The sequence below is a fragment of the Leucopleurus acutus genome (genome assembly GCF_964270905.1).
Source record: "Leucopleurus acutus genome assembly, chromosome: X".
NCBI classification, from domain to species: Eukaryota; Metazoa; Chordata; class Mammalia; order Artiodactyla; family Delphinidae; genus Leucopleurus; species Leucopleurus acutus.
In genome coordinates this window covers 7,957,549-9,110,981 of record NC_139148.1, presented here as the reverse complement: position 1 = coordinate 9,110,981, position 1,153,433 = coordinate 7,957,549, and the positions used below count along the sequence as shown (strand labels likewise).

Here is a 1,153,433-nt window from a genome sequence, read left to right as displayed (position 1 = left end):
ACCTGATTCCGTAACAAAACTCGTCTGTGATTTGTCCAGCCAGTCACAAACTGTTGGCCCCGGACATAGCTGTGTTTTGTTTGATTCAAATAGCAATTTATCAATTAAACTCATGTCCCTGTATTTTACACTGAGAGATTTCCCCTATAATGGAAGTACTGTTTTCTTAATATTGCTTTGGGGCTTTACTCTTATGCCTTCTCAGTTACATGACCTTCACCCTAGAATGCTCAGTCATCCAGCTGCCTGGAGAGAAACCAGAATCCATTTCAAAGGAAATTCGAAGAGAAAATCCAAGGGAATATTCATCTTCTGATCTTCAAGAATAGGCTTAAGAAGGAGGACAGTAATCCTTTAAAACTAGCTCTTTTCTTAAGAGAGGATTTTCTAGATTACTTAAGTCCCTCTTAAGTTTGCCAAGGGACAAGCTTCGAGGACCCAGCCTCATAGATTTCTACAGTAGCCTGACAAGAGGTGGTCCTCCCATCTCTGCCAGGTGGGCACAAACTATGATAGCCTGTTACATACCATACAGCCTAGTTTGACTTGGACAGTCCCAGTTGACACTTGTCCAAGCATCCCATCCAGCTAGTGCCTCCTTTCATTCTCAAATGTGTCCCAGGTCAAATGATACATTTTATGGTCATCCTAATTATATTGGAAGTTAAGGGAAAGTCCTCTGTGATGGTTAATTTTATGTGTCAACTTGACTGGGCCATGGGGTGCCCAGGTATTTGATCAAACGTTATTCTCAGTGTTTCTGTGGGAGTGTTTTTATATGAGACTAACATTGAAACTGGTAGTAAAGCAGATTGTCCTCCCTAATGAGGTTGGGCCTCATCCAATCAGTTGGAGGCCTGCATAGAACAAAAAGGCTGACTCTCCCCCGAGGAGGAGAGAAATCTTTTCCCCTGAAGGCTTTCAAACTAGGACACTGGCTTTTTCCTGCCTTTGGATTCAAACTGAAACATCAGCTCTTCCTGGGTCTTGAGCCTCCTGGCCTTCAGATTGGCACCCCCCATTGGCTCTCAGGCCTTCAGACTCACACAGGAACTACATCACTGGTTGTCCTGGTTGAGCCCTGCCAACTCACACTACAGATCTTGGGGCTGGCCAGCCTGCATAATTGGGTGAGCCATTCTTCCTTATAGTAACTATCTTGGTACACACACACACACACACACACACACACACACACACACACACACACACACCCTATGGGGGTTCTGTTTCTCTGGAGAACCCTAACCGGTATGCCCTCCTCTCTTCTGATCTGAGGAACTGTGAGAAGGAGAGAGAAGAAAAAGCAGGGGAGCAAAGTGGGCAGTTGGCTGTCCTGATTTCTTCTCTTCAGCCTATGCCTGGCAAAGGAGAGACATGATGGACAAACTGCAGGGAATAAAGAGGATCTGGGACTCTGAGATGAAGCTTCCTCATACTACTCTGCAGTGCAATCATATCACGTGGACTGACAACCAAGTCGTGCAAAAGGAGATCCTAAAATCTAGCTTGCTCAAGTTACCCTGGGTTCCACTATGGAAAGTAATTGAGTTTCTAGACGTAGCGTTTGTAACGGTCATAGTAGGGGTAAGGTGGCATCCACTGAAGATTCTATAGCAGACCACTTGACTCAGGGTTGCTATGGTCTGAATGTTTGTGTTCCCCTAAAATTCATATGCTGAAATCCTAACCCCCCAACATAGATGATGGTATTTGTAGGTAGGGCCTTTGGGAGATGATTAGATCAGAAGAGTGGAGCCCTCATGAATGGGATTAGTGCTCTTACAAAAGAGACCCCACAGGTCTCTCTAGCCCCTTCCATCAGGTGAGGACACAAGAATTCTGTGACCCAGAAGAGGGGACTCATCTGACCACGCGGGCACCCTGATCTTGGACTTCCAGCCTCTAGAACTGTGAGAAATAAACTTTTGTTGTTATAAGCTACCAAGTCTGTAGTACAGTCATCCCTTGGTATCCACAGGTTCTGCATCTGGAACCCATGGACACAGAGGGCCAACTGCATTTTGTTATAGCAGCCCAAATGGAGTAAGACAGGCTCAAGTGGAAGTCAGGGTCAGATCTCAGAGGAGTCTAAAGTGACAAGAGAGGTAGGGCTGAGGTCAAAGCAACCAGAGCAACACAGGACCCTCACAAAGCCAAGAGTGGCCCGATCACAAGTTTGTCCATTAAAGACGTGAGTCAGAAATGCCAGCCAAGCTAGCAGCACCCAAGTGGACAAATGACATTGCTTTAGGAGCTCAGAAGAAGATCCAAAGAGCCCAACTCTTCCCGTCTACAAGGAGGTCACAAAAGCAACACCCTACCCCACATACCTCAATGCTCTTCTAGGGAGAAAAACAAAAGACTGAGTATTTTGGTATTAGTTTGAACCATATTATTTGGCAATTTTCAACCATTTGTAACCTGCAAAATATGAAAATAGCATATATTTCAAACTGTATAAAAAGCATACAACTCAATAATAAAAAGACAGATAATCCATTTTTTTAAATAGGTAAAGGATTTAAATAGACATTTCTCCAAAGTAGATATACAAATGGCCAATAAGCACACAAAAAGAAGTTCAACACTATTAGTCATTAAGGAAATAAAAATCAAAACCACCATAAGATACCACTTCACACCCACTAGGATGGCTAGAATCAAAAAGGCAGACAATAACAAGAGTTGGCAAGAAGGTGGAGAAACTGTAACCCTCATACACTGCTGATGAGAATGTAAATTGGTGCAGCCACTTTGGAGAACAGTTTGGCAGTTGATCCAAAAGTTAAAGACAAAGTTCCCATACGACCCACCAATTTTACTCCTAGGTAAGTACCTAACAGAAGTGAAAACATATGTTCACATATAGACTTGTACACAGATGTTCATAGCAGCATTATCCATAATAGCCCCAAAGTGGAAACAACCCAAATGTCCATCAACTGGTGGATAAACAAAATGTGGTCTATCTATACAATGGAATATTATGCAGACATAAAAAGGGATGAAGTATTAATACATGTAACACGTGGATAAACCCTAGAAACATTATACCAAGTGAAAGAAGCCAGTCACAAAGAGCCACATATTGTATGATTCCATTTATATGAAATGTCTGGAGTAGGCAAATCCACAGGGACCAAAAGTAGATTAGTGGTTGCCAGAGGCTGGGGGGAGGGGAGTGACCCCTAATGGATATGAATTTTGTTTTTCAGGTGATAAATTATTCTGGAGCTAGATAGTGGCAATTGTTGTACAACTTTGTGAATATACTAAAAACTACTGAATTGTAAACTTTCAAAGGGTGAATATTATGGTATTTGAATTATACCTTAATGATTTAAAAAAGAAGAAAGCAACATTTTCCAAATTTTCAGAGTGAACTAACACTTATACGAGATTGACTTTTAGATGTTGGTGGTGTTTTCTTGTGTTTTTCCTCTAACCACCAGAAGGGAGATTGGGAGAGGCCGTAATTACAGACTGAATTAAGAAATGAGATTCTTTGCTTCCTATCTATATTGTGGTATGAAAAAATTTTTCTGACCCCACGATATGCATAAAGATCTAGCTTTCTGATTCTCTTGAAATTTTTTTTTAATCTAGTAACAGTGGGTTGGCAATCCTGTATGAAAACAGGCCTCTCAGTTCAATAGCAGTAGGAGTGGCCCACTTTACTATTTTATTTTATTTTTTTCATTGAAGTATACTTGATTTACAATGTTGTGTTAATTTCTGCTGTACAGCAGTGACTCAGTTTTATACATACATACATGCCTTTTTTCATATTCTTTTCCATTATGGTTTATCCCAAGAGATTGGATATAGTTCCCTGTGCTACACAGTAGGACCTTATTGTTTATCCATTCTAAATGTAATAGTTTGCATCTACCAACCCCCAATTCCCAGTCCATCCCTCTCCCTCCTCCCCTCCCCTGTGGCAACCTCAAGTGTGATCTCTATGTCTGTGAGTCTGTTTCTATTTTGTAGATAGGTTCATTTGTGCCATATTTTAGATTCCACATACAAGTGATATGGTATTTGTCTTTCTCTTTCTGACTTCCCTAACTTAGTATGATAATCTCTAGTTGCATCCATGTTGCTACAACTGGCGTTATTTTTTCTTTTAATGGCTGAGTAGTATTCCCTTGTATATATACACCACATCTTTTTTTTTTTTTTAAACATCGTTATTGGAGTATAATTGCTTTACAATGGTGTGTTAGTTTCTGCTTTATAACAAAGTGAGTCAGTTATACATATACATATGTTCCCATATCTCTTCCCTCTTGCATCTCCCTCCCTCCCACCCTCCCTATCCCACCCCTCTAGGTGGTCACAAAGCACTGAGCTGATCTCCCTGTGCTATGTGGCTGCTTCCCACTAGCTATCTATTTTACGTTTGGTAGTGTATATATGTCCATGCCACTCTCTCGCTTTGTCACAGCTTACCCTTCCCCACATCCTCAAGTCCATTCTCTAGCAGGTCTGTGTCTTTATTCCCGTCTTACCCCTAGGTTCTTCATGACCTTTTTCTTCCCCCTTAGATTCCATATATATGTGTTAGCATACGGTATTTGTTTTTCTCTTTCTGACTTACTTCACTCTGTATGACAGACTCTAGGTCCATCCACCTCACTACAAATAACTCAATTTCATTTCTTTTTATGGCTGAGTAATATGCCATTGTATATATGTACCCCATCTTCTTATATCTGTTCATCTGTCAATGGACATTTAGGGTGTTTCCATGTCTTGGCTATTGTGAATAGTGCTGCTATGAACATAGGGGCGCATGTATCTTTTTGAAGTATAGTTTTCTCCGGATATATGCCCAGGAGTGGGATTGCTGGATCATATGGTAGCTCTATTGTTAGTTTTCTGAGGAACCTCCATACTGTTCTCCATAGTAGCAGTGGCCCACTTTAGATGGAGCACTCACTCTCCAGTTTGCCATGCCCCCTCCCCAACTGCTATCACTCACTCACATCACCTATCTAGTTCTGAATATATTTGAATTTGTGATTCCTGGTCAATGAGTCCATTCTAAAAGTTAAGCATCAAGAAGCAGTGTTTATATTTGCTTCAGTTAGGAATGTGTATAGCTGCAAATAACAAACACCTAAATAACAGTACCTTTAACAATTAGGGGTTTCTTTCTCTTATATTTCAAGACGACTGGAAGTGGGTAGTTGCTGAAGTTGGATCCAGAGCTCAGTGATAATAAGATCTCAATGTTGTAGACGCTACTAGCTGTCTCCCAAATATCTATTTTATCTTTTCTGAGTTACATGAACCTTGAGATTATTTGAAAGGACAATGTAACAAGCTAAAAATGAAATTTTCTGTCTCCTTTACAAGTAGGAGTATTTGAGAAAGGTCCTGGTCAGTGAGATGTAACTAAAAGTTACTGAGGGGAACTTCCAGGAAGGCAATTTTAAGGGGTTAACACAGTTGGCATATGCCTTCATTTCTCCTTGCTGTTTCCCTTCTTTATGCCCAAAGTGAAACTATGATGGCTGGAGCACTGACAGCCATTTTGAGAACAGGAAGATCAGGATAACAAAGCACAAAGTCAAAAGAGCATGGGTCCCTGGTTAAATCATATAACCACCCGACAGACTTGCATTACCTACTCTAGACTTAACAAAACCATAATTTAAGCCATCCTTCTATGGGTTTTTATTACTAGCAGCTGAACGCAATTTCTGATTGATACACTGCCAGTGCATCTATAGCTCATTTGGCCTTTTCATTAAAGTATTTAAATTGCTGCTGCCTTGCTCATGACAAGAATATGGAGAAGGGGGAAAGGGTCTGTCACAGGCACAGCTTTTGTGTTCACTGAAAGGCAGGGTAAGCACTGGGGCATTATTCAGACACCAAATGGGTATCTTATCCAGCTGTGGTTGAAATTACGAGCACACAAATTTTTCACTGAATATGTACTACTACACTTCCTATTAGGGAAGTTTTGCTAGTTAGGACAAAGATGGCATCTATGCAAAACATCCATTGGAACTCAGAGTATACCACAAATGCTCTAGTCCAGGTTCTTTGAATTCCACGTTCCCAACTACTCTGTGCTCTGGAATGACTCAATTTTCTCATCTATTTCCAAACTAAAGCAAAACATTCATTGCAACAGTACATAGATGCAAATGCACTAAAACCATGTGGCCATGAGTATTCAGTAAGATACAGACTCAACCAATTCACAATAACTAACATGTGGAAACAACCTAAATGTCCATAGACAATGGATAAAGAAAATGCGGCATATATATACAATGGAGTATTAGCCATATAAAAATAAGGAAATCCTGTAACATGGGACCACAAGAATGAACGTGGAGGACATTATGCTAAGGGAAATAAGCCAGTCACAAAAGGACAAATATTATATGATTCCACTTACATGAAGAACTGAGAGTAGTCTAACTCATAGAAGCAGAGAGGAGAATGGTGATTGCCAGGGGCTGCCAGGAGGGGGAAACAAGGAGACGCTACTCAACGGATATAAAGTTTCAAATACTCAAGACGAATAAGTTCTAGAGCTCTGCTGTACAACACTGGCCCAGAGTTAACAATACTGTATTGTGCACTTAAAAACTTGTTAAGAAGGTAGATCTCATGTTAAATGTTCTTACTATAATAAAAAAAAGTTTTTACATTAGATTCATCCAGATAACTGGAAAAATATGTACGTGTGTATATATCAACATATAATTTCCATCTAAATGAAGACACAAAGTTTTAAATTCTTGTAGTAAACTCAACACACCCCAAGAACACATCTTCTTCCAGGTCCAGTTTAAGCCACACTGTCCTGAATTGTTAATGATCTCTCCCTTATATCTTTCTATGAACCTTGTATGTGCCTCTCTCGCTGTGCTTGTCATTTTGTAATATACTTCTTTGTTTTCTCATCTTTTCCTACTTGTCTGGGAGCCTTTCGAGGTCAGCAACTGCTCTTCTCTATTTCCTTACAGATAAATCTAATTACTTAACACTGGATAAATCTTCTAAAAATACTAGTTGCTTTGAATGAAGCTCTAGATAAACTCATCAGACTTTGAAGGAGGCCCATCAGTAAGACAAATCTGAAATTATCTGTACTTGCAATTTGTACAATACACAAAAAAGGAAAACCCATTAAAAAGTACTCAGATCTTAAGAACTTGACTTTGATGACCTGCAGAGAAGACCAATAGAGCATCTTTTTCTCCTTGACAGGTATTTGTTATTTATCCTTCCTATCAGAACTCATAGATTTTGTTCATCCTTCCTGTTCAATCAGCAACAAGAGGCATAATGATTGTGAAAGGTCCCTAATGTCTTTGGCGCCCCCCTCCCAGCCTCCTATTTTAGGGCAGAGTCGATGAGCTCATTGACAGAGAGATTTGCCAGGCTCCGCATATGGTTTGTAATATAAATAGATCACATCTTATGCATATCAGCAAGACAGAGGAGGCTTGCCCTCCGCAAAGTCTGCTGAAATAGAAATTCTCACCAGAAAAGTAGGCAAGCCGTCTCTACTTTATACTTCTCAGGGAATTTAAGGGTGTGTTGTGTGAAGACTTCAATCTTTGGCAAATTTAGATGAATTCTGGACTATCCAGAGATAAAATATGCCAAAACTAAAGATAAATAGTAACCCTGTTTCATTTCAGACTTTTCCCTATCATTGGGCGTTGTGACTGCATAGTTAAGATCCATTTATGTTCATGGCCTGGATTATAACCTATTGCATTAGCCTCAACATATATTGATTACATTCTGTTTTGTCATTTATAAGTAAGACCCGATAATTGGGCTTACTCACGAGACAAGTCTCCGTTAAAATAAAAATAAATCTACAAGGTAAAAGTGACCAAAAACCCCAATGATTCTGAGCAACGCAACAGTCGTAAACAGGGCATGTTTTCAATCTATTTCAACATCTAATTATTTATTTTTAATACTTTTTATTTGAAATAGCTTAAGACTCATAAGAAGCTACAAAAATAATATAGAGGTCTGTGTACCCTGCACCCAGCTTCTCCGAGTGAGAACATCTTACATACCTTACATACATACCTTACATCCACAGCCAAGACCAGGTGATTGACACTGATACAATACATTGACATTAACTCAGCTAATAATCTTATTTGGATTTCACTATGCACAAGGCACTGTTAGGCACTTTTATATAATAACTTCATGAGGTAAATTTATTATCTCCATTTTGGAGAAAGAAGACTTAAATAAAAAGGGAAAAGCAGACATTTCCCCTTCTTTTGGTCTTTAGTATCAGGCATGTGGCTGAGGCACTCCTGTCTAATGACATTCATTTCAATATGAGGGATTTATTTTTTTAACCTTTATATTGTGTCTTTATTAAGTCAGAGCTCTTCGATTCTCAAATGTATAAAGTTCACACGCTCTAGATAACTAATGAGAACCTGCTGTACAGCACAGGAAACTCTACTTCTCTTTGCTGTACAGTAGAAACTAACACAACATTGTAAAACAACTCTATCCCAATTTTAAAAAAAAGTTCACACGATCTATTCACTTTTTTTTTTTTATATTACCGTTAGGCATGAGGTGAGTGAAGAGATCACAAAGCAAAGAGGGTCCATCCTACAGCTCAGGATGGCAAAAGTCCGAGGTCTTAAGTCACTTTTGCTTTTCCTCAAAACCATAGCAACTCTATTTCTGTTCTTATTTTTCTCCTGCACCCAGACAATACTGTTTTTATCCTCTCAGGATTATTCTAAAAAGAAAATGAGAAAGAAAAAGAAACACGTAAAGGTCTCTATCTTTGGTTTCTAAATGTTACTTTTAACCTCTTATTTATTTTAACCACCATTCCCTACCAGAAAACGCTCTGTCCGCTGCACTGTCTTCAGGCTCCATGCAGTTAGAAAATGCATGGCCTTAATGCTTCCTGTGCCCCTGGTCCTTCTACCACCACTGGGGTGGGGGGGGGGCGGTGGGCATAAAGGAAATATGGTGGAGCTTGCTGGGGCTCCGCGCTGAGCGCATTACTTCTTGTCTGATTTCCACCTCTGCCTTTCTGCAACCATTAGGCCAAGTCCAGCCTAAACAGTTGGGACCTCACATAGGAGTTTTTCTCCTACTTCCCTGGCCACTCCTTCTCGGTCTCTTTTCCCATTTCCTTCTCCACTTTCTGACCTCCAAAGCCAGAGTCCTTAGGGACCATCCTCAGCCTTTTCCCTAAAACACTGATTCTCTACCAAGGGTGATTTTCAGCCCAGGGGCCATTTGGCATTGTGTGCAGACAATTTTGGTTGCCACACCTGGGGGTGGGGTGGGAGGTGTGCTAATGGTATCTAGTGGGTAGAGGCCAGGGATGCTGCTAAACATCCTACAGTGTATATTATAGGACAGGACAGCCTCTGCAACAAAGAATTATCCCACCCCAAGTGTCAATAGTGCCCAGGTTATAAAGTCTTGCCCTAAAGATCTTACTCAATGCCATGCTATACCCAGATTCAGCCTATGTGCCGATGACTCCCAAATTTCAATCTCCAGTCCTGCCTTCTCCCCCACCTACAGGTTCTTATATGCAACTGCCTCCACTTATGTCTATTAGATGCCTCAAACTTAACTTGTTCACAACCGAACTTGCTGGCATCCACAAACCTACTTCTCCCCTAGTCCACCCCGTACTGATGAAGGGACCATGCAAGTAGTCATCTTAGATCCAAATTCTGACTCTGCAGGCACACTCTGATTAGAATCAAAGAACAGTGGAGCTCTGAGGGATCTCATTCGGGAGATGAGGAGTGCAAGACCCAGAATTTTTGAGATGTCTCTAAATCTACACATTTAACTTGATGGTAGAGCCAGAATGAGAACGACCGTTTCCTACAGCTTTGGGTCCAACTAACTTTCCCGGAGCTGACTTGGCTCCCTCGGGTAAAATACATAGCTCGGTTACGTTCTCTTCAATAGTCTCATAAGTCAACGTTAGTAAGCTTTATTTAGTGCAGGGTTCAGCAAACCACAGCCCATGGGCCGAACGTGGGCTGCCACCTGTTTTCGTATAGCCCATGAACAGAATGATTTTACCATTTTTAAATACTTGGGGGAAGAAATCCAAATAATAATAATGTATGACATATGAAAATGATATTAAAAACAAATTTTAGTGTCTGTGAATCAAGTGTGATTGAGACACAGACACGCCCATTCATTAATGTATTATCTATGGCTGCCTTAGTGCTATGAGAGCTGAATCGAGAAGTTGCAACACTCACTGTACGAGGAGCAAAGCTGAAAATGCCCCGCCCGTTACAGAACAAGTTTAGTGACCCCGGTACATTGCCAAGAGCCCACATTTGAGACTTAAAAAACAAACAAACAAACATGGATTTCAGTTTGGTCTCAGCTGGCAGTGTGATCTTTGAGTGTGATCCAATGTCCGTGAGCCTCCTACTGAACAGGGGTAGTAATACTTTCCTTGAAGGACTGTTTAGGAGTATTAGAAGTAATATGCCTGTAATAGTCTGGAGTATAGTAGGAGGAACTCAACAAATATTAGCAAAAATAATAATACTTATTCATATTATTATTATCACAAACTTTACCCTTCAAATTGTCCCCTTTGGTATGCTTTGAGAGATTTTGTGTCAAATGCTTTTCTCTGAAATCCAGGCAAATACACATTCCCATCACATTATGTTTTTTGACAGCAAACTGGAGGGAGGTTAATATCTTTATAATTCATATGTCATTGCTCCCAATCATGAATTCCCTGAGTAGTTAGTTTCCTGGAAAAATTGTCTCCTGAGCGATAAAGGTGACACTATCTGAAATAGGAAATCATCGTGACCTGCCCAATCCTCTTTCCAATTTTCTTATTCCAAGACTGTCAGAAAATAAGTTTAGTTAACAGAAAACGGGGAAAGCAACATTAAGTTAGTGAAGAACATGTAGAAACAGTCCCCAAACTCCCAGGACCCCACTCTTTCAGATTTCCTGGAGGGCACGGAGTGTGGCCACAGAGGCAGAGATGGGCTGTGGTTTTTGACTGGCATCCCCACAGGCTTTCAGAGACAAGAGACAGGAGCATGCCTGACACTCACCTTGCCTGCGGCCGCCATCAGGACCACAACCTCAGCCCCGGCCACCTCCAGTCCTGCAGGAGATTCTGTCGTCCCTGGGGGCTTCTCGGCCTCAGGCTTGCCTCCTGGCTTACATCTCATTCCTGGAGTGGAAAAGAGGTCAAGTCTAGCTCTTTTTCTTTGTGTGACCCCATCCTTTCCCCCTCTTGCATCCTGCCATTTTCTCCTGCTCTCCAGGTACTTTGGGCTGAGCAAAGAGTCACTTCCAGCCTCCTTAGACTTCCTCTTCCTGCCGAGCTGCCCTTTCTATGGTACTTTCTGGGATGATCCAAATTGCTCATGAGTGACAAGACGTCATCTTGCTAATTAACATACGGCCTAATTATGGCAGTGTTACACTTTAGGAGACAGAATTAAAGTCTGAAGTGACCTAAGTAATTAAGAGAGGCAGACAGAGACAAATGAAAGCAGCAGCAATAACATGGGGGTCAGCCATGACTTGGCCACGTCCTGTGAGGCTGAGAACCACTGGCCAAGACTCAGGTGCACGGACACCTCGGGATCGGCTCCAAGCAGGTTGCTGTTGTAAAAAGAGAGCATCCCTATGTAGGGCAAGATGGGATTTTCTTTCCTCCTCCCCCTCTTTATCCTTTCCTCCACCATCCCTGGCACCGAGGTGCCGCCTGATAAGACAGAGTAAATGAATCAGAAAAATGCACGCCCACGAAGCTGAATTTTCACACGCTGGTGTAGAAGAGACGGGACTGATAGCTTAACTGCTGTGCTGAGGCTGACACTGCTAGTAAGTGCTCCCTACTCTGCTAGGAAATCTGGCCGAGAATTAGGACAAATGAGGACATGATGTGGGCATTCTGGCTTCCCCCAGAAGTTGACCTGCGGTCAAGAATGTAAGTACAAGTTGTTTATTTGGGAGGAGCTCTAGCAAGCACTGGCAGGGAGTAAGAAAATGAGACAGGGGAGGGAAAGAAGGCAATAAAAGGGGTGTTAACGAGCAAATCAGCCCTGCAGCTCAATCCAGCTGGGCAACTCGGGGAGACAGAGTAGAACAGAGGTCAGCCAACCTTTCCTGTAAAGGGCAGAGAGTAAATATTTTAGGCTCTGAGAGCCATGGAGCATCTGTCACAATGACTAAATTCTGCCATTGTAGAAAAAATGCAGCCAGAGACAATACGTAAACGAGTGGGTATGGCTGTGTTCCAGTACAACATTATTTACAAAACCGGGCAGCCAACCCTACAGGCAGCTGTAGTTTGTCAACCCCTTGCTATAGCATAGTGTTTCTCAAACTCCTGTGGTGAAGGACGAATTTTTTTAAAATGTCCAATCCATTGCAAAACAAGACTTTTGTAAATGCAACAAATGAATCACTGAATAAATGAAATTTAAAAAACAGGCATACCAAGTACAGTCTTTTTTAATTATGAGAATCAAAAGACACAGAATACCTTGGTCCAGTTGTTTTAAACGTTTCTAAATGCTCACTCTGATGTTCTGCACCTAACTTATCACAGACAGGTCAGGCCCTTGATCTCAGCCAAGGCCATCACCACAGATCACAGCACCGCTTGTGTCTTACCAGGTAAGGAGGCTGGGACTGTTATCCACTGACACTGCCCATCATTATCAAGGGCTGATCTCCGACACACTGACTCCTGGTCCTGCTAGCCTGTCTGGCAAAGGAACCAAGCACACTTCTGCCGTCTAAGAGGTCATGGGCAGAGCGTCGCTTCAGTGTGATAGAATAGAAAGATCATGGGCTTGGAAGGCAAAGGAATTGAGATAAAAGTCCTGATTCTGCCACTTAACTTCTCTGTTTCTACATTTCCTTGTCTGAAAAATGAGTATAATATGGTGAGGGTTGGGTTGAGCTTTGGGTTTTTTTTTAAAGACTTTATTTTTTTACAGTAGTTTCAGGTTCCCAGCAAAACTGAGAGTAAAGTACAAAGAATTCCCATATACTTCCTACCCCACACATACATAGCCTTCCCGGTTATCAACATCCCCATAAGAGTGATACATTTGTTGCAGTGGATGAACCGACATGGACACATAATTACCCAGAGTCCATAGGGTTCACTCTTAGTGTTGTACATTCTGTGGGTTTTGACAAATGTATAATAATATGTATCTATCATTGTAGTACCATACAAAGTAATTTCACTGCCCTAAAAATCCTCTGCGCTCTGCCTGTTCATCCCTCTCGCCCCTCAACCCCTGGCAACCACTGCTTTTTTCACTGTCTCCATAGTTTTGCCTTTTCCAGAAGGTCATATAGTTGGAATCATACATTATATAGCCTTTTCAGATTGGTTACTCTCACTTAGTAATATGCATTTAAGGTGTCTCCATGGCTTGGTAGCTCAGTTTTTATTAGCACTGAATATTCTACCATCTGGATGCACCACTGTTTATTTACCCATTCACCTTCTGAAGGACATCTTGGTTGCTTCCAAGTTTTGGCAATTATGAATTAAGCTGCTATAAACATCTGTGTGCAGGTTTTGGTGTAGACTTAAGTTTTCAACTTCTTTGTATAAATACCAAGGAACGCAATTACTGAACCGTATGGTAAGAGTGCATTTAGTTTTGTAAGAAACCACCAAACCGTCTTCCAAAGTGGCTGCACCGTTACATTCCCAACAACAGTGAATGAGAGTTCCTGTTGCTCCACATCCTTGTCAGCACTTGGTATTTTGGCCATTCTAACACGTATGCAGTGACATCTCATTTTTGTTTTAGTTTGTATGTCCCTGATGATATATGATGCGGAGCGCCTTTTCATATGCTTACTTGCCATCTGTACGTGTTCTTTGGTGAAGTGGCCGTTAAAGTCTTTGGCCCATTTTTTATTTAATTAATTAATTTTATTTATTTTTGGCTGCGTTGGGTCTTCGTTGCTGCACGCGGGCTTTCTCTGGTTGCGGCGCACGGGCTTCTCATTGCGGTGGCTTCTCTCTTTGCAGAGCACGGGCTCTAGGGCGCGAGGGCTTCAGTAGTTGTGGCACACGGGCTCAGTAGCTGTGGCTCGCAGGCTCTAGAGCTCAGGCTTAGTAGTTGTGGCGCACGGGCTTAGTCGCTCCGTGGCATGTGGGATCTTCCTGGACCAGGGCTCGAATCCGTGTCTCCTGCACTGGCAGGTGGATTCTCAACCGCTGTGCCGCCAGGGAAGCCGTGGCCCCTTTTTTAAAGGGTGGTTTAGTTTCTGATTGCTGAGTCGTAAGAGTTCTTTGTATATTTTAGGCAGCAGTCCTTTATCAGATGTGTCTTTTGCAAATATTTTCTCATTTTGAGTTGAGTTTTAAATGGCCTGATAAGAAGCCCTAGTATATACATTTGGGGCACATTAACAAAAACTCAGTAATAACGCCCTCCCCATAAAATCTCAAAATTATATAAAAAGTTAGAGCTAGAAGAAATCTCACAGACTGTCTCCCATGAACCCTTATTTTTCTCCCTTGTCCTCCATTCTACATCATTCCCTTGCACTCACCCACCTAGTTTAGGTGTAGTGAAGGTGGTGAAGATGAGTCAGAAAGGAGATGGGGCTGCAGCAGGAGCCTTGGAGAATGAAAGGGATTTTAATAAGACAGGGAGAGGGAGGAGGAAATTGAAATAGTAAATGTTTATTAAGCACCTATTATATTCTAGGTTCCATGGGGTATACATGTACGAACAGTAAACTGCCCTTATTCTTAAAGAATTTATGGTTTAATGAGGGTGGATAATAAAATCATGAGATGAATGTGATATTCATTGATTGCCTTCTATGTGCCAGGGATCTCGCTAGATTCTTTGTATACATTAGCTATAATCCAATTAACAACCCGGCAAAGAAGATGCTGTTAACCTCATTTTAAAGAGGAAACTGATGCACAAGGAGGCTGTGTGACTTATTCCAAGCCACACAGCTAGTAAGTAACAGAGCTGAGATTCAAGCCCAGGGCTGTCTGATTCCAACGGTCACACTCTTCATACATCAAGCTGTTGAGAAGAGCTCCTAAGACAAATCACAGATAATTTCACTGTGAGAAGTGCAACCTGGACTGAGAAAAGAATACACAAAGACTCATAAAATGGAAAACGATCCATACGGAAGATACAAAAGAAATGGCTTCACTATATGAAGTTTGTGTAAAATGGAAATAGGAAAAGTAGGGTCACATGATTGAGGGCTTTGACTGTAAGTCTAAGTAAGCGTTTTGAAGGTGTTTGCCAAGGCAGTGGACACCACATACTCAATGAGATTTTTCTAGGAGCTGGAAACAATAAATTAAGTTCATCTAGGGGGCTTCCCTGGTGGCGCAGTGGTTGGGAGTCCGCCTGCTGATGCGTGGGACACGGGTTCGTGCCCCGGTCCGGGAAGATCCCACATGCCGCGGAGCGGCTGGGCCCGTGAGCCATGGCCGCTGAACCTGCGCGTCCGGAGCCTGTGCTCTGCAACGGGAGAGGCCACAACAGTGAGAGGCCCACGTACCGCAAAAAAAAAAAAAATTAAACAAAAGTGCAATAAGGCCTGACACTAATAGAATGTTATATGTCAATTATACCTCAATAAACAATTAAAATTTAAAAATAATTTTTAAAAGTGTGTACTCTTTAAAAGAAGTGCAATAAGGGAGAAGAGTAGTCCTCACAGAAACTTATATGTATTAAAAAGCAACAAGAATTAAAACAGTGTGAAACTGCCTCAAGAACAGACAAAAATCAATCAGTAGAAGACAATCAGTAGCCCAGAAAATGAATTTTTTTAAGATAAAATTGAATATTTAACAAAGAAAGCATTATAAAACAACAGAAAAGAAAAAATCATTTAGCATTTGCTGTTGAAAAAACAAATTAGGAAAAAAAGGCACTCTTACCTTATGCCATATTTCAAGTTAAATTTCAAGTGGATTTAAGAGTTTTTTAAAAAGTTAAATATAGAAAAGGTTTAATTTCTGGTAGAATATGCTCCAAAAATAATAAAACTTAAAAAAGGAAAATGCAGAAAGCTCTTCTCACATCTAAAGTTCAAAAGAGGGTATGGTGAAGGAATGACAGTACTTCAGCTCCATGGAATGACAGATGGCCATTCAAATAATTATAAAACTAAGGCAACACTAAAAAAATATTTAGGCCTGATGTAACTGTGAAGAATATGGTGCATTACTTTTATATTTTTGCTGTAACAAATCACCACAAATTTAGCTGGTTAAAATAACACATATTCATTACCTTACAATTTGGGAGGTTAGAAGTTCGACATAGGTCTTACTGAGCTAAAATCCAGGAGTCTTCAAGGCGGCATTCTTTTCTACAAACCGTGTTGGAGAATCCATTTCCTTGCCTTTTGCAACCTCTAGAGGGCACCCACATTCCTTGGGCGGTGGCCCTTTCCTCCATCTTCAAAGTCAGCAAAGGCCAACTGAGTCCTCACATCACCACACTCTGACTTCCTTCCAGAGTCACATTTCCCTCTGAGTCGTCTTCTGCCTCTCTTGCACTTTTAAGGACGCTTGTGATTATCTGGGCCCACCCAGATAACCCAGGATATTCTCCCTATTTAAGATCAGCAGTAAGCAACATTTGCTCCACCTGCAATGTTCATTTCCAAGTTTTCATGTAACCTAACAAAGTACCAGGTTCAGGGATTTAGGACATGGACATCTTTGAGGGGTCATTATTCTGTCTATCACATATGGTTTTCAACAGATGGAGAAAATATATAAAAATATAACTATGTATTAGGCCATCGGGATAGTAAGCGAATATTTTCTATGCTATTTTCCAAATGTTTTGCATTGTTATATTCCTTCTACAATCTTTTGCAGACAAAACCCTACACAGCACATGCACATCACCACCATCATTTCTCTGGGTATTAAAATACAATGCTGGAGCCTTCCTGCAACAGTGCCACGCAGAGAGGTCAGAGTAGCCCAGGAAGGGAGTTGAGGGGAGTCAGTGGGTCACCACCGCCTTGAGAGAAGTGGGAAAGTGGGCAGATATTTAAGCATTCACCCTCTTTACGTTTTTGAAAACTAATATTCCAGAGCAGAGTCAAGTAGTATTTCCCTTCAGGGGTATAGAGGGGAGTATTCAAAGGAAGACAGCTCATATTGAGGCCCGGGAGTGCAGGTCGGGGATGACAGGCATGATGCTGAATCAACCAGACAGTCAAAGGGGGCAGAGACAGATCTAAAGGCTGCCGTCACCTCCAACAAGTCTGGAACAGGAAAAACAACTTCTCGTGGCCATCGGACCCTTGCTACTCAGAGTTCATGGTCTGCAGACCCACTGTGCACTTATCACCCGGCATCATATTAAAATGCAGACTCTGAGATAGGAGGTCTGCAATGGGCCTGAGAATCTACAAGAGTCTGCATTTTTAGCAAACTCCCAGGCGATGCTGATACTGCTGGCCCGTAGAGTCATCCGGGAACTTGCAAGGAATGCAAATATTCATGTCCCATTTCTGACCTACAGAATCAGGAACTCTGGCGGGGAGACCACCAATCTGCTCTTTTACAAGCCCTCTAGGTGAGTCAAGTTGGAGAATCACTGGTACCCAGGACCTCAAGGCTTCTCTAAAAATCCCACCCCAACCCCCATTCCCACAGCACCTAGAAAGGGATCCTAGGACAGACCACTGGGTCACACGACCAAAGTGCGAGCACAGACCAAGAGGGACAAATGGACCTCTTCCTCGCCTCCTGAGAGGCACTTGAGGGTCGGAGCAGCAGTTCGGGCAGCAGCCGCCCCCTAAGGCGCACACTCACACTGCTGTGTCACTGCAGTGTCGGCTACAGCAGCTGCAAGAGAGCTCAAGTGGGGGAGGGTTGTGCCGTTGCCCACGCACTTGTGCAGAGCATGGGGCGTGTTCATGACGCTGTGTCACTTGCATGAAGCAATCATCTTGGGTGTTTTAGCTGAGAAGGGCTTGGAGCCATTGATTGATAAGCAGTGGTCCTCCGGCAGGGCCTAATGCCCCAGGGCAGCTGCTCACACTTCAATGTGCATGAATCCTGGGGGACCTTGTCGAAGTGTAGATTCCGCTTCAGCGGGTCTGGAGTGGCGCCTGAGAGTCTGTGTTGCAAATATGCTCCCAGGGGCTACTGATCCTGCTGGTCCCTGGATCAAATGTGAGTAGCAAGGCACTACGAAACCTCCAATTTCCAGTCTACCTGGCGTCCAGAAAGATACCTTGGTACAAGGTGACCAACAGTTCTGTTTTGCTTGGGATTGAGGGAGTTGCCAGGACGCAGGACTTTCAGGGCTAAAACCAGGAAAGCGCTACACAAACCAGAATGAACTGGTCATCCTATTTGGAAGCCTATGTCAGGACTGACATTTATTAGAAAAAAACAATGGAGGGACTCCCCTGGCGGTCCAGTGGTTAAGACTCCGCGCTTCCACTGCAGGGAGCAGGGATTTGATCCCTGGTCAGGGAACTAAGATGCCCGCAGGCCGCACGGTGCGGCCAAAAAGAAAAAAAAAAGAAAAAACAATGGAAATCCTTGTCTACTCTACTCCCAGCTAATCTCTAATTGATCACAATTTTTCTAACTGAGCCTAAACTTGGCCCCAGGATTCTTCTTTACACTGAATTCCAGCAATCACTACCAATCCATTGGCACTAGCAAAGGAAATGAAACCTATTTCCAACTGAACTTGGAACTAAGAGTCAAAAAAAAACCCCAAAACATGCTGCATTGCTTCTTGCTCTCTCCACAGAAATGACAGACACGATGATGAGAGTGATTACAACTCAGCAAAAATTGGTGTGTGTGTGTTAGGGAGGTCATTTTTCATATTTGTGTAGCAGTAATTATAAGTGAGAATAACCCATTCAGATCCCAATGATTAATTATAAACACATCTTGGTGTAATGGAAAAAACCGTACCTAGGAAAGTTTAGGTTGGGGTCCAAATGAACGACATAACTGCCATGAGCCTCTGTCGCCCTGGGTGAAATGGGAGAACCACACTGACCTTACACTTATGACTAATGTTTGGGTCAAGTGCTGAGCACATGCTTACATTCAGCAAGCCTGTATTCCATTTCCTTCTTTCCCTTCTTCCTTTACCAGCAGATTCATTCCCCTAGTTACAGACTTATCAAAATGAGCATTCGTGCCAGGAGGCATGAAGCCTGACTGCTGGATGACAAACACTGCAGACACCCTATGGAAGATCAGAGCACAGACATCCTTGAAGTCAGCCTCTGTAGAGCTGAATCCTGCTTGAACTCAGCTGTTACCATTGCCTTCACTGAGCTCCAAGTCTCAAAAAAGAGCATGGCCTGAAACTTTCTCCAGCCATGTTCACCATCAGCACTGTATTAGTTATCTATTGCTCTCTAACAAATTACCCTAAAACTTAGCGTCTTGAAACACCACACATTCATTATCCCATGGTTTCTGTTGGTGAGGGATCTGGGCACAGCTTAACTGAGTTCTCTGCTTCAGGGTCTCTCACAGGGCTGCGATCAAGGTGTTAAGTCTCATCTGAAGGACTGATGAGGAAGAATCCACTTCCAAACTCACTCAGGTGGTTGTTGGCGAGATTCACCTCCTCAAGCGTTGTTAGACTAAGAGCCTCAGGTCCTCACGGGCAGTTGAGTAGAGGCTATCCTCAGTTCCTTACCATGCTGGCCTCTCCAGTTTGCTTCATCAAAGCCAGCCCATGAGTATGGGGAAAAGGGAACCCTCTTACACTGTTGGGAATGTAAATTGGTGCAGCTACTATGGAAAACAGTACGGAGTTTCCTTAAAAAATTAAAAATAGAGCTACCATATGATCCAGCAATCCCACTCCTGGGCATATATCCAGACAAAACTATAATTCAAAAAAATACCTGCAACCCTATGTTCATAGCAGCACTATTCACAATAGCCAAGACATGGAAACAACCTAAATATCCATCGACAGATGAATGAATAAAGAAGATGTGGTACATATATACAATGGAATACCACTCAGCCATAAAAAAAGAATGAAATAATGCCATTTGTAGCAACATGGATGGACCTAGAGATTATCATACTAAGTGAAGTAAGTCAGACAGAGAAAGACAAATACCATATGATATCACTTATATGTGGAATCTAAAATATGACACAAATGAACCTATCTATGAAACGGACTCACAGACATAGAGAACAGACTTGTATTTGCCAAGGGGGAGGGGGATGGGAGAGGGATGGATTGGGAGTTTGGGGTTAGCAGATGCAAACTATTATATATAGGATGGATAAACAACAACGTCCTACTGTAGAGCACAGGGAACTATATTCAATATCCTGTGATAAACCATAATGGAAAAGAATATGAAAAAGAATGTATATACATATGTATAACTGAATCACTTTGTTGTACAGCAGAAATTAACAAAACATTGTAAATCAACTATACTTCAATACAGTAAAATTTTTAAAAAGCCAGCCCATGAGATGAGTCAGAGAGAGTGTGTGAATATTTTGTCTTTTAAAACCAGAAGAGACATCCAATTAATTTTGCTGTATCCTATTGATTAGAAGCATATGACTAGGTCCAGCCTGCACTCAAGATGAGATTCCACAAGGGCATGAATACTGGAATCATTGGGGCTATCTTAGAGATCACCTCCCACAAGCAGCCCTTACTGAAACCACTGATTTCAAACCAGCACGAGGAATTCTATGAAGCAACCACAGAATTGTTTCCATTCCTGCTTCTAGAAATGAAAGCACAACATTTCCTCCATCGCACTATTTAAGGAATAAAAATAAAAGATGATGTGTACTTTATTTGTTGCCATGGTGCAGTATCAAGACAATAAGGTTGTTAGGGGGACAACCATAAAAAAGTCACAGCCAGTGTCTAGTTTTGGAAAAATTGAGTAAGTTGGCGTTTCGTTCACGGACCACCCATGAAAATTGGTGTCAGAAGAGCTACTCCTCTTAGTTGTTCCGTAGTCCTCCCTGACTTCCCAAACTTTACTAAGAACTCAACTCCTCTGAAAGTGTTCAAAGGTTAACCCTTTCCAGTTCCAAACCTTTTATTTATTGAATAACTTCAAATAACTCATGAATAACGCACCATATCTGTCAAGAGTCAACTATGAAGCTTGAGAATTCCTTCTCCCCGTGAGTGTAAAACACTTTAATATTATGGATCACGTCAACCCAAATCACAGGCACTGAAAATAAAAACAGAGCTGGAAAGGATCTTAGCAGTAATCTGTTTACTAGCTCTCAATCTTGACTGCATATTTGGAATCACCATGGTGGGGACTTCTTAAAATCCTTATGCCCAGAGCACACCCCAAAACAGTTGTACGAGAATCTCTGGGGGTGAGACTCAGGAATCAGGAAGCTCCCCAGCACCAGAGCCAAGGGTTAGAAGCACTGCTCTATCCTGTAATGGAAAATGGATGTCCAGAGAGGTAAAGTGACTTTCCTAAGATTACATGGCTAAATAGTAGCCGAACCACCAGCAGTGTGTTTTCCTTAGAGCTGGCAATGATAGACTGAATTCTATGCTGGCTATAACCCGAAGGAGTGGTCCCCAAACTTGGCTGCCTAATAGAGACATTGAAGTCTTTTGAAATATATAGACTCCTGTCCTCACCCCAACAGAGATACTGATTTAAATCTTTATGAAGTGCTCCAGGTGATTCTACCACGTAGTCAAGGTTGAGCACTACTGATCTAAAATTTGAGCATACAGCATAAACATACCTACTCAACTTTCTTAACCACAGACCACAAAGTAGGAGGATGAGACCCCTGCACGTCTAAGGGGCTTTATCAGAATGAAGTCATAACTATAAGGTCTTAATGCCTAGAAGGAGAATGTAGAATAGGCATAATATATTTAAACTATCCAAAAATTACAGGAATTTTTCTGTGAAGAATGATAAAGATTTCCAACAACATGCTTCATTGTTTAAAGCTTCAATACCTGAAGAAAATATAACATTGATCATATAAAATTCAATCCAAGGCATGACATAAGGGAGTTTGTGATACAAATATTACTTTAAATATGAGGTATTCAAAGGTGATGGAAAAAACCAGATATGTTCTTAGGAGCCTTGAGTGAGTCAGTGTGAGCAGGAGTTATTTAGGAGTAAGTGAAGATGTGAAGATGCCCAGATAGGGGTTCAACCAAGGAAAATGTATTAGGTATCTACTGCTACATAACAAATTACCCTAAAAATTAGCAGTTTAAGACAACAAACATTTATTACCTTGCAGTTTCTGTGGGTAAAAACCTTGGGAGCAACTTAGGGGATTGGTTCTGGTTCAGAGTCTCTAATGAGACTGCAGTCATGGTATTGGTTGGGCTACAATCATCTGAAAGCTTGACTGGGGCTGAAGGATCTGCTTCCAAAATGGCTCATATGGTGGACAGGTTGATGCTGGCTATTGGCAGGAGGCCTCAGTTCCTTGCTACGTGGACCTGTTCATAGGTTGCTTGGATGCCCTTATGACATGACAGTCAGCTTTCTCCACAGTGAGTGATCCAAGTGTGAGCAAGGGGAAAGCCACAGTGCCTTGTACGATGTAGTCTCAGAAGTCATGTATTATCACTTCCACCTTACATGATTTATTAGAAGCAAGACATTTAGTCAATGCCACACTTGAGGGGAGAGGAATTAGGCTCTACTTTCTTTAGAATGAGTCAAAGAATTTGTGGACATATTTTAAAACATCACATAAGGCAAGAGAGAATAGACAAAGACCAGAGCAGGCTTGCTGGTAGACCTAAGGCAAACTTCATTTTCTGTATAAAGCTGATGACAAGCAATACAAACTATTCCCTTTCTGACAACTGCCAAGAGGTCCAGCTATAACCCTTTAGAACGGGCTAGAGCAGCCTCCGGCAGGAAACGAGGGATTATCCGAGATTTTTAGGAACACTTTCACTCTACAAATATCTATCTACCTGTTTCCTGAAGGCTGGAATTGTTTTAATATTGAGGCAAAAGCCACATTTGGAGAGAAGAGACAACAAAGAAAATGACAATTGAAATAAACACCAATACAGCTGAAGATGGAAATCTTTACTAACCAATTGGTGGGGAGTCTCAGATCACAGACTTAACCTTGCCATATAGGGGGAGGATGACAGATTCCAAGAGAATTAGGAGAAAGGACTGTAAAACGTGAAATAAAATGGAGTCACCTATGTCAAGGGGTTTTAAAATGGAGCTGGGAGGCCATTAAGGAGGCGACCCTTATGCACATCCTCACCAGCAGGAACCATGAACTTCTGAACTGGGCCAAACCACAAATACTCCAAGGACTCTGCAAGAACACCTGCAACTTGTCACATTAACGAACTTTTACCTCCCTCTAGTAACAGCCTTAGTATTCAAGCATGTTTAGCCAAGACTAGCTTCTGCCTCCAGCTTGAAAATTACAAAATTCTTTGTAATGCAAACCTCTCTTCTTTGCCTTTAAAAGCCCCTGACTTTTACTCCCTAGAAGGACACTGTTTGGGAAGCTACCCACATCTGTGTGCCCCAAATCGCATACTTTGATCCAAATAAACTTTTTTTGCTTGATTATTGCCTCTTAAGTTTATTTAGGTTGACAGGACACAAAAAGGTTAGGATGAGAGCAAGGAGGAATGCACTTCAATGACCCCACAACTTTGCCCAGGTAGTGCTTCCAGTTGTTCAGTAATTGATCAGCTACTTCTGTAATTTTGCTTCACACTCTATACAACGAGAAGTCTTAAGGCAGACAGTTAAGATCTCATTCTCTGGAGCTCTGAGAGTGAATCTCAGTTCCATTCTTTGCTTGCTGTGTTGTTCAGCAAATCACGTAAACATCCTGCACCTCTCCTTCCTCATTTGAAGAATGAGGAGAATAACAGTGCCTACTTTGAAGGTTAGAGGGTGAGTTAAACAAGTTATTATTTTCTCAGTTAGACAAAACATTTCTTCATAGTATGGCAAGACACCCCAAGACTCAATCTCAATATTTCTGAACATTTGCTGATTAGAAGCAGTAACCAAACTTCTAGAAATCTGCATCCTCAATTGCTACAGTTATTTGTCCTTCCAACCAACCCTGCTGTGTGAGGGACCATTTAAGTGAACCTTCTTGTTCACATACATATGTTAAGAGCCGACCCACAATCCTTGGGTAACTCCTGACTACTTAACAGTACTAAGTTTAATTATTAAATGTCAATAAATAGGCTTCCCTGGTGGTGCAGCGGTTGAGAGTTCGCCTGCCGATGCAGGGGACATGGGTTCGTGCCCCGATCCGGGAAGATTCCACATGCCGCGGAGCGGCTGGGCCCATGAGCCATGGCCGCTCAGCCTGCGCGTCCGGAGCCTGTGCTCCGCAATGGGAGAGGCCACAACAGTGAGAGGCCCGCGTAACGCAAAAAAAAAAAAAAAAAAACCAGTTCCTCTTAGCTTTTACATTCAATTTACTAATCATATTATTGTATTTATAAATCTACCAAGTTTTAATAATCACACTTGGGGGATCATTAATGCGTGCTCCCATCGCCAATGCAGTTGATTAGACTCTCTTTAGTATGTTAAACAGCATTTAAATTTTTTTTTAACATCTTTTTTGGAGTATAATTGCTTTACAATGGTGTGTTAGTTTCTGCTATATAACAAAGTGAATCAGCTATATGTATACATATATCCTCATATCCCCTCCCTCTTGCATCTCCCTCCCACCCTCCCTATCCCTCCCCTCTAGGTGGTCACACAGCACCGAGCTGATCTCCCTGTGCTATGCGGCTGCTTCCCACTAGCTGTCTATTTCACATTTGGTAGTGTATTTATGTCCATGCTACTCTCTCACTTTGTCCCACTTTCCCCTTCCCCTTCCCCGTGTCCTCAAGTCCATTCTCTACGTCTGTGTCTTTATTCCTGTCCTGCCCCTAGGTTCATCAGAACTGTGCTTTTTTTTTTTTTTTAGATTCCATATATATGTGTTAGCATACGGTATTTGTTTTTCTCTTTCTGACTTACTTCACTCTGTATGACAGACTCTAAGTCCATCCACCTCACTACATATAACTCAGTTTCGTTTCTTTTTATGGTTGAGTAATATTCCTTGTATATACGTGCCACATCTTCTTTATCCATTCATCTATTGATGGACACTTAGGTTGCTTCCATGACCTGGCTATTGTAAATAGTGCTGCAATGAACACTGGGGTGCATGTGTCTTTTTGAATTATGTTTTCTCAGGGTATATGTCCAGTAGTGGGATTGCTGTATCATATGGTAATTCTATTTTTAGTTTTTTAAGGCACCTCCATACTGTTCTCCATAGTGGCTGTATCAATTTACATTCCCACCAACAGTGCAAGAGGGTTCCCTTTTCTCCACACCCTCTCCAGCATTTATTGTTTGAAGAATTTTTGATGATGGCCATTCTGACTGGTGTGAGGTGCTACCTCATTGTAGTTTTGATTTGCATTTCTCTAATGATTAGTGATGTTGAGCATCCTTTCATGTGTTTGTTGGCAATCTGTATAACTTCTTTGGAGAAATGTCTATTTAGGTCTTCTGCCCGTTTTTGGATTGGGTTGTTTGTTTCTTTGATATTGAGCTGCATGAGCTGCTTGTATATTCTGGAGATTAATCCTTTGTCAGTTGCTTCCTTTGCAAGTATTTTCTCCCCTTCTGAGCATTGTCTTTTCGTCTTGTTTATGGTTTGCTTTGCTGTGCAAAAGCTTTTAAGTTTCATTAGGTCCCATTTGTTTATTTTTGTTTTTATTTCCATTTCTCTAGGAGGTGGGTCAAAAAGGATCTTGCTGTGATTTATGTCATAGAGCGTTCTGCCTATGTTTTCCTCTAAGAGTTTTATAGTGTCTGGCCTTACATTTAGGTCTTTAACCCATTTTGAATTTATTTTTGTCGATGGTGTTAGGAAGTGTTCTAATTTCTTTCTTTTACATGTAGCTGTCCAGTTTTCCCAGCACCACTTATTGAAGAGGCTGTCTTTTCTCCATTGTATATTCTTGCCTCCTTTATCAAAGATAAGGTGACCATATGTGTGTGGGTTTATCTCTGGGCTTCCTATCCTGTTCCATTGATCTGTATTTCTTTTTCTGTGCCAGCATTTAAAGTTTTAATATATTCTATTTCTTTTTTACATGCTTCAATTGTGTGAGTAACAAACCTTCACAAGTACTTAAGTAATGTTTATAAATCTAATGAATTAAATTTGTAAATATGTTAATAAACCTAAGTTTTGAAGCTACCCTTGTCCACCTGTGTGAGTTCCCACAGAAGAACTGAAAGATATAGTTATGTAATATTCGTTGAGGAGGACCAAGGACTCTGCCCCAAGGCTGCACTATTCTTTCTTTCTTTCTTTCTTTCCTCCTTCCTCCTTTCTTTCTTTCTTTCTTCCTTCCTTCCTTCCCCCTTTCTTTCTTTCTTTCTTTCTTTCTTTCCCTTCCTTCCTTCCTGCCTTCCTTCCTTCCTTCCTCCCTCTCTCTCTCTCTCTCTCTCTCTCTCTCTCTCTCTCTCTCTCTCTCTCTCCCTCTCTCCCTCCCTCCCTCCCTCCCTCCCATTTATTAACTCACAGTTCTGTAGGTCACAGTCTGGGTAAACTTGATTGGGTTCTCTGCTCAGGTTCTCACAAGGCCAGAATCCACTTGTTGACAAGGCTGGGTTCTTTTCAGGAGGCTCTGGGGGAAAATATATGCTTTCAAGCTCATTCTTATTGTTAGCAGTATTCAGTTCTCTGTGGTTGTAGGACTGAGGCCCTGTTTCTTTGCTGGCTATTGGAAGGGGATTGATCTCATCTCCTAGAGGCTGCTCTTAGGTCCTTTCCATGTGGCTCCCTCCTTCAAGCCAGCAATGGAGAACTTCTCATGTACTGAGTCCCCCTTATACTTCTACTCTCTGACTTCCTCTTCCGCTGCTCTACTGTTTCTTGACTGTTCCTCCTTTGTTTCTTCATTCCCTCCCTTCCCTGATTAGCAACTGTTCCAGTCTGCCCTTTGGAACTCAGGGAAGGTCAAGGAGGCTGAAGCCTCTTTCCTGCAAATGAGAAATGGAGCTGGGGAGGAGGACACGGAAAGAATCTGTACCAGGGAGGGCCCCACAGGGTCCTGCTCCACTTCAATATTGCTTATAAACTTCATAAGATTTCAAGCTAAAATCACAAGTTTAAATCAGTAATTCAAATACATATTTTGAATTGGTATCACAAAGCTGATTGGTTATTTTAATAGGATAAATTCTCTCAAATGTTAGAAACACCTTAAATAGCAAATAGGTATAGGTTATTCTTAACCACAAAAATATTAATGCTATAGTTTTGATTCTCTTAAAAATTTTTTCTAAATTCTAACTTTTCCTTGGATTAAAGGATGTCTATCCACTAAGGAAACATAACTGTTTCCTTAAGCATTAAGCATCTTAATGTTTTCATTCAAGCAATTATGGCATCCTCCAAGAATGTTGGGTTACCTCTCTGGGTGATGTTTAGGCTTGTCTTCTAGTTCCCTGAAAAGAGGCCCATGCCTCAGACCCTATGAATAGATGCTCATACACAACGCTCAAGGGACACACTGAAGGCTCTTTATAGCTGACACATTAATGCTTTCCACATGGGGTGGTCTCACAGCTCAATTCCATGTAATCTGAATCTTCAGTTAACCAATGAAAGCCTGGAACCTCTCCCCCAAATCTAAATGATGAGGTTTTGAATATATTTGCCTGATGAAGATACTGAATACTTTCTCCTCCAGCTCCAGAGGCCTGAGTGAACCCTACAGTCTTTTTATATCCTGACTATCTAGTAAAGTCACAGTACTATAGTTATTAAAATAACTTGTAAATGGAAAATGGATTGTGAGGGCAAATAGAGAAGCAGGAGGAAGGGTTAGGAAAGTATCTCAGTGGTCCACAGGAGACATGATAGTGGCCAGGACCAGAGTGATGTAACCAAGCAGGAGGCTATGGGGCCTTCCCAGGACAGACCCTCCCCACACGTCCTCTGCCTGCCTCTTCTCTGCTGAAAAGCTGCAGTCTCCCAGTCCTCCCCTGACTCATAAAAGTCTGGCTCAAAAATTAATGATTGTATTGCTTTTGGAAAATTGGGCTTTATTATAAAATATTTTTGTTCCAAATGACTTACTAGTCAAGAATCTGCTAAATATTATCGTGATGGTTAAATATGATGTGTCAACTTATCTAGGCTATGGTTGGTTGGTTGCTCAAATACTAGTCTAGTTAAGGTATTTTGTAGATGTGATTAACATCTATGATCAGTTGTCTTTAAGTAAAGGGAATTACTCTCCATAATGTGGGTGGGCCTTATCCAATCAGTTGAAGGCCTTAAAAGCAATAACTGAGGTTTCCCCAAGAAGGAGCAATTCTGCCTTAAGACTGTTACAGAGAAGTTTTGCCCGAGTTTCTAGTTTGCTGGCCTACCCTACACACCCAACTACTGTCTGAGTTGCCAGCCTGCCAGCCTGCCCCTACAGATTTCAGAGCTGGCAGCCCCACAATCACACGGGCCAATTCCTTAAAATAAATCTCTTCAATGTATGTTATATAGGTATATATGTTATATAGGAATGTATGTATAATGTACATACACACACATACATATACATACACATATATCCTATTGGTTCTGTTTCTCTAGAGTTAGAGAGACTGATACAGTTAATTATTCACATATTTCATGTAGATAAAAATTAATAAGAAAACTACATTTAATGATCAAGAAATGATCCTTGGGGCTCCTCTAATTATGTATACTACCTCAGGTAAATCAGAGGTGTTTCAAACTTTTTTTTTTTTTTGCTGTACGCGGGCCTCTCACTGTTGTGGCCTCTCCCGTTAAGGAGCACAGGCTCCGGATGCGCAGGCTCAGCGGCCATGGCTCACGGGACCAGCCGCTCTGCAGCATGTGGGATCTTCGCGGACCGGGACACGAACCCATGTCCCCTGCATCGGCAGGTGGACTCTCAACTGCTGCGCCACCAGGGAAGCCCTGTTTCAAACTTTTGATGAATGGAAGAAGGAGGAAGGGAGGGAGGAATTTCCATTTGCAAACTGAACTGTTCTGGAGTTTCTGCTTGGAAATAGAGATGAAGGTTGTACCAGCTGGCCTTGCTGCTGATAAAGACCATCCTCAGTACCTCTTGGAGGCCTCATCATGTGCCACTCATAAAAGAAAGGGGATGATGAGTTGTTCTGCATAGAAGCTGAGGAAAGAGATTTCTAGAGACAATATGGCATTGATAAGAAATTATTTCAAATTGCGAAATGCATCTGTGTAAAAGAAAAGTACGGAAAAACCTGCACATTCTTTTGTTAGCAAAACTGAATTCAGCTAGATAATCTTTCCCATATTATTACAAAGCGAGTTGTACATTAATTAGCAAGCTCTCCCAATAGAATGAAAGGCAGCTGATTTTCTAAATCACTTGCTTACTAATACATGATTGCAATTTAATAGGCCGCTATGAATAACTTATTTTTAGGACATATGTTTTGCATGCCATTATTTTCACAAAGAGATGTTTTGTCATATAAGTTGTTTTTCATACCCCTGACAGATGTGTATATAAGTAGAAAATGATATAAATACCTTCATAGGATCATAGGCCTAAATGTAAATGCAAAAACCATAATATTTCTTGAGGGAATCACTGGAAAATATCTTCTTGACCTTGAAGTAAGCAAAGATGTCTTTAAACAGGACCCAAAAGGCACTAACCATAAAATAAAAAGTCATAAACCACACTTCATCAAAATTAAAAGTTTCTGCTCACCAAAATACAACATCAAGAAAACTCACAGACTATGATCAGATTTGCAATAATCCATGACAAAGTACACAAATCCAGATGCTAAAAGGAACTGCGACAAATCAATAATAAAAAGACAACTAAAATTTTTAAACGGGACTTGAAAATACACTTTGCAAAAGAAAATTATAGATGACCAATAAGCACCTGAAAAGATACTCAGCAACACCAGTCATCAGGAAACGCAAAGTAAAACCACAATGAGATACCACGATACATACTATAAACCTAGTAAGATAGTTGAAATGAAAAGATGAGCATGAACAAGTGGTAGCTAGGGTATGGAGCAACAAGAATTTTCAGACATTGTTGGCGGGGGTATAAAATGGTACGATATAGCTTGAAAAGAGTTTGACACTTTCTTATATAGTTTCCATATTCTTAATCCTGGTATTAGACTCCTAGGTAGTTACCCAGGGGAAATGAAAATATATGTCTACAGAAAGACTTGTATGTAAATGTTCATAGGAACTTGATTCATAGCAGACAAGAACTGAAAACATGCAAATTTCCATCAACAAGTGAGTGGATAATCAAATTGTGATGTTATATTACTCAGCAATAAAAAGGAAGTACTGATACATGCAACAACATGAATGACTCTCAAAATCAGTATGTTGAGTGAATGAAGTCAGATGGAGAGAGTACATATGGCATGGTTCTATTTATATCCATTTCTAGAACAATCAAAACATCTATAGTGAAAAATTCAAATAGTAGTGGCTTGGGGTTGGGAGTAGAAGAGGTAGAGGGAGTTTTGACTGGAAAGGGACAGGAGGGAACTTTCTGGGGAGATAGAAATGTTCCATATCTTGACTGAGGCGATGGGTACATGGACGTATTCCTCTGTTAAAACTCCCTGAACTGCGCACTTAAGATCTTTGCATTTTACTGCCTATACGTCATGCCTCAACAGAATTTCCTTCTTCATGAGTAATATACATTGCTGTTTCCCTGCTTTCCCCATTCATAAGAGATTTTCCAGATCTCTACAGGACAGTCAAGATTTTAGAAAGTAAGTTAGATTGTTTTCAGAAGCTCCAAATAGAGCAATAGCCTAAGAAATTACAGCAATTATTCTAACATGGTTTTTACTAATGTTTAGCTCCTATAAAAGAGGCAGAATGAAATGATAATAACTGAATCCTTTGCTCTATGCTTCTGTGGGCCATAACATCATGGACAGTACGCAGGCACGAGGTCACATAAGGAAGAGCAAATAGCATCCCTCCTTTGCAGCTCACCTGTCCTCATCAATGTGCCACTGGCTCCATACGTCATGGCATCTTATGTCTGTGTTCTGTTGTGACAGCTGTGTGGCTCTCAGGAGTCTGCGGTGGGGCTCTGTGTCCAGGCGGCCGTGGTCCCCTCTGAAAACGTTATTGGCTCGGTGGCCACCTAGGCCTCCTCAGTGACCCCCTCAGGCAATCCGAGCAAGCCTTCTAGTCTTCCAGCAGCACATGGGTGCCCCCCATCACTTAAAAAAGACTCATATTTTCAGTCCCCTCTCCTTGCAACTAGGGCGTATGTCTATGAAATGGGACTGGAGGACGGTTCGAGAGCATGCAAGGGGCTATTTTCACAATGGCTCCTCCATTCTGCCTTGCCCCAAACCTCTGATTTTATCCCGACTGGGCTCTGAACGGTGAAGTCTTGACCTCTACCTAGTTCACCTCTAAGCCTTTGGCCCTGCTGTTTGAGGGGAACTTCAAGGAGTCGGACTCTCAGCTGCCTCCCTATTGGCTTGGACCTTAATAGACCACCTGGCTCTCAGCAACCCATGTTCCTGCAGATTCCAAATCCTGGTCCAGGTCCAGGGCCAACCACAGATCCAGGTACGGGGCCATCACTTCACTATCATTGGTCACTCTGAACGGAGGTTGAGAAATGGTTGCAAGTGGTAATCTGTTGATGAGGAAGCTTCTATGTGAGAACAGTTTAAAGAACTCAAAGATTAGCAGGTTTACATTATCCCAAATTTACCAATCAGTTTTCCCTATTTTGTAAATGTAGTTGAAAAAATTCCTACCTTATGTAAAACTTTGGGCAAGCAGTTCAAATTGGAATTTTGATATATTGAAATCTCTTTCTCAGTTTAGTGTTTTGAGGTGTACATCTGAATGGGAATTTTCTTTAAAATGCTGTAATGATGCATATACATTTCCAAATTTATGGGATACTAATACATTTTCATACATAAAGGACTGGATTGAGAAAATGACGAGTTTTTCTGTTATCTGAGAAAAGTATTTTCTTTCAGATCCATGTATTGACCCTGAGCGAACTTACTGTCTAAAAGAGGCTTTGTTTTGGTCTTCCTCCCAGCTATCTGAGTGTAGGAACTAACTTTAGTGTATAGCAAAACCCAAGTAGGACAGCTTTATAGACTGAAATGAAGAGTTTCTGCAAAATTAAGTATGCATCACACTTGAAAACACTGAGGTCAAAGAGAAACTTAGACCCTCTAAGGAAACTCTTTTGTCCTAGGCTGAAATGCAACAGACTGAAGTTCAATTTAGAAGGCTGGAACTATCATCTATTATTTTTTACCCTGGCCACCGCACTGTCAAAATGGAAGATGCGGCTAATCAATTACAGCAGCTGAGCTGGAATATTGCATAGCTTGTAATCTTTGAAGCTTAAAAGAAAATCCGTTTACAAAAATTCGGAGATACATCAAAATGACAAGGGGACTAAAAGTGCCATCACTTTTAGTTAACACCAGCCAGAGTTTTAGAAAGCTATAACATCCTCATTCCCCTTTTTCTTTACCTCTTCTAACATCTTCCAATTTGATCATCACCATGTCGTGGAAACAGAATTGATGGGATGCTTACAAAACAGATGTTTTCAAGGAATGCTAATAATATATTTAAACTGAAGATCTACCTTTCCAAGACGACATAAATTACAAGTGACAGAATACAAGGTACACAAGGATGCATTAAAATGGATACCACAGAGCAGACAAAATCACAGCAGATATTGTCCAGTCGGTATTTATTGAACACTCACTATATGATAGAAAGTCCCCAAATTTCTCCTGAAGAATTAATAATCTTTCACTCTGTCAAAGTATGGACTATCTGTTTAGAACATGACTCAAAAAGAAAAGTATAACAATTCACCGTACTCAGAACCAACAGGGGAAGAAGCAATACTATTCAGGATACTATCGTCTTATGACTAAATGAAGAAAGAATCATACATGTGAGTGTGTATATATGTATATATATACTCATACACAAACATCATAATGATGAAGTGCTTTTCCTTAACTTCATTACAACTGAAATATGCTTGTGCCTTCTGATGGCGAGTGTTTTCCAAAGGGAACTCTATTAGTGGTACGGAGGTCCGATTGTTGTTGATACTTTGTTCTTCCTGTCTCTTTCTTTCTTTGCTTCTCTGCCTGAACGTAAATTTCTCATACCAAATACAGATTTTTTTAGCTCTAACTTCACCCAGCACATAGCAGTGAGACTATTCTGGTAGTGCATCCTCAGTTTCTCTATCACCACTCTCTAAGTCAGTGGTTCTCCACCAGGGGTGACTCTGCACCCCCAGGGTCTTGGGCAATGTCTGGACATATTTTGGATTGACACAACTGGGGAAGGGATGCTACTGGCAACCAGTTGTTGGAGGCCAGGAATGCTGCTAAATGTTCTACAATGCATAAGCCAGCACCCCCATGACAAAGAATGATCCAATCCCAAATGTCATTCATGCTGAGACTGAGAAATCCTGGTCCAGAGTTAGGTATAACCAGGCCTACTATGTGACTGGCTCACTGCTAAGCAATTTTATTTTAGGGTTTCCGATGCAGAAGGTTAAATTAATCAAACTCCCTGGTTTGTGGCACATTTTCATCATTGGACTCTACAAGGCCTGATTTTCTTTCTTTCTTTCTTTCTTTTTTTTTTTTGCGGTACGCGGGCCTCTCACCGTTGTGGCCTCTCCCGTTGCGGAGCACAGGCTCTGGATGCGCAGGCTCAGCGGCCATGGCTCACGGGCCCAGCCGCTCCGCGGCATGTGGGATCTTCCCGGACCGGGGCACGAACCCGTGTCCCCTGCATCGGCAGGCGGACTCTCAACCACTGCGCCACCAGGGATGCCCTCTGATTTTCTTTTATTTATTCTCTACCCCCATTCCCCCACTCTACCACTCTAGTGTATTTGATGTGTATCTTTTATTTGTATATGACCTTGTATAGCATTTAGGGGTGTGTTTGTGTACATGTATTTGACGTTACATGCATGGCATTGGGCTCTAAACCCACAGCATTCTCTTCCTGACTTTTTTTCACACAGCACTGTTTTCACGATCTACCCACGTTGCTGTGTGCAAATCCAGTGTGTTCCTTCTCATTGCTAAGAGATATTCCAGAGTATGCTTTCACCACAGTTGACTAATAACCTCCCACACTCCCACCACTATAAATGTCATGATGAACACCTTCATAAATGTTCCTTCTGTATCTGTGTGAGAATTTCCCTGAGATATACATCCAGGAGAGAGGCTACTCAGTGCTATTTCAGATATTATCATAAACGGTCTTCAAAGCAATGCTGTGAGATAACAGGCATCATTGTTTTCTACTGTAGAGAAGGAACAACAGAAATGTCCAGGGATTACATAAATTGCCCAAGGTTACTCAGCAGAGCTAGGATTTGAACCTCTATTTTCTGAAGCTCACACCTTACTTTCTCCTTAGAAACCTCCAGATGTAGAAGAGAATGAAGTCCAGAGCAGAAGCAGCACTGACAGAAGGGTGACATGGAAGGACAAGCATGAGTCTGTACTCACAAAATACTCTAGAATCGTCTACCCTTCCCCAGATGAGGTATCTTCCTCTCCAGCTTCTTATTCCCAGGATAAGAGGAGCAAAGCTCACAGGGACAACTGAGCCTCTGAGTTTGCTCCTGACCCTCTGAGTTTCCTGAGCCTCTGAGTTTGCTCCTGACCCTCTGAGTTTCCTTAGAGGGTCAGGAGCAAACCTTCAGGAGCAAACCTCACAGGGACAACTGAGCCCATCACAGCCTGAGTTTCAAGCCAAAGGACACCTCGCAAAAAAAAACCCCAAATCTCTCCTGGTGTTGCAATGTCCTCCCCATTCATTCTTTCATTCACTTTCAATATTAATCAACCATCATTTCCACTTATCTTCCAGTTGAATCATGTTTTGAGAAGTCAAAACTGGATTTGGCTGTGACTCTTTGGACCAGGTACGCATAATGAAAGGACGAGGAGGCTAGTGAAAGAGGCCAGGCTCGGGATCCAGATTCCCAGGCCTGGGTCCAAGTGTTATTGAACCACTGAGCAATTGTGAGCAGCTCAGCTTCTCTGAGTCTCACTGAACTGCCCTGGGAAAGAGGTGAGGTTTAAGATTTTGTTCCAATGCACCTTCAGGGTCAGTGAGGGTCCCTCAAGAGCCCTTCGGAATGGCAGAGTGTTTGGGAATGAGAGCTCCAGAACTCGCCCACTTCGACCAATTTTATATACAGTCGTCCCTCGGTATCCACAGGGGATTGTTTCCAAGACCCTCCTTGGATACCAAAATCCGAGGATGCTCAAGTCCCTGATATAAAATGGTATGGTATCTGCCTATAACCTCCACACATACTCCTGTATACCTACTTAAAATCAGCTCTAGATTACTTATAATACCTAACGCAATGTAAATGCTATGTAAATAGGTATAAATACAATGTAATGTAAATAGCTGTCAGTGTGTGGCAAATTCAAGTTTTCCTTTTGGGAACTTTTTGGACATTATTTTTCCAAATATTTTCAACCCATGGTTGGTTGAATTCGCTGACGCAGAACCAAGGATGTGGAGGGCCAGCTGTACTGACGTTGCATATAATAACGCATCTTTTTACCACAAAGGGTTCCAGCACTAACAAAAGATTTTGAAAAACGACTGATCACAGTGACTTTCAAACTCTGCTCAGTGCCAGATACTCTCTGCTTCTATAACAAATCCCCCTTCTCTTGTCCCCAAAGCTCTGGCTTCCCTTAACTTCCCCTTCTCCTAGAAAACAAAGAAATTGAAGGAAGAATCGTGTTAGAGGGGCCAGGCAACATTCTCCATTAGACACAATCAGCCTGGGATCCAGGGCCCACAGTATGTCTAGAGGCCCACACAAATTATTTGCATTTTCATTTCTTTTAAAATCACAAGAGGGGACTTCCTTGTTGGCACAGTGGATAAGACTCTGCACTCCCAATGCAGGGGGCCCAGATTCAATCCCCGGTCAGGGAACTAGATCCTACATGCCTGCTGCAACTAAGAGTTCACATGCCACAACTAAGGAGCCTGTGTGCCGCAACTAAGAAGCCCGCATGTCACAACTAAGGAGTCCCCATGCTGCAACTAAGGAGCCAGTGAGCCACAACTAAGGAGCCCTTGAGCTGCAACTAAGACCCAGTGCAACCAAATAAATAAATAAATAAATGTTTTTTTAAAAAATCAGAAGAAAAAAGAGTATAATAATAACGTATATATAAAAATGACTCCAGCCTGGATTAGATTTGTCTTCACGCCAAAACAGTAGTAAATAGTAGTAGTAATAAATAGTATTAAAAGATAATTTTTAATACTTTTTGGTGGAAGATGGGGCCCACGAAGGTATCATGGGCCCTGGCAGCGGGAGATACATGACCTCTGGGAGGCAGATCTGGGTTCAGACCCCTGCCTTTCCCTTCTTGGCTGCCTGTTATTTACCTGTGTGTCTCAGGCTTTTGTCAGCTCAACGGGGACCCAGATCCCCCTGAGTTGTTGTTGGGAGGCGTAAGTGAGCACGTGCGGGAAGCTCTGGCCCACAGGAGCTACACCCGCGCCTTAAGTGAGGACGTGGGCAGGAGTTACACCCGCGCCCGGCCTCCTCCTGACGCATCCTCTTGGCACAAGCCTCCAGCCAGATCACACAGGTACACGTTTCCGGAAGCACTTAGCCAAGCTTCGCTCCTTGACCTCGCCTCTAAATTTCTAAAATCTCCTGCCAGATAATTCAGCCCTGCTTTGTTCTCTCTGTGAGGGATTAAACAGAAATCATAGAATGGTCTTAGAATACCCCCTGCTTCTCTGTGGAAAAAAACCCCAGTTTTGACAGAAATAAGCTGATGTAAACGCAGGAGCCACAGCCTGGACCTCACCCTTTCTCATTTTTCCATCTTTTTTTTTTTTTTTCGGTACGCGGGCTTCTCACTGTTGTGGCCTCTCCCATTGCGGAGCACAGGCTCCGGACGCGCAGGCTCAGCGGCCATGGCTCACGGGCCCAGCTGCTCCGCGGCATGTGGGATCTTCCCGGACCGGGGCACGAACCAGGACCGGGGCAGGCGGACTCTCAACCACTGCCCCCCCAGGGAAGCCCCCCTTTCTCATTTTTATCCCCCAGAGCTGAGAAATAGCCAGACCTGACAATAGAAATAGAAATGAACAGAATGTATGGCTTCATTGACATGAAAGATTTGTCCCTGGAAAGGTGCGCCTTTCAGAAACACACAAAAACTTTTAAACTTCGAGGTGAGTATTTGCTGTTTTAATTTTAAAATAAGAATATAAGGGCTTCCCTGGTAGCGCAGTGGTTGAGTCCGCCTGCCGATGCAGGGGACACGGGTTCGTGCCCCGGTCCGGGATGATCCCACATGCCGCGGAGCGGCTGGGCCCGTGAGCCATGGCCGCTCAGCCTGAGCGTCCGGAGCCTGTGCTCCACAGAGGGAGAGGCCACAACAGTGAGAGGCCCGCGAACCGCAAAAAAAAAACAAAAAATATATATATATATACATACATATATATATATATATATATATATATATATAGCATTAGCAAAACCACTCCAAGTTAAGAGCACACTAAAAATCAAGTGGAACTTGTAAGGCCAACTGGCCCGAGGCAGGGGAACGCAATCAGACTCACAGGTTGCATCAGACTGAAACTTTCCGGACCACCCAGTTCCAGAAACTGACCTGGAGACTTTCCGGACCACCCAGTTCCAGGAACTGACCTGGGGACTTTCCACCCGGCCCAGCCTTCCCGCCTTTCGAGGGGCGGGACTAACGGTCCCTCACGATACCCGAAAAGACCACCAAATAAGGAATACCCTGCGCCCCGCCCCGGATTCATCACACCCCTTTCCCTTCTTCCCCCAGAAATTCTGCCCAAACCCTCGCCCGGGCGCGACTTCTCTGGCCCCTTTCTCTCGGGCCAGTGAACCCTGTCCGGGAGCGTTCCCAAATTAAGCTTGTTTAAGCTCTCCTACGTCTTTGGTGCCGTTCCTTACATTTAGTGCCGAAACCCGGGAGGGGTACCAAGCCCCGGAGTTACCGCGCGGCCCGCTCCTCCCCTCCCCCAGGAGACAACCAGGGAACCTCTACTCATCCACCCGATTCGGCAGAAAACGGGGTAAGTCCCCCTCCCTTGTTCCCTCCGACCCTCAGAGTCCCTGCCCACCGGACTCCCTGTCCTTAATCGCGGCCACGTCAGGGACTTCTCCGTCTTCTCTCCGGGCCTCGGGCAACTGTGGAGACGTCCCAATCGCCTGACCGCCCTCCGACCTGCCGTGAATTGGAGACTGAGACCAGGGACGCCTCTCTCCCTCTCCATTCACTCAGGGACAGACTGCGGGTCATGGGAACCTCACAATCGAAACCAGATCCTAACACGCCCCTGGGGTGTCTCCTAGCCAATTTTACAGCGCTCGGTTTCTCCCAAGATCTCCGTCGCCGACGGCTTATTTTCTATTCCACTGTGGCCTGGCCACAATATCCTCTAGACAATCAATCCAAATGGCCTCCTGAAGGGACTTTCGATTTTAACATCCTCCGTGATCTAGATAATTACTGCCGCAGAACGGGCAAATGGTCCGAGGTCCCCTAGGTCCAGGCCTTCTGGTATTTACGCTCCCGCCCTTCCCTCTGAGTCGATTGTTCCACTTCCCAGATCCTTCTTGTCAAACAGACATCTCCTACATCCAAGCCCCTAACTTCCTTTGACGATGACCCCCCTCCACTAGCCGACCCACCCGAATCTCGCCTCTCCCCCCTCCAGAGCTCCTCTCCAACCTCCACCCTACCCTGAAGCGCTCCCTCCTCCTCCCGAACCCGCTCCGGCCCCTCCAACCGCTCCCCCGCCTCCCTCAACGGTTTCTCCTCCCACGCCCCTTGCTTCGCCAATTAGTGCACATACATGCTCTCACGACTCCCAAGATCCAAATCTCCTCTGCCCTCCGAGGGAGGTAGCAGGAGCGGAAGGATTAGTTAGAGTTCATGTTCCCTTTTCCCTCCAAGATCTCTCTCAAATAGAAAAGCAATTAGGCTCCTTTTCTGCCGACTCTTCCCGCTACATCAAAGAATTTCGCTCTCTCTCTCAAGCTTACGATCTAACCTGGCACGATATCTTTGTGATCCTATCTTCTACTCTGACCCCTGACGAGAGGGAAAGAATTCAAACTGCTGCCCGAAACCACGCAGATCAGGTTCACCTTACCGACAACTCCATGCCTGTCGGAGCGACTGCCGTACCTGGCACCGATCCAGGCTGGACATATCAGGATGGCCAAGATGGCCGCCGTAAACGCGACCTCATGATCCAATGCCTCCTGGCTGGCATGCAGGCTGCCGCTCATAAGGTGGTCAATTTTGAAAAACTAAAAGAGATAACCCAAGAACCTAACGAAAATCCAGCTATCTTTCTCAGTCGCCTTACAGAGGCCTTAACTCTCTACACCCGGCTGGATCCCGACACCCCGGCAGGGGCAGCGGTCCTAGCCACCCATTTTATCATCCGATCAGCCCCGGACATCCGAAAGAAATTAAAACGGGCAGCAGATGGCCCTCAGACCCCTATTCGAGATCTGGTAAAGATGGCCTTTAAAGTCTACAATGGCCGTGAGGATTTGGCAGAATCCAGCCGACAGGCTCGGATGCACCAGAAGGTGGCCCTCCAAACCCAAGCTCTTGTAGCCGCCCTAAGGCCGGCCATCTTCCGTGGATCACAGCATCCACGGGGTCTGCAAAAGGCAACCCCGCCGGGGGCCTGCTTCAAATGCGGAAAAGAAGGCCACTGGGCTCGCCAATGTCCCAATCCCCGACCTCCTTCTAAGCCCTGTCCCAGCTGCGGGCTAACGGGCCACTGGAAGAGTGACTGCCCTACGACTGGCCCTCCCTCAGCGTCTCTACGCGGGGGGCAGGCCGACCCAACGGCATTACCACTCGAACTGCTGGGATTGGCTGACGACTGACGGCGCCCGGACTCGAAGACCCCCATCACCCTCGCCGAGCCCAGGGTAACGCTACAGGTAGCAGGTAAGTCCATCTCATTTCTGGTAGAAACGGGGGCTACCTATTCGGTCCTGCCTACCTATTCCGGGCCAGTTTCTCCTTCCCAGATCTCGGTCATGGGTATTGATGGCAAACCATCCTTCCCACTCCAGACAGGTCCACTCCCATGTCATATCGAAGGACTCCCTTTTACTCATTTCTTCTTAGTCGTACCGTCCTGCCCAGTTCCCTTGCTAGGCCGAGATGTCCTTTTCCACTTAGGGACCTCCCTCCAGCTGGTTAGACTTGACCCTAAGGTCCCCTCTTCCCAACTCCTGCTTCCTCTTCTCGGCCTGTCTCTAGAACCCTCCCCCTCCTATCCCCCTCTTCCAATCACACCGAACCCAATCAATCCCCAAGTCTGGGATACTTGTAAGCCCATAATAGACTCCTTATCCCCACTGACTCTCCCTGCAACACCCCCATACTGCCTGTCCGCAAGGCCTCTGGGGATTATCGCCTGGTCCAGGACCTCCGACTAATCAATGAGGCCATAATTCCTCTCTACCCAGTAGTACCAAACCCATACCCCTTGCTCTCCCATATCCCCCCATCCACAACCCACTTTACGATTCTGGATCTCAAAGATGCCTTTTTCACTATCCCCCTACATCCCGACTCCTATTACCTCTTCGCCTTTACCTGGACGGAGCCGGATACTCATACTTCCAGTCAGCTCACCTGGACAGTTCTTCCCCAGGGCTTCCGCGACAGTCCTCACCTCTTCGGTCAGGCGCTGGCACGGGACCTCACTTCCTGCTCCCTTATCCCCAGCACACTCCTTCAATATGTAGATGACCTCCTCCTTTGTAGCCCATCTCTCAGCCTCTCAAGACAACACACTGCAGCTCTCCTCAATTACCTTGGCTCTCGTGGTTATCGGGTCTCCCCAGCCAAGGCTCAGTTATCTGTATCTTCTGTAATCTACCTGGGGCTCCACCTTACCCCTACCACAAACGGTCTAACAGCCGACCGCACCCGGATTATCTGTGAACTCCAGCCTCCGGAAACAGCGGAACAAATTCTCTCCTTTTTGGGCCCTATAGGATTTTTCCGGCACTGGATCCCTAACTTTGCTCTTCTCGCTAAACCCGTATATCTAGCCGCTAAAGAAACCCCTCAAGGACCCCTCACCTCTCCTTCCGCCGTTCGAGAGGCCTTTCTCACCCTCCGTAACGCTCTGATATCTTCTCCCATTTCTCTGCCCAACCCAAACCGACCTTTTCACCTTTTTGTGGATGAACGGGCCGGAATAGCTACTGAACTCCTTGCCCAGCCTGTAGGGCCTTCCTACCACCCCGTGGCTTACCTCTCCAAACAGCTAGACCCAACCATTCGGGGATGGGAACCATGCCTTCGGGCCCTAGCAGCGGCCGAACTGACCAAACAAACACTCAAACTGACTCTGGCCCACCCACTAAGCGTGCTTTCCTCCCACCGGCTGGTCGACCTCCTAGGCCACAAGTCTCTCTCCCTCCTGGGCCCCTCCCGCATCCAGGAGTTCTACCTGCTGTTCATTGAAAACCCTGCTATCTCCCTCGACCTCTTCCCCCCCGCCTAAACCCGGCCTCCCTCTTGCCTATCTCCGATACCGGGACCTCCCCTTCCCACTCCTGCCCCCAAGTCGTAGAGGCCCTCCGCCCGCCGAGAGAGGGACTCTTTGACACCCCTCTTTCAAACCCGGACCGCACCCTCTTCGTCGTAGCATGCTCGCTCCCTGTTTTCTTAGGTTCCTTCGCAGGCGCATGGAGGAAGTCTCTCGGGTGGCCACAAACCAAATGCTCCCCGGCCCTTACACCTTGCTTCCTACAGAACCCCCCACTGGTCTCCCCTAAGCCTCGGACCTCTGGTCGCCCGACTCCCCTTTCGACGCCCCAATTCAGCATGAAGTAGCCAGAGATCAGAACGCCGCCCCATTACACCAAAGATGTCGGGATGTAAGGCCAACTGGCCCGCCAACTGGCCTGAGGCGGGGGAACGCAATCAGACTCACAGATTGCATCAGACTGAAACTTTCCAGACCACCCAGTTCCAGGAACTGACCTGGAGACGTTCCGTACCACCCAGTTCCAGGAACTGACCTGGGGACTTTCCACCCGGCCCAGCCTTCCCGCCTTTCGAGGGGCGGGACTAACGGTCCCTCACGATACCCGAAAAGACCACCAAATAAGGAATACCCTGCGCCCCGCCCCCGGATTCACCACACCCCTTTCCCTTCTTCCCCCAGAAATTCTGCCCAAACCCTCGCCCGGGCGCGACTTCTCTGGCCTCTTTCACTCGGGCCAGTGAACCTCGCCCGGGAGCGTTCCCAAATAAAGCTTGTTTAAGCTCTCCTACGTCTTTGGTGCCATTCCTTACAGAACTGATGGGATGCGTTAAAGCCATGGAGGTAGAATGAAGAACTCTGTGCCTGAAAGTGAACTAGAATCCATTTTGGGAACTGTGCACAATATGTATGTGTGTGTATTTGTGTGTGTGTAGAGAGAGATAATAGTCATGCACACACACACACACACACACAACTAGTTAAAAGGAAATTAGGGTACAAGAGTGACCCAGGAGCCCACCTCCAAACCCCAACTGGATCACCTGGACTGAAACCGGGCTGGGATCACGCGTCATGTGAGAAAGATGCTTCCACCCCTTCCCCAGTGAAAGGGGCCTCACCTGAACACACCTTGTCCTAGGCCCATTGGCTCCCTTCCTGAGACAGAAGGGGCCGTAAGTTCCCATGGACTCCAAAGGCCTTGGGTCTTGGGTAGCTGGCATTTATGGACAAGTCTTGCAAACAACTGGCATCCAAATCTAGACCTGTGAGTGCCAACCTTTGGATTATTCCACCTCTGACATGGCTGCTCTCATGCTCTCTTATGAGAGTGAAAACTCACAAGGGGCAAGGTGATTTTACTAGGACACAGACCTTTGATGCATATACAGCAAAAAGCCTGACTCTGTTGGGAGGATGGGGTGCCGGTGCCTCTTGTCTCTTGCCAACACTGGCTTGATAAATCTGCCCTTTCCCTATAGGATGTACTCCATATTCCATACTACGTGACATCCAGTTAATCCCAAATCCTGATGAATGACCCGTTGGCAGCCAAAGGAACCACCCACATGCCAGATGTAGGCTGAAATATTGGTGCTGATCTTGTCTGAATGGTGGGGCCATAGGCAATGGATATTTTCTTCTTTCTACTTTTCTGACTTTGTCAATTTTCTACCTTACCCTTAGAATGGAGGAGGGGATAGCTACTATCTAAAATGAACATGAAATCAGGCACATGGCAGCCCCTCAAAAGAAACAAAGTTACTTGGTGATGTGGTCTGGAATTAACCACTGGTTCCTTTAATGATGTAATCTATCAGATACTGATTTTCAAGGAAATCTAAACTTTGCTCTCATTTTCTCACCCTAAATGTTGCTGAAAGAGAAACTAGTCTGTGTCTCTTTAGCTTAGAGGATAACAGTCTCTGTTACAAAATATTCTTTCTTAGAAAATGTCTTGTTGCATCTTTACAAGGTTGCTTTCCCTCCAGGACACTCAGGAAAAGCTATTCTTGCCAGAAATAATAATTAAGCTAAATAAAATATGGCCTAAAAAAGGATATACACTTCCATTCATGAGAATGGAACATGGCAGGAGATGAATCAGGCACCTCATTTAATTCATTGTCCTAACAAGGGTGGTTATCTGGTTTCACAGCCTACAGGAAAGAAAAGAAGCGAAATAGGAAAGGGATGGAGAGAGAAGGGTCAGAGATGTAGTTGGTAAGGTTGACGGAGGTGAGCAGACACAAACGCCTGCCTAACTCAGAGGGTAAAGAAGAAGAGGTGTCAAAAGATATTTTCAAAGCAGATATAAAAAATTCATACAAAATTTGTGAGGTGCTATTGAACCAAAATTAAGAAATTGAGTCTTTTTAATTTTATGAACAGTGCCTGGCACGTGGCAGGCATTCGTTTTATGGATACTGAATGGATAAATAACACAGATCCCTGAGCGGAATGCAGTGAAATGGCCACACAGATTCTGCTGGTGCCAGTAGAAATTCTATTTTCTTTTTGGCGAGTCATTTAGAAAGATGTACCAGGTCTTAAAAATGCTATAACTTGGGATTCGGCAATTATATTTTTAGGAATCTGACCTAACAAAATAATCTTAAAGTCGTAAAGAGCCTTATGCAAGAGTATTTCTAATTGATAGGCTACTGGCAGTAACACCGGAAACAAGTCAAATTTCCAACAACGTGGAATGGCTAAATAAACTCAGTGGAATATTACAGAACCAGTATCACAAGATGTTCAGGACAACCTGTAAAAATATTAAAAAATGCTCTAAATTCTTTAAATTTATCTATCAATCAATCAATTTATCTATCTACGAATATATGTATACATATGTGTGCCTTTATATATATGTGTGTGTGTACAAAGTCATATATATGGTATGATTATACTTCTGAGTTAAAAGAATAATTATTATTTCCTATACCAACAGTATCACAGAGTAATCAAATAGTTGTTGAAGGAAAGTTTCACTTGATGGAAGTATTCCAGCTAATAAATGAAGACTGAAGGAAAGGATGAGAATAACACTGAATTAGTTACCTTTGCTGAGTAACGAATTACCCCAGGACATAGAGGCCGACAACAACACAGTTTCTACGGGTCAAGAATTCAGGCTGAGCTAGGGGTTCTGGCTCAGGATCTTTCAGGAGCCACCATCAAGATGCCATCTGAAGACTTGCCTTCCAAGCTCACTCACGGGGCTATTGTCCATCAATTCATTTCCACATGGTCCTCCTGACATGACTGCTGGCTTTGCTCAGAGCAAGTGGCCCTGAGAAAGAGGGGCAGAAGCTACACTGCCTTTTATGACCTCAACTTGCAAGTAACATACCATCACTTCTCTCATATTCTATGGGTCATGTCCACCAACTGTGATACAGTCCAGAAGGACATCACACAAGGGCGTGCATACAAGGAGGCAGGGCGCACTGGGGGCTGTCTTAGAGGCTGCCTACCATGAACACCATTTTTCAACCCAAATGAATTAATGGATCTATGCTATAATCATCAGTGGCTGCTGACATCACAAGAGAGACAAGACCAGATATGAAAGACTACTTAAGTAACAACAGCAGCTATGAAGTAGTCTGGTCAAAAAACTTGAACTTGAATCTGATTAAGCCTCTGGTCCCATCCACTAATGTACAGAAACTAGAGGGGCCAAAGGAACATGTTAAACAATACCATGTAAATGCAATTAGCAAAATCCAGACTGTGAGAAATTTTACAAGACAAAGAACTAATATCTTCAAAAAATAAATGTTTTGAGGATTAAAAAAAAAAAGGGAGGAAGGGAGAAAACCTACAGAAAGAGACTAAAGGACATATCAACAATTACAATGTTTGAACATTATCTCAATCCTGATCTGAACAAATTATGAAAAAGAAGACTTAGCATATAAATATTAAGTAAAGGAGAAACTTTAAAGTAGACAAATACAAAATACAACATCCTGAAATTATTCCTTTTAAAGGGAAAGATAATTCTACACACCCAATATGTGTTTTCTTAAAAAAAAAAACCATTATAAACTTACGGTTACCAAAGGGGAAAGATGGGGGGAGGGATAAATTAGGAGTTTGGGATTAACATATACACACTACTGTATATAAAATAGATAATCAACAAGGACCTACTGTATAGCACAGGGAACTCTACTCAATATTCTGTAATAACTTATATGGGAAAAGAATCTGAAAAAGAATGAATATATGTATACGTATAACGGAACCACTTTGCTGTACATCTGAAACTAACTCAACATTGTAAATCAACTATACCCCAATATAAAATAAAAATTAAATTAAAAAAAGAAAACATTATAGTAAGAACATTTATTTATCCAATCAGGTAACAAATGCTTATGAAGTACCTAATATGACCAAGGCAGTAATTATCCTGGACCAGAATAGAAAAAGTCATTATTATGCTTGATACCTGGTGGAGAAGGCAGCAAAATGCAAGCAGCATTTCTGAAAATTGTTGTAAAAATGACTGAGTCGAATAATCTGAAATTTGACTTGGGTAGAAGACATCAAATAAATTATCTTATCTTCTTTGCTTTGTTTAATTTTATAACATGTTGTTAAAACACATCACCATTTTACCTTAATGATTAATATGCCTGCCCTAACTCAAGCTTTTAGTGTCAAAGTAGATCTATTTACTTTCTTTTGGTGTGATTAAATATTCTTATTTCCATAGCCTTATTTAGATTGAGATATGATTCACATATCATAAAATTCACCTGTTTAAAGTGTACAATTCTGCTTTAGTGTATTCACAAAGTTATACAACTATGACCACTATCTAATTCTAGAACAATTCCATCACCCCCATAAAGAAATCCCATACCCATTAGCATTCCCTTGCCACAGCCCAACCCTCTTACCTGTGGCCCCCTCCTCACCCTAGGCAACTATTAATCTATTTTCTGTCTCTGTGGGTTTACCTATTCTGTATATTTCATATAAATGAAATCACATAATCTATATGTTCTTTTGTGACTGGCTTCTTTCACATAGTATAATGCTTTCAAGGTTCATCATGTTGTAGCATATATCAGTACTTTGTTCCTTTTTATGGCCAAATAATACTCCATTGTCTGGATAGACCACATCTGTTCATCTCTTTTTGATGGACATTTGCATTGTTTCGACTTTGGGGCTATTATGAATAATGCTGCTATGAACATTTGTGCACAAGTATTTTGTGTGGACATATGTTTTTAATTCTCTTGGGTAGATACTTAGAAGTAGATTTGCTGGGTCATGTGGTATCTCTTTGTTTAACTTTTTGAGTAATTGCCCACACTTATATCTTCCCCATGTCTAATACACTCAAGTCTTATTGGACTGGCTTGCCTTGTTCATGTGTTCCTCCTCAACCAATCACCATGGTGGCCAAGGGTCTGTGAGGAGCGGACTGGCCAGTCTATGTCCTGCACCCGACTTTGGAGCTGGAAAGGAAGCCACCCACCTCATATACAAGCCACGGGGACTGGGAGTGAGGAAGGGGGGTGGCCCCCACAGGAAATGTGAGAAAGGGGGACAAAGAAGGGAGCAAGAAGCAAACATGCGTGCCATGCTGGCTTTCTATGGGTACAGATTTAGCCGACCCAAACTAATCATGAACTGAGAATAAGACATAATCTACTGTGATCTTTCTGCCTCTATCTGGCACTTGGTACAATAGCTTGCATGTAGTCAAAATCATTTTTAATACTTTCAAAATCATTGCCAAAGCAATAAATCTCATTCTGAGAAATTTGTAAAACAAGAAATACAGAAATACAAAAAAGCAAATAAAAGTCTCACTACTCTGAGCAACCAGGGTTAAAATTTCAGCGATTTAAAATTTTTTCTATACATATGCAAATATACAAATAATGCGTACAGACAAAATATTTATTGACCAACCAGAACATTTCAATTTGACTGGCTCTCAAGTTATACCTAACTTATTATTTTGGAAAAGTCTGGTTTTCTGCCATAAAGTTGACATTTAAATGCCAAGGCCTCACTCCATTTCTTGAATTATGTTGACATAATAGCTGTTATTACCTATTGCCTGTTTATACTTTATTTTGTCCAACATTTTAAAATGCTTCCATTTGTCAAGGTATTTTTACATGATGTGATATCTGGAATTTACTTCAAAAAAGTTTGAGAGCAGTACAAGAAGTGGATAAAAGTATGGATAAAACAGACTGGCTATGAACTGATAATGCTTGAAGCTGATGATCATACCTGGGGGCTCAATATTCTACTGGGTCAACTTTTGTATATGTTCAACATTTCTCAAATAAAACATTTAAAAATAAACATTTTATACATTACTTTCATAGATCTAAGCCAAATTCTTTAAAAGTACTGAATTTGTAATTTTCATTTGAGCTGAAAAATCATTACACCATCCTTTTCTGTTATAAAACATAAATTATATATTATTGGACAAATTTTCTCTTCTTCCTTTGTTCAAGAGGTACCATGAATGAAAATAAAAACAAAAATAAACAAATGGGACCTAACTGAACTGAAAAGCTTTTACACAGCAAAGGAAACCATAAACAAGATGAAAAGACAACCCTCAGAATGGGAGAAAATATTTGCAAACGAAGCAACTGACAAAGGATTAATCTCCAAAAATATATAGACAGCTCATGCAGCTCAAATATCAAAAAAAAACCCAACAAACAACCCAATCAAAAAATGGGCAGAAATAGGCATTTATCCAAAGAAGACATACAGTTGGCCAAAAAGCACATGAAAAGATGCTCAGCATCACTAATTACTAGAGAAATGCAAATCAAAACTACAATGAGGTGTCACCTCACACGGGTCAGAATAGCCATCATCAAAAAATCTACAAACAGTAAATGCTGGAGAGGGTGTGGAGAAAAGGGAACGCTCCTGCACTGTTGGTGGGAATGTAAATTGATACAGCCACTATAGAGAACAGTATGAAGGTTCCTTAAAAAACTAAAAATAGAACTACCATGTGACCCAGCAATCCCACTACTGGGCATATACACCTGGAGAAAACCATAATTCAAAAAGATACGTGCACCCCAATGTTCACTGAAGCACTATTTACAATAGCCAGGACATGGAAGCAACCTAAATAGCCAGCAACAGAGGAACGGATAAAGATGTGGTACATATATACAATGGAATATTACTCAGCCATAAAAAGGAACGAAATTGGGTCATCTGTAGAGATGCGGATGGACCCAGAGACTGTCATACATAGAGACCGTCATACAGAGTGAAGTAAGTCAGAAAGAGAAAAACAAATATCATATATTAACGCATATATGTGGACTCTAGAAAAATGGTACAGATGAACTGGTTTGCAAAGCAGAAATAGAGACACAGATGTGAACAAACGTATGGACACCAAGGCGGGGGTGGTGGTGGGATGGACTGGGAGATTGGGATTGACATTTATACACTACTATGTATAAAATAGATAACTAATGAGAACCTGCTATATAGCACAGGGAACTCTGCTCAGTGCTCTGTGATGACCTAAATGGGAAGGAAATCCAAAAAAGAGGGGATATATGTATACGTATAGCTGATTCACTTTGCTGTACAGCAGAAACTAACACAACATTGTAAAGCAACTATACTCCAAAAAAAAAAGAGGTACCATGAAAACGTACACATACATATATACACATATATATATATATTTATGTTGGAGTCCATGTGGAAAGAATGTCCTTGTTATACCAATGCAAAATGAGTATTACAGAATCATGTAGCAATGAATACCCAAGTTAAACCACTTAATTTAATGCAATGTAGTGCAGACTCCATGTTGACAAATTAGCTACAGAACAGTCAATTATGAAAAATGGTGCCACAGTCAGAGGGGCCCAGGCATGGGTTCTTCATCAACCTGGCCATCATGAAGCCCAGTAGGAGCCATGGGCCCCGAAAGCATGTGACATTACTCAAGCTGACTGGAGGCAAAGCCACGATTCTAGCAAGTCTCCAGCAGAAAGCATGTGATCGCCACTAATTACTAGGTATTATTTGTGTAATGCTGCCTTAAATAACGCCATTTTTTTTTTACTGTTGCATGTTTTGTTTTGTTTTTTTAAAATAACTCCATACTTTAAGGTGACTAAAATCTGCTCAGATGCTCTTTGGCTGACTTCATCGAAATACACAATTCAGTCATCAACACTGAAAACAATTTGCATTATATCACTCTTTTTGCACATCCTGATAGTGAGCTAATTTTGTGGTGTGTTCCTGCAAAAGATTAGATTTGGTTCATTTAGATATAGGAAAAGTGGGAAATAGGATACTATCCTTGGGAAAAGAATATCCTACTTAAGATTACTGTTTACAATGAGACGTTAAAGATAAAATAATCAGTGTGGTAGTATTGAACAGTCTATTGGAAGAATAATTTCTCAACAATACATACTGTGAGGTATCCACGGAATGCATCCCAATGTTTCTCTGCAGGCAATTAGGCTGAAAATTAAAGTGTTCATTTTCCACCTGCCAAGGCCCACATCCTTATGAGGTGGCAATTTCCACAGTAATCGAGGAAATCGAATTGAAATAACCGTCATTTCTAAGTCTTCAAAAAAGTCATTACTGGCATTTTCAAACTATTCTGTGCCTTTTAGAAAATATAGGAAAAGGGCTTTTCTGTTTCATAGTGGATCCTTGATTCTCCTCTCAAGCCCTGAATCACCTCACAAGCGTATTTCATGTCTGAATTTCAGTATCTCTAAAGAAGATACTTCAACAGATGGTTGAAAAGGAAATAGGACAAGAATCAAAGGAGATGGTTTCGAAAGGAAGCTTAGAGAAGCTAACCCAATGCACGGTAACTTCATATGTCTAAAAAAAGTGCCACTCAGCTGGCTGGTGGATGAAATAGAATAAGGTCTGTGCATCGCCGTGCACTGATTTTCCTCAAGGAAGCAGAAAGAGAAACAGCCCCTCCCAGAGATCCAGGCTCTGTGCCGGGTTCTAGAAGCCTGATCTCATCCAGTAGGAGGGGTGGAGTCAGCCTTCAGGCTGAGCGCTCTGGAGCTGAAGGAAAAAAAAATCATGAAATGAAAAGGTAGTACAAAGGAAGCATCAGTCTGAAAGGGCCAAAGAAGAAGGCAAAACCCACTTCCAAACAAAGGTGTGAGGAATGGATTCTATTTATTTATTTACTTTATTTATTTATTTTTGGCTGCGTTGGGTCTTCGTTGCTGCGCACGGGCTTTCTCTAGTTGCGGCGAGCGGGGGCTACTCTTCACTGCGGTGCATGGACTTCTCATTGCGGTGGCTTCTCTTGTTGCGGAGCACGGGCTCTAGGCACGTGGGCTTCAGTAGTTGTGGCTCGTGGGCTCTAGAGTGCAGGCTCAGTAGTTGTGGCACGTGGGCTCAGTAGTTGTGGCTCGTGGGCTCTAGAGCGCAGGCTCAGTAGTTGTGGCACACGGGCTTAGTTGCTCCGCAGCATGTGGGATCTTCCAGGACCAGGGCTCGAACCCGTGTACCCTGCATTGGCAGGCGGATTCTTAACCACTGCGCCACTAGGGAAGCCCGGATTCTATTTATTTTTATTTCATTTCTGAGACAGTTCCTGGAGAGGTTCATGGTGGGTGCAGGAGCTGAGAAGGAACTTTCTGTGTCAGGAGGAGGAGCTCAGGCAACAACTGCTATTCTAGTGATGTTGAAATTTTCAACCTAAGATGTGTTGTCTGCATGAAGCCACCGAATGCCCAATGCTATTTTTTTTTTTTACATCTTTATTGGAGTGTAAGTGCTTTACAATGGTGTGTCAGTTTCTGCTTTATAACAAAGTGAATCAGTTATACATATACATATATCCCCGTATCTCCTCCCTCTTGCTTCTCCCTCCCTCCCACCCTCCCTATCCCACCCCTCCAGGCGGTCACAAAGCACCGAGCTGATCTCCCTGTGCTATGCGGCTGCTTCCCACTAGCTATCTACCTTACGTTTGGTAGTGTATATATGTCCATGCCTCTCTCTCGCTTTGTCACAGCTTACCCTTCCCCCTCCTCGTGTCCTCAAGTCCATTCTCTAGTAGGTCTGCATCTTTATTCCCGTCTTACCCCTAAGTTCTTCATGACCTTTTTTTCCCTTAGATTCCATATATATGTGTTAGCATACGGTATTTGTCTTTCTCTTTCTGACTTCCTTCACTCTGTATGACAGACTCTAGGTCCACGAGCAATACAGACAAGGTATCCACGGGAGAAGCTAAAGGAATCCCTTCACACTTACAAAACAGACACTTAGTCAAAGCCACTCTCCAGACAGGTGACAGTTTTCTCAAGCCCCTCCGTGCATACAATAGGCACACACCTCTGGGGCTGGGGGTGTGACAGCCCAGGCGGGAGCTGGAAAACATGAAGACAGGACAACAAAAAGCAGCGTTTCCACCTGAGCTCTTACAGACTGAGAAAACGAAGCCCAGAGGGCAGCACGAGCTTTTCTGTTCCGGTGTCTCACTTGAAGGTAGAAAATAAACTATGGTAACTAAGAATGAAATAGCAGAGTAATATCTGAGAGTTGTAAAGGTCAATACTATGACTATAAGTTTGAAAAACATTTAAAATATTTACTTTTTCATAGATTACATATTGTTTAGTGTCCCTATTTTAATTTCAAAAGGAAATACTCTCTTTGGATTTAATGTAAGTCATACTGTAGCAATGAGAAGAATGGCATATCTGAATTATATAATGCTCACACAAAGAAATATTTAGATGAAAAGAAGTATCTTTGGTGCTGAGGATGGAAATTAATTTCCCTGGGATATCTTGTACTTTTAAATGCTGTGCAAAACAAACAAAACAAGCAAACAAAAAAGTGGTGTGCACACTAATAAAAAACTCTCCACAATTTCCACCCACATACGGGCATGTGTGGGTGTGAAGAAAACCCAACTACGATCTCATAAAGCACTGCTGACTTTTAAAAAATGCACAACGTAAGAGTTGTGAGTTAAGTTTTATTTGGGGCAAAATGAGGACTGCATCCCAGGAGACAGTGTTTCAGACAGCTCTGAGAAACTGCGAGGAGGTGAGGGGGGAGCCAGGTTATATAGAAGTTTTGTAACAAAGGGCAGGTAGTCTGAACATCAGAAGATTATTGTTAATTAAAGAAAACCAGATATCTCAAGTTAAGGAATTTAGCGCTTTTCTATGTATGGGAAGATGCAAGAGCCTGGGCTCGCTGAAACCCTTCCTTTGATAGGCACCTCAGCTATCTGGGACTAGTATCCCGTGTTTTCACATCGTGAGTTTCCTCAGGGCTCACCGCGGGGAGTGGCTGCAGCCTAATGGCTGCTAGATGGCAGGTATTCTTCCCTTCCTGAGTTCCCTCAGGGCTCACCAGCTCACCTGGCTGCAATCACTGATGACTGTGACATTCTTTGTTTGCCGATACTGCAGGCAATATTCCATTTATCAGTACTAATGTATCACGAATGAAATATGAGATGTTAAGAGTTTACAGAAAAGTGCAGAGGTCAAAAAAAATCATTTACTGCAAAAAAGTGGTGAAGAGGGTTTTGAAATCATGACTTTCCGTTCGCTTCATTATTAAGAGCCCAAGAACTCAAATATTTGGAGTCACAGGAACATAAAGCTAGTAAATGTATTTTGAAAATAGCAACTATCCCACTGTTTGCCAAATAGGATTTCACATTATCAAATATCCTTTCTCTGAGGACATTAAGTGATTTTACAGAATCTAAAAGGCAATGGTAATCAAGTAAGGAAAAAGGATGTACCACCATGCATCACTCTCAAGTCATAAACAGACTCTACAAACGGTGCTTGATGCTATTAGCATGGGGTGATGCTAATGGTACAAAAATAACAAGTACAAGCTCACTACTTGTTCATTATTATATTAACTTTAGTTAGTTTCAGACAGTTTATGTAGGTATTATCAGAATCTGAAATCTCCTTCCTAGGTAATTTAAAATCCCTTTAGAAAGCAGGAAAAGCAGTACAGGATTTCTCTAGACCAGGGGTGGCAAAACACAGCCTGCAGGACAAATCCTGACCACCACCGGCTTTTAGTAAAAACAGTTGTACTGGAACCCACCCCTATCTATTTATGTCTATATTTTCTGTGGTGCTTTCGCACTCTAATGGCAGAGGTTGAGTGGTTGCAGTGCAAACTGTATGCCCCAGAAAGTCTAAATTATTTACTACCTGGCCCTTTACTGACCGATGCACTAGACATTTAATTATTTATCCACACTGTCCCACGGCACAATGAATACCAGATATGTAAAATTTCAGCATCTAGGGGATTATTTTCCTGAATGTAATTCATGGGATTTACATTAAGTTTTTTAAAAAATTATTTATTTATGTATTTATTTTTGGCTGCGTTGGGTTTCGTTGCTGTGTACAGGCTTTTCTCTAGTTGCGGCAAGTGGTGGCTACTCTTCATTGCGGTGCGCAGGCTTCTCACTGCAGTGACTTCTCTTGTTGCGGAGCATGGGCTCTAGGTGCACGGGCTTCAGTAGTTGTGGCTCACGGGCTCTAGAGCGCAGGCTCAGTAGTTGTGGTGCACGGGCTTGGTTGTTCTGCGGCACGTGGGATCTTCCCAAACCAGGGCTAGAACCCGTGTCCCCTGCATATTGGCAGGCGGATTCTTAACCACTGCACCACCAGGGAAAGCCCTACATTAAGTTTTGATAGACTGTCTGCAAATATCGCTGCCAAGGAGTACTCGCCTGGCTGTGGTGCATTCTGCTCTCTCCGTCAAGGCATGGAGTTTATTTTCTCTCCCTCTGAATCTGGAGTGGCCCTGTGACTTGCTTTGACAGCAGAATATGGTGGAAGATGCCTGGTGGCTTCTGCTTTGCTTTTGGCACCATGAGTCACCATGTGAAAGTCTGTCTCCCCTGCTGGACAGGCCCCACCAGTCCCCAGACATAGCAGGCACCCCAGGTGCGGTGCCAGTCTTGAGTGAAGCCGTCCGGGATGTTTCAGCCCCAGCTGAGCTCTCAACTCAATACAGTCGCAGGAGTGGCCACAGCCAACACTGCGGGGAACTACGTGACAGTCTAGGTAACCGACAGGGCAGTGAAAAGGAATACTGTCATTTTAAACCACCAAGCTTTGTCATTACGCAGCAATAAATGCACTCAACTTAAGGTTCTGATGTCCTATTTAGTATTTCAAAACTTTGATACTTTAAAAGAATTTTAAAACAAGCCAACTCCATCATCTTCTTTCATAGCTTCAAAGCAAAAAACATCATTCTGTTCAGATGGCAGTGTGAGCAGGTTGGATGAAAAATGCCTCTCCTAAACTACAAGTAAGACATGGAGAATCATCTAAGAAAGAGTGAAATCATCTGGCAATGGCAGTAAGACACAAAATATAATCATATTCTAACCTCTGGAAAGATTTTTATTTTTTAAATCCACCGTCTCAGTGTCAGGGGTTTCAGAATCCCATCTTTGAAGAAAGCATTATTTTCCAATTCTATCGATACTTGTCTTATTAAACAGAAAACAGGTCAGGAGAAACAAAGACTTCATGGAAACCAAAAACCATAGTTGTTGAATTTAAGTCTGCTGATGAGAAGCAACTTGTAATTGACTAGTGATAAAAGGATCAAAGTTGATAACTCCTCCCAGGGGGAAAAAAAAAAGAGGGACTTCCTTTGCGGCACAGTGGTTAAGAATCCACCTGCCAATGCAGGGGACATGGGTTCGAGCCCTGGTCCGGGAAGATCCCACATTCTGTGGAGCAACTAAGCCCGTGTGCCACAACTACTGAGCCCATGCGCCACAACTACTGAAGCCCACGTGCCTAGAGCCCGTGCTCCGCAACAAGAGAAGCCACTGCTCGCCACAACTAGAGAAAGCTGGGGCGCAGCAGCGAAGACTCAATGCAGCCAAAACTAAATTAATTTTTAAGAAAAGAGAGAGAAAATGGTTGAGGAGAGGAAGGCTATGGAGAAGAAACTGATATACACGTGAGAAAAGTCCCATTGGAGTCACAGAAACGTGGACCAGGGGATTAGATTTCCCAGAGAGTGTGGAAAAGGGCACTTAGGCAAATGTAATTTAAATATCAGAGAACAGAGGACTTCAACTAACCTTTGAAACACACGTGCCTCAAAGAGGAGACAAGAAAAAACTCCAAAATGATTAAGGCACCTGCTATGGTGGTGGGAGGATGGATGATTTTTCCCCCTTCTTTTTAATTGTGCTTCGATGTGTCTGTGACTTTTCGTTTTAACTTGGAAAGCTTTGGGGAGGCTGAAAATGTTCGTATGGTGATTTTTTAAAAGAGATGGGGGTTGGTTGGTTTAACAATAATAAAAATAATACCTTAACATTTTCAGAAAATGATTTTTTAAGATTAAGCAGAACGAAGACAATAATTAAAGCATAAAAAGAAATACATTAGAAAACAACAACATAGCCTTATTGATAAATCCAACTGCAAATTTCTTGGGGAAAAAAACCATAAAAGTGGTCCCTTTAACAAATAAAATCAATTAAAAAGGAGGAAAATGCCTCAATAATGAGGGTTAAAATGGGCCTAACAACAGCTACTGAAAAATAACTCTGAAAATATAAAAAATAGGCAGGCACAATTGTAATATATTTGAAAACCTGGATCAGGTTTGGCAAACCTTATCTATAAAGCACCAGATAATACATATTTTAGGCTTTGCGGGTAAAAGACAATGATGAGTTAATTAAGAACAACCAATGCATGGGAGGGGGCCTTCTAGAAGCATTTTTACACATAACCAGTGAGAGTGTAAATCACAATAATTCGTCTGGAAAGCAATTTGGCAAATGTATCAAGAACTTTCCAAATGTGTAAAACGTATTGATACCTGTGGAGGAGAGAGCGCTGCTACCCGGCTGCCGCTGGGACCAGGGGTTTAGAGAAGGGGCTCCTGAGGAAGGGGGCGCCTCCCAGTAGGCTGCTTCTGGAAGTCCTGAAAGAAGGTGCAAGCTGCAACCAGGGGCGACCGCCAAGGCGAGGTGCCCTCGCATCCGGGACAGGAAAAGCGAGCCCGTCAGGATGAAACCCCGCCTCCCTGCCTCCGGCTTCCCTCTCCAGTGCCCTCTACTGGCAGAAACGGGAAGCAAGCCAGCACAGGAAAAAAGGTGGTACGCAGAGCCCCATTTTCCGCAAAACGTAGCAGAGCACAGACCCGTGGATTCGGAACTGCCAGATAATCACTGAAAAACTGGCAACACCTAAAACCTCTTTATAAAATTTCCCTTAAGGGTACAAAATATGCTGGATATTTCCAAAACCAAAGCCTTGATTCTAAACAGCGAGGACAGAACAAAAAACCCAGCATCAGGTGTTCCCTTTAGAGTGATTTCTGGGAGCAAGCAGGAGTTTACTTCATTTATATAATTTTTTTTATTTTTTGCGGTACGCGGGCCTCTCACTGCTGTGGCCTCTCCCGTCGCGGAGCACAGGCTCCGGACGCGCAGGCTCAGCGGCCATGGCTCACGGGCCCAGCCGCTCCGCGGCATGTGAGATCCTTCCGGACCGGGGCACGAACCCGTGTCCCCTGCATCGGCAGGCGGACTCTCAACCACTGCGCCACCAGGGAAGCCCTTATCATTGGTTTTGCTTTCTGTGGTTTTACCTACCTGTGGTCAGCCGAGGCCGGAAAATATTAAATGGAAAATTCCAGAAATAAACAATTCATAAAGTTTAGAGTGCATGCCATTCTGAGTAGTGTGATGAAATCTCGCGGGATGAAATCTCGCCTGATGAAATCTCGCGATACAGCTCTGTTTCCTCTGGGATATGAATCGTCCCTTTGTCCAGAGAGTCCCGCCCAGTAGTTACTTAGTGGCAGAAGTTATCACCTGTCACAGTGTCGCAGTGCTGTGTTCAAGAGGCCCTGATTGTACTTAATTCTGGCCCCAAAGTGCCAGAGGAGTGATGCTGGTGATTTGGAAATGCCAGAGAGAAGCCCTAAAGTGCTTCCTTTAAGTGAAAAGGTGAAAGTTCTCGACTCAATAAGGAAAGAAAAATATCAGATGCTCAGATAGCTCAGACCTCTGGTAAGAACACATCTTCTCCCCGTGACATTGTGAAGAAGGAAAATGAAATCTGTGCTGGTTTTGCTGTCGCACCTCAAACTGCAAAAGTTAACAGCCGCAGTGCGTAAGCGCTTGGTTACGAAGGAAACGGCATTCAGTTTGTACGGTGATATATATATATATATATTTTTTTTTTTTTTTTTTGCTGTACGCGGGCCTCTCACTGTTGTGGCCTCTCCCGTTGCGGAGCACAGGCTCCGGACGCGCAGGCTCGGCGGCCATGGCTCACGGGCCCAGCCGCTTCGCGGCACGTGGGATCCTCCCGGACCGGGGCACAAACCTGTGTCCCCTGCGTCGACAGGCGGACTCTCAACCACTGCGCCACCAGGGAAACCCCGTTGATATTATTTTAATCATGATTTTGTGATAGGTCTGGCTTGGACGTTTTGAAGACAAAGATGTAGTTTTCCAATAGTTTTATTTCTCCTTGTTTTTCTGTACGAAATGCATGATAGAGTATTACTTCTACAAATCAGCAATTTTATACTAAGAGCAGCTGCATTACGGAGCATCTATAATGTAACCTGACATAAATCAAAAAACCTCAGGTGGCTCTCAGATAAGGTTACACATCGAAAGCAATACAGTTATGTTGACATCATCCTGTCATGATCTACCCGTCTGGACTAAACCCAAAGGACAAAGGGTACACGCAATTCGTTGAGAAGAACATTTATGGGGAGGATAGGCTCATTCACTTTTGACACAGGATGTGTAAAATCTAAGAACATTTAGCTACTGACTCTTTAAGCAACAAGAGTGATTTTCTCCTGTTTACAGAGAGAATGTTGTTTGACCTAACCTTGATTGTACCATAGTACGTTTACCATATCATGTCTTGGCATGGTAAAATGCAGGTTTTTAAATTTGAGCTCTCAGTTGAGAAGACCAAAGGAACTGGTTTGCCTTATGGACTAATGAACCCGTGACCCCTCAGAAATTATCTAATGGGGTGCGTTTGCCCCATTCAACACAATATTTGAAATATTCCTTGGGTGACCTTTCAACTCCTTTCCATAATGTCATTTATAGTTGCCCTGGAAACCAATTAGTCAGCAAAGTAGCAGACCATCACCTCCTACCCTGCTTTTTTACCACTGTGAAGTTAAGTTTTTATTTCTAATTTCTATGAGCCCATCAAAGAACAATACCCAATACCGCCTAAAAACACTCTTGTTAGGGAAGGGTCGATGTGAGTTGAGGTAATGTGGAGGACGTTTCAAAGCGATTGCAAGTTTTCATCCAGTTTTTCTTTTCTTTTAGCTCCCTGTATTATAAATGTCTTGCAAGACAACTGCCCTGAAACTTAACACCCGGGAACTCTTGCAAAGCCATTTCTAATGGGGTAACTTTAGACTCTAGAAAATGTGGGGAAAAAAACCCCACATGTCTGACCATCCAACAATTCTGGGTGTATGACCTGGAGAAAGACTGGCATTTGAATACAAGGAACTATGTACAAGTGCTAGTTCTTTGCAGCACTGTTAGTAAAAGGGGGACCTGGAAACAATCTGTATGTCCAACAATGGTAAAGGAATTAATACAGGGTAGTATATCCACGTGATAGACTTTTGTACAGCAGTTAGAACTAAATGTGTGCCTATGTGAAAACACAAATTGATGTAGTTTTGTATATGTGCATGCATGTATATTTATACTTGTATGTACATATGTATATTTATACATGTATGTATATATGTATATGTAAATATGCATCTATATATGCTAAAATATGATGAAGAGTATAAGAGCAAGAAGTTTCATGTGCACAATATTTGTCCACACTACCCCAAACTCAGGATAGTACTGCCTCTGGGAGAAGGGCAAAGGATTGGGATCCACGTAATGGTAAAAAGAACTTTAGCCAAATCCAAAATGTTTTATTTCTTTTTCAAACAGTGTCTGGAAACAAATATTACAAAATAAAAAGTTATTAATTTTATGGCAAAAACATATTTTATATTCTCCTTTCTAGTTTTCTGCAAACTTTTATTTCTTACAAAATAAAACCCAGGTCATGCTAGCTACAAGATCCCAAAGATGTGTTGCTGCCTCTATCCATTCTCTCCCTTGGTACCTGAGTAGGAGCAAGAGCTGGTACACGTTCCCTTGGTTAGCTGATGGCTTCTGAACATGCCAGAGTTTCAGCAATTTCACCCAAGGCAATGAAGTTTGAGCTGTTCCATAGATAGTGTGCAAAACATATACACCACAAAGGCACATTGTGACGTTAGCTACTGCTGCGTAACAAACCACCCCAAAACAGTGGCTTAAAATAATTAGCATTTATATTCAATAAATAATATATGGATCAACTGGATGATTCTGCTAACCTAGGATAGGCTTGGCAGATTTTGGCTGGCTTGTTTATGCATCTGTGGTGGGCTGGTAGGTAGGCTGGGGGTTCATCGGTCTAAAATGGTTTCACTGACATGTTGGGCAGTTGGCTGGCTGTTGGCTGAGTGATGAGAATAACTAGGCAACATGTCTCTTATCATCCAGCAGGTTAGCCCGGGCTTGTCCACATCTCAGCAAGGTTCTAAGGAAGAGAAGGGAAGTGAATCGATCCTGGCACATTTTCTTGGCCAAAGCAACTCCTAAAGCCAAACTAGTTGGGGTTTTGTATGTAGCAAAGCAGCTCTCTTGCTGAGATCTACTGAAAGTCAGTCTTATACACACACACACACATACACCCCAGACCAAATTCAAGGGGAAAGGAAAATATTTTTGAAAATTTAAGTAGAGTTGAGTTACAATATTATATGTTAGATTCTACCTCTTGATAAGAGAAACCGCAAATTTACATTTCAGGGGTTAGGGACAGGGAGATGGTGTATGTGTAAAGATTTAGAAATTTTTCAATCTGTCTACCACACCATGGCTTCTTATGGACCACCAAATCAAAAAAGGGTTTTAATGCTATGACTGGTTAAGTTTTACGTGCTAAAGAATATAAAAGATAAGATGGATTATCATATATCAAAAGAAAATCTTACTTTTCCCTCTAATAGTGCGTTTTGGTTTTCAGACTTCGTTTTATGTACCACCCAAACATATTTAAACAGCCTCCATCCTCTGACTCTAATAGGTGTGTTTCTATACAGTTCACAAATCATCTCACCCAGAATTATTTTCTGGATAATAATGGGCAACTAATGGAGGCTGATGACCTGAAATTTTCTCAAAAGTCACCTTTACAATAGTGAAGATTGAACAGTAAATAGAACTTGCAGGCTGGTGTAATTTACCTTGTGCCAAAGCAGATCTCCTAAATGACTTATTAAATCATTCCACTGAAAGTTGTAAATCTGAATGAGAAAAGTACAAATCAATAGAAAAACACAGTTGAGCACTTTACCTCCTATGATTTTTTTATGACCTTCTGGAAGGATGAAGATTGATGCTGCAAAGAAACTCCAAAACAGGAAGACTTGAAAAGATGAACTGGCTATGGTTTGCATTATTCTTAATTCACATTACTTTTGCTGTCACTAATCTCTCTGTTTGTTAACCTTTTTTGGCTTATATCAGAATATCAGTATATAGTTATTCCTCGTGCCCTGGCATGCAGAAGAATTTGGGAGTCAAAGAAGTTTGAAATCTGCCAACTCCCTATTTGCCTAAGAAGGACATTGTATGAAGGCACAGCCCTGGATCTTCTGACCTTCAGGTGAAGTGTGAAGTCAGGGTAGTGAGAAAAGGAGCCTTACCTGCCTTGGGCAATGAGGCATGCCGGAGTATTAGATCAAACAGCCTTTCAGCTCTCAAAAATGGATTTCCGTGCTGTATTTTTTTTTGAGTTTTAGGCATAGCCAATCCCTAGATCTCCCTGTTTTAACTGAGATATAATTCACATGCCATAACATTCACCTTTTAAAACTATAAAATTCAGTGTTTTTTCGTAAATTCATAGAGTGGGAGAACGATCACAACGAATTCCAGAAATTTCCATCACCCTGAAGAGACCTCAGACCTATGAGCAGTCAGCTCCAATTCCCTCCTCTCCCGATCCTCTAACGCCACTGATCTACTCTCTGTTCCTATAGTTTGCCTCTTCTGGACACTTGACATAAATGGAATCACACAATATGTGGCCATTTGTGTCTGTCTCCTCCCGGACCCCTTTTGGTGAGTGAAAGAACACAGGAACCTGATGTTACCAACTCTTGGGGTATCCTTGCTCTCTCCCCACCTGACTGGAGGCAAGTCTCAGCCTGGCAATCCATCTCCACAGAAGGTCAAAAGCACAAATCCATCTCCTCAAGCATGAAGTGAATGGTTGATATTTTGGCCGCGGTCTCCTACGGAGATGAAGGGAAGGCTTACACTGCAAGTCACCCAGCAAACATGCCCCAATCCTCTTTTTCTGAAGTAGATCCTTCATTGCTTTTCCTTTTGTCCTCAGAAATCCCCACCATCCCCTTGAGTCCACAACCCGACTGTTCACTAACACATGAACTCTTGCTTATTCACTCATTTATAGTAATTGTATTCCTTGCTGAGGACAGATGTCATATGTATGCTTTCGATGCCAGAGGTACATTGGCAACATGTATAATCTCAGCAAGATGATCTGGGCCGGCCTCCTATTTGATGCACCAGTCAATGTACAGAGGGAGTGGAGCTGGGGAAGCACATCATCCCAGGCCTTGAAAACATTCATTGGGGACTTATATTCTGCTTATTGGTCCCGCTATTTACACCAATCAGAGGGAAAGTTGAAGCAAAGAAATGGCTGTTTACAAATTCACTTTGAGTTTATAAGATGTATTCCAAGAAAGAGACACGGAGAATAGCATCCTGTTTTTACTGAAACTAGGTAAAACCAACATAATTCAATCAGCTTAAAAATGCACTATCTAGGGCTTCCCTGGTGGTGCAGTGGTTGAGAATCTGCCTGCCAATGCAGGGGACACGGTTCGAGCCCTGGTCTGGGAAGATCCCACATGCCGCGGAGCAACTGGACCCGTGAGCCACAACTACTGAGCCTGCGCATCTGGAACCTGTGCTCCGCAACAAGAGAGGCCGCGATAGTGAGAGGCCCATGCACCGCGATGAAGAGTGGCCCCCGCTCGCCGCAACTAGAAACGAAGACCCAACACAGCTAAAAATAAAAATAAATAAATGTATTTAAAAAATGCACTATCTAAGGGTTTGTCCCAAATGAACATCTGGAAGAATCTGGCTCAAGCATAAGACAAGCAGAAGCTAGAAAAAAGTGTCTCTCCAATTCCTAAAAAAGAAAAAAAAAAAAGATTTAACTGGTGTATTGGGGAGTCTTATCTCATTGGGGTATAAAAACACGATTTCCCCGTTACTGCTTTTTTTTTTTTTTTGCGGTACGCGAGCCTCTCACTGCTGTGGCCTCTCCCGTTACGGAGCACAGGCTCCGGACGCGCAGGCTCAGCGGCCATGGCTCACGGGCCCAGCCACTCCACAGCATGTGGGATCTTCCCGGACCGGGGCACGAACCCGCGTCCCCTGCATCGGCAGGCGGACTCTCAACCACTGCGCCACCAGGGAAGCCCCCCCGTTACTGCTTTTAATTTTAATGTTGAAACTTCTTTTCCCAATGGATACCAAGTCCCTTAACACCATCTTGCCAGACTTTATAACTAGTGAAAACTTAGTAATCAAACCCACCTAAACTGACATCCACACACCAGTTAAAAGAGTAGAGTTACCCATTCTTTCTTGGACGAGCTTAATTTGGGGAAATGTTGCCATTTATGGTTACATTATACTTTTTAAAATTAAGAACTGGTTAAAGTAACACACTTCCTAACTTAACTTGGTTAGTAAAAATAACAGTGGTATGGCTGTACAGATTCTCTTAACTATATGCCCCCCACCAATGCCTTACTCATTCTCATCTTTCAATACCTAGCAGTTTTTGGTACCACAGTTGTCAGTAAATGTTCAGATAAACTTACCTTTGGCTAAATGTTAAAGGGCAGGGGCCACTGAGTTATTAAGAAAATAATGGCAAAACAGGGTAATTGCACTTGCTCAAATGTTTACAGAGTTGATAAAATAACCTAATGACAGACGTCAACTTTTGTAAAATGGTAAATTTTTCTTTTTTTGTATACACTGTACTATGAAATGCTTTACAATCTACTTCTGTTTGGAAATGTTTTTTTCCTTCTCACATGTTTTTTTCAAAGTCCTAGTACAACTGATATGACACACAAGTTATAGAAATACTTTCAATACATCTTTAAACAACTTAAAAGGAAGACATTAATCCAATGATGTGATACTTAACTGCAAGATTTGGCAGTTTAGGAAAGTAACTGTAAAACTTGACAAAAAAAGGATAATGTATAATTTTTATAAGGATGGTCTAGACATTTAAATTCATTTACTTTAAAGTTTTTAAATTTATTTTAATTTTTAAAAATTTATTCATTTTTGGCTGCGTTGGGTCTTCATTGCTGTGCGCGGGCTTTCTCTAGTTGTGGCGAGCGGGGGCTGCTCTTCGTTGTGGTGCACGGGCTTCTCATTGTAGTGGCTTCTCTTGTTGTGGAGCACGGGCTCTAGGCAAGTGGGCTTCAGTAGTTGTGGCACACGGGCTCAGTAGTTGTGGTGCATGGGCCTAGTTGCTCCGCGGCATGTGGGATCTTCCCGGAACAGGGCTTGAATCCGTGTCCCCTGCACTGGCAGGCGGATTCTTAATCACTGCGCCACCAGGGAAGTCCAGTCTAGACATTTAAATCATTTTTTTAACTGATGAATTATTTGAAAAATTATTAGCAATATACAATAAAGGGATAATACTTTGAACAGTTATTTAAATCAAACCTAAGGTACAAATAATCAGCTTAAGGGAAGTTGTGATTAAGAACCTGGCAGTCCAGTGGTTAGGACTCTGCACTTCCACTGCAGGGGGCACACGTTTGATCCCTGGTCGGGGAACTAATATCCCGCATGCGCAAGCCACACACACACAGAAAAATGCCTTTAAGGGAAGAAAATAATTGTTCATTATTAGAAAATGCATTAATTGTAAACTCAAGGTATATAACTATATAAATGTTCCAAGAGACAGTCTGTGTTCATTTCATTGGGGACATTGAACAAGTAGATTCTTAATAAAAGAAAAATTTTTTCTTTTCCAGGCTAAGATAATTACTGATTTAACTTTTTCAACAATTCAGAGCATACTGCAGGTGCACCAGATTTAAACAAGCATTGCATAAACCAAATGGAGATGAAACCTAGCACGAACCCAAATGCTACTCCAGGTTAGAAGCCAAAACCTGACGTTTGCTTAGCAACTATGTGCACTAAGATGACATTACTCGACTTCGAGGTTCTGATTCTCACGGGTCAGTGTATACAGAAGTCTCTTTGATGGAACCATTTAGAGAGTTTTGAAACTCCCTGTGGCTCTTGTCGTTCATGTCCAGTGATCTTTGGAAATTAAGGTCAACTAAACCGAGCTACGAGAAAATGCAGATGCTATGTTCAAGGCTCGTTTGGTACTGGTATCCCTCAAACAGAGCTGGAACTTTCTAAAATATCCTGGGGAAAAGGGCAGGCATGTGAGAGACTTAGGTGAGGATTAGAAGGATGACTTCAGAGACCATCAGCTGGTAATGTTGGAAGAGGATAAATACGTTGGCCCCAAACCAGCGAGGAGCTATCCCAACTTCCAGTAACCACCTTCTAGTCAGGCAAAATCAAAGAAGGAAAGGAAAACAAAAGTCCTTAATAAAAAAGTCACAAAGGGAAAACAAAATAAAACACAAAAAAGTTATGAATCAAAGTTACCTTGCTGTTTTTCTACAATGAAGAAAGAGGACAAGACCAGAGTGAAAACTCTCTCTTGGTTCTTTCCAACAAGATGATTTATTTGAGATCACCCAAAATAACATCCTACAGAAAGGGAACTATAACATTACACAACCAAGTGTAGCTATAAAATCTCAAACATTCAGGCAATGCTTTATTTAGATCACCAACAATAAGGTTTTATAGAAAAGGAACTGTAACAAGCAAATGTATAGCTGCAAATTTTCTTTTGCCATCAATATCAACCCCCTCTAAAATATTCTGGGACTACTTTTTAGTTTCCAAGCAAAACTAATGTTTTGTTGCTCAGCCTTATCACAGGAATGAAAACGGTTTGCAAAACAATTTTGTTTAATGCTAACAAATAACTAAAAAATGTGGTTATTGCTAACAAGTAACTCCATCTACTGAAACAGCCCAACCTACGCACACTTTCGTGAACATTTCACTGTGAACACAGCTGCTCTTTGCCCGCCGTCACAGATGACATGTACTGTGGCAAGGGTCACACGTTGGAGGCCGTTCAGGTACCTAGGAAGTAATCCTTAACAGAAATAACTACGGTAGGTAAGCAACTCAAACAAATGGGCCCGCCTCTGCCACACACCCCCAAGGCGAGTGTCGCATTCGCTCTGCCTGTAAGGAAGGCCCACCAACTCCCTAGTTCTTTATCGGGAACGGAGAGTGCAAAGCTAGATAGAGAAGCTGCTCTTCCAGAACCATCAAAACCTTAATAAATCGCCCTGGGGTTCTTCGTGCTGTAGTGCGCCTCACAGGCAGCAACATAGGCAGACTCTGGGAAAAAGTCATCATGGTATTCTGCTAAAAACCTGGAAAAAGAAAACAAATAGCCTCTATGATCACCACAACAAAGGCCAAATACCAAGAAGCAAAATTTTAACTTCCAACCACTCTAACATTTCACTCTTTTCTGTTTGAGATAGAAAAAAAAATAATGAATATAATCTTGATGTCTATATACTGGTTACTTTCATTGCACATATCCGGCTTCGACGTTAATGACTATTTCATTGGAATCCTTTCACTATCAAGTGTACAAACAGAAATAGAACGTAAACTCCACTAGGTGGCAGTCTTGATTATATAATCACTTCTGTGCAAAAAGGCCTCGTGACTATTTCTACATTTTCCTCATTTCTTTATTTACTTATTTATATTTGGCTACGCCAGGTCTTAGTTGAGGCTCGCAGGATCTTTAGTTGTGGCATGCGGTTCCCTGACCAGGGATGGAACCCGGGCCCCCGGCATTGGGAGCATGGAGTCTTAGCCACTTGACCACGGAAGTCCCACATTTTCCTCTTTTAAAAACAAACTATAGGGGCTTCCCTGGTGGCGCAGTGGTTGAGAGTCCGCCTGCCGATGCAGGGGACAAGGGTTCGTGCCCCGGTCCGGGAAGATCCCACGTGCCGCAGAGCGGCTGGCCCCGTGAGCCATAGCCGCTGGGCCTGTGCTTCCGGAGCCTGTGCTCCACAACGGGAGAGGCCACAACAGTGAGAGGCCCGCGTACCGCAAAAAACAACAACAACAAAAAAACTATAAAAAATCAATTATAAACTCAATAAATGTCACCTGAGAAATTCACAGTACTTACATGGCCTAAGTTAAATCAAAACTGAATGGTTTAATTAGTGAAGAGCATTTTGTGGCCCAATTTGCCATGCCAAAAGGTGCTGCAGTTCCACCAAAATAGGTAAGCAGCACTGACTTATGCCTGACTATGGATGGATGTTAAAATGTAGCCACTCAAGAATCTGCAACACAGAGGTACTACCTTGACTCTGAAGTATCAAATATTTCACCATGAATGGCTAAAACATTCTCACACGGGCCACATTAGCTAGTAAGCTAAGTAATTAGCCCCTTGTTTGTTTCCCCTGCCTCTTCCCACCTGTCCAAATTCCTAAAAAGATAAGGATAAACCTCTGCAATACCTTCTTTAGTAAAAACCAAATCAAAATTCATTTGAGAGATAACTCTGTCTTCTTTGAGTGTACCCTTCCTACAGCAATTACTGATCCATTGATTCTCTAGTTAACGTCTTCGGATACATTTTCAAAACCCATTACAGCTGACCCTTGAACAATGTGTGGGTTAGGGGCGCTGACCCCCTACACAGTTGAAAATCCCTGTATAACTTACAGCTGGGCCCTCCATATCCACTGTTCTTCCAAATTCCTAGACTCAACCAACCACATGGATCATGTAGTACTACATAGTATTTACTATTTTTAAAAATCCGCATATAAGTCGATCTGTGCAGTTCAAACCCATGTTGTTCAAGGGTCAACCGTACTATATTTATTTGTAAATCTTTCTGAGTTACCTTCTAAAACCCTAATTTCTATTTCGTATTGCGCATAACTCAAAATCAGCAGCCTCTCCTATGCTAACTTGCAGCTGTCTCATTTTGGCATTATTTGATTTCAGCTTAACGAAATGTTGAAGCCAAACAGAGCTGTGGCTTTTTTTGAGGGGGAGGCTGGAGGGGAAGAGAGCGTTTTTGAAACTTGTTTCTAATAAAATGTTGTAAAGTCTAATTCCACTTATTGGATACTTTATTCAAAATACCCACACAAATATCTTTTAAAAACTCCAAGACCCATTTCTCTGGCTGGAGTGGTCTCCACTCTGGTAAATCCTACTTGATTAGCTCTTGCAGGTTGGGGACTAAATACAAGGAAAAGGTACCCCCTTAAAGAGAATCAAGAAACAGGTCAGGGAGATGTGACAAGCTGGGTGAGGCAGAGTGACAACCAGCCTTGAACGCCAAGAGGAACTGGTCAATAGACATCTGGGTGGGAGAGTTAGGCCACAGGCATAATGGAGCCTGGGGTCCACAGCCCCAGATGCGGGGGAGGGGAGAGAGCCTCGGGACAAATGATCTGACGCTAATAAAATGACTGGCTCTGTCAGGTGAAGGAAACAATACCTTTCTCCGAACTCACAAACTATCAGCACATTTATCTTAACTCCAAAACAGACACCAAAATCAGACCTGTAAATTTAGTTAGTTTATATACATGCAACAAAGAAAAGTCACATACTTAGGGTACTCCTGAATAAAATACATAGAATTAAATTATTATCAACCTCAATCACTTCTTTAGAAAATTAATTTTCTATTCACATGGTTATCCAACTGGATTCTTCTAGTGACACCAAAAAATTTTACCTCCGTACATTGAATACCCTTCACTTAGAAACCAGATAAACTATGAAAAAAATAGCCCCAAACCCCCATGTTACAATTACTGTTAGAACCAACCATACTTGGGTAATACTGCTACCATTTAAAATACCACAGAGCTAGCTTCCACATCTGCTGAAGACAAGTTCAGAAAAGTCATATATAAGGTGGCAGAGTAAGTTTTGACAAACTAATAACAATACCTCAGAAAGAGATCAAAGTGCTTCAGTAAAGCCTTCAGATTCTTCTCAGAAAAGGACATCTTTCCAAGGATTTCTGGAAGTTTCACTGCATTAAAAATAAAAGCAAAACCATTTACAATCAATCGGCAGAATCTGGCGATGAGTAGGACACACTCAGGGATCCTCTGGCGCCCCATGTGTCTTTATTTGAATTGAAATTAACATCTACGTTGCCGAGCAACACCAAAACTCTTACTGAACACAAAAACAGAGTAGTAGTACAAACATTACAAACACAATTTTTATGAAATTTAAGATTCTTTCGGTGTTTTTTTTTTTTGAGATCAACATTTAATGATTTTTCTTAGACGCCAAAATTACCACAAGATGTACATAAGCTTATAAGTGTTAAAATCAAAAAAGAAAATAAAAAGGGCAAGAAGAAAGCAGGGACCAGGATTTCTTACCGAACAATCGCAGCAAGTGTTGCGCCCCATAAATGTAAGAGGGTGGAGGTGGCTGGTCACCTGGCGGGTAACTATCGGGTACAAGTTTCCAGGAGAGGACCTGGGAAAAGCAGATTGAATGCTTTGTTGTTATATCTTAACACTCCACTACCAACAGATCTGAACATTTGGAATCCCGGCAGAAACACATACACATTGACATTCTCAGGCCAGCAGAAAGACATCACCCATCAAGTGTCACATTTCCACACCCAAGCTTCCCATCCCTCTGGCACCTCTGGAGCTGCCTCACAGCTGGATCAGAAAATGGGAGGAAACCAAATGTGGAACAAAACAATGACAAGAAACCAATGTGGAGGTTCTGAAGCCATCTCACCTTCCTTGGCAACATGGAGACACTTCTAACCACCTAAAAATTATGACAAATTGTATGACGATGAAAAAAATATGCCACTCGGGCTTCCCTGGTGGCGCAGTGGTGAAGAATCCACCTGCCAATGCAGGGGACACGGGTTCGAGCCCTGGTCCAGGAAGATCCCACATGCCACGGAGCAACTAAGCCCCTGTGCCACAACTACTGAGCCTGCACTCTAGAGCCCACGAGCCACAACTACTGAGCCCACGTGCCACAACTACTGAGGCCCGCGCACCTAGAGTCCATGCTCTGCAACAAGAGAAGCCACCACAATGAGAAGCCCATGCACCGCAACGAAGAGTAGCCCCCGCTCGCTCCAACTAGAGAAAGCCCGCGTGCAGCAACGAAGACCCAACACTGTCAAAAATAAATAAATAAATTTTTAAAAAATGCCACTATATCAAATAACACAAACTTATAAAATTAAATAAAATGAGGAAGGAAGACTTAAAATTAGATTAGGGAAATATTTTATTTTCTAATTTTCAATAGCTACTACGTGTAAATTAGCTGTAACTGTTTTGGTCATTTTGCCCCTTTTCCTTTACTGAAAATTCTGCTTTTTAGACAGTGAAGCAATAAAAAGTGATCCAAAGATGTTTTGAGTAATGATGTTACCATTGTTTCAAGGTTGTCTAATTTTCTGCTATGTTAGATTCACTTTGGAACCTAATTTCATCCATTGAATCAAGTGAAAATAGACTTCAACCCTGGTAACTGATTTCTTTTCCTTCGCTTTGAATTTCAGAACTGTGGGTGGATTTGGGGCTTTTGTTAAAGTAAGAGTTGAATTTCAAAACTCTCTGATGAGCTTCCACAGAAATACTTCAGCAAATTATAGAACACTTCTCCTGAGTTGCTGTTTTGCTTTTTGAGATCTGTCAAGTTTAATCTGGAAATAGTAGCGTCAAAGGAAACCCTCTACAAGACCAAGCAGAAGGATGCCAAAAAGACCCGAGAAAGGCTGATGATGTAGTCAATTTAATCAAATGAAATCGTAGAAGTTAACAAGTACCACCACGGTTCCATATGACCCTTGCAGAATGTCTGGGCTTCAGCCCTTGCCTCACTGACCCCACCCTTCTGTGCTCTACAAGGCTCAGGGTAGGAGTAAGTTTCAGCACGTTTACACTATCCCCAGCACCTAACCCCGTGGTGCACACAGCTGAAGCTCGGGAACTGTTTTCGACAATGATACTCAAAGTGAACATAGGGGAGTCTGAGATCACTGGAGGCATGAAGCGCACGTGTGCAAAAGCAGCTCATCTGGTTAGTTAGCAAGCCAGTCTACCTCACTCAATTTTGCATCTCAGTGCAGTGAATCATCTCCTATTTATCAAAGATGCATTATGGGGGAAAATAACAGGTTTCTAGTGGAGGATTCTTAACTGGGGTGTGCACGGGAACCACCTGTGATCTCAAGCAGGAATGTGAGTCCAGACCCTCCGCATGTGGTGGGGCAGTGAACGTCATTGGGACAGTGAGTCTCAGGTGGTCAGGATGCAGAGCCCTGGGGAAAACATACTCCAGTATAGGCACTTATGGAGGGGGAATGCACTAAGGTCTCACGAATCATTGAGAGTCTGCCCAACTCCAACCATTGACTAGAAATCCTTTTTCACTAGAGCTTACAGCTCTACCTATAACCACTAGATGGCGGCCTTGCACCAGTGACCAGATAGGGAATGGCCGTGCCTCAATATTCAGATGTCTTCTAGAAGAAACATGATTCCCCATAAATAATAACACTTGCAGGGCCCTCTTGTCTGAAAAATGGAAAATCAGGGACTGCTTACACTAGGAATTTCCTAAATCTTCCCTCAACATCACTGTAACACAAATTGAGTTTTCTAGCAGGGGTCGGCCAACTTACAGCCCTTGGGCCAAATCCAACCCCCATGTGCTAAGAACGGTTTCGTTTTTTGTTTTTTGTTTTTTTTTTTGCAGTACGCGGGCCTCTCACTGCTGTGGCCTCTCCCGCTGCGGAGCACAGGCTCCGGACGCGCAGGCCCAGCGGCTATGGCCTGCGGGCCCAGCCGCGTCCCCTGCATTGGCAGGCGAACTCCCAACCACTGCGCCACCAGGGAAGCCCCACGGTTACGTTTTTAATGGTTTTTTAAAAATCAAACGAATAATACTTCACGACATATGAAAGTCATATGAAATTCAATTACTAGCGTGCGTGAATGAATTTTGGAGGGACACTGCACACTCATTCATTTGTGAACTTTCCATACTGTTTTCACGCTGGTGCACAACCCTGAAGATATTTACAATCTGACCCTGTATAAGAAAAGTTTGCCGACCCCTGTCATCAAATATTCTTTCTAGTAAAGCCATCCTTCCCTATGCACAGAAACAAGAAAAATCCCACTTCCTAGGTGAGATTCACAGAATACCCCAGTGGGCTAAGACATCTCCCGAACTCCTGAAACACTCACTACCTACCTCAGTTAACTGGCCTTAAAAATAGTTTTAAATTGAAGTTTTCCCATCGATAAAATGGAACTCTGGTGGTGAGGTTATTCTCGAGAACTCGAGGTAATTTAGGTCAAGCGCCTGGCACAATGCAGGCATATAGCATGCCCTCAAAGGGATGATGATAATACTACTGTTGAGGATGGTTTTTAAAAAATATTTATTTATTTCATTTATTTTATTTATTTTTCTCCACGTTGGGCCTTCGTTGCTGCGCACGGGCTTTCTCTAGTTGCGGCGAGCGGGGGCTGCTCTTCTGTTGCGGTGTGCGGGCTTCTCATTGTGGCTTCTCTTGTTGCAGAGCGTGGGCTCTAGGCACGCAGGCTTCAGTAGTTGCAGCACGCAGGCTCAGTAGTTGTGGCTCACAAGCTCTAGAGCGCAGCTCAGTAGTTGTGGCGCACGGGCTTAGTGGCTCCGCGGCATGTGGGATCTTCCCGGCCCAGGGCTCAAACCCGTGTCCCCTGCATTGGCAGGCGGATTCTTAACCACTGTGCCACCAGGGAAGTCCCGAGGATGGGTTTCTTATTTTTAAATGATTGAGAAAATGCCCAAAGTGGAATATTTCATAACATACAAAAATTATCTGATATTCCAATTTCAGCATCCATGAATAAAGTTTCATTGGACCGCAGCACACTCATTCATTCACAGAGTGCCTGTGGATGCTTCGGGGGTGGGTAGGCTCAACAGCAACTGTGTGGCCCACAAGGTTTAAAATATTTACTTTCTGGCCTTTTGCAGAAAAGATGTGCTGATAACTGTTCCATAAAATGAAAATCCTCACACTTCAATACTTGTACTTATTTGAAATAAAAGATGAATGTTAAGTGTAGGGCTGGAGTCCTAACCATTGTCTCATTTTAGAAACCACAAATACGTTACAATCATATGAACAATTCTGTTACTATCCGCAGCAAGAGTAACATAATGCTTCTTCTAAGAAAACCCAACTTCCTCCTGCAGGATTTAAGAAACCACAGAAGGAAGGACTCACTGGGGATGAACAGCAGGCACTAACTCTTTACCTCATTTATTTCATTAGTTCTTCTGCCTTCAAAGCCAGCAAACACCGCACTCCCTTCCTTGCTAGGGGTCAGAGGAACGGGTGAGGATGATCTGCTATGAACGGGTGTCTCTTCAAAAGGAAAAGATGTCAATTATTCACTTGTAAATCACACAGTTACTGAATTAAAGATTGCTGGAAGACCTTTACAAGCAGCAGAGACGTTATTAATCTTTAACAATAAGACTTCCCTATTAAAGACAATACCTGGAACATTATTTGGCGGAAAAAAGCAAAGCAAAGGAATCAAGTACTGAGATATGCTATGTGATGAACCTTGAAAACATTATGTTAAGTGAAAGAAGCCGCAAACAGAAGGCCACATATAGTACGATTCTACTGATATGAACACACGCCCAGCAGAGGCAAATCCATAGGGACCGGAAGTAACTAGCGGTTGCCCAGTACCGGCAGATTAGGGCTGAGGGGAGGGGAGGGGCTGCTACCAGACTTGCGGGCCAGTTCTAACCGGTCAGCGCCAAGGATCCACGCTGCGGAGCTGAAGGCGTGGGGGCTCCCTTCTCCTAGCTATAGCTGAGGGTAGGTTAGGGACAATGCCTCATGAGCCTCAGGCGGGCCGAACTCCGGAGTCAAATTCCCAGAGCTGAGCAGGCGAATCTGGATGTGACCCTGTGCTCGTCCTGTTCTCCCCCAGCACCTCCTGCCGGCTGCAGTCGTTTCAGGAGCACGAAGTGCAACATCGGCTCTCCCCGGCGGAGCCTTCCTGCACGGGGAGTGGACCTACTCTTTTCCAGGTGCAGGAACAACTTGGGCATGCTGGCAGACGCGTCCTGCTGCCGGCGCTTGGGCTGAGGCGAGGCGCTGCTCTCCGACAGCCGGTCGCAATTAGCGGAGTGGCGTGTGGACCGCCTCAGAGACTGCAAGGCTTCCGGCTCGGCTTTGCGCCTTTTGGGGGTGGCTGGCTCGCCTGTGGTTGGCTGACTCTCTGCGGACTGTGGTGTGGATGGATTCAACAAAGGTGGGCTTGGAGAGAGCTCCTCTGGGTTCCTACGGAAGACAGGGGAGAACGTCACACGTGCCTGGCCCACAGAATCTCTGTAAAACCTGGAGGGGTTCTTCAACGTCTTCTTTCACACAGTAAACACACCCTCCACTCCACTCCAGGAGGCTTAGAAACTTTCACTTCCAGATGTGCCAAAACGAATATTTTCTTCAAAAGTAACTAAACCTATTAAATCATTTTAACCCTTTAAATAATTTCTCAAGGCACACTGGCATTAAAGATTGTGATGCCCTTTTATACTTGTTTTAGATCAGTGGTTCTCAACTGGGAGTGATTCCACTCTGCCAGGGGACACTGACACCTTCTGGAGACAGTTTTGATTGTCACAACTGGGAAAGTGCCATTGGGATCTAATGGGTGGAGCCCAGGGATGCTGCCCAACTTCCTACAATGCACAGGACGGTCCCACCACAAAAGATGATACAGTTCAAAACATCAGTAGAGCCAAGGTTGAGAAACCCTGGTGGAGAGAATAATACCACATTATCTCATCACAGTGTAACTACTGGTAAGATTAGAAACGCCACAAACATCGGCCAAATTTTGTGGCAACACACGGTCCACCCCAGACACTGGGAACCTCGAGGTTTGGAGGAGGGCATGGGGACATCAACACAGGTCCCCAGTGAGTCACACAGGCCTCTCAAATGGGGTGGAACCAATGGGGAAGGAAGGCAGGCTGAGAAGAGACGGTCATGAGGCAGACAACCAGGAGACAGGACCCGGGAAGGAAAGGGATGGGGTGGGAGGAAAGGTGGCCGACACATGGCACACCAAGTGGGAGGCTGTCAGTGCCCCTTGGGAGCAGAGGGAGGTGGGAGACAAAGGCAGATGGTAAACAGGCAAGAGATGGATGAGTGGAAATCATGAGAACAGACCACTCTCAGGAAGACAGGCCTCGAGGGAGAGGGAAGTAGCTTACACAGATGTAGGCATAGACTCAGGCTGGGGGACTTTCAACCCCGCCAAAGAAAATATATTTGGAAATGCTTGGCCACTGAGGGAAGAAAGTGGTGACACAGCAGACCGGGAAGGAAACTAACCTTGCCTGAAGGGCAAAGGTGGCCAGCCCTTTACGAACGCCCTCATTTAATAACTACCTACAGAAGCAAATGTTCTTTCCGTCGCACAGAGGCAAAGGCAAGAGGCTCAGAAGACACCTCCCCAGGCCACACAGCCTATACGCGAGGGGGCCAAATTCAAACCCACATCCACCCTTCTCAGGCCGCGCTCTCTCCACCCAACTGCCTTTGGAAAGCACAGGATGGCTACACGAGAGCCAACTTCTCTACACTGAAATCTTCACTTGGTAAAACCTTTTAGAGCCATTTGCAAGTGAATGACGACTTAGCTTACCCAGGAAAAAAGAAAGCCACCGGTATGGGCGCTTTGCAATTTACTCCCTCCTCCAAACGTGTTGGCCCCATAGCATCCAATGGAAATCTTCAAAAACAGATTTAGCTATTTCATTGATGATATCTGATGGTTGAACTGCAAGTTAACTTACCTATTAGTGTTTGTGGTACTTTCCTTAATCGGAAGAAAAAATTTGGACGAAGTCACCTTTTTATACTGAACTTGTTCATATGGATAAAGCAAAACCAATGGGAGAGTGTAATCAAAGGTTATTCTTAATCCATCCACCATCTCCTTACAAAGGTCAACGCTGCGAGGATTAAAGAGATTAGAGATGCAATAAAAGAACTTTCCAAAATGTCACAATGAAATTGCACATTTTAAGAAGGAAGTGTTTTAAATGCTATATACTATACCTATGTGTGTAAAAAATAAAGTTAGCCTGTAGATGCTAATAATAAAGAATTAAATGGGAACACAGATCTATAATATAAAGTGCAATAAGTAATTTTACCTTACCACACTGAACACAAATGAATATGCCCAGTGCCACACAAGGAGCCCAAGCAGTCTGTGCTGCAGAAGGTGGACAGACCCCAATCACCAGGAGCTGAAGGGGGCGGTCCTGACGAACTAACACACCTGTTTAAATTTGAACAATCTACGTGTCTGATTCTACTCCTGCTGGCTCATGTGCCCAAGGCAAGCTATAAGGACAATTACTCAGACTAGGATAAAGACCTGTTTGTAAACAAGCCTCGATAAAATTCTCATCCCCCATTCTGGTTCTTCTCAAGGAAGAAAAAGAGTTATCTCCCTAAATTACATCATTGAAAAAAACTCCAGGTGTTGAGGCACTGCATATACTCAATGGATCCACACCACATACCTAAGGAGTTACTGAACATTCCGAAAAAGGGACAATATTTTGAAATTAAACTGGTTATTACGTGAATCATCAAGTGCTATAGTAAATGAATTCATAATAACTGAAACAGAGACATGTTACTTGTTCTAAATGGAAGTCACTTCTCTAATACCCGAAGCGAACCATGAAACGCCAACCATCCCTCCCCTACTTACTTCTTTTCTGCTGGGATATAATGCACATTCATGTTGGCATGTGGCATAGCGTGATGGTGGCGAGGCCTCTCATTGGCTGAAAAGGCTGCATTGATAGCAAAATGCTTCACGTATGATTCCAAAATAGTTATGATGTTGGTCTGGCATGGAAGTTTCACTAACTGTTAACAAAAATATAAACATCTGATGTATACATCCCATTGTATAAACCATACATTCCAAGAAACAGTGGTCTTGTCTACATCATTTTTTTTTTTTTTTTTTTTTGCGGTACGCGGGCCTCTCACTGCTGTGGCCTCTCCCGTTGCGGAGCACAGGCTCCGGACGCGCAGGCTCAGCGGCCATCATGGCTCACGGGCCCAGCCGCTCCGCGGCATGTGGGATCTTCCCGAACCGGCGCAGGAACCCGTGTCCCGTGCCGATATCGGCAGGCGGACTCTCAACCACTGCGCCACCAGGGAAGCCCTCTACATCATTTTTGAAGCTCAAAAATAAAGCCAATTGTGTTTGAAGATAATTTTTTAAGCAAATGTGCTTTGAAGCTCTTTGACGTTTTTCTTCTACTGATCATATCCCCATGTAGATTACAGTAATAATTTTTAAAATAAATGCAAGCAGTGATTCTCAGCTTAGTGATCCATTAGAACCACCTGCGGAGCCTCTAAGATATCCACAGCTGCCACCCCCAACACCAAGAATCAATTTCACCTTGACCTCTTGGTTGAAGCCCAGGCATCAGGACTTTGCGAAGCTCCCTAGAAGATTCTAATGGGCAGCCAGGGCTGGAAAAGACTGCACACTTTCATCAGCAGAACAGTACTGTCAGAGAAGTTTAAAACCCGACTCAGTACAAAACTTAAAATATGAATTTCATTCCTCCAAGGTTCTCAACTTTTTAAGATTGCAAAATACAGCTAAATGAAAGCTCTATTACAGATCCATGTTTTATATGTTATCCCTGTATACCCGTTTCCTCCTGTTGATATAGTAACAATCGTCCTCAAGCTTCTTCTTCAGAACTTCAGGGATTTCTATAGTTATTGTTCTTTCTTCCATTTCCTTTTTTGCATGCAGCTCCGGTTCTTCCTTCTGCAATATCACAATTCCATTTTTAGCTACCTAAAACAGAGAGTCTATATCCAAAGAAGGACTAACATAAGGACAGCCTACAATGAAACAAACCCAGTTAATCTTCGACATTTACACCAGTAATGATGCCAAGTGTTCTAATGAAAAGTATATTAAAAGCCAAAAGTTAACTTGTTTTAGGCCACTAACCACACTGCAAATGATTATTTTGCTTCTTCCCAACTTAACTTTACCAGTGGGATTCATGTTAACTTTGTAGACAGGCAAACAGAATATGCCAAACTCTGATACTTAATCGGCATTATAAAAAGTTCACACTTTCAGTGGAAAGAAAGATGTAACTATGATTTGTGAAAACCCTTTATGGGTATGAAGAGCCATGGAGAGGTTCTTACAGTAACTATAAGTAAGGGTTAAGGGCTATTTCCCCTTATATATGAAGTACAATTTTATAATATTTGGTTAAAAAAAACATTTCACAACTAGAAATTTACCACTAAAATATATGCCAAAGACAAAGAGTTTTTACAATAAAAACTTTATACCACTTCAGTCTTTTCTTCAATATCACTTTCTTCACTTATTTCTTCATCCTTTTCTTCACTACTGTCATCAGAGGAACTGCTTATTGCTAGGTAAAACAAAAAACACCAGGCAAACCTGCATTATACACTTCCCTAACCCTTATGTTTACAACTCTTTAAGGTGGCATGCATGTCCTACTGCTGGTAATAATAAACTACTATCCTGCATAAATTTTTTTGTTTGTTTGTTTGTTTGTTTTTTGTGGTACGCGGGCCTCTCACTGCTGTGGCCTCTCCCGTTGCGGAGCCGAGGCTCCGGACGCGCAGACACAGCAGCCATGGCTCACGGGCGCAGCTGCTCCGCAGCATGTGGGATCTTCCTGGACCGGGGCACGAACCCGTGTCCCCTGCATCGGCAGGCGGACTCTCAACCACTCTGCCACCAGGGAAGCCCTATCCTGCATAAATTTTAAACGCTGAACACAATTACTGTACCTTTCAGAATAGAAATTTATTTTGAAAAAATATAACACCAATTTCAAGGGAATGCAAAAACCACACAGGTAAATGATCTGCAAGTGTTCAGTCACCTAGGACCCTATGGTTCCCTGGCGCATTCATAAGTGGAGCAATGTACCAAGAAGAAAACATGAGAATGCACCTCTGAGGGGTCCATATAAAGACACTGGCTGAGAAGGCAGTGGTCATGTGCAAGACTGATGAAGTCTAATTAGAAACTTATTGACTGCTACTTTAATTGTTACCAACAAAAGGGGCAAATGTTTTATGTAATGAGCTTAAAATGTTTCCCTGTCTGTAATTCGAATGAATCTTCCCCCTCAATCCTGCGGTATAAAAGAACTAGGTAAAACTCCTTTTAACCAGAGAAAATGAGTCAAGCCACTCACAGTTTTCAACATTTTCATCTTTTTCTTCAGCAGGGAGGCTTTTTAAGACAGAGTCCACACCAGGCAACCTGCAGCGCTTCCTCTTTCTTCCTGTGCTTCTCCTGAAACAAACACAACTGAAATGCTGACGATGACTGATATTGGTCTTGAGGAAAAAACCAAAACACAATAACAGTAATTCTTAAGTACCTAAGATATAATTAAACTTTAAAACTGAACTGGTAATCTCCACTTCAGAATACTACACAATAACCTCTCTGAAAGCACAGCAGTTATTTCGAATACAATAGAAACACTATTCGCTAACACACTTTAAAAATGTAAAATTACTTAAGAAACCATGTTTACCAGATTTTAGAACTTTTATTCCATAAAAATTCTAAACACTAAAAGAAAACACACTGAGTAACATTTATAGGCTCTTTGTATTCTTACAGGCGAGCTACAGCTTTCCTTGCCAATTTACGCTGTAATCTCCGATTTTCATCGGTGTCACGAAGGACATGATCTTCAGCTGCCCATCTATCCCAGCTAATCAAACAAAAAAGGAAAAGAATGTAAAATTCATTATTTTAGTTTGATATGAAACAAATGTTAAAAGCACCTCACAGGAACAGATGTGTCTCAGAACTACGTACATTTTAGAAAACTATTTAAATATTTTAAAATCACAAAAAAGACGTAAATAAACTGAAAACGGAACTCATTCAGACACAGAAGCAACTGGGGTTTCCAAAATTACCCATAGAGAATCCAAATATAATCGACTTAGAAATAATCATTCTTCAGAGTAGGCAAGGTTTGATTTTTTTAAAAAAGCAAAAACAGGAAATGAAACTTTCCTAGGAGTGTCTCTAGAACTTAACAAAGAAGTTTGCAATGTTCCTGTGCAGAGGTGATCAATTTTCAGGCCGGTTTAACAAGTACACTCACCTTCTGTTCCAACCATTAAAATGGATCAGATATTCTGGGATCTTTCTGCCTTTTTCGTCTTTCCCAACAATAACATCGACAATCTGAAACCAGGAAATATCGTCCACAAACGATAGAGCATAGAGAATATTAGAAGCTGAATCAGAAAAACTAAATCATAGACCTTTTCGTAAAAGAAAAGAAAGCATTCTCTCCTTTTTTAGACAGAGAGCTGGACTGAAACATTTTTCCTTTCAATTCCATTTTTTTTTCTGAGTGGATGCCTCAAAATAGGAAGCATCCCTCCAACCACCCCGATTGGTCTCTGAGTGTGAGAACGGTGCAGCTTCCGAAACCACTGGCCGGCCGAACTGTCACTAACTAAAAAGGGTACAGGCTAGACAAGCGAGCTGCAGCCGAGAGACCTTTGGGAGTTGTAGTCTCCTGGGCTCCGCTGCGTCCAGGTCCAGTTCGGCTCGCAGCTTAACGCCATCCCTCCCAACGGTGTCCCCTGGAAAACGCCTGGGGCAAATGATGGGGCGTGTCACCCTTGGGGAGACTCAAGGCGGGGAGGGAGGAAGCACAGCAAACAGAACACTGAGACGGGGGCAGCGGGGGTAAAGTCCGAAAGTAAAATGTAGAGCCCGGAAGGCTTGGGCAATCCCCCAAAGGGCAGCACCTCCCAGACACACCTGGGGCCCGGGGCTAGTCCCCAACTCCCGGAGTGCGAGGCCAACTCCCTCTGGCCGTTCAGACCTTAGTTGCTGCAGATGTGGCTCAACGTCCCCCGAGCCCCGGAGACTTAGGCGGACAGGCACGGGGCGCGACACGGAGATTGAAAACCTAAATGCTGCAAGGCCCCGAAGGACTATGACAGCCGGGCAACCTTGCCCTCGGGGTGGGGGTCGCGGCCTACGGGAGGGGGCGAGCCTAGACACGACTGGGAGCCCACGCGGCACTAGATCGCACAGAATGAGGGGCTAAACGCAAGGCAGAAGCTGTGTGCCAGCGATCTCCTGGACAGGCGGACCCCGCTGCCAGCTCCCCGGCCTAAGACTTCGCACACCATATTCCGAGGGCGCCAGTACACCCCAGGCACCGGACGGAAGCGGAAGCGGAAGCGCCCGGGCCCAGGCTCCCCAGCGCGGTGTTCTGAGAGCGCCCCCTGTCGCCCGTGTGGCGCCGCGCAGGCCGAGGAGCCGCGAGCAGGGAGCACCCGGGCCCCGCCACTTCCCCCGCTCCGCGGCGCCGTCCACACCCGCATCCGCATTCGCCTCCCGTCCCGGGGTCCCCGTCCCGCGCCTCCTCCCTGTCCCTCCGCGGCGGCACCTTGGCATCGTACAGCACTCGCGCCTTGGTGGGGTCAGGCTCGAAGCACAGCACTTTCTCCCCTGAGTGGAATTTAAATTTCATGCCCTCGCTCGCGCTCATTTGCTCATCGTGGCGGAGGGCGAGGCTCCGGGGCGGGAGGAGCGCGCGCGGTGGGGGAGGGGAGTGGGGGCGGGGAGGTGGCGCGCTTCTGCTGGGGTGGTGGGGAAGGAGCGGGGACTGGCGGAGGCTGCGACCGGCCCGCCCTCGGCTCCGCCTCTGCCCGCCTCGCGCCACTGCCGGACCTCGGAGCAGCCGGGCGCGCGCGCTCCCGATCGAGCGCGCCCCTGCGAGTCCCCGCTGGGCTGCGAGTGGGGAGCCCTAGGCCGAGGTCCGCCCGCAGAGCGGCCGGCCCCTCGCGCCCTCCTGGGAAAGGCGGCCGAAGCAGGGCCCACGGGGTCTTCGCGCCGGACACCCGCTCTCCGGTCCGGGGACGGGAGACGCTAGGAGAGAGCCCGTCTGGGGTGGGCACTGGCTGTGGGGAAGCCGGCCGGCGGCTGCCTTCCGGGAGCTCCCTGGCCGCGCCGCATCCTCCACCTTAGCAGAGCACGGTGGCCACGCGGGGAGGACGTCGGGCTGGGGTCGGGTCTAGATGGGCAGTGGCCTTGGGCGGGGGGCGAAGGGTGGTGGAAGAGTGAATAAAGCACTGGGACATATCGGGGCCAGGACAAGCAGGTGGCAGGCCTGGAGGCTCCCAGTGACAGCGGGTGAGCCGTGGGCGGCGAGGCTGATGGGTCCTTACCAGGTCGTTCCATGGTTTTCCAACCCCCAGAACTCGCAGAGATGCTCCCTCAAGGTCTGTCTTCTCCAATACTGTACACCGAAAACTCCCTACAGGTGAGAGGTGTTGTACTAGCAGGTACCTGAGGGGATGCTCAGGACGAATGACAAATGCTGCGAGACGCTTCTTGAAGGGCAAACCTCTACAGACAGGAAAGATGGTGCTGGGTTTGTTTTCTTTTGAGGAATGGAAAGTCTTTAGGCAGTGTAGTTGCTGAATTAAGACCCAACTGGAGACCAGCTTTGAGGCTCTGGGGTGGTAGTGAATTGCCAGTCCGCCACACTCTGGGCTCTGTTCTTGACTCCAGAAATTTGCACTTGCCTCCGCCTTCACTGGGTTCCTGGTACACATACAGACTTCACTTTGGACACAGCCAAGAGAAAACCCCTCAGGCTTCCCTAGATGATGATACACCCCTCCGGGATTTCCCCCACCCCACCAGCCCTCTATTTATCCATTTCTTGCATTTACTACTCTGCAGTAGGAGGGCTGTTCATTTGCAAAATGTCCTCTTTAAGATCCTCAGCTCCTTGAAGATTGGGAAGGCAGGGCTGGAGGGAATCTAATCCAGTTCATCACTGCACACTCTTAGCATACAGTGAAGACTGATTGGCTAGATTATGGATTTATGAAATAGAATCCACAAAACTCAGAGATCAATTGAATGTGAAGGAGGAATTTTGGAAGACTTCCAGATTTTCTGGCATAACCAGTTGGGTGAGTGCTAGGTCCATTGGCCAGAATAAGGGCTATCAGAGGAGGGACAGGTTGGGGGAAGCCACGGAAGACTTGTGTCTGGGATAATACAGTGGAGAAGCCAGAACTGGAGTCATGATTCCTCTTCAGGTTGTGGTTTATCAGGGACAAGATTTTGACGATGGTGTTCCCCGTAAATGGCAGGGGGAGCTCTGGGGCACAAGCAATTGCATGTCATGGTTAAGCCATAACTCAAGTATTAATGTTTTTATTTTTCTTGCTGGTGAATGGAGATTTCCTCTCCAGATTCTAGGCTTTCACAGCAAAACTTTGGCTGCTTTCTTTTGTTTCTCTCCATTTCTACCCCTTATGTCCTTGAGCAATGTCTTTTTCCCTGTCTCCCTAAAAAGTCCAAGAATGCAAAAGCCTTCAGTATCATAAAAGCTACGAATCCCACCAATGGGAACACCCGTTGCAGCCCTCATCCAGATTAGGACCCACCAGAGAGGTCTCCGTGTCTAATGCGGGTAGAGCATCTTTTCCTCTTGCGGGTAAAGGTAAAGAACATGGTGGGCTCTGGGATCCAGTCCCACACTTGTCACTTCCTAGTTCATGTGTAACCTTGGACAAGTGATTAGCCTCTCTGTGATGCAGTTTTCTTACATTTAAAGTGAAGATAATAGGGGCTTCTACCTCAGTGTTGTTTTAGGAATAAATCAGTCTATTAAGTGTATATGCCTTTGTGTAGTACTTGGCATAAGTGCTGGGTAAGGGCTTGCTATTAACATTAGGCATTTCTTGACCATTTCTCCTTGTCCCCGATTCATTCAACAAATATTTATTGAGCCTCCCGTGTGCTGCATGCTAGACACATAAAGTAGGATACAGATATTACCCCTGGCCTCAAAGTGGACACATTTCAGGAGGGGCAGAGCATGCAAGCAAGTGCAAGCCTCATGAGTGCTCTGATAAAGCTGGCCCGGAGGAGAACAGACACAAGTGCTTACATCTCCCTAGGAGGAGGGAGAGTGTCAGAAAAAGCTCCCGAGTGGAAGTGCTCTTGTTAAACAAACTGAAGATATTAAACATTTTAAGAGTTTATTTGAGCAGAAATCTGTTGGAATCTGGCAGCACCCAACCAGATGTGGTTAGGAGTGCCATACTGTGAGTAGCTCAGGGAGAGGCTTTCACAGAGAAAAGGCAGATGTAAGGCAAGTGTTGATTGGCTACAGCATAAAGACCAGTTGGCTGTTTGTGATTGGTTGTCCTTAGCATTTTGATTTCATAACCTTGAGGAACTTACAGGCTTAGATTTTGGTTTGCTTACCTAGACTGCCAAGGCATTAGAGCCACCTCGGTCTAATGGCCTCTTTGTTTAATTAATTAGACTGTTATTCCCCCCCCCCCTTTTTTTTTCTCCCCGATACGCGGGCCTCTCACTGCTGTGGCCTCTCCCGTTGCGGAGCACAGGCTCCGGACGCGCAAGCTCAGCGGCCATGGCTCACGGGCCCAGCTGCTCCGAGGCATGTGGGATCTTCCCGGACCGGGGCACGAACCCGGGTACCCTGCATCGGCAGGCGGACTCTCAACCACTGCGCCACCAGGGAAGCCCCAGTTCTCCCCTTTTGGTCATCCTCTCATATGGGAGAGATTGAACAAAACTTTGGTATTAGTGCCACTCTCGGTCACCAAAAGAATAAAATTGTTCTTGTCTCATTGTGAAACTCACATAGGTTTTGATGTCAGATCCGTGGAAGAATTGTTTTTGCTGTTTATCTCGTTATTCATCTTGTTTCTGTTTCTCTAACTGCAGTGAGACCATCTGATGTACTGCTGATGGCTGTGACCATGCATTTAAGACCATTGAGAGAACATAGCACACCAGGGGCTCTACAGTAAGGACTATTAGGAAGATAATACAGAGAGACTGAAGTATCCTCCTTAACCAGGGCCCCATGGATCAAACCAATTGGTATCAAATCAGTCAAAGAATGTACATGAAGGGGCATCAACCCGTTTTAGCCAAGTGGCTTGTTTGTTAACTTCCTGTATTTGCTACAATACCAGAGGTGTTGAACCGGATACAGCAGAAGTATTTGCTGTGGTACAGACTCCTCCTTGATCAGCCAACAAGTAATCTGAAGCACTTCTTTTATCTAAACCACCTTAGCAAGAAAGTCTCAGGACTTGTGTTGTATAGTTATGGCCTTAGCAGCAGATGCAGCGATAGTGGTCGGAGTTAAGGAGCATTGTCTTTCCATGCGTTAACAGAGAGAAAGCACAAGTAGCAAGAAGGCAAAAGGAATAAAGATTTCATATTGGGGATAAAGATCTTGATCTGTGATCTTGGCAGAGTTGTTTACTTCAAGATGCCAACTGCTTCTGGGGAGGAACCTCCCTAGTTACTTTTTATTTATTTATTTATTTTTGCGGTACGCGGGCCTCTCAATGTTGTGACCTCTCCCATTGCGGAACACAGGCTCCAGACGCGCAGGCTCAGCGGCCATGGCTCACGGGCCCAGCCGCTCCGCGGCATGTGGGATCTTCCCGGACCGGGGGCACGAACCCGGGTCCCCTGCATCGGCAGGCGGACTCTCGACCACTGCGCCACCAGGGAAGCCCACTAGTTACTTTTAATTTTACATCTCCAGCTGGCGTGCAGTTCCAAGATTCTGGAGAAGCCCTTTTTAATTGGGGGATGTGTACCCAGGTTCAATTCCCTGAAATTTGTCTGTGATCTGGGTAGTGAGAAGGACCTGGTATCGTCCCTTCCAAGGAGGTTCAAGGGCAGTCATATTCTTCGTGATTCGAAATCAGAAGAGTGGGAGAAAATTGGAAACATTAGTTTGGAGAGTTGCAACCAGACATCTGAGGAAACTAGAAGAACTCAGGATCCAGTTCAGTTTACAGATACACAGTTCTTTCCTCTCACCGTTCTTATTTCTAACTGGCTTTAATTACATATATTTATTAGAATTCTTGACGTTTTAGAATCCTTTATTCCTAGTGAAAACTAAGAAGTGATCAGTGTGGACTGTTTGTTACACTAGCATTCTGTGGATTGGCAAATTTGTAAATACTTTTCACACTTTCTAGAAGTATATTCTTCCTCTTAGTAATTTTTCAATGTGGCACAAAATATGCTTACTGATAGAACCAAATATCTTCAGTTCCTCTGCCAAAGAAAGCCAAAAGTGGATAAATCTATGTTCAGTAATTAACGTTGCAGTATTTTATCTTACTTGGAAATGATCTAGATGTTCGATGACTAGCCTTCATTTAACTTATCTCAACCAACTTTAAGGTTTTAAGTTACCAAAAAGAGTTTGGAACCTATTCTTAAGCAAATATACCATAAGGCATGATTATTGCTGAAAAGTACACTTACAAATTTTTATCTTACATCTCCTTAATTTACTTGTTCTTAACAATTGTTTAGATTACTCCTGAAAATTTCATGAGACATTGAACAGCCAGCCATCATCTTAAGTTACCATTCTTGCTGACAAATTATGTAACAGAGATTGCAAAAGCGTATTTGACTTTTGTTAACCTTTCGGGCATGGACATGTGATATAGTCCCGGCCACTGAGAGAAGTTTTCATGGGGAGGGGAAACAGCGGGGGCGAGCACATCTGGAAGGAAAGATCCCCCGCTCTCCGCCCAGAGAGGGGTGGATGTGATAAAAGCGCTCCTCTTTCTTACTGGTCTTTATTGTCTGCGTGGGAATGTCGGTTAAGTGCTGCAGCCAGCCATCCTCGGTGGTCTAAGTGTAAAATGCTAGGGCGGGAACGCTTGCCTGGGTCTTTGATACATTGTTGCGTCTCTGGCTCACTGAAATTAACCAACCGCGCTGCCTAACTCCAGGCTGCCTGTTATGCGGTATAATAAATCCTGGTGCAGCCCAAACTGCCCTGATCACACCTCTTGTGCAGTGGTAGAGAGTTAAGTTACTGGCACCTAGCATGATCTTTACTGCTCATTTGGGTGTTATTGGTGAAATGGCCCTCCCACTGAGAATGCGTATTCTTTTTTAACCTGGACATAAAGACGTAAGCGCTGGTGACTTTGAAGAAGTGCTTCGCATGTATTCAGGGTTAAATAGGCTTTGTGAATGAAGGGTAAACCTAATGACCATATATGATACAGTTTCAACTGGAATCGCTCTTTAATGTTAGAAAGAAACTTTAAATGAATCTCTGGAACAGCCCATTGATGAGTTGTAACAGCCTATGGCCTAAGTTTGACCTTGCAAGTAGATACTTTTTTGTTACTTTTGTCTTGGGTGATATGCAGACCTACATTGTAACAATGTGTTTTGTGGTTAGGGAATATTCTGATACAAAGTTGTAGTTACTCTTTTACAAAAGTTGCAATGCTTTTTTTTTTTTTTTTTTTTTTTTTGCGGTACGCGGGCCTCTCACTGTTGTGGCCTCTCCCGTTGCGGAGCACAGGCTCCGGACACGCAGGCTCAGCGGCCGTCGCTCACGGGCCCAGCCGCTCCGCGGCACGTGGGATCTTCCCGGACCGGGGGCACGAACCCGGGTCCCCTGCATCGGCAGGCGGACTCTCGACCACTGCGCCACCAGGGAAGCCCCCTAGTTAATTTTTTAAATTTTTTTTCACTTTTTTTTTTAACATCTTTATTGGGGTATAATTGCTTTACAGTGGTGTGTTAGTTTCTGCTTTATAACAAAGTGAATCAGTTATACATATACATATGTTCCCATATCTCTTCCCTCTTGCGTCGCCCTCCCTCCCACCCTCCCTATCCCACGCCTCCAGGCGGTCACAAAACACCGAGCCAATATCCCTGTGCCATGCGGCTGCTTCCCACTAGCTATCTGCCTTACGTTTGGTAGTGTGTATGTGTCCATGACTCTCTCTCACCCTGTCACAGCTCACCCTTCCCCCTCCCCATATCCTCAAGTCCGTTCTCCAGTAGGTCTGTGTCTTTATTCCTGTCTTACCCCTAGGTTCTTCATGACACATTTTTTTTCTTCTTCAATTCCATATATATGTGTTAGCATACGGTATTTGTCTTTTTCTTTCTGACTTACTTCACTCTGTATGACAGACTCTAGGTCTATCCACCTCATTACAAATAGCTCAATTTCGTTTCTTTTTATGGCTGAGTAATATTCCATTGTATATATGTGCCACATCTTCTTTATCCATTCATCCGATGATGGGCACTTAGGTTGTTTCCATCTCTGGGCTATTGTAAATAGAGCTGCAATGAACATTATGGTACATGACTCTTTTTGAATTTTGGTTTTCTCAGGTTATATGCCCAGTAGTGGGATTGCTGGGTCATATGGTACTTCTATTTGTAGTTTTTTAAGGAACCTCCATACTGTTCTCCATAGTGGCTGAACCAATTCACATTCCCACCATCAGTGCAAGAGGGTACCCTTTTCTCCACACCCTCTCCAGCATTTATTGTTTCTAGATTTTTTGATGATGGCCATTCTGACTGGTGTGAGATGATATCTCATTGTAATTTTGATTTGCATTTCTCTAATGATTAATGATGTTGAGCATTCTTTCATGTGTTTGTTGGCAGTCTGTATATCTTCTTTGGAGAAATGTCTATTTAGGTCTTCTGCCCATTTTTGGATTGGGTTGTTTGTTTTTTTGTTATTGAGCTGCATGAGCTGCTTGTAAATTTTGGAGATTAATCCTTTGTCGGTTGCTTCATTTGCAAATATTTTCTCCCATTCTGAGGGTTGTCTTTTGGTCTTGTTTATGGTTTCCTTTGCTGTGCAAAAGCTTTGAAGTTTCATTAGGTCCCATTTGTTTATATTTGTTTTTATTTCCATTACTCTAGGAGGTGGGTCAGAAAGGATCTTGCTGTGATTTATGTCATAGAGTGTTCTGCCTATGTTTTCCTCTAAGAGTTTGATAGTTTCTGGCCTTATATTTAGGTCTTTAATCCATTTTGAGCTTATTTTTGTGTATGGTGTTAGGGAGTGATCTAATGTCATACTTTTACATGTATCTGTCCAGTTTTCCCAGCACCACTTATTGAAGAGGCTGTCCTTTCTCCACTGTACATTCCTGCCACCTTTACCAAAGATAAGGTGTCCATATGTGCGTGGGTTTATCTCTGGGCTTTCTATCCTGTTCCATTGATCTATCTTTCTGTTTTTGTGCCAGTACCATACTGTCTTGATTACTGTAGCTTTGTAGTATAGTCTGAAGTCAGGGAGCCTGATTCCTCCAGCTCCTTTTTTCGTTCTCAAGATTGCTTTGGCTATTCGGGGTCTTTTGTGTTTCCATACAAATTGCAAAATTTTTTGTTCTAGTTCTGTGAAAAATGTCAGTGGTAGTTTGATAGGGATTGCATTGAACCTATAGATTGCTTTGGGTAGTAGAGTCATTTTCACAATGTTGATTCTTCCAATCCAAGAACATGGTATATCTCTCCATCTATTTGTATCATCTTTAATTTCTTTCATCAGTGTCTTATAATTTTCTGCATACAGGTCTTTTGTCTCCTTAGGTAGGTTTATTCCTAGATATTTTATTCTTTTTCTTGCAATGGTAAATGGGAGTGTTTTCTTGATTTCAATTTCAGATTTTTCATCATTAGTGTATAGGAATGCCAGAGATTTCTGTGCATTAATTTTGTATCCTGCTACTTTACCAAATTCATTGATTAGCTCTAGTAGTTTTCTGGTAGCATCTTTAGGATTCTCTATGTATTGTATCATGTCATCTGCAAACAGTAACAGCTTTACTTCTTCTTTTCCGATTTGGATTCCTTTTATTTCCTTTTCTTCTCTGATTGCTGTGGCTAAAACTTCCAAAACTATGTTGAATAACAGTAGTGAGAGTGGGCAACCTTGTCTTGTTCCTGATCTTAGTGGAAATGCTTTCAGTTTTTCACCATTGAGGATGATGTTGGCTGTGTGCTTGTCATATATGGCCTTTATTATGTTGAGGAAAGTTCCCTCTATGCCTACTTTCTGCAGGGTTTTTATCATAAATGGGTGTTGAATTTTGTCAAAAGCTTTCTCTGCATCTATTGAGATGATCATATGGTTTTTCTCCTTCAATTTGTTAATATGGTGTATCACATTGATAGATTTGCGTATATTGAAGAAACCTCGCATTCCTGGAATAAACCCCACTTGATCATGGTGTATGAACCTTTTAATGTGCTTTTGGATTCTGTTTGCTAGTATTTTGTTGAGGATTTTTGCATCTATGTTCATCAGTGTTATTGGCCTGTCGTTTTCTTTCTTTGTGACATCCTTGTCTGGTTTTGGTATCAAGGTGATGGTGGCCTCGTAGAAGGAATTCGGGAGTGCTCCTCCCTCTGCTATATTTTGGAAGAGTTTGAGAAGGATAGGCGTTAGCTCTTCATTAAATGTTTGATCGAATTCGCCTGTGAAGCCATCTGGTCCTGGGCTTTTGTTTGTTGGAAGATTTTTAATCACCATTTCAATTTCAGTGCTTGTGATTGGTCTGTTCATATTTTCTATTTCTTCCTGATTCAGTCTTGGCAGGTTGTGCATTTCTAAGAATTTGTCCATTTCTTCCAGATTGTCCATTTTATTGGCATAGAGCTGCTTGTAGTAATCTCTCATGATCTTTTGTATTTCTGCAGTGTCAGTTGTTACTTCTCCTTTTTCATTTCTAATTCTATTGATTTGAGTCTTCTCCTTTTTTTTCTTGATGTGTCTGGCTAGTGGTTTATCTATTTTGTTTATCTTCTCAAAGAACCAGCTTTTAGTTTAGTTTTCATTGATCTTTGCTATTGTTTCCTTCATTTCTTTTTCATTTATTTCTGATCTGATTTTTATGATTTCTTTCCTTCTGCTAGCTTTGGGGTATTTTTGTTCTTCTTTCTCTAATTGCTTGAGGTGCAAGGTTAGGTTGTTTATTCGAGATGTTTCCTGCTTCTTAAGGTGGGCTTGTGTTGCTATAAACTTCCCTCTTAGAACTGCATTTGCTGCATCCCACAGGTTTTGGGTCGTTGTGTCTCCATTGTCATTTGTTTCTAGGTATTTTTTTATTTCCTCTTTGATTTCTTCAGTGATCACTTCATTATTAAGTAGTGTATTGTTTAGCCTCCATGTGTTTGTATTTTTTACAGATCTTTTCCTGTAATTGATATCTAGTCTCATGGCGTTGTGGTCGGAAAAGATACTTGATACAATTTCAATTTTCTTAAATTTACCAAGGTTTGATTTGTGACCCAAGATATGATTTATCCTGGAGAATGTTCCATGAGCACTTGAGAAAAATGTGTATTCTGTTGTTTTTGGATGGAGTGTCCTATAAATATCAATTAAGTCCATCTTGTTTAATGTATCATTTAAAGCTTGTGTTTCCTTATTTATTTTCATTTTGGATGATCTGTCCATGGGTGAAAGTGGGGTGTTTAAGTCCCCTACTATGAATGTGTTACTGTCGATTTCCCCTTTTATGGCTGTTAGTATTTGCCTTATGTATTGAGGTGCTCCTATGTTGGGTGCATAAATATTTACAATTGTTATATCTTCTTCTTGGATCGATCCCTTGATCATTATGTAGTGTCCTTCTTTGTCTCTTCTAATAGTCCTTATTTTAAAGTCTATTTTGTCTGATATGAGAATTGCTACTCCAGCTTTCTTTTGGTTTCCATTTGCATGGAATATCCTTTTCCATCCCCTTACTTTCAGTCTGTATGTGTCTCTAGGTCTGAAGTGGGTCTCGTGTAGACAGCATATATAAGGGTCTTGTTTTTATATCCATTCAGCCAATCTGTGTCTTTTGGTGGAAGCATTTAGTCCATTTACATTTAAGGTAATTATTGATATGTATGTTCCTATTCCCATTTTCTAAATTATTTTGGGTTCGTTATTACAGGTCTTTTCCTTCTCTTGTGTTTCTTGTCTAGAGAAGTTCCTTTAGCATTTGTTGTAAAGCTGGTTTGGTGGTGCTGAACTCTCTCAGCTTTTGCTTGTCTATAAAGGTTTTAATTTCTCCATGGAATCTGAATGAGACCCTTGCTGGGTAGAGTAGTCTTGGTTGCAGGTTTTTCTCCTTCATCTCTTTCAGTATGTCCTGCCAGTCCCTACTGGCTTGTAGGGTTTCTGCTGAGAGATCAGCTGTTAACCTTATGGGGAGTCCCTTGTGTGTTATTTGTTGTTTTTTCCCTTGCTGCTTTTAATATGCTTTCTTTGTATTTAATTTTTGACAGTTTGATTAATATGTGTCTTGGCATATTTCTCCTTGGATTTATCCTGTATGGGACTCTCCGTGCTTCCTGGACTTGATTAACTATTTCCTTTCCCATATTAGGGAAGTTTTCAACTATAATCTCTTCAAATATTTTCTCAGTCCCTTTCTTTTTCTCTTCTTCTTCTGGAACCCCTATAATGTGAATGTTGGTGCGTTTAATGTTGTCCCAGAGGTCTCTGAGACTGTCCTCAGTTCTTTTCATTCTTTTTTCTTTATTCTGCTCTGCAGTAGTTATTTCCACTATTTTATCTTGCAGGTCACATATCCGTTCTTCTGCCTCAGTTATTCTGCTATTGATCCCATCTAGAGTACTTTTAATATCATTTATTGTGTTGTTCATCGTTGCTTGTTTCATCTTTATTTCTTCTAGGTCCTTGTTAACTGTTTCTTGCATTTTGTCCATTCTATTTCCAAGATTTTGGATCATCTTTACTATCATTATTCTGAATTCTTTTTTCAGGTAGACTGCCTATTTCCTCTTCATTTGTTAGGTCTGGTACATTTTTATCTTGCTCCTTTATCTGCTGTGTGTTTTTCTGTCTTCTCATCTTGCTTAACTTACTGCGTTTGGGGTCTCCTTTTTGCAGGCTGCAGGTTCGTAGTTCCCGCTGTTTTTGATGTCTGTCTCCAGTGTCTAAGGTTGGTTCAGGGGGTTGTGTAGGCTTCCTGGTGGAGGGGACTAGTGCCTGTGTTGTGGTAGATGAGGCTGGATCTTGTCTCTCTAGTGGGCAGGTTCACGTCTGGTGGTGTGTTTTGGGGTGTCTGTGGCCTTATTATGATTTTAGGCAGCCTCTCTGCTAATGGGTGGGGTTGTGTTCCTGTTTTGCTAGTTGTTTGGCATAGGTTGTCCAGCACTGTGGCTTGCTGGTCGTTGAGTGAAGCTGGGTGCTGGTGTTAAGATGGAGGTCTCTGGGAGATTTTCGCCGTTTGATATTATGTGGATCTGGGAGGTCTCTTGTTGACCAGTGTCCTGAAGTTGGCTCTCCTACCTCAGAGGCAGAGCCCTGACTCCTGGCTGGAGCACCAAGAGCCTTTCATCCACACGGCTCAGAATAAAAGGGAGAAAAAGTAGAGAGAATTAGTAGAAGTATGAAGAAAGAAAGAAAGAAAGAAAGGAGGGAAGGAAGGAAGGAGGGAAGAAGGAAAGAAAGAAGCAAAGAAGGAAAGAAGGCAAGAAGGAAAGAAAGGAGGGAGGGAGGGAGGGAGGAAGGAAGGAAGGAGGGAAAGAAGGAAAAAAGACAGAAGATACAGTAAAATAAAATAAAGTATAATAAAGTTATTGAATTAAAAAATACTTTTTTAGAAAAAAAAAGGGACGGATAGAACTTTAGGACAAATGGTGGAAGCAAAGCTATACAGACAAAATCTCACACAGAAGCATACACATACACCCTCACAAAAAGAGGTAAAGGGGATAAAATCATAGATCTTGCTCTCAGAGACCACCTCCTCAATTTGAGATGATTCGTTGTCCAAAGGAGGGAAGGAAGGACGGAAGGAAGGAAGGAAAGAAGGAAAGAAAGAAAGAAAGAAAGAAAGAAAGAAAGAAAGAAAGAAAGAAAGAAAGAAGGTAAAGTATAATAAAGTTATTAAATTTATTAAAAAAAATTTTTTTAAAAAAACCATGGACGGATAGAACCCTAGGACAAATGGTGGAAGCAAAACTATACAGACGAGATCTCACACAGAAGCATACACATACACATTCACAAAAAGAGGAAAAGGGGAAAAAATCATAGATCTTGCCCTCGAAGCCCACCTCCTCAATTTGGGATGACTCGTTGTCTATTCAGGTATTCCACAGATGCAGGTACATCAAGTTGATTGTGGAGCTTTAATCCGCTGCTTCTGAGGCTGCTGGGAGAGATTTCCCTTTCTCTTCTTTGTTCTCACAGCTCCCAGGGGCTCAGCTTTGGATTTGGCCCCGCCTCTGCGTGTAGGTCGCTGGAGGGCGTCTGTTTTGTGCTCAGACAGGACGGGGTTAAAGGGGCCGCTGATTCGGGGGTTCTGGCGCACTGAGGCCGGGGGAGAGGGAGGGGCACGGCGTGCGGGGTGGGCCTGCGGCGGCAGAGGCCGGCATGACGTTGTACCAACCTGAGGCCCGCCGTGCGTTCTCCCGGGGAAGTTGTCCCTGGATCCCCTCTTTTCACTTTTTAACTCTTCTCCGGAGGGATCGAATCAGCGCATGTCCCCGGTGCCGGCTGCCCTGGGGCCGCAGTGCCGCCGCGCCGGGTCTGTGCGTGGTCAGCTCAGCCGGCCCCCCTAGTTACTTTTAATTTTACATCTCCAGCTGGCGTGCAGTTCCAAGATTCTGGAGAAGCCCTTTTTAATTGGGGGATGTGTACCCAGGTTCAATTCCCTGAAATTTGTCTGTGATCTGGGTAGTGAGAAGGACCTGGTATCGTCCCTTCCAAGGAGGTTCAAGGGCAGTCATATTCTTCGTGATTCGAAATCAGAAGAGTGGGAGAAAATTGGAAACATTAGTTTGGAGAGTTGCAACCAGACATCTGAGGAAACTAGAAGAACTCAGGATCCAGTTCAGTTTACAGATACACAGTTCTTTCCTCTCACCGTTCTTATTTCTAACTGGCTTTAATTACATATATTTATTAGAATTCTTGACGTTTTAGAATCCTTTATTCCTAGTGAAAACTAAGAATTAACCAGTGTGAACTGTTTGTTACACTAGCATTCTGTGGATTGGCAAATTTATAAATACTTTTCACACTTTCTAGAAGTATATTCTTCCTCTTAGTAATTTTTCAATGTGGCACAAAATATGCTTACTGATAGAACCAAATATCTTCAGTTCCTCTGCCAAAGAAAGCCAAAAGTGGATAAATCTATGTTCAGTAATTAACGTTGCAGTATTTTATCTTACTTGGAAATGATCTAGATGTTCGATGACTAGCCTTCATTTAACTTATCTCATCCAACTTTAAGGTTTTAAGTTACCAAAAAGAGTTTGGAACCTATTCTTAAGCAAATATACCATAAGGCATGATTATTGCTGAAAAGTACACTTACAAATTTTTATCTTACATCTCCTTAATTTACTTGTTCTTAACAATTGTTTAGATTACTCCTGAAAATTTCATGAGACATTGAACAGCCAGCCATCATCTTAAGTTACCATTCTTGCTGACAAATTATGTAACAGAGATTGCAAAAGCGTATTTGACTTTAGTTAACCTTGGTAGAATAAAAATATTCTACTTAATACTGATCACTCTAAAGACATGCCTGTTTCAATTAAACCAACAGACTTAAACTAGCTTTCATTCACCAAAGATTATGCTAGATCACGTGAGCTTGAAAAACACTTGGGTTGGTCTGTACATTTCTTAGCATACACTTGATTTATATAAATGTTTGTTTTTTCAGCCTATTAAATAGAGCTCTTTACAAATGAATTTTGGCTATACCATCCAAAGGTAGAAGAATATCACATATTTATCACCTACATACATAAACATACAGACAGATGCAGAGGTCTCATAGCTTTTGTTTCAATTTTTTAGGCATGAGATACATACAATAATGCAAAATTCACTAGTTTATAAAAGAATGGTTGGGTTCCAATTGTGTTTCTGGCAGATAGAATAAGTTAAGTTTACCTGCTCAGATGGTTAAAGATTTTACTAATACTAGTGGGAAAAAGTGTTAAGATTTTTCATTCACTCAATGTCCAAATAGCTGCTGCTGCCACTTCTTTTTTCCCCGATAGGAATGACTTCCCTGGAGTTTGTATTTCATGAGATGCCTCTGGGCATCCTAGAGAAGACCAGGTAAAACATTGATATCTCACAGCTCTCCCTGGGAGGGAAAGGCTCCATAACCAATGTGTTTTCCAGCCAATGTAAATTGGGAAAGGAAGGGACAACGTGAAATTTTCCCTTCCTCTCTCGACCAGGCTCCACAGATTTTGGAGAGCTGACCTTGGTAAGAATTCTTACCCTTTGCCAGGCTTCTGCCAGTTTTCCCAGGATGCCGTCTGCAGGATTCGGAGTGAGTGGGGTGTCCCAGTAGGTCTCATCCTGGTCACTAGAAACTGTAGAGGAGGAAGAATAACTTTCCCTCTACCCTTCAGAGTGAGTGCCTGGCTGAGACCCCTTTCCTCTAGGGCACCTCGTAAGGGGATAAGGTTATCTCAGGTGGTTAAAAGTTCTCCACTGTGGCCACTGTAATTCAGGATTATCTTTGGTAAGGTTAACCTTAAAACAAAATTTTATTCACCTGAGGCCTCATACTGGACCCAGTCCGGTTTCTAGGTCAAACCCAATCTGTCCTGGACCGGGTCTGGTTTCTAAGTTGGACCCAGTCCGTCCCCAGACCCATTTCGGTTTCTAAGGCGGAACCACTTTGTTCTGCACCGGCTCCAGTTTCAAAGTCGGCCGGACCGAGTTTGTCATCGGACCTGGTCCATTTTCTAAGTCGCCCTGGTCCTCGTCCCCTTTGTAAGTTGGACACAGTTCGTCCCCGGAATCGGTTCGGTTGCTGAGTCGGAACAAGTCTGATTCTGGCCAGTTTCTCGCCCCACTCCGGAGAAAGAAAGGCTCGAAGTCTGAAAGCTCATAACGTAAACGCCGGAGCTGGGATCCAGCCTCCGAGACGAACTCGCCCACCTCCAGAGGCAGCGAGCAGGCAGCCGGTCAAGGGGCTTCACAGGTACCTCTGCTTGTTTGCTCAGTGCTCCTGGGGGCTCCTTTGGTTCCCTGTTCTGACATCAGAACTATTAAAAGATAAACTGAGGCATATTAAAAATTCTTAAGAGTTTGAACAAAACTCAGAATCGGGCAGCACCAAACCGGAAGTGGTTAGGAGTGGCCTGCTGACCGGAACTGGGTGGGGGGAACTTTTATAGAGAAAAGGCATAACCAAGGTAAGGAAACTATCGATGGGATGTAGCGTCAAGCTTAGTTGGCTGTTTGGGATTGGTCGTCCTTAGGTTTCAATCTGGTAACCTTGAGGCATTTACAGGATTAGATTTTGATTTTGGTTTGCTTATATAGGCCTCCAAGGCATTAGAGCCACCTCCATCTAAGGACCTCCTTGTTTAATTAATTCAACACTCGAGCTGAAGTTTATAAGGTATTTTCCTCCTCCACTTTTTTTTTTTGCAGGGGATTAGCGGATTAAGATAGCTATCAAATCTCTTATAACAGAAATCTTTTTTTCTTTCTCGTAATAGGTCCTCTAGTGGGCGACTGACCTGCAGAGATCCCTTCTCTTGGCTATAGCAAGGTATGTCCATGCGGCAAATTAATTGTTCACACGTGGCCTTTGGCTGTTCCAGGTCCGTGGCTGCTAGCAGAACCCCAGTTTTGTACAGGTGTTTGCCTTCCCAAGTCCTCAGAGTAGACCTCCCACCAGAGATCGTAGGCCTGGCTTCTGAGTATACATATGGAATAGCTGGGGAACTTTTAAAACCTACTCTTGCCTAGCGTTAACATTGTTTCCACAGCTCCCAGCTGATTCCAATGTGCAGCTAGGCCTGAGAACCATTCCTCTTGCTGTGATTGGTTTCGGGCATGGACATGTGATATAGTCCCGGCCACTGAGAGAAGTTTTCATGGGGAGGGGAAAGAGCGGGGGCGAGCACATCTGGAAGGAAAGATCCCCCTCTCTCTGCCCAGAGAGGCGTGGATGTGATAAAAGCGCTCCTCTTTCTTACTGGTCTTTATTGTCTGCGTGGGAATGTCGGTTAAGTGCTGCAGCCAGCCATCCTCGGTGCTCTGAGGATAAGTGTAAAATGCTAGGGCGGGAACGCTTGCCTGGGTCTTTGATACGTTGTTGCGTCTCTGGCTCACTGAAATTAACCAACCGCGCTGCCTAACTCCAGGCTGCCTGTTATGCGGTATAATAAATCCTGGTGCAGCCCAAACTGCCCTGATCACACCTCTTGTGCAGTGGTAGAGAGTTAAGTTACTGGCACCTAGCATGATCTTTACTGCTCATTTGGGTGTTATTGGTGAAATGGCCCTCCCACTGAGAATGCGTTTTCTTTTTTAACCTGGACATAAAGACGTAAGCGCTGGTGACTTTGAAGAAGTGCTTCGCATGTATTCAGGGTTAAATAGGCTTTGTGAATGAAGGGTAAACCTAATGACCATATATGATACAGTTTCAACTGGAATCGCTCTTTAATGTTAGAAAGAAACTTTAAATGAATCTCTGGAACAGCCCATTGATGAGTTGTAACAGCCTATGGCCTAAGTTTGACCTTGCAAGTAGATACTTTTTTGTTACTTTTGTCTTGGGTGATATGCAGACCTACATTGTAACAATGTGTTTTGTGGTTAGGGAATATTCTGATACAAAGTTGTAGTTACTCTTTTACAAAAGTTGCAATGCTTTTTTTTTTTTTTTTTTTTTTTTTTGCGGTACGCGGGCCTCTCACTGTTGTGGCCTCTCCCGTTGCGGAGCACAGGCTCCGGACGCGCAGGCTCAGTGGCCGTGGCTCACGGACCCAGCCGCTCCGCGGCACGTGGGATCTTCCCGGACCGGGGGCACGAACCCGGGTCCCCTGTATCGGCAGGCGGACTCTCGACCACTGCGCCACCAGGGAAGCCCCCTAGTTACTTTTTTAAATTTTTTTTCACTTTTTTTTTTAACATCTTTATTGGGGTATAATTGCTTTACAGTGGTGTGTTAGTTTCTGCTTTATAACAAGGTGAATCAGTTATACATATACATATGTTCCCATATCTCTTCCCTCTTGCGTCTCCCTCCCTCCCACCCTCCCTATCCCACCCCTCCAGGCGGTCACAAAGCACCGAGCCAATATCCCTGTGCCATGCGGCTGCTTCCCACTAGCTATCTGCCTTACGTTTGTTAGTGTGTATATGTCCATGACTCTCTCTCGCCCTGTCACAGCTCACCCTTCCCCCTCCCCATATCCTCAAGTCCGTTCTCCAGTAGGTCTGTGTCTTTATTCCTGTCTTACCCCTAGGTTCTTCATGACACATTTTTTTTCTTCTTCAATTCCATATATATGTGTTAGCATACGGTATTTGTCTTTTTCTTTCTGACTTACTTCACTCTGTATGACAGACTCTAGGTCTATCCACCTCATTACAAATAGCTCAATTTCGTTTCTTTTTATGGCTGAGTAATATTCCATTGTATATATGTGCCACATCTTCTTTATCCATTCATCCGATGATGGGCACTTAGGTTGTCTCCATCTCCGGGCTATTGTAAATAGAGCTGCAATGAACATTATGGTACATGACTCTTTTTGAATTTTGGTTTTCTCAGGGTATATGCCCAGTAGTGGGATTGCTGGGTCATATGGTAGTTCTATTTGTAGTTTTTTAAGGAACCTTCATACTGTTCTCCATAGTGGCTGAACCAATTCACATTCCCACCAGCAGTGCAAGAGGGTTCCCTTTTCTCCACACCCTCGCCAGCATTTATTGTTTCTAGATTTTTTGATGATGGCCATTCTGATTGGTGTGAGATGATATCTCATTGTAGTTTTGATTTGCATTTCTCTAATGATTAATGATGTTGAGCATTCTTTCATGTGTTTGTTGGCAGTCTGTATATCTTCTTTGGAGAAATGTCTATTTAGGTCTTTGGCCCATTTTTGGATTGGGTTGTTTGTTTTTTTGTTATTGAGCTGCATGAGCTGCTTGTAAATTTTGGAGATTAATCCTTTGTCGGTTGCTTCATTTGCAAATATTTTCTCCCATTCTGAGGGTTGTCTTTTGGTCTTGTTTATGGTTTCCTTTGCTGTGCAGAAGCTTTGAAGTTTCATTAGGTCCCATTTGTTTATTTTTGTTTTTATTTCCATTACTCTAGGAGGTGGGTCAGAAAGGACCTTGCTGTGATTTATGTCATAGAGTGTTCTGCCTATGTTTTCCTCTAAGAGTTTGATAGCTTCTGGCCTTACATTTAGGTCTTTAATCCATTTTGAGCTTATTTTTGTGTATGGTGTTAGGGAGTGATTTAATCTCATACTTTTACATGTACCTGTCCAGTTTTCCCAGCACCACTTATTGAAGAGGCTGTCCTTTCTCCACTGTACATTCCTGCCACCTTTACCAAAGATAAGGTGTCCATATGTGCGTGGGTTTATCTCTGGGCTTTCTATCCTGTTCCATTGATCTATCTTTCTGTTTTTGTGCCAGTACCATACTGTCTTGATTACTGTAGCTTTGTAGTATAGTCTGAAGTCAGGGAGCCTGATTCCTCCAGCTCCTTTTTTCGTTCTCAAGATTGCTTTGGCTATTCGGGGTCTTTTGTGTTTCCATACAAATTGCAAAATTTTTTGTTCTAGTTCTGTGAAAAATGCCAGTGGTAGTTTGATAGGGATTGCATTGCACCTATAGATTGCTTTGGGTAGTAGAGTCATTTTCACAATGTTGATTCTTTCAAATCCAAGAACATGGTATATCTCTCCATCTATTTGTATCATCTTTAATTTCTTTCATCAGTGTCTTATAATTTTCTGCATACAGGTCTTTTGTCTCCTTAGGTAGGTTTATTCCTAGATATTTTATTCTTTTTGTTGCAATGGTAAATGGGAGTGTTTTCTTGATTTCAATTTCAGATTTTTCATCATTAGTATATAGGAATGCCAGAGATTTCTGTGCATTAATTTTGTATCCTGCCACTTTACCAAATTCATTGATTAGCTCTAGTAGTTTTCTGGTAGCATCTTTAGGATTCTCTATGTATAGTATCATGTCATCTGCAAACAGTGACAGCTTTACTTCTTCTTTTCCGATTTGGATTCCTTTTATTTCCTTTTCTTCTCTGATTGCTGTGGCTAAAACTTCCAAAACTATGTTGAATAAGAGTGGTGAGAGTGGGCAACCTTGTCTTGCTCCTGATCTTAGCGGAAATGCTTTCAGTTTTTCACCATTGAGGATGATGTTTGCTGTGGGCTTGTCATATATGGCCTTTATTATGTTGAGGAAAGTTCCCTCTATGCCTACTTTCTGCAGGGTTTTTATCATAAATGGGTGTTGAATTTTGTCAAAAGCTTTCTCTGCATCTATTGAGATGATCATGTGGTTTTTCTCCTTCAATTTGTTAATATGGTTTATCACATCGATAGATTTGCGTATATTGAAGAAACCTCGCATTCCTGGAATAAACCCCACTTGATCATGGTGTATGAACCTTTTAATGTGCTTTTGGATTCTGTTTGCTAGTATTCTGTTGAGGATTTTTGCATCTATGTTCATCAGTGATATTGGCCTGTCGTTTTCTTTCTTTGTGACATCCTTGTCTTGTTTTGGTATCAAGGTGATGGTGGCCTCGTAGAAGGAATTTGGGAGTGTTCCTCCCTCTGCTATATTTTGGAAGAGTTTGAGAAGGATAGGCGTTAGCTCTTCTCTAAATGTTTGATCGAATTCGCCTGTGAAGCCATCTGGTCCTGGGCTTTTGTTTGTTGGAAGATTTTTAATCACAGTTTCAATTTCAGTGCTTGTGATTGGTCTGTTCATATTTTCTGTTTCTTCCTGATTCAGTCTTGGCAGGTTGTGCATTTCTAAGAATTTGTCCATTTCTTCCAGATTGTCCATTTTATTGGCATAGAGCTGCTTGTAGTAATCTCTCATGATCTTTTGTATTTCTGCAGTGTCAGTTGTTACTTCTCCTTTTTCATTTCTAATTCTATTGATTTGAGTCTTCTCCCTTTTTTTCTTGATGTGTCTGGCTAGTGGTTTATCTATTTTGTTTATCTTCTCAAAGAACCAGCTTTTAGTTTTATTGATCTTTGCTATTGTTTCCTTCATTTCTTTTTCATTTATTTCTGATCTGATTTTTATGATTTCTTTCCTTCTGCTAGCTTTGGGGTATTTTTGTTCTTCTTTCTCTAATTGCTTGAGGTGCAAGGTTAGGTTGTTTATTCGAGATGTTTCCTGCTTCTTAAGGTGGGCTTGTGTTGCTATAAACTTCCCTCTTAGAACTGCATTTGCTGCATCCCACAGGTTTTGGGTCGTTGTGTCTCCATTGTCATTTGTTTCTAGGTATTTTTTTATTTCCTCTTTGATTTCTTCAGTGATCACTTCATTATTAAGTAGTGTATTGTTTAGCCTCCATGTGTTTGTATTTTTTACAGATCTTTTCCTGTAATTGATATCTAGTCTCATGGCGTTGTGGTGGTCGGAAAAGATACTTGATACAATTTCAATTTTCTTAAATTTACCAAGGCTTGATTTGTGACCCAAGATATGATCTATCCTGGAGAATGTTCCATGAGCACTTGAGAAAAATGTGTATTCTGTTGTTTTTGGATGGAGTGTCCTATAAATATCAATTAAGTCCATCTTGTTTAACGTATCATTTAAAGCTTGTGTTCCCTTATTTATTTTCATTTTGGATGATCTGTCCATGGGTGAAAGTGGGGTGTTAAAGTCCCCTACTATGAATGTGTTACTGTCGATTTCCCCTTTTATGGCTGTTAGTATTTGCCTTATGTATTGAGGTGCTCCTATGTTGGGTGCATAAATATTTACAATTGTTATATTTCTTCTTGGATCGATCCCTTGATCATTATGTAGTGTCCTTCTTTGTCTCTTCTAATAGTCCTTATTTTAAAGTCTATTTTGTCTGATATGAGAATTGCTACTCCAGCTTTCTTTTGGTTTCCATTTGCATGGAATATCTTTTTCCATCCCCTTACTTTCAGTCTGTATGTGTCTCTAGGTCTGAAGTGGGTCTCTTGTAGACAGCATATATAAGGGTCTTGTTTTTGTATCCATTCAGCCAATCTGTGTCTTTTGGTGGAAGCATTTAGTCCGTTTACATTTAAGGTAATTATTGATATGTATGTTCCTATTCCCATTTTCTAAATTGTTTTGGGTTCGTTATTATAGGTCTTTTCCTTCTCTTGTGTTTCTTGCCTAGAGAAGTTCCTTTAGCATTTGTTGTAAAGCTGGTTTGGTGGTGCTGAACTCTCTCAGCTTTTGCTTGTCTATAAAGGTTTTAATTTCTCCATGGAATCTGAATGAGACCCTTGCTGGGTAGAGTAGTCTTGGTTGCAGGTTTTTCTCCTTCATCTCTTTCAGTATGTCCTGCCAGTCCCTTCTGGCTTGTAGGGTTTCTGCTGAGAGATCAGCTGTTAACCTTATGGGGATTCCCTTGTGTGTTATTTGTTGTTTTTCCCTTGCTGCTTTTAATATGCTTTCTTTGTATTTAATTTTTGACAGTTTGATTAATATGTGTCTTGGCGTATTTCTCCTTGGATTTATCCTGTATGGGACTCTCTGTGCTTCCTGGACTTGATTAACTATTTCCTTTCCCATATTAGGGAAGTTTTCAACTATAATCTCTTCAAATATTTTCTCAGTCCCTTTCTTTTTCTCTTCTTCTTCTGGAACCCCTATAATGCGAAAGTTGGTGCATTTAATGTTGTCCCAGAGGTCTCTGAGACTGTCCTCAGTTCTTTTCATTCTTTTTTCTTTATTCTGCTCTGCAGTAGTTATTTCCACTATTTTATCTTGCAGGTCACTTATCCGTTCTTCTGCCTCAGTTATTCTGCTATTGATCCCATCTAGAGTACTTTTAATTTCATTTATTGTGTTGTTCATCGTTGCTTGTTTCATCTTTATTTCTTCTAGGTCCTTGTTAACTGTTTCTTGCATTTTGTCCATTCTATTTCCAAGATTTTGGATCATCTTTACTATCATTATTCTGAATTCTTTTTTCAGGTAGACTGCCTATTTCCTCTTCATTTGTTAGGTCTGGTACATTTTTATCTTGCTCCTTTATCTGCTGTGTGTTTTTCTGTCTTCTCATCTTGCTTAACTTACTGCGTTTGGGGTCTCCTTTTTGCAGGCTGCAGGTTCGTAGTTCCCGCTGTTTTTGATGTCTGTCTCCAGTGTCTAAGGTTGGTTCAGGGGGTTGTGTAGGCTTCCTGGTGGAGGGGACTAGTGCCTGTGTTGTGGTAGATGAGGCTGGATCTTGTCTCTCTAGTGGGCAGGTTCACGTCTGGTGGTGTGTTTTGGGGTGTCTGTGGCCTTATTATGATTTTAGGCAGCCTCTCTGCTAATGGGTGGGGTTGTGTTCCTGTTTTGCTAGTTGTTTGGCATAGGTTGTCCAGCACTGTGGCTTGCTGGTCGTTGAGTGAAGCTGGGTGCTGGTGTTAAGATGGAGGTCTCTGGGAGATTTTCGCCGTTTGATATTATGTGGATCTGGGAGGTCTCTTGTTGACCAGTGTCCTGAAGTTGGCTCTCCTACCTCAGAGGCAGAGCCCTGACTCCTGGCTGGAGCACCAAGAGCCTTTCATCCACACGGCTCAGAATAAAAGGGAGAAAAAGTAGAGAGAATTAGTAGAAGTATGAAGAAAGAAAGAAAGAAAGAAAGGAGGGAAGGAAGGAAGGAGGGAAGAAGGAAAGAAAGAAGCAAAGAAGGAAAGAAGGCAAGAAGGAAAGAAAGGAGGGAGGGAGGGAGGGAGGAAGGAAGGAAGGAGGGAAAGAAGGAAAAAAGACAGAAGATACAGTAAAATAAAATAAAGTATAATAAAGTTATTGAATTAAAAAATACTTTTTTAGAAAAAAAAAGGGACGGATAGAACTTTAGGACAAATGGTGGAAGCAAAGCTATACAGACAAAATCTCACACAGAAGCATACACATACACCCTCACAAAAAGAGGTAAAGGGGATAAAATCATAGATCTTGCTCTCAGAGACCACCTCCTCAATTTGGGATGATTCGTTGTCCAAAGGAGGGAAGGAAGGACGGAAGGAAGGAAGGAAGGAAGGAAAGAAAGAAAGAAAGAAAGAAAGAAAGAAAGAAAGAAAGAAAGAAAGAAGGTAAAGTATAATAAAGTTATTAAATTTATTAAAAAAAATTTTTTTAAAAAAACCATGGACGGATAGAACCCTAGGACAAATGGTGGAAGCAAAACTATACAGACAAGATCTCACACAGAAGCATACACATACACATTCACAAAAAGAGGAAAAGGGGGAAAAAATCATAGATCTTGCCCTCGAAGCCCACCTCCTCAATTTGGGATGACTCGTTGTCTATTCAGGTATTCCACAGATGCAGCGTACATCAAGTTGATTGTGGAGCTTTAAGCCGCTGCTTCTGAGGCTGCTGGGAGAGATTTCCCTTTCTCTTCTTTGTTCTCACAGCTCCCGGGGCTCAGCTTTGGATTTGGCCCCGCCTCTGCGTGTAGGTCGCTGGAGGACGTCTGTTTTGTGCTCAGACAGGACGGGGTTAAAGGAGCCGCTGATTCGGGGGCGCACTCAGGCCGGCGGGGAGGGAGGGGCACGGCGTGCGGGGCGGGCCTGCGGCGGCAAAGTCCGGCGTGACTTTGCAGCAGCCTGAGGCCCGCCGTGCGTTCTCCCGGGGAAGTTGTCCCTGCATCCCGGGAACCTGGCAGTGGCGGGCTGCACAGGCTCCGCGCAAGAGGGGTGTGGAGAGTGGCCTGTGCTCGCACACAGGCCCCTTGGTGTCGGCGGCAGCAGCAGCCTTAGCGTCTCCCGCCCGTCTCTGGGGTCCGCGCTTTCAGCCGCGACTCGCGCCTGTCTCTGGAGCTCCTTTAAGCAGTGCTCTTAAACCCCTCTCCTCACGCACCAGGAAACAAAGAGGGAAGAAAAAGTCTCTTGCCTCTTCGGCAGGTGCAGACTTTTCCCCGACTCCCTCCCGGCCAGCCGTGGTGCACTAACCCCTTCAGGCTATGTTCAAGCCGCCAACCCCAGTCCTCTCCCTTCGCTCCGTCCGAAACCGAAACCCGAGCCTCAGAGCCTCAGCTCCCAGCCCCACCCGCCCCGGCGGGTGAGCAGACAAGCTTCTCGGGCTGGTGAGTGCCGGTCGGCACCGACCCTCTGTGCGGGAATCTCCCCGCTTTGCCCTCCGCACCCGTGTGGCTGCGCTCTCCTCCGCGGCCCCGAAGCTCCCCCCTCCGCCTCCCGCAGTCTCCGCCCGCGAAGGGGCTCCTAGTGTGTGGAAACTTTTCCTCCTTCACAGCTCCCTCCCACTGGTGCAGGTGCCTTCCCTATTCTTTTGTCTCTGTTTTTTCTTTTTTTCTTTTGCCCTACCCAGGTACGTGGGGAGTTTCTTGCCTTTTGGGAGGTCTGAGGTCTTCTGCCAGCCTTCAGTAGGTGTTCTGTAGGAGTTGTTCCACGTGTAGATGTATTTCTGGTGTATCTGTGGGGAGGAAGGTGATCTCTGCGTCTTACTCTTCCGCCATCTTCAAGGTCCCCCCTCTGATATCTTTAAGTACCTTTTGTCTTATATACATGTCTTTTATGACATTTTTCACAAGTTTTAATAGTTTTTTGTTAGTGTCTGTCTTTCATGCTAAAAATAGGTAGGGAAATGACATTTCTACAGCCACCGTAATGCATATATGAAAGCATAGCTAATTGATGGTGCCGTAATTTTCTGCTGCAGCCTCAGAATCCACTTAAAAACAGCAAAAACCTTAAAACAAAGGAGGAATATTTTTAAATGTTTAAATGTTGATCTTTACGTAACTCAATATTTACAATTAGGTCTTTCTGGAACCTGAACTAACTTTTCAAGCCCAGAAGAATTTCTAATAGTAAAATATTAATGAGTAAATTATCCTTTTTGCATGGAGTACCAAGAAATAGTCAATATAGGACTGGACTGTCAGTAATGACCTGATTAATATTTCTTATTACTGGTAAAAAATATATATATATATGCTCTCCCCCTGATAAAGCAATTTCAGGATATGAGAAATCTATCTTTCTAAATATGAATCCAGGGCTGACCAATAATTTTTAAAATATATTTTTAAAAAATCAAATGTTTTCTGTAATATTGTACTTCCACATTTTATCTTATTTGCATCACAATTAAATCATTTGGGGGTTGTATTGATGGGCCAGATTGTCAGAGCTTTGCCTTTCCATTATAAACAACCTTTAGAATGAAATCTCCTTTATTATATTTTTAATAAGGACCAAATGAGATTTATAGAATACATTTAATAATTTTATAGTTGGGTCGGTTATTCTGCTTTTCTTTCCGTTTTTTGAAATTTAATATGTGAAAATTGGTATTTTATAATCTTAAGGAAATCGATCAGACTGCATTTTTCAAACCTATTATCTTAGCGTGGCTTATAGTAATCCTTCACTTTAAAATCTCTTTTATGGGTATTTAATATGTTGGGATATTTTACATTCTTGCTTGAGTTCTTTCTCGATGGCAGTTATTAAAAAAACCAAATATATATATATATATATATATATATATATATATATATATATAGTCACTGGGATTTAGGGGCCAGAAAACCAGTATCCATTTGGGGGTAAATATAGACCACAGCTGCTTATTTTTACAAATAAAACTTTGTTGGAACATAGCTGTACACTTTTACTTACATAGTGTCTGTGGTTGCTTTTGTGCTAACACAACAGAAACCTATATAGCCTACAAAGCCTAAAGTATTTACTACCTGACCCCTTACAGAAAATGTTTACTGACCCAGTATTTTATAGATCAGAACAGTGAATCTCAGAGAAGTCCAGTAACCTGCCCAAATTCACACTAATATGTAACTGACAGAGCTGAGACTTAGATCCAGTCTCCCAGATTCTAGGACCCCTGCTTATAATGTATATATCATAATTCTTCATTATCTTATTGGGCTATTATTATATTATTACTCTCCTATTCTCACTAGTGGTCACAGCTTTTATCTTTTCCCCCCCAAATATTGGATATTTCATTTTATTTTCACTTTTTATAAGTCAAATCTCCAGTCAACACAACTGGTATTTGCAAACCTGCGCAACTTTTAGTTAGTTGCCACATGAAGTCTTAACAAAAATCTTCTAGATTTACCATAAAAAAGGAGCCTGCTGAGAAGATTGGCAATAGCAGAAACCAGAGTATATGAAGGCTCTGTCATACGTGCATTTTTAAAATATGGCATTACCTAGAGTTTTTTTTAATATATATTTATAGCTAGAGTTTTAATGACGTGTACAGTAGGAAAATAAATGGACACATAAAATGCTGTTAGAGAAATTTGAATCTCCCATTGAAAAATCGATTCCATTTTACAAAAACTAGCTCTTCCCACAAGACATTGTGGTTTACAGAGGCTAAATTTTAAAATCTGCTGTCTATATCCATAAATCTATGTATCTATCCAGTGATATATCTGCATCTTGGCATGGATATCCATGGAGTGATCTGAAGAGTAAATAAGCTGCATAATGATGTGCATAGTGTGTTCTAATGTTTATAGGAAAATAAACACCCCATACAGGGCATTATAGTGGAATTTCTCTCCCTCCCCCGCCGACCCCCACCTTCCTCTCCCTCTCCCTCTGTCTCCTTTCCTCCCTCTTTCTCTCTCTCTTTCTTTGTATATGACAGATATACTTCAGTGAAACCCATGAGGTAGATACTGGGGGTTAAAATGGGATGTAAAGAGAAAATTATGTAGTGGGAGATTATTAAATTTTGCATTATATGCAACATTTAAGGGTATAAGGTATCTTTCTATTTCTTATGACTGCACATGGCTTGACAATGATCTTAATTTTTAAATAAAATTAAAGTAAGTTTGTGGCATCATTTAAATGCTACTAAACTCTCAACAAAATAACAATCATAATATTAAAAAGAAATGTAATATTGATGTACACAAGAACATTGACTCTCTATGCTGAGTAACAGAAGCTGGATAAAAATGAGTACATACTGATTCCATTTACATAAAATGCTAGAACATGTAATCTATGGAGACAGCAAGCAAATCAGTGGTTATCTGAGGATGGGGGTGCAGAGAGGGACAAGAGGAAGCAATTGTCAGGGGGTAAGGGGAGACTTATGGGGGTGATGGGTATTTTCACACTTATAATTGTGGTAATGGTTTAACAAGTATACACATATGACCAAACTCATTCAGCGGTCACTTTAAGCATGTGCAATTTATTATATGTCAATTATACTTCAATAAAACCACTTAAAAGGATCGTCTCTTCAGAGAAAAAACAACAACAACTTTGGAAGGAATAGAGATAAAAGATGTTTGGAGGGGAGATGATGTTGTTTTAGAATTCTTTGTAGACAGTTGCCTGTACTGAGAGCAGACAGCTCTTACTTCCCTGCCCTTGGGAAGCCACTGCTCCACCTTAAGTTTCTTTAGAAAGTGGGCTGATCAGTGTTGAGTTTGTGGCTTCCATCCACCATTATTTTAGTCCTCAGGGTGCTTTCAATAACTTTTAGTAGGGTGAGATTTTTGGCCCTCTGGAGGACCTTTAGTCGCTGGCATCGTAGGGTGAGATGTAGCAAACACTTCTATGACGTAGGTGGCCTGGAAGTGATTTGTCTATTTCTTGGGATGATACTGCCACCTACACACCTCAAACCACATAGGTTCTGGCAATGTACACTTTGTCGTGCCCCTCGTCCAGCCCCCTACCCCAAAGACAGAAACGCCAAGCCCCTTTCCACCTTGCCTGTGGGTTCAAGTGTTAAGTAGGAAATTTATCTTCAGCACTCAGTCCTGACCCATTCCTTATCCCCACTGTCTGGTTAACTGTGATTCTGCCAGTGTCCCCCGCAACCTTGCAGGACTCAATGTCCCTCCCTCCTCACACACCTGCCTCTTCCCTTCCTCCCCTGCTCCCACCATGAGAGAACTCGCAGAAACACACAGAAATTTTCACAAGTTGATTTTTATTTAATTAGCATCCGTGTACCCTGATGCCGTAAAATTCCGTGTCTACACAGTTGGCCATTTCTCAGACCTCAGACTTGGCAGATATTTCTGAGGTCTCTGGCCTCCCCCTGAGCTTTACTGGCTCACCAGCTCTTCGCTTGGAGGGGTGTTGCTGCACAGCACTTGGTTCTGCGCGGCCTCTTGGTTCTGCTTGGCCTCTTGGTTCTGCTCTGCATTATTCTGATTTTGATTTAGTGTCTCATCCAGCCTGTGAGAACAGCTGGAGAGTGTTTGTCTTGTAGCTTTCTTCTGCTCTTTTGTAGGGTTGACAGCTTTCTTAGAGGCTTTTTTATTCAGACTCCTTTGATGGGGTTTCCTCACGGTCCTGGCTGTCTTCAGCACCTGGAAGGACAACAGAGTGAGGTCAAAAGGACATTGGATTAGGGAGAAGAAGATGGGCTATTGATGGAAAGGGAGACTTCATGAGAAGGGGTCAGGGCTGAGGAGGGGGTTTGTGCCAGGCAGGGAGAGGGTAGGATTCTTGGGGGAGAGGGAATCCATGAAGAAAACAGCTTGGGTAGGGTCATCTTACGTGGCCACCACGTCTAGGTCTGAGGTTATAGGGAGCCTCATCCACCCTTCTCCGTTTGGCTCTCGAGGGTTTTCGATCCATGTCTGTATCAGGCTCTAGGAGTCTTCGGCACACCTCAGCTGTATTGAAGCCTACCAGTGGTCTACTCCGGGCCTACTGACCACGCTATATATACAGCTCCCCAGGACAATGAAGGGTCCGTACCCTCAGCCAATGGTGGCTAAGGAGGGACTTAGCCATCACAAAGCAGCCCTTGTGACACGTCTGTTGATGTAGCTCAGACATTTCAAAGAACCATTCCTGACACCTGGGGCGGGGTGGTGGGGGGGATGATGATGAGACGGGGTGGGGGGGGGATGATGATGAGGCCAGGATGGCTCAGTTAGAGAGAAGAGTCTTCCCAAGCCGAACTGCCACCCTCCTCATATCCCTATGTTCAGTTGTGGTGGTGCACATGGTAGAGAACAAACCTTTCCTCCAAGCTATTCTCCAAGGCCACCCCTACTCAGTGGTTTATTCTGAGATCTCCCACCCTTAGTTATCAGCTAGTGTTTTGGATATCTTACTTAAAATCCCTCCAAAAGCTGTATGGCTGAATTTAAATATTGGTGGAGATATGAATCGTCTTACAAACTAACAAAAAGACAGCTCCCATGAATAAACATCTCCCTACCTAGAGCATCTGGCATTAAAGCCTGCTGATTTTGATTAAATTATCTTCTGCCCGCTCTGCAACTTAAAGGCAGGGATTAGAATTAACTGCCCACTCACGAAGGTTGCTTTTATTTTTTCTTTTATTCTATTCTTGGACTCTGGCCATATTGTCATCATTGAGTTTGACAAGGTTCTTTCTCCTACAGTTTTTCTATTTTTCTTTCATCCTAGAGTCCAACACTCATTTCCTTCCCACAATTAGGCACCTACTCGGATGTGTTTGAATCATGCCCTCGTATATGTTTGTAGTCTTGCGAAACATATAGCCTTATGAAATATGTCTGTGTGTGAATATGGTGCATTGTGCCGTAGACCTCGTTCTGTTTCTTACCTTATGCTTTTAAGTTCAACTTATGTAGCTATATGTATCTCTAGCTAATTGTTTCTAATGCTGCATCATATTCCATTAGAACGAATATCCCAAGTATAACTTGTCCATTCCTTCCTCTTTTGAGGGACATCTATGTTGGCTCTCCACTCCACTACCAGAAACATTGCTATGAGGAGCATTCTCATTCATGTCTCCCTATGGACTTCTGCATATATTTTTCTGTAATATACGCTCAGGAATAGAATTTCTAGGTCATAGATATCCTTAGTCCGTTTGAGCTGCTAGAACAGAATACCATAGACTGGTGGCTTAAGCAACAAACATTTACTTCTCACAGTTCTGGTGGCTGAAAGGCCAAGATTAGGATGCCAGCATGGTTGGGTCCTGGTGAGGGCCCTCTTCCTGCTTATGTCCTCACATGGCCTAGCTCAGTGTGTACACACAAAGAGAGAGACAGCTATCTCCTGTGTCTTCCTCTTTTTCTAAGGGCATTAATCCCATCATAAGGCCCCCATCCTCATGACCTAATCCAACTTTAGTTTTCTCCCGAAAGCCCCACCTCCAAATACCATCACATCTAGAGGGCTAGGGTTTCAGCATATGGGTTTTGGAGGGACACAAACATTGTCTATAAGCAATATTTTTTTCTAAATACTGCCAGGTTGCTCTCCAGAGTGACAGTACCAGTCTATTTTCCCAATAGAATTCTATTATTACTTGTTTCCCTGCATACTCATCAATACACAGTGTGGAAGCAGCTTCTGATATGACTCCCAATAATCCCAGCCTCCTGATGTTCACATGCTTGTGTAATCCACTCTCCTTGAGTGTGGGCTGTACCTAGTGTCCTGCTTCTAATGAGTTGAATCAGTAGAAGCCAGCAAAAGTCATAGGATGTGATCAATATGATTAAGTTTCCTCTTGCTAGAACTTTGTTGCTGACGGTCTCTCTTGCCCCCTTGTTTTCTCATTCTGATGAAAGCACATTGTGTGGTGCTCAGTGAAGAGACTCGCATATCAAGGAACAGCTCCTGAGGACCTGAGCTTTTTAGTGCAACGACCCACAAGGAGCTGCGTGCTACCAACACCCAATTAGGGAAGCAGATCCTTCCCAACTGAGACTGGAGATGAGGTAGCCTTAGAAGATATGCAGAGCCAGAGGACTAGCTAAGCTGCACCCATATTCTTGATCCATAGAAACTCTGAGATAATAGATTCTGTTGTTTCAAGCCACTAAGTTTTGGGGTAAGTTTTTACACAGCAAGTGATAACAAAGACACTTAGTATTACCCGACTTTTAATTTTAAAAAACTCTGATTGGTAAATAGTGTAATCTCCTTTCACTTCTGTGATTACTAGTGATTCAGCTATTTAGATTTTCTATTCTTTAAATTGTTTCTTGGTTAATAATGTTTCTCATTCTATTGGATTTCTTCTCTTTTTCATGTTGGTTTTACCATTCCTTTGTATTTTATGGATACTAATTCTTTGTTAGTGAACTTTGATATGCTTTGGATAATGTTCAATACTTGTGTTATCCTCCACATAGAGTTCCTGCACCATGTGGTATGTGGTGATATCTTTATCATATACCTTTTATTTTGAAGGGGTATTATTTCATTGATCATGGCCTCTAGTACTAGGTTGAATGTAGAGACAATATCAGACATGGATATCCTGAAATTTATGTGCCTAATGTGTTATAGTAATTAGGAGAAGGTTTTCTAGGTTTTATTTTGTTTTATTTGCTACAGAGACTACATCGTGTTAAAGAAGTTTCCTGCTATTCTTAGGTTTTGGAAAGCACTTTGTAAAAAATCATGTGTCTTTACCAAATGCTTTTGGTCTCCCCATTGAGATGATTATTTAAATTAAATGTTTTCCTTATCTTCTTAGGGTGGGGGATCACACAGACGTATTTTCCTATCTTAAATCAGTCTTCTCTTCCTAAGACAAATCTTACTTGATTATGATGCATTATCCTATTATCATATATTATTTTACAGTTTTGTATCTATGTTCATAAGGGAGATAGCCTTTAAATTTCATTGTATGATCCGTTCTATCTCAGCTATGAAACCAAGGTTTATACGAGCCTTATAAGACGGGTTGGTAAGGTTTCTCTCATTTTTTATATTCTGAAACAGCTTGTGTGAGAGGTGGAATTATCTGTTCCTTGAACATTTTGTACAATATATCTCTAAAGCTATATGGATCTAGGGCTTTCCTGTATGTGGAGCAGTGGACAAGGGTGAGTCTGATGACTGTTTTATTTCTGTAATAGTTACAGGCATTTGGATTTGTGAGATGGGCTAATTAATAACACCCATTTCTTCCCTTTCCGAGTTTGGAACCTATTGGTAGATACGTATGCATCAGAGAGACATAGATAACGCTGACTGCAAGTTGTGACTTTAGATCTCTAGCCAAGCAGACTTGCTAATAATTCACCCCTGAATTTGCTCCACTCCTTACTACGTGGCAGATCAGAATTCATCATTCAGCTGGTAGGTTGATCCTGTGAAAAGTGAGTGGATCCGAAGGGGCTGGGTGAAGCATGCCCCACTGCTGCTTACAATTTTACCAAAGAAATCCCTGTCTCTTCCTGGCGAGAAGTGAGTGAGGCTAAATGTGTTTAAAAGTTAGACCAGAGAGAATTCCCTGGTGGTCCAGTGGTTAGGACTCCATGCTTCCACTGCAGGGGGCACGGGTTCAGTCCCTGGTTGGGGAACTAAGATCCTACATGCCACACAGCACTGCCAAAAATAAAGTAAAATAAAATAAAAAGTTATACTAGAACAAGTAAGAGTCTCCCAAACAATTGGCCTTTTCAGGTTTTTCTCTGCAGAATTTAGCCATTTATATTATTTCCCCCAGCAGTATGCTCATTCTTCTTGGGCTTCAAGCTTATTGGCATACACTAATTCATAATATTATTTCGTTACTTTTTAAATTGCTATAGTATTTTTACTTTTCTCATTCATATTTTGCTTTAGTCTTGGCTCTTTTTTTTTTCCTGATGTCTCCCATGGTTTATCTTGTAAATCTTTTAAAGTAATAATTTCTTGATTTTATAATTATTCTTTATTTTTGGTCTGTATTTCCTCATTTGTTTGTTTATATCTATTTCCTCCTTTATGGTTTCTTTCACATTTAGTCTGTTGCCCTTCATTGTAGCTTGTTAAACTGAACACAAAGCTTATTTGTCTTCAATATACTTTTTTGAATTCTGATAAACATATTCAGAGCAGCAATTTTCTCACAGAGTTCTGTGTTAGCTACAAGTCACAAATCTTCTCCTGCTAATTCATGTTAGGAGTATCTCATTTTTATTATTTCTCCTTTCATCCAAGGATTATTAGGTAGTATGATTTTAGTTTCTAAGCATGTTAGGTGTTTAAGCTATCCTTTAAAAGACCTAATTTTATTATAGTCAAACAACACAGTCTGTAGGATATTAACTCATTAAAGTTTTCTGAGACTTTCTTTGTAAACTTGTACATGGTAAACTTTTGAGACTATTCCTTGAGTGCTTGAAAATAATGTGTATCCTCTACTTGTGGAGGGTAAGTTTTCTCTATACCAGTTTGTGCTTATTAATTCTATTATTCAGATCCTCTATCTTTGCTTTTTCTCCTTCTCCTTTGGTTTCTTGTTGCCTGGCATAATGATTTCCATCACTTCCCCTTCACCCACCATAATTCTGATGAGGACCACACTTGGTCAGCAGTCAGTACCTCCTCCGCTGACTAATCTAGTTGGACAGTTGCCTGAGCCTAAAAACTTTTCCAGGTGTCCATCTGATGGCCCTAGGCTGAACCTTCACTGCGAAGTCCCGGAACATCTGCAAGAATTAGAAAAATGTATAGGTCTCTGGACCCCTAGTGAGTGGAGGGGAAATCCCCCTACATTTGTACTTGTGGGGAGTAGAACTGAAACATTTGAGATTTCCCCCAGCTCGGAAATTTTTAATCACAGTTGTTTCTGATCTTTCACACCTTTACTTTTATTATTATAATGTGAGATTTTAGTGAACAGAAAGTGGGAGGCTTTGCTCTCTATTCAGGCAGTGGACATGTAACAACGGCTCAGTAAATGCTTGGACGAGTGAGTGAATGATCACATGAATAAACAAATAGGCACCCGTGAGAATACTGCTACTGGGAAGCACTAAATGTCAACTTTCACATCATCATCTATGATTATTGTGTTGAATAATCCTCATCGTGTTTAAATAAGCATTTCATTAAGACTAATACATATTTATACATGCCAGTAAGCCATTGGTGTTTCTTTCCTCTGATGTCCTTATTCATGTCCCTTTCCTTGGGCCTCTTTGTCCTTAATTTCTCTATCTGTATAAAGTAATTACTCTTTAATTGTGTGAAGGTCATACTGTATTATGTAAAATTACCTTTTGTTTGTCAAATGGATCTGTCTAAAATGGTACCCAGATTCCCATTTGTCTTTTGAGAAATGTGTTCATCATCTTTCTGGCATATAGACATCCTTAATTTTTTTCTAGTAAGCTATAATTTTTTCTTTATGGCTTATAGTTGATATGGTTTTTTAAACATATTATTGTTTGGAGCAAGTATTAGAGATTTGAAGGCACTGAGGCTTATTGTTCTCTCTTGTAAAATCTTTAGCAAGCTCTTCTGGTATTTCTGATATCTTTTTTTTTTTTAATATTTCTTTTTTTTTTTAACATCTTTATTGGGGTATAATTGCTTTACAATGGTGTGTTAGTTTCTGCTTTATAACAAAGTGAATCAGTCATACATAAACATATGTTCCCATATGTCTTCCCTCTTGCATCTCCCTCCCTCCCACCCTCCCTATCCCACCCCTCCAGGCTGTCACAAAGCACCGAGCCAATATCCCTGTGCCATGCGGCTGCTTCCCACTAGCTATCTACCTTACTACGTTTGTTAGTGTGTATATGTCCATGACTCTCTCTCGCCCTGTCACAGCTCACCCTTCCCCCTCCCCATATCCTCAAGTCCGTTCTCTAGGAGGTCTGCGTCTTTATTCCTGCCTTACCCCTAGGTACTTCATGACATTTTTCTTTTCTTAAATTCCATATATATGTGTTAGCATACGGTATTTGTCTTTTTCTTTCTGACTTACTTCACTTTGTATGACAGACTCTAGGTCTATCCACCTCATTACAAATAGCTCAATTTCGTTTCTTTTTACGGCTGAGTAATATTCCATTGTATATATGTGCCACATCTTCTTTATCCATTCATCCGACGATGGGCACTTAGGTTGTTTCCATCTCCGGGCTATTGTAAATAGAGCTGCAATGAACATTTTGGTACATGACTCTTTTTGAATTTTGGTTTTCTCAGGGTATATGCCTAGTAGTGGGATTGCTGGGTCATATGGTAGTTCTATTTGTAGTTTTTTAAGGAACCTCCATACTGTTCTCCATAGTGGCTGAACCAATTCACATTCCCACCAGCAGTGCAAGGGTGTTCCCTTTTCTCCACACCCTCTCCAGCATTTATTGTTTCTAGATTTTTTGATGATGGCCATTCTGACTGGTGTGAGATGATATCTCATTGTAGTTTTGATTTGCATTTCTCTAATGATTAATGATGTTGAGCATTCTTTCATGTGTTTGTTGGCAGTCTGTATATCTTCTTTGGAGAAATGTCTATTTAGGTCTTCTGCCCATTTTTGGATTGGGTTGTTTGTTTTTTTGTTATTGAGCTGCATGAGCTGCTTGTAAATTTTGGAGATTAATCCTTTGTCGGTTGCTTCATTTGCAAATATTTTCTCCCATTCTGAGGGTTGTCTTTTGGTCTTGTTTATGGTTTCCTTTGCTGTGCAAAAGCTTTGAAGTTTCATTAGGTCCCATTTGTTTATATTTGTTTTTATTTCCATTACTCTAGGAGGTGGGTCAGAAAGGATCTTGCTGTGATTTATGTCATAGAGTGTTCTGCCTATGTTTTCCTCTAAGAGTTTGATAGTTTCTGGCCTTATATTTAGGTCTTTAATCCATTTTGAGCTTATTTTTGTGTATGGTGTTAGGGAGTGATCTAATGTCATACTTTTACATGTATCTGTCCAGTTTTCCCAGCACCACTTATTGAAGAGGCTGTCCTTTCTCCACTGTACATTCCTGCCACCTTTACCAAAGATAAGGTGTCCATATGTGCGTGGGTTTATCTCTGGGCTTTCTATCCTGTTCCATTGATCTATCTTTCTGTTTTTGTGCCAGTACCATACTGTCTTGATTACTGTAGCTTTGTAGTATAGTCTGAAGTCAGGGAGCCTGATTCCTCCAGCTCCTTTTTTCGTTCTCAAGATTGCTTTGGCTATTCGGGGTCTTTTGTGTTTCCATACAAATTGCAAAATTTTTTGTTCTAGTTCTGTGAAAAATGTCAGTGGTAGTTTGATAGGGATTGCATTGAACCTATAGATTGCTTTGGGTAGTAGAGTCATTTTCACAATGTTGATTCTTCCAATCCAAGAACATGGTATATCTCTCCATCTATTTGTATCATCTTTAATTTCTTTCATCAGTGTCTTATAATTTTCTGCATACAGGTCTTTTGTCTCCTTAGGTAGGTTTATTCCTAGATATTTTATTCTTTTTCTTGCAATGGTAAATGGGAGTGTTTTCTTGATTTCAATTTCAGATTTTTCATCATTAGTGTATAGGAATGCCAGAGATTTCTGTGCATTAATTTTGTATCCTGCTACTTTACCAAATTCATTGATTAGCTCTAGTAGTTTTCTGGTAGCATCTTTAGGATTCTCTATGTATTGTATCATGTCATCTGCAAACAGTAACAGCTTTACTTCTTCTTTTCCGATTTGGATTCCTTTTATTTCCTTTTCTTCTCTGATTGCTGTGGCTAAAACTTCCAAAACTATGTTGAATAACAGTAGTGAGAGTGGGCAACCTTGTCTTGTTCCTGATCTTAGTGGAAATGCTTTCAGTTTTTCACCATTGAGGATGATGTTGGCTGTGTGCTTGTCATATATGGCCTTTATTATGTTGAGGAAAGTTCCCTCTATGCCTACTTTCTGCAGGGTTTTTATCATAAATGGGTGTTGAATTTTGTCAAAAGCTTTCTCTGCATCTATTGAGATGATCATATGGTTTTTCTCCTTCAATTTGTTAATATGGTGTATCACATTGATAGATTTGCGTATATTGAAGAAACCTCGCATTCCTGGAATAAACCCCACTTGATCATGGTGTATGAACCTTTTAATGTGCTTTTGGATTCTGTTTGCTAGTATTTTGTTGAGGATTTTTGCATCTATGTTCATCAGTGTTATTGGCCTGTCGTTTTCTTTCTTTGTGACATCCTTGTCTGGTTTTGGTATCAAGGTGATGGTGGCCTCGTAGAAGGAATTCGGGAGTGCTCCTCCCTCTGCTATATTTTGGAAGAGTTTGAGAAGGATAGGCGTTAGCTCTTCATTAAATGTTTGATCGAATTCGCCTGTGAAGCCATCTGGTCCTGGGCTTTTGTTTGTTGGAAGATTTTTAATCACCATTTCAATTTCAGTGCTTGTGATTGGTCTGTTCATATTTTCTATTTCTTCCTGATTCAGTCTTGGCAGGTTGTGCATTTCTAAGAATTTGTCCATTTCTTCCAGATTGTCCATTTTATTGGCATAGAGTTGCTTGTAGTAATCTCTCATGATCTCTTTTATTTCTGCAGTGTCAGTTGTTACCTCTCCTTTTTCATTTCTAATTCTATTGATTTGAGTCTTCTCCCTTTTTTTCTTGATGAGTCTGGCTAGTGGTTTATCTATTTTGTTTATCTTCTCAAAGAACCAGCTTTTAGTTTTATTGATCTTTGCTATTGTTTCCTTCATTTCTTTTTCATTTATTTCTGATCTGATTTTTATGATTTCTTTCCTTCTGCTAGCTTTGAGGTTTTTTTGTTCTTCTTTCTCTAATTGCTTGAGGTGCAAGGTTAGGTTGTTTATTCGAGATGTTTCCTGCTTCTTAAGGTGGGCTTGTATTGCTATAAACATCTCCCTTAGAACTGCTTTTGCTGCATCCCACAGGTTTTGGGTCGTTGTGTCTCCATTGTCATTTGTTTCTAGGTATTTTTTTATTTCCTCTTTGATTTCTTCAGTGATCACTTCATTATTAAGTAGTGTATTGTTTAGCCTCCATGTGTTTGTATTTTTTACAGATCTTTTCCTGTAATTGATATCTAGTCTCATGGCGTTGTGGTCAGAAAAGATACTTGATACAATTTCAGTTTTCTTAAATTTACCAAGACTTGATTTGTGACCCAAGATACGATCTATCCTGGAGAATGTTCCATGAGCACTTGAGAAAAATGTGTATTCTGTTGTTTTTGGATGGAGTGTCCTATAAATATCAATTAAGTCCATCTTGTTTAATGTATCATTTAAAGCTTGTGTTCCCTTATTTATTTTCATTTTGGATGATCTGTCCATGGGTGAAAGTGGGGTGTTTAAGTCCCCTACTATGAATGTGTTACTGTCCATTTCCCCTTTTATGGCTGTTAGTATTTGCCTTATGTATTGAGGTGCTCCTATGTTGGGTGCATAAATATTTACAATTGTTATATCTTCTTCTTGGATCGATCCCTTGATCATTATGTAGTGTCCTTCTTTGTCTCTTCTAATAGTCCTTATTTTAAAGTCTATTTTGTCTGATATGAGAATTGCTACTCCAGCTTTCTTTTGGTTTCCATTTGCATGGAATATCTTTTTCCATCCCCTTACTTTCAGTCTGTATGTGTCTCTAGGTCTGAAGTGGGTCTCTTGTAGACAGCATATATAAGGGTCTTGTTTTTGTATCCATTCAGCTAATCTGTGTCTTTTGGTGGGAGCATTTAGTCCATTTACATTTAAGGTAATTATCGATATGTATGTTCCTATTCCCATTTTCTAAATTGTTTTGGGTTCGTTATTATAGGTCTTTTCCTTCTCTTGTGTTTCTTGCCTAGAGAAGATCGTTTAGCATTTGTTGTAAAGCTGGTTTGGTGGTGCTGAACTCTCTCAGCTTTTGCTTGTCTGTAAAGGTTTTAATTTCTCCATCAAATCTGAATGAGATCCTTGCTGGGTAGAGTAGTCTTGGCTGCAGGTTTTTCTCCTTCATCACTTTCAGTATGTCCTGCCACTCCCTTCTGGCTTGTAGGGTTTCTGCTGAGAGATCAGCTGTTAACCTTATGGGGATTCCCTTGTGTGTTATTTGTTGTTTTTCCCTTGCTGCTTTTAATATGCTTTCTTTGTATTTAATTTTTGACAGTTTGATTAATATGTGTCTTGGCGTATTTCTCCTTGGATTTATCCTGTATGGGACTCTCTGTGCTTCCTGGACTTGATTAACTATTTCCTTTCCCATATTAGGGAAGTTTTCAACTATAATCTCTTCAAATATTTTCTCAGTCCCTTTCTTTTTCTCTTCTTCTTCTGGAACCCCTATAATGTGAATGTTGGTGCGTTTAATGTTGTCCCAGAGGTCTCTGAGACTGTCCTCAGTTCTTTTCATTCTTTTTTCTTTATTCTGCTCTGCAGTAGTTATTTCCACTATTTTATCTTGCAGGTCACTTATCCGTTCTTCTGCCTCAGTTATTCTGCTATTGATCCCATCTAGAGTACTTTTAATTTCATTTATTGTGTTGTTCATCGTTGCTTGTTTCATCTTTATTTCTTCTAGGTCCTTGTTAACTGTTTCTTGCATTTTGTCCATTCTATTTCCAAGATTTCGGATCATCCTTACTATCATTATTCTGAATTCTTTTTCAGGTAGACTGCCTATTTCCTCTTCATTTGTTAGGTCTGGTGCATTTTTATCTTGCTCCTTTATCTGCTGTGTGTTTTTCTGTCTTCTCATTTTGCTTATCTTACTGTGTTTGGGGTCTCCTTTTTGCAGACTGCAGGTGCGTAGTTCCCGCTCTTTTTGATGTCTGTCTCCAGTGGCTAAGGTTGGTTCAGGGGGTTGTGTAGGCTTCCTGGTGGAGGGGACTAGTGCCTGTGTTGTGGTGGATGAGGCTGGATCTTGTCTCTCTAGTGGGCAGGTTCACGTCTGGTGGTGTGTTTTGGGGTGTCTGTGGCCTTATTATGATTTTAGGCAGCCTCTCTGCTAATGGGTGGGGTTGTGTTCCTGTTTTGCTAGTTGTTTGGCATAGGTTGTCCAGCACTGTGGCTTGCTGGTCGTTGAGTGAAGCTGGGTGCTGGTGTTAAGATGGAGGTCTCTGGGAGATTTTCGCCGTTTGATATTATGTGGATCTGGGAGGTCTCTTGTTGACCAGTGTCCTGAAGTTGGCTCTCCTACCTCAGAGGCAGAGCCCTGACTCCTGGCTGGAGCACCAAGAGCCTTTCATCCACACGGCTCAGAATAAAAGGGAGAAAAAGTAGAGAGAATTAGTAGAAGTATGAAGAAAGAAAGAAAGAAAGAAAGAAAGAAAGAAAGAAAGAAAGAAAGAAAGGAGCGAAGGAAGGAAGGAAGGAGGGAAGAAAGAAAGAAGCAAAGAAGGAAAGAAGGGAAGAAGTAAAGAAAGGAGGGAGGGAGGGAGGAAGGAAGGAAGGACGGAAAGAAGGAAAAAAGACAGAAAGAAAGAAGATACAGTAAAATAAAATAAAGTATAATAAAGTTATTGAGTTAAAAAATACTTATTTAGAAAAAAAAAGGGACGGATAGAACTTTAGGACAAATGGTGGAAGCAAAGCTATACAGACAAAATCTTACACAGAAGCATACACATACACCCTCACAAAAAGAGGTAAAGGGGATAAAATCATAAATCTTGCTCTCAGAGACCACCTCCTCAATTTGGGATGATTCGTTGTCCAAGGATGGAGGGAGGGAAGGAAGGAAGGAAGGAAAGAAAGAAAGAAAGAAAGAAAGAAAGAAAGAAAGAAAGAAAGAAAGAAAGAAAGAAAGAAGGTAAAGTGTAATAAAGTTATTAAATTTATTAAGAAAAAATTTTTTTAAAAAAACCATGGACGGATAGAACCCTAGGACAAATGGTGGAAGCAAAACTATACAGACAAGATCTCACACAGAAGCATACACATACACATTCACAAAAAGAGGAAAAGGGGGAAAAAATCATAGATCTTGCTCTCGAAGTCCTCCTCCTCAATTTGGGATGACTCGTTGTCTATTCAGGTATTCCACAGATGCAGGTACATCAAGTTGATTGTGGAGCTTTAATCCGCTGCTTCTGAGGCTGCTGGGAGAGATTTCCCTTTCTCTTCTTTGTTCTCACAGCTCCCAGGGGCTCAGCTTTGGATTTGGCCCCGCCTCTGCGTGTAGGTCGCTGGAGGGCGTCTGTTTTGTGCTCAGACAGGACGGGGTTAAAGGAGCCGCTGATTCGGGGGTTCTGGCGCACTGAGGCCGGGGGAGAGGGAGGGGCACGGCGTGCGGGGTGGGCCTGCGGCGGCAGAGGCCGGCATGACGTTGTACCAACCTGAGGCCCGCCGTGCGTTCTCCCGGGGAAGTTGTCCCTGGATCCCCTCTTTTCACTTTTTAACTCTTCTCCGGAGGGATCGAATCAGCGCATGTCCCCGGCGCCGGCTGCCCTGGGGCCGCAGTGCCGCCGCGCTGGGTCTGTGCGTGGTCAGCTCGGCCGGCCCCCCTAGTTACTTTTAATTTTACATCTCCAGCTGGCGTGCAGTTCCAAGATTCTGGAGAAACCCTTTTTAATTGGGGGATGTGTACCCAGGTTCAATTCCCTGAAATTTGTCTGATCTGGGTAGTGAGAAGGACCTGGTATCGTCCCTTCCAAGGAGGTTCAAGGGCAGTCATATTCTTCGTGATTCGAAATCAGAAGAGTGGGAGAAAATTGGAAACATTAGTTTGGAGAGTTGCAACCAGACATCTGAGGAAACTAGAAGAACTCAGGATCCAGTTCAGTTTACAGATACACAGTTCTTTCCTCTCACCTTTCTTATTTCTAACTAGCTTTAATTACATATATTTATTAGAATTCTTGACCTTTTAGAATCCTTTATTCCTAGTGAAAACTAAGAAGTAACCAATGTGGACTGTTTGTTACACTAGCATTCTGTGGATTGGCAAATTTATAAATACTTTTCACACTTTCTAGAAGTATATTCTTCCTCTTAGTAATTTTTCAATGTGGCACAAAATATGCTTACTGATAGAACCGAATATCTTCAGTTCCTCTGCCAAAGAAAGCCAAAAGTGGATAAATCTATGTTCAGTAATTAACGTTGCAGTATTTTATCTTACTTGGAAATGATCTAGATGTTTGATGACTAGCCTTCATTTAACTTATCTCATCCAACTTTAAGGTTTTAAGTTACCAAAAAGAGTTTGGAAACTATTCTTAAGCAAATATACCATAAGGCATGATTATTGCTGAAAAGTACACTTACAAATTTTTATCTTACATCTCCTTAATTTACTTGTTCTTAACAATTGTTTAGATTACTCCTGAAAATTTCATGAGACATTGAACAGCCAGTCATCATCTTAAGTTACCATTCTTGCTGACAAATTATGTAACAGAGATTGCAAAAGCGTATTTGACTTTAGTTAACCTTGGTAGAATAAAAATATTCTACTTAATACTGATCACTCTAAAGACATGCCTGTTTCAATTAAACCAACAGACTTAAACTAGCTTTCATTCACCAAAGATTATGCTAGATCACGTGAGCTTGAAAAACACTTGGGTTGGTCTGTACATTTCTTAGCATACACTTGATTTATATAAATGTTTGTTTTTTCAGCCTATTAAATAGAGCTCTTTACAAATGAATTTTGGCTATACCATCCAAAGGTAGAAGAATATCACATATTTATCACCTACATACATAAACATACAGACAGATGCAGAGGTCTCATAGCTTTTGTTTCAATTTTTTAGGCATGAGATACATACAATAATGCAAAATTCACTAGTTTATAAAAGAATGGTTGGGTTCCAATTGTGTTTCTGGCAGATAGAATAAGTTAAGTTTACCTGCTCAGATGGTTAAAGATTTTACTAATACTAGTGGGAAAAAGTGTTAAGATTTTTCATTCACTCAATGTCCAAATAGCTGCTGCTGCCACTTCTTTTTTCCCCGATAGGAATGACTTCCCTGGAGTTTGTATTTCATGAGATGCCTCTGGGCATCCTAGAGAAGACCAGGTAAAACATTGATATCTCACAGCTCTCCCTGGGAGGGAAAGGCTCCATAACCAATGTGTTTTCCAGCCAATGTAAATTGGGAAAGGAAGGGACAACGTGAAATTTTCCCTTCCTCTCTCGACCAGGCTCCACAGATTTTGGAGAGCTGACCTTGGTAAGAATTCTTACCCTTTGCCAGGCTTCTGCCAGTTTTCCCAGGATGCCGTCTGCAGGATTCGGAGTGAGTGGGGTGTCCCAGTAGGTCTCATCCTGGTCACTAGAAACTGTAGAGGAGGAAGAATAACTTTCCCTCTACCCTTCAGAGTGAGTGCCTGGCTGAGACCCCTTTCCTCTAGGGCACCTCGTAAGGGGATAAGGTTATCTCAGGTGGTTAAAAGTTCTCCACTGTGGCCACTGTAATTCAGGATTATCTTTGGTAAGGTTAACCTTAAAACAAAATTTTATTCACCTGAGGCCTCATACTGGACCCAGTCCGGTTTCTAGGTCAAACCCAATCTGTCCTGGACCGGGTCTGGTTTCTAAGTTGGACCCAGTCCGTCCCCAGACCCATTTCGGTTTCTAAGGCGGAACCACTTTGTTCTGCACCGGCTCCAGTTTCAAAGTCGGCCGGACCGAGTTTGTCATCGGACCTGGTCCATTTTCTAAGTCGCCCTGGTCCTCGTCCCCTTTGTAAGTTGGACACAGTTCGTCCCTGGAATCGGTTCGGTTGCTGAGTCGGAACAAGTCTGATTCTGGCCAGTTTCTCGCCCCACTCCGGAGAAAGAAAGGCTCGAAGTCTGAAAGCTCATAACGTAAACGCCGGAGCTGGGATCCAGCCTCCGAGACGAACTCGCCCACCTCCAGAGGCAGCGAGCAGGCAGCCGGTCAAGGGGCTTCACAGGTACCTCTGCTTGTTTGCTCAGTGCTCCTGGGGGCTCCTTTGGTTCCCTGTTCTGACATCAGAACTATTAAAAGATAAACTGAGGCATATTAAAAATTCTTAAGAGTTTGAACAAAACTCAGAATCGGGCAGCACCAAACCGGAAGTGGTTAGGAGTGGCCTGCTGACCGGAACTGGGTGGGGGGAACTTTTATAGAGAAAAGGCATAACCAAGGTAAGGAAACTATCGATGGGATGTAGCGTCAAGCTTAGTTGGCTGTTTGGGATTGGTCGTCCTTAGGTTTCAATCTGGTAACCTTGAGGCATTTACAGGATTAGATTTTGATTTTGGTTTGCTTATATAGGCCTCCAAGGCATTAGAGCCACCTCCATCTAAGGACCTCCTTGTTTAATTAATTCAACACTCGAGCTGAAGTTTATAAGGTATTTTCCTCCTCCACTTTTTTTTTTTGCAGGGGATTAGCGGATTAAGATAGCTATCAAATCTCTTATAACAGAAATCTTTTTTTCTTTCTCGTAATAGGTCCTCTAGTGGGCGACTGACCTGCAGAGATCCCTTCTCTTGGCTATAGCAAGGTATGTCCATGCGGCAAATTAATTGTTCACACGTGGCCTTTGGCTGTTCCAGGTCCGTGGCTGCTAGCAGAACCCCAGTTTTGTACAGGTGTTTGCCTTCCCAAGTCCTCAGAGTAGACCTCCCACCAGAGATCGTAGGCCTGGCTTCTGAGTATACATATGGAATAGCTGGGGAACTTTTAAAACCTACTCTTGCCTAGCGTTAACATTGTTTCCACAGCTCCCAGCTGATTCCAATGTGCAGCTAGGCCTGAGAACCATTCCTCTTGCTGTGATTGGTTTCGGGCATGGACATGTGATATAGTCCCGGCCACTGAGAGAAGTTTTCATGGGGAGGGGAAAGAGCGGGGGCGAGCACATCTGGAAGGAAAGATCCCCCTCTCTCTGCCCAGAGAGGCGTGGATGTGATAAAAGCGCTCCTCTTTCTTACTGGTCTTTATTGTCTGCGTGGGAATGTCGGTTAAGTGCTGCAGCCAGCCATCCTCGGTGCTCTGAGGATAAGTGTAAAATGCTAGGGCGGGAACGCTTGCCTGGGTCTTTGATACGTTGTTGCGTCTCTGGCTCACTGAAATTAACCAACCGCGCTGCCTAACTCCAGGCTGCCTGTTATGCGGTATAATAAATCCTGGTGCAGCCCAAACTGCCCTGATCACACCTCTTGTGCAGTGGTAGAGAGTTAAGTTACTGGCACCTAGCATGATCTTTACTGCTCATTTGGGTGTTATTGGTGAAATGGCCCTCCCACTGAGAATGCGTTTTCTTTTTTAACCTGGACATAAAGACGTAAGCGCTGGTGACTTTGAAGAAGTGCTTCGCATGTATTCAGGGTTAAATAGGCTTTGTGAATGAAGGGTAAACCTAATGACCATATATGATACAGTTTCAACTGGAATCGCTCTTTAATGTTAGAAAGAAACTTTAAATGAATCTCTGGAACAGCCCATTGATGAGTTGTAACAGCCTATGGCCTAAGTTTGACCTTGCAAGTAGATACTTTTTTGTTACTTTTGTCTTGGGTGATATGCAGACCTACATTGTAACAATGTGTTTTGTGGTTAGGGAATATTCTGATACAAAGTTGTAGTTACTCTTTTACAAAAGTTGCAATGCTTTTTTTTTTTTTTTTTTTTTTTTTGCGGTACGCGGGCCTCTCACTGTTGTGGCCTCTCCCGTTGCGGAGCACAGGCTCCGGACGCGCAGGCTCAGTGGCCGTGGCTCACGGACCCAGCCGCTCCGCGGCACGTGGGATCTTCCCGGACCGGGGGCACGAACCCGGGTCCCCTGTATCGGCAGGCGGACTCTCGACCACTGCGCCACCAGGGAAGCCCCCTAGTTACTTTTTTAAATTTTTTTTCACTTTTTTTTTTAACATCTTTATTGGGGTATAATTGCTTTACAGTGGTGTGTTAGTTTCTGCTTTATAACAAGGTGAATCAGTTATACATATACATATGTTCCCATATCTCTTCCCTCTTGCGTCTCCCTCCCTCCCACCCTCCCTATCCCACCCCTCCAGGCGGTCACAAAGCACCGAGCCAATATCCCTGTGCCATGCGGCTGCTTCCCACTAGCTATCTGCCTTACGTTTGTTAGTGTGTATATGTCCATGACTCTCTCTCGCCCTGTCACAGCTCACCCTTCCCCCTCCCCATATCCTCAAGTCCGTTCTCCAGTAGGTCTGTGTCTTTATTCCTGTCTTACCCCTAGGTTCTTCATGACACATTTTTTTTCTTCTTCAATTCCATATATATGTGTTAGCATACGGTATTTGTCTTTTTCTTTCTGACTTACTTCACTCTGTATGACAGACTCTAGGTCTATCCACCTCATTACAAATAGCTCAATTTCGTTTCTTTTTATGGCTGAGTAATATTCCATTGTATATATGTGCCACATCTTCTTTATCCATTCATCCGATGATGGGCACTTAGGTTGTCTCCATCTCCGGGCTATTGTAAATAGAGCTGCAATGAACATTATGGTACATGACTCTTTTTGAATTTTGGTTTTCTCAGGGTATATGCCCAGTAGTGGGATTGCTGGGTCATATGGTAGTTCTATTTGTAGTTTTTTAAGGAACCTTCATACTGTTCTCCATAGTGGCTGAACCAATTCACATTCCCACCAGCAGTGCAAGAGGGTTCCCTTTTCTCCACACCCTCGCCAGCATTTATTGTTTCTAGATTTTTTGATGATGGCCATTCTGATTGGTGTGAGATGATATCTCATTGTAGTTTTGATTTGCATTTCTCTAATGATTAATGATGTTGAGCATTCTTTCATGTGTTTGTTGGCAGTCTGTATATCTTCTTTGGAGAAATGTCTATTTAGGTCTTTGGCCCATTTTTGGATTGGGTTGTTTGTTTTTTTGTTATTGAGCTGCATGAGCTGCTTGTAAATTTTGGAGATTAATCCTTTGTCGGTTGCTTCATTTGCAAATATTTTCTCCCATTCTGAGGGTTGTCTTTTGGTCTTGTTTATGGTTTCCTTTGCTGTGCAGAAGCTTTGAAGTTTCATTAGGTCCCATTTGTTTATTTTTGTTTTTATTTCCATTACTCTAGGAGGTGGGTCAGAAAGGACCTTGCTGTGATTTATGTCATAGAGTGTTCTGCCTATGTTTTCCTCTAAGAGTTTGATAGCTTCTGGCCTTACATTTAGGTCTTTAATCCATTTTGAGCTTATTTTTGTGTATGGTGTTAGGGAGTGATTTAATCTCATACTTTTACATGTACCTGTCCAGTTTTCCCAGCACCACTTATTGAAGAGGCTGTCCTTTCTCCACTGTACATTCCTGCCACCTTTACCAAAGATAAGGTGTCCATATGTGCGTGGGTTTATCTCTGGGCTTTCTATCCTGTTCCATTGATCTATCTTTCTGTTTTTGTGCCAGTACCATACTGTCTTGATTACTGTAGCTTTGTAGTATAGTCTGAAGTCAGGGAGCCTGATTCCTCCAGCTCCTTTTTTCGTTCTCAAGATTGCTTTGGCTATTCGGGGTCTTTTGTGTTTCCATACAAATTGCAAAATTTTTTGTTCTAGTTCTGTGAAAAATGCCAGTGGTAGTTTGATAGGGATTGCATTGCACCTATAGATTGCTTTGGGTAGTAGAGTCATTTTCACAATGTTGATTCTTTCAAATCCAAGAACATGGTATATCTCTCCATCTATTTGTATCATCTTTAATTTCTTTCATCAGTGTCTTATAATTTTCTGCATACAGGTCTTTTGTCTCCTTAGGTAGGTTTATTCCTAGATATTTTATTCTTTTTGTTGCAATGGTAAATGGGAGTGTTTTCTTGATTTCAATTTCAGATTTTTCATCATTAGTATATAGGAATGCCAGAGATTTCTGTGCATTAATTTTGTATCCTGCCACTTTACCAAATTCATTGATTAGCTCTAGTAGTTTTCTGGTAGCATCTTTAGGATTCTCTATGTATAGTATCATGTCATCTGCAAACAGTGACAGCTTTACTTCTTCTTTTCCGATTTGGATTCCTTTTATTTCCTTTTCTTCTCTGATTGCTGTGGCTAAAACTTCCAAAACTATGTTGAATAAGAGTGGTGAGAGTGGGCAACCTTGTCTTGCTCCTGATCTTAGCGGAAATGCTTTCAGTTTTTCACCATTGAGGATGATGTTTGCTGTGGGCTTGTCATATATGGCCTTTATTATGTTGAGGAAAGTTCCCTCTATGCCTACTTTCTGCAGGGTTTTTATCATAAATGGGTGTTGAATTTTGTCAAAAGCTTTCTCTGCATCTATTGAGATGATCATGTGGTTTTTCTCCTTCAATTTGTTAATATGGTTTATCACATCGATAGATTTGCGTATATTGAAGAAACCTCGCATTCCTGGAATAAACCCCACTTGATCATGGTGTATGAACCTTTTAATGTGCTTTTGGATTCTGTTTGCTAGTATTCTGTTGAGGATTTTTGCATCTATGTTCATCAGTGATATTGGCCTGTCGTTTTCTTTCTTTGTGACATCCTTGTCTTGTTTTGGTATCAAGGTGATGGTGGCCTCGTAGAAGGAATTTGGGAGTGTTCCTCCCTCTGCTATATTTTGGAAGAGTTTGAGAAGGATAGGCGTTAGCTCTTCTCTAAATGTTTGATCGAATTCGCCTGTGAAGCCATCTGGTCCTGGGCTTTTGTTTGTTGGAAGATTTTTAATCACAGTTTCAATTTCAGTGCTTGTGATTGGTCTGTTCATATTTTCTGTTTCTTCCTGATTCAGTCTTGGCAGGTTGTGCATTTCTAAGAATTTGTCCATTTCTTCCAGATTGTCCATTTTATTGGCATAGAGCTGCTTGTAGTAATCTCTCATGATCTTTTGTATTTCTGCAGTGTCAGTTGTTACTTCTCCTTTTTCATTTCTAATTCTATTGATTTGAGTCTTCTCCCTTTTTTTCTTGATGTGTCTGGCTAGTGGTTTATCTATTTTGTTTATCTTCTCAAAGAACCAGCTTTTAGTTTTATTGATCTTTGCTATTGTTTCCTTCATTTCTTTTTCATTTATTTCTGATCTGATTTTTATGATTTCTTTCCTTCTGCTAGCTTTGGGGTATTTTTGTTCTTCTTTCTCTAATTGCTTGAGGTGCAAGGTTAGGTTGTTTATTCGAGATGTTTCCTGCTTCTTAAGGTGGGCTTGTGTTGCTATAAACTTCCCTCTTAGAACTGCATTTGCTGCATCCCACAGGTTTTGGGTCGTTGTGTCTCCATTGTCATTTGTTTCTAGGTATTTTTTTATTTCCTCTTTGATTTCTTCAGTGATCACTTCATTATTAAGTAGTGTATTGTTTAGCCTCCATGTGTTTGTATTTTTTACAGATCTTTTCCTGTAATTGATATCTAGTCTCATGGCGTTGTGGTGGTCGGAAAAGATACTTGATACAATTTCAATTTTCTTAAATTTACCAAGGCTTGATTTGTGACCCAAGATATGATCTATCCTGGAGAATGTTCCATGAGCACTTGAGAAAAATGTGTATTCTGTTGTTTTTGGATGGAGTGTCCTATAAATATCAATTAAGTCCATCTTGTTTAACGTATCATTTAAAGCTTGTGTTCCCTTATTTATTTTCATTTTGGATGATCTGTCCATGGGTGAAAGTGGGGTGTTAAAGTCCCCTACTATGAATGTGTTACTGTCGATTTCCCCTTTTATGGCTGTTAGTATTTGCCTTATGTATTGAGGTGCTCCTATGTTGGGTGCATAAATATTTACAATTGTTATATTTCTTCTTGGATCGATCCCTTGATCATTATGTAGTGTCCTTCTTTGTCTCTTCTAATAGTCCTTATTTTAAAGTCTATTTTGTCTGATATGAGAATTGCTACTCCAGCTTTCTTTTGGTTTCCATTTGCATGGAATATCTTTTTCCATCCCCTTACTTTCAGTCTGTATGTGTCTCTAGGTCTGAAGTGGGTCTCTTGTAGACAGCATATATAAGGGTCTTGTTTTTGTATCCATTCAGCCAATCTGTGTCTTTTGGTGGAAGCATTTAGTCCGTTTACATTTAAGGTAATTATTGATATGTATGTTCCTATTCCCATTTTCTAAATTGTTTTGGGTTCGTTATTATAGGTCTTTTCCTTCTCTTGTGTTTCTTGCCTAGAGAAGTTCCTTTAGCATTTGTTGTAAAGCTGGTTTGGTGGTGCTGAACTCTCTCAGCTTTTGCTTGTCTATAAAGGTTTTAATTTCTCCATGGAATCTGAATGAGACCCTTGCTGGGTAGAGTAGTCTTGGTTGCAGGTTTTTCTCCTTCATCTCTTTCAGTATGTCCTGCCAGTCCCTTCTGGCTTGTAGGGTTTCTGCTGAGAGATCAGCTGTTAACCTTATGGGGATTCCCTTGTGTGTTATTTGTTGTTTTTCCCTTGCTGCTTTTAATATGCTTTCTTTGTATTTAATTTTTGACAGTTTGATTAATATGTGTCTTGGCGTATTTCTCCTTGGATTTATCCTGTATGGGACTCTCTGTGCTTCCTGGACTTGATTAACTATTTCCTTTCCCATATTAGGGAAGTTTTCAACTATAATCTCTTCAAATATTTTCTCAGTCCCTTTCTTTTTCTCTTCTTCTTCTGGAACCCCTATAATGCGAAAGTTGGTGCATTTAATGTTGTCCCAGAGGTCTCTGAGACTGTCCTCAGTTCTTTTCATTCTTTTTTCTTTATTCTGCTCTGCAGTAGTTATTTCCACTATTTTATCTTGCAGGTCACTTATCCGTTCTTCTGCCTCAGTTATTCTGCTATTGATCCCATCTAGAGTACTTTTAATTTCATTTATTGTGTTGTTCATCGTTGCTTGTTTCATCTTTATTTCTTCTAGGTCCTTGTTAACTGTTTCTTGCATTTTGTCCATTCTATTTCCAAGATTTTGGATCATCTTTACTATCATTATTCTGAATTCTTTTTTCAGGTAGACTGCCTATTTCCTCTTCATTTGTTAGGTCTGGTACATTTTTATCTTGCTCCTTTATCTGCTGTGTGTTTTTCTGTCTTCTCATCTTGCTTAACTTACTGCGTTTGGGGTCTCCTTTTTGCAGGCTGCAGGTTCGTAGTTCCCGCTGTTTTTGATGTCTGTCTCCAGTGTCTAAGGTTGGTTCAGGGGGTTGTGTAGGCTTCCTGGTGGAGGGGACTAGTGCCTGTGTTGTGGTAGATGAGGCTGGATCTTGTCTCTCTAGTGGGCAGGTTCACGTCTGGTGGTGTGTTTTGGGGTGTCTGTGGCCTTATTATGATTTTAGGCAGCCTCTCTGCTAATGGGTGGGGTTGTGTTCCTGTTTTGCTAGTTGTTTGGCATAGGTTGTCCAGCACTGTGGCTTGCTGGTCGTTGAGTGAAGCTGGGTGCTGGTGTTAAGATGGAGGTCTCTGGGAGATTTTCGCCGTTTGATATTATGTGGATCTGGGAGGTCTCTTGTTGACCAGTGTCCTGAAGTTGGCTCTCCTACCTCAGAGGCAGAGCCCTGACTCCTGGCTGGAGCACCAAGAGCCTTTCATCCACACGGCTCAGAATAAAAGGGAGAAAAAGTAGAGAGAATTAGTAGAAGTATGAAGAAAGAAAGAAAGAAAGAAAGGAGGGAAGGAAGGAAGGAGGGAAGAAGGAAAGAAAGAAGCAAAGAAGGAAAGAAGGCAAGAAGGAAAGAAAGGAGGGAGGGAGGGAGGGAGGAAGGAAGGAAGGAGGGAAAGAAGGAAAAAAGACAGAAGATACAGTAAAATAAAATAAAGTATAATAAAGTTATTGAATTAAAAAATACTTATTTAGAAAAAAAAAGGGACGGATAGAACTTTAGGACAAATGGTGGAAGCAAAGCTATACAGACAAAATCTCACACAGAAGCATACACATACACCCTCACAAAAAGAGGTAAAGGGGATAAAATCATAGATCTTGCTCTCAGAGACCACCTCCTCAATTTGAGATGATTCGTTGTCCAAAGGAGGGAAGGAAGGAAGGAAGGAAGGAAGGAAGGAAGGAAAGAAAGAAAGAAAGAAAGAAAGAAAGAAAGAAAGAAAGAAAGAAAGAAAGAAAGAAGGTAAAGTATAATAAAGTTATTAAATTTATTAAAAAAAATTTTTTTAAAAAAACCATGGACGGATAGAACCCTAGGACAAATGGTGGAAGCAAAACTATACAGACAAGATCTCACACAGAAGCATACACATACACATTCACAAAAAGAGGAAAAGGGGGAAAAAATCATAGATCTTGCCCTCGAAGCCCACCTCCTCAATTTGGGATGACTCGTTGTCTATTCAGGTATTCCACAGATGCAGCGTACATCAAGTTGATTGTGGAGCTTTAATCCGCTGCTTCTGAGGCTGCTGGGAGAGATTTCCCTTTCTCTTCTTTGTTCTCACAGCTCCCGGGGCTCAGCTTTGGATTTGGCCCCGCCTCTGCGTGTAGGTCGCTGGAGGACGTCTGTTTTGTGCTCAGACAGGACGGGGTTAAAGGAGCCGCTGATTCGGGGGCGCACTCAGGCCGGCGGGGAGGGAGGGGCACGGCGTGCGGGGCGGGCCTGCGGCGGCAAAGTCCGGCGTGACTTTGCAGCAGCCTGAGGCCCGCCGTGCGTTCTCCCGGGGAAGTTGTCCCTGCATCCCGGGAACCTGGCAGTGGCGGGCTGCACAGGCTCCGCGCAAGAGGGGTGTGGAGAGTGGCCTGTGCTCGCACACAGGCCCCTTGGTGTCGGCGGCAGCAGCAGCCTTAGCGTCTCCCGCCCGTCTCTGGGGTCCGCGCTTTCAGCCGCGACTCGCGCCTGTCTCTGGAGCTCCTTTAAGCAGTGCTCTTAAACCCCTCTCCTCACGCACCAGGAAACAAAGAGGGAAGAAAAAGTCTCTTGCCTCTTCGGCAGGTGCAGACTTTTCCCCGACTCCCTCCCGGCCAGCCGTGGTGCACTAACCCCTTCAGGCTATGTTCAAGCCGCCAACCCCAGTCCTCTCCCTTCGCTCCGTCCGAAACCGAAACCCGAGCCTCAGAGCCTCAGCTCCCAGCCCCACCCGCCCCGGCGGGTGAGCAGACAAGCTTCTCGGGCTGGTGAGTGCCGGTCGGCACCGACCCTCTGTGCGGGAATCTCCCCGCTTTGCCCTCCGCACCCGTGTGGCTGCGCTCTCCTCCGCGGCCCCGAAGCTCCCCCCTCCGCCTCCCGCAGTCTCCGCCCGCGAAGGGGCTCCTAGTGTGTGGAAACTTTTCCTCCTTCACAGCTCCCTCCCACTGGTGCAGGTGCCTTCCCTATTCTTTTGTCTCTGTTTTTTCTTTTTTTCTTTTGCCCTACCCAGGTACGTGGGGAGTTTCTTGCCTTTTGGGAGGTCTGAGGTCTTCTGCCAGCCTTCAGTAGGTGTTCTGTAGGAGTTGTTCCACGTGTAGATGTATTTCTGGTGTATCTGTGGGGAGGAAGGTGATCTCTGCGTCTTACTCTTCCGCCATCTTCAAGGTCCCCCCTCTGATATCTTTAAGTACCTTTTGTCTTATATACATGTCTTTTATGACATTTTTCACAAGTTTTAATAGTTTTTTGTTAGTGTCTGTCTTTCATGCTAAAAATAGGTAGGGAAATGACATTTCTACAGCCACCGTAATGCATATATGAAAGCATAGCTAATTGATGGTGCCGTAATTTTCTGCTGCAGCCTCAGAATCCACTTAAAAACAGCAAAAACCTTAAAACAAAGGAGGAATATTTTTAAATGTTTAAATGTTGATCTTTACGTAACTCAATATTTACAATTAGGTCTTTCTGGAACCTGAACTAACTTTTCAAGCCCAGAAGAATTTCTAATAGTAAAATATTAATGAGTAAATTATCCTTTTTGCATGGAGTACCAAGAAATAGTCAATATAGGACTGGACTGTCAGTAATGACCTGATTAATATTTCTTATTACTGGTAAAAAATATATATATATATGCTCTCCCCCTGATAAAGCAATTTCAGGATATGAGAAATCTATCTTTCTAAATATGAATCCAGGGCTGACCAATAATTTTTAAAATATATTTTTAAAAAATCAAATGTTTTCTGTAATATTGTACTTCCACATTTTATCTTATTTGCATCACAATTAAATCATTTGGGGGTTGTATTGATGGGCCAGATTGTCAGAGCTTTGCCTTTCCATTATAAACAACCTTTAGAATGAAATCTCCTTTATTATATTTTTAATAAGGACCAAATGAGATTTATAGAATACATTTAATAATTTTATAGTTGGGTCGGTTATTCTGCTTTTCTTTCCGTTTTTTGAAATTTAATATGTGAAAATTGGTATTTTATAATCTTAAGGAAATCGATCAGACTGCATTTTTCAAACCTATTATCTTAGCGTGGCTTATAGTAATCCTTCACTTTAAAATCTCTTTTATGGGTATTTAATATGTTGGGATATTTTACATTCTTGCTTGAGTTCTTTCTCGATGGCAGTTATTAAAAAAACCAAATATATATATATATATATATATATATATATATATATATATAGTCACTGGGATTTAGGGGCCAGAAAACCAGTATCCATTTGGGGGTAAATATAGACCACAGCTGCTTATTTTTACAAATAAAACTTTGTTGGAACATAGCTGTACACTTTTACTTACATAGTGTCTGTGGTTGCTTTTGTGCTAACACAACAGAAACCTATATAGCCTACAAAGCCTAAAGTATTTACTACCTGACCCCTTACAGAAAATGTTTACTGACCCAGTATTTTATAGATCAGAACAGTGAATCTCAGAGAAGTCCAGTAACCTGCCCAAATTCACACTAATATGTAACTGACAGAGCTGAGACTTAGATCCAGTCTCCCAGATTCTAGGACCCCTGCTTATAATGTATATATCATAATTCTTCATTATCTTATTGGGCTATTATTATATTATTACTCTCCTATTCTCACTAGTGGTCACAGCTTTTATCTTTTCCCCCCCAAATATTGGATATTTCATTTTATTTTCACTTTTTATAAGTCAAATCTCCAGTCAACACAACTGGTATTTGCAAACCTGCGCAACTTTTAGTTAGTTGCCACATGAAGTCTTAACAAAAATCTTCTAGATTTACCATAAAAAAGGAGCCTGCTGAGAAGATTGGCAATAGCAGAAACCAGAGTATATGAAGGCTCTGTCATACGTGCATTTTTAAAATATGGCATTACCTAGAGTTTTTTTTAATATATATTTATAGCTAGAGTTTTAATGACGTGTACAGTAGGAAAATAAATGGACACATAAAATGCTGTTAGAGAAATTTGAATCTCCCATTGAAAAATCGATTCCATTTTACAAAAACTAGCTCTTCCCACAAGACATTGTGGTTTACAGAGGCTAAATTTTAAAATCTGCTGTCTATATCCATAAATCTATGTATCTATCCAGTGATATATCTGCATCTTGGCATGGATATCCATGGAGTGATCTGAAGAGTAAATAAGCTGCATAATGATGTGCATAGTGTGTTCTAATGTTTATAGGAAAATAAACACCCCATACAGGGCATTATAGTGGAATTTCTCTCCCTCCCCCGCCGACCCCCACCTTCCTCTCCCTCTCCCTCTGTCTCCTTTCCTCCCTCTTTCTCTCTCTCTTTCTTTGTATATGACAGATATACTTCAGTGAAACCCATGAGGTAGATACTGGGGGTTAAAATGGGATGTAAAGAGAAAATTATGTAGTGGGAGATTATTAAATTTTGCATTATATGCAACATTTAAGGGTATAAGGTATCTTTCTATTTCTTATGACTGCACATGGCTTGACAATGATCTTAATTTTTAAATAAAATTAAAGTAAGTTTGTGGCATCATTTAAATGCTACTAAACTCTCAACAAAATAACAATCATAATATTAAAAAGAAATGTAATATTGATGTACACAAGAACATTGACTCTCTATGCTGAGTAACAGAAGCTGGATAAAAATGAGTACATACTGATTCCATTTACATAAAATGCTAGAACATGTAATCTATGGAGACAGCAAGCAAATCAGTGGTTATCTGAGGATGGGGGTGCAGAGAGGGACAAGAGGAAGCAATTGTCAGGGGGTAAGGGGAGACTTATGGGGGTGATGGGTATTTTCACACTTATAATTGTGGTAATGGTTTAACAAGTATACACATATGACCAAACTCATTCAGCGGTCACTTTAAGCATGTGCAATTTATTATATGTCAATTATACTTCAATAAAACCACTTAAAAGGATCGTCTCTTCAGAGAAAAAACAACAACAACTTTGGAAGGAATAGAGATAAAAGATGTTTGGAGGGGAGATGATGTTGTTTTAGAATTCTTTGTAGACAGTTGCCTGTACTGAGAGCAGACAGCTCTTACTTCCCTGCCCTTGGGAAGCCACTGCTCCACCTTAAGTTTCTTTAGAAAGTGGGCTGATCAGTGTTGAGTTTGTGGCTTCCATCCACCATTATTTTAGTCCTCAGGGTGCTTTCAATAACTTTTAGTAGGGTGAGATTTTTGGCCCTCTGGAGGACCTTTAGTCGCTGGCATCGTAGGGTGAGATGTAGCAAACACTTCTATGACGTAGGTGGCCTGGAAGTGATTTGTCTATTTCTTGGGATGATACTGCCACCTACACACCTCAAACCACATAGGTTCTGGCAATGTACACTTTGTCGTGCCCCTCGTCCAGCCCCCTACCCCAAAGACAGAAACGCCAAGCCCCTTTCCACCTTGCCTGTGGGTTCAAGTGTTAAGTAGGAAATTTATCTTCAGCACTCAGTCCTGACCCATTCCTTATCCCCACTGTCTGGTTAACTGTGATTCTGCCAGTGTCCCCCGCAACCTTGCAGGACTCAATGTCCCTCCCTCCTCACACACCTGCCTCTTCCCTTCCTCCCCTGCTCCCACCATGAGAGAACTCGCAGAAACACACAGAAATTTTCACAAGTTGATTTTTATTTAATTAGCATCCGTGTACCCTGATGCCGTAAAATTCCGTGTCTACACAGTTGGCCATTTCTCAGACCTCAGACTTGGCAGATATTTCTGAGGTCTCTGGCCTCCCCCTGAGCTTTACTGGCTCACCAGCTCTTCGCTTGGAGGGGTGTTGCTGCACAGCACTTGGTTCTGCGCGGCCTCTTGGTTCTGCTTGGCCTCTTGGTTCTGCTCTGCATTATTCTGATTTTGATTTAGTGTCTCATCCAGCCTGTGAGAACAGCTGGAGAGTGTTTGTCTTGTAGCTTTCTTCTGCTCTTTTGTAGGGTTGACAGCTTTCTTAGAGGCTTTTTTATTCAGACTCCTTTGATGGGGTTTCCTCACGGTCCTGGCTGTCTTCAGCACCTGGAAGGACAACAGAGTGAGGTCAAAAGGACATTGGATTAGGGAGAAGAAGATGGGCTATTGATGGAAAGGGAGACTTCATGAGAAGGGGTCAGGGCTGAGGAGGGGGTTTGTGCCAGGCAGGGAGAGGGTAGGATTCTTGGGGGAGAGGGAATCCATGAAGAAAACAGCTTGGGTAGGGTCATCTTACGTGGCCACCACGTCTAGGTCTGAGGTTATAGGGAGCCTCATCCACCCTTCTCCGTTTGGCTCTCGAGGGTTTTCGATCCATGTCTGTATCAGGCTCTAGGAGTCTTCGGCACACCTCAGCTGTATTGAAGCCTACCAGTGGTCTACTCCGGGCCTACTGACCACGCTATATATACAGCTCCCCAGGACAATGAAGGGTCCGTACCCTCAGCCAATGGTGGCTAAGGAGGGACTTAGCCATCACAAAGCAGCCCTTGTGACACGTCTGTTGATGTAGCTCAGACATTTCAAAGAACCATTCCTGACACCTGGGGCGGGGTGGTGGGGGGGATGATGATGAGACGGGGTGGGGGGGGGATGATGATGAGGCCAGGATGGCTCAGTTAGAGAGAAGAGTCTTCCCAAGCCGAACTGCCACCCTCCTCATATCCCTATGTTCAGTTGTGGTGGTGCACATGGTAGAGAACAAACCTTTCCTCCAAGCTATTCTCCAAGGCCACCCCTACTCAGTGGTTTATTCTGAGATCTCCCACCCTTAGTTATCAGCTAGTGTTTTGGATATCTTACTTAAAATCCCTCCAAAAGCTGTATGGCTGAATTTAAATATTGGTGGAGATATGAATCGTCTTACAAACTAACAAAAAGACAGCTCCCATGAATAAACATCTCCCTACCTAGAGCATCTGGCATTAAAGCCTGCTGATTTTGATTAAATTATCTTCTGCCCGCTCTGCAACTTAAAGGCAGGGATTAGAATTAACTGCCCACTCACGAAGGTTGCTTTTATTTTTTCTTTTATTCTATTCTTGGACTCTGGCCATATTGTCATCATTGAGTTTGACAAGGTTCTTTCTCCTACAGTTTTTCTATTTTTCTTTCATCCTAGAGTCCAACACTCATTTCCTTCCCACAATTAGGCACCTACTCGGATGTGTTTGAATCATGCCCTCGTATATGTTTGTAGTCTTGCGAAACATATAGCCTTATGAAATATGTCTGTGTGTGAATATGGTGCATTGTGCCGTAGACCTCGTTCTGTTTCTTACCTTATGCTTTTAAGTTCAACTTATGTAGCTATATGTATCTCTAGCTAATTGTTTCTAATGCTGCATCATATTCCATTAGAACGAATATCCCAAGTATAACTTGTCCATTCCTTCCTCTTTTGAGGGACATCTATGTTGGCTCTCCACTCCACTACCAGAAACATTGCTATGAGGAGCATTCTCATTCATGTCTCCCTATGGACTTCTGCATATATTTTTCTGTAATATACGCTCAGGAATAGAATTTCTAGGTCATAGATATCCTTAGTCCGTTTGAGCTGCTAGAACAGAATACCATAGACTGGTGGCTTAAGCAACAAACATTTACTTCTCACAGTTCTGGTGGCTGAAAGGCCAAGATTAGGATGCCAGCATGGTTGGGTCCTGGTGAGGGCCCTCTTCCTGCTTATGTCCTCACATGGCCTAGCTCAGTGTGTACACACAAAGAGAGAGACAGCTATCTCCTGTGTCTTCCTCTTTTTCTAAGGGCATTAATCCCATCATAAGGCCCCCATCCTCATGACCTAATCCAACTTTAGTTTTCTCCCGAAAGCCCCACCTCCAAATACCATCACATCTAGAGGGCTAGGGTTTCAGCATATGGATTTTGGAGGGACACAAACATTGTCTATAAGCAATATTTTTTTCTAAATACTGCCAGGTTGCTCTCCAGAGTGACAGTACCAGTCTATTTTCCCAATAGAATTCTATTATTACTTGTTTCCCTGCATACTCATCAATACACAGTGTGGAAGCAGCTTCTGATATGACTCCCAATAATCCCAGCCTCCTGATGTTCACATGCTTGTGTAATCCACTCTCCTTGAGTGTGGGCTGTACCTAGTGTCCTGCTTCTAATGAGTTGAATCAGTAGAAGCCAGCAAAAGTCATAGGATGTGATCAATATGATTAAGTTTCCTCTTGCTAGAACTTTGTTGCTGACGGTCTCTCTTGCCCCCTTGTTTTCTCATTCTGATGAAAGCACATTGTGTGGTGCTCAGTGAAGAGACTCGCATATCAAGGAACAGCTCCTGAGGACCTGAGCTTTTTAGTGCAACGACCCACAAGGAGCTGCGTGCTACCAACACCCAATTAGGGAAGCAGATCCTTCCCAACTGAGACTGGAGATGAGGTAGCCTTAGAAGATATGCAGAGCCAGAGGACTAGCTAAGCTGCACCCATATTCTTGATCCATAGAAACTCTGAGATAATAGATTCTGTTGTTTCAAGCCACTAAGTTTTGGGGTAAGTTTTTACACAGCAAGTGATAACAAAGACACTTAGTATTACCCGACTTTTAATTTTAAAAAACTCTGATTGGTAAATAGTGTAATCTCCTTTCACTTCTGTGATTACTAGTGATTCAGCTATTTAGATTTTCTATTCTTTAAATTGTTTCTTGGTTAATAATGTTTCTCATTCTATTGGATTTCTTCTCTTTTTCATGTTGGTTTTACCATTCCTTTGTATTTTATGGATACTAATTCTTTGTTAGTGAACTTTGATATGCTTTGGATAATGTTCAATACTTGTGTTATCCTCCACATAGAGTTCCTGCACCATGTGGTATGTGGTGATATCTTTATCATATACCTTTTATTTTGAAGGGGTATTATTTCATTGATCATGGCCTCTAGTACTAGGTTGAATGTAGAGACAATATCAGACATGGATATCCTGAAATTTATGTGCCTAATGTGTTATAGTAATTAGGAGAAGGTTTTCTAGGTTTTATTTTGTTTTATTTGCTACAGAGACTACATCGTGTTAAAGAAGTTTCCTGCTATTCTTAGGTTTTGGAAAGCACTTTGTAAAAAATCATGTGTCTTTACCAAATGCTTTTGGTCTCCCCATTGAGATGATTATTTAAATTAAATGTTTTCCTTATCTTCTTAGGGTGGGGGATCACACAGACGTATTTTCCTATCTTAAATCAGTCTTCTCTTCCTAAGACAAATCTTACTTGATTATGATGCATTATCCTATTATCATATATTATTTTACAGTTTTGTATCTATGTTCATAAGGGAGATAGCCTTTAAATTTCATTGTATGATCCGTTCTATCTCAGCTATGAAACCAAGGTTTATACGAGCCTTATAAGACGGGTTGGTAAGGTTTCTCTCATTTTTTATATTCTGAAACAGCTTGTGTGAGAGGTGGAATTATCTGTTCCTTGAACATTTTGTACAATATATCTCTAAAGCTATATGGATCTAGGGCTTTCCTGTATGTGGAGCAGTGGACAAGGGTGAGTCTGATGACTGTTTTATTTCTGTAATAGTTACAGGCATTTGGATTTGTGAGATGGGCTAATTAATAACACCCATTTCTTCCCTTTCCGAGTTTGGAACCTATTGGTAGATACGTATGCATCAGAGAGACATAGATAACGCTGACTGCAAGTTGTGACTTTAGATCTCTAGCCAAGCAGACTTGCTAATAATTCACCCCTGAATTTGCTCCACTCCTTACTACGTGGCAGATCAGAATTCATCATTCAGCTGGTAGGTTGATCCTGTGAAAAGTGAGTGGATCCGAAGGGGCTGGGTGAAGCATGCCCCACTGCTGCTTACAATTTTACCAAAGAAATCCCTGTCTCTTCCTGGCGAGAAGTGAGTGAGGCTAAATGTGTTTAAAAGTTAGACCAGAGAGAATTCCCTGGTGGTCCAGTGGTTAGGACTCCATGCTTCCACTGCAGGGGGCACGGGTTCAGTCCCTGGTTGGGGAACTAAGATCCTACATGCCACACAGCACTGCCAAAAATAAAGTAAAATAAAATAAAAAGTTATACTAGAACAAGTAAGAGTCTCCCAAACAATTGGCCTTTTCAGGTTTTTCTCTGCAGAATTTAGCCATTTATATTATTTCCCCCAGCAGTATGCTCATTCTTCTTGGGCTTCAAGCTTATTGGCATACACTAATTCATAATATTATTTCGTTACTTTTTAAATTGCTATAGTATTTTTACTTTTCTCATTCATATTTTGCTTTAGTCTTGGCTCTTTTTTTTTTCCTGATGTCTCCCATGGTTTATCTTGTAAATCTTTTAAAGTAATAATTTCTTGATTTTATAATTATTCTTTATTTTTGGTCTGTATTTCCTCATTTGTTTGTTTATATCTATTTCCTCCTTTATGGTTTCTTTCACATTTAGTCTGTTGCCCTTCATTGTAGCTTGTTAAACTGAACACAAAGCTTATTTGTCTTCAATATACTTTTTTGAATTCTGATAAACATATTCAGAGCAGCAATTTTCTCACAGAGTTCTGTGTTAGCTACAAGTCACAAATCTTCTCCTGCTAATTCATGTTAGGAGTATCTCATTTTTATTATTTCTCCTTTCATCCAAGGATTATTAGGTAGTATGATTTTAGTTTCTAAGCATGTTAGGTGTTTAAGCTATCCTTTAAAAGACCTAATTTTATTATAGTCAAACAACACAGTCTGTAGGATATTAACTCATTAAAGTTTTCTGAGACTTTCTTTGTAAACTTGTACATGGTAAACTTTTGAGACTATTCCTTGAGTGCTTGAAAATAATGTGTATCCTCTACTTGTGGAGGGTAAGTTTTCTCTATACCAGTTTGTGCTTATTAATTCTATTATTCAGATCCTCTATCTTTGCTTTTTCTCCTTCTCCTTTGGTTTCTTGTTGCCTGGCATAATGATTTCCATCACTTCCCCTTCACCCACCATAATTCTGATGAGGACCACACTTGGTCAGCAGTCAGTACCTCCTCCGCTGACTAATCTAGTTGGACAGTTGCCTGAGCCTAAAAACTTTTCCAGGTGTCCATCTGATGGCCCTAGGCTGAACCTTCACTGCGAAGTCCCGGAACATCTGCAAGAATTAGAAAAATGTATAGGTCTCTGGACCCCTAGTGAGTGGAGGGGAAATCCCCCTACATTTGTACTTGTGGGGAGTAGAACTGAAACATTTGAGATTTCCCCCAGCTCGGAAATTTTTAATCACAGTTGTTTCTGATCTTTCACACCTTTACTTTTATTATTATAATGTGAGATTTTAGTGAACAGAAAGTGGGAGGCTTTGCTCTCTATTCAGGCAGTGGACATGTAACAACGGCTCAGTAAATGCTTGGACGAGTGAGTGAATGATCACATGAATAAACAAATAGGCACCCGTGAGAATACTGCTACTGGGAAGCACTAAATGTCAACTTTCACATCATCATCTATGATTATTGTGTTGAATAATCCTCATCGTGTTTAAATAAGCATTTCATTAAGACTAATACATATTTATACATGCCAGTAAGCCATTGGTGTTTCTTTCCTCTGATGTCCTTATTCATGTCCCTTTCCTTGGGCCTCTTTGTCCTTAATTTCTCTATCTGTATAAAGTAATTACTCTTTAATTGTGTGAAGGTCATACTGTATTATGTAAAATTACCTTTTGTTTGTCAAATGGATCTGTCTAAAATGGTACCCAGATTCCCATTTGTCTTTTGAGAAATGTGTTCATCATCTTTCTGGCATATAGACATCCTTAATTTTTTTCTAGTAAGCTATAATTTTTTCTTTATGGCTTATAGTTGATATGGTTTTTTAAACATATTATTGTTTGGAGCAAGTATTAGAGATTTGAAGGCACTGAGGCTTATTGTTCTCTCTTGTAAAATCTTTAGCAAGCTCTTCTGGTATTTCTGATATCTTTTTTTTTTTTAATATTTCTTTTTTTTTTTAACATCTTTATTGGGGTATAATTGCTTTACAATGGTGTGTTAGTTTCTGCTTTATAACAAAGTGAATCAGTCATACATAAACATATGTTCCCATATGTCTTCCCTCTTGCATCTCCCTCCCTCCCACCCTCCCTATCCCACCCCTCCAGGCTGTCACAAAGCACCGAGCCAATATCCCTGTGCCATGCGGCTGCTTCCCACTAGCTATCTACCTTACTACGTTTGTTAGTGTGTATATGTCCATGACTCTCTCTCGCCCTGTCACAGCTCACCCTTCCCCCTCCCCATATCCTCAAGTCCGTTCTCTAGGAGGTCTGCGTCTTTATTCCTGCCTTACCCCTAGGTACTTCATGACATTTTTCTTTTCTTAAATTCCATATATATGTGTTAGCATACGGTATTTGTCTTTTTCTTTCTGACTTACTTCACTTTGTATGACAGACTCTAGGTCTATCCACCTCATTACAAATAGCTCAATTTCGTTTCTTTTTACGGCTGAGTAATATTCCATTGTATATATGTGCCACATCTTCTTTATCCATTCATCCGACGATGGGCACTTAGGTTGTTTCCATCTCCGGGCTATTGTAAATAGAGCTGCAATGAACATTTTGGTACATGACTCTTTTTGAATTTTGGTTTTCTCAGGGTATATGCCTAGTAGTGGGATTGCTGGGTCATATGGTAGTTCTATTTGTAGTTTTTTAAGGAACCTCCATACTGTTCTCCATAGTGGCTGAACCAATTCACATTCCCACCAGCAGTGCAAGGGTGTTCCCTTTTCTCCACACCCTCTCCAGCATTTATTGTTTCTAGATTTTTTGATGATGGCCATTCTGACTGGTGTGAGATGATATCTCATTGTAGTTTTGATTTGCATTTCTCTAATGATTAATGATGTTGAGCATTCTTTCATGTGTTTGTTGGCAGTCTGTATATCTTCTTTGGAGAAATGTCTATTTAGGTCTTCTGCCCATTTTTGGATTGGGTTGTTTGTTTTTTTGTTATTGAGCTGCATGAGCTGCTTGTAAATTTTGGAGATTAATCCTTTGTCGGTTGCTTCATTTGCAAATATTTTCTCCCATTCTGAGGGTTGTCTTTTGGTCTTGTTTATGGTTTCCTTTGCTGTGCAAAAGCTTTGAAGTTTCATTAGGTCCCATTTGTTTATATTTGTTTTTATTTCCATTACTCTAGGAGGTGGGTCAGAAAGGATCTTGCTGTGATTTATGTCATAGAGTGTTCTGCCTATGTTTTCCTCTAAGAGTTTGATAGTTTCTGGCCTTATATTTAGGTCTTTAATCCATTTTGAGCTTATTTTTGTGTATGGTGTTAGGGAGTGATCTAATGTCATACTTTTACATGTATCTGTCCAGTTTTCCCAGCACCACTTATTGAAGAGGCTGTCCTTTCTCCACTGTACATTCCTGCCACCTTTACCAAAGATAAGGTGTCCATATGTGCGTGGGTTTATCTCTGGGCTTTCTATCCTGTTCCATTGATCTATCTTTCTGTTTTTGTGCCAGTACCATACTGTCTTGATTACTGTAGCTTTGTAGTATAGTCTGAAGTCAGGGAGCCTGATTCCTCCAGCTCCTTTTTTCGTTCTCAAGATTGCTTTGGCTATTCGGGGTCTTTTGTGTTTCCATACAAATTGCAAAATTTTTTGTTCTAGTTCTGTGAAAAATGTCAGTGGTAGTTTGATAGGGATTGCATTGAACCTATAGATTGCTTTGGGTAGTAGAGTCATTTTCACAATGTTGATTCTTCCAATCCAAGAACATGGTATATCTCTCCATCTATTTGTATCATCTTTAATTTCTTTCATCAGTGTCTTATAATTTTCTGCATACAGGTCTTTTGTCTCCTTAGGTAGGTTTATTCCTAGATATTTTATTCTTTTTCTTGCAATGGTAAATGGGAGTGTTTTCTTGATTTCAATTTCAGATTTTTCATCATTAGTGTATAGGAATGCCAGAGATTTCTGTGCATTAATTTTGTATCCTGCTACTTTACCAAATTCATTGATTAGCTCTAGTAGTTTTCTGGTAGCATCTTTAGGATTCTCTATGTATTGTATCATGTCATCTGCAAACAGTAACAGCTTTACTTCTTCTTTTCCGATTTGGATTCCTTTTATTTCCTTTTCTTCTCTGATTGCTGTGGCTAAAACTTCCAAAACTATGTTGAATAACAGTAGTGAGAGTGGGCAACCTTGTCTTGTTCCTGATCTTAGTGGAAATGCTTTCAGTTTTTCACCATTGAGGATGATGTTGGCTGTGTGCTTGTCATATATGGCCTTTATTATGTTGAGGAAAGTTCCCTCTATGCCTACTTTCTGCAGGGTTTTTATCATAAATGGGTGTTGAATTTTGTCAAAAGCTTTCTCTGCATCTATTGAGATGATCATATGGTTTTTCTCCTTCAATTTGTTAATATGGTGTATCACATTGATAGATTTGCGTATATTGAAGAAACCTCGCATTCCTGGAATAAACCCCACTTGATCATGGTGTATGAACCTTTTAATGTGCTTTTGGATTCTGTTTGCTAGTATTTTGTTGAGGATTTTTGCATCTATGTTCATCAGTGTTATTGGCCTGTCGTTTTCTTTCTTTGTGACATCCTTGTCTGGTTTTGGTATCAAGGTGATGGTGGCCTCGTAGAAGGAATTCGGGAGTGCTCCTCCCTCTGCTATATTTTGGAAGAGTTTGAGAAGGATAGGCGTTAGCTCTTCATTAAATGTTTGATCGAATTCGCCTGTGAAGCCATCTGGTCCTGGGCTTTTGTTTGTTGGAAGATTTTTAATCACCATTTCAATTTCAGTGCTTGTGATTGGTCTGTTCATATTTTCTATTTCTTCCTGATTCAGTCTTGGCAGGTTGTGCATTTCTAAGAATTTGTCCATTTCTTCCAGATTGTCCATTTTATTGGCATAGAGTTGCTTGTAGTAATCTCTCATGATCTCTTTTATTTCTGCAGTGTCAGTTGTTACCTCTCCTTTTTCATTTCTAATTCTATTGATTTGAGTCTTCTCCCTTTTTTTCTTGATGAGTCTGGCTAGTGGTTTATCTATTTTGTTTATCTTCTCAAAGAACCAGCTTTTAGTTTTATTGATCTTTGCTATTGTTTCCTTCATTTCTTTTTCATTTATTTCTGATCTGATTTTTATGATTTCTTTCCTTCTGCTAGCTTTGAGGTTTTTTTGTTCTTCTTTCTCTAATTGCTTGAGGTGCAAGGTTAGGTTGTTTATTCGAGATGTTTCCTGCTTCTTAAGGTGGGCTTGTATTGCTATAAACATCTCCCTTAGAACTGCTTTTGCTGCATCCCACAGGTTTTGGGTCGTTGTGTCTCCATTGTCATTTGTTTCTAGGTATTTTTTTATTTCCTCTTTGATTTCTTCAGTGATCACTTCATTATTAAGTAGTGTATTGTTTAGCCTCCATGTGTTTGTATTTTTTACAGATCTTTTCCTGTAATTGATATCTAGTCTCATGGCGTTGTGGTCAGAAAAGATACTTGATACAATTTCAGTTTTCTTAAATTTACCAAGACTTGATTTGTGACCCAAGATACGATCTATCCTGGAGAATGTTCCATGAGCACTTGAGAAAAATGTGTATTCTGTTGTTTTTGGATGGAGTGTCCTATAAATATCAATTAAGTCCATCTTGTTTAATGTATCATTTAAAGCTTGTGTTCCCTTATTTATTTTCATTTTGGATGATCTGTCCATGGGTGAAAGTGGGGTGTTTAAGTCCCCTACTATGAATGTGTTACTGTCCATTTCCCCTTTTATGGCTGTTAGTATTTGCCTTATGTATTGAGGTGCTCCTATGTTGGGTGCATAAATATTTACAATTGTTATATCTTCTTCTTGGATCGATCCCTTGATCATTATGTAGTGTCCTTCTTTGTCTCTTCTAATAGTCCTTATTTTAAAGTCTATTTTGTCTGATATGAGAATTGCTACTCCAGCTTTCTTTTGGTTTCCATTTGCATGGAATATCTTTTTCCATCCCCTTACTTTCAGTCTGTATGTGTCTCTAGGTCTGAAGTGGGTCTCTTGTAGACAGCATATATAAGGGTCTTGTTTTTGTATCCATTCAGCTAATCTGTGTCTTTTGGTGGGAGCATTTAGTCCATTTACATTTAAGGTAATTATCGATATGTATGTTCCTATTCCCATTTTCTAAATTGTTTTGGGTTCGTTATTATAGGTCTTTTCCTTCTCTTGTGTTTCTTGCCTAGAGAAGATCGTTTAGCATTTGTTGTAAAGCTGGTTTGGTGGTGCTGAACTCTCTCAGCTTTTGCTTGTCTGTAAAGGTTTTAATTTCTCCATCAAATCTGAATGAGATCCTTGCTGGGTAGAGTAGTCTTGGCTGCAGGTTTTTCTCCTTCATCACTTTCAGTATGTCCTGCCACTCCCTTCTGGCTTGTAGGGTTTCTGCTGAGAGATCAGCTGTTAACCTTATGGGGATTCCCTTGTGTGTTATTTGTTGTTTTTCCCTTGCTGCTTTTAATATGCTTTCTTTGTATTTAATTTTTGACAGTTTGATTAATATGTGTCTTGGCGTATTTCTCCTTGGATTTATCCTGTATGGGACTCTCTGTGCTTCCTGGACTTGATTAACTATTTCCTTTCCCATATTAGGGAAGTTTTCAACTATAATCTCTTCAAATATTTTCTCAGTCCCTTTCTTTTTCTCTTCTTCTTCTGGAACCCCTATAATGTGAATGTTGGTGCGTTTAATGTTGTCCCAGAGGTCTCTGAGACTGTCCTCAGTTCTTTTCATTCTTTTTTCTTTATTCTGCTCTGCAGTAGTTATTTCCACTATTTTATCTTGCAGGTCACTTATCCGTTCTTCTGCCTCAGTTATTCTGCTATTGATCCCATCTAGAGTACTTTTAATTTCATTTATTGTGTTGTTCATCGTTGCTTGTTTCATCTTTATTTCTTCTAGGTCCTTGTTAACTGTTTCTTGCATTTTGTCCATTCTATTTCCAAGATTTCGGATCATCCTTACTATCATTATTCTGAATTCTTTTTCAGGTAGACTGCCTATTTCCTCTTCATTTGTTAGGTCTGGTGCATTTTTATCTTGCTCCTTTATCTGCTGTGTGTTTTTCTGTCTTCTCATTTTGCTTATCTTACTGTGTTTGGGGTCTCCTTTTTGCAGACTGCAGGTGCGTAGTTCCCGCTCTTTTTGATGTCTGTCTCCAGTGGCTAAGGTTGGTTCAGGGGGTTGTGTAGGCTTCCTGGTGGAGGGGACTAGTGCCTGTGTTGTGGTGGATGAGGCTGGATCTTGTCTCTCTAGTGGGCAGGTTCACGTCTGGTGGTGTGTTTTGGGGTGTCTGTGGCCTTATTATGATTTTAGGCAGCCTCTCTGCTAATGGGTGGGGTTGTGTTCCTGTTTTGCTAGTTGTTTGGCATAGGTTGTCCAGCACTGTGGCTTGCTGGTCGTTGAGTGAAGCTGGGTGCTGGTGTTAAGATGGAGGTCTCTGGGAGATTTTCGCCGTTTGATATTATGTGGATCTGGGAGGTCTCTTGTTGACCAGTGTCCTGAAGTTGGCTCTCCTACCTCAGAGGCAGAGCCCTGACTCCTGGCTGGAGCACCAAGAGCCTTTCATCCACACGGCTCAGAATAAAAGGGAGAAAAAGTAGAGAGAATTAGTAGAAGTATGAAGAAAGAAAGAAAGAAAGAAAGAAAGAAAGAAAGGAGCGAAGGAAGGAAGGAAGGAGGGAAGAAAGAAAGAAGCAAAGAAGGAAAGAAGGGAAGAAGTAAAGAAAGGAGGGAGGGAGGGAGGAAGGAAGGAAGGACGGAAAGAAGGAAAAAAGACAGAAAGAAAGAAGATACAGTAAAATAAAATAAAGTATAATAAAGTTATTGAGTTAAAAAATACTTATTTAGAAAAAAAAAGGGACGGATAGAACTTTAGGACAAATGGTGGAAGCAAAGCTATACAGACAAAATCTTACACAGAAGCATACACATACACCCTCACAAAAAGAGGTAAAGGGGATAAAATCATAGATCTTGCTCTCAGAGACCACCTCCTCAATTTGGGATGATTCGTTGTCCAAGGATGGAGGGAAGGAAGGAAGGAAGGAAAGAAAGAAAGAAAGAAAGAAAGAAAGAAAGAAAGAAAGAAAGAAAGAAAGAAAGAAAGAAGGTAAAGTGTAATAAAGTTATTAAATTTATTAAGAAAAAATTTTTTTAAAAAAACCATGGACGGATAGAACCCTAGGACAAATGGTGGAAGCAAAACTATACAGACAAGATCTCACACAGAAGCATACACATACACATTCACAAAAAGAGGAAAAGGGGGAAAAAATCATAGATCTTGCTCTCGAAGTCCTCCTCCTCAATTTGGGATGACTCGTTGTCTATTCAGGTATTCCACAGATGCAGGTACATCAAGTTGATTGTGGAGCTTTAATCCGCTGCTTCTGAGGCTGCTGGGAGAGATTTCCCTTTCTCTTCTTTGTTCTCACAGCTCCCAGGGGCTCAGCTTTGGATTTGGCCCCGCCTCTGCGTGTAGGTCGCTGGAGGGCGTCTGTTTTGTGCTCAGACAGGACGGGGTTAAAGGAGCCGCTGATTCGGGGGTTCTGGCGCACTGAGGCCGGGGGAGAGGGAGGGGCACGGCGTGCGGGGTGGGCCTGCGGCGGCAGAGGCCGGCATGACGTTGTACCAACCTGAGGCCCGCCGTGCGTTCTCCCGGGGAAGTTGTCCCTGGATCCCCTCTTTTCACTTTTTAACTCTTCTCCGGAGGGATCGAATCAGCGCATGTCCCCGGCGCCGGCTGCCCTGGGGCCGCAGTGCCGCCGCGCTGGGTCTGTGCGTGGTCAGCTCGGCCGGCCCCCCTAGTTACTTTTAATTTTACATCTCCAGCTGGCGTGCAGTTCCAAGATTCTGGAGAAACCCTTTTTAATTGGGGGATGTGTACCCAGGTTCAATTCCCTGAAATTTGTCTGATCTGGGTAGTGAGAAGGACCTGGTATCGTCCCTTCCAAGGAGGTTCAAGGGCAGTCATATTCTTCGTGATTCGAAATCAGAAGAGTGGGAGAAAATTGGAAACATTAGTTTGGAGAGTTGCAACCAGACATCTGAGGAAACTAGAAGAACTCAGGATCCAGTTCAGTTTACAGATACACAGTTCTTTCCTCTCACCTTTCTTATTTCTAACTAGCTTTAATTACATATATTTATTAGAATTCTTGACCTTTTAGAATCCTTTATTCCTAGTGAAAACTAAGAAGTAACCAATGTGGACTGTTTGTTACACTAGCATTCTGTGGATTGGCAAATTTATAAATACTTTTCACACTTTCTAGAAGTATATTCTTCCTCTTAGTAATTTTTCAATGTGGCACAAAATATGCTTACTGATAGAACCGAATATCTTCAGTTCCTCTGCCAAAGAAAGCCAAAAGTGGATAAATCTATGTTCAGTAATTAACGTTGCAGTATTTTATCTTACTTGGAAATGATCTAGATGTTTGATGACTAGCCTTCATTTAACTTATCTCATCCAACTTTAAGGTTTTAAGTTACCAAAAAGAGTTTGGAAACTATTCTTAAGCAAATATACCATAAGGCATGATTATTGCTGAAAAGTACACTTACAAATTTTTATCTTACATCTCCTTAATTTACTTGTTCTTAACAATTGTTTAGATTACTCCTGAAAATTTCATGAGACATTGAACAGCCAGTCATCATCTTAAGTTACCATTCTTGCTGACAAATTATGTAACAGAGATTGCAAAAGCGTATTTGACTTTAGTTAACCTTGGTAGAATAAAAATATTCTACTTAATACTGATCACTCTAAAGACATGCCTGTTTCAATTAAACCAACAGACTTAAACTAGCTTTCATTCACCAAAGATTATGCTAGATCACGTGAGCTTGAAAAACACTTGGGTTGGTCTGTACATTTCTTAGCATACACTTGATTTATATAAATGTTTGTTTTTTCAGCCTATTAAATAGAGCTCTTTACAAATGAATTTTGGCTATACCATCCAAAGGTAGAAGAATATCACATATTTATCACCTACATACATAAACATACAGACAGATGCAGAGGTCTCATAGCTTTTGTTTCAATTTTTTAGGCATGAGATACATACAATAATGCAAAATTCACTAGTTTATAAAAGAATGGTTGGGTTCCAATTGTGTTTCTGGCAGATAGAATAAGTTAAGTTTACCTGCTCAGATGGTTAAAGATTTTACTAATACTAGTGGGAAAAAGTGTTAAGATTTTTCATTCACTCAATGTCCAAATAGCTGCTGCTGCCACTTCTTTTTTCCCCGATAGGAATGACTTCCCTGGAGTTTGTATTTCATGAGATGCCTCTGGGCATCCTAGAGAAGACCAGGTAAAACATTGATATCTCACAGCTCTCCCTGGGAGGGAAAGGCTCCATAACCAATGTGTTTTCCAGCCAATGTAAATTGGGAAAGGAAGGGACAACGTGAAATTTTCCCTTCCTCTCTCGACCAGGCTCCACAGATTTTGGAGAGCTGACCTTGGTAAGAATTCTTACCCTTTGCCAGGCTTCTGCCAGTTTTCCCAGGATGCCGTCTGCAGGATTCGGAGTGAGTGGGGTGTCCCAGTAGGTCTCATCCTGGTCACTAGAAACTGTAGAGGAGGAAGAATAACTTTCCCTCTACCCTTCAGAGTGAGTGCCTGGCTGAGACCCCTTTCCTCTAGGGCACCTCGTAAGGGGATAAGGTTATCTCAGGTGGTTAAAAGTTCTCCACTGTGGCCACTGTAATTCAGGATTATCTTTGGTAAGGTTAACCTTAAAACAAAATTTTATTCACCTGAGGCCTCATACTGGACCCAGTCCGGTTTCTAGGTCAAACCCAATCTGTCCTGGACCGGGTCTGGTTTCTAAGTTGGACCCAGTCCGTCCCCAGACCCATTTCGGTTTCTAAGGCGGAACCACTTTGTTCTGCACCGGCTCCAGTTTCAAAGTCGGCCGGACCGAGTTTGTCATCGGACCTGGTCCATTTTCTAAGTCGCCCTGGTCCTCGTCCCCTTTGTAAGTTGGACACAGTTCGTCCCTGGAATCGGTTCGGTTGCTGAGTCGGAACAAGTCTGATTCTGGCCAGTTTCTCGCCCCACTCCGGAGAAAGAAAGGCTCGAAGTCTGAAAGCTCATAACGTAAACGCCGGAGCTGGGATCCAGCCTCCGAGACGAACTCGCCCACCTCCAGAGGCAGCGAGCAGGCAGCCGGTCAAGGGGCTTCACAGGTACCTCTGCTTGTTTGCTCAGTGCTCCTGGGGGCTCCTTTGGTTCCCTGTTCTGACATCAGAACTATTAAAAGATAAACTGAGGCATATTAAAAATTCTTAAGAGTTTGAACAAAACTCAGAATCGGGCAGCACCAAACCGGAAGTGGTTAGGAGTGGCCTGCTGACCGGAACTGGGTGGGGGGAACTTTTATAGAGAAAAGGCATAACCAAGGTAAGGAAACTATCGATGGGATGTAGCGTCAAGCTTAGTTGGCTGTTTGGGATTGGTCGTCCTTAGGTTTCAATCTGGTAACCTTGAGGCATTTACAGGATTAGATTTTGATTTTGGTTTGCTTATATAGGCCTCCAAGGCATTAGAGCCACCTCCATCTAAGGACCTCCTTGTTTAATTAATTCAACACTCGAGCTGAAGTTTATAAGGTATTTTCCTCCTCCACTTTTTTTTTTTGCAGGGGATTAGCGGATTAAGATAGCTATCAAATCTCTTATAACAGAAATCTTTTTTTCTTTCTCGTAATAGGTCCTCTAGTGGGCGACTGACCTGCAGAGATCCCTTCTCTTGGCTATAGCAAGGTATGTCCATGTGGCAAATTAATTGTTCACACGTGGCCTTTGGCTGTTCCAGGTCCGTGGCTGCTAGCAGAACCCCAGTTTTGTACAGGTGTTTGCCTTCCCAAGTCCTCAGAGTAGACCTCCCACCAGAGATCGTAGGCCTGGCTTCTGAGTATACATATGGAATAGCTGGGGAACTTTTAAAACCTACTCTTGCCTAGCGTTAACATTGTTTCCACAGCTCCCAGCTGATTCCAATGTGCAGCTAGGCCTGAGAACCATTCCTCTTGCTGTGATTGGTTTCGGGCATGGACATGTGATATAGTCCCGGCCACTGAGAGAAGTTTTCATGGGGAGGGGAAAGAGCGGGGGCGAGCACATCTGGAAGGAAAGATCCCCCTCTCTCTGCCCAGAGAGGCGTGGATGTGATAAAAGCGCTCCTCTTTCTTACTGGTCTTTATTGTCTGCGTGGGAATGTCGGTTAAGTGCTGCAGCCAGCCATCCTCGGTGCTCTGAGGATAAGTGTAAAATGCTAGGGCGGGAACGCTTGCCTGGGTCTTTGATACGTTGTTGCGTCTCTGGCTCACTGAAATTAACCAACCGCGCTGCCTAACTCCAGGCTGCCTGTTATGCGGTATAATAAATCCTGGTGCAGCCCAAACTGCCCTGATCACACCTCTTGTGCAGTGGTAGAGAGTTAAGTTACTGGCACCTAGCATGATCTTTACTGCTCATTTGGGTGTTATTGGTGAAATGGCCCTCCCACTGAGAATGCGTTTTCTTTTTTAACCTGGACATAAAGACGTAAGCGCTGGTGACTTTGAAGAAGTGCTTCGCATGTATTCAGGGTTAAATAGGCTTTGTGAATGAAGGGTAAACCTAATGACCATATATGATACAGTTTCAACTGGAATCGCTCTTTAATGTTAGAAAGAAACTTTAAATGAATCTCTGGAACAGCCCATTGATGAGTTGTAACAGCCTATGGCCTAAGTTTGACCTTGCAAGTAGATACTTTTTTGTTACTTTTGTCTTGGGTGATATGCAGACCTACATTGTAACAATGTGTTTTGTGGTTAGGGAATATTCTGATACAAAGTTGTAGTTACTCTTTTACAAAAGTTGCAATGCTTTTTTTTTTTTTTTTTTTTTTTTTGCGGTACGCGGGCCTCTCACTGTTGTGGCCTCTCCCGTTGCGGAGCACAGGCTCCGGACGCGCAGGCTCAGTGGCCGTGGCTCACGGACCCAGCCGCTCCGCGGCACGTGGGATCTTCCCGGACCGGGGGCACGAACCCGGGTCCCCTGTATCGGCAGGCGGACTCTCGACCACTGCGCCACCAGGGAAGCCCCCTAGTTACTTTTTTAAATTTTTTTTCACTTTTTTTTTTAACATCTTTATTGGGGTATAATTGCTTTACAGTGGTGTGTTAGTTTCTGCTTTATAACAAGGTGAATCAGTTATACATATACATATGTTCCCATATCTCTTCCCTCTTGCGTCTCCCTCCCTCCCACCCTCCCTATCCCACCCCTCCAGGCGGTCACAAAGCACCGAGCCAATATCCCTGTGCCATGCGGCTGCTTCCCACTAGCTATCTGCCTTACGTTTGTTAGTGTGTATATGTCCATGACTCTCTCTCGCCCTGTCACAGCTCACCCTTCCCCCTCCCCATATCCTCAAGTCCGTTCTCCAGTAGGTCTGTGTCTTTATTCCTGTCTTACCCCTAGGTTCTTCATGACACATTTTTTTTCTTCTTCAATTCCATATATATGTGTTAGCATACGGTATTTGTCTTTTTCTTTCTGACTTACTTCACTCTGTATGACAGACTCTAGGTCTATCCACCTCATTACAAATAGCTCAATTTCGTTTCTTTTTATGGCTGAGTAATATTCCATTGTATATATGTGCCACATCTTCTTTATCCATTCATCCGATGATGGGCACTTAGGTTGTCTCCATCTCCGGGCTATTGTAAATAGAGCTGCAATGAACATTATGGTACATGACTCTTTTTGAATTTTGGTTTTCTCAGGGTATATGCCCAGTAGTGGGATTGCTGGGTCATATGGTAGTTCTATTTGTAGTTTTTTAAGGAACCTTCATACTGTTCTCCATAGTGGCTGAACCAATTCACATTCCCACCAGCAGTGCAAGAGGGTTCCCTTTTCTCCACACCCTCGCCAGCATTTATTGTTTCTAGATTTTTTGATGATGGCCATTCTGATTGGTGTGAGATGATATCTCATTGTAGTTTTGATTTGCATTTCTCTAATGATTAATGATGTTGAGCATTCTTTCATGTGTTTGTTGGCAGTCTGTATATCTTCTTTGGAGAAATGTCTATTTAGGTCTTTGGCCCATTTTTGGATTGGGTTGTTTGTTTTTTTGTTATTGAGCTGCATGAGCTGCTTGTAAATTTTGGAGATTAATCCTTTGTCGGTTGCTTCATTTGCAAATATTTTCTCCCATTCTGAGGGTTGTCTTTTGGTCTTGTTTATGGTTTCCTTTGCTGTGCAGAAGCTTTGAAGTTTCATTAGGTCCCATTTGTTTATTTTTGTTTTTATTTCCATTACTCTAGGAGGTGGGTCAGAAAGGACCTTGCTGTGATTTATGTCATAGAGTGTTCTGCCTATGTTTTCCTCTAAGAGTTTGATAGCTTCTGGCCTTACATTTAGGTCTTTAATCCATTTTGAGCTTATTTTTGTGTATGGTGTTAGGGAGTGATTTAATCTCATACTTTTACATGTACCTGTCCAGTTTTCCCAGCACCACTTATTGAAGAGGCTGTCCTTTCTCCACTGTACATTCCTGCCACCTTTACCAAAGATAAGGTGTCCATATGTGCGTGGGTTTATCTCTGGGCTTTCTATCCTGTTCCATTGATCTATCTTTCTGTTTTTGTGCCAGTACCATACTGTCTTGATTACTGTAGCTTTGTAGTATAGTCTGAAGTCAGGGAGCCTGATTCCTCCAGCTCCTTTTTTCGTTCTCAAGATTGCTTTGGCTATTCGGGGTCTTTTGTGTTTCCATACAAATTGCAAAATTTTTTGTTCTAGTTCTGTGAAAAATGCCAGTGGTAGTTTGATAGGGATTGCATTGCACCTATAGATTGCTTTGGGTAGTAGAGTCATTTTCACAATGTTGATTCTTTCAAATCCAAGAACATGGTATATCTCTCCATCTATTTGTATCATCTTTAATTTCTTTCATCAGTGTCTTATAATTTTCTGCATACAGGTCTTTTGTCTCCTTAGGTAGGTTTATTCCTAGATATTTTATTCTTTTTGTTGCAATGGTAAATGGGAGTGTTTTCTTGATTTCAATTTCAGATTTTTCATCATTAGTATATAGGAATGCCAGAGATTTCTGTGCATTAATTTTGTATCCTGCCACTTTACCAAATTCATTGATTAGCTCTAGTAGTTTTCTGGTAGCATCTTTAGGATTCTCTATGTATAGTATCATGTCATCTGCAAACAGTGACAGCTTTACTTCTTCTTTTCCGATTTGGATTCCTTTTATTTCCTTTTCTTCTCTGATTGCTGTGGCTAAAACTTCCAAAACTATGTTGAATAAGAGTGGTGAGAGTGGGCAACCTTGTCTTGCTCCTGATCTTAGCGGAAATGCTTTCAGTTTTTCACCATTGAGGATGATGTTTGCTGTGGGCTTGTCATATATGGCCTTTATTATGTTGAGGAAAGTTCCCTCTATGCCTACTTTCTGCAGGGTTTTTATCATAAATGGGTGTTGAATTTTGTCAAAAGCTTTCTCTGCATCTATTGAGATGATCATGTGGTTTTTCTCCTTCAATTTGTTAATATGGTTTATCACATCGATAGATTTGCGTATATTGAAGAAACCTCGCATTCCTGGAATAAACCCCACTTGATCATGGTGTATGAACCTTTTAATGTGCTTTTGGATTCTGTTTGCTAGTATTCTGTTGAGGATTTTTGCATCTATGTTCATCAGTGATATTGGCCTGTCGTTTTCTTTCTTTGTGACATCCTTGTCTTGTTTTGGTATCAAGGTGATGGTGGCCTCGTAGAAGGAATTTGGGAGTGTTCCTCCCTCTGCTATATTTTGGAAGAGTTTGAGAAGGATAGGCGTTAGCTCTTCTCTAAATGTTTGATCGAATTCGCCTGTGAAGCCATCTGGTCCTGGGCTTTTGTTTGTTGGAAGATTTTTAATCACAGTTTCAATTTCAGTGCTTGTGATTGGTCTGTTCATATTTTCTGTTTCTTCCTGATTCAGTCTTGGCAGGTTGTGCATTTCTAAGAATTTGTCCATTTCTTCCAGATTGTCCATTTTATTGGCATAGAGCTGCTTGTAGTAATCTCTCATGATCTTTTGTATTTCTGCAGTGTCAGTTGTTACTTCTCCTTTTTCATTTCTAATTCTATTGATTTGAGTCTTCTCCCTTTTTTTCTTGATGTGTCTGGCTAGTGGTTTATCTATTTTGTTTATCTTCTCAAAGAACCAGCTTTTAGTTTTATTGATCTTTGCTATTGTTTCCTTCATTTCTTTTTCATTTATTTCTGATCTGATTTTTATGATTTCTTTCCTTCTGCTAGCTTTGGGGTATTTTTGTTCTTCTTTCTCTAATTGCTTGAGGTGCAAGGTTAGGTTGTTTATTCGAGATGTTTCCTGCTTCTTAAGGTGGGCTTGTGTTGCTATAAACTTCCCTCTTAGAACTGCATTTGCTGCATCCCACAGGTTTTGGGTCGTTGTGTCTCCATTGTCATTTGTTTCTAGGTATTTTTTTATTTCCTCTTTGATTTCTTCAGTGATCACTTCATTATTAAGTAGTGTATTGTTTAGCCTCCATGTGTTTGTATTTTTTACAGATCTTTTCCTGTAATTGATATCTAGTCTCATGGCGTTGTGGTGGTCGGAAAAGATACTTGATACAATTTCAATTTTCTTAAATTTACCAAGGCTTGATTTGTGACCCAAGATATGATCTATCCTGGAGAATGTTCCATGAGCACTTGAGAAAAATGTGTATTCTGTTGTTTTTGGATGGAGTGTCCTATAAATATCAATTAAGTCCATCTTGTTTAACGTATCATTTAAAGCTTGTGTTCCCTTATTTATTTTCATTTTGGATGATCTGTCCATGGGTGAAAGTGGGGTGTTAAAGTCCCCTACTATGAATGTGTTACTGTCGATTTCCCCTTTTATGGCTGTTAGTATTTGCCTTATGTATTGAGGTGCTCCTATGTTGGGTGCATAAATATTTACAATTGTTATATTTCTTCTTGGATCGATCCCTTGATCATTATGTAGTGTCCTTCTTTGTCTCTTCTAATAGTCCTTATTTTAAAGTCTATTTTGTCTGATATGAGAATTGCTACTCCAGCTTTCTTTTGGTTTCCATTTGCATGGAATATCTTTTTCCATCCCCTTACTTTCAGTCTGTATGTGTCTCTAGGTCTGAAGTGGGTCTCTTGTAGACAGCATATATAAGGGTCTTGTTTTTGTATCCATTCAGCCAATCTGTGTCTTTTGGTGGAAGCATTTAGTCCGTTTACATTTAAGGTAATTATTGATATGTATGTTCCTATTCCCATTTTCTAAATTGTTTTGGGTTCGTTATTATAGGTCTTTTCCTTCTCTTGTGTTTCTTGCCTAGAGAAGTTCCTTTAGCATTTGTTGTAAAGCTGGTTTGGTGGTGCTGAACTCTCTCAGCTTTTGCTTGTCTATAAAGGTTTTAATTTCTCCATGGAATCTGAATGAGACCCTTGCTGGGTAGAGTAGTCTTGGTTGCAGGTTTTTCTCCTTCATCTCTTTCAGTATGTCCTGCCAGTCCCTTCTGGCTTGTAGGGTTTCTGCTGAGAGATCAGCTGTTAACCTTATGGGGATTCCCTTGTGTGTTATTTGTTGTTTTTCCCTTGCTGCTTTTAATATGCTTTCTTTGTATTTAATTTTTGACAGTTTGATTAATATGTGTCTTGGCGTATTTCTCCTTGGATTTATCCTGTATGGGACTCTCTGTGCTTCCTGGACTTGATTAACTATTTCCTTTCCCATATTAGGGAAGTTTTCAACTATAATCTCTTCAAATATTTTCTCAGTCCCTTTCTTTTTCTCTTCTTCTTCTGGAACCCCTATAATGCGAAAGTTGGTGCATTTAATGTTGTCCCAGAGGTCTCTGAGACTGTCCTCAGTTCTTTTCATTCTTTTTTCTTTATTCTGCTCTGCAGTAGTTATTTCCACTATTTTATCTTGCAGGTCACTTATCCGTTCTTCTGCCTCAGTTATTCTGCTATTGATCCCATCTAGAGTACTTTTAATTTCATTTATTGTGTTGTTCATCGTTGCTTGTTTCATCTTTATTTCTTCTAGGTCCTTGTTAACTGTTTCTTGCATTTTGTCCATTCTATTTCCAAGATTTTGGATCATCTTTACTATCATTATTCTGAATTCTTTTTTCAGGTAGACTGCCTATTTCCTCTTCATTTGTTAGGTCTGGTACATTTTTATCTTGCTCCTTTATCTGCTGTGTGTTTTTCTGTCTTCTCATCTTGCTTAACTTACTGCGTTTGGGGTCTCCTTTTTGCAGGCTGCAGGTTCGTAGTTCCCGCTGTTTTTGATGTCTGTCTCCAGTGTCTAAGGTTGGTTCAGGGGGTTGTGTAGGCTTCCTGGTGGAGGGGACTAGTGCCTGTGTTGTGGTAGATGAGGCTGGATCTTGTCTCTCTAGTGGGCAGGTTCACGTCTGGTGGTGTGTTTTGGGGTGTCTGTGGCCTTATTATGATTTTAGGCAGCCTCTCTGCTAATGGGTGGGGTTGTGTTCCTGTTTTGCTAGTTGTTTGGCATAGGTTGTCCAGCACTGTGGCTTGCTGGTCGTTGAGTGAAGCTGGGTGCTGGTGTTAAGATGGAGGTCTCTGGGAGATTTTCGCCGTTTGATATTATGTGGATCTGGGAGGTCTCTTGTTGACCAGTGTCCTGAAGTTGGCTCTCCTACCTCAGAGGCAGAGCCCTGACTCCTGGCTGGAGCACCAAGAGCCTTTCATCCACACGGCTCAGAATAAAAGGGAGAAAAAGTAGAGAGAATTAGTAGAAGTATGAAGAAAGAAAGAAAGAAAGAAAGGAGGGAAGGAAGGAAGGAGGGAAGAAGGAAAGAAAGAAGCAAAGAAGGAAAGAAGGCAAGAAGGAAAGAAAGGAGGGAGGGAGGGAGGGAGGAAGGAAGGAAGGAGGGAAAGAAGGAAAAAAGACAGAAGATACAGTAAAATAAAATAAAGTATAATAAAGTTATTGAATTAAAAAATACTTTTTTAGAAAAAAAAAGGGACGGATAGAACTTTAGGACAAATGGTGGAAGCAAAGCTATACAGACAAAATCTCACACAGAAGCATACACATACACCCTCACAAAAAGAGGTAAAGGGGATAAAATCATAGATCTTGCTCTCAGAGACCACCTCCTCAATTTGAGATGATTCGTTGTCCAAAGGAGGGAAGGAAGGACGGAAGGAAGGAAGGAAAGAAGGAAAGAAAGAAAGAAAGAAAGAAAGAAAGAAAGAAAGAAAGAAAGAAAGAAAGAAAGAAAGAAAGAAGGTAAAGTATAATAAAGTTATTAAATTTATTAAAAAAAATTTTTTTAAAAAAACCATGGACGGATAGAACCCTAGGACAAATGGTGGAAGCAAAACTATACAGACAAGATCTCACACAGAAGCATACACATACACATTCACAAAAAGAGGAAAAGGGGGAAAAAATCATAGATCTTGCCCTCGAAGCCCACCTCCTCAATTTGGGATGACTCGTTGTCTATTCAGGTATTCCACAGATGCAGCGTACATCAAGTTGATTGTGGAGCTTTAATCCGCTGCTTCTGAGGCTGCTGGGAGAGATTTCCCTTTCTCTTCTTTGTTCTCACAGCTCCCGGGGCTCAGCTTTGGATTTGGCCCCGCCTCTGCGTGTAGGTCGCTGGAGGGCGTCTGTTTTGTGCTCAGACAGGACGGGGTTAAAGGAGCCGCTGATTCGGGGGCGCACTCAGGCCGGCGGGGAGGGAGGGGCACGGCGTGCGGGGCGGGCCTGCGGCGGCAAAGTCCGGCGTGACTTTGCAGCAGCCTGAGGCCCGCCGTGCGTTCTCCCGGGGAAGTTGTCCCTGCATCCCGGGAACCTGGCAGTGGCGGGCTGCACAGGCTCCGCGCAAGAGGGGTGTGGAGAGTGGCCTGTGCTCGCACACAGGCCCCTTGGTGTCGGCGGCAGCAGCAGCCTTAGCGTCTCCCGCCCGTCTCTGGGGTCCGCGCTTTCAGCCGCGACTCGCGCCTGTCTCTGGAGCTCCTTTAAGCAGTGCTCTTAAACCCCTCTCCTCACGCACCAGGAAACAAAGAGGGAAGAAAAAGTCTCTTGCCTCTTCGGCAGGTGCAGACTTTTCCCCGACTCCCTCCCGGCCAGCCGTGGTGCACTAACCCCTTCAGGCTATGTTCAAGCCGCCAACCCCAGTCCTCTCCCTTCGCTCCGTCCGAAACCGAAACCCGAGCCTCAGAGCCTCAGCTCCCAGCCCCACCCGCCCCGGCGGGTGAGCAGACAAGCTTCTCGGGCTGGTGAGTGCCGGTCGGCACCGACCCTCTGTGCGGGAATCTCCCCGCTTTGCCCTCCGCACCCGTGTGGCTGCGCTCTCCTCCGCGGCCCCGAAGCTCCCCCCTCCGCCTCCCGCAGTCTCCGCCCGCGAAGGGGCTCCTAGTGTGTGGAAACTTTTCCTCCTTCACAGCTCCCTCCCACTGGTGCAGGTGCCTTCCCTATTCTTTTGTCTCTGTTTTTTCTTTTTTTCTTTTGCCCTACCCAGGTACGTGGGGAGTTTCTTGCCTTTTGGGAGGTCTGAGGTCTTCTGCCAGCCTTCAGTAGGTGTTCTGTAGGAGTTGTTCCACGTGTAGATGTATTTCTGGTGTATCTGTGGGGAGGAAGGTGATCTCTGCGTCTTACTCTTCCGCCATCTTCAAGGTCCCCCCTCTGATATCTTTAAGTACCTTTTGTCTTATATACATGTCTTTTATGACATTTTTCACAAGTTTTAATAGTTTTTTGTTAGTGTCTGTCTTTCATGCTAAAAATAGGTAGGGAAATGACATTTCTACAGCCACCGTAATGCATATATGAAAGCATAGCTAATTGATGGTGCCGTAATTTTCTGCTGCAGCCTCAGAATCCACTTAAAAACAGCAAAAACCTTAAAACAAAGGAGGAATATTTTTAAATGTTTAAATGTTGATCTTTACGTAACTCAATATTTACAATTAGGTCTTTCTGGAACCTGAACTAACTTTTCAAGCCCAGAAGAATTTCTAATAGTAAAATATTAATGAGTAAATTATCCTTTTTGCATGGAGTACCAAGAAATAGTCAATATAGGACTGGACTGTCAGTAATGACCTGATTAATATTTCTTATTACTGGTAAAAAATATATATATATATGCTCTCCCCCTGATAAAGCAATTTCAGGATATGAGAAATCTATCTTTCTAAATATGAATCCAGGGCTGACCAATAATTTTTAAAATATATTTTTAAAAAATCAAATGTTTTCTGTAATATTGTACTTCCACATTTTATCTTATTTGCATCACAATTAAATCATTTGGGGGTTGTATTGATGGGCCAGATTGTCAGAGCTTTGCCTTTCCATTATAAACAACCTTTAGAATGAAATCTCCTTTATTATATTTTTAATAAGGACCAAATGAGATTTATAGAATACATTTAATAATTTTATAGTTGGGTCGGTTATTCTGCTTTTCTTTCCGTTTTTTGAAATTTAATATGTGAAAATTGGTATTTTATAATCTTAAGGAAATCGATCAGACTGCATTTTTCAAACCTATTATCTTAGCGTGGCTTATAGTAATCCTTCACTTTAAAATCTCTTTTATGGGTATTTAATATGTTGGGATATTTTACATTCTTGCTTGAGTTCTTTCTCGATGGCAGTTATTAAAAAAACCAAATATATATATATATATATATATATATATATATATATATATATAGTCACTGGGATTTAGGGGCCAGAAAACCAGTATCCATTTGGGGGTAAATATAGACCACAGCTGCTTATTTTTACAAATAAAACTTTGTTGGAACATAGCTGTACACTTTTACTTACATAGTGTCTGTGGTTGCTTTTGTGCTAACACAACAGAAACCTATATAGCCTACAAAGCCTAAAGTATTTACTACCTGACCCCTTACAGAAAATGTTTACTGACCCAGTATTTTATAGATCAGAACAGTGAATCTCAGAGAAGTCCAGTAACCTGCCCAAATTCACACTAATATGTAACTGACAGAGCTGAGACTTAGATCCAGTCTCCCAGATTCTAGGACCCCTGCTTATAATGTATATATCATAATTCTTCATTATCTTATTGGGCTATTATTATATTATTACTCTCCTATTCTCACTAGTGGTCACAGCTTTTATCTTTTCCCCCCCAAATATTGGATATTTCATTTTATTTTCACTTTTTATAAGTCAAATCTCCAGTCAACACAACTGGTATTTGCAAACCTGCGCAACTTTTAGTTAGTTGCCACATGAAGTCTTAACAAAAATCTTCTAGATTTACCATAAAAAAGGAGCCTGCTGAGAAGATTGGCAATAGCAGAAACCAGAGTATATGAAGGCTCTGTCATACGTGCATTTTTAAAATATGGCATTACCTAGAGTTTTTTTTAATATATATTTATAGCTAGAGTTTTAATGACGTGTACAGTAGGAAAATAAATGGACACATAAAATGCTGTTAGAGAAATTTGAATCTCCCATTGAAAAATCGATTCCATTTTACAAAAACTAGCTCTTCCCACAAGACATTGTGGTTTACAGAGGCTAAATTTTAAAATCTGCTGTCTATATCCATAAATCTATGTATCTATCCAGTGATATATCTGCATCTTGGCATGGATATCCATGGAGTGATCTGAAGAGTAAATAAGCTGCATAATGATGTGCATAGTGTGTTCTAATGTTTATAGGAAAATAAACACCCCATACAGGGCATTATAGTGGAATTTCTCTCCCTCCCCCGCCGACCCCCACCTTCCTCTCCCTCTCCCTCTGTCTCCTTTCCTCCCTCTTTCTCTCTCTCTTTCTTTGTATATGACAGATATACTTCAGTGAAACCCATGAGGTAGATACTGGGGGTTAAAATGGGATGTAAAGAGAAAATTATGTAGTGGGAGATTATTAAATTTTGCATTATATGCAACATTTAAGGGTATAAGGTATCTTTCTATTTCTTATGACTGCACATGGCTTGACAATGATCTTAATTTTTAAATAAAATTAAAGTAAGTTTGTGGCATCATTTAAATGCTACTAAACTCTCAACAAAATAACAATCATAATATTAAAAAGAAATGTAATATTGATGTACACAAGAACATTGACTCTCTATGCTGAGTAACAGAAGCTGGATAAAAATGAGTACATACTGATTCCATTTACATAAAATGCTAGAACATGTAATCTATGGAGACAGCAAGCAAATCAGTGGTTATCTGAGGATGGGGGTGCAGAGAGGGACAAGAGGAAGCAATTGTCAGGGGGTAAGGGGAGACTTATGGGGGTGATGGGTATTTTCACACTTATAATTGTGGTAATGGTTTAACAAGTATACACATATGACCAAACTCATTCAGCGGTCACTTTAAGCATGTGCAATTTATTATATGTCAATTATACTTCAATAAAACCACTTAAAAGGATCGTCTCTTCAGAGAAAAAACAACAACAACTTTGGAAGGAATAGAGATAAAAGATGTTTGGAGGGGAGATGATGTTGTTTTAGAATTCTTTGTAGACAGTTGCCTGTACTGAGAGCAGACAGCTCTTACTTCCCTGCCCTTGGGAAGCCACTGCTCCACCTTAAGTTTCTTTAGAAAGTGGGCTGATCAGTGTTGAGTTTGTGGCTTCCATCCACCATTATTTTAGTCCTCAGGGTGCTTTCAATAACTTTTAGTAGGGTGAGATTTTTGGCCCTCTGGAGGACCTTTAGTCGCTGGCATCGTAGGGTGAGATGTAGCAAACACTTCTATGACGTAGGTGGCCTGGAAGTGATTTGTCTATTTCTTGGGATGATACTGCCACCTACACACCTCAAACCACATAGGTTCTGGCAATGTACACTTTGTCGTGCCCCTCGTCCAGCCCCCTACCCCAAAGACAGAAACGCCAAGCCCCTTTCCACCTTGCCTGTGGGTTCAAGTGTTAAGTAGGAAATTTATCTTCAGCACTCAGTCCTGACCCATTCCTTATCCCCACTGTCTGGTTAACTGTGATTCTGCCAGTGTCCCCCGCAACCTTGCAGGACTCAATGTCCCTCCCTCCTCACACACCTGCCTCTTCCCTTCCTCCCCTGCTCCCACCATGAGAGAACTCGCAGAAACACACAGAAATTTTCACAAGTTGATTTTTATTTAATTAGCATCCGTGTACCCTGATGCCGTAAAATTCCGTGTCTACACAGTTGGCCATTTCTCAGACCTCAGACTTGGCAGATATTTCTGAGGTCTCTGGCCTCCCCCTGAGCTTTACTGGCTCACCAGCTCTTCGCTTGGAGGGGTGTTGCTGCACAGCACTTGGTTCTGCGCGGCCTCTTGGTTCTGCTTGGCCTCTTGGTTCTGCTCTGCATTATTCTGATTTTGATTTAGTGTCTCATCCAGCCTGTGAGAACAGCTGGAGAGTGTTTGTCTTGTAGCTTTCTTCTGCTCTTTTGTAGGGTTGACAGCTTTCTTAGAGGCTTTTTTATTCAGACTCCTTTGATGGGGTTTCCTCACGGTCCTGGCTGTCTTCAGCACCTGGAAGGACAACAGAGTGAGGTCAAAAGGACATTGGATTAGGGAGAAGAAGATGGGCTATTGATGGAAAGGGAGACTTCATGAGAAGGGGTCAGGGCTGAGGAGGGGGTTTGTGCCAGGCAGGGAGAGGGTAGGATTCTTGGGGGAGAGGGAATCCATGAAGAAAACAGCTTGGGTAGGGTCATCTTACGTGGCCACCACGTCTAGGTCTGAGGTTATAGGGAGCCTCATCCACCCTTCTCCGTTTGGCTCTCGAGGGTTTTCGATCCATGTCTGTATCAGGCTCTAGGAGTCTTCGGCACACCTCAGCTGTATTGAAGCCTACCAGTGGTCTACTCCGGGCCTACTGACCACGCTATATATACAGCTCCCCAGGACAATGAAGGGTCCGTACCCTCAGCCAATGGTGGCTAAGGAGGGACTTAGCCATCACAAAGCAGCCCTTGTGACACGTCTGTTGATGTAGCTCAGACATTTCAAAGAACCATTCCTGACACCTGGGGCGGGGTGGTGGGGGGGATGATGATGAGACGGGGTGGGGGGGGGATGATGATGAGGCCAGGATGGCTCAGTTAGAGAGAAGAGTCTTCCCAAGCCGAACTGCCACCCTCCTCATATCCCTATGTTCAGTTGTGGTGGTGCACATGGTAGAGAACAAACCTTTCCTCCAAGCTATTCTCCAAGGCCACCCCTACTCAGTGGTTTATTCTGAGATCTCCCACCCTTAGTTATCAGCTAGTGTTTTGGATATCTTACTTAAAATCCCTCCAAAAGCTGTATGGCTGAATTTAAATATTGGTGGAGATATGAATCGTCTTACAAACTAACAAAAAGACAGCTCCCATGAATAAACATCTCCCTACCTAGAGCATCTGGCATTAAAGCCTGCTGATTTTGATTAAATTATCTTCTGCCCGCTCTGCAACTTAAAGGCAGGGATTAGAATTAACTGCCCACTCACGAAGGTTGCTTTTATTTTTTCTTTTATTCTATTCTTGGACTCTGGCCATATTGTCATCATTGAGTTTGACAAGGTTCTTTCTCCTACAGTTTTTCTATTTTTCTTTCATCCTAGAGTCCAACACTCATTTCCTTCCCACAATTAGGCACCTACTCGGATGTGTTTGAATCATGCCCTCGTATATGTTTGTAGTCTTGCGAAACATATAGCCTTATGAAATATGTCTGTGTGTGAATATGGTGCATTGTGCCGTAGACCTCGTTCTGTTTCTTACCTTATGCTTTTAAGTTCAACTTATGTAGCTATATGTATCTCTAGCTAATTGTTTCTAATGCTGCATCATATTCCATTAGAACGAATATCCCAAGTATAACTTGTCCATTCCTTCCTCTTTTGAGGGACATCTATGTTGGCTCTCCACTCCACTACCAGAAACATTGCTATGAGGAGCATTCTCATTCATGTCTCCCTATGGACTTCTGCATATATTTTTCTGTAATATACGCTCAGGAATAGAATTTCTAGGTCATAGATATCCTTAGTCCGTTTGAGCTGCTAGAACAGAATACCATAGACTGGTGGCTTAAGCAACAAACATTTACTTCTCACAGTTCTGGTGGCTGAAAGGCCAAGATTAGGATGCCAGCATGGTTGGGTCCTGGTGAGGGCCCTCTTCCTGCTTATGTCCTCACATGGCCTAGCTCAGTGTGTACACACAAAGAGAGAGACAGCTATCTCCTGTGTCTTCCTCTTTTTCTAAGGGCATTAATCCCATCATAAGGCCCCCATCCTCATGACCTAATCCAACTTTAGTTTTCTCCCGAAAGCCCCACCTCCAAATACCATCACATCTAGAGGGCTAGGGTTTCAGCATATGGATTTTGGAGGGACACAAACATTGTCTATAAGCAATATTTTTTTCTAAATACTGCCAGGTTGCTCTCCAGAGTGACAGTACCAGTCTATTTTCCCAATAGAATTCTATTATTACTTGTTTCCCTGCATACTCATCAATACACAGTGTGGAAGCAGCTTCTGATATGACTCCCAATAATCCCAGCCTCCTGATGTTCACATGCTTGTGTAATCCACTCTCCTTGAGTGTGGGCTGTACCTAGTGTCCTGCTTCTAATGAGTTGAATCAGTAGAAGCCAGCAAAAGTCATAGGATGTGATCAATATGATTAAGTTTCCTCTTGCTAGAACTTTGTTGCTGACGGTCTCTCTTGCCCCCTTGTTTTCTCATTCTGATGAAAGCACATTGTGTGGTGCTCAGTGAAGAGACTCGCATATCAAGGAACAGCTCCTGAGGACCTGAGCTTTTTAGTGCAACGACCCACAAGGAGCTGCGTGCTACCAACACCCAATTAGGGAAGCAGATCCTTCCCAACTGAGACTGGAGATGAGGTAGCCTTAGAAGATATGCAGAGCCAGAGGACTAGCTAAGCTGCACCCATATTCTTGATCCATAGAAACTCTGAGATAATAGATTCTGTTGTTTCAAGCCACTAAGTTTTGGGGTAAGTTTTTACACAGCAAGTGATAACAAAGACACTTAGTATTACCCGACTTTTAATTTTAAAAAACTCTGATTGGTAAATAGTGTAATCTCCTTTCACTTCTGTGATTACTAGTGATTCAGCTATTTAGATTTTCTATTCTTTAAATTGTTTCTTGGTTAATAATGTTTCTCATTCTATTGGATTTCTTCTCTTTTTCATGTTGGTTTTACCATTCCTTTGTATTTTATGGATACTAATTCTTTGTTAGTGAACTTTGATATGCTTTGGATAATGTTCAATACTTGTGTTATCCTCCACATAGAGTTCCTGCACCATGTGGTATGTGGTGATATCTTTATCATATACCTTTTATTTTGAAGGGGTATTATTTCATTGATCATGGCCTCTAGTACTAGGTTGAATGTAGAGACAATATCAGACATGGATATCCTGAAATTTATGTGCCTAATGTGTTATAGTAATTAGGAGAAGGTTTTCTAGGTTTTATTTTGTTTTATTTGCTACAGAGACTACATCGTGTTAAAGAAGTTTCCTGCTATTCTTAGGTTTTGGAAAGCACTTTGTAAAAAATCATGTGTCTTTACCAAATGCTTTTGGTCTCCCCATTGAGATGATTATTTAAATTAAATGTTTTCCTTATCTTCTTAGGGTGGGGGATCACACAGACGTATTTTCCTATCTTAAATCAGTCTTCTCTTCCTAAGACAAATCTTACTTGATTATGATGCATTATCCTATTATCATATATTATTTTACAGTTTTGTATCTATGTTCATAAGGGAGATAGCCTTTAAATTTCATTGTATGATCCGTTCTATCTCAGCTATGAAACCAAGGTTTATACGAGCCTTATAAGACGGGTTGGTAAGGTTTCTCTCATTTTTTATATTCTGAAACAGCTTGTGTGAGAGGTGGAATTATCTGTTCCTTGAACATTTTGTACAATATATCTCTAAAGCTATATGGATCTAGGGCTTTCCTGTATGTGGAGCAGTGGACAAGGGTGAGTCTGATGACTGTTTTATTTCTGTAATAGTTACAGGCATTTGGATTTGTGAGATGGGCTAATTAATAACACCCATTTCTTCCCTTTCCGAGTTTGGAACCTATTGGTAGATACGTATGCATCAGAGAGACATAGATAACGCTGACTGCAAGTTGTGACTTTAGATCTCTAGCCAAGCAGACTTGCTAATAATTCACCCCTGAATTTGCTCCACTCCTTACTACGTGGCAGATCAGAATTCATCATTCAGCTGGTAGGTTGATCCTGTGAAAAGTGAGTGGATCCGAAGGGGCTGGGTGAAGCATGCCCCACTGCTGCTTACAATTTTACCAAAGAAATCCCTGTCTCTTCCTGGCGAGAAGTGAGTGAGGCTAAATGTGTTTAAAAGTTAGACCAGAGAGAATTCCCTGGTGGTCCAGTGGTTAGGACTCCATGCTTCCACTGCAGGGGGCACGGGTTCAGTCCCTGGTTGGGGAACTAAGATCCTACATGCCACACAGCACTGCCAAAAATAAAGTAAAATAAAATAAAAAGTTATACTAGAACAAGTAAGAGTCTCCCAAACAATTGGCCTTTTCAGGTTTTTCTCTGCAGAATTTAGCCATTTATATTATTTCCCCCAGCAGTATGCTCATTCTTCTTGGGCTTCAAGCTTATTGGCATACACTAATTCATAATATTATTTCGTTACTTTTTAAATTGCTATAGTATTTTTACTTTTCTCATTCATATTTTGCTTTAGTCTTGGCTCTTTTTTTTTTCCTGATGTCTCCCATGGTTTATCTTGTAAATCTTTTAAAGTAATAATTTCTTGATTTTATAATTATTCTTTATTTTTGGTCTGTATTTCCTCATTTGTTTGTTTATATCTATTTCCTCCTTTATGGTTTCTTTCACATTTAGTCTGTTGCCCTTCATTGTAGCTTGTTAAACTGAACACAAAGCTTATTTGTCTTCAATATACTTTTTTGAATTCTGATAAACATATTCAGAGCAGCAATTTTCTCACAGAGTTCTGTGTTAGCTACAAGTCACAAATCTTCTCCTGCTAATTCATGTTAGGAGTATCTCATTTTTATTATTTCTCCTTTCATCCAAGGATTATTAGGTAGTATGATTTTAGTTTCTAAGCATGTTAGGTGTTTAAGCTATCCTTTAAAAGACCTAATTTTATTATAGTCAAACAACACAGTCTGTAGGATATTAACTCATTAAAGTTTTCTGAGACTTTCTTTGTAAACTTGTACATGGTAAACTTTTGAGACTATTCCTTGAGTGCTTGAAAATAATGTGTATCCTCTACTTGTGGAGGGTAAGTTTTCTCTATACCAGTTTGTGCTTATTAATTCTATTATTCAGATCCTCTATCTTTGCTTTTTCTCCTTCTCCTTTGGTTTCTTGTTGCCTGGCATAATGATTTCCATCACTTCCCCTTCACCCACCATAATTCTGATGAGGACCACACTTGGTCAGCAGTCAGTACCTCCTCCGCTGACTAATCTAGTTGGACAGTTGCCTGAGCCTAAAAACTTTTCCAGGTGTCCATCTGATGGCCCTAGGCTGAACCTTCACTGCGAAGTCCCGGAACATCTGCAAGAATTAGAAAAATGTATAGGTCTCTGGACCCCTAGTGAGTGGAGGGGAAATCCCCCTACATTTGTACTTGTGGGGAGTAGAACTGAAACATTTGAGATTTCCCCCAGCTCGGAAATTTTTAATCACAGTTGTTTCTGATCTTTCACACCTTTACTTTTATTATTATAATGTGAGATTTTAGTGAACAGAAAGTGGGAGGCTTTGCTCTCTATTCAGGCAGTGGACATGTAACAACGGCTCAGTAAATGCTTGGACGAGTGAGTGAATGATCACATGAATAAACAAATAGGCACCCGTGAGAATACTGCTACTGGGAAGCACTAAATGTCAACTTTCACATCATCATCTATGATTATTGTGTTGAATAATCCTCATCGTGTTTAAATAAGCATTTCATTAAGACTAATACATATTTATACATGCCAGTAAGCCATTGGTGTTTCTTTCCTCTGATGTCCTTATTCATGTCCCTTTCCTTGGGCCTCTTTGTCCTTAATTTCTCTATCTGTATAAAGTAATTACTCTTTAATTGTGTGAAGGTCATACTGTATTATGTAAAATTACCTTTTGTTTGTCAAATGGATCTGTCTAAAATGGTACCCAGATTCCCATTTGTCTTTTGAGAAATGTGTTCATCATCTTTCTGGCATATAGACATCCTTAATTTTTTTCTAGTAAGCTATAATTTTTTCTTTATGGCTTATAGTTGATATGGTTTTTTAAACATATTATTGTTTGGAGCAAGTATTAGAGATTTGAAGGCACTGAGGCTTATTGTTCTCTCTTGTAAAATCTTTAGCAAGCTCTTCTGGTATTTCTGATATCTTTTTTTTTTTTAATATTTCTTTTTTTTTTTAACATCTTTATTGGGGTATAATTGCTTTACAATGGTGTGTTAGTTTCTGCTTTATAACAAAGTGAATCAGTCATACATAAACATATGTTCCCATATGTCTTCCCTCTTGCATCTCCCTCCCTCCCACCCTCCCTATCCCACCCCTCCAGGCTGTCACAAAGCACCGAGCCAATATCCCTGTGCCATGCGGCTGCTTCCCACTAGCTATCTACCTTACTACGTTTGTTAGTGTGTATATGTCCATGACTCTCTCTCGCCCTGTCACAGCTCACCCTTCCCCCTCCCCATATCCTCAAGTCCGTTCTCTAGGAGGTCTGCGTCTTTATTCCTGCCTTACCCCTAGGTACTTCATGACATTTTTCTTTTCTTAAATTCCATATATATGTGTTAGCATACGGTATTTGTCTTTTTCTTTCTGACTTACTTCACTTTGTATGACAGACTCTAGGTCTATCCACCTCATTACAAATAGCTCAATTTCGTTTCTTTTTACGGCTGAGTAATATTCCATTGTATATATGTGCCACATCTTCTTTATCCATTCATCCGACGATGGGCACTTAGGTTGTTTCCATCTCCGGGCTATTGTAAATAGAGCTGCAATGAACATTTTGGTACATGACTCTTTTTGAATTTTGGTTTTCTCAGGGTATATGCCTAGTAGTGGGATTGCTGGGTCATATGGTAGTTCTATTTGTAGTTTTTTAAGGAACCTCCATACTGTTCTCCATAGTGGCTGAACCAATTCACATTCCCACCAGCAGTGCAAGGGTGTTCCCTTTTCTCCACACCCTCTCCAGCATTTATTGTTTCTAGATTTTTTGATGATGGCCATTCTGACTGGTGTGAGATGATATCTCATTGTAGTTTTGATTTGCATTTCTCTAATGATTAATGATGTTGAGCATTCTTTCATGTGTTTGTTGGCAGTCTGTATATCTTCTTTGGAGAAATGTCTATTTAGGTCTTCTGCCCATTTTTGGATTGGGTTGTTTGTTTTTTTGTTATTGAGCTGCATGAGCTGCTTGTAAATTTTGGAGATTAATCCTTTGTCGGTTGCTTCATTTGCAAATATTTTCTCCCATTCTGAGGGTTGTCTTTTGGTCTTGTTTATGGTTTCCTTTGCTGTGCAAAAGCTTTGAAGTTTCATTAGGTCCCATTTGTTTATATTTGTTTTTATTTCCATTACTCTAGGAGGTGGGTCAGAAAGGATCTTGCTGTGATTTATGTCATAGAGTGTTCTGCCTATGTTTTCCTCTAAGAGTTTGATAGTTTCTGGCCTTATATTTAGGTCTTTAATCCATTTTGAGCTTATTTTTGTGTATGGTGTTAGGGAGTGATCTAATGTCATACTTTTACATGTATCTGTCCAGTTTTCCCAGCACCACTTATTGAAGAGGCTGTCCTTTCTCCACTGTACATTCCTGCCACCTTTACCAAAGATAAGGTGTCCATATGTGCGTGGGTTTATCTCTGGGCTTTCTATCCTGTTCCATTGATCTATCTTTCTGTTTTTGTGCCAGTACCATACTGTCTTGATTACTGTAGCTTTGTAGTATAGTCTGAAGTCAGGGAGCCTGATTCCTCCAGCTCCTTTTTTCGTTCTCAAGATTGCTTTGGCTATTCGGGGTCTTTTGTGTTTCCATACAAATTGCAAAATTTTTTGTTCTAGTTCTGTGAAAAATGTCAGTGGTAGTTTGATAGGGATTGCATTGAACCTATAGATTGCTTTGGGTAGTAGAGTCATTTTCACAATGTTGATTCTTCCAATCCAAGAACATGGTATATCTCTCCATCTATTTGTATCATCTTTAATTTCTTTCATCAGTGTCTTATAATTTTCTGCATACAGGTCTTTTGTCTCCTTAGGTAGGTTTATTCCTAGATATTTTATTCTTTTTCTTGCAATGGTAAATGGGAGTGTTTTCTTGATTTCAATTTCAGATTTTTCATCATTAGTGTATAGGAATGCCAGAGATTTCTGTGCATTAATTTTGTATCCTGCTACTTTACCAAATTCATTGATTAGCTCTAGTAGTTTTCTGGTAGCATCTTTAGGATTCTCTATGTATTGTATCATGTCATCTGCAAACAGTAACAGCTTTACTTCTTCTTTTCCGATTTGGATTCCTTTTATTTCCTTTTCTTCTCTGATTGCTGTGGCTAAAACTTCCAAAACTATGTTGAATAACAGTAGTGAGAGTGGGCAACCTTGTCTTGTTCCTGATCTTAGTGGAAATGCTTTCAGTTTTTCACCATTGAGGATGATGTTGGCTGTGTGCTTGTCATATATGGCCTTTATTATGTTGAGGAAAGTTCCCTCTATGCCTACTTTCTGCAGGGTTTTTATCATAAATGGGTGTTGAATTTTGTCAAAAGCTTTCTCTGCATCTATTGAGATGATCATATGGTTTTTCTCCTTCAATTTGTTAATATGGTGTATCACATTGATAGATTTGCGTATATTGAAGAAACCTCGCATTCCTGGAATAAACCCCACTTGATCATGGTGTATGAACCTTTTAATGTGCTTTTGGATTCTGTTTGCTAGTATTTTGTTGAGGATTTTTGCATCTATGTTCATCAGTGTTATTGGCCTGTCGTTTTCTTTCTTTGTGACATCCTTGTCTGGTTTTGGTATCAAGGTGATGGTGGCCTCGTAGAAGGAATTCGGGAGTGCTCCTCCCTCTGCTATATTTTGGAAGAGTTTGAGAAGGATAGGCGTTAGCTCTTCATTAAATGTTTGATCGAATTCGCCTGTGAAGCCATCTGGTCCTGGGCTTTTGTTTGTTGGAAGATTTTTAATCACCATTTCAATTTCAGTGCTTGTGATTGGTCTGTTCATATTTTCTATTTCTTCCTGATTCAGTCTTGGCAGGTTGTGCATTTCTAAGAATTTGTCCATTTCTTCCAGATTGTCCATTTTATTGGCATAGAGTTGCTTGTAGTAATCTCTCATGATCTCTTTTATTTCTGCAGTGTCAGTTGTTACCTCTCCTTTTTCATTTCTAATTCTATTGATTTGAGTCTTCTCCCTTTTTTTCTTGATGAGTCTGGCTAGTGGTTTATCTATTTTGTTTATCTTCTCAAAGAACCAGCTTTTAGTTTTATTGATCTTTGCTATTGTTTCCTTCATTTCTTTTTCATTTATTTCTGATCTGATTTTTATGATTTCTTTCCTTCTGCTAGCTTTGAGGTTTTTTTGTTCTTCTTTCTCTAATTGCTTGAGGTGCAAGGTTAGGTTGTTTATTCGAGATGTTTCCTGCTTCTTAAGGTGGGCTTGTATTGCTATAAACATCTCCCTTAGAACTGCTTTTGCTGCATCCCACAGGTTTTGGGTCGTTGTGTCTCCATTGTCATTTGTTTCTAGGTATTTTTTTATTTCCTCTTTGATTTCTTCAGTGATCACTTCATTATTAAGTAGTGTATTGTTTAGCCTCCATGTGTTTGTATTTTTTACAGATCTTTTCCTGTAATTGATATCTAGTCTCATGGCGTTGTGGTCAGAAAAGATACTTGATACAATTTCAGTTTTCTTAAATTTACCAAGACTTGATTTGTGACCCAAGATACGATCTATCCTGGAGAATGTTCCATGAGCACTTGAGAAAAATGTGTATTCTGTTGTTTTTGGATGGAGTGTCCTATAAATATCAATTAAGTCCATCTTGTTTAATGTATCATTTAAAGCTTGTGTTCCCTTATTTATTTTCATTTTGGATGATCTGTCCATGGGTGAAAGTGGGGTGTTTAAGTCCCCTACTATGAATGTGTTACTGTCCATTTCCCCTTTTATGGCTGTTAGTATTTGCCTTATGTATTGAGGTGCTCCTATGTTGGGTGCATAAATATTTACAATTGTTATATCTTCTTCTTGGATCGATCCCTTGATCATTATGTAGTGTCCTTCTTTGTCTCTTCTAATAGTCCTTATTTTAAAGTCTATTTTGTCTGATATGAGAATTGCTACTCCAGCTTTCTTTTGGTTTCCATTTGCATGGAATATCTTTTTCCATCCCCTTACTTTCAGTCTGTATGTGTCTCTAGGTCTGAAGTGGGTCTCTTGTAGACAGCATATATAAGGGTCTTGTTTTTGTATCCATTCAGCTAATCTGTGTCTTTTGGTGGGAGCATTTAGTCCATTTACATTTAAGGTAATTATCGATATGTATGTTCCTATTCCCATTTTCTAAATTGTTTTGGGTTCGTTATTATAGGTCTTTTCCTTCTCTTGTGTTTCTTGCCTAGAGAAGATCGTTTAGCATTTGTTGTAAAGCTGGTTTGGTGGTGCTGAACTCTCTCAGCTTTTGCTTGTCTGTAAAGGTTTTAATTTCTCCATCAAATCTGAATGAGATCCTTGCTGGGTAGAGTAGTCTTGGCTGCAGGTTTTTCTCCTTCATCACTTTCAGTATGTCCTGCCACTCCCTTCTGGCTTGTAGGGTTTCTGCTGAGAGATCAGCTGTTAACCTTATGGGGATTCCCTTGTGTGTTATTTGTTGTTTTTCCCTTGCTGCTTTTAATATGCTTTCTTTGTATTTAATTTTTGACAGTTTGATTAATATGTGTCTTGGCGTATTTCTCCTTGGATTTATCCTGTATGGGACTCTCTGTGCTTCCTGGACTTGATTAACTATTTCCTTTCCCATATTAGGGAAGTTTTCAACTATAATCTCTTCAAATATTTTCTCAGTCCCTTTCTTTTTCTCTTCTTCTTCTGGAACCCCTATAATGTGAATGTTGGTGCGTTTAATGTTGTCCCAGAGGTCTCTGAGACTGTCCTCAGTTCTTTTCATTCTTTTTTCTTTATTCTGCTCTGCAGTAGTTATTTCCACTATTTTATCTTGCAGGTCACTTATCCGTTCTTCTGCCTCAGTTATTCTGCTATTGATCCCATCTAGAGTACTTTTAATTTCATTTATTGTGTTGTTCATCGTTGCTTGTTTCATCTTTATTTCTTCTAGGTCCTTGTTAACTGTTTCTTGCATTTTGTCCATTCTATTTCCAAGATTTCGGATCATCCTTACTATCATTATTCTGAATTCTTTTTCAGGTAGACTGCCTATTTCCTCTTCATTTGTTAGGTCTGGTGCATTTTTATCTTGCTCCTTTATCTGCTGTGTGTTTTTCTGTCTTCTCATTTTGCTTATCTTACTGTGTTTGGGGTCTCCTTTTTGCAGACTGCAGGTGCGTAGTTCCCGCTCTTTTTGATGTCTGTCTCCAGTGGCTAAGGTTGGTTCAGGGGGTTGTGTAGGCTTCCTGGTGGAGGGGACTAGTGCCTGTGTTGTGGTGGATGAGGCTGGATCTTGTCTCTCTAGTGGGCAGGTTCACGTCTGGTGGTGTGTTTTGGGGTGTCTGTGGCCTTATTATGATTTTAGGCAGCCTCTCTGCTAATGGGTGGGGTTGTGTTCCTGTTTTGCTAGTTGTTTGGCATAGGTTGTCCAGCACTGTGGCTTGCTGGTCGTTGAGTGAAGCTGGGTGCTGGTGTTAAGATGGAGGTCTCTGGGAGATTTTCGCCGTTTGATATTATGTGGATCTGGGAGGTCTCTTGTTGACCAGTGTCCTGAAGTTGGCTCTCCTACCTCAGAGGCAGAGCCCTGACTCCTGGCTGGAGCACCAAGAGCCTTTCATCCACACGGCTCAGAATAAAAGGGAGAAAAAGTAGAGAGAATTAGTAGAAGTATGAAGAAAGAAAGAAAGAAAGAAAGAAAGAAAGAAAGGAGCGAAGGAAGGAAGGAAGGAGGGAAGAAAGAAAGAAGCAAAGAAGGAAAGAAGGGAAGAAGTAAAGAAAGGAGGGAGGGAGGGAGGAAGGAAGGAAGGACGGAAAGAAGGAAAAAAGACAGAAAGAAAGAAGATACAGTAAAATAAAATAAAGTATAATAAAGTTATTGAGTTAAAAAATACTTATTTAGAAAAAAAAAGGGACGGATAGAACTTTAGGACAAATGGTGGAAGCAAAGCTATACAGACAAAATCTTACACAGAAGCATACACATACACCCTCACAAAAAGAGGTAAAGGGGATAAAATCATAGATCTTGCTCTCAGAGACCACCTCCTCAATTTGGGATGATTCGTTGTCCAAGGATGGAGGGAAGGAAGGAAGGAAGGAAAGAAAGAAAGAAAGAAAGAAAGAAAGAAAGAAAGAAAGAAAGAAAGAAAGAAAGAAAGAAGGTAAAGTGTAATAAAGTTATTAAATTTATTAAGAAAAAATTTTTTTAAAAAAACCATGGACGGATAGAACCCTAGGACAAATGGTGGAAGCAAAACTATACAGACAAGATCTCACACAGAAGCATACACATACACATTCACAAAAAGAGGAAAAGGGGGAAAAAATCATAGATCTTGCTCTCGAAGTCCTCCTCCTCAATTTGGGATGACTCGTTGTCTATTCAGGTATTCCACAGATGCAGGTACATCAAGTTGATTGTGGAGCTTTAATCCGCTGCTTCTGAGGCTGCTGGGAGAGATTTCCCTTTCTCTTCTTTGTTCTCACAGCTCCCAGGGGCTCAGCTTTGGATTTGGCCCCGCCTCTGCGTGTAGGTCGCTGGAGGGCGTCTGTTTTGTGCTCAGACAGGACGGGGTTAAAGGAGCCGCTGATTCGGGGGTTCTGGCGCACTGAGGCCGGGGGAGAGGGAGGGGCACGGCGTGCGGGGTGGGCCTGCGGCGGCAGAGGCCGGCATGACGTTGTACCAACCTGAGGCCCGCCGTGCGTTCTCCCGGGGAAGTTGTCCCTGGATCCCCTCTTTTCACTTTTTAACTCTTCTCCGGAGGGATCGAATCAGCGCATGTCCCCGGCGCCGGCTGCCCTGGGGCCGCAGTGCCGCCGCGCTGGGTCTGTGCGTGGTCAGCTCGGCCGGCCCCCCTAGTTACTTTTAATTTTACATCTCCAGCTGGCGTGCAGTTCCAAGATTCTGGAGAAACCCTTTTTAATTGGGGGATGTGTACCCAGGTTCAATTCCCTGAAATTTGTCTGATCTGGGTAGTGAGAAGGACCTGGTATCGTCCCTTCCAAGGAGGTTCAAGGGCAGTCATATTCTTCGTGATTCGAAATCAGAAGAGTGGGAGAAAATTGGAAACATTAGTTTGGAGAGTTGCAACCAGACATCTGAGGAAACTAGAAGAACTCAGGATCCAGTTCAGTTTACAGATACACAGTTCTTTCCTCTCACCTTTCTTATTTCTAACTAGCTTTAATTACATATATTTATTAGAATTCTTGACCTTTTAGAATCCTTTATTCCTAGTGAAAACTAAGAAGTAACCAATGTGGACTGTTTGTTACACTAGCATTCTGTGGATTGGCAAATTTATAAATACTTTTCACACTTTCTAGAAGTATATTCTTCCTCTTAGTAATTTTTCAATGTGGCACAAAATATGCTTACTGATAGAACCGAATATCTTCAGTTCCTCTGCCAAAGAAAGCCAAAAGTGGATAAATCTATGTTCAGTAATTAACGTTGCAGTATTTTATCTTACTTGGAAATGATCTAGATGTTTGATGACTAGCCTTCATTTAACTTATCTCATCCAACTTTAAGGTTTTAAGTTACCAAAAAGAGTTTGGAAACTATTCTTAAGCAAATATACCATAAGGCATGATTATTGCTGAAAAGTACACTTACAAATTTTTATCTTACATCTCCTTAATTTACTTGTTCTTAACAATTGTTTAGATTACTCCTGAAAATTTCATGAGACATTGAACAGCCAGTCATCATCTTAAGTTACCATTCTTGCTGACAAATTATGTAACAGAGATTGCAAAAGCGTATTTGACTTTAGTTAACCTTGGTAGAATAAAAATATTCTACTTAATACTGATCACTCTAAAGACATGCCTGTTTCAATTAAACCAACAGACTTAAACTAGCTTTCATTCACCAAAGATTATGCTAGATCACGTGAGCTTGAAAAACACTTGGGTTGGTCTGTACATTTCTTAGCATACACTTGATTTATATAAATGTTTGTTTTTTCAGCCTATTAAATAGAGCTCTTTACAAATGAATTTTGGCTATACCATCCAAAGGTAGAAGAATATCACATATTTATCACCTACATACATAAACATACAGACAGATGCAGAGGTCTCATAGCTTTTGTTTCAATTTTTTAGGCATGAGATACATACAATAATGCAAAATTCACTAGTTTATAAAAGAATGGTTGGGTTCCAATTGTGTTTCTGGCAGATAGAATAAGTTAAGTTTACCTGCTCAGATGGTTAAAGATTTTACTAATACTAGTGGGAAAAAGTGTTAAGATTTTTCATTCACTCAATGTCCAAATAGCTGCTGCTGCCACTTCTTTTTTCCCCGATAGGAATGACTTCCCTGGAGTTTGTATTTCATGAGATGCCTCTGGGCATCCTAGAGAAGACCAGGTAAAACATTGATATCTCACAGCTCTCCCTGGGAGGGAAAGGCTCCATAACCAATGTGTTTTCCAGCCAATGTAAATTGGGAAAGGAAGGGACAACGTGAAATTTTCCCTTCCTCTCTCGACCAGGCTCCACAGATTTTGGAGAGCTGACCTTGGTAAGAATTCTTACCCTTTGCCAGGCTTCTGCCAGTTTTCCCAGGATGCCGTCTGCAGGATTCGGAGTGAGTGGGGTGTCCCAGTAGGTCTCATCCTGGTCACTAGAAACTGTAGAGGAGGAAGAATAACTTTCCCTCTACCCTTCAGAGTGAGTGCCTGGCTGAGACCCCTTTCCTCTAGGGCACCTCGTAAGGGGATAAGGTTATCTCAGGTGGTTAAAAGTTCTCCACTGTGGCCACTGTAATTCAGGATTATCTTTGGTAAGGTTAACCTTAAAACAAAATTTTATTCACCTGAGGCCTCATACTGGACCCAGTCCGGTTTCTAGGTCAAACCCAATCTGTCCTGGACCGGGTCTGGTTTCTAAGTTGGACCCAGTCCGTCCCCAGACCCATTTCGGTTTCTAAGGCGGAACCACTTTGTTCTGCACCGGCTCCAGTTTCAAAGTCGGCCGGACCGAGTTTGTCATCGGACCTGGTCCATTTTCTAAGTCGCCCTGGTCCTCGTCCCCTTTGTAAGTTGGACACAGTTCGTCCCTGGAATCGGTTCGGTTGCTGAGTCGGAACAAGTCTGATTCTGGCCAGTTTCTCGCCCCACTCCGGAGAAAGAAAGGCTCGAAGTCTGAAAGCTCATAACGTAAAAGCCGGAGCTGGGATCCAGCCTCCGAGACGAACTCGCCCACCTCCAGAGGCAGCGAGCAGGCAGCCGGTCAAGGGGCTTCACAGGTACCTCTGCTTGTTTGCTCAGTGCTCCTGGGGGCTCCTTTGGTTCCCTGTTCTGACATCAGAACTATTAAAAGATAAACTGAGGCATATTAAAAATTCTTAAGAGTTTGAACAAAACTCAGAATCGGGCAGCACCAAACCGGAAGTGGTTAGGAGTGGCCTGCTGACCGGAACTGGGTGGGGGGAACTTTTATAGAGAAAAGGCATAACCAAGGTAAGGAAACTATCGATGGGATGTAGCGTCAAGCTTAGTTGGCTGTTTGGGATTGGTCGTCCTTAGGTTTCAATCTGGTAACCTTGAGGCATTTACAGGATTAGATTTTGATTTTGGTTTGCTTATATAGGCCTCCAAGGCATTAGAGCCACCTCCATCTAAGGACCTCCTTGTTTAATTAATTCAACACTCGAGCTGAAGTTTATAAGGTATTTTCCTCCTCCACTTTTTTTTTTTTTGCAGGGGATTAGCGGATTAAGATAGCTATCAAATCTCTTATAACAGAAATCTTTTTTTCTTTCTCGTAATAGGTCCTCTAGTGGGCGACTGACCTGCAGAGATCCCTTCTCTTGGCTATAGCAAGGTATGTCCATGCGGCAAATTAATTGTTCACACGTGGCCTTTGGCTGTTCCAGGTCCGTGGCTGCTAGCAGAACCCCAGTTTTGTACAGGTGTTTGCCTTCCCAAGTCCTCAGAGTAGACCTCCCACCAGAGATCGTAGGCCTGGCTTCTGAGTATACATATGGAATAGCTGGGGAACTTTTAAAACCTACTCTTGCCTAGCGTTAACATTGTTTCCACAGCTCCCAGCTGATTCCAATGTGCAGCTAGGCCTGAGAACCATTCCTCTTGCTGTGATTGGTTTCGGGCATGGACATGTGATATAGTCCCGGCCACTGAGAGAAGTTTTCATGGGGAGGGGAAAGAGCGGGGGCGAGCACATCTGGAAGGAAAGATCCCCCTCTCTCTGCCCAGAGAGGCGTGGATGTGATAAAAGCGCTCCTCTTTCTTACTGGTCTTTATTGTCTGCGTGGGAATGTCGGTTAAGTGCTGCAGCCAGCCATCCTCGGTGCTCTGAGGATAAGTGTAAAATGCTAGGGCGGGAACGCTTGCCTGGGTCTTTGATACGTTGTTGCGTCTCTGGCTCACTGAAATTAACCAACCGCGCTGCCTAACTCCAGGCTGCCTGTTATGCGGTATAATAAATCCTGGTGCAGCCCAAACTGCCCTGATCACACCTCTTGTGCAGTGGTAGAGAGTTAAGTTACTGGCACCTAGCATGATCTTTACTGCTCATTTGGGTGTTATTGGTGAAATGCCCCTCCCACTGAGAATGCGTTTTCTTTTTTAACCTGGACATAAAGACGTAAGCGCTGGTGACTTTGAAGAAGTGCTTCGCATGTATTCAGGGTTAAATAGGCTTTGTGAATGAAGGGTAAACCTAATGACCATATATGATACAGTTTCAACTGGAATCGCACTTTAATGTTAGAAAGAAACTTTAAATGAATCTCTGGAACAGCCCATTGATGAGTTGTAACAGCCTATGGCCTAAGTTTGACCTTGCAAGTAGATACCTTTTTGTTATTTTTGTCTTGGGTGATATGCAGACCTACACTGTAACAATGCGTTTTGTGGTTAAGGAATAGTCTGATACAAAGGTGTAGTTATGAGTCTGAAAGCTCATAACGTAAAAGCCGGAGCTGGGATCCAGCCTCCGAGACTTTACAAAAGTTGAAATGCTTTTTTTTTTTTTTTCGGTACGCGGGCCTCTCACTGTTGTGGCCTCTCCCATTGCGGAGCACAGGCTCCGGACGCGCCGGCTCAGTGGCCAAGGCCCACGGGCGCAGCTGCTCTGCGGCATGCGGGATCCTCCCGGACCGTGGCACGAACCCGCGTACCCTGCATCGGCAGGCGGACCCCCCAACCACTGCGTCACCAGGGAGGCCCATGCAATGCTTTTTTATTTTTTCTTTATCGTCTTTACTGGAGTATAATTGCTTTACAATGGTGTGTTAGTTTCTGCTTTACAACAAAGTGAATCAGCTATACATATACATATATTCCTATATCTCTTCCCTCTTCCGTCTCCCTCCCTCCCACCCTCCCTATCCCACCCCTCTAACAGGTCACAAAGCACCGAGCTGATCTCCCTGTGCTATGCGGCTGCTTCCCACTAGCTATCTATTTTACGTTTGGTAGTGTATATATGTCCATGCCACTGTCTCGCTTCATCCCAGCTTACCTTCCCCCTCGCGGGGGCCACTGTTCACTGTGGTGTGCGGGCTTCTCATTACGGTGGCTTCTCTTCTTGTGGAGCACGGGCTCTAGGCGCACGGGCTTCAGTAATTGTGGTGCGTGGGCTCAGTAGTTGTGGCTTGCGGGCTCTAGAGCACAGGTTCAGTAGTTGTGGCGCATGGGCCTAGTTGCTCTGTGGCATGTGAGATCTTCCCGGACCAGGGCTCGAACCCATGTCCCGTGCATTGGCATGCGAATTCTTAACCACTGTGCCACCAGGGTAGTCCAAGATCTATATTATTATTATTTCTTTTTAAGATCTTTATTGGAGTATAATTGCTTTACAATGGTTCGTTAGTTTCCGCTCTACAACAAAGTGAATCAGCTACACACATACGCACGCCCCCAAATCTTCTCCCTCCTGCGTCTCCCTCCCTCCCACCCTCCCCATCCCAGCCCCCCAGGTGGTCACATACCACGGAGCTGATCTCTCTGTGCCATGCCGTTGCTTCTCACTAGCTATCCACTTCACGTTTGGTAGTGTATATATGTCCATGCCACTCTTGAACCATGTCAGAGCTCACCCTTCCCCCTCCCCATATCCTCAAGTCCATTCTCTAGTAGGTCTGTGTCTGTATTCCCGTCTTACCCCTAGGTTCTTCATGACCTTTTTTTTTCTTAGATTCCATATATATGTGTTAGCATACGGTATTTGTTTTTATCTTTCTGACTTACTTAACTCTGTATGACAGACTCTAGGTCCATCCACCTCACTACAAATATCTCAATTTCGTTCCTTTTTATGGCTGAGTAATATTCCATTGTTTATACGTGCCATATCTTCTTTATCCATTCATCCGATGATGGACACTTAGGTTGCTTCCATGTCCTGGCTATTGTAAATAGAGCTGCAGTGAACATTTTGGTACATGACTCTTTTTGAATTATGGTTTTCTCAGGGTATATGCCCAGTGTGGGATTGCTGGGTTGTATGGTAGTTCTATTTTTAGTTTTTTAATCAAGATCTATATTATTTTAAATACATGCAATAATAATAATGTCCTTATGGTCATGTTTCCTGAATTCTCAGATTTTGCAGTTTTTTTCTATGGTAGCTGGGTAGCTCACTGAATCTAAGGCAAGAAATTCTTTTTTCTTTGAGTTGTTTTCAGATAGGTTTCTGTTACTTGCAACCAAGGGTCCTAATGAATATAACTGTCAACATACTGAGGACTTGCTGATGTGACCACTATTTTGTATGTGGCAAAGGGGGGAAAGTGAGCCAAGTTATTTAAGACACATTTTTAACAGGGTTTGAAATAATATAAAGGGTTTATTCTACAAGCCTTGCAGCAAATTTAATTTTTCATTTTATTGGCATCCAAGTAAGATTTTAATAATGAAAAATAAATATTAGCTGTAATGAGTATTCTAATTCCATCCTTGGTTTGCAAATGGTTTTCTGAGTGTGGTAACACACAATCGTGACTTGCATAATGTTACATAGTTGTTGGTATGTTGCAGTAGGAGGCTAGAAAGGATGGTGAAAGACAGGTTCTCACATAGGAACAGAAAGATGCAAAAGGGGCCAAAATGTGAAAATAATTCTTCTGCTTTTCTTTACTCAGTACTTGGTTTCCATTGCAGAAAAACAGTAACTAGTGAATCTGATTCTCAGTCACTATGCACCCACCCAGGAAGGGCTGTAACCACGCCTGGGGAAGTTGCACAGACAAGATATGAATTATTTTGTGGCTATATAAACATGTGACTGAAAAGAGGTTGGACTCTAATTAATGCAATAGATGGTCAGACCTGCAACCCTAGTTCTTAATGGTGGTATATCCCCAGAAGGCCACCTCAGCCCCACTGATGCGGCCGACTGTGATCTGCAAAATCCTAACTCCAGACACTCTACTCCGAAGTGTCAGACTCCTGTCTCTAAACTGCCTGCTTGCCCCGTATCTGTGGAGTACCCAAAGTATCTCAAATGCAACAAGTTCAAGTGGAACTCATCACCTTTCTTCCTAAGCTTCTGCTGTGTCTCAGTGAATCCCAGTGTCTAAGTCATCATCCACCCTCTTACTCAAATCATATATCTTAATACCACCTATTAATTTGTGTTTCTCACCCAATCATTCAACCAATTCTACTTCCTAAGTAACTTCAAATTTGGAGTCCTTCTTGACACCCCCCCTTTCTCTCAGCCCTCTCAGTAATCGTGCACCAAGTCCTAGCACCTAAATAGCTGTCCAGTGCATTTATCTTTTATTCCGTCTGAGCTGCTGCCCCCTTGTCTGAGCCACTGTCATCTCTTCCTGTGCAGTGGGACCTCCTTGAGAACTCCTCTGTATCTCCAGGGCCTTGCACAGTTCCAGGTACACCATAATTTCTCCAAAAACGCTTGTTAAGTGAACTAATCAGTCAATTAATTAATTAGTGAATATTCAGCCTTCACAGTTCTCAGAGCCTAGCATCGTTCTTGGTACAGCACAGTTGCTCCAGAATTGCTTGTTAAATGAAAGAAAAAAAGAATCTTTAGCCTTCAAAATCATCTTGATCTCATTTTAGTTTAAATTGAAAATGTGTAATGGAATACTACTCAGCCATAAAAAGGATGAAAATTTGCCATTTGCAACAACATGGATGGACTTAAAGGGTATTATGCTTAGTGAAGTAAGTTAGAGAAAGACAAGTATAAGTTATCACTTATATGTGGAATCTAAAAAATACAACAAACAAATGAATATAACAAAACAGAAATAGACTCATAGATATAGAGAACAAACTAGTGGTTACTAGTGGGGAGAGGGACAAGATAAGGGTAGGGGATTAAGAGGTATAAGCCACTATGTATAAGATAAGTGAGATACAAGGATATATAGTACAGCACAGGGAATATAACTGATATTTTATAATAACTTTAAATATAGTATAATCTGTAAAAATATTGAATTACTGTGCTGTATACCTGAGACTAATACAATGTTGTCAATCAATTATACTTTAACAATTTTTTAAAAAATATGGATAAGTGACCTGAATAGCTTTGATACAAACCCAAATCTATGTGTTTTTATTTCCTTTTATTTCTCAGAATGCAATAAAAAGGCAAGGCCCAAGCAAGAAAACAGAGATAGACGGATTTTAGTAAAAGTTACATTGATACTCAAAATGGAAATCACATGCCAGAAATTTATCAAGTAGTGACTGTTCTTTAGAAAAAAAAATCCAAGGTTACCTTTTATAAAAAAAGAGAGATCGAGTCTTAAATGAAGCAAACTACCCAGGTAATGAATATTAAAGATATAAGGATAAAAACAATCATTACAGAAAAAAAAACCCACACAATTGTAGAACATTGCACTTAGCAGTGTATTATGGAAAGCTTTTCCCCTGAGATGGGGAATGAGACAAGGATGTTCACTATTCCTCAGTCCTATTAAATACTGAGGTCCTAGCTAGAGCAATAAGGCAAGTAAAGAAGTGAAAATAAAGCCAAAGTTTGAAAAGGAAGAAATAAAACTATCATTATTTTCGAATGACACCATTGTCTATATATAAAAAAAAATCTAAAGCTCTATCTGTAGTCAAGCTATAAGAATTAATAAATACATTTAGTAAGGTTGCTGCATATAAAGTCAGTTCTATTTCTATATGCCAGCAATAAGCAAGTGAAAATGAAATTTAAAATACCATTTACAATAGCACCAAAAATGTCAAATTGGGCCTTCCCTGGTGGCACAGTGGTTAAGAATCCGCCTGCCAATGCAGGGGACACGGGTTCGAGCCCTGGTCCGGGAAGATCCCACATGCAGCAGAGCAACTAAACCCGTGAGCCACAACTACTGAAGCCCGCACACCTAGAGTCCGTGCTCCGCAACAGGAGAAGCCACCGCAATGAGAAGCCCGTGCACCGCAACGAAGAGTAGCCCCTGCTCGCTGCAACTAGAGAAAGCTCGCACGCAGCAACAAAGACCCAACGCAACCTAAATAAATAAATAAATTTATTTAAAAAGTCAAATACTTAGAATAAATCTTTTTTGCGGTACTCGGGCCTCTCACTGTTGTGGCCTCTCCCGTTGCGGAGCACAGGCTCTGGACGCGCAGGCTCAGCGGCCATGGCTCACGGGCCTAGCCGCTCCGCGGCGTGTGGGATCCTCCCGGACTGGCGCACGAACCCGTGTCCCCTGCATCGGCAGGCGGACTCCCAACCACTGCGCCACTGGGGAAGCCCCTAGAATAAATCTTATTTTGCATCTTTTAATTAGAAGATATCGGGTATCATGCCTTATTATAAAGCTACAGTATTTAAGATGCTGTGGTATTAATGTAAGAATAGACAAGTAGACAAATAGAACTGAATAGAGAGTCCAGTAAGAGACCCACACATGTCACTTGAATTATGTGAAATGGGCTGCTACAGTGTAGTGGGGCGAGGATAGTCCTTCTAATAAATGATGTTGAGTCAACTGCATGTCCATATGAAATAGGTATCTTGACCCCCTAACTCAACCATATGCAAAACCAATCTGAGGTGGATTGTAGATATATATGTGAAAGGTAAAAACAATAAATTATTTGGAAGAAATCTTAGGAAAATCTCTTCATGACCTTGGAGTTAGCAAAATACTTTTTAACACAAAAAGCACTAATTAAAAAGAAAAAAAAAGTGTACTACGTTGAAATTAAGAACTCCTGTTCATCAAAGGGCAGCATAAAAATAGTGAAAAACCAAGTCACAGTGTGGGAGAGGATATGTGTAAAGTGATTGACTTCAGCAAAGATGTAAATTCAGGGAGATGCAAATTACCAAGATCTCATTATATGTCCTGGAGTGCCTTAAATGGAAAAGACAGATAATACCAAGTTTTGGCAAAGCTGTGGAGCAACTGGTGGGAGCATAAATTGAAACAACTACTTTTGCAAATTGTTTGGAAGGCTTTAGTAAAGTTTAACATGTAATAGCCTATGGCCAGCTATTGTATTCTTGGTTATATGCTCTGCAGAAATGCATACATAAGTTTACCAAAAGACATGTATGAGAATGTTCATAGTAGCACTCTTTGTAATAGCACCTAGACTATCAGCTATACAAATATTCAACTGTAGACTGGATACATAAATTGTAATATATTAATACAATAGAATACAGTATATCACAGAGAACAAACAACATAGATGAATCTCTCAAGGGTATGATTTTTTTTCTACTTTTAAAAATTGAAGTAGAGTTGATTTACAATATTGTGTTAGTTTCAGGTCTACAGCAAAGTGATTCAGTTATGTGTATGTATATATATCGATTTTTTCAGATCATTTTCCATTGTAGGTTATTACAAGATACTGAATACAGTAAATTCTTGTTGCTTATCTATTTCACGTATAGTAGTTTGTATCTGTTAATCCCATGCTCCTAATTTTTCCCTCCCTTCCTTTCCCCTTCAGTAACCATAAGTTTATTTTCTATGCCTGTGAGTGTGTTTCTGTTTTGTATATAGGTTCATTTGTATTATTCTTTAGATTCCACATATAAGTGATATCATATAATATTTGTCTTTCTTTCTCTGACTTACTTCACTTAGTATGATAATCTCTAGGTTCATCCATGTTGCTGCACATAGCAATATTTCATTCTTTTCTATGGCTGAGTAACATTCCATTGTATATATACACACCACAGCTTCTTAAACCAATCACCTGTTGATGGGCACTTGGGTTGTTTCCATGTCTTGGCATTTGAAAATGCGTATAACCTCATTAGTGTTTAGGGAAGTGTATCTTCAAACAACAATTTTAAATTTCACATTCTCAAGTTGGCAAAAATGTAAAGTCTAGATAATACAAAGTTCTGGTAAAGATACTAAGAGATGAGAATTCTTAAATGCTGCTGGTGGGAGTACAAATGGGAAAAACCACTTTGGAGAACAATTTGGCCATAGATGGTAAAGGTGAAGACACGCTATCTTTGATTCACCAATTCCATTTTTAGGAAGATATCTAGAAAAATTCTTAACTTTATATAGCAGAGACCAGTATAAGAATGTTCTTAATAGAATTGCTTGTTATTGCAAAACTTATTTAAATACATGATAAATGGAGAGTGGATAAAATATATAGCATATGTTCATACGATAGACTACTACACAACAAATAAAATAAATAACATAGAGCCATTGCATCAAAACCATAATAACTAGTGAAATATAGTTTAAAAACATGTAAAACAATATTATATATGTATTTGTATACAAATGCATGGAAAGAGAGACAATAAACTCATAATGATGGTGCTTTCTCCAAGAGAGGAGAGAGACAGGATGAGGGAAGGAGCACATATAAGGGAGGGGGTTCAGTTGCATAAATGTATAACTAATTATTTTTTTAACTTAAAAATAACTGAAATAGGATACAATATAAAGAATTGATAAAACTGTGTGGTAAGTGTGCAGGTATTTGTTATTATTATTTTCTCTAACTTTCTGTGTATCTGAGATATTTCATAATGAAGTTTTAACTGTAATAAGAGGTGAAACACTTGGCGGTTTTCCACAAAAGTAAGCCCCTCTGAAAAAAAAGAGCTGGTTATACATCTGTGCTGATGACACTTGACTTGATATATCATTGGTCAATATCTTGTTCGTACCTTCAAAAATACAGCCAAAAGCATGGGGAATTGTTTTCAGACAATAATAGCTGACACTTACACAATGCTTACTTGGTCAGGCTCTTCCTTTCCTGCTCCCTCCCCGTCATTCTTTTTTCTCCCCCTCTCTCCCATCTTTCTACCCTTCCTTTTTCTCTTTCGGCCTTTTAAAATTGTAAAATATTACATTTATACAAAAACTTCATTAAACCTAAACATACAGCTTAACAAATTGTTGTGAAATGAACGCTTAGGTAACCAAAACTGAGATTCAGAAACACAGCATGGTCAGCGCCCCGGAAAGGCCCAGTATGCCAGGTTCTGTTCTGAGAGGCACATAGAGTGGAGCCTGTATCTACCCCAGGTCATTTGGTTCCATAGTCCACGTAATGTGCGTGCACGCATACATATCTCAGTTTCCTCATCTGTAGATTGAGTAAGATATTCATATCTGACTCCTAGGACTGCTGGACAAGATTAAATAATATATTGTAAAGTACTTAGTGCCTCTTACATATAATTGTTTGCTGTAATTGTTGTCATCGTCATCATCATCATCATCCTCAACGACTACTTTACTCTGTTCCTTAGTTGCTTTATGAGCTTTTGTCAAATGTAATCCCGTCTCCCCCCCACAAAATAGACATGAACCTATTTTCAAGACTTTCCTCTTCTGCAAGACTGTATGGGCCGGCAGACTCACAAAAGATGTGTGAAACAAGGCACCTGTACACTTTCCTGATTTAATAGTGAAATGAACACATAAAAGTTTAGGAGAGGGCACACAGTTCAGAGCTTGAGAGTCCTAAAGAGACCTTCACCTTTTCTACCCCCAGTACTTTTACACAGTGAATTTGTAGTGTAAATTCTGCATTTTGAAAGAGATGTGCATCCTAGGAGAAACGCAGCCACGGAGAGACAACGAGAGTAGGAAAGGGGAGATTATGCAGTGCGGTTGTTGCTGATCACTAACTCATCTAAGAAGAATTGAGTAGGCACCAGATACTAAAGGAGAGACTAAGGAGATGAGAGTACAGAAGCACATTCCTGGCCTCATGAAACTACAGACTAGTCGGACAGAGAGATGAGTTTACAAACTCAATGGAAACACATGTAACAGTAAAGGAAATACAGAGGGCCAGAGGAGCAATTTCATGTCTGAAGGTCACAGAAGGGCCTTCTAAAGGAGACTGTGTGCTGAAAGAGAAGGAATTGGAGAGGAAACATTGGTTGTGGAGCTAAATGGAAAAGCACGTGCAAAGATTTGGAAGATGTGACCAGAGCCTACTTTGCTTGAAGTCTAGACATCAGAGAGCACTTCAGGGGTTGCTTGATGCCCAGTGTGGCCTTTTTGACCACAGTTGACAATGAAAAAATGTGGTCAAGTACATCACATCAGCTTGCCGTGTTTCCTAAATGCTTATATTGAATTGTGGCGGATCTAAGTCACTTATCTTATGAACATCTTTGGGTCTTCTCACTGAGATTGATAGATTAAACATGATAATTTTATAGTTTACTGTATTGAATCTTTTCTACCAGTTTTTCATTGTTTATATCCCGAAGGAAAAAAATACAAATAATACTGGATTTTATAAACAGAAAGCTCCTAGATTCCCTGTAAAGACAGTGTCTCTGACCAAATAGATTTGTGCTATCAAATTTCCCTTTTTTGGAAATCTTTAAAAATTTTCATCCAGCAATGTTTAAAAAACAGTTTTTAGGATTATAATAAACTGATGTTGTAAAATAACACTTGGGACAAGTCATGCATTTTTTTTTTTAGATGTTTTAGGACTTTATTGTCCTTCACACGGTCAACATAAAACACTGACAATGGATGAACAATAGGGGAAAAGACTCTTCGGCAAAGATCTTCCCGAACTCACAGCATCACTGGTCAAACACCAGAAAGAGAACAGTCACGTGAAGAAACAGTAAGGGAATTTAACGCAGATTTTTAGTTTAACAGCATAACTGAAAAACAAAACCAACCAACCAACCAACCAAACAACCGTTCTTCTACCCACTGAAAGGAAAGTAAAAGTGAATCAGGGAGCTTCCAAATCTTGTGAAGCAGCTTAAAAAGGGAGAGGGAAGGGTGAAGGGGAGTCACACAACTGTTGAGAACGTAACACTCTAATGCACGAGGTCAGGGATCCTAATAAATTCTCAAAGTCTTAACATATACCAAGAAGAACCGTATTATTAGAAATGTAAAGGCACAGAGATATAAATGCATAAAGATATAAACTATTTGGTATTAAAAACAGACCTTGCTGTATAAACATATAGTAAGTCACTTTTATCGCTTTATGAGAATAACCGTATAAAGAAAGAATCCAGAAGACCCCACTGCTGTCATCTTGCAAAGGATCAAAATTCAGCACTAGAGGGCCCCACCCACCCTCCATGCTGTGTGTCTGTGTGTCTCTAAAAATAATCACCTGCAATTGGCATATAATTAAACCCATAGGCAGCTTTGAATATGAGATCTATGCAGAAAACATAGCAGCAAAGACAACAGTAGCTGGAATTTGCTAGAAAAGCGAGAGAAGACTTTTTAAAAGCTTCCAGTTCAAGTCAGAACTAAGGTTAAGTTTCAGCAGCTTGGGACAGCTGTGGATGCTTTGCTGTTCTCTGGAAAGAGAAGAAAATCTATCATAAGTATGTTCATTCGAGAAAAATACTGTGTTTGTTTAGATTTTCTGGCCATGCCCAAGTGACTTTCAATTATGTACACTGTTCAAGGGCAGACTGTATATTGGTTAGGATGTGCTCATAGCTGGTACATCTCCAAAAAAGGCTTCATGAAGGCTGCCAGCTTCTGACATCTTCGATGGTGACAGCATTATGCAGAGAGGCCCAAATGCCTCCCACGGACCCAGAAGAACCACCCATGCAGCCGTTAAGAACAGGAGCATCTGGTTGAGCATCAGGACGACCCTCCTTCCCGTCACCAGCTCCTGCGAGAGTCACGGCACCTGAGGCCATCGTGTCCAACCTCCCACCTGAAAGCCCCCGCAGGTGGCCAGGAGCGTCACACGTCTCAGTCATTAGAAAATTCCTTTCCAACGCAGTGAAGGACCGTCACGCTCACAGGTAACCTAGGTTAGCTCAACTCTTCGATGAGCCTGCCATGCAGAGGGCAGGGAGCGGGCAGCTATTCTCATGCGTGAGAACATACATCTTCCATGGAGCTGACAGAATTAACTACTCTCTCGGATGTCTGGGGGAGCAACAGTGTCTGTTCTTACACTGAACAGGCTGTGCCAGCTGCACCAGACCTGGGATGGCACCCTCTGTGCTGTCAGAGCAGATTTTCAAAGGAAATTTTGACCAAAGCTCCTAGAAGGTGTGGCCCCCCCATGCTCCCAGCCATGGAATCGCGCTAAGGGGCCTGTAAGCAGCAGCAGGAGCACCCCTGTAACAAACGGTCTTTCCCAACTAGTTACAATAACTGCTACTCCAGGATGGGCAGGCTCCTAGATGTGTCTCCTTCAGCGTCTGAAAACTAAACCAATTCTCTGACAAGCTTTTGGATGTGGCACGTACTCACTACCTGTGCCCTTTCAGGGAGATCATATTGAGTTCAAGAGCTTTGTCGAGAAATCTTTTTTCTAAAGCATCATCTCCTTTGGTGTTGCCAATGCGGAATGGAATATTCATCTTCTATTCTGGGCCTCCACTGGACATCAATTCTAATAGTAGCTTTTCCTTTTCGACCACTTTCCAAAATGATAGTTCTCTTCTTCTACCTAGCAGCTTTGCGTGGTTCCTTCACCGATGGAGAAGTTATCCACTGGTACAACAAGTGGATTTTTTCTTATATCCAGAACGAGCAGAGTTCTGTTGGCTTCAAGGGCCTTTAGTAAAGCCTTTGCCCCTTCACTGGTGAGGCCACACTGCTGCAGGTCCAGTGCTTTCGATGAAAGACAAAAGGTCACTTGTGAAGTCTATACAGATTTAACATATAGACAACTCCCATTTTCTCACGTGTGGAAGAGTCCTGTCTCACCCAGCCGTGGCTGGGAGAAGCTCTGGATACAGATCAGGGGCAGAGGGTGCTCAGGAGCGGCACCCAGTCCACCCCGCAGAGGCGGTTGGCGTTAAGTCCAGCAGGCCCTGCCGCAGGGAAGCGCGCAAGGCGGGCAGAGGCACTGAGTCCTGCAGCGCGCACAGGTCCTCAGAGCGCGGGAAGAAGTCGGCTGCGGTGTCGCAGCGCAGCTTCACCGAGTGATCATGGCCCAAGTGTGGCTTAGGGGACGCAAGCGGTGGACACGATGCCCACACCCGCCTGGCGTCCCCGGCTTGCCTCCCGGCCCCTCGGGCGCTCACCGCCCGGCGGCTGCAGCCCCGCAGCGTGCGCAGGACCCGCGTCGCAACCAGACGACGTAGGGCCACGGGCCCCAGCTAGGCCAGCACCTCCATGCCACGGTCCCGCGCCGCCTCCCGCGGCGAGTCGCCGGCCCTTGGCGCCAGCCCCATGGCCCTCCGCGCGCGGGGCTGCGGTTCAAACCGGCAGGCGGCTCCGTGCAAGTCATGCATTCTTTACTCGTTGTTTAAACTGTGTCATTTCAACTAGACCTAAATACGAATTCACTTTTATTAGTTTAATAACATTTTCCAGGCAACTTTTTTGTTATACATCTTTATTGGAGTATAATTGCTTTAAAATGTTGTGTTAGTTTCTGCTGTACAACAAAGTGAATCAGCTATAAGTATACATATATCCCCTCTGTTTTGGACCTCCCTCCGACCCTCCCTATCCCACCCCTCTAGCCGGTCACAAAGCACCGAGCCGATCTCCCTGTGCTTCACAGCAGCTTCCTACTAGCTATCTAAAAAAACATTTGGTAGTGTGTATATGTCAGTGCTACTCTCTCAAAACGTCCCAGCCTCCCCTTCCCACCCTGTGTCCTTAAGTCTGTTTTCCACGTCTGCGTCTTTATTCCTGCTCTGCCACTAGGTCCATCAGTACCATTTTTCTAGATTCCATATATATGTGTTAGCATACGGTATTTGTCTTTCTCTTTCTGACTTACTTCACTCTGTATGACAGACTCTAGGTCCATACACCTCACTACAAATAACTCAATTTCGTTCCTTTTTATGGCTGAGTAATATTCCATTGTATATATGTGTCACATCTTCTTTATCCATTCATCTGTCAATGGACATTTAGGATCCTACTGGATAAGCAAGCTAGTTCCTAGGAAGCTATGTTAGGTATGTTCTAAATTTCACTGAATGTGACTGCCTGCCTAAGTGACTTAATTTCATTTAGCAAGCAGTATATAGGTATTTTAATCACAGCAGTTTATTAGTATATATGTATTAGCAGTATGTATGGGGCTCCAAAATGGTTCGAATCTTGAGAGACCCTATTTCTGGCATAAAGAGGTTTAATAAAGGGATTTAGGTGACAATTAAAATAATTGAAAGGGATGGAGGAGTGAAAGTCATGCAGTTTCACTGTACTACTAATTTGAGAGTTACACAACCATAGACATGATCTGGAGTTGCAGAAGTTTTGGTTGCCATAGCCCCAAGTGTCACTGCTGATTCATACATGTGAAGCTGGAGAGTAGATCCTAGGAGACGGAGGCCAGCAGCCACACGGACTCATGCCTGTCTGTCTAACTTTTTGCAGCTCATACAAGGTCTTTTTTTTTTTTAACATCTTTATTGGAGTATAATTGCTTTACAATGGTATGTTAGTTTCAGCTTCACAACAAAATGAATCAGTTATATATATACACATATTCCCATATCTCTTCCCGCTTGCATCTCCCTCCCTTCCACCCTCCCTATCCCACCCCTCCAGGCGGTCACAAAGCACCGAGCTGATCTCCCTGTGCTATGCAGCTGCTTCCCACTAGCTATCTACCTTACGTTTGGTAGTGTATATATGTCCATGCCTCTCTCTCGCTTTGTCACAGTTTACCCTTCCCCCTCCCCATATCCTCAAGTCCATTCTCTAGTAGGTCTGTGTCTTTATTCCTGTTTCACCCCTAGGTTCTTCATGACACATTTTTTTTCTTCTTCAATTCCATATATATGTGTTAGCATACGGTATTTGTCTTTTTCTTTCTGACTTACTTCACTCTGTATGACAGACTCTAGGTCTATCCACCTCATTACAAATAGCTCAATTTCGTTTCTTTTTATGGCTGAGTAATATTCCATTGAATATATGTGCCACATCTTCTTTATCCATTCATCCAATGATGGGCACTTAGGTTGTTTCCATCTCCGGGCTATTGTAAATAGAGCTGCAATGAACATTTTGGTACATGACTCTTTTTGAATTTTGGTTTTCTCAGGGTATATGCCCAGTAGTGGGATTGCTGGGTCATATGGTAGTTCTATTTGTAGTTTTTTAAGGAACCTCCATACTGTTCTCCACAGTGGCTGTATCAATTTACATTCCCACCAACAGTGTAAGAGGGTTCCCTTTTCTCCACACCCTCTCCAGCATTTATTGTTTCTAGATTTTCGTACAAGGTCTTTTAAAATTAGTCACAATTGAACTTTTTTAAAAATAAATTTATGTATTTTTATTAATTTATTTTTGGCTGCCTTGGGTCTTCGTTGCAGTGCACGGGCTTCTCATTGCAGTGGCTTCTCTTGTTGCAGAGCACAGGCTTTAGGCATGTGGGCTTCAGTAGTTGTGGCTCATGGGCTGTAGAGTGCAGGCTCAGTAGTTGTGGCACACGGGCCTAGTTGCTCCACGGCAGGTGGGATCTTCTTGGACCAGGTCTTGAACCCGTGTCCCCTGCCTTGGCAGGCGGATTCTTAACCACTGTGACACCAGGTAAGCCCATAATTGAACTTTTATATCATATAACCCAAGGGCTAAGTGATAAAAACAACCACGATTTATACATCTTGGTATAAAATAGTGGTAGAGGGCTTCCCTGGTGGCACAGTGGTTAAGAATCCACCTGCCATTGCAGGGGACACGGGTTTGAGCCCTGGTCCTGGAAGATCCCACATGCCGCGGAGCAACTAAGGCCGTGCGCCACAACTACTGAGCCCATGTGCCACAACTACTGAAGCCCATGTGCCTACAGCCCATGCTCCACACGAGAAGCCACTGCAATGAGAAGCCCGCACACTGCAACAAAGAGTAGCCCCTGCTCACCACAACTAGAGAAAGCCTGTGTGCAGCAACGAAGACCCAAGGCAGCCAAAAATAAATAAATAAAGTAAATAAATTTATTTAAAAAATAATAGTAGAAAGGAGGAGAGAGAAAAAGGAATTTGGTTAATTTATAAAGGTGTATACATAAAACAACAAGGAAAAAAATATCTGTAGCTGTTACATTCCTCAATTTGACAACTAATCATGAGGTTATATTTGGTGTTTACAAATGTCTTTCTTCATTTAGCATTCCATGTTCCTTTTGCCTTTGAATAGTATTTCAGCTGGTTGGGATTATGTATATGGTGGGATGATATAAGCCAGTTTGGTGATGAAGTTATCACGGCCATGAAAACCAAACAGGTTGGATATCTTATCCCAGTTCTCCATCTTGGTGTGAAATACTATTTTAGTCAGAGTTACATGCAGAAAACTACAACAACTACAAAACACTCTAGATGTTTCAAGTAGAAAGGGATTTGCTACAGAAAATTAGGTGCTTGAAAACTCATTGGAAGCAAGTCAGAAGCTGAATTCAGGGGGTAACTAGTGGGCTAATGGTTTAAAGGTCACACCATAATCGCTATGATTAATAAGTCAGGAAGCTGCTACTGTCACTGCTGCCACCATAACTGAGCCTCTTAGTCATGGAGCTCCTGAGCAGACCCTGGGTGTGGGGTGTATAGCTACTGCAAATGCTCATGTCCACCTCAATTTGCAGACTTCAGAGCATCAGGAAGATATCTCTTTTTATTTTAAATTTCATACACATACAGCTTACTGATGACATCTAAATCATGTCACAAATCCTAGCTGTATGAGAGTCTGGTAAATACAGTTTTCAGTCCTCTAACCCCCCATGAATACAATATAGGAACAAAGAAGGGCATGAGAAAGTTCTGTGCTAGCACACTTACTGTGACAGACATTTATGTTGCTTACTGTCTTTCATTATTACAACCAGTCTTACAAAGAGTATTTTGTGCACACACCATGTCCCACATATGCAAGAATATAAGTAGGATAAATTCCTAGGAATTGTATTATTGGTTTAAGAGATACGTGCATTGAAATGTTTTATTAAGCATTGCCAGTCACACAGAGTGTGGCCTGTGGTTCAGAAGTGTTGGCGTCACCTGGGAGCTGGTTAGAAATGCAACATCTCAGGCCTCACCTCCAATGCATTGAACCAGAGTCTGCATTTTCACAAGATTCCCGAGTGATTTGTGTACACATTTCAGTTCGATAAGCACCAGAATAGGGGTTGTACATATTGAATTCCCAGTGGCAATATATGTATGGTATTCTCCTAGTACCTTCACTAAGACTGTGCTCAGTCTTCTTAATATTTTTCAAATTAACATTTGAAAATAGCATTTCTTTTATTACGAATGAAACCGAATATCTTCTCAAATTAAATAAAATGATTTTATATCAATTTCTTTGAACTGACGTTATACATCTATTGAATTACTGGTCTTAACAACTTAATGTTTTTAACATGAAGAAAATTAACCCTTTATCTTTGCAGATGTTTCGCCCATTTTGTCATTTGCCTTTTTGTTTATGGATTAATTTCCACACAGAATACACACACACACACACACGTAGTTTTATCTGGCTGATTTTGTTAATCTTTTGTTTCATGGGTTGGAGATTATTGTCTTATTTTTAGAAAAGCTTTTATCACCTTGAGGTTATTTTAAAAACTCATGTTTTCTTTTTTCAAATTAAGTTTTTTTTTTTTTTTTTTCGATACGCGGGCCTCTCACTGTTGCGGCCTCTCCCGCTGTGGAGCACAGGCTCCGGATGCGCAGGCTCAGCGGCCATGGCTCACGGGCCCAGCCGCTCTGCGGCATGTGGGATCTTCCCGGACCGGGGCACGAACCCGTGTCCCCTGCGTCGGCAGGCGGACTCTCAACCACTGCGCCACCAGGGAAGCCCTCAAATTAATTTTTATTGGAGTATAGTTGATTTACAATGTTGTGTTAGTTTCTGCTGTACAGCAAAGTGAATCAGTTATACATATACATATATCCACTCTTTTTTATATTCTTTTCCCATATAGGTCACTACAGAATAGTGAGTAGAGTTTCCTGTGCTATACAATGGGTTCTTATTAGTTATCTATTTTATATATAGTAGTGTGTATATGTCAATCCCAATCTCCCAGTTTATTCCTCCCCCCCATGTTTTCTTTTGTGAGAATCAAGTCTTTGATCTATCAGAATATATTTTGGTGAAAAGTATGAAGTAAGGATCTAACTGGATATTTAGTGTAGATGACTACACATTAGGAGTTCTTAACCTGGCGTTCACGCATGTGTAGAGAGCACTTAAAGCCCTGAAATTGCATGTGGAGTTGTGTATGATTTTTCATTTTTCTGAAACAAAGATCTGTAGGGTCCATTAGATTCTAAAAAAAGATTAAGAACCATTGCTCTATGCAGTGTCCCATCACCCGATATGGTTTCAGTTACTTTCTGAATCTTCTTTACTCCCAAGTGTCCAGTCAGATCCTTCTCTTTACCTACAGACATGGGCATACCAAAGTGGATAGGGCCCAGTGTAATCATTGGGGTCCTTATAAGAGAGACAAGAAGGTCAAAGAAGAACGAGATGGAATGACAGAAGTAGAGGTTGGAATGATGCACTTTGAAGATGGAGGAAGGGGCCAGGAGCCAAGGAATACAGACGGCCTCTAGAAGCTGGAAAAGGCAAGGAAGTGGATTCTCCCCTGGAGCACACAGAAGGAATCAGCCTTGCGAAAGGAGCTTTGATTTTAGCCCCTTAAGACTCATGTAGGACTTTGACCTCCAGAACTGTTTGTCTTATTTTAAGCCACTAAGTTTTTGGTAATTTGTTATAGTAGCAATAGGAAACTAATATATGGTATACCATTGGGAAGGCAGCAATAAAGTAGCTCCAGGAATTTAACAGATTTGCTAGTCTCATAACTGCTGCTATCATGGGCCCAGCTGATACAGTATCCAAGCCCAACTTAATAGGATACATTTATATAAAGTTTTTTAGAGTAAAAAGAAAGAAAAACACAATGTACTTGTGGACCAGCCCTCTCCTATTACCTTAAAATTGAAAACGACTGGGGCATTACTGAAGGAGATGGAAGGAACAAGCCTGCCAGTACAACCTTGACTCTTTGTTTCCATCTAGCACTGTTACCTTCTTTGTCTTTTAGATTCTCAGTATCTTTTGGCATAAAACACCCTTCTGTGAATGTTTGAAATTTCTTGTTATGTCGTGTTTCTCAAATAGGGAAAAAAAATGTAAGCAAAGATTCTCAGGCAAAAGGGAAAATGGCAGCGAGGCATGCCCAAAGGTAAGGAAGCATTGGGCATTAGGGAACTGGAACTGAGTTTAACTTGGGGGTGAAGGAAAAAAGGGGGAGAAACGTTGGCCAAGACAGCTTTGAATCTAGCATGTGCTATGGTCTGAATGTTTGTGCCCCCTCAAAATTCATGTTTTACAAGCCTAATGCCCAAAGTGATGTTATTAGGAGGTGAGGACTTTGGGCGGTGACTAGGTGATGATGGCAGAGCCCACATGAGTGGGGTTAGTGCCATTATAAAAGAGGCTCCAGAGAGCTCCATCATACCTTCCACCATGTGAAGACACAGGGAGAAGTTGGCAGTCTGCAATCCAGAAGAGGGCTCTCTCCAGAACCTGACCATGCTGGCACCCTGATCTTGGGCTTGCAGTCCCCCAGAACTGTGAGAAATAAATTTCTGTTGTTAATAAGATGCCTGGTCTGTGGTATTTTGTTATAACAGCCTGAACAGATTAAGATACCCCCTAGCTCTTGAGACTGGGCACCTGGTATAGCTTAGCCCCATGCCATCTGAATATCTCCCTTCCAAAGCCACACTAAAATGGTGTGGCTGTCACGATATGGTGAGACAACCAGACTCCAGCAAGTCAGGACTCCGCAACCAGGGTCAGCTTCTAACTCCGCCCTCTTGCTGCCCAGGGGAATCTGTGGAGCTGAAAATGACAGACTCCTCCAAAGGCTATAGGAAAGGAGAACCTTCAGGCAACACTTGCTTCTGAAGATATCTCCCCTTACCCCCAGTCCCTTGGTCCTTTAAGCCAGAGAGTTCTATCATTCTCTAACTGTAGTCGAGGAAAGCATTTTTGAGAAGGCATTGACTGACAGACAACAGTAGTCAAGCTAGATGTATTTTAGCGTTTGGTGAGTTGCAAATAGTAACAGACATTGCTAAAGGGATGTCAAAGAGTCCAAAATGACTGAGGACAGTCATCTTGTCTGTGGAGAAGCCTCAGAGTGGGCATAGGTAGCAGGAATACCAAAGGTGACTTTGATTGGAGCTGTATGGTTGATCATCTTACAAGTGAAAATGTGTTCATGTAGTCATCACATAATTAAAAATAAATTTGTAAAGAAAATGTCTGTACTTGAGAAGCTGAATTTTGAGGAACTAAAGACCAAAACAACTCAACAACAACAACAACAAAACTGAGCCCTCAAATCAACCCAGATAAAAGGAAGCAAATGCCTTTACGTGGACCTGCATATCAGCCTAGATATGAGTTATCAAGGGGAAGAGAAACATTAGACATTAAGATGATGAAAGAAGAAGAATCTGGAGCAGAGTCAGGGCTCTGGTCCTAGAACAGTTCCTTGTAATTGTGCATGCCCTCATGTACACACACACAGTAGATCTGTTTTCTCTCTTATTCTATTATCATGTAACATATTATATAGTGACTCTGCATCATAGTATTTAAGCTATGGGATATCAAGGGAAAGAGTAAACGTCACTTAAGGGCTTACCTCCTCTTCTGGGGAAGGAGTTAGTATGTTTTTGGTTGTACACAGCACAGATGTATCATGTTAGGTGGAATTATGACTTTGTTATTGTATTTGGAGATCAAATGTGGTTTAAGGAGATGCATATCAGTGTCAAGTTGACAAGGCATGGACTTGTGATGGGCAATTTCATACGTCAACTTGACCGGGACACAGGATACCTAGATATCTGGTTAAACATTATTTCTGAGTGTGTATGTCAGAGTGTTTCTGGAAGAGATTAGTATTTGAATTGGTGGACTGAGTAAAGCAGATTGCCCTCTCTGATGTGAGTGGGCATCATCCAACCAGTTGAGGGTCTGAAGAGAACAAAAAGGTGCAGGAAGGTTGAATTCTCTCTCTCTGCCCAACTGCTTGAGCTGAGACATCAGTCTTCTCCTGCCCATGGACTGGGACTTACACCATAGGTACTCTCGCTTCCCAGGTTTTCGGACTCAGATTGGAATTTACACCATTAGATTTCTGGGTCTCCAGCTTGCAAACGGCAAGTCCCCATGATCATGTGAGCCTTATAATAGATCTCATTCTAGATCGCGGTTTCTCTCTCTCAATAGAGACAGATAGATGTCTAGAATGAGATTTATTATACATTTTACATATATATCTCCATCTCCATTTCCCCTATTGGTTCTGTTTCTCAGGAAAACCCTGACCAATACAGAAGGGATGTATAAATACTACTTGGGCTTTTATAGTCGTTGTGGCCCCTGTGTGTCTATTAACTATTCCCATACCATTTATTCATTCACTTCTTAGAATTGAATTAGGTTCTCAACGAATCCTTTTGTTTATTTCATAAAAACACACCTTAAAAGAATCACATTCAGTTATACCGACTCTAACCCTAATAACACACTTATGAAAAATAAAAAAAAAATCGATTACAAAGTAAGGTTTAACAAAAGAACTGAGAGGATCTCAGTAGAGAAAATGGGAAAGTATTTTGGACATGGTAGCCCTTTGTGCAAATGTGATCTGTAATTATGGTATTCAGTCTCATGTGACTTGCCAGTGTGCTTCGTGGCTGAGTCTGAGTTCCTGAACTGCTCGTGGTGGGTCCAGTTTCTATAGCTGGGTCAGTTGTCCCGCACAGCCTTTCATTCTGTTCCCCTTAAGCAGGTCCTACGTCTTTCTCCTTGGTGGTGTAGATGGACATGAACTGGTCCTTTATATTCTCTTACAATGTGTCCTTCCTCATCAATGCTGCCAATTTACAAGAAGATGGGGAAGCTGAGGTGCCCACCAGCATATTGTGATCCTAAGTTTATTGAACTGAAAAATGATAAAAGGCCTAATGAGTCCTAACCCTGCTATTAATTATGCTTTTGTTTCAGATAATTAAAGGGCCCTATGAAACTGCACAGTTACTTGAGAATTATAAATAATTCATTATCACTGATCAACTTTTAGCTGGAATTGTCTCATCAGATTTTCTGTGCAGTTACTTAGAATTGTATTGCAACAATGAGGTAATAAATGCATAAGTATCGATAGTGAGAACAAGGAAAGGAATGTCTAGAATAAGAATGGCAAATCTAAGTCATGTGTGTTCTCCTCTTTCACTTCCCACACCTATGGCCAACATCAGACTCTTACGAGTTTAAGCCTGATAGAGCCTCAGGATCCTTCTCAACACAAAGTTCTAGGAAACCACTGCATATTCATTGGTGTTGACAAAGGACTTGAAGCCGCTTGCCATGTCCAGGAGGATGTAAGGGTACCATAGCCAAGGAACGTAGCCAGGGGCAACAGGAAGAGGCTGAGTAGCTGGTCATCCTGGTATTGCAAAGGGACACAGCATAGTATCCAACCAGGTGATTGCCTTGGCATATTCACAGAGCCGAAGAGCATCACTTCTCAAAATTTAATGTACAAAGGAATCAGCTAGAGATCTTGTTCAAATGCAGATTCTGATTCTGTAGGTCTGCACTAGACCCCCTGATTCTGCATTTCTAGCAAGCTCATAGATGTTGCTGACATTGCAGATCCAAGGATTGCATTTTGAGCAATGATAATGGAATGTTACTTAATGAGAATCGAAACTCGTCTGTTGGGCACAGGACTCTGTGCTCTTCCTCTATGCTGTAGAGGAGAGAGACTAGAGTAGGAATCAGGACACCCAAATTCAAGTTTGAGTCTGCCACTTATTTTGTGACCTCAGTCTTTAAGGCCAATTTTTCTTATTTGTAATAGAGGAACAGAAACACATACTTTACGCAATGCTCATGAGGATCAAATAGTTATTTATGTGTGATATTTATAGTAAGGGCTCAATAAATGTTAGTTAACTCTGAACCAGCTACAATCGCTAGTATTCCAAGAAGACTCAGAAGTTCTGGCTACACACCACCAAAGTATCTAGAAGAAAAATTTTATCAGCCTGCCAGATGGCTGTCAATGTGATGCCAAGCATTCGAATATTTGGATTGCATTCAAAACATATTCGACGAGCATTTTTCTCCCTTTCAGATGGGTGTTTTGGCCTCAAGAAGACAGAGCGAGGGGATTTTATGTAGAAAGATGTTATCTATCTAACTTCACTGGCTCTTTTGTATACTTTGGAGCAGCTTACAGACACATCGGAGAACGGTAATGCATGCAACATGGATAATCTCAATTTTCAGAAAGCCTTTGGTAACGTTCCATCTAATGGGCTGCTTAAACCCAAGACAGCAGGGATTCTTGACAGAACCATGGGAAAAGGAAAAACTGGCTAGAGAACAAAACAAAAAGTTTAAAATAAGACAGAATGGAAAATAGATAGAAGATGGGGTTACAATCAAAGAGCAGGGGAAGAAGCCCAGATGTTGCCATTGTGACTGTGACATAGATTGGTGTGCCAGTATGAGCTACCGGAGAAACAGTGATGAAGACTATGGCCTCACTGTACAAGAGCATCAAGCTTGATGGTGACGTGAACTTTATATGACAATCTCTTAACATTATAAGGCCTACATATGAAACTAGAAAGACTGTTAAGGACATTTGAAATGATATGAAACCCCTTCTGATTTAAGAATAAAATAGCCAGCTACAGCACAAGACCTTTAGTAGAAATTTTATATTTTTAATTACTTTATTTTAACCCTGGAGAAATAAAAACTTATTCCTTAAAATCAGTGGTTCTCAACTGGGGGCAATTTTGCTCCCTCCCAACCCCCAGGGGCCATTTGGAGATATCTGGACATACTTGTTCGTCACATCTGGGGAGGAGGTGCAGCTGGAATCTAATGGGACAAGGCCAGGGATGCCGCGAAACAATCTACAGTTCACAGCATAGCTTCCTAACACAGTTTTGCAGCCCAAATGTCAACAGTGCCAAGGTGAGAAACCCTGTTCTAAATCGTACTCTGAAGTGCACAAGAGGGAAAAATTCATGAGAGAAGAATGTTCTGTACAAAGCATTTGTCTGAAAAAATCATTTGTAGAATAAAGTATTTCATTATCACTATAATAAAGGTGATCTAAACCTAGAACAGGAGAAGGAGGAGAGACAGAAGAACAACAGAAACATAAGGAGAAAGAGACAATAGGCGAGAACAGCAAACGACATTTAACCTCTGCTCTGAACTTTCATGCGCCCCTCAACTGGTGTTCCTCTTGGGTCTTCTGCTCAATTTACTTCAAATGAATTGGTCTGGAGTTTGCTACAGAACAGGATCCATAACAAAAGTCTGTTCCATTCTGGCATCCAGATATTTGAGTCTGTATATGGCAACCAGTCAGTCTTACAGACATCATTCTCTCAGAGAAAAATGTAGGTCCAATGAGGGAATGAGGAAGGTAGTTGGAACAAAGAAAGAGTTCTGAAACTTTTAAAAAAATGTATAAAACTGCCTATTTCCCTTTATTTTTAAAAATACAAGTCAGAGAAGAAAGTAGTTCTTCTAACTGGATGTTCCTAGAGGTACATTAAAAATAAAAACAGTCCAGCTTTCCATAACCATATTCTAGGACCAGTGGAAGAGGCAGCTACCAGGTGGTGTACATGGTGTGGTTTCAGGGGTCCTGGAGGGACTCCAGGCCCTGTTGTCCACCCTAACTCTTGTCATTTCATCATAATGGCCACCTTCTTCAGAAGTTTTGCCTCCTATTATGACACAAACATTCTATTCAAGGTTCCTCCTTAAGTAACTTATTCAGCTAACTCTATTAGTTAACATGGAAGATGAACCAGAATAGAATGGAACACAGCTCGGGAGTTGAAGAGAAGTGAGAGAAAAGAAATCTGGCCGAAAATAGATAGCAGAAAAAGCTGCCTTAATTTGCATTTTCCTCAAAACTCAGACTTATTTGTAAGAAGGAAGGGCCCTGAATTATTCAAAATTCCCTCTTATTTAATTCAGTGGAAAGCAAAACATACCTGTGTCAGGTCCTTGGCTCTCAAAATGGTGCTTATTGACCTCTGGCTAACTCTACTTAGGAGATTATAATATACAGCCCAGGAACTCGATCTGGTACCCTAAAATAAAAGGATTCATCAGGAAACGGGAGAATTATGTTGAGTAATGTCATGCCAGAGCTAAGGACCCTTGAAGCAACTTGAGGAGAACTCTATTAACTAAGCCCATTAATATGCACAGATATTCATACTGATGGTATCAGCATCATTGTCATCTTTCTTGGTTGTATTATCTACAAAGATTAGTAGATAGAACCCTGTAAATTAGTCAATTTTGTTTTTGAGTTGGTTTGTGAGATGTGTGTATGCATGCGAACACACACACACACACACACACACACACACACACACACACTATATACCCTAACAGATGAATTTGAACATTATTTTCATCCCTTTGTTCATATTCTATTTTACATTTTATTAAGGTATTGGTGAATTTAAAGGTCTGTATTTGATATCAAGTAGGGCCAGGTATACTTCCCTTTATTCCTTACCTGTGGATCCCAGCTTATCACTGAAAAACCCGTATCTTTGTTAACAAATGGGAAGGAGCAAAAAGACAATCGTGAATCGGTGCCACCACTTATCCTCAACTGATGTGTTGGTGACGGGGGTAAACGCATCTCCGCACACAAAAGGGAGGACACCTTATATATATCTAATCTACCCAAATGGTTCTCGAAGGAGACGGATGGCCAGCGTGAGTTTCTGCCAGCCCCAACGCTAAGCAGCCAGGAATCTATCTAGGTGCTAGTCTGTCTGGCAAATGCTGCATGTAGTTTCATCAAAGTGGTAGAAGTGAGATATTGGGGTGTCCTGAGTATAAAGACAGTTCCTCACTGGCTCTCCAAATACTGGTGGTTGTTCAGAAATCCGTTTTGCATATGCGCAAGCTTTGGGGCCATTTTCAATCACCTCTAAGACTCCGTTTTCTCCCATTTATTTCAGAACACTAAAGGGGGTCATGAGTAACATTGATAATGTGGAAACTTCACAAATGGAAGCTACTCAGTTGGCACATGTCGATTTTCATATTGTATTTCAGTCATACATCATCACCCCCATAAAGCACCACTTAAGTTCTTCAGTATGTGAAGATGACAGTTAACTTTCCACATGTGAGGGGTTTATTCATGACCTAGAGTCAGCCAGTCAGAAGAAATGTAGAAGAGTATTGAGGAGACATGCAAGAATGAAGAAGGGAGAGTCACAGGTTTCAAGCAGCTTAATAAGGAAGATTCAGTATTTATTTTGTGCCTTGTTCTTTATGTGCAATAATCATTTTGTAAGTGTTCTGTTGGCACTATCCATTATACATATTTTTGAGGTTGATGCATATGTTCTATGGAAGAAAATATCAGGGACCTCCACCTGGATCATCCTCTAATGCCGTGTACTCGTAGAGAAAATCACATTGCATGCATCAGTATTACCAGGCAACTATCACGTATGAAGTCCTGACCTTGGAAGGGGGCAAAAGATGCCTAAGAAAGAGCCTACTCTCAAGGCAACTCCATTAGTGATGGTGGCAAGAAGACATACTTGAAAAAGCCAGACGGCAAAAAAAATGTTTTTCTTATACACCAAGACACGTCATTGGTGACAAGTACAGCCAATACTTCCGTACTAGGCAGAAAAATGCACCCCACTCCTCCCCGAAAGATGTGTGCATCCTCATCCCTGGAACCCGTGAATATGGTACCCTGCATGACAAAGCACACACTTGGCAGGTATGACCGAGTTAAGGCTATTGAGATGGAGAGATAATCTTGGATTATCTGGGTGGGCCCAGTGGTATCACAGGAACTTTCTAAGATGGAGGCAGGAGGGTCAGAAGCAGAGAAGGAGCTGTGAGGAGTAAAGTGGATCAGAGTAAGGCAGGGCCCTGACCCAAGGACCTCAGGTGACCTCTAGGATCTGGAAGAAGCAAAGAAACAAATTCTCTCCTAGACCCTCCAGAAGGAAGCAGTCCTACTGGCCCACTTTGGATTTGTCACCTCTACAACTGTAAGATAATAAATTTGTGTTGTTTTAAGCCACTGAGTTTGCAGTAATTTGTAACAGCAGCCACAGGAAGCTACTGCACTAGCTGTAAGGATCCACCTCATTTCAGCGGACCCCAGAGTCCACAGCTGTCAAAGTGGGGAGGTGAGACTAAATCACTGTTTTGTTAAATACTGACAATTCATACTCGTAACTAATGAAAGATCTAAATATGCTGTCTTCAGAGAAGAAGACAGGAGCAGAGGAAAAGCAGCCAAAGTGCAGAGGGGAAGAGGTGGGAGGCGACGCTCAGTTTCTCTCTCTGGGCCTCTACTGGCTGGTTTGCAAAGCAAGGAACCAAGAAGGTGTGCTTTTCAGGATTTCTCCAGCTTCAGTTCCATATGCAGTGAAGTGCCAAAGAAGTGAAGCCAAGGAGGATTGTGGCCCAAGCCTACCAAAGCCATTAATTGCTGGTTTGATTCTCAGTAATGAACAAAGGTTTTTCCTGGTGTCAGTTTCAGCCAAACTGATGTCGCCATCATCAGCTAGAATTGGACTGTTATGGCACAGATTTTTTCCCTAATTATCAGTCTACAAAATCTTAGTTGATTTTTTTTTGCAAAACAATAATCTTGATTTATAGAGGACCTTGGGGTGGGGTGGCAGTGAACATGAAGGATCAAAGTAGAGGTGCTAATCTAGGGACCATGACACAGTGAGGGCAGCCAGTTCCTCCGTGTGAACCAGGCATCCTTTCCTGCTGAAATCTGTGAGAACAAGATAGAGTAGTATTACCTCAAGCACCATAAAAAGAAGATAAAATAGGAAAGTCACTTAAGAGTGAGAAACCACTTGGTGTTCAAAGAAATCTATTTTTATTTTTAATTGCTGTCCTAGGGATGGCTAAGTGACATGGACTTCTTATTTCTTAAAGGTCCCAGGAGGTTCTAACTTCAAGACCAGAGGGTAACAAAGAAAAGAACTCTGTACATATGAAATGCCAGATATGCAAGTGGCATTGGAGGATCCAAATGAATACCTCAATTATGATACAGAGACAGTTCTCACGCGGGAACCTGGCCATGATGGGAACTCAGTGTGAGATGGCAGGGAAAATAAAAAGCAAACAAAGCACCCCCACCGAAAGGAGAGAGAGAGAGAGAAAAATGAAGACAAAAATGATTTATGCAGGAACATTGTAGAGGAGAAGAACAGCACTTCAAGAACTGAAGTGGAAAAGTCCAAGGTGCCCCCTTAGTTCCTAAACCAATTCTCCACTGAGATCTTTCATGTGCTTCCCAGTTACAGTCATAGTGATGGCTAACAAGAGCCAGGCCCTCTGATAAGTCCCTCCTACCTCATCTTCCTGTGGAAGGTAGATTGACAGATGAGAAAAAGGCTTAAGCTATTTGCCCACGACCTCAGGTTTCAAATATGGAATCACTGTCAAACCAAAATCTTTCTGGTTCCAAAGCCCATGTTTTCAAACCCCCAAATAGACTGAAGTTAAATTCACACGTGGCTGCAAGAATATTTCCTGGAAAGATCTCGGCCATTATCCCTCCCATTATCGCCTCTCTCACCTTCTCTCCATCTTTCCAGCTGTAACTCCTATTAATGGTACTTTGGAGCTCACTGTTTCATCTGTCTGGTTTCTTGGCTCCCATTGAGAAATTTGCACATCTTTATCCTTCTGCTCTCTGATCTGCTCGTTAGCTCTCGCTTGTAATTCACAGTTGTCTGTTCAGCTGTGCCCAGCCTACTGTTCAACTTATTTACTGAATCTTTTATTTTAATCATCAAATCAGATTTATCTATTATCTATCCTTGCTATTTCTCATGGAATTTGATTTCCTCACATGCTTCGTAAGTTTTATCTGTGAGCTCATTTTTAGAAGAAATGATCTTCTATAGGGGTCCTTTAATCAGCCTGTTATTTGCCTTTCGTGGCTGTCTTTGTCAGGGCTCTACAGGGTGCAAAATTTCTGGTCCAGATGGAACGTTAGTCTCACAGCCCTGCATTTCTTTAGTATGTGGAGACATGAACAAGAAACACCCAGGGCAAGTATGCAGTAGGTATCCTTCATCATCATCCTGAACGAAGACTATGAAAGTGGTTTGTAGGCGAGACTGGGAGCTGGCAAACTATGACCCATGGGCCAAATTCTCCCTGCTGTCTGTTTTGCAAGTTGCATGAGCTAAGAATGGTTGTGGCATTTTAAAATGGTTGAAAAATGCATAATATTTTATGACGTGAAAATGACATGAAATTCAAATTTCGGTTTCCACAAACAAAGATTTATTGGAACACACTATGCCCATTTGTATACATATTGTCTGTGGCTGCGGTCAACCTACAATGGCAGAGTTGAGTAATTGCAACAGAGACCACATGGCCCACAAAACCTAAAATATTTATTATCTGACCCTTTATAGAAAACGTTTGCCGGGCTAGATCATCCCTGTTTGAAAGTGAAAGTACACTCCACAGATGTATCAAAATTCTCTGCTTATGTAAAGAAAAACTCAGAGCACACAAGATAAAAAAGAAAGACTGTGATTGCCAATACCTTAAGATACCAAGGAAATACTTAAAACCCTCCCACTTTTACAAACTATCGTTTCCTCAGGAAAACGTGCCATTCCTTACTGTGACCACCAGATGGCGACTCCAATGATGCTTCAAAGGTTCATCTGCATTTACTTATAAGATACCTTATGTACTACTTATAAATAACACTTTGTGAACAGCCTGAATCTAGATATGAGCTAAATCATGCCAAACTCAGTATAGCCTCTGTGGGGAAACAGGGTTAGGTCCAAGTCTTAGCTTTTGGGGAGGTGGGAGCACCCCAGGAGTAAGTAATCTATGTTTGATCTAAGGCAGTGGTCACAAACTATAATGTACGAGGAATCATCTAGAATACTTGCTAAAAGGTATTTTTACCCCCAAGCCACACTGTTAGAAAGTCTGCCTCAGCAATTTGAAGACCCTGCGTTTTTTACCAGTGCTATATTTGATTCTGATGTGGGTTGTCTGAGGACCACAGATTTAAAGGGTGATTTTGGGAGATTTCTTGTTTTTATGCCTGACTAGAAGGATGGATGATTATCCAGGTTATAAGATCCAATGGGGAACAAGGAGCTTGGGGCCAACTTTGGGGGCAGGAGTAGGGAAAGATTCCTCTCAAGTTTCAGTGCCCAGGGAGAGGGACTGAAAGGATTGTCAAGGCCCCATCCAAATGGAATGGTCCTCAGGCAGGACTCTCAGAGGGGAACTGTGGATGGAGCGTAACTTGGGGAGATGCTAGAGAGACTGAGGACCTCTGCGTGAAGAGTCAGCAAGAGCCGTCCTAGGCCCATGTGATGGCAGACTAAGTTAAGACTGGCCTAGGTAGAGGTGGGCGAGGCTGAGCTAGCAGCCTGAATCTTGAAGTTCCTTTAACTCTTTAAGATGAGGGATGCAGGAACAAAACTTCCTGGTAGGTTTTTTTTTTCACTTGTGATACTCTAATGGGTCTTTTCTCTCTCTGTTCTCTCACTTTATTGATTTAAAACAATACATCCATTCCAAAATCTATGTAACCTCTTGTTATAAAGTGAAGGGTAAACGCACAAATCTGTATACTGCACATATATTGGTCCACCAAAGTGCCTTCTTTCTTTTCCAAATCTAATATTCAAAGCAGCTTCCAAAACAAGGGCAAACCCTTTAACCACCTGGTCTGAGACATTTCAAAATGATTTTTGTTTGCAGGATCCTAGATTTTCTATGTTAGAACCACTGTGAGGAACTGATATAGGTACTCAACAAATGGCCATTAAAATAAAGAATAAAATTCTATTTTAAAAGGAAAAAAATCCAATATTTTTCTTGTCTCCTTGATCTTTCTTTTCACATCATTTCCTTCAAGAGCATAGGGAATAGAGAGGTTTGCGTTACTTCACTGCTCACTTCTTGGTTAATAATTCCTGCGTCTTTATTTCTATAGTATATAGTATCTATGCCTATAACTTGTCCAAAGTTGGGATAACACATATACTGCTTTCCTTCCATTATTAGCTTAAAATCATTTTGGAATTTAAAGGTACATTTACCAGAATGTCAACTTCCATGAGAATGTAGTGAAAGGAAAACCTACTTTGAACTGACAAACTCAGTTCGATCCACATATCATTGGTGAGAACTCATGGCATAGTCACATCTGAAGCAAGGGCAGCCAGAAAACATAGTGCCAGATGGGGCAGCTGCCTTGCAGTGGTCACACCTCATGATGTAAAGGGAGCACAATTGTTGGTGGATAGCTAGTATCCTGCCATAATGAATAAACGTCTTTAACTCAAAGCAGTTTGAAAAAAGAAAAGACTTAGTAATTGCTGTGGGTTGAGACGTGTCCCCCCAAAAGATATGATGAAGTTCTAACACCTAGTACCTCAGAACATAACCTTTAGAAATAGTCATTGCGGATATAATTAGTTTCCCCCAAAGTAAAAAGTCTGTATGTATTCCAGATATGTTCGTTATTTAAGTAATTTAAATTTAAAACTAATTTTTGATTACTGTTATACTGCTGTTAATAGTGAAGTAACTCACGGTCATTATACTGAATAAATAAGGAGACGATGACGGAGATGGAGGAGGCATGTGTTCTTCATGGGTGTTTTCTTCTCATTCATCATTCCAACATCACGTGGCTCTGTCCTGGTTTTTGGATGCGAATGGAAGGATGTTTTAACTTCCAAATGCACAGACTTTCAGCCTTTCAGATATCTCTATTACATGCCCCTTTGTTCAATCCTATTGGCTCAGACATCTCTGGTGACTAGTTCTGGCACCTTCTGCGTTTTAGTATCTCAAGAACATGAGGAAGCTTAAGAGACTTCTCAAGAGAAAAGGTAATCTTGCCCCTGTATGGAGATTTTAGAATAAAATACTCATGCCCAAAGGCTTGGTGATGACAGAAGGTCTTTATAAAGGAATATATATGTATAATTTTTTGGTTGAGACAGATTACCTGGAGCAGAATTTCTCTACCTGGGGTGATTTTGCACCGCCTTCCCCAGGGGAGGTTGACAGTGTCCAGGGACAAATGTGGTTGTGACAGCTGTGGGAGGAGGGCCACTGACATTTAGTAGGTAGAAACCAGGCATGTTGCTAAACATGCTGCAATGTACAGGCCAATCCGCCAGCAGAGAGTTACCCAGTTACAAATTTCAGTCATGCTGAGGTTGAGAAACCCTGACCTAGAGTAACGCATGTAAAAATAATTCATATTTAGGTCCTCCTTTTATGGCATTTGCTTCATTTTCAAAGCTGAAGTTTCAAATAGAATAATCTCGAGAATTCTGAGAATAACACTGACTAACCGTGAAATCTGACCATGTGCCAAGTACTGTGATAACCACTTTACATAAGCAGGAGTGATTTACAAATTCCCAGATCTAAGCTTTGCTTTTTTTAAAAATTTTTTTCATGGAGATATCATTTATGTATAGTGAAGTGCTCAAATCTTTTTTTTTAAATTTATTTATTTTATTTTTGGCTGCATTGTGTCTTCATTGCTGTGCACAGGCTCTCCCTAGCTGTGGCGAGCAGGGGCTATTCTTTGTGGCGGTGCGCAGCCTTCTCATTGTGGTGGCTTCTCGTGTTGTGGAGCACGGGCTCTAGGCACACGGGCTTCAGTAGTTGTGGCACGTGGGCTCAGTAGTTGTGGCTGGCGGGCTATAGAGCGCAGGCTCAGTAGTTGTGGCGCATGGGCTTAGCTGCTCCGCGGCATGTGGGATCTTCCCGGACCAGGGCTCGAACCCGTGTCCCCTGCAATGGCAGGCGGATTCTTAACCACTGCACCACCAGGGAAACTGTAAGCTTTGCTTTTCATGTAGAAAATAGAGGTGAGAATCTAGGAAATAGAAAATTCAAGACTTTTTTTACAATAAATTTAGAGCTTAATTTAAAAATCATAGAAACACTGAATAAATCATCAAAGAGGCTTAGTTCCACGGTGCTAATGCTTTTAGGAAAAATTCCCATAAACACAATTAAGCATAATATTACTCCAACATGAACAAGTTCAGAATACTTTATCCTTTTGAGGAATATTTATCCCTTTGAGAAAATGTGTGTGATATAATGTTCAATAAAAATTTCAGCTATAAAAGTATGATCCCAATTAATAACTATGCTTTTTTGATAAATGAATGCATGGACAAAAATAGTGGGGAGAAAAAAATGCTATAATGAATGAAATACACTAAAATATTGTCTTTTTTGAGATGTTTCTTCTTTATTTTGGTTATTTTATAAATTTTCCACATTGAGCATGTATTATGCACTACAAAACGGGGGGGAGGAAAACAAAGAGGGAGAGACCAAATCTCCTTGGACAGAAACTATTTTAACACCATCAGTGAATAGAGACATGCTTTTGAGTAAACTATTTATGACTGTCAGTATTGGCTTCATTAATTGTACAGAATCGTATGGAAAATTTATTAATTATATGGACTAGCTCTGGTGGGATAAATTACCTTCTTTCCATACATTTAATAGTAAAACAACTAAAAGCATTTTGTGATAGAAAATTTATTTTTTGAAGTTTTATTCAGAGTTATACTTGGTTTCTGTCAAAAGTTGAAAACACAGGCAACATGTTTTCATAGATTGCAGCAAAGTAGAAATATTCAACATCAGCTTAAAGTTCAAATCATGCAAAAGGAGATAGTTTTTTACTTTCACATTTAATAGGAAACAATCAAAAGCCTTTTCTGATAGTATATTTAATTTTGAAGTCTTATTCGAAGGAATCCTAGATTTAAAAAATCCACAATTTTCAAAACCAAGTGAACAGTTTTGCATGCATTCATACATTGTAGCAAAGCTGAGATATAGATATCAACCTTTGAAAAAAAGCCAAGAGATTGTAAGTCAGCATATGAGATTCTTTTCCTATTCATCTTGATAAAAAGAACTGACTTTATATCATTTATACATTTAGAAATTATATCCTATTGTATAGAAAATAATGAAATGTGGGGAGCAATCAATAAATTAGATGATGTGGTGGAAGGAACAATCCGTTCAGATATTTGTTAAGTAGCATGAATGATTTGATCATGCTAATATGGGTTTTTGAGTAACTATTATCTATAATAAAATACATTTCCAATGAGCTAGCGGGTGAGATGATCATAAATGGATCTTGTACAATTTAATTGAGTGTCTGTTAGTTGTTTTCCATGTAGTACACATTGGCAAGTCTTGGGGGCCAAGCATGGCATGTATGACTTTTAAAATATTTCTGATAGTCACCAGAATAATCTCATTTAAAATCTAGCTTGATTTTTATTTTTATTTTTTTAATTTAATTTTATTTTTTCTAGCTTGATTTTTAAATGCAATTGATTTTTCTACTTTTAGCAAAATGGCATGACAAGTTGTTTTTGAGAATTGTTTCTCAATGTGGCCTTTGAAAGGAAATTTATTTTCTTTCCCTGGTCTATAGAGTAACACCACTAACAAACGTAGTAAGGTAGATAGCTAGTGGGAAGCAGCCGCATGGCACAGGGATATTGGCTTGGTGCTTTGTGACAGCCTGGAGGGGTGGGATAGGGAGGGTGGGAGGGAGGGAGACGCAAGAGGGAAGACATATGGGAACATATGTTTATGTATGACTGATTCACTTTGTTATAAAGCAGAAACTAACACACCATTGTAAAGCAATTATACCCCAATAAAGATGTTAAAAAAAAAAAAGTTCCTCTTTTATTGCTTTTGTAACATTCCCCATATCACAAGGAACTTCTTCCTCAGACCCTTATAACTGTACCTTCTAAATGTTCATTAGTTAACTCAATCTATTATTCAATTTATATGTTTTCTAAAAGTCTGTTTTGTGAAAAGCCCTGTGCAACTTTCTGTTTGAGAAGCAAAGTGAAGAAAGTATGGTTGCTTAGTATATATGTAATAAAACAAAATAGAAACACATGAACATTTATATAACATATTAAATGGATAATACAAAGTGTACCAATATAAGAGGAGAAGGAGAATGCAGGCAGAATATATATGATTGCTCAGTACACTGAGTGAACAGACACCATGCGGGGTTCAGAGAAGAGCAAGGTGTGAAGGTGTGTATGGGTGGGAGTAGTTTGGGTGGCTTCACAAAGAAGGAAAGACAGCAATAGGCCATGGACAGAATTTGGGTGAGCAGGTCAGCAGGCATGGGGATACTCAGTCAGAAACCTTGGTGAGGAGGAAGTCCTTCTGTTTGGGGGCCAATGACAGAGCAAGTGTGGCTGGGGTCAAACGTGAAAGGAGGGAAATAGCAAGCCTGGGAAACTGAAATTGGAGTCAGCCCATGAAAGGTCTTGAGTTTGAAAATAGGGACGAGTTTGCAGTTTATTTTCTCTATGCTGGACACCATTTATTCATTTACCAAGTGTTTATGGAGTGCCGGGCATAGTCCCAAGGAGCTGATCATGAAGCAATGACTGAGATGCTCCTCACGCTTACTGCCCCGAGCCTTCGTCGTAGAAGGGGAAGATAGAAGATAAACCAGAAAGGAAATTAACAAGATCATTTTAGCTACGAAAATCTTGGTGAAAATAATGAAGCAGGATGATGAGAAAGATGATGACTGAGGGCTGGGGACACATTTGGATTATATATTTTTTTTAAAGCAGGGAAATAGCACTATCAAAATAATGTCTTAGGAAGTTCCGTTTATCTTGGCTTGATAAACATGCAAACACCAGTGGGAAAGAGGAGTTTGCTGGCCTCCTCTCCTCTTCTGAGTTTTATAAAACATTTACTGAGTGGAGCTTTTCTGGGGACTATTCTTCAACTTTGTTTTCTAAGTTAATTAAGAAGATCTCTAATGATAGAGATTTTTTTTTTTTGCGGTACGTGGGCCTCTCACTGTTGGGGCCTCTCCCGTTGCGGAGCACAGGCTCCGGACGCGCAGGCTCAGCAGCCATGGCTCACGGGCCCAGCCGCTCCGCGGCATGTGGGATCTTCCCGGACTGGGGCACGAACCCGTGTCCCCTGCGTCGGCAGGCGGACTCTCAACCACTGCGCCACCAGGGAAGCCCATAAATGAACTTTTGAGATTATGTCAGGTTATGTCAATCAACACCATTTTAGGCAGTTCAGATTTGCCCAGATGAGCCCCCTGCCCTGCGACCAGATGTGCAATGCTAAGCCAACAGCATAGTCAGCAAAACTGCCTATGAATATGAACATAAATGAGTGTTTCAGATAAGAAACGATCTCCTGGACATTGTGCCAGAAAACAACTGCGTGAGTTTAGAATTCTGGCTGCGGATTTCTAAAGCAAGTCAATTTCATAATGTTGGTTGCTGTTTTACCCTTGCCTGTAAACTGCCATTCACAGTGTAAACTCCCTTCTCCCCATATTTCCCCATCTTGTTTTCTTTTCCTCCAGGAGTCTTTGATCTCCCTAATCTCCTAAATTCTGCTTGAAGATGCAGATTCCAGCAGTTCGTTCTATTGGTCCCTAACCATTAAAGCACATCTTCCTTTCCTTCAAAATTTTATTCATTTTCCACCTCCTTTCAACTTGTAGCCAGTAAGTCAGTGTAGTATAGCAGAAGGAGGTAGACTTTGAAGTCTGGAAGACTTAGGTTCATAAGACAGCTCTGTCTGGATGGCTCTGGAGATCATTTCACTTTTTTAAAAATAATTAATTAATTTATTTATTTATGGCTGAGTTGGGTCTTCGTTGCTGCGCGCAGGCTTTCTCTAGTTGCGGTGAGCCGGGGTTACTCTTCGTTGCGGTGCGCGGGCTTCTCATTGCGGTGACTTCTCTTATTGCAGAGCACAGGCTCTAGGCATGCGGGCTTCAGTAGTTGTGGCACACGGGCTTAGTTGCTCCGCGGCAGGTGGGATCTTCCCGGACTAGGGCTTGAACCCATGTCCCCTGCGTTGGCAGGCGGATTCTCAACCACTGTGCCACCAGGGAAGCCCCATTTCACTTTTTTAAGCCTCATTTCCTCTAACATTTGGATCACTGACTAAATGATTACCATATCTGAAGTTTAAATAATGTAATGAATATAAACTGCAGTACGTATAATATATGTGTGTACGTGTGTGTATGTGTGAATATAAATGAGTGGATGAATGAATAAATGAATGAATGCCTTGCACTTAGAAGATGATATACAGACAAATGTTTGAAACTAATCCTCCCATTCCCCCCATTCCCCCTATAATTCCTTGTTTGGAAAAATTACGATTATTCTATATGTGTATACAGGGTATTTTTTTCTCTCCCTGTTTCCATAATGTCTTAGAACTGTGATTTTTCAAACTTTAGTATGCATACAAATCACTTGGGGATCTTGTTAAAATGCAGATTCTGATTCAGAGAGTCTGAGGTGGGCCTGAGATGCTGAATTTCTTACAAATCCTAGGTGACACTGAGGCTGCTGGTTTATGGACCACACTTTGAGGGGCAAACTCTTAGCAGGAAAGTTGACAAGTATGGTGTTAGGACTGCATTCAGCTGCCTGTAATACGACAGCTAAGAATGTCTTATCAAGGTTTGTTCTCACACACCAAAAAATCTAGAGGTGGCAGATTGCTGCTAGCGTTAGCTTTGTGGTTCCGTATCTTGATCTTCCCTCATGTTTATTCGTGAATGGCCACAAAATGGATGCCGCTCTTTCACACTTCATATTCACATTCAAGGCACTAATAAGGGAGGAGCCCCGTGCCAAGGTGTCTTCTTTAGTCATGAGAGCAGAAGCATTTTCAGAACGCTCTGAAAATTTTGCCTTATGTTACAAGTATCATCTTGGTGTCACATGGCCAACACTTGCTCCAAGACAGACTGGGAAAATGAGTCTTCTGGGAAGAAGGAGAGAGTGGGTATTGAGTGGGCAACTAGCAGAGTCTGCTCTATCTATGTTCATCCTACCTTTGATAAATAACTTCTATATAGCTCTTCTCTGACACCTAACCTCTTAATATACACTTAAAATATACTAACTGCTATAGACTGAATGTGTGTGTTCCCCTGAAATTCATAAGTTAAAACCTAATACCCAAGGTAATGGCATTTGGAGATGGGGCCTTTGGGAGGTGATTAGGTAATGAGGGCAGAGCCCTTATGAAAGGGATTAGTGCCCCTATAAAAGAGACCACAGAGAACCCGCTTGTTCCTCCCACTGTGTAAGGACACAACAGGACGATGGCCATTTATGAACCAGGAAGCTGGCCCTCACCAGACACTGAATCTGCTGGTATCTTGATCTTAGACTTCCCAGACTCCGGAACTGTGAGAAATAAATTCTGTTGTTTGTAAGCCACCCGGCCTAAGACGTTCTGTTATAGTAGCCCTAAAGCACTAAGACAGTAACTCTTTGAAGATTTACCTAGCTGCTCCAATTGGTCAGTTTTTTTTATAGCTCTTATAACTAATATGATCTAATATGATCTTCAGTATTACACAAGATATAATTGTGAGTAAAACAAGTCAGCTTTCAATTCTTTAAGAAAATGTTCAAATTCTTACTGAACATAGACCGTATCACTTAAGTAATTTGGACTCTTAAGTTACATTTAATTAGGTCTCAGTGAAGGAATTAGATGCTAGGAATGATAGGTCAAAGGGAACATGGGAATGTTAACCTCTTGACTATAAATAGAAGACTAGTGATATACAGTAAACACAGATCAAAATTAAGTTCAAAAGGCATGTCTGAAATAGACTTCTGCAAATGAGGCTTCTAAGGAGGAATTATTTTAGCAAAAATAACTCTAGCTTCTATTTTAAGAAACTATGCATATTATAGTAATATATTTAGTGGCAAATAAATTAGTGGATGTCTAATAAAATTGCATGAAAAATAATTCTTAATATGAAAAGACAAGCAGATTTACTTTATAAGAAAATTGAGCAAACTCTGGAAATGAGAGAAACAAAATTAATAATAATATTAAGTTAATTTTAATTAGTATTAAATATCAACAGTAAAATCAGATTTCAATTATTCAAGACTATTTGACATTTTCACCAACTTTCTTTAATGAATCAGTCAGTCCATATACATGAGATCTTTAGTCTATTAGAGACTGTAAACTAAAATTTTAAGTCAGCGTAATTACCTCTGTGTCCTAGGATGGCATGAATCAAAAAAAAAAAAATCCGTTTCCAGAGATGATGTGCAAAGACATGGCTTTGATTTTAGGTACAGATTTGGGTTTAAAACATGCATCTGCCACCTCTTCAGCTGTCTGACCCTAGACTATTTCCACACCCTATTGCCAGTGTTGACGACATAGGATTGTTCTGAAGGTGAAATGAGGGGGTGTAGGTAAGGTGTCAAGCATGCAGTAGGCCCTCAAATTTTCTTCTTTCCTTCTCTGTACCTTTCAGAGAACATCCACTCTGCTTTCTGTTGTTGCTTGGTTTTCTGATATTAGACTATCAGAAAGGTGCTTTGAGGGAAAGCGTAGTAGGCAAGACCATGAGAGCCTAACAGGGTGACTCCATTATTTTAAAGTATTATAAGTCCCCAGGACATCTGAAATAGAGACTAAACTAACACCCAAAAGCAAATGTAAATGATTTTATAATTCTTCGCTCTTTGATCCTTTGAAAGTCTCAACCTTTAGCAAACTTTGCCATAGTGCAGAAACTTAAGAGCTGTTGAATTCCATAGACTTGATTAGGCTCGAGGGCAGCTGGTTTTGCTTCATACTTTGTTGAATAACATATTTTAAAAAATCCATGTCAATTAGTGTCTGAAGTTAAGAAGTCTTATAGCAGAGAGAATTTGGACGGCAAGGATCATTTCCACAGAAAATGGGTGTACCAAGACTGCGGAAATGAGAAGCAATTTCCTACTTGATGTTTCGGAGCGAAGCTGGCACATTCACTGTTATAGCAATATTACAGAGGCTGGTTTATTTTTCTGTGATACAGTGATCATGGTTGCCCATTATTTCTAAAGTCATAAAAATGATTGATCATATTTTTGCTGCAGCATTAAAGCAGGCAAGGGATAGAGGTAGGGCCAATTTATTCATTATGTCCTATGAGCATGTGACTAAGGCTTTGGGGCTTTTCAGAGATGTGAAAAATATTCAAGACATGAAATAAAATTTATGGCCTCAAGAATATAAAGTGAAAACTGTAAAATAGAAATGAATAAATATTTAATTAAATGTCCACAAAGCCTAAAATTATGTCAACTTCAATAATTAATAAATTTAGTATCTATAAATATTTCATTACATTTGAAAACTATCGGTAAGTTATATTTTCTCACTTTTTGAGAGTTGGTGTGTATGCATGACAACTGCTGAGAAATTATAACCAGTTCATAAATCAGAAGTTACTTGTAGCCAAATATCGTAAAACATAATTATAAAATCCTTAAATTTTTTTGCAGCAATGAATTAGTCTTCCTTTGGGATGTGGGTTTGTTTTAGTATTTTTTAAAATAAATTTATGTATTTTATTTAATTAATTAATTTATTTTTGGCTGCATCGGGTCTTAGTGGCTGCGTCTGGGCTTTCTCTAGTAGCAGCGAGCAGGGGCTACTCTTCGTTGCAGTGCATGTGCTTCTCATTGTGGTGGCTTCTCTTGTTGCAGAGCACGGGCTCTAGGCGCGTGGGCTTCAGTAGTTGTGGCACGCGGGCTCAGTAGTTGTGGCTTGTGGGCTCTAGAGTACAGGCTCAGTAGTTGTGGCGCATGGGCTTAGTTGCTCCGCAGCATGTAGGATCTTCCCGGACCAGGGCTCGAACATGTGTCCCCTGCATTGGCAGGCGGATTCTTAACCAGTGTGCCACCAGGAAAGTCCTGTTTTAGTATGTTTTATATAGTGTAGAATGGGGACTCCAAAAGTAAGGGAGCATATTTAGACCAGCCCTGGTGGTAAAGACTTGATTGTACATAAATAAGTATGAGTTGGTGAGCACCCATCTTATAGAAATCCTGTAACTCAGTGATATGATTAATATTTGATATGCAATTATGGCAGTCATTGGCAGAAGAAATCTCTAAGTCTTATGCTTTAATGAAAAATTCATCTTTAAAATCCTCTCTTATCACCCTTTCTTTTCCACTGTCCTTACTGATTCCACATTTTAAGACTTTTCAAATATAAAATTCTAGGCTTGGTTTTTATGAAGTGTCATAATTTACTTCTAACTGACACAATTCTCTACACCTGTGAAACTAAGGCTTTGTACTCCCGGCGTCAACATTGCCCTCTCCCATTGCCCTTCTAGACAGTCCTTCCCTGCAGTGACGCTCCTCCTTGTTACTCCTCATTCATTTATGAGTTCAGTCAGCGTTTATTGAGCCTACTATGTGCCAGGCAGTGTGCTGTGTTTTGGGAATGTGAAGGTGAATGGAACACGGTCCTTACCTCAGAAAACTAATAATCCAACTACCTAGAATTAGTGTTATGCAAACATGAGCCCTGTCTAAACAGACATACCCCAGTCCTGCTGAAGCGCTGTTTATTGGGGGAAAACTGAAGGAAACAGAAGCAGTGGCCAGTGTGCAGGTCTCTAGGGCAATGCACAGCCATCTGGCAGGACCGGACACTAGACCCTAGGAGAGGGGAAAAATAAAATAGAGGAGAAACTTAATCCAAAGGACAGCAGGAATAGAGAAAAGGGAAAAAGAGAAAAGAAAAATTGGGACAAAGGAAGAGCATACAATAAGATGGAAAAATGAACCCAAATAGTTTATAATCATAATAATTGTAACTAACTCTCTAGTGTAAAAGCAATGATCAGGGACTTCCCTGGTCGGAACAGTGGTTAGGAATCCGCCTGCCAATGCAGGGGACACGGGTTCAAGCCCTGATCCGGGAAGGTCCCCATGCCGCGTGGATCTAAGCCTGTGCACCACAACTACTGAGCCTGTGCTCTAGAGCCTGGGAGGCACAACTACTGAGCCCACGTGCCACAACTACTGAAGCCTGCAGACCTAGAGCCCATGCTCCGCAACAAGAGAAGCCACCACAGTGAGAAGCCCGCGCACCACAACGAAGAGCAGCCCCCGCTCGCCACTATGAGAGAGAGCCCACGTACAGCAACGAAGACCCAACGCAGCCAAAAATAAATAAATAAATTTATTTTTTAAAAAAGAAGAAGCAATGATCAGCAGCTGGAATTAAAAAAAAAACTTTTTCTAAGTTATATTGTTTATAAGAAACATCTGCAACGAAAGAGCACAGAAGTGTTGGAAGTAAAATAATTAGAAAGATTATATCAGATAAATATTAATCCAAATAAAGTTGGTATATCCATGGTAACATCATTTAAAATAGACTTTGAGGCAAAATATATTACTAAGAGGATCATTAATTATTAATAAAAGGTTTAGTGAGTAAAAATTTTGACAGTTTAAAAGTTGTATAGCATAGCTTCAAAATCTGTAAAACATATTGATAAATTATAGGGAGAAATAGCAAACTTACAATCAGAGGAATCACTTTTCCTTCTCAGTAATTCATAGATGAAGAAAAACATAATGATATAGAAGATGTCATAAGCAAACTTGAATATATGTATATACGTATATACATATATATAAAGAGAGGGAGAGGGAAAGATTGATTATACAAAACAACCGTACAGTATATATTCTTTTCAAGCACATGTGGAACCTTATAAAATTTGAATATATACTGGAACATAAAAGAATCTCAACAAATGTCGAAAAAACATTATCATATATCTCATCTTTTCTGATGACAACTACATTAGAAATCAAGAACAAACAAAACAATAGAAAACAAAAACATACCCCACACTTTTGGAATTTAAGAAAAATCAAAAAATATATACAATTCATAGGAGAAATCACATTGGAAATTTGAAAATACGTGTAACTTAAAAGATATTAAAAATACTACATGTAAAATTTGGGGTATGAGGGCTTCCCTGGTGGCGCAGTGGTTGACAGCCTGCCTGCCGATGCAGGGGACATGGGTTCGTGCCCCGGTCCGGGAAGATCCCACATGCCGCGGAGCAGCTGGGCCCATGAGCCATGGCCGCTGAGCCTGTGCGTCCGGAGCCTGTGCTCCGCAATGGGAGAGGCCACAACAGTGAGAGGCCCGCGTACCGAAAAAAAAAAAAAAAAATTGGGGTATGAGGCTAATGTGGTATTTAATAAGAAGTGTATAGACTCAGATGCTTATATTAGAAGACTAAAAATAAGTGAAACCTCCAAATTAGAAAGCTAGAAAGAAACAGTATAAGGTCAGAGAATATAGAAGGATGAGAATAATAAAGATAACATAAATTGAAAGGAAGATATAATAGAGTAGTTTAAAATAAAAGCCAAGTAGTCTTTTATTTTAAAAGCCAAATAATCTTTTATTTTAAAAGATTAACAGTAGTGACATACAACTTACAAAACTCATTATATAGAGAAGTCAAAAACCCAAAACCCCACAAAACACTGTTAGGAATATAAAAAGGACTAACTACAGATGCCACAGAGACTTAAAAGCTAATGAGAAGCCCTGGATTAGAGTGTGGACAGCTCTTCTGCAAGAGAGGTTGGAAAGAAGAGTACATGGAATAGATGTAGTGCTGAGGCAGAAAAGAGGAAGTCTGCTGGTTTTCTCAGTGAAATAAGAAACAAGGACCTCAGTGAGAATGAGGAAGGCAGATAGGGAATTTACAGCTCCCTAACTATCCTGCAGATCACTGTGACTGATCTTTCTTATACATCTTCACCAGAATTTACTCGTCTAGAAAGAAGTACAAGTATTCCCTTTGACAAAGACTTTGGAGGCATTAAACTTAGCAGTGATGAAGCCTTTGCCCAGAGCATTTGGGCAGCCCCTCTCATGCTTAGCACCATCGTGGTGAGTGCTTTGAGAACGTATTTAATTTTTTGACTTGGGTTAAAGCCACTTGGATCAACTGCGATAAGAAAGATGGGTCAAGGTGAAAAACATATATTTTGAACTAAAATAATATGTAACTTTACAGAAACAAGTGCTATTTGCTTCTTAAATAGCATCAGACACCCTTTGTATAAAGGATTTTCACATATTCTAAGCAATAACAACATAATGTGCACCACCTCCATGGGTGGCTATGTTGGAGAACTCACTCAGCTGGCGGGTTTCTAAAAAGAAAATCGAATTACTTCACTCAGGATAATTACTCATTTAGTGTTTTTTGGATTGAGGAAACAGATTAATAAACCCATTTACTTACTTATCAGTGTTTATTTTCTTTACTATAATACATATTATATGTTAACGAGAGCATATGGTTCCTATTCTGAAGAGTATATTTCTCAATGATCCATTAAGCAAAAATAGCAATAGGCTGGGGTATACGTTGTTATCTTTAGTAACTATTTAAGATTTAGTATCTGAGTGATATTTAAAGGATTGTACACACCTATAATAATCAGAAGATTCTCTAAGTTCAGTTAGATGATTGATCCCACTGTTCTTTATTATGAGCTTTTTCTGTGTTGTCTTCCCAGAATTGGGTAACATCTTGTCAGTGAGTTGAATTAAATTCAACTGGGAATTGGGGGTTTAGTGTGCCTCATGCTGATGGTAAGCAAGGAATAACATTAGTGGTACTAGAGCCCTAGATTTATCTAGTTCAATTTATGTCACTACTGTTCTTTTCCTGACGCTTTATAGTACAGAAATGTTTTTCTGCCGTCAAACTGTGACTGTGTAAATTGAGTGGGAAATAGCAGGTCTGTTAATCAGCTTAAGTTTATGGCATTATGAGGCTTGTGCACAGAAAGAGTGAACAGAGCATCACAAGATTGTATATTCAGTCTAGAAACTGATACGTTGGAGTACCATATGCACGTTGGTAGAATAAACATTTGCATCCCATCTTCCTTTTTATGCAGCCAATAGTTCACAGAGCACTGCTTTTCCATTTGGATTCCATCATTTATTTTGTTTATTGCTTCCTGGCCCTTTCCCACGGGACAACAGCAAACTGATGACTCAGGTTTCAAAAAGCCACTCAATAGGTCAAAGATAAAGTTACTTCTCTTCTCTTGCTAGCCCCCTCCTCCTTGCTTTATCTTCCTGTGAACACTGTTGAACTGCATCACAACACACACACACACACACACACACATTCTCTCTCTCTCTCTCTCTCTCTCTCTCTCTCTCTCTCTCAAAGACAAAAGAGCAACAAACCAACAGAGTACATGTTTAGCCCCAAGTCGGGAATTTTTGCATCAATCTTTTTTTGTTCCTACATAGACAGAATAATTGGTATCGTGAAGCAACAAGTTCAACCCAGGTTTCTAAGTTCAAGTCAGAGGCTTGAGTTCTAGGCCCGACTCTTGAAATGTGTCCTGTAAGTAATTTCAACATTTAATGTTCTCTTTCTTTCAAGACTTTTTCCACTGGTCACTCACCAGCCCCCACAAAAAAATATGGTGTGAAACCGGCGCCAGATTTCCAGGAAGAGAGCTAATGAATGAGGCGTCATCAGTAATAGCTCATGAAGAGACTGCGGTGTCAGTCTTCTTCAGTGTACGTCTGGGAGAGTTCATGTTTTTAACACAGCAGGTCAAGCTGTTAATGGTTAAAAAGAGTATTGTTCTCTTTGAATACAAGTAATTTTGGAGTTTAAAAAACAATCAGTTTTCCACATTTTATAAATATTTGCCTTCAGCCTGAATTGTAGGACATGCTAACTATAAATTGTGTCGAAATAGCAATAATATTTAATAAGTCCAGATGTGCTGTTTCACATAAAAGAATGAAGATTTTCCTTGTTTATGTTGGCAGATGAGCGAAACAGGTGACCCTTCCATTTGGTCCCACAAAAGCAGTTAACAATTTCTCTTCAATCAAAACAGGAAGGGAATTTTGAGGGCAACCCTCCTGCATGGGGACCATCTTGTCCTCAGGCCTTTGAAATGTAGGTCTCAGGCCGTTATCACATGACCTCCATCCAACCCTACTCTCCAGAGATGAAATGGGGACCAAGGGTGTCCAGTAATTGAGAAGGTCCAGGTTATATTAACCATAAATAGGCAGGATCCCCCAAAGACACACAGATGCTAAGTGAGCTTCAGCAGATCCAAAGACAACAGTTACGTGGGCTCCATGGGTTGGCCATTTCTCTTCCCTAGCACTCTCCCTCCCTCCCTAAATCCAACACAGTGGCTGCGGGCTTCTGACAATGAGCAGCAGGCACCTCTTTCCACCTGGGAGCCGGCACCCCTTCTGTTTCTTTATTGTCGTTAATACCTGGAGGAAAACGAGTCATTTGTAAGATGAAGTCCCTTCTGCTTGCTCTCTCACAGCCCTCTGTGGTATCATTATCTATGACAGCAGTATGATATCACACCATGAAGACGGATGCTCTGTTGCCCTACGCATCCATTGTTTTATGAGACCAAACTTTGAATGCTCTTTTGCATTTTTTAAGCTTTTAATTTCATTATTTAGACCTTAAATCCACAAATGAGTTACTTATATTCCTCAGTGCATAATACATGATCCTCTTCATTACCCACTTAAAAAATTTATTCTTTCCCTTTATTTTCCTCTCACACTACACTACCCTGACAGGTTCAATATATGTCTTTACATAGACATATACCCTTGAAAAATCCTCTTTCATAGTCCGCTATTATCATCAGCCCAAGTGATGTCTCTTTCCTGTTTCAGTTTGTCAATTTTCTTCTTCATTCCCAACCCTGCCTTAGGTATACACCCTAACGTGGTTAATATATGTCTCTGAATAAGAATGTGTTCTGGGAAAATATTCATTGTTATTTTGCATTTTTATATTTAAGATTTTAATTTATATAAATGCTGTTGCATGCAAGATCTGATTCTGTTTCTTATGATCTTACTTAACTCTATATGTTTAAGATCTATCTATTTTTGTGTACTTTCAGTTCACTGCTTCTAAACACTGCTTTGTTTTCCATGGGCGACTTTCATTATGGGGTTTTTAATTCATTTTGAGGCCACTTTTATACAATGGTTTGAGATAGCGGTCCGAGTTATTTTTCTTCATAAATAGAGCCAATTTTTGAAACATATTGTCATTGGTTTGGAATGAAGTGAATCAGGCTCCTCTTTCTTCCCTTATTTTAAAGAAATTTAAGTTGAAATTAATTTAAAATGCTTAAATATCTTGCTTTATTTCTTCATATGGCTAACTAAAGCTAAGTATTCAATTCAATTAAATGAGTATTTCTCAAGCACCTACTCAGAGCTAAGTATCATGCTGAGTACTAGGAAAGCGAGATGAATTGAAGCCAGCGTTCCTTTACAGTCTAGTAGGGGAGACACTTCCACACTAACAACATAATGTGGAAAATGCAGTAATGAAGGCATGTACTGAAGGCTATGAGAAGCATGAAGGAGACTTCATAGAAGTGAAGTTCAAGCTGGGCCTCGATTTTTGAAGCAGGTGTGTTAGACATTTTAAAGGAAGTTAGAGGTCACATTCCAAAAAGAGGAAAAGGCCTCTTTAAGATACCAAGATGTGACAAGAGGTGTGTTTTAATAGCAGCCCGGTGGTGCCATTAGGAGAAGGGGAGGGTGTGAGGATGAAATGCCAAGTCAGGGCTAGATTGTGACTGGTTAAGACCACATGCTTCCGAGAGCTGGTGACGGTCATGTGGTGCTTAACTGGGAGAGGGTCCTGATAAATTCTGAATTTTTGGAATAAAACTTTGGGCCAGGTAAATGCAACTGAAAGAGGAAGAAGCTGGTGTCAGGGAGACAGATTTAGGAGGCAATGGCCAGAGTCAAGGGTGAGATGGTGAGGGCCTGGTTCACAGCAGTGGCAGCAGTGCTGTGGAGGAGGGGATGCATTGGAGAGGTGTCCAGGGATACCTTATTTCCCTTAAATGGGGGAATGTACCTCATTAACACCCCAAATCTTCAATCAATTGAAATTTGTTATGCAACCACAGAGAAGGAAATACTGCATTTTGAAAACCTCAGAATGGCTTAAATTGTCCACTTCATAGCTAGAGGGGATTTAGTCCTCCTTTTGCCAGGAGACGCATGTCTCCCTGCGCTGACCAGGGCCTTGTAAGTTCTAGAATAAAGAACATACCTCCCCACTCGGTTCCATTTTAAATGGATCGTGCTCCCCTATGCCAATCTTGGAATTCCTTTGCACCTTCTCTAGGCTGACCACTTACTTCTCCTCCAGTCCTTTGGGGCTACTGCTTTTTTTCCCTAACTGCGGACTTCAGATTGCTCTCAAAATAACTTTTATTGTGAAGCTTATGTCTCTTCTCATTGTGCCAAAAGTGAGATGGGAAAAATATGTACTAATTTTATTTGCTAAAATTGAAAAAAATAGCTATAGAGGAAAAGTATTTGCTGGTACTTTTCTAGCCAGTGGTAGAAAGAAAATATACTTTTATTTAACATCTGTAATTGCCATTAGTAGTTACATTCCCTAGAATGCAACTGTTGCTATATGCACTGATGGATGTTCATAAAAATAATTAGGAAATATTATAGATTATTATTTAGAAGAGAAATATATTATCTTTTTCTTTAACCTGTAAATTAAATTCCTTTAAATTAATCTGTAAAAAATTATTGTAGCGAGACAATTATTTTGTTCACTTTCTTTGCTGAAATTTAGTACAATTCCATTCAAAGTACTTTCTTTGGGGGAAAAATTGGCATTAAAGTATGTGTGAGGAAATAAAATTCATCAAATGTAAATCATTAACAGAATATTCAAACTGAAGGTGCAAGCATGCTGGGCAACTAGATAAAAGTGAGGTAGTGTAAGAAACAGGATAATTTCAAAGAGTAGTATTAACTTGAAACTACATTTTCCAAAACACGAAGAATAATAAAGCAGCTATTTTACATTTTGCCAAAACAATTTTGAGTTAACAAGAGAAGCCTGGCTCCAAAAAAGACCACCAGACTTGATGCTAAAGTTAGTGCTAAGAACACACTCAGTTCCCTCAGCTCACATTTTTTTTTTACATCTTTATTGGCGTATAATTGCTTTACAATGGTGTGTTAGTTTCTGCTTTATAACAAAGTGAAGCAGTTATGTATATACATATGTTCCCATATCTCTTCCTGCTTGCATCTCCCTCCCTCCCACCCTCCCTATCCCACCCCTCTAGGTGGTCACAAAGCACCGAGCTGATCTCCCTGTGCCATGCGGCTGCTTCCCACTAGCTATCTACCTTACGTTTGGTAGTGTGTATATGTCCATGCCTCTCTCTCGCTTTGTCACAGCTTACCCTTCCCCCTCCCCATATCCTCAAGTCCATTCTCTAGTAGGGCTGTGTCTTTATTCCTGTGTTACCCCTAGGTTCTTCATGACATTTTTTTTTCTTAGATTCCATATATATGTGTTAGCATACGGTATTTGTCTTTCTCTTTCTGACTTACTTCACTCTGTATGACAGACTCTAGGTCTATCTACCTCATTACAAATAGCTCAATTTCGTTTCTTTTTATGGCTGAGTAATATTCCATTGTATATATGTGCCACATCTTCTTTATCCATTCATCTGATGATGGGCACTTAGGTTGTTTCCATCTCCGGGCTATTGTAAATAGAGCTGCAGTGAACATTGTGGTACATGACTCTTTTTGAATTATGGTTTTCTCAGGGTATATGCCCAGTAGTGGAATTGCTGGGTCATATGGTAGTTCTATTTGTAGTTTTTTAAGGAACCTCCATACTGTTCTCCATAGTGGCTGAACCAATTCACATTCCCACCAGCAGTGCAAGAGGGTTCCCTTTTCTCCACACCCTCTCCAGCATTTATTGTTTCTAGATTCAGCTCACATTTTTGTGGTGACCCAGTAAGAAAGGAAAGCTTACGGCGTCCTTTATGTTGTTGCAAATGGAGGTAGGTCTTAGCATCGAGGGCAAAGCTCATTTTCCTATATATTCTAAGATGACTGGTGCACATCTTTTATGGACAAATATATAAATATTTTGGTTCACTCTCAAAATTTTCCTGCTCTTCTCCATGCCGTGTTAGTTATATTTTCCACAGAATGAATGTATTCAACTTCAAAACAGCACTATTCATTAGAAAACTTTCTGTAAAATCACAAATGGGAGACTTCCCTGGTGGTCCAGTGGTTAAGAATCCTTCTTGCAATTCAGGGGACACTGGTTCGATCTCTGGCTGGGAAACTAAGATCCCACATGCTGTGGGACAACTAAGCCTGCGCACCACAACTAGAGAGCCCGTGTGCCTCAACTAGAGAGCCTGCCTGCCGCAAACTACAGAGCCCAAGTGCCCTGGAACCCACACACCACAACTAGAGAGGCTGCATGCCGCAACTAATGAGCCCACACGCTCTGGAGCCCGCGTGCCACAACTAGAGGGAAGCCCGCATGCCACACCTAGAGGAAAGCCCATGCATCGCAATGAAGAGCCCACATGCCGCAATGAAAGATCCTGCGTGCCACAACTAATACTCGATGCAGCCAAAAAAAGGAAAAAAAAAAAATCACAAATGGGTTCTTTGAAAGCCCCAGTGTGAAAGAAAGTCAAGGCAGTTCACAGAGGAGGAAAAGTTTTCAGTCCCTATAATGCATTGTGTGTACATGTTATGAAGGAAAAAAATGTTGGTTGGCCATGATGGATTAATCAACTTTCTGAAGACCAGTTCCATGTCAGAAAAAAAATTTGGGGGGGGGTTGAAATTTCTATTAGAGAACTTTTCCAGAATTAAAAAATTGTAAAAATAAATGGAAATACAACGACTTGCTCTTTATAAATAGAAACACTTGGAAAGAAAGAAATAGAAGTATAAATTATGAGCAATCAAAATACTTCCTGTTTTCTGTCAGCTGATACACCTACCAAAACACAGAATAAAAAGTGTTAGGTGTAACTGTACTTATTAATTTAAAAAACACTCATTGAGTGTTCACAATGTGTCAGGCACAATTCTAAGCATTTTACAAGTATTAACTCATTGAATTCTCATAACAGCCCAGAAACAAAGATGACTATTGTCCCATTTTTCAGTGGAGGAAATGGAGGTACAGAGCTGGTAGGGAGAAGAACCCGAAAATAAACCTGGCCCTGATTCGAGCATCTGTGCTCTTCACCCTTTGCTCTTTTGCCTCTTGGATATGCCTTTGCTATTTGCATGATTTGCTAGATGGTGGCCTATGAAGAAGAAAACAATGCAGTCTCCCTAGCACTGCAGTATTCGATAGCCAGCAGTGCTTGTAACAGGGGAGCTGAAAGAGCTTCCTCATTTGTCATCTCTCCCGGCATCCCTCCATACCCCTCCTGAGAGGCTGCAAATCCCTTCGCAACCTGTCAATCTGCAATTTCTGACCCACCACCCTTTTTATTTCCCTCCCTTCCCATGTTTCTATTCCTAAAAACCCAGCTGGGCAGAGAGGAAACAATCTGGGTTGATGGAATTTCTCCCCCACCCCCACCCCCACCCCCTCAGCTCTCAGTCTTGATTCTAAACTATTATCTTTCCAGGAATGATGAATTTATCTTTGAGTCTCATAGATAATCGGGCTAAAGAACGTGGTCCCAGGAAGGATCCACTGATATGCATAAACTTTATATGTTCCAAGAGCTAGTATCTTAATTAATCTTGCTTGGTTCAGCCCCACTTTTTAAAAGAATTCTTCTGTCATCTGTACAGTGCTGCAATACTCAGGAAATTCATTACAAAGCTGCTATTTTTCCATGTGAGTTATTTGTGTAACTGCTCAACTCTCCTAGTTAATTCCCCTTGTGGTTTCTGTGGAAATAATGAGGCAACCGGCTTGGAAATTGTGTTCTACAAAATTTCCTTCAAAGCCTAGCAAGTAATGAAAGTTACATATTTGAGCTTTGCTTTGTAAGACACATGTTTATTTTCTTTTAAAAACTGATTTTACTACTATGGCATTGTCATTTTATACTTACATAGCACTCACTCACTGTGGATGAGCAAGTAAGAAAAGATGCCTGACACATTAGTGGATTTTTATCACCATCCACATCATCAGACTAGCAAACTAAAGGACTGCAGTTGTTTAGAGATTTGACCAAAGTAGCATAGTTGGAGTCCGGAGCAGCTCCTTGAATCTTGGAGTCCTGTTTAATTAGTGCATCTACTGCTGATCGTTTGAGTTCTCTTGGATGTTTCTGACCAAGAAATTGTGACATTGGGGCTGATCTTCATAGCCCAAGGTGAAATAGGCTCTAGAAAATACCTCAGAAAATTCAGGTAACACTCATCGAGATCTCTATAATGAATTCCCCCCCAAATAGATACTCCCTTGAATGTTTATTTGTTTTCCTTATCCCAAATAGAGTGTTTTATTTCCCTGTTGAGTTATTGGGATAATTGTAGCTCTGTTGACCTGGCCTCAGAAAACTGGAGAGGATCCTGACTTCCATTTCAGCACCAGTTTCTGGATCTTGTCAAGTCTTGTGTTTATTTAAAAGATGATATATTTTGAGGTCAAATTAGTCTAAGCACCAAATTTAGGATTTTATGAAAGAAAAAAAGGCACAAGGGCAAAGGTTTGCAAAACCTAATATGAAGAGAAATGTTTGTGTAAGGTTTTTTAAGAATTAATGAAAACATGGGAGGTCATTGAAACACTGCCCCTGCAGGGCTGTGAACCCAACTGACAGCAGTGTCTGAAAGCATGAGAACTAGAAAGTGAACATGCCCTTAAAGGCAAATGCAATGCAGGAAAGTCAGCCAATGGCATATGTGCCAAAATTATATTTAGTTTTGGAAACTATAATTTGAGTGTAAGTGATGCACTTTTACAAAGACATTTTTTTAATCACAGAAGTACTGTCTTTTCAGAGAGATTATAGATCTGTGGGTTGAACTGGAATGCCTGGCCCCTGAAGGTAAAATGCCATTGCCAATCAAGGCAAGTGATTATTTAAAGCCTCTAACAGGTCCCTTAAGAGAAGCGAGACTTTGTTTTTCTTATGACAGTGAAGCGAGCCTTTGGGAAAGCTTCAGGTCTATTAAGGCTTTTACCCTTTACATTTGCCGTGGTTGCTCAGAGTGTTTAAGGTCACCACCATTTGCCTTTTTGATTATTGTCTTAGTCTGAGTTCTCTACAGGCAAATAGATATCAAATCGGCTACCACCTCCTCAGAAAGGTCTTTTTGCATCACTGCAGCTAAAGCAGCCCACCATTCCCTCTGTTTTCCACTCTTTATAGCACATGGCTTGAAATTGTATCAGTATATTAACTTGTTTATGTATTTGCCATGTGCCTCCCTTTACAATTTGGTAAGCTCTTTGAAGGCAGGGACACTTTCTTTTCTGTTTACTGCTGTATATCCAGCACAGAGGAGAATTCCTGGTGCATAAGTGGTTGCTCAATAAATATTTGTTGACTGTTTGAATATGGGTATAAAGCCATGATCACCCATTTTGGGGTGAAATATCTCAAGAGGTGCTTTGACTAGAACTTGAAGGTTCAAACCCACCTACCGAAAACTATTTGAGTTTGAAAACTATTGGACTAATTTGAGACAGGTCAGTCAAGAGATCTGTGCCGAAGTTTCTTTCTCTAGAAAGATCATGTGTGAAAATCAGTATTTCCAAGGTGTCCTGTGATTGCCACACAAAAGGGGATACATTTTGGAAGAAGTTTCATTTCTGTTAGCAGTAGAACAAAAAAGCTGACAAAGGACAAAAAGAGGAGGAGAAAAGATCTTTCTCACCAGCAGGTCACTTTCATTTGTCTTTCAATCTTATCAAATGATAGTGTCATTGAGTTCAATGTCTACCTTTAAAAAGTTGACAATGTTCTGCATTAGACTAATAGTTTGAGCTCTAGAAGAGAAAGAAGCTTGTTGGCCATGGATTAAATCTTTTCAAATAAAGAGAGGCACCAACCAAATAGTGCTCGGGAACGCTAGCTGTCCAGGGCTGCAAAAGGGGGCTCTGAGTCATCATTATCAATTACTCTGTCCCTCCAGGGTAGTTTGGGATTATGTTTTATCTGGCCCTTTCATTTCCAGTGTTTTTAATTTGCCTTTTAATACAAGAGTAAATGTCAAACCAGGACACTGAAGCAATCTATGAAAACAAATACTTTATCTTGCTGGAAATCGGTAGTAGTAAATCCATCTGGCTTCTCCTTAGAAGTCTTAGCCTCTGGATCTGGTCAATCATCTGAAAATCCCATGACTCTCTTTTGGAAGCTCTTTTTTCCTAGCAAGATTCTGACTAAATAAAAAACAATCTCCTCATCATTGTAATGATTTCTCCACTAAGTTAAAAATGTACCCCCCCCCCAAAACACCCCTCTTTTAGTTATAGCCAGTATATATTTTGGAAAATATACTCATTTCTCAGTTGGTGGTCTCAAGGGATACATTAACAAATAAATCAAGAGATGGATTCCAAAACTAGTTTTAGCTGTGTATATTCACCCCATCTCTCAACAAATCTTGAAGCAGACTTTAAATACATATATATAACTCAGCACTATTTGGCTAAGCTGAGTTAATGAACTGAGCTGAAAATGGTGACTCTTATGGCATGTGACTCATATCTCAATAAAGATGTTTTAAAAAATGAACTGAGCTAATTAACGTCACAGATGCAATTCAGAACAACGTTATAGAGGATGACCTCGTGTGTCAGGTGGCAAGAATTCTAGCTCCAGTAATCTCTCATTCATTCACTCAAATTCATTCATTTTTTTCATATTAATTAGCTTATCTTGTATCAGGCATTGTAGAATATTCTGAGGATAAGAAATGAATAGAATGCAGTATCTCTTATCATAGGCATGTCACTTGTCATTTTTGTGCCACGGATTTCTCCATTTCTTAAGTAAATGGACTAGATACTGTGCTTTTCCTACTTGTATGAGTCTCATTGCCGGTGGAGATACTAACAACTAGGTCAAAGAAAGAGGCACAGATTTGAGGACATACTGAATGCATAACAGATTGCCTTGGCATTGCTGAGCTGTAAGTGTTTATTGTCAATAAAGGATATTATGCTTTTGAAAGAATTCAGGACTTTTTGAATAAAAGGTTTATGCAATCAAATGATAGTTGATTATTTCCTTAATCAAGCTCTCGAGTAGTTTAAGCATATTTTTTTCTATTTTCTTAATGATCCACATTTTGTCACGTTTCAGCCAAATAGAGTCTTTCTTGGCCCTCCCTCTATCAAATCAATCTCCATTTAGAAAGACACCATATGCTCCAGCATCAACTGGAAATGCCTCAAGGATCATCTGGCTCAAGTACACTGACTTTCCATTGATGAGAACTCATCCGGGCAAAAGGAGCCCTTCTGAATAATAAAAGGGAATTTAGTTACAGTAACTTCTCATAACCTTAAAACCCAGTTTGTTAGAATTGGCCTCCCTCACTTTATAAATAACAAGAATTTGATGAGCTTACCACCACCCTAGGGACATCAGGCAAATCATAGAAAGCGAATAAAGGCCTTCTACTCAATTTCTTATTCAGTACACACGAATCAAACTAAACACAGCTTGTTTATGTCTCTAATAAGAGCGATGTGTCCAGTTTCAGGCTTTACAACTTAAGAGGAATATGCAGCAGGTGAAAAGTGCCCAAGAGTACCTGCTTAAAGCACTAGATAGTGATATTGGGAAAAAAATTTAAAGATTTATCCTGAAAGAATAAAGGCTAGAACTCTTTTAATAAGTTAATATATACACAAGAAACACAGCTCTGGCTGCCTAATTCCCATCTGCATTCAGAAAGTATGAAGGGCAAGTTCAAATCAAATGTATGACATTCCTGTTCATGTTTTATGATGACCGTGATCTTTTGTCCTTCTTAGCCAGATTCAATATTCATGAAGTGTAGTGGGAGGTAGAGGGGTTTTGACATCACAGCACTACTGTGTAGAAACAATCTGCGTAAAGTTCTTGACATGGAATAGGTGCTTTTGAAATGTTAAGCCCTTCTTTCTCCCTTCTTCTACACCTGACCCCCACACGCAGATACCCCCAGTCTTGGCTTCGTGGTCTAGATAGTGTGAATGAGATTAGCGTTTCTTTTTTGTTTGTCAGGCATCTTCCATAGAAAGCATATTTAAAAAACCCAGTTAGTATTGTCTGTTGGGATTAGCTTACTGGCTCCATCGTTGACAAGCTAACTTGTATAAATCCTGGGTCTACCATTTACTAGATCACTTAGGCAAGTTTTTAACCTGTTAGTGACTTAGTTTCCTCATTTGGACAATAAAGATAGTAACTAGCTCATCACGTTGTGAGGACCATAGACAAACCATACTATGTCCCTTATTTCTATATTTCATGCCAATAAATTTTATTAATAATAGGTAACAGTTATTATGCATTTGTTATATGTCAGAAAACGTACTAAATGCTTTATACCTCACAGCTATTAAGTCCATGTATCAGAGAAAGTAATGAGTCTCTGAAGAATTAAATAACTTTACCCAAGGTTGGTTGGTCTCCCTCACACCCTTTCTCTTTCTGTCTCTCTGTCTGTCTCTGTCTCTGTCTCTCTCTCACACACACACACATCTAGGACTCAAACTTGTTGTCTAACTCAAAGACCATGCATTTAATGAAATAGCAACAGTTTTGATAAGCAGATGCTTATATCATTATTGTTTTTTTAGTTCTTCCACAGCAAGTCAAATCAACAAAGATACCTTCCTCTGGTGCCTCAGGATAATTCCAAGTTTTCTGAGACACGAGATAAGAGCCAGCAGGGACCTGAAAAGCCAAATTCCAGATGAGGAGACTGGGGCTGGGGGGTGGATTTAAGATTATTGACTGAGCCCTTATTCTTATGTGATATGAACTGTTTCAGCACTGGGAATATAAGACGAAACCAATCAGTGATGGCTCTTGCTTCATGAAACTTAAAATCTTGGCGATGTCAGAGCTTAAACATATATAATTGCATTAATAAATACCATATATAAGTGCTATGATGAAGAAAAGGTCTGAGAGTAAGAAAGCATATAACATCTACCTAATTTAGCCCAGGAAGGAGAAGTCAGGGAGAGCTTTTCAGCTTCCAGGTCTCAGTTTGAGCTGAGACCTGGAAGTTGAGGAGGGATTTATCTTGCTCAAGGTTAGTTGACTGGGCTAGTTAGTAGCCAAGCCTGAATTAAAAATTAGATCTATATGGGGGCTTCCCTGGTGGCGCAGTGGATGGGAGTTCGCCTGCCGATGCAGGGGACGCGGGTTCGTGCCCTGGTCCGGGAGGATCCCACATGCCGCGGAGTGGCTGGGCCCGTGAGCCATGGCCGCTGAGCCTGAGCATCCGGAGCCTGTGCTCCGCAACGGGAGAGGCCACAGCAGTGGCCACAGCGTACCGCAAAAAAAAAAAAAAAAAAAAAAAATTAGATCTATGATTCTAATTTCTCCGTTTCCCTCACTGCGCTGTAAATCTTCAACAACTTCTGACAGTTTGCATTTGCCAACTCCATGACATTGCTTTATTAAAACCATTTCTATTTTAAAAAGGAGGAAATCCCTTAAATTTGGCTCCCTGATTCACAGCCTGCTTATTACAACCTTTGAGTGTCTTATTTCCATTCCTATATCTTTAAAGGGGGGTGGGAGTTATTTGGTATGTCTCTAATCTTTGTCACGCCACAAAGCAGTGAACTGTGAAAAATACCCAAGGAATTCCCAATAAATCGTACAGGAGGCAAATGAAGGTCATCCAGCTATGAACCTGAGCAGCTCTCTTTTTTCTGCTAGATCCCTGGAGGTTCTCTGTAGAGCAAACCTTACCAGGATTTGGTTCTCCATGCCTGTTGAGGAGTTTGATCAGCTCCCATCTGTCCTTTTAAAGGCATTTCTCTTAGGTCCGTTCTAGCATTTGCACCTCAGGTGTGTGCTCAGCCCCTTTAATGCACAGTGAATTAAACACCAAAAAAGGTACCCTAAAGCATCGCAGCCCTCTGGACTTTAGTGTCTCTTTCTAGCTTGAGCCCGTGATACACTTCTCTGTGTTGCTGATCAATTACAAAACCAAGCCCCAAGGACCTTTCGTGAAACAAATGCACAGAAGGGCAGAAGTTTCCTGAGGAGGCAAAGTGAACTTCATCTTGAAGGAGGGCTGGAACCATGTGGGGGACCCAGCTGCAGCTCAGCTGCTGCTATGACCATGATGTCAGCACGCTTAGCACCTAGGCAGTGCCATTGACCGTTCTTCTCCTTTCTTTTAAAATGAAACACTGAAAAGCATTCATTAGCCATTCTCTTGCCCTGTTTTTAAAATCTTTGGGATTGCTTTTTGCTCAATGAATTCTTGGCTCTGGGTTTTATTAAAATGTTAGAAAGATTGAGAACCAAACTGTGACACATTATGCTTAAGAAGTGTAACAAAGTTCTACAAACTGGGTGGTTTAAAACAACAGCAATTTATTCTCTCACGGTTAAGGAGGCCAGAAGTCTGAAATCAAGGTGTCAAGAGGATTGGCTCCTTCTGGAGGCTGTAAGGGAGAATCTGTTTCATGCCTCTCTCCTAGCTTCCTGTGGTTGCTGGCAGTCCTTGGTGTTCCTTGATTTGTAGACACGTCACTCCAACCTCTGCCTCCATTTTCACATGGCCTTTTCCTCTGTGTGTGTGTGTGTGTGTGTGTGTGTGTGTGTGTGTGTGTGTGTGTGTGTGTGTGTATTCAAATTGCCCTCTCCTTTCTCTTATAAAGACACCAGTCATTGAATTTAAGACTCACCCTAATCCAGTCTAACCTAATCTTAACCTCATTACATCTTCAAGGACCCTATTTCCAAATAAGGTCACATTCATTGGTTACAGCAGTTAGGACTTGGACATATCTTTTGGGAGGAATACAGTTCAACTCAGTACGAGAGGTACAAAGCCCTGTTCTCTACTTAATTCTCCTTCCCTTTCTATACTGACTGAATGCACATTTCAACCACTATACAGTGCAAAATCTAGTGGTTAATGTTCACGGAACGTTAATAAAAGCATACCCAGGATGCGATGGGAATGTTCTGTATCTTGATTGTGGTGGTGGTTTCATAGGTACACACAGCTATCAAAGCTCACTGGGACAGTTTACTGTATGTAGATTATTCCTCAATAAAGTAGATGAGAAAAAAATGCATACCTCAATCACAGTACCAATTGTTTTTCTTTTCTCCTCCCGTTTATACACCATCCCATCTTGTCATTAGGAAAACATACTGGGCAAATAGGTTCTCCCATTTCCATTCAATATAGAGAAGTGAAGATTCTGGGGAAAAAAAAATTTTCAGAGGAAAAAATCTGTATTATTCAGTTACTTTAAAAATCAGAAATATTGAAAAATGTTTAGACTGAAAATTTTAGAGTAATAGCAAAATATTAAAGCTTGTTTACATTATTATATAATTCTTCATCCTCAAAAGTAGTTCTAAAACATACGCTATGGGAAGGTTTTAAAAACTACTTTAAGTAACTAAGTATAGCTGAACCATGTACCAGGTGCAGAAAAAATTAACTTACTTTGAGACTCCAAGTGCATCTTCACCCACAAAGACAGAAGAAAGTAAAACTAACAAAGAAGGAACGCCACTGGCGCAAAATGCATGTTCAAAAATGTTTATAAACCGAAATTAAATTTGGTTGTCAGCCAACTTGTATTATTATTAAAAATCTCTTGAGATCAAGTTTCAAAGTCCAAAACAAAAGTGATGATGGTCACATATTTCGGATTTAATGTTGGAAGGCTCTTTCAAATGCTGGCTGCAGGTAAAAAACAATTGTTTGTTTCATGCTTTGGTCCCTGAAACTCTGCTATGCACATCTAAACTGCAAGTTGGCTTAAGATTTTTATACAACCTTGCTTTTTACCTGTCTCACTAATGAGTATCCTGAAAACAGAAGAGTTGATATTTAGAAATACTGTACTCATACCAGCTGGAAAAATAAACAAGTAATAGGGTAGAACAATGTGTGTATGCAAAACTGCTTTTTAAAGTTGAGAAGATAAAGATGAAACACTAGAAAACATAGAAGACGTTGCTAATATTTGCACAGAAAATGAGAGATGAATGGTGTTGCAAGTGGCTTTTTGTGTGTTCATTGTAGGTGCTAACACAGAAACAGGACTTTTTTTCTCTCCATTGATTTTGCTTTTTTTTCAGTTCATAATTGGTAAGGGATGGTGGAATTAGACACACAAAGTAGGGGGAAAGTGAGAAATATGAATAAGAATAGTCATTTAGGTTTCTGAATATAGTGCCAGGAGAAATTGTCACAGATCTTGAGGTTAACTAGATGAGTATGAAAACCTCAACTTGGTGCCTGCTTTAAAGGGAGAGTTCATGGTTCCAATTCTGGGCAATGTGAAACTGTTCCAAAATATTGAGTCAAAAAACTGACCTGTTGGTACATAAACGTAACAGAGGGCAAAAAATTTCCTACACCCTGCTCTGAATATAGAGAATCCCAAACTGTCTTTCACTTGACTCAAAAAAGTGCCCTCCCTTGAAAGAACGTATTGGTATTATTTAGTTGGTATTGACAACACCTCTAAAACTTGGGGAGGGTGGTGAAAATCCCAGCTAGACTATTTACTGGGTCGACCATGGGCCTTTTACAAACAGTTTTAAACACAGGATTCATTAGCACATTAGAAAGGTTTGACTAGATTTTTGGATGTAAGACCAGGTGAACTCGCATTAGGGATGGTCATTCAGTGTAGCTGGATTCATAAAGTAATTTAAAAATGATTGATTTTGTATAGATTATAGTAATAACTCCCATCACTGTGCTTGTTCTCTCCACGATGCTCTGTGCTAAGCATGCTGCATACATTAGGTCCTTTACTCATCTCGACAGCCTTCTGAAGTGAACATGATTTCGCAGACTGGGAAGTGAGGATGAGAGTTGTGAAGTGATGTGCTCAAGGTCACACAGCTAGATAAGAAATCAACAAATTGAAATCCATTCAGACATGGTCCCAAAGCACTTCCAAACTGAACGGCTTCTTAATCTGCAGTTCTAGTTCTGCAAGAGTTAGAAGTCGAGGTTAGATCACATGGATCTGAATACTAGCTCTGCCACTTAACTAGGGGTTTAGATGCTTCTAGATCTTGGTTTTCTTCATCTGTAGAACCGGGGGTTAAGTATTATAGCTCTCTCTCTCTCTCTCTCTCTCTCTCTCTCTCTCTCTCTGTGTGTGTGTGTGTGTGTGTGTGTATCTGTTGATTTGGATAATGCATGCATATTTTCAGCCCAGTGCCTGACATATAGGAAGTTCCAACAAGTGTTAGTTGTTCTTACATTGTTATACTAACAATTGATTGAAGGGTCAGGACCAGGCTGTTTGAGTAGATAATCTTGACTACAACACTAAATTTGAGTTACCAAATGGTGTGGACATGTTCGGTGCTTTTTCCCGTTAGTGTTGGCATAAATATTTTTTTTCTGGATATTTCTTTAGGTATTATAATATTAAATTGTTCTCTAAGGTAGAGAGTTGAACTTATATCTTAGTCTTTTCACATCACAGTACCAGTTAGGACTCAATCTCTCAAATACCCTTTTATCTTGCAAATCATTATATTCACCATCTAGAGAATAACTATGACACCATTTCCGTCTTTGGAAAGTGATCAGTGTTCCTCAGTGCTGGGTTGGTGTTTAACAAAGTGAGTTTTTGCTAATCTTACTCATACAGGATTATCCTGTGACTTGAAATTTGCCACCACTGTTATCCGTCATTTGTAATTTAAGTTCTTGGCTATTATATTCGTTCAGGGAGATCCTAGAATAGGAATTTAGAGAAACACTCTTGGTTCAGCTGCAAAAAATTCCTAGCTTATAATCAAGAAGTAGTTTAGGCATGGGACACTATTGCTATTTAATGTGATTAGAATTCTTAAGTCCTGTGAAAGTTCTCCACCCGCTTCTCGTATATTCCACATCACACAGATTAAAATCATGTCCTCCTTTTCATGTTTCAGTAGCTTGGAGGCAGAACCTTTGACTTCTTCTATGGGAGAGTGAATTGTTTATCCCAGATACCACTAAGAATGAAGAAATGATATCAGAGGGAGCACAGTCAGTTTGAGAGACATGGGCAGGATGAAACAAAAATCAGTGATGTTGCCCGACTTGGGAGCCAATCAGATAGAAGTCTGAAATATTATATGGCAGTCAATCAGGAAGTTCAGTGTGATTTGGGACTATGTAAGCAATGGGATTACATAACAAACAAGGGTAAAATAGGATGCCCTAACCTGGAATATTGGACCTCAGGACTACAAAGAAATAAGCAACTGGAGGCAGTCCAGAGGAGATCATCTACAATGATGGTTTTAAAGCAAAATATGAACTTTATAGTGTAGCCAAACCACAAAGTCAGACCCAAGGGGCATGATAGAAATCTACAGATAGCTTGAGGGTCTAGACACCAAGGGGAAAGAGGAATTTTGGCTGGAGATAAGAAAAATTTCAAGGGATACAGTTAAGAAAAGGGAAATTTAGGTTTAGCAGAATATATGCTTTGGTAAGATGTATGTGTTTGTAGAACAGTGTCTTAAGGGAATAGAAAGAACACTGATGAATTTTCGAGGATTCTTGATAAGAGGATACCTTGATGTCAGACCAAGGTCTCTAGAACTTTCATTAGAATATTCTTGTGCCATGACCAGATGGAATAGATATATTTTTATCCTGAGTTTCTAGGATAATTACAATAGGGAATGAACAGTGAACACACTGTTCTGCCCTTTAATAAAAGGTATCCTTAGGCTTTGATTAACTTCAGCTCTGAGGAAAAAGACAAAACCAAAAGCAAGTATGGACACTACTTTTCAACATCAAATGCCCTAATAAAGGAGCAAAGTCTTAGACACCTGAGTTTTAAAGTATATGCATTCAAAACGATTTATTTCTAGACTACCAGTTATATTGCCTCTGAAGCAGGCTGATGAATTGTAAGGAAGATTCTGGGGATCAACATAACAAAACCAGTCATTATTTATTTATTTATTTTGCGATAGGCGGGCCTCTCACTGTTGCGGCCTCTCCCGCCGCGGAGCACAGGCTCCGGACGCGCAGGCCCAGCGGCCATGGCTCACGGGCCCAGCCGCTCCGCGGCACGTGGGATCCTCCCGGACCGGGGCGCGAACCCGTGTCCCCTGCATCGGCAGGCGGACTCTCAACCACTGCACCACCAGGGAAGCCCAAACCAGTTATTTTGGAAATTGGAAATGAAACCCAGATCTTCCTTAATCATGTCTGGCATAAAATGGCAGTCAGTCAGAAAGGCCCGTGTGAGTTGGATCTGTATAAGCAAAGGGATTGTATAACAAACAACAGTAAAGTGGGATGCCCTAAATAGGAATGAATGAATAAGCCATACACCAAAATGAGTGCAAAATAAGCCTAATAGCAGTCAGACTGGAAATCACAATAGTTTAAAAAATATCATTAAAAAGTCCAAATAATTTTCTTATAAAATCTTTCTTTCCAGAAGTGCCGTTACATTTTCCCCGTGTGTTTTAAAAACATATATACTTACAGCGGGTTTTTAAAAAGGAGCCAGAGCTTAACTTATGGATATTCAAAACAGTTTATTCATTGTTCCCTACGTCGAGGCAAGCTCCAGGCTAATGGAGAGTCAGGACCTGTTGGAAATAAGATGATGAATGAACTGGATGCGTTTGCTCTAAGCCTGAAGTGCCGGTAGAACAGTCCCTCTGCTCACCGGCTCCCCAACACCCATGACCAAGCATGTATGCCTTCCTGCCTGGAGGGCGTTCTTATTAGCCCTACATCACTGTGGCAGGTTGCATTTTCAACCCCACGGTCATCTTTTGAGCTTAGAGAAATAGCACATATATAAATTATAAATTACATTTGCTTAACCACCTGAGTTGTAAGTGGTCCTGTGACGTGTGACTTTGCTAACCATCTACTCCAAATGCCCAAATCCAGTGAAGCATAAGCAGTTCCGTGCACTGGTATCCAAATGGTAGAGACATTACGTGTTTACTAGTGACAAGTTACATGATATTGTTAACTAAGGAAAGGGCAGGCAAGACCCGCCCTCTTTTACTTCTACTGTGACTTGTTTGAGGAGGGGAGAAAGCAAATGACAGCAATCCCCCAAGTGTAATTTGGTGTGTGTAGTCATGCAGGAAAGTAAGCAATTTTAAAGGCTGTGTGTCTCCACAGCACATCTAATCGTCAGCCACTGGAAAGAGTACTTATGTTTCAGGGTGAGAAGAGTTGGGTGGCATTGAGGGTGATGGGAAATTTGTATCTCATTTTTGTCTTGTGGCAGCAGATAGGTCATAAAGTTACAGGAGGGAACTCCCTGAGCGCAGTGGGTCCCGCTGCGTTTACAAAAACGGGTAGGTCAGAAATCCTGGGGTCCGAATGAAGCCCTTTATGGAGGTATCGAATTCTTCTGTTAATTAGATTTCATGATGTGACCCCTTCTAGACAGTCAAATACCTAGGACTGTCGAACACGTTTTTTAAGAAGAGAAAGACGTTAAATTTCCCCCTGAAAACTTTATAGGGAATGAAACAAGCCTTCCAAAATCAAAGTTGGACAATTCTGATGTTATACACAGCACGGCGAATGTTTGTGTCAAACACTTGTATTTATAAGTTCACTGTAATTTTTTTTCTTTAATAAAAGTAATGGTAAAAGAAAGTCACCTTTACATTTGTATAAAGTTCTCTTCACCCAGAAGTGGTAAAAGAGGACACACGAACACAGTTAAATAAAGTACGCAGGCATTTCCAACATTCTCTCTGCTCCACTGCTGAGATGGTTGTGAGATGCGTCGCAAAACTTAAATGTTACGTCAAAAAGCCCTCCGAGAAGCGGGCGAAGCTTCGCGCTGTATAGATTCTAGGGGTGGGACAGTAGCGGGGGAAGGTGCTCCCAGACTTGTTTTCAAGCAGGGAACATTGACATCGCCAGCGTTTTCCAGCTTCCCAGGAATGTGGCCGCTGCGCGCTGCGCCCAAAGGCGTCCCACAGCAGAACCCGGAGACCGATCGCTTTGTGAGCGCCAATCTCCGCAGCCTTTGGGCTGACGCCCGGGCGCCTGCCCCCTGCTCGGCCTCACTCACCCCTCCTCCTCTAGTACAGTTACTGCACGACCCTTACATGGCGAGGACCCCTCGCTTGTCCCCTCCTTTTCTTAGTAGGTCCCCATCTCCAGCCCATTCATCGGCAGCCACTACATTGGAACTGAATCTCTATCCTTCCTTTTTAAAAACAAACACAGCAGGGCGGAGAAAAGGAAGGCAGGAGATTTATCTCCAGCTTCAGAGCAGCCGCCTTGGGCTATTATCCATCTGACACCAGTGGGTGGGGTGCAATCTGACACTTCCCTTCCTTTCCAGAAACGTGAGTGGAGCTGGCGCCCCCTTCGATTTGGGGGAGGGGAGACGGGGGAGAAGGTCCGCACTTCCGTCCTCGGGGCTTTCTCCCCAGGCGACCCGGTACCGGTGGTGAGCGGTGCTCTCGCTGCGCCGCTCCCAGGTTTGGTGCCTGGAGAACTCCACGTTCTGCTTTCTCCTGCTCCTGGCTCCGCCCCAGCTCCAGACCTGGCTTCCCTCCCGCCCTACCCGTCCGGGCCGCCCCCTTCCCGCTGCGTCTAGCGCGAGCGTGCGGGGACATCTCCGCGCCTGCCCTGGGCCCAAGGCTGGGCTGAGAATATCAAGAGCCCCTCTCCGGCGGGTCATGGACAGCCGACCTTGTGGTTGTCCCCTTAGCTCCCTGAGCGCAGCTGGGAATTCTCTCCCACCCTAGCCGCTCAGCCCTTGGAAGGCCCTGGGCGCTGCGCGCTCCGTGTCCCCGCTTTGTAGCGAGACTGGCACCTCGGGGGAACCTGGAGCTTGGAGACATTCTTGCGCCTAGCCAGTCAGAGGAGTGGGCGCAGCAGCCAAGTGGCGGCCAGACGCGTAGCTTCAGAGGTCCGGATACGGCGACAGTGCACGGGGGCGCAGCCCGGGTGCCCAGCTCCAGCGCGGGAGGAGGTCCCTCTCACTGCGCCGAGAGCGCGAGGGACGCGCCCTGGGCGCACGCCCAGGAGGCCTCCTCCCCAGCCCTCGGGACCGTCCTTAGGGCGCGAGGAGGAGCTTGCTGGAGACTTCGAGGCTGTCCAGAGCCTGGGAGCGGGAGCGCGGCATCTCCTGCCTCAGCTGGGAAGGGGGAGTGGCGCTGGCCGCCGGAGCTGGGCACCCAGCGAGCGCCTGACCTTCCTCCTCCTCTTCCTTACCCTTTTAGTGACTTAGGCTCTGAGAGAAAGTTCTGGCGACCGAAGGAGCCCTCCGTCCTCACGCCTTTTCCTAGAAGGCTGGTGATGGATCTCCTGCTTCTGCCCCTGCCGGGGCACTTGGAGTGCGCTGGTGGCGCGTGAGCCGGGAACTGCCCTCCACCGGCCTCGGCGAGCCTTGGCCCGACCCCGTCTGGCAGCCTCGCCTGAGCCCCCTTGTTTTCTGCGCCCCAAAGCGCTAGCAGTTCCGAGAGCTGGAAGAGGGTGGCCCTCAGGCACAGCCCCGCCGAGATGTCCGCGCAGAGCCTACTCCACAGCGTCTTCTCCTGCTCCTCGCCGGCCTCGGGCAGCGCGGCCTCGGCCAGCGCGGCCTCGGCCAAGGGCTTCTCCAAGAGGAAGCTTCGCCAGACCCGCAGCCTGGACCCGGCTCTGATCGGCGGCTGCGGGGGCGAGGCGGGCTCAGACGGCGGCTCGCGGGGGGCCACCGGGGGCCGCGTCTGCTCCCCGCTGTCGCTGGCCGAGGGTCTCGGCTCTCGCTTGGCGTCCTCCCCGCGGGGCCCGCCTCCCCGGGTCAACCGACTCCCGTCCCCTAGACCCCTCTGCTCGTCCTTCTCCACACCCAGCACCCCGCTGGAGAAGTCACCTTCTGGCAGCTTCCACTTTGACTATGAGGTCCCCCTTGGTCGCAGCGGCCTCAAGAAGAGCATGGTATGGGACCTGCCTACAGTCCTAGCCGGGCCGGGCAGCGGCCGCAGCACCATCCTCTGCTCCTCCGGGGGAGGCCCCAACGGCATCTTCGCTTCTCCCAGGAGGTGGCTCCAGCAAAGAAAGTTCCAGTCCGCGCCCGACAGCCACGGCCAGCCCTATGTGGTGTGGAAGTGTGAGGTAGGGCCCGCTGCCGCGTGTCCTCACGGCCCAAGGCTGGACACCTGGGCAGTTCTTTAATTCCTTCTCATTTACAGAGCCAGGGACCCACTGAGGGCTTTTCCCGGTGTGGCTGTTCCTCTTTGGCTGGTTAAATGGTGTCTGCAAATGGGGCGTCCCTAGTGGCCACCCACACGTGTCTTCTTAGGACTTCTTGGCTCCCCTTTGGAGCAGTGGTAGGAGCTAGAGGAAGAGGTGCTTTCCTTTTTGTGCTGCAGGTGATTTCCAAGGGTCATCTTATTCCTTCACCCAATGTTGATATTTTTTTGGAACTCAAATGATCTATTTCCAAGCTGTTTGTCAGGATTGGAGGAAATATATTTTGAAATGTTTCTGCCATCTGGTTGTTTTACAGAGAATTCAGGAACATTATTCTTGAGGGTGTTGTTGATATGTGTGTGTGTAGGTCTGTGTGTTTGGGGGAGTAACTACTAGAATTCTCTAGTTTTGATCTTTTCTTCTCCCTAAAGGTCTGATTTAAGAGATCTGTGGTACTGAGTACTAGTTTAATCCTGGAGAAAAAAAAAAATCTCTGCCTAAGGCTATGAAAGATCATGGAAATATACCCAGATTCCACTAAGGGCTACTAGTAGTGAAATATACATGAATCAGGAATCGTTAGTAAATAGGGAGCTCAGAGGGAGGTATTTGGTACCTTTAAAAACGTTTGCTCTCTGGTTTAGAAGAGTGGAGAACAGAGCTAATGGGAAACTGTGGTTGATGGGTACTTGGAAAGCTGCATGCTTTTAGAGAATAAATACTAGTTGTTTTAAAAATGAACAACTCCTAATCTCTTTTCATTCCACAAACTCTATAGATTTGCCTTGGATCTGTTTCCATAAGGAGAGATTCCATCCATTGTAATTAAATGTTTTAAAGTACAGTTAGAATTACAGAAATGAAATGAAATACCATGTAATTGCTGGAGATTTAGACTAAATAAAGGAAATACACCCAAGAAAAACAGCGAGAAAATAGTATCCAACATCATACCTTGCTCTGTTAACGTGAGTGACTGTGGAATTTTGGCTTTTATTAGACTGCCTTAGAAAAATCAGCAGTATTTATCAGAAATACTCGTGTCACATATTAGTAAAATATTAGTTACTGTGTCAGAGTAACTGCTGCTGTTGGGTGGGGAGCATGGATTACAAAAACTAACAAACACTGCTGACTGTTCTGTCCATTTTCTTGAGGAAGATAGGCAGTAGAGAGAAAAGTCAAGTAGGAAGCAAGAGATTCTCTCCAAACCAGGGAACTTAGCATTAGAAAGAGGGTCAAGAATAAATGTTGAATCTCTGTTGGTCTTTAGAAGGGCCTGGATTCCTACTCTATATCAGAAGCACACATTATCAGATCAATCTGTAGGAGTTGAGAGAACTGCAAAAGCAAGCCAAGTTCTTGGACTGGATAGCCACTGACATTCATGTTTCAACCAATTACATCACTAAGAACGTCTCTGCTTTTCTTAGCAACTGTACATACTTGGAATATAGTGTATAGATGCTGTTTGTTGCTCTTATGACCGAAAGGCAGTCTACTATAGATGATCACACCTGGTTAGAAATTTTCTTCTTATCCATTAAAATTTCATAATTAATGGACAAGTACCTGAACTTCATCAATACTGGGTGGCTTCAAACTGTTCTGTGCAGTGTAGGAGCAGTCTGCAAGCTCACCTACCATGACTTTCACCTCTTTTCAGTGGTTAAAACTAAGTACATAGCCATCTAGCAAAAGAACAAAATTTTCTCATAAAATGTGTGTGTGTGTGTGTGTGTGTGTAATCCCTTTATTCTTGAGGCAGACATGGAATGACTGGATGGAATCCTGGCATGAAGGTCCAAGGCTGGTTTTGTTTAATGGAGTCCCAGATATCCTAACGTAACCCCGGGGTCTGGAATTTAATGGCTTGGATTACCTTTCAAAGGTTTAATGCCCTGGAACCCTCTCAAAAACCAAGGAAATCCGTCCTATTGAGCACTGCTTGTCCTTCTCGTTTGAAAGCAAGCTAGGTCCTTTGTCCTAAAAGAGAATCTTTACTAATGATGCCAAAAGTCTGGCAAATGAACACCTTGCAAGGTTACTTATGGGCCCTGGAGGGGAGATTTGGATCGTACAGACTTGGTTCTTATGCTTCCCCTGGTTGCTCTGGTTCAGGGTTTCTCTGCCTCTGCGCTATGGACAGTTGTGGCTGAACGATTCTTTGCTTTGGGCACTGTCCTGTGCATTGTAGGAAGTTCAGCAGCATCCTGGGCCTCTACCCACTAGGTGCGAATAGCAGCCTCCCCACCAGTGTGACAATGAAAAGTGTCTGCAGGCACTGCTGGATGTCCTCTGAGGGTCAAAACTGCCCCAGCTGAGAACTACTACACCAGTGAGTTGAATGTAGCCCCCCCATGATGGCCATCTTGACAGCCCACAGAGTGCTTTCAGCTGGCAGAAAGTTGCCTCGGGGACGTCTTCCCATTCCAAAAGCATGTGGATCCCTCTTGAGTGTTGCGTGCAGATTCCACGGATCTCTTATGGTTTATTCAGCTTTTCAGTTTCTCTTCCATTGAATCCATAGGCAAACCTGAGAATTCACCTTCGTTCAGGTGTAGCCAGTAATGGATCACATCCACTTCTACTTAGTCCTTTCAGCAGATTCTCTGGTTTTAAACTAAATTGTTCGTACAAGGGCACCTGCTCCCAAGACTCGCATAAATGCCTGTAGCTCTATGCCTTGTGCTCACTCAAAGCTCACAAATGGCTTTTTTATGGCCTAAAACCAGGAGGTGTTAGACAAAGTCAGCTACAACTCAGTATTTCCTTACTGCGTGTTTTAGGATTGCTTTAACGAAAACTGATTCATGGACATGCTGAGTAGAATATCTATTGAGTAGAAAAAGGGAGAAGACGAAGGGATAAATGGTACATGGTAACACAATTGGTATATACTTCTCAACTTTGTTCTTAGCAGCCAGGCTCTGTCCTTGACTCGGATCATAAACAAGGGAGTACGGTCTCATTCTAACTCTGGGGTTCTCCTAATTCTTTTGGATCAGAGCTGAGATTATGCTCATAGCTGACATAGAGTTTGGCAGCCTCGATAACCCATAACTAAAATTATTTCTCTCTTCATGACTTCTTTTCTTCATTTACGCTCCAAGAACTTCTTGAGCACAAGCATTTCTCTATGTACCAGGAATGCAGAGAGGCTAAAATATGGTGTCGCCCCTTAAAGAGTCTAAGGAGGCGGATGGATGAGTCAACCAAGAGCTGCAGTGCAGAGGGTCAGCATAATCAGGGACTGGGGGATGGGATTCTCCGTGCTTTGGGGAGTCCTGAAAGGCTTCACTGTGCAGAGAACACTTGAACTTGATCTTCAAGGGTGACTGCCACTTAGAAGAAGAAGGGAAGTGATTCCTTGATGAAATAGAAAGGAGTGGACCTGCAAAGGCACAGAGGTGTTGGTGACGCTAGAGTTTCCAACAAAGAGGACTTAGAGGGGCTTAAGTGCAATAATTTGTTTGGAGGAGGAGGTTAAGATATATGCAGTTTAATGTATGTAGCAACCACATGGCTTTTTATATAACAACCTAATAACCTAATGAAACCAGAAATTAGACACCTGTTTGTGGAATAATAAGTAACTATAGGCTCAGGTAGAAATGGCAGGAGGACCAAAGCACCTCTTGACATCAAATCTGCAGGGAAGTGAAAGGATGTATTGATAGAGTGTTTTTGAAGTTAGAAGTTTGGTGTGCCTGGAGCACAGGCTGTATCTCACTGTGTGTTGGATAATAGTATTCAACAGGTTGGGTAGCATTAATTATGAAGAGCCCCACTGTGCATGTCTCAGGAGTTTGGACTCTGTTTTGTAGAGCAGTGCTTCTCAACCTGGAGACAGTTTGTTCCCAGGGGACATTTAGCAATTTTGTCCCCCAGGGGACATTTAGCAGTTTTGGTTGTCACAACTGGGGGTGGTGATGTTATTACCTTCATTTTGCAGCTGTAACAAATTACCCCAAACATATGGGTTTGAGCAACACAAATTTATTATCTTATACTTGTGGAGGTCAGAAGTCTGAAATAGGTCTCCTTGGGCTAAAGTCAAGGTGTCGGCAGAGCTGTGTTCCTTCTGAAGGCACTAGGGTCTGTTTCCTTTGCTTTTCCAGTGTCCCCCTGCCTCCATCTTCAATGCCAGCCATGTTGCATCTCTTTGACTCTTCTTCCAGTCATTTCTTCCTCAAGTTCTCTTAAGGGTGCTTGTGATTACATAGAACTGACGTGAATAATCCAAGATAATGTCATTTTTTAAACATCTTTATTGGAGTATAATTGCTCGACAACAGCATGTTAGCTTCTGCTATATAACAAAGTGAATCAGCTTTACTTATACATATATCCCCATATCCCCTCCCTCTTGTGTCTCCCTTCCACCCTCCCTATCCCACCCCTCTAGGTGGTCACAAAGCACCGAGCTGATCTCCCTGTGCAATCTCATTGTTTTAAGGTCAGTTGATTAGCAACCTTTAATTCTACCTGCAGCCTTAATTCCCCCTTGCCGTGTAAGCTAACATATTCACAGGTTCCAGAGATTAGGACGTGGGTATCTTTGGTGGGACATTATTCTGCCTACTAACAGGGGAGGTGCTAGTGGCATCTAGTGGGGGAGAATCCAGGGACACTGCTAAACACTCTACTAGGCACAGGACAGCGCCCACAGCAAAGAATTATCTGGCCCTCAATGTCAATAGTGCCCAGGCTGAGAAACCCTGCGGTGGAGAATGGGGTAAATTGGTGATTTTTAAGCCTGAGTGTGTAACAAGATTGGATATGTGTTTTAGAGAGATCACTCTAGTGTCCGTGGGGGCAATGCATAAGTAGCGTGAAACAAGCAGGAGGACAGATACTCAGAGGAGGTAGGCATGGGGAAACCACGCCAAGCATCCTGCAAACAGATGGGAGTTGCCATAGAAACATCATACTTCTGTATTTCTTACTTTTCCACTTTAGCAAATTGTTTTCTTGCACTGTTGAACTACTTCGAATAGGTTGGTGTCTGTAGACCACTGGTTTTCAACCAAGGGGTGGGTTTGCAGCCTGGACACATTTGGCAATACCTGTTGGTGTTTTCAGTTGCCAGAGTTGAGGCAGGGGGTGTGTGCTACCGGCATCTGATGGATAGAAGCCAGGGATACTGCTAATTGTTCTGCAGTGCACGGGACAGACTGCCACAACAAATGATTATCCTGCTCAGCTTTTCAGTAGCACCGAGGTTGAGAAACGCTATATAATTTATTACTTTATACAAGAAGCTGAATTCTAGGTTTTGCTTTCCGGTACCATTTTCTCTCATGTTTCTGGCTTTACTCTGTCATTTTTTCTTTTTTCCTGGTATATGTCAACCAAGACTTTGAATTGGAAAAAATACCTTTTTGAAAGGTATTGAGGATAGGAAAAAATATGGGGTGTCTCAATATATGTGTAAGAAAGAATTGAATTGTAAATATGTAATGACAGAAACTGGAATTAAAATTTAAAACATGGGCAGAGAGGAATATTGTGATTAAAAATAGAGGCTCACCCATGTGACCAAAGAGGAAGTAATTAGAGTAAGACAGCTTCAAACAGGAAATTGACAAAGGGCATTTTACAAGGAATTATGTCTGAAATCAACATAATGGCCTAAGAATTTATAACTTAGGAAAATAGTTATTCAGTTTTCATATGCTTTCTCTTGGAGTATTTCTCTGCTATAATTCACTTCATTTCTAAGGTAATTTTTATTTTTACTAAAAACATTTTTTTAACATCTTTATTGGAGTATAATTGCTTTACAATGGTGTGTTAGTTTCTGCTTTATAACAAAGTGAATCAGCTATACATATACATATATCCCCATATCTCTTCCCTCTTGCATCTCCCTCCCTCCCACCCTCCCTATCCCACCCCTCTAGGTGGTCACAAAGGTCCGAGCTGATCTCCCTGTGCTGTGTGGCTGCTTCCCACTAGCTATCGGTTTTACATTTGGTAGTGTATATATGTCCATGTCACTGTCTCACTTTGTCCCAGCTTACCCTTCCCCCTCCCCGTGTCCTCAAGTCTATTCTCTAGTAGGTCTGCATCTTTATTTCTGTCCTGCCCCTTGGTTCTTCATGACCTTTTTTTTTTTTTTAGATTCCGTATATATGTGTTAGCATACGGTATTTGTTTTTCTCTTTCTGACTTACTTCACTCTGTATGACAGACTCTAGGTCCATCCACCTCACTACAAATAACTCAATTTTGTTTCTTTTTATGGCTGAGTAATATTCCGTTGAGTGTATGTGCCACGTCTTCTTTATGCATTCATCTGTCGATGGACACTTAGGTTGCTTCCGTGTCCTGGCTATTGTAAATAGAGCTGCAATGAACATTGTGGTGCATGACTCTTTTTGAATTATGGTTTTCTCAGGGTATATGCCCAGTAGTGGGATTGCTGGGTCGTATGGTAGTTCTATTTTTAGTTTTTTAAGGAACCTCCATACTGTTCTCCAGAGTGGCTGTATCAATTTACATTCCCACCAACAGTGCAAGAGGGTTCCCTTTTCTCCACACCCTCTCCAGCATTTATTGTTTGTAGATTTTTTGATGATGGCCATTCTGACTGGTGATATCTCATTGTAGTTTTGATTTGCATTTCTGTAATGATTAATGATGTTGACCATTCTTTCATGTGTTTGTTGGCAATCCTTATATCTTCTTTGGAGAAATGTCTATTTAGGTCTTTTGCCCATTTTTGGATTGGGTTGTTTGTTTTTTTGATATTGAGCTGCATGAGCTGCTTGTAAATTTTGGAGATTAATCTTTAAGGTAATTTTTAACCTAAATAGAGAATAATATGAAGACAAGTTCTTCTCAGATTGAATTGAGCTTCCGCCAGAATTTTGGGATTTGAGGGTTGGCAAGAGCAAATTTTAGACTCTAAAAGGACCTTGGGTAGCATCTAGTTGCAACCTCCTTACTTTATAGTTAAAGACAGGGACTGAGGGCTTCCCTGGTGGCGCAGTGGTTGAGAGTCCGCCTGCCGATGCAGGGGACACGGGTTCGTGCCCCGGTCCAGGAAGATCCCACATGCCGCGGAGCTGCTGGGCCCGTGAGCCATGGCCGCTGAGCCTGCGTGTCCAGAGCCTGTGCTCCGCAACGGGAGAGGTCACAACAGTGAGAGGCCCGCGTACCACAAAAAAAAAAAAAAAAAAGACAGGGACTGAAAGGGTTAAGCCCAAACTCAGACAACAAGCTGAGGGCAGAACCAACCCTGAAGTCCTCCTTGACTCTCAATATTAACTGCAAAACTTCTGGAAAAAGTAAGCGACCATGAACATCTAGAACCTTGGCAATCTTTTTTCTATCCCCATTAGTTAATGAAACAATTTTCTCAAAGGTGCCCAAATCCGTGGACTTTCTTCGACCTCCTTTGGCTGGACTTCTGGGCAGAACTGACAGCACTGTTCTGCACCGTCCCCCACCCCCTTTCCCCACCACTCACAGAAGAGTCTCAGCTCCCTCCCCGTTGCCTGCTTCTCAGTCTGTAATGTCTCTTCCTGCTCTTCTGTTTCTGTGCTTGTCGTCCATGCATCCCTACATTCAGATCATTCTCCCTTCATGATCTCGTTCACTTTTGCGACTTCAGCTATCATCCCTCTTGGGGACACTCGTAGCTCTGTGTGCTTGAGCTCCTAACATCTATTTCTGATTTCTTGCAAGACATCTGCTCACGATGCCCACTACGTGACTGAGGCAGAACGAATCAGTCCCCCTTTCCTCTGAGCACACTCCATTTTCTGTGTTCCTTATTTCTGGTTGGTGTCACCATTCTTAGGCTGGCTTAGTTTTACCAGGCCAGAATGTCTTCAGTTTCCCCCTCTTTTTTTTTTTCTCCTGTCATCTCCAATAAGTTATCAAATCCTGTTATGTTTACTTCTCATTCGCTCCATTCTAGAAAGGATTTGAAGAGGAATGTGTCCAAGTTCTTACATCTCTCTCCAGCTGTTCCTTCTCGTTGTCACTGCCTAGATTGGGGCCTCATTTGCTGTGGCCTCTGCTTGGTCACCCTGCCTTCAGTTTCCCCTCTTCCCATCTGGCTTATGGGCTTTGTACTCCAAAGACACAATTGAAATCATGTTAACTCCCTGAGTAAAAACCTTTGCTGGGACTCGGTGTGTACAGAATGAAATCCAAACTGCTTAGCCAGTCATTTCAAAGCCTTTCACGCTATAATCTTAGCTGACCTCCTCCTCTTTCCCTAGGAATTCTCGTCCAACAGAACCAAACTGGCCACTCAGCCAGGTTGTCATCAAATATTTATCAAGGGCTGGCTATGCAGTAGACACTGGGGAATGTATGCAGAGTAAACAGGCACGGCCCCACAAGGTGCTTACATGTTTGTGAAAGCAACACTTTCCAGTAAATAAATCCCTGCACTTCCTCAGAATGCTGTGGCACTGTGACAGGAGGACTGTGGTACAGAATAATGCCCCCCCCCCCGCAAGGATGTCCATGTCCTAATTCCCAGAACCCATGGATATGTTACCTTATAAGGCAAAAGAGACTTTGCAGATGTGATTAAGTTAAGGATCTTGAGATGGGGAGACGATCCTGGATTATCTGGGTGAGTCTAATGTAATCACAAGGATCCTTATAAGAAAGAGGCAAGAAGTTCAGAGTTAGAGAAGAAGATATGAGGACAGAATCAGCCAGAGAGAGAGACAGACGGACAGATGTAGAAAGAGAGAGAGAGAGAGACAGAGAGAGACAGAGAGACAGAGAGACAGAGACACATGCACAGAGATTGATTTTGAAGATGCTACACTGTTGGCTTTGAAAATGGAAGAAGGAGCCGTGACCCAAGGAATAGGGCAGCCTCTAGAAGCTAGCACAGGCAAGGCAACAGATTCTCCCCCAGAATCTACAGAAGGACAGCACCTCTGTCAACATCTTGATCCTAGCCCATTGAGACTTCTGGTGTCCAGGACTGTAAGAGAATAAGTGAGTGTTGTTTTAAGCCATGATGTTTGTGATAGTTTGTCACAGCTGCCATAGGAAGCTGATACAAGGACTAAGGAGGTCTGGGATGTCTCAACTGAAGCCAGTGGGTAAGGAGGCCTTTGCCAAACAGAAAGAAGGGAGGTGGTAGAAAGAATGGCCTGTAGTTAAGAGGGGCGTAGTATGCTTCAGGAACTTAGAGAAATCCAACTGGAAACACCTATAGGAGCAGGATGATGGCAAAGAGTAAATCTGACAGGGCCTTTGGCTTCACGATACAGCTCAGGATTTTATGATTTAATGTAAACGTTCTCTGCAGGGATTTTCTTCTCTCCTCATTCTGCTTTTCATCACCTGGTTCCATATCTATCTGAGAAGACTCCACCATACTTTATGGCTCAACCAGATATCACCTTCAAAGAAATGTTTTGACTATCATACGTGTCATGACATATTCACGATTTACGCAAATGTGAGCTCAGCTAGGTTCTGATTTTTCTAATCTGGTGTCCGCATAAAGGGAAAGTGTTTTATATCAGACTCCATTCAATGACTGAGGGAATGTGTGTTCTGACAGTGGTTTTCCAAATCCTGGGGATACACCATTGGGGCATGATGTCTTTTTAAATTTTTTTCCTGAGTAGGTATTCTTTTATTTTGTCAAAAGAAGGTTACAATTTTCTGTAACTTTCTACATTCACAGAGAAGGTTAACACACGTAGATTAAATTAGTTCTGTTTTATTAAAATCTGCATTAGGGGACAGACTGGAATTTATGCAACACTGCCCTGATTGTTTCCGATGTTTTATTTTTAATTTTTGCAGACAGGAAGACAAAAGTCATCCTCACCTTTGCTCCCCTTTCTGTAACGGGCATGATGTCTTGGTCTAAATTTTACTGCATCCTCTCTGGGTCATTGCTTATGATAAAGAGACTGAGACTATAATTGCAACTATGTTACAACATGGCAAAAAATGGAAGGTAATGTGTGAAAAAATGGAATTAGTTATTGTGTTAAGTAGTAAATAATGATGTTTTCATTAGCTACCAGGGAAATACAAATCAAAACCACAATGAGATACCACTTCATATGGCTATACCATAGCATATATATGGCTATAATAAAAAAGACAGATAATAACAAGTGTTGACAAGGATGTGGAGAAATTGAAACTCTTATACACTGCTGGTGAGAATGTAAAATGGTGCAGCAGCTTTGCAAAATAGTTAGGCAGTTTCCCAAAAAGTTAAACATTGACCATATTACCCAGCAATTCCACCTTTAGGTATCTACCCAAGAGAACTGAAAATACATGTGTACATGAAGACTTGTAAGTGAATGTTCATAGCATTATTCATAATGGCCAAAATGGTGGAAACAACCAAATGTCTATCAACAGATGAATGGGTAAACAAAATGTGGTATACCTATAAAATACAAGATTATTCAGCAATAAGAAGGACTGGAGTACTAATACATGCTACAACATGGATAAACCTTGAAAACATTATGCTAAGTGAAAGAAGCTTGTTACAAAAGGCCATATATTGTATGATTCTATTCATATGACATGTCCAGATTAGGCAAATCTATAGAGACAGAGAATAGATTAGTGGTTGCCAGAGGATGGCAGTAGAGAGTGATGAGAAGTGACTGTTAATGGATACCTGGTTTCTTTTTGGGGGGATGAAAATGTTCTGGAGCTAGGTAGCTGTGATGGTTGCATAACCTGAGGAATATACTAAAAACCTCTGAAGTGTACACTTTAAAAGGGTAAATTTTATGGTATGTGAATTTAAAAAAATTAATTAATTAGTTTATTTTTGGCTGCATTGTGTCTTCGTTGCTGCGCACGGGGTTTCTCTAATTGTGGCGAGCGGGGGTTACTTTTCGCTGGAGTGTGTGGGCTTCTCGTTGCGGTGGCTTCTCTTGTTGCGGAGCACGGGCTCTCGGCACATGGGCTTCAGAAGTTGTGGCTCGCGGGCTCTAGAGCACAGGCTCAGTAGTTGTGGCGCACGGGCTTAGTTGCTCCACGGCATGTGGGATCTTCCCAGACCAGGGCTTGAACCCGTGTTCCCTGCATTGGCAGGAGGATTCTTAACCACTGTGCCACCAGGGAAGCCTGGTATGTGAATTTTAATATCAATTAAAAGAGAACACTGTTTATGACTTTTAGAAAATATATCAATATTGTTGCTACATCATCTTTTCAGTAAAACATAAACATAAATGTAGATGAGCAGAGGTATGTTGTAGGCCCAGGCCTAATGTATATTAAATGCTGTCAGCAAAAGGTGCAACAAGGAGGTAGTAATGACTGGCAGATTCAATGGAGGAGAGAACAGCCAGCCTGGGATTTCCTGAGACTGGTTACTGTGGATATTCTGTGTCCTGATTATTACGCTTTGGAAGCAAGTGCAGAGAAGCTATTAAAGAGATTGTTTTTCAGAAAAGGCAGAGACTTTAAAAAGTACTTACAATCTTGAAAAATTGCCTGGCCATATCACACCAGAGCTATTAAATAGCCAAAGATTTTCAGGAGCCATGAGAACTAAAAGCAACTTGAGAAACTACCCATCAAGTCATGTGCTGATAAACCCAAGAGGAGAAGGCTGAGCTTAGAATGTCTTTGAAGAAATTGGACATGAATTGAGTTGGGTGACCCATGGATCAAGGAAAATAATGTGGTTTTGCTTCTGTATACCTGGACACTCATGGAAACAGGTGAATTAATACTACCTACAGGATCTGAAGTGTGAATAAGCATCACTTCAATTCTCAGCTTGCATTGCCAATAACCTCATCCCTCAGGGGTTCAGAAACAGTTAGGCAAGCTGGTACTGAGACCCAAAAGTGGATGGGCAAGGGGAAAGATAAACCTTAGGTGACAGTAGGCACGTTGCGTCGGGGTTTATTATAACAAGGTCTCTACTCTAGTTAATAATTTGGTCCATGGAAGTCCTGAACTGGGCCACCAGGTTTTCTGGCTTTTGAACAAAGTAGCATTCTGCTTATATTGGAACTTCCGATTGATTCCTTGCCCACTTATTTCAGTTGATAGGTGATGATCATAATGATAAGCGAAATAACAATTAGTATTTGTAGAATGCTCAGCAGTTTTTTGTTATTACAACAACTCTGCGGGGCGATAGTATCATCCTTCATTTTGCAGGTAAGGACACTGAGACTCCGATTAAGAGGCAGCCAGACTTAGTTGGAGAAGAAATGAAGTGAATGAGTTAGAGCTGGACTCTGACCCAGACCACCTGGATTCAAATCCAGGCTCTGCTCTGTGACCTTGAACAGATTACAGAGCATCTTTCTGCCTCAGTTTCCTCATCTGTCAAATGGGGATAATTAAAGTCCCTACCTTGAAGAGTTTTGTGAGGACCTCATGACCTGATTACTTGGAAAGTGCCCAGCACATAGGACGTAATAAAAGATACTAAGCAGAGTAAAGGGTAAGTAAAATGGAAGACGTGTCCAGGTCATACAGCTAGGAAGCAACAAAGGTAGGACTTGAATTAAAGTGTTAGTCAAAAATATTTATTCTGCACCTACTCTGTGTGCCAGGAACCTTGATCTTTCCACCGAGGCACTCAAAGAGGGCTTAGGTGATCAAGTGAATGAATAGACCTGGCTGATTTGGACAACAGCAGAAGGCAATTGAAAATTTATTTTGCAAGCTGTTAAGTAAGGTATACTTTTTATGGTAGGCATTGGAGCAACAGCAGGCTGTCGCCCCAGGCTTTTGGACTAGTGACTTGGAACACAGGAATTTACCAGACTTGCATTGTGGATTTGGTGTAACACAAGACATGCCAACAAGCCAGGGGGTAACCTTCATTCCCACACACTAGTCACAGTAACTTCATTGCATCAGACACTTTTTGTTTGGAGAATCCTTAGCATGTTGGGAACTGGATAGCTCCCAGTCCAGCCCTGGTTCTCTAGCTGGCAAATGGCAGTGTGGTTTCTCACTTCAAGCCGGGTGTTCTTCTCACTTCCTCATACTACCACTATCTTGTGAGATCAAGCTGACTGTTGTTCACGGCTAATCTCATCAACGTCTTTGCAGGGTAACAAGGCAGCATCACTAAATCGAAACAATACCATCGACACTCAGATGCTTTTTTTTTTTGCTCAAAATCTAACCATAACTCCCATTTCATTTCTAGTCTGACTCCAGCATTCTATGAACAAAACAGAATATTGGGATGGAAAGGTCCTTAAAGGTCTTCTTTCTAGTCCAGACATCCCTGCGATACTTAAATCCTATCTACGACATCCCCAGTTTATGCCCAGCACTGCCCCCCGCCCCGCAATGGAGACATTTCACAGTTCTGCCTTTAGATAATAATGGACATGGAAATTCTTCCTGGAATTGTGTTCAGAACAAGCCTCCCTGGGACTTTTATCATGCTACAAACGAATTCTGCCTCTCCTGTCATATAGATAATTACCAATATTGCATTTTTATTGTCAGTAAGGAAGTATGGGTTAGCTTAGCTTTCATTCTGAGCGTCCACACGAAGTTTGGTCATATTTTCTCTTTGGCAGAGAAAAATTATGAATATATTAAACCAGAATTGAGGAACAGTTTAAACGAAAGTTAAACTATTGACCCGAAGTTATCTTGCAAACTACTTAGAGAAATCCAGGATTAGAACTTTCTGTCTCTAGGTTCTTGCTGCCGACCCAGTGAGTCAGGTTTCTTCCTGTGATGATTTATAAGAGAGCTCAAAGACAGGTGCAGTTTTCATATCATATCACAGAGGATGGCTCTGGGTCTTTCTGCAAGCCTCCAAAGAGGCATGTTGAATCTGGCTTCTAATGGTAGTATATTGTCAAAAAATGGTGTTGTCAGAACGTGTTTGTCAAAATGCCAAGAAAATAAACGTGAAAGGCGATATGGAGATGGTAAGCAGGCTTGAAGGTCAAGGAGTGTGATATGATTCTCAGACTAACTTCAGAAGCTCTGAGTCATGAACTCAGCAAGTATATTGTCGTTCTGCTGCAATGGCAATATTTTAATCTTTTAATTTATGATTGAATTGGAAATAAATGACTTTTTCCTGTATAACTGAAAGTGCACTGTTAAAGATCAGTAAAGTATTATGCAAACGATCAGATATTTAGGTTCTTGTTCAGGGTTCTTTTAATTGAAATGGGTTATTCAGAGTTACAAGTTGTTTTAGAAAGTGGAATAGTTTCTCTCTCTCTGCAATATTATTCAGAGTTGTGGCTCTCCCTGTGGGAGAGGGATGGGAGCTAGATGCAGAAGAGTCAATGGGTCACAATTGTCTAGTTTGCCTTTCCTCATCTAGAAATATCCCTTTTATAGGAAATGTCTAAAATTATGCTATGTATTTTACTGTCCCCGTAAGGTATCATTCCTAATTTATATAAAGATATGGAAGACATAGCTTATGTAAATGTTCATTTGAATCTAAAACCATTCTTAAAAAGTAAAATTATTTTTTTTAAAGTTCACCGAATAAGAAAGTTGAATGATCAAGAAGAAAATTAACTTAGCATACCTACAAAGATTCCCTTTGAGTCATTAATTAAATGTTTCTGTGCAATATTTTTACAGTGCAGAAAGATTATTTTTTTTCTTTTATTTGGAATGACTTCTGCAGTTTTAGACCACAATCTATTAGTGTAATTTTTCTGAGTGTATGTCTATTCATAAACTTTTAAATTCATGATAACATCTTGCTTTAGAAATAAAAATGATTGGTTGGATGTTGCCATATATAATTGGAACGATATGGATAAATTATTTTTATGAAAATAAAAGCTTTTAAAATTTCATGAAAAAATTGTAGGAAGGGCGCAGGCTCTGTGTCTTAGTTTGAGTTCCTCCAAAGGAAGGGCCTGGGTGAGTGCAGTTTATTTGGGAGGTGATCCGGGAAGCAGGAATGAAGAAGAATGAAATGCCGTTATAAATTTGTGTCATAAAGTTCACATCTGTGGACAAAGGAATGACCAAGGTTCCACCAGGACCACTGGGAAACACATAGAATGCCTCTGAGGATCTAATACCCATGTTTCCATTATCTACTGCAATATAGCAAACCACCCCCAAACTTAGTGGCATGATTCTATCAGGAATTAGATCAGGGCTCAGCTGGGCAGTTCTGCTCCACATGGCATCAGCTGGATTCACTCACTTGGACGCTTTTAGCTGGTGTCTGGGAGGCCTGGAAAGTTCAGGATGTCTTCACTTATATGTCTGGTGCATTGGTGATCCTCCATGTGGCCCCTCTCTCTAAGAGGATAGCGTGGGCTTCCTCACTGCATGGTAATCTCATGGTATTTGGTCAGCATGAGTCACAGGGCCAGCCCAGATTCAAGGGCAAGGGAAATAGATTCCACCTGTTGATGGGAGAAGCAAAAGTTATTTGTGGCCTTCTTTGATCTGTCACAAGCTAAAATATGGGGAGCTGGAGAATGTCTCCATTGGTTTCCATCCTCCATTGGTAGAAATTCCTTCCAGGCTTTTGAACTACCTTGTAACCTCTTTCACACGACCAAGCGTTCACTGGAGCTGGCTCACTAGCAGCGCAGAGGTCCCTGTGAGCTTGAACAGAACTTCCCAGCACAGTTCTGGCTGAGTTCAAAAATTTTAGCACAGGCTCATGGGGGGCAGCATTTAGGATCAGTCACCCACAATCTTAGCTAACCGGAAGCATCACTGAAGGATGGTATAATCATAGATTTTGGAGGTGTATTAGCCCAGGGTCAAATCCCAGAGCCACTTACTCATAAGGTGTGAATTTCAGTGTCTTCACCTTTAAAGGGAATGTAATTGTATTCACTTTGTAGGAGGTTGTGAAATCAATTGGTGAATGCACTTAGGACCCATGGGCTATGAGGTGTCACGCAGAGGTGTCTGTTTATTACTCCATCTGCTTCATTCTAAAATGCTGTCATAGGCAGATGAACATAGATTTTATAATGCTTTCAGAGGAAAAAAGGCAACAATACTATGGTGAATATAAATAACTATCATTTAAGACACAATTTTAGGCTTTTTATACTCTAAGGAAAATATGCAGTACTCGAGGAAACTATGATACAGTGAAGTTTTTCCTCTACACTTTACGTTTTGATTTGTGTACAATAGTTTAAATTGTATCAAACAGTGCTGTTTGTTTCCTGTCAAATTTCACATGCATACACCCATGAGTAAATGGCAAAATAAGCCCTTTTTTATGCAGAGTTGGGGCACAGAAGTTGACTGTACATTCAATCCTATAGTAGTTGTTCATTAGGTAAGAGTTATTACATTGATTTATCTGCCGCCTTTAGGGAATTTCCACATATTCTTCAGTTGGCAATAACTGCAGCTCATAACCCCCCACTGGCTACTGAAGTATCATTGTGCAAAACAACTTGTTCTTAGAACTTTTCAGTCTACTCCATGGAGATCCTTCCAAATGACTGGATATTAATAAAACAGAGCAACACAAACAAGTATCTTGGGTTAGAACTGGCTTTCTAAAGCTTAGAGGCATGGGGTGGCAAATGAAGAAATTTAATTTTTGATATCATTAGTTGATAATGATAATTGATATCAGCTGCTGGAGTAGTGTCACTCATTCTTACCAATTACTTCACTCATTCATTCATCAAACAATTCAGCATATCTTAAGTGTTGAACTCTGGGTTTAGCAAGATGATAATTATAACAGTATTTTTGAATGCTTGCCTTGAGCTAGCTATCCTATTCATGCTTTAAAAAGCAATGGATCACTAAATCCTCAAAATAATCCAGGGAAGTCCAAAGCCAATAAATGGCAAAGGTAGGATTTAAATCCAGCTCTGAGAAAACCATAATTCAAAAAGATGCATGTACCACAGTGTTCACTGCAGCACTGTTTACAGTAGCCAGGACATGGAAGCAACCTAAACGTCCATCAACAGATGAATGGGCAGAGAAGATGTGGCACATATATACAATGGAATATTACTCAGCCATACAATGGAATGAAATTGAGTTATTTGTAATGAGGTGGATGGACCTAGAGTCTGTCATACAGAGTGAAGTAAGTCAGAAAGAGAAAAACAAATACCGTATGCTAACGCACGTATATGGAATCTAAAAAAATGTTACTGATAAACCTAGTGGCAGGGCAGGAATAAAGACACAGACGTAGAGAACGGACTTGAGGACACAGGGAGGGAAGGGGAAGCTGGGATGAAGTGAGAGAGTGGCACTGACATATATACACTACCAAACGTAACATAGATAGCTAGTGGGAAGCAGCCGCATAGCACAGGGAGATCAGCCCGTTGCTTTGTGACCACCTAGAGGGGTGGGATAGGGAGGGTGGGAGGGAGACACAAGAGGGAGGGGATATGGGGATATATGTATACATATAGCTGATTCACTTTGTTATATAGCAGAAACTAACACAATATTGTAAAGCAATTATACTCCAATAAAGATGTAAAATAAATAAATAAATAAATCCAGCTCTGAGAATTCCACCCAGAAAAGAAAATAACATGTGGTCCTTGTTCTGAAGGTCCTCAGTCTAGGGGGACACGTAATAACCATAATAATGGCTAACAATTATTGAGCACTTACTTGAGTCAAACTCTCTTAGAATTACTTTACTTGCATGACTTCATTTAGTTCTCATATCAACTCCATGAGTTGTTATTATTAGGCTGGCCAAAAAGTTCCTTCAGTTTTAAAGTAAAAATAAAACACACATTTTTCATTTTCATCAAGAACTTTATTCAACAACGTATTCACCATTTTGTTCCACTACCTTCTGCCATTTTCCAGACAAATTCATAATTCCATCTTCCCAAAGCTTTTTATCTTTTGAGCAAAGAACTGTTCCACGTGCCTTTTATGGCCTTCCAGGGAATTGAAATTTTTTCCATTAAGAGAATTTTGTAAAGACCGAAATAAATGGAAATCTGAAGGTGCAATGTCTGGTGAATACGGCAGATGAATCAGACCTTCCCAGCCGAGCTGTAACAGGTTTTGCCTGGTCATCAAAGAAACATGCGGTCTTGCGTTATCCTGATGGAAGAGTATGCATTTTCTGTTGACTAATTCTGTACACTTTTCGTCAAGTGCTGCTTTCAGTTGGTTTAATTGGGAACAGTACTTGTTGGAATTAATTGTTTGGTTTTCCGGAAGGAGCTCATAATAGAGGACTCACTTCCAATCCCACCGTATACACAACATCCCCTTCTTTGGATGAAGACCGGCCTTTGGTGTGGTTGATGGTGGTTCATTTCACTTACCCCACAATCTCTTCTATTCCACATTTTTGTACAGTATCCACTTTTCATCGCTCGTCACAATTTGTTTTAAAAACAGAACGTTTTTGTTACGTTTCATTAGAGAATCGCATGTGGAAATACAGTCAAGGCTTTTTTTCGCTTGACTTACGTGGAACCCAAACATCAAAGCGATTAGCATAACCAAGCATTTATTGTTTGTAGATTTTTTTGATGATGGCCATTCAGAATGGCCATCATCAAAAAAATCTACAAACAATAAATGCTGGAGAGGGTGTGGAGAAAAGGGAACCCTGTTGGTGGGAATGTACACTGTTGGTGGGAATGTAAATTGTTACAGCCACTCTGGAGAACAGTATGGAGGTTCCTTAAAAAACTAAAGATAGAACTACCATATGACCCAGCAATCCCACGACTGGGCATATACCCTGAGAAAACCATAATTCAAAAAGGCACATGCACCCCAGTGTTCATTGCAGCTCTATTTACAATAGCCAGGACATAGAAGCAACCTAAGTGTCCATCGACAGATGAATGGATAAAGAAGATGTGGCACATATATACAATGGAATATTTCTCAGCCATAAAGAGAAACAAAATTGAGTTATTTGTAGTGAGGTGGATGGACTTAGAGTCTGTCATACAGAGTGAAGTAAGTCCGTAAGAGAAAAACAAAGACCATATGCTAACACATATATATGGAATCTAAAAAAAAAAGTGTTCTTGAAGAACCTAGCGGCAGGACAGGAATAAAGACACAGACGTACAGAATGGACTTAAGGACACGAGGAGAGGGGAGGGTAAGCTGGGACGAAGTGAGGGAGTGGCATGGACATACATGCACTACCAAATGTAAGATAGATAGCTGTCTACCAATAGCTATCAATAAAAATGTTTTTAAAAAAATAACCAAGCTGGTTATGTACCAAATGATTTTCATTTTTTTTAACAGAGTATAATTGCTTTACAATGGTGTGTTAGCTTCTGCTGTATAACAAAGTGAATCAGCTATACATAAACATATATCCACTCTCTTTCAGACTCCATTCCCATATAGGTCATTACAGAGCACCGAATAGAGTTCCCTGTGGTATACAGTAGGTTCTTACTAGTTACCTTTCATATATAGTAGTGTATATATGTCAATCTAGTGGGTTCATATTGTTCCCCAATAAAAGTGGCAAAGACAAAAATGATCAGTTCTCAAAGTTAGCAAGTTGGCAGAAAAATAAACACCTTATAATTTGGTATCAAACTTCATAGAGTAATTTGGCAATACCTACCAAAATAATATCAATGTATGTACTTAAAATTTTTTTAAATTTTTTTGGAGTATAGTTGATCTACAGTGTTGTGTTAGTTTCAGATGTACAGCATAGTGATTCAGTTATACATATATGTATATATTCATTCTTTTTCAGATTCTTTTCCCATATAGGTTATTACAGAATATTGAGTAGAGTTCCCTGTGCTACACAGTAGGTTCTCGTTGTTTTATATATAGTAGTGTGGATTTCACCATATTTTACATGAATGTTCTTTTTCAGTTCCAATTCCAAGATCCCATCCAGGATCCCGCATGGCATTTAGTTAGCATGGCTTCTTAGTTTCTTCCAAGCAGTCTTTCGTGACCTTTCCACATTTGAAAAGTACCAGCCAGGTATTTTGTAGAATGTTCCTCAGTTTGGTTTGTCTGATGTTTTCTCATGATTAGAATGGGGTGATGGGAAGAATACATGGGACATCATTTGAACACCAAGCGTCACTGTTTATCTACATTAGTAAAATATGTGTCCATTAAAGGTGATACTTTTCACCCAGTCAGCCACATCCTCCTGTCCTGCCTGTGTAGTAGCATGGTCATATGCTTGTTGAGCAGAAGCAATACTGAGGGTATAGACTGTGGCTTAGGCGCTGAAGAAGGCGACTTCATAACAGTGATGGCACTAGCAACCAACTGACTTGATTGGCCCTTCAGCCAGATTCTCTCTCTGTAATTTGGATTTTCCCACCCTTCTTCTCCATCACATGAGAAGCTCTCTCATAGGGTACTGTTTTGTCTGCCTTTATTGCCACCCTGGGCAATCAACAAGCATTTCTTTGGGTGCTGCATTTGTTGGCGTGCGAGGCTGGAAGAAATCCAAGATCAAAATGCTCTCTGTCATCCCCCTATCAGAGGGGGCTGGAAGAGCTGAGCTTTGAATAAATATTCATTTACATCAGCAGCATTCCTCTGTACTTGTTCAGTGCTTACTTCTCTCTTGTTAACCGTGCTAGAATAAACACATAATTCTACCAAAATATTAGCAGTGTGTGCTGTTTTCTTTCACTTGCCAAGATTGTTTTATAATAAATACCATTGGAAAAATGACCATTGGCCAACATCCTCAGCAATTACGTTAATATCTCCAGAGAGCAAAGTATGGATTTGGGAGGTGCTTTGCAAAGAAAAGCAGAATATGCCTGATTTATATACTGCATTCTTTGAATATACTGATCTTGTTACATTTGAGCTTGATTTTCACTTAAAATATTTCTCCTGGTTAAAAGTTGATGTCATTATTTCCTATGATATTGACTATCTTTTAGAAGGTAAATCTAATGTAAGGTTTCTTTTAAAACTGAGCAGTACTAAAACAGATGTTTGTAATGTGCTTTCATGATAGAAATTTGTAGATTAAATTGGATATTCATGTTTGTCAAATATAATTTTAGTCAAATGGAAGAAATGCGTTTTCTCACCATTTTGTTCCCTTGACTAATACTGTGTTAGTTTCAGCTATCACTTCTATCCTTTAGAGATGCAAACTGTTATTTCCCTCCTCAGTTGAATCCTAGTCCCATATTTCCATTTGCCCACGGGATGGTTCTCCTTGTAGGTTCCATCTCACTTCAAACTCTAACTGTTCAAAATAATTAATGATCTTTTCTCCCTGAAAGGAAAATAAATGAATAAGCATATCACAACCAGCTTTTTCTCTAAACTTTCCTGTTTTCTTCCATGATAACCATTTTTTGCAGCCTCAGAACCTTGACAATATTTTTGACAGTTCCTTCTTTTTTATATTCTGTATTCATATGGCCCCATATGAGGGAAGACTTATCCCTCTTTCTACACAGTCATCATATTTATCTTTTTCTCTCTGTCCATCCTGGCACTGACCTCTCGTCTCTCATGCTGGGCCTTCTAACTAGTTTCCTGAATGACAGATTTTGCTCATTTTAATTCATACTTTCTTCTTCCTTAAGCACTAATATCATCATTTAATTTCCTGTTTGCAGTCCCTGTTACCATCAAGACAAAATATCATGTCATATAGACTCTACCTATAGTCATCACCCATTATCAATACTTTGTTCCTTTTTATTGCTGAGGAGTGAATTTCATGGTATAGATGTACCATAGTTTATCTATTGACCTGTTAAATGGTATTTGGATGATTTCCAGTTTTGGATGACTATGACTAGAGCTACTATAAACATCTGTGTAAAGGTTTCTATGTGAACATGAGTTTTCATTTCTCCAGGATAAATTCCAGAAGGGGGATTGCTGGATCACATGGTGAATATATGTTAACTTTATGAGAAACTGTTAAACTGTCTACCAGAGTGGTTGTACCATTTTGCATTCCTACTAGCAATGTGTGAGAGTTCCAGTTTTTCCGCACCCTTGTCAGTACTTGGCATTGGTGGTGGTTTCCATTTTTATCCATTCTAATAGGGGTGGTGTAGTATCTCATCGTGGTTTTGATTTGCATTTCCCTAACAGCTAATAATGTTTAACATCTTCTCATATGCTTATTGGCCCTCCTTGTATCCACTTCGGTGAAGTGTCTGTTCAAGTCCTTTGCCTATTTTTTTAATCAGCTAGATATAATTTTTTTTTTTTTTGCAGTACACGGGCCTCTCACTGTCGTGGCCTCTCCCGTTCCGGAGCACAGGCTCCGGACACGCAGGCTCAGCGGCCATGGCTCACGGGCCCAGCTGCTCCGTGGCATGTGGGATCTTCCCGGACCGGGGCACGAACCCGTGTCCCCTGCATCGGCAGGCGGACTCTCAACCAGTGCGCCACCAGGGAAACCCCTAGATATAATTTTTATAGGAGAAAATGCTCCTAGGTTTCTCTAGGTAAGAGCATAATGAAAGCATCCATTTTCTAGCAACAGTGGAACCGGAAGCTTCTAGCTTTTGGTGGCAGCAGTGTCAGAAAGGTTGAGCTTCTGGTGAGAGTGACGTCTGTCTGATGATAGTGCGGTTGTAGCAAAGTTGAGATTTTGGAGGCAACATAAATGATAGCATCTGGAGTTTGAGAAGGGTCAAATGCGGTTTAATTATTAGGTCAGCTCTATGATGTGGTCTTGGAAATTGTTCTGGAAACTTTGTTCTGAGCCTCTCCATGATCCTTAACTGCCCAATATCCTGTCAACTCCCTTTCTGCTCAGCTGGAGTCAGCTTCTAAGAACTTAGACAAGAATTATATACTGTATCAGTTATCTATGGCTAGAATAAAACTGTGTAACAAACAACCACAAAACTTAGCTTTGTACAACAATGAATTATTATTTTTGTACATGCTTCTGTAGGTTGGTGGAGTACTGTTGATGTGGGCGGAACTTGGCTGTTCTCTACTGGGCTACTCATGCATGTGTGGTCTTGTAGCATATTGGCAAAAGATGATTCATCTCGGGTCCATGTAGTCTCTCAGTCTCCAGCAGGCTAGCCCAGGCTTGTACTCATGGTAGTTGCAGGGTTGTAAGAGATGGAGAAGATGCCCCAAAGCCTCTTGAAGCATAGCCTGGAAACTATACCATCACTTATGCTGTCTACTGTTGTTCAAGCCACAAGGCCAGCCCAGATTCAAAGAATGGGGGCATTGACTCCACCTATTAATGGATATTTCTGCCACATTGTAAGGGCCCAATTCAATAATCAATGTACTTTATATACAGGTGACTTGGAATTTTGAAGTAAGTGTGTATAAAAAGAGAATTCAGAAGGAAATACATCAAAATATTAAATTATAATCTCTCCAGATGAACTGAAATCCTCTTTTTGCATTTTTGTATTTTCAGTTCTTCTCAAGTAAACAGGTATTACTTGTATAAGTTAAACAATAGTTGTAAAAATTTTTTATTGGAGTATAGTTGATTTATAATGTGTTAGTTTCAGGCGTACAGCAAAGTGATTCAGTTATACACACACACATATGTATTCTTTTTCAGTTTCTTGTCCATTGTAGGTTATTATAAGACATTGAATATAGTTCCCTGTGCTATACAGTAGATCCTTGTTTTTTTAATCTATTTTAAATATAGTAGTATATACCTGTTTTCAAAGTGTGTTAGGAGCATAAAAGACAGAGTGGTTACTTCTGTCTCTGAGGAAGGAACTAACATTTCTTCCCAAATAGCAAGAACTGTAAATAGTAGCCCTCTGGGGGGTAAACTTGTTCAGAATTTTTTGGTGTAAAATGTTAAATGCACTATTTTTGGATGGGAACCTCTGCTTTTAAACCAAACCTTAAGAGTTTTTGTACTTATTTTTCACAATAGCTGTCAAGAAGTAAGGATGTAGAAGGGGAGGCATTTTCCTCTTAGCTCTTAAGTTTGGGAGACTGGAGTCATGTGGGAGAAGGAGCTCTGTGCTGTGGACTGTTCTGTTTGACTGTTGTTGCTGGATGGCTGGACGGTGGGTCCGTGGTTAAGGCAATAGCTAAGAAAACCGCTTTTCTTTCTCAGTGCTTTCTGGAAAATCTCAAATGTGTTCTTCACAAAAACAAAAGTAGGGAAGTACAACAGGAGAACCCCTTTATTAAGGAGATTTCAGTTATAGCCATTATTCCCTTTAATTTTTTTTGAAAGAGCTTTATTGAGATTTAATTCACACATGATGCAGTTCGCCCATTTAAAGTGTAGAATTCAATGGTTTCTAGTACAGGCACAGAATTGTGCAACCATCAATTTTAGAACATTTTCGTCACCCCAAGAAGAAATTCTGTATCCATTAAGCAGTCACTCCCCAGGAGTGGTTACACTATAAAAATAATAATCTGTTTTCTCTTTCTGTCTCTTTGGATTTACCTATTCTGGGCATTTCATATAAATACAATCATACAATATGTAGCATTTCATCTCTGGCTTCCTTTATTCAATACTTAGCATAATTTTTTCAAGGTTCACCCATGTTGTAGCATGTATCAGGACTTCATTTCGTTTTGTTGCTGAATAATATTCCATTGTACGGATAGAGCACGTCTTGTTTATCCATTCATCAGTTGATGGACATTTGAGTTGTTTCCACCTTTTGGCTATTATGAATAATGATGCAATGGATTCTCTTTACAGGTCTTTGTGTGTGGATATATCTAGAAGTGGCATTTCTGGGTACACTAAGGTTTTAAAAAATTCACTGCTTAGGCTCAGTTAGAAAATATGACAGTGGATATTGCTGGAAGTGTAGTTTTTAGGCCTAACCAAGGTGTGACTCTACGGCATGTTATGTGTAAACATCTGAGGAGTGTTTCCAAAAAGCAACTCTACAGATGCTTTTGAGCAACAGGACCAAAGTTGGAATAGGTGCTCATCGTCTTTAGGTGAGTATCTGAAGCGATTGTGCAAATCCTGCCACTTGTTTCTAAGATGTACTACATATATAAGAAACGAAATCTTATATTTAATATCGAATGTATGGTATATTGCATATACTTGTTATTATCATGCATACATGATGAATTAGAAAAGATGAAATGGCTCTGTGCCCATGGACTGGAAATGAGTAAAAGAAAGGGTAAAGTTATAAACCATCCATTGGCCTGTCAAGGAATGTAGGAAAGATTTGGATGTTTGTTTTTTTTTTAATGGTATTTTTCTATAGGGAGAAAAGCATAATGAAAAAAAAAAGATGAGAAAGCAAGTGATGTTGTCAAGCTTTTGCCAGAATGAATGCTTGATAATTACCTGCAGCTGAGCAGAAACCACGTGGGCATGCTTAGAATGTGCTTCAGCAGTTTCTAGGCTTTCTCCCTGTGGGCTGTTAAAATTCTTTAGCCTAAGAGCATTTATTTGAACAAGGAGAATATTGCCCTATTCTGACTATGGAATCTATTCAAGCATGCAGAATGCATGTTTTGCTGAAATGCTCCAAAGACAGGTCATGGAAATATTTATATTGTACACATCAGTTTATTCACATAATTTAAATGCGTGCTTTTGTAATTTGTGTTTCTCTCTGAAGTTTTTCAATGTCTCTAAGACCAAATTTATTGCATCATCCGCTACTTTACTAAAATGTCACATGTCGTGTGACCTTCCTCAGGCTGAAAGCGACCATTCAGCATATCACAACTAAAAGGTTCTCCTCCTTCTTAAATGCCGAGGCTTTGAGCTACTTGCTGCAATTGTCGGTGTGTCAAATCCCAGGCTATGCGCTGCTGTTGCCAAAGAATAAGATAAACGGCTTTGGAAGTTTTCTCCCATCTGGGCAATCTTCTCAGAGCCATAAATGTCCCCTTCCTCCATGCACAGGAATAGGTTTTACTCTCCCCTCTCCCTAATACTTCCTGTGAGTATAGTTTCAGCAAGTCCTTGCCGTGGCTGTTAATTCAGGGGCGCTGCCAATTTGAAGCATGTGGTAAATGTGAAAACAAGGGGCCACTTTTGGCCTATCCTTTCCTAGGCATAATGTGATTGTTATGCCTTGATCCTTTGTGAAATCAGATAATTAGGGGACTGATTATCCCAAGGACAGGTTTTTTCCCTATACTTTCTTCCACTTACCAGCCAAGAAAAGAACTGATCCATCAGTCCATCTACCAGCAAATATTTGTCAAACGTCCATGCCTCTGTCGCTGTCCAAAATCCTGTGATGTAAAAAAAACTGCCTCAGCCTTCATACAGCTTACTGTTCTAGTTGGATAGGACACTGCGGGGTGGGGGTCGGGTACCTTGAACTGGCTGTAGAAGAACATAGACTGTCAGTATGTGGTGTCGAGATTCTTCCAGGCATCTGAGGTTGGGGAAGAAGTATGAATAGCTCAGAGAGAGAGAGAAGCAGTCTAAACAACAGCTCCAAGGAAGAAGCAGTCAGTGCATGTGTGAGATTATGATTGGAGTCTCAGTTATAGGATAAAGCGGGAAAGAAAGCTAGTTTTTAAGCACCCAAGCAAACCTTTTATTTTCGTGATGTTTCCTTGTTTGTCCCATCACATGCTTTGTAATAGAAAGTCCTTTAAGGCAAGGACAGCACTGTTCTTCACCATGTTTGCATTTATGTGTTCAATTTTAAAAACACCATGAAGCAAACAAAAGCAGAGTTGGGATAAACACCCAATTCCAGTGTAGAAGAAGCTTCCTTCTTCGATTCAGTGAAAAGATAAGTCTTTTTAGGTTTTTGTTACGTTCAGATGGGAAGCAAAATGTAGACACAAACCTAGAAGATAATGCAGATGACAGGTTTATGTTTTCTTGAGCAATGGATGTGGAATCAACAACTTTAGCCTGATGAGAGAGCAGTGAGGATGGATTAGAGTGGAATATGGACGTTCACTTTCCCAGGGCATTGCTCTTGTCTCTTTTACATTTTATTGGATTTTAAGATTATGGGTTCAGAAGCTTATCAAAAATATTACTGTAAGAGAACACATTGAATAAAATAGTGGTGACAGGATTCATTCCTCTGTTAATATCAGCAGTCATCCAAACGTGTATTTGTTTCTAGCATAAAATCGTAGCTGTAGGGATGACCTTCTTGCTTATTAAAAATCACTTAAAATTTTAATGTAAATTGGTTTAAACTTAAAAGGAGGTTTTAAAAATGTTAATTATGGTTTACATCTACTTTTTTTTTTTTTTTTTTGCGGTACGCGGGCCTCTCACTGCTGTGGCCTCTCCCGTCGCAGAGCACAGGCTCCGGACACGCAGGCCCAGCGGCCACAGCCCACGGGCCTAGCCCACGGGCCCAGCTGCTCTGTGGCACGTGGGATCCTCCCGAACTGGGGCACGAACCCGCGTCCCCTGCATCGGCAGGCGGACTCCCAACCGCTGCGCCACCAGGGAAGCCCCACATCTACTTTGAAAACTCAATGGTATTTGGGAGTTGGTGGTGCAGCAGGTTGGTGGTGATCTCTCTCAGTATCTCCTCCCTCCCTTTTCTCTCTCTTGCTCTCGCGCTTACACACACACACTCTAAAATATATGACAAAAATAAAATCCTGTGAAAATTTATTTCTAAGCCACAGTATCATACAGTTGTCTAATTCAGAAGGAGTATCTTAAAAATAATTTATATTATTTTTATAATCTGTGCCAATGTCCCTTTTTCGTTTCAGTCTTATGTTTCTGCTCCCTTCCACTCCTGCTGCCTTGTCAGTCTTTTACCCTTTCACATTTCTTAGACTCTGGGTTCCCATTCCTGATTTTTGGCAGTCAGAAATCCCTTCAGATGAGACTTTCAATTCATGCTTCCTGAAACCTCTAATTTTCAGAATAGCTAAATTATCAACTTTCCCATTTACAAGTGTGGCATTCCTCTGCAGCCTAACATTTGTCTAAAAATAGTGTTTGTTATCCATTAGATCGTATTCATTCTAGTGTACCAAATTAGTGCTTTAACCTTTCTTTCGTAGTAGCTAATAACATTTTCAGTTTTAAAATATAAGTCTTTTAGTTAGTCTGGGGCTACATATGATTTTTCTTTCATCTGTTGAAAATGAATATTTTCTTCTTTTGGGTTGGGAATTGAAACTTGAATTTAATATCAGGGGAGTAAGTAATTTGGCCCTGTTTTCTCTGTCTGCCAGCTGACTCGTTCACTGGACAGATACCAGGAAGAGTTACTGTTACAACTGAAAACAAGTGGAGATTTTAATGGAGGGTACAGAATGAATTTTAGATGACAATAATCACTAAAAATATCTAAACAGTTCAGTCAAATGAGTTGTGCGGTCGTAGATAACTCATTTAATGCCTGAAATTTGGTTATTTGCACACAGAGCCAGAACATTATTTCAAGCTTCAGTTTTTAACGTAAGCCAACTTGCCAACGACTTGCAGAGATTTAGTTCTGGCAGATTTGCCTCAGACCACTTAGTTTGCATTGCTTCTGTCTGTAGTTTCCAGTGTTATGCTTGCACTTTTTTCACTTTACCATATTCCTTAATCCAACTGTAAACATTATTCAGGATTTATTTTGTGTTGGAGTAGATAGTCTTAGCTACCAATTGCCTAAAACAGGCTCTCCTTCCCACTTTTTGTTTTTTCTCATTGTACTTATTTGTATTTTGCTTTCAATAGCTGAAAAACTTGGTGCTAATAACTGTCGCTATCTGCCTAATGCTCTGGTGTGCTTCCTTATGGGAATTAAGAATAGGTTTTTTCCTGATTTCGTTGAAAATTGTTGTTCTTATAGCTCTGGCCATATCGTTTTGATAGGAAAACAACCTTATTTGTATTATTGAACATTGTCATGTTTCTTTCTCTGTAAGGAGAAATTAATCACTATTTATTACCTGAACATTGATGAAACTACTCAAAAAGTAACTTCAGATAGTCTCAAAAGAATCATTTTAATTTAAGCCACCCAGCCGCTGGTAACTAGGAAGATTAAAAAATGCCAATAAAAGCATTATCAAAATTTGCATTTACTTCATAGGAAAGGGTAAAAGCAATTATAGAAAAATTTAATTAGGTTTGGGAAGAACTTGGGAAACAGAAACATATTTAAACTCAGTGAAGTGATTTTTGAGCCTTTCACACTGAGACATTTGAGTTAAAAATCTGCTTATTATCAAGAGTTAGTTTTGTCTTTTTTCTCTATTAGTGTAATAGGCTTTTCTCTTGAATAGGAGTTCAAATAATTAGCCTAATGATTTTTTTTTTTTTTTTTTTTTTTGCGGTACGCGGGCCTCTCACTGTTGTGGCCTCTCCCGTTGCGGAGAACAGGCTCCGGATGCGCAGGCTCAGCGGCCATGGCTCACGGGCCCAGCTGCTCCGCGGCATGTGGGATCTTCCCGGACCGGGGCACGAACCCGTGTCGCCTGCAACGGCAGGCGGACTCTTAACCACTGCGCCACCAGGGAAGCCCTAGCCTAGTGACTTTTGCTTCCATACATTATTAGAGGAATAATCCAGATGGAATGAAAGTGAAAGCAAAATTTAGAATAATTTTTTTAGGTCAGAATTGTTAAAATTAATTTTTGTGACCCCAGCAGAATCTTGGATGATGGCAGGATTTCGCATCAAATATTATCATTGTTGCTTTTTGTCATATTTTAATGGAACTGCCTGCCCTAAACATTAACTTGACTGTTTCAACTCTTACATTTGAGGTGTGCTGCCAGCACAATCAGACCATGATAAAACCCGTGATGTACTGAGTAATGAATGCTATGCAATAAGGCCTTTTTTTTTTTTTTTTGCTGTATGCGGGCCTCTCACTGTTGCGGCCCCTCCCGCTGCGGAGCACAGGCTCCATACGTGCAGGCTCAGCGGCTATGGCTCACGGGCCCAGCCGCTCCGCGGCATGTAGGGATCCTCCCAGACCGGGGCACAAACCCGTGTCCCCTGCATCGGCAGGCGGACTCGCAACCACTGCGCCACCAGGGAAGCCCAATAAGGACTTTTTAAAAGTGACTTTTCTTCTTAAGAAAAATCTCTATCTTGCTAACTGTTGATTGCATATTGGTTAATTCTTTTCTTCTCCGGTCAAATTTTTCTGCTTAAATTTACAGCTTATAAGTTTATTAATAAGGCATTACCTTGAAGCCACATTTTTTGTTAGAAAGTAGTTCAATTTTGGTATTATAGAGCCTTTTAATTTCACTTTGCATAAAGGGAAATTATGCAGATATTTTTATCAAATTGATCATGGCTTAAAATGTTCTGTAACATATTTGGCTGACGAAAGTTATTGTTAAATTTCGCCTGACCAAAATTTGGATTTCATATTCCATGGTTACTCGTGAACTCTCTGTAACAAGTTGTGATTTCCTTGTGATGGTGCAAGAATGCTGAATGATTGTGGCTTTTATCTGGTGCCAGCCATTCATATGATTTAGTACTTCCAATTTCACATTGTGTGGAGAAATGATGATGCCCAACTGGGGTTTGGTTTGACGAGTATGTAGATGCCAGCCCCTTCCTCAAATCTCAGTTGATTTCAGACCAGCAAGTCATTTAATTCTGTGAGCCTTAAACTCTAGTTCTAAGGAGAAACCTGGGGAAAAAAACCTTATCTCAATCCCTGTCCTGGAGAAGCCTGGAAAATCTACATAAGCTTCTTCCCTAAGCCATTGGGGACCTTTGTTCACTCTACAAATTCTAGATATGCCTGTTACCATGAAGCTTTAGGAATTTTGCTGATATCTCCTCTAGTATCCTGATAGCTGTACAGAAGGAAAAAAAAAAAAAGGAAAAAATACGCCAAAAAAAAAAAGGCGCTCTCATTTACAGTCCATTCCTGTAATTGGCTCCCATTCTGCACTGACAGAAAAAAGTTAAAGCAAATTAGCCTTTTATAAATTCACATTGAATAAATGAACAAATAATCTGAATGAACAAATGTTCTCTTGCTGGTGCTGGTAAAAATTATTTTCTGTTGAGCTGATTGACTCAATTTAGTGAACATGAATGCCCTCTACTTAGGGTATTTTTGCTTAGAGTGTGCATATAATTTATCGTTAAAATGGGGACACTTTGGAATGTGAAAAGGGGCACTGTTAATAATTACACCAGAGTAACAAGCATAACATAAAATTGTACTGGTCACACCTCACCTGGAATGTCTTGTTCTTCTCCCTTCCATGTGCATTCAAGTACTACCCACTTTGGAAGGCCCAGATCAACTCTCTTCCAAGAAGGATCTTTGTAGTACTTTGGCCTTCCTTTACCTGAATTATTGAGACATCAGTGGTGCAAGCATGTCAGAAATTAGACTGTTTTATGTATCTCAAGAAAAGAATTACATGCTGTTATTTGATGTGTATTTATTTGCTCTCTTACCATTTAGAATGTAACCTTCTTGAGCACAAAGACTGTCTCCTTGAAGCACTGATGACATTGCAGTGCCCAAAGTGAGGGGAGAGGAAATTCTTGTTGAGTAGTTGACTGTAAATTACGCTATGGTAAATATCCTCATATATCCATCTTTGGGACCACATCTTATTATTTCACTAAGAAGCATTGCTAAAAGAGGAATCAGTGATTCAAAGGGTATGAATAACGTTAAGGATTTAGGAATATTGCAGAATTACTTTCCGGAAAGGTTAGGCCATTAAAACATGCCTCTGAGTATTTCACTTGGCAACACCAAAGAGTTTTAAAAAATTAGCCAACCTGAGAAATAGTATCACTTTGTTATTTTAATTTTTATTTATCTCATTATATTTTCACATGACTGTTAGTTGGTTAAAGCTTACTCAACATTTACATAAAAATAATTGGCTGTGTATATAGCTTAAGCCACCAGATGTACAAATACATCTATAAATATGCGGAAGTTTGTCAGTGTACATTTATAAAGTGTTCCTTGTGTGCTTTATGAATATGAACTTATTTGATCCTCATGACAACTCCAAGTCAGGCACCACTAGAATCCTCATGTTATTGAAAATAGGCAATGAGCAACTTGCTGAGGGCAGCACAGCTAGAGAAAGCTTGTTTTTTTTTTTTTTTTTTTTTTGTGGTACGTGGGCCTCTCACCGTTGCGGCCTCTCCCGTTGCAGAGCACAGGCTCCGGACGCGCAGGCTCCGGACGCGCAGGCTCAGCGGCCATGGCCCACGGGCCCAGCCGCTCCGCGGCATGTGGGATCTTCCCGGACCGGGGCACGAACCCGTGTCCCCTGCATCGGCAGGCGGACTCTCAACCACTGCGCCACCAGGGAAGCCCAAGAAAGCATGTTTTAAACTCTGCCTAGCAATGCAATTGTCTTAGCTCGGGCTCCTATAACAAAATACCATAGACTAGGTAGCTGAACAATAGACACTTAGTTCTCACAGTTCTGGAGGCCGGGAAGTCCAAGATCAAGGTGCAGGCAGATTTGGTTCCTGGTGAGAACTGTCTTCTTGGCTTGCAGATGGCTGCCTTCTCCCTATGTCTTCATGTGGTAGAGAAAGAAAGCTCTGGTCTTTTCCTGTTTTTATAAGGATACTATTACCATTATGGGGGCCCCACCCTTATCAACTCATCTAAAGCTAATTACCTCCCTAAGGCCCCACTTATAAATACCATCACACTGGGGGTTATGGCTTCACCATATGAATTTTTTTTTGGGGGGGGGGGACACAAACATTAAGTCCATAGCAACAATATATCAAGGGAATGAATTGTATCCACGTAAATACTGCTTGCATGTATTTGTGAAGACTGGAAGAGTTTTTAATTTGACAGTTGAGCTGCAGTTCCTGCTGAGTCTTAATGTACCAAACAGAAGTGGAGAAATTGTATTTAATTCTTTACACTGTGATCATTTATGCAGAATCTGTGCGAGTTAGATTTAGGTCAATTAAAAACACAATTTTCTAAGGGAAAATAAAGAAGAAGATAAATAATTCCAAGTCTCTAACTTAGAGGGTTATTGTTCAAATCAAATCAGAGCTTTGCAAATGATAATAGTTAACCTGTGATTGGGGCATTTCAGTTCTCTGCCCCCAAAGGCAGGTTTTAATAAGTCACAGAAATAATAATCCCAAAGGTTTTCTAAAAGCAGGATAGAAAATTGCTATGTATTATATTAGGAAATGAAATATGCCTTTCCAATTGTTATCACCCTAAAACACACTTCAACAATCAATTAAGCAAAACCAGAAGAAAATTGTTTTCTCTTACTTTTATTTTCTTAACTTGTTGTCTTTGCTAGAAAACATAGATGTTAGCTAATGTGTCCAGCAGCAAATGTCTGCATGTTTTAAGTATTCCCAAACTTCACTAATTGAGTAGCTTGAAAATAGTGCTTCATTTCTAGTTAAATATTAATTATTTTAACCTTTAACATTGGATCATCAGGAGAATATCAACCTCATATTTAAAGTAAATACTCCTGATTCATTAGAGGACTCCAGTCAGGTATTAAAGTAACTGCTTGCTCTAGACCAGTAGTCAGTAAACTATGGTCCCTGGGCCAGATTCAGCCTTTCATGCAATTTTTTTTCACAACCCAGAAGAATATTTTGTGACACATGAAAATTACATGAAATTCAAATTTCAGTGTCCATAAATAAAGTTTTATTGGAACAGACACACCCATTTATTTATGCATTGTCTCTGGGTGCTTTTGTGCTATAACACCAGAATCGAGTAGTTGTGACAGAGACTGTACGGCCCTGAAAGCCTAAAATAGTTACTATTTGATCATTTACAGAAAATGTTTGCTGACTCCTGCTCTAGACTTTTGTGCCTCCCTTTGTCCATACTTTGTGATCCTTTAAAACAGCACTAGAACACACACAACATGGGGCATCATGCAATGTGAAAGTAAAATTCATTAATTCATTTTACCGTTTTAGGGAAGAGATGATTACAGTTAATCTTGATGAGCGTTTTACTTAGCAACATAATGCTACAACACAGACACAGCAGAAGATCTTTTATCTATGCATCTTTAAAGTGATCATAGATTTCCAAGGGCCAGAATTATCTGAAGTGTTATCTCTGTTCCCTGTGTGTGAGTAACATGTCCTTTAGCACAGAGGTCGACATCAACTCTCTTCAATTTATCTGTTTCCAGCATTTTAAAAACACAGTACCAATGAGCTCTTTCATTGTTATTTCATTTAATCCTCTCGACAACCCAAATAACTTTTTCTTATCAATTTTAGTGATGAGGAAATGGGCCCCAAAAGGTGATGTTATTTGTTTAAGATTGCATAGCTAATCAGAGGCCACTCCAGGATCTGCACCTTAATTCACCTAATATCAAAGCTTTACCCAGAGTATTTTGTCTTATTGCGAAAGGAAGAATGTCATTAATATGGGCCAGAAATCTTTCCCCAACTCATTTTTTCTACCCCTGACTCTTCCTCACCCATCCAAATAGAGAACAATATCTATGCATTCATCCATCTTTCCATCCATCCATCCTCTCATTCACCATTAATTCAAACATCAAATGTTTATTGAGTACCTAGTCCATGCCAACCATCATACTAACTGCACGAGGCTTTAGGCACACAGTTGTGAACAGAAGAGACATGGTCCCTGTCCTCTTAGAGGTTACAGTCCTTTCTTACCTACCAGAACCACATGGAGGATGAATTTTATTTGCCCACAGGTCTCTAGGGCCCAGGCATCCCTATCACATGTGGACTTGGATGTGTGCATAGTTCACAGTCTGCGCTTTCAGAAGTCACTTGAATTGGACTTCTTGGATATTTTGCTTTTACAAATAGTCTGAATAGTGGAATGAAGATGTTATAATTTAATTTTTAATTAGAGGATGAAAAATATACCAGACATCAGCTTTTTTTAAAAAAAACTAAGTGTAACACTTTACATAAATATTTCCCTCAGAGCTACCAAACACATGCCAAATTCTACTACCCACCACATATATATTTGCGTATCCATTTTTCTTGAGCCTATCCCAAAATATGTTCACCTGTTACTTGTTTTGAGAGAACAGAAACTCGCAGGGGGTAAATAAAAGACTTGACCTCTAGGCTGAACAGACATACACACTGGTTGCGGGAGCCTCAGATTCTTTTCAAAGAACTTTGCTGGTAAAACTTGGAAATGCCGTGTGGCTGCTGGGAGAAGTTTTGTTTTGGTAGTAGTTACTGGTTAGGCTCTGTAAATTTTCCTTTCAGACGTCTGGCTGGTTCTCAGAAACTGCCTTTAAGAATTGTATTTTGTAAGTTAAGAGCAGAAGCTATTATTAGCTGTGTGTTTGTGGTTGAAACATGAGGTCAGATTTGGCAGGGAACACTTAAGGGTGTGCGAAGGGGAACCTCAACCCAGCATCCTGCTGCCACTTGGTGCCTTGGGGAGTAGCTTATTCCTGGGCACAGAAAGAATGACTTTGCCTTCCAATTTGTGGGAGTATGTGCTTTAATAATGAAATGCTGCCTTTGGGAGTTAGGAGTGACTTGTAGCAATTTTTTCCCAGAATTCAATGTCCTAAAGAGGATATATATACATATACACACACACACACATATATATATATATATACACACATATACACACACACACACACACACACATATATATATATATATATATATGTGTATTCATAAATGCCTTATTAGTTCAGTGACCATGTTGGTCTTATTCATTATTGTACCCCCAGCTCCAAGTTTAGTGCTTGGCATAAATAATAAATATTTGTTGAATGAATGAATTTAAAATGACAATAAAGAGAAGGTTTAGAAAGATTAAGGACATATGCTAACTGGAAGAACAGAAGTTTGTAGTCAGAGAACATTTGTAGGTTAAGCGCTCCGAAAAGATGGCAAATACCCAAGGTGAGGTGACCTTGGAGTAAATACAGAGTTTTCTGGACCAGAGGAAATTGAGGAACTATGAGGTTATGGGCTGCACTGATGCTGAAATCATTAAAGGTAATGGCAGAGAAGAAGGAGGTGGAGATAGACGAAAGTAGGCAAGTTCCCTCCTTTCCTAGCTCTCTTGGGATGAATCGACTAATTTTGTATAGAAGTGTAAAAATATAAGACCTGCAAGACCTGCTCTCCAACTTGTACACACACACTGTAGTGTCTGAAACATCTGAAATGATCACATGACGATAATAATAAACACTCATTGTAGGCAAATGACCAAAATTAGCCATGGTTGGGAGCTATGGAATGATTAGTACACATAATTATTTTCTGCTGATAGCAAAACAAAATATTTATACACATCTGAAATATTTAAACAGGGAAAAAACAATTCTAGTTTTACCAAACTATCTTTATATCCATCTTGTTAAAAAGCCTCCATATTAGGGAAGAGGAGTTCATCTGTTCATTGCCTGCTTGCTTTGATGTAGCATATTTTTGTTGGCATTTTCAGGGGAGTTTTGGAGGAAATGGTTACCATTATTCCAGTTCACAGTGGTACCTAAAATTGCGTATGGTTAGAATTTCTTTATGCTCTCATAATCAGCTTGCTGCAGAGTAATAGTCTTGCTGCTGTTTGCACAGATGCAGAATATACAAAGAATATCGCTATTTTAAAAGGAAGCTTTTGTAAAAAGACTCTTAAGGCTTTCAATAAGAAATCCTTTAAATCCTCAATAGTAGACAATAATGCAATTCCATTTTTACAGATTTACTTATATCTTTACTAACTCAGAAGATGATGTCAGGGGACAGTTGCTTTTCCATTTTAACAGTAGTATAACTTTCGCTCTAGATTTCAAATAATTGTCTGTGAAATAATTTTGTGATTTCTATTTCAGAAGCTTAGCCAAGACAGCAAAATCATAATATTTTCCCCTATGTCAAACATTTTAGGTGACAGTCGGATCCATCTAGTACATTTTGTTTTCCTCTAAAATCTCAAATATTACACGAGCCAGTCCTTGCAAAAGTTGTGGCTTAATAAACAATTGGATAGCGAAGTGATCTATTGCAGAGAAAATGGCTCATCTTTGTTTCATTTTTTTTCTCAAATTTACAGTGACATTCAATACACTTTTATATCACGTTGTTAATGAAAGTTTACCTATGGGTCTAAAAATAGAAACAAAAGACAGTGAGTTGACTGGAAAAGTAATCTTTAGAATTTGAATTTTGTGGAAATAGTAGCTTTGTTCTAAATGGATGGAGTGACAGTGGTGATCTGACATTTTGTCCTAGGTTTTGTTTTTTTAATGCTTACCAGATTAAGAAGGTCTCTTTTAATTCTTGTTTGCTAAGAGTTTTTAAAATAATGGATGAGTGATGAATTTTATGGATTTTTTCCTGAATACAGTGAGATGCAGATATTTAATATATCTGCATCTCATTATATTAATATATCATCTTTAATATATTAATATGGTATATTATATTTTTAGCTTTTTAAAAATTTTGAACCATCCTTGCATTATGGGTATACATGCCAGATTTTTAAAATTCTGCTATATTTTCTTTCAGACTTTGGCATCTATGTTCATTGTCAGGTAGGTCTACAATTTTGATTTTTCATACAGTCCCTATCAAATTGGTATAAAAAAAATTCTAGCTTCATTCAGAGAATTGGGTAATTTTTCCCATTTTCTGAAGTTGTTTGAACAAACTACAAAACCATCTGGGCCTGATTGTCATTTTCAAGGGCACACTTCTAATTGCCAATTAAATTTTTTTAACAGTTATTTATTTGTTCTGATTCTTGTTTCTTCTTGAGCAATTTTCATAATTTATACATTTCTTTAAAATTATCCATTTTACCCACATTTAAAAATTTCTTTCATGATGTTTGTATTATTCTTTCATGATTTAAAAGCTTTACTGTATTTAATTATTGTTTGTATTATTAATTTTATTATATTATTAATTATTAACATTTGTATTATTAATATTGTATATATGTGTGTTTTCTCTTAGTATATCTTAAGATTTTCCATTTTATTTGTTTGTTTTTTAGTAAGAAACGAACTTTTGGTTTTACATATCTTTCATTATATCTTGTTTTCTATTTCATCAATTTCTACTTTTCTCTTATAGTCTATTTTTTCCTGTAATTTTCTTTTATTTATTCTTGAAAGTGTACTGAGAATATATCATGGGTCAGGCACCATTGATATATCTGGCATACAATTAGTACGAAACTTTAGGAGTTATTGGAAATTGTGTAGTTCCAGGTTTAATGACTCCTCTGCAGTTTTGTCAACAAATGTCAAAGGTAGCATAGAACATGTTTCTGTGGCTTATAAATATTAAGATTTTATCTGGACTTTTGATAAATTCTGTGTTTTGGTTCCATTGTCTACATTAAATATCTACTTTGAAAAACTTGGCAGAGAGCCGTGGAGAAATTGTCAAATATTTTCTTGGAACAGTTAAAACTTTAATTCAAAATATATTACAAGGCTAAGGTTTTACACTTGTGGCTGCTATATAATTTTTGGTAAATAATAGAGCAAAAAGATACCTTAATGATCTTTTAGATTAACAGCTCCTTTGGTCAAGGGTCAAGGATGTTGATGTCCCTCAATCCCTTATTTTGTAGATTAAGCAGTTGAAGTGCTCTTGGTTTTGTGCCAGAGCAGGGTCCAGGATACAACAGTTCTCCCCATTCCCAATTTTTTGATGGTTCTATTTCCTTTACCTTCTCCCCCCAACCCTGATGTTTGGTAACTATGTTTTTGAAGAGTGTTTTTGTTTCTTTGGTACATTGTGTCTATATATAATTGATTTATTCTGGTCATTTAAAATTTCTATAAGCATGTTCTTGCCAAAAACTTTTTTGGTCTCTGTACTTGAGAATAGAATTTTCTCCTTTAGTGAAATTAAAAGCAGTATATTAAAGTAGAGAGTGTGAGATGAAATATTAAGATTACTGAACTCAAGGGCATTTGGCATTTTTGAAAGTGCTACAGTTTAACCACCACAGCAATGTTACTTGTTTTTCATTGACAAGAAACACAAATGCTTTGTTTCCTTTGCCCCATGCCTTTCCTCTGAATTCACATTTCTTCTTGCTGGAAGAAATCCTTTATTAATTCTTATTAGTGACTGCCTGTGAGTGTTAAACACTCCAAAAGTTTTATGTTTTATAATATAGTTATTCTGGCTTCAATGTGTCATGGTAGTTTATCTGGGAATAAAATTCTATATTAATAATTTTCTTTCCTCATCACTTTAAAGGTGTTGTTCCAGGGTCTTCTACTAACTTTTGTTGCTGATAAGAAATCTGCTCTGAGTCTGATAGTCACGTCTTTTTAGGTTAAGCTACCATTTGTCTCTACTGGCTTTTGAAAGTCATATTTTTCAGTTTTACTAAAATATGTCCAGGTGTGGGATTTATTTGTATTTATGCTGCTGAATACTTACAGAGCGCTTTCAGCTGAGGATTTTCATTTTTCTTTGAAAATGGAAAGAAAACTTTTGTATATTTATGTACAAATGCTGCTCTTTAGTTGATCCAGCCTTCTTTTTGCAATCTCTAATAAGAGGTTCTAAATCTCTAATAAGCCTCGGAAGTTGGAGACTCTCAAACCATCTGCCCTGATTCTTAAATGGTCTTTCACAAGTTTTAATGTTTTTTTCTCCTTCTTCTGGCTTCTGGGCAAATTACTTGCTAGCAAAATATACTTTACTAATTTACTTTCCAGCTATTTCAGGTCTAAAGATTATCCCATCCTTTGAATTTTTAATTTTAAAAACTATATATTTTTCAAATTTTTAGTTGATTTCTTTTTATATTTACCTGTTCTTCCTCCCTTCTGCCTGATTATATGTCATAATTTCTTCTATTTTTGCAGATGTGATTTCATCTATTATTTTCCTGAACATTTAAAACTTACTTCTTTTAAAGTATTTGTCAAGCTATTTTATAAAATTAATTTCATCAGAGCGAACTCATATTCTGAATATTTATATTATTGGCTGTCTTTTTCAGTGTTATATTTCTTCACGTGTTTCATAATTTTGGTTCATAGGCTAATTTTGAGTGGAATTTTTTGTTTGTGTTTTTCTGGCTCTCTCTTGCTCATTTGTTCTTGTACTTTCATTCTCTTTACTCTCTCTCTGTTTTTTATGGGCATCTCTTTGTGTCTGGCATTTTTCAGTTGACTTCTACCTGGTCCCCCAGAACAGACCCACATTTAGTATGATGGTTTGAAACTCCTGTCCCGTAATGAAATTAGAAATAATGCAGAGCCAGTTTCCAAGCCAGTAGCAGCTTGCTTCAGATCTTGATCTAGGCAGACTGTGTTGATGCCACCTGCTTCCATTGGTTTTCAGCTTGATATAACCAAGGATTTCTCAGTAGGAAAACTTTTGACATTTTGGTCCAGATGCTTCTTTGTTGTGGGGGACTGTCTTGTGCATTGTAGGATGTTTACCAGCATCCTTGGCCTCTACCCACTAGATACTCATTAGAAGCACTTCTTTCTCTCTAGTTAGGACAACCAAAAATGTTTCCAGACATTGACAAATGTTCTTTGGGGAACAAAGTAATATCCTCCTCCTTGATAACCAGTGGTATAACCTGTAAATCCTGGAATCAATTGGCAATAATTGATTTAGCTTCCTTTAACAAGCAGAGTGTTCCAAATCCTGTCCAGCTTTACACCTAGAGCCCAGGTTCAGTGCTTAAGGGCCCAGCATCCAGTAGGCTGTGACTTCACACTCATGGCTACTGGTTCCTGAGGATGTATATCTTAGTTTATATTTTGCTGTTGTCTTTTGGTGTTTTTCTTTTATATTTCACTTATCATAACTACATATATGGAACAGAGGGGACACATTACAGCATAAACTTAAAACTCTTTCTTACCCAGAAGTCATAGAAGAAGGTTTTACAAAAAATGTCTGAGATTTTTTTCATTGAGTTTTTTTTCTTGCTAGTTTAATTCCTTTAGATGCTTTTTTTAAATTACCTTCCTGCCCCAGCAATGATTGTATTTTGTCCTTCTTGTGTGTGTGTGTGTTTACAACAAAAGCTACTATAAACCTGCTTTATTTTTAGCCAAATCCTGTATTTGGCGTATTGCTCAGATTAACTGAAACCTCTAGACATTTTTTTAATGACTTGTACGACATCTCTCTATGACTTTATGTGTTATCTCTTTGGGACCGAGCATAGGCATTGCATGTTGCAAATCAAGAAAATGAGGAGATTGTCCTACAAAGTAAGGAGTAGAGTAAAGGAAAGTGCTGCCTGTAGTTATAATGCAGAAGTACATTGAAGACTGTCAGGGAGAAGACGGCAGCGGGAGATTTAGACCTTGCTGGAAAATCTTCAGGAATGAAGCAAAATGTAGCCAAGTTGGAACCTACTCAGGCGCTGTCCCTCTATGTTAAAGTTAGTTAAGTCAATTCCAGCACCTATTTATAGTTAAGCCTTGGTTTTGATGTTGGACAGGGATAGGAGGGTGGCGGGGGGGGGACTTCTAGGAGGAAGTGGGGAGGCAAAGCCGCCGAAGCTGATATGCTGATCTGTTGTTTGGACCCTACCCTTCATCGCACACAGATTTCTAGCCAAACATAATGAAAATTATTTTTATTAGAGGGCAGTAATCCATGTCAACGTTTTCACTACAAGCCAAGTGAAGACATCGATCCCTAAAGACTGAATAGACTATAGGGCAAATCTTGCTGCTCTTTTTCATTGAGTCACCAGACATACATTGTCATGGATACAACCTAAGGTTTAAATGTCTTTATAAATTATGCTTTTATATGTTAGCAAAATGAAGTTAATAAGACAATCCTGCATTGCTGTTAAAGCATAGATTGTTTTTGAGCTGTAAAGAGCCTTAGAGACACATAACTGATCCAACATTTCAATATTGTAGAGGAGAAAACCAAGATTTGAAAGCCCAAGGAACTTTCTTAAAGCTGCATAGTATCTTGGTTCCGGAACAGGGACTAGATCCTTTGTATTCCCCCTAATCCAGAGCTCTTGCTACTTCTGCCCAAAAGAGAAGCAATTTTAATTTTGGTCACTAGCCATAAATACTTTTCTGGTTGACTTATGTTCTCTGCTTTTAAAGTTGGAAATAGATTAAAGTTTATAGTTCTCATAAATTAGCTTCAGTTACTAAGGAGATTAGTGTATTGTTAATCCCTTCTATTTAAGAAAATTCTTTACTAAAGCCCACCTTCCTTGAAAAGTGATATTATCCAAAGGATTAACCCCCCAGCTATGCACTCAAACACAGAGGACTGTGAATAGGGATGGTCTGCATTTTGAAAATCTTTGTTTGCCTGGTAATCACATGAGCTTATTATAGAGAAGTAGAGGGGCTTACAATGACAATGCTTGTACTTCCACTTAGGTGTGTAGATGAAATGTCTTCTTCTTTGTATATGTAATTGCAGTTCACTCATAGCAATTTGCTTTTATGTTGGAATTTCAATAACATGGGTTGCGTAATGGCCATCTATTTATTTATCCATGGGACATAATATTGTGTATGAAGAAAGTATGTGATATAGGACAATCATTTTATATTTCTTTGCTTCCTCTTCTTTTTCTCTTTAGTGATTTCTACTGGTGGCGCCATGTATGCTGTGCATATCAATTAACCATGCATGGGCCCACTACAATACACAATAATTCATTGGGTAAAGTGTTTTAGAGAATACATGAGATTATAAATGTGGAGATGGTATAAACCCCCAGAATATATCAGCTATCAGTGAGTGTGCTTAGTCATAATTGTGTAGATTTCTACTTATAAAGATGGAGTCATATGCCTTGGTAGAATCTCCAATTTTGAAGGAAAGCTGATGTGCACATAACCCATTTATGTGTGTGCATAATGCTATATTAGTTTCCTATGGTGCTGTAACAAGTGACCACAGACTTAGTGGCTTAAGACAGTTATTATCTTACAGTTCTGGAGGTCAGGTATCTGAAATGGGGATCAATGGGCTAAAACTAAGGTGTCGGCAGCTCTGTGGCCAAAGCCTTTATAGCTCCCTACCCATTTAAGAGCCACGTTGTCCGCTCAAAGGAATGTATTATTATGGCTAACACGTTAGACCAGCCCAGAGTTTCTCAACTTCAGCACTATTGACATTCTGGCCCAGGTATTTCATTCTTGGTGATGGAGGACATCTAAATAGTAGGATGTTTAGCAACATCTAAATAGTAGGATGTTTAGCAACATTCCTGGTCTCTCCTGCTAGATCCTCTGGTTGTGACAACCAGAAAATGTCTCCAGATATTGCCAAAAGTCCCCTCGGGGGCAAAACTTCCCTGTCCCTCCTTAAGAACCACTGGACTAGGTAGGCATAGAAGGCTTGGGTTTGAATTCCGTTCTCCATACATTACTCTGCAACCTTGAGGGCGCCTCTTGAACCTGTTAAAACATTTTCATCCTTTTTAAAATGAGTAAAATGTTATTTAGGCTGCCTGAGCCTCAAAAGAGACAGTATAGATAAAACCAGTCTGTAAACTATAGATACTCTGCAAGAAGAAGTCAGCATTGTTTATATTTTATTTATGTTTAGCACTTGAACTTAAGTATAGCTATTTCAGTACTGATACACTGTCTCATCATATGACTTATTTTAAAAATGTTCTATTTATGGCACTTGGCTTATAGCTTGAAAAGGGTGTCTTAGGTATTTTTTTTCTTGGCAACTGGTGCTTGTAGGAATGCAAAAATAAGTGGAACTGGGTCTTTTTAGTGGAGGACCATCTCTGAAATAACTGGAAGTTGCTTTGTGGCCTTCTTAGTATTTGCGGGGTGCAACCGACCCAAAGAACTTGCGAAGATGTTCTGTAAATTACTTTGATCCGTCTGGCAGTTATTCAACATCTGTTCCTGCTAGGAACAGTGCTAGGTCCTGGGAGTAGAGAGGAGAATGAGGCAAGGTCATATCCCTCAGAGTACTTACAAGAGTAGTAGAAGAAAAGGCATTGACACTATTGAAGGGTACTCAGAAGTGCTTAGAAAAGACTCAGGGGAATATAAAGAGAAGGTTGAGTTTGCAAAACAAACAGTTACAGGAAGGTCTGAGAAAGGTGCAGAATGAAAAAATGCATGGACCAGGTCAACATTCACAGAAAGGGAGCATAGTATGGAGGAAAGAAATAGAAAAGGAGAAGGTGGGAGCATAGTCTCCCTGGGAAAGGTGGGTCCCCTTCTGGAAAGGGCAGTTCTCCGGAGGAGTCAACAGGGAGTTTTTAGCAGTCAGTGCACGCAGAGCTGAGAATGGGTTGACCAGGGCGAGGGAGCCCGGAAGTGGTACCACAGCATCTGCTATAGGCTCAGATGTCTCTCAGCCGTTTTTTCTAAGGAGGCTTTAAAATAATAATAAAAAAAATTTTATTGAAGTAGAATTGATTTACGGCCTCATATTTATTTCATGTGTACAGCATAGTGATTCAGTAGGGCCTTTTTTAGACATTTTTCCCCTAATTGACCCCCCCAAGAAATTTCAGTAGTACAGATATGCTGTTTATTTATATATGTAGTATATGTATACCTGCACTTTATACATAACAAAGAGTAAGTTTTCTTCTCCCTCCAAAATCAATTCTTACCCCCTTGGTGACGACGTTGCCCCACTGAGAACGCATGCACTAAACCCATCACTTATGAACTGTGTGCTTGTTCTTGGTTCCCCTGATTCATAAAGGCCTTAGCAACAATTTTGTGTTTCAGGGGCTGCCCTGAAAACAATCCCCTTATCAGCCCTTGAGGGAAAAGAATGGAATTGGAGAGTCTGAGAAGTACAGGCGCTGTGATTCTGCTTGTGTGCCTTGTGTCTGCCCAACAGGTCCTTGAGGTAAGGGTTGGAGTGGAGTTGGCTATGTGGGCCATATAGAAGGTTCTGCCTGCCGAATTTGACATATAGGGAAGTGGGTGCTGCCAGCAAAGTTTCCTGCGCTCAAACGGACCATGTGTGCCCGTGGTACATGAGCCATGGGTGAAGGGCCATGATGCCCTTGCGACCCAAACCCTTCTGGTTTCTTGCCAAGTACTCCTGGCCTCATCTGGGGTATTAGAAACAGTCCCAACTAAAAATAAAAAGTACCATCTTATTTTCTCTTCTGCCATTTTTCTTCATGCCTGGAGCTCTCTCAGAAACCTGGGAGTCGGGGATGGAGGTGGATGGCAGGCAGGATTTAGCCCAGAGCTGTCATACACCAGCAACCATAGATTCTTCGTAAAAGTGTTATTCTATTTCCTCTTTTCCAAAGAATGGCACCCTGGCCATAAACTATAGTGCCAGAAGTATTGATATGATGGGACTGATAACCTTTTAGTTTAATTATAGATAGTGAAATGCCAATTAAGAAGTGTAGGGAGGGCTTCCCTGGTGGCGCAGTGGTGGAGAGTCCGCCTGCCGATGCAGGGGACACGGGTTCGTGCTCCAGTCTGGGAAGATCCCACATGCCGCGGAGCGGCTGGGCCTGTGAGCCATGGCTGCTGAGCCTGCGCGTCCGGAGCCTGTGCTCCGCAACGGGAAAGGCCACAACAGCGAGAGGCCTGTGTACTGCAAAAAAAAAAAAAGTGTAGGGAACCTTCAAATTTATCTTTTATTATCCACTATAAGAAGCTCTGTTCGGGCTTCTAATAACTTTATGTGTTAGTTAGGATTTTGGTTGCTTTTAACCTAAGCTGACTGAACTAGCTAAAGGACATTTCGTAGAAGTATATAGGGGTACCTGTGGATCCCAAGAGCAGGGATATAGCCAGGTCTCAGGAAAAGGGTGGAACCTAAAATTAGAATTATACCTGTATTATTCTGGATACTCTCACCTCTGACATCTGCTTCATTCATTTTTCTCTGTTCACCATCCTTCTCAGATTCTTGGTACCAATGGTGGCCAAAAGGTTAGAGGTTACTAAGGTTACTTAGTAACAAAAAGGTTAGGTTACAAAAGGTTAGGTTACAAAAGGTTACTGTCAGAGGTTAAGTCAGATGGGCCCAGCTGCCCCACAGAACCTGATAATAGCCCTTTAGCCTTGCAGTCCCTATTCCCGGATGCAGGAATACGATTGGCCTTGCTTAGGTGGAGTGAATGCTCCAATTCAGTCAGCTGTAACCAAACAAATACGGCTGCAGGAGGCCAACTCCTGAAGTGGGAGTGAGGTAGATAGGCAAGCAGACGGTAAGTCCCAGAGAAAATAACGGATTGTTGGCTCCTGAAGGTGTCTGCTTATAGGGAGTGATCACTGATTTTTTCACCTGGGGTAAACCATTCAATTTCAGGAAATTATGGGCATTTTGAATAATGGAAACTTTAGTATTTGCACAATGTTCTTTCCTTGTTTTAAGCCTACAGCTGGTAGGCTTAGTTGGCTGGTACGTAACCAAGGAATAATAACTTGATTTGAGTTTAAGTTTTGGTTGCAGACTTCATTCTTAACTCTTAAACCAGAATTCTTATACATACCCACTATGGATCCAAAGGGGAATGAGTAAGAATGCAGAAGGATTACAAGCAGAGTTGAGTGGTGGTTACCAGGAGCTGGGGGTGGGGGAAATGGGGAGATGCTGGTCAAAGTGTACAAATTTCTACTTATAAGATTAATAAGTTCTGGGAATCAAATATCCATTGACTGCTAAATGGATAAATAAAATGTGATACATCTGCGAAATGGAATATTATAGGGCAATAAAAACCATAAATAATATGTGAAAGTCAACTGATCCATTAGGTACAGCAGGCACAGTGCCTGGGGCCCACAGTACTTCAGGGGCCCACAGAATGTTTTAATTTCTTTTGCTCAAAAGAAAAAACAATGTACTTTTTAAAAAATTATTAATTAATTAATTAATTTATTTTTGGCTGCGCTGGGTCTTCGTTGCTGCGTGTGGGCTTTCCCTAGTTGCAGCGAGTGGGGGCTACTCTTCCTTGTGGTGCACAGGCTTCTCATTGTGGTGCCTTCTCTTGTTGTGGAGCATGGCCTCTAGGCACGTGGGCTTCAGTAGTTGTGGCGCGAGGGCTCAGTAGTTGTGGCTCTCAGGCTTAGTTGCTCTGTGGCATGTGAGATTTTCCCGGACCAGGGCTGGAACCCGAGTCCCCTGCCTTGGCAGGCGGATTCTTAACCACTGCGCCACCAGGGAAGCCCGAAAATGTCTTAATGTATAATATTAGTATACTCATTTTATACCAGTGTGGTCATAAAATATGTGTTATATATTTTTTTGTGGAGGAGGGGACCGTGCAAGGCATCGTGCGCACTTGAATGTGGCAACTCAGTGACACAGGCCGGGTCTATCTTATTGCTCTGAAAACTCGACAAAACCTTCCTCTAAAACCGCACCAACAGTTTATCAACAGTGTAGGCAGCCTGTGCAGAGCAGCTCACCTGCACACACCTCGAGGTGAGGAGGAGCTCTGGATTGGCCAGACACGGTTACTGGCAGGTTTTTCAGTTTGGTAATGCCCATCCTCCTATTGTAGGGCATCTTTGCCACTGTCGCTCCCGTTTCCTGAGTCGCTGTTATGAACGGAGCACTTTACATTCCTGTCGCTGATCCTCACGATGTCCTGGAAAGATAACTTGCGTTGTCCCGAGTACAGCAGGTGCAGTCGTGCCCTTCCCCATGTCCTCTGTAGCCATCTGGTATTACCCGCAGCTACAGTTTGTAGCTTGTACAGTTTGCATGCTGATGGGTTCTCACTGCAAGGGCCTGCCACTATCATCTTTGTCGTCTCCTCCTCTCTTTTTCCTCCTCCTTCAGTTTTTTTTTTTTTTTTTGTGGTACTCGGGCCTCTCACTGTTGTGGCCTCTCCCGTTGCGGAGCACAGGCTCCGGACGCGCAGGCTCAGCGGCCATGGCTCACGGGCCCAGCCACTCCGCGGCATGTGGGATCTTCCCGGACACAAACCCGTGTCCCCTGCATCGGCAGGCGGACTCTCAACCACTGCGCCACCAGGGCAGCCCCCCCTCCTCCTTCTTGAAATCTGCTGTGGGGCTTCCTTTAGCATCCCTCGAGCTTGTTTTGTTGCATGTGGGCGCAACCTGGACGTGCCAAGGGGGAACTGACACTCCACAGGGCGTCCCTCAATCAGTGGTGTATAGAAGTAAGTAGAAAAATGCTACAGTCTTCCCCTTTGTAGGAGGTGATTCTCAGATGTGTTCCTTGTGGGTTTTCAGAGTGTCTCCGACAAGATTGAGCCCCACCAGTCTGTAGCAGGGACCCACGTGTTGATGCACCTTTCCTTGGCTTTTCTGCCTTTTCTGCCTTACTCTCCCCACTCCCTCCCTAGGGCTTCTTGAGATCACCTCCCATATATACTATCTGCATCCCCATTTTCTCCAGAGTCGTCTTTTGGTGGAACTCAAATTAAGATAACAAGTTTGTAAATGCAAAAACTAAGGTTTGGGAGAAATTGGGGAACTTGCCCTAGGCCCATTGGCTATAAATAGTGAAGATAGGTTTGCAGCCCAGGTCTACCTGGTCACAGGGCATTTTGTCTTCCAGCCATTACCATGACTACTATTAAAGACCAGGAGTTTCTTTCTTAATTATGATGGAATCTGCCATTCATGATGCCGCATAGATATCCAGCTGTGACCTAGATGAGCAAAAACCGCATAGATGAAAGCACAGGAAATCATGATGTCTCACAACCAGACTTGTCTAGCTCTGAAGGCTGGGTCCCTTCTCCTAGGACCCCGCGCTTGTCCTGGGTATTTATGATGGTGATCATGATGATGGTAATGTTGATGATGGTGGCGGCAGCTTTGGTGGTCACGGTCTACTAGCGTATCAGTGTCCAGTGTACCATAGCCATGTTCTCATATTTAATACATTTCACAATTCAATTTTATAGAAAAGAAAAATAACTTCTCTTTATATTCTGAGCACTGAAATGTACCAGAAGCATCGCTTTCTCATTTATATTACTGTTCCGTTACTTACATTTATTTATATTGCAGGAAGGGTATCATTTCAGTCATTCTACTCACACAGTCCTGCCACCTTTGCTTGATAGTCCATTACTTTCTCTAGAGTTTTAGCTGTGAAATATCACTTCATAAAACTGAAATTTATTTATGAAATGGTAGTAAATGGGAGATTAATGAAAACCAGGCTTATCTATCTTTTTCCAGTGAGGAGGACAAAACATCTCTAAATAATAGTCTGTTTTATACACAAAATGTGATTTCATACAGCTTGCAGATTTAATTATTGAATTAGTGTTTTTGAAGTAAATACCCTAAGAAGAACCAAAATGTGATTATTTTCCCTTATTTTTCATTGTAGCCTGTAGTGTCGGTTGTGCTGTTAAGCTTTTGTACTGGTTCACTCAAAACTTAGTTGAAAGAAGCCAGAAGATTAGAAGTTATTTATTAGCCCAGCTTCGGGGCTACGATTAAACATAAATTTAAGGTAGAATATAAGGTCATCGTGACAAGTATACTTTCATACCTCATTTAACAGTAACCAAGCAGCCAGCAATAAGAACTAGATTACATTCCTTCATAGCTATTTTTAAAATATATATATTTACAAAGGAAGACGGAGATTTTAAAACCCTGAACATAACCTCAAATTGTCAGTTACTTTGCCGTTAATTCTCATTTTCTTAGCTTCATGAATTTTTCCTCTGGGCAACTCAAACATCACCTGACCTGTCTCTGAACACTAAATACTGGTGGGAATATCCTGCTTGCTTTTATTTAAACAGAGTGTGGAACCATCTACTGTGCTGTAATCACCACCAGTGGTCCTCCTTTTATATCCACTCATTTCCAGATCTGACTTTTTCAGGGAACTCTGGTCAGAAAATGCTGCCTATAAATGAGCTCTGTAAATTGTGTGTATTCACTGTCTGCCGTCTCTTTAGACTTCTGTTGATAGTATCACTTAAGGTGCTGGAAACTATGATAATAGAAATAGTTTTTTAGAAAGCAACACTGAATGCAGGAAGAGGTGAGAATTGTACATTGTCAAAATGCAAAGGGGCAAAAAAAACCCCCCAAAAAACCATAGTCTGCCAGGAACACATTTATACAGATTATAATATTAGCTGTTTAAAGATCATAATGATCTTTAAAGATCATAATGAAGATGCTTCCAATGTTCTAAATGTAATACACAAAAATTATAGGAATTATGAATATACTTCATGACTTAGCAACTCTAAGAACAAAAATCCCAATTAATCAAATTAATACTTACAGAGGGAGAAGTATTTGAGCATCTTATTATGGGAAGTAGAAGAACAAAGGAAATAAGAAACAGATTGGAGAGAATGAAGCATTGAATGAGGTGATTTCGCAATTTGGCATTTTTAGTCACTGTATTTTGAGCAACATTTATGTTTTGCTAAGTGTCTTTCTAACATATTTAAGCTATTAAATTACTACTGATAGACAGGTTTCATTGGAAAGTGAAAGTGACACCTAAATTAAAGAACGACTAAACTTACTTGGGCTCAGATGGAGATTTTAAGATTTTAAAAAGTAAAACCGAGTCTCAGAGGTCTAAAAGCAATTTGAGAAATTGGTGGTATCTTTCACACTGAAAAGATGCTCCCACTGTACTTCCGCCTAATGTTCCTGGGCTGCCTAAGGGAGACCCTGGTAATTGTTTTCATTTTCACTTTAGCTGACGATGTGACCCCATCAGGATCCATCCACTCATTCTCTCGGATTTCATTCACTGATCCTGTGCTCTCCAAGGTCTGCAAATCACCTTGGATCTACATGGACAACCCTTGCCCTCAGAGAGCTCCTAAAGCATGCACACAGGACGAATAAGTGGAAGCTGCAGCCCCTTCTTGGGGTTCTCAAAAGTCAATAACACAGCAAGGAGCTTCATGGAATGCAAAACAACTCTTTGAAAACCATCACAAGGACATCCACTAAGTGTTGCACCTCCATTCTTGCACACTTTTATTAGTTCTCTCACTTCGTTTGTATAACCACCTCCTATCCAGTCCAGCTGCGTGTCACATTCAAATAAACACAAATGCAGCAACCTCCAAAAGTGGAAAAGCAACTTAAATCTTTGTTGCATTCAAAGAATTAAGTTGCACTTTAAAGAATTTGTTATTCTTAAAAGAATTAAAGTGAAATTAAATTCCATGGCACACAGAAAATCTTCAGTGACCTAAAAATCCCTAAATCCTGTTCATCACAGCCTAGTTTCTGTCTCTCCTCACTTGCCTCTTTTCACTCCCTTTTCTTTCTTTTCCTCTTCCTACTCAGCCTACTCAGGATCTTGTCTCTCACAGCACGGCCACCCTCACACCCCCAACTCCTTTCTGATTCTGTTCTTTTCTCCCTGGGCTGGGGTTGCTCTTGGGTGTCATATAGATCATTCTATCTTCTCTGGACTTCATTCACGTCACCTTTCCTTCCATTACCTAGATCAACACAAAGAAAGGCCAGACCCTGTACTCTTCAAGCATGCTCTTGGTTTCCGTGGCAGAGTGGGGAAGAATGGACAGCTCCCTACCTCTGGGTCAACATTTGTCATTTTGACTTGACACTCGGATGTGGAGTCTCTCGTGGAAATTTAAGGGCTTTAACCACCGAACTCAAACCCAATCCCAGGGACCAAATGGAGACTATTCCCCCCCATTCTCCTCGTCCCTTCTCCTCTCCCTCGTGTACAATCACTAACTCTTCTCTCCTCCCCCCAGTTATTTAGCATAGATTCCTAAGCAGATTGGTGGACACCAGTTGTAGTGGATACTGTGGTGCTCTGTCCAGGCTCTGTCGTCTTCACGGACAACTCACTCAACCCAAGCTGCTGGGAATGGTGCCTGCTGAAGGCTGACAGCTGTGCCTTTCGCTGGAATTGTCCTCTGCCCCATAGAACTGACTCTCCCAAGGTTACCCTCCCTCTGAGAGGGCAGTCCACAGCCATTGACTGGCTGACGTGGGGATACAAAAACCTGGCCTCCTTGCCTCTGAAGGGCCACCCCAGCTCAAGCTCCTTGTCTGGTTACCTGAGGCCTCCATTGCAACTGCATCGCGGGTCCACTCATCCCTCTGCCTGGGCCTTCCCTCCTCACTTCCTCATAGGTTCATCTCTCTGGAGGATTCTCTGATAAACCTTCTGCATGCAGCTCCCTGGCTCACAGTCTTTTTCTAGGGAACATAATCCTAAGACTACCACAAATGGTGCTATTTGTTGAAGATGGAGAACTTGGGGGCGGGAGGCTCCAAATAAGCTAGGTTTGAGCCTAGTCACACAATAAATAACAGCTGTATCTTGCATGGATTGTGTAGGTTTCATGTGAACCCTGGAAATTTCTAGATGTCTATAGAACATAGCCTTCTAACTCACACATGAAACTTGGAGCTGCTTTGTGATTTAGCAGAAGTTTCCCACTGTTGGTGAACTCAGTGAATAGGTCATTCATTTCTGTCATCAGAATGTGTTTTGAATGCTTGAGTGTTTTTGTTCTTTTGGGCCATAGTGATAGGCTCTTTGTACAGTGTGATAGCTTGTGTTCTCGATTCTCCATTCCCTTGATGCAGTGTGATCTTGCAGTGTACTGGAGTGGGTAGAGTATATTTCACACCCTATTGTTGTTGAGCCATATGACTTGCTTTAGCCAACGGAAGGTTAGTGGATGTGATGCAAGTACACCTCTTATGTGTGATTGCATGGTTAAGCTTGGCCTCTGGTCCCTTAACATTGCAGTGATTAGAATATGCCCCAGGTAGCCATTACCCTGGGCTTCATAGAACAGATCTAGATCTGACCTGAAGCCTAGAGCCAAACCCAGCTGACTCTAGCCTGTAACAGAGCCACCTAAGATATGTGAGCAAGAAAATGCTTATTTTTGTGAGCTCCGGAGTTCTGGGGTTGTTTGTTATGTAATATTATTGCAGCTACAGCTGACTAATACATATCATTATTTTTTGACCCATGGTTTCACATTCTTTGGCTTAATTCAGCTTAACCAAGGTTACCATCTTTCTTCTGTTTCATCCTTTTCCTCTTCTGAACTTTATGTTTTTCCTTGGTTCATACTCTGAGTGCCTCTGAGCCCCCAAAGCCCTGTTTTTCCCTGTTGTACTTCCATGTATTTTGGTGGTGCTGCATGTGGCATAAAAAAGGGGTAAAGGAGAAAGTCATTTGGGTTGGCGCAGGCTGAGAAAACTTTATGCAGGAAGTGACACCTGAGTAAGTCAGGGAAGATGAAGAATGTTTCAGGTCCTGTGATTCATTAAGAAACATTGAATCAGCCCCTACTGTGTGCTAGGCACTGAGGAATACAGTGATAAGCAAAGCAGTCAGGGTCCCTGTTATCATGGAGTTTACAGCTTAGTCTTGGAGGCAGCCATTAGTCACAAAGTGACACAGAAAGGTATTGGCATGAGTGAAAGGTGGAGAAGTTAGTGGTAAATGCTTGGGGATTCACAGTCTGAAGCCTGACCACGATGGGTCACCAGGACTTGAGTGTTATTGGTGAGGAAGTAGCCTGGTTAAGCTATGTGCCTGAGCAGGGGTTGTAGACAGGAGCCATTCACTTGAAGGGCCAAGACGCTATCTTAGACTTTGAATGAAAATGTTAGCGTTAGTCTCAAAAGCTTGATAATGCAGAGGTTTCTGGAGCTTAAGCTTCGTGTCCATGGCAGCTGTTGGTGTGAGAGCCACTTCGGCGTCCTTGCTCACCCCCAGAGCTCTATAGGCCTGTCAACCCCACGTAGGGGCTGAAGAGTACCCCTGGAATTAAGGGTCCTTACTTGACAGCAGGGTCCTCCATTGTCCATTTGTGTGGAGGGGGCGCTGGGTGGGGCTTTCAGGTGTCGAGTGGTAGCTGCAAACTCCTGCCTCACTCCTGCTGTCATTGTGTGCAGTTTGGGAAATGATTACACTAATACCACTTGGTTAGAGTTGTTTTAACATAAAAGAACTTTTGTTGACAGCCAGAGTAGTTGATCCAAAGTAAAAAGGTGAAAAAGCATTCAAGGAAAACATTTTTTCTGATTTTCATCTCATACTGAGGAATAGGGAGATATTACACAACAAAGGAAATGAACACCGCACTCTTCAGCAAGTCTCCTCCACCTATGAGTATTAGTCAGAAGAGGACAATATTCACAGCAAATGTTCATTGGCATAGATCCTCTTAATCTGAATTGCATTTCCTATTTCCCAGGATAAAAAACAATTTTTTTTTTTAAATCAATGGCTTAAATTGCTTGAGAACTGATTCTGGAATTTCACAACTTCTGCTCAGGGCTTAAAGGCCATTTGAGAGCCACTACCAATGGGATGGGCTAGACAACCTCAGTGTTACTTTCCAGGATAGGACCCCATCTCATTAACATCATTATAGGGATTGGATGAGGCTGGTCACTGCTGAATATATAGCTGCAACTCAGTGATTTAGGTTATTATTATTATTATTATTTTTTGTTACGCGGGCCTCTCACTGCTGTGGCCTCTACCGTTGCGGAGCACAGGCTCCGGACGCGCAGGCTCAGCGGCCATGGCTCACGGGCCCAGCCGCCCCATGGCATGTGGGATCCTCCCGGACCGGGGCACGAACCCGTGTCCCCTGCATCGGCAGGCGGACTCTCAACCACTGTGCCACCAGGGAAGCCCTAGGTTATTATTTTTAATGGCTTCATCCATTAAAAATTGTGAATATTTTTCATTTCCATTTTGATTTGTCATATTCTTTCAACTTGTTAAATCAGAGGAATATGATAAAGCATAAACTGTTTGTCCCCTCTCCCCCGCAAATTCATGTGTTGAAATCCTAACCCCCAAGGTGGTCATATTGCGAGGTGTAGCCTTTGGGAGGTGATTAGGTCATGAGGTCAGATGAATAGGATTAGTGCCCTTATAAAAGAGACCGCAGGAAGATCCCTGGTTATAGCAAAAAGACAGCCATGTATGAATCAGGAAGCAGGCCTTCACAAGACACCAGATCTGCTGGCCCTTGACTTTGGGCTTCTTAGTCTCCAGAACTGTGAGAGGATGTTTGTGTTTTATAAGCCACCCGATTTATGGTCGTTTTGTTATAGCAGCCCGGATGGAGTAAGACAGTATGTATACAGACTAGAAAGTATACCTTTAAGATGATTTTGTTCTTTATGCATAAACCTAAGTTCTCTACTCATAATTCTGTTTTCTTCTTTAAGTATAAATCACATTATTTTTCTTGGTAAACTGTATTCAGATATGTAATCCTCTTTCCCCACTCTGTGAATAAGGCAAAAAAAAATGTCCTGTTAATAAATCAAACAACATCTAATATTAGAGTTGCAGAAACCACTGGCCCTTTGATGTTTCAAGTCTGATGTATTTGAAGTGTCCCCCCAACACACACACATATACACAAACAAGGTGTATAGACATCGCAGCCCACCCCCCATGTATTTGTCAGCCAAAGCAGTAATTGGCTGAGGATAAGACACATTCCAGAGCATTCTTTGTACCTTGTTTTGTATGAGACACAAAAAGACTTTCATATGGAAGTTGGTCAATTAAAAAAATAGGACTGGAATGTTCACATCTATAGATCCTCTTCATCTGAATAGCAGTTGCTATTTCCCAGTGTAAAAATTATACTCTTGGGCTTCCCTGGTGGCGCAGTGGTTGGGAGTCCAACTGCCGATGCGGGGGACAGGGGTTTGTGCCCCGGTCCGGGAGGATCCCACATGCCGCGGAGCGGCTGGGCCCGTGAGCCATGGCCGCTGAGCCTGCGCGTCCGGAGCCTGTGCTCCGCAACGGGAGAGGCCACAGCAGTGAGAAGCCCGTGTACCGCAAAAAAAAAAAAAAAAAAAAAAAAAAAAAATTGTACTCTTAGGGGATTAAGTTACCTGAGAACTGATTTAGGAATTTCACTGTTTCTGCTCAACCGGGTTTAAATACCGCTCGAGAGCCACTACCAGTGGCATGGACTGGACAAATTTGGTGTTAAATTCCGGGGCAGGAACTCCACTCCATACTTCCGATCCAAGACCATATTCTTGGTCATTTCTTGAGCACAAGTCTACAATGAATGTGCATAATGGCAATCTCTGTGACTCGGGAATAATTACAAAGTCAGGTGGGCCCGTTCAGTGGCTGTCCGTCCCTGGGAATCTTTATACACATTGCTCTTTGTTCTTACATACGTCCTGATTTTCTGGGCAAAGTATGAGTCCATAAATACTCAGGTGAATTGAGCTAACCCTAATCAGTGGGAATTTTTGCAACTCGATGTTATAAGACTCAGATTTTTTTAAATTTAATTTTTATTTTATATTGGAGTGTAGTTGATTTACAATGTTGTGTTAGTTTCAAGTATACAGCAAAGTGATTCAGATATACATATACATATATCCATTCTTTTTCAGATTCTTTTCCCATATACGTTATTACAGAATACTGAGTAGAGTTCCTGGTGCTATACAGTAGGTCCTTGTTGTTTATCTATTTTATATACAGTAGTGTGTATATGTTAATCCCAAACTCCTAATTTATCCCTCTCCCCGACCTTTCCCCTTTGGTAACCATGTTTGTATTTTGAAGTCTGTGAGTCTGTTTCTGTTTCATAAATAAGTTCATTTGTATCATTTTTTTAGATTCCACATATAAGTGATATCATACGATATTTGTCTTTCTCTGTCTGACCTACTTCACTTAGCATGATTATCTCTAGGTCCATCCATGTTGTGGCAAATGGCATTATTTCATTCTTTTTTATGGCTGAGTAATATTCCATTGTATATATGTACCACATCTTTATCCATTCCTGTGCCGATGGACATTTAGGTTGCCTCCATGTCTTGGCTGTTGTAAATAGTGCTGCAATGAACATTGGGGTGCATTTATCTTTTTTAAACAGTTTTTGTTTTTTCTGGATATACAGCCAGGAGTGGGATTGGTGGATCATATGGTAGTTCTATTTTTCGTTTTTTCAGCAACCTCCATACTGTTCTTTGTAGTGGTTTTACCAATTTGCATTCCCACCAACAGTGCAGGAGGGTTCCCTTTTCTCCACACCCTCTCCAGCATTTATTGTTTGTAGACTTTTTGATGATGGCCATTCTGACTGGTGTGAGGTGATACCTCATTGTACTTTCGATTTGCATTTGTCTAATAATTAGCGATGTTGAGCATCTTTTCATGTGCTTTTTGGCCATCTGTATGTCTTCTTTGGAGAAATGTCTACTTAGATCTAGAGGACTTGGATTTGAATCTTGGTGCAAATACTTGCATATCACTGCTCTGATTCTCAGTCTCCTCCAATGTTAAATGGGGACAATGATAATTCACCCCATGGAAGTTTAGTAAAGCTGAAAGAAGAGGATGAGTGTAGGGATTGAGCGTGGAGCTGACAGATAAGCAAACCAAAAGGCTGTAGACAGTAGGTGATGCCACATCAGCATCCCTTCCCTAGATTTGGGCGATAGCCATTATGTGAGTTGTGATGTAAAGCAGATTTGCACTTTCCTCTGTGGGAGGCTGAAGGGACAGATATTTCCTCTCCCACCCCCAGGTAGGCATAGCAAAGGTATGTTACCTAGACTCAACTAATCAGATTCTTCTGCCTGAGCTGTTCCCCTTAGTGAATGATGCAGAGACAAAGAGGCCTGGAGATGAGTGGCAGGCTGGAGGGGCACTGGGTCCCATGGCAGTGGCATTGCACAGGCACTGTGGCATTGTCAGGGATCCAGGATAGACACTTTTGGTATGTAGCCTCCCTTCATTCCTGTGCATCTTTCAAGCTTGACTCCCCAGAAAGCACTGATATTCTTCCAATATATTGCAACATATTCATTTTTTTAAAAGTTAGAGTCAGATTTCTGTTGCTTGCAACCAAGAATCCTGGCAGATACCGAGACATACATTTTGTTTGATAAACTTTAAAGCACCTTACTAATGTGAGGTATTGCTTTTCTTATTGCGATATGTCATTATCTAAGGAACAAGTTAGAAATATTTGTGAAGGATCCAAGATTAGACTTTTTTAGAGTATCAATTACATTTTAATGTTATAGCAGAATATCTAGTAATAGGGAATACTTAACGATATACACATTTATGATATAAATAGCTCCAGTTCTTTTTAAATATTTAATCACTTTTTGAACTCACTACCTTTACATCTTTGCTCAGCAACTCCCCCAACCACAACCAACCCAATACACACAGCATGACTATGACCAGCAAAAGCCACATGGTTATTGTAGATTCTTTTCCGTCTTGATCATCTTTGTATTTTTTTCTACTCCACTGGACATATGTACTTGGTTTCTTTCAAATGCTTTCATTCTGTGGTTGTTCCTCAGATATTGGAATTGTTCAGAGTTCTTCTGTTCTCAGTGTTGACACTCTCCCTGGACATCTTATCAGCCACCGTGGTTTCTGCCAACATCTATGGTTGGTGAAAACTGCACTGTACTGAAAGCTCTGAAAGGGAAGGGACTTCTTCCTTCATATTCACCTCTACATATCTTTAGAGACTAACACAGTACCTAGCACAAAGTAGATATCTTAAAAAATCTTTGTGGAATTAATTTTGTTTCATATATTCTGATGATATCAAGTCTCTACCTTCAGCACGGGTTGCTTCTGAGTTCCTGACCAGTAACATTCACAGTGTATCTCTACTTGGATTCTCCAGAGGTCTCAAACTCAACATGTTTAAAAAAAATTAAATTATGATGCTTACTCCGGAGCATAAATGGTCTGTCCCTCTGTGTCCCTGGCATAATGAATAGTACGGTCATCTGGTCCCTTGAGGCAGATGTCTAAGAATGACCTTCTTTTCAGGATTCTTAACCCTCACATTAGTCATCACGTCCTCTTGACTCCATCTCTCTCCGCCTCTACTTTCTCTTCCTGGCATCAAGTCTGCACCAATTCTCTTTTGCATAGGTCCAACAGCCTCCCACCTGATGGGACTCCTTCACACAGACCCTCCTCCCACCTACTGCCTTGTCAGTCCCACAGCCCTTTCCTGAACCCTACTAGCTCCTACTCGTCCTTTATGACTTACCTGCATCAGTCCCGCACAGAGATTTGTGCTTCTCTGCAGCAGATGCGGTGAGCGCCCCTGAACATTTGCCATTCCTGTTCACTGTGACCCGTTGCCTTCCATCTACCAACGCATGCTCTCTGCCTCTTTGGACACTGCAGTCTGCTTGGCCTCTGCGTGGTGCAGACTGGAAGTGCCAAGCAGTCCACATCTGCCAGGAGCAACCCTTAGCCTAATGACCAATGGGCATTAGTACATACACACACCAGCTTCCTTAGTGTTGCTGGAATAACTCTGAGGCATATTCTACGCCGTCTCCCAGAAGTCCCCAGCGGGATCAAACCCAAGTTGCCCACATTGCTAATCTGCACTACTGTATACCTTCCCTTTCCTATCTCACTTCATACTCCTCTCCTAGTTTCCTGGGAACACCTCCAAAATAAACTGCATGCACTCAGATGCTTGCCCACTACCCATAACTGGGCTCAATCCTGCCAGAAGACTTTGGAGACTGTAGAACACCCCTCAGAATTATCCCAACTGGGGGCCCAGGAGATTGATGTATTTGCCCCCCAACACCTCATGTGTCATCAGTAAGGGGTCCTTCGAGGGGCATTAACTTTCTGGTATTTCCAGCTTGCCCTGATCAAGGAAGTCTTGCTCCTTCAGCCAGAAAAAAGCCCTGAGGCAGAGATTTACAGGTGTTCCTGGTAGACAGCCTTCCACAGGCAGAGTTGAAGGTCAAGGTCAAGGGTGAAGCAAGGGTAAGCTGGGACGAAGTGAGAGAGTGGCATGGACATATATACACTACCAAACGTAAAACAGACAGCTAGTGGGAAGCAGCCGCATAGCACAGGGAGATCAGCTCGGTGCTCTGTGTCCACCTAGAGGGGTGGGATAGGGAGGGTGGGAGGGAGGGAGACGCAAGAGGGAGGAGATATGGGAACGTATGTATACGTATAGCTGACTCACTTTGTTATAAAGTAGAAACTAACACACCATTGTAAAGCAATTATACTCCAATAAAGATGTTAAAAAAACCCCAATATCTGCTCTACAGGTTTAAATTTTGTACAAGATTTTGTTATATTGCTGCAACGCAGAGGTTTTACTGTTTGTTTCTAGGCCTAGAGTCTTGAAGTAGAATGCAAGACTATTTTGTTCCCACATTAAATACTGAGAACATATAGTTCTGTGACGAGCTTGTTGAGCTGGTACATTATCGTCCAGATATGCTCTGGGATTATGTAGTCAAAGTTACAGCTCTCCTTCTGGATGCTATTTTCCTTTGACTTTCCTTGCATTCTCACGAACTCATGCATGGGCAGCACCCTGGCCTGTGTTGGTCAAATGGCTTTTGAGAGTGCTGCGTGGTATCTTGGCTATCTACCTACGAGAAAGTTTACGGAAAAAAAAGCTGCGCTAGGCCACAGGGCATTTTATCACTAAAAGCCTAGACTTATTACAAATTGACACCTCTATTCCATTTACTTGCTGCATTCTTTTTTTCACAATGGAAACATTTGTTTTGAAACTGTATTCGATTGTGGGGCTGTGTTTCTTAAATGGACTTATCTATTTGGATGCTAAGCATGGCACTATAAGTTGGTGTTCCCTTTAAGTTTTTGTCAGTTGAGGAATCAGCGTATAAAGCAGCTGAATTCATCGTCTCCCCTACTCCCACCCAACCCTCTTCCGGAGTTCCCGTACCTGTGAAGAAGCGGTGAAGTTCCCGTACCAGCACCAGGCCCACTGGTTGCTGAGTCCAGACTCCTGAATGTCAGTTTCAGCCATTTTCTCTACCTTGTGCCCATCCCACATCCAATCAGTTGCCAGGTGACGTGGCTTCTACTTCTTAAATGTCTCTTCAGTCTCCCTCTCTCCACCCTCACTGCCCTATATTCAGTCACACCACGGCTTGTGGCAACCTCAGGACTGGACTCTTTGCCTCCAACTTGACCCATCAACAGTGCACTCTCTCCTTTTGTTATTTGAGTGGTTTGTCAGAAAATGAAAATCTGACATCCACTTCCCTATTGAAATGCTTTGATGTCTCTCCATTGCTCTTTGAATCAAGTCCAAACTCCATGACCTTGTTTGTAAGACCCTTGGGGATCTGAATCCACCTCTCTACTTCTTCATCACTAGTCTATCACTATCTGTCCTCTTCTCAAATTCTGTCTCAAACAAAATAAACTCTTCAGCTCCTTAGATACACTTTGAGGGCTCTCACTTTTAAGGCTTTACACACGTTCTTCCCTCTGCCTGGAACATTATTGCTGAGTCTTGATTGCTTGCTTTTCTCAAGAGCCAAGTTCAAGCCCTGACCCGATGTCAGTTTTTGATTAAAAATGTTGACTTTGGCTTTGCTTTTTATATTAACAGTGATAAACTCCATAATTCCTTACAGCTTACAGAATGATACTTGCTTCCCCCGGGGGATTCAAAGTAATGTTTAATGTAATATATTTGAAAACAGAAAAAGGCAGATTCAATACCCTACCATTACCACCAAGATTAAAGGTAGAACAGATGTTAATCAGCTGTATTAATTGGCCATAAACTTCAATCCTACTCAGGTATTTCTTAGTGGTCACAGGCGAGCTGTAGACTAAGTTAACATGGATTTTCCTAGCTCTACCATATTTCAAAAGCTTATTAACATTTTGGCTCCGAACTTCTCTTCATGTCTAGGTTGCCAGAAACTGACAGACCATTTTGTCTAATTATAACAGTACTTGGACCTTATGATGAATTTACAGAAAATCACTTGTGAAAATGGCTGCTTAAAAAACAGGGACACAAATGCATGCAATTGAAATTAATCAGAAATATTTCTGAGTAAACATTTTACTTGAAGCCCTGTGTTCAGTCTGTGAAAAGCAAGATAAGCTCATAATTTATATCAGAGTTTACAGGATGACCTATCATCCCTGTTTGCCTTGTCTTGGGGGATGAAGGGGAGGACTCTGAGATGTATAATTTTTCAGTGGTAAATTCAGAAAGTCCCATGCAAAGCAGGATGGGTTGGTCACTTAGCTACATATCAGAATATGGGTTCATAGTGACTCCGTTTTATGGAAAGTACCACACAGTTAGTTTTGAGAAAAAATGATTTATTAAATGCTTGGATCATGTGGGCAGAGAAGAGATATCAAGACACTCACAAGCCAGGAAAATAACATGATCAAAGTCAACGTGGTGTGAAACCTTAAAGAGTGTCTCTAGAACTAGATTACCTGGGCTTGAAGATAGGTGTAGGTCAGGAGACCAGAAAATTAAGAGGCCAGTTTGAACACGCTCCAAATTCCAAGCCTGGAGGGGCCAGACCTTATTCGCTAAGTGCTTGGGTGCTAATTTTGGCTAATTTACATAATTTTGGACAAGTTTGACCAAAATGACCATATAATAAAAGTGATGTTTTTGGAGGAGTAATCTAAGCTTTGTTTTGACCTTTCTTTTCTAAGAGAATGGAGGAATCAGCAGGAAATTGTATTCATCCAGAAGACAACATCATTGCAGGCTTTGTTTTCTATTTTGTAAACAAAAGCAAGTATTCAGAAACTTGCGCTTCTTCAACAGTTGGCAATATGATAAGCTATATGGAAAACTACCAGGCTGCCTTATTTTATGTAAACTGCTTTGTGAAAATACAGATTTACATATACAAAAAATTTGAAGGTTATTTCTTGTATTAAAAGATATATTTCTTTCCTAAATTAGTGTTTAAAACAGTATTTTAAATAGTTTTAAATTTTAAAAATATTATTTGATGTATAATATGAACACTGATTTACTTAGCTATCACTTCTCTGCTTAACTGAGACCTGCAGGATCAATAGCAGTTACAGTGATGAAAAATCAGGGAATTAAAGTCCAGGTAAGGGAAATACAGGCAAAGACCCTGAGGCTAAGAGAGTGTGAAAAATTGAAGAAATTAAAGGAAGTTCTAGGTGACTAGAACATAGAAAGTAAGGTGGGGCTGTGAGAAAGGAAGCTTAAGAGGGGTGGTACAATCCTGAAGGGCATGTAGAACTGGTTAGGGACTTTGGACATCTTCCTCATTGTTTACAGGGGACTCTTAAGTGTTTTAAGCAGGAGAACCGCAACCGTAAGCTAAGGCCAGAGCCAGTTCATTGGCGTGTGACCTGTGCAGTAACAGAGGACCCAGTGTTCAGAGGGGTCCACACTTGGTTTAAGGCTCTGTTGTCGCCATCTTGGAATTCTTAATAATTTTTGAACAAGGGGCCCTGTATTTTCATTTCTGGGCCCTGCCAATTACCTAGCTGGCCCTGGCCAAGGCTCCAGGTAAATGGAGCATAGTGAATTCATGGCTACTTAGAGCTGAGAGGACCTTTTTTTTTCTGTTCATTGCTTTTTTTTTTTTTAATAGACTGTTTATAAGGGCAGTTTTAGGTTCACAACAAAATTGAGGAGAAGGTACAGAGATTCCCCATAGACCCCCTGCCCTGCCTACATCCTCCCGCACTATCAACGTCCTGTACCAAACTGGCACATTTGTTACAATATCTTCACACGCACATTGCTACCCAGCGTCTATAGTTTACATCAGAGTTCACTCTTGCTTTTGTATATTCTATAGGTTTGACAAACGTATAATGACATGTATCCACCATTATAGTAGTATACAGCGTAGTCTCACTGCCCTGAAGATCCTCTGTGCTCTGCCTGTTCATCCCTCCCTCCCCACCCTCCTTAAACCCTGGCAACAACTGCTCCTTTTACTGTCCCCATAGTTTTGCCTTTTCCAGAATGTCGTAGAGTTGGAAACTTATAGTATGTAGCCTTTTCAGTTGGCTTTTTCTCACTAATTTTTTTTCCCTGTCCAGCTTGGAGAATTCTGCAGGCCACTCTATAAGTGCCAAAGGTCGTATTTCTACTGCTTATGGAATAACTATGGGAACAGGAAGTTTTTCAGGAGCAATCAACTTTAGAGGGTTAGAGGACAAATAGACACTCCAGTGGCATGATATTCCTGGGCAATAATGTGAAGAAAGCATGGATGGAGGTGGGAATTTTTATCCTGACGTTTTCTTTAGGCAGTTTTGTGTTTCCAGATTAGTTCAAGGTATCCACAGAGTTGCCAGATCTTATCAACCAACTAGTCATTCATTGCTGATCCTAAGGAACTAAACTTGTAGAAAACTACTCGCCAAAGATATATATTAAATATAACTCCTTAGATCCTAGACAGTAAAATCATTGTGCACGCTAAACATTTGTATTTAGTGACATCACTTCTGGGGTCTGACAAAGATTAAAGGTGCAAATATGTTCTAACAGGATGCTTGTTGCCATTGAGGACCATCTTCTATCTAACCACAAATTTACCAGAGGCTCTTCAAGTCATGCTTCTCCCAAAGTGCATCCCCCTCCACTGACAGTTTCCCTTAAGCTAATGACTCCTAGCTTTCTGTGCCATTTTGGACCTTAATTCTCTCTTCTTCAAAGAAAGCAGCAACCACGTCTTTTTTGGCTTTTCTATAAATTTTATAGAATGTGTCAGAAATAGTGTCAGGCCTTTATTATTATGTGCATGTGGATTATATCATTCATATAGTATATTTCTGTGTATATTATATACTGTGAATAGTTCTGAGTGTTTTTTCTCCCTGTACAATTAAAACATGCTTGTTGCATGTTGCCAGGGCTTCATCCATATTCTTTGGCATCCTTGTTCCAATTATTGTGCACACCAGCTCCTGGGGGCTTCCATACCCAACAGCCAGTACATGTGTCTCTTTTTTGGAGGACCATCCCTAGGCTCTGGGTCCCACTACTTAGCTGGCACACAAAGAACCACAAGCTCCTGGGAATTTACTCCTCGTGGCAGGTGGGTGGGGAATGGTGGGGACAGCCAGTGACTGATTGGCATTGTGGTGCTATACATATGTGTGTGTGTATGTGTGTTGTTATAAATATTCCAGCTTCCTGATCAGATGAGTCTTGTGGGACCCACACTATCTCCCCAACTTCCCCCACTACTATGGATTGAGCCACACTTAACCTTCCCGGGATCTTGGCCTGATACCACATCTTTCCTTGGCATGTTTACTTTCCTAGTCTCACTTTCCTACTTCGCTTTTCATTCATCCTGGGAATACTTCTTATGAATCACTTTCACACAATTCTTCCTTTCAGGTCTACTTTGGGGAACCTAGTATAACAATTTGCTCATGTAAAAAATTTGCAAATCATTGAAGGTGTAAAAAAAAAAAAGAACAAGAAAGAAATCACACACCATTGTCCCATCCCAAGACACTCACTGTCTTGGGAGCTGGAGCTGGAGGAATCAGACTCTCTGATTTCAGACTATATGACAAAGCTACAGTAATCAAGACAATATGGTACTGTCACAAAAACAGAAATATAGATCAATGGAACAGGATACAAAGCCCAGAGATAAACCCACACACCTACAGTCAACTAATCTATGACAAAGGAGGCAAGGATGTACAATGGAGAAAAGACAGCCTCTTCGATAAGTGGTGCTGGGAAAACTGGACAGCTACATGTAAAAGAATGAAAGTAGAACACTTCCTAACACCATACACAAAGCAAACTCAAAAAGGATGTAAGACCTAAATATAAGACCAGACACTATCAAACTCGTAGAGGAAAGCATAGGCAGAACACTCTATGACATAAATCACAGCAAGATCCTTCTAGACCCACCTTCTAGAGAAATGGAAATAAAAACAAAATTAAACAAATGGGACCTACTGAAACTTTGGCACAGCAAAGGAAACTATAAGCAAGATGAAAAGACAACCCTCATAGTGGGAGAAAATCTTTGCAAATGATTTAACGGACAAAGGATTAATCTCCAAATCATATAAACAGCTCATGCAGCTCAATATTAAAAAAACAACCCAATCCCAAAATGAGCAGAAGACCTAAATAGACATTTCTCCAAAGAAGACATATGGATGGCCAAGTGGCACATGAAAAGCTGCTCAACACCACTGATTATTAGAGAAATGCAACTCAAAACTACAATGAGGTATCACCTCACACCAGTTAGAATGGGCATTATCAGAAAATCTACAAACAACAAATGCACTGTTGCTGGGAATGTAAATTGATACAACCACTATGGAGAACAGTATGGAGGTTCCTCAAAATACTAAAAATAGAATTACCATATGACCCAGCAGTCCCACTACTGGGCATATACCCTGAGAAAACCATCATTCAAAAAAAACACATTCACCCCAATGTTCATTGCAGCACTGTTTACAATAGCCAGGTCATGGAAGCAACCTAAATGCCCATCGACAGATGAATGGATAAAGAAGATGTGGTACATATATACAATGGAATATTACTCAGCCATAAAAAGGAAAGAAATTGGGTCATTTGTAGAGACATGGATGGACCTAGGGACTGTCATACAGAGTGAAGTAAGTCAGAAAGAGAAAAACAAATATCGTATATTAACACATATATGTGGAATCTAGAAAAATGGTACAGATGAACTGGTTTGCAAGGCAGAAATAGAGACACAGATATAGAGAACAAATGTATGGACACCAAGGGTGGAAAGCGGGGGGTGGTGGGGGGTGTGGGTGGTAGGGGGGTGAATTGGAAGATTGGGATTGACTTACATACACTAATATGTATAAAATAGGTAAGTAATAAGAACCTGCTGTATAAAAAATAAATAAATTCAAAAAAAAAAAAGGAAATCACACACCATTCTCCCATTCCAAGACACTCACTGTCAGCCTTTTTCTATGAATAAAAAATTTTTTTATTGGGGCATCTCATATAGTTCACCCTTTCAAGTATGTATTTCAATGAGCCTTTAGTAAATTTGCTAAGTTGTCTGTCCATCACCACAAATTAGTATTAGAACATTTTCATTACCCCAAGAAAACCTGTCATAGCCATTTAAATGGCATTAATCCTCGTTTTCCTCCACCCCAGCCCTTGGCAACCACCACTCTACTTTCAGTCTCTGTGGATTTGCTCATTATGGATATTTCATATAAATGGTGTCGTAAAATATGTGGTCTCTTGTGTCTGCCTTAATTTAGCATAATGGTTCTGGGGTTCAGCCATGTTGTATCCTGTATCAGTTCTTCCTTCCTCTTTATTGCCAGATAATATTTCATTGTATGGATATACCACCTTTTGTTTATCCATTCATCAGTTGGTGGATATTCTAGTTGTTTCCACTTTTTGGACTGTTATGAATAAGGCTGTTATGAAATTCAGCTACGAGTCTTTGGCCATATGTTATCAATTCTTTTGGGTATATACCTAGGAGTGCTGCGTCATATGGTAACTCTGTGTTTACGTTTTTGAGGAGCTGCCCAAATGTTTTATAAAGCAACTGGACTATTTTACAATCCATCAGTGTATGAGGGTTCTAGTTTCTCCACATCCTTGTAAAGAATTATAATATATTAATTGACCTCTAAGGGACTCTATCTTTGTAGAGGTGTGATCTAAATTTTTCTCAAATCTGAATGGATTTTTTTAAAGCTCCTTATTATCATTGCGTTCTATTTTTAAAATATCAGATCCCGGGCTTCCCTGGTGGCGCAGTGGTTGAGAGCCTGCCTGCCGATACAGGGAACACGGGTTCGTGCCCCTGGTCCGGAAAGATCCCACATGCCGTGGAGTGGCTGCGCCCGTGAGCCATGGCCGCTGAGCCTGCGCATCCAGAGCCTGTGCTCCGCAACGGGAGAGGCCACAACAGTGAGAGGCCCGCGCACCAAAAAAAAAAAAAAAAAAAAAAAAAAAAAAAAAAAAAATCAGATCCCCATCCAGGGCCTTAGAAACCTCAGAATACAGAAAGCCAGTATAATTTGTGTTTTCTCTTATTCTGTCTTCACCCTCCCTCTGATTCTCTTTTCTCTATCAGCCCGCCTCTCTATTTCTTCCAAAATAAGGCTGATTCTTAAAAGCATGCCTGATTAGTCTTGTATTTTTTTCCCTTCTCAACAGCAGCTAATTGCTTTTTTAGATTTTCATTGGAGTGTTTTGAGTGTGTCTCATCGCTGGGTTTCAGGCTGATGTACTGGGTTCTCATAAGCTAGAGATAGTTAACAGTTCACACAGATCAAGGGGGACTTGGGAAGTGAGGGCAAAAGTTTTTGCAATGAGGTAAATTTTGTTCTGCAGTCTCTTAATGAGACATCACCGCATGATTGGGCCGGTCTGGATTTTGTCACTCTCGTGTATCAACCTTTCCCCTCCAAACCAGCCTATCGGGTTCCTCATTAGATAATTTTGTTCAGACTCAGCATTTCAGCAGATAGTAACTAAATACCTTCTTTCCTTCACTCAGAAAAGCTCCCTGTTTTTATAGAAAACAAGGAGAGCTTGCTGAAATACTTCTCAGAGGCAGACTTTCCAAGTGAGTGTATTTGCCCAGGCTTTTGATATTTTAATCTATTCACAAAGTCCTAGAAATATAGTGTGTCCCTTTCTATGCAGTCTTCTGCCTGATATCCATACATGAGAAGCTGCAAAAATGGTTATAAAAGTTCTTCATTACTTAAAAGTATGGTAAAACAAACCAATATAAATTTCAGTGCACCAGATGAATATATCTTATTATCCTACATACAGATATTGACAATAAGATTACAGATAAACAACAGAATACAGGATTATTTTTTAATAACAGCTTTATTGAGATGTCATTAACATACCCAAAATTCACCCTTTTAAGGTGTACAAATCAGGGGGTTTTAGTATATTCACAGAGTTGTGTAACTGTCATAACTATCTAATTTTGAAACATTTGCATCACCCCAAAAAGAACCGCTGTGTCCTTTGGCAGTCACTCCTCATTCCTCCTGTCCTCCCCTGCCCTAGAAAACCACTAGCCTACTTTCTGTCTGTATGGATTTGCCTCTTCTGGACATTTCATATAAATGGAATCATATAATAGGTGGTCTTTTGTGACTGAGTTCTTTCACTTAGCCTAATGTTTTCAAGATTCAACCGTGTTGTAGCATGTGCCAGTACTTCGTTTCCTTTCGACGCAGAATAATCTTCCACTGTAGGGATATACCACATTTTGTTGATTGATTCATCATTCGGCAGATGGTTGGGTTGCTTCTACTTTTTTTGGCCATTAAGAACAATCCTGCTATGAACATTAGTGTATAAGTGTTCGTGTGGACATTTGCTTTCACTTCTCTTGGGTATATATCTCGAAGTGGAATCGCTGGGTCATATGGTAACTCTATGTTTAAGTTTTTTTGGAACTAACTGGCAAAGCATTTTTGCAAAGTGCCGGCACCCTCTTAAACTCACAATAATCATGGTTAGTGATGATTATCTACATTTGTAGATCAGAAAATGGTGACCCAGAGAGCTTAAAACATTTTGCCTAACCTAATAAACCAATCCTATAATCTTCAAAGTGTTAGATCATCCCAGAAATGAGGCTCTCTCAGATTCCTTTAAGAATGTCCAGCATTCCTTAAGAATGTCCGTTACCTGGGGTAATGGGTGTGTCTACCTCAGACTCTGAACATCTCAAGGGCAGTTCCATAAATGGAAAAACACACTTGTAAAAATCACACTTTTGTTTTTAAGAATAAAAAAGGTTAATTCTTTCTATGGTGAACACATATCACTTTGGAAATCAGGGAGATGGGTTAAATATATAGAAAACATCATGCCATTGAAATCATGGTACTATAAGGATTTGTTCTATTAAATATAGTTAACTGTTCTTCATTTGCTCTTTTGATGGGGGTGAAGAATCCTGTGGCCCATAGATTTTTACAGTGTTCTCCATATTAAGGGGTTAGTGTTTTCAGGAAATTCATTTCTGCTGAAAGACTCACTTTTCTAGCCCCTCAACAGCATACGTGCCCTTCTGCAGTTATTCCTAGCAGATCTCTTCTCAGGACTGACCCTATGGGAATCTGTTCTTGAAGAGAGCAAACATCCCAGATTTGTTTCCTGTTTTAAATTATTGGGAACCCATGGCTCAGAACCGTGCAATTACTTATGCTTATAACTACATTCCTATCTCCCATCCTTCTATGCCAATCTCAGTATTCTTTATTGCTGGCTGTAGTTCTTGGAACACTTTAATCGTTCTTGATGTAGGGTCTTCTTTCAGGTTACCCTCTAGGCCTATAATTATCTTACAAATTCCTTTTTTCCCTTTATTTAAAAAAATTGAAGTATAATTAATTAATAATTTTGTGTTAGTTTCAAGTATACAGCAAAGTGATTCAGTTATACATATATGTATATATATTCATTCTTTTTCAGATTCTTCTCCATTATAGGTTATTACAAGATGTTGAGTATAGTTCCCTGTGCTGTATAGTAGATCCTTGTTGTTTACCTATTTTATATATAGTAGTTTGTATATGTTAATCTCAAACCCCTAATTTATCTTCCCCCTGCCCCCGGTGTCCATTTTGGTAACCATAAGATTGTTTTCTATGTCTGTGAGTCTATTTCTGTTTTGTAAAGAAGTTCATTTGCATCATTTATTTAAATGCCGCATATATGTGATATCATATGGTATTTGTCTTTCTCTGTCTGACTTACTTTGCTTCATATGATCATCTCTAGGTCCATCCATGTTGCTGCAAATGGCATTATTTCATTCTTTTTTATGGCTGAGTAATATCCCATTGTATATATGTGCCACATCTTCTTTATCCATTCATCTGTTGATGGACATTTTGGTTGCTTCCATGTCTTGGCTACTGTAAATAGCACTGCAGTGAACGTTGGGGTGCATGTGTCTTTTCGAATTATGCTTTTCTCCAGGTATACGCCCGGGAGTGGGATTGCCGGATCATATGGCAGCTGTATTTTTAGTTCTTTGAGGAACCTCCATGCTGTTCTCCATGGTGGCTGCACCAATTTACATTCCCACCAACAGTGTAGGAGGTTTTTTTTTTCTCCACACCCTCTCCAGCACAAATTCTTATCTAGAATTCTTTTCTCTTTGACATGCATGTATTCTTCATGTGGATTACCAAACACACTGATTTAACATTTATGTAATTTTATGCCTTTACATTACATCTGCAGTCATTATAATCATACCATTTTGGAGCTGTACACACAAAGGATCAGCACCGCAAAGCAGTTTTGACAGCAAAATGGTCTGAATGTATAAGAGACCCAGGTGGGCTCTTGCTTGATAAATGAAATTGTTTATATTCCTTGAAACAGTAAGGCAATTCACAACACTCCCTCACGCAGCAGCATGTGGACACACCCTCCTCTTTGGGGTACTGTATGGGGTATGACAGAACGCTGGCCAGGAAGGCATCACTGGGGCCTGCTACTCTCTAAGGGGCTGATAAACACTCCAGAGGATGAGGATAAATGCCCAAGGGATGGAATCTGTTTTTGCCTCTGAAGCTGGTCACATTGGCAAAATATCAATTATTTGGCAGACTAGACCGGAATAGCCAAAGTGAGTAATTCAGCGTGTCTCTTTTGTGGGGTTTTAGTGGCTGACATGCTTGCATTCAATGATTATTCATCAAAATAATCACCACAATTAAGAGACTTTCATTTTTGTGAAATTCTTATATGGATCTGGCACATTTTTTTAAAACAGCTAATATTTTTCTAATTCTATTCTATTCTATTTATTTATTTATTGGTCTGCATTAGATCTTCGTTGCTGCGCGCAGGGGCTGCTCTGTGTTGTGGTGCACGGGCTTCTCAGTGTGGTGGCTTCTCTTGTTGCGGAGCACGGGCTCTAGGCACGTGGGCTTCAGTAGTTGTGGCACGCGGGCTCAGTAGTTGTGGCTCACGGGCTCTAGAGCGCAGGATCAGTAGTTGCGGTGCACGGGCTTAGCTGCTCCGCGGCATGTGGGATCTTCCAGGACCAGGGCTTGAACCCGTGTCCCCTGCATTGGCAGCGGATTCTTAACCACTGTGTCACCAGGGAAGTACCTGGAACATTTCTTATTAATTTTATTCTTCAGTACTTTATAGATTTAGTTTTGTTTGTTTCTTTGTTGTTTTCCTTATCTAGATGAAATCTACTTTTCCATGATGTTTTCAATTTGGTTATTGATGGCATACAGGAAATCTATTAATTTGTATGTTGTTCTTATATCCAGTAACCTTATTGCTTTTTTGGTATCAATTCTAATAAACTTTAAATTCACAGGGTTGTACTTCTAGGTAGGAAATCATTTCTTGCCAATAATAGCAGTTTGGCAGTCCTTTTCCATATTTAAGGCTCCATTTTGTCTTCTTGTCTTATGTATTAATGAAGACTTTTGGTACAGTGTTGAATACGGGCATCTTTGCCTTTGCTCCAGGGAATAATGGGACCACTTCTAACTTTCTACTGTTAAACTAGGATGATTTCTAACAAGTTTTGGTAGATACCCTTGACCAATATAAAGCAGTTTCCTTCTATCTTGATTTATTAATAGTTATATTTTTCTTTTAATCTGGGAAGTCTTTGACATTTTGTAAAATATATTTTAGCATCTGTTGAGATGACAATGTTATTTTCCTCGTCCTTTAATATAAATACATAGAGAATTCCATTAATAGCTGTCCTAATGTTGAACCTCCTTGAATTCCTGGGATAAAGCCTACTTGATCATGATTTATTATTATGGAGTTTTTTATTTACTTAGCTTTGTAATCATTCTCCATTAAAAAATACTTATTGGCTGAGTATACAAAAATATCTAATGAACCATGAAGTTGTTTGAATTTATTAGCAGGGAATACAAATAGACTAGTTTTCTAGTTCACTTTTCTTCTGAATAATTGCATTCCATGCAGACATGAGCGGTAGAATTAGACTGTAAAAGAGGAATGATTTCTTGGCTTCGTAGACCATGTTCTTCCTGGTAATTCATTGGATGTCGAACATTGAGTGGCCTGTATGGCTTCTTTTGTATGTTTAAACAACCTGTTCAAGCTCACCTAAGTTGCGACAAGCATCACTTACTGACAAAACTCTTTTCTGAGCTTGTAGAAATGATTATAACCATGAAATTTACTTGATTTAAATGTGTTGCATTAATCTTTGCCCAGTAATCTCTAATTGCAGAAGCTATAGCTTTTTCTTCTATTATTCGCCAAGAGTAGTTAGGAAGGTGTTGTAGTTCAGAATATCAACTGTCTAGTTTCACACCCAAGCTCTGCCATTAACTGGCTGTGAAAACCTTAATTCTTCGTTTCATCATTTTAAAAATGGGACATTTTAAAACACCTTATGGCTTATTGTGAATATTAAATGAGTAAATATAAAACACTTAAAATAGTACTCAGAGCATGGTGAGTATTATATATGTGTTAGCTGCGATTTTAAATAATCAAATCAGAGTTTTTAATTTGGCAGGAGTTTTGCTACAGATACCAGTATCTTATGATCACACATGAGAAATTTTTTTCTTATATATGACTCATAGAAACATATTCCATGTGGAATTTGACTAGTCCTTTACTCATTCAAGGCGTTTCTGAAAATAGGCAGTTTTGTTTGACTAAGTGTTTTTCCAATAAAGAAGGGCTGGCTGATTTTTCCAAAGTACTTTACATTTTGGAAAATTCAGAAAAATGAGGTTGAAGCTGATTATCAGAATAAGCCATTCTATCTACCGATACAAAGAGAAAAATCATTAAATACTGGCCACCTATAATCAACAAGCAAGGGGGCTTGGAGAAGACGAGTCCTGAGTGGCAAGGGATAACCCCACCTCTCACTGCTCCCAAGAAGGCTCTTCTACCACCTATGTGTGGACTAGGTTAGGTAACACTTAGCCGAAGTATCTTTTGGGTGATGAGAGAGAGAGAGAAAGAAAGAGAGAGAGATTAAGGGATTGAGATTGTGTGCAGGCTCTGTTCCCAGACTGACTTCCTGGGTTCAGATCTGAGCTTCACCACTGCTCACCAGCAAGTTGACCTTGAGTATGTTTCCAACACCTCAGTTTTCTTATCTGTAAAATGGTGATGATTATAGTAGTTAACTCTCAGGGCTGTGGGGAGAATTTCAAGGGAAAATTCCTGTTCAGGACCAACATAGGACCCTGCACACAGGAAGTGCTCAATCCGTGATGTGTCGTTTAACACAAAAGCATTTGTTATCAGTTCTCTTTGTTCTACTCAGGGGGTCACCATATCTCCAGCTAGGCTCATGTTATATATGGAAGTTTGGCGGCCGTGGAATTCACTGTTCTTTTTTTTTTTTTTCCAAAACAATTCATTGGTTTTTAGTATATTCACAGTATTCACAGATATATGCAACCATCACCACAATCAATTTTAGAACACTTTGATCACTTCAAAAAGAAACCTCATATATTTTAGCTTTCAACCTCCCTCCACACACATCCCATCCACCTAATTAGCCCTACGTAACCACTAATCAACTTTCTGTCTCTGTAGTTTTGCCTGTTCTGGACATTTCATATAAATTGAATCATATAATATTTGGCGTTTTGTGACTGGCTACTTTCATGTTCTTTAATATTTTCATGATTCATCCATATTGTAGCAAGTGTCAGGGCTTCGTTCTTTTTTATGGCTGGATAATATGCCACTGTGTGGGTGTAACACATTTTATCAGTTCACCGATTAATGGACATTTGGGTTGTTTCTACATTTCGGCTATTAGGAATAACACTGCAGTCAATGTTTGTGTACAGGTGTTTTTCTGGACGTGTTTTCAGTTCTCCTGGGTATGTACCTAAGAGTGAAGTTGTTGGTTCATATTCCATGTTAGGAACTGTCAGACTATTTTCCACAGTGGCTGCACCATTTTACATTCCCCCCAGCAGTGCACGAAGGTTCCATTTTCTCCACATCCTCTCCAACACTTATTATTACCTTTTTTGTTATAGCCATCCTAGTGGGTGTGAAGTAGTATCTCATTGTGGCTTTTACTTGTACTTCCCTAATGATTAATGATGTCAAACATCTTTTCATGTGCTTATTGGCAATTTATGTATCTTCCTTGGGGAAATGTCCATTCAGATTCCGTTTTTTTTTCAGTTGAGTTCTTTTCAATTATTGAGTTGCAACAACTGATCAGTTTTATTGAGCTCTCATTCTCTGATAGATCGCTGCTGCTCACACATCTGTGTACATAGGTCTCCTGGGGCCCTGGTTAAAGTGCAGATTCTGCTTTACTAGGTCCCGTGTGGGACCTGAGAGTCTATATTTCCCATTAGCTCCTAGGTGGTTAGTTCTGCTGTCCATGGAGCCCACTTGAGTATAAAACAAAGATACTATTTCCAGGGGCTTAATTTCCTCCACAGCGTGAAAGAGCTGTAGGAAACACAAGTTCGGAAAGGAAGCTGGAAATGAAAAAATGCTATTTAATGAGGTTAATTGTGAACACTAGGGGTTTGTTCAAATGAGTTGCTTTTTTGGTAGCCATCACCCTTATAGATTCCTCACTTACCCTACAGGACATATTGTTTCACTTCTGAGGGGATGTTTCTGGCGTGCAATGTGTCGTAGCGGCAGTTAAGGCTAGTTGCAGCGGCTGGTGGTATAATTTGCAGGCGCTTTCTATTCTGCTGTTGACACATTAAAATGGAAAAAATGAGGCCAGGAATGGTTTCTCTGGGAATGCACATACATGGTTAGAGCTCATAATAGACCTGTCAGCATCTTCTTCTCTGCCCCTCCTCGGGGGAGCTTTTGTCTCCTGACACAGTTTTGAAAGAGGCTTTCACAAGTGCTGGGTCTCGTACCTTTTACAGTAAAATATTTGCCCAGATGAAGTAATCTTCTTCGGAATTTGAGATTTCTCTCTGAAAATACAGCTAAACCCGTAAGCTGCGAAGAATCATAATAATTTATCTAGAGATACCTTTTAGGCAGCTGGAAGCACTGGGGAATTTTCTGGATTGTAGGTTTAGGGGCATTAGGCGGGCCTTTGGGAATTTGCCATGTCCTTAGGTGAGAGGGACTGTGGAAGGTGGGTTCATTTATAGAGTTCCTTAATCAAGATCTTATTTCTGGGACCTTTTAATAATTAACATTTATTGTACACGCATTGATGAAATTGGAAAATATTTACTCTGAAGTAATATGACTATAATTTTTAAATTTAGCTTAAATAATAAAGTTTTCATTTATAATGTTATACTACAGTAACACTATAGTATTACTATACAGATAATACTGTGAGGCTAAGGATTTGTGACCTTGTCTTTATTCCTTAGTTTAGAAGGCAAGTACAGATGCTCCGTAATCAGTCCTTGAAATTGTTTACTTTTTCCAAGTGGGCCCATGATTGTCCAAATGTTTCTCTAAGGAAAGTCCCCTCGAATAGAGGCAGCATCTTCAATCATGAAAGCAAAAGAGATCTTCCATATGCACAGTCAGCACTGAAGTGATAACCCTCCATTTGTGAAGTACTATCTCCTTATTTAGAGGATGGAATCTCCACATTCTTATTCGCCAGCTGGCCTTAGGAGATTGGAGATAGAGGCAGCAATGCCCATGCCTGGTTGCTGAGACCCTAGGACCTCCTCTGTCCTGAGCACAGCAGTGCTGCCTTTATATCTTTTTCATACTGAACCTCCACTCCTTCCTTTAAAAGTGTAAAAATGCCCTGTCCTCCTTCCGTTCCTTCTGCTCCCTCCTCTCCTTCCTTTCTTTCTGTTTTTCCTTCACATTTTAGTGAGTACACTCATACATGCTAGAGAACATGCCAGACATTAGAACATAGTGTTCCCTTGAGGCGGTGATCGTGGTGTGGTCCTCGAGATGCTCATTAAGCTGTAGACGATAAAGGAGGAAACGCAGGTGTGGGCAGAAAGATGATGAGTTCTGTTTTGGCTGCATTGATTTTTAAGATCCAGGGAGCCATTCAAAACAACGTGCCTCCATATATACAATGGAATACTACTCAGCCCTAAAAAGAAACGAAATTGAGCTATTTGTACTGAGGTGGATGGACCTAGAGTCTGTCATACAGAGTGAAGTCAGTCAGAAAGAGAAAGACAAATACCGTATGCTAACACATATACATGGAATCTAAGAAAAAAAAACGGTCATGAAGAACCTAGGGGTAAGACAGGAATAAAGACACAGACCTACTAGAGAATGGACTTGAGGATATGGGGAGGGGGAAGGGTGAGCTGTGACAAAGCGAGAGAGAGGCATGGACATATATACACTACCAAACGTAAGGTAGATAGCTAGTGGGAAGCAGCCGCATAGCACAGGGAGATCAGCTCGGTGCTTTGTGACCGCCTAGAGGGGTGGGATAGGGAGGGTGGGAGGGAGGGAGACGCAAGAGAGAAGAGATATGGGAACATATGTATATGTATAACTGATTCACTTGGTTATAAAGCAGAAACTAACACACCATTGTAAAGCAATTATACCCCAATAAAGATGTTAAGAAAAATAAAAACAAGGTGCCTCATAGGTTGCTGTGAAGCTGAAAAGAGAGATTGAGAGCTAGAGAAAGATTTGGGTTGCCTTGATCAATAGGCTGAATCTAACAAAATGAATTATAACAAGGATAAATAAAAATTCTTAAAGGTAAATGCAGAAAAACCACCTGGATAGAGGGCATACAAGTTAAAATAAAAGTATGTTATGTGTTTCAACTGAGAGTAAGTTGGCAGTAGAAGCTAACTTGTTGAGGCGATTTCCAAAAGAATAAAAATTTTCTTGGATTACATTAACAGAAGTATAGCGTCTAGAATTAAGGAGGTGATAGTCCTGCTGTATTTTAGGCTGGTTAAGACTACAATTAGAATAATGCATTTAGTTCTTAGGTCATGAGCTGTACAAAAATAGGGGGAAGGCTAGATTTGGCCTGTGGCCTGTAGTTTGCCAACCCGTGCTCCACAGACTTCCGTTCCACCAAACAGCTGCTCATTACATCTAAGGCTACTTCTAGGTGTGTGATCTTGGCCAAGGTTGTTAGGACGATATTAATACTCACGTCAGAGGGTTACTATGAAGGTTAAATGCGGAAGCACATGTCAAGCCCTGGATACAGCACCTGACACATTGTAGTCTGAGATGCTAACTAAATGGAAGCCGCCGTCAGTGCTCTTCTTTAGTCATGTGACCTTGGGTACCGTCTCCACCATTCTGGGCCTCTGCTTTTCTGCAAAGGGATATGGTCGAATAAGGTGATTCCAGAAGTCACTTCCTCGTCACAGCAAGCGCCTGAGAACACCTGAGAACTCTTCCTAGTGCTGTCTCTCTGGTCATGGGAGCACACTGCCATCACAGGGCAAGCCAGAGGTGTCAGTGACTATGGGAGCTACTCAGATGGTGATGGTTGGCCAGTTGGTAGGCAATCACCTGTCTTCTGAGATAAGTGCGAAGCATATCTGCCCTGTATCGTAGAGTCTCCCTGCAGGACTGAGCCTCACTTGTCCTTGCTGGTGTCTGCCTTGCGAGCTCACATTTTATTGGCTTCTTTCCCTTCCCTGCCCCACTTCTGCTCTCCCCTACCAGTGTTTTCTGGTGTTACCTCCTGCACTAGCAGAATAATGGCCCCTAAGAGATGTCTGTGTCCTGATCCCGAAGCCTGTGAATCTGCTACCTGGCACGGCAAAGGGACTTTGCACATGTGGGTTAAATTAACGATCTGGAGCTGAGAGTGGCCTGAATTATCCAGGTGGACCCAGTATAGTCACTAGGGTCCTTACGGGTGAAAAAGGGAGGCAGAGCGTTCAGATTCAGAAAATGAGAGATGACAGAAATAGAGTTTTGAAGATGCTATGCCGCTGGCGTTGAAGACAGAGAAGGGGCCACAGACCGAGAAATGCAGGTGACCTTCTCGGAGCTGGAAAAGGCAAGGAAATGGATTCTCTGTTAGAGCCTCCAGAAGGAATACGGCTCTGCCCACACCTTGATTTTAGCCCAGGGAGACCCATTTTGTACTATGACCTCCAGAATTGTAAGATAATACCTGTGTAATGTTTTGACTCGCTACATTTGTGGTAATTGGTCACAGTAGCAATAGGAAACTGATAACCCTCCTAAATGAACTATTTGCCCACGAATCTTTGCTTCAGCCTCTACTTCTGGGGTAACCCAAATTAAGACACTTCCCAATCTCACATTGTGTGCTTCCTTCCATTTCACTTAAAATGTCAGTGCTTTTCAGTTGTTAACTGGGCATGTAGTTACTGTGTACTTCTCTCTGCTTGGTGTTGCTCTAAGATTAGTCATAAAGATGAAATGAACTCAGCTCCTCCCTGCAAGGAGCTTACAATCTAACGGTGGAAAAAAGCTACAAATAATTCTAGCATGTGCCTATTTAGTGCTTTTTCTCTCAATAGTCACATAACCGTAAGTATTTCTTTTCATAGCATAAGTGTTTATTAAGCATTCACTATGAACATTGATCAAAGCAATAGCGTATATACGTATGTGCCATAGTCGCTGCCAACAAAAAAGCAAATTCTCAAATCTAATTTTCAATAAAATGACAGTATCCCCCTAAAAGAGGCCAATCTCATTTTGTCAGTAGACAAAAAAAGGAGAACAAGGAGTTCTAAGTGAAAACAATGCAGGGATCCCATTTTAGGGAAACTGAAGCACTGATTTCACCTTCTAGTTCCCATAAAAAGCGTGGAAAGTTAATTTTGTTCCCAAGAAAATTCAGTGTCGTTTAGCTCCTGAACCAGCAACACAGTTAAGAAATTATAATCCACTGCAGCATTTTGGCTGTGAAACGTATCGAAAGTTGAAGTCGGACGCACAGATATGAGTTCAAATTCTGGATCTGTCACTTCATACAGTCATGTGATCTCGGGCAGAAATGTAACTGCTCTGAACTGCATCTGTTAAATGAGGGTAGTGATGGGAGCCTCCAAAGCTAGTTGGCCTATGGAGGCCAGCCTTTCTCTGTTTCATACAGTTGGTCATTTAGAAGAGTAAGCTTCTCCAACCTTTTAGGCTCAAATTCTGGAATCCTGTTCCTTTCATTTCCACGGGCATAACTGACATTCTGTCCCAGCCCCCCTCCCCTTTCTTGCCAAAAAAAGCAGCAGTCAAAAGTATCCAACATGTGCTAACACTTTGATTCTAAAGGTGTATGGTCTGCCTTCCAGGTCATCACAGGTGTAAACTTTAGTAAATGTTTCACTGATGCATAACGTGTCGCTTGTTTTTCCAACCACTGATATTGTTTAGCTCTCTGCCTGTTACCTGCTGGCTAGGCCAGTTCTACGCACTATAGTATCAGGTCTCGGTTATGGCAGCCCCTCACGGTAAAGTCCATATGTCTCTACTAGGCTGGCTAATTGCTGTAACAAAAAGCTAACTGCTAGGACAAACAACCTGAACATCTCTGTGGCTTAACACAGCAAAAGTTTATCTTTTTGGTTGGCGTTGGAATTGATTCGGGCATTTGAAGGGCAGACTTCCACGCAGGCATTCGAGGACTCAGGTTTCTTTCACCTTGTGGTACCTCCATGTTCAACCTGTGTGCTCCATGGAGTGGCATGAGAGAGTGGCAAATCCCAATGAGCCTGACCTGGAGGTGACACGCATCAGCCCTGCCTCCATGCCACTGACCAGAACTCGATCATGTGGCCCCATCTCAGCTGCAAGGTGGGGGTGGGTTCGGGAGATGTGGACCCCTGGCTGAGCACACATTCTTAGTCGTCAGCTTGCCATCTCTGCCTCCAAGTGCTTCCCTCACAATGTTGCTATGTGGGTTAAAGTGCAAAATACATGGACGTTCCTTTTAGAGTACGAAGTGTGGCATAAATGAGAAGGATTGTTTTCTTCAAAGAAACCTTGTTACCCATTGTGATTGGGTTCTTCTGAAGACAGTTAGGTACCTAATAAGTTAATGGGGTTTAATGGACCTGAGCCCTAATCACCAGGTATTAACACTGCTCTTATGGGAAAATGTCTACCCAGTCCCAAAGCACTGGCCTAAGATCAGCTCCTGGAACTCACTTCATAAGTTAGTAGCTTTCTCCGTAAGCTTTGTAGAGTGCATGTTCATTTTGAGTTAATTTCTCCTGTATCATAGTTTAATTCAAATTTGTACGTGTGGTTTTATGTAATTTCATGTCCTGTCTGTGTTAAAGTGTGATTGTCCCTCAACCTTGACTTCCAGAGTCATTAGTGACATTTACTGACTGCCTACTCTATGTCAGGTACACTCTAGGCATGCTAAGTACATTCTCATTTTAATCCTCCTGATAACTCTACAAGGTATGTGTGGTTACCTCTATGTGATTATTGAGAAAACAAACTCCGAGAGGGTAACTGTATTAGTTTTATACTGCTGTGTGACAAATTACTGCAAACTTGTGTTCTGTACTGGAGGCTCTTGGGAGAGGGTCACTTCCGAGCTCATTCACGTTGTGGGCGGAACTCAGTTTCTTGTGGTTATAAGACTGAGGTCTCTGATGCCTTGCTCGCTGTGGCCGGGGGTCTTCCTTAGCTTTGAGAGGTCATCAGCATTTCTTGCCTTGTGGTCCTTCCATCTTCAAAGCCAGAAGTTACAAGTCAAACTCTTCTCATGTTTCCAGTCTCTCTGACCTCTTCTGCCTTTTAAAGGACTCATGTGATTAGAGTGGGCCCATCCAGATAATCTCCATATCTTGAGGTTGACTTGGGACTTTAATTTACATCTACAAAATCCCTTCTTAGTAGCATCTAGATTACCCATGGGACGGGAATCTTGGGGAGCCATCTTTAGAATTTGCCTGCCACAATAACTAAGTTGCCTGCGTTCGCCCAGCTAGAGAGTTGGGAGGCAAGGACTTGGAACTCAATCTATCTCGCATTGAAGTCTATGCCTTTTCCATCTACCAGGCTGCCCCTCTACAGAAATGAGTCGTGGGAAATACCCAAAGAGAATGTCCTAGAAGGAAAGCCCAAGCCCAATTCCTAAGCTAGAGGCATATAATTTAAATGATTCTTACATTTAAAATTGTAGATTCAATGTTTTAAAACTGTGTGTCAAAGTAATACTGGCTCTTTCCAAAATGCCACCACCAGAGAGATGGTACGAGTGTGGGCTACATAGATCTAGATAAATTCCAAGAGCTGCCACTTCCTCACTCAGAAACCCTAAGCCTCAGTTTCTGCACTGTAAAATGGGGATAATAATAGTATCTTACAATCACATTGAGAACTGAAACAATGACACTTACATAATGTTTATCATAGTTCCTGAGGCTCTGTAAACACTCAGTTGCTAACCATCACCATCATCGTTGTGGTGTTGCCATCACCAACTTTCAGCCCAGATGGCAACTATGTATTAAACATATTAGCCAATATTTACAGTTTCATATCAGTAACATATAAAATAAATCATGTTCATTTTATCAAATGAGCAGAAAAAGTTATTATGCCTATGATCTCACTTTTAGCTTGCATTTGCTTCTGAAATCTCAGCTGCAGATTAGCGAACGTAAGTGGTAATTTTTTGGTCTGTTAGAGACTCAGAAATTAAAGAGGAGGATATGTTTTTTTCTGCTCTTCCTATAATTTAGAGTTTGTCCACTTGGTTCTGATTCTGCCAATAACTTAAACGGATATAAATTTCATGTCAAAACTCATGAGACGTATTGCCGCTTTCAGAGCCCTCCTCTCACCTTGCCCTTCTCCTTTTCCCTCTTGATGCAAGACCCATTATTGGAAGGTCTCTAACATGTTTCATTTTACTTTTACTCCAGACTCGAGCTTGCTGTAAACAAGAAATTCATTTTTAGTTTTTTGCTCTGCATTTTATTCAGAGCTTTTCTTTTCTGCATTTTCACCACATTCCTAAGCTTCTGTTAAGCCAGCTTTTTAAATGTGAGAGAAATAAATGTCATGGAATGAAGACTTGTGGCAGCCAACAGAAGTGCCTGTTGAGTCCTCTGTGGGAGGCAGCTTGAGACCCCGGATGGTTTAAGCAGACATATGAATGAAGGACTACGAAGGACAGAGATATCAGGAGGAACCCCCAAGACTGTTTATACCAACATATGCTGAAGAAAATGTGGGGCTACCCAGACCTCAATTAGGATGGAGGATGTGGTTGGGAGAGGCCACCATGGTGCAGACATCCGTGCATTCCAACTTCTGTGGAAGTCAGCAGTAGAAATGCTCAGTGGTACAATAGTGTTACAATTGGTGCCAGAGTCAGCGCCTTGATTTTGATCACCTTATGAGGATTCCATGTGTTATTAAAATGTAAGAGGACAGGAATTTCTAATTAACAAAACCTTTTGAAATCCTTCTAGCCTTGCCACCTTCTTTCAACACCTAAACTAGCCATCTGGGACATCCTTTACAAAGTAACATGCCTCTTTTGCCTCACAAGTTAACCTTTTACTATTCTCATTGTCTAAAACAGGGTTTCTCAACTGTGACACTGTTGACATTTGGGTCCAGGTAATTCTTTGTTGCCCCCTCCGCATTCACTCTACACCTGAAGGCTGCTTAACGGGAACACCTGAAACTCTGCACCTGAGGGCTTTTTTTTTTTTTTCTGACAAAGGGGAGTTCTGGGGAGTTAATGGCTATGAAGGCACCCCTCAACCAGTGATGGATGGGGAGTTTGTGGATAGTTGCTCCAGCGTCCTAGTTCCTCAACTGGAACAACTCTGAGGAATGTTTTACACTGTCTCCCAGCATTGCCCAGTGGGATCGAGCTCCAGTGCCCACAGAAGTAACTGGTTTGATAACACAACTCTATTGATTTCTTTCCCTTCTCTGACTCACCTCCCAAATAAACTATTTACACTCAAATCCTTGTCTCAGGGTCCACTTGCAGGGGAATCCAAACCGAGACGCTGTGTTCCAAACATGGCAATTCAATATGTTTAGAGAAATCTTGAGCTAATTTGCAGAGATTTGCCCATGAAATGCTGTTGATCAGTGTTGTCACCAAGTGCTCTAAGGACTACATTCTGGGTGGGCCAGACTGCACTGGGGACGGGTGTGCACCGATGTGTATGTCTCTGATGATGTGGACATTGTTATTTCTCGTGGGTTTGTTCTGAGTAAAGCTTTTGGGAACTGTGTTTTCCCACAAGTTCCACAAATGTTTCCACATTTTAGAAATTGTTTGAGCATGCTCTAAGCCATGACTCTGAAAGTCAAACAGTTTGGCTGGTGATATTATTTTTAAAGAAACAAAAACAGTTTTGTTTTGTTTTTAATTTGGGCTTTTGTTATGCTTTGCAATCTTTTTCTGCCCTAAAGGCCTTAACTTCCTTTGTTTGGTGCTTTGCATAATGCTCATGGAGGTATTTCATAGGCATTTTTGTATGGATGTGATTGCAATGAATTTTTACTGGTAATAATTTGCATTCTAAAGCTCTTATACATGTAATGTTTCATTTAATCCTCACGCATACCCTGAATAATAGGATTATCGTCACAGTTTAATGAAAGAGGAAACCAAGTTCCAGAGAGTTTAAGGGAGTTTCTGTTTAGTACTTTATCTAGTCCTGAATTAAAATAAAATTTTCATTAATGTAGTCTGCATTCTGCAAAGACGTAAAGGAGGAGAATGTAATCTCCAAGGGAAGCATGATGTATCTTAGCAAAGCTGTAGGATGTGGGGAGCTTGGGGGTGAAAGGATATAGACCTCAGCCATGGCCCTTTCGGTTTTTTAATTGGCCATATTCTCCTGGAGGGGAGAGAAGCAAGCACTCTGCTAGCCCGCTTTGATAAAATGAACGCTAGTGAGGCAGAGACTAAAGCAGCATTTTCCCAGGTGCGTTTCTCACCTCCCGGAAATCTCCTTCATTATTGCCTTCAGTCTCCAGTGGCTTCTCAGCATCATTAAAGCTGTAGTCCATCTTTTCTGCATTACCAGCCAGGAGACCGCAGGTACCACTGTGTTGGTTCGCACACTGTCTTGCTTGCCTTAAATTTGTACCTGGGGTGTAGAGGAAGGGCATCACTATTTAAAATATCAACATGGGATCTTGAAGTCAGGTCCGAAGCTAGTAGCCTCTGTTCCTGTCAGTAATTTGAGTCTTGCCACTGATACCCAGCTCTGAGTCTGAGTCCCCACGGACAGTTGCCATCCCTGATGCTGAGCTCGGCCGGATTTCCTGAACCTTTGCCAGTTGCTCACTGTTGGTGCCCAAGTTGCTCCTGTGGAGCCCAGTTAACTCGCTTCGCCCTTCCCCCAACAGGGAACCCCAGTTATGACTCAGCCATTCTGCACTAACCAGGATTCAGGTGGGAAAACAGAAAACCCTTAGATGTTTCAAAAAGAAAGCGACTTAATACAAGAGTTAGAGGCTTACTAAAGAATTGAAAAGGACTGCAACTAGCATTCTAGAAATTAGGAAGATAGTACCTATAAGAAAGCACCACTGACAGTCTCAGCTACCTGCTGTACCTGGAAGGACCTGGCAACACCTCCAGTTGGCGTCTGCCAAAGCCTACACACCTGCTTGCCACTTCCTTTGTTTAGTGCAGGGCTTTGTATAATGCTCACGGAGGTACTGGGCGTTGGCTTCTCTTCTGCCTTGTGAGTGTGTCTCATTTGTGTGGCCTCACTCTGAACTGTGATGGCAGGGAGTCTAGAAATTGTAGCTCCTAGACTTCTAGCCCCTGGGATACAAGGAACAGCATAAAAGAAAGAACATGTTACTGAGTAGCTTACTGATAGTTCAGGCCATATTCTGTCTCTAGAAATTTTCTGAAGCTGATTTGTTAGCCTGGGGCATTCAAAGAATGTGATTTCTCCAAAATTGAAGGTGCTAAGGAAAATATTTATGATCTGGGACAGGCCAATAGAAAAGGGAGAACTCAACTGGAGACGTGGCGGCCCTCAAAATTAAGGTTCTGCCATGGTTGTTGATGTGAAATAGGAATATACTGGGACTTATGCTTCAAGCAGAGCTACCAGGAAAATTGGGCAACTTTGTACCCATGTCCTTCCTATGCATAGTACAGTTGTACTCTGAGATTTCCTTACTTTCTGGTAGAATATGTTGTGCACTTTAATCAGCTGGCTGGTGTCTATTCTACTCCTGTGTGCTGAGGTCAGAATCTTGGATAAGTCTGCTCATCCAGGGACAGGCCTTGGAGAAAGTCTCCAAGAGGCAATGAGAATTGGCCAGAGGGTCATCCCCGGACACCTGTTCCATCCAACCAGTCCTACAGGGTATGGGACCTGGCCAGTAGAACCATTGTTGGGGATGTTTTTAGTGGTATATTCTACTTGTCATCTGATTCACAACATTTGCTTCCAGAAGCTGTGCTTTTGGCCTGGGTACAAGACTGGAAGGCTGAAGTATCCATGAAATTGACCTAATGCTGTTTAAAAATGTTACTGCATGTTACAACTGATACAGTCTGATTTATTCCTCATAAAATGCTAGTAGTCGGTTTTCTATTCATCACAATGTAAAATAGTCTTTGTACATTCATGGTTAGGTTTTGTGAAGGAATTTTACTCTATTTAGTGAATTAATAATAAACATCCAACTATGATGTTTTTTTTTCTTGAGAGCACATTAATAAAACCAGAACTCTGTAAAAATAAATTGTTCTTTTGTATAAGACAAATAAAAGGTACTCTACCTAAGCATCTAGGGACTCCTGATTTAATCCAACTAAACATTAACTTCAAATATTCTGAATACCTTGATATCTAATACTGCTACTCTATTTCTTATAGAAAATTTGTATTAGAATTATAATAAATCTTATTCTGAAGATTTAAAAAAATTCTGATTGCAGAGTACTTCACAGATACATATATATGTATATATATAATATTGAAATTTTGTTTCTTTGATAATGATTAGCAAGCAAACAGAAAGGCATAACAACAATAATGAAAGTATTAAAATTGAAGACTATTTTCCAAAGTAGATACAGTTAATTAATTGGAAGCTGTATTTTTTTCTTCTCTCTCTATGTTGGAGATGTCCCTTAGTTACACTGAACACTGGTTTATTGTCTTTTCTTGCTATCTATCATCTTATAATTTTTCTTCGAGTAAAAACACCTTTTAGGCTTCATATGATTTTTCTGTTGACAATGATAAGATAATATGTAAACAAAATTTTTTATAAGAGAGTAGGTTTGGGGGCTGCACCTGACTCTTTATGACCTTTAAAAAATGATGTTTTAGACCTTTAGACTAATCACAAATAAGAATGCTAAGAGACGTATTACAGAAACTGAGGCCTGCAGGAAATCATTCTAAGCTAATCAACAATGACTTATCAAAGGGTATTATTTTTCAGTTGTAGGAGAAGCCAAGAATACCAGTATTTGTTCCAGAATTTAACTTCACCTTGATTTAATGTGTAAACAGAAATGTGAATTTATGCCAGTTCCTTTTAGACTTAAGTTGTGACATGAAATTAGGAACTGGTAACTAATCAAGTTCCTAACTATTACAAATGAGAAATATGTGCAAAGTGTGTTTCCAATCTTTGTATAAATGCATTATTGTTCTGGCTCATGGGAGTATCTTTCTGATTAATTAGTGGGTGTGTACTTATCTGTGTGTGCATGCATGTAAGAGAGAAATGCTCACTCCTCTTTGTTAATGTGCTTCTGATTATATACATCTTGTGGATTTCATAAAACTGAAAATTAGCTGAGGAGAAGAATAATGCTCAGTTTTCTTCAAGATACATTTCCATAATGCCTGCTCTCTGACCCATGTTATTTATATACCTGAACATCTTTATTGTTATTAAACTGGGTTCTCTTGTGTTTTTAAATTAAGAGGATATTCTAACTCTTGGCTCACTTAATTACAGTTGGTAAATAATTTCTTCAAGGAATTTTAGTAGTGAAATTACTTATTTAAAATAATATGTTCATTTCATATCTTTTTTGTTTTCTTACGAGTTTTCTAATAAAAGAGCATTTTTTTCTCTCTTCCTTCTTTTTAGCTCAATCCCTTTTAAAAATGATATTAATATGTGGCCATAAAGATGCATTTATCCCAGGTGCTCAATGGTCATTACATTTTTTTAAGTAACTTTTACTTGATGTGGGTTTTCTCCCCAAAGCAGAAATTAGTCAGTCCAATGCACATGGCATAGAAATTTCACAATTAAGCAATTAAATTAGAAGTATGACAGTTGGCATGTGTTCAAAGTAATAAAGTTCCAAAAATAGAAAGTGAATCAAATTAACATAAAGGCATTAACTTTTTCTGGGTGGCGTGAGTTTGCAAAAGTCTTGAGTAATTAGATTTGCTTATACTCAAAATAGTCAGTGAACCTTGAGTGACACTGCATTTCAAAGGTGGAAGCCAGAGGGAAGGTCGCTGTTGGTATCGGAGTGGCAAAAAAAGAAGAGATTTCACTTCATTTTTTTTTCGGAGCTGTTAGGAAATTTGGGTTGGCCAAATATAACTTTATTTCCCTTAGAGTAGCCAGCCTTGATTTTATTTAACGTATCAACTTTTAAAAATATTATTTCATTTTTATATACTTATTAATGTTGAACAGCTCATATGTATATATGGTTAAAATAATTGAGATGGTACACAATAGTATGTGCCTTTTAAAGGTCTCCCTCCGATCTCAATCCTGCGTCTAACATTTCACTTACCCAGAGACAACTGAGGACCAGTTTCTTTTAATCAAATCAAAATTAAATTGTGCTATAATTGACATATAACATTATATTAGTTTCAGGTGTACAACATAATGATTTAATATTTGTATACATTGTGAAATGATCACCATAAGTCTAGTTAACATCCATCACCTTCCATTTTCTTGCATATATTTACATTCTTCCTGTGATGGTATACACATTTGTAAGCATACATGTCTCTCTTCTCTCTCTCTCTCTCTCACACACACACATACACACACATATACACCCACACAAATGGTAGTGCACTATTTGTACACAATTTCTTACACTTGACGTTCCTTGGAGATAGATATAGTTTCATGTCTCTTCAGGCCCTTTATTGTATTTAACCTGTTTCCTACTGATGGGCATTTATGTTGTTTTGGGTCCTTTGCTTTGGATCAAGGGTTGACACTTTCTCTAAGGGCCAAATAGTAAACGTTTAGGCTTTGCAGGCCACGGAATCTCTGTCGCAACTACTCAACCATGCCCTTGTATCATGGGAGCAGCCATAGACTAGGTGTAAATGAATGGGTGTGGCTGGGTTTCAATAAAACTTTATTTACAAAAACAGGCAGCAGGCCAAATTTGGCCCGTAATCTGCATGACCAGGCCATTTTGAGAAGCACTGTCATAGCTCTAGCCCTGTGACTGGCCTGCAGCAAGTGTTTAGTAGATATTTGTTGATTAATTAATGGGTTTTCTGGAAATTTGTTATTAGCAATAAGGAGAATGCTAAACAATGAAAGACTCAAACAGGACATATTGGTATCAAAAAAGAGTTAAGTGGAAAATGAATGACTTTCATAGCATTCTACATTTTGGTGTTTAAAAAGATTTTTTTTAAGGTGGTGCTTTGACTTCTAAGTGTGGTAAACAGTAACAAGAATAGAGATGCAGACATAGAGAACAGACTTGTGGACACAGTGGGGGAATGGGAGGGTGGGATGAATTGGGAGACTAAGATTGACATATATATACTACCATGTGTAAAATAGATAGCTAGTGGGAACCTGCGATATAGCACAGGGAGCTCAGCTCGGTGCTCTGTGTTGACCTAGATGGGTGGGATGGGGGTGGGAAGGAGGTCCAAGAGGGAGGGGATGTATGTATACCTATGGCTGATTCACTTCGTTGTACAGCAGAGACTAACACAATGTTGTAAAGCAATTATACTCCAATAAAATGCAAATTATTTTAAAAAAGAAAATTATATAATGGGGGAAGGATTGATCTGACTCCTCCTAGCACTATTACTCTCTCTTCCTGCCCTGTGACCCTTCAGTCTCACCAGTAAGCTCAGAATCACCTGAAGAACTGGGTCCAATTACATGGTTCATAGTCATTAAAGCCATCTGATTTCAGGTGATGAGGTATCTTCTTGAAGATGAGTATCAGCCCCATAGTGTCCTCATCTGAATGTCCTTCATGACTTTTCCCACATTCTAACTCTTGCGAAGGGTCCTAGATATCAAGTGACAGTACTTCCCATTTCATTAGCCACTAAATGTGATACTTTGGGATTATTTGAAGTTGTAGATCAGGGATCAGCAGACTAAGTCCTGCAGGCCAAATCCAATCTGCTATTTGTTTTTGGAAATATAAAGTTTTATTGGCCCACCACCACACCCCTTTATTTATGTATTGTCTGTGGCTTCCTTCACGTTATAACCTGAGTTGTTGAAACAGAGACTGTAGAACTCACACAGCCAAAAATATTTCCTATCTGGCCCTTTATAGAAAAGGTTTGCCAAACCCTCTTTTAGTTATTTTAAAATTTTTTAAAACACCTTTATTGGAGTATAATTGCTTTACAATATTGTGTTAGTTTCTGCTGTACAACGAAGTGAATCAGCTATATGTATACATATATCCCCATGTCTCCTCCCTCTTGTGTCTCCCTCCCACCCTCCCTATCCCATCCCTCTAGGTCCTCACAAAGCGTCGAGCTGATCTCCCTATGCTATGCTGCTGCTTCCCACTAGCTATCTGTTTTACATTTGGTAGCGTATATATGTCAGTGCTACTCTCTCACTTCGTCCCAGCTTCCCCTTCCCCCTCTGTGTCCTTAAGTCTGTTCTCTACGTCTGCGTCTTTATTCCTGCTCTGCCACTAGGTTCATCAGTACTGTTTTTTAAGATTCCATATATGTGCGTTAGCACACAGTATTTGTTTTTCTCTTTCTGACTTACTTCACTCTGTATGACAGACTCCAGGTCCATCCACCTCATTACAAATAACTCAATTTCGTTCTTCTTTTTGGCTGAGTAATACTCTATTGTATATATGTGCCACATCTTCTTTACGCGTTCATCTGTCGATGGACACTTAGGTTGCTTCCGTGTCCTGGCTATTGTAAATAGTGCGGCAATGAACATCGGGGTGTATGTGTCTTTTTGAATTATGGTTTTCTCGGGGTATATGCCCAGTAGTGGGATTGCTGGGTCATATGGTAGTTCTATTTTTAGTTTTTTAAGCAACCTCCGTACTGTTCTCCACAGTGGCTGTATCAATCTACATTCCCGCCAACAGTGCAAGAGGGTTCCCTTTTCTCCACACCGTCTCCAGCATTTACTGTTTCTAGATTTTCTGATGATGGCCGTCCTGAGCGGTGTGAGGTGGTACCTCACTGTGCAAACCCTCTCGCACTGTGCTGTTCTCACCTGAGGATTTGGCACTGGTAGCCCTCAAGTCGTGGCGGACTACTTCTGTTTTTTTAGGACTGAGACCTTGAAATAGGCTTGTTTCTTAGCTTTTAAAGAACAAGCATGGTTGTTTGGTTGATTTGTCTTTTCAACACAGTGAACTACTCGTTTATCGAGCAGACAGTTTTGAACACCTGTTATGTTCAAGCCTGGAAATGCAGAGGCAAATCAGATTGATTTCCTGCTCCAAAAAGCTTGGCACCTGATCGTTGACACGGATACAGAAATCAGTGGTTACACTAAGTGACAGAAGTGTGAAACGACTGCTATGGGGAGAGCCATTGCATTATCCTGGAAGACAGTGAAGTCTTCCCAATGCAGGAAGGTGAAGCTTGAGCTAAGTTTTGCTGGATGAGTTGGAGTAGGTCAAAGAAGGAAGAGGAAGGCATTCCAGGTAGGCAGAGTGTACACTTGGCATGCGCAAAGGTGCTGAGGCCTTAAGCCGCTCTAAAGAGCCTGAAGTAAGGCAAGAAGAGATGGCAGAGAAGGAAGCGGACCAAGGGCGTGGGTGATGCAAGAGTGAGGTGAAAGTATTGCCTCGTCTTCCATCGGGGGATTGTGACCTTGAAATTGCTGGAACGTGAGGCACTCTGATGTCCTGGAGGAGCTGTTGCCATGGCTGAACTCTTCAAAGGAAGGGAGGATAAGGATTTGTTTCTTCAGCTGAAAAGTAGGTATAGCCAGAGCAGACAAGTTGCCAGAGGCCAAGTGACAGGTCCCAGTACATCCCCAAAGTAGTCAACCTGGAGGTTGAGGGAGTTTGCATGAATTCTGGAATTACTCTAGAATTCTGCACGGTCGAGGGGGGCACTTCTTGGAAGTAACTGGTCTCCTTTTCAAACTGTAGCTAAAGGTCTTTATCTTAGGAGAGCAAGTAGAGTTGATAAAGTCTGCATAGCCCTCTGCAGCCCAGTTCAAGTTAAAAACAAGAGAGAAGAAAACAAAAGCAAATTAAGCCCATTCTTTTGCCAAGAAGAAGTGTTATTTGACTTTTATTTGCATCCTGAATGTTCCTTGGAAAAGAACATGCCATTTGGCAATGTCCAAAGGCCTGTTGACAATCCTCCGACATCATTTTCTGTTTCCATTGCCTCACTCGGCACGAGGGCCCTCGTAAGCTTTCCAATCAACGATGAAGCCCAGATGTTGTGGATAAACCACAGCCTTTGGGGGGAAAATAAGCAAACACCACTAATAAATAATGCCTTGAGGTCAGGCTGCGGCCCGCTCTAAAGTGTGCTGATGGTCAGGCTTCATTATTCCCCAGGCACATTGCTTGGGCTTTTTAAATTCTGGCAGCAAGTAACATGGAGCATACAGGCTTGGGAATGGTAGCTCCGTCCCAGTAATTCCTCGTGATGGTCCCATTACAGCTTTCTTTAACTTGGTGACATGAGTGTGCGTTGTGGTGGGTCAACAAGCCATTTCTGTCTAGAGTGATTTAGTGCGTCTGCTCCCAGTCTGGGTTATTTCTCATCCATGCAAGTCATTGGAGACCATGTTAGCCTTGAGTATAAGTTGGGAGTTAAGATTTGCTCAAAAGCAAGCCTGGATTTGATTAACAGGTCGGAGGTTAGAAACCTCCTTTCTTGTGATTTGATCCCAAATTCCCAGTTTATATTGTGGTACCCATGACATTTTTCTAATTAAGGATGACTTGATGTTACCTACCGTGGGGATGGATTTGGGGTGAAGTTCCTCGTGCTTACGGGTTTTTCCATGATAGTTAACACTGGGCTGAATCACAAGGCTCATCTTTGAAAAAAGTCAGTCTCCTTCCCATTTTTAGAGGATTATTCCTGAAAGGATGTTCATGCTTTGGCTCCTGTTATATCTCTGTTCATTTCTTTTCATGGAATTTTTTTGTGTGTCTTTTTCTGTATACTTTTTGTATTTCACTAAAAAGAAAGAAGAAACTGCTAAAATTCAAGAGATTGTTGTGGCTCTGGGGGGTAAAACTTGCAGTCTGTTGGTACCATTTGTGACCCCTGCAAGCTCTTAGTGTTTTACTTCTGTTGCAGGATTGGGGCAGGATTGGGGCTGCTATCTTTCTCATCATAAGTAATCTAGCTTTCATGCTATATTCTATTCATATCTGTCATACTACCTCTGACAGCATAATTTCAGAACTTTTGATCTGCTTCCAGAAAGGACTTTTACATGGGTGATAGGATTTATAGAGGAAACTGTCAACTGAATAACAGGTATTAACTTTTTGGAAGGAGGAAAACATCAAGCACCATCTCCTCCTCCTCCTTGTCTATTAGCAAAGCTTGGTTTCCTTTTAATCACAGTGTCTTTGTTCTTTTCAGTAACAATGTCCTAGTGTAGAAAGTGTGATTGTTGTTGTAGGGGGAGAAGCAAGAAAAGCAACTTATTTTGATGAAGATTTGATGAGCACCTACTATGTGCCAGACCCTGAGCAAGTTATTGGGGCACAGGTGTGGATAAGACATGGTCTCTGTCTTTGGGAATTTTAGGGCCTCGTAGGGTGACAGTCATATAAATATAGTATAATATAGGAAGCAATAAGCAGGATATTCTAGAAGCACTAAAGACTCTGAAAGCAGAGCCATTTCTTGGAGAAGAAATTCAGCTTCTAAAATTAAATTCATGAAAATAAGGGCAACCTTAGAATTATACCATAGCACAATTAGGTATAGTTTGCTCTCCTAATAGTAACTGATGTCCCGTTCTGGAGAAACTCCTTTGCTTTAGTCCTCAAAAAGCCCTACCTTCGTGGGAACACCGAAATAAGAAACTGTATGTTTCGGCGGGTGGTGTGGGACTTCTGGGGAAACTCTGTTATCTACGAAGAATGGGTCTGTTGCAGGAAGTTGCCCAATTGAGTGTTGGCCAGCTAGATAGCAGCCTTGCTGTGGTATGGCGCAGGTTGGCCAATTTGCACTGGCATGTGGCCTAGCCTCTTGGGTCTTCCTCGCAACTCAAATCACTTTGTGAGCCCTGGGAGCTACATGGAGGTCAGATGTAACTGACTCCATGCACCTTAGTCTCCTGGAAAGAAAGGTGTTGGATCGTAACCCATTACTCAGGCAACTGTACTGAGCGCCTATTATCTAGTAAGTAACAGCATGTGGAGGCGGAGGAAGTGGGAGGGTGGTGATGGTAGCGGTCTTGATGATGATGCTGGTGATGATGGAGATGGTACTGATAACAGGGTGGGTAGTGCTTCTGCTGCTTGTGGCGTTGATGATAAGGATGTGTGGTAACAATAATAATGGGGTGGGGACTGTTCCTTACTTATTCTTACATGCCTACTATTTGGCACAGAGTAGTAATTTCAAAAAATTTGTTGAAGGATGGAATGAACAGGCAGTTTCTCTCTTAAAAGGTAACACAGGGCATGCTATCCTTCATGTTCCACACCCTCCAACAGACTCCCATTTCATCAGCGTTTCCACCCATACTTCTTGCCTTGGTCTATGCCCTCTGACGCTCCTCTCATGTCACTCTGAACTGTACTCTTATCACTCCTAGACACATTGGCTTCTTTGCTTTTCTTCAAATATCCATATATGTTCCCATCTTAGGGTCTCTGCACATACTCTCCCATCTGCCTGGAATGCTTTCCCCCCAGATATCAATGTGGCTCACTCCTTTACTTCCTCACCTTTCTGCTCGAATGTCCCCTTCTCAGAGAGGTTTCCCCGGACCATCACGTATAAAAAAGCATCACCCCTGCCTCCTTCCCACGTCCCTTTATCTGGAGCTGTGGACCGAATGTGTCCCCCTCAAATTCCTATGTTGAAGCCCCAAGTCCCAGTGTGATGATATTTGGAGGTGGGGCCTTTGGGAGATGATTAGGTCATGGGGGTGGAGCCTTCATGAGTAGAATAGGATTTTTATAAGAAAAGACGTGAGAGAGATGATCTCTCTCTCCAATATGTGGATATGGGGATACAGCAAGAAGACAGCTGTCCATAAATCAGGAAGAGGGCTCTCACCAGACACTGAATCTGTTGGCATCTTGATCTTGACTTCTTAGCCTCCAGAACTGTGAGAAATGAATGTTTATTATGGTTTAAGCCACCCGGTCTATGGTGTTTGTATAGCAGCCCAAACTGACTGAGATACCTGCATTTATTTTTCTTTGTAACACTTACGTATTATGCATTATTTATGTATTTTTATTTATTGCCTGCCTTTTCTCTCCCACTGTGTCTCCACTGAGTATAAACTACATGAGGGCAACTGCTTTGTTTCTTTTAGAGTTATTTCCCTAGAACCTAGAGCAGTACATGGTACATAGGCATGGATCTGTAAATATTCATAAGTGAATTTGAAATGAATCAATGAATTGTTCATTACCATCATAAGGCATGTTTCACAAACAGGCTTGTATTTCTAGATACCTTTCTAGGTTTGTCGTTCTTACCACCCTCTCCGTCGTATGAGCCCCTTCAGGACAGAGATCCCATCAGAAACTTCTGTTGTCCCCAGTGGCGCCCAGGGCAGAATCATTGGCAGAGTAGTTGTTCAGTAAATTCTTATTCATCGATAGGTTGCCTAAAAGGCCCTGCTTACAAGGATTGCCCTTCTTCCTTGCTCTGCTTCACCACATTTTCCAATCTCCTTGTGTTCCTTCCTGTGTTTTTGAGATGTCATCATACATTTTTTCATTGTAGCTATCTATGGGAGAGGGAGATTATACAAAAGCATTTGTACCTCTGCTCTCAAATAAATGTGGTGGACTCAGGCTTCATTTTGTATTATTCATACCACCTAACCAACTACCAAGAAGGTTACAAAAGTCAGAGAGTATTTTTTCTATTTTTGGAAATTCAGGTTCTCTTTTTTCAAAAAACCCCAAATTCCTAACTACAAAAGATGGAATAGGATGATTCTTAAAAGGAACTTCTGACTGATTACATTTAGGCCGTTATATTTAGATTTTTGCCATGGTTTTTAACATTTGGAGTAGCTTTTGAATATAGTACATTTTCACAAACTCAGCGCCGTAGAAATGTCTTTCTGAAATAGTTCGACCCATGTTGATATTCACGCTGAACTTGCTATCACTACCTCCCTTACCCAAAGGAGCTTGGCCACTTACTTGCCAGCTGCAGCTGGCCTGGTATTTGCTGACACATTTTTCAAGAACTGGTTGTGCAATACATGTTGATATTCTCTGTGCCTCTTCCTTCCCTTATTCATCCATTTGGCTCCTTCCTCCTTTCCCGACTCCCTCTATTCCCTCCCCCGTTGGCTTTTTGGAATCTACGATCTGCTTTAGTAAACCTAGTGGTAAATTGCCTCAAGGATAAAAATACTCTGCACTTCTAATCAGAAAGGACTGTTTCCATATTTCTTGAGACTCTTGTTCTATCATAGCTCTTCTTTTAAAAAGTTCTCAGCAAGTATTTTGTCTGTGTGCTCAAGATTGGATTTTTCTACTCGCTCGAGCCTGATTTTTCACAAATAAAGCTTTGAAAACATACTTTCTCACATCCTTCCTCACAGAACACATTCTCAACAAATAGTTGTCATTTTCATTAGTAGCACTGGCTTAACTTTACATCAAGTAAACTTCCTCAGGTTTGGCTTCCATTTATCTTACCTTCTCTTTTAGCTCATTGTATTAGCTTGCTCTGGTTGCTGTAACCAAGTAGGACAAACGGGAATTTATTCTCCCACAGTTCTGGAGGCTAGAAGTCTGAGATCAAGGTGTTAACAGCGTTGGTTTTTTTCTGAGGGCTGTGAGGGAAAGTCTGTTCCATGTGTCTCTCCTAGTTTCTGGTGGTTTGCTGGCAATCTTCGGTATCTCTTGGCATGCATGTACATCAGCCTTATCTCTGCCTTCATTTTCACATGGTGTTCTCTTTCTGCAAATTTGTCTCTGTGTCCAGATCTCCCCATTTTACAAGGACCTCAGTCATATTGGATTAGGACCCACCCTAATTACCTTATTTTAACTGGATTACCTCTGTAAAGACCCTATTTCTAAATAAGGTCACATTCTGAGGTCCTGGGGGTAACAACTCCAACACATCTTAGTACAACTCATTAACACTCATCTTCTGAAAACTGAAACTCTGGGTTTAGTAAAAGGAACCCATTTTCTTCTTTATCAGATCTGTAACATTGACTCTCTAGATACCGTAAAACTTCACCTGATTAGGATGAAAGGCTGTAACAGATGGAATTTCCTAATTTGCTGAGAATTAGCCTGTAAATGACATTGTGAAATGCCAGCTGTGATTCCTCCATTGGAGTATACATAATTGACATTTTGATGATCGACAGACTTTCAGTTTAGTTTATAGTTTCCGTCCTGACCTCGTACTCTGCATCCAGGCCCACGTTCCATTTCACAGAGCCACCTGGCCATAATGCAAAACCAAGATACCATAACATTGTCCGCGGCTTTTGTTCTAACGGCTCCTCCAGCTCCTGAATCGTGCATCCCTCTCCTGCTTTTGGCCATTTGTATCTGTTCTCTGAATTTCTCCACTCACCCTCCCCTAAAGAATTTGTCTTAGATATGCTCTACTGGCTCTCCCTGATTCAAATCAAGTTGTTGGATGGGCCATCCTAGTCAGCCCTCTGACATGTCACCACTGCCAACAAGTCCACCCACCAACACACAGACTAGGCTCCCTTAGTTTCTCTACAAAGTGGGGAATTTGACAAGAGAATATATTGTCATCTCGAGATAAGTATTGTGATAGTCTTCTAGACAACCTTTTCCATGGCTAGTCTCAACCTTATCTGATTCGACTAAGCTGCAATTATTTGAATCATCTTTCTAATGTATAATTCTGAAAATTCAGCTTACTGCTCAAAACTCATCAAGGACCCTCCCTCCATTGCTCATTCAATGAGTGCAAATTCCTCAGCCTGACATTTCACCTTCATCTATCTGCTAGAGCTCCAAACCAGTGGTTCTCAGCCCTGGTTGCACATTGAAACCACTTGGGGGAAATTTACAATCTACTGATGTCTGGATCTCACTCCCAGAGGTTCTGATGTAAGTAGTCTGGGGGGGCATCAAAATTTTTAAAAACTCCCTAAGTGATTCTGATGTTCACGCAAGGTTGAGAATTACCTATTTAGAGCAACACGTCTCCAGTTTTTTTTTTTTTTTTTTTTTTTTGCGGTACGTTGTGGTCCTCTCACTGTTGTGGCCTCTCCCGTTGTGGAGCACAGGCTCCGGACGCGCAGGCTCAGCGGCCACGGCCCATGGGCCCAGCCGCTCCACGGCATGTGGGATCCTCCCGATCCGGGACACGAACCCGTGTCCCCTGCATCGGCTGGCGGACTCTCAACCACTGCACCACCAGGGAAGCCCACGTCCCCAGTTTTAATGTATACAGTAATTGCCTTGTTCAAAAGCAGACTCTGATTCAGCAGGTCTGGAGCCAGCTGTGGTTCTGCATTTCTAACAACCAGCAATGCTACTGGTCTACACTTTGAGTAGCAGGGTGATAAATTGAGCTTTCTGAGATCCAGGACTCCGTTTTGCCCATCTTTGTGTCTTCAAAATATACTGTAGAGGCTCTCAGCAAATGTTTAAAAACCAAATTAAATTTTGACCTACCCACAACTTTCCAGCCTTTTTCTCTGCACGTGGAAGTCCACGTAAACTTAGGCCTACCTCCTTTTGGAAAATACCCATAACCACAACCAGAAGGCCAGCATTTTATTCATTCAGTCATTCATTCGTTTGAGCAACATTTACCAAGTACCCTTTATGGCCAGGTACTGGGCCTTCAGTGGTTAATAAGATGGCATTCCCACCCTTAAGTTTATATGTTGGTGGAGGGGACTGTGCTCTAGGCCGGCAGTTTATAGATTTTCAGTGCAAGGACCAGGTATTTTGTTCCAGTCTGTTTTACCTTTGTAAAATACAAAGTTAGGCTCTTTGGTGTCTCCACAATGTTGAATAAAAGTTTCTAACTGAGTGTTCGCAAGTTCTCCACTTGTCATGGAATGGCGGTAAGTAGTTTTCAGAGTGCAGTGGCCTGTGGATCCCGCTTTGAGTACCTCTGCTCTAGCGCCTTGCCAGACAAAGTGGGGTCTGCAGACCAGCTGCATCAGTGTCCCCCGCAGCTTCTGAGAAATGCAGAAACTTGGGCCCCAGCCCAGGCCTGCTGAGTCAGAATCTGCATTTTAACTATATCCCCAGGTGATTTCAGTGCACATTACAGATCGAGAAGCACAGTTCCAGTGCAGTGGCTCTCAACCATGACTGCGTATTAGATTTATCCGGGAACTTTAAAAAATTTCACTGCCCAAGCCGTATCCCAGACAAATTAAACTAAAATCTCTGGGGTTAGCACCCAAGCATCGGTATTTTTTTAAAGGTCCCCGGGTGACTCTGAGAAACACCTGGTGAGAACTAGTGCTGAGTGAGTCCAGCATCTCCGAGGCCCTGGAAAGTGGTTAACCCATTGCTTTAACCCTCAAATCAGCTCAGGTTCCCAGAGACCCATTTATCACTTCCTTCGCTTCTCTTAGGAAACTCAGGACCAAATACAGGGTATTGTGTGGTGGGCAGTTTTAAGAGGACTGCTTGGGTCAGTGGTTCTCCACCTCTCTTTGCATAACAGTTTGTGAAATTGAACAGATTCATCTTTAAAATGTAGTTTCAAGGGCTGTGTCTTTTTAACTGGAGTGGATCCCGGGAGTGTGCACTGGAGCACACCGCACGCGTTTAACTGGAGTGGATCCCGGGAGTGTGCACTGGAGCACACCGCACGCATTTAACTGGAGTGGATCCCGGGAGTGTGCACTGGAGCACACCGCACGCGTTTAACTGGAGTGGATCCCAGGAGTGTGCACTGGAGCACACCGCACACGTTTAACTGGAGTGGAGACCAGCAGCCATCCCTTGCCCTCTTCTTGCTAATGTCAGAGCCTGCCCCCCAGGAAAGTGTCTGGAAACACCAGATACTGTCTTTTCCAGCCTCCCTTGCGACTTAAAAATGGCCCTGTGACCCAGTTCTGGCCAGTAAGACGTAAGGGCATGGCGCTGAGGAGCCCTCTCGCTGATAAAAAGAGACGCGCAAGGAGAAAGCCTGTTAGAGGTCCACTCTGGTGCCCACTCACCTGAACATTTTAGTGTCTCAGTTTCTACTCTCGTAAGCTCAAATTGCTCAGTGGACCAATTGGTTAAACAAAGAGAAGGGAGTGGAAAATCAACCCCGCTTAGAAATACTCCATTATCTTCTTGCAAGTCTGGGCTGTGGACCAGCAGCATCGGCTCCATCTAAGAGATCATCAGAAATGCAGAGTCTCAGGCCCCGGCCTGGACCTGCAGAATCAGCAAGATCCCCAGGTGATTCCTGTACACACTGAAGTTTGAGAAGTGGTGTCTGTAAGAGACCGAGTTTTCTTTCTGGAACAGCTTCATAATGCCCCTGTTCCTTCTGCTGCCATGGAAGACGGGCTTGCCACAGAGGGAAGACCACCGAGAGTCTAGGCACATTCTTCATGCGAGAATTCAAACGTCCATTTTCACACTGCAGTGGAACTGTTGTGACATGTTCTACTGGAAGGTCGCTACCTAGATGCCATCATGTCGAGCCACAAGCTATTTTTAGGTTTTCTGGACAGGCCAAAGATTCTACTACCCAAATGACTTCAAAAAGCGTGCGGCTAAAAAAAAAAAAAAAGCGTGCGGCTGATACGTTTTACAGTTTCTTGTAACCCCGGCTTTTCAAAAAATGTCTTAGGGACAGGAATAAAGACGCAGACCTACTAGAGAATGGACTTGAGGACACGGGGAGGGGGAAGGGTAAGCTGGGACAAAGCGAGAGAGTGGCATGGACATATATACACTACCAAACGTAAGGTAGATAGCTAGTGGGAAGCAGCCGCATAGCACAGGGAGATCAGCTGGGTGCTTCGTGACCGCCTAGAGGGGTGGGATAGGGAGGGTGGGAGGGTGACGCAAGAGGGAAGAGAGATGGGAACATATGTATATGTATAACTGATTCGCTTTGTTATACAGCAGAAGCTAACATAACCATTGTAAAGCAATTTTACTCCAATAAAGATGTTAAAAAAAATGCCTTGGGTGTTTACGCTTGAGTTCAGCCCCGTTTTATTAACTACAGAAACGCATGTATTACTGTGTCCCACTTCATAAGTTGTGCTTCCCCGCCTCTTCATTCACAAAGACATGTCATGTTTCCTGGCACTGTTTTATCAGAGAAATAGAACCAGAAATGGATTCTACATGCATAACATTTTACGGACGGTCATCATCTCTATCTCACATTTTTCGTGGGGTTTGAGATGGGAAAGAACACTGGATGGAGACCTGGAACAAAGAGGGGGTGGTGGAGGTTCAAGTTTCCTCAATTTCTGTTAGAGGAGTTTGGAAGCTGCCAGGAAGTGATTAACAAATAAACAGGCAGCCACCTGAGACAGTCCACGGAGACTGGAAGAGCAAGTGTAAAAAAACAGCCAGCAACACATGGTCCATCAAGGAAAAGAAAAAGGCCATGGGAGAAGAAAATTACTTAAGTCTAATAGAATGTCGAAAGCGGTTTCCAAATGTGCATCATTACCCCTTGCTTTGTAACCCTCTGAACACTAAACAACACTGATGGAACTTGGGAAAAAACAGATGTGAGTTTAGGCTTAATACTTTCTTAATCCTCGTGCTGTTATATTTTCTAGCGTTTTCAAGATACATATTTGAAAGATTTTTGCTACCATAATTAAATTCTTCCCACCATGGTCATTTTAAAGGGCTTATTGGATGGAGAAAGACAGTTAAGTACAATTAGTAATCTTTTATGGTAAACCAAATAAATGCCGGGCATTAGGGATATAAATATAAATAAGATAATGTCCCAGCATAAAAAGCAAAAACAAGATATAAATCAGGAGTCCCACGGAAGACAACAAAATAGTCCTTAAATCATTGTTCATTTCTTAATTCTCCCAGTAGGAGAAGGCTCATGTTTCGTATTTTTCTGTATTATTTTGAAGGCAGGACTTCAAAAGAAATAAAAACAGAAGGTTGGCTGCAGGGCAAATCACAGTGGCCCCATTCTTTTTTTTTTTTTTTTTTTGCCGTACGCGGGCCTCTCACTGTTGTGGCCTCTCGCGTCGCGGAGCACGGGCTCCGGACGCTCAGGCTCAGCGGCCACGGCTCATGGGCCCAGCCGCTCCGCGGCATGTGGGATCTTCCCGGACCGGGTCACGAACCTGTGTCCCCTGCATCGGCAGCCGGACTCTCAACCACTGCGCCACCAGAGAAGCCCTAGTGGCCCCATTCTTGCATATCCAGATGGGTGTCACCCATGTTTACCTTCCTAAATTGGGAATTCTTACATCTTTTCACAAAAATGTGATTCATTATTACTTTGTTCCACTTCACTTTTTTATATTTTTAGTTCTTTTTTTTTAAACATCTTTATTGGAGCATAATTGCTTTACAATGGTGTGTTAGTTTCTGCTTTATAACAAAGTGGATCAGCTATACATCTACATACATCCCCAGATCTCTTCCCTCTCGCGTCTCCCTCCCTCCCACCCTCCCTATCCCACCCCTCTAGGTGGTCACAAAGCACAGAGCTGATCTCCCTGGGTTATGCGTTTATTTAATTTATTTTAAAATTTAATTTATTTTTTTTACAGCAGGTTCTTATTAGTTATCCATCTTATCCATATTAGTGTATATATGTCAATCCACTTCACTTTTTTAAACTGGAAGGAAATATGCTATTGATGGTAAGATACTCTTTGAATAATAAAATTATTAACTGCAATTCAAGGTGTTACCTTGAGCCAACATCAGCTTATGCAGTGTTCAGAGCAACTTTTATTCCTATTTGAGAGATGTTGAGCCTAAAGTTTAAGGTATAATTTTCAACAGATCTCAGCTAAAAATGAAGGATAGAGTCAGGGTGTCCATTTGACTCCCATGCTTAAGTTTCTAAATGTTGGCTTGTACACTGTTTTGCAATCTGGAAGTCATAGTTGATGGGCCATTTTGAAACCCAAATCTGTTTTTAAAAAGTCTGATAGTTTTATCTGAGAGAATTAGCTCCTACTGCACAGAAGTTTGAAGGAAATAAACTATATAGCTACTTGAATTTTTGTATTTTAAATTTAAGGGTTGTTGAAACTAACAGGACTAGTATTCAATTTGATATTTACAAATAAGCACAATATCTACTTGAAGTCCACATTGTTGAAAGGTGTTACAGTTTGGAGAATTAAACTTTAGTTTGCCAAACAGGATTTTTCTTATTCCTGAGAATTATATAATAGAATCATGGGCCGTTTGTAGTTGTCAAGAATAACTTCCTGTATCGTGTAGAGTGTTCCCCTCCTCCTTCATTTTATAGATGAGAAAATCAGAGAAGGAAAAGCATTTGCTCCAGGTCACACAGCTTGCTAGCGTGTGAGATGAGCTATACCTGAGAGGTTGTCTCTTCCATACTATGATGGATCGATCTCCAGCTGAACAGTAAATGTAATCATGAGCTGTTTACATATTTTTTGGTAGGAAGTTTCCAGGTTATGAGATCATTTCTTCTAAGATTTTGCTTCTTTATTTGTTTAAGATAATGTTTTAATTTCTGCCAAATAGCTTCAGCCCTATTGGAAAACTTGCCTTATGTAAGTCTAGCATGAAATATTTATCATTTCTTCTATTTGCTGAAATGTTTGATCTTACCACTGCATAGGAACAGGCTGGGTTCGGAAAGGCTGATAGAGAATCAGTTTATTCACAAGACAGAAATCACACTACTCAAATGACCAAGACGTCAGAGGGAAATTAAGTTCCACCAGAGAACTGACAATATGATATTGACCCTTGCTTGAAACAAATAAACAAGATGGGTGGTGGAGTGAACCCCATTCCAAACAGGTTACCAACAAATATAATGAAAACTTAAAAAGACACTTGTTCTGGGTGCCAGATTTTTCAACCTCAAAATACGTGGTCATGAAGCCAATTTCAAAATGACAGGCATAACCCAGCCTCTAGGGCTGGTTAGAACTTTGGTCATATTCTTTTTTTTTTTTTTTTAAGATTATTTATTTAATTTATTTTTGGCTGCGTCGTGTCTTAGTTGCGGCGCGCGGGCTCTTCGTTGTGGTGCGCAGGCTTCTCTCTAGTTGTGGCGGGTGGGTTTTCTCTTCTCTAGTTGTGGTGCGCATGGGCTCTGTAGTTTGCAGCATGCAGGCTGTAGTTGAGGCGCGCGAGCTCAGTAGTTGCGGCACGCGAGTTTAGTTGCCCCGCCGCATGTGGGATCTTAGTTCCCTGACCAGGGATGGAACCTGCGTCCCCTGCATTGGAAGGTGGATTCTTTACCGCTGGACCACCAGGGAAGTTCCTGGTCGTATTCTAAAGGCCACTCAGGGTTTTGGCATGCTTTAAACATTTTCCATTTTGTCCCACATACAGTAAATCCCTGACTTCTGACTAAAGTTTGGCCAGTGGAACTTCCCCCGTACATGGATTTTAAGCATTCAAACATTTTCTGTTCTCCTAAATGAGCATTAATTAGACTTGTAGACACCTGCTGTTGTGTATATCCTGTAGTCATATGTTCACTTTTTATCATTTAATTTATTCTTTCTCTTCCCCTCTGACCGAGCATTATCCATTGCATGGAAAGTGTACCTTTCACGTGCTTTATGTGTCACTTTGTATGCTTCACAGTAAAGCCAAAGGCCTAAAACTATTTAAACCAGCCTAGATACAGGGAAAGGGTTGTCGGGAGCCCTAAGGCTGAAGGAACCTTCTAAATCATCAAAGATTGAATTACACTGAATATGGTTTTAGCATTAAGGCAATTTCCCTGTATTCTTATTCTTTGAAAATCGGGAATCCATCTATGAGTATATGGCCTTGACTGCATTGCTCTGTTCCTTAGGGGATCTTGACTTCAACAAAGGTTTTAAAAAGTAAGCAAATTTAAAAATTAGCAGTAGAATGTAAGCTTTCCCCTTCCCCTTTCTACACACACACACACACACACACACACACACACACACACACACACACACATTATTTACAGGGTTTCTGGACCGTGCATCTAGCATACTGTTCGGGGGTACTGTCTTTGCAGTTAGGCAGTCTTGGGTTAGACTCAGCTTTGTCACCCACTTCTGACATTGGCAGGCTCCCATCCTCAATATGAGCAGCAAAGGAGGGGAGGCTAATGCTTACCTCTTAGAGTTGTTAGGATTTAATGAGATAATTTGAGCAAAATACTCTTGCATCTTCTAAACTAGGGTCTCTTAAATTTGGCACTGGTGACACTTGGAGCTGGGTCAGCCTTTGTCGCGGAGGCTGCCAGGAGCGCCCGCCCCCCACCTTCACCTCTAGTTGTGACTATCAAAAATGTCTCAAGACACTGCCAGATCTCCTCTGTGGAGCAAAATTGCCACAGGTTGAGAGCTGTTGTTCTAGAAATATACAAAATACTGCCCTTTTTGGTAAAGCAAAGTAATTTTTAGCCATTCAAAGACTCTGAAGAGAAGGAACCTTGAAATGAATCAAGCCACTAAGGACATTCGAACTGAGAAGCTGCATCGGGGAGGGGCATTCACAAGCCCCTTTAAGAGCCCCGAGGGTCTTCTGTCTACATTTCCTTCCCTCCTGAAATTCTTTGAGTATCTCAAATGAATCATCCCTGTGTAAACACTACCAGCTCCGTTTTTCAAGTCATTGCTTCATCTCTCATTTGAAACTCCACGTAGTAAAAGCTATTCCTTTTTTTTTGCGGTACGCGGGCCTCTCACTGTTGGGGCCCCTCCCGCCGCGGAGCACAGGCTCCGGACGCGCAGGCTCAGCGGCCATGTCTCATGGGCCCAGCCGCTCCGCGGCATGTGGGATCTTCCCGGACCGGGGCACGAACCCGCATCCCCGGCATCAGCAGGCGGACTCTCAACCACTGCGCCACCAGGGACGCCCCAAAGGTATTCCTTTTTATTACCACCCCCATACATACTTTCTTTCCTACCTGGAAGAGACCCTTTCTACCCCATATCCTATTGTGTCTATGTGTTGACTTACGGTAAATAAGGTGGCTGCTAAAAAGATTAATGTGTGCTAGTTGATCCTTGAGTTCGCCCTCCAGCAAGCCTAGAGGATTTTCTAACTTTGCATCTTAGACTCAAAGACTCTTCAACCTCAAAGAGAGTCTTTCCACATCAGCCTTAACTGCAGGTCCAAGATGTGACAGATAGTGTATTCTTGGCTTGCAAATGAGTGCGGGGGGGGGGGCGGGGGGGGGAAATCAAACCCATTTTCAGAAAATGAAGTCAGCTCTCATGCCTTTCCATCACACTTTTCTGTAGGTCAAGCCCTAAACTGAGACTTGAAGTTGGGTAGATTGCTTGAACTGGGAAATTGGGGATGAGGGCATGGGAATGATCTGTCCATAAACCACAGAAGGTTTTTTCCCACCTCTCCCCTCCTCTCTCCCCCATTCTCCCTCCTCTGATTCCATTGGCATGAGGACCAGCTTCTGGGGAATGAGCTGACAGGAATAGAATTTATTTGAGCAGAGCTGTCTTCTCCCTTTGGGGGAAAAAGTAGTGATTTGCCCAACCATTATTTACAGCTCCCCAAACAAATGCAATTGAAATCTAAGTGGGGGAAAAGCCTCACAACCTTAGAAGATAGACATCATTCACAAAAAGCTCATCATTCCCATTGATATGCCTTCAGTTCCGTTCAGTCGACATTTTGAAAACCAAACACTTATATGGTGTTTATAGAGATTTTATAAGTATTAACCAGTTCAATCCTCATATGAATTATATGTGATTTGTATTATTATTATTTATTATCATCCTCATTTCACTCATAAGGAAACTCAGGCACAGAGAGGTTAAGTAACTTGCCAAAGGTCATGAAGCTAGTAAATGGTGGCCCCAGGAGTCATATTTATTGAGCAGCTACCAGATGTGGTAAGTCCTGTATAACAAAGATCAGTAAGCAGCCTGTAGTTTCCTGGGGAGACCTGTAAGTTGTTAAGTCTGTGTTGCAGTGGTGAAGTGCTGTTAGTCTTGCCTTGTCATCTTCTGTACTTCTGATGGTTTGACCTCTGGAGCCTTGCTGACTCTGGAGGGAAATGCCCCTCCCAGGGCTAGTCAGTTCCTGGTGATAGTAGACAACTCACCTGCAAGCCTGCCTTTCATATGCAAGCTAGCCAATCCAGAGCTCCTGTCCCAACCTCCTCCTCTATAGGGCTCTCGTGCTCCGGGTCAGTACCCCGCTGCCCTAATCACCCCGGGGCAGGCACCAAACGCTGGAGACAGCCCCTGCCATCCCTGAGCCTGTTCACACTAGCCAATCCTAAGCCTGCTCACAGTGCCTCGCCTATTCCTTCCCTTGGAAACCACAATAAAGCCTCTTGCCCATGTTTCCCCCTTCGTCTTCTGCCTCCTGACCGACCCTAGTATTTCTCCATGTGGCCCCGTGTGACATGGCATGCCTCCTACTCTTGGGAACTGTGAGTAACAAGCTAGTTTTTCAATGGCAATACATGAATAATAATGAAACCTACACTTAAAAACGATTGTGTGCCCATGGAGCTCCATCCAGGCACACAGGAGATGAGCATTGCTGGACACTGTTTTCAAGCCACTCACAGTGTGCGGCAAAATGCTGTCCTTACGCCATGGCTGGTCCACAGCAGCCGTTTGGCTCCCCGCTGGCCTGCTTTGTGTGAGTGTAACAGACGACTTGCATACTGTTCATAAATTGCAGTCCATAGAACCATCAATTTGCTTACACACTACCGCTTATGAAGTGCTTCCAGCACCATGTGATTGCTTTGTCCTTTCCTTCTGTGAAGGAGCACCGTGCCTCGCTTAAAGAAACGGTTTTTATTGAATTTTCTGTGTATTCTCTCAGGGCCATCTTGGTGTCAATTAGCCATTTCCAACAATGAAAGCCACTGGTGGCCGCTGGGAGGGGGCTGGTCATGTTTAGAGACCTCAGTGGGATCTAAGATGCTCTTGAGCTGGACTAGTCGTTTGGCTGAGGAAAGACAGTGATTTGTCAAATGGGTAATTTAGCTTGTGGAACTCCCCCAACATGCTAAAAGGTGACCATTTACCATGATTATTGGAAAGAAGATTCTAGAACTGGGTGAAAGGGCAGAAGGAAGTTTAAGGTTTCTTGTAGCAGAGAGCCTCTTCCTCTTCCTGCTAGCTTTTCTCTAAAGCTATAGTATTGATTCTCATGGTAAATTTTCTAAATTCTTTTAAATATTGGACTTGTTGATTTTTTTGTCCCTAGATACCCAGTAAGCTTAGAGCTAACTGATCTACCCTGGCTAGTCAACTCCCTTAGGCTTATTGATTTTCATCTTACACAAGGTTAAAAGATCATCTCATAGACAAAATTAAGGGCTGGTGGCTGGGAACAGAGTGTGGGGGAAGCGTGAAGATATGTACACTGTGATTATGGGTCTGTGTTTTTCTCCAGAGTGGGGATAAAGTCGCATTCCTTTTCGTATCCCTAGCACCTAAACAGTCAGTGATTAGGCACTCTGCTAACGTTAATTGAATGCGGGTGTTTCCCGATGTCAGATCGCCTACGCTAGTTCAGAAGTGGGAGTTGTGGTCTGGGTCTCTGGGAAACATTTCCTGAGAGGATGGGAAGAAAATGTTTACCCCCAAATGTCTGAGTTTATGTCCATGTGGGTGGCTGAGGGGTCATCTGTTCAGTAGGGTAGCAGCTCTGCACAGTCACAGATCAATTAACTTTCTTGGAATCAATGGAATAGTTTTAAGTTGAATTCATAGAAATGAAACAAAGCTCTTACGTGGATCTTGCCGAGAAAGCACAGAGTAATATTCCCGAGTCTTCTGCATTTGCTTGTTCTGCGTACGTTAATTGTCTCAATGACTCACTTCTCATGCAGTTGAATGGTAAATTGGTGGTCCTGAATCAGTGGTCCTCCACCGAGGAGGATTTTGCAATATTTGGAGACATTTTTGGTTGTCACAACGCAGGGAGTGCTGCTGGCATCTGGTGGATGGAGGCCAAAGATCTTACTAATATCCCGCGATGTATACAGCCAAGAGTTATCTGGCTTCAAATATCAATAGTGCCAAGTCTGAGAAATCATGATTTTTATTTACACAGAACAACTGGATTCGTTTCCAGGCATCTATGTTAAAAATCGAGTGTCCAGAATATTAAGACATGGAGAAAATGATTGTTTAAAAATTAATTATTTTAATATTTTAAAAATTAGGAACATTTTTTGAAAAGCCAACCGGTTTTTATTTACTGTTGTCTGCCACTGAGATTATATACATAGCTCTGTCTATAAGAAATTCAGTCATTGGTTACTATTGTACACGTTTGAGGAGTGAACTCTTAACAAGTAGAGAAAAAAAGTTACAAAAATATTGAGCTCTCTCACAATCTTCTTTTAAAAAGCCATTCTGGGTCTCCTCTCTGGGCAATTGATTTTTGGGGAGGAATACATTGTGTTGCTCTTCTCCTAAAGGTAAATTTTATTGGGAGGTGCTCAACTGCAAAAGGCTAGGAAAAGCAAAGAGAAGTATAATTCAAGATCTCAAAGTCCCTTTTCACTACCAGATTTAATGGGTTTGGACTCTTTAAACATGAAACCACGATCTTCTGATAGTTCCAGAAATCTCACATTAGAAGAAATTTAGAATGACTGATTCATTTTCTCAAGTGATCTGAAAGACCAGTTCAATGTACGTATTCAATATTACAAATGTCATAAGTCACTGTTATCATGCTATAATTAATGTTTTGTCTCTTTTATTTGTATATACTTTGGGCTTTAGAGAGCTATGAGAAAGGACTCTGTAGCTTTTAGAAATGATGAGCATATATTTACAAGGAGAAAGTCCCCTTTTTGTCACAAAGGATACTAGAATATTTATATCTATGTCTTTAAAGTGGGTTCTTTAGTCCTATGGTTCTCAAAGTATGGTCTGAGGAACGTTTGAGGGTTTCTGAGTCTCAGGAGTTCCTTGAGGTCAAAATTATTTTCATTATAATGTGAAGACATGATTTGTGTGCTTTTAACTCTCATTCTCTCAGGAGTCTACAGTAGAATTTTCCCAAGATCACGTGGTGTGTGATGATTGATGATGTCATTATGCTGTCTGCTAGTGGAATGTGTGCTTATGTTCTAAAACTTTTTCAATTTTGATTACTAATTCAGCAAATAGCAGTACATAAAAACCACATAAATGCAGGCATTTGGAGCCCTCAGTACTTTGTAGGAGCTTAAAGGGGTCCTGAGACCAGAAAGTTATGAGAACCACTGCTTTAGTGAATGACAGAGAACATGAATCAGGTTAAACAAAAATTCAGGACTCAGAATATTTCGAATACCATGGCTCATAGCATGAGCCAGCATCATCTCTTACTGCTTTGTAGATATCAGGGAAGCAAAAAGCACTTGGATTCTGTGCAGAGCTTGAGGAAACCAGAAGCAGTTGTTCCTGAGTTCTTGTTTCAAATCCAATGTCTAATTCAGAGTTTCAACATCTCGGCACTATTGACGTTTTGGGGCAGGATCATTCTTCGTTGTGAGGGCCGTCCTGTGCATTGTAGGATGTGTAGCAGCAGCCCTGGTCGCTGCCCATCTGATGCCAGTAGCACCTCCAGTTGTAACAATCAAAAATGTCTCAAGACATTTCCAAATGTCCCCTGGGTAGCAAATTACCACAGTTGAGAAGGACTGTCTCTTAAGGTAATTTTCTGTTGTTGCAACAGGACATTTCTGCTTACGTCCCGTTTTCCAGAATTTAGTTACGTGGCTATTCCTAACTGTAAGGGAGGCTGGGTAACATGATATTTATTCTAGTTGGGTATATGCCAGCTTACACTGAATCCTCTGTTACTGTGTCAGAAGAGAACAAATATTGGGGGACAGCTCCAAGCCTCCATCATGTATGAAAAGAGAATTCATGTCTGAAGTATCTGTGATTGTGATAGCTCATTCTATCACCTTAAGACAAAACAAGCCATTGGATTTTACTGGAGTATTAGGTCTAGAAACTTGGAGGCTCTTCCTTAGAAACATTTCTGACTGGTAATTTTCTTTTATACAAAAATCCTGTTATGCTGTTATTTGGGAGAATTAAAACACACTATTTATCCTTGGTAGATAAAATTCAAATATCAGAAACAAATATGAAAATAATTGTACAGGTTCTTTGCTTTCTCCTAGTCACATTTTGGTCCAGAAATATGTTTTCTTGTGCATATCTTCACACCATAAGCTAAATTATTTTTCAACTTTCATTAAGATTTTATCCTCTCTCTTAATGGTCATTGTTCATAAGAACCAAAATCTCTGTCTCAGTCTCAATGAAAGTTAGCATGATTTGGGTGAGGTTCTCCAGAAGCTGGATCTGAGTCTAGGATTCAAGTTCAAGGGGGTTATTTGAGGAATATGACTAGAGGAGTAGAGGAGAAGCAGATGAGACAGAGAAGGAAGAAATCCAGTAAATAGCGTACTATCAAACACATTCCACTTTAGCCAATGGACTACAGTCTCATTCGGGAACCTGGGAGCCAGTGTAGAACATGTATCAGAGGGCAAAGAAGCTGGGATACTTATCCTCCAACTCCCATATGCCATTGGCTCAGGGCTACATCCAGGGACATGCGCTCCCCAGCACTTCTGGCCTGCCCTATGTTCTCTGGCTAAGAGATAGCCCTTAGGCAAACGGCTGCATACGCGTGCAGTAGGATGCCATTGATATGTACTGCAACAGGCAATGCTTAGAGCATGTGTGTGTGGGGCACTGACTGCGTCTGCTCCACCCTATAAGCTGGTTAGTTGGCTCTGCTCACTCACCGGGCTCTGGCCCACCAGCCTTGTTGTATGTTATGTTGTGGGATTATTGAGGTTGGCTAAGCAAAGGAAAACCAGCTGAAACAGGACCTCAGAAGGATGCTGACAAAATACTTGCATAATGAATAAATGAACAAATTTCATCAACTTGATGGTCACGAAGACACATAATTTAACAAAACTATGAAGCTAGTTTGCAAGAACCATAGCAAGAGAGTTAAAAATTCCAGCCCAGGCTTCCCTGGTGGCGCAGTGGTTGAGAGTCCGCCTGCCGATGCAGGGGATACGGGTTTGTGCCCCGGTCCGGGAAGATCCCACATGCCACGGAGCAGCTGGGCCCGTGAGCCATGGCCGCTGAGCCTGCGCATCTGGAGCCTGTGCTCCGCAACGGGAGAGGCCACAACAGTGAGATGAGAGGCCCGCGTACCGCAAAAAAAAAAAAAAAAAAAATTCCAGCCTAAAGGAGATCTGCAGAACAGCAATGGGAAGTTGAATGTTTTTGCTGTTGTTTGACTTGAACATATCACAGATGCATCCCCTCTAGGACATTAATCAGGGACATCTTTGCACCATACTTACTGTCAGATGTAAGCCAGACCTCTGTTAATGAGTGTCTGGAATGCAGCCCCAGAGTCAGTGTCTGCTTCAACACAGATGGGCATGGAGATGAGAGAAGGTGGGTGTTTCTGGAATGTGGGGAAACAATATGGTGACCTGAAGAAGGACGCATGCCCTAAAAGCTTCCTTTTATAGTGTATCAAAGCTGTTGGCCAGTGAAGAGAAAAGGCCCAAGGTGGACCACTGTGGCCTGCTGGTTTCAGGGAGATCAGCTCGGTGCTTTGTGACCACCTAGAGGGGTGGAATAGGGAGGGTGGGAGGGAGGGAGACGCAAGAGGGAAGAGATATGGGAACATATGTATATATATAACTGATTCACTTTGTTATAAAGCAGAAACTAACACACCATTGTAAAGCAATTATACTCTAATAAAGATGTTAAAAAACAAAAAAGAGAACTGGAATGTGGGAAGGAGTGGGGCAGGTAACTGTTCCTTGTTTATTTTTTTGGTTATCAACTTTTTAGTAATAATTGATTTTATAATCTTTGTGCTTATATTATTCTGTTAACATTTTGTATTAATTTTAAAAAGGAAAATATATGTATAAGCAATAAACTTTAAAAGTTAAGGAGAAGACCAAGAAAGCTAAAGAAAGTGGAAGGGATATATTAATAAAGACAATTCAAATAAAGTGAAAGAAAAGAAAACAAAATAATAAAAGCAGACTGAATCAATAAAAAAAAGAATGCTTATTATTTGAGCTTAAGTAAACCAAATAGTCTCATGTAAAGACCCAGTGCTCACTGGGAGACGTTTGTTGAGTCCACACTATTTGCAGAACATCACATTAAAGCTTGCTGACCTGTTCGTCAGCAGATTTAAACAATTTACTAAAGAAGACAGTATGGCTACTTTGAGCCTCATGTAAGTGGGAATGATTCTATCAATAGAAAGCAAGTGTTGGTCGGTGAGCAGACGGCCATGACGAAGAGATAAGGACTTCAATGGGCACTGGAGGGTGGGGGCAGGAGGCAGCACACCAGAGGGTAGCAGTGGCCGATGCTGGAGGAACTAAGGAGAAGGGCCACTTTTTTAGAGTTGATTTCTACCGTGCTTCATTGCAATACAGAAGGAGCCATGTGGTACTTGTGGGAACATCTCCAGTATGTGGTTAAAATATAAAACTAATAAGATTGAAGGACGTGAAGGGGAAATGGGGGGAAGGAAATAACAGGATGTAAGTACATAGAAGTACACACCGTAAGATCCTGTGCCTGCAGTGTCCAGTACGGTGGCCCCTAACCACGCATAGCTATTGAGCAGTTAAAAAGTGGTGAGATCAAATGGAGATGTGCTGTAAGGGTTAAGTAGGTGCACTGGACTTCGAAGACTAATACGAAAAAATATATAAAATATATCATTGATAATTTCTATGTAGATCATGTGTTTTTTTTGATTATGTGTTGAAATGGTAGTATCTTGGCTATATTGGGTTAAGAAGAATATAATTTAAGCTTAATTTCATCTGTTTCTTTTTACTTTTTAAATATGGCTACTAGAACATTTTCAATTACATAGAGGCTCCCAGTTGTGGTTGCATTATATTTCTATGGAACAGGGCTGTTCTAGACCATGTCCTATACCTGTGGCTCTCAAGCGGGGGCGATTCTTGCCCTCCACGGGACATGTGGCAATGTCTGGAGACAGGTTGGTCGCCACAGCCGGAGGGAAGGGGTGTTACTGGCATCTTGTGGATAGAGGCTGGGGTGCTGCTCAACGCCCTACGGTCAGAAGCAGCCTCACCACAGAGAAGCACCCACTTCTGAATGTCAACAGCGCCGAGTTTGAGACACCCTAGCTTAGACGATGCAAAAATATTTTGCTTAAATTATCTTACTAAATCCTAAGAACTCCAAGATTCTGGACAACCTCCTACAACAAAGAATGATCCAACCTCAAATGTCATTAGTGTCAAGGCTGGGAAACCCTGTCCTATGCCATCACTATAGGGTACTGGGAGACCCAACAGCAGGCAACAGTTTCAACATAGGTGTGAAGGTGTAAGGGTTTTCTCTAGAGTGGAGACAGTGGGACCCATAATAACATCCTTTGCTGCACATCTGTGAATTGCCGGGCAGTACACTGAGCACCTTCTGTTGGTGTTCTTTTATTTAATCCCCATGAGAGCACTGGTGATGTGGACAGTACCTCCGTTTTACTGATCGAATTGCCTGCGGTTCATAGGACTCAAGGAACTTGGCTGAGCTAGTGCATTTAGGAAGGGCGTAGTCAGATTGCATGAGCTTTATCCACCATAGAGACGAGGACTGTAAGTGCTTAAAGTTCAGGTCTCCAGACCCCATTTCTTTCCGCCCATCAGGAGGCCCACTACCCTAGTCGAGGCCACCTAACTGGTTTCTAATAGTATTGACCACGTCAGTTCTCCAATTCTCTTCATGCCACAGTGATCTTTCCCCAAACCCCAAACCTTTCAATATTTCTTTAATTACCCTTAGGATACAGTCCATATTCTTTGTCATGGGCTAGAAACTATGATTCAGATTCAATGAATTTTTCTTAAGGCTGCACAGTGGATTTGAGGCTAAGTGTGGTAAGAATCAAAAACTCGCTTCAGGGCTTCCCTGGTGGCACGGTGGTTGAGAGTCCGCCTGCCGATGCAGGGGACACGGGTTCGTGCCCCGGTCCGGGAAGATCCCACATGCGCGGAGCGGCTGGGCGCGTGAGCCATGGCCGCTGGGCCTGTGCGTCCGGAGCCTGTGCTCCGCAACGGGAGATGCCGCAGCGGTGAGAGGCCCGCGTACCGCAAAAAACAAAAACAAAAACAACAACAACAAAAAGAGAACCTCTCTTCACAGTATTACGTGACTGTCACTAATAGAAACGTATCTCAAGGAGGGGGTTAATGACAGCTCTCTCTCCTGTAAACAGATTTTGGGGGCAGTATTTTGCTCATGTAGAGTGAGACCCATAACCAGTTGGGTAAAAGCACATTTACAAGGTTTAAATAATTATCAAACCAGCAACAAGTGTGTTGAAATGAGAAGACTCTAACTTCGGGGTTAGGACGACTTATGTTTTACTTTAAACATTTTTAACTTGAAATCTACAAGTGGTCAATACTTGGAGGAAAGAGCCCTGATTTATATCTTTTTCTGTATCTCCAGCAATAACAGTGAATACACAGTAGGCTTTGCTAGATACAAGCTATCAATTAAGTTGAAACGTTGTAATGATCCTGAAATAGATTAGTTTTGAAAGTATAAAGGCTCCTAAGCGCCACCTAGTGGGCATGAGGCAATATACAATATATATTTTAAAATACCTGTACTGAAAATTTGTTCTCTTCACCTCGGTAGCCCCAGCACGACTTAAGGCCTGTGAATATAAAGCACTAAATGGTATCTCCTTAAAAATTTGCATTCTTCCATCTTCTTTAGTTTACCTGATGTAGTCTCATTCATATGTTTGCCCCCGCCCCCTGCCCTAGGCATCAAAAAAACCCTTTGTATTAGTTGGAGTAAGCCTATGTCCTGAAAAGGATGAACTCTGAAATCTGAGTGAAGTAACAGTATGCAAGTTTCTTTCTCTCTTATGTCACCGCCCAATGAGGATATTTGGTAAGCAGCCTTCCTTGCGGTGCCTCAGGGACCCAGGCTCCTCCCATCTTGTAGCTCAGCCCTAGGAGGGCTGCGATCAGAAAACTTTCCTTGTGAAGGCATTTTAGGCTTTGTGAACTGTAGTGTCTCTGTTGTAATTGCTCAACTCCATTGTTGGAGTGTGAAAGCAGCAGTAGACCATATGTAAATGAATGAGCATGGCTGTGTGCCAATAAAACTTTATTTATGGACACTTGAGATTTGAATTTCATCTACTTTTTATGAAATATTCTTCCTTTTTAATTTTTTTCAACCAGAAAGATGTAAAAAACATTCCTAGCTCATGGGCAGTACAGAACCATTGGGCTGCTGTAGTTTGCCGACCCCGGCCCAGGGGCTGAGGAATCCTTTACTTCCAGTCAGAGGTTGGAGAAGGGTCTTAAATGGGAGATTTTTCTGGGCTAGCCTGGAAGTGGTGCACCATCCCTTCTCCTTCCGTCATTGGCCAGAACCCAGTCTTATGACCACAGCCAGGGCGGAGAGGGAGTAAGTTCTGGTGAACACGTAACAGTGTAGCCACAAGTTCTAATACAGTTCACTCTGTTACTTTAAAGATACAATTTCTTTCTTTCTTTCTTTCTTTCTTTCTTTCTTTTTCCTTTGCGGTACGCGGGCCTCTCACTGTTGTGGCCTCTCCCGCTGCGTAGCACAGGCTCTGGACGCACAGGTTCAGCGGCCATCATGGCTCACGGGCCCAGGCGCTCCGCGGCATGTGGGATCCTCCCGGACCGGGGCACGAACCCATGTCCCCTGCATCGGCAGGCGAACTCTCAACCACTGTGCCATCAGGGAAGCCCCTTCCTTCCTTCCTTCCTTCCTTCCTTCCTTCCTTCCTTCCTTCCTTCCTCCCTTCCTCCCTTCCTCCCTCCCTCCCTCCCTCCCTTCCTTCCCTAGTTGATGCCATTTCTTAGCCATATTCTTCACAATCCCTTTATAAGTATTGGGTTTAAAGACTAAAGGTCTTAAAGTGAATATGTTCAGGAACACACTTATGATATTATAAATACCAAATATTTATAATGGCTAAGAAATGGCATCAAACAATAAAAAATGAATGAATGAATGAAATTGTATTCTTAAAGAAACAGTGTGAGCTCTAACAGAGATTGTGGCTACACCAGTAGGTGTTCACCAAATCCTTTTCTAACGCCTACTCACCTCTGCATGTCAGCTCAAGGCAGGTCAGTGCTTTCACAGCATCTAGTAGGAGCAGTGTTTGTCAAACGTGAATGTACGTACAATCACCTGGGGTATCTTACCAGCACTGCGGGAGGCCTAAGCCTCTGCATCTTTAATATCAGTGATGGTATTGTTGCTGGCCTGGGGACCACACTTTGAGTAGTAAGAGTTGGAGTGCTGTGCTCATAAGACTAGATCTTTTTCATCTCAGTAATCTTATATACATTTGGCTTTAATGGCTGGGGCCCTATGCAGCTTTCTGGATTTTGGACAAAATGGGGATACAAAGGGATTGTGAACTGAAGCTCAAAGCTTAGGGATAGCTACTATCGTGTTTATGCCAGAGAAAAACCAGTCTTTTCTTTAGCCTTCTTCATGCTGCCTTACAGAGTTTTAAAAGCCCAGCCCAACTTAATATCACTGAAATGATCAGACAGAATTAATGAAATGCTCTGCTTTTTCCTGATGATGTTTACTTTGGGACATTTGAAAAGCAAGAATTATTGTACATTGTAGCAGCATTATCCCACAGAATGAGCATATTAAATACTTCTCATATTTGTACATTTTCATTGGTTACCATAATCTCTAGTAGTTAGATCTTTTTCAAGAATGAATTTTACGGTATCATTTTCCCTTTCTTGTTTCTATAATAATTAACTCAGTATTTGGGGGAATACTTAGGATGTTTTTAGATGAAATATAGGCATCTTCAGAGGTGCTAGAAAACCTAATAGATTGTTAAACTCCTAACAATATCCAGAGTTTGTGATATATTTGTGGAGAATGATTTTCTCCTGATGTTCATCTAGGTATATTTACCAGTGCCTAATAATGTTCATGGATATTAAAAATAATTTCGAACCAAAAGCTGTAATATCATAGCAGATGTTATACTCTCAACACATGAAATTAATGAAGACACATGGTCATAGGGGAAACAACTTTTATATGCATATGAGAAGGTCTTTGTACATTGCAGACTTATAACTGAAGGGAAATTAGTATAAGATGTGTTTTCATCTAAAGATAGAAATGAAAGCATGAGACTTTCCTAATATATTCAGGTAATTTTGGATTCTAACAAATTTTAAAGCAAAAATGACAAATGGGAATTAAATATCTGATGCAGTTCAGGTTTTAAAATAAATATCATAGCACAAAAAAGTAGCCCCTGTCATTAAGTGAACTTGACAAATATGAATAAAAAGTATATCCAGGAAAGAGAGGAAACTGAGTGATAGGAGAGTGGCGCAGGGTAGGATGGGATGTCTTGGCCTAACTAGAGAATGCTGATTTTTTTTTTTTTTCCGGTACGCGGGCCTCTCACTGTTGTGGCCTCTCCCGTCGCGGAGCACCGGCTCCGGACGCGCAGGCTTAGCGGCCATGGCTCACGGGCCCAGCCGCTCCGCGGCACGTGGGATCTTCCCGGACCGGGGCACGAACCCGTGTCCCCTGCATCGGCAGGCGGACTCTCAACCACTGCGCCACCAGGGAAGCCCGAGAATGTGGGTTTTTATTTCATGTTATTTTTTACCTTGCCAGGAGGGGGCAGCCAGTCCCCACACTGAAAACCACCTAACAAATTAAATTTCAAGTTTGCATCTACCATTTTCGGAAAGTGTAATACACGAGATTTTTTTAAAGCTTACACCAGCTGTCCATTCTAATGACCATAATTGGAAGTTTGAGGCATACAAAGAGCACTAAACCAGGAGTCAAACAAACAAATCTGAATTTGGAACATCTTTGCCCTAGCTCTCAGCAATTCTGTGTCTGCAGGCAAGTTGATGAACATCTAGAAGATTTCTTTGTCTGCAAAATAGATATAATAATACCAGAACTGCCTCCTCAAAGTGTGGCAAATAATGAATGGAGTGATGTTCGTGAAAGCCGTGTGTTCATTTGTTTATTCATCTCTTCACTTATTCAGTCAATGCATTTAAGGCTTAATATGTTGCAGTTCTGGATGCCAAAATCACACGGACTCCGCCTTCAAACAATGCTTTGCTAACTGAATAGAAATAGGTCAGTGGTGCTGTACCTGGGCTGCAAACAAAGTAATAGGCTGGTGAGGCACCTGTCTACTTTATAGCCCTGCCCTGTTGTCCTCATCTCCCACTATTCTGCCCTTCACTCACTCCATTCCAATCATACAGGTCTCCCAACTGTTCGACTCAACAAATTCCCTACTTCTTTGAGGATTTGTATTTCCTATTCCTTGCCTGGAGTACTCTTCCCTTAGTTATCCACATGACTCACTCTTTTTTTTTTTTAACATCTTTATTGGAGTATAATTGCTTTATAGTGGTGCGTTAGTTTCTGCTTTATAACAAAGTGAATCAGCTATATGTATACATATATCCCCATATCTCCTCCCTCTTGCGTCTCCCTCCCTCCCTCCCTCCCTATCCCACCCCTCTAGGTGGTCACAAAGCACCGACATGACTCACTCTTAGGGGTTGATTTTTAGATCTCTTCTCACCTGTACAATCCTTAGAGAGGCTCCTCTGTGCACATTATTTAAAATAGCATCTCACTCTCTATTTCACTCTCTCTCAGTCTGAGAATTAAGACCTCATTCCCTAAGGCATCCATTGTGTGTAATGAATTAACTTGTCTCCTATGTGACTAGAATGATAATAGTTATGCATCATCTTTAGAAAAATTGAGAAAATCTGAGTCTCACAAATCACTTTCTGTGCTCTGATGAGGGAAGGAAGTTGAGTCTGTGGTTTACTTTCTTCATAAAACTCCACTTACCAGGTACTGTATTGTGAATATATTTGTTAATTTTTCTTCTCCTTCTTCCTCACTAAAACACAAGCTCCAGGAAGATAGGAACAATGGCTTGTCCACTGCTCTATCTCCAGCACCTAGACCAGTGCCTGGCAATATGCCTTTGTTGGATGAATGAATGAATGGATGACCAGTGAATGAATGAATGTTCAGAAAGCACTGGAGAGGCAACTCTTGATCTGGACCAACTAAGATAGGCAGAATTTTACTTGGTACATGGGAGTGGGAAAGGTATTCCAAACAGTAACACAGCATGGCTTGGTGAAAAGGGCTTGTGAACTTAAGTGCGCCGTATCCAGGTAAAATAGTGGCTTTCTGGAGTGATAAATCCGCACGCTTTTTAGCTTCTCTAGGGTTTTTTCTCCTTTGAGTAGTATTATACACTGTATGTATATTGTATTATTCACAATATGTTTGTAACAAAATAAGTCTGATTCCCTGAGCAGACCTCCACCTGTTGACGGTCTGTGTGCTCAGGAAAATACAGATTTTAACATTAGCCTAAACACTATGTATAATTGAAATTTAATCTACCACTGAAAATATTATTAGATAAAATTCCAAACCCAACACGTTATCTTGGCTTATGAGAGTTATTCTTTTCTTATTAATAAAAAAACCACAGGTCAACTCATTGATTAAAACAATAATATTCTTCCAGTGCGAGAGTCTCTTTTTTTTTTTTTTTTTTTACTAGTGAAGTGTGTTTGCAGTGACCATTAGATCTGTGCTGTTTAAAGTGTGGTCCCTGGACCAGTGCTGGTCCTTGCACAGTCCTTGCAGGTCTGCAGTGAGATAAGCAAATCAAGTGAGAGGACACACATTTAGAAACTTTCATAGAAATTTGACAGCATAATTTTATATGTAATTTATTTTATTTTTATTACATTTTCCAAAAATACAAGTCTGCAATGGATTGAAAAAACAAAATAAACCAAACCCTGGTCTTTCAGTACAGGTAATTTGAGGAACATTGCTCTGCAGTGTGATTTGTGGACTGTCTTATTTTATTTTATTTTTTTGCGGTACTCGGGCCTCTCACTGTTGTGGCCTCTCCCGTTGCGGAGCACAGGCTCCGGACGCGCAGGCTCAGCGGCCATGGCTCACGGGCCCAGCCGCTCCGCGGCACGTGGGATCCTCCCGGACCGGGGCACGAACCCACGTCCCCTGCATCGGCAGGCAGACTCTCAACCACTGCGCCACCAGGGAAGCCTTTGTGGACTGTCTTTAGTCCCACAAAGTCTGAACTATCAGAGACACTGAAGATTTAGCTTAGAGTCCACCAGCCTCAAGCTTCAGGCAGGTGGCAGTACTTGCTAATAGTGCTGAGAGCTGAGTTTTATCAGGCACTTACTATGTTCTAGACATTATGCTAAGAACTTGAAAGATATTCTTTAGAGTAAGGGACGCAGAAAAGTAAAAGTAGTAAAAGTATGGTGGGGAGAGGAGGTGCCGCGAAAATCTCAGGTGTTTCTTGGTCTGCGCCAGCCAGACTTCGTTTAGGGATAATATTTTCCTATAGAAAGTCTAGAATGCCAACCACTCCGCTGATAGTTATGCTGATTTGAACATTTTCTCTCTCTCAATACTGTGTTGGTTTTAGTAACGTTTTGAGAATTTCAACCATTAAACTCATACCTGGGTACAGGAAAGACTAAGAGTTCCAGGTTACTTTGTTTGTTTGTTTGTTTAAATGTGCCTTGGAGACCTGGTGAGAACTCAAAAGATTAATAAAGGCTCTTGCTTCAGGAAGCCTGGTGTCCCTGACCCTGGGACAAAGGCATTAGTGACCAGGATCTGGGCCTTGTTGCATGAAGATCTTGCTGTAGGTGGTTCAGTTCTAGGTGGGCTGGGCCAGTACGTTGTTTAGAAGCCCTAGAATTCACAACCTCATTGTGCATTGTGTTCTTTTCAAAGCATCCAAAGAATGTGCATTGATCACATTCTATAGATTAAAACGACAGGCAACCTCTATGTAGTTTCCTGTATTTGGAAACTCTGTGGACCATTCTGGGCAACTGTGCTAGTGAAACGCAGGCAGTGAAACGTGAGGAGCAGTAGAGCCTACGTCATGCCTGCACTAACTCAGATGTATGCCCGAATGGAATGGGAAGATGTTTCCTAGATAAGCTAGATTTCACTAGCAGTGTTTCGTCTCACTCTGTGCTGAAGGGTGAGCAAATATTTTATACAGATATGTCATAGAAAGGAAACATAAACACTGTCTTACTAGAATAAATAGGCCAAGAGGCCATCTCTTCTCAAACAGGGGTTCAGAACTCAGGGCCCTGGTTGTGCAGTGATTACTCATATGAGAATATGAATCTTCAGACTAAGGCTCCTGGGAGAAATCCAGCCATGTCTTAGAATTTTTAGTAGAAATTGTAAAACTGAACTGAAACTCGTATCCAGAAATCCGTAAGGCTTTTATGCGTCTGTGATCAGGCATACTCATGTAACGTAGCATTGCCAGCTTTAGCAAATGAAAATCTAGGACACCCAGTTCAACTTGAATTTCAGTAAAACAGTGCATCAGAAGAGAGTGGTTAAGCTAAGGTAACGATCAGGCATTGAGTGCTTACTAACTACCAGGTTCTGAATTGAGTGTTTTATACATATAGCTCATTTCAATTTCATAACACTCGTAGAAGAAAGACACAGCATTTAAAAAACTTACTTTACAGATGTGGAAACTCAGGCTTGGAGAAGTTAAGTCACTTGTCTAAGGTCAAACAGCTACTGAGTCATAGAGCTAGTACACACACACACACACACACACACACACACACACACACACACACACACGCCCTTCATATCAGCAAAGCATCATCGGGAGTAATTCTCCTTTAGTATTCTCCAACCATGAAATCAGTGGTTTCCAAACTTTTCAATTATGGAGGATCTCCCTCCCTCATTTTAATTTCTCATGGTTCAAATGAGTAATTGTGGTAGTTTAATTTTTGTTGTCTAAAAAACCCCACATAATGACAGAAATTAGCAAAGTAGGTTGTGCTTTAAAATGGATTCATATATGATTTTCACAGTAGCAGCAAACAACATAATGAAAAACAGTAAAAAAAAATATTTGTATCTTGAGATCACTTATTTATTCTACAAATGATGTTTGGTGAGAAAAGTGTTTTGAGGATTACTTTATATAATTTGAGGCTCTCCTCACTCTTACCTCCAAATGTCTATGACCCTCTTGTTGGGAATCTTTAGACTACAGCAATTAAATCTTAGAGATAGACCCAGAATGAATGAGCTTCCTTTCCCTGAATGCAGAGATGAGCTCAAAGGAAAAGAAACTACTAGAGTTGGGGAGAAATGCGAGGGGCGGGGGAATGGAAGGGCCATGCTTTGATTCTGGACCATCGCAGGTGCTTCTGGTGCCCTGCCCACATCCGCCTGGAGGCTTTAGACTGCAAACACATGAAACTCTTTACTAGAAGGCTTTTTCTGCCGCCCCTCCCTACTTCTTGTGTTCAGCCAATAGCAAGCGAGTCTGGAAATGGCAGGAAGTTCCAGCCACGAAGAAACCCTTAACATGACCTTCCTTGCCTCTTGGATGGGAAGATTGAGAGTCAGGCCTTCCACAGTCTCCCCCGGGCGAGCAGCGCTGAGCCCCAGCTGCCCACAGTAGTCACCTGCTCATCAGTGCACTCGGAACCGGCCACCTTCCCTTTCCTGTCTCACTCCTCCCCTCCCCTCTAAATCTTTCTTGGGACCGCCTCGCAATTAAATTACTTGCATCCATTCTGATCTCACTATCTGCTTCTGGGAGAATCCAAGGTTAAGGTATGGATTAGAAAGTTTTTTTTTTTTTAATATTTTCAAACTCTGCCATAGGTACCAATACTAGAAAAGATTAGCTTCAGTTCTTTTTCTGATACTCAGTGCCTTGAGAACGAGTCTAGCCTTTGAGAGTTAGGAGATTGGTGAGCCTGGTTAATATCAATTCTGGACAGAGGGGCCCGTGTAGTTACTAACAACATATGCAAGTAGAGCCTGACGCCAAGTATTCTTGTGTAGATATTTTTCCTCTGTAAATTTTGGTCATTGTAAATAAAGAATTGACAGATTTTTAAAATATAGTACATAGTAGATAACTGGTGTCCTTCAGTGCCTCCCTCCTGGCATCTTTTTGGGGCATTTTCCTTGAACTTAAACTATGAAAGAAAATTTCGATGCTTTTATTTGGTGAAAACATGATGTAATAATAAAACAGAACAATGTATCCGTTGAGTCCCATGCCAGGCAGTGTGGGGTAGTAAAAGTGAAATTAAACTGGGAGTTGGCAGCCCTGATTTCTGCATGACCTTGGGAAGTCCTGTAACATCTCCAGGTCCTGTTTTCCTTAGGGACTGAATAATCTCTAAGAATTCATCCAGCAGTAAATGTGTATGATCTCTTGCACCAATAAAAGTCCCAGTATAAATTGCAGAATTGAAAGGATGCTAGATCATGGGCAGGCTTCAACATCTCAAGCATTCCTGCTCAACCAGCCCTGGAAAGAGGTCATGCTTGCAGTATCTTGAATACCTCTGAAGATAGGTATATGGTTAGGATAGGCTGGAAGAGTGGTTCTTAGGGTGATTTTTTGCTCCCCAGGGGACTTTTTGCAATATTTGGAGACACGTTTGGTTGCTTCAAGTGGGAAGGAGGAGTGCTAGTGGTACCTAGTAGTTAGGGATGCTTCTAAACATCCTACAGTGCACAGGACGGCCCCCATATCAAAGAATTATCAGACCCCGAATGTCATCAGCGCCGAGGCTGAGAAATCCTGGGCCAGAGTAAGCTAACACATAGACCAAAGCATCTAATGGCTCAAAACGATAGAGATTTATTTATTTTTGTGTCCATATCAGTTTACGGTGCTTCAAATTAGACTAGGATGGAGTTGAGGGAGTCAAAGGGGATGGACCCCGTTCTTCTGCATGTAAGATGCCATCTGAAGATGCTCTTCTCACTTTCAGCATACTGTTTTCAAGACCACACCGGGGTCCCTCCATTCCGGCTACCAGGGAAATGGTATGGAAGTGCATGTGAGAGGTTTATATGGGCCAAATCTGAAAATAACACCCAGCTCGTCCTCTTATATTCCACTGGCTAGAAATCAGTCAATGGCTACTCCTAACTGCAAGGCAGGTTGAGAGGTACGGACTAATTACTTACCCAGAAAGAAGAGGAAAGTGTATCGCTGGCTAGTTAGCACTCTCCGCCCTAATGGGTAACCGCACCACTTCCTTTATCATAAAAATGAGAGTGATAATAATGTCCTTAGTTGTTGAATACTCATGTGTTTTCTGAATTTGTATGCCTTTTGGGCGTTTACTTATTTAATTCTCCCAGGTGCCTAATGGGGTACAGCTTGTTGTTATCTCCATTTTACATTTCAGGAAACTGAGTCATGAGAGGTTAAATAATCTCTCCGAAGTATTCAACTAGTAAGTGTCAGAGCCCAGTTGTGAACCCAGGCTGTGTGATGTTACAATCTGAACTCTACTCACTCTACTGCCATTCTCGTTTTCTCCTTTCTGGTTATTATTTCTTCTGTTGAACCAGAACTTGCCTTTCTGTAAGCCCCGCCCCCACGATCTGCTGGTCATACTTTTGTCATTGGGGAGAAATAGGCGAAGCTTATTTAGACTTTCTAACCCAGGGAAGTAGAAGTATGCGTAGAAGTCAAGAGATGCTGGGCCAGGATGATGGCAGTGAGAATGGAAAAGAAGCAGGCGGATATAAGAGATGTAACATGCACAGGATAGCAGCTCAACCAGTGAGTATTAGATCTGAGACATAGTAAGGGTTCAAGAGCTGTTTCTGTAAGTGAAGATGTGAGTGCAGAGAGAGTTCAGAGTTCCCCAGCAGTAGGGTTAGAAATAGCCACATAAGATTTACGGGTAACCTGGATGGTCTATGTCTACTCATAGATAATCAACTTTAACAGGAAAAATATTAGTTTCCATTGGGGATTTCATATTTGGGGGTGGTGTGGCAATGAAGAGGCTCATGGGGACTTTTGACTCCATCTCAATCATTTAGTTTTCATTTGTTGTTTTAGAAATACCAGTAAAATTTCATGAATCACATGAAGTGTTGAGTTAGCTCAAATAAATTTTAGAGGATGTTTTGAGCAAATAAATTGTTTACTGCTCCTGGAAGGGGACAGATTTCTTCCATTACTAATTTGTATGAATCACTTTTTAATAAACAAGAAGATGATTTTGTTTTGTTCTTTTAATACAAAATATACTTTCAAAGAAAAATAAAAGTGAAACATTTAGCAAGCAGATGTCCAAAAAATATTTTAAGAGGTGTAAATTTCCATGGCCTAAAGTTTTTTTTTTTTTTTACCTTATTTCAGAAATTTGGCCAAGACTATTGAGAGAGAGCTTTGGTTATCAAAAAAGGAGGAGGTATATTTTTTATGCCCCATTAAGTATATATTATATAGATGCTACTCAAACTGACAACTTGAAGAATTTAAAATACAGCTCTCTAACCTGACAGTGTGATGAACACAGAGCCTAGGGGATCACTGCATCACAACGCCCCTTTTCTTCTGGATGAATGCATTAGTAAAAGGCTTAGGGATGATTTCAAGAAGTTCTCTGTGCCCTTTACTGACCTATGAGCTAATATTTTATTGTCTGAGGACCTGAGAGAGCTTTTCCTCTTGTGTGAAACATTGGTCCTGCCTTTTAGGAAATTCTAATGGGACTAAGAAAAGCCAACAGAGAGCAATGTGAGACAATATCTGGGAGGGCATGGATAGCACCATTCTATTTCAGGTCCATGGTAGATATTACTAATTGATCACAACATCCTGCCGCTGAGCCTGTGTAATACCCGTGCCTTCTCAGTGCCATGCTCCAGGCAGCCACTGTCAGTTAGTTGTAGTTTTCCAGTGAGATGAAACCCATTGTTCACCCCGTGTTAGATACCTGTGTGGCTATGGAAATTTGCAGAAGGGAGAAAGCCGTCAGGGTGGGATTGAAAGTCTTGTGGGAGTGGATAGTAGGATACACAGAGGTGGAAATGTGTGTGGTGAGTGTGTGCAATACATACGCAAAGGATAAGAGGGCAATGTTACAGAGACTCAGTTGATGAATTGGGTGGTAATTATCAAGAACTTTGGTGGAAAACATTATGGAGCTTCCTCAAGAAATTAAAAATAGCCCCGCCATACCCAGCAGTTCCCACTTCTGGGAATATATCCAAAGGAAATGAAACAGATGTCTCCAAGAGCTACCTGTACTCCCATGTTCATTGCCAAATTGTTTACAGTAGCCAAGGTATGGAGACAACCTAAGTATCCATCATGCATGAGTGGAATCTAGAAAAAAAAGAACTTTGGAAAATAAGAGTAGATCAAATTAAGGAGATACCAAAAATCACACAGAGGACTTTAGGTTTCTGGTGATAAGGATGGAGAAATGACATACTAGGAGAGAGAAGCCTGTGCACACCAAAGAGATGAGAAATGGGGTATATTCGGCAGTAGAAGACAGTGGGTGTCACATGGAGGCAATTCGGTCCCCCAAGGGACCACTTGCTTTGGTCTTTTCATGAGCATGATAGATATTTGTTGAGTTAAATTGCTAAGATGTGGGGTTATTTCTTAGAGCAGTTAGCCTATATCAGGGTTACCAACCTCAGCACCACTGACGTTTTGGGCTGGAAAGTTCACTGTTGTGGAGAACTGTGCACAGCATCATAGAGTCATGTACCATAATGTTCATTGCAGCACTATTTACAATAGCCAGGACAGGGAAGCAACCTAAGTGTCCATCATCGGATGAATGGATAAAGGAGATGTGGAACATATATACAATGGAATATTACTCAGCTGTAAAAAGAAATGAAATTGAGCTATTTGTAATGAGGTGGATGGGCCTAGAGACTGTCATACAGAGTGAAGTAAGTCAGAAAGAGAAAGACAAATACCATATGCTAATGCACATATATGGAATCTAAGAAAAAAAAATGTCATGAAGAACCTAGGGGTAAGACGGGAATAAAGACACAGACCTACTAGAGAATAGACTTGAGGACACGGGGAGGGGGAAGGGTAAGCTGGGACAAAGTGAGAGAGTGGCATGGACATATATACACTACCAAACGTAAAATAGATAGCTAGTGGGAAGCAGCTGCATAGCACAGGGAGATCAGCTCAGTGCTTTGTGAACACCTAGAGGGGTGGGATAGGGAGGGTGGGAGGGAGGGAGACGCAAGAGGGAAGAGATATGGGAACGTATGTATATGTATAACTGAGTCACTTTGTTATAAAGCAGAAACTAACACACCATTGTAAAGCAATTGTACTCCAATAAAGATGTTAAAAAAAAGGTTGAATTTTATACTTAAATGGGTGAATTGTATGGTATGTGCATAGTATCTCAGTAAAGTTGTTACATTTAAAAAAAAAAGAAAGGAATAAATAATCCATCTTAGATCCTTTCCAGAGAGAATAGCTTCCTGTGACTACTACTCTTAATCATTTGCAGGAAAATGCCATTTATAATTTTGCCTTCATTTGATATCACTTTTACTGGACAGTACACATTACACTTTTTTTTTTTTTGTTCCGTACACGGGCCTCTCACTGTTGTGGTCTCTCCCGTTGTGGAGCACAGGCTTCGGACGCGCAGGCCCGGCGGCCATGGCTCACGTACATTACACATTTTTGACTGGGCATTCCATGGCCTAATCTGATACACTAAAGGTCAACCAAATGTTTTCTGTGAGAGGATTTCAAACCATCAACAGCTGTCTGTGAATAGCCTTTGTTTAGCATCTTAAGATTCCCCATTACCCCAGAGGTCCTCTTGTTCTGCACACTGGAGGTCAGAGGAGTTTATTCCTGGAAGTGGGGTCTATGAAACCACTGGACCTTTTCCTGCAATGGCTGTACCCACGTCATTAGCCGAGGGCTGTTTCACACAGCTTTTTTTTTTTTTTTTTTTTGCCTTTAGCCACATTCCTTCCACTTCACCATTTGTTGATGCAACTTTTAACACAGGACAATGTGTCTTATATTTTTCTAACCTTTCTGACTTTCTGGATTTCTTTTCTGATAATCTTCTGGATTTTAGACTTATGACTTTAAATTCCTGAATAGAACATTTCTCAAAACAGCACCACTTTTTTTTTTTAGCATGCACCCTGAATTTTAAAAATAATAAATCAATGAACAATCATCTCCCTGCAGCAAAACATCAAGAAGGACTAAGAATGTGAACAGTCAACCTGCCAGGCTGGGAGGGTCACTTAGCTTTGCAGGACCTCAGTGTTTGCATCTGAAAATAAAAGTCACTCCCAACTTGACTTGGAAATTATGTGATTCTGAGGTGCCACAAAAAGTACAAAACTGAAATTCTATATAGCATTTGAGATAAAAATTCCAAGAAATTATTTTTATTATCTGGATATAGGCCATATATTGGACCAAAAAACATTAATCTTGATCCCCCAGGTTCTTACCTTCTTTTCTACTGCCAACCCTTCCTGGTCCTAGGTACCAAAATCTCAAATTTTATTTTCTTTAGCTGGTAAGGTGACATGAGTCTTTGATGAGCTTCTTATGGACAAATGTATGTCTCCCCCAAATTCATATGTTGAAGTTCTCACTCTCAATGTGACTGTATTTGGAGTAAGGAAGTAATTAAGGTTAAATTAGGTCATAAGGGTGGGGCCTGATCCGATAGGATTAGTGTCCTTATAAAAAGAAACATCAGGGGCTTCCCTGGTGGCGCAGTGGTTGAGAGTCCACCTGCCGATGCAGGGGACACTGGTCCGGCCTGTGAGCCATGGCCGCTGAGCCTGCGCGTCCGGAGCCTGTGCTCCGCAACGGGAGAGGCCACAACAGTGAGAGGCCCACGTACCACCAAAAAAAAAAAAAAAAAAAGCAACATCAGAGAGCTTGCTGTCTCTCATTCTCTCTGTGTGCACACACAGAGGACAGGGGACATTCCCCTAACTTTACATTTGTAAAATATCTAGGATGGTGTATTACACACAATGTGCATGGTCTCAGTGCTTGATAAATAGAATAAAATTAAGTATAGAGAGCTCTGAAATGTATTCATCCATACAAACAAAACTAGAGGAAAAGTGGGGGGGGCATTTGGAGTTTATGTGGTAACTCCTATATGGCATTGGGGGATTCTGTGAAAACCTTGCTATTTCTCCCACAAGGACAGGAATGGTGAGACCATGATAAAGGCATGGGAGGGGTAGAGAGTGGGTAGCCTAGGTGTCTGGGTGTCAGCTGTAACTTTGCCACTCGCTGCCCTTGAGCCATCAAGTCACCTCCCCTCCCTGGGGCCTGCTTCTTCATCTGTCTAGAAATAGTTGGACTAGATCTGTGTAGTGGCTTATTCCAAGACTAGGAAAGAAAGATCTTTTGTGATCCTAAAAGCCCATTGGACAATGCTGTTAGGTCTCATTGGTTATGGTTTAAAATAAAAGGTTTTGCTTAAGTGGGAGGCAAAGAATAAATGATCCTAAATATTTTAAGAGGTAAGAAAAATGAAAAATGAGAGAAAATATAAAGAGATATTGGTACCCAGAAGCTTGAAGTATGATGCCAAGATTGTTTCAGTTCTGAGCATTGGGCACAGGGGTGGGGGAATAATTTTTAAATCATTGAAATTTGTCTAATGACACCTGTATAGCTGCTCTTGGTAGAAAAATATTCCTAACCTGACTCTACATATTCAAAGATTTGAAGACGGGGAAAATGGTGGCCACTATCATAGGGTGAAAGAATTTGACCTGAGGACCTTTAAGAGAATATTGGTTGATATCCCTGTTTATTCCTTACTCCCTGCTCCATACGGTGACCATTGTTGGCTGGGGGACCATGCAGCCTCAAGACTTAATCTGGATTTATGGGTCTTCCAGGTGACTGTACAGGGTGTGGTTGCAGTGGTATAATGCGTTGCATCCAGGTGGCTTAAATGGTACAGATTTCAGTGCTGCACCCAGATTATAAGTGTGTGTGTGTGTGTGTGTGTGCGGGGGTCAGTTGATCTAGACCAAGGTTGCTCAACATCAATGCTATTGACACTCAGAGGCAGATAAGACCTTGAGGTAGGGCTGCCTTGTGCACCGTAGGATATTTCACAGCATCCCTGCCCTCTCCCAGCTAGATGCCAGAAGCACCCGCCCCTGACACACACACACACACACACACACCCCAGTTGTGTCTGGAGGCAACCAAAACTGTCTCCAGATACTGTCACGTGTCCTCTGAAGGGCACAGTCGCTCCTGGTTGAGACCCACTGCCCTAGACTGAGAATCAGATGGCCTGCTGTGTCATTAAATATCTGAGTGACTTTAGGAAGGTCCTCAACCTTTGTGAGCCTCAGTTTCTCACCTACAAAAATGGGGGTTAAAATCACTAACTTGTGGGCACTCTGAAGGACTGAGAATTCATGTAAGTGAAAATGCGTATTAGAAATAATTATGCTGTGCTTTTTAAAGACACAAATGCAAATTTCCATACCATAGGAATAGTAGAGGCCCAAGAGATAAATATCCCTGTCAACTGAACAGATATTCCTGGTTTTAAAGATGTGTACAGTAAGAAGTAGAATCTTTCACGCTTGAGTGTACCCTCTAGTAGCTGCTTAAAAACTGTGCTGCCTTCTACATCCCTTGTGCCACCCTAAGGTCACATGGGATGTCGAGTGTAGGCGAAGAATTCACCCTGTAAAGAGCAGTTGTCAGCTCCCCCTCCCTGATCATAAACATTCATGTTCCTTCGTAGTAGATCACTGAGTCACAGACTGCCAGACATTTCTCAGGAACTCCTCTCCCCTTTAAGATGAGGCTTTTTATACTCGACTTTCACCACTGAATAACTGGTAGGGATTCGGGAGTATATTAATAGATGAGGCTCAGTTAAACAAGTATTTTTGAGTCCTGCAAGGCTCTGTGCTTGGTAAAAACAGCGGTGGAAACAAAGATGATTAAAGACACATTCTGCTAGAGTAGGGAGAAAAAGCTTACACATAGACAACGCTAATAAAAGAGCGAAAGACACAGGCTAAAGAGAAGAACTGGATACTTCCAACTGAGGGCTGGGGATAATCCGGGGAGAATTGTGGGAGGACGAGGCATGGATTGGGGTTTTGTAGGTTGCATAGAATTAATGTAATCCTCACTCAGGTTATTCTGTATTCTCAAGTTCATGACTCTGTGCCATTTATACGTTTGACTTACCCAAGTATAAAATGAGGGTAATGCACCCTAACTTGTCCAGGTTACCTCCAGCAGTGAAACGAGAGCTCGTAGGTAGAATGCACTACAGTGGTGGGTAGAGTTCTTATTGAGTGGCTTGTCACCTCCATTAGTCCTTCCCTCATGTGTTGTTCTTTGGGGGGAAGATTTCAGGGAAGCTTCCATGTTTGTTGAATAAAAGCCATCCAGACCTATCAGTCATTTTCTACCTTGAAAAAAAAAATCCAACCTTCTTCCAGATGTCTTCATTTACTAGGACTAGGGAGAAGTATGAAAAAGAGCACCCACTAACTTTGGGGTTTACTCTTCCCATTAGGGCTTTCCCAGTGTGGCATCTGAAATATCTCTTTAACTTTGTCTGTGGCTGTTAACTGCTTCCATTCATTTTTTTCACTATATGTTTACCTCCAGGAAAGGCATGAAAGCACTATCCCCCATTCACTGACCTTTACTGAATCTCTTCAGCCTTATGTCTCCTGGCTAAGTAAGCAATGAATGTGTATGTGTTTTCCTCATTTGGCTAAAGACTTACTTGTACAGCACTTAACTACATCTTGTGAAGGATATAGTTGGGTTTTAATGACTACTTTGGATTGCATCTTGTTTAATAGCTACTTGATAAGCAAGTTTAGATACAAGGACTTAAAAGAGTTCTAGAATATTTAATTATATATTTAAGACAGTGGTTCTTCACTGGAGGAGACATTTTTGGTTGTCCCAACTGGGGAGGGGGCGGGTACTACTGTCATCTGGTGGGTAGAAGTCAGGAATGCTGCTTAACATATTACAATGCACAGGACAACCCCACAGAATGAATTATCTATCCCCAAATGTAAATAGTACTGAGATTGAGAAATCCTGATTTAAAATGTATACCTGATTCCCAAGGAGGCTTAGCAAAGTAAACATAATAGACAAAAAGCAATTACAAATAAAAGTATAACTGAAACAAAATAAAAGGAGCAGAAACATAGATGTCATCATGGTCCTGAAGTGACTTAGTCATTTAGGCTAAACATTTGATTGAGTTTGGAATTTCGTGACAAATGAAAAAAAAGGCGGGGGGCAGAAACAGAGTTCTTGGGTTTCCAAAAGCAATCTTTAATATAAACGTTAATCAAAAGCAATCTTTAATATAAACGTTAATCAGCAAAGACCACCTCCTCACCCCCGAATTCAAAGAGAAATATATCTTGTAGGGTTTTATGTATGGGACATTGTATAATAACATAGACATATTTTCAACCGTGGTTTTACCAAAGACACGGATTGTGTGTGTGTGTGTGTGTGTGTGTGTGTGTGTGCATGCACAAATGGATATTTCTGGTCTCAGCTCTTTACCAAAAAATAACAGGGGTATGACATTAGATCTTGTGAAATTAAAGGCATTTCTTTGAGCAACTGAACCCAAATATCATCTGGGTATTGTCTTTGCTTGTGATCTAACAAATCAGGGGTAGAGTCTCTGAAGATCCGAGAGAGAGATGGCTGACATTTCCTTCAGACCCTGGGACTCTCTCTCTGGGTTATCAAGTGACTTCAGTGAGTTTTTGGCAAGGGCTAAAGAGTAATCAGTTCATGATGGAATTGTCTGATGAGCACCCAAAGTGCTTGCTTGAGATTATCCAGTAGCATTTATTTCTGGTCTACTTTGAATCATGCAGTATGTTAGTGTTTGGGCACACAAAGATGATTAAAATGTGCCCCCTGTCCTCAAGCAGCAAAGAGTCTAGTCTTCTTCCCTGGCAAGAAGATCTATAAATAATCATGAATTAATACACATAGTAGAGGAATGTGCAGTGTACCATAACAAGTCAGAGGAGCAGGTGATGAGTTCTGTCCCAGGGATGCAGGGGAAGGTTCAGTGCCGAAGTGAGATTTGAACTGTGTGGGTTACTGAAGAAGTCTTCACAGAGTTTATTTATAAACATTTTATTGATGTATAAAATACATGCAGCAAAGTGTATAAATCATAATGCATCCCTGGCTCTATTTTCACAAGTGGACCCACACATGTAACCAGCACTTGATCAAGAAATAGAGCATCCCCAGAAATAGAACCTCAGAAACCCCTCACACCCTCTCTTCCAGTAATTATCTGCCCCCAAAAGTAACCGCTGTCCTAACTTCTAACCATATAGATTAGTTTTGCACTTTATATAAATGTAATCGCATGTTACATGTTATTTTGAGTCTGGCTTTAACATTATTTTTGTGAGATTCATCCAGGTTTTCGTCTGTAGTTGTAAGTCATTCATTTTCATTCCTGTGTAGTATTCCATTGTATGAATATACCACAATTTATCCATTCTACTATGAGTGAACATTTAACTTATTTCTAGTTTCTGACTGTTATAAATTGTGCTTTTATGTGTATTCTTGTACATGTTTTTTAGTGAACACATATATATACTCCCATGAGTATATACCTAGAAATGGAATTGCTGAGGCTTAGTATACATATATATTTTGAAAAAAATGCTTATTTTTGCTTCCAAATCTTAAGTTGTGGGGTTTAATAAAAAGTTTTTAAAATGTTCTTAGGAAAAAGGTATTTTTATTCTCAGGGGTGTACAGCATAGTAGGCTAGTCAGGTGATAGTGGGGACACAGACACAGAGGGGGGGCCCCCATAGATGAGGCAGGTGGACCACGGCAGTGATGTCGGAGAGTCTTGGGAAGTGTCTTTCAAAGAAAGAAAGGGCCCAATAAATATCTATTATCTGAATAAAAAGAAGAACAGGTGGGCCAGGTGACTCTTAATGCCCTTTCAAGTTGTCTCATTTTGTAAAATCACCTACAGGGACGTTTTTACAGTTGATAAGGCGATTTTCTCCCTTCTTCCGATATCCTCCTACGCTAAAGACTTTGTTGGGAGATGCTGTTACTCTTCTAATGAGAAAATTATAAGCAGAAAAACAAAACAGACCACAACAACCTAGGTCTGAATCAGTCTTTGAGGAGAAAGCTGGTGCTCGCACACATAAACTGCAGAATATAGCTCAGTAAATCTTCCTGCTTCGAGATTGTTTCCAACTGAAGTCATGCTTGGCAAAGCCAGATGCCTCAGAATGTAAAGATGGCCTTTGTCCAAGGGCAGACCTCCATGCGGCTCCTTCCTCTTCCCGTTTGCATCCAGCAGTGCCTGGGAGAGGCTGGGATCAGAGTCCCTTCAGGCAGTGAGACTGAGATGGAGGGAAAACAAGACCATTAATCCTGGGAACCAGAGATCGGGGATCCTGGAGCCCAGGATAGCAAGGAGATGTGAGAAAATGGGTCATTTTATAAACACCTAAAAGGGAACCTTTGCTCTCAGGAGAAGAATTACTGAGGAAAAAAAGTCAGAGGATATCTGAATCTTGGAGGCCCCCGGAAGGGACACTGAGAAGGAGATGAGGACACGCTATTTTGTTTAAGAAAGGAAAGTAGTGGAGAAGCACAGGACTACTATTTTGAAGATAAATGAATTAATAGAAAAAGAATCCTATGATATGTTTAGAAGGAAGAAAAACTCTGCTTGATGAACTTAAGAAAACATTTTCATAAATGTAAACTTCACAAATATCTTCAGATCAAACGCATGACTGACTAAAGATGAATGACCCCGAATCCGACTGTAAACACTAAGGTTATGTCTACACACAAAAGTCGGCTTGACTCCATGCATTGGGGGAGAAAAGATTAAGTCAATAAAACAACCAATTCTTAAATTGCCAAGTACCTGCTTTGTCTGAATGTTTTAGTTTTCACTTGTTTTGCCAACCTGTAGACACAGCCAGAATATATTACGACAACAGAAATATCTCCTTCCAAGATGTTGTTTTAGTTACTGGGACAGGGTTACGGACAAGTGCATTCCTACATATAACTCAGTTGATGGGTAAAATCTTTAAATCTTAAAATGTTTACCAGAAGTTGCTAGAGGCCCTGGCCAAATCAGCTAGGTATATTCATTTTAAAATGCTTCCAGAAAGTCCTGTTTTAGCAAATGGCTACTAAACATGGCCAGAAATAATTGGGGTCACTTTTTCTATGTATGTCTACTTTTATTTCAACAAAACCAAATATTCTTTGAGAGCTGGGACAATATATTACCTTTAAAAAATTTCTCCTCCCCCCACAAATGCTTCAATGTAATCAAACTTCGGTTTACTTTTTATCGTTTACTCTGTGGGGTGAGTGTTAACTGCGCTATGGTTATGATGAAATAGCGTTCCAAGAAGTGAAATGAGTAGGCTAAGGTCTTGGGGCAGGGAGAGTACAGACAGGTCTTAAATTGGGTCTCACGGTGTTTTTACCTTGACATCCCCACTGGACTTGGGTCCATTTATGTACTTTGGTTTCAATAACACAAGTGTAGATGTCTGTTTATGTAAGAATGCTGTAAAAATGGTATTAATACGTATAATAATTTCTGCTAGTTCAAGATAATCAGAATGCATTTAACCAGAATGAATCATTCTCAAATGTCAATGCTAATGAAGAGCACGTGGTGATTCTGTGAATCTCACTCATTTGTCGGAATATAAAGTTAGCACAGTAGCTTTCTTGCGAATCTTATAATAGCGGATCTAACATAATAAATCTTATAATAAGCAGAACTTGTTACTATGATAATGAAATATTATAAGTACAAAAGGACAGCATCTGCATAAGAAATCTCCCTGTGTATCATCCAGGCTGCTTTTGGATTCACGTAACAGAATATATGACTGAAAGTTGCTGAAACAGTAAGGACGTTTTTCATCTCACCTAGGCACTGTATTAGTTATCTATTACTATATAGCAAATTACCACTAACTTAGTGGCTTAAAACAATATGTATTCATTGTCTCAAGGTTTCTGTGGGTCAGGAGTCCAGACACAGCTTAGCTGAATCCTCTACTTCAGGATCTTTTGCAAGGCTGCTGTCAAGGTGCACCCTGAGCTGGGATCTTATCTGAAGGCTCAACTGGAGAAGGAGCCATTTATAAGCTCACTCTGGTTGTTGGCAGAAGTTAGTCCCTCAAGGGGTGTTTGACTGAGGGCCTCGGTTTCTCACTGGCAGTTGACCAGAGGCCATCCTCGCTTCTTTGGCACCTCAGAACACTCCGTGAATGAAAGAGGACATTTAAACCTTTATTATTTTGACAGGAATCCTTTCTTAGAAAGTCAGGCTTTCCTAGCAGACTTCCCCTCAGGTCTCATTTGTCAGTGCTGGGTCATGTGCCCATATTTATATTGCAAAAGAGTCTGGGAAAGTAAGTGTGAGTATGTGGCATTTTTGCCCTTAGCACAGACGAGTCTCTGCCAGCAAGGAAAGCATGTGGAGGACAGGTGTTGGGGACTTGCTGTTGAGGAGGTAATAAATGTCTACCATAGGCACCAGTTACTAAGGGACAGGCTTTTTCAGGGACATGTGTCAGTAGTCCCGTTTCGCATAATGGCTGAATTCTCTGCCTCTTTTCTCTGGTCTCCTTGCTTGAGACATTTATTCATATAGTGTGCTGTGATATCATAGTAGTTTTACTTGGCTCAAATATTATTGTAAAACAAATGCAAACATAGGTTCTGAAGCTTCCCAAAGTTCCCTATCATTATGATTGTTTTTAACCCAGTGTTTCCTAAATAAATTATTAAGCTAGCTATAAAATTCTTCTTCTCAGATTTCTTATCTGTAAATGTTTGTCTGGTTTTTTGTTATTTCACACAAAAATGGTTCTTTGATGGACCGTTAACTTCCAATCATCTAAGCCATTTATTTAGACATGCAAAGATAATCATTAAAAGAAAAGTATAGATGGTAGTATGAGCCTTTGCTCTACCCTCAGCTCCTACCTCAAAGATAATCATTAAAAGAAAAGTATAGATGGTAGTGTGAGCCTTTGCTCTACCCTCAGCTCCTACCTCTTCAGCCAAAGCCTCCAGATAAGTGCACGAAAGGTGGGCTCGTTACCAAAAAATCTCCTCTGTAATCAGAGCTGGACCCTGTGACCATCAACACCTTCCAGACCTCCTTGCAAGTCCCTCAAATCCTGGTGACCACCTCCCACAGGTGAACCTAAGACCAGCCAACTTGACCAGCCAACCTCGCTGACCCCCAGGAGCTTGACTCCACTCCTTTTGTAGTACCACTCCCTTTGGTAGTCACACTGCAGTCTGCTCTTGCAGAACTTCCTTTCCCACTTGCAGAAGCTAAATCATGTCTCTTTCCATCCTGTAATTTGCTGTTGGTGGTCTGGACTCTGACTAAGCTCTGTTTGTCCTTTTCGAACGGAGTCATATCTATTAGGCCCATTTGCGATGACCTTCTGAATCCTGCTTCTGTAATCTCCCTTAATTACTGTATTGCTCAGCATTATGTCAGCCACAGGCTTTTAAAGCATGTCCAGGCATATTAATTGACTGAGCCAGTGCTCAGTTATGTCCCAAATGGTCTGACCATTTTGTGGGATTTTAAAAGAAAACACGCTAGAGGGAAAGCAGTGATTTTTATTAGTTCACTTAATGCAGTGGTTCTCAACCTGGTGGGAGGGGAGAATTTGCCCCCCAGACGACATTTGGCAATGTCTGGAGACATTTTTGGTTGTTAGAATGGGGAGGGAGGTTGTGCTACTGGCATCTAGTGGATAGGTCCCAGGGATGCTGGTAAATACTCGACAGTACACAGGATGCCACCATCCCTGCAACAAAACATGATCCAACCCCAAAGGTCCATACTGCCGAGGTTGAGAAATCTTGATTTAATTTAAGAAATGGCATCTAGTTTCGTATGGGAAATTTTATACAGCCTTATTTGGTCAATTTGATATGAATTTCTATTAAATATTTTTTCTGTTTAAAAGTAGAGCCCACGTCTTGACAGTTTCCCACATCTATGTCTCATTTCTCTCTTGAGCAATTCTTGCTATTACATCTGGACCCCATAGCTGAACTCCATGCCAACACCCTCAGGATTCTGACTCTCCTCTCCATAACCCAAACCATTGGTAGTTGAGAGCACAGACAGGTCACACCAAGGAGTAGTCAGGTAAGAAAGCTGCATCTGTGGACACTTGCCACCACTCCTGCTGGACTCAGTGCTGCTTTTGCCCCCATGAATAATCCCTCATTGCCCTGGCATCCTCTGTCACTTCCTACAGATTCAGAGTGCTGGTCAGGAGCATCTGATTGGCTAAGCGTGGTGCCCATGACTGAGTCTGAGCTTTTGGGATGGGCTCTAAGACCAGGGGATTCATATCCTTCATCCACCCAATAATTCCTATCCCTCATCACCATGTCGATTCCCCAGAAATAACTACTGTTAACAGTTTGTTGACTATTTTTGCAAACATTTTCAATGCATGTACAGACATTTATTGTGTGATATACTTTTTATATTATAATGCACATGTAAGTTAGGGTTGGCTAAGCTGGAATGATACTCCCATAATTCAGTGGCTTAAAGAATAATGAGATTTATTTTTCCTTCATGTCAAGGCCTGATGTATGTAGTCCAGGTTGGTGGGCAGCTCTGCTCTAGACAGTCATTTGGGGACCCAGGATGACTGTGTCTTTGCCATCTTCAACACGTGGTCCTCCAGGTCACTCTGGTAGTCACCATTCCACCTGCTGAGAAAGAGTGAAGTGCAGCATGAAGAAGGCACACGACCTAACTTAAAGGACAGGCTTGGGCAAGAACCTAGTTGCGTGGCCATACCTAACTGCAAAGGGGGCCAGGAATCGAAGTGTAGTTGGGCACTTTCTTTCTCTCTGTCTCTCTCTCAGCATAAGTAGGACCACATTATGTAAGAACTGTACTATACCTTGAACATTGTCCATGCTAATACATATAAAGATGCCTCTTTTTAAAGAACTATAGTAATTGAATGCACGGATTGTGTATTTTTGATTCTCTGTGAGGCAAGTGTGCAGTTTTTTCCCCATGGAGGGGCTCTTTTGAGCCCTTCAGTCGGACTGTTGATTGAATGCTCAGCACGTATAGGACTTGGCCAACATATATTAGTGCTTTTTGAGTGACTGGTTAGGTTTTCTTTTCTTCAGTCATTCTTTTCTAGTATAGAAATTTGCATTCTGATATAGAATGTTTGCTTTGTAATTCTCCAAAATCACATATTAAAGAATTGTTCGTTTGTTCTGTTTATTATTGCACTGTTAAGTAGCAAGGGTAATTAAGATGATACACAGCACATTGTATTCTGTTTTCCAAGAACTGGAGACAGGTCTGAATTCCTGTGATGTCTGTTGCTGGTTTGCTTCTACACTGTTGACATACCTCAGAAGAGGCGAGGATGGCTGGAGAATAACATAATGCCCATTTCAATTCTGACCTTGACTGCTTCATCCTCGCCCTTCACTGTTCTTCTCTGGCATTACAATTTTAACGTTAAATATTCTTTTTTGAAAATTGGATCTCAATGTTGATATTCTATGTATGAATTTTGACAATAAAGTCGAATTCATGCTTAAGCAAAACAATTTTAGTATGGTTTCGTTCCACCTCTACCAATCATTTTAAAAGAAAGAAGAAAAGGTAAAAAGTTTGTAATAGGCATTTCTAGGTTTGGGTCTTCCAAAGGCTATGAATAGTCGTAAAACTGTCAAACAGAAGCAGACCTGGACATCAATTGCTATCTGAAACACTGCCACCATCTGGGACAACTTGTTCCAAATCGTCTGTATTAGTTTCCTATTGTAGCATAACAAATTACCACAAATTTAGAGGCTCAAAGCAGCACACATTTATTAGTTCAGTCTCCCTGGGTCAGAAGTCCAGGCATGGCTTAACTGGGTCCTCTGCTCAGGGTCTCACAAGGCTGCAGTCAAGGTGTCTCTGAGCTGCATTTCTTTCTGGGGCTCAGAGTCCTCTTCCAACTCACAGGCAGAATTTAGATCCTTGTGGTTGTAGGACCAAGTTCCCGGTTTTCTTGCTGGTGGTTGGCAAGGGACTATGCTCAGCTTCTGGAGTGTAGCCACATGGCTCTTTCACAGACTCTCTCACAGGCCTCCTAACATGGCAGCTTAGTTCTTCAAAGCCAGCAAGGGAGAGTCTGCTGCTCCAGTCTGCTAAGGTGGAGTTTTATGTAGTGGAACATGATCATGGGAGTAGCATCCCATCACCTTTGTCATATTCAGTTGGTTCAAAGTAAGTCCCAGGTTCTGCCCACACACAAGGGGAATGGATTATACAAGGGTGTGCCTCATTAGGGGTCATCTGAGGCTGTGTCTGCCACATTGCTTTTATGGTTTAACTCACTGCCTTCTTTCCATTTAATCTCCAGTGCTCCTCTGATGCCTGTCAGGTGCCTGGTTTCAAATCTCCACCTGTCTGGTCCACACAGTATCTGAGTTCTCACCTGCTTCCTGATTACCTTTTACCCTGCATTTCCAACACCTCCATAAAATGCATCCCTCTGCCTGTCTCCACAATCTTCTCTTCTCTGTGGTCAGGTCACTGATCCCTTGACCCCATTTAGTGTTCCTTTTAGTGTTCTATTTAGTCCTCCTTTTAGTGTTCAAACACAACATGGGTAAAATCAAACTGATGCTGTTATGTTGAATACCTCCTCCTTCTAACTTTTCTACTCATCTCAGTGGCGTGATCATTCTTCAAGTCACCCAAAGAGAAAACCAGAAAGTTATCCTGGACTTCTCTCAACCAGGGGTCAGCAAACTGTGACCTGTGGGCCACATCTGATCCGCATGCCTGTTGTTACACCTAAAGGTTTACTGGAGCACAGTCATGCCTATTTAAGTACTGTCTATGGTTGCTTGTGCACTAGTGGCAGAGTTGGGTAGTTGCTACAGAGAGTGACCTACCAAGCTGAAAATATTTACTAGCTGGAAATATTTGCTATCTGACTCTTTAGAGAAAACATTTGCCCACCTGTGCTCTAGAATAAAGAAAACCAAGTTTGTTTCTTTGTCATTTAAAATTTCAGTAGCCCCCATTCTTTCCAACCCGTTACTTTGGCCAGTACTCACCCTAGTTGACTCTCTTGTTATCATATACCTGGATTGACAGAGTCATCTCCTAATTGGGACCCAGAAGCTAGTTAAGTCTCATCCTCTTTGGAGCCTTTGTTGGCTTGCTATTGTTTGAGCATCAAACGCTCTTCCCTATCTGGTTTCAAATTCTTTTTTCTCTCTCTTTACCTATGCTCTTTAATAGAAACCCATCTTTCCCAGGCAGGCTGACAGAAAACACTAGCTCAGAGACTTTACCCAGTTTTACCTGTGTTAGGGGTGATTCATTTAGCACTTCTCATAAATTGTACAGATTTAATAGTTTTCTCTTACCCTATATAAGCCTTACATCCTCTGTAGATTGTAAGCTCATTGCACACAAGAAACGTGTCATATACTTTGCATCTGGTAAAATGCTGAGCATCAGACTGAGCTGGAAAGGAGGTGTAGGAAATAAACACTGTTGGTAGGTCTGTGTGACAAACTGCCTTACTATTTAAAAAAAGTAAAGCTTTGCTCCATTTTATGTTATTTTTAATGGTGGTGATATTTTTTAAAATTTTACTTTAAATAAATACAAACATACAAAAAAGGTTGCAATGATGTATAGTACAAAAACCTTTTCCCTAAACCATTTGAGAGTAAGTTGCCGACGTGATGCCCTTTCACTCCTAGTACTTTAGTGTGTAATTCCTCTAAGAAGTGACCACAATAATCAAAATCAGGAAATTAACATTGATATGTTACTTCCATTTATTCCCTGGGCCCCATGCAAAAATTATTTTTCAAGACAAAAATTAATTTATTGTTTTGTTCTCATCTCTTCTCAAATTTAGTGCATTTTCACTTACGTTCAGTGTCCAATATTTTACAGCGCTTGATTAAAAGATACACACTACTACATATAAAATAGATAAACAAGGACCTACTGTATAGCACAGGGAACTATACTCAATATCTTGTAATAACCTATAATGGAAAAGAATCTGAAAAAGTATATATAACTGAATCACTTTGCTGCACACCCGAAACGAACACAACACTATACATCAACCATACTTCAACAACAACAAAAAATTACCTATGTGTTTTAGAAGAATATTTAACAATGCAAGCCTGTATATGTTGCCTGTATATGTTTATTGGTAAAGTTGTTACTAAACAATAAACACAGGATGATTTCATTTTTACAATAACATTATGTAAATACACAACAAAGGCTAGGAGGCTAAATATCAACATGTAAATTAATAGCAGTTACTTCTAAGTGGTAGGATTACCCCCTGCAAATTTTACCAACTGTCCCAACAATCTCCCTTGTATCAAAAAGATCCAGTCCAAGATCATGAGTTGGATTTAGTTGTCATGTCTTTTAATCTCTTTAAATCTGGAACAATTCCTCAGTCTTTTCTGACTTCCAGGACCTTGATACTTTTGAAGGGTACAGGCCAGTTGTTTCGTAGAATATCTCTAAATTTGTGTTTGTCTGATGGTTCCTCATGATTAGGTTCAGGTTATTGGTTTTTGTCAGAAATATCACATTTGAGGAGGTGTAAATATCTCACGCCTCATCAAACTTTTACCTGCTAGTTTCAGCATCCATTGATGTTTCTTGGCTAAATTATTACGGTGATAATTGCCACATGATAACTTTCTGTCTCCATCACTCCTTCTACAAATATTATTTGGCATTCCACCATAAGGAAAAGCTTTCCACTCTTCCTATTTGCTTGTTTATCTCACCATGGACTGATGGATTCCTGTTTTATTCAGTGGGTTATAATTCATTACTCTCAGTTACTTTAATGCTCAAAGAGTCACACATTTACCAGTGGGACAGAGTTGCCAGATAAGATACAGGACACTCAGCTAAGTTTGAATTTCAGATAAACAATGAATAATTTTTCAGTATGTCTGAAATATTGCATAGACCTACTTAATATTGTATGGACATACTTCTTATTATTATTCACTGTTTATCTGAAATTCAAGTTTAACTGGGCATTCTCATTTTTTATTTGCTGAATCTGACAAACCTGAAGTGGGAGCCCCTTCAAGGTGCTTTCTTTGTCTTTCCATTATATCCCCGTCATTCTTTTATCGTTTCCTTGCTTTCTGACCTAACAAGATATTCCAGGATCGTCTTGTACTTTCCTGCTCTAACACTTGCATCAACCACTGGTTCTGTTTAGTATAAAACGGTACTTAGAGACCAAGATCTCGACACAAAGTGTACTCATTGCTATTGAGTGTCATGATTCATAGACCTCTTCAGTGGAGAGATCTAGGAGAATATATGCATATACATATACGTATACATATATCTACTTATATCTACATATGTATTTATTTCTATATATTTTTTAATTAAATTAAAAAGTTTTTTATTTTTGGCTGTGTTGGGTCTTTGTTGCTATGCGTGGGCTTTCTCTAGTTGTGGGGAGCGGGGGCTACTCTCCACTGTGGTGCGTGGGCTTCTCATTGCGTTGGCTTCTCTTGTTATGGAGCATGGGCTCTAGGCGTACGGGCTTCAGTAGTTGCAGCACGCTGGCTCAGTAGTTGTGGCACGTGGGCTCTAGAGCATGCGGGCCTCAGTAGTTGTGGCACATGGGCTCAGTAGTTGTGGCTCACGGCTCTAGAGCACAGGCTCAGTAGTTGTGGCACAGGGGCTTAGTTGCTCCGCGGCATGTGGGATCTTCCCGGACCAGGGATTGAACCTGTGTCCCCTGCATTGGCAGGCAGATTCTTAACCACTGTGCCACCAGGGAAGTCCCCTCTATGTCTATTTTTATATATTGAAAACCATGAGTTCACACCTATGTCTCCAACCCCTGTACCTCTACATGGATGCCTTTCTCACTTCTCTTGGCCTCTGACAGCCCACACTGGCCTGTCTCTTGCTGCCTCAGTCTCCAAAACCCCAACTGCAAGCTGCTTCCACTGCCACTTCTTCCGTGTGGCACATGGACACCCTATTCATCCCTTTCTGGCTCCAGAAACCCATACCAGGCCAGCGCTGTTACCTCCCTGTGTGGATGCCTTCCTCATGCCACTTGAGCTCTAACCTCCGGCAGCAGGCCACCTTGAGCAAATCCCCTGCTCAGCTTACTTGGGCTGATACACTTTGCTGGGCCACCATCCCTACCTTACCCTGTGCAGATACCTATTCTGCATGGCCCACCTCATGGCTCTTATATTGGAATATTTAGAAAGAAAGGAAGGAAAGAGGGAAGGAAGCGCTTCATGTTCTTCTCATCATGTGAAATTATAATTGATTTACTTTCTCTTTGTTTTCCCCTCTAATCTGCTTCATCCACTGGTATGTTACCAAGACCTAGAACAGTGCCTGCCCTGAAATAGGCACTCAAACATACCTTGAATGAATAAGTGAGTGAATGAGTGAGCAATGAATACATGGAAACTTAAGCTTGTTCACCCCTTGAAAATAAATCCTAACACCCTTAAAAATTTCTCTTCTTTTATCGCTTGAACTCATTTGAATTTTGATGTAGAATTCACCCATGGTAACCCAGTGATTGTTTTGGGTTTCCTACTTGACCTAGCATGATGTTTGGGCAAGTTTATTTTCAGGTCACTACAACGCAGCCTTTTTTTCCTTGCAAGAGAATAGCTAAAACATCATTTTTCCTTATTAGGAGGTGGCTCGTGTGTTTGTGTTGGGCTCATTTTTCATGCCTCCCAGGCTTCTCCTGCTTCCATCCCATGTGCAGACTTAATAATATGCCTAATGGCCATTTCGATGTACAGAGATCAAAATCAATCAAAATCAACTGCTGCTTCTGTCTCAGAATCAAAATGTTATCAAATAAGACATCTGCTCAGTAAAGCTGCTTCTACACATGAAAAGAAAGAATTGAGGACCACTTCTGTGAATGGTATGAATAATGAGTTGGAGAGAGGGGGCAGTAAGGCATCCACATGCACCCGGGGGTCAGGAGGCGCATTCTCATCCTTTCACCAGCTAGGTAAATGCTTGTGGAAGAATCCCTTCCTCTTGAACCTGCCAACTGGGGAGATGTAACAGCTATGCTCACTACCCCCATCCCAAGTCATCACAAGGAAAATAAGCAACGTGTGTGAATTGCAATTTAAAAAGTATATTTTCATTTAGCATTATAACAAATTCCCTAACGATTGCATTAAAATATTACAAAATACCATGTAATTTCAAAGTTTATTTTACTTATGTGTGTGGAAGAGAGAAAAGGTGGATGGGCCTTTAAAAATAATGTCTATATCTTAACTAAGAACTGCTTCAAGGACTGAGAAGGGAGACTAACATTATGTAGGCTCAGAATATTTTTGGAAGTTAAATGGCATTTTCTACAATTTTACTTCTAATGCATTCAACTGCTCTCCTCTCTCAAAACACCTTGTGTCTTGCATGCCCTTTGAAAGCTTTGTTTCTTTCCTCCCCCTTTTGCTTCTAAGACTTTTCCCTGATAAATCCTCACTCATCCTGTAATGAAGAACATTTTCTCTCTGCAACTTCCGACAGCTCTCCAGCGAGTTTAGAACAATTATCATGCAGTGAAATTATGTATTTACATTCTGTCTCCACCATGGGCTGTGAACTTCCAGACGGGGAGATGTTGCATTTCATTTTGTTTTATTTTATTTATGTTAATGGTCTCAAGGGTACGGAATTGAGGTAATTACACTGGCTAGCTCATGACACTCTGAGTGATGTGTTATGTGTCTTTTCATTTTTAGTAACTGGCCTTTAGCAGAAGAATGGCTAAGAGCAGAATTGTGGACTTAGGCACACCTGGGCTGAATTCCTGAGCCACTTAGCTGTGTGACTTGGGGCAATTTATACGACCTTTCTGACCTGCTGTTTTCTCAGATGTAAAATAGGAATAATAGAAGCCCCTATTTAATAGCTTTTTCTTTTTGAATGTTAAATGTAATGTTGAAAATCAAATGCTAAAGAGGGTTTCTATGACAGGAAGCAGTCAGTAAAATTTTAGCCTTTTTTTTTTTTTTTTTAATGGAATGGGGCTCAACAGATCCTTGATGAATGAAACTCCATGAAGCTTTTTGGAATTCCAATGTGTTATAAGGCGTTTTTCCTTTTTCCTTTCCCTTCCCTTGCCTCCTTCCATCTTCCTCCTTTTCTCCCCCTGCCGCCATCTCTCTCTTTCCCTCCCTCCTTACCCCACCCCCACTTTTGTCATCTCTGAGCACAGCTGCTGCACAAACCAAGGCAGAGTTGGATCAGGTGCCAAAGTCTTTTTCAAGGGAAGCCAGTTTTCAAGCCCAGGCCCACCCGACTTCTAGGATGCGTCTCAAACACTATCAGATAACAGCATTAAGCTTCTCTGCAGATAAGGCTGGAATACCTCATTTTCCAAGGTTTTTAAATTTAAGGGAAGTGGAACCAGGCATTTAATAATTATTAGTTCAAATTATTCTCATAGCAGTTCTGCATTGTAGAGATTATTTTTCCCAGTTTACAGATAAGGGAGTTGGAGCCGGTGTCACTATAAGATTTAACTTTATTGTAGGTGCAGTGTCTCAGTTCTTTTTCCTTCCCTGAGGGTTTGTGTTCTCCTACTACAGACGTCTTTCTCCCTGTAATCATGGAAGATGATCACTGGCCAACAGAAACATCCATCCTTACGGCTCATGGCCCCAAAGAAAGTGGAACCCTCTGTATTATGGCATCCAGTTTCTTGACCAATTTCATGGGAAGACTGTCCCTGGCAAGCAATCAGCAGTGGTTTAAGCAAACAGAAGCTATTTGATCATTTCACAGATCTAGAAGTCTGAAGGTAGGGTGCTCTTGGGTTGATTTGGTAACCTAGTTAAATCAGGAGCTGGGCAGTGTATTGTGCATAGTAAAGAGGTCCTTCTTTCTACAACACTCTTATTTTGGGGAGTAGATCTCTACTCTCTAAAATGTCTAGAGACTTCTCTTTATATCTCATTGGCCAAAAGTGGGTCACATGTCCATCTGAGACCAGCCAGTGGCATGGAATGATGGGGTTACCATGAGTAGCTTGGAGCAGTCGTGACTCGGCCTCTGAGGCTAAGGGAAGGGACAGTTTTCCCTGATATCAATGGTTTTGGGCCTTCGGCCTGAACACATTGCAGGTTCTCTGGGCAGGGCAGGAGGGAGTGTGTGCAAATGGTTGTTGGGAAGGTGATGGCCAGTGTCAGCCACAGCCTGTTTTGTTCTCATGTCCATCCCTCAGATCTGTTGAGGACAGTGAATGAGTTCTGCCTTTGGTTGTGTTCCCCACGTGTGGACCCTGAAACTAGGATTAATGTGAAAGGGATTGATCAGGAAATACTCTCAGGAAAGAACAGTAAGGGAAGTGGGATAAAGAATGGAAGGAGTCTCCACGAGGGTTCAAGTTTCCGTAAAGTCCCCTCCGGAGAGTATCTTTAGCTCAACCCCACAGAGGAGCACTGCGAACAGTGCAGATCCCACTCAGCACTGCTGTCCCCTCAGGGTTGTGCCCCCAACCCTGTGGGGAGGGAATATAATTTCCGGGCGCTTTGTGCTCTCCACGTGTGCAGACAAAGAGGGCTGCGGAAACTCGAGTGTGGTCCTCCAACTAGGAGACAGAGACTGGCTGTTTGGAATAACAACATTCCAGAGCCACACAGCACCAGACTGGGGAAGAAGTTGGAGGGGGTGTGAGCAGAGCCCTGAGGGCATCTGCCACAGGGTCCATGAGAGTCCAGACCTGCATCGAGTCTGCACCCCAGGGCCAGATAGTGGGTGGGCATTGCTCGGTTGTTGCCAAGTGAACTAGAGCAATCTGGGCATCACAGAAAGACAAGTGCTGAGAGGTCCGCATCTCAGGACCCCCCCCCCCCCGTCAGCTCTCTGCACATTCCCCCAACTCATTAGGCACCTCCAGGGGTCTTACGTGTGAACAGAGATGTTGGCTCTGCAGGTACTGTGGGGTCAGCCCGAGTCTCATCTTTCAACCCCGCTGCTGCGGGTACCTGAGCTGTCAGTGATGCCTTCTACTGCGGCTCCTCTCTTCCTGATTTAGGTTCTTCTGACTCTCTTTAGTTAAGAGTAGGGTTTCTCAACCCCAAGAACTATTGATATTTGGGGCTGGATCATACGTAATTGCAGGGGCCTGTCCTGTGAACTCTAGACATTTTAGCAGCATTGCTGGCCTCTACCATCACCCCTCCCCCCGTCGTGTGACAGATGTCCCCCAGACCTTGTCAAAATTGCCCTCAGTTGAGAACTACTGGCTTAAAACACTGGCCTCCTGGAACTCTGGCTTCCAGGTTTTCACCTGTTATCCTGGGGAGAATGTCCTCCAAGAGGTGGAACTTTACGAACTTCGTGTGAATTTGTCAGATTTAGTGCCACAACTCAAACTTTCTTTCTTTTTTTAAAAATAAATTTATTTATTAATTTATTTTTTGGCTGCGTTGGGTCTTCGTTGTTGCACGCGGGCTTTCTCTGGTTGTGGCGAGCGGGGGCTACTCTTCGTTGCAGTGCGCGGGCTTCTCATCGCGGTGGCTTCTCTTGTTGCAGAGCACAGGCTCTAGGCGCGTGGGCTTCAATAGTTGTGGCTCACGGGCTCAGTAGTTGTGGCTCACGGGCTTAGTTGCTCCGTGGCACATGGGATCTTCCTGGACCAAGGCTTGAACCCGTGTCCCCTGCATTGGCAGGCAGATTCTTAACCACTGTGCTACCAGGGAAGTCCCAGTGCCACAACTCTTTTATCTTTATTGTTTAGTGAGTTAACTTGGTATTTGTGTCTCATCTGTCCTGTGCTAAGGGAAGAGTGCTGTGGCTGTATTCAGAATCTCCTCTCCCCGCTCACACTTACCAGGCATTGCCTGAGCTGAGGCTTTCCTCCCTTGCAATTAGAATTGCCAGATTTAGCAAACACATTTGAATTTCAGAAAACAACAAATAAGTTTTTGGTATAAATCTATCCTGTGCAATACTGGGGATATACTTATACTATAAAAGTATGTGTTCTTTACCTGAAATACAAATTTAACTAGGTGTCTTGTATTTTATCTGACAATTGTACTTGGATACATTCTTTCTGCAGGGACCCCCACCACGAAAATGCCCGCCGTCACTGACTTCGGCTTATCCTTTCACCATGGGATCCCGGCTCTGCTGCCTAATTAGTTTCTATTCTACTCACTGCAACCTCGCCACTTAGACTGTTTCCATCACAGCACTTTAATCATTGCTGCTACTTCCCACAGTCTCCTGTCCTTTCCTTCCTCAGCTTTTGTGACCTTCCTGCAACTCATCATAATGGTCTTGGGTTTTTAAGGCCTGATGATGCACTTGTGTGTGGATGTGCATGTGTGTGAGAAGAAAATAACTACTGTCCCTAAGAGAAGCTCATGGGAATGGAATAATTGAGTAATGCAGTCACGGAGGATCCTGGGGAAGGAATTCTCTAGCATTTCACACTAGCCCCTCTTCTGAAAGCCTCCAGTTCGTACACTCACAAAAATAATAGAGGAAAAAATCCTCTGTAAATACTAACCCTCTGGAGCCCATCCTCGTAGTTTGTATTTTTAAAGACCAGATGGAATTAACCTCTGATATGTTGCACATACTTCGGATGATTTTTCTAAAAGATTTTGCTTGTTAATACTATCATGGCCTAAAGAAGCAGCTGAATTTTGAGTTGTTTGAATAAAGCAAATCAAAAAATAAAAAAAATTTTTGCTCGTCCTCTCCCTAGACCTGCTAACCCTGTGTTAGGAAGGACAGTGGTGAGCTTTGGTGGCTCAGGGAACTACAGCTGAGGGCAGAGATGCAGGAGACAGCGCCACGGGAATCCCGTAACTCATGTCTGTTCCTTTAGTGGCCCAGGGGAGTTTGGGCTGGGCTTAGAGCGTACGCATTGCTGTGTTCTTGCTGGGTATCCTGGTTCATTCAACTAAAAAAGACTGGAGGGAAAAAAAGCAGCTAATGTGCTAAAACTTTAATGACTACTTAAACATTACTTAAAAAAAAACAGCTCTATTGCGGCTTAATTCACACAGCGTAAAATTCACCGATTTAAAGTGTACAGTTAAGTATTTTCAGTATATTCACAGAATTATGCAGCCTTTACCACAATCATTAGAACATTTTTATCACACCAAAAGAAACCCCGTACCCATTAGCTGTCGCTCCCCATTTCCGCCACCTCTACCTCTAGTCCTGGCCAACTACTAATCTACTTCTGTCTCTGTGGACTTGTTTATTCTGGACATTTTGTATCAGTGGAATCATACAGTGCATGATTTTTTTGGTTTTGGATTCTTTCATTTAGCATAACGTTTTCAAGGTTCATCCACGTAGTACCATGCATCAGTACTTTATTCTTTGTATTGCCAAATAATATTCTGTTATGTATACCACAATTTACTTATCCATTTATCAGTTGGTGGACATTTGTGTTTTCGCTTTTCAGCTATTATGAATAATGCTGCTGTGGACATTCAGGTACAAGTTTTTGTGTGCATATATGTTTTCACTTCTCTTGGATAGATACCTAGGAGTGATATTGTTGAATCATATGATAACTCTATGTTTAACATTTTGAGGAACTACCAAACCATTTTCTAAAGTGACTGCAGCATTTTACATTCCCACTAGCAGTGTATGAGGGTTCCAATTTGCCTACCTTCTTGCCAACACTTGTTATTACCTGTCTTTTTGATTACAGCACTCCTAGTAGGGGTGATGTGGTAGCTCATTGTGGTTTTGATTTGTGTTTACCTGATGGCTAATGATACTGAGAATCTTTACATATGCTATTGACCATTTGTATATCTTCTTTAGACAAATGTCTATTATGTCCTTTCCACATTTTGACATTGGGTTATTTGTCTTTTTATTATAGCACTGCAAGAATTCTTTGTATTTTGGACACAAATTCTTTATCAGATATATGATGTACAAATACTTTTATCCCATTCTTTGGGTTATCTTTTCATTTTCTTGATGTCTTTTGAGAACAAGAGTTTTAAATTGTGTTGAAGTTCATTTTGTCTATTTTTTCTTTTGCTCCTTGTGCTTCTGGTGTCATATCTAAGAAGGCTTTGCCTAACCCAAGGTTGTGAAAATTTACTCCTTTGTTTTCTTCTAAGAATTCTAGTTGTAGCTCTTACATTTAGGTCTGTGATCCATTTTGGAGTTAAATTGCAGCGGGCCAAGTACAAAATAAAAATGCGAGGCTGCTTTTGAAAAAATTATTAGAATCTCAAGATGGCAACAGCTGAGCATTCACTCATGTTCAGAGCCCTTCTGAGCGTGGAGCCCTGTGTACAGGTTTTACTCCCATGAAGCTGGCCCTGAATAGAGTTCTTCTAAGTTTGAGAATTTGTAGATTACATCTGTCATATGGTACCATCCTATAATCAGAATTACACATCTTCAGATGCTTCCTGAGCAACTGAACTTACAGCATGACCTGTTGATCTGAGGGCTGCTACCGTCTGAAATGAGTGTGCAACGAGGTGTCTCCAGTACTAAATCTCTTTGGCTGAATCTTTGGAGCTGTGGTGCAAGGAGCTGAACTGTGATGTTGCCCTTGTTTCGGAAGGCCTTTGCCGATTGTCCAGTCACGCACAAGCTCTGCCTGTCCAAAGGCATATGAGGAATCTTCCGACACACATGGCCCTCAAGCTCAGGGCCCTGCGAGTCAGATTAACTGTGACCGCAGAGTGCGCGGGTTGTTATGAGTAACTCTGGGAGAAAGCTGCATTTGTTTACAGTGGGCACTGAAGTTGATTCTGGAAGCCTTTTAAGGTATCGTGACGACCAGATCGTTGTTTCAGTAGCCTTGTTGCCTGCTTGCTTGAAGCTTTTGCATGCGTGAGGGTTTTTCTAGGAAACAGAAAATGTTTGGGTTCCCAACTTAGAATTCCTTCTTTTGTGAGTTCAAAGATTTGGGGCTTCCACATCTCAACAGGCTTCTGTTTTTGTTTCTTTGGGACCTCAGAGGACTAGAGCTGTGTGTCACTTTGCCGTAAGAGGAAGTTGTTGTTTGTGAAGGATATTCTTGATAAGTAGCATCTTTGGAATCTCTAAGAAAATGAGAAAATACCTACAAGTGAACAGAAGTTCTGAAGAATTCTCCACCCCCCAAATCTTCCTAGCTTTGGATTTTATTTTTGGTTTTTTTATACTTTGACAAGGTATAATTTATAGCAGTAAAATACACCCATGTTCGAGTATACAGCTTGATGAATTCTGAGAAATGTACACACCCATTGCCCAGATTGAAATATAAAACATCTCCATCACCCCAGAACGTTTCCTTCTGTTCTCTTCCGGTTAGTTCCCCTGCCCAGAGGCAATCACCATTCTGATTTATATCCAAATAGATTAGCGTTGCCTGTTTTTGCAACGTATGTAAATGAAATCATACCGTATATACTCTTTGTTTTTTGTATGTACTCTTACGTGTCTTTCATTTAACACGTGTTTTTTGAGTTTGTCCATGTTGTTGTGGGCATCGTTAGTTTGTTCCTTTATTGCTGAGTAGTTTCCCATTGTATGAGCATACAATGATTTGTTTATCTCTTCTCCTGTCAATGGATATTTGGGTAGTTTCCAGTGTTTGGCTGTTGCGAATAAGGCTGTTACACACATTCTTGTACATATCTTTTTATGGACATATGTAATAATTTCTCTTGGGTATAAAGCTAAGAGTAGTATTGCTAGCTCATAGAAAAGCTGTTTATTTAACTTCAACTGCCAAAAAAGTTTTCCAGCAAGGTACAAGAGTTCCAATTGCTTCATATCCTTGTCAACACTTGATCTTGTCAGTCTTTGTAATTTTAGTCATACTGAGGAGTATGTAATTGTCTCTCATTATGTTTTTTTTAAATCAACTTTAATGATATATATATCTCCATGTAACTACCCCACCAGTCAAGATATCAAATATTTCCATCACCATATAGTCCCTTCATGGCCCTTCCCAGTCAGTGCCTTCCCCCCTCATACCAGGCAATCACTGATCTACTTTCTGACCTTATAGATTAATTTTGCTTGTTCTAGAATTTCTTACAATTGAATCATATGGTATGTGCACTTTTTAACCTAGCTTCTTTTGCTCAGCATGTCTTTGAGATTCATGCATATTCTTGTGTATATCGGTAATTTCTTTTTATTATTGAGTTATATTCCATTATATGAACGTATCATAATATGTTATACCTATGCATCTGTTGATGAACATTTGAGTTGTTTCCAGTTTTTGGCAATTATGAATATAGCTACTTTAAACACTGTGTATAATTTTGGGGTGGGGGGACACCTGTTTTCATTTCTCTTAAGTAAATATCAAGAAGTAAAATGACCATGTCATATGGTTAGTGTATGTTTAATTTTGTAAGAAGTTACCATACAGTTCTCTAAAGGGCTGTCACATTTTACACTCCCATCAGCAAGGTATGAGAGTTCCAGCTGTACTGCATTCTTGCCAACATTTGTTGTTCAATGCTGTAATCATACAATATGTTTCGATTCTAGTAGGCTTATAGTGATACCCTCATTGTGGTTTAATTTGCATTTCCCTGATGACTCATGAAGATAAATATCTTATCATGTGCTTATCAGTCATTCATATATCTTCTTTAGTAAAGTTTTTGCCAATTTTTAAAAATTGGATAGTTTGTCATCTTATTTTTAAGTTGTAAGAACTCTTTGTATATTCTGGGAGCAAGTTGTTTGTCAGATATAAGTATTGTGGATATTTTCTCCTAGTCTGTATCTTGCCTTTTTATTTCTTGATAATATCTTTCAAGGAGCAGGGGTATTTAATTTTGATGGAATCCAATTTTTAATATTTTCATCTATGCTCGTTGCTTTTTGTATCCTAAGAAATTTGCCTACCACAAGATTGCAGATTTCCTTCTGTATTTTCTTTAAAATGTTTTATAGTTTTAACATTTACATTTAGGTCTGTATTCTATATATCTATACATATATATGTATATATATATGTATATATGTGTGTATATATATGTATATATGTATAGATATATAGATATATAGCATGAAGTGGGCCAGTTTCATTTTTTTTTAAATGTTTTTAAATTTTATTTATTTTATTTTTGGCTGTGTTGGGTCTTCATCTCTATGCGAGGGCTTTCTCTAGTTGCGGCGAGCGGGGGCCACTCTTCATCGCGGTGCGCGGGCCTCTCACTGTCGCGGCCTCTCTTGTTGCGGAGCACAAGCTCCAGACGGCGCAGGCTCAGTAGTTGTGGCTCACGGGCCCAGTTGCTCCGCAGCATGTGGGATCTTCCCAGACCAGGGCTCGAACCCGTGTCCCCTGCATCGGCAGGCAGATTCTCAAGCACTGTGCCACCGGAGAAGCCCCAGTTTCATTTTTAAAAAACATTTTTCCAGCATCATCTATTGAAATTCTATTCTTGACCATTGAATTACTTTTTGACAGTTTGTTGAAAATCGCTTGACTGCATTATGTGTGTTTGAGGGTTATCTATTCTGATCTTTTTTTCTGTATATCTTTCTTTATACAGCATCACCCTATCTTGATTACTGTAGCTTTATAGTAAATCTTTAAATCAGGTAATATAAGCCCTCTAACTTTGTTCTGTTCAAATGTACTAGTTAATCTTGGCTCTTTGCATTTCTATAAAACTTTATAGTAAGTTTGTCAGTTTCTGCAAGAACTGATGCTAGAATTTTGATTGGGATTGCATTGAACTAAATAATTTATTTATGCCTTATTTCTTTTCTCAGCAATATTTTTAAATGTTGAGTTTTTAGGTTGTGCATATATTTTGTTGCATTTATCCCTGAGTGCTTTGTGCATTTTGGATAAAATTTTGATTCAATTCTAAGTGATATTGTTTTCCTAATTTCATTTTCCAATTCTTCCTTCAGCAAATAGAAATACAGCTGTTTTTGTATATTGACCTTGCATCCTGAGATTTTGCTAAATCCACTTATAGTTCTAGTAGCTTTTTGGGGTAGATTTCTAGATTTTCTTCCTATGTAGTTAATACATGATTATGTTTTCTGGGAATAAACTTAGTCTTTCTTCTTTGTTTCCAGTATGTTTCTTTTGCTTGTCTTGTAGCACTGTCTATGACCTCTTGAATCTCACTATGGTTTTACTATTAATTTCCTTGTTTAATGCCTTTTCATATATTTATTGACCATTTGAGTATTTTATTTTATTTTATTTATTTTTTTTGAGTATTTTATTTTGAGAGTTTCCTGTTTATATATTTTTTACACTCATTATTGGATTGTTTCTTTTCATTATTTACTTGCAGGAGCTTTTAAAAAATATATCTGAATACAAGTCTTTTGTTAGATATATGTTTTCTAAACGTTTTTCCTAGTCTGTGATGTGTCCTTTTCACTTCAGCAATGGTGTCTATTCATGAGCAAAAGTTTTTTTTTTTTTTTAATTTGATGAGGTCAAATTTATCAGATTTTCTGTCCTAGGAATTGTTTGCCTATTCCAAAGTCAGAAAGATATTCTAGAAGCTTCTATTCTTCTAGAAGCTTTTAAGTTTTGCCTTTTACAATTAGATCTATGATTCTTTATTTTGAAAAAGCTATATATATGCATTTTTAATTTATGTAACATTCAAATGACTCGTCACCATTTTTCAGTGGGTAAATTTGAAAAAGATAAAAAATGTATAACGCATAATGTTGGTGATTGGGTAGGGAAAGAAGCACTCAGTTATGCTGCTGGAGTTGGAAATGCATGCAGTCTTTCGGTGTGTGAAGGGGGGCAGTTCTGCAGTAGGAATCAAAAGTCTTAAAAATGCTAATTCCTGAGACTTCAGTTTCAGATGCAGAAATTTATTCTGTGGAAATAATCCTAGATGTGTGCCAAAATTTAGCTTCAAGCTTGTGTTATCGCAGCCTATTTTTTTAAAAAAATAAGGGCCAAGGGAGAATGGAAACAGTCTATAATAGTGATTTGTTTAAATTATCATATACCACTATTATGGAACACTGTTTAACCATTGAAGATGGTGCTGTATTCAGTGCCATGGATGACGTTCGTATACATTTTTGAATGAAAGACGAATTATAAAACTGAGCTTATAGGCTGATTACCTTTTCATCTGTGTGCACACACATAAATGCCTACATTCTTAACCCCAGGATTTTGTGCTTACTTGTGTTTCTAAAGTTCTTACATTGCAGATGTATTCCAGAAAAATTGTATGTATTTAAAATTTTGACTCTAGAAGAACAGAGAGTGTGAGGGCAGGAGAAGCCTTGAGGTAAATGGTAACTGGGAGTGAATGTGTTACAATGAGAACTTTTGTATCATGCTATAAAATGTTTTCAATTGCCATCTGTTTGCTGCTTTTACACTTTTAATTTGTTCCTTTGATTTTCATGTCTTTATCCTTCTGTATGACTAAGAAAAGGGGCAGCTAGTCCCCTGCCTATGAATTGAAAGCACGACAGAGAAGTGCTACCATCCAAAACATTTCTCTTACTGCCTAGTATTCTGTCATTGGAGCTACAACGCCTCGGGTCATTTATAATTTGGGGAGATTTATATCTCCATTTAAATTCCCTTTGGATGGAAATGGAAGTAGATGTAAATAAGACACACTTACCTGATCTAGGGAAGGAGGTATGCGGATCCAAAGGCGCACCGATAGGCAAGGCTGTAGATGGACTTGGGGATGCAACCAGGGCGTACTCCTTGGCATTTTGCCAAGGCTGACTCGACTGTGGTGCGAGGCTGACAATTTTAGGTCATTTTGGAGTCATGCGGGCCTATATCAAGCTTAATGGCTTGTGGAAAGAGTAATCAGAATGTGCAAAGTCTTGGTCAGCCTTTACTGAGGCACCTTCACCCACACTGCTGCAGTTTCAGGGCCTTGAGGGTATGCGTTGAACCTCATTGTACAAAGAACCCAGCAGGAGAGCCCTGGACGCCCGGAGCCTGTGGTCTAGTGGAGCAGTTGTACAGCTAAAGGGAGTATCATGAAGGCAGTTTAATCAGGTCACGTGTGCAAAATACCAACCGAACTCAGGTCAGATGCTGGAATTCTCCATCATATTGATCATCTTTCAAATACTCTGTGTTACAGCTTTTCAGCAGAAAATTCACATGTAGATAAAAGGTACCTTTTAGCCCAAATCGTCCAAATGAGCATTTGGAGTGTTGTATTTGTTTCCTAGGGCTGCCAAAACAAATGACCCCAACCAGGGTGGTTTAAAACAACAGACATTCCTTCTTTTCAGTTTTGGAGGTAGAAGACCAAAATCACAGTGTCAGCAGAGCCACATTCCCACTGAAGGCTCTAGAGGAGAATCCCTCTGCCTCTTCCTCGCTTCTGGTGGCGCCCAGCTTCCTTGGTGTTCCTTGGCTTGTAGCTTCATCACTCTAATCTCTGCCTTCATTGTCACACGGCCTCTTCCCTGTGTGTGTCTGTGTCTGTGTGTGTCCTCTCCTCTTTTTATAAGGGTACCAGTCACTAGATTTAGGGCCCACCCTAATCCAATGTGATTATCTTAACTAATTACATCTACAAAGACCCTATTTCCAAACAAGTTCCCATTCACAGGTACTGGGGGTTAGGACTTGAACATATCTTTTGGGGGAATAGAATTCAATCCACTACAAGCATATGCAGTAGAAAAATCACTTTAAATATCGCTCCTTGGCTGCTACGTTGTACCATTAAGCTGAAAGTCGTTCCTCTTTACTGCATTTCTGACCCCCTACATCTCCTATATCTTTAGCTCATAAGATGACTTTGAGAAACCCCCTAGGCCCTTCTCTGGAATTTGTAATGGAGATAGTTCATGCATTTCTATATTCATAGAAACAGAATGTTCAGCTTTAGCTCCCAAGAGAGTTAGAATTCTGGCAGTGTTTGGCGGGAAAGTGGATGTGAGGGAAGGGCAGGGACGCTAAGGGAAGATGAGGCCCCTGGACATGGAGCTGACCTAGGCGCGGATCCAGGGGCAACCTAGTGGAAGATGAAGGTACAGAAAGGGACGAAGAACTCGAGATTCAGTCCAAGCAAACAGAAATGCAGCAAGTCTGCCCTGGTTGGAAGCAGGGGTAGATTTCCAGGAATATGGAAAATGGGGCCCACCTTGGCAGACACCCAGAAGGGAAAGGAATTTGTTGTTCACACCCAGTCTATAGGCCAGGCCTCTCAGCTCTACAGCTCCATGTGCCAAATATGTCCAGTATCTTCCCATTTCCTCCACTGAAGGCTTATTCCAGCCCCCATCATCTCTCTCCAAGATAACCAATTCCCTCTTCTTCTCCTGCCATCCAAACTGCTCTCCACAGAGCAACTAAGTTATCTTTTTAAAACAGAAACCACAAGTCGCTGTATGATCTGATCCCTGCCCACCCATCCCATGTCATTACACTTCAGCCACTCTGCTTTCTTTACATTCTTTTAGCAACCTCACAACCTTTGCACCTGGAACTCTCTGGTTCTCTGCAACTCTCCACTGCCTAGAACTCTCGCCGACGTGTTGATGTCTGCTTCTCGGCCTCCACTCCCTGGAGTTACCTTCTGTAATCCTTCAGTCTAAAGTGGTACCTCCCCATTGCTCTCCATCCACAATCCAATTTTATTTCGTTTGTCTCTTATCACAATCTGAAATTATTAAGTTCGTTTATATCAGTGGTTCTCAACCTGGACCAATTTTGCCCACAGGCACATTTGGCTGTGTCTGGAGATGTTTTGGGTTGCCATTACTTGGGAGTGGGGGTAGCGTGCTACCACACCTAGGGAACAGAGGCCCAGGATGCTGCCAAACATCCTACAATGCATAGAACAGCCCCCAGTGAAGATTTATCTGGCCCCAATGTCAGTAGTGCCAAGGTTGAGAAACTGTGATATATTTGTTGCTTTTCTATTCTCTGTGTTTGACCTCCCCTTTAAATGTACATCCCAAGACAGCAAAGACCTATTCTGGATTGTGTTTTATTCACTCCTCTATCTCTGGCCCCCAGAACAATGCCCAGGCCATGATTGGAGCTCAATAAAATCATTGATTGTTAAAAGAATGAATAGCTTCAAGCTGTGCATCTGGCCTTTACTAGCTCTTCGAGCCTGGGAACATTGCTTCACTGCTCCAAGTCATAAAGGTGGCTAATTTATTAGAGTTATAACATACTGACTGAATGAGAAAAATGCTTCTGAGACACTGAACAGCACACTAGGTAAGCAGCAAATCCTCAGTTCACAGGAGCTCTTACTGTTGCCACGTGCCCCTTGCCCTAAACTTTTGCTTCCATGTCCTTTTCCCTTTCCCATGTTTAAAAAAGAAAAAGTTCCCCTGCTCACCTTGGCCTGAGGTTGCCATCTGAGCTTTGCCCTCTCCCTTTGCCTTACCTCTGTAGCCATGGTCAAGTTCTCTCTCCTGCTCAAGTGCACACTTCTTGGAGACAAGGACAGGGACTATTCCTCCTACTGCAAAAGCCGTAACACCTTTCTTAGAGCACGCTCACGCAAGAAGCACTCAACTAAATGTGTTTCTAAGTGTATTAGACCACCGTTGACCTAGTTCAGCTCCAGTCTTAGGCAAGCTCTGTGTCCCTGGGCTCAGGGGTTAGACTGTGACCTTGCCCTTCCCCCGAGGACCCTTTCCTTCACCCCCACCCCTTAAGGGGGTAGAGAGAGTTTTCTCTGTGTTCTTTTTTTCCCCAGTTACTTAGAGAATTTATTTTTATGTATTAATTTGGGGAAGACTGAGTTTTTACAAAATCAAATCTTTCCATCCAGAAATAGTGTATGGTTCTTCATTTATTCAGGTCTTCTTTAGTATCTTTTCATGAAATTTTATTGTCCATTCACACACATGTAAATTGTCAATGCAAATTTCTTACAAAATTGAGTCGTAGCTCTTTTATACTTTTTGTGGCAATTGCAAAAGGGATTTTCATTGTTGCTAGTTTAATAAACTATTGATATTTAAACATAGTTTTGCTATATCTAAACATTTAAATTAAATCTTTTAACAGTTCTAAAAATAACATTACTATTATATTGTCATGTTTATAATTTCCATTAAAATTTTTTCTTTGATACAGTAATTCTTTTTTTTTTTTGCGGTACGCGGGCCTCTCACTGTTGTGGCCCCTCCCGTTGCGGAGCACAGGCTCCAGACGCGCAGGCTCAGCGGCCATGGCTCACGGGCCCAGCCGCTCCGCGGCATGTGGGATCTTCCCGAACCAGGGCACGAACCCATGTCCCCTGCATTGGCAGACGGACTCTCGACCACTGCACCACCAGAGAAGCCCGAGAAAGCATGTTTTAAACTATGCCTAGCAATGCAATTGTCTTCAGTTATACATATATACATATTCTTTTTCATATTCTTTTCCATTATGCTTTCTTTAAACATCTTTATAGGAGTATAATTGCTTTACTATGGTGTGTTAGTTTCTGCTTTATAACAGAGTGAATCAGCTATACATATACGTATATGCCCATATCTCCTCCCTCTTGCGTCTCCCTCCCACCCTCCCTATCCCACCGTTCTAGGTGGTCACGAAGCACCGAGCTGATCTCCCTGTGCCATGCGGCTGCTTCCCACTAGCTATCTGTTTTACATTTGGTAGTGTATATATGTCCATGCCACTCTCTCGCTTTGTCCCAGCTTACCCTTCCCCCTCCCCGTGTCCTCAAGTCCATTCTCTAGGTCTGCATCTTTATTCCTGTCCTGCCCCTGGGTTCTTCAGAACCTTTTTTTTTTCAGATTCCATATATATGTGTTAGCATACGGTATTTGTTTTTCTCTTTCTGACTTACTTCACTCTGTATGACAGACTCTAGGTCCATCCACCTCACTACAAATAACTCAATATCATTTCTTTTTATGGCTGAGAAATATTCCATTGTACATACGTGCCACATCTTCTTTATCCATTCATCTGTGGATGGACACTTAGGTTGCTTCCATGTCCTGGCTATTGTAAATAGAGCTCCAATGAATCTGATCTTTATGATTTCTTTCTTTCCTCTAACTTTGGGGTTTTTTGTTTCTTCTTTCTCTAATTGCTTTAGGTGTAAGGTTAGGTTGTTTATTTCAGATGTTTCTTGTTTCATGACGTAGGACTGTATTGCTATAAACTTCCCTGTTAGACTGCTTTTGCTGCATCCCATAGGTTTTGGGTCATCGTGTTTTCATTGTCATTTGTTTCTAGGTAGTTTTTGATTTCCTCTTTGATTTCTTCAGTGATCTCTTGGTTATTTAGTAGTGTATTATTTAGCCTCCATGTGTTTGTATTTTTTACAGATTTTTTCCTGTAATTGATATCTAGTCTCATAGCATTGTGGTTGGAAAAGATACTTGATATAATTTCAATTTTCTTGAATTTACCAAGGCTTGATTTGTGACCCAAGGTGTGATCTATCCTGGAATGTTCCATGAGCACTTGAGAAGAAAGTGTATTCTGTTCTTTTTGGATAGAATGTCCTATAAATATCAGTTGAGTCCATCTTATTTAATGTATCATTTAAAGCTTGTGTTTCCTTATTTATTTTCATTTTGGATGATCTGTCCATGGGTGAAAGTGGGGTGTCAAACTCCCCTACTATGATTGTGTTACTGTCGATTTCCCCTTTTATGGCTGTTAGTATTTGCCTTATGTATTGAGGTGCTTCTGTGTTGGGTGCATAAATATTTGCAATTATTATATCTTCTTGGATCAATCCCTTGATCATTCTGTGGTGTCCTTCTTTGTCTCTTGCAATAGTCTTTATTTTAAAGTCTATTTTGTCTGATATGAGAATTGCTACTCCAGCTTTCTTTTGGTTTCCATTTGCATGGAATATCTTTTTCCATCGCCTCACTTTCAGTCTGTATGTGTCCCTAGGTCTGAAGTGGGTCCCGTGTAGACAGCATATATATGGGTCTTGTTTTTGTATCCATTCAGCCAGTCTGTGTCTTTTGGTTGGAGCATTTAATCCATTTACATTTAAGGTAGTTATCGATATTTATGGTCCTATTACCATTTTCTTAATTGTTTTGGGTTTGTTATTGCAGGTCTTTTCCTTCTCTTGTGTTTCCTGCCTAGAGAAGTTCCTTTAGCATTTGTTGTAGAGCTGGTTTGGTGGTGCTGAACTCTCTCAGCTTTTGCTTGTCTGTACAGTTTTTAATTTCTCCATCGAATCTGAATGAGATCCTTGCTGGGTAGAGTAATCTTGGTTGTAGGTTTTTCCCTTTCATCACCTCAAATATGTCCTGCCACACCTTCTGGCTTGCAGAGTTTCTGCTGAAAGATCAGCTGTTAACCTTATGGGGATTCCCTTGTATGTTATTTTTTGCCTTTCCCTTGCTGCTTTTTTTTTTTTTTTTTTTTTTTTTTTTTTTTGCGGTACGCGGGCCTCTCACTGTTGTGGCCTCTCCCGTTGTGGAGCGCAGGCTCAGCGGCCATGGCTCACGGGCCCAGCCGCTCCGCGGCATGTGGGATCTTCCCGGACCGGGGCACGAACCCGTGTCGAACCTGTGTCCCCTGCATCGGCAGGTGGACTCTCAACCACTGCGCCACCAGGGAAGCCCTCCCTTGCTGCTTTTAATATTTTTTCTTTGTATTTAATTTCTGATAGTTTGATTAATATGTGTCTTGGCATGTTTCTCCTTGGATTTATCCTGTGTGTGACTCTTTGCGCTTCCTGGACTTGATTGACTATTTCCTTTCCCATATTAGGGAAGTTTTCAACTATAATCTCTTCAAATATTTTCTCAGACCCTTTCTTTTTCTCTTCTTCTTCTGGGACCCCTATAATTCTAATGTTGGTGCAGTTAATATTGTCCCAGAGGTCTCTGGGACAATTCTTTTCATTTTTTTTGCTTTATTCTGCTCTGTGGTAGTTATTTCCACTATTTTATCTTCCAGATCACTTATCCGTCCTTCTGCCTCAGTTATTCTGCTATTGATTCCTTCTAGAGAATTTTTAATTTCATTTATTGTGTTGTTCATCATTGTTTGTTTGTTCTTTAGTTCTTCTAGGTCCTTGTTAAACATTTCTTGTATTTTCTCCATGCTATTTCCAAGGTTTTGGATCATCTTTACTATCATTACTCTAAATTCTTTTTCAGGTAGACTGCCTATTTCCTCTTCATTTGTTTGGTCTGGTGGGTTTTTACCTTGCTCCTTCATCTGCTGTGTGATTCTCTGTCTTCTCATTTTGCTTCTCTTACTGTGTTTAGGGTCCCCTTTCCACAGGCTGCAGGTTCGTAGTTCCCGTTGTTTTTGGTGTCTGCCCCCAGTGGGTAAGGTTGGTTCAGTGGGTCGTGTAGGCTTCCTGGTGGAGGGGACTTGTGCCTGTGTTCTGGTGGATGAGGCTGGATCTTGTCTTTCTGCTGGGCAGGACTGCATCCGGTGGTGTGTTTTGGCGTGTCTGTGACCTTATCATGATTATAGGCAGCCTCTCTGCTAATGGGTGGGGTTGTGTTCCTGTCTTGCTAGTTGTTTGGCACAGGGTGTCCAGCAGGGGAGTTTGCTGGTCGTTGAGTGGAGCTGGGTCTTAGCGTTGAAATTTGAATCTCTGGGAGAGCTTTTGCCGCTTGATATTTCGTGGAGCCATGAGGTCTCTGGTGGACCAATGTCCTGAACTCAGCTCTCCCACCTCAGAGGGCACAGGCCTGATCCCTGGCCGGAGCCCCAAGACCCTGTCAGCCACACGGCTGTCTGCCCAACGATGGAGGCACTCAGTCTGTGGGGGATCCTTGAGGACACCTTCAAGGTCACTCGGATCTGATAATACCCTCTCTGAAAGAGATCCACATTTTAACATTTATGTAGCTCAACAGAAAACTCAACCGTTCTTTGTACTTCAGACATGATCTTTTTGGTTCATTACCTCTAGCCGGTGATGGTGGCCCTTCTAATTCATTCTGATTCTTTGCAACCACCAAGCTGCATTTGTCAGCCCTCCTCGTAGCTGATGCGGACCTCACGACGGAGGCCTCACCAAGTCAGAGGAGCAGAAGTGATACGACTTCCTCAGAGGCTTGTCTTGAGCAGCCACGAGACAAGTAAATCTCCAGACGCGCCAGCCGCGATCTCCAGAGCTTATAGAGAGGCCTTAACGAGGTTCAGTCACATGTAACCGTCCAGATGGTCCCAGCGACTGTTGTGTTCTCAAGGCTGAGTCCTTGGAAAGCGCTCCCACTCCAGTAAGTTTTTAGAAGAATGTTGTTCTTTCTTTTTTATTTTAATTTTCAGGTATGAGAGGCTTGCTTTTTATTTTTTTATGATTTTACAAGTGTCTTTTTAAAACTACTTACTTTACTTTGTACATGTATGATGAGCTGGTGTTTTCATTTTGGAATAAGTTTAGATTTATAGAAAAGTTGCAAAAATTGTACAGAGAATTCCCATATGTCCCAAACCAGTTTCCATTCCCACTGATGTTATCTTTTCACATTACTGTTCTTTGATCCTCTTTTTCATCCTTCTGATGAGACATACCCTTCAAAGAGACCCAACTGCTTAAAAGTAAATTTTTAATTTAGTGTGAATAGAGAATATTGTATATGCAAATGACAAGAAAGAAAGATGTCTAGGAAGGGGGTGGAAGTAAAGCGGCACTGCTGTTTCCAGGATTGTCACATAATTTGGGAGGCCCAATGCACAATAAAAATGCTGAGGCCCTTGTTCAAGACTTATTAGGAATTTCAAGATGGCAGCAGCAGAGTATTAAACGAATTGTGGGGGCCTTTGCAGTGCAAAGCCCTGGTGACTGCCCGGGTTGCACACCCATGAAGCCAGCCCTTGCTGTTCCTACCAATATTTCAACTTCCTCCGTGGTCCCAATACCTAGTAGGTTAAGGAAAGTTTTCTACGTGACCAGGCCAAATCTACTCATATGTGGGTTTTTCTAGAACCACACTGAAAGTCACAAGCTTTGCAGCTTGCCCACCTTCTAAATCTCTGTTCAAAAGACTTTGAGGTGAGGACAATTGTATTAGCTACCCTGAAATGGCAGTGAAGCTAATTCTAAAATGACATCCACATTAGCTCACACAGGCTGATATTTTCTTTGCTGAAGATCTGGCAAATGGAGTGTTTGTTTTGAGTGCCTTCCAGTAATACTTGCAAGTAGCCAAGAATGCTTGGACTCTTGGAAATTGTACCTTGGTGAATATATTTTTTTAACCAGGTTTACTCATTTAACTTGTCCAAATGGGGCACTTTCACAAGGGAACCTATCAGTCAGTCATTTCTGATGAAATCACAAGAATACCTATGAGGAAATGAACTATGAAAGCTCTTGGGAAGCTGGGATTTTGAAAGTATCTGGGAAATACACAGCTGGAAATTGGTTTAGCTCCATCATTTATTTATCGACCTTCGGCAGCGTTGTATTTCGAAATTTGAGGGCGTGATGCTCACTTGTAGTATTTGCTTAGCTGAGCTAGCCAGGTAGCTGCACACCCAGACTGATATACAGTGTGAGCTGTGTACCTCCAGTCAGGCACACTAATGTCCTAGTCATCACATCAAAGGAGGCATCCTGGATCTGGGGCTGCTGTCTCCTGTTTCTACAACACAGGCGCCGGCTCCTCTATGAAACAGAGTCCCATCAATTAGGAGAGATGCACCCATCTCTCTCTCCTCTCTCTTTTGATGCCCAGGTGGTGTTCCACTGGCTTCTGAGAGCTGATTTCCACTGAGAGCAAACGGGCAGATGACTGCTGAGAATCACACCAGAGAGCCTTTTGTTCTGCCATCATTCCCTTCTCTGTGTGTATGCTCTGTGTGCAACTGGTGTGCAGACCTCGTACTTCACATCCTGCCACCCTTGGACCCTAGTTCCTGGGGTGTAAAGAGGTCACTCACTCAGAGTTTCGGGCTGTGTTTTAGTGGACTGGAATTGCTAGAAGTCTGCAAGAGACTGTTTAGGAGGCTATATCAGCTTTCTATGGAGAAGATATAAGAGTAAATTAAATATATATATAACTATTTATAACTAAATATGTATCATTTTATATAACTAAATATATGTAATGTGTAATTATATATAACTAAAATATATAATTATATATAACTAAATGTATATAATTATATATAACTATATAAATACATTTAAAACATAAATGATATATATTTATAATTAATATATATTATATATATAAATACACACACATCTATGAGTAAATACTACAAGCAGACATCATGCCCTCAAGCTTCAAAATACAATGCTGCTGAAAGTTGATAACTAATCATGGTCTCTAACCCACCCTCTCCAAGGGTAACTTATATTCTAACCTCTATCACCATTGATTAACTTTCCCCATTTTTGTGCTTTATTTAAGTGGAATCATACTGTATGTATCCTTTTGTGTCTGGTTCTCTTGCTTATCATTATATTTGTGAGTTCATCCACGGTGCTGCATTCATCTGTAGTTTACTGTTTCTTGTTGCTCTGTCACACTTCCTTCTACGTGTATACCGCAGTGTACCCATTCTCCTGATGATGTGCACTGGAGCTGTTTCCACTGGCCAGGTTTGAGGTACGAGATTCTCCTCCTTTATGATTGGAGAGAGGAGTGTTTCCCCTTGCCACAAGAATATATACTGCTGGAGTTCCAGCTTTAGGGGAAGGAATGTCCTATTCGAATTGCCACCTTGGGCAGACCCTGGAATTTGCATTTCATCCCCTGAATCAGTGAGGCCAGGAACACTAGAATTTAGGTTCACCAGGTTCAACAAATGCCTTCCAGGCAAACAGTAGCTGTAGAGCTACAATGTCCTCTCTGGTTATTTTGAGACCTAGGTGTTTCTTATTTTCTTGTCTACTCATGCATATCTTTAACAGATTTTAAATATGTTATCCAGCATTCCTAGATGTTTTCCGTGGAAGGTTGGATATTTATTCTGCTTTACTGTAAGAAATATATATAAATATGTACGTCTAAAATGCCCCTTGGTTTTCAAGACCAATGTGTCTGTTCTAAAGCTTACAAAAAATGAGGTACACTAATACTCCTTTTATCCATATTCTTTCGCAGCTTATGTAAGGACACCAAAGAGATTATAATTTTTTCCTGAAATCGTTTTCTTCTTCTTCTGGTTTTGTTTGTGAGGATAAATATGTTCATTTCAAAGGTTTAGACTTGTTTCTTTTTAATACTTCCTCCACAAATCATTTTGGGTGATTCAGGCAAAAAAGATTTTTGAGGAGCTGTTTTTTACACAATTTTGAGTTAGACCAAAGTTGGTAGTAAAAGAGACGGGAATAAAAGGAAGCATCTATTATGCAAAGAGCAGTATGATGGCTGCCGTTCAGGAGGCCCGGAGAACGTGCTCTGCAAGTTTGGAGGAGTGAGTGGATTTTTGGATTCCTTTTGAGTGGGTCAGGAGAGTCTCCGTGTAGGAGGAGGATCTGAGCTGAGGCTTGGAGGGTGGGCAGTGATGAGGTTTTCTTTTGGAGGAAGAGGAGGCATAGTTACTGCGTGAACTCAGATGGGAGCATATAGTCGAGTTGTCTGTAAGCGCATATTCCTAGATTAGAGCTGTGCTGTCCAGCATGGCTGCCACCGAGCCCCTGTGGCCGCTGAGCAATTGCTATGTGGGTAGTGCGACTGACAAACTGATTTTAATTTTATGTAATGATAATGAAGTTAAATTTAAACTTTACTAAAAAAATTGATGCTATGTTCAGTGTTCGTAAAACTTTTAAATATGTTTGGTACAACTTGGGTATGTGAGTCGACTCTTTCAACTGTATATTTTATGAAATCTAAATCCACATCAAGTATTTCTAATGAAAATTTACTGTCCAAATTGAGATATGCTCTAGCAATGTAAAATATCTTAATAATTATTTTTACATTGATCGCATGCTGAAATGATACTATTTGGGATATTTGGGTTAGATAAAATACATCGTTAGAATCGATTTCACCTGTCTATTTTTACTTTTTAAACCTGGCTACCGAAACATTTAAAATGATAAAATATATTGTTATAATCAATTTCACCTGTCTGTTTTTACTTTTTAAACCTGGCTACCGAAACATTTAAAGTTACATATGTCGCTTGCATTGTATTTCTTTTGGACAGAGGAAGGTTGGAGCATAAAGTGGGAATGTCCTGAGAACTTTAGCGAGTTAACTTCTCTGGGCTTAAGTTTCCTTAACTTCTCTGGGCTTACGTTTCCTTAACTCCCATGGCTCTTACCTCGTGGAAGTACTGAGAGGGCAAACTTAGATTTGAATGCAGAGCCCATGCAAAGAGATTAACAATTGGCTCAGTAAGTGGGTGTCATTCTTCTTCTATTTAAGGGGTGAACAGCAAGAGAGCCAAGTTCTGCGGAAAAGGGGCGAACAATAAGGCTGCCTGACTTTATAAAATATGTAGTGGCTTGGGTTGTTAGAAGGATCAGTGAGTAATAGAAAGGACTGCATGGTGAAGCGGCAAATAGGATTGAGAAAGCCGAGAGAAGATGGCAGCTGAGCGATGAAAGTGGTGGAACTGGATGGTTGTTCTAGGCTTGGAAGGCATTTTGGACTTTGCCATGACCAGACAGGGTGAGGGTGGGAGAACGAGCTCACCTGCCATGCCTCTTTTTAGCATCTATAGAATGAAGTACTCCTTTGTGGCCAGTTGCTTAATTTGGTGGAAAAAAGTGGAAGGTAAATTGTTCCTAAATGTTAGCTTTGCTTTGTATGTGAGGTCCGTTGTGGTTAAATAAAAAGAAGCAAGTTCTCTAAAGGTAGGCCTTCTGATGAAATATTGAAGAAAATGAACAGTGTATACAGAGGGGAGTAAACTTGTGAAAGAAAGGACTGGCAGATTCTTTAGCTTTGCAGTTGTACTTGCTTGACAATTACTGGAGACAGGAAAAGAAGGAGGATTTGGGCGAGATGTGTTAATTTTTATAAACAGGTAGGAACATCCTGTGCCTTTCCCCTCTAATTATAGTTTATGAATAATTGTTTGGGTGTTAGGACATCTGTCTCTTTGCCTTTTAATATATTGTTATGTGTATTCCTTGTTCATCTGTGATTTAGTTTCAGTTTTCATGTCTATGTGCTTTAGACATCAGTAAAGTTAATCACATGGTCTTAAAATGCTAAACAAAAAAGCTCAACAAGAAATATTTGAATTGAATGCACAGTGATTTCTTTCAAAATAAAGAAAAGTAAATAACTCATGCTTATCTGGAGGTAAAACAATAACTTTGTAAATACTCCTCTTTGGGTGAAAGCCCCACTGTGAACTCCCACTGTCTTCGGCCACAAGGAGGGCTTTTTATACCTCAAGGTGGAATTAATTTTACATTGAAACAGTGGATAAATGAATACGAGATTTAGCTGAATATATCAAAAAAACTCAAGATGACAATAGCTCATAAAGATAGGAGGTTCTTTTTTTTATTATTTAAAGGAGGCTGAGATGGTAGATTTACATTTACCTGGGCCCCATGTTCCTTCCGTCTCCCTCCTCCGTCTTCCCAGCACCTGTCTTTCTCTTTAAAGGCGCTTCATGGTCTAAGATGACTGCCACGGCTACTGTGGTGGCATTATGGGGACACATCACAGGCAGGGTGGGGAGTGGCAGTATTGGTAGATTTCTGGGAAGGTTCTTTAAACAGGCTGGCCAGGTAGGAGGAGCCAGGTCCAGAGCCCCAGACCATGGCAGGATTTACACATGCGAGTACGAATAGAGAACTCTGGTCCTAGGCTGAGGGGTGTCTTCTCTCTCCTTTGTTTCTGCTGCCTGCTGGTACAAGCGTATATTTTTTAGGGGTACAGATCACGGCTAAGTAGGAGGTAGACAGTAGTTTAATAATAATAGCTAACATTTGTGTATAGTCCCTACATGCCAGGCACTGGGTTAAACATTTTATGTGTACACATGCATTTGATCTTCACAAGAACCCCGTGCGTTAGGTTACACATAGGAAAACTGAGGCGCTGTGGGGTTAAGTTACTTGTCCAGGGCCAGTCACCTCTAAGGAGCAGAAGTAGGAATTGAATCAGGGCAGCAGTCTGGCTACAAAGTCCATGACCTTATCGTTCTGCTGTATTGCCCCACACCTCCCTATGCTGATTCCCAGGTGGCTAACAGTCTCTAGGATCGCTTTGCCTCACCTTGGGTTTCAGCAGCAATGCTAGGATCAGGAAGACCAACAGAAGAATCAGGCAAGGATCTGAATTGTCAGTTCCTGGGGGAAGAAACAAACAAACAAACAAACAAGAAGAGACAGGGAGAGGGAGAGGGAGGGGGGAGGGGGAGAGAAAGGGGGAGGGGGAGAGGAAGGGAAGGGAAGGGAGGGGAAGGGAAGGGAGGGGAAGGCAAGGGAAGGGAGGGGAAGGGAGGGGAAGGGAAGGGAAGGGAGGGGAAGAGAAGGGAAGGAAGGGAAGGAAGGGAAGGGAAGGAAGGGAAGGAAGGGAAGGGAAGGAAGGGAAGGGAGGGAAGGGAAGGAAGGGAAGGGAGGGGAGGGGAGGGGGAGGGAAGGGAGGGGAGGGGAAGGGAAGGGAGGGAGGGGAAGGGAAGGGAAGGCAAGGGAAGGGAGGGGAGGGGAAGGGAAGGGAAGGAGGGGAAGGGAGGGGAGGGGAAGGGGAGGGGAGGGGAGGGGGAGGGGAGGGGAAGGGGAGGGGAGGGGGAGGGGAGGGGAGGGGAAGGGAAGGGAAGGGAGGGAAGGGAAGGGAAGGGAAGGGAGTTTATTATTATTAAGTATATGATGGGATCCTCAAGCTCATTTGTTTTTAGAGAAATGCAAATTGAAACAACAATGAAACATCATTTTAAATTCAACATATTGGCAAAAGTTAGAAAGCTGAAAAATGCCGAGTGTTGGTGAGGACATGTGGATCTGGGACTCTCAGGCACTGTCAGCGTATAGCCTGGTGCAGCCATTCTGGAAGCCAATCTTGTAATCCTTTGTCAAATTCAAGTACCTTACCCTATGACTCAGCACTTCTGCTCCTGAGTATATATATCCCAGAGAAATTCGTACACAAGTCCATAAAGGGCAGTACAAGAGACGTTCATCACACCGTTTCGTGGCAGTGGGGAGTTGCAGGCAATCAGTGTCTATCACTGGGGGAAGGGGTAAGTGAAATGTCATAGACACACAATAGGAAACACAATGCAGCAGTTAGAAGTGCCAGGCTGGATATATGTGTAGCAACATGAGTAGATGATTTTTAAAAAGGGTGAATCTCTGTCCTCTTCTATTATTCATTAATTGAAGTTGACCATTTGTTCCAAAAGTATATTCCTTCAGAGAATCTTTCAGTTGCAAAACTTCTGATTCTGTGCTGATCTTGGGGGCTGAAGAATTAAGGACCCACTGAAAACGTTGAACTCCCTGAAGTGCACCAAAGGCCATCAGATATGCCACTCGTCCTGCTGGGAGTGTCCCCCCTGCTTCAACTGGTTAGTGCTCATTCACCTTCTGTCACCAACTCAGCTGAACCTTCTCTGAAGAGAGAAGAAAGAAATCTCTCAGGAAGAGAGAAATCTACCCATGCCACTGACGAGAGACACATCTGCCCAGATTTCAGGCTGGGACAGAACATGAATTTCTCAACCATTGAGCAGACAGGAGGGGAGAGGGAAGCGTGTTCCCACATCCTTCCAAGGGCCTCACCACTACATTGAAAAAACCATTTCAATCAACCATGCAGCTAGTAGAATTACCTACGCAAGTTCAGCAAGGCGCCGCCTGGGTCCAACACTTCCTGGTGTTGTGTGTTTTATCTTCTGTTGTGCCACCATAGGATTGTAGTTAGAAAGTCGGGAGAAAATATAATGTGGACTCTTTGCCACACAAAACTGTAAATTTGAATCCCATCCTGGCACAGCTGTTATGGTTGATTTGGGGGAAGAAATGGTTGCTTTCTAAGATTTGGGAGATCAGAATGTCACCCTAAATCTCATAAAAATTCAGTGAATCAGTTTGGAGTGAATTTTAAAACACAGCATGGTGCTAATGTTTTCTTTCTTGAATGAGTCATTAAAAGGACAAATTTGCTATATTCTTACTGTGTTGTTCCTTGACCAGGGCTAAAGTAAGGTCGGAAAGTGTTTTCAGAGGGTTGGGAAGGAGGAAACACAAGGACGCCATTGTACACCATACAAATAAAGCAAAAGGTCATTTTCCCACATCATCTCAAGGTTTAATCTTACTCTGGGACAAACACAGTTTGATATTTTTTATGGAGAGGACACTGCTGTGGGTGGAGCAGAGATGAGGCAGTTCCCTTTGACTCAGCTGTGACTCAGCTCAGGTCACATCTCTTGGCCTTAAGTCTCACAGTGAATTAGATGTGTGTGATTTTACAAGTTGGACTTGCCTTTTTTAAAGTGTTTTAAAAAGCACGAGAAGGAAATGTGCAGCCCACCATGTGCTAAAAGGCCATACCGTTGCTTTCTGTTTGCCCCTCGTTCGTTTTGTGTCTCATAAATAAAATATTTCTACAAAGATATGGAAAATATCCTTGCCCTAAATTGGGAAAGCAGCTTTGCTTTAACTTCCTTCCCTGCAAGTTGGCAACTGGGTAAAAGAAAATATTTTTACTTCCAGAGATGCTATTGTCCCTCCTCCAGCCTTCCTCTTAGATCTGGGATGTGGGCAGTCTGCAGGGCATCCTATCTGACCAGTTTCTGGTCAGGTCTGATCTTTTCCTCCTTGACATTGGCCCCTGGTTCTCGGCCACTAGAGCCTGTAGCAGGGAAAATTTTCTGCCTGCAGGAAGTCTAAACTCCAGTCACATCTTTCAGCGCCATCCTTAGCCTCCAGGATAGGAATGTGGTTTCCTTGATAACATTCTGCTGAGCTGTCCTCATGCAAGAAAATTTGTTTGTTTCATCATCCCTGAGATATGTTTCCAAAGCCTGGTTGTGATGGTTACGAAGAAATCTGTACCTTGGAGAGATCTGGGGAAGAAAATTCAGTGAGGCACGTCTGTCAACACCAACACCTCATTCATTTAGTTGTTCAGTAAGCAAAGCTTCTTTGAGTTTCCTCTCTGTGCCCAGCAAACGTGCGAGGCACTTGGGGTATAGAAGTGAAAAATACAGATGCCTGCTGCATTCATAGTTAATAGTCTAAGAGGCAACACAGACATATTCTCTCTCTCTCTCTCACTCTTTTTAGAAACAGCTTTATTAGGGTATAACATCTATACTGTAAAATTCACTCGTAAATTTACAATTCAATTATTTTTAGTAAATTCACAGAATTGTGTAGCTATCACTATAATTCAATCGTGGAACATTTCTGTCACACCAGTAACATCCCCCTGCCGCTCATTACCTGTCTCTCCCCTTTCCTCATCCCAGCCCCTGGCAACCACTAATCTATGTTGTCTCTAAAGATTTGTCTGTTCTGGACATTTTATATAAATGGAATCATGCATCACATGGTACACTTTGCCTGGCTTCTCCCACTTCCCGTAAGTGTGGAGGTTTATTATGTTGTAGCATGTATCAGGACTTCATCCCTTTTTATTGCTGAGTAGACTTCTAGCGTATGAATAGGCCACAATTTGCTTATCCAGTAACTGGTTGATGGACGTTTGCATTGTTTCTGCTTCTTTGGCTGTTGTGAATAACGCTGCTGTGAACATTTATGTACCAATATTTGGGAGGACATACGTTTTCATTTATCATGGAGATACCTAGAAGTGGAATTGCTGGGTGAGATACAGATATTTAAACAAGTATTTATAACGAAGTGAGTGTGATTTAAGGGCAGGAAGATTCAATCTGGACGCTGTAACACAGTTTATTACCTCTAGTCATAGAACATAGGATGAGCACTAATCTGAACGTACATGTTCAAATTCTTCTTCTCTCCTTAGTGATTGGATGAACTTGGGGCCAATGGCTTTACCTCTCTTCATCTGTTTCCTTATCTATAACATGGTGATGGTAACACCTATAGTCAATATTATCACGAGAGCGAATGTAAATAATTTGTTCATTGCCTGGCCCATACATGATATTTGTTGATGTCATGTAAGTATGGTGACTATAGTTAATAATACTGTGTTACATATTTGAAAGTTGCCAAGAGAGTAGAGTTTAGAAGTTCTCACCACAAGAAAAAAATGTATAACTCTGTGTGGTGATGGATGTCAACTAGGCTTACCATGGTGATCATTTGGCAATATATACAAATATTGAAACATTGTGATGTGTACCTGAAACTAATATATATAGTGTTGTATATCAATTATGTCTCAATAAAAAATATAAAAATAAAACTTACTTGGAAAAATAAAGTACATAAGGCTTTCAGAAGTTATTCTGAAAGATATTTAATGACAAAAAATACATACATGTTACTCTAGGAAAGTTAATTTAAACTAAGCTGATTGGAGGCAGCCTGGCTTTATTTGGGCAACTCTGTTTGAAAGACTCTAAGGGAAGAAAGTTTGGATTTCCAAATACTCAAGGGAGTTGGATCTGCATTTTGTTGAGGGTGGGCCTGCCTGAGGAACGATGTGGCTTCCAGAACTGCTCGTGCCCTCAGAAACCCTCCCTACTCGGTATGATTGGCTACCACTGAAAGAGCCAAGTGACACTCACTCCTGTGCAGGCCTGGTCCTTTATCTGGACTGGAAGCACCGTGGTTTTCAGAAGTAGGTTGCAGATGTGTTTCCTGCCGTCAGCTCTAATGAGGAACTAGCATTTCCCCTAATAATTGACTCCTACAGGGTCTAAATGGAAAAATTATCTTGGAATGGCCTTTGAGGCAGACACTGTGTTCCTTAACTGAACTCATCACATTTGGTGTGTAGAAGCAAAATCAAACTACACATTCATTCATTCATTCGTTCATTTAGTCATTCAGTGAGCATGTTTTAAGTCTGTTAGGTGCAGGTACTGTACTAAATGTTGGGAACGGAGTGAACAAGACAGGAATCTCTGCCCTCATTTTACTGTCTAGTAGGGGGAGACTGTAGGGAAGCAGTAAGAAACACATGATATAATTACATGTAAGTACAGTGAAGACAATTAAAGCAGGCTAAGGAATGGGGGTGACTGGAGAAAGAGGGTGCTATTTTAGATAAGACAGTCAACAGAAACTCTCAGGGATGGACATTTGTTTCTGAAGAATGAGCTGCTGCCCTGTGAATCCTGGTGAGACCCTGCGTGATCTCAGCCCTCCCTGCCCCCTGCGTCTCCACTGTACCTCAGCTTGAGCCACCACACAGCTCTCGCAGTGGGCTTCTTACTCCTCCTTGACTATGTCATTCCTTCCTTTCTCAGAGCCTCTATACTGTCTCTTCTCTCTACCTGGGAAGCTTTCCACATGGCGGGCTTCTTCTGTGTTCAAGTCTCTTCCTGACCAACTGGAGTTAGGTGGGACTAGGTGACTGGTTTTAAAGCACAGGCTGTGAGCGGAAGTAACGTGTGTTACCTCATGCCCAAGGTGGTAAATGACCGTCCAGCTCTCTCTAGGCCATGTGCTAAGATGGTCGCGTCGCAATTTGGAGGACCTGCCATCAGTTGGAGTCCATGAGTAACTGTGAGAAGCGGAGCCCCTGGAAAACCCAAGTTGAACACCTAGCATGAGTAAAAAATATGCTTTCATTGTATGAAGCCACTGAGGTTCCATGGTTAATCTGTTGCCCCAGCCTACTCTGACTCATATGGCCCATTTGAATGGAGTAGAAACTATTACAAGGAAACTGAGGTACAAAAGGTAATAATTTACCTAAGGTCACACAGCTAGTGAGCCAAACTGAGATTTGAACCCAGGCACTTTGGCTCCTAGGACGGTGCTCTAAGCCCCATGATAAGCTGCACGAGGGACACAGAAGGATGCACTTAAATATAACTAGCAGGTTAAAGCAGGAGAAGAATGGTGGAAATTTCCAGCCTGAGGGAGCTGTTCTGGGGCAGGACACACAGCAGGGGCTCAATAAATGTTAAATGAATGAGCGAATCTTTTGAAGGAGCAGTGTGTTCCGTTTCTATGGCTGGGTACCAAAGTACCACAGATGTAGTGGCTTAAAATATCACCCATTGATTATTTCATAGTTTCTGTGGGTCAGGAGTCCAGATACACCTAACTGGATCCTCTCCTTAGGATCATATAAGGCCTCAAAGAAGGTATCATCCTGCGCTCTGAATCCTCTTCCATACTCATGTTGGAAGAATCTAGTTCCTTGTCATTGCAGAACTAAGCTCCCTCTTGCTGACTGTCAGCCAGGGACTGCTCGCAGCTCCTAGAAGCCCCAGAAGTCCCTCGCCACATGGCCTTCTCACAGGCCCTTGGCTAACATGGCAGCTCACTTCTTCAAGACCAGCAAGGGATAGAATTTCTCATCTGCTACTATGGAGTCTTATATGATATCATGGAATCATGGGAGTGACATCATCTTTGCCATATAAGGTAACTTATCAAGGGTTACCTTGTATTCCCCATCATATTCCCAGGTCCTGCCCACACTCAAGGGGAGGGAGTTATACAGGGTGTATATACCAGGTGGTGGCAATCTTGCAGGCCATTTTAGAATTCTGCCTACCACAAGCAGTAAACAAAGAGAAACTGTTATACATTTTTTTGGTCAGTCAGATTCATTGGCTACTGTGGAGAAACTCAAATTTAATAGTCTGTACAAGTTTTACCTCAAGGAAAAATAAGGGAGTTAAGAGAAAATACATAAATCACTCAGCCCACATATTAGAAACATGGTTAAATAAAGAGAAATGTTCTGTAGGGTAACGGGGGTGAATGGAATTGGTGGTTTCAAGATATGCAAAACTAATTTTTAAATCAATTTCATTGAGAAATAATTTATGTATAATAAACTGCGTCTGTTTCAGGAGTACATTTTGATAAGCTTCGATGATGGTTGTGAAACAGCCATCACAAAAAAATAGCAAAACATTTCCATTACCCCCAAAACACCCCTCATACCTCTTTGCCATCTGGACTTCTCTCCACACCCCCAATTCCTACCCCAGGAAACCTGTCCAGCACCCCTTTAACTATTCATTAAAGAAAAGCAGTATGGGGTAGCGGTTGAGTGCTAATAGTTGAGTCAGAATACTTTGATTCCACCCCAGACCACTTACGTGCTGTGACCTTGAACAATTTATTAATTTCTCTCTGCCTCAGTTTTATCTCAAAATAGTACATTACAGTACCTCTCTCAGAGATAGTCGCTATAGCAAAGAGTTGCAGTGAGAACCAATTCAGTTAATATATTAGAAGCATAAATAGTGCTTGGCACACAATGAGTAATAAATAAATGTTTACCGTGTTCCTTTTATTGTTATTGTCGGTACTGCTTACTTTAATTAAAGAGCCACTTATAAATATGGCTAATGGAAGATATTTAATGTACATTAAAGTATATTTATGCCTCTGCCTAGAGCACTCTTTCCCCAAATATCAGTGTTCTAACTTCCTCCTCACGTCCTATTTTCTCTGATCTCAACCTCTCATTGAGAACCCTGACCACCTCATCTGATACTGCAAACTGCTCTACCCTACTTCTTCCCTCCTGATGATTCCCTATCCTGCTGTACTTTTAAAAATTGAAGTATAGTTGATTTATACTGTTGTGTTAGTTTCAGGTGTACAGCAAAGTGATTCAGTTATACATGCATATATATAGTTTTTCCTTGTCACGTTGTTTTTCATTATAGGTTATTACAAGATATTGGATATAATTCCCTGTGCTCTACAGTAGGACCTTGTTATTTATCTATTTTATATATACTAGTTGATATTTGCTAATCCCAAACTCCTAATTCATCCCTCCCCCCCTTTCCCCTTTGGTAACCATAAGTTTGTTTTCTATGTCTGTGAGTCTCTTTCTGTTTTGTAAATAAGTTCATTGTATCATTTTTTAGATACCACATGTAAGTGATATCACATGGTATTTGTCTTTCTCTTTCTGACTTACTTCACTTAGTATGATAATCTCTAGGTCCATCCGTACTGCTGTAAATGGCATTATTTCCTTCTTTTTTTATGGCTGAGTAGTATTTCACTGTGTGTGTGTATAGAAATATGAATATATAAATATATATACACACATACGCACACACACATACATACACACATACACACACATATATACAAATATATATATACACACACACATACGCGCGCGCGCACACACACACACACACACACACACACACATACATACACATACATACACACCACATCTTCGTTATCCATTCTTCTGTCCATGGACACTTAGGTTGCTTCCATGTCTTGGCTATTGTAAATAGTGCTGCAGTGAACATTGAGGCGCACGTATCCTTTTTTTTAATTTTTAATTAATTTATTTGTTTTTGGTTGCATCGGGTCTTCGTTGCTGTGCGCGGGCTTTCTTTAGTTGTGTCGAGCGGGGGCTACTCTTTGTTGTGGTGCGCAGTTTTCTCATTGCAGTGGCTTCTCTTGTGGAGCATGGGCTCTAGGCACGCGGGCTTCAGTAGTTGTGGCACACAGGCTCAGTAGTTGTGGCTCTCAGGCTCTAGAGTGCAGGCTCAGTAGTTGTGGCGCATGGGCTTAGTCCCTCCGTGGCATGTGGGATCATCCCAGACCAGGGATCGAACCTGTGTCCCCTGCATTGGCAGGCAGATTCTTAACTACTGTGCCACCAGGGAAGTCCCTGTTTTTGAATTAGAGTTTTCTCTGGACATGTGCCCAGGAGTGGGATTGCTGGATCATATGGTAGTTCTATTTTTAGTTTCTTTTTTTTCTTTTGCGGTACGTGGGCCTCTCACTGTTGTGGCCTCTCCCTTTGCGGAGCACAGGCTCCGGACGCGCAGGCTCAGCGGCCATGGCTCACGGGCCCAGCCGCTCCGCGGCATGTGGGATCTTCCCGGACCGGGGCACGAACCCGTGTCCCCTGCATCTGCAGGCAGACTCTCAACCACTGCGCCACCAGGGAAGCCCTTCTATTTTTAGTTTTTAATGGAACCTCCATACTGTTCTCCATAGTGGTTGTACCAATTTACATTCCCACCAACAGTGTAGGACCATTCCCTTTTCTCCACACCCTCTCCATGCCCTGCTGAACTTTTAATTTTTCCCTAGCATTTACCAGTATGTAATATTCTAAATGATTGTGTATTATATTTCTTATTTATTGTCTATCTCTCTTTGCTAGAATATAAGCTCCACCAGGACAGGAATCTTTGTCTACTTTGTTTGCCGATGTATCCCAGCCTCTTAGAACAATGCTTAGCACATAAACAACATTCAATAAATATTTGCTGAATGAAAGAAATGGATACCTGTAGTATGAACTTTATATATATTATCACGTACAATTCTCACAGTAAAACCATGAGATGTAGATGCTATCACCACCATTTAATAAATGAAGAAAGCAAATACTAGAGAGGTGTAGTAGCTTGCCAAAAGATACACGATTTAGTTGATACAACTCCAAAATATACTCTTCTAGCCGTAGTGTGCCATATGGAGGAGGGCTAGGGCAGATGTGATGAGTCAGGAATCACTGCCCAGCTCTAGGAATCCACAAGCAATTTGTATGTTTACACACATTGGGTTTTAGATACACTCTCTTGTGCCAAGCCAGTTCCTTATCCCTGCCCTGCCACATTTCAAAATACCAGAGTGGCAAGAGGCAGAGGCATTTTTCTGAAGGATGAGCTCATTCCCTGGCCTGCAGCCTTGCCAAAGTCTTCAGTAAATCTACTGCAGAAGGTTGGACTGCATCAAGCTTAGGATTATCTTGCTTTACTACAACTGGGACCTCAGGAGAATCGAGATTTGAGTCATCATAGTAATGCTGTGAATCAGGGACCATCCTATTAGGGGAAAGAATTTGTTTTCATACTGAGATGTGTAAAGTCTACACATCACAAAGTAAAGATGTCAGTTATGGACACTGAAAATTCAGCATGAGTTTATGTCTTTGCTCTATTTGTCTTGGTATGGGTTTTCCAAAACCAGACAGTGAGACCAGGAATTGAGGGCAGGTAGTTTATTTGGGAGATGATGCCAGGAGCACAGTGAGGGAGTAGGGACGTGATACAGGGAAAGGGGAAAAGCCAGTAAATAATATGTTAATGAACTGATCACTATTGTGGGAACTTGGAACTCAATCCTTCTGAGAAACTGTATAGAACACACCTCAGAAATGCCCCAGTGGGGCCTGATGAAGCAGGGGGTATGTATACCGTCCTCAGTAATCTTTTCTGGGCCGTTAGCCACTCTGAACGTCCAGGCTGCCCGTGCAAGTGATCCAGCACACTGCAGGCAGACAAAGGAAGCCGTCTGAATGTAGGAAACTGTCTGCAGGTGACCACTGTTGAAAGACTAATCTCTTTGTGTCTCTCATATTTCATACATCTTGTGAGTAGGGGCAAAACACCTTTGTTTTGGAATTCTTTTCAAAAATGTTTGTATAGTGAACATACTTGAGAGATGAAGGCCATGTCTCCCTCTAGAGTGAAGGGTAGGTCTGTTTGTGGTCCAGCGTAATAAGGATAATGTCTCCTTCTGGGACAGAGTTCAGGCAGGCTTACTGCCCATTATAAAAATTTATGTTCCCTAAGCTCAGGGTTCCTCTCCTGCAATGCAGTCCATTACGTGTGCAGGTGTCAGCTGAATCTCTTTAGTCCTTGTGGGACTCGGTGCGAAGAGGAACTGGGGCCAGTGCCAATACTCTGGCTACTACTATTGCTGTGAGGAATAAACTATCCATGACATCTCCACGCTGTGAGTCTCTGACTCACATGTCTCATGTCTTCTGCCAGCATCCGTGAAACTGCGGCAGAAAGACTTGTTAGCTTGCAAGTAGGGTAAAATCTCAGACCTTTGTCAATTCTTGAAGCTCTCCAAGGTGATTCGAAGGATATGGACAGGGTTCACACTGTGACTGCCGCGTGCTGTGCTTCTCTCTTGATAGTGGTATTAACCCGATAGTACTAAATCTCTACTTTATTCTGTATGTTTGATTGCGCCTCAGAGCTGAGCACTGTGTTCCTAAGTAGTACCAGTCCCTTTTTAAGGATAACAACAACAAAAATAATTTTGGGGGACTCTCTGAGCAGGTAAAAACATATTGCCTATCGGATACCGATTACATATGTCCTTTTTTCAAGGTGGGATGCCTCTTCTAGTTTTGTATAGAATAGATTCACTGATTCGTGAACATCATAATTGTTCTTTTTTCTGAATTATGTTGAACATATTATTACCAAGATTGTCTTTCGTAATGAAGGTTTTCTGTTGTTCCCATTTTCAAGGAGTGCTTTCATGTTCTGTGGTATGCAAAGAAGGTTCATCTTTGGCTGGGTCCCAGGGGACATCAATGGGCTTACCCCACCTCCAGCCCCTGCCTCTTGTCATATTGACAGGGTAGTTGAAATTCTCTATTCCAAGACACCACATCTGCCATATATCAAAATTCCGTGAATATGTGAGTCTGTAGCTGAATTCTGTTCTGTTTCAAAGTTTTCTTTGTCTATTCCGTCACCCTTGCCACATCCTCTCAATGACATTTGAGAGGGCAGGTCACTCTGCCTGGTATTTTTTCCCCCTTAAAGAAAATCTCAGCCATTCTTCAGCCTTTTCTTATCAACTTCCATAAGAAAATAGTCAGTTGGGATTCTGCTTCGAATTACTTGAAACCTATTTTAAAATTTGGGGGAAATTGACATATTTACTCAGATTTTGTCTTTATATGGTATTTCTCTCCATTTACTTTGGACTTCTGTAGCGGCTTTCAGTAATTAACATGTATAATTTTCCACATAAAGGTCTTGCATATTCTGATAGTTTTTTTCTTGAGTACATTATATATTATTTTGCAATTATAGATGGCACAGTTTTTAATATTACAGTGTATAGCTGCTGGCTGCAAGTTTATCAAAATGTGATTTGTTTTTACATATTGAATGTTGAAATTATTGCAGCCACCTGTTAATTTTAATAATGTATCTGTGGAATCTCTTGAGTTACCTATCTAGGTGGTTATATCGTCTGCAGATTATACAACAAGCTAGCATTTTCAAACACTTTCACATATATTATGCCATCTGATTCTCCCAGCGCAAATATTTATTATCCCCATCTTAGAGATGAAAAAATATATCCAAAGGTTTTAAGTGATCTGCCATAGATATCAAGTAACCGAAGTGGAATGCTCTAATCTCCTGTCCTCTTATTTTAAAATAATATGATGCCTCCTGAAATCACTCACCATGAAAAGGAGATGAAAATTACAATCAGAGGGAAGTCACAGATACTGAAGGTAGATGAAAAAGAGGAAAATAATTTCAGTTACCATGTGAACATCAAAATATAATGAATTGGCCAAGTCTTGATTTATTGACCATAGAGACCTACGAGCTCTTTTTTTTTCCCCCAGTTTGCCAGGTTTAATATCATTGCTATGTTTAGTTTAAAACTGTAACATTTCACTTTTGTCCCCACGCTGCTGGGCTAATGAAGTCCTTGGCTGCATTTACACAACCAAGGCAACATCGGGCTGCTCCAGTTTCAGATGGTCACTTCATACGTGGTAGGGACTGGTATCGTTAACTGTTCTGCCTCTCATAATGCTTTGGAGAATGACAAAGATGTAACCAGCGAGTCTAGCCATGCTTATATCATCCTAACCATTATTCCAGGCGGAAGGTCACAATTTCTTCTTTTGTCTTCACTCTTCAGAATCTGCAAAAGTACTTTAGAGTTTGGATTCTGAAAGAGTATATCCCATTTCTTCCTGTGGTTATTTTCAAAAGAGGCCTGGAAAGCAAATGGAGGAATTTCCATTTGGTAAATATAGGAATTTCTTCCACTGCCTTGGAGAATATGTTTCTTCTCCAACGTCAAGAAGATATATTAGAATCTGCCCATTGAATAATGAGGAAATAGAGTTCAGGAGAACTCGTGAAAAATTAAGTGTTGGTTTCCATGTTTACAATAAAGATCTGGCATCTCCCCAAGTTGTGCTTGAAAAAACTTGTGATTTGTTATAAAACCAAATATTGGTAGCTCCTATCCCAGGGTAGTACAGTATTGGTCCATAGTCTGCAATAATTCCAATCGTGAGGCCGAACTGGATTGAGGTGTATGTACTGAATAAAGAATATTTTGCATAATATGTGGCCTGTGTCATGAAGCCCCTCCCATGCCGAATGCTGTCTAAAGTGCCCAGTGTGCACAAAGGACTTCTTACGTTCCCCAGCTGAACCATCTGTTTCACATGGAAGTGGAAATTGAGAATTTGTAAGCAGGACTTGCAGCTGTGACTCACAATAAGGCAGGGCTAGATGGGCTGTACAGTCGGTAAACAGAGCACAGCATAAACCTAATCAGCTCCAAGACCTGAAAACCACACAGTTGATTCTTGCCAGTGCAGCCCCATATGGAAACTTACTGTAGGAAATACTCCAATGAATTCAAATGCCAGATTGTTGGAAAGCCTCCTCAAGAAAAATAAATCCCTCTTATTCAGGCAGTTACTTCCTTTAAAAAAAGATCCCCTTAGTTTTAATTCAGGGGCTGCAAATGAGGCATCCTTTCTCTCTTTCTGGACTCTGAATGCTTCAAGGAAAGTAGTTTAACGCTTATATTTCAGAAGTGTGATTTTTATAAAAAAAGGACATTCATCATGGAAGGTTCCGTGAAAGCCCACTCTTTTCTTGAAGCTTCCAGAAAGAGCTCACCTCTGAGACGGACCTTTTTTCAAGATTCTGGGACAGCATGAGACAAGACCAAGGAGAGACGGTGAACCACACCTGCAGTGCGAAATCACAGGGGATGGCTCAGGAAGACATTAATATCTAACTAAAGCACGCTAAAATGAAACAGTTATCAAAAATGAGAGTTGACACGCATGCTTTACATTGCTACTGTGCTTACTCTGCTTTTGGAAATACTAAAGTAAAAATGTGGATGACAGGCTTTTATGAGCCTTGCTGAGCAATAACATACCATCAGAGGGCTGGGGACATGTCATGTAACTCATATGAGGCTCAGTTTTGGAAGAGTAAAAAGAACCCTGTTGGTACAACCAGAAGTAATTTTGCGATAACTCAAGTAATTTACTTGAACTTCTTGGAAATAAATATTCAATGTCCAGAAATACGGCTTAGTGTCTTTTTCCTTGCCCATCCACCATCCTCAAGCACCATAACCAGATCCATGCCACTTTCAAGTGCTCAGATGCTCAGTAACCACTTCTGTGGGACTGAATTCCGCTCAGAAGCCCCGGCAGGTGCATAGTGAAGCTGGACAAGCCACAAGATCTTTAGCACGCTGGGGAAGGTAATATCTAAGAACACTCTTAAAACGTGGTAAAAAAAAAATACTTGGCCTATCCCACATATTCATAAAATTGCAGCAAATAAATTTAATACATCTCAAATGAAATTGTAGCTTGCCCAGTTCTAGGTTCTGAGTGACCCAAGTGTATCTAATTATTTCTGGATTTTCAAAACCCACACGAGCATTACCTTATTTTGGCTAGGGGCTTTTATAAACGCCCGTGTAAAGGTGCCCCTAGGTCAGTCTTTCAGAGTATAGTGGTGAGGAATAGTTTTGGAAAACTTGGCTTTGACAACTTTGCAAGGCTAAGAAAAAATGTAGAATTCATTTAGCTGCTCTTAGCTTCCCTTTGCTATTTATCTTTTTTTTTTGGCGGTACGCGGGCCTCTCACTGTTGTAGCCTCTCCCGTTGCGGAGCACAGGCTCTGGACGCGCAGGCTCAGCGGCCATGGCTCACGGGCCCAGCCGCTCCGCGGCATGTGGGATCTTCCCGGACCGGGGCATGAACCCGCGTCCCCTGCATCGGCAGGCGGACTCTCAACCACTGCGCCACCAGGGAAGCCCTGCTATTTATCTTAATAACTAAGTGAGCTTCCTGCTTTAGGACAAAGCCCAGGGGACAAGAGATTCTTGTGTGCAAATTGCTGCTTCTGTGACGAATCTCCTTAGAGTAAAGCTCTGATTAACTAGCATGATTCTTGTGTGAACTGAATGTTGAAAGTTTGAAGATTGGGCATTTCATTTATTTGCTTATTGACAAGCATAAAATTCTTCAGAGGTGTTATTCTGAACGTAAATAGCTGTAGAGGAACACTAAGCATAGCCTTAGTCAGGAGAGGTGGGTCTCTCACTTTGTGTGGTCTTAGGAAACAGCCATTCAAGGAGTTTCTGGAGATTCCTTTGATTAGATCATGTGGATGAAACTGTTACACACACTAGAAAACCTTATGTAAGTAGAAAACATTATTATTCGCACCTGCTGGGTGCCTAGGACATTGTAGGCATTCAGTTGGTATTCCTTGAATGAACGGATGGCTGAATGAATAGCGCAGGTACTCTAAACCCAGTCAAAGGAAAATTGAGAATTTCAGATTACATCTCTACTAACCAAAATCTCCTGCCAGAAGTCTGAGTTGGGGGGTGTATGGTTCATAATTGTTCTTTTTCTTGTTTTTCTAAATTCTTGTATGAGTTTCTTTTGTTATCCTTTGATTTTCATCTTTTCTTAAGTGTCAAACAAAAGAGTCCCCTCACTTCAATAGACATTTATTAAACCTTTATTAAATGCCGGGGAAGATATCATCTCTGCCTTCGAGGAGTTGCCAGTCTAGCGGTGAATTCAGGCATGTTAAAGAATGTCCCTCCAATGGGGCAGATTCTGAACAGGTGCTATGGGGTCAGGGAGAAGCGGCCTCGTCTTAGCCTGGGGACTCAGGGAGGTGACCCCTGTACAGGATGAAGGAGGTCTACAGTGTGAAAGCTGAGCTGAGAGGACAAACCAGTGGGGCCGTGAGTCGCCAGGATTTTGCTCTTCAGAACATTTACTTGGGTTCCTAGATTCTGCCTTCATTCAGAATTGAAGTCATAAATCTACAAAGAGCCTCCAGAGTTGGTGTTTCCCCTTGAGCTGATCTCCCCCTTTCATATGGAAACTTACTGCAGGACATACTCCAATGAATTCAAATGCCAGATTGTTGGAAAGAGCCCCCTTTCAGCTAGAGGAACCACGTATCTTTTTATTGAACTGTCATTAGTGTACAGTATTGTGTTAGTTTTAGATGTACAGCACAGTGACTCATTATTTTTGCAGATTGTATTCCATTATGGATTATTACAAGATAATAGGTGTAATTCCTTGTGCTATACAGTATATCCTTGTTGCTTACCTGTTTTATATATAGTAGTTTGTACCTGTTAATCCCATACTCCTAATTTCTCCGTCCCCCTCCCCTCTCCCCATTGGTAACCACAAGTTTGTTTTTTATGTCTGTGAGTCTGTTTCTGTTTTGCATAGACATGCATTTGCATTATTTTTCAGATTTCACATATAAGTGATAACATAATATTTGTCTTTCTCTAACTTATTTCACTAAGCATAGTGTTCTCTAGCCCTGTCCACATTGCTGCAAAAGGCATTATTTCATTCTTTTATATGGCTGTGTAATATTCATATATATCACATCTTCTTAATCCAATCATCTGTTGATGGGCACTTGGGTTGCTTCCATGTCTTGGCTATTGTAAATAGTGCTGCCGTGAAAATTGGGGTGTGTGTCTCTTTTCGAATTAGCATTTTTGTTTTTTCCAGATACATGCCCAGGAGTGGGATTGCCGGATCATATGGTAGCTCTATTGTTAGTTTTTTCAGGAACCTCCGTACTGTTCTCCACAGTGGCTGCACTAATTTATATTCCCACCAGCAATGTACGAGGGCGAGGAGCCGCATATTCGAATGCTCATCATCACTTTTAATTGAAGTTCTGTTCCTTGAATTGCAATGCATGAGTGTACCGATTCCTCTATTAGAGCAATTAGAAAATCAAGTCAGATAGCCCTGGGAGCCTGCACTGTGAACTCAGAGGGTTACAGGAAATGCGCCTTGGCTCTGCTGCTATGGCAACAAGTGGTGCGCCTGCTTTTTGGTTCCAGCATAGGCCATAGTGATATCATTTTCTCTTGGGGTGATTAAGAAAAAAAAAATTGAGAAAGCAATAAAGGCAATATCTTGGTTTTTGTCCCTGCATTTAACAGCTAAATTATATCCCTGCATCTACTAATGGTATCGGAATGGACTTTTGGAAGGGGCAACTATTGTCGATAAATCTTCACTGAGGCTCTGCGTGACGCTGGCCTTGGGAAAACTTTGGATGTGCATATAGGGTGCAGGAGGGCTGATCATTGCTGGGTGAGCTGCGCTGCACGGCTGGATCCATGAGTGGGGATGCTTGAGTCTCTCACCTGGGGTCTCTACTAACAGCCTCCTTGATGATTCCCCAGCCAGATGCCGTCCTTCGGTGGTTCTCAGTGGCGGGGGGTGGCAGGTGATTTTGCCCCGCCCCCCCCCAGGAGACATTTGGCAATGACTAGAGACATTTTTGGTTGTCACACTGGAGGAGGTGTTGTGCTAATGGCATTTAGTGGGTAGAAGCCAGAGATGCCGTTAAACATCCTGCAGTGCACAGGATAGGCCCCCACCCCATAGACTTGTCCAGCCACAAGTTGTCCATAGCGCCAAGGCTGGGAAACCCTACTTTAGACCATGAATTTCATGGTTTGGGAATGGCTAGCATTCAGGATGCAAGAATAGTCAGTGTATGAATATGATGCCCTGAAATGGATTTCTTCAGGGTGAATTTTCTGGACTCTTCAGGGGATGGTCAGAGCTGCTCCACCCTGGAAGAATGTATTTTACTAACGGCAGCCTCTTGAGAGCCTCACAGTGAAGAGTTCATCTCGAACCTTGCGTGACTCAGAAGCCCGAGAGGCTTAGGTGCTCAATTCCAGAAATAAATTCCCTTTGCCTCACACTGTACTACTTGTTTAGAATTTCATGTAGGTAGCAGAGCACATGGAAATGACACGTTTGTTGTACTTTGTTTCAACACCATGTGTTGAAATGGCTGCAAGAGCAGCAAACTCTTTTCCAGAGAATTTCATTAATCAACCTGGGATCAAACACACAGGAGGTAGCAAAAGAAAACACAGGTAGTGAATATGACAAAACGGAAATAGACACAGATATAGAGAACAAACTAGTGGTTCTCAGTGGGGAGAGGGAAGGGGGGAGGGGCAGGATAGGGGTAGGGGGTTAAGAGGTACAAACTATTAGGTATAAAATAAGATGCAAGGATCTATTGTATGGCACGGGAAATATAGCCAATATTTTATAATATTTATAAATGGAGTATAACCTTTAAAAATTGTGAATCACTACGTTGTACACCTGAAACTTATATAATATGGTACAGCAACTATACCTCAATAAAAAAAAACCATATACACACCCAAACATGCACACACACAAAAACTTGTTCTTTGCTCTAGAAAGGAGATTTCGAGTATAAATGACTTGTCAGGCTCTGTGTAAATATCAACTACACGTCAACCTACTTCTTAATATTCTGGAAAACCTCACTTAAAGGGGCAAGAACAAACTTCCTTGTTGTTGGTATCTGGGGACCGTTCTGATGACAACTGAGTGTACACAGCTCTGGAATGTGCTCACTCATCAGCCATTGCTGTCAGAGTGAATACCTCTCCTGTCACAGGGAAATAATATCACACCTGTGCAAGCATCTTCACGTGTTTCCCAGCGGCACTGTGGGAGTTTACAGCCTGTCTTTTTCTGAGGCAAGGCTTTCCAGACATGTCCGTCCATGAGCGTCTACTCGCATATCTGCCCACGGCATTTGCGGTCACTGATGTCAGTCACATACAAATCGTCCTGGAATCCTTCTGAATCCTTGGACTTTCTCGTATCAGTTCACTAAGCCTTTATGACCACATCTCCTGTGGTGTGCCAGAGCCTGGGCTCCAGGATGCAGATCTAGAAATCAGGAAGTTGTGATCTCTGCTTTCAAGAGAGGTCGGTCAGGATAGGAAAGCGCGTGTGGAGAATAAGTGATGAATTTTCATCCGAGGGAAAGCATGGACAGGGGCGAGAGTAGCCCAAGGAGGGAGGGGTATGTGGGCATGTGAGCCTCAGAGGAGGTCTGACTTTGGAGCTCACCGTAAAAGCCCAGTGAGAATGTACCTCGGTAGAGAGAAGAGTGAGACGCAGACGTGGAAACAGAACAGTGTGGTGTCTTCCAAAAGCTCACAGTCAATGCACAGTGGCTGCCCACATGTTTGGATCCCATTGCTAATGGGATGTGACGGGTCTGTCCAGCAGTTTAGAAAGATAGTTCTGGAAGTGGACTAGTCTAGTGGAACATCTGGCTTCTCATAATCTTCAAGAGCATCCTGCTCCCAACCACCCCAGGTAAGCATAGAAACCAAGTCAAAAAAGCTTGCTCCCAGTCTCCCACCCTAAACCAAGGTGCTGTGTATACAATTCTGGAGGCGTCACTGGCCCCTGGCTTGGAAAACTGAGTAAAGGTGAGGCTTCTCAGTGAAAGAGACACTTTATGGTGGGAGAGGCGCGTGGATAATGTTTGGTATTTCACATGGTAAATATGAGATACCTGAGGAATATCCTGAGGGGATGTCTAGGGGGCTTTTTGCTAGATCACCTGGAGCTCAGGAGAGAGGGCCAGGATGAACACGTTCATTGTGGAGGAATTCCAGTCTAGGTCATGGTTCCCAGGCATGACTGTATCGCGTGGGGAGCCTTTAAGAAACCTGCTGCCCAGGCTGGCCCCGAGACCAGTTATATGAGACCCAGACATCTGTATCTTTTAAGGGAAGAAGCGTTCTCAGTAATCATGCTGGTTTCTCAGTGAGAGAAGAGGGAACTTCAAGTGGTGCAAGTTTGGGTAAGGGCTTGAGAAGGGAAGTGGACTGTAGGCTAAGAGCCGAAGGGACTGGAGAAGAGAGGAACACAGTAGACTGATGGCCACGCAGTGCTCTGGGCTCCTCTCAGATAAAAACCGTGGATTTTTGTGCAGCCTGCATGTTGTTTTTTATTGAGCTGTATTTGACATACAACATTATATTAGTTTTAGGTGTACAACGTAATGATTCGACATTTGTATGTATTTTGAAATGATCACCACAAGTCTAGTTATCCATCACCACACATAGTTACATCTTTTTCTTATGAGAATTCTTCAGATTCACTCTCTTAACAACTTTCAAATATGTAATATAAATATGCAATTGCAAATATGCAAAAATAATATTATTAACTATAGTCGCCATGCTGTACATTACATCCCCACAACTTATTTACAGGTATACCTCAGAGATATGGCGGGTTTGGTTCCAGGCGACTGCAGTAAAGCGAATATCACGATAACGTGAGTCGTGCAAATCTTTTAGTTTCCCAGTGCATATAAAAGTTATGTTTACACTATACTATAGTCTATTAAGTGTACAATAGCATTATGTCTATAAAAACATGTAAATGCCTGAATTTAAAAATACTTTATTGCTAAAAAAATGCTAACCAGCCTCTGAGCCTTCAGCGAATCATAGTAGTAACATCAAAGATCACTGATCACCGACGACGAACAAAAATATAAAAATAATGAAAAGGTAACTGTGAGAATTACCAAAATGTGAGACAGTGACACAAAGGGAGCAAATGCTGTTGGAAAAATGGTGTCTGTAGACTTGCCCGATGTAGTGCTGCCACAAGCCTTCAATTTGTAAAACAGCGCAATATCTGTGAAGCGCAGTACAATGAGATATGCCTGTATTTTTATAACTGAAAGTTTGTATCATTTGACGGCCTTCGCCCATCCCCCCCACTTCCACCCCTATCGCTTACCTCTGGCAACCACCAATCTGTTCTCTGTATCAGCTTGGTTTTTGTTTCTGTTTTTTAGATTCCACGTATAGGTGAGATCATACGGTACTTGTCTTTCTCTGTCTCACTTGTCTCACTTAGCATAATGAAGTCTGCACATTAGTGTAAGTTTTTCCCAGTGTACTTAATATGCAACTTGAAGGAGGGGGTGTGGTCTGTTTGATCAGGAGAGGACTTTGCTGAGTCACACAGCAAGAAGAATTTCTGCAGCCGACCTGACCTCGGTATCCAGGTTAGGTGAGGAAGGTGAGTCCTTATCTGAAGTTGAGAGCGAGCTGCTGATTATCTGGAAGAAAATCAAGAGAGGAGGAAGGAGGGGGTGCTCAAAAACTGGAATATTTGAGTTTAAGATTCCAAAATAGTACAATTAGGGTGGAGGCATGAGAGAGGGTGGCTGGATTTGCTTGGAAGTGAAAGCCATTGCAGTTAAGGTGGTAAGCATATGTGTGGAGAAATATGTGTTCACTCCTCTCGTACCCCTTTCTTCTGAAGTTTGTCTTGGTTATTGCCAGTTTCCTTAACATAAGAGCTACTTCACAGTGACCTTGAAACGTTTTAGCACAGTTATGTTCTATAGAGTAGATATAGCTCCATGATTTAAGAGCACTCACCACAGCAAATTAAAAACCCTCACTCTTGCATCGGGAAATGTACATATCAGCCAACTCTTTATGTCAATTACAAGGCATTTATGCAAATTGCATTGCTTCAATCGAATGCTTTGCAGAGTTAGCATCCTTTAGAAACATCTTTCTTGGTAGAACCATGTATTTTTGACTTGTGATTGTTTGCATGTTTTGTTTTGTTTTTTGCTAAGTCTGTAGATAACATTCTTTCTTGAAGATTATTAATTATATATACAGATACCCTCTCTGAAAGTGTCCACTTGGAAGAGGCCAGAGATCTAAGGCAGAAGTTAGCAAACTGTTTCTGTAAGGGACCAGAGAATAAGTATTATTGGCTTTTCAGGCCAGAACGTCTCTGTCACGAAAACTTGACCTTGCTTCTTTAGGCCAAAAGCAGACATAGACAATATATGAACGAATTGTGGCTGCATTGCAATAAAACTTTATTTACAAAAACAAGCAATGGACTGAATTTGGCCCACAGGCTGTAGTTTGCTAACCCCTGATCTAAGATAGTAAAAGACTCCAGTAGGTTGTGTCATTTTGTGGGAAAGTCTCCTCAAGTACAGATTTTAATTGGTTTTACTTTTTTTGTATGAAGGTTTTATTTTTTTAATTAATTAATTAATTTAGTTATTTGGCTGTGTTGGGTCTTCGTTGCTGCACACGGGCTTTCTCTAGTTGCGGTGCGCGGGCTTCTCATTGTGGTGGCTTCTCTTGTTGCGGAGCATGGGCTCTAGGCACGCAGGCTTCAGTAGTTGTGGCTCGAGGGCTCAGTAGTCGTGGCTCATGGGCTCTAGAGCCCAGGCTCAGTAGTTGTGACGCACGGGCTTAGTTGCTCCGCGGCACGTGGGATCTTCCCGGACCAGGGCTCGACCCCGTGTCCCCTCCATTGGCAGGCGGATTCTTAACCACTGTGGCACCAGGGAAGTCCTTGGTTTGACTTTTCAATGTTGACTTTAACTTTTATGCCGTAGTTGGTTATGACTCTATAGAAGGGAAATAACTTGGAAATGATGATGACACATGGAAGGTTCTAACTATGGATGGGTTTATGGAAACCTAATAGGTCACGATAGTCTGTCGTAGACAGTCGTCAGGTTTGTCATCTTAACTTGCTTCCTTGAACACTCAAGCATGTCCTCCCTGGTCTTGAAGAAATGTAAGTGTCTGACACTGCAGTGCCGTTCCCTTCAACCGTGTGGTCCATAGGCACAAGACGAGCAGTGTAGTTCAGTGTTCGCTGTACTGATGCCTGCGTTCTAAAATATTTCCTCATGGAAATTCGGTGTCTTGGACTGAAAATCTGTTCCCAGCTTTTAGAGGCTCTGTATTAATAAGCGCCCTTTTTTGATAGTAAAATGTAGCTTGACCAAAAATATCTCTGACAAGATGTCAAGGCTTAATGTTCCTCTTGTGATTTAGCAGACATGGTGAAGTAGGAGAATACTTCTCCGCAGATATTCCTTAAGATGTCGATCAGAGTTTTGTTGTTTCATTGTCCCTTGAATGTATTTAAATACTTAGTATTAAGGCTTATTAAGTATTTACTACTGAGGTTGTCACTCTCTGAGGTGGTTTGATGTTTCAACCAGGGCCCTGAAGGGCTGTTTTTGATCAGGCATTCCTTGGAGTTAAGTGTGTGTACATTGGTAGGACAGGAAAGGAATGGAATGTCAGCTTTCTGCCAACGACTCTTTTGGCTGAAAGAAAATTTTTTCTTTTCAGTGTGAGTCACATGGAGAATTTATCTTAGGAAGGCATCAAAAAAAGAAGTGAAAAGCAATTAAGAAGAAAAAAACCCTGCTTACATCCATGTTCGCCCTATTCCCACTGGAAAATGGGTACCAAGTAGCATTTTTGGTTACCGCTTTTTTCTTTTTAAAGCAAAACTGAATTTATTGACTTGTTCATTTGGAACATGTCCAGATGGAATGAGCCTTATTCAGGACTCACTGTGAAAGAAGATAGCAGAAAGCATGGTCTGCTTTTCTCACTCTGCACATGGGAATTCTCATCAGAACGGTCAGCTGGGGCAACTTCAGGGAACAATATCTGAAGGGATCCTTCTATCCCAGATTGTAGAGCAAAAACAAAAGAATTCATTAAGAATGATTAGCTTCTGGATGGAATAAATTAGATTTGCAGTTTATTTCGACATGTTACTTGAACATATACAGTAATGAGAGTCTGACACTCAATTTGTTAATCCCTCTGCACGAAGCAACTGGTGAACCCTTAACATGCTGTGATGAAAAGTTAATTCTGCCCAATTTGTGACAGGATCTCCCTTCCACACATTCACTGAGCATAGCAGGTAGTGCACGTGTTTTAAATCTCATGCCAGTGTGCTTTGGAATGGGCATGACCCATCCTAGGTATTTCTCTAGCTTCCGCTCAGCTCTAAGTGAGCGTTTCTTAACCTCAGCAACCTTTGATATGTGGGGCCGGATGATTCTTTGTTGTGAGGGCCGTCCTGGGCACCGGAGGATGTTTGGCAGCATCCCTGGCCTCCGCCCACTAGATGCCACGAGCACCCCTCCATCTCTCCCACACTACCCCCTCCCCGTTATTGCCACCCAAATGTCTCCAGACATTGCCCAGTGTCTCCTGGGAGACAGAATGGCCCTGGTTGAATAACACTGCTCTAATTTGATATCGCACAGCCCTTGGTTTGGTGTCGTTTAACTGATGTTCTAAAAAGCATTGGCCACAAGCATAGGCTTCTTTCTGCATATTTGATCCCTGCTTTGCATTGAGTGGTGGAAGGAAGGGGCTAAATGTGTAGGGTGTCCACACATCTAGGTTTGTCCGGGATAACTGGGTTTTTGTCTGTTGCTCGGATGTGATTATTAAGTAACATCACCCTAAAGAGTGTCCAAATAGGGGTGAAAATTATCCAGCCCCCTTGCAGTTCGGGGCCCTTTGGCTTTGGAGAATGGGTATGAGTTTTAAGGGCTCCTACAATCTCAAGAGGCTCTTTTCCTCTGCAGAAGTCTTTGACTCCTTCCTGTCCTGCTTTGGAGCCTGGAAGTTTAACCATTTCATGCCCGTATGGACTACATACTCAAGTCTTGAGCCTTAACTCCTAATGACTTCAGTTTTTGACCAGCTAGACAAAGTGAGCTCAGACAAGAGGGAAAAGAACAGTGCTTTTAAAAGAATTTTCTTTTCTCAATAGAGACAGTTTAAAGTTCTAAGTAAAGAAAGAGTTGCTACTGATTTTATAATGGCTTTTATACTGGCTTTTACAATCACGCTATTACTGGGGTCAGGCTTCCTGTTTGGAAAAGTGCTTTGCAGTACTTCAGACAGAAGAGAGTGAGTTTAGAACAGACTGGGCTACAATAGAAGGGAGTTGAAGAAATCAGAGGTAGTTTGAAAAGCAGTCATTCCTTTGGTCTTAAGAATAAGGAAAAACGATTTTTTTTTTATTCCTCAGTAAATCCTGTCACATGTAGAACAGACTGCTTGTTAAAGCCTTGAGTGGACGGTTGGATTGTGTGGTTCCTGGCATGTACCTTTGCTCAAAAGAAGCGCACAGAAAATCTCCAGGTAGTAATATGCACTCTGACCTGTAATCAGAATCGGGCTCCCACCTGAAAATATGACGACAAGATTTTCAGCCCATAGTGAATGCAAGGTAATTATGTGAGAACAGTCCATTCCAGAGGTCAGCATTAATTTGGTTGTCTGTAACTCAATACCAGCTGAGATTTGAGTTTTAAAGTAGTACAGATTCATGGATCTATGTGAGATGTTGGACATAATAATCTCCCTTCTTCCCCACACTTTCCTTCTCTTGTCATCCTCCTAGAGCCTTTATCGTCTCTTTAGCCCACACAAAACCCTCTGGGTCTGGAGGGCCAAAGTTACAGATCCCTGACTGGAAAAAAACCTGAGGCCAGTTGGCTTCACCTACTGACAATTCCTTGTCCCAATGTCCTTGACTTCACATTGCGATGGTTTTTTCTCCCTGGGTACACCTGGCATCAAAATTGTAATGGCTGTTGTCTCTACCACTGAAGGTTGTGTCTTCATCTCCCATGGATTTCAGTAGATTTTTCAGGTATTTCCTGGGTCTTGCTCTTCTTCCCTCTTGGCTGTGAAATTTCAGTTGGCAGCTGTGCTGTATTTCCCCGTGGCTCTCAGTCCAGTAGCCTTCCGTTGAAGCGATCACCTCTAAAACTGGTCTTTAGCGTAAAATAAATAACCGCCTGTAAACTAAGGGAAACTGACTGTAGAGAATATGATAGAAGTGGCTGTTTTAAGTCATTGAATTAGGTTATGCTTTGGAAAGTCTATTTCATACTTCCAAGTTATATAGAATACTGTCTTAGGATATAGTCTTTGAGGAGGGTGTGACCTTGGCTCTATACAACTGCAAGGGACAGCAACCAGGAAATGTGAGCCCCTCTACTCTGCCTTGTAAGAGAGCATCGGATATGAGAAGAGATTCACCTGAACCTCAACGTAAATGCTCTCAGAATATAAGAAATCAGTCTCACGTTAGTGTGCCAGGAGAGTAAACAATGCCCCAAATAGTGCAACTTTGAGTTGCCTAAATTTAGAGTATTAGTATTATAGGACTCTATGCCTGTTAAGAGGCTACCCAGCCCTGCCCTTTGCCTACAGACCCCAAAGTCACCTTTCTTTAACTGTCTTTCTGACCAAAAATATGCTATCATTTTGCCTAATGAAGTATGTTCTTCATCATCTTTAGCATAAACATTCTCATTACAAAGAACTATGTTTTGGAGCACTGACTACACATGATGAACTTACTTTGAAGTATTGTGGGCACAGAGAAATATGGGGTATTTCTTCTCAGTGAACAAGTGCACGACCAAGGGGAGGAAACAGGACAGAAACAGTGAGAGAGAAAGCTCAAAAAGATAAAAGAGCATGTGCTAAGCGTTCAGTGACAATGGATGAAATAGCTAAACAAGGAAGCTGAAGGTTAGAATTTCGGTAAGGACTTAGTAGGAATAAAAATATAATCAAACAAGATGGGAGTTTTCTTTTATCCATTAAGATTTACACTTGGCTGTCAGAAACAGAACTGAAATAAGAGTGTCTTAGACAAGGTAGGTGGTAAGTTTTCTCACACATAAGACAAATGAAAGGATTGGGCTAGTATAGCAGTTCAGCAATATCATTAGTGTCTCAAGTTCTCTCTGTTTTGCCATTCTTAGTGCCTGCTTTCCTATTCTAGATTGTCTCATAATCACAAAATGGCTGCTGCGTGTCCAGCCATTGTGCCCATGTCTTGGACAGAAAGAATAAGGAAGAGGGGAGCTCAGAGTGTCATCCTTGCTGAGACAGCTTCCCTTTAACAATTTTCTAGAAGCCTTCCACCCGACACTTGGTCTCTGATATCTTTAACTTTTTCAGCCAGGTATTATGACGCCTCCTCCATCGTTATGGTACCAGTAAATAACAGAAGAGTGGATGTTGGATAGACAATTAGTAAGCTTTGGTACACAGTTCATCTTTTGCTGATATTTAAATATCAAAGCCACGTAGTTCTTCTAAGCCAGAGGTGAACAAACCATGGCCTGTGGGCTAAGTTCAGCCCACTGACTATTTTGGTAAAGAAAGTTTTATTGGGACTCAGCCACACCCATTCATTTATGTGTGGTCTATGATTGCTTTTGCACTGTCACAGCAGAGTTGAGGAGTTGTGACATAGACTGTCTGGCCTGCAAAGCCAAAAGTATTTTCCATCTGTCCCTTTACATGAAAACATTGCCAACCCCAATTCTAGACAGATAACTGAATGGAAAAATGGGCAAAAGACTGGAACACACACTTGACAAAAGAGATCTCCAAAGACCAATACACATATGAAAAGTACTCCAACTCATTACTCATCAGGGAGATGTTAATTAAAATCACAGTGCGGTACCACTGAATGCCCATCAGAATGGCTCTAATTAAGGAAGAGAGAGAGAACTGACAATATCATGTATTGCATTAATATGGAACAACTGGAATTCTCATACATTGCTTGTGGCAGTGTAGGTTGGTACAAATTCCTTGGGAAACTATTGGGCAGTATCTACTAAAGCAGAATGTATGTACTCCCTATAATGGAGTATTCTACTCCCAGGTATACACCCAACAGAAATGCCTACCTATGTTCACCAAAACCCATGTTCTAGAATGTTCATATTGGTACTATTCATTAATAACCCCAGGCTGGTAAAATGTCTCTCGACAGTAGAAAAGGAAAACAATCATGTTTTATTCCTACAATGGAATACTTCTCAGCAGTGAAGGTGAAGTATCGCATGCTATGATGTGCAGTAGTGATGAAAGACACCAGATGAAAAACACACTGTCCACTGCAGGATTCTGTTGATCCAAAGTTCAGAAAAAGGCAAACAATATCTATGATGGTGGTGGTCAGGAAAGTGGTTACTTTTACCAGGTAAAGTTGGGAGAGGGTTTTTCTTGTTCTGGGTAGTCATTATACAGGGATGTTCACTTTGGCAAAATGAACTGAATTGTACACTTATGAATTCAGTACTGTTCAGCTTGTATATGTATTATATTGTACTTCAATAAGGAGCCCCCCTCCCCCAGAAAAAGAAAAAGAATCCATATCTCTTTAATGTTGGAAACGTTGCAGTGGCGCTCTCAGCCAGTTTTCTATTAAAAATGTTGCCTATGATGATGTGTTCTTCCTAATACAACCACAGAAGGCTACACAACAGGCCTGGCCCTTTGTCTGAGACTACGTTTGCATTCTAGTCTCAGTAACAAATGGAACACATTTTCTGTTTCCGGCTTTCTGCTTTAAACTCCATCCCCCCTGACAGTGTGGCCACCTAGGTGGTCTCAGCTCCAAGCAGCCCGTGGCAAGGATAAGATGGTTGTATCTAAGCTGCAGTGGATTAAGCCACTGAGCAGACCCCGTACCCCTGGGCTTTCTGGCCAGAGGAGAAAGTGAAGGCTGCAAGGTCAGCTGAATGTGGAATTTATGGATCCTAAGAAGGCATTTTGGAAGGAGGGTTCCCCCCCATTTCTGTTTAGTCTTAACGTTGTGAAGTTGTAACGAGGCGCTGGAGACTGAGGGAGCTGTTTGTATGCGGTGTTGTCTGCCTCGATGGCACTCTTGAATTTTGGCGGGCTGCCCAGTCTTGTGTGGGAAGTTGCTTAAGATGTGTGCACTTCTTCAAAACATCAATTTTAGATTTTAAAAAGGATTAAAGTATTATTCCTCCAAAGCCAGGAATTGAGGCAGCTTTTAAAAGAGACGTTCAGAAGAAATAGCCAGGTCTTTTTAAAGAATTACCCAAACTTTTCGCTGATACTTGGAGTTCAATTTGTTCCCTCCCATGGATGCAAGTGAGAAACTATAAAAGAAAGGAGAATATTAAATGCTAAAAATGAATGAAAGGGATGTAATAATCGAAGCATTAGACTAATTGATAGCCATACTTTTTTTAAAAAAGGCACTGCTATAAACTATTTAAAGAATTGCATATTTGTATATAAATCATTATTTTAAAATTAATTAATTAATTACTTATTTTTGGTTGCGTTGGGTCTTTGTTGCTGCGCGCGGACTTTCTCTAGTTGCGGCGAGCGGGGGCTACTCTTTGTTGTGGTGCACGGGTTTCTCATTGCGGTGGCTTCTCTTGTTGTGGAGCACGGGCTCTAGGTGTGTAGGCTTCAGTAGTTGTGGCACCCGGGCTCAGTAGTTGTGGTTCGCGGGCTCTAGAGCGCAGGCTCAGTAATTGTGGAGCATGGCCTTTGTTGCTCTGCGCGGCATGTGGGATCTTCCCGGACCAGGGCTCAAACCCGTGTCCCCGGCACTGGCAGGTGGATTCTTAACCACTGTGCCACCAGGGAAGCCCTGTATATAAATTATTTAAATCATTGAATAATTGTAAATAAATCTAGATATTCAATCTAAAAGTTCTGGCACGTACATAAGATATACTTCTTTTCATATCTCATAATTATCCAAAATCTTTAATTTAAAAAGACATCATTTTTATGTCTCTTACAGAGACTTGAGACTATGTATGTGTGTGTATAGATATACGTAATCACATACATATGTGTAGACATTCATGACATTTAAAAAATTACCATCCCCCAAAGGAAAGAAAGAAGCAACTGGCGAGTGGTGAGAAAAACCGGAGCCAACTGCTTGTGAGACTTTCTGAAGATTTAGATTATCTTGATGCAGCTTCCCAGCTCTGGTGTAGCACCTCAAAGAATAAGTTTTTGGAAAAAAATCCAGTTATCAGTTTAGGAGAAACCCCAGAGAAATTGCATAACTTGCATTTTTGTGGAAATTAAGATCTGGCCGTTACAAGGGAAAGAGTCACCCACCCAACTGCTTTGGTCCCAATATTTGGGTTACTGCTGCTTCCAAGGGGGTTTCTCATTAAGGAAATAACTTCCATGTTCCTTCCCTTTTCTTCTTAGCAGTCCTAGGAGGAGAGTGGAGTTAGGGGGCTGGGCTGTTGGAACAAGGGTGCCGTTGCCAAACTCTTGTGATCAGAAGTTAAGTGGGTGCCTTGCTTTGTGGGCCTCGTCTTAGGAGAAGTAAATTATGCTGCCCCTTGGCGGCCCCTCAGTGTTGAAGCAGGAAGGAACTAAGTCTCAGTGTCTGATAATAGATTTGAACAAGGGTGAATGTGTAAAGATGGGACTCAGACTTGTCAAAGCTCAGCCTTTTCATGGGATTTTGAGTGGATTCTGCTTGTTTCATGAGAAACCAAAGTAAAGAGCCTGACCTCCTATAGATCCTACCTAAACTGCTCTGCTTTGGGGAAGCTCCCCTGTTCTGTGAGCCACGTTCACCTCTTGGTCATGTTGAACTCCCTTGAGAGAAGCCCTTGAATATATTTATTCTGTAAGCTAAAATGGCAGCCCTGAGATTGGACAGCATCCCTGTGATTTCCTGTGGACTTTCCTTTTCTGGAGAAGTGGTTTATTCTTTCCTAAGGGCCAGAATGATGATTTTAAAAGGTTTTACTTTTCAATACCACATCATAGTGTCTTGATGATAATGTGAGCCGTTTGCAGCATTCAGCATCTGGGCATGGGAGTCAAGACTGGTCCGAGGAAATGATTCTGTTGGATGAATCACCAAGTTACTCCAAGCAGCAGTCGCTGCCGTTGTAGCGATTCCAGACTTGCTGGTGCTATAACTACCAAATGCTGACTGTTCTCATCTTCTGGAAGCATATTTAATAACGGTATTCAACAAATATTTCTCCAGTGCTTGCTGTGTAGTAGGCATGGGACTAGGCTCTGGGGTAAAAATATGACTATGACAGTCCCTATCTTCGATGAGAGCAGCGTTTCAAGAGGAAACAGAAAACATGGTCGCTGTAATAGTGGTATGACCAGAAGGCTAGCAGAGCCTCCTATTGCAGAGTGGTGAGGTGGGTCTGTAAGGTCCCGGAAATCTAGAGAGGCTAGTGGGAGTTATACAGGCAAAGGAGAAATGGAAGGTGTGGCGGGAGGGAACTGGTGGATGTGATGGAGAAAGAAGTGTGTTACAGGTGGAGGGAGTTTACCCCTTGAAAACAAAGGACTCATATTCAGTATGTGGCTTAGAATTTCCAAGGGCATCTCCCCTGGCAAGGAGCCAGCAAGGAGGATGGCCGCATTTTGGGACGTTCGGAATGTGAAGAGGATGCTCTGTGCATCGCGCTTGTAGAAAACGGGTTGAATTTCTGAATACCTTCCAGAATCTCAACCAGTCTGGAAATTTTATATATACACATTTGTCTATCCAGTATGGCATGACTTAGAAGTCACAGCCCGTTGAAAAGTTGATGCCATAAAAATAAATAACAATTCAAGTTTGCTTGCTCGGAATGACATAAGGTTTTTAAGACAGGACAAAATCGTCAGACTCTAAGGGCCAAATGTAGACATGGATGTTCTAGAATCTTCTGCTTTCTGGTCTCAGAGCACATGGCATGCTGTGTAATTGAATCCAGTGTAGATGTGTGCGAACTCCATTCAGATTTGGAGTGATGGATACCAAGGAACAGCACGTGTTCAAAAGCAGGTTTACACTTGCAAGCTGAGGGCACAGGGAAAGCTTTCCTTTCGATGAGACTTAGAAAACACCGATCAATGAGAAAGAAATACTTTGACAACTGATTTGACACTAGTGCATACGAACACAACAAGGGAATGTTGGCTTTTGGTTATGATTTATATTGCTCTAGAAGAAATGGGGGTGGGGCTGCCTTCTACAGCCCAAATGAATCCCCCATACAATTTCCCGAGACTTCTAGAAATAACATAGGTATGTCTCTAAAAGCTTAGATATGTGGAAAAACAGAATCCAGTTCGGAGGTCTGCCTGCCCTAAACAGGCTGCTTTACCTTAGGCCAGTTGTCTGTCTGTTTCAAGTCTATAAATGAAACAAAATAATTGAGATGTTAATAGAAACGAATATATGGAAGATATATTTTTTTCCTTTGGACTTATAGAACTCCTCCAGGAGGGAGAAGATGAAAACCAAAAGTAGAAAAAAAAAAAAACACGAAAGGAAATAAAGTGCTATGTTAGTTTTCTAAATCGGGGGTCAGCGAACATTTTCTGCAAGAGACCAGATATTTTAGGCAGTTGAAAGCAGCCATAGACAGATACATACATGAATGGACGTGACTGTGCTCCAGTAAGACTTTATGTATGGATGCTGAAATGTGAGTTTCACGTAATTTGCATGTCATGAAATATTATTCTGTTGATTTTTCTTTCAACCATTTAGAAAGGTAAAAACTCATTCTTACTCCTATGCCGGATCTGAGACAAACGTCTCTCCTCATTTGTTCTTTTAGAACAAACAAAACAAAGTTGAAGTACAACATGCTTTCTTTTTCCGTTTTTTTTTGTAAATTATTTGAGTGATGGTTTTTCACTTTTGGTATTTTCCTGGATTTTTCTCGAATGCTTTATGCCCCCGCTAGAATGCTTTGGGCCCCTGTAGCACTTTCTAACATCAGTTATCATGCATATATTAAGTGCTCATCATGATCTGAAATCCTGGGGACAGACTTCAGAGGAAAAGAAAATATTAGCAATAGAAAGTGGTATAGAAGTTCCTCATTTATGGAATTTCAACTTGTACACTTTCATAGATACAGACAAAACCATACTCTGGAGTAAAGCCCTCTGGCTCTCTCCTCACCGTCAAAACATGCATTAAGAGGTTCTGGGAGCTCTCTGTTTCTGCTTTATTTCCCCCCTTGTTTTTCAGTTTACCTAATATTTACAGTACTTCTGTTTGGTGCTGAGGAGTTGTGCCATTAACCCCATCTTGTATGATAATCTCAGAGGAAATGAAGGAGAAAATGCTAGTAAGAAGTAGCAGAAGATTTCCTTGGTGACACAGTGCTTACGAACTCGCCTGCCAATGCAGGGGACACGGGTTCAATCCTTGGTCCAGGAAGATCCCATGTGCTGAGGAGCAACTAAGCCCGTGCACCACAAGTACTGAGCCTGCACTCTAGAGCCCACGAGCCACAACCAATGAGCCCGCGTGCCACAGCTACTGCAGTCCTCACGCCTAGAGCCCATGCTCCACAACAAGAGAAGCCACCACAATGAGAAGCCCTTGCACCACATCAAAGAGTAGCCCCCACTCGCTGCAACGAGAGAAAGCCTGTGCGCAGCAATGAAGACCCAGCGCAGCCAAATAAATAAATAAATACATTTTTAAAAAAGGAAGTAGCAGAAAGGAAGGCAAGATAGAAACAATTTTTCAAAATCCAAGTAGGTCAGAAAAATTGTTGCAAGTCCCTTGGCAGGAAGAATAGTTTTGAGGACAAAGACCTCATCATGCAACCTGAGAGTTCTGTACCTATGTGATAATAGCAAAAATTGATATAGAGCTTATATATGCCCAGTATGGTTCTAACTGCTACACACAACACACTTACGTACTAATTTAATCCCCAGAAAAAGATGGTAATCAACAAATGATGTCATAAAATGATTGATGAAGCAGAGAAAAATTTAACTGTGCGCTTGGGGATCAACATCTTAGACCTATTTTTTTTAGTTGAAGTGTAGTTGATTTACAACATTGTGTTAATTTCTGCTGTACAGCAAAGTGATTCAGATAGCTATATATATATATACACACACACACACACATGCACACACACATTCTTTTTCATATCCTTTTCCCTTATGGTTTATCACAGGATACTGAATATAGTTCCCTGTGCTATATAGTAGGACCTTGTTGTTTACCCATTCTCTATATAATAGCTTACATCTGCTAATCCCAACCTCCCACTCCATCCCTCCCCCAACCTCCCTTCCCCTTGGCCACCACAAGTCTGTTCTTTATGTCTGTGAGTCTGTTTCTGTTTTGTAGTTAGGTTGATTTGTGTCATAGTTTAGATTCCACATAGAAGTGATATCATATGGTATTTATTGTTCTCTGTCTGGCTTACTTCACTTAGTATGATAATCTTTCAGTCCATCCATGTTGCTGCAAATGGCAGTATTTTGTTCTTTTTTATGGTTAAGTAATATTCCATTTGTGTGTGTGTGTGTGTGTGTGTGTGTGTGTGTGTGTATAGTTTATCCATTCATCTGTTGATGGACATTTAGGTTGTTTCCATGTTAGACCTGTTTATGATAATCCAGGGGGAGGAAATAAATCCGGTAAGTAAAGTAACCTAGTTCTGGATGGTTCCACGGGTTTGCAGCTTTTGGAATCTACCCAAACTTCAAGTCCGTGGCTAAATGACCACTGGAGATGCTAAAGCTGCTGAGAAATTCCCCGCAGTGCTTGTGGGCAGATTAACCACTTCAGAAGATTTTCAGCGTATGAAATGAAATAGGTCTAGTGTGGGCAAAGATGCCAGATGATAAAGCATTTATCAGCAAGGAAGGGGATGAGCTGTAGTGTAGAGTCTTGGAAGATCAATTCATACCTCACCTTGCTGGCAACACATCTGGGGGCTGCAAGCTTCTACCCTGCTCAGGATATCTGGACACAGAAACAGTCATAAACAGCCTTTAGAGCTTAACACGTTTTCAAGCAAAAAGTGTAGTGGACACTTGCTGTTGGTACTCTGCCCAGAATCTCTCAGATCTTGACCAGTTCTGTGTGTCAGTTCCATTCCCCAGCTTCTGTGTGGTTTGCTTCTAATGACCAACATCTGTGAACGTCTTCAGAGGATTTCCCTTGGGGTGTTTGAGAGTTTCCCTGTGCCCACAAAGAGCGAGAAGTGCCTGGGAATTTACATCACCCTGGGGCCTCCCGTAGCCCATGACTGGTGGCTGTGAGAATATTTAAGGTCAACTCCTTTGGCTCGAGGTGGGGCAACTCCAGAGCTCCTCTCAGCATCAGGCTGAGACTGAGACTTTGCCAGAAATCACACCATTACTTGGCTTCCTCCCCTTTCCTACCCTGTTACGCTTACCCCTTACCAGTCACTCCTGGGACCATGTCCTTAATAAATCACTTGCCCGTGAATCCTCATCTTAGTCTCTGTTTCTGAGGAACTCTACCTAAGGCAAGAAGCAACTGTATTATTAAGAGAGAGAAATAGCACAAGGCCTTCAGTTGGCATTGAAAGAATGAATGAAAGAATGGACTGAATGCATTAACAGAAACCAGTCTTTAGCCTTGAACCACACATGTTGTAGTCAGGGAAACAGGAAAGAGATAAAACATTAGCTATGACATTTTAGAGTTACAGGTCCTCTCGTGAAACTGCTTACATAGTACCGCCTCTCTAGCTGATGGTCATTCTAACAACTGCCGGAGAGAAGACATCAGCACTCCCCAGGAGAGCTGCCTCCTTCTCTTGCACTACTCAATTTGTCATAAAGACCTCCCTTCTGTCCTTCCCTCCCTCCCTCCCTCCTTACTCTCTCTCTGTCTCTCTGTCTCTCTGGTTCTCAGCTTTTATGGAGGTAGGATTCACATTTCTATTCTGGACACTTTGTAAAAATGGAATCATATAATATGTGGTGTGTATGCATGTGAAGAATGATGGCAACCAAAGTCGAAATAGACAGAAGTCCTAGTGTGATGCTTAGATTCTGATATATTAGGATTATTTTGACTAGAAGAACAATTTCTTCCATACAATAGGGTTTCTCAACCTTGGCATTCGGGGCCGGATCATTCTCTGTTACGTATGTGTGTGTGTTGGGGGGATAGGGATTGGCTTGTTCACTGTGGAATGTTTAGCAGCATCCCTGGCCACTACCTACAAAATGCAAATAGCACATCCCCCAGTGTGTCTGCAGATACTGCCAGATGTCCTCTGGCAGACAACGTTACCCCTGGTTGAGAAGCGCTTTCATACAGCACGGTCCCAGAGGGAAAGAGTCAAGAAATGAGGCTTGGTTCCATTGCACTGCAAGGCAAGGAAGGCCCTGCCGAACTGTTGATGTTTGACCTTTATGTGCCCAGCATTCCTTGGGGATCTGGAATTCTCTGGCCCATGCTCTCTATTTGGTGGATTAATGGGATACAGATAGGTTAAGTGACTTGGCAAACAAAGGACACTTCTGTTTCATTCTCCTTTTATTACACCCCTGACAACAAATTCTTAACGTTTGCCTTATATGTTCTGCTCCCTATAAAAAATGGAAATCATCATCACAAAATAGATTAATTTGGGGAGGGGAGAACTGTTACACGTGAAATTGCTTGGAATGCTCCAGGCACTAGAGTAATGTCAGGTGTCATCATTCAAACACTGCTGAGCCTCCAAAACCAGAGGTTTTGGAGGACGTAACAGTGGCTTCCTTGGGTGACTAGTCAAGTGCTCCAAATGACTCCATAGCTACTAGTGTTGATCACACCAATGGCCAGTTTTCACACTCTCTGCTAGCCTCTTGACACGCTATGTTGGGTGCAAACCCACTTGCACGTAGGTTCCAAAGCTCGACCCTACCATTCTGCTCTGGGGGAATTTCTCCTTGTTTCCTTCCTTGGCGCAAGACCCACTCCACTAAAGGAAAATGTGTTGCTGGTGCGAGTTGTACTCCTAAGTGGAAATTATTGAAGGTGAATTTCTTATGTCTGCGAAGGGTTTGTTTCTCAGCGTCTGTACTCTTGACATTTTAGGCAGGATAGTTCTTTGTTGCGGGAGGCTGTCCTGTGCGCTGGAGGGTGTTTAGCAGCAGCCCTTGCTTCTACCCACTAGATACAAGTGGCACCCACACACACAGTTGTGACAGTAAAACGTATCTCCAGACATTGCCAGGTGTCCTCTTGGGGGAAAATTGTGCCCGTTGAGAACCACTGGCCTAGGGAGATAGGGGTGGGGCACTGGCAGCGTCTGCCTGCCCCTTTCATAAGAAGGCACCACAGCGATCTAATGAAAGAGTCTCTGCTTTGAAACATACTGGAATGGCCTGCAAAGAGATTTGGACCCAACTTCATTTACACCTCAACTCCACCATTTACCGGCTGTGCAAAACAAGTGAATTACCCTGATGAATAAAATGGAGATAATCACAGTTTCCTCACACAGTTATTCCGAGGATCCAGGTTTGCTGTTTGCAAAGCATCTAGTTGGACAAAGGGCCAGTGACGCAGGTGCTCAGTGATTAGTGGAAGCGTTATCATTCCAGATAATCATTTCAGCACCTGCAGCATTGGTGGTGTCACAAGTGTTCCGCAGGCTTTACACGCTCGCAACACCACGCAGAGGAAAGGAGGTTGGAAGTGGTTGGGTGGAGGCAATAGACTAACATTAGATTATGGAGATGATGAAAAGTGGTTTCTTGATTCTCCAGCTGTTTCTTGGGAAATCATAACTAGAGGGAATACAGTCTCTGCTTTTTTGCCTAATGAGCCTGAAATAGAACATTTATTTTAGAAACGTCTCTCTGTGGATACTTTCGTAGGGCACTCTCCTTGGCTCCAAGGCACTGAGTAGCAGTTCTTCAGTGAAGATACCAAAATGGCAAGAAAAGGACAAACCAGTGATTCTAAACTGAACCTACTGTAATGGTCACTTTATTCTCACCCTGCCTCCCTCACCTTCTTTCCCTGCACCCATAGATCATCAGATCCCAGTTCTAGTTGTTGATGTCCACCTTCTTGATATTCTTTAGAGTAGAGATCAAGGCTGAGGGCAGGAGTTCTAGGGGACACTCTCTTCTCTGTCCTATGTCACCACAGCACCGGGCGCATTCTTGGGACCCATAGGAATGCCTCAGTCACTGGTCATTGGACCAGGTGTGTCTTCAGGCTGGGGGTTCTCTCTCTCTAATATACCTGGAGAAAGGAACGGGACGCTTCATTCTTCCTTGAATCCATCCCATCCTCGTATCCCTGTTAAGGTTAAAAGGAACGGGGGGGAGTGCACTATGGCTGTGGAGCGAAATGGTAATTCCTTAAGGGGCGCTTATGTTTACACTTTGCTGACATTCGCCACCCCCAACACTATACGCTGGACTTCTGCCTAAAAATATGTCCTCCCTCAGAAGCATAACTGATGTATCCATTGCTCTTACCCATACGTGTGGACGGACTCAGCACTGGTGTTCCCAATGCTATGACCCTAGCAGGGCCGGTAGGTCTTTCTTCACTTCTAAGAGACATGATTTTGGACAAGGAGGACCTTAAGCTTCTTGCCCGTCTCTCCTTCCTGATCCTGCAGTTTGATTTCCTGAATTTTATCTTTGTAGCCCCATGAAAAAACCTAGAAGAGAGACAATTCTAAACTATGTTCAGCCTTTATATAAACCATGTTCAGTCTATTTATACTATAGTGTAAATAAAGATTCTGATTGGTACAGTCAGTTTGGAAAATGGTTGGGCATTGTCCAGTAAAGTTGAAGATATGCATGCCTATGACCCAGCAGTTCTGTTTCTAGGTTTGCACGCTCTACAAATGCAGGCACATGTGTACAAGGAGATATGTACAATGATGTTCAAGCAGTGTGGTTTTCAGTAGTCCAAAACTGGAAAGGATGCAAATGGCCACCAGCAGCTGAAAGGATAAATATTGGTAAACACACACAATGGAATACTAGACAGCAATGGGAATGAACAAACTACAGCTACATATGGTAACATGGAAGAACCTTAGAAACACAATGTTGAGTAAAGAAGCCAGATGTAATAAAAACATACTTATGAATCCATTGATATGAAGTTAGAAAGCAGGCAACACTAAGCTCTAAGATTTGTGGATACATAACTTCCTAAAAAGCAGTGCTTCTCAGACAGGGGTGATCTTGCCTCCCCACCCCCAGGGGACATTTGTCAATGTCTAGAGATACTTTTGGTTGCCACAATCGGGGGAAGGAGATAATACTTACATCTAGTGGGTAGATGCCAGGGATGCTGCTAAACATCCTATGATGCATAGGAAACTGCCTCCACAACAAAGAATTATTGGTATGACACCAAAATCACAAGCAACGAAAGCAAAAATAAACTATCGGGACTTCATAAAACGAAAAAGCTTCTGCACAGCAAAAGACCCAATCAACAAAATGAAAAGGGAATCTAAAGGATGGGAGAAAATATTTGCAAACCATATATCTGATAAGGGGTTAATATCCAAAATATATAAGGAACTCATACAACTCAATAGCAAAAAACCAAATTATCATATTAAAAAATGGGCAAAGACTGTTGGTGGGAATGTAAATTGATACAGCCACTATGGAGAACAGTATGGAGGTTCCTTAAAAAACTACAAATAGAACTACCATACGACCCAGCAATCCCATTACTGGGCATATACCCTGAGAAAACCATAATTCAAAAAGAGTCATGTACCACAATGTTCACTGCAGCTCTATTTACAATAGCCAGGACACGGACGCAACCTAAGTGTCCATCAACAGATGAATGGGTAAAGAAGATGTGGCACATGTATACAATGGAATATTACTCAGCCATAAAAAGAAACGAAAGTGAGTTATTTGTAGTGAGGTGGATGGACCTAGAGTCTGTCATACAGAGTGAAGTAAGTCAGAAAGAGAAAACAAATACCATATGCTAACACATATATATGGAATCTAAAAAAAAAAAAGAGAGAGAGTTATGAAGAACCTAGGGGCAGGACAGGAATAAAGACGCAGATGCAGAGAATGGACTTGAGGACACAGGGAGAGGGAAGGGTAAGCTGGGACGAAGTGAGAGAGTGGCATGGACATATATACACTACCAAATATAATATAGACAGCTAGTGGGAAGCAGCCACACAGCACAGGTAGATCAGCTCGGTGCTTTGTGACCACCTAGAGGGGTGGGATAAGGAGGATGGGAGGGAGACGCAAGAGGGGCGAGATATGGGGATATATGTATAGCTGATTCACTTTGTTATAAAGCAGAAACTAACACACCATTGTAAAGCAATTATATTCCAGTAAAGATGTTAAAAAGATAAAAAATGGGCAAAGGGCCTGAATAGACATTTTTCCAAAGAAGACATACACATGGCCAACAGGTATTTGAAAAGGTGCTCAGCATCACTAATCATCAGGGAAATGCATATAAGAACCATAATGAGATATCACCTTACACCTGTTAGGATAGCTATTATCAAAAAGACAAGAGATAACAAGTATTGGCAAGAATGTGGAGAAAAGGGAACACTTATACACTGTTGGTGGGAATGTAAATTGGTACAGCCATTATAGAAAGCATTATGGAGGTTCCTCAAAAATGTAGAATTAAAAATAGAACTACCACATGATCCAGCAATCCCACTTCTTCGTATGTATCCAAAAGAACTGAAATCAGGATCCCCAAGAGACATCTGCATTCCCATGTCCAGTGCAGCATTATTCACAATAGCCAAGATATGGAAACAACCTAAGTGTCCATCTATGGATGAAGAGATAAGGAAAATGTGGTGTATATATATGTACAGTGGGACATTATTCAGCCATAAATAATCCTACCATTTGAGACAACATTAATAGACCTTGAAGGAATTATGCTACGTGAAATAAGTCAGACAGAGAAAGACAAATACTGTATGATCTCACTTACTTGTGGAATCTAAAGAAGCTGAACCCAGAAATGGAGAATAGATTGGTAGTTACCAGGGACTGGCAGTGGGGTAATGAGGAGATGTTTGTCAAAGGGTAAAAACTTCCAGATATGAAATAAACAAATTCCGAGAGGTCTAATGTGCAGCATGGTGAGTATAGTTAACATTACAGTATTGTACACTTGAAAGTTGCTAAGAGGGTAGATCTTAAATGTTCTCATCACACACAAAAATATGTTCACTATGTGAAGTGACGGAGGTATTAACTAATCTTATTACGATACTCATTTCACAATATGTATGTGTATCAAATTATCACACTGTACACCTTAAACTTTTACAGGGCTATATGTCAATTATAGCTCAGTAAAGCTGGGGGGGGCGGGGAGAAGAATTTTCTGTCCCCAAGTATCAATAGTGCTGAGATGGAGAAACCCTGTTATAAAAGGGAAGCAAATAAGTGAAGTCTATAAAGACAGGGCAGTGTCTGCCCCTGGGTTGGGGTCACGGGGGAGGGTGTTATAATGCGGTTGAGGCACACTAGCAGTATTCTATTCCTTGACCTTGGTGATGGTTAGATGGGTGTATGTTGTGCAAGAATTCATTTAGCTGCACATTGTATGTTATCAGATTTCCTGTTTCAAAATTTTAAAAATACCCTTGGAGGTGGGTTGACAAGATAATAGGATGGAAGAGTATAGGAGGTGGGTTTGGGGGAAGAGGTTCCCCCAAGAGGGTTCCATCGCCACTCTGTCAACAGTGACAGGGCTGGGTGTGCAAGAAGGGCCTCGTGCTCTGATCTCAGTGCGTTGCAGTTCTCACATGGGCCTTCAGCTCCTGCTACACCCTGAACTTGAATTTGCTTCCACAGATTTAGGTAAAGTTTTCCTTAAACAAAGTAATCACCCTTGGGTTGGCACGAAATGTGGAAAATATTAACTCAGCTTATAGGCAGGCAGAGTAAATACAAACAGGGATTTTAATTTAAATGCCCTGGCAGCAAGGGCAGCCTTCAGTACTGCAAGTGCTGTAATATTTGGGGACAGGAAGTCGTGGAAATGCTACTGTTAGCGTGACATATTTTCTCTTAAAAGTGATGCTAGTAGAGGAGCTCCTAGAGATTATTTTTGAGTCCTCTCTGGGGGAAATTATAAACATCAGAGAAATTTATTTAAAAAAAAATGACTAACCAAAAGAGAACATTAGGCAAGCAGGCTCTTAACCTAACCAGTAAATGATGTGAACTTCAGCCTTTTCTGAAGTGAGGTTTTATGTGCTCTCTTTATGTCCCTCCATCACCCCAAAAGATCACACCCGAATTGCAAATCCACCTGCCATTTAATGCATAGTTTAAATGACCTAGAACAATAACTGCGAATTGTATGCACTTAAAAATATTTATTGAATAAGTAACCTAGTGAATAGTTAAATAACATGGGAAGGATACTTGGAAGCAGAGATGTACAAAAAAGAAATTGTTATTAGAGTGGTGTTTAAAATATACCCTGAAATAGATTCAAATAAAAATAATATGTGGAATTCAAATTGGTTAAGATTTTTTTATTGAAGTATAGTTGATTTACTATGTTTCAGGGTATATATATATACACATACATATTCTTTTTCAGATTCTTTTATATTATAGGTTATTACAAGATATTAAATATAGTTCCCTGTGCTATACAGTAGGACCTTGTTGTTTATCTCCTTTCTATATAGTAGCGTCTATCTGTCAATCCCCAATTCCTCATTTACACCCCCTTTCCCCTTTGGTAACCAAAGTTTGTCTTCTGTGTCTGTGACTCTATTTCTGTTTTGTAAATAAGTTCATTTGTATCATTATTTTAAGGCCCCACATATAAGCGATATCATATGACTAAATTGTTTAAGACTTAACAGACCTCTTAGAGTTCTGCACAGCCTTCTAGACCCTGAGAACTGAAGTGGTGTGTGACTCACTCGCAGGTGAATTGAAGAGTCTTGCAGCATGAACTGATGACTTCTTTTCTTCAATGCTTTGTCCTATCTCCTCAAACCTTTCAAACGCAGAAAAAACAACCCTATCGCACTGGAAAATTTAACTCCAACTTAGCACTGACAATTTAGCAAGAAGTCTGCTAGCAGGCAGTAGTCCTTCCTAAAGTATAAGTACACAGTTTGGGAACGATGGATTATTTTTGGCTTACAATAATGCCGTTTAGTGACTTAATAAAATTTTCAAAGGCAGAGAAACAAACCAAAACCTAAGATGACGCAATTTTAACATGGAGGCGACATACTCAAGGGTAATGATCAAAGGATTACGCGTAAGCTTTTGTTAAATCCACCGCCCCGCCTTGTATTGTCTATATATATTAATAATGAACTAGTTTTTGTAGGAAAAGGAATTTTTAGCTTTGAGGGCTTAATGGCAGGTATGACGGAGGAACTCTCCTAAGGCTGGAGAGTTCCTCTTTCTAAATAGAGCGGCAGGAAGCAGAGGTCCCGAAACGGGGGCACTTGTGCATGCATGCCCTCCTTTGGCAGCTCCAGCTGCATTCTCTGAGGGATGCTGTGTGGCGAAGCTTGGGCTGGTTATGCCTCATTGTGAGGGTCTTTGAGGACATAGCTGTAAAGGTTGCTTTCAGCAGCAGAGCAGAGTGAAAGTGAAGAGCGGACTTTAGTGTGTTGTTTTTCCAGCTCTGCCTGGACGTGTCGGGGAGCAGGGAGGGCCTCCAAGGTGAGGGGGTTCGCTCCCACTTCGCAGAGGAAGAGGTGATCTGCGCAAAGGCAGGCTGCAGGGAGGAGACTTGGGCAAATGGTGAAATTGACTTTCTCTTAAGACAGGTGGCACTCTGGCTGGAAGTTCCTGGTTTTGGCGGGGGGTCGAGTTTAAATTTATTTGTATGTTATTGCGGTGTAAAATATACATAGTGGAGGGTGTAAATTACACAAATCTGAACTGTACCACTCGGTGGACTTTTACATACGGGTGTACTTGGGTAGCTGTCATACAGATCAGGATACAGAACATTTCCAGAACCCTAAAAGGTTCCCTTGTATCCCCTTCCCAGTCAGGACCACTTCCCCGTCTTGGTAATCATGATTCTGGCTTCTGTCACCATAGATCACACTTGCCTATTTCAGTTCAACATGTGAATTTCAACTCCATAATAAATAAATGGAATCTTACAGCACGTCCTCTTGAGTCTGATTTCTTTCTCTGGACACGGCATTTGTGAGAATACTCCATGTTGTGTCTATCAGTAGCATTTTCCTTTCACCGCTAAGCAGTATGTATTCCCTTCACGCACCAGTTGGTTCATCACGCGCCAGTTGATGGACATTTGGATTGTTTCCATTTTGGCCGTTCTGCTTAAAGATATTTTGAACATTCTTGTGCACGAGAAGGCCCTTGGCACCCATTTCTCTATGTATCTAGAGTGGAATTGCTGGGTCAGAGGGTAGGCATACGATCAGCTTTAGTAGATATAATCTTACAGTTTTCCAGGCAGATGAACTGTCATGAGATCTAGTAGTAGATTCTTTAGGGTACCTGCACCCCTGGCTTCACATTCTCACTGCTGTTTGCAACTATGCTGCCAACTGTTTTAAAGTCTTCTATGCCAGTGGGTGGTTCGCCCAACCAAATTGTAAGGACTCGAACACAGGGGCTGCAGCCTATTTTCCTAGCCCTCCCCCCAGCAGGTGGAGGGCCACCCAGGGAGTCCAGTATAGTGGGACCCTGAAGAATTGACACAAGCCACCCCCAAATCCATCTTCCACTTGATAGCCACCCCTCTTGGGCTTGGATGGATTGATTTCACAGGGTCTGGGTGCAGCTTGAGAGAGGCTGCAGGTAAGTCACAGGCTATCAGGCCTTGGGAGGGACCTTGGCACTCTTCACGATGTTTTAAAGTGTAGGCTTCCACGAGGGGATTGCGGAGCAGAGGCCAGTTTTAGGTGGTGGTGTGAATCTCCAGCGTGTGCTGAAATGATTTGGTTTAGCTGGCAGAATTTGCAAATAGTGGACGTTTCTTCTATTTCCAAAACCTTGCTGTGTTGTTTCCCGATTTGCTAAGACATAGAAAGGAGGGCTCTGAGCACCCCGCCCCCCACTCAGGTCCAGCCTGGCACCCCTACTCAGTTCCAGCAGACTTCGGGCAGATTTTCCGGGGCTCCCCCTTCCAGCCCGCTTCCCTAGACACGCCCGGGTCCTGCAAGCCCTCTGAGACTCAGTTTGCCCAACGCGGCCCCGGCCCCGCAAGCCTCCAGCCCTGCCGCCCCTCCTCAGCAGTTCCCTCGAGCAGCATTACTTGGTCCCTCTCCGCTTGCCCCCTCCTACGGTTCCCGCCACTGAGACTCTCCCAGAGGAAGGCTTTCCGAAGACCAGAGACTGAAACTGCATCCTCGCCGGGCCGGTTCCGAATCGTCTTTCGGCATCAGATCCACACCTCCTTCAAAGTTAGTCAGAGTCTCTCTTTCCTGGAAACCCAAGCTCGCCCTGTCGCTGGTGTTGAAGGCTTTAGCAGCCCCAGCCCCGGCATCCCGGATCCCACGGGCCTGGGCAGGGGCGGGGTGGCAGGAGTTAGGAGCGCCGGCCGCCCTGACACCTGTCGTGGGCGCGCTCGGTCGCTGTAGCCCCCAACAGCTGGCGGCGGCGGGCGCGACTGGGGCCAGCCAGCAGCGGAAGGAATTAAATGCCCGCCCATCGAATCTGACTCGGCCTCCGCCCCCCCCCCCCTCCTCCTTCCCCTTCGCAGTCGCCTCCTGCCTGTCTCCGCCGGCTCCGCGGCGGGACGCTGGTGCCCGGGACGCTTTGCACCGCGCTCCGGGCACAGGCAGCAGGGCTCGAGTCCGGTGGCTGCCCCAGGATGGCGGTAAAATAGGGGGACCCCGGAGAGCCGCCACGACCCTAGGCTGCGCCCGGAGAGCCCGCCACTCCTCCCCGGTGGCGGCATGGGGGACCCGGTGTACCGCGAGAAACCGCAGCTACACTACGCGGTGAGTGTCCCGGCGCGCTCAGAGGCGACAGCGCGGGCTTGAAAGGATCCGTGGCTTCCCAGAGGTCCTCGGTGTGTATGGCGGGTGGGTGGGTGAAGAGTGCCGCGTGCGTCACCCCGAGTGTCATCTGCTCAGAGACTCAGGTGCCCCTTAGAAGGGGAGCCCCCACCCCCGGAGCCCGTGGTCCTTTGCCCCGCACAGTGGTCACTGCGTCTGGGGCCGGGGGCCGGACCCTACCGCCGCCTCGCTGGCCAGGGCTGAGAAACGGGGCTCCCAGGGCTGCGCCCAGGTTTGCCTACTCAACCTTTGGTCACATACCCTGCAAGAACCGACACAGAACTGGATGGGAGGCAGGGACCGCTTGGTGATGGCAGCGTGTGGCCAGCGGACCCTCCGGAGAAATGCTGCAGGGCGGGTTGGGATGCCGCGGGTTTGCTCCTTGGAAAGGGAGCAAACTCCCAGGGAGTTTGTAGGGGGACACAGTGTTGCACATTTTCTGATTAATATAAGAAGGTGGCAGGGGGTCTAGTGTCGGTGGCCTCTCTTCTCCCTGTTGACTCAAAGATTCCACATTTATTGGGGGCCTACTGTATGCCAGGCACTACGGGGCGCTGGGGACCGCAGGACACACCGGACAAAAAGCTAGTGTGATTTGCCTCCTTTAAAGAAGGAGTCAGGATTTCAAGGTTAACGACCGACTGACCAAATCCAGATTCGAGATTGAGTCTATTTTTGAGAAAGAGAAAAGACTTAAGAAAAAAAAGTCGAATGAAAATCAAGATGTTTCTGAGGAATGAGTCCTGCTTCTGAAGATTCTGAGTGCTGCCTCCAGGAAGCCGGCAGGCGTCCTTGTTAGTTTAGCCCAGTCTGAACATTTCTAAGATGTGTCGTTTTGACGCGGAGCCTTGTAGTTGCTCTGGCATCTGCTACTTTACTGAGTTTTCCTTGACATGATTTTCACTATTGAGATTGGACGTGCTGGGTGCCAAGTTTCAAAACTGGAGGGAAGCAGGCAGAAACTTAAGACAAGAATTATCAACATTGATAATAAGGCAGAGACAGTTGTCTGTCTGGAATTCGTGTCCTCCAAAATGCACTCTCCACATTAAGAAAAGGAAAGTTTTCACGGAAGGAGTCGAGGTGGACAGGGGTGGTAGGTGCAGAGGTCCCCGATCTCCCCCAGCTGGTTCCCGGGGCGCAGAGTGGGGTCCGGGATCAGCCGGGGGTGGGCCGTTGTGCTTGCTGCGAACTTCTGCGGTTTCACTTTGCTGCGCTGGAAAAAAAGAGGGCCTGAGTTAGAAAATCGTTAAGGTTCCTTCTCAGGCACACGTTCTAGGAACGTATGATGGCTCGTTCTCTAGTTTTGCCAGGGTTACTCGCCTTGAAATGCCCAGTGAAACACTAGTACGTTACTAATGCTTGTATGTGGGGTTGTTTTGTTTTGTTTTTTTTTTCTGAGACACAAATGGCTCAGCGATTTGCCTTTTAAAGCGGTATTCAGGACAACCCGTTTTCGGCAGAGGTCTCTGTGCACTGAAGGATCTAGGGTCTGTGCTCGTTATGTCTAATCAGCATTTCACCGCACTCCCTTTTTCAGATTTTGAACTGTGTGCTGGTGCCCTGTAATTTGCAATCTGAGGTGTCAATGTCATTTACAAGGTGAGGGAGGAAAGGTGAGACCTGGCTCCTTAAAAAAAAAAAAAGTCTATTCATTCTATGAATGATTATTGCCTCAATTATGCAAATACATCCAATGCATCACAAAACGATTTAAAAATGATTTTCAGTCAGCTGTCTCATTCTCCTAAAAGCGTAAACTTAGAGTCAAGCTGATGTTAATGTCTCCTCTTGCTCTCTGAAGATATGCTGATGAGATAGCCCTTTATTCTAGCTCAGATCACCACTTACATATTTTCTGATTTAAGACTCTTAAAAGGAAGATTCCAGAGGGAAGATGTTGGTTCTCAAGTTGGAAGAAGTCACCTGGGTCCTCTGAAGTTTCCTATGCATACTTTAGAATGATCAAGCGGCAACATTCAGCAGCACCGTATCAGTCACAAGTCAAAAGGATGTTCTTTATTGTGACCCATTGTTTTTCATATTAACGTAACTCTCTATGGCTTAAGATCTATTCTAACGCTGCACTCTTCGTCAGCTTCCCCTACAGTGGTTTAGGTAATTCCAAGAGCTTGTTTTGCCTTTTAGCATAAATATTCCACTTATTTCTCTCATCTTGGTTTTGCCCCACCGTGTATTGTCCTGGAGTCCTGCGGGCTTTTTGTGTCTGTATCTTCCTCGAAAAGAATTATCCTCCATGTGTCCTCAGTACCTCTTGCCTTCTCTGAAATATAATCCAGGGGCAAGTATATAGCAATACTCTTCCTTCAGTGCTTTTTGCATTTGTCCAAGGTGAGATTGCATATAAGAAATCAATGGCTCACATTTTCTTCGTTCACCAAACATCTGTGGAGTGCCTATTGTGTGCCAGCTATTTGGTCACTTTTCCAAAGACGATTAAATAGTGAAAATGTTAAGAGTTGTTATGAACTCTTCACTCATCTTTTTAAATGGTCCTAATGGTCACAAAGAGAGAAATACAAACACTTAAGTAGATAACAGCATCCTGCATTTATAAAATCACTTAACACTTTCCCAAAGTATAGCACAACTGTCTTGTTTTATCATCATAACAAAAATGCAGCTAATGTTTTCCTCCCAACCTTTCCTCCCACGGTTTTCCCACATGGAGTTTATGGTGACTCCATCCTCCCAGCTGGGTGTCGTCCTTGATGCCTTTTGGTGACGTGGTCAGATTTGTATTTTGAAAATCCTGCTCTGGTCCCTGGAAGGAGTCGAGGGTGGGGGGAAGTTAGAGCGCATCCTGGCACTTGGGCCAGGGAGAGATGAGAGGAGGTGACCTACACTCGAGCTGGGCTGGAGGTTGAGAGCAGTCAGCATAGTTGAGAGATGTTTAGGGCGCTGAACCAGCCAGCCTGTATTTGGATGGGCTACAGAGGTGCTAGAGTATGAGGGTCAAGGGTGACATGCACAGATCAATGTTTGCCTGGCAGCACTTCTAGAGAAACTGCAGTTTCTCGTTAGTATTTTCTTCTACAAGTTGCAAAGTGTTTGGACACAGTCTGTGTCACTTTCAGCCTCAAATCCGGCTGGTGGGTTAGACAGGTTTTCTATTTTGTGGCTAAAGAAATCCAAGCTTAGAGCGGTGGAGTTCAAGGTGGCACAGGTGCAGTTGGTGACAGAATGGGGAATTTCATCCAGGTGCCGTGATCCCACAGACCTCATCGGACTCATTCAGAGAACCTCGCCCCTTCCTCTTTTGTCACCATAATGAACCAACAATCAAATATCGTACCTTCAGTGACTTAACGTAACCATCCATATTGTTGAATTACACGACCGATAGCTCTTTAATTGGACTGGTATAGACAAAACGCAAAATTTAAATATCCATTAAGTTCAATGCCATAACTTTATGTCTTTCTCAGGATTTCTCACCTCAGCAAAATGCACATTTTGAGCAGGATACTTCTTTGTTGCGCGGCTGTCCTGTGCACTGTAGGATGTTGACCAGCATCCTTGATCTCTGCCTACTAGATGCCAGTACCATAGCCCCACGCCACGCCCAGTTATGATAACCAAATGTATCTCCAGACAGTGCCGTATGTCCCTTGGGGGGCAAAATTGCTCCCGCCTGAGACCCCCTGGTCTATCTGATTTTCATGTATGTTTCTAAGAAGATGTGACATTTACTGTGTAATAAGATCGAGAAAGAGAAGACACAGTAAATGTTCTGAGTATTATATATATATATATATATATATATATATATATATATATATGCTATACAATGAACATGCAAAACTTTAGAGAGAGACCAACACAGAGGTTCAGAGAGAGTCTCAAACACAGCACAAGTGCTGGGGGTAGAATAATGAGTCACCCCAGTTTCAATGATCACGGCTTTAACAATGTTCTCCCACTTTTGTTGACCCCCAAAAGTCAGGTCACTTGGCCTGGGTTAAAGATTACCGTAACCTACCTTTCCCAACAGTCCTCATATACCTTCTTCCATTAACCACAAACAAAATATTACAAACCTTGATTGTCTGCCAAGGTCATGTGACAAAAGTCTAATTTCATGACAAGCCATGCAATTAAGTATGGCGACTTCTTCAGGTGAATTACTGTGCTGAGTATTAGTTTTAAGTAAAAAAATTTTTTTGATGCTTTGGCCGCGCCACATGGCATGTGGTATCTTAGTTCCCCAACCAGGGATCGAACCCGCACCCCCTGCATTGGAAGCACAGAGTCTTAACCGCTGGACCGCCAGGGAAGTCCCAAATGAGTGTTAATTTTAGAACAAATTATCGGGCATCTTTTTTTATCTTCTATTTTATTTTAATTTATTCATTTTTTATTTTCTTAACATCTTTACTGGAATATAATTGCTTTACAATGGTGTGTTAGTTTCTGCTGTATCACAAAGTGAATCAGCTATACGTATACATATGTCCCCATATCTCCTCCCTCTTGCGTCTCCCTCCCACCTTCCCTATCCCACCCCTCTAGGTGGTCACAAAGCACTGAGCTAACATATATATATGGAACTTAAGAAAAAAAAAAAGGTCATGAAGAACCTAGGGGTAAGACGGGAATAAAGACACAGACCTACTAGAGAATGGACTTTTTTGAAAGGGAAACAAGATTTCCTGTTGCCGCTGGCTAAGATAAATCTATGGATGGGTGATGTGTGTTCTGTTCATAGAGGTGTGACAAAAAGCAGGGGGCTTAAACTCTGACTTGGGATATCTCCCCATGGAGTCTGGATGTCAGGATGCAGCCATTTTCGTCCCTTGGACCGGTCTACTTCTGAGCTTCTCTGTTGCTGACATCACTTCCTGTTTGGTGCCGTTGCCCCACTATCTGTGCTCTTGACCACAGTCTCATCATTAAATGCTGACTGTTTCCTTGCTCTGCTTAAGTTTCCTCCTCCCTAAGGAACCCACTGCAAGGGCTAAGCTGCTTACCCTGCCAGGGAGCCTTTCTTCACCCAAATCAGTCGAGGTCTTAATATGATAGTTTCTAAGTTTGCTTTCTATGAACGTTCGATTTGGAAAGACTTTATAAAGTCATTAAGTCCGCTTAATAATTCAGTGGTGTTGAGTACAGGATATTCTTTGGTAATTCCAAAGACACCCAGAACTGGGCACCGTTGCAGGGCTGAGATGATATGAATCCGTTATCATCCATCAGCTCTGCCAGTGTAGACATGTTAGGAAGTTCAGCGGAACTTGTACTGACCTGCTGCATGGCTCAGAATTCACTTTTATAACACTGTTTGCTAGTCATTTGTCTCCTCAGAAAGCCAAAAATTTGCAAGTTACAGATAAGTGGGAGATTACTGAATCACCTTAATTAACACCTCTGCTAATCATGGGTACCTTTCCCACCACCTGCCCCCAGCTTCCAATATGCATTCTTTTCTGCTGCACTCAGTTTTTTCTGTATGTGGCCTCTTTGGTCTGGAACTCTCATCACCTTAGGAAGCTACCTATCCCATCCTTCCAAACACTTCTTAAGCACCGCTGCTAGTTGATAAACAATCGGATTCCTCTTGGATGTTGCCTGGAAGAGATATCTGTCAATAATAAGAAAGCAAATGCTACCCTTTGCCTGGTCCTTTCTGATCATGAACTTCTATTATTTCCTTTTCCTTTTCCCCGCATTGTCATAACCCTGGACCAAATACACCTGAGTCCCAACTTGATTGTGATATTATTGTCCAGTCATATGCACTCTTCACTGGGTTTTTGATTCCCCACTTGTCCCTCACCTGTATCACTCTTGGTCTTTTCCATCACCGTAAATGGTTGGCGACTTGGCGAGCTGCCCGAGCCAGACACTTAGGGGTCATCCTGGAGTCCTCCCTTTCCTGCACCCCACGACATTGAATCTCTGAGCCAGCCCTGCCAGGTCTGTTTCACAGCACTCCCCAAATTCATCCTCTTCCTTCCATCTGCACTGCTGTTACCTAGATCCAAACCCGCAGCATCCGTTGTCCTCACTAAGACAACATGGTAACCCTATATGCCAGTCCTGGGACCAGTTGAGACCTTTTCAAAAGAAAATGAAGTTGTGACATTTCAGTGCTTAAAGCTCTCTGGTTGGTTTCCATTACACTTAGACTAATATCTCCCTCCCTGACCTTGGCCTTCCAAGTCATCGTACATAATTCTCCCTGCTTCCTAACACCCTCCCTCAGCTTACCACTGCCCAGCCACATTAGTGTACTTTCTGTTCCTCAAACGTGAGCAGCTCTTTCCTGTCCCAGACCTTTGTTCCTACTGTTTCTTCTGCCTCAGACGTTCTTTGTGTGGCTGTTTTTTGTATCCTACAAGCTGCAGGAAAAAAAGTCGCCTTCCCCGACTGCTCTCTCCAAAGTGCTTCTGCTCCCAGCAGTTACCATTGATCATATCACACTAGATGCTGCCTTCATTGTTTGCTCCACTGCTTGGCACATTATACATTGTTTGACTCTCCCTACTGGTGTGTAAGCTTATTCAGGGCAGGGACCTAATCATTCTTTTCCCACGATATCCCCGCTGCCTAGAATGGGTCCTGGTATAGGATGGGCACAAAATAAATATCTATGAGGAAATGAATCTGGCTGCCTGGGTGTTTTTACCTATAATAGATTACACCAGCGGGTTCAAAACTTCACTCATCATCATCTGATGATTGCAAAACATATTGGCTTCAGGGATTCACCCAATTTCCACTAGGTGAGAATCTCCAAGGCCTAGACTTGGAATCAATGATTCTGATATCAGCCACGTTTGGAAACCACCAATTAATTTACATGGTGGACCACTTACTGTTCAAGAAGCCTCTACAAAGCCTCGGATTCGGCGGCAAGGTGATCCAGAGAGTTCAATCCAGTGCTTTACCTGAGGTGACCCTGAGGTAGGGAGTACAAGTTTTCAGAGAGGTCTTTTGTTTTGTAACCTAGTATTCATTTCAGCTGAACCCGCTAAGGATACAAGAGGCATAGGAAGGCTTCCTCTACGTAGCGTGGTCTGGCCGTATGTCCGTCAGCATCCATTTTCTAGGTAATCTAAGCCAGTGATTCTCAACCAGGGGACACTGGGAAATGTCTGGAGGCACTGTTGGTTGTCACAACTGGCATCTAGTAGGTAGAGACCTGAGATGGTGCTCAGCACCCTGAACAATGCACAGCACAGCCTAACAAAGGGTTGTCCAGCCCAGATGTCAACAGTGCTGAGATTAAGACGCCTTGCCTTAGACATATCTCTGTAGACATCAAAATCTTCGCTCTTTTTGAGGTTCATTTTGTATAGTGGTCTCTAAAATGAATTATACATATTTCCCTGCTATTTATGAGCTGGACAAAATGTGAGTTACCTGTTCCGGATGTGAGTCATGGTTATGAACATGACGTTTCACACTGCGGGGGAGAGGGAGATTACCCTGAGAGGGGTGATGGTGGCCCTTCCAGAAGCCTCATTGCCTTGAGCTTTTTACTTCTTCACTCCTCAACTCTGATGCCCTTTGTAATCTTGGATGTTGTTTTTTAAATGCTTCCTGTCTTCTCTCTCGTGTCAGACTTTAGCTGACTTCTTGATTTATTAATGTCTAATGGTCTTATCTCAGTTCACTGCCTCTATTCTGATATAGCTGGAATACCAGTTTATTAAATCTGATAGTCCTGGCTCTAATGTCAGGAATCATAATCTCCCAACTAGGATGTGAGGGATTCTCAGAAAGCCCGCGTGCTTGGATGTTGGATCTGTGACTGTATGTGAGGAAGGAGCTAGCGCCCGCTTCTGTCCAGCAGTCAGTCGTTGAGGATGTGATGTGGACTGACCTGCTCTGGGGGAAATGCAGAAGCACTGAAAGAAAAACAAAAGGAAGGAGGAGGAAGTTAGCTTCTCCCAGCTCTTCTCTCTCAATTCCATCCTGGTTAAAAATCTCCCAGTCAAGACACACCTTATTGGTCCAATGTGGGCCCCTCGCCCACCCAGGAGGACGGAGGGATGAGATCCATCAGGTTTGAGTCACTGCCCACTGCTATTGCTAAGGAGGCAAACTGGATTCAAAGGCGTTGGATTTAAAAGAATAAGTGCTTCATTCGCTTTCACATTTTAGAAATTAGAGAAATTTGCTGTGATCTTCATCATCCTATCGTTTGTACTCAGGCTTAAATGGTTCCTAACTATCCTTGCATCTCTGTATTACTTCTTAGAGTGGCAAAGTCTTATATGGGAGCATCTGATTGGCTGGAACAGGTCACATGATTTCATGTTAGTTTTAAGAGGGAAGATCTCCTATTAGGGAGTTCATAGTGGGAGACGTGAACGATGGGCCAATAATTCTATATAATGATATATTGCCTTGAAACAGGAGTGGGGTTTGCACGATGAAGGGTAAATAAATGAACAAATGTCAATTGCAAAAAAATAATAATAATAAATAAATAAAATAAATAAATAAAATAACAAAACAAAAAACGAAAACAACTTCCCGATCAGCCCAGGGTGGCAGTTGTATTGGTGGCCTATCTGCCACTGACAAGGATTGTGGAGCCCTTTCTCAAGTCCTGGCCACATCAGTGAATGTTAATTAGCACGGCCTGTTTTAGATTGTAAGCTCCAAAATGATGGGGAGTGAATAGATTTAAAGGTCTTAGTTGCTTGCAAAATTTTGGACTAAGCTCACCAACGTTTACAAACGAATACAGTTAATTTAGTATAATGTACCTTTTCAGATTTTCTGGTTCTAACCTTATTTTCAAAAGATCAACTATTCTAATTTATGTTATTCTTAAATACTTTCTGAATACTTAAAAACTTAGCGATAGATCAAATGAAACAATAAGGACTGCCACCCATCTTTATATGGTACTGCTCTCCCTGTCTTTATGGTGACTGCTTGGATGTGGCTATGAGATACATCTCAGTTTGGATAAGTTATACACAACGTATAAGACTACTTTACTCACTCAAGTATGATCAGTATTACTAAAGGCTCTTTCCTTGAAAGATGTCATAACCCTTTGAAGTGAAAACCGGTCAGGATTTTCTCCCCATTTCTTTGGTTGCTTGACACATTCTTAGAACTCTTCTAAGTTAAATTTTTAGAGTAAAATTGGAGTGTCAGGAGTGCCAAATACATTAGATTTCTGAGATGAAGTTTTCAGAAGAATTTGGAGTTATGGCTTTGGGGAAAAGTTGCCATGGAAACAGCGAAAGATGTTCAGATGAATCAACTTTAAAAATATTTTTTGAATGACCCCTTTCTGTAGCTGACTGAAATCTCTGGTAAAGAAAGGTGTGCGTCCAAGTGAAATGAAGAGACTAGAAGCATGTCCCCAGTGTGTGGCGTGCCTCAGCTGTGTATCTGCTGAGCTCCCCTGGGCCAGGTGGGTGCCGCCCATCGGGGACGGGACTCTCGGACATGGTTCTGGATTCTGTACTTGGTGGTGCCAGTTTAATTCGATCCACAGAGTAATAATCGTTGAGCAAGAAAATGGAATGTCAGGTTTGCTGGCGGAATTTGAAAATGGTCGCACATGGTATTATTTTTGTAAGTCTTTATGCACATGACCTGTAACAGTGCCATTATGATGTCATTTTGATTGTCTAAGCAAAATGTAAAACACAGTCTTAACTTGGATCTCAAAAGATGAGGTATTCTCCCACCTTAGCTGCTGACTCACAGGCAAGGGCATTGTATCCATCAGGATGTGGCAGGAAACAGATGGGACACTCAAAAAGGCCTCACTTAAGGAACGGACTATTATGGATGTGTCAACAGGTTTACAAGCATCAATAAAGGGTGGTGAGGCACACAGCAGTTAGCAGCGGGGATGCTGTTACCACGTGGGCACAGAGAGGGTCCAGTGTTACCGGAACCTGATGACTGCCAACCTCGCTAGAAGGGACCCTGGAAATGGACCCAGCGAGGATTGCAGCAAGGGCCAAATATTAAAAAGCAGGGGTGGCGTGGGATAATAGGTAAATACTCTGATCTCTTGGTCTTCCCGCGCTAACTCATCTCCTTCTAGTACCAAACCCAACAAATCCACTGAGGTCAGTCTCAGAGGGCGCAGACCAGCACAGAGAAGGGCAGGGATTTTTGTCTTGTTTTGGCACAAGTGGGGGAGAGTTGGCAAACAGAAAATTCATCATATGCGCGTTCAGGCTTGTTTGGGATTTAATGACTTTATGAAAGACCCTAAATTCCTGAGAATATAGACGACTCCCAAACTGCTTAGAATGTCTCTTGCCTCTCCCCTGTGGGTTAATTACCACATTTAAACTAGTAATGTGTCAGACCAACTCCATCTGCATATGATGTGCATGTCTTTAAGAATATTCACATCACAAGCCTATTAAAATACTTACTCTTCACGTACTATACAGTATATATCTACATAGATGTTGTAATTAATTTAATATCGAGAAGTTCCATGCTTAATTCAGAAATGCTTTGGTCTAAATGTATTAATGCAAATTCAAACTGCAATACATTTTTTTCCCTCTAAGCCCCATAGGATCGTCTAATGTAATTTATTTTCCAAACAATGATAAAGGAAGAATCAGTTTGCCTCTTTCTCTGGCCGGTGGGTAAAGAGTTTTGACGCTGAAAGTTATACGTCAACGCCGATGGGTTAGCCTGTGCTTTATTCTCATTTGTATCTGTTGGTAAAGGAGTTGCAGCTGAGGACCGCAGTCGAAGCACCCTGTACTCCAGTTAGCTTAGCAGGGAGAAAACTCCCTTTTCAACCTTGACTGCAGAAAGTGACTCTCATTCTTAAGTTAGTTCCTCCTCGAGGCCCCTGTGCATCCACTTTCATAACATCCATCGTGCACGTAATTGCACCTCTAAAGACCAAATTCATTCCAGAACTGAAAAATCCAAAGGGGCGGAGGCCAGAACCAGGGCCCATGTCTGGATGCCATATCCCCGGTCACGTGGAGCGCGTGCCTGATAGCACGTGCTTGAAGGTCAGCAAAATTAATCAATAACTTAGAGCTCTTAGAAATATTTAGGCTGACTTGCAGTCTCAATAATAATAATCGCCAATATTTATTGAATGCTTTCCATGAGCCCTGGACATATTACATATATTATCTCATTTAATCCTTACAAGAACCCTGTGAGGTAGGTCCTACTATCATCCCCATTTACAAGATGAGGAAACCAAGGCACTGCGTTTAGATCTGTTTCAAGGTCACGCAGCTAGTAAGTAGTAGAATTGGGATTCAAATCCTTGTCGGTTTGACCGCCAAGTCTCAGTGCTTGAACCACTGCACAGTGGCTGACTGTTAAAATGGCACTGGCTTGAGATGTTACCTTTGAGATGACACTCTTAAAAGCTTTTCATTTTGTAAATATTCTAGACGCACAGGAAGTTGCCAAAGTAGAACCAAGAGATTCCATGTACCCTTTATCCAGCCTCCTTCAATGATAGCATCTCACGTAATTACAGTACGATATCAAAACCAGGAAATTGGCATTGGTATAATGCTGTTAACTTGAGTACACACCTTGTTCATGTTTCACCGGTTTTTTACATGCATTCCTTTGTGTATGTGTGAGTGAGGGAGGGAAGGACCGAGAGATGGAGAGAGAGAGACAGACACAGGGGGAGATCCAGGCAATTTTATCATGTGTCTAGATTGGCATATCTGCCACCACATTCAAGATACAGGACCGTTCCATCACCACCAAAAAACTCCCTCATGCTACCGCTTTGTAGTCACACCCACGCTACATCCTACCTCTGGCGCCTACTGTAATCCGGGCAACCACTGACCTGTTCTCCATAAAATGACACCTTTTAAATTACTTCCTCTGTCCTTCCGGCACAATGGGAACATTCCTGTCTCCATTGATCATTTATGTCAAAAACGTGCAGAGACCTAACAGGAGAAAATTAAGGTGAATCGATAATGAGATCAGAGAGGATTTCGGTGTTCTTGTCGTTAGTAACATACACAACCACAAATAAAGACATCCTGTTTGGTATTTTTTAGCTGAACGTTGTGGCAATTTTGTAATTCCAGCTCTTGTGTTTTCTCTAGCAAAGTGCTTTTAATTGAAACAGCACAGAATTTAGCTCCTGCGTGAATGCGCCATGCTCCCTCTTTGCATGGCTGTTCTAATGGAACATCCATTTCAGGAATGACAGCCGCATGGTTGAACTTGCAGCCGCCTGGAAAAGGTACATGAGAGCTGGCACTCTGCCCTCCAAAAGTATTTATGAGCAAGGATAAACACAAGTCCCACATGTATTTGCGGTAGCCACGACCCAGTTGTGCTCTGGGCAGCACAAGGGTTATGTAAACCCTGGCGTTGATGGTACACATGCATTTTTATTCATTCATCTTGAAGGGAGTGGCAGTTCATAGACCTCTCTTGGGGAAACGTTTGAACCTTATCAAGATTAGCTGGTTCAAAAAAACCTTAATAGCTGTTTTTATTCAGGATGGCTGCGGAGTGAAACCTTATCATCGGGACACAGTTATAAAGACTTCCTGCATTTATTTGGTTCCCACTGTTTAAAAAAAGGTGTAAAAAGAGCTGATGCTGTCTGATGCTGCAAACATAGGCACACTCTTATTGGATACTTCAATTAGTACTCAGTTTTACTATGCGATTTGCCTTGATCTTTATTAGAAAGGGAGAATGTTTTCCAACATCTAGACATTCTTAGACCACCTATCGCTTTTAATTAGGTAGGCAGCGAATACCATCATTACCATGTAGGTACTTCATATCACCCATTGTAGGGTGTCTAGGGAGAACCCGCGTGTGAAGAACCTTGGGGCCTTCCATGAGATTTCTGCACTGGGGGACACTTTTAAGTTTTGGATATCATTAAAAAGGAATGAAATATAGAACACGTGGCATGCGTACACACGTGCACACAGACACACAAAATGGTGCTTTACTTTATAGCTGTGTTGTCTAAAACGTAGAATTGTGTTTCTGTCAGTTAGCTGTTGTCACACTAATGCTGCATAAAAAATGACTTTGAAATTCAGTGGCTTAAAACGACCATCTTTTATTCTCGTGGATCTGTGGGTCAGCTGGGGTTGGCTTATGGGGCAGAGCTCAGCTGTTTGACCCGAGGTCAAGCTGCCAGTCCTACAGGGCTTGGCTCCTTGGTCATTTCCATTCTACATGCGTTTATTCTAGGGCCTAGGTCGGTGGGGCAGCATTTATCTGGAGAAGTGCAGAGGCACAACATGACAAGTGGAATCGACTACGAATACTTAATGCACAGGCTGGACTCCGGCACACTCTCATCTCCACCTACCTTCCATTGGCCAGGGCAAGTCCCGTCCAAGCCTAATGTCACTGGGTAGGGAAGTACACTTCCTCCATGATGGGGCCGTGGCAAGGGTGTGAGTGCAGTAAGGGGTGAAGAAATAGGGCAAATCGTTCACTTTACCACAGTATGTAATCAAATTCTGAAAATACTGACATTTTTAAGAAGGCACAAACCTATCTCAATTTTTTTCCTATTTGGTCAGTGAGTTCTTTCTGTCATGGATATCAATATATATCTCCTTATGACCTAATTAAACAACAAAGGCAGGATGATGGGGCCATCCCGCTGATACCAGTCCCCACAAATCCACTTTGATTGGATATAACTGAATAGGTATCAAGGAAATATTATAGAAATAGACTGACTATATTAACAGTTAAACAGAATCACCACGGTCTTCTCCTGTTTCCTTGGGCTTAGCAGCTCTGGTTCCTCAATATATCAAGAGGAAAACATTCAGAATCACCTCCCAGGACATTTTTAAATTAGCTTTAATTTACTAGTGCTACTTGAGAAAGATTTATCAATTTAGCTCCTGGTTTAAAACCATCTTCTGAAATTGTGGACGAGGTCATTTACAATCAGAAGAAAAATATATTAATCCTTTAGTTCAAACAAATCAGAGCCAACATTTGGAAATCAGCTGATGAGTTTGATCAATTTTGACATGTAAATGGATAAGCTAAATTAAAAATAATGCGCACATGCAAAAATCTCCTCTCTGGAGTTTGAAACCTTTGCCCTGTCTTCCTCTAGCGAATCAACCGATTGGACAGTTGCCAAATCCTGTTTCGTTCTTCAGTTTGTTCTGTAGGTGCTCATACCTAATAGAGCACCTACCATATTGCAGTCACTCAGTTGTCTGTATCAGGGGTCAGCAAACTATGGCCCATGGACCAAATCTGGACCACTGCCTGCTTTTTTTTTTACAGCTTGCAAGCTAAGAATAGATAAATATTACATTGTTAAACAGTGGAAAAAGTCAAAAGAAGACTGGTTCACAACATGTGAACATTATATGCAATAGAAATTTTAGTGTCCGTGGAAATAGCCGTGTCCATTCATTTACATATCAATTATGGCTGCTTTCATGTTACAACAGCAGAGTTGAGTAGTTGCGACAGACTATATGGCATGCAAACTCTAAAACATTTACTAGCTGGCTCTTTACCCAAAAGGTTTGTGGATTTCTGGTCTAAAGCTATGTCCAGATGACCACAGATGCTGTAGATAGATCTACTGTTACATAAGAATGAGGGCAAAAGAAAGGGGACACACATGGTTAGCATGGAGAAGAAAGTTGAGAATGTTCAGATAAGGACAAAATATCATTGAACATTCATTTATTCACCAGTATGTGTGGAGAACTGGGTGTGTGTCCAGTGCTAAAGGAAAATTTCACAAAAGAATAATATCTAGTTTGTACTCTCAGGCTTACTCTTGAATAAAAAGTAAGATGCATCCACATATGACTTAGAGTGTCTGAAACCTATCCTCCTCGTCTCCTTCTCTAAGTCACCAGAAAACAAATCCTTGGCAATTTTTAAGATAAAATTTGTATTTTTTTCAGGGCTTATTTTGTAAATATTCTAGATGGAATAATTTTCGTGAGCATTGCTATTCTTACCAGTTCAAAGTGGGGAGTTGAACTCTGAAAAATATCATTTACTCATTGGTTTAAAGTGCTGGTTCTTGTTTTGCATTTGAGATTTTTACATTAGTTATCCAGAACTCCCTCAGAGGAAAGAATGTAAAGGGCCTCCAAGGGCTGACCCTAAAAACATCACTGCCCTTTTCTTTAAACCCTCTATAGCTTGCTGAGCGCTCAGCCATAAGAGCTGGGCCGTGAGAGAGCCGTTGGTCCTGCCAGTGCAGCCCGTGTTTTGCCAAGGGACGTGGCCCCGTCTTACACTCTGTGATGTTTCTTTTGGCCGACTCTTCCGCATTCTTGTGACCCTTTGAATGGAGATGTCTTTACAGCTTTAGCGCTACAACCTGGCCTCCCGCTATCATTTCCTGCAGGTCTTGTCTTAGATCTCAGCAACTTCCTGAGTAAATATCACCTTGGTGTCTGCTAAGAGGAGCTTGGGAGGTTCACAAGACCTGGTTCCCACCATATGTGAAGCGTAATGTCCGTGAGTCTTCTTCTCACTGGACTCTGCAGGAGGTGAGCCTGGAATTCCCTTCACTTCCAGAGCAAGGGGCAACGTGAGGCGCTGAACAGAGAACCAGGCAAATGCCCCTGAGGGTGGGGATCATATCACCCCAGAGGAGGAAATTCCAATTGAAAATAGAAACCGGGTCAGCTCCCGTGTGCGAGGCAGCGTACTAGACTCAGAAACCGGCAACCTGGAGCCTGTGAGGGCTGCTATCAGAAGTCCGTGAATTGGCCTGAACAAGGGTGTTGTGTTTTAGTGCAGTAAATTGGGTGGTACAAACCCAAATGAAACATGATTTATCTACTTTCACAGTCGTGCTGGGCTGGAGGGTTATGCGGAAATGACTCAATTTCATACATTTGTCATGTTGACCAATGGTCAATTCTTTAATAGAGAAAGGCAATTTGGGAAGAATATTTTCTTGAGAACTATGGTATATGTATATATGGCGGAGGCAACTTCTAACTTACCATGATAAGAGTTTTTTCCATTGGTTGTTAAGGAGCAAAGGGTTATTTTGTGGAAGCTATATAATATCCCCTTGTTAATTAAATTAAGAGATCTCAATTAATGATTGCTCCTTAAAATAACAGACCTATAATTAACCGGGGAGCGCTCACAGTATTACCGGGTTGCTAAGGAAGTTAGTGGCTTTTTGACTAGTCTGATGAATTTCCAGAATATCTTTAAAGAGAGTCTAGAAACTTTATCCTAACCCTTAAAAAGCTATGGAACAGGATGTCATTTGGGGAAGTTTCATTTGCTTGCTTCAGCTCGTGATCCAAGTTTGGAGGAGACTAAACCTCTCCAGGGTTTTGTCTGCAAATAAAGTTGAGAATATGTGCTATAAACTCTTTTAACCTGTTAAGAGTTTGATTTGGGGGGCGGGTAGGGGTAGTACTGGAAGAGAGTAAAATGGACACTTTTAACCTTAATGAGGAAAATATTGCACGACGGAAAAATGCTGTCTGTTGGTTGGTTGTCATAAGCTTTAAAATAGTATTTTACAGTGGAAAAAATGTTGTTTGTAGGACTGTTTTTCAGAGGTTTCTTTTCTGTGTATTTAAAACATTTAATTTATTTGTTCCTTAAAATTTTTAAACATCACAGACACCAAAATCTTGCTGTAGAAGTAGGATTTTGTTAAAGGAGAGATCTTTTTTGATTTATATTTCATATGTATGTGTGAAGATGTGATGACTTCCACGGATCTCTAGGGACAGAAAGTAGATTAGTGGTTGCCTGGGGCTGGGGGTGGGGGAGGGGAATGACTGCTAACAGGCACCAGGGATGTTATTAGGGTGATTGAAATGTGCTAAAACTGGACTGTGGTGATGGTTGCAGAGTTTGGTGAATTTCTAGGTGAATTTTATGATATGCAAAGGGTATCTCAATAAAGTTGTTTTTAAAGAGTAGGCCTTAATAAGAGCATCAGAAAGTATTTATTTGCAAATGAAGGATTGAAATCGATCTTACATAACCAAACTTGAAATACATTAGTAAAATTATCGTATATTTTTTCCCTTCTAGACCACCCACCTAGAAAAATCACAATGTAATAAATGAGACAAAACACGACTTTTTACTACTCATTCAGGGTTCACAGAAATCTGACCAAGTGTTCGTTTGTGGTTAGCACAGAAACATCCCACCAAACTAGACACCAGACTTCTAAGAAATTCAACTTTCTAAGTAAAGTGCTATCTCAGTTTTGCTATAATTTCGGCTTTAAAGAAAGGCACGTTAGCAGGCGATTATTTGTTTTACAACACTATTTTCTGTAGTGCTCTTTTTAAAATCACAAAATCACTTATGTATTTAAAACAGTATCCTTTAGACCTACTGTATAGCACAGGGAACTTGGCTCAATATTCTGTAATAACCTAAATGGGAAAAGAATTTGAAAAAGAGGATACTTGTATGGGGTATCGCTGAATCACTTTGCTGTATACCTGTAACTAACACATCATTGTTAATCAACTCTACTCCAATATAAAATAAAAATGAAAAACAAACAAACAAACAGAAAACCCAAACCAAAAAAACCGCAGTATCGTTTAAAAACGAACTCCGCTGCAGTCTGCACATTCCAGCAGTATCCATTACAAAAAGCACAGTGCACACAAAAGGGTCCCTCCTCCTCTCCTTGCCTAGGACTGTGTGTCTCTGTGAGTATGCAGGCCCAGCACTACCTTTGCAGTCCTCCTGGGAGGATGTGGAAGGGGTCCTCCGGCTCAACAGCTCTCAACCCTGCAACTTGACAGTAACACTCTGAGAAGTCCGGAGGGTGTGTGGCTACAGGTCCCCGCGTGTGCTCCTGGGTGAACACTTGACATAGATATCCAGTGAATCATAGGGTGCAATTCAGAGACACCCCCCCTTCCCCTTTCCTGAGGGCTGTGGAATCAGATCTACCAGGCTGTGGCTCTTGTTGCATCTTTTATGCCTGGAGAAGTAATGTTTATGGCAAGGTACCCAGGTTGAAGAGGTATTAGGTTGGTGAAGAGAGGGAGAAAGCTCTCCAGAAAGAAGGAATAGTTTGTGCAAAGTCTCTGGGGGAACAAAGAAGAACAGCAGGTTCGGGCTTCCCTGGTGGCGCAGTGGTTGAGAGTCCGCCTGCCGATGCGGGGGACGCGGGTTCGTGCCCCGGTCCGGGAAGATCCCACATGCCGCGGAGCGGCTGGGCCCGTGAGCCATGGCCGCTGAGCCTGCGCGTCCGGAGCCTGTGCTCCGCAACGGGAGGGGCCACAACAGTGAGAGGCCCGCGTACCTCAAAAAAAGAAAAAAGAACAGCAGGTTCCAATAACCTAATGAAGAAAGTTCAGAGTGAGCGAGGTGGAGAGGGCATAAGAAACATTTGGAGAAATGGGTGGGGTGGGCAGAAGAATGACAGGGTCTTGAAAGCCACACAGCAAGGATATTGGATTGTAGCCTAGGAGCAAGAAGAAGCTATTGAAAAATTTTAAACAGTGTGATGGGGCGTGTCTGTGTGTGTGTTGTGATCAGTTTCCTCATCCATAAAAAAAGACATGATGAAATTGTGTTACAGCCTTTTGGTTACTCAAGATAAGAGGTCCTTTATTGCCAGGATACCCATAGGGTCTCCAGCCCTGGATATCTTGTCAACCCTCATAGGAAGAATTCACGGATGACTACGGTGGGATTCTACTCCTTTAAAATCTGCTTCTGACTGTTCCTGGCTCCTCTGCTCCAGCACCCACTGAACAGCAATTACTACATCTCTCAGCTAACTAGCAACAGAGAATCCAATTAGTTCAGTTTGGGTAGTGGCATCCCTGCTGGGAGAACTATCTCAGCGTGCCTCCTCACAGGCCCCTACTGATTGGGTGACTGTCGGATCAGTCACCACCCCTGGGCCAATCAGCTACGGGTAAGGGTGGGCTTATAGTACCTGGATGGAATTTTATGCTCAAGGAGCCCCCAGTGGCTGTTAACCTCAGCAAGAGGTGAATGTGGGCATGGAAAGAATTTTGTTGCCCTTCTCAGTAGCAAGTAAGCAAACCACTGCCAAGAGCAACAACAACAACAAAATCTTGCAGAGTTGTGGCAAGGATAACAGATATTGGAGGTGAAACTTATACAATGCTTGCCTCACTGCTTACAGCAGTGCTTGCCAGACAGTGTGCATTGAGAAGTTGGTTGCTAGCTTTGCTATTAATCATTCCATTCCTCCCACACCCACACAGTTACACACATCACTTCAGTAGACTCTGCTTGACAGGTTACCAGTTTGGGGTCTTAATCTTTGACACAAGAACCAGTGATAATACCTTTGACCAATGGATGGATGACTTATAGCTCTATTTTCATAGTTTTTTAAAGTTCTGTTATTGAAGTCATTTGTTTTCTTTAGTTATTAATCTTACTGCTTCCTCCAGCGTTTTGTTGAAAAGCATTTCATCATGTTTTGGTTAAGTGATTTATGGTTAGCTCACAAATTCCAGTCTCAAGATTAAAGTTACTCACAAATTCCTTAGGACATTCATTGTGTTGGCAGAAATTAAAAGAAAAGAACTGTAGGATTCCTTCACAATTCTGTTTGAATTCCATCGTATACCTCCACCACATTTACCTCCAAATGGCCAGTAAACATATGTAACATACATACAGTTGGCCAATAAGGACATGACAACATGTTCTAAATCATTAGCCATCAGAGAAATGCAAATCAAAACCACAGGGATGTACCACCTTACACCGTCTTGGATGGTAATAGTCAAAATGACAGATAGTAACAAGTGTTGGTAAGAAGATGGGAAAATCGGAACCCTCATACACTGCTGGTGGGAAGGTAAGATGGTACAGCCACTTTGGAAGAGAGTCTGGCAGCTCCTCAAAAAGTTAAATATAGAATTATCACATGACTCAGCAATTCCACTTCTAGATATATACGCAAGAGACACGAAATGTGTGTCCACATACAAACTTGTATATGAATGTTCATAGCAACATTATTCATAATGGCCAAAAAGTAGAAACAACCCAAATGTCCATTAACTGATGTATGAGTAAATAAAAGGTGGTATACCCATATAATGGAATATTAGTCAGCAATAAAAAGAGTGAAATACTGATACACGCTATAGCACGGATGAACCTTGAAAACATTATGCTAAGTGAAAGAAGCCAGACACAAAAAGTCACATGTTGTATGATTCCATTTATTTTGAAATGTCCGGAGTAGGCAAATCCATAGAGACAGAAGGTAGATTGGTGGCTCCCTAGGACTGTGTAGGGGACAGTGGGGAGTGGCTGCTAACAGTTATGAGGTTTCTTTTCAAGGTGATAAAAATGTTCTAAAATTGGTTGTAGTGATGGTTACAAAACTCCATGAATATACTAAGAACTATTGAATTGAACATTTTCAACGCATGAATTACATGGTATGTGAATTTTATCTTAAAAAGGTGGTTGTAAACAAATAAAATCAACCAATGCTAGACTTGAACGGTGTATTCCACTGTAAGGTAGTTGTCTAAGCACATTGACTTATGAAACAAAAGCTCCTCGGTTATCTGTTTATGAGCTGGTTTGCCATATATGTACTTAAGAAACTTCTCAGTTTACTTACAATATATATGTGACAGCTAGTTTATTTTATGTCATGGGAAACAGAAACAGAATGAGCAAGGACTGTTTACGTGAGCATAGTCTGGCCTTTCACTGAAGACTTGGGTGTATTTTAATGCCCCAAACCCACATATCCCACGCATGAATCAGGGCCAGCATGCTGGGAGCAATCAGGACTGCCAACCACAGGAAAGTAAGATGCATTTTATGTGGACATTTGTAGGCAAATGTAGCATAATCTATTTAACTGGTGTGGTAGTTGTGGTGATGGTGTGTGGGGGGGGGGGGTTGTGTGTGTTTACATTGTGTGTGTGTGTGTGTGTGTGTGTTTACAGTAAGCTCAGTCAGAATGTCCTAAGGCCAAACAGTACCGCGAACCTCTAAAAAGGAGGAAAGATCAATATCTTGGAAAACGCATTCTTGCTTTGCTCTCAGTTGTTCAAGGGTTGCTGTCCCCTGCTGAGGCCCAGTTTAGTCTCCTGTTGCCAGAAGATCAAAATGGGAAAAAGATGTTTCCCCTCAATACTTACTCTATATCAAACATTTTACTCTATGCCTTATATGTGTACTTTCTAATCCTAAGAACAACTCTCTAGTGGGCCTTATTTATCCTATTTTATAGATGAGGAAATTGAGGTTTGCAGAGGCTAAGTAACTTTCCCAAAGTCACAAAGATATTAGATGGTGGAGCTAGGTTTTGAACTTATGTTAACTGGTTCCAAAGTTCATATTCAGACTCCTTCATGTTAGGCTGTTTTTCATCTTCCCAAGGGGAAATGATACCCTTTACTCTTTTGCTATTGACTTAATTGTAACCATTAATAAAACTGAAGCAGCAATTGATTATTTGACTAGAGATTGATTTTATAGCAATTCAGTATTTAGTGTAGCAACCAGGGATTTCCAATATCCTTGCCAGACCATATCTGTTCAAATTCTAAAATTAGTTGGGTTTTTTTCCCCGTGATTATATAAAATTGTACAGTAAACCCTTCGTTTTTAGGATACCAGCCTGCAAAAATGACTAATGATAAAGCATGAAAGAAAGAAAGAGAGAGAGAAAAAGAAAGAAGGAGAGAGAGAGAGAGAAAGGGAGAAAAGGAAAAGAAATTCTCCTGAGACGTAGAGTTAGGATCCGGAGAGCACGTGCTTTTATCCAGTGGTGTCATCCTTCATGGACTGTGTCTTACAGAAGGAAAGAGACACGCTAACCCATTAGTAATAGGTGCATGAGAAGCTCGTCTTGAGAGCTCTTAAGTGTGAAAAAGCAATTTTAGACAAAGAAGGGGAAGCGAAGAGGGGAAGGGTGGTAAAGATTGCGTGGTGGCAACATTGTGGTCACTTGGGACTCTGGGGTGAGCCTCCATGCCTCTTGGTGGTAGAGGTGAGTATCAACAGTGGGATAGCAATTTTCCCATACTGCTGACAGTGGAAAAGAGAGAAGGCAATGAAAAGGTAGTACCAAGAACCACTCTAACATTCACAGGAGAGGCAGCCAGCAGCCCCTCACACCTGGCCTAAGGACATTGATCGCCACATTGAAAAGACATCAGTCACAGTAATTGTCACTGTGGATGGCTGGAGACACGTTCCGCTTTGTGTGGTTATACTGTGACAGACTCATTCAGCTCTGTACTCGATCTGCATTTTCACCTATAATTATGCCTATAAGCCTAACCGGTTCAATGGTTTAAAAAGATAAGGAAATGACTCCATTAGAAAAATAAAAGCTCTTACAATAAGATGGTTAGAGCATAAACTCTGGGCTATCCAGGATGTATGCTTATCTAGAATGACTCATTCGCAGATGATCCAGGGTCGCTGAGGATTTGCTCTACTGAGCCTTCAGAGCTGCGACCTACTCTTCTTTAAAAATATTTTTGGAGCCATTTTTCCTTCCTGAGGTTACCCACAGCAGTATCCTTTGACCAGATTTTCTTTGAGCTCCAGATTAGAAAAAACCTATAACCACCCACAAATACAAAATTTCTTAAGAAGAGGCTTTCAGGGGCATAAAACTCATGAACTGAAAATTCAGTTCCTGTTGGCAGGCACTGTTACTTTCATTGAGTTCTAACTACACGGAATAGTTTTTAGACAAATTGAACAAATGCAAAGGAAAAGGATTATTTTTATGTTTTACTTTATATGTTGCATTAAAAGGACTGAAGATTGACTTGAATAGATTGGAAGTCTTGACTCTTAATGAGTCTAACATTCGTCTTTGGTCTCTTGCTTGGGTGGGTTATGTGGAGTTAAATTTTAAGGCTTTGATGCAAGGCTGACCTTGTTTCCAACCTGAATTCTCCTTGTGACTGTGGCAGGTTCTGGAGCCAAATGTTAGGATGGTTTCCGTCGGTGGGGTGCAAGACAGCCGGGCAGTGGGAGATGCAAAGAGTGGAGAGGCTCATCAGAGAGACGAAGAAGGTGGCTTTGCCTCTGACCCCGTGAATCAGCCAGGTGGTGGTGGTGAAAATGGAGGGGAGATGCTGAAAAGCAAGTAGTACCTGGAAAGCACAGAGTAGTGGGACTCAGATCTCTGTTAACATATTTGCATTCATATATTCAACATTTTCTTCTCTCCTGCCTTGTGCAGGCCTGGCCTTTCTCCATCTATGTGTCTTTTTGAAACATTGCAGGATATTCAACATTAGCACCTAATTATGGGTCTGGTTCGATGTTACAGCCTGTTTCATCTCTGCTTTAACATGGTTTAAGTATGTCTGCAAAGGAAGAAAATTTACTTACATTGTTAACCATCGCTTTCATGTCTCAAAACAGCAGATTTGTTTATCCAACAGATTCTGCCAAGAAGGCAGTGAATGAAATTTTAGTTTTCAAGGATGTTTGAAGTTAACATTTTGCAATAGATAGACAAGCTCAGTCAAGCAACACTTGCCTACATAAGCGTCTCTGAGCTCAATATAAATCATGCCTCAAAGTAACATTCAGCTTTGGGACCAGCGCTGTCAAACAGAAATGTAATTCAAACCACATAGGGAGTTTAAAATTTTCATGTTTAAATAAGTTTTCTAAAACAGGTAGAAAGAAACAGTAATATATTCTGTTTTACCTAATATATCTGAAATATTACCATTTTGATATGCAGTCAAAAAAACTATTGGAGATGTGTGTGTGTGTGTGTATATATATATATTTCGTGTGTGTGTGTGTGTGTGTGTGTGTGTGTGTGTATATTTCATTTCAAGTCTTTGGAATGTGGCACATATTTTGCAATTGCACCACATTTTAATTCCAACTGGCCACATTTCAAACACTCAGTAGCCACAGAGGCTACTGTGTTTGACACAAGGCTTTCGAGGACTGAATTCGAAGCCAAAAGACAACAGATTCGATTCAGTTCTCTGCTGTGGAAGTTTTCATATCAATTAGTGGGATTCTTCACTCTCCGCCATGCCTGCAGCTCAGCTCTGGGCACCCCAGGACTGCATTTCTGTTCTCCCCCTGAAGTAGTCAGGATCTAGCATCTCGGTAGGTAGGATGGGGGCGGAGCCATGTTTTCTTGCTGCGTGGTGAAATCCAGCTGCTCCTCTCTGCTGGTGTTTCGCTTGGCTTTGAATTTCAGCCCCCCGGCTTTCCCACACTGAGCAGCCCACACAAACTATTGTTTGCAATGATACCTGTTCCTTTCTAAGAAGTTGAAAGCAGTAAATCAGATTTGCACTTAGTACAAGGTGTTCGAGTGAAATTACCTACTTGTTTTGGCAGTCCCCCTCCCAAATTGCTGGGGTGTGTCTTCATCAGGGATTATATAAATAGGAATTGCCCACCTCCTAAGTAGAGTATGTAATACTGGAGGTAACCTAGGCATCCTCCCACACCCTGCCACCATTGACGCCCAATTATTCCCCAGAACACCTAAGCCTTTATGTAATAGGGTCCTGGGAAGAAGGGAAGTGGCAGGCAAAAGGGGGATAGTTCAAACGTCGCTCACATGTGAAACATTTAGATCCAGCGTTTAGATGCAAGACTCTTTTTGCTTCCAGTTTCAGGGTTGGTTACATTGCGAGTGTGGCTTGGTTGCCAGGGCAGCATCTTGGAGCTGATACTCACAGAGAGAGCCAGTGCTCGTTAGACCTCTTGATACAAGCAAAGTTATAGACAATGTCGTTCTAAAAGAGAGGCGACTGCTGTGTGATAAAGCCCAAGTTGTATGATGCATTTCCTCATGTAAAATGGAGGGAGAGCTCTTCTGTTTTGTTAATTCATCTGCTATATAAAGCTTTGCTTAAATTAGACATGGGCTCGAAGCATGACTCACAGTCTTTAATGTTTGGAAAACATTCAGGGAAGCTGGAATCAAAATGGATGGTAACCTTTTACCATATAGTTTTAAGAGAAGCTGTTTATTGAGTTTCTCAAGAACTGATTGAAAATGTTTTTGAAATTTTGAAATACACAGGGTTGCCTGTTTATTGTTATCTTATTCATAATGACTACCCATAGTGTCGATGTTCATGTGTACAGATGAAACAAAACCCATGATAATTCCACCACGAGCAGGTAAATGTTGATTACTTTGCCTTTTTGCAGCCAGGGCAGTTTTTTTGTAGAAACAGTTGCCGGTTGTGGTCTGAGAGGGCATCAGCATTGCATAGTATGCCAGCTTATAGAGAAATACCCTGAAAAACCACTTAAAAAATGTAGAGTGTCAGAATAATTTGTTGAGTATTAATAATACATGCCTAACCTGCTCCCCCAATGTCAGTTACAGCCTAGACCATTGGTTCTCACCCGAGCAGTTTTGCCCCCCAGGGGACATTTGGAAATGTCTGCAGCCATTTTTGGTTTTCAGTGGTGGAGCTGGGGTGGTGTGCTACTGGCGTGCAATGGATCAAGACCAGTGATGCTGCTAATTATCTACAATGCGCGGGACAGCTCCCACCACAAAGAATTATCCAGCCCTAAGTGGCAACAGTGTGAGACTGAAGAACCTATTCTAAGCAGTATGTATTTTCCTAGAGTTTATATAGTCTCTCTTCATTCAAGGTTTTGGCTAGGCTGTTAGGATCATCTAGGTAAACACTGGCCAGTCGTGAGCTAGCTGGACATAAAACTGTGAGTGTTAAGGTCAAGATGATACCTCCCTATAAGGGTTGTCAGAGGGAATTTGTGTATTGGGTGGGAGGCTGGATTAGCTTCGCTTAGATGTCCTTCGCATCCCAAGAATCCCATGCCTTCTCTCGTTTGCCCCACCAAGCTGTGTTTCAGGAAGAATCCCTCGCAAAGTTTGTGGTCATCATGACCAGCCCATTCTCAGATCCTGCCATCAGAGCCAAGCGGAGTATTTTTGGAATGTTGATGAATGTGCTGAGAATGTTATTTTAAAATAGCATTCTGCTGTGCAACACCATGATCCAGTCTCCTGAATGGAGCTAATTCCAAGTGGAGGCATGACCTCTAATGTCGAATAGTAAACTATTGAAAACTTATCAAAACAAACAGTGCAAGGGGTTTCCAAATCCATTCAGTTGACTAGGAGCTGCCATTGCTGTCCCCCTAGATACATAGACATCCCCCTTCTTGAAGGTCAGACCCTCAGATATTGGGAAAGAAACAGAATACTGCACAGTCATAGGACAAGTATCATTATACAGTGAAAGGTCAAGCTAGGCTAGTGTTAAACATGGAGTCTAGTGTAGAAATCTAAAAGTTAGTGTCTTAAAGGGAAAATAGTAAGCCACAGGAGTGAAAATAGAGGCTTATATGGTTTGCATTTTGGCCGCCTGTTCTTTAGCTGTGAATTCCACCTGAAGCAGAGGCAGATATCCTTTGTAGCAGGGGAAAGCACGAGCTCACTGACAATCCTATTGCAACATATGTTGGCCTTTCTTTTCTTGATTGGAACGATGACTAGCCTCACTTTGTCTTCTTCCTTTCATCCAAAATGCCTTCCCTCCTCCCACCTAAATCCAATGCATTCCTGAAGATCTAGCTCAGCTCTCACATTCTCCTGGAAGTCTCTGAAGGTCTTCTAAACGTTATTAATATTTCTCTCTCTACTGAATTCCTGTACCCATGTGTCTTTGGCATCTTCAAAAAAATAGAGATAGAATTCACATACCATTAAATTCACCATCTTAAAGTGTACAGTTCAGTGGGTTTTAGTACATGCACAGAGTTGTACATCTATCACCACGTGTTTGAGAACATTTTCTCATCACCTCAGAAAGAACTGCTGCATCCATTTGCAGACAGCCCCCTGCCATTTCCCTTCAACCCTCCCACCCCCACCCCTGACAACCACTAACCTACCCTCTGCCTCTATAGATTTGCCTTTTCTAGATATTTCATATAAATGGCAACATATAACATGTTTGCCTTTTTTTCTCTTAGCATAATGTTTTCAAGGTTTATCCACGTTGTGTCATGTACCAGAACTTCATTTCTATTTATGGCTGAATAACCTTCCGTTGTATGGATATACCACATTCTGTTTATCCATTGGTCAGTTGATGGACATTTGGGTTTTTCCACTCTTTGGCTATTATGTATAATGCTGCTACAAGCATTCGTGTGCAAGGTTTTGTATAGACCTATGTTTTCATTTCTCTTGAGATGAAATATACCTAGGAGTGGAATTGCTGGGTCATACAGTAAGTCTATGCTTCTCCCTTTAGGAAGCTGCCAGGCTGTCTTCCAAAGTGGCTGTACCATTTTACGTTGCCACCAGCAGCATATAAGGGATCTGATTTCTCCACATCCTCTTTGACATTTTGAGCTGCACAAGTCTGTTGATATCATTATTTGTCTTCAGGATGAAGTACCTCACACACGTTAGTTGGTCTCACTTCCCAAATTCGACTACAAGCTTCTTAAGACAGTGACCCATTTGTTCAGTCTTTATCCTAGCAATTGTTTCTTAATTTCCTACTGTGTGCCAGGAACTACTAAGTGCCAAGGCTATGAATATGAAAAAGCTCTGTTTAGTGGAGGAGGCACATACAATCACAATAGCACATTTCTTTCTTTTTTTATTTTTTTACATCTTTATTGGAGTATAATTACACTTTACACTGTTGTGTTAGTTTCTGCCGTATAACAAAGTGAATCAGCTATACGTATACATACATCCCCATATCCCCTCCGTCTTGCGTCTCCCTCCCACCCTCCCTATCCCACCCCTCTAGGGGGGGTCACAAACAACAGCCTATTTCTGAGTGACAGGTGCGGCAATGACCACCTATTCAAGGAACAGCCATTGCTTCTCAGAATTCATATTGATTGTCTCCCTCCCACAATGTCATACTTACAAACACCACTCAAGCCTACTATTGAATCCATCATATTTTAGAGAAAGAACAGATGTCTGTGTGTGTCCTCCTTTTGTCCAAATGTAGAAGGTCTGATTTTTCTCTTGGGCTTTTGTGTTTCAGTACCACTTAGCAAACATGCTTAAGAAAATAAACGCCGGCAATATTTCAAGCAGTAACTTTGGAAGTACAATGTGTGTTATTTTGAAACAGTGAATCATCGGGAACGTTAATCTGTTGACTTGCGAGTATAAAAGCTGATTGAGACTCTAGGCTAAAGAGAGAAAAGGAACCTTCTAAAAGTTTAATGCCTATGGACTCAAAAATAAATTGTCCATATGTTGCTTTCCCCAGCAGTCAGTCTGGTTTCATGTTTGTCTTTCTTCAACTGCCGGTCAGTGGTCAAGTGAGATTCAGATATTTGGAATCTCTAAACCACGTCAAGAAAAATGAAAAGAATCAAACGACGGACTGTTGAAGTGAAAGACTGGTCATGCCATATGAAAGTACAGTTATCCAAATTAAGAATATGATCATTAAACTACATCTTATAGTGTGCCTTTTAGTGAGTTAACAGTAGTATCCAACTGTTTTCGTGTGATTTCTTAATTACGTAACATAAAAATGTCAACATCAGCAATGACAAAACAGGCACCTAAGGACCTTGCTTGCGTTTGGGAAGAAGATATTGATCACCTGAAGCATTCAAGGCAAGAGAATGGCGCTTTTATTCCAGCTTGTAAATCACATCAACTTTAAACGTGACTTAATTCTTCTGTGATTCGTTTGAACTCTGAAAAGAGGGTTTTTTATGCTAGAGAAAAACTAAGAGACTAAGAGCAAATTGTGTGTTCATATTAGATCTAGATGAGTGAAATTCTTATTGACTCTGTGAACACATGAGAAAAATAAGATTCTCCCATGGGTTAGAGATTTTATAAGCACTTAGTATTTACCAAGCACTGGTTTAGGGTTTTCACAAATACTAACCTCTTTAACCTTGATAAAACCCTAGAGAACACAGTTACTGTCCCCATTTTATAGATGAGAAAACTGAGAGTTGCGGTAACTTGCCTGATGTCACCCAAATAAGTAGTGTAATTCTGTGCAGTTTGTCACTAGAATGCTTACTCTAGTCTGTCTCTCAAAGAACACGATCACTGAGTTAAATAAAGGTGGGGATTCTTTTGGGCCTGAGATTATTCCAGGTTTCAGAAGGCAGCTGGCTGCAGGTTTTTTCATACAGCCTAGGACAGCAATGAAATTAAGTATGTGAGAGAAAATATACTACACATTGTGACGTATTACATTATAGATCTTATATGTTACATTTTTCTTATTACATTTATTAATATTGTGTGTTATACACATATGCATGTATATGTATATATTCTAACACACATACATGCTTAGCCCCTTGCAGACTATCCTTTCCCATGTGCCTCCATGGCCTAGATAATGATGTGCGCTCTCCATCCCCGTCCCTCCCTTCTCAAACTTTCAGGAGCTGCAACGTTACTAGTATTCTTGGAAGTTATTATTCTTTCTTCTTGGTGAGGAGTATATTGAAAGATCAACAATGTCCATCTTTCTCCAGACACCAAGGATGGATCACGGAAGAGAGGTCCAAAGACCTCGGACATGTCTACAGTTGGGCAACATGACACTAACTTTGCTGCTCCGGAGGCAGCTTTTCTTGTCATGGTTCTTACATGCAGGGCACATCTCATGACAGTGGCTTGTAATATCAGCTACTCCCAAGAATGACAAACCTGTACTTATCTACTGGGCGGTGGCTTCCCAAAGATGGGCCCCATTTATGAGCAGCTCTTACTGGCGGTAGCTTCCCCTCATCTAATCATTTAGGGTGTGTGTGTGTGTGTGTGTGTGTGTGTGTGTGTGTGTGTGTGTGTGTGTGTTAGTGGGCCCAAATAATGAGTATTATCAAATCTTCCATGCCTAAAGGATGTCAAATTAGGTAGGACATCACGTGTGCTCATAACAGTACGTTATAAAGGCAGAGAAGACACTGGATTAAAACTAATAATTTCCATACAGGATCTCAGATTTCTTTTTTAAATAGAGCTTATGTTAAACAGATATAATGAGTATAATCATGGCTGTATAGGCATCTTTAATATGTCACTGGTCCTCATCTTGGCATTCATTCCAGAACTTATTTTTAAACGGGCTGCTAGCTACACAGTATATTAACTTGCCTTCCAAGAACTGTCTCTGAATTTGGACCGGTACCTACCAAGAATGACAAAATTATGAGTCCCAGAAAAGTGCCCAGTTATAATAAGCACTCAGTATATGCTTTTGAAAAAATAAGTGGACTGGCTACAGTTTTATCAGATACCTTTAACTCCTGCTCACTTTGGAGGAGGGAGCAGCTACTATATGAGGGGCAATCACCCCCGACCTCTCCTCGGTGCCTGCCTCTAAGTGAAGGAAGGCCGACCGAGAAGGGGTTGGAGAAATGAGGGGCATGCCGGCTGAGCCAGATGGCTGCCCCCTTAGACACCATCTGGGAAGTGTCTTGTGTGACGTCATGCCCATATCCAGAATTGGGTTGATTCCTTGACTTTTAAGAGGTTCTGAAGTTCTCCTAAGGTGGAAGCAGTCGTGTGGGTTAGTGATTCTCAACATAGCCTATTGTGATTTGAAATGTTTACATTTCAACATCCCATTTACCCTCTTTTCTATTGGAAGCTAAACTAACACTAAAACTGATAGTGAAGTCTTCTGCTTTTGCTATAAAGAGTCAGAGTTCCATGTCTCTGGTACGATAATACTCCGACGAGGTGATTCATAGGTTAAGCCATTAGAATAGAAAAGAGGACGTATTTTTACTTGGCTCTGCCCTCCTTTTTAAAAACAAATACTCCTATTTTTTTAAAAAACCATATCACTGGCATAGTTTTCAGCTCTTTTCAGCGGATTGTCTTTAAGCATACAATCTTTAACTGTGAAATCATTCAGAGACGATTATTTTGGGAAGAAAAATGACAAGGGAAATAATAATGTAGTCAGTTTTTGATTATCCATGATGATTTTGCCACTGGAATTCAAGTCCCATTTTAGCATATGGCAACAGTTGCCTTCTGTCTTTGCTAACCCTTAGAACAAAATGTTTTATTAGGAAACAGAGCTGAATTTTATTTCTCCTCCTGAGCCTTGGGCCTGTCTTATATTTTCACTTTCTGTAGCACCTGATGTTTCCCCCATTTCAGCAGTGTGCTGCAGGTGGCTTGCACTGGATGGAAAGCCAATTGTGTGCACCTCTTTCCAGCTCCATTTTCTGTTTCCCCACCTTAGTACCTTGAAGTCTGCCACAATGGAAGTATTTACACCGTGGAAATTGACGAAGGCTGCAAATCAGGGCTTTCCCCCCTCCCCACCCTGAGTCAGTTATTAAGCATTTCACCAGCACACTACTGCCCCATTCAGTCCTCACTGTTTTTTGGATAAATATTCTCTAAAATGTATTATATGTCAACCTTTTTACAAACAGAGGGTGCGATGGAAAAAGTTACTCTTTCTTGGTCTCATTATAATAATTCATATACCTGCGTCTGCATTTTAGTGTCGCTTTCTTCATGTTTCCCGTCCGAAGGAGGCTTCTTCCTTCAGAAAGCCTTCACTCACTCACTCGTTTGTTGACTCTGATTGCCCACAGCCCATGACTTAGAGAACCAAGTCCACTAGGTATGTATATAGAAGAAAAACAGTGAGAGTTTGTGGAGTTCTATAGCAGAATAAAGTTCTTGAATAAAGTGCGTAGCCTTGACTCAGAGCTTTTATGACAACTAGTTTGGTTGCTAGGACTGGCTTTATGGGCATTAGATCTGTGCAGTCACTCAGGGACCCATGCGCAGAAGGGCCTCATGCATGGTTACATGCTCTGCAGTCACCATCTTGCAATTCTGAATACTTTTTGAGCAAGAGATCCTGCATTTTCATTTTGCTCAGGGCTCCATAAATTATGTAGGCAGTCCTGATAGTTGTGCAGATGTCTCTTCTGCTTCTGATTTTAGAAAGTTGAATTTCTTAGAAGTCTGGTGTCTAGATCAGTGGGATGTTTCTATATTAACCACAGATGAAAGCTTGGTCAGATCACTGTGAATCCTGAGTAAGTAGTAAAAAAAAATGGTGGCGTTCTCATTTATTATATTTTGATTTTTCTAAGAAAAGATACAATGTTAAATAATTTATTTTAAGTTTGAGTGTATAAGATTGATTTCACTTCCTCCTTTGCAAGTACTTTTTGATTCTCTTAAAGCATACTTTAAAATAATTTTATTGACAGTTAGATATCACAGAATTCACCCAGTTTAAGTGTACAATTCACTGACGTTTAACAAATGTACACAGTTGTGCGGATATCCCTGCAATCTGCTTCAAAACATTTCCATCACCCCAGCGTGATTGCTCCTGACCATTTGCATTCACTCCCTCTTCCCATCCCCAGCCCCTGGCAACCGATAACCTACCTTCTATCTCAATAGATTTGCCTTTTATGGACATTTCAAATAAATGGACTCATACAGTATGTGACCTTTTGTGACTCACTTCGTTCACTCAGTTTCATGTTTTTGACGCTCATCCATGACATGGCACGTAAATGTACACTTCTGGGCAGAGATTCATAGGATATGTGAGGTTTGTGCAGGAGAAATAATAGTCACCTACTACACTTATCTGTGAGTACACATTCATTTTACTTCACATTTCCATTTAGAATGGAAAGGTAACCCCAATTGCACTGTAAAGGATCCCCATTTTCATCATCTACCCACATGCCATTTGGCACCTCCGGATCCAGCGTTCACTCCACCTCCTAAGAAAGTGTATACGCTATTTCTGAAGGTCTACATGAGCTTGATATTTGAGTTCAATTATTACCAAGTACACTTTCTGGAATTATTAGTCAATTGCAAAGTTCTGGCAGTTATAAAAGAAGCTTTTTTGAGTTAATGTTCATCAACATTAAAAATACATTTTTCTTAGCTCAAAGACAAAGTAAAAATACCATGAATTAGAATTCAGACTCCGGACTCCGACGGCCCTCAGCTGTCCTACTTCTACCACTCAGAGCTGTGACCTTAAATAAGCTACTCAATCTCGCCAGGATCAATTTTCTAAACTAGACCATGAAATAATATTAGACCCTGCCTCAGAGAATTGTGAGAACACTTACTAAATGTTGGCTGCTATGATGATGAGGGTCATGATTCTATCTGTCATCTGCCACCATTCGGTAGGGTATCACAACAAAATAGAGTAGGTCATATAATATGATCAAAGTTTTATAAATAAGCTATAATGTATATGCATATGTTTTAGTATATACATTGAAAAGAAAAAAGAATCAATAACACAGTATGTGACCTATATTATACACTCAATAAATAGTAGCTGTATTATTTTTTACATGTGTTTTTATTTTTTTCCAGCTTTATTGAGGTATATTTGACATATAACATTGTGTAAGTTTAAGGTGTGCAACATGATGAATTGATGCACATATATGTTGTGAAGTGATCACCACAACAAGGTTTAAGAGTTACTCTCGGGTTTCCCTGGTGGTGCAGTGGTTGGGAGTCCGCCTGCCGATGCAGGGGACAGAGGTTCGTGCCCCGATCCGGGAGGATCCCACATGCCGCAGAGCGGCTGGGCCCGTGAGCCATGGCCGCTGAGCCTGCGCGTCCAGAGCCTGTGCTCCGCAGCGGGAGAGGCCACAACAGTGAGAGGCCCGCGTACCGGAAAAAAAAAAAAAAAAAAAAAAAAGAGTTGCTCTCTTAGCAACTTTCAGGTATACAATACAGTATTGTTAACTGTAATCACCATGTTGTACATTAGGGCCTCGTAATTTATTTATCTTATAAAGCTGTATCATTATTTATATCATTATTATTTACAATGACTTTCTTTAGGGAGTGGAACTATAGGCGATTTCCTCTTCCCACAGTAAATTTCTGGTGTTTTTTTTGTTTTTGCTTTTCTTTGCTGCTTTATTTTTTAAAAGAAACATTATTATTTTTTTAAGTAGGAAAAAGTCAAGATTTCAAAAACATAAATTGTTCTCTGATAAATTTGTAAGCGTTATATGATCTCTTAGATTGCTATTACTCAACTTTTATAAACTTTGGAATAAAAAAATTAAAAATTCCATTTCCTTTAAATAAAAAGATCAGTGGTTGCTTTACAAATCATGCATAATACAAGGGAACGGACTAGTTCCTGAATTTGGCGGTGTCTTTTTCAGAAAATTCTTAGTGCTTTCCACTCGGGCAATGGAAAAGTCCCCCATCAGCAATCACAGGGAGAAAGTAAGGTGAAGGGTTGAGATGAACACACCAGTGAGACTGGGCTTTTGGCCCTTACTTTCCCATTCTAGATGGTAGTGGGCTAAATTTACCCTCTGAATATTGATTTCAAATGTATGTATATTCTTAGGATTGCATCCTTGGTTCTTAAGAGCATGTTGAAAAAATAAAGAAGGCATCTACGTGAAGCTGAGGAACCTTACCCTTGGATCTGTCTTTATTCCTATCTCTGTTACTTTTGTGCTCTGTGGCTTCTCAAAAACTCAGTTTTCCCACCTTGAGAATGGGAGTAATCCCCACCCTACTTCCTAAGTTTTTCCTAAGCATTGAATGAGATAACTGATGAAAGATTATTATATAACTCTAAAGACTCGCCCCAAATATGAGCCAGTATGATTTCTAAAATCATTTATTACTTTTTATCCCTTTAGGATTCCTCTCCCCAAACACTCCTCTACTGATGAATAGTCAGGATGCCTTCGTGTTTCAGCAGGGCTTGGAGTGGCTGTGGGTTTCTTTGAGCTCACTAATCACTTATTGCTGTTGATTAGTTAATCAATAATCAATACCTGAAGAAAAAAACCAGGATAAGGAAATGAGAGTGATGGGGTGGTGTTGAGAGTAATACCTTGGGAGAAGACGTGAATGATGAGAAGGAGCCTGCCATGCAGACCTCTGCTGAAATCAGAGCATCCCAAAAGAGGGAACAGCAAGTGCTAAGTCTGTGCAAGAACTAAGATCAACGTGGAATGGGCTGCCCTTCCAAAGGAGTAGCCAGGATTGTTTTGGTGCACACTGGAAGCTAAGATAAAGATATGTGGATTGCATGACAGCGAGGGCTCTGATTTAGGATACAATAATTCCTTATTTGAGGAATGCTGCTTTTTACCTTCTGTTTCATTTCTACGCCCACATAGCACTCAACCCAAAGCTAGGAGCTCAGCCATCGATGGTTCTCAGTGCTGGCTACAAGTTAGCATCATCCAGGACGCTTTTGGCACTTCCCTATCCGAAGTGTGGCCCTTAGACCAGCACTGTTGGTGTCAAGAAATGCCAAACCCCAGGCACATCCAGACGCACTCAATCAGAATCTACACTTTAGTAAGATCCTTAGATAATCTACATACACATTGAACTTTGGGATGTACTGTACAATACCATACCAAGGGCCAGGAGAATCTCCACTCCTGGACATCCTGATTCGTTTGGTCTAGGGAGGAGCCTGGGCATCATTAAAAAAAAGAAAGCACCCCCAATCTTCAATTGATCAGAGTAGACTGTACAGCCAAGTTTGACAACCAATGGCTCGGTCTTTCCCGCTCATGGGCCCTTAATAACCGATAACTATCAAGTACTTGGTTTCATCCATTATTTAAATTGCCTGTTTTAGAACTCCCAGTCATGTTTCAGTGTTTTCTGACATATTACAAATAATCTTAATAATTTATAAATCTTCCTCTAAAATAGTCTTCTAGTTTGCATTTTAAAATTACTGTTATCACAGATCAGGGACTGGAGACGACTCATTAGTTTTCGTTGCCTTTCAGCCAGGGAAGACTCTTTCTCCAGCTCTAATACACCCACTTTCCATGTTTGGAGTCATATTATTTCTCACTGTCTACTTGCTTTGCAGTCCTGAAAATCATCGTACCATCTCACATCTGTTTTGATTTCTATAAAATGAGTAAATTGGGCTTCCCTGGGGGCGCAGTGGTTGAGAGTCCGCCTGCCGATATAGGGGACACGGGTTCGTGCCCCGGTCCGGGAGGATCCCACATGCCGTGGAGCGGCTAGGCCCGTGAGCCATGGCCGCTGAGCCTGCGCGTCCGGAGCCTGTGCTCCGCAACGGGAGAGGCCACAGCAGTGAGAGATCCGCGTACCGCAAAAAAAAAAAAAAAAAAGAGTAAATTTACTAAGTGGTTTGGTAGAAATAAATATAAGGGTATGGCTAAAAAAAGTTTATTTTTTCTACAGATATATGATGTGGGGAGTTTAAAATGTAATATTCAACATGGATGTATTATTTCAGACACCATTTGTTAAATATTGATGGTAAAGCCTGCTCTTTAGGTGTCTTCATTTAAAGGACTTTCAGTTTGTCTGAACGTAAACTCAACTCCAAAAATCAAATTCAGTTTGAAACCCAGTTTTCATTTCATTTCGGGGTACTGATTCTCCAGCCCTCCATCTCTCCTTGTGGTAAACCCACAAAATAATGTTATTAGTGTTTTACTTTTCTGTGGGAGGCTTTTTTATTTTTCTTTAATTTGGCATATAATTCGTGCATGTTGAAACTTGTTTTATTTGTGTTGACATTGGAAGGCAGCGAATATTAGTTATTATTTGTGGAAACATTATTGTTTAGAGCAGGGTTTCTCAGCCTTGGCACCGTTGATGTTTTGGGCCAGCTCGTTCTTTGTTGCTGTTGGCACTCTCCTGTGCATTTTAGGCTGTATAGCAGCATCCCTGGACTCTACTCACTAGATGCCAGTAGCATGTCCCCAGTTATAACAATCAAAAAATGTCTGACACATTGCCACATGTCCCCTGAGGGGACAAAATTGCCCCTAGTTGAGAACCACTGATGTAGGGCAGAGATGAAAGAAAAAGAATCTAGGTTTCTTAAAAAACTAAAAATAGAGTTGCCATATGATCCAGAAATCCTGCTCCTGGGCATATATCCAGAGAAAACCCTAATTCAAAAAGATACATGCCCCCCAGCGTTCATTGCAGCACTGTTTACAATAGCCAGGACATGGAAGCAACCTAAGTGTCCAGCGACAGAGGAATGGATAAAGAAGATGTGGTACATATATACAATGGAATATTACTCAGCCACAAAAAAGAATGAAATAATGACATTTACAGCAACATGGATGGACCTAGGGATTATCAAACTAAGTGAAGTGGGTCAGAAAGAGAAAGACAGATACCACATGATATCACTTATATGTGGAATGTAAAATGTGACACAAATGAACTTATTTATGAAACAGACTCATAGACATAGAAAACAAACTTATGGTTACCAGAGGGGATAAATGAGGAGTTTGGGATTAGCAGATACCCACTACTGTATATAAAATAGCTAAACAACAAGGTCCTATTGTATAGCACAGGGAACTATATTCAACATTATGTAATAAACCATAATGGAAAAGAATATGTACATATATGTAAAACTGAATCACTTTGCTGTATACCAGAAGCTAACACAACATTGTAAATCAACTATACTTCATTTTAAAAAAAAGAATCTATAGATATTTTATGATCTAAATAAGACACTTTATTTCTCAGTGTTGCTAGTTTCTATTTTGTGGCTGGGTGGAGTGTTATCAGTGTGAAGAGCATTGGCACATTGGATTTCTATTTAGAGATGGTTACAAATATTTATAATAATTAGGTGAGAAAACTTTCTTCTTTCTGAATTTTAAAGCTCTTTAAGTCAAGTGGAAAATCAAGTCATTTATCTGCCACGTTCAAATAAGGAAATGACTTTGGCCACAATTATTGGAGTGCTTCAGGTGTAAGTGGCTGTTTTGTCGTGCTAATCTCAAGACAGAGGACCTCAGGCTTTCACTCTGGACGTGCAAGGCAGTGGGTCTCCACCCTGGCTGCTCACTGGAATCACGAGGGAGCTGTAGAAATGTCATGCTTGGGCCCCAGCCCCCAGAGATGCCACCTCACTTGTCAAGCGTGGGGCATAGGTGTTTTTTCAATCTGCCCCGGTGATTCCAGAGCGCAGCCAGGGTTGACACCCGCTGATGTAAGAAGATACAGCTTTGCTGCCTTTAGCCTTCATCCATCACTTCCCCATATTTACCTGTGGCCTGTTTTCTTCCTATCTAAAAAGTGCTGGCCAAACTCTTTTGCCTATCCTTTCTTCTTATTTTTTTAACCAAATGATTTTTCCCCCGGTGTTTTTCCTTTGCTCAGACCTGGACTTGCAGGGAAACTGCTGGCTCAGTCTAGTCCACTTAATCCATGACCTTCTTCTGACCGCTGCCTTCGTTTCAACTGTTAACCTCACTCCACCTGAAAAACCTTTATTGTTTTAAAACGGGTATTTCTTCTCTTGCCGGCAGATCATTATCCCTAATTCCCATTTATGTTTCCCATTATTACTTGCCTCTAGTTTTTCTCCTTACAGCTTAATTTTCTTTCTTTGCTTCGTGTTCCCTCTTGTTCATGTGTCCATCCTTAAACGACATGCTTACATTTTGCCAGTTCTTCAGTGTGTTTCAAGATGCTGGGAGAGTATGTTTCACTTGATGCTGATCCTCGCCTGCCTGTTATTTTTAACTTGAGACCCGTGTGTTTTGTTTGTGCATTAGTTATTTAAAATGTATGCTCTTATGTCCCTGTTTACCCCACCTGAGCGTTTAAATGTGACACCTCATGTCTGCAGGGCTCCCAGGTTCCTATTATGGCTGGTGGCTCTGGGCCAGAGAAACGAACCCAGGCCTCAGGCATCTCGTCACGTCTGGATCCACCTCTCCCCTTCCCGCAAGACAAATTCACCTGCCGTATAACCCGGGAGCCAGCCTCTGCCTAAACCTGGTTGTCTCTATAGCACTTTTAAATAATATCTAAACAGTCTTTATCCTTGACTTGCTTCAAAGTATTTCTGCTAAACCCCACCAGCAGCTTTCATCTTGTTTCTTCAGATAGTTCTTCCAAAATAGTTCATAAATTGCCTCGTTGCTAAAACTTAGGCCACATGCTCTCAATTCTAGTATCTGAATCACAGCAAAAAAGGCCCCTTGGATTCATCCCAGTGATTTTGCAGCGGAGGCTCCCGCAACACAATGAACGTATGGGCCCGGGCCCCCTTTGCCCTTTTCATTCACTTGAGGATGGATTCCTTGTGCCCGCTCTGTCCTTTTCCCTCCTCTGATTTCTAAATCTCTCCAAGTGATTGTCACGCATAGCCAGGGCTGAGAACCACTGTTCTGCAGTCACTGCCCAGTTGGGAACACCTTGTGCAACATCTCACTGCTCACTTTGACTTAATGGAATTCAGCAAATCTTGAGTTTGATAAGCATGTGTGTGGGTTCATCAATGTATAGCATTTCCAGGAAATATTCCCGGGGGAAATGTACAGTTTTCTTGAGCATATCATGTTATTTGTTGATTTTGAGTATTCATGTGCTCTCATGGCTTTTCACAAAATTATTATTTTTTTGTTTTGATACCTAAACTGTCATACCTTCATCAGTAAGAACTCCTTGAAGCTGCCTCGTTTGCCCATGTAGCACCATCCTTGAAAGCATTCACGTTTCCCAGCGACAGCAAAGTATAGGAGATCCATCCTGATTTTCTCCTGCTTCATGCCATGGATTCAGTTACTCTCCGAGGATCCCTGGTTCTTCGGAGTGGGAAGAGTTTTCAAGACAAAATCTTGGCTATAGGAGCGCACATCAAGTTGTTTGACGGAAGTACTGAGAGCAGCTAGATCTTGGACTCATGACCATCTCTGCAATTGAAATCCTTAGTTCTCTCATGGTTTTTGTGTATCTCATTGGCCATCCTGTAATTTTTTTTATCTTTATCTTTTTTTTCTGCAAGCTGATACTACAACATTCCTTGCACTTTTTTCAAGCGTTAAAATTCCTTTGCTCCTTTATTTACTATCTTTCCAAATTTCAACTCTGTTTGAATCAGAAAAATATGTGAGTAAGCTTCGTGTATTTTCTGATTTATGCTCAGAGGCAAGGGGAAACACCCTGTTCTCTTTTCCAGGCCCAAACTCTATTTCCTTTTATAGTTTGATAATCTCTCTCTTCTCCAGTCGTCATATTTTCTCAAGTTTTGTCACTCCTCAGCCTATTTCTTCATAAGCCATGGCCAGCTGAATTTTATACACAAAGTGCAAAGTGGACCTTCCTCTGAAATGAGAGGAAGTAAGTATTTTGTTACCATCTTAAGCGAGGTGGAGTTGAATGAACAGAACTACCCTTTCAGTCATCATATTGGCTGATCATTTGTGTCTGAAGTTACAGATTCAGGATGTGGGTCAGAAATTTGGGATCAGAACGGCACAGCCACTAATGCGAGGACCGCAAACAAGAATCAATAGTAGAACCACATAAATGTTATTTTCAGTGAGTTTCCTACTCACCCTGGATTGTTTTGTAGAGATGGTGAAGGAAGAAAGAGGTAATAACCAGGAAAGCCCTTTTGCAGTCTTCTTAACTTGATCTTAGAATAAGTCTTTTTTTTAAATTGAAGTATAGTTGACTTGCAATATTGTGTTAGTTTTGGGCGTACAGCAAAGTGATTCACTTGTACATATATATATATATGTGTATATATATTCTTTTCTTGGTTCTTTTCCATTATAGTTTATTACACGGTATTGAACATAATTCCCTGTGCTATACAGTAAATCTAGAATAAGTCTTGGTTTTAGAACTCACTCTGAGAAGACAGTAGGCAAACCTTCGCTATCCAGAGGATTTCCCTCATTTGAGATCCTGAGTTTTGTCAAGTCACTTTAGATCAGCAATAAAACCCCCTTGAGAGTTTCCAGATTTTTCTCCACAAGGAACCATGAAGTAGGCTGTTTATTTGTGGAACTCCCAGTCCTGGTTTTTTAGAACTCCTTCCTTTGCTGACCTAAAGATAGCCTGCAAAAAAAGGCTCTTAAAAATACATGCTTTATTGATTTTGGAATGTTCTGGTAAATGCTAATCTGACTCATGTCTTTTACTTAGGGGTGGCTTTGGCTCAAGCCCCGAAGTGATTTTAGCCAAGAGGAAATAGAAAATCTAATAAATAATGTAGAGTTTACATATCCAGACACAAAATAATGATTATCGTTGCTAATAATATGACTACGGATGCCACACCCACCTCGTCATTTAGGTAAATTCCTAACAGATAGATCCAAGTGAAATTTGATGTAAGTATAAGCTTCTTTGGACTTACTATTTTTGCCTTTTATTACAGGTGCGTTTTCCTTAGTATTTTTGATTAGTTTCATTTGTACTTTGATTTGTTTTGGTAAAAACTCGGTGACTCTTTAGTGACTTAGGAAACAGTTTAATAACTGTGCACATCCATGTTTCAGGTTCATAAACACAAGTGATTATTCTGAGAATATCCTTGGAAGCTACATCTTTTGTTTGTTCTAAGATGACAAAGCTGTGTTGGCTTTGGTTGTACATATAACACATGCTCATTGTAAAAGTGTCACAACAGTCGAGAAAATTAAAAAGACTGCATTGTAGTAAGAAAAACTTCTGTGCAGGATCCATATGATATGTGTATTCCTGCCTTATTGTATATGGACGTCAATGAAAATGCACCAGTAACTCACCAGTGAAGAGCCAGCCTTCACAAATACAGCTCTATGGAATTTTGTCTGAACATAAAAGCACTCGCTACATAATAATCATTAATTTAGCATTTAGTTAACAAAACCCTTTATATCTGTCTGTTTGCTTATGTATCTTTGTGTTTGGGGGCATTGAAAGGTTTTTGAGGATGATCTGATGTCCCAGCTTTAAAACAAGTAAATGAAGACAGCTCCGTTCTTTCCTCCTCCGGTTGGGAGAAGTTTTAATTAGCTACTCATGTTAATTGCTTAGCCCATTATCTCTCCTATGGTGGTAGGCTTTCATAAAATGTAGCTGAAGTCTCCATCACCTTCACCACCATCGTCGTCTTCTTCATTATTACCACCGTCACTGCCACAACCAACACGATCACCGCCATCGCCATCACTGTCATAAGTCTTACTATTTTACCTTCTGCAGGCAGAGACATTCAAAGCCATTTCATATTATTCTATGAACATAGGGATTATCTGAAAACCATTGTGGTTCCTCTGCTTAAACGTTTGTTGTTCTATCTTGGAGAACTTCATTATTCATTGAAGAGCCATACCAATTATTATTATAGCAGGATGGTAAAACACACTATAAAAATAAAAGCCTTAAGAAATTTTGCTCACAGAATTACCAAGATATTGATAACATGTGTCCACTACTTGCTGGTGGAATAGATAAAAATGGGAAGAACTGCGTAGGGATGTGAATGGCATCGTCGTAATACTTGGTTCAGGGATGCTAAGGGGAGCCATGTGGCCATTTCTGTCTACATTCTTTCAGTGCACCTCTTTCTACCCTCTTCCCATAATAAATTATTGGTCACTGGCCGTACACTTAATCTCTAAATTGCAGAACTTTCTCTTATGTAACATTATTTTTTACTTGTCTTATTCCTAATTCTTCATCTTAAACATAAAGAAATAAAGAGCACCAGGAGACAGTTAACTTTGTCATCTCTTGCCTCCCAGGATTAAAAATAGCTGTTGCTGCAGTGTTTGGAATAGAAAAGCTTAAAAGAACCTTATATACAGAAGTGGTTCGTACAGCCTTCTCTGCTGAATTCATGCCAGGAGATATTTTTATCCTGTTAGGAAGTAACTAAAAGCATTATTCAAGTCCGCCAGCCTCTGTAATGCATATCTCACAAATGCTTGTGATTGTGTGAGAAAGTTCTGTACTCCTCCTGGTGGCAAAAGAGGAAAACTAACAATAGAGTTCCTTGTAGGAGAGTGTTGATAGGTTATGAGATACCTAAATGTTGCCTTACGCTCGTAGCCAGTTTCTTGTGAAATTTTTGTCTCACCCCCTCAGGTTGTGTTTGCTCTTCGGACAACAAGTGATTTTTATTTTCTAAGGTCATTGGGATGAAAGAGATTTGACAAACGGGCATAACATTTTGCTTTAGAGACAACTTGAGAAACACAAGTATGTCTTAAGTCGAGATGATTTCAGGGTCACAATAGTATGTTCAGCATATTAGTCACGGCACTCACTAGATTTTAAGCCTCGTGACTATAGAAATAGATGTTGGGCTTATTTTGTTGTTATTGCCTCTGAACACTGATTTCTCTAACCCAGTAGACAGATGTTTACCCTTCCGTGATAAACAGAGTTTGGAGGATGTTGGCTCATACAAAGACTGTCTTTTTAAAAAGCGTGCTCACTACCCCTTATCGAACCCAGCTTGGGAGCCAGGCCCCATGCTACACGATCACGTACATCCTGGTTCAATCAGTCCTTACAACAGCTCTGTGGGGGAAGGGCAGCTCCACTCTTGATTTAACAATTTGGTCACTGCCCCCCTGAATCACATGGGTAGTAAAATGGTTCAGCCAGCTTCAGATTTTGTTTAATTGAAGTATGGTTGATTTATACTGTTGTGTTCATTTCTGCTGTACAGCAAAGTGATTCAGTTATACATATATATGCTCTTTTTCATATTCTGTTCCATTACGGTTTATCACAGGATACTGAATATAGTTCCGCGTGCTCTGCAGTAGGACCTTGTTTATCCGTTCCATATATAATAGTTTACATCTGCTAACCCCAAACTCCCAATCCATCCCTCCCCCACCCCCAACTCAGATCTTTTTTTATGCAGGACGCATCCTCTAAGCCATTGGTTCTCAATGGTGGTTCTCAATGGAGACAGTTTGGCCCCCTGAGGCCATTTGGCAGTGTCTGGAGACAATTTTGGTTGTCACACCTGGGGAGGAGCTACTGGCATCTGGTGGATAGAGACCAGGGGTGCTACTAAGCATCTTACAATGCGCACAGCGGCCTGGCAACACAGAGTTATCTGGCTCCAGGATCACGGGCCCCATCCCAGAACTAGTGAACAGGAAACTCTGGAGGCAGGGCCCAGGAATATGTGTTTTAACAAGCCTTCTAGGTCCTTCTTGCACACTCAAGTGGGACAAGCTGTGCTCTAAAACACCAGGCCATTCTGTGTCCCGTTGAGCTGGACACAATGGTGTGGTTTCCTCATCACTTTCCAGTGTTCCATTGTTAAATAGAAGTTTCTCTTCAGGCATCCAGGAGGGGAAAGCCTGGCATTTACTAGGAACAAGCGTGACTCATGGGGAAATCAGCAGTTACAAACCCAGGAACCATGCCCAGCTGAAAGTCTAGGGGGCTCTTTTTTTCCTGTTTTCTCAGCCTAAGGAGGGAAGTCTTGGAGACTCAGTCCAGGTTAAAAAAAAAATGTCAACCTAGGCACTGGTTTGGTTTGGGGTTCGACTATCTAAAATTAGACTTACCGTTGAATTTAGTAAAACCCTTCTGAAGAGGATAAGAGCCACAAAGTGTTAAACTGCAAATCACTTTGAGTTTCTGATTTACTGACAGCCCCTAAACAGATCTTCCACTCTTGTGTGTGCGTTTTTTGAATCATGAATTGTTTTTCGGAGAGCCAGTGGAATAATTATTTTGATCTGGGTGTCTCTTCAAAAAATTGCTCATTACTTGGTATTTTATGTGATTTTTGTTGAGAATACATCACAGGCAAGAAAGTATTGTAAAAAATAAAAATGTCAGAGAAAACGTACACGTTCAGGAAGTTTGTGCTGCAGTGCCACACCATTCTCTGCCTCATTCCTTAAACAACACTGCTGTAACCCAAAAAATAGCATTTATTTAAAATTTGAAAAAAACAATACCCCTTAATTGAGTCATTATATTGATTGGCTCCTTTGACTTCAGAAGGTTAAAATTTTTGTAAAATCTAGAGAAGATTTTCTAACTTGTCTATTTTTTTCTTCGCCATCTATATTATGGTTAGAAAAAAAATGAGTATTCTCCTGAAGTATTCTGTAAAGGTTGGCTGCATTGAAATCATCCAGGGTGGTAGACGAATTCCCTGATCCTCTTCTCCTGGGATCTAGATCGAGTATCTGGGATGCTCAGAAACCGCATATTTTTTTTAACATCTTTATTGGAGTATAACTGCTTTACACTGTTAGGTTAGTTTCTGCTGCATAACAAAGTGAATAGCTATACGTATACATATATCCCCATATCTCTTCCCTCTTGTGTCTCCCTCCCACCCTCCCTATCCCACCTTTCTAGGTGGTCACAAAGCAACGAGCTGGTCTCCCTGTGCTATGCGGAAACCACATATTTTAAAATTTTTTTATTGGAGTATAGTTGATTTTCAATGTTGTCTTAGTTTCAGCTGTACAGCAAAATGAATCAGTTATACATATACATATATCCACTCTTTGTTAGATTCTTTTCCCTTATAGGCCGTTATAGAGTATTGGGTGAAACCGTATTTCTTAAAACAGCTAAGTTTAGGAACTAGCACCAGAGCATGAGTCTTCAGCATCAGTGACTTCCTCATGTGAAGGAATCAACCTGCTGCATCTTAGTTATGGTTATATTATTTTGGTGGCAGAATATTTATTGTAAATATTTTATCCTGTTGTTAAGTGGTCAAAAGTATAAATCATTGAACCCGCAGGCTAACATATATGTAGAAGTTCAGTAAGGATTTATCCTTATTGAATAAAGGATTTAACAAGTGAATAAAGGATAAAACAATTAATTCGCTAAGTCATTTGCATCATCTCTGTGCAAGGTCACTGTGACTTCGCTAAGTGGGGAAAAAAAAAAAGTCCAAACCATGTCGCAGCCTGAGGATTTGGGGATAGCAGCATCACTGATGAATGTAATCTAGAATGATCGTTGATCAGGCACTGCTAAGGAAGGCTGGGAAATAGATGCAAAAGTTTTCCAGATAAATGAAGTTTTACCCTGTACGTATTGACTTCCGTTTTCCTCAAAATTATTAGCGTAGAAACCTAAAAGTGTGTGAAGTGTCGTTTTGAGAAGTAGCGCCGCGCACCTACCCTACAGCCAGAGCTGGGCAGAGCCATGACTAAGCCACCCACGGCCGGCCTTTGAGAGGCCCGTGTTCGGGACATGAGAGTGCTGCGTGAGCCGCTCGTCACAGAGTAGCAGACTGAGGGGTAGAGTTTGCTCTGCCGTTCGGAACACGGAGGCCTCTGAAGATGTGTCTCTATTCCCTATGCATCTGCTTCTCCACTGCGGCTGTTACTGAGCAAATTCTGCTGTAATTGGGAGGTCTTCAGGGTGTCTCGAGGTGTGTAGGAATGTCTGCAGAGTCCCAAATGGCTCTGGACAGTCCAGCTACTCTAACTGGGTTTCCTCTTTGCCCTCATCCCTTGCTGTCCTCCAGCCCATCTCACAGACTCCTCTGCTTCGCTCTGAGGGCAGAGTTTAAGGCTGCCACAGGAAACCAGAGAACCGTGCTCATTAAGTAACCTTAGTTAGAAACACGCTATGAAGCTCATCACCTCTGGCCAGAGGGAGTCTCAGAGCTTCCCTATCTTGAGAGGAAAGTTCATTGGAAAGCTTTGGGTTTACTTCTGGAGTTGACATTCTCTTCCGGCTAGTTCAAGCTCCTACATGACAGACAAGCAAATAAGTGGAGACATTTCAGTCATAGTTATTTCAAGCTCCCGAAGGAATAAATATTGCTATTTGTTGTTAAAGGATTTTATTTGTTAAGGCTCATGGCACATATTTTTATTTCTGGTGAGAATTCACAGAATTGTATGCTCTTCAAGAACCTAATTTGTTTGCAGATTCCTCCTTGTCATTTTGGAAGAATTCTTGTAGACTCCAGAGTCTGGGATACTTCATCTTTTCCTGTGCCAAACTTAGGAGTGACTAAGAGACAATGCTGGGGAACCCAAGTGACAGAGTAAGAAAAACAAGGAATATTCTTAAGAGCTCTTGTCTGTTTAGGTCATCGCTCCAGTGTAAAAACGGTGCATTGGGTCAGGGGTATCACGGCAATGAAACAGGACTTCCCCACGAGCTTTTCAGTATCTTATGCGTTCAAAGGCTCTACAACACATAACATGGAACTTACCGTGAACCCTGGGTCAGAGGCCACTTGTACTCAGGTGGGACATGTTTTAAGACAGTTAATCCGTGGAAAATTTATGAGAAAGATAGATGGATGTTTTGTTGTTTTACTAGAAGGAGTCACTCACTTTTTTTCAAGGACACATTTTCCCCTCAATCCTCAAGTAAGTCACTAGAGATCAGCAGCTCATCCGTGTAGGGTTTGGAAGGCAGGAAAAAGGAATGCTAAAATGTTCTTCATGCTTATCGATCTATAGTAAAGGTACAGTGTCTCTGAATATTATAATTTAAGGCCAAAGGGCAGTGAATGATCTAGAACCAATGATTAGCAGCAAGATTTTACTTTTGTACAGGGCTGTAGAGTTTATAGACTCTATTACGTAACAGTCATATTAACTATTCCTGCCTTGTGGGGTGAGGAGACCAAGCAAGCATTATTAGCGTCTGTTTATAGAAGAGAGGGATTCAAGGATTTACCAAGACCACACCATCTAGTAAGTGACAAAGCTGAGGTAAGAAGGAAGGCCTTTGAGTCCTTTCTGTGCTCACTTTCAGGAAATTAAAAACAAAAGGCACGCTTCAACATACTTTTAATTCTCTGATCACCTCTTTGTGTCTTTTTTTTTTAAGATTTCTGATATTTGTAATACTTATTTCCTTCTTTGCACTCGTCAGTGAAGACGGTCGTAATGTGATTTTAGCGCTGGGGGTTGGAGCCTCATTAAGCAAGGATCAAGGTTGAAAGCAAGGCAGGGAGTGGGAGAAGAGAATGTGAATTGGGGATTCACAGTCAGCAAAGTAGCAGTGTTGCATCTCTCTGTGCCTTTGTGCCTTCCTTCCATCTGTTCTGGCTTTTAAAGACCCTTGGGATTAGATTAGGGCCACCTGGATAATCCAGGGTAATGTCTCCATCTCAAGGTCCGTACACTTAATCACACCTGCGAAGTCCCTTCTCCCAGGTTCCAGGGGTTACTGTGGGGAGCTCTTTGGAGGGCTGTTACTGTGCCTACTACATCATATTAGTCAACAGATGAGTTTCTGGTACTGCTGTCCCACCACCCTCCACCAGGTTTGTGAGTATGTGCGCATGACCATCTCTTTATTTTCTTCCTTCTGTATTTATATATATTTTTTTGTTCTCTCTTTTCATGATGTATCACTATTTATCCCTTTTTTATGTTCTCTTTTCCCTTTGCTGTGTATTTTTTTTTCCTTTATTATTACAATTCTTTTCCCCTTCTCTTTAACATTTTGTTTGTATTCCTTATCCATTTGGCTATTTTGAACTTGTTTTATCTTCCTGTTCTTTTCTCTGTAATTTAATTTTCTTATCACTTTCCTTTAAGCCCTTTTGGTCTCTATTTTTGTACATCATTGACCCAATCTTTTTCTGTCCTTCTTCAACTTCCCCTCCTAACCCTTGCTCTCACCCAGAATTCTTATCTCCATGCACACACATTGTTTCACTTTTGTGGCTCCTTCAGCCCTGACTGTGCAGTTTATACTTAGCAGACAGGATAGGTGGGGAAGCAGACATAGCAGGGAGAAGCCATTGGTGCTGAGAATTACAGCCTAGGCTTGTATAGGTCTGCCTTAGAAGGCCCCAATTTCTGCGTCCAAACGTGACCCTCTGGAGCTCCTGCTAAAATCTCTTAGGGAGACCTTGACAGACAAAAAGTACATGGTTATTGATTATACATATGTAAATATATCCACGTGTTCAATACGAAGGGTCAGAACAGAAATTTGGAGTGATCTGAATTATTTCGTATGGATTAAATTATTTTTGGTGTAGATTTTACTATTTTTACAACAACAGTGACAAGCTTTTAAAATATAAACAGTCTACATCATTGTTTTCTCAATTTATGTTTGTTTATTTTGTATAATTCTAGTAAAGTGAGCATTCGATCAGCTGCAGAATTTTCATGTATGGGTATTGTCGATAATAATGTTACTGATAATGAAATGGCATTATACATGTATAACTGAGGTTCTTAGTCTTCTTAGACCACAGACCTAATCCATACAGAATAACATCTAAGTTATAGATGTTCTCTCCATAGAAATGCTCATGCACAAAATTCTATATCCATTTTCAGGAGATTCCATTCATAAATTCATTCTACAAGTATTTACTGAGCATATACAAAATGAACAAAACAGAAGTACTGTTGTAGACATGATGGATACATCAGTGAATAAAATAGTTCAATACGTCCTTTTTAGAGATTACACAGAACAGGGAGATTGACAACAAATCAATAAACGTGTAATGTGCCAGATGGTAATAAGTAAGAGGACAGAATGATGGAGCGGAGTTGGTAGGATGGTAAGGGAAGCTTTCTCAGAAGGTGATATTTCCTCAGAGATATGACATAATGGAGGAGCTGATATTTAAAGGATGAGTCAACCGCTGTAACATCTGGCTATCACTTAGATTCCTGTGTGGCAAGTCAGTTTAGACAGTTAGACAAAGCCCTTTTTGTCTGTTAACGTGAAGAGCAGGTTTTAATTTAATTTCTTACACATAGCCATGAGTAACTAGAAATTAGCACATTCGGGGAAGACATACTCTTTCTAAGTTATTTGGTTTTCCAATTTGACTAAGCAGACATATGATTAGCCATTGAAACCGTAGCTCCAAAGATGGTATTAGATTGCCCACTTCTGGGGAATTGACAGAAGAAATCATTGCAGATAAATTTTGAAAAGGAAATTTTAGAAGTCTGACACCTTACATTTTTTACAGCATCTAGATATACGGCATTGTCCGGTAGCAATGTTTGTGATGCTGGAAGTGTTTTATGTTTTCGCTGTCCTGGTGAATAATCTTCCTTAGAGGTTTTCCTTTATAGCCACCAAGCCCCTATTGTTTGAAACACCCCAAGGGCCGGAAAGACCGAATCTCTACCCTAGAGACAGGCTTTCTTAAGATCTACACGGTGGCTCCCAAGATACTGGCCAAGTAAGCTGCAGTCCTCCTGGGTCCAGTTTTGGATTTTACAGCTGCTCTGTCTTGGGCTCACTCCATGCCTGGTACCACGGAGGGGGTGACTCTGTGAAGAAGGGCTTCTCTTGAAACCCCGGTCCTTTGCTTCAGCAGGCCAGGCCGTAGAGATGTCTCCTCAGGCTCGTGTTTGTTTGTATCTTTGGATAATTTCCATGGGTTATTGGCCTTGATTCTGGTACTTTACCTGCTGAAAGGCAGGTAAGTGCTTGGTCTCGATTAATAACAAGAAATTGCTTGGTCATTGGAATATTAATCAGAAGGGCAGATGCTGCTATTTCTGTCGAATGCTGGTCAACTTAATCCTGGTTGCCTTTCCTAGAGGAAAGACAAGTTTGGTGACAAACACTGTGTTTTATTTGTCATCATTCAGAGTCCCACTGCAAAGGAAATAAATCACAAATCAAATTTACCTCACCAACATCCTCAAGGTATGCCCTTCAGAATGTCACTTTTTTTTTTGGTAGGTAGCTTTTCATCGTAAAGGCACAATTCCTTTATGTTATTTATATGCTTGAAATATAGACTTTCTGTTTTCCAAATCCAGAGACAAGGATTTAATTTTCAAAATTAAAGTTCTCTGGTCAAGTGCTAACCCTTGTGTTTTAGAAATCTGGGTAAACGTTGCTACCATTTTCTTTTCTTTCTCGCTTTATTCTTTCCTTTTCTTTCTTTTTTTTCAACACTGTCTTCATTATAAACTCAAGAGAGGGCTACTGATGTGGGGTTTTTTCCCCCCAAAGTGGAGAAAACATGATCTCTTGTTTTGCATTTTACTTTTTATTTTACTTATCAAGCAGGAATTTGTTGGGCTGGTTTCTCACCTACTAACATTCTAGTATCCTGGGATTGAGGATTGGCTACCACAGCTCTTTAAGAGGTCAATACTGATGGGCAGAGATTTAGCATTCTTATTATAAAAAATAAATGGAAGTAAAAAAATTAGAAAACATTCATATAAAAATTCAGACCATTAGAACCGTTAGTTTCACGTTTAGGAATTTGTATGAATAGTTTTTTTCAGTATCTCCTCATGGTGAGCATTTCTTGAGTAATTTTTTTGCACCTGACAAGGAAGAAGGGAATAAAGCAACATGAGCTGTCTTGGCTTTTGAATTTCCAAAGTCTTTCCTTAGCTTTTCAATACAATTAGAATTGTAAATCATTGCTCTAATTAAGTTCTTAATAATTTCCTAACTATTATTTAAGATGCACATGAAACGAGGTATATGAGATTAATACTCTAAACATGGAGATTTTAAAAAATAAAATTCTTTATCACTACCCCCTTATATAGTTATATGTAGTGTATAGTTAATCACTGATTCATTAATCAGAAAGTATTCGTAGTAAGAAAAATAATGTCTAGTTGTACATATTGGAAAGAGGTAGTAAAAGTGGTAATAAATATAGATATGAAAATACTTTCTGATTTATGTACTTCATTTACCTAGAAAAATATACTTTTGTTGAATTTCCCATCCGATTTTAATGACGCGTCTAGATATTGTGAAAATAAAGCTGTAGCAGATCCTTGAGAGCCTTTGGAGGGAGAGAGAAGGGACATTTCAAAAGTAGCTTGGACTTAAGTTGCAGTTACTTATGGCAGATGGTCTTGTTTCCCTTTTTGTTTTATCAGATGTTAAGTATTCATGTCTTAAAATTAAAAGCAGGACACAAAGATAACTCTTTTCTCCATTTAAATACAATTTTTCCTTATTGGCTTTAGGTCCTCAAGTAATTATACGTTTGCATTGTTTAAAAATATATATTGAGGGGCTTCCCTGGTGGCGCAGTGGTTGAGAGTCCGCCTGCCAGTGCAGGGGACACGGGTTCGTGCCCCGGTCCGGGAGGATCCCACGTGCCACGGAGCGGCTGGGCCCGTGAGCCATGGCCGCTGAGCCTGCGCGTCCGGAGCCTGTGCTCCGCAACGGGAGAGGCCACAGCAGTGAGAGGCCCGCGTACCGCAAAAAAAAAAAAAAAAAAAAAAAAAAAAAAAAAAATATATATATATATATATATATATATATATATATATATATATAACGAGGTACATTAAATCTAAATCAAGATGATACAGGGGCATTTCCTATGTTACAGAGGAGTCTTTTGGATGAATTCGTCGATTCCAAATTATTATGTAGATACTTAGGATATGAGCATAACCTCAAGTCCTAGTATTTACTTTATGATATATATACTTGCAGAAATCAAAGATATTGAATATCTATGTTACTACCTGTCTTTTCCCACTTGAATTCCAATATGTAAAACTAGGCATTGTCTTTCTCATAAATAATATTTGATTCATTTGTTAGTGATTAGCTATATACCAAAGGGATATCGGTAGAGAAAATTTTAGCAAAAACTTCTTTGTACTAGCTTCTAATGCCTCTATTAAGGATTATAATTATTTTAAATTATTAAAGTCGTTTATGAATTCTTCAAATTAAATCAATTATTTGTCAGGGCAAGTTTAATTTTTTTTTTGTAAAGTACATAATATTTTAATTAGTTAGGGCCAGATAGTAAATATTTTAAGTTTTTCTGGGCTTATGGTCTCTGTTACAACTCTGCCATTTTAGCACAAAAACAGCCCTAGAAAATACGTAAATGAATGTGTATGTCTGGTTCCAATAAAACTTTACTTACAATAACAAGCAATGGGCTGGATTTGGTTGATGGGTCATGGTTTGCCAGCTGCTAGTTTAGAGGATAAACAGCCGTGTGCCTGTAGAACTAATTTGTTGAGAGGAGCACTTGAGTGAACACATAAAGTTTGATGCTGCCCATGTCCTTGCTGCCCATTCTTTAGGAAACAGCCATCCCTCCAATAAGATAATGGAAATGTGCTGGAGATTTCTCTCTGTCTACATGGAGACCTTCTTAAGGAATTTTTGAGATTTATGCACCAAATAAGATCTGTCAGTGCCAAGTATAACCCTGGTGGAAAAAATATGTTAACTCTACTTATCTTAATAAATATGTCCCCTTTGTCAGTCATTCTGATAGTTGGGTCAATCTTTATTATGAGCATATTTTCTCTTGTAGATTTCCTTTGGAAATGAATACACCTGTCCTCAAGGTGCCAAGGTGCTCCTCTATCTCAGGATGGAGCACGATTAGCCTGTAGATAGTGATGGGCCTCAGGAAACATGCCCAGGTAGTTCTGTGAGCGCTCAGTGGGAGAGCCCTTTTCTTTTGTTCTTCATGACATAGGTACTGTGCTCGTCAGGTGTTAAATAAGTCAATGAATGAATCGATAGAAAAGTATAGTCTCCAGTGAGCTTTGAATTGCAGGAGGTAAAAATACAGCACATTGTGACTTCAAACTCAACATCCAGTTTTACGATGACCAGACAGTCAGAGATAAATTTTCTAGTGAGAGAATTATCCAAGTTTCTGATCTCACTTTTCCCCTTCCATTGTTGACTTTACCCAAAGAGAGAACATTGGTCCTACATTAGGACTGACATCAGAGGAAAGGGAGATGTTTATAGCTGGAGACGACCTTAAAGATGAGGAAGGGGATGATGATTTTGATGTGACGACAACAATGATTGTGACCCCCATCGATTTAAACAGCAACTTATTGTTTACGAAATGCTATTTCAATCCTATCACTTTGTGATAGTTAAAACAAAGGTTCCGGTTCTGTGACTTTCGAAAGGCTAAAGGAAAGAAAGTGAAGCTGAAATACTTGGAATGTTGCCTCCTGATACACAATTAGGAAAAAGAGGAGACAAAGTTTAAACCAAGACCTAGTTTGAAGAGTGTTTGTTCAACCTCCCTATTTTTCTAATATTCACTGTTTCTTCTGCTGGTAATACTGGGTTTTAGAATAGTATTACAGTCGGATTGCTCATGGCTGCCACTGTTGACACATGCAAACTAGGGGAATCTACCCAGTGCCAACTGAACACCCACGAACTGGAGTTTATCACCAATTTTCAGCTAAATGTTTTTGCTCCTGCTTTCCTGTGGATCTGTCCAAACTCTGATTGCAGCTCCTGCGTGTACTGACAACTTGATAATTTAGCATACCCAAAGGTCCATTTTTAAGGAACCATTCACAGTATGACTGTACTCATTACCCTCTGATGTTTATCTTAACGAGTACCTTGTATTGTTAAGCTGTGAATAAAATGGAGGAAATGGCAGGGAAGTGCTGGATACAGTGGAAGGGGGAAGAAGGCAGACCTCACTGATGATTATGATGACAACAGTTTCAACTACGGTCATTTTGTAGCATTGACAATGGGTGAGGACAGGATTGTTTTACATTTATTATCTCATTTCACCCTCACACCATTCCCCTGAGATAGATATTATCCTTTCTATCTTACATATAAGAAAATTGAGGCTTAGAGAGATCAAGATCACACAGGTAGTAAGTGACAGAGGCAGGATTTGACTTCAGTGCTGTGGCGTCCAAAGTGTATGCTCATAAGCACTGAGTGACACTGTATCATAATGGCTGGTCTCTACGTTGTGGTTAATTAGGAATACTTGCAGACCCTCGCCACTCAATGTGTGGCCAATCAAACCAACAGTATCAGTATCACCTGGGAGCCAGTTAAAAATGCAAAATTTCTGTTCCCATCCCAGACTTGCTGAATAGAATCCAAATTTTCAGAACAGCCCCAGGGGATTCGTTGCACTTTAAAATTTGAAAAGTGCTGGCTTAGACTTTTCCTAGACAATCGCTACTGAACAGTCTGAAGACACATAGAAACACTGTATCATCAGGAAGGGGACCGAGAAAGAAAACAAACAGAAACAACTGCAATGTACGCGAAAGGTTTCACCTGCTCCTGAAATCCACATGTAGAATAGTACAGAGTGGCTCAGGGGAGCCCAGGGGAATAGTGGATACAGTTTCATTCAAACCAGGACCCTTAGGAAAGGGAAAGGGTCACTAGCAATAATGACCCTGGGATATTGAACATAAACTGGAACAGCCCTAAGCAAACTGGGACATATGGTCACCTCAGTTATAGCACCCAAGTCTTTATGGTAAGAATCCATGAAAATATTAGGATTCTCTATTCTGTAAAAAAGTGAAAGTAGAGAGATGGGAAGTTTCAAGGCTACAGATTTTAAAAGGGTGACAATTACTTGTTTAGTAAATTATTTTATTCCACAAATACTTATTAAACCCTTTCCTCCTTTGTCATTTTTTTTTTAAACGTAGTCAATGTTATTCTCCTTCAACTACAAAACAGAGCCTTCGGTTGTACAAACATCACTAGTCACAGTCTCGCCAGGAGGTCCCGGCTGGGGAGGGGGCCGTTAGCGACCAGAACTCCTGAGGGGACCTCTTGAAAATGCTAATGGCCGGTTAAAGGACTCGAGGCAAGGGTGGTGCTCGAGGTGGCAGGGCTCCCACCCCAAGTCGGGGGAGGCAGCCCGACCCTCTAGGAGGGCCCGGGCGGGGCCCAGGCCCCTGCGCCCCGGCCGCCCGGCGCGGCGGCTGCTGCGCAGGGCCAGCTCCTCGGGGCCCACGGCGCCCGGACAAGGCCTGCCCGGAAGCGCCATGGCCACCTCTCCATGCTCCTCTGGCAGACCAGGGCTCGGAGATGGCTCCAAGGACCTCGGCTCCTCAGCTAAATCTGGGGACAAGCGTCCCGGGGAGGTGCGGGGCTGGAGGCCGCGGTCCTCCAAGGGGCTGGGTGACGGGGTGGGCGCGGGCGAGGGCGCCGCGGCCAGGCGCTCCAGGGGCCCCGCTGGCTTCGGCCCTCCTGAGACTCGCCGAGGACCATGTGCGCGCGGAGGGCGTCCCGCTCCGTAGACTCCATCCCGGCCGCCGTCCACGGCGCGCGCCGCTCGGGCGCGGGCAGCTCGGGCTCTGCACGCGCGGCCGCTCCCAGTGGCGCCGCTCGGCCCTGGCGGTCTCCGTGCGGCGGCGGGGACGCGGGGCTAAGCCCGGCGGCGGGGCCCGGCCGGGCCCGGGCGGCTCCTCCTCGGGCTCCTGTCAGGTACTTTTATAGCCTATGGGGCTCCGGAGGTGGACATGCTACCATAGTACTTAACAGAATAGGTAATACTGTACCCTTTCAGCTTGACGACAGCAGTATCAGGAAACGTGATGTTAGAGTAAGAGCTAACCTTATGGGAGTCATAAATTGAAAGCGTCTTTGTTCTTTTTCAATCCTGTATCTTAAGAAGTGATATAGTCTAACATTTTTTAACTTAGGAATTTTAAAACAATTTTAAACAAATTAATGGAAGGTGAGTCCAAATGTGATCATTAAGGCAAGTCCGGAAGTTAGTGTTGGAGGAGGGGTAGGAATGCTGTTTTAGATGGTAAGAAAATAAACTTGCCCTCTCTAACGTCTCACCTGGATCTTCTGGCACATATGGCACCGTGGGCCAAATGGGCCATGCTGACAATTTGTACACATGTAAGCTTTGGAATTCATTATCTTTTGTGGGTTTCAGAATGGAGTATTTATCCTAAGAGTTTGTCTACCCTGCGCTGTACCTCATAAATGAAAAGTACAACGTGTGCATCTTTCATGCTGAAAAATAAACAGCAACGTCATCTTTTGTAAACAGTAATGTAATGTGCTTAGTGAGATTTACAGATGCATCCGTTTAGATAAACCATAAGAATCCTTTTTTTTCTTCTCCAGAAGCACCACTCTTTTTCTACTTATTTTTTTTGAAGTCTAGCTAATTTACAGTGTCATGTTAGTTTCAAGTGTACAGCAAAGTGATTGAGATCTATCTGTCTATCTATATAGCTCCTTTTTCAGACTTTTCCATTATAGGTTATTGCAGGTTATTGAGTATAGTTCCCTGTGCTATACAGGAATCCTTATTAATAATCAGTCCTCATGCAAGACCCATGGACATGTATATACTACATAGGAAATTTGTTTTATGACCACCATGCTTTTCCAGCATCTAGAACTAATTCCAGCACATAGTAGGAAGTCAGTTAAAATGTGCGGGATGAGTGAATGAATCAAATGGCATTTCAGAGATGCTGAAAGAGGAAAGCACTATTCATCGTTCGTATTTTAGTTTTTTTCTCAGAGTGCAGAATTGCTCCAAGGCAGCTCGCGTAGATAGTCCCAGATCAGTACGGGAAGCCAGGAAGGAGAGGGCAAAGATTGACCTTTTGGCTTTGCCAACTGTCTCTTCTATTCTTGTTTTGTTTCCTTCATTTGGAGAAGCAGATGTGCCTGCCTGATAGGATGGAAGCCTGAAAGCTTCAAGATCTGGAGGTAACAACATCCTGGTCTCTCAAACTTCCTGGGTGAATCATTGGCCAGCCACAACTATAAGATTTATCACTTCCAGAAACCCAGCCCCATCCGTGCTCTTATGAAATGGGCTTATGATCCAGAACAAGTAACAATAATTGGCAAATTATAGACAGCCGTACTGTTTATACATAATACTTCATAAGCTTAAAACAAGCTAATTTAAAGCTTGAAATATTCCTTTGTTACAGATAGTTCCATTTGAAAGTACTGGGTCAACTTGTCCTGTGGTAAAAGACCTATCACAAGTGAGATTCGAATAAGCAGCACAGGCCCCATTTCAGAGGTAAAGATATATGTCTTCCTATCCAAATCCCATGCAATCATGCTTCCTCAGGGTCCACTCCAAATAGTGTCATCTCACCCTCCTCTAGCTTCAGCTTCTCCTCTACACACTTAATTATCTACTCATATCAAAACCTTTCCTTGATGAAACCTCTCCTGAAAGCCACCTCTTCTGTTTTTTATAGCTAAACCTTGCATAAAGGCAGTTTACACTCAAAGCTACTTCACATACTCATCTCTATTCACTCCTCAACCCTCTGCTAGCTGGCTTTCACCCCATCACTCTCTTGAATCTCCTTTTTCCAAGGTTACAGACGACCTCATTACCAACTCAGGAAGATGAGTCCTTATTGCATTTAAGCTCTGTGGCTCTGTTTGAATCCAGCTCCGTTTTCTCCCTGACAACCTCTTTTCCTCCGTTTTCCGCAACTCCTTTATTTCTCCTCCTACCTCCCGAGGCAGTACATCTTGATCTCCTTTGCAGGCATCTTCTCCTTCATCTGTGCTTAAACACCTTTCCATCTCAGCCCTCTTCACTTATCGCTGTACACACATTCCCTTCACCCTGTTTTTTTTTTAAATTAAATTTTATTGGGGTATAGTTGATTTAAAGTGTTGTGTTACTTTCAGGTGTACAGCAAAGTGAACCAGTTATACATATAGTTATACCCACTCTTTTTTAGATTCTATTCCCATATAGGTCATTACAGAGCACTGAGTAGAGTTCCCTGTGCTGTACAGTACACGCTGTTGTTAATTCCATGGATTCTGCTACCATTTACATTGTTTCAGGATCTCTTCTGGTGCAGAGAACAGAGGCATGCTTGGTTAGTTCAGATAGCAAAAATTCATTGTAAAGTTACAAGAGAAGGAATGTAAGAGGAGAAAAACATCTTAGCCCTTGGGAGAACTGGAACACCACCCCAGGCAGGACACAGAAGGAACTCATCACTGCAAAATTTGAGTCTTTAGTGATGGTGGACGTTTACCAGGCTGTAGACTCAACTTCACCCACTCACTCACTATTTCCGTCTCTCTCTTTCTCTCCCTCCCTTCGTCCCTCCCTCCCTCAATCCCCTCTCTCTTTTTTTTAATCCATTTCTTCTCTCTAGTTTCTAATATCTTGACTCTTCTTCTCTTTCCCTCATGGTTTCTGCTCATTTGGGTCATCTGCTGCCTCCTGCTTTTTGCGCTTTGACTACTCATAGATCCTTGGTATGTACACTTCATTCTATAAATGAAAACATTGCTGTAATTTTTATATTTACCTCCTGGCTGCTTTCAGTGCTCCTGGAACTAGGTGGAATATATATGTATGTACATGTGTATGAGTCAATGAAAGACGGAGGGAAAGAAGGGAGGAATGCAACTTTGAACCAGATCCACTCATTTTATCTTTGTGTCCTCAGTGGCTGCCATGATATACAGTAGTTGCCAGTTATTGAGCACCTACCGTATATCTGACATTATGTCATTTATGTATATGTCTGACCTTCACGTGCTCCTAAAAGAGTTGGTATTTTCTCCTTTATAAAAAACGTATAAGGAAACTGGGACTCTCAGAGACTAAATCACTGGCTCTGGATCACCGTGCCAGGAATGGTGAAGCCAAGATTTCAAAACTGTTATGTTTTTTAGGAAATACTTCAATACCTGAGTAAATGAATGCAATATGGTTTCATTTTTAAATAAAATGCATTCATTTTTAAATAAAACTAGCAGTAACCAAGGTGTATTTTGAAAGTGGTGATTGAAACAGTCACCGTTACTTTGGCCTTTTATTTTATATTGGTTGGTCTTTTATATGTCTAGAATTTTTAGCTTGTAAAAATATAGACCAAGAGGGAGAAATAACTATCTTCAAATTTAGGAAGCCTATTGGACAGGTTGTATGAATTAGAAGGGATTCAGCTGCAAGTAACAGAACGCTCCCTCTCCAACAGAATGAAACAGCAATGAAATTGCAATCTAACATGATCAGAAATCCAGAGTGGCGTGGGATCCTTGTATAGAGTATTAGAGTGGCAGGTCTTTCTCCCTGCAGGCTCTGTCCTGCTTTGTGTGTTAGCTTTACTCTTAGGCTAGCAGCAAGATTGCGGCATCAGTTCCTAACATCATATCTAGATACAACAGTGACCGCAGGAAGAAGTACAGGCCCCCTCTTCCTTGTCTCCTTCTTAGCAGGAGACTTTCCTAGAAGCTTCTGCATATCTCATTGGCTGAAATTGGGTCACAGGCTGTGGCAATGACTGCCGGTTGCTGCCCTTTCTCTCTGCCTACCTTTCACTGCCTCCCATACAGCTAATTGTGACCATGTGACTAAGTCCCCGCCAATGAGGGCTTCCTGTTGGCTGAAGTACAGATGTCCTGTCCAAAGCCCAAGCAGCCATGTGGGACCTGAGGCAGCACAGCGAAACGACAGTCAGGTAAGCTCATGGGAGCCTCGGCCCCAGGCTGCCTAACACCTGACTTCTCTTCCCCCAGAGGGAATTATACTTGCATCTTATTTAAAGCCCCTGTTATTTTTATTTCTTGCTCTTTTTCTAATTGTTATGCAATGGAACTTAATCTGATATCCGTTTCCCTTCTTAAAACAGTCCTGGCAAATGGAATAGTATAACCGCAACTGACTAAAAATATATAATGAGGATCTGTCATTGGAACCAGGGATAGGTCATCTACCCTTTGTCAAACGGGGGAGGGTCGGGAGGGTCGCACAGCCAAACAACATCAGACCATCAGACCTCTGTTAGGAAGCAGGAGGGAGGGGGAAATGACTGTTGGGTCGGCAACTAACAGAGGCCGCTAACCAAGTTAAGTAACTTTCCCAAGGTCATGGCTAGTTATTGGTAGAAGAAAAATTCCAACTCGGGTTGTCTAAAAGCAAGTTCAGTGGACTTATCTTTACCAGCTGAGTTGAGTTCACATTTTGTCACTGATATTATAAAGGAGATTCATACCTATCTGGAATTTGTATGTCATTGATATTATAAAGGAAATTCATACAACCTCTATTACTTTATTAATTCCCTCTTACTAAGATACAGATGGTTAACAGTTACCTCTGCATTGGTGAGAATTATATACATGTATGTAAATGTTACATGCACGTGGAAAAATGGCAGGCAGAGCAGACCACCTCAGAGTTCTGTACTTGGCCGAGCAGTAATGTGAGAAAAATTTGCCTTGCTAACGTTGTTTGACTGAGGTAAATATTGAAATAGCACGTATTCCAAGCACGGGAACTGGGCGGAGTGATGTTCGGGGTGAACTACATCTTTATTGGAGTTTAATTGCTTTACAATGGTGTGTTAGTTTCTGCTTTATAACAAAGTGAATCAGTTATACATATGTTCCTATATCTCCTCCCTCTTGCGTCTCCCTCCGTCCCACCCTCCCTATCCCACCCCTCTAGGTGGTCACAAAGCACGGAGCTGATCTCCCTGTGCTATGTGGCTGCTTCCCACTAACTATCTACCTTACGTTTGGTAGTGCACACATGTCCATGCCTCTCTCTTGCTTTGTCACAGCTTACCCTTCCCCCTCCCCGTATCCTCAAGTCCATTCTCTAGTAGGTCTGTGTCTTTATTCCCGTCTTACCCCTAGGTTCTTCATGACCGTTTTTTTTCTTAGATTCCATATATATGTGTTCTTCCATATGGTATTTGTTTTTCTCTTTCTGACTTACTTCACTCTGTATGACAGACTCTAGGTCCATCCACCTCACTACCAATAACTCAATTTCGTTTCTTTCTATGGCTGAGTAATATACCATTGTATATATGTGCCACATCTTCTTTATCCATTCATCCGATGATGGACACTTAGGTTGCTTCCATCTCCGGGCTATTGTAAATAGAGCTGCAGTGAACATTTTGGTACATGACTCTTTTTGAATTATGGTTTTCTCAGGGTATATGCCCAGTAGTGGGATTGTTTTGAGTGGTGGAAGGAAGGCAACCCTAATGTGTGTTTGTGGGCTTTTTAAAGTTTGGAGCCAGTTTGAAAAATAACCCACATTGCACCATGCATGTGGCTTTCCTTGTCAACACCCTCCTGCTGCTGACCCTAGAAGTTTCACTTCCCTTAACATACTTAACAGCCATGTGGGGATAAGGCGTAGCACTTGGGTTGTAAGGGCGATAGCCTCGTTAGCAATTTGGGGAACTCAGCCGCCATCTCAAAACATCAAAGCCAGGAGGAATGACACTGCTCGAAAATCTTGCACCTCAACTTTATTTTATATGGTTTTTTCCTCTTGCTTTAAGAGGGCCTTTAAAGTGAAGTATCAGAGGCAATGTATTTGTATATTTCTCTTGGTCAACTAAAAAGGTGGAAAAAACATTTTGTGTTTGTGGATGGTATTTGTATAAGATTCAAAGGCAAATTTTATCTGTGTGACTGATTGATAAACTGCTAATGCTCTTCGATCCCATTTTACAAAATGGATTTTACAAAATGATTTCACTGATGTTGAAGGAGGCAGGAGAAAGAGGGCAAATCTGAAGTCTGTAATATCCTTGGAGAGCATCTTCTTAGGAGACAGGGGAAGGAATATTTTTTTAAAGTGTGAAGCAATACAGTGCACAGTTGCAGTGTTGAATACTGCTTATGCTAAGGTGGTTAGGAATTTTGAATGCACTGAAATTTGGTGACAGGAGGTTTGGTACTGATACACATTTTGAACAAGCCTTTTATTAATAAAGGTTAAATGAGATTTGGAGGTTATATTGACAGTACTTATGAGCAAGACCGTTTGGTTACCTTTAACCTTCCTTTAAGAGACATTTACAGAATTAATTTGTTAATTATAAAAAGTCCCTCTTACTTTCCAATTGTTTCTTCTTCTTTTATTCTGAGTGATTATGTGTTCCTGAATATTTTAAAGCAAGGTTGCATATAAAAAGTTTTTTCTCACGTCACTAATTCAGATTGGTCCATTTGTATTATTAATCAATGGAGAATTTACCCATTCTGTTATATACAGAATTTTTCTAAATTAAGATGAATTTATTTTTAGGAAGGTAAATACCTAGGATTTAATTTTGACTTTCTGCAGGACTTTGCATTAAACTGTTGCTAGACATGAATGAGTGACCTTTATGATGATAAAATAGAATGAAATATCCAAAACTGATTTTTCTCTTATAAAAAGGCAATAGAGTTACTAAATTGTAGGAGAATTTACAGAAGAATTGACATCATTCATGGCTATCTGAGGAAAACAATTAAGATATAGTTAAGAAGAGAGTTATCATATGACCTAGGAATTCCACTCCTGGATGTCTTCCTAAGAGAAATAAAAACCTATGTCTGTACAGAAACACGTATATGAATGTTCATAGCAGCATTATTTATAATAGCCAAAAAGAGGAAAGGATCCAGATGTCCATCAACTGGTGAATGGATAAGCGAATGTGATATATGCACATAATAGAATATTATTCAGCCACAAAAAGGAATGATAAGTGCTACAACATGGATGAAACTTGAAAACATTATGCTAAGCATAGAATGCAGACACAAAAGCCCCGCACTGTATGACTGCATTTATATGAAGTACCTAGAATAGGCAAGTCCATAGAGAAAGCAAGCAAATCCGTGGTTGCCAGGGACTGGGGGAGATCGGAATGGGGAGCAAGTGTTATTGGGTGTGGGTTTCTTTTCGGGGTGATGAAAATATTCTAAAATTGATTGTGGTGATGGTTGCACAAGTCTACAAATATACTAAAACCCATTAGATTGCACACTTTGGTGAATTTTATGGTATGTGAATTAGCTCACTTTTTAATTATTATTTATTTATTTATTTTTGCGGTACGCGGGCCTCTCACTGCTGTGGCCTCTCCCGTTGCGGAGCACGGGCCCCGGACGCGCAGGCTCAGCGGCCATGGCTCACGGGCCCAGCCGCTCCGCGGCATGTGGGATCCTCCCGGACCGGGGCACGAACCCGTGTCCCCTGCATCGGCAGGCGGACTCTCAACCACTGCGCCACCAGGGAAGCCCTATCTCAATTTTTTAAAAAGTCATAGTAAAGACCCAAGTTTGAGAAAAAGCAGACCTGGTTGGCATTTCTAGCTCCTCTGTCCACATAGCAGATATTTATTGAGAAAATCACTGTGTCCCTAGGTCACTGCTGGTCATGACTTGTGGGATGCCCAGTGTAATCCCTGGGCTTTAAGTGACTTCTTAGCACAGTGGAGAGATGCTGTGTGTCATTCAGGCAGTCCTGTGCAGCTAGCCAGAGAGACCCCATATCTGAAAATGCTACAACTTTGGGAGAAGAAAGGAGAAAAAATACTACAGCTATTTGAACGCAATGGATAGAATTAGAAGTCTGATAAACTAACCAAAAGACACATCAGATTTGGAAACCATAAAGACATGAGCCAAATCGTGAGAGTGTAGGGTGCAGATTTCTTTAACTCTATCCCTCATCTAACTTGAAAAGAGAATTTCCCACCGACTGAATGGGAGAAAAGCCAGGAATCCTGTGAATCAGAGCCCCTTGGATTTCATCCATCCCCAGTGCTCTGGGAGTGATTACGTCCAATGATGAACTAATGTCTGTAAAGAATGATGCATTGTGGATGTATCTGTCATTTTGACTTTAATTATAAAAGGTTACTAAAAGAAAATGACTTCCCAATTCAGTGCAGTTTGGGGGTGGGTCATAAGCACACCACCATTGCAGTTAAAATCCACAGTGAAATACTCAGAGACGGCAGGAGGGAAAGTGGTGGCGTTCTCAGTTGAACTATCATCTACTGGCAGGTAATATAGCTGTGATGAAATTCCCCAGCAAAAAAAGGTGAAAACAAATTCATTAGAGGCACAGTCTCAGTACTAAGGGCATTACCAACATAGCAACGAAGATGCACTGCGGAGAGTTGAAGATATACTCCCTCTAGCAAATATGCCCTGCAGTAATGTTTTAAACTTGCAACGCTGTAGCCTCATTTTCCTCATTTCTGGGTCAAGGCAACGTGAATATTTTATGTTATTTAATTATGTGATAAATTCTCAATTTGTTTTGGTATAATTTAACTATCTAGTGATTAGATGGATGTAAATCTTCTAGAAAGTTTTATTAGATATTAAAATGTGTACATATTAAAATATATATGCTATATATCTTAGAATATTATATCAAATAATTATATTAAATCATTACAGTATTGAAGCACAGTCTAACAAAATTCATTAATGTCCCACCAGACATAGAAAAGTATAACAATGTTTTTCAAAAGACAAAAAAAATCAGCAGTGATGAAAGTATTTAAGAAAAAAACCCCGTATTGACACTGTGTTACTTTGCCACAAAACAGCCAAAACCATTTTTATCATTCTGACGTCAGAATACTTCCAATCAGGTTAGAGTCATGTACCCTAGTGAGAGCAGTCAAGCAAACAGCTGCTTTGCCAAACTAGAGTTTCCACTGTTAGCTAATTATTCCTCATTCTTTAACCTGAATCCCTTGGAGGAAAAGTGGAAAGTTAACCGAGTAGCAAGTGGTTGGTGAGCACCTGCCATGTACCTAGTACCGAAAGTGTTGTGGGGAACGTGGAGAAACATAAGGGGTCATTCCATTCTTCAGAGGGCATGGATTAGCCCCTAGGGTACTGGCAGAACTGCCTTCCACTCAGTTGTCTCCAGCAAAGGACCAGCCTTAAACAAAATTCTGAAGTTTACTCAGGCCTTTATTAATTACCATGAATCCATTTATCATGGAGACTACACCACCCTGCTACACACCTCAGCCACGCAAAGCCATCAATAAACGTCTCTCTCATTTCTAAGCCTCCCCTTATCCCTTAATGAACCCCTGCTTCTTCTTCATATATTTCACTGAAACGATGTAGGAGAATTGAATCACAGCGGTGGGACCTCAAAGGTCCTGTATTTGGCCTCTCACCCAAAGCAGGAGTCCTTTTTCTCCGTATTGGGAATGGATGACCAAATGGTTATCTGCACGAACCTCTGAGTGTGACTGAGTCCTCTTCCCCCTAAGTCACTTATCCTTGGGTAAATGTTTTCTTTAGAAAGAGTCTCCTTGGGAAAGGCCCAGGCCTACTCCCTGGAATTCCCATTCAGTCATTTCAAATCTGCTCTGTTGAAAGATAGGCCAGATCTACTACCGAATCCACCTGGTGGCCGCTCAGATATTTTATGTCAGCATTTCTCATACCCCACAGTCTCTGCCGCTCCAGACTAAACAGCCTCGATTCCTCTTGTGGACTTCAAAGGTTTATTAAATGATGATATATCCAGCACCTTCCCTTCCCCATCCACACTGCCCCCTTCAGGGCTTGCTGGATGGGTCAGTATCTTTCAAAGGTGTGGCCTCCAGAACAGAGTTTGATACTCCAGGGGTGCTTTGACCTGGGTGGAGTCCCCTGCATTATCATTTTTATCAAGTTGGATTCTAAAGTTCTCTTCATGCTGCCCAAGTTTCCATTACCTCGTTTAGCACTTTTGTCAGACTTCATTTGAGCTTAGTGGACTGTCTAAGAGCTCTACCTCTTCCTCAGATTGCTTCTCTATCTCACATTAATTTTGTTACAATTTAAAAGCAAACCTCTCTAATTTTTTGAATCTTTTGATTTTAGTCTCATTCTAAACTTTTGATCTAATTAAATTATTATATGTAAGTTTAAACTATATTTTAAAACTCTAATTCTCTCTCCTATTGTCTGCTCTTCCTAGCTTAGTGTCACCTACAAATTTGATAAGCATGACTTATACCTTTATGTAAGTTTATGATGAAGATGTTGAGACAGGTGGGACCAAGTGCCTGCCATTGTAGCTTTGCCCTCTTTGTGAATTAGTACCTGATAGTCATAGTTCTTAAGTCTATGTGAATGTATAACCATTTCTGCTACATTTTGTATCTGGTAAGTTTCCAGAAAAATTTGTCCATTACTTCACTGAAATTGGTCATTTACCTAAACCTTTTGGGGTCAGGCTCCATGGTAATGGGAGAAAAGTGTGTTGATGGTCTGTGGGGCAAACATATTGAGGCTGATACACTATTGGGGCCTCCGTCTATATAAAAGGACTATATATTACTGTGTTTACCTTTGCGTTTACTGTACCATAGAGCACATTCCTTTCTTAACTAAAATTCTGTAATTAATAGTCATCATTTCACAAGAAACGATGATGATGGTGGTGGTGGTGGAGGTCCTGATGATAGTGATGGTGGTGGTGGTGGTGATAATGATGGTGATGATGGTTATAATGATAGTGATGATGATGATGATGATGATGATGATGATGGTGATGGTGGAGGTAGATGCCAGGCTCTATCTTAAACACTTTACAGTTATTATCTTATTTAATCATCACAACAATCTTGTGGGCTAGGTGTTGTAAACTGACCCTAACCAGCATGGCCATTCGCCACTATTAGATTCTCTTTGGTAGATAACGGAAACCACTAAAGAAGTGTGAGATGGTAAAGGTTACCTGCCGCTCCAGCATCACCACTATCAGCTTTTATGAGAGACCAAATTCTCCCATATATATAGCCATGTATTAGCCAGTCGGCACCACAGATACGACCTGTTTTGTTACCTTGACAACAATAATAAAAATGGTAGGTGCTCTGTCCTTTCAGGTATTCTGAGCATCTCTTTGCATGAGAAGTTTACCTGATGCAGCCACAAAAGACGATTGTCTCATTAGAAATCCTAGACCCTTCATTGGAGAGGGTGCGCCACCTTATGGGCACACCCTCCTCGATGATGAGGTCAAGGAGGGTGACCAGAAAGTGCTGAAAGGAAGTGGAACAATTTGGGAAGAGGGGCTGGAGATGTGGGGTGAGGGGGCCACTTGCCACATATTCAAACTCATCCTACACTGGGTATGATCAACTATCAAGAAATAGGTGTGGCCCTTGGGACAGCTTAGCCCAGGTTGACACATCTGCCATCCTTTTTCTTTTTTTTTTTTTAAGTATAGTGTAAGCATTACTGTTGCATGAGACAGATTGCTTCTGGTCAAACGAGGACACCCCAGCAAATACATCAACACTAAAGACTTCTAAGCACTGGTCAAGATGGGTAAATTCCCTGAAAAGAAGGAGTTTAGTTCTCAGAGTGACTTGAAATTAGAACTTTTTTCCCCATTGTTTTTATTTTAAAATACTTTTGCCTGGGAGAAAGCACTGTGTGGAATTAATACCTTCTTCTGTCTCCACTACACCGTGCAGGTTAACCTAACTTGGATGGGGAAATTCTTTCTTGACGTCTTTCCAAGTGCCTTAAGAGAACGCCTTTTTGGGGGGGGGGGGGGGCTTACCTCTGTGTATTGATCAGACTGAATAGCCCAAGGAGCTGTGGCGACCCTGGAGGGCATATTTTTGTTGAAATCTGTGCAGTGGTGCAAAGGATCGTGCTTTTCACAACCGAAGCAGATGTGCATACTTGTAACTTACCTTCAGTTTGGAAACATGTTAGTTAGTGAGGCAGTAATTTCTATCAATAATTAGCTACCCACAGGTGGATGTGGAACTGAGTATGCTTGAACTCATTAATACACTTTGAAGGCATTTTCAAGTGGGTTAAGATCCACACTATATGAAAAAAAATAGTCTGTATACATATACACAGTATATATACATCAATCTGGGTAAACGGAGTATGTATACGTAGTATAAAGTATACATGTGTATTTTTTTAATGAACTTATTTATTTATTTATTTTTGGCTGCGTTAGGTCTTTGTTGCTGTGCATGGGCTTTCTCTAGTTGTGGCGCACGGGCTTAGTTGCTCTGCGGCATGTGGGATCTTCCCGGACCAGGGATCGAACCTGTGTCCCCTGCGTTGGCAGGCGGATTCTTAACCACTGCACCACCAGGGAAGTCCCTACATATGGATTGATATATTGATATTTTATATGCCAACTTGAAATGTTATATGCCAATTCTCAGGCATTTCTTTTAAGAAATAAACCTAAATCTGCTCTTACTTCGTTTCAGATTCTCCATGGGTGCTAGAATGTTTTATCCTTTGGATGGTTAAGTAAGAAAGCTATAACACCAAAGCTGAAGTGTCATTTATGGCTCTCCACTGGAGAATTAAGGGAGCTTATTCAGGTGTGCTGAAATCTCTCTTCTGGTCACCTCCCTGGAAGACAAGTCGCTATAGTGAGCTTGGTCCTTGTCTGCCCTTGCCCTTTAATTAACGACTCTGATCAAGTGACTTAAGAAGATATCAGATTTGGAAGACCCTCTGCTCTTTCATATACTACTCTGGTCTCCAGTGGTTCCTGTGCTGTCTTTAAGTAAATAATAGAGGCCTTGGCTTCCTTTGCTCCGTAAACTGAGGGTATACAGGATGTACCTGCTTCAGCGTAACCATTGCTTCATTTGGACTGGTTAAGCGTGTGTGTTTTTAAGGCACGTAGGCTGTGAATATCCTTCGTTTCCTAGCAGATTACAATCAGCTAGTGTAATCATCCAACGTCTCATCTGTTGTCTTGTTAGCTCTGTGTGTGTGGGGGGGGGACTCTTTGAAATTGTAATTCATCAACTTGTACCAAATTCTCTTTGCCATTGGTGAGAGCAGTATCCTTTGCACGAGTAAGTTTCACTCATTTAAGAGGACTGCTATGCAATAGTGCGTTTCTCAGTTGATTTGAGCATGATGTTACTTAGGTCCCAGGTCTAATCTTGATTACGATTCTTTCACTTTCTGTCCCGTGGCTGAGCATCTCCATATGTTGACTGTTTGTCCCCCAGTTATCTTTTGGGCTTGGGAGAGCCAGTTGAGAATATGGATGAACAAGTACAAATCAATCCCCAGAGCAAAAGAACAACATTTAGAGTACAGAGCTCAAGCCTTGATTATGGTTCATCTTTTCCCCAAGAAAAGACAAAGACATTTCTGTATAGATGAAAACATATTTGTATGGCGGAGTGTGTGTACGTGTGCATGTATGTAATGTGTCTATATGGACGTATATGTGTGTGTGCATGTATGTAATGTGTCTATATGGACGTGTGTGTGTGTGTGTGTGTGTGTGTGTGTGTGTGTGTGTGTGTCAGGGAAGGGGTAGATCTGTTGTCATATGAATGATGACGCAAAAATACCCATTCGTTACCATGGAGCAGGTCATGTGCTGAGTGTTTGACCTGCCGCATGTTTATTTGTGCAAGGGTTTACTATAATGATCACCCAGGCATTTCCAGAAGGAGAAGATGAGGAGTGATTTGTCAATGCCTAAGGGTCTCCCAACGTGTGGTCTACAACTGTGTTTGTCAGTGAGTTGTTTGGGCCTCGGCAGGAATTTTCCCACAGAAAGGATGTTCTAACTGGCAGGCTCCCAGGACCGCCTACAAATCCATTTAACCATAACGGAGCTGACGAGCACTGTCAGGGCTGGAGTTGGTTTCCAAATGGGAAGTCAGCCTAGTATTAATAGCACAGTTCCAGCTGCACTTTGGGTCCAGCGGACTTCTGATGGACCGGCCTGGGAACCGAGGCACTCTTTGTAACATTTATAGGAAATGGATTCCTTGGTGAGCATGGTGGGAAGGGAGTACTGTGGTGGCATGAGAATCACGGCTACCCATTTCCCCCTTCTTTGATCACCACCACCGTCCGTGTCCAGCAGGAAGAGACTAAGGTGAATCCTAAGGGAATTCTTCTCCCGCCTTCAAGCTGGGGAGAGCCTGCCCTGGTCCTCGTCCGCTCGCTTGGCTTTGCTGTTCCCATGTACAGGATATTTGTAAGTTGGGCGTTTCTCGGTCACCTGTATTTACTTGTGTGATACAAGTGTTTATTTTAACATAGTAGCTGTTTATCCAGGTAAAATTACATTAGAATTGAAGGTTTATTTTTGCTTTAAAAACTTTTTCTTCATTTTGACTAATTTCAGCCCTGATTATGTTCTTGTGCTTCTTTAATGGGTTAAAGGCATTATTTTTATGCAAATGGAAAGGGTGTGTATGGTTGCAGTAAAACATTCCGTTTTCTGGTTGTTATTAGGAGGAAATGAGAGAAGTGGGTGGGGCAGTGTGGCGCGCGCGCACGCGTGCGTGCGTGTGTGTGTGTGTGTGTGTGTGTGTGTGTGTGTGTGTGATTTGAATTTGACCAAAGTTATGTAATTTGAAAATGACCCAGAGGTGTGTTGTTCAAACCAATATATGCTTTAAGATATCAAAAGTTGTGTTTGTACTCAAGAGAGTTCTTTTTCACTAGTGTATTTGGAACTATTTCAGGCCATTTTTTAAAGCAGAAGTTATAGACCTAAATCTTTTAAGGTTTTTCTCCCCTGGGAGCTCTTTGAATATATAAAAAGTTTTTAAGGAGTTTTAAAGGCTAGATGGCAGCAAGTAAATTCTTTTCTGCTCATCCTGAGTAAATATCTCTGTGATGTAGGTACGTCATCAAAGTTATCTTATGAGGTGCCTGTGACCCAAAGGGAAAATAATTTGTTTAGTAACTTGATTTTCTTCCTTTTTTATGATTCACACGTTGTCAAATTCATCCTGTTTGGGGCATTGGAAATGTGGGAACTTGCAAATGAGTAACAAATTGACGGTGTAAATCAACTGAAACGTATATGAAACCCTGCCGGATTCTTCGGAGGTCTCTTGGTGTTTCTGAACCACACTTCTCTTCTCTAGAATTCTGTTTCAAGACACAGTCATAAATGCAAAAGGAAGATTTCAGCACCCAATTGCATTCATCTTTATAATTTTGGGCCCCTTCAGCCCCTCCCAAACATTGGAAAGCTATCTGGAGTTGGAATTGCTGAGACAAGGAAAACTTTTCTTCCAGAGGGTTTTTTAAGGAAAAATTATACTTTAAGGTTATGAGTATAGAATTACAACACAGACAATTCATAATACTTAATAAGCCTCTCTAGATCAATCTAGATTATCTCTAAAATGTCTGTTTCACCCAGCCCCATAATTACATACTTGGGGAAGTAAAATTGAGTGTACAGAGTTTTCAGAGTGGCAGATCTATTTGGAATCATTCTGACCCAATTGTTCATTTTGTAGGAAAGGGAACTGGAGACCAGAGGGATTTGGGGACTTGAATAAGGCTGCTGCTAGTGAGGGCAGAGCTAGGAGTGTGATGGCAAGCAACAGTGAGAGTGTCTGTCACCTATTAAAGGCCCTCTATTTCCTGGGTTTACTTACGTCTTTTCATTTCACCCTCACAACAATTTTGCAAGGCATGGATCATATTCCAGTTTTTAAAATGACAAAACTGAAACGTGGGAGGTTCTCTAACTGCGCAAAGTCAATAGGCATTAGGAGGCAGAGCAAGAATTCAAATGCACATCCCCTGATTCTGAAGGTCTGGCGTCTCCTGGCTTGAGCTGTCTTCCACTGTATGTACCAGGTTGGCTCCCAGGCCTCAGTATAGCCTAAAATCCAAGCAGCATTCCTTTGTTATACATGTTTACAGGCATAACTCATCTTATTGTGCCTCATTTTAGCACACTTCACAGATAATGCATTTTTTACAAACTGGAGTTCTGGCAGCCCTGCGTCGAGCAAGTCTATCTGCACCATTTTTCCAAAACCGTTTGCTCACTTTGCGTCTCTGTGTCACATTTCGGCAATTCTCACAATATTTCAAACGTTTTCATTATTATTATATTTGTGATGGTGGTCTGTGATCGGTGAGCTTTGATGTTACTACTATGACCTGCTGAAGGCTCAAGTGATGGTTAGCACTTTTTAGCAATATTTTAATAAAGATAGGTACATTTTTAGACATAATGCTATTGCTCACTTAATAGACTGCATTATATAGTGTCAACGTAACATTTATATGTACTGGGAAACCAAAAACTTCGTGTGACTCACTTTATTGCAATATTTGTTTCATTGCGGTGGTCCGGAACCACATCCACAATGTCTCTGAGGTATCCCTGTATAGGGGTTATGTCAAGAGCATCTTTAAGCCACCACTGGGTTACTGAATTTAATGGGTAGTAGTCTGGGGTATTGGGTCTCCTTACCTTAGTTTTTCTGACAAAAATGATTATTCCTCTCCTACTAGATTCCATAATATTCCAAAATTTGTCTTCAATTAATACCTCCTTTTCTTCTTTGGAAAATACATACTTTGAAATGTCTAAGTCCTTTATTTAGATTTCAAGAAGAGTACAGTCCTTTCTCTCATTCAGTGATTCATCTGTTTCTTCATTTATTCATTCAATAACTATTTATCGAATGTCTACTATGAGCAGACACTATTCTAGGTTTTGGAGACACTGCTCTGAGCAAAACCGATGCATCCCTGCCCTGCTGTTACTTTATCCTACTGTGTCAGGAGATAGCCAATAAATAGCAGAAGATAAAGTAAGTGAGATGGTGATAAATGTCCTAGAAACAAAAAATGAAGAAATAAATCAAGGAAAGGAGACACCCAAAAGATGGGTGGGAGTTATTCAAAAAGGACTTTGCCGCGAGGGTGTATTTGGGGAGTGTTTGTTATTGCATTATTGGTTCAGTAAAAAATGCTGGTAGGTGTCTATTTTTTCAGCAATTCCCTTTCTAAAACCATGATACTCTAAGCTCCACCTGTGGTAAAATGCTTATCCTAACTCTGTCTCCATCCTTGTGATACATCTTCCCATCTGCCTCTTGTGGAAACTATTGTTATCCCTATACTATCCCCCCCCACACACACACACAAAAAACAGGGTTAAAATGAGTTGCCCATGAATCTTAGGGGGATATGAATAGAGAACAAGACAAGCATAGTCCCTGGGCTACTCTTCCCAAACATCTAATTTATAGGGAAGGAAACCAAATCTCAAAATGCTGAAATGACCAGCCCAGAATCACATGGCGAGGTGCTCATTATTTCATTTATCCAACAAGTTATGGATGGAGTTTTTCTGGTGGGTCAGGCTACTGAGATGGATCCAGGAGAATCAGCAGTACTCACGGGACATGGTCTCTGACCTAGAGGCACATACCGGGACCTCTGTCCCCAACCCAGTGTTCATTCCTGTATACCATGATGGACAATCTTCTCTCTTTTCCAGGGTCTGCGAAGAATGGTGTTCCCATTTATATTAATATTTCCCACTCTGCATTTCTAGTGTGTTATGGGTTAAATGAGACCATATCAGCTGGCCTGGGAACCAAAACGACTATGTATGTCGTTGTTTCCGTGGGAAAATGCATTTAGACCTTAAACACCCAGCCATCTTTACAAACTTTAAGACTGGGGAGTGTCTGAGTTGGAAAATATGAGCAGAGATTGTTTAGGGTCCATCAAGGCCACCTCTGGCTGCCCAGCCTCTCAGATATTGACCATCTCCTGGGATAAACAACATCCTCTTCAGTCCTGAAGACAGCATCAAATGAGATACAATGAGTAGTAATAGCTTCCTCAAAATTGTATGGAAAAGATTTTCTTCTCTTCACTATGAAGGCAAACTGATGGTCGTAAATATTCACCTTTAGGGAAAAGCTCTTCAAATGGGAATCTGTGGTTGTGCATACCAGCCATTCTGTAGTTTGTCATGGCTCTCTAAGGCTATGGGGATCTACAAGGGGATTGTAGCTCATTTGATCTGTGTTTATTCCATTATCTACGTATGGGACTCACATTTCCATACATGGCAGTAGCTAGCGTAGTACCACAAATGTGTGTTGAATGGAAAGAAATGTTCTCTTGGCCATTGCATAGGCTAACAAGTGCAGTTTTCCCATCTTTCTTCCATAATATGAATGCCATGGGTGTTTCAGTTCCTGTTTTACATCCCTGTCATCACCTGCTTGATTAGAATGATGCTGCTGTAGATAATAATGACTTTGAATTTATATAAGCTTCCTAAGGAAACATGAACTTATATTGAACTGCAGTGTATGCTTCACTAAGGATCAAAGGAATTATGGTTATGGTTGCCTTGACAACCATCGTTCTACACTCTGTTTTATTACTTACCATTTTCCTATTTTGAGGTCATTTTGAGGATATCATTAAGGTTTCATTTTCAGTTTATGAGGCTTTTGGGAATGATACAATTTTATGTAACTACAAAAGTAGCCCCTTTTCTTAAAATTTCCCCAAACATTGGAAAGTCCAGGCATGTGAAATAAACTGAAAATAGGCTATTACTTATGTTGACACATAAATGTCATCTTTACTCTCCATTAAGGTAATTATTTTTAAAGGAATGAAAGAAATTGTTACTTTATATTTCTCTTTAGCATACAAATATGACTTTTTCGTTTCTTTCAAAAGGGAAAATTCTTGGTCAGTAAACTTCCATAAGTGTTTTTACCAAGAATGCAGTTATTAAACTGAAAATAGCTATATAAGAAAAATAAGTTACTCTGGGAAAGGGCCAGTTTGAGAGACGGTCAAACAGTGATATTTTAACAACACGTTAATAATTAATAATCAACTCATCCTCTGTTAAGATTTTTGGTAGACCACATCAGTTTTTTAAAAGAGAAAACTTGGTAATTAATACTTTAATCTTTATAATTGGTTTATTGGTATTAAAAGAAAAATATAGTGTAAATATACATTATCACACGACTACAATATAAACAATCACTGCAAAACATTTTATTTTGTCCAATAACTTATTTTTTAACCATTACAAGTAATCTTTTATTTTTTTAATTTAATTTTATTAATTTTTTTATACAGCAGGTTCTTATTAGTTATCCATTTTATACATATTAGTGTATATTTGTCAATCCCAATCGCCCAATGCATCACAGCACCACCACCCCCCTCCGCCTGTTTCCCCCCTTGGTGTCCATACGTTTGTTCTCTACATCTGTGTCTCAATTTCTGCCCTGCAAACTGGTTCATCTGTACCATTTTTCTAGGTTCCACAATACGTGTTAATATACGATATTGGTTTTTCTCTTTCTGACTTACTTCACTCTGTATGACAGTCTCTAGATTCATCCACATCTCTACAAATGACCCAATTTCGTTCCTTTTTATGGCTGAGTAATATTCCGTTGTATATATGTACCACATCTTTATCCGTTCGTCGGTTGATGGGCATTTAGTTTGCTTCCAGGACCTGACTCTTGTAAAGAGTGCTGCAGTGAACATTGGGGTGCATGTGTCTTTTTGAATTATGGTTTTCTCTGGGTATATGCCCAGTAGTGGGATTGCTGGGTCGTATGGTAGTTCTACTTTTAGTTGTTTAAGGAACCTCCATACTGTTCTCCATAGTGGCTGTATCAATTTACATTCCCACCAACAGTGCAAGAGGGTACCCTTTTCTCCACACCCTCTCCAGCATTTGTTGTCTGTAGACTTTCTGATGATGTCCATTATAACTGGTGTGAGGTGATACCTCATTGTAGTTTTGATTTGTATTTCTCTAATAATTAGTGATGTTAGGCATCTTTTCATGTGCCTCTTGGCCATCTGTATGTCTTCTTTGGAGAAATGTCTATTTAGGTCTTCTGCCCATTTTTGGATTGGGTTGTTTGTTTTTTTAATATTGAGCTGTTTATATATTTTGGAGATTAATCCTTTGTCTGTTGATTCTTTTGCAAATATTTTCTCCCATTCTGAGGGTTGTCTTTTCATCTTGTTTGTAGTTTCCTTTGCTTTGCAAAAGCGTTTAAGTTTCAGTAGGTCCCATTTGTTTATTTTCGATTTTATTTCCATTACTCTAGGAGGTGGATCAAAAAAATACCTTGCTGTGATTTATGTCAAAGAGTGTTCTTCCTATGTTTTCCTCTAAGAGTTTTATAGTGTCCAGTCTTACATTTAGGCCTCTAATCCATTTTGAGTTTATTTTTGTGTATGGTGTTAGGTAGTGTTCTAATTTCATTCTTTTACATGTCGCTGTCCAGTTTTCCCAGCACCACTTATTGAAGAGACTGTCTTTTCTCCATTGTATATCCTTGCCTCCTTTGTCATAGATTAGTTAACCATAGGTGCGTGGGTTTATCTCTGGGCTTTCTATCCTGTTCCATTGATCTATATCTCTGTTTTTGTGCCAGTACCGTATTGTCTTGATTACTGTAGCTTTGTAGTATAGTCTGAAGTCAGGGAGTCTGATTCCTCCAGCTCCGTTTTCTTCCCTCAAGACTGCTTTGGCTATTCGGGGTCTTTTGTGTCTCCATACGTATTTTAAGATTTTTTCTTCTAGTTCTGTAAAAAATGCCATTGGAAATTTGATAGGGATTACATTGAATCTGTAGATTGCTTTGGGTACTACAGTCATTTTCACAATATTGATTCTTCCAGCCCAAGAACATGGTATATCTCTCCATCTGTTGGTATCATCTTTAATTTCTTTCAGCAGTGTCTTATAGTTTTCTGCATACAGGTCTTTTGTCTCCCTGGGTAGGTTTATTCCTAGGTATTTTATTCTTTTTGCTGCAAGTGGTAAATGGGAGTGTTTCCTTAATTTCTCTTTCAGATTTTTCATCATTAGTATATAGGAATGCAGGAGATTTCTGTGCATTAATTTTGTGTCCTGCAACTTTACCAAATTCATTGATTAGCTCTAGTAGCTTTCTGGTGGCATCTTTAGGATTCTGTATGTATAGTATCATGTCATCTGCATACAGTGACAGTTTTACTTCTTCTTTTCCGATGTGGATTCCTTTTATTTCTTTTTCTTCTCTGATTGCCGTGGCTAGGACTTCCAAAACTATGTTGAATAATAGTGGTGAGAGTGGACATCCTTGTCTTGTTCCTGATCTTAGAGGAAATGCTTTCACTTTTTCACTGTTGAGAATGATGTTTGCTGTGGGTTTTTTGTATATGGCCTTTATTATGTTGAGGTAGGTTCCCTCTATGCCCACTTTCTGGAGAGCTTTTATCATAAATCGGTGTTGAATTTTGTCAAAAGCTTTATCTGCATCTATTGAGATGATCATATGGTTTTTATTCTTCAGTTTGTTAATATGATGTATCACATTGATTGATTTGCGTATACTGAAGAATCCTTGCATCCCTGGGATAAATCCCACTTGATCATGGTGTACGTTCCTTTTAATGTGTTGTTGGATTCTGTTTGCTAGTATTTTGTTGAGGATTTTTGCGTCTATATTCATCAGTGATATTGGTCTGTAATTTTCTTTTTTTGTAGTATCTTTGTCTGGTTTTGGTATCAGGGTGATGGTGGCCTCATAGAATGAGTTTGGGAGTGTTCCTTCCTCTGCAATTTTTTGGAAGAGTTTGAGAAGGATGGGTGTTAGCTCTTCTCTAAATGTTTGATAGAATTCACCTGTGAAGCCAATTGGTCCTGGACTTTTGTTTGTTGGAAGATTTTTAATCACAGTTTCAATTTCATTACTTGTGATTGGTCTGTTCGTATTTTCTATTTCTTCCTGGTTCAGTCTTGGAAGTTTATACCTTTCTAAGAATGTGTCCATTTCTTCCAGGTTGTCCATTTTATTGGCATAGAGTTGCTTGTGGTAGTCTCTTAGGATGCTTTGTATTTCTGTGGTGTCTGTTGTAACTTCTCCTTTTCCATTTCTAATTTTATTGATTTGAGTCCTCTCCCTCTTTTCTTGATGAATCTGGCTAATGGTTTATCAATTTTGTTTATATTCTCAAAGAACCAGCTTTTAGTTTTATTGATCTTTGCTATTGTTTTCTTTGTTTCTATTTCATTTATTTCTGCTCTGATCTTTATGATTTCTTTCCTCCTACTAACTTTGAGTTTTGTTTGTTTTTCTTTCTCTAGTTTCTTTAGGTGTAAGGTTAGATTGTGTATTTGAGATTTTTCTTGTTTCATGACGTAGGACTGTATTGCTATGAACTTCCCTGTTAGAACTGCTTTTGCTGCATCCCATAGGTTTTGGATCGTCGTGTTTTCATTGTCATTTGTCTCTAGGTATTTTCTGATTTCCTCTTTGAGTTCTTCAGTGATCTCTTGGTTATTTAGTAATGTATTGTTTAGCCTCCTTGTGTTTGTGTTATTTTACATTTTTTTCCCTGTAATGGATTTCTAATCTCATAGCATTGTGGTCAGGAAAGATGCTTGATATGATTTCAATTTTCTTAAATTCACTGAGGCTTGATTTGTGACCCAAGATGTGATCTATCCTGGAGAATGTTCTGTGCGCACTTGAGAAGAAAGTGTAATCTGCTGTTTTTGGTTGGAGTGTCCTATAAATATCAATTAAATCTATCTGGTCTATTGTGTCATTTAAAGCTTGTGTTTCTTTAATAATTTTCTGTTTGGATGATCTGTCCATTGGTGTAAGTGGGGTGTTAAAGTCCCCTACTATGGTTGTGTTACCGTCGATTTCCCCTTTTATGGCTGTTAGCATTTGCCTTATGTATTGAGGTGCTCCTATGTTGGGTGCATATATATTTGTAATTGTTATATCTTCTTCTTGGATTGATCCGTTGATCATTATGTAGTGTCCTTCTTTGTCTCTTGTAATAGTCTTTATTTTAAAGTCTATTTAGTCTGATATGAGAATTGCTACTCCAGCTTTCTTTTGGTTTCCATTTGCATGGAATATCTTTTTCCATCCCCTCACTTTCAGTCTGTATGTGTCCCTAGGTGTGAAGTAGGTCTCTTGTAGACAGCATATATATGGGTCTTGTTTTTGTATCTATTCATCGGTCTGTGTCTTTTGGTTGGAGCATTCAATCCATTCACGTTTAAGCTAATTATCGATATGTATGTTCCTGTTACCATTTTCTTAATTGTTTGGTGTTTGTTTTGGTAGGTCCTTTTCTTCCCTTGTGTTTCCCACTTAGAGAAGTTCCTTTAGCATTTGTTGTAAAGCTGGTTTGGTGGTGCTGAATTCTCTTAGCTTTTGCTTGTCTGTAAAGCTTTTGATTTCTCCATCAAATCTGAAAGAAATCCTTGCTGGGTAGAGTAATCTTGGTTGTAGGTTCTTCCATTTCATCACTTTAAATATGTCATGCCACTCCCTTCTGGCTTGCAGAGTTTCTGCTGAGAAATCAGCTGTTAACCTTATGGGAGTTCCCTTGTATGTTATTTGTCATTTTTCCCTTGCTGCTTTCAATAATTTTTCTTTGTCTTTAATTTTTGCCAGTTTGATTACTGTGTGTCTCTGCGTGTTTCTCCTTGGGTTTATCCTGTATGGGACTCTCTGCGCTTCCTGGACTTGGGTGGCTATTTCCTTTCCCATGTTAGGGAAGTTTTCAACTATAATCTCTTTGAATATTTTCTCGGGTCCTTCCTCTCTCTCTTCTCCTTCTGGGACCCCTATCATGTGAATGTTGTTGTGTTTAATGTTGTCCCAGAGGTCTCTTAGGCTGTCTTCATTTCTTTTCATTCTTTTTTCTTTATTCTGTTCCACAGCAGTGAATTCCACCATTCTGCCTTCCAGGTCACTTCTCTGTTCTTCTGCCTCAGTTATTCTGCCATTGATTCCTTCTAGTGTAGTTTTCATTTCAGTTATTGTATTGTTCATCTGTGTTTGTTTGTTCTTTAATTCTTCTAGGTCTTTGTGAAACATTTCTTGCATCGTCTCGATCTTTGCCTCCATTCTTTATCCGAGGTCCCGGATCATCTTCACTATCATTATTCTGAATTCTTTTTCTGGAAGGTTGCCTTTCTCCATTTCATTTAGTTGTTTTTCTGGGGTTTTATCTTGTTCCTTCATCTGGTACATAGTCCTCTGCCTTTTCATCTTGTCTATATTTCTGTGAATGTGGTTTTTTTCCACAGGCTGCAGGATTGTAGTTCTTCTTGCTTCTGCTCTCTGCCCTCTCCAATTACTTATTTTTATCTATAGGAAAATGTTATATGTTTACACTCTAAGACAGGAGGTATGAAAGTTTTTTGCAAAGGGTCAGATGGTAAATATGTTAGGCTTTGAGGCTACACAGGTTTTGTTGCAACTACTCAACTCTGAAATTATAACTGAAAGCATCCAGAGACTATATGTAAAGGAACAGACCAGGCTGTATCAAGTTAATACCATATTTATAGAAACAGATAGCAAACTGGATTTGGACCCGGGCTGCAGTTTGCCAAGTCCTACTCCAGGAGAAAAATTGTTTTACTTACTTATCTGATGAAGCTGACACGTGTGTACAGTAGGACTTCAAATGAATTGGTTTTTTTTTTTTTTTTTTGCTGTACGCGGGCCTCTCACTGCTGTGGCCTCTCCCGTCGCAGAGCACAGGCTCCGGACGCGCAGGCCCAGCGGCCATGGCTCACGGGCCCAGCCGCTCCGCGGCATGTGGGATCTTCCCGGACCAGGACACGAACCCGTACCCCCCGTATCGGCAGGCGGACTCTCAACCACTGCGCCACCAGGGAAGCCCGAATTGGGTTTTTTTTGTTTTTGTTTGTTTTGTTTTGTTTTGTTTTGGCCACGCCACACGGCTTGTGGGATCTTAGTTCCCTGACCAGGGATGGAACCCATGCCCTCTGCAGTGGAAGTGCGGAGTCCTAAGCACTGGACAGCCAGGGAGGTCCCATGAATTGGTTCTTTTAAAAGATGCGCCTAAAAGGCTGTCCTTTCACTGTCTTATGTAAGATGTCACAGTTGCTGCCATATTAGTTTCTAGAAATATTAGAAAGGAGTAGAGGAGGGTAGTAGCAGATATTTCATAATAGGCTGCTTAGCTTAAAGCCTGGTAGAACATTTGACAAAAGTAAACTAATAAGATTTCCTTACATGTTGGGCAAGTTCACAACTGATCTTGAATGTCAAAGGCCTGACGTCTCCTACCTACATATGCCAGCAATGTAAACTGAGCCAGGTACTGTGAGATGGAGCCCCTTTGCCTATAGCTGGTTTCACCATCCTTGTGGCGTCTTCTTGGTCCCCTTACAGCAACTAAAACATTTTTTCTCCTTTATTTTCCTTCAGAGTATTCTCTAGTGCTTTGTTCAAACTGATTTTAGCATCCTCTTTTAGTTTTAATCAAATATTTCAAACATTAAGAAAAGAACAGAAAAAATTAAACAAAAGTCTGTCACTCAGATTTAATAACTGTTAACATTTGGTATTGTTTTAGATATTTTAATCTTTCTTTTTAAAAGAAATAATACATATGGACACAGTTGACTCCTGTACCAGACTTTTAATGTGTATGATTTTTCTACATTCTCACAATTTTTAAAGAGGCAATTTATTTTCAGATGGATCTGCATTTTTCCTACTTATTAAAATCAGTTCTTGAGAGCCGAGAGGATGGAAAGATTAGTGATTTGATCTTAGATGTGCGCGTTGTCATTGGTACACAGTGTGACCAATTTGATCTGATTTGATACAGTTTTCTGTCCATCCAGGACTAAAGAACGCTACGAGTTTACTTCCAAGAGAGACTTTGCGAATTCCCCATATCTCTTCCCTACTGTAAATGAGATGTGTGTCTAAGAGACAGTGAATATAAATCATCCTAATTCATGAGCAAGGGCTGAATACAGCTTTTCATTTCCATAGCAACTTTTTCAAATGCATTATTTTTCTCTGCTGCCCTTAACACAGTTCATGCTTTGTGGAACAAGTGCTTTCACAAGCGTTCTCTCATTCAGTCTTTGGATCGTCCTATGTGGTGGTTAGAACAAATAGTATTGCAGTCATCTCCTAGGTAAGGAAATTAAGGCACAGTGATGTCAGTGCCGTGCTTCTAGGTCTCGACTGCACCTTAACACCACTGGGTGAGCTTTGAAAAAGTACCTGTGGATCCCTGAGCCTACCCACAGAGATCTGATACAAGCAGGCTGGGATGGACCAAAGGCATTAGTATTTTTATTGATTCTTCTGTGCAGCCAAGGTTGAGAATTTCTGCTGGACTAGTGGAACTGGTCCAAGTTATTTAACCCTGTGGTTCTCAAATGGGAGCTATTTATTCCCTCCCCCACCTTGGGGGGACATTTGACAATGAGACAATGTCGATTGACACAATTTGGTTGAAGATGCTACTGGCTTCTAGTGAGTAGAGAGACCAGGGGTGCTGCCAGAACATCCTACAGCCCCGCCTCCCAACATAAAACTATCCGGCCCCAAATGCCACTATGTCAGTAGTGCTGAGGTTGATAAAACCCTTCTTAACCTGTAAGTGTTAGGCTGAAGTTCCTCTGACACTCTAAGCCATTGTTCTTTCTTCGGTCCCAAGCTGCTAGGTTATTCAAATTAGTCATCCTCTTATTTTTGCTCTAATAATGCATTTTTAAAGTAGATTGCTTTTTGAAGCTAAAATGTTTACAGTGACTTTTAATTTTTTCATCAGGTAGGTGGTCTTGTGTCATAACCACAGTAGGATAGGCAGGAATCCTACTTTTCTCAGAATACCAAAAGGAACACAAAACAAGCAAATAGACAAAAAAAGACACAACATCAAAAAGAAGAAAAGGGCTATTTCTCAACTTAAGTATATATATGATCCCCCTGAAAAATATGAATTATATAAAGCAGTGGTCCTCAAAATTGAGTATGCGTTGAAATCCAATGGAGGGCTTGTTAAAACACAGCCTGCTGGGCCCCACCCCCAGAGGGTCTGATTTCGTAAGCCTGGTGTGGGGTTCAAGCACTTGCATTTCTAAATTTCTAACAAGTTTCCAGCTGAGGCAGAAGCTTCTGGCCCTGGGAACACACTGAGAATTAATGGATGTAAAGTGTGTTTCTATAATAGCTTTTCAAATGCATATTAACCTCAGGACTATCTAGTAAAGCAACAAGTTAATATTCCTAAAAATGCAAACACTATTTATCATAGTATACACATAACTTAAAAGTATAATCCATCAATAAGTACAAGGACCTTCCAGTTCTATGATTACAATCAGCACAGACCTATGGAATTAAACCTTTTGCGCCCACTTCTAAGAGAACCAGGAGCTAGCTACAGTAAGCTTGGTTCAAGAACAAGTCTAATGTTATGACTGTACAGATCTCCACCTGATCAGAAATGAAAGGATGAAAATTCCCTGAGACATTTTAAAAAGCATCTGGGCAAAGAGAAAGTTGATATTTTCTAAGGTACGTGATGCACATTCTTCAAATCATAAGTAGATGCTTAAATCAAAAATGACGAACAAAAGTTTACTAGTTTTGGACACATTAACATATGATTGTAGAAGGGTGGATGGATCTGTAAAATTTCAGTGAAATGTATTGCCTATCCATAAAATAACACGTATTAATTCCTTAGCGAACTGGAATATTGGCATAGGTGGCTAAATAATCTTAGAGTTAAATATGGAATCTGAAACCTATTTCAAGTGTTTCAGGAACAAGTCAATTATTCTTCCGGTTCATCAGCCAATGATACTTTTATTTATTTATTTATTTACTAATATCTTTATTAGAGTATAATTGCTTTACAATGGTGTGTCAGTTTCTGCTTTATAACAAAGTGAATCAGCTATACATATACATATGTCCCCATATCTCTTCCCTCTTGCGTATCCCTCCCTCCCACCCTCCCTATCCCACCCCTCTAGGTCGTCACAAAGCACCGAGCTGATCTCCCTGTGCTATGCGGCTGCTTCCCACTAGCTATCTATTTTACGTTTGGTAGTGTATGTATGTCCATGCCACTCTTTCACTTTGTCCCAGCTTACCCTTCCCCCTCCCCGTGTCCTCAAGTCCATTCTCTAGTAGGTGTGCATCTTTATTCCTGTCTTGCCCCTAGGTTCCTCATGACCTCTTTTTTTTTTCTTAGATTCCATATATATGTGTTAGCCTACGGTATTTGTTTTCCTCTTTCTGACTTCACTCTGTATGACAGTCTCTAGGTCCATCCACCTCACTACAAATAACTCAATTTTTTTACTTTTTATGGCTGAGTAATATTCCATTGTATATATGTGCCACATCTTCTTTATCCATTCATCTGTTGATGGACACTTAGGTTGCTTCCATGTCCTGGCTATTGTAAATAGAGCTGCAATGAACATTTTGGTACATGTCTCTTTTTGAAGTATGGTTTTCTCAGGGTATATGCCCAGAAGTGGGTTTGCTGGGTCATATGGTAGTTCTATTTTTAGTTTTTTAAGGAACCTCCATACTGTTCTCCATAGTGGCTGTATCAATTTACATTCCCACCAACAGTGCAAGAGGGTTCCCTTTTCTCCACACCCTCTCCAGCATTTATTGTTTGTAGATTTTTTGATGATGGCCATTCTGACTGGTGTGAGATGGTATCTCATTGTAGTTTTGATTTGCATTTCTCTAATGATTAATGATGTTGAGCATTCTTTCATGTGTTTGTTGGCCATCTGTATATCTTCTTTGGAGAAATGTCTATTTAGTTCTTCTGCCCATTTTTGGATTGGGTTGTTTGTTTTTTTGTTATTGAGCTGCATGAGCTGCTTGTGTGTTTTGGAGATTAATCCTTTGTCAGTTGCTTCATTTGCAAATATTTTCTCCCATTCTGAGGGTTGTCTTTTCGTCTTGTTTATGGTTTCCTTTGCTGTGCAAAAGCTTTAAAGTTTCATTAGGTCCCATTTGTTTATTTTTGTTTTTATTTCCATTTCTCTAGGAGGTGGGTCAAGAAGGATCTTGCTGTGATTTATGTCATAGAATGTTCTGCCTGTGTTTTCCTCTAAGAGTTTGATGGTATCTGGCCTTACATTTAGGTCTTTAATCCATTTTGAGTTTATTTTTGTGTATGGTGTTAGGGAGTGTTCTAATTTCATTCTTTTACATGTAGCTGTCCAGTTTTCCCAGCACCACTTATTGAAGAGGCTGTCTTTTCTCCATTGTATATCTTGCCTCCTTTATCAAAGATAAGGTGACCATATGTGCATGGGTTTATCTTTGGGCTTTCTATCCTGTTCCATTGATCGCTATTTCTGTTTTTTTGCCAGTACCATACTGCCTTGATTACTGTAGCTTTGTAGTATAGTCTAAAGTCAGGGAGCCTGATTCCTCCAGCTCCGTTTTTCTTTCTCAAGATTACTTTGGCTATTCAGGGCCTTTTGTGTCTCCATACAAATTGTGAATTTTTTTGTTCTAGTTCTGTGAAAAATGCCAGTGGTAGTTTGATAGGGATTGCATTGAATCTGTAGGTTGCTTTGGGTAGTAGAGTCATTTTCACAATGTTGATTCTTCCAATCCAAGAACATGGTATATCTCTCCATCTATTTGTATCATCTTTAATTTCTTTCATCAGTGTCTTACAATTTTCTGCATACAGGTCTTTTGTCTCCTTAGGTAGGTTTATTCCTAGATATTTTATTCTTTGTGTTGCAATGGTAAATGGGAGTGTTTTCTTAATTTCACTTTCAGATTTTTCATCATTCCTATACACTAATGATGAAAAATCTGAAAGTGAAACCAATGACACTTTAAAGAGAGCAGCAATTTAGGTGATGTGGCTTGTGATTTTCTTAAACTAGCCTTAAGTTAGATATTACAGCATATTTTGTAGGTGAAAAACCTGAACCCCAAAGTAGCAGAGGACACGTCCCTTATTTTCTACAGCAAGAGCTCATAGAAACTAGAATATGCTCTTATCTCTGCCTCTTAGTTGTTTTCTGAGTCCCTTGATAGTGAAGATTTTGTTACCTCTTTCTAGAACCTGGCACACTTCCTAGTACATACCAAGGGATAATTAGGCTTTCACTGAATTGACTTAAATAGGTTTGTGAGAAGTTCATGCATTTCTCTATTCCATGAATTTCATGTCATATATTTCAGTCCCATTTCAATTCAGGATCCTCACAAAGAAGATCCTGAAGAGGATCCAGTGTATACTGTCCAAAGCACAAACTTTTAATTATGAACTAAGGATTGAGAAAAATAGAGGGAAACTATGGGAGAATTTTCCAAGAAGTAAGCATTTCTTGTTGTACTGGTATCGATGATATATATGGCACTCAACAATGACCAGTAAAGATGTAAAAAAAAAAAAAAAAACCAATGATAAAACTTCCAAAGGATAACTAAATAACCCTGTACTGTAAAATATAATATAAAAATTAAACTTCTAAGAGAACAAATAAAATCTAAGAATTGAAAAACGTTCCCAATAGCATTGTTCTGCTGCAGTGTTTAAGAGCAAACCAAGAAGTTGCTATGGCATTGACTTATGCGTGCGTAGCAACAGAGCGAGCTCAGTGATTCAGCTTGATAAATCAAGAGGAAATTAGCTCACCATTTCCCTTTCCCTAAATCAGTCAGATAGCCAAATATTTCATGTTGAAATGGTATATCCATCAACATGTTCTAATGGATAAAAGTCTATAGCGGGGGTGGGGTGGGGGAAGGTCACAAGATGAAATTTGTATGTCATGTGCTTACTTTAGAGAATGCAACTCATGTCTAAAGAATCTATTAATATCTCTGCATCCTGCTTTCCCCCCATTGAATGGGGTTTGTCGGTGGCTTATATTGGGTGAATGTACAATGACGAGTAATAATTTGGCAAAAGACAACAACGTATCAGCCCGTATAACTTTGTTCTAATGAAAGTCGACCATGGTACATTTTGTGAAAGCAACGTTGTTGGGCTGTGAAACTAACTCCCTGTGTGCAGCAGCCCTCCAGGGAAGGGACAGATTATGCCAGCATAATATGTGAAGTTTAGTCATGATCACTTGCACAAAGCCGAGGTCAGCTGTGGGTGTGTGCACAGGAGGTACCACTGGAGCGAGCCAGTACAAACAGAGGCAGACGGCACAAAGAAATGCTGGCATCTTATCGCGTGATTAATTTTAATGTTATTTTACCACAGTGTCTTTTCTTGTATTGTTTATCCTCCACATGTTTATTTTGTTTCGGGTTTCCTTTCCTTAAGCTGGTAAATGAGAATTGGGGAAGTATGGTTTGAGTCACTACTTGACCATGAACATGGGCAGTTCATGGACCCCACAGAAGAGCCCCGAACCTGTGGAGCTTGGATTCTTAGATTGATTCTGGCTTGACTTAGGTTTCAGAAACATACAATTTGATTAATTCATTTTTAATTTATTCAGTACATACAGTCAAATTCATCTTTTGGGGGTACAGTTCTGAGTTTTGACAAACACATGAAGTTGTCTAACCACCACACAATAGGGACCCAGAGGAGTTCTGTCACCCCCCCCCCCACCCCACAGATTCCCTCATGCTGTCCCTTCGTAGTCAACCCCTCCCTGTACCCCCAGGACCTGTCATCCACAAATCTGTTGGAGCTCTTCTGTTCTGACTGTTTTTTTCTTCTCCGTTCATTCGTACAACAACCATTTACTGAGAGTCTACCATGTGCCAGGCTCTGTTTGAGGTGCTGGAAGGTGAAATGGTGCATAAGACTAACATGGAGCTTTCCATGCAGAAACAGGATAATGAACCAAAGTAAATCAGTAATTCCAAATCGTGGTGAATGCTGTGTAGAAGACAGATTCCTGTGATAACACGTATCAGAAGATGAAACCTAATTGTACGTAGAGTATTAGAGAAGGTCGCTCTGAGAAGCTGGCATTAAATCTGAGCGCTGAAGGATAAGAAGGGGCCAGCTGTGTGAAATGAGCAGGGGGTGGGGACACACGGGCCATCACTCCAGACAGAAGGAACGTGATACGCGAAACGGAGGGTCGGGAGTCGAGTGAGAGAAGGGAGCAATGGCATCAGGTGCTGTGGACGGACAGGCAGGGCCCAGCTAAGGTGCATCTCCTTCATTCCCTTGCAGCAGGACACCATCGGGATCAGTCTGTATCTCGGGATGATTTGATTGACGTTTTTAGTTCTATGTAGAAAGTTGGTTGTTGCAGAGCGAGAATGGACACGGGGCGGTTACCGGGCCATGGCAGCCATCCAGTTGACTGTTGATGGAGGGTTAGGTTTGGGCAGCAGCTGTGGAGATGAAGAAGGGTTGGATTTGAAATGTATTTTAGAGGTAGAAGAAACGGAACTAGGTGTTTGATTGGATATGGCATAAGGGGCTGGTGAAAGAAAAGGAGGAATTAAATTCAACTTCCAAGTTCTTTCTTGAGCAGCTGGGTAGATGATGCCATTTACTGACATGAAGAAAATATTGAGAGAGGAACAAGGTTGTGGGGAGAAAAATAAAAACTTCGGGTTTGGGACAGTTTGAAATAGAGAAATGCATTAGACACCCACTTGGAGATGTGAAGCCCCTAGAAGTATACACACACACACACACACACACACACACACACACACACACACACGCGCATATATTTAGAATTCAGAGAGCTTGGAGCTGGAGAGAGAAATTTGTGTCATCACTTAAATATTAATTATTTATTATATTGTTAATTTATAAGTTAAACATATTTATATATTTATTATTAATATGATTTTATATGTTAACATTAATCCATATAGCAGATATGAATTTATTCACTGATATATATTGAGGGCCCACTGTGTGTGAGAGTCAGATGAGGAAAAGGGGACATGATGGTAAAGAGGAACCTACATGACTGAGGCAGGCTGGCAGGAGAGAGAGGACTTCATGAAGCAGTCTCACATGTACGTGTAAAACTAGAGTGACAATAAGTTCCGCAGAGGAGAGGGTTCTGTGAGAGGGCATAATAGGGAGATTTGCTCAGTCTGAGTAGAGACGGGGTTCGGGAAAGGCTTCCCAGAGCACTGGAGAATGAGGAGTGGGGAGAGGGTATTGGGTAGAAGAAAGAGCGTGGATGAAAGGTCATCTGACAGAAGACCAGCGATTTAGATTTGGGTTCTCAGATGTCAGATATACTGTGATTTCAATTTAGGAATCCAAGAGTACATCCCAGGAGCACGCATTTCCACAAGCCCTTCAGGCAATCCATTTCTTCAACAAATATTCATTGAGCACCAAGGTATGCCTGGGACTCTTCCAGGTGCCGGGAATTCAGTAATTAATGTGAAAAGTTTCCTTCCTTCGTGGAGCTTGTTTCTGGTGAATCTGATCCAGGAGGTTCACAGATGCTGGGCACATCTTGAGAAGGTTGTTTGACTTAAGAGATGTTAGCCTAGAACAGAGCCGTGAGGCAGGCCATCACTTAGAGCTCAAAAGGAGGAAAAGCAGCACCAAAGAAGCTAGTGATCTAGTGGCTAGTGAAGGAGGAAGTGAGGAAAGTGGTGTACGTACGCACAAGCCGAGAGAGGGAACGGATTCAAGATGGCCGGGTCAGTGGTCCACTAATGGTGCTGAGGGGTCAAGTAGGACGAAGGCAGAACAGTCCCCCTTGAACTTTACAGCATGACATCATTGGTGATCTTGAGCAAACCAGTTTTTTTTCTGAATAGTGGGAGTAGAAAACAGACTTGAGTTGTGTTAAAGAGTAACTGGGAGGTGAAAAGTTGAAAGTGAGAGGATACTGGCAATTCAAAAGTTAAAAATTGCCGACAACTCTAGAGGAATTTGCCTTCCACTTGGGACTTCATTATTGTCCCGCAGGAAAGGGTCCTGTGGCAGTGGTGAGGTTAATCTACTTCTTTTAGCCTAATCTGTCCGTCTGAAAGGAGGAAAGTAATAATGCGTTCTAAGAGTGAGATTGTTGAGGGTGAAATGGGGTAGTATATGCACGCAATGAATCCTCATTAAAAGTAATGGCGTACTAAATATTAAGTGAAAGCAAAAATAAGATCAGAATTCTTCTTCTTATTAAGTGATTTTCAAGGGAGGAAGTGGGAGAGGTCCAACAACTTGCCCCAGTTACACAGCTAGTAAGTGGCGGCTGCTAGAATCGGAACCCATGTCTTCTGACTTGGTGCTATGGGGGCTTGCTCCACTTGGCCTTATAATTGTATTTCTCTCCAGAACTGTAATCTGCTTAAGTAGAGACTGAGTGTCTGTCGACTTTGTATCCCCACCACCACTGCATTTACCCCAGGGCCTGGCACAGGTGAAGTTCTCCACCGTGAGTGGCATCAAAGTGAAAATCCCAGACTCGGGGCTCAGCCTTCTTGGGCTGCTCTTGTTTCTGACATTCCAATTTGTATCCAGGAGAAATGCTTTTGACCTCAGACCCCCAAGCTAATTTGGTTACACATGTCAGCAGCGGAGGAAGTGGGGGAAAACAGGGGTAAGGGTGGAGAAAGCACTTGAAAGTGACAGTAGAAATGGCATAGTGTTTGCAGAAAAATAACGTGTCTGTACCTTATTGAAAAATAAGTACACTAATAAGAAAACATAAGGAAGCAAATAAAACTAATTGATTATTGTTAGGTGTCTATATCCATATCCGCCTGTCTGTCTACCTCCATTCCATCCTCGTGCAGTTTTTTCCTCCAAAAAGAAATACTGCGATCATCAGAGATTACCGGCAGGAAGATTCCCTGGAGGATCAGACATGAGGAAGCATTCTCAGGACCCATTAAAGAGCCTGGGGACAGTGCACTCTAGGAGTCCTGTGGAGGGAGAGCTCAAAAGCTGTCTGTCACCTCTTGAAAGAAAGGACTGTAAGAGGTGAAGTAGACTTACTCTGTGCTGTCTCCCTGGGATCTTACTGACTCGGAGGAATTAAGTAGAACAAGCATGTGGAGAATGTCCAGGGATCATACTTGGTTCCTTTATTTCCTGTAATGGCAAGAAATGGTTTCCTGCAGAAGCTGTGCATTCTGGGTCGTCACTAGAGTCAGGGGTGAGCGTTTCCTGGGAACTGGAGAAGGGAAGTGAAACCAGACCACCCCCAGATTCCTTCCCAAATCTCTTGAGTTGAATCATTTGAAATTACCATTTCTATACATCCAAAATAGTAAAAAAAAATTAACCATTTCATACAGTTCAACCAAAAGGTCTAATCCTGATACTACAATGCAGAGGTATGGGTGGTGGGAGACCTTGCTGATTTAAAGACTGATCACTTGGTAGAAGTCTGGGACCATATATTAAAGCCTCTCAATTTTGTGAGGCAGATGAAAGGCATTCTTCTTCCTGACTCTATCTGTATAGTATATTTGATGAGAGCGTGCCAGCATCGTCTATTTACTACCCTCCTTGCTCAGTGATTATGTGAAAAGAAAGGAAAAAGCTGGGGGTGATTGTCTAGACAGTCTTAAAATAGCTGCTCCCAGGTGCAAAGGAAGCAGTAAAATGCAGACAAAGTATGAGTGTCCTTTGCCAAAAACACAGTGTGTTTGAACTTTCATAGGTTCCCTGTAAATTCTGCAGGAGAAAATGGCCAGAAGACTAAATCCCAATAATTATGATCACTAGTTACTTTAAGAACTAGTAGAAATGGTATAGTGTTAGCAGAAAAATAACATCTGATTGAAAAATATACCACCACTTCACACAGAGGCATTCTCTGCATGCTAAATTACATAGAAAGTTTTGAGTTAATTATTTGGATAATTTTGAACTAAAATAGTCCAGGCTAAAATATTTAGCTGACTGAAACACCTGTGCAAGCTTTAATTTAAATTATACAGAAAATTGGGCTTCCCTGGTGGCGCAGTGGTTGAGAGTCCGCCTGCCGATGCAGGGGACACGGGTTCGTGCCCCGGTCCGGGAAGATCCCACATGCCGTGGAGCGGCTGGGCCCGTGAGCCATGGCCACTGAGCCTGCGCGTCCGGAACGGGAGAGGCCACAACGGTGAGAGGCCCGCGTACCGCAAAAAAAAAAAAAAAAAAAAACCAAAAAAAAACAAAACACAACTAATTTGATTTTGCATGGATTTAACCTCAATAAAAAACCAAAAAAAGCCTATATGGGCCAGGGCCAAGGCAAGGATGTGGGAATGCAGAGGAATAAGGAAGAGGGCAGAGAAGCCACTCAGGAGCATTGGCCAGTTTTGTGGGGTAATGGAGAGCAGGAAGGGGGGGTCCTGAAGATTCTAGCTTGGGTGCCGAGATGAATGGTGACACCCTTTGTCAAGTGACTTGGATGATTAAGCAAATCTGTTCTCTTCATTTTGTTGCTGCCACTCACTAGCTGTGGGTCTGTGGGCAAGTTTGTCCACCTTTCTGCCCGGACAGTGGGAAAACTGGCGTTGTTGTGATGACTGAATGAGTGAGCATATCTGGAGCCTGGCACACAGCAGGCCCTCAGTGAATATTTGTGGAATGCACGAAGGATTACACTTACTTGTTTTTCAACATTAGGCCAGCCTGTTCAGAGACACCAAAATGGTAGTTGCTATGCTCTCTGGAACTCTAAGACACATGTGTATCTTGTTAACCCTTGAGAAATTTGGTGGGTTTCCTGCGGACTTTCAGTCAGCATGGTTGAGCACTCGGGGCTTAGGAGCATGCGTAGACAGTAGCAGGCCTGCACTTCCCTGGTGGCGCAGTGGTTGAGAGTCCGCCTGCCGACGCAGGGGGCGCGGGTTCCTGCGCCGGTTCGGGAGGATCCCACGTGCCGCGGAGCGGCTGGGCCCGTGAGCTATGATGGCCGCTGCGCCTGCGCGTCCGGAGCCTGTGCTCCGCAACGGGAGAGGCCACAGCAGTGAGAGGCCCGCGAACCGCAAACAAAAGACAATAGCTGGCCTATAGTAAGTGCTAACTAATTGTTACCTTTTCTTGTTGTTGTTTTTGTTGTCATTGTGGTGGCGGTGATTATAAAACGATGGCCAGGATCTGCCTGAGAATATATTGTAACACAGACGCAGTTCTGGAACAACTTGCTGGAAAGAGATGAGATAGCAAAAAGAAATGAGCCAGTCAGACTGTTTAGTTACTAAATTGAAATGTTGAAAAAAAAATGACTACTCCAGTGTTGATCCTTAAAACCTTTACCATCACAGAGAGAACAAATGAATCACTCTTCCAGCACCAGCTCCAGGAGCTTCCCATAATGAGCTCATGACCCTGGCGTCAGCAGTGCCCAGTTTTGTCAGCCTTCGTGAAGTTCATTATTTAAAGTGAGGAATCTGTCCTTGTGTAGGTGTAATGGGGTTCGTTGAATTACAAAGATGCTAGAGCTGCCATTTAGAGGAAAAGCTCCTTTCTAACACTTGCCTGTTTTAATGAGTCCCCACCATGCCTCTATGATTATCAAATCAATTGCCTTTCACAGAATTAGCTATTTTATAGCCCTGAGAGAATTTGATTAGAACATTCAGTTACCTGGTCTGAAGAACAATCTAGCTGTGGGTTCATATTCTTTGGATTGAATGGGTTGAAAATTAAATTGACAGTAGAATTTTTGTACACAAAAGCCTCAGGTGCCTTTTGGCAACTTCAGGGCACCAAAATAACGTTAGACTTGGAGATAAGTTGCACTAAAAAGATTTTGTACTGCTGCCCACCCAATCCAGTCTATTAATGCTTTGTCCACTAAATCACTGGGTACATGGCGTGTACCGTAGCTATACTACCACACAGAATAATACTAGTCAGATGTTTGGGGCTGAATGTACAAAGTTCAGAAATGACTTTAGACACGTTATCATTCTTCCTTCAGTAAAATAAGAACATTATCACCAATCTAATACCAAACAACAGCATTCACAACACAAAAGTGATTTTCTTGTAACTTCAGGGATTCAATGTAAACTATCACTGCATGTTTGAATGGGCGCCACGTTAATGCATGCCCCCAGAAGCGAGCCACGTGCTGACTAAATCAGCAGTGCCTGTGTTCATGCTTTTGCCGTCCCTGTAAAGGGCCTTCTAACGGAGTAGATTAACCAAAGATTTGAGCTAACTTCTGTGGTCACCAAGCCTGTTGTAAATGAAGTCTGTTTGTTTTGATAAACACAGTCTGTTTTCCTTTTTAGCATAAGATATTACCCAGAAGCAGGTTGTGTTTGACTCAAAATTCCTAGGAAGCCGTGTGAAGTTAGGTTCAGTCTCAACTACTCCTGTCTTTTTTTTAAATTGAAGTATAGCTGATTTACAATGTTGTGTTAATTTCTGCTGTACAGCAAAGTGACCCAGTTGTACACATATATACATTCTTTTTCATATTCTGTTCCATTGTGGTTTATCCCAGGATATTGAGTATAGTTCCCTGTGCTGTACAGTAGGACCTGGTTGTTTATCCTATCTTTTTACCCCAGCACCTGCACTCCTGGCACCTAGTAGAGGGCTTGGTAAGTAGTCACTGTGTTTTGGTGAAGTGATGTTTCTTGCTTTTCTTTTGTATCCAAATGTCTCTAATACTCACCAATAGTGATGATACCTCTGGATTATGGTGCTTACTTGGTGTGCCCTTCCCAGAGGTGTTGACATTTCCAAAATTATTTGGTACTTTGCAAAACATCCAGCAAGATCAAGTCTCTCCAAATCTTAAAAGGGCTGAACTCAGTTTGGCTTTAGAACAAAAGAATTTGATTAAAGTAATTCATACTGAAGGGTAAATGACTGTATATTTCATCCTGAACTATTTGCAATTCAAGAGGAACTTTTTTTCCCCCAGTCTTTGCAATGGATTGTGGGAGCACGACTTTGTTTCTTAGTAGGAATGAATGCCAGATGCCCTTCCCTTACCTCAGCTTCTCATTCCTAACCCGTTCAGAATCTTGACACCTGTCTCCTGAAATGTTGATGACTTATAATCTAAAGAATATCGTAGACACCCAGGAAGAGTAAACACACAGGAAATATTTTTTTCCTTCATAGCATGAAGTTTTCTCTTTTTCTTTCCTTTGGGTGGGGTAAAACGTGAGTAATTTACACAGTACTAGTCCCTAATGTAAAATTATAAAGTAATTTATATTCAGGAACATAGGTTGTTTTGTTTTAACTTAATGTGCATTTATTGTGTAATCAATGGATTATTTGCATCATCTATTCATGACTTAATTAAGGGGTCTACCATGGCATTATTTAGTGAATTAGTTTTTAAAAAACGATTTTATTTGGAAAAGCCACTATAAGCCACTGAAGAGAAATTTTAGCCAAAGTTTAACAAGTGTTTAGTTCACGATGAGGCATTTGCAGCTGTAAGCAGTCATATTACTCTACCATCACTTAGGTCTTTGGGAAATGAAGATGTTTACTTAGGGCTGTTAAAAGTTTGATTTTAATAGTGACTCCTAAGCAATACAGAGTATCACTTATGGCTGACATCAGGGAGGGCAAAAAGACAGTTGTTCACGCTCCCTGCTTAAGCTTCAGCCGTATTAGTTTTTATGATGTGTTTTTCTTATCATGTCAAGTGATTCCTGTTTTGCAGTGAGGGCATCGCATTGACTTGGTATCAAAGCACATGCTTTCTGCTCAAATAAGATACATTCAGTTAGAGAACAGCAGTGCAAGGATTGCTCGTTTGAGGCTGCTTCTACTGTCCCTTCAGTCTTCCATTTTGTTTCCGGCTCCATAAGATGCCAACAGTAGCAAGAAAGGATAGTTAAAATTCTGCCTTCCATGGAAGAAAACAAATGTCATTGGTAATCACATGTTCTCCAAAAAGGGATTCTCATCACAGTTGAATTGGGTGCTTCTTGCTTTGTTGCACAAGTTAAACCAGAAAAGACTTTTATCTAGATCAGGGTGTCTCCGCCTCAGCACTATTAACTTTGGGACCAGATTATTTTTTTGAAGGGTTGTCCTATGCATTATGGGGTGTTTAGCAGCATCCCTGGTCTCTACCCACCAGCTGCCAGTAGTGCCCTCCCCCAGCTGTGACAACCAGAAATGCCTCCATATAGCCCCAAATTCCTATGAGCTGGAAAGGCACCCCAGTGGAGAGCTATTAATCTAGCAAGAACCACTTTTTATAAAAAAAGAAGTTTGATCTGCGATGTTTTCCTTTTTCCAATGAGATCTATTTTAGATCCTTATAGTTTCAATCTTTATAATTTCAATAATAAATGTCAAATAATTACAGAATCAAAGTTTAGGTTTGAGATGTTTGTCTGCATGGGAATGTGAATAACAGTGACAGTTTTTTCTGAACGAATAATTTATATGTACAGACTAACAAAGATATTTTTTTCTGACATGCATTTGATTATATGAAATGTCTTTTGGTGCTATGATAAGATGATTACATTTAGTGATAAATGAATCATCTTCATCAGAAAATTATAAAAAGAGATGAGAAAGAAATAAACAATTTAGAAAAATAGTAATAGCTTTCATATTTCGTCTTTTATTATTGAGGTAAGCATGTTGTCCCCACTTGACTTGTTCAATAACTATTCTTAAAATTTCCCAACATTTCTTGTCAAATTTGAATAATTCTTCTGCATTGTCAGTGAATATATCATAATTTTAATAGTTGTTGATAAGCATTTTAATCTCTGGATTTATTATCATTCGACGATATAGTCACATATTTTAAAATAAATTTAGCCAAGAAAATTTGCCTATTTTCCTTATTTGGAAAATTAATTTCTCAGAATAAAAAACTGAAAGTAGAGTCAACCACCTTTGACCTGCATATACTTTTTCTTTGTTCACTTTACTAGCAGGTTCTACCGAGACAAATTTTAAGAGCGAAATCTCACTTAAATGCTTATTGCAGTTGAATATTTCTGAAATAATCTCCCCAGGAAGGGTTTTTTTGCCAGTTGATTCCTGAGTAATTGATGCAGACTATCAATATTTATCTAAGATAAATGTGATAACTAATATAAAAATCTTTAGAATTTCAGGGTGTACCATCCTCAGTAATATTGCTCTGAGATTCTGTTCAAACAGGAGAAACAGATTGTTTTGCTTCATCTATAGTATAACATAAGCAACATCATTCCCGTGCAGTTTCCAATGATAACACAATCTGTGCTTCCATTTTGTAGAGAGCGTTATGCAAAACAGTGATACTGTTTTGGTTTAAGCCTCAAATCACAAATTCTGGATGAGAATCCTTGGAAATTTTCATAAGATCATCAGAAGTATTTTAGTGGATTTTAATAATGTTTATGCCTAAGAAGCAGTCATTGCAGCTTTGTCAATCTGTTCTGATTAAATATGAAAATTTGTATACAACATTTTGGCACAATTCACAGAATGAGTTCTGCATGAATATAAATTTTTGGACAGTTTTATAATATTTACTACAATTGATCAAACAAGTTTACGTAAACGTGTGCTATCAGTGCTTTTAACTGGGAGAATTCCCTCACCCCAACCCCAAGACATTTTTGCTAATGTCTGGAGACATTTTTGTTGTCACAATTGGGAGGGGGTGGTTTGCTCCTGGCATCTAGTGGGTGGAGACCAGGGACACTGCTAAACACCCTTCAATGCACAGGACAGCCCCCCATGACCAAGAATGACCCAGCCCCAAATGTCAAGAATACCAAGGTTGCGGAGCTCTGTACTATAGATGATTAACTAAAATATTTTCTTTATTCTCCGACAATTTCTTGAGATGTTCTTCAGACCTCAGACATTTTGCAACTCTAAAGTTGACATCAGTGTTTCAGTCTTACTCATGTATATCTCATCACAGTACAAAGAAAAGATAATCCCTTAGCTGGTCCCTGATCTCATTTTACAGAGCTGTCATTTTTTTTTTTTTTTTTTTTTGGCGGTACGCGGGCCTCTCACTGCTGCGGCCTCTCCCGTTGCGGAGCACAGGCTCCGGACGCGCAGGCTCAGCGGCCATGGCTCACGGGCCCAGCCGCTCCGCGGCATGTGGGATCTTCCCGGACCGGGGCACGAACCCGTGTCCCCTGCATCAGCAGGCGGACTCTCAACCACTGCGCCACCAGGGAAGCCCCAGAGCTGTCATTTTCAACTGCAATTCCTTCATAAAGTTTTCTCGCTAAGATACCGGCAGCTTTGATATTTATGGTCAGTTTATATTAATGATGGGAGTAAAAAGTTTTACCCTATTCCTGTGACAAATGTTCTTGAATTTCTGATGCAGACTTGTTTTGATAACTGCTTTGTGTGTTACTGTGCTTTTAAAATCTGAATTTGAACAATGTGGAACCTGCTGTAATGGCTATAGCTAAACTGTGCATCTTTCGGTGTGATGGGCAGTTGTAACTTCTTTGGGCACAATTTTGTTTTTAATAGGATTACGTTCAATTTGAAAATGAGTGTGTGTGTGTGTGTGTGTGTGTGTGTGTGTGTGATATCTGTTGAAGTTCTGGGAGCTAAAATCTGAGAACCAGCAGATTTCTAAAAATGTATTCTTTCATGCATTCATGCATTTTATTGAGAAGTTACTCATGAGTGGCATTTATCTCACTGTTCTTTATATATAATATTATATTTCTTTAGAAAAGATGTTCATTTTGGAAAATGTTCACTTATCCCATCTTTTATACTAATTTTTACTTCAAAATAACATTTTGCAACTAAATTTGTGCCTAATAGAACAAATTTTTAAACAAATTGGAGCTACAGGCCAATTGTTGCATCTGAAACTCTTACAGTCACCATTTCTCCTATTGTAATGCTTCCAGTAAATTCTCTTCACAATTTGCAATAAATTATCTTTTTGTATTGGACATGTCTTTAACACAAAAAACCCCAGCACCTAACACATATACAGCTGTAGATGTTAAAATGCAGAGTTTTGGGGCTTCCCTGGTGGCGCAGTGGTTGAGAGTCCGCCTGCCGATTCAGGGGACACGGGTTTGTGCCCCGGTCTGGGAAGATCCCATATGTTGCTGAGCGACTAGGCCCGTGAGCCATGGCCGCTGGGCCTGCGTGTCCGGAGCCTGTGCTCCGCAACAGGAGAGGCCACAGCAGTGAGAGGCCCACGTACCGCAAAAAAAAAAAAAAAAAAAAAAAATGCAGAGTTTTGTATTATTACAGCCTATGAGTTCTTTCTTTTTTGGCATAGTTTTTTTTTTAGTGGCAATTTTATTTCAGTGTTGCTGACTATATCATTTGTTCAGTGGCTATTTGCTGAAACGTTTGCAATTAGGGGCATTTTGAATGCTTAATTGGAACAAGGGGATCTTATATTTAAATTGGAATTATTCTGTAAAGTCTGAATGTGAGTGTGTACATGCACTCGCATCTATCCATCTACAGATATGTTAAGGTGGAAAGAGAGACTTTCTCTGAACTGGTCAAAACACACATTTTCCTTTTCTCCATTAGGGCACAACTTTTTTTCCCATTCTTCCATCTACCCTGTTCTCCCACCATAAAAGACATTCGGGATAGTTTGCAGGTGGCCTGTAATTTATAATCATTTCAGTAGTGAAATCCATCATTCTTGGGATTATTCCCTGTCTTGTCACACATTAACTCCTCGATCCAGACAGTCTCTGCTTTGACCTCATCTGTAAAAATTTGCCTCCTTTTTCAACGTCTGCGTTTTGCTTTCTGGAGAAATAACGTTTGTTTCTCAAAGATTTGAACAAATGGAAATCCCAGCACCAGCGCAAAGTGACTTTCTTTTTCTCAGTCCTGCAACTGTTTACCCATTAAAATTACCAATTACATTTCCTTGTGTATACGTCTTGTCTCTAATTGGTACCCACTGAGGTCTGAGACAGCACAGCCCGTATTCTTTAACTTGACCCTGAAGAGATGCAGGCCTAGCTTTTACTTAGGTTAAGGTTGGCGTCTGGGGAACTGTGTTCCCATTGCATGCAGCAAACATGAACCAACCCAACCCCTAAATCCAGCGCCGTCAAACTAACATGAGGAAGCAGGCAACAGAAGTGTCTCTGAGAAGCTTTGTTCTTCGAACTGCATCTTGAGTACGGTAACGTGGCTGACATCCAGCAAAGCCAAAATTTACTTGAAGTAATATGGTTGGTTCCGTACTGTAGACAATAATTGTAGACCTAAAAAAAAAAAAGTTAGGAGAATAACATCTGCTTTTCCGTGTGATATTTCCCCCCCAGCTGTTCAGAGAATTATAGATTGCTCCGTCGAGAGCTTGTTTACAAGAGCTTGGCCAGTTTCAAAATGAAGCTGGCTTTGAGTCGTCCCTGTTTCATCTCACTGTTTGGAAAATAAATCTGAATCGTTAAGATGTAAATACATCAAGTTAGAAGCCAAAGGCAGTGAAAACCAAGTAAAAGCAAGAAATGTACCGTGATTTAACTATTATCCTGGGGGGGAAGAAGGTACATGGTAATAATTTTTATACAATGTTTTATTAAATTAAGTGGAGAGAATTTGAGAACACCATGATATCTCTTTTGTGTAGTATGTAACAGTATGATTTATATTAACAATTGATGATAATGAAAGTTAAAGTACGTACGTGGGGATAGCCATATGTTTACTAAAATATAGATTGCTAATGAGATAGAGATAAAGATAGAGGTAGAAGTATAGGCAGCGCTTCTCAAAGTGTAGACTTCACACCACCAGCATTGCATCACCTGGGAACTTATTAGAAATGCAGATTCTTAGACTGTGTCAACGATATGCGGAATCAGAAACTGGGGATGGGATAAAGGAATCTTCGTTTTAATAAGAAGCCCTCCAGGGGATTCTGATGCACATTCAAGTCTGAGAACCACTGATAATATAGATGGATGGATATATGGGTATAGTTGCAGGTATGTATGTACATATAGGCATAGGTATAGGTATCGATACAGATATTAATACAAATATAGATATAGATATAAATACAGATTTGTGGATATATATGTAAATCTAGATATTTGGACTTGCCATCACAGGATTTTTGTAGCGGAGCACATTATTTATTTTTATTAATTAGACGATTGAGGAAAACCTGCTTTTTTCTAGGCAATGACTCTCTGACTTATAAACTGAGAAACTCTGTTTGGGATTCATTTGTTGAATGTTTCTCCATTCGGTTCATTCAGTGTTTGCCCTATCCTGTCTGTCGCAGGGGTAGTTTCCTCTGTTGCAAAGCTGGCTGCTCTTCTCTCCCCTTTGTCCTCTCTTTTTTTAAGTTGAATTTTATTTATTTTTTAAATATTTATGTATTTATTTATTTTTGGCTGCGTTGGGTCTTCGTTGCGACGAGCGGGGGCTACTCTTTGTTGCGGTGCGCAGGCTTCTCATTGCGGTGGCTTCTCTTGTGGAGCACGGGCTCTAGGTGCTCAGGCTTCAGTAGTTGTGGCACGTGGGCTCAATAGTTGTGGCTCACAGGCTTCAGAGTGCAGGCTCAGTAGTTGTGGCTCACAGGCTTAGTTGCTCTGCGGCACGTGGGATCTTCCCGGACCAGGGCTCAAACCCATGTCTCCTGCATTGGCAGGCGGATTCTTAACCACTGCGCCACCAGGCAAGTCCCCCCTTTGTCCCCTTTGAGGCTGGTTTCTGTGATTGGATGTACAAGTGAATGGTAGCAGAATTCTGAAGCCAATGATATCCTAAGCCTTGGGCCATTTTGCAGACTTTTTTTTTGTTTGTGTTTTGCCCTTACATTTTTGTTTCTGAGCCTGTGTAACTTGTTTTCAGCTAGCCATTCATATGAAGCACTGTTTACAGATGGCGATGAATTAGGAAGAACTTGAACATCTGATAAAAGGAACTTTTAAAATACATTATAGTAGATTTCAAAATAATATGATACTATTTGGGAAGAAATATCTCAATATGCAAGAAGAATATTTGGGAGAATATTCACTGAGATATAAACAGTGATTGATTCTTAGATTATTTAAATATTATTCATTTTGCTTATTTCTATATTTCTGAAGTTTTTTAGTTTTAAGCTTTCATTGCTTTTATAATAAGGAAAGATAATACAAACTAATATGTATATGAAAAATAAAAATCCTAAGAGGTAGGTTATAATTTTGTATCTTCTCCCCCTCCCCTCATACCCAGAATTTAACAGTCTGCCGGTTATGCCACCGCTATTTGTTCATCAGTTTTCAGATTAAAAAAATCCTGCTAGATGGTAAAATTAAATGACAGATCTGCCTGCAGAAATGGCACGAAGTCCGCTGTAGATGGATAATTGATTTAGTCATTGAAACCATGTAGAATGCCTATTTAGGGAGAAGGGACTATTTAAGCGTATGTAGCCATAAGAACGCGTCTCCCTTTGCTTTTTACGCAAGATGTATGGTGACTCGTCCTTCTCAGGAAGTGTTCTGAAGTGGATAATGGCTCTGTTCCTGATATTTGCAGGCACGTGGCTTAATCCTCTTTGGAAAGCCTTCCTTTGATGATAAACATAGACGTTGGTTTTAGCGTATTTCTCCTTCCCTAAAATCACTTCCTGCTTTGAAATTATACAATTCCATAACAAGTGTACACAAGCAGCAATTAACAAATGGGGAAATGAGCCATTTTATTTCTGTCCTACACATAAAGCTGAAGCCATAGAATCGTGCCCCAACGTGGGACTTGGCTCATTTCTCCAAGCTGTAGAATGCCCTGGAGTAAAGCAATGTGCTGTGAACCGTGATGGTGGACCCTGGATCCCCTTTGGTGGACCTTTGATGCCCCTGGCTGATAATAATTGCCAAACCCATTTAAACCAGCTTAAATAATTAGGAATTGTAGAGGCGTGTGTCACCAAAAATCTATAGGTATAATGGGTTTCACCCAGCCGACTCTGGTCTTTTTCCTGCAATTCTCTTGACTTTGTGTTCCCCTAAGCATCTCTAAGCTGGTCTTGAGAGAACCTGTGGCAGTTTGGGGATAAATCTGACAATATTTAGGCCAGTGGTTCCCAACTTGGGGCAATCCACTCCCAGGAGACGTCTGGCAATGTCTGGAGACATTGTTGGTTGTCACAACTGAAGAGATGCTGCTGGCATCCAGTGGGTAGAGGTCGGTGTTACTTCTCCGCAGCCTTCATACACAGAACAGTCCCCACAACAGATGACCCCAAATGTCGGTAGTGCTGAGGTTGAGAAACCCTGGCATAGAGGAAGAAAAGGTTTCCTTTTTCCTGTGTCTCTTGCTTACAGTCAAGGGAGCATTTTGCAGAAGCCTCCAGACACCTTTCCATCACGTGCCTCTGGCTGTAAGGAAGGCTGATGGCTTTCGGTCTGGGTTCCAGGATCAATCATGGGCAGGAAGGGTGATACTACCAAGATCAGCTCACTCAGCCCCAAAATGCATGGGAATGCCCACTCTGTACATTGTCCACATGAAGCATAAACACACATCATGGAATGGTACTATTTTGTTCTGAGCACGAAAGGGTAATTCAGGCAGCATTAAGGAGCCTGTGAACTGCCAAAGAATAAACCACTCTCTGTAGCAATCCAAGTCCCCACGGTGGGATTTGGGAGAGCTTTTCTGCACCTCTGTTTCCTTCTGCGTCATCTGCATTAATACCTTTCTACAGAAAGATAAGACTGGCAGTGACTCACTGACAATCCGAAGATTTTCTCAAGGAAAATTAGCTTCAGTGAGGAGAAATGAGTATTTTAGGGAGGGTTTGCAGAACCACTTTCTATGCTGAGTCATTTAGAAATTTTTATTATTAATCGAGGTGAGAGATGCTGTTAGCTTGGCCCAGAGTGGAACAGTGGAAATGATGAGAAAAGGTCAGATTCGGGCATGTTTTGAATGCAGTAACAGTAGGATTCACTAATGGATTGGCTGTGGAGTACCATATGGAGTCAGAGGTGATAGGGAGTCAAGGTTCTGGCCTGAATCACTGAAAGGATGAACTTGCCATCAACTTAGATGGGGGAAACCATAGAGGAGTGGGTTGAGAGGAAGTTGAAGAGCTCAGGGAATTCAGGCATAAAGGTCCTGGCTGGAGATATAAATTAGGGGGTGATTAGTGTATAGATGTCATTTAAAGCTTTAAGATTTGTTGAAATCACCGATAGAGTAATTGCAGATGAAAAATAAAGGAGATCCAAAGACAGAACTATGGGAAATTCCAACAGTACGTTACGTTCAGGGAGGCGAGGAGGAAATAGGAGGCAGCATAGGAGACAGAATCAGTGGCTAGTGGGCTAGAAGGACACCCGGAGAGTGTGGCATCCGAAAAGCCAGGAGAAGAAAGTGTTTTAAAGGGAGGGGACAATGGGCTGTGATAGGTAGGTGCGATGCTTCCGATGAGTAGGTGACAGTAACTCTGTTTGCCAGATACAATCCTAGGTAATGCACAATTATCAATGAGCATACTTGTCAATAGCACCCACTGGGACTCCTAAAAGAGCTCTGGTTTGGCTACATCATGGGGTTTTCTGCTGACGGGTCAAGTAAAATGAAGACTGAGGATTGATCAGAGGATCGAGCCGTGTCAAGGTTACTGGTAACCTCAATAAGAGCAGTGTTGATGGGTGGAGGGGCCAAAGCCTGACTGCAGTGGGTTCAAGAAAGACTGGGAAGAGAGGAAATGGAAGGGGGCATATGAACACTTCTTTGAAGGCTTTCTTTTCTGTAAAAAGAAGGAGAGAAATGAGGAGGTGGCTAAAAAGGGAAGTGTGATCAAGAACTTTTGTATGGTGGGTTATATCAGTACGTTTTAATGTTTACTTTTACTTTAATGGGACTCATCCAATTGAGAAGAGAAAATTAATGATGTATAAGAGAATGGCTGGAGTGATGCCCTTGAGTAGGCAAAAGGGGATGGAACCTAGTGCACGGAAGATACAAGCAAGGTGTAATAACGGATGGGGTATTTAATGTGAAATAGGAGGGTGAAGGGAACTCTGGAGAAAGCCAACGACAAAAGCAAAGACAGAATCCGGAAAGTATGAGAGTTAGCAGTTCTATTGAGCAGGGTGCGCAGGGCTTGCTGGGAAGAAGGGCCAGAGAATGGTTTGAAGGAATGGATTCGGGTCAGGTCATGGAAAGCCTGGGGTCTTGTGCCGAAAGGTCTCAACTGACTGATGAACAGTGGAAGGGTTTTGAGCAGGGAAGGGCCACGTGAAGAGAGGAATGTCACAGCAGAGCAGGCAGGAAAGCATCCCCGGCATCCGTTCAGCACTAATGCTGAACGCCCTGGAGGTGTCAAGGGAGACTGCGGAGAACCTGTGGGTGAGCTAGAGACAAAGCAAGACCTGGTGAGGTTCTCACCAAAGCTTCCCTTTGCTTTTTGGACAAGGGCACGGTTTATTACCACGTTTATTTATTTGACATCGAAAACAGTGCTGGATGTCTTCTTGTTTTGTTTTTGTTTTTAACTTGAGCGCTTCTGTCATATTCTGGAATTTAGGTATCTTTCCCTAAAAGAGACAAAACAGCCGCCTTTATCTCTTGAGCAAGCCAAGAAAGCTCTTCCTGCTTTCGATTTTTATTTTCTTAACACTGTCCACTTACAGCCTAAAACGTAGTCGAGTTATGGGCTAAGGCACTTGCCTTCCTATTCTTTCCATCTGGCCAAATGGTTCATCCTTCCTCTCCAAGGTGAGAAACGCCCGTCCCTTTCATCCCATGTGTACATGGAGGCTAACAAAAGATATTTAACAGAGATGATTAATTTTACCGAAAAGATTGCCGATAAACTGCATTTCTGGACACTTAGTGAGCTTAACATCAATTAAGAGCGTATGTTTTTCCTTTATGTGAAACAGTATCTTGAATTTCTCAGAATTAAACCACAAATTTAAAAAGCGGACACATTTCTGTTGTATATTTTTCTATAACAGTACACGTAAGTCTAAATAAAGGGGAAAAAATAGCTTTCAAGTTTTATCTGCGCAGGAATTTTCTGGAAAATTTCTTGAAATGCAGATTCCTGGGCAGGAGTCCTGTTGTGGTTGATTTGGGGCTGGACTCCAGCTGGTCCATTTTGTTTATTACACACCATTATCTGATTACGGGGCCGGGGAACCACAAGCTTTCCAGGAGCCCACACAAATGTCTACAAGCTGTAAAGGAAATTATTGGCTCCCAAGGTAATTATGTAAATTCTTAGCTATGTATCTTAAAACATAGGATGTCAATTTCATTGACAGTGTTTTTAACAATCTTATCACACATGAAAGCGATTTATAATGTACTTTTTTCTCTCCTAGCAAGTATTCCTGAAAATACACAATGATTACTTAAAAGTAACCGCGAAACTAGAATTCCATGAGGTACTCATTGCCAAATCGTGTCAAAATCAAAATTATAAAAATTATTTACAAAAGTAGGTGATAGGCCTCAAAAGTAAGCGCTTAAAAAAACAGAGTCCTGGGACTCTACTTTTGATTAAAAGCATCCCCAGGTGATTCCAGTCACGTTTGGAGAACCAAAGGTCTAAGTGGATGTTTCATACCGCCAAAGCATTCTTGTCTTCATCCAAACGGTTATCAAATTTTCTCCTCACCCGCTAAGTGCAAGGCAATATGCTAGATGGTGAAAATACACTTGTAAACAATATTATTGTTGTGAAGCCTCCAGACCAATGGGAGAGACAGTCGATAGACAAATGGACAAGCATATGAAAGCAATTACAAACTGAGATAAGTGCTGCGAAGAAAACCAATGGAATGTTGAGATCGAGAAGCCAGGGAACATTGATTTCAGACTGGGAAGGTCAGGGAAGGCTTTACTGAGGGAGCGGGATTACACCGGGAGGGGGAGGGGTAAGCTGGGACGAAGTGAGACAGTGGCATGGACTTATATATACACTACCAGATGTAAAATAGACAGCTCGTTGGAAGCAGCCTCATAGCACAGGGAGATCAGCTCGGTGCTTTGTGACCGCCTGGAGGGGTGGGATAGGGAGGGTGGGAGGGGGGGAGACGCAACAGGGAGGGGATATGGGGATATATGTGTACGTATAGCTGATTCACTTTGTTATAAAGCAGAAACTAACACAGCATTGTCAAGCAATTATGCTCCAATAAAGATGTTAAAAATAAATAAAATAAAATAAAATAAAAACATGGACAAAAACAGAATAAAGAAGGAGGAGCCAGCCCTGTGAAAATTCCTGGGAAGAACATTTCAGGCACTGGGAACAGCACGGGCAGAAACCTATGCAGCACCCAGCTTGTCTTGTTTATGAGTGTCAGGCAAGCAGGAGGAAAGAGAGAGGCATGATGGGGGAGGCCGAGGAGGTCAGCCCAGACCCTTTTGCACAGGGAAATCCTGTGCAGATGGACTTTAAGTGAAGTGAACTGACAGTCTTTGCTTCCTTGTTATTTTTAAAGCTGGGGTATGGCATGGTATTTTGTGTAGCCGTTGAACGCTCAGCTCTGGACTCAGACCTCTTGAGTGTGAATTCTGGCTTTGCCCCGTAGAGGCAGAGTGATCTTGGACATATTCCAACGTCTCTTTGCTCAAGCCGTTACCCGTAAAATGGAAGTAATAATAGTACCTACTTCAAAAGGATGTTTAACATATTGAATAAATACGTGATAAGCACCATATATGTTTTGATAATGTGTATTTAAGGAGACCCTTCTGGTTTCCTCTCTGGACAATTAGTTGTGCGAGGGCAAGAGTGGACATGGTTAGGTTGGTTAGGAGGCTGCTACATTTGATCAGGAGAAATGTGATGGAGGCTGGAGGTCGGATGGTGAGAGCAGAGTTGGAGAAGAGAGGTAGGATTCCTGATTTTTTTTGGAGGCAGACTTGACAGAACCTGGGAATGGATTAAATGTGGGACATGAAGTGAAGAAAAGAATTCAGAAAAAACATTTGGTTTCTGGCTCAACTAATTGGGTGCATAAAAATCATCATCTTCATCATCATCAATCATCATCAATATCATCAGCCTTTATTGAGCAGGTCTGCATGCCAGGCACTGAGATAAATGCTTTCTGAACACCTCTTAAGATGTAGGAGGCTTAGGTACAAAGACGTTTGCCAGAAAGGAGAGTCAAGAGTTCAGCACTGGGTAAATGAAGTTTGAGATGACCCTGAGATACCAGATGGAAGGGTCAAGAAGCCAGTTGCACAGTCGACTCTATAAAACTCAGAGATGACTGGTTTGAAGATAATGTTCACGAGTCATGAACTTTGCGATGGAATTCACCACAGTGTTCTTTTATGTAATGATTTGGGCTGTTACAGTAATGTTTTATTTCTTTTGGCCTCTACTCCTTTCTTTGAGTTCAGGACCTGCTTCCTAACAACCTTTGTGTCAATTGAATTTTCAGTCAGTTCTCCGTAGCTGTAAGATAATGCGTTGCATTAACATTTCTGATTCTGAATAGAACTCTGCTGAGCTCAACTTGTCTAATCTGAAGGCCATATTCTCCATGAAACATTTCCTAGTTAAAACTCAAGGAAACTTTCGTTCAAGTTATGCTCTGGAATCAACAGCATAATACCAATTCATAGAGGTATAGAAAATCATTTCTTTACAGTGTTTAAATTGACATTTGAACAGTTTTTCGAATCCCACACAGTTAGTGGCATAAGGTCTTGAGAAAGCATGAAACATTTTTTTATCAGCCTCATATTTCGGCAGGCTTGCCAAGCACAGTTCATTTTCCATAGAAATTCACAAACCTGGGCAGTGGCCAAATTTTCGGAGTCGCTGGGTATAAGCCAGTGAATAAAATTGTTAAACCCTTTGATTTCCCCCCACATTTTTCCCTTAAAAAGTAACATAGCATGTGCCTCTGAGTTTTATTATTTGACATCTATTACCCACAGCACTCAAGTGTGTTTGAGAAAAAGCCTGTATGAACATTCCAGCACAGAATGCACACAGGCGGGGTCTGTTGGGAACGTTCATTTGCAGCCTTGCTTATCCCTCAGACGGAAAAGCCTCCTCCTTCCACCGACGTCCTTCAGAGGGCAATGGTACCAACTTGTAAAAATGAATGATTTTTTAAAAAATTTATTTTACTGAAGTACAGTTGATTACAGTGTGTTAATTTCTACTGTACAGCAGAGTGATTCCGTTATACATATATATGCATTCTTTTTCATATTCTTTTCCATTATGGCTTATCACATGATACTGAATATAGTTCCCTGTGCTGTACAGTAGGACCTTGTTGTTTATCCATTCTCTACATAATAGCTTGCATCCGCTAATCCCAAACTCCCAATGCGTCCCTCCCCCTTGGCAACCACAAGTCTGTTCTCTATGTCTGTGAGTCTGTTTCTGTTTCAAAGCTAAGATCATTTGTGTCATATTTTAGATTCTACCTATAAGTGATATCGTATGGTATTTGTCTTTCTCTTTCTGACTTATATCCCTGAGTATGATCATCTCTAGGTCCATCCCTGTTGCTGCCAATGGCATTATTTCGTCCTTTTTTATGGCTGAGTAGTATTCCGTTGTACATATTTACCACCTCTTCTTTATCCATTCATCTATCACTGGGCATTTAGGTTGCTTCCATGTCTTGGCTATTGTAAATAGCACTGCCGTGAACATTGGGGTGCATGTATCTCTTTGGATTCTGTTTTTTCTCCTGACATATGCCCAGGAGTGGGATTGCAGGATCATATGGTAACTCTGTATTTAGTTTTTTGAGGAACCTCCACACCGTTCTCCATAGTGGCTGCACCAATTTACACTCCTAGTAAAAATGCAATGCAGGAGGGCTCCCGTTTCTCCACGCCCTCTCCAGCATTTATTGTTTGTGGACTCTTTAATGATGGCCATTGTGACCAGTGTGAGGTGACGCCTCATTGTAGTTTTGATTTGCATAAAAATGAGTAACTTTAAGGACTTTTAAAGGTTGAAAAACTTTCAGACACATCCAGAATAGGCAAAAATTACATGCTGGTCCAGAATGTGATAAATTCCAGACACTGTGCATGGTAACTGATTGGGGCCACTAGTAAACCTTTCTCTTAAGGCTAGTCCTGATAACAGAATGCACTGACTCAAGCAAAATCTCGAGCATGGGACAGGATGGAACTAGTTATCATTAAGAAAATAATTTTCGTAGGCATTGGTACGTTGTGCCCAAGAATAGTTTGGAAAGATAAAGGATATGGAAACAAATAATACTAATGAGTATCAGTAATTAAAATGTGTCAGTAGCTCTAATGTAGTTCTCTTCGTGAATGATAAAATTATGTAAGAATGTTGGATTTCTTTAACCCAGTGACCACTGTGGTAGTCTCTTCATTGAATTGCTTCCTTCATTGGCATCACCTGCTAATTTCGTTTTTCCTTATAGCTGTAAAAATGCACAATAGCGCCTAGAGGCAATACCCTTATTTTTAAAATGCTCAAAAAAATAGCCCCTTTCCCTTCAAAAAAAAAAAAAAAAAGGTGAAGGGTAACAATTTGCTACTGAATTTCAGCTATGAGAAAGTTCCTAAGCTGTGAGGGGCCACTGTGCTTAAGTCACATGTCGTCTTTGGAGAGGGCCGCTACCTGGGATACAGGAGCAACTGTAAGTTCGGAGGGGCTCTCACAAATGGGAACCATGGGCGTGCTAGGAATAGAGTCACCACCCGGGAATGAAGGAGTCAGGGCGGAGAGGGGCCAAACCATGAAGCCGGAGCAGAATTCTTGTCATCAGTGGCCTAGAAATGAAGCTGAGGAGAAGGGTCCTGGTTTGCCAGGGGCCAGTAGTCACGGTCCCGTGCTTGGGGAAGCCCTCTCTCATCATGCCAAGCCTGTGGCCAGCCGAGCCACATAGGTGAATCTGCAGGAGTGAGGGTGATCTCAGAAGAGCCCAGTGTAATCGGGGAAGGGTTGGGGCAAGGCAGTAAGAGCCAGCATTTCAGTTTCTAATGGGACAGCTTTATTGAGGTGTAATTCACATACCGTACAATTCACTCATTTAACGGGTGTAATTTAGCGGTATAGTCAGAGTTGTGCAACCGTCACCACAATCGATTTTAAAAGTTTCATCACCCCCGAAAGAAACCTTGTGCCCCTTAGTCATTACTGCCCCCGATCCTCCCATCTGCCTCAGCCCCTGACAACCACTAATCTTTTGCCACTCTATGGATTTGCCTGTTCCGGACATTTCATGGAAACGGAATCATACGATATGTGGTCTTTTGTGTCTGGCTTTGTACGCTCAGCATAATGTTTTCAAGGTTCATCCACGTTGTAGCACGTATCAGTTCTTCCTTCCTTTTCATAGCTGAATAATTCCATTCTATGGATACGTCACATTTTGTTTCATTATTCATTGATTGATGGACGTTTGGGTGGTTTCCACTTTGGGGCTATTATGAGTAATGCTGCTGTGAACAATTTTGCGTACAAGTTTTTGTGTGGACGAATAGTTTCAGTTCTCTTGGGCATACAACTAGGAGTGGAATTTTTGGGTCATATGGTAACTATACGTTTAACATTTTGAGAAACGAAGAACTGTTTTCCAAAGTAGTGTCTCATTGTGGTTCTGATTCGTATTCCCCTGATAGCTAACGACGCTGAGCATCTTTTCATGTGCTTCTTGGCCGTTTGTATATTTCCTTCAGAGACCTGTCTATTCAGAGCGTTTGCCCATTTAAAAGTTGGGTTATTTGGGTTTTTTACTATTGAGTTGTAAGATTTGTTTATATATTCTGGGCACAAGCCCCTTATCAGATATATGAGTTAGCATTTCATTTGCATGCATTCCCTCCGGCATTCGTACTGCATCGCTACCATTTACTTTAAACTGGTATACATCCATATGACCATTTACCTCAGTTTTGTAACTTTTAGAATTTTACCCCTAGTAAGTTCTCGGTGCCTCTCCACCTCATGTTGCAAAGGAGGCCTTTCAGAGCTGAGAGTTCCCCAGGGTGTCTGACTCAGAGGGTCACAGTGACCCCAGGCCTTCTCCCTCCCAGGGCCTCTAGCTGCACATTCCAGCCAGGGAGCCTTCCTGCCCTGCCCGGCTGCTCTAGCTCTCTGAGCAGTATCCCTGTCTCCAGGCTCCTTCTCTGTTCCCACACTGGCCAGGGGCTCTGTGTGGGGAGGATGGGAAGTCAGATCTGCCTGGAGCTGCTGCTACTGCTGAGATGTAAGGACCCTGGAGAGGTAAGAAGATACTGTGTGTACATTTCAGTCTGTGTGTGTTTGTGCCTCTTGCTTGAAACAAGGCAGGGCCCAAGCCAGTAAGATATGGACGACTCATGGGGTAGTAATCCTGGAGCTGCATCAGGGGAAGGTAGACACAAGCAGGAAAGAATGAGAGAGCAATTGCTTTGGAGGGATTCACTCAGCTTGTTCCAGCACCAGAGTCGCTTTCAACTTCAAAGTTCAGATGGTTCAGATGACACTTAAGATGTCTCTGCCTGTTGCTTTAGGAGGAGGTTCAGAGCCTTCGAGCCAGGCTGACTGGAATGTTACATATCATTGCCAAGACACTCATATTTTTACTGAAAGCTTAAAGTGAATCTCAGTAAGGACCTGCCATTTCTTCTGTACCTTTCCTTTCGGCTGTTTTCTCGGTGTTTAAAAATTGATGCAATTTGACTTTAGCAATGCACATTGCCTTATGTTGTTACTGTCGCAGGGGTCTTAGTGGCCTTCTACTGCAATATTTTTCTGAGACAGATAAAGAAACTGAGTGTAGGAGTGGATCCCATTGTGGCAGGGTCACCTGGCTAGTCCATGACAGAACTGAGACTAATCATCATTGCTTTTGAGCTTCTCTTTGGGTCTGGATCATTGGGTACCGTGTAATGACAGAAATTTGGGACAAGGGCACGTCTTGCCCCTCCCCTCAGTATGATGGAGGATCAAGATTCTATGTCATCTACAAGCAATATGGGTACCGGTGTGAAACCAGAGAATGTGGTCTGACTCTTCCGTGCAGCAAAGACAGATGATTGATGGGGAAAATCAGAAAGCCTTGGTTTTGCTGCTTGCAATCTCTCGTACAAACCTTATTTTTTGTGATTCCAGCTTTTTACGATTTCATAGAAAGACCTCAAAATTCCTCTTTTCTTAGTATTAATTTAGAATATTACCCAAGTGTTCACAGAGCTTAGAGACTTGCTGGTTTTATATAGCTACAAGTAAAGGTTTCTTGGAATCCTTCCTGAAGGAACAGAGGGTATCATATGAAACATTAGCTTATTTGGTGAATGTTTCTAACACCCAGAAGGTGAACTCACAGGCTTTCCTGCAGGTCGGCAATCTCTTACCTTAAACTACGTGACCATGCTGCTTCAATTCATTTGCAGATTTCTTCCTCTCTCTGTCGTGCGCACGTTGCCACTATCCGTATAAAGCAGTTTAAATATATATTAATTATTTAATTTGTTAAAAACCAAGTTACTTCTGGAGAAAATTTATTGCTCTTAAATCCCCATCATTTACAATCTGTTTAATGATTCCATTTTGAAAGAGGGCAGAGACTTAATATAGCGATTCTGATTATTTATAGTTACTAGCAACTATAAGAGAAATCTGCTTCAGGCTGCAGTGATTGCAGGTTCCTGGATACCTATCGCTGTTCATCAGGAACGTTTTTTTCCTACCTGTGGGAAAATAAGCCACAAAGGCAGTAAGTCCCCTTTCGTTTTCCAACTCTCTTCAGAAATCTTGCTGATAGGAATTGCACATTTAAGCAATGTTCAGTAAATACTTTTAAAAATCCATCACTGCCTTTCCTTAAAAAAAGATTTTGAAGTTACTCACTTGTGCCTATTTTCAGATTAAGAACAAATTATTTGTGGAAACCAGGTTGAGCCCAAGTTCCTCATCACAGGGTGAAAATTGGATTTTGTAAATCTTCCAAGCCCAGGTTTCTTACTGCATGCGGCTGTGCAAATTCGCAAATGTTTCCTTCTCTAGTCAGGACCCGGTGGAAGGAGCCAGTTTGGACTGCCACCTCGATAGCTAGCATTTGTGGACACTTCAATGCAGGACGCTATTGAGATATTTGAACCTTTTCATATATTTTAATGTGGACATCAGATGCCGGGTAGAGAAAGTATGTGAGCCAACCAGTTCTGATTCAATGTCATGCTGACAGTATATCAGCAGCCTTCCTATTCTGACCATTCTCGGTGAACTTCACAGTGTCACTAGAACTGGTCTTTCCATATGTGTTGAATATGAGTTCAGTGCTCTTCCTGGGAAGGAAGATAACGTAGGGCCAAGGCCTGAATTTTCTAAGATGTCATTAGTTCCCACTGTAGCTTTCTCTGAACGAATCGATGAAAGACAGCACCTTGCTGTTCCCATAAGGACTGGACTTGTGTTTGTTTTCAATCCGTCTTTTGGAACCAAGGAAGGAGTGAGGGCTGGTCATGCTCAGGTTCGCGCCCACAGCTGGAATGGATGGGGTTCTCCTGGTTGCCACGGCAACGCTGCCCTGGTGTGGTGGTACTTGCCCACATTTGCAGAGCTTTCCTCCCCATCTGTGGTGGTTGACCAAAACTGCAGAGGAGTTATTGGGTTAGGAGTTCTTTAGCTTTCTTTACAATTAGCTCCTTATCACATCCTTAGGAGGTCAAATGGGCAGGAAAAGTTAAGCGACAACAGGAGAGGAGCTTTATGACTCAGATCAAGTTGAATTTATATTTGCTGTTAGCAATAGATACAGGTTGTTTTAATTAGGATCTTAGAGGCAGATGACAAATTAGTTTACCTTTTAAATGGCACTCATCAAACATGGGACAGGATGTGCGTGTTTTAAGTAATGCCTCATTGCTTTTTCAAGTTTAAAGTTTAGACAAGTCCTCATTCTGTAAACTGGGGACAGAGACAACTTTTCCTCTATAAGGTTGTGAAAATTAAATGAGCTAATACATGTCATGTGCTTAGAACAGTGCCTAGAATATAACAACAGCTCAGTAAATGTTCAATGTTATATTAGCTTTACTTTTGCATGACAGTGTGGTGGCTTTTTAATGCTAATGGTGGTTCCTTGAGCAAATATTAACCACACCGACCAGTCTCCAGGTATTTTTCTAAATCTTCCTCAAGGACTTTATCAGCTAGTGGGGAGACCAAAGTAGAAACGAGTAGTTGCTTGAAGTAGCAGCATGCCCAACATATTCTGGGAAACCTCGAGGCTTGAGCGCTCCAGCCCGTGTGGGCCAACAAGAAAAAGTCCCTAGATGAGGCATTGAGCTGAAGCTCACGCGTACAGGGGCAGGGGCAGGGGGTTAATCTCACTTGGAAGAGTGTCTCGATTTTGGTATTTGAACAGACAGGATGTTCTGTGTCTTGGGTGCATCCAATATTGTAGATTGCCCGAGGTCTGCCCTCAATCAAAGTAGGTCTCCTCTACTTAAGGCACACTGCTTTCTATTCTCCATGGTTGTCAGAGGTTTTTTGGTAATAATTTTGTAACAAAAACTTTATTATATTCATCAAATATTTGGAGAGTGATGGTTCTGAAAGTCACGAGAATCAAGGCATCTTAAATCCCTGCCCACCCTATGGACACAACTACTTATTTCTCATTAGTCTGCCAAAGTCAAGTAAATCCCAAAACAGGACTCTTCCCAGGCAAACTCAATGCGTTCTAATCCAGTAGTTACTCTAATGACTCATGGTCTGGTTATTTTTCTCCTCTCTATTACTCAGGTAAGGCACCCACTTTTATGTAACTTCAGAAGAAGCAGCTATTCTAATTTCTGCAGAATGGCTTTGATTTAGAGACATCAGCTGATTTAACCTTGAAGTGACCGTCTCTTCATCTTGCACGTTTTCTTTAATAGCCCGGTCACTCCCCAGGCTCTTTAGATTTTTCTGATGCAGTGGGTACAAGAAGTGAATGAGACCCTACATCAAGTTTACTAACTTTAAGATGTGAGCTTTTGGTTTTTCTTTCTCGATGACGTTGTAGAAATGCACACAGAGTCGTACCTTTGTTCAGAGTCTCATTCTTTCTTATGTTAAGTTCTGAACACACAGTACGATTCAACATTGGCATTGTTTCCAGAGTAGGGTTTCTCAACTTGAGCAGTGTTGACGTTCAAGCCTGGACCATTCTTTGTTGTGGGGTCTGTCTTGTGCATTGGAGGAGTACCAACAGCATCCCTGGTCTCTCCGTACTAGCTACCGATGGTACCACTTCAACCCCCATCCACACACACACACACACACACACACACACACACACACACACACACACCCATTATGACCCCAGACATCTCCAGATGTCCCCTAGAAGGCACAGCTGCCTGGTTGAGAACCACTGCTCTAGTGAAAAACAGTTTGGTAGAGAAATCCCTAAAGTGGAATTAGCTGAACTGTGACCAACGCCAGAGTGACAAGGAAAGGTTCAGAGTTGGAAGTCAGTATACACGGGGGCCAGGCCTTACCAAGCAGGTGAAAGGAAGACATTCAGAGAGAGGAGGTCTAATGCTTTGGCCTCCAATGAGCCTTGTGCAGTCCATGCCACCCTCCTGGTGGATTTACTCTCCTACTACCCTTAGAGTGACCTTGGGGGTGGCGAAGGACAGCCTCGGGGGATGTCAGATAGGAGAACGCAGGGATCGTGCAGTGTAGCAGTCAGTAAGGGAGGTGTTCAGGTAGCTGTATGTCAGAGAAGGCACACTGAGACCTGACAGATGTGTTCGACTTTGGAGCCTTCGGCCTAGAAAACTTCCATGTTATTTCCAAATCCTGTATCATCCCTGCTTCCAACCGTGTAGTGTTCCCTTTGTGGGCCTACAGAGCCAGGAGAAGGCTCCCTTTCTGAATATAAGAGTGGTAGCCAACATTTATGGAACTTGGAGCTCACTGACATGAAAGGACCCGGAGATGGATGTTAGTACGACTTACAGATGAAGACATTGAGGCACAGAGAGGCTAAGAGACTTGTCCAGGTTTCCACAGCAGGTAGGCAAAGGTCATGATTGTGAACCCGGACAGCTTGAACCCAGACACCCCACTGGGAAGCCATCCTTGCCCTTGTGTGGACACTTCACTGACCCCAGAGCCCCCGCATTCCACAGACAAATTCGAAGCGTGGAAAATTCTTTGGAGAGGAAAACAAGATTTGGCTGTTCTGAGGAAGTTATTTAACATTGTTGTGACTATTTTTGATTAATAAAAAGAGAAGAAATGCTGGACCCTGGGCTATTTTCTGTTGACCGTAGCGCATGGCATTTGTGAGGGGGCTTCACTGAGCTGGATTTTTTTTCTGATGTATGATTCAGATGTGATTTATCGAGGCAAATATTTTGGGACCTAAATGACCATTTCTTTCCTCCCACCTCAACCTCTTCTCTCCTCACCACTCCCAGCCCTATCTTACTCCTCAAGTATTGTTTAGCTTCTCAGAAGAGTCAGGTGTTTCAGATGAAGCCAGGATGAATTCTTCCCAGCAGGGAAGTGGTTTTGAATAAGTAAATTTCAGCCAGTGACCCCTGCTGATAAGGCTCTAGACCAAATGGGGGCAAAAGGAATTAGAAGCCAAATCACAAAACAGTAAGTTAAAATTCTGATTAACAAGAATTTCACAACAAACGTAGACTGATGGCTATTTTATTAAAGCAATATGGAACCCACCTAGAGACCACTCTGTTCTGGTAATGTGGGAAATCGTTTGAAATCATTTTTCTCTTGTGATTTCCATGTTAAGCCATTCACAGTCAGATCTCTTTTTAAAAAAGTTAATACAGTTCCTTGCTATTTTGTATTCTTTTAAAGTCTTGGCCTTAAACTCGGTATTAGTATTTCTGGCAAGCGGTTACTACTAAGGGGCACACTTCAGATTTAGGGGAAAAGTCAGTGTTTTCATTTTGTGTTGAGTTGGGAGAGGAAGTGGTCAATTGGACATTGCTTGTAAATAAAGTGAGCAACTTGACCTTTTGCTCTTGATAGAAGTATCATGTACCTTGGTGATGATAACGAATACAATAGCCATACAGTCTCTCAGTCTCTAAATGATTAGAGTGGAGAGAAGTTTTGTTTAAAATTTCAAGTTGTTCAAATGGTATATGTCTCCACATATGTCCTTTTACTGCAGGTAGACTCCGTTGGCATGTATGCGCGCGTGTGTGTGTGTGTGTGTGTGTGTATGTGTACGCACCCATTTGTCCTATGTTGCGCTGTTGGTTTGAACCACAAAATAGAAAAGAACGTAAATATTTTCCAACGCTTACAGGCAGTCAGCCACCCTCAGGGATGGACAAAAGTTTGTTAGTTTTTTCTTTTATCTTTCCATCAGCTTACACTTTGGCCTGTTTCCAGTGAAGCCCTAGGTCAAGGGCAGCCCCCACCTCGTACCGCCAGTGCGGACGTGGCTGGTAGAGGTCTGAAAATAAATGACCATTTCTTTGGAACTAAATTAGTGTCTCATACAAGAAAAATTAATTTAGTGGAACTCTGGATTTGTCTATTTTAAAAGAAAACTAGAGGGGAAACCATTTTGGAGTGTTTGATTCGACCTGACGAAGAGAAGGGCGCTTCTACAGTTCTTCGAAAATTCCCGTACAAGATCGTGGTTCCTGGAATGCTTGGAAAATGGCTGGAGATGTTCAGTTTTAACCAGCAAATCTGTTCTGTTTCATCTTTTGTTTAAAATCTTGGAATTCGTAAGAGTTGCTGTTCAGGAAGCAGTGTATAGAGCAGCGCTGTCTAGTAAAACTCTCGGTGGTGACAGAAATGTTCTGTATCTGTTCTGTACGGTAGCCACTAGCCCCATGTGGCCTTTTAGCACTTAAAATGTATCTAGTGTGACTGAGGAACTGAATTTTAAATTTTATTTCATTTGAATTTTTAAAAAGTTGAATAGCCGCGTGAGGACGCGTACCGAACGGTGCAAGCGTAGAGCATAATTGCCAGTCGGTGTATGTCTCTGATTTTAAATATTCCATTATATTATCGCCCTACATATCTAAATTTTGATTTGGAAAATGTGACAACTATTCCTGTCTCTAAGTGAAGATTACCTCCAGGTAATCCTTTGATTCCCATCCTCAATGCATGCTAATTGTACATTTTTTATATTATAGTAACACTTTACACTTTTTTTCTAATTTTGCTGCTTTGCTTGTTAAAAGGCTCTTGCCTTCCAAACAGCTCATCATCCGAGAGCCATATATCTGGCAATGAGTAATAAGCATTACTCATTAATTTAAATAAGTAAGATTCCAACCTTGAGTTTTCTTTCAAATTGTTTTCAATTTAATAAAACCAAACTTCACCTGAAAAAACAAAAAAAAGATAGGTGGTTATGAAAATGCAGCCTGGAAATTAGCTTGTTAGATTGCATTTTCCTTTGCCTTTTCTAATAAGTGAACTGTGTGCATTTTCTGGTTAATTGGAGTTGTTAGTGATTGAGGTTGAGCTCTTCAGATGATTCAGACCGAATGTAATTAAGCATAGGAGAGAAAAATGTACATTATAGCTAGCTGAAGCCCAAAAGTAAAATTAGATAATTAACTAATTTTAAGTCAGCAATAGTTCAGGTATTATTTGAATCAAAAGAGAACCCATTTAATTTGGAAAGTCACCACAAGCCACCTCTCTTTAAGGGTTTAGGGCTTAGACATTGAGTTTTCTCTTTGACCTGCCTGCTCGTTGAATGCAGTTAATCTTTGATAGAATTTCAGCAGGAGCTGCCTCGATGGTCATTTCTATTTTATTTTATTTTTGTTGTTTCTAATTCTTATCCCTTAACTTTATAAGGCTCATATCTTCTTTGCTGTTTGATTGTATTGTTCGTTTTTGTTCCTGCTAAAGCCAGTTGCCCCTTTCCCTTCACCTTTCTTTGGTCCAAATATTCCTCCAAAAAATCAAGTACATATGAACTGATTTGTGCTTGGAATTTACCTGCAGGGGGCCCACCAAGATCCAAAACTCACATCAAAGGGAACTGAAGGAAGGGGGTGTGTCTGGATTAAAGCGGGAGAAAGGGAAAACAAACTTTAAAAAAATTAAATTTTTCCTGATTACAGAAGTAATTTATGTTTTTTGTAGAAAAATTGGACCTTCATGCAAACAGATGTATCTTGCTCCTAGTTTTTTTTTCTATGCACATCTATGTATGTGTGTTTAAATTATTTACATGTTATGGTGATGTGTAATATTCACATACGGTATAGTCTTGGTCTTAAATTTCACTTTATCACATTTTCTCCACTAATAAATTTTCTTCTAGAGCATCCTTTTTATCACACAATTCCTTCAGATACATATAGGAAAATTTATGTGAGGTCCAGTTTCTCCCTCTTATACATAATGCTGTAATCAACATCTTTGAACATATCTTTCCATGCATTTTGATGACTCTCTAGGGGTAGTTCCTGTACGTGTATTTGCACCCTGGAAAAAATTATGCATATTGAAGTCTCACTAGCAAGCAGTGAATGATAGCAGAGCAGATTTCAAATGTACTAGTGACATGGGAGTGGTTATGGTGAGATGAGAGTTTCCTTGAGGTGGTCTACTCAACTTCATCTGTATCTTTTCGCTTCATCTCAAAGACATAGCACAGCTTGTTAAATGATACACTTTTGCTTTTTTACGGATTTCAGAAGTCTTTATGTATAAGTTTGGGTTTATTAGTGCATTTATGATCAGTATTGCTATTTACTTCAACCGATACTTTGAGTCTTGGTCATTAGTATCTAGTGATTTTTCTTCCATATATGATTCAGAAACGTACAACATTGGGTGGCTGACTAAGCCTGGGTTTTAATTAATTAGAAATGCTCGTTTTATTCAGTTTTTATCAGCTTTGTTACACTATGTAGTGATAGCCACATACACCTACATGTATTTTGTCCATTGCAGCCGTCCGCCACAGTTAGGCAATCAGGAAATAAAATAGTCTCAGAGTGACTGTTGGAACTTCCAGAATAACAATCCAAAGGTCAACACACTTTATTTTGTTAGGAAGAATATATATACATAGTAAGCTACATATCGGAAGGTGTAAATATACATTAACACAAAGAAGAAGGGATAGCCAGGAGCAGAAAGGAATGGTTAGAACGACAAAGCAATACAGGGCAATTTAAAACAGGCATAACAGCATTATTACCTCTGAATTTCCAAGACAGCACAGTTCACTGATGGGTGTCCATAAGTCTCATTCTGGGCCATCAAACAGATGCTCTGTTGTGATTAATATGCCTGTCCATCGTAGAAGACTGTGATGAAGATGATTATGTTAAAACACATGTTTGGGCATTTAATACACAAGTTTCAGTTTCTTATAAAATTAACTTATGCAGTACATCTCATACCACAGTGAGTAGTCTTCAGAGTCCAAAACCTGGCATTTTCCCTGTAATTCAAAAAATGATTTGAATATATATATATATATGCATATATATAATTTGAATGATTATAAAAGGAAAATTATTTTGTCCATGGCTTTCCTAAATAGAGAATCCTCTTAGATCAGAAAAATTGAAAGCAGCCGCAGTCTGACTCCGAAGTCTGTGTTCTTTCCAGTATCACACACAGTCTTCGAGTAACATCATTCCTCACACCCTTGAAATGTTTCTCAGTAGGAGTAAACATAATGGCAATATTTTCGTGAGCCGTGGAAGGCAGAGTATGGTGGAGGCATATATTTTGGAGAGTACACCAGGATATGTATTTCTGTCTATCTTCCTATCGGATTGTTTTTTTTCAGGAAAGTCATTGACAAAATAATTCTCCTTAGTCCTGGCCATAGAAGCTTTACATTGTTGGAAGAGAAAGTTTGCTGGCATATCATAAATGATAGGGGTCCTGATACTGATGTCATGACCCACTAATCAATTGTGACCCACAACCGAAAGACACTAGCATAGAAATAGAGTGTGTATCATTCATCTAGAGATAGATGGTTCCAAGGTTGGTTAATTCAGGGACACGATGCTGCCACCAGCGACCTAGGGGCTTTCTGCCTTGCCACTTGCCCCTCCTGGTCACAAGATGGCAGACACAACTCTAGGCGTCACATCCTCAAACAAATAGATCCAAAGACAGGACAGCACTTTTTCCTAGCATGTATGTATACATCTTAAATTAGAGGGTAATTCTTTTCCCCAGAAGCTCCTCCTCTCCTACTAGACTTCCCTTTTGGCCTCATTCATTGTTTAAGTTCCACCACAACCAATCCCTAAATCAGTCACTAGCAAGGGAAATAGATGCCGCATTTGGTATGGATATGGTAACTGGAGGAGCGAACATGCGTTCCGTGGGACAGGGGAGGGAGCTCCTCTCTCCTGAGTTTGTGGAAGGCCCGATGCTCGGATTAATTCCAGCACAGCCGACAAGGAAGGAGTGGTGAGGAAAGGTGTTGCACACCTAGCTAACGATGTCTGCCACATTTGCCGGGGCATTTTGACTATACTTCTGTCACAGTGTTAATATTATTAGGCCTTCTCTTATCATTATCTGTGAGCTTATTTTATCTCTTTGGCAGATTCTAGATTCCTTAAGGATGGGGACTTAACCATTTTTATCAGGACATGGAATAGTGCTTTGCCCTAAAAGGTGATGAATAAATATTTACTGAATTGATTAGAATTGGCCTATGCCAATTGATTAAAAGCTTTCCTGCTTTTTCATTGACTCTAAATTCTTTAAAATCAAGTTATTTGTTTGAATATCAACACCCTCCCAGTAAAGTTATGTTTATTCATTCCAGAAAATGATTAAGGGGCCTTAATCATAAAGGTATTAGAATAAAGTTACTGTGGGTACTGTGTAATATAAACCCTAAAAAGACTGTTTACAATTCTGTTTGGGTGTAGGAGGAAAAAAGGATTCAAATATAAACATAAGTGGGAAAGAAAACTTGTATTGAGTCCATTTTATGCATCTGTTAACATTTTGAAGACTGTACAGTAGAATTTATCATCTTAAAGATGATGAAGTGAAAGAAATGACTTGTATGAAAATCACTGTGATTCTCTATTTAAAGCTCCATTTCATAGAAGTTTTCTTAGGAAAACTACCTCAATAATTTACAATTCAGTACATCATTATACGTACCACATAATTTCATCAAAAAATCACTTTCAGTAGAATGAGATAGATCACAAGACCAGAGTTTGGTTACTAATGTGGTGTAGTGTAAAGCCAGCGTTCCAAGTTTTAATTTGTTTTGTAATAGAAATATTTCTCAAAATCTTACCTTTTTTAATGTAAAGAATTCTTCGTGTAAACCTCCCTTCTTTTGGTTCAGGTTCAGTGACTATACGTGTTCATAATTTTTCACGTTATCAACTATTACAACTACAGTATAAACTTCTGTTTTTTAAAAGATTTGAGATGGTGTAATTTTAATTTTCTCCACAAAGAAATATAGTCCTCATTTGCATGCAGAATGGTCAACTTGTAGGTGTAAATGAGCAGCTCCTGTCTTATTCAAGAAGAGCCATTTATTACATCTTCTTTCAAGTGACATGGAATTTTAAGTTTAATTCAACACAAAGACATGAATGGTCTTTCAAACATTTTATTGTTTGCTAAAGGTACTTTTCAGTTACAGAATTTGCTAAGTGATGGTAGGAACAAATCGTTCCTTGTGTTCTTGTGTCATTCTGAAAGCAACTGGAATACCTGTTCTCATTTTCTGATCTTTCAATCCTGGGGGGAAAAAAAGCAAACAGAGCAAGTAAAACAATTGACAAATATTCCTAGTGAGTATCAGGTACAGTCACACATACGGCTTCAGTTTTGCCAAAACAATATTACAGCCATTGAGGTTGAACTCTATAATTTTCAAACTTTCTTTGTTATCTCACTGTCTTTAGATACGAGGTGTCCAGGATGGAGGCCCCTGCCTTCAGAACGCTTAAAACTATTATTCAGTAATAAAATAACAGTTGCTGCCTTTTGTTGAGTACTTTCTGCATGCCTGGCGCTGAACTCATCACTTTATTTTATTTTCCATAAGACAACTCTAAGAAGCTATCACTATTTATATTCTAATTTTATTTTATTATTCTTTTTAACATCTTTATTGGCGTATAATTGCTTTACAATGGTGTGTTAGCTTCTGCTTTATAACAAAGTGAATCAGTTATACATATACATATATCCCCATGTCTCCTCCCTCTTGCGTCTCCCTCCCTCCCACCCTCCCTATCCCACCCCTCTAGGTGGACACAGAGCACCGAGCTGATCTCCCTGTGCTATGCGGCTGCTTCCCACTAGCTGTCTGTTTTACGTTTGGTAGTGTATATATGTCCATGCCTCTCTCTCACTTCGTCCCAGCTTACCCTTCCCCCTCCCCGTGTCCTCAAGTCCATTCTCTACGTCTGCGTCTTTATTCCTGTCCTGCCCCTGGTTCTTCAGAACCTTTATTTTTTTTTAGATTCCATATATATGTGTTAGCATACGATATTTGTTTTTCTCTTTCTGACTTACTTCACTCCGTATGACAGACTCTAGGTCCATCCACCTCACTACAAATACCTCAATTTCGTTTCTTTTTATGGCTGAGTAATATTCCATTGTGTGTATGTGCCACATCTTCTTTATCCATTCATCTGTCGATGGACACTTAGGTTGCTTCCATGTCCTGGCTATTGTAAATAGTGCTGCAGTGAACATTGTGGTACATGTCTCTTTTTGAATTATGGTTTTCTCAGGGAATATGCCCAGTAGTGGGATTGCTGGGTCGTATGGTAGTTCTATTTTTAGTTTTTTAAGGAACCTCCATGCTGTTCTCCATAGTGGCTGTGTCAATTTACATTCCCACCAACAGTGCAAGAGGGTTCCCTTTTCTCCACACCCTCTCCAGCATTTATTATTATACTCTAATTTTACATGGGAATTTTAAAGAGTTCAAACTACCTACCCGAAGTCACCTTTCCATAAATAGCTCTGGCAATGTTTATAAAGTTCATGGCCTTAACTATTAATAAAGAGATAAATAAATGCATTTTCTGTACAAACAGGGAACATGTGCCTTAGACTAGAATAATCCACTATTGGCACCAGCTTATTTGGGATACAGTCAATTTTCAAATATGCTCTGTATTCTCCACAAATATGCCCATAATTTTGAAGCCATATGTAACATATAATTTTATTGGAAAACTATGGTATCTGTTCTTAGACAGAGGCTTGAAAATTATCTGATTTAGTTGCTTTCTCTCATTTTAAAGAAGGGAAAACACCCATAAATTTGAAGTGACTTGTGCAATACCATCTCCTCTTTGGGTGCAAAGCCGGAACAGGAGCCCAGATATCCTGGCTTCCCATCCGGGTCATTTCTGCCTCACTCCTCACTTTCTCAGTAGAAGATCATCGATAGCATTTATAACTTGGAATTACATTTGAATTCATACATGCAGTAGAATTATATAATCTCATATACACTCAAGTAAGGATTTATATATACGGATAAGGGTCACTTATTTTGTTGACTATTTCCCACTCATTTGCAAGAGCTTTCTGTAATGAAAGGATATTTTGTGCTTAATTGTGAAGACTTCTTGCTAAAAGCTTAATCTGTAGAATCCCAGCACTGAAAAAGGAATCTAGCAATGTGTCTAGTTTAGCCTCCTCCAGGTTGGATTAAAAACCACTTCAGACAAGTAATTTTCTTTTAGGTTCTTAAAGAGATTTCCCACCTACCCGTTCAAATACTTGCATCCCCTCACTGTCAAAAATTGCCCTTTTTAAAAATCTTCAGTGCAATTCTAGCCTATTCTTGATGGTCAAACCTTTGAAAGATAAGGAGAACTAATATTCCCGTATAGTGTTGTCCTTAAAATTAACAGGTTTCAATAATATATATTCTGGTAGGAATTCAAAGTAATTATAGAATTTAAACCCACCGTGAAAGCTACGGTCTTAATTACTAAGCCATGTAGATAAACGCATTTATAATAGAAACTTACAGTACAGGCTTGGACTCACAGAATCATCAGACTGTTGCTACTGAAACTCCAGGCCTTGGATTGTGTGGGAATTGAGGACTCTGGGGGCTAGTCTCGCTTTACCGTTTTCGTAGGTGTTGCAGCGACTTCAGGGTGTACTCACCACTTCCTCCCGCTTGGTCTTGTCTGTTGCGGGCCAAGCCTCCAGAGGCAGGTCAGGAAGCATGGGGGGCAGGGGCTGCATGGGGAACATCGGAGGCAGAGGCGGCTGGGGCAGCAGGGGCGGATGAGGCTGTGGCTGGACGGGCTGCTGGGCGGGCACAGGGAGGTGTGGCTGGTGGGGTTGGCTTGGAGTCATGGAGTGCTGGCCAGGAATTGGCATCATGGTTTGCTGGGGGCCCACGGGCTGCTGGGCTGGCACCATGGGGAAGTGGTGATGAGGCTGCAGGGCAGCCTGCTGGGATACCACGGGAATGATTTGGTGACGCAGCCAGCCACCCATGGGTTCGTAACCGTAGGACGGGTACTGGTGAGAAACAGAGAGTCGGGTTTACCATCAGCTCCATTGACATCTGTCACCTACAAATTGTCACTTGCCATCTGCTTCTACAAGGACTAAATTATGAGCCACTGCAGCTTCTGACCTTCACCACCCCCTGCAAGAAGTTCAGGGTGGAGATCAGGAATGAGCCACTCTGTGCTCTGGGAAAAACTGGCAGAACAGGTTTTCAGATGGTTAGCTCTTTTCAGGAGACAATTTTATGAGCCCAGTTCTTCAATCTCCTCACATCTAGAAAAGCACTAAAATCCTTCATGTCTGCTCCTCATGACTTGCAGCAACCTTCTGCAAAAACTGTGCTCGATTGCGTGTACTCCTCCTTCACCAAAATCACATGTATACTGACCTTCCCCCCTACCTCCTTGGAGCAGTTTCTCAGAGCCCTTTGAAATGCGTCTCCTGGCCTATAGTTCTCACCTTGTCCCAAATAAAAATTAACTCACAACACTCATGTTCTGCATTTTTTTTTCAGTCAGCACTTCCAGCTGGAGAAGTAGCAATGTTTTCTTGGTCATTGTGACAATATTAACGCTTATTCATGTTCCCCTGTGCAAGAATTTCTAACTGTGTATATAGATATGACAGTTTACAAACTAGATTTCCCATTAGTGTCTATATGTGGCATAGATATGTTACCTCACTTAAAAGGGAATTGAAATGCATGCTTGATATTTTAAGGGAATAAAGAACAACAAAAATAATCTACGTACCGGGTGTCTTATTACGTTCTGGTACCACTTCAGAGGGGTAAGCACCTTAGGAGAAAGAGACATTAGAGTACATTTGTTTTGATTTAGTTACGTGAAACATACACTCACTGATGCAGTCCCGTCAGTGCGGACAACCTGAAAATATGCTCTATGGAGGAAAGAATAAGGTAAACGTTTGTCAGGTGCTCCCTCTGTGTGAGGCTCTACCTTACATCCATGACACACATTTTTCATGTTTTCCCACATACTCTGAGGCAAGTATCTTCACCCTCACTTTCACAGACAAGGTCACGGAGAGTTAAAGAGGTACATGAGCTCGACAGAGGTTACAAAAGTAGTAAGTCTGTTTAATTCCCCAGCCCCTGCTGTTCTTTGCAAGAGAAAAACAAAATGGAAAATTAATGTCATATAACATTAATTATATACTGTTTTGATTTGATGTCACAATGAAAAAGATAAAGGAGGCAGAAACACTGTCCCTCATCCTAGAAACACAGGTTTTCAGGTCAAATATGTCAACCTTTTAAGGTTTAACAGAAAATCTTGCCTCAAATATTTTTTGACACTTTTCCTCACTTTGTATGAGTAAACAAACTCATGGATTGTCATTTGAACGTATGAAAGAAGGAAGAGTTTCCTTCCTTTCTAAACATTATGTATTCAGTTCACGTCAGGCCCGGGGACTCCTTCGTGTACAACATTTGATATCAATACAACGAACAATTCTTAACCTTGTTCAAGTTATACTTAACAAAGCACCTTTTATATTGCTTAATTACTTTGCTCCCCAGATAACATTTTGAAGTGTGGGTATTATCCTTATTTCCCTTTTCCAGATGAGGAAACTAAAGTTCCAGAGAGAGAAAATGATTTGCCCAAGGTCACATGCTTAGTATGGGGTTGAGGAGAGCCTCACACCCGATTTCTAGAAATCTCATGCTTTCCATTGCTCTACAGAATGTCTCACAGACCGCTCAGTCGCTCATATTTCAGTAAAGACAAATGAGGGAGATGCATAGAGTATGAACATCTTAGAAGCAGGAGTTTTCCAGCTGGAAAGGATCTTAAATAACATCTTACCTGATTCCCCATGTTTTACAGGCTGGGGTAGAACAAAGGTGTTCAGCCACAGTTCATTTCTGCCCTACTATGCAGTCCCCCTGAGTGGTAGTTCATGATGGGTAAATTTTATAGCCATGTAAGAGGAGAAACTGAGTCAGAGAGGCCAGGTAGGAGTGTTCTGGGGCAATGCAGGCTTGAGGTGACCCATCAGGGCTTAAACCAGGAAGCTGGTAGTGAGAACTGAAAAAGTGGGACTGAGAAACATCTTGAATGAAGAATCAACACACTATGCTTTACAGAGCCCAGGGCATTGTTAACTCAAACAATGGTCAAAATTAGTAAAGAGAAAAATTACCTCATAGCTGAAGTTGATATAACCAGGGTGCCCAGGATGAGGTGGTAGCTTTTATAGGGAGGGGGAAAGGAGAAGAAAAAGAATGAGGGAGAGGGAGAGAAAGAAGGGGAGAGAGAGAGAGAGAGAGGAAGAGATTAAGTCAATATGCAATTTTCACATTAAGACAGACTGAAGCTACTTTTTAAAAATCTATATAGTGCAGAATATATTTGAGGTCTCCTTTTAGTTTGAACATGTACGCTGTGTAGGAGAGGAGCCCTCTTATTTTAAAAAGGTCCAGAACAGCTAAATGGCCTGGGGGCAGAAACCAGCACACGTTTATCCTCCAGTGATCTTCAGACACCCCTCCATCCATGCTGTCAGTGAATCCTACTCTGTCCTACTCTGTCATTTCATTTCTTGATGCAACTGTCGACTAAAAATATATTCACAATCTAAAAGTTGAGAGTTCTGTTGTACTCGGCAGAAATTTTTAGGACTTCAAGCCCAGGAGACAGCATCTCAAGTAACCCTGAGAAAACTGCTCCAAGGAGGCAAGGGGGGAGCCAGGATATAGAGAAGTTTTGCAACGAAGGGCAGGTAGTCTGAACGTCGAAAGATTATTGTTAATTAACCAAAACCAGACATCTCAAGTTAAGGAATTCAGCGCTTTTCTATGTGTGGGAAGATGCAAGAGTCTGGGCTCACTGAAAAGCTTCCTTTGATAGGCACCTCAGCTATCTGGGGCCAGTATCCTGTGTTTTCATATCCTGAGTTTCCTCAGGGCTCGCCGCGGGGAGTGGCTGCAGTCTGATGGCTGCTAGATGGCAGGTATTCTTCCCTTCCTGAGTTCCCTCGGGGCTCACCAGCTCACCGTGGCGGTGGCTGCAATCCCTGAGGATTGTGACGTCCTTTGTTTACTGGTATGGCAGGCAATATTCCATTTCTCAACACTCACTCCATGTTGGGAAGAATGATACGTTTCTCTTACACAATTACAAAATACCAGCAAGAAGAGAATTGTCTCACAAACCTTCCCTTATAGATCAGGAGGTGGATAAATGCTGAAGTAGCAACGAGATTACTCATAATTGGCATGCAAAGTAGATAGCACATCAACAACAACAAAAACGACTAAGCGTGAATTATCGATGAATGTGAAAACAAGATGGGTGTGGTAAAGTGGAAACATTATAAGTCCCATGGAAAATGAAAGAGTTGATTTATGAAGTTTTGGCCGATTCTTTTCATTATTCTGTCATCTTTTTATTATTCTGTCGATGTTTCTATGGCAGAAAAATTTTAAAGCTCAAAATGAAGAACAACCTGAATAATTATCTAAACCAGGACTCTCTGTCTTTTCAGAAGTGGAGGCCAAGTGATTGATGCCCGCATTGTGGAATTCTGGTTGGCCCTGGAGTGTGGGAGAGGGAGGAGGGAGAGGAGAGAGAAGCGTGCAGACCATCCCCCCCCCCCAGGCAGCGAGTTGATTAAGGCTCTATTCTCTTGAAATGCTCATATTTCATAAGAGGATTTATTCCTCTCATCTGAATGTGAATTATTTTAGTTTTAGGTAACTGCCTTTCCTCTGTCTTCTTGATAGAAGCCCTCAGAGAATAGGGGTGTTGAACTGAGGAGTGGAAAAGGGACTGAATTTGTAATGCAGGGGCCCTCAGGGGACTAGGAATTGCCACAATGTAGGATTTCAGGAAGGCAGAGCACAGAATCTTGGTCTTATGGGTGAGAGAGGAAGAGAGGTAGTAGATATTCAAGCTTCGCTGGCTTCTGGTTGTATCAACTGCTCTTTAGGCCACGGAAAAGCAGATGGATCCTGCCTTGCCTGCATGTGACCTAACCTCTTCTGTGTCTGTGTTTAGAGAGAATTGGTCAGACTCCCTGGTCCTTGGTACATTTGAATGTAAAATATATCCATATGTATTGAGCATAGGTTGGATTCCAGACAACCACACGGAAGTCATGTGCTTAACAGGTGCGCCCAAAAGGATGAGGCCTCTCAGAACGGGGAGGTGGGTCAAGAAAGGAATTCCTAACACAAAATCTTACCCTCTGAAGGACAACGGCAGTGGAGTTTGGAGAGCACGAAAATATTTGGATCTTGTGAGAAATTGGGTTTCAGAGAAAACTGACATTTTTGTAATATTCGCCTAAGGCCGATTAAGTACTGTCTCTGGAGGCCTTTCAAGGGTCCCTTCCAAAAGTTTCCTCCATCTAGAGATGGGTGATGTTATTTACAATCTGAGTGTCCCATCAGAATCTCCTGGTCCCACCCCAGCCGTACTGAATCAGAATCTTTGGCATCTGGGAATCCATTTTTTTTTTTTATTACAAGTTCTTCATAGTGTTTCTTAAACACAGAGACATTTGAGGATATCTGATCTTGTACTGTTTTAAACCCTAACGTTTACCAACTGTGGGGCAGACTTTTACTTCCAAGCTTGTGAAATTGGACATTGACTTCTGAAGGGGGTGTTTTACTCACGGGCATAGAGAAGGCTGCTCCCAGGAGGCAGGCAAACAAAATCCAGGTCCCCATTTCTTGATGGCCCTGAAATAGAAGTCAACACCCACTTTTCTTATCTCTTCTCAAGTATGGCCGTAATTAATGCTTCATAAAGCCCACATGACCCATATTAGTCTGTTGCTAGTAAAAAGGATAGGACCATTCCTTGTGAGGTTACTTCATTCCTATATGGTTTCCAGTTCTGAACCCATTTTATTGTTTCTGGAATTACAGTGGTAATAAAGATGCTTTTCATTTAGGTTGAGAGCTGAACAAGTTGTAGGAACATAAATGGTCTATCATTACACGACTCTGCATGCCATTTTCCTATACCTGTATAGCCTGTAGAGTCATAGAAGCTAAATGTAGCTTATAATTAATGATTAAAAGAATAGAGTTGGCTCCAAAAGTTGAGGAGATCATCAAGGTGCACAGTATCTCATACTTTTAGAACCAGGAGGCACAGAAATGTTTTTTGGTACCGTCCACCTGAGCACTGCTGCTGTTAAAAACAAAGACCAATCATCTGAGGAAATAGAATAAGGAAGGAGTGGAATTTAGTTTCAGGTGTTCTGACCTATAGGACTTCAGGCAAGACCCTCAGGTGACATATCCCTGAGCTCCAGATGTGGAGCAAAAGATGTGGTTGAATGGAAGGGAGAGGATGGTGCTAATATTCTGTGATTATTCCATGAATTTTGAATGCCTTTTATTTGAAAGATTCCATATTTAGTTAATGACATCTTCCTTTTGTTTGACACTGCACTGTAATTATTCTGCAAATAAGACCCTTGGAACATGAAGCAAAATAAGCCATCCTAAAATACATTGCTTTGTGGTGTAAATTGTTGACTAAGTTTGAGAAGTATCAGAAGAAAGGCCTTAAATTTTGCACAGGAAGTGAATATCAAGTGTAATAATGCTGGCTATGAGAAGTCCACTGACATTTTTACCTCCTAAATCTGTTTTTTAAAGTTTGAATTAATGAAGGAAATCATTCAGTTGATGGTTCTATCTGATGGAATTAAATGAGATGTTTTTCCAAGAAATGGATCACAGCCTGTGAAAGATTATTTTTACCTTAATTGATAAGTAATTAAAATAAATATTTTGCTGTGAAATTTGGCCCTGAAAAGTGCTTCGGGATTCTGGACCTAAAATTTAAAGAAATATAGACAAACATTTTACTCCATTAGAAAGTAATATAATTCATTTAAGTAATCAGAGTCTAATTGGCATCTTTCGAACATGAAATGCAGAAAAAGAATAAGTCTGATAGAAAGGATACCAAATTATGAGTAAAATCCACATACCTTTGAATGCGCGTACTCAGATTAAGTTTCTGTCTGAAACTCAGGGATGCTGCTTGATCCTTTAGATTTCTTCCAACTAAGAGCTCATTATATACCATTCATGGCATCTAGAAGAGCCAATCAGGTTTCTGAAAGAAAAATGTGTTCAGTATAACTAAAAATCCCTGCATCATGACTTTTAGAAGCTGGGATCAAATGTAAGGCTGTATGTTGTGATTAGTGCATATAGAGTCTTTCATTATAGGCAATAATAGGTTTAACAGGCAAAAATTTCATCAGGCTGTCTTTAAGTCAGCAAATTAGTTGACTGCACATGCTGATATATTCAGATTTACTGTCAATAAGTGGCTGTGTCATTGTCTGTTCCCTGGTTCTAACAAAGAACATTGTTCTTTACCAAAAAAATGTTAGATGGTTGAGTTTCTGAAGTGTAATCAAAGTGTAGGGTTCCCTAGCCCTCAGAACAGGATAAATTGATTCAAATCCCCATTCTGGTAAAATCCGAAAGCTCTTTCCAATAATTCTCTGAGGGATTATAATTTCAGGATCACCACTGCTCTATCTTCTACTTGCATTGAAGGTATTTTCTCATTCCCTGTGATTATTCCTTTATCACCATTCTGGTGTCCACGGAAAGAGCATAAAGTCCCTTCTCCTCGGCCCCATCCTGCAGCCCATCTGCCATCCAAGCACCCATGAACTCAAGGTTATCACAGTAACCAAACTTTTACTCATGATCTGAAAGACAAGGCAAGGAACATATCACATACCACACCACACACTTAAAAATGTATTTTGATTCCTGCAAACAAATGTGTATCACAGGAAGCATTGCCCTGGCTCCCACACCCCACATAGCAGCTCAGCCTCTCTCAGTATGATGACCCTTCTTAGCCTGCATCCTTCTGGCACAACCCCACAATCTCTAGTAAGCAAGTCCGAATTCTACTCTCTCTTTTTTTTTCAGAGTCTCCTTACTGTCCCTTTTGTTGTCTTGTCCCCATGTTCTCAGCAGCCTCTCCTTTGCCTGAACAACAAACCAAAGCCCTGCTCTCTCTGAGAGGACCTCCGATCTAGCTATTAAATTCTTTGACACTTCTACCTTAGTAAAGCGTATGGATTTTTTATTTTATTCTAAAATATGATCAATTAAAAAGCAAAATTTGTGACCAGTGATAAGAGGTAGCTGATGAGTAGTCTATCAATATTAGGTCAATAGAAGAAATACTCATTACATACCCAGATACTATTGCAGTATAGCCAGAACTTTTCGACTATTTAAGTAATATTTTGAAAATTTGTTCATGTACCTGTATTCTTTTATTGATGCTCCACATTGGCTGAATTAAATTCAAGGAGAAAATATGCATGGAAGGCAATGTAGTATTATTAAGAGCTGGAGATTAGAATTATGTGGGTCCTGAACCCAGCTTCCCCGAGGGTTTAGGGACCATTGACAAGATACTAAGTCTGTCTGAGCCTCAGCTTTCTCATCAGTAAAATGAAGGTAATTATAGAACCTACCTAAGAGGATTTGTGTGAAAACGAGATGAGAGACATCTCTGGGGGGAATGGAAAATCATCACCTTCCCCAACCCCATCACTTGGCACACGGTTAATGTTTAAAAAATGCTAACAAATAAGATTCTAAGATGATCTCTGAGGATGAGTTAGTAGGGAATGAATAGCCATCGTGAAGAAAGTAAGGTAGACCTTTCAATCAGAGAGAGAGAGGAGTTACAAAAAAGAAAGTGGGAGTTTATGACATGCAAAGTGTATGAAAGAAAGGGAACATAGAATATGGTCCTAAAATCCAATTGTGTCCATAGTTTGCATTTATTTATGGGTATATTGTATATCAAAGGCAGGAAGGATTGCTTTTGAATGAACTTGCAAAATGGATTTTAGGAGAAATGCTCTCCGCTTACTGGGAGGGAGAAGAGGTTGGGGGGCGCGCAGCAAGGAGGTAAGGGAGAGTAGGAGGGAGAGGAAGGAAAATGTAGATCATATTGTGTGCTTTTGCAATCCTTTGCCCTATTTTATTTAACTACGTATATTGAAGTGCCTGAAAAAATTAAGGACAAGTCGTTGGTGAACTAATAGCGGTGTTTTGGTTTTTTACAGAATTCTTCTCGTTACTTTGCCTTCCCTTTCGACAGTGAGAGAGAGCCATATATTTGGCCACAAGGATCAACGAAATGATCCTTTGTTATGGCATTAATTTCTCTGGTCCATTGGATAGTGAGTCATTGCCAATTCACTATGGGCAGTTGTTCAGTGTGACGGCAAATGCAATAGAAATTGTGGGGTTCTTTCTACTTATTTTCCCCCACTGCATATCCCGAGTCACAAGGTACTAAAATATGGATCTCTGTGCTTGAAATCTCTTGTAGGTCCCACATACAGAATTTAAAAGTTAGTCAATGTTTTGGGGGAAAAATTCAATTGAAAATTTTTTCCTATAAGCTGTTGTTTCATTTATGAGTAAGTTGACTTCATAAAACAGAATTTACTAGATTGACTACTTATTTTGTTGTGTAGAGGCTATAACATTTCCGAAGTATTTGTGTTCTTGTTTTTCTTACTCTTTGACCTCAAATATTTTCTTTTTTTTTTAATCAGTATTTTTAAAATGGATCACAAGAATAAAATATTTTCCTCTATGGCAGTATCTCTGGAATATCTGTGGCAGAATGACCCCAGAATGTGTCTTTATTCACTTATGCATTCATTTCAAATACATATGTTGAATACTTATGAACCTAAGACCATTTGTGTTACTTAGGAGACAAATACATGCATGGTTTTATTGCTGTTTCTAAAAGCTTTTCTCCAAAATGATGAGTGAAGAAATGCCCTTATGAATTATAGGTTCCCATTCTTGCTTACTGGGAAGAAGGAAGGTCCAAGAAAGGGTCCTAAAAATATTACATTCAGACACCTTCTGGCCCAGAAGCAGCTGCTCTTAACTCTCTCTTGATTCCTGTAGGATCAAGCAGGGCTGCAAAACATGCAATTCATGTGGAAGGACCTCAGGCTGGGATTTTGGCACAAATCAGGAACCAGATGGTCCCTGCCTGCCAGTGGTCAGAGATGAGGAAAGCATGGGTTAATTCCAGGCAGCTAGAATCTAACCTACTGCTGTAACACCTCCTTGCTGTGTCCCAATCAACTGCTTTTGATAAAGAGAAGCCATGGTAGTCAAGAGCCAAAGCACCCTTGAGCTCTGAGAGGAAGCATATTTTAAATGTCTTCACCTCCTGCAGTGCCTGGCCTCGGACAAAAAGTAGGCACTCAACAACAACAGATTTTATACATATAGAAAATTTTTGTGTGGTGCTTTATAATTTTTTAGTAAGTTCTTTCGCCCATTTTTTTGGGTAGTAGTTATTCTTTTTCTTGACTTACAGCCCATCACATCTTGCTGTTCTCACGTTGCTTATGCTAGCAACTTCTCCCCTTCTAATCTGCTGCTTCTGATTTACAGTGCGCTGGAAAATCACGTGCCCAAACTTGTTAGAAGTATGTGTGGACTGTAAGTAAAGGGATGCTCTAAGCAGAGGTAGCCTGGGAGGCTCACTTTTGAGAAAAGCTCAAAAATTTCAGTCTTGTGGCCTTGGTTTTCGAACGCTGAGAGGATGTTTTGTTTGGTTCTGGGCTCTTCCCCCTTTGCTCAACTTCCTGGTTTTCAGCAGTGGTCGAGATATGTGGGTGATCTTTGAATAAGTGAGGCGATATGAGTTCCAGGAGCCTTTCTTATCATCTCTAGGAGCTCAACTCTTGAATCTTCTTTTAAAGCAGGTCTACGACTATCTAGTGTTCTGGAACAATTTTATGAGTACGTTTTCTTAAGTAGCTGGAACCAAAGTCAGCTTTTAAATGTTTCTTCTGTAGACATTTACTTAGAAGAAAATATCATTCTCCAAGATGGTTGTTTTGTTTGTTTTGCTGGAGTGGAATTGTACCCTCTTCTGAACTCAGGGACAGCACCACCAATTGATTCCGATAAACGCACTGACTTCCCTTTGCAACCTTTAGAAGTCAGGTATTGTGTCTTATACTTCCTTGGGAGCTCTTTGGTACCTAGGAAAATCTCTTTTACAAAGTAGGTGCTGGATAAATGTGCCAATTAATCGATGAAAATATAGAGAAGTTATCCATGACATAATGAAAATATTAAAAATGTCCTTGATCTATGTGGAATCTCCCTAGACAAAGAAATCTTGCAGTGATTTAGATGGGCCTTTTAAACAGCTAAGATGGGTAACTCAGCATTGCTGTCAATTGCTCCTTTGGACTTTCATACAAATAGCCTCTGATAAGGACCTAAAAAGGGAGATGCTGTAAAAGGTTTAGAATCTATTAGCATAACATCGTTACTACATTTGGCTCTCACCTGTTAGTTCAAATTGTAATATATTATAAGCAAATATACTATAATAGATATAACTGATTTTTCCCTTATTTGGGACTGAGTTTATTTGCTTAATATAATAAAGTTTTATTATTATTATTAGCCTCTTAGGCTTCAGCCCAAGGTGTAATTTGAAAAGAATAATAACAAACAAAAACCTCTCTCACCCACATTCACGTACTTTATTGATTGCAAACCATCAGTACACATTCCAGAATATGCTGGAATTAACTATGTTTTATGGCTGGTCGTTTGAAGATATGGGAAAAAAAAGAGGAATCTTCTACTGGCTAACAACATTTAATAACTGAGTAGACTTGGAATAAAAAGCATAAGAAAAGCAGTAATGGAGGTAAGGGACCAGAAAGAAGAAAGGCACATATAAGAAGAGGAAATGCATTGTGATGGTATTCAAGATGGTGATCAAAGCAAGCCGCAAGAGTTCTGAAAAGAAAAAAGGACACATTATTGAAGCAGTAGGAGATAAAACAGCTATGCAGTAAAGGGAGGTGGTCCTCGGGTCATAAGCTCTGAACATATCCCTTAAAGGCCAAAACTGTGATCTAACTTAAACAGCCATTATCGAGCCCTTAGTGTGTGCCTAGCACAGTCATTGGTGCTGCAGTACAAAGATGAATAAGACAGTGACCCGATTCTCAAACTGCTCACAGATTCTAAAAGAAAGCTCCACTTGGAGTTGGGGTAGAGAATGCTGGGGGTGGGCGTTGGAACAAATCTTGCTTCTCACCTTCAGGAGACTAACACACGCTCTGCCTATGTCTGGGTTTGTGGCAGAGAAAGGGGTAAGGAGGGCGGAGAGGGAGAGCAGTGACACCAAAAGACGTGGGACCTATGGGAAAGGCGGTCCCTCTAGAGTATTCCAATAGTTCTTTGGCTGGACTGGGAAGGGGCATACTAATTGTATACAGGCCCACTTCAGTCTTTTCAGCCTAATGTCCTGGACTTTCTGCTTCTTCAGGGATTGTACCTTAACGGATACGTACACACTGAGTCATCAGGGAAGTATTAGGTTATAGGCAGTGCCTGCTGTTTCCAAGGACAGTATAAAGTAGATAGAAGTGTTTATGAACTAACATCTAAAGCAAAATGTCTACCAATAGGGGACGCTTCAGATCAACTACGGCACATATAAAGGGTATCAGTCTGTATTTGTTGGCACAGAAAATGTTTGTGATACATAGTTAAGTGGGAAAAAATAGATTTTTACTTCTCGCTCCTGTTTTCCTCCCTCCCTCTCTCTCCCTATCTCCATTTGGGGAGATAGTCACCAAAATATTAGCAAGAGTTATCTAAGGGACTCATGCCTGAAAGCCTCTGGGAAACCAAGATTTTATTTCTTTTAAATAATTGGTGAATGGAACAAATGCAGGGGAGATAAAAGAAGTTTAGGGTATAATATTTCTCCTTCACGTTCAGTGAAAGCGATGAGTGATAGTACGGGATCTTCTGTAGGCCTTAGGTTTATTTAATGTTCATTCTCAAGGGGGAAAAAGCTGAACATAAAAATCAAAGACAAAAAAAGTGAGTTTTAGAAAGTGATAGGATCCCTTTTAGATCGTTAGTAAAAAAATATCTGAATAATAAAAGCATTCATAGAGAGAGCTCATACAGCTTGTAATTTGAAAGTCTGTAAGCATTTGCTGAGTATCTGGTGGAGCAATTTTCAATAAGGGAAATTATATGCAGATGGATAGTATGTTTGGGTTATAATTAACTGGTAAGTGTCGGGAGTGAAAATGTTACGTCTGTGTTAACAGAGGTAACACAGTAATGTACGAACAAGCGTTTTTACTTGCTTATTGAGCAAAATATAATACACCAAAGTAAGTTGCACTTTCCTAACGGGATTCAATGTACACATACACAGACTGGTAGTTTTCAAACAAAAACGATATGCTATGGTGGAGAGAACTTGGCTTTGGCAAAGGACAGCATAGGTCAGAATCGTGGTCGGGCCATTGGCCCCTGAGCAAATGTTCTTGACTCTTGTACACTTACCTTACTGCCTGGAAAATGGGGAAACACCATTAAGGGGAAGCTAGTAATGTCTTCAGCATATATTTGACTCTTCCTAGCATGATTTCCAATATTGAGGGACGATTTTAGTAATTGCTCAAGGAGGAAAGAGAGCAAATTTGAAGAAACAAAGGAAATAGTTCACCACCCAAAAGGTTGGAAATGATCATTCTCACATATTCGATGCGCAGAATTTCTTCTATTGTTCTTGGACAGAAAAGTCTTATATTGTTACAGTTTAGTAGCATACCTTTCATCTTCATCTCTTAAGGAATTACCCACAGAGACATGAATGTAAAATGTCAGAATACTGTTTTACCATCATCTACTAATTCTACAGGGAACAAGAAATATATGGTAAGACCTAAGTACGGGCGATGTCCCCAGTTCTGGCTGTGTTGTCATTCCTGTTACCCATTCCAGTTATTGTTTTAGCTCATGGCCCTTTGAACTTGGACAGCGCCCTGAGCAGCTTTTCAGCTAGTATTTTCTTCAGCATATCCCTAAATTATATAAAATTCAGTGATAGTAGTTGAGAATTATTTCCAAACCTCTACTTACAAAGTCACATCATGAATGGTATGTCTGTTTGGAGTATTAACTAGATCTGAAGTTGATATAACTCTGAGGAAATAAATTAGCAGGAATACCAGAAGTGAATTCAATTCTACTCACATCCATTTTATCATAGGAATTTTCACTTGAAATGAAATTAGAGTTCTGTGACAGTCACCTGTCACAGAATTCTGTGGAGTGAGTGCAAGTTTGTTCTAATTATAGATGACATTTTCGCCAGTATAGTGCTGAAATAGCTTGAGATTCATAAAATCTCTTTTTATGATTCATGATAAATCATCTTCATCACCACTGTGCTCTTAGGAGAATCATAGTCACGTGCTAAGTCTCTTCTCAGTAGCATGCCATATATCTCCAAAATTTTTAAATCCCTGGGATAAAATATTTATTGAGTATCTATCTGTAATATCCAAAGCATAGCGCACATAACTATATGGCGTGTTATCCATACAATGCAATATTATGCAGCCATGAAAAGGAATGAAGTACTGGCACACCCGACAACGTGGATGAACCTTGAGAGCATTACGCGAAGTGAAAAAAGCCCGACACAAAAGACCATGTCTTGTATGATTCCATTTCAGAAATGCCTAGAACAGGCAAATCCATAGAGACAGAAATTAAATTCATGGTTGCCAGGAGGTGGGGCAGAGAGAAATAGGGAGTGACTCCTAATGGGTTTGGCGTTTTTTTGGAGGGGATGATGGAAATGTTCTGGAATTAAATTAGTGGTGATAGTTGCACAACCATGTGACTCTAGTAAAAGCCACTCAATTGTAAATTTTAAAACGGTGAATTTTATGGCAGGTGAATTATATCTCAATCTAAAAAAAAGACATATCAAAAATATATACACGTCATTGGTCTCTAACCTCAGAAGCTTACCATCTTTATACATTATATAAAATATAGAAACAGGAAAGGTTAAAGACAGTGCAGTGGTGTGGAATAATAGTACAAGAGTTGCCCCACGATGATACAGTTGATGATGATGACAATTATGATGGTGAAACTAAAGTTTATTAAGTGCCATCTGATGTTCTAGCATTTTACATGTTTAAAGAACTATTGGTTACTTTCCACATGCCAGGCATGTTCTACGTTCATGGAGTGTATCAGTGAGTAAAAGACAGATATCCCTGTTCACAATCTCGCAGACAGCAACTGTGAACAATAGATACGATAAATAAATGATATGTTAAAAGGTGATATATGGAATCTAAAAAAAAAAAAAAGGTACTGATGAACCTAGTGGCAGGGCAGGAATAAAGACGCAGACATAGAGAATGGACTTGAGGACATGGGGAGGGGAGGGGGAAGCTGGGGCGAAGTGAGGGAGGCATCAACGTATATGCACTACCAAATGTAAAATAGATAGCTAGTGGGAAGCAGCCGCACAGCACAGGGAGATCAGCTCGGTGCTCTGTGACCACCTAGAGGGGTGGGATAGGGAGGATGGGAGGGAGGCTCAAGAGGGAGGGGATATGGGGATATATGTATACGTATAAGTGATTGACTTTGTTATAAAGCAGAAACTAACACACCATTGTAAAGCAATTATACTCCAATAAAGATGTCTAAAAAATAAAATACTATTAGAGATTTTTAAAAAGTGAGAAAGGCTAAGGAAAAGGAAAAGATAGAGCTGGCTAAGGGGCATTAGAAGTGCTGAGTTGCAAGTTTCAGTAGGGTGGTTGGTTTTAAACAAAACCTGAGCATCTCTAGAGAAAGGGCCAGCACGAAGGCGCCAACATGGAGGCGTACTCGGAATGTGGGAGAACTGGCGGGAAGCCAATGCCACTGGCGTGGTATGAGGTCAAGGCTGTAGTACGAGAGGAGGTCCCAGAGGTGACATGTTGTAGTGCTTCCATGCTCTTAGCAACTAAATGTACAATTCGTCACCTAAAATAACTGCTATCGTTTACCGTGAACCAGAGGCTTTGGAAAAAAGGTAGAATGATGTCTGGGCTTTGGGGATGCAAAGGATTTGGATAGATGTAGAGGCTATTCCATCATAGGGCTTTGTCACTGGAAAGAACAGAAACGGAAAAATGCAGCGCGTGTTTGCGTGTGCAGAAGGAGACCAGCTGGGCAGGAGTGGAGATTTTAGATCGAAAAATAGTGATGCAGGTGGCTGGTGGGAAGAGAGCGACCCCGGATACCAGGGCAAGGAAGGTGACTTGTGTACAGTTGGCAGTTGTAAAGCACTGAGCATTTGCTCTCACCATCCTTGCTTTCTTGGGTTTCTAACAAGAAAGTTCGTCAGGAATGAGGACGTTGGAGCAGGAAGTGGCCAGATGACTTGGCCATCTTTACATCACAACGAGAGCGAGAGCAGAGGCCAGACCCCTGGGTACCCACCGTATCCCAGCCCTCCTGACCTCTTAGCTCACAGATGAATGCAGTATATCTCAGGGCCCCAGACCAAATAATAACATTATGGGAACATCTAGAAATAGATTAATTAAAAAAGGAAAAGTCTTTAATGTCTTTCCTATAAAATATAGTGTTGCATTTAAAAAGCGTTGCCACAGAATATTCTCCAGCTAAACCTAGAGCTATTCAAAAATGCTCTTGCTTAGTCAGAAATAAAAACTACTTAATGAAAGGTCTATAAAAAGAATTTTAATAACCTTATTGCTCTATCATTTACATACCATAAAGTTCACCTGTTTAGAGTGTACAACTGAGTGGGTTTTAGTATGATTTTTTGTATCTTTACCAAGTTTGTAACCATCACCACAATCTAGTTCCAGAACATTTTCATCACCTGAAAAGAAATCCCATACCCATTAGCAGCTGCTCCCTGTTGCCCTTCACGTAACCCCTAGACACCCACCCATCTTCTTGCTGACTTGATGGGTTTGTCTGTTCTGGACATTTCATAAAGATGGAATCATACAATATGTGGTTGGAAAAAGGATCTCTGAGAACCTCTACAGCAGGGTTTCTCAGAGTCCGCATTATTGGCATTTGGACTAGATAATTCTTTGTTGTGGGAACCGTCCTGTGCACTGTAGGATGTTAGCAGCATCCCTTGCCTCTACCCTCTAGATGCCAGGAACACCTCCTCCCCCAGCTGTGACGGCAAAAAATGTCTCCAGACATGGCCATATGTTCCCTGTGGAAGAGGGGGAACAAAATTTCTCCCAGTCGAGAACCGCAGATCTACATTTACCTAAGAACTGAGCTGAGTGTAGAGATGTAGAAGTAGGGTGGGTGCCTGGACCCAGCATCTGTGGTGGAAAAACCACTGTTTCAGGGTCCTTGAAGATCTGAATGATGAACCCTGAGTTCTAAAATTCTGTGATTGCTTTTAGAAAATAGTGAAGAGATAAATAGGGGAAAGGAGGGACTTCCCTGGTGGTGCACTGGTTAAGAATCTGCCTGCCAGTGCAGGGGACACGGGTTTGATCCCTGGTCTGGGAAGATCCCACATGCAGCAGAGCAACTAAGCCCGTGAGCCACAACTACTGAGCCTGCATGCCACAACTACTGAGCCCACATGCCGCAACTACTGAAGCCTGTGCACCTAGAACCTGTGCTCCACAATGAGAGAAGCCACTGTGATGAGAAGGCCTCACACCACAACCAAGAGTAGCCCGCGCTCGCCACAACTAGAGAAAGCCCGTGCGCAGAAACAAAGACACAACACAGCCCCCCCACACACACAAAGAAAAATGCAGCTGGCAAATCTAAAAAAAAAAAAATAGAGGAAAGGAGCACAATAGTTACTTAGGTAAAATTATTGTTCAAAAAAATATCTGGTGGGAAGAACCATCCACTTTTCAGAGTATTAAAAAAGATTGAAATTGTTGTTTAAAAAATAAAATAAAGTGGTATGTGCCAGTGGTCTTCACCTTCATTATGAAGCATTGGAACCATGGCGCCAATAATTCAAAAAGTATATCAGTTTGGATTTGGCACGTTCTCTGCTACAGCCACAAAAGTGTATTAATGGTTCTCAGAGAGTTTTGCTTAACTCAGCTTTAAAATTATACTGCAGCATTTTGCGCCAGAAACTCTGGTTTGAGGTGCCAGGTGCCAGGTGTGAGGCCTCTGTGTGCGGCCCCCTGTGAGCCGGTGAAACCAGACTAAGCACAAAGGAAAAGCAAAAGACCGTGGTTGACCGTGGGTAACCGAAACTGCAGAGAGCCAAACCACAGATCCTTCATATTGCGTGCCTGGATGCTATAACCAGATTTCCCCAGTGAGGAGGCGTGGTTAGCCTGGGGTCTCCATCTTTAGCAGAGATGGTCCAGATAAACTATTCTTTCAAGCAGAGTTTGGGCTACACTGCAGCCGTGTGGCTGACAGGGTCTTGGTGCTCCAGCCTGGTGTGAGGCCTGAGCCTCTGAGGTAGGAGAGCCGAGTTCAGGATATTGGACCAACCAGAGACCTCCCAGCCCCACATAATATCAATCGATGAGAGCTCTCCCAGAGATCTGCATCTCAATACTAAGACCCAGCTCCACCCAACGGCCAGCAAGCTCCAGTGCTGGACACCCCATGCCAAACAACTAGCAAGACAGGAACACAACCCCACCCATTAGCAGAGAGGCTGCCTAAAGTCATACTAAGTTCACAGACACCCCAAAACACACCACTGGACACAGTCCTGCCCACCAGAAAGACCAGATCCAGCCTCATCCACCAGAACACAGGCACCAGTCCCCTCCACCAGGAAGCCTACACAAGCCACAGAACCAACCTCACACACTGGAGGCAGACCCCAGAAACAATGGGAACTGGTGCTTCCCTGGTGGTGCAGTGGTTCAGAGTCCACCTGCTGATGCAGGGGACACGGGTTCATGCCCCGGTCTGGGAAGATCCCACATGCCGCTGAGCGGCTAGGCACGTGAGCCATGGCCGCTGAGCCTGCGCGTCCGGAGCCTGTGCTCCACAACGGGAGAGGCCACAACAGTGAGAGGCCCGCGTACCGCAAAAAAATTAAAAAATTAAAAAAACAATGGGAACTACAAACATGCAGCCTGTGAAAAGGAGACCCCAAACACAGTAAGTTAAACAAAATGAAAAGACAGAGAAATATGCAGCAGATGAAGGAGCAAGGTAAAAACCCATCAGACCAAACAAATGAAGAGGAAATAGGCAGTCTACCTGAAAAAAGAATTCAGAGTAATGATAGTAAAGATGATCCAAAATCTTGGAAATAGAATAGAGAAAATATAAGAAATGTTTAACAAGGACCTAGAAGAACTAAAGAGCAAACAAACAATGATGAACAACACAATAAATGAAATTAAAAGTTCTCTAGAAGGAATCAATAGCAGAATAACTGAGGCAGAAGAATGGATAAGTGACCTGGAAGACAAAATAGTGGAAATAACTACTGCAGAGCAGAATAAAGAAAAAAGAATGAAAAGAATTGAGGACAGTCTCAGAGACTTCTGGGACAACATTAAATGCCCCAACATTCGACAGAAGGGAGTGGCAGTACATATTTAAAGTGATGAAAGGGAAAAACCTACAAACAAGATTACTCTACCCAGCAAGGATCTCATTCAGATTCAAAGGAGAAATTAAAACCTTTACAGACAAGCAAAAGCTAAGAGAGTTCAGCACCACCAAACCAGCTCTACAACAGATGTTAAAGGAACTTCTCTAGAAGTTCTAGAAACAAAAGAGAAGGAAAAAACCTACAATAACAAACCCCAAACAATTAAGAAAATGGTAATAGGAACATACATATGGATAACTACCTTAAATATAAATGGATTAAATGCTCCAACCAAAAGACATAGACTGGCTGAATGGATACAGAAACGAGACCCTTATATATGCTGTCTACAAGAGACCCACTTCAGGCCTAGGGACACATACAGACTGAAAGTGAGGGGATGGAAAAAGATATTCCATGCAAATGGGAATCAAAAGAAAGCTGGAGTAGCAATTCTCATATCAGATAAAATCGACTTTAAAATAAAGACTATTACAAGAGACAAAGAAGGACACTACATAATGATCAAGGGATCAATCCAAGAAGAAGATATAACAATTGTAAATATTTATGCACCCAACATAGGAGCACCTCAATACATAAGGCAAATGCTAACAGCCATAAAAGGGGAAATTGACAGTAACACAATCATGGTAGGGGAGTTTAACATCCCACTTTCACTAATGGACAGATCATCCAAAATGAAAATAAATAAGGAAACACAAACTTTAAATGATACATTAAGTAAGATGGACTTAATTGATATTTATAGGACATTCCATCCAAAAACAACAGAATACAGTTGCTTCTCAAGTGCTCGTGGAACATTTTTCAGGATAGATCACACCTTGGGTCACAAATCAAGCCTTGGTAAATTCAAGAAAATTGAAATCATATCAAGTATCTTTTCTGACCACAACGCTATGAGACTAGATATTAGTTACATGAAAACTTCTGTAAAACATACAGACACATGGAAGCTAAACAATACACGACTAAATCACCAAGAGATCACTGAAGAAATCAAAGAGGAAATGAAAAAATACCTAGAAACAAATGACAATGAAAACACGATGACCCAAAACCTATGGGAGGCAGTAAAAGCAGTTCTAAGAGGGAAGTTTACAGCAACACAGTCCTACGTCATGAAACAAGAAACATCTCAAAAAAACAACCTAACCTTACACCTAAAGCAATTGGAGAAAGAAGAACAAAAAAACCCCAAAGTTAGCAGAAGGAAAGAAATCATAAAGATCAGGTCAGAAATAAATGAAAAAGAAATGAAGGAAACGATAGCAAAGATCAATAAAACTAAAAGTTGGTTCTTTGAGAAGATAAACAAAACTGATAAACCACTAGCCAGACTCATCAAGAAAAAAAGGGAGAAGACTCAAATCAATAGAATGAGCAATGAAAAAGGAGAAGTAACAACTGACACTGCAGAAATACAAAGGATCATGAGAGATTACTACAAGCAACTCTATGCCAATAAAATGGACAACCTGGAAGAAATGGACAAATCCTTAGAAAAGCACAACCTTCCGAGACTAAACCAGGAAGGAATAGAAAATATAAACAGACCAATCACAAGCACTGTAATTGAGACTGTGATTAAAAATCTTTCAACAAAAAAAAAGCCCAGGACCAGATGGCTTCAAAGGTGAATTCTATCAAACATCTAGAGAAGAGCTAACACCTATCCTCAAACTCTTCCAAAATATAGCAGAGGGAGGAACCCTCCCAAACTCATTCTACGAGGCTACCTACCATCATCCTGATACCAAAACCAGACAAAGATGTCACAAAGAAAAACACCTACAGGCCAATATCACTGATGAATATAGATGCAAAAATCCTCAACAAAATACTGGCAAACAGAATCGAACAGCCCATTAGAAGGTTCATACACCTTGATCAAGTGGTGTTTATCCCAGGAATGCAAAGATTCTTTAATATCTGCAAATCAATCAATGTAATAAACCATATTAACAAATTGAAGGAGAAAAACCATATGATCATGTCAATAGATGCAGAAAAAGCTTTGGACAAAATTCAACACCCATTTTTGATAAAAACCTTCCAGAAAGTAGGCATAGAGGGAACCTGCCTCAACTTAATAAAGGCCATGTATGACAAACCACAGTCAACATTGTTCTCAATGGTGGGAAACTGAAGCCATTTCCTCTAAGATCAGGAAGAAGACAAGGTTGTGCACTCTCACCACTCTTATTCAATATAGGTTTGGAAGTTTTAGCCACAGCAATCAGATCAGAGAAGAAAAAGAAATAAAAGGAATCCAAATTGTTAAAGAAGAAGTAAAGCTGTCACTGTTTGCAGGTGACATGATACTATACATAGAGAATCCTAAAGATGCTACCAGAAGACTACTAGAGCTAATCAATGAATTGGTAAAGCAGCAGAATACAAAATTAATGCACAGAATCTCTTGCATTCCTGTACACTAATGACCAAAAATCTGAAAGAGAAATTAAGGAAACACTCCCATTTACCACTGCAACAAAAAGAATAAAATACCTAGAGATAAACTGCCTAAGGAGACAAAAGACCTGTATACAGAAAACTATAAGACACTGCTGAAAGAAATTAAAGATGATACAAACAGATGGAGAGATATACGATGTTCTTGGATTGGAAGAATCCACATTGTGAAAATGACTGTATTACCCAGAGCAATCTACAGATTCAGTGCAATCCCTATCAATCTACCAATGGCATTTTTCACAGGACTAGAACAAAAAACTTCACAATTTGTATGGCAACACCAACGACCCTGAATAGCCAACGCAATCTTGAGAAAGAAAAACGAAGCTGGAGGAATCAGGCTCCCTGACTTCAGACTGTACTTCAAAGTTACAGTAATCAAGACAGTATGGTACTGGCACAAAAACAGAAATAGAGATGAATGGGACGGGATAGAAAGCCCAGAGAGAAACCCACGCACATATGGTCACCTTATCTTTGATAAAGGAGGCAAGAATATACAATGGAGAAAAGACAGCCTCTTCAATAATTGGTGCTGGGAAAACTGGACAGCTACATGTAAAAGAATGAAATTAGAACACTTCCTAACACCATACACAAAAATAAACTCAAAATGGATTAAAGACCTAAATGTAAGGCCAGATACTATAAAACTCTTAGAGGAAAACATAGGCAGAACACTCTATGACATAAATCACAGCAAGATCCTTTTTGACCCACCTCCTAGAGAAATGGAAATAAAAACAAAAATAAACAAATGGGGCCTAATGGAACTTAAAATCTTTAGCACAGCATGGAAACCATAAACAAGACGAAAAGACAACCCTCAGAATGGGAGAAAATATTTGCAGATGAAGCAACTGTCAAAGGATTAATCTCTAAAATATACAAGCAGCTCATGCAGCTCAATATCAAAAAAGCAAACAACCCAATCCAAAACTGGACAGAAGACCTCGATAGACATCTCTCCAAAGCAGATATACAGATTGTCAACAAGCACATGAAAGGATGCTCTACATCACTAATCATTAGAGAAATGCAAATCAAAACTACAATGAGGTAGCACCTCACACCAGTCAGAATGGCCATCATCAAAAAATCTACAAACAATAAATGCTGGAGAGGGTGTAGACAAAAGGGAACCCTCTTGCACTGTTGGTTGGAATGTAAATTGATACAGCCACTGTGGAGAACAGTATGGAGGTTCCTTAAAAAACTAAAAATAGAACTACCGTACGACCCAGCAATCCCACTACTGGGCATATACCTAGAGAAAACCATAATTCGAAAAGAGTCATGTACCACAATGTTCATTGCAGCTCTGTTTACACTAGCCAGGACATTGAAGCAACCTAGGTGTCCATCAACAGATGAATGGATAAAGCAGCTGTGGCACATATATACCATGGAATATTACTCAGCCATAAAAAGAAACGAAATTGAGTTATTTGTAGTGAGGTGGATGGACCTAGAGTCTGTCATACAGAGCGAAGTAAGTCAGAAAGAGAAAAACAAATACCATATGCTAACACGTATATATGGAATCTAAGGAAAAAAAAAAAGGTCATGAAGAACCTAGGGGCAAGATGGGAATAAAGACGCAGACCTACTAGAGAACGGACTTGAGGGTATGGGGAGGGGGAATGGTAAGCTGGGACGAAGTGAGAGAGTGGCATGGACATATATACACTACCAAATGTAAAACAGATAGCTAGTGGGAAGCAGCCACATAGCACAGGGAGATCAGCTCGGTGCTCTGTGACCACCTAGAGGGGTGGGATAGGGAGGGTGGGAGGGAGACGCAAGAGGGAGGGGATATGGGGATGTATGTATACGTATAGCTGATTCACTTCGTTATACAGCAGAAACTAACACAACTTTGTAAAGCTACTATACTCCAATAAAGATGTTAAAAAAATTACACTGCAGGTTATAAGCACCCCTTGAGCAGCAAAAGAAGCATAAGATTTGATTTATGCTGTGGCTAATGAAAACAAGCGGGCAATCACAGTTTAATCCTATCCTACTCATGTAAATTAGTCTAAGGAATGGGAGAAAGAGAGGAAGCATGTAGGATTCAGAAATATGTACATTCTAGAAAGTCCGTTTATAAGCGTGACCTCTGTTCAGAAATGCGTGAGTGGAGGAGGCCCTCTTCCGCCCTGGTAACCCGTTTATAAATGAATGGGCTGCAGGAAATCGTGTCTATGGCTTGTTCTTGTTCTCAAGATCTGCCCTGCTCAGAGTGGGAATCTTAACATTATGGGGGGAATAACTGGCCCATTTCCTGCTCTCAATTTTGAGGAAGTGTTTCCTCATACTGCCTTAGTCTGTGTAACCTTGACTGCCCAGGACTTGATGCCCTGTGTATGGCAGTGCTTTTAGACTAAAGTTAGTAAACTCGAATTGTGGTTACGAGTACGTTGCTGTTGTACAATGGCTTCTCTGCGAATACAAAACGTGGATTTTCTTATTTCTCATAGACTATAGCAATTCCAGAATGTTGCTTTTAACTCTTGTTTCTATCAGGGACATTGCAGAATGCCTTAAACTCATGCTGACTTAAAATTATTTTAAAAGTTTATTTAACAAACATCCAAAGATACTTTCAAGATTTTAAGTGTGCATATGTAGAGCTTTCCTTAACTTATTCTCCCACCCCGTCCATTAGGAAGTGGAATAGGTAGAGAATCTGAAAGGGTCTGGGTCTCACAGATCAGCTATTAAATTGGGTAAAAGCAAAACTTCTGGGGAAAAAAACCCCACCACAACTGTGTGGTGGTTCAACTGGGAAGATCTGTTCCTACTCAGTTCTTCACAGAATTATTATGGGGATTAAATGAAATGATCTCAATGGAGTATGTGGAGTAGTGTTTAAGCCTAGTAAGCACTTAAGAAACTGGGGGCTAATATATACACATCAGCTGAAACATCTGATGCCGTAACATGGTAGAATATCGCCTTGTGATCAATTTTCTCATAAAACTGCACAAGCTGAAACCACGTAATATTGGGTCCCTTTACAAAATGCTTCTTGAAGGGCCACCTCTGACTTCTTTGATAATATAAATTTAGAAGAAATTGGTCTCAATGCAGACTACACTTTAGAGCCACTTGGGTAGCTTTTAAATAATACTCCTGTCTGGGTCCCATTCCATCTAGCTTCTGATTTAATCGGTCTGAGCAGTAGCTCCAATTCATTGTGGTTTTGAATCACCTCGGGAGCTTTTACAAATATTACCAGCCAGGTACCGCCCCCTAGAAATTCTGTTTCAGTTGAATGTAATGTGCAACCAGGGTTGAATTCCATGGGACACAGTCTCTTCCACTTTATGAATTGTTACATATGTCTCTTAGACATTTACTGTATAAGAAAAGTTGTAGTTCTATCAACTTTGCCCAAATCAGTGGGCTTTTTTCTTTTAAGCGAAGTTCCATTCAGTGCCGTGAGTGGAATTAAGTACACTCAACACAGTAGCATCTGCAATTGATTATAAAATAGGAGTATCGGACCCACTGAGATTTAGCATGCTGGCAGATCCACGGTGAGCACCCAGAAAACATTTGCTGCTGGTGGGCAGAAAAAGTGTTGTTCATGGTCTCCTGATGCATCCACGAGTATTTCATTTCAAACGGAATCTCTCACAGAGTCCGCATGAGGCTAAAATGTTGATTCAGTGAATGAGTGCATTTCATGAACCACCCATCTGAGTAGGTTACTTTGGGTGTAGCTGTGTTGATTTTTCCTTCCTCTCAATACATGGTTTTCTTCATTTAATCAAACAAATCCAAGTGTTTTGCCGGTTTTTTTTCTTTGGTTTTTTTTCACATCTCTCTTGGAGTACAATTGCTTTACAATGGTGTGTTAGTTTCTGCTTTATAACAAAGTGAATCAGTTATACATATGTTCCCATATGTCTTCCCTCTTGCATCTCCCTCCCTCCCACCCTCCCTATCCCACCCCTCTAGGTGGTCACAAAGCACTCGGTGTTTGGTGTTTTGCCATTTTGTAGACACATTCTTTGTGTGGCCAAAAATCCTGTTTGCGGTGGTCACACCACAACTAGATTAGAATGTGGGGCAGCCCAGCAAACAAGTGTTAATTTGAATCAAGTGTTAAGACTGCCAGCAACAAACCAATGTGACCACCCTCACTGGGTTCAATTAGCGACCCTGCAGGTGAGGCACTAGGTTTATTCCATTATCATTTCCTTCATCCAGCAAAATCCCTCATCTTCCTGAGTGATGAAATAATGATCTCAAATGTAAGGCATATTTTGTTCATCTTAATTTTCTCTATGTCCTTTTTCTCTGAGTACAAGCATAATACATGTTGGTAAAGAAATTCAAACAATATTGAAATACATTAGGCAGAATGTTAAAATCCCTAAGAATCCCCTCCTGAAGCAATAGTTACTATTAACCATTTGAGAATATTTTTTCTGCTCTTTCTGTGCTCAGGCTCACATATATTTCCTGTAAAAAATTGTAGTAGACATCACGCGGTTCTGCCACTTCCTTGTTTACCTTTATATACAGTGGACATCTTTCCAAGTTTATACAGAGAGAGCTACTTCATTTTTCTTACTGGCTGCATAGAATTCCATTGAGTAGATATCCCATTTCATAGTTTATGTAGCTAGTCACCCACCGATAGATACTTAGGTTGTTGATGTTTATATATGCATTTATGTGTGTGTGTGTGTGTGTGTGTGTGTATATATATAATAGAATGCACATGTAGAAAAGTGCACCTATCACACAATCATACATAAGCTTACAACTTAATGTTTCCCCAAAGTGAACACACGTATGCCAGATGAGGAAACAACATGACCAGTACCCTGGGCCCCCCTTGAACGTCCTTCCAGTCACTTCTCCCCGGTGATAACTCCTAACCTGTCTTTTCACAGCACAGATTTGCCTCTTTTTATACTTTGCATTAATGGTTTTATACAGTATGTTCTCTTTAGTGTCGGACTTCTTTCATTCGATATGTCTGTGGAATTCATCCGTATTGTTGTAGTAGGTGGTTGGAGTTTGTTTATTCGTTCTCATTACTACACAGTGTTCCATTGTGTTGATATACCACAGTTCATCCATTCTACTTTGATGGACGTCTGCGTCGTTTACAGTCTTTGGCTGTTGGAAATAGTGCCGCTATGAACATTCTTGGGCACGTTTTGGTGAACATAGGCATGCATTTCTGTTGCTTTTATGTTGATTTTTTTTTTTTAGCTCTCAGAGGTGGTGTTGAGGTGAATATCTTCGTGAATGTATCTTGCACCTTCTGTATTTCTATAAAATACATTCTTAGAAGTAGAATTGCTGGGTCAAATGGTATGCACCGTTACATTCTGAGTAGATATGCAGAACTGCTCTCCAAAAATATTTTAACTACATCCCGAACAACCCACTGTGGCTGCGTCCCTTTGCTATTGCCATTATCTGTGACACAGACACTGCTGTTGTGTCTTCTAGGCTATGAGGCAAGGCTAATGAAAACCCAAATCTTCTTTTTGGCCCTTTTCAGACACTTTCTAGTGGGCTACTGCCTCTCCCATGTGTCCACGGAAGGACAAAAATGTACATGACCTAGAGTTCCGGGGTGCCAGGGCATAGTGTGAAAATGCCAACTGAAACTATTGAGTAAATGGATGCTATGAGAAGATGCACCGAACGGACCCCGTGGCTCTAAGTGCACTCCACCCCCGGTTGAGATAACGTCATTTCCCAGATAGAGATTCTAACCTGGAAATGAGAAGCACATATCCTACCAACAATTGGCCCATTCAAAATGCCCTCTCCTTGAGAGGCATTCGACTTGGGCACTATTTCCTAATCTTGAAGCTCTTGACACTTAGAGTGGGATCACTGTTTGTTTGGGGGGCTGTCCTGGGCACTGTAGGATGTTTAGCAGTATCCCCAGCCTCTGTCCACTAGATGCCAGTAGCACTCCACCCCTCCGTTGTGACAACCAAAAATGTCTCCAAGTATTGCCGCTCGTCCCCTGGGAGGTAGAGTCACCCCCCCACCCCCAGTTGAGGACCACTGGGCTACTGCTTACAGAGGTCCCTGGCTCTAAATCAAATTGTGCTCAGATTCTGTCTCCGCCACGCCTGTTGTGTGACCTTGGGCAGAGTACCCAAATTCTCTGTGCCTCAGTTGGCTCATCTGTAAAATAGAGATGTTAGTAGTAATACTTACCTTAATCCATTGCCGTAAAGATTAAATGAGGTTCTTCACGTGAAGCACATAGCACGGTCTTTGGTACAAAATAAGTATTCCAAGTTTTAGCTTTATTAGCTGTAATCTTTACTATTATTACTATTATTATTAATTAAAAACTGAGGTGGTGGAAAAAAGTATTCAGTTTCTGAAAAAGGATGTGGATAATATATATCTGAAAGACATCAAAGGACAGTGTTCCTGGAACAGGCAGTGGGAAATGTGGAGAAAGCGTTATTTAAGTGCTACGAAGGAAAACAGCAGCCTTTGGTTGTACCCCTGTTCCTTCTCAAATTAGCATGTATGGAAACCAGAATTTGTGGAAAATGGACTTTGGCAGCAGAATTGGGCGTTTTTAGGAACGTGCTCAATCACCGTGGGAAAGTATATATTTTATGGTGTTCTTGTTAATATGCAATTAGTAAATTTTCAATAGTTTGTTGAACACGTTTATTTTAAACAATAAAATAAGTTCAGTGCTAAAATAGCCATATTGGTTTTGACATTATTGAGTAGAGAATTTGATGTCGTGAGTTTCGTTGTGGCGATTCTCTCCTCATAACATCTTCTCCCGCCAGAGGGCTAACTTAGATAAACCTGGGTGCCAGGAAATGTTGTCTTCTTGTCAGTGGGACAGAGTGTGAGGCCAGGGCTGTGTCTTTGTGTTGCCAAAGTGCCACCTTGGCAAGTCACTTCTCCCCTTTGGGTCTCAGGTTCTCAGCTGAGCAGGTGGGATTAGTTCAGCGTTTCCCAACTATGTTCTGAGGAATCTGAGGGGTGTGAAGACATGTTCTGAAAAGAAGAAAAGAAAAGGAGGTGAGATTATAGCACATGTATTTAGAAGATACCCTGAGCTACAGTGTTCCCTCTGCAGGACTTCTCAAGTTTCCTTAGTTATGGTTATTGTGACTCTAAGATGGGGCTCACATGAACAACTTTCTCAGACTTACTTGATCATGGAACAGTTTGGGAAATCCTGCCTTAAATAGTTTATGAGTCCCTTGTAGGCACAGAAATTTTGATTCCCTCTGTGTTCATTTTCTATTGCTGCTGTGTCAAATTACCACAAACTCAATGGCTTAAAACCGTACACACATTATCTTACAGCTCTGTAGGTTAGAAACCTGACACAGGTCTCACTGGACCAAAATCAAAGTGTCAGCAGGGCTGAATTCCTTCTGGGGGCTCTAGGGAAGAATCCATTTCTTTGCCTTGTCTAGCTTTTAGGAGCCGCCCACATTCCTAGGCTCACGGCACCCTATCTCCAACTTCAAAGCCAGAAATACTGCGTCTCTCTGACCCATTTTCCATAGTCATATTTGCCTCTCTGAACTTTGCTGAAAAAGGTGCTCCTGTTTCAAAGGCCCATATATTTATATCGGGCCCACATGGGTAATCCAGGGGACTCTCCACATCTCAAAGTCATTAATTTAATTACATCTGCAAAGTCCCTTTTGCCATGTAAGGCAACATACAGTTGAACCTTGAACAATGCAAGGGGGGTGTCGTTAGGGGCACCAACACACACCCCCCAAACCGCGCAGTTGAAATTTAGCATGTAACTTACAGTGGCCCTCAGTAAACAGGGTTCCTCCGCACATATGCTTCCATGTCTGCAAGCTCAACCAACCGCAGAACATGTAGTACTGTAGTATTTACTATTGGGGGGCAAAACTGCACATAAGTGGACCCATGCAGTTCAAACCCATGTTGTTCAAGGGTCAACTGTACTTCCAGGTTTCGGGGATGAGGGTGTGAACGTCTTTGGGGGTGCCATTATTCTGCCAACCACATTATCTGTCTCAGTGGCTTCTCCATTTTTCTTTTCTTTTTTCTCTTATTTTTGGCTGTGTTGGGTCTTCATTGCTGTGCGCGGGCTTTCTCTAGTTGCGGCGAGCGGGGGCTACTCTTCGTTGCGGTGCATGGGCTTCTCATGGCGGTGGCTTCTCTTGTTGCAGAGCACGGGCTCTAGGCATGCGGAATTCAGTAGTTGTGGCACGTGGGCTCAGTAGTTGTGGCTCGCGGGCTCTAGAGCGCGGGCTCAGTAGTTGTGGCGCGCGGGCTTAGTTGTTCCACGGCATGTGGGATCTTCCCGGGCCAGGGATTGAACCCGTGTGCCCTGCATTGGCAGGCAGATTCTTAACCACTGCGCCACCAGGGAAGCCCTTCTCCATTTTTCGACAGTGGAGACTGTGAGGGACTGTTCTGTAGAGCCAGAAGGCAGCTAGGGTGATTATCTTTCTTGTTTATTTGCTTCTGACCCTATTAAGCACTGCAGTGTGGAATGACTATCTTGCAGGAGGTATTAAGCTCTTTTGGCTTTTCCTCACCTGAAGAGCAATAAAATCAAAGAACACAAGAGTAATTAAAACAAGGCTACCGAACTGTTCTGTGCAGCATTTTGTTTTTAGCTTCTCTCCTTATATAGACAAGAATATCTCCTTGAAAGGAACTGGGATCTGAACTGTGCTTTACTTTAACATGTAAAATTGCCAGGCTAGATATCAACACTTAGTCACTGGAATTAAAATATGAACATAAAGGGATTAAGAGAGTTTACTTGCTCTTTTTGGTAGAGCCGTTACCTGGCTCAGTTTCTAAAAAATGTTTACATTTTTCAAGCCACTCATGATCACCAGCTTGTGAAGAGAAAAGAAACTGAGGAATTGGATTCTTCCTCACTGCTTGGTAGAAGCTCGAAAAGCCCATCTGTATGAAGTGGAAGCACTGTGTGGGTTTGCTTGTACTTGATATTTTATCTCACGTGAAAGGAATGAAGTGGAAAATGAGTTTTGCACTAAAATTACTTTAAAATCTTGGTGTTCAAACTCCCGTTGTTTTTGCTGTTGGCTTTGTCTGGCTATTTGTAGAGTTATCATATGATCCAGCCATTCCACTCCTAGGCATATACTCAAGAGAATTGAAAACATGTTCACACGAAAATTTGTACATGAAAATTCACAGCAGCTTCATTCAGAATGGCCCAAAAGTGGAAACAACCCAAATATCCATCAACGGATGAATGGATAAGCAAAAGTTGGTATGTCCATACAGTGAGTGTTATTCAGCCATAAGAAGGAATACTGATGAACCCTGAAAACATGCTAAGAGAAAGAAAGCAGAAACAAAAGGCCACATTTTGTATAATTCCACTTACATTAAAAGTCAAAGATAGGCAAATCTATAGAGACATAGAGTAGATTAGTGGTGGTCAGGGCCGGAGGTGAGAGGGGAATGGAGAGTGATTGCTAGTAGAGTTTCTTCTGGGGGTGATAAAATATTCTGGAATTAGATAATGGTAATGGTTGCATGTATCTGCGTATATCTAAAAAACCACTGAATCATATACTATAAAATGGTAAATTCTATGGTATGTAAATATTATCTTTAAAAAATTGCATCAGAACTTTGGGTATCTGGTCTGGCATGTAAGAAGCTTGGAAGACACCACTCCACCTAACAAGTACAAGTCTGAACAAACTGAAAAATTAACAACCCTGCTTAGATCCATTAGAGAAGGGAGGTCACAGCGCACACTGATGCCTCCAAAAATTGGAGAGACCAACAGGTGAATACAGAGAATCACAACTTCTTGGAGCAGCAGTGTCCAAGGGAACCAGTGCTGGGGTAGGGAAACCTGAACTGTAATTGACGAATTGCCAGAGAGTCAGTGTGGACCACTCTGAGAGTTAAAATCCCCAGGGAAACCCAGTCATCAGGAGGCCTCCACACTTTTGCAAGTTTTACCTCTTGGATCTCTGCCAGGTTCACAGATGTTGTGATCATCTATGCAGAAGATCTAAAATAATGGAAAAGGGCTTCCTTGGTGGCGCAGTGGTTAAGAATCTGCCTGCCAATGCAGGGGACACGGGTTCGAGCCCTGGTCCGGGAAGATCCCACATGCCACGAAGCAACTAAGCCTGTGCGCCATAACTACTGAGCCTGCGCTCTAGAGCCCGCAAGCCACAACTACTGAGCCCACGTGCCACAACTACTGAAGCCCGCGCGCCTAGAGCCCGTGCTCCACAACAACAGAAGCCACCGCAATGAGAAGCCCGCGCACCACAACAAAGAGTAGCCCCCACTCACCGCAACTAGAGAAAGCGCACACAAGACCCAATGCAGCCAAAATTGAATAAATAAAATTATAACTAAATAAATAAATAAAATAATCGACAAAAAACCTGGAACTAATAAGCAATTATAGCAAGGTTGTAGGACACAAGGTTAATATACAAAATCACTTTCCTATATACCAACAATAAACAAGTAGAATTTGAAATTAATACCACAATACCATTTATATTAGCACCCCCCAAAATGAAATACTTAGGTATAAATGTAACCAAATTTGTACACCATCTATGTGAGGGAAACTACAAAACTTTGATGAATAAAATCAAGGAAGAACTAAATAAATGGAGAGATAGCACATGTTCATGGATAGGAAGACTCACTATTGTGAAGATGTCAGTTCTTCGCAACTTGATCTACAGATTCAGGGGAATCCCAGTCAAAATCCCAGCAAGTTATTTTGTGGATATTGTCAAACTAATTCTAAAGTTTCTGTGAGAAGACAAAAGACCCAGAGTAGCCAACACATTATTGAAAGAGAAGAACAAAGTTGGAGGACTAACACTACCTGACTTCATGACTTAGTATAAAATGGCAGTCATCAAGAGAGTGTGGTGTTGGCAAGAGAATAGGCAAATAGATCAATGGAACAGAATAGAGAGCCCAGAAATAGACCCACATAAATACAGTCAACTGATCTTTGCCACGAGAACAAAGGCCATACAATGGAGCAAAGAGAGTCTCTTCAACAAATAGTGCTGGAACAAGTGGACATCCACAAACAAAAATTTGACTCTAGACATAGACCTTACACTCTTCACAAAAATTAACTCAAGGTGGATCACAGACCTAAATGTAAAATGCAAAACTATAAAACTCCTAGAAGGTTAACACAGGAGAAAACCCATATGACCTTGGGTGTGGTGATATAACACCAGAGGCATGATCCATGAAATAAATAACTGATAAGCTGGACTTCATTAAAATTAAAAACTCTGCTCAGTGAAAGACAATGTCAAGAGAATGAGAAAACAAATCACAGACTTGGAGAAAATATTTGCAAAAGACACATCTGATAAAAGATTGATGTCTAAAATATACAAAGATCTCTTAAGACTCAACAATAAGAAAACAAACAACCCTATTAAAAAATAGCCAGAGACCATAACAGACACTCTACCAAAGAAGATATACAGATGGCAAATAAGCACGTGAAAAGATGCTCCACATGGTATGTGACCAGGGAAATAGAAGTTAAAACAACAAAGAGATACCGCTACACACCTACTGTAGTAGCCCAAATCCAGAATACTGACAACACCAAGTGCTGATGAGGATGTGGAGCAACAGGAACTCTCGTACGTTGTTGGCGACGACAGCTTGGCAGTTTCTACAAAACTAAATATACTCTTACTATACAATTCAGCAATCACCCTCCTTGGTATTTACCCAAAGGAGCTGAAAACTTATAGCCACACAAAAACCTGCACATGGATGTTTATTCATAATTGCCAAAGCTTGGAAGCAAGCAAGATGTCCTTCAGTCGTTGAATGGATAAATAAACAGTGGTGCATCCAGATAACAGACTATTAGCACGAAAAGAAATGCACTATCAAGCTGTGGAAACACATGAAGGAAACTTCAGTGCATAGTAAAAGAAGCCAATCTGGAAAGACTGTGTACTGCATGATTCCAACTAGATGACATTCTGGAAAAGGCAGAACTATGGAGACAGTGAAAAGATCAGTGGTTGCCAGGGGCTGGGGGAAGAGAGAGATGAATAGGTAGAGCACAGAGGATTTTTAGGGCAGTGAAACTACTCTGTACAATACTATAATTGGGAATACATGTAATTACACATTTGTTCAGACCAGTAGAACATACACCAAGTGTGAATCCTAATGTAAACGATGGACTTAGGATGATTATAATATGTCAGTGTACGTCTGTCCATTGTAACAAATGTGCCACTCTGGTGGGGATGTTGGTAATGGGAGAGGCTACACATGAGTAGGGGCAGGAGGTGTATGGGAGATCTCTGAACCTTCTACTCAAGTTTGCTAGGAAACTGAAACTGCTCTAAGAAATCAAGTCTATTAAAAATGCACCCATGGGCTTCCCTTGGTGGCGCAGTGGTTGAGAGTCTGCCTGCCAGTGTGGGGGACGCGGGTTCGAGCCCTGGTCTGGGAGGATCCCACATGCCGCGGAGCGGCCGGGCCCGTGAGCCATGGCCGCTGAGCCTGCGCGTCTGGAGCCTGTGCTCCGCAACGGGAGAGGCCGCGATAGTGAGAGGCCCGCGCACCGCGATGAAGAGTGGCCCCCGCTTGCCGCAACTAGAGAAAGCCCTCGCACAGAAACGAAGACCCAACCCAGCCAAAACTAAAAAATAAATTAATTAATTAAGATGCACCCATTAGTTATAACTCTCCAAGCCTGAGTAATTTACTATAATTTACTTTTTTAAACTTCATTTTCTGTATGTTTCATTGCTCAAAGGAAGCATTCTTTTCCTTATATCAAAGCAAAACTATTTAGCCAGGTCTGTGAAACACTTTTTAATTTATCATTTTAAGCGTAGTATGTTGAAGAGAAAACATTTCTGGGGGGAAGAAAGAGTCTGAAAAATGGCAACTAAGACACCAGCTCTGGGCCAGTAAGTGCAGATGGTTCGTTCATGTCCTACCTGGTACTTTGTGTCATCCTGCACATTAGCTTCGCTCTGTTCAGTTGCCCCTTTTACATGTTTTGACACTTCATACTAAAAGCCAGGAAGCAAGATTTTTTTTATTTTAACTGGAAGTGATTTTAGCTACTTCGGAACAAATGTCCTAAATATAAATATTACCAGCTGGTCTTGTTGTTTCCACGCTAATGGACACAAATGGTTTTCAGTATAAACTCAGAGGTGTACTTTCCCAAAAGCTTTCTTTCAACCAACAGATATGCAAAAGCACAAAATGTAAGTGCTATTTCTTCTCAGTGCTGTGTCTATGTACAATCTAGCGAGAGTGAAATGGCGCAAATGTAAAGAATCAAATAGATTTCCAGTGTTATTAAATAAGTCAAGAAACTAGCTGAAAGGTGACGGGTGGGGTGGGGAGTGTGACGGTAACAGAGGAGGGAGGGGTCCTATGAAGCTAGAGTTTTCTGGGAAAATATCTGACATCTAAACAGTCCCAATCTTCCTCTTCCCTCCATAGCGAGACATCACAAGTTGTTCCCTCCATATCTAAAGTGTCTAGGTCATTTGGCGCCTCAAAAGAAACATAAAGGGAAAATATGCTATTGAGCAATCTCTATAGACTCATCTGCTCATACATATGTACATGTTGCAATGGTAGCCGTAAAAAGATGTGGTTCCTTTGAAACTCTGTCGTTTCCTGTGCTACATGTCTGGTGATTTCTTTTCGGTGGGTCCAGGACGGGATCGACAGACCTTTTCTGTGAAGAGCCAGGTCGTAAATATTATAGGCGTTGGGAGTCATACGTCTCTAGTGCAACCACTCAACTCTGCCGTTGTATCAGGACACAGCCCTAGACAAGGTGGAAATGAATGCGCTTTGGCTGGGCTCTAGTTTACAAAAACAAGCAGGGGCTGGATATGGCCAGGGCTGTAGTCTGTGCACCTGTGCTCTAGATCAGCAGTTGCCACCTCAAGGTCAAGTCGTGCCTCAGTCGATGTTAGAAGTGATTTCTTATTGACAACGGATAACTTAGAAACTTCAGAATTTTATTTTGTAAGAGAACTAAATGAGAGAGGATTTGAGATGAGCCTAGAGACACCTTACACAGTCGTTCTGATGTACTCTTTGAGCCATACCCCGCCATACCTTGAGAGAAAGGTTTGGTACTCATAGGGAGGTGAGGTTAAGACCCCACACTCTGGGGTTAAGGCCCATGAGTTTGAATCCCAGCTCTGTCACTTACAGTTTGTTTCCTTGTGCAAGTTATCTCCTAGTGCTTAATTTCTTTCTTTATCTGTGAAATGGGTACATATTAAGATACCTTACCTCATAAAATTGTTTAATGATTAAAGCAGGGAGTACATAATTAGGGCTAGGAATAATGATGGGTACATATTTACATCCACAAGAAATGTTAGTTATTCCTCACCTATCTAAATCCCCTGGAATTCTGAGTCTTACCATTTTTATGAATAAAGTGTTTATCTATGTTTATTAGCACACACTTCCTTGTCCCATTAATATTAACTGGTGGTATGGAAATCAATCAAAATGAAGACTCATTAGAATAAATAGGTTCAATATTTCTTAAAAATCACAGTATCATATTACTTTTCCTTGTAGCCATTTTCCAAATTGTCTTCGTTATTGCCACATTAATTAATCATTGCTTGGAACACGTTTTTATGAATTCCATGAGTTCCTCCCAAAAGTTTTATCCTGCTGTGTGCTTTACTCACCACAAAATTGTGTGTGTGTTTTGCGGGGGCGGAGGTGTGTGTGTCAAAATCTGGGTCTAGGAGAGTGTGTGTGTAGCACGTGTCTCATTCATCATGCATATTACATGCATTACTCCATCCTCCCCACAGGGCTATTTTTTAAAATTAAAGTATAGTTTCTGTACAATATTATATGTTACAGGTGTACAATATAGTGGTTCACAATTTTAAAGGTTATAACTCCATTTGTAGTTAATTATAAAATATTGGCTATATTCCCCATGTCGTATTATATAGCCTTGTAGCTTATTTTATACCTAATAGTTTGTACCTCTTACTCCCCTACCCCTGTATTGCCCCTCCCCCATTCCGTCTCCCCACTGGTAACTGCTAGTTTATTCTCTACATCTCCCACAGGACTCTTTTTATCTCCACTTTACAGAGCAGGTAACTGAGGCTTAGAATGGTTAGATACTCACATGGCTAGTTGTGGGCTTAGCTGGAATTCAAAGCCAGGTGGTAGGACCACAGAAACTGCCCTGCAAGCACTGTGCTGTAACACCGCATCCCATTTGAAGGAAACAGCTGCAAATGAGCAGAGGAGACCCGCTTATCACACCGTCCCAAAGACTGTGGTCAGATGAGACCCACTTATCACACCGTCCCAAAGACTGTGGTCGCTTAACTGCGCTACGGTTAGAAATATTCCCCATCACATCCAGGGCAGAAATCATAGAAAATGGCATCTGGATCAAGCCTGTGCAAGTGAAAAACAATTTTAAGTTATGGGCGTACAAATTAGGGAATTTAATTCTTAATGGGTAGAATTATTCGATTTTATTTCTGCTGCCCCTGAAAGAGAAGGGGAAAGGATCAGAGTCTATGCTTGGTGTCAGAGAAATCTGGCAGGGTCAGTAAATAGAGGAATAGACAGACAGTGCACCTTTCACGTGGCAGTATGGTGGGATGTGAGAAGGGAGGAATGGAGACAGGAGCGAGAGGCAAAGGTGCATGGCACATGCGTAGTGGAATTTGGAGAAAAGTAATGCCTTATGGGAAAAGTGCAAGGAATTTGCCACCACTGATGATTTCCTTAATTCCAGGTCATTAGTGGTTCTCATCCTGGACTGCATATTAGAATCCCCTGGAGAACTTTGTAAACCTGCCAGTGCCTAAGCCCCAACCCTGAAGAGTCTTACTGGTTTGGTCTATATCTGCACTGTCCAGTACAATAGCCAGTAGCCACAGTGGCTACTTACATTTAAATCAATGAAGATCAAATAAAATTAAAAATTCAATGACTCTGTTTCGCTAGCCCCATCTCAAGTGCTCATTAGCATGGGTGGCTGGTGGGCAGCATATCAGACTGTACAAAAATTTCCATAATCGCAGAAAGGTCTATTGGACCTCGTTGGTCTGGAGGCGGTCGCGGGCATGAGTAGTTTTGAAAACCGCACCAAGTAATTCTTTTCTCTTTTTAATTGAGGCATGCACTGAGTAATTCTAATGCACAACCAGGATAGAGAACGGCTGGTCCTTGTAGAGTTTGTTCTAAAATTTATCACCACCTGCATCTGAACTGATTTTGCTTTTGAAGCAGCTATTCCAAGGATATTATTAAAACTAGACTTTTTTTCTGCAGTCAAGTAACGTAGAGGCATATACTTTTATTTAAAACAGCTTGCTTGTTCATATGCTATACGAGTAAAGATTTAGGTGAGTCAACTGCCAACCTTCAATTGAAAATGTGTAAGTTGCCTTTTCCCACTTAGGTTGAAGTATTACAACAACTCATGCCGATTTTGAACTACCTGTTGAAGGAGTTTAATAAGATAAATTATCTTAAACTGAAGCTGAAAGTTTTATCGTCAACATCTCACATCTTGGGCAATAGATTAGAGGTGACTGATGTTTATGCATTTGGTGGTACTCCAAATTAATTAGTTAAGGTAATAAGTGGATTAAGTCTAATGTAAGTTTTAGGAAGTTGTTTTCCTTTCCTATTAGAGAGGAACCTCAAGGAGAGGAGACTTTTGCAAACTGTTAAGTGCAATTGGTGAAACAAAACGTTGTCAGATGTAGCATTGAAATGAGAAAGTGGAAGGGAATTCACTTTGGTGTTTTTTGTTATTGTTGCCTATTTTGTTTTGCCTAAGAGTTTTCAGCACAGATTTTTCCCTCTTCTAAATATGATATTCATCTTTCCTTAAGGTTTGCTTTACTTGCTGCTTATTTGTAAATATCTAATTTGGGGTTGAGTTCTCCAGTTTGGGGTAACATTTCTTCAGTATCCCTGTATCTTTTCGATAATCTTGTTCCAAAATCCATTTCTTATTTAATGAGCAGTGAATCTGCTCATATCTGAATAAATTACCTGCTCTTCAGAGAGTTTACCTGACATCTTACCCATAATGAGTGTCCTCTCATCTGAGTGTCCTTCTTGGGTGGAACCTGCAGCATCCGTCCTTATAGCAGCTTTCCTGGCAATGTGGGTGGAAGAGCAGCCTACACAAGAAGTGCTACCCTCTGCATCATATTGAAACCAGTGACGTCACACCCATACATCTCTATGAGAATCAGAAGAAAATGATCTTTTGTAGGTCTACCCTCCCCAACACATAAAATGAGATACGAACGTCTCACTATACCCCTGAAGGTATTTCTCCAAGTATAATACTGGATCTGACTCCCTGGGGATCCAGATTTGTTGGACAAACTGAGGGACTGTCATAAAGAAAGCATCCCTGTAGACCTCAATGTTTACTTCCTCTTGCTCTCCCCTTCCCATCTGTTCTGCACCACTCTGCATCATTCATCTTTCCTAAAACACCCCTTTCATTGTGTCACACCTCTACCCCAAAACTTAGCATGCATATTCCTACTTGTAAAGGGTATGACACTTGGGAGGTTTCCTAAAATGACTATTTCTCTTTCTTTCAAACAGACACCAGTGCCCTGACCCTTACTCCCGGGGGTGATTGCCCATCAGCTTTCTGTTTGTTTCCTCCTGCTTCCCTGCCTCTATTTGTACACATCTCTGTGCCTCTGTTCCGTAACGGCTTTGGGGACTCAGCTGCCCTCCGTGCGTTTACCAGATTTCTCCCAGTTACAGAGAGGCCTTCCAGTTCTCGTTGGGTGTGCTCTGTGTCCTACTTACTTTGCACACATGTCTTCCAAGGGACTCATTGAAGAAAATGTCATTGGCATGCTGTGATACAGCCTAAGGGTTAAACCTATTGCATTTGGAAACAGTTTCCAGTTACCTAATACTTGGCTTTGATGGTAGATACTTAGATCTAAAGGATCTAAAAGTTACTCTCTCTGCAAGTGGGTTACAGTAGTAGCAGGAGGATACTAGAACTTAGACCAAAGTCAAGTGCTGGAGGCGGGGAGAGGACAGAGAGCTATGGTTAGGGAAGCAAATGACAGCCGGGAAGAGAATACAGAATCGTCCTTCTGTGCTTTTACTTGTCACCTCACCTCTGAAAGTTCTGAACAATACAAAAGTAGAGTCTGACAGTTAAACTAAAAGATCAGATTTTCACTGCAGTCTGTACGGTATCAGAAGGATTGAAATGTCCTTAACAATTTTTTCACTTTTTTTATGTACAATCAGAAAAAATAGCAACACCTCAAGTGCCAATTCTATGGTACCGGTCAAAAGAGGGTAATTGGACCAACAAAAGGTTTCTCAGTAATAAATGTGATCTAGATGAAATTTCACTATGCCATTTTATCAGATTAAGTCATAATTCTGAAAGAGAAAAGCATCACCTATTTCTAAATATTGACTATATATTATTTAAAACCTGGAGGATGTCATTAAACATATATTTATCCTCTTGTTCCTAAAAGACTTTCTACGTGTTCTGAAAAATGACCTGTAAAGAATAGTTTTTATTTTATCTTCTGGTTGAGCAGCACTCTCTTTCCACGTGAAAACGTAGAAAGTGAAGGAATGACCTGCCCTGTCGTTCAGTGGGGAGAAGTACACGAGAGGTTCCAGGGGTAGGACTCCAGATTCAGATTGTTTAGAACTGCGATCTGTGTGTACAAAAGAAGTTAAGGGAGGTGAGCTTGACCGCCATATCACATACATCCCCAAATCTCACCATACAGTTTGTTACTCACTCCTGTTTTCATAGTGTCTACGATTGGTGGGACAGCTGTGTTCCAAACAAGGATTCAAGGACCCAGGCTGTTTTATCCTGTGGCTCCACTATCTTCAGCACAAGAAGATGTTGATTTGGTTATTCACTGCCTCGTAACAAACCACCCCAACCTTGGTGGCTTAAAACAACCACCCTTTTATTTGCTAACGGTTCTGCAATCTGACCTGGGCTCAGCTGGACACTTCTGCTGGCCTTGACAGTGGTCACTTATAAGGCTTCACTCAACTGGGAAGTTGTCTGGGAGCTGAGACGTTGGGACAGCTAAGCTCTTCTCACTCTCCATGTGGCCTCTCCACGTGGTCTCTCCAGTACAGTAGCCACAGTTATGACGCGGTGGTTCAAGGGTCCCAAGAATGGAAAAGCAGAAATTGTCAGGCCTTCTTAAGTCTTAGGTCCAGAATTATCTCACCATCGTTTCTGCCAGATTTGATTGGCTAAAGCAGATCACAGAGCCAGTCAGGATTGAAGAGCAGGGGACACTAGGGCATGAATATTGACAGGTGTGGTCCATGCCTGGGACTACCACATGTGGCTCTGAGAGCTGTTGTCTTCAGGTTTTTTATCAATTTCATGTGAAATATTATATTAAATAACTTTAATTGAGGGTTTAAATTCCATAAATGAGTATCCAGATTACATGAACCATATTGATGATCTGCTGGAATGATGACTCTTTTCAGCATCTGGGTTTTGAGGATAGTGGAGGCGAAGGTATAATCCCGTAACAGGTAAATTTTTACTCTGAATTTCTCTTTAAGTGTAATTGTTCTAGTAAAGAAAACCATCTGACGTATTTTATTGGTTTTAAATTCTTTCCTCTTACTAAATACCAGCAGCAACAGAAGCTATGTGTGGCTTACATCAAGAGATGATTAACCTCACAGAATCCTAGTAAAAAAATGTACCGAGTCCATAAATTTTGAGTCAGTAAGGTCTTCCATGAAATCATTTCTCAGTTTGTCAATTATAATCACAGTGATTCTTTTGTTGGAATTCACTTGAGACCACAAGAGGAGTATAACTTCATATTGAAGTCAGTTTGAGTCCTTTTGAGTTAGTTTTGGTTCAGCGCCATGTGGAATACGTGGAGATCAAGGTAGTCAGTGGTCAGGATATGTTTTAAATCTTCCCTTTTCTCTCTGCTCTTCATGGCTATCTCTCCGCCACCTCCACCGGCAACCTGCACCCTCTTAAACATGGCCACGTGGTTACACCCACTCCTCCGTACCCTCTGTTCAGGAAATGAACAATTCCTCAAGGACTATTGTTCCACAAAGCGCGTAAGATTCAGAGCATGTGTTGTACTTGAGAATAAAGGAGAATGAAACCGTTTTGTTTTTTAATGGTTTTTTTCTAGTGTTAGAAAAAGGAAGAAGGCAGTGTTTTTAAAATGTAATTTAAGAATTGAGAATTTATCCTAAACAAAGAAAGCACCCTATGTGCCTTACCATGCTCTCAGGGGTTTTACCCAAGGCTTCCGTCATTCTTTGGTTGATTCCTAATAAGGACAGTTTGCCCAGTTACAATCCAATTACCATTCGTAGATCCCTGTGGAAAAGGGGATTTTTTTTTTTAAGAGGAATCCTTTCCTAACTCCAGAATATCTCTTCAATATAGTCCTATGAAAATAAAAAGCAGGAAATCCAGTTTCAATTTCTCTGCCTTCTTTTTGTCCCTCCCCCTTAGCACTGCCTTTCTCACACACACACACACACACACACACACACACACACACACACTCACTCACTCACTCACTCACTCACTCACTCACTCACTCACTCACTCACTCAGCGGCACAGCCTGCCTCTGTTCTGAAGGGACAGGAACTTCTCAATGGTCCGATGAAAAGATTGCATTTTTTTGGCCCCAAGACTCATGGTAACGGAGGTCTCTGGCAACAAAAGGTATCCTGGGAGTCACAGCTATGCCAGCTGGGCCATTTCTCAGACACTCGTTGCAATCTGCCATTTCAGGATGCATTTTTCACCAAAAAAAATAATTTTTTTCAAGCAGACTCAAGTTCCTACTACAAGCTTAGTTCAGTGAAATTAGAGAGGACAGCAAAGACACAGCTGAATGTAATTCATGGGTAAGCAATAGAAATATCTATACTTCTATTTCTTTTCCAGATTACTGTGATAAAATGTTGTGATTGTTCCACATTTGTCTTGTGATGTGGGAAGAAAAGTGGATTGATCAGTGTCTGAGATGTGTGACAACTAAGTACAGTCCGTGCCAATAGAGATTTATGAGAACGTTATTTTTAGACTGAATGATAATGTCGGAGCAGCTTGAAATGAGCAACCTGGACCCGGAAGCAGCATGCCGTGATGAAATGGAACTGGGCTGATTTCTCCGAAGATTCAGTGCAGGCTGTTTTTCAGGTCTGAAAGGGTAAAGCGGCTTATCTTCCCCTCTAGACTTCTTGAACTTGGGGCAACATTTTAGTTGCCGTGGCTCTGATAAATATGGGCTTCGGAGAACAGCTCAGATATTAGATAAGGCTAATCATAAACCGGATTTTTAAATCATCTGGTTTACCCTATTATAAGGTTATGTCTCAGAATGAAAAGACTCGGTGGCGAAAGAAGACAGAATGTGACCCTTACCACCCGGATCCCACTCTGCTACTGCAGAGTCACCTAACTTCTTTGGATTTTGCTTTGCTCCTTTGTAAAGGTAGGGGTTGGATTGACTTCTCAGGAGAAGTGGTGAAATGCCTATGATAGTTACCGTCTAGATTCTGGAACCTGCAGCCACGCTTCAGATTCTAATTCTGCCGTTTACTAGGTGTGTGATCTTGACAAGTCACTTAAGATTTCCTCATCTGAAATGTGGGGGTAATAATGGTAGCATAGCCCTTAGAGTTGCTGCAAGAATTACATGAGTTAATATAAATAAAGGACCTAGAACAGTAGCTAGCAGAGTAGTTAGCAATTATCTCCAAGGTCCAGTCCGTCTCTGGAGGTCTGTCGTTCTGATTTCAGTGAACTAAGTTTAATTATAGAAAGGCAAGCAAAACTATCAGCTGCTAGAGCTGTCATTGAGAAGTTTCTAATTCTTGTAAGTGTTTCCATTTTCCACACTGTTGGGATCTGTGCAGAGGCTCGTTTACCCCTTCCCCATTCCAAGAGTCAAGTGAAGCTTAAAACTCAAAGTTAAATTGGTGGCTGGTAGACAAGTCCACGATTCAACTAGGGATACACAGAAATGAAATTTGCCTTTTGTTCTGACGTTTTTGCCTCTGGGAACTTTGAATATGTGGCTCTTTTCCCCTCTATGCCAACCATCGGAAAGGTTCTTTCCACTGGAAACAAGATGTGTGTGACGAGTGATGTTTGGGGTTTTTTGGTGTTGCTTTTTGTTTTTTGAGTGGTGGTAGCACAGCACTGGGTTTGACAATGTTCGTTTCTACTTTGGTTTATCAGTAATCCAGATGAATAGGCCATTTGCAGATAACCACTTCTATTGCACCCTAGCTTTTACATACTTTACAGTATCCCCAAGTCTTACAGTGTCATGTGATCTCTTTACAGGTTCTTTGGGATGTTGCCCAGAGAAACAAAATCTTACGAGAGGAGGAAAATGTTGATCCCAAAGACAAATCCTCATCATAGATGTGCCTTTACTTTTAGTCTAGTACAGGGGTCAGCAAACTTTTTCTATAAAGAGCCAGAGAGTAAATATTTTCACCTTTGCAGGCCAGACAGTCTCTGTTACAACCACTCAACTCCTCCATTGTAGCATGAAAGCAGTCATAGACAATACCTAAAGAAATGTTTGTGGCAATATGCCACTGAAACTTTATTGACAAAAACAATCAGTAGATGGGATTTGGCTCACAGGCAGTAGTTTGCCGAGCCCTGGCTTGTCATCATCCCCATTTCACAGATTAGGAAAACAAAGCATGGGGAGAGAAAATAAGCTTGCTAAAAGCCACATGGCTGGAAAGTGGCAGAACTGGGATTCAAGCCCAGGCAGCCTAGCTTGCCAACCTTTGCTTTTAGCCACTGCCCCAAGCTGCCCCCGTGTCAACTCACCCCTGCCTGGGATGCTCATCTCCTGAAATCTGCCTGTCTCATTACCTCACCTCCATAAGAGTTTGTTCAAATATCACATTCGCAGTAAGGTTGCCCTGGAAACCCTCCCAGCACTCCTGATTCCCCTCACACTCCCCTACCTTCTCTTTTTCTCTAGGCCTTATCACCTTGTAACTTGCTGCGTAATTTACTCATTTATTATGTTTGTTTCTTATCAGTTTCCTCTACTGGCCTAGACACTCCATGAGCGCAGGGCTCTTTGTTTTGTTCACCAATGAATCCACGTACATAGAATAGCGCCTGGCCTATAGAAGGTGCCGATTAAATATTTGTTGAATGAGTGAGGCGCATTTTCCCACCATGTTACTCTAACATTTTGGTACCCCTTATGTAGCAATCGATAGCGAATATACTAAGGCAAAAGGTTAAAATGGACTGCTATACCAACCAAACGTTCAGACTTTTCTAAAATTTCTGCTTTTAAAAAAAGGACCAGAATAGATAAAGAAAACAAAAATTATATACAATATAGAAGTATTAAATCTTCCTAAAGATCTGTTGAGAAGAAGTGCTCGAAGAATCAAGAGAAGAATTAGCAAATGTTATTTTGTTGAGTTCACAAAGGAATAACCTCTTTTTAAGAGTCCAAACAGGGGTGTGACAGCTATGCAGATACCCTCGGCTTTGCCCAGAAGCTCATGAGGAAAGGAGTTCCTTGTCATTGGAGATGTGTTTATTTTGGAATTATAAAGAACTGGGCAGCCCTTTTCAGAAATGTTGGTTGTGAGCCTGGTATTTAAACTTAGGCCATGCTTCAGCAGTTATTAATTATTAATAAATGACAGCTGGCCACAGTAGAAAACAAAAGAAATTCAGCCCCTGGCATGGTTTGTGTAAATGGCCTGCCATTGTTCAGACCTTAGCTTACTGATCTGGTCTTTGCTTCTGCTCCTCACCTATATGGAGCCACAATCCAGCTGGCTGGCTTGTAGACACGTAGAAAAGGCATCTTACGCATAGTAGAACCATTTATTCATGAATTCAACACACATTTCTTAAGAGTTTTTGGTGTCACTAAAACTGCCAGGCTTAAAAAGGGGACGCAAATTTAGAGGAATGATGATTAAAATTAATGATAACTTTACCACACATTCAGGGCTTGCTGGGAGCTAATAAGTACTCGGCAAGAAATTCACTTGCATTGACTCATACCATCACTACAAACCTGGGAGTTAAGTCTTTTTCTTTGCTCCATCTTATTGGTGAGAAAACTGAGGCTTGGAGATGTTCTGAGTCTTGCCGAAGAGCTCATAGCTGTTTGAATCCAAGTCTTTACTACCACGCCAGTGGGCCTCAATCTTTATTGTGCAAGGATAAGAATCCCCCGAGGATTCTGGTTTATGATGAAGGTACTTGGGCCCCATTCCTTGTGACCCTAGTTCCCTAAATCTGCCTTAGAGCCCAGAAACCTGCACGTTTACAAGAATTGTCTGCAGGCCATATTGTGAGCAGCCTCGCGTCACTTCTTGCTGGCTCACTGGGCCTTGGGAAGTTTATAGTTGGATGAGGTTAAAGAGCTGCTGCAATTAGAGATTAGTTTCAAGGGCATAATAAAACAATGTGGTATAGACCAAAACCAAAAGTATTTCAATCAAGTTTATTTCATGGGAAGAATCAAGTCTGTTTGTAAAGATGCAGTTGAGCTCAAAAGAATGACCTTTCTGAATAAATCCCAGATATTAGATGGTTGGTTTTTCAGTTTGCCTTTTGCTTGTTTTTTTCCCTAAACGTGGAGACATATACTTCTGGCAGGAAGGAGATCTCTTTAGTTAATGCTTTCGGTGAGTTGTTCTCCAGTTAATCGAGATTCTGTTGTATTGAGGCTGTTTTTGCGTGCCTCTTTTAAACTGGTTTGTGTTGTTTGTGCTTCTTAATGCTAGTTCTAAATAGCTTCTATGATTCTGCTTACTGATTTCCATAATATACAGAATAATACATGTATAATATACATAATCATGCACAGATGCGTAAGAGTATATAGTGCATGGTGCATGCCTTTGATGATAAACAAAACTCGTGAGTGTTAATGTCTTCTGACACCATCATTTTGAGGACATTGTGTGTAATTGGGGCCTAACAGCAGACCCAGCTTACGCTGTGCCAGGTTTTCTCGATCTCTGCATGGTGGACATTTGGAGACAGGTAGTTCTTTATTGCAGGCACAGGGGGCTGTCCTGTGTATTGTAGGATGTTGAGCAGATCCCTGATGTCTACTCACTAGTTGCCAGTAGGAAACCCCACCCTAGAGTCATGATAGCCAAAAATGTTTCCAGACATTGCCAGATGTCCCCTGAGAGGGCAAACTCACCCCCAAGAAGCACTGTGGTATATCCTTTTGTATCGTATTGTTACCTTTTGTTAATGCTGTCCCATAGTACCCGAAAATAAAAAGGATATTTTTATAACTATCAAGGGCTTTTGTCTATCCAGAAACATTTGGGTCACTTTCAACCTCACATTTACGAAATTGAAACAAATTAGAAATCATCCACTTTCAATCTAAAAAAAAAAGTCCTATGACAGCCACTCAAAAACTGGATCCAGAGAGCCTGAAAATGAGTCATCCGTTTATGAGATAAACAGTCACCAAAGAAAAATGCTGGACTGGAATGTGCATTTGAGAATTGAGGAACCACCAGAAACACATCCTAGGCTGTGCTGGTGGGCTTTGGCACGCGTCTGGCGGCTTGTTTATTCATTCCTTCATGGCCCACGTGATGAGGGTCACAGGGCAACATTGACCCTTATGTTTGTGTCTTCCTGCTCATAAGACATCTGACATATGAGCGTGAGTGTCACAGATTCATTATTCCTCAGGTCCGATATTTTTACACTTATTTTCTGCCCTCATATACCGGCATTTCGGGGCTCAACAACAGGCTCTGTTTCAAAAGACTGTTTCTTAGCAGTTTATTCAAATCCTGAAGACATCTTCCCTCATAGATACGATATTACCTGAGTTGGTTAGTTTCCAGTTTCTTATTGAACTCATGATGCATGTGATTCATGTAGTCCCTAGACTGACAAATATTTATTGCTTGTGAATTATTTATTCTTCAGTGATAATTAATTGCCAGGTAGTATCTTGGATACTGGGAACACCCAGGTCAGTAAAGCAGACGAGCTTCTTGCCCTCATGAATCTAGCTGATGTATGTCGCTCGCGATGCAGAGCGCTAGGGACTGGGTCTCTGCCGCATGGTAGTAGATGCTAAATAAGCATGTGTAGCGTCCTAAATGATCCCAATCTCTTTATATCAAGGGTTGGCAGACTGCAGCCAGTGGGCCAGATCCAGCCTGCTGCCTGTTTTTGTATGACCTACGTGCCTAGAATGGTCATTACATTCTTAAATGGTTGAAAAAAATCAAAAGAATAATATTTTGTGACTTGAAAATTAGATGAGATTAGAATTTTAGTGTCTGTGAGTAAAATTTTATTGGAACTTTTGTTTACACGTGGTTTATGGCTGCCTTTGTGCTACATTGGCAGAACTGGGTAGCTGTGACAAAGACTCTATGAACCACAAGCCTGAAATATTTACTATGTGTAACTTTCTAAAATTCTATTTAGTGGGGAAAGTGCTTTCGAAATTCCAGTCTTGGAACCTCTCCAGTTCAAATCATTGGTGGTGGTACCTGTAGTATGAAGCAGCACTGTAGCACCAGGAAAGAGGGCGATAAAAATCTGATGGGAGGTCAACACCTACTTTCTTAAGTGTCTGGGAGCTTATCCTCATCTGAACTCAATCCCCTTGACCTTCACCAACCTTCTCTTCTAATGCTCCCTCCTACTGCTTCTCTGTTACATTTCCTATTGCTGATGTAACAAATTACCATAAACTTAAAACATGAGAAATTTAATGTCTTACAGTTCTGGAGGTCAGTGTCACTCAGCTGAAATCAAAGGCTGCATCCTCTGGAGACTCTGGGGGGAATGTGTGCCTTGTCTTTTCCAGCTTTTGCAAAAGCTGCCTGCATTTCTTGGCTTATGGCTCCTTCCTCCGTCTTTAAAGCTGTCAGCCTAGTATCCTCAAATCCCTCTCTCTCTCTCTCTCTCTCTCTCTCTCTCTCTCTCTCTCACACACACACACACACACACACACACACACACACACACACACAGAGCCACCTCTGCCTCTCTCTGGTAAGGACTCTTATGATTAGGTTGGACTCATCTGGATAACCCAGAATGACCTCCCTATCTCAGGATCCTTTAACTTAATCCCATCTGCAAAGTTCCTTTTGCCAGGTAAGGTAACATATTCACAGGTTCTAGGAATTAAGACGTGGCCGTCTTATCATTCTGTCTGCCACACCTCCTATCCAGTAACTCCATACTATACTTCTCTCTACCTCTGCAGAACAAAACGCAGGCTGAAGGGCATCTCAAGCTTTGTATCCACCAGCCTGGATATTGTAGTGGCTAAGAGCATAGGCTTTAGAATCTGAGTGTCTGGTTCAAGTCAGTTGTTGTTGTTGTTGTTGTTCAATAAAGGAAAGCAGATGGTGCTCACTCCTGAGTGTCTTAAAGCTCACATTTTGTTTCAAAAAGTAACATCCTGTGGTAAAATTGCATCTTTCTTTGGTGGCGAACTTCTTGAATTTTCTAGGAACAGCAGACTTACTACAACCCAACCTGAATCTGATCAACCGTGGAGCGCAGTGGTTCTCAATCCTGGCTGCATGGGTCAGTCAATCAGGAAACCAAAAAAAAAAAAAAAAAAAAAAGCGTGCTCAACTGCAGAGCAGACACCTGCCTCAGAACCTCTGCGAGGTCATTAGTCTCATCTCTTTCTTTCCTCATGTTTGACAATTTTCGTAATATAAAGGCAAACATATTTTACGCACAGAAACACTGTGACCGCTAGGAATTCTAGAAAGAGGCCACTGAGGAGATGTGGAAACCTCATGGATTTGCTCGGCGACTCCCCGCAACTCTGGTCTGTGTGGTTCCCACGGGTGCCGCATCTGGGGACTCCGTCCTCAGCTGTAGCAACCTGAAGGGAGAGGTGAGAAGGCGGAAGAGAAACAGGCTGAGTTTAGATTTTAGACTTCTAGGTACTTCATTGCGAATACTCTGATTTGAACCTTGGGATAATTTGGATAAACCTTGGGTGAATGTTTTGAGAAAGGGCTCTTTAAACAAATTAATTTTAAAAGATGATGTGGACTGAAATTAGGAATGTGGATGCATTCGACCAAGTAACTTATTGTGAGCCAACACTAAATTATCACGCCTTAAAAAGCAATACGACTGTAGTTTTAAGACATGTTCACAGAGTTTCCCGGCCATTGTGTTGTGACATTTACTTGACCGTATGTGCAAAATGTCTATATTGCATTAAGGATAAAAATAAAAATGAAGAATGCTGTTCTATGTCATTTAGGGCAGGCACTGATACCTCTTGACTTTATCGCAAGATACTATGAATGAATATGGTTTTAACCTGTCAGCTAATTGTGTTAATTTGATAATTTCCCAAAAATGGACCTCACGTATTTCCAACTTTAAAAAACATGTTGAAATCGCATGTGCTTAATCTGAAAAAAAAATCATTAAAATTCACAATGGTAGAAATATAGATTGGGAGCGGTGAGAAAATTGGGACACAGGGGAAGATGCAGATTATTTGATGTATTCATGACTGCTGATTGGCAGGTGGCAAAAGACAATGAGATGGTGGAGGGTGGAGGGTGATGAACTGGAGTGGCCCGTCCAGACTTTTCCAGGTCTGTGTGAACACTTCAGGCTTCAGTTCTTCACGTTTGCGGTATAAAATGGATTATGAAGCATCTTGGTCCATTACCCATAATCAAAAATGTAACTGATATTTTTTAAGATGCCACACATTTGATAATAGGTAGCTTTGGAGATATCTTTGAAGTCCCTCTTTGTTAATTATTTGATGACCTTCTCTCCCAAGAAAATTGTTTTTTCAGCCATGTGCTAAGGATGGGTTTAAGAACCAGTTGGCTCTGGGGACACTGTTACCTCCTTTGTGAAATGACTCTTCCAAAGCCTGATGAATGCAGCTGCCCTGCATTCAAGAAAGCGCCACACTCTTTTCTCTTTCTGAGCCATCAGCTGCTATAAGAACTAAAGTCTTAGGAGACAACAACTCCATAAATTCAAGTCATTACTAATAGACCAAGGCTTTTCTCTCTTTTGGCTGATAATTCCAAATTTACCAAAGAATTTAAAAAGTCTACGAAGTTAAGAGCCATGGGCTATGATGTATAATGGACTCAGAGAAATTGAAAGCATCACATCTTCACTTTTTCATTATGCTAAGTGTAGTCATTTGTGAGCAGTTTCCAGAACTATGTATTACTTGATTGCGTTGGAACTGTTTTAGTTGGGAGAAGAAAATGAAGACTCAAGAAAGATGCAAACTGGCCTGATTCTATTTTGCCAAATTTGGTCATGTGTTTTCTTTCTTTCTTTCTTAGAGATAAAATATCACTTTCAAAATGTCACATTTGAACATCTGTCTTCTCCCTTCTGCCCTTCCTCATCTTGGTGATTTAGTGTACCATCCTCCCAGTTGCTCAAGCCAGAAGTGTTTAAGTCATCCTAGATTACTCCTTCCCTACCCTCCACTACATACAATTTGTCCCCAGGCATCTCTGTGGTTCTACGTATCTCCCTATCTGTTCAAATTTGAATCAGCATCATACCTAGCCCAGTGGCTCTTCTGATCTCTGCATCTTTGGCTTGCACCCTCCCTCAATTCCCTTGGAAATGTGTTTCCAGTCATCTGATCACGTTCCTCTCTTACTCAAGGTTCCTTAATGACTAGCCATCACCTACTGAATAAATCCACTCTGCTTTGCAAAGCCTGCCGAGAAAGCCCTCCAGGATACGGCCCTGAGTTCTGCGTGGCTTCGCCTCCTGCTCTTTCCTTCCTTCTAGCCTCGTAATTTCCCCCAAACAAGGCCATTCTCTCAAATTCATTTGCCTTGGCACCTTTGTTCCAATGTCGCATTTCTACAGAGCAAACCCTTACCCCTCTTAGTCAATGTACAGGTCTCCTGGGAAACGCTGCCTTCTTATAAAGCTTTCCTTGATCCCCAGATGGAGGTCAAAGCCTTTTCTCCAAGGCATCCCATTGCATTTGGTACTTACTCCTAGTATCATAATCTCTGTGTTTCATGGACTGAGTGTGTTCTTCCTACCAAAATGTAACTCCTTAAGAACAAGGACTGGCTGCGGCGTGGAGACCGGATGCTGACACCGAGTCACTTGAATTAGCTTTAGCAGAAGAGAAATGGAGGAACCATAGAACATTAAGGATGAATTCAGGAAGACCCGAGACCATGGAGAACTTGCCTGCTCTCTACACTATCTTCCAAGGAGAGGTTGCTATGGTGACAGACTGTGGAGGCTTTATCAAAATCCCAGGCTGTCGGAAGCAAGGTCTGGTCCATCGAACTCACGTGTCATCCTGTCGCGTGGATAAGCCCTCTGAGATAGTAGATGTCGGAGAGAAGGTGTGGGTGAAGCTTATCGGACGAGAGATGAAAAGGGAAAGGATAAAAGTATCGCTCTCCGTGAAAGCTGTCAACCAAGGGACTGGGAAGGACCTTGACGCCAACAACGTTATCACTGAGCAATAAGAGAGGCAGAGGCGGCCCTTCCAGGATTACACTGGGCAGAAGATCACCCTCGAGGCTGTCCTGAACACTACCTGCAAGGAGTGTGGCTGTAAAGGCCACTTTGCAAAGCATTGTTTCATGCAGCCAGGTGGGACCAAGTACTCTCTGATACCTGATGAGGAAGAGGAGAAGCAAGAGGCAAGATCAGCAGAGTCTGAAAAGCCTGACCCCACGAGAAAGTCTTCTAGGAAAAGAAAGAAGGAAAAGGAGAAAAAGAAACAGAGAGACAGGAAGTCATCTGACTCTGACAGCTCGGACTCTGAGAGTGACACACAAGAGGGCAAGGCACGCGTCAAAAGACAGCAAGGCAGCAGAGAAGAAGAAGAAGCAGCAGCACAAGGAGTGAGAGTGCAGAGAGTGGAGGGGGTGGTGGAGAGAAGGAACCAGGAGCCTTGTGCCTTGAAGCCCTGGCTCCTGCAAAGACTCAGTAGTGAGAATATGGCCTTCCACGCCATTGACTCCTCTCCCATGGGAGAGGGCTTCTCCTCCTGCCACAGGCAGGTTTGGGAGATATCAAAAGTATCTGCCTGAATGAGTTCTTTCCTTATCACTCCAGTCCCTTTGCAAGTGACCCCTGCAGCTGACCCATTCATTCACCCAACTTCCTTCATTCAGCAGGAGGTCCTATTACCCTCTTCCAGCTGCCACCGCCAGGGCCAGACTCCTGTACAGGAGTCCAGGCTAGGGCCACAGGTACTGCTGTGGAGGTGAGTCTGGCTGTAGTTGGAGAACAGAGCGATTGGCCCCTCCCTGTTGGCCTGCCTTGGGCTGATTGGTGGGTGGTCTCTGCTGTATCCAACACAGGGGCAGAGGGAGACTGGCAGTACTAGGGAGAACATGGTAAGAAGTGGTACTCACTTTTTCCATTCCCCCTGACATGATTCTACTATGTTAGAAGTGACAGCCAGTGGTCACAGCCAGAAAACCATTGTTTGCAGTGACTGAGCTTGTGTGTGACGTTCCGCCCGATCACTGAACCAGACAGCTCAAGCCAAGATCATTGCTTTACTTTGTATTTACTACAATGTGAGTCAGTTGGTTCCAAAAAAAAAAAAAACAACGAGGACTGTGTTGTCATTTTGACAATCCCAAGCCTAATACTGTTTCTAGCACGTAATAGGTGCTCGTTGAACTTTGTTTGAATTCATTATGCTGGAGGTCATACTAAATAAAAATAAAATGTGTCTTCTAGGGATTGATTAATTTTATTTCAGTCATGAGCTATTGTTCAAAGGTTGGCAAACTACAGCCCACTGTCCAAATCCAGCCTTCCACCTAGTTCTGTAAATGAAGTTTGACTGGCGCGCGGCCACACCCATTCATTCATAAACTGTCTGTGGTTGCTCTCATGCCACAAAGGCAGATCTGAGTAGTTTTGACAGAGACCACATGGCCCACAAGTCCTGAGATATTTACTGTCTGGCCTTTTACAGAAGAAGATAGCCAACCCCTGCTACAGATACTAGAGCCCGTTGGAGGGCATATTTTTAAATGCATTTAAAGAATAGATATGTAATTCCATTTTGACACTTCAAGTAGCCGCGGGCTCCCTTAGATACCTAGACTTCATATTTAAAAATCCCCAGCTCATGTGGAACTTCCCATTTGGGTGAGGGGAAAGCAATTCACTGATATCGTACCTGTGGTGCCCTAATCTTGAAGGGTGTGAGTGAGAGGTACACCCAACACTTAAGTCCCCAGTTCCTGTCTAAACTTGTGGTTAGTCCAGCTATACCAAAAAAAAAAAAAAGAAAAAAGAAAAAAATCCAAAATACACTGGGCCTGGAAGAATGTTCTTCAGTTCACCGAACGCGACTGCAGCCTACCCGCTTTGCCTCCATTTATGCCCTCACTCCTCCGCCCTGACGCATTCCCACACCCTGTTCCCTGTGCCCTTCCTGGGTCCCTGGTACCCCTCCTTCTCACCCACTGGATGCAGATGCACGGGGGTGAAGGCAAACAAACAAAAATTCCTCACCTCCTTGAAGCTCTGCTCAAACCTGGACTTCCCTGTGAGGTCTGTCCCAGCCCTTCCACCTAGTAGTGTAAATCCCTGTCCTCTCCTCACACGGCCGGCCCCTTCCCTGCTTTTTGTTCCTTCCTTAGCAGTTATCATTACTTAACACGCTACATTCTTTACTTACCCTTGTTTATTTTCTGCCCCTACTAGAGTATGATATCTCCATTTGTGAAATAAATCCATGAAATCCCAGATAAAGAGGAAAAAAATAACAAAGAATTAACACAGTGCCCTTCACTCTTTGGAATGAACCTTCTAGGCAGGAATTTGCTACCAGTAGGGAACAAAGGTGTCTTAGCGGTCGCTGGGGCCAGCCTTTCTGTCTCTCTTCTTTAAGGTGAATAGTGAGGATGGTGAAGTCTTCTGGGATTCCTTAAATGTTCCCCACATCCGCAAGAAGTCCCTGGCAGTGTCTGTAGGGCCCAGCACTATTCCTTCTCCCACAATTTTTCTTGATTGTTAACGAAGCAGTAGATACCTCTTCACAGCTGTTGTGCCCTGGTTGTATATCTGTGATTCGTAGGAATTCCTCCTCAGTGAGGGGACATTGGGCTTCCGAGGATTGTGAAGGATTGTTTCTTAGGTCATCGCTTTCTCACTGTCTGCATCAAGGGTAGAGATATTCACTCTCAGAGGTGTGAAATCAGAGGTGTGTGTGTGAGCACACAGATAGACTCAGGATTGTGGGAATCTTTGCTTTGATTCTTCGATGTGGAGTATTTTAGCTTCAAACGTCTCTGTAAATATGTGTAGCTTTTATTGATCGTATCTCTATACTTACTGCGATCAAAAGAGCTCATTAGACTGCTCTAAATAGAAACTCAGTGGTTACAATTTAGCATAGAATTTAAAAGCCTAAGATGTTTTAGCTGGAGTCCTGGTTAGTTTCAAATCTTGTAAGTTTTACAATTTGGCGAAAACTACTTAACCTTCCTAAGCCTCAATTTATTCTATATTATATTATATTATATTTATAGATACTATATATTACTATAATATCAACATAATGTATCCTAAGTATATATTACAATAATGTATCATAAGTCTGAGTTATATATAATAATAATACATTGTGTCATATATAATAAATATACTAGATTGTATTATTATATAGAGGAAGTGACTAAAGAGCCCTTGGCGCTTTGCTGGTACACGGTAGGCTATCAGTATACGTTTCCCCTCCTATGTCTAGTGCGCACAATGGCAATTAGCGGTAGTTTTTCCTGTTACTGAGAAAGAAAAGCCGAAAAGTTCCCATGTGTTCCCACGAGAGAGGGGAGGCAGGACCCTTGAAGCATCTTTCCACATAGTTTTCTTTGCATCATTTTATGGGATCAGATGACCTAGCAGATACTCCAGATTTTGATGTTGGCAGTTGACTGGGTAAATCCACAGTTAAGTAAGAGTGGATTTGATTTTAGGGATTGAGAGCCAATTTGGGAACGTAAAAATGAAGTTTGCTTGACGTGATGACCGATTGAGAGAGAGGCTGAGGCTTGCGAGTCGTAGATTACTGTGTGACCCTTGATGTGCTTCCCCTTGATCTGCAGGGTGACTTCACGTGGAACAGTATGTCGGGTCGCAGCGTACGGCTGAGGTCAGTCTCCATCCAGAGCCTCTCAGAGCTGGAGCGAGCCCGGCTGCAGGAAGTGGCTTTTTATCAGCTGCAGCAGGACTGTGACCTGAGCTGTCAGATCACCATTCCCAAAGGTAAGGCCCCATCTGCCATCACATGGGGGATGCTGGAAGTCACACATCTGCTCTGCCACAGCCCCAAGCTGCAGAGTCCTCTCAACCCCACTATTAACACAGGGAGGAAGCCGTAGCTTCTGGGTCACTGGCTGGCGCTGGCAACCATTTTGAAAGATGTGTTCAAGTGGGACAGTTTACATGTCGACTATTATGTGTATTTAAAGGGAAGATCAACTTGGGGCATTAAAGGGGGAAGCCATGTGTATCTCAGCGGTCTACGTGGCTTCAGCACAACCACTTAAAAAGAAGTTTCAGAAAGGTCAACTTAAAGGGTTAGAAGAAAAACCATGTCTATCTCAATATGATTTCAAAATAAGCAGTTGAAAAGAGTGTTTTAACAATCTGTTAAACTTCTCATTTGACCTTATGCAAACTCAGAATCAGTGATTATACCAACGTTAACTCATTTTTATCCAGTCTTTCACCTGGCCTGTCTCTGTTGGGGTTCACCACTATGACACTGGAGCCAGTGCAGGCCTGGTTGTCTGATGTTTTTACAAACACAGATCCCGATTCTGATAAAGATGAGAAGCATGTATTTGAAATCCTTTGATCTGTAAAGCCTGTTTCTGAAAGTTGACTATCTTCTATAAAGATACTTTTTAATGTGTATTCGTGTGTAGCCGTAAGGTAATTTGAGGTGAAGTGAAAAGCTGTGATGTGATACAAATAGAGGAAACCTGCCGTAAAAACGCAACATTGGCTGCTGTGCCTAAAACTTAAAGGAAAGCAGGAGAGGGATAGCAAGCATCTGAAAGCTAGAAGGTTGCCTTGGAAGATTTCAGTATCTGCAGAACTTCTCCTTTGTTTTCTTTTTTTAGGGAGTTGAGGGGATGCTTCATGAATATTCATAAAATCATTCATTTCATATATACACACATACACATAGATACGTAGTTCTCAACCAGGGATGGTTTTCCCCCATTCCCCAGGTAAAATTCAGCAATGTCTGGCTCCACTTTCAGTTTTCACAGCTTGGAGGAAGGACGCAGCTGACATCTACTGCATGGAAGCCAGGGATGCTGTTAGACATCCTGCAATACACTGGACAGTCCCCCACAGCAAGCATTGTCAGGGCCCAAGGGCCCAAGTGGAGAGGCTGAGCAACCTTAATACACACATGAACACATGTGCTCGCATTCCGTCAACAGCAGTGTTGGTGGAGCTGTTTTCTTGGCTCACCTGTGTCCGATGGAAAGGGCACTGGCTTGGGAGTGTGAAGACCAGAATATGAGGACTTGTCCGGTCACCCCCTCCCCCCTCCACATGTGAGCTTGGGCAATTTACCTCTGTAGTAGGAGGCTCGGTTTTGTTGACTAGAAAGAGTAGCACAAGGACAGTGACCACACGGAACTTTTTATTGGATGATGGCTCTTAGGGCCACTTTTATTCTTTTTTTTTAAAAAATGGAAGTGTAGTTGATTTACAATGTTATATTAGTTTCAAGTGAACATCATAGTGACTCAGTATTTTTACAGATTATACTCCATTAAAAGTTATTACAAGATAAGACATGGAGAGTGGACTTGAGGACACGGGGACGGGGAGGGGTGGGCTGGGACAACGTGAGAGAGTGTCACAGACATATATACACTAACAAATGTAGAATGGATAGCTATTGGGAAGTAGCCGCATAGCACAGGGAGATCAGCTCGGAGCTTTGTGACCACCTAGAGGGGTGGGATAGGGAGGGTGGGAGGGAGACGCAAGAGGGAGGGGATATGGGGATATATGTATACGTATAGCTGATTCACTTTGTTATACAGCAGAAGCTAAGACACCACTGTAGAGCAATTATACTCCAGTAAAGATGTTGAAAAAAAAAGTTATTACAAGATAATGGCTCTAATTCCCTGTGCTGTACAATATATCTTTGTTGCTTACCTATTTTTTACATAGTACTTTATATCTCTTAATCCCTTACCCCAGTCTTGCCCCTCTCCCTTCCCACTCCACACTGGTAACCACTAGTTTGTTTTCTGTATCTGTGAGTCTGTTTCTGTTTTGCTATATACATTCATTTGTTTTAGTTTTTAGATTCCACATATGTGATATCATACAGTATTTGTCTTTCTCTGTCTGACTTATTTCACTAAACATAAGATTCTCTAAGTCCACCCACATTGCTTCAAATGGCAGAATTTCATTCTTTTATGGCTGAGTAATATTCCATTCTCTATATATGCCACATCTTATTTATCCACTCATCTGTTGTGAATACTTCAGTTGCTTCCATATCTTGGCAATTGTAAATAATTCTGCTGTGAACATTGGGGTGCATGTACCTTTTTAAAATTTTTTTCCAGATATATACTAGAGTGGAATTCATGGATCTTATGGTAGTTCTATTTTTAGTTTTCTATTTTTAGCAGCCTCCATATTGTTTTCCACAGGGCTGTACCAATTTACATTCCCACCAACAGTGTAGGAGGGTTTCTTTTTCTCCATATCCTTACCAACATTTATTATTTGTAGACTTTTTGATGAGAACCATTTTACAGGTGGGAAGTGATATCTCATTGTGATTTTGATGTGCATTTGCCTGATGATTAGCGATGTTGAGCATCTTTTCATCTGCCTCTTGGCCATCTGCATTTCCTCTTTGGAAAGATGTCTATTCATGTCTTCTGCCCATTTTTAAATTGGGCTTTTTTTTTTTTTTGATGTTGCGCTGTTTTTATATGTTGGATATTAACCCCTTATTGATCATATCGTTTGCAAAAATTTTCTCCCATTCCATAGGTTGTCTTTTCATTTTTGTCAATGGTTTCCTTTACAGTGCAAAAACAAAAAGTTTAATTAGGCCCCATTTGTTTATTTTTACTTTTATTTCTTTTGCCTTAGGAGACAGATCCAAGAAAATATTGCTACGATTTATGTCAAAGAATGTTCTGTCTATGAGCTTTATGATTTCAGGTCTTATAGTTAAGTCTTTAATCCATTTTGAGTTTATTTTTGTATATGGTGTGAGGAAATGTTCTAATGTCGTTCATTTACATGTAGCTGTTAAATTTTCCCAGCACCGCTTATTGAAGAGACTGTCTTTTCTCCATTGTATATTCTTGCCTCCTTTGTCAGAGATTAATTGACCAGAGGTGTGTGGGTTTATTTCTTGGCTCTCTCTATGTGTCTGGTTTTGTGTCAGTACCACGCTGTTTTGATTACTGTAGTTTTGTAGTATAGTCCGAAGACTGGGCAAGTGATACCTCCAACTTTGTTCTTTTTTCTCCAGATTGCTTTGGCAACTCCAGGTCTTTGTGGTTCCGTATACATTTTTGGATTATTTGTTCTAGTTCTGTGAAAAATGTCTTGGGTATTTTGACAGGGATTGTATTAAATCTGTAGATTGCTTTGGATTGTATGGCCATTATAACAATATTAATTCTTCCAATCCAAGAGCACAGGCTATTTTTCCATTTCTTTGTATCATCTTCAGTTTTCTTCATCAGTGTTTTAGTTTTCAGAGTCAAGGTCTTTCATCTCCTTGGTTAAGTTTATTCCTAAGTATTTTATTCTTTTTGATGTGATTTTAAATGGGATTGATTTTCACATTCTCTTTCTGATAGTTTGTTATTACTGTGTAGAAAAGCAACAGATTTCTGTATATTAATCCTGTATCTTGCAGCTTTACTGAATTCATTTATTAGTTTTAATAGTATGTTGGTGGAGACTTTAGGGGTTTCTTTTTTATTTATTTATTTATTTATTTGTGGCTGTATTGGATCTTCATTGCTGCACACGGGCTTTCTCTAGTTGCAGTGGGCAGGGGCTACTCTTCGTTGCAGTGTGCAGGCTTCTTATTGTGGTGGCTTCTCTTGTTGCAGAGCACAGGCTCCAGGCCCACGGGCTCAGTAGTTGTGGCTCATGGGCTCTAGAGCACTGGCTCAGTAGTTGTGGGGCATGGGCTTTGTTGCTCCGCGGCATGTGGGATTTTCCCGGAACAGGGCTGGAACCCGTGTCCACTGCATTGGCAGGAGGATTCTTAACCACTGTGCCACCAGGGAAGTCCCTAGGGTTTTCTATATAAAGTATCATGTCCTCTGCAAATAGTGACAGTTTTACTTCTTCCCTTCCAATTTGGATGCCTTTAATTTCTTTTCCTTGTCTGATGGCTGTGTTCAGCACTTCCAATATTGTGTTAAATAGAAGTGGCAAGAGGGGCCACTTTCATTCTTTAAGCTGGAATCTCGGACTCTGCTGGAGGTCATGAAAGAGTTCAGGAGAAGGGAGAGGTAGGTTAGGCCAAGAGGCTGGTGGACAGGCACATTTCACTGACTGATGCCTGGCTCCCTTGGCTTTCTCATCATGTGCTACTTGACACCACAACCACAGCCAGTTCCTTCCAGGAGGAAATTCCTACCCCTGTTATATCTTTTCATACTAATGTAACACAGAGATCCTCAGGTCAAGTAAGAAGAAAATCCCTTTGGCAATGGGTGAAAAATGAGTGCTAATCACCATCAGGCCGGGTTTCTGCTTCTCCCTAAGACCTTCTCATTCTGCCTCATCTTGTCTTGGTTTGGTTTTAGGGTGGAGATGAGGCCTGCCCTCGCCTCCCCATTAACTCACAAGGTGGCCCAGGTGGGGCCCAATCGTCCTGTGTCCCTTTTACAAGAACAGATGTTCTTTCAGTTCCTAAGAAAAATTTTTAATAGAAATGTTTCTGGCAAACCAAATTTATAGTGAAGGGAATGATGACTCTAAAAAGTTATGTGAAAACCAGATTGGATGCACATCAGATGAGATACCAAGGAAAAAAATATTCTTTGTAGCTTTGTTTTTAAATCCAGTTAATTTGATGTTTCTCTTTGTTCGTGCTTTTTATAGAGTCCACTAAATAAATAACCTTTACCAAACAGAGGATTTTATAAAACTTATCTGCTAGAAGCTCTGTCTCCATTGCTTATTTATGAGACTATGTTGGTCCTAGTACATTCAGGGAAAGATTTGTTCTATCAAGATATGCAAAGATATTTGGGTTACAGGAGTTATTTTGATATTTTCCATCAAAGTAGGAGCTAACGGTTTACAAATAATTTCTTACTTACGAAGGAGAGAAGGAACTGGGTGGCTGGGTGGGAAAAAACAGACATCACCAAAGAGTTCTGAAACGATTGTTTTGGGCAGATGATTATAGACATTGAATGTTTACCAAGATCCTTCAAATGCATGGCCGGTGCTGAGCGCTATGATGGCAGCTCTGGTCCGAGGGTAGCCACTTGGTTCCATGTAAACCCCTAAGTGGAGGTTCTAAACAGGGTTCATATTCACTGTATGAATAATTTGCTCAGGAACATAAATAGTTGTCAGGGCCTAGAACCTAATGAGATAGTGAGTACAATGAAAATGGAAACATACTCTTGTTCTTTGCCACGTTAGGATGACTGTAGGAATTTATTTATGGGTATCTGTTTGGAGGACCCTCTTCCTCTATGAGACTGGTGCTCCCAGGGCTCAGGTGAATGGTAATATAGCATATTCATCAGCTGCTGGTATCCACCATGGAGAGGGAAGAATAGAAGATTGGTGGGTTGGGAAATTACTGGGGTTATTCCCAGTGGTGGGGTCCAAGGCACAGGTAGAGAGTTTGACCTCCTCCTGAGCTTTAGTAGTAGGTGGACATTGGTTATATGGGTACAGATGTAGGTAGATTAGAAGATGATGGGAGAGCATATGGAATTTCACTCCAGATTGCCTCTTCACTCACAGCAAAATAGGAAACGATTTCATCTGCTAGGAGTGGGGCTGGGAAGGAGGTCCTAGAGGTTTGAGGAAAGAGGAGAGGAATGGAAAAGAGGGAAGCTGATGGACCAGCAATGTTGCAGGATTGCAGGGCAGCCCTAAAGGTCTATTTGAGGTTAGTAGCTGGGAATTTAAATTGCAAAATAAACATCTGGGCAGCTAAACACTGCTAAAGCAAACACACCATTTTGTAGTTTGAGTTTCCCAGCCCTGTTTAATCCAAATTTCCTCTCAGTAGAGTTAGGATTTTCTGGTTGAGTTCAGTAATGGTAGAGAGGGACATGGCAGTTGAGGGTATATCTGTGGTAGGCAGAATACTGGACCCCTCAAAGATGGCCTGGAACCTTTGAATATTTACCTCACATGCCAAAATGAACTTTGCAGATGTGATCAACTCAGGTCCTTGAGACAGCAAGATTATCCTGGACTCTCTGGGAGGGTCCAAACTAATCACATGAGTACTAAAAAGCAGAGAAACTTTCCCATCTGAGAGAGATACGACTTTGGAGGAATGGTCAGAGAGATGTAGTGTTGCTGGCTTTGATGATGGAGGAAGGGGCCATGAGCCAAGGAATGCAGGAGGCCTCTAGAAGCTAAAAAAGGCAAGGAAACAGATTGTCCCTAGAGCCTCTAGAGAGGAATGCAACCCTGCTGACACCTTGATTTTAGCCCAGTGAGACCCATTTCAGACTTCTTGTCTCCAGAAATGTCAGATAATACATTTGAGTTGTTTAAGCCACTAAGTTTGTGGTCATTTGTTACAGCAGCCATAAGAAACTAATGCAGTATCCAAGGGAATGATGATAATCTCAGACTGTGGACTCTAAGTTGAATGAGAAGTTAGAAATAAATATAAAAGGCTTATATTTTTCTTGAATAAAAAGAATCAACAATATAAAGACGTAAATTGTGTCGTAAATTATCTATAAACCGAATGTGATTCCAAAAAACATACCGACAGAATTTGTTTTTGTAATATCACTAAATTGATCTAAACATCATCTTGGCGAATAATTATATGAGCGTAAGTAGGCAGGGGAAAATCTGAAGAAGAGGTCAAATGGAAATTATCCCTATCCATTTATTAAAATGTCATAAAACTAAAGCAGTTAAAAGAATATTGTACTGCTTCACAGTAGGTGGATCAATGGGGGACAGTAGAGTTCAGAACTGAGCTGAAATAAATGAGAACTTATGACATAAATATTGCATTTCTTGTCAGGGGGAAATGATGGCTTAGTATTGTATTTGTGACAATGAGACAGCCATTGAGGAGAAAAATCGGGATTCTGACCTTACTCCTTACATCCAAATAAACTGATGTGGAAGGAAGATTTGAAGATTTAAAAAATGAAACTATAAATGCACCCAAACAAAACATAGCTAGATATTAATATATTTTTACATGGAGGAAGGCACTACCCAGAAAACATAAAGAGAGTGACCTGTTTCACTACGTTAAAAAAAAAGAGAATCATCTGTGTGGCAAATAAATAAGTGAATAAATAAATAAAGTAGAAATTTACAACACATTTGACAAACTAAAGGCTAACTTCTCTATGATACAAAGCTTTATTACAAATTAATATGAGAAAGAACATAATTAAAATGTGGACAAATTATAGGCAGCTCACAGAAAAAGAAGTTCAAATGATTTATAAATATTTGTAAAGATGCTCTCACCCTCATATTCATTCAAGAAATGCAAGCTCAATGACAAGGAGAATTTTTTTTTCTCTTAGACAGGAATGGCTCCAAAAGTTGGATGGTGTACTTTCTGGGAAAACAGACACTCATGTACTGTTGATAGGACTATAATTGTTGCAGCAACTTACAAGGCGATTTGGCAACATCTAACTCTTAAATGGCCCAATAATGCTACTTCTGGGAATGTATCTCACAGATACATACTTGTATTAGTCGAGATAGGCTAACCGTTTAGTACCTTAGTACTATAAAAGTTTCTTTCTTGCTCAGGCACCATCCACTGCAGGTTGGCCATGAGGATTGGGAGGGGAGAGTGTTCCACACAGTTATGCAGGAACCTAGGTTTCTCCAGTCTTGTGGCTCCTCCCTCCTCTATATCTATTCAACCAGGAGACAAGCAAAATAAAAACTAATAAGATTTACATAAACCTTTTAAGATGACTGATGAGCTTATTAATTTGTTACCCCTTCTAAACTTGATATTTCAAAAAGGGAATTTTGAAGATGCTATAGAGAACCTAGTGGTAGAAATCAGGAGGCCTTTTGGTGGGAGGGATCATATCTATCAATAGAGTTTTCCCTGTGAGCTTGAGTTTGCCCCATGGAGGCGACCATGGAATGTTTCTACCCGTCAAAGGCAGCTCTTGGCATGAGTCTTTGGTTTTTTTTTAACGTCTTTATTGGAGTATAATTGCTTTACAGTGGTGTGTTAGTGTCTGCTGTGTAACAAAGTGGTCAGCAATACATAAACATATATCCCCATATCCTCTCCCTCTTGCATCTCCCTCCCACCCTCCCTATCCCACCCCTTAAAAAACTAGAAATAGAACTACCGTACGACCCAGCAATCCCACTACCAGGCATATACCCTGAGAAAACCATAATTCCAAAAGTCATGTACCACAATGTTCATTGCAGTATTATCTACAATAGCCAGGACATGGAAGCAACCTAAGTGTCCACTGACAGATGAATGGATAAAGAAGATGTGGCACATTTATACATTTGCATAAGCTCTTGGATCAGAGTTTCTAGTCTGTAAATGGCTCAATCCTTAACAGCAGACCCAGGAAACAAATGCAGAGACCATGGTCGAATATTTAAGCAACGCCTAATGGCCTTCATGAACTTTTCACGTATTCAGAACACATCAGTGGAGTATTGTTTATGTTTCAGATTCAATTAATGTTATTTTGATAGCATTTTAATACCAATGGTCTAAGGCAGGGGTTAGTGAACTGGCCCACTGGCCAAACCCAGCTCACCATCTGTTTTTGTAAATAAAATCTTATTGGCACACAGCTATGCTTAGTCATTTACGTATCATCTGTGGCTGCTTTTGAGCAACGAGGGCAGAGTTGAATAGTCGTGACAGTCCATATGCCTCAGGGAGTCGCAAACATTTCCTATCTGGCCCTTTACAGGAAAAAATGGCTCACCTGTGGTCTAAGGTAAAATAAGAGTAAGTGACTGACTTACGCCCAATCTGTAAAGCCGCTTAGTGTAGCCTTTATCTCACTATAATGGAAACTAAGTATTTAAAGCGGAATGGTTTCATAAGAGAGAAATGCATGTTCAAGTTTTCTTTAGTGCTTTTTTTCTTCACTTAATTTCCGATATCACAATTGAGAAAGGCTTCGTTTATGTATTTTAAGAACAGTCTCATGGAATGAGGAATAGCTGATGGTTTAAGAAAAGGTGGGCAATAGTCTAATAAAAGAGTACTCTCAGGCCTCAAAATTGCTGTTATATGGCTTCTATATAAAGTGGTCCCTCACCGTTGTCCCTCAGGCTGTGTAAACCCCAAGTAAACAACTCAATGAAATCAAGAAAATGATATTCTTGGTTGGCTAACACTGCAGCTGTCTTTGGTTTGTGATTCGAATGTTGATTTAAAAAATAAGGGCAACCTGATGGGCAAGGAGATTGAGCTTGGGTGTTTATGCAACAACCCCAGACAGAAACTATAGCTGTCCAATTTCTATGTTATCCCTGCCGGCATTGTCCATTTGCAGAGGTGAAGCACGAGAACTGTTTATCAAAGCTTTTTGTGTAAGTAAAGTTGAAGTTGCAACCTGGGGTAAAATCCACAAACTTCAGTGTAGGTAGAAATGCTGATAGGAGACAAACATCCCCAAATAGGGTGATCAAAGAATAATGTTAGACCACTGGGCTCAGCGGCCCTCAACAGATGTCTCTAGTGTGTGAGCTATAGAGCTAGTTGTATCTTTTATTTTACATCTCAGCCCAGCAAACACGTGAACCAGATGGTGTTTATTGCTATCTGAGATACACTTTGATATCCTCTATAATGTTCTCTCCTATACACTTTGATATCCTCTATAATGTTCTCTCCTATTGTCTTCTATTTGATTCGATATCATTTTCTAAAATACGCTTGTCATGACACGCTAAGTTCTCATGATTCATTAATAAGTTATGACCCACAGTTTGAATAACGCAATCTTGAAAGGCAGATGGAATGGAAAAGAGGCGATCCAGAAGAAAAGAACAAAATTGGCAGCAGGGAAACCTTTCACTTGTTCCCTGCTGTGGCTCTTAGGGCCTTGGTAAGGTGGATGGGGCATTGGTTCCCTAGGGCCACAGAAAGGAACGTAGGCTAGACCCTTCGTCTAAGCATCTAGTACCGTCTCTATCTAGAGCCCAACATTGGCGTACCATCCAGGGGCTTCCCGTGCTGCCTCACTGCTCTCATGTTAAAAGTAGTCCACATCCTCAAGGAGTTCTTAATCTGTCGACAGAGAAAGCACAGACACATCAACTGTATTAAAACAGAGCAATGGATATCGTCCTGTCCAAGTTACCCTTGGTGACCCTTACAGGTAGAAGCTGCTTCATCCACCCGTTCCAGGTGGATGAAACCCAGGAATGACAGAGAGGTTTCCCTGCAGGTTGTCGTTGAAATTTTCTTCTTGGGTGCTCTCCTCTGTACCCCAGGGCTTTTCCATGTCACGTTCTCAAGTGCGCGCTGCTGTATATTCTGTTCTGTGCCAAGCAGGCAAGCCATTACAATCGTCTGTGCTTACTTAAGCCATATGTTTTGTGCCGCCATATTCACGAATGGCTTCCTTTATGTTCTTAGACAATATAGTTTTCTAGCTGAGGTCTTGTCCCTCCTGGCCACATTTACACATACGGATGTGTCTTTGTTGGAGTAGCGGCTATTATTGCACAAGGCTTTGGCATCTTGGACAAAACTTTTGTCATTGCAGTTTGTGAAATGTTCTGGCACCTTTCAAACATTTCAAGACTACACTCTTCTCTCCGTTGGGATCATGGCCCAAAAGTAAACTTGATAATTACGAAGAATGTCCCATCCTTGAAATATGAACAGGAGCTTCCATTTTTGCTTTTTTCTTTGTTTCTCCATGGGCAAAAACAAAGGCAAATAGTAACAACTGAAATTAAATACCAAATGTTTTTTAAACCAATCAAGCTTTCTAGATAATTTGAAATTAAGCCCTCAAGATTATTTAAAAATTTAATCAGTGGGTGTTTATAAAGTTTTTTATAAGTGGAAAGCTCTGGAAAAGTAGTTTAAGGTGGTCTTCACTTAAGATAGGAGAGGGCAAACTACAGCCTAAAGGCCAAATCCAGCCCACTGCCTGTTTTTGTAAATAAAGTTTTATTAGAACACAGCCCTATGTATTCGTCTCGGTATTGTCTAAGGCTACTTTAGTGCTATAACAGCAGGGTGGAGTAGTTTTGACAGAGACCGTATGGCCCACAAAGCCAAAAATATTTGCTATCTGGACCTTTACAGAAAAAGCTTGCTGACCTCTGATTGAAGAGATTAATATTAATTTGGTATAGTAATTTACAGTTATTATCCATGTGGTTGATCAACTATACCATCCTATTCATTTCAATTTCTTCACTCTCTTAGTTTTACTCTTCCATAATTGAGTGTTTTTTAATTATCACACTTTCATATCTCTCAGATGTTTTAGTGTTTATATTATATGTAATCAAATTTTTTTTTTCAAAGTGAGCAATAAATTCCCTTGGTGAAGCTAAACAAGAAAGAAATGTCAGTATTTTAATGAGTTGCTCAAACAGCTGATGCCGCCATGCAGGTTATAGGATGTCAGTTATGCATCAGATGGTGACTTTAATAAGAAGTCAGTCTCCAATATGGGTTGATCATTAGCTTTATTATTACTATCTGGTTTGATGACTGAGAATTTAACTGTCTTTCTCTTTAAGGACTTTACTTATTTACAAATTTACAGTTCTTTGTAATCTGGTCTTCCTGCTTTTACCCTCCTTCCTTATCTTAGATGCCACCCAACACACACAAATTCAGATCTTCTAGGGATGTCTTTCTTAGGGCTATCTAGCACTGTATGACAAGACTGGTGCAAATATACGTAGGAAAATCACATCCCACAACTGGAGTTTGGGGTTATCCATCATTAAGATGCTTTGGCTGCAAATTATGGAAACCAAACCAAAAGTGACTTATATAACAAAGAAATTGATTATATTACTTCACTAGGAGCCCACAGATAGGCTAGTTCCAGGACATAAATTCAGTGGCCTTCCACCTTTTTTCTCTGCCATAATCATGGGTCACTTTGTTCTTTGGCTGGCTTCCCTCGTTGTCACAAAATGACTGCAGCAGCCACCGGCATCACTGCTTCTATGGCAGCATGAAGAGGCAGAGAAGAGCAGTGACTCTTCAGCAAGTATCTTTTTAATAGTAGAGAAGGATTTTCACCGCTGCCTCCTAGCAGACTTCCCTCCCTTCTCGATCCCTAGAATCGCAACAGTTGCCAGTGCCCAGATCAATACAGCAAGCAGAAAGAAATCACAAGAACTAGCTTGACTTAAGTTTCCTTTCCTGAGCCTGGGGTGAGGACTCATCCCAGGGTGCATGACCACATGGAGGGAGAGCACCTAACAAAATAGGGAAAGAAAAAATTGGGTGGGGGGGTGTAGTAGAATAAAGATGGATTTAGATTAGTAACCATTGGTGTACATAATAGCAGTGTCATCTTCTGCCATTGCAAACAAGCAACGGGGAGGAAACTGTTTGTATATAGATTTGCATTAGTGTCTGACAGAGTGCTTTGCTTTTGTTGCTCCGGAAATTGTTAAGAAATTGAATGGAAAGGATTAAAAATTCAATCATAGCACATTTATTTCTATATCATAAAGAATTGTTTCAAATGGCTCAAAGAATAATCAAACACAACAGTTTTCGTCTAATTGCACCATCTGTCCAGTTACTGAATCTATGAGAGCTGTTTTCATGGCAGCAACCAGCAGAAATTTTGAGGAGTTTCCAAGGCCTAAAGTCTATGATTTAAAGATAATTGATTCCCTTCTTACTTATTCATTATAAAACGATATCTGTCAAAAAGAAGGTAGGTAGCATTAGCCCCTTAGACAGGTCAAAAATCACACCATGTGTCAATACCCTTGTCTGACTCTACCTTTTCAACTAGACCTGCAGGCTTTGGCTTTAAAATGTGTAATGCTGAAACTCCTCTAAATTGCAGTTAATTTCCCTGAGTTAACAATCCAGGGCGTTTCTTTGGGATGAGCGCTTTCTGTCTTTTTGTTCTCCCACCTGCTTTCTTTCCTTTACGCTCCAGGAAATAAACATAACTTAAGGAAGTGATTTGCCAAAAGCCATTTTTCTTGCTCTGGTATTTGGAAACTTCTGTCTCTGCAAATACAAGACCTCCATAGACTAAGTTAAAAATACAGTTTTCAACTTAGGGTATGTGCAATAAGAGATGCAAATTCAAGAGCCTGGAAGGACAGGCGAGCTCCTAGTTTGGGAAGAGGTAACAGCAGTGCTACTCCTTTGGAACACGAGCTTATAGCTCCCCCCCCCCCTTTTTTTTTTTAACTCGTAACACTTGAAAGTGGAAAAAATGACAGAAAGGAAAAGATCCTTCTAGGGCATAATTTGTTCACGACCAGTTATTACAGTAAGCAGTGATTACAAAGAATGCCTGGCTAAAGAAAAACCATAGTTGAGCTCTTAAACCCATGGCATCCAAGCCAGGCAAACAACTTCCCTACCTCACGTTTTGATAGAATAACGAAACGTGCTCAACAAATCAAATATCTCAATGATTTTCTGTAATAGAAACACACTTGTTTAGAGGTTCAAGAATCTACAAGGTCTTTTTTTCTCCTCTTGAGAAAAAGTTTCAGAACGAATTACCTTGCCAAATAATTTACAGAAAACGGGAAAGGTTTCTTAGTGTTTAATTTAGCTGGAAGCATGGTGACCTCCAAGAGCTGACTTTCTTACAACAGTCAGAGACTCACAGAATGTTCTTATTTTCTGCCCACAGCTTTGATAATTTCACCACCACTTCAACATGTAAACTATGGGGATTACTACATTTCTCAAGTAGTTTGGGGAGCCTCGGCTCTAAGGAGAGGCATCTGCATTGCTTAAGAATACCATAAATATTTCTTTCCCCAAGAAACAGACACTTTGGAAACAGATTTTGAAAACTCTAATCCACAAGGTGCTAGCAGGATGAAGAAACAGTGTTTGATTCACTGGGATTTAAACCAAGAAGAATGACTCAATCACCCTGTTTCTTCCTGCTTTCTATTTCAATCAAGGTTAATGGAAAAACTACTAAGGATGAGGTGATATATAAATGGAAATTTTGACCTATAGATTTGATTAAATAACCAACAGTCTATAGCATGGAAGATATATAGTGAGACTCAAAGTTGGCTGAAAGGCAGGACCAGTTTGGGCTTGAGTACATTGTTTTCCACTTTTTCCATGTAGATTGTTTTCTTCCAGGATTCTTCTTTTTCACTCTCTTAAGCCCTAGTTCCCACTAAAGAAACTGTCAGTCCACTCCTGAATTTGTGATTTTCTCGTCTTTTTTCACCAGTAGAATGCTTGCTTGATAAAAGTTTGGATTGCTAGGAATAAAACATGAAGAGGCTTAGGGTGGGAAAGGATTTCCTAGACTAAGCCGTCACCGTGTGACTTATTGGGAGAAATCCCCAGCAAAATTCAGAGGCCCCTGAGAAGGGCAACTTCATCCTGTAAGAGACTGAACTTGAACATTAGCCTTCCCAAGCAGCGTCAAGGACAGCCTTCTTGCTTCTGATCTACCACCTAGTAACCGTCTCCACTGAAGCATTTCTTCCTTTTGTTTTAATGAGGTTTCCATGTATCTGTCTTTAGCGCTAAACTCTGAGTTTCTCAAAAGCAGAGACAGTGCTTGTTCATCTGGGTTCATAACTAACACCTAGCTCTGTCTCATCCTTAATGTTGGATGGAGGGATAGATGGAGCAATGGATGGATCGATCTGTGGAGGATGAGCCCACTTTCCAGGGGGAAGATGCACTTTGAATGGATTAACTGTTGTGGTATAAATAATATCCCTAAGGCAAGGAGTTCTTCATGTGCTGCGGCACATCACCCTTTAATAGAGATTACTTGTTCTAGAGTAGAGGAGAGAGCCCTGCTTTGGCTCGTGTCCTAAATCTCTGGGGTTAATCCCAGTGTAACTCTTAGGCCAGAGTAATGCACTGGTCCTATTGGTTTCCCTATCCTGGGATTGTTGCCACAGTTCCTGCCAAGAAGCAGATGTAGCCACTTTCCTGGCACCTACTACTCCCTCCTGTCAGGGCTGCTCTCCTTTCCTTTTCTTGGGATGCACTTTGAATAGGGAGCAGGCAACTCAGAGTAGCAGAGGCAATTTTGAATTCATTCCACTGAGCGTGGGTATGGCATTAACTGGCTCCAATGTCCAGCCCGACTTTTCCTGGGATATGATTTTTTTTTTTTTTTTTTTTTTTTTTGTGGTACGCGGGCCTCTCACTGCTGTGGCCTCTCCCGTTGCGGAGCACAGGCTCCGGACGCGCAGGCTCAGCGGCCATGGCTCACGGGCCCAGCCGCTCCGCGGCATGTGGAATCTTCCCGGACTGGGGCACGAACCCGTGTCCCCTGCATCGGCAGGCGGACCCCCAACCACTGCGCCACCAGGGAGGCCCTGGGATATGATTTTGACTGGGGTTTTGGTTGCCCAGCTCTCATCAGTCCCTATGTGTTTTCCAATGTTGATTTATTTGGCCAAATTAACTTACATTGATGAGATTAATTATTAGAAAACACTAGACTTGGAGTGTGGGCCCAATGAATGGCCCTCAAGTGCCAGGAGCCATAAATAATATTATTTCTTTGACAAATCTGCTCCAAGCTAGAAATAAAACATCTGGTTTAGTCTTCGGCTTGCTTTATTTTGGGGGAGGTCTGTGGCTTGAGAGCCATCAAAGGGGAATGTAGATGAGACTAAAGAATGAATTTTAGTCTTGGTAAACAATTAAATCGTTTTAGTAAACACTTTTATAAGACAGCCATAGATTGCGTGACTCACCTAATGTACTTTCATATATATAATTTAAAAACTATATTTTGGTTTATTAGGATAGGCATCAGTACATGAAAAATAAACAGATTTCTGTGCTAAGCAGTGTTCTTGGATGCCAGTGATGGGCACAAAGTCTGGATAACTCAAGCAGAAAAGGGATTCAGAGAACCCAAGAAACAGGAGGTATCTGAAGAGAATCTACTCAGCCACATAGGAAAACATCACCAGAGCCATGAAAACAGGTCTGGTCAGGCCTCTCCACTGTCCACTCCCTTTCCAGAAAACATGCTACACAGAATGGCAGATCTGATGGATGCTTTATATTGGCCTGGACACATGTTTTCTTTCAGCTCAGGGAGATGTGAATAGGAAGATGATTCCAGTAGTTTCAGCCAGGTCAGAAACTCTGGCATGTGAGTCACCTTCTCGCCGTAACTTTCAGCTCCCAAGTCCGTGTTTTAGAAGTTCTTCAGTGAACAGTGCAAGCCTCCACTTTCTCACATGCTTGACAAATGAGTCTTCAACCTTTGTTTGAATACATCCAGTGCCTGGGAGAAAGGGCTTTTTTAAAAATAAATTTTGTATTTTGGAATCATTTTAGATTTACAGAAAAGTTATCAGGAGAATACAGAGTTCCCAGACGCCCCTCACCCAGTTTCCCCTAATGATAACATCTTTTATAACCTTGGTACACTTATCGCAACTAAGAAACCAACATTGGTATGTTACTCTCAACCAAACTACACACTTTGTTTAGATTTCACCAGTTTCCCCACTAACATCCTTTTTATGTTCCAGGGTCCCATCAAGGATACTACATGCATTTAGCCGAGCATCTTTTTTTTTCTTCTTTTAAAAAAATAACAAACATGGGCTTCCCTGGTGGCGCAGTGGTTGAGAGTCTGCCTGCCGATGCAGGGGACACGGGTTCGTGCCCCGGTCTGGGAAGAGCCCACATGCCGCCGAGCGGCTGGGCCCGTGAGCCATGGCCGCTGAGCCTGCGCGTCCGGAGCCTGTGCTCCGCAACGGGAGAGGCCACAGCAGTGAGAGGCCCGCGTACCGCAAAAAAAAAAAACCATTTCTTATCTCACACAGTTTCTGGGACCATCTTATCCTAGTTGTTCTGGTTTAGGTTCTGGTTCGTGAGGTTGCCATCAACCTGAGCCAGGGCTGCAATCATCTGAAGTCATGAGCAGGCCGGAAGATCAATGTGGCTGCTGGCTGGAGACTCCAGTTCCTCACCACATAGCCCTTTGCAAAGGGCTTCTCATGCCATGGCTTCCACCAGAGTGAGGGATGCAAGACAGAGACCATGCAAGATAGAGGCCACGGTGAACAGTGCTTTTTTTGTGAGGCAGCTCATTCCGTTGCTGAAGAGTTCCATTTGTTGACAAAACTGTCTTCCTGCAAATTCCTCCTGAATCCTCGTTCTGGCCAGTGGAGGGCTGGCCAGGTCTCTTGTTCTGGCCAATGGAGGGCTGGCCAGTAGGTCTCTTCATCCACACTGTTTAGTCCTCTTTAAAAAAACTAAAGAAGAAGAAGAAATGGTGTCCCCTGAGTCTTCCCTGAATGCTAAAGACACTCCACTTACACAGCTGTTCACCCTCAGATGCCAGATGACTCGATCTGGTGTTCCCCGCCATCATCACCACCATCAAAGGAGAAAAAGAACTGCATGTAAAGAAATCGAAGGCTGTTTACTCAAGGAACTTGCTATATTCCCCTCCCTGTAATTAGCAATTTGGTATAAAGATAGCTATAGGCAGACTCGCATTTCTTTATAAATTGAAGGGAATTGTTACTGTGTCCAAAATTCAACGTTATATATGAAGGCTTAACAATTCATAAACATTTTTATATTGTTCTCTTTAAAACAAAAACTGAGATGGGGTACAAAGTGAGTATTGTGACAAGTGGGAAAATGTGAATGTTTTATAGTTCGGATGTCACATGGTTTGAGCCCCGAGCTGTTCTCTAGGTAGAGTTATGCACAGACCAGTGGCTCGCAACCAGAGTGATTTTTCCCTGCAGGACATTTGGCAATGTCCGGAGGCATTACTGGTCGTCACAACAGGGAAGGGTGCTCTGGCGTCTGTTCAGTTCAAGGCAGGGATGCTGCTAAATAGCCCACCATGCACAGGACAGCCCTTCACAGCGAAGAGTCACTCGTGCCGAGACTGAGAAACTGCGGCATGAGTTATATGCAGTTTCTAAAGGGCCACTTCCCATTCTGCCACCAAGTGTTTCTTTTATATCTTTTTTTCCTCACTTTGTTACTGAGCTCCTCTCACTGCCTGTGAATTCCTTTGGTTTGCGTTCTCTGAGAGTCTGTTTTTCTGGTCCAAGTAAATAGCAAGGCAGCTGTGGTTGGGAAAAGCAGGACAGGTGGTGCCAAAAAGCATTCCTTCAAACTTTTCTCAGCAGGAATTTTTTTGAAGACTTGAAACAAGCTAGAACCTTCCTTTTAGGCTAGGATGGAGTTGCAGACTCGAAGGCTTGCCAGGTGTGCAGTGGCCCAGGGTTAGGTGTCTATGCGGGCCTGGGGTGAGTGTGAGGAATGTGGGAGCCAGTGCTGTCAGGCCTCCCACCTTTCTCAAGAGGTTAGAAATCCAGATATGTATGAACTTCCCACGATTTTGCATTAGAGCTCAAGTTTTTATAAATCACTGCGTGGCTTAGAGATGATCGTACTAAGTGAAATAAGCCAGACAGAGAAAGACAAATATATGACATCACTTCTATGTGGAATCTAAAAGTTGATACAAATGACCTTATTTACAAAACAGAAATAGATCCACAGACATAGAAAACAAACTTTTGGCTACCAAAGGGGAAATGGGGGTGGGGGGGATAAATTAGGAGTTCGGGATTAACATATACACACTACTATATACAAAATAATCAACGAGGCCCTACTGAATAGCACAAGGAACTCTACTCAATATTTTGTAGTAACCTATAAGAGAAAAGAATCTGAAAAAGAATATATTTATACATATACACATACACACACATATATACGTATAACTGAATCACTGTGCTGTACACTTGAAACTAACACAACATTGTAAATCACCTCTACTTCAGTTAAATCAATCAATCAATCAATCACTCACTGTGTGGGCTAAACACCACGTGAATAGTGGGGAGCTGGATGTGGTCATGGCATACCCACTGGACTAGCTCTGTGGCAGCATCAGCAGAGGGTTTTGACCGCAGAGCTGCACTTATTAGTAAGTCCTCTTGGACTTCATTCCGTGTCTCAGTGCAGAGGCAATTTCTTCTCCTTTCCAGTAATGTGATCTTTGCAGAACTCTGCAAGCGAAGGGATTTAAAGGGGCTTAAATGTTGATGCCCTGTCCCATATCCAAGTGCACCTGTGAATTTCAGCCGTCTACACCCATTCTCTGTGACTGCTTCACTAAGGAACGAGGCTTGTCCATCGCCCAGGCTTCTGGGAGGGAGGAGTCTAAATGACCCTTACGAATGAGCATCCACTGCCTTACAAACACCTCCAGAACCATCTCTCGTGATGCAGAGGCAAAGTGACCTTAAACAAAGGATTTTCAGCTTCTCGTCACAGGTATCTGGGTTCTCCTCCTAGCTACCCCTCTCTAGACAGAACCATGCTTTTTGGAAAGAGCCGCAATTTGGGTTTGAATTCCAGCTCTACCGCCTACCAGTCCTGTGATTTGGGGACAATTTGCTTTAGTTCTCTGATTTTAATTTTCTCAACTTTAAAATGAATAAATCAAAAGGCTACCTCAGTGGATGGTATGTTGATGTGTATTAGATAATATCATATATGCAAAAGTGACTCATGCGAATCCTGGTGAACATTTAGAGCTCAGTATTGTTCGTTTCTCTTTCCTCTCTAACTCTGTATTACCTTGGGCATGTGGGTCCCTATATCTGGTCTTTAATGTCACTTCCCTCAAGTAGACACCACACGTTCTTCCCTACAGCACAGGTAGAGGTTAAGAGCACCAGTTGGATGTTGGCTAGACCTGGGTGCAAGTTCTAAATTTACCACTTACCAACTTCTGCCCTTGGACAAGTTACTTAATCTCTCCTAACCTCATCTATAAAAGAGCAAAATATAATAGTGTGGGCTTTGTAGAGCTGCTGTGAGGATGTAATAAGGTCATAGATACTAAGCTGCTAGTATTGATACATACTCAAAACCCACTAGCGCTTCATTGTTCCTGTGTGCCAGTGTCACAGGGAAGTTGTGGTAGCTGGATGAGATCATGGGTGTTCAGATATTTTAAAAAGTTAGACAGGGGAGAACTTTCTTTTGCAGGACTTTCTTGCTGAGTTTTCAGCCCCATTCAGTTAAAGCACTTTTTATGTTGGTGCCATTCTGTAAAAATGACAAAGTCTTTTGTTATTTTTATTGAGGAATAACATATATATAGTAATGTACCTAAATACGAATGTCCACACGTACGACTCAGTGGGTTTTTAATATGCACGGACCATGTACCCGACAACCGGATCAAGACAGTGAGCATTCCCAGTATTCCAGGAAGCTTCTTCTTGCCCCCTTGCAGGCAAGAGCCATGCCCCCAAAGTAACCCTGACTCTTCCATCTATCACCAAAAACAAGTCTTTCTTTGGACAATATTTTTTATCATCGTTATCTCTAGAATCAACTTAATGTGGAACATACTGTTTAATAACCTGTATTCTCTGAATCTGATCCGATCTGATTAAAATTAGGACTTGTGTACTTCAGTGGTCCTGGGTTCTCTTTGGAACCAACCCAAAACTTCCATTTGACTTCTGGCCATGGACAGTGCTGACAATTCCTCATGGCGTGCCTTGCCCTGTGCTGTTTACTTGGAGGGAGACAAAAGCCTAGGAGACATGATGCTACCCTCACAGAGCTTGTCGTCTAGGTAGAGAAACCTACAAGCCTTAAACTGGAACACTAGCTGACGGCGAGTGAGGCCGTGAAAAGCCTTGTCCTAGGGGAGCAAGCCAATGTTTTCTTGTTGTCAGCCCTCCTGGAGACCCTGTTTGGTACTGGCCTCCCCCAAGATGGCCAGATTAACGGCACTCCGTAACGATGATTCCTTTGCTTTGTGGTCACTCGCATGCAGAAGGCTTGCTGTCTTGCCATCTGCTATTGTGTCGTGTATGTCTGTGGGCTTTCCCATCTAGGATGTGGTCTCCCGCAGGCACGTGGAGGGCAGTCCTCAAGGGCTTGTTCCAAGATGGCTTTGATCAGGACTTGCGACCCCAGTTTTCTCTACAGGTCTCTGTAGTCCGTAAGACAGTGCCCACTCTGAGAGCAGTTAGTAAGCATACACTCATCACTATTTGCATTATAAAAACATTGCTGTGCAGTGTGGACAGTTAGGAAGCTTGAATTTCTTCAAAAGATGGAATGGCCCTTAACCCACTTACTGGCATCCGAGGAACTGGTTGAACACAAAATATTCTGTATGGTTGCAAGCACATAATACGGCAGTCTCTTGAGCAGGTTCTCTGTGCTCTGTGGAAACAAAAGACATTCTTCAGAAACTGGAGACTCAATCAGCAAACCACTGATCGATCACAGGGGAGAAGAGGAGTGACTCGTTTTATTGCACAGCTCTGGTCATTTTTCCTGAGGATTTTACTTTATTTATTTTCTTTTTTTTATTTTCCTGAGGATTTTAAATGAGAAAATGGCTAAAGCAGTGCCTCCTTACACATTATTGCACATCATCCATCATTTTGTCTAGTTGCCTATTAATAACTTGCACCTCTATCTAATTAAGTGAAAGTATAATATTGTTGTAAATAGCTAAGCATTTTTTATGATAGACCAATATTCACAAAGATCATATTTTTCCTATAAGGAGGCTTCAAGATATTGTTTAGAGTTTTGGAGTTTGAAATACAAAGTATCCTTATGGAACTATGGAAACTCTCTTACTGGTGGGAGTATAAATTAGGAAAACTACTTGGAAAGCAGTTCATTGTTACCTCCTAAAAGCCTAGGATTACATACACACTGACCTGGATGTGCACCTTCTACATATATATCCTAGGACAGTGGTTCTCAGACTTTAGTGTGAACCAGAATCCCCTGGAGGGTTCAATGGGCCCCAACCCCAGAGTTCCTGATTCAGTAGGTCTGGGGTGGGACCATAGAATCCCCATCTCTAACGAGTTCCCGAGTAATACTGATGCTACTAGTGCTAGAACCACACTTTAAGAACTGCTGTCTCAGAGAGATTTTTGTACATAAGAAGACATGAACAAAAACATTGTTCCTAATAGTCCCAAGCTAGAAACAACTCAAATTTCCATCAACAGTTCAGTGGGAAAATTAACTGTGGTATATTCATTCAAGAAAACACTGAATAGCAATCACCTACAGCTACCTGCCTCAACAGGGTGTATTTTAGGAAGTGTTGATGAAGGAAATAAATGAGGCAAGAAAGAATACCTACAGTATGATTCCATCTCTATGAATTTGATAAAAACAGAATTATATTCTTTATAAATGCATACATAGATGGTAAAACTATAAAGGAAAGCAGATAATTGATACTGCAAAAGTCAGTCCAGAGATCACCAGGGGTGACAGGAAGGGAGGCGTACAGAGGACTCCTCAGGTACTAGCTGTAGTCTACATCTGAACTTGGCTGTTGGTTATGTGAGAGTTGACTTCTTCATTAATACTTACACTGTACATTTATATTTATACACATCTACATATATCATACATCCTCTAGTTAAAAAAAAAGTTTAAAAAATTGTTCTACTGTATCTTAAAAGAAAACGTCTCCTGGCTTCCCTGGTGGCGCAGTGGTTGAGAGTCCACCTACCAATGCAGGGGACACGGGTTCGTGCCCCGGTCCGGGAAGATACCACATGCCGCGGTGCGGCTGGGCCCGTGAGCCATGGCTGCCGAGCCTGTGCGTCCGGAGCCTGTGCTCCGCAACGGGAGAGGCCACAGCAGTGAGAGGCCCGCATACCGCAAAAAAAAAAAAAAGAAAAAAAGAAAATGTCTCCTATCCTACATGTATTCTGGTTCTTTGACAACTTGTTTGAAATTTAGGATCTGTCCACTGGTTATGACAAATAAATCCCTTAAGCTTTTTTTTTTCTTTCCAGTTTCTATTTTTTAATTAAAAATTTTTTTTAACATCTTTATTGGCGTATAATTGCTTTACAATGGTGTGTTAGTTTCTGCTGTATAACAAAGTGAATCAGCTATACATATACATATATCTCCATATCTCTTCCTGCTTGCGTCTCCCTCCCACCCTCCCTATCCCATCCCTCTAGGTGGTCACGAAGCACCGAGCTGATCTCCCTGTGCTATGCGGCTGCTTCCCACTAGCTGTCTATTTTACATTTAGTAGCATATATAAGTACATGCCACTCTCTCACTTTGTCCCAGCTTACCCTTCCCCCTCCTTGTGTCCTCAAGTCCATTATCTACGTCTGCATCTTTATTCCTGTCCTGGGTTCTTCACAACCTTTTTTTTTTTAAGGTTCCATTTATATGTGTTAGCATATGGTATTTGTTTTTCTCTTTCTGACTTAACTTCACTCTGTATGACAGACTCTAGGTCCATCCACCTCACTACAAATAACTCAATTTCATTTCTTTTTATGGCTGGGAAATATTCCATTGTATATATGTGCCACATCTTCTTTATCCCTTCATCTGTCGATGAACACTTAGGTTGCTTCCATGTCCTGGCTATTGTAAATAGTGCTGCAGTGAACACTGGGGTGCATGTGTCTTTTTGAATTATGGTTTTCTCAGGGTATATGCCCAGCAGTGGGAATGCTGAGTCATATGGTAATTCTATTTTTAGTTTTCTAAGGAACCTCCATAGTGACTGTATCAATTTACATTCCCACCAACAGTACAAGAGGGTTCCCTTTTCTCCACACCCTCTCCAGCATTTATTTTTTGTAGATTTTTTGATGGTGGCCATTCTGACTGGTGTGAAGTGATGCCTCATTGTAGTTTTGATTTGCATTTCTCTAATGATGAGTGATGTTAGCATCCTTTCATGTGTTTGTGGGCAATCTGTATATCTTCTTTGGAGAAATGTCTATTTAGGTCTTCTGCCCATTTTGGGATTGGGTTGTTTGTTTTTTTTGATATTGAGCTGCATGAGCTGCTTGTAAATTTTGGAGATTAATCCTTTGTCAGGTGCTCCATTTGCAAATATTTTCTCCCATTCTGAGAGTTGTCTTTTCGTCTTGTTTATTGTTTCTTTTGCTGTGCAAAAGCTTTTAAGTTTCTTTACATCCCATTTGTCTATTTTTGTTTTTATTTCCATTACTGTAGGAGGTGGGTCAAAAAGGATCTTGCTGTGATTTATGTCATAGTGTTCTGCTTATGTTTTTCTCTAAGAGTTTTATAGTTAACATTTAGGTCTTTAATCCATTTTGAGTTTATTTTTGTGTATGGTGTTAGGGAGTGTTCTAATTTCATTCTTTTACATGTAGCTGTCCAGTTTTCCCAGCACCACTTATTGAAGAGACTGTCTTTCCTCCATTGTATATTCTTGCCTCCTTTGTCAAAGATAAGGTGACCATATGTGTGTGGGTTTCTCTCTGGGCTTTCTTTCCTGTTCCATTGATCTCTATTTCTGTTTTTGTGCCAGTACCATACTGCCTTGATTACTGTAGCTTTGTAGTATAGTCTGAAGTCAAGGAGGCTGAGTCATCCAGCTGTTTTTCTTTCTCAAGATTGCTTTGGCTATTCGGGCTCTTTTGTGTTTCCATACAAATTGTGAAATTTTTTGTTCTAGTTCTGTGAAGAATGCCATTGGTAGTTTAATAGGGATTTCATTGAATCTGTAGATTGCTTTGGGTAGTATAGTCATTTTCACAGTGTTGATTCTTTCAATCCAAGAACACGGTATATCTCTCCATCTGTTTGTATTAACTTTAATTTATTTCATCAGTGTATTACAGTTTTCTGCATACAGGTCTTTGGTCTCCTTAAGTAGTTTTCTTCCTAGGTATTTTATTCTTTTTGTTGCAATGGTAAATGGGAGTGTTTCCTTAATTTCTCTTTCAGATTTTTCATCATAGTGTATAGGAATGAAAGAGATTTCTGTGCATTAATTTTGTATCCTGCTGCTTTACCAAATTCATTGATTAGCTCTAGTAGTTTTCTGGTAGCATCTTTAGGATTCTCTATGTATAGTACCATATCATCTGCAAACAGTGACAGTTTTACTTCTTCTTTTCCAATGTGGATTCCTTTTATTTCTTTTTCTTCTCTGATTGCTGTGGCTAAAACTTCCAAAACTATGTTGAATAACAGTGGTGAGAGTGGGCAGCCTGTCTTGTTCCTGATCTTAGAGGAAATGGTTTCAGTTTTTCACCATTGAGAGTGATGTTGGGTTCGTCATATATGGCCTTTATTATGCTGTGTATAATGTATGTGCCTACTTTCTGGAGGGTTTTTATCATAAATGGGTGTTGAATTTTGTCCAAAGCTTTCTCTGCATCTATTGACATGATCATATGGTTTTTCTTCTTCAATTTGTTAACATGCTGTATCACGTTGATTGATTTGCATATATTGAAGAATCCTTGCATTCCTGGTATAAACCCCACTTGATCATGGTGTATGATCCTTTTAATGTGCTGTTGGATTCTGTTTGCTAGTATTTTGTTGAGGATTTTTGCATCTGTGTTCATCAGTGATATTGGCCTGTGGTTTTCTTTCTTTGTGGCATCTTTGTCTGGTTTTGGTATCAGGGTGATGGTGGCCTCGTAGAATGAGTTTGGGAGTGTTGCTCCCTCTGCTATATTTTGGAAGAGTTTGAGAAGGATAGGTGTTAGCTCTTCTCTAGATGTTTGATAGAATTCGCCTGTGAAGCCATCTGGTCCTGGGCTTTTGTTTGTTGGAAGATTTTTAATCACAGTCTCAATTTCTGTGCTTGTGATTGGTCTGTTTATATTTTCTATTTCTTCTTGGTTCAGTCTCGGAAGGTTGTGCTTTTCAAAGAATTTGTCCATTTCTTCCAGGTTGTCCATTTTATTGTCATAGAGTTGCTTGTAGTAATCCCTCATGATCCTTTGTATTTCTGCAGTGTCAGTTCTTACTTCTCCTTTTTCATTTCTAATTCTATTGATTTGAGTCTTCTCCCTTTTTTTCTTGATGAGTCTGGCTAATGGTTTATCAATTTTGTTTATCTTCTCAAAGAATCAGCTTTTAGTTTTATTGATCTTTGCTATTGTTTCCTTCATTTCTTTTTCATTTATTTCTGATCTGCTCTTTATGATTTCTTTCCTTCCGCTAACTTTGGGAGTTTTTTGTTCTTCTTTCTCTAGTTGCTTTAGGTGTAAGGTTAGGTTGTTTATTTGAGATGTTTCTTGTTTCTTGAGGTAAGATTGTATTGCTATAAACTTCCCTCTTAGAACTACTTTTGCTTCAACCCATAGGTTTTGGGTCGTCGTGTCTTCATTGTCATTTGTTTCTAGGTATTTTTTGATTTCCTCTTTGATTTCTTCAGTGAGCTCGTGGTTATTTAGTAGTGTATTGTTTAGCTTCCATGTGTTTGTATTTTTCACAGATTTTTTCCTGTAATTGATATCTAGTCTCATAACTTTGTGGTCGGAAAAGATACTTGATACTATTTCAATTTTCTTGAATTTACCAAGGCTTGATTTGTGACCCAAGATATGATCTATCCTGGAGAATGTTCCATGAGCACTTGAGAAGAAAGTGTATTCTGTTGTTTTGGGATGGAATGTCCCATAAATATCAATTAAGTTCATCTTGTTTAATGTATCATTTAAAGCTTGTGTTTCCTTATTTTCATTTTGGATGACCTGTCCATTGGTGAAAATGGGGTGTTAAAGTCCCCTACTATGATTGTGTTACTGTCGATTTCCCCTTTTATGGCTGTTAGCATTTGCCTTATGTATTGAGGTGCTCCTATGTTGGGTGCATAAATATTTACAATTGTTATATCTTCTTCTTGGATTGATCCCTTGATCATTATGTGGTGTCCTTCTTTGTCTCTTGTAATAGTCTTTATTTTAAAGTCTATTTTGTCTGTTATGAGAATTGCTACTCCAGCTTTCTTTTGATTTCCATTTGCATGGAATATCTTTTTCCATCCCCTCACTTTCAGTCTGTATGTGTTCCTAGGTCTGAAGTGGGTCTTGTATAGACAGCGTACATACGGGTCTTGTTTTTGTATCCATTCAGCCAGTCTGTGTCTTTTGGTTGGAGCATTTAATCCATTTGTATTTAATGTAGTTATCAATATGTATGTTCCTATTACCATTTTCTTAATTGTTTGGGGTTTGTTTTTGCAGGTCTTTTCCTTCTCTTGTGTTTCCTGCCTAGAGAAGTTCCTTTAGCATTTGTTGTAAAGCTGGTTTGGTGGTGCTGAATTCTCTTAGCTTTTGCTTGTCTGTAAAGGTTTTAATTTCTCCACCAAATCTGAATGCGATCCTTGCTGGGTAGAGTAGTCTTGGTTGTAGATTTTTCCCTTTCATCACTTTAAATATGTCCTGCCATTCCCTTCTGGCTTGCAAAGTTTCTGCTGAAAGATCAGTTGTTAACATTATGGGGATTCCCTTGTCTGTTATTTGTTGTTTTTCCCTTGCTGCTTCTAATATTTTTTCTTTGTATTTAGTTTCTTATAGTTTGATTAATATGTGTCTTGGCGTGTTTCTCCTTGGATTTATCCTGTGTGCGACTCTCTGTGCTTCCTGGACTTGATTATTTCCTTTCCCATATTAGGGAAGTTTTCACCTATAATCTCTTCAAATATTTTCTCAGTCCCTTTCTTTTTCTGTTCTTCTTCTGGGGCCCCTATAATTTGAATGTTGGTATGTTTAATGTCATCCCAGAGGTCTCTGAGACTGTCCTCAATTCTTTTCATTCTTTTTTCTTTATTCTGCTCTGTGGTAGTTATTTCCACTGTTTTATCTTCCAGGTCTCTTATACGTTCTTCTGCCTCAGTTATTCTGCTATTGATTCCTTCTAGAGAATTTTAAATTTCATTTATTGTGTTGTTCATCATTGTTTGCTCTTTAGTTCTTCTAGGTCCTTGTTAAATGTTTCTTGTATTTTCTCCATTCTATTTCCAAGATTTTGTATCATCTTTACAATCATTACTCTGAATTCTTTTTCAGGTAGACTGCCTATTTCCTCTTCATTTGTTTGGTCTGATGGGTTTTTACCTTGCTCCTTCATCTGCTGTGTGTTTCTCTGTCTTCTCATCTTGCTTATCTTACTGTGTTTGGGGTCTCCTTTTCACAGGCTGCAGGTTCATAGTTCCCGTTGTTTTTGGTGTCCGCCCCACAGTGGCTAAGGCTGGTTCAGTGGGTTGTGTAGGCTTCCTGGTGGAGGGGAGTAGTGCCTGTTTTATGGTTTCTGGTGGGCAGGACTGTGTCCAGTGGTGTGTTTTGAGGTGTCTGTGACCTTATTATGATTTTAGGCAGCCTCTCTGCTAATGGGTGGTGTTGTGCTCCTGTCTTGCTAGTTGTTTGGCATGGGGTGTCCAGCACTGGAGCTTGCTGGTCGTTGAGTGGAGCTGGGTCTTAGTGTTGAGATGGAGATCTCTGGGAGAGCTTTCGCCATTTGATATTATGTGGAGCCGGGAGGTCTCTGGTGGCTGAGACCGGTCCTGAACTCGGCTCTCCCACCTCAGAGGCTCAGGCCTGACACCTGCCTGGAGCCCCAAGGCCCTGTCAGCCACACGGCCAGGTACGTGGGGAGTTTCTTGCCTTTTGGGAAGTCTGAGGTCTTCTGCCAGCGTTCAGTCGGTGTTCTGTAGGAGTTGTTCCATGTAGATGTATTTCTGATGTATTTGTGGGGAGGAAGCTGATCTCCACATCTTACTCCTCCACCGTCTCGATGGTCTCCCCCACCGCACTTAAGCTTTAATATATGGTTTAGTTATTCTTCTGCGTCAACTAAATATTAAAATGAAGGAATGATAGAATTTTTTGAAGAAATATGATCTTGTTATAGTCAAATATATTTGTTTATATGAACTAGTGATGAACAAAGTATTACAAAGTAAAATACCTGTCAGTCCTATCTGAAGAACAGATTAGAATCTTGTGCAGTTAGTATGTTTAATGTCTGTCTGTATGTAACAAGCCACGTAAGGCCCTATGGTGAGATCATCGTTTAGACACTGAAGATAAGAACGTACACATGATGTAAGAGACTGACGGCTCTTTGCCACATCACAACGGATTTACATAATTTTCATCTATACAAATCTCACGACTGCAAGAGTGAAGACTCTTATGAACGATTTCCATTTCATGGGAGGAGAATCACGTTAAAAATATCGCTTTGCTTTGTGAAAGGAAGGAGGGATTGAGTGTGCCTGTTGATTATGTTGTGATGTCTTTTGCCTCCAAAAATTCAGAGAGGAGGCGTTGGGAACATCTGTAGCCCCATGAGGATCCCAGGAACCCTCATTTCTGTTGAAGAATGCTTAGTCTGTCTTTTCCTGATAATCAGAGTCTTGCCTTTAAGTTTTATCGGGCTGAGTCTCTTTCTTTACTACACTTTTAAGTATATCTTATGAAAAAAGACAATTCTTAATCCCCCGTTTACACATAAGGTTCCTTGCAGCATGGGCTGCATTTCTCCTGATTGGTAGCGGTGTGGGTTCCCGATCTGTGCTTCCCACACATTAAGTTGACAGCTGCGTTATTCCAAAACACATCCTTGCAATGATGGCTGCCAATATTTTACGATGATATCCTAGGAATTCATTTGCAGCTGGTTACTGATATGAGGGGTATCTATATCATTTGGTGAGTTAACCAGTTAAGTACATTTGTTGCAAGTGCAAGATGCTAAGAGGATAAATGCCTTACTTATTCTAGTAAAAAATTAGAAACAACCCAAATGTCCATCAGTGGGGGGGGGGGGGGATGGTTAATTAAATTATGGTAGAGGCATACTATGGAATACTATGAAACCCCCCAAAAGAAAGTAGATCTGAATTTATGGAATGTGTCAGGCTCCCCATTAAACACTTTATATGCATTGTTTTGTTTAATTCTCACAACAGCTCCACGAAATTCCCATTTTACAGATGAGGACCCTGAGACTTGTGCCAAGTCACATAATGAGTAAATGGTGCAGCAATAATTAGATTTGAGTTCTGTGGACCCCGAATTCATTTCCTTATCCAGTTACACTCTGCTAGCTCATGAATATCAAAGCTGTATGTATTGTTGGCTCCCCTCTCATGGAGATTTTATTCGAGATAACATTGGTTTGCGTGAACATGAAGAATAGGAAGAAACTCATATAAGAGAAAAAGCAAACATATCTGAGTGTCAAAACTAAATGACTTCTGAAGGAGGTAAGTTTCCTGTACTTCCCGTGATTGAAACACAATTCAAGGGCATACACCAAGATTCTGGTTGTGTGTGCAACCCAAGTCAAGGATTTTCACGTATTTTCAGGGCCATTACTCTGTTTAAAATGCCAAATTCTGAGTAAAGTGAGAAGTCACGCTTTTGCTCAGATGTAGTTATTCATAATGTAAAATGTCAGTTATATGCTTGTTTTTACAACTTTTCATTCTTTTAATATTTACAGATGGACAAAAGCGAAAGAAATCTTTGAGAAAGAAACTGGATTCACTAGGGAAGGAGAAAAACAAAGACAGAGGTAAAGGACAGAATGAACTAAAGCAAATGCAGCTCCCGTGGAGCCTGATGGTTGAATTTGGTGGGGTTTTTGAATTGCATTGAGTTATGCGGTTCAGCTCTATTATGTAAACTGGATTTCTACGATGGAATGTCATTGAAGGCTGTTGGAGTGGCCCTGCACTGAACTGATGAGTTCAACTGGTTTGAGCAAAAAGCGATTTCTGCCAAGCTTGTGGTTCCAATTATGATGCTAGCCAATCAGCAATGCATAAGGAAAACCAGGTTGAGCAGCCATGGATAGCATCCCTAACGCTAACCAGCTGTCTGGCAAATCCAGATAGTTAGGCAGGGCTAGTTGAATGAGAAGGAGTTTGGATTCCGCCACCGTGACTACTGGAAAGAAACAGTCTCACCCTCGTGGCTACTGAAGATGGGACATTCTCAGCATTGTAATGTTAGATCACAGCACGCTTCTTTTTTTGCCCTGTGTACAGTTTTGGGAATTGTTGACTCTCTTCATACTGTCCCCTTCTGTATCTATTTAGGAAACTGATAGCTTAGCCACTCTTTCAGAGGTATTTGTGGTCATTTTTAACTAATATTCATTGAGCCTGCATAATGGACACCTGGGCCTCATTAACCCAGTACATCTTTCTGTGGCTTGTTTCTATGGTTTCATATGAAATGACTGCTGAATGGTGTGGTCATGTGAATGTATTTCCATTTTATATGACATAGGGAATGAGTGTAGAGTCAGGAAAGCCATATATCTCACCTTGGAGTTCTTTTATCTAATGATCGAATTTCTGCTTGAAAAGTAATGAAAGGCAATGAAACTGAAGGTATAAAAATAAATGCTTTGTGATAAGTATTAGACAAGACCGAGACACACCGTTGATCCGAGACCCTACACCCATATCTTGAACTGTGCCTAAAGGGTCATGACATCTGGTTCTTGGACTAAAAAGAGATTAAAGAATTCTAAAGAACGGAACGCCAATGTTTTACTTCCCTTAGAGCATGATTTCTCAACCTTGGGACTACTGACATTTTAGACTGGATAATTATTTTTCGTGGAGGCTGTCCTGTACATTGTCTGAGATATTTAATAGCATCCCTGGTCTCTACCACTAGATGCCAGTAGCACCGCCCCCAACCAAAATATCTCCAGACATTTCAAATGTTTACCTCAAACTGAAGAAAAGGACATGAAAATGGCAGTGATCCCTACCCCTGACTACATAGCAGGATAATTTTTGAAACCTTTAAACATTCCAGTGCCCAGACCCCCACCCCAGAAAATCTGATCCCGTTGGTCTGTAGGGGAGCTGAGCATGAGTAATGTTATAAACTACTAATGTGCACCTTCTAAGAAGAGAACTCTGGTCCATACTAACCAGTATACTCCCCAGGGCACCTTCTACCACAGGAGAGTCTACTGCTGGCATAATGAATGCAAAAGACATTAACTCTTGTCCAGATACCTATCCTTGTCTGATAAACTGTATTGTGTTTAATTGGTTCATGTGTTCTTACCCTTATTTTTTAAAGGAACGTTAGTAGCCAGCGTAGCTTTATTAAACTAGAGTTTTTACTCAGTCTGTTCCTGCCACGGACCATCTTTATCTCGTGAGATTAGAGGATTCGTGAGAATTCTCAGTGTTTATAGAGTTATTAAAGGGATCGTTCAGACTGATAGCAGCAATGTGTTATCTTTAAAGTTGTTTATTCTAGGATCAAGATAATGGTACTAGGATCTGAACACTCACGATGTAGACTCGAGGTGATTCTTCAGAAGTGCCCGTTCCGGCTAAACTAAGCACAATGAACATTTTTTGCAGATGTTTGAATTCCCTCAACGGAGGGAGATGTATGTGTGCTCGCTTATGTAAGAAAACAGCAGGAAGTGAGGGTAGGGCAGGAAGGGCCAGGGGAAGTAATCAACCACTATGCACTGGACTATTACACATTTTAGACCAAATCATATTTATGTATTGTATAGGCTCAGTGAAAACTTGGCAGTGTTCTGTAGGGTTGCACAGGGGTGCTGGCTGGGAAAAGGAAGGCAGGTCCTGGTGGTTCCAAAGAAAAAACACATCACCCATCCAACTAAGGAGAAAAATACCAGGAGTTATGGCAAAAGAGGTATTTTTAAAATATAGCTTTGATAGTTAAAAAGGTGACGTCCTAGGCTTAAGTGAAACTTAATTACATGGCCTCTTCTCTGAACATAAAGTCCTGTGTGTGTCCACGCATCCATTACGTGGATGTCTTGGGAACCGGGGTGTGATGAGGCAGTGTGCAGGTCTCGCATGGTTGTGATCATTTCACATCGTTCTCTTCCGTTGGAATATTAGCATTGGGGTTCATAACAGCTGCACATGTGAAAAATGACAATCATTTGAATCCAAGAGTAAAAGAAGGAAAACAGGAAATTCTAGATGACTTCTTGGGTTGGGTCATCTAAAAATAAATAGGAGCAGCTTTTTAGAATCGAGTCGCTCTCCCAATAAAGCGATTCATTAAGTGTTTGATGTGCTGCTATATTAATTGATTCAATCAGAATGAATCATGGCCTGTGTTTTATTTAATTGCCTTAACATAATATACAGCAGATCATGTGACACTTCTGTGTCCCTCCTGCCACTTAAGCAGTGCCCATATGACTTTTGATTTCCATACAGAAAGTAATTCAGGATTGATGCTGGTTCAGAAAACATATTTTCATACAGAATAGTTCCAAGGTTCTTCATTTCTCTTAGTTAAATTACTTGGCATCCAAAAAGTATTTTTTAAACTTTCAGAACTTCAGAATATTTCTTTCTTGTGTCAGAAAGAATCACTCTTGGGGAAAGGTTTTAAAATGGCTACTTTGTGCCAATTATTGCGGTTCCTAATCAGAGCACAAGGGAAATAGGTTTTACTGTGGCCTAAGTCTGAGAGCTAGGTCCCCTGTCTGCAGGATAGTTTCAGATGATGAAGTGTTTATCAACATAAACTCTGGTGATAGTTCAGGTCTAGCACCTTTCTTTGTGCCGAAATTATATCATGCCATGTTTTATTGTTCCTCACTGTCTAAATGGGTTAATATATGTGAGTTGTGAAGTAGCACTACGTAGGAATAGTTGATACAACTTTATTTTGTGCCATGTTAAATAACAGTAGAAACATCAAGTATCAATTATCACTCTTTAGAAATTCTCAAAGAAAATGTATTGAGTGCTGTTACTGGAGATGAGAGAAACAGGGGGAGTGTGATTCCAGGGAGGAATAGGAGGGGCCACCTCGCACAGGACTGTGGGCCGCAGCACAACTTCCGGTCTGCATGCTAAGAGCACTGAGACGCCATCAAAGTGAATTAAGGATGGGGTGGCTTAATGGTGTCTTTAAATGGATTGCCACACTGCAGTGTAAGACATGAGCTTGGGGTGGGAGGGTGAGACCACGGTGGAGGAAGGAAGCCTGATTCCAGGGGCCAAATCACTTCTGCTGAGGATAGGTCCAGGATGGGACCGAGGGAGTTGGTGAAAAAGGTAGCTTGCAGGAAAAAGTGAGAGGAGAGGAGAAAGTCAAGGAGATGTGAGGACAGAGAATCAGATGGGTCATTTGGGTAGACATCCACGTCTCCCGGGATGATGGTAGACGGGGGTTCTGACGGTGATGATAGAAGATAGCAGTGAGCGTGGGGGCAGGGGAGCTTGCAGTGGCCCCAGGTTTCTGCCACACAGCAGGAGGGAGAGGATCTGGAAGCTGAAGCACAGCTGAGCGACCAGCGCACCACCTCCTGGCCCTGAGGGTCATGGGGAGGGAGCAGAGACAGTCTCTACCAATGAGGACAGCAGGGGATGCAGTCTCCTTAGTAAACACACACTGTAGATTAGAACACGATACACACAGTCCCTGGGCCCAGAACACTGAGTCTTGGGTAATATTTTTATGGTTTGAAAAACCCATTATCAAATTTATTAGCTGCTATCAACACAGAGTCTGTAGGTTCCCTTCTCCTCCCCAACAGAAGAGCTTTGAACCCACAGATAAGCATGTGTGCCCAACACTTTATTTACACAGAAAGGAGGGTTTTGCTCAACAGCCTTGGGCCGAGTCCTCAGTTTCACAATACCCATATTTTGAGAAGCAATCATATTCAAGGAACCCTGCCTAGAATTTTCCAGGGCCTAGACACTGTGACACAAGTTTAGAGCATAGAGAGATCTGTCTCCTTTCTGAAGCTTGTGAGAGAGTTCTCTGGAGAAAGCAATGCGAAACTAAAGAGACGAGATCAAAACACTACCACTGAAAGAATAAATAAACTCAGCCAGGAAAGAAAGCCTGTTAGAGAAAAGCAGAAATAAGAAAAGAAATAGAAGAGTCATTTGGGGAGAATGACTTCATGTATTCCATCTGTTTAATTTCTATTCAGTTATTCCAGTTTACAAGTAGAGCGGCAGACTTCTAGATATTAAAAATGACAGATACCAAAGGAAACCATCTTGCTTCTTTTTTCCAGGGATATTAGAGATCTCTAGCCGAGTCTGGTTGGTTTCCTTTATGTGGAAAAAATGTCTAGGAGAGGAATCAATAGTCCTCATGTCACATTAAATCCGTGCTATGAGTATGCCTGCTTGAGCAGACACAGGTCACTTGATACATTTATCAGTGTCCTTCCTGCTATCATTACCCACCAACAGTTTGTATATATTCCAAGTAGCTATCAGCCTTGCCATACGCATGTTCCTAGATTTGCCCCAAGCTTTTTGAAGGAAGACTATTTGATTATTCCCATAGACAAGATAGCACTGATTTACACAATAAACCCTGAGGTGTCCCCTTTGGTTTCTAATTTTGCTAGTAGTGGAAATGACCTTTTATCAGTAGTGAGTATTGGATCTTGCTACACTGTCCACATTGATCCCTCAAAACAAATGCCTGAATTGTTTTCTGCATTAACGTATGCCGACTAGTTCACAAACTTATAGAGGATGATAAGCATCCTCTGAAAAATCCCGAAATGCTGAAGTTTTGATTTTTCACTTCAAAATGAATTGCATGTTTTGATAGAACAAGAGGTTCAGGCTTTTCAAGTGCCATTTCTTTTTCTTTTTTTTTTTTTTTTGCGGTACGCGGGCCTCTCACTGCTGTGGCCTCTCCCGTTGCGGAGCACAGGCTCCGGACGCGCAGGCTCAGCGGCCATGGCTCACGGGCCCAGCCGCTCCGCGGCATGTGGGATCTTCCCGGACCGGGGCACGAACCCGCGTCCCCTGCATCGGCAGGCGGACTCTCGACCACCGCGCCACCAGGGAAGCCCTCAAGTGCCATTTCTGCTTTTAATGCAGACTTGACCATTAGCCCCGGGATGTTCAAAATGCTGTCGTGGATCAAAGAGGAAAACCTTTCAGAGCCTCTTTCCACCTGATGTAATGTTAGCATTTCCAACCTTAGAGTTGTTTTCCCTTGCTCATTCTGGTTTTATTCATAAGGGTTATAAAAACAAGGGAGAGGCTAGACTCCAGTTTTCTGCTGCTAGGAGATGTAATTTTTAGTCTCAAAGAAATAATGCATTTAATATAATTATTGATGCTTTTCAGCATGAATTTAAAATATTACGAATAAAATGTGTGGCCCTAAGGATCAGCGTGCTTACAGTGTACGTGTATACAAGTGGATTTACTCTAGAGATGCAGAATGCAATTGTGTATACATCTCCAAATAAAGCCGTAGGTTTCTGCATTATGCTCCTTCCCCCAAATTGTCCTTACTAGAGGATTTAATAAATTATATTCTGGGCTCTTCACCGAATATTTAGTGGTGAGGATCCACTTCTGCATGTGGCCTGGAGAATGGCTTGAGTATAGATCATGAGCGTGACAGCCCTAACCCAGCAATTGGAGGCAGCATGTGGGAACAAAGAACACAAAGAAAAAAAGAACAGACTTATTCCCAAGCTGCTCCTCTGTCTCTTGAGTTGTCATTTCACATGTTGGAAGCTCTTTGACTGGGAACCTCAGAGTGTAGCCACTTACCTGAATTTCAGTAAGTTTTGGCATCTCTCTCTTACACAGATGATAGACACAACTGCAATTATTTACGTATCTGATTCTCCAGTCCCCACCTCACCCCACGCTCTGAACCCTTCAAGAGCGAGGACTGGACCTTCTGTAAGCTTTGTACTCCTCACTGCATACCTTGACACGGCACACAGTAGGTATTAGTAAGTGACAGTTGAATGAATGTGTACGCACAGAGTCTTCTCAGGCCTTGTAAGATTTGGGGGCTCTTGAGACATCAATCAAAGACACATCTTGTAAAACCGTTTACTCACGAGGATGAAGTATTATGTTCATCCTATCACAAAATGTCACCCTTCTCTATAAAGTTATTTCCTTTAAACATACTTGAGATACGTCGAGAAAAACTCGAGGCTTAGATTTTTAAAACCCATGCTCTTTATACATCCTAGCTTTCTGTATTGAGATAGAAACTTCAGCCACTCTGACAAACTCAACAGTCACCTCCGTATATTGATGGATGAATCAGTTCTTCAGAAAACAGTCGTTGGAATTTGTCTGCCCTTTGATCTGCAACGTGACTGAGAGTCTCCCCTGGTGCAGTCTTTCTCTGAAAGTGAATGTTTGGTTTTTGATTCCAGAGTTCATCCCACAGGCGTTTGGAATGCCCTTATCCCAAGTCATCGCAAACGACCGGGCCTATAAACTCAAGCAGGACTCACAGAGGGGCGAGCAGAAGGATGCCTCCGATTTTGTGGCTTCCCTCCTCCCATTTGGAAATAAAAGACAAAACAAAGAACTCTCAAGCAGTAACTCATCTCTCAGCTCCACCTCGGAAACACCAAATGAGTCAACGTCCCCCAGTACCCCGGAGCCGGCTCCTCGGGCCAGGAGGAGGGTGAGTTGACCAGTGTTTGCTCTGACCCCGATGTCAGGACAACGGAAGAGTTCTAAGGTTATTCTCTGAGTCTTGGCTCATGTGAAAACTGGAAATGCAGTTTGTGTCCAGGTATCTGTCAACAACCCCATTCAGGGAGAATTTGCACCGGCCCCAAGGCACCTGACACACCCCTCACAGCCTTTCCCTGACCTCTTTCAAAGATATTGGGTGCCTCTCCTTGCTTACCCGTGATATCCAGAACATTCTACAACATCACCACTGATCCTACTCTAGTGTAACCTTCTGTTGTGGTACCAGAATTTCCCATGAGACTTTGAGGCTTGAGGGCAGGGCCAGGTGTCTTTGTTAATCTCTTCATCTCATCCAAGAACTATGCGTGGCCGAGTGAACTTGCTGCTGGTCTTCATAAGCAATGAGATTTTTTTCTACCAACGGAACATGGCTTTTTTGTCAAACGTAACTGTAGAAACACACACACACACACACACACATGTCCTCTTTCAAATCAATACTGTAATAATATGGTACCATTTATTAAGTGAGTACTATGTTCCAGGCAGTGTGCTATTATTTGGCATTTCAAATTTCAATCCAGGAAAGCTGAGTTTCCAGGCAAATTGGTTGGTGATTAGCTGAGTCAGGTGATAAGCATCTCTGAAACTTCCTAGGTCGCTGGGAGATCTCTCCTTTGCCTTTCACCTGAAGCCCCAAATCTTTGCCACCTCCAGCCATTGACTACTGCCCTAGTTAAAACCTGAGGCACGGGCTTCCCTGGTGGCACAGTGGTTGAGAGTCCGCCTGCCGATGCAGGGGACGCGGGTTCGTGCCCCGGTCCGGGAGGATCCCACATGCCGCGAAGCGGCTGGGCCCGTGAGCCATGGCCGCTGAGCCTGCGCGTCCGGAGCCTGTGCTCCGCAACGGGAGAGGCCGCAACAGTGAGAGGCCCGCGTACCGCAAAAAAAACCCAAAAACCTGAGGCACTTCCCAGTTAAAATCCGCAGTTCTCAATCAGCCTCCAACATTTAGAACCTCTCCAAGACTCAGGGGCACCTGAGCCACCCACCACTGTTTTCAGGGATTCACTGTGTGTAAAGCTAAGTTGGCATATTCAGACCCCCATCACTTTCTCTACCTTACAGACAAGAGAATTGTTCTTCCAATCCTGGCACAGTCTCTCAGACTGTTTATATAAGCCTATGTGGCAATGACACCAGAATGCCACATATGAGCTTTCTGAGAATCTAGAGCCCAGGCAATGGGCGTCCCAAATGCCCTCCCCTCTGGCCAGGCCTTGCTAGCAGCCAACTTCTTCCTCTATGCTTCATCAAAGGGTGGGTGGCCATACAGGCATGAGTGGTGCCCTGCACCCTTACCCTCAGCCTTTTACCATTCCTAGAGTGCCAGCCCTCCTTCCACCTGTCATTACCTCATCTCTTGGCTGGGGGCTTTCTCTGATGGCCAGGGGCGCCCACCCATAGAGACGACGGGCTGCGAGTAGCAAGGCGTTAATGTCACCTCCCTACCCCACCAGAAGTTGTCTTTAATCAATGACTCTTGAGACTCGTGGTATAAATACCCGCAACTCCCTTACTCCTTAGCAGGAATAGCTCTGGGGTGCATGGTCTACACGGTCTCCCAGGTCCCCAGGGCAGTTGGGCTCCAGCGGCCCACAGGCTTGTCACAGGCTTGGCGATGCCCCCTTCATTAGCTGCATTCACTTCCCTTTCTCATTTCCCTACTTCCCTACAGCTGTCTCCTGGGACTATTCCCCTAATAAAGTTCATTGTGTCACGTCTTGGGGAAAACTAAACTAACACTGTTTATGGAATCCTCCTATTTTAAAATCTACTTTCGAGAGTTGAATTATTATTTTTTTTTCACAAGAGTTCTCTGACTTTACCTCATTCGTCAAGTATGTGATTTTTTTCTTGTTTCAAGGAATGAAGTGGTTGGGTCAAAATATTTTAATTGTATGTTTGCCATCTCTTGTCTTCCATTTGGAAGAAGTTGTCTATTGTTGAAATTGTAACTGTCATTACCTTACCCTATGCTGTGGAGATTTCCTAACCTTTTTTCCTTTGAAAATACACACCGCACAATTAAACAGTATTATTTCGAGTGTGATTAGTGGTCGTGGGCAAAAGGATTTATTGGATGGCATTGGGGGAAGCAGTTTTTATTTTCTCCATGTGCACTCTGTGTTCATGTCTGTGTATAATTTGCAGGGTGCAATGTCAGTGGATTCTATCACCGATCTTGACGACAATCAGTCTCGACTGCTAGAAGCGTTACAGCTCTCCTTGCCTGCCGAAGCTCAAAGCAAAAAAGAAAAAGCCAGAGATAAGAAACTCAGTCTGAATCCCATTTACAGACAGGTCCCCAGGCTGGTGGACAGCTGCTGTCAACATCTAGAAAAACATGGTAAGCAAACGTGTTTGTCAGCAGTCAAGTACTGAAGACTTTCATGTATTCAGGCATCATTCATTCAAGCACCTGATTCCAATTCTATGTTCACTTGATCAGGCTCTAGGCCGAAATTTCCTTTGCAAAGAAAATTTACAAATATGAACGTTTGCTTATCCCCAGTAGGGCTGAACCAGATTTGGGGCGGCGCGAATCCACCTGATGGTATTCAGGCTCCCCAGCCCTAAAGAGTCCTCAGAAGTGACCCTGGAGATCAAGGAATTGAGGGGAGGGCAAGGTCTGCTGGGCTGGGACTATCCTCAGGACCCCCTGCAAACAAAGCAGGGCCACTTTTATCTTTTTTATACGTTGAGGTTCCCCAAGGCTTCCTTTAAAAAATAATAGTCCAGCTTCTTACAGAAAAAAAATAGATTAGAGAACCATTCCTTAAGTGAATAGAAAATACATAGTTTTGGACAATAGGTTTCTTTCTATATTGCTCTTTGCATTTTTGTGGAAAGCTGTCCACTTAAGATTTCTTCATCGTGACCGTTTTGGAAACTCAGTTCCACTTAATACGCTGACTTTACAGCTCTTTAAAATTTTTGCGGAACTTTAGACTTTTGGCTCATCAAACAGCCATGTCTACGATCTGAATTTGTTTGCTATAATGTTAGCATGCGTTTTACGGACGTGAGAAGAGTTTATAATTGCTTCTTTTTTCCAGTTTTATTGAGAAATAATTGACATACATCACTGTAATTGCTTTTTTACTATAAAAGTAATATACACATCATAATAGAGAAAAAAAGAAACAGAAAAGCAAATTCTGAGGCTATCATATAGATATAACTACTCTTGACATTCTCATCTATTTCTTTCTAATAAAAGTGGGACTTTATAAAAATGACTAGGATATGTCCAGGTCTCTTAATCAATTCATTATATATGGAAATCACTAGATATCATATGGGTGACTTAATATAAGTAATATGTATTGAAACTTTGTTTATACAATATGTATGTGTATGAGTGTACATTCTTATCTGTCTCTTCTCCTTGGAAAGTAAACAGGACATCAATAAAAATATCTTAGACCTTTTGGATTCCCAATACTTAGTATCATGATAACACAATGTAAATGTTTCAATCAGTATTACTTGAACAGAATTATTTTTCAAAATAGCTTAGCAACTAAAGAGTTCTTTAGTTGCTTTTAGCACCTAAAGAATTTACATGAATATTTAAATTCAGCCTAAACTTTACTACGAGGTAGAAAAAGCGACTCATACTTTTATAATTATAATTTTTCCCTATAGAGAATGTAGAGAGTGAACTGTAGCACTATAAAGAATTCTAAACGAGAAAATTCTACTCTAACCATGCAAAAATGCAGTGCCAGGTTGAGTAACTGCTTTTGTGAAAGAAAACTTGACGTGTCTTTGTATTTTCTTTTTGAAAATAAATTTTCATGAATTATAATTTGTAAAATAGCATTTCCTTTAAGATTACTAAAAAACAGGGACGTTCACTTTTTTGGGGGGGTGCGGGGGAAATAGTTACAATGCAGTTTAGGGCCTAAAGGAAAGAAGATAACCTACATGATCTTTCAAGGCCCTGAGTCTGTTCTGAGTTTCCATGATGTTTAGACCAAATGGCTCTGGAAAAATAAGAGATAGTTTCAAATTCAAACAGATATTCATCTTGGTCACTTTAAACCAATGATAAAAGAGCAAATTTCAAAAACAATTCTTTTGTAAGACTTCATTTGCCAGTGTTTGAAATGGGTAGCAGAGAGTTTGATTCACTTTAGCTTCATAGACATTTGTCAGAGACCTTTTCATTCTCTCCCAAATTGGTCTTGGACACACACACACAAAAACAAAACAAAACAAAACACAGAGAGAGAGAGAAACAAACAAAAACAATTGGTCTTGGACAGTTTTCTTGACTCCATCTATATATTCGTGTACGCCACCCTTCCTCACTTTTACTTCACCCAAATGCTTTCTCCACTATTAGGGCAAAATTCCTTAAGCATCCTTAATTTCCCCGAAGCACACATTTCAAACAAAAAAAACGACAAAAAAAAAAAACAACCCAGACAATATAACAAAGAGTCAAACTCTCTTCTACTTAAAGGATGTAGGCTGATTTTAGGGTGGGGCCGCCTCCTTATTATGCCTGCCCTCATTCCTTGAATTCCCTAAGCCTGAGATTCAGGTACCCTGGTTCTAGTTTCCATTTCAGGTTCTGACAAAAAGGAGAGAAAGGCAATCATATCCATTTCTGGCACAGGGTACAGCAAAGTCACATTTCTTTGCCAGATCTATGCCTTTTTTGATGGACACCTGTTTTTAACAGTGACTGTCTCAAGTCAAGGTTACTGGATGCCTAGATTGTATCTTCTCTTTGAGGAAAATGACTCTAAGGCTTATGTCAGAGAATGGCATTGGCTGTCTGAAGGCTGTCATCTGCTCAACCTAAAATTAATTAATTAATTAATTAAAAAACTTAAAACAGGTTATAAGCAATTGATACATAGGAATTAGAGCAATCGGTCACTAGCTAGTTATTTTTGGAATCACAGTCACTTTTACTGAGTGGAGAAATACTATAGTTTAGGAAATAGTGACACAGAAATGGGCATTTCTGAACAGAATGGAGGACTTCAGGCAAAGGAGTAGTCCCACCTGGGAAGAAAGTGCCCTTATGTGATATCTCACTTATGTAGAAATTTCAGCCACTTGGAAACCATCGGACCAACAAGAAAATAAATGCAGCCAAAACTAAAATTGCTAAGACCTCCTATTATATTACAGTTTTCTGTCCTGCACAAAAAGCCTCATTTAGTTCAGTTAGGGCCTGTATCTCTCTGTATAATAGTAGATGCCAGATACAATTCTAAGTATTTTATGTACATTCATTAATTGAATCACTGAACAACTTTTGAGGTGGATACTTATTTTGCTCATTTTGTAGATGAAGAAATATAATTCTGTATTTGATTCTAATACCTTGATTATCCTGTTTTCAAGCTCCCAGAGAGGTAGAAGCAATAGATTAGGCTGGGGGCTGGACTCAGTTATAAGGCAGATGAATTGATGGCAGCAACAAGGAAGGAACACAAGTCTTTTGAGAATAGATGCAAAGCAAAATTGCACCCAAGTGCAAAGCACCAAGATGTACTTATGCAAGTCAGCAATAACTAGCCTCTCAGCATGATTCTCTCAAATTATTCTGGAAATTCAGGATAACGCTCATAAGAAATAAAAGTGATAAATGGGATATTTATGGATATTATCGTTTCTAACTGAAAAATTCTAGAAAACCAATTTTAAAAGTCTTATACACAATACACAATGTGGCAAGACCATAAAATAAACACACAAAAAGATAGCCATGTCTTATATAAGAGCAATAATAGGTTATGTACTATAACAATAAAATAATTCATTTATATTAATATCAAACGTATAGTTACGTAGAATATCTGTAATAAGAAGTAAGAAACTTACGTGACAAAAACTGCAAAGCTTTACCAAGAAATATTAAGAAATTAAGAAATAAATTAAGATATCTACTTTGTTTCTGGATGGGAAGAAATAATGTTGTAAAGATTTCAGTTCTTTCCAATATCATTATATATTGGACTAGTCAGAACTCTTTCCGTGGCAAGAGAGAAGAACCCAGATAAAAGCAGATTAAGCAAAGCAGCCCCCCAAATTCCCACTTACATGCTGGAAGTATGAATATTATATCTAGATTCAGGAACAGGTAGATTCAGGATGCAAATGATGCCATGAGAGCATGAGTCTGATTGCTGGAGTGTTGACTATGTTTCATGGTCTGTGGACTCTCACAGCAGCTCTCTTCATGTGGCTGCCCGCCACCCCTGGCAGCTACAATCTGGCATCAGCCTTGTAACTGATTATCCCAAATGAAGAGAAGATGAGCCACCAATGAAACAATAAACGTAGACAATGATCATCAGTGGCAGTGACTCATGGCTTGCATAGGAAAGGAGAGTCATGCAGACCCTCTGTGCCACCTTAAGGAAGTGCATAATACCTCTTGTGAAGTCTTCTTGCCCCCAAGTCCAAACCTGAATCAGAGAAAACTCTGGCTCTAACTATCTCTTTAGAGGAAATAAAGGGGAGAAAGGAGCACATAAATGACACCACAGAGTGTCTACATCCAGGCAGTGGGAAAATCTGCAGTGGGAAATCAATGCTATTTCTTCCTCAAACCAATTACGAGGAAATCATATAAACAGGGAGGGGGAAACAAACACATTAAGAGACTACAAGGCTCGCCAGCCTATCGCAGTTTGTGAACCTTATGTGAACGTTGACTGGATATTTAATGATATTAAGGAACTATTGTTGAAATGTCTAACTTGTGGTAGATTATGTTTCTTTTAAGAGACCTAATTTTTTAGAGCAAAGAGTTTCTCAACCTTGGCACTACTGACATTTGGGGCTGGATAACTCTTTTTCATGCACTGGCCCCATAAGCCCACTTCTAGGACATGATCTTAAGACAATCAGAAATGTAAACTGAGACCTATGTACAAAGTTGTTCCTAATAGGGCTAGTTATGGTATCAAAACAAGTGCATATATGTTGCGGGGAGCTATATTGTCATTCAGAGGAGAATATGAAGTGAATTGTGGCACATTCATGCAGTAGAGTATTTTGCATCCATTTTAAATGACATTGACAGAATTTTTACTGGCATAAAAAATTATTGTGGCATAATATTGAGTAAAAGCAGCAGCATTCTACCCCCCATATTTTTTTTTCATGGAGAAAAGACTGGACAGAAATAAACTCAAATATTAAGTCATTACTTCTGCATCAGGTATTTTTTAAAGTATATTATTTTTTACACTTTTCTGCACCTTATAGATTTTCTTTAATAAGTACATGTTTTAATTATGATCAGTAAAGCAAGAAATGTCTATTTTAAAATTGATAAAGGGCTGGAAATTCATAGAAAATTCATGTTTATTCTGAATGATGAAGAAAATGTTACATTATTTTTTTCATACGGAGAAAGTGTGGAAATACATAATAACGCAAGAAAATTTTTTCATCAGAAACATTTAACGTGAAATGATCCTGGTACTTTCAGGGCTAGCCTCTAGGTACCTGGTGAATCTAGCGCGGGATAAAGAAGCATTCGTGCACACTGTCAAGTTACTATACTGCCCTGCACGTTGCAGCGTGGTGCTGGCATTCCCTTTTATATCTATTTTGATTTCCTCCAGTTTCAAGCCACAAAACAGGACTGATGATTTTGTTTGCTTATTTGCAGGCCTCCAGACAGTGGGGATATTCCGAGTTGGAAGCTCAAAAAAGAGAGTGAGACAAGTAAGTGAAAAGTGAAGATTATATTGTACGTTTCACCTGACTTTTAGTTGAATTACATCGTGCAAAGTTCAAGCTCATGCAAATTCATTTCTGAATATCTTTTCTGTACCCTCCCACCTATTATAGTATAATTGAGTCCCAGGAAGTGAAAGGCAACAACTCAGAATCTCAGAAAGGTCGTGAAAGAGTTAGGATCATACAAATGAAAGCAAAACATCTGGACGTGCCCACAGCATGTACAGCCAAATGCAACTAATTTATAAACATCTTACTGACACTGTAAATGTAGGCGATTCGGAGAGTACCTGATCAGTAAGTGATCGTAAATAGCAAACAATTGTACAGCAGCCGTTTTGACTAAAATGCGATATGAGTAATGCCATTAATATCTCTTCTTTTAAAATGCTATGTTTATAGCTTTACTTTCTCGAAAACAAATAATTCATATTACTTTTCCAAGGTACCATTGATTCCCCAATTCATTTTCCGTGTGGGGACTGTACCCCTCAGTTTCCTTCTGCACTCTGCAGCATTCTTGCAAAAGAAGTTTGATATGAGAGCTTCAGGAATAGGCTCCTATGACCAGGCAGGTATCTGTGTTCATGACGGCTTCAGAAAAGGCAAACCATCCTTTGAGAAAAGAATTCATTTGTTGGCTAAAAGAAAATTAAAATGTTATTTTCCCTCTGTTGGTGCCAACAGAAAGAAGTAAGGAGCCCAGCAATTCAAAAATGAAGCCAAATGAAAATAATTTTTAGTTGGATGAAGCTGAAGAAACATTATTCGTTCATATTATTGAAACTAACTGAAATAAGTGTCTCCTCATAATGTCTTTCTTCTTTTGTCAGGACAAAAGGGGTTTTCAAAAGAAGTATGTTTTCTGTTTGGTTGGTTGGTTGGTTTTATTTGTTATAGTCACATAAGATACTATTGAACATTTAACATTTCACAGTAAGATTAGCAGGAAGAAAGTTAGCATAGTAATAACATTTCTTAGGCCTCTCACCTGTGCGGAATTGCAGAATATTTTTATCAACGTTGTCTCGTTGAATCCGCCCACTGGCTGGGAGACAAGCCCCTTTCACCCACTTCTGAGGCTTAGAGAGATTAAGAAATTTAATTCAGGAGCACACAGTTTAGACCAAGCTCTTCCCACGATCCATTCTTTCTGCATGTGTGTGTGTGTGTGCGCGCGTGCGTGTGCGTGTGCATGTGCGCTCAGAAGAAAAACATGGTGTGTTTAGATGACCACGATTAGGAGTGCTGCTGATGGAAGCCTTCTTCATTCTGGCTGCCCGATACACACTAAGGATGAGTTGCCTGGAATTGATGTGCGATTCGGGACAGCAACAGGCATTCTTGTCAGGTGGCGAGGTGGCTAGTGACGGAAATTATTCCTCAGTTATATCTGGATCCACTAAAGGGAAAACCTTTGCATGGAGATTTACGTAAGGATTCTCAAAAATATATATAAAATTAGTGGTTAGATTTCAAGTGTGAAATATGCTCTAACTCACCATTTGATCTTGTTATATCACTTCTTAGCATCCTACACTTTTTCTTGAGAACAACTGTCACAGTATAAAGAGCTAATTAATCATTGGTGGGATTACCAATTTATCACCTGTCTGTCAGCCTGAGAGCTGGAGGAGGGGGAGGGCTTTGCCTCTTTACTCATCACCGTATTTTGAGGACCTGTAACAAGGCCATACACAGTAAGTGTGCAGTACATCTTTGCTGAATGAATGGGTGAATGAATGACACAGCAGATGAACACTTACAGAAGTTTACTGCCTAGAGTACATTCATGAACTCACAAAATTATTTTAACAGCAGAGAACAAACAATACCTAAGAGAAGTTGAGCTGTCCGAGATGAAAATAGGGTGTAGAGTTATGACTCTCTTCTTGCTATTGTGTTTTCCTACTGTTATAAACGCTAAAGGACTGAGTATAATGATGAAAGCAGGAAATCTTCTAGGAAAATGTTAATAAGGCTACTTTGACAAATCTAAGGCAGATTTTATTTCGTTATTGTCATCTTTCAAGGCTTAGTCACAAATGGTTTATCAGGGTTTTATTTTGTTTTGTTTTTGTTTTTTGGGTTTTTTTGCGGTACGTGGGCCTCTCACTGTTGTGGCCTCTCCCGTTGCGGAGCACAGCTCCGGACGCGCAGGCTCAGCGGCCGTGGCTCACGGGCCCAGCCGCTCCGCGGCATGTGGGATCTTCGCGGACCGGGGCACGAACCCGCGTCCCCTGCATCGGCAGGCGGACTCTCAACCACTGCGCCACCAGGGAAGCCCCTATCAGGGTTTTTAATTTCATTGTTTGCAGAAATATCTCTTTGCTTTCTTGTCGAGTATTTCTGGAAAATGTCAAAATTCCAACATGGTAAATTTGCTGACATGCACAACCACTGTATAATAGATTAATTCCTCCCTCCCACAGTTAGAATTGACCTAACCCCTTAGCTCTTCCTCCCAACCTTCTGGATGTCGTTATCAAGCCCTTCTGCTTACATCATTAACAGTAAACGCACAGATACTTTTATTTAATAATTCATTTCATATATATATATATATATATATATATATATTCATGGCTGGGTTTGCATAGACTTTGTAGATCAAGGTGACATGTTGTTTGCTCCTCCTTCTTGGGGTCTGGGTAAACTTAATACCAGATGCTGCATGTCATAGCACTTCTTTTGCTGGGCGCTGAACACTGAGGTATGGTGTTCTGAGACTGCCACTTGAACCGTTGTCTTTCCAGTTACGTGAGGAATTTGACCGTGGGGTTGACGTGTCCCTGGAGGAAGAGCACAGCGTTCATGACGTGGCTGCCTTGTTGAAGGAGTTCCTGAGGGACATGCCGGACCCCCTTCTCACCAGGGAGCTGTACACAGCTTTCATCAATACTCTCTGTGCGTAACGCAGCCATTTGCAGGAATGTGTTCCTGGGTTACTGGGATGTCCCACTCATTCATCAAAACCTTATGCATGTGTTTTCTAATAGCTTTTTTTTTTTGCCCTTATTTATCAGTGTCTAATGGGCGGGCTATTTGGGGAATTTTCTGAGATTTACCCTGGGGAGAATTAGAAAGTTGCAATAAAACAAATGGAAGTAGCCAAGAAAAATTTGGGATGCCTTCAAACGACTCTAGGATGGTAGAAATTGCTATAAATTGATGCTTTGGAGGAACAGAGAGAGTTCACATTGAGTCTGGGCCTAAAAATGAGTTTGCATTCCTGGAACCTAGAGTGAGAAAGCTGGGGGGGGCAGGAAACATTCCAGGGAAAGCAGGATGGCATGGCCCAGTGTCAGTACTTTCAATGTGGCTGCTTCAGGGCTAGAGACACAAATCCCACACAGGGGAAAAGGACGGGGAGAGGGAGGAGGAACCACCAGAACGGTTTCAGCCTCCATGAATTTCTTCATCCATGCTGCAGTTAAGATAGGCTCACAAAAGAGAGAGAAGACACTGACATTGGGCCGTGTCTTGGTTATCGCCAACAAAAAGTCTACCTCATACATTGCTCAACAGACAAGGGTCTCAAATGTCTTCTAAACTCAAATTTAAGAACATTCACAGACTCTCAGTCACCGTTAGCAAATAGTTAACTACCGTGAAAGACTGTGACCCATAAAGTATGTGATGATTTATACCAGGGGAAAGAGGGAGAGGAAAGTAAGGGACGTGGAGTTACCTTTCTAACCTGGATTAGAAGGACTTCTCTGGATGGTACATTGCCCCAGGTCGAATTCATCTTTGTATCCCTCATAGAGCCTTACTGTTAAATTGCTAAAGCAGTGGGAGAGTGGGTGAAGGAATGAAATGTGACTTGCCGTGCTAATCCCTTTCTGAAGGCAGTTGAGCGTGAAGGGCATGACGTCCCCCTTTGACTCACTCGGAGCGCCTCTCTTTGCCTTGCTTAGTGTTGGAGCCTGAGGAACAGCTGGGCACCTTGCAGCTCCTCATCTACCTTCTACCTCCCTGCAACTGCGACACGCTCCACCGGCTGCTGCAGTTCCTCTCCATCGTGGCCAGGCACGCCGAGGACAATGTCAGCAAAGATGGGCAAGAGGTGCGCACCCCACCACCACCGCAACAGATGCTCTGGTTCTTCCTTTTTCCTGTTTTAAAAGGGAGAGCTAAAAACTAATACAAATGGATGTCTATGCAAAACAGAAACAGGCTCACAGACAGAGAAAACAAACGTGCGGTTACCAAACGGGAGACAGATGCGGGGAGGGATGAATTCGGGAAGTGGGATTAACAGATACAAACTACTATACATAAAGTAGATAAGCAACAAGGATATAGCGTGTAGCACAGGGAGTTATACCCACTGTCTTGTAATAACCTATACTGGGATATAATCTGTAAAAATACTGAATCACTATGCTATACACCTGAAACTAACGCAATATTGTAAATCAACTATACTTCAACTTTAAAAAAAAAAAAAAAGTAGTGCTACCAATTTGGTCAGATGTTTCACCCGGAGAAAATGAAGCTTCCCTTTCCTGGCCTATGTGTCTATGTAGGAAGAGAACTAATGCAGGCTTCCCCCCCCCCCCCCCACCGCCCCTCTGGAGGGACCGTTCCTAAGAGCGCATTGGCCATTAACTTCCTTGTATGTTTCAAGGATGCTTCGAACTGAGGGTGTCATTTTCCATGATGATGCTTTACTCAAGACCCTGAATTTCCATTTGTGTGAAGGAGACGAACGTGAGCTACAGAGGTGCTTACAAGCATGAGAAAAATGGAGTAATGGAGGCGGGGGGAGATGGCTGTCCTTGTAACTCACTTGATCTGCTGCTTTACCTTGAAGCCCAAACATGGTGTCACCTCTTCATTCTTCCATTTTATTCTGGAGTGTCCATGTGCCTTATGGCTAGAAGTCTAGGATCTTCCATCTTAGAGGTGCTTTCTCTCCTTCACCCCCCCCCCCCCCAAAATAGGGACTGGCTCAGTGCGATGGAGGGTGGATCCTGCTTCAAAACCAGGTGGAGAGAGAACTGAAAAGTCAAATCTATTGACCGTTGCCATGTATCTCAATGCCACATGGTACCAACTGCTAAAGACAGGTTCTGCACAGTCCTCTGGACCCTTTTGGGATGTTCTTGTTGGACCTGGCCCCCCATCTGAGGTCTTGGGCTCTGGTTCCCTTTGGTCATACTCCTGTGCTTCAAGGTGTTTTCCAGTTTCTCCCTTGGACAATTTTAAGTGACCTGTTAGCAAGCAGCCTATTTAATCTTTGCCTTAACGAGAGACCTGTTTCCCTTCTTGAAAGCATGCAGTCATACTTCTCCCTGACCTTGGATTCCCCAGGAGATCAGACCCTTTAATATGTTGACATGCATTGTAAATCAACAAGAAGGCGGCAAGGGCATTCCAAGCTTACTTATCCCAGAAGCTTTTATTTTAAATCCTGTTAAGCAGAACACAGCTGTGTTGTGGATTCATTTCTGTGTTTGTCAGATTTCTTTCCCAAAGGCCATGGTCATATGTATTTTTTTTCAGAAAGGCAGTTCTCCCTTTCTTATCCTCACCCTCCCTATCAATGTGAGAATGGAACCTTCCTGAGTTATCCATTTCTCTCTATAGCAGTTATTAGTGAAACCTCTGCTGGCTTCAGGTTTCGTAATATAGCACTGCCACCTTCTCTCAGCAGACACAGCTCTTCAAAGCGTATACTGTAATTCTCATAATTGTTAAGTAGTTATATTACCCGTCTGGGTGTCAGCCTTGATTGACTATAGATATAAGAGAAGCTGTAGAATCATCTGCCTAATCATTGGGTCAAGACAGAGCGCTGTCTGGGTTCCTAGGTATGTCGGTTGCCTCGCTGACGTTTCTTAAGTACTATGTGAGAAGAAAGTCGGGTCTTAGGTGATTAAGAAGGCATTGAGGAAAGCAAAATGTCCAGTTGAACTCACTCGTGCCTTTTTGAAATCATTTGCAGACATGCTTTCGGTCCAAATGCTGAACAAGACTGCATTGCCTGTGGCAAAGAGGAGAAAATATTCTTGGATAGGTACCAGCTAGGTGCCATTCACGTCTCTCCTACCATATGCCGGCCGTGTGCTTGGGCCTTTATACATATATTATAGCTAATCCTCCATGGAGCAAGAGAGAGATCGTCATCCCTGTGTTTCCGCGGTGGAAACCGAGGGCTGGAGGGGTTACGTAACTTACCCAGCGTTCCCCAGGGAGCCTCCACTTAACGCTAGTGCAAGTCGTGCATTCGGGACCCTGGGCGAGGTGCCAGGTCCCCCGCAGTCAATGCAGATTTGCAGAGATATTAGGACAATATGCCAGCAGGGGGCAGTAAAATATCTTGAGGAAGGGCTCCTTTTTCTAATTCACACAAAAGTGTCACATTGACTAGTAGTCGGTTCGGTCCCTTGACTAGCGAAGTCCCAGCTGTGCCTCAAACCCAAAGCACTCTGACTTACGGAGAACAGAAATATAGAATAGCAAGTAGGAAAAAACAGCTCTGCTGGGGGTCTAGCTCACAGTCTCCCGGCCTCCATACGACTGACCCTTGGGACCAGGTAATTCTGTGCTGTGTGGGTGCCCTGTGCATTGTGGGATGCTTAACAGCATCCCTGGCCTCCACTCACTTGATGCCAGTAGCAGCTCCCCCCGGCCCATGATGCTGCCCCAGTTGTGACAGCTGAAAGTGTCTCTAAACATTGCCGGGTTTCCCCGGGAAGGAGGGGAAGCTCAAAATCACCCCTGGTTGAGAACACTTGTTAGCTTTACATCTCACTGATCATGTGTTCTTGGACGAATGTATTAATCTTCCTAAACCTGGGTTTCCTTCTCTGAACTTTGGAGATAAAATTTCTTCAACTGGCACTGCACAGTCATTGAGAAAACTAGTTTATTACAAGGAATATAAAAATTGTACGGGAAGCAGGAGATGACAAGGGTTTCTAGACATCCTTGACCTAAACCTTGAATCGAAATGAAGGGCTAGTAACCAAACATTAAAGCAACAGAGGAAATATGAGGAGAGCGCTGCTTCCGTGAAATGGTTAGAAGTTACAGGAAAGCAAGTAACTCACACAGCCGTCTTGGACTAGAGTTAAGGCTGCAGTGTGGGAGAGTACTGATGAGGTCTGAGGGGAAATTGGACTATGTTCCCGGAGTACTGAATGCCTTTGTCAGGGGAAGGTGGCTGATTCTTTTAAGCCATGAATCTTCGGAAGGATTCAACTAAGGTGATATAATCCGTGTTTTAGATTGCTTAGAGACAGGAAGAGGGTGAGTTAGGAAGGTTTTGTAGGAATAGCAATATGGAAGGAAAAACAGCAATTCACATTATAAACGTTTCCGTGTAAGAATGGCCTTGGTATTTGAATCACGTAAGTTCTGAGCGCCTACTCTCTGTTCCTCTAAACCAGTGAGCATTGTTCAGGAATTTTCTAACTACCGTTCCCAGGAGGGGGTAAAAACACAAGGCAAATATAGAATTAGAGGACACAACGCAGAGTCACTGCAGAACTTCAGAGAAGTGCTGAACGTGGAGCAGAAAAGTTAGGAATGGCTTTGTGCAGGAGATTGAATTTAAACTACATATCAAAGGGTGTGTAGGGATTGAGTAAGTGGACCACATAAGCATGGCATAGGGATGGGAATTAGCCGAAAACCCCTTCTGGTAGAAGTGAAAAGGGGAGGGAGAGGAACGGCAGGGAGGTTTTTTGCTCACGATTTTTTAAGTTGGCTTGGCATGAGCAGGTAAAGAATTGGAGTGAGACAAAAATTCAATTGTAAAATATAATCAAGAAACGAAGAGTTTTTCAAGTTTCTCTCTTACCTATTTGTTAGTTTGTGCTAGATGTCTTACCTATCCGTTGGGTAGTTATTATGGGCTGCAACAGGAAGAAAACTGAATCAGAGTGTCAAGGAGCTTGGAGGCTCACCCAGGCTCTGCCAGCACCTTGCTATGTGACCTGGTTTTTGTAAAATAGAGGAAGAGGAAGGAAAACAGAGTTGGGGTAGGGGAAGGTCTGAGATTCCTCCTCTATAAAATGAAGGTAATATTTCTTTTCTAATAGGTGCTTAAACTTCAGTGCATCACTAACTTAAAGATGTCTAAAAGAAAGACATTGAGAAAAATTATTGGCTGGTCAATGAGTGCCTTTGGAGGGGAAAATAGTGGTATTTTATTGACTGCTTTTGCTATCTTGTGTTTGGTTTGTTTTATTCCATTTTTTTTTTTTTTTTTTTTTTTTTTTTTTTAGTTTGCTATTTGCTTTGCTCCTTAGGGGAAAAGAGAAATTCCCACATGTAAGAAAGGTTTCATTTCCTCTAGAAAGACTATTGCAGGGACATCATTGAAACCTCTTGAGCAGTGGTTTTTCAGGGTGTCTAAGAACCCCCCAGCATGGCATGGAATATGTGGTGTGAATGTACACTTTTTTTGGAGAGAGAGTCCATAGCTGGCCTCCAGTTCTTCAAAGAGTCTATGAGGCAAACAAGAAGTTATGAACCACTGACACAAGGCCGGGATTACTGACCTTTGTTGAGGTGCATGCCTCTAACGAGTGGGAGTTTGGCTTTAGAACTGTAGCAGGACCCGTGCCTCCCCTCACCCTGGTGCCGGCCCGGCTTTGGAGCCAGTTTTCCCACATCCCCGCTATGCCGGCTCTGCCAGCAAGAGTGAGCGGCGGGGCTGCCTGGAGCCCGGCTCTGGGCACCACTTCCCTCGTCTGTAAAGTAAGGACGACAGCAGCAGCGGCTTCGGAAGCATATAGTGAGAGGGAATTGAGGCAGCCTGTGGAAAGCCTCTAGCCCAGTGACTCTACATGCTAAACTTTAAAAAAAAATTTTATTTTATTGAAGTATAGCTCATTTACAATGTTGTGTTAATTTCAGTTATATATGTGTATATATACGTATATATTCTTTTTCATATTCTTTTCCATTATGGCTTATCCCAGGATATTAAATATGGTTCCCTGTGCTCTACAGTAGAACCTTGTTGTTTATCCATTCCCTGTATAATCGGTTGCATCTGCTAGTCTCAAATTCCCAATCTGTCCCTCCCCCACCTACATGCTAAACTTTTAATATCAATAAATGTGAGCTCTTCATATTCGGATCAGAGATGATCTAGGATGCTTATTTAGTAGAGATAAATGTTTTCCTGATAACATTTGGAAACATAACACTGGCTGACAATTAAATAATGAACCAAGCCCAAGTACACGTTATGTTGTGCGCTCTTGGGCAGTCGTGGAGATAGATGATAGATAGATAGAGAGATGATAGATGGATAGATAGATGATAGATATGCTGAAACCTGAGGGCTAAGGGTAGAAGCCGTCTGTGAGCAAGTCTCCTTTCCAGATTAAAAAACAATAAAATAAAACCAAAATGAAGCAAAAAGGTGTTAACACACCACAGCAGCGTGGTCTGCAGCTGGCGTCTCTGTGCAGTTTTACAGAGGGATTGTATTGCATTCCCAGAATAGCAACAGGAGAAGGAGAGCGGAAGCGGTGTTCTGGACTGTCCTTGTACTACACATGCTTTTCAAAGAAAACAGAAGCTTCCATTTGATCATGTTTTTTTAAAAAAATGAGAAAGCCCTGATATTCCTTTAAGAGGGGAAGGGGAAGCTCTCCAAATGCCTCTGAGTTCTAAAGGGACGGATTTGAAAATGGTGCATATTTGATTTTATCCTCAGCCATGAAGTTCCAGGAAGAGAAATGAAAAATAACATGCAAACTTGTCAAGTTTTGTATCAGTGAAATGAAACAAAGGAAAAACGTAACTGAACAGTCGTACATTAAGGGCACTTTCTCGAAAATTCCCAGTGTTTACCACATGAAATCATTTCACTTGGCAGCAAACCTGAACACAGCCTCGCCTCCTAAAAATAACACACCCCATGTGCCATGCTGGGCTTGCAGGGCTGGGTAGCCACCAGCTCGGGGCTCCACGGGGCAAGGTCGGGACTCAGGAGGCTTCGTCTCACCTGTGAGTCAGGAATTTTATGCTGTGTATCCAGCTGCCTCTTGAAGGCTGTGCAGGTCGTCCCAGGCAAAGGGTCCTCACCAAGCAGCCACAGTCCCCATGCCTTTCTGGTCACTCGTAGATTTTCAACTCATTTCAACAAGAGATAAAAATTGGCCTAGACCAGTGGTTCTCAACCAGGAGTAGTTTAGCCCCACAGGGGACATGTAACAATGACTTTCACCTGGCCCTCGCCAGCCTTTCCTGCAAGACCTTCTGCCATGCTGAGTTTCCTGGCAGGCCTTGGCGTAGCTTACATGTTTCTGTCTTTGCATATCGTGTTCTCACCACTGTGAAGGTGCCCGCTGCGCCAGTTCCTCTGCTTTTCAGCCCAGCAAACTCTACTCTCCTTCAGGGCTTTGTGCAAATATTGCCACCTCTTTGGAGTGTCCCTGGGGCCTCCAGAGTTGATAGTTTCATACTTTGTACTCAATGCTTGTAATTGATCATCTTCTTTATCCTCTAGAACGTGAACCCTTTAAAATAAGGGCTGGTTTGTGATCATTGTTGGCAAAGCTTTAGAATAATCAGAATCCATGAAAAATGCCTAGCCTATGGTAGGTGCCGAGTGGGTGGATTAACAGAGAGGTGATGGGTTGATGGATGAAGGATAGACAGGGGGATGGATAAGATGGTCAGTTGGATGGATGGACATCAATATTTTTAAAGAGCAGACAGGATAGAAATTTTATATAGTACCAGTTTCACAAAAGTAACAGTTATAAAATTTTACTCAGTATGCGATTGAGATGAGCACTGAGCTTTGAGCTTCAATTCAAGATACGAAGCAAAAGGAAAATGATGATGCTTTTCATGGATTCTGACAGAGATGATGTAGCCCTTGCAGAAAAAAAGAAAGAGAAAGTCAAAAGGTTATATTGATTATTGAACCACCTGGCATTTTGAAAAGCAAAAATCGCAACAGTCCTTGTGTCCTCTGCTTCTGTAGGTCACTGGGAACAAAATGACATCTCTAAACTTGGCCACCATATTTGGACCCAACCTGCTGCACAAGCAGAAGTCGTCAGACAAGGAATTCTCGGTCCAGAGTTCAGCCCGGGCTGAAGAGAGCACAGCCATCATTGCCGTGGTGCAGAAAATGATTGAAAATTATGAAGCCCTGTTCATGGTAAGCGGCCCTTCTTTGGCAAGGCATCTCAGTCAACTGCCTGTTGATTGCCTCGTGGTGGCATAAGGAAACTCAGGCACAGCACAACTTAGGTCCATAGTGCTGGTCATTAGCTGAATTCATTGGAAGCCAGGCTGTTAATAGAGATTTACATACCTATGATGTCACTGTAAGTTTGTGATTCCATGTTTAAACAAACATATCCAAATTATACATTTCATTTTGTTGTCCCCTAAACAATGGTCATGTTTTGGAATCATTTAATTCTTTGTATAGCAGTGTCCTTGCCCCCCAGACTGATAAAACTCTTCTTTTCGGAACTCTACGTGGCCCTCGTGAATTCACGTATTTCTAACCATCCTCAGCAGTAGCACCTCCTCCAAGGTCAATCTGGACGTTTTGTGTCCTGCATGAAGCTTTACCTGTCTTTCCTTTGTCCTTCTTGCGTCACCTTGCCGTGTCACTTCTCTGTCCCTTGAACCCTGTTACTGTTCCTATTGATGTTTACCGTATCCAACATTGTGTTGAAGTCATTTTTGACTGTTTCCCCTAGTAGATCATAAGCGCGTTTAGAACACAGGCTGTGCCCTTGTTATCTCCTCTCTGTATCCTTTGTACACTTTTGGAAGGCCCTCCATCTGACAGGCACTCAGTAAATACTTTTTTGATTTGTATTGAATTACCAGTTCCTGTTTTCCTTCAAAAAACTGCATTGCTTGCTCCAGCTTCCCTCGGATCATTAGAACAAATGCCAACTCTCTTCTACGTCTATTCACCACTCGTATTGCATGTCAAAATTTACAGGAACTTTCTCCATGATTCTTCTCCTGTTTCTCTTTTGAATTTACAAATGCTCGCCATAAATCTTACCTATTCCGCTAGAGCCTTCTGGGGCTTCTTCAACCAAGTATGGTAGTTCCCTCTTTTGAATTTCCTTAATATTTTGTCTATATTTATCAAATGCCTTGCATTAGATTTATTTCCATCCTTGTCTTATATCAGTTATTTTTTGTGCATCTGAGAGCCAGTAGTTTCGAATATTTGCCCTCTCTGTCTCACCTTTGTGATCATGACCAAGTAATTCAATATTCCATAAGCATCAATTTCAGCTTTTGTGAAATGGGAAAAAATTAAAATCTGACCCGTTTCCTGGGGTGGTTCCCAGAATCATTTGATATGCAAAAGCATTCTGCAAACTGCAAAATTCTATGCAAATGTTAATTAATAATTGTATTAGTTGGGCAACACAAGTTGGCTCAGATCTTAGTACTTCAGCACAACAGACATAAGTATCTTATTCACATAAAGTTTAATCAGATGTTTAGCGGACAGCGTTCCAGGTGGCGATTTAGGGACCCCAGCTCCTTGCATATTGTGACTCCTCAATCCCCTGGGCCTTTATGGGCCGAACCAAAAGGGACAGCCATCATGCCCACTCCAATCCCATTGGCCAGAGCTCTGCCACAAGCCACACTTAACTGCAAGGGAAGCTGAGAAATGTATTCCTGCTGGACGCCCAGGAGGAAGTGAAAATGGGTTTCCACAATGAAAAGTTCACTGAGGTAGAATGGTGTCTCGCTCCTCTTTGAGTATCTGAGGCACTGCCCATGTGTTGCATGCAGTAAGCTCTCAAAAAAAAGTGGAAATTTTCATGAACTCTATATAAATTTCACCCTTCAGCCACAATCCTCGTGATTAATTACATATTTGGATGAATCAGATGTCTGAATTTTTCAACATTTTCATCAAGTTTTAAGTCGTGTATCATCTTGCCAAGTAGTCTTGGCATACTTCATGCTCTCTAGATTCTTTTTTAAGACAAAATAATACGTCTTGTCAATCTTAATTGCATTCTCTAAATTCTGTATTCTAAGCAGAGTTCTTTACGTGAAACCAAACCATCAGGCGTTTCTTTCCACCTCAGACACTAACGCATCTCTTCCTGGCCTCCTTGAAAGTCCAGTTGCTGCCGTTTGAGCTGTGCCATTCCTCTCCTTCCAGTTCCTGCTGCCTGGATTATTAAGAACAGCAGAAGAACATCAATACTCCATCTTTTCCAACGTTTTCCACATCTGATCTTTGTTTGCCATTCCCTGTAGAGACCGACACCGAGATTCTCTTGGGTAATAGCTTATTTGTGTTCCCCAGTTGTGATCTATACTTCTCAGCGAGGCCTTCCCTGGTCACCTTGTCTAAAATCCAGCCCCCTACCACACCATCACCATACACGCACATCCTCACTTCCTATTCCCTTTCCCTGCCTCTTCTTCTTAGCAGGTACCATTACCAATAAGGGTTTTACTAATTTCTCTTGTTTGTGTTTCCCCATTAGAATGCGAGCTCCCTGACAGGGTGAATTTTTGCTCATTTCCACCTAACTTTCTTTATTTATGGCCGTGTTGGGTCTTCGTCTCTGCGCGAGGGCTTTCTCTAGTTGCGGCGAGCGGGGGCCCCTCTTCATCGCGGTGCGCGGGCCTCTCACTGTCGCGGCCTCTCTTGTTGTGGAGCACAGGCTCCAGACGCGCAGGTTCAGTAATTGTGGCTCACGGGCCCAGTTGCTCCACGGCATGTGGGATCCTCCCAGACCAGGGCTCGAACCTGTGTCCCCTGCATCGGCAGGCAGATTCTCAACCACTGCGCCACCAGGGAAGCCCCACCTAACTTTCTTTACTGCATTACCCCTATGCCTGGTACATGGTAGAAACACAAGAAATATTGGTCGAATTAATGAATGACTCAGTGGTAGCTCTGTGACGTATGATTTCCATATTACTAATCCTTACTTCTTATAGTTGTGAAAAGGTTTAGGCATGGAGGAATTAAGGATACCTTTCTCAGAGTAAGTTAACCATTAACGTAAGCATTCTTGATCTCCTTAGACAGATTTTGAGAATTATGTGTTGAGGAAAGGGACAAGGAAGTAGGAGGAGAGGTAGGACAAAGGTCCCAAGCCTGTGTCAATAAAAAGAAAACTGGGGGCTTCCCTGGTGGCGCAGTGGTTGAGAGTCCGCCTGCCGATGTAGGGGACGTGGGTCCGTGCCCCGGTCCGGGAAGATCCCACATGCCGCAGAGCGGCTGGGCCCGTGAGCCATGGCCGCTGAGCCTGCGCGTCCGGAGCCTGTGCTCCGCAACGGGAGAGGCCACAACGGTGAGAGGCCCGCGTACCGCAAAAAAAAAAAAAAAGAAAGAAAAAAAGAAAAGAAAACTGGCTCTGGAGCCAGAAAACTTTGCTATAGTCCTATCTTTACTATACATTAGCTGTGTGACCTCATCTTCTTAGATTTCCATTTCTTTAGTTATCAAAGGACTAGGTTAGAATGGTAACCAAGATCCCTTCTAGTTCTAAAATCTGCATGGTTCTATGCCTTAGACCTAGCTTCATCTCTTTTCTTAAATTAATCACATCACTTTGTAGATTCTTTCGGCATATTTGGCATTTCAGAATCTAATTTGTTATACCAAAGCTGGTGGCTGGTTGGCAAAGTGGGTCTGTGTGGATGGACAAAAATTCAATCATGTAGATAGCTGTTTCATTTTGTTTTGTTTTAAGAAGCTTTCAGAATTAGCACAGTAATTCCAAACAAGGAAGGATGAAGCTAGACAGGACCTGATGGTTAAAGGTGGTTAGCAATTGTGCTGTTTCACAGTCCTTGGAAGGGTTTACAAGCTCAGAGAGGGAGGCATCGCTTCCCATTGGCATCAGAAAGGGAAACTTGTTAGAAAAGGTGGCTGTGAGTTTGTCCTTGAAGGCAGAATGCATCCTAGAAGCAGCGATTCCATTGAAGAACTGATGCCACAGAGGCCTGGCAGGGACCCAAAGCTTGTTCTGAGTGTTATAATGTCCTTCGTTTCCTCATGTTGGACTGCCTCTCCCAAGTGGCCAGTATCTGAGTTAATGGGAAAGGACAGAAAGAACCTGGCTTGGTCCCATAATACGGAAAAGATAACCAGATTTAGAGGCTGACACACAGTTCGAGAGTGTGGCTAGGACAGTCTTTTTACCGGTTGTTTGCTTTTCAGGCACTGGGTTAGAAATCCTAGAGCTGGAAAAAGGTCATGATAACAGCCATCATGATCACTCTAGCAAGAGACCAAGGCAGCAGATCATAACCGCGGTTCACCAACTTGAACATGCAACAGTTGCAAGAAAAATTTGTCAGACATTCAGATTCCTGGGCTGCACTCTAGAGAATCAAACGTAGTAGCACTGAGATGGGGCTCAGAATGGTGCACTTTCTAATGAATACCTCCAGGGCATTCTGATAGTTTCCTAACCACATCTTGGGCAACTCCCAAGATGGTGGGAAGACCATGAGCTTTGGAATCAGCTCCCAGAATTCAAACCTCTGGTCAGCCATCTATTTGCTACGTGATCTTGGCCCTATGCTTACCTTCCCTAAGTCTTCATTTTTTCTGTTGAAAACAAAAATGAGATGAAGCTTTACAGGATTATTTTGAGAATTAGAAATGACATCCTAAGGCACTTAGGACAGGAACTGACATATACTAGGGGCTCCAAAAGAGAGAGAGAGAGAGAGAGAGATCACTGCTATTATTGTAAGAAATTGATCAGGTGCCTGCCCTATCAAAGCACCTCCCGGTGTCGCCTTCGCAGTAAAAGCTACCCTCGCCACGCTGTGTAACACTGCGACCTACTCCCACACTTATATACTCCTAGCCTTTGTTCTTCTCTTTCTTTTAGCTCTAGCACTTATCACCTTCAGCTCACTGTATATTTATTTATTATGCTTGTTGAAAGCTAATAGAATGCAAACTTTATGAAGGCAGGGATTTTTGTTTGTTTTATTCACTGATAGCAACAGCACCCGGAAAGTACTTGGCAGGAAATGGGTGCTCGGTAAGTATTTGTTACAAAAACACACTGCGATAATGCATTGCTAGAGAAAAATGCATTTTTGTTGTTTGTTTGTTTGTTTCGGGTTTGCTGCCCATACTCCTTAGACTCCCCCAAACTTTAAATCAGAACCGTCCATTTCTGATATCAACAACTATCTAAAAACTGGAAAACGTAAAATGGTGCTCTCTCTGGGAACACTGGAAATAAAAGAGAAGAATCATGCATACGTAGAAATGGTCAGTGTTATCACCATGAGGCAGAAAGCGTTCACCGACTCAATCATGAACACATTCATTGTTGTGAAAGTTGTGGCTTCTGTAATGATGTCGGCAATGCCAGAGAAAATGCATCGTGGCTCTCAGAATTACTAAGAGCTTCAGAGCGGAGTGGAGAAAACAGTCAGCTCAGTCTCAGGGCTGATACCACTAGGCCTTCTTTTTTGGAGAGAGGGAAAGAGGAGAAGGCACCGCCCTTGTGGGCTGATGGAAAGTGCCTGCTGTGGAGGCGTGGGAACGCCAGCGCGTTCCCACCCTGCTGATTGGTCAGCCTGAGCTGGGGATCAGCATAGCGCACGTGGGAAATTTCGAATGAGAAGTACTGGGAGCAAGGGTCAGAGGCTGTGATGAGGGCTCCAAGCTCAGAAGCCAGGCTTTGCTCTGTGTTCTCTTCTTTCCCGGCACAAATTACATTTTCTTAAAACTTCTCTCACATGCCAAGTCAAAAGGAGTCAAGCAGTAATCCAGGGCATCGAACAAGAGACCACCCCCATCCAGATAATTATATACGATGTCCATTTCCCTTTTTATATAACCACTGCTTTTAAAATATCCACTGTCTGTGTGCCAGGGGTCGGGCTAGTCATTATGTCCATCATCAGCTCATTCGCAACTGCACCACCATTGCACCAGGAGCAAGCCAGGGTCGTTCGCCTAAGTGATGCGGCAACTGAGTGAATTATTTCTACGGTGTGATGCCTCCCCTCACAAAAGATGAGGTGCTTTAATGTGACGTCTCAGATATGGAATTCGTTTGGCTGGGGGTGGGCGGGGGAGAGTATTTTAACCAGTTTGAAAATGGCGCGGAAAGGGGACCTTCAACAGCATTAATCCCTCTGGACTGATCATAACACCGACCCACTTGATGTCCGGGCCAGCAGATGGCTGTGAGAGCCTGCTCACCTTGTCCCTGTCTGTAGTGACAGAATGCATGCACTGTAGGTGACACACGCAGTGTGGGAGAGGGGCAGCAGCTCTTCACCTTCCTCGAGTCATCCCCCATCACAGCTCCACGAGTCCTGGGCTCTTCGACTATATTTGTTCAATAATGCGCCCCGACTGCCAAAAACGCTGCCTCGCATGTATCAGGCACGTGAGAAAAATTTCTTGAACTTAACGCATTCTGGCCCTTTAAATGCACTGAGACCTCCTTATATAATATTAAGCCATCCTCCACCCCAGAGCTACACAAAAGTTCGAGGCTGGGCCTGCGCATGTGTGAGCCTTTGCTCCCATAAATAGCCAGTGATTTCTCTCGGTGTGTTTGTTAGCTTAAAAAATATATCATCATGACCTCCAATGACATTTACTTCTGCTGGGGACTGTTAGAGTTTTAAATGCAAAGCATTCTTCTTGGTTCAGTGCCAAGTGGTGGACTGGTGTGAAACACCTACACAAGTACAGTACAGTAGGATCGGGTCCTGGGAAGTGCTCTTTCAGATGCCCTTAGTGGTTTGTTATGGTGACTTAGTAAATGGAGAAAAGTCAAACCATTTTTCACTCTCTCTGGTTTATGGAATAAAATACATCATAGCAGTTATACCCTAGGCAATCATTCAAGGTTTCATTTTTAATTTGGTAGGGTGGATTTTAATTGTGACAGTTTTATTCCTTCATGTGTGCAGTGTTTACATTTTTTCTCTGAAGCAGGACGGTCCAAAGTTCTTTTGAGTTTTGAGATAGCATTATCCTTTGAAGGAATATATGAAAATCTAAGGAGTTGAGTCTCCAGATAAAAACAACCATAAATGGTACCGTTAGAAATTATCTAAAGTTACTAAATAGTTGACTAAAACACAGTAGATTTTTTTTAACATCTTTATTGGAGTATAATTGCTTTACAATGTTCTGTTAGTTTCTGCTGTATAACAAAGTGAATCAGCTATACATATACATATATTCCCATTTCTCCTCCCTCTTGTGTCTCCCTCCCACCCTCCCTATCCCACCCCTCTAGGTGGACACAAAGCACCGAGCTGATCTCCCTGTGCCATGAAACGCAGTAGAGATTTTGATTTGAAACAGTAAATTGTAAGGGAAGAAGCCCTTTGGGATGGGTTTGGTTCCTTCATTTCAATGTCCAGAATTGGTTGATTAAAAAAAGTAATGTGTTTTTCACGATCCTACTCCTTAGTTTTCATTTCACTATATACAAAATTCCAGAAGAAAAAAATCTTGATTATTGAGTCATACTTTTCATTTTTAGAGTTTTTCTGTTAATGGAAACAGTAGTTTGAGAACTTGTTAGAAAAATTCTGGTGCGCCTCAGTTGGGGAAGGAAATTTATCTTCCAACTCTAGAAATGAGTAGCAAGGAAATTTTGCTAGAGCCTGCCTGACATTGGTACTACTTATAAGTAGAGAGAAGCATCTAGACAAAGGCAACATAACCAGTGTACACCATGAAGACCAATAATTCTGGGTTATTTTTTATTATTATTTGTAGCCATTCCAGCAACATTTATTCAGCATCCATTGCGTAGAAGGCAGCACCCTACCCTGTGTTCTGGAAGCATATAAAATTGAGTGAGTGAGTGAGTGGGTGAAAGGGCGTGGATATGCAGGTAGGAGTTTCAACTGCAAGGTGGAGAACAATCAACTATAGGTGGTGGCAAACATCAGGATTTATTATCTCACATAATAAGAAGTCTGGGGGCACGATTTTAGCGGCTCACTCGCACTTATGCTCTCTCTGGTCCGCCATCTTTAGCTGCAAGAGACCACAGTCATTTCCAGCACCTCGTGCAGCCATTATCACATCCAGTGCCAAGGAGAGATGTTTTCTCTCCTGCATCTCTTGTCAATATGGAGGAGAACCTTTTCCAGAAGCTTCTATAAGACCGCCCCCCCTTAGGGTACCTTGGCCAGGATTGGCTCATATGATCTTGGCCTAGCTGTGAAGGAAGCCAGCTGACAGAGAACTGCAACCTTAGGACCCTCTCTCAGTTCCAGGTGGTCAAGTCAGATAATCCCTGCCTTCTGATGATGTGACCAGCCCAAAGACTTGAGGTCTGGCACAGGAGAAAAAGCCAAAATGGAGAAGCTACACAGAGTCTGGCTTCAAGACCATTGCAGTTGAGGGACCAAGAGGTCATACACTGTAACTCTAGAAATCAAGGGGTGGTCAAGAACGGAGACATATCGAGAGGAAATCCCATAACTTAGTTACCCACCAGAAGTGTTAGGCAAAAGAGAAGAATGATGTTTCTTTGCAAGCACACAGGATAAAAGGTGGAAATCAATGGCTGTTAGTCAAGAAAGAAATCTCAGAACAAACATTGACCATCTCCAAGTTATCTGCTTTTATTATTTTAAGTGTTTAACTTATTATTTTGTCTATGTCCAATAAAATCTGTAATTCTAAAGTCCTTTGCAACTAGTCAGGTACTTTCAAATTTGTTAGCCCTTTTGATCCCCATAACATCTCCATAAAGGCAAAGGGGACAGATAGGATATGCCCGGATTTTCAGATTCAGGAATAGAATCCTAAAGAAGCTGGTCGACGTGTCCAAGTTTATATTAATTATAAGCAGCAGAGCCAAAACGCGACCTCGGGAACTATCGATTCTTGGTCAGATATTCTTTCGACAGCATCCTAGTTACTGAAAAGGAATGCGTATGTCAGTGGCCTGCGTGGATATTTCTTCTTACTTACTGTAAGCTGATGTTTCTATTCGGCTCATTCCCCTGACTTTAGTTTCTCTATTAAGTATCTAAATGAATAGAAAATGAATGCTCATCCAATTGAACTGAGCCAGTAGTTTGAAATTTTTATTAAATAATAGGAAATGAAATGTGCAAATGTGGACAGAGATGACAGGAATTATTGGGAAGACAGCACTGGATGCTGTAGTATGAATATTAAAAGTCAGTTCCAGGCATCGTTTCAAATTCTCTACCTTCATTTTCCCACTGGTTCCAATTTTCGGAACCATTCCTTTATTAAAAAACAAAAACAAATGTGGTTTTATCATATGAATTTTGGAAGCTGCCTTAAATCAAAGTGGGCTCTAAATAAGCTAATTAAAATAATGGATTACGTACACTGTGGTCAGTCTTGCGTAATGCATAGGAAAATATTATCTACTCTTCCTGCGACACATGGGTCCACACTTTTAAGCTCTATTTTTTCACTTATTTGTAAATAGTGTCTCCAAGCCAAAACGGTGTCGTGGGTCTTTCGAAAAGAAACTGTAGATAGGTTTATAGCACTGACCCTTTCTATTTGCATTTGTTACCAAGTAAAGGTCACATACGCTCCAGAAAATAAGCCTCAGGAATTATAATTGGTTGGGAATAAAGCCTGGCTGAATGAGTAAAAACTCTGAATTGCAGAAATGATGCTATTTCTGCAAAACTTCATGGCAAGTTACTTTCCAGTAATGATCCTTCCTCTAACCTATTCTAATAATGTGTCTGAGTTGATAAGTTATCATTAGACACACCATATACTCTCAGAGAACTAATATTGTGACGTGTGCACCGCTCTGAAGGCCGTGCACTCCAGTTGTTTATTCTTAGTGGGGATGGATTGGTTCTTGGAGCAAAACTTTGTATTACATGTCTAAGCACAGGAAATTTTAAACCAACTGGACAAAAATAGAAATAGTCTTCCTAATTTGCTCATGGAAGATTCTTTTTAAAAAAGTCAATATATACATTTTTGGCCTATATTATTTTTTGCTTTGCTGTTCATTTTTTTTTTAATGAGTTCTCTCTCTCTCTTCTCATTTGCACCCTTTGAATATTACTTTTGGAAAAACTGATGTAATCAGATGTATCTGTTGGGTCATGTTGTTTGTCAAAATTATCAGTCTTTTTATTTATTTAATGTATTCAATATAGTAAGAGAACAGTCTCTCAGCCTGGACCTAAAAGTCCTGCCCCTTCTCTTCTCCTTCCATTCTCATTCCCAGGCCATTGCATTTGGTCACAGAGCTTTAAGTACCATATATATGTGTCCCCCAAATCTCTATGTTCAGGCCAGGACTCCCCTTTCACCCCAGAACTTTATTTCCGATCACGTACTAGATCTTTCCTCCATTTGGATGTCTCACAGGCCTCTCAGTCTTACACCAAAGCCACAGCCCTAATCTTAATCCCCAGCCTTGACCCTCCTCGCCCTGCAGCTTCTCTACATCAGTTACCAGCAACCCCATCCTTCCCGGTGCCTAAGCCCCAAACGTTGAAGTCATTCTCTCTTCTTCTTCCTCTCCCACTCCCTCTCCCTCTTCCTTCTCTCTCTTCATCCAGTCAATTAGCTAATGCTATCGTCTACTGTCTCCAGGATCTGGATATTTCTCATCCGCTCGCCATGCTGGCTCGGCCCCCCATCATCTCTCTTCTGCATGTATCGACAGCCCCCATCTGCACTCCTGGCTTCACCCCTTGCTTCCCTACAGTCTCCTAGCAACTCAGCAGCCAGAGTGATGACAAGTCATGTTAGTCCTCTGCTCAAAACTTCCGGTGGCTCCCCACCCACTTAGACTGACAGCAGAAGTCATTATCATGCAGTAAGACTGCACAACATCTGGCCTTGGTTACCTGACCTATACTTCCTACCGCTTCCCTTCTTCCTCTCACTCTGTTCCAACCTCGCTGGCCTCCAAACTGCTCCTGATTCAACATCTTGCTAATTCTTTCTTCCTTCTGCTCGGAATGAGTTTCTCCAATTCCTTCATCTGCTAAATTGTCAGTTTCTCTGACAGTCCTATTTAAATTGCAGCCCCGGCCCAGGATTCGTCACTGCCCTTCTTTGCTTTCCCTTTCTCCGTGGGATCCATGCTATGTTTTCTGTTCATTTGTTTCATGCCAGTCTTCCCATATTCACTGTCAGCTTCAAGGAGACATGGCTTCCCGTCTGCTGGGTTTGCCGCTGGATCCCAGCATCCCGTGCCTGGCGCTCAGTAAGCACTCACCAAATATTTACGTAACGAATTAAAGGCATGAGGTGGGGAGAGGTCAGAGTGGGAAGCGCAGCGCTGCTGAGGCCGCGGGTGTGTGAGGATGACTGCTGGGGAGAGGATGAGAAATACGGATGGAGGCAAGTAAGCGGCTTTGATCAAAAGGGGTTTGGATCAAGTGTCTTGATCAGAGCATTCTGACAGCCACATAGAGGAGAAATGTGATGTACAAGTTGAAGGAAATAGTACACAAGTTAGCAAGCTGTTGTATCAAAGCCTCATCAAGGGTATATCTTTCTTTTCAACTAAAAGCTCAAACCAGCTTAAGGAATTTGGGGGCTCGCACAGCTGAACCATCTAGAGCAGATGTGGCTTCAGGCGCAGCTTTACCTAGGACTCAAGTGATGTCACGAGAGCCCTTTACTTTCTCTCCATTGCTTGGAATGGTTTCTTCAGTCTCGGCACAAGCCTCAGGCCCTGTATCCTGTCCCTCTGAAGCCTCTGGGAAATTCTCACAGCTTTTCATTGCTTCTGATGCAGTCACATGCTCATCGCTCAGGCAACCACGGTAGTCTGGGAGTGGAATGATCATTGACTTAGGCTAGGTCACACCTCACCCTCCAGCTGGAGGTTGGAGAGCAGTTAGTTCTCCAGAGGGAACTTGGGGTATGACTGTTATAAGAAGAGGGAAATGAAGGCTGGTAATGGCCAACAGATGACCACTCCAAACGGGTAATGAACACTCAAACCTGGATCATTGCAGTTGGAATGGGAAAGAGAGGTAAGAAGTAACAGGCATCACGGAGATGAAATCAAGTAGATCTCCCAGCTCCGAACAGGGAGGGAAAAGGACACAGAGAAGCTTGAATCCGACCCAGATTTTGAGCTTGTGTGACTAGGGTTTGGCAATGTCATTAATGACGATTCAGAATGAAGTAGGAAGAATAGATTTATGAAAGGAGGAAAGCATTTTGTTGCTTTTTCATCCCCGTTTTTGTTAATAAAATTGCGTCCAGCTTCTTAGAGCTCAGGAAGAATTGAGTTCTGCAAGAGGCAGAAGGCCATTCTTCCACCAACACTCGTTCTCAGAAGACGTGTCCCCACAGTATTTAAGGGTCTTGTCTCCGAGCCCACATGTGAGAGAATCAGACTGAACATGTATTTTCCCTCAACAGTTGGAATTTCCTGTGGTTGAGCTACCAGCATCTACAGAGTAGAAAGCCATTGGAGCCGAGTTCAGTCTTTTCTCCCAGAAAAAACTTCTCCGTGAGTGATTTAGGATTGTAAGGTCATCTTCTAATGCACTGAGGATTAGGCTTAGAGAAACACACGAAGCTCATCTGTAACAGTCTAGTGAACGCCTCATCAAATTATGAAGCAAGAAACTTTTTTTTTTTTTTTTTTTTTTTTTTGCGCGGGCCTCTCACTGCCGTGGCCTCTCCCGTTGAGGAACACAGGCTCCGGACGCGCAGGCCCAGCGGCCATGGCTCACGGGCCCAGCCACTCCGCGGCATGTGGGATCTTCCCGGACCGGGGCACGAACCCGCGTCCCCTGCATCGGCAGGTGGACTCTCAACCACTGCGCCACCAGGGAAGCCCAGCAAGAAACTTTTAATTGTTGATAGACCAGGAGGCAAGAAAGGAGTGAAGGCCGGCACTGAATGACAAAGTGGCACGTGCAAACGTAGTAGTAAACATTTTTTTTTGAGTGTTTTCTATTTGCCAGGTGCTTTTCTAAGTTCTCAACACGTAGTAAGTCCTTTACTCACCACATCAGCCCTTTGTGGTGAGTACTCTTATTATCTCTAGTTTAGAGTTGAGGGCACCGAGACCTGGAAAGGTCATACACCTTGCCAGAATTCCCACACCCAGCAAGTGGAACTGGGACTCAAATACAAGCAGTCTCCGGCCCCAGGGCCCGTCCTCGATAAACTGATCCTATGTTCCAGAACTGCCCAAGACAGTCCTAACTTATGCCTGTTGTCTTGGCATAGTTCTAAATATGAACTCTAGAAAGTGTCCCCATTTGGACAGTAAATTACAAACACCGTTCCTCTTAACCGCAATATTTTGCTTATTGAAAGCCGAGAAAATGGCGTCTGAGCAACAGAGGTACCCAAGTGGTTAGGCTGTGTCTCCGGTCGCAAGTGGCGTGACAGTTCACCCCACTTGAATTGAACTGACTATTGAATATGACTATTTGGTAATCATCCAGTTTGTCCTAAGAACGAAACTGGCTGTATGGGTTGGTGTAGGTTTGGTTTTAACCAAGAGGTCACTCTGTTTTCTTACAACTTTTAAGGCACCCTTTTATATGCTGTTGTCAAGTTGCCAGTGACCGTAGTTCGCCTCCTTCTGGAGTGGTTTTATTTATGCCTCAGCATTTGGCCCCTGCAGGTTCCCCCGGATCTCCAGAATGAAGTACTGATGAGCCTGTTAGAGACCGATCCCGATGTTGTGGACTATTTACTCAGAAGAAAGGCCTCCCAATCTTCGTGAGTATGCCAGTTTTTCCATCTTCTAAAGCCGCCTTGGGGACTTCTATTTTCATTTCCAAAGAATTAGAAAAGTTTACATAACTCCACGCAGGGTGACTTGAGTGGAATTTTGGTGACTTCCTGGCAAATCTGATCGATCCACCTAAACAGAAAATGCTTGTCTTACCAATGCACTTACCAAACTAGAAACTGCTTTATGGGATTTTTCTGTTTCAGTTTTCTTTTTCTAGCCCCTTGAGGTCCTTTTGACTGTGTTTACTGGAAAAAAAAAAAAAAAAAAAAACCTACTAAATCACACTGGCAGGAAGCTCAGGAACTGACAGCGATGTGCATCAGTGATTCCACTGCTAGAATCCTAAAAACTCTGCTTAGGGGCCCCTAAGGCTGCGCCTGGATGCGTCTTACGTGTGTAACTTACCAACGGGACAGATGCATTAGCAAACCACAAGACAGGCCTCAGGCGAGGCCTCGGTACCCATGAAATTAGAGATGCTCACCCTCCTAACTCTCCCGCTCTTCATAGCTAGCATCCTTTTGAGAAAAATGCATGCCGGTATACACAAGCACCCATGTTTGCAGTGAGGGAAATACAAGCCTTGCTGTAGGCTACGGTTAGCCACCATTTTTCCCCCAAAGGAGAAGCACTGAATTTTCCCCTTAGTCAGATTTTATGATTTATGGTAACCATTTGCTCTAGAGGCAGAGTGTATGGGGGTGAACTTTAACAAAGCTAGTTACGGGGATAATATTGCGTCATGAACCAGGAGTGATGTTGCCACCATGACACCAAACCTTAAATTTGTGACAGGAAACGTTGTTTCCTTCATGAAAGTATCATCTTATGCTGTGCTTGTTAATCTACTGAATTTCAACAATTCTAAGACACATTTTCCCCCGTGTTTTATCATCTCTGAAATTGAGGTTAATCTTATAATCAGCGACATGTCTTAAATTAATTCATAGCATTTTTCCCCCTCTGAGTCATACATAAAATACTGTCATGGTATGTCTTATTCAATGGTATCTCAGAAACGTGGACACGTGTTAAATTGTTCTTTTGTATTGATGTCGAACGTGATGTACTAATTTTCATTTAAAACTATTTCAGGTATGTAAAAATGACATTCTTTAGAGAAATTTGGTGGAAAGGAATTGCACATTGTTTTGCTCCATGTCCTGTAGAACAGGGAAGAATTTTTAAGGGGATTGTCCTTTCAAGAGCAGTTTTAAAAATCCATTTCTGTGCCAATCATTATCAAGATAAGTTCTGCTTCAAGTAAGGCATTCTGCCAGGATTCAAACCCTAAGAGCCACGAGGGAATAAAAACGTATTCAGACTGTATACACGGGCTGGTATTTCATGGTCTTGCGTTTCATATCAGAGAATTGGGCTCGCTTAAAATGTTCCTAGATTCCTGTCATCAAGGTGGAGATTCTAATTTAAACAAGCAAAGGGCTTTTTCTTCATAGGAGATCTTGTGTCACCGGACTTTAAAGGAACTCACTTATTTCCCTCCCCTGTGCAAGAAAACAGACATGGCAGCCTTTCTCTTTGTGAATCCCTCGTTAAGCTGCCTTTAAAACACTTCTCTGTGGGAAAAACACACACCTAAAAAAGCCACTGATTTTTGACTTATCGAATTTCTGCTTTTATGTGACATTTTAAAATACATGAACATTATACTTTGAAGAATAGATGTTAGAAGTTATTTTGATGTGGTTTTCAATACGCTCTTTGCATGTAAATGCCAAGAAGTGAGCCTTTCTTTCTCTACTCTTAGGAAAAGAAGGAAGCGTACATGTTAAGCCCATCCCAAACTGTACAATGGTGCAGCGTCTTCTGTTCCCTGTCCCTGTAGGAATAAGAATTGTAAGGCCTAGGCAAGCTGACCCTACACCACGATCTTAGGTGAGTGTCAGGGCTTCAAGAAAAGGAAGGTAAGCTCACAGGAGCACTGGAGATGTCACAGACTAGCAGTATCGAACAGAAAACATTTGGAGGAGACTTTGGCAGTGAGGAGAAGCGAGTGTTTGGTTGTTTTCCTCTAGGTACAGGTCAGGTAGCAGCCCAGAAGGTCGATGATGTTACCATGAAGTGAAAATCCATACATTAGTAAATAAATGTTTATTTTTAATGGCCTCTTGAGGCTTGAAACGTCCTAACCCTCGCGCTGTAGGTAGTCTCTTCGTGCTTGAAAGGTGCGCTTCTCAAACTTCCCTATGCGTCCAGGTGACCAGGAGATCTTGTTAAAATGTTCTTTCTGAATCAGTAGGTCTAGGGGAGGGAGTCTGAGAAACTGCATTTCTAACAAGCCCCCCCCCCCCAGATGATGCTGTGATGCTGCTGGGCCATGATGCAAACTTTGAGTAGCAAAAGCTTAAAATCTCAAGGCATATTCTTTTCTTCTCTCAGTATTTATTTTATTGAAGTATAGCTGATTTACAATGTTTCGTTAATTTCTGCTGCACAGCAGTGACTCATTTATACATATAGATGTACATTCATTTTTGATATTTTTTTCCATGATGGTTTATCACAGGATACTGAATATAGTTCCCTGTGCTCTACAGTAGGACTTTGTTGTTTATCCCTTCTCTGTATAAATGCGTACATCTTTAAGGACTGGCAGACTTGTCGAAGGAGGCCTACAAGGGTGAAGATGCTACGTGCTGAGCCCCGGGTTCTCAGCCTTGCCTCCCGTTCGAATCACTTGGGGAGCTTGAAGAACAGCTCCGCCTGGGCACCCCCCTCAGAGATTTAGATTCATTTATTCCGGGGTGCAGTCTGGACACTGGGATTTTTAAAAGCTCCCCTGTGTTTCTCACAAGCAGCCAGGCTAAGAACTGACAGCTGAGAGCTGCCCCATTAGCTACTACGTATTTACTGTCATCCGGGGACTTGAGGTAGGTGATTTGTTACATGCCAAAGGGGTCTTTGTGTTGACAAAGAAGGGAACCAGCGCTCCAGACCATAGATCCACGTGGAGTTTCGATATCTTCTGAGAAGAGCACGGATTTGCAGGGAACTTTGTAGGCTGGAGAGGTTGTCAATAGGCCTGGATGTTTGGGGAGCTTGAATCAGGGCCTGGTCATAAAAGTAAATATGTCAGCTGGCTGGGGACACGATAAAGAGGCCAGCACAGAGGGCAGAAGCCCTTAAATAGCAGCGGTGCTTAAATCAAGAAGCAGCGGCAAAGAATTACAGTGATGATAGATCATGGTAACGACAGAATACAGTGGTGACAAATTAGAGTACCCCAAATGCCAGACAGTGCCGGCCACACTGACATGTCAATTATCCATCAATAGCACACCCTTCTATGATACAACGTGCTGGTTATGAGCTTTGGATTCAGAGCCACATTGCCTGAGTCCAAATTCCAGTTCCACTGCGATTAGCTGTGCGGTCTTGGGTAAAGAAATTCATCTCTCTCTGTCTCAGTTTCCTCATCTGTAAACTAGAGATAAAAAGTCACACTAACTTTATGGAGTTGTTCTGCTATTAGAATGGAATCTGGTTTTTAGAGAAATGCTTAGTACTTGTTAGTGATTATTATCACATTGCTTAGAATTTCACCATTCTGTTCATTTACAACTACTTACCAAAAACTCGGGTGTCACTAGATTCTACCTTGCTGTCCATGAGATAGCAACCTATGAAGGCAATATGGCGCGAGAGAACCCATCCACGTTAAGTTGTGGCACTGTCTTGAAAGGCAAAGCTCACCTGATGTGATTGGCATCAGGATGATGGCGTAGTTCTGGAACAGACAGAGGGGTGAGGGTGAAAGGCACTGAAGTTGGGAACATGACCTGCTCTCACCAGGCCAGGTAGATTTCTGAAGGGACTGGAAGCGATCGCGTTTGCAGGTCATGAGGTCGAGAATCTGGATAAGCTGTGGCGCAATGGGAATGGACAGAATTCTTGTTCCGAAGACCTTATTTAGTGAAAACTCAGCTACGAGGGCTATAAAAGGTAAGAATGGAAAGGATTTGCAGGAAGACCACAGAGTGGGAAGCAACAGTAGCTTCTAAAATGAACATCATAAGTGCAGTGATATGCACGAGCTGCCTCATTTTTCTCTTCCAACCCTTTGATTTTTTTTCCTGAAGCTTCTGTTCTTTGCCATCAGTTCACATACCTAAATAAGGTTTTAGATTCCTGTGCCCCACGTGGGAACTGCACAAGATTTTATCTGGAGTGGACAAGTAAGTTTTCAAAAGAGTGTCAAACCAAGAACGAGAACATATTCATCAAAATTTCTGTTTTGAAAGATGAAACATTTAGTGATATTTGGGAATTTAATGTTTTGCTTTGAGTCTTTTCCCTTCTTTATGTGCGACAACAGAATTGGGGGAGTGAGAGTAGGATTCAGTATTTTTTTCTTGTGCTTGTCTACTTACATTTTTGGCTTCAACTAAAATGGAATGCCAAGAAGAGATTAGAAGAGATTTATCTCACTAACAATGAAAGACTTCCAGTTTTTTAATTGCTTGTCTGGTATATTTATTAGAATTATGTGCTCTTTTCTTCAAAGATACTTAAAATAGACCCTCCCCCTTGATTTAGGGTTGTAAGGTAATAGGGGATGAGAATGGAGTCAAAGAGGACAAAGTATGTTAACACACAGGCATTTGCAACAGAACAGAAGTACATTATCGTGGCAGGGCAGGGACTAGGGTGAGGGGAGTGAGGTGCAGATTTTAAGGGTGTGTTAAAACGGTCATCAAAATGGACAATATTGAAGTGTAGTATTTCTTAAAAATCAAAGTGAACACCAAAAATCTCTGATGAGCAACATATCAAAACATTTTAAAAGACCTGGGCGAATTCTAACGTCCAGGATGCTGGCTTTATCTCCTGGTGGGAGTTTGGATCCAGGTCAGCGTTTCTTTGGAGCAGGGTGCATTTGTCCCTAGGATTCTGCATCAGGGATGCTTTGCAGAACTGAGCATGATGAATGTGAAAATCGTCCATACGTCCAGAGCTACTGTGGCAGTGGATTCCTTTCCTGGTACCGTTAATAGTGTCCGAGATGGTTATGTGCTTTGAGTTCCAACAGACTGAGGTTTACCCGTTCATGGCTAAGCCGAGCATGAAGCCGATGCAAGTTCGAAATCCCCAAAGGTGTTCCTCACTGGGGTTGCTCAGTGAGGGGCTGGGCTGGCCGCTTCCGGTGATTGAACCGGAGTTTTCCGTTTATCCACAGAACAAGTTCTGTGCCTCCGGCTGCGGTACAGGCCTGCCCACAGTACCCTGCCAGCGTGTTTACACCCTGACCTGGAGGGACCAGCTAAGGGTGAGAAAGTGATTCGCTCTCCACGTCCATCTCATGCTTCTTTGGTTGGCCGAGACCGGCCATGCATGCTGTGGATGGTCCCGGGGCTTTCAGGTCTCCCGGGAAAGCTCTCCATTCATGGAAGCAACCCCATGTCAACTGGCAGTGTATCCATCCGCTCAAATCCATGAAATTCCAAGACATAGAAAGAGGGAACATTTTGTGCTTCTAAACGATTTCTCATCTAGTGAATCACTGGTTAGGATAAATAGTTTAGATAAATGCATGAATATTTTATTGCCTTTACTCGGAGTGTTGAATTCAAATTGTCTTCCTAGAGTAGAATCATTTCAGAGGCAAATCTTAGAGGAGACGTCGGTGGTTGCTTGTCTCATTGTCCAGAGGGAGGGTCCTGGATTTGTTTCCGATTGATTTAATGATAAAGCGATGGAATGACACTAAAACGTTTTAAAACTCTGAACTGCCGATGTTATAGTGAGAGTTCTGAGGCGTTTTATTTTGTTTATTTTGTTTACTAATTGGTGGGCTGTCGTGTGGAAAGACGGTTCTTGGGCATGGGCTCTTTAGGCACGTTTGGCCACCATCTTATTGACCTCTGCCGAGAAAATAAAATGAAAAATAGGAAATACTTTAAACATATAAAAGGGCCCACCAACTCTAAGCATAAAACAAGCGTTTTACTATTGATTTTTAATCATTTTGAATAGTATTTATGAAACAAGTTTTAGGAGTCTCGACCCCTAATGCCGGTACTGCTAGAAAGACATGTCATTTTGATATCTCCTCATTTCTTTGGCTCGTCTCTAGACTTGTGATCAGAAACAAGGAGAGTTGTTAACGGTAGCTTAGTCCAATTTCTGCCACATAACGGACTCTATATAAATAGCAACTTTTGTGCTTCTCTCAGGCCAAGGGGTTACTTCCCATGAGTGTATATACCACAAGCTGTTTGCCATGGGCACTCAATCAGTTTCCGCTGCCACGGGCAAGTACGCTGGCCGGGAAAAGAGGTATCACCTCTCGTGGGGTGTCCCCACCTGCCCGTGTCCCTGGCTGTGACCCCAGCCACCCTGAGGAGGTTCGTGGTCCGTGTCTGCTTCATTCACCTCTACCTCCAGGGATTAGCTCTAGCCACCTCCTGCAGTTTCTCCCCTGATTGGGGCCGCAGCTGTGGTGACTTTGGTGGGTGGACTTAGGAGCATGACACAGAGGAGCGGAGAAAGGCAGGTTGGCCCCTCCTGCCCCCCCTCCCCTTAACACGTTCTGAGCCATCACCAAACGACGTTCAGTTATCCGGATCCTGCAGGACCACCACATTTACCCCCGCTGCCACTATCTGTGGTTTCCCTCCTGATTTGACTCTTACTAGATCCATAGCTCACGGTCACATCTGTGGGTTGAGGGAAGGCAGGTAGGTTTGGTATCTGGGGTTCTCAAACTTCCCCAAGCATCAGAATTACCTGGAGGGCTCTTAAAGCCCTGCCCCCAGAGGTTCCCTTTCAGTCAGCCCAGCCAGCTTCATGGGCTGAACCCCGTACTCAGAAGGAGCACCCATTTGGCTTAGTGATCTGCTCTCACCATCTTGAAATTCTCATCATTTTTTTAATCTTAGGGCCCCGCATGTTCATTTTGCCCTGGGCCCTGCATATGGTGGCCAGTCTTGTCAGGAGGTCCAGAATGGAGCTTGAGAATTTGCATTTCCAACAAGTAATGCATTTCCCAGGTGATAGCGATGCGGCCGCATCAGAACCACTGAGTGAGGTTTTGCAGAGTCAGCCCAAAGGACAGAGGAAGAGGACAGTGGCTTTCCACCTCTCCCCCCCCCCCCACCTCACCTCTGCTGGATCAGATCCCATCACAGCCATGATCATGGAGGAAAAAACAATGTGGCAGCTTCAGTTATTTTTGTTATTGCCGTTATTGTTCTCTGTTTTGTTTTAACCAAACTGAATGCTCTCATGAAGCATGCTGCCTTTTTAATACCCCCAGCGACATGGACTTGATTTCCCTGTCTGTACACCAGTCCAAAAACAATGTATTGAAGCAGCTCGCAAAAATATATAAAGTGGAACAATATCATAGTAAGTAACTTGAAAGGCCAGGGAAAGGAAAGCAGTGGAAAGAGTGATAAGGTAAGCTGAAGTTGGGGTGTGAAACACACAAAGGCTTCACACAAGCTCCAATACGCCAACTCGAGTGGAGCCCCAATTCCTCAGAGCCTTTTAGCGGTCATTGCAAAGAGAGATACATTCTTTATTTCATGACCCGTGTTTCTATGTGGAGAAATAATTTTTACCTCCAAGTAGGTAAAAATAACCTGCTTGCCTGGGAGAAACCCAAATGTCCCTAGTACTGAGACGTTCAAGAAATTTCTTTCATGAGGTGTTTTTCTTTATGCACATAACTGTCGGCTGAATCTGCAACTTATAATACTTTGCTTAATATATGCTCTTCTATATGTTTTGTAAGACAGAAGAGCCAGCTATGAGACCGAACTATTGTGGTCTCCATGAGCTACAATACGACCTTTCCAAAACTTTCCTCCTATTGTAAAGGGACCAAAAAGCATTCGAAGCCCTGATAGTTATTTTGTTTTGGCAAGTGAATTGACTTGACTCTCTTTAAAACAGCCCATAAAATAAGGCTTTATGTGCCCACTCTTATCGATATAACACTATGACTTATTCTTGCTGAGTAGACATAAGACATTTTCATTAATGAATGGAAAAATGCCAACTAAACAGGGAAAACAACTGAAATTAGCCCAGCAATTTGATATCTAGCCCTGGTCAGAACATAGGACCCTGATTCTGAGCTGAGCTCTGTGTTGCTACCAATTCAGCACGTTCGTATTTTTCTCATTTTCATAGTAAAGCATCCTCAGCGAGAGTCGAACCCCATGACGACAGACAAGTGTCCGTTTGGTTTGTTTTGTGTCCCCTCCACTAGAATTAGGGAGGGTTCCCCCTTTAATTAAATGGTGGAGGTTAAATCGTTTTCTTCCCCCACTTCCCAGCAGGAGTAGTAAGTTCCTTTTATTTTTCCTTCATTCACTGGAGGCCTAAAGTTTCGTGGTTGTCCTCTGGCTCTTTCCCATAAGGTTATCGGTCATCGGTTTAAACAGGAGGCAAGGAAAGGACTGTTTATTCCATGTGGGTAAGAAATTCCCTCAGCTGCCTCGGTGACAGGGAAAGCATGACACAGCTGCTGAGATGCTTTCCCCTGGCACTACCCCCTGCTGGAGACCACCGTGAAGCTAGACCCCCTGAGAGCGTCCTTCCTCCGTGTTGCATGCACAGAACCCTTTGGTCAGGAAAGCCTTGCTCGGGCATGGGTTTGCCTTCTTTAAGATCACAAAGGATTTGTTTTGAAAAATTAAACCAAAAGAAAGCAAAGACAAGTAAAGAGAAGTGAAGTGGGGGAGCGCGGTGGGGGGGAACAGAAACGGGTTTGGGAACTTGTCATCAATCTGTGATCATTTCCCTTTAAGATGTCAGGGCCACTGTTTTGAGGAAGGTAGAAAATACAGATGTTCCCAGGTAAGACTTTCAACACTCTTGTCCTGTTCCTGATGTTCTCATCTTCCTGTTCCGCTCACTGTCTTCACGGTTATTTCTGTTGCTGTGACAACTCATGCACATATAAACCTTAATGGATATGCTCATTAGTACGCTTTATATCAACTTGTAAAAGCACTAGTGCCTTGTAGAGTCTTTTTAGGTGTATTTAAATACTATGGACTCTAGTGATGGTCATATATTTATCCTTTTAGCCACCGTTTTAACCATGAAACAGTTATTCCCACCAGCGTCGTCATCGTCATCGTCATCATCACATCAGCAGCATCATCGTTGTTGTCCTCGTCCTCAGGAAGGATGGATTCACTTACACTAAGTATTTGGGTGCGGGGAGGAAAGGTGTCCGTAAAGCCATAATGAACTACACGTAAAGTTTCAATCATAGTTTTAGCTGAATTATTTTTAATTCAGGATATTGAGGAAAGTAAAAGAGTTATCTACAGTTTTTCCCTACTTAACAGATAGTGAGCATCAGACTTTAATTTTTAAATCGAAACAGGGATTGATCCAACAGGCATTTCAGTGATGCACCTTGGAGAAGACAGGCATCCATGTGTTTCACCCTCCCCCGCCCCACTTCGCCTTGCTGGTTCCTGTAACATCTGTTGGGTTTTACTGCCATCTGCTGGCCACTTCATAGAAACGCTTTCACCTTATTGACACAGGAGTCTTGGAACCTTGCTCAGAAGCTCTTTTTGTTTCAGCCCGTGTCCATGCATTCTCCTCCTGTCCTGTGTGAAACCGTCGGACTGTTTGAATCTGATCGCTCATTGTTAACACACTCACGCGCCTGTAATTGTCTCCCTGTGCCAGAAGCCCTGACATGCTGAGGTCGGAAGTTTCCTTTTCCATGGGAGGAAGGCATTCGTCCACAGATTCCAACAAGGCCTCCAGCGGAGACCTCTCCCCTTATGACAACAACTCCCCAGTGCTGTCCGAGCGCTCCCTGCTGGCTATGCAAGAGGACGTGGCCCCGGGGGGCTCAGAGAAGCTTTACAAAGGGCCAGAGCAGTATGTGCGGGTGGGCCACTTGCCATCTTCGAAGTCGAGGGAGAGTTCTCCTGGACCAAGGCTTGGGAAAGGTAACTCCACCAGTGACTTTGATTGCATGTGGCCTGATGTGGGTGATTTGGACCTCCTCTCCATCCCTTCACCATTTCACGTTTCTCTAATTCAATGAGCATTTACTGAGGACCTGCCAAACACCGACTCTGAGTCTGAGTCCCTGCAGACCCAGCTAGCTGGGAAGCGGTCTCAAGCTCTGACAGCCCCTGACATTCCCAGCTGACTTTTCTGCTCCAGCATCCGAGGAACTTTATGTGTCCTGGCCTGTGGGTTGGGGGGCGTATTTGTTAGGCTAAGATGTCACCGAACCATTGCTGTTAACTTTTATAAAAGGAACAAGCTGAACTTACTGTATAACAAGCTGGCATGTTCCAAAGAGGTCTACATGGGAGATGACGTTTTTAGGCAGAATCAGGTTTCCACGGTCAGATACATTTGGGAAATATTGGATTAACCAAGCTAACGGTCTCTCTACTGTACAAGTTCTCAAACTCTTTAAAGTGCTAGTGGGCACCATGCATTTCCACAATGGGAGGGAGGGTATGGGTTGCAGCTTTTCTCAAATTCATTTGACCACCGAATGTTTGGTTCTGTTCTCTCCCTCCACAGAGTAATTCCTCAGGGTCAGGACTCAACAGGATACTTTTAAAGTAATAATTGGAAGACACGGTACAAATTCTTACTATTTTATCTCAAATTTATAGTTTAATCCGAAGAGCCACTCTGAAAGGGCTTTTTTTTTTTTTTTTTTGGTGTTTTTAATCAGCAGTTTTTTTAATTTTACAAATATTCGTGTCAAAATGTTTTTTAAATTTACCATGAAAACAGTAACCCATGTTCCCATCAGGCATAAAATTTATTTTTAAAATGCGAGAGTACTTGCCTCATCTGTAAAATGGACTCAGGGTCATCTCTTCAGGATTAAATGAGAGAATGCGTATGAACTGCGGAACACAGGGAAGCATCCGGTAGACGTTTGCTTCTAGAAATATCATTATTATCAGAATTGTAGTGAGGATTAAATGAGACGGTGAAAACACCTAAGATAGTGCCTTAGGCTGTAAATATTTACAGACAGACTAAGGGGATGTATGAATAAATACATGCAGGACTGACTCTTTTGCTGCCAGATAAAGAAACTATAACTATTCCTCTGTCTCTGTGTTAATGCGGTCAGAGCTGTTGCCACCCATCACAGTTCTACTGGTTTCCTATTGCTGCCGTAACAAAAGACCACAAACTTAGTGGTTTAAAACAACACACAAATTTATTATCATACAGTTCTGGACATCAGAAGTCTAAAATGGGTCCACAGGGCTGTGTTCCTTCCGGAGACTCTAGGGAACAATCTGTTTCCTTGCCTTTTCCAGCTTCCAGAGGCTGCCTGCATTCTTTGGTTCCTGGCCCCTTCCTCCATCTTTAAAGCCAGCAACGTAGCATCTTCTGTCTTGCCTCCCTCTTATAAAGACCCTCGTGATTACATCGGGCTCGCACGGATAATCCAGGATCATCTCCTCATCTTAAAATCCGTAATTTAAGCACACCTGCAGAGTCCCTTTTGAATATAACATCTTTACAGGTTCTGGGGATCATGACACGGACATCTTTGTGGGAGTCCTTATTCTGTCTACCACAGCCATCATAGAGAAAGCCTTTTTGTAAATCTCAAATGGAATAAGCATCTTGAAAGGCAGGTCTGCACCGTATTCTGCCTTGTGTCCATCACAATCTCGAATATAGTACTTTGAGCAAAAGAGATGTTATAAACATATTTGTCTATTGATTTTTTGCTCTTCAGTTTGATTGTGAGTTACATCCTTTTTTATACACTTCTTCCTAGACATGGCAGAGGAGGCTTTCAATATCTGGGGAACTTGGCATTCAACATTAAAAAGTGGATCCAAAGACCCAGGAATGACAGGTAAAGGATACTTTTTTAAAACCGGTATTTCATTTACTTTTTAAGTTAATTTCCTTTCATTTTCACCTTACTATCATCGTATTACATGCTTGTCAAATATTGTTTGGAAAATGCTGGAAACAGAGAAAAAGGGGATAAAGCTATACTTATCCTTTCCACCAAAGTACATCAGTCTTTGACTTTATTTCGTTTCATTTGCAGGAGTTTTTAAAGATAGTTACAGTCATTCTGTCTGTGTACCTTTATGTGATTTGTTTCCCGTCCATTCTCGAGTTATTTTCCATTATTATTGTTGAGAGCCATGTAGTATTCCAGATGCATATTCGTAGTTTAGAGCCCAATGCTGGGACAATGAGTTGTTTCCATTTTTTTATTGATGTAGTAATAAGTCATGATGTCAGGGACCTCTTTTATGGAACTTTTTTTTTTTTTTTGGTATTTCAAGTTATTAACAAATTCACAAAATTTCAGAAAGCCAGTTACAAATCCAGAATAGTAAAGTGGGGGACTTCCCTGGCGGTCCAGTGGTTAGGACTCCAAGCTTCCCCTGCTGAGGGCCTGGGTTCAATCCCTGGTTGGGAAACTAAGATCCTGCAAGCCGCGTGGTGCAGCAAAAACAAAACAAACGAAAAAACAGAATAGGAAAGTGGGTCCAAAATGATGAACCTTTTCAAGAATTCAGAGGTGCAGTCACTTCACATTGCACAGAAGATGCGTTGTCTGATGCCCCATGAGCTGTAGGTGGCAGTGCCATGTCACTGCACTGTCCGTGTCACTCGAACCTCATTCGTATTGCAAAGCACTGCGTTTGCATTTTGGCTTCCTTAAAGAGCAAACTTGTATTATTTTCATTGGCCTTTCTTTCTCACCAGTGTTTTTTCATTTTTCTGTTGATCAGCTGAATTTCGCCCACTGATTATCGGTTATGTCATTGGCTATTTGTGTGTGCTAGTGTCTTTAAAATTGCTTCTTACAAACTCTTCCTATCATAAAGACGTTAACCCTTTGTCCACTTTGTTTGCCACTGATATTATTATCCCTTGCAGTTTTTTCCCCTTTTTGGATATCTGAAATTTTTTAAATGTTTTACGTAAGTAAGTCTATCACTCTCTCTTGTTGTGAATTATTTCACAAAATTAATCTTTACTTTTACTTAAGCGTTGGAGAGTCAGTCATCTATGCACTTTTCCCTTTCATAGTATTCCATTATTTTAACCCTTAATTCTTTAATCCATCTGGAATACATGTTAATGTATTACATGAAGCATGTAAATTGTTTGGTTTTATTGTTTCTCCCGAATGTGTGTGTATGTATGTATATGTGTGTGTACATGTGTGTATATGTTCCCTTTCTCATTGTTTTGTAACACCTCCCATATTACAGTTTTTTTTTTTTTTTTTTTTTTTTGCGGTACACGGGCCTCACTGTTGCGGCGTCTCCCATTGCAGAGCACAGGCTCCGGGCGCGGGCTCAGCGGCCATGGCTCACGGGCCCAGCCGCTCCGCGGCATGTGGGATCCTCCCGGACCGGGGCACAAACCCATGTCCCCTGCATCGGCAGGCGGACTCTCAACCACTGCGCCACCAGGGAAGCCCATATTACAGTTTTAAAGCATGGTACATTTTTAATTTAATGGCCTCTAATCCAGTTTGAGTACTGATCCATTATCTAACTACATCTCATTGTATCCCATGAAGTGCTTTACTGCCTTTCCCCCCAAGGATAAAGTATTCCACGATATTCTGCTCTGTTTTCCTTCACTCTTTCAACTCTGATCTGTGCCTGTATAAATGCTCATATGCCCCTCTCTCCCCAAAATGATCTGCTCTCTTTCCCTGCCTACTAAAAAGAAATGAGAGGACAGGGCAAATCCATAGGAAACAGGCAGCCTGGGGACATAGGCCCCAGGAACTGCTCGTTTGCTTGTGAAATGCACTGTTTTGCTCTCCTTTCAATTTCCTGAGGAAAGTTGTATCAGTTAGGGAAGGCTAACTGCTGTAAGAAACAGCCGCTGAATGTCAGTGGCTTAACCTCTCGCAGGCTGATTTCTCCCTCACCGCCCAGTCCACTGTGGACTGTGCAGGGCGATTAAGGGTGGGAGTGCTCTGTTCCACAGAGTCATTCAGGGGCTCAAGTTCCGTCTAGCCGGTGGCTCCCCCATCCTCAGAGGCTGGAGTCTTCCGTGGTTTTTCCATCCTGGGCTAGAAGTTAAAGGAAGGGAGCAAGCAGGAAAGACTAGGAGTGCATTTGGGTTTTTGTTTGTTTGTTTGTTCATTTTTTTATTAGACCAGGCCTAGAAATGGCTCACATCACACCTCTGCACATGTGTTAGCCAGACCTCATTTATGTGGCCCTCCTGACTGCAACGGAGGCTGGGAAATGTCATCCAGTAAGGAAAGGGGACGATTTGGTGAACAACGAGCCAGTCTCTCCCACAGTGGAGGTGGTGGAATGTACACAGCGGCAGCTGTCTTCATTATCTTCTGGCACCAGATGAGGCACTTTTGATTCATCTCATTTATTCCTGCAGCTTTAATTGACGCAATAGAAACGTGGAAACATTTATGTCTCCTCTGGATTGCAAGTTGCGCTGAGCAGGAAGGGAATGTTCCTTTCACCTTCTAGGTTCAGAGAAGTTTTCATAACCACGCAGAAGGGGGCTTTCCTAAGACATAACTTAGGGCCAAGGACTATCCGGTTGCATTTGACAGCTAACCTGTCAGAGTCCAGGCATCTGTCTTTGGAGCTGCTTCGCGAATTGCGCCAGTAACCAAAAAGCGCTGCACGTGTCTCTTACTGGGAGGTCTTTCACTTTAGGCAACAACAACTAAGCGTGTCAGCACTTCTTCAGTTTTTGAAATTGGCAGTAGGAAGGAGATAACAGGGCATCCCGACCGGGGCTCTACAAACCAATTCCATTTCTCGTCCTTCTCTCCGGCTCCCAGGTTCCTACGGAGACATTTTTGAAAGCAGCTCCCTCCGACCGGGGCCGTGTTCTCTTTCGCAAGGGAACCTGTCCCCAAACTGGCCCCGGTGGCAGGGGAGCCCCATGGACCTGGACAGCAGTGCGCAGGTCATTGGCAGGACTCAGACCACGAGCACCATCGCCGAGTGCAGGGCGCACGCCCCCGTGGCCCGCGTCTGCAGCACGCCCCCCATCAAGGGCGGCGGGGGCGGGAGGCGCGTGCCAAGGCCAAGGCCGGAGCCGTGCTGGACCGAAGACCTCGCGGAGCGCGAGCCGGAGGCGGCCTGGCTGCAGAGGAGAGCCAAGCCTCTGCACCAGAGACCTGCAGAGGGTGCCAGGCGCGACAAGAGGCCTCCTCCTCCGTATCCTGGTCCAGGGAAGCAGGCCCTAGCATCGGCCCAGCAGCCCGCGGAGCCGCCGCTGTGGAGGCCTCAGAGGCCAGAAGGAGGCTCGGGAACAGCGTTGGAAGAGGGAATCCAAAGAGCCGAGCGAGAGCGTCAGGCCGCCCAGCAGAAAGCGAGCAGCGCCTACCCCAGTCCCGCCGGCGATCGGAACAGTAAGACCTTGGGGGAACCCAGCTGGCTCGACTGGCAGAGGGAGCGGTGGCAGATCTGGGAGCTCTTATCCACCGACAACCCCGATGCCCTCCCGGAAACGCTGGTATGAGATGAGCCCTCCACGCTCAGCCCTCACGTCCCAAACAGCCTTCTTCCACTCCGTAGGGGAAAAAGTGGGGTTGGACAATTGGGCACTTACTTGTTTTTCTTCTTTTACACTTAAAAACAAATAATAACACGAGAAAAGTCAGTTCACTTAAAGATATAGAGCACTAGGACCCTGGCCATTTATAATAAGATTCTATTGCATAGCCAGCCTTCAGAAAAAACAAAACCAGAAGTGGATGCTAATATCCAGTCTAAAAGCTATTCACATTGGCTCTGTATAAGATAAAGCTCTTGCTTTGGTATAGCTTAATTGTATTTATGTGTCTTCAGTTTTGACTCTTGTATATTCTGTAACAGATTATGTATGATAATCCTATATGTTATATTCACAGAAAACAGAAGGAACACATTTTTAAATCACTTATTCTAAGTAATGAGATTCTATAGAGTGTTCTAGAATACGCACAAGCAGGTTTCTGTGCTTTGGCCATAGCTTTTTAACTGGGGACAGCCCTTTCTTCGATGCCTGAGGAAAACACTAACAAAACAAAGTAAAACAGAATATGAGAAGCCATATTTTTCTATAGTAGCGAGATACGAAAAAATATAGTCACTGAATGCTTTTTCATGTTGAATATGTTTTAAGGAAAATATTAAATTTGGTACAGTATGGAATATATTTTTAGAATCTGTTTAGAAAGAATTCAGAGAGAAAGGCCGTGCCTGACAAAGAAAGAATAATTAAGAAGTTGTCCTTCCCATTTTAGGTCAAATTCAATTTTATATAGACAATATATAATATATATTTATAATGTACGATTTTTATGTATTTTTCAAAACTGCAAACTGGAATCCAACTATAAAGTGTTTGAGGGTCAAAAGAGAGTATTCAAGTTACAGAACATGGTTTTTCCTTTTGCCCCATAATCAGTATTAACCAGATTATATGCAGTGCTTTGTGAAGTAAATCATATTTGGAAAAAGATTAAGCTCTGTATTTACATTGTGCCAAAGGCTGAGGAAATGTTTTCTTTGGTAATTTTACGTGTAGTGTAAAGTGTTCCTACCATAGTGCAGTAGTAAATTTGAAGTTTTTCAACTGCAAAACAATTTTTGACCAGCGGGTGGCAATTCGCTTCAGTATTTTATGAAAATTTTTTTTCACTTCATAAGGGAATGTGTATTGTAGAAAAAGATGGTTTTTTTTTTTTTTTATAAAACATGCTACTCTTAATTTTCATATTGGCGATGACATTTTCAGTGGTGTTTCCTAAATTTCTTACTTGTGCCATAATGAATAAAAAGTTAAGCAAAGCCTTCGTTCCCTGGCATTAAATCTAGTGAATGAACTCGCACCCCATTCCAAACGTACACTTCCCTATCCCCAAGTCCAAGTGTAATAAATACCGGCAGTACTATACATACACAGCTAAAGAGCTAGTAAAAAATATCAGGTGGCTTGGGGACGTAACCCGGTGACACTGAAGCAAGTGAAGGCTGATTGTCACTCATTTGAAACTCAATTGTCGATGAGGAAGTGGTTTGCTCCAGGATGGGAACTCAGGTTTCCCACCTGCTGGACAGGTGTTGCCCAACACAATCCTTGTAAATTACATCTGCTCTATAGGCCTTAGATGCTCCTTTTGCTTCCGGGCTGAAATAACGAAGTCTAAAAATGCTATCTGATGCCTCTTATCGGGGGGAATGATAAGGATATCTTCAAGCTCTGTCACTGGGTCCAGCACTTCTGCCACTGGCAGGAACTCGGGAGGGATTCGCCTGCCGGCCTCCGGTTCCTCCTGGCTGCCCACACACAGCCCAAAGTTGCCAACAAGACCCCGAGCAAACGCTGTCTGACTGTGGACCACAGGTTGCTCTCCTGTGCCACCTCTTCTCTTTCTCCTCCCGCTGACTCTGTGTTTTCTTGGCTTTGAATTTGACACCAGTCTGGCCAGTTCTCTGTCTCCTTTCTGGACTCAACTGCCTGATATATGGGACCCCCCCCCCCCACCAGGTTCTTGCCCTAATAGTCCTGTTTTTTAAACTGCCAGGTCAGATGGCCCTGAGGTTGACGTCTGTGTCACAAAAGGTAAAGTATGTCTATCTATTAATAGATCAAGAATAGTCCAGAAAACATGGCTCGGAATATTTTTTATGTAATTAAATTGTGGTGTGTGTGTGTGTGCTGTGCCTGTTCATGCCCATGTGCGCACATGTGCTGAACAATGTTCACTCTCCCTTTCTCTTTAGATGCTTTCAGCCCAGTGGCCCTAACTTTAGCTTAGCGAGTGAAAGCTTGTTTCTCAGATGCCTTTATCACATTGAAAGTAAGCTGTTTCTTTAAATTAATTTTTATTGGAGTATAATTGCTTTACAATGTTGTTAGTTTCTACCGTACAGCAAAGTGAATCAGCTATACATATACGTATATCCCCTTTTTTTGGATTTCCTCCCCATTTAAGTCACCACAGAGCATTGAGTAGAATTCCCTGAGCTGTACAGTAGGTTCTCCTTAGTTATCTATTTTATACATAGTATCAATAGTGTATATATGTCGATCCCAATCTCCCAATTCATCCCACCCCCCCTTTCCCCCCTTGGTGTCCATACGTTTGTTTTCTATGCCTGAAAATAAGCTGTTTTAAAACACACACACAAGCCCCAAAGACCTGAGTCGAAATTGGAGTCATTTCTAACACCTTGTAAACGTTATAATACCTGACAAGACAAAAAAAACCAAACTCTTTCAATTTGGACAAAAACCATTTAACAGGCTGTTGAAGTCACTCATTCCTGGGAGCAAAGAGATCCTACAATCAAGAAAAAAGCTCCAGGGGCTTCCCTGGTGGCGCAGTGGTTGAGAGTCCGCCTGCCGATGCAGGGGACACGGGTTCGTGCCCCGGTCCGGGAGATCCCACATGCCGCGGAGCGGCTGGGCCCGTGAGCCATGGCCGCTGCGCCTGCGCGTCCGGAGCCTGTGCTCCGCAACGGGAGAGGCCACAGCAGTGAGAGGCCCGCGTACCGCAAAAAAAGAAAAGAAAAGAAAAGAAAAAAACTCCAGCGTGCCACAGATGTCTCTGCATCTTTGAATACTCAGTCACCGTTTTTGTGTCTCTGCCAATGGGGCAGAATGATGGCAGAAATGGCCAAATAGGAATCTGTCTTGATCTAAGAAGCTATTAACATACGTTTGTTGTGGGTTTTTATAGAAAAGAAAATCTCTTCTACCAATGGAGTTTGTGCAAATTGAAGAAGTTTCTAAATAAGCCCAGCTTCTTTTCTTATGCACATTTTAATACACATCTGCTTGACAGAGAAACAGCATTGGGACTAAATCTAAGGAGATGTCAGGACCGAGTCCAGGCCTGTGGTGTATGTCGCTCTGATAAGCAAACTGCAGGAGGTGGACTCAAGTGAACTGAGAAGAAAGGAAATGACTGAGGAAGAGTCACACAGAGATGAAAACAGGACACCATCTCGACCGGACAGAATTTTAAAACAGGACTAAATCAGTAGCAAATATTCTTCTCAAGAAGAAAATCCAAACCACAGGAAAGTTCCAATAAAGGTTGGAATTCATTGGCACGGTCAAGGCAGCGGATGACGTCGTGAAGACGTGGAGCTGCAGACAGTGGTCTCTGGGGTGCGGACCCCTGGCCTGGCGTGGTCTGCGGTTCCTCACGGTGCACAGAGCACCAGCCCCAACCGAAGGCCCCTGCAGGTTTCAGAAGGGTCGGAAAATTCTCTCAATTCAATTTGAGCAACATCTGTTCAGACTTGAGTGAGCAACTCAGACTCATCCCAGTCTGCCTGGGCCATCCCAGGTTTAGTAATAAAAGCTCCACATACTGGCATGGTAGGGAAAGGGGCCAGGATCCAGAGTGCGCCACCTTGGTACCTCTCAGGTAGGGTCGCCAGGTAAGATACAGGAAGCCCAGTTCAACTGGAATGTCAGGTAAATGACTAATCTTAATTTAGTGTATCTCAGGTACCATTTGGGATATACTTACACTTTTAAAAGATTCGTTGTCCCAGATATTGCATGGGACACACAAATATTGCAAAAGGATTTGCTGTTTATCTGACATTCCAGTTGAACTGAGCATCTATTTGCTAAGTGTGGCCACCCTGACCTGCAGCCTTGCTAGCCACTAGGTCCCCAACAGCCTGCTTGACGTCTACACCGAACGCCCCACGGTGCCTCAACAGCCCTGAACGACCAACTGCAGCCTCGACTTCCACGTGGAGCCACGTGGTCTCCAGCCCCTACGCCCCTCTCCATCCAGGGAGTCTCACCAGCAGCCTCCCTGGGATCCCAGGCTTGTTGACTCATTTTGTCGTAGGCGCGTCCCTGCTTAAAAGACATCGGGGCCAGCTTTTCCCTCTGGCCTACAGGACAAGGTCCACATCCTTCATGATGACGTCAAAACGCTCCACAGTCTGGTCTCGATCTGCCGTCTGCATCTCATCTCTCCCCATATACTCTGGCCACGTGCAGAAAACTCCCCGTTCCCACGGACAGGACACGCTTTCCTGCCTCTGTCCCAAGGGCCTCGAATGCTCTTCCTTGTTTTTCCTCTTCAGTCAAATGCTAATTTTCTTGTAAAATTAGCTTGACTCCTCCCCTCCCACAAACACGCTGAATCGCCGCTTACTCCGGCATTTGGCGCAGGTGGCCGTGTTAACAAGCGTCGCTGTGCATTATGGGTACGGCCGTACATTTTTATCCGTAGGTCATTCCCACTCTGTCCGTGACGCTGGGGACTACGTCCTCAGGACTTGGCAGAGACCGGACATAGAGTTGGTGTTTGATAAATGTTGGCTGAACGTATGTGTATAAATACGATCGAGCAGTTTACCACGCAGTGGAGAAAAAGTACAAGGCCGCCCACCGTCTGGCAAGTACAAAGGTAGGACTTTATTTTCCAGATAAAAAGGTTTTTAGAGAAAGGAGGAGACAGTCTGGGGAGAAGCTGATGGCAAGCACGGAGACACTGTGGGCGGGCGGGTGGCCTGTGGTGCATCACCTTTTCACTCCTAAGATTTAAACTTTCATAGTAAACGTGAGAAGCAGGTGTGTATTTCCATGGTTCCTGGTTGGCGCTCAGTAAGTATTTAATGTTTGAAGAAACAGTGACGTTTCAAAGTGTGGGCTTCAGGGTCAGAGAGAACACAGCTTGACTACCGGCTTTATCATTCATTAGCTGGGTACCAGTTACTTTAAGTGGCTAATTCTCCATTTTCTCAGAGTAGTCGAAGCATAATAACACCCAACTCCCAGGATTGTTCTGAGGGTTAAGTGAGAAAATACCTAGAGTTGCGGCAGCCATACAACACGTATTCAACAGCTGGCAGTATAATTGGTGTCCCATGTGAGATCACTTTAGAAAAATTAATTGGGGCCCTGGGCTGCGAAATGCAGGTACGATGAGCTAACGTTTATTGACGACACCTGCTCGGTCTAAGTTTCACTCACATTATCTCATTTCATCCCCCACAAGCGGTAGACTGGAACCATGACTATTCTCATTTTCCAGGGGGCACAAAAGACTCAAATGGGTTGCCCAAGGCCGCATAGCTGGAAGGTAGCAGGACCAGGATTTGGTGGCGGCCCATCCAAGTGTGCGGACCTGCTGTTTGGACCGAACCTTCCGTTGTCCACTAGGGGGAGCAAAGCTGTTTCTTGTTTCCTTACAAACAAGATGCCCACGTTTGCTTAGAGGGTGTAGGTGTTTAATCACCAGTTAAGCAAAAGACACTTTAACAGGAGAAAAGGGTTTATTTCATATGCATACAGGAACCAACAGAAGAATTATCTGGGTCCTTAAATAGTTAAAGGTTTACAGACATAACCTAGCAGGGAAAAGGGAGTGGGGAGAAATAGCTTCTAAGGGAAAAACAAATAGGTTTATTTAAGAAAAACAAACGGGTTTTTAGGAGAGCAGACAGGAGATAAGAAAGTTTTTGATAATGGTTGTCTATACAGGTAAGATCAGTCTTTCTGTCTCCATCAGGACCATAAAACTCCCCCAGAGAGGGGATTTATGGTAGCGTCATTTCCCAGAAGTTGCTTTTAGTCAGATAAGGGAAGCTCAGGAAGGCTTTTTTCTGCATCTGTTGAATCTCAAATGTCTTCAGCTTAAAACCATCTTTATGCCAAGTCTGGGATTCTGAGTGTTCTTCTCCACAAGGGTAAAATGAATTAGAGAAGGAATTAGAAACACGCTTATTCATGCAGGAAAGAAACATGGCACCTCAGTGGTCAGAGTCTTCTTAAAGTAAAATCACTTTACTTGGTCAAAGACCGAGCATCTGGGTCCAGAATCTGCTTGGGAAACTCAGTCATGAGGGGCACCTGAGGGCAGATGAGTCGCCTGGTTGGTTTTTCTTCCTGTTGCTTCGCAGGAGGTGAGCTGGCCGCCATCAGCCGCTTATCCCATCTGGAGGGGCGGATGCCATTGTGGCCATGAGCACAGCTGAGCTTGGCAGAAGGGCAAAGACTTGCTAGGGACCAAGGCAGTTCTGGTTTGCAATGTCACTGCCGAGCAAAGTGTGCAAACAAAGAAGCAATTCAGCAGTGACAGAGCGCAGACGCCAGAGGGACAAGCTGGCCTGGCGCTGGTGAGGTTTTTCACAGCCATTCTGCAAACATGAATGTTACGGGTTGAACTGTGTCCACCACCGAAAAGGTGCTGGAGTCCTAACCCCCAGTACCTGTGAGTGGCCTTATTTGGAAAGAGGGTCTTTGCAGACGATCAACTTAAGATGAGGTCATTAGGGTGGGCCGTAATCTAGCATGACTGTTGCCCTAATAAAAAGGGGGAAGTTTGGACGCAGAGACAGACACATACCCAGGGAGAACGCCTTGTGAAGACTGGAGTTCTGCTGTCACAAGCCAAGAACTGCCAGAACCTGGGAGAGAGGCCCGGAACAGACCTTCTAGCACCTTCGGAGGGGGCACAGCTCTGTCAACATCTTGATCTTACTTGTAGCTTCCAGAACTGGGAGGGAATACATTTCTGGTGTTCAAACCACTCTGTTTGTGCACTTTGTTACGGCCTTGCAAGCGAATATGGTGAAGAAAGCTCAATCAGCAGAGACAACCCAGAACACCTGTGCAGCTCAGGGGAGCGGCCACCAGGAAAGCGTTTGCCTTTTGAGACCACGATTCACATAGAAGAAGTACCCAGTAGCAGAGGGGTTTTCTGTGTCCCCGTTGGGTGGGCACTGTCTTCACCCCATTGTCACCTTCCCCCGCCCCCATCGTCACCTACCAAAGCGATGTGAGATGAGCTTTCAAAGGAAAGGTTTTCGTTATTAAAACAAGACAAAGGTGGAATTCTGCAACATTTAGAACTGAGGGGAGTGGGAGAACTTCAAGGACGACTTGGGAATAAGCATAACGTTGGACAAGTGGCATTTGCACGTAACATTTGCTTTCACATTTCCTACTTGGAACTTTGACCCACGGCTGTGTAAATACGTGGCAGTTGTAAATGTATCGCAAAGATGGGGCGTGTGGAAGTGCAGAGGATTTGAAGGATGCAGGCGGAACGGGAAGCTCGAACCCTGGCCCCAGCGTCAGCATCTCCTGGGCACGCTCTCGGAGTGCCAGTTCTCACGGGACCTACTGAATCAGGACCCCTGGCGGTAGGCAATCTGCATTTTAACAAGCCCTCCAGGGGATTCTGATCTACACACAATTTTGAAGAGCATCTAGCTGGGGAAACCAAGGAATGGGGAGAGGTGGAGTGGGGAAAGGCAGCAAGGTCCAAAATGCTGCCCTAATGCAATACTTTGTCTGAACAGTATCGAGTCACTTTTTTTTACATCTTTATTGGAGTATAATTGCTTTACAATGGTGTGTTAGTTTCTGCTTTATAACAAAGTGAATCAGCTATACCTATACATATGTCCCCATATCTATTCCCTCTTGCGTCTCCCTCCCACCCACCCTCCCTGTCCCACCCCTCTAGGTGGTCACATATTTTTTTAAGTCAGATGAAACAGGAAATCATAAAATGAGTTTGCCTTACGTTTTAACTGAAAGCACAAAAGGACACCATTTGCTAAGCTTCCAACGTGGAGCCGAGGCTGTTTCTTTCTCTGGGTGCAGGACGGTCAGCAGCCCACCTCCCGCTTCTTAGCTCATCCACAGCCATCGTCTAACATCCCGCTTCCAGTTTCTTTGCAGCAAAGTGTAGAAACCACTGCGAAGCAGTGAGCAAAGAATTATTCTGGATGTTTACAGGATTTCCCCAGTGCTTTCCAGTTTCGTGGCAGTATTTTTAGTGATTCTCCTTTAAACCCTTCTTATTCACTCCTTAGTATGTACAGACTTGGTTTATGCATCGTCTTTCGTTTTGCTCAGTTAAGTTACTGACTCTTGGTAGACTGACTACTCGGTTACTAGGAGCAGAGGGGCATCTGTTAGCTGTAGGGACCAGCCAGCACATTGTTTTCCTTTTTTTTCAAGTAGATTTATCGAGCTATAAGTATATACCAGACACTTCACACCTTTAAAGTGTACAATTCAGTGGTTTCCAATCTAGTCACAGAGTTGTGCAACCATCAATTTTAGAACATTTTCATCACCCCTGAAAGAAAACCCTACACCCATTAGCAGTCACTCCCCGTTCCTCTCTCACCCCAACTGTGGCAACCACTAATCTACTTTCTGCCTCTATAGATTTACCTATTCTAGACATTTCTATAAATGGAATCATACCATATTTGGCCCTTTGTATTGCTTAGCATAATGTTTTCAAGATTCATCCACATTGTAGCATATATCAGTGTTTCATTCCTTTTTATGGCCGAATAAGATTCCATTGTATGGATGGACCACAATTTGTTTGTCCAGCCATCAGTTGATGGACTTTTGGGTTGTTTCTAAGCCAGCACATTTTATAGAGGAAGAGGAAAGCACTGGTTAACCAGGAATTATCTGAAATGTAGTCTTTTAAGAGTGCATCCACTCAGGGGGATCAGCTCGGTGCTTTGTGACCGCCTGGAGGGGTGGGATAGGGAGGGTGGGAGGGAGGGAGAAGCAAGAGGGAGGAGATATGGGAACATATGTATATGTATGACTGATTCACTTTGTTATAAAGCAGAAACTGACACACCATTGTAAAGCAATTATACTCCAATGAAGATGTTAAGAAAAAAAGAGTGCATCCGTTGATGTACTTTATGTAAAAACTAGTTTGAAGTAGGTTTTCAAACCACATTATTTTCCCTGAGCTTAAAAATTTTCAGCATAAAACATGGCATAACCCAGTCCATCGAACGTGAGAGAAATAGGCCACATAAAACCTAGAATTCTGGTCAGAAAGGAACCTTCAAGAGAAGCTATGGAAAGTGAGGCTTATAGACCTAAAGTGATTGCTCAAACCCCCTAGCCAATGCGGAGAATCAGTCTAGAAATGAAGAAGCCCAACGCTTTCTCCTTCCCTTCCACTAGCCACCATCTCCAGATTGGAAATGCCAACCTAAGCGCGTGAAGGAAAAAATACTTCAATGAAATGACAACGAAGGATGGGGTTTTTCAATGAATTAGTGATATAATTCTCTAGTGGGCACTGCAGTTTTCGCCAAATGATTCGTCTGGGTTAATCTAAGCGCGAGGCCCTCCCCTGGGAATGTAAAAGGTGAGGGGTGTGAGGACCCAGGCCTGATGCCAAACTGGCCCAGATGGATTAAAGAGAAAACTTATTTTCCATTGGTTGTGGGAGACGTCCCCCTCCCACCCCGCCTCATATCCACTGGCCGTAAATAAGGATCGGAAAGCTCAGACAGCACCTAGAAGCCATCTGATGATGATGAAAGAAATCAGCCCATTGAGACGAGGTTGAAATTGAGCTTGGAAGGAAGTCATCGGGAGAGACGCAATGGACCAGGCACATGCCCAATCTTGCACTTATGGTGGTGAGTCCCAGCAGGGATTCTCTTCCTTGCAGCCAAAAGCATCCTGATACTATTCCATACCCAGCCACTGAAGAGCCACAGGAACTCATCCCATTAACTTATCCTAAATGTAGAAGGAATAGCAATGCGTATAAAAGACAATTCTGCACAGAGCTCCAAAACGATAACCTTTAAGCATCCATCAGGACTCCACTGTTACTGTGAAATCGTCTCTCTTCTCACGATTCCTAGGTTATACCACTCAACATGAATAGTTTCTGCAGCCCCTGTCACATGTGACAATGTGTCTGTTAAAGCATTAAGTAAAAGCTAATTATAAATGTAAGCCTCATCCGCCAGATCGATATAGGCTCCCCAAGAAGAAACTTGTCTTAGAAACTTGAATTTCCAGTACCTGCTATGATTTCACAAAAACAGTGGCATGCTTGCCACGTGGTGTGTGTTAAAACCTGGCAGAAAGTGCTGTCAGCTTTCTCTTCAAAGCAAGAGAGTAGAGTACAGAAGCATGAAGTTAGACGTTTTCCACATATACAAATGGCAGAGAATTTTATTTAAGATACTACGGCTTCCCCTCCATTGCAGCAATAAAATGTGTTATTTCTGTTATTGGGGGGGAGGGGTGGAGAAGTGAGATATGTTGCTTTAATATACTATATATCTAAGAAATTATGTAATTTTGAAAATTTTACCTTAAGGAGGAATACGTTGCTTTTGAAATGATCTTTGGTACGTTTTACTTGCAGTAGACATAACACTGTCAATCCGTTTTGAATCTGGGTACACGTTAAGTTTCCAGGGAGGGGATACCTCTGTGATCCTGAGGACACAATGAGCTACATTTCAAATTAGGAAGCACAAGGGCCCAGTTATAATCTTTATTTTTGTCGAGTGGATCTGGCACATTAAGGAAACCAAATGTCACCCTGTTGTGCTTATATTCGTTAGAAGGTCAAAGACTGCTGCTACCTGTCTTTTCCCTTTAGCGATTTTAAATAACGTGAGCGCGCTTACAGCAAGCAGCCGAGTACCTGCTAATCCTCCACATCAGGAGGAGGCCCTGCCGTCCCCCCTCTAGACAGATTCTTCGTGGGAGGAGTCGGAGGGTGGGGATTATTTCTCAGTACTTCTTTTCTTCCCATCCATGCCTTTTCCCCCTTGGTGATGATGAGGCGATGGCTGACATTCTTTAAGCCTTTCCCAGCTGCAGGCTCTAAGTGCTTTCAGGTGGTTTGGGAGGTGATTAGGTCATGAGGGAGGAGCCCTCAGAAATGGGATTAGTTACCCTATAAAAGAGACCTCAACGAGCTCTCTCGCCCTTCCATCACGTGAACAAAACAAGAAGATGCCATCCCTGAACGCGGAAGCCGGCCCTCCTTACCAGACGCCGAATCTGCCAGTGCCTTGATCTTGGACTTTCCAGCCTCCAGAACGGTAAGAAATGAATTTCTGTTGTTTATAAGCCACCCAGTTGATGGTATTTGTAATAGCCATGTGAACAAACAAAAAGTCAGTTCTATTAATTCTTTTTATGGCCAAGAAAGCTGAGGCCCAGAGATACTGAGATGAGTGAAGGGCTGAGTCGTGGCTCTAAGCCAGCCGTCTGCCTCCAGGACACTCGTTCTTTTTTTCTTTTTCTAAAATTGTGGTATAATTAATGCCGTATAATTTCAGGCGTACAACATGTTGGTTCGATATCTGTATATGTTGTACAGTGATCATCACAAGAAGGCGTTAACACCTGTCACCTTAGAAATTTTCTTTTCCTTTCTTGTGGTGACTTTAATATCTACTCTCTTAGCAACTTTCAAATATGCACTACAGTTTTACTAACTATAGTCCCCACGCTGTACTTTGTACTTATCTGCTTTGTAACTGGAGATCCGCCCCGCACTCGGGCAAGCGCCAACATCAATGTCAACGTCCTACCTACGAGCTCTGGATTTTGGGCGCTTGTGGCCGTTTGGGATTCCGCATATAAGGGAGATCATATGGTATTTGTCTTTCTGGGTCTGACATTCCACGTGGCATAACGCTCTCAAGGTCCTGCCATGCTGTTGCAAATGGCAAGATCTTATTCCTTATTATGGCTGAATACTAGTCATCTCCCTCACGTTTTCTTTACCCACTAGGCATACTGCTGCATTTTCATCTGCAGCCCCAGTTTAAACCCTCACCTCGTTTGCTAATCCTTAGCCTTAGATGCAGTAGTTTGTTCTGATTCTGAAGAGTCTACGACTGAAGACTTAGTTTAAAACCCTGGAGAATATCCAAACTGATTTCAAGTTATAAATGAAATCCCCTATCAGAGCAGAGAAGTATTGATCCCTGGATACAATCAAGTATAATTTGGACACCAAGCAGCTCTTATATCCAGGATTCTAGTCTTCTCTCGGAGTGGAGTAATGGTGTACAAACGGGATCTTGTCATCAGGTTCACCTGACAGTTTACTTTAGAGGTGGTTTTTCTCAAGAAATACTAGAACCCTATAAAAGGGGTGATTCCCTGCCTGCGGCTCAATTTTCAGTTTCCAGTTACAATACGTGGTTTCCCATAATAATGCCTTAACCTATGCTTACTCAATGACACTTAGGACCAAAACACATGCCAACAGTAATTATTTTCCTCAGATTAGAAATAGTTCATCTGTCTGATGAAATAAGTGTAAAGTTACTCTTAAAAGATTTTCAAAACCTGTTAACTATCAGCTTTATTTTCTTTGAAAACACACAAGTATTTTGAAATGTAGAAGAGTTTAGGGTTGTTGGATTTTTAAAACTCCACACAAAAGAGACACAACAAATGAAATTCATACCAAATGGATCACTCCAAACTGCTAAGTCCATCTACTAATTTAACACTACAGCACTCAAATGAAAGGAGTTCATATTATTAATACTTTAAAAAAAAACCCAAAACAACCACCAACAGTCATCTGTAACATGCTGCTGTAAGTTGAACAACCAGTGTATGGATTACTGGTACAAAGAAGTTCAATGGCAAACTTAGAGCTCCCTTAAAAAAACAAATGTGAACGGACACAGTGAGTTGGTGCAACCATTCTACATCTGGGAAAAACATTCTCCTTGTGAATTCTAACAACAGTGGACAAAATATAATCGTGTTTTAGAGTGGGACTGTCCCCAGCACTGCGACTTCAGCCAGACCTTCATGGTTCAGATGAGGCCAAGCAGAGAAGGGCTTCAGGCGGGGGAAGGAATGGGACTCAAGGGTGGGATTAAGCTGTCAAATGCCAGTACAGTGAGGCCCGCTTGCGGGGGGCGGGCAGAGTTACATATCAGAACAATTGGAATTAAAACAAAAATATTTAAAAAGTTAAAACATATACTCCAATGCACGTGCATCATCAAGTCATGGGGGAGCTGAAATTATTCTAGATCAAGGTCCAGTGTGAAAAAGTCACATAAGCGAAAATGTGCAGAGCCAGACACACTTCAGTCTGGCTGAGCGCATTTCCAGTGTGTGACCGCATTTCCCTCAGGGGTCACTACTGTATCGCAGGGACTTTAGAAATGTTGGTGACTTTTTAAAAAGCATAACAGAACACTTTTAATTGAAACACTGGACCAGGTCAGAGCTCCTGAGCATCCCATGGGCTTTCAGATCTACGTGTCAGTATGTAAGAGAAAACAGGGAGGAAAAAAGCAGCTCTCTTCATATTTTAAGCAAAGGTCTTTCTCAGAGGTTGTTCAGACTTTTCTAGATTAAATACGCAGGCAATGCTACAGGGAGTGCTTCCCACTTCTCTAAATGGGAAGACGACTTAAAATGATGCAGTATCAACTGCAAAGTGGAAACAGAGCTCAGAAGAGCACGTGCAGAGTGCCCTCTGCTAAGTGACATGTGAGGTGTGATGACCCCCTTGACACTCCCATTATATCAGGAGTGCAATTCAGTTTGGGGAAAGCAGTTTAATGTATTGCTCAGAAAAAAAAAATAGTTTATACATTCCCATGCCTGACAAAGCAGTGGCTAGGACGTCCAGCGCCACCAGGAGACCTTCACCCTGTCCCACACGGCCGAGAGCGAATCCAGAGCCGGCCGGACGTCCAAGATGGTGAACTGGTAGTCGTGGTTGACCTCGCCACCATCGTAGTAGTCAATGACGTATCTGACTTCTGTCCCGCAACGGTTGACGATCCAGTCGTGCCTGTCAAAAGGCAGCTCGTACCTGGAATGAAAACATGGCGGCGGGGGTTAAAACGCTGGTGGGGTGTTCAGCTCGGGTTTAGGCGGTGAGCAAGGCGGTGAGGCCGCGCGTGGGGAGGCCTGCTCTCGGAGTCCACGTCTAAGGGGAGGGGAGACTCGGAGGTCAGAACAGTCCACAGCGCTGAAGGCAGGTGGGGCTGGAGGGCCGGAGGAGCCCCGATCAGAGGACAGCTTATCTGCTGCAAGGGAATAAGGTCAACGGCGGGAAAGACGCCCAGGCCTGGGAGGTCAGCTGAGGTCCTGCAGAAATGCGGGTGTGAGCTGCAAATCCGACTACAAGAGGAGCGCTGACTGCACAGGCGGACAGGGATGGAGCGCGGGAGGAGAGAGGGGACAGCTGCGAGAACACAGAAGATGGCTTGGTTCAATCCTGTAAGAATTAGACAGGAAGCAGCCCGCGGCGCCCTGAGCCATCCGCACGCCAGCGGCCGCCCTGCGGGAGCGCAGCTCTACGGCTGGGCGCCGGTGACGTTCTGGAAGTTAGCACCACAGTTCTTCCACTGTCTGGTTTTGCTGCCAAGAGAAAGCAGACCCTGACCTGAGGAACAGAAAAGAACATGTCTGCACTGACACTCACCCCATCCAGGAACGAATTCTCGCCCTTGGTGAATACTCCTTCGCTTTCCCTCCAAACCGGATCAGTGATGGACCACAAGGACACTCCCTAGAAATCCCCAAGGAAGAAAACTCTATTAAAATATTTTCTTTCCCTTGAAAAATAGGGTGTTGCAGTTTCTCAATAATACACATTTTTCTGTAGGCATTTTACATAATACCACATTTACAGAGAAAGGTAACTTCGAAAAAATTCAAAGAAATAGCCCTATTCGTTAAAAATTCTGTGCTTTACTTCTGGATCAAGTACGTTTTACTCCCCCCCTTTCCCTCCATACATCTGCACTGCTCTTGGCAGGAGTGAGGAAACAGGGCCTTTCCACATGGGGTGGGGGTACACTCTCAGGAAGGAAAGTGTCAGGCATCGGGCATCACGCTTCGCTTTCACGAAGAGCAGCTGGGGTTTTTTCAGATGAATATACGAAAATCCTATACTCTTCTCTCATTTGAAACCAATAAACAGCCTTCATGAGGAAAGAAAACTGCTGGCTGATTCCCTAGGAACTAATGTAATCAGTGGTGGAACCATCTCTTTAAGTAACTGCATACAAGCTAACGGAGGGCAAGGTTCTGCCTAGACAGTCCACCCAGCCTCTGGGCAGACCCTGGGCTTGGACGTCCCAGGTGCCCGCCGGCCCGCGCGCCGGCACTGGGGGGCTCACGGTAGGCCTAGCACGAGGCACACGGCAGTGGCCCCTGTGGAGGGAGGGGAAGCTCCCGGAGGCCACCTGTCTGGGCAGCTGCTGTCATTGTTGAGACAGGCTTCGGCCTGGGCGGGTCTCTCTAATGAACTGGGAGGGAGCAAAGCACCCCGAGTGTGATGGGCCCCCAGGCGAGGACTAGCCGAGCTCCTTCCCTTCTCGGCTCTAACGACAGCACACTTTCAGCACAAGTCGCTGCAGACATTCGGAGCCCCCGTCACGAGCCAGCCAGGAGGATGACGCCTGCCTCTCCCGGGGAACTGAGAGGGGAAGCGTGGCCAAGTGACACCCAGGGAGTGACTAATGAACTTCAGAGTCCAAGCGTGAAAAAACAAACAGCACCTTAAAGATCATTAAGTGGATTTTACCCAAGAAATTAATCACTCGCATTTTGCCATGAATTAAAAATACTAGCCACCGACCATGGCAAAATCTGGCTGCGTGGAGACTCCACCCTCCGCCCCACGCTTCTCCGGGGGAGCCCTCAAACTGCCATCATTCTGGAAATGCTAAGTTTGGGCCTCACCCCAGACTGACTGAATCACAAACCCTAGGGGTGAGGCCCAGCGCTCGGTATTTTAACAAACCCGCAGGTGATGCTGATGCAGCTACGGCATGAGGACCGCGGCCCTGAAGAGACTGATGGCCCATCGCCACTAACTCACAACTGCATTTGGTTAGTCTCCCTGAGAAAAAGGGCCGTGTGCAAAGATGCCTCTTGACGTCTGCTCCTAATGGGGATTCAATAAACGCTGCTGAGTGAACAAACAAAACTGGTTTTCCCAGCTCCCTTTGGGCAGAGAGCATTTTAGAATCTCCCAACCCCCATGCTCTGCTTGCAGTGGACTCTGACACTCCTGTTGAGAGCTGCCGTCTACGGCCCCTCCCCTTGAATCTGGGCAGGCGGTCATCAAAGGAGAGGCAGCTTCCCTGCCGCTTTCTGGAACTCTAGCTCTGGGAACCCAGCCACCATGGTGTGAAGAAGCCGAAGCAGCCACATTTAGAGGCCATGGGCAAGTGTCCCGGCCGACAGCTGGTATCACTTACCAGAAGATGCCAGCCCACGGCTGTCAAAGCCACCCCTGACCCCTGAGTCTCGGTGGCTGAGACCCCATGCATCAGGGAGCAGAGACGAGCCATCCCTGCTCTGTCCTTTCTGTACTTGGAACTCACCAAACCCACGAGCATAATTAACTAGTTGCCATTTCACATGGCCGAGCAGGGTGGTCTGGAACAGGCCCACTACCTAAAATGTTTTATCAGAATAGCACATTGTTTGAATAAAATGCTTCTCTATTTCTTTTCATAGAAAGTGGCAATGACATTAGGAAGATGCCGGAAGGATGTTTTTTAAGACTTCAAACAGACTTACGTAGCGTGAAGGGCTTCCCACTTCAAAATTTCCTTCCAGGCCTGCTCATTGTTCTGGTTGTGAATTCTAATGATATTATACATGTCTTTCTGACTAATATCCTCATCCTTCCATGTCCACCTAGGAAAGAACATTTTGGTAAAACTTGACAAATATTACTGAGAATGCCATGTATTCATTTCATTGAGTCACCAAAAATCAGATTTACCCAGATATCAAGGATCCATCTATTTTTAAGGTGACACTTTTTCAATTAGCATCACGGATTCCCTACCTTTCCCAAGTATTTTATATAGTAGTGTTACCTTTTTTTTTTTTAAACTATTACTGGCTATGATGGGTTAATTTTACGATGAGATTAACATTTAAATGGGCAGAGAGTGCCCAGATCTAATAGCTGAAGGCTGAAACAGAACAAAGAGGCTGAGCCTCTGCCAGTAAAAGGGAATTCCTTCTGCCCGCCTGCTTTCCAACAGGGACATCGGTTTTTTTCCTGCCTTAGGACTTGAACTGAAACATCGGCCCTCCTGTGTGTCTCCAGCCTGCCAAGCAGATTGTAGGACTTCTCAGCCTTCAAAACTGTGAGTCAATTCCTTATCACAAATCTCTCTATATGTATAGAAAGACATACACATCCTGTTAGGTCTGTTTCTCTGGAGAATCCTAATACATTGGCCTTGCACTTATATTCTGATGAGTCTGAAAAATCAGTTGATTATTATAAACATTTACTGTACGTCTGGGGGATTAAAAACCTCTTTCACATTTAATTCATCTAAGAATTAAATGTGAAAGACGTTAGATTCACGAGCAAATTTATACCCTCAGTAATGTGCTTACTCACTCACCCTTTCCTTAACATCGCATTCCAGAACATCTGTTCGGAAGGATAAACCCACTTTTTATCTGAATCTGCCCTCGGAATAGATGACTCCTGTCTCACAGTAGATAGTGCAAACGGCTGATCGGGGGCTGGCGTCTGATTAGGTGGTGGCATCTAAATAAAATAAGTGGGTTTTTTAAAAAAAGGTTAGAGATATAAAGTTGAAACAATATAATGAACTACTTCCTAGAAAGCAAGGCATCACGAACACAGCACAGGTTCCCTATTAGACCAGCGACATCAAAGTTGCAGACTCTCAGGTCATCTGGCTGTTTCTCCTCGTTGTTTTGAGTTCTCATAAATGGTAAATGCACGCTGTACTTAAAAATTTGGTCTCTTTCTCCTCAAGGATTAAAAAGTAAAAACTAATATCATGATGGGCAGGAACTGCTACAAATTCCTGGAAGAGAGAAGGTGGGGCTATGTATATACATGTGTTTGTATGTGTGTATTTATAGACAGACAGACAGCAGCATACCACTGCTTTCTCGATGGCATTCCACTGCTGGCTGCCACGTGACACTGCACCACCCTTGTCACTGCCGTACAGGCTGGCACCCAGGTGTGCCTTAAGAGGCGCCCCAATCTTGCAGCGTGCCTACGAGGTTTCCCCAGACCACGAACACCTCTCCGAATTCTAGCTGTGCTAACTGAATTTCCTGCCCTCCTAAAACTCTATCCCAAAAGGCAATGTCCTCTGGCCTGGCTTATTCCTGGTCAGCCCACTCTGGGGCTTCGGGATGGCCCTTTGCTTTCTCAGGTGCTCTCTGAAACTACACTTAGTGACACATTCTAGATTTTCACTGTGGATGGAATATCAGACTTCTTTCTTTTAAAAGGACAGAAGAATCAATCCTAGCAGTTTGTCTTGGAGTCTGTAAAAGCATCTCTGCATAAAAACTTTAGGAAGAGGGGCCGGGCGCGATTACCAGGTTAGAAGGATCTAGGTTCTCCTTATTCTCAGCCATCGCGCCGGTGACGGGACACTGCACGTACTCGTACGCGCGTTCTTGGTGCGCAGGCACAGAGTCCGTTTTGCTCCCACAGGTTGGGCCAGATGGCTCGGCACTCACTGCACCGCCTGAAATAGTTGAAGGGTAAAAACAGTGTCACCACAAAGGCAGGACATCTGCCTCTCTCATCCTGGGCCCAAAGAGCTGAATGTTTGACTAGTGACCCACCAGCACAGGCAAAGCCAGGTTGCTACTGTTCACAGCTGCCAGGAGTTAAGCTAGTCAACATTCTAACATCCTAAAGACCAGCAAAAGGTTCGATAAATTTACTTGCCCCTTGAAAGAGAAAGGGGTACCCATTGGCTTACTGTGTCATTCCCCTAGTAAAAATAAACCCCAAAGCCTCAGCATTTGCAAGAGAAGCTACTGCCCACACCAGGGTTTTAGTAAGGGGTGGAAGGTAGCTGCTGTGAGCTGCTACAGAGGAACCTCCGTGGGGCCGGGGGCCACATGTGACTGGGTCTCCCTGACTTTCTGTTCCCAAATTCCAGACAAGATCCAACCCCAACCGGGACACAGGAGGCCAGGCTTTCATTACTGAGGCCTTCTCTCAGGGACTGCGGACAGGAGATAAAAAATGAGCAGAGGAGCCTTCAGAAAGGCTACTGGAGAAAAGAATGCCACTCTGCTTGTGCATTACTCCAGGACTAAAACAGGGCACAGAAAATTAGCACTTGGCCGAGGTTCTATTCCCCGTCAGCAGATAGCAAGTTTATCAAGCAAGGGCACACATGAAAGAAAACGTTCCACAATCCACGTAGGATCCAGATGCCACTTAAGAGGAAAGCTCTCCAGCTGCAAGAACAGCAGCGGGCAGGGTAGTGAGTGCCCAAGGATCCTGGGTACTGTTGGAAGCGAGTGTGCGGACCCAGAAGGCGGTGTAGACTCAGGAGGTGGGGGGCAGGCATTGGGAGAGCTACGGCCCAGGAAGACAGCGCTTGTGTAAAGGAACCCTTATCTTAAGCAGCAGCAGTTGGCACCAGGAATACACTGAATGCTGGGTGCCCTACACGAAAAAAGATGTTTCCTTTCACTTCCTTTCCTCTGCTTCTCCTCCCAGACCCTCATTCCCTAGGACCCTGTACAGCTGTCTCCTGAGGGGTAGAGGGAGACTTGTTCCATCTCCTCTCCTCGCCACCATTCCAAGTGCCAATCTTCTCTGGGCCACTGGTCCCAGCTGGGTGTTGCCGAGAAAATCCTGTTTACATTTTTCATATTATATAACCACTAGCCCCTTCGATCTCCTACAGATACCTACATTCTTTCCTAATGCAAATTCAGCTGACGGCTCTCCTGGATACACAGCGAATGAAATCAAACCGTACACAGGGCTCTGTGATTTCCTGGGGATGCTCAGAGCAGGCACACACCTGTTTCGTCCAAGTCTGCCTCCATTCTTTCCTGTATGAAGAAAGCCCAGAAGAGCACTGGACTGGTCCTTATCCAAGGTCCCAGAATTTTCACTGGCTTTGCCATTTACTAGCTGTGTGACTTGAAAGTTTCCTTAACTATAAAACAGGGGGAAAACCTACCATGCAGGATTATGAGGATGAGAATGTAAACTCCACTAGGCAAAGGATTTTTGTCTGTTTCGGACACTGCTGTTCTCTCAGTGCAAAAACAAACGCACAAAACCCATCAGTGCCTGGCACAGAGTGGGCAGGGAGCAAATCCTTGCTGACTGACGGAGGGAATGAACAGCTATAACTGTTATATAAAAGCTATAACTGTTATAACAAGGGAGTGTCAGCACTCAGTAAGCATGCAACACTGCTTCCTGCCCTCACGTCTTAAAACAGGAAGTCACACGTCAGGTGAATTCAGGCCATACTTTTACATGGACAATCTAAAGCGGAAGGTGGACCGATTAAAAATGAAAGCATTTCCATTCTCCCCTTTGCACTTAAAAAATGAACAGCAAGTCCATCATACAATGACTTTTTTTTTTTTAAGACGGACCATTTTTTTTTTTTTTTTTGCTGTACGCGGGCCTCTCACTGCTGCGGCCTCTCCCGCCGCAGAGCACAGGCTCCGGATGCGCAGGCCCAGTGGCCACAGCCCACGGGCCCAGCCGCTCCGCGGCACATGGGACCCTCCCAGACCGGAGCACGAACCCGCGTCCCCCGCATCGGCAGGCGGACTCCCAACCACTGCGCCACCAGGGAAGCCCGATGTGGGCCATTTTTAAAGTCTTTATTGAATTTGTTACAATATTGCTTCTGTTTTATGTTTTGGTTTTTTTTTTTTTTTTTGCAGTATGCGGGCCTCTCACTGTTGTGGCCTCTCCCGTTGTGGAGCATAGGCTCCGGACGCGCAGGCTCAGCGGCCATGGCTCACGGGCCCAGCCGCTCCGCGGCACGTGGGATCTTCCCGGATCGGGGCACGAACCCGTGTCCCCTGCATCGGCAGCCGGACTCTCAACCACTGCGCCACCAGGGAAGCCCTATGTTTTGGTTTTTTGGCCGTGAGGCATGTGGGATCTTAGCTCCCCGACCAGGGATCAAACCCGCACCCCCTGCATTGGAAGGCGAAGTCTTAACCACTGGGACTGCCAGGGAAGTCCCGGCAATGCCTTAGTTTTACACAGAGAGTACTCCAACGGATGGAGGAGTAAAGCTGTCTTGGTAAAGAAAGACAGCGAGATCTAGACCAGGGTTTCTCAGCCTGGGCACTCTTGACATTTGGGGCCTGTTTTAAGGGCTGCACTGTGCATTGCAGGATGTTTAGCACAACTCCTGGCTTCTACTCATTAGACACACCCTCTTCTCTCAGTTATGACAAAGCAAAAATGCCTCCAGGCGTTGCCAGGTGTCCTGCAGGGTGAGGTGGGGAGAACCGCTGAAGTAGACAATGGCAAACTCTGGGGGTGGGGGCTGATGTATGGGAAGAATCCCTACACTCTCATGCACTATCTCCATCATCACACTAACCCTGTGAAATATAGTTATTATATCCTCGGCTTACAGAGGATCGGTGGAGACTTAGAGAAGTAACTTGTCTACAGTCACATACTTGTAAGTAACAACCTAAGGAGTGAACCCAGGTCGCCTCACTCCCAGGCCTAGGCGCCTCACCAGCATGCTGTACTGTCTCCTGAGGATTCTTTTGAGAATTCTCGTTTTTATTTCCTAGACAAAGGGTAGATTACCTTTCATTTTCCCTTCATGCATTGGGCATCCCGAAGGCGGGGCTGCTGTCTGATGATCTGACGTCTGAACTGCAACATCAGGGGTAGATACAGACAAACCCATGGTTGGAATCGCAGTGTTGAATCCAAGCAAGTCTAAATTCACAGGTGCCAGAGCAAAGAGATAGATTAATGCTGATGCCTGGGCTCCAACTACTCCCTTAGTGTTTTTTGGTTTTTTTCCCCCCCCGCTACGCGGGCCTCTCACTGTTGTGGCCTCTCCCGTTAAGGAGCACAGGCTCCGGACGCTCAGGCTCAGCGGCCGTGGCTCACGGGCCCAGCCGCTCCGCGGCACGTGGGATCCTCCCGGACCGGGGCACGAACCCGTGTCCCCTGCATCGGCAGGCGGACTCTCAACCACTACGCCACCAAGGAAGCCCCCTTAGTGTTCTTAATCTGGCCAACGCTTGTTTCTCCTCCTTGTCATCCTTATGGAAATGTGCTGGGCAGGGACGCCACTTCGCCCGCCACTTCGCCCTCCACTTCGCCCTCGAAGTGGAGCTTTAGCATATCACCCACTTTGGGAAATACTAGTGTGAAATCTACACCACCTTTGGGGACACGTTTCTAAGGGTGTGCGGATTTTGGCGGTGACGTGAGGAGGTCCCTGAGAAGTCATGTCACAGCGAGGGGGTGTAGGCCCGGGGTTGGGGAGAAGGGGGTTCTAGGTGGTGATCCGATGGGAGAAAGGAAGCCCACTGAGTCCAGATTAGACCCCCGGCCCTGGAGCTCAGTGAGGGTCTGGGAGTCTGGGAAGGGTATGGCGTAGAAAAAAAGATTAGAGGAAGGAAGAAAAGGACAGTAGAGGGCAAGGCGCGGCCAGAGTCTTCCTGGCACGGTCCCCGCGCGTGCTACCGTCGAATCCCAGGATCTCAGGCCCCCACGGCCTCAGCCAGCCCGCCCCTCCGCACCTGACTCCGGTCCCGGGCTCCGGCCCCGCCTCTAACCGCCAACTCCGGCGCGGAGTGGCAGCGACCCGCCGGCACCTCCTTCCCCTCGCTCGGTCACCGCAGGTTGCCCCGGTCACTGCAGGCTCTCTTGCGCGCCGCTACTTCCTCTTCCGAAGGCGGAACTTCCGGGCGCGTGGAAGGCGGGCACGCGGGCTGAAAGGGAAAGGCTTCCGTCAATCACGGAGGAGCAGGCCCCGCCCTCTCCTTCCTCGGCCTATAAGTGCGAGTGTCCCTCCCCGGCCCCGCCCCTCCTGGCCAGAGCGGGCAGAGAGAAGCTTCGGCTGGACCAGAGACTTTACCGTAGAGTGACGTTCTCTGCTGTAGCTGCTTTAGGCTGCGGAGGCGTTGCTTTGGAAGAGTTCGTTTTAAAATTTCTATCTTTTAAATTGTATCCCGTCAGTTTTAATTATAGTAATGACTCAAGAAACATCAGTAGGTGTGCAGAACTGTGGCCGACTCTGGAGATCTAAAAATGAACAAAACAAGGTCCCGGCTCCCCAGGTCTTCTTAACTGGGTGTGTGGATTTGAAGGTTTGTATTTTCACTTGCCTGTAACAGAAATTTAGCATTTTTTTTTCCTTCAGGAAGGCAGGCAACAAATCCTAGTAGTGTTAGCTATATGTGGCACTGATAGCACTCACAGAGAAATAATGTCACATATGATTGTTATTTCTGTCTCAAAATACTATTCATCACTACTTTGAAATTAAAGTAAGTTTATCTTGTTTTTTAAAGTGTTAATAAGAAGCATATGTCTTTCTGTATCACCGTAGTGGATCTGTGAAGTCTCTTTCCAGGAATCGCCCTCTGCCTAAGAGAACTGCTTCAAGCAAAATCACATTCCCTCTCTGGGGACAGGTTGCTGCCTCTGAGTCGTCTCTGCAAGGGTACCTAAGCCCAGGCCCCTAGCCTCAAGCGCGACAACTCAGAAGGGCCATCCCAGCTTCAGAGCTGCTCCTAGGGTCAGCTGAGGCTTCCACTGTGACTGCATCACAGTTCCATTTCTCCTTTTGCCCTGTCTTTCTATCACTCTCTCGAAGCTGTTCATGAGAACCTTTTTTTTTTAAGATGTTGGGGGTAGGAGTTTATTAATTAATTTATTTATTTTTGCTGTGTTGGGTCTTCGTTTCTGTGCGGGGGCTTTCTCTAGTTGTGGCAAGCGGGGGCCACTCTTCATTGCGGTGCGCGGGCCTCTCACTGTCGCGGCCTCCCTTGTTGCGGAGCACAGGCTCCAGACGCGCAGGCTCAGTAGTTGTGGCTCACGGGCCTAGTTGCTCCGCGGCATGTGGGATCCTCCCAGACCAGGGCTCGAACCCGTGTCCCCTGCATTAGCAGGCAGATTCTCAACCACTGCGCCACCAGGGAAGCCCCATGAGAACATTTGTATGCACAAATCTTGTGGAGTCTCAGCCTTTTTAATAAGTGTAATTGTTATTTAGGTTTGGTGAGGCCGGCAGATTGGGAAACAACTACCATTAAAAAGGTAGTTTATTATACTCACAGATCCCAAGAGATGGAGGACACACCACACCGTGGGGCGCCACACGTGGAGGCGCTGGGGTTGATCACGAGGCAGGAGGAGAGAGGGGGACTGTGGGCATGAGCCTTTATTATGGTTTCCATAAGAAGGGATGGGCAAAGCAGGGCAAGCAGGTTTAGAATTGGCTAATTGGAATAATTTCAGCAGGCTCTGGAGCATAGGGGCTGTCCCCAGTTGTTTGGTACCTGGCCCTGGGGTGATAAGGGCAGGTGGATAGTGGCCCCGAGTGTGACATCCCAGAAAGGGAGGTGATTGGGGGGTGTGAGCTTAGATGCTGAAGTCGGGGAACTGACCAGCCTCTAGCCAGAGCGTCAAAACTGGATCAAGACAGCATTAAAAAAAAACTCTGTTACATTGGTGTATATTTCCTGGGGGAACCTAGCCTAATCTGTTTTTTAAAATATGCTGATAAGTATATTTCAACATACAGTAGACCCTAGAACAACACGGGCTTGAACTGCACATGTCCACTTGTATGCAGGGTTGTTTGTTTTTTCCCCCCCCCCAGTAAATACTACAGTACTACACCATCTGGGATTGGTTGAACCGCGGATATGGAGGGTTGCCTATGGGCGTGAGCTTCTTCGAATTTGGGGATCCGTGGTGGGTTCTGGAGCCAGGCCCCCTCGGATACTGAGCAGCGACTGTAATTGGTTTCTTTCGTAATTTCTTGTATTTTATTTTATGCATGTAAAAATATTATTCTGAGAAGATACAGACTTCACCAGATTCCAAAGGGTCACATGGCACCAAAAGGGCAAAAGCGTTTGGTAATTGAAGAGACAGGCATGCAAACAAGTAACAATATTTACATGTCAGTATATGTATGTGCAGACTATTCCTGGCCAAAAAGGAAGAAGTGACTATTGTGAGGATGATGTGCAGGAAGTGGGTGGAAGGGAAAGTGTAAGTAACAAGAATGCTTTATAGAGAAGGAGCTGCTAACGTCGCGTGTTACAGGAAGAGTGGTAGGTGGGTGAGAAGACTGGCAGGACACCTTCGACCCCAATTTCCACTCTCTGAATTGTTTTGTCTTGTTTGTCCCTCCACATTCCAGGTAACACGCTAACACCAACATGCACACACAAACACATCCCTCCCGTCTGCCAATAGTTATAAACAATTTTGGATAAATCACGGTTTAGTATTTATGTTATTATGACTCTAAAAATATTCGTAATGACCAATGATGAAATTTTTTCTTGTAGAACTTTTCCACTAGAATTTAATACTTGCCTTGTTTTTCCCCTTTGTGTAGTTTTAAATGATTACCCATCAGCATTGTAAATCTCCTCTCAATGCATTCAAATATATCAACTACTCTTTATGTTTCCTTTTTTGGTTTTTTTTTTCCCTTGGGTCCTCACTCTTGAATAAACACCTCACCTCTGTCACTGCCCAGTTCTAGACTGTTTGGAAATGACTTCTGCCCATTGTCTTCCTGGGACTTGCTGTCAACCTTTTCCTGTCCTGTGCTGGATCTCTGGTCTTTGGATACCGTGTATTCTTCTTTGCATTGTTTTGGGAGCACATCAGTTTTTGAGGTCTGGAAAATCAAAAAATGTCTGTGTTTTACCCTCCCACTTGACTGCTAGCTTGGATATATAATTCTAGGTTTAGAGACATTTCTTTCAGAATTGTTAAGTGATTGCTTCATCATCTTCTAGTTCCCACTGTTGGTGTTGAGAAATCAGATGTCATTTCTTTTTTTTCTTCCTCAATATTTTTAACATCGTCTCTTTCTTCCAGTGGCCTGAAAAGATGTGCCTTGATATAGACCTCTTTGCTTTCACTGGCTTGGCACCTGAAGGGACCATTCATTCTGGATACTGATATCCTTCATGTTAGGGATATTATCTTATATTATTAATTTTCTTAATAACTTGCTCCCCTCCTCTTTCTTCATTCTCTCTTTTAAGTAACTTCTATTACTCATATGTCGGATTCCCAGACTGGCAGTCCATTTTCTATCAGTTTTTCATTTTGTTTTATTTTTTGGGATATTTAAAAAATTTTCCATCCATTTTATTAGGTTTATTTCTGCTCATGTATGGAATTTCCAAGACATGTATGTATTTATTTTTATGTATGTGTATGTGTGCATTTGTGTGTGTGTATATGTGAGTATGTGCATGTGTGAGTATGTGTACATGCACATATACAAGGCAGTGTATACGGGTGTGATATGAACTGCTGCTGTCAGACCCAGGGTTTAGCAGAGAGGAAAAATTGAATCTCTTTTAGAGTTACAAACAGAATTTATGACTGGTCCTGGTAAAATCAGTCTCCTTTCCAAACCTGCAATTACTTACGTTTACAGTGTTGCTTTTGTTCTCAGAGCTCCCACAATTCCTCATCCCTTGCACAATTCTCATTTCCCATAATTCCATTTCTCCTATAATTCCCCATCTCTTCCACAATTCTCCATTCTCTCTCACAATTCTCTGTTCTCTGATAATATTCTGACCTCTTTCACAATTCCCCCATTTCTTCCCCAATTCCCCCCCCATTCTGGTTTTTTCCCACAGTTCCCTGTGTCTCCCACATTTCTGTGTTCTTTCCCAGAATTCCCCATGCCTCCCACAATTCTTTATTCTTTCCCTCAATTCCCTGTCTCACTCACAATCTGTCTTTTCCCACAATTCTCTGCTTCTCCCATAATTCCTTTCCCACAGTTTTTGTGGTGGAGGGGTTGTTTTAATTGTTTTCTTAATTGAGATATAGTTGATGTATGTTATATTAGTTTCAGGTGTACAACATAATGATTTGATATATGTATATACTGGGAAATGATTACCACAATAAGTCTAGTTAAGATCCATGACACACTTAGTTACAAAATTTTGTCTTGTGATGAGAACTTTTAAGATCTACTCAACTAGTGACTTTCAAATATACAACACGGTACCATTAACTACAGTTGCCATGCTGTATATGACATCCTGAGGACTTACTTATTTTATAACTGGAAGTTTGTATCTTTTGACCACCTTCACCTATTTCACCCTGCCCCCAACCCCCAGCCTCTGGCACCACTAATTTGTTCTCTGTATCTGTGAGTACATTTTTTTAAGATTCTACTATAAGTGAGATCACATGGTATTTGTCTTTCTCTGTCTGACTTGTTTCACTTAGTATAGTGCTCTCAAGGTCTTTGCATGTTGTCACAAATGACGGGATTCCATTCTTTTTATGGCTGAATAATATTCCATTGTATACAAATACCACATCTTCTTTATCCATTCATCCATTGATAGGCAGTTAGTTTGCTTCCATGTCTTGGCTATTGTAAATAATGTTTTAATGAACGTGGGGGTGTGTACATCTTTTCAAGCTAGTGTTTTCATTTCCTTTGGATAAATAACCAGAAGTGGAATTGCTGGATCATGTGGTAGTTCTATTTTTACTTTTTGAGGAAACTTCATGCTTTTTTCTTTAGTTGCTACATCAGTGTACATTTCCACCAACAGCACACGAGAGCTTCCTTGTCTCCACACGCTCATCCTCATTTCTTGTCTTTTTGACAGTAGTCATTCTAACAGGTGTGAAGTGATATCTCATCTGGGTTTATTTGCATTTCCCTGATGATTAGAGATTTTGAGCACATTTTTATGTACCTGTTGGCTATCTATATATCTTCTTTGGAAAAATATCTACTCAGTTCCTCTTCCTATTTTTTAGTTGGATTGTTTGTTTTTTGCTATTGAGTTCTTCATATATTTTGGATATTAATGCCTTATCAGATATATGATTTACAAATATTTTCTCCCCTTCGGTAGGTTTCCTTTTCATTTTGTTGATAGTTTCCTTTGCTGTGCAGAAGCTTTTGAGTCTGATATAGTCCTACTTGTTTGTTTTTACTTTTGTTGCCAAATCCAAACAATCATCTCCAAGACCAATGTCAAGGAGTTTACTGCCTTGTAAACTTGTAGGAGTTTTCTAGTAGGAGTTTTATGGTTTCAGGTCTTACTTTTAAGTTTTTAATCCATTTTGAGTTAATATTTGTGTATAGTGTATAATAGTGGTCCAGTTCAATTCTTTTGCATGTGGCTGTGCAGTTTCCCAACACCGTTTATTGAAGAGACTGTCCTTTCCCCATTGTGTATTCTTGGCTCCTTTATTGTAAATTATTTGGCCATGTATGCATGGATTTATTTCTGGACTCTCTATTCCATTCCATTGATCTATGTGTCTGTTTTTATGCCAATACCATACTGTTTTGATTATGGTAGGTTTGTAATATAGTTGAAATCAGACTCTGTAGTGCCTCCAGCTTTATTCTTTTTTCCCAAGACTGCTTTGGCTATATGGGGTCTTTTGTGGTTCCATACAAATTTTAGGATTGTTTGTTCTATTTCTGTGAAAACATGCCATTGGATTTTTTTTCTCTTTCTTTTTGGCCACACCACGTGGCATGCGGAATTTCCCCTACCAGGGATCGAACCTGTGCCCCCTGCAGTGGAAGCATGGAGTCTTAACCACTGGACCGCCAGGGAAGTCTGAAATGCCATTGGAATTTTGATATGGATTGCATTGAATGTGTAGATTGCTTTGGGTTAGTATGATCATTTCAACAATATTAATCCTTCCAATCCATGAGCATAGAATATCCTTCCATATATTTGTGTTTTCTTTGATTTCTTTAATAAAAATCATATATTCGGTTGGCCAAAAAGTTCGTTCAGTTTTCCTGTAACATCTTACAGCAAAACCCGAATGAACTTTTTGGTCATCCAGTTTTCAATGTTCAGGTCTTTCAACTTCCTGGGGACTTTATTCCTAGGTATTTTATTCTTTATGTTGCAGTTGTGAATGGTAATGTTTTCTTAATTTCTTTTGCTGCTAGTTCATTATTAGTTTATGGAAATGCAACTGATTCCCACAATTCCCAGTCTCATGCACAATTCTCTTTTCTTTCCCACAGTTCTGTGTCACTCCCACAATTCCACATGGATTCCACAATTCTGTTTTATCCCAGAGTTCTCCATCTCTCCCATAATTCCACATGTCTCCTATAATTCTCTATTCTCTCCCACAATTCCATGTCACTCCCACAATTCCACATGTCTCCCGTAATTCTCCTTCTTTCCCACAGGTCCTCTTGTCTCCCATAATTCTCTCTTTTTCCTACAGTTCTCTGTTTTTTCCCGTAATTCCCTGTCCCTCCCACAAATCCATGTGTCTCCCGTAATTCTCCGTTCTTTCCCATTATTCCCTCACTCCCAGAATTCCTCCTGTCCCCCACAATTCTCTCTTCCTTCCCAGAATTCCCACTGTCTCCAACAGTTCTCTATTCTTTCCCACAATTCTCCACTCTCCCTCAATTCTGTTTCCTAAATTTCCCGTCTTTCTCATAATTCTTTATTCTCTTTTGCAGTACCCCATTACCTCTCACAGTTTTTGCTCTTCCATCATACTCTGTTCACTCCCACAATTCTCTACTTTCTCTCCATTCTCTCCCGTAATTCTTTGGTCTTTCCCATAGTTCCCCTTGTCTCCCACAATTCTCTATTCTCTCCCACAATTCCCTGTCACTCCCACAGTTCCACGTTCTCCCACAATTCCCTGTCACTCCCATAGTTCCATGTGTCTCCCACAATTCTCTATTCTCTCCCACAATTCCCTGTCATTCCCACAGTTCCATGTTCTCCCACAATTCCCTGTCACTCCCATAGATCCATGTGTCTCCCACAATCCTCTGTTCTTTCCCACAATTCTCCATTTCTCCCACAGTTCTTTTTTTGTCCCGTTACCTCATTATTTATGACAATTTTTCTCGCATAAAACGTATTTTCTCTCACAACTGTCTATTTTTTCCTTGTCATCGTTCTTTCTCAGTGCCCCAATGCCTCCAGCAATTCCCCTGTCACTTTCAAAATTGTCTGCACTCACTCAATTTCCTGTTTTTCCCATAATTGTCTACTCTGTACTGCAATTTTTCATCTCTCCCACAACTCTTTGTTTTTCCCACAATTCTCTGTTCTTAACCACAATTCCCTGTCACTTCCAGAATTCCCAGTGTCTCCAACCATTCTCTATTCTTTCCCATAATTCTCCACTCTCACAATTCTGTTTCCTAAATTTCCTGTCTTTCTCATAATTCTTTATTCTCTTTTGCAGTACCCCATTATCTCTCACAGTTCTTGCTCCTCCATCATACTCTATTCACTCCCACAGTTCTCTATATTCTCTCTTTTCCACAGTTCTCTGTCACTCCCACAATTCTCTCTCTCCCAAAATTCCGCCTGTCTCCCACAGTTCCCTTTTTCTCCCACAGTTCTCTGTTTTTCCCACAATTCCCTGTCAGTCCCACAGTTCTATGTGCCTCCCGTAATTCTCTGTTCTCTCACACAATTCCCTGTCAGTCCCACAGTTCTATGTGCCTCCCATAATTCTATGTTCTCTCCCACAATTCCCTGTCACTCCCACAGTTCCATGTGTCTCCCACAATTTTCTATTCTCTCCCACAATTCCCTGTCACTCCCACAATTCCTTGTTTTTCCCACAATTCTCTTTTCTATCCTACAGTTCCCATCTCCCACAATTCTCAGGTTTCCCCCATAATTCCACAGGTCTCCCACAATCCTCTCTTCTCTTCCACAATTCCCTGTCATTCCCACAATTCCATGTGTCTCCCATAATTGTTTTCTGACAATTCTTTGTTCTTTCACAGAATTCCTCATCTCCCACAGTTCTCTGTTCTTTCCCACAATTCTCCATTTCTCCCACAGTTTTTCTTCTCTCCCATATTACCACATTTATCACAATTGTTTCTTCTCCCATAACACTCTATTCTCTCCCACAGTTATTTATTCTCTCTCACAATTGTATGCTTTTCCCTTCTCACAATTTCCTTTTCTCTCATAAGGTCCCAGTGCCTCCCACAGTTCCTGTCACTTTCACAATTCTCTGCATTCACTGAATTTCCTTATTTTTCCACAATTGTCTACTCTGTCCCACAATTCTCTCTTTCCCACAATTCTTTGTTTTTTCCCATAATTCTTAATCTCTCCCACAATTCTCTGTTTTATCCCAGAATTCCCTTTGTCTCCCCCAATTCTCAGTTGTTGTTTTTTAACATCTTTATTGGGGTATAATTGCTCCACAATGGTGTGTTAGTTTCTGCTTTATAACAAAGCGAATCAGTCACACATAAACATACGTTCCCATATATCTTCCCCCTTGCGTCTCCCTCCCTCCCACCCTCCCTATCCCACCCCTCCAGGCCGCCACAAAGCACCGAGACAATATACCTGTGCCATGCGGCTGCTTCCCACTAGCTATCTACCTTACTATGTTTGTTAGTGTGTATATGTCCATGACTCTCTCTCGCCCTGTCACAGCTCACCCTTCTCCCTCCCCATAACCTCAAGTCCGTTCTCTAGGAGGTCTGCATCTTTATTCCTGCCTTACCCCAGGTTCTTCATGACATTTTTTTTTCTTAAATTCCATATATATGTGTTAGCATATGGTATTTGTCTTTTTCTTTCTGACTTACTTCACTCTGTATGACAGACTCTAGGTCTATCCACCTCATTACAAATAGCTCAATTTCGTTTCTTTTTATGGCTGAGTAATATTCCATTGTATATATGTGCCACATCTTCTTTATCCATTCATCCGATGATGGGCACTTAGGTTGTCTCCATCTCCGGGCTATTGTAAATAGAGCTGCAATGAACATTATGGTACATGACTCTTTTTGAATTTTGGTTTTCTCGGGGTATATGCCCAGTAGTGGGATTGCTGGGTCATATGGTAGTTCTATTTGTAGTTTTTTAAGCAACCTCCATACTGTTCTCCATAGTGGCTGAACCAATTCACATTCCCACCAGCAGTGCAAGAGGGTTCCCTTTTCTCCACACCCTCTCCAGCATTTATTGTTTCTAGATTTTTTGATGATGGCCATTCTGACTGGTGTGAGATGATATCTCATTGTAGTTTTGATTTGCATTTCTCTAATGATTAACAATGTTGCGCATTCTTTCATGTGTTTGTTGGCAGTCTGTATATCTTCTTTGGAGAAATGTCTATTTAGGGCTTCTGCCCATTTTTGGATTGGGTTGTTTGTTTCTTTGTTATTGAGCTGCATGAGCTGCTTGTAAATTTTGGAGATTAATCCTTTGCCAGTTGCTTTATTTGCAAATATTTTCTCCCATTCTGAGGGTTGTCTTTTGGTCTTCTTTATGGTTTCCTTTGCTGTGCAGAAGCTTTGAAGTTTCATTAGGTCCCATTTGTTTATTTTTGTTTTTATTTCCATTACTCTAGGAGGTGGGTCAGAAAGGACCTTGCTGTGATTTATGTCATAGAGTGTTCTGCCTATGTTTTCCTCTAAGAGTTTGATAGTTTCTGGCCTTACATTTTGGCCTTACATTTTGAGCTTATTTTTGTGTATGGTGTTAGGGAGTGATCTAATCTCATACTTTTACATGTACCTGTCCAGTTTTCCCAGCACCACTTATTGAAGAGGCTGTCCTTTCTCCACTGTAAATTCCTGCCACCTTTACCAAAGATAAGGTGACCATATGTGCATAGGTTTATCTCTGGGCTTTCTATCCTGTTCCATTGATCTATCTTTCTGTTTTTGTGCCAGTACCATACTGTCTTGATTACTGTAGCTTTGTAGTATAGTCTGAAGTCAGGGAGCCTGATTCCTCCGGCTCCTTTTTTCGTTCTCAAGATTGCTTTGGCTATTCGGGGTCTTTTGTGTTTCCATACAAATTGCGAAATTTTTTGTTCTAGTTCTGTGAAAAACGTCAGTGGTAGTTTGATAGGGATTGCATTGAACCTATAGATTGCTTTGGGTAGTAGAGTCATTTTCACAATGTTGATTCTTCCAATCCAAGAACATGGTATATCTCTCCATCTATTTGTATCATCTTTAATTTCTTTCATCAGTGTCTCATACGTTTCTGCATACAGGTCTTTTGTCTCCTTAGGTAGGTTTATTCCTAGATATTTTAGTCTTTTTGTTGCAATGGTAAATGGGAGTGTTTTCTTGATTTCAATTTCAGATTTTTCATCATTAGTGTAGAGGAATGCCAGAGAGTTCTGTGCATTAATTTTATATCCTGCTACTTTACCAAATTCATTGATTAGCTCTAGTAGTTTTCTGGTAGCATCTTTAGGATTCTCTATGTGTAGTATCATGTCATCTGCAAACAGTGACAGCTTTACTTCTTTTCCGATTTGGATTCCTTTTATTTCCTTTTCTTCTCTGATTGCTGTGGCTAAAACTTCCAAAACTATGTTGAATAAGAGTGGTGAGAGTGGGCAACCTTGTCTTGTTCCTGATCTTAGCGGAAATGCTTTCAGTTTTTCACCATTGAGGATGATGTTGGCTGTGGGCTTGTCATATATGGCCTTTATTATGTTGAGGAAAGTTCCCTCTATGCCTACTTTCTGCAGGGTTTTTATCATAAATGGGTGTTGAATTTTGTCAAAAGCTTTCTCTGCATCTATTGAGATGATCATATGGTTTTTCTCCTTCAATTTGTTAATATGGTTTATCACATTGATAGATTTGCGTATATTGAAGAAACCTCGCATTCCTGGAATAAACCCCACTTGATCATGGTGTATGAACCTTTTAATGTGCTGTTGGATTCTGTTTGCTAGTATTTTGTTGAGGATGTTTGCATCTATGTTCATCAGTGATATTGGCCTGTCGTTTTCTTTCTTTGTGACATCCTTGTCTGGTTCTGGTATCAAGGTGATGGTGGCCTCGTAGGAGGAATTTGGGAGTGTTCCTCCCTCTGCTATATTTTGGAAGAGTTTGAGAAGGATAGGCGTTAGCTCTTCTCTAAATGTTTGATCGAATTCGCCTGTGAAGCCATCTGGTCCTGGGCTTTTGTTTGTTGGAAGATTTTTAATCACAGTTTCAATTTCAGTGCTTGTGATTGGTCTGTTCATATTTTCTATTTCTTCCTGATTCAGTCTTGGCAGGTTGTGCCTTTCTAAGAATTTGTCCATTTCTTCCAGATTGTCCATTTTATTGGCATAGAGTTGCTTGTAGTAATCTCTCATGATCTTTTGTATTTCTGCAGTGTCAGTTGTTACTTCTCCTTTTTCATTTCTAATTCTATTGATTTGAGTCTTCTCCCTTTTTTTCTTGATGAGTCTGGCTAGTGGTTTATCTATTTTGTTTATCTTCTCAAAGAACCAGCTTTTAGTTTTATTGATCTTTGCTATTGTTTCCTTCATTTCTTTTTCATTTATTTCTGATCTGATTTTTATGATTTCTTTCCTTCTGCTAGCTTTGGGGTATTTTTGTTCTTCTTTCTCTAATTGCTTGAGGTGCAAGATTAGGTTGTTTATTCGAGATGTTTCCTGCTTCTTAAGGTGGGCTTGTGTTGCTATAAACTTCCCCCTTAGAACTGCTTTTGCTGCATCCCATAGGTTTTGGGTCGTTGTGTCTCCATTGTCATTTGTTTCTAGGTATTTTTTGATTTCCTCTTTGATTTCTTCAGTGATCACTTCATTATTAAGTAGTGTATTATTTAGCCTCCATGTGTTTGTATTTTTTACAGATCTTTTCCTGTAATTGATATCTAGTCTCATGGCGTTGTGGTGGTCGGAAAAGATACTTGATACAATTTCAATTTTCTTAAATTTACCAAGGCTTGATTTGTGACCCAAGATATGATCTATCCTGAAGAATGTTCCATGAGCACTTGAGAAAAATGTGTATTCTGTTGTTTTTGGATGGAGTGTCCTATAAATATCAATTAAGTCCATCTTGTTTAACGTATCATTTAAAGCTTGTGTTTCCTTATTTATTTTCATTTTGGATGATCTGTCTATGGGTGAAAGTGGGGTGTTAAAGTCCCCTACTATGAATGTGTTACTGTCGATTTCCCCTTTTATGGCTGTTAGTATTTGCCTTATGTATTGAGGTGCTCCTATGTTGGGTGCATAAATATTTATAATTGTTATATCTTCTTGGATCGATCCCTTGATCATTATGTAGTGTCCTTCTTTGTCTCTTTTAATAGTCCTTATTTTAAAGTCTATTTTGTCTGATATGAGAATTGCTACTCCAGCTTTCTTTTGGTTTCCATTTGCATGGAATATCTTTTTCCATCCCCTTACTTTCAGTCTGTATGTGTCTCTAGGTCTGAAGTGGGTCTCTTGTAGACAGCATACATAAGGGTCTTGTTTTTGTATCCATTCAGCTAATCTGTGTCTTTTGGTGGGAGCATTTAGTCCATTTACATTTAAGGTAATTATCGATATGTATGTTCCTATTCCCATTTTCTAAATTGTTTTGGGTTTGTTATTATAGGTCTTTTCCGTCTCTTGTGTTTCTTGCCTAGAGAAGATCCTTTAGCATTTGTTGTAAAGCTGGTTTGGTGGTGCTGAACTCTCTCAGCTTTTGCTTGTCTGTAAAGGTTTTAATTTCTCCATCAAATCTGAATGAGATCCTTGCTGGGTAGAGTAGTCTTGGCTGCAGGTTTTTCTCCTTCATCACTTTCAGTATGTCCTGCCACTCCCTTCTGGCTTGTAGGGTTTCTGCTGAGAGATCAGCTGTTAACCTTATGGGGATTCCCTTATGTGTTATTTGTTGTTTTTCCCTTGCTGCTTTTAATATGCTTTCTTTGTATTTAATTTTTGACAGTTTGATTAATATGTGTCTTGGCGTATTTCTCCTTGGATTTATCCTGTATGGGACTCTCTGTGCTTCCTGGACTTGATTAACTATTTCCTTTCCCATATTAGGGAAGTTTTCAACTATAATCTCTTCAAATATTTTCTCAGTCCCTTTCTTTTTCTCTTCTTCTTCTGGAACCCCTATAATGCGAATGTTGGTGCGTTTAATGTTGTCCCAGAGGTCTCTGAGACTGTCCTCAGTTCTTTTCATTCTTTTTTCTTTATTCTGCTCTGCAGTAGTTATTTCCACTATTTTATCTTCCAGGTCACTTATCCGTTCTTCTGCCTCAGTTATTCTGCTATTGATCCCATCTAGAGTACTTTTAATTTCATTTATTGTGTTGTTCATCGTTGCTTGTTTCATCTTTAGTTCTTCTAGGTCCTTGTTAACTGTTTCTTGCATTTTTTCCATTCTATTTCCAAGATTTCGGATCATCCTTACTATCATTATTCTGAATTCTTTTTCAGGTAGACTGGCTATTTCCTCTTCATTTGTTAGGTCTGGTGCATTTTTATCTTGCTCCTTTATCTGCTGTGTGTTTTTCTGTCTTCTCATTTTGCTTATCTTACTGTGTTTGGGGTCTCCTTTTTGCAGACTGCAGGTTCGTAGTTCCCGCTGTTTTTGATGTCTGTCTCCAGTGGCTAAGGTTGGTTCAGTGGGTTGTGTAGGCTTCCTGGTGGAGGGGACTAGTGCCTGTGTTGTGGTGGATGAGGCTGGATCTTGTCCCCCTAGTGGGCAGGTTCACGTCTGGTGGTGTGTTTTGGGGTGTCTGTGGCCTTATTATGATTTTGGGCAGCCTCTCTGCTAATGGGTGGGGTTGTGTTCCTGTTTTGCTAGTTGTTTGGCATAGGTTGTCCAGCACTGTGGCTTGCTGGTCGTTGAGTGAAGCTGGGTGCTGGTGTTGAGATGGAGGTCTCTGGGAGATTTTTGCCATTTGATATTATGTGGAGCTGGGAGGTATCTTGTTGACCAGTGTCCTGAAGTTGGCTCTCCTACCTCAGAGGCAGAGCCCTGACTCCTGGCTGGAGCACCAAGAGCCTTTCATCCACACGGCTCAGAATAAAAGGAAGAAAAAGTAGAGGGAATTAGTAGAAGTATGTGGAAAGAAAGAAGGAAAGGAGGGAAGGAAGGAAGGAAGGAAGGAAGGAAGGAAGGAAGGAAGAAAGAAAGAAGCATAGAAGGAAAGAAGACAAGAAGGAAAGAAAGGAGGGAGGGAGGGAGGGAGGAAGGAAGGAGGGAGGGAAAAAAGGAAAAAAGACAGAAAGAAAGAAGATACAGTAAAAATAAAATAAAGTATAATAAAGTTATTGAATTAAAAAATTCTTATTTAGAAAAAAAAAAAGGGACGGATGGATAGAACCTTAGGACAAATGTTGGAAGCAAAGCTATACAGACAAAATCTTACACAGAAGCATACACATACACCCTCACTAAAAGAGGTAAATGGGGAAAAATCCTAAATCTTGCTGTCAGAGACCACCTCCTCACTTTGGGATGATTCGTTGTCTAAAGGAGGGAAGGAAGGAAGGAAAGAAAGAAAGAAAGAACGAAGGTAAAGTATAATATTGTTATTAAAATTAATTATTAAGAAAAAAAAATTAAAAAAAAACATGGACGGATAGAACCCTAGGACAAATGGTGGAAGCAAGACTATACAGACAAGATCTCACACAGAAGCATACACATACACATTCACAAAAAGAGGAAAAGGGAAAAAATCATAGATCTTGCTCCTAAAGTCCACTTCCTTAATTTGGGATGATTGGTTGTCTATTCAGGTATTCCACAGGTGCAGCGTACATCAAGCTGATTGTGGAGCTTTAATCCGCTGCTTCTGAGGCTGCTGGGAGAGATTTCCCTTTCTCTTCTTTGTTCTCACAGCTCCCGGGGCTCAGCTTTGGATTTGGCCCCGCCTCTGCGTGTAGGTCGCTGGAGGGCGTCTGTTTTGTGCTCAGACAGGACGGGGTTAAAGGAGCCGGTGATTCGGGGGCGCACTCAGGCCGGCGGGGAGGGAGGGGCACGGCGTGCGGGGCGGGCCTGCGGCGGCAAAGTCCGGCGTGACTTTGCAGCAGCCTGAGGCCCGCCGTGCGTTCTCCCGGGGAAGTTGTCCCTGCATCCCGGGACCCTGGCAGTGGCGGGCTGCACAGGCTCCGCGCAAGAGGGGTGTGGAGAGCGGCCTGTGCTCGCACACAGGCCCCTTGGTGTCGGCGGCAGCAGCAGCCTTAGCGTCTCCCGCCCGTCTCTGGGGTCCGCGCTTTCAGCCGCGGCTCGCGCCTGTCTCTGGAGCTCCTTTAAGCAGTGCTCTTAAACCCCTCTCCTCACGCACCAGGAAACAAAGAGGGAAGAAAAAGTCTCTTGCCTCTTCGGCAGGTGCAGACTTTTCCCCGACTCCCTCCCGGCCAGCCGTGGTGCACTAACCCCTTCAGGCTATGTTCAAGCCGCCAACCCCAGTCCTCTCCCTTCGCTCCGTCCGAAACCGAAACCCGAGCCTCAGAGCCTCAGCTCCCAGCCCCACCCGCCCCGGCGGGTGAGCAGACAAGCTTCTCGGGCTGGTGAGCGCCGGTCGGCACCGACCCTCTGTGCGGGAATCTCCCCGCTTTGCCCTCCGCACCCGTGTGGCTGCGCTCTCCTCCGCGGCCCCGAAGCTCCCCCCTCCGCCTCCCGCAGTCTCCGCCCGCGAAGGGGCTCCTAGTGTGTGGAAACTTTTCCTCCTTCACGGCTCCCTCCCACTGGTGCAGGTGCCTTCCCTATTCTTTTGTCTCTGTTTTTTCTTTCTTTTTTTTTTCTTTTGCCCTACCCAGGTACGTGGGGGGTTTCTTGCCTTTTGGGAGGTCTGAGGTCTTCTGCCAGCCTTCAGTAGGTGTTCTGTAGGAGTTGTTCCACGTGTAGATGTATTTCTGGTGTATCTGTGGGGAGGAAGGTGACCTCCGCGTCTTACTCTTCCGCCATCTTCAAGGTCCCCTCCCAATTCTCAATTTTGTCCCACAGTTCTCTACTCTGTCCCACAATCCCCCATGGCTCCCACAAATCTCTGTTCTATCCCAGAATTCCCTTTTCTCCCACAATTCCCCATCTCCCACAGTTCCTCTTGTCTCATTCAGATTTCTGTTTCTCTCTTAATTCTTTGTCTTTTCCACAATTCTGTGTTCTTTCCTAAAATTCTCTGTTGTTTTCACAATTCTCCTTACCTCCCACAATTTATTCTCTCCCCTAGAATTCCATTAACTTTCAAAATTCCCCTTTCTACCATAATACTGTCTTCTCTCCACATTTCTTTGTTCTCACAATTGTCTGTTTTTTCTGTCACTCCCACAATCCCCCTTCTCTCCCACAATTCCCTGTTTCTCCCATACTTCCTGATCTCTCTCACACTTTTCTGTTCTATCCCACAATTCCATGTTCCTGCCACAATTCTCCATTTCTTCCTCAATTCTCTTCTCTCTCACAATTCCCCTTGCTCCTCCCAATTCTGTTTCTCTCACAATTCTCTTGTGCACAATTCTTTCTTCTCCCATAATGCTCTCTTCTCTCCCATAATTTTTTGTTGTTGCTCACAATTGTCTGTTTTGTTCTTTCTCACAATTCTTTTTTCTCTCACAGTGTCCCAGTTCCCCCCCACCCCGTTTCCCTATCACTCCTACAATTCCTTGTCCCTTCCACAATTCCCTTTTCATGCACAATTCTCTGTTCTTTCCAACAGTTCTCTAATTCTCTCCCACAATTTACTGTTTTTCTCATAATTCCTAATCTATCCCACAATTCTCTGTTTTTTCCCCCAGAGTTTCCCTTTCTCTCACAAGCCTCTGCTTTTTCCCACAATTCTCTAACTCTCCCACAATTGTCTCTTCTTTCCCACAACTACCCTTGTCTCCCACAATTCAACTCACCCACAGTTTTCTGTTCTTTCTAATAATTTCCTGTTTCTCTTCCAATTCTTTTTTCTCCCCAATTCCCCATTCCCACAATTTTCCATTCTCACAATGCTTGATCATCTTTCACAATTCTATCTATCACAGAATTCTTCCTTCTCTCCCATAATTGTTTTTTTTCTTCTACTGTTAATTCCCATCTCTCCTGCCATTCTCTGTTCTCTGTCAAAATTTCTTAGATCCCTGGAGCCCATCCCCAGGGTTTGCCAGGATCAGGCCCCTGGGTGGAAGAAGCACAGAAGGTTTGACCCATTCAGGAGTGGCATGGCCAGAGTGTGGGAACAGAGTGTGGCCTGGGAATGAGGATGTGACACAGAAGGTAGGGTGTCAGCAGGAGGACATAGCTAGCTTTGCATGGGATATAGGTGTGGCCAAGAAGGAAAATGGGTGTGGCAGGACGAGTGTGACCCAGATGAGCTCTGTATGGCCAGGCAGAGAGGAGGGGCATGGCCATGTGGGGAGGAGTGTGGGCATGGACATGCAGGAGTGTGGTGTAAGTGGCAGGGGAATGACTCTGTCAGGGCAAAAGTGGGAAAATTCTTGGTTATGATGGAGTGCAGGTGGCCTGGGAGGGCATAGCTAAGGAGGAAAGACAGGGGCTCAATTCCTTGTCTCTGAGACAATACTCTATTTCAGTACATGACAAAAATATTTTGTAATCGTGTATTTAAAAGTATATTATTTATGCTACCTACCTATGGTTATTTGAAATCAGAAAATACATTTTTAAAGCTTTCTATCCCTTATTTTAGTGCTACTCACAATGTGTCACCCCAGTGCGTCTAGTTCACACACTTACCAGTCTGCCATGAGATGAGGACCTTGGACCAGAGGGAAAGTAAGGCACTGCTTCCTTCATCAAGAAAATCTTGCTATGAAAAATACATCATCTCAACTAAAGTTGTGCTTAGTGACAGCAGATTGGTATTTTAGTACAAACTTCGTATCTCAGCTTGGACCTGCAGCTAGCAATTCCTGGGCTGGCCTTTGAGTAGCTAGCACTGTCAGTCACTGAAGCAGTCAGTAGGCAGGCACTGAAAGGGTAGAAGAGTCAATGAATCTTGAACAGTATCATTCATTCAACAGTACATGTGGCGCATCTGTGATGTGCCAGGTCTTAAGTGCTGAGAACACACAGGTGAACGCACTGCACAAAGCCCTTGATCTTAGGGAATTTACCTTCTAAGTAAACAAACAGATCAAGCAACCAATGAACAATCCAGTACACAAACAAATAATTTCAAAGTGTGAGAAACACCATGAAGAAAAACCAAGTGGTGTGACAGAGATTGAAGGGTGATGGTGCTACTCCAAGTGTGGTCCAGGAAGCAACAGATCTGCATCTCCTGGGAGCTTGTTAGAAATGCAGAATTACAGCTTCAACACCATCCCCCCACCACTGAGTCCAAGTCTGCATTGTAACAGGCTCCCCAGGAGATCCGTGTGCACAGTGCAGATTGAGAACCCTGGATACAACCTCAGATGTGGTCGTCAGGAAGACTTCTCTAAGGGGGGGACATTTTAGCTGAGACCTGACTCATGAGAAGGACCCAGCCGTGTAAAGGTCAGGACAAAGAGTGGTCCAGACAATGGGAACAGCAAAGGAGAGCTTCCTGTGCTTGGAACGAACAGGGGAAGGCCAGCGGGGCCTGCACGGGGTGAGTGACGGCAGAACGTAGGAGAGGATATGGGGACTGGAGCGTGCTCGGCTTCTTGGGGGCGGCGGGGGGGTTGCATTTTCTTCTAAGTGAGATGTGAAGCCATAGGAGGGTTTTAAAAAGAAGAGTTATTGACCCGACAACAGGGAGAATTTGCTTTTCTCAACTTCACTCTTCACCACTCTCCAGTTACGCCTGGACACCTTCACTTGGCCCCCTGCCAGCGCTGCCCTTGACCTTCACAGTCTTTGCTAAGGTCTGAATGCATGAAGGCAAGTTCCTAAGACACAGCCAGTGGGCGTCCTTATAGCTCAGTGTTCCACGGAGTCTGCATGGGTTCACCAGGACTCGCCGCATCGGTACGCAGAGGGACCATGTCTGTATCATGTCTCTCTCAAGGGCCAGGGCTGCCTCTCACTCTTTGAAATATGGTAAATGCCACTGTTCTTCAAAGGGATTTGTTGCCAGTAAAATTAAATTACTGGAGGTTATCATTCTGTTTAATATTTTTAATACTATTGTAATAACTTCAGAAAATATATTATTGCAAGTTCCAAGCTTGTGTGTGTGTGTGTGTGTGTGTGTGTGTGTGTGTTATTTATTTTTTTGATGAGACCAGGGTCTCTTAACATAAACCTCTAAAAAAATGAATTAATTTTAATTCACTGATGATAGATAACTGCCTTTTATTGTGGGTCACTCTCAACTTATCTGAACCCTTGTTCCATATCTCCAGATGTACACAGGGCATGACTGTTTGAAGAAGTTTCTCTAATTTATAGCTGAACTTATTTAAGACTGAACACTCCTTGATATGTGCCAAGTGGGCCTGGGAGGGCACTGACAGGCCTGCTACAGGACCAGTTCAGAAAACTGAAGCTTGTCCTCTGATGGACGCTGACAGGGAGATGCCCAGCCTTTTACTCTGTTTGGGGATCCATCATGTATGAGGTTTCATAGCGGGCAGGGGCTTGCTCCCCTGTGTAGCGGTGGTTCTCACGCGGGGGTGGGGGCGGGATTTTGTTACTCCCATCCCATCCAGGAGCCATTTTTGGCTGTCACGCTGGAGGTAGGGATTGCTATTGTCATCTACTGGATCAAGGACAGGAATGCTGCTTCCCATCCTGAAATGTACAGGACAGCTTTCACAGCACAGAATTATCCAGCCCAAATGTCAATAGTGCCAAGGTTGAGAGACCCTGTTCTAGGCAAACCAAAGGCCAGAAACTTACTATCCTTGATACCTGGCAGCTAGAGCATGGGCTCCTACCTCCTCAGCTTGGACAGTATATAATATAGATATACATGTACAGGTACGTGTGTGTGTGTAGTTACTAAGTAACTACGTTGGGAAAATTTAACTTAATTCTCCTCCTTTTTACCCTATTTTGTTTTAATTATAAAGTTTTTATTGACGTATAGTTGATTTACAATGTTGTGTTAGTTTCAGGTGTACAGAAAAGTGATTCATATGTCTATCTATCTGTCTATGTATTCTTTTTCAGATTTTTTTCCCCTTATAGATTATTACAAGATACTGAGTATAGTTCCCTGTGCTGTACAGTAGGTCCTTGTTGGTTATCTATTTTCACCCCAGTTATTCTGAAGCTGAAATGGGGGGAAAAGCTGGTGTTTAATAGTAAACTGTTGTTGTTATTACTATTATGTTATTGTAATTAAGTTATTAGGCCAGTTGTTACCACAAGTGGGCCTTTATGGGTGAGCAGATTTGACATGGTGGACTGAGAATGACAGGAGTGTACCACTGGTCACAACGGGTGAAACGCACGTTGCTCTGGAGAGGAGCTGTGCGGAGCAACGTGTTACCAGCCACCCAGGCAGGAAACCTCAGGATAGACTTGCCTAGAGGAGTGAGAGATTTCATCCTTTCTCCCCTGTGGAAATAATTGGTAATGGATCCGGTTTGCTAATAATTACCAAAATTAAAGAGAAATGGAGCAGTAATAGGGTTATGTTAATGAAATTTCCTGCTGGTATTGGATTTGCCTTTCACTTTTTAAGTATAAACCGTAGCCAAGGACCATGCAACGTAATTTTTCTTTTGAAGGGAAACAGCAACATGGTAGGCTATGTCTGAAACTACCAACTTGCCGTATAAAGAGAAAAGTAAGATAAAGAAGGCAAGAAGAGAGGCAGTAAAAGAAATGGCTGCTGATTTTGAGAAATGTCTGGGTTTAGGGGCAAGATGAGTTCATTGTTGGAAACACTGCAGTTGTGATGACAATGGTTATCGACAGTGAAATCCAAGAAGCAGTTCAGAGCACAGAACTGAAACTCAGGGAAGTGAGAGCTGGTTACAAATAAAGAAACGTAAGTCATCTGGTGTGGTTGGATGGTCAGACCACAAGGATGAATGGTGATAGCCTTCACGGCTTTTGTTCTCCTTTGCTATCATTCCGTACTTACCAAAGAGTCTTCGGACTAGTTGGGTTTCCCTACTCAGAAGGGTATGCCTGATTAGCTCACCTAAATATATTCCTGCCTCTTCGGCAGTTTTGTTTGTTACCGTAAGCATTGTGAATTAATAAATTGGAGAGAAGAAAAGTAAAAATGGAAGGAAAATCAAGAAGGTAAGTTATGAGTGGCTGTAGGGGAAGGAGGGGGAGGCTCTCTTAAGTGGTTTGGATTCATTGTAAAGTGGGATTGAAGAATTAAAGCCGCAGAAGACAAGTTGACAAACCATTCTCTACCACCACCACATCAGACACAGTTTTCCAAGAAATATGCTGTGGGGGATATTAAAATTCATACTTTAACTCTTGAATCCTAGGAACAGATGTTTGTGATATTATTTTATTGCTTGGTCTCCTTATGCATTAAAAACCAAAGATATACAGGCTCTAAATACAGAGTTATTGGTACAAATATTTAAAAGATATAATCAGAATATTATAGCAAAGGTTTGGATTTTTCTTCTCTCTCTCTCTTTCTCTCTCTCTCTCTCCCTCCTTCTCTCTCTCTCTCTCTCTCTCTCTCTCTCTCTCAGTCAGTCTGTCTCTCTCTCCAGCAATGGCAATATAAGGCTTTATAGCCAAAGAAATATACTGTGAATTATAAAGTATGAAATAAATTGTTAACAAAAATGCTAAAATATGTTACTCTGCCCCTCTTCAGTTGCACTTTCCTTGATGTTACGTCAGAAGCAGAGGCAGCCATGTGAGTAGGAAGCCTAACGCATGAGGTTATCTGAGGAGTGCTCTTTTGCCCCAAATCAGGGTTCTCCAAAGAAACAGAACCAACCAGAGATCTAGCTAGCTAGCTACATATCAAGAAATTTATTTTAAGGAATTGGTTCACACAACTGTGAGCAGTGCCAAGTATTAAATTTGCAGGGCAGGCCTGCAGGCTGGAAACTCAGCAATAAGCTGACGTTGCAGTCTTGAGTCTGAAATCTGTAGGGAAAACATTTCCTGAGCTTCTACCATGTGCTGGTTATTGAGCCAGTCTCGGAGGCCATGGGATGGGTGGGACATGTTCCCTGCTGCCTCACCAATACTCTAGGTAGTGAGACAGACACATCTTCAGATAATTTCCTGTATTTCGTAACTCTGTAAACTTACTGTGGGAGGATAAAGAAAATGTATTTAGCCATGGCCTTTACTCTGGAGGAGATGACCTCTGAATTGACTTTTTAAAAAACCATTTTAACTGTTTTTAAGTGTACAATTTTGTGGCATGAAGTACATTGACAATGTTGTACAAACATCACCGTGAATTGCCCTTTAAAGGCTAACTGGGGGTTATTCCGGTGTATCAGACACTGTTAGATGCAATATAACATCTGTTCTCTCCCTGCCTACATTTTTTTTTTTAATATGAATTAGTTCCTCAAAGTTGTTTATTAATTTCTTTATTTATTTTTGCTGTGTTGGGTCTTCGTTTCTGTGTGAGGTTTTTCTCTAGTTGTGGCAAGCGGGGGCCACTCTTCATCGCAGTGCGCGGGCCTCTCACTATTGCGGCCTCTCTTGTTTTGGAGCACAGGCTCCAGACGCGCAGGCTCAGTAGTTGTGGCTCATGGGCCTAGTTGCTCCGCGGCATGTGGGATCCTCCCAGGCCAGGGCTCGAACCCGTGTCCCTTGCACTATCAGGCAGATTCTCAACCGCTGCGCCACCAGGGAAGCCCTGCCTACATTTTTTTTTTACACAAGTGGTAGCATACTTCACATAGAGTTTTCACCCTTGTTTTCTTCAGTTAAAATATCTTGGAGGTTTTCCATATTGATACATAAAGCATTCCAGTTTGATTTTATCTAACAGTTGTACACTGTCCTATTGTATAGATTAATATAATTTATGTAAGTGGTCTCTTAATAGTGAACAAAATTTAATTGTTTCTAATGCATTCCCATTACGAACAATGCTGCAATGAATAATATTGTAATACTTACATTTTTTCTCACATGCGAGCAGATCTGTGGAATAAACACCTAGAATCAAAATGACTCGCTCCAAAGGAAGTTGCTTTTATCTTTGGTAGGCATTTCCAAATTACCCTCAATAGGTGGTTGTACCAGTCCCTCTCAGAATGTATGAGAGAGCCCATTCCCTCACACCTTCATCAATACATTGTATTGCTTTTTGTTACTGATTTTGTAGGAACTATTTACATAGTAAGGAAATGAACTCTTTTTCCGAAGTATGAGTGTGTGAGTCTGCTTGGGCTGCCATAACAGAATAAAACAGGCTGAGTGGCTTAAACAACAGAAACTTATTTTGTTCCCGAGGTCAGAGGTTCAAGATCAAGGTGCCGTCAGCGTTGGTTTCTGGCTTCCTGGCTTGTAGACAGCTGCTTTCTTGGCCTCTTCTCTATGCATGTGGAGAGAGGGAGCTCTCTGGTATCTCTTCCTGAGAGGACACCAGTCCTATCAGATTAGGGCCACGCCCCTAAGACTTCATTTAACTTTTGTTACCTCCCTGAAGACCCTATCCCCAAATATAGTCGTATTTGGGTTAGGACCTCAACGTACAAATTTGGAGGGGGAGCACACAATTCGATCCATAACAATGAGTTAGAAATATTTTCTCAGTCATTTTTCTTTTGTTTTTGTTTGTGGTGAATTTTGCTTTGAGTAATTTTTATGCACCTTAATTTCACAGTCTTTTCTGATATGGTTTCTGGGTGTTGGGGTGTCGTTAGAATTACTTTCATTTAAGTCCTAAATGAATTCTTCTACGATTTTTCAAATTTATAAAAATTTTGCCTTTTTACTTTATTTTATTTTATTTTTTTTACAAACCCTTGTGTCGAGGGCTGACTTTCAGTAGATCGCAGCGAGGGAGCTGCTCTGCTATGCCTTTTTACTTTAAACCCTTGATGTATTTGAAATTTATTCTGGTGTAAGGAATAAAGTACAGCTCTAATCTCCCCTGTTTTTTTCAGTTACTCAATTGTCTCAGGACTATTTTTTCAATAAACCATCCCCCCATGTCCCCCTACACACATACAGAGATTTGAGATATCATCTCATTATTAAGACACGAAAGTCCCATGTATACTCAGATCTGTTTGTGGACTTTTTACTCCGAGCCATTATTATGTCCATGAACAACACACCAATATCATGTTAAAGTACTGGGACCATCTGGCAAGTCATTCTTCTCTCATTATTCTTCTTTTTTCAGAATTTTTCTTGATACCTTTGCTTGTTTATATTTCTGAATGAAATTTGGAGTTGGCTGGTCAAGTTTTTTATTTTTGTATTTTTTTTGAAAATCTGGATCGTAATTTTACTGGGATTATGTTAAATTTATATATATAGGAAAACTAGAAGTTTTTAGAAAAATGTGTCATCCTATACATGAATATGCAGTGCCCTCTCCAGATGTTCAAGTCTTCTTTTGTGTCCCTCAGTGCAATTTTAAAGTGTTTCTTAAAATCATTTTAAAGTGTTGAGTTTATTCCTTGGTATTTAAACTTCGGTTTTGCAATGTAAGGGAAATCTTTTCCTTTTTTATATCTTCAAACTTATTATTGGTACATTTATGAAAGCTGTTGACTACATTCGACTTCTGTTTTGCTATGTTTTGAATTCGTGTGTTTTCGTTAGTCTTATTTTTTGTTTCTTTATCTTGGATTTTCCAGGGATTCTTTCATATAATCTCAACTAATAATAATTTTACCTCTTCATTTCTAACTCTAATGCCTGTAATTTCTTTTTTCTGCTAATTGCAAAAAAGTTAGGACTTCGCAGCAAAATATTAACTAATAGAAGTGGTTGTGGACATTCCTAATTTTTGTGGGAATGTGTCTAGTGTTATTTATCCATTAAGCATTGGGTTAACTTTTTAGATTGGCATATAGTTTTTTTTTTTAACATGTTCAAGAAATATCCGTCTATCTCTTTTTATTCCAAGTTTTAACAAAATCAACAAATGCTTTGGTGAATGGGCTTCTGTAGAAGATGATAGAGGGGTTGATTTGTTCATCTGAGTCAATGTGAACTGAACCAGCACAGGTAGAAAGAGGAGTCCAGAGGCAGAGGTGACCATGGGAGCATAGATTGCTGAGAAGCACCATATAATTTAGGGAAACTGGATCTTCTGAAGACCTGGAGATTCAAGTGAATCAGATCTTGAGCCCCAGGCGGTAGGAAGGCCAGGCCTAGCTGACAAAGGCTTACACTTTGCTTAAGGGTAAATCTATTAAATATTGTACAAAATGTGGTGAGCTGATACTAAAACATTCTATGGTCTGAAAGTGATATGTGTGTGTCTGTGTATCTGTACAATTGCTTTTGATTTTCTAGTTTAGACCATTGCTTCTCATACTTTACTGGGTGTATCTATCCCTCAGGGATCCTGTTAAAATGCAGATTCTGATTCGCTTACTCTGGCTGGGGCATGAGAATCTGCTTTTGTATTTCTCACAAGCACCCAGGTGATGGCAGTGCTTCTGGTCCAAGGAGCACACTTTGGATGGCAAGGCTTTCGAGTACCCTATGTGTTGTCCGTAGAAAGAAATACAGAGATTGAGAGTAAGCGTTCAGAAACTTCTGTAGCAGTTTAAGAGAGTAATTTTCTTTCTCATGAATCTGAGAATAAAGAAATTTGGCGTACGTTTTGTACGTTTGCTTTTTATTTCATTCCATTAGTAATTTTTTGGTTTTGGTTTTTATGAAAATATCGGTGGGCAATTGATTAGAAATTAAAAAAACAAAACAAGACAACCAGTCCTTCACTACGGATAGTTCCAGAAGCATTACTTTAAAGTACCTCCTCCTGAAGGAAAATTGATTATCTTTCTTCTCTCACGTGGAAGCAGGAACATTTGTCTAAAGTTTTCAGTTACCCCAAATTAATTCAGCTTGATAATTAGGGAGTAGAAGAGATGAGTATGACTGTTCTACTGTTTACAATCGTAATATAATTAACCCCTAGCTTTATCTGAATAATTTCAATAATAATTATCAATGAAAATAATATACTTGCTTTATTTTTTAAAATGCCTTTGTAATTGCTCAGAGTGGCCTCATACTTGATTCCATTGCTTTTTGCAGGGTTGTAGCACTGAGCACTGAGCCCCCTGAGGTGAGAAAGGCTTGTGTGGCACTGATGTGGTTTGAAGGTCACCTACAATGTGATATGTTTATCCTCAGGTGAGTCTGCTATGGTGCTGGAAATTCTAGTACCAAAAAGTGACTGCTAGAATGAAAATGGGCTACTACTCCGTGGGAAACAGCATGAAATATACATTTTATTGTATCACATGAACTAGAAACAATTGATTGCATATTATACTAGTGGTTAAATACTTAAAAGAGATTTCCACTTCTGGGAACTTCCTTGGATTTTGTGTTGTCGTTCTGTGTTCATACGCTTTGCTCTCTGCGAACACTTGACAATATAGATAAGAATTGTGTGGTGGGAAAAGGGCTAAATTTAAGAATGTTCTATCCATTTAAAGGTTTCCTGAAAATTGTGTGTGGGGGCGGCGGGTGTTATTTTATTTTAACAGAGAACAGCTCAGTCTGGCCCCCAAAGTACCACAGGAAAACACTGAAGACCATCACTGTGAACTATTAACTCCAATAGATTACATTTGTTTAAAGTCACATCACTGAAAACAAACTTCAAAAGTGTGCTGAGGGCATTCATTAAGGACAAGTGAGCATTTAATTGGTGGGTGGTGTTAATTAGGGAGATAGCAAGTCCTTGTAAGAGAATTCTTTTCTCTACCTCTCCTTTCTTTCTTTATTGTTCTCTCTTCTCCCTCTCTCTCTCTCCCCTCCTTCTGGCCTTCCCCCCTTCCTTCCGTCCTTCTCTCCCGCTACTGCCCCTTCCCTTCCTTTTAACAAATTACTGAGCACCTCCTATGTGCAAGATATTATGCTAGACAGGAAAAAAGAGAGAAAAGATAGACTTTGACACTAATAATGAGGCCCCCAGACCACCAGGATTTGGGATACTTGAGCAAAAGAGATGTGATGAAGTTTATCCTCCAAAGGTAAGGGGAGAGGGGTGGTCAGAGGAGGAGAATGTTCTGGCCGGAAAGGAGTCAAGATCTGAGTACAGAAAGCTGAAGGACACACATTTCCGCTTTGGGTTTAGGAGTGGCGGGAACGCTTGGGGTGTAGGAGGTTAGCAGCAGGTCAGTATTATATCTAAAGGACTATAAGCCTGGCCTCTAATTGAGAAGGGGTGTGGAGGCAGGGTCTAGCAGGTGGTGAACCAAAAGAATTTACTGGGATCTGAAAAATAAGCTGAAGTAACCCCATCGTGGGTAGGCAGGCGAGAACCTTCCCCTTCCTGAGGTGAAAGTAAGCCTCCTGAGTCTGGACTTGCTTCCCTAAATTCCACTTCCTCCTTTTCTCGAAAATGAGGTGAAATAATACCAGCCACAAAAAAGCATTGACTCTATATAACGTGAGGCTGTGACCTTATTACGTTATAAAAGTGTCCCTTGGCTGTTTCATAGGTTATAGCTGCTCTCTCCCTCAAAGTAGTTTGTGTTTTTGGAACCCCACGTAGCCCACATTTTGTTTTTCAGAGAAAACATTCAATGGCTGTGGCCGAATGAGGTCTCACCTCTACCCCCAGGCAACCAAGGCCAGCTAGGTCTCTAGGCCCACCTGATGCTAACCGCTGAGAGTCTTTTCTGGATTTGGCGATTTGGTACTGGTTATTTCCACCTGCTCTGAGAATGAAGCCTTAGAATAGAGACCATACTGAGAAAATCTTAAAAGTTTCTTTTGCTTTGAGAATCATGAAAGCAGGTAGTACATCTTACCCATCTTCTGTCCTTGGTACCTCACACAATGTCTGACACATACCTAATGTACAGCCGGATGGATGGAGGTGCCCACAGTGTGTTACCAGGAGGCTGCAAAATTATTGTTGCAGTGAAGAAACACTTTTTTTCCCTTTTGTTTTCCACAGGATATCTTCCTAAACCTGTCTAAATGGATGGGTGGGAGGATGGACAAGGGGATGGGATGATAGGTGAGCGGACGGGTGGGGGATGAATTCAATGTTACACCATCAGTTCCTACTGACCATGGAGACGCTTCAGTATCATTAAACTATCTCTATATGATGACTCGGGGCAACTCTATCACCTATTTCTGAGTTTCACTTGGTTAAAGTTTGAAATCACGAACTTCCGTTCATTTCATTCTGCCACTTTGTGTATTAATCTGCTGCAGGTTTTGACAACCTAACAGTGATAATTTCTAGTTATTTGTGTGGGTTTGATGTTGGCTTTTACAAAGTTTTATATACATGGCTTGTAAACCTTCATATGTTTTGGCTTTAAATGGTTTCTCACCTTCTAGGACAATGTTACAAAACATTTTATGGTGGAAAAGTTTACAAAGGGGTAGCGTGCGTTTAAAAATTATAGTCAATGACAGTGATTTCATTGAACCAGAAAAATGGAAACCCTGATCTAGATCCTCTAAATTAAAAACAAAAGCGCATTTGGGGTAATCGCTTTAATATTGGACTGTACAGCTATGATAGGTAGGAATTTTTTCCAAAGGGCATCCTGATTGGTGAGATCTGTCAATTGCATGATTCTTGTCAATTGCATGAATCTACGACCCTGTGACCCAGAGGTTATAAACTCAACATTACTAACACACCTCCACACACACATTTCATAATCTTCAGTGTGAGAATTTTTTTTAAAAAAAATTTTAAACAGCTTTGGAGGGAAGAATCTTAACCTAAATCTTTTTGAGTAACTAACAAAAAGACTTAGGAAACTGCCACTGGGGGGCGATGGAAGTTCAGAAACTGCCCTGCTAGTCCCTAAGGCATTGGAGCACTTCAGCTGGTTTATTTATTCAAAGCTGGAATTTGGACTAGCGAACCACCAATCTCAGGGAAATTCCTGGATAAGGAACACAGTCCTGGGAAAAACCTACCAAAGATGGAATTAGCACCTTGGCGGACCGCCTTTAACACAAAGAGCTTTCCTTCCTTGTGCATCTTAAAAACTGACTTTAGTTCCCATCAGTTAGAAACAGAGGAAGCCAAGTTAAACTGCAAAGAAATGAGACAACAAAGGAGGGTGCTTATTTATCATGACCTGCAAACACATGTAAGTGCATAGTTTAAACGGCATTAAGGTATCTCCCAGCCGCTTGGATCAGAGTTTTGGCTGGTGTGGGTGGGCCTCAGTCAGGAACTTTCCTGGGGGAGGAGGGAGGTTGTAGAGTTTATCTCAGGAAACTCTGAGTCATAGCTAACACTTCAGGTGACAAAGAATCTAGTGAGGCAGAGTTTAGATGGGTTTAGAAAGGTATCTTGTGGAAAACAAAGGAGAAAAACATGGGTCTTCACTGAAGGGGTAATTCTGCAGCCACTTGGTGGTGGGCTGTGGGTTTTATTTCTCCTTCCCGGTTACCTCTGCGGTGCTTGGGACCACTGGTCAGATTGGGGTCCAAACCTGGCCCCAGACTTTGGCCATCCCACTCCATTCAGCATTATCATTGTTGGGGGTCCACTGATCTTACTTGGTTTTCTCTTCTTTCCCGAGATTGATACCACCAGTGTCAGCAGCACAAGGATTTTTGTCCCGCTTCCACTCCAAGAAGGGCCAAAGGACAGGGAGAAGTAGAACATAAGAAAGCAAGTCCAGAATGCACTTTTGTGCATAAGAGAAGGCATAAATATGTCCAAGGGACTGTGTTGCACCCCATGTCCCATAGGTTCTCCGTTTCTAAAGCCCTCGAACCTAGCAGAGGGATGGCCCGGGAGTTCCAAGATTGCAGCTCAGATGAGGATCCATGGATCCCAGAGCTCAGTGCCTGGTGCCCGCTGGGAGCTGCTGATGCGTGTTTCTGAGGACACTCAGAAATCTATCTGGAAGCATGTTACATCAGTGAGGACATTTGGGGTTTTGAGTGAGAAGCCCAACTTGAATTAGTCAAGCAGAAAAAGGAACTTACTGGTTCACATCCCTAGGAAGTCCAGGGGTGGGGAAGGCTTCAGGAAGGGCTGGATCTGGGGGCTCTGCCTCCCTCTCTCAGCCCGGTGTCCATCTGTATGACAGTCTCTCTCCCAACTTCTTTAATATCCTGGGTAATTAGCTCCTATCAGGTCACATACTTTCTTTCGGATCAATGACTCTGTTGAGGGGTAGAACAGGGTAATATGATTTGCGGGGGCCCCGAGGGTTGTAACTGATAGCCCACCTAGGACCACATGAAATGGGAGAGAGGATGTTCCTCAGAGGAATTGTTTCTGGACAGACTAAAGCAGCAGGAATCTACATGCAAATAATTTGTCTGTGTGGACAGGAGATCAATAAGTCAAATAATAATGAGATCAGTTAGCCAACAGTAAAATTAATCCCAATTGTAGTTTTGCTTCCTTAAATTCTACCATAGGCCTAATGAAAAGGCTCTGGATTCTTGAGTAAGTAAGTTGGGGAATGTCTCTACTAATTCCAAGAGGATCTAGGAACTGTTTTCTATTGGCAAATGCCTCTATCAAAAGGAACCTGAGTTGTAATCAATGCAATAAGGAAAGCACCATGAGTTCAATATCGGATGCTGAAAAGAAAAGGGAACATACTGTCTAATAACGAAAAGGACCAACAACTGCATTTGGGACTAACAGTCCTGAAATTATCCCTGGAAACCCCTTAAGGTCTCCATAATTATTGCAAGGCTCCCTTAATTCAAGTGATCTGCTTTCTATGTAAATCCTAATCATACAAAACACATGCCCCGGTGCAAAACATAAACCGAAACAAAGTAAAATTGCAAGAAACTGAGCGCCCAAAATAGCTTGCAGCAAACACTGATAGGGTGTGATTGGAGACAGCGGGGCATTTGGGCCTGGGTGACAAAAAGGGTCTGCAAGGCTGAGAGGGTTGTCGGAAGCCATTGTGCTGAGGGCCGACATCCACCCACAGTTGCAAGGTCTAAGGAAAGCCCTAGGCGCTGCGGCGGGTGGCCTGGAAAGGCTACCTTTCTGAATGTGCTATTCCCATGCTTGAGTTCTCTCGAGCTCCCTCCCTGCGGGCTGTGAATCTGGAAGTCACTTCTGCTCCCAGTGGACTGGCAAGAATACCAACCTGTGGAGTCATCTTGTGGGTGGGACGAACTATCATATACCGGTCTCACCCAGGAGTTGGCACACTTTTTCTGTAAAGGGCGGGAGAGTTAGTATTTGGGGCTTTGTGAGCCCTAGTCTCTGTCTGGAAATTACTCGGCTCTGCAGCTGCGGGCAATATGTGGCTGAATGGGCGTGGCCACAGGTAGCTACCTCTAGTCTAATTGGTACTTCTTCCCCGTTCTCGAAGTGTTAGCTCCTCCTTTTATGGACTGAATTGGGTTCCACCTCCCCACCCCCCCACCGCTGCCAAATTCATATGTTGAAGCCCTAGCCTCAGGTGTGACTGCATTTGGAGAAGGTTTTTTTTTTAAGGAGGTAATTAAAGTTAAGTGAGATCATATGAGAGGGGTGCTAATTGGATAGGACTGGTGTCCTTATAAGAAGAGGAAGAAACACCAGAACCTTCCCTCTCCACCGTGTGAGGACACAGCGAGGCAGTCATCTGCACGCCAGGAAGAGAGCTTTTATCAGAAACCAACCCCGATGCCCCTTGGTTTGGGACTTGCAGCTTCTACAACTGTAAGAAACTCAATTTTCTGTTGTTTAAGCCCCCTAGTCTGTGATGGTTTGTAAGGGCGGCCCCAGTAGATTAAAACAATGATGGACACATTAACTGTATGAATCTTGTTGTCACTTTAAATGTCTTTCTTCTCTCCCTCTCTCCTTCCTTCTTCCCTCCCTCCCCCCCTTGCTTCCTTTCTTTTTAAAATTTTTTACATCACTCAAATGGAGGTAAAAACATCTGCCCTGCTTATCCAAGAAAATTTTTCTGAAGCTTAAATTAAATCAAAAACATGAGGTAGGGCTTCCCTGGTGGCAGAGTGGTTGAGAGTCCGCCTGCCGATGCAGCGGACACGGGTTTGTGCCCTGGTCCGGGAAGATCCCCCATGCCGCGGAGCGGCTGGGCCCGTGAGCCATGGCCGCTGAGCCTGCGCGTCCGGAGCCTGTGCTCCGCAACGGGAGAGACCGCAGCAGTGAGAGGCCCGCGTACCGCAAAAAAACCCCGAAAATACAAGATACAATATACTACAAGCAAATATTAAAGTATTTCTGTTTAAGCTCAATCACCTCTATTTGCAGATGTAACCTAGCAACTCTGGACTCAAATGTTGAGGGCTTCCCCACCAAGCGAGGTTACTTGGTCAGTGGAGTGGTGTTTGTGTTTCGTTGCCTGCGGGCTTTTATTTTTTTGAGAGGCGGGGGAGCTACAAGGAGGCTAGGAGAAGAAAACATAAAAGGATTCTGGTTCTAGTCCGTGGTGGAGAGGTAAGGGAGGTTGGGCTCAGAACTCAGAACAACTGAATGAAGAAAATAATTACAGACTCTGAACAACGTCAGGGAGAAAACCAGGGTCACGTGACAGAAGTTACAGGCCTGGGACTGGCTGTAGACGAAATAAGCAGTCTTTATGGCCTCTTCGTCTTCCCTCTCATCTTTTCTTCCCTCAACCCTCATCTCCAAGGCTTTCAAGCTCCTAGTTTCTCATGAAAATGTTGAATGAGGATGCTGTTCTTTTCTTCGGTATCATCCGTCACCTACAGTTCACAGTAATAGTAATGACTATTTTTAATTGTGTACTTCTGACCTGGGCACTACTATGCTAGGCATTTTTTGTAATAAACTTTTAAAATTACAGTAGTTTGAGATCTACAGAAAAGTTGCAAAGCCATAAAGAGAATTCCCATACACTGCACACACCGTTTACCCTATGACTAACGTCTTACATGAGCCTGGTGCATTTGTACAAGCAATAAACCAATTTTGATACATTAATATTAACTTTCATTCTTGATTTGAATTTTGTTAGTTTTTACCTAGTGTCCTTTTTCTATTCCAGGACCCCTTCCAGGAGGCCACATTACAGCAGATCATCCTGTCTCCTTGGGCTTCTCTTGGCTGTGCCAGTTTCTCAGGCTTTCCTTGTTTTTCAAGACCTTGACAGTTTGGAGGAGGAGTGGTCAGGTATGTTGTAGACTATCCCTGAACTGGGATCAGTCTGATGTAATGCATTATTTTTTACTCTGATGGCTAAGCTTCAGTGTTGGGATAAATTACTTCGTCGTTACAGATGAAAATATTGAGGCACAGAGAGGTCAAGGAACTTCCCCAAAGTCACACAGCTAGCAAATGACAGAAGCAGTGATCAAACTCGAGGTTGACATGACCTCATGCCACACACTTACTTGGCCTCCCCAGCTCCTATCTGCTGAATTCTTGACATTGAAATAGTTCCTTTCAAGGCTACCAGGGTGATGCTTTTTGTAGCTGTTCTTGCATACAGTTTTAAACAATTTACTGGTATGTTTAATTAGGTTCGAACATTTCTCCAGTCGGTTATTTGCTGAACTATTTGTGTCACTTCAGTGGCTGCTTTCTTAGGGCGCTTGGTTAATTCAGAAGGAACGTCACTAGAAAGTATTAAAGAACTTGTGTTTCTAGGCGTGGTTCTCAAACTGTGCTCACCTGGCGCCCAGGATGGTCACCTGGGCTGCTCGTTAAACACGCACTTGGCCGGGGTAGGATGACCCCCTGGCCTGGTTTGCCCAGAACTGACCCGTTCCCAGGATGTGGTGCTGAAACCCAAACCGGGACAGTCCAGGCAATCCAGGATGGCTTGTCATCCTACCACAGCGTTCCTAGGACTTGCTCGGGCCCCGCAATCTGCTTTTAAACAAACCGTGCAAGGGGTTATTCTGTTAAACATACAGAAGTTGGAGATCCACTGCGTCGGATATGGGAATGAATTGCTGACATTGCTGGGGACGGGTTTCTGGAGACACTGAGAAAACCTCAATTTCCATCTGTTTTGGTATGTTTGATTCTGCCTGGAGTTGAAGTAGAATAATATCACCCAGCCTCCAGCCCTGATAACATCAGTGGGGTGCTTTTGCCCTCTAGGTAAGAAATACGCACTACTTCTCCAGTTCCACCTTTGAGCTGAGGAATGATGGGAGCTCTTAAAAGATGTAAGGTCTTTAGGAGGTCATTATGTATCAGTTGTGATGAATGAATCTGTATTAACCTGCGGCGGTGGTTCTCAACCCTGGCGGCTCAGTAGAATCACCAAGGACAGTTGAAAAATCCTAATGCCCAGGTTCATCCCAGACCAACTTCACCAGAATCTCTGCGATGGGAACCCAGGCACCAGTAATTTTATAATTGGAGAACCGTGGCTCTAAAGCAGTACTGTCCAGTAAAAATAATACATGAGGCGTTATTTTCTAGTAGTCATATTTTTAGAAAGTTAAAGAGAAGCACGTGAACTTTAAGAATGTATTAAATTTAACTCAGCATATCTGAAATATTAACCTGTAATCATTCTAAAAAATTATCAATGACATGTTGCATGCATTTTTTCATGCCAAGTCTTTGAAATCTGGTGTGTATTTTACACTTAGAGCACTTTCTCAATTCACATAGTAAATTTTCATCAGAAATACTTGATCTGTCTTTAGATTCGTATATCTGAGTTGTTCCCAACATGTTCAGAAGTACTCCAGTAATGGAATCAAGTATTAGCTTTTAAATTCACATTTTGACAATTAAAATAAAAGCAGTTTCTCAGTCTCACTAATCACATGTCAGGTGAATAGACAGGTGGCTAATAGCTCTTGTCGTGGGTAGCACGGATCTAGGCCACTGCTTCTCAAAGTTGAATGTGTACATACAAATCACCAGGCAGCGTGGTTAAAATCTAGCTTCTGATTCAGGAGATGTGGGGTGGAGCCTGAGACTCTGCATGTCTAACAAGCTCCCCGGTGATGCTGACGCTTCTGATCCTGCAACCGCACTTTGAGTAGCCAGGGACTACAGTAATCTTGAATGAGGGCCGCCTCAACTGATTTCTCCACTTGCTTAGTGGTATTCTCTCATTTCAAAGGCTAAGAAATGTGTGTTGGTATGAATATATGAAACAGGTAGGCATACGTACACACGTTATGTATCTGAAGTATACATACGTGTGTGTGTATGTGTATATATTTATATATAAAACATCTGATCGTGTCTAGACACACGAATAAGCTCCGCAAAGAGAAGGAACGCTTGAGTACTACATGTGTTATTTGTCTTCTTCACTTTCTTTCACATTCAGCTTGATCTTCTTTGGTTCACTGGAACTGAACAACAGCTGAATGTTTAATCTTGATTTAAGTCCCTATATTCCTTTGTTTGCTTTTTTAAAATGAGTGCAGTAGGTTTCTGCATTGTGTTTCAGTGTTTGAAGTTATTTAAAAAGTATTTGATGACCCAGGCTCTGTGGTTTTGTGTACAGTGCAGAGTAAATCCCAGTTCCATTTGCTTCCCCTGTGCTCGTACGTGGAAATTGTGTGCCTCAGTACTTGTATTTATTTCTACAGATGATTTTTATTCTTTTCTAGACATCAGTATGGAAAGGTTATGTATTACTTTTGAAGTGTTGTTTCAACATGTATTTAATTATTCAATTCAGTTGGTTCCTCTGAGCCAAAGCTTATTTGAGCCAAAGCTGATTTAACTCCTATGTCAGGTTCCAAAAAACAGATAAACAAACAAACAAAAATCCGAAAAACAAAAACTAAAAGTGAGTTCTCTTTTTGAGGATTTATAATCTGAGTAAGTTATCTGAGTATAAATAGCAACGAAAATCATAGTGAAATTGGAGGAATTGGTCATGCTTCTCCCTTTATTGTCCTTTCGTTTCTTTCTGAACTCAGACAAAGGAAGATAGGAAGAACGTAGCTATTAAAAACTTCGGGGGAAAAATCCAGAGGATAACCCATTAAAATTGAAGGAAATAAAATGAGTAAGAATAATTGGGCCTCTCAAAGCGGGATTTTTTACCTTAATCCTAGTTTTAATTGTATTATCTACTATTGGGCATGTGAAGTGGGGAAGTTCTTTTTCTTTATGGGGTAGATTCTTCTGTATACCCTTACAGATCCCAACAGTTACAGATCCCAGTAATTATAAGGTATGGCATCATCCATGAAAATGGCTATTAATTCAAAAGCTGAATTCACTGGGCTAGATTCAAGAGGAGTCAAAAGCCCCAAGGGAAATCAAGGTGGAACTGAATATTAAATGAATATTCTCTTTATTTTTGTTTAACTGCATGGGTATCTCTGGGTTAAGTTAGGAGTATGCTACATTTTTTATTTCCTGTGCATCAAACTGCATTTAATTATAGCTAACAATAATAGCTAATATTCATTAACTGCTTAAAATGTCAGGGCCTTAATTACTTTATTTGCATTATTTTATTCTCATAATAACTTCATGATGTAGGTACTGTCAAAGTATAATTTTTAAAGAGCTAAAAACAGGGGTCTCACACAAATAGAGAATGAATGCATGTCAAGAATTTACTCAACTCATTAATAATGGAAACCCTAAGAGGGTTAAGATGATGCGAAGAGCATTTTTAAGAATTTGGTATTTATAGACATTCTGAGGGGAAAAACAGTGTGTTGGAATAATATTGCTAGGATAGATTCAAAACTGGTTAACATGCTACAGGGCAATAAAACTACAACCTTTGAGGTTACCTTTACCACTGGGCAAAAATCTGTGCATTAACATGTGACTTCAGAGCATATGAATTCTAATGAAATAAAAGAAAGTCAAACGCAAATACATTCCCTGGGTAATTAACTCTTCAGTAGGCAGGTTAGTACCCCAGTAAGATTTTTATTTTTTAACATCTGTATTGGAATATAATTGCTTTACAGTGGTGTGTTAGTTTCCGCTTTATAACAAAGTGAATCAGCTATACATATACATATATCCCCATATCTCCTCCCTCTTGCATCTCCCTCCCTCCCACCCTCCCCATCCCACCCCTCTAGGTGGTCACAAAGCACCGAGCTGATCTCCCGGTGCTGTGCACTGCTTCCCACTAGCTATCTGTTTTACGTTTGGTAGTGTATATATGTCCATGCCACTCTCTCGCTTCGTCCCAGCTTACCCTTCCCCCTCCCCGTGTCCTCCAGTCCACTGAGAGAGGGTTTGGAAACTGGTATTCTAACTGGATATTTTGGGGGCTTTTATTGGCAAAGATTATTCAGATGATAATATTTTGACCATTTTTTCCCTCTTTTTAAAAAGAAACATCATTATCCTTTGCCCATTAAAACACCTGTCATTAAGGAGAATGCTTCTCAATTGGCTTCTTACGGACGGGGGTAGGGCTTGCACTGAAACATCATGTATATCCTTGCCCTTGACCACCAGCACACATTTGAGAACTGGCTGGCTAGGGGAGTTAGACTTTGAAGTCCTGAAATAGGCTCTTCCTTGGTATAAAGCAAGATATGTTCATGCAGAATCTAAATCCACGAACCCTAGTCTATAATCAACTCAGCTACCCAGCTTAGATCACAGGGAGCTAATACATGCCTTTTAGGTGCAATTTGAATGAAGATCTTATCTCTAAAATCTAGATCTTAGAGAGAGAGGAAGAGAGGAAGAGAGAAGGAGATGATATTAATTCAAGGTGAAGCTAAATTTTGTACCCATTGAGAAGACCAGGAACCAGATTTAAAGGTTAAAACATGGGCTCCACTCCTTTCCTTGGTACGCCGAACCCTGATCTGTTTGCCTCGCTTGAGCCAGGCAGTTGCCAAGAAGTGGGCCACTAGAGTGGGTGAGACCTTGGGGTCTGTTGGGACCCTGGGAGCTGGAGAGACCTAGGCTGGACTACTGCACACGGGTCACCTGACGATGACTGGTGGGTGGCACGTCCCAGCTTGGTGTTCAGAATGCATGATGATCCCACTCGAGTGTTCTGGGTTCATGTGATCCCCATGAGTAATAAAAGAAGCCGGGTATAAGAGCTAGCAACGGTCATGTGACCAGTTGTAGAAATGAGGGTTGTGTTAAGGCATTTTTCTTCCAGTTTTGATATGGATATCTGTATATATCAATAAAATGTGTCCTTCTCTTTGTTATGTAATATAAGGATTGAGTTAAACCTGTATTTCAATTTTTAAATTGCACAGTAGGAAAGAGCTATTGTGACTGAACTGCAAGACAGCCATCAAACATTTATGGATAAAATAACAAACAGGACTTGGTGGCTCCGCCTGGGGGGAAAGCTTGAGTGAGTTTGCGGTGGATAGGGAATCGTTGCATCAAGTAGAACAGAAGCATTATGTTGTTTATTTGGAAGGTAAAAATGGGTAAAGGGAGACGGTATGGATGCCACATTGACCAAGGGCTGGAATGTGGTGGCTTAGTCATGGTCAAGTACAATACGTATCACTACCTCCCCTTCTAAGATTTCTTCTACATCTTTGAGAAGCCAGGTGGGCATGACATCCCTTCCAGTCTCCTTCCCTATACGGTCCTGAGTTAGAGTTTGCCAAAGGGAGTAACATAAGCTTTTTTTCGGGTGAAAGGAATAGAAGCGATTATGTTCAGGGGTGATTGCAGCTGGATGTTGGGCAGGCAGGAGACTCACAGTGGCTTTTCAGGGAGTGATGGAGAACCGAGACGCTTTGGTGATGCAGACTGACACAGTTGCTGAGAGGTTGCTCATAGGTTCTTGCAAACTGGAAAAATTCCTGTAGTGCTTTTGATAACCACCCACACTATGGTGATGGGCTGATGGATTCAGTGCGTGCTTCCCTGCTCTTTGGTAGTGACCTTCTTTTATTGTTTTTTTGGTTTTTGTTTTTTCCATTTTGGAGTCGACTTGCTTGATCCCACTCTCCCAGATATTCCAACCCTGATATAAGCCCGAATTCGTGTATTGACTTCTTTATTCCTGGGATGTTTAGAATGACTTTATTTTCCTGATTGAATCTAAGCTTATGCAGATAGTTTGAGAAGTGCATCTCAATGATTGATTTAAGGAACATGCTGTTGGAACATTGTGAAGATGCACACAAGAATCGTAGGTGGTGCTGAGCATGTTTTAAAAATACAGGGAATGGAAATAAAAATAAATAAAGATACAGGGAATGAAGAAACACTATAATTTTCAATTGGATCTAAAGATTGGCATCTTCAGTCTGTTTTGGAGAGACATGTATGTTTCATCCCAGGGGTAAGCAAACTATGGCTTGTGAGCTAAATCCAGCCTGTCACCTGCCTTTATAAAGTATTACTGGAACACAGCTCTGCCTTCTTTTTCCTTTTTTTCCTTTTTGGCTATGATTGCTTTCCCCATAACGGCAGAGATCCTGGGGCACACAAAGCCAAGAACGTGTGCAGTTTGGCCCTTTACACAAAGTTTGCTGACCCCGCTATTCTCCGAATTCCTACTGCCTTCAAAAATGGAAGCTTTTTTTCTCTGGCATCATCAACTTAGCTCACTTGGTGGGACTGGACTAAATGAAAACATTAATTTTTTTGGCAAAGAGATTGAGGACGTCTTCAGAACCTTATACCTGGCTCCAAGTACCCGCTTACTAACACTTCAAACTAGGCATTGCGGCATGTCATTTTTATGAGGCTGAGTTCCTTCTTAATCATGTTGACTACCTTTGCAGTGTGTCCCTCCCTGCGGTGCTTAAGGTAAGCAAATAGGCTCTTGCTTGCTGCCTTACGTGGTTCCCGGAAGTGTCATCAGCATGAGGACGTTTCTGAAGGATACCTTTGCTCTCTAAGTGGAATTGTGGCACAGATGCGAGGAGGATTGCTCCCTTCTGTCATAATCTTCCAATAATAAAAAGGGCTTAGATGTAAAAGTGGAGTGTTTCACATCTTAAAACTCAACATGTGAGGAGCAACTGAAGAGAGATTGGATACGTTACTGGAAATAGAGAGGACTAGTGATTAAAATGCTTTAAAAGCAAAACCCTCGGTGAGTCTGTTGGAATTACTCATTACCAGCTGGCCATGCTAATTTCTTCTCTTTATTAAGTGACGGAATGGAGCTTGCCCTCTTCTCTAAAAAGTGTTGCTATTAAAAAGCAACTCTGGAGAGAGAGAGAGAGTTTGACATGCTACAGCCCTGTTACGACATGCAAAGAAGATTCTTTAGCTTTTGGTTGTGATACTGCCTCTGCTATAATCCAGTGAGCCTGCAGATCTGTAAGATAATTAATCTGTTGATAAATATAATCCGTGTGCATGTGTCATTCATTAAGTCCAGCCCATGCTCAATCAGCTCATTTAAAAAAGCGTGTGTGCATGGAGATCAGCTCGGTGCTTTGTGACCACCTAGAAGGGTGGGAGGGAGACGCAAGAGGGAGGACATATGGGGATATATGTATACGTATAGCTGATGCACTTTGTTATACAGCAGAAACTAACACACCATTGTAAAGCAATTATACTCCAGTAAAGATGTTAAAAAAAGTCATGACGGTTGGCTGTTTAAAAAAAAAAAAAAAAAAAGTGTATATATGTATGTACTTAGTTCCTACTGTGTGCCTGGCCTTTCTTTAGTTCCTGGGCTTATGAGGACAGGAGGCAAATAATGAGAGAAAGGAAAGTTCTGGAAACTTCTCTCGGGCTCATCTGATTTTGGAGAAATAGCTCAGTTATACAAACCCTGTATTCATGGCTGTGAGACTAACAGCCCTAGCATGGCTCAGTCAGGCGGCCTCCTCCGCACTTATTCCTGGCTTCTGTCCTCTTGCTACGTCAGCTCTGCGCACAGAGTAACTGCAAAGGCACATAGAAGGATCACTTTGAATGGATTTTTTTGTGAAGAATCAACTCTAAAGTTTGTATTGGACCAAAGTTAAGTTGGCCTTCCAACTCCAGAGTCTGATATTTATTCTTCTTGACAGGAAGATAGACTGCCAACTTTGTTTTTAATTATTTGAATAAAATTACATACATCAGTCTCCTTTTCTCATGCCTCCCTCTGAAATCCCATCTTCTGCGTAGCTCATGCTGATGAAATTGCCGGGTTTGGCATTAGTGCTTCTGTCAGGCGAGTGAGATGAACTGAGTTAATATCCACACCCTGACGTGAAGCCAGGAACATTTACCCTGGCTTCTCCCTCGCTCCCCTCACTCTCTGCCTCTCTACCTGCCACCCTGCGGACGTACCGCACCGCACGTTGATCGCATCTAACCTGGCGCCTGAATAAACAGTTTCCAGTATGTTTTAATTCCCTACCTTCCCCCATCGCCCTTTCATTCTTTTCTCTTTTTATTTCTTAACAAAATAGTTGAGTCTTCTTTTGTGTTTTAGTGTAAACACGGAACAAATGTGTAACTCATCATAATGGACATCTGTTACATGAATAGTGGCGAGCTCGTATCTCCCAGATTAATCACTGTTTCTATTCATTTGGAATTAGCAACCTGTGACTTCAAGTAACTCCCTGATGAAACAGAACACACATTCTTTTCACAGATGTATAGAAAGAGGAATAAATCTACAATTTGGCAAGAGCTCCAGGTGCAGGACACAGTGCATACTTATAGTAAGAAAATATAATAACTGTCTTAGACTAATACATGGTTAAGTCTGACAAAGAGGAATTTATATAGTCAAAACTTCTTGAAAGCAGCCTCACCTGCATGAGTGTTTTCTAAACTCTGGCCCTGGGGGCCTGTAGTTTCCTGACAAAGTTTTCTCCTGTTATTTGTACTCCTCAGAGACTTGAAATTCCTCATCACTTAGAAGCAAGATAGAAATTTGGAGGCTCTGAAGCATAACGGAATTATCGTCTGTAGGAGCCAGGGTCTTACTGGCTACCCTTCTTGTCAAGGGATGTTTTCAGAAAGAGTGTGTTTCTGTGTGCTAGGACTGTGTATCCAAGACATCTATCATACACGGACCATTGAGTAATTGAGTCTGCGTATGCTAATGATTCACAGTTGTATCCCATTGCACATCGAGGCAGAATATTGCACTGAAACCAGAATAAGGAGTGTACAGCGTAAAGTATTTGCTGAGTTCATTTATGCTATGAAATCATGCCAGCTTTCATAATGAGGTCGTTCGTTCACTCAGTAATCATTTATTGAGTACCTGCTATTCTGATCCTGGCGCTGTTCTCATTTGGGGGATAAAGACATGAACTTTTTTTCTTAAAAAAATGAATAGTGTAATGAAGGAGACAGCTATGTCTACACATGAGGCTGATACCATGAGAGATCCTTGGATAGGCATGGCCAGTACCATGGAATGGCCAGTCTCTCTTCACTGGGCTGTAGGCAGTGAGAAGAAATTCAGTAGAAGACTAGAGGGAGAAGGTGGTGTCTTAGAGTCTTGGAAGAGGGTTGTTTATCTGGGGCCTTGGGGACAGTACTGGACACAGGGTAGTGACAGTGGGAGTGTTCCTGTCTTCCTAAGGTTGCATTCAGCTCCTATCTGCTGCCAGAAACCTCGAGAGTAGAAGATGGCAGTAGGAAAATGATATAGCGGGGTCAAGGTTTGAGAGCAAGGGATAAGGGACAGCTTCGGTCACTTAACAGTTGTCATAACTGGATGGTGGGGGAAACATCAAGTAATTCACCTCTGGTTTCCTGCAATTGACTATGCTGAGGACAAACAAGGTAATAAGAAAATTGTAGATCAAAAGTTGTCAAACATTGGTAGTTTCGTTAGGTTCAATCTAATAGGTATAACATGCATGTGCATGGTACAAAAATCCCCAAAAACAAGAGAATGAAAAGTACGTCTCAGTTCTGTCCTCCTTCTTTGCACATCCGTTTCCCTCCTCAGGGAAGACCACCACTGGAATTTTTTGAAAAGATAATCTTACCATATTCAAGCATTTCCATAATGTCCCGTAGTTTTAAAATGGGACTTTCCCAGGGTTGTTTTTGGCTCAGGAATGAAGACAAGGGACACCACGTTCCAAGAGGCCACCAGGACAGTCATTTTAAGTAGGCCATGGAAAACCTGAACAGAGGACTCACTGACATGGAAGATGAGTCAGGAGGATAGGGAAGAAAGATGTGTTTGTGACGGGGTCTCCTTGGAGGAGGTGGCACTGAGAGTCCCACCATTTCCCCCAGCATCGAAGAATGAGGGCAGGGGACTTCTACCCGTAACCCCTGTCACAGTGAGGAGAGCACCTACGGGACTTGTGTTGAGACATGTGAGGTCTGTCCATTGCATCCGAGGACCCCAGAGGGCTGGGGCAGGTGCCTGACTCATCTGCGGAAGCCCAGATGGCTTAGGCAGAGGGAGGGGGCTCCGTCTGGAAGGAAAGCGCCCTCCCTGTAGGTTCTGGAGCGCCCTCCCTGTGGATTCTGGAGACCATCTGCGGAGTTTGTGATGGGAGTATTGGCCGAGGGTTGTCTGAGCAAGGATCTTGCAGCTGAGTGCTATGAGTTGGTTCCTTCAGGGAGCACACCGTGAGAGGGGGTTCAGTGTGTGCATGTCTAACAGGGATGCCCTTGAGGTCGACACCTGGGAAAGGGAGAGGAAGGAAGCAGGATTGGGTAGAGGGTAAAGTTGAGCTGCCATGCAGGCCTTGTTAGCCTTGGCCATTCCCGTGGGGAACTCTGGTCTAAAATTCCCCATTATAGTGGTCCTGCTTTAGGCCAAAAGTCAGGGATTTTATACCTTTGCTTTGACCAGTGGTCATCGGGTGTACGCCAGCCTGGGAAGGACCTCACCTTGACTTTGGCAGCCCTGTGCTGCTAAGTTGCCAGCTCAAGGTTTTTGGCCCGTGGCGTTCTCAGCAGCTGGGGCAACAAGGCTTTCCTTGAGTGGAAGTCCGGATAGCACATCTCAGCGCCCATCATACCGAGCCGGGGTACCTCAGCATTACAAGGCAAGTGTGTGTGCTGCTGGGGGCAGAAGCTCAAAGGGGACTGGGAACAGTGAGTCAGAGGAAAGGCCATATAGTGTCCCAACGATTGCAGTCAGAGGGATCCCTTGAGAATGTAGGTACCTGCCTCAGAAAAGCGGATGTCTCAGAGAGCATAAATCCATCTCACAATGGTGTGAGTTAAGTTACAACTTTCCTGAGCACTTAGATGAGTCATGGTATGAACAGGAAACTGATAGCACATTCATGTTGAGTCATTTGCAGAGATTTTATTAAAGGGTCTAGTTACAAAGGTGTGGAAGCCTCAAGAGGGTCCAGTACCCTGGGGCTAGTAAGAGTTGATGCTGTTTACATCCTCAGCCAGAAGAGTGGAGGGGAGAGAACAGTTTCCAGGACCCAGAGACAAGGAGAGCTCAGTCAAGGAGGCCAGCTGCCTAGGCTGTGACCTTCGGCCAACAAACAGAGCTTGCTTCAGATGACCCTGCAGCTAGGGCGCTGGGGGAATTCTTACTTCAAACTCAGTCTTCTTGCTTTCTCTGATATTATGCTAGGACTCGCCGCTGGGGGGCTGATTCATGTAGTCCATAGAGGTCAGCCCCCAGGGGTCCAGCGCCAGGCTACAAGAGTGGAGTGTGCAGATCTTCTCTTCTCCCTGGGTGGGGTCCAAAGCTTCAGCTGTCAGTAGGCAGATAAGATCAGAGAAAGAGAGGGGGAAGGGGAAAAGTGGAGAGGTTGAGAGGGATTGAGGGAGGGAGGGAGGGACATTGCCTGCCCTTCCCAAGCATCAAGCAGCTGGACTGCAGCCGGCGATGGCTGGGGAAAGAGGTGGCGAGGTTGTTTTCAAGGGAGAGCTGTGACCACCTTGCACGTCTCTGCGCTGTACCACCCCGAGGTCACAATCTATCAGTACACCTTCTTAGTTGAGATGTAGAATGAAGTGAAACTCTTCGGTCTAGTTGAATCATAAAATGGGTGAGAGGAGGTGAGGTAGTAATATGCTCCTTGGTGTTTGCTCTGGGGAGGAAATGGGTACCCTATGTGGATTCTTCCCTTCCCATCTCCCCCTCCCCCATAGCAAGGGTGCTCTTTTCATCGTAGGTCACATGCTTGGGGACGGCTTTTCTTTCACTGAGACTTCTGAATCTAGATGAAAGGAAGTCCCAGAATTTTAATCTGGACCTTAATTGAAGAAATTAGTTCTGGGATATTTGAACCTTGGGAGAAAAAGACACGCTAGTGTTGAAGTTTCTGTGGTTTATTTTGTTGCTAGAGATGGATGCTTGATTCTACTGTGAGGATGATTGCTCTTCAGTTGTGGGAAGAAAAATGCCCACAGTAAACTTTTTGGTTATGTCAAAGGGAAGCTGTAACTCTAAGCCATGTGCCTAATAATTCTTCGTAGTAGGCCAGAGTTGGACCCTCACAGGAGGGCAACCTGAGGCTGGTAATCAAGGATAAACTAGTGTTTACTCTCTCTAGGTCCCAGGAGAGTTTGGGTATGGGGGAGACAAAGGTCAAAAACCCTCCCAGGAGGAGTAGGTAATGAGAGGTGGGCTCTACGCTGTAACATGGTGGGTACCAGGAGCTGCACTATTTCATATCTAGCTTTAAATGTTCTCTTCTGCGTTATAGTTTTCTCCTGTTAGCCTCATGTGGTCAGCAAAAATTGATGAAATTCTAGGGCCTGGTCTTAGTTCTTGGTGAAATTAAAGGAGGGATAGGGTCCCTGTTGGGGGCAAAGCGGTGAGAAGAGTTACTGCAGCCTGCTGGGAAAGGCTAGGAGACCATCAGATGCTGAATTCCAGGACTGGCTGTAGCCCCCAACGGCACCAGGGTGAACTGAAGGAATAGTCAACAGGTGTTTAGGCATCTCCATATCAGAGATACCTGGGCTGGAAAACATCCTGTGTCGTGAGTGGGGATTTGACCACTGCTACAGGGACATGAGAGGGAAGTGTCACCATGAGGCAGGACTTCCACTATTGGAAGGACTTGAGTGGTTTCTCTAATATGCCATCTTATCCGGCCACTGCTTGGGTATCCGTAGTCATCCTTTTGTAGTGTTGCATGGAGCTAGTTAGTAGAAAATCCTTGCCAGTGAAAACTGAGTTCAGGTTTCCTTACTTGCCTCTTCCTAACTGTCTCCCCTTATGCTCCTCACTTCTGCACTTGTTTCTTCAGTTAAGCATTGCTTTGGTCAAGGAGCATGGCGTATGGTAGAAACAATGCTTTGGAGTCATGAAAATTCAGTCAGCATCGACTCTACCTCTTACTGGCTGGATATTCTTGGACAAAGTATTTCACTTCCCCCAGCCTGAGTTTCTACAATTACTACTTGTAAAATGTGGATACTGAACTGCAGTTACTGTTTGATGCTCAGATTTTCATAGATTTGACCAGTAGGATCCTCTTTAAGCTGGTTCCAGTGTCCTTTGGAAATGATTCTATTTGTCTTTAAAAGCTTCCTTGATTTCTGGCACTACAAAAATGTCCCAGGTTCATCTTTTATCTTCCCTGCCACCGAACCAGATCTTGAATTGACCGTTTCTCCAAGAAACTCTGATACCTTTCAGAGGGGAATGGAATTGGAGGCAAGAATCTAAGGGCTTGGGCGTTCATTTCTACCGGTCATTTTACTTGTCAGAACCAGAAAGTATGTATTTTTAAAACTTAGGAGTTCATATTAATAATACATATTTCCAACTCAAATTAACAATACTAGTTTTCTGCTTTAATTTTATAATTATGACTTTGTTCTCTTATATGGAAAATCTTTTTGTAATACTAATAGTATACTTGTTTGCTTTATACTACAGGAAAAAGTTCAAAATAACAGTATAAATATTACTACAAAATATAAAACAACAGGGTGAACCAGAACAACAAACTACTAATTGAAAACTACCAAATTCATAAGGTTGCAATGCGGATTTAATGATCTATGTCAATTTCTGAGAATAACACCTTGGACAACAGTCAGTACTCAGGAAATGTTAGTCTTCTACCCCTGCCCCACCAACTCTCTGTCTCATTCAAACTTTTCCTTAGCAGTCTTGTAACTGTTGGATAAAGCCTAACTACACCCTGACATTTTGGCCCTCTCCAAACCTTCTCCTGTCTGCTTTCCCTAATCCCCAACTACTCCCTTGTATTCCTGCTTGAGTTCATTGAATCCTTTCAACATGTCATATGCATTTCTGCTTTTTAGTTTTGCTTTCAGTGTTCCATTCCCCTCCTTCCTTTTCTCCCTTCCAAATACATCATATATTTTTTCCCTTTGTAATGGAAACAGTTGCTTTAACAGACATTGAATTCTTATATATTTGAATCTCTTCGTCTTTTCTCATGTTAATGCCATACCCTTTTATTATAGTAACTTTATTATATGTTTTAAAAGGTTGAGCAAATCTTTTATCACATTTCAAAAATTTCTTATTTTCATAAAACTTTATAACCATTTTCATCTGATTCTTCACCCCCCCATCCCCCCCTTCAAAAAAAAGTCCAACAATCCAAATAAAGTTCACTTGGATTCTTGTGGAAATAGTATTAAACCAATAGATTGACCTTTTTATTAAGTCTTCCAGAAAAGGACCCTGGTACTTCTCTACCTTTAAAAGATCTTGTTTTAATAATTTTAATATAATTTTGTAGTTTTCTTCATGTAGGTTCTATACCTTTTAAAAATGTATTTTGAAGTATTTTGTATTTCTTGCTATTATGATTTTCTTTCACTCCCCAGTTTAATTGGTATTTTAAGAGCTATTGTTTTTTAAAATAATAAAACTATTATCTTAGAATATCTTTTCATTTACAGAAAAGTTGCAAGGATAGTACAGAGTACCCATATACTGCACACCTGGTTTCCCCACTAACATCTTACATTAGTATGGTACATTTGTCAAAACCAGTGAACCAGTATTGAAACATCATTAACTAAAGTTCATTGTTGATTCAGATTTCCTTAGTTTTTACCTGATGTCTTTATTCTGTCCCAGAAGCTTATCCAAGAAACTGTTTTAGTCATTGATTTACATATAGTCGTCATGTCTCTTTAACTCACATCCTTTTGGCTGTGACAATTTCTCAGACTTTCCTTGTTTTCGATGACCTTGACAGTTTTGAGGAGTCCTGGTCTGGTATATTGTAGGATACCCCACTAATGAGATTTGTTTTTCTTATAATTAGACTGGGGTTGTGGGTTCTTGGGAGGAAGACCACAGAGGTAAAGTTCCATTCTCATCACATTATCAACAGTATATACTGCCAACATGTCTTATCACTGTTGATACAGAGCTTGATCACCTGACTGAGGTAGTGTTTGTCAAGTTGCTACACTGTAAAATTACTGGGGTTTTTTTTAACCCCTTTCTGTACTACATTCTTAGGAAACAAGTCACTATACCCAGATCATATTTAAGGAATGAGGAATTATCCTCTACCTCCTTGGGGGCAGATGATCTACATGAATTATTTGGAATTCTTCTGCATGGAAGATATGTCTGGTCTCCCCCATTTATTTATTCAATTATTTATTTCTACCAGTATGGACTCACGGATAATTATTTTGTTTAGGGTTATAATCCAAAACTACTTTATTCATTTTTTTGTTCAAATTGTTCCAGGCTCATTTTGTATATTGCTTGCCCTAGCCCTAGACTTAGCCATCACTACAAGGCTCTCTGGTTCCTTTCATTGGAGGATGTTATTAAAATCCAAGATCTGGGTATGAAGTGGCCTTGTTGCAAGTAGGTCCTCTCAGTTGACAGAGTAAGGAAATCTGTGCATTCACATAGCTTAATTTATAGACATATCAATAAATATTTCTATATGTGAATATCTGTTCCTACATTAAGCTAAACATGAAACGCTATTGATTTTTGGCAGTATCTATTTAATTTTAAAATGAACATCTGCTTTTACCCAGTACTCTCAATTTGGAGACTTGGTTCTAGAGAAATAAAACCACCAATAGATAAACATATGCAGAGGGATGTTTATTGTAGCATCACTTGAAGAGCAAATGACTTAGAAATAGCCAAGATGCCTTTAAAAATGGGAACAGTTGGGACTCCCTGGCGGTCCAGTGATTAAGACTCTGCGCTTCCGATGCAGGAGGCGCAGGTTTGACCCCTGGTTGGGGAACTAAGATCCCACATGCTTCAGGGCAAGGCCAAAATAAATAAATTTTTAAAAATAGGAACAGGTGAATAAATTATTGTATATTCATACTGTGATGCATTATGCAACTATTAAAATAGAACGCATGTTTTCACGTATTAAGCAGAGGAATACTGATTATTGATAAATGAGAAAAGCAAATTGTAGAGTAATCCTATTTTTGGAAGAAAATCAAAAGGCAGTAGGTACTTGTAGTGAGGTGGATGGACCTAGAGACTGTCATACAGAGTGAAGTAAGTCAGAAAGAGGAAAATACCATATGCTAACACATATATATGGAATCTTAAAAAAAAAAAAGTTCTGAAGAACCTAGGGGCAGGACAGGAATAAAGACGCAGACGTTGAGAATGGACTTGAGGACACGGGGAAGGGGAAGCTGTGACAAAGCGAGAGAGAGGCATGGACATATATACACTACCAAACGTAAGGTAGATAGCTAGTGGGAAGCAGCCGCATAGCACAGGGAGATCAGCTCGGTGCTTCGTGACCACCTAGAACGGTGGGATGGGGAGGGTGGGAGGGAGGGAGACGCAAGAGGGAGGAGATATGGGGATATATGTATATGTATAACTGAGTCACTTTGTTATATAGCAGAAACTAACACACCATTGTAAAGCAATTATACTCCAATAAAGATGTTAAAAAAATAAAAAGGCAATAGATACACATTACAATGAGCCTAAGAAAGATGTAAAAGACCAAACTGCTAACAAAATTGTGAGATTTGGAAAGAGTTAGAATATTATCATTTATATATATATAGCTTAGTATTATATGATCGTTATAGGAAATCATGTTAGTTTATCGTCTTAAGATCTATTTAAGATAATAGAAATCATACACACAAATACGGAGGGGTGGATTCGAGGCTACATAGAAAAAGTAGACTTTATTCCATTGTATCTATTCTCAGCTCTACGTGTTGCTACAAATTGTCTTTGGGGCTAGTTTGATGGGAAACATGTATGATGGAACTCATAACAGACCTTCATTCTTAGAATTATGTAAGTCACCATAGCTTTGGAAAACCTTGTTTCAAATGTGTTATTATTTGGTAAAAAGACACCACATTGTATTCCAATGACAGTTAATATTTCAAGTACATAAGAAAATGTTTCTTTATACATATTTTCATATCTCCCTATTTAACAGAAATAGATGTTAGATTCTTAAGTTGGGGTACAAGTCCTTCCCTTCTCTCCCAGGTGTGGTCCATCTCATTTTCACTTTTCACCTCTGTGAAATACTGGGAAGAGGGGTGAGGTAACTAATTCAGCTTTTATTAGTTGATGATACAATGTAGCCACGTTAGGTAACTTGACTAAAATACTCCCTGCAACTCCCTCTGGATGGCAGTAGGGCTGCTGGACAGTGGTGGCAGGAGAGTGATAATTTATTCTCTGGTTGAACATCACTTCTCCTTTTTCTTAGTTTTGTCTGGTGGTAAATTGTCAAGTCTCTCTGCAGTACAGAGGAAGATAGGCACAAGGATGACGTGAGTGTGGCCAATTTCTTTTTATTTTTTTAATTAATTTATTTTTGGCTGAGTTGGGTCTTTGTTGCTGTGCGGAGGCTTTCTCTAGTTGTGGCGCGCGGGGGCTACTCTTCATTGTGGTGCGTGGGCTTCTCATTGCGGTAGCTTCTTGTTGTGGGGCACGGGCTCTAGGAGTGTGGGCTTCAGTAGCTGTGGCATGCGGACTCAGTAGTTGTGGCTCGCGGGCTCTAGAGCGCAGGCTCAGTAGTTGTGGCGCACGGGCTTAGTTGCTCCGCACAGGCTTGGTTGCTCCGCGGCATGTGGGATCTTCCCGGACCAGGGCTCGAACCCGTGTCCCCTGCATTGGCGGATTCTTAACCACTGCACCACCAGGGAAGCCTTGTGGCCAATTTCTTGAAGGAAATAGTTTTCAAACCCAATATAAGTATTTTATTGAGAAATTTGAGTTGGTGTATAATTTGAATTTTTATTAAGTAGTAAATGCTGTAGTGATGAAAATACTGTCAAGCAGTTGACTAAGATCTTTTAAAAAACATTAAATTTCCAGTAATATAAATGTAAATAATGGAGTAATACTAATGATTTGGGATTAAGGGGATGTAGTTCTAGAATTTTTTTAGAGCTCTTATAATTAATATTTTGGAAAAGGTCTTTTCTCTGATATATTGTTCTATTTATTCTCTATTAACATTTAGTTGGTATGTTAACATAGCCCCCTTTGTGGCGGCATTGCCATCTTCTTTCAGTTGGCGATAGCATAGCATACTGAAAACTGCACAGGCTTTGGCGTTCGGTCTGCATTTAAATGCAGCTGTGGTCAAGTTATCCAACACCTCAGGGACTTGCTTTCTCATCTGTTAAATGGGGATGAAAACATTGTCTCAAGGATTAAATTAGATAACATATAGTTACTACAGTTACTGTTTAATAAAGGATAGTTATTAACATACGTATGCAGCAGTTTTACAGCTCTCAGCTTCTAGAGTGAGCCAATGAATGGATGCAAGGAAATATGTGCACAAATGAGAAGATAAAAAACTGTAGGAAGGAAATTAAGACTTTGGCCTTGAATTAAAATGGATTTTTAATTTTTTAATTTTTATACAGTTTTAAAGGTTACACTCCATTTACAGTCATTACAGTATATCGGCTATATTGCCTGTGTTGTACAATACATCTTTGTAGCGTTATCTCACACTCAATAGTTTATACATCCTACTCCCTCACCCTATATTGCCCCTCCCCACCACTGGTAACCGCTAGTAAAATGGATTTTTAATGAAGAATCGAACTCCCTGTGATACATTTAATTATTATAGCCTAATATTACAAAGAAAATGTCAGTATTTAAGTAAGCCCTCAAATTTATCATAGAACTGTATAGTGAATTATTTATAACTCTGGTTCGTACTTTGACCAAAACAGAATAGATTTTCCTCTAAAAGATTCAGAGAAAATAGGTCCTTCTCAACATTAATCGTATTTTCTTCAATCCAATTACATTGTTGCCAATTCACAGGAAATTCGGTTTGAAGAAAACAGTTAAAATTTGAGGATATCATTCATTGGAATGCCACAAAAGTAGAACACAGATTAGAGAAACAGCTTCCAAACCAATGTCTGGGATTTTGTTTGGAATTATCCTCAAAACCCCAATTCTGGAGTTTAACTGGTAATATCAAATGACTTGCCATGTCAATTATTTCTCCTGTCCCCTCCTTGCCCCTCCTTTCTGCCAAATAATTTTTCCCTCTAACTATGGCATTATTCATTCAACTGAACCTCCATGAATGAGAAACAGACTAAAAACTCACATGGAGTCAGAAGTGGAAATAGCAGCTCATATTTTTGATTGTATTCTAATGAGATATGGACTATACATTGTAGTCCTCTTGTGTTGCTTCCTTAGCCAGCAGTGCCTTCCCAGAGTTGGAAATGTTACACATTTCAAGAAGCAGTTCTTTGTGCTGATATTTGGAAGGCAAGCTCCTTTGTGTGGTGTCCCACCCCACCCCAGTACTGGTATGAAGCTACATATTTCAAAAATGTCTTGCTTATGAATACCAGGCAGAAAAAGCACCCACGTCAGCATTTAGAGGAGAAAGAAACAGACTAAACTGGATGAAGGGCAGCATAAATGAAGTTTGGAAACCCTGTTTGTTTTTCTAAAGGAGTTTCCCTGGTTCCTTTGCTCTCCCCTCCTTCCAGTCCTTATGGAGCTATTTCAGAGCCAAAAAAAGAAAAAAAAAAAAAAAAAAAAGAAGAAGAAGAAAAGAACCATGGGAGGAAAAAACTTCCATATACTGTAGTATTCCTTTCCTATCTTTGTGGTTTTCTTTTCATGTTGAACAGATACTAGGTATATTTGCCTAATTTCCGTTTGAATTTGCATTTTTAGTGCTTGGCCACTGTGAAAACACTTACAAAGCAATCTACCCTCTTACTGATACTTGGGTTTCGCCTATTGCGGTCTCCAGGGTCTGCCAGTTTACTGTTGACGTGCTTTCGCTTCCCCTACTCTGCATAAGCAAACTTCTTCTCCCTTTCTTGTTCGTTCCGAAGACTGTTGTATTTCTAGGATTTTTATCACAGTTACTACTTATTCTGGAATCCTAGACAATTTTGTTGTACACCTCACATGTTTAAGTCCTTAAGAAATTCTACAATAAATACTACTTTTAATCTTACAGCTTGTCTCTTTGCAAATGGATTTCTTTTACTTGTTGCTTCATTTAAAATCACAGTAGGAGCAGGATTACAGTCAAGTCAGCCAGGTTTGCTGTATGTGTAATTTCTGAGAAAGGGGAAACTGTTGGATTCAAAGTATAATTGTTCCCATGACTTTATTAAGGTCTAAAATTGCCTATCTAGTTTTGCACATCTCCCGTTACTTTTATATTGCTACATTTATGTTGTCTGTTGCTAAATTTTTGTGAAGCTAGAAATATCAAATTAAACAGTGATAAACCAAGGGGAAGCAGTTCTCTCTTTCCTCCTCCCCGTCTTCTTTGCCACTGAGGATTGATCAGTTTCCTTACTGAACAGCAGGTGAAATCAAGGCAAGAATCCTTAGTTGCCTTTACACAAGAGGAGGGAACTCCTGCCTCCTCCGAGAAGGGGCGGCGGCTCTGAAAAGGGGGCACCCACTCTCCAGGTCAGTATGATTGCTTGAAATGTGAGAATTATTTTCGCCTTAGGATCTTGGATCATTTCTCTTTGGCAGTAGAGAATCATTTTTTAATGTCCGTCTTCTCACTGTTGTGGACTCTTTTTTTTCCTTGGTATCCTCTTCAGCATGTCATTCATTTCTCCATAGCACATTAACCAGAGGAGAAATGTATCTGGAAAAAATTGGGTTGGGATAGACCTTGTATCAAGCAGTGAAGGGAAATTATGGAATTGCCATGTTTATTCAAGCTATTACCAGCTCCTCTAATAGCCCGCAAAAAAACAAAACTGTTAGTTCTGATTTCAGGCATGGCAGGCTCCAGGGAGCCTAACGATGTCATTGGGAGATATATATGTGCGTCTTTTTGTCTGTCTATATGTCTGATCTTTTTTTTCATTCTCAAAGGTCTTGTAGTTCTTAAATTTTTTTTGTGATGAAATATACGTAACATGCAATATGCCATCTTAACCATTTTAAAGTGTGTAATTCAACGGCGTTAACTACCTTAACAATGTTGTACAAAGATCACCACGATTTGTTTCCAAATCTTTTCCATCACCCTAAACAACCTCTGTAATCATGAAGCAGTAACTCCCCATTCCCCTCTCCCCCCTGCTCCTGGTAACCTCTAATTTACTTTCTGTCTTTACCTATTCTAGATATTTCATATAAGTGAGATCATAACAGTATTTGTCCCTTTGTGTCTGGCTTATTTTACATAGCATAAGGTTTTCAAGGTTCATCCATGTTACAGCAGGTATCGGTACTGTATTTTTTATGGCTGAGTAATATTCCATTGTATGATATACCATGTTTTGTTTATTCATTCATCTGTTGATGGACATGCATTTCCATCTTTTGGCTATTGTGAATAATGCTAAAATAAACCTCGGTATAGAAATACCTGTTCGAGTCCCTGTTTTCAGTTCTTTTGGATGTATACCTAGGAGTGGAATTGCTATCTGTCTAATCTTGATTCCTCTTTCCTCTTTGTTCCCTTATCCTCAGGCAGATAAAGACAACTTATTCTGTACTCCTGAAGCTCTTTAAAATTTTAAGTAAGCTCGAGATTTTTCTTTCAGAGCCCATATTAACCACTAAAGAGAAATTCTGCTTGTTCATATTCTGTTCTCCACCCCTGGATGGGTCATTATACCTATAGGGAGAAGCTCCTTCGTGACTGTGACCAACAACCCACCGGGTGGGAGGACAGTTCTCTGTAGAAAAGAGAGGCTCTGTTTCTAGAAAGGGGGGATGCTGTTGCGTAGAGGTGTAAGAGGTGCCCACGGTCGTCTCCTTCCAGCTGTGGGCCAAAATCTCATCGTGGCTGCTGATCAGGGATCCTTGGATGAGTGGAATAACTGAAGAATGACCTAGTTGGGGTTTTGGCCGGAATGAGGGAAGACAGAAACTGTCAGTGCTTCTGATTGGAATACTAATTGCGGTCACCCGTTGGGAGAGCATTTTGATGGTATCTAACATGGCTGAAAGCGTGCAGACATTCCAACACTCTGTCCTCGACGGAGTCACAACGAAAACTCTTCCACTCTAGCCTCTGGAAACATGGAGAAGACTGTTCCTTGTAGCATTATTTGTAATTGTCAACTGGACAACACCATTTCCAACAGTAGTGGAAGCTTTTATTGGCTGGCTAAAAGACAAACTGTAGTGTACTTATAGAAAGGAATGTGATGCTGCTGTTAAAGATGACCTCGATCTATAGGCTCAGAAGTATAACACTGAAAAAAAAAAGTTTCATGATCATACGTACTGTATTGGTAGCGTTTATGTAGATAATAGAAAACATACAAGACTATATTCAGCATTGTTTTGGAATATATATTTTTTATTATTTTTGGAATATGTTTGGAATATATATTTTTATTTTATGTAGATAAAATAAAAGTACAAACCCATGTACTAGAAGGGCTCCCAAGAAATTCAATAGTGAGAGGTAAATAGGACGAGGAAAAAAGTCAAGGGGATTTCAATTGTTCCTCTTCTCCTTTTTTGCATTTTAAAATTAGCTTTGTTAAATTGACTAAAAGTGAACGATCATTATTTCAGGCTGGTTGATACTGTATTTTCTTCACTGTTCTATTTTTTTTTCAAGCTTTTCACAATTACAAAGTAGCACATGGTTGGAGTTCAAATGGAAATCCAATTTTTTTCTTTAATCTTAAAATTATGGGATATGCATGCAGATAGAAAAGATAGATACATAGTTAGTAGGTAAAGTATTGTGGGTTTTTTTTTTTAACTTGGTGTTTCTTCAAGTAATCATAAGAACAGGCTCTTGCCAAAATCTCCCTGCTGTGCTATACTTCTTCATGCCATTTTATTTCATTTATGTGTTAGAGAGCATTTTGTCCTTAATCTTCCCTGTGCCCTAGTATTCCCCTAACTAGCAAAATGCCCAGTGTGTTTCCCATTAACCTCAAAATTCCTACCAGGATTTAGTCTTAGAGCCCTGAAAGGCCTCCTGTCATTTTAGCAAACAATCAGACTGCTCCCTGAACGTCAAAAGCTGGCAGAAATAAACTACCCAAATCAGTATTCCTATGAGAAGAAAGTCCTGGGAGGTGAAGATAGATTTCAGAAATCCTATTCATACCATGAGGGAAAAGTCATTAAATAATTGTGCATGAGGCAGTCGGTGACAGCCTTGTCTCTTTCGCTTTTGCCAAAACGCTAACAGAAAGATTTGCAACATCTTGCTCGATTCTGAAGTGGTTAAAATTTTATAATAGGAACCTTAATGGCAAGGAAAAGGATCTCAGAAAGAGCATTGCTCGCTGAGCCCTGACATCACCGTGTGGGAATGAGTATTATCTTACACAATGGAATGTGCTCTGTCCCTCCTCCGAGAGGGAATTTGGCTCGGTATGCAAATTAAAATATTGTTTGGAAAACTCTGTGGCCTCAAATGACAGAAGAAATTTTTTCTAATCCAGTTCTTCGGTCCTTTGTTGGCTAAGCAGTTGACAGCAGGCTCATCTAGCCAGTTTGTCTGGGCCACGCTCTTGGGTTTTGTGATGGAGCCCAAGCCAATCTCAGAGTTTTGTGATGGCAGAGATGCAAAAAGCCCTAAATTCTTGAGGCCTAAAAGAAAGGAAGGCTAATTTACTTGAAATACTTGCAAACCCTTGAAAGCATTTAGAATTTGTGTGTTACTTTGTTCTCTCTTTGTTGGAAAGTTGGCAGGTGACATGGTAAGAAGCTGGCTTACTTCGATAGGTGGCCTTTTTCTTCTCCTTTCAAGCTTACTTGAAGGGGGTCTACCCCAAAATGAAGTCTTCCAGTCTCAAGTTCTGCAGCCTGGAAATAATTTGAAATTATTCAACAATGTCATACCTTTCACAGCTCTTCTCTCCATTGTTGTTTGTCTGGGGATGAGTCTGAGTTCACAGGTGAGGATTCAGCGAGAGACTGATGCCATCACTTATGCTCGTGGCTCCTGCATCACCCGGGGGCAGTGGCTCTCCAAGAGTGGTCCTGAATGGCATATTCAGCATCACTTGGGAGTTTGTTAGAACTGTACATTCTTGGAATCCACTTTAGACCTACTGAAGGCAGGACCCCAGAATCTGTGTCTTAACTAGTCCTCCAGGTGATTCAGATACACACGCAAGTTTGAGAACTGCTGCTCGAGGTAAATCTGTCTACTTGGATGGAGAGAAGCCCAACTCTGAGCCCTTTTACTCTTCCCCTGCCTGCCGTGGCTAAAATCAAAATGCCAAATTTGTCATCAGATTGTTCATAGTGGAATAATTTTAAATCATCATCCTGTGCAAAGGACTTTGGGTGTTACGGTTTTGAAGTTTGCAGGGAAATGTTCTTCATGAGAAGGTATATGTGTCATCCTGAGTTGTGAAGAAAGGAATGGGAGTCTGGGGTTAGTGCCCTTCTACAAGAGACCCCAGAGACCTAGCTCCCTCTTCCCTTCCGCCACATGAGGTTATAGTGTCCAATTAGCACTTACATGGATCCCTTTTTTTCTTCAAGACATAAACTTGAAATTAATATTGAAAGAGTCTTTCCCTGATGGTATATCTCCTCTAATGGCTTCTATCACTTAGTTGTGCTGCTACAGGACTCTGCAGAAACTAATTTGGCATTTTAGGTAACAATCCTCAGGCAGGTAGTGACATTTCTGGTTGCAGAATATAAATATATTTTGTACATAGAACTACCTAAATGCAAGGAATGGAGAACTATATCTAGATACTTCACCTTCTAGTTTTCTTGATGTCTATCTTTTCACAGGCTCCGTAAGGAAATAATGCTATAATTGCTGATGGCGAAGGGGTTGAGGAAGAAAACTGAGATTTATCAAGCAGCTAGTATAAGTCAAGTGCTCACCATATAGTGTCGCATTTAGCGTACCAGACAATTATGAGAATAGGTCATTTGGCTCAATTTACAGATGACCAAACTAAACCTTTAATCACTTATTGTAGCAGTTCATTGGCTGTTCAGTGGTGATTTCTTTTTTATTCTTTTGTTAACGGAGGAACCCAGAATTACTGCAGGTAGTGGGTAGTTATGTGCTCAGGGAAGGAGGGCTTAGTCTCAGGATATGAAATATGTTTGGGCTTAAGTCAAACGTTATTCTCTTTCTCAGTGATTCGTTTGAGGGTAGCCATGTGACCTGGTTCTGGCCAATTAAATGTAAGGGGAAATTGTGGGGACTGCTGTGAAAAGCTATCCTCCCTAATAAAGTAGAGACCTGCATATTTAAAAGACCTTGTTCCTTCTTACATTGGACTGCTGTCTTGTAAGGATGTGGTGTTTTGTTGCAGCTGCAGCAGCCATGTTGCAACTATGAGGTAAAAGCCAAGGGAGAACTATTGCAGTTGTCCTCCTTGGCATTGTTCTGTTTCTAGATTTCTGGTTGTGTGAGTGAAGAAATCCCTATTGTTTAAGTCACTTTTTGTTAGATATCATGTTGCTTGTTATTGAAAGCATACGTTCTGAGGACATATATGTTTGTCAGGTGCTAGAATAGGGATTAGAATCTACGTTTAACTGATGGTCAGCACCATCCTGGTACGTTCTCCCTCTTACCACCTCCCTTCCTGCCTTTTCTTTAAACAAAAAGAAACTTTGTCTGTCGTTATTAGCCTACGGAATTTGAATTCCTAGAAAAATGGTATTTGAAAACATTCTATTACGTACAGTTTATTCTAGACTAGATTGTGACAAGTATACTTCATCAGTATTTTTCAGGTAGCCTGGTAGATTTTAGGTATGCGTGTAATAAACACATTCTTCTTTTAAGAATTCAAATATTACACAAAGCCAGATTTGTCCATGACTCAATCCCACTTTCCTCTCCAGAAGTTATCATCCATCCCCTATTCGTAGATATCTTCCTAGATTATTTTCTATGCAGTTATATTTTTACATGCCCAGATCGAGATGATTTTTAGGGAACAGCCTTATACTGCATATATTGTGCCATGATTTTTTTTTAACTTCACAATATGTCTTATAGATTTTTCCACATTAGTTGATTAGGTGTCTTTTATTCTTATTACATGAACCCAGTGTTCTGTAGTAGGAACATACCAAGATTTTATTTAGTCATCCCTTTGGCTAAAACAGTACCTGGCATGTAATAACCACTTGATAAACATTTGGTAAATAAATTTGTCTTTGAAATTACTTAGGGCATTTGTAACTTTTCCTTGTTTCAAGCAATGTTTCTATGTAAATTTTAGAGTCCATTTGTCAATTTGCCTAAAAATAATCCTATTGGGACTTTGGAATTTTATTGGTGAGAATTGACATTTTTATAAGTTTTTCCATGCTTTTTTTGCATATGTATTTTTATAGGATGCAAGTGGGTTATGAATTTTTAAGATTTAATAGTTACTGCCAAAATTATTTTCAATAAGGCTTCTACAGTTTTCTGTACCATCACTAGTGTATGATGGTGGCAGTCATGGTGATGATAATTGTAATGATACAGTGATAAGGGTGCCAGTGGTGATTGTAGTGCAGGCGGTGGTGGTGGGGTGATTATACTATGTTGCAGAAGAACTCAGGGCTTTTCTGTAATAATTCAATTTACCTCTAATTATCCTCAGATATCTGATCACCTGCAGATTTGATCACTCCTCATTTTGAGTGTGGAGAGAAATCCGGATGCTTCAGCTAAAGCCATGTTAGGAAAACTAGGCTTGACTTAGAGTATCCATTTTATAATTGCTACCAAAGTATTGGGCCACTGCTAGGGGAGTGCTTTAGTATTGCAATGTTGAGTTACGCAGAATTACTTTTTAGAAATAAAGACTCCCACAACCTTGAACCACTGTCATAAAATGTCCTACGATGGCAGAGGAAGACTTTAAGGGAAGGCAAGCAATGAAAATAAAATAGTTGACTGTTGCTATATGCTTATGTAGTTGTCTTGCTGAGTACCAGGAATCCCAGCTGAACACCTCCAGTGTTTGTTTCTTAATAAATCCACAGATTTCTGTATGTAGGTGGATTCCTGAACGTTAGAGGCAGCACTTAACTGGATGCCTCCATTTAGGGTTTATGTATAATTTTTAAGCTCGTTATGCAAAATTTAGAACTCTTAAACATTCATTGCATTATGACGGGCTCATCTTCTTAAACTAGCAAAACTGTGGGCAGATTGAAGACTTCTTTTGCTGCCATGTTGTGTGTGCACATATGTTTTAGTTGTTTTTGTTTCTTTGACAAAGTGTGTGCTCAAGAACTAATGCCGCTAATCCAGTTTTTTAAATTAATTAATTTATTATTTATTTTTGGCTGTGTTGGGTCTTCGTTGCTGTGCGCGGGCTTTCTCTAGCTGCGGCGAGCGGGAGTTACTCTTCGTTGCGGTGCGCGGGCTTCTCACTGCAGTGGCTTCTCTTGTTGCGGAGCGCGGGCTCTAGGCGCACGGGCTTCAGTAGTTGTGGGACATAGGCTCAGTAGTTGTGGCTCGCGGGCTCTAGCGCGCAGGCTCAGTAGTTGTGGTGCACGGGCTTAGCTGCTCTGCAGCATGTGGGATCTTCCCGGACCAGGAATTGAACCCGTGTCCCCTGCATTGGCGGGCAGATTCTCAACCACTGTGCCACCAGGGAAGTCCTGCCACTAATCCAATTAAACCTGATCAATTGCAATAACTCTTGTATATCATATTACATTAAGCATTAGTATTTCTTGTTTTACATAGAAAGTTTTGTTGTGAATGATAAATCAAATGCTTAAATAAAATGGTTGGGGGATTTATGAATATTCTGAATTATTTAGATTCAATGACAAAGAGGAGGTCTGGAGTTCTTGTGCAGAGATAATATCTTAAGTATTTTTTGAAAGATTTAAGACTTGGATGCCAAGTATCATACTGTCATTATAATCTTACCATCTCTTGTAATGCTGTTACCAGAAGGTCCCTTTGAGGCAAATTCTGTGTTCCTTTGTATCCCTCTGAGGAGCAACATTGTACTCGGCAGAGTCATTGGGGAAGGAAGCTGTTTCCCCGCTTGGTCACGGGAGCAGGCTCTGAGCCATTCCAGAGAGGGACTGACTGACCTGCACCCCTCCTTGCCTCCTTGGCTGTCAGGCAGCGTGCTCCTGCTAAGCAGTGTGAGCGGAAGTTTTGGTGTAGCTCCTGCATATGGTCCATGGCTCTAGTACCAGATGATTCTGGAAGGTCTGCCTACTCTGTGGAAGCTGCTGGGCAAGGGAAGTCCTACACGTGGATGATGGGAATACATCAGAGGAGATGTATTGATATTAATTTTGAGTTAATACATGAAAATTGCCTTTCCAGAATGTTGATTTTGAATTCCAAAAGCTATCCTTGGTCCACTGCTGGGACCCTAGCTTGCATGTTTGAACCTGAAGTAGTCAGATGTTGAAGCCTGGACTGAGAATTCACACATGGAGAGAGGCACCTCCGAGAAACAGAGAACTTAACCCTAGAGAAAAGAAAACTTGCTCCGTGGACCAGCAACAGCCCGTAATCTGGGAGCTTGTTAGCAATGCAGAATCTGGAGCTTCACTCCTGACCGGCTGAATCAGAATCGTCATTTTTTTTTTTTTTTTGCGGTACACGGGCCTCTCACTGCTGTGGCCTCTCCCGTTGCGGAGCACAGGCTCCGGACGCGCAGGCTCAGTGGCCATAGCTCACGGGCCCAGCCGCTCCGCGGCATGTGGGATCTTCCCGGACCGGGGCACGAACCCGTGTCCCCTGCATCGGCAGGCGGACTCTCAACCACTGCGCCACCAGGGAAGGCCCCAGAATCGTCATTTTAACAATATTCCTTGGTGATTCCTCTGCACATTAAAGTGTTAGAAGTGCCACTTTAGGAACTATTAAGACAAGTTGTGTGTTTTCTCACCTACAGTCACCCTACTGCCTAATACTACTTTCCTTCTCTATAGGAGTAGTTGTTTCTGAGCGTGTCGAAGGAACCTCACAGGAAAGAGTTTGCACAGGCTTGTATGGAGAAGTTAAGATCAGAAATGGCAATAACAAAATAATCAAGCAGTTACTGGTAGAGCTCCAGCAAGCCATACGTTGATAAGCTCTGCATGGTTAGACTGGGAATCCCCAGTGCTTTAAGGGCTGACCTTGAACAATTAAGGGCTGACACAGAGATTATGGCAGTGACACATCAGCAGGTTTTGGGTGAATCAGCATGAGATAACACTGGATACAAACAGATGAAAGGGTAGGATCACTCATGAGGTGTGGGGTTGTGCCTTTTTTAAAGCAAGTCCCATCGTGTCTGCACCCAACTGTTAAATGCTCTGAATAAGAGAAGTGCTGTGATTGTTTTATATTGACCTTGGGTGGCCTACAGGACCTGGCTTTTATTCTTGTATCATGGACTCTGGAGCTGACTCATTACAGTGTTCGGAAAGAATGATATTTAACCTTGTACATTTTAAAAGCGAGGTATAACTAAGCTATAGTAAATTGCACAAAAATTCATTTCGATTAAATTTTGACAACTGCATGTATTAACCATCCGAAGCCAAAAAATAGAACATTTCCACTATGCCAGAAGCTCTCTTGTGCCCCTTTCTGGTTAATTCAACGACTGTCTTGGGTTTCATCGCCATGCATTATTTTGCCTGTTCTAGAACTTCATATAAATGGATGCATACGTGTGTACTGTCATGCTTGGCTTCTTTGACTCAGAATAATGTTTCTGAGAATCATCTATGTTTTTGATTGTATTGGTAATTCGTATTGTTGATCGATTGCTGAGCAGTATTGTATTGTGTGAACATACAAAATTTTATCTACTTACATGTTGATGAACACATAGGTAGTCTCCAGTTTTGAGCTCATCAGTAAGACTGCTTTGGTCATTGGTAAACAAATCTTTTTCTGGACGTGTATTTTATTAATCTTAGGTAATTACCCAGGAGTGGAATGCTGGTTCTTAGGACAGATATGTGTTTAACTGTTAGAAACTGCTAAGCAGTTCTCCAAAGTGGTTGTACTCCTTTAAACTCTGACCAGAAATGTATGAGAATTCTAGTTGCTCCATATTCTCAGCAGTATTTGATGTCTGTCTCTTAAATTGGGGTTTAATTTGCATTTCCTTGGTAACTTGTCCATTCTTACTGTTTCCTTATTGCTGACTTGTGAGTGTCATAGATGGATTTCTCTCAACTGACAAGCCCCATGCCTCTGGTACCTCAGAGCCCAGAGGGCCACTGATGCAGTTTGCTCCGTTCTGCTTTTAGAGCTGGGAGATGGCTGCCGTGCACTTGGGAAAGGCCCTGTTCTTCTCACGGGGAAATCCGTCTTCTGTCCTGTCCCAGCCTTTGGCACAATACCCCTGAGAACTTGGTGACAAGCCGTGGGAATGATTTGATGGGTCAGCGTAGACTCGCTCTGTGGCTGAACCCTTGGTGTTGTCCTCTGTCCTGCCAGAACACATGTGACCATCGAACTTTCACTGCGATCTTGGCTTCTTTCTCCTTATCCTTTCCGTGTGTATTTCTTCTCCACTCATCTTCCTGCTCCGAGTGAGAACAGCTACGGCTCTCTTCTCACCTAGGACAGGCTCATTGTTTTCTGGAAATGTGTTCATTTAGGGTTCTTTGCATACCCCACTCTTAGGTAGAGTTTATAAAACTTTGCTTTTGTGGCGTATCAGGCTTATTTTGGTGGGTGGGGTAAGAATGATGCTCTCTTAAGACTTTGTACATTCTAGTCAGAATCAGAAGTCCTGCACTTTCCCCCCTACTCCATTCTTTGCTGTGATGTGCCAGAAATATCTCTGGATTAAAGCCTAAAGACTGTGACATTGCTTTAGAAATCACGAGCCTGGAGGCTTACAGTAACCCAGTGTGGAGACCCTGGAGTTAGTACGGTAGAAGAGCCAAACTATATTACACTTTTATGTTAATATTTTAAAGATTAAAATAGCGTCCAGTAAACCATGATAGCTGTTGACGCTGAGCACGTTACTAAACACCACTGTGTCAAGTTTCCTTGTCTATAAAATGGGAATAAAAAGAGTACTTGCGTCATGGTGTTGCTGGAGGATTAAACAAATTAATAGATGTAAAGAGCTTAGAGGCATATATCAAATGCCTGATAAGTGAAACCCTAGCTGTTATTAATATATTGGGAGTAATGACAGTTAGTAGTTACAGCATTGGAAGTTTTTTTTTTTTATCAAGGACTTACTTCCTCTCAGCCAATCCCTTTTGTATCTTAATTAAACCTTAAATCAAACTTTCTCTAGGGATTACTAAGAGTTAACAGATAGAGCCAACCAACACTGAATCCATATTCCAGTTCCATGAACAAAGAGATCAGAAAACTGTGGCTTCAAAATTGATGCCTGTGGTAATAGGTAATATTATTCAGCAATATCTTTGGTTCTCCTGCCTTTGGGTGGGATTGTACCTTTGTGCCCCCTTGACATGAGGCAGGGCTACATGACTTGTGTTGGCCAGTGAAATGTGTCTGGGAATGTATTGCTTCTGGACAAGTCTTTAAGAGCTCATTTGCACCGCATCGTGCTTTCTTCCCCTAGCCATGGGGACCAGGGATGTTCCAAGTAGAGGAGCCTCTGAGCGAAGGTATCTTGGAGCGGAATCATAGCTGGGCCACGATGGATGTGTAGAATAAGCCAAACATAAACCTCTGCTTTGGCCGATGGAGAATTTGGAGCTGTTTGTTACATAGGCGTCACTAAGCCTGTCCCGATTGACTGGTGCAGTCCTTTTAGGACAATCCAGACTGTTTGCTTTGCTCTTTTTGGGCAGGATTGAGTCTAGTGGATGCACTGGACACCAGAGTTCGGATGGAGGGGTAGCCAGAGACATGGGTACCAGAGAGTGAGTTCAAACCATATTCAGACAAGGTACCAAATATCCATGTGTCCAAATCTGTCCAAAGATCAAGTATGGGACTGGCAGGGAGAGGCAGGAAGTAGAGCCAAAGGTTTGGAGCTGAGTAAAGGCAGTGATGGAGCAGCACCTGAGGGACAAACCCTGGAACCAGGGAACAGAGTCTGTCCATGATGTTTCATTACATAGCAACGGGGGAGCCAAGGCATGGTCATCCCAGGGGCAGCCGTTGGGTGTGTGGTGGGCTACCCAGGGCAAGTCAGCAACTCCTTGGAGCGATTTTTCTTTGGACGTACCCACCTTCACACCAGCAAAATTCCCTGGTACCTCAAGGCCTGAGGAACGATACAAAAATTCACTCTGTTCTGGGTAACTTTTGTGCCCATTCTCTTTCTTATGCTGGGGATCGCCAACTCCAGATTTAAAGAGAGATCACTCTCTAATTAGCTGAAGAATCACATTCCCTCTGCCAGAGAGAATCTCTTCTGGAACATCAAAACACACATTTTGGCTCCATTTTAAGGTACCTTGTCATTTAAATCATACAGAATGTTACAGATACAGAACTGTCCATGTATGTTTCTAATTGGGTCAGCGATGTTAACGTAGCAGCAGTGTAAGCAGAGCATTTAAAAAAATTCCTCCAGTCCTTTTGGAATTCAGCTCATGGGCTTAACAGACATGTATTGACATAACTAACTTGTTCAACATGTCTTTCTGTAAGTTATAAGTGAGGGGAAAGTAAAGCTTTGCATTAAACTAACAGATGAGATTTTTCTATTACGGATAATGTACTAATATGATACACACTAAGAGGATACAGAACTCAAAAGTGCAGTTTCATCATTTAATGCAAAATGACCTCCTCCTGGGAACTAAAGATTATTTTACAGGAAAGAGAAATAATGTGAAGACTTTCTGGGCACTGAGTAATCACCTAGAATGTGCAAAAACTTGACCTGTGCCATTGGCCACGTGCAGTATCCCTCTGTCGAAGGTGGTTGTCCGGATTCTATGGCGAATGGGTTATCAAGGCTGGAGAACGGACAATTCCTGTTACCATACACCAGGGACCAAGCTTCATAAAAGTTTGTTTTATTCTCACTTGTCCCTTAATAAACTAGAAAGGTAGAAAATTGTTGCATATGCCTGTTTTTACCTGTGGCTGTGAATTTTTTTTAACATTACTTATTAGTTGTTTTTTGACAGTTGACTTATTATGGTAATAATATGCATTGACACACACCAGCACATACACCTATACAGAGTAGATGTTTAATAAATGCTTGTTGAAAGTGATTATATAAATACATTTATAAAGTTTGAAATCTATCTTGCCAGAAAGCTGAGAACTCTTCTGTAAGAAAAAAATTCAAAGCAATAAAAAACATTTCAATAGTTAGTAACATACGTGTGTATGATACGTATTATGTATATATTATACATATATATATACGGAACCATCTCTGAAGAAATATTATCAAATAATCTTGAGGTGGTTAGAGGAAGATCTGTACAAGAAAGGTAGATTCAAAAAGAAAAGCTGCCTTAACTTACTTTATTGCTTTTTTGCTGAAGGTATTTATTCAGAACATCAGAAGTCAAACTTTAAAGTCAGATGTCTGGAGAAATTTAAATATATGTGAATGCGTATGTTTAAACTGAAGAAGAATGTTGACAGAAATAAATCACTTTTAGAGAGAATTCCCAGGACCTAGTCCCTTTTAGGAAAGCTCTCTTGGTCCTCGTGCAAATACATGTTCCTTTAAAGTACTTGCCCACATAATTTATGGGTTTATGTCTGTATGCCTCTGTTTATTTTCGGTATAAAAACCCTTGCTTATAAAAAGGATAGTTAAGTATGGTACTACATAACTGTGATCCCTTTTGCCTGACTTAAGAGCTTGTACTTAAGGAACATAAACTAAAGTCGGAGGTAATTCAATTAACATTCCGAACACACAAAGGTATGCTTGCTTCTCAGCTTTAGGGCACAAAGCAGCCCCGTTAAATTACAGCAGTGATTACACCACGCATGCACATTCTTAAAAATTTCGTGAATCACAAGGCCAAGCTCTAATTTGACATGTTTGCGTCTGCCTCTGGAGAATCAACTAAAATAGAAATCTTGAAGCCAAAGAGCTCAACTCGTCCGACTTCACAAAACAAAAACCGTCACCTTCCACTCTCAGCTACATTCCCAATTCTCCCTGTTTTCTTACCACTCATCCTAACTCATCACTAAAGTCCGTGGATATTAGCTCTGAAATAGCTCATGAATCTACTTCTGCCCGTTTTCCTTGCCATTGCCCTGGTTCAGGATGCCATCTTCTCGTGTCCATGTCAATGTCAGTGGTCTTTACCTGTTCTGTCTGCCCCCATGTTGTCTTCTCCAATCTCTGTTCCACTCTGCATAGATCCAAACTTTTAATAAAACACAACTGCACCAAGAAGGATCTGCAAGTCTCAGCTTACACATCACTTCCCCAGGCCACTCCTGGGTTCAGCTCCCTTGCTCTGCCCTCCTGAAGCCCCTTGTAATTCCTCTGTCGTAACAAGTGTCACACTCGATTGTGACTGCTCGGGTAGTTGTATTTTTCAGGAGATCGTGAGTTCTGTGAGGGTAGGGCCTGTGCTCGTCTCGTTAATCCCAGAACCCTTGGCTTCCGGCCCAGGGTGAATCTCTCAAATTATGAAGGAATTTATCATAACTCTTTAATATTAGACCAGTTTAGAGCCAAGGCATGTACCAACACTCTTTAATGTACTAATATACTACTAATATACTATTTTTCTCTTGCTAGTACATTTACGGCTCTAAAGGAAAATTCCCCAAGGTGTGCTGTATCCCAACAGCCTTTATTTTAAATAATGAGAATAGTAAAATCTTATAAATTTTTTCTTGAACTAAAGGCACCAACTTAAATCCCTTCTTTTGACTTTGACTAAAATGCTAGTAATGAGATTTTAAAGTATTTTAATTTTAGGCATGCTTTATGATAATGTGAAGTTGTATATAACTATGGTATAAAATGTGAGAGGAAAATCTGCCCATGGAATCTGTGGAATGGGGTGTGGCATTGATTTCCTTAACTGTGTTAACATGTTAGATGACTTTTCATGTATTTTTCTTGTTTCTTTAACACCTTATTTATAGATTTTTTTCCCCGTGACCAAAAAAAATCTGGTTTAGGCTAGAAGAATGTGATAGAGGGAGAAAAATTACATGTGTCTTTCTGTGTGTATTTGTGTGTGTGCATATATGACGATTGATTAATGACTATTATTAAAGATAAGAAAAATGGAACATGTGGGAGTTCTTGGAGCAAAGTTCATTCACAGCTCTATTGTTAAGGAAAGGTCATTGTCAGTTCAAATGCAATCTTTTTTTCCCCCTAGCTTTACTGAGATATAATCGACACATAACATTATGTAAGTTTAAGGTCAAATGACATCTCATCTTTATTGCAAATGTTAAAATGAGTAGTGTTGAACAGACTCAGTCTGTGTTACGAAAATAGTAGAAATAGAGGTAATTCTTCTTGCAGAAGTCAAAACAAATGTTTGTTTAATTATAGCCGTTGATAGAATTGGCATAAAATCTCACAAGAAATAGAAACTTAAACGTATATGTATATATAGAAATAATTGTAGGTGAAATGGTAATAAGCCAGAAACATCCTGAAGCTACTAAAGCTTAAACCTGAGGACCCGCCCCTGGATGGGTCCCTTCTAGAATGCTGGGAGGAGCCCCTGTTTTCAAATGTTCTGTGTTTTTGTAAAATTTGCAAAAGTAATATAATTTAACTACAGTGGGCTAAAACTGCTATCTCTTCCCATTTCAAAGTCCCCTCCATTATACCTCTCTTCAGGGTGTTTGGGAGGCCGTGGGCTTTTGGGGAATCTAGCTAAGGGAAAGTTGAGTTGGGGATACACATAGCTAACTTTTGGTATGTTTACTCACGAATGAAAAATACAGATATAAAATTCCCAGCTGTTACATGTACTTTGACACCCCCATAATTAGTGGCGGAATATATTTATTATCAGTCTCGTCTGTGTATATTACCACTAGTTGTTCTAGTGTAGGGATGGCTTCCATGAAGACTCCTTCTGTCCACTCTGCTGACTCACTCTGTGTTATGACTTGAAGCACAGGATTGGGGTATGAGTGTGAATTGTATTGGGGTATGAGTGTGCCCTGTGGGATGTGGCACAAAAGTATGTAGAGAGTGGGGAAAACAATAAAGTTTGAAATGTATGAAGCCAGAAGTCAGTCTATGGACATTTTTGCTAATCAGCAGATGTGTAAAATTATATGCATTGGATTTAGTTCTCGTTGATACCTAGTTAAACTAGAAATCCTATCCAGTCAGAAATATACTCAGTGCTGCAAACCTAATTATAAATATGTCATTTTTTTGCATTTTTGATTGAAATCAAGAGAAATATAATTTATCAAAATGTTGTGTTGACAGTGCACAGACTTCTAGTACCAGAAGCATAAATTTGAGTTTCCTCAGATTTTTTCAAGTTGTATGTGTGTAGCTGCTTGAATATCCATTCACTGTATCTTATCTAATGCATTTTTTCCCTGAAGCAGTGTGTGATCCCACATTTAAAGAAACTTAAAAGTGCCTCTGATGCAACAAACTGACCTGTGTGTGTGTGTGCGCGCACACACACACCCATATCGTGGATTGAACCAGCAATGAGTGTTAGAGGTGTTCAGACATTAGTAACTGGACGAAAATGTTGCAGTCTAGTGAATACTCTTGTGAACTGAAAGATTTTTGAACGCCCCCTTCCAGAGTGACTTAAAATACGTAAATACGTAATGTGCTCTTTGAGGATAAAATTTAAAATAAAATGAAATCAGATGCGTTTCTAGGTTTGAAACCAAAGTTTCTTACTACTTCAAATTTGAGCCCTTTGTGAAGATGGTTTCAAAGATAACAATCTGTGTTTTTTTTTAAAAATAGTCCCTCCAGAGAACTGAGGCATAGCCAAATCCCTCAACATAGAAAATTCACTTAAAAGAGAAAAGCAAGTCATCCTGTTTCACTTGGTTATTTTCTATTCCAAATATGGAATATAGGAATCTAGAAAGCAGGGTAACAGTGAGTTAATATTCATCATGTTTTGTTTATCTTGGCTTTTAAAATACGCATTTCTTAAATTTCTGGCTTGTATAATTTCTATATTTACCTAACCAGCCTTATATTTTATCCAAGTTTTCACTTAAAAGTGAAAATCTTAGTTCACTTTCCTCAAGTTTTCCTTCTCTTTTCCCAGACATTGTTCATCATTTTTTCTCAGAGTCTGTTTACGCAGAGCGTGCCGACAGTGTACTTTGTTTTTGAAACAAAATTTAAACACATTAACACACAATCAATGATGTGTATAATATGTATGGGTGAATGCAATTACATGATCCACTTACATCTTCCATAGCTGAATACAGGATGCCAGTTGTTTGTTGCTGTGTAAGTGGTTATGCCTTTGATTAAATTATCTCCACTAGCTAAGCCTATAATGGCAAAGAAGTCTTTGCTTTTTCCTGTATCTTCTAGGATATTTTTATGTGTGGGGCTTCTCTGAGACAAGTTTCCTCAAATATCGAGGAACCTTCTCACAAACCTAGCTCTTATGACTGCATTCAAATGCGTTAAGGTAAGCAAAACTCTCTGTTTTGATAAGTGACCTGTAAATCTCTATGGCATAACCCAAGCACGGTTGATGTGGTGCGTCGGAAGGCTGTATTACATTCAGCCATTCAGGGACCCAGGTTCCATACGTTTATGGCTCTACTCTCCCCTGAGGCCTCAGAATTTGACTAGATTATTCTCAACCAAATGGTAGAAAAAGGAAGAGAGGATGCATGGAGAACTGTCTGGTTTTTTTCGGGGGGGGGGGGTGGTAGTTAAGGACCTGGCCTCGCAGTGCGCAGCCATCACTTCCACCCACACCATGTGGGCCAGGATTCATTCATACGGCCTGGCAGCATCACAGAGGAGGCTGGGAAATCTATAACATGGAGCCTAGGTGGATAAGAAAATGGAGTTTGGTGAGTTCATGGCCTTGACTCTGCCACCATACAGGTTGACTGCTGTGATTTCAAAGGTACCGTCAGGGCTCCTGAAGTTCCCCAACCACACTCTCCTACGGCAAGCTGATTCCTTGATTTAGCTTGCATCGAGGTTAAATGGAAACACTGATTTCTGGTAGGTGAGACTTTAAACTACTGTCAGTCATTTAACCTCCCACGTGGTTGAGGCTATGAAAGCAGGTCTTGTTTGAGGGTAGGTGGGGAAAATTCCCAGGGTACCAGCTCGGTAGTAGGAATGAAATACTGCAGGGTGAGCAAGGTGGTTGACCAGTTATTCCTTACCTACTTACAGTGGCCTAACTGCTGAGTGCCCAAGAAGGACAGTGTTAAAATCTGCTGGACCCCATCCTTTCTCATTGCCACCACTGGTATCGTTGGTTCTTTTCCTCTCCTGTAGTCTTAGTTGGGTTCTCCAGAAAACAAACTCTGAGATGGAGATTTTCATGCAAATAATTTATTGGAGAGTGCTCTCAACCCCTTTGGAGGAATGATAGAAGTAGGATAGAGAGAGGGAGGCGTTGAAATGGTCGTGGGTTAGGAAGATTTAGAGCTTTGACGGATCTTCAGAGTTGTCCTGCCTTGAGACAAGGGGCCCAGGCTTTTATATCCCTCTCCGTTGAACAATCATTGGATGCAAGCTGCGCTCAGAGAGGCGGGTGTGAACTGGGGTGAGGCGGCTGTCTTAAGCGATGAGTAGTTCCTAGAGAGGAACTCAGCTGTGAGCCATCCCTATCCAATATGCATGGCAACTGGGGGTCTGGGCAGCGCACTACAGCAGCGAAATCTCTCCCTAAGAAGTAGAATCCGACGCAGAGTTCTCTTTCGTAGATGATAATGCCTAGGCCTCTACCACTGCTTTTCTGTAAAACCCCTACCTCCTCGGAACACTGTATGAGAAGGAGTATGAAAGAGGAGCCCAAGAATGTGCTTTCAAAGGCCATCGTTCTGTTTGGCAAAATGGTTTCGCAAAGACCAGTTTGGCCCAAGCTCCATTTTTCACACCCACCTCCTACCAGCATGGAATGGCCTCCTCACTTTTAGTAACTCACAAAAGATAGCCTCATCCTTTGAGGTATATCTAAATTTTCACTTTTGTGAGGCCCTCTCTGCTTACCTGGATTCTAAGGGAATTCACACATCAGGAATCTTTTGTAGTAATTATTATCTGAGTTATACGTCCGCTCCTCTGTAGGTACTGTTTTACATTGCCAGCTATGCTTCCCTGTGTGTGTCTTCACCCCACAATGGAAGTAGTTGAGGGCAAAGGTTATGTTCTGTATTCCGTGAATCATCATCTATGTTTGGCACAACGCGAGTCTAAAGTTATGTCGTTAGTTTGACAAATATTTATTATGCACCTGTTATGTTTAAGGCACTGTGTTGAATGCTAGGGAGACTTAGGTAAGAGTTCACACTCAAGAAGATGGTTCTTGAGAGCAAGAGGGACAGACTTTTAGTTCCAGTGCAGATAGTACTAATAGAAGTTTAACGTGATATGGAAGGATCTGAACTCTCTGATGGACAGAGTTGGTTCAGGGGCCAGGGGCGAGGTCATGGATTAAGGAAGGCTTCAAAGAGATTAGTAACCATTAATATAAGGGTATAAAGAGCCCCAAAGCCCAGGTGCTTGATTCGGATGGTGGTTATTATGCTGGGAGGTTGGGAAGCAGGAACAGACGGAGCCTCGGACTTTATGGCAGTGGGTTTAGCCCAGGGTTTCTCAACTTTGGTGCTATGGATATTTTGGCCTTCACAATTCTTTGTTTTGGGGGCTGTCCTGTGCGTGATACATGTTTAGCAGTATCCCTGGCTTCTACCCACTAGATACCAACAGTTCTCCTCAGGTCTGGCAACCAATAAAATATCTAGATATTGCCAAATGTCCACTAGAGGTCCAAATCATTCCCAGTTGAGAACAACTTGGCTGGAAGCTTGAGCAACAGGCAACACTTGCCATGATGGCAGCTTCTCTGTGAGCAATGGACATCGCTTTTGTGAGGAGGAAAACTTAGGAGTGTGTTTAATGCTAATGGAAGTCCAGATACTGACACCCTCTCTTGGGAATAGTGCACTTGTGGTGGGTATTTCACTATCTACTCTTGATGATCTGCCCACCTCAAAATAATCTCTAAAGTTCAGATCTGGTTATATGGACCTTATTTTCCCCAAAGTTAATAGCTCAGCTTTCTCAAGTGTTTCTTATAGGATACATGGTCATGGAATAAAAAGATCAGAGTTAATAATCATTTGTTTATTATTTTTTGGAAACTTTGACCAGCAGGGAAGTATGAGGATTTTTAGAAATCACCAGGGTACAGTGAAAGTTGCCAATAAAAATGTAAAATAATACAGATGTTGTTATGAAGCAGAAACATGTTATGTTTTAAATAAATCAGTATTCTTAACTATTAGCAAGAGAACTTGAGTTTTTAAAAAAGAACAATGGTATTATAATTTTATTATCTTTTTCCTACACATCTGGAATTTTGAAAAAAAATTTTTTGAATAAAAAAATCCCGTTAGATTATTTAAGTCACTCTTGAGTTTCATTGTACTTTTGAGAATATATGGAAAAGTTCTGCCTCAAATCTCTTCTTCTTTTACAGAATCCTCCTAGTATTTTGAAAGAATTTATCTATGAGTTATTGCCTGATATATGTAGGCGAAATTCAGGGATAGTCTACAAATTTGTTTTTAAAATCACACATTCCTTTTCTTACATAACTATAAAATTTGAAAAAGAGAGACAAGTATAAAAAGGAAAAGGAATGTAATTTATAATACTCTTATCTAAGCTTTATAACCGTTTTTCTTGTTAGATTTTAGCGGTTCCCTAACTCTAATGTGCATAGGAATCATAGTGAGAACTTGTTTAAAAAGGATGTTCTACGTACACTACAAAAGAAGGGTAAAGTATGGGGCCTGGGAAACAGCATTTTAACAGATACCCACAGATGATCCTGATTCAGATGTTCTATAAAAAGCACTTGGAAAGACTGATATGCACCCTTATGTCGCCATCATCTCTGTATTATACACTGACTAGAGGAGGGAAGAAACTATGGATTTTTACCTTTGCTTTGTCTATTTTGGTTGTGGCATGTAGGATCTAGTTCCCCAACCAGGGATCGAACTCAGGCCCCCTGTATTGGGAGCACGGAGTCTGCCTTGTCTCCTTTAAAAAGGAGCCCTGCCCCTTGTAAATATTAATTCTTTCTACAACAGTTAGCTTCTATCTAAAGACACAGCATTCATTTTAGCCTTTTGGGTTATTTTCCCTGGATTGATAATCATTCAGTGTTTTTTGCCTTGTGTTATCTGGAACAGATAGGTGAATAATCCATTTAAGATTTAATAATCTTTGAACAAATAGAACACTTGTATTTCTCTTGATGTTAAAACTCTAGGCAGGAGGTAATGGGGGTGTAAAACACAGTGTCATTGGGGAAGGAGAGGAGTGACATAGGCCTGGATGAATTGGGGAGGCAAAATCTATAGTAATCAACAGCTGTTAAGGTACAAGGGCGGAGGAGAAGGGGATGTCCTGGGTGACCTGAAGTTTGTGAGCCTGGGTAGCTTGAGAGGAAGGCACAAAGAGGAGCTGTATTGGGGAATTTGAGGGTGCCGGGGCAGGGAATGTAAGAAGAGAAGCATGGTGTAAAGTTGCGGCGGTCGGTGAGTCATCGCTTAGCGATGTGTACGTGGTAACGATGTGTACAAGCAACTCAGAAGTGTAGAACCATGCTTAAGAAGTTGATCAGGGTTTGAGATAGAAAAATAGGAGCCAAAGGAGTGAACAGACTAACCAAAAGAGTAAATATTAAAAGAGGACCCCAAACTAAGCCGTGAGGTATGCCTTCATTTAGAAGCCTGAGGAGGAAAAAAAAAAAAAAAGGAATAAAAACTAAGAAATGGACAGAGAAGAATTGGGAACAGCAGAAAAAAACAAACAAAAAAAACCTGTCCTGGAATCACGGGAACACTTTGGGAAGAAGATGTGTCCAGTAGGGGCAACCCAGAAGAATCGAAAGAAGGAAAAGATTGAAACAAACTTGTCGAGCCTGATGGCCAGGATTTCATCGGTGACCTTTGATAAAAGGTCAGTTGCTTAAGTAGACTTAAATGAAATGAAAAGCCAGGGACTTAAGAGAGAAGTTAATACTCAGTTACATCAAGAACTTGATTCTTCATCATTAGGTTCCTTGTCTCTGTTGATTTCTGCCTGCAGGGTAAGTATTAGCATGCAGTCTTCCTTTGGTGACCCCTTCAGTGTAACCAGTTTAGTATTCTGGTGCTCCTGCGTGACCCTCATTTGAAGCTTTGTGAATTAGGCGGGACTTCAGTGGAGTTAATTGTTTCAACTGGCAATTCACGCTCAAGACAGCTTGACCCAAATGCTTAGGAATGAAAAATTTAGCCTTATACCCATTCATACTGCATGTGCAGCTAAGAACTAGCCCTAGTTATCTTAATGTACCTCTTGATGAGCTAAAAAAGGACCATAATGAACTTCTATAACACATCTCTTATGTTTTAAATATTTTATATAGAGTCAATTCGTAGAGTTAAACTTCTACAACCAGATTATGGGATCTGACAGATCCCATCTTTTTAAGGCAAAAGTTGAAAATGTCTAATTCAGAGGCATCATAAGTTACTTATATGTAAATTAAAGCTTTTAAAGTCTCATTTTTGGATTGCCCTCATTTTTAGGGAAGGAATGAGTTGGGATAGCAAGTTGTAAGTATAGTTTTGAGCTATCAGCTTACTTCCAGATATGGGGATGTGGAATACCCCATAAAGCATGTGGGGGAGCTGTGTATTTTATTTCTGGATTTGAATGCTCTGAGGCATGGGCTAGGGTGAGGCTGAAGACACCAGACCTAGGGAAAGGTGAGGGCTTGGTTCTGGATGGCGGATGTGTCCAGGATAATGTGGTCTGGTTGCTGGGTCAGAGTGGTCGTCACTGGGAGGACAAACTTTATGGTTGTAAATGAGTCCCTCAGAGAAGGACCTCAGGCAGTAGCTGTGGGTTATGGGAAATGGCACCCATCAGTTGGTCACTCAAGGGACAAAGTTGGCAAGAGTTGGGAATGGGTACGGACGGCAGGATAGTTCCAGGCCGTCCCAGTGGAGAACCCAGAGGATAAAGATGATTGCCATAATGGGAATTAGGGGAATTAGGATGGCCGACAGTTGGGTAGCACTGTCTCCTCGTGGTGGTAGGACTTGGTACTCCATGGCTACATTGTCACAGAAACCCCATGGCGTCGAGCCCACCATGGTAACCCCAGCTACAAAGGGCTGAGATAAAGGGAAGCTGACGACTTCCAGTCAATTGGTCTTTGATCCTGTAGGTCCATGGCCACAAATACTTTGTATGTGTTTGCGATTAAGTCTCCCAGAAGTCACCAAAGCACAGTGACTGTGAGCATAGACTTTGGAGCCAGGCTGCCCGGGTTCAAGAGTGGCCCTTAGACAAGTTACTTGACGTCTTTGTCGTTCAGTTTGCTCATCTGTAAGTTGAGGGTGATAGCCCCTACGTCATTAGCTTGTTATGAGGATGAAATGAGTTAATATTTGTAAAGCATTTGGAACCATGGCTGGCATAGAGTAGGAGTTCTCTTATTACATTGTCAGAACTAACAACAAAACATCATCTGGGATAATCGGTCCATTTGTATCAGTCTCCAAATAGGGACATTGTGTAAAATGCAGATTCTGGGGTGTTAACACCAGACCTAAGCAAATTCTTAAGGGTCGTTGTAGGCATCTATATTTCTAACAAGTCTCCCAGGAAATTCCATTGATCAGAGTCAGATTTGGGAGTTAAATGGGCCATGTCTCTGGTTCACATTAGATTTAAGGTCATTAGCACATTATTTTTTGACTCATTTATTAAGAAAGACCCTCAGTACATGGGACAAAGCTTCCTTACTTAGCTCAAATCTTATTTATTTGAAAGAAGAAAGGATATAAGCAAATCAAACTTTCTCCCTCGCCCTATTCCAGATGCAAATATATCGCTTATGAATTTTAGAATCTAGCCTCAGGCAACTTTTTGGCATGTCATTTAGTGAAACTAACCAGGAATTTGGTTTAGATTATTAACTGTTTATAATACAATAATAAAGGAAATGCAGTTATTCTATATGTTAGAAATCTCTAAGCAGATTGCCTAATTCCTAAAAGAAAAAAACACTGCAAAAGGCAATTGCTAATTTTTCATGGGTACATTTGCAAAAAGTGTAGTCATGATAGAAAGTCAAATGACAGAACCTCTACAAAGATTTAGCTAAATGTGGCTGCCAAGACAGTAATGTTGCATTTTAGCAATAAGTGGCTTGTTCTTAGTTAAAACAAAAACAAAAACGTGATCTCTTCATCTATAAATGAGTTCAATAGAGCAGTAATGTACAAGTAATTTACTTGGAAAGAAAACAGAAGATGATTTCCTACTCCTGTCACTGTAAGTGTTTATAGGCTGCCCTTATTTAGGCAAAGAAGATGTCCTGATATATCTTTTTTTTCCTGATGTATCTTTAATAGATCATGTGCTAGTGGAAATGGAATTACACTGAGCCATTCTTTTTATTGTCTGGTTGCGCTTGTTAGCAGTATCATTTATTTTCAAGTTGACTGGCTCTAGTTAAGGAGCTATTCCATGACCTTGGAGCAAAGCAGAGTTAACTGATGTAGCGAAGCATTTGTTAGCACTTGTATGGCAACCATGAAACCAGATGGGCAGGGTAACTTGACTGAGAAATTAACTGTATCTTTTCTTGCCTGTGGGCTTTTCACACATGGATAAAGGAAACTGTCTCTTCGTCCTCTTTTTTAACTTAGGAAGGCAGGTATGGCAAATTATATTTTCTCAAACTGCCACAGCAACATATCCAGGCCCACATGGTCCTCTAGAACCATGCCACCACCCGATCAAGAGGTGTAATCCATTTCTCCTCCTCTGAGCCTGAGTAGAACTTTGGGATGGGCTCAACAAATAGAATGTAGTGGAAGTGACACTGTATGACTTACGAGGCCAGGTCGTAAGTAGTGTTCTGGCTGGACCTGACGTGCTCTCTCTGTGGGACACTTATCCTTGAGATCCACCCACCATGCTGTGAGGAAGCCTCAGCCACATGAGAAGACCATGTGTTCATTCCTGACTTGGCAGCAGTAGTGGAGACCGTCTCCCACATGGGCGGCCACGCTCAGCCACCAGAAATGTTAGTGTACTAGCCTTCAGATAATTCCATATCCCAGCCCTCAGCCTTTGAGCAGCCCCAAGTTGCAGGGTTTCAAGCAAAACATGTCTCCTCATGTTATTGCTTGAGGTGCAAAGTTGGGGGGGTAATTTGTTAAGATGACAGAATTGTGGAACCCCAGGGCTTCCTGTCTGGAGGCATGTGTAGTTTTTTGCTTCAGGGGACAGATAAGGGGCCCTTGTTTTCAGAGGTCAGGGAGAACCAGATCAGGGCTCAAAGAGCTCAAGAAGTGAGGCAGCAGTCCCAGCCCCTAAGGAGCAAAATTGCCAAGCCCCACGGATAAGAGCTGGGAGTTCTGAGAGCAGTGGAGAAGGTGTCCCACTCTCAACTGGGCCTTAAGGAAGCGGCAGAACTTCAGACAGTGCGGGAGCCTGTGGACCAAGGACTGAGCTCAGTGATCTTGGGAGTGGTGGTAAAGGCTGTCATGATCCCTTAGGGTGTGCATGTGTGTGTAGTGGGCAGGTGGTGTCAGAAAAGCCAGCTGCCTTCAGATGGCCCACAAGAGCCAGAGCAAAGAGAAGTGGCAGAGGCACAAGCAAATACTGAAAGCATCCTTGGAATCCTTGTCAGCCCCTGGGACCCTTTTCTGATGCTGGGAGGTGGTAGGGACTCTCAGAATGTATTCTGGTGAAGGCTTTATACATATGTATATGAAAATTGTTAGCTGTTTGTCATAATGTCACTGGTTTTAATTTCTCCGTCAAATGTGACTGAGATCCTTGCTGGGTGGAGTAGTCTTGGCTGCAGGTTTCTCTCCTTCATCACTTTAATCCGTCCTGCCAGTCCCCTCTGGCCGCAGAGCTTCGCAGGCAGCCCTTTGCTCGCCGTTCGAGGTATATTTTGCATATTATCCTGTCCAAATAGCGCATGTATTTGGTTCTGCTGTGTTTTGCTCCATTGGCGTAGCTGTCTGTAAGCACTAAAATGACTCCATTTCAGTAATGAGGCACTTATATTTTAATATCTTGTAGAGAAATGTCTCACCATTATCTTTGTCCGCAAGTCTATTGCCTCTCTCACTAGTACATTCTTCCAGGCAGGCTGTCAGATCACCTGGTGAGATTACCCCCCAAAACTTTGATTGATTGTCATCTACGCAAATAGTTCAGAATGGCAGGTTGAACATATAAGTACTTTAACTCCTCTTCTTCCCCAAATCGCACTAAATGAGAGTAAAGGAATGTGGAGAGAAGATATAAATAGACGAGGACAAAGAATGAGATAGGAGACAACAGTGACAAAATCTTAGAGGTTGGTATGAAGGTAGGTGGGAGTTAAATGACTTCACAGACATGAGAAAGCTGAATCCTAAGCTGGAAGTGGGGAGAGGGGAGAAATGACCTAATGTCCATCGCAGAAGCCTCCAAAGGAGCAGAGTTTGGCAGGTGGAAGAATTGGTTGAAAGTCTGTGTAAGAATTTAGCCCCTCATATCTCCATTGCAAATTTCGGCAGCTGAGCAAACAGCCCTCCCCTATTCTGGCCAGAGGCTTGAGGTTTGTTCTGTAAAGAGGATAAACAGATGATCTTTGAACGAGACAGTATGAGGCACAGCTAAAACAGAGACACCAAGTAGAAAACATGGGGATTAAGATAAACCTTATATATGAGACTTGAGATCTCCAGCCTTCTCCCCTCCCGTGGCTCAAGAATTTTGGCAGCCAGACACGTACTTTCTTTTTTTTTTGGCGGTACGCGGGCCTCTCACTGTTGCGGCCTCTGCCGTCGCGGAGCACAGGCTCCGGACGCGCAGGCTCAGCGGCCATGGCTCACGGGCCCAGCCGCTCCGCGGCACGTGGGATCTTCCCGGACCGGGGCACGAACCCGCGTCCCCTGCATCGGCAGGCGGATTCTCAACCACTGCACCAAGGGAAGCCCGACGTGTACTTTCAATGCAAGAGGTCAGAAGTATCTTCTCTGAAAACGTAACTTACAAAAGAAATGAGCAGAGGATACTGGAATCCGAGGTCTTCCAAATATCACCGTAGAGAGAAAAGCACCATTGACAAGCATTGCCCCCAAGAGGTCCCAGTCATCTTTTTAGTGCCTCACCCTTAAATACGACCAGACAGTCAAGGACTGCCAGACATTGATTTTTTGAAAACTAACTTGAAATACCAATGGAAAGAAAAAGAAATGCATAATAACTTTTATTAATATCTTCAGAGAAGATATGAATCCGTGAGGCAAGAAATAGATACTATAAAAAAATTCAGTGAACGCAAAATCTTAGACATTAAAAGCATGCTAACACACACTGTTAGAAGACAAAATTAAGGCAACTGCCCAGAAAGTAGAATAGAAAATAGAGAGGAAAATAAGATAAGATTTTTTTTTAAAAAAGAGCCATCTAGAATGTTCTGGAATAATTGAAGTTCTATGAATAGAGGACAGAGATAACAGAGAAAAGGAAATCATCAATAAAATAATTCAAAAAATATCTCCCAGAATCGAAGAACATGAATGTTCCGATGGAAAGGGGTGACTGAGTGTCCAGAACAGTGGATAAAGTAGACCCACTCCAAGGCTTGTTATCAATGAATTTCAGAAAGCTGGGGACAGAAAATAGATGCTACAAACTCTGAGGGAGGGGGAAAAAAGCAAGTTTTATACACAGTATCAAGTATTAGAAGACATCAAGTTATCGGTAGCAACAGTGTAAGCTAGAAAGCAATGGAGCAGCACACACTGAAAATTCTGAGGAAAAAGCCCTTCAAACTGAGAATTGCATATTCAGTGTCGAAAACCAGAACTTAGCTTCCCATGCTGCCCTTTTCAGGAAGCTGTTTGAGATGTGCTTCTACAAAATTACGGAGTTAATCAAGAAAGGAGACATAGGGTCCAGGAAACAGGGACTCCAACCCAAGAGAAAGGCTAAGGGAATCCCCATGATAGTAATGAAAGAAGATTCCTGGATGACTTCCAGTTATTAGGTGTAGTAGCAGGCAGAATTCTAGGACAGCCCCCAAGATTTCCAATCCCTGATAGACATGCTGTGAATAATCCCCTCCCCGTGTCTGGGCAGGGTCTGTGAACACGATGGGATATCACTCCCATGATTTAAGTTAAGTTATATGGTGAAGGTGAAGAGATTTTGCAGATGTAATTAAAGCCCCTAACCAGTTGATTTTAAGTTCATCAAAACGGAGATTATTTTTGGTGGGCCTGACTTGATCAGGTGAGCCCTTTAAGAGGGTCCAGAGATCCTAGAGTGAAGAAGTCGGAGAGATTCGAAGCAGCAGATCTTCTCTCCTGTTGGCTTTAGAGAGGCAGACAGCTATTTTATGGAGAGGATCACATGGCAGGAAATGGTGGGTGGTCTGTAGAAGCTGAGGGCCTCAGTTCTGTCACCACAGGGAATTGTATCCTGCCAAGAGCCGCATGAGCTTGGAAGAGGTCTCCGTGCCTCAGATGAGAATGCATCCACGGCCGTCATCTTGATTTCAGCCCTGTAAGACTCTGAATAGAGAATCAGTTCTGCCGTACCTGGACCCCTGACCCAGAGAAACAATGTGATAATGAATGAGTATTGTTTGAAGCCACTAAATTTATATCAGTAGATAACTAATGTGGGTATAAAGGATAATCAATCCAGATTGATGGAAGACTCATGTATCAGATTCATCAGAAGACTCTGGATTTATCCAGAGGTGTCATTGTGTCCTAATGTCTTGAAAGATGTACACAACTTGAGGATAATTGGAAAATGTGTTGGTAATAAGTACATACAAAACTAAGCAATCAAACACAAGACCATTAGTAACTGTAAGAAAAACAAAACGTTGCATGGGAAAACAGTCATAGTATAGAACACGACTCAGTTATAAATAGGATTTACAGCGTCATAATAATGTAAAAAGCAAATGACAGCCTAAGCAAAATTACAGGATGAATACTGTAAAGGACGAAAAAGTTTTCCTTAATGCTCTTTGGGTCCCTGGCTGGGTCTGAAAATCAGACTGACAAAAACCGAGTGACACGAGAAAAGCATATAAATTTATTTAACATGACTTTTATGTGACACAGGAGCCTGCATAAGGAAATGAAGACCCAAAGCAATGGCTGAACGTGTTTTTGTGCCAGGTTTGATGAAGACTAGAAAGTCGTGGAAAGATACCATAGGACAAAGGGTATGAAATGAGTAGAGTGAAGTGAGGGAAACTTAGCAAGACCGGTTCATTCAGATTCCTCTCTGTGTCCCTTTGACTTTGGAGATGAGGGTGCTTCTTTCCTCCCCGTGTAGGGAGGTCACCTCTCACGGAGGGGTTTCTGACCTGCTTCAGGAGGTCAGAAAGTCCTTCGCACACCTGCCTTTTCTCAGATTCCTTCAGCTGGAAAAATGCAATACGACAAGGTGCCGTATTTGGGGGTAGCATGTCCTGAACCCTGTCAGTGCTTAGGAGGGTTGGAGATGGGAGGTGTCTGTGGGGAGTCGGGGTGAGGAACAATTACCAAAACCTTCGTCTTCCATAGTAGAAGTAATAGGTAATGACCAGAATGGAAATAGGCAGAAGTAGCAATATATGTCTATCATAGTGTCTATGGGACGGGGAACATTGGAGTCGAGGGACAGGTAACTTTTCAATGGATCAGGGACCTTGTTAAAACTTGTGGAAGTACTTGACTCTTTAAAATATGTGATTGTATAGATGGGACAAAAATCAAGATGAATCTAAAACAAGGAATTGAAAGTTCAATAGATGAATTTAAAGATTGGTTCTTGAGATGACATTTTCATTTTAATTGCGTTTTCAAATCCCTCTCCCTTTTGGGCTGTTGATAAATGAACAAGATTATAAACGGTAAAATTCAGTTAGCTTCTTGCATGTGTGAACAAATGCCACAAAATAAAAGATTTCTTTTTCTCCCGATTGCATACATTGCCCTTGAAAAATGACCTTCAAGAAGCTAACCTGACCAAATAAACGAGAGCTGCCACTTCTCAATTTTTAGCACATCATAGAGTTAAAAGGGGGTTGTCTCTGTTTACCGGTTTGTTCCTGAGAGTGTAGTTAAAATACTTGTAATATATTAACACCCCCGGTGAAAGATGGAACACTTCTGCAGTGTTTGTTTCTTCAGCAATCAACTTCCTGTTCGGAATAGCAGAACTCTAAATTCATTTTTTTTTTTTTTCACTTTGCACCCTCCAGAAGCTGTGATTCAGCTTCTGCAAGGCCACGTGTTGCGGTTGTTCCTGTATTTTCTACTGAACAGTATTAACTAGCTGCGCACCAGCAGTGTGCACCTGTTGCCAAACATGCTCTTACCGTGCAAGTTCCTAAACCTTGTTAAGCAGCTCTTGCCTTTTCCATCTGAAGGATGTAGTAATAGCATCTCGGATATAGAATTTTTTTGGAATTTTTGAGTTTTATTTAGTGTTTTATACAGCAGGTTCTTATTAGTTATCTATTTTATACATATTTGGGTATAGCATTTTTGAGCGGCTTAAATGAGATAAGGGGGTGAAGGGCTTATTAGCACAATGACTCACACAAAGTGAGAAATCAAGTGTTAGCTGCTGTTATCGTTGTTACTCGGGGGAAGAGAATTGTAATAATCATTTATATTCGTGTTCCATAAATTTAAGAATGAAATTCTAACTCTAATCCAGTAAAGGCTTTTCAATTTTGTTTGTGGAATTTTCTCACCCACTCCGGGAGATAAATGGTGAATTGATGTATTTCTACCCTCTTTCTGAAACTGAATTAAACTTAGGAAGCATGGTAATTCACATACTCTTTTTTTTAACTGTTAAAATCTGTGCAGTTCAAAAGAGCTTTTGATGTTACAGTCATGAAAGATGTAACTTTTCAGACTGAGAATTTAATAGCAAATTTTATTTAAAATCCTCAATCCCTTCAGGAAGTTGGTAAGGAAATTATATTTACATAGCCACTGATTTCTAATTCTTAGCAGATACCAAAGGATTAACTGATCTTATCTAGAAAACCATATTACTGTCTGTGGTTACTATTTGCATATATGAAGCAAGAAGAAGTGCTAAAGATTTATCCTTGTTAAAACTTGATTCTTTAGTTATTAAGGCTGTGGTCAGGAAAGAGGGAGCGAGGGAGAGAGGAAATGAATATGAATGATAGTTCCGCAGTTCAGCTTTTTCCATCACTTTTACCCATTTATTTCTTGCTCAAAAACAAATTTTAAAGCACAGATACCTGTGCTTTGATATTTCTAAATGATAAATTGTTAAAAGTTCACTTTAACAGAATGGTAATTTCTCAGGAAAGATTCTTAATACAAACGTAAAGAATAAGAACTCATAAAGACATTTTAATCTTTTGTCCTGATTTATTGTTGTTCCATTGCAATCCCATAAAGACACAAGAATTAAGAACTTTTGGGTTAGGGACTGCTAAGTTGAAGATTTCTCTAGCATGCCTTCTTCCTTTAATAAGCCCATGGAAACTAAATACAAATATTGCTACCACAATATCAACGTGCAAAGTCCAATTTTTAGAACAGTTGTCAGGAAATTCCAAAAGTTCTACAGCCCAATTACGTGGGTGTTGTGGCCTGAATGTAATTTTTCTATTCCTCTCTCCCTTGTAAACTTACACCTTCAGTGCAGTTCTGTTCATGTGGTAAAAACCGTGTCATAATTTACCCAGAATATATAATATGGCCAAGTTCTCATTGCTCCGAAGATCCTGAACTAGAAATTTCCTGAGTTTTGATTTTTCACCCTTTAAACAATTGTGCATTAATGCATACCATACAGAGTATCAGCTTGAGAGAAGAGGAGGTAACAGGATAAGGAGATATATAAACACATGGCGTCCACAGAAACCAGTTCAGTAAGACCACGTTTGCTGTTGGAATAAATACTTTGTGGGGCAGTCACCTGGTCCTTCTAAGCATAATGAGAGGAAGAGAAAGACAAATTGTATTTTGTATTTTGTACAAGAGCTATGCTAGACTTGCCTCATTTATCACTGAGCTACAAAATGGAAACTTTGCCTTTGTTCACTCACAACTCTGTTTCAAGAAATGTGCACAAATTTGAACAACTCCCACTTCTTCTGAGTGGTCAACATGAAACCCAAAGTTTTTAGAACTTAGAAAAAAATTTCAACAAGGTAAGAAATTTTTATTTGGAGATTCAAACTGTTAAATACTGGGGATCTAGAAGGGGATTGGGAATGAAGAGAGATCACAGCTGTCCACAAACCACAGCTGAAATAAAGCTAGTTCCAATATGGTGCAAAGTGAAATTGATGTTAACATAATTAGTTAATATCATGGTGGATTTAAGGAATATGTCTTCTGTGCAATTGTAGGAAACTATGATCACTATATAATAGAATGGGGTTTTTTGTTTTTGTTTTTCTTTTTGCGGTACACGGGCCTCTTACTGCTGTGGCCTCTCCTGCTGCAGAGCACAGGCTACGGACGCGCAGGCTCAGCGGCCATGGCTCACGGGCCCAGCCGCTCCGCGGTATGCGGGATATTCCCGGACCGGGGCACGAACCCGCGTCCCCTGCATCGGCAGGTGGACTCTCAACCACTGCGCCACCAGGGAGGCTCTTTCTTGTTTTTTAATTGGGTTATTTTCCCACCTTCTCGTCCCTATCCCTGTCCCTCTCTCCCCCTCTCTCTATTTTAATGTTCCAAATGGGACATAATTGGCTGGAGATGGTAGTCCCAGATGCATGTCTCTTCCACTTTTTTTTTCTTGCCTAAATCCTCCTACTTGAGAACCCCAATTCTGTGGATTCACATTCTTTTGGTGCTTGGTCCACACCGCCCCACCTCGCCTCTGCCACATAGCCATCAGGCCACTGTACGCTCTCTGATGGGGCAGCTGGCAAAGAGAGGGGCCACCACCCCCTTGATGGACAGATCTGATCATTTAGTCAGTCAGCAGTTGCTCGTGAGGGATGATGTTTTTCCAGCAGCCTGACTCCTCCACACCAGCCCCTCACGGTCCCGTTCCACAGCCTCGCATGGTTAGCAGGCTCCCACTCACTTTGGTGATCCACGATTCCCAATTTTGTTCCCCTAGACTTAGGAGACTGTCAGAAGTTCTACTCAACTTCTCCGCTTCTCGTTCCCTTCTCATGTTTTGTTTTTTGTTTTACACCTTTATTGGAGTATAATTGCTTTGCAATGGTGTGTTACTTTCTGCTTTATAACAAAGTGAATCAGTTATACATATACATATGTTCCCATATCTCTTCCCTCTTGCGTCTCCCTCCCTCCCACCCTCCCTATCCCACCCCTCTAGGTGGTCACAAAGCACCGAGCTGATCTCCCTGTGCTATGCGGCTGCTTCCCACTAGCTATCTATTTTACCTTTGGTAGTGTATATATGTCCATGCCACTCTCTCGCTTTGTCACAGCTCACCCTTCCCCCTCTACATATCCTCAAGTCCATTCTCTAGTAGGTCTGTGTCTTTACTCTTATCTCACCCCTAGGTTCTTCATGACATTTTTTTTCTTAAATTCCATATATATGTGTTAGCATACGGTATTTGTCTTTCTCTTTATGACTTACTTCACTCTGTATGACAGACTCTAGGTCCATCCACCTCAGTACAAATAGCTCAATTTCGTTTCTTTTTATGGCTGAGTAATATTCCATTGTATATATGTGCCACATCTTCTTTATCCATTCATCCAATGATGGACACTTAGGCTGCTTCCATCTCCGGGCTATTGTAAACAGAGCTGCAGTGAACATTTTGGTACATGACTCTTTTTGAATTATGGTTTTCTCAGGGTATATGCCCAGTAGTGGGATTGCTGGGTCATATGGTAGTTCTATTTGTAGTTTTTTAAGGAACCTCCATACTGTTCCCCATAGTGGCTGTACCAATTCACATTCCCACCAGCAGTGCAAGAGTGTTCCCTTTTCTCCACACTCTCTCCAGCATTTATTGTTTCTAGATTTTTTGAGGATGGCCATTCTGACTGGTGTGAGATGATATCTCATTGTAGTTTTGATTTGCATTTCTCTAATGATTAATAATGTTGCGCATTCTTTCATGTGTTTGTTGGCAGTCTGTATATCTTCTTTGGAGAAATGTCTGTTTAGGTCTTCTGCCCATATTTGGATTGGGTTGTTTGTTTTTTTGTTATTGAGCTGCATGAGCTGCTTGTAAATTTTGGAGGTTAATCCTTTGTCAGTTGCTTCATTTGCAAATATTTTCTCCCATTCTGAGGGTTGTCTTTTTGTCTTGTTTATGGTTTCCTTTGCTGTGCAGAAGCTTTGAAGTTTCATTAGGTCCCATTTGTTTATTTTTGTTTTTATTTCCATTTCTGTAGGAGGTGGGTCAAAAAGGATCTTGCTGTGATTTATGTCATAGAGTGTTCTGCCTATGTTTGCCTCTAAGAGTTTGATAGCTTCTGGCCTTACATTTAGGTCTTTAATCCATTTTGAGCTTATTTTTGTGTATGGTGTTAGGGAGTGATCTAATCTCATACTTTTACATGTACCTGTCCAGTTTTCCCAGCACCACTTATTGAAGAGGCTGTCCTTTCTGCACTATACATTCCTGCCTGCTTTATCAAAGATAAGGTGACCATATGTGTGGGGGTTTATCTCTGGGCTTTCTATCCTGTTCCATTGATCTATCTTTCTGTTTCTGTGCCAGTACCATACTGTCTTGATTACTGTAGCTTTGTACTACAGTCTGAAGTCAGGGAGCCTGATTCCTCCAGCTCCATTTTTCGTTCTCAAGATTGCTTTGGCTATTCGGGGTCTTCTGTGTTTCCATACAAATTGTGAAATTTTTTGCTCTAGTTCTGTGAAAAATGCCAGTGGTAGTTTGATAGGGAGTGCATTGAATCTGTACATTGCTTTGGGTAGTAGAGTCATTTTCACAATGTTGATTCTTCCAATCCAAGAACATGGTATATCTCTCCATCTATTTGTATCATCTTTAATTTCTTTCATCAGTGTCTTATAATTTTCTGCATACAGGTCTTTTGTCTCCTTAGGTAGGTTTATTCCTAGGTATTTTATTCTTTTTGTTGCAATGGTAAATGGGAGTGTTTCCTTAATTTCTCTTTCAGATTTTTGGTCATTAGTGTACAGGAATGCAAGAGATTCTGTGCATTAATTTTGTATCCTGCTACTTTACCAAATTCATTGATTAGCTCTAGTAGTTTTCTGGTAGCATCTTTAGGATTCTCTGTGTATGGTATCATGTCATCTGCAAACAGTGACAGCTTTACTTCTTCTTTTCCGGTTTGGATTCCTTTTATTTCCTTTTCTTCTCTGATTGCTGTGGCTAAAACTTCCAAAACTGTGTTGAATAACAGTGGTGAGAGTGGACAACCTTGTTTTGTTCCTGATCTTAGTGGAAGTGCTTTCAGTTTTTCACCACTGAGGATGATGTTGGCTGTGGGTTTGTCATATATGGCCTTTATTATGTTGAGGAAAGTTCCCTCTATGCCTACTTTCTGCAGGGTTTTTATCATAAATGGGTACTGAATTTTGTCGAAAGCTTACTCTGCATCTATTGAGATGATCATATGGTTTTTCTCCTTCAATTTGTTAATATGCTGTATCATGTTGATTGATTTGCATATATTGAAGAATCCTTGCATTCCTGGAATAAACCCCACTTGATCATGGTGTATGATCCTTTTAATGTGTTGTTGGATTCTGTTTGCTAGTATTTTGTTGAGGACGTTTGCATCTATGTTCATCAGTGATATTGGCCTGTAGTTTTCTTTCTTTGTGACATCCTTGTCTGGTTTTGGTATCAGGGTGTTGGTGGCCTTGTAGAATGAGTTTGGGAGTGTTCCTCCCTCTGCTGTGTTTTGGAAGAGTTTGAGAAGGACAGGTGTTAGCTCTTCTCTAAATGTTTGATAGAATTCGCCTGTGAAGCCATCTGGTCCTGGGCTTTTGTTTGTTGGAAGATTTTTAATCACAGTTTCAATTTCAGTGCTTGTGATTGGTCTGTTCATATTTTCTATTTCTTCCTGATTCAGTCTTGGCAGGTTGTGCCTTTCTAAGAATTTGTCCATTTCTTCCAGGTTGTCCATTTTATAGGCATAGAGTTGCTTGTAGTAATCTCTCATGATCTTTTGTATTTCTGCAGTGTCAGTTGTTACTTCTCCTTTTTCATTTCTAATTCTATTGATTTGAGTCTTCTCCCTTTTTTTCTTGATGAGTCTGGCTAATGGTTTATCAATTTTGTTTATCTTCTCAAAGAACCAACTTTTAGTTTTATTGATCTTTGCTATTGTTTCCTTCATTTCTTTTTCATTTATTTCTGATATGATTTTTATGATTTCTTTCCTTCTGCTAACTTTGGGATTTTTTTGTTCTTCTTTCTCTAATTGCTTTAGGTGCAAGGTTAGGTTGTTTATTCGAGATGTTTCCTGCTTCTTAAGGTGGGCTTGTGTTGCTATAAACTTCCCTCTTAGAACTGCTTTTGCTGCATTCCATAGGTTTTGGGTCGTCGTGTCTCCATTGTCATTTGTTTCTAGGTATTTTTTGATTTCCTCTTTGATTTCTTCAGTGATCATTTCGTTATTAAGTAGTGTATTGTTTAGCCTGCATGTGTTTGTATTTTTTTTACAGATCTTTTCCTGTAATTGATATCCAGTCTCATGGCGTTGTGGTCGGAAAAGATACTTGATACAATTTCAATTTTCTTAAATTTACCAAGGCTTGATTTGTGATGCAAGATATGATCTATCCTGGAGAATGTTCCATGAGCACTTGAGAAAAATGTGTATTCTGTTGTTTTTGGATGGAATGTCCTATAAATATCAATTAAGTCCATCTTGTTTAACGTATCATTTAAAGCTTGTGTTTCCTTATTTATTTTCATTTTGGATGATCTGTCCATGGGTGAAAGTGGGGTGTTAAAGTCCCCTACTATGAATGTGTTACTGTCGCTTTCCCCTTTTATGGCTGTTAGTATTTGCCTTATGTATTGAAGTGCTCCTATGTTGGGTGCATAAATACTTACAATTGTTATATCTTCTTCTTGGATCGATCCCTTGATCATTATGTAGTGTCCTTCTTTGTCTCTTGTAATAGTCTTTATTTTAAAGTCTATTTTGTCTGATATGAGAATTGCTACTCAAGCTTTCTTTTGGTTTCCATTTGCATGGAATATCTTTTTCCATCCCCTTGCTTTCAGTCTGTATGTGTCTCTAGGTCTGAAGTGGGTCTCTTGTAGACAGCATATATACGGGTCTTGTTTTTGTATCCATTCAGCCAGTCTGTGTCTTTTGGTGGGAGCATTTAATCCATTTACATTTAAGGTAATTATCAATATGTTTGTTCCTATTCCCATTTTCTTAATTGTTTTGGGTTTGTTATTGTAGGTCTTTTCCTTGTCTTATGTTTCTTGCCTAGAGAAGTTCCTTTAGCATTTGTTGTAAAGCTGGTTTGATGGTGCTGAACTCTCTCAGCTTTTGCTTGTCTGTAAAGGTTTTAATTTCTCCATCAAATCTGAATGAGATCCTTGCTGGGTAGAGTAATCTTGGTTGCAGGTTTCTCTCCTTCATCACTTTAAATATGTCCTGCCAGTCCCTTCTGGCTTGCAGAGTTTCTGCTGAGAGATCAGCTGTTAACCTTATGGGGAGTCCCTTGTGTGTTATATGTTGTTTTTCCCTTGCTGCTTTTAATATGTTTTCTTTGTATTTAATTTTTGACAGTTTGATTAATATGTGTCTTGCTGAATTTCTCCTTGGATTTATCCTGTATGGGACTCTCTGTGCTTCCTGGACTTGATTAACTATTTCCTTTCCCATATTAGGGAAGTTTTCGACTATAATCTCTTCAAATATTTTCTCAGTCCCTTTCTTTTTCTCTTCTTCTTCTGGAACCCCTATAATTCGAATGGTGGTGCATTTAATGTTGTCCTAGAGGTCTCTGAGACTGTCCTCAGTTCTTCTCATTCTTTTTTCTTTATTCTGCTCTGCAGTAGTTATTTCCACTATTTTATCTTCCAGGTCACTTATCCGTTCTTCTGCCTCAGTTATTCTGCTATTGATCCCATCTAGAGTATTTTTAATTTCATTTATTGTGTTGTTCATCGTTGCTTGTTTCATCTTTAGTTCTTCTAGGTCCTTGTTAGATGTTTCTTGCATTTTGTCTATTCTATTTCCAGGATTTTGGATCATCTTTACTATCATTATTCTGAATTCTTTTTCAGGTAGACTGCCTATTTCCTCTTCATTTGTTAGGTCTGGTGGGTTCTTATCTTGTTCCTTCATCTGCTGTTTGTTTTTGTCTTCTTATTTTGCTTATCTTACTGTGTTTGGGGTCTCCTTTTTGGAGGCTGCAGGTTCGTAGTTCGCGTTGTTTTTGGTGTCTGTCCCCAGTGGCTAAGGTTGGTTCAGTGGGTTGTGTATGCCTCCTGGTGGAGGGGACTAGTGCCTGTGTTCTGGTGGATGAGGCTGGATCTTGTCTTTCTGGTGGGCAGGTGCACGTCTGGTGGTGTATTTTGGGGTGTCTGTGGACTTATTATGATTTGGGGTAGCCTCTCTGCTAATGAGTGAGGTTGTGTTCCTGTCTTGCTAGTTGTTTGGCATAGAGTGTCCAGCACTGTAGCTTGCTGGTCGTTGAGTGAAGCTGGGTGCTGGTGTTGAGATGGAGATCTCTGGGAGATTTTCACCGTTTGATATTATGTGGAGCTAGGAGGTCTCTTGTGGACCAGTGTCCTGAAGTTGGCTCTCCCACCTCAGAGGCACAGCACTAACTCCTGGCTGCAGCACCAAGAGCCTTTCATCCACATGGCTCAGAATAAACGGGAGAAAAAGTAGAAAGAAAGAAAGAGAGAGAAAGAAAGAAAGAAAGGAGGAAGGAGGGAAGGAAGGAAAGGAAGCAAGCAAGCAACAAAGAAGATAAAATAAAGTAATTAAAATAAAAACTAATTATTAAGAAAATATTTTTTTAAATAACAAAACAAAAAAAATGGGTAGAACCCTAGGACAAATGGTGAAAGCAAAACTATACAGACAGAATCTCCCACAGAAGCATACACATACACAGAAAAAGAGGAAAAGGGGAAAAGACCATAAAATTTCATCTCAAACCTCCTCGATTTGGGGTGATTCGCTGTCTATTCATGTATTCCACAGATGCAGGTGCATCAAGTTGATTGTGGAGCTTTAATCCACTGCTTTTGAGGCTGCTGGAAGAGATTTCCTTTTCTCTTCTTTGTTCTCACAGCTCCCGGGGCTCATGCGTGTAGGTCGCCGGAGGGCGTCTGTTCTTCGCTCAGACAGGATGGGGTTAAAGGAGCCACTGATTCCGGGGCTCTGGCTCACTCAGGCCGGGGGGAGGGAGGGGTACGGAGTGCGGGGTGAGCTTGCGGCGGCAGAGGCCGGCGTGACATTGCACCAGCCTGAGGCACGCCGTGCGTTGTCCCGGGGAAGTTGTCCCTGGATCCCGGGACCCTGGCAGTGGCGGGCTGCACAGGCTCCCCGGAAGGGGGGTGTGGATAGTGACCTGTGCTCGCGCACAGGCTTCTTGGTGGCGGCAGCAGCAGCCTTAGCGTCTCATGCCCGTCTCTGGGGTCCGCGTTTTTAGCCACGGCTCGCGCCCATCTCTGCAGCTCTTTTTTTTTTTTTTTTTAGCAGTACGCGGCCCCTCACTGTTATGGCCTCTCCCGTTGCGGAGCACAGGCTCCGGACACGCAGGCTCAGCGGCCATGGCTCACGGGCCCAGCCGCTCCGCGGCATGTGGGATCTTCCCGGACCGGGGCACGATCCCGTGTCCCCTGCATTGGCAGGCGGACTCTCAACCGCTGCGCCACCAGGGAAGCCCCTCTGGGGGTCCTTTAAGTGGCGCTCTTAATCCCCTCTCCTCGCGCACCAGGAAACAAAGAGGGAAGAAAAAGTCTCTTGCCTCTTCAGCAGGTCCAGACCTTTCCGCGGACTCCCTCCCAGCTAGCCATGGTGCACTAACCCCCTGCAGGCTGTGTTCACGCCGCCAACCCCAGTCCTCTCCCGGCGCTCCGAGTGGAGCCCAAGCCTCAGCTCCCAGCCCCGCCCGCCCCGGCGGGTGAGCAGACAAGCCTCTCGGGCTGGTGAGTGACGGTCGGCACCGATCCTCTGTGTGGGAATCTCTCCACTTTGCCCTCCGCACCCCTGTTGCTGCGGTCTCCTCCGTGGCCCCGAAGCTCCCCCCCTCTGGCACCTGCAGTCTCCGCCCACGAAGGGGCTTCCTAGTGTGTGGAAACCTTTCCTCCTTCAAAGCTCCCTCCCACTGGTGCAGGTCCCGTCCCTATTCTTTTGTCTCTGTTTATTCTTTTTTCTTTTGCCCTACCCAGGTACGTGGGGAGTTTCTTGCCTTTGGGGAGGCCTGAGTTCTTCTGCCAGCGTTCAGTAGGTGTTCTGTAGGAGTTGTTCCACGTGTAGATGTATTTCTGGTGTGTCTGTGGGGAGGAAGGTGACTTCTCTTGCACTTGACAAATCTCCCTCAGGGAGAAGGGGCACCCAAATGGCAGGATTACCTCTTTGTGATTCTGTTTCTAGTTCTTTGACTTTAATACGCCAATAAAGGTGTATAAAAAATAAAAATAAAATAAAATGGCTTACTTCCTTGTTGTTGAATGCCATAAATGAGCTGTTTTAAATATGTTGTCCAATTTTCCTTCAGGGTAGGGGTGCTTCCAGTGATGTACTCTGCCATTATTGGAACGCTTCACCTTTTAAATTCATTTCTACATCATTCCTTTGTGATGTTATATCTCTGATACCCCTTCCTTCTAGGCAGAAGTCATCATGTCATCCTCTGTGCCAGCAAACTCCTGGGCACATACTGATTAGAGAGTCTGTCTGTTTTATAATTACTTATTTAAGCATCTGTTTCTCCCAATAGACAGTTCCTGTGTAAAGGGCCCCAATTATACCTAAGCCATGTTAGTGTCCTCAGTGCCTAATGTTGATGCATATAGTAGGTGCTCAGTAAGTGTTTATTGGTGGAAATGGTTGGTATTTCATGTAAATGTCATGTCTTTATAAATTCAGCATCTCAAAAATCATTTAATAGCTATCCTCCCACCACAGGAAGAAAAAATAAAGAAGGAAAACCAAAAAAAAAAAAAAAAAAAAAAAGAGCAGAACTTACTTGTCTCTTTTAGAATGCTTCCGATATGAAAATTTTAAAAAGCAAGTAGCATCTTTGCTTTTATCAAAGGAAGGATGGGGAAGTAGGAAAAGAGAAGTACAGTAACCATCAAGGTTAGGAAGGGAAAAAGGAAGAAAAAGTCCTGATACATAGATTTAAAGGGATGATTTTCCAAATGCTAGTCTATTTGCATCATTCAGCCTCTGCATGTATACCTCTGTCCCTCAAAGGAAAATCACGTGCTACCCAAATATCTGCCTCTAACGTTTTACATTTACCCAATGCCTGGTAGAATGGAAATTCAGAAGTTGTTCGGACAATTGTTCTCAGAGGTATCCATCTCAACGTTTAGGTTTTCTGAGTGGATATTTGATCGGTAAATTTTGTAGCTATATATATATATATATATATATATATATATTTTTTATGGCTGCGTTGGGTCTTCGTTGCTGCGCACGGGCTTTTTGTAGTTGCAGTGAGCGGGGGCTACTCTTCGTTGCAGTGCACGTGCTTCTCATTGTGGTAGCTTCTCTTGTGTGGAGCACGGGCTCTAGGCATGCAGGCTTCAGTAGTTGTGGCTCGCGGGCTCTAGAGCACAGGCTCAGTAGTTGCGGTGCACGGGCTTAGTTGCTCCGCGGCATGTGGGATCTTCCCGGACCAGGGCTTGAACCCGGGTTCCCTGCATTGGCAGGTGGATTCTTAACCACTGTGCCACCAGAGAAGTCCCTGTAGCAATATTTAAGTGTACAGAAAAAAGTGTACTTTTTGCATAAGATGTGGGTGGGAAAGAATTAAGGAAATATTAATTTTTCCTCTCAGTGGAAATTCTTTTATAAGTTAAGAAAAATTGCTTTGCTTGCAATAGATTAATTACTGAACATGGCATAAGCAGATGGAATTTGTGTGCAATTCTTAATTTATCAAACAGTATGAAGAAGTTTATACTCCAAATAGAATATTGCCATGAAAAACCATTGCCAGGTGTGATATTTTATTTCTTCACCTATTAGACTATGAAGCAAGTAGAAAAACATGAATAAGGGTAAAAGAATAAGCATTTGTCTTTAAAATGGAAAGTTTAAAGCATCAGAGGATTAATACCAATTGTACTGTTCTCTATTATAAAACATATAAAGGAATACAGATACTTCACACCCATTTTTACCATTTCATTCTTATCTCCTCATTTTTTTTCTCTATACGTTCCCTTATAAAGTCAAAGAAAATAGGCACATGGACAGTTTCTCTGTGTTGTTTAAGGATGTCCCATCCTCACAACAGCAACACTATGCCACAATTATGTTTCTAAGTTCAAATTTTACAGTAAAACCAACAAAAGCAAAATCTGTCACTCAGATAAGATCAGTAAGGCATAGAGATCATGGTGTGAAAGCCCTAAAATTGCTCTTAAAACAGTAAGGGCAACAGGCTTCACTATCATTTGTTCATTCAGCAAACTTTAACTATTAAAAATCCAAGGAAAGGGGGCCTACAAGCATTATGAATCTTAACACACCAATCTCATATTCTCTCCAACAGCCTGTGCAGTAGGTGGTATTACCTTCTTAAAACCTTAAGAGACAAGGGTTCTGAGAAATGTAATATCTCATCCAAAGCAAGGAAGTGAAAGAAGAGAACCAGAACACAAACTCCAGGACATAAACTTCCAAAATCCCTGCTCTCTTCACTTGACCGTACTGTTTTTAGTCCTGAGGCAAGATGTGTGGATCACGGTCCCGACACCTACAAAGATGAATCCCTCCAACGTGATGCAAAATAAAATAATGCCAAAGCCTAAATAAGTGTGAAGAGGACCCGTGAGGTTTTACATTTTTCCCAAGGCTAATATTATGTTTAGTTACTATGGAAATAACAGTAACCAAATATTTTCAAAGAGCACCCCAACCCCTCTTTCTCCCCCACACCCCGCTTTGGTATTGTCATAAGCACATGCTTTTTGTTTTTCATTTATGTAACATGGTACTAATCAGGGTAGGAAAACTTCTCTGTGGAGCAGAGTTTCTCAAATGGACCACTAAGCGACCAGTAGATGAACTAAAGATGTCAATGAAACCCCGCGTAGTGTGCAAAGTGTTGGGTTAGTGTATGGGCAGTTTTTGGGTGATGAAGGCTAGAGCTTCTCTTGCCATCCCCAAAAGATGAAGAACCACTGTTCTAAAAAGTTGGGGATGCTGGGAATTCCTCAAAGCAGGAGAGGAGACTGAAGAACAAATAAAGAGTAAGTTATTCAGATGACTTTTTTAAGAGAAATGCTAGACATTTTACTCATCTGCTTTGAAATTAAGAACAAGGATTATAAAATTCAGTAGCTACCAAAAATAAAGATGACGTCTGCTAACTTATGTACCCAGCAATGTTCTAAGCATATTGCATACTTTAACTTATTTATTTTTTCCAGTGCTTTTATTTTGTATTTTAATTTTTTTATTTTGTATTGGAGCTTATTGATTTACAGTGTTGTGTTAGTTTCAGGTGTACAGCAAAGTGAATCAGTTATACATATTCATATATCCACTCTTTGTAGATTCTTTTCCCATATAGGTCATTACACAGTATTGAGTAGAGTTCCCTGTGCTATAGAGTAGGCCCTTATTAGTTATCTGTTTTATATATAGTAGTGTGTATATGTTAATCCCAATCCTACATTAACTTGTTTAATCATCACAAGAACCCAATGAAGTTAGTGTTAGCATCATTTCCATTTTATTTAAAGTGCAAGATATTTTTATAAATAAAAATATATCACAGTTCTATATTCCTACAGTACATGATGGAGAAAGACAGAAGAGGGGAAGGGCAAGAGAAATTGGAAGAAAAATAGAGCAAAGAAGGGATGGCGGATGAAAGGGTGAGGAAGAGAAATCTAGTAGTGAAGTATTGTAGGAAAAAGAAGTCATAACTGCTGAGACCATAGTGAAAAACACAATTCTGCTAGTTGCCAAGGTCACATGCATTTACAGATTAATCATTTTAGAAGAAAAAAGAATATATAAATGATTAGATTAAGAACATGTATAAACACTGTCAAAATTTATTAGAAAAATTTGAATTTCAGCCTAATATTTGGAAATACAGACATTTCTGAAATGTTTTCTTTTCTTCATTTGATGGAGAAAATCCTTACTTGCACAATGTAGAAACAGACCGAGAAAATAGTAGTTGTGTCGGATAAACATCCATCTTCCACTTGGCCTTTTGGACTTTAATTAATGGTCCCTCATAGTTCATACTGTATATTGCTGAGATTAAGCCCAGAGCTATGTGGAGACCACAGATGAACGCTAGACCATCCTTCCTTGCTAGCCAAGTCTACCGTGAAATTGAACCTGGCCTGTCATAATTGGAAAGTAAATTATCTATATTGTACTGAAATGCTCTCAATATGTTTAAAGTAGCCCTGTGATAATAAACGTGCTACTGTAGCGATTGTAACTGGATTCTTTCTCCTCTTTAACAAAAAATTGAGGAAAACAGTGAATGTATTTAGCACAGGGAGGTTCGCCTGATTTTCCTATCAAAGAAATTTCATTATGCAAGAGGGAATGGATGACTTAGGCTCAGGATCAAGTTGCTCATTTTCTTTTTTTACCTTTAAAAATGTGGAGGCAAAAGAGTATTGAAATTGACTTTGTTTTTCTACCTTTATTCTCAGTGATCAGAGTAGCTCTAGGATGTATCTTTTTTGAGTGTTTTCTAATACATTTGGTATATGTTGCATTAATTCTCCCCTTTACCTACCTCACTCTCATCCCCTGCATACACTGTCTACTCTGCAAGGCTACAGGGCCATGGAATTGTACAATTTGGGGGTGTGGGGTGAGGATCTACCATTCAGGTACTCGGTGAATTGTCCCACTTGCAGAACTGATTCATAACAATTTCAATTAAATGGCTATCAAAGATCGACGTTAGATTCCTTGAATTGACTCCAAGTGACCAATTCTTTTTCAAAAACTTAAGCATGTACGTTTCAAACATAGAAAGGGAACTTGCTTATTCACTATTCCCTTTATGTTCTTTTTTTTTTTTTTTTTTTTTTTTGTGCGGTACGCGGGCCTCTCACTGCTGTGGCCTCTCCCGTTGCGGAGCACAGGCTCCGGACGCGCAGGCTCAGAGGCTATGGCTCACGGGCCCAGCCGCTCCGCGGCATGTGGGATCCTCCCAGACCGGGACACGAACCCGCGTCCCCTGCATGGGCAGGCGGACTCCCAACCACTGCGCCACCAGGGAAGCCCCCTTTATGTTCATTTATAAAAATATGTACTCCGTACTTGCCTATTCCTCTCGCTGGACATAGACTGTTGTCACAATCAGCTCATGAAGCTGTCAGCAGGTCCACGGAGACCACTTTATGATGTCAAAGTAAAGATAGAGTAACATTGATGCAGATCCCATGGTTATTAACAAGACAAACGGAACTCATTTTAAATGACTTTTACATTGAGGTCCCCTCTCTGGACTCCTCTTCACTACTGTGTCTCCATTTCAAAGTCACATCTTTGTTAATAATATCATGGGGTCCTGAATTCAAATTGCTTGTGTATTGCTAATTTTGGGAAGACTCATGCTAGTGTTCTAAGTTCCCTTGGGCATATTAGAAAACCACAAACTATTTAAAAGGTTTTTAGTGTCGGTTAGGCACTTTGTACATTACAATGCTATATTATTGCATCGGAATTTAAAATCTTCCCTTGAATTGGGGGGATTGAGTCAAAGAACTCAGCTAATGGTGTATCACTGAACTATTTGCAGATAAAGAACATTTGAATTAGGATTTCTTCAGTTTTTACTCAGTCTTCCAAGAGGAACATTTATTAAGTGCTTACCATATGCCAGACATTGGTTACATGTTAAATAGGGAGAAGAATAATGAATGCAAAGACACACCCATGACACTCATGGGTTTTATGGAGTTGATGAGTGAGGGAAACACAAATGCATAATTCCAATACAGCGTGCCACAGTATAGGTATGCTCCATGAGACTGAGAGCCCAATGCCTGAGGGACTCTGATGATGTGTCTTAGGAGGAGGATATGAATTTGGTCATAAAGAAGGAAGGATATAGTGGATGATTGTTGTCTAGATTCTTTTAAACACTCTTGTAATCAGTGGGAAACTTCTTGCCTCCCAAAGTAGAAGGCACAAAACTCTCCCACAGCCTCATTTGGAGCCAGACACTTGCCCGTGACCTAGATTTCAGCAGTCAAAGGCACCCACAGGAGACATTGATATAGAAGCGAGCAATGTAAGTGTATGGGATTTGCCTTCTGAAGACAGAAGTAGAGTTTTGGTGTGAGCTGTACAAGGGTGGGAAAGCTGTGATGTTGGCCTCATTTGGAAGAGACTAGAGTGGTTGGGTATTGTTCTTGGCTTCCGAGTAAACAAACTGGTCCTTCGTTTTTGTGAAGAAAATATTTTCTCCCATTCTGAGGGTTGTCTTTTTGTCTTGTTTATGGTTTCCTTTGCTGTGCAAAAGCTTTTAAGTTTCATTAGGTCCCATTTGTTTGTTTTTGTTTTTATTTCCATTTCTCTAGGAGGTGGGTCAAGAAGGATCTTGCTGTGATTTATGTCAGAGAGTGTTCTGCCTGTGTTTTCCTCTAAGAGTTTTATAGTGTCTGGCCTTACATTTAGATCTTCAATCCATTTTGAGTTTACTTTTGTGTGTAGTGTTAGAGAATGTTCTAATTTCAGTCTTTTACATGTAGCTGTCCAGTTTTCCCAGCACCACTTATTGAAGAAGCTGTCTTTTCTCCATTGTATATTCTTGCCTCCTTTATCAAAGGTAAGGTGAACATACGTGCATGAGTTTATCTCTGGGCTTTCTGTCCTGTTTCAATGATCTATATTTCTGTTTTTGTGCCAGTACCATACTGTTTTTTGATTACTGTAGCCTTGTAGTATAGTCTGAAGTCAGGGAGCCTGATGCCTCCAGCTCTGTTTTTCTTTCTCAAGATTGCTTTGGCTATTCAGGGTCTGAAAAAGATATTTTGAGAAGCTTGACACAAAAAAGGTTACAGGAGTTCATTATGGCTGAAAGGCTGTGGGGAGAGGTTCCTTAGGAAGTCTTTAAGATGTAAAAAATGATAATAACCAATTCTGGACGGGTGAAAAGGGCATTAAGCATTGGTGGAGGCAGTAAAAATGTGTATGGCTCTTTTGGCAAGAATCTAGAGTTTGGCAAGAGCCTTAAACATGCTTATACTGTTTGGCTCAATATTATACTTCTGGGAATATAGTCTAAAAAATATTTCTAAATTTTGAAGGAAAAAACTTTATGTACAAACATTTTTTGTCAGTAATGTTTGTATAAATTAGTAATGGGCAAGAACCAATATCAGTAACAGTAGACACGTGATTAAATAGTTTTCACAGTTAAGTAATTGTCACTTGATTGAATATTAGGTAGTGAAAATGGTGATTTCAAAGACCATGTAATATAGAAAATACATTAAATTGTTATAATAACAGGCTGCAAAAAGGCTATATGAGCACCTTTATGTTTATAAATGAAGAAAAAATGTATGATAAACATTAGGGAACACATCGATTAATAGTGGTTGTGTTTGAGTAGTGAGACTACAGGCTGGATTTGTTTTTCCTTTTTAAAAAGGCACTTTAAAAAAATTAAGGTATTATTTATACACAATAAAGTTCACCCATTTTTAGTATATAGTACAGTGAATTGTGGTGTTCAGTTGATTATCACCATCCCAACTTTCACCGTGAATCCCCTCACCCACCCCTAGCCCCAGACAACTGGTCTTTCTGTAACTAAAATTTTTGCCATTTCTTGGATTTCACATAAATGGCATCATATAGTATATAAGAATATAGTTATAAAGCTTCAATCTACTTTTAAAATGTTTCTTCAGTGACCACATTAAAACATGATTTGAATCTAAAACATACAGATTTCAACTGCCTTTTTCCAATAAAGGCAAAGCAGGAAAGAAATGAAGAACTTTGATTACTTAAGAGAAGAGATAGTTAAAACATATCTGAGTTATCAGGAAGCTCGTAAAATCTCTGACTTAGAGACCATAAATAGATGCATACTCAACAAGTGCTGGTGGAACGCTGACTTTCCTTCAAGGCTGACTGAGATGGAGTAGAAGATAACTTTTTTTTTTTTTTTTTTTTACCATTCCTTTTAATCGAAGTATCGTTAATTTACAACGTTGTGTTAGCTTCAGGTATATAGCAAAGTGATTATATATATGTATAATTATATATATTTATATATATATATAAACTGATTCTTTTTCAGATTCTTTTCCATTATAGGTTATTACAAGATATTAAGTATAGTTCCCTGTGCTATATAGTAGGTCCTTGTCATTTATTTTATATATAGTAGTGTGTATATCTTAATCCCGAACTCCTAATTTATCCCCCTTCCCCGTGATCCCCTTTGGTAACCATAAGTTTGTTTTCTATGTCTGTGAGTCTGTTTCTGTTTTGTAAATGAGTTCATTTGTATCATTTTTTTAGATTCCACATATAAGTGATATCACATCATATTTGTCTTTGTCTGACTTACTTCACGTAGTATAATAACTTCTAGGTCCTTCCGTGTTGCTGCAATTAGCATTGTTTCATTCTTTTTATGTCTGAATACTATTCCATTGTATATACGTAGCACATCCATTCATCTGTCAATGCACATTTAGATTGCTTCCATGTCTTGATTATTGTACACAGTGCTGCTACAAACATTGGGGTGCATGTATCTTTTTGAATTACAGTTTTTTCTGGATATATGCCCAGGGGTGGGATTGCTGGATCATATGGTAACTCTCTTTTTAGTTTTTTTGAGGAACCTCCCTAGTGGCTGCACCAATTTACATTTCCACCAACAGTGTAAGAGAGTTCCTTTTTCTCCACACCCTCTCCAGCATTTATTATTTGTAGAGTTTTTAATGATGGTCATTCTGACTGGTGTGAGAGGTGGTACTTCATTGTAGTTTTGATTTGCATTTCTCTAATAATTAGCGATGTTGAGTATCTTTTCATGTGCCTGTTGGCCATCTGTATGTCTTCTTTGGAGAAATGTCTGTTTAGGTCTTCTGCCCATTTTTTGAAAATAAGTTTATTTTTGTTTATTTACTTCTGGCTGTGTTGGGTCTTTGTTGCTGCACACGGGCTTTCTCTAGTTGCCATGAGCAGGGGCTACTCTTCGTTGCAGTGCGTGGGCTTCTCATTGCGGTGGCTTCTCTTGTTGTAGAGCATGGGGTCTAGGCGTGCGGGCTTCAGTAGTTGTGACACATGGGCTCAGTTGCTCCACGGCATGTGGGATCTTCCTGGACCAGGGCTTGAACACGTATTCCCTGCATTGGCAGGTGGATTCTTAACCACTGCACCACCAGGGAAGCCCCTTTCTGCCCATTTTTTAATTGCGCTCTTTCTTTGATATTAAGCTGTATGAGCTGTTAGTATATTTTGGAAGTTAATCCCTTGTTGGTAGCATCGTTTGCAAATGTTTTCTCCCAGTCCATAGGTTGTCTTTTCATTTTGTTTGTGGTTTCTTTGACTGTGCAAAAGCTTTGAAGTTTAATTAGGTCCCATTTGTTTATTTTTTTTTTTATTTCCATTACTCTAGGAGATAGATACAAAAAAGTACTACTGTGATTTATGTCAAAGTGTGTTCTGCTTATGTTTTCCTCTAGGAGTTTTATAGTATCCAGTCTTACATTTAGGTCTTTAATCCATTTTGAGTTTACTTTTGTGTGTGGTGTTAGAGAATGTTCTAATTTCGTTCTTTTACATGTAGCTGTCCAGTTTCCCCAGCACCACTTACTGAAGAGACTGTCTTTTCTCCATTGTACATTCTTGCCTGCTTTGTCGAAGATTAATTGACCGTAAGTGCGTGGGTTTATTTCTGGGCTTTCTATCCTGTTCTATTGACCCATGTGTCTATTTTCATTGCCAGTATCATATTGTTTTGATTACTGTAGCTTTGTAGTATAGTCTGAAGTCAGGGAGTGTGATTCCTCCAGCTCTGTTCTTCTTTCTCAAGATTGTTTTGGCTATTCGGGGTCTTTTGTGTTTCCATACAAATTTAAAAAATTTTTGTTCTAGTTTTGTGAAAAATGCCATTGGTAATTTGATAGGGATTGCGTTGAATCTGTAGATTGCCTTGAGTAGTATGGACATTTTAACAATATTGATTCTTCTAGCCCAAGAACATGGTATATCTTTCCATCTGTTTGTGTCATCTTCAATTTCTTTCATCACCATCTTACAGTTTTTGGAGTACAGTTCTTTTGCCTCCTTAGGTAGGTTTATTCCTAGGTATTTTATTCTTTTTGATGTGATGGTAAATGGTTAATTTCTTTCTGATATTGCACTGTTAGTGTATAGAAAAGCAACAGATAGCTCATCAATGAATTCAGTAAAGTTGCTGGATGCAAAATTAATATACAGAAGGTAGCATTTTAAAGTTTGTTTCTAACCTGATAAGAGGATATAATGGGAGAGCAGGAGAAAGATAAGAAGAGATATCTCTCAGCAGAAAACTGAAGGAGGCACACTTTTTCATTCCTCTGTATTTGAATGTACACTATTATAAATTTAATGTTTTGGAACATTCTCTTTAAAGAATGCAAAGCTCCTATGATCACCCACTCTGTGTCTTTCCTTTTAAAAAAATATTTCTGCACATTAGTTGTTTATGTTAAGCCATTTAATTATAAGGCAAGTAATGCTAAGTTGAGCATATTTATGACCACCATGAACTCAAAACGATTTTTAGTAAAATTACAGTTTGATTAACTGTAGTCATGTGATTATCTACATGAAGATCTGTGCACTTTAGATCAGTTATGAGTATAGACATAAAGTTAAATATGCTAAATGTCCACTGATAGAAGAATAGATAAAGAAGATGTGGCACATATGTACAATGGAATATTACTCAGCCATAAAAAAAGAACAAAATAATGCCATTTGCATCAGCATGGATGGACCTAGAGATTGTCATACTGAGTGAAGTAAGTCAGACAGAGGAAGACAAATATCATGATATCGCTTATATGTGGAATCTAAAGAGATGGTACAAATGAACCTATTTACAAAACAGAAGTTGTCACAGATGTAGAAAACGAACTTGTGGTTACCAGGAGGGAAAGTGGTGGGGAGGGGATGAGGGGATAAATTGGGAGATTAGGATTGACATATACACACTATTATATATAGAATAGATAACTAATAAGAACCTACTGAATAACACAGGGAAGTCTATTCAGTACTTTGTAATGACCTATACGGGAATAGAGTCTAAAAAAGAGTCGATATATGTGTATGTATAACTGACTCACTTTGCTGTACCACAGAAACTAACAGAACATAGTAAATCAACTATACTCCAATAAAAAATTTTTTTAAGTTAAATATTAAATGAAAAGTGCTATACACACATACATGTTTGTATATATGTATACATCCATACATGTGTGGCTGGGAATGTTGAATCAAAGGTTTTTTACTTTTTAAAGAAAAGGTAAAATTTTAAATGTTTAATTTCCCACAACTCCTTAATACCTTATTTTTTTAAATTTTAATTGTGGTAAAAGATAGGTAACAAAATATACCATTTAAATCATTTTAAATATACAGTTCAGTAGCATTAAGCACATCCTTATTGTTGTGCAACCATCACTCCATCCACCTCCAGAACTTTTTTCATCTTGTAAAACTGAAACCATGTATCCACTACACAATAACTCTGTATTCCCCCTTTTTCTCCAGGCCCTGGCAACCACCATTCTACTTTCTGTCTCTATGACTCTGACAACTCTTACCTACTTCATATGAGTAAAAGCATACAGAATTTGTCCCTTTGTGTCTGGCTTACTTAACTTAGCATAAAGTCTTCAAGATTCATCCTGTTGGAGCATATGTCAGAATTTCCTTCCTTTTTAAGGCTAAGTAATATTCCACTGTGTGGGTAGAGTACATTTTGTCTATCCATTCATCTGTTGATGGTCACTGGGTTGCTTTCACCTTTTGACTCTTGGGAACATATTTCTTTTAATTCATTAATTAATTAATTTTTTTTTGCTGCATTGGGTCTTCGTTGCTGCGCATGGGCTTTCTCTAGTTGCGGTGATCAGGGGCTACTCTTCTTTGCAGTGCGTGGGCTTCTCCTTGCGGTGGCTTCTCATTATGGAGCATGGGCTCTAGGCGCGTGGGCTTCAGTAGTTGTGGCTCACGGGCTCTAGAGCTCAGGCTCAGTAGTTGTGGTGCACAGACTTAGTTGCTCCGCAGCGTGTGGGATCTTCCCAGACCAGGGCTTGAACCCGTGTCCCCTGCATTGGCAGGCAGATTCTTAACCACTGCGCCACCAGGAAAGCCCTTGTGAATATATTTCTTCATAGTAGAACGTTTCTAGCAATATTCTCCATGGTGATATAGGAAAGCTGATCTTATAAAGGATACAGAGATACCCTGGGCTGCTTTTGCTATGTGTCATGATCCTGGACTGTTAGTGGTTCTGTGACAACAGTACTGCATTTGTACTTTTCCTGGGAATATAATTAGTTCATGGTATGCTACTTCATAGTCATATAATAAAGCAGAGTGGTGCTCAACCTGATGAAAGACTGCATTGTGTTACACACTTGACAGGAATTTTCAATCTGGAAACTTCTTAAATTCTGGGAAATTTATGTATTATTTCTTACATACTTTCCTCCCTACAATATTCTCTGCTCTCTCTGAAATTTCTACTAAGTTGGATTTTAGAGCTCCTAAACTTTCCCTCTAGTTTTTTAATCTTTCTCTCTAGTTTCCCTAAGTTTTTGTTTTACCTCTTTGGCAGCATTATCAACTTCAACTTTTAATCCTTCTCATACATTTTAATGCCTATTATCATGATTTTACTTCGTAAGGTCTGATATTTCTGTCTTGCTTTTTAAAAATACCACCCTGTCTTTCCTTTCTGAATGCCATATCTTTTCTTATCTCTTGGATGATATAATTTTTTAAAGTGTCCTCCCTTACTACCTATCTTTTCTTCAGGTCCTCTTTGGTATTGATCTGTCATTCCTGCTGGAAGCTTTCTGGAAGGTCTAGGGATCCTTGGCTTCCAGCTTATAAAAAGGAGCTAATTGGTCGCTCTGGATTCCCGTGTGGGTATTGGGGAAGGAGGGCCTTTCAGAGCAGTGGGCTTCCATGTGGAATCATTGGGATGAGTTATTTTGCTCCCCAAATCTCAGGATCTGTGAGTCTTTTCTTTGAGACGAGTTTCCCCAGGGGGAAGTGCTCTATCTCCGTCCTAGGGGATTTAATGCTGGCTGGAAGCTGCTCAGTAGGATATCACTTATTAGACAGTGGAATTTCACTTAATTTCCCTGTATACACTACTGCCTCTTTTCCCCTGACCATCCCTAAACCCAAAGCACCTGCAGCCCATCACCTCCCAAAAATATATCTGCAAACTTTTATGAAAATGAGAGTAGTCCAGATCACCTGGGTTAAGGAAAAGATACCTGACTTGAACTGCTTTTTAAAATGCAACTAATCGTACTATTTTCTGCATTGCCTGTAACCCAATTTTGAAGGTATGCAGTGACTCCAATTCCTGAATGATCCCGGGGTCCTGTGGTATGAACTGGCTTGCTTTAGGGGTTCCTCATTGCCATTTGAAATTCCATCTGTGTTTCAGATTCCAAATGTTTGGGTACAGGCTTTTCCCCCACTTCTTTATTCTTCTGAGTTTTGGATCTTTCTTTCTTTCTTTTTTTTTTTTTTTTTTTTTTTTTTTGCGGTACGCGGGCCTCTCACTGTTGTGGCCTCTCCCGTTGCGGAGCACAGGCTCCGGACGCGCAGGCTCGGCAGCCATGGCTCACGGACCCAGCCGCACCGCGGCATGTGGGATCTTCCCGGACCGGGGCACGAACCCGTGTCCCCTGCATCGGCAGGTGGACTCTCAACTACTGTGCCACCAGGGAAGCCCCTGGCCCTTTTACAACTGTAATTTTAGGGGAGTCTGAGGAGGGTGTAGAGGTAAACATGTATATCCAGGTTGATGTGTGATATTGGAAATTAGCTGTGTGATTTTTAGTTCATATTGTATTTTTTTTATCATTTAAAGATTAATTTATAGCTGTATCATAACTACGATTAGAAAACATGGGCTGTATAATACTCCTTGGTGTTGAAATTTTCTTTGTGAACTATTATATGGTCATTTTTATAAATGTCCCATGAATACGTGAAAATCAGTTCTCTGATATTGTGGAGTGCAGGGAATTTTCTAATTCATTTAGTTCAGGGTTGTTAATTGTGTCATTCAAATCTTCTTTGTCCTTGCTATATACCTGGTTTCTTTTTTTGTTTGTTTTATAAATTTATTTGATTTTTGGCTGTGTTGGGTCTTCGTTGCGTGCGCAGGCTTTCTCTAGTTGTGGCGAGCGGGGGCTACTCTTCCTTGCAGTGCACAGGCTTCTCATTTCAGTGGCTTCTCTTGTTGCAGAACACGGACTCTAGGCACGCAGGCTTCAGTAGGTGTGGCTCGTGGGCTTAGTAGCTCCACGGCATGTGGGATCTTCCCGGATCAGGGCTCAAACCCCTGTCCCCTGCATTGGCAGGTGGATTCTTAACCACTGTGCCACAAGGGAAGTCCTATACTTGGGTTCTGAGAGAGTTATTTTAGTTTACTATTATGAGTATCATTTTCACCATTTCTCCTTATATTACTTTCACTTTTTGCTTTATATATTTTGAGCCCACACTGTCAGATGCACACATGTTCAGGATCTTCACATATTCCTGGTGAATTTTTTCAATTACCATTTTATGAAGATCCTCTTCACCTTAAAACCTTTTTTTAAAATTTTCTTTTTTTGCTCTCAAATCTATTCTGTTTAATGTGTACCAGCTTTCTTTTGGAATGTGCCTCAAATATTTTTTTCATTCTTTTACTTTAACCTTTTGTATGTTATTCTATAATAACAGCTTTATTGAAGTATAATTGACATATAATGAACTGTACATATTTAAATGTACAATCTCATAACTTTTGGCAAATGTATACACATGTGAATCCATCATTAAAATCAAGATAACATATCCATCAACTCCCCCACAAGGTTACTTTGTGTCCCTTTTTAACCTTTCCTTCCGGCCCCTTGCCATCTCCTATCCCCAGACAACCACCAATCTCCTTTCTGTTGTTATAGGTTAGTTTGCATTTTCTAGAGTTTTATGTAAACTGAATTATAGTTTGAATTATACTTTTATTAGTCTGGCTTTTTTCAGCATAATTATTTGGGGTTGATCCACATTGTTGCATGTATAAGTAGCTCATTCCTTTTTGATTGCTCAGTAGTATTCCATTGTACGGATATACCATCGTTTTCTTAATCTAGTCACCTGTTGATGGACATTTAGGCTGATTCCAGTTTTGGACTATTACAAGTTGGTATGATAATTTATGTGCAATTATTTGTTATGAGTATGTATTCTATTGGAATGACTGGAGTATATGGGAGGTATATAATTAAGTTTTTAAGGAATTGCCAAAATGTTTTCCAAAGTGGTTGTGCTAATTAATACTCCCACCTGCAGTCTCAGAGTTCCAGTTCCTCTGAATTCTTTCCAACACCTAGTATGGTTAATTTTTAAAGTTTTAGTCATTTTAGTAGGCATATGATTGTATCTCATGATTTTAATTTGTATTTCCTTAATGACTAATGTTGAGTACCTTTTCGTGTGTGTGTGGTTTTTCTTTTTTTCTCTATATGTATATCTTACTTTTGAAGTGTCTATTCAAATCTTCTGCACAATTTTATCTTGTTGGGCTGTTTGTTTTCTTATTACTGAGTTTTGAAAGTTCTTGGTGTGTTCTGGATACAAGTCCTTTATCAGATAAATGATGTGCAATGATTTTCTTCAAGTCTGTGGATTGTCTTTGAGTTATGTCTCTTATAAACACCACAAAACTAGTTTCGTTGTATTACTCAATTGGAGAATATCCTTTTACAAGTAGATTTAATTTCTTTATATTTTTGTGATTATTGTGATATATAAGTTTATTTCTGCCCTTCTATTTTTCATTTTCTTTTTTCCAATTTTTTCTCACTTTTCTGTTTGAGTTGTTTTTATCTCCCCATATTTCTCTGCTGGTTGGCATTATTGCATTCTGTTAATTTAATGTTAGCCTTAAAATTAAAAAAGCATATATGACTTTTATGCCAGGTGGATTTCTTCTGGGTCATCCTATGTTATGCCTCTGGATTTGGAGCAAAGTCCACTCTGGCATATGGGGCTCTTTAAAGAAGGGGCTTTTATAGGGGAAATTGAAGCAAGAGACTGGAAGATGCAGGTCTCCCTTCAATCCACCATCCTACAGAGCGCTGTCTTGGGCCCATGGTGCTGCTGAGCCTGCAGTATGTGCCTGTGTTTGGTAGCGGGAATGTGCCCCTTCCTACAAGGCAGCATGGAACCTCTCCCTTGCTACCGGGCAGCATGGAAAGCATCCTCAGCAATCAGGGTGAACACACAGGCTGCTTTGAGTTTTCTGTCTAGATTTGGGGTGCCAGTTGATTATAGGAATTCTCGGGTTCCAGCTGTTTAGTACTTCATGTGGAGCCCAGTCCCAGCCTGCTGCCCGTCTGCAGCCCAGATGGGTTTCTGTGTTCTCATTCCAATAATGCTCATGACTGTGCCTCTGTGACTCTACGAAAGGTCTCGGTCACTTTCTACAGTCAGCCTCTTTCCAGGCAGTATGAGACCTTCGAACTCTTTCACTTTGATTATTCTCTTTGCCCTGTCGATGTTGTTGTGGTCTGGATTTTTAGTTCCAACTTACTGTTACTATACCCATTAGTCAGCATTATTGTAATGTTCATTGTTATCAGTTACAAGCAGTGATTGTTTACATTCATTATCTCGTTTTTCCGTTTGTTCACTCTTGCCTCTCATGTCAGTTTTCTTTCCTGAGTTATAACTAAGCTTTGGCAATCCTTTTATTAAAGGTCTGAGAATGGGAAAGTCTCTCAATCTTGTTTGAAAAATACCTTTATTTTCCCACCACTTTGAATGATATTTTTTCTGTGTATGGAATTTTAGGTTGACAGTTATCCTCAGCACATTGATGATATTAAGCCATTATCTTCCACTTCTGTTGAGAAGTCTGCTAGAAGTCTAACTGTGTTTGTTTGTTTTTATATGGAATCTGTCTTCTCTCCCTGGCTGCTTTAAAAATTTTCTAGTAGTCTTTCGTGTTGTGTGGTTTCCCTATGTCTATGGATTTATTTTTCTCCTCCTTGGGACTTACTGTGTGACTTTCAATAGGGGGGCTCATATAATTTGTTGGACTGGTATATCCATAATACAGGCTCCTATAAATTCATTCCCAGACCACCCACATGCCAAAGCAGAACAGACCCCAGTCTTAATAAGGTCCATGTCCTCTTGGGACACTTTGGTGTCAGTTTACTCATTTACTACTCTGGCTTGAGAGTCCTTCTTTTTCCCTTTTTATCTATTTATTTTTTTGAGAGGATTTTCTTCTCTCTATTCTCTTTTCCCCTTCCTTCCTCCCTCCCTCCCTCTCTGCCTTCTTTCCTTTCCTTCTTTCAAGGTCGGCTGTATACTAAAACTTTTTTTATTGTATCCAGCATTTATATGCATTTGTAGTAGCACCACGTCAGTGCTACTGTAGCTGGAAGTTTCCTATATTTAAATCTTTAATTCTTCTGAAATTTACTTTGGAATATATATAGTCATGAAGATAAAATCTGTGCTTTTGTCACAGTACTGTTTAGTGAATTTGCCTCCTTTTATCATTAATAAGCTATAATATACAATAAATGTAACTATATAATATCTAGTAAATTCTCATGTATCAAATTTGCATGCATAAAATTTAATATTTGGTAGATCATACTTTCTCACACTTTTCTCTTTCAAAATTTTATTTTTACATGATATCCCTTTAATCTTCTTGATATAATTTTGAATAACTTTTTAAAGACTCTTCAAATGCACTGATGGAATTGTAGTTGGAATTAGGTTAATCTTACTATGTGGGAAGAATTGTTGACGTCGTACTCATTAGACTTTCCATCCAGGAAAATGGAATGCCTTTTCAAGTGTTTGAATCTTAAGTCTCACAATAGATGTAACAATTTCTTTACATTCCCTATTAATCCTAGATTAAATCTAGGGTTTTTTCCTCATATTGTGACTATAATATTTATGTCATTATATTTTTACTAGAGGTATATAGAAGAATATTTTATATTTCTATATTTTTATTTTGAGGTACTTTACTGTTACTTATACCAGTACTAGCTTTGTTTTGTTTTTTAAATTTTCTACATAGATAAAAATCAGTCACAAAGTAAGAGTTTTCCCTTTCTATGGGAATAACTATAAATGTTTTCTTTCATGTCTTAGTACATTGGCTACAACTTCTAGGACAATTTCAGGAAATGTGGTGATATTGGGCATCCTGAGTTGCTCTTGATTTCTGTGAGAATGCATTTGTGCTGACATTCAACTCTGATACTGTTTTCCTAATAGAGACGTTAATTATTATGCTATGGAAATAGCCATATTTCTGGATTCTAGAATTTTAAGAAATTGGCAACAAGTATTGTATTTAACAAAATACTCCTCTGAGATGTACTTGAAATAACGTTTTTCTTCTCTGACATATTTAAGCGTTCAATCAAAATAATAAAATTCCTAGCAGTAAATCTTAGATAAATCCCATGTTTCTAAGATGTGCCATTCTAATAATACACAGCAGTTGTTTTAATTCACTGTCTTGATTTGCTTCTATTCAATGTTGATTTTTGCTTATGGATTTAAGAATGATTTAGGCTATAATTTTCTCTTTAATCTTTCTTTGTCAGGTTTTTAATCAGCCTTATTTAAATATTAAATACTTAAATATTTAAAAAATTAGTTTAACAAGTTTGTGTTTATATTTATGCTAATGTATTTGATCTTCTAACATCTTGGTTTACATTTAAAAATATTTTTCTGTTGTCCCTATTGGTTTCCATCTTTTGATGCATGTGTTGCATATGAGTTAAGACCATTAGCTCAAGCATATGCTTTCCTGAGCATGGATCTCATTTCAACTTTTCAAGAATCAGTAGCTCTTGGGAAAAAAAAAAAAAAAAAGAATCAGTAGCTCTTAAATTCTTTGTACCTAAATGTCCTCATTTGTAAAATTTGTAAAGTGGGGATAAAAATAGTACCCATTTCACAGGGTTATTCTGAGGGCCATATAAATAAATACCTTGAATGTACCTGGTATATAGTAAATAGTATATAACTATTATTAGTTAATTCCTGGGCTGTTTTCCTCTGGAAACACTGAATGTATTTTCATTATAATGGTTACCATTAAATTAAAAAAATACAGCCTGTATATCTCTAATTGTCAGTTTCACAAAGGAAATATAATTATTTGTATCCCATGTAAGATGAGGTTATTAGTTGCTTTTATTCTCCCCTCCCCTGTGTTTATGCAGTTCATGATTTTTGTTGGAATTGTCTGAGATTGTAGAGCCATATTATTTAATATTGAAACTATTTTAACTCATACATTTGCTTTCAAGAATGATGAATTATTTTGCATTCTGTACTATAATCATATGTATTTGATTCACCTTCCATCTCAATATTTTCAGTGCTTAACAACAGACAAAAGGTCTTTCTTATATTCTTTTTCCTTTACATATTTACAGTTGTTAGCCAAACAGTATCACACTGTGTAAAGTTTGAATCTGCCTTTATTTCCTTAACAGTCTTTGAGAAGCAGAATCATCCCAAGAGTAAAAAATAAAGTTCAACTGATATGCCAAAAAATTATGAACTATAACTGTCCAGCTCCCTCTGAGTCACATGGTTTGGACCATAGAGTTTTCTTTGTTTGGGTGTTTCCCATTTGGCTATTTCAGTATGGGTGTGTCACTCTCTACGTGCTTTGCTTGGAAGCTGAAATGCATCTCTTCCCTCTGCTAGGGTGAACTGTATCATCATACATGATTTCAATTACTGCATGTACCTAGATGACTCCTAAGTCTGCATCTCCATTTCTATACTCTTTTCCTCTTTCTAGTACAATAACTCGTGTTTTTTTAATAGATCTTTATTGGAGTATAATTGCTTCACAGTACTGTGTTAGTCTCTGTCGTACAACAGAGTGAATCAGCCACATGCACACATACATCTCCACATCCCCTCCCCCCTGAGCGTCCCTCCCACCCTCCCCATCCCACCCTTCTAGGTCATACCAAAGCACCGAGCTGATCTCCCTGTGCTATGCTGCTGCTTCCCACTAGCTATCTGTTTTACATTCAGTACTGTTTTTTTTTTTTTTTTTTTTTGCGTTATGCGGACCTCTCACTGCTGTGGCCCCTCCCGTTGCGGAGCACAGGCTCCGGACGCGCAGGCTCAGCGGGCCCAGCCGCTCCGCGGCATGTGGGATCTTCCCCGACCGGGGCATGAACCCATGTCCCCTGCATCGGCAGGCGGACTCTCAACCACTGCGCCACCAGGGAAGCCCCAGTACTGTATATATGTCGATGCTACTCTCACTTTGCCCCAGCTTCCCCCCCCCCACCACGTGTCCTCAAGTCCACTCTCTATGTCTACGTCTTTATTCCTGTCCTGCCACTAGGTTCATCAGTACCATTTTTTTTTTTAGATTCCATATATATGTGTTAGCATATGGTATTTGCTTTTCTCTTTCTGACTTTCTTCACTCTGACAGACTCTGGGTCCATCCACCTCACTACAAATAACTCAATTTCACTTCTTTTTTGGCTGAATAATACTCCATTGTACATATGTGCCACATCTTCTTTATCCATTCATCTGTCAGTAGACATTTAGGTTGCTTCCATGTCCTGGCTATTGTAAGTAGAGCTGCAGTGAACATTGTGTTACATGTCTCTTTTTGAATGATGGTTTTCTCAGGGTATATGCCCAGTAGTGGTATTGCTGGGTCGTATGGTAGTTCTATTTTTAGTTTAAGGAACCTCCATACTGTTCTCCATAGTGGCTGTATCAATTTACATTCCAACCAACAGTGCAGGAGGGTTCCTTTTTCACCACACCCTTTCCAGCATTTATTGTTTCCAGATTTTTTGATAATGGCCATTCTGACCAGTGTGAGGTGATACCTCATTGTAGTTTTGATTTGCATTTCTCTAATGATTAGTGATGTTGAGCAGCTTTTCATGTGCCTCTTGACCATCTGTATGTCTTCTTTGGTGAAATGTCTATTTAGGTCTTCCACCCATTTTTTAATTCAATTGTTTGTTTTTTTGATGCTGAGCTCCATGAGCTGTTTGTATATTTTGGTGATTAATCCTTTGTCCGTTGTTCCATTTGCAAATATTTTCTCCCATTCTGAGGGTTGTCTTTTCGTCTTGTTTATGGTTTCCTTTGCTGTACAAAAGCTTTGAAGTTTCATTAAGTCCCATTTGTTTATTTTTGTTTCTTTTTCCATTATTCTAGGAGGTGGGTCAAAAAAGATCGTGCTGTGGTTTATGTCAAAGAGTGTTTTTCCTGTTTTCCTGTAAGAGTTTTATAGTTTCTGGTCTTAGATTTAGGTCTTTAATCCATTTGGAGTTTATTTTTGTGTATGGTGTTATGGAATGTTCTAATTTTATTCTTTTACATGTAGCTGTCCAGTTTTTCCAGCACCACTTATTGAAGAGGCCGTCTTTTCTCCATTGTATGTTCTTGCCTCCTTAATCAAAAATAAGGTGACCATATGTGCATGAGTTTATCTCTGGGCGTTCTATCTTGTACCATTGTTCTATATTTCTGTTTTTGTGCCAGTACCATACTTTCTTGATTACTGTAGTTTTGTAGTATAGTTTGAAGTCAGGGATCCTGATTCCTCCAGCTCCATTTTTCTTTCTCAAGATTGCTTTGGCTACTCGGGGTCTTTTGTGTTTCCATACGAATTGTAAAATTTTTTGTTCTAATTCTGTGAAGAATGCCATTGTTACTTTGATAGGTATTGCATTGAATCTGTAGATTGCTTTGGGTAGTATAGTCAGTTTCACAGTATTGATTCTTCAAGTCCAAGAACATGGTATGTTTCTCCATCTGTTTATGTCATCTTTGATTTCTTTCATCAGTGTTTTGTAGTTTTCTGAGTACAAGTCTTTTGCCTCCTTAGGCAGGTTTATTCCTAGGTATTTTATTCTTTTTGTTGCAGTGGTAAGTGGGACTGTTTCCTTAATTCCTCCTTCTGTTTTTTCATTTTTGTTGTATAGGAATGCCAGAGATTTCTGTGCATTAATTTTGTATCCTGCAACCTTACCAAATTCATTGATTAGTTCTAGTAGTTTTTGGCGGCATCTTTAGGATTTTTTTTTTTTTTTTTTTGCGTCACGCGGGCCTCTCACTGTTGTGGCCCCTCCCGCTGCGGAGCAGAGGCTCCGGACGCGCAGGTTCAGCGGCCATGGCTCACGGGCCCAGCCGCTCCGCGGCACGTGGAATCTTCCCGGACCGGGGCACGAACCCGTGTCCCCTGCATCGGCAGGCGGACTCGCAACCACTGCGCCACCAGGGAAGCCCTAGGATTTTTTATGGTATAGTATCATGTCATCTAAAAACAGTGACAGTTTTACTTCTTCTTTTCCAATTTATATTCCTTTTATTTTTCTTCTCTGATTGCTGTGGCCAGGACTTCCAAAAATATGTTGAATAATAGTGGCGAGGATGGACATCTTTGTCTTGTTACTGATCTTAGTGGAAGTGCTTTCAATTTTCACCACTGCGTACGATGTTTGCTCTGAGTTTGTCATATATGGCCTTTATTATGTTGAGGTAGCTTCCCTCTATGCCCATGTTCTGGAGAGTTTTCATCATAAATAGGTGTTGAATTTTGTCAAAAGCTTTTTCTGCATCTATTGAGATGATCATATGGTTTTTATTCCGTAATTTGTTAATATGGTGTATCACATTGATTGATTTGCGTATATTGAAGAATCCTTGCATCCCTGGGATAAATCCCACTTGATCATGGTGTATGATCCTTTTAATATGTTGTTGGATTCTGTTTTCTTTGTATTTTGTTGAGGATTTTTGCATCTATGTTCATCAGTGATATTGGTCTATAATTTCCTTTTTGTAGTATCTTTTTCTGGTTTTCATATCAGGGTGATGGTGGCTTCGTAGAATGAATTTGGGAGTGTTCCTCTGCAATTTTTTGGGAGAGTTTGAGAAGGATCGGTGTTAGCTCTTCTCTAAATATTTGATAGAATTCACCTGTGAAGACATCTGATCCTGGACTTTTGTTTGTTGGAAGATTTTTAATCACAGTTTCAATTTCATTACTTGTGATTGGTCTCTTTATATTTTCTAATTCTTACTGGTTCAGTCTTGGAAAATTGTACCTTTCCAAGAATTCGTGCATTTCTTCGTGGTTGTCCATTTTACTGCCACAGAGTTGTTTGTAGTAGTCTCTTATAATCCTTTGTATTTCTGTGGTGTCTGTTGTAACTTCTCCTTTTTCATTTCTAATTTTATTGATTTGAATCCTCTCCCTCTTTTCCTTGATGAGTCTGGCTGAAGTTTTATCAATTTTGTTCATCTTCTCAAAGAACCAGCTTTTGGTTTTATTGATCTTTGCTATTGTTTTCTTCATTTCTATTTCATTTATTTCTTCTCTGATCTTTATGATTTCTTTCCTCTACTGACTTTGGGTTTTCTTTGTTCTTTCTCTAGTTGCTTTAGGTATAGGGTTAGATTGTTTATTTGAGATTTTTCTTGTTTCTTGAGGTGAGATTGAATTGCTAACGACTTCCATCTTAGAACTGCTTTTGCTGCGTCCCATAGGTTTTGGGTCATTGTGTTTTCGTTGTCATTTGTTTCCATGCATTTTTTTAGTTTCTTCTTTGATTTCTTCAGTGATCTCTTGGTTATTTAGTAGTGCACTGTTTAGCCTCTATGTATTTGTGTTTTTTACTGTTTTTTTTCCCTGTAATTGATTTCCAGTCTCATAGTGTTGTGGGCAGAAAAGATGCTTGATACGATTTCAATTTTCTTAAATTTTCTGAGACTTGATTTGTGATCCAAGATGTGATCTATCCTGGAGAATGTTCCATGTGCACTTGAGAAGAAAGTGTATTCTGCCCCGTTCGGGTGGAATGTTCTGTAAATATCAATTAAATCTCTCTGGTCTGTTGTGTCACTTAAAGTTTGTGTTTCCTTATTTTCTGTTTGGATGATGATGATCTGTCCATTGATGTAAGTGGGGTGTTACAGTCACCTACTCTTATTGTGTTACTGTCGATTTCCCCTTTCATGGTTGTTAGCATCTGCCTTCTATATTGAGGTACTCCTACTTGGGGTGCATAAACATTTATAGTTGTTATATCTTCTTCTTGTATTGATCCCTTGATCACTAGGTAGTGTCTTTCCTTGTCTCTTGTAACATTCTTTATTTTAAAGTCTACTTTATCTGATATGAGAATTGCTACTCCAGCTTTCTTGTGATTTCCATTTGCATGGAATATCTTTTTCCATCCCCTCACTTTCAGTTTGTATGTGTCCCTAGGTCTGAAGTGGGTCTCTTGTAGACAGTATATATATGGGTGTTGTTTTTGTATCCATTCAGCCAGTCTGTGTCTTTTGGTTGGGGCATTTAATCCATTTATATTCAAGGTTATTATTGATATGTATGTCCCTATTACCATTTTCGTAATTGTTTTGGGTTGGTTTTTGTGGGTCTTTTTCTTCTCTTGTGTTTCCTGCCTAGAGAAGTTTCTTTAGCATTTATTGTAAAGCTGGTTTGGTGGTGCTGAATTCTCTTAGCTTTTGCTTGTCTGAGAAGCTTTTGATTTCTCCTTCGAATCTGAATGAGATCCTCGCTGGGTAGAGTAATCTTGGTTGTAGGTTTTTCGCTTTCATCACTTAAAGTATATCCTGCCACTCCCTCTGGCCTGTAGAGTTTCTGCTGAAAAATCAACTGATAACCTTATGGGGATTCCTTTGTATGTTGTTTTTTGTTCTTCCCTTGCTGCTTTTAATTTTTTTTCTTTGAATTTAATTTTTGTTAGTTTGATTAATATGTGTCTTGATGTGCTTCTCCTAGGATTCATCCTGTATGGGACTCTCCGTGCTTCCTGGACTTGGGTGACTATTTCCTTTCCCATGTTAGGGAACTTTTCCACTATAATCTCTTCAAATATTTTCTCCGACCCTTTCTTTTTCTCTTCTTCTGGGACCCCTATAATTCAAATGTTGGTGCATTTCGTGTTGTCCCAGAGGTCTCTGAGATTGTCTTCGATTCTTTTCATTCTTTTTTCTTTATTCTGCTCCTCAGTAGTTATTTCCACCATTTTGTCTTCCACCTCACTTATTCATTCTTCTGCCTCAGTTATTCTGTCATTGATTCCTTCTAGTGTATTTTTCATTTCAGTTATTGTGTTGTTCATCTCTGTTTGTTTGTTTTTTAGTTCTTCTAGATCTTTGTTAAACATTTCTTGTATTTTCTCAGTCCATGCCTCCATTCTATTCCCAAGATTCTGGATCATCTTTACTATTATTACTCTGAATTCTTTTTCAGGTGGATTGCCTATTTCCTCTTCATTTATTTGGTCTTGTAGGTTTTTACCTTGCTCCTTCATCTGTGACATATGTTTTTACCATCTCATTTTTTTGTTCCTTTTTTTTTACCAGTGGGATTGTGTTCCTGTTTTGGTTGTTTGGCCTGAGGCTTCCAACACTGGAGTTTGTAGGCTATTGGGTAGAGCTGGGTCTTGGTGCTGAGATGAGGACCTCCGGGAGACCTCACTGCAATGAATATTCTCTGGGGTCTGAGGTTCTCTGTTTGTCCAGTGGTTTGGACTTGGAGCTCCCACCGCAGGAGCTTTGGCCCAACCCCTGGCTCGTAAACCAAGATCCGGTTCACTTGGGGGTTCTTCCCATCTCCTTGGGTGTCAGGATTCCCCACCAGCGTCCGTAACTCAGGGTTTTAATAGGTTATTTCCACAGGTCTGTTATTCATAAGGTGTGTATTTCTTCATTTATAAGTAATGGGATTAGATTAAATGATCTCAAAGGCTTATTCCAGGAATAAAAGTCTATGATCTATAGCTACTATTTCTTTATTATTCTACCAACACTGCTCTTTAAAATTCTTTTGAACTCTTCCCTCTGAATGTTCCTTTTTTCACTATTTGTCTGGAGGGTGGCCATTATTTCTCTAACAAATTTACTGGAACATGCTGCCTTTGTAGAACACCTCTTTGATCCTCTCAAACCCACCCTGCTACAGTTAGTAGCTCCAGTATCCAGAGGGAACATACTCACCACCTGTGTTCTCAGCATTCAACTACTCACCAGTTTCCTTCTTTCTTACTCATCCACAGATGCTCTCAACTCTCCAAGCCACCTGATAACTCACCTCTGGGTGCCACTCAGAAAGGAGAGTCCTAAGAACTGGCACCAGTGGGATGAAGGATTAGTTCAAGGGATGGTGGCTTTTCCCTCCATTTCTGTTTTCTCTATGTTTTCAAGATTTTCAGTAGCACCTGACCACCAGTCATTGCTTCACTTCTTCCTTGGTTTATACTCACTTTACTCAGAGAGTTCAAACCATAACCTTCACCTCAGAGGTACTGACACAGTTTTAGTCCAGTAGATATGGCACATGTCACACTATGAGAACAGCCAAGAGAGAAGGGTAAACCTCACTGGGGCTGAGGGGGTCACTTCAGTAGAAGGATGATGACCGTCGGTATGATCTCCAGAGATGATTTCAGGTTCCGGTTTACTTGGCTAGTCAGAACACCTCTCTTTCAATCTCAGTCTCTCAGTCTCTCTCTCTCAATCTTTCTCTCCCCCTCTCCTTCCCTCCTTCCCTCCCTCCCTCCCATTCCCTCTCTCCCCTTTGATATTAGTTTTCATCTCTGATCCATACCGGAAATGTTTCACATTTGAGTCTTTAAACTACTAAGTAATGTTACGGCTACTCCTACTCTTACCATTACTACTAGACTGTTACTGCTGCTACTACTGCTGTTAGCACAGCCATTACTGTCGTAGCCACAGTTGTCATTCTTGTAGCTCTTACTCTATGGCATGAAATGGGTGAACCTTTACATACATTATGTCATTTAATCTTTACAGTGGCCTTTTCGGGTAATTTTCATTGTTTCCTGTTTTCTCAAGTAGGGATAATAATCTAAGGGAGGTGAAGTAAATTTCCTAGAATGTCTGAGCTTGTAAGTAGTGGAGCTGTGGTTTTGAACCAAGGTCTGGCTGATCAGAAAGCCCACTGCCTTAACTGCTACCAGGCTCCAAGCTGGAAAATTCCTGCCCGAGAGCTGACACCCTGTCTTTCTGGAGTACTGTCAGATGTTGCTAAGAGACTCCAACCCTCTTTCTGCCCAGATATGATCTCAGAATCCTTCAGAAAGGGCCTGTGCAGCCACTAGGGAAAATCCATCAGCTTTGGCATGTGAGCCAAGTGTGAGTGAGTCCTGTTTGTGAGTCGTGTACTATGTGACACAAAATGGTGTTCCCCTTCTGCTTTCCATTTTATGGTTCTCCTTTGGAACTGAGATGGCAGCGGACTGAATTCAAAGCCCAGTCAACTGGGAGACACAGTAATGTGGAGCCAGAGGCAGACATCGAGGCTGTTGTCATGATATACTTCTGTCCCTTCCCTTAAATGACACATTGACTGTGCCACATACTTGAACATTGAACCGATGGTGGTGAAGTCAAAAGGAACTCAAACATTTTGTATATATTCTCCTTTACTATTTTTACAGAGCAGGCAGCTCTGTGCTTCCCGCACCATTGATCACAATGTCTCTCCTCACTAGAATCTATTCTTGTTATTTAGAGAATGGGATTTACAGTACTTGGAACTTTCTGGAACTAGCCAGCTTTCAAATCATGAAATGTACATGTATGAACATCACCAGCAAATTCACGTTAATTATAATTGATGCAGTGAAGCAAAGTCAAACTAAAAATGCATATCTGTATGATTGTACCCTTAGAAAAATGCCCATCTATTCTTTGTGTTGGTAGAAGACGTGTCAATTCAAGGAGAAGAGATTTCTTCCTGTTATTATGAAGCATTGCCAAAAAGAAAAGATCAATTACTCTCAAGACGCATTTAGCTGAGCCTTCTTCCCACATCCTAAATACTTATGTTTATGTGAGTTATACATCCGTACAATGCAGCAATTGTTTCATCTTTCTCAGACTAATAGAGATGCTAGAAACATCTGGTAGTTGATAGTTAATTCATTTTTTCATTGCACCTTTTCATAGGAAGCAGGGAACGCAATTCAATATATCCCCTGAGAGAATCTTGCATTTATGACAGGTGTGTATTTCTTAACAAGTCGTTGTTTGACACCATTGCTTCTCCTTGGTCCAGCTGGAAGTACATTCATCTGGCAAAAAAGAGAAAGGAGGAAAAGTGAAATTTGAAAGAAAGTTGGCGTTTCAGGCGGTTGTTACACGAAGCGTCCAGTTCACTTCAGTAATATTTACTCTGCTTATTCTGTGCAATTTCCTGCAAGTGCCTTTTACAAGTCTGTCACAATGATGACTTTCTCTGTTTTGAACGTTATTTAGCTGCATACTACTCATTTATTTGAAAAGGTAAAATGAGGTTTCTTTTCAGCGTGGAAGTAATAGGAATTGATTCAACATAAGGCTTTACCTGTGGGACAGGTAGCCTCATCCCAGTATCCCAGCATCCCAGACCCATCTGAGGCTCAGAAAGAGCAGAAGCGTATAAGATAAATCATTACATCCTGAATTTTCTGACCCTTTCTTAGTATAACTCTTTGATCTCTAAAGACTTTTTTTTTTTTTTTTTTAGCTCCTTGTGACCTCACTGAGATTATCTTTATGTCCCCCAGGAGTTATGCTTAGCTAGCGTTATTTTTACTGAAAACTTCTCAGGGCTTGAAGTAGGAGGGTCAGGATGCTGCATTCTTGGTGGAGGGCCCAGTGTTTGGAATTCTTCCCTTGATCTGACATAATGAATTTGAATTGTCCTGCCCTTGGGCCATGGCACAGCAACCCCAGCTGGCTGCGCCTGAAGGACTGGTGCTACCTAGGGAGGGGTTCAGAGGTAGCTCAAAGAAATGCCATTGGTAGGCAGATAGTGAATGTAGGGCCACCTTGAAGGCCGGAACTATGGCATCTACCCTGCTGGTGTAGCGACTTCCTCATTTGAAGGCTTGGATTGCCAGATCCGCTCTAGAATATTTATTCCAAAAGAATCAGGGCTTAATGGTGTTTACGTCACTCTCGCTTATCCCAAACTTCTCAGACTCCTAGGCACTGTTGACAATCAGCCTTTCAGTTGTCTTAAATTACTCTTTCTTATGTGTGTGTGCACGTGCACACAGACACACACACTCACTCTGAATGAAGAAAAGCTCTGCTGTTCAAAGAAACATTTGATCTCCTTTTAATGGTCAACGTCACGCACAACAGTATGACTGCCACTGGCTCAGTAATTTCCCATTCAGTTTCAGTGACAGAGACTTGGAATATGGACCACTTCTAATTGGTTCTTCAAAATAAAAATAAGAATACCTAGAATATTGTAGAATGCCCAGCTCTTTTCATCCATTTCTCTCGGGAGTCATCCAGTAACGAGATGACAATAATGTTCCCACTAGACTCATGGGGTCGCTGGAACGAGGGATTTAATAAATTGACCAAGGTCAGTGCTAATGAATGAAGTGGCTGCGCCTCCAGGTTAAATTACCTGGCTGGTCCTGGTCCTAAAATTTCACTTAGCACAATAAATTATTTTGATTTCCTTGAAGCATCTATTGTAAATTGGCAGAGCTAATCCAAACAAACAATTGGATTTTGACAGCACTGGGAAGTGGTGGGGTAGCTGCTAGAGCTGAGATGACCTCAGCGCCCAGGCATCTCCATCCCCTCAAAGCCTTCTCCTGCTGATAAGCTCAGGAAGGCGCTTGCTCAGTTCACACTCTTACATTAGCTGGCACGCCCTCCCTTATCCTTACTGCCACTTAATGGCTATAAAGAAATGTGTTTTCATGAGTTACCCACTTGGAAATGGCTTTAATAATTGCTGTTTGTGCTGCCTCCAGTTAGTCGTCTTTTCTCTGTCATTAGGGGTGGTCCAGTGGCCTCAAGAATGCCACAAATGTGAAGAATGTGCGTAGGTCTGGGGCTCTGATTTCAAGACACTTTCACCTGAACTCCCCTCCCCCTTCCTTTGTCACTGCAGTAAAGAGAACTTGAGTAATTAGGTTACTCTCTTTAGGAGAAAGTTCTTCGGAGAAGTTGTGTGTCAGCAGCACCGGAAAAGTCACTACAGAAGGTATTCTGATTCATCTTGGCCATTCTGTCTTAAAAGTTTTCTTTGTCTTAGAAACCAGTGCACTAGATTGTGGAATGACCTAATAAGTGTTATATTTCTTCATAGCAGGAAGGAGAGAAATTTCTTTCCCCAAGTATGGTCTTCTATTCCTCTTTTCTTTAAGTCCCAAGAGTGGTATTTAATCTTTGAGAACATTATACTTTGCATATGGTAAAGATTGTTAAAACCATTGGGGAAATTTACCAGGAAATTGGTACATTTTTTCCTTCTTCCTTTTCTTCGTAGGGCTAACAATGATCCTAACACTCTGTTTTCTGTGATGTAAGATGCATAGTAACAGGATGAGCTTTAAGGATTCCACCAAAATCTGTACAGACTGGCTTTGCCCGTATCTGCTTGGCCGTATGATTGGCAGTGGAGCTCCATCTGAGGGAGATGCACCAGAATCACCCAGAGAGTTCCTTAAGACTTGGATTGCTGTCTTGTGCCCCCAGAGTTTCTGATTCACTGTGTCTTGGGTGAGTCCCAAGAAGTTGCCCAGCTAACAAATTCCCAAGGTAATGCTGACGTTGCCAGTCCCTGGACCAGTTTTTGAGAACTCCTGGAGAAGGAAGTAAGAGTATATACCACATGCCCCATAGTTAACATCTGGAAGCTACTAGTCCTCGTGCTAGGGTAACCTACGGACTCGATGTGTTGGAAGTGTTGGAACAACCTATGCTACTGCCAGAAAGTTTCTAATTCTCCTGTCACCCTGTTGGAAAAATGGACCAATGATACATTTGCAAAATACGACTCTAGGACAAGGGGAAGATGGCGGAAGAGTAAGACGCGGAGATCACCTTCCTCCCCACAGATACACCAGAAATACATCTACACGTGGAACAACTCCTACAGAACACCTACTGAACGCTGGCAAAAGACCTCAGACCTCCCCAAAGGCAAGAAAGTCCCCTCGTACCTGGGTAGGGCAAAAGAAAAAAGAATAAACAGAGACAAAAGGATAGGGACGGGACCTGCACCAGTGGGAGGGAGCCGTGAAGGAGGAAAGGTTTGCACACACTAGGAAGCCCCTTCGCGGGCGGAGACTGCGGGAGGCGGAGGGGGGAGCTTCGGCGCCGCGAAGGAGAGCGCAGCCACAGGGGTGCGGAGGGCAAAGCGGGGAGATTCCCGCACAGAGGATCGGTGCCGACCGGCACTCACCAGCCCGAGAAGCTTGTCTGCTCACCCGCCGGGGCGGGCGGGGGCTGGGATTTGAGGCTCCGGCTCCAGTCGGAGCGCCGGGAGAGGACTGGGGTTGGCGGCGTGACCACAGCCTGCAGGGGGTTAGTGCGCCGCGGCTGGCCGGGAGGGAGTCCGGGGAAAAGTCTGGAGCTGCCGAAGAGGCAAGAGACTTTTTCTTCCCTCTTTGTTTCCTGGTGCCCGAGGAGAGGGGATTAAGAGCGCTGCTTAAAGGAGCTCCAGAGAAGGGCGCGAGCCGCGGCTAAAGGCGCGGACCCCAGAGACGGGCGGGAGACGCTAAGGCTGCTGCTGCCGCCACCAAGAAGCCTGTGTGCTCGCACAGGTCACTCTCCACACCCCCCTTCCGGGGAGCCTGTGCAGTCGCCACTGCCAGGGTCCCGGGATCCAGGGACAACTCCCCCGGGAGAACGCACGGCGCGCCTCAGGCTGGTGCAACGTCACGCCGGCCTCTGCCGCCGCAGGCCCGCCCCGCACGCCGTGCCCCTCCCTCCCCCGCGCCTGAGTGAGCCGGAACCCCGGAATCAGCGGCTCCTTTAACCCCGTCCTGTCTGAGCGAAGAACAGACGCCCTCCGGCGACCTACACGCAGAGGCGGGGCCAAATCCAAAGCTGAGCCCCGGGAGCTGTGAGAACAAAGAAGAGAAAGGGAAATCTCTCCCAGCAGCCTCAGAAGCAGCGGATTAAAGCTCCACAATCAACTTGATGTACCTGCATCTGTGGAATACCTGAATAGACAACGAGTCATCCCAAATTGAGGAGGTGGGCTTCGAGGGCAAGATCTATGATTTTTTCCCCTTTGCCTCTTTTTGTGAGTGTGTATGTGTATGCTTCTGTGTGAGATTTTGTCTGTATAGCTTTGCTTCCGCCATTGGTCCTAGGGTTCTATCCGTCCGTTTTTTCTCTTACTAATTATTTTTTTATTTTAATAACTTTATTATATTTTATCTTACTTTATTTTATTTTACTTCTTTCTTTTTTTCCTTCCTTCCCTCCTCCCTCCCTCCCTCCCTCTCTCCTTTCTTTCTTTCTTTCTTTCTTTCTTTCTTTCTTTCTTTCTACTAATTCTTTCTTTCTACGTTTTCTCCCTTTTCTTCTGAGCCATGTGCATGAAAGGCTCTTGGTGCTGCAGCCAGGAGTTAGTGCTGTGCCTCTGAGGTGGGAGAGCCAACTTCAGGACACTGGTCCACAAGAGACCTCCCAGCTCCACATAATATCAAATGGCGAAAATATCCCAGAGATCTCCATCTCAACACCAGCACCCAGCTTCACTCAACGACCAGCAAGCTATAGTGCTGGACATCTTATGCCAAACAACTAGCAAGACAGGAACACAACCCCACCCATTAGCAGAGAGGCTGCCCAAAATCATAATAAGTCCACAGACACCCCAAAACACACCACCAGACGTGCACCTGCCCACCAGAAAGACAAGATCCAGCCTCATCCACCAGAACACAGGCACTAGTCCCCTCCACCAGGAAGCCTACACAACCCACTGAACCAGCCTTAGCCACTGGGGACAGACACCAAAAACAACGGGAACTACGAACCTGCAGCCTCCAAAAAGGAGACCCCAAACACAGTAAGATAAGCAAAATGAGAAGAGAGAAAAACACACAGCAGATGAAGGAGCAAGATAAAAACCCACCAGACCTAACAAATGAAAAGGAAATAGGCAGTCTACCTGAAAAAGAATTCAGAATAATGATAGTAAAGATGATCCAAAATCTTGGAAATAGCATAGACAAAATGCAAGAAACTTTTAACAAGAACCTAGAAGAACTAAAGATGAAACAAGCAATGACGGACAACACAATAAATGAAATTAAAAATACTCTAGATGGGATCAATAGCAGAATAACTGAGGCAGAAGAACAGATAAGTGGCCTGGAAGATAAAATAGTGGAAATAACTACTGCAGAGCAGAATAAAGAAAAAAGAATGAAAAGAACTGAGGACAGTCTCAGAGACCTCTAGGACAACATTAAACGCACCAACATTCGAATTATAGGGGTTCCAGAAGAAGAAGAGAAAAAGAAAGGGACTGAGAAAATATTTGAAGAGATTATAGTCAAAAACTTCCCTAATATGGGAAAGGAAATAGTTAATCAAGTCCAGGAAGCACAGAGAGTCCCATACAGGATAAATCCAAGGAGAAATACGGCAAGACACATATTAATCAAACTGTCAAAAATTAAATACAAAGAAAACATATTAAAAGCAGCAAGGGAAAAACAACATATAACACACAAGGGACTCCCCATAAGGTTAACAGCTGATCTTTCAGCAGAAATTCTGCAAGCCAGAAGGGACTGGCAGGACATATGTAAAGTGATGAAGGAGAAAAACCTGCAACCAAGATTACTCTACCCAGCAAGGATCTCATTCAGATTTGATGGAGAAATTAAAACCTTTACAGACAAGCAAAAGCTGAGCGAGTTCAGCACCACCAAACCAGCTTTACAACAAATGCTAAAGGAACTTCTCTAGGCAAGAAACACAAGAGAAGGAAAAGACCTACAATAATGAACCCAAAACATTTAAGAAAATGGGAATAGGAACATACATATCGATAATTACCTTAAATGTAAATGGACTAAATCCTCCCACCAAAAGACACAGATTGGCTGAATGGATACAAAAACAAGACCCATATATATGCTGTCTACAAGAGACCCACTTCAGACCTAGAGACACATACAGACTGAAAGTAAGGGGATGGAAAAAGATATTCCATGCAAATGGAAACCAAAAGAAAGCTGGAGTAGCAATTCTCATATCAGACAAAATAGACTTTAAAATAAAGACTATTAGAAGAGACAAAGAAGGACACTACATAATGATCAAGGGATCGATCCAAGAAGAAGATATAACAATTGTAAATATTTATGCACCCAACATAGGAGCACCTCAATATATAAGGCAAATGCTAAAAGCCATAAAGGGGGAAATCAACAGTAACACATTCATAGTAGGGGACTTTTACACCCAACTTTCACCAATGGACAGGTTATCCAAAATGTAAATAAATAAGGAAACACAAGCTTTAAATGATATATAGACTGCCAACAAACACATGAAAGAATGCTCAACATCATTAGTTAGAGAAATGCAAATCAAAACTACAATGGGATATAATCTCATACCAGTCAGAATGGCCATCATCAAAAAATCTATAAACAGTAAATGCTGGAGAGGGTGTGGAGAAAAGGGAAAAGGGAACCCTCTTGCACTGCTGGTGGGAATGTAGATTGATACACCCACTATGGAGAACAGTATGGAGGTTCCCTAACAAACTACAACTAGAACTACCATATAACCCAGCAATCCCACTACTGGGCATATACCCTGAGAAAACCATAATTCAAAAAGAGTCATGCACCACAATGTTCATTGCATCTCTATTTACAATAGCCCAGAGATGGAAGCAACCTAAGTGTCCATCATCAGATGAATGGATAAAGAAGATGTGGCACATATATACAATGGAATATTACTCAGCCTTAAAAAGAAACGAAATTGAGCTATTTGTACTGAGGTGGATGGACCTAGAGTCTGTCATACAGAGTTAAGTAAGTCAGAAAGAGAAAAACAAATACCATATGCTAATGCATATATATGGAATTTAAGAAAAAAAAGGTCATGAAGAACCTAGGGGTAAGACAGGAATAAAGACACAGACCTACTAGAGAATGGACTTGAGGATATGGGGAGGGGGAAGGGTAAGCTGTGACAAAGCGAGAGAGAGGCATGGACATATATACACTACCAAACGTAAAATAGATAGCTAGTGGGAAGCAGCCGCATAGCACAGGGATCAGCTCGGTGCTTTGTGACCACCTAGAGTGGTGGGATAGGGAGGTTGGGATGGAGGGAGATGCAAGAGGGAAGAGATATGGGAACACATGTATATGTATAACTGATTCACTTTGTTATAAAGCAGAAACTAACACACCATTGTAAAGCAATTGTACTCCAATAAAGATGTAAAAAAAAAATACGACTGTAGCTTCTTGAGATATTCAAGATACCATTATTTTATTGCTTTTTGTTCTAAATCCTTGTCTTTGGAATTGTTGTGTTGTGCGAAAAATTACTAGAAAAGCCACCAGGAAAGGAAGGTCTTAGTATGATATTTAGTTTAACACCTGTTGGAGAAGGATTTGTTCTTCCCGTGTCACATGGCTTAAAAGGTTAGTTAACCAGGACAAGCCTCGATGTGTCTGGACTGAGCTAATGAGTAGCTGAAGAGTTTACCCATAAGTGCAGAGTAATCGTCATGACCATATGATATAATATGGAAAATGATCCACAGTTTTAAAAACTGCTATCACCCAGCCTATAGTTTTCATTTGACTCAACTGATAGTTCTTACATGCCTTAAAGGGAAAACTGGACTAATTAGTGGAGAAGGGAGAAACCGCCTGGCAAAGAGGCCCAACTCTAATTACACATGCAAGCCCAGCCGCAGTCCTCAGTTACAGCATGTGGAGCTGGGTGAGAAAACGGCAGTGAGAAGCCAGTGCCCGGCAAAGATGAGAGGTAGAGCCTGCTGCCAAGGGACTTAATGACAAGTTCCAGCAATGTCACAGATGTTTTGTGAAAGGAACAACCAGATTATAATAGGCCAACTGTTGGAAGTGAAGTTAATGATAGTGTCTTCCTCTCGTAAATGACCTCTTGAGAGAGGCCAATATATATACATCGCTTGTGACAACTTAGTGATGAATCAGTAGTCTCTAAATGCGCAGATGTAAAGCTTTATACAGTTTTAGGTGAAAATTAGTTTCTGGTATTTCATGGCAGGAAATGGTACAAAACTATAACATGAGAACGGTAGGCTAACAAATTATTTATTGATGGAGAAACTTAATTTTTTTTTCTCTCAGCTCAGCGCTTCTGTGTTGTCCAAAGAGATTTTCCATGTTAAGTTAAAGAACTGGAGGACAATTGTAAAGGTTTCAGGCTCGGGATGCCTCCTACCATGAGCCACTTGCTATCCTGTCCTTCTGAAGACACCTAAAAAGGAAAGCCTGGCAAACATTTGACCAGGGACGTTGATAATCTTTGTCTCTTGGCATTTCCAATCTCTGCTTCTTGAGTACTGGTGTTTTCTCATCCTGTCACCCTCCCTGTGTTAACTGGTGTTTCCATCCTGGCTTCTGTCCTCTCCCGTGCTGCCACCGCCCACACCGAAGTGAGAGAATTTGGAGGATCCCAAGCGATTCTCGTGGGACTTCTAAATGACTTCGGCTCTTTTGGGCTTCCCGACCCAAAGAAATGTTGCCATTTCAATTTTTATCAATTGCCTCGGACTGCGCTGGAGAGCCCGCATGTACTCTGTACCTTACAGCAGCAGCTTCCTCCCAGTCCCTGCCCGTGAATAGAGAGCTAAGGATAATAAAAGTCATATCCAACATATATTGCATGGTAGGCATTTTTCTAAACCTTTTCTAAGTTGCTGAGTATAATTAAAATAGAAACCAATTTTCACATACTCAAAACATATACAACTTTACAGGAATGTATTTGAACCTGTAGAGCACTTTATTTTTAGAAGAAAACATCTAGATAAGAAATCAGGATTCAAGAATTGATTTTCTAAAGCAGGAGACTAGTGAATTTGACTTATTTTGCTAAATTTAAATGAAGAGGTATACTAGATCTCGAAAAAAAATCCTTAAAAATGAGACTTGGTGGTTTCCATTTTGATATCATTCATGTCTTCATCTAACTGTGTGCTTGGTAGTGAAGAGATAACCCTGAACAAAAGAGATGTTTTCCTTCCTGGCAGTGTTTAAAGTCTAGTGGGAAAGACGAACACCAAAATAAATAATTATGGTAAAATCTGATGTGAATTATGTTGGTGGATGATAGAGGAAGCTTTCAGTAGGGGACGTAACCATGGTAGAAGTGAAGGTCTTCCAGAATATTTGGTATTTATGCTGACACCTGAAGGATTTGGAGGGTCAGCCTGGTAATGAGTGAAGGACAAGCATTTCAAGTAGAGGCAACAGGATGTGTGAAAAATCAGAGGTGGGAAAGTGCGTAGTATATTCAAATAACTGAAAGATCATCTAGTACTAAATTTCATTTAGCTGATGAGGACCCTCAGACCTAGAAGGGTGAAGAAAACTGTCCAGTGGACCAGGTGTAGGAGGCAAGTCACTTGACTTGAGCTGGCATCCAGCCATGTGCCCCATGGCCTTCTTTGGACTGAGTAGATCTCTGGGGAAGGGCTGCTGCAGCTCATGTGGCACCTTCGCATGAAGGAGAAATGTAATCTATTTCTAGATTGTCATAATATAAAAATTTTGCTAGAAGGAGTCTGCCATAAAATTATGGCAATAAATATACAAATCTACAGTGTTTGCCATCTTAATGGTTTCCTTTAGGTATACAACGTGAGGAACCATGTTGTCCTCTAACTATTCAGATCAATCAAACCTAAGGTAGTCATCTTTGAACCTTCTGTTGGGGAAGAGTCCGTAACCCATTTCACTCTGGTGGCTTTTTAATGGTTTCTGATGGGCGGCCCAGAGTGGAACCACTGACCTTGACCTCCCGTTAGGCACTTGTATTCTCTTAGCTCCTGATTTACGACCCATTGCCTGCCGTGACCTTCAACATTCCTGTCTGTTCTCACGCCTGCTTGCCTTCTGCTGTCTGATTTATTTACTTTCCACGATCTGGTTCGTTTTCTGTCTGAAATGAACGTAACCATGAAATCATAGAATTAGACATTTAATTTTGAAATGTTCCTCCTTATTGGGTTTCTTTCCCTCTCCTGTTTAGTCTCTTTTCCTTGTAGTTGACCGTAACCCTTGTGGCTTTGTTTGGGAAGGTCACTGGAGTCTCTTTCATAAAGGGCAAGCTGGAGCGAAGAATGGAAGCTGGGCTTGGATTAGAATAGATTTTCCCAAGTGTGTTATGCTTGGGAAACCCTAGTTCTGCATGATGTTCACAGGCATTCAACAAAAAGAGGGAAGAGTCATTCATCACACAATCTCGGGTAACTGTCGGGTGGCAACGGGCAACTGTTTTTCTACACTGCAGTCTTCAGAGTCATTATCAAGTTAGTGTGCTTATGAATATGCCAGTGTATGCAGCATTCGTAAGGTTTATTTGACCATATAAGTAATGAGATTCTTGTGCTCCATGGAATACACCTGGACTTGGTGCTCTACCCAGGCTATAGAAGGACTCGGTTCAGAAGAGAGAGACAGTAGTCCTTTCCTGGATGCCCATGGAGGCATGGCAAAGGGAGGGCTCATTCTGGGGCGGGGGGCTGCCCATATCCCAGGTACTGTTTAGCAGCAAGGGAAGGAGTGGCCAGGGAGGGCCAGAGGCAGTGTCCCACCCAGGGAAAGAGAAATGGTAAAGTCTGATGATCACAGCTTCTGTTAGCTGTTCAGGGCCGGGCTCCAGCTGCCCTGAGAAGTTGGAGTGCCCATCTGGAAACAGGGACTGGGGATTATGGAAGAGGATAAGTGTGGAGCTCCTAGCAACTGCCTCAAGGCTGTGAATCCAGAGTCACACAGATTTTTATTTTTCCTCTCATGCAAGTGTGAGGGAGATCCAATGGCCCTTGGCCATCTTGAAGCATAGGCAGTTATGTATGTGTACATCTTCTTTTTTACACAAATGTTAGCATATGTGTATAGTGTTCTGCACTTTGTGGGTTTTTTTTAACTTGGCATTCTATCTGTGAAATCATTCTGTACAAAGCTACTTCAATTTTTAAATAGCGACGTAGAATTCTATTGCATGGGTGTACTGTATCTACTTAATTAGTTTTACATTGGTGGGCATGTATGTGATTCACAAATGTGAGAGTATCTCTGCAGGATAAATACTTAGGACTGGGATACCTGATGCAGAAAGAATGTGCACTTTAATTTTGACAGATATTTCCAAACTGCCTTCCATAGAGGTTGAACCAGTGTATGCGCACTCTCAAAACGTATGAGAGTACATTCCTCATCTTCGTCATTTTCTTTTGGGCTTACACAGTATATAAAATACCTGAATTTTTAGAAAAGGGATATTTAATTTAAAAACTGAGATATCGGGGTTTTCTTGAAACACTTGACATTGACCCCACGAACCCACAGGCATCAGTCAGCGAGGATCAGTCGTGACTGTTCTCTTTAGGTGCATAATGAACACTCTGGGTCGCCATAGTTCCCAGTGTTTCCTGTTGCCTCCCAACATTGAAGCCATACTTTGGTGCCATTTATTACAGTGTATTCTTAAGTCCAGTTTGTTCCTAAATCCAACGAAGTTAGCCTAGGTACCCAACTAACACAGTCGGCTATATAGTACTGTACTGTAATAAGTTTATAATACTTTTCACACAAACAATACATAAAAAACAAACATAAAAAATAAAGAAAACACTTTAAATCTTACAGTACAGTACCTTGAAAAGTACAGTAGTACAGTACAGCAGCTGGGCAGCTGGTGTACAGGGGCACGTTCACATCTTTGGAAGTTCGCAACTTGAAGGTTCGTATGAAGGGGACTTAGTGTATAGGAGAGTTATATACATTTATACATATATACATATAGGAGAGTTAAGAGGAACGTGAAATATTTCTTGTCTACAGTAAAGACAGAAATGTGTGTTGATTGTAGACGTATTAGATACAGAACTCAAACACCTCTTTGCCCAGTACCTCAGCACATAGGAAGCTCTCGATGAAAGTATTACTGGTTGGAGGACAGATTAATTGGGGTTGGGCTAGAGTGGGCTCGCCTCTTGGGGGCCTTTCGTGCCTACAAATGAATGGAGTTGGAGACTCTGGGGCTTACATCCAACACATGTTTATTGAACGGAATTGAAAAATCTAATTTTAAAAATGATTCTTAAACCCTGGGATCCTTTTGCTAAGCATGCATATATTTTAAATGGTTTAGTTTTACAATCTTGATTGAGGATTAACATCCTGTCAAAAAAATGACATAAAGAACAAGAAAAGGAGCTTCGGATACAAATAATGGAATGTAAGAGATTGAATGTGAATGACTTAGGTCTAGTATTTTGCATTCCTCTAATATATTATAGAGAGCCAGGCTTTTATTTCCTCCTTAGGTCTTTATTTACACTGTATGTGTTCCAGGCTGTCTGATTCCAGGGGAGACTGTGCCGTGATTGTCTGGGTGAGGGAGGGCTCCTGGGTATTCCTTTGTCTCCTAACGCACTGCCATGCAGGTCAAGCTACCTTGGCTTCCCTTTCCCTCACCTTAACGGGAAAAATGTGAACTTAATATACTTTCTTAATTGAAATGGGGAAGTGAGGGTACAGTGGCCTACAAGCATCGCTGGGAGACCAGGTAAGTGATAAGAATACTAACTTCACTTTCCCCAGCCCTCATGGAGCTGGGTGGGTAGGGGCCGTGGTAAGTCTTCCCGCAGCTTCGACCTCTTAGACCATCTCCATGTGAACTGGAAAAAAAAAGATGGCCATGGAAATGGACATCCAGCATGTTCCCAACTATGTAAAAATACCCGCAGCAAAGAAAAGGACCAAAGCAAATGCACTGCAGCGTCAGCAAGAGGTCATCTCTGAGCAGTGGCATGATTGACAATTGCCATGTTTCTTTTTTGTTGTTAGTTTCCAGCCTTTCTAAAATGAGTGTTACTTTTTGTAATCAGTAAATTATTAAAGTATATTTATTCCTCTGACACAAAGAAGAGAAGAAGATGCCAGTGACAACCACCGGTGTTTATCTGGCTGGTCTGCCTCCACTGCTTGAGTGGTCCCTCCGGAGCACTGGGGCTTTCCGGGGGATGCACCCCCATACTCACAAGGTGACTTCCTTCCCGATGCTGTGGGAAGTGCCTGCCATCTCTCCCCTCCCCTCCTCTGGGTCTCTGTGGGGAGGGATTTTTTTTTAAAAAATTTAGCTATCTGTTTATTTATTTGCTGTGTTGGGTCTTTGTTGCTGTACGCGGGCTTTCTCTAGTTGCCGTGAGCGGGGGCTACTCTTTGTTGTGGTGCGCAGGCTTCTCATTGCGGTGGCTTCTCTTGTTGCGGAGCACAGGCTCTAGGTGCACAGGCTTCAGTAGTTGTGGCTCGCAGGCTCTAGAGCGCAGGCTCAGTAGTTGTGGCGCACGGGCTTCGTTGCTCCGCGGCATGTGGGATCTTCCCGGACCAGGGCTCGAACCCGTGTCCCCTGCCTTGGCGGGTGGATTCTTAACCACTGAACCACCACGGAAGTCCATTGGGGAGGGATTTGATGACTTTTAATGACCCCAAAGAAACTACTTCCACTGCCGATGTCTCTCGAGAGCCTTGCTGCTGCTGTTGCAACCGATGCCCTCTGTCAAGAGTGTGTCTGGTGGCCACCGTGTCACCAGTATGGTTATCAGAATGAAGCAGCCACTGCCATCAATGCCTCCTCCAGTGCCAACTCCTCCACGATCACAGATTTTCTGTTCCTTTGCGCTTTGAGTAGCCCTCGGAAATTTTGCAGAAACAATTTTGGTTTCTAGTAGAAATTTATTAGAGTTTCTTTGTCCAGAGACTCAGGGTGACTCCACAGTGACTGAACAAGGAAACAATTCTGTTATAGGACCTATGCTGTGCTCAGGATGACCCCTTTCTTTCAAAACTCACGTCTTGTCTTCGAAACACACTTTTGCCGTTGACCCTTTGCTCTCTTAGGATGAGGAGTTTTCCGAGAGGCCTCTTGGTTTCTTTTGTGTCTAGATCCCTGGCAAGTTCACTCGGCTGGATCCTCCTGAGTCACAAGGTGAAAACAGTGGTAACTCAAGCCCCTGCCTGAGCCTGTGATCTCTGATGGATGGGAAATCTCAGTTCTCAAAAGGAGGTAGAGGAGGGCTTCCCTGGTGGCGCAGTGGTTGAGAGTCCGCCTGCCGATGCAGGGGACACGGGTTCGTGCCCTGGTCTGGGAGGATCCCACATGCCGTGGAGTGGCTGGGCCCGTGAGCCATGGCCGGTGAGCCTGCGCGTCCGGAGCCTGTGCTCCGCAACGGGAGAGGCCACAACAGTGAGAGGCCCGCGTACCGCAAAAAAAAAAAAAAAAAAAAAAAAAAGGAGGTAGAGGAGAAAGAAAACAGAAGAGAAGTGAAGGAGGATCAAAGAACCCTGAAAATGTCGGGCTGTGGGAAGAGGGTCGGACTGTCCCCTTCCTCCCTCTACCTCTGTGGTATTCATTCCAGAAATTATCTGGAACCAGAAAAGGGAAGGGAAGTGCTCTTTGTTGAGTGCCTGCTGAGACGTGCTTTATGGCCAACATGTTCTTTAACCCTTGCAAATGCCTGTGCAGTTGTGAGGACCCAGGTCTTGTAGATGAAGAAACTGAGACTGAGAAATGTGTAGTCATTGCCTGAGCTCATGCAGCTGTGAAGAGGCGGGCTCTGGACTGTGACTGTGGAGCCCCTGCCTGGCTCTCTCCGACTCTGTCCTTGGCCGTGTAATCCGGCTCCTTCTCCATCACCAAGCTGACCTTCGGGATTGGCTTCTTTTAGGCCAGGGTTTCTCAACCGTGGCATTAGTGACATTTGGGGGTCACATAATGCTCGGCTGTTGGAGGCTGTCCTGTGCATTATAGAATGTTGGGCAACATGCCTGGCTAGAAACTCGCTAGAAACCAGCAGCATCCCCACCCCAAGCTATGACAACAAAAAGTATCTCCAGACATTGCCCAGTGCTCTCTGGTGGGGGGGAGGGGCAAAATTGCCCTTGGTTGAGAAGCACGGATTTTTAGGGGTTCCAGTTGGAAGGCGTCTCTTATTAGGTGACTCCACTTCTCTGCTCACCTCTCTTGACACTTCCTCATTACTCGCTCTAGCCACATTTGCCGTGCCAATGGGTGGCCCTGTTCAGACGAGGATATAGCAACCTGCGTGTAAAGGAGGTTGGGCTGAGCCAACCCCCCGTGCTCCAGACAGAGCCTGGATGGAAGCGATGGCCCTGAGAGATGAGCCAGGTGGGGATGGATGGGGGAGCCTCTGGGGACGACAGGCTGATGCTGCAGTGCTTTTTTCTTGCTCCCTCCCTCCTTGAGGGGGCAAGAAAGTGCGAGTGGAGGTGCAGCTGAGGCCTTGCCCACACCTGCACCTCTCCCATTCCCATCCTGAATAGAGTTTGGCTTTTTGCCTCAGATTGCTGGGTCTCCCCTGCCCTGTGTTTCCTGTCTCCTTCACGTTTCCGCCGCTTTCCGCCCCTTCTTGGAGAGTTTGGGCATGCCAGGTAAAAGGGGAGACTCATCAGAATGAGACGAATTTTGTGTATCAGAGGAAGCATTATATCCTTTACGTTGACTTCATTCCCTCCCAATGATACTAACTCCCTTAACTCAGCAAATTCCACAGCAGTACTTGCCAACTGTGATTAGACACATCACAGCACACATGGACACATGTGTGCTTTAACACAAACACAGATAACGGTACTTTTGCTCCCACTGAAATAGTGTATTTTTGTTCCTCTACACTATTGTCTTATCTAGACACCTCTTAATGCAGGACAGCTTCAAAAGTCACCTTACCTTTGATCAGGTCCTCACCAAACTGCAAATAGCATCCCCATGTCTGCTTGGCTGTCTTTAAAGAATACTAGAGAAGAATGACTCAGTCCTGAAGATTGGCCGTGGTGAAGGACAGATGAAAGGGCACTTGAGTGCTCGTTGGTTGGCCCAAAGAATATGGATGCCCAGTGTTGCCAGCCTGGCTTTCAGAGTCTTCTCATACTATGGTTGTGTCTAGAAGTCCCTGGCATTGTGGTGAGCTCTGCAAACCATTGTGTTATGGTGCCGTGTTAGGGCGTCTTCTTACTTCCTGTCCATAGTTGCTGGATGGGGAATTTTACATACTCTGGGAGATCTATTCCAGATTTTAATTTTCTGGTCTTGAAAAAACAAAACAAGCGTGTACTCTTCCTGCTTAAATTCGATGTAGATCAGATGCCTCCTGTTCACATCTTATTCCCAGCCATTATGGTTTTTGTAATCTCTTCTTTGTTGTCACTTGAAAGTTGACCTGCCACTTGTCATTTCTTGTGATTTCACCCCTCTAGTCTTTCTTTATTCCTATTGTCCCCAACTCTTCTTTCCCTTTCCTTTTTTTCTCTCTCCTGCTTTTTCCTAGTTTTATACGTATTTTTCCCTCTGTAAAATTTTTTTGCATCTGTGTTCCAATTGTAGTCAACATTTGTTGGTGCTGAATTTGGACAAGACTTTGCGTTAAGTATTATGGAAAGCATAAATACAGACATGATTCATGCCCTACCATCAAGAAAATTCATCACTTGAATAATAATACAAGACATTATAAAACTATATTTTTTGATCCATTAATTCAACAAAAATTTAATGAGTAAAATATGTTTGAGGCAATGTTTGGGGCATTGGATGCACAGTGGAGAATAAAATAGACCCACCTTGCCCTCACACAGCTTATAATCTTAGATGTCATCAATTATAGGATGCAACATGGATTTAATAATAGATCTTTCAAGAACAAAAGCTGCATTAAATGTTCATTTCAGTTGTAAGATATGCCTTGGCTTCAGAAAATTTTTAATGTGAAAAGTAGTCTTGTTTTCAGTTTGGTCCCCAGAAACTCTGAAATGAGGATTTATGTGTAAGTGGTAAAGAAAACACTTGCAGGTGATGCGGCTGAAGGGATTGGGGGAGCAGACAGCCAGGGCTGAAGCCAAGCAGGGATGCAATGGCAAGCAAAGTCGCATCTTCCTTCTGCTGGGCCACAGGGTAGCTCCAAGAGCAACTTACACCTCACAGGCTGCCCCCTCCTCTGGTGCCTGGAGCTGTGTGTGTTTACATGCTCCCCTCTTGTTAGTCATGAGCTAAGGGTCAACTACCAGGTATGTCAGGATGTGGTGTAGCCGAAGTAGCTCCCCTGGTCCAAGGGCAGTGCCGCGTGCAGTCACTGGAGGCCAAACTGTACCAAAACCAGGGGAGGTGGCCCAGAAGGAGTGAAAAGGACTTCAGGGGATCTGGAGGGAGCAAGTGTCTACCACCATTCCGTCTCAGATCAAGGACCCTTGGTGAGCACTGCCATTTACAGGTGTGTACGCACAGATATGTGTACATATATACATAGCAGTGTGTATGTGTACATTTTTAAACCATTTTTTAACTGAAGTATAGTTAATTTACAGTGTTGTGTTAGTTTCAGGTGTCAGCAAAGTGGTTCTATTACACATAGACACGTGTATATATATAGAAAATATTATTTTTCAGATTCTTTTCCATTATAGCTTATTATAAGATATTGAATATAGTTCCCTGTGCTATACAGTAGTTACATATATTTCAAAAATTGATTTTATAAGTAGAATATGAATGTGGAAAGTGTAAAAAAATATATGAGAAACAAACTTCCTCATAATTTTAACATCCAGTTGCAAGTTGCCTTGAAGATTTAGTCATATACCATTTCAGCCTTTCTTTTCAATTTATGCCATTCAGGTTATAAGAATTGGACTTTTCAGGGGAGTTTGGTCTGATATTCCTACTTATATTTACGGGCTAGATTCACCCTGCCTTCCGGCGGCTGTGTGCCGTAGAAAGGGAACAGGCATATGGCATCTTGCACCTCTTCCTCCAAGAAAATGCCCGGCTTTCTTGTTTCAAATAATGATGATCTCAGGCACCATCTGTATTGTTATCACTGATGGTTTTGTCATTGCTCTCTTCTTTTTATTTTTTTTTAACTAAATGCACAATTGCTTAACAGTGTCAAGTGCAGGCATTATGATTACAGGCTTGCATGCACAGTACATAACTGCTGGGAAAGAGTGAAACACATACAGATAGACAATTCTGTTAGTGAGGAATTAGAAGACCATTTCCTTGTTATGTTATAACAACTTGTGTACAGTACTGACGTGATTGGGTTCATTTAATGTGACTTGGTGTTGCCTTAGCATAAATTGGTTGATTTTGGGGTGTCAGAAATGCGTGAAAACTTTCCTCTTTGCCATTAATGGTGATTTTATTTCTTACTTATGAAAATTGACCTTAGGAAGGATTTCTTCCTAGGAGGTAATGACTCAAAAGGTAGGGGGCAAAACCTGTGTGTGTGTGTGTTCAGACATAAATGTGGCTGTACCTTTTTCAAAAGATTTTACTTTGAAATAATTCAATTTACAGGCAGCTGCAAAAATGATACAGAGATCCAATGTACCATATACCCCGTTTCCTCCAGTGGTTATATCTTATGTATATAGATATTTGACACTATACACTACAGTGTCAAAGTCATGAAATCGACATTGGTGCCATGTGTGGGTATCGTTCTCTTCCATATTCCATCACATAATGTAAATTCGTGTAGCCACTACCACTGTCAAGATACCCAATGTTCCATGACCACGAGGCTCCTTCATGCTCCACCCCCTTCTGGTCACACCCACTCGTGCTTTACCATCTCGAACCTTCGGCAACCACTAAATTCTTCTCCAGCTCTATAATTTTTCTATTTTGATAATTTTATATAAATGGAATTATGGTGCTTCCCTGGTGGCGCAGTGGTTGAGAGTCCGCCTGCCGATGCAGGGGACGCGGGTTCGTGCCCCAGTCCGGGAAGATCCCACATGCCGCGGAGTGGTTGGGCCCGTGAGCCATGGCCGCTGAGCCTGCGCGTCCGGCGCCTGTGCTCCGCAACGGGCGAGACCACAGCAGTGAGAGGCCTGCATACCGCATAAAAAAAAAAAAAGGAATTATGCAGTACGTGGCCTTTTGAGATTTTTTCCCCCACTTAGAATAATTATCTGGAGACTCATCCAAATTGTTGCATGTATCAAGATTTTGTTCCTTTTTATTGCTAAATCGTATTCCATGGTATGGACATACCAGTTTGTTTATCTGTTCATCCGTTGATGGATGTTTGGGTTGCTTCCCCTTTTTGACTAATACCAGAAAAGCTGCTGTGAATATTTGTGTATACGTTTCTATGTGGACATGAATTTTCATTTCTTGTAGATAGAGGCCCAGGAGTATGATTACTGGGTTGTATATTAGCGTAGATAGGGATTTTTTTTTAATGCAAAAATGTGACCACATTGGTTAATTTTTAGAAGGTACAGACTCAGCCAAAACTGTTAGAAAAGATGAACTTAACATTAAGATAATGATTTTATAAAACAAGGCTTGTTCCACAAGGAATTCATGTTACAAGTATTATCTCAGTTTTCTAATCTTGTCCTGTATTTCTAGTCCTCGTTCTAACCTGTAAATTTGTAACAGGCTCCGACTGCCAGTGAATTCACTTGGAGTGGCTGCTTTTCTGCAGTAGGAAGCACAGTTTCCTTAGTACCAGATCATCGTTATTCCACTTAAATTTACTCTTTCTATGCAACTTATCATTTTGGTACAGCAAATCTGAGGACATTCTAAATGTGGCCAGTATACATTGTTTTCCTTTCAAGGGGTGCCGCTTTCTTTCTCCGTCTTTCAACAAATGTAGTTTTAAATGCCTGTAAAACCTGGCAGTCCTTCACCTTCAAAAGGCGTTGCTAATTTATGGTTATTGTCTTGTGTAGCTTTCACACTTTTAAACACTGTAGAAATAAAGCATTGTTTTGTCATGTGAGCCTAAGAACAGCAGCTTCAATGGGGTGACTCTCACCCCCTCCCATCCAATGTTGAGAATCAGCTTGATGAAACAATTTCATGGTATTTGATTTAGTCGAGATTTCAGGCACTGTCGCACTGGGCTTCTGGGATTCTCATCACACAGTAAGTCCAGTGACTGAAGCATGAAGAAGAAAGATATTGCCAAACGCGTAGCAACCGCTGATGTAATTTGCAGTTCACTTCTTTTCAGTGAAATAACATAGAGCATATGTGGCTAGACTAAACTTATTCTTAAGTCAGAATGCCTTCAGAACTGAAAGAGAAAATGAAAAAGAAGCGAGAACCTCATAAATTAATTGAGTGGCACTTTAGATGCGGGTATAGCCAAGCTCTTGAAAGCGTATACCTCAACCCTGGAAGTCTGCATTCCAGCCCTCAGTCCTTCCTAGACAGCTCTATTGGATTTGAGATTTATGATTTATGACTTGCCACTTAATGAAGTATTCGTAAAATTTCAGTGGAAAAGATTCTGACCAATGTCGTGATTAAAGGACAAGGGTTTAAACAAGTTGGCCAAGGTCAAAAAAGGAACTTGATTCTGAAGTTGGCATTAGATACCTGGCCCTAGCTTTCATCTTCTCAGTCAGAATTAGCTTGAATGACCGTAAGATTTAGTTTTCTCAGGCAACTCCGGGTTAAATGGCCCCAGTGCAAATATTAACAGTGCCCTTTGTACTCTGAAAAGTTTCCCAGTTTCAAGACACATTCTGTGTTTACCCTACTGTTAGCTATGTTAGTATATATTTTTCTTGATACATAATTTAAAAGTTCATCTATTTTTCCTTTAGGCAAAATAAATGAGTGATGATCGTTGTGTCCTTTAAGTCTTTATACTGATATAAAAACTTCAGTTTAATGATTGATATTTTCTATTCGTTAATATTAGAGTTTCACTCCTAGTTATACACCCAAGGGAACCACATGCATATATCCGAACAAAGCCTTGCATACATTTTCTTTACGAATGGTCCCAAAATACTTTTTAAAACCCCACAGATATCCATTAACAGGGTCTGTGGTATATTTCCATGATGGAATACTACATAGCAACAAAAAAGAACAAACCACGGACACATATAAGTATATGCATGAACTTTAGAAACGTTATGTGGGAAAAAAGCTACAAAGAGTACATATTGTGCAACTTAATTATAAAAAAGCAGAGCTAACTTTCATTGACAGAAATCAGAATATTGCTTGCCTTGGGAGGTGGCGGGTGGGTTTTAACTGGAGGCAGGGAAACCTAGGGTAATGCGGTCTTGATCTGGGAGGCGGTGACATGAATGTATACATATGTAAAAAGTCATGGAGCTTTACACTTCAGGTTTGAGCATTTTATTATTTATATCTCAATCTATGAACAGCCAGAGAAGAAATTATGTAAGCACCACATCTATTAAACATGTCTATTAAATTTCTGCAGCACGGCTATCATTGGTATATTCTAAGAAGTAACCCAAGCTACAAATACAATATCCTAACTCATTTTTGATTAAGAATGGCTTATCTACCTCTTCCCTCCCTTCCTTCATCACAGCACTATGGTTGAGTCCTGACCATCTCTCACCAAAGTTCTGTGGTCTTGGGTGAAAATGCTGAGCAGATGAGAACCTTGTCGTGGCATGAAGTTGGGGCAGAGCCAGGGTGGTGCTTGAAGTTTGGTGGGCAGGTCCTGGAGACCTGAGAGGTTGGTACTGAGTGTAGGCATCAGAACGAGGCCAGAGCTGAGCGTACCGAAGCGTTCTCCTCTCATTCCTCCCCTCTCTCCAAACTCCCCGCTAAGGAATGGAGAAGAGGAGAGAGTGAATTGAAGGTTGGAAGTGCACCAATTGGTTCTTTCTGAAATTTGCTACACAGTAATATTATAATTACAAACAGGCAGGCTCTGTTTTCATGGCAACAGAAATACACTTTGAAGGCAGAAGTGTAGGGGGAGTGAGGAAAGGCATAGGGTTGATTAAAACAAGTTTCCTTTTTTTTCAACCAAAACATTTTTGTGGCTTTAGAGCTAAAGAAGGTTCATAGCCGAAGGTGCCAGTGAGTTCCTTTTTATCGCACTTTTCATCTCGGCTTTTGTTCCTATTTTGTGTCAAGTGTTTCTCAATCTGGGCTGATTTTAGCCCCCCCAAGGAGACATCTGGAATGTCTGAAGACATTTTTGGTTATCACCACTCAATGGTAGGGTGCTACTAGCATCCAATGGGTAGAAGCCAGGGATGCTGCTAGGCCTCCTAAGCAACGCACAGGACAGCACTCAAGGTCAGTGACTCATCCAGCCCCCAAAGTCAATAGGGCTAGAGTCCAGAAACCCGGCTTTAGACTGAACCCCACGTCTAGGATTAAGGGCGAAGGTGGAGTGTGTTAATACCCAGAATCCCATCTTGGAACTAGTCCCTTAGGGATCTTTTCATTTTACAATTCTGTTAGTTAGACATGAATTGCTTTCAAAGTGCTTGGGTGGAACCCATCCTCACAGCATTTCTCAGTGCCCTCGGTGGGGGCATTAAGACAAGCAAAACCACAGGAACCAGTTTGTTCTTGCTATTTTGATTCAAGGTACATTGAAGCAAATTGGAATGGGGTTATAATGGAGGAGGAAGTTAATACTATACAACAATAAAGAATGTTCTCGAGGAAAGGGACAATGAGAAAAGATCGTGGAATGCATCATCAAAAAACAGCATACTAGTCCTAAACTGTCATGGATCTCTGATTTTGTGACATTGCATGGCTTGGAGATTCTTCGTAGATCTTGCTTTCCTCGTCGATGAAATGAAGAGGCCAAAGTAGATTATTTCAAAATCTCTTAATGCCAGTATTCAATGATTTGAAAGGAATCCACATATTCTTCACTAGAAAAGTAATAGACACCGTTAGCTTTGGAATATCTCAGACAACTAAGTGACTGAAGGAATATAAAAATTTTTATCCAAGAAACTCTTCTTTTAAAAAAGTTCTCTCATGCCTGTCACATAGACGAAGTTCCTTTGTCTCTATGACATCAAGATGTGTCTTTCAGACTTGTCATTTCAACTGTTTGGCAAAATGTGTTCCAGGTACAGAAAAATAACTGTGCAGAGCTGTTTAACATTTGTTCTTAATGTTAACTGTTAAACTCCGCTTAGAAAAATAATTCTGCTCAGAAATTTGATCTGTCTGCCTTCCTTTTGTATTGCTTTTGGCTCTTCCAAAACTCAGAAATGTCAATTTGTTATTCATGTTTGCCTTCACTAATCCTTCCAAAAGAATGTGAAAAGTCCCACAGTCTTTTATATTAGGAAATAACTAAGATTAAAACGGATTAAGTCTGAGCACCTTTCTCTTGCTCTGTGTTGGTGTAATGAGTGTTATCGCAGCATTTATGAAAGCGATGGGGTTTTTCATACTGAACTCCAATTTCATTGTATGAGCATTCAGTAGGGGCATTGATACAGATAGGCCTGGCAACTTTTCACAAGCTCAATGCCAAGATCCTGTGGTGTCCTTCTGAAATGTTGGACAAGGTGGTGGATGGGCAGGGATTAGAGAGACAGAAGTCTGTGTCGAGTCAAAGTCTTGAAGCGGGGGTTGGGGGGGCAGGCGGGGACTGGAGAGACAGACTGAGGGCTGTTGACTTGCAAAATCAGCAGGGGAGCATAGCATGGCGGGAGAATTCAGCTACTAATGAGTTGGAAGTAGAATTGTTCATGTGAATATCTTCTATGTAATATCTACTTTTATCACCAAGAATAATAGAATACTCTCCCCTTACATGGCAGATGCTGTAGGTCTCACATCGGGAAGATGGTGTTTTATTTATTTTCCAGTAGTTACGTAGAACATGCGGATCTATCCGCATGACTTTGTAGACCTATTTAGGATGCGACGGTGTGACATAAGGCAAAGCTAACCAACCTACAGAGGCGGAAGCGCATGTGGCATTGGGCTTCAATTCTCGCCCCCAGGCTGGCATGTCAGTGACTTTAAAGAGAGCGAATGCATGATGATATTGATTAGATCTTACTCAGCTAGATTCTCTAACCCAAAGCCAAGAGAGTGCTAGAACCAAATGCTCTCAAGGGTCTGGGCAAAAGTGTTCCCTTTTTAGAGACTGGATGAGCAGACTCCCTCCCAGAAATCTGCCATCTATGGTTGTTTACAGCAGTTGAGCTTTCCAAGAGGGAGTGACTCACGTCTGCTGCTCCGTAGCAACCTTCCAGCTCGCATATCCCTTCCAAGGAGCCACAGAGCATGCCCCTCAAGGGCCGTGTGGCGTCACGGGAGCAGCCCAGGTTCCCCATGAAGGAAGGGCTTCTCAGGTCCAGAATGACAGTTCACGGTCCAGGATGGCAACCAGCTGTCCGGGATGGAGGAAGCAAGCAGTTGAATAAATTATTTTTTTATGGTTTACTCAAAGAAATAGTTGTCATGCCAATCCATTTTGGTTTTAAATGGGGAAATCAGACTTAAGCTCTCTATACCATTCAGAAAATGCTGCTGAAGAGTGAAAAAACAAAAGCGAATCAGTTTACCAATTGATTCTCTTCATGCCAGACACCAGTGTAACCAAAACACTCTCCTTTCTGCACTCCCCTCACCCCAGTTGGCTGATTCTTTAGATTTAATCACCTTTTGTTTTTTCTATATTTCATGAACTGGACTTTACAACTGGGTATAAGAGGAACAAGGAGAGAAGCGTATCTTTTTTGTGCTAGATCATTTCTTTTTTCAAGAAACAGTTTATACCTCACTTTAAAGGTCATACATGATAAATGCCCCTTCCTATGTGATTGCTTGAGTTGTGAAAATTTTCTGAAATTATTTGAAGTTCTCATTATTTCAGAGGAGAACTTTTTGCACAATGAGACTTGAGACTGCTTGGTGGTCATTTTATTAGTATAACCACATTTTATTAGTATAACCAATCCAGTTTTCCTTGTCCTAAAAAGGCAAGAAAACAAACAAATGAAATAAACATAAGTAAATAAAAATGGATGTTTGTTCTTACTCCTTCAAAACAATCTTCCTTGAAATCTTCGTTAAAGTTCATCTGTTCACTGAAAGCTTGTATCTCAGAGGTCACCCATGATACACTAGTAAGAAAGTCATGTCCTTTTCCTTAGTGATCGCTCAGCAGTCTTGTTTCATAGCAGTCAACCTTGCTGATTAAGCCTTCCTCAGAACTATGTCCCAGGAATATTGTCTGAATTCATGCTCCCAACCTGGTAGTCACTTGTCCTATGTGGCTTGCAGTGTGGCTCGTGTGATTGAGGCACTGAACTTTAAATTTGACTTTCTTTTTAATAAATTTAAATTTAATAATGATACTCAATTCAGTTTGGGGGAAACTTAGAAGGAAAGAACTTCCTTCCCTTCTTTCTTTCTTTCTTTCTTTCTTTCTTTCTTTCTTTCTCCCTTTTATGACCATCCTGTACTAACTTGGCTTTCCCTGTTTCTCCTAAATGGAGAACCTCACATCTTTATTCATTACCAAGCCGTCCTTCTAGATTCATCTAGACCAGGATTTCTCAACGTCAGCACTGTTGACATTTGGAAGCCAAACAATTCTCTGTTGTGGGGCTGTCTTGTGTACTATAGGATGTTGAAGAGCACCCCTGGCCTCTACCCACTGCATTCCAGTAGCACCCCCCGGTTGTGACAACCAAAAATATCTCCAGACATTGCCAAAGGTGCCCCGTGGAGCAGAATTGCCCCTCGTTGAGAACCACTGTGATAGATGTTGACCAACAGTGGGTAGCAAGAAGTAGACGCAGGTCTTAGAAGAGAGTTTTGAAAATAAGTAGATTTTCCCTAACAGTGACATTAATTGGTAGGTTTTTCTCAACAGTGAGATTAATTTAACTTCTAACAAATTAGAAAGGAAATCGATTTTTGCTTTTTCTCATGGAAGGTAGTTAATTTTGGAAGGTTTTTGTTTTCATACAAAGTTTTTAGCTATAAAGAGCTAAATGATAATAAAGAGAACTGGTGTCCTTGGAGCTTTCATCTTAATTCTGTATTAAAGACCACTTATTTGACCATTTTTTTTTTCCATGGAGGAACAATAAACTCCTTTAACAAAACTCTGGAACATACCCAATACCAAAGGGAAGAAACGTGTAGTTAAATGTTAGACAAAGTGCAGGCTTAACCTTTAGACATTTCAATTAGAGAAGGCAAACATTCTCCTTTAAGCCAAGTGTCTGTCTCTTTAGAGTCTATTAATTTAATTTTATCAGTTCTAACGAAGAATTAAATAAACTGTGTTTATATCCTGGCATTTTAGTTTTTAGAGAAGACATTAGATTTAGGAGACAGAGGGCCTTGGGAAAACAAGCCTACCATTCAGGTTTTATAAGACAGACTTGCTGCCCAGGGGATTTTTATCAAAATTGTGATTTCAGACTGAAATTATTTAAGTGTAGGCACACGAAACAAAGAAAAGTACCATGAACTTTTGACTTGATAGTTACGCTCCTGGAAAGATAACCTTATTTTCAGCTATCTTAGTGAGGTCTATTTGGATTTTCTTTAACTTTAAATCTTTATTTATCATAAAAAGATAAGCAGTACAGCCATATATGTATTAGTTTCCTATTGCTGCTGTAACGTATTACCACAAACACTGCAGCCTAAAACACCACAAAATCTCAGAGCTCTGTGGGTTAGAAGTCCAAGGTGGCTTGGCTGGTTTCTCGGCTCAGGGGCTCACAAGATTGAAAGCAAGCTGTCAGCTACCTGGGCTCTCCTAAAGAGGCTGTGGGGGAAAATGTGCTTCCAGGCTCATTCAGGATGTTGGCCAGTTTGATTCCTTGTGGTTGTAGTACGGAGGTCCCTGTTTCCTTGCTGGCTGTCAGTTGGAGTACTCTCTGCTACCAGCAGTTGCTTGCATCCTTCCTCTTGCTTTCTTAGTGGCCCCCTCCAGACACAGTGGGTCAAGTCTCTCTTACCCCCTTTCGTCATCTCTCAACTGACCCCTCTGCCTTCCTCTCTGCCTTTAAGGGCTCATGTGATTCCATTGGGTCCGCTCAGATATTCCAGGAAAATCTTCCTACTTTAGGATCAACTGACTCACAACCTTAATTCCATCTGCACAGTCCTTTCACAGCAGTACCTAGGTGAGTGTTTGAGTAAGTAGTCAGGAGACAGGAAGCTTTGGGGCATTTTTAGAATTTTGCCTACCACGGTATGCATATGCACACCCAAAAGTCTTTCCCAACTTATGCCGCAGTCATAATGTTGTAACCTCTTCCACGAAACAGGTAAGCACAATGAGTAGCTTCTTGTTATCCTTCCAGAGTTTCTTCATGCATATAAAGTATAAATATATGCATTCTACTTTACTCCCTTTCTTTATTAAAAAACTTTCTTCACCTTCTTCTTTCAGGTATGACAGTATCTTAGAGAACTTTCTTCACCTTCTTCTTTCAGGTATGACAGTATCTTAGAGAACTTTCCATATTCTTCACCTTCTTCTTTCAGGTATGACAGTATCTTAGAGAACTTTCCATATTGGTATGTAAGGAACTTTCTCAATCTTTAGAGTATTGCACTGTATGGCGTACCATCATTTATTTAACCAGTTCAATAGTGTGTACTGTAATGTGGCTTCCTGTCTTTTGCTACAACAAATGATGTTGAAACAGATGCATTGTTTCATGTGCTGATGTATCTATAGAATGAATTTTTCATTGTTTCATGTGCTGATGTATCTATAGAATGAATTTCCAGAAGGGGAATTTATAATTCTAATAGATATTACCAAATTGCCCTCCATAAAGAATGAACCAGTTTATCATCCTTGCCCTAGAAACACTTGAATGCTGGTTTCCTACAGCCTCGGCAGCACAGAGTATTATAAAACTTTTAGCTTTTGGCCAATCTGATAGTTGAGAAATGGTGTTTTCTTCTTTATATCTTTCTGCCTCATGGTGTTTGAACTTTATGACCACAAACAGTTTCTGTTTAACAATGTAATGCTTAAAAATATATTTTTTTGTGTCGTGGAATATTATTCAGCCAGAAAAAGGAACAAAGTTCAAATGCATGCTACCACGTGGATGAATCTTGAAAACGTTATCCTAGGTGAAGGAAGCCAGTCACAAAAGACCATATGTTGTATGTTTCCATTTATATGAAAGGTACAGAAAAGCTACAAACAGTACAATAGTAGTTGCCTAGGGCTGGAGGGAGAGGCGAGAAGTGACTACTTCTGGGTATGGGGTTTCTCTTTAGAGGGATGAAAATGTTCTCGAATTAGTTAGTGGTGATGGTTGCACATCACTGTAAATACACTGAAAACCACTGAACTGTACTTTAAAAGGGTGAACTTTATGGTATATAAACTATATCTTAGGGGGAAAAAAAGCAGTTGTCATCCTTACTGTTTGTGTGGCATGGGCATGTGAATTACTGAAACTGTTTGAACCCCAAATGTGTCTCAGCTGTAAAACGGAGGAGGGCTCCCCCTAGGGATGTTGGAAGGATGGAAGTTGATGATATTTGTGGAGCCCCTGCACATGGTCTGCCCTCAGTACATGGGAGGGAAATGCCCCCTTCAGTCCCTGCCCAGATCCCAGAGAGGGACCCGAGGAGGACGCTAAGGGACTGGTTCCTGCAGGGCAGTAAGGAGCACCAAGGAGGAGGGCTGAGAACTGCCCAGTCACCCTTCCCTGATTGGACTGTTTCATGAGCTGGTTCTGGTCTTGGGAAAGCCATGCTAGAGTAGAATCAGGAATAGCACTTTGGAAAGACATGTTTATCAAAGGCCAAGTGTATGAAATCTTCTGCAGAAGCAGCATGGATAAGATGATGTGCTTTTCTTTTCCTTAAAGTTTGATATCTCTTTTTTTTTAGTCACATGGTTCCGAAGCCCCATATAAGATAAATAATTTGAATGAAAACCTTAGAAACTCAAAGTGTAAGATTCTCCAAAATAAATTGAGATGCAGTTCTTATGTGAAGGGAAATAAGTAACCTGATTGATTTTGAAGGGTTTCTTTCTCAGTGTGGAGGAAAGCAGATATTATACATTGTCAAATGATTTTCAAGGCATTGATTTACTTAGCAAACATTTACTGAATGTCCGCTTTGTTCAAAGCATTGTGTTGGGCACTCTTGAGGAAGAAAGAATTATTCCTATCTAACAGAAGGAAGAGGGGAAACCCAGGTTTTCGGAGAAGCTATGACTCATTTAAGCGCCATAATAGCCTTGGAAGATGAGAATTACGTTATTATTGTCCCCATTTAAAAATTTTTTTCATTTCCTTATTTCAAAATTATATACCTATTTTTCTCTCTTCAAATACCATATGATAATGATGCCAGAGTAAAATGTTAAAATATACCTAAGCTTCACTTTATGAAAACAACTTCATTTTTAGCCCAAATTATTTTAAGGCAAACACATCAAATGATCTGTATTGTATGTCTATAGCACTACTGACCTATCCACGTCGATTCATTTTCCTGTTATGTTAGGGTTTTATTAGGACTTTACTTTCCAGACAATTGTACATCTCCTGAACAATTATCTTTTTGGTTTATAACCAGGGTGAGATACATTTGGAAGGTTTCTTAATATCAACCTATTATATATATTAACCATACTGAATGATGTCTGTCATTCATATTTTCTGAATTTATTATACCCAATTTTGGGTATTAATGGGATTGAGCTTGTTAAATGTTATATAGTGAGTGATAAAGATTAAAATCCAGATCAGCTTGACTTATACATGTACTTTCTTTTTGCTACTCTATATTGCTTCTCTTTTTTACACTTCATAATTTTTTAAAGATATTTTCATAAATTGGGTTTTTAACATATTCTTACACTGTCATTGAAATGGCTTACATATTTCACATATATGTAAATTCATTGAAAATATAATTTTTGAGAAGGTTAATATATTTAATATGTTTTTAAAATACAGGTCTTGTGGACTTTACATACACATGCAATTAATTTAAGGAAAAAGTAAATAGCTATATGAAAAAAATCTATATCTTTTCCACAAGGATTATATTTCTACAAGAGCTTAGTTCTGTATTTATTTGGCTAGAATAATGTTAGACATTTTAAAATAAGCAAGATTTTTTCCCCCAAAAATGTTGGCATCTTTAACGTCTACATAAAGTCAGTTGTTTTTCTAAAATCACTTTTCCCTTGTATGCTTCTTTCTCTTCATCCATGGGCTTCCATTGCCAGCAAAAAATTGTTTGAACTATTACGTGAGGTTTTTGAAACCTATAACAAGAATATGATAGTGTCAGCAGTAGAAAGCAGATAACTGTGTTTTCAACAATGGGAAGCCATATGATAAAGGTTATACACTGAGGAAAATGATATTTTGTAACCAACTTACCGAGACAGAGATGGAGAGATTCTTACCTGAAGGCAGATCCAGCTATTTGGGCTAAGAGTTCTATGGCCCGTGACGATCAGCTCATGGAAAATTTCCATTTCAATGAGCTGCTTTGACCATTTAATTCAATAAACAGCTAGTGCTTACTACATAAAACACAAAGTTCTTTAGGACTCCTGGGAAGAGGGCCTCTATTTTCCAAAACAAAACAAAGAATCATTTTATGTTTATGAAGACATTGGTATAGAAATTTTCAATCTGCGTGATCTCAGAGAATTCCTATTAATGTCATTATGTTTACCATTTTTCCTGTGTGTCTCTGAAAGGCTGAACAACTGAATATTCTTTCCCACTTGAGAACTTCTTGATTTTTAAGGCAAGCAAACAATAGAAGGGGAAGTAAAAGAAGATATGGATTCCTAGCTCTGGAGATCTTTTGGAAAAGCTAGAGAATGATTTACGCTGCATGGCTTAGATGTTGCTTCCCTGCACAAGGAGTGGAGCTAATGACCCCTCTGTATGTGTTCCAATGCCAGAAGCTAACGGGTGGAGTGAAGTTGAGGAATATGTGGGATGGTATGAGATCCAGGTGGCATGGAGAGGATGTGGATTGGAGAAGGAGAAAAGGTAGTGATTTTGAGACAAGAGGTAAGAAAAAGGAGTAAAGATAGAAGCAAAGTTGAAAGGCTGTAGATGATCTTAACCTCAGAAAAGGTGAGTTCATCTAACAGTGAAGTGGGAGGAGATGGATTTGGGATCCCAGGCAGAGGAGAAATACTTGTACCTTCTGTTACTAAGCCACTAGTGAGAAATCTTAAAGGAAAAAAAAAAAAATCTAAAACCCAGTGATTTATAAATGACCCCAGTTAACTAGTTCGGGATCTGTTCCAACATCATTTAGAAACTGATGAGCAGGAATGAAAAAATCCATCATTAGGATAGCAGTCAATCAGAGTTGGAGAATGGCAGGGCAAGAATCCAGGAAGGCCCCAGACAAGAGGAATTCTAGGGTGAAGATAAGGGCAAAACTGAAATTATTGATTATTGGCACTCTCAGAACTGGGTTAAGAGGGCATTCAGCTGCGTGAGTGGTGTATTAGTTTCCTCTCACTGCTGTAGCAAATTACCATAAGTTTAGGGGATTAAATTGAAAATGTATTGTCTTACAGTTCTGGAGGTCAGAAGTCCAAAATGAGTTTCACTGGGCTGAAATTATGGTGTCTGGGCTGGTTCCTTTGGTGGCTCCAAGGGAGAATCTGTTTCTCGCCTCTTCTAGCTTCTAGAGGGCACTGACATTACTTGGCTTGTGGCTGCATCACTCCAATCTCTGCTTCCATCCTCATATCACCTTGTCTGGCCTTGCTCCTCCTATCTACTTCTTATAAGGACCTTCATGATGACATTGGGCCTTCCAGGATAATCCAGGATTCTCTCTCTATCCCGATATCCTTAATTCAATTGCATCTGCAAATCCCTTTTGTCATATAATGTAGCATATTCACAGGTTCCAGGGATTAGGCCATGGACACCTTTCAGGGCCTATTGTTTGACCACAGATGGTGATCCACTGGGAAAGCAGGGAGGGGTCAAGAAGTGGGTGTCATGATGAGGAAAGAGCTGTAGGAGGAGTTAGGATTTGGAAGAGTTGAAAGGTCAGGAGGTTGTGACTTCTTCGAGGACTCTCACAGTTTGAGATTTTGGTAGCAATCAATGGTTAAGTGTATTGTGATGCTTCCTTGTAGGCGAAGTGCCAAAGAAATGAGTTCTTAGTGCCCTAAAGGACAAGGATCTGGGAGGTGTGGTGTCAGAAAGGGTTTCGATAGGGTTGTTAGAGCCTTAAAGAATGATAGCCACTGAAAGGGAAGATTGTGTTGGATGCTCAGGGTCTTAAAGGTCCTGAGAAAGTGTCCCAGGATGTAACAACAATGAATGGCAAAGGAGAGAGGCATAAGCTTATGGATAAAGACTTAAAAACTAAGAGTATAATTGCATATTGGTGAGGCAGGAACCTAGAAGCTGCAGAGGAGAGTAGAGAGTATTTCATCACCTCCTAGTCATCTACCCCTACCCCCAAATCATGGGAGGTGTGACAAGGAGCAGCCTATCCTCCTTTGGTCAGGAAAGGAGATGGAGCCTTAATGATAAGAAGCAGAGGAGAACAAGACAAGGGGCAGAGAGATGAAAGAAAATGAAGTGGTAGGGAGATGTTACTAGTAGACGGAGCTCCAAAAATGGTAAGAGTGGCGTTATCTTCTGGGAACTGGACTAGGATGGTTCTGAATGTTGAGAAGGAGAGTTTTCTGGAGATCAGAGTGGGAAGACATTTGTCCTTATAGCATGGAGTGCTGATAAATGAGACAGCACCCTTTCTTCCTAGAGGAAGAAGGCCTGTGCATTCTTTTGCCAAATATTCCTCATCACACAGATGTGTCTGAATAAAAAAATACCTATGTGCAGCATCTTGGCACTTAGAAAGGCTTCTTCACAAACCCCCATTTCTTTGAATCCTCTACTCATGCTATAGTTATTTATGTCATTGTTTTACAGATAAGCCCACTGGGCTCAGAGGGACTCCAGGACCAGCCACGGTCCACGTGGCTAATAAATGCAGAGTTGGGGTTGATCCCGATTTTCCTAATCCAAGTGCAATCTTTCTTTTTCTCCTGCATCTAGAAAGGAGAGTGGCCTGAAAAATACTGGCACAATTGAAGGAAGGTTGAGAAAAATAAGAGACATTTATCAAACCACCAGATAATTTCAAAATTGCTTCTCAACAAAAGGAAGAGGCAGTTAAGAGATATTTTTCCCTTAAAAAAATTCAGCAGCATAACACAGGGAGATCGGCTTGGTGCTTTACGATGACCTAGAGGGGTGAGATAGGGAGGATAGGAGGGAGGCTCGAGAGGGAGGGGATATGGGGACATGTATGCATATGGCTGATTCGCTTTGTTGTGCAACAGAAACTAACACAGTACTGTGAAGCAATTATACTCCAATGAATATCTATTTTTTAAAAAAGAAGTAAATATGAAAATGATACCACAACATCTTAGAGGAAAAATTTATTGCCTTGTGAGCCACCCAACATTTTGTTGACTTGTTCATTTCGTGGTGAACCCGGAAAAAGTTGGCCTAAAGATTTTCCATGTGGTGTGGACACTGTAGTTCTGGCTTCTAAAATGTCTGTATCATTTTGGAATTTCAAGTGACAGAAAGGCAGGACAAACTCGTAAGCACAATGGAGCTGAAGTCATTCTTACAAGTTTTTGAATGGGCAAAAGTGCAGTGACTGAGTGGGGTGTGTGTGTGTGTGTGTGTGTGTGTGTGTGTGTGTGTGTGTGTGTGTTCGTTCCTCAAGGCTATTTAATTAGGGACTGAGAAATCACTATTCTCCCAAATGTGCCCTGGTTACGAAGTCTTTGGAGTAATTGAGCCTGTTCTTGGGTCAGCTAAAAGGAAAATCAGATAGATAGACTGGAAATATAACACTCTGTCTTTCTACAATTTTAACCTAGAAGCTGTGAATACTGAGTAAATGCATAATTTCTTTTAGCCAGATCTTGAGAGGCTATCATTTAGCTAAGAGTTTAAACATTTCCCTAATGTTTTCATTTCCATTTTCTGGGAAAGATATGGAAAAGGAAGGGAGGCAAAGAAGAATTGAGAGAAGAGGGGATTTTACATACAAGTGAGATTTTTTTCTGTAATTATTGTGGAAAGAAAATTAAACATTGTCAGAGATTAGGGAAACAAATTCCTTCAGGTGAATTTGGGGGGGGGGGCCTTTCAACAAAATATTTTACCTCAACTCAATTGTTCTGCTGACGTTTATGTGAAGTACTCTGGAGGAATTTTAGATTTTATTTCGGCCAGTAATTTACTGATATGTCATAAAGGTTAGTTTATTTTAGCTCAACTAGTGCCAAATACTTTCAGCTTAGGAATAAATCAGAGTTAAAAGATGGTGGGGTAGGGGGATTGCTCATTCAGAACAGTTTTAACTTTTTCCTGTGTCAGACTTAGAGGATGTACCTCCAAAGGAGACCAAATGCAGTAAGCACCTCCATTGTATATTGTTGCCTCCTTTATCAAAGATGAGGTGACCATATGTGCATGGGTTTATCTCTGGGCTTTCTATCCTGTTCCATTGATCTCTATTTCTGTTTTTGTGCCAGTACCATACAGTCTTGATTACTGTAGCTTTGTGGTATAGTCTGAAGTCGGGGAGCCTGATTCCGCCAGCTCCGTTTTTCTTTCTCAAGATTGCTTGGCTATTCAGGGTCTTTTGTGTTTCCAAACAAATTGTGAAATTTTTTGTTCTAATTCTGTGAAAAATGCCATTGGTAGTTTGATAGGGATTGCATTGAATCTGTAGATTGCTTTGGGTAATATAAACATTTTCACAATGTTGAGTCTTCCAATCCAAGAACATGGTATATCTCTCTACCTGTTTGTATCATCTTTAATTTCTTTCATTAGTGTCATATAGTTTTCTGCACACAGGTCTTTTGTCTCCTTAGGTAGGTTTATTCCTAGGTATTTTGTTCTTTTTGTTGCCATGGTAAATGGGAGTGTCCTTAGGTAGGTTTATTCCTAGGTATTTTATTCTTTTTGTTGCCATGGTAAATGGGAGTGTTTCCTTAATTTCTCTTTCAGATTTTGCATAATTAGTGTATCAGAATGCGAGAGATTTCTGTGCATTAATTTTGTATCCTGCTACTTTACCAAATTCATGTAACCTGCAAACAGCGACAGTTTTACTTCTTCTTTCCCAATTTGGGTTCCTTTTATTTCTTTTTCGTCTCTGATTGCTGTGGCTAAAACTTCCATAACTGTGTTGAATAATAGTGGTGAGAGTGGGCACCCTTGTCTTGTTCCTGATCTTAGTGGAAATGGTTTCAGTTTTTCACCATTGAGAATGATGTTGGCTGTGGGTTTGTCACATATGGCCTTTATTATGTTGAGGAAAGTTCCCTCTATGCCTACTTTCTGCAGGGTTTTTATCATAAATGGGTGTTGAATTTTTTCAAAAGCTTTTTCTGCATCTATTGAGATTATCATATGGTTTTTCTCCTTCAATTTGTTAATATGGTGTATCACATTGATTGATTTGCGTATACTGAAGAATCCTTGCATCCCTGGGATAAATCCCACTTGATCATGGTGTATGATCCTTTTAATGTGTTGTTGGATTCTGTTTGCTAGTAATTTGTTGAGGATTTTTGCATCTGTGTTCATCAGTGAGATTGGTCTGTAATTTTCTTTTTTTGTAGTATCTTTGTCTGGTTTTGGTATCAGGGTGATGGTGGCCTCGTAGAATGAGTTTGGGAGTGTTCCTTCCTCTGCAGTTTTTTGGAAGAGTTTAAGAAGGATGGTTTTCGCTCTTCTCTAGAAGTTTGATAGAATTCATCTGTGAAGCCATCTGGTCCTGGACTTCTGTTTGTTGGAAGATTTTTAATCACAGTTTCAATTTCAGTGTTTGTGATCGGTCTGTTCATATTTTCTATTTCTTTCTGATTCAGTCTTGGAAGGTTATACCTTTCTAAGAATTTCTCCATTTCTTCCAGGTTGTCCATTTTATTGGCATAGACTTGCTTGTAGTATTATTCCCTTATGATGCTTTGTATTTCTGTGGTGTCTGTTGTAACTTCTCCTTTTTCATTTCTAATTTTATTGATTTGAGTCCTCTCCTTTTTCTTGATGGGTCTGGCTAAAGGTTTATCAATTTTGTTTATCTTCTCAAAGAACCAGCTTTTAGTTTTATTGATCTTTGCTATTGTTTTCTTTGTTTCTATTTCATTTATTTCTCCTCTGATCTTTGATTTCTTTCCTTCTACTAACTTTGGGTTTTGTCCTCCTTTCTCTAGTTCCATTAGGTGTAAGTTTAGATTGTTTATTTGAGGTGTTTCTTGTGTCTTGAGGTAGGATTGTATTGCTATAAACTTCCCTCTTAGAACTGCTTTTGCTGCATCCCATAGGTTGTGGATCATCGTGTTTTCATTGTCATTTGTCTCTAGGTATTGTTTGATTTCCTCTTGGATTTCTTCAGTGATCTCTTGGTTATTTAGTAATGTATTATTTAGCGTCCATGTGTTTGTGTTTTTTCCCTGTAATTCTAATCTCATAGCGTTGTGGTTGGAAAAGATGCTTGATATGAGTTCAATTTTCTTAAATTTACCGAGGCTTGATTTGTGACCCAAGATGTGATCTATCCTGGAGAATGTTCCATGTGCACTTGAGAATAAAGTGTAATCTGCTGTTTTTGGATGGAATGACCTATAAATATCATACCTGTCTGGTCTATTGTGTCATTTAAAGCTTGTGTTTCCTTATTAATTTTCTGTCTCGATGATCTGTCCTTTGGCATGAGGTGTTAAGGTCCCCCACTATTACTGTGTTACTGTCGATTTCCTCTTTTATAGCTGTTAGCATTTGCCTTATGTATTGAGGTGCTCCTATGTTGGGTGCATATATATTTATAATTGTTATATCTTCTTCTTGGATTGATCCCTTGATCATTATGTAGTGTCTTTCCTTGTCTGTTGTAACATTCTTTATTTTAAAGTCTACTTTATCTGATATAAGAATTGCTACTCCAACTTTCTTGTGATTTCCATTTGCATGTAATATCCTTTTCCATCCCCTCTCTTTCAGTGATCGGTCTGCTCTTGTAGACAGCATATATATGGGTCTTGTTTTTGTATCCATTCAGTGATTCTGTGTCTTTTGGTTGGAGCCTTTAATCCATTCACATTTCAGGTAATTATCAGTATGTATGTTCCTATTACCATTTTCTTAATTGTTTTGGCTTTGTGTTTGGAGGTCCTTTTCTTCTCTTGTGTTTCCCACTTAGAGAAGTTCCTTTAGCATTTGTTATGGAGCTGGTTTAGTGGAGCTGAATTCTCTTAGCTTTTGCTTGTCTGTAAAGCTTTTGATTTCTCCATCGAATCTGAATGAGATCCTTGCTGGGTAGAGTAATCTTGGTTGTAGGTTCTTCCCTTTTCACTTTAAACATATCGTGCCCTTCCCTTCTGGTTCGTAGAGTTTCTGCTGAGAAGTCAGCTGTTAACCTTATGGGAGTTCCCTTGTATGCTATTTGTCGTTTTTCCCTTGTTGCTTTTAATAATTTTTCTTTGTCTTTAATTCATGTCAGTTTGATTACTGTGTGTCTCAGCATGTTTCTCCTTGGGTATATCCTGCCTGGGACTCTCTGCACTTCCTGGACTTGGGTGGCTATTTCCTTTCTCATGTTAGGGAAGTTTTCAACTTTAATCTCTTCAATGTTTTCTCAGGTCCTTTCTCTCTCTCTTCTCCTTCTGGAACCCCTATAATGTGAATGTTGGTGCATTTAATGTTGTCCCAGAGGTCTCTTAGGCTGTCTTCATTTCTTTTCATTCTTTTTTCTTTATTCTGTTCTGCGGCAGTGAATTCCACCATTCTGTCTTCCAGGTCACTTATCCGTTTTTCTGCCTCAGTTATTCTGCTATTGATTCCTTCTAGTGTATTTTTCATTTCAGTTATTTTATTGTTCATCTCTGTTTGTTTGTTCTTTAATTCTTCTGTGTGTTTGTTCTTTAATTCTTCTAGGTCTTTGTTAAACATTTTTTGAATCTTCTCAATCTTTGCCTCCATTCTTTTTCCAAGGTCCTGGATCATCTTCACTATCATTATTCTGAATTCTTTTTCTGGAAGGTTGCCTATCTCCACTTCATTTGGTTGTTTTTCTGTGGTTTTATGTGTTCCTTCATCTGGTACATAGTCCTCTGCCTTTTCATTTTGTCTGTCTTTCTGTGAATGTGGGTTTCGTTCCACAGACTGCAGGATTGTATTTCTTCTTGCTTCTGCTATCTGTCTTCTGGTGGATGAGGCTATCTAAGAGGCTTGTGCAAACTTCCTGATGGGAGGGACTGGTGGTGGGTAGAGCAGGGTGTTGCCCTGGTGGGCAGAGCTCAGTAAAACTTTAATCCGCTTGTCTGCTGATCGGTGGGGCTGAGTTCCCTCCCTGTTGGTTCTTTGGCCTGAGGCAACCCTGCACTGGAGCCTACAGGCTCTTTGATGGGGCTAATGCCGGACTCCGGGAGGGCTCACGCCAAGGAGTACTTCCCAGAACTTCTGCTGCCCGTGTCCTTGTCTCCATGGTGAGCCGCATCCACACCCCACCTCTGCAGGAGACCCTCCAAGACTAGCAGGTAGGTCTGGTTCAGTCTCCTACAGGGTCACTGCTCCCTGCCCCTGAGTCCTGATGCATACACTACTTTGTGTGTGCCCTCCAAGAATGGAGTCTCTGTTTCCTCCAGTCCTGTTGAAGTCCTGCAGTCAAATCCCACTAACCTTCAAAGTGTGATTCTCTGGGAATTCCTCTTCCCATTGCTGGACCCCCAGGTTGGGAAGCCTGACGTGGGGCTCAGAACCTTCACTACAGTGGGTGGACTTCTGTGGTATAATTGTTCTCCAGTTTGTGAGTCACCCACCCAGCAGTTATAGGATTTGATTTTATTGTGATTGCACCCCTCGTACCGTCTCATTGCAGCTTCTCCTTTGTCTTTGCATGTGGGGGTACCTTTTTTGGTGAGTTCCAGTGTCTTCCTGTCAACGATTGTTCAGCAGTTAGTTGTGATTCCAGTGCTCTCGCAAGAGGGAGTGAATACATGTCCCTCTACTCCACCATCTTGAACCAGTCCTCACTCTCTGCTTTTTTTTATTTTGAAAATGTAAGTTGAAAAGCGGTTTTAGGAGAGATGGGAGAGAAACACATCCACAAAATAGCATCAGATAAAAGGTTTCAGTAGCATGCATTCAGAATCAAGATATTCTTAATCAAGCTGACTTAAACCATAAGGAGAGGTATTAGCTCACATAAACAAACATCCATAGATGGAGCATGTTCAGGGTGGTTGATCCTGCGACTTAATGATATCAGCAAGGATCCAGGTTCTGGACACCACTTGTCTGGGTCATCTTTATCATTAGTTTAACTACAGATAAGATGACAGCTCAGGTTCCAGGCATTGCCTATGGACACAGTACTTTCTAGGGAAAGAGGAGAAAGAGTCTCTCCTCTTGCCCTCTCCGGAGAATTAGGTAAACCTTTCTCAGAAGCCCCTCCCTGACTTCTCATCTCTCATTGGCCAGAATAAGGTGACATACCCATTCTCTGTCCAATCACTGGGGGGAAGCTTCCTTTATTACCCCTAGATCAATCAGATCCGTGAGTGGAGCTGAAAATAGGATCAGACTGCCTAGCATGAAACATATGATTGCCCTCGAATAAGCTATGTTTGAATGAAATAGGAATCCCTTAGCAAGGAGGTAAGGAAATGTATGTTGTACAGTCAACCAACAGTTCCTGGTTATAGACCATCCTAATATTTTAGAATATATGACATAGAAATCTTATAAATCTCAGTGGAAAAATAGGTAGCTTGATGGTCACCCAGGATATTTTGAAAAGTAAATTCACTAATGGTATCAAGTTTAAATCAATCATATCATGTCAAGTAAATCCTGAATTCATAATTTGACTAACCCTGTCTCTCATATTCAGTGGCAAATAATGGATTGGGAGATTTACGTTCATATTCAACTAGCCAAGTTTAGGATGATGGAGTGAACAAACCCCCACCCCAAATCTTATATCTCTGAATGAAAACATGGAATCTTCACACTCTCTTCATCTCCCCTCAACTTCTAGGATGATTGAAAATTAGTCAAAATTTAGGGCACTGATTCTCAGTTGGTCGTGAGGTTGGCTGGGACCACGGCCATCAGAATCTCTTGGGGGAGCTTCTTTGCATATCTCCTTTACCTTTCTTCCCATCCCTTTTTTCATACATCCCTGTTCCTCTCTCTGACGGTGAGAGTAAATTTTGGTGAAATGTTTCTATTTTCCTAATATTCTAGGTTTTTCCAATTTTTTTCCACATGAAGTAACAAAAAAATGAATCTTAAAACAGTAAAAGTCCTCAGGTTGTGTAATAAATATTTATTGAACACTTACTATGTGCCACACATGGTACCAGGTCATTCAGTAATCATTTAATCCATACAGACATTTTCCTTTGGGAATCTCGTGGGTTATAACGCAGACACTCCAGATGATTTGAGGGAACTACCAGAGGTTCCCCTGCTAGTAAGTGGAAGAGCTGCAACTCAAAACCACAGCTCTCTATGTCCAAAGGCAGCCCTCTTCCCAATAAATGATATGTTATTCTGAGAGTGATGTTTTAAGCTTGTGGAAAATGAAGCATAGCATATCCAAAGTTGTGGTTTGAGAGACCAAGAGCAAGCTAGTAGTGGAACCGTGGTAGGCCAGTGAGAGAAGAGCAGAATCCCAGCCCTGAGTTTGTTATTGATGAATGATGAGACCTTGGGTAAAATAGTTAACATCTCTAGGCGTCTCTTCCACAGAAAGGTTCTAGATCAAGGGTTAGCAAACCATGGCCCTTGGTCCAAATCTGGCCTATCACTTGTTTTTGTAAATAAAGTTTTATTGGAACACAGCCATGCCCACTTGTTTACATATTATCTATGGCTGCTTTCACCGTGCAACAGCAGAGTAGTTGTGGCAGATACCATATGGCCAGCAAAGCCTCAAATATTTCCTGTCTGGCCCTTGACACAAAACGTTTGCCGACCTCTGTACTTGATCAGTGATCCTCAACTTCGGCAATGCCTTAGAACATTTAAAAATAACTCATGTCTGAATCCCACTCCCAGAAATTTTTATTTAATTGCTCTGGGATGGGGCCCAGGCATTGCTACACTTAAAAATAATCATTCCATTAAACCTAATGTATAGCCAGAAATTCTCCAAGTGTGACATTCTTTGAGTCCATGAAGACATACATGTTTAGAGTAAGTTCTTTCTTAAACTGGTAAATGGGCAAATCAGACTTTGAGTAATTTGAATTCACATCTTCAAAACTTGGGCTTTTTACCACTACTTACTAGCTAATGAGTAACTTCTCTGAGCCTCTGTCTCTTCATCTACAAAATGGGGATATTAAATTTTTTGTGGCCTGCCTTAATGATCAAATTGGAATGGAGTTTCCAAATGTATCTGGACAACTGTGAAGTGTTAAATAAATGTAAATACTCATATTCTTGGAAACAGTTTCTGGGATCACTGGAAGAGACTTTAAAAATCTGAAAAGAAAACCTGGATATTGAGAATTTTTATTCTGGTAGGAAAATTTGACTTAAATATGTATTATCCGAATTTCATTCTATTTCATGTTTTCAAGTCTCCAGATAGATGAACAGCGTATACCTCTTCTTTCTACAGTATTTGCAATGTTCTTACATGAGCACTTGGGTGTGTCCTCTATCGTCTTCATTTGTCCCACCTTGTTACAGATCTTGGGGTCTTTTTAATTATTCTCCAAGCATTAGCTTCCCGAGCCAGTGACTGTTAAGACTTTCCAATTTTTTGGACATTTTTTTTCCATTTTCTCTTTAATGAGGTGCCTGGACCTGTCTCCATTTTTCCAAGTGTGACGTCATCAGCATCTTCTCGAGAGGGAGGGTTATCTCTTCACAGTCACAGAGTGAAGCCTGTGAGTGTGGCCTAAACCATGATGTGGCCATTGGCATTGCTACTATTTGGTCTTTCTTTTACTATTCTTATCGTGGATTCATTTATTACTATTACTTGGTTTCATTATTTTTTTAGTCATACAGATTTTTACTCTACTGTTGCTGGATGTCTTTTAACATTGATTTTGTTTTCTGTTTGTCTTTTACTTTTAACTATTATTTTCCTGCTACTAATTGTGATCTACACATTATATCAGTAGTTAGTAAACTACAGGCCAAATCCAACAGATGCCTATTTTTGCATATAAAGTTTTATTGACGCACAGCCACACCTATTTGTTTACGTGTTGTGTGTAGTGGCTTTCGTGCTGCAATGACAGAGTTGAGTAGTTGAGGCAGAGGCGGTATATCCCACAAAGCCTAAAATATTTGCCTTTTACAGAAAAGTTTGCTGATCCCTGCATTAAATGAATACACTGATTTGGACTTTTACCCCATAGTTTGGGAAGGGAGTTAACCATGATATAGTTATATACCTCTTTCGTTTTGTACATTTTATAATAAAATCAGTTTAGAGTATATGGTCTTTCATGGATTGCTTGGTTTATCACCACCATGTGTCATGCGTGGCTCTGAGCTCCTGGGATGGAGAGGGAAGTAAGATACACATGCCTCTTCTCTTAAGAGTTTATGTGCTGGTGTGAGGACACTGAAAAACAAGAAAACAAAGATAGGCACTAAGATCCCTTCAGACGGTAAGCAAGGGGAAGGAAGTAAGACCTAGTAATGCGTTCAAAAGTCATGTGCAGGCTGGTTCTGCAGTGGTCAGGAGAGTGCTTCCTGAGAATTTAGCATGAAAGCTGAATGAATGAAGAGGCAAGTATGTGAAAGTCAGAGGAAAGAGCTTTCCAGGCAGAGGGAACTGCAGGAGCTTAGACCCCACCCCACCCCCCGCCACAGTGCTTCAAGCTGAGTTGAGGGAAAGGAAGGGAGGTACGAGCTGAGATCTTATAGAGCCATAGGTGTCAGAGTACAGGAGTCTAGACTTTATGCTAAATGCAACGGAAACCCTTGGGAGGATGGCAAGCATGTGAGAGACATGCTTTGATTTACGTTCCTGAGGGATCACTCTAACTTTTCTCTGAAGAATGGATTACAGGGAGTCAGGAGGGAAGGCAGGCATCCTAGTTATAAGCTCTTAATACAATACTATCTTCAATTACAGGGGAAACTTAGTCAAATTTAATGGAGCCCAGACCTCCACTTGGGATGGGAGATCCAGTTTAACAAACTGGGAGGCAAAGATGGATAAGCTACCATCCAATCTCAGTTGCGGTGTTCAGCCATAAGAGAAAACACATATATGTGGTCCATTCTGCTGAGGAGAACGTAGTTACGGGTCATTATTCTCTTTTTGCCTTGGCCAACAAGAAGCTCAGAGTTACACCTGTTATTTTCATCAAATGTATGAGTGTACATCTTTCTACATCCTTTCATGACCTCAGCTTCTTATTTTTATTCGGAATTTATGTACTTACTTAAGAACGGTCTCAAATTCTGCTTTGAAAGAATTCACCAAGATATAAAGTAACGATGGAGTCTGTAATTTCTAGGGTCTACCGAAACTTCTGAACGTTGTTTTCCCTTTTTTCCCTTAGTTTCTCTTTGTTTTCCTTAGTGTATTCTTTTACACTGGCTGTGGAAAGAGTCCCTTAGAAGAGTTTATTATATAGGTGATGAACTGACAATTATAATTAGCACCAAAGCACTGAAACAATTGTTCCTAATTATTCAGGGAGGCCATGGACCCTTCTCATCACTGTTGAACTCAGTACACTTTGCAAAATTAACTCCCTCTTATATATAAATATAAATATAAAAAAGAAGTTCTAATTAGTTCCTTAGTGGAAAAGAACCCTGGCTGGGACAGATTTCTGCACTACTGTTACTGCTCTGAGCTACATAATTAAGAGAAGAATTCAGTGGGAAATGGCATGTTTAAACAACACTTTCTTTGATTGGTTAATGGAATGCTGGGCTCATGTAAGGGATACTTCTTTCTCAATAGAAGCACCGTTCTGTTTGAAGTGCAGTCAGCTATTAGATGCTAAATGCAAGGCTGAAATGCAAGATGTCTTTCTGTTGGATTTACAGTCTCAGGCTACACCAGAGAGGGAAGAGTAAACAGTTCTCTGTAAACTGGAGTCTGCGATCAGACATGCTGAACCAGCCACAGCAGCGCTATTCATCAACATATGTGACATAACAAAGATGGCAGGTGCTTGCCCAAGATTGCACTCTGAGGCAGAATTTATTTCTTAAGACTCTCTGTTTTCAGAGCCCAGAATAGTGCTTGGCATGGTAGCAGCGCTGAAGGGTTATTTGTTGAATCAGTAAGTGAATGAATTATTCTCTAAGGGCGGAGGATATGTACCTAGATAACCAGGGTATAGGCTAGCATCTGATGCGTACCTTACGGGAGTTAAAAGCATCAACCTAGGGTAGCAGAGAAGACTTGCAGAGTGGAGGGAAGGGTGGCCTGTGAGCGGGAGCTCGAAGGCTGGGCAGGGTTTGGCAGGTTGGTGATACTGGGAAGAGGCCGCCTATGCTGGGAGAAAAGCATAGACAAACACAGTGTATGCACCCACCATACGCTGTACGTTCTACTTGGCAAGATCCGCGAATCCCAACAATTAATTAGGGAATATCAGAGCCCTTTCATGGTAACGTACCACTTTTCACATGCCCTTAGGTGTTAACCACAACAAGTATCTCGTCATTTTTTCATAGTGTAAATTAACTAGCTTTAAGTAGAATATATTTAATTTTGATCCGTAGTTACTTATTTTATGATTTTAAGGGCTAATAACGTTATTAATGATACATAAAGACACATTCTGTCTTTTCCTGCTTAATAAGTTCCTATTTAGCCGTCTTTAAAGCAATTTTTTTAATTGTGTTTTTAAAACTGTCAAAGGTCCATGAGGAGAAAGCAAGGTTGGGGGAAGTGTGATTTGTTGACAAATAAATTACTAGCTGTGGGACGCTGAGCTAATTGTTTACCATCCACAGTGACCTCATCTGCACACACAGACTGTCACAAGCATTAAATAACATATTGCAAGACATTTTCGCGGTTATAAAGGGCCATAAAAATGCAATACTGGATGGGAGCTTGAAAATATCTGTCTACTAGTTTGGAGCCTACTGCACAGTGTAAGTGAGAGGGAAGGAAGTCCAGAACTAATGGTAGAAATTTGGAGAAGATCCAATGAATGTGAGTGTCCTTTCAGGAACAGTATGGATCAAATTCAATGGCTCATTAAATGAACAAAGTTCACAGGAGGATGAGGACCCGAAAATGGCTGAAGTCTTGAACATATAGGATTAGGCAGATATTAGTACATGCAAACACACATCTGTGAATGCACACATACATACAGATATATTTGTGTGTGTGTGTGTGTGTGTGTGAATATTTTAAGGTGAGAATGGAAAAGATTCCAGAGACTGTTCTTCATCTACTCATGCAGGAAGGAAAATCCTGTTCTTTGGTAGTTTTGCGAAAGTGTTGAGGCAAACAGTGTGGTTGAACTTGACACCTCCAGGGAAATGGCCACCATCCGTCAAGTGCCTTTTAGACAGTTGCACAAGACAGAAGGTGTGACTGAGGATGATTTTCTTAGCCGTGAGTGTCATGCAACTCTGGAGCAGCGTACGAAGGATGCCTTGAAGCCTCTTTACTGGAGTTTTTAAATACGAGAGAGCTGATTGTTCACTCAGTGTAGGTCACTTTGGACTGGGGACAAACGAACAGTAGAGTGCCCAAATTTGGTGATCACTGAGTCACCCTGCAGATACTCACTGAGTGCACAAATGTGCCAGGACCACAGCTGAGGACAGCCTGGCCCTGCTCTCAAGGTAATCATCATGTAGTGGGGGACGGAAGGACAAAAGGGATTGCTGCTACTTGTAATTCATAAACCCTAAATGACACAGTTCAATTTCTGTCTATTTTCTGCTTTGCCTCACGTGTCTCATCATCCCTGAAATCATTGCTATCACTCCTAGATGTGTGACAACGTGAGTGTGTCACAGGGGAGTACATTATCAGGGCTGAAATAGTCAACCACTTGTGTGGCGGGTCCTGACATGTGCCAATAGTGCCACTTATTTAAAAATAGCTTCCCAGCAGCCATCTAGGAGGCCTGCATGTCCTATTTGAGACTCATGCCCTGGGATATAGTATTAGAGCTTGAGAAGTTCCCTTTAGCTGGTAACATTGGTAGTAGTTCCCAAAATGAGTTCTGTGGAATATTCTTCCTGTAGGGCACCCAGGAGAAAAGGAAGAGCTCCATATTTAAACAGACTGTAAGAGAGCCTGTACTCCACTGACCCATCGCAATGAATGTTTACACTGAACGTTAACATGGAAAGCTCTGGGCATAAAAGGTTTTGAGAAGTTTTCACTCCGCACGCTTTTGCCGTGGGACGCTTCTTTCCATGGGACTCTTGTCAACAGCCGGTAAGGCTCATACTTCGGGAAGTGCTGGCTCAGCAGATATTTAAGCCTCAAGTGAATGGAACAGCAGACAAGCAAATTAGAATGGAAGGGGGAGGAGAAGATTCTGGACTATGCATTCTCCTGGCAGCCTTTCCCCTACAGCCTAAGCCTTGTCTACACTGCGGGGGGGCGGGGGGGGGGGGATATTGACCTGCAGAAACGGAGTGAAGTCCCATTCTGAGCTGCATTTTTGCTCAAGGAATTTTCAAGAGACAAGGGTGAAGGATTCCAACTGTAAACATATATACATGTGGGTGTAAGAGACATAAACAGAAAAGAGCACTTATGGGTAACAGAAGTACCAGCTGGGACTTTAGAACTGGGTGGTTTGTGTTTGCACAGTTTTTTTTTTTTTTTTTTTTTTTTTTAGGCCAGAGTAGTTCTTAGAGTACATAATCCATATGGTGTGTTTAAAATAGACCACATAGTTTGAAAATGGAGCTCCTGAGAAATTCACAGATAAAAATCTCAACTGTTATTCTCATATGTAAAAGCTGGAATCACCTTGTAAAGATAATTCGGGATGAAATATTTCCATTTCCATTTGAATGCAGAATTAATTGGTTTTCATTGCAAAAAGCTCTAGCCAGAGCCTCCTATTAAAGTCACATGCCTGACTCCAGGCATTTCTGAAGTGTCTGTTACAACGCTTCGGTATTTAGCTGACAGGAAAAGGTATAAAGAGAAGATAGGCAAAGAGAAGGTGTAGAATGAAATATTCTAATAATCTGTTCTGGGGAGCAGGGAAAGGTGACCTGTAGAATTTTAAGTGTGGGTGGTGCTGGACTACTCGGATTTACGATAAAAATCCCAAATCACTTTCAACTCTATCTTTGCTTAACTTTAATTTATTCCTGAAAACGATTAAATAAAAAGAAGCTTTTGTTAATTAGATACTACATAAATTAAATAGGTAAATACTTAAATAGATTTGATATGTAAAATATAATGTCTTGAAGGTTTGTTGTCATTTCTTTTTCTGACCCATTTTCCTTACCAGTTTTTTAACCTTTTAAGGCTTATGGTTACATTATACTCAAACTTACAAATGAAGTTGTAGCACAGAAAGTTACTTTTGGAGAAACATTAAGGTTAAATATGATTGTCCTTAAAAATGTAGAAATGGCACATGTGGCCAACAGCCATCAACCTGTTCGTTCCGCTTGCTTGGTGTGAGGACCAAACAGAATTCTTTGGGTTTATTCAGACACGGTATACCTGAGATTTGTTCCGTACTATTGAATTTTCTGACTAAAAATTGTTGTGTCAGGTAAATTGGTATGTCATTGCCGACATTAATACGTTGACATATCACTTCTTATAGTTTATTTAGTGTGTTTTGGGGTTAAAAAGTTGACATTCTGGGGAAAAAAGGAATTGTCCCCAAAGTGATACAACTCTTCAAAAGCTGTTATGGCAAAAAAATTATTAGTGACAGTTACTGTGTATTAAGTATTATGTATTATATATTGCATTTATTGGGTCTGTATAATAATAATTTTCAGCTCACTTTAAAGAAGAATTGTGCTGTGTACCTAGTGGAAAGATTTTAACTTCAGAGAAATGATAAATAACTTATTCAGGGACTTATATCAAGTTTATAGACTCAAAATAAACTAGACAATGCAAATTTATACAGCCGTTTTAGAAAGTTTGATTCCAAACAAGTCAAGCAAAGAAAGATTAGTCTATTGGGAAAATCCCGGAATGCTCCAAGAGAAGAGCAGAGCTGTTGTGCACAATTGGCCACTAACCAGCTCTGTGGCCTTGGAAAAGTCTTCTAACCTCTGGGAGCTTCTCGTTCTTCATTTGTAATGAGAGAGGTGTGGTTGCACTAGATATTTATTAGTCCTTCAGGTATCCACATTCTGGAAGCTAATAATGTTTCAGTTAGTCTCTAAAAGTAGAGAATACAGTACATGCGGGATTTCCAATTTAAGATGTCCCCAGTGGTTACAGAGGTATATCAAAACCTACACATATGCCTATACTTGAAGCAGAGGTTGATTTGAGCATTTTAGAATAAAATCTTCCTAAATCATCTCACATCACCTTCGTTGATAGAAATTGCAGGACCCTACTGGGCCCCAAAGTATTTGAATACCATATCAGGTTGATAAATGTAGATACTAACAAACCATCCAGAAACTTGAATTGCAAACACATTCTGAGTGAGAGTCAATAAATCACTAGACACTGTCAACACCTACTATGTGCAGTGCACTTGCTTCATGCTTTTGTATTCATCTCTGGAGTATCAGTTTGGTGCCAGAGCAGTGCTTCAGGAAATTAGCTGCCACTGAGTTCTTCTCAGAGTATTTCCACAAGTTGCTTTCGTGCCACCTGGGTGACTTACATAAAATTGTAAATGCTGTGTCTTCAATGAAAGGCACCAAAAGTCTGAAAACCAAAAATCTCATAAAATTTAAATCTATTTTAATTGGATTTATACCCCATGGTCAGACAGAGTGATAAATGTTTTAACTTTATTTTTTTTTATTATTATTATTTATTTATTTATTTTCGGCTGCGTTGGGTCTTCGCTGCTGTGCACGGGCGTTCTCTAGTTGCGGCGAGCGGGGGCCCCTCTTCATCGCGGTGCACGGTCCTCTCACTATCGCGGCCTCTCCCGTTGCGGAGCACAGGCTCCAGACGCGCAGGCTCAGTGGTTGTGGCTCACGGGCCTAGTTGCTCCGCGGCATGTGGGGTCCTCCCAGACCAGGGCTCGAACCCGTGTCCCCTGCATTAGCAGGCAGATTCTCAACCACTGCGCCACCAGGGAAGGCCTGTTTTAACTTTAAATGACAGTGTTTCAGAGTTGGCACTCTTGACATTTGGGCCAGGTAATTCTTCGTTGGGGGGCGCTGTCTTGTGCATTGCAGGATGTTTAGAAGCATCCCTGGGCTCTACACACTAGATTCCAGTAGCTCCGCCCCTTTCCTTGTTGAAACAACCAACAATGTTTCCATGCATTGCCAAATGTCCCAGGGAGGGGGGCAGGAATTGCCCCCAGCTGAAAACCACAGCTTTATAGTGAAATAAATTGACAGTGATATTACATCACAAATTTTATTTTCTTAAATAATAGTGGCATGATTATCCATTGGACAAGTAAAAGAGTTTGATGCTAACTGAACCCTGCTTTAAGCTTTCAGTGCTACTTTGCTATCGTCTATTTGTGAATGGGATTCAGTAGAGTTAATTTACTGCCCTTTTAAATTCTTAGGCAACATGGAGCTAATTCATATACATGGAATAGGAGCTGGGCATGGAATCGGGAGTCAGTCCATATATTAAAATAGATGGAGGGAGATTACTCTCAAAATTGCACAAAGAAGAACTTGTTCCCTTCCCTTGGAGTAGATCTAAAAACTTAATTTATGTGGATGTTTTTTTCCCTTAAGAGTTGGAAGCAAGGAAAATAAAACCAGAATACAAGAACTTTTAAAAATGAATAAATCAAAGTCATTTCTTCCGTCCTTATTTCAGTCGAGAATGTTCTCACCAGATGATAATGGATAGACTTAAATTTCTCCTGGAAGGTCATAATGCTTTTGTCCCCCACCACAAAACTTGTTTTTTTGCGTGACTCCTGTATATAGACTGCTGTATTCGTTCTTTTTTTTCCCCAAAATTTTTTATAATCAGATTCAGACTAACAGTTTGTGAAAACATCAGAAAAGAGAAGAGTCTTGAGGAGTTGATGTTCTTATATATAATATATATATAAAATATACATTTATAAATGTATTTTATATATATACATATATATGTGTGTGTATGTAGGTACATATATATAAATATATAGATGTATACATATATATAAATATATATATATATATATATATATATATATACATAAAACCCAGTCTTGCCGGAAGCTGAGAGGCCAGCAGCCAGGGGACCATTTTAATAATCTAGAAGAGATTAGACCAGGTCATTTGGACCTAGGTGGTCAGAGTAGAGGTGATGAGCGCAGATGGTAGGATTTGCTGGAGAATCAAATGTGAGTATGGGGGAGTCAAGGGTGTCTCTAAGGTCTTTGGCCAAAGCGTAAAGATAGATAGAGTTGTTATTAACTGAGACTGAAAAACCAGGAGCAGGATTGGCAGCAAATGGCAGGTGAGGGAGAATATTAAACGTTCCGACTTGGACATGTTGTATGTCCAAACGTGATGAGTTTGGGCAATGCTGCTCATGAGCCCCATGTGAAAAGGACTGAGAATTGAGGTTGGACTTAGTAATGTGGAATTAACTAGCGATCTTTCAGCAGAACAGCGTTGGTGAGTGGTGACTGCAAAAGTTTGATCAGAAGAAGTTCCCAAGGTGGAAATTCATGCGAGCAGGAAATTGGAAACCGGAAGTAGAGACAACACTTTGAAGGACTTCTGTTGTAAAAGGAAATCGGGAAATGGGCAGTATCTGGAGAAGGCTTGAGTGATGGAAGAAATAACGGCATGTTTTGAAAACTTCGACTTACTCCTTTTTCCACCTGATAATTACTCAAAAGTTGCTGGCAGGGTTTACCATTAAAGGGTGAATGTACTTGCCAACCAATCCATTACTCTAGTCTACTATTATCACTTTGGGAAGAAACACATTCGATGAGCACAGTTATAGAAGTGCAAGATGACTGAGTGGCATTCGTGTACTTCTAGGGTACATAGCACACACGTGGACACACACACTATTTAATGGCCCTGACTAAAAACAGTGGAAACACAGTATTTGCATTGTATATCATAATGCTTTTGGGGGCATTGTATCAGATTTGGACAGGCTCGTTGATACTAGAAAATACTGCTGCCTGCAAATATAGCTGACAGTAGATTAATATTTGTGCTGTAGAATGAAGTCTTAGAGAGAGTTTTCACTATGATTTTATTGGCCTGTTTAAGGACCTACCATGGGAGAGCATAGCCGTGAGCTAAAAAGAAGCCCTCCTTGAACTGACGCACAAGCCTAATTAGAACATAGCCCTAAAATGAGAGAGTAGAGGATTGGAAAGAAAATGAGATTCAGCCCCAAAGCAGAGCTGACTTGTTTTGTGTCTGGAAGGTTTTCAAGTGAATGGGTTTTGTTGTGAGATGAAGAAATTGAAGTAACATGGAACGTGTAGGAAAAGGCTTGGAGTACAGACAGTTCTTTAAAGGAGTTGTGTTATAAAAGGAAATAAAGAGCGGAGTAACTGGAGGGGGATTGGAATAAATATGTTTTTTGTAATAGAAGAAATAGTAGGATATTTGTAAAGGCGAGTTTTAAAAGTTTAACCTCTTCTTTTCCCCAACTCATAATTTCTCAAAAAATTACTATTAATAGGTGAATGTGCTAGCAAATCGATATCCATCACCCTTGCCTAATAGCGCCATGTTAGGAAAGCAACCATTACCCTTTTTACCTTCATTGGAAAGGTTAAAATCATCGACAGTTGTTTCTAAAATAAGAACACAGCTTTAAAAATCTGCAGTTCGCAAACTTGTGAGTTTTCCCACAATCATTCCTCAAATAAAAGGGATACAACTGCTGTGTCCATTGCTAGGACAGTGGCTGGGAGAAGGGATAAACAATACGGGAGGTGACTGGAGTCACTGGATGATTAATTTCAGAGGTTTGTATAACAGCCAACTGCATGGACATATTGTTGATGAGTACGTAGGGCCAGCATTAGGGACATCCTGAACGCACTCCCATCGCTCTAAGAGGAAAAACACAAAGGGCAGGATGCATGGGGAGGCGACCCGCCAAACATCTGTGTTTAATTTTTCAGCTGCAGTGACCACCCAGGGGGCAGCAGCTTCTTCCCAGGGAAACTCAATTACACCAGCATGAGGTGCCTTAACTTCCTGTAGGAAAAATTATATCTTTGGTCAAGCAGAAAAATCTGCTTTGGAAAGAGCTTCCCAAAGTGTTGTCCCTGCTTCAGTTCAAGAAGGAGTTTCAGAGGAAAACTTTCTAAGCCCAGTAGTTTGCCCCCTCTTGTCACTTTCAAGTTCTGGAGGCGGCAGGGGAGGTGAGGGAGGCTCACTTTGGAGCAAGTTAGGCAGTGGGGAGTTGGCGAGATCCTATGTTGTGTGCCCAGTCTGCTGAAGTCGTTATCGCTTGAGAGCAGAGTGTTCTAATTGAGTGTGTTTCCGGAAGAATTCAGAACTCTATTCCTTTAGGTGAGTGTTCCTCTTGGCCAGCCAGAGAGATTATTAAGGCTTGCCTCCAGATGCTAATATGTGCTGGCAACATCCTTGGGTGTTCTGGGAGAAGCCATGATGGATCTGGATAGAGACCCAAGCATTGTTCATGGTGCCTCGGGTGCCACTTACCAGCCCAGCAAGCCTGCCCTGCCCTCTGCTCCATGTAACCCCCTTATACCAAATTGTCTTCCCTTTCCATTGGCATCAGCTGTCTCTGGACAGTATTCCTTCTCTTCTGTGTGAAACAGTATTTTCTTTACTAGTCTTTTCCCACTTACACATGATGAGATTTACCTTTATTAGGTCTCCTGTTGCGCCTAAATTTTCTTTTCATGATTTTGACTGAGGTTATTTGCTGGAGTATTTCCTGTTTTATAGCATTTCCTCCTGTTGGAGGCCGTGTCGTATTATTATTCTATTCCATCTTAATTAAATGGCGGCCTGCCCACTGCCCTGCCTACGCCACTGTCTTAAGGGTAGAATTCAAGGGCCTTGTCTCGTTCGTCCTCAAGCCTATCGTCATGCGTGGCATATAGCAGCATTCTGGGAGTATGTGTTGAACAAATGAATGAACAAATGAATGGGATGAACTGGCCAAGTCATTCGGGATTTGACACACGCTCTCCACACCAGCCTGTTAGAATTAAACTGTGGACTCTGACGCCAGGCTACCTGGGTTCGAATCATAGTTTCATCCCTTACTGGGCCCTGTGACTGCTCTCTGTCTTAGTATCCTCATCTCAAAAATGGGCAAATAGTAATAGCCACCTCTCAAGTGCTGTGAGGGTTACTGGGAGTTATTAAGCTGAAGAACTACGCATGGTGTGTATTAAAACTGTATGAGGATTAACGATTTTTATGTCTTTTCGCTCCCTGCCCCCAAATCTGTGTTTGAATCACATGCACTCTCATAGCCTCCTGGAACTTCTTTACTTATCATGTTCTACAACCTCCAATTTTAAAATTTCCTTGGCTTCCACAGTCTGTGCAGGCTGCTGCAATCATGGGCATATGGGCAGCACCACGGACATACCGGTCAGAATGCTTATATTATTTTGTAACTGGCTGTTGCCTGTCCTTCCCACAAAAGTGTGAGCTCCTGTAGAATGGGAGCATTCTTTTTCATCGGTAGAACCCTAATGGGGCCCGTGAACAAAATTGGACCTCCCAAAATGTCAGGCCTTGAGGAGTGTCTGGACAACAGTGACATTTCTGGGTAACAGTATATCCCTGTGTTTGACTACGTTTTTGAGGCATTAACCAGATAAAACGGTACAGCAGCTTTTCTCCAGGAGTAACTAGAAGATTCGAAAAACTGAAAACTGAAAGATAATATGCGAATTACGAGGATGCGAAAGAATGCGAAAGCTAGCCAGGAACTTATCAAATTCCAAGTGCAGTAAATTAAATAAAACCAGAGGCTACTGAGAGAGACAGTTTGGAAATTGATATGGTTTGGTTGGTAGAAGGAGAGAGCAGCCCAGGCTGCACAGGGCTGATAAATGCTTAGCAAACTTTTCAGCGTTTCAGAACTCCTCCCAGGTTCAGGGCGATGTTATCAGGCATAGTGCATTATCAGAGCATCCCCAGAGCAGAAAAGAAACGTTAAATATTTCCATCATGGGTAGAGAGAAAAAATATCTTGTGCCCTAGGGTCAGGTGCACAAGTTTGGAAGCCGGAGTATCTGAAGTTTTCTGATATCAGTATTAATTTTCTTAGTGCCTTTGGCCAAGTGTCAAACTCGTTGGTTCATTTCTCAACAGAGTGTTTTGGTTTTGGTCATAGAGTGTACTGTGTTTGGGGATATTTTTGTAGTAATTAAGGTACAGAAATATTTCTCATCACCGATGAAGTTGTTTAGTAGAACAGAGTCAGAGTCAGTATCGCAAAGCAGTTAAGACTGAGGGCTCTGGAGCCAGATGCCCTCAGTTCAAATCTCAGCTCTACCCCCTGGGGACCTTGGGTGATGTTTGCTGACTCTCCAAGCTTCAGAGTTTTGGTCTATAAAATGGGCATCACGGCCATTACCACCTCAGAGGGCTGTTGTGAGGCTGATAGACAACCAGGTCATCCCGGAGCTCAAGAAAGGGGATGTGCCCTGGCTTCCATGGATGTACATTGGGCCCCAACAGGCCCGCTGGCCACTATGGTCTCACCGTGCTGCTGAGACACGTCTGGTCCTCTGTCAGGGACCTGTGCATCTTTACTCTCTTAAAGCATGATGTGGCCAAGAGACAAGCAACAATTCCACAGACTTCTTTAGCCAGTCATTTCTCTTTATCAGCGGTAGGGAGGCCAGCCTCAGCTGAAAGGTCTACAGACCTGAATATGCAAAGCATACTGTGATTGTTCCCAACCCTGGCTTCCTGGTAGAATCCACTCAGAGCTTTAAACAAACGCCAGTGTCCAAGCCCCACCCTAGACCGATTGAGTCAGGCTGTCTTGCAGGAAGATACCTGGGCTTCAGTATATTTTAAAGGTCCCCAGGTGCTTGGAATGTGTAGCAAAGATTAAGAGGAACTGTGATAATTGCTTGATGTGGTGGGAGGAACCCAGACAGATCAAAACTAGAGAGTTCCAAACTAGGTCTATTGGCAGTTCCTCAAACAGTTAAAGATAGCATTACCGTATGACCCAGCAGTTCAACTCCTAGGTATATGCCCAAGACAAGTGAAAACATATGTTGACACAAAAACTTGTACATGAATGTTATTAGCAGCATTATTCATAATAGCCAAAAAAGTAGAAGCACCCCAAATGTCCATCAACTGATGAATGGATAAACAAAATGTGTGCAGTCCATACAATGGAATATTATTCAGCCATAAAGAAGAGTGAGGTAATGATTCATGCTACAACATGGCTGAACCTTGAAAATATTATGCTGAGTGAAAGAAGCCAGGCACAAAAGACCACGTCATATATGATTCCATTTCTATGAAATGTCCAATGTAGGCAATTGCATACAGACAAAGAAGATTAGCAGTTTCTAGGGGCTGGGGGAAGGGGGGAATGAGGAATGACTGCTAATGGGTATGGGGTTTTTTGAGGGGATGACGAAATGTTCTGGAATTTCATAGTAGCGATGGTTGTACTACCTTGTGAATGTACTAGAAAACACTGAAGTGTACAGTTTCAAAGGGTGAATTTTATGGTATATGGTATATCTTTAAAAAACTAGGTCTAGTCCTTGCTGTTTGTGTGGTATGGACATGTGAATTACTGAAACCGTTTGAACCCCAAATGTCTCTCGTCTGTAAAACGGAGGAGGGCTCCCACTAGGGATGTTGGAAGGATGGGAGTTGATGATGTTTTGTGGAGCCCCTGCACGTGGTCTGCCCTCAGTATATGGGAGCGCAGTGCCCCCTTCACTCTCTGCCCAGATCCCAGAGAGGGACCCGAGGAGGACGCTAAGGGACTGGTTCCTGAAGGGGAGTAAGGAGCACCAAGGAGACGGGCTGAGAACTGTCCAGTCACCCTTCCAGGATTGGACCCCTTTTTGTATGATCTGGGGCTGTGTCAGGAAGCCATGTTGGGTGTTATGGATTGAATGTTTTCCCCCCCACACCCCTGGGCAAATTTATATGTTCCAGTCCTAAGCCCCAGTGTCATGGTATTTAAGATGGGAAGTAATTCGGGTTAGATGAGGTCACGGGGGTGAGTCCTCATGATGGGAAAAGTGCTCTCGAAATGAGACACCAGAGAGCTTGCTGTCTCTCTGTGTCTCTCTGCCATGCGAGGACCCAGCAAAATGCAATCCAGAATGAGAGCCTTCCCCAGGAACCAAATTGGCCAACACCTTGATGTTGGAATTGCCAGCCTCCAAAATTGGGAGAAATAGATGTCTGTTGTTGAACCCCACCCCCTACCCCCAGTCTGTGATATTTTGTCATGGCATTCCAAGCAAACCAAGACGCTGGAGTAGAATCAGGACTAGCTCTTTAGAGCTGTTCACCAAGGATCCAGTGTATGAAACCTTCTGCAGCAATATCATAAATGAAAGGCTGTACTTTTCTTTTTATTAGATTGGAGTATCTCTTTCCATTTTCGCTATGTGGTTGCCAAGCCCTATAGAGGACGCATAATTTACAAGAAAACTCTTATCTTTTTCTAAAATGGAAAGATTCACAGTTGAAGCCTGTATGATATGATTATTTTCCTTATTGTGAAGGAGCGGTTAAATTGGGTTCACAGAGCAGTGAGGTTAAAGTTCTGCTTGGCTAAGAGCGTTGAATTCTGATTGGCAAAGGCTCATTTTAGTCATCGTCATTTCTCTCCTCATTCCTGGAGAATTCCCAAGTCTTCTCTCTCAGTGTTTCCAATCTTCAGGACTCAGAACAAGAAATGAGAATTCTGGGGAATTTCATAAGCTATTCTCTATTATGCATTATTGTTAAAATTCTTCCTGCTCTTTAGGAATTATGGATATCAAACATTGTTGAATAAGGAATTTTCGGTCTGGCCTTATCTACGAAGAATTGGGACCTGTAACAAATATTCAAAGACTGGAAAGTGCTGGCAAGCGTTACTGGGTGGCACCCGGGCAACCTCACATTCAGGTGTCCTTATGAGACGAACAAAGCTACCCAGAGTTACACATGGAAATTGCCAATTGAAGAACTTACCTTGCTTCAAACACTTGCCTTTCTTTGAACACCAATGATATGATTTGTACAAAGTATACTATGCATATAAACGTATTAATATTTATCTTATTTGCATGAACATACGTGTATGACATAGCAACAGGGGCAAGCAAGGCTGACTGACTGGCTCCCGACTTCTCTTCTGGGCTCCTGTCCCAGTTCTGGAAACGCCGACGTTGTTCTTTGACTCTGCGTCAAGAGTTTCCTGCTCTTTTGACTTGGTGGCGGTGACTTTCGTCAAACCAGTTATGTCTCTATGTTGATTGGTCAGTCTTAATTCTCGGAGGAGAATGATTATAACACCTTTTCTTATTTCTTCGATGTCTCAACTAATTTTTTTTTTTTTGGAATTTGGATTTTAGAAACACACATAAATTCCCTGAGAAATGCCAGGAGGGAATTCACACATGAAAGTGCTACCTGTGATAAGCCGTGAGCAGGCTGGGAGAGGCTGGGTCCTGGAGATAAAACAGCGCGCTTGCCAGGGTGGGGCTAGCTCCTAGGGTACAGACCCAGCTTCAGGTGCTGGAAGAAAGTCCACCCTGGCAGGTTGTGAAGGCCCTGAGTGTGCACCTGGCAGGCCTGTGACCATGGGACAGGGAACCGACCAAGGGCCCCAGCTGCTGCCCCGTGCAATCCATCGTGAGGTGTGTGTGCCAACCCCCGCCCCCACAGGCTGCTCCCTGCCAATGGCTTCATGATGAGGGGATAGCAGGGCAAGCCCGTCCCCGGAAGGCACAGTACCCCTTTGATGGGTGACTTTGCTTGAGATGCCCTGACAGCTCTTCCGAACCTTCCTCAGACTGATGGGCCGACTAGGAGCTTCTACGTTCTCCCCTTCTCTCCTTCACTGGAAGTCACTGTGTGTCACAGTCTGACTGCTCTTCCGTCCTTCTCCACTCCCCAGCCTAGTTCCTTTCACACAGGCGTGCCCCCTAATGAAATCCTTGAGCACTTCGTCGTGTCTCAGCACTTGCTTCGCAGAGGATGTGGGCTAACACACAAGTGGATCACAGTACCCAGCCATCATGCCTACAGCAAACAGGGGTTAGAAGATCTTGTGGAGTGTCTGGCAAGTGGGAGTAACACCTTGGCAGGAAATTCGGGAGTGTTGAGCGTGTTGAGGGGTGTTGAGCGATCCCCGCAGCAGGCAGGCAGGAGACTGCAGGAGTGTTCTTCCCCGAGCCGATCCGGAGCAAGAGAACGCAGTCCTCCACCCCTGCAAGGTGCCTAGAAGGGATGAAGACACTACATGCCCGAGGATGCCGAGCTCATTCCAATTACTAAGATACAGATTGAACCCAAGAGGTGAGCGGGGAGGCCACAGGTGAGGCAGCTATGCTGGGGACGAAGACGACATCCAGTTACAGGAGCACCAAGAGAGTATGAAAGCGTGTTCTAGCTATTAAAAAGAGTTCCTGAAATCCTTCCAACGAAGTTAAAGGTTGGTTCCAGAAACTAGCACAGGATTGAACCTTCAGTTATGAGAAGGATTTTTGTAGGAAGCCTGAGGGCTCAGCTCTGGGAGAGAATGGAGCTATTGAGGGTCCCACAGAGCAAGGTAAACATTCTTGTGGCCTGGAGAATGGGGCCGCCCACTGAGGTGACTCTGGCACAGTCACTTTACTGGCTATTCCTGGGAGCTGGGCTGGCCTGTGAGAGAACATAGACCTAGGGACCAGAGCAATAGTGCACTGCATGTGCTGAGCGGTTTGCACTGTATCTTACAATTGGAAGTATATTGTTCGAAAATTATCCAAGTCACAGTCTGGCCTTAACATATTTTGGCTGATTGATATGGAGAAATATTGATAGAATTATTCATTCTTTTATTTAAAAAATCACGGGACAACTATGTGCAGAGCAAATATGGAAAGGTGCTCAGTTGTAAAGCTGTTTATATCTCTGCTGTAACATGTCAATTATTTACACCTGAAGAGTATATTTGCTTCGTTTGAAAGTCTCAAGAAACTATGAAAAATTAAGTGCTGAAACAGCCCAGTGTAATCCAAGATCATCAGAATTTAAAGTAATGAGAACAGGGCTTCCCTGGTGGCGCAGTGGTTGAGAGTCCGCCTGCCGATGCAGGGGACACGGGTTCGTGCCCCAGTCCGGGAAGATCCCACATGCCGCGGAGCGGCTGGGCCCGTGAGCCATGGCCGCTGAGCCTGCGCGTCCAGAGCCTGTGCTCCGCAACGGGAGAGGCCACAGCAGTGAGAGGCCCACGTAGCGCAAAAAAAAAAAAAAAAAAAGTAATGAGAACATATAGTAGCTGGGAGGCTTTTAAATGAGTAACCTTATTCATTTTTATTGAGTATCCCTGTAGGTGAAATCAAAGATTCTAGCATATTTCTCCCAAGAAATATGGAGTATTGGCAGCATTAAATCTGAATTTGTTCTCCAGAGAAATCTGGAGGTCAGTATTTCTCTAACTTTTACCACCGCCATGGCTGATGAGATCTGGCACAGCTCTTCTGGAATCAGATCTTGTGAGAAATTAAAGTAGTCCGAAAACCAGGAGAAAATTAGATGTAAAATCTCCTACTTTACATGCAAGCTGAAGATATAAGCCACGTTATGAAAGGCCACTTTTTTAGATCACTTATCTTCACTGTGACTGTACATTGTCACTAGCAAGAGAAAGGAACGGTGCAGTTGAGTTAGGTCAGTGCACGTATTTGCAATCTAACATGTTTTAAAAAGTGCTAAGCTGAATGAAGTGAATTAGAACTTTCTCCCACTGTTACTGCACACTTATTAGTGAAGACACAAAAATATTTGATGAGCTTTCAGAAAAGCTACTCCCCTGGTGTCAAGGCAAAGATTAATCTTGTTAATGGATTTCAGGCTGTCTCTGTGGTCTCCTCCATACCAGGTAAAAACCACATGCCAACGTCATGTTCTGGCTTCGGTATAAAGCTGCCCTTGGAACTGGGGATATATGTGGGCTGTGACGACTGCCTTCAGTGTCTCAATGATATTACCAAATGTTATGCCCAAACCAACGGCCTAATGTTGTATTCTGAAAGGAGAGCTTGATTTACTGCCGTGTCTGAAACTTTTATTGGAACAGGATACTGTGTTTTCTTTCCAATGACTGCACAAGAACTATACGCTCTCTCAGAATTAGCCCAAGACACCTATAAAGCTACTTTCAAGTGTTTATAAGATTGGAATCAAAACATGAGATCATGAGTCTTTTGCTGCAAATATCATTACTTGTTTAAATGTCCTTTTCTGTCATATTACAATATCAGGAAACTGCACTTTATGTGTTGACTAATGGCACAATTGAAATCAGAAGAACCAGGCTCGGAGACTGCCTGAGGTAGATGTCTATGTTGGTTTAACTTAATTGAAAGTTTGGGAAAAGGAAAAATAAAGTTTCCAAGTCCTTATCTCACATTGATTTACCATAAGTTAGATGATGGTTCAATTATTTTCTCCCAATATTTATTGGATACTTACCACATGCAAAGATAGAATAATAACAGGACATTGAGAGCTAATACACCCTGTTCTCAGTGGGCTCCCCCAGTCAAGTGGGGAGTAAAGTACTCTGACTACTTTGAAACAAAGCATAAGATTAGAGACAAGTGTCATTAAGTAGGGACAAAACACAGCTGTCCAGGTGATTGCGTAGAGATGACGACTTCCCCAAGCAGGACCCACGGCTCGGTTCTGCCCTGGGCACTGAGAGTACAAGTACACTTGGCTCCAACAAAAGTGGCGGCAGGAAGTAGCTGATGACTCAGTGTGCCGCACATCATTCTGTCCTTTTCATGCATAATGTTCTTCCTGAAACATTCTCTTCTCAGCATCCCCTACTACCTCCCCAAGCCAACCATATCCACTCACTCGGCCGAATTTCTATTCATTCCTAGTATTTTGAAATCACCATCAGTTCCTTTAAGAACCTCTCTTGGCCCCTCCCCAAAGGGACTCCATCCTCTGTGCTCCATAGCACCATGTATTTCGTCTTGTATCCCAGCTTTAATCATGAGTGCTTGCTTAATTATTTGACTCTCCTAATACAGGTATACCTTGGAGATATTGGAGGTTCAGTTTCAGATCACCACAATAAAGTGAATATTGTAATAAAACAAATCATGACTTTTTTGTTTTCCCTGTGCATATGAAAGTTGTGTCTACAGTAAACTATAATCTATTAAGTGTGTAATAGCATTATGTCTAAAAAACAACGTACATACCTTAATTTAAAAATACCTTGTTGCTTAAAAAACGCTAACCATCATCTGAGCCTTCAGTAAGCAGTAATCCTTCTGTAGTAGTGACATCAAAGATCATCACCACTCACAGATCACCATAACAAATATAATAATTTAAAAGCTTGAAGTATTGCAAGAATTACCACACGTGACACAGAGACATGAAGCGTGCAACTACTGTTGAAAAAATGGTGGCTATGGACTCGCGTGATGCAGGGTTGTCACAGACCTTCAATTTATAAAAAACGCTGTATCTGTGAAGCGCAGGAAAGCAAAGCATAATAAAGTGAGGTCTGCCTGTATAGTGTTAGCTCCATGAAGAGAGAGACTCAATCAGTCTTGCTCACCAGGATCTAGTACAGAGCCTACATATGAGAAACACCCAATAAATACTTAATTGAGTGAACAAATAATCTATGATAGTTATTTAGAAAGCTTCCTGTTAAGGCTGTTATGAACAGTTGAGCAGGTTGTACACTGTACAACTCCCAGGGACACTATTCACTTCAAAGACTGTGAATGGCTCTCCCTGGAGTTGAGCAGTGTACAACCAGTACAGCCTTACCTGATGGTCTTCCCATGTGCTATGTATCGCTCCCAAAGTTTTCTTTGTTGCGTTCGTTGAAACATAGACTTCTAGTGTTTAATAAAAGCCAGAAATTGCATTGTTAACCTGCATGTCCGGTGTAACTCAATAAAAATTCCTTGGAACAACTGCACATGACTTACAAATCTAACATTTGCATGGCCCTTCACAAGGATTAAAGTCTTGGGATCTGGTACAACAGGAAATTGTCATTAAAGAAGGCATTCTGGTGGTGGTGACAGGATATGTTCAGACAAAGAAAGTTAAGACAGCCTTGAGTGAATCAACATTCTTGCTGTTTACCTGCTTTATCCTGTTAAGAAAGAGCAATCCCCTTCATCTCCAACCTTTAAAAAATAAAAAGGGAAGAAAGATGGGAAGGAGTAAGAAGGAAGGAAGGAAAAGAAAGAGAAAAAAGAAGGGATGAGTTTTTGCAATACCCTAGAATAGAAGAACAAAAATGCAACCAGGATGAGAATGGAAAAGTTAAAATTTTAATACATGATTTTAGGTTATGATGCTATCAAAGTCAACTGCAAACATAATGCTGATTTCTCTGGTTTTGTTCAAACACAGGGCAGGTGTACATCTCACTGGCCCGAGTCAGTCAGCCATTGACGTTAAAGGCGTCACTGCCGAGGGATGGGCCAGGAGATAGCTATTGATAACGTAGGCTCCCAAAGTTACTCCCTGGCTAAGAACCTCAGAGTTTCTGTCATCTGATAAGCCCAGCATCTTGGGGCATAATACTTGCCAGCTGCTCTTAGCTTTACATATTGCAATCCCCAGGGATGCTTTCCTATAATCCAAAGTTATTGTATCTTTAAAAAATGTGTGCTTCCCTTAAGGATTGCTGATCCCTCTAGATTAATTAATAGCTCGTTAAGTATAACAGATGACTTGTCTGTCCGCAAAGGATAGGCTATATTGTCTTCTAGGTTGGCTTAAGGCCTTTGAATAGCTCTGGTGACTTTAGGACTTTGTTTCCCTGTTAATTCCATTCAGCTCTCACTAACTCCTGAGATCATTTTCCTACTCAAGGATTCAAACTGTCCTTTTGGCTTTTGAAGATTCAAAAACAAATCATGATGGGATGTTTTGACAGTAGTCACTCGTTAAGTTGCTGAAGTGGTTTGGTCAAAAACACACAAATGTTTGTGCCAAAGCTAGTTTATAAAACCTCCTTCTTTTGGCCTATAGGAGAATGCCCATTCTCCTACACTGCCCTCTCTCTTTATACCCAACAGCCATCCTGCAGGCGTCTGCTTCTGTGAAGGAGGTATGTTCCTGATGCTGGAAGCCTCTCTCTTCAGATGGGGCTGGAGGATTTGTATTTTTAACAAGGCTATTATGATATGCATAGCAACACTGGAGACCCACACCTTAATTTATACCTCTCCCAATGTACCTATTTTTCTTATAACTGTGTCCTGGTCTTAACATTTTCTGTCAAATGTGACCCTGGAGAACATGAGCTACATTCTATGCATCTTGACTCTTCAGGTGGTACCCAAGGCAGTGCCTTGCCCAGAGCAGGCATTCAAGTTAACATTCATTGTGTTAAATTGTGTATATACTTGAGAGATGTGTAGCTAAACAAATCAGGCCATGTTTGCACTGAATTTCAGGGAGAATTCTAACTCATCAACAAAGCAAAATTACTTACATCCTTGGCCATTTACCTTTGATTTTACATATTCTATGAATTTGGGTATCCTTGGAAGTTGGACCTTAGAGTAAGTTCTAGAGCAGCATTGTCCAATAGAACCGTCTAGGGTGATGGGAGTGTGCTAATCTGTGCTGTTCAATATGATAGCCACATATGACTAACTAGCAGTGGAAATGTGGCTTGTGTGGCTAAGGCACTGAATTTTAAATTTTCTTTAATTTTAATTGATTTTAATTTAAATAGCTTCATGTGGCTACCAGTTTCCTTATGGACAGAGACATTGTAGAGGATAAGTATATAGCCTTTGGCACTAAGATGATGAGCATTTTTATTCTTCTCTCTTTTTTTCCTCCTCTACATAGTGCCTGGCACATTATTTATTTTTTCTTTGTTTTTTGTTAACCTGAACTGAAAATTTTTCACTCTTTTTCCTTCCTTCCCTTCACTCTCCTAGTTTTGTTTTTTGTTTGTGTTTTGGTTTTTAAATTTTTATTTTTTTTTACTCCATTTAAAAACTTACTTTCCTTCCTATGTCTTAGGTCTGTCCCATTGGTCTTGTTGGTGGCCCTCATGGGTAAAACAGAATGTGATCCAAGGTACAAGAATTCCCCCCTCCCTGAGCTTGATAGGATTTTAAGAATATACAACCTTCTTGGATAAAGGAATCAGCATATTATACTCACTGCAGGGTCTGGTTGATTTCTATGTGGCTCTTCACTGTTCTCCACCTGGAGGCTTTGATCTCACATCTCGAGGTCACATATAGATCAGCCAAACATTTCAAGTGTCACTTCCTCTCCCTTTGGCCAAACCTGAGGCTTAACGCCCTTGCTAATTCAACTCTCCCACAAAGTGAGTCATCGTGCCAAGATAGGTACAGATATAGGCCCATCTGATTAAAAACTCAGCCATGCAGTTTAAAATGTCAGACCGTTAAAATGTAGAACTAAATGAAGCAAGTAATCCAGTGATTTCGTAGCCAGGAGTACCAGATGCGCACACCTGGACCCCGTTTGTAGACGTTGACAATGCTGCTCACATGTAATCCTTTCCAGCTGAGTCCTCTGGTAATGGGCTGTGTGGGGAGGTCTTTAGTTTAGATGGTTAACTTGAATGGCATCAAGAAGGAGGAGATCACATGGGTCTCGACTTTCAGGGATGTTTAATAGACACCATCTCCTCCTTCCAAATATGACTTAAGCGCTTTTGGGGGGAGCGGCATTTAGGGCAGTGGTTCTCAAAATTGAGTGTACCCTGGAGGGCTTGTTAAAGACACATGTTGGACCCCTCCCCCAGAGTTTCTGGTTAGGGAGAGGTGCCGAGAATTTGCATTTCTAACAAGCTCCCCAGTGATGTTGCTGGTCCAGGGACCACACTTTGAGAAACTCTCTCTTAAGGGATATAATATACAGCCACCATAAATCCTGAATTTTCCAGGATGGTTCCAACACATTGTCATTTTCTTCCTTCCTGCAAAGCTGATTTTTTAAAAACCTGTGGCTTAATTTGTGTACATTTGTCAGATGTTTTATGAACATGCACATAGAAATTAATTCATTTGACAAGCGTTTCCACTATATGCCAGACACTATGCTAATTTCTGGGGCTACAGATGTGAACCAGACAGACGACCTCCTACAGAGGCTGTGGTAGTGGGTGAGGGCAGAGAGTGCCCTGTAAAGTAAACAGGTAGATACAGTAGTGGTAAGGTGCTGGGAGGGATGGGGCACCATGAGTTATTTCACCACCTGAAGGATACATGATGTAAACTTGGATGCTTGGGGGGGGTCTTCCTGGGGGAGGCAGGATTTAAGTTGAGATCTAGTGAATGGTAAGTAATTAGGTGGGTGTAAAAGATGAGGTGGGAGGAAAGGAGAGAGAATGACAATATGGAGGACTGGGGAAGAGCTACATGGTGATGTTCTGTGGGAAGTGAAAGAATTTCAGTGTGGCTGGAGCACAGAGTTTGAGAAAAGAGGGTATTACATGAGTTGGAGGGCTAAGCAGACTCAGGACCACACCAGGCCTTATCAGCAATGGTAAAGGATTTGGATTCTTACAGCCTCAAGCCAAACTTCCTGTCTGTCAGATCCTTCATCACCTTTTTCATTTCGGGAAATATGGTCACTCAGAAATAAAAGAAAAGCAAAGATGAATTTTATTTTATAAAAATGGCCTGATACATTTAGATCATAAAAGGACAACCGATGCTGCAATCAAAATGCAATCTTACTGATCTCCCACATCCCCCATAGAACTTTGTTTGGAAGGGTTGAATGTCCCCTGCCCCAAGATGGAAGCTTTTCTGCTCTTTCTTAGGTAACATGTAGCTCGTACGGTTATAGAGAGTTGCCAACACTCTTGGTTCACAAATCAGTGTCGAGTCCAGGATAGTAATGAGAACTCTGAACTTGATTTAAAGGCAGCACTTCATCACTTCCCCAGGCTTGAAGCCTCCAGTGGAGAAAGGAGGCATGGACTTGGATTTCTCCTCTTCCCCAATCCTCCAGCCTGTTGACCAGATGACTCAAGCGTCTACACATAGGGAGGAGTCGGAAAGGGCAGACGGAACGAATGGCGTTGGTCCCTTCTGAGCTGGCTTTGCTTTTGCCGTGATTGACAGTTGTTTCAAGCTGTTTTTGTTTGTTTGTTTGTTTTTCATGTGGGCCTTTTTGAGGGCTCCTTGGAGGATCTCTATTTGAACCCTCTGACCTTGGTTCCCTTGAGCTAGGCAGGTGCTTCTCTCTTTTGTTTGGTCACTTGTATCATCTTCCGCCACCCATGTGTAGCAGATCCTCATGGTGTCTTTCACTATGTGCTCTTAGTCTAACTGATCTCCGTGCAGCTGGGATGAACATGGTGCATTCTGCCAGCTTGCAGCATCTCCATCTCAGCATCTCTTTGTTGGGATGGTGGGAGCTCTCTCCAAAGCAGGGGGAGACTCTTTAGGTGTTAAACAACCACTGCTCTGAAGTGTGAGGGGGATGTTGATGCTCCCAGGGTCATGTTAATGACCCTGATAAGAGGGGCAGTGAGAGTCCATAGACAGATAACCTTATTTCCATTTCATTTGATGTGACATTTCTGAGGTCTGTTTTACTGGCTCTTCAGATGGTTTTGATTGGGCTTGAGCCCCAGTTTCCCACACTCTATTAAATCAGTAACTCAGTCTTTTGTGGCTTTTTCTCCCTTCCTGTCTCACTCTCCTTGTTCCGTCAGTTCTATTTCAGATATCACGTGCCAAATTCACTCAAGTCATCATCTCAGGCTCTGTTTTTAGGAAAACCCCACAGTGAGATATCCTGATGATCCAGGTTATCATTGCTGGGATCCTTCCATCCTACAGGAAGGTCAATCAGATAGGACCCCAAACCATACACCACTTACTGTGTCTCCTGTGTTGCCCGTATCCTGGCCAAAATAATCATTAATACATTACTTGACCTGTAAAACTCTGGACTATGCCAACTGGGCAATCCTGCTCTGCTTCCACAGTCCAGCCTTAGCTTTCTTATCTGGTAATTATTTCTCCTTAATCCTTGTAATAAGACCAGGAGCCTTATTCCATGGAGACATTGAACTAGAGAGGCTTCAGAATGCAGGAGGATGGGGGGCGGGGGGGGGGGAACACGTGACACATCTTAAGATGGAGGTGAGGGTGAAATGCAAGTGTGCATAAAAAGTTATGGAAACTTCATTCCACGCCCCCACCCGGCCTCCTGCCCCTGTATGGCTCTCAGAATATCAGGGCCAAGTTGAAAACCCAAGGCACAGAACTGGAGGTCCAATGAAGAAGCTATTGGCCATCCAGTTGCCCTACAGGAAGCCCACTAGTTGGCAGGACCATCACCGCTCCCCCGTGCCACACACAGAACATTCAATCAGATTTCTAGTGCTTCAATCTAAAGAAACAGGGCTACCCTGGATCATAAGACATTGAGGAATAGCTTTCAATACACACATACAAAAAGGAAATAAATGATATAAGAAGCAGGAAAATAATTTTAAAAGCTATAATTCTTATCCTCAGAGATAAGGAAAATATTGAATCAAACACGAACTATATATATACTATATACTATAAAAACTATATAAAACTATATAAAAACTATATACTATAAAAGAAAAAGAATCAAAGGAAAGTACTCTTGGAAATTAAAAATATGATAGCTCCCTCCCTCTCCCCTCCAATGTTTTTAATAGAATGGTTGGAAGAAATTTTCAAATAAATACCGCTAGAAGTGGAAAAGAAAAAAGTCAGAGATACAAAGTGAAAAAAAAGATTAAAAATTAGAAGGTTAATCTGGGAAGTCTAGTATCTTACTGATCAACATTCTAGAAATTGAGAGCAGAGAAAGCAGTTGGCAGAATATTTCAGAGAAATGTGTCAGTCAGGGAGCACTGAGTGTTATGACAAATAAGGTCTAAACGTCAGTGACTTAATAAAACTAAAGTGACATTTCTCGCTCACACAACAGGTAAACATTCCTGGTTACTGGTTACCAACTGCTTCTTCCCCATGATGACTAAGGGACCCATGAGCCTTCTATCTTGTGGCTCTGCCATCCCAGCACCTTGATATTTGCACCTTCATATTCACTGGCAAGTGGAGGAAAAGAGAATAGAGCAATCTGCCGACTTCCTCATTACACTGGCCCAGAGTACCACATGTCACTTCTTCTCCCACTTCACTGGGGAGAACTTATCATCTGGCCTACCTGGATGCAAGGAGGGGGCTGGACTCTGGCGAGGGAAAAACAAAACTCTGTTTTCTATCTTAGTCCATTCAGGTTGCTATAACAAAAATACCATAGACTGGGTGATTTATAAACAGCAGAAATGTATTGCTCACGGTTCTGGAGGCTAGAAGTCCAAGATCAGGGTTACCGGTATGGTCAAGTTCTGTTGAAGGCCCTCTTCCGGGTTGCAGACTACCAACTTTTTGCTATGTCCTTCCATGGTGGAAGGGGCTAGCAAGTGCCCTGGAGCCTCCTTTATATACAGGCACGAATCCCATTCACGAAGACTCCACCCTCATGACCTAATCACGTCCCGAAGCCCCTACCTCCTCATACGATCACCTTGGGGTTAGGATTTCAACCCATGAATTTTGAGGGGATGCAAACATTCAGACCATAACAAAGGGGAAAAACAACATTCCAATGGGAGTTTAGGTGTCTCTGCCACACAACTCAAGAAAAATTTCTAGGACTCAAGTACATAAATAACCATCTTGAAAAGACCCGCCAAGAGCATAATTCGAAGAATTAAAAAACCCCACATCATGGTACATCAGTTATGAAATTGCAGAATGTAAATAAGATCCTAAAATATTCCATGGGAAAAAATCAGGTCCTATATGAAAGATCAGGAATGAAAACTATTTTGGACTTAGTAACTCTGTTAACTGGAAGAAAATGGAGCAGTGACTTCCAAAACTTCTGGGGGAAGATAATTTCCAACCGAGAATGCTGTACTAGCTAAACTCATCATTTTATGAGAGCAAAACAGACATATTTAAAGGTTTTTCTAGTGCATCTTAGGAAGTTCCTGGAGCATGGGCCATACTATAGTGAACCAAGAAAGAAGAACTCAAGTCCTGAAAACGAGAGATGCAGCACGGGAAAGAGGAGAAGGTTGATGGGAAAGAGAAGTTTCAAGAAGACAACTGTCAGAAGTCCAAGAAAGTAACTGGTCCTAATGGAACAAGAAGATGAAGAGCATAAGAAGAAAGTCAGAAAGGAGAAAAGGGTATAGGGACTGAGAGATTTGATCACATAGAAATCTGCATTGCCATAATATTTTACAGTATTGGAAGAATTGACCATAAGTAAAAAGACAATGAAGCAAAGGAAAATGAGACAGTTATTAGCACCAGAAAATAAAGTTTACAAGAAAGTTAATTTAATCATGGTAAACAATTGGCTTATATTTACCCAATAATGTTCAATAACAATGTAGCAGAAAGTTACCATCTCCCCATATTTGGATAGTAGGTTGAGGTGAAGCGGATGTAAGAGAACTGCATAATTACATATCAAAATGGCTAATAAATAGACGATGTCACTCTTTAAAAACAACTGGTTCTGTTATGAAACAAACTTCAAGATGTTTTTGGATTTCGGAGCTTGTTATCTTACATAAACTATTTCCTCCAAGTGTTTCCAAAACATACTTAAGAGAAGTTTAGATTTTCCATCTAGATGACCCAGTAAGTTCACGCTTTGGTGTGCAGTTTCTGCTCCCAGCACATGACAATGAGATATCAAAAAGATTTTTTTAGAGAGCATGTAATTAAACGGTTCTGTGGTCCAGAAATATAACAGAAGAGCAAAATGGCAGGCAGTGGTGAAGCAAGCGACCTCTTGGAATCTGAGTCTGATAGCAGGTAGTTGGACTTCTGCAAAGTAGGAGCAACTAAAGTACTCTCTGATTCTCCATCTCCACTCGAGATGCACTAGGATAGGCTCATTACTTAAAGCTGGGGCTGAGATGGGACTTCCTTTTACCTCACGAATGAAAGGAGGCTGAGAAACCTGCTGCCACTCACTGCCCGGGACCATGCTCACAATTTGTTACCTATGGGCCAAGCCTGTGGGAAACCTCAGGCGTAGTTGGTTAACTAGGAGCTTAACCAAATCACCAAATGGCTTGGGACCCAGGTCTGTGATAACTCTTGCTTAGTGCAAAGAGCAGAGACCCTGAATTACATTTTAAACCTGGTTCTAGAATTGGCGTCTAGGGTCTGGAGAAAGAAACAACAGAATTACTAGAAAGAGATGGGTGATAATTGAAAGAGAGAGAAAGAGAAATAAAGCAAGACTTTCCTCTTCAAATGATCTTACAAACCAAAATGCAAAAACAAGTGAAGAAATCTAATGCAAGAAACATAGCCAGAAATATTGATAAGTAAATAATTAGTTGTTCTTCCCACTTAAAATTAATTTATAGAGGAAACTGACAAAGACTTTAAAATACATGGCTTTTGTTTCCAAGAAGATGCAGTAGACATACTTTTCCCTATTTCTCCAAGTAGGTAGAACTAAAAACTCTGAACACAATACATAAAACAAACATAATGCTTAGAAAGGTGTAGAAAAGAAGGCAGACCCACTAGGGATTTGGAACCTGAGGTTTCCTTTGTATATCATATGCCCCAGACTGGATACCTGGAAATGCTAACAGGCACAGACAAAAAAACAAACACACACACAAAAAAACCCAAACACCTGAGAAAAGCCGTCTCTCTCTAGCTAAAGGATCAGGAAGAGGACAGACTAGCAACATAAAGAACTTTTAGATACTAACCACTCTAGTGAAACACCACAGAGAAGACTGGAGGCGCATGACCACCCTTGCCAGCAAACACCAGGTGCAGAGCTTAGACTTCCACCCTCTCGAGACTGGGACGAGGTACCTCAACCCCCTAAATGGTCGAAGTGGTGTCAGATTAGAGGAAATGACTGTTACAATAGCTTAAATATACCTAAATCGGAGAAAGACAAGTCCTCAATTTAAAAGAATGCCCCCCATGCTAAGGAGGTTAAATGAAAATAAATCTACACCTAGACACATAGTAATGAAACTACAGAACATGAAGGGTAGTATACAAAAGGTCTTAAGAGCTGCCAGAGAGAGAAAGACAGAGAATGGACTGTTGTCAGGTAGACTCCCAGGACATTTCTTCATAATTGGAAATAGATGCTAGAAGATAATGTAAGATTAATAGTCTCAAAGTGCTGATGGTAAATGTCAACCTAGGGTTTTATACTCAGTTAACTGTCATTCAAGAGCAAAAGCAAAATAAAGACGTTTTCAGTTTCACAAAGACTAAGTGAATTTACCCTCAAGAGACCCTCACTAAAGTACCAAGGAGTGAGGGGCTTCTGCACGAAGAAATGTAAACCCAAGAGGAAATGTGGGATACAAGAAAAAAAGGGGAGCATAAAATTAATAAAATATGTAAATGGACATAACTCTGACAAGAAATAAGTTTATTTTTTGAAAGAGAACAAAGTAAAATTACGAACAATAATAAAAAGAGAGGGTGTGGAATTTTCTATGGAATTTAAGGCATTAAAGTACTTGCTTTGCCCTGGAAAAGAGGGGGACCATCAAATAACCTGAAAGTTGTTAGAAAATTGTAGAATTGCAATGTATGTTAACATGAAGAGCCACTGAAGTAATATAAATGCAAACGATATCTTTTTAAAAGAAGAACAGGAAAAGTTATTAATCCAACAGAAGTCAAAAAAGGAAAACAATTAGTAGCAGAGAATAAAGAAAAAAGTAAAAGGTTACAGAAATTTTAACTTGTCAGTAAGAATAAATGCAAAAAGATTAATATATTTATTAACCATGAAGATTATCAGATTGGATAAATAATAAAATATATGCTGCTCACAAGAGAAACATAAAACAAAGTGATACAAAATATTTTAAAATAAAGGGATTAAAAAAAGGATATTCAGGGAAATCAAATCTCACATACGTGTGCACACAAACAAAAACAGACATACTGATGTATTATAAAATAGAATTAAAAATGTATTAAAAAGGGAAAAGGTATTAAAAATGGAATGAGTAAGGAAAAAGTAATCTAGTAAGAGTATTACAGGGTTTTGGTATTGGTAAAATGTATTTGACTAGGAGTTGATCATATTAAGAATCTCAAGGATTTCTGTACATTTTAAGTATTTTATTTTTTTAATTTTTTACAGGTGTACAACAGAGTGATTCCCAATTTTTAAAGGTTATACTGCACTTACGGTTTTTATAAAATATCGGCTATATTCCCTGGGTTGTACAATATGTCCTTGTAGCTTATTTTGTACATAATAGTTTGTACCTCTTAATACCCTATCCTAAGTATTTTATTAACAAGTTAAAATAATTTTAAAAAGAAAAGAAATTGATATACTAAGAAGCACAAAATTTAAAAAGAGGTAGTACAGTGAGTAATTTACAAAGGGTAAGAGCATGTTTCTGTCTATTTTACAATTTCCTGGTTTTCAAGAAACAAGGTGATCAGGCTTAATAGTGACGATGCGTTCAGGTTTCTTAAGCTCTTATTCTCAGTTTTTATTGTCTATAGAGAAATATGAACCCCTGAGAGGAACAATTCAGTTTTTTAAAGGCTCCAAATAAAATATTAGAAGATGTGACTCTTAGAATCGGGAAGATAATTAAAAAGCTACTTATGACATAATTGATAAATAAATATTTATCTTGTACAAATATTAAAGGTAAAAGTTAGTTTGACCTGGGAGTTGGATATAGTATCAAGGATCACATTTTCAAGCATAAATTTCAGAAATGATATGGCAGGAAATTGCCTCTGTGGGGATGAATGATTCCATTAATAGCCATCCTCCCCTTTTCTAAGAAGGATGCTGGTACTCCAGTCATGTCTATGCTCACATCCCCCATCTACAGCTGTATGTCTTGAAAATAACCGAAGAATTATTTGTCACAATAATAATTATTATTATTCAACAAGAAGAATTATTGTTCTTGTTGATTATTTGTCACAAAGTTTTTACAACTTGTCATTTTCATATCTAAAATGTCACACATTATTGGCCCTTACATGTTAATTTTGTGCAGGTTTGATCGCTTTACAAAGCTCCTGTCGGTGTTAACGTGGCCTTAAAAACAGATATTATCATTCTAAATGTCCCACTGATAGCAGGATGGCTAAGTAAATTGAGGCGATGTCACTTGAATATCCAACCTAGCAATTACAAAGGAGAGTTAGCAAACAGAGAACCGTGTTGATAGGATAACATGGAATGAAAGACATTTGGGGAAGAATTCTGTACACTCGCTGACTGTCAGTTTGCAGAATGCGATACGTATATTAAAAGAGAATAAAAAGCTACTGCAATTGGGCAGTGAGATTATAAATGATTTTCTCCTCTCTTCCAAAATTGTTCATGTAACTATTAGTTTTATAATTAAATTGTTACTTTTATAAGCCCAATATTATTATATTTTAAAATAACTTAGAATAATTTGAATGACTGGGAAAAGACAAACTTTGAGAAGCTGAAAAATATATCAAAGGAAGGAGAATGAAAAGAGCCTTAAAGAGGAGGTTCACAGTGGCACATTCAGCAGTAAAAAGAGTTAGGGGGGTTCAGGCCAAGCAACAAATCAAATACCAATGCCCAGAAGAAAAACAACACTCGAGACGTAAGCACTTCAGATTTTTTATTAGCTCTTAGTAAATAAAGTAAGGTTAAAGGAAAGCATTGCAGACAGCCAAGAGATCTTCTCTCTTCAACCTCCTCTTGTCTTGGCGCTAAGCACGAAGGAATTAAATAGAGACCATATGTTCTTTTCTTTCACCTGGTCAGCAGGCTGTAGGGTTTTGAAGGAGAATAAAATAAGGACAAGTTTCCAGGGCATTCAGGTGTACGGCTCAGCATGGGGAGCTGAGCTTTGCTTTCACTCTAAGTGGTCACTTAACGCAACCAAGAGAAGCCAGTGCTAGAACAGAATTATGCGCAGCTTGATTTCTCACAGGGCTTAAGAATTCTAGTCATGACTGCCTGCAGCGCCGGCTTGGCCTTTGTCTCTCTTCAAAGCATGTTATGCATTCCTACCTTTGACTTCACGAAACCTCCATTCTGCCCCAGAATGTTTCTTTGAAAAATACCAATCAAATTGATAAAGTTTGAGCCAAACTGTTCAAGAAAAGAGGGAGAACTCACAAATGAACAGTATCCCGGATAAAAGAGGAGGCATCATTTACGATCCTAAGAAGAAAAAAAAAAGAAAGAAAGATCCTAAGGACACCAAAAGGGGAATAAAGGGACTATTATGAACAACTTTATACTAATAAATTTGATAACGTAAATGCAATGAAAAATACTGAACATAACACTCAAGCTCACCCATGAAGAAATGGGTAACGTGAATAATCCTATACTAAATAATGAAATTAAATTTGTATTTAAACACCTTCCAACAAAGAAAACTCTGGGCTCTGATGACTTCACCAGCAAAATTTATGAACATCGAAAGAAGAAATAACACAATTTTATATAAACTCATCCTGAAAATAGAGGAAGATGAAACACATTCCTACTCAAATTATGAGGCGAGTGTTACCCTGAAACCAAGACCAGACAAAGACATTTAAAGGAGAGAAAATAACAGACCAATATCCCTCATGGGCATAAACATAAAAATTCTTAACAAAATATTAGCAAATAAAATGAGTGGAAAAAAAATAAGTTATGACCAAATAGGACTTATGTTAGGAACGCAAGATTGGTTTAACATTCAAACGTCAATGAAATTCATCATGCTCATCTCAATAAATGCAGAAAAATCATTCGACAAAATTCAGCGTCTATTCATCATGAAAAAAAAAGTACTTCCTCATTCTGATAAAGGGCATCAACAGAAACATCCATCATACTTTACTGTTAAAGACTGAATATTTTCTCCCCAAGATATAGGAGTAAGGCAAGGATGTTTATTCTCAGTACTTCTAGTCGATATGAATTCCTAGCCAGTGAAATAAGGCAGTTTTTTTAAAAAGGGACATATTAGAAAGGAATAAGTAAAACCGTCTTTTTCAGCAACATGATTGTAGAAAATCTCAAAGAATCTACAAAAAATCTATTAGAACTAATAAATGAGTTTAGGTAGTTCTCAGGATATGAGATAAATTGCTGGTTGGAATATAAAATGGTTACCACACCAGTGCAGATAAAAGATAACCATACACTTATTTTATAATTCAGCAGCCCCACTCCATACTTACCCAGTAAAAATGAAGACATCTCTTGATCTGTGGACACCAAAAAACTGAAAGTAATTAGCATTTCTATTCATAATCACTTACAATTGGAAGCAACTCACATGTTCATCATTGGTGAATGGATACAGAAGTGGTAGTACATCCATAAAATAGAATACTGCTCAGCAATAAAAAGGAAGAAACTATTGATACTCATCACAACACTCCCAAACTCATTCTACGAGGCCACCATCACCCTGATACCAAAACCAGACAAAGATGTCACAAAGAAAGAAAACTACAGGCCAATATCACTGATGAACACAGATGCAAAAATCCTCAACAGAATACTAGCAAACAGAATCCAACAGCACGTTAAACGGATCATACACCATGATCAAGTGGGGTTTATCCCAGGAATGCAAGGATTCTTCAATATACGCAAATCAATCAACGTGATACACCGTATTAACAAATTGAAGGAGAAGAACCATACGATCATCTCAATAGATGCAGGAAAAGCTTTCGACAAAGTCCAACACCCATTTATGATAAAAACCCTCCGGAAAGTAGACATAGAGGGAACTTACCTCAACATAATAAAGGTCATATATGACAAAGCCACAGCCAACATCGTTCTCAATGGTGAAAACCTGAAACCATTTCCTCTAAGATCAGGAACAAGACAAGGTTGTCCACTCTCATTTTAAATTTTTAAACATCTCCCACTTGAAAGAAGATCTTCACTTGGTCCCATTTTCACCCCTAACTCCCAGCAACATGTCTTTGCCCCTTTATACACATTGTCTTCACTTCAGCCTCTCCAGAGCTCTTCTGCACCCATTCTAATCAATCTATTTAAATGCCTCTTGTCAAAGTCACAAATGATGTCAGTGTTTTCAAATCCAGTAGGCAGTTCTCTGCCCATAATTTATCTCAAAGCACCATTCACTTCAGTTGATGACTTACTCCTTGAGCTTCTAGGATACCACACTTTTCCTAGTTCTTCTTTTCCTCACTACCTGACCCTTCTCAATCTCCTTCCCGGACATCTAAGTATTGGGGTGCCTAAGGACTCATCCCAGGCATTGTTCCTCTTCTCTCCCCTGGTGGCCTCGCCCAATTCCAAAACTGTAAATACCGCCTATACACCAACGACTCCCTAAAGCAGATATAGCAAATGGACTTATTCAACACTCATTCCAAACTCCTCTAGCTTGCCTTCCATTAATGGAGAGCTTGTAAAGCTAAAATTGTACGTTTTTCTTGTAGCTAGAATGGAGACATGTGACCAAAGTTCTGTGACTCAAATGCACAGAAGTGCAAGATTCGGGTGCAGTCATGCCTAGGAGAGATAGGGTCACCTTTCATGGTGGCTGAGGTGTCTGCCTTGTCTGAGGCAAGTCAGATAGATTTCCAATGTCCAGTTCCTAACATCACAGTGGGTAGTAGCAACAGTGGTGTTTCCATTAGAACTTTCCCCTGGTGTGGTTAGACATTTGCCCTGGCTACATTGTTTCTGGCTGCATGACAACCAAGTGTCGTTCCATCTCACCCCAAAATTCTTGGAGCTATGTAACATCCCTTTTCTATTTAAACTGGCAAGAGTGGATTCTGTCGTCTGCAATTAAGAACTCTGTGCAATACCACTCCCGTGTTGTTATTTCCAGCCAAGCACCTAACTTTAGATTCATATTTCCAGATGGCTACTTGACATCTGTGCTTTGATATCCAACAAGTTCCTTAATGTTACCATGTCAAAAAATGAATTTTTGATATCCCCCCAAACTGGCTACTTCCCTAAATTCCTCAACTCAGTAATTCATGCCATAAAACTTGGGTTGGTTTGTTTTTTTAAGTTACTTCTTTTTTTTTTTTTTTTTTATTATTGGCTGCGTTGGGTCTTCGTTGCTGCACGCAGGCTTTCTCTAGTTGCGGCGAGCAGGGGCTACTCTTCGTTGCGGTGCGCGGGCTTCTCGTTGCGGTGGCTTCCCTTGTTGCGGAACACGGGCTCTAGGCACACGGGCTTCAGTAGTTGTGGCGCATGGGCTTAGTTGCTCCGCGGCATGTGGGATCTTCCCGGACCAGGGCTCGAACCCGTGTCCCCTGCATTGGCAGGCGGATTCTTAACCACTGCGCCACCAGGGGAGTCCCTAAGTTACTTCTTATACTGAATTCATCTACAGCTCTGTTGGCTCAGTCTTCACAATGTATCTCTAATCTGACCACTTCTCATAGTCTCCATCCCTGCCACCAGAGTCTAATGTAATAGATTTCTAAATGATATCCCTGCTTCTACCCTAGACCCACCGTAGTCTGTTCTCTTCATAGCAGTGGAGGGATCCTGTAAGTCCTCTTTTATCCATATTCTGTTGCTTTACTCATCAGTGTTTTCCATGTGACGTTCACCGAGTGAATCATCTGACTCCCGAATTTGGTTGCTCTTAGATTACTGCTGACTTTAAGAGTAGGATATTCATAAGAATATTACTTTCAAAGGAGGGAAGTTACATGAAGAATGATGACCTCAGTCCATCAGAACATCCCTGGCTCATCTCAATACTTCTATCTGTATTTAGTGAAGAAACCATAGTTTTAGATCCCCACGCTCCAAACTTCGGAGTCCTTTGGCTTCCATTTCCTTTGTAATGGTCACTTCCTCTTTCAAAACCTTATTTATTTTTTATTTAAAATAGTTCTCCTTTTTGTTCCTTTGTTCCTCATTCACGTTGCCATTATTCTGCTGATGTACTTTATTGATCCATAGGAAGAATAGAAAATAATTTTGTTACTACCTCCGTGCCTTCAGGTTTTCCCTTCTCCAATCTTTCTAGCACAGTGTTACATGATGATAGTTCTAAGTAATTGTTTTGGTCATGTCATTCTCATACTCAAAAAAAAAAATATTTGTCTCCAAACCCTTTAGTTTGGCTACCAAGGTGCTCCACAGTAATTGACCCAACCATCCATCCAGGCAACCAACCAGCCATCTAAGGGGGGTGCTATAGGAAAATGATGAGCTGTACATAGCACCTGTAAACCAGGCAGTAGGTCATGAATGGTACAAAGCCAGTACCGTGAAACAGCTCAGAAGACAGTGGGATCATCCTTTGGAATGGTCACGGAGGCCACATAGGTGCTGTGGTTTGGGGATTTGGGGGCAAACACGGAGGTCATGAGGCAAGGCTAGATGTGAGTTCACAGAATGGGTCCTAGCCTGTATTGCCTGTGGTTCAGGGCTCTTGCTAGGGGGATGTTAGGAACAAGGTTAGACTGGGGGCTTCCTAGGCTAATCCATAAACTCTGTGAAGATAAGCATCACGCACAGATCATGTCTAGTACCACCTAGTTTCCCCACTACTCTTTTATAGAGTAGTTGACTGTGGAATGTATCAATGAATAAGTCATTCAAAAGACAGAAGATAGATACTTGTCTTGCTGGTTATAAAATGGTGGTTCTCAACAGGGGATGATTTTGTCCCCCAAGGGACATTTTGCAGTTTCTGGAGATATCTGTGATTGTCACGACTGGGGTGGGGGCGGGTATTGACATCTAGTGGGTAGAGGCCAGGGACGCTGCTAAACATCCTACGATGCACAGGACGGCTCCACAACAAAGAATGATCTAGCCCCAGATCTTCATAGTGCCAAGGAGGTTGAAAAACTCTGGTTATAAAACATTACTATCTTTTTCTCTTTCATCTGGTAGTAGAAAGAAAGGAAGAAAACCACAATTCTAATAGGTAGAATCAAGCAGTGACTTTGCCAACATGTTTAAGGAATTTGATCAGTAACATCATATTCTGTTAGCTTTGGCAAATGGGTCCATTACACTAATGAAAAGCCTGGCATTGTCCTTCCACTGGTGAAGGTCTAAAAAGACAATCTAAGTTCCAAAAAGAGAACTTGGCAGAAACCAAATGTAACTGTGACAGAGCACAATGCCCTGGGGGAGACCTGCCTTAAGCAGAAACTTAGAAACTTAGATCTTCAGGTTCTAATGGGGACTAATTGAATCCATGAGAGGCTATGTATGTATGAGTGTCGAGTCCCCTAGTGCTTAAAATGTCATGTCTTCTAGAGTTGCCTTGAAAATGAAACTAGGCGTTTTTGAAGATGGAAGCAATGCGGTGGGCTAACTTTATGAAATTGAACAGTGAACAAAAATGCTAATGTTTACTTTTTAGCTACCATGGAAGGCAAGTATATGGACTGCTAAATTGCACCATGGTTCAATAAGAGAGGTGTATATTCTCCATGATGAAAACTCATCTTTGTCCTTATGAAGGGGACATTCCCCATCATGATGACTCAGTGTTATTAAATAGTCTGCCAATTGTCGGGATACATTTCAGTGTAATACACCCTCCTTTCAGGACTCTTTTGGGTTTTCCAAGTTTTCTTTATGTCAGCTTTGCCCCCAGAAGTAAAACCCACATACCTTCGCTCAGATCACCCAACCAAGGGAAAACAAAAAAACAAAAACAAATTGCTGACACAGGCGAAAGTAAACAAATAAAATTGTTAATTTTTAAGCTAAAAAAAACCCCCAAAAAACCAAACCCAAACCCCCAGAACACTTTAAAAGGTTTGTTTTGGATATGAAAACCAAGAGTTATAGAGTGGATAGGAGTCTTCGAAGCCTACACATTTTTCAGACACAGATTTAGAAGTGCACCTTTGTTCCTGCCACATAAAAGAAAAGCAAACATTTGTTTAATGGTAAACAGTTTTGGGCAGCTACTACCTTTTAAACTGCTCCAGGGCTGTGATGACTATCTAGAGAGGCGAATTACAGATCACTTAGACAGATTATGCCATGTTGACCCGCTCTGAAGTTTGATTTTAAACAGCGTTTGTATTCTTATTGTACAGGCTACATTTACTTGAGCCTTGTTATCTGGACCAAGCGGTAATAGAGCTAGCAAATACATTTGTGCAAACTCTGAGAAAGAGCTGAGGGGATGTAGAGAGCCATATAACACAGCACGACAGTTTGCATTGAAGAAAAGTCTTGTTACCACCAGGAATTTAAACTGAGATATTAATTTAAAAGTTAGAACAGAACAAGTTGCTTATCTTCAAATCTACATAGTGATTTCTGGATTTTTGTATGACTCAACTGTGAACTAAAGTGGAACTAATTCAAAATAAAATATTGTCTGCTTATTAAATGAAGTGAAAGTTAAAACTGACATGGCTTAAAATTTTCTTATTTGGGTTTTATTCCAAAACAAAACCAAATTTTATTTGGCTGAAGCCCCTGATACACCTCTTGATAGGATGTTTAATTAATTCTCCAGTTGTTTTGAGGGCCTACTATGAACAAGCCTTGAATGGAACACTGCCAGGTGAGAAGCAAGTCTTCCTGTCTGGTGGCCAAATAAAGAACCCCTTCCCGTGTCCCCACCTCTGTATTTGTCCTTTCTGCCGTACCCTGGGCTGGTAATGCCAACACATGTTTTCACTGCCAACAGAATCAGTTGGCTGCACTGTTTAATAGTAGCAGTCATTTTTTCAGTATTTTGATCTGTGAGTTAAATGATACACCAATTCTGTATTCTTAATATCTGCCTTATAATCCCCAACTACTTCTGTGCAATAAAAATATAATTTGGAATAGCTAAACTATAACTTGGGTAAAATCTGAACTAACTTCAAACTATTTCTGAAAATTCAGTGGAACCTCAATCATTTGGAGAGAGTAGGACCTCGGATTTTTTAGCTTCCACTTAATGTCATAAGGAAATTAAATTTAAACAAAATAACCTTTAAAAAGACACTTCTGAGGCAATTGGGGATATTTGAACATAGACTATATATTAGAGAACATTAAGAAATTGTTAATCTTGTTTTGATTACATTTTGTTTTATTTTGAAAGTCACTCAAGGGATTCATATTGAAATATTTAATAGTGACATGAAATAAAGTATGAGATTTGCTTTAAAGAACTACAGAAAAAAACCAGGAAATGGTAGTAGTGCTTGATGAAACTAATTGGCAAAATGTTGATAATCATTGACACTTGGGTAATCAGTTTATGCAGATTTATTATACTATTCTCTCTACATCTGTGCAAGTTTTTTTAAAACGCTAAGGAGAAAAACAACAACAGTAACAACAAAACAAGTTATTGGGTCAGCCAAAACGTTTGTTCGGGTTTTTCCATAATATCTTACAGAAAAACCCGAACGAACTTTGTGGCCAACCCAATGCTTGCCAAATAAAAAACAGTATTAAAAAACCCAGCTAGGACGATTTAAAGCATCAAAACTATTGATGAGATACTACTGTACACTTATTAGAATGGTTAAAAACAAATGAAACAGACAAAAATCTGACAATATCAAATGTTGGCAAGGCTATGGAGCAACTGGAAGTCATACATTGTCGGTAGAAATGAAAAAGGGTTGAGTTTCCTTGAAAAGATTTTAGCAGTTTCTTATAAAGTTAAGTGTAGAATTATATGATGCAGTAATCCACTCCTAGATTCTTACCCAAGAGAAATTAAAATTTATATTCACACAAAAACCTGTGTTATACTGGCTTTATTCATAATTACCCAAAACTAGAAACAACCCAAGCATCCTAACACCTGGTAAATGAATAGTCATATCTTCATACAATGGAACAGTATTCAGCAACAAAAGGAACAGACTACTGATACATTTGCTGTCATTGGCACAGTGCTGGGTACCTTTCTGACTCTTGCTTTTCTTTGTTTCTAAGTTGACCATGAAAGGAACATGGTCACACAAAAACATGTACATGAATGTTCATCACAGAATTATTCATAATAGCCTAAAGGTGAGAACAACCCAAATGCCCGTCAGCTGATGAATAGATGGACAAAATGTGGTCTATCCATACCATGGGATATTATTCAACTATAAAGAAGAATGAAGTGATTCATGCTACAGTGTGGATGAATCTCAAAAACATAATGCTAAGTGAAAGGAGTTAATCACAAAAGACCACATATTGTATGACTCCATTTACATGAAATGTCCCGAATAGGCAACTCCATAGATACAGAAAGTAAATTAGTGGTTGTCAGGGCTGGGAAAAGGAGGGAAGAATGAGTGACCGCTTAAAGGGTACAGAGTTTTCTCATTGCGGTGATGAAAGTGTTCTGGAATTCGGTAATGGTGATGATTGCGCACCTCTGTGAATATACTAAAAATTACTGAATTGTTCACTTTGAAATGGTGAATTTTATGGTATGTGAATTGTATCTCAATTTAAATTAGAGAACATTAAGGAATCGTTAATTTTATTTTGATTACATTTTTTTAAAAAAATTAAGAAACAAAAGAATGCTTTCTTTTGATGCATATATTCTATAAGTCAACTCTCTACCGAGTTTTGGTATTGAAGGGGACTTGTATTTCCGGCTGATCTCAGCCTCATGTGTTGATTTTATTGTTCTACCTGTTAGGGTTCTGAATGTAATTTGCTCTCAGTTCAACGAACTGCCTCTAAGAGTAGCAGTCATTTGCCACTTTTCATAAGAACATAAAATTACCGGTTACATTTTATGAGTACAGATCAGTCTTAGTGAACTTTGTATCCTGACGCCTGGCATGTAGTAAGGATTTTATGTTCATTAATATTTGCTGAATGAATGATTCTTTTGGATGAGAACAAGCTCTGTTTAGTTTGAAGAGGTTACCAACTTCCTTTTTCTCAGTTATTCATTTCTTTCATTAAAAGAATTTTACCTGAATGTTCCTCCAATTTGGACTGAGGAGCCTCCATGAGAACTGAAAACTTTTCCTTAAAACGCTGCCAGTTGCACGCAGCCCTCTGTGAATTCCTTCCAGCTCCATATTCCATCACTCTTTTGTTCATTAAAGAAATGAATTCCAGTAATTCAAGCTTTGTAAACAACTTTGCAATAAAAAACAAGCGTTCGCATTCAATGAACGAAAACCATTTTAGACAGGAAATGGGCTTCAGTTTCCAAATTCAGTGCCTGTGTTCCAACCAGGAACGTGATTAGGAAAATATTGGAATGGGGAAGGTTTTTCTCTGAATAGTTAACTGATGACTTTTGGGTTCCTTCACAACTGAAAGAAATAATGAACTTCAAAACACTTCCTTTTCTGTGGTTAAGGATACCTATATCAGATATTCAGATAAAAATGAGAAGAATCAAATATTATCCTTTATTTGCTGGGATGAGGCAAGATTTTGCAACTGCTTCTGTCCACTGAATACTGTTTTAGGCAGCTGGTGTGGAAGCAAGAAACTTAGAATAAGAAACTTAGGATCTAATCCCAATTCTTTTTGCTCTCCTGCTGTGTGATATTGGGACTTTATAAAATGAGGATAATATTGCCTAACTAGAAAAGTCGTTGTGAAGTGTAATTGGTAATAAGTAGAGGAAACACTTTGCACAGGGGCTGATAACACCAGGTGTAATCGCTCAAACTGAAATATTGATTGAATCGCTATATTACGCGCAAACCACATAACTAGCGCATGAAGGACAACTACTTAATATCCCTACCCTCGCAGAACTTACAGTCTAGTGAGAAAACACTGTCAGCTTCTTAGGCAATGAGAACACGACTTTTCTTTTTCTTGGTCTTCATTCGTCTGTACGAGTTAGTGCAGTGAGGTTTTATATGGTCATTTCCAAGGACACTACAAATAAACAGGAATATTTTAAAATAAATATTGTTAGGATTGGGAAAGCAAAGAGTCCTGACTAATAAAACCAGTAAATACTCTGAACAGCCCATGGGAAGGTAAGCGAGGAACTGGAACCAATCAAGAGGTTCTGTGCACTGAGTATTTCACCTAGTAGGAATTATCCCCCAGGTGGGGAACCTGCAGCCGTTAAGGAAATTTTACCGGCAATCCCGCCTTATCTTAGAGGTTTCCTTTGTAACTTTTGGACATGTTAATTTCATCAGCCCCCACCCCGTTTTATGTAAATGTTGGACCGTAACTTACTGAGTTTCATAAATTTAACCACAAGTTTTAAAACCATTGAAGAAGTATGTCAGCATCTTTCGCGTTTATTTTTTTCCTTTACAAAGAGAAATCTGGAAATCCACTTTCCTCTCATAGCCAGGGAATTACAGTGGGAAGTTTTGATCTAGATCAAAGTAGTACTGCTGGTCTGACTCAATTCTTATTAACCCAAACCTTGGAAGCATGAGGTTGACACTAGGTTGTTTCTGAAGTTCCTTCGTTCCTATTCTCCCACATGTCTAGGTACTTACTCGATTCCTGTGCATTTCATGATTTTATGGAATTTCTCAATGTATTTTATAAATGATAGTGTTCAGCTCCACAGCCAAGGAAATGATTGTGGCTGTGAGGCTTCCCCTGAAATCTTGGAACATTTCAATAATTCTGCACCTACGTGACAATACACATACTATTTTCCAAATCAGAGAATACACTGTTCAAATAATTTCCTCAGATACTGAGCTGATCTTTTAAAGCAAATGATCCACGTGAAGGTTTCTAATATGTATGCCGCGAAAAGCCCCTGGGTACCTGGGAGTCACCGAAAAGAAACTGAAATAGGTTCATTGTGCTGAAAGCCTTTCTCAGCTCATGACTTACACATTTGTAGAAATACTGCAATTTGAAATACTCTGTTGGTTCACATTACTGCTTGCTTACTTGAGGCAACTAAGTATTTTTGTATCTCACGACCAATATGATATAAACCCCCTCCTTTTCTATTGGAAATTCCAGGTTTTTAAATCAAAACCTCAGAGTGTAGTTCTAAAATTGCTTACTGGTGAGTATTTTTCAGTGAAGCCATATCTTACAACCACATCTGCTGAACCATAAGGTTTGTCAAGCTGTGGTCACCCTCCAACTGCCCTGTGGCCTACTTAATTTATGCCCAAAGGAATGCATGGATTTAATAATCAGAATATTCACAGCCCTAAGGCTCAAATGATTCTATAGTCTGTTTACTGGTTTGGGATGTGAGACTATTATTTTTTTCCACAAGGTAAAAGCAAATTGCTGACAAGTTTCTTACATGAAAAACAATTTGCTTAATATTTCAACTCCCATGTTACAAAGTAGTAGATTGAGACGTGGATCGAAGTGTGTCTTACACCAGTTTTCAGTCTAATGAAATTTAAAACAGGAAAACATCTTCCTGATATTTTATTGAAATTGGCTCTTTTACTTCAAATCAAATCTGCAAAGTATGATACAGGCTCGAAATTAAATTTCCAGAGAACTAATAAGACACTATGGAAACTGAAAATATTGAAAGGTATTTTTCTCTCTTTACTCATCCCACAGATGAGCAGCTATGCCTTTGCCTATCTTGCATTATGTTTGCATCCAGATAACTTACAAGGCTGATAAAATTATAAAATACCATAAAATTAAGTTAGCAAAGAATTCTACAGTGTTTTTAATGCTACTTGAGAATAAATATACAGAAATATCTTCACAGGGATTCCAGTTATAGAGAAGGGATTTCAAAGATTCAAGAAAAGCCCAGAGGGTACAAGGAAAATAGAATTGATATCTTACTCCTAAAAGGGTTAGTTTAATGTTTTCTGTATATTCTAACTCTCCTAGAGCAAGGTGATTTGAAATTCTCCTCTGGTTCATCCTTCTCTATTTAGCCACCATCATGTTCTAAAAGCTTGTATTTCAAAGGTGTAATGTTTAAGGCGAACATTAAACAAAACACTAGGCCAGAGATGAATCAAAGGATGGAGAGAATGTTAGTGTTTCCTTTATTTCAACTTACTGAAATAATTTAAGGCAAGAACTTGGTTCAAATTCCTCATATCATAAAATTTCAAGTTGAGGCCATTTAATAATAATAATAATAGTGGCTTATATTCAATTTTGGTTCAAAATATCTCAAGAAACCTCAACATAAAGCACTTCTAAAATTTAACTTCCAAATAAAAGCATATAACGTATCTAACTGGGGGGAATGTATTATAAACGTAAGTAATTTGGTTCATTTCCGAGGTAATGCTCACCCCTCTATCTAGATATAGAGTAATAACTAGAGGAACTCTGACCCCTCGTTATCAAGAATCCTCCAAATTATTCTGCCTTGTTTGAAGTGACTGTAGTCATTTGTTTAGTCCTCTGCCCCTTGGGGAGGTTTTAAGTGAAGACAGGACCGACCAGGAGGGACTGTGTATAGAACCCAAAGGACATTTTGGCTGCAAGTGTGCTCTTGGCTCTGTTGGCCTCATGATTGGCAAACTATGATCCACAGGCCAAACTGACTCACAGCAAGACAAATCCTGCCGTTCCCATTCCTTTACATGATGTCTGTGGCTGCATCCGCACTGCAGCTGCTGCAGAACTGAGTTGTGGGACGGAGCCTGTAGCCTACAAGCCCCAAAGACTTATTCTCTGGCCCTTTGCAGAGAACAGTTCTGACGATACCAGCTAATCTTTTCTACTTTCCCATTATATCACATTTGCCTGGCTTGCTTGCTTTCACCCAGATTCCCCAGTCCCCGGTCCTAATCTTCATGGGATCTTGGCCTACGTTCTTTCTAGAATTTCTTCACTGGCCCTGCCACCTTTGGTCTGAACTCTCTTGGTAATGGCTTGTGTTTTGACCAAGCATCCAGTTGCCCTCAAACTGTTTAACCTGTTCTGCCTATACTCTCTGAACCCCAGAAAGTCTTCTGTTCCTGCATTTGAAAGGCAGATTGAAGTGTGCAAACACGTACCTTCAGCCAGAACGGTTTGGTCTACAAGAAGCAACAGAGAATGGGAAGCAGCCCATCTTCAGCCAGTGAGGTTTGGAGGGAGGATTTCGGGAGAAATAATCTGGACCAATTGCCCAGTGCCTCAGTCCAGTGGTTAAACACCCCTGTGAATGTTTGGAAGGTCAGAAAGCTCATGTTCAAGTTTCACTGCAGAAGGCGCGCTATGAAGCCACGTACAAATATCATGTTTAGGTATCTGGATTATCTGCGCCTCTGTTCCTCTGCATTCCATAGTTAATAAAGAGCCAACAGAAGTAATATTTCTGCCCTTATTCACCGAAACACTGCCCCTTCCCTTGCATTATTTATTATCATTCGAAGCGACACAATGCTGCCAAGCTTATGGCTCTATCTGGCCTGACCAGTCCCCTGGGAAATACTCCCAGGGCTGAAGTCTGGCAGCACTAGACTCGTCTTAATAATCTACAATCGGCAAGTCATTCATTTCAGATATTAACCAAGATGAGCCAGACAGCAGAGACTGAAGGAGAGATATGCACGCTTGTCAGAAGCTCAAAGAAGTGGAAAGGAAAGCGGAGCAGCATCTGCTGGAACTGTTGGACGGAAACACCAAATACAAAAGAATGATATGTACCAGGTAGAACAATTCAAGTTGAAAAGGAAGAAAAATGTCAAGGCATTCCCAGAAGGAGTGGAGCTGGAATAATCAGTCAGGAGGAAAGAGAAGAGAATGCTTCAAGAAAGTCTTGAGAGAAAACATGACTCAGTGAATGACCTTGGACTCAAGTCCCTTAACCTCGCCATGTCTCAATGTCCTCCTTTGTACTCCCTCCCAGGGAGTTACACTGGAACATTCTGATGACTGAAAGTCTAGGAACTGAAATATACGCATATATATATATTTTTTAATGATGTCAGTGGCTTATCCAACTTCTAAATTTAACATAGCATCCTTTAAAGTTGTACCCCTTGTGTTTTATTTCAGTAGTTTCTTCAGGGTAAAAAATTTCATTTGGAAAGCAACTAGTGAGCATAAAATAAAATGAACATGGTGAAAGTTGTCAGTAGACTTTCATGTATGTGTCAATAGGTGGTGAAAGCGATTGTCTGATTTGTTAACACCTCATTTTTGGATCAGCCCCTCCATAAATACCCTTCTCGCACCTCAGAAAGACCAAGAAAGGAATATATTTAAACTGGGCTAACTGGGTGAGTCCAAAGCCTTGTCAGAAGATCTGAAGCCTTGAAACCGTAGGTTCTCAGTGTACGAGTCAAGTGACACATTTATTCCAATCCTGCAGTCTGTTATTTAAAGGAACACATTCTTACCTCTTCTTGGTTTTTCTTATTTGTTTGTTTTGGTTTTTTTACTTTAATGTATTGAAAATTCTTCACATCTGGCAAACGTCTGTATGGTAGAGGGGAGAGGGAAGGAGATGGAACGGGAAAAAGGAAATACACTTGGGATGGGTAACGGGGAGTTCCAGAAATATTTGCCGTGCAAGTTTCCACACCAAGCCAATGGTAATGAGGGCTTGTTACATGCCAGGCACTGGGTGAGGCATACGAGGCACCATGCTAGATAGACATCAAAGAGACAGCAAAGAAACACAACAGCTTGGCAGACACACTGACTTAAAAACCCATTTGCACAGGCTTGAGAGTGCCTGTCGTCTCCTGGGGAGGCTTTGGCATGGACAGAAGAAAACATCAAAGACACTCCAGACTTCAGATCCCTTCCAAGGGTGCAATCAGCAGGACAGGAAATGGGAAAATCATCCTGGAAGGGATTTGGAAGGGAAGGGGCTCATGCAAGGACGCCTCTGGCCCTGCGCATGAGCTGTCGCCATGTGCACATTCAAAAGACATGACACGGTGAACAGCTTGGCACCCAGTCAGTAGCAAGTCTTGCCCTAGCCTCCCACCAAGAAACTGCAGGGAGTAAGAAGACACAAGAAAAGATAAAGCAATGAGAGTGTTTTGTCATCTTCGTGGTCGACTTAATATTTTGAAAGGATCCCATGGAACAAGAAAGCCGCATTCTAAAACAACAGAAGCACAAATAAATATCCAAACATAGAAGCCCAAAGGGATAGGAGAAGACCAAATTCGACCAAGAGAAAACGAACAAGTAGGGCTGACCTGAAATCATATCTGGTACGCTAGACTAAAAACTCCTGGTAACCCAGCAGGGTTTTTCATGCTTATAGTGCCTCAGTATGATCGAGGAACCAAAAGTTGCCAACAGACACAAGGAAAGGCCTTTAATTCCACGTCGCTGAGAAATAATGACAGACTATGAAATCTGCCCGTGTGCAGAGCCCAAACAAGGCTGAAATTTCACATGTGGGCCGCCACTGAAGTAGGATGGTAAAAATGAACTTGGTCAAGCTGTTTTTCAAAACACTAGTTCCTACAAAAGCAAGGGATAGGAACTTTCTTGAACGTAAAAGCAAATGTTGGGATACACCGGATGTATATTGATTGTGTGTACTGTATGGTGATTCAACCTGATAATACACACTGCTTACATACATACATATATATATATATAATATACTTATATGTTTTTAAATAAATTAAAAGAGGGCTTCCCTGGTGGCGCAGTGGTTGAGAGTCCGCCTGCCGATGCAGGGGACACGGGTTCGTGCCCCGGTCTGGGAAGATCCCACATGCCGCGGAGCGGCTGGGCCCGTGAGCCATGGCCGCTGAGCCTGCGTGTCCGGAGCCTGTGCTCCGCAACGGGAGAGGCCACAACAGTGAGAGGCCCGCGTACCGCAAATTAAATAAATAAATAAAAAGATAAATGTCAATTTTAAAACATATTTTAAATCAAGCAGAGCTAAGATTTTAAAGTCAGGCCACAGCAAGTGGGGAATTTTAAGATGAGCCTCCAAGCCCAGGAATCCTTTCTTCCACGTGCTTAGCTAGCAAGGACCCATGCACGTGGTTTGGAGGCCGTGTACTGGTCAAGCTTGGAGTTTCTAGAGTGAAACCTTCAAGCCTTAGACACCAGGTTCGCTACTAAATATCAGTATGACTTAGAAAAGATCCAGACCTCAAAAAACATGGGCATAATATCAGTACTTACCTTATATGGCAGTCGTGGGGACTAAGTGAGATAATACATGTAAAGCACTAGACTGGACCCCAGCACATATTAGAGACTCAATAAACATTCACTATTAATATGACAGATCTATTATAAATCTATAAATAGAGATTATAAGTCTGTGTCCCATATCACTTTGTAGTGTCCATAGCAACTAACAGAGCAAAGAGTAACCAGTAGTATTTAATACATGCCTGTTATTTGATTTCGAACTTAGGTAACCCATAATTTGTTTGATTCCCTAAATATCCCAATATAAACAGACATATAAAACAGAACATTTCTTTTTTCTATGTGGTTATTGCCATCAGTTATTAAACAAATACATTTTTCCATTTGTACCTAATTTTTTGTTTAATTGCATCTTCTGAGAACAGAGAAAATGTCTGTTCCTTGTCATCGGTATTAAATCCCATAAATACTTCTCCTAGGTGTCGGCACAATATTAGTACCTTAGGACAATGTTCCTCAAGGTTTCTTCAAGGAGCAGATTCGCCAGATGTGACTAGGTATCCCTATTAAAAAAAAAAAGAATTCTCTATTAAAGTTAATTTAAAATGTTGGATTAAACAATGTTAATCAGACGTGTAGGATTTATCAGAGCCTTAAATATGCTAGTGTGTGCTATGAATCTCCAAGAGATGAATCTAAAATACCACATTTCCCCCAACCACTTGTCCACACAACTCCTTTTCCGTGGAATTACCTCTTGCACAGAACCATGATCCCTAGACAGAACTAATGCTCTACGATAGGTACTTTGGGACACTTATCTTAGCGGGAATACCTGAAATCTGTTGATTTTACCCTGTAAAGTGGGGTCATAATCTCATGAGAACACAATTACTTTTCTACTCAGATGGTCTGCATAGAAAGCAGTGGTAGCTGTCAAATGTCAGTGCTCTAATCCGTAGGGTTGATCGTGATAATTCTGCTGGTTGGGAAGCCTCCTCCTGCCTCTATAAGCTCAGAAGATACAAATGAATATAATACTGTTTTCAGTCAAGGTCATCACTTGTTCTGGAATTGTGTCATGCTAACCACGTCATCCGTGGATACAATGAAAGATAACAAAATCTACATGTGTATCATACTTTCCAGCTATTTAAGCCTACATTCCAATTCTGTTTCTTGATCAGTATTTCACAAACTTTAGGATGATAATCACCCATGGAACTTGGAATCAATGGTGATTCTTGAGTTCTACCAGCCCATGTGTTTTGAAATGTTTCCCTGGTGAGGCTTATGATCCAGCATCTTTGGGAAATTCAAACTTGGCTGCACGTTACAAATGTTCTTGTTTCTTGGAAAACACCAGAATCCAAACAAAAACCCTGCTGAATCTGAATTTCCAAAGGTGGGCTGGGTATCTGTATTTTTTAAACATCTAAGAAATTTGGAGAGCCAGCTCTCTAAGGGGAACTGCAGCTCTACACCTCAGGTTCATCTACCAACAGAGCCAGAGATGGAACTGCAAGGCAGCTCCTCCAACATGAAGTCCCAGGCTTCTTCCAAGGGATCACTTAATACTGGCCACGGGGTTCTGACCAGCATCCACCCTATACATGGGAGAAGCCCAAATACCCACTGAACGAGGAAGGAAGGAACGTTAACAGTAATATCTAAAACTAAACAAATAATTTTCTTTGAAAATAGTCAGAGGTGAGAGCAGGAAATTTGTCCTGAAAGCCCCAACAGGGTTTAAATCAAGAGGCTCTTCTCTAGAAGATGCGATCATTCTACTTCACCTTCCAGTATTTTCTGCAGTGTAGAATAGCTGCTTAGGTTTTCTGTCCAAGATATGAACTATCTTCCCAAACTTCACCAAGTACTTTTCTGACTGGTGACGTGGTTGCACAGTATATTTCCATTTCTGTTTGGTCCCCCACCCCCTGGAGCCTGAGTCTGTTTAGAATGAACTCTCTACAAGGGCCATCTTTCCGAGTGGAAAAGGTGCGAATCTTGCTGAAAAGGAGAAGACTCATGACTGACTCCTGGGCACTGGACACTTCACACTAGAGAGAAGAAGCCATCTCAATGCAGGTTATGGAACTAATTAATCATTCTGTCAACCTTGAGAATCTTTTATTTGGAGAAGTAGCAAAAAGGGTAGAGGTATTGGGAAGTAAAAAAGGATTAAAAGGGAACTTCTGGAGCTAATTTTTTTTAAACATGATTGCTACAAGATACCCCTTAGAACCTAAGATGTAATTTCTTTTTAACAGTTAATCTTTTCTTTTGGAGATAATTGTAGACTTACAGAAAAGTTTCACAGATAGTACAGAGAGTTCCCATATACCCTTCACCCAGCTCGCCCTATTCTTAACACCTAAGAAGTTAACTTCAGCATAAAACTACCAGCAAAAGTACAGAACTTATTCAGATTTCACCAGTTTCCCCACTAACACCCTTTTTTTGTTCCAGGATCCAATCCAGGATTCCACATTGCATGCAACTCTCACTTCTCCTTAGTCTCTTCTGATCTGTGAGAGTTTCTCTTTCTTTCCAGATCTTGACACTTTTGAAGACTAGTGGTTGCTTGTTTTGTTAGAATGCCCCTCAATTTGGGTTTGTCTGATGTTTTCTCATGATCAGACTGAGGTTATGCATTAGGGACAAGAATACTATTGAAGCGAGGAGCACTTCTCAGGGTACCATATCTGGGGGTGCATGGTGTCCACAGGTATTACTGGTGATGTTAACTTTGATCACCTGGCTAAGGTGGTATCTGCCAGGATTCTCCACTATAACTTACTATTTTTTCCCTTTGTAATTGCTAAATACGTTGGGAGAGATACTACTGAAGCAAATACCCTGTTTCTTCTTAGACTATTACCCACTCATTGAAGCATCCATTGGTGGATCTTCAGTTATCACTGTGCTTCTCAAATTCATTTACAACTGTTTTATTTAGAAATTCTATTTTTGATTTCCATCATTTTTCCTACTTTTATTAATTGGAATTCTTCCATAAGGAAGAGTTGTTGCTTCCGTCCTCCCCACATCCAATGAAGACAAGAGGCTGAAAGGACAAACACAGGCTACACAATTTTAGGTAGACCAGTAGGACGGAACGCGTAGCAGATTGTGTCTTTAGAATATGATAGACCACCATTCCTTGAGGGGATTCTACCCTAAAGACTAGCAAAACACACAGTAGACATGGGAAATCCTAGAGTTTAAACCTAAATATAGAGCTAGGACAGAGATGGCAGCTTGGTGGTGATGATGCAAGGAGGGGGTATTGCTGGTGGTGTCCATCTGAAGGAGATATCCATCATTAGGAGTGTCAGCTCAGCATATGTGCCGCTCTGTGCTTCCTCCTTCCAGGGAGGTTGTAGCTCACAAAGTCTTGCCAAAGTATTGTTCAACACACAGAGTGTGGTCGCTGGCAGTATCCTTCTTTCATACTTATGGCCAATTATGTTTTCAGAAGGAAATAAATACATCAATACATAAATAAATACAAAAATATACAAATATAGAATATATAAATTTTTATATTTATGTGTTTTTTAAAAAGAAAATCTACTTCCTGCTAGAGTGAAAGGAGGATTTGTCTATAATAAAAATCATGAAAAACAAGAAAGAGTTAAGGAAATCACTGGATCAAATGTCCAAACAACAAAAAGTGTTACCCTAAATACACAGTTTTTCAAATTCTTTGTAAGTATTTAAGGAAGTTTTATAATGTGACTTGCATTGTGTTAGATATGCTGGTATCTAACAAATAAATATAAGAGATTATCTTTGCACACAAAGACTTTACTATTTTAAAATCAGAAACTTTGCATTGGGCACCCAGACAGCAATTCCCCAAAAAGGTGAATGAAAGAATATGCATTCCAAATAAGTTGGTCAGAAGAAATTGAGGGAAAAATGCTTCGTTTTCACTTAGTGCTTAAAATTTAGAAATACGTGCTCATGAGAAATAGCTCAGAGCTTTCTTAGCAATATCTCCCAGTAAACAAGACTTCTACTAATTTACCATCCTATCTTTGCCTAGAATATAATAATAGCAAATAGAGAACAAGAGAAGGGGAAATAATTAGGTAAATAGTAGGGCTATGATTCATTTTAAAAATATACTTCCACTCCACCATACCTGAAGTTGATTACAAAATACTAGATTAAATTATAGTAGTCGCTTTTGAACCCCAAATGGGATCACTCAGAAGATAGTCAGAAGACAAATTGGGAGACCCACCAAGCCTGCCTTACAGGTATTTGAGGCCCCTGGGATTAAGTTGCCTCCACACCCTGAGTGCTTCAGCCTACTATGGAATGTGAGTGTAAACGTTCAAGGTCCTTAGACACAAATGTGCTAAGCTTAAACATTGTTTGCTCTGTGGAGATTTTAGATCGTATTACCTTATGTGTTATGGCCCAACAGACAGCCCCACCTATACCCACAAACATTTGCTGATTCTTTCGCTATCTCCCTACTCCAAGGCCTCCTAACACCCAGCCGCTTACCCGGGGTTGAGGGACAGGGGTCCACATCCAGCTGTTGTGTAAACAGTCTATAGGTGACAACAGAACAGACTACTTTTCCTTTGTCTGGGCAGTTTGAGTGGCTGTGTTGCGCAGCCCATGACACTAACCCAGGAAATGTTGGAAGGTGATGACACAGAGGACTAGATCTGAAGACGAGTTGTCTGCTCTTGCATCAGGTTGACCTTGGTTTTGCTTGACGTGTAAGAATGGGGTAGAAGATTACAAGCATTGGAATTCAGTCAGTTTGCATAACAGCCTTGTGTATATAGAATGTGAATTGGACATAATGTGTGCTCAGGGGTGAATGGATCTGAAGTGTGAGATTTAACAGAGCGTAATGTATTTGGATGGCTTTCCCAGTTCTCTCTACTGGAAGCCTGACCCTACTGTCCTGTGTGGGTGTAAAGACACCCTGTTAGCCATGATTTTGAACTCTGCTGCTTGTGTAAGTCTGAAACTGAACGTAGAAAGCCAGAGAGGAATTTGAGATTGCAAGTAAAGCCTCAGCTCCAGAGACCCTTTTGTTACAGACAGGAAGGGACATGTGCTCATTATTTTCATGTAGCTAAGAAATAGAAGTTCAACTTAGGTTTAAATATAATTTAACCTAAATTCCTATGACAACTCCTAACAAGTTAATTAAATTTGCCCAGGTGCTTAAAAGTACTACTGGGCATATTTTTTGTAGTTTTATTTATCTCACTCCAGAAAAACAGCAGCTGTGGAAGGGGTATTGGAGCAGTTGGGTCATTAACCTATTTTGAATATTTAATATGTGCTAGACCAATGCTTCTCAGAAAACTTCTAAATAAAAATTTAGCAAATCAGGGCTTCCCTGGTGGCGCAGTGGTTGGGAGTCCGCCTGCCGATGCAGGGGACACGGGTTCGTGCCCCGGTCCAGGAGTATCCCACATGCCGCGGAGCGGCTGGGCCCGTGAGCCATGGCCGCTGAGCCTGTGCGTCCAGAGCCTGTGCTCCGCAACGGGAGAGGCCACAACAGTGAGAGGCCCGCGTACCGCAAAAAAAAAAAAAAAAAAAAAAAAATTAAGCAATTCAAATCCAACAATATATAAAAATTATAATACATCATGACCATGTGTGGTTAATCCCAGGAATGCAGGTTGGCATAAAATGTGAGAATCAACCAATTAATTCATTATATTTACAAACTAAAAAAAAGGAAAAAAAACCTATGTGATAATATACACAGAAAATAGCATTTGTCAAAATCCAACATCCGTTCCTGAGAAAACCTCTCAGCAAACAGGAATAGAAGAGACCTTCATCAATCTGATAAAAGGCGTCTATGAAAAACCCACAGCTAACGTCATACTTATGGTGAAAGACTGAAAGCATTCTCTCTAAAATAAGAAACAAGATCAGTTTGTCCATTTTCATCACCTCTATTTACAATTGTACTGGATAGTCTAGCCAGAGAAATGAGTTAAGGAAAAGAACTAAAGAGTAGAAAGGAAAAAGTAAAACTGTCTAAATTCACAGATGACATGATAGCCTATGTAGAAAATACGATGGATCTATTAAAAAGCTGCGGCAGCTAGTAAGCGAGTTGGGAAAAGTTGCAAGATACAAGATCAATATACAAAAATAACTATTCCTATATACTGGCATGGAACAGTAGGAAATTAAATGAAAATACCATGTACAATAGCATAAAAAGTGAAATGCTTAGGGATAAATTGGACAAAATATGTAAAAGACATGTACGGGTAAAGCTATAAAACATTCTTCAGAGAAATTAAATAATTACCTACATAAAAAGTCAGATATGCCTTGTTCAAAGGGCAAAAGACTCAGTATAGTTAAAATGTCACTTCCCCCAAAATTGATCAATAGATTTAATGCAATCCTAGTCAAAATCCCAGTAGGATTTTTTAATAGATATTGACGAACTGATTCTGAAATTCATATGGAAATGCAAAGAAGCTAGAATAACCAAAACAACTTGAAAAAGTAGAAAAAAGGTGGGAAAACACTACCCAGTTTCAAGAATTATTATTAAGCTCCTATAATCAAGACAGTGTGGTATTGATATAAAGACAGACAAATATATCAGTGGAACAGAACAGAGAACCTATTAATTCATGCACGTATATATGGACAACTGAATTTTAACATAGGTGCAAAAGCAATTCAGTAGAGAAAGGATAATCTTTGAAAAAAAAAAACTGGTGATGGAGCAACTAGGATATCCATAAACCAAAAAAGAAAAAGAAACTTTGATCTCTCTCTCCTATGACATACACAACATATTTGATCTGTGATGAAAATGTGATGCCTAAAACTATAAAACTTCTGTAAGAAAATAGAAGGGAAAGGTTTTGTCTTGGATTAGGCAAAGGCTGCTTAGATACAAAACCAGAATGTGATCTATAAAAGAACACATTGATAATATGAACTTGATCAAATTTTTAAAACTCTGCTCTTTAAAGTCACTGTTAAGAGAATCGTTAAGACAAGCACAGACTGGGCTAAAATGTTTGCAAATCATATATCTGATAAAGGATTTGTATCCAGAATATAAAGACAACTGTCAAAATTTAATAATAAAGAAAAGAGCCACCCAATAAAAATTGGCAAAATTCTTGATAGGTAGGATGCTCTTCTCCATACCTAATTTCAGAGACCCAGGATCTTTCCATCATGTGGGTTTGCTGTCTTCCACAATTGCTGAAAAGGGGGAAAGAGCAGGGGGGATCTACAAATGAGGGGTTTTACGAGCCAGGCCTGGTGGGGTGTGGTGTACATCACTCCTGCCCATGTTTCACTGGCCACACTCTGTCATGTGATCACGCCGAACTGCCCAACAAAAGAGGAAAATGGGTTTAGCAAACAGCTAGTTCATCTCTTCCACATTCTGTGTCATTAGAATTAGTGACTATCAGTGGATGCTGAAATTAAGGTGGTTTTATGGCAAATAAGAATATTCTACAGTAAATCCCAAATGTGTAAAACATTATTACAATACCATGGGTTTGACCCAGTTTAACTCTTTTTTCCCTTCATTTATTTCTCATGACATCATAGGGGTAAAGAAATCCTCTTTCCGGTTGGGTAGAGTTATCTCTCGTTTCATCTGTAAATATGAGAATTGTGGTCCTTTATCCTTAGTCATTCATGGTATGCATAGTGGAGTTTGAAAAAAATGTTATTTTTTTGCCCTGGCCTCACAGTTACTTTTAGAAAGAGAAATAATAAACTGCTTGAACTGTGGCAGGTGATATCCCAATCACATAATTTGTAAAGGGGGAAGTTAACAGAGATCTAGGGGACATAGCAAATATTGAGTGCGGAGTGGAGATCAAAGAAATGAGGCAAGGCTGGGAACGTGAAAGATGGGGCAAGAGGTTGGAGCCTATGGGAAAAGAGTTGATGGGAAGTTCGAAGATGGGGTGTAAACAAAAGATTTTGAGTACGAGGATGCTAAAGATGCAGTCTTACATCATTTTGTGTGTTACAGGGTAAATGCCATCCTTTGCCTCCAACCTTCAGTAAAAAACTGCTAAACGCAGAGCCTTGTGTCCTTGGTACTTTGAGTGGCATCTAGCATAAGGCAATAAGAATAACTATGTGTCAGTTCAGGTCGTCTGAGAAGCAGATGCACAGATGGAGAAAATACCAATGAAAGATAAGGGGGAGGTAGAACAGCAGGAGGCGGGGAGAGCCTTTAATCCATGATGCACGAAAGAAGGAAGGAAGCGAGATTGGGTCAGGAGCCTCCTGGCCAGCAGTGCAGCTCTGAGACCATCGTGGCCTAGACGATGGGGACTCCCAGAGCAAAGCTCTGCCATTAGGGAATCCACGTCAGATAGGGACTTGGATCTAGTCTCCTTTCCTGCTAATTCTTTGGCTGGGAGTGGCCCTGAGGCAGTGTACCCGTGGCATAAATGTCATCGCAGATCTGTAGGTACCACTGGCAGCTGTCTGCTAACCACATTCCTGGCAGCAAATTGTCCTGAAGGGAGATCTGACCGGTACAACCCCATGACCACCAAAAAAGATAAGCTCAAAAGGGTGACGCAGTCCAAACACCACTAATTCGTCAGAAGGAATTAGAGTCAAAAACAACTAGGAGAAGTCCAAGCCCCACCTGCCCCCATGAATCCCTGGAGGATCTGTACTGCTGTTGGGATGGAGGTACCACCTGATTTAGTGAGAATCAAAAGGGAAAGCATGGCTGGGCTGACATCTGGGTTACAGCCTGAGTCTTCTTAAAGAATAAAAAAGTTCAGCCAGGTCTCATCCCTCATCTGTGCATTTTGTCTAGCCATGAACTCAAAAGTAGATGGAAAAGTTCTCAACCAAAATACCTCCTACAAAATGGCCGATTGTGAAGGACAGATAAGAGAGGTGTCTAGTTGTTTGTAAACTACTTAATATATGATCTGGGAGTGTTAATAGCTCCTTTTCAGAGGTCTTTTCTTCACATCCGATGCGTTTAGATACGGTCTCCAATTCTGTGCCTAGCTGAATGGGGACAACAGTGGCAGATTCAGGTATAGCTTTTTTTAAAGTTGCCACCAAAACGTCAGCCACTGGTGATTTTTTCCCCATAAAATGGGCTTTCCACTATCTTGGAGAGTCCAGTGCTAATAACAATAAAAGAAGCTGCTTTCTCAATGGCTTTCTGAACAGAATATTGCCTTTCCACCCATACCGTAAACGTCCCTCTTCCCGTCATAGCAAAACACTAAGTTGCTGTACACCTTAGACTTGATGTTTATCTTAGGGAAGGTTGTTTTTCTCTAACTGAATTTGTTTTAGAATATATTGCATTTATATCAATATCCTGATCACTCTGGGGACATTCAACTACAAAAAGCATTCATTTTCAACTTATAAAACATGTAATACTGCGGTTTCAGAATGTTTTCTTCCATTTTGACACTATGAGCATGTCCTAGGGATGATGTCAGTTCTGGGCGCATAAAGGACAGTCATGTATTCCAATATCAAACCCAGATGGGTACAGTTTTAACACCCGTGACAGGTTTCCCTGCTCTAGGCTGACCAACTCATCATAGTTTCCCAGGACTTTCCCGGGCACTGAAAGTCCTATGTCTTGGGAACCGCCCCAGTTCTGGGTAAATGGTACAGTTGGTCACCTGCGTTTAACCTCGAGCCAAAAAAGAAGGTGCCTAAACTTACACTGGTTTAGGGTATCTAGTGGATTTGCCTGTAGTTACTGATCTATCAGGGTATATACTCTTCTTAAATACTGAACACATAAAACAATACTGCTTATTTTCCAAAAGCAGTGAAGGGATGGAAACAATTGTATTTTCAACAATCTACATATATATTTATTGTTTGTCCTCTCTCTTGAGTTCACTTTTTCTCAGCTTCTAACTCCTTGGAGCTGCCCTAAACAAAGAAATCAAATTAGCGGTAAGCTGAGCCATGCACGCATTGCTTCTCTTCTTTAGCTTCAGTCTCTGTGTGTGTGTGTGTGTATATGTGTGTATATATGTATATTTCATAGCACATCTTGCAAATCAATAAATCATAGGGGAGAAAAATGTAAAAAGTGGTGGTTCATTCCTCAAAGCAAATGCAGTCCAACTGAATTACTATTTCAGTTTGCATCATGACAAAGCCAATTGGGAATTTCCAGATGCAGCAGAGGTAAAAATGCCAACTTTATTAAAATGTAAGCCAAAGCGAAATCACAGTCTAAAACTGAAATGGGATTGAGGAAAAGGCTGATTTTGTTTGGCATGTACTATAAAATTCTAATTTCATGTAGGTTAAAAAAAACGAACGCCCACCCTTATATAGCCATAGAGGGAAAGAAAAGCCCACACCAAGCTGATTGTCCCTGGTTCTTAGATTTTTTATGTTAATGATAATAATCTAAATTGTTGATAATATTTTGGCACTCGATTGATAATGACATTGGAAGATTTCATGAACTAAAACAAATTATTTTAGTAGAGATCATCAAAAGGGAGATACAATTTGATCTTGGGAGACCAACTTGGACCTACCACGTAGCTGTCCATATCATACAGCTGAAGTCATAGAGGAGCCGTGTTTTTTAGAAAAGATTGGAAGTATGAGTACACCTTTCCTTAAACCGCAGAAAGGCATTTTTTCTCAGTGCTTTAAGTAGGACTTCTCTTAGACAGATGATCCACTTATCTGTATATAACCTACACAGGAAGCCCTCAGGGAGTGACATTTTCACAAAGATTGGAAGGATACACACTTAGGAAAGTCAGGCTTCTCTGAAACTTCAGGTGTCATTTCCCTTAGAATGACGACCTAATGCTGAACGCAGGACATCTCACTTCAAGGAAACCATTATATTAAAAGTAAAAATTTCGGACCAGTGAAAAACCTACCGTACACAAAATTGAAAGACAAAAGACGAATATGACAGATGAAGAGCCGATGCTATTAAGATGTAAAGAGTTTTTACAAATCAATACCCAAAAGACATGTACAGGCCAGTCACAGAAAAAACAATGAATAGATTTTAAACAAACGAGGCTCCCCCTTCAGCCATGATTAAGTGAGTGTCTGTTAAAACAACTTAAGAGTAAGCATGAAAACCACACCACGTCAACTGGCGATCCCCTTTGCTATTGCTTAGATGAATAATAAGGAACGTGAGGAATGTTCGTCTGATCTCCTGAAAATAAGAAAATATGTGGGGCACAATGGCTTAAATAAGTCCAGGTTTACTTTTCTCACGTAATTTGAAGTTTAGAGGTTCGTGGCTGCTGGCAACCCAGAGCCCCCGAACCATAGCATGAGGAACCGTGTCTGCAATCAAGTCAGTAAGGAGCGAGGAGGGAGGGAGCAGTGCTGGCACACCCATCCCTTTATTAGGTAAATAAAATCGTACCTAGATAGGTCCCAACGGACTTTGATTTATACCCTACTGGCTAGAACTGTGATATATTGAACACACAGAACTGAAAGGAAGACTGGGAAAGTCTTAGCTTAATGATGGGAGGCAATATCTTAATTGTGCTGGTGGTAACTGCACATTTAAAAAGGATGCATTTGATTGTATATAAAGTATATTTAAAACAAAAGCAAATGTACACACCCCTTATGTCAGCAACCCTACTTCTAGGAATATATTCTTCATATATATCTGCACATGTATGCAATGGTCAAACAAGATCTTCATGGCATTGTCTGTAATAGTCAGTCTGAAAACAAGATAAATGTCCACCATCTGGGGATTGTTAATGCAGCATAGCCTGTGCTATCACAGCGCATGTTCTACTGCATCTCACGATTTTTTAATTAGACCCACCTACAGACCTCCCATTTGGCCAACTGCACCAAGTCAAGTCCTAAATGTACAATGAAATATTATTTAGCCATTAGAAAAAGTGGGTCATTCTAAGTGGATGGAAGAGGAGCAATGGCCAAGATAACCTTGTTCAGTTAAAAAAAAAAAAAAAGCAAGGTTAAGAACAGTGTACACAGTCTGCTCCCATATTTGTTGATAACTATGGGGAGGGGTAGGTTTTATACATTGTATATATCACATATTATGTCTGTGTATGCACAGAATATATAACAGTAGCAAGAGTTGCTTCTGCGGAGGACTGGAATCTGGATGCCTGGGGTGAAAATGAAATGTAGTTTACCCTGCATATCCTTTGATAAGGCTTAATCATTATTTCAACATTGTATAAGCAGACTAATCTTTTAATGAAAAGTGGCCGGTTATTTTATAATCAAAATGAGAAGAAGTTAAAAATGAAAGCATTTAGAATTTGCAGAAACACATTTTTTTCCTACCCCACACACTGATACAAGAATGATTCTTCTTCCTATTGGATTGGCTACTATTCTTAAATTAGTAACTAGTGTTTCGTTGGGGCCAAATATCTCAATGGGGAATGGGGACCCAAAGAGTTTAGCATGAAACAAATGTGGGAAAATATAAAACAGATTCCAGCATGCTCTGGAGGTCCATACTAGTTCTCTTGACCACTCCCTTAGAATGGAGTGCCTGGTTCAATTATAGCTCACGTTATGCAAAATACACCCCATTTCCCCTAACACTCCCCCCGCACCCACACACACTCATTCTCATAACCACCTTGGGAAATACCACTCTTGTCCTTGCTTTACAGAGCAGCGAGAGGAAACCCAAGACGATGGTGGTTTGCTGAAGTTATAATGAGGCATTGGGACTCTGAGTATGTGTGTAGTCTCATCAGTTAATTGTACACAGTTGGCTTCCATGTCAAATCTGTCCTTCAGAGAGAGAGAGTGGGGGGGGGGGGAGAGAGAGAAAGAGAATGAGAATGAGAATGTTAGTTAAATATAGAACAGACTGGTTTGTTATGGTTTGTGTCATAACTTCATATGTTAGTGGGAGGCTCAGAGGAAAAGAGAAAAAAATATGAACCCTTTTCCTCCCTTCACTGTCCCAAATAAGCATGAGGAAGCTGATGAATATGACATATGTGGTAAAAAGAGTGCAGAGGGCCAAACCAGAGGACTGTACGTGGGTCAAGCTTAAAATCGCGAAATGAAGTAAGATACCAGTTGGGATAGCACGGATTATGCTACGCTAAAAAAGACCTCCAAACTCCTAGTCAGGTAGCACCATGAGGTTTATTTTGTCTTTACAAAAATAAATTTTATTTTTTTCTTCCCGTTTTATTGAGATACAATTGCCGTACAACACTATAAGTTTAAGGTGTACAGCCTCCTGATCTGACTTACATACATCATAAAATGATTACCACAATAAGTTTAGTGAACATCTTCTCATATGGATACAAAATTTTAAAAATAGAAAAAAGTTGTTTTTCTTATGAGAACTCTTAGGATTTACTCTCTTAATAGCTTACATATATAACATACAGCGGTGTTAATTATATTTATCATGTTGTACATTACATCCCTAGTACTTATTTATCGTTTTCTCATTGAAGTATAGTTGATTTACAATATTAGTTTCAGGTGTGCAACATAGTGATTCAGTATTTTTATAGATTATATTCCATTTAAAGTTATTATAAAATACTGGCTATATTTCCCTGTACTGTACAATATATCCTTGTAGCTTACTTATTTTATACATAGTAGTTTGTGTTTCTGAGTCCCCTACCCCTATCTTGCACCTCTCCCCACTGGTAAACACCAGTTTGATCTCTGTATCTGTGAGTGTCTGTTTTGTTATATTCACTTGTTTGTTTTATTTTTTAGATTCCACATATAAGTGATAACGTACAATATTTGTCTTTCTCTGACTTATTTCACTAAGCATAACACCTTCTAGGTCCATCCATGTTATTTCAAATGGCAGGATTTCATGATAAGGGGTTAATATCCAAAATATACAAACAGCTCATATAACTCAATATCAAGAAAACAAACAACCTGATTAAAAATGGGCAGAAGAAGACCTAAATAGACATTTTTTCCAAAGAAGACATACAGATGGCCAACAGGCACATGAAAAGAAGCTCCACATCACTAAGCATCTGAGAAATGCAAATGCCGTGGCTAGGACTTCCAGAACTATGTTGAATAAAAGTGGCGAGAGTGGACATCCTTGTCTTGTTGCTGATCTTAGAGGAAATGCTTTCAGCTTTTCACTGTTGAGTATGATGTTAGCTGTAGGTCTGTCATATACGGCCTTTATTATGTTGAGGTAGGTTCCCTCTATACCCACTTTCTGGAGAGTTTTTATAAGTGTGTGTTGAATTTTGTCAAAAGGTTTTTCTGCATCTGTTGAGATGATCCTACGGTTTATATTCTTCAATTTGTTAATACGGTGTATCACGTTGATTGATTGGTCAATATTGAAGAATCCTTGCATCCCTGGGATAAATCCCACTTGATCATGGTGTATGATCCTTTTCACATATTGTTGGATCTGCTTTGCTATTATTTTGTTGAGGATTTTCGCGTCTATGTTCATCAGTGATACTGGCCTGTAATTTTCTTTTTTTGTGTGTGGTATCTGTGTCTGGTTTTGGTGTCAGGGTGATGGTGGCCTCATAGAATGAGTTTGGAAGTATTCCTTCCCCTGCAGTTTTTTGCAATAGTTTGAGAAGGATAGGTATTAGCTCTTCTCTAAATGTTTGATAGAATTTGCCTGTGAAGCCATCTGGTCCTGGGCTTTTGTTTGTTGGGAGTTTTTATATCACAGTTTCAATTTCAGTACTTGTGCTTGGTCTGAGGTTTATTTTTTTAATCACATCTGATAAATAGCAGATGTCTGTAAAGGGTGATTCTCTATGTCGTTCTGCCTCTGGAACCCAGGCTAATAGACTTACCAGCATGCGGAACATCAGCAGTCATGACAGCAGTGGGAAGACAGTGCTGCAGGGTCTCACAATGGCAATAAAATTCCCCAGCTGGGAAATGACACAAGTCACTTCTTCCCGCAGCATATTGGCTATTGCTAGTCACATGACTCTGAACAACTGGACATAGCTCTAGGGGAGAGGAGACGCAGGTATGTGTGAACAGGAGAAATCTCTACCACCAGAACGAAAGCAAAGGCAGGCTAGAAGAATAGTGAGCTGGGATCTCATGGAGCAACAGCCCTTGTGATTTCTCTACCTTGGAGTCACCCTTCAGGACCTAAGAAAAAAATTGCATCTTGGACTAAGTTTTTGATTAAGAGAATAATCCTTATTGGTGAACTTTGAGATCCCTAGAACGTTCATACCAGACCCACAGGTTGACATAGGAGGCAAATACATTAATTAGTGTCATATTTATACTTCATCCGACCACTGTAATAGTTTTGAAATGTACTTTTTTTCACTATATTAAACTGGTCACTCTTGGAAATGGCATCATCTTGCATTTGCAGTATAGGTCTAGACTTAGTCAAAGTTTTCTTCTGCATCTGCCCAGAGTCGTCCCTGGCTCCTAGTGACCAGTAATGGAATCAAGGTCCTGGTATGGCATCTCTAGAATTACTGCTGTCACTCACTCCTTGAACATTCTCAGCCTTCAGCCTAAAGGATATAGATACAGATATATAGGCATATGTAGATATATCATTGGGTCTAATTCCCTCCTTTCCCTGGATGACTCATCTCTTGTAGTTTGACAGAGTACGAGAAAAGTGAATAGAGCTCTATTTGGCTAACTGAGAAGAGAGTTTAGTGGCCTTGAATGAAAAAGAATACAGACTTAATTAGTTCAGGAAAGTCACCCACCCCCCCCCCCAAAAAAACAAGAAACAAAAACCAAAGCCCAAATATAGCAACAAAAAAATAACAACAAACTCTAGGAAAAGGGGAGAATCTGATTTCCAGGGTGGCTACCTTGTATTATTTTAAATGTCTCATTTTTAACAAAAAATTATGAAATATGGAAAGGTATAATAAAGTATGGACCATCCACTAGGGGAAAAAAACAGTCAATAGAAACTGTCCCCGAGGAAGCCAGATTTTGGCCTTACTAGACAATTAGGGCTTTTTTTGTTTTTGTTTTGTTTTGGGGTTCCTTTGGTGGTGTTGTTTGGTTTTCTTTTGGCTGCATTGGGTCTTTGTTGCTGCACAGGCTTTCTCTAGTTGCGGTGCGCAGGGGCTACTCTTCCTTGTGGTGCATGGGCTTCTTATTGCAGTGGCTTCTCTTGTTGCAGAGCATGGAATCCAGGCGCGTGGGCTTCAGTAGTTGCAGCACACGGGCTCAGTAGTTGTGGCTGGCGGGCTCTAGAGCACAGGTTCAGTAGTTGTGGCGCACGGGCTTAGTTGCTCCGCGGCATGTGGGATCTTCCCGGACCAGGGCTCAAACCCGTGTCCCCTGCATTGGCAGGTGGATTCTTAACCACTGTGCCGCTAGGGAAGTCTCTAGACAATGACTTTAAATCAGCTATTTTAAATATGTTCAAAGAACTGAAGGAAACCATGTCTAAAGAACTAAAGAAGAGTATGAGAATATCTCACCAAATAGAGAATATTAATGAAGAGCTGGAAATTAGTTTTTAGGAGCCAAATAGAAAATCTGGAGTTGCAAAGTATAATAACTGAACTGAAAAATTTACTAGAGGGGCTTAACAGATTTGAGCAGATAAAGACACCAGAATGAAAACAGCAGGCACCAGATATTCCCACTTTCAATTCTCAAAGTCCATAGAACTCAATGAGAGTTGGGGGGCCCCAAATAGCTGCAATTTCCTCACCACTTCCCTTAACCTGTATGGGTAGAAGACTGCGAATACAGTGGAGAATCATCAGAGAACATCTCTAAATTTTAAATCAAGTGCTGGAGAAGGTTCTAGAGCATCGTTATTAGAGATGAAGGATGTCATTTAATTCCATAGTTGGCTGTTTGCCTGTGTAACGGACTTGCTGATTTCTTCTCTGGGACTGAGGAGCCTGGCAATCAATGTAGAGAGATAGCAAAACAGAGACTAAGGAGTGCTCACTCTGGGTGAACCTGGACGTTTGGGTTTCCCGTGAGTCAAACAGACACAAAGAAATGTACTTGGTCTTGAGTCATCACCTCACGATGGCTGCCTATTTGGCCAGCGGCAATTTTTGCAGTGGGTTCAAGCTGAAGTATGTGCTTCATGCATGAGAACTGTGTGGTGGGAGGATCCATCCCAAGGTGCTTCTAGAAAAATATATCCATGAGCCTCAGGTCAGATGGAGTGTTTGGTTTCATGCATGCACGAGGCCCCTAAGGACGAGCAGGAATAGTCAACAGAGAAGACTGCAAAAGCCCTCTTCTATTGGGGATGTCTGCCCCAGGTACCACCACCCCTGTTCTTTCTTCCTAGGCTGTGATACAGAACAGGAGGAAAGAACCCAGAAGAGGGCAGTATGAAAGAAGTCAAAAATCTCTCCCCCCATTCAAAACCCTTCAGGCCAAGGCCCCGTACTGGGCACCCAGATAAAGTGTTCATGATAAATTGAATATGAGATTGAAGTTTAAACTGGACTGGCCCGGGCATTTTCAAAGATCAGAATAGGCAGGCAACTAAAGGATCTGCCCAGGATATCTTGGAGGAAGGAGAAGGGAGCTGGAACAGAGAATGTTTGAAAGGAATAGCTGGAAAAGAAATGTTCTTGTCATGTTCTCTAAATCGGTTCTGAATAGATATCGTGGAAATTACCACAGTGAGTGAGTACACCGGGCGACAGAATTGTTGGTGTCGTTCTTGTGTATCTTGAAAACACATCTACTAGGTAACCATGCCAAACTTTTGAGTTTCTTCTCTTCTTTGTGCCTCAGATCACTCATCTAGAAAATGAACTGGTTTTACCAAATAATCTCTACAAGTACCTCTAACTTTCTTTAGCACAGAAACCAGTCATTGGATACCAGTAAGTAACCCGCTTATTTGTAGCACTTTACAAATAATCCAATACTTAAAAACACCCTGCAGGTTGGTAAGAGAGATATTCTTGGTCCCTTTTATTTATTTTTATTTTTTGCAGTACGTGGGCCTCTCACTGCTGTGGCCTCTCCCGTTGCGGAGCACAGGCTCCGGACGCGCAGGCTCAGGGGCCACGGCTCACGGGCCCAGCCACTCCGCGGCACGTGGGATCCTCCCGGACCGGGGCACGAACCCGTGTCCCCTGCATCGGCAGGCGGACTCTCGACCACTGCGCCACCAGGGAAGCCCTTCTTGGTCCCTTTTAAGATAAGAGGATCATGAGGCTTCGAGAGGCCAAATGACTTGACCAACTTCCCCCAGCTGGTGAATGGCAGAGTGAGTGCCGTGAATCAAGGCTACTAACTGCAGAGCATGTCTTCTCTTCAGTAAATCACACCATTTCATGCTTAGTCCAATTCCTGCATGTGTCATCCAAAATGTTTTCCAAAATGCTATTTTTATCTCTTAATATTTCATGCATCACGAGAGGATTATACTTGTGAGCAAGAAAGAACATTCTGCAAAAGTTTCCTAAGTGCTGGCGCGGGCCGCTGGTGGCAGTGGAAGGGGCAGTACTACAAGTTTTACCTCCGTGGAGGGTCCGAAGACATGTGTCTGGACTGGCCAGGAAAAGAGGCAGTGGGTTGCAGGGAAATGAGGAACCTGCAAAAATCATCTAAGAAGTTTCTTTCACTTGGGCTAACATCAGAAAGAAGCAAGTTGGTTGGTGACCTGACAGCAAGATCAAGAAGAAAGAGAAATGCTGGAATCTTTTTTGAATTTACTTTCATAAAAATAAAAAGCCCCTCCAGAGAGTCCCAGGTTGACATTCTGTTCAAATAGGTAGTACTGGAGAGTGATGGACATCCAGGCGCTTCGCATGACAGTACTTGTGTAGAAGCACTTGGAATCGTGTCTGTTATCCTGAGAATGACATCCTGGGGAAAGTGCGTGTTTCTTTGGATTTTTAAATCTACAAGTATCTACCGTTATGTGAGGCCAGCTCTTATTTACACAGAGGATCGCTTTCCAACCTTCTGTCCACTCGGAATTCTTGAAGCGCTGCATTACATTGTTTTATCATGTGGTCATGTGTTTTGGGTTACCCTCATCGTAATCTGCAGCTGCAGGAAAGAACTGTGTACCCAGTCTACTTTAAACTTAATCAAATCTTCCACGTGGAAAAAAAATTAAACCATCCTATTGTGGCACATGTTTATTGTGACGACAAGAGCAGGGGGGTGTTTGGTTTTCTGTATTTTTGGTTTAGGACATTGGGCTTTCGAAGCCCCCTGGGACGTTGACCTTTATAGAGGAGATCCACTACGACCTCAGTATTCAAAGATGGACGTGTCTAAGTAGGCCTCTGTGGAGAAGAAAGTGGAGGCCAAGGTGATTGAGAGACTCCAGGCCCACCCCTTTCCTTCTCAAAGGTGATCAAGTCTGTGAGGTCCCCTCTGAGCTGGCCACTTCACCCAGATAGGGGCTAGTTTGTCCCTGACCCCCAAATTGCTTAGAACTAGAAATATTTTTATTAAAGTCGACCTGGGACTCATAGATTCCCTGAACCTAAAGTCCAGAATCTACCTTCAGGGTAGATGTGGTAAAAATAAGAAAGGGACATGGGGCTTCCTTGGTGGTGCAGTGGTTGGGAATCCACCTGGCAATGCAGCGGGCACGGGTTTGATCCCTGGTCTGCGAGGACCCCACATGCCGCGGAGCAGCTGGGCCCATGCACCACCACTGCTGAGCCTGAGCTCTAGAGTCCGAGAGCCACAAATGCTGAAGCCCGTGCGCCTGGAGCCCGTGCTCCGCAGGAAGAGAAGCCACCACAACGAGAAGCCCGCGCGCCACAGCTCGAGAGAGGCCACGCACAACAGCGAAGAACCAACGCAGCCAAAAATAAACAAATAAAAATAAATTAATTAATTTAAAAAAATAAGAAAGGGACAGAAGAGATTTTCCAAGGAACACATAATCAGGTCCAAATATAGAGTTTTCATGGAACATTCAAGCCAGTTTCCTAAGTTTCCTTTGCCTGGGATGGGCCCTCAAGCAGTATTTGTTTAGTAATTCAAGAGGCTTCGACTCTATCTTCTTTCCCACAGTATGGGAAAGGGTCTTCTATGAAAGCCTGTTCCCTCTCCCTCTGCCAATGTCTGTGCATGCATACATGCTCACCCACCTCTAGCACCCGTACCAGCACCATCAAAGGTCAAATGAGAGTATCTGTCTCCTCAGAGATAGTGGTCACCATGACCAAAACATACACACTCACACATAGATTTACATGCACAAGATGCTTTTATTCATGTTCTTTCTGTAGTATTGCACTTCAGAGCATGGGATGGTAGAGATATAGATGAAAAATGAGAATGAAATGCACCACGACCAGCTGGGTCTTAGGTGACTCTACCCTGCTCGTATTTATGGGATGAGTTAGTCTGTATTCCAAAAGTGGGTGTACCTGCCTTACTGAAGAGGGGACCAAGGGGACAGGCAAAGGGAGTGAAAGAAAAATCCTTTGACAGGACAGTTAGCAATTTGATAAATGTGAAGTATGGTAGGTCTGGGGCACCTTTGAATTTCTACTGTCCTTTTTCTCCCGGGGATGCATTCTGTTGTACATGTTGAAGCATCCACAATCTAATCATGAAGAAATCCTTAAAGATTAGCAGTTGCCTTCTATCATAGACCATCGTCAGCTACATTGGTTCTTTATTCATGGAGAAAAAGGACTCAGCTATATGATGTATTTAGTTCCTATACTTAAGGACAAACAAAATTGCAAATTATTTCATCAATACCATTAGAGTAAAATGGAAACATAACTTATAAATACATTTAACTCTGGTTCTGACAGACCTAGGGGCAGGACAGAAATAAAGATGCAGACGTAGAGAATGGACTTGAGGACACGGGGAGGGGGAAGGGTTAGCTAAGGCGAAGTGAGAGAGTAGCAGTGACATATATACACTACCAAATGTAAAACAGATAGCTAGTGGGAAGCAGCCACACAGCACAGGGAGATCAGCTCGGAGCTTTGTGACCGCCTAGAGGGGTGGGATAGGGAGGGTGGGAGGGAGATGCAAGAGGGAGGGGATATGGGGATATACGTATACATATAGCTGATTCACTTTGTTGTACAGCAGAAACTAACACAACATTGTAAAGCAATTATACTCCAATAAAGATGTTTAAAAAAATGAACAAGGTAAAAAAACTGGCAAAAAAATACATTTAACTTTTTTTCATTGTCCATAGATCCTTTTTTTTTTCTTTTTGTGGTAGGTTCGCGGGCCTCTCACTGTTGTGGCCTCTCCCGTTACGGAGCACAGGCTCCGGACGCGCATGCTCAGCCGCCATGGCTCACGGGCCCAGCTGCTCCGCGGCATGTGGGATCTTCCTGGACCAGGGCACGAACCCACGTCCCCTGCGTTGGCAGGCGGACTCTCAACCACTGCGCCAGCAGGGAAGCCCTGTCCATAGATTCTTTTAATGGAATTTTTTAATTTTTTATATTGGAGTATATTTGATTTACAATATTGTGTTACTTTCAGGTGTAGAGCAAAGTGATTTAGTTAGACATATACATATATCTGTTCTTTGTCAGATTCTTTTCTCATATAGGATATTACAGAATATTGAGTAGCGTTCCCTGTGCTATACAGTAGGTCCTTGTTGATTACCTATTTTATATATAGTAGTGTGTATATGTTAATTCCAAACTCCTAATTTATTCCTCCCCCCACCTTTCCCCTTTGGTAACCATTTATTTTCCATTTTGTAAATAAGTTTATTTGTATCACTTTTTAGATTCTACATGTAAGCAATATCACATGATATTTGTCTTTCTCTGGCTTATTTCACTGAGTATGATCATCTCTAGGTCCATCCATGTTGCTGCAAATGGCATTATTTCATCCTTTTTATGGCTGAGTAATATCCCATTGTATATATGTACCACATCTTCTTTATCCATTCCTCTATCGTGGGACGTTTAGGTTGCTTCCGTGTCTTGGCTATTGTAAATAGTAATGCAGTGAACATCGGGGTGTATGTTTTCGAAGTATGGTTTTCTTTGGTGTCTGTAAAAGTAATAAACAGAAACCTCAGTTAAATAGAGCTGGGAGACAAGAAGGGGATGCTCTCATGCCCTGTGACTATAGCAGAGCCCAGCAGGAAGAAGAAAGACTCCTCTTCTTTCATGGCGAGGGTTGAGCCAGTGAAAAGCCATGGACTCTTCATTTATTCTAGCCCTCCCAACTTCCTTTTCCCCTGTATGAAAGCATTCTTCTTCCTCTGCCATGTGGGGACTTGCACGAGGCTCACCATGGTTGCAGACCTGGAATCGCAATTCTCTGCTGATCCCAAATAAACCCATCTTTGCTAGAGAAATATCTGGCAGTCTATTTGTTTTAGGTCAACATGCCTATAGTTACAGTTTGGATTTTCTTGGCCACTGACCAGAGAAAGTAACAACCTCTTTTATGAAATACTTTATCCAAGCATCAAAGTATCTCAACAGTGTTTGACAAAATCACAAAGAGTCAAAGGAAACCCTGGTTGGTCTCACTTTGGTACACGTGTGTGCATGCATGCACCCAAACGCACACTCACTCACATAAAACTTGTCACTGATCAGACCCTGTGTAGACTCTCGGAACTCTGTTTTTGAGGAATGGAGCTGCAGAGGAATCTTGGCCAATATCCTGTATGAACTGAAGGCATAGGAATTAGAGCACTGCCTCAGGGACTGGCTCAGATTCCCTGCAGCTTCTAGCTGCAACTGGAATGTTCCTTCCAAAGCACTAGGGAATTGCTGCTCCACCCAGATTCTGCTGGATTATGTGATTCTTGGCACTTTGATTATGCTCAAAACTTCACACCATCTTGAAAATTCGTTTCAGAGTTCAAAGCTGGGTTGTCCCATATATGGTTGCCGACAGTCGCTGACAAGGGCCATAAACTATCAAATAGTTTGGGGCAGGGATCACAGAGCATGTTTGATTGTGCGAGTCTAGAAGTAAAAATAAATGCACGCAAAACCTAAATATATGTATATTAATTTATGTTATACACATGAGTCAGGAACCAGTATATTTTGAGATGTGCTGCTCACCGTGATGGCTCCATCCTATGGAAAGGCTGGGTACGGTTTGTCCACAATGGAAGTGGTTGTCAATACATGTTTTCTATGGGGTTCTTGATAATGTTAAATATTTGTGGCTGAGTTCTTTTTGCATCTGAATGAAGGGTCGTAATGTGGCTGTCGATGGCCTACTTGGAGGAGAAAAAGAGTTGCTTCTGGCATTTTCTTCCTATTAGCTTGAAATTGCGTTAATAGTATGACCTCTACCCATGGTTTCCTTACAGAAAACTTTGAAGACCATTGGTCCATTATGTGAGGTTTATTCTAGTTAAAATTAGACAATAACATTTTAAGTTCACTTAATAGGGTCTTATAAAATGTAATACGTTGAAATACTCCAGAGGGAGAGTGACTGTCATAGGGACCAAGTGTAGGGTGCCAAAGTAAAAATTTACATAATACCAATTTTTAATTTCTACCTTGTTTTCTATTCTAAAATAAATACAAATCGATGTTTTCATCTTTCTCCCGTGTACTCCATCCGATTAGCTTGCTCAGTCAGTAGTACACACACCTCACTTTGGAGACGAAGAGAGGGGCCGTAGTGATCCAGGCTCTTAAGAACATACGGCGTGAATTGCTTATCCTCAAACGATGGCTCAAATGTCCCCTCTCCAGAGACATCTTCCCTTAGAGTTGCCTCCCCTCTCCCGCAAACACAGCCCATCCCGTCACCGTCACCATAGCATCTACCCTTCTTGGAATTATGTTGTTCCCATGTTGGCTCACTTACCTGTTGGTATATTGTTTCCCTCTTACCCTCCATTAGAATGTAGGCGCCACAAAAGCAGGCGCCCTTTCTGTTTACACCACCCTCGTCCTTAACCAGGCAATCAGTTAACCTTTTGATCAATATAAGTTTTGTTGGGCAGCCATTTACTTCACTGTTTTCAGTACAGTACACGGCTATGATAACCTTCACGGCGCTAAGTCCAACCTGGCCTTCCTCAAATCTTGCAATTACCTTCTCAGTTGCTCAAATGGATAATCACATATGATCGTTGGCTTGTTGTTTGGGGGAAGAATTCCTAGCTTCGACCACAGAAACCAAAAAATTTTTCTAGTTCCTATCTTGTAGAAAGCCAAACCCCAAACTACATATAAGTAAAAATTATATGTAGACTCAAAAATTGTGTTTCTCCTGTATTAATTTTGAAGATGAGAGGATACAAACTGAAATCGTTTCATGGGGCTTTCCAAATCACAAAATGACATCTGAAACCTAAACGGTTATCATTATTACTACTGAAATATTTGTGTTTCCTAACTCAGGGAAAATGATATGTATTAAAATGGTGTGTAATGACTGGGGACTCTTTCAAGTACTTTCTCTATAACAGTAACTTTACCTGCATTATTAATTTAAAATTCAAACATCGAAACCCTTTGAAGTTGTTATTTTTATAGTTATTTAATATGTAAAGACATCAAAGCAACAGAACGTGTCTAGGGATTTTTTTTGTGTCTATAGGGCGAAATTTAAAGCACTCATAAAATAGTTTTAATTTCCACCACGTTTCATTATTTATAACTGCAAAGGCACAGGTCTCTAAAATGTTCAATAATTATTTAATAGCTGTTGTAGTAGGCAGAATAGCGGCCCCCAAAGATGTCCACATCCTAACTTCTGGAACCTATGAGTATGTTACCTTACACGGCGAAAGGGACTTTGCAGATGTGATTTAGTTAAAATCTTGAAATGGGGAGATGATCCTGGATTATCCAGCTGAGTTCAATGTAATTAGAATGGTCCTGTAAGTGAAAGAGGGAGACAGGAGAGGCAGAGAAGGAGACGTGAGGATGAAGCAGCGTCAGAGTGATATGATGGATGTGAGAAAGGCTCGCCAGCCATCGCTGGCTTTGAAGATGGAAAAGGGGGCCACGAGCCAAGGAACACAGGCAGCCTCTAGAATCTGGAAGAGGCAAGGAAACGGATTCCCCCCCAGAGCCTGAAGAAAGAACACAGCCCCACCGACACCTTGAATTTAGTCCAGCGAGTCCCATTTTGGACTTCTGACCTCCGAAACCGTAAAATAATAAGTTGGCTTTGATTTAGGTCACTAAACTTGTGGTAATTTGTTACAGCAGCCATAGGAAAGTAGCACAGCTATTTTTTTTTAGAGTACACAGTTTTATAAATTCACCAATTCCTCTGTGTAGCCTCTCACATTGAGTGCGTGACACATTTTGATGGCTTCGACAAAAGAATTTAGTTCGGGCTTTTGAATCTGAGCTTTGATCATATTAGAGAAACATTTTAAGTCATGCGAATGGGATAATAATGCCAGGTCCTTGTGGGTGATTGCTTATAACTCTACGTTCGTATGCATGCATATAAAAGGCACCTCCTTGACACAAAGCCACAGTTAGACGATAAACTATTTGAATGTTCAGTCCAGGCCTCTTGTTTCTATGGAACAGACCAAATAAGACCATGCTCTGTAAGGAGTGTGTGCTCAACAGACGTTAACAGATCAACATAAGACACACAGGTGTGTGGGTGGTGGTCTTTGGACCTACAGATCTTCCCTGGTTTCAGAGTTTGATACATGGCTGTCTACAGCCTATTGCTGTAATGGAACTTATGGCGTCACATATCAGCATTGTTTTTCAAATGGAACTAGAGGTAATTGCCTGGGAAATGTACCGTTAGCTGGAACCAGAAAGCATCATGATGCTTGAAGAATCTTAGCACTCTGGGTGGACCACGATTTTCCATTAATCACAAGCTACTACCCAGTCTTCACTGCAGAGTACACTGTAGCAAGATCCACCAGTAAAATGCTTTAAGAACGATCCATATGGAAACCATTGGCAATAACACATGCTGGCATATGGCAAATGACATGTATACATGTAAAAATAACAACTATAAACATTGCAGGCTATTTTAATAATGAAATAATTTTCTCCCGCACCACCACCTCTCCAACAAAATACAGCAAAGAGACCCCCCAACCTCTGCCACCCGAACCCCCCAGCAGGAATGTGAATTGTATAATAATGGCTATGCTCAGTCATTGTACCATTTAGGGTCCCAACAGGAATCAGATGACACGCTCAATCTTGCCAGATCCTCCTTTTGGCCAAACCCAACCAAATTGCAGGTGGTCAGTAGTCTGGGTACTACAGTCCATGGAGGTCTCTCTGGCAGAGAAAACTGGACAAAGAAAGGTGTGAGAATGGATGGAATCTAGAGAACATCTAGCACAGTTTTTCAATTCAGCAAAGATTTTAATGAGCACTTACTGTGAGTTATGCTCTGGGAGATAGATGTGGTAGAAGTGATCGAAGCGGTTTAATTTGCCTTACAAAACTCAGAGACTGCCAGGGGACAGGCCAGTAAATGGCAATATGATGGCAATGATAACATGATACAACAAGAAGAAAGTATTATGGAAACATTGATTTCAAGGAGCAAGCTCATACGTATGGGATCAGAGACAGCTTCTAAAAGGGAGTGGAATCTAAGGCAAAACATGAAGAATTCGTTGGTCATCACTAACTTTCAGTGAGGACTGTCCTAAGGGCTTCACACATTGTAATACATTTAATCCTTCCGAGGACTCTCTGAGTGGGAACAAGGATTGACCGTAAATAGTAAAGAGGGATCTCTTTGGGGGTGATGGCAATGTTCTAAAACTGGGTTACAGTGATAGTTGTACAACTTGGTGAACTTACTAAAAATCATTGAAATGTACACATAAAGGGGGTGAGTTTTGTAATATGTAAATTATACCTCAATAACTTTTGCCAAAACCAAACCAAACAAAACAGTCTGATGTGATTATGCAAGGAAGACAAGATGGCTTGAACCAAAGTAGGGGCGGTGGGGATAAAAATTAGATAAGCGCTTGAAACTGGGAAAGCCACCTATGGTTGGGAGAGATGGCTGGAAAACCTGGCACCTTGACCTAGAGGTTTTAAGAAAGGAACTCTGGCTCTTTGCCTTCCTCGTGTTGGAGGTTTACTTTGTTGGAAGACAGTGATCTCTAACTCTGGAAGGGAGGTTACGTAGCAGGCCTTGCCTTCTGATTGAGCAGTAGCTCTCTGCTGTTAATAGTGCATAGAGTTCTTGCAAGTTTTCTGACATCAGAGGCGAGGTTTTGAGAATTAGCTCAGTATTTTGGACTGAACTCTTAAGAAGGCACGAAGAACAAGTGTAGCACGATGTCTTTGTAGATGACTACCCTCATCTATGTCAATCAATTTGCCAAAACAAGAATGAGGATATCTGGGTTCTTGAGTTAATACCCCTTTCCATATCAATTATAGTGACATTTGGTATCCCTTGAGGAATGTGTGGGTTGGGAGGTCCCCTACTGTAGCTTGAGAGCCAAGAAAATGTCAATGATCTTTCTGCTTTCCCCTCGAGCCACAATAAAATCCAGGCTCTGATTAGTTGTTTGGGCGACACCCAGTCTTGTTTTGATGGAGTTTGGTTAAACAAGTAAGAAGATCCATTTTTCCCAGGCCCGTGAAATGCATGTAGTGGTGAAAAAAAAAAATTGGGTTAGACTGTGTTTCCCTTGCCAGGACATAGAGTTCTCCGTGTAGTTCAATACCCCCTAAGGGATGGTCCAACCTTTCAGCATATGGTTAGTTAATGTCTCTTATGCTGGGTTATCAGTGGGTCAGCTGAAAGGTCAGAAGCCACAACAAGAACATGAGAAGTCTGAGCTTCGAGCTCTGAGTTGTAGGATGACTTTTCAAAACACGGGACGGGGTGAGGGATGTCTAGGGCAAGGTAAGAAGGGGAATTTCCCGCTCCGTTTCGACAGCTTTTCTCTGTGTTACCTTTTCTCCTCTAAGATATCAAAGTCACCTGCATCTCTGATAGGAGATTTGCTCTGTGTATTTACGTTTCTGGCAGCTGGTAGGCAGATGTAGCGGAGTGCTGCCCCGCAAAATGTTCTCAGCACATTACAGATTTTAAGCCGAGACCTGGGACTCTTGGTTTAAAGCAAAATATTTCATCTGGTTAAAATATCTTGAGGGAGATGATCTGAACCAACAGTATAAGCTAAGAATTGTGCATAGAGGGGGATAAATATACCCTGGCACTCTCATGTGGTTTTAGCTGTGAGGCTTAACGTGGGCAAGTTGGGGTGACAAGAAAGAAGCTTTTGCATCAACTATTGATCGGGAATACATCCTCTCGGTAGTAACACATGCTTTTCCTGTACCCTTGAAAATCATCCATGGGGCAACCGAGAAAATTCCTTATTTACAAAAGTTTTTCTTTTTAAGTTCTACTTTGTATTGAAAACAAAGTCACCTTCTGCTTCCCACCGAAGAGTAAAAACTGAGAGATCACGTGTTGAAGGACTAGGACCTCATTTTCTTTCTTTCTTTCTTATCCTTTTAATGCCTTACAAGTCTTCAAATTATGTTGTTTGCTTTGACAATAACAAGACTTCTTTTCAGCCTGGGTTCTTGGGAAGCAAGTGAGCAAACTGAATTCTCTGCTGCCTGATAGAGTCCCGAGTAAAATGCAAGCTCAAGTCGGATTACTGGACTGTTATTAAGAGAAAAGATATAAGGGGCAGATGGAAGAAAACCCAGATTTCTCGTGCTGTGTTGAGGACCTTGCAGCTTGGAATAACATGTCTTGGTTCTAAATAAATTCATTAGAGAATGACCAAGAGAGAATAAGCACAGAATGCTATGTTCTGGTTTTGAGAGGACTCTGTCAACAACAGCATTGGCAAATCTGACCAGAAACTTGAAGGAAACTTGAGGAAACACAGTGAGGAGACACTTGAGTGTTCTCCAAGGATGACTTGGAGAACTTTTCTTTTCGTGTAGAGGCATAATTGTTTGTATTTCTTTGTTTAAACTACACCTGCCCACTTACTACATCATGCTTTTGGTGGGGGGCGGGACTTGAGATGGAGTTAACTCACGGGGAGCATCAGTGAAAATATATTTTTGGTAGCAAATTCAGGAGTTAACTCCATTTGCTTCTTCGGCTAAGAGAGGTTCTTCAGTTTATCTCTGGGCTGCAATAGGAAACTTTAGCATTTGTGTCTGTTTCCCTTAAGCATTCCCTTAAGGTATTTTTGGAGACCTTGTTCCCCTGAGGAAAAACAATTCATTCCTGTAGCGCTGAAACAAAATGTAAATGTCGCTACAAGTCTTACGGAGATCTTAATGAAACATTATTAAAACCTCGCCTAAGTGTCTGCAAAAAAGATTGTTTGCTTTGGAGACTGTTAAAAAAGAAGATACATGTAAACACTTATGCTCATCAAATTTTTTTAAATAGCTGTCAATGTCAAGAGAGTGAAATGTATCATATTTAATATCTGTTCTGATCTAAGTAATTTTAAAAGTAGCCTGTATAGTAGTACATTTTTTTTGAAGTAACTCTGCCAGATCCCAGGAGAGTTAGGTGAGAATTAAAGTTTAAACTTTAGGTATTTTGACGAGAACAAAAAAAGTTCTATCCATATGGCCAGAATGTAAACTGGATGGATGGGAATGTAAATTGGTACAGTCACTATGGAAAACAATTTGGAGATTCCTCAAAAAATTAAAAATAGAACTACCATACGATCCAGCAACCCCACTTCTGGCTATATATCTAAAGGAAATGAAAACAGGATTTTGAAAAGATATCTGTACTCCCATGTTTATTGCAGTATTATTCACAATAACCAGGATATGAAAGCAGCCTAAGTGTCTGACAACAAATGAATGGATGAAAACGGTGTTATGTATGTGTGTGTGTAGACACACACACACACACACACACACACACACACACAATGGAATACTATTCGGCCATGAGAAAGAAGAAAATCCTACCAATTTCAACAAAATAGATGGACTTTGAGGGCGTTATGCTTAGTGAGATAAGCGAGACAGAGAAAGACAAGCATTGTATGATGTCACTTATATGTGGAATCTTAAAAAGCCAAACTCATGATAACAGAGAGTAGAGCGGTGATTACCGGGGGATGGAGGTGGGGGAATTGGGGAGATGTAGTTGAGGGGCACAAACATGCAACTAGTAGATAAATAAGTCCTGAAAATCTAATGCACAGCATAGAGATTATAGTCAACAATACTGGATTATAAACTTCAAAGTTGCTAAAAGAGTAGATCTTAATTGTTCTCACCACAAAAAAAGGAATGATAGTTGTGTGACGTGTTAGAGGTGTTACCTAATGCTACAGTGGTAATTGTATTGTAATATATAAATGAATCAAATCAACACATTGTACACCCTAACTTACACAATGTTATAAGTCAATTATATCTCAATAAAAAAAATAAAAAATAAACTGGGTGGAGAGATCGGACTAGGTCACCAGTTAACTTCAGGATACCTGTAAAGAGGCTTGGAGCCAACTAAGGTCAAAAGAAGGTCAATGGCCTGAGTCCCACCCAGATAAATGTTGATACCTGCAAGTGAATCCAGGTCATGGGGTTACAGCTCCCTGCTGAAGGCGTCCCACACGTGCTCATCATTCTTCTACACTAGTGGTTCTCAAGCAGAACAGTTGAGCCCCCCCCCCCCAACCACCCCAGGTGACATGTGGTAATGAGTGGAGACAATCTTGGTTGTCACAACTAGAGGAAAGGCTACTGGTATCCAGTGGGTAGAGACCAAGCATGCTGTCAAATATCCTCCAAGGCCTAGGACAGCAGCCCCTACTGTCAATAGTGGTGAAGTTGAGAAACCCTGTTACACAACCATGATAGTGAGGGGCTTGTGATATGAGGTCAGTGTAACAGAATTCTAGAACGTAACCAACTGTTGGTTAGAAAATTAAAAATTGAATCACGACCTCATTACTCCATGCTATGGACTGAATTGTGTCCCCTCAAAATTCATATGTTGAAGCCCTAACCCCCAATGTGATGATGTTTGAAGATGGGGCCTTTGGGAGGTAATTAGATTTCGATGAGGTCATGAGGGTGGGGCCCAATTGATGGGGTTAGTGCCCTAATAAGAAGACACCAGAGAACTTGGTCTCTCTCCACCATGTAAGCACACAGTGAGAAGGCAGCCATCTGCAAACCAGGAAGAGAGGAAGAGAGCCCTCACCAGAACCCAACCATGCTGGTACCCTGATCTTGGACTTCCAGCGTCCAGAACTGTGAGGAAATAAATTTGTGTTACGTCACCCAGTCTATGGTGTTTTGTTATGGCATCCTGAGTTGGCATAAGCCAGTCCTCAAATTGAGGAATATGCAGCAGGGACCCATATCAGAATTTAATTCATACTTTCAACAAAACTGCCAAGTTTATCATCAGTTAACATTTTAAAAAAAATTTTATTGGAGTATAGTTGATTTACAATGTTGTGTTAGTTTCTGCTGTATGGCAGAGTGATTCAGTTATACATACACATATATCCAATCTTTTTTAGATTCTTTTCCCATATAGGTCATTACAGAGTACTGAGTAGAATTCCCTGTGCTGTATAGTAGGTCCTTATTAGTTATCTATTTTATATATAGTAGTGTGTATATATCAATCCCAATCTCCCAATTTATCCCTCCCCCCACTCCCCCCCACCCCGTAAGCATAAATTTGTCTTCTACATCTGTGACTCTATTTCTGTTTTGTAAATAAGTTCATTTGTACCATTTTTTAAGATTCCACATATAAATGATATCATATGATATTTGTCTTTCTCTGTCTGACTTACTTCACTCAGTATGACAATCTCTAGGTCCATCTGTGTGGCTGCAGATGGCATTATTTCATTCTTTTTCATGGCTGAGTAATATTCCATTGTATATATGTACTACATCTTCTTTATCCATTCCTCTGTCGGTGGACATTTAGGTTGCTTCCATGTCTTGGCTGTTGTAAATAGTGTTGCAGTGAATATTGGGGTACATGTATCTTTTTGAATTATGGTTTTCTCCAGATATATGCCCAGGAGTGGGATTTCTGGATCATATGGTAGTCCTATATTTCGTTTTATAAGGAACCTCCATACTGTTCTCCATAGTGGTTGTACCAGTTTACATTCCCACCAACAGTGTAGGAGGATTCCCCTTAGTAACTTGACATTTGTCTTGTATGTGTGACAAATAGTGTTGTCTGATTTGTTTTACTCAGGAAAATCTGTGGCATATACTTTATAACCTTTAATTATCATCAGGTTCAGTAGTGTGATTCTCATATCAGTCATCTGTTCATTTATTCCTTCAGTAAATAAGTAAGCAAGCATTAGTTGAATATCAACTAAGAGAATTTTCTGCCTAAGCCCTAAGTATTTTTACCAAATAATTGTTCATAACTGATATGGGAGATGATATTCCAAAGCTCTGTATATGTGCAGGCTAAAGTTAAAGATGCTACGTATTTTTAAACCCTCTGTATCAAAAAACCTTAAGAACTGTACTTTTAAAAATTAGCATACATATAAATTCACAAGTTCCACAAGTTCTGAATTAGTTGTATGAGATATCATGTGTTCATTTTTTAATCCAGGCCTTTTAAATACAACATTATAATAAATTCTAGAAATAACCTTTAATATTATAATCCATAGGACACTCCAGTTTTAGACTATCTCATGGCCTTTTCTATTGGCATGATGCAGGAGATGCATATTTCTGGCCCTTTGCAAAGCATTTCAAACATACGGTGAAATTATTAGAAGTTACCCTTATTAACACTTAGACTTCAGGAAGGTCCCTTTTATAGATGGGGGGAGCTCAGGATAGACTTCTACCTCGGTCACTAGTTTTGGGGCATTGGCAAAGTAAGCATTCCCTCCTTGGGGACTCTATTTCATTACACACACACATACACACTCACACACTCACATACACACTCACACACACACTCACATACATAGAAATGTTGGGCTGGCCAAAAAGTTCGTTCGGGTTTGTCTGTAAGATGTTACAAAAACCCGAACGAACTTTTCTGCCAACCCAATACACAGTTTAAAGTCTATTCGATGCACAGATGTATATACATATATGGTTTAAATTCTATTAAATAAGTATATGTGTACATACATACATATAAATATGGTTTAAAGTCTATTCATTACATATATACACATACATCTATATGGTTTAAATATTATTCAGTACACACACACATATATATATGTATGTGTGTGTGTGTATATATATATATATATATAAAGTCTAATCATTACAAAATCTATTCATTATACACATACACACACACACAGAGTTAATAACGTCATCTTCGGAGTTAGATTTGCCTCCTCATCCCAGCTCCTCCTACTTATTAGCTGTGTGGCAACTTCTCTGCGAGTCACTTTTATTATCAGCACATGGCAGTATAATACTAATATTGATACTTTATCTCAGAAGTTTAAATAAAACTGCACAAAACATGATATACTGAGCACAAAGGCCTCACACATATCAAATGGCATTATTATCCTGGTGGTTGCTATGCCCATGATCACGATTATCACTGTTCTAAAAAGCTCAGTGGGAAGCAGTGTATTTTCCAACAGTTGCTTCCTCCGAGAACTTCGTGATTGCAAAGCGAGAACTTTGCTACTAGTTGGCTTCAATGGTCTTTTTCTTCTTTTTAAAAATGTAAGTCTTGGGCTTCCCTGGTGGCACAGTGGTTGAGAGTCCGCCTGCCGATGCAGGGGACACAGGTTCATGCCCCGGTCCGGGAGGATCCCACATGCCGCGGATAGGCTGGCCCCGTGAGCCATGGCCGCTGAGCCTGTGCGTCCGGAGCCTGTGCTCTGCAACGGGAGAGGCCACAACGGTGAGAGGCCCGCGTACCGCAAAAAAAAAAAAAAGAAAACATGTAAGTCTTGGGGTTCCCTGGTGGCGCAGTGGTTAAGAGTCCGCCGGCCAGTGCAGGGGACACGGGTTCGAGCCCTGGTCCAGGAAGATCCCACATGCTGCAGAGCAGCTAAGCCCATGTGCCACAACTACGGAGCCTGCACTCTAGAGCCTGCAAGCCACAGCTACTGAGCCCGTGTGACACAATTACTGAAGCCCACGCGCCTAGAGACCGTGCTCTGCAGCAAGAGAAGCCACTGCAATGAGAAGCCCACGCACCACAACAAAGGGTAGGCCCCGCTCGCCGCAACTAGAGAAAGCCTGCGTGCAGCAACGAAGACCCAACGCAGCCAAAAAATTTTTTTAAAAAATGTTAAGTCTTGGATCTTGACACAAGACAGGCTGGTACCTTAATGGCACAGGCTTGTGTGTTAACGTAGAAATGAGAGCCATCTCACTTGGGCCTGAGCCATCACTGCACCCTCAAGTGGAAGCAAACTTTCCACTACACAAAGGGTGTGCAAAGGCTGTAGCCAACCTCTGCTTGGGCCAGACTAGCATTAATACAGAAGCTCTCTGGTCTGGGGGCACAGGTTGGAAGCAGGGTCTTCTAGTAGTGTCATGATTTCAAGTCAGCTGGGTGGGAGTATGTCAATTCCAGGCAGTCAGCCCCCTTAGAATCAGTGTCTGAGTCAGAATAGGAGGCCCCACTCTGTCAGACCCACTGAGAAAAGACCTCATTTTCCACAGACAGAGAACTGGTGTGTAGCATGATCCAGGGTACTGTGTAGTTTAGAAGGGAAGAACACAAAGGGTGTATGCCCCCGTCGCCACCCTCATGACCTGTTCTGTTACATTGTCCCTCTATACCCAGCGTGTGACATTTGTCCTACAAAGAAAATAATACGACCGTTTTAGTCAGGGTAAGTAATGTCAGCTGCTGAGATGAACAGTGACTTCCCACAACTGTTGATTACTCACATTTGACTCCAGCGCAGTTGGCCAATGACAGTAGAAAGGGAGTCGTTGTCTGGGGATCCATCTGCCTTCATTCTAGTGGCTCCGTCACTACTAGGGCCTCAGAGGCATTGGCTGTGTTCTCAATATCTGGCCAAGGGGTGAGTGAAGAGCGAGTTTCACGGCCCAAGCAGGAGGCTTGAGGAGGCAGGCCATTTGCCACAGGCCAGCTCCATTCCTTGGCCTCACTTCACTGCAAGGGGCTGGGAAATATTGTTTAGTTTTGTGCCCAGGAGGGCTTGGCAAGCACATGCCAGTGTTTCTGCCAGATTATCGTTTCAATATTTGAGGAAAATGTGATGGAGCTTGAAATAGGATTAGTATTTAAAATCGACTGCATAAATTGTGAAAGGGATTCTCTTTATATCGTAACAGGGCAAAATTTACATTTTTTTGACAAGAAAGTAAAAATAATCAAAACTCATGAATTTCAGAGACCCACTATTACCATGTCAGTTTATCCCCCTTCGTTCCTTCATCTCTCTCCCTCCCACTTAAGCTGCTACCCTGAGATGTTGAGGTCAGCTCAGAGACAGGGAGCAACTGAGCTGGCAGCAGAGAGGGGCCTGGGGGTAATGATAATGACTGTCTCCAAGGTCCAGACACTGAGCTAACCCATAACATCTTTTTTTTCCATAAAGGACACAGCTGAGATATCACCAGAGCCCACAGTCTTGAAATGTTTCATGTCCGCTTCCTGTCAAAAGCCCAAATGAAATGGTCGTTTCCTTCTAATCATTTAGTCTCCTTGGTTAGTCCTTTTCCTAACTTGGTTGTACACAGCATCATCCGGAATGCTGCGGTGGAAAGACTCTAAGAAGACCCACCCCCACAGTGCTCCCTTCTCCTGGTTTTCTCACCATTGTGTAATCCCCTCCCTTGAGTGTGCGTGGGACCTGTGACTTGCTTCTAACCAATCGAATATGGCAAAGGTAATGGGATGTCACCTCAGTGATAACATTACTAAGATTGTAATCCCTGCCTTTGTAGTGGACTCTCTCTTTTGCTGGCTTTGATAGGGCAAACTGCCATGTTGGAGAGGTCTGTCTGAAAAGGAACTGAGGGCAGCCTCCAACCAACAGCCAACAAGGAACCTAGACCCTCAGTCCAGAAGCCCTTAAGTAACTGAATTTTGCCGACCACCTGGGTGAGCTTGGAAGTGGATCCTTCCCCAGTCAAACTTTCAGATGAGGCCCCATCCCCAGCTGGTGAATCGACTGCAGCCTTAGGAGACCCTGAAGTAGTGGAACCAGCTGAGGCATGCCTAGATTTCTAACCCACGGAAACTGGGAAATGTAAATGTCTGTTGTTTTGATCTGCTAAATGCTGTAGTAATTTGTTTGCAATAATGACAGCTACTATAGATGCTTGTTAAAAATACAGAGTCCCAGGTCCTAGCCACAAAGTCTGTTTAGCAATACTGGAGGACTTGGGAATCTGAATTTTTCATCATCATCTCAGATTCTGATGTACCTGGTTTAGAAATCACTCCAAATTCTCTAGTCTTGATTCTTATACCTAGTCAGCCTCAGCAGAAAGTTATATAACTCAGCCATATTATTTTTACTTCCAGCAGAAGTGAGCTAAAAGTTATATTTTAATGATTTTTCTCTTGATCCATTATAAAAACAATCTGTATTCATTTTCTATTGCCGCTGTAACAAATTACCATAAGTTTAGTGGTTTGAAAAAAAACAGAAATTTATTATCTTACAATTTTGTGGTTAGAAGTCTGAAAATAGATCTCACTAGGCTAAAATCAAGGTTTCAGCAGGGCTAGCTCTTTCTGAAGTTTTCTGAGGAGAATCTGTTTCCTTGCCTTTTCCAGCTTTTAGAGTCCGCCTGCATTCTTTGGGTCCTGGGCTCTTCCCAGCAATGGTACCACTGAGACCTCTTCTGCTGTCATCACATCTCCTTCTCTGACTATGCCCCTCCTACTTCTTTCTTTCCCATAGAAGGACCCTTGTGATTACATTGGGTCCGCAGCAATAATGTGAGAGAACCTCTCCATCTCAAGACCCTTAACTTGATAATGTCTCCAAAGTCCCTTTTACCGTGTAAGGTAACATTCACAGGTCTAGGGATTAGGACATGAACATCTTTGGGAGGCCATTATTCTGTCTACCACAAGATCCATTGAATAAAATATCTATGGCTTGATGCTGGTGAAATGGTTGTCTCTTTCTGTATGTCACATGAGCTGTGTAATTTGTCTCGTTTCCCTTTCTTCCTTGGCTACCAGGGTCTTAGAGCTAATAATTGTGTTCAGTTGTAATAACTGTGCTGACTTGCTTTCTAATCCAACTGCTTCCTTTTGTTCATTATTTTGTTCTTACTCCTTTATCCTTAACAGTTCTGTTTTGTCTGTGTCATTTATTATAAGTTGATTTTGAAACATAACTAGAATATACAAATCCCCATATTTAAGCTTAACCCCTGGATCCCCTGATTCGTAATCTCTTACCCTCCAAAGCCACCAGCCACTGAAACATTTTCTCACTCGGTAGTTGGACTTTCTCCTATATCTTACTCCACCTCTTCTTCTTTGTCCTTCCCAAAGCCATCCCTGGCTCTCCAAGCCACTTACCAATCTAATTGTCGATTTCCCCCAGGGGACTGTGGGTAAGTAGTTCACCCTCCACGCATTACGTAGATTCTGTTAAGGCCCTTTATGCTGTGATGGATGAACTAGCTCCTGAACCCTTGGTCAGTCTGCCCATGGAAGAAAGATATCCTGAGCTGATCTCAAATACACTGGGCTCATTAAAGTACTTGAACAAATTGCCCTAGTAACTCCCATTAATAGCCACACACCTCAGGGAGACCAATAATCTTATCCATATGTTACAAGAGGAAATATTCAGTCAAGGAAAGCGAAGAGAACTATAGATTCTATTTCTTTGCGAAAATTATCTTGGTTTCAGAGTTTTAGATGACTTAGATGGATGAATCCCAATCCCGGTTTTCCATTTCATCAGTACACCCCAATTATTGTTAGAAGTGGTTTGACAAAATAATTTTGTTAGCCTAATTAAAATATAGATTTCAGATACCATATTTTGGAATGGTCAAAAGAGCAGAGAATGTAGTGCAAACTTTAGAAACATGATGATTAAAGAGTCTGCCAAAATGTTTTAAACTTAAGTGTATATGTTCAGCTTAACAAAGTTTTATAAAATGAACACCTGTATAGTCACTCTCTCCTTAAGACCAAATTCTGTCCATGCCTCAAAGACCAGATTAGATGCCCTTCAACGAAGACTTGCAGAAGCCTCTATTTGTAGTCTTTTTCTCATTGAATTTTAGAAACATATTAGTTGGATTCTTATGTCACATACATCTGTATTATGTGTATATGTATATGCGTGAGAGCAGATTGTTCACACAGTAAATTCCTGAATCATCCTTTGATCTTCCGCAACACTGAGTGTCACTGTTTAACTATAACTTGAATATAGTTCATCAGAGAAGGAACGAGTGAATTAATGAGGCAGTGAGAGAATGAGGCCATGGAGGTCACTTACACCAGGGGTCGAGTTAACGGTGGTCACCCAACCCGGAGTAGAATAGTCAAATCCACCATGTTTTGGAAATTAGACAAGGGTCAGTAAGCTGGGTCAGCCAGGGCAGCTGTGGAGAAACAGTTCAGTCTTGACTTTAAGCTGAAGCTGATCTCTTCTCTGTCCACCTCCTGGGATTATGTGTCCTGGGGGCCCTTAAACAATGGTCAGGGTTAAAAGGGAGTCATATATTTTTAAATGCATCCTCTTTCTGTTTAAGGAGGGATAGGATGGAAGAGTTACCTTGAAAGAGTAAGGCATACACTGCTGCCCCTGTATCTACATTTATATCATGTATAAATGTATGTTACTCTTCTCAGAAGGCTTCACGGATATGTTCTTGATTCAAGCACAGGAGGAACGTTAATCTTGGTACTGCATTCAAAGCTGTTGACCATGGAAGCCAGTCTCCAGGGGCGTTAAGCAAATGACTAAATGTTTATAATAAGGCACTTGGTCTTATTGATCTCATTTCATCCTCAGAGAAACCCTAAAAGGTAGAAATTGTTCTCTCTCCCTTTTTACAGATGATGGGATCAAAGAGCCTCAAAGAGTTTTAATGGCATACCCAAGGTCATCGGTCTACTTCCTAGCTGAATGTCTGTGTTCTACTCAGTTGTGGTATATGGAGGAGTCTGGTGCGTTATGAAAATGCAGACTCTGGGCTTTTGATTCAGAGAAAGTGATCCAAGTTATTCTAATTATGGTCTTGTTTATGATTAAAGTTTAGAATGAAGTATTGATATACCAGTTATATATTCTTTAAAATGTGGCATAATTTATTTTAGATGATAATGATTGAGTACCTACTGTGTGCAAGCCACTGGGTTAGTGGGCAGGGTACCCCGTAAAGTTGTCTTTTCCTCATCTTTTAGATGGGAAATAGGATAGTACTGTCTCTGCTTCCAGAAACCAAATCTCTTTGGTTGGGTGTTTTGTTGTTTTTTTTTAAATTTCTGTGGTCTGAATCAGCTGGGGCCCTGGCTCTTAATATTTAAAGAAAAACTTTTTAAATAAAAAAAAAAATCCCATTTTTTCCCCTCAAAAGCCTACTTTTTATATATCAAATGAGCTTTGCTTTTCAGATTATTATGATCTGCTAGGACTTTACTAACTTGATTTTGCAAAACAATTGACTTATGTGTTCTAAGCTGTATCTGAAAGCAGTGTGCGCAGAAAAAGTGTGTGGCCAGCTGGTATGCAGAAGAGTGGTAGGTAGAAGGCATAGGGGAGGGAAACATACGGGAATCCCAAAATATTGTCTTGCATCTATTACATATTGAGTTGGCCAAAAAGTTTGTTCGGGTTTTTCCACACCATCTTACGGGAAAACCCAAGTGAACTTTTTGGCCAACCCAATAGTATTATAGTTTATTATTACAATAGATATATATTATGCATTTTATCATATGAGATAAATCCCGCTAATCTTCCTCACCTTCTTAGTTGTTCACGCCAGGTTGAAGCCTGGATGTTTTACTATAAAATCCGTTCGTTCATTTTTTTTTATAGGTATGTAGGTACATAGAGATAGAAATAATTAGTGGTTCTTACCTAAGAGAGATTCTGCCCCACCTCCACCCCAGAATAGCTGGCGATATCTGGACACATATTTGGTTGTCACAGTGCATAGGACAGCTCCCTCCCCATACACACACATACACACACACAAAGAATTGTCTGATCCAAAATGTCAGTAGTGCTGAGGTTGAGAAACTTTGAGATAGATAGATAGGTCGATAGATAGATAGGTAGTTAGACAGACAGATAGATAGATACAAAGATAGCTAGCTAGCTAGGTAGATACATAGGAAGAAAGCTAGATATATACTAAGTGCCACGTACTGTGCTCAGCAGAGAGTAACCAGGACATCCCTTACTGACAGCAAGTTTAATGTAAAGTCATTATGTGTCTTCATCCCTCAAAATCCAGCCTTGTTTTCATTATTGGGAAAAATGAAGTCTGGCCTCTCCCAGGATTTATTGCTTTTCTAATCAGCATTTTTTTAGGAGTAAAACCACCAAAACATGCATTTCTAAGTGAAGTTAATTTTCTGTACAGAATACATAGTTCCTAGCACTGATAACGAATTCAGCAGACTTAATCAGATTCAGATTTGGTATGCTGTTTAAGGGGAAAAAGAAAACAAATGGAAGCGGGCACTTTAGAACTTTGGCTCTCGCTGAAGAGTTTATGTAATTTGCCGAATTAAAGTTTAAATCCAAGCTCACAAGAACTTCACATTTATGATATAAAATTAATTCAAGCTGAAATATGCAGTCCCCTGAGATGTCTTCCCAGGTCTATCTCCCTCTTCTCCCGTTTTCAACATGGCAACCATTACCAAAAATCTCAATCCGTTTGTAGGTAGAGATTTCTTCCGTGTAATATGTACGTGGATTCTCCGATCAAGCTCAATAAAAGATTTGGAGACCTAGGTGTGAGTATCCCATCCACGAAGTACATGGTTGGCTGTTAATATCTCACACTTAACCTGGTCCGGACTGTCCTCACTTATTGTTAACACTGTTTCAAGTCCTTTTTAGGAAATACCGTAGAAAGTGTAAATGAGTGCACACCGGTCAGCAGAAATTCTTAGCCTGCATTAATTCAGATTAACTGTGTGGCGGGGCGGGGGGGGGGGGGGGTAAAGGATCGGGGAAACCCCTGTGAAATACTGGGACAACTCTTCTAAGAAGAGAACCCCAAAGACTTCATATGCGCAACCATAAAAACAGAACCTAACTTTAGGGATTTTTTTTTACTATCTTTTTTTGCTTCCCGTCATATATATTCCCAAGTAGACCAAGAACTAGATTGATTTCTAAATAGAAGTGCTTATTAGGACTAAGTGAAATACCAATTCTAAATGTAGCCCTGGTGGCATTGGGACACTAGAGAGTGGCATTCTCAGAGAGCAACTCTTTGGCAAATGACAGCTTTCAGTGTTGAAAGTTTGGTGATCAGTCTCTCCGAGGTTCCTGAAAAACTTGGTAAACCGAAGCTATTCATTGACACACCTACAAAACCTTTAGAACCACATAGAAAAAAATATACCTGACGTTGCGCAGATTCTCTGTATGCTAATATGTTTCCAAACTGTGTCAGATCTCTGAGTTCTTTTAAAGAATGATCCTTTTCTCTGATCCCTGTAGCTTAAGAGAATAGCGGGGAGCCGCATAACAAGGCAGTGGAGCTCTAACACTCTCCTGGAGCCCACCCGTCTATTTCTCTATCTGTCTGTTGCTCTTTGTGTGTCCCTCCCTGCCTCTGGTCTCTGTCCTTCTTCGATAGATCTTTTCTCAATCTTGTTTTTCCTTCTCTGGCCACAGTGTATCATGAATGTGGTATGTTGTTTTGTTGTTCTTGTTTTGTTCTGTTTTTAAATAACTTTGGGGGGAATAATTTTAGGTTAACAAACAAGTTTCAAAATAAGTACAGAGAGCTCCTTTATACTCTTTACCTAGTTTTCCCTAATGTTAATATCTTACGTTACCATGGTACTTCTGTCAAAACTAAGAAACCAGCACCAGTATATTACTATTAACTAAACTACAGGTTTTATTCGGATTTCTCTAGTTTTTTCACAAATGTCCTCTTTCTGTTCCGGGATCCCATCCAAAGCACTACATTGTATTTAGTCATCATGTCTCTTTAGGCTCCCCTGGGCTGTGAGTTTCTCTGTCTTTCCTTTTCCAAACCTTCCCAGTTTTGAGGAGTACTGGTCAGGTATTTTATAGAATGTCACTCATTTTAGCTGCCACGGTCTGAATGTTTGTGTCTCCCCAAAATGCATATGTTGAAATCCTAATCTGCAATGTGATGGTGTAATTCTCATGATTGGAATTTGTGCCCTTTATAAAAGAGACCCCACAGAGTTCCCTAGCCCCTTCCGCCAGGTAAGGATACAAGAAGTCTGCAGCTCAGAAGAGGGTGCTCACCTGCCCATGCTGGCGGCCTCATCTTAGACTTCAAGCCCACAGAACTGTGAGAAATAAATTTCTGTTGTTTATAAACCACCCACCCTGTGGTATCCTGTTACAGCAGCCCAAATGCACTAAGACATTAGGTTTATCTCTTGTTTTTCTCATGATTAGACTGGGGTCATGGTTTGGGGAAGGATACCAAGGAGGTGAAGTACCCTTTTCATCACATCGTAACATGCTGTCAGCATCACTTATCACTGGTAATGTGTTCTTGTTGATTTCTAATGCCACTAAATGCACGTTGCTTTTAATGCAAAAACAAGAAAATGCAATATTTTATATGTTTCACTATAACATAACTTTTGAAACTCTTCCCACCTTTAGTTAGGTTGCTGTTATCTACCCCCAAATGTGAACGTGTGTCTGACACATAGTATTTAATCAATGTTACTTGGTAAGTGAATGAAAATCTCTCTATCTGTCTCCAGCCTCATCTATACCATAGGTCAGGGTCCCCGGGTGGGGAAAAAGAGATATCTCAGGCAGCCTAGATACTAGCCACTCCATAGTGCAACCGCTCTTATCGATTTGGGTTTTAAAGAGTTAATTAAAAATAACTTCGGAAAGCTGTGATACATTTTCATCCTCCTAAAAGGATGTTCGAAGTTTTCTTTTGATTCTGATATTCAACTGCGGTGTTGTAAACAGTGCTAATGTAGTGAGAGCTAAGCAGGTAGGAGTTAAGAGATACAGACCTTGGGAAATGGGGGGGCAGTTTAGAATTATTATTGTACAGTTGCTTATTTTCACTGCTTTTTGAGGATTTTCCCTCCTGCATGGTGTTTTGCCATCTCATTAAAAGAGCGACTGTCAAAGACATCGTCCTGAAACACCTGCCTGGCGAAAGGGAAAGAGGCAGGCTTCTAAGAGCTCTGGCTTCATTTTCTCTGTGGCTTGATCGAGTTTTCATGCTTTACCCAAATTGACAGACGCAACTGCAAGTAAAGTGAACTGTTTAAAAATTCCGCTTGCTTGATTTTGCGGACCACGCATTCCCTCCAAGCTAAGTTTAAGAGGCCAGAATGATTGCTAGCCTTTGCTGGTGCCACTGGTGGCACTGGTGGCGTGGGGATCGTTGAATGAAGGAGCCGGGTTCTCCTGTACCAGGGCCTATGGGAAAACGATCTGCCACCGTGGGAAGGTGAGGGGGCAGGCTGATCCGAGGAAATAAGAGTTTCTCTTATTTCCTATTCTTTTCTGTATGGGTGGTTAATAATTTTAAACTGTCTTGGCATTTCGCGAGTTATTCAAAGGCCCCAAATCCTGGCGGGTGGGGAGGTTTGTGGGAGTGAGGTGGGTGGGAGAATCTGTCATTCTCGTTTTCTGTTTTGAGAGTAAACAATCTTGACTGAGAAGAAAGTGCAAAACACCTTCTCTCCCCCATCGACCATGGGCCCAAAATTCAGACGATGAGTCCGTGAGGGAAATAATGAACAATTTTCTAGCCTTTGTTCCTCTTCGGGTTCAAAAAAATATTACGAAAACCATGGGTGACAGAAAGGGCTTTTACAGGGACTTAGACACCTAAAAATCACTTTCAAATAGAATTTCAAAAAAGAAACTCCCCGGGACATTTCATATACTACAGCAGATTGGGTGTTTGGGTACTTGGACACTGAATTGCAAAGGAAAGGTTTCTTAAGATAAGCGTTTGTGTTTCCAATTTCCCCCACTTGGCTCTTTATGATAACAGCTTTCATAAATAGCATAGCAGTTGAAACATTTATTATTGGAACAGAAATGCAATTACATGCAGATGTTGTCCTGTGATTCATTGCTTTGTGCTACACACATTTGCAAGCTGGAGGAAGAACAAGCAGGTCATCAAGTAAATGCTCTCGGCTGAGCTCCACCTACTCTCCTGACTTGAGTTATCTCATCTCTTCTGTAAGTGTTGCCACGATCTAGTCCTCCGTGGCCCTTCTTGGCAGCCTGTTTCATTGTGCAATTACTCCAACTACCGTCAAGAAGGTCTTTTCATCCAACATAAACGTTCTTTACTTAATCCAAACCTGGTTCTTTCTCCAACATTCCTGTTCCAAGGCAGATAAAAAGACCACCCCATTTATTATTATTATTTTTTCGTTTGTCATCATTTTTGCCTTTTGGTAATGTCACATAGTGATCAGAGCTATGAAGGTGATAAAATAGGGCAATTGACATGGAACCACTGCATGTGGGATGGGTGGTGATGTCCTTTCGGGTTGTCATTTATCATGGATGGCCTCTTCCTGGAGAAAACTTTTGCATAAATTCTGAGGCTTTAGGGGTTAGCCGTGAAGATGCCTGGTGTATGTTTCCTATTGCTGCTGTAACAAATTATCATAAGCTTAGTGGCTTAAAACAGCCCAAATTATTTTTGTACTGGTCTTTAGGTCAGAAGTCCAACACAGGTCTCACCGGGCTAAAATTAAGGTGTCTCCAGGGCTGTGTCCCTTCTGGATACTCTAGGGGAGAATCTGTGCTCAGCTTCTAGAGCGCAGGCTCAGTAGTTGTGGCGCACAGGCTCAGTTGCTCCGCGGCATGTGGGATCTTCCCTGACCAGGGCTCGAACCCGCGTCCCCTGCATTGGCAGGCAGACTCTTGACCACTGCGCCACCAGGGAAGTCCCCTGCTAGAGGTTTTAAGCAGAGGATGGCATGATCTGATGTATATTTTTAAAAGATGGTTTGGGATGCTCTGTGAAGCACAGACTGTGGAGAGGCAAGGGCAGAAGCAGGGAGAGCAATTAAGAAGCAATTATGGGGAATTCCCCGGCGGTCCAGTGGTTAGGAGTCGGCGCTTTCACCGCCGTGGGCCCGGGTTCAATCCCTGGTCGGGGAACTAAAATCCCACTAAAAGAAAAAGCAGCTACAGTGATCTAGTTCAGAGTTTCTCAACCAGGGGCAGTTTTGCACCCCAGCCCAGCACCCAGGGAACATTTGGCAATGTCTGAAGACACTTTGGGTTGTCGCGCCTTGGAGTTAAGGGGAGAGAGAGTGCCACTGCCATCCATTGGGAAGATGCCAGAGATGCTGCCGAGCATCCTGCGATGCCCAGGGCAGCCCCCAGCACTAAGAATGATCCCGCCCTATAGTGCAGAGGCTGAGAGACTGGAAGGGTCAGAGGCGATAGAAAGAAGTAGTCAGAATCGGGATTCAGGGGCGTTTGGACACACAGTCACCCATAACTAGGCTTTAGCTTTCAGGGCTTGATCAAAGGAGGGATAGGCCGTGGGGTTGACTGCAAAGCAGACTAGATTGGAGAGGGAGGGGGTGCGGGGCACTTGGGGGAGGGAAGGAGAGGTGATATTTAGAGTGCTGGGCTTTCCCCCAGGCACCCAGAAAGACACGCCGCAGGATTTTCATTGCATTCCGTATTGGCTCTCTTTTCCGAGTTCCTGTGCATTCGGTGTTTATCATGGTCTAGAATTGTAAACCCAGGGAACCCGTGTCCTATTTTCTTCTCCATCATCACTAGCTTGGTGACAGTAGACAACTGAGTTAACCTCTCCTTGTCTCCATTTTCACCTGTGTCTAATTAAGACAACATCTGCTTTATCAACCTCAGCTAGTTACAAAGAACTTGGGAAAAAATTAAAGGGGCTATATGCGTACATTCTGCTTTGCAAATTTTTTTCCCTTTAATTTCATTTTTGTGATCCTTCTTTTCGAGGTTTATTATAGTTTTCACCAGTCATATTTTTATACCTAAAAGACAATATAATTGATAAATATTTAACAAATTGAGAAGGTAAACTATATTTTGGATTTTATTTCCACGACCTTTTCAAGAATTACGTGGTCCAATTCTTTTTGAATATTTAATAAGGAGACAGGTATAGTAACATTTTTGGCTAATTTAATTGTATCTATTTCACCAGTTTATTCACTAGCACCTGTGTGGAAAGCAGTATTAAACGAACTAGGCCAAAATAGTGTCCCTCTCGCCTTCTGGGCACTTGCAGTAAATGTGAGTTCCTTGCCATTCTGGGACGGCTCTCATAATGTAGAGAGTAGGGGTCTGCAAAGCATAGCCCAGGGTTGGCTGCCCGGGTTTGTAAAGCAAGTTTTACTGGGACACAGTCACGCCCATTCATTTACATATCATCTGTGGCCGTTTTGGACCACAGCAGCAGAATCGAGTAGTTGCAGCAGAGAAGCTTATGGCTGGCAAAGTTGAAAATATTTACTATCCCGCTCCTCGCAGAAACAGTTCGCTCACTCCTGACCTAGGGCACTTAGTCTTTTGGAAATTTCTGCTTTTGCTTCTGAATTTGCTCCGATTTCTTATTCCTGAAAATGTGGATCCCCAGTGAAGTAGTATTCTGAGAACACCTATTTTCCACTGCTTACATGGCTAATACCACCATACCAAAGGCTTTACAAGTAAAAGTGCTAAGCTGCCAGCATATGTTCAACTTACAGGCTAGTATTTAGCTCAATATGGTTCTTCTACCATCCATTTTGTAGACGTTTCATTCCAGTCTTCTATTTATCACTGTTGAACACAAGCTTCTTTCTTAACGTCTTTTTCCCCCAACTCTTCAAGGTCGTTTTGAATTATAATACAATCCTCTGAGGTGTTAGCTATCCAATTTGGCACCATCTGCAAATTAAATCAACTTGCCTTTTATTTCACCACTCAAGTAACTGATAGAAATATTAAGAAGAGCCTGCCTCAGGACATCCTTTTCAAATGTCACTCTTTCCCTCAAGGTTCAGCCAGAACCACTGATAATCTGTGAGTCCACCTTTAAACTCCCAGTCTTCTAGAAATTGGATCTGGTCAGTGATTTCCAAACTTCAAACGCCAGTCATTATGCCATAGGGGTCGTGAATGTGTCTACTGAATGGATCCTTTCCTCCAGCCAGATGATTTGCCGTGGCTGTCATGTCTTCGTTCGTCATGTAGTCTAGTTCTCCTGTCTTTCTCTGAAGTTAAGCAGGGCCAGAGGACTTGCTCTGGCCAATGAAAGGTGGGCGGAAGTTTGTGTCCTTTACGGAGTGAAGTTTTGAAAGGCACTTCGTGATTCACCAAGTCCCTGTTTCCTGTGTCAGCAGCCGTGGAAGTACGTGTTGAAAGGAACCTTCATCAGCTTGGGTTCCTGAGTGACTTTGGATAGGAGAACCCTCCCTAGTGATCTGCATAAGTGTGCAGCGTGAGTGAGAGATACACCTTTGTTGCTGTAAGCTACTGAGATCTGGGGGTTGCTTGTTACCAGAGCATCACCTCACCCATTGCGCCTGATACAGCTCTTGAGCACCATAACATTTTTCTAGAAATCTCCAGTAAAGCTAGGGACCGTTCTTTTTCTATACATCCTTTTCTGTGTGTATCCCTCAGAGAACCTTATCCATTGGGCACACCAATTAAATGTTTAGTGCGTAGAAGTGAATTAATAATAGATTCATAGATGGATAGCTGGCTGACATATTTAGGGAATCTTTTATATGCTTTTCCATCCCATTCATATATACAGAGCTAATGATAAAATAACTCCATGTGCATCCAGCTTCCTAAGTATCTTCGAGGTGTTTTTCAGTTGAACATGCTGGTCCCCCTCAACTGTGAGATAAAAGGACATTGTCGTTATGATGGCGGCATTTGGCTCAGCCCAGGTCTAACAAGTGTAATCATGGTAAGGCCAGGCTCTGGTCAGTAAGAGTAACTTGCACTAACTATAGTGAGAGCACTAGCTTGGACATTTGCCTATTAGTATTTCTGTACTGAGGTGGAACTTCAATTAAACATGTTTGCGTTATACGAAATTTAGGGAAACATTAGAGTTTCACATTCCATAATATAGACGTGCACAGGCTTTTCTTCAAGATTGTTAGCTTCGTGAAGGGGGGACATGCCTCACTTGCTCATGGTTGTATTCCTAGAACCTAGCAGAATGCCCGGACCATAGAGGCATCAATAAATACGTGGAAGGATTTTTTAAAAATCGCATTCGGTACTCTCCGTCATCTGTGAGACACGCACCCATTTTTATTTCCATTTTGGAGGTGAGGCTCAGACACATTATAAGTAACTCATGCAAGGTCACACAACCAAGAGACGGAACCGGAATGGAAGCATCTTCTGCCTCTAAGGCATTTGCTCTTTCTTGGATAGTGTGGTACCCTCAGGGTTCAGTAGAAAGAGCAAACATTCTGGGGTCTGATGGACCGAGATTTGAATTATAGCTCAACTACTCATTAGTTATATGTCATTGGGAATTTCTCAAATCTGTCCCCTGATGTTTTCTTTAAACCACAATGATATTTTCTGCCCTTCAAATCGGTCTTGTATTTTATTTAGTTTCCCATAAGTGCTATTTTTTTGGCGTGGTGTAATTATTCAGCTGTAAGTACTCTCTCATTGGGGTCCTCTATGGTTAGGTTGATTTCATGCTGCTTCCGCGACCCAGTCTTTCCCAAACCATTTCTTGAGGCATCCAAAATGCATTTAGCAGAGGGTTATATTCCCTCTTTGAAACAGGCTACTTTCAGATCCAAATTTCGTTTTGACCTTCCAATTCAATAATTATAGCCTAAGACATTTTATGTTTAAAGCCCAAATGATTGTTTGCTTAGAATTGTAAGAACAAATTTGGAGGCCAGCTTAAGGCACTTAAAGGTTTAGCCTGCCCTGGAAAAAAATGCATTCTTTGTCTTGCATCGACATGTTAATAAAGTCTAAAGTTCCTGCACAAACAGAACTTGCTTCTGCGGGAATTACGAGAACCTAAAAGCTGCGGGATCATAAATGGGCTATATTAGTGAAAGCTATTTACCTAGCATGGCACACAGAGTTTTATTTAAGATTAATGAAAACCCAATAAGTAGAAAACACTAATATTCCTTCCAGTGGGGCAGTCAAGATGAGTCTTAACTTGATATAATAGAAATGTGTGTACTCTGAACAGAAGAACGTGTGCAATATTTGCAAAGTTATATTTTCATAATATTTTTTAACCCAAATTTGTATTCGATAGAAATACACTTAATATCTCATTTTAGGATCATTCTGGAGTCATGTAAAGGCAGTCATTTTAGCAGTAACTTATGACTTTATAAAGAGTATTTTAATCAGTTTGTGTATTGCCTGTAAACTCTCTGGACATGTGATTCCTAAAACTTATATTTGAACGTGGAAAACTGCCATTTTAATGTTCTTCTGTCTCTTCAAGTTGACTTGATTTTTGCAAATTCTCTTGGAAGTCAATTCTAGCAGATCTGGGATTTTGGATCTGCTACAAGTGGATCCCGAGATTTTGGACCAGTCACTTTATCTCTGTGAGTCAATTTTGTTATCGTGAAAAGGAAGTAATAACACGCACTTCCTGTGTGCGTGGAGATATGAAGAGAAATTGTATGGAAAAGTCTTTACCCAGTGGAAAATGCAATCAAAGAGTAGTTACTCTTCCTGCCCCGTGTTTTTTGCACTCTCCTGCTCTTAGCAGAAACCCTTCATCATTGGCTTGTGTTGGTGCTGGCTTCGGTAGTGTGTAAACATTCGTTCTCTCCCCTTTCCCAAGCAGAGACCTAAAACGCAACACGGAGCTATTTTTGCCAAGAATGGCGTTACTCAAGGAGCAGTCAACCAGTGGATGAAATAGGAACAAATGATTCATTTTAAGATAAGTTTTATTTAGCAGGCAGTCTTCACTTCCAACACTCAGGTGCTAAGTCTTGAGTCTGTACTTCATATTGAGACTTCAGTGGAATTGGTTAGACTTGAAAAGAATTATTACTTTCCTCCATGGTAGATAAATGTAGGGGGGAGAGCCAATTATTAGACAATTGATGTGTTACACACTTACGTTTAAAAACTGTTTTGAGCCTAGAGTTAGACCTTCCACAGAGTACTTTTAAAGATACATTTTCTTATCTTCTGAAGTCTAGGAGGTTGTTTAAAATTTTTTCCATGTAATTATGCAAATTCGCAAGTCTTAGATTTCTTTCCTGAAACCATCAAATAACACTTCAATATGTGGGCTCAGGAGGGTTATTTCGGGGAATAAATAGATGTCATTATGTGTCATTTCGCCCATCAAAAAAAAAAAACAGTAGCAATTACTGCATTGTAAAAGGAGTAAACTCAAAATGATCTCATTGCATTATCTACTAAAGGCCTGGGAAAGTTGAATAACTATTAGTTACTCTGCTCAAACAAGGCACTGGAGTCTCACTCGACAGAGGTTTGTTCGTGTTCTTTTCCCATCACATGTTCTATTTGCTTCTTTGAAAAATAATTTCAAGACAAGTTATATCCTATGCTTCGATTTTTCTCCCTACAGTGCCTTTACATAATATAAGGTCGGTCATAGCTCATGATATAAAATACTAGCTGTTGACTCACACTAGAAGAGCCAATTTTACAGACTGCCGGGATAAAGATGATTTTAATTAAATCGCACAAATCCCTTTGTACTGCAAGCAAACCATACGCAGGCTGGCTGACTCTGAGCCATTCTGGCGTGTGTAGAGTTAACCAGGTTACCGGGCTTCCTAGTTAACTTCTTTCACCAGGAATGCAATTCGTGTTTACCTATATAAGGAAACCTGTTAGGCTGACCTGAGTTTGGCGGATTTTTGCGCTGACTGGGAGGCGTGGAAGCACACAGCCCGGAGAGGGGGAGTGATTCCGAGCTGGACAGAGCAAGCTTCCTGAACGCCCCAGTCATTCAGCTGATCCGAGGCAGCCTGCTTGGAGGACCTACAGGTTTGCCTCTTCCAGATCACAGTTGAGGAACAAAAACCCCGTCCTAGGAAAAATGGGGAAGCCGGTGAGTTTTACCGATCTCTCTCTGCTTGCTTCTGCTAAGGGGCACGCCTCATTGCTCTCACCCAGGAAGCAAAGGGAGAGGCGTCGCTCAGCCGCTAACTCCACAGCTCCTTCCTGAACAAACACAATGCTTCGCGAATACCTCCAGACAACTTTCCTGCCTGTTTTGTACCCCAAGAATCCACAGAGGCAGTGATTTCGCTCCTTAGACATTCCAGAGAGTGTTTTTTTACTAGCCAAGAGTTTCTCTCCCACCGCGATGAGCAAACTTTCTCATCTTTGTTGCACTCTGAAAGAGTGGAAATGAGCCCTGGGGTGCTTTGCGAGAAGGCTGAGTTCCCCAAGGAAGTAATAGTAAATCTAAGTGGGGTTCTTAAAACCACAGGCAGTGTGATAGTCTGCAGAAGTGCAATTTGTCACTAAAAAGGCAGTCTGAAGGTATCATTTTTCATTCATGCGGCAGCAGAATCCTTGCATCCTGCACATGTAATAAAGGACACCTTCTGAGACACTGAGGAAAGAAAGAAGCCGAGCGGGGCTCTTTGTTCTAGACAATGTAAGGAAGCCCACTCTTGTATTTTGACAAGTAGCGTGTGTCTATTTATACATAAGGCAAGAATGATGAATAAAGTCTTTATGTCAAAGGCATTGCAGTCGATTGAGTTAAATTTTGGCTCTATTCTATATGTAGACAAAAATTGAAATCTGAATGTAATTAAACATGGAAATGTGAAAGTGTTTAACAGACTTGCAGGGGAATTTTAGTAATACTCGGGAATGGTCAATTATCAGAGGCAACTGAGTGAGAAGAGAAAAAGCTATTGCAGCTGAGTTCTGGGGCGTAGGTAAAACTTTTGAAAAGAAAATCGATTTTGTTTTTTAATAGTACGGCCATCCAAAGTGATTTTTGAATTGGGTACAAATTTTTATTTTTTTATGGCAAGGTGGTTTTATTAATTGAGTGAGCTTGTTTGAACGATTTGATTGTTCATCTCGCAGAGAAATATTGTTGTTTTCTGTCACAGCGACTTAATCCTAAGGGTTTGGGGAGCAGGCAAGTGGCACAAGGACCCAACTTCCAGTCTCTCATATTAAGAAATTATTTTTTTAATTAATTTCAAGAAAAGTAATCAGCGCAAACAAGCAGATTTGAGAGAATGGCCACTTCTTTAAAAATTGCAAGTCATAGTCTATTCCCTAGTGAGGCTGTTGGTTTAATACAGGGACTGGCAAGTGCATATTCATAAAAACAAAAGCTATGGCCAGTTTTATGTAGCGCTCTCGACTTGCAAAAGCCTTACTGTTTGCGGTAACACAGTTTAAATGAAACCTGCTCACCTCAGTGGGAATAAAACCGAGAAAAGCAGTGTGTGTAATACAGTAGATGTCTTAGTAAATAAAATTAATAACACAAGCGACAGAACTGAGAAGACTAATGCAAATGTTTCAAAGCTTGTTACCTCCTAGGTGCTGCTCAGAAAAACAGGAGTCTTGATACTGTATTGCTTTTGATGGGAATTAGGAACCCAGGAGACACAAAACACTATGTTAAAATACACGGTTAATAACAGATGTTTACACCGGGTTGTCTCACCCTGCCGAAGAGATGGCCCCAAGCCAAATCAACTAGCACGTCTGCCGTTTTTTCTGTGAGCTGATATGTACGCAGTTATTATACACTGATTACATCAACAGCCAAAGGAATATATAACCAGAAAGGTAGATAAGTCTCCTAGGGCGAGGAGCACTGGGGGTGAGCTTGGGGTTTGGGGAATCTCCTGTTTAGAGTTCTCCTTGCCAGTGTCTTATGAATTACTGTCAGTGACTGGGAGCCCTGACTCCTGAATCTACTTAGCTTCGGCTGCCCGGCAGCTCATTTGGGGGCAGTAATAGTGATTATTGTATTTAACACTCTGCCATTAATAGAGTTCCAGGCAGATTCCTTCTTGAAGATTAAAGTTATTTCAGTGTGAGAACTAATCCTGCAGTGAAAGGCAGGTAGGATGTGGTGGTGTTGCATTAGCTGTTTTCGAGTCACTGGTGCTGCGTGCTTGTGTGGACATTGGAACCATTCGGCAGCCTCCTTAGGTCTGTGAGACGTTAGTAAGTGTCCTGGTGAAGGAGGATGAAAAGTCCTGGGGGCGGAAAAAGAGAGTAACGGAGCATCAGTGCGGGCCTTTGCTAATGTGTGTTGTGACTCCCTGAAAAAGTGCAGCGTATGAAGTATGGTTTGCTGCACATTTCCCTGATGGCTCCATTTTTGCCTGATCATCCCGAGGAACATTCTCTAAGGCAAAGCTTCCCAACAGATGGGCCAAAGAGTGCTGGGAGATGATCAGTGGGTTGCAGACATGCCCAAGACTTAATCCCTCTTTGGCATCTGGGTCATCTGGCTGTGCCTGGGCTGGCCGTATCCCCCTGAAGTCTATCCGTGGACCACATAGCTTCCTCAGTTTGCCCCAGTATGTTGTACAGATAGGGTCAATTTCTATATCTGTCATGATGTGTAAAAGCTAGGAAACCGTCTTTGACAATCCAGGCCCAGAATACAGATAGAGCCAGTCAAACTTCAACTACACTGTGTTAACCCAAGCCTTGGGGCTCAATGTGATGAAAAATACCCTAATTTTTATCATCTTTCATGCTGCGGTGGGGATGCCAAGGTCCTCTGTATGTCATCCAGTTTTCCCCCTTTATTCTGTAAAGAATTTAAATAAGTATTTGGGCGTGTGTTGCTGTCGTTGTCGCTGTTGTTCTATTCTTAAAGATCTCCTGGAAAGCTGATGGCAGAGTGTTTCCTCCCGGGATCCTTTCTAACGTTTTGTTATCATTTATGCTTCCCTTTCTCAGACTGCTATCACAGTGTGTTCGGCTGAGCTCCTCCTGCCGCCAGTGTGGCCTAGTCCAGAGGCAATGACATAAAAGAACCTGGTTTCAAAGGTTATTTATCAATTGTAAATTCTTTCCTTAGACCCTGTACCAAATCTGTGCACAGCATTCCTATCCCTGGCGAACTTTCTCTGCCTACCATTTGACATCAATCACCTTTTCAAAAACATTTTGTGTTATTAATTCCTGTTACATTCATTCAGCGAATCTTTATTGAGTGCCTTTTGAAGTCCTATGCTAAGTACTCGGGAGGAAAAGCGGGTATACAAGAGACAGATGAACTTAAACCAAATCTTCGTGCAACTGATAGCATTTCCGCAAAGAGAAGTCTCATTGCCTGCACGGTGTGCAGCATTTGAAGTATGATTTGCTACAGACTTACTCGACCACTCACTTTTATGGCTGATCGTCCTGAGGGGCGCTGTTGAAGTCAGAGCTTTCCAACTTGTGGGCAGAAAACAGGTTAACACACAGGTCAAGATGTTCATGCTTTCAGTGACCAGATGATTTCCAGGTCAGAACGTGTCCGGTAGATGCCCTGCAGAGCGTCTCTAAATGACAGGGAGCTGGATGATACCTATTTATATTTTGCTAATGTATTCTTCAAGGCCACATTTTCTTGGGTTGTCAGGGGTTCCCAGGGCGCCACATTAAGAAGAGAGCTTTCCAGAGTACTAGGTAACTCGAGAGCTTTTATACTGGCTTTTAACCACTGGAAATTACTAATTGTCCAGTGACAATTCTTATGAGGCTGGCAAGAGCACCTGCTGTTACTTCTAGGGCTGTAGATGAGAGGCTTAGAATCAGGGACTGTGAATCAATAACTGGTTTGCGCCAGCAGGATTTTCGAAGTATCTAGGACACTGGCAAAACCAATTTAAAATATATTTATATTTGAAGAATGCTTGGCTGGCAAGGTGATAGATACTAGACTAGGACTTCTAGTTAAATGTAAAAGTACATTTCCATTTTTTAATTAATTGCTTGCAGTCACATGTAAGGGAATCTTCTGTGAGTGAAGCTTTCGGAGAAATTGAGTTACTTTACGTAGTATTGCCCAGGGTTCAGTTAATTTTGTTTTTTTATTTAAAAGGAAAATGAATAAAAAATTTAAAAAATTAAAAAAAAAAAAAGGAAAATGGAGAGCTTCCCTGGTGGCGCAGTGGTTGAGAGTCCGCCTGCCGATGCAGGGAACACGGGTTCGTGCCCCGGTCCGGGAAGATCCCACATGCCGCGGAGCGGCTGGGCCCGTGAGCCATGGCCGCTGAGCCTGCGCGTCCGGAGCGTCCGGAGCCTGTGCTCCGCAACAGGAGAGGCCACAACAGTGAGAGGCCCGTGTACCGCAAAAAAAAAAAAAAAAAAAAAAAAAAAGGAAAATGGAAATGGATAGCAGTGCTTTGTGGAATATAGCATTCTCAGGTATGCTGGGTGCTTAATAGCTGGATCTGCATAGAGATTGGCTCCAACTGCGCACTCTCTTGTGAGTTGCTCTTCACTTGTCTAAACTTGAGACAGACATGAAATTAAGCAGAACCTCCTCAATTTGACAGTTTCAGTTTTAACACGTTGACAGAATTGGAATTTTGGTCAAAGAGCTCGAGCCAGGAAATACTGCATTATTTATAGCTATTGTTCTGCAACAGAGGCCTTGGTTATTTAAACCAGAATTATTTCCCCCTCCCCCATGAGTATCTAATTGTGCAGCTATTTCGATCTGTACTGACAGAGTCATCATGTATTGCCTTGGGGAACAAAACAGTACATAAACTACTAGAGAACAGATAACAAGTTTATTCGAACTGATATACTTGGCTTAAAGCTAAGAAACAAAAGAATATAGCGTGTTTCCCAAGTTTCTTCCAAAGTAGTGGATGGTGGCTTTGGCTAAGTCATCTTAAACTTCTCTGGGATTCAATTTCCTCATGTATCACTGGAGACATAAATACACAATTCACTGGACAGTTATGAGTATTGAAAGCACCTAGCACAATGCTGGGCAGGAGGCCAGTCAATAAGTATTAGTTGGATCTGAAATGTGTCGGGGTGGATGAGGCATGCTCGAGTAAACAGTTAAGGGCTGGGGACTTCCCTGGTGGTCCAGTGGTTAAGACTCCGAGCTCCCAACGCAGGGGGCCCCGGTTCGATCCCTGGTCAGGGGACTAGATCCCGCATGCTGCAACGAAAGATCCCACGTGCTGAAAAAAAAAAAAAAAAGGCAGTTAAGGGGTTGGAGAAGTAGAAGACGAACACTGGCGTCCCATATGTCATTTTGCCCACTCGGTGATTTCAAATATGCTTTTCAGTGAAGCGTGATATACTTTCTAATGTCCTGTACCAGGTCCTCTTTTCTAATGTGTGTTACCTGTTTGTCCCCTGTAGGTTTTGTGTTTGAGACCCTTGTTCTAAAGGCTTCGGTAGCAATCTATGTTGTCTCAGACATAAGTTTCCCCCTTTTAAGGTGTTTTCCCCAAAGTAACACGTTTTATAAGCAAAACTTGTTTTACTAACAATAAGTAGAATTCTCCCTGGCTTCAGTTCATAACAGTGGTTATCCAGGGGTCTTGAGGATGGACTTCTCTAAGGTGTTATGCCCCCAAGGTTATCCTCAGATCCCACTCTCTTTCTCCCACTCCCCACACATCACATCCCACCCCAGTGGAATGTAACATTTAATCTGATGTCGCTCCTATGATGTGGACGGGATGTGTCCTGTGGGCTGATGTGCCCTGCCCAAAGTTCACTCCTGGCTAAGGCAAGTGGGGACCATACGGTGTTGGTTTGATGAGGAAACAGGGCAGGTGTATGAGTCAGCTTAGGCTGCTATAACAAAACAGCACAGACTGGGTGTTCAAATCCCAGACATTCATTTCTCAGAGTTCTGGAGGCTTGTAGATAGCCGTCTTCTCACTGTGTCCTCACATGATGGTGAGAGAGCAGTCTCTCTCTCTTCCTCTTCTTAGACAGGCACTAATCCCACCACGGCGATCCAGCCTTCATGACCTCATCTAACCCTAGTTACCTCCCAAAGGCCCCATCTCCAATATCACCACAGTGGGGGTTCGGGCTTCAGCATATGAACTTGGTGGTGGAGCGGGGGGCACAATTCAGTCCACAGAAGTGGCTTTATCAAAACGTAGATCAAGTGACTCTCTATTTCTGACTTATTTTCATTGAACTTGAGATAACCTGTATTGTAAGATACAGCATTAAGAAAGAAAAAACATTCTTCCATTTAGACCCTAACAGTGTTTTCTTAGCATTGAAACATTTTATGCTACTTTTTTGAAAGAATTCTTCTAGGCTTATTTAGAGCAATGTTTTACAAAAATCATGTATTCCTCCTTTGCATACATAAAATGGAAAATATAGTCAGGGTAAACTTTGTAAGATTCCAACTTTGCTAAAGCACTTTTCATTTGGAGTTGTCACGTGTATGCTTTTCTGCACGATGCCATCACGTTCTGTGCCAAAATACAGCATTTCTTTTTTTTTTCCTTTTTTCTTTTTTTTTTTTTTTTTTGCGGTACGTGGGCCTCTCACTGCTGTGGCTTCTCCCGTCGCAGAGCACAGGCTCCAGACGCGCAGGCCCAGCGGCCATGACTCACAGGCCCAGCCGCTCCGCGGCATGTGGGATCTTCCCGGACCGGGGCACGGACCCGCGTTCCCTGCATCGGCAGGCGGACTCTCAACCACTGCGCCACCAGGGAAGCCCCACTGCATTTCTTTTTAAAGAGCTTCTCTGCTATCTCTGAGTCTCTACCAAAAGGCAACAACCAGAACCATGTTCCTTCCTCAAATGGTCCTACCTGGGAATGCAGTTATCCCTTCATACCCCCAGGAATATCCACCAAGCGACTACACTTGTCAGTGCACTCATTCTTCAGCCTTTCTGACACATTTCCACAAATGTGTTAAGAACCAGCACTCTTGGTGGGTTCCATTGATCTCCTAGGTGCCTGTCCAGACGCCTTTCCTCTAGTCCCACCTGAGCCCTGAGACGATCTCCTTCTGGCCTGGGGGAAACCCTTCCTCCTTTTCATTTCTTTGACAGGCTTTGCCAGGCATGTGACTTCTCTTCTCCTAATGTGGGGGGCTTGTTTCAAATAATGCCTAGAACTCAATAGAAGTGACAAAAATATGAACTTCTAGGACCAAGAAGGTTCATGGGTGGGCAATGACAATTGTATCGTGACTGCCCCCTGGGCAGCAGCAAGTGTAAGATACATCCCAATGTCAGCCTTGTTAAACTGGAAAGCATTTCCCCCGAGAACTCAGGAAATAGAGTGTATCTCCCCCATCCCACAGGGATGCCTAAAATCTCAGCATTATAGAATGATTTAATTGTCTTTTAAGGTGTCAAGAGTGTTTTAGTAGAAATTAATGGCTCTAGAGAGAGCATCAATTGTAGTTGCCGTATTTACTGCTTTGGCGGGGGTTTCTTTCCCATTAAGATGAAGTAAGAAAGCAAGAGCCTGTGACGATGGGACAAGGAATGGGATAGGGATGAGGATATGGGAACAGAAAGAGAGCAGGAAAAGAGAAAAAAAGGAGAAGCTCAACATTCATTCAACGATATTTATCAAATTCCTGCTTTGAACCAGGCATCACCCTACATGCGTTGATGGCGTATCATGCAGACAAGAGTAAACGTCTGCCTAGAATAAAAGCCGTATAGTTATATGTTGCCATGAGATTGTACTGGGAGGACTCAGATAATCAAGGGAAGTCAGAGAAAGCTTCCCCAAGAAAGGGGTGCTTCAACTGAGAGGTAGTAGGAAGGGATGTGAGTCAGTGTTTGGAGGGGTAGGAAATGGCCGGACTGTATCAGGGAGTTTTCAACAAGGGATGACATTTGTCTTTCAGAAACACCACATTGGCAGCATCCGGGAGACTAGATCGGAGGACATCAGAGTGAATGTGGGTGAGCCTAAAAGAGGAGTCCAGGGAAAGATGATGTCTACTTATACTAATATCGTGGAGGTAGAGAGGAAGAGAAGTGGGTGGATTTCAGTTATATTTCACAGGTGAAATAGACAGCAGTGGGTAGTGAATGGGACATGAGCGATGATGAGGGACCAGGAAGCGGCAAGGCAGACTCCCAGGAATTTGGTGCTCCTAACTAGAGGAATAGTTGTGTCATTAATGATGTAGGGAACAATGAAAGTTGACCTGGTTTGACAGTAGAGAGAGGAATCGTTTGTAGCCTGATGGAGTGGAAGATGCGCCAGCTTTGGGGCCGAAAGGCTTGGCGTGGGTTCAAGTCCTCGCTCATCCATTTACTAGCTTTGTGATGCTAAGTTTCTCTGAACCTCAGTTCTCCCATCTTTAAAATGAGGGGAATTCCCTGGAGGTCCAGTGGTTAGGACTCCCCGCTTCCACTTCGGGGGACACAGGTTCGATCCTGGGTCGGGGAACTAAGATCCTGCAAGCCGTGCAGCATGGCCAAAAAAGAAAAAAAGAAGATGAGGCCGTAAGCATCCACCTCACAGGGTTGTTGGGACAATCAAGATAACTTCAGATATGGTCGAAGGTCCTACCTACATGAGTTCCTATTATTATTCCAAAATTGACCAGCAATGAAGCCTAGAGGAGGAGTGGCTATTTTCAAGAACTTCCGAGGGGGTGGGGTGGGGTGTGAGAGTTTTGACAGCTGAGGTCTCAACACTCTGTAAGTTTACCTTAGTGAAGTTTCGCCTTGTTGATAATGTACAGGGCAGCTATTGGCTTCAGTTGGCCAGTGAATTCCTTCTATTTCGTTCCAACCCCCTCTCCTCCTCTCTCTCAGCCTGGATTAAGGGATCCCATATAGGAATAAGCTACATTGCGTTTCTCAGCTGAGATCCCTTATCACTTGTAAGAGGACTATAGGATTTAGGAAAATGTAACCCGAGAGTTTGCACTAACAGGTGATCACAGTCGATTAACTACATACTCCCTGTAGGGTTCGGGTGAAGGCTTTCCCATTCTGTTTTTCTAGCATCAGTTTAGCGAGAGCATTTTATACGACATATGTAATTCCGCTGCCCTTGAGTGACCTCAGCGAATTCCATTCTGGCTTCCAAATATTCCCTCATTAAAGGGAGCCATTAGACAGTGAAAGCTGCAGCCATCGGGTTAGGAAAACGCTGCAATGAGCAGGTGAAACGGCAGAAGGGGTTAAGCCCCCCCGTGGAAACCAGGTATTAGCGTCCGTCTCTGCAGGTGTTCTGGCGTTGTAGGATCCTAGTCACTACGAAAAGTCTCCCCCTGTTGCCTGGTTCCACTTCTTTCCCTCCGTTCTTGACCCACTATTGTCTCTTTAGAGCCACATTTATCTCCCACTGAAATATCAGAAAGATTAAGTGTCCCATCCAGACCCCATTCGGTTATTTTTCCATGCAAGAAACACTTATTTTCATACAGAAAAATGGGTGGGAGAGAGTGGGAGGCATCTTATTTCGTTATTTCACTTGTTCGGGTGGAAGAATGTGACACATTTGTATGACTTTTCGGATAAGCAAGTTGTGCTTGGTTCCCCGTGTGGATATCTGAGAGTTTACTGTCTACACCCAGGCAAGGATTGGGTGTGGGAGGAGCGGAGAAGGAAGTGGAGTGGAAGCTGTGATCTGAATTCGAAGTCTCAGACATGCTTTTAAGACCTTCCTCTTTCCACTACCTTCCCTGCCTTTATAAGTTTTTCTCTGTGTGGTCCTTTTTGATGCAAATGTATTTCAAGGTATAAGAGCAATTTAAAAAGGCGATTCTAAATCCGAATTGTATCTCCCAGAGGAGCTGCCTTTTCACTTCATAAAGACCCACTTGGCTTTAGTTTTGCCGAGTTCAAGCAGGAGCAGTCAGTAGAAACTTCTGATTAGCATGTGCGATAGTAGTTGCTCCACGTCTGGTTGCTTGAGGAGTCACAGTGCTGTAGCAGGAGCGAGACGGTGTCAAACCAGAGGGAGTTCACACTGTCTGTGAATGTAGTGACCTGCCAATAGTAAATCATTTGCCAATAGCTCAAAGATAAAGAAGGAACCTGGTAGAATGATCCGAAGTGAAGGTTGCAGCAAAGAGAAAGCACATCAGACGTTACAGTGAATGAAAAATGGTGGGAACTCCTGTTTCCAGGCCCCCAAATAAAGTTCTTGCAAAGATAAAGATGTGAGCTTTGCACACCATCAGGCCTTCTGATCTGTTTATCCAGCTCAGGAAGACTGAAATTGCGGAGGAGGAAGGTCTCCGCCAACAGATTGTAGGTCATAAATTAGTTAATAAAATCTGTCCCGTGTTATCTCTGCAGCAGTCTATTTTATATATACTTGTCCATTTGATTTGTTTCTCTGCTTACTCCAGGCTGTATTTTGGTAGCATAAGTCAATATGTGAGTTTTAGATTATACAAAAGTTTATTTTTAAATGACCTGCCTTCTGTGGGGAAAAGAACAGTTGTGTGCGTGTGTGTGTGCGTGTGTGTGTGTTGTATGTAACTTATTGCTGTTGATCAGGAGTTTCACAGTTAACTTTAGATGTCAATATATAACAGTAGTAATTCCAGTGAAACATGAATATTGTTATATGCCAAAATATATTTATCATAAAATTAATTTTTATTGCTGCTTCCAAGACCTTTTCAGGGCTTATATAGTTCCTGTAGAATATTTCCACATACTACTGTTAGTACACCCAGTTCTTGTTTTATCTATTAGAGTCACTATGGATAATATAGCAACACTCTACGTGTCTATGTATGTATCTATGTATGTTACATGTATACAAATGTATGTTTCCCTTTGAAAGTTTGCATAAGCTGTAGCCATTGTTGACTGATTTTTTTTTTAAGTCGAATGAAACATAAGAAAAGAAAAGGCCACTTTTTTTTTAAGACCAAATATGATGATTTAAAAGTTATGTGGAAGTCCAAAGAGGTCAGGGGTAAAACAAAGAAAGGAAAAGAAAAAAGAGTGCAGGAAAGAAAAGAGTAGCAGGAGAGGGCTTCCCTGGTGGCACAGTGGTTGAGAGTCCGCCTGCCGATGCAGGGGACACGGGTTCGTGCCCCGGTCCGGGAGGATCCCACATGCCGCGGAGCGGCTGGGCCCGTGAGCCGTGGCCGCTGAGCCTGCGCGTCCGGAGCCTGTGCTCCGCAACGGGAGAGGCCACAGCAATGGGAGGCCCGCGTACCGCCAAAAAAAAAAAGAGTAGCAGGAGATGATAGAGGAAAGGAGGTCTCAAAGCAACAAAAATCTACTCTCCCCTCCCCAGCCAAGTCCACCCTCCATCCATAAACAAAAGCCTAGCAAACATGCAGGTGGAAGACAAAAGGCTCAAGAAAAGAAGGGGCAAAAGCCACAAATTGCTAGAAAATACTGGGGACCGAAAAGAGAGAGAGTGTGAGAGAAAGAGAAAACAGACCACAAAAGAAAGGGTGAGAATGAAACTTCACGGGAAATGCTTGCAAAGTTAAAGCAAGCGGGCAGGAAGAGCCAGCTACAGAAGTAAGTAAGAAATGAGGAGGTCACGTTAAAAAATCAAGAAATATGATACGAGACAAAAACGGTCATTGTGCTTGAGTCGGTGGGGCTGAGAAGACATTGTTCTCTAGGTGTCTTGATAAAAAAGAGGAGTAGATGGCACAGAAATGAAAGCGGGCGAGTGATGGAAGACAGCAGGAATCAGGTGAAAGGGGCACTATTGTTCCACGTGACAAGACAGCCAGCCAAGGGGTAGGTGCCAGAGACTGGCTGCGGAATAATGTCCTGGCGGGGTTCATCCCGGTGAAACTGACCCCTACAAATGGCAGGGCTTGTCTGGTTTTTGTCATTAGTCGTATTCTGTAATAGTAGTGTGAACGCACTTTGCTTTATTTATTTATTTATTGGCTGTGTCGGGTCTTAGTTGCAGCATGCGGGATCTTTCATTGCGGCGTGCAGGCTCTTAGTTGCGGCACGCAGGGTCCAGAGCACGTGGGCTCTGTAGTTGCGGCAGGCGGGCTCTCTAGTTGTGGCATACGGGCTTAGTTGCCCTGCAGCATGTGGGATCTTAGTTCCCTGACCAGGGATTGAACCGGCGTCCCCTGCATTGCAAGATGGATCCTTAACCACTGGACCACCAGGGAAGTCCCCACAATTTGCTTTTTAAATGTCCCTACTCAAAAAACGCCAGTGTAGGGCTTCCCTGGTGGCGCAGTGGTTGAGAGTCCGCCTGCTGATGCAGGGGACATGGGTTCGTGCCCCGGTCTGGGAAGATCCCATATGCCGTGGAGCGGCTAGGCCCGTGAGCCGTGGCCGCTGAACCTGCCCGTCTGGAGCCTGTGCTCCGCAACGGCAGGGGCCACAACAGTGAGAGGCCCGCGTACCGCAAAAAAAAAAAAAAAAAAAAAAAAAAAAAAACGCCAGTGTAGCAGGAATCCCGGCTCCTTAGCTCTGAGGTGCTCCAGAGCTGATTGGCTATTTCTGATTTAATAAATGATCATTCTAGGGCAGCGGCCCTAGAATTATGCTAGCCTGGTGGCCTAAAGAGTTAATCCTCCAAATGCCTTCCATACTCCCAGGAGTCATTTACTGAGCCAGAAGAACCTGGCTTAATGGTTATTGAACACTTTCAATTTCTGAAGGGGAGTGGGAGGGAGAGGGTGTCTTTTCTGAATGCGTTTCCACTATCAAGCTTTACCCAAGTACCCGATGCTTGACTCCCTAACTGCGAGGCTTAGAGAGCCTGCGCGGGAAATTCCAAATCCAGTCTCCTGTGGGTTTGGACTCGCTCGTTTACTTTTACTGTGCTTCGCTCATAATAACTTATGTTCGTAATTCAGCAACGCAAGGAATTGTCTTTATGGCACGTTCGGATCTTACAGTCAATCACACGCTTCAAGGTCCATTTCAGGAAATGAGTTTGACATAGCACGTTAACGGTGAATTATTCATTCTTACCTGCGGCAGGGCATGATGTTCAGAGTGGCCCCGGAAGGCTTACCGGTTGTTGTTGAGTCAAAGTTACGCAGCTGTATTTAAAACTCCAGTGGGCAGTTCTGAATATGGCAGACTTTACTTTGATACCGTGCAATAGCACCTCCATTAGTGCCCTGGTTAGAATGCAAACATGTGCTCGCTTTTATTGCCCATGTGTTACTTAAGATGGTCTGTTTCTTGATGACGTAAATCACTGGAATCAACTGACTATTTTTAAAGACTCTTTTAGTGTTTCCCTGAAACCATCACTCTTTCCATTTGTTTAATAGATCATGGACCCTTTAGGTACACAAAAATTGTAAAGATCATATTTTCTACCTTCCTGACCTTTTTCAAGGATGACATTATGACTCACGGACCCTGGCCTGCTGTGGAATGCGTTGTCTTCGGGGGTTGGGTGAACAGTAGGTTTACATCAGCACACGAGGTCAAAAGAAACCTCACATTTTCATTTACTGAATATGGGACAGCCGACCTACTGGTTTGTGCTCACCGACCATGGCTTTGTGGATTTGCCCACTTCGGTTTGCCCCGCAAGGGTTCGCTATTTCCTCCCCTGCATCCTTATGTTACCCTGACGTGTGGCAGGCAATCTGTTTGCCCTCCGGGCTACGCTCGTGTCCAGAACAGATAAGCTTCAGGGCAGCAAGGACCGTCCCTTAAATTCCAACAGACTGGCTGTATTCCAGGGCCTCTTGGTGGGCAATTTTATCTTACTTTTATGGCAAGTAAGGGTTTGAGGCCAGTGGGACTGCTCAAGAAAATGAGATCCATGAAACAAAGGCTCTACCGATGGGATAAATAAAACCCATCAATTATGATCCCAGATTTGAAAAAAGACTGGCAAAAGGTATAATGAATACTATAATGGCTCTCCCTAGCCCACTGATTGGAAAGGCTTGGGAGGACATGTCTGTACATACCGGGTCCTGTAACTTGTAGAATGTTACAGAATAGGCCAGATAGGTGAGAGCTCTCATGGCATTCCATAAAATATGGCTCTTGATCAAATCCTAGGATTGCATGGGGGCAGGAGGTTTCCATGGAATTCCCAAGTGAGAATGTTGGAAGATGATAATTTGAAGATTGTGAAAGTTCCTGAAATTTGCCAAAGAATTAAGACAAGACTAATTAGGAGTTCTGAGAGACCAGACAGAACAAATGTGGAAATATTAGGTTGTAATGATTTCTATTTGTTTCTTGTTCTTTCTCGGTTCCAAATATTGAATTTGTGAAAATGGAAGGGAGGAAATGAGTGTGTACCAAAGGGAAGCAGTTAGGGGTGGGAAAAAACACGCCCACTTCCTCGTGACTTGGGAGAAAAGAAGAATGAGATGGAGAAATTTGAGGCCATTGCATAGAGTAAATGTAACAACTATAATGGAGTGTTTAAGAAAAAGAATATAGTGTTCTGTAAGTCACATACAGAGGGATGTGACAAGGGAGATAAATCAGAGTTCAAATTAATTTCATTTAATTAGTTGAAAAGACTAGATGAGTGGTCTTCAAACTTTTTCAATATTTCTGAGTATTCCTTTCTCCTCTCTCTCTCTCTCTCTCTCTCTCTCTCTCTCTCTCTCTCTCTCTCTCACACACACACACACACACACACACACACACACAGAGATGTGCACATGATGCAAATTACTCCCCTATAAATAAACCAAAATAAAACTAATACATATGTGTTGCTTCCCATCCCAGCTAAGGAAAGATACAGAAAAGAAGAGCCCACATTGAAGAACCATCACTAGCTGTTAATGCCCTGGGAGGTGCAGAATGGCATAGAGGTTAGGAGAACAAATTTCCCTGGGGGAGAGAGTGCCCGCTAACAAGCTTTTGACTTTGTTGGTTAATACTGCTTTTACTCCAAATCACTCAGAATTGTTTAGACTTCCTTCAGAGGTCCATGGACTTAGGCGGGACTTAGGATCTCTTTGTGAATATAACTAATGAAAAGGCTTGATAGCCTATTGAGACAGTGACCTGCCAGAGTTGAAGGTGGACATTCATTTTCTACCACATTGTCCATTCAGTTCACAATGGACAGCTTTATAACTTTAAAGAATCTTTCTGAGACTAGATCAGCCTGAAGCTTTGTATATCAAACGTTACTCAGTATATTTGAACTAACGCTACGAAAATATTCAGGGATTGCCAACAACTGTTGTAACACATGTTGGCTCAAAACTAGTTGTTTTGTTTTGTTTTCTTCTTGCGGTACGCGGGCCTCTCACTGCTGTGGCCTCTCCCGTTGCGGAGCGCAGGCTCCGGACGCGCAGGCCCAGCGGCCATGGCTCACGGGCCCAGCCGCTCCGCGGCATGTGGGATCCTCCCGGACCGGGGCAAGAACCTTGTCCCCTGCATCGGCAGCTGGACTCTCAACCACTGCACCACCAGGGAAGCCCCAAAACTAGCTTTTAAGAGTTTTGCCTCGTGACAGATTCTCTGTGAAATACCTGAACAAATTAAGTACAGAGTTAAAATTTGTCTGGAAGGTGATATTTTTCCCAGACTGGTTTTGTATGTCCTCTTGGATCAGCAACATGTTCATCCTTTTAGAAATCTACATGTCCTGCAGCCCCATTTCAAGAGGGCAAAAACCCTACTCAACAGCAGAATCCTGTTCCTATAAATATGCAGAGATGGCAGCAGTATTGCATGACGGAAATGAATGAATATCTGTAGCCATTTCGTCTTCCTGTCACCCTCAAGGAAATGTTCTTTGGATGGGAAAGAAAACCATGTTGAAGTCATCCTACAATTATTAATAATTGTAGATTTCCAAAGTACTTCATTGCTGAAGTCTTCCTATCATAAACGCTTCATTTCACTTTTTCCTCCTCTTAAATGCCTAGGCACAGATGAATGATTTATTTGCTTGTTTTACTGAAAGGTAGTTTACGAAATTTGTATCCCTCTTGTAGTGTTGTATAACAAAGAGCACTGAGGAGAGCACTTAGAATTTCCCGTCCTTCAGATGAGCGTATGAAAATTCAACAGCACAAATCTTCCTTGCTAAGTGATCTCAGATCCTTGAGTATAGATGTGTTTTCCTTTACACATATCTGATCCTTCAAGAGTGCCTGTTTGTCGTAATACCTTTCTGTGGTCGTGTCAGTTACTCTCACTCTTACAGAATAACCAACAGGCAGAACAGTCTAAAGGTTCAACTTCAAACAAAGAGCTTGAGACATCCCTACGGTAACGCCAGAATTTGGATCATCTGGTAAGACAGTGTAATTTGGTTTCTTAACTAGAAGAATTGTAGGGCTTCCCTGGTGGCGCAGTGGTTAAGAATCTGCCTGCCAATGCAGGGGACACGGGTTCGAGCCCTGGTCCAGGAAGATCCCACATGTGGCGGAGCAACTAAGCCTGTGAGCCACAACTACTGAGCCTGCGCTCTAGAGCTCGCGTGCCACAACTATTGAAGCCCATGTGCCTAGAGCCTGTGCTCCGCAACAAGAGAAGCCACCGCAAGGAGGAGCCCTCACGCTGCAATGAAGAGTAGCCCCCGCTCGTCTCAACTAGAGAAAGCCTGCGCACAGCAACGAAGACCCAACGCAGACAAAAATAAATAAATAAAATAAATAATTAAAAAAAAAAAAAGAATTGTAGAAGCAGAAGCCGGCGCCTACCAGCTTTATTGTTCCATGAGTGACCCTTCTGAAAGAAGGTACCTCTGTCACAGGGCACCTTTGTTTACTCACACGCTCTCGAGTTCCATTTTGTAGGTAATAATGTTTTTTCAACAATATTCCAGACGGCACCTATGAAATTAGTTTTTCCCACATGCACATGGAAATAATGTCCCCAGTAAAATTATTTGGAGTCAGTGCAGTAACACCAAAGATGTGATTTCATTGGTGGTTGTTTATTCAACAATTTCTGCAAGTCCTTTGTGTTCAGGGAAATCTGCTGGATACTTAAGGATAGTCAGAATGTTTTCGCAATTCCAGAATCTTCTACAACCTTCAAGTGCACTGTTCAGTGGAGGACGAAACCACTGTAATATAAAGCACAAACCACTCATTTGTTCGACAACCATTTATTAGGTACCACTTTATTAGGCTGTGGAGACACACGTTTCCTGCCCTCAAGGAAATTACAGTTTGATAAAGAATTTTAAATAGGTGCTAAGTAGAAGCACAAACTGAACATTTTCATTAGAAACATAACGTACATGTAGCACGTGTGAAGAGAGCTATGATCCGTTGAGTGTCAGAAATAACAACTCTGGCTTATGCTTATATCAATATTGACCTCGTAAAGACTCTGTAATTGACAGAAAAGGACTGAAACTGTTTTGTTGGCTGTTTTTTTTTAAACTTATTTGCAAGCTATGACTTCCGTTTCCGTTGTCTACTTGAAATATAGTTTGGAGATAGTTGTACCACTGCTCAAGCTTTAGTGAGCTTCGGCATCTCCAGGCAAGCTCTAGTAAGGAAGCAGATGGCTGGGGTTTACCTGCAGCAACTCTGATTCTGCCGGTCTTGGGGCGGGGCCTGAGAGTCTGCGTTCCTAGCAAGTTTGCAGGCGATGCTGCTGGTCCAAAGACACTGTTTTGAGGAGAACCAGTTTAAGATATGGGCACACTGTGGCAATGCCTCCTAGATTCTGAGGAGAGACTGAAAAATGTAGGGAATCTGCAGTTCTAGTCATGGCCATTGGAGTGAAAAAACCAATTGTCCCAACTCATGTAGAAATGAAATAAATTCTTCTTTGGACCGTTCAGGACCTCAGAACTTGTCCCATAAGCTTTAGATTGGAGGAATTGTTAACTTATCCAAACTACTTCAACCTTCTCTAATCAGTAGAATCAACTTGTTAACCATGCAGCTGCATAACCCCTGGGGGCCTGTTTGTTTGCTGTGGTCACAGAGCATTCGAGTTTCCAGTTTACACACACACCCGGGAGAATTATTAAGCATTGTTGTCATGTTCACTCTTTGCTGTCCCCGATCACTCGCTCACACCGTTGAGGCAGTTTCAAGTTTTGAGTGGAGAAGCCACACAAGACTCCATTGAGTGGGGCCGTGTCAAGGACGCATGGTTGGATGTGAGCTCACAACATCCCCAAGGGCCAAGAAAATCATGTCCTTTCTTCTGTGATGAGAGGCACCCCATCCTTGGCTGTTTCCATTTGTAATTTCACTGGTGCAGTGTGATAGGAAGAGAGAATTAAATGGCAAGACAGAAGCGATTTCTTGTCCTGGCTTACGCTGCACTGACCATTCTGTAACTTGTGACTTTTGGGGGTCAGTTTAGTCCTCTAGTCTGGAGTTCCTGGGTCTATAAAATGGGAATGCAAGGCGGCAGGAAACTTTTAAAGGGCCTTTACCATGCCATCATTTGCTATTGAGTATTTTTGAAATAATGTTAAAAAAGCTTATTTTGAAACATGCTCAAAGGGAACTTTTAAAAAGTAATAGTATGAAGTTACCATATAGCCCAGAAATTGCACTCTTGGACATTTATTCCAGACAAATGAAATGTTCACTTAAAAACCTGTACACAAACATTCATAGAAACTTTATTCATGTTAGCCTGAACCTGGAGAGAACCCAAGTGTCCTTCGACAGGTGGAGCATTAAAGAAGCTATGGTACGTCTACACCATGGGACACCACACAACAGTAAAAAGGAATGAACTACTGATACATTCAACAAGCTGGATGAATCTCTAGGGACTTATTCTGAGTCAAAAAAAGCCAGTCCCCAAAGGTTATATACTGTATGATTCTATTTATATAACGTTCTTTAAAAGACAGAATTTCAGAAATGAAGAGCTGATTAGTGGTTGCCAGGGATTAGGGCTGGAAGGGATGGAGGGAGATGTATGTAGTTACAAAAGGGTAACACAAGGAATCCTTGTGGCGATGGTACTATTCTGCGTCTTGATCCTGGTGGCAGATACCCAAATCTGTACATTTGATAAAATTGTGTAGAACTAAATACACACACACACACCAATACGAGTGAAACAGGGGAAATCTGAATAAGATCAGTAGATTATATCAATGTCAGTATCCTCCTTGTGATATTCTACTATCGTTTTACAAACTATTACCATACGAGGAAATTAGGCAAATGGTACAAAGAGTTTCTTTGGGTTGTTTCTTACAACTGCATGTGAATCTGTATTTACCTCAATGAAAATTTCAAGTAAAAAATAGCTTTTAAAAAAGTCATACACACAGGGAACTCTACTCAATATTCTGTAATAACCTATATAGGAAAAGAATCTAAAAAAGAATGGATGTATGTATAACTGAATTACTTTGCTGTACACCTGAAACTAACACAACACTGTAAATCAACTATACTCCAATAAAAAAAAATAATAATAAACCCCAATTTTGGATTAAAAACCTAAGGAAATAATTTTTTTTTAAAGTCATACAGAACCTCATTTTCCGTGAGCTACTCTGAGAGTAGCTCACGTATTTCTACTCCATGAGAAACCCAAAATTGGTGTTACTAGGATTTTTTTTAAAAAAATTTTATTGGAGTATAGTTGATTTGCAATGTTGTGTTAGTTTCAGGTGTACAGCAAAGTGAATCTGTTATACATATACGGTGTTACTATGATTTAAAATGCCTAGTTACACTTAGTAGTTTTCGTTAATTAGTTGTAAACAGATCTTCTGTTCTACTTTTGTAAATTTTCTAGAAGTAAACTATGGAACATACGTGAAACAGTAAAGTATGATCCTCTACAGCAGGTATTGGCAAACTGTGGCCCACAGGCCAAATCCAGGTCTCTACCCGTTTATGTATGGCCCACGAGCTAAGAATGGTTTTTACACTTTTTTAATTAAAAAGAAATTCAAAAGAAGAATAATATTTTGTGACAAGTGAAAACTATATGAAATTCATGAATAGTTTGATTGGCACATAGCCACACTTGTTCACTGATGTATATCGTCCACGGCAGCTTTGGGGCTACAACAGTACAGTTGAGTAGTTGTGACAGAGACTGACTCATAAAGCCTAAAACATCAACTCACCAACCCTTTTCAGGAAAAGTAGGTCCACCTCTGCATGAGAGGGATACTTGCCCAGAATTTGCTAGGCTCTGAGGGCTTCCCATTGTCATCTGGGTTTCCTAAAGTAGCCCTGAGCAGAGACATGTGATTTCCAGGCATTCCCTGAGAAAATGAGGAAAAGGATGCTATCAGTTCACAACATAAACTCCATAGGAAAATGACTGAGTTGATAGCATGTGATCTTGGGTTATGTTGCTTTGTCCTTCTGGCAGAAGCATCACAACTTTCCAAACTCAGCCCATAGGACAATAGGCATCTGCTCAGAGGGAAGGAACGAGGTTTCTTGCGGCGCACAGGAAACAATATGATCTCAGAGCAAGACAGACTTGGGTTCCAGTTCAAATCATCATTGGGTCATTGGCCAGCTCTGTTACCCTTCTCTCTGGACTTTCTTTACAGTTCTTTCAAATAGAGGTAATGATAACCAGTCTCAGCACGTTGAGAGGATTCAGGGAACTCACACGTCAAGTGCCTAGCCTGCAGTGGGACTCCACAAATGCTAGTTCCGGGATGGGAGGCCACTACTTGCTGTTTCGTGTCTGGGCTCTCCATGCCTCACATCCCTCAGTCTAACCCCAGAATCTACCAAGAGGTCTCAGAATCCTTTTTCAAACATCACCCTGGCTCCATTTTTGCAGCGTTCTCCACAAGTGTCTATGGAGTGTCTTTTTTTTTCAGAACGAGACCGTCTCCCTATTGCCCAGACCTCTCCACTAAGAGACCCAAGTGTAAGCTCTGACACAGTGGAATCTAAATCAAGTCTGTTTTCCAGTTATAGGATGAAATATGTCTTCAGTGCTGGGGGAAACCTGCAGATTGATGTTATCCCAGTAGGCTCAGTACTAGGCTCCAGGAATAGGCCAATTCCGGGTTTTATTTTTTAATGTTTCCAGGCCTTCAGATCGTAAAGACAACCTTCTCACTGAAATCGTGTAGTCTGAAGGGAGGCATGCAGGGAGACTGGCTTTGCCAGTTCATCACAGGTGAACGTTCAATTTACAGTGCCCTGGCGGGTGATTAACTCTCCACATTGGTTCAAGGGGGACCTGGGCATGCTTCCCGCACGAGCTCTCCTAGAGCAGATCAGGCTGGCGGCTGGGAGGCCTGTGGTCTTTGCCACACACACTCTGGAAAGGACATAAAATCCAGTCTCAGGTGTCCTCCCAACTCTGGAACAGGCAGAACAGGACTGGAATGACTTGACATGCTGATGGAGACATGCATCCCTGGTCATTACTTTGATCCCTCATAGGGATGCTCAGGGAGGAGATTTTTTAGGATGTTGATGTTTATCTACTTTGGCATAACTGAAAGAGAGAGGGTGGTAAAAAAAAAGCTGATGGCTGATTTTTTCACTGCGACAAATGAGTAATTTTGGAGTTGCCAGTATTTTTGCTTCAGAGCTATGGCTTAAATTACTTAATTTCTTTATGGCACTCCTCTTCCCCATGTGTCTTAAAAGATATGGCAACGTAACAACCAGCAGAATGCAACTACATGCAGATAAGGAGCCAAAATATATTTTTTCTGCGTGGTCACTCGAGTTCAGTTGCCTAAAGATAAATGAGAATTATCTATCCCACTGCAACCTGCCCCTCACCCCTCTTTCCTCTGTCAAAACTGTCTCTGTCTTTCTCTGTCTCACTTACTTCACTTAGTGTGATAATCTCGAGGTCCATCCATGTTGCTGCAAATGGCATTATTTTATCCTTTTTTATGGCTGAGTAATATTCCACCGTATAAATATACCACATCTTCTTTATCCATTCATCTGTCGATGGGCATTTAGGTTGCTTACATGTCTTGCCTATTAATGAATGGATTTATACATTTTAGAAATGTAAAAATTTATAAAATATTTATAATGTATAAATCTCTATTGTAAATAGTGCTGCACGAACATTGGAGTGCATGTATCTTTTCGAATTATGGTTTTCTCCATATATGTGCCCAGGAGTGGAATTGCAGGATGATATGGTAGTTCTATTTTTAGTTTTTTAAGGAACCTCCATACTGTTCTCCACAGCGGCTGCACCAATTTACATTCCCACCAACAGTATAGGAGAGTTCCTTTTTCTCCACACTCTCTCCAGCATTTATTATTTGTAGACTTTTTAATGATGGCCATTCTGACTGGTGTGAGGTGATACCTCATTGTAGTTTTGAGTTGCATTTCCTATTAATTATTGATGTTGAGCATCTTTTCATGTGACTTTTGGCCATCTGTATGTCTTCTTTGGAGGAATGTCTGTTTAGTTCTTCTGCCCATTTTTTGATTGGGTTGTTTGGGTTTTTTTTGATATTAAGCTTCATGAGCTGTTTGTATATTTTGGATATTAATCCCTTGTCTGTCACATCATTTGCAAATACTTTCTCCCATTCTGTAGGTTGTCTTTTTGTTTTGTTTATGGTTTCCTTTGCTGTGCAAAAACTTTCAAGTTTAATTAGGTTCCATTTGTTTATTTTAGTTTTTATCTTCATTACTCTAGGAGGTGGATCCAAAAAGATATTGCTGCTATTCATGTCAAACAGTGTTCTGCCTATGTTTTCCTCTAGGAGATTTATACTGTACAGTCTTACATTTATAACTTTAATCTATTTTGAGTTTATTTTTGTGTGTGGTGTTAGAGAATGTTCTAATTTCATTCTTTTACATGTAGCTGTCCAGTTTTCCAAGCATCACTTATTAAAGAGACTGTCTTTTCTCCATTGTATAGTCTTGCCTCCTTTGTCATAGATGAGGTGACCGTAGGTGCATGGGTTTATTTCTGGGCTTTCTATCCTGTTCCATTGATCTATATTTCTGTTTTTGTGCCAGTAACATACTGTTTTGATTACCGTAGATTTGTAATATAGTCTAAGTCATGGATTCTGATACCTCCAGCTCCGTTTTTCTTTCTCAAGATTGCTTTGGCTATTTGGGGTCTTCTTTGTTTCCGTGCGAATTTAATTTTTTTGTTGTTCTAGTTCTGTGAAAAATGTCACTGGTAATTTGATAGGAATTGCATTGAATCTGTAGATTGCCTTGGATAGTATGGTCATTTTGACAATATTGGTTCTTCCAGTCCAAGAACATGGTATATCTTTCCAACCGTTTGTGTCATCTTTGATTTCTTTCATCAGTGTCTTATAGCTTTCCGAGTAGGTTTTTTGCCTCCTCAGGTAGGTTTATTCCTAGGTATTTTATTATTGTTTTTTTTTTAATGTCAGGGGACTAATATGAGTTGTTGACTTTAAATTTTGCCACTAATGACATAACAATAACAAAAAAACCTTCTTACACACAAAATATTCAAAAAATGGACATTTTACCATCAAAAAATATAAGCAGGATGTAATCTTTTTTTTTTTAAGAAGATGTTGGGGGTAGGAGTTTATTAATTAATTAATTAATTTTGCTGTGTTGGGTCTTCGTTTCTGTGCGAGGGCTTTCTCTAGTTGTGGCAAGTGGGGGCCACTCTTCATCGCGCTGCGCGGGCCTCTCACTATCGCGGCCTCTCTTGTTGTGGAGCACAGGCTCCAGACGCGCAGGCTCAGTAGTTGTGGCTCACGGGTCTAGTTGCTCCACGGCATATGGGACCTTCCCAGACCAGGGCTCGAACCCGTGTCCGCTGCATTAGCAGGCAGACTCTCAACCACTGCGCCACCAGGGAAGCCCAGCAGGATGTAATCTTAAAGAGGAGTCATTTATATTAAATAAATTTAGCTTTATGAACAAATTATTAAATTATCTACATTTTCTTCATTCCACTACTCTTCATATGAAACTTCGTTGTGGATCAGTCCTAGTCTGATCCTTCATGGTTTCAAATTTCAATAGCCCTGACAAGTCTCTTCTTCATGATCTAGCCCCTTGCCTACCCTCCCACCCCAAAATTTTCCTCACTCACATTCATGTACTCTCTGTGTCAAAATCACCATCAGTGGAAGCCTCTCTCCCTCTCTGGACTTGATTTGACTCCTTAGTAAGCACAAGAACCGTATCTTTGTTTTGTACCTGGTCAATCTTCAAAAATAAATTTATTAACCTTTCAACTCAATGCTTGAGAGTATAGATTCTTAGCCAGACTGCCTGGGTTTGAATCCCAGCATCTGCACTTACCAGCTGTATTAACTTGGGCACGTTTCTCAACTTCTCTGTTCTCAATTCCCCATCTGTAAAATCAGAATTAACTGGATTTAATACGTTCATGTTTATAAAGTGCTTACAACAGTCCCTGGCTCAGAGTAACCACTATAAAAGCTATGGTTAAATAGAAGCAAAAACAGGCTTTAAAAAAAAAAGAAAAAAATGTACCTCACCAGAAACAGCACACCAAACTGTGCCCTGGCATTTTTTCATGGAATGTGCCACTGGCCGTAGGAAAGGACCAATATGGAGCGTGTCTGGATGAGTCAGTGAAAATATATCACAGATGCTGAAATAATAGCTCAAAGCCACTATGCAGAGATGGACTTTGCTGTCCTATCCTAGTCAGAAGTGACCTCAGAATTCTCTATGGTATCCATGACTGCTGGCCATCTTGCCTCTACTCAAATGCCTCTAAGAAAAGGATATCATCCCCTGCAGGACATTTTATCCCACTGATAAGGGTGCCATAGAGAAGGACACTAGAGAGAGGAAAAGTATATAAAGAAAATCCTAAAGACTCCGTCAAAAAACTGTTTGAACTAATAAATTCACTAAAGTTGCAGGATACCAAATCCACACACAAAATTCAGTTGTGAATCTATACACTAGCAGCAAGCTATCTGAAAGAGAAATTAAGAAAACAATCCCATTTACAATAGCATCAAAAACAATAGAATACTTAGTAAATTTAACCAAGGAGGTGAAAGACCTGTGTGCTAAAAACTGTTAGACATTGATTAAATGAATTGACGAAGGCACAAATAGAAAGATATCCCATGTTCTTGGACTGGAAGAATTAATATTTTTAAAACGTCCCTACTACACAAAGTGGTCTACAGATTCAATGCAGTTCCTATAAAATTTCAGTGGCATTTTTTTACAGAAATAGAAAAAAAACAATCCTAAAATTTGTATGGAGTCACAGAAGACTCTGAATAGCCAAAGCAACCTTGAGAAAGAATAAAACTGAAGGCATCACACTTCCTGGTTTCAAACTATACTACAAAGCTATACTAATCAAAATAGTATGATACTGGCATAAAAACAGACACATGGACCAATGGGACAGAGTCAAGAGCCCAGAAATAAACCCACACATATATGATGAACTGATCTTTGACAAAAGCACCAAGAACACACAATTGGCATAGTCTCTTCAATTAATGGTGTTGGGAAAACCAGACATTCATGTGCAAAAGAGTGAAACTGTATCCTTATGTTACACAAGAGATGACAAATGGTTGTGACGGTGTGTAGAAAGGGGAATCTCTGTACAGTGTTGGTGGTAATGTAAATTGGTACAGACATTATGGAAAACAATATGGAGAGTCCTCAAAAATTAAAACTAGAACTACCATATCATCCAGTAATTCCACTTCTGGATATACATCCAAAGGAAGTAAAATCAGCATAAAGAGATATCTGCATTCCCATGTTCATTGCTATATTATTCACAACAACCAAGATACAGAAAACTTAAGTGTCCATCTACAGATGAATAGATAACGAAGATGTAGTGTGTGTGTGTGTGTGTGTGTGTGTGTGGTGTATATATACATACACATATATATAGTGCATATATATACATATACAATGAAATGTTATTCAACCATAGAAAGAAAGAAATCCTGCTATTTGTAACAACATGGATGAATCTGGAGGACATTATTCTAAGTCAAATAAGCCAGACAAAGGCAAATACTGGCTGGTGTTACTTGTATGTGGAAACTAAAGAAAAAAAGTCAAACTCATAGAAACAGAGTGGAATGGTGGTTGTTGGGGAGAGGGGGTGGGTTGAGGGGTGGGGAGATGTTGGTCAAAGGGTACAAACTTCCAGTTCTAAGTTGAATAAGGTCTGAGGATATAATGTACAACATGGTGACCATAGTTAACAATACTGTATTATATATCTGAAATTTGCTAAGAGAGTATCTCTTAAGCATTATCACCATGCACACACAGACACATGCACAGAAGGTCACCACGTGAGGTGATGGATGTCTTAATTAATTGCAGTAATCATTTCACAGCATATACATATGTTAAATCATCATATTGTACACTTTAAATATATACAATTTTATTTGTCAAGTGTACCTCATTAAAGCTGAGGGAAGGAAGTCAAAAAGAAGCCTAATAAATTTTTAAAATAAAACGAAAAAAAGGAGAATAGAGGTTACTAGGGGCTGGAGGAGGACGGAATAAGGAGTAGTTATTTAATGTGTACAGAGTTTCAGTTTGGGAGGATGAAAAACTTATGGAAATCAATAGTGGTGATGGTAATACAATGTTGTGAATGTACTTAATGCCATTGAGTTGTACACTTTTAAATGGTTTAAATGGTAAATTTTGTGTTATGAATATTCTAGCACTGTAAAAAAATAGTTTTAAAAAGAGAATGGCTTCTCAGAGAGGGGCTTCTTAAAAACAGGCATCTTAGATCATGGCTTCCTGGAGATAGGCATAATGAAGAGGAATACCACAGAAGGGGCACTATAGAGGAGGGCATCGTAGATTGACTGCATCATAGAGAGGTCCATCACAGATAACGGCAGCATAAAAAGGGACATCATGGTAGGTCAGTACAGAGATGGATCTCATAGGAAGGAGTTTTGATGGTTATCATATGTAAGTTCATCATAGAGAGAAGGAACATAGGCTCATTCTAGAGAAGTCTGTCAGATAGGAACGCCTTAGAAGCTTTTGTGTCAGCTTCTCCTCTCTGGACATCAGGCTGTGAGCTCCGTGAAACCAGAGATGGATCTTATTCATCTTTACTTTTTCAGCATCTGACACATACTTCGGGATACAATAGCTACCCAGTCTTCTTTGTGGGGTGACTATATGTATACCATCTCTTCTACACATGGCCTTTGAAAAATGTAGAACCTGTTACCCATTTCTTCTCTTCTGCAGACTGAATTGGCCTAGTTCTTAGAAAAATTTCCAATGTGCTGAATATTTCTGACTTTTCCCATCCAAAGAGCCCTCTGCCTACCCATTTGTGGTAGGCAGAATTTTTAGGATGCCCCCCCCAAAGATGTCCTGTCCTAATCCCTGGAACCTGTGATGTTATGAGATGTTACTCCCATGACTACGTTATGTTATTCCCTATTAAAATAGGGAAATTATCTGGTGGGCATGATCTGGTCCCACGAGCCCTTAAAAGCAGAGAACATTTTCTGGCTGGTGGCAGAAGAGGAAGACAGAGAGATTCAAAGCATGAGAAAGATTTGATGCAACATTTCTGGCTTTGAAGATGGAAGGAGCCATGTGTACGGATGGAAGAGCAGCCAGTAAGAGCTGAGCAACCCTTCACTGGCAGCCAACAAGGAAATGGAGACCTCAGTCCTACAACAACAAGGAACTAAATTTGGTCAACAATCTGAATGATCTTGGGAGTGAATTGATTCCCAGAGCCTTCAGATAAGAGTCCTAGCTGTCAAACCCTTTAATTTCAGCCTTGTGAGACCCTGAGCATAGAACCGAAGAGAGCCTGTCCAGATTTCAAACCTGCAGAACTGTGAAATAATAAAAAGTGTTGTTTTAATTCACTAAATTTGTTGTAATTTGTTATGCAGCAGTAGAAAACTAATATGTCATTTATCGCAGTGCTTCTTTATAAGTTCCTGGAATTGATTCTTTTAATGAGCATTCTAACTAAATATTTTTCTTTCAGTTCTAAGTAGGAAAAGAATTCCTTCCCCATCCCTCCCCCTTTGATTTGAGAGAATGTTTTTCTTTCCTATTTCAGATCATTAATTGCCAGTTAGATTACTTAAAATATATTTTCAGAATGAACTGCGGTAATGTTTGTACTTATGAAAAAGGAGCAATTGTTTTCCTATTTCTGATTTGTTTCATGTAATAAGATATGGTTGATGATGTGAGGAACTTGAGTGCCGTGATAGAAACACGTTTGGACAATTGGATTTCTAGATCTGTAGATTTATAGATGTCTCTAGTTGAGGAGAGTGTAACTTGTTCATAAATTTAAAATATTTTAACAGCAGAACCATCTGGTTTCCACTCCAGCATGTAAAGAGCTTGGAAACCATCACTTCTGCCCTCTTAACAAGAAAAAGGCTGAACAAACTGAAAATCAGTAACTGAGCTCCATCAGAGAATGGACTCACAAGACAAAGTACTATCCTCAAAACTGGAGAGACAGGCAGATACAGAGACTATAATCAGTTTACCTAAAGCGGAAGCCACTGGCCCCAGTAGCTGACTACCAGTAGCTGGTAGTCACACTTAAACCAGAACTTCAGTGAATCGCTGGTGGCTGAGTATCGACTAGCTTGAGAGTTAAAAACTACTGGAGGCTCATTCTAAGTGGGGACCCCATACTTTTGCGTGTTTCACCTCTAGGATTCTCACCAAATTCTCGTGGTGAAATTCAGAGAAAAATCCTCTAGTGCTTGGGCAGAGTGAGGGGGAAAGAAACCATTTTGAAATACAATTTTGAAATAAGCTCAGGGGAAAAGTAACTGTTTTGAAACAATCCCAGAGCATTCTTTACAACAAAAACCTCACCAGCAAGAGAAGAGAATTTACTAGAGCTTTATCTGACTTGAGAGAAGGGAAATTACCCAGTTTCAGCCCTCTTTAGCCTTCCTACCTTGCTTGAGGGGAACAGCAAAAGCTAAGAAGTGCTTGTGAGGATCACATTCCATGGGCACAGGTACACTAAAAAATTAAGAACTAATCATAGGATTATAGAATGCCCTCCCACTCTATCACTGCATTAATAGGGCTCCTGTCTAATGACAGTAGATTACAAGCGAAATAACTATGATGCTCAGACTCTAAGCAGGAGTTTTTAGGGAAACACAAAGACCACAGGAGGGGAAACAACACAAAACAGAACAAGGATACTCAAGGAAGTTGAAGCCTCTGATACCTACAGCTACAACAAACACAGCCTAATTCCTAGGCAGATCAACATAAAGCCTATCTCAGTTCCTATTACTCAACACATCATGTCCAACTTTCAACAAAAAATTACAAGCCATTCTAAAAGGCAAGAAAAACCACAATCTGAAGAGACAAAGCAAGCATCAGACGTAGACTCAAGTATGGTACAGACTTTGGAATTATCAGACCAGGAACTTAAAATAATTGTGATTAATATGCTAATGGCTCTAATGGAAAAAGTGGACGACATGGAAGAATAGATGGGTATCATAAGCAGAGAAATGGAAACTCTAAGAAAGAATCAAAAGGAAATGCTGGAAGTCAAAAATACTGTAACAGAAATGAAGAATGCCTTTGATGAGCTTATAGTAAACTGTACATGGCCAAGGAAAGAATCAGTGAGCTGAAAGATATGCCAGTAGAAACTTCCCAAAACTGAAATGCAAGGAGAAAAAAAGAATAGAAAAAAAAAAAAAAAAAAAGGAGCATAGTATCCAAGGGCTGTGAGACAACTGCAGAAGGGATAACATCCACATAATGGGAATATCAGAAGAAGAAAGAGAGAAAGGGGCAGAAAAAATAGCTGAAGTAACAGTGACTGAGAATTTTCCACAATTAATGACAGAAACCAAACCATAAATCCCGGCAGTTCGTGAAACACAACGAGGATAAATACCAAAGAGTCTGTACCTAGCCATATCGTATTCAAACCACAGAAAACCAAAGACAAGGAGAAAATCTTTAAACTAGAGTAACAGCTGCTTGTTATGTGCCAAGCATAATATAAGCATTTTACTTATGTCACTTAATTTATATGGAAATCTCCATCTCAAGGACTTTATATTCATCCCCATTTACAGATTATAAAACTGAGAGTTAGGAGGTTAAGACTACTTGTTTAGAAAGTGAATTGACAAGAATTCAAACTCAGACTCTGTTCCAAGTACTAAGAAATAGTGCTGATGGAGCATAACTTAGTATGATGAATACGTACTGACCTCAGAATGGAAAGTTATACATTTCTGCATTCTGATAATAAAGTTTAGAGCTGTGGTTTCCCATTAGTATGGAAATTGTCAATTGTCACTTCTAATAGTTATACGAAGGAACTGATATTGAACATAAAGGCTAATCTATAGATGAAGAGAACAACAAAATCAAATAAATAGGAATTTTAACAATTCCAAATGAGCCTTGACTAATTTTTAAAGCCAAGGGAAATTACTTAATTTCTCATATTACTAAATGTAATCAGGCCAGAAATTTTTTGAATTTGAGTCTTGGTTATTCACTTATTAAAAAATAAAAGCTCCGAAAAAGATGAAAACTTTCTAACCCAAAGGACTGCTCCCTGCTGATGCAGCTAAACCAAACAGAGCTAGCCTAACCAGCCAGGTTACCAGAATGATGCCTTAGGTGATGACTCAGCCATCCCCTAGTTTTAAATCTCAGTGTAGGTTGGAATTCTCTGTAACTCCAGCCTGGTTAAAGTGATTTCTAAAATTTCCATCATTCGGTATGTACTTGTTCTTTGTTCATTTCTATTAATTCATTACATCTGTGTATTCATTGATTGTTTTTCTGCCTAATGGTTGCACCCTTTCTGCTTTATACTTTTGACACAGGAGTTAAGCAAATGTATTAGGCCCAGGAGGCAATGTGTTCACTGCATTGCTTTCAGCCTGTTTTGGGGGTATGACCTAGTGGAGGAGTTCAGCTATCTGTCACTTTGAAAAAATAGCATCACTGTACTCCGTGGGTCTCAAACTGGTAGCTACATGTGTCAAGCCAATTGGTTTTATTTTTGGCCTTTCTGTGAGGCTCTTGTATTAGGAATGTATTGCTGCCTAACAAATTGCCCCAGAGCTTAGGGGCTTAAAACAATACACATTCATTATCACACAGGTTTTCCTGCTCAGGATCTCACAAGGCTGTGATCAAGGTGTCCACTGAGGCTGAAGTCTCATCTGCAGGCTCGACTGGGGAAGAATATGCTTCCAAGCTCACTCGTGTAGTTGTTGGCAGGGTTCAGTTCATTGAGGGCTGTTGGACTGAGGGCTTTATTTCCCTTGTGGCTGTTAGCCAGAGGCCACGCTCCATTTCTTGCCATGTGGGCCTCTCCAACAGGCCAGCTTGCTTCATCAAAGCCAGCTAGGGAGCGAGTAACGAGATGGAGATCACAATCTTTTTTTGACCAGTCATGGAAGTGACTTCCCTCGATGTTGCCCTATTCTGTTAGTTAGAGGCAAGTTACTTAAGGGAAGGTAGATACCAAGTCATGAATACCAGCAGGCAGAGACCATCAGAGACCATCTTAGAGGTGCCTACCATAGTACTTTTGGTGGTTTGAAGGACAGTATAATTAGGTACCCTATTGTGCCTGGTCAAAAAGACTTCTAGGTCCAGAAAAGAGTTCAGATTCCAGCTCAGCTACTTCCAGTAAGTCTGGACTTTGGTAGTTTCTTGCCTTCTTTAGGTCTCAACTTCTCCTTTGAGAAATATGGAGATAAACATACTGGCTTTGCCTAACAGTTGTGAAGATGTAGGAAGAGTGCCTGCTGGTCTCCCATCTGGTGGGTGAAAGTGTTCACGGCATGCTACTATCTCTTCACCTCCCTCATGGCTCAAAATGAGACTGTAATCAGTCTGTTTGGTATCTCAACCGCACCCTAGCTTCCTGGAAGTTCTGGAAGTCTGTTGCGTTGTCATGATTTTTGTTATATCTCACCCAAACCATATACTGATTAACTCAGTAAATGAATGCTTTTCGGTAATGATGGTTTTCACTTACGATATTTTTATAGCATAGCCCAAGGGATTTGATTCTGACTTGTTACTCTCATAAGATTTTCCCTGCGACCTTCATGCTCTGGCCCACATGCATGGTTAGAAATCGAAGTTTCCTACAAATTACAGTATCTGTTGCCCCTCATCGTACTCTGCATGATGGTCGATAATTGATCATTTTGCCCAAATTCAATACATTTCTCTTTAAAACAGTTTTTTGGGTGCTTGTCTACCTGTCCATTATTCCTCACTGACATTTGCTTGAGAGGGGGAAAAAGGAAGGAGGACAAAATTTGTGTTAAAGAACTGTCTGCAGAAACCAGGGTAGAGGTGACCACATCGCAGTAATTTTAGTAATGGTGGCCTGGTGGGTGAGAGCGGTTTGGAGAGGGGTTGTCTCTGATGTGAATGTTGATCCGATGACCTCACCTCAGTGCTGCTTGCTAATATCAGATATTTTAGAAGGCTGATCCCAACACCAGTAAGATCTAAATGTAACGTGAATTCACCTTATAAATAAAAATTCCAATGATATTCACCATTAAGAAGAAAATTCACCCACAGTTACCATCATGGTGACAAAAACTCAATCCAAGGCACATCTTCTCTTACTCCAGTATGTGGTGTGTCTTCTGTTTGGCCCTGGAGTATTCATGGTTAGACCCAGGAACACAAAAATGGCTGTTCAGTGTCAGGTGCTTACAAAACACAGTCTCTACAGTTCCTACAGTGACCATACAGATGGACTTTCTTGCTGTTTTTTTTCGTCCTTCCCTTTACTTCTTTTCCTTCCTTCCCTTTCTTCCCTTCCCTCCCTTCTCCTGACTCCGCTCTCTCCTTAGAAGTAGGAATGAGGATCACAGTGAACTCAGAATGATTAAAGATATTCCTCACCGCATAGCTCGCCAGAGACTCCAGAGAGTGCAGTGTGTCTTCTTCACCTTTCTGACTTGCACTAGAAATCTAAGGGAAAGTAAATCAGTAATAGAAGCAAAATGCAGTGAGGACTCAAAGTGGTCAAGTGCTGTTGTAGAGCCTGAGTCAGTGAAGTTTAAAGAATTAAATTAAGTGAAAGAATTCAGATGAGAACTTTCAGAAGATAGAAACCAAAATAGGAGAGGGGAGGGGGGAGGGGGGAGCATCACTGTGAGCCGGGCACGGTTGTCAGACCCTAAGGCAATCCACAGCAGTGAGCCTTCGAGGGGCTCCAAGTTCTGGGGACAAGACAGATGATTCAGGACGTTTTGGTGGAAGGTGACAAAGCAAATCGAGAGGGACCCTGTAGGGGACACACCATGGGGAGGGGAGGCGTAGAGAATAATTGCTCTAATAGGAGAATATAAGGAATTAATTCTCGAGGTCACAGCCACAGCTGGCAAGGCCCCATCTGCAAAGCCCACCACAGATGCAGCAGCTGCTAACCATAAAACAGCTGCTGTCGGGACTTCCCTGGCGGTCCAGTGGTTAAGACTTCGCCTTCCAGTGCAGGGAGTGGAGGTTCGATCCTGGTCGGGGAGCTAAGATCCCACATGCCTCGCGGCCGAAAACCCAAAACATAAAACAGAAGCAATAGGGCTTCCCTGGTGGCGCAGTGGTTGAGAGTCCGCCTGCCGATGCAGGGGACACGGGTTCGTGCCCCGGTCCGGGAAGGTCCCACATGCCGCGGAGCGGCTGGGCCCGTGAGCCACGGCCGCTGAGCCTGCGCGTCCGGAGCGAGAGGCCCGCGTACCGGAAAACAAAACAAAACAAAAAACAGAAGCAATATTGTAACAAATTCAATAAAAACTTTAAAAAATGGTCCACATCAAAAAAATTGTTTTAAAAATAAATAAGGTATAAAATTTTAAAAGAAACAAAACAAAACTGCTGTTTCAGAACCCACCGCTCCAGTGTGCAGCTCTGTTACTGTACTCAAAGGCACTTCCAAAGGCCAGGCCCCTGCTCAGTGCCTGCTTTCTGGCCATTTAAAGTGCTGGCAGAATAAAGAACAGCTGACGGGTAGCGTCTAGAGAAGAAAACAGATTGACTGGGCAGCACGGGTGAGATTTTTAAGGACTAAGCAATGCGCCAAGCACGGGGGTTTGCACATTGGTTTAGTCTCAGAGAGGGCGTAACGTACAGGAAGGGTACTTAGTCACAGGTACTAATATTGACTGGTGATGCCCTTAACACTTTGGTGTCCTATCAAACACGTGTCTGGTTTGGCATGGGAGTACCAGTGGTTCCATTCACCACGTCCTCGCAATGGGAGCCAGCAGCGCCCCACCTCAGGGCGATGACTTCCTCTTCCCCGCGGAGGGGAAAGCACTGACTACATGCTTGGGTGGAGATACCTTCAAGGCCCGTCTCAGCCCCTTGCTGGCTACACGACTCCGGCGAATCGCTTTACCTCTCCGTCAAATGGGAGAAATTGCAGCTTCCTTGTAAAGCTGATTTACTGCGTCCCACTCTAAATATAAGTCCAGTTGTCCTCAGACTTCTTAAATAGTTAGCTTTTAAGTAGTATTTAACATCTGAAAATAGAAGGAATACAGTGCCTGCCTGGCCCGTAAGACATTTCACTGTGCATTAGTTTACACAGATGAATTTCTGTTAGGTCACCTGAAAATTAGCAACCACATTTTTGCAGAGAAGGTATATTGCTAGATGTACCTCCATTGAATGGGGGGATGAGAGGGGAAACAATAGCACACTTTATTCAAGTAGTATTCAAATCATTAATTTCCTTGACTTATAACTACAAGATGCTCGTTATTCATGATCGGTTATTCTAGAAATTACATGAAGGTGACTTGGAAGCATTTAGACTCCTCTTAAACTGAATCTGTGATGCCAGTATGATCCCCCAACAGCTGTTGAATTAGTTGATGGGAGACCTATAGAAAGGAAGGGTGTTTAAATTGTCATTAATAAAAGTTCAAACAGCCCCTAGTCAAGAGTTAGACTCGGGGCCCAGACCTCCCACGCTCCACATTTGTGGGGAGCCCTGCTGTTCCTCGAGAAGAATGCTGGGTATACACCCGCCCTTTCTGATGAGCCACATTCTTTCCAGCTGACCACCCTGAACGTGGCCTAGTTTCGGTTTTGTTAATAAGAAAGGCAAGGTATTAAATAGATCACAAGATGCAAGCTATTCGTCGAGGGCTTAAAGCAAAACCACAAGTTAGATTGAAATGGATTATGTCAAATATATTTCTCTTCAGCCCCAATAAAAATGTGGGGTTTGCACCATGCATGTCATTAACCCATCAGGAAATAAAGATTAAAAAATGCTACTAATCTACTTTTCATCTCTCTGTAAACACCCTCTTAAAGAAATTATACCATTCATACCAAACGTGCATCTGGTGCTAAATCAAAACCCATAAAATATCATACAAGAAAATTGTAAAAGCAAACAAAATCCCTCGATAGTGTGACGATGCCGCAGAAGTGTTACAGTGGTCAGCTTCCTGTGTAATGTGAAATAACCCATGTACGATTGTCAGCAGCCTTTAAAATGCATTTTTCCAATTAGGATAAATTATTCCTGGGCAAATAATAAAGTTTATGAAAACCCTGAAGAAAAGCTTTGTCTAAATCCATGTCAGCTTTACACAAGAAGGCTGATGAAGATTTATGGCAGATTTCTTGCTTAGTCTTTCTTCCCACCTAGTGCCTTTTAGTGAACAAACTTACAGCCTCATTCCTCCATGGGAAAAGCAGTGTATCGAGATTTGGTTGATGGCTTTTACTGAGTAAAGGCAGATAAGAAGTTTTATGGGTAGCAAGATTTAGACTTGGAGGATTTACTCTTGGATTATAACCAAGACAAGGGAATGAGGCAGTTGGAACACATTTTCTTTAGGTTGTCTTTAGAGATTGTTTGCTGATTAATGGCCTTTGCAGAATGTAAGATCTTGTAAGGCCGATACCAGGGCTAGTTCCGCTCTTTCTGTTGTTAATCTAAATACATCGTCATTAAGAGAGGTTAGTTACTTTAGCAAAAGGCAGAGACAGACGACTTATTTCTTCATTGGTTTCAAACTAAAACCAGCTCTCTTCTTTCCCTTTAAAGAGCTCTTTGTACAAATATTATGATCTCTAAATGTCTGGTTTGAAACCAGTTTTGAGATCCGTCCACCAATTGCAAATATTGCCGAGTCTTAGAGGCATTTACAGGCCCTGGTTGTTTTAAGAAAGTGTAATCTTGGCATACAGTTCTTGATGAAGGCATAAAATTCTGCATTGAATTTCAGGGAGTCTTCCTCCAAGAGCAGCCCTGGCCTTCTGGCATTTCAGTAAGATGCTGAGTAATGTCCACGACTCAGCAACAAATGATACAGGGGCAATGCGTGTACACATTCTGGATTGATAAGTTTATAGTGTCCAAGAGATCAAATGTGTCAGCCTATGTTGAAAGAGGAAAATAATTAGAGAACATTTGCTGATCTTTTTCTTCTAGTTTTTTATGTGCAGTCGCTTTTTTTAAACTTTTTATTTTATATTGGAGTATAGTTGGTTAACAATGTTGTCATAGTTTCATGTGTAGAGCAAAGCGATTCAGCTATACATATATGTGTATCTATTCTTTTTCAAATTCTGTTCCCATTTAGGTTGTTCCATAATATTGAGTAGAGTTCCCTGTGCTGTACCGTAGGTCCTTGTTGGTTGAACAGCGGTTTTCAACCTGGGTTGGTTTTGCCCTCCAGGAAACATTTGGCAATGTCCGGAGGCATCTTTGGTTGTCACAGCTGACGGGTGGGTGCTACTGGCATCTAGTGGGTGGAGGCCAGGGAGGCTGCTAAATATTGAACAATGCACAAGACATCTCCCCTTCCCCCATCCCCTTGCCGCCAACAGAATTATCTGATCCAAAATGTCCGCAGTGCCTCGGGTGAGAAACCTTGCTCTAGAATGGTCACGGAGGCCATGGAAAGTACTAACTGTGGGCAGATGGACTGGGTGGGTGTGTGGGTATGTTTTCACTGGCTCAGTATATGTGTGAATTAAGAAAAGGTCAAAGGCTTGACATTTTTCACCTTCAAGTCTCTTAATGGATCAACGGTTATTTCAAAGATTAGAAAGGGAAAAAAAGAAAAAACCGTAGGTAAGTGCTGAATGTATAATGAAGTCGTGTCCCTTCCTGTTTCTTGATCTGCTTCCAAAGAGAAAAGAAAGAAATCACCCACGGACTGATGTTTATGTTTCTTTTGTGTTTGGGTTAATTAAACAAAAAAGGAATGGCAGTCACCGTATCGGGGCACGTGGTATCCATGACTTATAGATTTCCCCCAAATGCATAGCTCTCTGGGTAGTGAGCTGGTTACTCCGAGGTGTCGGTGCAAGGTGTCATTTTACTCGCTGATTTATAGGGTTTGTCACCTTCAGTCACTCAGTTCAAGTTCCTTAGCTGCTCACTGGTTTCTCTGTGACGGTTGATCTTGTGTTGGGAGCAGCTGATTCCTCTTAAATGCCTATGTCTATGTTTGCTACATTTCGATGGCAGTGTGTTCACACCAATGTAATTATGACTGCATTAGCACTTTCCCTGTAAACCACATGATTCAGGGCTTTATGAGTCTGTAATAAAAACTCTCTCCAGGCAGAAACTTGTCTCAGACATGGAACTTTGGGGGTGAGGGCAGTTGTAAATGGTCGGTGTTGATGAGGACCTTCTGAAGTCTGTGGTCATTAGAACTCCCATTTATTGGTTAGCGCTCCGCAGAGGCAAGGCTGTGTGCTGTGGGATTTCCATCTTTAATCATTAGCTAAACATAGGACCTTTGCCAGGTTTCATCCTCATCCATTAATTCTTTCAACAAATAATTGAGTGCCTTCAATGGGCTGGGACAGGTGATCCTTCAGTGAACAGCACAGAGTTCGTGTTCTCAAAGAGCTTACATTCTATGGAAGGAGGAAGGAAAGAAAGGAAAGAGAAAAGAAGAAAGGAATTGAAGCGTTGTTGCTACTTGGGAACAGTAGACAAAGACAGTCTCTGTGGGACGTGACCTGAAGGAGGACGCAGCGTGGGAAGGGCATTCCAGGCAGAGGGACCAGCCGGGCCGAGCCCTGAGGCTTGATGTGAAGGAAGGCCCATAGGCTGATGCACAAAGGGCAAGGGCAGGATGCGGCACGGGTTCTAGCCGAGGAACCAGGGAGTCTGGGCCCTTCTAAGTCTGGGTGAAGAGCTTGACTTTTTAAGCTGGAGTTAGTGGGGGGACAGGGACATGAGATGACTGAAGATTTTTATTTTTTACATCTTTATTGGAGTATAATTGCTTTACAATGGTGTGTTAGTTTCTGCTGTATAACAAAGTGAATCAGCTATACATATACATATGTTCCCAGATCTCTTCCCTCTTGCATCTCCCTCCCTCCCACCCTCCCTATCCCACCCCTCTAGGCGGTCACAAAGCACCGAGCTGATCTCCCTGTGCTGTGCGGCTGCTTCCCACTAGCTATCTATTTTACGTTCGGTAGTGTATATATGTCCATGCCTCTCTCTCACTTTGTCCCAGCTTACCCTTCTCCCTCCCCATATCCTCAAGTCCATTCTCTAGTAGGTCTGCATCTTTATTCCCGTCTTACCCCTAGGTTCTTCATGACCTTTTTTTTTTCCTTAGCTTCCATATATATGTGTTAGCATACGGTATTTGTTTTTCTCTTTCTGACTTACTTCACTCTGTATGACAGACTCTAGGTCCATCCACCTCACTACAAATAACTCAATTTCGTTTCTTTTTATGGCTGAGTAATAGTCCATTGTATATATGTGCCACATCTTCTTTATCCATTCATCCGATGATGGACACTTAGGTTGCTTCCATCTCCTGGCTATTGTAAATAGAGCTGCAATGAACATTTTGGTACATGGCTCTTTTTGAATTATGGTTTTCTCAGGGTATATGCCCAGTAATGGGATTGCTGGGTCGTATGGTAGTTCTATTTGTAGTTTGTTAGGGAACCTCCATACTGTTCTCCATAGTGGCTGTATCAATTTACATTCCCACCAGCAGTGCAAGAGAGTTCCCTTTTCTCCACACCCTCTCCAGCATTTATTGTTTCTAGAGTTTTTGATGATGGCCATTCTGACTGGTGTGAGGTGATATCTCATTGTAGTTTTGATGTGCATTTCTCTGATGATTAATGATGTTGAGCGTTCTTTCATGTGTTTGTGGGCCATCTGTATATCTTCTTTGGAGAAATGTCTATTTAGACCTTCTGCCGTTTTTGGACTGGGCTGTTTGAAGATTTAAATAGATCCCTGTGGCAGTTATGGCAGGGGAAAGAGCAGGAAAGCCAGCTGCGAGCCCGCTGCTGAGCACCAGATGGCGATATTGTGAACTGGTTTGCAGGGCCTCGTCTGCACCCCCCTTCGGGGAAAGAACGCAGCTGGGGAACATTCAGGAAGTGAGGGGCAGGCTGACACCCACCTCCTGCTAGAGGCACCACCCACGTGAGATCTGAGAGATCAGGAGGGATGGGGGAAAGAGCATGGCCTTTGACAATTCGTTTGCTCATCTGCGAACTGGAATTTAGAACGCATACCCTGCGGAACCCTGGGAACGATCAGCAGAGCCTAAAAAGCTCCCAGCCCAGTGCCCAGCGATAATCATCTTATGTCCCGGCAAATCTGTTGTTAACTCAGGTAAACAGATCACACATCCATGGCCACTTTGCAGGGAGGTGGAAGGGTGAAGTATTACCTTTTAATTGCTCTCAGGACGTGGTAGACGCCCTTTTGTGTTCGACTTGATATACAGAGGACCATCCCAGTTGCTGACATGATTGATTGATCGATTTGCTGCTTTTCCGTTTCCACATCTTCTTAGCTCCTCTTTCTCTTTCGCTTCTCACATTTGTAGGACTTTTAATATATTGGGTTGGCCAAAAGGGTCGCTCGGGTTTTTCCGTAACATCTTACGGAAAAACCCGAACAAACTTTTTGGCCAACCCAATATATCGCATCATATTGCCCTCTGGAAAGATGGAGGCATTCAGTGAGAATGTCCTGCTCCCTTTTTAAAAATTGAGATATAATTCATATGTCATAAAGTTCACCCTTTAAAGTGTCCAATTCAGTGGGTATTTGGGTACATTCACAGAGTTGTGCCACCATTACAACTCTCTAATTCCGAACATTTCCATCAGCCCCAGAAGAAAACCTGTGCCCACTAGCAGTCGCTCCCCGTTCCCTCCTCCGCAGCCCCTGGCAACCACTAATCTGCCTTCTGTCTCTATGGATTTGTCTCTTCTGGACATTTCATCTAAGTGGAATCGTACAGTATGTGGCCTTTTGTGTCTGGCTTCTTTCACCAAGCATCATGTTTTCAAGGCTTATCTATGTTACAGTTAGCTCCTATGTCTGAGCTATATATTTATTTATATTTGTCAAAATAGGATTTTTTTGCACAGTAGTTATAGTTGGTAGGAAATTCTACCGATTAGTTTTATTTTCTCACGTGGCAGGTCAGAGTTTATTGATTTATTATCATTCTCTTAGTATATCTTACAACTAGAGCATTCTCTCCTTGGTACCACTGCAGTGTTTGCATCAATGATTCTATTTTTCCCACTTGTTTTGGAGCTGTCTCCCTTGTTCCCAGTTTGTTTTTTCCCTTTCCTTCTGTGTAGCCTGATGCAGGGCTGGCAAACTGTAGCCCAGAGGCCAAATCTGGCTTGCCATCTCTTTTTGTAACTAAAGTTTGATTGGAACACAGCCATGCCCATTCATGTACATCTTGTCTGTGGCTGTTTTCATGTTATGATGACCATGTTGAATTGTTGAAAGAGACCATATGGCTCACAAACCCTAAAATATTTACTAGCTGACCTTTATAACAAAAGTTTGCCAACCCCTGTTCTAACGTCTGACGGACGACAGGACCTAAGTGTTTATTTGCTTCTAATCAGAATGATTTGTGACTCATCGTGACCTCTCTGGACTGGGGCAACTCATCGACAAGAATCATGAAGATGAGAAAACCATTTGTTGATATAATTGTTTTCCTGTAGACAGGAGGGTAAAAAAAGTATTCCTTCAATGAAAAAGATGTTAGACTATTTCTTAATATTTCAAGACAGAAAGAATGTTAGTGAACATAACTGTTACCTTGAGGATTATAAATGTCATATTGTAATCACACACACCCATACATACCACCCAGTGGCACACACATGTGTATCAAACTGGACAGCGGGTAAATTACTTAAACCTTTCTCAGCTCAGAAAATGCAGGAACTCTAGCTGGAGGCTTCCACGATTGCACCATTTGGGTTTCCATTATGATCAGAACCCACATGTTTGGAGTCCTGTAGTAAAACGCAGGCAATTTTCATGTCGTTGCATCTTCGCCTGCCAGTGTGAACTGGACCCTTTTATCTGGGCTGAGACATTACCCCAAAGCAACCTTTTGGCATGGATGTTACTTCCTTCTCTTCCTGAATTTGAGGAACAAAGAAGTTACGGTCCTATGAGCCATCGTGTTTTCTGAACAAAACTGAAACGTGCTCTTAATTTTTTTCTTTTATTTCCAGATGCCTCCCTTGTAAATCGTCCCCCTTTGATAGCAGTCTCTTTCTTGACCCTACTGTGCCCCTGGCTCAAGTGTCTCAGGTGCCCCATTACCTTTACATTTCTGTCTTCCCCATTGGCCTCTAAGCCTTTGAGAAAATAGACAGTTTCCTTTTCACGCCTCTATGTGGCACTGCAAGGTGCTGGACAAATGTCAGTTGACTCCGTGCATGCATGTACTTAAAGCTTCAAGCATTTTCCTTCACATATGTTGTTTTATTCATCCATAAATTCCTTATATTAACATTGTTTTTTAATAGTGATTTATTTCCTGACAATTTCAGGTGTCTGTCTTCAATGATGACATGGCCTGCCATTTAATTCATCCATTCAACTGTCATTAACCAAACAGCCATGATCCCTGTTGAACATACGTAATTGTGTTGGGTCAGGCGACAGATAGTACACGAAGAATCAAAATACAACCACCCATGTGCGCATTGATAAAATATGATACAAGCTCAGAGGAGAAATGCCCGGGGGCTGTGGAAGTAGCTGTATGAAAAATAATCCGAAGAATCTGTACTGATTTAGATTGAGGTGTATGAATGTCCAGGTGCTGGCCAGTAACAAGATTCACTTTAGATGGTTCAGACGAAAATTTGTTAATGAAGGGCCCACTTGCAGAGGTGAGGGCGGTGAAGGGGACACAGGAGCGATGCCACCTTAACCAGAAACTCATATGAGCTAAAGTGGATAAGGGGACAGAATGTGGCACCAGGGCTTAATGAGAGCAGGACCCGGGGTGCTACCAGGAGGAACTCTCCCAGAATGGCACCTAAGTAGGAAAGGAGGTTGAAATAGCTGGATGTCCATCTCCTCCAGCCCTCGGATCTCTTACTGATGCTTCCCACTGGCTGAATCCAACCCGGAGCCCACTAGCAACGGTGCTTGAGTTATACAGAACCACAGGGGCAAGGAGCACAGAGTAGGGCGGAGAAGCAGGGAGAATGGATAAGGAAGGAGAGGATGAAAGGAAATGGGAAGTTAGGGAAAGCCTTTTTGCCGGCATGCTGTTTAGGTCATGATGTGAAGCTTGAGGACTTAGTGGTGGGGGAGGAGCTTTAGAGGAAACAGAATATGGGAAGCCTCTGAATTGGGATCATTGCGGCTAAAGCAGAGGGAACAAGGTGGCGGTGCGAGGTCGTCAGGGTCCAGGTCACAGGCACCTTGTTGGTGTTGAAGCCAGGTTGAATGTTGCTCCCAGTGCAGTGGGGATCTGTTAAGAGGGCCGAACAGAAGACAATCTGATCCTGGTGCACAGCAGTCTCAGAAGGGAGAGATGATGGGAGCTTGGCCAAGGGTGGGGCAAAAGAATAGGAATTCATTCCCTTAAAGATGGAGAGTCCTCTTAGGTATTATTAGCCCACTTCTAGAAAAGTTATCCTGTGTCTTAATCCCACAGACAGATAAAATAGGATTAGGGCATTTATTCAAGAATAGATGGGCTTCCCTGGTGGCGCAGTGGTTGAGAGTCCGCCTGCCGATGCAGGGGACACGGGTTCCGGGAAGATCCCACATGCCGCGGAGCGGCTGGGCCCGTGAGCCATGGCCACTGAGCCTGCGCGTCCGGAGCCTGTGCTCTGCAACGGGAGAGGCCGCAACGGTGAGAGGCCCGTGTACCGCAAAAAAAAAAAAAAAAAAAGAATAGATGACTTACATTTTTAATGCACTCATTATTGTGGAATTATAAATTCCTCTGTTTAGCTGATGTAAATTTCCTCACTTAAAATCTGGAAAGAGTAATATGCTATAGCAAAATATTTCTAAACCTTGGCACTGTTAGCATTTTGGACCAGATGGTCCTTTGCCATGGAGGCTGTCCTATGCTTTATAGGATGTTTAGCAGCATCTCAGGCTTCTGCCTACTACATGCTACTTCCCCAAGCGTGACCACCAACCTGTGTCCAGATATTGTTGAACATCCCCTGGGTGGCACAGTCACCCCTCTTGAGAACTACTTCAGATCAGCACATACACTGGTATTGCCCTTCTTTCTTTCACATGGGGTTATTATTTTCTACCTATTTTCCCAGGAATGTGGGGTTCCCCAGAAATAGGGATGATGCCTCATTCTTCTCCCTGACACCATTTCCTGCACACATAATAAGCAACGCATGGGGAGATCAATACATATTTGTGGAACAAGTGAATGAACAATGAATGGACCTAAAATGTGATACAACCATGAGCATGGGATTGGGACCCAGGGAAACTTAAGTCATTCTCTCCCACTGCTGGTTCTTCTAATTAAAGAAAGGATCGCTAGAAGGAGTATGGAGGGAAGTTATTAGAGACTGTTTAGGCTGTATAAAATATTACTATTTCATACAGAATTGCTTCAAATAAATCCATTAAACTTTACAAAGTCATTAATTGCCTAGATTCTGTTGCTTAACTTCTCTAATCAGGTTCAGTTAGTCAGTTTCTCTGAGCTGTATCTCCTTGAGTTGAGGGAGTATGGTGGCTGACACCTGAGCTTTGGAGTCAGAATTTGGATCAAATTCTGGACCTGCCACTTATGACCTGGGTGGTAACAGCCAAATAGTTTAACATCCCTGAGTTTCAGTTTCCTCATCTGTAAAATGATGACGGTGAAATCTGTCTCACCATTAAGTTAATAACTGTGATAATGAATGTGAAGTATAATTTCTAAACTATAAAGCACTATATAAATATTCATTATCATTAATAAGAGTTAATCACAGTTCATTAGGGAGCCCTGTTTAATTTTTTATTATGTTTTCCTAACAAAACATTTTTTAAAAACTTGCTCTGGGTTATACTACATTTTAGGAAAAAATCTTCTGTCAGGAAAAAAAATATTTCTTTTGCTTTTCTTTAAATAGAATGTTTTTGTTATTTTCTTAAAATAATTATTACTTTTGGTTATACACGTAGTATATGGAAACATTCTTGTTACAAAATATTCTAACTAGCAAAAATACATAAAGTAGATTGATGAAAAATATATTCCTCATTGCCCCACCACCATTACTTACTCAAGGGAAACCAGTTTTAACAGTTAGGAGTTATTTTTCTGTATTTTCACATATATTTACTTTGTTTTTACATAGCTAGGAATATATTTTTTGTACCGCGATATCTTTTTTTCATTAATTCACGTCTTAAAATATTTTTGCCATTATGTTCTAACAAATGGTGGGTTATTGAGATATATTATCTTGGACTACCAGCCTATTCTTCATCTAAATTAGTGCCCACAATAAATTAGAAAGTATTGTCTAGAAACCTGCATTCTTCCAGGCTTCTCAGAACAGATTGAGAAGAGCATCAAATGTGTCACATGTGGACACTTGGAGCTTGTTGATTCGTGCGCTTTTCTGCCATGCCACAATCAGACAGTGTAAAAATTTTGAAAATACAGCTTGCAAGGGGAGTTGGCATTGATGTTAGTTGGTGAGTTCCCATAATGAAAGGCACTCCAAAAACTGTCAATTGTATTTGACATTCAGGTTTTCAAATGTAATATGAATGCTGCCAATTCCCATTGCTGGAAAGTAACATGCGTTTCCCATTCACTTTTCTGTGAGGGCATTGTGAAGTGTAAGTTCTTTGCGGTGCTGTATTTGTGAGTCATTGTGGGTCTGTAATCCATATAAAAGTCTATTGAGGTTCATTACAGTGATGGCAGAATATACTTAATTATTAACCACCCTAACGTTTGGTTTGGTGTGGTTAATTTCTTGTATTTTAATTTTATAGCTTTGGAAGAACAGGATCAAGCATAGAACTCTGAAATAAAGCAGAATGAGTTGTGTTTTCTCCTCACCTTTTCTGTAAAGATAAAGATTACCTTTTTTATTTGTAGCAAAATGTTGATCCAGTCAGAACTCTAATATCTTTCATGAAGTTGATAGGAAAACTGCTTTTATATCACCAGGAATATGGCAGCGGCATTTTTTTTAAAAAGCTACGAGTCTGTTTCTAATCTCAAATTTAGTTAAGGAACAGTTCTGATGGAGGTAGAGGATGGAGGCCAAGGGAAAATGCTTTCCTGCTGCTAAAGAAATGATGAGGCAGGCACTGTGTTTATTTTTATAACAATGGATTTTGATCCTGTGACAAATGCTTCACCATGACTTTAACATTTTTCCTATTCTAAACTAAATTGTATATGTTAACACTTTGTTTGTTTTGTTTTTTTTATTTTTGAATTTTATTTTATTTATTTTTTATGCAGCAGGTTCTTATTAGTTACCTATTTTATACATATTATTGTATATATGTCAATCCCAGTCTTCCAATTCATCCCGTCTTGACTTCTAAGAACACTAGGATGCATTGTTGGTGTTGAAGACTTTTCTCTCTGGTTTCATGGAGGTTTAATTCAATTACATGGTTGATGAATGTCTCCCATTTGCAAAGTACCGTGTAGGCGTTGTTGTGGGATTAAAGGTGATGAAACCAGCATCTCTCCATCTGGGGGAGGACAAACCCATCCCTAAATAACTTGGGCACAAAACAGAGAGTAATAAGTTCTATAAGAGAATTAAAAAGAAAAACACCGTAAAAAGAAAACAAGGAGGGAAGTTAAGTTAAATAAGGAAGACCCTGGAGGTCTTCTTGGAAGAGTTGAAAATATTGAAAGATGGGTGAAATTTAATAGATTACTATGAGGGTGCTGGGGTTGGAAAACAATTCTTCCTCGGTGGACTGAAAAGATTAAAAATATGGCACAGAGGTGGCACTGCAGCTGTCCATTTAAGGTTAGAGTATAGGGAATAGACCAGTGCTGTCCAGTATGGCAGCCAGTGGGTGCATGTGGCTATGTAGATTTCAGTCAAACTAAATAAAGTTAAAGATTCAGTTTCTCAATTGTAGTGGCCACATTTGAAGTGTGTCGTAGCCACCAGGGGCTACAGGGGGTTGAAGGAGCAGTGGAAAGATTGTTAATCAGTGCCTCTCAAATGTTAGCCAGCACCTGGAGGGCTTGTTCAAACACAGGCTTCCGGTATCCACTCCCAGAGATTCTGAGTTGGTAAGTCTGGGGCGGGACCTGAAATTCTGCTTTTCTAACAAGCTCCCAGATGATGGGGATGCTGCCAGTTCAGGAACAACACTTGGTGTAACACCATTGTAGAACAGTGCTTCACAATCAGCTTTAAGTTGCCAGTGTGTGGTCTGTTGATACATATGTTTTTCAAGAGTAAAACTGAGTTACTAGAAAGCAGGTATTAAAATATTTTTTAAATTTACAAACTTGAAAAGTACATTAGCAGATGCAACAGACATATAATTACATTTCAATGAATAGAATCAGAACAAATATAGGAAAACAGGAAAGCATGTCTAGAGAGGTTTCTCAGTGATTACTCCCTATTTGTCTCTGTCCCCCCATGGTGAACCACACTGGTCCCTGGACCATATACTGATACAGTTTGAATCAGCTTGAGGGTCCTGCACTTCATGCTGTTCGTAATAGTGATTCCTCCTGGCTTGTAAGCCAGGAAATTATATCATCCAAATCATAGGAAGAGAAATGTGGTGGCGGCAGAGAGGAGTGATGGGGAAAGGACGCGGCCAATACCAAGGCCATGACAGAATCCAGGCGGAAGGAACTATGGGCGGCAGACAGGAGGGGTCAGATGCCAGACACGCTGAGGTCATAGAATCAACCGGATTGGGCAGCTAATTGGTTGCGGGGTGTGAGGAAGAGGAGAGTTGTAATGATGACTTGGTGGTTTCGATCCTGAGGAACTGGAACAGCGGCAATGGCACTCACCAAAACAGGAAACACAAAAGGCGCCCCCAGCACTTTCCACCGAGAAGCCGATATAAACCCTTTTTGTTATCCCTCAGATCACACTGAAGCCGCGTTCATCTCTGTGCTTTTTCTTTAGGATATTAGTGGACTCTTGTCTCAGAGGTGTACTTTATAAGGCATTATTACACACACATCAGAAAAGCATCCTGTTGGGTGAGCGACTCCTAGGATGATTATCTGTGTGTGTGTGAAATGGACATTTAAAATGGCACAGATAAACGATGTCCTAGCAATCCAAAGCACCCAGGAAAAGTACTGTGTAGCTCGCAGGCTTAGGAGTGGTTCAGAGTTCTTTTTTTATTATTATTATTATTTCATAGTGGAGTATAGTTGATTTACAATGTTATGTTAGTTTCAGGTGTACAGCAAAGTGATTCATTTCTACATATACATATATCCATTCTTTTTCAAATTCTTTTCCCATATAGGTTATTACAGAATACTGAGTAGAGTTCCCTGTGCTATACAGTAGGTCCTTGTTGATTATCTATTATATATATTAGGGTGTATATGTTCATTCTAAATGGTTCAGAGTTCTTGAAACACCTTGAGGACTTTATACAACATCTTCATCTCTTTTTTTTTTTTCCAAGCTGACACGGGGAATTTATTTTGTAGAAAAGCAACATCTAGAGAATGCCGTACAAACCTAGTATGTCTAAAGTACTATATATAAAAATGACAATTGCTCATAACAACAACGTTGAAGCGGTGAAAGATACCAAAGTACTTTCTGAATCCAAGAAGTCAAATTATAACTAGTTTTAGAAAAATGTATTGTTTTTTTTTTTGCGGTACACGGGCCTCTCACTGTTGTGGCCTCTCCCGTTGCGGAGCACAGGCTCCGGACGCGCAGGCTCAGCGGCCATGGCTCACGGGCCCAGCCGCTCCGCGGCATGTGGGATCTTCCCGGACCGGGGCACGAACCCGTGTCCCCCGCATCGGCAGGCGGACTCTCAACCACTGCACCACCAGGGAAACCCCAGAAAAATGTATTCTTGTTGTTGTTGTTTTTAAAGTTTTGAGATCTCACTATGTTGTTTTTTTTTAATTTTTGAATTTTATTTTATTCATTTTTTTATACAGCAGGTTCTTATTAGTCATCAGTTTTATACACATCAGTGTATACCTGTCAGTCCCAATCGCCCAACTCAGCACACCACCATCCCCACGCCACCACAGCTTTCCCCCGCTTGGTGTCCGTAGGATTGTTCTCTACATCTGTGTCTCAACTTCACCCCTGTAAACCGGTTTGTCTGTACCACTTTTCTAGGTTCCACACACATGCGTTAATATACGATATTTGTTTTTCTCTTTCTGACTTACTTCACTCTGTATGACAGCCTCTAGATCCATCCACGTCTCAAAAAATGACTCAATTTTTTTCCTTTTTATGGCTGAGTAATATTCCATTGTATGTATGTATCACAACTTCTTTATCCATTCGTCTGTAGGTGGGCATTTAGGTTGCTTCCAGGACCTCGCTATTGTAAATAGTGCTGCAATGAACATTGGGGTGCATGTGTCTTTTTGAATTATGGTTTTCTCTGGGTATATGCCCAGTAGTGGGATTGCTGGATCATATGGTAATTCTATTTTTAGTTTTTTAAGGAACCTCCATAGTGTTCTCCACAGTGGCTGTATCAATTTACATTCCCACCAACAGTGCAAGAGGGTTCCCTTTTCTCCACGCCCTCTGCAGCATTTGTTGTTTGTAGATTTTCTGATGATGCCCATCCTAACTGGTGTGAGGTGACACCTCATTGTAGTTTTGATTTGCATTTCTCTAATAATTAGTGATGTTGAGCAGCTTTTCATGTGCTTCTTGGCAATCTGTATGTCTTCTTTGGAGAAATGTCTATTTAGGTCTGCTGCCCATTTTTGGATTGGGTTGTTTGTTTCTTTAATGTTGAGCAGCATGAGCTGTTTATATATTTTGGAGATTAATCCTTTGTCCGTTAATTCATTGGTGAATATTTTCTCCCATTCTGAGGGTTGTCTTTTTGTCTTGTTTATGATTTCCTTTGCTTTGCAAAAGCTTTGAAGTTTCATTAGGTCCCATTTGTTTATTTTTGTTTTTATTTCCATTACTCTAGAAGGTGGATCAAAAAAGATCTTGCTGTGATATATGTCAAAGAGTGTTCTTCCTATGTTTTCCTCTAAGAGTTTTATAGTGTCCGGTCTTACATTTAGGTCTCTAATCCATTTTGAGTTTATTTTTGTGTGTGGTGTTAGGGAGTGTTCTAATTTCATTCTTTTACATGTAGCTGTCCAGTTTTCCAAGCACCACTTATTGAAGAGACTGTCTTTTCTTCGTTGTATATCCTTGCCTCCTTTGTCATAGATTAGTTGACCATCGGTGCATGGATTTATCTCTGGGCTTTCTATCTTGTTCCATTGATCTATGTTTCTATTTTTGTGCCAGTACCATATTGTCTTGATTACTGTAGCTTTGTAGTATAGTCTGAAGTCAGGGAGTCTGATTCCTCCAGCTCCGTTTTTTTTCCCTCAAGACTCCTTTGGCTATTCGGGGTCTTGTGTGTCTCCATACAAATTTTAAGATTTTTCATTCTAGTTCCGTAAAAAATGCCATTTGGTAATTTGATAGGGATTGCCCTGAATCTGTAGATTGCTTTGGGTCCTACAGTCATTTTCACAATATTGATTCTTCCAATCCAAGAACATGGTATATCTCTCCATCTGTCAATATCATCTTTAATTTCTTTCATCAGTGTCTTAGAGTTTTCTGCATACAGGTCTTTTGTCTCCCTAGGTAGGTTTATTCCTAGGTATTTTATTCTTTTTGTTGCAGTGGTAAATGGGAGTGTTTCCTTAATTTCTCTTTCAGATTTTTCATCACTAGTGTATAGGAATGCCAGAGATTTCTGTGCATTAATTTTGTATCCTGCAACTTTACCAAATTCATTGATTAGCTCTAGTAGTTTTCTGGTGGTATTTTTAGGATTCTCTCTGTATAGTATCATGTCATCTGCAAACAGAGACAGTTTTACTTCTTCTTTTCCAGTTTGTATTCCTTTTATTTCTTTTTCTTCCCTGATTGCCGTGGCTAGGACTTCCAAGACTATGTTGAATAATAGTGGTGAGAGTGGACATCCTTGTCTTGTTTCTGATCTTAGAGGAAATGCTTTCAGTTTTTCACCATTGAGAATGATGTTTGCTGTGGGTTTGTTGTATATGGCCTTTATTATGTTGAGGTAGGTTCCCTCTATGCCCACTTTCTGGAGAGTTTTTATCAGAAATGGGTGTTGAATTTTGTCAAAAGGTTTTTCTGCATCTATTGAGATGATCATATGGTTTTTATTCTTCAATTTGTCAATATGGTTTATCACATTGATTGATTTGCATATATTGAAGAATCCTTGCATCCCTGGGATAAATCCCACTTGATCATGGTGTATGATCCTTTTAATGTGTTGTTGGATTCTGTTTGCTAGTATTTTGTTGAGGATTTTTGCATCTATATTCATGAGTGATATTGGTCTGTAATTTTCTTTTTTTTTTTTTTTTTGTAGTATCTTTGTCTGATTTTGGCATCAGGGTGATGGTGGCCTCATAGAATGAGTGTGGGAGCGTTCCGTCCTCTGCAATTTTTGGAAGAGTGTGAGAAGGGTGGGTGTTAGCTGTTCTCTAAATGTTTGATAGAATTCACCTGTGAAGCCATCTGGTCCTGGACTTTTGTTTGTTGGAATATTTTTAATCACAGTTTCAGTTTCATTGCTTGTGATTGGTCTGTTCATATTTTCTATTTCTTCCGGTTCAGTCTTGGAAGGTTATACCTTTCTAAGAATGTGTCCATTTCTTCCAGCTTGTCCATTTTATTGGCATAGAGTTGCTTGTAGTAGTCTCTTAGGATGCTTTGTATTTCTGCAGTGTCTGTTGTAACTTCTCCTTTTTCATTTCTGATTTTATTGATTTGAGTCCTCTCCCTCTTTTTCTTGATGAGTCTGGCTAATGGTTTATCAATTTTGTTTATCTTCTCAAAGAAGCAGCTTTTAGTTTTATTGATCTTTGCTGTTGTTTTCTTTGTTTCTATTTTGTTTATTTCTGCTCTGATCTTTATGATTTCTCCCCTTCTGCTAACTTTGGGTTTTGTTTGTTCTTCTTTCTCTAGTTCCTTTAGGTGTATGGTTACATTGTTTATTTGAGATTTTTCTTGTTTCTTGAGGTAGGCTTGTATAGCTATAAACTTCCCTCTTAGAACTGCTTTTTCTGCATCCCATAGGTTTTGGAATGTCGTGTTTTCATTGTCATTTGTCTCTAGGTATTTTTTGATTTCCTCTTTGATTTCTTCAGTGATCTCTTGGTTATTTAGTAATGTATTGTTCAGCCTCCCTGTGTTTGTGTTTTTTACGTTTTTTTCCCTGTAATTCATTTCTAATCTCATAGCCTTGTGGTCAGAAAAGACGCTTGATATGATTTCAGTTTTCTTAAGTTTACTGAGGCTTGATTTGTGGCCAAAGATGTGATCTATCCTGGAGAACGTTCCATGCGCACTTGAGAAGAAAGTGTAATCTGCTGTTTTGGGATAGAATGTCCTATAAAGATCAGTTAAATCTATCTGGTCTATTGTGTCATTTAAAGCTTCTGTTTCCCTATTTATTTTCATTTTGGATGATCTGTCCATTGGTGTAAGTGAGGTGTTAAAGTCCCCCACTCTTACTGTGTTGCTGTCGATTTCCTCTTTTATAACTGTTAGCAGTTGCCTTATGTATTGAGGTGCTCCTATGTTGGGTGCATCTGTATTTATAATTGTTATATCTTCTTCTTGGATTGATCCCTTGATCATTATGTAGTGTCCTTCCTTGTTTCTTGTAACAGTCTTTATTTTAAAGTCTATTTTATCTGATATGAGCATTGCTACTCCAGCTTTCTTTTGATTTCCATTTGCATGGAATATCTTTTTCCATCCCCTCACTTTCAGGTTCTATGTGTCCCTAGGTCTGAAGTGGGTCTCTTGTAGACAGCATATATATGGGTCTTGTTTTTGTATCCATTCAGCAAGCCTGTGTCTTTTGGTTGGAGCATTTAAGCCATTCATGTTTAGGGTAATTATTGATATGTATGTTCCTGTTACCATTTCCTTAAATTGTTCTGGGTTTGTTGTTGTAGGTCCTTTTCTTCTCTTGTGTTTCCCACTTAGAGAAGTTCCTTTAGCATTTGTTGTAGAGTTGGTTTGGTGGTGCTGAATTCTCTTAGCTTTTGCTTGTCTGTAAAACTTTTGATTTCTCCATCGAATCTGAATGAGATCCTTGCCGGGTAGAGTAATCTTGGTTGTAGGTTCTTCCCTTTCATCACTTTAAGTATATCATGCCACTCCCTTCTGGCTTGTAGAGTTTCTGCTGAGAAATCAGCTGATAACCTTATGGGAGTTCCCTTGTATGTTATTTGTCGTTTTTCCCTTGCTGCTTTCAGTAATGTTTCTTTGTCTTTAATTTTTGCCAATTTGATTACTATGTGTCTCGGTGTGTTTCTCCTTGGGTTGATCCTGTATGGGACTCGCTGTGCTTCCTGGACTTGGATGACTATTTCCTTTCCCATGTTAGGGAAATTTTTGACTATAATCTCTTCAAATATTTTCTCTGGTCCTTTCTCTCTCTCTTCTCCTTCGAGGACCCCTGTAATGTGAATGTTGTTGTGTTTAATGTTGTCCCAGAGGTCCTTAGGCTGTCTTCATTTCTTTTCATTCTTTTTTGTTTATTCTGTTCCGCAGCAGTGAATTCCACCATTCTGTCTTCCAGGTCACTTATCCTGCCTCAGTTATTCTGCTATTGATTCCCTCTAGTGTAGTTTTCATTTAAGTTATTGTATTGTTCATCTCTGTTTGTTTGTTCTTTAATTCTTCTAGGGTTTTTTTTAAACATTTCTTGCATCTTCTCGTTGTTTGCCTCCATTCTTTTTCCGAGGCCCTGGATCATCTTCACTATCATTATTCTGTATTCTTTTTCTGGAAGGTTGCCTATCTCCACTTCATTTAGTTGTTTTTCTGGGGTTTTATCTTGTTCCTTCATCTGGTCCATAGCCCTCTGCCTTTTCATCTTGTCTATCTTTCTGTGGATGTGGTTTTTGTTCCACAGGCTGCAGGATTGTAGTTCTTCTTGCTTCTGCTGTCTGCCCTCTGGCGGATGAGGCTATCTAAGGTCTTGTGTAAGTTTCCTGGTGGGAGGTACTGGTGGTGGGTAGAGGTGACTCTTGCTCTGGTGGGCAGAGCTCAGTAAAACTTTAATCCACTTGACTGCTGATGGGTGGGGCTGGATTCCCTTCCTGTTGGTTGTTTGGCCTGAGGCAACCCAACACTGGAGCCTACCCGGGCTCTTTGTTGGGGCTAATGACAGACTCTGGGAGGCCTCACGCCAAGGAGTACTTCCCAGAACTTCTGCTGCCAGTGTCTTTTTCCCCATGGTGAGCCACAGCCACCCCCCGCCTCTGCAGGAGACCCTCCTACACTAGCAGGTAGGTCTGGTTCAGTCTCCCCTGGGGTCACTGCTCCTTCCCCTGGGTCCCGATGCGCACACTACTTTGTGTGTGCCCTCCAAGAGTGGAGTCTCTCTTTCCCCCAGTCCTGCCAAAGTCCTGCAATCAAATCCCACTAGCCTTCAAAGTGTGATTCTCTAGGAATTCCTCCTCCTGTTGCCGGACCCCCCAGGTTGGGAAGCCTGACGTGGGGCTCAGAACCTTCACTCCCGTGGGTGGACCTCTGTGGTATAAGTGTTCTCCAGTCTGTGAGTCACCCACCCCGCGGTTATGGGATTTGATTTTTACTGTGATCGCGCCCCTCCTGTGGTCTCATTGTGGCTTCTCCTTTGTCTTTGGATGTGGGGTATCTTTTTTGGTGAGTTCCAGTGTCTTCCTGTCGATGACTGTGCAACAGCTAGTTGTGATTCTGGTGTTCTCACAAGAGGGAGAGAGAGCATGTCCTTCTACTCCGCCATCTTGGTTCCTCCCTCTGTATTGTTGTTTTATATATACAAAATCAGATTTCCAGGAACAATGGATAACACTGACCAAACTTAATGGAAAGTATTACTAATTATCCAAAAGATCATCCTCAATACCATGTACCTATGGAGGTGTAGATAGAAACTGTTTTAAACCCACAAAAGCAAATGGTGACTTTACCTTTGAATTTAACAGGAGTTATGGAATCTTAGGGAATTTTAGCAACAACAAATGAATGTCATATAATGCACTAGAAAGGCTCTGGGCAATCTCCTCAGGTCACTAAAAGGAATTTGATGGTTTCCTTTCTTGTTCAACATGCATAACACATCTATCAGATTTAAACCTACAAACAGCAGTGCAGCCATCTTGAGAGTATTATTTTTAGTGGACCTGTACATCACAGGATATCACTTAGGGTATCACTGTCCTGGGTGTTTAGGGCAAATTTCTATGATGACAGGCCAGGAAATTTCATTTTTCAAATATAACTCTTACTCCTTACATTTTTCAAAAAGTGAAAAATGCACTGTTTATATTTTACATCACTGAAAAGTCCTGTGTTCACAAACTAAAGGAGATTTGATATTTTTAAAAACGACTTTTTTTTTTTTTACTTATGTAGGCCGTTTCAATATTCAGTTCTCAGCTTAAACTATAAACACTCAACCTGGCATAAAGGAACTCAGTTCATCTATGTTTCTTTGAGACTGATTGGACTCATTGCTTCTCTCCTCCCAAACTGTATTTAACAATATGCTCCTGGCTGAAACGAATGTTTCAACAATTCGTTTAGTATAACTCCCAAAACAAAGTAGAAGATTTCTCTCTCTATTTAGGACCAAGTGCCTGGATTAAGTTTTTTTTTTTTTACTTATTTCTGATGCTCCCTGCAACGTATACAAATAAAAACCCTGCTTTCAATTCTCCACCCCTCCACACCCCTCCCACCATCAGAGCCCTGGTGATGGGTAGAAATTCATGAGATAAGTTGTGAAAACCACAGAATTGTGAAGACATCTCACTTTCTCAGCTAATGGACATTTGAAAGGCTTTTGGGAGTTGGTCTCATGTTGTGTGTTCACAGTAAACACATGAATAAAGATGGGCTCTCTTGAAATTGTTACTCTTAAAATGGAGGCTTCCAGAGAATTCAGCCTTTATCCATCATTCCCTCTTCTTTCTTCCACTTTAATATCTTCCCCCTCCGTCTACAACATGCTCAGATAACCCCCAACTTCAAAAAGTAGCAACCAAGCAAGTACTCAAATACTTCTCCCTCAACCCACCCAGTTCTCACCCTGCTGTTCACCCAACTTTCAGGAGAACCTCCTAGAAATCATGGACTGCCATTGTCTCTACTTCCCCATCTCCCATTCACTCTTCCACCTGATCTGGCTTCCATCCCACAGCTTTACTGAAGCTACTTTTGCCAACGTCACCAAAGACCTGCCATATTGTCAAGTCCAGCGCCTTCTTTTCTGAGCTCTTCCCACCTGGCCTCAGATAGACTTTAACTTCACTGACAGTTGCCTTGCTAGCCATCTCACCCGGGCTTCTGTGACACAGCGCCCTCGAAGTTTCCCTCCCACCACCTCCTCATTTCTGTAGCTGATCCCTTTTCCTCTGTGAAATCCTTCAAGGTTGCTCTTTGCTAGGGTGCAGCTCCAGCCACTTTCTGGTTCTCGCTCCTAGTGATAACCCCTTTCAGCCCCTTGGCATCACCATGCCCTATATACTGCAGACTCCCAATTCAACATGTTTTACTCTCGCTTTCGTGTGAATTCCAAGTAGGTGAACCCCAGGTACGCAAATTCAACAGTCGTAAGATTGAATTCTTAATCTTCCTATTTGTTCCCGTATTAGTTTCCTGCTGATGCTGTACCAGATTTCCACAGATTTAGTGGCTTAAAACAATGGAAAAAGTCCAAAATGGTTCATCATTCCTGCCTTCCTAATGGAGGATCTGGGGGAGAATCTGTTGCCTTGCCTTTTCTAGCTTTTAGTGGTCACCTGTGTCCCTTAGCTCATGACACCTTCCTCCATCTTCAATGCCAGCAGCAAAGCATCTTCAAATCAATCTCTCCCTCTCCCTCTCCCTCTCCCTCTCCCCCTCCCTCTCTCTCCCTCTCTCCCTCTCTTTCACTCACTTCTGCTTCTATCATCATATCTCTTTCCCCGCCTCTGACTCTCCTACCTCTCTCCTCAAAGACCTTTGTAAGTACACTGGGTCCATCTGAATAATCTCCAGAATCCAAAAGAATCTCTTTATCTCAAGATGTGTAATTTAATCACATCTGCCAAACCCCCTCTGCCATACAAGCTAACATACTCATAGTTTCTAGGGATGAGGGCATGGACACCTTTGGGGGCCATTATTCTGCCGACCACACCCCCAAACCATTCCTCTCTGTGTCTCTCACCTCCACGAATGCTTCTCCAGCCGCTCAGCCAGTGAAGCTAGAAACTTGCGAGCCATCTTCCGCCCCTCTCTCTTCACTTACGTTGCAGGTTTCCCAGGTCCCATATGTTCTACAGCTTTCGCTTTCCTGCCTCCTGTTCTGTTCTTCTATTCAATCGAATCTCAGATCCTGTTTCCAGACTCCCCAATCCGTATCACCAAGCATGTTCATGCTTTGGAGACTTTGTTTCTTTGTTCTCATCTGCCTGAAATGGCTTCTGCCTTCTCCCCCTGATAGACTTGGTCGTGCTCCAAGGGCCAGCTCAGTCCTCAGCATTGCGATGCTTCCTCACGTGCTCACGCAGAAGGAGTTGCTAGAGGATGTGTTAGCACAGCACTTCGCGAACACAGCAGCACTGACCACGGTTTACTGTAGTTCTCTGTTCATATGGCCTGTTCTGGCTATGTGATAAGTTTCGTAAGGGCAAGACGGGGTGTTAGAAGTTTCGGAGTCAGATTCCCAGTTCTCCCTCTTCTCCCATCCTTTCCAATCAATCTCCCTTGCTCTTCCCCCACCCAACTTGCCCTTCTTGCAGCTCAGTTAAGTATAGATAATCTCTACTCATACGCATGCTCAGTGGAAGTGTCTCACACTCCGCAGGTAGATTTTCAGTTCCCTTCTCTGTGGTTCCATTGCTTCTCATATGTGCATCTCTGCCCTAGACGTAACCTCATTGCACAGCATTTGGCCGTTCCATATGTATTTCCTAGATTCCGGAGAGAAGGAATCATGTACCCTTCCATCTCTGTGTCCTCAGCACATGGCTGCACAGTGCACGGCACATGGTGACTGCTTAATGTCAATTTATTGAGTATATAATTGAAAATAAGTGAATGGACTGGTATTCCCATTGCCACCTTCTCCACCTGGAAACATCTAACTCATTTCATTGTTTATTTCCCTGTTTTCTTGTCTCCCAGGCTAAACAGTATGTTTTTGGTTTTTTGTTTTGCGGTACGCGGGCCTCTCCCTGTTGTGGCCTCTCCCGTTGCGGAGCACAGGTTCCGGACGTGCAGGCTCAGCGGCCATGGCTCACGGGCCCGGCCGCTCCGCGGCATGTGGGATCCTCCCGGACCGGGGCACGAACCCGTGTCCCCTGCATCGGCAGGTGGACTCTCAACCACTGCGCCACCAGGGAAGCCCTAAACAGTATGTTTTAAAGATAGGGACTACATCTAGTTTATTGTAACCTAACCACAAAAATAGCATCTAGAACATTCCAGGTGCTCAGTAGTTGTATGGGGTTAAATTGGTTGCTCTTTTTTCATCACCTTTGCAAGACCTTAATTCAAATAAAGTTAAATTAAATTCCGGTGAGAAGCCTGAAATTGGCTATTCTGGCTGTCGTGAATATTGGAATAGACCTCAGGTCTTCTGAGCTCTGTCTGGATTCTGTAACTAACTTGTCTGGTGTGGCCTGAGGTTAATCACTTCAGCTTTTAGAACATCTGTGTCCTCATTTTGAAAACTTGCCTGCGCCTATCTCGTAATATTACCAAGATCAAACAGGATAGTAGAAAGGCATCTTGAAAAAAGGCAAAATCGCTCTGAGTGCAGTTTAGTGTTGGCATTCTGCTTTGGGAAAAAACTGGTGTTTTGCTTTGTCTTGGGGGTTAAGGCTCTTGGAAATCCTTCTTCATGTTGATGGAGAAGGAAGAGGGCAAGCCGTAATGCCTTTAGATAATCTGGACAATTACTGTGGGAATTGAATCTCTTCCTTCCATCTGGCCCTTCTAACTCACAGCTGTTCAAAAGAGAATAGGCTTCCTCCATTGTCTACCTGTCAGGAGTTGTTTGTGTAGGAACCTGAGGTTTAAGAACGCTTGAAGCTATTGCTGATTTAATTAGCGGAAGACATCTCTCTTTCCCTGAGGTCACTTGTTTTTTAATCAACCTGAATATACAGGCTGGCATTATTGGGTCCCATTATCCACAATAAGGAATCCAGAGGATTGCTGGTCTTCAGGGAGGCCAAGGCTACCTTGCAGGGTCTCATATGGTGCACTCTCCCGACGGGTAGAAGGAAATTCATAGTGTCTCTGTCTGATGCAGGGCCTTCGTTAATGTCAGAAATATTCTCTTTTATAACACTTAATGCTGTGCTTCCATCCTGAGGATCTCAGTGTGATATGTCAAAACAAATCATTCATTCATGATTCAGTTTAATGAGTACTGGACCTGACCAGTGTCCCAGCATGGACACTCCCTGCCTCCTTGCTTCCCTTCGCCTCCCGTCTCCCGCACTACGTAGCAGTCAGGCACGTCTGAGTCGAGTAGTCTTTGGTGTCCAATGCTGGGAAATGTCTAACGTGTGGTTTCTGGACCCGCATTCTCCCTCTTCCTCCTTTCTTTCCAATCTGCCTTGCTCTTCTCTCCCCACCCAACTAGCCCTTCCTACAGCTCAGTTATAATTATAGATCATCTCTTCTCATACGCATGCTCTATAGTCCCCATTCTCTATCCTTCCTCACTCCCAACTCCTGCCTGCTCATCTTTCCCCCATCTCTCTCTCTCTCCCCTCTCCCTATCCCTCCACCCCTCCCTCTCCCTCTCCCCCTCCCCCTCCCCCTCCTTCTCCCCCTCCTCCTCCCTCTCACCTCCCCCTCCCCTCCCTCTCCCTCTCCCCCTCCCCCTCCTTCTCCCCCTCCTCCTCCCTCTCACCTCCCCCTCCCCTCCTTCTCCCTCTCCCTCTCCCCCTCCCTCTCCTCTCCCTCTCCCCCTCCCCCTCCTTCTCCCCCTCCTCCTCCCTCTCACCTCCCCCTCCCCTCCCTCTCCCCCTCCCCTCCCTCTCCCCCTCCCCCTCCCTCTCACCTCCCCCTCCCCTCCCTCTCCCTCTCCCCCTCCCCCTCCTTCTCCCCCTCCTCCTCCCTCTCACCTCCCCCTCCCCTCCCTCTCCCCCTCCCCTCCCTCTCCCCCTCCCCCTCCCTCTCACCTCCCCCTCCCCTCCCTCTCCCTCTCCCCCTCCCCCTCCTTCTCCCCCTCCTCCTCCCTCTCCCCTCCCCCTCCCCTCCCTCTCCCCCTCCCCTCCCTCTCACCTCCCCTCCCCTCCCTCTCCCTCTCCCCCTCCCCCTCCTTCTCCCCCTCCTCCTCCCTCTCACCTCCCCCTCCCCTCCTTCTCCCTCTCCCTCTCCCCTCCCTCTCCTCTCCCTCTCCCCCTCCCCCTCCTTCTCCCCCTCCTCCTCCCTCTCACCTCCCCCTCCCCTCCCTCTCCCCCTCCCCTCCCTCTCCCCCTCCCCCTCCCTCTCACCTCCCCTCCCCTCCCTCTCCCTCTCCCCCTCCCTCTCACCTCCCCTCCCCTCCCTCTCCCCCTCCCCCTCCCCTCCCTCTCCCCCTCCCCTCCCTCTCCCCCTCCCCCTCCCTCTCACCTCCCCTCCCCTCCCTCTCCCTCTCCCCCTCCCTCTCACCTCCCCCTCCCCCTCCCTCTCACCTCCCCTCCCCTCCCTCTCCCTCTCCCCCTCCCTCTCACCTCCCCTCCCCTCCCTCTCCCCCTCCCCCTCCCCTCCCTCTCCCCCTCCCCTCCCTCTCCCCCTCCCCCTCCCTCTCACCTCCCCTCCCCTCCCTCTCCCTCTCCCCCTCCCTCTCACCTCCCCTCCCCTCCCTCTCCCCCTCCCCCTCCCTCTCACCTCCCCCTCCCCTCCCTCTCCCTCCCTCACTCCCTCCCCCCAGCACTTCCCTCTCTCTTTCATTTTCTCCTTGCTCCATCCCCATCCCCTGCCCCACTGCTCACTGCCATTCAGGACCTCCAAAAAATCCCATTGCAGTTTGCTTCTTCCTAAGATTCAAAGCATTCTAGAGCTGGAAGACAGTTTCAAGACCCTCCACGCCAAACAGAGGAGTAGTTAGAATTATACCACTTTAGCAAAGAAAATAAAAGTTGTTGAGATTTGAAGTGGACTTAGATGTAGTCAAGAGCCAAAGCCACCAATCTCTAAAGCCCATGAAAGCTCCTAGAAGCCCCCTTCCGAGTTTGAGGAAAGCCTTTGACTGCCTCCGTATTCTCTTCGAATCAAAGCTGCTTTTCTGGGAGTACCAGAATTCAAGTTAACGTCATTTTTAAAGGTATTCCTCATAAATTTTATTTATTTTCTTCACAATATTGGTTTTGTTATTTTCTCACAGAAAATCTGTGAGGCTAATTTTATTGTTACTTGTACACTGGCTCTGGAGGAACTTTTAAAAGAGTAATTCAGAAATTCTTGAACGAGTTTAGCTTAATTAGAATTTACACCTGCACTTCCAAGGTGGCTCTTCCCAAGGACCAGCCCTCACTTAGACATGTAGGTTCCAGCACATGCATTAATAATCACGCTCGGGGGCTTCCCTGGTGGCGCAGTGGTTGGGAGTCCGCCTGCCGATGCAGGGGACACGGGCTCGTGCCCCGGTCCGGGAGGATCCCACATGGCGCAGAGCGGCTGGGCCCGTGAGCCGTGATGGCTGCTGAGCCTGCGCGTCCGGAGCCTGTGCTCCTCGACGGGAGAGGCCACAACAGTGAGAGGCCCGCGTACCGCAAAAAAAAAAAAAAAAAAAAAAAAAAGGTGCAAAGTAAGTATTGAATCCAGTTGTTCTGCTACAATGAGCAGCGATAGAGAAAACATCTAGCATAACTCAGTGTTAGTTTTCTTCTTCTGTGGCCTGAAAGGTTAGTGTTAGTCTGAAAATCTGGAAGAAAAGCGCCCCCCAAGATATGTGCAGGATATTCTTTGATAGACTTATGCTCTTGTTTTCTGGATAAGCCATATTATATTCTTCTCATGTTCTCTAATCGGTAGGGATGGTTTTTCTTTTTTCTGGTTGCTGTCGTGAATGGCATTACCTTTCCACCATCTTCAGCGTGTCAGTATTGCTGTTGGAGATCAGTGCTACAGACTTTTGTAAATTTACCTCTCTCCCTTTTACACAATCCTAATTAAGACTATATTTTTAAAGGTAACTCCTTTTAATTGCTTAGATAGAAAATTATACTATCTACATAAAATTATAGCTTTTAAAAATTTTTCTATTTGTTTTTTTTAAATGTCTTAATAATTGATAACAGCAGCTGCTAAACTATCAAAAATAACAGTTACACTGTACATTATTGCCCTCCCTCCCACCTTGAACAAAGAGACACCCCCTAGGGCTGTACTGTGCTTTATAATGGCCGTTAGCACATGTAGCTTTTTAATTTTTAATGGATAAAAATGAAATTAAAATTCAGTTCTGCAGTCACAATGTCCATGTCAAGTACTCAGTAGCCATAAGTGGCTAGTGGCTACTATATGGGTCAGCACAGGTAGAGAACATTTCCGTCATCACAGAAAGCTCTAGACAGTGATGCGCTAGGGCGTGACTGTTAGCTTTCAGGGTAAGACAGGTCTTCAGTGACATCTTAATGGGCACTATTTCTATTCTCCTTTAATTCTTTAAGGAAGTACACATCCATTTTTATCAAATATCTTTTGTTATCTCTTGAAATGTTCACATGATCTCTTTCTCATTAGGACGCGGGTTCGTGCCCCGGTCTGGAAATTGGATTTCCATTGACTGAGCTTTCCTAATATTTCTGCAAGAGATCATCCAGGATTGGGGATTATTTTTATTTCAAAGCATTACAAGATTCTTTTTGTTACTTTATTTTAATGTTTCATTTTGAAGTTTATGAGTGACACTGGCCACTAAAACTTTTTCCTAAGTTTATCAGGTTTTAGAATTGAGGCCATAATTATTTCCAAGAAAGATTTTGCTAACATGAGGAAGAGCTACTCAAGAGACTTCAGAAGAATTCCCTCACTAAATCCGTAATTTCTTAGTGTCCTTTAGAATTCTGAGTTTGGGATGGGGAAGGTCACTTAAAACTTTTGATTTCTTCTCTTCTTCAAGAATTGAAGAAGAGAAGTTGTCTCTTCTTCATTGTTGAGCTTTTGAAGTTTTCTTCTCTTTATGGTTTGATTCTTTATCGTTATCTTGTTTAGAGTGAGCGTGAGTTCTCAGAATGCTGGATATATGCACCATTGAAATATACTCAAATCCCCAATGAAATATAAATAATTTAAACTTTCTTTTTGTTATTTTAGATAGCTGCCTAAAACTTAGAGTTGATTATGTAGCTGTCACTGTAACATACATTTGTGACATTCATATTAATGAAGATATACTGTATGCTTTCATTAAACACTTTCAGGAAGATTAATCATTTTATCAGATTGTTTTCATCTCAGTTTTTAATTAACTTGGCATCATTTGTTCATTAATTAAGTTTTTACTAAGATGCCATTTGTAAGTGCATTTTTCGTATGTTTCAGTAATTGAACTTCAAATAAAAGAGGACAGGAGAGATGAAAATATTAATTTCACAGGGTTGGATAAATGGAATCTCGGAAGGTATTAGAGGTATTTGCTCTGGGGACAGGACAAGTGTGTTCAGCAAGTATGTGTCACTCTTCAGTGACAGACTTGTTACAGGCTACCTTAGGCCAAAATGGAGCAAAGGACTGAGGGGGAGGTAGAAATCACAGACTTAACTAATACACAACAAATAATACAACGTAGTGTGTAAAACAAGATAAAACGTAACCAGGAAAAAAATCTAGTGCTTAAGTTCAAGAAAGTTCAACCGCACAACAGTAGAATCAGGGCGATTTGAATTTACATCAGTTCTAGCAAAAAATAATTGGCGGTATCAGTTGACTAAAAGCTCTGATATGAGGCACAGTGTGACTTTGGAACTAAACAATGTACTCTGAGGCTGCATTAGTAGAATCATAGCATCTAAAATGGAAAAATCATTAGAGTTGCTATTCTCTGCACTGGTCAGAACACAATGATTAAAGGAGGAGAGGTAAGAAATAGCTAAATTTGAAACCTGCACACATAAATACACACATACTTACGTATGCACGCACACACAGTGATTCTCATCCATTCACCTAAAGCTAATATATAAATGTCCTGATTTATTAAAAGGTGGCATTAGAGCATTCCAAGGAGTATCTAAACAGCTTTAACACAACTGTTCAACCGTAGCATCTGATGATGGGTTACATGTACATTTTCTATACAATTTAATAATCAATAAAATATATGTTCAGAAATGTATTATTTCATTATCAATAATCAAAATATCAGAATTGGTCATTTTTCAGTTTAAATTAAATTAAATATTTTGGTTTTGCAGTCATCTTTCAGCATTTTTAGTTGTTTTAACCAGTTCATTTTTATAATCCTTTATGTCCAGTTACATATTTATAGTTAATGTATTTCAAAATTGAGCTGCCATTCACTCAACTCTCCATGTGTCCTTCCTGGGTTGCCACCATACTCCCTTTCCACTTCTTTACATGATTTTACCCCCCCATATGTCAAATCTCAACTTTTAAAGAAAATTATATGTGTGTGTGTGTGCGTGCGCGTGTGTGTGTGTGTCTGTGTGTGTGTGTGTGTGTGTGTGTGTGTGTGTGTAATCAAACCCTATGATAGAATTGTTTGGCAATTTATGAATATTTGCTTTTGGATTTAAATGTCAATACTTTGAATTAAATTTCAACTTCATTTTTAATTTTAAATGCTGACTTATCTGATCTGCCTTTTAATTTGTATTTTAAATTTTACTTGTACTTATTTAATTAAAGTTTAATTTAATTTCTATTTAATTTAATTTACAATTTTAAAAAATTTTTAATTGCTAGATGTAGTAGGGAAAGACTGATAGTCCATTAAAAACTAGATAAATGGAAAAAAACAGGGAGTGTCTTTTAGATACCGTATTTTTTTTTTTTTTTTTTTTTGCGGTACGTGGGCCTCTCACTGTTGTGGCCTCTCCCGTTGTGGAGCACAGGCTCCGGACGCGCAGGCTCAGCGGCCATGGCTCACGGGCCCAGCCGCTCCACGGCATGTGGGATCTGCCCGGACCAGGGCACGAACCCGTGTCCCCTGCATCGGCAGGCGGACTCTCAACCACTGCGCCACCTGGGAAGCCCCAGGGAGTGTCTTTTAAAAACATCCAGACTGAAATCAGGAGTAGCTGAAACAGTCTTTATATATATTGGCATATATAAAAAAATGCCGATTTTTAATTAAAAATAGTTTTCCATATGGGAATTTTACAGTATTTCTCTTTTGCCAGACTTTTAGCATTTTTAGAATTCTTATGCTGCCCTTAATTTACTTACATTTCAGAAAATATATATCAATCACTAAAATCCAACATTCCACTCAAAACTATTAAAGTCATTAAACCTACAGTGGGTAGATTTGGTGTATTTGGCTTCTTGGAAAATTAGCTTTTGGCAAATAGGCCTCCTTGTGCGAAACCTAGGTTTTTAAGACATAAAAAGAATCTTAAGGAAGATAGTTTTGAGCCATTTTCTACAATTTTAAGAATGGATAAAAAGAAATGGTTAATTATGATAAAATGAAGGGGTTTAGACTAGCTGTGTAGGTTAATTTTCCCTCAAAAGGAACTCAAATATCAGGCACATAATTGATGAAAGGGACATTTCTCCTGAGTTCTGAAGCTAATTGATTGCCTACATAAACACCAGCCTTGGAAGAGTTTAGTCAGAAACTCATTCAGAATTTTCAATAAACGATCTTCTAACGAATAGAGGATCTTTTGCATACCTTCTTAATATGTTAAAATTACCCCCCGATATGTACCCTGGACTGACCTTCTGCATCACTTCGCCTGAGATTTGCCCAGTTTGGGTTCCAAAGTAGAAATGATCCCTGTCATTTCCCAGAACAAAGGGCTCAATAACATGGGATCCTTCTGAAAGCACAGGGTAAGCCAGCAAGTGAGCAAATCCTTTATTCAAAGCAGGTCCTCAGAGGCTAATTTAATTTGGAGAAAGAAAACTAAAAACAGGATAGAATGTTTCATGAAGCTGATCAGTCTTAAGACCCTTCCTCATAGCCCCAAACTCACTGTTTTTAGTGTGTTCACCACGTTCCTTCATTAGTGAGGGCGCTATGCAGTTTCCAGTCTGAGGGAAGAGACAGGGTGGACCCTGACTGTTCTGTTGCCATGGTGATGACATTTGAGCTTGTTTGGAGTGGTGAATCTGATCAGTCAGGTCAGTGTTTTCCCTCATTTCACTTCGTCACACAGGAAAAGAAACTGAAAAAGACGGTTTCATGTGGATTTGTATTTGATTAAAATATAAATATTGTTCAGGCCAGCTCATCTATGGAAACGGCAAGACAGTCAAAAAGCCCAGCAGGATCATCTCAGCTGAGAGCTAGTCCTGATGCCGTATGAACTGAAACATGAAGCCAGTGGGTAGAAACAGTCTGCTTGGTGCTAGATTAGCTGCACCTCAGTTACCTTCACCTCCTGCTCCCCAGGCCTTCCTTTTGGAGCTTCAGTGAAAGAGTCAGACTCTCAGTGTATTTGCGCTGATCGGTTGGCGAGCTTGTAGTTAATCTCTTTACTGAAAAGAGCAGGAGTGGAAAACGAAAATGCGGAAGTTAAGCGGAATCTTTGTTTGCGCAGAAATGTACTTGTTGACGGCCAAGCTGAATCCAAGGAAAGGGGGAAGGACGGGTCCCAGCGGAAATGGGAATGCTTGGTCTTAGAAGCAAGCCTTGTCATCTTTGCGTTGCAGAGGGCCTGTGACAGGGAGTCCCAGGACACCGAGGAAAGAGTGGGGAGGGAGCCCGCTTCTCCCTTTTCTCCCATCCATTAGCTTTGTTCGGCGGCCCTGATTAGATAACACTTATTCGCAAACAGCCAGCAGATGGTGCTGTTTGGTTTAGCGCTAAATTGAGAGCTTCCTGGGTTTTGTTTTATTTTTTTTAGGTAATAAGATAAAAAGGGTTTCGCTTTTATTTTCAGCTTACTATCCTGTCATCAGTTCTGTCTAAATACCGATTCTAGCTGTTATGAGGTGTCCTCGTAGGTCATCTTGATACATTGTCTAAAGTCAGAGCAGGAAAAAAAAAGAAAAGAAAATCATATGCCTCTTTTAACAACTGCACATCATGGAACTGCAGAGCGTAGTCTTGGTATCATCTTCAAATGATAGGAAATTAGAGGAAAAAGTGGATGCCAGCCTTCACTTTCCCCTCCTGTACTCAAAAACGCGCTCCCCTACCCAACACTGTCAGACAGTTCTCATAAGTGCGTCGTCGCCATATACTTTGCTTCATGGTACCTCTTTGCTCATCTACTCATGCAGAAAAGGAACTCACTGAGGTCTGTAGAAACTGCTATATAAAAATTGGAAAGTATTGTAGAATGAACCCTAACAAATTAACAGACGGGGGAGGGTGTATGAGTAACCCTGTTGGAAACGTCCTCTACACTGGGTGTCCTGGCCATTTCAGCCCTGGGGAGAAGGATCCTTCAGAACTAACATTCTTATGTTCTGTTTAATGGTAACAGCTTCCGGAAAGGATTCTAGTCAGCACCATTGCCTTATCTGTCCAGGGGCTACAAACTCTGCTTTGCAGTTTCCTTGAGACAGATGGGGTACATAGGATTGGCTCCAGAAATCCTGTACCTTTGGAACCTGGAAAGTTGTGCACGTTGCTGACATATCACCTTTGCTCAATAGTGAACATTATTTCTTGATTGCTAAAAGACAAGTTGGGTTGTTATTAATGATTTTTTAAATGTCTAAGGCTGGCATTTTTCTTTTGTTTTTTTTTTAACATCTTTATTGGAGTATAATTGCTTTACAATGGTGTAAAGCAGTGGTGCTTTACAATTTCTGCTGCATAACAATATCCCCATATCTCTTCCCTCTTGCGTCTCCCTCCCTCCCACCCTAAAGGGCTATATACAGTTTTGTAGGCTTTAAATTGATAATTAACTTATTTAAGTGACAAAAATCAAAATATCCCTCAAGGTTTAAGTTCAACTTACGAATATTCTTTTTCTGCTTATAATTCAAGTAACATTTTTGTATATAATAAGAACAAATAATTTTACAGAGGGTTTTGATTAGTGTTGAATTAATTTAAGTTAAACAATCTAAACTCAAACAATTGCTCTCATTTCTAAATTTAATTAGCTAAAATTCTTTATACATTGTAATCTACATTTATAAAGTTAATATAGTCTGTTTTCTGTTTAACCATTCAAGTATCTATCTAACTGGGCGAACTTACAACCCTAATAGGCAAAATCTTTTTAAAAAACTTAAATAACTTTTGTAAATCTAATACATGCATTAATTTATTCAAGTTCATTACCACTTAAACTTTAAATGTTTCAACTTATTACCATTAAAACTTTAAAATATTTAGACTTTTACCATTTAAACATTTCAGTGGTTGAGTCTGTTAAATATCTGGAGAATCCATACTTATTTAGAGAATTGAAAGTTCACCTTAAGAGTCCAATACTAGTTACCAAACAGTTAAATTCTGTTATACTTTTCGATTTACAATCACAAGTCTAAAGTCAATTTCACGTTTAAAATTTGAATCAAAAGGCTAATATGGGGACTTCCCTGGTGGCACAGTGGTTAAGAATCCACCTGCCAATGCAAGGGACACGGGTTCGAGCCCTGGTCCAGGAAGATCGCACATACCGCAGAGCAACTAAGCCCGTGCACCACAACTGCTGAGCCTGCGCTCTAGAGCCCGCGAGCCACAACTACTGAGCTCACGTGCCACAACTACTGAAGCCTGCAGCGCCTAGAGTCTGTGCTCCGCAACAAGAGAAGCCACGGGCTCCACAACAAGAGAAGCCACCACAATGAGAAGCCTGTGCACCGCAACGAAGAGTAGCCCCCGCTCGCCACAGCTAAGGAGAGCCAGCGTGCAGCATCGAAGACCCAACGCAGCCATAAATAAATAAGTCATTTTTTTAAAAAAAGGCTAATACATTTAATAATTTGACAAATATTTACTGACTAAGCAAATATGTCCATTTTCTAAAATGCCAAAATACTCTTAAAAGTCAAAAATGCTTTCAATCACATACCCAGATTGTCACTACAGTTACTAAATGTGTTCCTAAATTTAAAACAAAAGAACGCTGTGAAATTCATTTATTAACTCAACTGAGTTTCCATCATGGGTTGACTGAGGATGTTAACATGGTAGCTTCTGGGTTAGAGATTTGACCCAGGGTGTAGGACAGGGAAGCTGCTGTCAGCCAGGGTGTATGCACCGTGCCTCCATGGATATCCTTTGTTTTAGAATCACCGTGTCAACCTGTGACCCTGAATCCATTTCATTACCCCTTTCTTTTTTTTATCACTCTTTTTTTTAATTGAAGTATAGTTGATTTACAATGTGTGCCAATCTCTGCTGTGCAGCAAAGTGACTCAGTTCTACGCATCTAGACATTCTTTTTTCATATTCTTTTCCATTATGCTTTATCACAGGGTATTGAGTATAGTTCCCTGTGCTCTGCAGTAGGACCTTGTTGTTTATCCATTCTAAAGGTAATAGTTTGCATCTACCAACCCCAGACTCCCAGTCCATCCCTCTCCCTCCCTTCTCCCCTTTTCATTACCCATTTCTTTCATCTGATTTAGGTTGAAAGAAGTTGGCTTTCTTTGTGTTGTCCTTCTGGAAACAAGTCTTAAGATATTTTAATTCTTCTCATCTGGCTCTAAAGATAATTTGAAGTCATTCCATCATATCCTGAATAAATCTCAGTCCTTTGTTTGGTTCTCTTCCTGCATGGAAGGTTCCCACATGCCCACATCAGCTGGAACCTTCGAGCTCCTGCCCCTAGAGAGAGCTGGTGCTCTCCAGTTCACTACAGGCCCCCCAAATACCCTCCAAGGCCAGACAGGGTTTCTCAGTCTCAGCACTACTGCATTTAGGACCAGACCGTTCTTTGGTGTGGGGTGCCCTGTGTCCTGTAGGATGTGTAGTAGCCTCCTAAACATCCTCTATATCCGCTAGATGCCAGTAGCACCCCCTTCTAGTGGTGACAACCAAAAGTGTCTCTAGATATTACCAGATGTCCTCTGATGAGCAAAATCACCTCCCCCTCCCCCCCACACACACACACGTTGTGAACCACTGGCTCAGGGCAACAGACCGTCCGCCGAACACAGTCACACAGCGATAGGACCATTTGTGCCGTGACTGTGTCGTTCTTTTTCTCATAACCTATCAGTGCCCTCGGCTCTGCTCCCTGCCCGCCTCCCCTTGGGTTTTTGAGTGTCTGCACCCTGCTCGGACCCTAAGGCAGGAAGCTCTGCATTGGGGAATTGAGCACCGGTTTTTTTTGTTTTTTGATTTTTTTTTTTCTTTGTCTTTCAGCCTGCACAACATTAGGCAGCATGCTTCCTAGATGAAAGGGTTCCGTGTCAGCTTTTAGCTTTGTATTAACAATCGTTACACAAATTCTGCTATTAAAAACAGCCGTTTATTTTCATACGGTATCAGGAAGTGGGCTTTGAGAAACACTGATGTTTCTACACATACTCATTGTCCAAACCAGGAATCTAGTTTCACGTGAATTTCTTGACTCTGTCTTTCTTTACATTAACAATGATGAACTGGAATTTTTTTTCAAAGCCCACCTTGGCAACGTTTTTGGTTAGAATGGTTTGAAACCAAAAATAATCAAAATCCGGGCAGTCAAAGAAAATCCAGAGTCTTAAAAACTGGGAATATAGACAGGCTCAGAGATGAAAGGGAATCTTACGGCTTGATCTATCACATGCTACATGATAAATCATTTCTTCTTGAAGACGAGAGGAACCTGCATCTTACTTCACAAAAGGGACACACGGCGCAGTCTATGTTTATTTCAGAATACCACCCTTTGAAATTAAGGGCAGATTAAATTACCCGATAAAATAAAGGTCACACTGTGAGATTGCTGAAACCCATCTTAGTGAATGAAATGTTTTTAACGATGGAAACCTGGAAGAAATTCACCTTTAGCTAGTTCACTCGGCGGCAGGCTTGATGTTCTCGTGGAGGTCTTCATGAACCGTTCACCAACATCTGCACACCAAACTCAGCTTGCACATGAATACTTCCATAGCGTGTCAGGGCAGCTGGGTTCGTGTGAACTCTGTGCACGTGCGTGCCTTTCTTTAACTTGTTTCTTATGGGCTGAGTGTGTTAGTTAGGCAGTCTTCACGGGGGTGAACCAGAATGATTATTGGGTTGGTGTGAGATCCTGTGAACATGAGGAAGAGCTAAATAAAAGTGGTGTCAGAGTGCACCTTAATGATGAGCTTTGGGAAGCCAGGGGGAGATTCCACATGAAATGGGGCTGGGGTCGGGGGTGGGGGTGGGGGACATGTATTTCCTTTGATATTCTTGTTGGTTCTTATTTGGAAAACAAAAAATGTTTTGTCTAATATGGTCACCATTTAAAACAGGACTGAGTAACATGCAAATAGATGGAAATACTATTACATTGGTGCTACATAGACCCCATGTTGATCTTTGTGGAAATAGCAGAATGAATGTCCTATACAGAATAATTAGAATGAAATTGAATTAAATCAGCCTGCCGGCAGGATTGAAACTAAAATATTCTGGCCTGCAAATGTTGGGGAACTTTGGACCATGAGGATAGATACTATGAATAAAACCCAACCTTATGATTGTCCTACACAAAACCTTTAAAAAGTTCTGATATTTAAAAGCAAGCCCAAGAGATATTTACATATAGTATGGATATTATAGTAAAGAAAATATCTGAACTTTAGTGTGGCTCATTTTGCATTAATATCAGCATGACTTTTGTCTTACAGTTTATAGCAGCTGTCTGCACACTATGGCCCACCTGCTTTTGTATACAAACTTTTATTAGCACACAGCCATACATATTCGTTTACATATTGTCTATGGCTGGTTTTGTGCTACAACCGCAGAGTTGAATAGTTGCACCAGAGACCATATGGCTTACAAAGCTGAAAATATGTACTATCTGGTCCTTTCCAGAAAAAGGTTGCTTGCTCCTGGCAAAATCATTTGACGATCCTTTGCAAAGTGAAATAACTTCTGTAGCTACAACAGAAAGGAAGGCACGCATTTTCTTGTTGTCATTGCTTTACACAGAGTGGATGATGGGTTTAATTAGAAAACATCTCAATTATATCAAATACTTATTTGAAGGAGTTTATGGAAGAGAGGGGAGAGAAAAAAATGTTCACTTTTTAAGGAGGTCATTTAATGATCTTCTATGCTTGATTTTCTTTCAAAAGAACTTAATGTTTGAAAATTTGTCCATAACATGAAACTTGTGTCCAGAGCAATATAAATAGCTCGTGGGACTTACCGCTTTTGCTAAATCATCCCTTTTGGGCACTGGGCAAAAAGAATGGCAGATTTTGTACTTGAATTTTTCAAAAGACCTAAGGCAAGGAACAGAGAAGAGTTGTGTAAGTGGAAACAGAAGAAAATGAGCAAAAAATTAAAAGATGAAAAAAATCATGGAATACAAATACTGACTCAAGTATAAAATAGACTTTCTCTTGCACATTGTACTGAATAAAAATAATAGCTAAGGGACTTCCCTGGTGGCCCAGTGGTTAGGACTCCGCGCTTCCACTGCAGGGGGCACGGGTTCCATCCCTGGTCGGGGAACTAAGATCCCTCAGGCCGCACAGCATGGCCAAAAAAAAATAATAATAATAACATTTACTGTTCTACCATATGCTCGGTAAACTACATACTTTACCCATTAACTCCTACTCTTCAAGGTAAGTATGATAATCCTGGCTTTACAAATGCCCAAACCGAGGCTCTGAAAGATGAGGGAACATTCCCTGTGAGTGGATATAGAGCCGTTCGACTGAAAAGCTAATCTGTTTCTATTAGGATTCTCTCAAGATTATATTGAGTAACATGATTGTATTGTTATATCACATTTAAAAATAAACTAATCACGTGGACCGCTACCAATTAGTGCCGTAAACCAAACCTGCCTGATACTGATTTCATGATATATCAGTTAGTTAATACCGCATAACAAATCATCCCCACGTGTAGTGGCTTAGAACAGGTATGATTTATGATGTTTCCCAAGTCTGCTGATCAGCTGAGGGTTGGCTTATCTGGTCTTGGCTTGAGGAGGGCTCTGTTGCAAGTGCCTCCCATTCTTCTCTTGGGACCAGTAGGCAAGCCCAGGCATCTCATTCTCCTGGCATTGGCAGAGTTGCAAGAGCAAGTGGAAACACACAAGGCCTCTTGAATCCTGGGCTTAGGACTGGCACAGTGCCACTTCGACCTCATTCCTTGGGCTAGAACGTGGCCAAGTCAAGAGGCAGAGAAGTACAGCCTGCTCACGGTGTACCATGGCAACACAGGGACACGGCTGGGACACAGGGAGAAGTGAAGGATCAGAGCCAATCTTCCACTCATAGATTGATTAAAAGTAAAAGGACTTTATTTCAAATGTTATAAGTTTCGATTATCTGAAAGCCAGGCCCAGAATTATGCTTGTTTTCAGTTGTAATTACCCTGTAACCAAGGAGGCAGCCAACTAGTGTTCTCTACCAAGACCTCATGACAGGAGCATCCGAGGTGCGCGTGGAGGATTCTGGACACACAGCCTCGCTGGGTTCCTTGGACCCTTTTCAACCCCCTGAGTCCTAGTTTATACAAAACTCTGCCCCGAGAGTAGCCAGCACTTCATTGTACTTGGTTAGAGAACAAGCCCCTGACAGTGCTTGGCGGAGCACGTTACCATTGATTAAATAAATAGGTCTTGGGACTTCCCTGGTGGCGCAGTGGTTAAGAATCTGCCTGCTAATGCAAGGAACATGGGTTCGAGCCCTGGTCCGGGAAGATCCCACGTGCCGTGGAGCAACTAAGCCCGTGCACCACAACTACTGAGCCTGCGCTCTAGAGCCCACAAGCCACAACTACTGAGCCTGTGTGCCTAGAGCCCATGTTCTGTAACAAGAGAAGCCACTGCAATGAGAAGCCCACGCACCGCAACGAAGAGTAGCCCCTGCTCGCCACAACTAGAGAAAGCCCGTGCACAGCCATGAAGACCCAATGCAGCCAAAAATAAATAAATAAATAAATTTGTAAAAAATAAACAAATAAATAATATAGGTCTTTACTGGTTAAGGAAAGCAGCATCTTCTCCATCTATAGAAGATTTACAAGTGTAGTATGTATGTGTGTGTGTGTGTGCGTGCGCACGTGTGTGCACACTAGAGGGGAAAAAGGGGGGTGGGGAATGACAGAACGGAATGCAGGTTCTACATAATTAGACTTGTGTAACAACTTACTTGAAAATCCTAGTCTGTATTTTAGTAAAAGGAACGATTTCCTTACTGTTAGCTACTCTGAGTAAGAGATGATGGTTGATGCCAGCCGTGTGATAACTTCCTGCCGTTCGTTCTCAGGTACTTACACAGTCATTAGCAGAAAATAAAAGTGACAGTGAAGCTTAGACAATTAGTTTCCAGGCAGGAATTATTGATTGGTGTGAATATTCTATAGATTCTTCTGCCGGAAGTGCCGACAATTCTGGACTTTTCCCAATGTTTACCCAAAGCTTAGGGCAACCCAGTATTTTCAAGATGAGTCCAGTTTTCTTTTCTGTTTTTGTTTTATTTTTTGACAAGACAAAGACAACTTCATATTAACATTCTCCCCCACCCCGCCCCCCCGGCACATAATACAGTCACAAAAGCACATGAGATGTGTATGCGGACAGCATAAAAAGGAAATGTAAATTTTAAAATTTTCTTTGTTATCTGAGGCATACCCAAGAAAATAAAAGTCATTTTACAGGTTTGGAATGAAGTATATAGTGATACTCCATTCTTCTCGTATCTTTAGGGGGAGGGGGACTTAACTAGGTAAGTCAGCAGAATGAAGAGAAGAGTGAGCTGTTGTAGATTAATGAAAGACAGCGTGTGTTTTATTGCCCCTGAACGAAAGCCTTCACCTGCCCTTGACTATCCAGGGCTCACATCACTGTCATGCACTGAGCCTTCATTTTTCAGGGCTGTGGTTGGTGGATGACTTAATGCAAAGTGTTCAATTTGAAGAATAGATTGGTTTCAGGGACTTCCCTGGTGGTCCAGTGGAAGGGACTCCCCGCTCCCAGTGAAGGTGCCCGGGTTGGATCCCTGGTTGGGGAACTAGATCCCACATGCCGCAACTAAAGACCCTGCATGCCGCCGTTAGAGATCTCACATGCTGCAACTAAGACCCGGCGCAGCCTAAATAAATAAATGTTTAAAAAAAAAAAAAAAGGAAAGAAAAGTGGAATGGTTTGGAAAAGCGCTTCCCAGGCTGGTGTGCGGACTGCACCCTTGAGGCTGGGCGTCCTGGAAGGGGAGTCCTGTGGGAAACAGGCAGAGCAGCACAGTGAGGGAGCACATTGGAGAGAAGTGTCCGTGTGGGTCAGCTGAGGGTCCAACCCAGATTCCCCTTGAGCCTTCTCTTTTTCTTTAATTGAAATGTAGTTGATTTACAATGTTTCAGATGTACAGCACAGTGATTCATTTATACATACACATATATTCTTTTTCAGATTCTTTTCCTTCATAGGTTATTACAAGATATTGAATACAGTTTCCTGTGCTATAAGTAGGTCCTTGTTGTTTATCTATTTTATATATAGTAGTGTGTATCTGTTAATCCCAAACTTCTAATTTATCCCTCCTCCCCTCTTTCCCCTTTGGTAACCATAAATTGGTTTTCTATGTCAGTGAGTCTATTTCTGTTTGGTAAATAGGTTCATTTGTATCAGTTTTTTAGATTCCACATATAAGCAATATCATTTGAGATTTGTCTGTGTCTGACTTACTTCACTTAGTATGATCATCTCTAGGTCCATCCATGTTGCTGCAAATGGCATGATTTCATTCTTTTTTATGACTGAGTAATATGCGTACTACTCAGTATATAAAGTATTCCATTATATATATGTACCACATATTTATCCATTCATCTGTCGATGGACACTTAGGTTGTATCTTGGCTGTTGTGAATAGTGCTGCAATGAACATGGGGGTACATGTATCTTTTCGAATTAGAGTTTTCCTCTTTTCCAGATACATGCCCAGGAGCGGGATTGCTGGATCATATAGTAGCTCTATTTTTAGTTTTTTAAGGAACCTCCGTACTATTTTCCATAGTGGCTGCACCAATTTACATTCCCACCAACAGTGCCATTAGGCTTACTCTTGCCTAATATATCCGGCAGCTGAATTCACTTGCCTGGAATACTTTTTTTTTTTAAGATTTTTTTTTTTTTTTGATGTGGACCATTTTTAAAGTCTTTATTGAATTTGTTACAATATTGCTTCTGTTTTAAGTTTTGGTTTTTTGGCCACGAGGCATGTGGGATCTTAGCTCCCCGACCAGGGATCGAACCCACACCTCCTGCATTGGAAGGTGAAGTCTTAACCACTGGACTGCCAGGGAAGTCCCTGGAATACTTTTTATATCGGTTTTTAAGTTGCGCTTTACCAACCACACGGATACTCCTTTTATTAGAGGACTGAGTGCGGAGGTGGCCCAGAAGAGAGGAGTTAAAACTAGAAAGTTGGGCAGCTGGAATGGGTGCAGAGAATCACGTATCAGGTGGGCGACACAGTGATGTCAGTGACAAAAGTGACTAAGGAGAAACCGGGGGGCGGGGGCCGGAGGGGGCATTGGAAAGCGAGGTGAAGGTACTCCCTGAAGCAGGGAGACTGCACGGGTGCTCCCAAGGCAGCATGTAAAGGAAGGTGGCTTCGCAGACGAGCAGAAAGTGACTAAGGTGATCTTGCCCGGGGGCATCGTTCACCAGAAGTCTTCCTTATCTCACATCACCTGGGAAAGCAGATTTGATGTCTCTGTGTTTCCAACCCCTTCACGCTGCAGGAGAAAGTTCTGCAAATCATTAAGGCCACGTGCCCCACAGCCTAGAGGCGCCACATGCGAGTGGAGCCTACCCCCTTGCTCTCCCTCTAGTATTCAGCTGAGGCCCAAAGCCGGGCAACGGCGCTTAGGAGGAAGTGCTGCAGAGGTGCACTCTATGGGAAGGTCTTGTCACCCATCTGCAAAGGTACAATGACTGGAGAAATTACACGATTTTAGCCACCTTCTTCACTGCCCAACTAGAATGATGTATGTATATGTTGTCCACGTCCCTTGAAAATGGAGTGTTTACTATCTGGGAGCTTCTGAGAAAGAAATGAGCGTTTTACAGGATGAAGGATATGCAAAATGGGAAAGGTCACGAGCGGGGAACATCTGTAATCATTTGCCGGCCGGTGCAAAATTAATTAACTGCGTACAGGTTTTCAATAGTTCACTTCATCTGCTTGTTATACAGATATAATTTGTGATTTGCATTCTTTAAATTTTTGCAGCTTTTCTATTTTAATTACATGTGGAGGAGCGTGACATGGTAAAAAAGTACTATTAAAGATTGTTTTCAGGGACTTCCCTGGCATTCGAGTGGTTAAGACTCCGCGCTTCCACTGCAAGGGGCACGGGTTCAATCCCCCTCAAAAAAAAAAAAAAAAGATTGTTTTCAAGAAGACAAACAGCCATTTGGAGACCTAACAAAACTCTTTGTCGCCGGCCTGCAGATTCAGATGAGGGTTAATCAAGAGAAGAAATAAACCAACTTAGAACAAAGAAGCTTTGTATCTTGTCTTGATAGATAAACTGGTCTTTAATGCAAAGTATAAAGTGAATTATGAGAGCAGCTGATGTACATTAATACGGTTTAACACCATTACCATGATTCATAAATTTTTGAGTTGCCCCCAAATCTATATTTACATGTTTATTATTTTTCTTTCTTGTACATATTAAGTTAGCCAAAATTGAAAACCTGATTTATAAATAACTACATTGTTCTGAATAGCAGGCTTGAACAGGACATTAATTTCTTCATTTTGATAGAGTTGCATTTTCTGCTGAAAAGTAAAATCCAGTAATAAGACTCTCCAGCTGAAACTCCGTAATGCTTTTCTTTAGAAAGGAAGAGTTTGGATGCAAAGTTGCGGTAATTAAAAAGTTCTTGTCTAATGAAGTCGTTTCAGAAATACTTAATTTAACCCCAAAATGACATAAAAATTTCCCACGCTTCTTAGAACTGCGTGCATCCACCTCTACAATTACAGTAATTACTCATTTCGCTTTTATTACTGAGACAGCTGTGTTTTTAAGTCCCATCCCATTGATCTTGCTTCGCCACTGCTTTCATTTGCAGGTGGTAGGTGCGCACACCATATTTTATGTGATCCAGTAGAAGAGCATCACTTTCATCCATCAGTTCAGTCATCCAGTTTCAGCCAGCCTCAGTTGTGCTAGTGCAGGGCCCTAAATCCAAGTGTGTTCTGGGTACCAGCAGCTTCACCACAGAGACAGTTGTTAGAAATGCAGGTTCTCAGGCCGCCCCCAGACTGAGTCAGGAACGCTGGAGGTAGAACCCAGCAAACTGCCTTGACAAGCCCTCCAGGTGAAGCCGACGCGCGCTCAAGTGTAAGGACCCCCTTGTCATTTTCACTTCATCTGAGAGTCCCTATCTGCCACCCAGCCTTTCAGCGCACAACAGGAAGGCTCGACTTTGATGAATTCCTTTTCTCTGCAAAGCGTGTGTGTTTTCTTCCTGGGGGAATGATACATTCCCACAACCGCTTCTTCCTGGGGGAATGATACATTCCCACAACCGCACACTGCATTGTTTTCACATCCTTTCTTTCTCTGTGTGTTTGAATGTGTGCATATCTCCCCCTTTTGATACATGAATAAACGACTGGACACACAGAGCCCTGACCCCAGCTTGTGTGTGTGATTTCACACGGTAGGAATGTCCGGGAACTCAGGCCCCTCGGCTGTGAAGGGAGGGAGCGGGGGCTCCTGAAGGCCTTCGCTGCAAGTCCGCAGACGCTAGTGTTTTCCCTTGTCTTTGTTCACTATATGATTTAGCATCTTAATTAGATACAATCAATCTTAATACTCTATTCAAAATGTTCCTCCCAGAATTAAAAGCTCCCCATGAAATTTCTCTGCTCGTTCGTAGATGATGGCATTATAATTATCAAATAATCCGAGAAACTTGTTTGACAACACCTGCATAAATACATAGCGTGGGCTTTTTGTCTTCCTTCCAAAGGAGCTTAATTTACACGGACTACAGAAACCTTCTATGTTGTAAGTGGCTGTTTGCTGTATGCTTTTAATTTTGCTTCCCTCTATGAGACTGTATGTTTGAGTGTATGCATAAATAGAGAAACAGGGTTATCTCCTGGATATCTTGTTCATTTCTTAAGGTGGTGTCACGTCAGCAAGAAAATTAGTGCCAGATTCACCCCATAGTGGAATTCAATTCATTAGAAACTTTTTACAAAGTACACCTTTCTCTGCTTTCTTACAGTAAGTTTGGGTGTGCAAGCATGGGGAAGCATTTAGCAACAGAAAACAAGCCATGTCCCCTTTTCACCAGTTGTCCCACCCCAATTTCGTCCTGAATTTCTTGACTTCAGTGGGCCCTCTCTGCCGTTCTGAAATTTCTGGAACTTCATTTGTCTGAAAACCGTGACAAGACGGTTACGACAAGCTCCTAGGCGTCCACTGGTAAATTGCTGACATTCTTTCCTGCTAAACTCAGCTCGCTCGCTCCATATTTATTAGTTCATCTGAGATTCCACAGCTGCCACCTGAGCTTTTATGCGGGCGCTAAGCACCCCGGGCTTGGGGGTTGATGAGATTCTGATCTAGCCAGGCTCTAGTCTGCCTTGCACCAAATGTCTTTGCTAAGAAACAGAAATCTGTTCTTCTCGTGCTCCCTATGAAATGACAGGTCTCCCCTTGCTCCATGAAAGCACCATTTGACATTTAGTTTGTCTGTTTTCAAAATTCTTTTTTCTGTGCTCGTTGCCAGATTGGCCACCATCTCCTATCAGCAACTCTTGAAAACACTCTGTACACTGGACAGTGGAAGTGATTCAGTATTCTTCACTGTTTTCTACTTTCTACTTTTTGTAACTGTTTCAGGGAGGGAAGTTGATTTTTGTTTTCTACAATCTTCTCTAGGAATTCCTTTTACTGCTCTGTAGCCTAATAGAGGCCATATTTGGATTCATGTTGCTTTTCGCTTATTTTTCCAAAGCATTTCTGTTTAAATCTTCAATCTACAAACAAACGTCAACCACAGTCCACCTCATAACCAGCTGGATAGGATTTACACTAGCATTTTCGTGCTTATCCCCTTATATAAATGTCACTTTAAGATGGCTTTTCCAAACCTTTCCTACAAGTTCTCTGGCATTGCACTTCTGGTATGAGCAACAGCCTGGTTTTTTTTAAAAAAAAAAAAAAAAAAAAAAAAAAAAGAACTTGTATCTTAGAATCAAACTTATAAGAAAAAAAACTTTTAGGATAATGTAAAGCTCAACATTTTCATATGTTTGGGGCCAACTTCTTTGAATTTGGATACCTAGAAAACAGTAAAAATAAGAATTATGTTTGATGTATTCTACAACTGAATAATTATTGTTTTTGAATAATGAGACTTTTCATTTGCGATGATGTGAATTTTCCAAGGGAAATGTTCCCTAGATCTGAGACTGATCGTAGAGATTACAGGGTCAATAGAAAATGGCCTCCTGGTCCCACAGGTCGGGCTAATCACATCTGCTCCGTCACACAGTGCACCTCACTCGAGAAATGAATACAAGATAGGGCAGGAGGGAGGTTTTATTCATCTCAGCCCCTCTCTGGGAATTATTTGTTTTCAAAGATAAAATTCCATTTCAGGGGGTCTCATGACATAAAATTCAAATAGAAAAATTGTCTTCATTGCATCAACAGTTTATTTGTGTTAAGGTTATTTATAAAAGCTCTTTTTTTGGCTAGAAAATATCACCAAGTTCATTTCTGAGTGAGAAGAGCTGAAATTTGAACTCACTACTCTTGAAGACGTTCTGTATATTTTATCTCTAATGATACTTCATGTAGCAGCAGCAGGCCAGCTGATGACAAAAAAAATGATCTTATCTCTTCTTGGCTAATAAGACAAATCAGTGTAAATAGATGTCAGAAAACTCACCTGGTACAAAAATGTCTTGAGTTCAACAGTCTCTCTCCTTAGGAGTTTAGCGCTCGGGCAGATACTTAACTTGCACTCATTAAGATTAAAAAAACATTCTCCATCTACTTATTCACTGTAAGCTAAAAGCGTGCCATTTGTACAGCTTTCAGGGAGATTTGCAACAGGCCTGAAAAGGATTTGAATTTCTTACTTGGGCATTTGACAACTCCTCCTAAGAATATATTGTCCAGGTTACGTGGCTTTAGTAGCCTAAAGCTTCGAAGGGCTTCACTTAGTCAAAATTACTTAAATAGCCTCTTTTCATCTTTTTATAATTGTGGTTCTTAAAAGGAGTTTTTTTCTTTAATTTCAACATTCTGTTTAGCATCCAGTTTTCCACCTACCAATAGATACATCCATCTTTCCTAAATGTGGATATCTTTGGGCCACAATATGAAAATACTTTTACAACTTAAAAAAAAAATTCCCCCAAATTCATTTTCAAATTCCAGGCGAAGAACAATATTTCGGACTTAGGGGTGCTTTGAATTTTTTGAGCAAGACTGCATTTTCCCAACATTTGTGTGTGTGTGTGTGTGTGTGTGTGTGTGTGTGTGTGTGTGTGTGTGTTTGCAGTACGCGGGCCCCTCACTGTTGCGGCCTCTCGTGTTGCGGAGCACAGGCTCCGGACGCGCAGGCTCAGCGGCCATGGCTCACGGGCCCAGCCGCTCCACGGCATGTGGGATCTTCCCGGACCGGGGCACGAACCCGTGTCCCCTGCATCGGCAGGCGGACTCTCAACCACTGCACCACCAGGGAAGCCCCTTCCCAACATTTTTATCCTGTGAGATTTTAAACACCTTTCATTTGAAAGTTTTTTTTTTAAAAAGTATGTCCTGGATATGTCTAATGAATAGTCCTTGAAAACAGAGTCACCTTATTTATAAATTCAATTCTCTTTCCATTCATATGAAGAACTTTATCCTTCCTCAGGGCATATATTTAATAACCATTAATGAAATCTGAAATTATATATGAGCACTGAGACCCGAATTTGCTACTCATTTTTTTTTCCAGTGGAAATTTCATAAGGGTTTTGGCATGGGAACACAGCAGACATTTAAGGCAGATGGAATAATGCAGTTGGCCACAACGGCTCCGATGGAATCATAACAGTTTATAATCAATAATTTGCTTACTGGGGAAGACAGTCTTTTCAGCCAAACCAGCACAGCATACCGTTCACCCTCCTAGTTAGCGGACGACTGCCACCGTTTCGGCAACCTCGTGACTCCCACGGATGTTACACATGGAACTGGGGGCTCAGCGCTCATTTGTTTTGTCTTTGAAGATTTCTGTTTCTACCCACCCCTTCCCACCACATGTCCTATTCCCATTTCCCCTCAATGCGACAAAAGCCATTTGAGCAAACAGAGGCAACAGGGGCCAGATCCGGCAGGCATCTGCCGAAAGGGGCAGGACTTACAGAGGAGCAGGGTCTGTTCGTTCTAACTGGTTCTAGATTAGAGACTGCCAGATGAAAGGGGCCTTGGCGGGGGTGAGAGGGTGGGGCAGGGCCTTTGGAAGTTCAGATGCATTTTCACTGGGCCTGTTAGAGTGAAGTCCTTGCAGACTTTTCTTTTGAAGAAACAAATGAAGAATGCGGTAGTGGACTCTAGACTCTGAAAGGTGAGGTGAACAAGAGAAAGGGAGAAAAACATGTCCTCATCTGATGGGCCGCCCTACAGAACAATGTCCCCATTTGGGTGCCAGTTTCCCTGCAGAGGATAGAGAAATCTGGGTACCCAGGAGGCCCTGGAGGAAGGGGTCTGGGCAATTGGCCACCATCTGCTCTTGCAAGTTTCTAGGTGGAGGGGCTTTGGGGAACGGGTTGACGATGCTATCTACTAGGTCCGTCACCTTACATTTTCCCATTTAATCCTCTCAGTGGCTCTGTGACAGAGGTATTATGAGGATCCCGTTTTCTAGGGGCCCACCTGAGGCACAGGGGAACTTGCCCGAGGTCTCATCGTTTGTAAGAGACTAGTAGGACTTGAAGGAGGCAGACTGGCCGGAGAATTCACACTCCTGGTCCCTGCACCATACTCCTTATGTTGGCTTTTTTTTTTTTTAAGATTTATTTATTTTTTTATTTTATTATTTTTTTAGCTGCGTTGGGTCTTAGTTGCGGCACACGGGATCTTCACTGAGGCATGCGGGATCTTTCGTTGCGGCACGCGGGCTTCTCTCTAGTTGTGGCGTGCGGGTTTTCTCTTCTCTAGTTGTGGCGTGCGGGCTCCAGGGCTCTTGGGCTCTGTAGTTGTGGTGCACGGGTTCCAGAGCACGTGAGCTCTAGTTGAGGCACACGAGCTCAGCAGTTGCAGCACGCGAGCTTACTTGCCCCGCGACATGTGGATCTTGGTTCCCTGACCAGGGCTCGAACCTGCGTCCCCTGCATTGCAAGGTGGATTCTTTACCACTGGACCACCAGGGAAGTCCCTATGTTGGCATTTTTAGGGAAAAGAAGACTCTTTCCAAACTGCCGCCCTGTGAGGCAAAATCCTTTGCAAGAGAAGCCAGCATTTCCTACGGCTCCAGGAGAGAGGTGGGCCCCGTGTGGGAAGCTGGGTGTTTCTTCTGGAGCCTCAGGAGGGGACAGGGAGGGCAAATGCTGACCGTTGATCAAGCGCCAGGCCTGAAATTCCCTTCTTGTTTCAGGAAGTAGAGACCTTTGTTTTAGATGAGAAAATTACTGAGAGAAATCCTGTGTTGACTTTGTATCGTTTTCTGATGAAGTGACAGCATCGCCAGCAGGCGTGACTGTGATACTGAGGACACAACCCTGTGTCCCCCTGCCCATTTGGAATCACTGGCATTTCCCCTCAACAAAAGTATACTCACTAGTATGCTTCTAAATATAGACTCACTTCATCAGCTGTCTTGGATAACTCTAGTCAGGCCAACAGCAAATGCAGGTCTATAATTTCAAGTTTTCACGGTCAGTAAGTCTGAAGATGGCTGTGGACTTGAGAATGGTCCCGGGTTACTCAGCGACCAGATCGTGACGTTGATGCCCATGAAGTTATGATGATGGCGGCTTAGAAGCAGTGGTAGGTAGTAGCTAGTTGGGACACAGAGTGATCTATAGGAGACCCAAAAACAACCAGCTCCAGGAGAAGCACACAGGTGCTTGCTAAAAATGGAGATTCCTAGGCACCTCCTCCGTTCAGTAGAACCTGAATTCTGAAATGTGATCTGGAAATGTACATTCGTGAACAGTCCGGTGCTCACCCTGCTTCGGGAATCAATGGGTGGAATATTGCTCCCTGGCACGATAGCGAGTTTCTCTTCAACCATCTCGTTAGTCATCTTGGTTTGGCCATCCTTGTTCCACACAACACTGCTCCTCTTTCTTCAAGGTCAGTGCAAACCGTAACGTGCCGTCAAATCCTCCTGTTACAGCGCAGACTCTGACTCAGCGGGTCTGAGGTGGGGCCCAGGATTCGTCATTTCTACCGGGTTCCCAGGAGATGTTAATGCCGCTGGTGCGTGGACCGCCCTGGGAGTCGTGAGGTCCTGGTCTACCCTTTCTTGTGATGACGTCTCTGCTTGGACCCTTTGCGCCTTCCTCTTCACATACTGTCTGCAATGTATCAGTGCCCTGTGGAGACAGAGCTCTTTCAGGCCTAATCGAACGTTGAGGAAGAGCCCCTGTGATGGGAATTTCAGATAAAGTTGAAAGAGAGGATGGGGAAATGGTGCACTCTTAGCAGAGGCATTTCTGGCAGTGAAGATATACGAAACACCCCACGTTACATGGTGTGGCTGTGCGTGAGGATAGGGTCAGAACCTTCCAGAAATAATCTGTTCTGCACAGATGAAAACTATGCATGACCCCAGAGCTGACTGCAGAGGAGCAGTAGAAAGAAGGGGCTCTTGCAGTAGCAGCAGCAAAGACGCTCTTGTCTTATGACAGCACCAGAGTGTACCTCCCAGCCCCAGCCCCATGGTACCGACATGCCCTGTCGTTTCTCTGGCACATGGAATTAATGAGGCTGAAAGTACCGGCAGTCAGACCCCTGCTTATCTCATAACCCACCATCTACTGTACACTGTGGGTGAAGCCATTTTTCTTCTGGGTGACATGGCATACGTGCTACACGACCACCAACGTGTGTATTGATAACCCTGAAATTGGTTTTACATCTCCCTAAACCCTACTTTGTGTTCCATTCATTCACTTCATTGTAATTATTATAGTTCCCACTAGCTTTCGGGGATGGGTTAATTCATAACAATAAGTTACTCAGGTGATAACTACCCAACATTATAGTCAATTCCTGTAAATTAAGAGAAGTTTCTTCTCGATGTAAAGGCATCAATAACCTATAACTATGCACTCGTCTGTAACTCAGACCTCCTTCTGAGTCGTTCAGGCTAGTATATAAATCTTTAAGGCTAGCTACATTGACCAGCGTGATCTCAACTTGCTTGCTGTTTAATTTCAGACTTCACAAAGTGCACCTCATAAATCAGGGGTGAGTTTTCACATTTAGTTCTTTTCTGTCCCATGGGAAAGGGCTATAAATTGAACCTGGGCCTGGGACCGTGAAGCCCTGGCCCTGCCGCTGCTGGCTCTGTGTCTTAGCCTCATGACAGCCGGCTCGATGGGCGGGGGCCAGAGAACAATGGGACTGCTTGAAGAGGGGCCCTGTGGACAGCGAGCAGGGGAGAGGCCAGCCAGGTGGGAGAAGCTGGAGCCAGTTGTCAACGGAAATATATGAATATCATTCCCGGGGGCAGCAAGACTGTATAAGTTCCTTATGATTTGGGCCACTAGAACCTCATGAACCGTTGTCATCTCCAGCTCACTAAATGGATCCCAGAAGCTTAAAGAATTGGTACATCTAAAAAAAAAAAAATTCCTCCTTTTTTTTCTGCAAGATCAGGCCTAATGTCTGAAGCTTTTGGTTTTGAAAGGTATAGTGTGAGGAACTTTTGAAAGGTGTGCGTGGGCTTCCCTGGTGGCACAGTGGTTAAGAATCTGCCTGCCAATGCAGGGGACACGGGTTCGAGCCCTGGTCCAGGAAGATCCCACATGCCACGGAGCAACTAAGCCCGTGCACCACAGCTATTGAGCCTGCGCTCTAGAGCCCGCGAGCCACAACTACTGAGCCCGCGTGCCACAACTACTGAAGCCCATGCACCTAGAGCCCGTGCTCTGCAACAAGAGAAGCCACCACAATGAGAAGCCCGTGCACCGCAACGAAGAGTAGCCCCCGCTCCCCGCAACTAGAGAAAGCCCGCGCGCAGCAACGGAAACCCAATGCAGCCAAAGATAAATAATTAAAATAAATAAAAGTAAATTAAAAAAAATTTTTTTAAAAAGGCGTGCGCAGATCTTAAATGCATAAAGGTCTTCTCATAAAATAAATCCCACAAATTTGGGGTTCAAAGGAAGGACTACTTAATGGGTAGCTTCCAAATACTCAGAAGAGGGAAGGTAATGAGAAAAAGCTTTCCATGAAGAAATGAGTTTAAAGCCTAGAGAAAACATTTTTAATATACACACACAACTGATCATTTTATTGTCTTATCATCCGCAGCCCTTGCCTTAATTAGGAAAATTTATATAGGGGGTCAATGAGGTCTCGAAGTTGCGATTTTTGAAGATTTGCTTTCACTTGAAATTCACAAATATTTTGAGTTTTAAACCAGACTGTGAATGTTTCGGAATCCTCTGACTCATAGATTGCTTTAAAAAAAAAAAAAACAGGGACTTCCCTGGTGGTCCAGTGGTAAAGAATCCGCCCTCCAATGCAGGGGACACGGGTTGGATCCCTGATCGGAAAACTAAGATCCCATATGCCTCGGGGCGACTAAGCCCACGCACCACAACTACTGAACCCACGTGCCCTGGAGCCCACGCGCCACAACTAGAGAGAAGCCCGCACGCCACAACGAAAGATCCCGCATGCCTCAACTGAGACCTGACGCAGCCAAGAAAAAAGAAAAAACCTTCATATCCCAGCTGCCGCTACATTAACTCTCACTGTCGTGCTAATCCTTGTCAAGTCTGTTCTCAACGATTATGACGGTTCTTTCCTCTAGTGTCCCCTATCCCTTCCAGCCTTCCCCTGTCCCCACGCTGAGCCCGCTAACAGACTGAGCACCTCCCTCCCAAGCTCTGACGTCTTCAGTGGCTCCCTCATCTGCGTAGCTGGATATCAGCGCAACGTACCTTGTGTTCTAGCCACAGTCCTTTTTGCCTCTTCGGCTCTTCCCAAGCATGCCTTGCACCATCCTGCCACCCTGACTCCACGTTGTCTCTGCTCACGAAGACCTCCCAGCTCTTCTCTGCCTGTTGAATGTCAAAGCTCAGATCAAACATTATCTCTCCTGTGTCTCCTTCCCTGGCCTTCTTCCAGACGTAAAGCATTGCGTCTTCCTCTGGGATTTCACAGCTCTCCTAGTCCTTGTCTCTGGGTCTGTTTCAGGGGTCGGCCTGTGAACGCCATAAGAATAACAGCTGTGGTTAATTTCTCTAGCCTCAGTGCCGACACACAGAAGATGCTCAGTGCATTAACTGCTGGGCTGAATCTTTGCTTCTCCTCTCTCCTTTGCATGTGTAGAAATGGCCTTAGTCACAATACCAGTTCTCTTGCCCTCTAGGAAAATATTCATAACTCTTCCACATGTTCTCAGACTCTCTAGAGCTTATACTTGTTAAGGATGGGATCTTCTCCATAGTGTTGTGAACTCAATTTCCACCCCTTCCCAAAGCGGTGCTTAGTCTTAAACTTACACGTGGCAGAATCGGGGCCAGGATCTAGTCTCTGTAATGTTTTTGTCCAGCCCTTTTCGTTTAGCTGTTTGCTTTTAACTTGGTGAAACCCAGGAACTCTTGGCCACTAAGAATAAGTCCATCTGGAAGCTGGAACAGCTGGACAGTTGCAGCAACTTGGTTCAGTGAGTCGGGGGGTACAGTGGGGGTGGTCGCTGTCAGCGGGGCCACTCCACAGCAGATCATCACTCTGTAGTCACATCAGTCACATCGTGTCCTCTTTCCTCCATCCTGGACAGGCCACTTTCCATAGGATTCAGTTAACAAATGGGGTGAGAAGCAGCTGTTCAGTGAACTTCTTCACCCGGGCGTGAGAGGGTATTAATATCAACATTTATGAAATACATTGTGTCAGGCACTGTGCTGAAGATTCTTTTCTCATCTAACTGTCACCTAGATCCGTGGTAGGTGGGAACCAAGATGGTCTCAGGGAACTCAGGAACTAGAACCAGGTATTCAGATGACCTGGGGCACTTGTTTCTCCCACCTGTGCATGTCTTTGCTTGTCAATGTCATTCTCTTCCTCCGTAGACTAGCTTTATCCATGTGATGGGAAAAGTGGTTGCCAGTAGCCCTGCCAGCTTCACCACTGGAGAGAAGGGATCTTGCCCTGGACATATGTGAACCCCATGCCCTGATCTAGTTACAATCCCAGTGGCAGGATTCTGGTCCACCTGGTGTGAGTCATTGCCCAAATCCTTGTGCCAATTAACTGTAGCTGAGACAGGGGTGGGTTTGGCAGGTGTTGGTATTCTTACTTGTAGCCCCACTAGAGCTTACGTTGGCTGGGGATTTCTCCACAGTAAGAGCAGGGGAGGTCCGTTACTGGAAGAAAAGGGGCACGGGGTGCTGGGCTGAAAACTAGCCTGTGCATATGATTATGCGCCTCTAATCACAGTGAGCAGTCCAGAGACTTGAGTTTGTGTAACTTGCCCCAGGTCACCAGGCGGAAGGATCGGAATTTGAACCCAGGTTAGCCAGACCCCCAGAGGCTGTACTCTGGACCACTGGGCTGTGCTGATCATGGCAGTTGCATAATACAGTATGTCTGTCCTATGGCTGTTTGGAGCTAGGTAACTAGTTAGCTCAGGGCTAAAGTCCCTTTTTCCTTTTGATGGGGCTAATCTAGTCAGGAATATGCGGTGACTCTTGGAGCCCTGAGCAGTGAACTCACGGGGCCCCGGTCTTTCACAGAAGAGCTCTAGGCTACCAGGTGGGCAAGTAGCAGAGTGGGAATCAGTCCTAATCCGGTCCACCTTCATTACTAGTAGAAAATAACACAAAGCTTAACCTTTACCCACAAGGCACCGGTAGCACCATCTCAGTATGAGAAGGGCCTCAGACTTTCATTTCCCTTTCCAGATCTTCTTACATGTTCCCTAACAAGACCGCCTTCCTTTTCATTTTCCCCACCGCACTGGCCCCTGCTGGGCCGAGAGGCTACGCTATCACGGCTGATGTTATCACAGCACACACCCCCTCTGGCCATTATTAAGTGGCAGCCTGCGTTCAGTTGCATGTTTCTTAGCAACCACCCGTACGTATGTCATGTCCTTCCTTTTATTTGCGTCTTCCTTCTCCAACCTAGGGGGCAAATGTAGTAAGAAATGAACCCCTGCCTTCTCAGATTTCTAAGCCATGGAAACCAGAAAGCTGACAATGATTGTATTTATGACTCTCAAAATGATGACCAATTTCATGGGCCGGGCCAGGGGTGGTGCATCGGGGAGCAGAATCCTATTCTTACCTATTGGCAATGGTTTGCAAAGCACGCATGATTTATAGCGCGTGTAAACTCATCCTAGGAAAATTGATTTAAACTGAGATTCTTCCTAAGATCAAACATGTCTACTGCGTTTTAAGTCGCTGAAGTGCTAGACATGCATTTAAGCCTAAACATTTCAAAACATGAAGACTGCTTTCATACAAGTTTCTATCAGGACCAGCCAGTTCCCCTAGCCTGTTCCTTTGCCTGTGGGATGCACTCAGTATGGTTCTGTTTGGGAGGAAGCTTCCCGGGACAGATGTTTAATTTCTTATAGCCGGCCAACTGCTTGTTTTTATTCCACATACGTGGGAATAATAACTCATCCCACACCCCCGCCCTAAACACACTTGTGAAGATCCTGGAACATGCAACAAAGACGAGAATTTTTTTCTCTTGCAAAGCTTGGAATCTTGGCTTTCGTTTCTATTGATCTGGTGCTGTTTGCTTGATTTTATTTTGAATTTTTAATGCTCTGTTTCCTATTTCTCTTCGGCTTACGCGTTCTTCTCCCATCACCACCAAATCTTCGTCGTTTAATCTCATTGGGTTTTTTGCTCTCAGCTGTAGCCATTCAGGTCGTTTTGTACCGACGTGCATTTGGGAAGCTGTGACACAGTTTATCAAACGGTGTTCCCGGCGCAGATCGTAAAAAACGGTCACCCAGCCCTAGAATCCAGCCTCTGTAACGCATCGTGTTCCTTCTAAGCCACAGTGGTATTCTTCTGTCTAGACACAGTCTGTTCTCTAGAACAGATGACTGTAATTGAATATGTCAGCTTGCAGGGAAGACTTGCTTCTAATAAGCTTTTAATTCCAAGTAACAAAATTTAGCAAAATGCAAAGACAGTCTATTGTTGAAAGGAAGGCTTTGGATGTAGATGTTTTTGGCTTGGCTCTTCTAAACTGTTGGGTAACCTTTCCCCTGAACATAATCTTGAAAGGACCAGAAAAGTCAAGTTCACCTCATTTGTTTGAATGTCCCCCCATAGGCTTATCTGTAGACCAAATATTGAAACACACTCGGTTTTAGTTCATTTGATGGGTTGAAGTTAACGCATTAGTCATAGAGACTGCCAAAGTCAACCAATTGTTCCAATGACTGCAGATTTGAAATGCCACAGGGCCACTTATGTTGGGATGGGGACGTAAAAATCTCATAGACTTGTGAAGAAAATGAGTCTAATTTTTCTACTGAGAATAATTTGTAATTATTTGAAGAAATCGAGAAGTCAGGGATAAAGTATCTTGCCCTCTCTGGATGTGTAAACCACAAGCAATTTGTCTTTACCATTTAAAGTGTTTTTAAGTCACTACCAAAGAAAAGTCATAATAAGGTATTGCACAACATTCCCTTTCTTTGCTTCCTGAGAAAAGTAGATTTAGTTCGGTTGGTTGTTGGAAGGGCTAAATTCGACCTTCTACGGTAAGCACATAATGCCTTTGGCAGGTCCGTGCTCCACATGTGTAGAGGGGATTCTTAGTTTTTAACAGAGTGTGTTTTCATGAAAACCCTTCTTTTGGTCCTTTCCTCCTCAAACTCCCTTATTCCCTCTTCCCACTTTCTGGCCGCAGCCTTGAATGCCACGTAAAATCATGACTTCGACATGAATCTTTGATCCCTATTAGAATGCAGTTCTGGAAAAGGGGAGGTAAAATGTGGTCATCTCATATCAGTTCTTCTAACTTTAAATGCCAGGGTTTCAGACTCTCATCTGAGATCAGGAATTGATAAAAAATACAGGAGGGAGGGAGAAATGAAGGCACTGGGCCACAGAGAGAGATGGGGCGAGGTCTCTTAGTAGCAAGAGGAGCTAAAAAGGGGAAAAGGGAACTAAGTCGGAAGACTGAGGCCTCAATATCAAATGCATCTTATTTCAAAATGTTTCCTAGGTTTGCTTATTCCTCCAGTTTTTTATTTTTTTACCAAGAGCTTTATAGAAATATAACATGCTTTCTTCATTCCCTTGAATATAGCTAGTTTTAGCCACTTACTCCTCCAGACACTCCACCCAGTTGTAACCTTGAGTATATTTATTCAGCAACTAATTTTCCTGGAAAGACAAAACATCTCAATTAAATGTCACTTGGTATTATTTTTCTTCTTAATCCCCCTTCTTCTTGAGATATGATTTTACACAGTTCAGTTTGCAAGTTGCTCCTTTAGTCGAATGTCTCCCCACTCCCAGCAGTGGAATCAGTCTTCCATTGGGCTGTATTTTATGGTGTTCCGACTGCGAGCTCAGCAGATGATGAACGATTGTCTCCTTCCCCCAGTGGACAGGCTTGGAGCAACTACCTTCCTCTAGATTCTTAACAGCTGTGAAAAGAACAAAGATTATTTTCAAAGACTGAAATCTTCTTAATCACCTAAGAAAAAAAGAGTGCGTTGGGAAGAAATAAGAAAAGAAAAGAAAGGAAAGCATGTCTTTGTCCTACCTTGTTACCACGGACAGTGATTCAGGGTGTAGCCCAGAGCCCAAGGCTGCTGTCTTGATCTACACATCCTTTCTGCACACAGATCCCTAGCGTGCAGGTCTCTCCCCATCTCAAAACATTTTCAGAATAACTCCATACTTTAAGGCTTTTAGTGTTGAAATTGGTAGTCTTAATTTATTTCCGAAGTTTATCTTTTCTCTCCTAATTAAATAACAGTGTCATGAAATGCTTCATCATCTAATATCCTATCAGCAAAATCCTAGCTTTAAAAGTCCAAGGTTATCTTCCGGGCTTTAGAAACTTAGAGGCATTTAAGCAAAAATGATGTAGACAAGACACAGATACCCTTGGCGGGAGCACAGTGAATTTTTCCCCTTTTGTGTGCATTTCCTCTAAGTCCAGCTTCAGTTGCTAATAGGCTTTGTTCCACATCTGACATTTGATTTCTGATCATTTTCCACATTTCTCAAAAATCATTAGAAAATATTTCTATGGATTGCTCTGACTGGACTTTAAGATAAGTTACTTTTTGGTGACGCTCTTAATCCCTTCTTTCAAAATGCCTGATGCTCTTAGAACAAGCCCACAAAACGAGACTCCACAGGCAACATTCTAGATTGATGGGCGAGTCAGCACTGAAGGAAAGAGTATAATAAACACCTTGAGATAATCATCGTACTAACAACAGTATGTGCAGGTGGGGGCATTTTCTTTTGTTTGGCCGCACTGGGTCTTAGTTCCCCGGGGAGGAATCGAACCCGCACTCCCTGCAACGGAAGCACGGAGTCTTAACCACTGGACTGCCAGGGAAGTCCAGGTGAGGGCATTTTCTATGCTAAGACTTTACACATATGAACTTATTTAATCCTCACAACGACTCAGTGAAGAAAATATTATTTTTCAACCTATTCTACTGTTAGAAAAACTAAGTCTGGGAAAGGAAAGAAACTCGCTCTTGGATGTACAGCTAATAAATGATGGAACAGAGATTTGATTCCAGGACTCAGTAATTAATCACTGTACTACCCTTCTTTCTCTGTAAGTTGCCTGGACACAAAGAAAGATCATAAAGGTCAACTTACCTCGTATCAATCATGTGGCCTTGGGGAAGGCACCTCTGGTTTAGCGAGAATAGCGTGGAACTGGAAAATTAAAAGCCCTGATATTGGTCCCTGGCTGGACCTTCACTTCTTGAGTTACTGTTTCCTTATCTCGAAAATGCCATCAATAATTCCTACCTCATTGCAATGTTGGGAGGGTCCCGTGTGAGCGTATAGCCAACCCCAAGCCCTGTGTAAAGTCTGAGGTGCCCCATGAATGTAAGTTAACATCTGTTCATATATTGGATTTTCTCCATTTATCTTTCCCCCTTATGCCTTACAGCATCCCAGTTCTAAAACTAAGAAAGAAGAAAAAGGTGATAGCGGTACAGTTCTAGAATATCTTTAACTGCTGTGCCAAAGGCACAGAAGATTTCAAGTATGTAAGCTTTGTATAAACATTTTCTGGGTCAACACATCTTCTTGGGTTGCACTTCAGAGGCCTGTCTGACAGGAGGTCAGTGCCCACACGTGGGCCATGAACATATTCAGAACAGATGCAACCTATCCTCCAAGACCTAGCCTCTGGCTAATTCTCTCCTGAGTTCTCCAATGCTGTGGCTATATATGTTCAGAAAAGAGAATCTACATTTTAGGACACGGGGGCGGGGTGGGGGGGGGGGATACGGAGAGTATCACTGCGGCGTACACCGCACTCCATGTTCAAGTAGCAAGTTGAATAGGGTTTTTGTTTCTCCATGGTCAGAGTCCTGTTTGTCCCAGTTACTGTTTCTCATCTTCCTTTTGCATTCTTCAGTCTTCTGCTGCCACGCGTTCATACGTTTATCCTTCGCTAGCAATATCCACATCCCACTCCACCCACACTGGTACTTCCCCAAGACATGCTGGGATCACCCCAAAGTCCTTGTAGTGCCCTGATATTCTCTGAGAATATTTGACGGGAAGGTTAAAACATTAGCTTAATCATTTTGGGGGGTTCCCAAGTTTTCTGTGCTCATTTCTTCTAAAGGCATATAGGAGGTGTTTCACAGAATGATGAGGCTCGATGATAGAGTTTTTCAATGGGCCCATTTTTAAAATCAATGCCAGAAAAATCCCAGTTAGATGGAATCTCAGAGGTCATTTATTCTCATTTCCCACCCACCACTCCTACAGGAAGGCAGTAATATAGCTCCTGGACAGGGAATCCATGCTACCCACACACAGGAACAGGATGTCTGATTGTGCAATTCAGTCTCCTCAACCGCCCCTCCTCAATCTTATTTCCGTTCACTGGGTCTTCACTCAACAATTTATCCAACCTATTGACGTCCTTCCCATCCCATACCAGGTTGTCTGCTATTGGAAGAAGTAAACACATTGTCTTTTCTCCTGACAAAATGTTGCTTGAATCAAAAGAGATGCTAGAATGAAAAGCAAAACAAACCAAAAGAAAACCCTGGCACATGGGACAAAAGTTTAGGAAATTTTTTTGTATTTAGCAGAAAATTGCTACACTGTGAGGGTAAATCATAATAGATGTCATTAACCATAGATATAAAAAGGATGGATGAGATAGTAGAATTAGTGAAAATAGGTTAAGAAAATAACAGGGGGAAAAAAACAGACCTGCAACCAAGGTTGTCAGATAAACTACAGGACGCCCAGTTCAATTTGTATTTCAGACAAACAACAAATAACTTTTAGTATCAGTGTGTCCCAAACGTTGCATTTGTCCTCTGCCACTCTCTCTCCTCCCCCTTCCCATTTCACCCCCGTTTTCAGTGTGTCATGTCTCTCTCGCCCTCTCTATGTGTGATATATTTATCTTCAAAAAGTATTCTACTAAAGTGTTATTTATGGTTTATGTGAAATTCAAATTGAACTGGGCATCTGTCTGTGTATTTGCTAAACCTGGTCATTCTGGCTGAAATGCCCACTGACTTCTTGGAGAAACAAGGTTCCAGACAAAAGTATCCTGATACCAGAGACTTTCTCATTTGCTTTTCGGGTCTGGGTCTTCCTGGGCAGGGCCTCCCTCCGTTTACCAACTGGAGATGGTATGACTGCTAAAATCTGCCCATGACCTTGTGAAAGGCAGTGAGACCTGCTGCGGCTGATTCCACCTCGGGTTACAGCTTCTCCTTCCCGCTCCAGCCCACCCACCCCCACCCCCGGCTTTACTCTAGCATTTCCTGTTACGTGTGCGCGCTTCTTCTGAGCCATAACTGGGGAGGGAAAAGAGAATGCCTCTTGTAACTCATCAGGACACTGAGAAGGCCGGAGTGGTGATATCTACGTTTGCAGTGAGATCAGGACAGCTTGGTGGTTGGAGAGGTGACCCGAAGCTCCCTGGACTCGGCCGTCTGAGATTGTGCATTTCATGAGAGGAGCAGTCCAAGGGATGGATCACAGGGGTGCCCAACCACACAGCTGGGCCATGCCCATGCTGCCTTGTTTGGTGGCTTACCTGCCAGCATGGTCTCCCGTATGGTTGGGTCATTCCAGATGGCTGTTCTCTTGCTCTCTGTGCATCCCCTGCTCAACAGTCCCTGCTTCACTCATGTGACTGTCCAACCCTCTTAATTATAGGGCTTACTTCGTCCCTGGTAACTGATGAGCCCACCTGACGTCAGTTCCCCCTATAAAGGGTAGCCTCCTTCTCTCCTGAGTAGTGAAGGCTGCTGCCATGTCCTGCCCGCCGTCTGCTGCACACAGACTCCAGGACCTGGCTTCAGGTGTTTAAGATCCGTATCCAGTAAGCCACTGATGTCTCTGTTGCTGTCTCCGGGCTCTTTCTTTGGTCTCAAGTCTGGGCAAGTACAGGGCTTGCAGACCTGCAGGGTACAGACCAACATCCCCTCTTGCACAGCCTCCCTCAGACCCTTTTCTATCCGTCCCTGTGTCTCTGCAAGTCTGCACCTCTTCTCCCCTTTATCCTTCTACCTTCTTCTTTAAGTGTGTCTTTGTCCCTGCAACCCTCCCTTTGTTCTATTTTGGTCTCTCTCTAGTGTCTCTAGGTCCCTTTGTACTTCTGCTCTCCTACATCGCTCCGCTCCGGCCCCTCCCTCCACTCTGCGTCTCCCCCTCACTGCATTACTCCTGGCCTCTTTGCTCTTTTCTTGCTGTCCTGCCCTTCTTCTGCCCTTGTCCCTCCCTCCCACCCTCTCCCCCTTTCTTCCTTTCTCCCTCTTTCCCGCTGTCTGTCACACGCATTGCCATCGGCGTCACTCAACAGAGGAGGAATTTCTGAGACTGTGGCAGGGACCTTCTGTGATATTTTTCCTTCCAGGCTCTGCCACTGGGAACAGCGACATTTTCTGTGAGGGGTTGGCCCAAATCTACACACCAAAACCTACTTAATTTGGGGCTGCAGGATCCATCCAGAGAGCAGATTTACTGAAACCAGGAACAGAGTAGTTTCTAGCATCCCTTGAGCATCGATAGCGAGGGCCTCATTGACAAGGGCCCCAGTGTGTGTGTGTGTTTGATGTGTTTGCTTGGTTTTGTAGAAACCAGTTGTTCGAGAATTCTGAGAAAATTGCTCTCTGAGAATCGCAATTCTGTCAAATCGCTCTTATCCTTGGAGCTTACGTTCGTTCCTAAGCATATTTTTGAGGGGATCAAAATCAGGTTTTCATAAGCTCTTTCCCACTTCTTTGTTGAGAATGAAAAGCAATATTCTTAGACTCTTTATTTCCCAGATCTGGAGGGGAAATGCAGAGACTATTTTGAAATAAGAGTGTGCTTACATATTTGTGTGAGAGGAGATATATATATATATATATATATATATATATATATATATATATACACACACACACACACACATATATATACAATGTAAATACAATAACTCTATACATGTATTTCTTCAAAATATATTTTATATATATAAACTATATCTGAATGGGAATCTATACTATACACATATATGTACAAATGCTCTAAAGCCTGTGGTTGTATATAAATACTTGATTATACAAAAAGACTGTGTAGGATGTTATCGCGAACCATGGTTAGGGATGAAAGAATGAGGAATTTGGGGGTTTCCAATTTTATTTAGAGATATTATGCCGCTTCTTGGTTTAAGTTTAAATTAGGTTTAAGCACTTTCATTTTAACAAAATATCTTAAGTAGCTCTCACAAATAAGTGTAAGAGGAAATGAGCCTTAGCTCAAAGAATTCTTTGGTAGCAGGGAAAAGGAGGTCGCCCGGGCAAAATCCAAACACCTTGGAATTCGGAAGTCTGATGTTCTGGTCACAGATGGACGAAGTTCACACGCCAACATGTCTTCTGCTTTCCACCACATGTTCAGGGGCTGAAGACAGCCCGGTGACCTTGAGAACAACACTCCACCTCCATCATCAAACCCTAACACTTGTGAACAGCCTTATCCTTGGCTCTCTTTGGGGAAGGGAGGGAGTTGGAGTCTTGCACAACAACAACAGCAAACATGGCTTACGAATCTCGAGGACAAAATGATTCTCTGCTCTTTCCAAAGAAAAACTCAGTAATAGAGCCATTAGGAAGTGCTGCTTTAAAAACAACCCCTCCCACCCAACTCAGAAAAACCCTGTGGTTTCAGACTCAGTGTGAGAATCATAATTAGGGTAAAATCAACAGCTCTAGATTAAGGATATCACAGCTAACCCTTGACAGCTGATTTTAATCCAGGTGTAATATGTACTCCGTGGCAGGGGTTGGAAAAATATTCGAAGGTAGCACACCCTGACGGTGTACCTCAAGAATCATGAATAAGTGTATAATATTAGAGGCAGGAATCCCTTGCCTTTAAAGGCAGAATACTTTGAAGTTGGAAGAATAAGAAATGTAAACAGAACTTCAGCTTGAAACTCACCTACACTTAAAATTCGACAAAAATTCCCTAACCTTGTTAGAGAACAGATCATAGATTTTCTTTTAGGGCAGGGGAGAAAAGGGCATACGGTATAAACAGCAAAACAAACAGTAAGGACAGAGAGAAACTAGGATGTAATTGGAGGCATGTATTTCTCAATTCCTGCTATGTCTGGTGGACTCTTGGTGGAAAGGAGAGGGGAAGAGATACCAAATGGAAGTGACCTTGTTTAGCAATTGACCCCGAGATTCCTATGTTGTATTTCAAACAAGCTAGCAGTGACTGACAGACCACTGCTATGAAAAAGATAGGAATCACCAGAACTTGTTAACTGAGGTAAAAACTGACATAAGGTGAACTGCACAGATCAGAAGGGCACAATTTAATGAGTCTTATTAATGCATACGCCAAGGAAGCGCGAGTCCAACCACTAGAACACTGTTAGCACCCCAAGAAAGTTCCTCCAGGCCCTTTCCCATAGACATTGGCTGTTCTCACTTTCACCACCGTGTAAATGGAATCATGCCTTGTGAACTCTCTGTGTCTGACTTCTTTTATTTGGCATAATGCTTTGAGATTCACCCATGTTGTTGCCTACATCAATTTTTTGTTCCTTTTTATAGCCCAGTAGTATTTTGCTGCACGAGCATACCACAACTTATTTATCCATTCACCTCTGATGGACATTTGGGTTATATACAGTTTGGAGCTGTTATGAATAAAGTTACTCTAAACATTTGTGTGTAAGTCTTTGTGAGGACATGTGTTTTCACTGCCCTTAGGTAAATACCTGAGAGCAGAATTGCTGGGAACAGCATAGGTGTACGTACTAGAAACTGCAGAACAGTTTTCCAAAGTGCTTGCACCATTTTACACTCGCCCCAGTAATGTAGGAAGATTCTTCCGGTTGCTTCACATCCTCACCAACATTTGGTGATGTCTTTTTAATCTTTACCATTCCCATGGGTATGAAATGATATCTTGTTGAGTTTTTAATTTACGTTTCCCTGATGATAAACAGCGATGTTAAAAACCTTTTTTCTGTACTTATTCTGTTCATATACTTTCCACTGTAAAATTTCTCTTCACATTTTTTACCCATTTTTATTGGGTTGATTATCTTTTTATTATTGAATTGGAGGGGTATTATATTGGGTTGGCCAAAAAGTTCCTTCAGTTTTAAGTAAAAATAAAAGACACATATTTCATTTTCACCAAGAACTTTATTGAACAACGTATTCATTAAGCGAACAATCTTTTTGGCCAACTCAGTATATACCCTGGATACAATTACTGTGTCAGGTGTGTGTGTGTGTATGGATGGCTAGATGGATAGATAAAATATTTTTCCTGGTCTATATATTACCTTTTCATTTTCTTAACAGTGTCTTTGATGAACAGAACTTTTTTTTTTACAGACCTTTTTAAAAAAATTTTTATTTTTTTATTTATTTGGCTGCGTTGGGTCTTTGTTGCTGCACGCGGGCTTTCTCTAGTTGCGGGGAGTGGGGTCTACTCTTCATTGTCGTGCGCGGGCTTCTCATTGAGATGGCTGCTTCTCTTGTTGCAGAGAATGGGCTCTAGGTGTGCGGGCTTCAGTAGTTGTGGCACGAGGGCTCAGTAGTTGTGGCGCACGGGCTTAGTTGCTCTGCGGCATGTGGGATCTTCCCGGACCAGGGATTGAACCCGTGTCCCCTGCACTGGCAGGCAGATTCTCAACCACTGCGCCACCAGGGAAGTCCAACAGAACTTTTAAATTTAGATGAAGCACAATTTTCAATTTCTTATGTTTATTATTTTTTGTTTCTTCTGTGAAAAATGTATTTCTACGTTGTGGTTATGAGATGTTTGCCTTTGTGTTTTTCTAGAATCTTTACAATTTTAGCTTTCAAGTTTAGGTCTATGCTACATCTCGATTTAATGACTATGTAATGTGAGGTAGAGGTCAAAGTTCGTTTTTTCTTACATTATTTTCCAGTTATTCCAGCACCATTTTATGAAAAGACTGTTCCTTTCCCCGCTTAATTACGCTGGCGCCTTTGTTGAAAATCAGCTGACCATATATATGTGAATATATTTCTGGATTCTATTTTGTTTCATTGGTCTCAGTCTGTCCTTAAGCCAGAAACAAACTCTGTTGACTACTGTAGCTTTATAATTGGTTTTTAAATAAAGTAGGGTGGGTTCTCCAACTTTGTTATTTTTTTAAAGATTGGCCATTCTTGTTCCTTTGCATTTTCATGTAAATGTTGGAATCAACTTGTCTGTTTCTACAAAACAGCCTTGAGGCTTTTAACAGGAGTTGCATTAAATCTATAGATCAATTAGAGCAGAATTGACATCTTAACAATATTGAATCTTCCAAGCAATAATCGTCGTATATGTCTCCATTTATTTCTGTCTTTTAAAATTTCTCTCAGCAGTAGTTTATAGTTTTCAGTCTAGGTCTTGCACGTCTTTAAATCAAGTCCCTGTCTTTTATCCTGCTGCAATTATAAAAAATATGACTGATTTCTATATTAATCTTGTATTCTGTGACATTGTTAAATGTACTTATTATTTTGAGCAATTTTTTGTAGGTTCCTCAGAAATTTTTATATAAGCAATCATGCGATTTTTTTCCAAAGAACAGATTTACTTCCTTTTAAATTTTTATGTCTTTTTATTTACTTTTCTTGTTTTACTGCCCTGGCTATAGTATCCAGTACATTGTTGAATATTAGTGGTTAGAGCAGACATTTTTGTCTTGTTCCTGACCTCGGGAGAAAGTGTTCAATCTTTCACAATGAAGTATGATGTGAACTGTAGGTTTTTCCATAGGTGCTGTTCATTTGGTTGATAAAATTTCCTTCAATTCCTAGTTAGCAGAGTTTTATATATCATTGAATGGATGTTGAATTTTATAAAGCTCCTTATCTGCCCTTATTGAAATGATCATGTGATTTTTCTCCTTCTTCCTCTTAATGTCGTGAATTTTATTGGTTGATTGATTCTGAATGTTAAATTAACCTTATATTCCTGATTGTGATGTATTACTTTTCCTTCCTTCCACTACTTTGGATTTAATTTGCTGCTCTTTTTTTTAGCTACCTAAGGTATCAACTTAGATCACTGATTTTAAACTTTCCTTCTTTTATAGACATTTAACTCTACAAATTTCCCTCTCAGCAGTGTTTTAGCTGCATCTCACAGATTTTGATGTATTGAGCTTTGTTTTTCATTCAGTTCAAAGTACTTTCTAATTTTCCTTGTGATTTTTTCCTTTACTCGTGGATTATTTAGATGTGTGTTATTTACTTTTTAAATACTTGGTTTTATTTTTAAAGACCTGACTTTTTTTGTCTAGTTGTTGTATCTGTTACTTAAGTAGAGGCATGTATACTGTAGAACTATAAAACTCCTAGAGGAAAACAGAGGTAGAACACTCTTTGACATAAATCACAGCAATATTTTTTTGGATCCATCTCCTAGAGTAATGAAAATAAAACCAAAAATAAACAAATGGGGGCTTCCCTGGTGGCGCAGTGGTTGAGAGTCCGCCTGCCGATGCAAGGGACACGGGTTCGTGCCACGGTCTGGGAAGATCCCACATGCCGCGGAGCGGCTGGGCCCGTGAGCCATGGCCACTGAGCCTGCGCGTCCGGAGCCTGGGCTCCGCAACGGGAGAGGCCACAGCAGTGAGAGGCCCGCGTACCACAAAAAATAATAAATAAATAAATAAATAAGCAAATGGGACCTAGTTAAACTCAAAAGCTTTTGCACAGCAAAGGAAACCATAAACAAAATGAAAAGACAACCTATGGACTGGGAGAAAATATTTGCAAACAGTGCTACCAACAAGGGATTAATTTCCAAAATATACAAGCAGCACATACAGCTTAATATCAAAGAAACAACCCAATCAAAAAATGGGCAGAAGCCCTAAATAGACATTTCTCCAAAGAAGACATACAGATGGGGCTCCTCTGGTGGCGCAGTGGTTGGGAATCCGCCTGCCAATGCAGGGGACCCGGGTTCAAGCCCTGGTCCGGGAAGATCCCACATGCCATGGAGCAACTAAGCCCGTGTGCCACAACTACTGAGCCTGCGCTCTAGAGCCCATGAGCCACAACTACTGAGCCTATGTGCCACAACTCCTGAGCCTGTGCTCCAGAGCCTGTGCTCCGCAATGGGGGAAGCCACCGCAGTGAGAAGCCCGCACACTGCAACGAAGACCCAATGAAGTCAAAAATAAATAAATTAAATAAATAAATAAAACATACAGATGGCCAACAGACACGTGAAAAGTTGATCTGTATTGCTAATTTTAGAGAAATGCAAATCAAAACTACAATGAGGGGGCTTCCCTGGTGGTGCAGTGGTTGAGAGTCTGCCGGCCGATGCAGGGGGCACGGGTTCGTGCCCCGGTCTGGGAAGATCCCACATGCCGCGGAGCGGCTGGGCCCGTGAGCCATGGCCGCTGAGCCTGCACGTCCGGAGCCTGTGCTCCGCAACGGGAGAGGCCACAACAGTGAGAGACCCGCATACCGCCAAAAAAAAAAAAAAACCTACAATGAGGTATCACCTCACACTCTTCAGAATGACCATCATTAAAAACTCTACAAATACAACTATATTCCAATTTTTTTTTTAAAGTCTCCAAATAATCAATGCTGGAGAGGGTGTGGAGAAAAAGGAGCCCTCCTACACTGTTAGTGGGAAAGTAAATTGGTGCAGCCACTATGGAGAACACTATGGAGGTTCCTGAAAAAACTAAAAATAGAGTTACCATATGATCCTGCAATCCCACTCCTAGGCATATATCCAGAGAAAACTCTAATTCGAAAAGACACATGCACCCCAGTGTTCTTTGCAGCACTATTTACAGTAGCCAAGACGTGGAAGCAACCTAAATGTCCATCAACGGATGAATGTATAAAGAAGATACAGTGTGTACACACACACACACACACACACACACACACACACACACACACACTGGAATATTATTCAGCCATTAAAAAGAATGAAATAATGCCATTTGCAGCAACATGGATGGACCTAGAAATCATCATACTGAGTGAAGTAAGTCAGACAGAGAAAGAGAAATATTGTATGACATTGCTTATAGGCAGAATCTGAAAAGAAATGATACAAATGAACTTATTTACAAAACAGAAACAGACTTAGAGAACGAACTTACGGTTACCAGGGGGAAGGGTGGGGGGAAGAGATAGTTAGGGAGTTTGGGATTGACATGTCCACACTGCTATATTTAAAACGGATAAGCAACAGGGACCTACTGTGTAGCACAGGAAATCCTGGTCAATGTTATGTAACAACCTAAATGGGAAAATAATTTGAAAGAGAATAGATACATGTATATGTATAACTGAATCACTTTGCCTTACACCTGAAACTAACACAACATTGTCAATACTCCGATATAAAATTAAAAGTTTAAAAAAAAAGAATGAAATAATGCCATTTGCGGCAACATGGATGGACCTAGAGATTATCATATTAAGTGAGTTAAGTCAGAGAGAGACAAATATTATATGATATCACTTATATGAGGAATCTTAAAAAAATGATACAAATGAACTTATATACAAAACAGAAATTGACTCACAGACATAGAAGACAAACATGGTTAGGAAAGCATTAGCAGAGGGGCAGGTAGGGAGAGAGATAAATTAGGAGTTTGGAATTAACAGATGCACTACTATATATAAAATAGATAAACACACACACACACACACAAAATAGATAAACAACAAGTACCTACTGTATAGCACAGGGAACTATATTCAGTACCTTGTAATAACCTATAATGGAAAAGAATCTGAAAATAGATAGATAGATAGATAGATAGATGTATAACTGAATCACTTTGCTGTATGCCTGAAACTAACACAATTGTAAATTAACTATACTTGAATTAAAAGTGGTTTAAAAAAATGATTAAAAATAAATAAATAAAAAATAAATAGAGGTATAGAATCTGCAACTAGGAGCATCGATTTGCCTTTTCTTCTCTAGTTCTGGCACTTTTTCTTCATTTAATTTGAAGCTCTGTTATTAAATATATACACATTTATTGTCATTATGTCATCCTGACAATTTGCCCTTTTGTCATTATGAAATGTTCCTGTTTGTCTCTGACAAATGTTCATTGACTGTCCTATCTGACATTATTATAGCTCAGCTAATTTTTTATGCTGAGTATTTTCATAGTATATCTTTTTCTATCTTCTTACATTTAATCTTTTTGTGTTTTTGTCTTTAAAGTGTGTCTCTTCTACATAGCATATAATTAATTATATATATATATTTTAAGTGCAGTCTGACACTTTCTGCCTTTTAATTGGAGTGCTTGGTCCCTTCATGCTTAATGTAATTATTGGTATTGTTAAGATTAGGTTTCCTACCTGGTTGTTCGTTTTCTATTTGTCCCCCCTGTTTCAGATGTTTTCTTTTTTTAAAATTTTTATTGGAATATAGTTGGTTTACAATGTTGTGTTAGTTTCAGGTGTATGTTTTAGATGTTTTCTTGTACCTTTATTGAGTTCTTCTGAGACTAACAGAATAGTTACTAATAACTATAAGTATTCTTTTCACCTCAAATATTTTCAGGATTTAAATTTAATACTTTTTCTGTGTATCTGTGCAGTTGAGACGTCACATAAATTAAAATTATGTTGATCATATATAAACAAACTTTAACATTAAAGAGCAGTCAAAGTAAGAGAGTAATTCTTACTCAGATTTTAGCCACATTTAAATTTTCTAGATTCCAGTAAGATGTGATTTCTTCTCTCAAATAGCCGTTCTAAAAGGTTGGTTGGGGGCTTCCTTGGTGGCGCAGTGGTTGAGAATCCGCCTGCCAATGCAGGGGACACGGGTTTGAGCCCTCGTCCGGGAAGATCCCACATTGCCACGGTGCAACTAAGCCCGTGCGCCACAACTACTGAGCCTGCGCTCTAGAGCCCGCGTGCCACAACTACTGAGCCCGTGTGCCACAACTACTGAAGCCCGCGAGCTCTAGGGCCTGTGCTCTGCAACAAGAGAAGCCACCGCAATGAGAAGCCCGCGCACCGCAACGAGGAGTAGCCCCCGTTCGCCGCAGCAACGAAGACGCAACGCAGCCAGAAACAATAAATAAATAAAATAAGATAATAAAATAAATAAATTTATTAAAAAAATAAAAGGTTGGTTGGTTGGTTGGAAACATTTCTAATCTCCTTACTGTGGGCATCATATCCTTTGACTTGATGCTTCTTTCATGTTAAAGCAAAGTAATTGTTTTTGAGGTTAGATCTCAAATTTTTATTCCTTTACAGTTACATCTCCTTATACTCTTCCTGCCATATATAAAGCATGTAATTAAATATTCAGAAATCAGGTGTCAAGGTGTGCATTCGAATCTGACTCTCTCCTCATAACAAATATGTACTAAGATAATCGTGTTACATTTTGTTAAATGCAAAATACAAGTTTTTAAAAAGTCTTTAGAAACATCTAGTGTCTCTAAAGTGCCATTTCTAGGAATAAAGGAATCCCTACTGTACTGTCTCTTGATTATTTTAAAGAATTCACGTCCAAGTTCCACAACATTTCGCGTGATTTGTGTTTTGTAATTAATAGTTGATGTAAGAAAAATCCATTATTTTATTAATAATCACAGGTACCTTTTCACAAGCTGGATTGGGATAGCATCTGGATTGAGGAAGCTTCATTATTATAGCTCCATTTGCAAAGTTTTAAAGTCAAACAGTTAATTATTAAGTAAAACTATTTGTTTTCCTTTTCACAAAGTCACAAGGTGACATATCTTCGGATGGACACAATGGTTGCTTTAAAAAAATGTTTCAGTTGATTTTCCCTTTATACTCATGACCCAAGGAAGGATTAGCATTCGGGAGCCAAGGTTAAAGAATGTACCATTGATCCACCCAGGCAGTGGTTTCAGAATTTAATTTGGTCAGCCTCTGGTTTAGCCCGACAAACAGAAAGGAAGGTGATAGCATACCTAGTGCTTGTTGCTGTTGGAAACGTGACCCTCCTCTACTTTTGAACGGTTCCCAGTTTGTCTGCAGGAGCCAGGCCCTGCGACACAGCAGAGCAATCAGAGAGGACAGTGAATGAACGTGGATGACAGAAGTGTCTGTGCCACTCATTCATTAGGGACTCACAAAGGGGCATAGAAATTCTGGGCTTCTGTGGGGATTGAGAGCTTCATATCAAATGTCTGTTGGGTAATTTAATTACATGGGCATGGTAGGAATGATACTGGTTACATTAATAAACTGAGACATTAAAGAATAATAGCCCAGTTATTGCTGAATTATGGGAAACATGCTGCCTATTCATTCCTGGTGATATTAGACGGGAGAAGGAGGGGGCTTCCCACTTTGCGCTCGCGATGCATAAAGAAACAGTTTCTTGCCTCTCCAGATCTGGGGAAAACCCGGTACAGTGGAAGGTCCAAAGTCACACCCCATAGCATAAGACTCGCTTTGTTTAAAATGCTTAAAATATCATAAGCTAAGTCTGTTTTCATGGTGCTAAATAAAATTGACCTGAGCCAGACATAGTAATGAGCCTGTGCTGTGCAAACATCTCCAAGTAGCCTTTCCGACAGATCTCAGTCCTGATAATTCCCGTTCATTGTCCTGGGCCTCTTGTTAATAGAATCCATTTTATATGATCACAGCCTCCTAGGTTGGTAACTTCAAAGAAGTAACCTATTATTTAATAGAAACTGAAGTAATTTTCATCTTCCCTCATCCCTGTAGGAGCAGGGAAAAAAGGAACACACGTTTTATTTCATATCATTTTTCGACAAACATTGATCGAACCGTGCCAACACTGTTCCAAGAACTGCGATATGGAAGGGAGAGAAGAAACGAATACGATGTGGTCCTTGATTTCAGATTCTAGTAGAGGAATTTATAGCTTAGCTGCTGGCCACCTAGTCCCATTCCACCCGTGAAGATTCCTCCGCATCACCTCTCACAGCCCTCATCCTGTGGCCTGAGTTTCTCCCTGGGTTAAAAAATATATATATGCTGATGAATTGTAAAGATCCGTTCCAATTCTAAAAATCTTTGAGCCTATAAATTGTGAAAATTTTATTTCAGAGAGAAAATAAGCGTTTTAATTGCACAGAAACCAGCAACAATATAGGGAGAATGGTCCAAAGAATTACTATTCGATCATACAAATGATATTTTGTGCTTTGGGCTTTTAGGAAAACCTTGGACAATTTGAATTTGAACCAGCCAAATGACAGTATTTGAGGGAGCAGGTGGCTTATTTTCTGCAGCTAAACTAGAGTGGTCTGATGTCATGGACAAAATACAAAGTTGAAGTGCCCCTGGTAACGCATTAGCAGGCGGCCCATTTCCCAGGGGGAGGGCAACGCTGTTTACTGTCATAGACGTCACCTCCGCACTGATTCCTTAGATCAGCGGTTCTCAAGTTGAGCATGCGATAGAATCACGTGGAAGGCTTGGGAAAACCCAGGTTGTTGGGACCCAGCCTCAGAATGCTGATTAAGTGGGACTGAGATGGAGCCTGGGAGTCTGCTGCATTTCCATCCGTCTAACCCCTCCCCGTGCTGCTGCTGCTGGCGGGGGACCACACTTTGAGAACCACTTCTTTAGACAGAACAGCGATGCTCTCAAGTCTTAAAAAAAAACTTTAAAAAAAGTCACAAAATCCTCTCTACTTGAGCAGAATGAAGACCAATTTTCATTTCATTTGGCTCTACCCATGGCTCTGATGAGCCCGTTCTTCATAAGTCAAAAGGCAGAGTTGAAAAAGAAATAGCGACGAAATAGACACAGCATGAATCTTCATTCTGCCACATAACAGGGACACTACATAAATGGAGGTTTGATTGCAGACCTATTTCTTTGCTCCAGCTCTTCTCAGCATTCCATGGGGATCCAGAAAGCAGTCTTGTGACATCTGCTAATTGTACCCCTTCCCTGTCCCACTATGTCATGTGCTCCGGGCGCAGAAGAGGAATCCAACCGTTGCCCACTGGTTCCTGTGTAGCCACAAGCTTCAGAAAGAGTTTAGTCAGCAATTCCTGGCTCCCTGACCCACACGAACCACAGTGGGGCCACCAAAAATGTGGGTCAGCGAGTTGCCAGAATGCCGAAGCGTAGTGGTTATAAGAACCAGAAGGCTCAAGTTGGAAACATGTGATGCTGCCACAGTTCTTAAAATGGGAAATGAGGGCAAAGGTAAAGCTTGCTGTTCTTGGATTTGTTTCTGTTATGCCTCCCCTTTCTAAAGCCAACTGCTGCTTACACGGTTTTCTTTTGCTCTCATAAATTCTGCCAGACAGTGGTTTCATTCAAGCAGGCTTGGCTGTTGAATTTGAGTCAAATGTATCTTTAGTATTCTTTTCTCAGAGAAAGAAACACTCAACTAAATTTTATGTTACAGACTGAATACGTAAAATCCCTGACCTTCGGTCTTAACCTGAGTCATAGAACCTCCAGTGTTAAAGATGCCTACTTTAAAAAAAAAAAAAAAAAAGCCTACTTTTCTGTCTTGATTTTGTCACAACGTACAAGTAAATAATTTCATTTAAATGTTTACTGTTTTTCCCTCCTAGGGAATTAGATTTTTAGCTTCTTAAAATATTAAGAGCCCTCTCTTAATTGTATTATATGGGGCAAGCCAAAAGGATCAGTTTTGTAAGAAATGACAAATGCTGCTTCGTCGATATACAGAGACTATCTGCTGCTGGCTCTGGTGTAAATATCTAGTGAGAAATGAAGCTTAGATAAGGCAAGGCTAAAAGAAAAATGTCAGAACATATAATGTATTGCATCGTACCTTGCTTACGTAGCTTTATCCACAATGAGAGGCTTAAAAACATGTAGTGGATTTTTTTTTTAACTTCTACCTTGGTCCCTTAAGAATTAAAGAGGCTACATTCTAGGAATATGTTATAGAACATATTAAGAGTAACTATGAAACAGTGCAGGAAAGAAAAAATATTTGCATACTCTGCAAATTTCGTTGACGGTATTATTTCTTTTATGCAGTACATTCTTCTTTTTCTCAGGACGTTGACCCTGAGCATGGCATGTGGTTACGTCCACTAATGTACGAAGATTTTTAAAATTCACTTTTATTATTTAACGTGGCCAGTATATCCCAAAAATAATTTTTTTTAAAAAATTGGTTGCATTCAGCTTTAGCCCTACATGTATAATTTTTACCTCAGATCTTAGAGAATACTCTTGTATTCTCTTCGCTGTCCTCAAAACCAGATCTCTCTTAAGCAGAGAGTTTGCTGGGAAGGCGCTTGTGGAGGTTGAGAGAGAGACGATCTGGACGTTTGGGTACAACGAATTATAGCTTTGGTGTCTGATTTTCTTTCTTGAGCTTCTTTAGGGCCCTAAAGTGGACGTAGTTGGCTTTCTAGATAGAGGTTTGGCACCATCAGTGTCACAGTGACATCATCCCTGGAAGGAAAAAGAAGGCTCCTTTTTTTTTGTAGTGAGATGATAAGATTTATCCCCCTGTGGGGAAGTGTTCCCTGAATCGCTTACACAATACTACACATTTTGAGTTCACAACCATTGCCTCATAGCCATGAGGCTGTAACAACGGAGCAACCGCCATGGAAAATGAAGGCCTCCCCCATTGGTTCCATCTGACATCTCCAGCGAAGCTTGCTGAGAGGCACACAAATTGAACCCGTCCCCCGATTTTTAAAAATTAAAACTCTTTTCTCTACGGAAGACCACACTTTATGAGTACAAAAGCACTGAAAGCCCGTGATTAAAAGTCCAAAGTCAACTAAGGTGACTAAGAAAAACAGTAAAACCACGAAGTGGACCAGATGGCAAAAAGGGAAAGCTCCTCTATTTATTTTATTTGTTTTTCTATTTTCCTGCAGAGAAATAAGTACTAAAGAATCGGTTTGAAAGGCCCAGCTCAAATGACACCCCAGTCATGAGGCATTTCGGGTTTTCCCAGCTGGAAATGATCTTACCATCGTCCTCTCAACTACAGAGTGCCCAGGCCTCTTTTTATTGAATTATTATTATATTCGGCTGCATGCTCTCATGGTCCTTGGACATGTCTTATCTCCTTTCTTAGACTATAAGCTCCTTCAACAAGAACATCATACTTCGGACATCACTGTGTTCTCCAGGAAGGTCAGCCTCAGACAGTGCTCAAAACTACATGCTGAATAAGCTCATGTACAGGACAGGCTACCCAATTCACAGAGCCCAGTGCAGAATGAGGACGCGGGGCCCTTGGTTTACAAATTATAAGAATTTCAAGATGGTGACAGTAGAGCATTAAACCACGCTCACGGTTCTTCAGAGCACGGGGCCCTGGGCAACTACACAGGTTGCACACCCATGAAGCCAACCTCACAGGTGTGTAACTGAGTAAATGAATCCATCAGTCATTCACTTACCCAACCAAAGCCGTGGTTTTCGGGTGTCTAGTCACGGCTTCAGTTTTAAAACCAACAGCAACAACAAGAAAGAGAAAACAGCCACACTAGCCAGGAGACAAAGTGTTCTGATTCCTTGAAGCAATTGTATTTTGTCTCTTTTACTCATCACTTCCATTTAAATGATGTTTCCTTACTATCTCAGAGGTTAGCAGATATCATTGAAGGTAGTCAAGCCGACAGTATGCCTATTACCAAAAGTTCAATCAGCATGCAGTGCATTTTGACAGTCTCCTTTTACTGTCCCTTATTTACTTTTAGCTATTTTAAATGATAGGTAGTTTAAATATGTAAACTGTGCTTCCAGAACTGGTAAATGAGGTCAAGAAACTACTCCTTGAATGAAATACCGCTGTTTTCCTAAACTTTCTCAAATGACTTTTTAAAATCAGTTTGTGGCCTTCCTCTGTATTTCTAAGAAGCCTGGGAAGGCCACGGTGATGTGTGCTTTCATAACAAATTCCTCTGATGATTTTTAGTAGGGGAATCATGGACGGTCCAGCAAGGCTGAACCTCAGAGCATCCTTCATCCTCGAGTGAGGCTTGTTTAGGCAAGTCTGTGAGAGGGGAGCTCTGCAAAAGGCAAATGGGAAAGCAAAGTCTGCCCTGGAAAGATTCAGCCGCTACAAATGTGGTCTTGTCCACATAGTGAGAAAATAATTGTCTCCAGGTTTGATGAAGGGTTTATAGTGCTAACATTTTAGGATGAAATACAGCTGGTTTCACATTCTACTGTCAACTCAGAATCAAGCTAATTTCATGTGGTTTGGGGTTTTGCAACTACTTTTTTGCAGAGTACTTCTCAGGACTTTTTGTTCCAGAAACACCCTTGTGCCCTTCACCCCCCGCCCCCAAGATTACTTCAGCCCCAGTAGGAAACTTACTGGGCAGCATTACTGAGTCTCTCCAGCAGAGGGCACCATTACACCTCCATCCATTCTTTACCACCTCAACTTCAGTGACCCCCCCCCCCCAAAAAGAAGAAGAGGTTCTTTAGATCCTCAGTCCCGACACACAGTCTTTCTGATAAGGTCGGCAGGAGGGGGTGACCAGCAAGAAAGGGACAGTTACACTTTCCAGAAACAGCAGCTTCTGCGTTTCTAATGGGGGCTCTCAGTGTCAGAGGTTGCTACAGGGATTTTCTCCTTAGAAAAACGAAATTCTAAGACGTGATTTGGGCTGGGTTTCTGACTGCCTAGGCTCCCTTTGTTCCTGTGCATTTTCTGAGCTAGATTTCCAGTCATCTCAGAAATTCCTTTTCTGCTTAAATAAGTAAATAAATAATTTAGAAAACTAGCATGATAAGATAAATTTCAGTTTTCCCCTTGAGGGCTGATACGCCTTAACCCTGCAACTTAAATTACAGGATGTTTCTCAACCAGGGAAGGTGTTTTTGCTGCTTTCATGGTTCGTTTGGTGGGAGAGAACAATTGACTAATTCCTGTTTGTCTCATATTTTTTCCCCCATTGGAATGGTCATTTGTGTCCTCGGGGACTATTTAAAGATTTATCATCTCCAGTTGATTAATAATAAATAAGTGGCCAGCATTACTAACAATCCAGATCATATCATATATTCCTAAAGGAGTTTTTGAGACTCCAAATTCACATTTGCTTATATAATTTGCTATATATTTATAATAGCAGTATGAATTTCCGTGGGATAAGCCAGCAGAGTGTATCCTTTTACATGGCAAAAGAAAATACGAGAACTGGAAGGGGCTTTTGAGAAATTTGTGTCCCCTTTCTCCCAACTCTGGACAAGAATTATCATCTATGATATGATTTTTATGCAGCCATGTGCTCACTTTTAAAATTGTACCTGGCGTAGGATAAAATGTTTTTCCTAACCATACATTTACTCAGCGTGTAAGGTGTAAAGATATGGCCAAAGAACTGTGTGTGTGGCAATTTGAAAATTTTTCTTTGCATAATCCCCAAAATAGCAAGCCTGTACCCTATAAAAGAAAGTATTCTGTTTGAAGTGCAAAACTATTGATTTGGCCTTAATTTTCAGAAAGAAGTGTTTTTAGATTTAATCTCCTTTGCCCAAGGAAGCAGTTCTTGGTTTTTGCTAGCATCATTTGTTAAGGAAGTTTTTTTGCCCCCATAATCCTTATGTTCCAAGTTGAACTTTGGGTGATGGGAAATTTGATCCTGTGTTTTGGGCACAGAATGACCATGGAAAATATTTGTTGATAGATTGATGTCACTGAAACATTAGCTAAGAGGGCTGTATCTTTAGATCTGATAAGCCAGAAACTCACAAAAATATACTTCACATGAATTTGTCTCCGAGTTTGAAACATACAGACCTTGTACATCTGTTATTACTCAGTCCTGTGTATATGGCATTGGATTAATTACTCTTTCATTCACACTGTAGAAAGCTGTCCTTTAGTTCTGATTATAGAGAAGTCTATCTATTCACGTGTGCGTGTGTGTATATATATATATATATATATATATACATATACATATATGTGTGTGTGTGTGTGTGTATATATATATATATACACACACAGAGAGAAAATATCCTATTTAACACAAGAAAACCTCAACATCTAACTTCATTTTTGAGAAAAAAACTGACTTTCTAAAGCATGCCGATTAAATCATTTCTTTAAAAATTGCAATACGTACAGTATACAAAAGAGAATATTATGTCTTGATTACATAAAATTAGAACAATAAGCACTTTGGGAAATTGTCCTATTTTAACGATAGAATTTTATTTAATGAAAGCTTGGCATTCTCCATATTATCACTAATTGCTTTAGTAGCTTTTTTGCCCCTTAGGTCTGATGATATTGTTCCCTCATGTTCACATCTTGGCAGGCTTCTTGGATATAAAATCTTTTCAAGCCCTACCAGACATGGTTTCATTTTCATTCTCTTTTCATAATGTTTGGAGTATTACAGATGAGGCTGTTTGGTGTGTTACCTGTGACTGACTTTTATCCATGGCTCTCTGGAAGCATGAGCTACAGTTAAATCAGCAGTGCCGCTAAGACAGTTGAAACACAAACCATGTTAGAATGTTCCAGATCCGATTAACAAAGATAGATTGCTCATGAATTATAAACAGACTGTGCTAGTTCTACACAAGATCAGCAACTGTCAAAGATGAATCTGTGGGCTTCCCTGGTGGCGCAGTGGTTGAGGGTCCGCCTGCCGATGCAGGGGACGCGGGTTCGTGCCCCCGTCTGGGAGGATCCCACATGCCGCGGAGCGGCCTGGCCCGTGAGCCATGGCCGCTGAGCCTGCGCGTCCGGAGCCTGTGCTCCGCAACGGGAGAGGCCACAGCGGTGAGAGGCCCGCGTACCGCAAAAAAAAGAATGAAGGCAAAATATAGACACTAGCAAATTAAAAAAAAAAAAAAAAAAAGATGAATCTGTGCCACTTCTTTTAGAAGAGGAATTCTTCATTTGGGCATGAAGGCCCCCTGATCTGTATAGATTTCCAGGTTCCACAGTCACCTCACTTAGGGCTCCCTTGGAATTGAGGGTCTTCTGTGCCCTCTCCTGCTCAGCTTTCACCTGGGCTCCACTTCAAGCTGTGCTCCAGGAAGGCATGATTCTTCCCTAGGCTGGGATGCTGGCATGATCATGAGTGTTTCTGGTTGTTTGGGTGCCCAAGGACTGGCACAAAAGAAGGCTTTCCCCTCACGCTTTCGTTGTATTTTCATTTTCTTCTAAAGGTAATCTTTTCAAAATGTAAAGAGAAAGCATCTTGCTATGGAGTCTGTAAGAGGGAATTCTGTCAGAGCATAAAATTCCAAGTGTTCTAAGTACAGTGGTGCACCTGGGAAGAAAGAATGATTAAACCAGGCCAGTGCTACAATAGTAACTGGAAACTGGGCATTTTCTTGTCTCTGCATTTTGAATCCCGTTGTCACAGGGCACAAAAATGCCAACATGAATGATGACATTTTTTTCAAAACTTGAAACTGAGATGAGTGCAGATGTGATAGGAAGTATTAACTCCTCCCCCTCTTTAATCATGAAAAGCCTGAATGTGCCCAGGAATGTCATCAGGAGAGGGTTCCCTATGGCCCCCCTGGCCTAAAACTTACTAAATGGCAAGACTTCAGCTCTAAAGATCTGTGGACTATCTCAGCTCATTAGCTTTTTTTTTTTTTTTTTGGATGAAATAAAATTTTTAAATTTCTATGACTGTAAACAGTAGACACTGACAAACATCAAATGAGAAAATATTCACAGTGTATATATGACAGAATTAATATAAACAAGATAAATCAATAAAAGAGTACATACAAGATATGAAAGACAGTTCAGAAAATAAAAAATATAAATAACCTACACATAAGAGGTGTTCAGTTTCATTAGTAATCAAGGAAATACAAATTAATACAGTAAAGAGATCATTTTTCACCTATCAGGTTTCAGCCCATGAGCTTTAAGTCTACAGATCCATGACATCACAGGCTGCCCTGGAAATGAGATTCGACAGATTTTGTACTTTTTTTTTTTTTTTTTTTTTCGGTACGCGGGCCTCTCACTGTTGTGGCCTCTCCCGCTGCGGAGCACAAGCTCCGGACGCGCAAGCTCAGCGGCCATGGCTCACGGGCCCAGCCGCTCCGCGGCATGTGGGATCTTCCCGGACCGGGGCACGAACCCGTGTCCCCTGCATTGTCAGGCGGACTCTCAACCACTGCGCCACCAGGGAAGCCCCAGATTTTGTACTTTTAAATTAAGTTGTTGAGGTTAAGGGAATTTCCTGGCAGTCCATTGGTTAGGACTGTGAGCTTTCACTGCTGTGGGTCCAGGGGGTTCGATCCTTGGTCAGGGAACTAGGATCCTGCAAGCCGTGCACGCGGCCAGAAAAAAAAAAAAAAAAAAAAGTTGCTGAGGTTAAGAGAATATCTTGATTTGTTCTTGAGTAACACAAACCTAGATCTTCCTTAAGAAGTTTTCTGTTTCTCTGTCTTCTCTATCTTGCCAACATTTTTTTTTTTTAGCTAAAGTTGTTTTGAACTTGGGCATGTCATCAGCATCACTTGGAAGACGTGGTCAGTCACAGTGAGACACCATTAGTTTCAGGTTCTGTAGGTCCGGGTGAGGCCTCAGAATTTACATCTGTAACAAGTTCCCAGGTGATGCTGCTGCGGCTGCCGCCGATCCAGGGAACACACTTTGAGAACCACTGAGGTACAGTCTCATCCTGTAGTGGTCTCTTGTTCTTTCAGGACTTGCAGAAGATTTCAGCTGATCTGAAGGAATTACTTTCAATAGGAATCCTCCTTAACCCCTCACCTTACAATCAGAACGAGTTTAAAAAGGAAAGCAGCCAAGCTTTACATGATTTTTTCTAGAACCTAAAAATGTATCCAGTAGTTTCTTGAAGAGAAAAGGCACATTTCTCATTGTTCTTCTTCATGGTTTTCTTTCTCCAACAATGGTCTTTCAGAAGGACTCAAATGTTACTGAGGCACTAGCTACCCCTCTACAGAAGTTTCCTGATATGAAAATGAAGTCTTGGGACTTCCCTGGCGGTCCAGTGGTCAAGACTCCGTGCTTCCCGTGCAGGGGGTGTGGGTTCAATACCTGGTTGGGGAACAAAGATCCCACATGCCACGGGGTATGGACAAAAAAAAAGAAAAAAGAAAAAAAGAAAATGAAGGCTTCTACCTATAATCTTGGCTAGAGTTGAATTTTAAGATCACATGTTGTCACAGCTGATAAGGCTTGAAATAATTATTCACATATCAACTTTGAATCAAACAAACTGAATTTGAAGTACATTAAATCGTAGTTTCTCAGCCTTGGCACCATTGACGTTTAGGGCTGGTAATTCTCTGGTGTGAGAGGTTGTCCTAAGCTTTGTAGGATTGTTTAGCAATATCCCTGGTGTCCACTCATTAGATGCCAGTAGACCTCCATCCCAGTTGTGGCAACCAAAAATGTTCCAGATATTGTCAGATGTCCCCTTCATGGTAAAATCACCCCTGGCTGAGAACCACCAAGTTAAATCATTCACAGAATCACTGAAGTGTTCAAAAGAATTAGAAGGTACTCTCGTAAGAACGTGCCACCGTAACTCACTTGAGCTTCGCTTTCAACATTTGGCCAGGGCAAACCTTCATTCGCTGTCTATTGCATCTTAACCCTTTGCCTCATCAACTCAATTATCCTAACATTTGCTCTTTCTTTTTTTAAAAATTTTTAAATTTTTTGGCCATGCCACACGTCATGTGAGATCTTAGTTCCCCGGCCAGGGATCAAACCAGTGCCCCCTGCAGTGGAAGCGCTGAGTCCTAACCACTGGACAGCCAGGGAATTCCCTGCTCTCTCTTTTTCTCTACGTGAAGGGAAATAGTTGGAAAGAGAAGAAAACCCCCATTAAAAAAACAGTGTAATTTTACTTTGGACCACTTGAAAGAGGCGTGGCCAGAATTCCTAAGCTCCTGGTATGGTCTATGGGATCAGTATGGTTGGGAGTGTTTTAATCATGTTTCACGTCACGTACAGCTCAATGTGTCTTATTAATTTATAATTATCGGTGTGGTTTGTTGGCCTTTAGTAGTCATTGTAAAAGCCCAAGCATCACAAGGGCTTGAAAGCGGTCCATTAATGATTTGAAACTATGCCTTCTGGGCATAGAGGGAGCTCTGAAGTTCCTCTCACTAATTTACAAGTTACTTAGGGGCTTTCTACTTACAACGATACAGAGAACTCTCATTAACTGTCACTTTCCTTGACAAAAAGACTGTTGTTCATCCTGGCTTCTTAGAGCCTCATGAAAGTAGCTCATTAACGTAATAGGCTGGGATAAGGGAGGAAGGGCGCTGACAGATGCCTCTGCGTAACCCATGCACTCTTGTCTCTGCACTGCTTTGGAGCTGGGCCTGGGGAGTGGGGATGTGGTGAAGAGACACCATAGAATCATCACCGAGGGGGAGAAGGGAGGAAGAGCTACTTAACGTGTTGGGCCGTCAGCTGGAAGATGGGACATGGCTGGTTTCTGTCCCCCACGGTTCCAGGGACAGTATTTCCAGAGTAAAATGAAGGATGTGTGTTACTTCCAGATGTGAAAAGCATCTGGGAAAGGGAGATTGGAGGTCGACATGTTGGAATTTTCAATAATATTTATGTGGATTCCATAAGAGGGCAAAAGATGAGATCATAGAAAATCATTACCCTCCCACACATGCTGGCTAATGTGATCAGAGACTTGGTGTCCCCTGCCTGAAAGTGGTAGGTGATGGATCAGTGTTTGTCAGGGGGAGGAATAGAAGGAGAGAAGGAAGGAAGGGAGGAAAGTAGGAAATATGCCCTGTTCTCCTCCCAAGTCGGGAATGGCCTGGCTGGAAGCTCTTAAAACATACTAATAACTCTCATACGGTTGGTGAGATTGCAAGTGAATACAAGTTTCAAAGAAAGCACTTCATCATCTCTGTTAAAACGTCCACCAAAAAATATATCCTATTACCAGTCAATCCTACTTCCAGGAATTTATCCTAAGGAAGTAATTGGACAAATTGCTAACATGAATATAAAATGATGTGGATAACAGTAATCCATAATCAAACCAAAAGACTGTAAACAATCTAAAGGACCAACAAAAGTGGATTAGTTGAAATAATGTATGTATACAGTGGAATATTACATAGTGGTTAAAAAGGATAATGATACAATTAAAAGGGCAGATTACAGAGTGGTATATGTAGAATAATCCCACTTAAAATATATTATATTTTAGTTTAGGTTATTTACGTGGGAAAAACTCTGGAAGTTTACAAAATAAATTGCTACCAGTGGTTGACTTTGGAAGGTGGGCTAGCTCATAAGTGGTTCTGAGGTACTCCCCTGGATTTTCTGGTATTGGGTTGGCCAGAAAGTTCGTTCGGATTTTCCAAACGAATTTTTTTGGCCGACCCAGTCGTTCTACAGTGACCATGAATTACTTGAGTAATTTTCAAAGAAAAAAAAAGTATTTTAAAAATAATTCAGTGTGTGTCCACCTCATCAATTTATCCTGATCACTCACTGGTTAATTGCATTTGTTAGATAGGTCATCTCACTATACACAGGTTTTGATCGCAAAGACGTGCTTGTTGCCCAATAACGTACTTGTTAATTTATGTGACTTACTAATTAAAACTATAAAAGATAATCTTATCACTCTAAAAAGAGAAAAACTTGGCTGCTTCGTATTTTAGTGTAAATTCTGGGCAAAATTAAGTCAATGGACACATAAAATTGGTCGTGCATTTCTATAGAGAAATCGTGGATCGCCCCCAAATTCTAAAGTACAGAGCAGAAAATCCTAGCTGCAGTAGCTACCTATACCCTTTACTGGCACAGAGCTTTGGCTGCCTCCCACCGCCCCATCAAGGAACCCCACCTAAATTTCCTGCCCTAGAAATTCTCTCTTTGCCAGCAATGAGTTCCCACACCTGTAATAACAATTAGCCATGAATGTTGGACCGCCAGGTAGCTTCTTTCCCCAGAGGATTCCAGACACATAATCTTTCCCAATGGTTAGACTCATAAATTCGGGGCAGTTAAATGGAGCTGTCTCATTTAGAAGTGAAAAATCACTTTTTTAAAAACAAAAAAAAGGGAAGAATCTGCTGTCTTCCTCTCTCCCCACACATCCCACACACACTCCCTCCTCCCACCTTCTCCAGACTTTCTGACTTTCTCACTTCCTTTCCTGAAGTTCGTCTTTGGAATCACAGTCATCATTGCTTAAAGATGAGTCTACTAAGTTAGAACAAAATACGAAGGTTTTACCTGGCTCTTATAACCTGTCACAAGGGGATTACAGCTTCCAAAATGGCCTGCCATCCAAAAATGTACAGGGTTCAGAAGAAAGGACCCAATGATGGTTAATAAAAAAATGAATTCTGTACCACGTAAGTGAATCCACTTGTATGAATTTGGACTGGAGTTGAAATTTCGGTGGGGGACGACTATGATGGTGGTCAGGATTTGCTAACTGCCTCTGGCTGCCTTCACTCAAATCATTTTCCTCTACTTTCAGAAACTTGTCAACTCACCAAATTCTTTCTTAGACAAATGAGCCAGAAAGGGCAAAACTCGCCTAACCCGCCTGCAGCCTGCTGTTCTGTCTCTCCCAGATATTAAAAGACTCAGATTTGTGATATCAACCGTGCAGTGCATTGCACACATGATACTTCTAACAGTGGAAAAGGAAAGATGCCGTCAGCCAACAACGTCTGTTTCTTCGGTGGCGCCAATGACTGATCTGTCTTTCTGGTTATTGCTCTTGCAAACTGGTGCAGTCAGTCAGTTGTTGGACAATGTTGATCTTTTGACAGTGTCAGTGTGTAGGTTCAGAACTTCTTGAGTGTTTCGGTCCACACTGGAAGTGTCATGGTCCAATACGTTGAGAGTGTTGGAGGTCAGACTATTGGGGATTTTTAATTACCTCAAAATAATGCCCTTTGAATTATTTTACTCCATTAAGTATTTCCCCATCCAATTTGTTGTAGGGTTTCTCAGCAGGGCACCGCTTGCTTTCTATAAAGGATATGTTCTCAGAAAGCTAAATCTTGAGGTTGCTGGACCTTAAGAAACTGCCGTTTTTGCCAGTCAGAATGGTTGGGTAGTGACCATTTCATATTGTTCAACGTAAATATGTGAAAATAAGTTTTATAAACCACAATGTTTTTTATGGGCTCCGAGGAAAAGTCACTAGTTAACTACATTTTATAGTGACTGTTGCAGTAAAGAGTGGTATCCCTTTGTAAATTTAATAATGACAAATGAATTTATCCCTCCGGTTCCATGTTCTGTGTGCTTAAAGCAGGGCATACTCGTTGTATGGAGAGCAGGTAAATGGGGAAAGGGAAAGCCAGCGTCGGTTCTCTGTTCACACTGAGGTTTGTGGGTTCTCACTCCAAAAATACCCCCCAGGATTGCTTTGGAAAAGTCGATCTCTTTAGCTGCACTTCTTTTCAGTTGCAGTTTCTCCCAGGAATTTTTGTTTCCTAGTGTGAGTCAAGCAGCCTAAGGAGAAATTCACCAACACGTGCTTTAGCTCAGTGACCTGAGGCTTATCTTCGTCGTCCTTTTTCTCTCCGCCCTGCTAACTCTCCTCCTCTGCCCCAAATTTCCATGAAGCTTGAGGTCAAGATGCTGCTTTGTATCCTGAATCATGCAGAGTGCACCCTGACTACTTAAGGTTAGGAATTACTTTGTTGTCGTTCAATTAATTCTTTTTTCTTTTTCTTTTTTTTTTACCTCGTGGGATAAAAAGAAAAGCATGATTATTTATTCACGTGTGAACCACCAGCCTACATTTCACTCCCCTAAAATAAAATTAGTTTCATAGAACATACATTTTAAATAATGAATACATGTTAATAGCTTGGCATGCAATGCCCGGATATTCATTATTTTATGATTTGACTAAATCCGAGAAAAATAGAACCTAAGATATTCATCTGTATCAGTAAAATGACCAGATAATTTCTGCTAACCATTTTCCCGTTAGCTGATTTATGATATATCTCTTTATTCAATAGTGAGGTCTTGACATTGAAAGATTCATTCACAGAGTACTAGGAATATGCTGCATTTATTTAAACCACACTTGACTAGTGGTATATAAATAATCTCCTCCAAACCATATTGATTTCCCAAAGGGAATATTAAATGCTGAATAACTTCACAGATTGGAAGCAGTCCTGTCTCTGCCTTTGTTTTTGATATAATCAAAAATGATGACATTGTAGCTAGCTTATTTTTAATAATTCACACATTGAGAGCAAAAGAAAATATTACAGCATCATTTAGGGACATGAACTTGTACGGCATAGCACATTCTCCTTTCCGTAATGAATGATAACGGATTGACCACATCAGGATGTCTGCCAGGGATTAAGAATGTGACTGTTCATAATGGGGCTATAAATTAGCATAGCGGATTATTCTCTAGATATCAGATATATACATAGCACAAAATCTTTGGGAAGAATGTAGCTTACACATCTTTCATTAGTCCTCACAGAATCTTTATAAAGTATATCATATTCTGATTTTATACGTCAGAAAATGAGACAATGTATGGCTCTTGGGCAATGAAAGTGATTTTGCCCATATGGGCCAAGTATGGCTAGATGTTCACCAGACAATTCTCCTTTCTGCCCTGGACACGTAGTGGGACTCCATATCCCAGCCTCCCTTGTAACTAGCAGTAGTCATGTACCTGAATTCCTACCAATGAAATACACTAAGTGCCCTACATATGACACTTCAAGTTGCGAATTTTCAGAGATGGGAACGTGCGTTCACATGTCCAGTCACGTAAGTTAATTCACGTGTCTGGTGTATATCGTCACGTGCGTGCATCCTGTCTTGCAGGAAACTGGTCCCTGGTGTCAGAAAGGTTGGGGACAGCTGGTGTAGAGAACTAAGTTTTCCCTGTGTCATTTTTGGATTGCAACAGTTAACCTGCCAGGGCTAATAGCACCAACAACCTGAAAATTCTCTGATAAACCTGACAGTGTTGAGCCTAGCAACCCCCAATTCAATGCTTTCCTCAGCTGCCCAATTATAAAACTACAATTAGCCCCAACTATAGTATGAGTCACTATGTCTATATATCCCTTTCAGTCTTTTTGGAAACATAGTAATTAATTTATGGTATACTCTGTTTCAGATAAGTTGACTATGAAACATATTTCTATAGAGCAAATTTTTTTTTTTTTTTTCGGTTGTACCCGGTGGCCTGTGGGATCTTAGTTTCCCAACCAGGGATGGGATTGAAACCAGGCCCTCGGCAGTGAGAGCGCAGAGTCCTAACAACTGGATTGCCAGGGAATTCCCTATGGAGCAAATCTTAATGACTTCTTTTTCCAAACTAGAGGTAGTTCCACCAAGAAAGCCTTCAGTAGAGGCATGTGAAACCTTTTTGTGAGGTGGTAGTTACATGTCAGGCTCTACATTACGGCAGATGACTGAGTTTTGTTTTTTTTTTTAATTGAAGTATAGTTGATTTACAGTGTTGTGTTAGTTTTAGGTGTACAGCTCGGTGATTCAGTTATAGATACCTACTCTTTTTCAGATTCTTTTCCCTTATAGTTTGCTACAAAATATTGAGTATTGTTCCCTTTGCTGTACAGTAGGTCCCTGTTGTTTATTTTATATATAGCAGTGTGTATATGCTAATCCCCAACTCCTAATTTATCTCTTCCCCTCCTTCCCCCTTCGGTAACCATAAGTTTGTTTTCTATATCTGTGAGTCTATTTCCGTTTTGTAAATAAGTTCATTTGTGTCTTTTTTTTTAGTTTCCACATATAAGCGATATCGTATGGTATTTGTCTTTCTCTGTCTGACTTACTTCACTTAGTATGATCATCTCTAGGTCCATCCATGTTGCTACAAATGGCATTATTGCACTCTTTTTTATGGCTGAGTAACATTCCCTTGTGTCCACGTACCACATCTTCTATATCTGTTCATCTGTCGATGGACATTTAGGTTGTTTCCATGTCTTGGCTATTGTGAATAGTGCTGCTATGAACATAGGGGTGCGTGTATCTTTCTGCATGAGAGTTTTCTCCAGACATATGCCTAGGAGTGGGATTGCTGGGTCTTAGGGTAGCTCTATTTTCAGTTTTTTAAGGAACCTCCACACTGTTCTCTATAGTGGCTGCACCAATTTACATTCCCACCAACCACGTAGGAGGGTTCCTTTTTCTCCACACCCTCTCTCTCTGGCGGTTTTTTGTTTGTTTTTTAAAGACAAACTGTGTATCTTAAAAGAGCCTCACGCTCAGTAGGAGTTTCCTAGTTCCTTAAGCACAAGACTCTTAATATTGTATTCACAAGAGCAGTGGTTCTTATTCAGGGCGGTCTCCTCCCCAGAAGACATATGGCAATGTCTGGAGACTTTTTTTTTTTGCGGTACGCGGGCCCCTCACCGCTGCGGCCTCTCCCGCTGCGGAGCACAGGCTCCGGACGCGCAGGCTCAGCGGCCATGGCTCACGGGCCCAGCCGCTCCGCGGCACGTGGGATCCTCCCGGACCGGGGCACGAACCCGCGTCCCCTGCATCGGCAGTTGGACTCCCAACCACTGCGCCACCAGGGAAGCCCTGGAGACTTTTTTGATTGTCACCACCTGCTGTCTAACGGGTGGAGGCCAAGGATGCTGCTCAGTATTATGGTGCACAGGACAGCTCTCCATAGCAAAGAATCGTCCAGCCCCAAATGTCAACAACACTGAAGCTGAGAAACCCTAGGCTAGGTTGTGAGCTCCATGAGGGCAAGGGCCATGTCTGTTTTCTTCATCAGTGCAATTCAGCCATTCATAAAGAGCTTGAAATAAAGTGAGTACTCAGTAATGTTTGCTCAGGACTTCCCTGGTGGCCCAGTGGTTAAGAATCCGCCTGCCAATGCAGGGGACACGGGTTCGAGCCCTGGTCCCGGAAGGTCCCACATGCCGTGGGGCAACTAAGCCCACGGGCCACAGCTACTGAGCCCGCGCTCCAGAGCCCACGAGCCACAACTCCTGAAGCCCGTGCGCCTAGAGCCCGTGCTCCGCAACAAGAGAAGCCACCGCAATGAGAAGCCCGCGCGCCGCAACGAAGAGTAGCCCCCGCTCGCTGCAGCTAGAGAAAGCCCGCACGCAGCAACGAAGACCCAACGCAGCCATAAATAAATAAATAAATAAAGTGCAGTGGTTGAGATGCCGTCGATAAATATTAACTTTTATTAGGAGGAAAGAAACCAGTGTTTTTTCTGGGCTTCCGTCATGTGCCACATACAGAGTTAAGGGTGTCCACCATCTCATTTAATCTTCTCGACAATATCAATGGAGTAGGACTTTTTGTTTCGCAGAAGAGGAAACAGGGTTTTAGGGATGTCAAGCAACCTGCCAAGATCACAGAGCTATTAAGAGGCACAAATAGTGTGGGAATCATAAGACCCCAAAGCCCAAGTTCCCTCCATCAGAATACACTGGCTTCTTTATGAAACTCCTGAATCTAACTAACTTCTGTGAAATCAAAGGGTGTCGGGCTTCCCCGGTGGCGCAGTGGTTGAGAATCCGCCTGCCAATGCAGGGGACTCGGGTTCGAGCCCTGGTCCGGGAAGATCCCACATGCTGCAGAGCAACTACGCCCGTGCGCCACAACTACTGAGCCTGCGCTCTAGAGCCCGCAAGCCACAATTACTGAAGCCCGCGTGCCACAACTACAGAAGCCCGCGTGCCACAGCTACTGAAGCCCGCGTGCCTAGAGCCTGTGCTCTGCAACAAGCGAAGCCACCACAATGAGAAGCCCGCGCACCGCAACGAAGAGTAGCCCCTGCTCACCACAACTAGAGAAAGCCCACGCACAGCAACGAAGACTCAAAAAGCAGCCAAAAAAAAAAAAAAAAATCAAAGGGTGTGAAAGTGATCCCCTTGGGCTTTACAAAGTTCCTCTCCTGTGGTATTGACAGTGTTTATTGAGCTAGGTGGCAATATCCCACTTTCCAGAGCTTTCATCTAACATATAATGAACTCTGGCCAACACATTTAGCAGGTTATAAAATCGTTGATCCCATATTATACCATTTCTTGTAAATCAAAGTTGCAAATATTGTAACTTTGTTCCTTCCCTGTTTTGTCAACTGGATTCTAAGCTTCCTAAAATCATGCACTGTGTTCTACTTCTTCTGTGGTGATACCTCATCCAATGCTCCTGGCAAGGATTGAGCATGGATTTCTCAGAGCAAACTTCCTGCCGTACTGCCTGGGAGAAATCACGTTTACTCACCTAGATACAGTTTTCATAGTTGGCTCAATTTTTAAGACGCAAGAAAGTCACCCCAGAGTGCTCTAAAACTTCCACTGGATTCATGCTAACAAAGGGATTTAATAAAGCCTCAAATTTCTTATTAAAGCTTATCCAACATTCATCTAATACTTAACAAAATTTAGCAAATTAAATTTAACAGTGTTTTGAGAATCAAAACAAAATCAGAAAGGAAAGGAAGCTAGGTGATTATAACCTTTCTTTTTTTTTCTCCCTTTCTCTCATTCTTTGAGTTTAATATTTCTCGACTCATCTTCTTTTTCAGTAATATTTGTGAGTACAATAGCATTTGGGTTCTCTGTTACTTTTACTGACGGTCACATGCTATATCAGCGTGACAGAGCTTTGCTGCCTTCTCAAAAGCAAATCACAACAACCATTAGAAGGTTCTGGAGACAAAGCTACTGGTGATGGGAGTGGTGGGATGCAGTGGTCCCTGGGCTTTCATTGAACTGCGTCTTTTTAAGAATAAAATTCGTAGGAAAACTTTGACCTGCTAAAGACATAATAAGTGAAGCTTAGAGCTCAATGCGTCTTTAAAATGTCATAATTATGTAGAAGAACTAAAGTATAAACAGTTAGGAAAGATTTTGTGACCACTTCAAAAAGTGAGATGACTTATAGAAAGCTTACTGCGTCTGTTGGACAAGGCACTGGGGGAAGAAAGGGGATGGGCCGAGTGTTTGACTAGGCACTGGTTTGAAAGCATTCTTTTACATCTTCTTTTCCTGTGAAACTAACACCATATGGTTTTGGTACAACAGGCAATAACTGGTCTCACAATACAAATTGTATTATAAAAGCTCTCCAACATATACTTAAGAGATGTTTTGGCAATAGATTTGTTTTAGTGATTTATATTAGAATAAATCTCATTTCCGTTCATCAGAACTTGGAGATGAAATAAAACTGGCATTGAGTCTTTATGTATCTATTTTAAAAGAAAAAGGAACAATTCTGAACCCACCAAAGGGACAGAAAAAATCATTATGAACAAAATATCTGATTTTTTTTTTTTTTTTTTTTTGCGGTACGCGGGCCTCTCCCGTTGCGGAGCACAGGCTCCGGACGCGCAGGCTCAGCGGCCATGGCTCACGGGCCCAGCCGCTCCGCGGCATGTGGGATCTTCCCGGACCGGGGCGCGAACCCGCGTCCCCTGCATCGGCAGGCGGACTCCCGACCACTGCGCCACCAGGGAAGCCCAAAATATCTGATTTTAAGCCATCCTCTTCTCCTTTTTCTTCTCGCTCCTCCCCCCTGTCTCTCCCTTCCTCCCTCAAAGATGAGAATGGTTGGGGTATTTGGTATAGGATGTAATACAGGAATTTTAAGTAACTGCTTTTAACCAGCTTTCTCAAAGTGAGTTATTCCAGATGTCCACAAACGGTAGGTACCATGGTCACATAAATTGAGGAAACACTTGAACAGAGTTATACAGGTGTCTTTGTACGGACCTCCCAGAGGCTTTATGATGGCAAACTTTCTTGGTCTCGTGACATCCTTAATGGGAAGCATCTCAAGGAAACATACTTTAGAAGCTGCTGCATTTGGCAAAGTGGTGGGGCAACTATTTCTACCCCCAGAGAACTTAACTTATATTCAGTTCAGACACTGAGGGTGCCTCATCAGTGTGCCTAACAGAGACATAGAATTAGAGATAAACAAATACATCATTTTTCAATGGAGATAGCCCCTAAAATATATAATACATATATAAAGGAAGATTCATTTTAGCTAGATTAAGTATATCACATTTTTAACTCTCAGAAAAAGGAAAATCCAGATTTGATAGTGTACCTGCATATATAACATTTAACATTCTGTCAAGCTTTAACAGTTATTTTAACACTATTAAGTTCTCTGCAAATTTAACCTTCTGAAGGCACCAGCATTGTCTTCAGTGAACTTCTCTGTAGGACACTTACATTTACCAATTGGAAATGGTGAAAGCTCGAAAGCGGAATGTCATTAACAAGTTGAATGTGAAATGGTGTCATATCTTCTGGAAAAATCATTGAGAAGGCTCAACAAGGCATCCCAATCCTTGTTGGATTACTCATTTATTCAACAGATACTGATGAGAATGTTCTGTATGCCGGGCCACCAGTCTAGGTGCCAGGGATAGAGCCCTCAACACAGAGAGAGAAAAAGATGACTGTCCTTGAAGAATTTATATCTCGTGGAGGGGAATGTTTGTGAATAGACGTTATAAAAATACATGTGTAAAAACTCCGTAAGGATTAGAAGGTGGTCAGTGCAATGAAGAAAAATAAACAAGGAAGGGATATGGGGGAGGCTGCAGTTTTAAATAAGGAAATCATGGGAGGCCTCGTAGAAAGGAGACAGTGGAGGACTTCCCTGGTGGCGCAGTGGTTGAGAGTCCGCCTGCCGATGCAGGGGACGCGGGTTCGTGCCCCGGTCCGGGAGGATCCCGCGTGCCGCGGAGCGGCTGTGCCCGTGAGCCATGGCCGCTGAGCCTGCGCGTCCGGGGCCTGTGCTCCGCAACGGGAGGGGCCACAACAGTGAGAGGCCCGCGTACCGCAAAAAAAAAAAAAGAAAGGAGACAGTGGAGAAGAGGTAAAGAAACGTGGAGAGGGAGCAGCCATCTGGGAGAAGAGCGTTCCAAGTATCGCTTGCTGAGTCCATTACTTTGGGCAGGTTACATCTCCCGCCCGAATCTGTGTCTTCATCTTGAAAATGGGAACAAAAAATAAATACAACAAAATGGGAACAAATTGTACCCCAAATTGTATTTATTCTGGGTGGTCCCGTGAGGTAAGCTCTGTAAAACCTTTACGTAATCAGTGGCCCGTACTGTATATTCCTGTCACTGTCACTGTCACCACTGTGTTGCTGATCGAGACCCCGACTCCACTGAGGTCGTCCCTTAGGATCTCGGGAAGTTGGGCTAAACTCGGGACGTGCCTACAGCGTCCGAAGTTCACTTTCCCTGCTGCGCCCACACCCTCACATACCCAAGCATCTGGCTCCCAGTCGTAAACCTCCGAGCTGCCTAAGTTGAGAAGATTCTAAAGTATTTTCAGAGTCGTTGGGGCCCCAGATCCCCTCTGATTTGATGGGGATTCCCAAGAGGGCACTCTCTCCCTCAGGGTCATTAGCCCCTTCCCTTCAATGGCAGGAGAAGTGGTCCTGAGGTGCAGAACAGGAAGTGATTTGGGGCTCATCAGGGCTGTGGACAAAGGGTTGAACTGTAAGTGCACAAGACAAATAAACGCATTAATGGAGAGAATCCTTGAGGCAGCCGTGCACGATTTACTCCCTCACATCCTTCTTTCCTTCCTTCCCTCCTTCCCTCCTTCCCTTCCTTCCCTTCCTTCCCTTCCTTCCCTTCCTTCCCTTTTGTGACACTTCCTGAATACCTACGGTGTGTTAAATTCTATCCTCGACCCTAAATATCCATATATGACTAAGACCTTATTATCCCTGCGCTTTCCCGTCTAGAGGCAGAGACAGTTCCATATCTAAGCCCAGTCTAATGTGAGTGATACCTCGAGAACAGGTGTTTAACGTGCTACGAGGAAGAAAAATGAGGTTGTGGATGGGAAAGAGGAGCAGGATTCCGGAGAAGGCAAGATCAGACCTGAATCTGAAAGGCGGAGGTGGAAAGTGAGGTGGGAAGGGGATGGTTATAGCTTTCAAGGAAGAGGGGTCAGCCAAGCTTTGAAGGTAAAAGTCAGCCTGAGGGGTGTGTGTGTGTGTGTGTGTGTGTGTGTGTGTGTGTGTGTGTGTGTGTGTGTGTGTACATGCACTGGAAGGGGGTGAGAGTGCAGTATGAGCAACGTGGTGTCATATCAATATAAAGAAAGGAAAGTGGCACCCGATTTCATGCTAGTACTAATGGATATTCGAAAAGCCTCCACAAATTTTGTTCAGAGTCTTGGAATCTTAAAAGAATGTATACTTGGTTATTTGTTTTAAAAAAATGGTAACCTACCTGGATTAGTAATTTCTTAATAGAACACTCTGATCTCAACTTTACCATCTAAAATAATATTTACTCTAATTTGGAAAAAAATTGATGTTATATATGCTAGAGTTACTGAATGAAAACTCAGAGTTAGAAGAACCACCCACTGTATTTGTTTTCCCTTAACTCAGTTTCCAGTGGAAGACTAGAGAGATCAAGAATGTATGTTAATAGACGAGGTCGAAATACATCTAAAGTTTTGACAGATCTGAATGAAGATCTGAATCTTCTGAGGCTTTGGCCTGGGTTTTCATTTAGATGGGTGACCGCGGGTGTGTTTCTCAGCATTTCATAGCCCCCTCTCTTCGTTTTTTATAAAACAGCATTATTGAGATATCATTTGCTGACCATAAAATTCACTTATTTTACGTGTACAATTCAATAAGTTTAAGAAATGTACAGAGTTGTGCAACCTTCATCACAATCCGGCTTTAGAAGTTTTCCATTACCCACAAAGATTCCATTTGCCCACTGACAGTCACTCCTTGTTTCCATCTCCCACCCCAGGCAACCACTAATCGATTTTGTGTGTATAGAGATTTGCCTTTTGTGGGCCTTTCCTATCAGTGGAATCATGCAATATGTGGTCCTTTGCAACTGACTTCTTTTACTTACCCTAATGTTTCAGCGTTCTTCCATATTGTTGTATATATCAATAGTTCATTCCTTATTATTACTCAGTTATATTCCATTGCATGGATAGATCACATTTTATTTATCCGTTCACAAGTTGGTGGACATTTGGGTTGTTTCTACTTTTTGGTCTTTCTCATTTTTAGAATGAGAAAATTATATTGGAAGAGAGGATTCAAAACACCTCTGAAATTCGTAGGCCACGTCTTATTTTATTTTGTGAATTCTCCATCACCTTTATTTCGTGTTGCAAAAAGAATGTATTAAACATTGCCTTCAATGGCTAAAACTCCTGACTCTGGATATAATGAACTTATGACTATCTCCTTACGTTTTGCTGTTACTTAGTGAGACCGTATAAGCTCGTAACTAAATATCACTTTTAACTGTGTGGATATTGCAAACTGTACCGTTTGAGTGTGAAGCAGTAAAAATTCTTAGAGGCTAAAGATGCTTATTGTGTGATTTTCGGTTACTTTTCCTTCTTAAATCCCAGTATCCTCTGTGCTTGCTCCAGGAATCCTACTGTAATGACAAGATTCTAACTAAAATATATTTGTGCTACTAAATTGTGTTGTTCATTGTATTAGTTCGGGCTGCCATAACAGAATACTACAGACTGGGTGACTTAAATGACGGACATTTACTTCTCACAGTCCTAGAAGCTGGGAAGTCCAAGATCAAGGTGCCAGCTGATTAGGTTTCTGGTAAAGGCTGTCTTGCTGGCTTTCAGACTGCTGCCTACTCATTGTGTCCTCACATGGCCTCACATGGCCTTTCCTTAGTGCATGCACGTGGAAACAGAGCAAGCTTTCTGGTGTCTCTTCTTATAAGGACACTAATCCTATTGGATCAGGGCCCCACCTTATGACCTCATTTAGCCTTAATTACTTCCAGAAATATCCCATCTCTAAATACAGTCACGTTAGGAGTTAAGGCTTCAGTATATGAATTTTGGGGAGACACAGACATTCAGTTCATAATATTCATTAATTGCAGGAAAGAGTAAACTGTCCTATAGAATTTTTCATAACTACCAAAGAACTTTCCTGGTGATTAAGTGAATGTCGGGTAAGAACTTGTATTGGTGCAAACCTAGTTTGCTTTCAAAAAAACACAATGGCATGTATTCAACTTAGTCATGGATTCTGAAAATGGTGTGTACTTAAAGGCAAATAAGTAAGATACCTAAAAGAAGTCCTGCTGTGTATATGATTTAAATTATTTAAAAGAACTTTCTGTATGGATCTTCTTCACCTTAAGTAATAAAACTATGCATCAGACTCAGTTTGAAGACGACATATCTTTCTGAACAGATTCTCCACAACTTTTGGAGACATGCTATATAATACACATTCTTTTCAGAAAAACAGTTTTAACCTAGGGCTCTTGACAGCTTCATTTTCAGGCTAGTCAGCTAGGATGAAAATTGAGCTGCCCAAAGAGAGTTGGCAAAATAGTTTACTTGCTATAATTAAAAGAGGGGAAATTTCTAAACCACAGTTGTCTTCAGTGCTAATGTGAACAACCAAATGTTACTTCCAGTGAGCTTTTTTTATTTCTTCATTCTTGGCAAGTTGGTACAGCTTTGTGCAGTTGGGAATCAGAAGGTTTTTCCTCAAGATAGAAACGTTCTTTGTGTTAAACACATCGTGGTATAATTATCCTACCCGTTCACCACATACATTTAAGTGCTGAAACCCAAGTCCAATAATTTTAAATTTGAACACTTAGCTTTACACCTTTAATAAAGAAAAGTCATCGCGACTGTGTATACTTCTGGCCGAATATTTCATGTGGTCAATGTTATTTACTTATAAAATTGGAAAATGACTTGACTGCAACCATGTAGAAAATCTTTGCCAAGGTATGAGCTTTTCTTACATTGGATTTTTCTTTACGAGAATAGGTAACTTCATTTTGTGACTTTATTTGGTTCTGCCCAATGACACAATCTGGCTTAGGAGACATACTTGACAGATCTTGATACAGGAAAAAATAATCATATGCAAGCATTTTGATTTCAGATCCTTGCAGATGAACCGCTGTAATAAACAATCAGTGTCCACTGGACTGCAATATTAAAGTTAGTATATCACCTTGGTTGGGCACACAACTAAGTAAGTCATTGATAATTTCCAGATGTTTTACTTTTTTAGCTGCTGCTGCAACTCCTCTACTTTCCTTCTTCTTCTTCTTTAAATGAAACAAGTTTAAATTCTGAGCTCCCCAGAGAAACTTTTCCAAGTGCTCCACATCTAGTGTACCAATCATGAAATGGCATCATTGTGTATTTGGGAAGAGACAATGGGGGCCGCAAGGGAATCTGGGAAACGGGGGGGGGGGGCAGCTCCCTACTTTGTCCACCTAAGCATGCTAAAGAGGTATTTGCGCAGACTTTGGCCACTGCCTATTGTGTGTATGTCAAAGTCTTACACTAAGACAAAAATGCCTTTTGAATGGTTTCACCATTTTTGCACATCTCTGTGGGTCCTATTTACCAGTCTTGAGATCATGATGGAAGTAAAATCCTAAATCTGTCCAGGCTAAGATGTAAGGATTAAGGAATGGATAACACTTCGGCACTAATGGGATTCACACTTTGTTAGAAAATAGCCTTGTTGCTCTAACCTTTGCTGGCATGAACGGCAGCTGCTTTACAGTGAGTATTTGCTTTTCTTCTTGCCTGTGAGGTTATATTAATTTCTTTTTCGAACTCGATAGTCTGCCTGTTCTGGATTTTACATTAAAAAAAGCAAAAAAACAGAGTTTCCAGCACTGCATTGTTAATGATTTGTGTTCAGGCTTGCAAGCCTCTCTTTAGTTGTCTAAAAAAATAATTTTCTTGTCTCCATAGTTTCAAAAAAGTTTTTTGTAGATGACATTAAAAAACTGCTAAAGTCTACAAATTTACTTTCCCACCAGTGTAAGAACAGAACATTGCCATTGCATGGGTAGGCTTCACATCATCATAGAGTAAGAGTGACCTGGGTGTTTAAAAAATTATTTAGTCAAAAATATTGATTGGGGCTTCCCTGGTGGCGCAGTGGTTGAGAGTCCGCCTGCCGATGCAGGGGACACGGGTTCGTGCCCCGGTCCGGGAAGATCCCACATGCCGCGGAGCGGCTGGGCCCGTGAGCCATGGCCGCTGAGCCTGCGCGTCCGGAGCCTGTGCTCCGCAACGGGAGAGGCCACAACGGTGAGAGGCCCGAATACCGCCAAAAAAAAAAAAAAAAAAAAAAATTGATTGTCCTTTAATTCTGTCTATCCAAGGCAAATCTAATTCTTTCCCTAAGATATCTTAAAGCTACCTCCCTCTTTCCTTGCTCTGCTACTATGAAAGATTTTGCCCTGTAATCCATTACTTGAAATCCCACTTTCCTAAATGTAAGGAACTTTCTAAAAATGTCTTTCTACCCCAATTTCTATTACTCATATTTCACACAGTCCATGAGATGTACAATATATTAAAAAGGAGGGAAAGTATAATGGTGTTTCGCTACATCGTAGGATAAATTTACCTTTCAACTGCATTACAGTAAAACTTGACTGAAGTACCGAGCTGGTCACTTTACCTAATCTGCATCCAGGAGTCTATCTAAAAACTGCACGGTGTTAAGTGAGAAGATCTAGGCAATTCTTTAACGTGTTCAAAGAGTATATCTGTGGTCGTCGGAGTTAAATTATAGACTCTGTGATGTCCAGAAATTCATTTTGCCTCACAGAGACTGAGTGTGGTACCACTAGGAAGTACAGTTCCTCAGAGGGTAGGGGCAAATGCAGGACACTGCTCTGGGGAGAGACGAGCCACACCTATCAGAACAGGACTACAGAAACAAGCGATGGGTCTAACGGGAGCCTCTGAGCATAAGTCGCGGGGGTAGAGCACCGAGCTGCAGACTCCAGTTTGCAATGGAGCCGCTTCTCAAAAGGGCAACTCTTTGTAGGAGGGTGGGGGAGGATTGTCCAGGGATTTAGTTCCTTAGTGATGGTTAAAACTGGCAAGGCCCACTGGCGGAATACAAGTGTTAGTAAAACTTGTTCTAGATAGGAGGTATCAGTCCCCCATATTTGCACAATTGCAGCATGACCTGTTGTTTTGATCTGTTCTACGTCCACATGGGAGGCCTCTTCCAGGTGCCAACATGGAGTCAGGGAGGGAAAAAAGCTTATTCCTCTACCCTCTTGGGTTCGGTGACTGGGACCCTGCAAAATAAACTGACAAAAGACAGATTAACAGGAGAAAAAGGTTTATTAAATATGCATATGGGGGGGGGGGCTCACAGAAATGAAGTGAAAACCCCAGAGAGGCTATCAGACCTAGAGGCTTATATTACTATTTCAACAAAGTGCTATAAATTGGTGGACATGTGCCAAGACAATGGAGAAGGGTTTCAGGACTCTGGGGACAGTAAATTGTGAGGAACACATGGAGGAGACTAATGGA

The 1,153,433-nt window shown here is 41.5% G+C and overlaps 3 protein-coding genes and 1 pseudogene across 8 annotated transcripts; 2 read left to right on the top strand and 2 right to left on the bottom strand.

The window, feature by feature from the left end:
* Positions 1 to 65,811: 65,811 nt before the first annotated feature.
* On the bottom strand, positions 65,812 to 81,832 carry MSL3 (MSL complex subunit 3). 2 transcript variants are annotated; one of them, XM_082865281.1, is made up of 13 exons: positions 81,723 to 81,832; positions 80,415 to 80,497; positions 79,917 to 80,012; positions 79,482 to 79,582; positions 78,595 to 78,680; positions 77,927 to 78,049; positions 76,961 to 77,121; positions 76,029 to 76,187; positions 74,243 to 74,505; positions 73,460 to 73,569; positions 69,542 to 69,641; positions 69,096 to 69,180; positions 65,812 to 66,514 (listed from the first exon to the last, which is right to left on the bottom strand). In XM_082865281.1, exons 1-13 carry the CDS (start codon positions 81,822 to 81,824, stop codon positions 66,415 to 66,417), a joined length of 1,569 nt encoding a protein of 522 aa, XP_082721407.1. In that variant the 5' UTR covers positions 81,825 to 81,832; the 3' UTR covers positions 65,812 to 66,414. The 2 variants fall into 2 exon arrangements, with proteins under 2 accessions (XP_082721407.1, XP_082721408.1); XM_082865282.1 differs by lacking the exon at positions 79,917 to 80,012.
* Positions 81,833 to 249,634: 167,802 nt separating this feature from the next.
* ARHGAP6 (Rho GTPase activating protein 6) lies at positions 249,635 to 733,627 on the top strand (the record flags this gene model as incomplete). Of its 2 annotated transcripts, none has more annotated exons than XM_082864811.1 (13): positions 249,635 to 250,228; positions 648,096 to 648,255; positions 678,704 to 678,775; positions 685,403 to 685,659; positions 687,888 to 688,083; positions 693,385 to 693,440; positions 696,212 to 696,362; positions 697,376 to 697,524; positions 704,419 to 704,598; positions 718,031 to 718,128; positions 727,823 to 728,091; positions 729,915 to 729,995; positions 732,942 to 733,627. In XM_082864811.1, 13 exons carry the CDS (start codon positions 249,635 to 249,637, stop codon positions 733,625 to 733,627), a joined length of 2,949 nt encoding a protein of 982 aa, XP_082720937.1. The 2 variants fall into 2 exon arrangements, with proteins under 2 accessions (XP_082720937.1, XP_082720938.1); XM_082864812.1 differs by lacking the exon at positions 249,635 to 250,228 and adding an exon at positions 466,716 to 466,760.
* Positions 644,163 to 644,871, top strand: LOC309978110 (zinc finger CCHC domain-containing protein 17-like; annotated as a pseudogene). Its single transcript has one exon. The product of its transcript is annotated as a zinc finger CCHC domain-containing protein 17-like (transcript).
* A 12,624-nt stretch (positions 733,628 to 746,251) lies between the features above and the next one.
* Positions 746,252 to 756,575, bottom strand: HCCS (holocytochrome c synthase). 3 transcript variants are annotated; one of them, XM_082865301.1, is made up of 7 exons: positions 756,464 to 756,575; positions 755,514 to 755,648; positions 752,282 to 752,433; positions 751,318 to 751,466; positions 750,470 to 750,589; positions 748,359 to 748,445; positions 746,252 to 747,743 (listed from the first exon to the last, which is right to left on the bottom strand). In XM_082865301.1, the coding sequence occupies exons 2-7, from the start codon at positions 755,614 to 755,616 to the stop codon at positions 747,545 to 747,547; spliced, it is 810 nt and encodes a 269-aa protein (XP_082721427.1). In that variant the 5' UTR covers positions 755,617 to 755,648; positions 756,464 to 756,575; the 3' UTR covers positions 746,252 to 747,544. The 3 variants fall into 3 exon arrangements, with proteins under 3 accessions (XP_082721427.1, XP_082721428.1, XP_082721429.1); XM_082865302.1 differs by having other exon boundaries at positions 755,514 to 755,582; positions 756,464 to 756,503; XM_082865303.1 differs by lacking the exon at positions 755,514 to 755,648 and having other exon boundaries at positions 756,464 to 756,538.
* Positions 756,576 to 1,153,433: the final 396,858 nt, after the last annotated feature.

What these genes read in the sequence shown, in the direction of transcription:
- MSL3 (XM_082865281.1), bottom strand. Translation starts at nt 81,824, where the DNA reads ATGAGCGCGAGCGAGGGCATGAAATTTAAATTCCACTCAGGGGAGAAA. An exon ending in TTTAATGGTTGGAACAGAAG is followed by an intron (nt 80,013 to 80,414) that starts GTGAGTGTACTT and finishes TTGTTTGATTAG; the next exon opens with CTGGGATAGATGGGCAGCTG. An exon ending in AGATGAAAATGTTGAAAACT is followed by an intron (nt 78,681 to 79,481) that starts GTGAGTGGCTTG and finishes TGTTTTACCTAG; the next exon opens with CAATAAGCAGTTCCTCTGAT.
- HCCS (XM_082865301.1), bottom strand. Translation starts at nt 755,616, where the DNA reads ATGGGTTTGTCTGTATCTACCCCTGATGTTGCAGTTCAGACGTCAGAT. An exon ending in GCATGAAGGGAAAATGAAAG is followed by an intron (nt 752,434 to 755,513) that starts GTAATCTACCCT and finishes CAACTATTTCAG; the next exon opens with GCGGTGCAGTGAGTGCCGAG. An exon ending in TGGGAAGCCCTTCACGCTAC is followed by an intron (nt 748,446 to 750,469) that starts GTAAGTCTGTTT and finishes GGGGATTTCTAG; the next exon opens with GGAGTGTCCTTGTGGTCCAT.